The 1,153,433-nt window shown below is 42.3% G+C and overlaps 1 pseudogene; it reads left to right on the top strand.

Moving 5' to 3' along the window:
* The first annotated feature begins 1,067,905 nt into the window (after nucleotides 1–1,067,905).
* On the top strand, nucleotides 1,067,906–1,068,023 carry LOC126287892 (5S ribosomal RNA; annotated as a pseudogene).
* The last annotated feature ends 85,410 nt before the right edge of the window (nucleotides 1,068,024–1,153,433 follow it).

Genomic DNA, 1,153,433 nt, shown 5'->3' with positions numbered 1-1,153,433 from the left:
GCGCCTAGAACCGCACGGCAGAATTAGTGTCTCTTCATTCGTAGTTAAATTAAAATTCGGGGTATGTGGTTGCATTCTTGTAGAATAACATGTTAAAATATTTGCAAATCTTAGTGAATTAACCTGTATTTGCGTGTCATTTTAAGTGCATGTTAGAGATGAAATTAATGCTTATGTGTTATTGAGAAAATTATCTTATTATTCTCTTGGTTACTGAGTACGCCCTGTTCAAGTGGTATGGATCGGGGAGAAGTGGAAGTTGATAGATCAAAATATATTTATTCCAAAGACCAAACTGTTTTATTTTTGAAGCCAGTACTGCACTAAAATAGTTAAGCCTGCAGGCATATACAGTCATCAGGCCTAAACAATAAATGAGAACAATTAATCACGTGGGACACCAGACTTAAAGAATTAATAACAATGCGTTTTAATATAAGCAGTTTACCATAAGGAGCTGGCCTATGTCACCGCGACTGGACGCACACTCTGCTTGCCAATATGATGTAACTTGACAATTTCAGTCAGCAAACTCGCTGCACATAGTAACCGCAACATTCAGAATACCCTCATAAATTATGTAGTGAATAACATATACACAATAAAAAAAATTTTGAAAACATATTTCACATTACACATTGTGCATATAAAACCCCAAAAACTTCAGAGCTTTGAATAAATACTTACGAATATCTGATAATTTTAAGTAATCGATATATCAACTTTAAAAACCATAGGATAGACAGTAGTTAATGCTTATACCGTAACGTTATTAAATTATACACAGTCCAGGGTGGATATACGAGGGTCGTTCAATAAGTAATGTCTCACATATTTTTTAAAGCCATTAGTATAGATAGACAAACGTCCTTGTTGGTGCTTCACATTTCATGTTTTTTCTGTGCCCTGGTGAAATTTCTAACCGTTCTGGTAAATGGAAGATCCATACTACATCGTCAAACTCTGATATTCGTTGTATCTGTTTGTGTTAACAGGGACAGTAAAACATGAAGAACAAAGAGAAGTCCCTCAGCGACCCAGCAGCGCCGTATGCTTGGCGGTAGCAGTCAGCGCACTTAGGGACAGAGCTCTCGCTGCTGGAGTACCCGTTATTCTTCTCGTTATACTGTCCTTAGAAATATATATTGGTAACACGAACATCGGACTAGACTAATATGGGACCACTCTATTGAAAGGCCACTTAAAATTTCACTTTCAAAATCATTTTCTTTGCAACGTGATGCTAACCGATGATTTTACGTCGACGGTAGCTGTAGCTTGAGAACGTGATGAACGCTGTTTGTTTGGGCTGGCTCCAGCTGCACTATGCATAAACTAAACTGCACAAATGTGCTGGAAAACAGAGAAAATGTGCCCGACGACTCTTATGAGTGAAATTCTATACATGAAACACTTCTTAAACAGAGTGTCATTGATTTACAATCATACAAATTATAGTAGACACACGACGGAGGTTAGACACCAATGCCAGGAGACTGAGGAAGCCAGTGAAGCCTAGAAAGCTGAACTGTGACTTATTTTCAAAGAATATTCGTAAGAATTTATTTTATTTACTAGCGATTCATCAAGAACATTAACACATTTAATCTATGTAAGCATGAAAGTAGTTGCCAGGGAGTCCAAATTCATTTTAACAAATGAGAATTTTATTCTCTTAAATAGTGCCTAAAAGCATTTTATTTAAAAGAAACAGATTTAAAATTATAATCAGGAAGCATCCTCTAAATATCAAAGTTACAATTTATTCAGAGGCAGAAAGAAACAAGTTTTGACTGTATGAGCTTTCGGGCAGAGAACCCTGCCGCTCCCTCTTGACACCGCCGTAGTTACGACCGCTCACAACAGCCTCTGAAAGACTACACTCGTGCAAATGTGCAACACACAGGATAACTTTAAACTAAGATTTTAACAATTTACACAAGCATACAAACTTCGCACCCCCGTAGGAGGGATGGAAATGGCACAAAACATTAACAATTAAATATTAACCTTGCCACCGAAGGTGCAACTTGATTTTAACTTCTAAGAAAAGTCTTACGGTGAAAAGGTGGCAAATTTATATACTAAAATGATCATTTAAATAAAAGCCCATGAAATTCAGTCTTATATAAAATTCTACAGTAGGTGAGATGCTCCACAGTACACAGATACCGCCTCTCAAGATCGTAGGTAATAATACCAAAGTTTCCAAAGATAAAAACGTATTTCAGGTATTAGGCAGTTACACTCCAAGCAATAAATTCGTTAACACACCAAATCCGACAATCATGACAGAGGCAGCTACTAACGTACGGTTGATTGATAGGGAGATTACCGAGTAACCCTAACCGCAGGTTGCTCTAACCCGCCCCTACTCCACAAAGGAAAAACGGACCACCCAAGCTATAAACAACCACGTTCCCGCGGGTGGGCAAACGGAGAAGAATGATGGGACGACGCCAAAGTAAAACGGCTTGTGAGCTCACCAAGAAAACAAGTAGAATTTAACAAGAGTAAATCAAACAACATATCACCAATCACTTAAATTCTAATAAACTGCGATTTATCGAGAAAACCTGACGCAGCACCCCCAAATCGCTCTCCCGAACCGTCCGCTGCCAGCCGCTTCAACGGACGCAGGAAGGTGCGTCGATCTCCCGACGTCGCAGGTCGCACCGGCCAAACCGATGTCGTGGGTTGAATACTGTAGCTCTCGTGTCGACCGCGAAGCCACTACCCCTCTCTATAAGGCGCGGCCCACTGGACTCACGTGGCGACCTCACATGCGCCGCCGGTCACGACGGACAAGTCATCTTGTGTCTCACTGCGCGACCGATCAACCGATCGATCCAACCGCCAATGACCGTTGCCTGAGCAAACTCGAGCAGACTGGCGGCCTAACGCACAGGCTCAGATGCAGGAACTAAGCCCCGATCGGGCAACCACTCTCTGAGTTCTCTTACAGGCGGAATGGAAAGACTCTCATTTTGCCAGCTTTAGAGGTTGTGCCGACCGACGGACATATTAGCTCTCCAAACGACAGACAGGCACTAACTGCCTAACAAATGCGGACGAGAAACAGACTAGCAAGCTGGGGATGCTAGACTGACCCAGACTGACCGACTGGTGAGCTCATAGCGCCACTTAAATGCACGTGTACAGGCAACCTTTCCCCTTTCCCACCAGAGGGACACACCAAAGCTGTGATTGCCTCAGCGGCGCCACCGCCAGAAAAAGAGGACGACTGCTTCACACTACGCGCTTCGGCGCGCTCTTCAAAGACAGCAATTTTTTACCACGGCTCACAGGTTAAATAAAGTTAACTAAGATTCGTGATAAGGAAAACCCAAGAGTATCTGCGTGGAACACAAGTGAAAGTGTGTGTTTCAACAGGCTTCTCACAAGAATTGTCTTCAGCGTTCAACGCGCGGGATAGCTGGGCCGTCTCTGGCGTCTTGTCACGGTCGGCGCAGCTCATCCCCTCGTAGGTTCGAGTTCTTGGTCGGGCATGGGTGTGTGTGTTGCCCTTAGCTTAACTTAGTTTAAGTTAAATTAAGTAGTGCGTAAGCTTAAAGACCGATGACCTTAGCAGTTTGGTCCCTTAAGCCCTTACCACAAATTTCTAATTTCTTCGGTGTTCTGCTGGCAATTTAGTGAAGGGAGTCACGAACAGTTATTCCCTTAGGCTCAGATGGCCTCAGTTCTATCCCAGCACTTCAAACTATGGCATACACAGCTAAAGTCTTCTCAGGCGATGTGCAGTGAGTGTATCTCCTTCGGTGGACCAGTGTGAACAGCATGGCGCGCTGCAGCGTCTGGTCCTGCGACCGTATTCTCTGGTCAGCTGCAACACGAAGGTTCCACGCTGCTCAACAGAGAACACACTGAGGACCAGACTGACACTCGGCGTCCCTAAATTTGGCAGGCGGGGAATGGCGCTCCTTCTAGACGGAGACGGAAATGCTTGGTGTGAAGTTACAATGGGAGAGAGACGATGAAGGGAAGACCTCTGTCGGTACGATGGCTCACTTGTGATTTCCCATTAACCAATGCCAGCGACAGGCTGTACGACTAGGTAACCAGTGCTCGCCGCCATCAGGTTCAGCTCCAGTCCAACATTTATTAACATCTCTTCAGCGTTAAAGGGCGGAAGGTTGTCACGTCTAAAAAAACTAGACTAAATGCGCGTTAAACGCACACACACACACACACACACACACACCACACACACACACACACACACACACACAGAAAGCAAAAGCAAAGCTCTACCTTCAGGTCCAGACAGAAAAATGGGGACTGACTGACGGCCGTGTCAGCCTCAGTCTATGACATCATTTGGATGAGGTACTGAGGGACGTGTTGTGTACATAGTTCCGTGTAGTCAGCGCGTAGACAACTCTCCCACTAGAGCGCGCCCCGCTAAGCACAACAGCGCAGGCGCAGCGCTCGTCTGTCTCCACACTACGAGATGGCGCTGCCTTAGAGACGGACCAAATTCTGCTTCCGCCGATCCGCGTATTGATATGTAACGCAGCCAATGAGATTGCTGCTAACCTTGATACATGAATGCGCGAGGTATTATAACGAGTGTACAGACCTCCGATTGGTCAGTCTGAATCAGTCTGCATTAGTCTGTACCAGTTTGCATTTGTCTGTACCAGTCTATAGTCACGTTTCAGTCTGCACCTATTAAGATTACCATATTCCTGTACATAGCCATGAAGAAAAATGAATAGACACTTTGTCAAGTATCAGAGATATGTGAGAATAAGATTAACGTACCAACACCAAAGGAACTTCAGATTGTCAGTTGTAAACAGCATCCAGAATCAAGTTATGTAATGTCTGCGTTTTTTATTATTTTAATAAATGTGTGTGAAAATTAATCAAGTTCTGTTTAAAGTTGGTCACTGTCAATCTGCTACTCTACGCGTACAAGTGGCATTTCTATCGTCTGACCTAACGGCAGAAGATAAACACGCCATGATAAGACCACGAGACTTATTGCTGACATTCGCCTACTTCGTTAGAGCGACAAGTCAAATAATCTGATGGTGTGTGTACTGAAGGTCATACAGTATGCACACCACAGGACGTAATGTCAGTACAATCTAGAGTACATTCAGTAGTTCTAGATCTTGGAACCGCTACTTCTCACTTTGCTAAAAATTAATGCCTTAGAATTTTTTTTATTCAGTTCTCAATATCTGTCAACGTATTACATGTCATGAATATCACTCAGTTGAAATTATCGCTTCGTTGACGCAAGTTGCAACCTTCTGTCCCTAGTGGGCTCCGAATTGTGGAGTGTAGCATGGTGTTGCGTAATGGCTCTATATCGGTGACTGGGTAACGCTCGGAGAACTGAAAGCACAATTTCTGTAGAGTTCGTCTACGAGCGCTAAGAAATCTGCTTTAATCCGACGGAACAATTTAGGATCACTGTCATCGATCATCTTTACTCTGTTTTGCTTTTTCTAGACGTGAATATGGTTACTTAGACATATAACCTACTCTGCACGAAGAAACAAGTCTGCTTGGTATTAGCATCTGCGAACGTAATTTTCGTAATTTCTACAGAAAGTGCCTTTGTAAGAACGGGCCAGAACATCAAATTGTGGTAGAACATGTAAAAACTCTAGGGTGCGGATCTAGTAAAGTTTGAATCAGAAGTGGAGTGGCCCTCTTTAATGTAATCAAGTACCTAAAAACACGTCAGTAAATGTCAAAGAAAGAAAGTGATAGTTACGTTTGTAAACGAAACATTGGGAAGATGAACATATAGATATATGCAGTCACAAGACTGTTTTTGCTGACAATCACACGAGTAAGCCACACTATGTAAAAACGTTACTAGAACGAAATCGAAAAGAAAGGAATGACTGTGCGGTTACAGAGTTGAAGCGCTAGCAAAGCAGGAGGAAGATGGAAAGGGAAAGCTGCCGTGCCTTTGCTGAAGTAACCGCAGTGGAATTCGTAGAGAAAACCTAAGCGACAATTTCCTGATTGTGATTTGAATGATGTTTCCTCGGAATGGGAGTCTATTGCTCTTCCAACTGCAATGCCTCCTTCGGTAAAGCAAATGTTAAATATCAAAGGGTCGTCAGTTTAGCGTCACAAGGGTGTAACTTGTTGAAACAAAGCAGAAAAGAAAAATAGTTGCAACAGGCTGGAGATCCGGGAATGTACGTGTTCAGGTAGCGGTGCGCTGTAGCGTCCTCTGTCCTTTCCTGTTGACCTTTGACTTTCACTATTCTGCAGCAGTCGCTGACTGGTGGAGGGATTTACAGAGCAGGACAAAGAAATTACATGGCTGGGTGAATTTTGCTTCAGTTTCGGTTTGCGTAACCACAACTCGTCACGGAAGGCGGATAGATGCATATGACTGAGGACAGCATTCTAGAGTTGTACAATGGATTGGTCCATCTACGGCATTTCTGAACCGCCGTGTTGTGAAATTATTTCGTGTCCAGAATACGTCAGGTGTGTCGACTGATTTGTAACGTCTTCTACGCTTCCGCGGATAAAATGCCTGTAACATAATAATTGTATCGCCAAATCGTTTATTGAATTAGTAAATGTAAAATTTTTGTCTTACATACGTTCCATAGTAAAAATAAACGAGTCTTATATACTTTACGCCTTTGCGTTTTTTCATCTAGGGAGAAAATCATATGTAGGTATATTGAGAAAGATTGTTATATACTTTGATGTGCGTCAAAGCAGGAAAGGTTGAGAAACACGGATGTGTCACATTGTAGCTAAATCAGAGTTAGACGGAGCCCTATTTATTACCCGACGAAGCGAAAAGTGATCTTCCAAAGTAGTAGCAAAGACGTGTTTACGCTCGAGAAAAAGGTAGTAATGGTGTACACACATGTATCTTTACAAGTGTAGACAAGTGTTTCAAGATGACAATCATTCCAAGGTAGATGAGCATTTTTAGTTGACAGTACTCCTCGAACAATGTCACTTTACCTTCACTTTTTCACAGAGTGTTGTATATTAATCCACGTGTTGTCTAAATAAACCACATGCCACATAATTCTCTTGTCTCATATCTTCGTAAAGATATAATGCAGTCTGCCTTCTTGCCTTTTTTATAAATGTAATACAGTTTCCTATTTCCAAACTATGTCATCTCATTCGTACAGTCGTTTATCAAGGCTCCACTGAAAAACAAATTTCGTAGAGAGGAAAGCTTTTTCTCACAAATGGAGAACATAGGTTGAGATAGGGACTGGAGGAAGGGCTGAATGGTAATGTATTTCATGCAGGCTATTTTTAGGTGTGGCAGCTGATGACACAAAAACATATCTTTCACCTAAAACACGCACGGGTGGATCACCGCTCAGAACGGCACTGATGCTGCTACCAACTCGTACCGATTGATGTGCTTCTAGAAGACGGACACAGTCCTTTTAAGGCCTCGGACCACCCTTCCACAAGGATTCCTGCATCTACACTGACGGACAAAAGTCGCAACACCAATAAGGAGCAGTTCGACCTAAATGAAAGATGGCACACGTGTTTCTACATCTGAAAGGTGATGTCTGTTCAAGTTCCGCGTCAGATGGGTAAGAGTGGCGCTAGTATCGTCACTGCCAGAATAAAAATCAAGTTTACTTTAAACACTCCCTGTAACCCATGACCATTACTTACCTCTGAGATCGGACACGGTGAGTTATGTTTTCCGAGAATGGTTTTAATACGACAAAGACGCCATAATTGGTACCCCACTGAGTTTGAACGAGGTCGTGGAAGCGGCGACGAGAAGCTGGATGTTCCTTCTGCGATGCTGCGGAAAGACTTGACGGGAATGCAGTGGCCGTACATGATTGGTTCCAATGGTGGTCCCGAGAAATGTAGAGTCGCATGAAGACCGGACTCCAGACGGCCCGTGGCACTAACGAAAGGAACGACCCTTGTGCACGGTATATGGTACTGGCGCGTCGTACTGCATCTGCAGCAGCAACTTGAGAAGCTGTTGGCATCACAGTGACACAACGAACTTTTACAAATCGGTTACTTCAAGGATAGCTCAGAACTAGACGGTCTGTGGCGTATATTCCGCTGACCCCAAATCACGGCCATTTGCGAATTCGGTGGTGTCGAGGGAGAGCTTATCGGACGACAGGGTGGAGGTCTTTTGCGTTTGCTAATGAAAGCTGGTTGTGTCTCGGTGCCAGCGACGGCCTTGAATAGTAATAAGAAGGTCAGTTGAGGGCGTTCAGCCAGCCTATTTGGGTGCTAGACACTCTGGAATTACTTTAGTAGTTATGGCCTGGTATGCGATTTCATATGACAGCAAGAGAACTCTCGTAGTCATCCTACACACTATTTGACTGTCAGTTTGTATGTGTGTCTGGTATTCGACCTGTTGTGCTGCCATTCATGAACAGCATTCCACGGGGCGTTTTCCAACTGGATAACGCTACCCTACATACCGCTGTTTTAACCCAACATGCTCTACAGGGTATCGACATGTTGCTTTGGGCTGTTCGATCATCAAATCTGTCTCCAATCGAAAACATATGGGACGTCATCCGACGACAACTATAGCGTCATCCACAACTAGGCTTAACCGTCCCTGTATTAACCGACCAAGTCGCACAGGCATGAAACTCGATCTTGCTAATAGACATCCGGCACCCGTACATCACAATACAAGCACGTTTGCATACTTACAGTCAACATTCTGGCGGCTAAAGCTTTCATAATGTACCAGCATTTCACATCTGCAATGGCTTACCTCGCCCTTGCATTATCCTGAGATCTTGCAATGTTAATCACTTAAATATATCACCTAGACAAATGTATTGAAGAATTTCGATTATTATACGTTTATTATATACTTATGTTTACGTCAGTGTGTGTAACACAGTGGCCTTTTAGTTTAACCAGCTTAATTCACAGCTTTTTATACGTTAATGATAAACGAAATCAGATTGCGCCTTAGCCTGCCATTGTGGCCGCGGGGTTCTAGGCGCTCTAGTACGGAACCGCGCTGCTACTACGGTCGCAGGTTCGAATCCTGCATCGGTCGTGGATGTGTGTGATGTACTTAACGTTAGTTAGGTTTAAGTAGTTTTGAGTCTAGGGGCTGATGACCTTAGACGTTATGTCCCATAGCGCCTAGAGCCATTTGACCCATCTGATTGCTCCTTAAATGTATGCTTATATTCTAATCAAAACAGATGCTTTGTACCAGTTAATTAGCCTATAGTTTAAAGTTAAAGAAGTGCGAAACTTTGTTGCAGTGATAGAAATGTGTTCATACTCTCTATGCCGTCAAATATTACAATAAACATGGATATGACACCATTCTCTTACCGGAGTTTTCCTCCTCTTTGCTTTACACTATTCAGAATCATAACTATAATATTTTTCAAGTTACAGTCGGCATATTTAATTAAAAACATAATAAAATTTACTGAAGAGCCAAAGAAACTGGTACACCTCTGTAATATCGTGTAAGGCCCTGCGAGCATGCAGAAGTGACGCAACAGGATGTGGCATGGACTCGAATAATGTCTGAAGTAGTGCTGGAGGGAATTGACACCACGAATCCTGCAGGGCTGTCCATAAATCGGAAAGAGTACGAGGGGTTGGAGATCTCTTCTGAACAGCACGTTGCAAGGCATCCCAGATATACCCAATAATGTTCATGTCTGGGGAGATTGATGGCCAGAGGAAGTGTTTAAATTCAGAAGATTGTTCCTGGAGCCACTCTGTAGCATTTCTGGACGTGTGAAGCAGGAATTGCACAAGCCCGCCGGAATGCACAATGGTCATAAATGGATGCAGGTGGTCAGAAAGGATGCTTACCTGTCAGAGTCTAATCTAGACGTATCAGGGGTCCCAACTGCTCACGCCCCACATCATTACAGAGCCCTCGCCAACTTGAACAGTCCCCTGCTGACATGCAGCGTCCATGGATTCTTGAGGTTACACATGCATCCGCTCGATACAATTTGAAATGTGACTCGTACGACCATGAATATGTTTCCAGTCATCAACAGTCCAATGTTGGTGTTGCCGAGTCCAGGCAGGGATAAAGCTTTGTGTTGTGCAGTCATCAAGGGTACACAAGTGCGCCTTCGGCTCCGAAAGGCCATATCGATGATGTTCGTTTGAATGGGTCAAATGGTTCAAATGGCTCTGAGTACTATGGGACTTAACTTCTGCGGTCATAAGGCCCCTCGAACTGACAAACTACTTAAAAATAACTAATCTAAGGACATCATATACATCCATGCCCGAGGCAGGATTCGAACCTGCGACGTAGCGGTCGTGCGATTCTAGACTGTAGCGCCTAGAACCGCTCGGCCACCCCGGCCGGCCTAGTGTGAATGGTTTACAGTCTGACACTTGATGGCCCAGCACTGAATTCGGATGCAATTTGCGGAAGGGTTGCACATCTGTGGCGCTCAACGGTTCTTTTCAGCCTTTGTTGGTCCCACTCTAACAGGATCTTTTTCCGACCGCAGCGATGTCGGAGATTTAATGTTTTGCCGGATTCCTGATATTCACGGTATATTATTGAAATAGTCGTACGGGAAAATCTCCACTTCATTGCTGCCTCGGAGATGCTGTGTCCCATCGCTTGTGCGGCGACAACAACACCACGTTCAAACTCAGTTAAATCTTGATAAACAGCCATTGTAGCAGCAGTAACCGAACTAACAATTGCACCAGACACTTGTCTTCTACAGGCGTTGTCGACCGCAGCATAGTTTTCTGCCTGTTTAAATATCTCTGTATTTGAGTACTCATGCCTATACCAGTTTCTGTGGCGCTTCAGTGCACTTCACTAATACTGTTATTTACGTACTACTGGCAACAACATTTTACCCTGAACGTGAGCCTTTAAATGTAATGTGCTTCCTGTAGTTGCCAAGCGTTTAATTCGTTACACACGTGTTGGTAAATAATGTAACGTGCTTACTCCTAATTTTTTTAGTTTTATTTGTCCGTATGCGACATATGTAGATACTACGATATTGTTACCTTTTCTTCGTAAACTATTTTGTAATATACTTTCGTAATATTATTATAAGATTAACATTGTTTACTACTTTTTTCATTTGTGATCATTAAATGTGTGTATAATTTACCTCAGTGTAAAAGTAAAATGTTCCTCAGTTTGTATAGCTTCTCTGAAAGAAAATATATTGAAATATTTCAATGTCCATCCTGTAATAGTTGTAAAATCGTCCCGTGTCCTTCTTCAGTTCTTCATGTAAGCGATGAAGTTCTCCTAGTGTGCTTTGTTTGCTCTATATAAGAGTGATCCAGCGCTCCCTTCGCTTCAGCTTGGTTGCTTGCCTCGCAAAGTATACATTTTCTAGAAATTACAAATCAGTGTCCATTGTCCAATCAAACAGTTCGGCTGCCTCGCTGTAGACTTCATCTGTAGTGGATGAACTACATATGTCGGCCGTAGTCTTACAACCGTAAGGGGAACCTGTTAGGCTGCGTTCACAATAACACCGAAACGGTTGTAAGTAGGCTGTTTAGTTTTTCTTATTGGTAACGCCGCTTAGCGCTCGGTATGAAAAATCACTGGCTGTGCTGTGCGTAGTCTGTGTTTAGTTTGCATTGTTGTCTGCCATTGTAGTGTTGGGCAGCGGCAGCTGGATGCTAACAGCGTGTAGCGTTGCGCAGTTGGAGGTGAGCCGCCAGCAGTGGTGGACGTGTGGAGAGAGATGGCGGAGTTTTGTAATTTGTAAGACTGGATGTCATGAACTACCATATATATTTTGACTATTAAGGTAAATACACTGTTTGTTCTCTATTAAAATCTTTCATTTGCTAACTATACCTATCAGTAGTTAGTGCCTTCCGTAGTTTGAATCTTTTATTTAGCTGGCAGTAGTGGCGCTCGCTGTGTTGCAGTAGTTCGAGTAACGAAGATTTTTGTGAGGTAAGTGATTTGTGAAAGGTATAGGTTAATGTTGGTCAGGGCCATTCTTTTGTAGGGATTTTTGAAAGTCAGATTGCGTTGCGCTAAAAAATATTGTGTGTCAGATTAAGCACAGTCGTGTGTAAATGGTTCTAAGGGGACGTTTCATATGTCGACCCTTAGCCGAGGATACCTCACTGGAATCTTCTGATTTTTTCCTTGTAGTTTGTGTAATTAGTGTAACTTTTGTTTATTGCTAGCGCGTAATCTTAGAGTGAATTTCCTTTGTAGTTGTAGTCTTTCATTGTTGTACAGTACAACAGTTGTGGCATGCATGTAGAGTTGCACCAAGTATTTCGCAGCTGCGCTTGCAATTAACTAGATATTATTTTCAGTGCTATGTTAATGTGTTCTCTTATTTTTGCTCTTCAAATTGTGCTTTTCTGTGTTATCGTGTGAAATATTGTGACAATAATGGCGTGTGAAAAACGTAATACTAGGCTACAAAGTAAACTGAGAAATGACAGTGAAGACGGAAGCAATGTGTTAGCGCCACCATGTAATGAATTCACAAATCTTCAAAGTAGTAATTTGGTAATAGTGCATAGGGAAATGGAGCGGGCTGCAAATAATGGTGTAGGAAGTGAAACAGTTAGTGAACAGGGAAGCATTATCGATCGATTGGTCAGCAACAGCTCGCGTCAGGAATCCGATATGACAGGACACAATCTTGCAAATACTGTACATTCAGGTTTTGCGTCCTCACCGTTTTCTCAAATAAGCCGAGACACATTTTCTGCTTGTCAAACTGTGAATGTTGCCGGTGCAAATGCACTGCCGAAAAGCATAGATGATCAGATTCCAGACACTAATACATTATTATTGCAATTAATGCAACAAATGAAACAAAACCAGAGACAAACACAGCAACAGTTAGACACAATGGAACTAAATCTTCAAAAGTTAGACACAATGGAACAAAATCTTCAAAAGTTAGACACAACGCTTGAACAAAATCAGAAACAAATGGGACAGAATCTTCAAAAGTTAGACACAATGGAACATAATCTTCAAAAGTTAGACGCAATGGAACAAAATCAGAGACAAACACAGCAAAAGCTTCAAAAGTTAGACACCACACTTGAACAAACACGTGAAGATTTAACTAATGAGTTACATAACATCGAATCGAAATGTCAAAAAGTCTGTAATGACGTAAAAACACAAATTTGTGAGCATTTCCAACCTATTTTTTCGCGGCATGAAAATGCATTACAGAATCACGAAGCAGCCATAAAAGAACTGCAAACTATTGTTCATGAAAATCATGAGACCTTGCAAGCTAAAATTGACTCAGTTGCATTTACCGATTCGGTTACACAACTTGCAAAAACTCAAGCGAACTTAAAGGACACAGTAGATACTCTGAAAATTGGTTCAGAAAGACACACAGAGGAAATAATTTCACTGTCGGATAAAGTAGCCGAACTTTCAGATCAGTTCACTAACTTATCTACGAAGGTAGATGATGATCTGAATGACACAAAACCTGTAGCCTTCACTGACACTGAAGAGTATGAACAAATTAGGAAATTCAAACAGAATCAAAATCAAATCAACACACAGTACAAAAGAGAAATGCGGGAAGTACAAGATCAGTTGGCTCAAGTAATACAAGAATTACATATTTCAGAGGACACTCGCGCCCCAGTACAGAAAGAGGGACATAGCAATACAGAACAACCACAAAATAATAACACAGGGCATTTCGGAAATCATGAAAGTAATTGGCAAGGTGCACCGAATTTTGAGATGGAACCGCCGATACGACGTAACAATGACCGATATGCTACCCGCCGACACGATGATTTTAACTATAAGCTGTTCATTACTGCACGTAAATTCAAAACATTTAAGAATTCTGGCAACGACATTCATCCACAAGCGTGGATCCATCAATTCTCTCATTGTTTTCCTCCCAACTGGTCACTAGAGCACAGATTAGAATTTATGTGTGGCTACTTAGAGAATGAACCAGCTGTAAGAATGCGATCGGTCATTCACGATTGCCACAGTGAAGGAGAATTTTACCATGCCTTCCTCTCAGCATATTGGTCCCAAGCCACACAAGAACGAGTAAAACATGGCATCATGATGATGAAACATTTCGAACAATCTGAATTTTCCAGTCTTCTGAAATATTTTGAAGACATGTTGCACAAGAATCAGTACCTGTCAAACCCATACAGCCCGTCAGAACTCATCCGCATTTGCTTAATCAAATTGCCTGAACATTTACGGCATATTATTTTGGCAGGCCGTTGCAAAGACGACATTGAAGCTTTTCAGGGACTCTTACAAGAATTAGAAATTGACACTGACAATCGCGGAACGCGAAAACAGGAACACAACAATTACAGGTCACATCCGTCGCAATTCCGCGATGAAAGAAATAATAACTGGACACGACAAGGCTATTCTTATGACGCAAGTCGTTACCAAAACAGACACCACCCATATGACAACCACTGGCGGAGTAATAACAGTTACAGAGAAAGATGGCATTTCCATAGTAATGACTACCACAGAGACAATCAGAGAAACATACAATATGGAAGCCAAAGCAATTACTATCAAGGGAGACAGAGTAACTTCAGACACAACAGTTCAGCTCGCAGTTACGATTCAGGGAGAAATTCTCCACCACTTAACCGACAAGAAAGAAATTACAGAAACTACCAACAAAACGACAGACCTGAATTTCATCAGAACTGGCGAGCTTCATACAGGGCAGAGCCCTCTCGGCAAGGTTAATATTTGTAGAAGCTAGGTCTCCTAATCCCAATAACGACGCGCGCCAACAAAGAAACAGACAATGACTCGCACCGCAGGCAGCCACCTACGCCGGCTGGGTTTGAGAAAAATAACATAGACGCTAACCTTCAGAAAAATTCCAGTATTCTTTACCGATGTATACTGCATGATAATTGCGTTGAAGTTGAAACTCTGCGTACTAGGAAGAGTAAAGGTTTACACCACATTTCACATGTAAAACCGTTTATTGAAAGATAATCTGCTTTTTAACTTTGTCTTTGCCATAAAACTTTTCACTTCACATTTCTAGTATGCTTCGTCAGATTAAAGAAATTGTTAACATGCAACAATGTTTGAAGTTAAATATCCAGTCTAGAACCTAGGGAACATTTTTAAACAGAAATTACGAATGCATTGTTATAGTGAACAGACGAAACCGTGTTGTATTTGTACATTTTTGCTTGTTAGTTGCATGATTACGTAACGACTATAAGGCTGACATACTTAGAACAGTTACCAGTACTGCTAATGAGATTTTAATGCAACATTTTGGTTTACTTGAAAATAAATTCTGGATTTAAAGTACTTTCTGTGAGATACCAGATGACTCAGTGGTTAATTTATGTGACAGCTACACGATCTTATCACGACGCTACTAATGAGTGACAATTTCCAATGTTGCTTTTGCACTGTATCTGTTTTATATCTGCACAGTTTTTCTGTATTATTCTGGAAAGTAAAACAGGTTTTAGTTGTAACTTTGTGGTATAGCTACAATGAGACAGCCTTTTCTGTAGCACAACAATACGTTACAGTACAGTACTTACTTTATAACTGCAATAAGCGTAGTAACTACGATATCTATACGCAAAGCATTTCACTTTTGTTTATTATGAGGTAAGTACATTGACTTCTGTAGAACTTAGCTTTCGGAGGACGGTAACAACGACACTTCCACAGAGATGATCTTACAACACGACGCACAGTTTATCGCTACAGTACGCGTATTTGAGTGCCTAATTTTGTACTTAAAACATTTATTTTTAAAGATATTTGAAATACGATGATACAAAGGTTTTCCATGATACATTTCATTCCATTCCTGTAATCTGTAACACCTGAGGATATAAGTACATTAATCCTCAGGGGGGTACACGCTTACTTTGTGTACCATGTGTTTGGCAAGCACAAGGAGCCCTAGCTAGTATGGTATTTGTTTATACAACTTTACACGTCGGTACCATATTTCTCTAATACAGAATTACACAGCTATCTGATGATTTAACTGAGAGACAAACATTTTTTTACTACATCAGTGACAGATGTTTACGTAATTATACGGTTGGATTACTTCACACTTATGAAATTGTATTTTGTCTGTACTTTGTGAACAGTTCATATTTTTTCGGAACCATTGTGACACTATGAGAGCTTTGAATGATATATTTGGTATGGGATCATGATTTTTAAAGTACGTTTGAGGTAGATGACACTTTTGACATGAGCAGAGAATTATTTTTAGGTTTGAAGTTATTGCAGAAAGCTACGATGATTTTGAGATTTAGCTGAGTTTTTATGATGTTATTATGACGATGACAATGTGTATTATGCTGTTGCGGTATGTTTATGATCAAAAAGCTGATACTATATGAGGAATTTGATTATGCTACTTATTTGTTCTGATGAAATATTGAAGAAGTGTGGACGAATATGTATATGTGTAATAAGGTAAGGAATAATGAGTAGTGGTTAGGGACTCTGGTTTGTGAAAAAGGTGGTTGGAAACCAAGAATCGTACTTTAAGATATGAAATGTATGTAAATGCGTGAATGTACCACAATGCCGCCGAAAATTTTTTGGACACTGTTATATTTACAGGATTTTGTTTCTACAGATTTGTAACGCAAGTTCTTGACCTGTGAAATTTTTTATATGAGACTGCCACTGTAGCGGAAACTGGTGTCATAATATTTCGGTAAGAAAGTTAAGTGACCACCTGCACGTAATGCGTCGTCGGCGCCCAGCTGGGCGACAGCCACCAGGAAACAAGCCATTATTGTGTGCCTTTCAGAGGCACAGGTAAAAAAAAAAGGGAAGCCATTATCCTCGCTATTGACATTTCTTTGTTGAAAGCGTCGCAAATACGACATGCTCATTACTTGGAAACATTCTTACATCTGCACACCTAATTAACAAATGTCTTTCTACGAGAGTTGAGAGAACTTCTACTGACTTACGAAATGCCACATAGCTATTGAATTATGTTTTTATTCTTTACTTTGCATTATTGCTTATTTCAGTTGATATCTGTTTTCCAGCTGTGTTACAACATTGGTTTTATAAAATAAAAGTAAATGCATTTGCTAATGTGAAAACTTTCTGTCAACAGATCTGTTAAACAATAATTTAATGATCCACATTCTTAAAAAAAAAAAAAAAAAAAAAAAAGGAGCTCTTGGAAAGGAAAGAACAATAAGAAGGGACTAGTAACAGGAACTGCATACATAATTTTCTTTTCAAGTACTTGGTAATTTATTTAATAGAATAAGTTGTGGTGCACCACTTTAATTGCATAGACATTAAGATGTGAATAGACATTGTCCTTATCTGCATTGTTGTCTTTAGTGTAACATTTTTTCTGATTGAGCTTTGTCATGTTTAGGTATAAGTTATAGCATTTGCTGCGGCTGTTTGCCGTTCATAGTGCTACTGAATGTCACTTTGTATTACTAGGTTAAGCCAATTTTATTACTGATTTATTTTTCTTGTTTGCTGCGCATTGCCTTATATTAGTTGTAATATTGCTGCCTTTTTTTGCCAATTTCCATTTTTTAACATTGCTGTTTGTGTAAATTGTTTTGTGCTGCTGCATTGCCTCGTCCCTTAGTTAAGCATCTGTGCTCAGTAGATTTAAGTTAGCTTAAGAGGGGGTAACCTATATAAGAGAATGAGTTGCGATGAATTTGAAAAAAATGCACTGAGAGGTTATATGAGAAAAGTACAGAAAGCAGGAATAGATAGGACTTTTTGGAAATAATGAAGAACGAAGGGAGATCTCCGAGAAGTAAAGAAAGTTTTGTTTGCAAAATACTGCAGTAAAACAAACCCTGTCCTTTCCTTTTGTGTTATCCCACTATGTGTTTGTGTACCCTTGTGTATTTATGTTCTTCCTGTCTTTATATGTTCATCTGATAAGACTTATGTTGTAGAATTTTCTAATATTCAGCTACACTCACTATGATGAGGAATACTGTTATTCTCAAATATAATTTGCATTAATAATATGTCGTTTTCTTTGTAAATATGTTTAGAAATTATTTATTCTGTTCTGTTTTAATGCTCATGTGTGAAGTTGATGTTTCGAAATTTATTCTGATCTTTTATGTATGTACTTAGGTCATACTTTTTGTAACACTGACGTATTTGCTATTTCGATTCTTTTGTAAAGCCTGTACTACTGCAAATGTTATCTGTATTGTTATGTTCTTTAATGATATATTTTGTACCTTTGTTATTGTATTCTTATGTTATAAAACTGTAATTGGCACCAGTTCATCAAATTAAGTAACTTGTAAATTACATTTCACTGCACACATTTCTGTTGGTCATAGTATATGGACAATATGTGAGAAGTAGGGACTGATAGTGTTTGCACGTGTGTTAATAATTCAGTAAGGGACTGGATAACAGCATTGCTGGTTGTAAGGACATTTCAAAAACAATTTTTGTGAGTGCACAAGTGGTGGTTTATGGACTTGCTATATTCTCCGCAAGACTCTTCGATGGTGATTGTGCACCTGCACAGTCGCAACAGATGGCTGCTAGCCATCTCTGCAAGGACTTCAGTGGGTCTGCACCTCTGGTGGCCCACCAATACCATAATCTCTACAAGGACTGAAGTGGGTCTACATCTTTGATGACCCACCAATACCATTATTTCTACCAGGACTACAGTGGGTCTGCTCTGTGATGACCTACCTACCGATAGTCTTCAACGTCGACTGACTCTGCTGTGGCCCATTACCTGTCTGCATGTCAAGAGTCAGCACTGTCTTTCATTGGAAGGACAACACTACTTCTTCAAGACTGCTTAGAAATCCACTACTTCTAAGTGCAATTTCTTTTATTGCTCAGACTTAAAAAAAAAAACACTGCAATTTAACTGTGATGAACAATCAGGACTGTCTTTATGGACTGTGAGAATATTTTAGCTTTTGACCAACATTGTATCAATAAGTGTGTGCATTTGATATCTTTGTTATAGTAATTATGAAAAATTTTATCAAATCATTATTGGCCACTGCCCAAAACAATTTGTAAAAATTTTTTGTAGGGAGCATGGGGGCTATGTAAGTAGGCTGTTTAGTTTTCTTATTGGTAACGCCGCTTAGCGCTCGGTATGAAAAATCACTGGCTGTGCTGTGCGTAGTCTGTGTTTAGTTTGCATTGTTGTCTGCCATTGTAGTGTTGGGCAGCGGCAGCTGGATGCTAACAGCGTGTAGCGTTGCGCAGTTGGAGGTGAGCCGCCAGCAGTGGTGGACGTGTGGAGAGAGATGGCGGAGTTTTGTAATTTGTAAGACTGGATGTCATGAACTACCATATATATTTTGACTATTAAGGTAAATACACTGTTTGTTCTCTATTAAAATCTTTCATTTGCTAACTATACCTATCAGTAGTTAGTGCCTTCCGTAGTTTGAATCTTTTATTTAGCTGGCACTAGTGGCGCTCGCTGTGTTGCAGTAGTTCGAGTAACGAAGATTTTTGTGAGGTAAGTGATTTGTGAAAGGTATAGGTTAATGTTGGTCAGGGCCATTCTTTTGTAGGGATTTTTGAAAGTCAGATTGCGTTGAGCTAAAAAATATTGTGTGTCAGATTAAGCACAGTCGTGTATAAACGGTTCTAAGGGGACGTTTCATACGGTCGCCAGATGCCGTCGCCAGAGGTCACCCATCAACTATATAAGCGTATAGTATCTTTTCTTTCGTTTTCGCGTCGATGAACAATGAATCTGCAATCTCCAGTGCGCGTGGCCCATTACGTTCGACGTCCAACTGGAATCTAAAATTTTCGAGCCTGGAGGACATGGACGGGGAAAGCTGGTAAGCAGAGTTGGATAAGAATGTGAGTCGGCCGAGGAGAACGACTAGTCAGTCCGCGCGTTTGCAAGGAACTTTGTGTCCGGTGGCGCAGTGGTTGACGCAACTGCCTAGTAAACAAGTGATTAGGGTTTCAAGCCCCAGTATGGTACAATTTTTTCATTCGTTACTGATTCCTCATCAACCTCCAGTGCAACTAATATCGTTAGTTCCTTCCATTTCTCTCTCTCTCTCTCTCTCTCTCTCTCTCTCTCTCTCTCTCTCTCTCTCCCCGCCCTCCCCCGTCTATCCTCAAAATTTTGCATAAGAATAATAACAGTTTGTAGACAGCTGATGTCCACCTATACAACCGATAAAAGATCCTGCCCAGTAATTTTAAACGTAAGACATGCCACGCTTCTCACCTGATCAAATTATTTTTTGAGGTCCTAATTTACGATAAACATTATGCCTACTTGTGATTTTCAATAAACCTACGATTTGAATCCCTAGATTCCGAACTATATATCTTGTAAGAGGTCCATAATTAGAGAACTTGTTACTAGCGCACTCGAGCTGATGTAATTTCGATGTATTGCTCACGCGCTGCCTGCAATATGTAAGCTAGAAGAGAATGTGAGACCAAAGAGCAGTATTGACTGCAGTAGGAACTGTGTAGCAGTAGGAGTAAGTTGTTGCTAGCGAGCAGTCTGGTCTGGTGTATCGTGTTGTCTGGGCCGGTCGTGTGCAGCGATGGCAGAGCCTGAGCGTTATAGGATAAGGTAAAAGCAGCCTCGCGCAATTGTAGTATTGTTAATCAGGCCCCATTTAAATGTTTAAAAAAACTGTTAATAATAATCTTTCTCATTAAAAGTAACTTTTGACATTAATCTCAATTTAAAGAATTCAATAATTTCTCCAATTTGGCCATCCCGATTATTGAAAAGAAAAATCAGTTCTTCCCTTTTATATAAGACAAATCTATCGGCCAGCATTGCACTTAGCTGCGCCAGGAAAAATTTCTTATAGGAGCAGATGTATACGCGTTATCCGGCGACCTAAGTAAGGTAAGATTTTTTAGCTTATTCAGAATGATGTATCAGGACCATAACGCAGCATTGATGACTTCCAAAATTTACCAGGTTAACTTGACTGGCAGTTATTGAAAGGTTATAGGTTTGTCACATCGTATTATATTTTCACTGTTGGGTAGTTACGCTAAATGAGAGTATTATTCTTATTATTTTATATTTTGTGGAGAGGTTACACTTGGCGACAATAGGCCAGGATCTTATTTTTATGAATTTCTGAGAAGTGCTCAGCTATATATCTGCTCTTATTTACTTAAAATTAAAAGTAGTTTGCATCTGGCGCAACGTATTTACTAATTTGTCACTTTTTCTTTCACAGATCATAGGCAATTTATTGCTCTTTGTTGTAACTGTATTTATTCCATTTTTGCTTTGTCTTTGTTTGATTTTGTGCTTAACTTCGAGTTGTGAAAATGCCGCGAAAAACTGCTAACAGTGCATCGCAATGTGTAAGGAGTGAAAAAGCTGACTCGAATAATTTGACCGATAATACTAGCGACACTCAGTGTAATAGTGATAATCCTCTAATTACAGATAATCAGTGTGTGCCGATCACTAGTAATGATTTTGATGCTAATTATGAGCAAACAAATTCAATTGTGTCCTCTGTTAATTTAATGACAATTGATGACGCGGCACTTTCCGTTACAATGAACGCTGTCCAGTTTGACACGCCTGATATGCAAAATTTACATAGCAAACAGATAATTGTTTGTAACGAAGGTGAACAACATACACAAAACACGTCAGATGTATTTGATTCCGCTCTAGTGGCCAACAGTGAACATCCGATTAGCGAACCTTTTCGTGAATCAGGCAATGACCAAATGGTTATTCAAAACGTGTCACATGCAGATACACCATCACACAGCACAGAAAATAGAGTCGCTACCTTTGACATGGATCAAGTTATGGCAGTATTGCTACAACTTGATGAAAAACTCAGACAGTCGAATGAAAAACAAGACGACAATTTCAAACGACTTAATGAATCGAACAAACAACTTAATGAAAAACTTGACAACAATTCCAAACAGTCGAATGAACAACAAGATAATAATTACAAACAACTTAATGAAAAACTAGATAACAATTCCAAACAACTTAGTGAACAGATTACAGCCGTTGCCGTGCAATGTCATGATATTAAAGAACAGTTACGTGAGGAAATTAAGGCTTGTGCTAGGAACAGTAGTGAAGAAATTAGATCTGTGACACAAGAATTAAGTAATACACATGCAGCCACAACTAAATTGCTTAGAGATGAAATTAGTGCAGTCGCTAAACAATGTTCTGCAAACGTAACACAGTTACGCGACGAGTTTAAACTAATGTCAGCAGAACTTTCACACACGCTGGACGCGAAAGTAGACAAGAAATTCGAAAAACAGAACAGCCTAATTGACGAACGTTTTAATCGCCACCAACAAAACAGTGAAACGCGTTACCGTAAATTCATACAGGAACAGAACAAAGTAAAGAAACAAGTCATGGAAACAATTACTGCACAGAGACAGGAAGATAAGCGTAAATTATTTACGAAAGCAAAAACATACGTAGACAATAACATTGCTACAGTATCAGACGAAATCAATACTTTTAAACAGTTGAACACCGAATTGCATGATGACATCTCCGATCTTAAAACAAAAACAGACACACACACACAGTAGACTTTCAGACAATGACCAACAGACTTGAACAATTAGAATTAATGCAGGATCACGATGCCATTAAAGCAGACGTTAAGAAATTGAACAAAACTACCCGTAAAATCCAAAAACAAATTAATGCTTGTGACACTAAAAATGATGATCAGATTAAAGCATTGACTGAAAAATTTGATGAATTGGCCAGTCGTATTGACGTTATCGAAAATAACAATGACACCAAATCAGACGATACGTCACCAGTTTCGTTTAATCAAACACCCGAATTCCAAAATTTACAGCAGACGATTAGTGAGATAGGTTCGTCCAATAATACATTGCGTAGAAAATTGTCATCGTTACAGCAAGAAGTGACAGAGATGAATAATGTCTCAACCTGTAACACGACACAGCATACGCCACATTCCGAAGGTTTTCCACATTCCGAACATTTGCCACACTCACACAGCCAGTATAATTTAGGTAATTTACTGAAAGTACGTGACCTTGATTCCGGGCAGACAAAGACAAACGGATTATCATACAATCCTGAACCAGTTCGCACTTTCAGAGACGATAACGTTAATTATAAGCAATTTTTATCCGTAAAAAAAATCTAAGGTATTTAAAAATGACGGAACACAAATACATCCATTGGACTGTATACGACAACCTGCTTTTGTATTTTCATCAGCTTGGCCTGTAATGCAGAAACTAGAATTGGACTGGATACAACAATTTGCTTTTGAATTTTCACCGACACTGCCTGTAATACAGAAACTAAAATTTATTTGCAGTGCGTAAGCGACGTCAGGGGATTCATCACACTTCGATGAATATGTGCCGTAGCGTGCACAGGGCCCCGAGCCGTAGTAGTGCTATTTCACCTTTAGTTTTCTGCACTGCTGCCTTCTCTTTTACTATCCTTTATATCTATCAAAAAAGCTCTTCAACTATCCATCTATCTAGGATTAAGAATAAGTAAAGAAAACCTGACACGACAAGTTTTACCGAAAGTGACAGTTTCCTTTAGACACAAGAACTACCAGCATAATTTTAATAACAGACAAAATTTTAATCATCAGTGTCGTCAAAATTTTCAGAAATCGCTAACACATTTTGGGAACAATAGAGGGTTTTCACCGCAATGGCATCAAAAGCAGCCGGTTATCGTACGAAACCAACAATGTAGTCTGCAAGGTCAACCAAGCTTTTGTGTTTCGCCGCCTACACGTATAGCGTCGGCTCCACCAAATAGTAGCGCACAGCAACAAGGAAGTCAGTACATACAGAAAACACATCATTTCAACTCCTATCGCAACGCGCCGCATAGCAATGATTATCATGACAGACGTAAGAGGAATGAGCACAGTTTTCAGCGTAACAGTCGGTTTTACCAACAGCAGAATCATCGGCAACAACAGATTATCATGAATGAACCAGACAATCGGTGTCATCCCGAACGTAATACGTCAGGGAGAAATAACAGAACAGTACAAATAGTGGAAATGCCACAGCATCCTCCCGCAAATAACAGCACGTCAGATAGAATTTGAATAGATACAGCACAGATTGAACCTTCCAGCGACGTAAGCAATACTTTTGACACACAGAATCTTGTTCACGAAAATGTTATTCCGTTTCACGACATGCCTTGTTGAACGCACCACTTTTATCACACCCAGATCTCACTAGAAATTTTTCCATTGCCACCGACAGTTCTAACACAGCTTTAGGCATACACATTTTTCAGAAAATTGACGAAGACGCTAATACAGTAAATAAAAATATCGCCTTTGCAAGTCGCATTCTGTCATCTGCTGAACGCAATTATTGTGTTACAGAACTTGAAACATTATGTGTTGTATGGGCATTTACCCGATTTAGGCATTTTCTTTATGGAAGACATACTACCATTTACACAGACCACAGAGCTATCCAGTTTTTACTTTCCGCTAAATTTATACATGACAGATGAAGCAGATGGAAACTTTATTTACAGAAATTTGATTTTACAATTGTTCACATTCCCGGTACACAAAATATTGTAGCAGAGGCACACTCCCTTTCTCTCTGCAACAATCAGCAAGACATTGCAACCAACTTCTGCCAAGCAAATTCAACATGTCGCATTTGAAAATTTCATTTCATCGTCATTACGAGATATAGCACAAGAGCAGAGTAAAGACAACGTATGGAAAGAAATTAAACACCTTTGGCAAGATAAGAATAACGCTACTATTAGAAACCATTACACGGTACGCAATAACATTCTGTTCCGCCACTCTCACCCTGACGGCAACAACTGGTTATTATGGATTCCTGACGAACTTGTTAACAAATTAATTTGGTATACTCATTTAAGTTACGCACATTATGGAGCCAGAAAATGTTTTCTTATACTGAGACAGGACTGTTATTTTGCCAACATGGAGAAACGTATTCGACGAGTTTTAGCGTCATGTAAAATCTGCCAGGAAGCTAAATCAGACCTGACTTCACATATTCCTCCGTTACATCCCATTGTACCTGTTAAATTGAGACACATGGCCGCTGTACACATTTTTGGACCAATTCCCAGAACTAATAGAGGTTTTTGCTACATCTTTGTTGCTGTTGAACTCGTTCGAAGTTTGTTATCTTCACTCCGTTGCGCAAAGCTACTGCTGAATCTATTTCGAATGCATTTGTAAAACATTTTTTATTTCATGTAGGGCATTTATTGAAAGTAATTTCCGACAATGGACCACAATTTCGATCTGCGATATGGACACGTATGTTACGAGCTAGAAACATTTCTCCGATCTATATATCCAAGTATCACGCTTCTTCGAACCCTTGTGAACGACTGATGAAAGAAATTGGTAAACTGTGTAGAATGTACTGCCATAAAAGACATATTGATTGGGATAAACACATACACTCATTCCAGGATGTAATTAACTCCATACCAAATGAATCCACTATGCTATCTCCGACTGTTATATTGAAAAATGTTGAACCACCTAACAAAATTAAAGAATTAGTATCTTTTCCTACATCTCGTCGACTACGCCACCATGAAATAATTGACATTGCGCTCAACAACATCAAACGTGCCGTAGAGCGCCGGAGAAGACAGCAAAAACAGGTTTGTACACGCCGTGACTTTCACATAGTACAGAAGATATTAGTACGTACACACTATTTATCAGAGGAAAGAGTAGATACAGTAAATTTGAACTTATATACGCAGGTCCATACAGAATTCGCACCATTCCTCATCCCTATGTGGTACATGTTGAAACTTTGAGAACGAGAAAAAGCAAAGGCAATCACCATGTCTACTTTACGGTTTATTACACTGTAATGTCATTTACTGTTACTTATATGACAACGTATGCAATTATATTCATGTGACTATTTACTGATGATTATCATATTTTTCCTGGCAAGTGCCTGGCACGGTAAGGTTAGCAGGTCGCTTTTCTTGTCGTTATATATCAGACCGTGCAAATTTTCGATTTTTTTGTGTATTTATGATTGTTTTCCTATCGAAAGTAGAATTTTTGTCTGTATGCACTTTGAAATGTTTACGATGTAACAAACACCAGTTGACATTGACATTTTGCATTATGATATCTCAACATCTTGACTATTTTACATTTTTTGTTACTACATTATGATACTGTGTGTACATTTTTTGCACTTGAAAACTGTCTATGTTTTTGACCTAATACGTTTTCTGTCATGCTATGCTGTATGATTAATTATATTACTAGAAACAAGTTTTTATTTAATGGGTACATGAATTAAATGCAAGATATTAATCCTTATTCATCATTTTTCAGAAAGCAATACCGTGTAAAAGAAATGAATTAAACAACCGCAGTGGTCTACTATGAAATAGAATATTTGCCATCAGAATGAAGGAAATAAAATGCAATATATTATCATGAAGAGTAAATGGATCAGAATTAACAAGCATTAACCAGAATATACTATACACATAGTATGATAGCAGTCTTGACTGATTATTGTTCTTTCAGAATACAAGGCGATTGATGCAGACTGTCAGATAGAACTACAGATGTTAATTTTAGTGATGAAATATGCTAGAAGTAAGAAACTCAATACTATATGAAGTAATGAATGATAATGAATAATTGTATGAAGTAAATGGTAATATGAATATGTATAATGAAATGTCTATATTTTGCAGATGATAATAAATGATGATTAATAGTTATATGAAGCATATGCTAATATGAATAATGAAGTTTCTCTTTGCAGATGATGATAATGATGAAGTTTATATATTTACTGTTAGTTAAGAAATGCTATGTAGTTAATTAAGTATTTGTTGCAGTTCCTTTTGACAGTATGTCTTATGTCACATAGTATAATGACTGAATGTTTTGGAAAAGACAGCTAGAGTACATACATATTAAGTACACGTTTCATTACCTGTTAATTCGAAGTTCACTACTTTTCAGCATAACATGCATTTCTTCTTTCACCTCAATAATCCACTTTGTATTTTTTCCAGGAGAAGCTTTTCATGATGCTTACTAAACCTGTTACTTATTAAACCTGTTCTAGTACTTGCATTTTTTTACCCAGTTTTGTCTATCATTTATGAATGTGATCACATATACTGTGCTTGTTTCATAACCTTGCTACAGCTGACTCGTGACGAATGACATTAATAATCCTTATTACCAGCAATAAGTCAAAAGCAAATATTTTCATGCCCCAGCAATTAATTATTGATGCCAGTGCAATACATTGCTAGCAAAAAAAAAAATATTATTAAGGGTCCCAACTATTACCAGTATACAACTAAATAAAGCTACCAGGATAAGATATATTTTTAGTCCTAAAGATAATGCAAATTTTCTGTGTATTGATTGCATTATGTCTATGTGTTATTGGACTACCGACCTTGAGTAATAGTTCCAATGTCTTACATTTTAAATATGTCTCATGTCACTTACATGATATCATATATAAACACCAGTAGCTTGATGCTACACTGAATAGCTCCTGTTTTACATGATGACTTGTTAACAACACTGAATAATGTTTTGTAACACTATATGAATACTTTGTAACTGGCCAATGAATGCCACTGAATGACTTGTGAATAACACTGAACAATGTTTTGTAACTAGCCAATGAATGTGAGTAACTCAATAGCTCCTGTTTTAAATGATGACTTGTTAACAATACTGAATAATGTTTTGTAACACTATATGAATACTTTGTAACTGGCCAATGAATGCCACTGACTGACTTGTGAATAACAGTGAATAACGTTTTGTAACACTATATGAATACTTTGTAACTGGCCAATGAATGCCACTGATTGACTTGTGAATAACACTGAATAATGTTTTGTAACACTGTATGAATACTTTGTAACTGGCCAATGAATGCCACTGAATGACTTATGAATAACACTGAATAATGTTTTGTAACTAGCCAATGAATGTCAGTAACTCAATAGCTCCTGTTTTAAATGATGATTTGTAAATAACACTGAATAATGTTTTGTAACACTATATGAATACTTTGTAACTGGCCAATGAATGCCACTGATTCAGTCAGATGCGTTATGAATAGTGTTTCGTAATACTCAATATTGTTCATATCGGTTGATACACTAGTGTAATTCTATGATGACTAGCATAAGACTTAATGTGTCCTTCACCTTCTGACCTAATTACTGCAATATCCGTTTATCCTGTCCATCCTCATGATCATGGAGCACTATATTGGTTTTTGCACTAATTCTACGTTGCTGTAAGAGTATGGGTTCTACAAGAATATGGTGTTGACATATCAAGCTGTCCACCACCTTGAACGATGGAGATGTTATTATGGTCCTACTGTTTGGTGTACCTAATGTACTACCAAAATGATAACATTGAATATTAATACAACATTTTAGTGTCTTGGCTACACTGATAAATACTTCAGGGAAGAGAACTTCAGATTGTCTCACTTGGTGTTGTGTTTCTGTAGAAAGATATGGACTTTCAGTGCAGCTACGTGCAACCTACTGTGCTACAACCATGATGCAATCCTTCCCATGCTTTTCCTGGTTCCTGTAAAATAGTAAAGGCTTATACAGTGCATTTAAATTCTTGTAAAATGATATGTTTTCTACTCAGTGCGTGTGCACTCTATTTTGTTAATATATTTTGTACTCATTGTGTGTATACTTTGTCATTTCTGAATATGTTTTGTACTCAGTGCGTGTGAACTCTATTTTGTTAATATATTTTGTACGCATTGTGTAAATACTTTGTCATTTCTGAATATGTTTTGGTACTCAGTGCATGTGCACTCTAATTTCTTAATATGTTCTGTACTTATCAATGATGTATATACTCTGTGATTGTAGCCTTAGTAAACTAAATAGATTATAGAAAAATTTGTTGCTCATGGCAAGTCCAGTTGACTCACCATCGCTGCCAAATTCCCCCCCCCCCCCCCCCCAGTGGAGGGTTATGTAAGAGGTCCAGAATTAGAGAACGTGTTACTAGCGCACTCGAGCTGATGTAATTTCGATGTATTGCTCACGCGCTGCCTGCAATATGTAAGCTAGAAGAGAATCTGAGACCAAAGAGCAGTATTGACTGCAGTAGGAACTGTGTAGCAGTAGGAGTAAGTTGTTGCTAGCGAGCAGTCTGGTTTGGTGTATCGTGTTGGCTGGGCCGATCGTGTGGAGCGATGGCAGAGCCTGAGCGTTATAGGATAAGGTAAAAGCAGCCTCGCGCATATGTAGTATTGTTAATCAGGTCCCATGTAAATGTTTAAAAAAACTGTTAATAATAATCTTTCTCATTAAAAGTAACTTTTGACATTAATCTCAATTTAAAGAATTCAATACTTTCTCCAGTCCTTGGCCATCCCGATTATTGAAAAGAAAAATCAGTTCTTCCCTTTTACATAAGACAAATCTATCGGCCAGCATTGCACTTAGCTGCGCCAGGAAAAATTTCTTATAGGAGCAGATGTATACGCGTTATCCGGCGACCTAATTAAGGTAAGATTTTTCAGCTTATTCAGAATGATGTATCAGGGCCATGACGCAGCATTGCTGACGTCCAAAATTTACCAGGTTAACTTGACTGTCAGTTATTGAAAGGTTATAGGTTTGTCACATCGTATTATATTTTCACTGTTAGGTAGTTACGCTAAATGAGAGTATTATTCATATTATTATTTTATATTTTTGTGGGGAGGTTACAATCTATTATAACATACTTCACCCTTAGGAGGCCACAAACTCCTTCTATGAGTTTGACAATCGTGTATAAAAAGAGCTATAATGAGAGAGAGAGCATCAAATGGGCCAGCAGTCGCAGCACGTTGACGGTACCTGAAAAGACGCTTTTAGTCAAGCTGTATTATCAGAATGGAGAATGTGCTAGTTCAGCGTTACGATCCTATCGACATACGAAGGTTCGTTGACAAATGCAGCTGTGGCAAAAATGATTTCAAAGTTCGAAGCCACGTGTTTTTTAGACGATAGACCTCGTAGTGGCCGACCGAGCACAAGGCGTAATGCTGCTTTGACAGTTCAGGAAGAAATGGAGACTGTAGCGGGTTCCTCTATGCCCGAGGAAGTCAGCGCTCGTGCAGTCACACGTCGCACCGGCATTCCATACGCTACTGCTTGGCTGGCACTTAGGCGTACCCTCCGATGCTATCCGTACATAATCCATCGGCATCTTGAACTGTTACCTGGTGATTTACTGTAGCGGAGGGCATTTGCGGTGTGGGCATTTCAAAAGATGGCCGAAGATGACGATTGGTTGAGTAATGTGTTGTGGACCGACGATGCTCATTTCACACTCCGAGGTCCGAGGGTTTGTCAACGCCTGCAACTGCAGAATTTGGGTTACCGAAAATCCTAGAACTGTCGTGGAAACTCCATTGCACGACGAGAAAGTCACGGTATGGCTTGGATTTACCACATCTACCGTTATCAGGCCTTTTTTCTTCGAGGAAATTCGTGATTCTGATTTTGTAACTGCTACCGTGACGGGTGAGAGGTACGCCGATATGTTACAGAATCGCATCATCCCCAGCCTGACTGATAAACACCTGCTGGAACGTACGAAGTTTGTGCAGGATGACGCTCCACCCTATATTGCTAGAGGTGTGAAAGATCTCTTGCGCGCGTCGTTTGGTGATGATCGTGTGCTCAGCCGCCACTTTCGTCATGCTTGGCCTCCCAGGTCCCCAGACCTCAGTCCGTGTGATTATTGGGTTTGGGGTTACCAGAAGTCGCAAGTGTATCGTGATCGACCGACATCTCTAGTGATGCTGAAAGACAACATCCGACGCCAATGCCTCACCATAACTTCGGACATGCTTTACAGTGCTGTTCACAACATTATTCATACAGCTATTGTTGAGGAATGATAGTTGACATTTGAGCATTTCCTGTAAAGAACTTCATTTTTGCTTTGTCTTACTTTGTCATGCTAATTATTGCTATTCTGATCAGATGAAGCGCCATCTGTCGGATATTTTTTGAACTTTTGTATTTTTATTTTTTTGCTCTAATAAAACCCCATGTCATTCTAAGCATGTGGGTCAATTTGTACCTCTCTATCTATATTATACCGTGATTTATTCAGTTTTCAAATTTATACTGGCTTTTTCATCAGCCGGTATATCACAAACATACTATTTCAAAAACATACGCGACGCGAACAACAGCGTAATGTGTGCTGATACGCTAAAATGTGGTCTGCATGCGTGTGACACTGACAAAATGACAAGACAATCTGTTAGTAGTCAGTTCCTAATGAATTTTAAATGGTGTTGTGATAACTCGTAACCAACAGCTACTAACGAAACAACCCACACGATTTATATAAATTAAATGCATTTCCAGAACATCCGAATATACAACACTGTCCGGTGTCGCTTCAGTTTACACGGAATTTCACGCGCCGTGAGAGTGACAGGCCAGTATCGAAAGCGCCGCTGCGCGCTGGTGGACGCTGGCGGGCCGTATGCAGCGGACACGTCACAATATCCGGCCGGCGACCAAGCTAATGATGCCCTGACGTTGCTCGGCGGAGATGCAGCCGCCTGTGCGACAGGTGATAAACCAGAGCCAGCACGTACGTCCCTTCATCGTTCCAGCCGATTGCGGTCGTAACGCGACTCGTGGTGAGGTTCCCGTTCGAATTTATTCGTCTCTACTTGACAGCCTTAGTACTGGTATCCTATGCACACACTCCCCACGTGAACGTAAAATTTATGCATGTTCTGTACTGAAATTTTACCAAGCAATTTAGTTAAACATCTCAGCTGATTTTTAGACATACAGTACAAGTAACTGCGTCTTAATAGAAGACAGCAGTATATGTACGCTAGTACGCGAAACAGGTGTCATAAGTAATCTCGTCACAATGAACTGCCTTTTATAGTTTCGAAAAACTACGAGTGTCGATGAGTTGTTAAGTTGCAGAAAAACATCGGTGCCATCGGCCTTTCTGAAAACCTGATTCAGGCGGAGGTTCGAATCCTCCCTCGGGCATGGGTGTGTGTGTTTGTCCTTAGGATAATTTAGCTTAGGGACGGATGACTTTAGCAGCTAAGTCCCATAAGATTTCACACACATTTGAACATTACTTTTTTTTTTAAACCTGATGCTGAATAGACGCCTTCCCCATTGTAGCAGAATTTTGCTGTTGCAGGTCTGTAGATGACTGGAAACAGACTTACAAGGAGACTGTGCTGTTTTAAGGTTTTGGAGTGGCACGTAGATGATACCACTAGTTACTGATTGCTGTTTGAGACTTATGAGCTGCCACATGATGATCTGCACACAACACTACAGTTCAGTGTGTGCCTGCATTTAACCCAGAGAAGACTGACGTCCAGCGTGTAGGACGCCAGGGTCATTTAGTTTAGAATCGTATTGTGTGATACGATTATGCGACCAGCTGGTGGTACCTAGTGTAAGACATTATTACAAGTTTTAATTGGAGTCAAAAATCAGAATCTTGCAGTTCTGAGTTTTATTTGTGATTGGAAAACTTCGTTAATGTTCTGCGCATTGAAAAATCGGAGAATGTTATCGCATTTTGTGATTAAGGTTTGTGAAATATCCATTACATAACACAATAAGAACACGGTAGTTTATTATATTATGGAGTAAAAGAAGTATAATATCAACAATGAAATTCATTGTTATGTACAGATAGGGGGTTCGTTTACAACCAAATGATAATTTATAGTATTTCTTTTAAAGATGGGTTTCAGACTCAATCGATCTCTGAGGATACTTGAAACCGAGGAATACAATGACGACACCCTGGATGTACCCTGTCAGATTTCACTTACCGTCCTTTCCCACACTACTGAATGTGATGATGAGAATTCAGGCAATGAAAATATTGCAGATTTAGTCATTTTACCTGGAAGTCAATGAAGAACTGAAACAAAAGTATAACTAGTTATTGAAAGTTAATATACTGGAAGGGTGGGAGCAATAGGAGCATGGAAGGGTCCGGGGAAGTCCAACAAGAGGAAAATGGTGATACAAAGAGGAACAATAACTGTTAGAGGGAGAAACGATCTTACACAATGCAATAATGAATGGCCTCAAAAGTCGAAAAAGTTTGGTCATTTTTTGATGTTGGTGTTAGCAACATCATCGTTACATTCACAAACCAATATTCTGCAGACATAATGGACTGAGTGATGTGACTTCCATCGATACTTTTACTTAACGGTGATACTGAAGTACCGAGTCAGAACTTGTACTGAGAAACAAGACGAGAGTCGCATAATAATCATGTTACTGGGGCACTTTTTCACTGTACGTTGAAATTCATTCTGTCCAGCTTACACTTATATGACAATATAAAAATGTGGGACAGGTAAGCTAAGATGTGGCAGTTATTTGACATGCTCAACCATAGCATAGAATAACATAGCATTGATGAAACAACGGTACCTTACTTCGGTAAACGTTGTGTAATAGTTCACCACCTACACATGTCTATATTTAATCTGTGTATGTATGGAGATACCCAATGAAGACTGTAAATTATTAGTTCTTACGCGATGATATTATAATTGACGGTAAATTATGGCCCTAGATTTCAAAAGAGTGGCAGAATAGTGACACTACAATTAAATTTTGTGGCCTGCCAATGAAATTTGCCTATTTTCGTGTCCAGAGGGCTATGTGACTTTAGCTAAGGAACGAAAACTATCTCGCCTCTGTCCTGTCGGTAACTCAATGGAGCCCATCATTCGACGTAACAGTGTGTTTACCCAAACATCGTAAGATCCCTATCTGCATTCTTCACGAAGGCTGCAAGTATTTTGTGACGAGAAAGCTGCGGCGTTACACTTATGCAGTCCTCACTCCCATCCTGTCATGTTCTGTCATGAGCGTAGGATCTTAAATGCCAACCATTCTCTCCCTGTCGTTTTCGCAGAAGACGTGTTGCCCCGTTGTGGATCCCTATCGACAGACTGGCCGTGTGTCTCTTCTGCATTGCTATTCGCTAGCCGAGACACGAAAAAAAAAGGACCTGGGAACGACGGTCACGCCGCGTAGAATATTTGCATCTCCTGCTGGGCAGGACTGAGGGTTACCTCCGCCACACGAAGCAGCGTTACAGCCGACCGCCTATTATCTCGGCTCTCCACACGCGTCCACCTAGCCCCTTCACTGCACACAACAGCCTTAGGCGAATGCTGTGCCACCTGAAATCACGTTTTTTACAACCTGTGTTAACGGTGCGCTTTCATCCGCTTCATTTTGCTGTCTGTTGTGAAATTGTCAGCCCAGCTAAACACAATTGTAAGAAAGTATAACTGCTACTTGATGCACTTTTTGTACTTATTGTCATCAAGACAATTAAAGCGAAGACGTGGGCAGTCTTTAATACAGTAAAGGAATATGTCATCTGAAAATCAAATTAAATGTATTTACTTTCTTCGGTATATAAATTACAAATTATATGTGGATAACATGAAAGTCGATGTAACCGTCAGTTTCGACGTCGTCTACTACCTCCCTCTTCGATATCTAATTTTGTAAATCCCGTGACAGATGTCATTGTGTTATAGACTGAAAGACAATTTGAGTATCCCTGTCCATTGTGTATCTGGAAGGAAAATTACTTAGGAGTATTAGGAAGCGATGCATTGTTGGCGTATAAATGAATGCATAATATTTTGTATCACATTAATACTCATGGGAACTACTCTCATTCAAACTTATTTGCTGGCCAGTCTGCAGAATCGACTTGTGTGTGTGTGTAGCATGGCGTATACAGTGCAGCTTTTGCATGCTTATAACTACAAGAATCTGAATAACCCGAAAAATAAAATCGGTACAACTCTTTCAGTGAAAAACTGTCACACATAATTAGGGACTGAGTATATTCACTAACAACATCAACTGCTCACTCTTCCTCTCAACGTGATGATACCCTTTTGACGTTAGTTTACAAAGCAACCATTATTTGACATAAGATCCACACACACACACACACACACACACACACACACACACACACACACACACACCATTCACATTTGGACATTTTTACTTGAAATTAAATGTGGAGAAATCAGGAATGTAATGAATAATCAAAAAAACACAATGTCACAAAATCAATTTTTTGAAACGTAAAATCAGAACTGATTTACAAAGAGATACAAAACCTAATAGGTTGAGATTCCCACTTCTATAACGATTCAAACATACAAACAACAATTGCAAAATCACATAATGATAAATTTACATGTAAATCATAACACTGAGGAACAATTAAGTTACATAGTGTAAAAACAAATAAATGACACGGACATAAAAGATAAACTTCACAAAATTCAGGAACAGTCTTGCTGAAATAGAAAGCAAAATAAACCATTTAATTTTATATTACCACATACGTCATGAAAATGTAAATTTAATTCACAAAACCACTTTTCACCTATATTGAATTACTGATGGCAACCGTAGCACAGGACTACGCTGTTTTGTCGGGAACTTTGAACAAAAAGGGGTAACACAAATATTATCGGGAGGAATATTCATTACTGCTCGTCTGTTGAGGTCTAAGCTCTGGTTGCTCGGTGGAAAGGCTTGAAATTGTCCTTGCTTGTTGGCCAGGAGACACGCGTGTACATGCTAAAGGGTTACGCATCAAGATATCAAGATCTCAGAACGACAGTGCATTAGCATTTTACGTCTTCTTCTTAGTCGGCTGAGTTACAGGCCTCTACTCTGGGATTCTTGCTTGTACTGGCTGGCGCTACTTTTAATCTATTCATCAAGATCTCCATGGGTTCCTGCATCTCCCATGGACAACCGAAGGACCTAGTTATATGAGGATCTCATCCATAATATCTATACTAATATTACAGATGCGAAAGTAACTATGTCTCTTACGGTTTCGCAAGTAAACAGCTGAGCCGACTTTGATAATACTCTCCTGGAAATGGAAAAAAGAACACATTGACACCGGTGTGTCAGACCCACCATACTTGCTCCGGACACTGCGAGAGGGCTGTACAAGCAATGATCACACGCACGGCACAGCGGACACACCAGGAACCGCGGTGTTGGCCGTCGAATGGCGCTAGCTGCGCAGCATTTGTGCACCGCCGCCGTCAGTGTCAGCCAGTTTGCCGTGGAATACGGAGCTCCATCGCAGTCTTTAACACTGGTAGCATGCCGCGACAGCGTGGACGTGAACCATATGTGTAGTTGACGGACTTTGAGCGAGGGCTTATAGTGGGCATGCGGGAGGCCGGGTGGACGTACCGCCGAATTGCTCAACACGTGGGGCGTGAGGTCTCCACAGTACATCGATGTTGTCGCCAGTGGTCGGCGGAAGGTGCACGTGCCCGTCGACCTGGGACCGGACCGCAGCGACGCACGGATGCACGCCAAGACCGTAGGATCCTACGTAGTGCCGTAGGGGACCGCACCGCCACTTCCCAGCAAATTAGGGACACTGTTGCTCCTGTGGTATCGGCGAGGACCATTCGCAACCGTCTCCATGAAGCTGGGCTACGGCCCCGCACACCGTTAGGCCGTCTTCCGCTCACGCCCCAACATCGTGCAGCCCGCCTCCAGTGGTGTCGCGACAGGCGTGAATGGAGGGACGAATGGAGACGTGTCGTCTTCAGCGATGAGAGTCGCTTCTGCCTTGGTGCCAATGATGGTCGTATGCGTGTTTGGCGCCGTGCAGGTGAGCGCCACAATGAGGACTGCATACGACCGAGGCACACATGGCCAACACCTGGCATCATGGTGTGGGGAGCGATCTCCTACACTGGCCGTACACCTCTGGTGATCGTCGAGGGGACACTGAATAGTGCATGGTACATCGAAACCTTCATCGAACCCATCGTTCTACCATTCCTAGACGGGCAAGGGAACTTGCTGTTCCAACAGGACAATGCACGTCCGCATGTATCCCGTGCCACCCAACGTGCTCTAGAAGGTGTAAGTCAACTAGCCTGGCCAGCAAGATCTCCGGATCTGTCCCTCATTGGGCATGTTTGGGACTGGATGAAGCGTCGTCTCACGCGGTCTGCACGTCCAGCACGAACGCTGGTCCAACTGAGGCGCCAGGTGGAAATGGCATGGAAGCCGTTCCTCAGGACTACATCCAGCATCTCTACCATCGTCTCCATGGGAGAATAGCAGCCTGCATTGCTGCGAAAGGTGGATATACACTGCACTAGTGCCGACATTGTGCATGCTCTGTTGCCTGTGCCTATGTGCCTGTGGTTCTGTCAGTGTGATCATGTGATGTATCTGACCCCAGGAATGTGTCAATAAAGTTTCCCCTTCCTGGGACAATGAATTCACGGTGTTCTTATTTCAATTTCCAGGAGTGTATATAGCTTGGAAATTGCTTGACTCTGAGGAAGAACATGGGGTATTGTAAAATGTTTACTTGACTCTGAGGAAGATCATGGGATAGTGTAGAATGTGTACAGTACAACATATATATTGATTTGAGGAATGTAACACTAAATATATATTACTTTTTGAATTTACACTTCGAAAATATTTGTGAAAATGCTTTATTGTTTTGTATGTTCTAAATAATAAGATTCAACTTAATGGGTACAATGTTTACACGATCCTCCACATGTTTAACCTTTCACTACGCAGCTTTGCAAATTTCCAAAGCGGAATTAAACCAAATTTTCTCACGTCTCTTTCCTAGTTTAACGTTTAAGTCCCCTTTACACAGCTGCAATGCTGCGTATCTAAAACTGTGTGCAAAATTTCCCACTAGTCAGCGCCACTGTCGACTTATACGACGTAGATTCGTTGCGTAAGCGCCATCTTGTAAGTGTCTGTAGACGGGGTGAAAACATTTCCCCACCTCCCCCATGAACCATGGACCTGGCCATTGGTGGGAAGGCTTGCGTGCCTGAGCGATACAGATAACCGTACCGTAGGTGCAACCACAACAGAGGTTGAAGTAGTGAAGGCAGCAGAGGATCAAGTAGGTGAAAAGACGAGGGCTAGTAGAAATCCTTGGGTAACAGAAGAAATGCTGAATTTAATTGATGAAAGGATAAAATATAAAAATGCAGTAAATGAAGCAGGCAAAAAGGAATACAAAGGTCTCAAAAATGAGATCGACAGGAAGTGCAAAATGGCTAAGCAGGCATGCCTAGAGGGCAAATGTAAGGATGTAGAAGCTTACCTCACTAGGCGTAAGACAGATACTGCCAACAAGAAATTTAAAGAGACCTTTGGAGGAAAGAGAACCACTTGAATTAATATCAAGAGCTCAGATGGAAGTCCAGTTCTAACCAAAGTAGGGACAGCAGAAAGGTGGAAGGAGTATATAGAGGGTCCATACAAGAGCGATGTAGTTGAGGACAATATTATGAAAATGGAAGAGGATGTAGATGAAGATATGCTACTGCGTGAACAGTTTGTCAGAGCACTGAAAGACCTGAGTCGAAACAAGGACCCCGGAGCAGACAACATTCCATTAGAACTACTGACCGCCTTGGGAGAGCCAGTCCTGACAAAACTCTACCATCTGGTGAGCAAGATGTATGAGACAGGCGAAATACCCTCAGACTTCAAGAAGAATATAATAATTCCAATCCCAAAGAAAGCAGGTGTTGACAGATGTGAAAATTACCGAACTATCGGTTTAATAAGTCACGGCTGTAAAATACTAACGCGAATTCTTTACACGAATGGAAAAACTAGTAGAAGCCGACCTCGGGGAAGATCAGTTTGGAATCCGTAGACATACTGGAACCCGTGAGACAATACTGACCCTACGACTTATCTTAGAAGCTAGATTAAGGAAAGGCAAACCTACTTTTCTAGCATTTGTAGACTTAGAGAAAGCTTTTGACAATGTTGACTGGAATACCCTCTTTCAAATTCTGAAGGTGGCAGGGGTAAAGTACATGGAGCGAAAAGCTATTTACAATTTGTGCGGAAACCAGATGGCAGTTGTAAGAGGCGAGGGACATCAAAGGAAACAGTGGTTGGAAAGGAAGTGAGACAGGGTTGTAGCCTCTCCCCAATGTTATTCAAACTCTATATTGAGCAAGCAGTGACGGAAACAAAAGAAACATCCGGAGTAGGTATTAAAATCCATGGAGAAGAAATCAAAACTTTGAGGTTCACCGATGACATTGTAATTCTTTCACAGACAGCAAAGGACTTGGAAGAGCAGTTGAGCGGAATGGATAGTGTCTTGAAAGGAACATATAAGATGAACAACAAAATCAAAACAAGGATAATGGATTGTAGTCGAATTAAGTCGGGTGATGCTGAGGGAATTAGACTAGGAAATGAGACACTTAAAGTAGTAAAGAAGTTTTGCTATTTGGGGAGCAAAATAACTGATGATTGTCGAAGTGGAGAGGATATAAAATGTAGACTTGCAATGGCAAGGAAAGCGTTTCTGAAGAAGAGAAATTTGTTAACATCGAGTATAGGTTTAAGTGTCAGGAAGTCGTTTGTGAAAGTGTTTGTATGGAGTGTAGCCATGTATGGAAGTGAAACATGGACGATAAATAATTTTTACAAGAAGAGAATAGAAGCTTTCGAAATGTGGTGCTACAGAAGAATGCTGAAGATTAGTTGGGTAGATCACATAACTAATGAGGAGGTATTGAATAAGATTGGGGAGAAGAGAACTTTGTGGTACAACTTGATTAGAAGAAGCGATCGGTTGGTAGGACATGTTCTGAGGCACCAAGGAATCACCAGTTTAGTATTGGAGGGCAGCGTGGATGGTAAAAATCATAGATGGATACCAAGAGATGAATACACTGAGCAGATTCAGAAGGATGTAGGTTGCAGTAGGCACTGGGAGATGAAGAAGCTTGCACATGGTAGAGTAGTCTCAGGACTGAAGACCACAACAACAACAACAACATGTATTCCTTGTTTCAATAACCGTAATGAATGTATCTTCATGCTCGTGCATATTTCTGCTAATTAAAAGTAAGTAGTAAGTAATATTATTCTGTTTGTACATCTGCAAAAGTGCATGATATGGCTGTAGTGTTCTTTTCAACTCTTGCATTATACGAATTTCATATTTTTTGTTTCAGTGTCATGTACATTTTTTGATAAAACATTACTGTGATGGATTCCATTGTGTACTGGGATAGTGGAAAACGCAAGGTTTTGACCTCAGATGAATTGATGGATGTGGTTTGCCCTTCAGAGACTGAAGATGGGTTGGAATTCGACGATTCTGATGAGGATGCAACAACAAATGACCAACACCTTGAGTCTACAGATGGCGGTAGTGATCCTGGAACTGATATCCAAACAGAACCAATTTCAAATATATCCAATACTGCTAAGGAAAATGTTCAAGGACATTCTCTGTCTCTTCCAGAAATTCGAACTAAAATTCCTGCTGCCTATAGAAGAAATCTAAAGAAAAGAATTCACATATATGGAAAAAGCAAAGTTTTCTTTCCTCTCCTGACAAGTTCAGTTATATCAAAAATTGTGTATGAAACAAATTTATATGCTATTCAACAAAATCCAAACGAACCAACTAACTGTACAAATTATGAGATTTATAATTTTTGGGGCATGTGCAGTATCAGTGCTTTGATTCCACAAGGTAATATCTGTGATCTATGGAATGATGTATTTGGAGCTGAGTTGGTAAAACAGAATGTGTCACAGAGGTACTTAGAAAGATTGCATACCACTTGGCATTTCAATGACAATCTGAAGCAGTCAAGGTCCTGAATGTGACGTACTGTACAAAATAAGGCCAATAATGTATGATATGGCTGTAGTTCTTTTCAACTCTTACATTATATGAATTACCTGAACAAAAGCTGTCTTTGAGTACCCATGGATGAACGTCTTTCAGTTGATGAACAGATGTGTGCGACGAAGGCAAGCATCACACGGAAGTGCATATGAAAGTTAAACCACACAAATGGGGATACAAACTCTTTATGTTTTTTGGTGACTTGGGGTTTGCTCACTAAATCTAAACTTACAGTGGACAGAAAAATGATACTAAATTTCGGGCTGATGAGGAATCCGATATCGGAGTTAGTGGAAATGTTGTTATTCGGCTGTCAAGAGGAGTGCCAAGACACCAGAATTACAAGTTATATTTTGACAGCTATTATACTTATCTGGATTTATCGGTGTATTTGTTCAAGAAAGGAATTCAGTGCGTTGGTACAATTCAACGCAATAGAATTCGTAACTGCAAATTGAGTGACATAAACGGACGCAAAAAGGAATCAAAATTTGAGTCAATTGATATTCCTACGGTTTTGTTGTAGAACCCCCAAAACCAGCAGTGAAAAGATTTAATAGGAAGAAAAAGGAGCAAGTAGTGGTGCCTTGTTCTAGCAGTTGTGTCCGTAACCAGTTATCACATGGGAAATGTTGACTTGCTAGACAGCAATATAGGAAGACATCACATCAAGATAGATTAAAGAGATGGCACTTTCGTCTGTTTTTTCACCTGCTTAATACAATGGTAGTAAATCATGGATACTGTGCAGAAGAACGTTTCTTGGAGCAAGATCAACAGACACATCAATGAACCAAAAGAGGTTTAGGACTGAGTGAGCCCAAAGCAACTTGGACCCAAAACAGGAAAAGATAGTAAAAGTCAAGGGATCATCGCTACCACCAAAAGATGTACTATAGAATCCAGTAAACCTCTGCCCGTTTTAGAATGAGAGAAGAACAACGCGCAGAAATCCAGAGTGCAAAAGCTACACATTTGTTTCATGTGGAAAATGTAAAGTAAATTTGTTTTTGAATAAGATAAATAACTGTTTCACCCCATTTCACAAAAATGAAATGGCTTGCACATATTTTGATACAGTGCATACATATTTTTTCTCTATTGTTGTAATAATGACGGTTTTGTTTCATTATTTTGTTTGATAAGAGAAATATAAAATAAGTATGTATTTGAATAAAGAAAATGTCTGTTTCACTTCATGTCATGGATGTAAAGGCACTTAGTTGCATGCAAATACTCTCTCACTGATGAAGATAACGTATTTTTTTCACTGCTTTTGTTAATTCTATAGTTTTGAAATGTTTCAGCTTTTTGCTGTTTTTATTTTATCATTTAATATTATTATAAATGCGCTGATTTGCTTATGTGCATACTCCCAAAGAAAAAAATTTATCACTTAATTCAACTATATATGCCCGGCTTTGCGTATGTGCGAAGTGTCGGAAGATCAACTTTTCTCAAAAAATTGTAAGCGGAAGATATTTTAAAATATTTCTTTAATGTTCTGTAACCCGTCGTAAATTTGAATCAAATCATAATTACTGAGAAAATGAGAAAAAAAAATCACGTAATGAAGGGTTAATCCATACTTCCACACTAACATGGTTTCTCAGTTTCAGTTCCCACTGACTGACCTTTTTTCTTTGTACTCACGTCTTGACGTGTGTGTTGTCCCCATTATCTTTTTATCACCATTGACGTGCTAGTAACCAAAGTGGCTTCAAATAAAAAGGCTTGTTCCTAGCTCCCGAACATGGCTAATAAAGCCATATGCACATTTCACTTCATTTAACTCATAAGCGAGCGCAGCTTCGGGTGACAGCTAGGATACAATGTTGATACAATTATTCTCAACGTGTTTGATCGATGCCAGTTAATACTTACATTCTAATATTATAAATGCGAAGTAACCCTGTTACTTTTTCGTGACGAAACCTCTGAACCAATATCCATGAAAGCCTTACAAAGTGTGTAGTATGAGATACTTATTGATATGAAGAATTTTGTACAAATTAAGAAAAAAATTTACTCTTGAAAAAGCTACTTGGTCTTTCACTTTTGAACTTTTCGTATCTGTGAAAATGATTTTATTGTTTCATATGTTCCACGTAATACGATTCAATGTAATTAGCACAATGCTCATTCAATTCTCGACATGTTTATTTCATAGATACATACTAATACCATTACTATTAATCGCGAAAGTAATTTACTATGCTATGTTTCCATGACTCCATTGTCGAACGGATTATGATGGTATTTTGTAAGGAAACAGCTTTGAACGCTGAGGGAGACCGTAGGCTACTTCAGAAAATTGTATCTTTTGAGTATTATTAACGCTTTTAAATATGGTACACGTGAGTAGCATGCAGACGACGCTGGAACGACATTCGGCGACTTTTAATTGATAGTGCAAATCCATTGTTACTCTGCGCTTGTTTTACGATACTGAGCTCTTACACCAGATGGCATTGCTAGGAAGTTTTGGCGGAGATACAACAATAAAATGGAGCGGTAAGTCCCAGAACCATATTAAAAATTACTATTGTAAGCCTCGAAAACCTAAGTCTGATTTTTAGCATAGCTCAAGCGCGAAACTTACTCGAATCCATCAAACCTCAGAACAATCTTACGTGCGCCGGAATTTGGATGCAGAACGTCAGGCGGCTAAAATTTACAGACGCGCTAAATTTAGCACGGACTTCAATGCGATATGCCTTTAATAGGTTCCACAACGAAACATTGTCTCGACGTTTGGTAGCAAATCCGAAGAAATTCTGGTCGTATGTAAAATACACAAGCGGCAAGACGCAGCCAATGCCTTCGCTGCGCAGTGCTGATGGTACTGTTACCGACGACTGTGCCGCTAAAGCGGAGTTATTGAACGCAGTTTTTCGAAGTTTCTTCTCCAGGGAAGACGAATGGAATATTCCAGAATTTGAAACACGAACAGCTGCTAGCATGAGTTTCTTAGAAGTAGATACCTTAGGGGTTGCGAAGCAACTCAAATCGCTTGATACGGGCAAGTCTTCAGGTCCAGATTGTATACCGATTAGGTTCCTTTCAGATGACGCAGATACAATAGCTCCCTACTTAGCAATCATATACAAACGCTCGCTCACCGATAGATCTGTACCAACAGATTGGACAATTGCGCAGGTCGCACCAGTGTTTAAGAAGGGCAGTAGGAGTAATCTATCGAACTACAGACCTATATCATTGACGTCGGTTTGCAGTAGGGTTTTGGAGCATATACTGTACTCAAACGTTATGAATCACCTCGAAGGGAACGATCTATTGATACGTAATCAGCATGGTTTCAGAAAACATTGTTCTTGTGCAACGCAGCTAACCCTTTATTCGCACAAAGTAATGGCCGCTATCGACAGGGGATCTCAAGTTGATTCCGTATTTCTAGATTTCCGGAAAGCTTTTGACAACGTTCCTCACAAGCGACACCCAATCAAGCTGCGGGCCTATGGGGTATCGTCTCAGTTGTGCGACTGGATTCGTGATTTCCTATCAGGAAGGTCGCAGTTCGTAGTAATAGACAGCAAATCATCGATTAAAGCTGAAGTGATATCAGGTGTTTCCCAGGGAAGCGTCCTGGGACCTCTGCTGTTCGTGATATATGTAAATGATCTGTGTGACAATCTCAGCAGTTTTCTTAGGTTGGTCGCAAATGATGCTGTAATTTACCGACTAGTAAGGTCATCAGAAGACCAGTATCAGTTGTAAAGCGATTTAGAAAAGATTGCTGTATGGTATGGCAGGTGGCAGTTGACGCTAAATAACGAAAATCGTGATTTGATCCACATGAGTTCAAAAATAAATCCGTTGGAACTCGATTACTGGATAAATAGTACATTTCTCAAGGCTGTCAATTCAACGAAGTACCTGGGTGTTAAAATTACGAACAACTTCAGTTGGAAAGGCCACATAGAAAATATTGTGGGGAAGGCGAGCCAAAGGTTGCGTTTCATTGGCAGGACACAGAAGATGCTACAAGTCCACTAAAGCGACAGCTTGCACTACACTCGTTCGTCCTCTGTTTGAATATTGCTGCGCGGTGTGGGATCCTAACCAGGTGGGATTGACGGAAGACATCGAAAGGGTGCAAAAAAGGGCAGCTCGTTTGATATTATCACGTAATAGGGGAGAGAGTGTGGCAGATATGATTCGCGAGTTGGGATGGAAGTCATTACAGCAAAGACGTTTTTCGTGGCGGCGAGATCTATTTACGAAATTTCAGTCACCAACTTTCTGTTCCGAATGTGAAAATATTTTGTTGAGCCCAACCTACATAGGTAGGAATGATCATCAAAATAAAATAAAAGAAATCAGTGCTCGAACAGAAAGGTTTAGGTGTTCGTTATTCCGGCGTGCTGTTCGTGAGTGGAACGGTAGGGAGATAGTATGATTGTTTTTCGATTAACCCTCTGCCATTAACTTAAATGTGAATTGCAGAGTAATCATGTAGATGTAGACGTAGATAAAGAGCTACAGAGACATCAGAAGAGCCACAAGCCCGACATATTGTAGACACAAAGCGTCACGCGTCTCTTACAGCTTCTTAGATTTCAGGGTACGGAATGTCATCCTTGGCCCACATTTCAGCAAAATAATGCCAGTCCACACCCTTCGAGAGTTTCTGTTGCTTATCGTCGTGCTTCCCAAACCACACCTTTGCTAGTAAGGTTGCCTGGTCTCTCCTCATTTGAAAACGTTTGGAGCATTATGACCAGGCCATTCAATCAGCTTGATATTTTGACAATCTAGCACACAAATTGGTCGGAATCTGGCACGATACCCCTCAGAAGGACATCCAACAATTCTATCAATCAATGTGAAGAGCTTGCACAAGAACGGAGGTGGACCAGCGCCTTATTGACTTGTTCAATTTGTGAAGTTATTTCCCTTGAATAAATCACCCAGTCTTTATGATTTTGTAATCGTTTGTTTCCACATGTACATCAAATCTACCGGTTGCTGTCTCACTCGGATAACCCATTACTGGTACAGCGCTTTCTTTTCTTTTTTTGTTTTCTTTTTGTTTTGTTTTGTTTTAGAGTGTAATTGATGTATTAGCAGTCAGTGTCGGGACGACAATTACATGAAGCGAACATGATGGCAATCTTTAATAAAATACAGAATGACGTTATTTTCAAATAAAATTAATTCGATTTACATACCTCTGCATATAATTTGCATATTAAATGTAGATAACGTGAAAGTCGAGAAAACCGACAGTTCGGGGTCTTTCAGGAAGCGCAAGTAATTCGTTAGAGGAAAACGTTACAACATTTATACTGGATTTGCAAGGGCCGTTAGGGGATTACCCGAGCAGTCTTAGGATCTGCAGTCATGGTCTGTGCGGCTGGTCCCGGCGGAGGTTCGAGTCCTATCTCGGGCAAGGGTGTGTGTGTTTGTCCTTATGATAATTTAGGTTAAGTAGTGTGTAAGCTTAGGGACTGATGACCTTAGCAGCTAAGTCCCATAAGGTTTCACACACATATTTTATTATTATTATTATTATTTTCGAGTTGCAAGGGATGGATACATTGTATGAGTGACTCCTTATCAAGGTCAGGGCACTATTCTACCGGAAAATTACAGGAACTTCGACTTATGAACAAGTGTAGTTCTCCAGTATGCTGATGTGATTTTGAGCTTTGAGAAATACTCTTTTCACTTGTTTTTTGACGATTACTTCTCATCATGTCTCCTCCTCACTGTATTATGTGACAAAGGAATCCGTGGTACAGCAACAGTTCCAGAAAATCGGATCTCAAAGTTCCCTCTGCTGGGAAGGATATCCGTTGGATAGCCATTGATTTCACAAGTGATAAGTCTGGCCATGAAGTAGCAGAAAATGAGTTACTTTCGATAGTTCAGTGATAGGGTTGATCTCATCATATTCGATAATAAACAGATGCCAACAACAATAGTTCAGGTATACACTGATGTCAGAGGAAGGCGATAAAAAGTAGAGAAAGTATATGAGGATATTGGACAGGCAATTCAATATGTAAAGGGGGATGGTTATCTACTAATCATTGGAGATAGAAATGCAATAGTAGGGGTAGGAGTAGAAGAAATAGCTACTAGCGAATATGAACTAAGTAGTGGGAATGAAAGAGGAGGAAGACTAATTGAGTTCTGCAGTAAATTTCACCTGTATACTAGTAAAAGACGTCGAGACACAGGAAGATATCAGGTTAAAGTCAATGTCAGACAGAGACTCCGAAATTAGATACTGGATTGTAAGGTGTTCCCAGGAGCAAATACAGATGCACATCAAAATTCAGTAATGATAAAAGTAGCAGAAACTTAAAAGTATCCTCAGAAAAAAATCTGGGTTTGAGAAGTGGGACTGAGAAATGATGAGGTGTTTTTGAAGTTATTTCATGGTGTTATAAAAAATATCTCAGTAGGCAGTTTGGTTGATACCCGCCGGGGTGGCCACCCGTGTTAACGCGACCGTGTGCGGGATGGGGAGGTATGCGGGTCCCTGATCGAATTGGGCCGGTGGATTAATGGCGAAGGACGGGGTGCCAGTCATCCCGGGTATACCGAACGGTTACCCACATTCCGCTTCAGACACAAACCTTTAGAACACTTTCTTACACTTTCACACAGAAATTACTCTATACAGTCAGGGTACACTGCTTCTGTCCTAGCAGATGAATATGAGATTGAAGATCTTAGCTCTTTGATCTGTTTAAAGATTTACTCAGAACCAGTTGAGTTGAAAAATGGTGAACAAATCTAAAGAGGGCAAACACTGGTAAATACTGGTACAGGCATGGTAACCGCGAAGTAACCTCAGGTAACGAGAAATATTTTAATTAATCTATGAGAGATAGAAATACAAAATCACTCAGGAAACTACAGGGATATAGAAACATAAGCCACTTAAGAATCGAATAAATTGGAAGTGGAGAGAAACAAAGGCGAAATCGCTGCTGGAAAAATATGCATAAACCAAATAAGATGTGGTGTCTTTCAGACAGATTAACATAAAGTAGAAACAAACCTTTCAGAAATTAATAGGAGGTCGAAATACTACACTGAAACCCTCAGCGAGGGGAAGGAACTGTATGACAGAAGAAGAAATTGGAATATACACGAAGGGCATAGGGGATTCAGAGACTGAGCTTAATAAAGATTTGTAAGACGTGCGATTAAATTAGGCAGATTCTATAGGTAACACTCTCCCGGAATTTCTAAAATAGTTGAGAAAAAGGAAACTAAACGACTATTCAATATGAGTTGTAGTATATATGAGACTGAAGACATTCGGAAAAACATCCTCCGAAGACAGCTGGGGCAGACAAGTGTGAGAACTATTTCATAATCAGCTTAACGTCTCAGGTCTCAAAGTCGCTGACAAGAATAATACACACGAGACTGAAACAGAAAAATGAGGCTCTCTGAGGTAATGATCATTTTGGCTGCAGGAAAGGTAAAGACACCAGATAAGCACTTGACAATGCAAGCAAGGCTTCAGATATATTACAACACGTAAGTAGGATCTGTCGCCTCAGAAAAAATGTTAGATAACGGAAAATGGTGCAAGATGATAGAAATTCTGAGAAAATCAGGAGTAAATACAAGGAATGGCGAGGAGTAGAAGAACTAAACGAGAGCAATAAGAAAACAAGACGAAGAACGAAATGTTCCGATAACAAAGGATGTAAGACATGGACGTAGTCTTTCCGTCCTTTCATTCAATCTGTACAACTAAGAACTAGCGACAGTGACGTACCTCCGGTATTAAAATTCACAGCGAAAGGATATCAGTATATGATTAACTGATTACAATGCTGTACTCAGAGAAAGTGAAGAACTGTAAGCCCTGTTGAAGTAATAAAGTGTCTAATGAGCACTGAATACGGATTGAGAGTAAACCAAAGATAAAGTTGCAGAAATAAGAGTAGCGAAAGACCTGACATCAGCACTAGTAAAAATAGAAGTTATAAACTTCTGGTAACGTGGAAGGAAATTAACCAATGATGGAAGGAATAATGAGGTTAAAAAACAAGTTAGTGCTGGCACTGAGGGCATCCCAGGCCAAAGGAAACTTACGAGCAACAAACATTGCACTAAATTTGAGAAAGAAACTTCTGAAAATGTACATTTAAGCAATGTACACAAGAGAATCATAGAAAAGCGAAAGATAAAACAATCGACTCATTTGGGAAATGGTGCTATAGAGCGACGTTGAAAATTCTGAGGATATTAGATAAGAAATGAGGTTGTTCCCCGCAGAATCGGCAAGGGCAGAAGTGTGTCGTAATCATTGAGAAGTAGAAGGGACAGAATAATTGGACGTGTATTAAGAATTCAGCGGGCTATTTCCATTCTACTAGATGGAACTACAACGGGCGAAAACCTTAAGGGAAGACAGAGATTAGAATGGCCCTAACAGATAATTTGTGGTGTAGGTTGTAGAAAACTTGTAACTTCTCGTGAACGTTGACAATAAACTCCTAGGTTTAGCTGATGTGTCAATATACACAGGGACGCTACCTTCAACCAACATTATCGGGCACGCAAACATATTAAACCTAAGCAATCGGATGACTACAAATTCTAGTGACAAACCACTCATTTATTCGATGACACAAATACTCAACTTCAGGATTTAGGTGTACAATAGTGGTAACCTGTGACAGTTCTGCACTCAGTCCAATCGTTAAACACTGCTGTCTTCTTTCCGTCAAAATTCTTGAGATGGTAGTACCGTGTGTTGTCGATGAGCGGCGAATTCTTCTCCGGACAAGTGAGCTGTAACACCGAAAATGCGCATAATATACATTATACACCACCCAAAGTTTTTCGCCGTTTAATATCTGTTGATAACTTGTAATATACTGATATTTCTAAATATATCGGATTACAAAAGCGACAGCTGAAGCTCTTTGCAACCAACTTGAAAACGATTACTTTGTTCATATCAGCAAACCAAAAGGATTTTGTCCGATAATGGGGTACAGTTTACTTCAAAATTATGGAATGAGAGTATGGAAAGGAATGGTTTGAAGTGATGTACGCCTCGACCTTTGCTAGGCCGTAAATCCAGCGGAACGGTACATACATGAGCTGGGGCGTAAACCACGGAGTACGTTGTATTAATGTAGTATGTTATTTAGAGCTACGAACACACCGGGCAGTTAAATGTTTGAGGCTGATACACATCAGAAACTTCAGTCAGAAGGCACTTCAACATGAGGCATGAAGGGCTCGAGACATGTCTCTGAGTATAATGTAATCTTTATAGCCACAGTACTTGTATATTCCAGTACAGTATTCGGATTGTGAAGAGTCATTCAGTCACAATTTTAAAGCATATTATTAAGTTTTACAGCTTTCATGTTTTGACAGTTAATAATCGCACATGGCATCACAAAGGAACGCACTTTCTTTATAGTAGAGTATTCATTTCAGACAGCGCTCCACGCTTCAGTAGCTCTTACTTCGCTGTGCAGTGGGATAACAAGCTATAATGTATGTGTACAGAACATCAGGTTATACAACTTGCATGTACCACTGCATTAACCTGCCGTCAGGGAGCTGCATTGAATGTCGCGGTCTGTAAAATACGAATTACGGCAATCGCTTACATTTAACACATTATTTTTGATCATTAGACCTGCGGCAGGTTTTAATTCAGCCCGCCACGACTTCTTCCACGATGGCAATTTCTTCGCGTCAGAGTAGCAGTTCCACCCAACGTACTCAGTTAGTTACTGGGTATATTCAAATTTCTGTCTTCCACAACAGTTTGTACATTATACAGTTCTCTCTAGCACCACACAAGTCACTCCATGATATCTTAATACATATCCTTCAAATTGTCCCATTTTCTTTCCGCGATGATTCTGTGGAGAATTTGGTTATTTATTTTCTTATCAGCCTACCTATATTTTCAACATCCTACTATACGAGGTGCATTCAAGTTCTAAGGCCTCCGATTTTTTTTTCTAATTAACTACTCACCCAAAATCGATGAAACTGGCGTTACTTCTCGACGTAATCGCTTTCCAGACGTACACATTTTTCACAACGCTGACGCCATGATTCCATGGCCGCGGTGAAGGCTTCTTTAGGAGTCTGTTTTGACCACTGGGAAACTGATGAGGCAATAGCAGCACGGCTGGTGAATGTGCGGCCACGGAGAGTGTCTTTCATTGTTGGGAAAAGCCAAAAGTCACTATGATCCAGGTCAGGTGAGTAGGGAGCATGACGAATCACTTCAAAGTTATCACGAAGAAACTGTTGCGTAACGTTAGCTCGTTGTGCGGGTGCGTTGTCTTGGTGAAAGCACGCGCGCAGCCCTTCCCGGACGTTTTAGTTGCAGTGCAGAAAGGAATTTGTTCTTCAAAACGTTTTCGTAGGATGCACTTGTTACCGTAGTGCCCTTTGGAACGCAATGGGTAAGGATTACGCCCTCGCTGTCCCAGAACATGGGCACCATCACTGGCGGTTACCCGACATTTTTTTGGTGACGGTGAATCTGTGTGCTTCCATTGAGCTGACTGGCGCTTTGTTTCTGGATTGAAAAATGGCATCCACGTCTCATCCATTGTCACAACTGACGAAAAGAAAGTCCCATTCATGCTGTCGTTGCGCGTCAACATTGCTTTGCAACATGCCACACGGGCAGCCATGTGGTCGTCCGTCAGCATTCGTGGCACCCACCTGGATGACGCTTTTCGCATTTGTAGGTCGTCATGCAGGATTGTGTGCACAGAACCCACAGAAATGCCAACTCTGGAGGCGATCTGTTCAACAGTCATTCGGCGATCCCCCAAAACAATTCTATCCACTTTCTCGACCATGTCGTCAGACCGGCTTGTGCGAGCCCGAGGTTGTTTCGGTTTGTTGTCACACGATGATCTGCCTTCATTAAACTGTCGCACCCACGAACGCACTTTCGACACATCCATAACTCCATCACCACATGTCTCCTTCAACTGTCGATGAATTTCAATTGGTTTCACACCACGCAAATTCAGAAAACGAGTGATTGCACGCTGTTCAAGTAAGGAAAACGTCGCCATTTTAAGTATTTAAAACAGTTCTCATTCACGCCGCTGTCGGTAAAATTCCATCTGCCGTACGATGCTGCCATCTCTGGGACGTATTTACAATGAACGAGGCCTCATTTTAAAACAATGCGCATGTTTGTATCTCTTTCCAGTCCGGAGAAAAAAAATCGGAGGCCTTGAATGCACCTCATAACAATACATCTTAAATATTTGATTCTTTACTTTTATGGTTTTATTAAATTTCATTATTCACTTCCGTACAATACTGTCCTCCAGACGGGTATATTCTCAGGAAATTATGTCTCAGGTGAAGGCCAGTGACAGATACTAGCAGACTTATTTTGATCAAAAGTCATTTTTATCGATGCTAGTCCGCTTTTCATATCCATGTTGCATTATCCATTAAGTGTTATTTTCCTACGCAGCTGGAAACATTCCTTCATTTCGTCTACTTTGTCTTCTCACTAACATCACATTTTTATGATAATCACTAGCTTCAGGTCTGCTACTCGCCACTACTTTAATATTTCTTCGGTTTTCTCGCAATTTGTGTTCAGTTGACAGATAATTCCATGCACAATGTCACGTAAATCTTCGTCACGCCAACCGAGGAGAGCAGTGTCATTATGTATCATCATCGATATTGTTTCATCTCGAATTTTCATTCCACTCCTGGTCCTAACTTTTATTTCCGCCATTCCTTCTTAATCGTACAAACTGAATAGCAGTGGCCCCAGAAATTGCTTCCCTTTTTTGTCTGAGCATTTAACTCTTGTTCTTAAACTCTTCTCATTCCTTTTCGTATATATATGTTTTATAATACCCGTCTTTCCCTGTACCTGAGAATTAGGAACACTATGCAACATTTCACGTTGTAGAACGCTTTTTGTGTCTCAAAACTTACAATCTTTTTTTATTGAAGTCTTGATAAAGTCTTTCTGCCATTACCAAGTGCAACGATAGAATTATTTCCCTGGTGCCCTTACCTAATCGAAAGATAAACTGATTGTTACCCACAAGAAGATATTATTTATATGTCCAATTATTATGCATGTCTGTGCGATAATTCTCGTTCTTAGCTGCCCTTCACATTTTCGGGATTTTATGGATGGTACTGTTCCGAAAGTCTGACGGTATGTCTCCAGTCTCAATAATGCAACGCACCAATCTGAGTAGTCATTGGATTGCCAGTTCCTCTATTGATTATAGAAATTCTGAAGGGTATTATCATTACTTTCCAACATACTTAATTCCACATGTTTCATATCTCAGTTAAAGTCTCATTCTAATATTGGATACTTGTCAGCGCTGACTCTCATTTCTTCCTCTGCCTAGGCAGAAACAAAGACAACTTCGATATGCTATTTGTGCCTCTTCGCTCTCTCCTCTGCGTTTAGAAGTGGACATCCTCTTCCACTCTTAATGCTGACACCTTTGTTTTTAATTTCACGAGAAGTGTTTTGACTTTCATACACACTGTTTCCGATCGTATGTGCTGTAGCCGTAGACAGTATATTTTCGACATGTTCACATTTTTTCTAGAACTATTTTGCCTTAGTTTCTCTATACACTCTATTTATTTCATTCTTAAGCGAATTATAGTGCTGTATTCATGTTATTTCCATAGCATTTTTATACTTACTTCTCTCGTCAATCAGCACAGTGTTTTTTTTCTGTTACTCTAGGTACCTTCAGAGTTGGCTTTATTGTGCCTATGTTTGTAGTTGAACTTTCTGTGATTGCCATTCTTTAAGTATTTCCATTATTCTTCAACCGAACAACTTACTGTGCTATTCACTATCGCAGCAACTAAAACCTTAGAGAACTTCAAAAACGCGTCTCATCTTTCTTCGGTACTTCATTACCTCGCTTCTTTCCACATTGTTTATGTTTCTCTTAAACTTCTGTCTGTTCTTTATTATTGCTAAATTATGACCTCAGGTTATACAGTATCTGCTCATGGGTAAGCCTTGTAATGCGGTATTTGATTTGGGTCTGATTGTTATGTGATTTAGTTCCAATATTTCTGCGCCTCTCCGCCTATTCTAAGTATAGCTACTCCTCCTCTCGTAATTTCTGAGCGGTGTTTCCCCTATTACCACTAAGAAGCTCATATTCTTCTATTACTTCCTGTAATTACTTCCAAACCCCCGCACCCATGAGATTATGATCTCTCTTTACAAACTGAGCTGTCGGACCAGTGCCCTCTATTTGCTTTCTTATCTCTTCAGTTTCTGCTTGTGATACCTCCCTATGTAGCTGAACAACTGTTGTTGGCGGTGGTTACTGCGATTCAGATGAGGATTACCCCATCACTCAACTGTTCAGTTTAACTTACTTTCAAGTCTGCCTTCCTATTCACAATGAATCCTGATCAAACATTACCTGTTTTTGTTGATATTAATCTATATCCGTCTGATCAGAAATCCTCCTTGTCTTCCGTTTAATCTCTGTACCGCCTACTATATGTAGATGCGGCCTTTGCGTTCCCTCTTGAGGTATTCTAGCTTCTCTACCACGTTCATATTTCTGACATCAAACACTCGCTCTTACAGAATGTTATCCTATCGGGTTATTCAAGCTTTTTCTCGAGATCATCTCCCCATTGACAGTCCCTTCCCCCACATCGGAATGTGTCAGTAATTTGGAACCTTATGTCAATGTATAGATCATCATGACACTTTCCCATTGTAGGTCAGGTAGCATATGGGAAATCATTATAAATCTTTAATGCAAAGTTTACCATTGCCTTCTGCAGCCTAATGCCGCTGATCATTCCTGATTTTTCCGCCTTTTAGAGGCAAACCTCACCCTAAGAGTAAGAGGTCTCCCTGAACGTTTGCCGACTCCTTCATCCGCTATGAAGAGACAGTTCACAGGAGGAGGTTGACTCCACGTGCCAGAAGTCTTCGGACAATATTATTGTTGATTCTTATTCAGAATTTAAGCAGTGAGTGTATGGCTCCAGGATGATTTTGATTAGGAGACAATGGTGCTGCCCCTGCTACACGATCATTTTACTGCAAATAGGAATTCAAGGAGACGTAATTGTATCCCTCAGTTCCATGCTTTTGACAAAATGTGGCCGATTCTCACTCACGCTGCTACGGTATCCAGTATTTCAGTGGAGCAGGTGATGGATTGTCACCATGCAGCATGCCCGCCCCTGCAGCGGTCGGTGCCTCGGAAGGAAATACTTTGCGCCGATATCTGATGTGCAGCGCGGCACTTGCTGAGCTTCCTTCCCGTCGGACCGTGCCCGACAGGTCTTGCGGCATCGTTAATCTTCCGCAAAGTGACGTCTCGCTCCTCTTCTCAAGTTTTCTGCTGGTTCTTTCCCCCCGACAAACGCGTGCCTCTCGTTCGATTTCGCTAAGAGCCCCCATTATCACCCGCATGTAAGCAGATAATTAGCGGCAGTAATGTGATATCAGGCGCTCGTTGACAAAGCTGCAGCTGCATTATGTGCCGTTACGGGATGCGACAGCCGCCTGCACTCTCAGGAAACCCATCGTGTGAAACTGACACCACTGAATGAAACGACGTTCCTTATAACACATAGAATTGTTTATAGTGTTCTTCGTGGTTTCACTTGTCAGAACTATTTAACATTGCTCCGAAATCGCAGCTACTACCCCCATTCTGGTTTTATAGGCATGAAAATTAGTTTCTAGCGTTATCTCATTGGGAGGAAGCATTCTAGTATTTGCGAAATATTCTTCAGTTATGAGAGAAGACACTTATGACAGCTGACAGCTGAGGTCTTCACGGTCACATTTATAGCATTAACCAGCGCGAAATCGTAAAACAGTGATAACTTAAGGAGACAAACGAATAGGCACGAAATAAAGTATGTTGTCACTAAATTAGTAATGCAGTGAGTTCGCCTGGCGGACTTGTGTCGAGGTCCGGTGAGCTGGCCAGTCTGTGGATGGTTTTTAGGCGGGTTTCCATCTGCCTCGGGGAATGCTGGCTGGTTCCCCTTATTCCGCCTCAGCTACACTATGTCTGCGATTGCTGCGCAAACAAGTTCTCTGGTTCCCCTTATTCAGCCTCAGCTATACTATGTCTGCGATTGCTACGCAAACAAGTTCTCCACGTACACGTACAAGACCATTACTCTACCACGCAAACATAGGGATTATTCTTGTCTGGCGTGAGACTTTCCCTGAGGGGGGGGGGGGGGGGGGGGGGGGGTCCACCGGGGACCGAACCGCACAATAACCCTGAAAGAGTGGTCCGGTGTGGGGCGGCGGAGGGGTGAAGTAGACTGCGGCAGTCGTCGAGGGGTTGTGGACCACTGCGGCTGCGGCGAGGACGGAGCCTCTCCGCGATTCCTAGGCTCCCAGTTAACATACAAATCAGAAGCGCTACGATCTGCTAGGGTCACTGCTTATCATTCTGCTGTTGTGTGAGTGGCAGTAGATGCTGTCATAGATAACTTCCTCGAATAACCTTGAGGAATCATTTGTAGAAGAAACTCACGTGGAGGCTCAATGACAAATTCTAATCATTCCAAATTCGGGCAAAGCTGATCTCGTCGTGAGTATTCCTTCCCGCGTTCTTCATAAGCTACTGAAACAGTTAATAATACTATTTTTGACAGCAGAAGGATGCACCAAAGGTATCGAAGGCCAGTGTTAAGCAGTCGATGCAGCAAGATCACATTCCGTTCCTCCCAAGATAGTATGTAAGGGAAGTGGCCAGACATAAGTGTGCTGCTTACCATTCTTCAAAGGAGGGTGGATTTCTAGTTTTAATTGCAGTGAACACAATAGGATGCGTAGGAGGGACAATTAAATGTGTAGTTCATGTTTAGCATATAAAAAAAAACAGTGGTCAAGCTTCTAACTAGCAAGCTGATCGAATACGTAAACATGTATGAATGTCCGAAAAAGAAGCGCCTGTATCTTCAATTGGTGGGAATTATGAATGAGTAGATACTAGCAGAACAGAATCCCCATTGAAATACACTCCTGGAAATGGAAAAAAGAACACATTGACACTGGTGTGTCTGACCCACCATACTTGCTCCGGACACTGCGAGAGGGCTGTACAAGCAATGATCACACGCACGGCACAGCGGACACACCAGGAACCGCGGTGTTGGCCGTCGAATGGCGCTAGCTGCGCAGCATTTGTGCACCGCCGCCGTCAGTGTCAGCCAGTTTGCCGTGGCATACGGAGCTCCATCGCAGTCTTTAACACTGGTAGCACGTCGCGAGAGCGTGGACGTGAACCGTATGTGCAGTTGACGGACTTTGAGCGAGGGCGTATAGTGAGCATACTGGAGGCCGGGTGGACGTACCGCCGAATTGCTCAACACGCGGGGCGTGAGGTCTCCACAGTACATCGATGTTGTCGCCAGTGGTCGGCGGAAGGTGCACGTGCCCGTCGACCTGGGACCGGACCACAGCGACGCACGGATGCACGCCAAGACCCTAGCAAATTAGGGACACTGTTGCTCCTGGGGAATCGGCGAGGACCATTCGCAACCGTCTCCATGAAGCTGGGCTACGGTCCCGCACACCGTTAGGCCGTCTTCCGCTCACGCCCCAACATCGTGCAGCCCGCCTCCAGTGGTGTCGCGACAGGCGTGAATGGAGGGACGAATGGAGACGTGTCGTCTTCAGCGATGAGAGTCGCTTCTGCCTTGGTGCCAGTGATGGTCGTATGCGTGTTTGGCGCCGTGCAGGGGAGGGCCACAATCAGGACTGCATACGACTGAGGCACACAGGGCCAACACCCGGCATCATGGTGTGGGGAGTGATCTCCTACACTGGCCGTACACCTCTGGTGATCGTCGAGGGGACACTGAATAGTGCACGGTACATGCAAACCGTCATCGAACCCATCGTTCTACCATTCTTAGACCGGCAAGGGAACTTGCTGTTCCAACAGGACAATGCACGTCCGCATGTATCCCGTGCCACCCAACGTGCTCTAGAAGGTGTAAGTCAACTACCCTGGCCAGCAAGATCTCCGGATCTGTCCCCCATTGAGCATGTTTGGGACTGGATGAAGCGTCGTCTCACGCGGTCTGCACGTCCAGCATGAACGCTGGTCCAACTGAGGCGCCAGGTGGAAATGGCATGGCAAGCCGTTCCACAGGACTACATCCAGCATCTCTACGATCGTCTCCATGGGAGAATAGCAGCCTGCATTGCTGCGAAAGGTGGATATACACTGTACTAGTGCCGACATTGTGCATGCTCTGTTGCCTGTGTCTATGTGACTGTGGTTCTGTCAGTGTGATCATGTGATGTATCTGACCCCAGGAATGTGTCAACAAAGTTTCCCCTTTCTGGGACAATGAATTCACGGTGTTCTTATTTCAATTTCGAGGAGTGTATTTCCCCTGGGATAGACATATTCCCATTAAATATGTAAACACACACTCCAAAATAAACTAAAATCAGATTAAATTGTTATAAAGGGGGAATAAATATTACTATACAATTATCTGCAGGTTTCCTTATGAACTATTATGGATTAAGAAAACGGAAATATAAATCTACAAAAACTACAAAAATAGACGTATGTAGGTAGGTGTGTATGTTGCACGTCTCCTCCTAAGCCACTTGACCGATTTTAACCAAACTTGGTACGCAAGTCACCTATCGTCCAGAAAGAATCCCCGTGACGTTAACAGCTAGCCATCTATCAAAGCGATGGGGGTAGAGGTAAAGCAGCAATGTAGCCCATGAAGCGGAAAAATCAATTTTGATTCACCCAGTACTCTAGAATAGGAGCAGTTACTGACTTGCAGCAAACTTTATACGCAATTTCAAACCTTATAGAAACTTTTTTCTATGACGACTGCCACAAGATGATGAAAGGAAAAAAGTTAATCGCTTACTAAATTTTCCTCATTGCTGCAGTAAAAGTACTGCTTGAAGCACGACGCCGTTTTAATTTATTACTTCTTTACTACTAATTGTACAGTGAAACATTTTGCAGACGGTATTTACATATATCACTGAATTTATCTGAAAAATTACGTGACTTTACGACGCTCAGTTCAGGAGATACGAAGCCATAATCACTGAGATGAGTGAAAAACTACCGTATCATGCAAGACGTTTAAATTTGTTAGTTCATTACTACCAACTTTTCCACATCTTCGTTGAATGTACCTAAAAAATATGTTATTATGTGTCACATACTTCACAATCTATGAAGTCAAATACTGAGATGCGTGAAGAACTGTCGAATCATACAATACGTTTTCAATGTTCCTGCAAAAATATATCATTGTACGACAAATAGCTCAGGAGACATAATGTCACATAAAGAACTGCGTGAAAACAGCCGCATCATGCATAATGTTTTAATTTATTACGTCTTTACTTGTTGTTGTTGTGGTCTTGAGTAAGAATAATTGATGCAGCTCTCCGTGCTAATGTTTTCTGTGCAAGCCTCTTAGTTCTCGAATAATTACTGCAAATTACATTCTTATTCAATACAGTAGTCATCTCTTGGTCACTCTCAGCAATATTTACTCGACAACCCCCCCCCCCCCCCTTTCCCAACTTCCTTTGATTTAGTATCTCCTCATTAGATGCGTGATTCACACATATAATCTGCAAGATTCTTCTGCAGCACCACATTTCAAAACCTTCTAGTCTGTTCTTGTCTAAACTGTCAGCTTCCATGTTTCACTTCCATACACGGTTATATTCCATTTAAAATTTTTCTGAAAAAAACTTCCTAACACTGAAATCTGTACTGCATATCAAGAAATTTGTCTTCTTCAGAAACGCTTTTCTTGCTATTGTCAGTCTACATTTTATATCCTGTATATTACGGCCACTGGCAGCTACTTTTCCGCTCAAATAACAAAAAGAAGCAATAAACTAAAATTACCTTAAGTGTCTCACTCCCCAATCTAATTCCGTTAGTATCACCTGATTTAATTCATCTACTTTCCATTATCCGTGTTTTGCTTTTTGTGATATTCGTCTTACATCCTCATTTCAAGAGACTGTCCATTCCACTCAACTGCTATTCCAAGTCGCTTGCTGACTTTGACAGAGCTGTAATGTCATCGGCAAAACTGAAACCTTTCATTTTTTTCTTCCTAAACTTCAATCTCGATTCCAAATCTTTCTTGCTTTCCTTTACCGCTTTGTCAATGTACAGACTGAATAACACGACGAGAGGCTACAATTCGTCTCACTACCTGCTTCCCTTTCATGTTTCTCGACTCTTCTTACTGCCGCCTAGATTCTGTACAAGTTAGCTTGTATCTTCCCTCTGCTGTCTTCAGAATTTTAAAGAGAGTATTCCAATTAACATTGTTAAAAGCTTTCTCCAAGTCTACAAATGCTATAAACCTAGGTTCGCTTTTCCTTAATATAAATATTGCTTCACGTGATCCTGCATTTCCCTGGAATCCAAACTGATCTTCCAAGATCTTCTACTAGCTTTTTTCCATTCTTCCATAAAGAATATCTGTTAGCATGTTGAAACCACGACTTACTAAACTGATAGTTCGGTAATATTCACACCTGTCAGCACCTGCTTACTTTGGAATTCGAATTACTTCATTCTTCTTTGAGTAGAAGGGTATCTCCCCAGTCTCACACATCTTGCACACCAGGTAGCAGAGTTTAGTCGTGGCTAAATCTCCCAAGGCTCTGTGAGTAGTTCTGACGGAATGTCGTTTACCCCTGCGGCTTGTTTCGAGTTAGATCTTCCAGAGCTCTGTCAAATTTTTCTCTCACTATCATATCTTCCGTCTCATCTTCATTTCATCAACTTCCCTTTCTATAATATTGCTCCAGGTTCACTTCACTTGTATAGAGCCGCTTTATAGTCCTCCCACCTTTCAGCGTTCCCTTCTTTGCTTAGAACTAGTTTTTCACCTGAGCTCTTGATATTCAAGTACCTGTTTCTGTTTTCACCAAAGGCTTCTTCAGTTTTCCTATAGACGGTATCTATTTTTCCCCTAGTGAAACGTGCTTCTGTATCCTTACACTTGTCCTCTAGTCATTCCTGCTTAGCCATTTTGCACTTTCTGTCCGTTCAAATTTTTAGATGTTTGTTCCCCTTTCGCCTGCTTCACTTGCAGCAGTTTCATAATTTCACCTTGCACCAATTAAGTTCAATATCTCCTGTGTTATCTGAGGATTCGTGCTAGGCCTTGTCTTTTTACCTAACTCGTCCTCCGCTGCCTTCACTATTTCATATCTCAAAGCTAACCATTCGTCTTCTACAATATTCATTCTCTCTGTTCTATTCAATCGTTGCTTAATAGTCTCTCTGAAACTCTCAACAACCTCTGGTAACTCTATGCACAATATATTTCAGAGCTAGTTTCCACATACGCTGCCGAATCTACCTAGAAAGATACGAGTTTGCACGTTACATAGTTCAGGATATGTAAAGACATATACACATGGATTCGTGAAAAACTGTCGCATCACGCATGGCGTTTTAATTTATTACTTCTTTACTTCTAATTCTATTTACAACACATGCTGGATGTGCGTACAAAATTATCATTTTTCAGGACATATTTCGGGAGATACGACGTCATATACATTGAACTTCCAGAAAATGTAACTTCAGGGCGAAATTCGCTAGACTTAAGGTGAAAACTGTGTACAGATACGTGTGAAATGTATTAAATAATGTGTGAAGAAGAGAACGTAGATGAAGATCACACGAGAGATACTGTACTGCAGAACAGAATTTTCAGAGCATTGAAAGGGCAAAGTGGAAACAAGGCCCCTGGAGTAGGTGATATTCCGTCAGAATTATTGATAATCCTGGGACAGCCAGCCATGGCATATAGGTATGCAGGCGGTGCCACTGGTAAGGAGTTCATCCTGAACCCCTGGACAGATTTCAATCACATATGGTACATATATAAGTTGCAATCAGCAGTAAGAACCACTAGACTCCTATTGGGATGAGCATGATAACGATGAGAGACAAGGGAGAGGAGTAGATGCTCAGACAGCGAGGGGAAGGAGGAAATAGACACAGAGGAGACGGACGGAGACTGGGAAGGAGTAAATTGACGGAGAGAGGGTACAGGATGAGATAGGCAGAGAAAGGAAAGAGCATGAGTTGAACAGAGACGGGGGAAGTAGGGGTAGGCAGAGAGGGCGGCGGAGGAGATGAGCAGGCAGAAGGAGAGGAAGGAATTGGTAGAGAAAGGGAAGAGGAGGAGATGGACAACGAGAGGGGAAAGGAGAATATGGACAGAGAATGGAGGATGGAGGAGATGCACAGAAAGAGTAGGAGGAGGAAGTGGACAGGGAGGAGACGAAGGAGAAGATGGACTAATAAAAGAATGGAATACGTACATATTGAGCCATACAAAACAAATACAAATTCTCCCAAAATTTACGTACATTACACTCACTTGAAATGAAATAAAACCAGTAACAGTTGAAAATCTTCTCGAGAACCAAATAATGACTTGTTTTACAATGTAAAGAAAACATAAGTCATTATCAACTGTAACACAGAAATATTCTGCGCTGCTAAGCGTCTCACAAACGAAAAAGAGCCAACTATGCTCTAACTGGAGCCAGCTGATCCATGGCAGCCAATACAGGATGCGCATATTTCATAGAATTACAGCAAAATGTACCACAAGTCTTAATACTAACCTAGTGAACAACTCATAATCAGCAACCACGCCAGAAATACTACGAAAACACGTAGAGGATGTTAAAAAAGGTATTTCTTATCCTGAGAGATGCTGATATCGACCAAAACAAGAAAAAATGTCTTGTAAATATGGGTTCTAAAATGCATACCTTAAGAGCTAGTAACAGTTGTTCATATTTGCTACAGTAATGACGCGTTCATGTGGTGATTGTACATCACTGCATGAATCATGCTCTCTCCGAAAAGTTCAAAGTTGATCATGGATCCGCTGGCAGGCACTGATGACGCGTTCCTGTGGTGTTTGAGCATCGCTGCATACACGAAAGATTTCAAGTGTCCCCACAACTACAATTCAAAGGCATTAAGATCAGGGGAAAGAGCTGGCCAACGTAATGTACATCCCTGACCAGTTCATTGGCCATTTACCGTCTGTATGAGATGTTCTTAGACATTTCGAAAAAAGGTGCTGGTGATCCATAATGCATGAAGTACATCTCTAGCCGTTGTTTTAACGATACTTCCTCCAGCAAGACAGGCAGATGGTTTGATGGGAACTAGAGGCACGTTGCACCAGTAGATTTGTTTGGTATTGTGTAGGATTATATTAGTCTGTCGCCAATAATTACTGGAGAGATAGTTTTCAAAGCAACGAAGATGTGTAAGTGCTTGAACGTCTTAAGGTATGCACTTTAGAACCAACGTCACTGGACATTTTTGTTTAGATTTGGTCCAAAATACTATCTCACAAAAATGAAACTTTTTTTTCTTTTGACACCCTGAACATTGTCAGTAGAAGACAAGATGAGGTACAAAGATCGTATTACTGCTAGTATTATAAGAAAGTACATCTCGTATAAATTCAGAGAAAGGGCAAAAAATAACCGATGCGAGAAACTACAGTGCTTTACGTGGAAAATAACTCATTTTTAATTGTTCATGAATCTTTTGGGTTGCACGGTCGCGGTCATAAACATTTTTCGTCTCTGCCGTTTCGTCCAGATCTATGTTAGATATTTTCAGAGGTTCCGCTGAGTCTTGGCTACTAACGAGTCGGAAGTCGGGAAGTGGCATAACTACAGTGAAAAGGGACGAGGTGGCACTTTGCACGTGATCGGCAGAGATAACAGTCAACGATAAATCGACACTGTCGAACTATCGTTAGTTAAAGACAAATTTATCTGGTACTTATTAGCCAATTAAGTGAATGTAATTATATGCACTGCCCCATGTTTTTCTGTGAGCCTATGTGTTAGTTACCTTCTCGTATTTGTACTGCCTGTCTTTGGCTTTTAATTCGTATTTTTGGTTCTACGCTACATCTATTTACTGTCTTCTTTTTCCTGCCGGTCCCTCTTCTCTCTTTCAACACCACTCCCCTCCTCCCTCCTCCCTCCTGTTATTTGGAGATGAGTTTTGTAGATCTGGTTGCTCTTAAAATTATCATATACTACGCTGATGCTGTCTGTTAGCCGATTAAGTGAATTTAATTGTTGTGCAGCACTCTGTGCTTCTGCGAGCCATTTCATCGGTTACTTTCGTTATTCACGTAGCTATCAGTACATTATTCTCCGCGTCTCTCCATTCCATCCCCCCCTCCTCCCTCTCCACGCACTTTCCGTGAAACTAGGTCTCGGTTGTATTATGACAGTTCCGATTAATGTTGCAGTTTACAGAACTAATCTTTAGCGGGTTCCTTAAGGTGATGCCTATCCATTCTTTTCTTCCCGTAATTTGTTTTCTTTGACTTGACTCAACTACCTTTTACTAGGCTTCCCTTTGATTTGACAACATCTGACGCCCTTATATTTTTGTACCCATGAAGGTAAGTCTTAAGGGTGAAACACTAGTCTAAGTTCCGTTAAAAGTACGTTGTTACATTAATATTTTAATGTTTTGTAACTGATTTTTGCTCTACACTAATTTTTGAAAGGTGAAAGAGTAGAGCTCGACATTGTGAAAAAAGATTACGTTTACATGCGATGATTTACAGCTTTTATTAATATATGCTTTTTCTTGTGAGTACAGTCCTTTGATACTGTGATTTTAAAAACAGACGTACTTGTGCTTGCTGTACGATTCTATGTAGAAGTTTTATACCAGACCGTGTGGGTTTCTCACTATTTTATCTGATTTTTATGTAATTGTTTTATACTCGACTGTGTGGTGTTATTCGTATTGGATTTCTTGCTATCTTGTCCTGTTATACTAAGTTGTCTTTTATGTCTGGTTTCATGTAATGTTTCATTCTTGACTGTGTGGTTCATCAGTTACTTTCTGTTTGATTTTTATGGAATGGATTTATATCTGAGTGTATGTTTTTTTTTTCGTGTGTGACTTTCCTATTATTTGTGTTGTACTAAATTGTATTTTTAGTCTGTCGATGACTTTAGTTGTTGTTCTGATAATTTATCCTTGTGTTACTAGCTTATTCGAGACGTTAAAAATTTGTTTCATTGATCTGCCGATTGCGCCGATGGCATGATGACGCATAGAAGTCTTTTTGCCTCTGTTACAAACTGTAACTTAAATATCTCTCTGTAAATAATTTTGCGTGTATTTTAAATATGTATTTTGTAATGCGTGTTACCAGTTGCGCTGTCCACCACTATATGAGGAACTGAAAAAAGAGAAAAAAAAAGTAAAACAAGGCTGCTCCAAGACGGCGAATTTCCGATAAGCGCTTTCTATCCCAGTCTTCCTAAAATCTGCCACACTTCAGTATCTCAGTTAGGGGAATGAAGTTGAGGTCCGTATTGCTTTAGCCCAAAAATTTGTTTAACTGTAATGAAAATGCATGTGGATGTCGTTATGCACGTTACCGCACAGCTTATTGATTTGTACCAGTTTTCATCTGTTATCTCTGTATTGTGGCTGGTTTTGTAATGTGCAAAGTCATTAATACGTGGTTGGTTTTTTACTATGATTTGACAACGAGCTTAGGCTCGAAACTAGTTATTAAGTGTTTAAAAAAAAGTTTCAACCTTGGCAACTAGCCACAAATTATTCTTTAATTTGGTTAACCACAATAGTTAAGACGTCATGCTTTCAAAACTCTGAACATCAGTAAAATTTATCTATTGGTTCTGCATAGCTACTCTCGATATACGACTAAATTTCATGACTTAACTTTTCTATTAAAACTGTCGAAATGTTTATCTACACTATTTCGATAGCTTTTCTGTGCAGCTATAGATAATAGACCGTCATTGCATATAAATATTTTGTTTCAGAAAGCTTCACTTCATGGTTTCCGAACTGAAGAGTAAGCTGTGCTACATGTGATTTTTTACCACTGTCCTCAAAAAAGGCTTTTCTGTTCCTTCAGAAGCGTTTTCACTCTTCTCTTTCTAGACCGACATAGACCTTGTCAGTTTCATGTGTTCTGCTTGGTGGCAGAGGAGTGTGTTTATTCGTTACAGATCTGGTTATGTGAAATATTTTAGCTGTTGCTACATTTCTGTAAGAGTACAGTACTTACATGTCATGTATAAAATAAATATCAAGCAATAAAGCTAAAGTCAAATACCTTTTTTTAAAATTTGTGACTAAAGCTTTATTGCTTTATATTTCTTTCATAAGTGACACGTAAGTATTGTTTCTTTTTTACTGTTAATCAGTCACAGCCAAGTTGGCGGAATCCAAGACAATACTGGTGGAAAATTCGAAAGCGCTAGACTGCTTACGTTGCAGTCATACGCAAGAGTGTGTGAACTACCTGATTTTTATGTATTGGCATCATGTTCAAATCCATCTCAACGACCTGTATTGCATAAAGAAAACAACCAATCAAAATGCCCCAGAAGTGCAATTCTGGGCTGTTCAAAAGACCCCAAATGACGTAATGTGTGTTAATTTTCACTTTTTGACAATACTAATGCATTTTACCGTAATTCCACATCACACACGCACACACGCACACACAAACACGCGCACACGCGCACATGCACACACACGCACACGTGCACACGCGCACACACGCGAACGCACGCACACGCGCACGCACGCACACGCACACACACGCACAGGCACATGCACATACACACACACGCACATACATGCACACACACACACGCGCACACGCACGCACACGCACACACGCACACACATGCAAACACACACACACACACACACACACACACACACACACACACACACCCACACACACACACACGCACGCACGCACACTCACGCACACGCACGCACACGCACACACAAATTCGAAAATGTTATTTCCACATATAAAATGGTCGTCAAAAATACCTCAATACATTAACAAAATTTTAAGGTTACAGCCTTTCAACATCTAAAACTACTACATTATTTATCAAAAATACCTAGAATTCGTCATCAACACTTACACACACACACAATGTGTATGACAAATGCCACAATACTATATCCATGCCTAAAATATCTGTCAGAAGTGTTTGGTCAGGTGATGAATGTTCGTTTTTGCATCAGCAATAACATAGTCTCATTTACGCCTAAGACAAACATAGAACTATTACTGCCTTGCCGGCTTAACATGCTATTCAAACCACAAGTTTTTCTTACAGCTATAGACCAAAATTAGCGACAGTTTAAGTGTGGAAATATTAATTGTCCTTGCACCAAGTATGGCACAAAGACCGAAGTTTACTGACTGTCAAGTACAGCTTAACCTGTAAATTAAATAAATAGTGTCACGTGTATTTTGATAAATAATAGACGTTTTAGCTGTGTAAATCTGTAGGTTGCATCATTCTCACCAAATGGTACCGAATTTACGTAATTCAGGTTCTTTGGATACTTTTGAACATGGCAAAGAGAGCGCCTCGGGGTGTACACTCACAGTGATTGTTTTATTTATGCAACAGAGGTAGTTTGGATACTTTTGACGGTGGTGCCCTGGGTGCCAACTTACACAGTTCTGGTCATTTGGACACTTTTGAACATTGCACCATTTCAGCCAATTCAATTCGTTTACACACGTCTGAACATGATGTCAGTTTACAGAATTCAGAACATTTGTATTTTGAATATGGCACCATTTTGTACCGTTCTGGTAGTTCAAATACTTTTGAATGTAGCACCAATTTTCACAATTTAGACAGTTCAGATACTGTTGAAAATGGTTAATTTATGTGTTAAGCTGCACTTGACAGTCAATAAACTTCGGTCTTCGTGCGATTCAGGTTAGTCACATAGTTAGGGACATGACACCAATTTACGTCATCTTAAACTTTTTAAATTCCCGCCATTGGGATCGTGACGTCATTGCCCTGCTTGCTTTCGTGGAGATTTTACTGACCAGCAGTTGTGATCAGGGTTCAGAGTCAGTCAAAGTGCAACTGATAGTATTTTGCAATATTTGTAATATTTGCAGGTGCCAAAGTTGGCCCTTCACGTAGTCAGGGTCCCATGCGTGAATGATCAACTAACTTACCGTTATTTAGTTGCGAATGTATGTCTGTTTGAAAGAAAGTGGGGCGCCATCTGCTCGGTTTGGGACGCTGCTAGTGCAAATCATTATGATTTGGTAAGATGACGCCAATACAGTGTAGCTTGTGTCGTAGTCGGTTTTCATGTTTGGTTTTCTACATTTCTCAGTTAAAGATTTCCTATAATGTGGACTGCTGGTTTTGTCTATCAATAGTAATTGTATGAACCATATACAAAACATGTATGTCCATATGTGCTGTTTGAGACGTTCTCCACGTAATAACTACTTCATTGACTCACAGGTGTCGCACCGGATAATGATGTGGAAGCTGCACAATATTTCAACGAAGCAGCTGCTCGTCATCTTCAGGTGCTTGCTGACGAGCTGCTGCAGTGGCTAGCCAATACACAGAGTGTAAATTTTAAGTCGACAATCCAGAATAACTCGAAAAATAAGCTTCACACGAAAAAATGTGTAGAATCCAAAGTTGATTATTTTCGAGGAGGAATCTCCTGGTGCTAAAATTGACATACCACCCCAGCCCCCTGGACATGAGGCAGGAGGTACCTTTACAATTTGAAATAGGAACCCCTATTTTTTATTGCAGAATCAGATTTTACATAAAAAGCTACGTACATTTTGTCCTAAAGATTTCTTTTGATTCTTGGTAACTGGTGCTGTAATTCAAGAAAATCCATGTTCACATTTTTGGGTGGAAAATGGTTAGGGATAAATAAAAATGCTTGGGTCACCATTTGTAAAACTCTAATACCTCTCTCTCAGAACCTACCCTATGTGGAGAGTTTCAGTCTTAGCGAATCAAAATTTACGAGGTAAATATATTTTTTATTTATCCGTAATCATTTCCATGCAAAAATGAGAACATGGATTTTCTTGAATTACAGCGCCAACTACCAAGAATCAAAACAAATGTTTAAGACAAAATGTACTTAGTTTTTTATGTAGAATCTGATTCTGCATTAAAAAATGGGGGTTCCCATTTGGAATTTTATAGAAGCCTCTCGTCCCATCCCCAAGTGGCTGGGGTGGCGGGACACACCATGAATTACGGAGAGACAAAGATCTTTTCGTCCGCTTTTACGTACTGGGTCTCCATCATTAAAGAAGTAGTCGAAATACATTTAAGTAACGGCCTAATTAATAGAGACATACGATGTCAACTCAGCAAGGCATGGGAACCAGCACTGGCGACTCTAAAGCGTCATCGACAACAGGCGAATAAATCAGAGTCAAGACGGACGGTGAATCCGAGTCCGCACACTTAAATATGGCGCCAATACTCTGCCTACGAACGCGTCGCTCATACATAGCTCGTGGTCGGTTTCTTCGGCAGTGGGCACTGAATGTCGCCGTGCTCTATGATTGGTGTACGATGACATAGCCTCATCCCTCGGCGCCTGCGTTTTTCTAACGAGTCAGTGTGTATATTGGCGAGCCACTGCAGCGGAATCTCAAAATGACGACCAGCTGACTGGTTGAAATATTGTGGAGCTTTCACATCGTTATTCGACGGGACGTCGGTCAACCAATGAAGCATGGCTTTCCATTAGCAAGTGAAGCATCAGAACATCTGTCTGGGTCGTTTATCTATCCTAAAGCATGTTTTATATATTCACAGCAAGCTGCTGATGTGCTGCCAAATTTTAACGATAAGGACATAGTAGAAGCCAGGTAATATTTTCTCGCTTCGCCATGTCTCACACTAATTTTCCTTCTTTATTCACCACAGTTTTGCACAGTATGCGTGTACAAATACCAGGACACCGGTCAGCCTTATGAACCTAGCACAGTGGGCTGGTTGGGTGGGCTTGTACGGGGAAACGCCGACCGCTTCGCCACACTGCCGGCGCGGACTGCTCGCTCAGAGCTGCGGCTAACGCTGATGCAATTGGCCGCTCGCCGGCCACTTGTTATTAGATCAGCCAACGGACCGCCACTTCCGCCGCCCCCCTTCTGCCCCATGGACAGGCCCCAGCACTCTGACTTTACCTCCAACAAGCGAACCGGCTTCGTATCAGCAACTGGTCGTGTGCGATGCTGTCTTCGTACACCATCCTCTAGCCAAATGTAACGTATACATGATGTTCGGAAATTTCCGTTGCATATTTCTAGAACTTGTGGAGCGGAGTGAGTAGATACTATCATACTTTGAATTGGAACCCTTAACCGCATACGTACCGTTTCCGTGCTACAACCATTTGAAGATATTTTGGCAATGCAACCACTTTTACAAGTAATTCTTTAGGTGTTACCCAGTACATCATTTATTTTACAACAGCACTCGTTAGTAGTCAAAGAAATTACTCATGTACGCGTTCACGTGCTCTCTTGAACGCAATGCAATACAGCTTATTGCAATTTGGGCAGCACCAAACCCACGTCTGCTGATGGTGATGGTACCCTTTCTCGAAGACGTTGCGTAAATATGGCGAAAAGGGCATACGATGGTGACGGATGTTTTGGAGAACGATCTCGATGAAGGCGACTAGCAGCACTTCCATTACCATGATCTTCGTCTATAATAAGGATAATGTCGGTGTATTCTGCAAACGTGTACGCAACCATTTTCCTCTTACACTCACAGACACGTGGATAAGGCTGGAAAAAGGTCAGAGAGGTAGCACAGACGTCAAATGACATCAGCTGATCCGACATAACTACCCGCCATTACGACTGTCCCTGTTGCACAACTATCTAGCAAACGTGTTTTCAAACGGCTGTTGCACGGAAACGGTAAGTTTACGGACATAGGTTCCTATTCAAAATGTTATGTACTAATTCCCCTCTACATATCTACAGGAATTTCCAAATATAGTGCCTGATTTATATAGTTTTGGGCTACATAAAATGGAAACAGTAATTTTCTCTCTGAATGAGTTTATACGTTAAAAGGACCCCATAGTTTCTCCAGTAGCTTGACTGAAGTGGAAAACGTGAATAACAGCCAAATCAAAGTTGAATGATAACTCCATAAAAGTACATTACTCTCAGAAGAACTCTGGTAGTATTGTCAGTTATTCATATTCAATTTTTTCAATGTGAAACGTTTTTATTGTTCATTGACGTTTGTTGTTCATATATAGTATAAACACTGTACGTACTTAAGCTGTCTTTATTTTCTTCTTGGAGCAATCGTGTATCTTTAACTCACAGTGAATAACACGGCAGATGTTATGAAATACATTAGTTATTTAATAGCTTGTATCTTAAGGTATCTAGAATGATATAAACGACGGAATGAGCAAGTTGGTATGTTAACAACATAATTCTTTCAACGTGAGGGTCAAGCAGCATAGTTTACCTTATAATAGCTTTCTTACTCTTAACCCATAGATATAAACCAGAGCATTAAATGGGAGGAAATTTATCAACACCAGCACTAAATAGACAGCCTAATATTCCCGTTGGACCTGGTTAATACTAAAACCGCTATCGGACTCTGAAGTCCGTCGTCTATGAGGGCCAATGACGACATTCCTACTTACACGTCATCAAGTTAGCTTTTATCTCTTTTACACCAGTCACAAAGCCTTCTGAAACCAGGAAATACAGAAACAAAAAAATCCAGTCAGAATTATCAGCTGATGATTCCTAGGCTGCTTTCATTTAAATTAACTTCTCATTTCCACCTTCGAGTCTTATCTGCAGCACAGAAAAAATGAAAACTAAGCAGCACCTTATTAAACACAGCAGGCCACAGATGACGGCAACAGCTTTATTTAGAAACATAGCTACCAACCTTGTCGCGGACAGCCTTCAGTATACCCAATGTATTTTCTCAACAACAGGAAGAGGTATCATTCTCCTTCCGCCCTTAGAACCATTTCGATATGTTACCCATTAGAGGTGATAGAAAAGTTTCTGCTGTAGCGTACATACAAAGTAGCATGACTCTGAAGCCGGCATATAAGCACCGACATGTAGACAAAAGATTTGTGTGGCACTCATTTCTTTCCGACGTGTGTGTGTTAAATGCCGAAACGTGAACTAGGCGAAGTTGTTACCAAATGCGCCCAAACAGGACGAACATCCTCTTATTCTTCACTTGGCTATCGAGTGACGAACATCTGTAGAAATCCATCGCAGAATGGCGAGTGTGTAAGGAGCAGCATGTCTGTCGATAACTACCATTGTGAATGATGCCTTAAGTTCCAAACTGGTCCCTCTTCGACGCATGATGCTCGTCGACCTTGGAGGCCAAATGGTTCAAATGGCTCTGAGCACTATGGGACTTAACAGCTGAGGTCATCAGTCCCCTAGAACTTAGAACTACTTAAATCTAACTAAGGACATCACACACATCCTTGCTCTAGGCAGGATTTGAACCTGGGACTGTAACGGTCGCTCGGTTCCAGACTGAAGCGCCTAGAACCACTCGGCCACCACGGCCGGCCCAAATTGTAAATTTGTGGTAAGATTTTATGGGACCAAGCTGCGTAGATCATCGGTCCCTAAGCTTACACACTAATTTGTCTAACTTAAACTAAGTTACGCTATGGAAAACACCCCCCCCCCACCCCATAACCGAGGGAGGACTCGAACCTACCACGGGAGGATCTGCGCGGATAGTGACAAGATGCCCCTGAACGCGCGGCAACCCGGCGCGGTTCATCGGACTCCAGCCTCCTCCATTACTGACAAGCAGGAGACACTCGAACACTTGCCCTAGGGTCCTAATAACTGCTCAAGCAATTATCTTTCCCACTGCTCCTTAAAAAATGTTCTGAACGTTCGGTGATTTCTGTCGGACGTGGATGTGCAGTAGGCAGTTACAGACCTCTTCACGCTGCAGGGCATGGTATTTTATAAAATTGGTGTATTCAATCTGGTTCTTCTGTGAGATGATTGTCTCATGGGTACTTTTCGTCGTTGGTTTAGCAAATCTGGACTGTAGGGCCTTCGAACGGAAACTTTTTGATCGGCCCTTACATATGTTGTATTCAGCAAGCCACCGAACATAAAGTAGCCTGTGACTACATACTTCGCTGCAAACTTTTCAAAGTATGCCTCTTTGTTTATTTATATACGAAGTATTACAATAACTGAAGGCAACAGAGAAAAGAAATCAGATTCTTTATAAATCTGCGACGAGTGGCTGTAAGAAATGAAAAAAAAAATATTTTACTGCTTACGTTCTTTAGATTAAAATGAGAAAGCCTGCTTAGCAGAGAACATGAATGAATATGAAAACTGTGGTTCTCATTTTTTTGCTCCAGAAATAAAATATTTACTGAGAAACTAAGTAGAGAAACTGATGTATCTTAGCTTCATGTACATGAAACAATTTTTTCGAGGCACTTCTGATAATTCGAAATTTGTATCATACTATACAGTTTTACGGAGTAGTTAACATTCGCTGTTGCGACGAGCGGTGTCGCATCGCTTCAACTACTTTTTTTATGTACTTCATCACTGTGGGTTTGCTTCTACGTAGCATCGCGAGTCACATCACATATAGTATTGTGTAAAGTTTCGCCTAAAAAAGAACCGGGTCTTAAACTACGCCACTCGTCTCGTACCTTTGAGAGACGTCACATTTCTTTCCGCCACGCCCACAAAAGACAAGCCATTACTTTTCAACGTACGAGACAGATTACACAATAGTGGAATGATCTAAGCTCAATGTTCCCTTTGCAATGTGGACATTTTTGAGACAAACGCAGGGTCGTCTCAAAACTAGTTCTCACCGTTACTTCACGAAGTTCAGAGCAGAGTTCGCTGACTGTACGCCGTACTGCGCCTGCCAACAACCACAACTAACAATAAGCTTGTCAGATCTCTATTTTCGTGAATCCAGAAACATGTGGCCATTACGCTGCGTTGGTAGAGGCCCTCCAGAAACTGGACGCCTCACAACGGCGACGAGCTGTATTAGTAGCCGCCTGTGACACAGTTTTGATTCTATTAGGCTAGTCGACTGCCTTGTAGCGATAAGTAGATCCAGTGGATCCTCTGTGGGACAGAGTCGCAGTGTGCACTATAACTATCCATCCCCGTACTCATAGAGGAATGAAGCAGATTCCTAAATTAATTGTCGCATCAACGAACAAAATTTACGACTCACTGAAGACCTGTAGTGTCGTGGAATAGTAAAGAGTTGGAAACGTAGAATATTGTCAAAGTTTCGTTGCCAATGCCGAGAGCCAGAGCCAGTAGGTTAGCCAAGAGCTAAGAGAATTGCACATATATCGGAATGTGTAATCACGCCGGGGCAATGGCATGGTTACGCACAACACGCGAGAGAGAATTGCGTAGCACGCGGGTTTGTGTTAGACGGACACTTTCGTAGAGTGCAAGACAGACGTATAGCGTCAGCTGTACTGAATTTCACAACTTCGCGTAAGTCTGCCGCAACAACACATAACTCTGTCGCAAGAACACCTAAGGGGCGGGTACGACAGATGAACCAGCAGTATAAGTGGAACGAATGCGGTCATTACAAACGAGCATGACGTCAGGACTCGTGCTTCCTTTAAATACGCCAACTTTGATAGCAACAAGGCACTCGCACTCGCAGTTAGACTTGCAGTTAGATGTATACTGGGTCGCTGCGTAGCGCTCAGCTCGGTGATCGAGATGTAGTAAGCGCGGTCCATCCAGCAGCAGACGTGAGGGGACAGTACCAGCTCTGGTCCTCTCTGCTGCCGCTGTCAATCATCAACCCAGGATTAGCAGACATCGCGGCAGACTCGCTCGCCGCCAATGCTGACCACATCAGTGGGCCGTCGTCGAGATCGTGCGGGGCCTAGGCCCAGTGCATCCGGCGCCACAATCAGGTGACCCGACGACACTGGGGGACTGCAGCACATTATGCCCGTCCACCGCGGACGAGCCACCAGGAGGAGCAGCGAAGAAGATAGAGTACACTCTGCACTACGACAACGCTTCTCGTGCTGACAGCGCCAGGACTCCTACCCGGAGCCATCCACGCGCAGCTGCTTGCTGCCCGCAGCCGAGTCGCCGCTCAGCCGGGCGCCGCCAGCCACGCGCGGCCGAAATAAGGGCATTCCTCCGCTACGTCACAGCACGCGGCGCTGCGCAAGCAAGACTGCGCGGACCGGATCTTGTGTCATCACTACGAGTCAGTGAGGACTCGGGGAAGGTCGTTGATATCACCAAGCCACATTGTACTCGGCAGGAATAGAGATGTTACGAGTTAAAAATGTTTCTTTGGCGTTTCTGACGCTTCTACAGCCATTTCCTAGCATCCTGACAACTGGAGAGGTCACCACTTGGTGATCTACTGCACTGTAGGCGACCGGGACCACCGGGGCGCCTAGATACCTATTATAAAGCCATTTCCTCCTAATCAATCGGGTACAAAGACCCAAAAAAATTAAGTCTACATCTTCACTGTACTGTTAGACGAAATATGTTATGGGTTACGGTCATAATAATATCCAGTCTGGCAAATACAACATAAAATGCCATTCGAAGGAAAATAACATCAATATCAGACGAATAGAATTGGTTCAATTGGCTCTGAGCATTATGGGACTTAACATATGTGGTCATCAGTCCCCTAGAACTTAGAACCACTTAAACCTAACTAACCTAAGGACATCACACACATCCATGCCCGAGGCAGGATTCGAGCCTGCAACCATAGCAGTCGCGCGGTTCTGGACTGAGCGCCTAGAACCGCAAGACCACCGCTGCCGGCAGACGAATAGAAGAATCCAATTTTAAACCAAATTTTTTCGAGGCTCCTGTTCCCTCACTGAAAGCCTATCTCCTGAATCATAATCCCTTACGTAAATGCACCATGATTCCAACCAACTAAATGAAAAACTGCACTCAAAAGAAACAAATTTCACAATCCAACAAACAAATAAACGTTGAGAACTCATGACTATTACTTAATTTCCCAACTCTGAAATGCAGGGGGAGAATGTTAAGACAGTCCTCCCAAAATGTATCCAGACTTAATAAATACATGGAGGTGCCATTTTCGTCAAGTTATGGCCGAGAATACGGCAAAAATTCTTTTGTTCGCAAGTAATTTTTGGTCGATTATAGTTGTCGACACCGAGTTTATAATTTTTTTGTAATGGAACTCTGTACTTTTGTCTATGCCATTTGAAGAAGTTATGAGAGAATATAAACGACATAAATTGTGCAGGATTTGACCAAATACACTGGTATCCAAAATTAGAGCAACAAACCGCTATTTCCCCGTCCTGTGTCTAATACAAGTTGTCAACCAGATGTCAGTACGATAGTTCTATGCACGGAAGATGGCATTCCAGACAACGGGCAGCCATGTCAATGACCACGTCAAGGTACCTAGCAAACGAGGTGGTGTTTGCCGGGTAGACCCACGTCCACGGTTGCTGTGAACACAGTCACACACGGTCTGGTACGGCACAGAGAAGAGGCCTACCAGATTTTCTGCGGTTGAGGGCCATGGGAAGAAATAAAGCAGGGCAGTTGCAAATTGATGTGGCACTGTGGCTCACAGATAATCGTTCTGTTGTTTCTCGCATGTGGCGCCAATTTATAGAGACCGAAACTGTATTCCGAAGACCAGGTCCGGGCCGACCATGTTGACTTCAGAAGAGAGGACACGACAAAACCATCTTAGTACTTCACGGCAACTGGCATCTGACCTCGCAGCATCCACTGGACATGTTGTATCGAGGCAACGGTGTGTAGAAGGCTTCGGCAGAGTGGCCTTTATTGTCGGAGATCTACTGTATGTCGACCTCTGACGCGTCTTCGCTGACGGGAACGTCTAAAGTGGAGTCATCAACATGCCACCTGGACAGTCAAACTGTGGGCCAATGCTGTTTTCACAGATGAGTCCCGATGTAGTCTTGAGAGCGATTCTGTGTGGATTCGCGTCTGGAGGGAACGTGGAACATGATTTCGGGACCCAAAGGCTGTGGACAGATGTAAACGTAGGCTTTCGCAGCCGTTGTCACAGTTAATAAAATTCTTCTCTGTTTGAGGCCGCATTGTCAACTATAAAATTCCGGTGTTTCGGCGACTATTGCAAGACGTCTCCCTCATGGTATATAGCTAACTGCTGAATGTAAGTGCTCACTCAGCAGTTAGCAATACACTCTGAGGAAGGCGTCTTGCAATAGTCGCCGAAACGTTGGAATTTTGTACTCGAGATTGTGGACTAAAATCCAGAAGCATTTTATTGACTGGGATTGTGCAAAGAGACCGATTTCGAGGAGGATTCCTAGTGGAGTGAGCAGGTATTATGTTTAGCACTCGAACCCCTCTTCACGAAATTGTACGGGCGAATCGGCAAGGTTGCACAGCAGTCAGGAATCGTGAGGAGATCTTATTGCCTCATTTGCGCTTGCTGCGAGGTGTTGTAGGCCCAGATTTTGTAATGATGGAAGGTAATACTCGACGTCATAGAATACGGGTGATTGATGTTTTCTTGGAAACGGAAGCTATTGCACGTATGGAGTGACCTGCTCCCTTTCCCGATTTGAATCCCATAGAGCATGTCTGGAACGCACTAGGGGGACAGCTTGCATCACGTCAGCATCCATCCCACACTACGAGCAGCTCTGCAGAAAGAATGGACGTTGTTGCCTCATCTTGAGACTGGTGACGACATTCACAGCATGCGCCGTAGTTGTCAGGCTTGTGTCGTTGCCAGAGGTGGTCACACCGCCTACTGAGCACCTTAACCGGTTGTCGGAATGTGTGTGCAAATCCATTAATTTGAAAAAAAATTAAGAACATATTTGTCTACCGTTATGCATGTTACGGTTCTTTATGTTCTGTGTGCTTTACATTGTATCTATTTTACTATCAACTGTTTATGCTGTTTTGCGACAATGTAAGCAAACACATGACTGAAGTGTGGTTCTTGTATTTACCTGTGCACTTGAACCCCGTCAGTCTGTGTTCTGCTGTTGTAACAACCAGATAACTTGCTTGTAAAGCTATTGAGACATTCACAGTTTGTACGAGAGTCGAAAAACTGTATATCGTTTATGGCGAACGTCGCCAGACTATTAGAGCAGAGGTGTGGTTATATGCTGAACAGTAGGTTAGAATGTCATCTACGAAAAGTAAAAGTGATGCGGCGCATCTATGCGAAATTTTGTTTAGGGAAGGAACATCGTTTACAAATCATGGCCGAGTCAATTTTTGTAACATGCAGAAACCGTGAGTCGAAAATCCACGCTGGCTCACTGAAGTGGATAAGAATTACGCGCTTTGTCTAACAAAGTTTGATGCGGGTTTCTCAAGACACTCCATAGTTTGTCCAAGTTTTATTGATGAGATTCTAAATACACCCCGAAGTTATGCTGCATCCGCAGGTACTGTAAGCCATTCCACTGGATGTAAGGCATAATCGATGTTTCTTTCCACCCAGGAGTGACCGACCCTCTTCCGAGAACACTTAGAGAGCATTGGAACGGTCGTTCAGAAACGAAGAATGGTCTTCACATTCAGTTCTGTACATTCATTTGCGCCGAAATTTAAACAAGATGTAGATTAAGAAACACCGTCGACTCTCGAACGTATGAAATGTCTTGTAACCCAGGCCTGCGCTGCCGTTAACTAATGGCTCTGAGCACTATGGGACTCAACTGCTGTGGTCATTAGTCCCCTAGAACTTAGAACTAATTAAACCTAACTAACCTAAGGACATCACACACATCCATGCCCGAGGCAGGATTCGAACCTGCGACCGTAGTAGTCGCACGGTTGCGGACTGCGCGCATAGAACCGCGAGACCACCGCGGCTGGCGCCGTTAACTACATATGAAATTAAACACCCAGTATTGTTTCTCAAGGACCACTTTAGAGCGAGCAGCACTGCTCAAGGTCAACATTTTGAGCACTAGCATTCTGGTACGCTAGCTGTGATAATAAACATACAATCCGTAACTCAGTTACGTGTTTACTTACGAGGTGGAATCCAAAATTTTCGGGACTGGTGCTGACATCTGGAAAGTAGCAGTACTAGATCTTTGCACCACTAGGTGACGAGAGCTGCGTATCTCATGAGTCAGTGTACGGAGTGGCATTCAGCTAGGAGGACGTTTTGCGTGTCCACAGTGATTTCCATAATATTGTGTGTTTGGTGCGTGGCTTTTTTACGATGGATCCACCGACAGAACAGCGCGTGTGTATCAAATTCTGTGAGAATCTCGGAAAAAGTGCTACGGAGACCCTTGAAATGCTTGAACAAGTGTTTGGGGGACAGAACATGGGCCGTACGCTGGTGTTTGAGTGGCATGCTCGGTTCCATGGCCGGCCGTACAGGCGTCGGAGGTGATGCTCATGCTGGAAGGCCCATTAGCTGCACAACGCCAGACATTGTTGCCAGACTTCAACAACTGGTTCGTGGGGATCGACGCCGAAGCATTCAAGACCTTTCGGATGAAGTGGGTATTTGTTACGGGACATGTCAATGTCGACGAAAAACATTGGGCGTCCATCGTGTCGCCACAAAATTTGTGCCAAGGATCCTGACTGCTGATGAGAAGGCACAGAGTGCTGAAGTGTGCACGGACCTTTGTCAGACGGCATCTGATGACCAAACCTTCTTGACACGGGTTATCACCGGCAACGAGAGCTGGATTTATGGTTATGACCCAGAGACAAAGCAACAATCGTCCCAGTGGAAGAGCCCGGGCTCTCCAAGATCCAAAAAAGCGAGACAGGCGAAGAGCAAAGTGAAGAGCATTATCATCGTTTCTTGAGATACCAAGGGAATTGTGCACAAAGAATTCGTCCCAACCAACCAAATAGTGAATTGGCCATACTACTGTGACATTTTGCGACTAGTCCGTGAAAACGTGTGGGGAAGACGGCCCGAAATTTGGCGTCAAGGGAACTGGCTGCTGGATCACTACAACGTGCCTTGTCACACGTCCTTGCTCACCAAGACTTTTTTTGTAAAAAACAATATGGTGGTTGTACCTCACCCATCGTAGTTGCCAGATTTGGAACCTTGCAACTTCGTGCTATTCTCAAAACTGAAACGGAAGTTGAAAGGGCGTCGGTTCGACACTCCAGAGAGGATTCAAGAAGCATAGCTGGCCGTGATAAACGCCCTCAAAGAACAGGACTTCCAGAAAACGTTTGACCAGTGGCAGAAGCGTTGGGATTGGTGTACGTGCGGAACTACTTCCACGGTGATGGTGACCATTAGCCAAATGTAAAGTTTTCAACAGATGGCAGCACCAGTCCTGAAAGTTTTGGATAGCACCTCGTACCTTTGGTACGAGTATAAAGAGACGATCTATATGGAACCTCTTCTCCTGGAGGTGGGACGATGAGTTTCAGCGCTCTTATTTTGATACTATTTGAGCAAGCCCCATATGTGGTATGTCGTTGAAATCTCTTAGAAGCTTCTTTCAAATGCCACAGAGGAAAAGTACATATTTATATTAGAAAAATAAATTCGGTGTCGTAATACGGCGATTATAACCGAAAAAGTTACTTGCAGACGGCAGGAAATTCGCCATATTGTCCTCTGTAATTTGGCGAAAACTTTACATCTATTATTTATTCATTAATTCATATATTTGGGGTGGTGCCTCACCCTGTACATAAAGTCAAGTTACTTCTTCAACATTTCTAGCTATAGAAAGTTTCCTGGTGAGCTATGACTAATAAGTTCGAATACTTCATTTGAAGCTGTATGTCCTGGTTGCAGGTCACAGGTGTCGCGATGTTGCAGGCGCGTACCGCTTCGCGGCACGTTCTTGTAACAGACTCTGCAATCCAGGAGATTCTCGTACCGTTCATCTGCGTTACGTTAATGCAACACAATCGTAAAGCAAATTACAGCCTCCGACGCAGTTCCCGCTAACGTGGACGGATTGCGCTTTCCGCATCTCGTCCTCTTCTCATCAACAACGGCAACGCCTGCCCCGTTCTGGTTTCCCTTCGTCTTCGTTACTCCCCCTCTGTGCTGTGTGAGTGCCGTTTTGAGTATTTGTTTGTGTGTGTGTGTGTGTGTGTGAGAGAGAGAGAGAGAGAGAGAGAGTGAGTGAGAGTGAGTTTGTTAGTGTGTGGGTGTTGGTGAGACAGAGAGGCTTTGTGAATTAGGCGCGAAATGGGCCAACGTTCGTGTACGTTGCTACGCCATAGGCAAACTGTGTCACATTTCTGCATTTTGATGAAGTGTGGAATCACAATGGGGAAAACAGAGTACTTGTACTCCTTAGCTGAGATAACACAGTAATATATTTCTAATGGAACTTTAGTCTATGTGATATCAAATGACTGAATTTAGGTATGTGTTCTTAACTAACTATTGGCGTTATTGGACGTCCAAGTGACCGTAAAAAAGGGAAATATAGGCTTCGTTATTTACCGAAAGACAATCACGACGGATCTTGTCATAAACAGACAGTCACGTCACCCCTTGAAACACAAATTCGCAATATTCCGAGCTATCTTAAACCGTATGTATGAAGTTCCCTTATCAGGGAGGTTCCAGTGGCTGAATATGAGGTTATGCTGTATACAGCGTATCAAAACGGCTACGATCCAAAATTTGCTAACGCAATTAATAGAAGTGTAATGAAAAAGGAAACTCCTTCTTCCCAAAGCGGATTAGAGGCAGATTTTGTAACGTTTAGACCAGCCGAGCAGACAGAGGAACGCTCTATTTTCTGTAGAATTCCTTATCTGGGTGCAATACCCGAAAAAACTAGCATGAGTTTGAGATCCAAAAACATTATCCCCGCGTGTTTTACATTTTCAGATCCAGGCGGAAAACTCATTCAGAAGAAAAAAGCTGTAGTTAATAAATATAATGAATTTGGTGTATACGCAATACAAACAAGAAATATATGGGACAAATCGGTAGGTCATTTTCATTAAGAAGTCAGGGACACCTTAACTTAAATAACCTGCAACTGCATTAACAGCCTGATTACGCGATGAGAGGCAAAGCTTCATAAGTTCGTCAGAAAATGTAAAAATACTTCACAAAAAGGAAGAAGGCCATATCTTGAATATATTACAGGTAGTGGAAATTTTTAGACATAAAATAACGCACAATTCACGTTGAATAATCAACTGGAATTAAAGCATCATAGCATTCTGGCTAATTTTGATTGTTTGTATGTTTAGTGTTAGTATGGAAATGTATGATCCAATAAAAGAAACTATTCAGATAGTGAAGGGCGATGAAAATTTAATAGTCATGGGTGACTGGAATTCGGTAGTAGGAAAAGGGACAGAAGGAAACGTTGTAGGTGAATATGGACTGGGGCAAAGAAATGAAAGAGGAAACCGTCTGGTAGAATTTTGCACAGAGCACAACTAAATCATAGGTAACACATGGTTCAAGAATCAAAAAAGAAGGCTGTATCCATGGAAGAAGCCTGGAGATACTGACAGGTTTCAGATAGATTATATAATGGTAAGACAGAGATTTTAAATTGTAGGACATTTCCAGGGGCAGATGTGGACTCTGACCACAATCTATTGGTTATGACCTATAGATTAAAACTGAAGAATCTGCAAAAAGGTGGAAATTTAAAGAGATGGGACCTGGATAAACTGAAAGAACCAGAGGTTGTACAGAGTTTCAGGGAGAGCATAAGGGAGCAATTGACAGGAATAGGGGAAAGAAATACAGTAGAAGAAGAATGAGTAGCTTTGAGGGATGAAGTAGTGAAGGCAGCAGAGGATCAAGTAGGTAAAAAGACGAGGGCTAGTAGAAGTCCTTGAGTAACAGAAGAAATATTGAATTTATTTGATGAAAGGAGAAAATATAAAAATGCAGTAAATGAAGCAGGCAAAAAGGAATACAGGCGTCTCAAAAATTAGATCGACAGGAAGTGCAAAATGGCTAAGCAGGGATGGTTAGAGGACAAATGTAAGAATGTAGAGGCTTATCTCACTAGGGGTAAGATAGATACTGCCTACAGGAAAATTAAAGAGACCTTTGGAGATAAGAGAACCACTTATACGAACATCAAGAGCTCAGATGGAAACACAGTTCTAAGCAAAGAAGGGAAAGCAGAAAAGTGGGAGTATATAGAGGGTCTATACAAGGGCGATGTACTTGAGGACAATATTATGGAAATGGAAGAGGATGTAGATGAAGATGAAATGGGAGATACGATACTGCTTGAAGAGTTTGACACAGCACTGAAAGACCTGAGTCGAAACAAGGCCCCCGGAGTGGACAACATTCCATTGGAACTACTGACGGCCATGGGAGAGCCAGTCCTGACAAAACTCTACCATCTGGTGAGCAGGATCTATGAGACAGGTGAAATACCCTCAGACTTCAGGAAGAATATAATAATTCCAATCCCAAAGAAAGCGTGTGTTTAAAGATGTGAAAATTACCGAACAATCAGTTTAATAAGTCACAGCTGCAAAATACTTACTCGAATTCTTTACAGACGAATGGAAAAACTAGTAGAATCCGACCTCGGGGAAGAACAGTTTGGATTCCGTAGAAATGTTGGAACACGTGAGGCAATACTGACCCTACGACTTATCTTAGAAGCTAGATTAAGGAAAGGCAAACCTAAGTTTCTAGCATTTGTAGACTTAGAGAAAGCTTTTGACAATGTTGACTGGAATACTCTTTCAAATTCTGAAACTGGCAGGGGTAAAATACAGGGAGCGAAATGCTGTTTACAATTTGTACAGAAACCAGATAGCAGTTATAAGAGTCGAGGGAAGCAGTGGTTGGCAAGGGAGTGAGTCAGGGTTGTATCCTCTCCCCAATGTTATTCAATCTGTATATTGAGCAAGCAGTGAAGGAAGCAAAATAAAGGTTCGGAGTAGGTATTAAAATCCATGGAGAAGAAATAAAAACTTTGAGGTTCGCCGATGACATTGTAATTCTTTCACAGACTGCAAAGGACTTGGAAGAGCAGTTGAACGGAATGGATACTGTCTTGAAAGGAGCATGTAAGATGAACATCAACAAAAGCAAAACGAGGATAATGGAAAGTAGTCGATTTAAGTCGGGTGATGCTGAGGGAATTAGATTAGGAAATGAGACACGTAAAGTAGTAAAGGAGTTTTGCTATTTGGGGAGCAAAATAACTGATGAAACTCGAAGTAGAGAAGATATAAAATGTAGACTGGCAATGGCAAGGGAAGCGTTTCTGAAGAAGAGAAATTTGTTAACATCGAATATAGATTTATGTATCAGGAAGTTGTTTCTGAAAGTATTTGTATGGAGTGTAGCTATGTATGCAAGTGAAACATGGACGATAAATAGTTTGGACAAGAAGAGAATAGAAGCTTTCGAAATGTGGTGCTACAGAAGAATGCTTAAGATTAGATGGGTAGATCGCATAACTAATGAGGAAGTACTGAATAGGATTGGGGAGAAGAGAAGTTTGTGGCACAACTTGACGAGCAGAGGGATCGGTCGGTAGGACATGTTCTGAGGCATCAAGGGATCACCAATTTAGTATTGGAGGTCAGCGTGGAGGGTAAAAATCGTAGAGGGAGACCAAGAGATGTCTACACTACGCAGATTCAGAAGGATGTAGGTTGCAGTGGGTACTAGGAGATGAAGAGGCTTGCACAGGATAGAGTAGCATGGATTGCTGCATCAAACTAGTCTCAGGACTGTAGACCACAACAACAATAACATGTAATAAAATTCTGTATTATTCTCGCTTATAGACGTAGCGCCCCAGCGCTCTTAGTCATATGTATATGACGTCACACTGTCCACATAGATAGCTTACGTTCCGCCAGCCAGCTAGCTCTCTGTTGTTCGTGCGGACTCCTTTTGCCTTGCCCTATACCGAGCTGCGCTGCTGTCACACTGGTAAGATATTACCACCTAATTCTTTCCACGTAGTAATTTGAGTGTGCTGTGACTAATCCTATTAGCAGTGACTATCCTTTACCACTAGGCCGGCCTCTTTTTTAAAAAATTTTAGCTTTCGCTCACTGTTAAAGATTTTCTTTTTTTCTTTTTGGATGCAGGCAAATTTTAATGTATGGGGCATGTCTTCTATAGCTTTCGCTCGCCATAGTATTGACGATATTCTCTGAATAAAAATTTTTGACTAGGGTCGATGCGTATGCTTACCACCTTTTAACGTTATGAATATATTTTAGACATTGCTTTATTAATTTCGGTATCCACCACATGTGGAGAAACTGTACTTTACTTTTTACCGTGTAGGTTTACCGGATTATGCCGCTTGAAGTCGTGCTTCAATAAACAGCAATTTTGCAGCTGTTGCGGTGTTCTTCGTAGCATCATGGCTTTCAGCAGCTGCCGTTACTCAGAACACGAAATAGTTTCTGTAAAAAGACGTCATCAGAGAGCTCAGATACTTTGCGTGGGTTATCGGGTGAGTTTTGTTTCCTTTTTGTGTGTCGTCGACTTTATTGTTGCAGTCTGACATTCGGCTGCCTAAGTGTATGTGCCGGAGCCACTCATTATAGTAAAAACTCTTCAAGGCCATATATCCATTCATATATCATGTCACACAAACCTGTCCCTTCTGAAAACGCTCTTCCTCATTCCCTTCTCACCTATTCTCTTTAGGAGTTCTTCATTTCATACTTTAACTTCCCAATTAAATTTTAAGTTCTTCGATTACACCAAATTTCAGATGCTTTCAGTTTGATCTCCCGGTTTCCAGTAGTCCATGTTTCACTTCCATATAAAGATATGTTCCTACATCTACATCAGGGAAGGATAGTGAAAATTAAGGGCACTGCTAACATAAGAAAAGTGGACGTTGGCTGCAAAATCTGTGGAGGAAGGAAAAGATGGAAAACACTAACTAGAAAAAGGCACAGGACGATGGGACGTGACACAATAACGTCCGTGGTATACAAGTGTGCTGTGGAGGGTAAAGATTGCGGGAGATAAAATTGATTATATCGACGAAACAACTGAGACGTCCGAGATTAAGAGATTGTCATAGGACAGAAATTGCGGAAAACTGCATAATGCCAGAAATCTGGTGATTCCACACCACTTCCAAAGAAAAGAAGACAGTAAATTGCTGGTCATTTAATTTTTTACTACAATAAGTGAAAAAATGAATTATGTTTATTATACCTAAACAGTACAATAAGAAGAATATATAATTAAATTTGTAAATGATTTGGGAGTAAACAGGATGAAAAATTAAGTGCACCAAACCGACATTACTGGCAATAAAAGCAGCTGTAACTCACTTGGGCAACGAGTTGAATTGATCTTGGAAGGTAGATACAGGAACATCATTTCATGCTGCTTCAACTACAGGACACTATTCATCAATCATACTAGCGACGCTTTCTCAAAAACCTATAGGGTAGCTATTAGGCGCTTCAGTCCGGATCCGCGCTTCAATCCGGAACCGCGGTGCTGCTATGGTCGCAGGTTCGAATCCTGCCTCGGGCATGGATGTGCTTTAGTTAGGTTTAAGTAGATCTTAGCGTACGGGACTGATGACCTCACTTTTGAAGTCCCATAGTGCGTAGAGCCATTTGAAACATAGCTATTACGAAACCGATCTGCACAGTACCACAATAGAATACTCTCTGTATCGATCTAAGTCAGGAAAGGAGGGGCAAAATGCGGTTTTGGACTGTTTTCATGAACGATAACCTCGAAGATAGGGCACAAATATGACTAGCACAAACACCACAGGAACATGACGCCCACTAACCATATTACGGCTACAGCAAAATGAGGTGATCTCGTTGTATGCCCAGTGGCAGGCCATACATTCACGCCAGTTACTGTGCCTGAAAAACTGTGACGAATGAAATCTGAACAGTTGTTCTCCCTGCGGCCACCACAAACGGATATGCCCACCGTGGTGACTTGTTCGCAGAGCGTTGCTTCCATGTGTCCTATGTTGTCATCCGTAGCATTTGATGCGGCCGTCTATTCTCTCTAGCGCTAGTCGTAGGATCTCAACGGATGTGATCAGTGATGGCGTCAGGGAACAAGAAACCTCAGTTCGATGGACCACTGTCTAGTTCTGACACGCAAAGTAGACGATTCAGCCTGCTAGACGAGACAGAACACTACTAGTTCGCAAGAAAAAAAAAGGGAAACGTAAAGCTCTTTTTTTTTAATTTGCGGAATGTAGATGACTGTATTCCTGTCTAGTTTCTGCGCTTTTCTGAAATACTAATTATTTGCATATCCGAGCTTACAGTAAGGTTCATGTCTTCATGACGTTTTCTGTCTTAAAGGCCTTGCAGTTTCAATAGGCAGGGGCACATCTACGTAACAGAGGTGGGTGGAGATCCGCAATACGCGTCCGCGTGATCAGAGACAGTTATCTGCGGGAGTGGTAGGGGCTGTGCGGGAGCAGAAGACTCGCTGGGGTGTGAAGCGGCGGGCGGCCGCGGCCGGCGCGTACACTCTGGGGGCGGGCAGCGCCCGTGGGGAAATCCATACCGGCCGACACCCCGGCCAGGACGGCGGGGCTCCGCCCGCCTCTGCCGGCCCAAGGGACGGGCGGCCGATGCTGACACCAGCGCCGTCCAACCAGCTCACTTCGAAACTAACGACAGGGCGTCTGAATGATACTTCCGCCTTTTGACTCTAAAAAATTCATCTTTTTGAATTAATACCATGATTTGGGATTTAGAATTTACGATTTGGGATCGATTACCAGGTACAACAATGAAAATAATTTTGACGTAGAAAGAGAGAAGGACCATAATTTAACACTAGTATGCCGTTCTAACGTCAGATTAAAAATTATCGAAATAGCATTGTTTACATATTGGGTACAATTGGACTTCATTAAGTGAAACGATCGTCAAAATCATTGAACATTGTGTCCCAATGTGCTGATAAGTACAAAATCAACCAAATGTATGGCTAAAAGATGACGAACATGTTTTCTAAGCATAGATCAAATGAGTTACAGAATAAACGTCAGTGCATGTAAGTGAAGAGGATCTGAAAATATGATGTGCAAGTTACTGGTTAAGTGGTGGTCAAAGATAAATAGCTTAGGTTCTAAGTCATTGTTGTATAATCCATGAGTGTGGACAGATCATAGTGGTTGTGGTCTTCAGACCAGAGACTGGTTTATGCACCTGTGCATGCTACTCAATCCTGTACGGGCGTCATCATCTTCGAATGTCTACTGCAAAGTACATCCTTCCGAATCTCAAAAATGGTTGAAATGGCTTTGAGCACTATGAGACTTAACATCTAAGGTCATTAGCCTCCTAGACCTTCGAACTACTTACACTAACCTAAGGACATCACACAAATCCATGCCCGAAGCAGGATTTGAACCTGCGAACCTAAATTTGTGTAACAGTTAGATAATTAATCTGAAACCTTCCGGTGTCTCCAGGTCTCTTCCACGTTGTTGTTGTTGTTGTTGTTGCTGGCTTCAGTCCTGAGACTGGTTTGATGCAGCTCTCCATGCTACTCTATCCTGTGCCAGCTGCTTCATCTCCCAGTAACTACTGCAACCAACATCCTTCTGAATCTGCTTAGTGTACTCATCTCTCGGTCTCCCTCTATGATTTTTACCCTCTACGCTGCCCTCCAATGCTAAATTTGTGATCCCTTGATGCCTCAAAACATGTCCTATCAACCGATCCCTTCTTCTAGTCAAGTTGTGCCACAAACTTCTCTTCTCTCCAATCCTATTCAATACCTCCTCATTAGTTATGTGATCTACCCATCTAATCTTCAGCATTCTTCTGTAGCACCACATTTCAAAAGCTTCTATTCTCTTCTTGTCCAAACTAGTTATCGTCCATGTTTCACTTCCATACATGGCTACACTCCAAACAAATACTTTCAGAAACGACTTCCTGATACATAAATCTATATTCGATGTTAACAAATTTCTCTTCTTCAGAAACGCTTTCCTTGCCATTGCCAGTCTACATTTTATATCCTCTCTACTTCGACCATCATCAGTTATTTTACTTCCTAAATAGCAAAACTCCTTCACTACTTTAAGTGTCTCATTTCCTAATCTAATTCCCTCAGCATCACCCGATTTAATTTGACTACATTCCATTATCCTAGTTTTGCTTTTGTTGATGTTCATCTTATATCCTCCTTTCAAGACACTGTCCATTCCGTTCAACTGCTCTTCCAAATCCTTTGCCGTCTCTGACAGAATTACAATGTCATCGGCAAACCTCAAAGTTTTTACTTCTTCTCCATGAATTTTAATACCTACTCCAAATTTTTATTTTGTTTCCTTTACTGCTTGCTCAATATACAGATTGAATAACATCGGCGACAGGCTACAACCCTGTCTCACTCCTTTCCCAACCATTGCTTCCCTTTCATGCCCCTCGACTTTAATAACTGCCATCTGGTTTCTGTACAAATTGTAAATACCCTTTCGCTCCCTGTGTTTTACCCCTGCCACCTTTAGAATTTGAAAAAGAGTATTCCAGTCAACATTGTCAAAAGCTTTCTCTAAGTCTACAAATGCTAGAAACGAAGGTTTGCCTTTTCTTAATCTTTCTTCTAAGATAAGTCGTAAGGTCAGTATTGCCTCACGTGTTCCATCATTTCGACGGAATCCTAACTGATCCTCTCCGAGGTCTGCATCTACTAGTTTTTCCATTCGTCTGTAAAGAATTCGCGTTAGTATTTTGCAGCCGTGGCTTATTAAACTGATAGTTCGGTAATTTTCACATCTGTCAGCACCTGCTTTCTTTGGGATTGGATTTATTGTATTCTTCTTGAAGTCTGAGGGTATTTCGCCTGTCTCATACATCTTGCTCACCACGTATACTTGCTTCCACGTATACAATCTTATTCTATGATTCTTAAACCATGAGTTGGCGATGATTAAATTAAGCTGTGTGCAAACTTCAGCTAGGCGGCATCCCCTTTCATTCCTTTCCCCACATCCATACTCATCTACCATTTTTCCTTGTCTTCCTTTTCGTACTATCGAATTCCAGCCCCCATCGCAATTAAACTTTCGTCTCATTTAACTTTTTGAATAATTTCTTTACTCTCATCAAGTTTCTTTAATCTCTTCGTCATCTACAAAGCTAGTTGTCATATGAAATTGTACTACTGTGGTACGCTTGGGGTTCATGTCTATCTTGGCTACGTTGATGGATTCATTGTGCTGTTCATAATTACGTACCCACATTCCTATTTTCTTACTCGTTATTAAACCTGCTCTTGCATTACTCCTATTTGACTTCGTATTATGACCTTACCAGAAGAGCTATTCTTCCTGCAACCTAACTTCACTAATGCCCACTATATATAACTTCAACCTATCCGTTTTCTTTTTTAAATTTTCTAACCTACCTGCTCGATGAAGGGTTCTAACAGTCCACTCTCCGATACGTAGAATGCCAGTTTTGTTTCGCCTGATGGCAACATCCTCCTGAGTAGCCACCGCCTGGAGATCCGAATGGGGGACTATTTGACTTCGGGAATATTTTACCTAAGAGGGCGGAATCATCACTTAACCATACAGTTAAGCTGCATACCTTCGGGGAAAACTACAGCTGTAGTTCCTCTTGCTTTCACCCGTTCGCAGTACCAGCACAATAAAGCCGTTTTGATGTTACAAGGTCAGATTAGTAATCATCTAGACTATTGTCCCTGAAACTACTGAATAGGCTGTTGCCTCTCTTCAGTAACTACATGTTCGTCTGTCCTCTTAACAGATACCTCTCCATTGTGGTTGCACCACCTACTGCGTAGCTGAGGTAAGCAAGCCACACCACCGATGACCAAGTACATTGTTTGTGAGGGGGGGGGGGGGGGAGAATAGATCATAGTTATATGGAACTGAAACTTATTCGTACATTCTTGGAGGAATTCTGTTGTCTGTGAATTCATCTGTAAATACATCTTCGGAGGAACAGTGTTATCCTTGGACACAAGGTATAAACAATATACCGATGAGCCGCAACATCACGACCACCTGTTCAGTAGCGTGCTGTTCCACTTTCCAAACTCAGTACAACAGAAATTCTGCCTACCATGGATTCCACAAGTCCTTGAGAGGATTCCAGCGGTGTATGGCACCAGATGTTTACGCAAATTATGGGATGGTGGTTCATGGGCACGCAGCTGGCACCTGATATATGTTGCAACGAGTGCAAATCAGGCACATTTGACGGCCAAGACATCAACGTGAGTTCACTATAATGCCCCTTAAATATGCATGAATCTGACCTTGTAACGCGGACAGTTACCATGCTGGAACATGTCATTGCCCCAAGCAATTATGCAGGTGATACGCTATAATGAAACTTCCTGGCAGATTAAAACTGTGTGCCCGACCGTGACTCGAACTCGGGACCTTTGCCTTTCGCGGGCAAGTGCTCTACCATCTGAGCTACCGAAGCACGACTCACGCCCGGTACTCACAGCTTTACTTCTGCCAGTATCCGTCTCCTACCTTCCAAACTTTACAGAAGCTCTCCTGCGAAACATGCAGAACTAGCACTCCTGAAAGAAAGGATATTGCGGAGACATGGCTTAGCCACAGCCTGGGGGATGTTTCCAGAATGAGATTTTCACTCTGCAGCGGAGTGTGCGCTCATATGAAACTTCCTGGCAGATTAAAACAGTTTTAATCCGCCAGGAAGTTTCATATCAGCGCACACTCCGCTGCAGAGTGAAAATCTCATTCTGGATACGCTATAATGTTCACATATTTCACAGCTGTTATGATTCTGTCGGTTACCGCCACAGATACCATGGAAACCCAGCTCATTGTACCCCATAGCATAATTTAGCCCTCACTGGCCATTCGCCTGGATGACGGCGTGTAAGAACTCAACCATCGACCTGGTGTGACAAGGAATCATCCGACAGTTTCTATTGACCTGCGGCGAAAACTCAGTGATGATGCGCCCACTCCTATCACAGCTGATGATGTCGTTGGGTTGACACAGGAGCACGCAGGGGTCGTGTGGAGTGGAATACCGTGTCAAACAATGGCCTTAAAACGGTGTGACCCGAAGCACCTGAGCCTGCGCAAGCACTGTACTCTGTCGTCAGATCTTCCACAGAACGCAGCCTATCCTCGATTACACAGTGGGGGATCGTCTGCCCTCTATGTTTTGTGATGAGGCATGGTCGTCCAATACCATACAACCTACTTGTTATTTCACCATCCTTCAACCACTTTCCGTAGGTGCTCAAGATAGTTGTACGCCAACACAGATTCTCGTTTCCAGCAACAGTGCCACAGTAATGTGCCCTTTGTAAAAATAGCTTATATTAATGGATTTCCGCATTTGTGCCCTTATCTTCGCTGTATTGTCTGCGCATCCCTCTCCCTTCCGCTTACAATCTTTCCTCGCTGCCTCACATGCCCGCGACACCACGAGGAGGCGTGGGTCATCAGTGTTTACACGCATTCACAGAGAACGCTGTTCTTATAAGACATATTTACACCTGTATTCACAGACAAAACAGCTCTTCCAATACGTACGAATACGTTTCAATTTTATGTACCTCTGCTATAGCCGCCGCGTCGAGTGGCCGCGCAGTTTAAGGCGTCATGTCACGCACTGTGCGACCTTTCCCGCCGGAGGTTCGAGTCCTCTCTCGGGCATGGGTGTGTGTTGTCTTTAGTTTAAGTTAGTTTAAGTAGCGTGTAAGTCTAGGGACCGAGGACCTAGCAGTTTGGCCCCTTAGAATTCACACAGATCTGAACATTTGAACGTCTGATCTAACCGAAATCAAGATTTATAAAATATGCTGTTCATTGTTGGACACCATGCAACCAATATCTTATACACTATATTTTCAGACCATGTTTGCCGCACATAAAACTACTGTATAGATGTTCATTCTGGTGCTGCGTTGTTCTATGGCTCGAAAACATGTTTGGTACGTGTTTGTCGTACATTTCGATGAGTTTGTACTTATCTACACGCCGGGATCTTAACGATGGTTTTTCTTAATGAAGTCTAATTATACCCAACATACTCGTATAACTAGTGTTATTTCCATAACTTGTAATCTGGTGTTGAAATGGCATACTGACGTTAAATTTTTGTTTTCTCACTTTCAATGCATTAGTCCAAAAATTTTTATGAGTGTTGTACTTAATAATTGCTTAAGGCCAAAATTATGATATTGATATGAAACAAGGAAGTTTGTGTAGTCAAAACGACGGAAATATTACTCAACATTATTATACTACTGCGGCCAAAAATATGAAAATATTATTAACAATAAGATCTTTTCTGCCTGGGCTCCAAGACAGCTGCAATTGTTAGCTATGGAATGCATTTCTGAGGAAGAACTACGCACTATTAGAATATAGTGGGCATTCCAGACCAAATTTAACCTTTCAAATCGAACCTGAAGCTTCCCTCTTGCTTCCAGCCTCACCTCTTGCTCCTCTCCTGCTTCCACCTTTCAGACTCACAACTCTCTCGATCCCCTCTTCTCCGGCCATCCCTCCATCTTACCACCGATCACTTCTTTCTCGATGATGATCTGCCTTAGCGACGGATCAGTTGAAAGAGGTGTATATCTATGTTCCTTCTCTTCCAACAGCTTTGGGTGAACTGTCACATCTCATACTAACAATAATAAATGAAGTGACAGCTGGGATGCTCGCAAAGATATAAGATAAGTTTAGTCTGTATATCTACAGCATATAGTTAATGGAGTATCTCCACAGTTCTCCCTTTTCTTCCTGTCAGCTACAATTTAGAATTTCTTGTTGTGACGTGTGATGTGCTACTGTAGGTTTGTAGCAAATGAGCAGCGCATTTCAAAGTCTATTGCTTATATCACTCGGAGGAGTGTATCAGTCAAAGTGAATCGAACCTCTTTGTTTTAACAACACTATACTCAGCGTTATACAAATATTATGTTTATAAAAGATTTATCCAGGCATATACACTCCTGGAAATGGAAAAAAAACACATTGACACCGGTGTGTCAGACCCACCATACTTGCTCCGGACACTGCGAGAGGGCTGTACAAGCAATGATCACACGCACGGCACAGCGGACACACCAGGAACCACGGTGTTGGCCGTCGAATGGTACTAGCTGCGCAGCATTTGTGCACCGCCGTCGTCAGTGTCAGCCAGTTTGCCGTGGCATACGAAGCTCCATCGCAGTCTTTAACACTGGTAGCATGCCGCGACAGCGTGGACGTGAACCGTATGTGCAGTTGACGGACTTTGAGCGAGGGCGTATAGTGGGCATGCGGGAGGCCGGGTGGACGTACCGCCGAATTGCTCAACACGTGGGGCGTGAGGTCTCCACAGTACATCGATGTTGTCGCCAGTGGTCGGTGGAAGGTGCACGTGCCCGTCGACCTGGGACCGGACCGCAGCGACGCACGGATGCACGCCAAGACCGTAGGATCCTACGCAGTGCCGTAGGGGACCGCACCGCCACTTCCCAGCAAATTAGTGACACTGTTGCTCCTGGGGTATCGGCGAGGACCATTCGCAACCGTCTCCATGAAGCTGCGCTACGGTCCCACACACCGTTAGGCCGTCTTCCGCTCACGGCCCAATATCGTGCAGCCCGCCTCCAGTGGTGTCGCGACAGGCGTAAATGGAGGGACGAATGGAGACGTGTCGTCTTCAGCGATGAGAGTCGCTTCTGCCTTGGTGCCAATGATGGTCATATGCGTGTTTGGCGCCGTGCAGGTGAGCGCCACAATCAGGACTGCATACGACCGAGGCACACAGGGCCAACACCCGGCATCGTGGTGTGGGGAGCGATCTCCTACACTGGCCGTACACCTCTGGTGATCGTCGTGGGGACACTGAATAGTGCACGGTACATCCAAACCGTCATCGAACACAACGTTCTATCATTCCTTGACCGGCAAGGGAACTTGCTGTTCCAACAGGACAGTGCACGTCCGCATGTATCCCGTGCCACAAAACGTGCTCTAGAAGGTGTAAGTCAACTACCCTGGCCAGCAAGATCTCCGGATCTGTCCCCCATTGAGCATGTTTGGGACGGGATGAAGCGGCGTCTCACGCGGTCTGCACGTCCAGCACGAACGCTGGTCCAACTGAGGCGCCAGGTGGAAATGGCATGGCAAGCCGTTCCACAGGACTACATCCAGCATGTCTACGATCGTCTCCATGGGAGAATAGCAGCCTGCATTGCTGTGAAAGGTGGATATATACTGTACTAGTGCCGACATTGTGCATGCTGTGTTGCCTGTGTCTATGTGCCTGTGGTTCTGTCAGTGTGATCATGTGATGTATCTGACCCCAGGAATGTGGCAATAAAGTTTCCTCTTCCTGGGACAATGAATTCACGGTCTTCTTATTTCAATTGCCAGGAGTGTAATATTCCGCAAGCAGACACACCAAATCATTAAACTGATGATGTGACAAGATGAGTCACGTCGTTTGGCACATCGCTGCCGAACAGAGAAAGGCACTGGCGAAGAACTCACACCCAAGAAACAGTCTTCTCTCCACTTTGTATTAAAAATATTATGCGAAGTTGCCTTTAAAAGAAACTTTCACACTTTTAAATGCATCCTTCCTCCAAAATGTCTACATAATGTATTTGGATGATGAAGAGCGAAAGTACAGGGCAGTTAAATGAAGTGTCACCTCCTCCCCCTTCCTGCTGCGTGCCAAACTCAACAAGGCCCAGCCACACATCGTCTGTGAAAACGAATCGCTCTCCCCACACGGGATGTGACAAAAAGAAAAGAAAAGAAAGAAAGAACACTAAAACCAACACGTTACCATGCCTAACACGGTGTAGGAAACCGTTGGTATTCAAAACAGCTTCCAGTTGTCCCGGAATAGATAAACACAGGTCTTGTGTGGTTTTCAAGTGGTATCGCCATTATTCAAGCAAAATAGTGGCAAGCTCAGGCAACGATGAAATCAGCCTTGGACAATGCGAGCTGTATGAACCGGGGCTCGCTCATCCTGGGACACAGTGTCACCATTGTGCCACAACCACTGTATCGTGAGATGTATCTGATCATCCAAAATGGTCACATAATCTTTGGCAGTAGGGTGACATTGAAGAGCAGCCGTGGGGCACATGGAGTACAACGATATGGCAGCCCATATCCTCACCGTGCCATCATGCTTCATTCAATCTTTGGACATAAATTCGGCAGATGTTGGAAACTGTGCGAACAAGATTCAATGAAACAAGCAACTTTCTTCCATTGCCCTATGGTCGAGGTTTTGTGGATTCGGTTCCACATTCTCCCATTAGGGGCATTTGCATCGCTGATGAGTTGATATGGAATTCCAGCTCGCCCTCCAATTACCAGCTTTTATAGCTATTTTCATGCTATTTTGGTGTCGACAACGTTCGAGAACGTGACATTCAGTTCACGGTCACTCAACATACACTTTCGTCTGCGTTGTGACATAGCGGATGTCGGTATTCCGCTTCCCTGTATGCAGTACACATCTTCGTTATGGTGCCTCCTGAGACATCAAGCACCAGTTCCTTTGGTTACTGAAGCACCCACCATACATATCCCCACGTTCGAATTCACTTACCTACTGCATAATGGATTTACGACTACACAAAACATCGCCCTGACTGCGACTGACACTTGCTAGGTATTAAGGACATTGCTCGAGTGTTGTTTGTGATCGAATGCAACAGCCAACGTGCCCGATTTTCTGTTATCTGCATTTATGTACAAGCATGCATGTCCCGCGATTTTTTCATGTTTTAGTCCAACCCCTGTACATAGGTACCACATGCTCTAGCCGCCCCACTCCCACTTGACTCAAAACGAAAATAAATAAACCTTATTACGCTCGACTATTCGCAGGTAGTTCCCTTAATTATGCGACGATTATCTTGTGCGTGTACTCTTAAAGTAAACAATAAATCATCGTACGATGCAGTTCTCAGCAGTGCACAAATCCCTGTAGCGCCCAATGTCGTACCTTAGTATCAATAGGAGCAGTATGAGAATAACCGACTGGCAAGGAGCATAAGTTCCTCTTTCTCTCCCAACAAAAACTTAAGAAATCTGTGAAATGCAGGAAGAACAAGGAGCAAGCATAGCAGTCAGAAGGCAAGCCATCAACAATTCTGTAATCCATAGCACACAAAACACTGGCATCAAATTGACCACAACTTTCCTCGGACGTACAACATAAAATATTGAAGACATGATTGTGTACTGCATATAGACATCTTCGACACGACAGCGGTAATCTGGGTATTTGATTTTTAAACCGTTTTACAGACTACTTATAATAGCTATGTGCTGCCGTTTACGGTGGAGAAGCCAAACATTTTATGAATATTGTAATTACGGTAAATCTCAATACTATAAATTACACATCGTCCTAAGAAGTTTCTCTGTCAAGCTCACTTTGTGCGTTGGGTTGTATAGATAATTTTCGAAAAATGGAGTCCATTAACAATTCGTCCTGAAACACCTGTTATATATGCACGTATGAGAAGTAACACAACTTTATAAGAATTTCCAAGGTAACTGCTGAGCAAAACTTACTGACGGAAGTAACTTTCGGATGATGTGTCACTGCGAAGCAACATAGCACGATGAAACTTGTACCACATGTAGAAAGAACTGGTATAGTATAGTGCTCCTACAAATGTAACTGCAGAAAATACGGCCACACGAACAGGAATAACAATTTTATGGAAAGACAGTAATTACACTGACGTTCATGAGAACGCCTGGACATACAGAGTTGTTAATAGGCTGTGTGATCGCAAGGACGACAAGGCTTTCTCTGCAACGTGATGCCACACTAAGGAGTTCTCGTGGTAGTGCATGAAATTTCACGACTAGCGCCGCTGACAATTGTTGAACGGTCGTTGGTGCACGTGAATGTGCTTGGAATTGATTCCAAGAGCTCATCCACCTGGGCTGCTCGATGCGATCACGCATTGTCGTCCATAAAAATGAACTCAGCACAAAGCGCACCCCTGAAAATACACGAAGTGGGAAGAAGCGCAGTGTCACAATAACGTTGACCGATGAGAGTACCGTCTTCAGAGGTTTGGAGGTGAGTACGCCCACACAAACTTATGCCTACCCGTACCATAACAACAGGATAAAAATGTAATGTTCCATGATACTGGGTGGGAGCACGTAATGCACACAGGAACATTGTCCAAGTGGATCGTCTTGGTGGTCCATGTATTATGGTGGGGAGAGGCATAATGAACGTGTTGAACTCCAAATCTCTGCACACGGTACAGTCACCTGTCAGCGTCGTTGCGTATTGCACTCCTTCCCTACGTGAGACTTTTCAGGGGCGCATTCCGTCCCGATTTCACTCATGTGAAAGATAATGCGCTAGCTCATCTGTCAGAGCAGTTGGAAGGAACGAGTGAAGAGTCGGCGAATGCACTGGTCTGTCCGTTCCCCTGACATATCCCATAGAGGACGTGTGGGTCGCGTTGGGAGACATACTTCAGTACACGCACATGCCCCAACGACCATCGAGCAGTTTTCAACCGCGCTGGTGGAGAAATGGAACGGCCTTGTGGCCAACATGGCAGCACGTTGCAGAGAAGGCATTACCGTCCGTGGTGATCACGCTCGCTATTAAGTACCTTGCACAGCCTATAGTAACGTATATTATCTTTGAACAAAAGTGTCTTTAAATGCGAACATTTTTAGGTTAGGCTTTACCGTGACTGTTATTGACATTAAATGAAACAATAAGTTTACTGTTACCAGTCACTGTTTATTTGTTTCCACGACGCGTTTCAAAGGTTTAAACCTCCATCATCAGGTGGATATACATCAGTTAATATGGCATTTGTGTATTTTGTGTTGTGTTACGATTTCTTTGGAGGAAGTTGTGACACTGTCTAGTGGAGAAAACAAAACAGTATTTCAGAACTTGGTCTGCATCACACAGGCGTATACAAAATTAAATGTTTAGACTGTGACTGCTTCTACATAGGCCAGACAGGGAGATCATTTGAGATTAGGTTCAAAGAACACATGGCAGCACTAAAAAACAAAAAATACCACACATCAGCTATTGCCACCCACCTGCATGAAACAAAACACCATGTTGACAACACAAGTATCAGCATCCTACACATCCAACCAAAAGGCAGAAAACTAGACATCCTTGAAACACTCCAAATATACAAACATCAAACTAAACAACCTGAATGCATCTTAAATGACAAAAATGACAATATTTACAGTAGTATCATCTCCGTTTTCAAACGTCATTAAAAATTGCTAAGCACACACACACACACACACACACACACACACACACACACAAAGATTTACCACTAATATTTATTTATGTTACCATAACAGCCCTGAGTGTACAGGAGATTGACTTCATTTACAGATATACAATCACACCAACAGTTTGTACCCCTTGTCAGCTTGAAACTATGTATACAACTGCTGATACAAATGCACATCCATGTGCACTTTTTAAGCATTTACCAATGTATTACCACAACCTTTAGACAGTTAATACATGCAACAGATATAATCTTAAGATCCTTTGCCTTGTAAAGTTTGCTGTCATACAATCTCTCTCTCCACCCTCTCCCTCCCTCTCATGTTCTCTTTATATTCCTTCAACTCTGCCTCCAGCCTTTCATATCTACCTATGAACCCCTATAAGAATGGTCAATTGTGTATTATTTTATTTTATTTTATCACTGTAGCCAATATGATTATTGTACTTAAAGTTTCTAACACCTCACCTGATTGTATAAATGAGTATGAACTTTATGCTATTTTAAGCTGTCAAAATCGTATTTACTTACTGCCTGAAGTATTTACTCCAACAAATGTATTCAACACCTCCAAATAATTCAAAAAAGTTTTCTGTAATAATGTTGTTAGGACGTATATTCTCTGGACTTTGTGAGAACGTTTTCTCCTTTGCTGTACGATCCATGCACCTAATAGATTACGACGCCATATTTGTTTATACAATATGATAGTGTTCATGTGATGTGTTACGACTGTGAAAGGATCCTGTGACCACTGGAGGTACTTTATCTTACTTAATTTATGTTTACTGCTAGATACAAGTTCAATTTTTGTCAAAACAGACCAAGTTCTGAAATACTGTTTTGTTTTCTCCACTAGACAGTGTCACAACTTCCTCCAAAGAAATCGTAACACAACACAAACACACAAATACCATATTAACTGATGTATATCCACCTGATGATGGAGGTTTAAACCTTTGAAACGCGTCGTGGAAACAAATAAACAGTGACTGGTAACAGTAAACTTATTGTTTCATTTAATAACAAAAGTGTCATTTCGCTTCGTCTCATTTCTCTTTCAGTTGGCTTCCGTACTATACTGTAGCATTATTTTCTATGCAGTAATCGAGCTATGTCACTTGGCAGTGACACATCATTCCAAAGTTACCGTTGTCCTTAAGTTTTGCACATCAGTATTTCATCCATTGAGCTGTACCATTAGAGTCATAGACATCTTAAGAGGCAAAATGAAGTGCGTGTTCCAGCTGCTGTTGCTGCTAACGAATTATAGCATTTATCGCTTTTCTAACAGTGAAGTTCTTATTCTCAGTCTCCGTAGAATGTGCCCATATTTTGTTCACTTCTCGTCTCACTGGTGCTGAATCGGTCGACATCGCTGCAGTTGGAGTTGCTGATCTTTCTAATTTCTGTCTCTACCTACTTTGGATAACGAACAACGCTGTTCGAAATATGCCTGGCACAAACGTTGAATGTTTCCTTTCGGTGATAAATAGTTTATGCCAGGGGATACCTGTTTCAGGTACTTGCGTCGGCGGTGATTTCACTATACACGACTGATATATCGCTGGTAGCAATGTCGTCTGCAGTTGGTTGGTCTTATCGACCCCACCACAGGCGAATGGCTTACAAAGCAGTTACAGCCAATATTTCCAAACCTACTTCAGATTAATGAGGATGGATTTTTGAGCTACGTTGCCTAGTAGCACAACTTGCTGGACCATCCGGAGCAGTACCCTATCCCCGAGAACAAGAACTCGGGCCCCGAATAGCAAAAAGAAATAGGGAATGAAAAGTGGATAAAATCACAAAATTTATCAGTCAGTTGAAGTACTTTTCTGCATTAAAATAATCAACGATGGCTCTAAAAATCGTTTAGATTTACCTTCTTTACCCAGATAAAACATCTATTTGCGTTAGGACTCGAAAAACAATTAATTGAATTTATCGAACGACAGATGGGACGGAGCATCCATCACTAGTGGTGTATAGGTGCTGCGGTGTCTCAGTACTATTTCGTGCCTGCAATATAACAAGGTTCTTGTCATTACGTAGTATGTTAAAGATGTAGTTGTCTACGATATTTGATTTACTCTCTAGATGTTATTTTTTTTCCTTTTAACAACGAGGAAGACGACACTCAAAAGGAACATTTCACTTCTGTAAAGCCCCTTTCTCGTTATTATATGTCTTTCCTGTTTACTTTTAGATTAATTATCGGACTTCTAGAGTCAAGTATGGGAACTTACACAGATAGTTAGTTTAGTTACGAAATAGCTTTAACCATTTGCCGCACACGAATAAGTGTGTATCCTTTACTTTTCAAATATTACAGATACCCAGCTAATGAAAGATAAATGTCGCTTTCAAACAATAACCTGCAAGTCAGTTTGCTTTCAAAATGGTTTGTTAAATGGCTCTGAGCGATATGGGACTTGACATCTGATGTCATCAGTCGCCTAGAACTTAGAACTACTCAAACATAACTTAGCTAAGGACATCACACATATACACGCCCGAGGCAGGATTCGAACCTGCGTCCCTAGCGGTCGCGCTGTCCCAGACTGAAGCGCCTAGAACCGCTTGACCACAGTGGCCGGCTGAGATTAATTTCTTTTATTGCCTATTTTGCATGTAACACACTTCACCAACAACGCCTACGATCACTCAGTCTCGTTTAACAGTCATGTCTGTTTATGATTCACACTGAAGTAACCATTGCTACATTGTGTTACCACATTAAGTAAACAGATAATCAGTGATCGCGGAAGCCTTTTCATTTACGTTCTACTCTGAAAATGTTTCTCCACAGTTACTGATTCTGAAACGTGACACTATATCAACCGAGAATCCCTTAATTCAATCCCACGCTCCTTTCCGCGAAAAATCTCAGTTACTAAAACACTTTCCTTCTACACACCGACGTAACACTTTAAACTGTCAGTTCAACTTCCTACCAAATTCTTCTCGGCTTACCTTACGCTCGACCGATCGGCGCGGGATCCCTACACCGAATCTTGGGTACACGCCGAGGCGGCGTATTGTCACTACCACTTGGACATTGTTGTTAAAAAATGGCTCTGAGCACTATGGGACTTAAGGACATTGTTGTCCTCATACAGTAAGACAGCGCTCCCTCAGAGAAAAGCCACGCTCGGCTCCGAAAGTTCCAGAAACTGGCCATAAGCAAGAACTGCTATATCGATGCGTTAGAACATCGACGTTAGCACTACTCATTACATGTGCATCAGCTGAAAGTATGTAGCCTTAATAACGGTCTCCTCCATTTACGAATAGCTGCCATTGCGAAAGGCATGAGCAGTTTAATACAATTCGGCGTAAATTGATTAATATGAAGAGCCGTTTTCCTTTCATAACCGAGACTGACAAGTAAACGAATTCGAAGACGATATTGCTTCTAATAAAAGCCTCAAAGTACCCTCTGTTTTATTATTATTATTTTTTTAAACCAACGTCTCACACAACTAGCAAGAATAGTGAGACATCCAACAGTTAGCGCTATGAATGTTGCCTTCAGGTTGAACCCAATTCCTTCTCTTTTATCATTATGAGCATCCATTTCTTTTTTACTAAATCTCATGTTCTTGCTTCCGTCTACAATATATAAATTTATCAGTAATTAGCTCTTTCATTCTTAAACCATTAGTTTTATTGACATACATGTCCTTTTCAGATAACATGCAAACGGCAGTGCGATGCCTACTGATCTCTCGTGTACTCGCATCTGCGATACTGTTATATCTAACGAAATTCGTATAATAAATTTATTGTTCATGGGCAATGCATAGGATTTTCTTCAGGTTAATTATAGGTTTAACACAATCATAGGCAGACATTCGGACTCTGTACCCAAATTATTGCATAACATGTTAACGAAATCTCGCCTTATGTACTGATGAGCCAAAAAATTATGACCATCTGCTTAATAGCTTGTTTGACAGCTTTGGAGCGAACTACGTGACTGATTCTGTGTATCAGGAATCCGACAGTTTGTTGGTAGGGTTATGAAGGTATGTAGCATTGGATGTCTACCCACAGGTCATGTAACACGCGTAAATAACGGGCCGTTAATTTGTATTCGTGGTGTTGATATCCGATAACGAAGCACGTGGGTCCGTAGGATATATAGCAGGGGAAACTGGTTGCCGAGTCATCTGTGTGAGTTCACTATAATGCTCTTCAAAACACCAAAACACGATTCTGGCTGCGAGACAGCGACAATTATACTGCTGAAATATGACATTTTGTCGGGGAAGACATCAGGCATGAAGGGATGTAGGTGGTTCGCAGCAGTCAGTGTTTCTTCGATTACTACCACAGGTCTCATGCAAGCGCAGGAGAATGTGTCCCACCGCGTAAATTGCTCCCACCCCACTGTGTCTGTGGCGAGCTGCACGTTTCGAGCCGCTGTTCACCTGGATGACGGCGTTTGTGAAGACGACCGGCGGCCTAGAGGATCAAAAATGGGATTCACACGAAGATCCGACGTTCGAATCCCGATGGCCCCATGCCCACTTCAAAAGTAATTGACGCTGTCTTTGGGTCAACATGTGGACATGTAAGGGTAGTCTGGTGTGGAGCTCATGTACAACAATGTACTATGAACTGTACGTCCAACCATTTGGCGCCTAGTGATACTTTCACTGCCTATCTACCTCTTGCCATAGATGCTCACGATAGTAGCTCGCGAACATTCGACCAGCTTCGCTGTTTTCGAGATACTCGTTCACAAGCTCTACGCAATAATAATCTGCCCTTTGTTAAAGCTACTTATCTCAATGGATTTCTGCATTTGCAGCCCATACCTTCGCTAGGGTGATCATCCGTCCGTGTCTGCTCTGCTTACACAGTTTTGCTGCCGCATCACGTGCCCACAATGCCACCAGGCAGCACTCAACGTCCCTGGGGGCAGTGGTCACAATGTTTCGGACTATTAGTGTATGATGTAGTGATAAAGCTGCTTGTCAGACTTACAGTTGTTAATGAATCTCCGCAGCTTCCATATGAGCATAGGAAACTAAGACCGTGAACCTTACATTTTCAGGCAGCATTCTTCTGACCGCATGTTTTCAATAGTTATTCTACGAGATATTTAAATGACCATTTACTCTTCTGTGATTTATCAGTAGAGAGGCCCTTGAAAATAACTTTCTGTTTTCTTTCCCTTACAATACAGGTTCATGTCTCTGTGTGGTGGTCTTCAGAATTATATCATTAGCGTTTTTTCTGGCCAGCTGGGTAGATAGTCATTTGAAATGGAGTTTTAATTTTTGAAATGTGTAGTAAGTAATGCACTACGCATTAGTCGGTGTGTAGATCAACCATTTCGAAATGAGTGCATGTAGTTTGCAGTAAACTGTTGCCCGAAGAGCTAGAACACATTTTAATATTTCAGTTGACATTTCTATTGCACTTGCAACTATTTGTGATAGTCTGTCACGACACTTGAGCAAACTCCGTCGCAACCACAGTGGTTCTCGATTGTCCTAGTCAACCATTCAACCAGGCACGCTTAATATGTCTGTATAATGAATAACGACACACAGTATTCCACGACAGTCAGTTACGGCTACGGTGTAAAATTCTCTATCACGACTCGTCTGAATGTCAATGTTTTTAGAAGTGTACGTTTTTATACAAGATCTTCCATAACGTTGACGAACCTTTTTCAGTGTTTTGCTTAACTGCTGCTACCTGTCACTTTTTTATACGTTTCTACAACCGTTGTCACCAGGAATCTTCCTCGTTAGTACCGTCTGAGTTCTAAGAGATCAAGTTATAACGTTCAGTTGAGTCCTTTAATAGTGACACATCTACGCGGGAATATTTTGAGAGTCTTCCCGTGTAGTACTTGAATTATATTATGCTTGCACAGTTCCCAAATGACAACAATAATCTGGTTATAATATACCGTATTGCCTGCTGCCTATAAAGAAACAAATAGTATTACAATTCTTCGAAGTCGTTGGGATTACTATAGCATTTATACTCTGTACGCTTTTAAAATTTCAGGATGTGAAGGAATAAGGAATTCTCTAAGAGAACAGATCCCCAACGATGACTCATACTTTTTAATGGAGGGTTTTCTAGTCCTGGCAGACTATGTCTGACGAACTTTAGTTATTTTCAGTATTTAAAAATACGCCTTTAGGTCTTTGGATTTAAAGTGAAAAGTTTTACAGTGAAGTAATCTCGAGAAAAACTGATATTTTGTACTGTTGTGTGTCACCGATAAGTTTTAAGATCTCGTTAGAGATAAACCTAATGTCAATGGTCTGCTGACGTTTTTGTTCTGAAGTCTTTTGACTTACGTCTCTTTGACTAACACTATGCTATCAGGAAAGCTCGCGAGGGATGCCTATCACTGCTTCTTCTGTTTCTGCCTTAACATATTCTGTGATGAGGCGTACTAGGTTGCTAGTAATGAGACCGAAGATCACTGTAAGAGCTGGTCTGGGCAATTCGCAGCTTTTCAAACTTGTGACAAACAATTTTCTTCGATCTGATGATGGTACGAGTCGCGTCAGCCTTGTTGACAACACAAAATAAGTACACAAAAGATGTACAACTTTTATACCCTGTATCTACGCTTAGTACGTCAATTTATTTATGGTGATGATCAGTGAGAAAGTCGAGTGAACCCTATTGTTTACTCATGTCATATTCGATTGTGTTATTACAGCACTTAGACCCTGGTCACATTTCACCAAGCGTCCAGTCATAAAATCTGTAAGCTGAACAATAGTTTCTATTATTTTACTCATCTCACTTTGAAGTGTCCTGTCCACATAAATAGATGTTGTGGCTAGGCTGATATCAGTGAGCTAGCGATTTTCGAAACTGACTTCTTACATGAGGAAGTCAACTTAAGATGCAAGGGGGCAGTGGTTCAGCAAGTGAAGCACTTACAAAACAGTCGCATAGCACCAGATATATACAGCTCATACAGGGAGTTAATTAATAGATTTCGTGTTTTGTTGATAAGTAATGAATACTTTGGGCCCAGCAGCCAATACAAATGTAGGTGAAATGTTTTGAGAGGCATGTCCATTCTAAAACCTACCTCATATCTGAATTTCGAACGCTTGGCATCCTATTTTAAGGTCAGAATGAGTTCAATATTGTCATGGGCCGGCAGCTGGGAGATCCATGAATATGCTTCATATATGTAGAATACATTAACGTGATTGTGTCTATCAAACCATAAAATGTTTCCTGTTAATTTATGGTTTCACACATGCTTTGTCATCGAAAGTAATGATGGTATTGGTTTTTGTCTTTCCTGAAGATGTGGTTGACACACTAACACAGATTTCATATGTTAAACGAACAATGCATGAACTTTTTTGGTTGCACTTGATACGTGAGTCGAAATTATTTTAGTGAGAATTATCCATTTCCCCATGGCTTTGTCCACTTGTGCGTTTGATACGTATACTGCACACGTCTCCTCCTCCACTTTCTCATTGTCCATGTTCTCCTCCTCCTCCTCCTCCTCCTCCTCCCTCTGGCCATTCTGTTTTCTCCCTCCCTGTATACTCCTCTTGCTCATCCTGTCTCTCTCTCCACGACATTCTCCCTCATCTATCTATCCAGATCCTCCTCTATCCTCCACAGCTTACCCCAGCCATGTATGTACTGTAAGGTAGATCCATAAAGCAGGATGGCGCTACTCCCACAACGCATCTGTTGTGCATGGCAGCCTACACATCAGGGGTTTGCAAACTTTTTATTCCTGGCATGTAGGATGCCCGATAAACTAGGGTGATAAGGCAGGCTCATAGTACTTCATCTCAGAACCCCTGACGTGTCTGACGTGTGGGATTCCTTGCATATCAGGGCTGTAGGGCAAGCTTATACTATTTTCACACAATCCTCCCGCTATGCAAGTTAGCTTATGTGTCTCGTGCTGTAAAAAATACTTTTATGCCTGTATCTCTGCTCATATAGGAGCTATTTCTGCCCCAGATAAGAAAGAAGTCAGTCGGGGATGTGGAGGTATTAACGGTCGTACACACATACACTCTGATTTATCTGTATAAAAGATACATACATTCAAACAACAAATAAAGCAAACTGTATGTGAAATGTCATACTGTAGTCACTTAACCAGAATGTGGAGGTCTTGTTATTCAGATACATTAACGTGTATAAAGCAACAATTAATAAGGCTCTAGGAGCACAGTAAGTAAGAATAAATTACAAATTATAAAAATGAGTGTTGACAATGCCGAAAGTACTAGGTATTCAGAAACAAAAGTATCAATATGAGGTAGGTAACGATGGGAAACGGCATTTTAGTCGAAAAGCAGAGATCGGCTATACCTGTAATCCATCTGATGAGTTAGTGCCTTCTTGAAGACTTCTAAGATATTCCATGAAACAATGCCGTCGCTTTAGTGCCCTATTATGCTAGTTTACTGTTCAAAATTACATGCAACCTGCTCTTTCCTCTTCTATACACGACTCTCATCTTCGCGTTGTGTGATATGTGATGAATTTTACAGAAGATACAATGCTCGAAGAGTGACAAACTTGTTGTTGTGAGAGGTGCGACTCCATGGACTGTTGAATGCAATTGAGATGTAGGTTGACCTTTATTTCGTAAACGCCCGTATTATCGTTATCCTACACTGTAATTCGATTGTTTGTGCCATGGCATCAACACATTTCAGCCTTGTGGAAAGACTTTGTTAGCAGGAAACTACTGCAAATTTAGTGCGACATTAAAGAAGCTTTTTAGTTTTACTCATTAAATCATCAGTATTGTCTCAAATGAGACACTTTATAAGTATTATCGGCAGTTTAAATAAGATAGGAAACAAAGTTACTGTTTGTAAAGCGTATGTGTTATTCGACTTTGTTTTTCTACATGTATTGGCAGAAAATATATTTCTTCCATTGTAACGGAGTAAAGTGATTTCTTAATAGTAAATAAAAACATTTCAAGTTAGTATTTCAAAAAAAGATAGCAAAATATGAGGATAAGAAAATATCTCCTCTCTAAAATCCAGTAAAAGTCGTAGCTTTACTTGTGTTAAAACGGGTAAGAGTGTATTTTACAAGAGACAACGTTGTCTTAGCTAGAGATACATATCAAAATCCGTCTCAGGCAGTATCGCTGAGGATTCGCAAGGAAAACAAGAACGGTTTTTGGAAAATCAAGGTTTGCACACAGTTGTATTGTCACTTCATTAAACAATCAATTTTGGGCAGAAACGGACCATCATCAGGTATAATGCAACTTCATGAATCAAATGCATAACAAATCATGACTATTCGAAGGCATCATGTCATAAATCAACATCTTTAATCCAACTATAATGCTGAATTACAAACAGAACGCAGAAGGTAATGCTTGAATTAATGCGTGACTTTTAATTTCCTTTTATGTAATGTGCCAAAGCAAGCCATGTGCTTTACCGAATCACATACACTGTCCTCCAGTTTTGTTAGTATGTTTTAAAATATCGTAAAGGAAGCGTTATGGCAGTGGTCCAAAAAAACGCTCAGTGGGTGGTATGGTTTTTTCGAATCAAATTACACACACAGGTTCAAACAAGTCGGTAAACAGGTACAGAAAGCAACCACCCTTCATGAAATCGACACTCCAGTATTACAGAATTTTATGCAGACAGGGACCGTTGATGTGAAGCATCATACTGTACGACCTAGAACAAATGAACCTAACATAGAAAGGATATGGTTGGATTTTCAACGTCCACTGCGGAAGTCTGTTCAGAGTGCGTGGCAGCATCTGCAAATCTCCCTAGGGCGACCCTGAAAGAGTGCTTCGAAAATATTACCAGTTGTACCCAAACCAGTTACAACCGCTGCATACACTGAAACCAGGCGACATGCCACAATGTATGCAGTTTCTGTGGACTTTCTCCACCATTTAGAAAAGGAAGAAATTTCTTAAGCAATTTACCTTGGGTGTTTATAAAGGGCATAGTCTAACACACACCTATCAACCACATCAACGATTTAAAGAACAGAATAGATGCAGTCATTTTCATAGTTCATGTGGCTATGTTGCGCCGGCTGTGGATAGAGCTTAAACACAGACTGAAGGTTGCGTGTGTCACGAAAGGTGGATATTTTGGAATTTCTTGAATGACACAAAATCTTTGTGAGATAGTGTGTCACATGTCTTAATTAGTCTGGGTGCCATAACACACTGAACTTACAGCCTACCTTTAGCGATTACCTGTACATCCAGTATTCACTCAATCTAACCTACACTGTCAAATGGATAATTCGTGGAGAAAACGAACCACAAATCTCTAAGTCTGTGAAAAGCACATAATGAACGTAGCTAGTAGTCTCACCTGTGTACCTGTGTATCCGTATCTCATTTGACTCGTCCTAGTGCTACAGATTTTCCATAGTAGCCCTGAAATTAACATATTGCATTGCTTTGAAGGATAAGTCAAAGAACAGCAGATTTCAACAACAAACTCAACGGAATGAAATTTTCAATAAAAGGAGACGTGGTTGTTTAAAGAAGCTATTGACACTATCCGTCAATGAGCATTAAGTTCCAAACGATAACGATTATCCTAGAAAGAACAAATACAATTTTTGTTATAAATTAACAACTCACAATTATATCTCGTCAGTGTTTCCTTACTACGACATTTCTAACAATGAATATAGTCGTATCTAGAGCTTAACTTTGCTGTTATTTGCTCCTTTGCATGACTATAATACACGTGAGCCTTACAGCCCACAAGTAACGAAACACTGCCCCCTCAAGGCTTTGAGTCCCAATAATATAAAGAAAATTTCAAAATTTTTCACGTTGTTGAACATTATCATCGCTGTAAGCAACAAATACAAGAAAAAATTAGCAATAAACACACAATTAATTATTTTAAAGAGATAGTTTCACTTTGAAATATAATTTTAAAGCCCTACACAAAATTAACATGCGTTATCGTAATAAGCAAGGAATACAAAAAGAAACTGGCAAAAAATTTACAGTTATCTTCTTTAATGTCACGATTTCATGTTGGAACCACTGGTCCATACAGTTTTCAATCACACATTCTATCAGAACATATATTTTAGAGCAATTCCATGTTTTTCCTGGACAGAATGCCACATCTTAGAACTTCCCTGAACTCATAACGCCAAATACAAATTATAGTCAAAATCAGAAGAAAAAATCGACCTAAAGTTTAATAAATTTCATTTAAAAGTAAATTCTGCTTAAGAGGTTTCATTTCGAAACTACTCATAAAAGCAATAGTACAAAACCAAATTCTACTATGCGCCGCAGAAGTACCTCACTGTAGAAATAGACGTGTCTGCTTTGCAGAAGCATGGTGGCTTCATACGAAAGGCACTGGTACTTTAAAAATGAAGTAATAAAATGGTTGTTTCAGACCGAATGTAGTTGTACAAAAAGGCTTATAAAGTGAGCCTTGTGAGAGGTGTGTCAGAAGCTTCTCGCTGTACAGAGCAGAAAGACTCGGAGCCTGCTAGGTCTCGCACTGCGGTCGGCCATGACTCTTAGCCCCCTGGGAGGTAGCTAGAGGCCGCCGGCCTGAGGCCGCAGGCTGGCTACCGTTACCTCCTTATCTGTGTCACAAATTCCAGCCGCTATCCTCCTCTCCTCTCCTATCTCACCTACTATACGGCACCGCAGTCTCTCCACAAATCTCCCCACTTCCCCTGGTTCATCGTCAAAGTAAAGTTCAATAGTACTTAGATTTAAGCACATAATTTATTCTTCAAATGCAACAGTATACATAAATATCACTCGGACCAGACATGGTACAATGGCCTGAGTGACAGAAATAACACTTGTTTAAAAATAAAAGCATTGTGTGACCTCTTGAGGACGCATTTTAACGCTCTTGAATTTACTTCGTAATTCAGTACATTATATGAATTTACCTGAACAAAATTACATATACAGTGATTAAATATGACTTAGACGTATGTGGAAACAACATATTGTGTGACACTGCGTATTTTGCATCTGCGGACGGCCTACTTCAATAAAATTGGTGATATTTTAGCACTTTGCTTAAAGACCCCTAATACAAGGTTACGATTTATGCAGGACCAACAATGTAACTCTCTGTGAACTCAGAAGAGTCACAGTGACAGGACAAACACCGAGGAGAGCTGTCAAATTACGTGCCATTCAGCATTTAAACCCAGTCAGTTGCATGTTGTAAACTATTTCACGTTTTATGTATTACATACCAAAGTGTATTAATTATGTTCAGAAATGTCCATACCACCTGTATACCAACTGCCTTTATAACTTCTTTTTAAAAAATAATATGAACGCAGCATGTATAGGTCAGTACTACGCAGAGCAGGCAAAGGATGTTAGCTTCATTATAATACCATTTTTTAAGTTATGGCGTAGATGATAAACTGTGGATACATATTTCAGGCCTGTATTTACCATGTAATTTAATATTTTATTTGGATCCACTTGATCCAATTTAAATAACACAGTTATTAACAATGATTCAAATTAATAGGAAATTGGCTTACTTCGAGACACTGTCTAAATAATGGCACTGTTTTCATATAATAGCGTGAAATACCAATAACATAACATTTCTCGTTTTTTTTAATTACTCTGTTTCTCTCAAAAATATTGTGGCACGGACAAAAAACTTATATCAGTAATATTGATCGTTGCTGATTTACAAATGGAATTAAAGTACAAACATTTGGTGTGATAACTGCCGTTGATGTCAAGTTCCGTGTTGCTGATTTATAGATGGAATTAAACTACAAATATATGGTGTGATAACTGCCGTTGATGTCAAACTCCTTCCTACTCAGTTCAGAGTTTCATAAATGCCAAAATAATGTCCAAACGGAGGGCTGTGGTTTTTAAAATTTTTTCATACTATTAATTTGTCTGACACAATGAGTTAACCACGCCACGGCGCTGGATGATATTACATTATTTATATGTGTGTAAGCCATTTCAGAATGCTTTTTTAATTACTATACTCCGAAAATGACAAAAAAGATTTATCGAAATTAGTAAGAAGTTATGAAACTGCAAAATAACTGTATCAGTCAGATAAACTCTATTAGAAATTTCCTAAAGATACCTCTGGATTTCCGTGTTATGAAGACAGAATCAAACATGCTTAGAAGTACATGTTGATTGTGACAGTCACCTGTGAACACTTTATATAGCCATTCAGATGTTCGATGTAAAGATGAGGCACTTTCAGTGCAGCCTCAGTAGGCCACGCTTGAGTATGAACCAGAGACACCAGATATATGTACTGCAACTGTGACAGATTGTTAATAAATGCTTCATGAAATATTGAAGAGGTTGCTGTTCCTGAGCTAACAAAATGCTGAAATTAATAAAGTGCTGTTATTTAGATACTGCCTCACAGTAAACCATTTCCTTATTAGTTTGAGTGATAGTTAACTCTTGTACTATTAGCTTGTGATCAAGCAGGTGCAAGCAAAATACTAAATTATGTGGTAAATATAGAGCAAAAATTTGTTTTAATGTGTTAAAAGTTCTATATTTTTTTAAATTATTTGTGACAAATAATTTAACGTCCTTTACCTGTTCTGAATAATAATAATGTATATGTCCTACATTTATGTGACATTAAAAAAAAACTTTGTATTGGCGTTTCTGAGAGCTGTTGCAGAAGTGTGTCCCCCATGAGGCTCGCGTACCTTAGCTATACAGACAGCCATATCGTAGGTGCAACAACAGTGGAGGGTATCTGTTGAGAGGCCAGACAGGTGTGTGGTTCCTGAAGAGAGGCAGCAGCCATTTCAGTAGTTACAGGGGAAACTCTTTACGATTGTCTGATCTGGCCTTGTAACATCAACCGAAATGACCCTACTCTGCTGGTACTGTGAACGACTGAAAGCAAGGGGAAACTACAGCCGTAATTTATCCCGAGGGCATACAGCTTTACTGTATGGTTAAATGATGATGGCGTTCTCTTGGGTAAAATATTCCTGAGGTAAGGTCTCCATGCGGAGACTACTAAGGAGGACGTCGCTATCGGAAAAAAACAAAACTTCCGTTCTAAGGATCGGAGTGAGGGATGTCAGATCCCTTAATCAGGCAAGTAGCTTACAAAATTTAAAAAGGGAAACGGATAGGTTAAAGTTAGGCAAAATGGGAATTAGTGAAGTTCGTTGGCAGAAGGAACAGGATCTCTGGTCAGGTGTGATTACATAGATGTAAATACAAAATCAAATAAGGATAATGCAAGAGTCGGTTTAATAATGAATTAAAAAATAGGAACGAGGATTAGCTACTATGAACAGCGTAGTGAACGCATTATTGCAGCCAAGATAGACACGAAGCCCACACCCACCGCAGTAGTAGAAGTTTATATGCAAACTAGCTTTGCAGATGAGGAGGAGATTGAGGAAATGTATGAGGAGGTAAGAGAAATTATTTGGATAGTTAAGGGAGGCGAACATTTATATATAGGTAGGAAAGTCATTTGGGAACCAGATTTTAAATTGTAACACATTTCCAAGTACAGATGTGGACTCCGACCACGATTTATTGGTTATGAACTTCTGATTAAAACTGAAGAAACTGAAAAAAGCAGGAATTTAAGGAGATGGGACCTGGGTAAGCTGGAAGAATCAGAGGCTGTAGAAAGTTTCAGAGGGAACATTAGGGAACGATTGAGAAGTACAGGGGAAATGAATACAGTAGAAGAAGAGCGGGTAGCTTTGAGAGATGAAATAGTGAAGGCAGCAGAGAATCAAGTAGGTAAAAAGACGAGGGCTAACAGAAATTCTTGGAAAACAGAACAGATATTGAATTTAATCGACGTCAGGAGAAAATATAAAATCCGATGAACGAAGCAGGCGAAAAGGAATGCAAAACGAGATCGACAGCGAGTGCAAAATGGCTAAGCATAAATAGCCAGAGAACAAATGTAAGTATGTAGAATCATATTTCACTGGGTATAAGGTAGTTGATGCGTACAGGAAAATTAAACAGACCATTGAAGGAATGAGAACCACCTGTGTGAATATCAAGAGCGTAGACAGAAAACCAATCCTAAGCAAAAAGGGGAAACAAAATGTTGGAAGAAGTATATAGAGGGTCTATACAAGGGATATGCACTTGAGGACAATATTACGGAAATGGAAGAGAATGTAGATGAAGATGACGAGAGAAATATAATACTGCGTGTAGAACTTGACAAAACACTGAAAGACTTAAGTCGGAACAAGGCCCCGGGAGTAGACAACAATCCATAAGAGCCGCTGTGACAAAAATTTCCAATCTTGTGAGAAAGATGTATGTCTCAGGCGAAATGCTCTGAGACTTCAAGAAGAATATAATAATTCAAATTCCAAAGAAGGCAGATGCTGGTAGGTGTGAAAGTTACTGAACTATCAGTTTAATAAGTCATGGCTGTAAAATACTAACGTGAACCATTTACAGAAGAGTGGATAATTGGTAGAAGCCGACCTTGGGGAAGATTAGTTTGCACTCCCGATACATGTAGAAACATGCGAAGCAACACTAACCCTACGATTTATCTTGTAAGATATTCGAGGGGCATGAAAGGGAAGCAGTGGTTGAGAAGGGAGTTACTCAATCTGTATATTGAGAAAGCAGTAAAGGAAACAAAAGATAAATTTAGAGCAGGAATTAAATTACAAGAAGAAGAAATAAAAACTCTGAGGTATGCCGATGACATCAGAAACAGCAAACGACCTGGAAGACCAGTTAAATGGAATGCGAAGTGTCTTGAAAGGAGGATACAGGATGAAAATCAACAAAAGCAAAACGAGAATAATGGAATGTAGTCGAGCTAATGTAGGTAATGCTTAGGGACTAGATTAAGAAACAGGACACCCAAAGTAGTAGATGAGTTTTGTTATTCGGGAAGCTGCCCTGACATTGGTATTCCGTCAACAACCGAATTAAGACATTGGTGAGCGTATGTCGGCCGAGGTTTAGCTCTCTTCGCGTGTCTGTTTTTTCAAACTGCTTTAGTCCTGGGAAGGTACCAGAACAAAGTATGTAAGTCTCAATGCCTGTTGCAAGGTTCGACTTTCTTGATCGTCGGTATTCCATCTCAGGTGAAAGAATGTTGGAAATATTGGAGTGAGGGAATTCAGGCAATGGCTACTTGGAAACCTGCATCATATTCCACGGCGTTAGGCTAACTCCTTAATATCGACAATAAATTGCAGAACTTCAGTATTCGAATATAGGACACTGTAATTGAAAGAAGAGTTAGTAAAGGTCAAATGAGATACTCTTGGGCTGTAAAAAACGCAACGTAAAATCGGCGACCAAACAGAATTAAAGTGAGAACATGTGGTTTATCATAAGCGAACAAAGCAGATACGGATTTCGGCTATACGCTTTGTTGTAAAGAAGAATTATAAAACATACATTTCACATTGAAAAATTTTCGGACAGAATTGCAAGACTCATTCATGGAAATCATAAAAGAAGGACTACTGCATGACTTTCTTAGGAAACAAATTTCAGTCGAAAAAACATCAAGGTTTGGCTCTGACACGCGAAATACTATGTAACTTTTTATTTGATTTTGATATATTCAAACCTTTAGGTTTGTTGCCATACAGCAACAAACCGACAACGTTTACTAATTATTAATCATTCTGCTACAGAGACATGGAACCATAATAAGCTTACATACCAAAAAATCTAACCAGATGTGTCCTAAGTGGCACAACTGATTCACTCTTTCAACTGATTTCTCGTGTATTTACCTACATGCGTCCCTCACCAACGATAATCAATATTCAACTGTTTCTGCCAACATACTAACGCCAAACACGGTCTAGTAAGAAACATCATGTCTGACGGAAACGTCATGCATAATGATACGAGACGTTTCCTTTAACGTTGTTGTTGTTGTCTTCAGCCCTGAGACTGGTTTGATGCAGCTCTCCATGCCACTCTATCCTCTGCAAGCTCCTTCATCTCCCAGTACCTACTGCACGCAACATCCTTCTGAATCTGCTTAGTGTATTCATCTCTTGGTCTCCCTCTACGATTTTTACCCTCCATGCTGCCCTACAATGCTAAATTTGTGATCCCTTGATGCCTCAGAACATGTCCTACCAACCGATCCCTTCTTCTAGTCAAGTTGTGCCACAAACTTCTCTTCTTCCGAATCCTATTCAATACCTCCTCATTAGTTACGTGGTCTACCCACCTAATCTTCAACATTCTTCTGTAGCACCACGTTTCGAAAGCTTCTATTCTCTTCTTGTCCAGACTATTTATTGTCAATGTTTCACTTCCATACATGGCTACACTGCATACAAATACTTTCAGAAACGACCCCCAGACATTTAAATCTATACTCGATGTTAAAAAATTACTCTTCTTCATAAACGCTTTCCTTGCCATTGCCAGTCTACAGTTTATATCCTCTCTGGTTCGAGCATCATCAGTTATTTTGCTCCCCAAATAGGAAAACTCCTTTACTACTTTAATGGTCTCATTTCCTAATCTAATTCCCTCAGCATCACGCGACTTAATTCGACTACATTCCATTATCCTCCTATATCTTTTGTTGATGTTCATCTTATATCCTGCTCTCAAGACACTATCCATTCCGTTCAACTGCTCTTCCAAGTCCTTTGCTGTCTCTGACAAAATTACAATGTCATCGGTGAACCTCAAAGTTTTTATTTCTTCTCCATGGATTTTAAAAGCTACTCCGAACTTCTCTTTTGTTTCCTTCACTGCTTGCTCAATATACAGATTGAATAATATCGGGGAGAGGCTACAACCCTGTCTCCCTCCCTTCCCAACCACTGCTTCCCTTTCATGTCCCTCGACTCTTATAACTGCCATCTGGTTTCTGCACAAATTGTAAATAGCTTTTCGCTCCCTGTATTTTAGCCCTGCCACCTTCAGAATTTGAAAGTGGGTATTCAGTCAACATTGTCAAAAGCTTACTCTAAGTCTACAAATGCTAGAAACGTATGTTTGCCTTTCCTTAATGTTTCTTCTAAGATAAGTCGTAAGGTCAGTATTGCCTCACGTGTTCCAACATTTCTATGGAATCCAAACTGATCTTCCCCGAGATCGGCTTCTACAAGTTTTTTCATTCGTCTGTAAAGAATTCGTGTTAGTATTTTGCACCTGTGACTTATTAAACTGATAGATCGGAAATTTTCACATCTGTTAACACCTGCCTTCTTTGGGATTGGAATTATTATATTCTTCTTGAAGTCTGAGGGTATTTCGCCGGTCTCATGCATCTTGCTCACCAGATTGTAGAATTTTGTCAGGAGTGGCTCTCCCAAGGCCATCAGTACTTCTAATGGAATTTTGTTTACTCCCGGGGCCTTGTTTCGACTCAGGTCTTCCAGTATTCTGTCAAATTCCTCACACAGTATCGTATCTCCCATTTCATCTTCATCTACATTCTCTTCCATTTTGATAATATTGTCCTCAAGAACATCGCCCTTGTATAGACCCTCTATATACTCCTTCCATCTTTCTGCTTTCCCTTCTTTGCTTAGAACTGGGTTTCCATCTGAGCTCTTGATATTCATACAAGTTGCTCTGTTTTCTCCAAAGATCTCTTTAATTTTCCTGTAGGCAGCAACTACCTTACCCCTCGTGAGATAAGCTTCTACATCCTTACATTTGTCCTCTAGCCATCCCTGCTTAACCATTTTGCACTTCCTGTCGATCTCATTTTTGAGATGTTTGTATTCCGTTTTGCCTGCTTCATTAACTTCATTTTTATATCTTCTCCTTTCATCACTTAAATTCAATATTTCTTCTGTTTCTCAAGGATTTCTACTAGCCCTTGTCTTTTTACCTACTTGATCCTGTGCTGCCTTCACTACTTCATCCCTCAGAGCTACTCATTCTTATTCTACTATAATTCTTTCCCCCATTCCGGTCAGTTGTTCCCTTATGCTCTTCCTGAAACTCTGTACAACCTCTGGTTGTTTCAGTTTATCCATGTCCCATCTCCTTAAATTCCCACCTTTTAGCAATTTCTTCAGTTTTAATCTACAGTTCATAACCAATACATAGTGGTCAGAGTCCACATCTGCCCCTGGAAATGTCTTGCAATTTAAAACCTGGCTCCTAAATCTCTGTCTTACCATTATATAATATATTTGATACCTTTTAGTTGCTCCAGGAGTCTTCTATGCACACAACCTTCTTTTATGATTCTTGAACCAAGTGTTGGCTATGATTAAGTTATGCTCTGTGAAAAATTCTACCAGATGGCTTCCTCTTTCATTTCTTACCCCCAATCCATATTCACCTACTACGTTTTGTTCTCTCCCTTTTCCTACTCTCGAATTCCAGACACCCATGACTGTTAAATTTTCGTCGCCCTTCACTACCTGAATAATTTCTTTTATCTCATCATACATTTCTTCCATTTCTTCGTCATCTTCAGAGCTAGTTGGCATATAAACTTGTACCACTGTAGTAGGCGTGGGCTTCGTGTCTATCTTGGCCACAATAATGCGTTCACTACGCTGTTTGTAGTAGCTTACCCGTACTTCCATTTTTATTCATTATTTAACCTACTCCTGCATTACCCCTATTTGATTTTGTATTTATAACCCTGTACTCACCTGACCAAAAGTCTTGTTCCTCCTGCCACCGAACTTCACTAATTCCCACTATATCTAACTTTAACCTATCCATTTCCCTTTTTAAATTTTCTAACCTAACTGCCCGATTAATGGATCTGACTTTCCACGCTCCGATCCGTAAAATGCCAGTTTTCTTTTTCCTGATAACGACGTCCTTTCGAGTAGACCCCGCCCGGAGATCCGAATGGGGGTCTATTTTACCTCCGGTATATTTTACCCAAGAGGACGCCATCATCATTTAAGCATAAAGTATAGCTGCATGCCCTCGGGAAAAATTACGGCTGGAGTTTCCCCTCGCTTTCAGCCGTTCGCAGTACCAGCACAGCAAGGCCGTTTTGGTTTGTGTCACGAGGCCAGATCAGTCAATCATCCAGACTGTTGCCCCTGCAACTACTGAAAAGGCTGCTGCCGCTCTTCAGGAACCACACGTTTCTCTGGCCTCTCAACAGATACCCCTCCTACGGTACGGCTATCTGTATCGCTGAGGCACGCAAGCCTCCCCACCAACGGAAAGGTCCATGGATCATGGGGGGAGGGGTTTCCTTAACGTTATACGTAAATTTACGGTTTGTTGCCAATTGGAAACACCATGCAATAGAGGGTTAAGTATTTGCTGATTAGTCGTCGCTCCTGTCAAACTTATTAATGAGCCGCCTATGTTGGAAAATATTGGTCCCATCGTAACAGACACTTTAAGTTTCACTTATATGAGAAGTGTCTGAATGAGGATTCTGTGAAATTGGGAAGACTGAAAACTTAATTTCGATAAAGTGTTTATCTATTAACAGTCCATCGAAATAGATTCAATTTATTCTCTGAGATTGAATTTGCTTTTTATGATAACGGTAGAGCTAAAATCGGAACATTTCGTTAAGCGAACTTTGTCTCAAGTGACAGAATGTGTGGTGCTATCTCAACAACAGTATCAGATTAGATATGGGTTCGACGTTATAAGTTAGTAAAATAAGTTTAAAGAATAAAAGATCATTAGTTGTGGTTATTGAAATTTTGATAGAACACGGTTTTAAGTGATATACATAAATATTACGTGACAGAGAGCTCACATAGTACATGTGACTGATCAGATTCAGAGACGCGACGTGTCATTGTTTTGTGAAACAGCTAAAGCAATACTCGAATTACGGCGACGATTTAGTCGAAATTTTAAGGTCAGCCCTTCTCTGAGAGGCAGTCTAAGTGATACTGCAGAATATAAGAAGAGATAGGAATCTAGTTTCCATTAATAAGGATATAAAATAAATACGGAGAAACATTCGCAGGAGGTGTGGTAGCGCATATTAATACGGTCATTATTTCAACGAAGAAGAAAGTTAACGAATTTCTAATACATCCGAAGGAATTATGCATTACATTATTACACCCAGAAGAAACTGGCTGAAATTCCATGAGGTAGTAATAATAGGAAAGCATTCAGTTATCCATATAAAGTGAAATGTGAGAGTAGTCAGCCGATGGAGTACATCATCGTGACTTGTATTGAGATGATCACCTCACCTGGAAAATTGCGTCATCAGTACACCCGTAGTACGGATGGCGAGTATAGCATACATACACAAGCTAAAGCGCCAAAGAAACTGGTATAGACATACGTATTCAAATACAGAGATATGTAAACGGGCAGAATACGGCGCTGCGGTCGGGAATGCCTATATAAGACAAACCATGGATATGCGTTTTCAGAGCCGAAGGACAACTCGTGTATACTTGATGACTGCACGATACAAAGTTTTACTCCTCACCTGAGCTCATCGACACTCTTCTGAGTTTCAACACTTCCGCTGGCCACCAAACTCCCCAGATATGAACATTATTGAGTATATCTGGGATGCCCTGCAACGTGCTGTTCAGAAGAGATCTCCACCATCTCGCACTCTTACGGATTTATGGACAGCCCTGCAGGATTCATGGTGTCAGTTGCCTCCTGCACTAATTTAGACATTAGTTGAGTCCACGCAAAGTAGTGTTGCGACACTTGTGCATCCTCGGGGGGTCCTACACCGTATAAGGCAGGTGTACCGGTTTCTTTGGCTCTTTGCTGTACATGTGGCGTCTGTTCCTTCATACATGTACGAAAGAACAAATACCATTTTCATCCTGTTCCTTTGCGCTGCCTGATACGCTCTCTTTGCTTTTATCTGATGACTCTTCCATAGCGGACATTGTTCTGCGTTTTATTCGGGCAGGGGGATTTTATCGCTTAATGTAAGTGTGTGAGTTTTTGTATTGATTCTGGCCTATGGCCTAGAATATGTCTGATTTTTTTTCATGTTTCTCAGTGGTTGGCTTTTCCCCTTTTTGTTTGTATGGTCGGCCAAACACCGTCACACTCTGTGTGATTTTAGTTCGTCTTGTCTGGTCTTTTTCTTCGTTTCTCTTGTTTTGTGTCGTCTGTCTTATCGTCTGTTGATCGTTATTATTCTCTGTGGGTGTTTTTAGTATTTGGAACAAGGGATCGATGACCGTAGCAGTCTGGTTCCTTTAACCCCCACAAACCAACCAACCATCCTGTTCCGTCGTCATGTACGGAAGAACAGACACCATTTTGATCCAGAAACCATTATGAATTAAGTCACAAAAGACTTACAGACATTGGCTGAGAGCCGTCATTAATTGAAATAACTGGAGAAAGTTGAAAATTTGTGCCAGACTGGCATTCGAACCCGACTCTTCTATATACTAGGCAGATAATCTGAGCACTGAGCCGTCCAGACGCAGTGGTCATTGCAACTGCACGGACTACTCTAGCACGCCCTCCGTCAGATGAGAATTCCCAACTTATCCACACACTACGAATGTAGTGTCATTTGCCCATTACCCTAATTATTAGAGTCTTTTGCGTCCTGTTCTAGCATGTTGTGCTGACTGTTCTTTCGGACAAGCAATCGGCGAAATACTGCAAGTAATGAGGATAATGTTTGAAGGACACTACATTCGTAGTGTGTGGATTAATTGGGAACTGTAGTCTGGCGGAATGCGTGCTAGGGTGGTACGTGCAGGTACGATAATCACTGTATCAGGATAGCTGAGTGGAGAGAGCATCTGCCTAGCAAGCTGGAGGACCTGGTCCGAATCCTTGTTTAAAAAATGGCTCTGAGCACTATGGAACTTAACTTCTGAGGTCATCAGTCCCCTAGAAGTACTTAAACCTAACTAATGTAAGGAAATCACACACATCCATGCCCGAGGCAGGATTCGAACCAGCGACCGTAGTGGTAGCGCAGTTCCAGACTGTAGCGCCTAGGACCGCTCGGCCACTCCGGTCGGCAAATCCTGGTCCGGCACAAATTTTCAACTTTCCCATTCATTTCAGTCAAAGATCGCTCGCAGGCAGTGTTTGAAATTCCTTTGTCTCTTAGTACTGCTTCGCCTGTAATACGTTTTATAGCGAAAATATTCTAGGAGAAATGATTGTTCCTATTGACGGAGCCGTATCAAGGAAGCCGAGACAGCAGAGGAAGAACGACAGAGCGTGCTAGCATAGAGTGACTTTTCATCCTCGGATTGAACTCCCAGGCCGAGCAACTAGTAGCGTAAACGGATACTGGGAATGGGAACACAGACGAGACGCGTTCACAAGGGACTGCTCTGAACGACATGAATATTGAATAGCGACGGTGAAGTTGGGCTCCTCTCAAAGTAAGGCCGGTAAGTGGATTAGGGATTCGGCGGCGGCCCGCGGAATGGAACAGAAGTCTGTTTCCTGGCGCGGCCCGCGGCTAGCGGGCAGCGGGCGGCAGGCGGCGCTGCGATCGCAGCAGAGTGCGTGGCGCGGCGTGGCGCGGCGAGGCGGGGCGGGGCGGGGCGGGGCGTGCCTTATCTGGCGCGCGCAGCCGGCGCCGAGCCGCCCACGCCGCCGCGCAGACGGGGGCGCGAGCTGCGGCCGTCTGGCTGACGCTGCTGTGGGGCTAGCACGCCTGCCCCACTGTGAGTGGCACATCGCAGTAAAAAGGGTTTTGTCCAACTATCCGCCCTTTTATAAATCAGCACAGCATTTTCGATAGATGCAACAAACCAAAAATTTAAATATGACTGATCTCTTTTGTATCGTAAAACATGCAAGGTTCTAAAGAAATATAATCATTTGTCGATAGCACTCTCCAGAAAGTTTCATAGGGATTGCATCTCATGGAAATATTGATCGACTTAATTTATTAGTTTCGCAGTTCACATTTGGTATACTTTCTAAAAACAAAAACCAACTGGATATTGCTCTTAAGTGGTAAGTATATTCTTCCTCTTTCGTTTCACCTATAGCGTCCCCAGTGAGGTAATAAGCAAACACTTAAAAAACAGTATATATAAAGAAGAGACTTTTAAAACTTGAATGATACAGATTTTTTATAATGTACCCGTAAAATAATAATTTCTCTGTGTAAGTTTCGAGAGCAAAGAAATATAACAAAATGATCTAAAGAGACGACACGATACGCTCGTTTGTTAATTTTTTAGTCGTCTTCTCTTCTTCTCTTGTCTTGGTTGTGTGTAGACGGACATCTTGCGAGTGATAGCAAATGTAAGCATATTTGTATGAGTTAAGCAGATAATATATTGATTTAATATTATTGTGCACTTTTAATTTGTAAGAGGTGATCCCGATTTCATGTCCGCCTTCCTAGAATTAACCTGCATTCAATTAATTTACACTTCAACAATCGCAGCGGCCGATTCAGCCAACGACGCCATTACGTGGCGATATTAACTTATGAAAAATTTGCGGAAGCGAAATACTCGCCCGCTATTAACATAACATTAATTTTTCTCCACAGCCGCACGAAGTTGCAGAAATACGTAGCTTTAACATTCTTGTTGTCAGTACTATAGCCGACAGCCAGAGCCAGGACTCCGACTACAATGTAATGGTTAACGGAGGTAAGAAAAAATACTCTCGTGCGTGTGTGGGCCGCAATTGTAATTAATAACTAAAGATCTTTTTCTTTTAAGTGAGCTGACTAGCCGAGGAAATTAATATGAAAAGTTTATTACATTGTTCAACTTATATGCTCATGTTTCAAGATTCAGCGACTCTAACATTCATTAACGTATCAAATAATTTAAGATTAATATTGTTAAAAAGGAGAACTTCACAAAAGCATCTAATCGTGATTGAATGAAATATCATTTTTATCAAGGCCCACCACGTAAGTCGGCAACAATTAAAAAATAATAATAATAATATATTAAATTACGACGGCCGACAGACGCGAGACACCCTCCTTTGGGTTACACTGGATCAATCATTTCTTTGTGCGTTGTTCTTTCCTTAGGGAATAGTATTTCTTCAGTCTTTCTGATCTTCTTTTACTCTCTTCTTCCGAGATGAAGGGCCTGGAATTTTGTGTAGATTTGTCTTGGAACCTTATGTTTCCATCTTAAGTAATTAATTTAGGTGTTCCATCAATAAGTGAATTTTCTGGAATCTTTAATTGTGCTAGGTCTTTCTCAGTTTCTTTAAACCTGTTGGGTCTCGTTTTGCGGTTACGGAAAAAGTCAACGATTTGTTTAGTTAATCTGTTGGAATTCGTTCTGAGAAGAGGATCATAAAAATTTATTCTCCTTTTCGCATAGAATCTCAAAGTTTTTCAGTTTTCTTGTAGAGAGTTTCATTTTTGATGTATGTAATCTTATTGTCTAGAAATTTTGGTCTTATGATTTTTCTTAAAATTTTTCTTTCCTTTAGCTCAAGTTTATCCAATTGGCCTTTAAAGTTCATGTTTAGTGTTTCTGTTGCATACAGTGCTTCTGGCTTCTTGCATGTATTTCTTGTTACTTGGAAGGCCAATTCAAGTTTATTTTTTCTGGATTGCTTTGCTTTGCTTTCCCCAGCATTTCAACTAATCCATTCTTCGAGATATTTTAATTCTTTTACTAGTTCAATCTTTTGTTCTTGGCCTTTAAGGTATTTACATGAGTGCTTCATGTTTGTCAATATCTTAGTTTTTCAAAGGAGATGTGAAGACCTATTTTAGCTGCTTGTTTCTTTAGTTCAAGGATTCCATTGTTTCAGCAAACAGGACCATATCATCTCCAAAAGCAATGCAATTTACTTTAAGATTCTCCTTTTCGCAACCTTGTCTTAGGCCACTCTTAATATTTGCTTCCATTCTCGCACTACCTTCTCAAGCGCACGACTAAATAACAACGGTTGGAGCCTATCCCCCTGTCACACTTTCATTTTTATTTCAAAGCGTTCCGATAATTCGCCCATAAATTTAACTTTCTAAAATGTATTTGTAGGGATCGCTTTTATAATTTTAGTTGTTTTCTTATCCAAATCCTTTCTTCCAGGACTGATAATAAAGATTCTGTATCAATCGAATCATATGCTTTTTTAAAATCAATGAAAGAGAGTACGTATGTATTTGCCATTTTTGGTATGCCATGATGTTTTTGAGGTTTAGTATTTGTTCCGAACATCATATACCCTTTCTAAAACCTCCCTGGTATTCCCTGATTTGCACGTCGAATTGTGGCACTGCATTATTGATGACTTATTTATGTAAAATCTGAACTGGATTAGTAGGTTTGAACTTACTGACGTTACAATAAAATCAATAGTTTCAACTCAAGCGGCAGAATTAGAGAGAGCTAATTCGTGGAAAAGAGGAGGACAAGAAGAAGAAACTTCCCGTGATTTAGTCTTATTGTGCGCAGATACTGTATTTACTTACACATTCGAAATCCAGAAGACACGCTGCACTGAAGCGACGGAAGTCGTGGGATGGCAATATGCACATATACAAATGACGGCAGTATGACGTGCGCAAGGTATAAAAGGGCAGTACACTGGCGGGGATGTCTTTTGTACTCAGCTGATTTATGTGAAAAGATTTCCGACATGACTATGGCCACACGTCGGTATCAGCAGAATATGAAAACGGAATGGTAGCTGGTGCTAGACACGTGGGAGATTCCATTTCGAAAATCGTTTAAGAATTCAATATTTCGAGACCCACAGTGTGGAAAGTGTGCCGAGAATACCAAATTTCAGGCATTACCTCTCACCACGCACAAAGCAGTGGCCGACGTCCATCTCTTAACGACCTAGAGCAGCCGTTTGCGTAGAGTTGACAGTGCTAATATACAAGGGACACTGCGTCAAATAACCTCAGAAAACAAAGGGGGATGAACAGCGGAGATGTGCGTTAGGACAGTGCGGTGATATTAGGCGTTAACGGTTCTAAGGCAGCAAACAACTGGTGCGAGAGCATTTGTTATAAACGCTGCATCGCCCGCAGCGTCTCTCCTGAGCTCGTGACTATATCGTTGGACCTAGACGACTGGAAAACCGTAGCTTGGTCAGATGAGTTCCGATACCAGTTGCTAAGAGCTGATGGTACAGTACGAGTGTAACACAGATCCCACGAAGCCATGGACCCAAGTTCTCAACAAGACACTGTGCAAGATGGTGGTGGCTTCGTAACTGTGTGGGTTGCGCTTACATCTAATGGACTGGGTACTCTGATCCAAGTGACTGGAAACTGTTATATAATTTTCAATGTGATAGGGTCCGCAGCTGCGAATAATTTTTTATAAGAATTCTTTATGTCTTCAGCTGCCAATCTGTTTGTGTCATGTGCGCTTGTACAATTTCGGCCTTAGGCTGCACGGAGACCACGTGCAGACATTGATTTTATGGATGACAATACGCCATGTCACCGGGCCACAACTGTTCGCAGTTAATTTGAAGAACATTTTGAGTACTTCGGGTGAACTATTTGGCCACCCAGATCTCCAGGATAAATCCCATCGAACGTTTATGGGACATAATGGAGAGGTCAGTTCGTGAGACAAAATTGTGCACAGGCAACACTTTAGCATTTATGGACGGCTATAGAGGGAGCATGGCTCAATATTTTTGCAGAGGACTTCCAGTGATTTGTTGAGTCCATGCCACGTCGAGTTGCTGCACCGCGCTTGGCAAAAAGGGGTCCGACACGATATTAGGAGGCATCCCAAGACTTGTTACTACAATATCACCTTAACTTTACTACGAATATTGTAATTTCGAGTTCAACACTGCACTATGGTATGACTGAAAGTTACTGATAAATTGTCTATGTCTCGTCAGCTTTCCAGTTACTCTTTCTTTGTCGGATCGTTACGCGCTGGCTTCTAAGCAAATTCATTAACATCTACATGACTAATCTGTAATACACACTCAATTTCTTGATTCAGGACACAACAAAGCAAGTTTACACTGTTTCTCTATCGTTCCACTCACGAACAGCGCACGCGATACACGAAAACTGAAGTCTTCCCGTCTGACCTCTTATATCTCTTATTTTAATACGATTATCATTTCACTCTATGTAATATTGGGCGTCAAGAAAATATTTTCGCTTTCTGAGGGGAACTTGCTGATTGAAGTTTCGTGAAGATATTTCAGTACAATGAGAAACCCTTTTTTTAAATGATTACTCCGGTATCATACGCGTGGCACTCCCTCCCCGATAATACCAAACGAGGTGCCTTTCTTTGTAGATATTCAATGTCCTCTAGAAATTCTATCTCATCCAAATTCCATGCAACGCCGCAATACTCTAGCGGAGAACGGTCAAGGTTTGTGTAGGTACTCACTTTAGTAGATGTGTGGCACCTTCTGAATGTTTTGCCAATAAATCAAAGTCTTTGGTTAGCTTTCCTCACGTTATGTATGTGATCGTTCTATTTTAAATTGTTCAAAATCATAATCCCTAGAACTTTAGGTGAACTTACAGCCTTCACATTTGTTCAGTTTGTTAGGTAACGGAAATTTGACGGATTTCTCTTAGCACTCATATCGATGTCCTCAACTAACACTATACTCCACAGGCACTGTTGGATTAGAAGCTGCATGTGAGGCGCGGTAGCCGGCCGCGGTGGTCGTGCTGTTCTAGGCGCTTGAGTCCGGAACCGTGGGACTGCTACGGTCGCAGGTTCGAATCCTGCCTCGGGCATGGATGTGTGTGATGTCCTTAGGTTAGTTAGGTTTAAGTAGTTCTACGTTCTATGGAACTGATGACCTAAGATGTTAAGTCCCATAGTGCTCAGAGCCATTTGAACCATTTTTGAGGCGCGGTGTCAAAAGCCATCTGGAAATCTAAAGGGAAGGAGTAAATTTGAGAGCCCCGGTCGAAACCATTCATTAATTCATCAAAATAAAGCGATAGTTCTGTTGCACACGAGTGACATTTTCTGAATCCGTGGCGACTATGTGTTAATAATTCACTTTCTTCGAGGTAATTCATAACATTCGAACACAGCAAATGTTCGAAAATCCTACTGCAAATCGACGTCAGTGGTAAGACTATTTAATCCATCGGATTACTCCCTCCTATTTCCTTTCTTTTGTATTCGTGTGAGCTTTACAACTATGATGTGTATTTTGTCGAACGTAAGATTGTGTATCTAAGTACAGACCGGTTATATCAGCATATTTTGAAAGGAACCTAACAGATATACGATCTGCACTGGAAGATTTACCTTTCTTATGTTACTTGAATTGCTTCGCTACAGTGAGGATATCTAATTCCAGGTGTCTAATGTTGGCAACAGTCCTTGACTTGTATTCAGGAATATTTACTTCGTCTTCTTTGGTTGGTGAAGGAATTTCGGAAAATCGTATGTCGTAGCTTGGTTAGTGACACTGTCATCGCTAACGTTGCAATCGCTATCGTGAAGTGAACGTACTAATAGTGTCTTCCTGCTTGTGTACTTAACATACTTTCATATAAGTTTGAACCTTTACTCTGAAATAGACATACTTCATCCCAAATCACAGGTAAAATGTTGCCTTTGATTTTACACCTTTGTTGTCTTTATTCTTACGCTATTGTTCAGAATGGAAATCGGATAGTTCTCAGGAAGTCACTCATCGACCTCAGTGAGAGTTATGACCTCGCTGCTTCCATCAATTCTTTGTTTCAAGATGGTATTCTATATCTTAGAATACCCAGATTCGATCATGTGTATCTCTGTTGACAAAGAAACTCTTGTCGTGCTCTTTGACACCTTGACTTGATGCACTCTTCCAGAAGATGTAGTCTGGAATAGTGGTTTCACAATATTCACGTGTGTGTGTGGTGTGTTGTGATTTCTTCGTAAAAACTGATGTATCTTTAGTAAAGTCGGAGGATATGACTGGGAGAAAACAATAATTCTTTGAATTTTCCTTTACGTTAAAGAGGCATTGGTATGTTGACTACAGATGTATGATTTCCCGTTAACTGACTCAGAGTTCTAATTTCCACCTCTAGTCCGCACTGCAGTGGCCGAAAAGTCCAGTACGGCGGCGGCGGAAAATTTAAAAATCCAAGGTAACAAAAGCAGGAAATCTAAATATTAAAGATGACGATAACGGAAACTGGGAAGAAAATACTTGACGGTGCTGCAGAAAATTTTAAAATACAACATGACCAGGATGGGTAAGTTAAAAGTACTAGATGAGGGTGGTGAAAAATTTAAAAACTTGTAACTGCACTGGAGAGAAACTTTAAAATATTTTTAGTATTCATTAAAAATGAGACAGACAATTACAGCTACTTATTATCTCTAATTACTTAGGCAATTAGTATGCAACCTGCTATATTCAAAAGTATTATGTTCGCTAATAGTGTTTCCAACATAAAAATATATTTAACATCTAAAATTCTAGTTATTTAGTAAACGTCATCTCACTCTCTCCCTACCTCTCTCTCTCTCTCTCTCTCTCTTTGTTTTGTGCGTCACTTCAAAACTTGTACATATGATCTCACATTTCCTCTAGCATATATCTGTGTTATTTACGAAAAATACATCAGCACCTAATATTCTGCCCAGCAGTAAATTTCTCTTTTATGCCCATTAAAAATGTTGATTTCAAATACTTTACAGCTTCATCTCTCATTCATTTCTACACATCGGTCCCTAGGCGTACACACTATTGAAACTAACTTATGCTAAGAACAACACAGACAACCATGCCCGATGGGCCACTCCGTGCGGCCGTTATTTGATATCTTATCCAGTCCCCTAGTTGATACATATCCTTTTCATACACACCCTTATTCATCTTCTAAACAATGGTGAATACTATATACTGCAATCAGTAGATTCTTAAAGGAACACACCTGTTTCTGTTGTTCTCTTACCTACTGCGATGAGCAGCATGTCATATTGCTACCACCTTCAATCCTACTTTGAAATCGAACACAGTCTCTCACCATCCATTCCCAAGGTACAAAGTGTTCTATTTAGTATGCAACAGTCAATGCAATAATTACATGAATTGTTTCCACATGTTTCGAGTTTGTGAAATGCACTCTCAGTAAATGTCTTCCAACTGACAATATTTTCATACATAGCTTCTCATTTGGCAATTGTGTAACTCAGTCTTTCACTTTAAGCAATAATCAGTCCTTTTCAACGTTTCTCTTCAGTAATAATTATTTCATTGCCATGTGAGTTACTGCCTACCACATTAAAAGCTAACAAGAAAGCTAATTGCTCTACCGATTCATGATATTCCAGTCGAAATAATTAATGTGATTTGTTCAACACTGTCTTCCAGTCACTAAAATTAATTTCAGTGTTGTTCCCTCCATACCTGAACACTCTCATATAGCCCCTGTTGGAATTTATTAGTCTGTAGAAGACAATGTTTTGTTCATGGCCACTGGCAGCCTTGAGTATTTTAGCATAATTTTGATGATCTTGTATAATTCTTAATATTGGATTGTTTGATTGTCATTTATCTTACATTGCGATTTACTCAATCACCCCCTTTAATATCTACCAGTCACTCATTAATAATCCACACACTGATACCAGATCAAATATGTTCTGTATACTGTGCCACTCATTTTGTCTATTGGATTACTAAAAATGATGGTGATAATCATCCTCTAATCTTCACAGAAATTAACACTGTCTTATCATCTTCTACATTATTATTTTACCTATCATAATCATTCATGTCTTTGTCTTCTTCTGCCCCAATATCGCCACCTACTGCTTTATAAATACATTGTTTTCTTTGGGTTGAATACCTTTGATTTCTACTGCCTTCTTCTTCTCACTCTTCTTTCATAATCGCTGCTTTTTCTGGAAGCAACCCACTTTAGTGATTCTGAACGTGTGTAATAGGAAGTTTAAGTTCGTGGTATGACAAATCGTTGTTTAATCTATATTGGCGACAAGATTGTATCTCAGAGCATGAACTTTATTTCAATTTATCAATTATTTGTGAAAATTTTGGTGTTCATTTGTTATAAATAAAAGAATTTTTAGACTTCCATCTTCATATTCAAGCCTTGCTACAAAATGGTTGTATCAGTCATTGTATGATGAATCTTATTGTGATATCATTTACGACTTTATTTGAATAGTTGAATGCATAGAACTATCCATGCCATAAGTGTGCTATGATATTCACATTTCAACATTTGCAAGTCGAATCTGCAGTCTATGTTTTCAACGGAGCCTGATTGTAGCTATCACTACTGTGAAAACTATTTCTTTGAATTTAACAATATATAACAGCAATATTGCTTTGTGTAACTAAGTACACTATTTTCCAGCAATACCTCCTGAGCCTGTAGCAAAACTCTTTCGAGTAATAAAAGATTCTCTACAGATTGATTTTATGCTGCAAGAACGATCTAAGGTTCAATACCTTCCTCAAATTTTCACAAAAATGTTTTCTCTTCTTGCTGGTATTGTGATGTAGCCCTCCTTTGACACTATTTTACTTTCTTGTTTAAAATTAAAATGATGAAAATTAACATCCAGGAAGGAGGACAACATTACAGTGTTGACTGTCTCATGGGAATATTTGACAGTTATTCTGTCTATGGAATGTTACTGTTGTTACATTATTATCAATTACGTTTTCTGCTTGATGTACTGAATGAAAATCGCTAATGTACAGAAAAAAACTTAAGCTGCAGAAAAATAAGATGTTTTGAAGGACACAAGTCAAATGAAGGAATTATGAGAAATTTGTGAAGAAATAACTAAGATTATTATTAGAGATTATTTATAATGATCTTCCTTATGACACAATGTTTAGGGAAAGGAGCACATTACTCGTTTTCCTTTACCTCCACATATCATAATTCTCGTTAATCGAATTAACTGTTCATATCCCATCTTATACAAAATCTGGTTAAGTTATTGGTTAGTATCTTTAACAATTATGAAGTGTAGTTGCACAAGATGACTGACTTTGCACCAAGAGTGCAGCATGCTGCAGTGGTGTTACATTGTTTCAACAAATTGGTACCATCCTGGAAAGTTCACATTTAGTAGTATTGTTATTACTTCTGGTTCATAAGCCAAATAAGAAAGTGACAATTTTAATCCTGAACAAGAGTTTTTGACGCACGGAGGGAGAGCTTCTCATAGGATTTTTCAAAGCAGATTTCTCATTAGGGTACCCAGATCAACGAAAAATTATATTCAGGATTACCACTTGTTACACAAGTTCAGTACTGAATTGTTGTCTCAGAGACGTTCTTCAGAAGAATCAGTTAAAACGGAATTAAACGAAAACAAAACTACTTTAAGTAAAGGTTGCCTGAAAGGTGTCATACTGTCACATCTCAGATTATTAATATGCAGCAAGATTTGTCGGCTGACAAGCCAGTAGTACACGACACGTTGCCTTCTGTTACTTAGCGAAGTGCTGCCTATAACAGTCCTGCACCATGTGGCAGAATGTGTAGAGATGAAAGAGATTATGTTGGTCTGCGACTTAACTGAATACTGTATGGAGTGAGGGCAGCTGCTTTTTTTCATCCGTTGTCATAGAAGAAAGTCTATTGTTACACTGACAGTTACATATTGTCCAAATCTGGTAAAAAAATTTCATCTTGTTGAGTTCGTAAAATACTTTATGGCCTGTTACCTAGATTTTGGCCAAACCCACATAATACAAATTTCACTATCGGTTTTATCCAAGGTGAAACTGCTCTTTGGGTAACTGAAATTGCTCAAAACTGTCAAATGTTTGAACAATATGAGAAAGCAATCTTGTTGAAGTGTTGGTCCTGTTGTATACAGTAAAGAAGGCAACCCTCGAAAAATTATCTTAAGGTATTTAGAAAAACTAAATATTGGGATGAATTTGTTTTGCATAAAGATGTGTTATGGATATAAAAATCGAAGTTGCCTCGGGACTTAAGAGAAAAGTTAGTCCATGTTCCGAACTTAAGAGTATTTCATCTCATCTTGGATTGTATGGAGTTAATCCTGAGGTTCCTAAGTGACGTAATAACAATATTAGTGGTGATGTAGGCCAGTCCACTCTGTTGCACACACTGTTTGACGAAGGCAGATCTAAATACAGTTGTGTTCACTTTATGATGTAGATAGCAGCACTTGTTTTGCATAATATTCAGCCTATGGATTGACGTCTGTCAAATTCTAATAAAAGAAGAAAAGCTAATAATTCATACCATCCTAAATTCTATAGCGTCAGAGTAGATCAATGGCAATACAGCAGCAATAACAATGTGTTCGGTTCCAACACAGGAGACAACAGTTAGCGAAATATAAACGGTACTGAAGAGCAAAGTGGTCCAGTGTACAATCATTCTGTGAATGTTATTTAGGTGAAAAAGCAATCCTGTCCAACTATCCTATTCAGGAAAGTAGATACAGCCACATTATGTATTCTAATGACGGTTGGGGGATGGAGTGGAGGCAAAAACATTACTGAATGACTCTATTGAGGTGTAATGATGACACGAAGATTAGAGATGAGTTCCTTAGTTGCGTACTAACCATTATAAATGATGTGATCAGAGTAAAGATATAGTTCAGGCCACTGTTACTGTTATTCTGGGAATAGTTCTGACTACGTCTGTGATAGGTACAGGTGCTACTGTGAATATGATGTCAGCGAGTTTATTTATAAATATTAGTGAGCTTACAGTGGTACCTACGTAACAAGTACAAAACTGCAAGATTGCTGGAGCAGTCTGTGTCAGGTTGCGGCATGTCAAAATGGAGAAGCAGGTTGCCGAGTTATAGGAAATGAAGCCATAGTCTGCCCTTTCATTATTGCAAGTGGATTAATAGTGATATACATTTCTGGCACGGAATTTCTGAGGGAGATGGATGCAAAAATAGACTTCTCCTCAGGCAAGTGCTATCTGAGTATCAATGTTGAAAAATATTTTGAAGATTCGACAAAAACAAAAGCCCATGTAATAAATACTGCCAACGCATAAGGTGTAGGTTTGTTAAGACAAAAGTTGCACATATCAGTGGTCAGTCTCCTCTAGTAGTTCAATGAAGTATCATAAAGGTTACATAAAGAAGGTAGCAGAATCTTCAACTATTAATTTCCAACAGCAGACAGTCTTCAATAAGAAGAAATTTATCACATGCACTTCTCAGTATCACACAGAAGTACTTTTGCACAAAGTTCACTGCCAAAACCCATACTCCATCCAATGGATAAAACGAGAGGCAGTTTTCAAAGAAATATAAGAGATGTCTGAGTGGAAAATTATAGAAACATCACTCTCATCTTACAGCAGCCATTATTAGCAGTAGTTGAACTGAGTGTTAATGTCTGAGGTTTACTATATCCCAGGGCTTTTAGTTAAATCATTGTTCCATTTGGTCCAAGGCTGTAAAATTTTGATGAATAGCTACAATAATTTGATGGAGTTCCTTACAGGCTCTTGTCTGAGAGTTTTGTATTGGGAGGTAACCCTCTCATAACTATCTACAATGTGTGCAGCATTCATATTGGGAGGAAGAAGCTGTCAGTTTCGTGTGGTACCTTGTGGATTGAATGCAGGTTCTTGTGTCTTTTTCTCTGCATTAGACACATTATGAGGGCCCGATCTGTTAGAAAACGTAAGCTTGTATGTAGGAGGCTTATTAACACCTGAACCTACTTGGGAAAAAAGTGCTGATTTGTTAGACAGCATATCGCAGAAGGTTTTAAGGACGGGAATCACTTCAAATCTCTAGAAATCAGGTCTGGGAGAGATAAAGCTAAATTCCTGAAGCATTTGATTTCATCTAAAGATATAACACTGGATCCAGATAAGATTAGTGGAACAAAGAATAGGTGGTAACCTGGTAATTTAAAAAGTGCAATTGCTGGCTTTTTGGGAAAGATATTATAGTTTTCTGTGATCACTCATTACACATAAAGTGCTCCAGTTTTGCCTGGCCTGCTGTTAATTCTTAGAACTTATAGAACAAACATCAGATTACAAAGTGTTATTCAAGAAAGACAGCTATTACAGACGATGTCTTTTGATCATGAGAAAGAATACAGCAGTTTGAAATTAAATGACTTATTTCAAAAAATCCCCTTGGGAAACTAACCGTCAATTATTAAATGGGTACATTGCATATCAAGATGCTTTGATTTGGTATAAACATCAGCCATGGAGGATCATAGTGCAGCAAAGCGTTCAAGGAAGATCAATCTTTAATGTTATTCATCGACATGTAGAGGCTTGTGCAACAGCTAGTAAAACCGGTCTGGCATGACACAAAGCAAAGCCATCAAACAAATGCTATCACGCAGAACAAAAGCCTTTTCTATCAACTAAACCATTACATATCGTATCTGTTGATATCGCTGAACCTCTGTCTTCAGCTAGGGATAGAGTCAAATATTTACTAGTACTTCATGATAATTGTTCAAAATATGTGACATTGTATGCCATAAAATCTATCACAGCAGCTCTGATTACCAAAATAATTAGAAACGACTATGTACCAACGACAATTGACAAGCGTGCTGTATTATTCTCTGACAATGCATCAAATTTCATAAGTAGAAACGATAACATTTATACATGAATACGAAATTAAGCAAATTTTAATATCGGAATTACATAAACAAATAATACTGTTCTGACAAACTTGAGTGGTAAGATACAAAGGGATATCAACATTTAATTTCTCAAACCAGAATCGTAAGAAACGGTGTCACGGTATGGAATCTATTGCTTCTTGTGAATTATGAGTATCCTTTCCACTGAAATATGCGTGTATTTATCGTGTTAATACTTTGCCTGTGTTCTGTTTCACTAAAAAATTGAGACATATGTGGGTGACAGTAATATACATCTGTATGAAGTATGTACTGAAAGGCTATGGTACAGTGAATCAGTTTTAAAAATGTTTCTGCATTTGTGAGTGCGTGGTGAAACTATAAGACACTGGTGAACAAGTATGGTGCTAGTTCGGGTTAAAATGTCATGTTCCGTTTATTAAACTCACTGCCTATATCCTAACTTGGTTGGTTGATTCGGGAGAGGGACCAAACAGAGAGGCCATCGGTCCCTGAATCCTAGCAATCACGATAGGTCGCCTACATTCTGTTTTTGGATCCATCCCACCTCGTCTCTGTCAGGTGAACCATCTGACCACACCATAATCCAATGTCTCCAGTCCTTGATTTCTATTGTCATAAAATAAGAACTAAGATGACTTTCCAGTTGTTCTTATGCCACATGTTATACATCTGAAGACATATATGTGTACCGGTTTGGTAAAATGAAGAATATTTGAAGAAATGTAAACCACTCATGCAAAGACGCTTAAAACGTATGCTAAATGCACTTTCCTGAGCAATATTTTCGGTTAAATTGACGTAATCACAAGAGCAACACGCAAATGAATCAATTCTGGAACTGCATTTCGTACAGAATTTTGAAGCAATATAAATTCATTCGAAATAACGTGCAATATTTTAAATCCTGCAAAGTGTTGAAGTGAGGAAGCCTGGTGACAGTTTCCCCAGGTCCGGGACAAAAATTGGCTTAAATATAGTCTTGAACATAGAAATAAATTTATGTTTTTAACTCTAACTCACGGAACCCAGTATTTTACTGCGTAACTTTAGTAAACCTGTTCTTTTCACATGACTTGCGTGAATGTTGGGACAAAGATGTCATCCTTAGAAGGTTGACTTTCTGAAGTGTTTCAAGGAATCCTTTTTAGTCTGTAACAAGACAATTATTTCAGAAAAAACTAATCAATGTCCGTTTAATAATGAGTACGTGATTACTATTATTGCATGACGACTGTTTCGACCCACTGAGCGAAGTGAGTAATGTGAATTTGAGCGGCGGATCCGTATACTGTGATAGACATTGTCTCCTCCATTGAAGGTGACGGTGTAGCAGATCACTATGTTTCATTGATAACAATGATACGATTAGATCTCTAAGTATTAAGTTTCTTCCGATGTCATAATTACCTGCAAAAATTTTGACGTGCTATTGTTAAAAGTAAGAGAACGATAGTCTTCTTGTTCGAGACTCGCTACTAGAAGGTTGTATCATTCATTGTATGATGACTTTTAATTGTAAAATAATATTTTCTGTGAGTCATGTACAACTTTATATCAGCCGCGAGCTGTAGGTCGCTATTGAGTACGTTGCCTGTATGGCGAAACATCACGTTGGCTGGCTGGGACTTACTGTTTGCATGTAGTATTTGGCTATGGTCGTGTGTCGTTCCATAACAATCGAGTTAATTCCGCAGCTTATTCGGTGTAAAATCTAACTGGAATTCCTTCAGGGTCTCGTCCCTTGTTCCCTTAAAGCATGCAGAGAAGATTGTAGGAAGAACTTTTATCCCTGCTGAGGATTGCACGACAAAAACAAAACTTCACGAAAGATACTTTTATCTGCAGCGACCGTTTGTGATGTGATTGCATGTGAGACTATTTTCACGCAGTAGTTGCATTACATAATAATCCTCGCATTACAGGAGTGACAGCCAGTGACGGCTGTGTCGGTGCTCTCCCAGGTGTATCGAGAAAATAAATCCGCATTTCATTTACGTAGTCGCCGGCGCGTGTGGCGGCTGTGGCCGGACTGCGAGATTTGAGCCGGGCGGCAGTTGTTTCGCGGCGGACAGGTGGCCCCTGCGGGGTAGACAGCCCGCCACCCGCAGTGTCACCGTCACCTAAATGGGAATGCCGTGTCACGCCACGGCGCGCCGCCACAGCACACGATATCTGCGACCCAGGGGAGCGTCCGTCACTTCGCCGACCTGCCAGCTCACCTCTAAATTGTTTCGCAAACGATGCGTGGCACAGCCCCGGCTCATACCAGCTGTAAACGTGGGATAAGATTTCTTTTCATTTCTATCAGTTCTTCGCTACTGCAGTCCATAAAAATTTCAACGCCATTAATACGGCTTACTTCAAATGTCAAATTGGCATGAAGTATAGTACAAACATTGATATACGAGGGCGATCTGGAAAGTAATGCCTCCAGCTTTGTAACATGAAAACTCCTAAAAGTTCTTTGTAAAACAAAACAGAATTTATAAACATTCGTGAACTTTAAACTTCGTATCTAGTTATTTATTTCTCAACATTGCCACCCTGGCGGCGAAAACATTTCTCCAAACGAGAGCAGTTTATCGAAACTGTCACAGCAGAACGTTCGACTTTGTTAATGGACTCACAACATCAACTCTAGAATGAGATTATCACTCTGCAGCGGAGTGTGCGCAGATATGATACTTCCTGGCAGATTAAAACTGTGTGCCGGACCGAGACTCGAACGCGGGACCTTTGCCTTTCGCGGGCAAGTGCTCTACCAACTGAGCTACTGAAGCACGACTCACGGCCGGTACTCACAGCTTTACTTGTGCCAGTATCCGTCTCCTACCTTCCAAACTTTACAGAAGCTCTTCTGCGAACCTTGCAGAACTAGCACTCCTGAAAGAAAGGATACTGTGGAGACATGGCTTAGCCACAGCCTGTGGGTTGTTTCCAAAATGAGATTTCAACTCTGCAGCGGAGTGTGCGCTGATGTGAAACTTCCTGGCAGATTAAAACTGTATGCCCGACCGAGACTCGAACTCGGGACGTTTGCCTTTCGCGGGCAAGTGCTCTACCAACTGAGCTACCGAAGCACGACTCACGTCCGGTACTCACAGCTTTACTTCTGCCAGTATCCGTCTGCTACTTTCCATACTTTACAGAAGCTCTTCTGCGAACCTTGCAGAGAACCTTCAGGAGTGCTAGTTCTGCAAGGTTCGCAGAAGAGCTTCTGTAAAGCTGTGAGTACCGGGCGTGAGTCGTGCTTCGGTAGCTCAGTTGGTAGAGCACTTGCCCGCGAAAGGCAAAGGTCTAGAGTTCGAGTCTCCGTCGGGCACCCAGTTTTAATCTGCCAGGAAGTTTCATATCAGCGCACACTCCGCTGCAGAGTGAAAATCTCATTCTGGAAACATCTCCCAGGCTGTGGCTAAGCCATGTCTCCGCAGTATCCTTTCTTTCAGGAGTGCTAGTTCTGCAAGGTTCGCAGAAGAGCTTCTGTAAAGTTTGGAAGGTAGGAAACGGATACTGGCAGAAGTAAAGCTGTGAGTACCGGACGTGAGTCTTGCTTCGGTGGCTCAGTTGATAGAGCACTTGCCCACGAAAGGCAAAGGTCCCGAGTTCGAGTCTCCGTCGGGCACACAGTTTTAATCTGCCAGGACGTTTCAACATCAACTCTACTTGCATCACTTAATCACTATTAAAGTGAAGTCCTCAAAGGTGTTTAAGTTTTAGAAAGAGATGAAAGTCGGATGGGTCTAAGTAGGGACTTTATAGAGGATTATCGATGACAGTAAATCCACAATGTCAGACTGTTGGAGATGTAGTGTTTGCGTGTGACCTGGCGTTGTCATGTTCAAGGAGCGGATGCTCCATACGTTCAGCTGCCTGAGGTTTGCAGTACCTTGGAGAATATGTTGCGGTGACTTCAGGCGTGAATTTCAAATGTACCACCCCTTGAATATCCCAAAGTACTGAGAGCATGATTTCGCCTGCTGATGGCATAGCCTTGAACTGTATTGGTCTCAATGATCTTTTGTGGTTCAGCTCTACTGATGCTCTCTTGTTTTCGTCCTCAAAAAAGCGAACCTTGATTTCTTCACTTGTCAGAACGATTTGAAGAACTCATCGTTAAAGAACGCATCGCCATCACACTCAAAACGTAAAATGTATTTATGCTACACGAGCTGATGGGCATTGCTGGTGGCCGGTTGATATGGAGAGGTGCGTGGATAGACAGAAAGAGGAGGCAGGAGAGGATGGATAGGGAAAGAGGGCAGGGAGAGGTAGCAGGACAGGACGGACGTAGAGAGGAGTAACAAGAGGAGTGACAGAGACAGGGATAGGAGGAGATGGACAAGAAGAATGGCAAGAGGAGGTGTGTAGGTAGAGGTGGAGATGAGGCTGTGGATACGGAGGAAGATATAGATGGGGAAGGGAGTGAGAATAAATGGACAGAGAGATGGGGGTAGGAGAAAATGTTCAGAGGGAAGTGCAATGAGATGGACAGAGAGATGAGACAGAAGAGGATGGGCAGAAAGTAAGGTGTGAGGAGGTGATGAATTACAGTTGGAGAGGATGAAATAGACAGGGTGAAGAGTGAGGGGAGTTGGCCTATGGAGGGAAGATGAGATAGGTAAGAGTGATAGACAAGAGTGGTAGGGAGGAGGACATAGAGAGTTGTTGAAGGGTGAGGTGGACAGAGAGATGTACAAAGGAAGGGGGAAAGTAGATGGTCAGTGAAAGTAGGAAGATTGTGGTGGACAGATAGTGAACAGAAGAAGAGATGGCGAGAGGGATGGGGAGGTGAAGAGGCTATGGACAGAGAGATGGAGAAGTGGCAATTATACAACAAAGCATACACTACACATACAGTATACATACGAACGAAGAGGGAACAGTAAGAATGGAGAACCGAAATCTAATTTCTCGTATTAAGAAGGATGTAAGACAGGGATGCAGCCTTTCACCCATTCGGTATACACACCCAGAAAGCAAAAATGGCCTTAAAAGGAAGGTTCAAGAAAAGGATTAAATTCCAGGGAGAAAGGTCATCAAAGATCAAATTTACTGATGACAGTGCTATGTTCAGCGAAGTGAAGGAGAGTTATACGATCTGTTGGATGGAATGAACAGTGTAATGAGTACAGAATATCGATTGAGGGAAAATGAAGATAGATAACAGTAATGAGGAGTTGCAAAAATGAGACTATCTGCAACACTTAACATGAAACAAATGACCCCCAATGTGGACGACATTAAGGGCTCCTGCAGTGTTGGAAGAAAAATAACGAATGAACAGAGCTTAATTTGAGGACGAAATTTCTGAGAATGTACGTTTGGCGCACAGCATTAAACGGGAATGAGTTACTGATTGTTTGAACATCGGAAAAGAAGAGCTTCGAAGAGTTTGGTATGTGCTGCTATATCATTCGTCATTGGCAGCCAGGCAGACATTGTACGAGGGTAATCCCAAAAGTAAGGTCTCCTATTTTTTTATAAGTACAGAACTCTGTTTGCGTGGCAGTTGGTCACCCGTGAAGAGTGCTTGCAAGCCGCGCTGAGGAGCTCAGTCTTGGCTTGGCAGTCGTTGAGAATGGAGCTCCCGTTGGATGTTACCGCCAAGTGCGAATTGCGTGCAGTTATTTGATTTTTGAACGCAAAGAGCACTGTGCCCATTGAAATCCCTCGCCAATTGACGGAAGTGTATGGTGAGTCGTGCATGGATTTCAAACATGTTCGTAAGTGGCGTAGAGAGTCTGCAGATGGTCTGACCGAAATTCACGACAAACAGAGGAGCGGGAGACCGTCAATTTATGAGGAAACTGTGTTGAAGGTTGAGCAAAGAATGCGTGAAGATCGGCTGATCACCCTGGATGAGCCCTGCACGTTGGTTCCTGAGGTTTCCCGAAGCACCGCCCACAGAATTTTAACGGAAACATTGAACTACCGGAAGGTGTGCGCTAGATGGGTGCCACGCATGCTGACTGAGGACCATATGCGGCAACGATTTGATGCTTCTCGCGCATTTCTTCACGGCCTTGCAGCCGAACAGGACCACTTTCTGGAATCAATTATCACGGGTGACGAAACATGGGCATACCACTTTACACCTGAGACCAAGCAACAATCACGCCATTGGTGGTCTCATTCTTCGCAGCATGGCGGCGAGCCGGTATGACATTGGCACACAAAAACTGCCACAGCGTCAACAAATATGCTTCGACAGAAATGGTGATTAATTCGAAAAATAGCTAAATGATCAAGCTGTAAACTGGTGTAAACCATTGTATAAATAAACTGATATATGTACTTATACAATCCCAAAGAAAGCAGGTGCTGACAGATGTGAAAATTACCGAACTAACAGTTTAATAAGTCACAGCTGCAAAATACTAACGCGAATTCTTTACAGACGAATGGAAAAACTGGTAGATGCGGACCTCGGGGAGGATCAGTTTGGATTCCGTCGAAATGTTGGAACACGTGAGGCAATACTGACCTTATGACTTATCTTAGAAGAAAGATTAAGAAAAGGCAAACCTACGTTTCTAGCATTTGTAGACTTAGAGAAAGCTTTTGACAATGTTGACTGGAATACTCTTTTTCAAATTCTAAAGGTGGCAGGGGTAAAATACAGGGAGCGAAAGGCTATTTACAATTTGTACAAAAACCAGATGGCAGTCATAAGAGTCGAGGGGCATGAAAGGGAAGCAGTGGTTGGGAAAGGAGTGAGACATGGTTGTAGCCTCTCCCCGATGTTATTCAATCAGTATATTGAGCAAGCAGTAAAGGAAACAAAAGAAAAATTTGGAGTAGGTATTAAAAATCATGGAGAAGAAATAAAAACTTTGAGGTTCGCCGATGACATTGTAATTCTGTCAGAGACGGCAAAGGACTTGGAAGAGCAGTTGAACGGAATGGACAGTGTCTTGAAAGGAGGATATAAGATGAACATCAGCAAAAGCAAAACGAGGATAATGGAATGTAGTCAAATTAAATCGGGTGATGCTGAGGGAATTAGATTAGGAAATGAGACACTTAAAGTAGTAAAGGAGTTTTGCTATTTAGGAAGTAAAATAACTGATGATGGTCGAAGTAGAGAGGATATAAAATGTAGACTGGCAATGGCAAGGAAAGCGTTTCTGAAGAAGAGAAATTTGTTAACATCGAATATAGATTTATGTATCAGGAAGTCGTTTATGAAAGTATTTGTTTGGAGTGTAGCCATGTATGGAAGTGAAACATGGACGATAACTAGTTTGGACAAGAAGAGAATAGAAGCTTTCGAAATGTGGTGCTACAGAAGAATGCTGAAGATTAGATGGGTAGATCACGTAACTAATGAGGAGGTATTGATAGGATTGGGGAGAAGAGAAGTTTGTGGCACAAGTTGACTAGAAGAAAGGATTGGTTGGTAGGACATGTTTTGAGGCATCAAGGGATCACAAATTTAGCATTGGAGGGCAGCGTGGAGGGTAAAAATCGTAGAGGGAGACCAAGAGATGAATACACTAAGCAGATTCAGAAGGATGTAGGTTGCAGTAGGTACTGGGAGATGAAGCAGATTGCACAGGATAGAGTAGCATGGAGAGCTGCATTAAACCAGTCTCAGGACTGAAGACAACAACAACAACAACAACATGTACTTTTAAAAAAATAGGAGACCTTACTTTTGGGATTACCCCCGAATTCAAAATGAAATACTTTCACCAACAAAGTTCGTGTTCAACTACGTTACTCACAAGTAGCGCCTCTCCTCATCGTGAACATGAAACTGGCGACAGTGCTTCTGCACTTTGGGAGGAAGTTAGTCACTTAATTGGTTGAACAGTTACATGTAAAATTATGTAGAATTAGACAGACTACTAAGGCTACTTGTCTACTTGTCTACTTGTTGGCCGTTTACATATTACTGATTAACACAGTGGCTTAACGTTAACACAAATGGTCATGTTATTCATTGTTCGTCTCATGTCACAAGTTAAACACGGACTGCAAATACAATGAATATCGTTGTGTACAGACTGCAAAAGTCTTTAACTCAATATTCGGAAGGTACTTTTGAGACCAAATTGTGTCAGTTTCAATTTAAAAATTTGCTTAGTAGCTTAAAAGACATTGTGATGAAAGTTTTTGTGAGCTAATATTCATTTCGTTTCTATGTCACTGAAGGCTTCAGTAGTTACTGATAATACTTCTACTGCACATAACATTTCCTCTCAAATTATTATAGGTTGTTTGTTATATGTTCCTTAAGTGAACATACATATTCTGAAAGTGCAGTTAGAATTCTTAAATCCTTAAAGAGCCACCTGCAAGATGACTACGGGTGCACGCCACTCACTACCCTGTATGGATGGTTTCATAGATTCAATACTGTCTAGCTATATGACAAATTAACATCTGAAGTTATGCTTACAAACCTTAATGAATGAAAATATGTTATGATGCTGACATAGTTTTTTCTTTGCTTCCAAAATTATAAGTTATCAAACAATTAAAATCGGTTCAACTCAGACGCTTGAAAATTCCAATAACATGTTGCCATCCATTTTTGTCAGTTTATAAACATAAAGATCTGGAGTTTTCTGCCCTATTTGATGATTCCTGTTCATACAATACATTAATTTGAGGTAATATTCGATTCCTTGTGCAAAATTTATAATATTTCACTTTTTACGAGAATAAGGCAGAGACTATTTGTACAACATTTCTTTATTACTTCTTTGAAAATCTCGGCTTAGAAGGTGCCTAATCAAATGGTGATGGTGAAAAGAATTTGCATCGCCAGTATTTTGTTGCAAGGTGTGAAGCAAAGCAAGCGCTGTATCATGTATAAGATACAGAGGCGAGCGAGTGCACGGGACTTACCCTAGTTCACTGCTAGTAGCGTCACGTCATCGTAACGCGCCTGCATATAGTATTGCACCACATTTAACATAAAAGTAAAAATTAAGATTTGTGTGTAAAACTTTGTTAAAGTATAGTTCTATGTAATAATGTTTCAGGTAACAAATCTTAATGTTATAAAATTAGTAGTTTACGTAAAATTCACGTTTTGAAAGAAAAATAGGAGGCGCTAAATAATGACGCTAGGAAGCCAAAATTTGGTGAGAAGGTGCAGTAAGAAGTCATTAATGAGTGGTGCTGGTTTCCAAAACCATAAAACTAAAATTGACTCCAGAATCCGCGTTTTTCGGAAAAATCAGAGGCGCGAAATAATAGAGCTACAATATTGAAAATTGGTAGGATGCTTCAGTTCACCCTAATAATAATAATGGAAATACCACAATCAGTTACCTCTTCTAGTTTTTTAGTAATTTAGTAAAAACTACTTTTGTGAGTAAAATGTACATAAGCATTATAGATTAAGTACTTTAAATTTTAATGATAAAACAAATTCTTTAAGACCAATGATCAGATAGGACAATTAACAAAGCTACACCAAGTTTTAGTCTTGTAGCATAATTAACAGCTGATACAAGTCTTGATAAAGCTATGGTTCAGAGGTAACAATCTACCGTTAGTTCCATTGTAAAAATTCGAGAGAGTAAAGTTTTAATTTTAGCGGGCTGAGATTTTCTACGTGCTTCTGTACTGCTCAGATGTATGTATACAAAAATTGAGAAGTTTGTAAAGCTATTATTAAATGTGATATTTAAGATTATGTGCCTGAGATAGCGGTCATTTGGAGGCCGCAGGCATCTGCATATGAACGGAAAGAACAGATGCTCTCTTGGCGGTACGCGCCGGAGCTATATAAAAAGAGCGGCAGAGGCAGTAGTAAGCTCACTCCGCATTAGACCAACGCCTAGTCCACGCGAGCTTAACATCCGATCGCGCCTCGCCTCGGGTGACGTCATAGCGGGCTGTGACATGCGCGTACTTAGCAATGTAAACGGACATTGAAAATCGCGAGGACTGTACACCGTCCTGGATCGTTTAGACTTCGGTAACAAACTGTTATTGTGCCGTCCGTGTGAAGTATAATTCCGCGTGGCAAGTGGTGACTAACTCCACTTTTAAGGCGAGCATTAATCTTTTTTTTTTTTAACATTATTGCGAACTATTAATAGAGCACCGTTAGTTAGAGTAATGAACTATTCGGGAGGAACTTGCTGTAGAAGTCGCCTCTGAACTATTAAACGATTGGCTGAATTAACAATATTTAATGTCTTTAGCATTTTCAGAAGTTTCGAGTAATTTGTGTGAGCCTTTAAGATAATAAAATCTTGTTTGGAACTTTAAATTTTATTGAAGCAGCCCTAATCCCGTGAAGAACTATGGATATTTTTCGTTTAGCTGGGCTGTACAGGAATGTGGCCGTGCAGACTGGGAACTAAGGTCAGTAAGTTTCCCTTCGCTTTCTGACTGGCCACCAAATTAGTTGCCAGGCTCGCGTGATTTAAGGTGGCAATGTTCAACTTTCATTCAACATTAAACAACGACTTCTTCGCCGTCCCACATATGTTACATCGGCAATAGTCTGTTACGTGAAATGAACATTCAAACAACTCATTCGACGACTTCTTCGCCGCCCCACATATGGTGCTTATCGGCCGGGAAAACTGAATTAAAAGCAAATAAAAGTGCTCGATGTGTGAAAGCGATTGGTATAAATTAACGAACTCGGTAGGCAATAACAGGACACTGAATTGAACTAGTGTGGGAACAGTGTTACCAGTAAAGGCGGGTGTAGTGTATAAACAATAAGTGTCTACCGCTGTACGTTGGTTAGTGACGATGGTGAGGAAGGCGACGATGCTGGATCGCGGCTGCCGACGGCGCTGAGACTAAAGGAAGACGGTGCGTCATCGCGGAGCTGCGCTGATCTGCGAGACAGCTGCCGGCTGCGCCGAGCGGTCAACGGTGCCTTGCTGCCCCCCCCCCCCCCCCCTGGAGCTATTGCAGTAGGCGATTCCTGTGGCGGTACTCGACGCTACAGCTGCTGCTGCTGCCTTCAATACGTCGCGACGCGTCGCATCACGATTGCTGGTACACCGCGACGACATCATTCGTCGAAATCAAGCATTTAAGTTAAGTCAAAGACTTTTAAAATATTTATTAACTGCTGCTAACAAACTAAAAGATATGGAAAGTAGTGTACATTTCAGAAGGGAACCGGTCTCTGACCAAGAATCCTCAGGATCAGGAATTGAGTTTAATGAGGATGGTTCCATTAATCCCTCAAATATTGAACTAGAACGTAATTTGTCACCAGTAAATTATGACTTTAATTTAAATGAGAGTGCAGGGATGCAATCAATAAGTGAAATAGAAGTCAAAAGGGAGCCAGTAGAGTTGCTAACTTTGTCAGGTAGTGAAACTGAGCTCAATATATCTCCAGCTCAGTCAAGTCAAGAGATACAAAGTATCAAGGTAGAAGCTCCGGATTGGATGCAAATACTGTTTGCCAAACTCGAATCAAACCAAAATAAAATTGAGGCTAAAATTGAGGAGAGTAATAAAGAACTAAAAGAAGAACTGCAATCAAAATGGAATAGTTTGAATTATAAGATAGATGCTATTCATCATGACATTCAAGTAAAAGTAGGGCAACAGTTAACTAAAATGCATAGTACTTTCAAATGTGAAATAGATCAAATTCAAAAAAATTATCAAGAGGCAGATGAACTTTGGAAGTGAGGTTGTCCGAAAGATTGAGCAACGAGTCCAAACTTTGCTCTGACAAAGTTAAAGAGGTACAAATTAAAGTAGATACTTGTCAGAAAAACATTGAGAAAGTAAAAGAAACCTGTACCGAAATTCGTGGTGCAGTGGAACAAAGATGTTCTGCCAGGATAGAAGCAGTAGAGTCACAAGTAGAGGAATTAAATACTAACATTGCTAACCTAGAAAATAGAGTAACCTCTGTTAATTCTAGTCATTCTACTGTACAGCATGTGACTTCAGTTGACGCCGCTTTTATAGGGTGTCGACAGTTTTTGCGCTTTGATCCTGATAAGTACATTCACCCTCTTGAATTTTGGAATGACTTTGAGGATGTTCTCCCCAACACTTGGTCAGAAAGAGAAAAAATTTCATTTATAAGAAGTCATTTGTCAGGTGATGCTTTGCGATGGTCAGCGGATGTAATGATCAAATGTAAAACTTTATCTGAATTTAAGTCTGCATTTCTCAACGAATACTGGTCACATAACAAACAAAATGATGTGTTAAGGGAATTCTGGAGTGGTAAGAAGTTTTTCCCAGGGCGTGAATCAGTAAAGGATTTCGCTAGGAAGTGGGTTTCAAGACTGTCACATTTGACAGAAAAGATGAAGCCAGATATGATCATTATGGGTTTAGAAGGTAAGCTGCCGTGGTACTGGCAGAAGAGGATCATTTCCGCCCCTAGAGATAATGTAGACAAATTTATTGAATATCTGGAAAGAGTGGAAAGAGTAGCTGCTGCTGAGGAGCAGGTGCAGCAGAATAACAAATCTTCTAACAATCACGTACAAAATAATGGAAACGTGAACGTTAGAAATATGGAAGTTAGGCACACCAAAACAAACTATCGAAACCAAAGTCGTGGCAGAGGAAGAGGGGGTAGATACTCACCACGCTTTCGTAACAACTACTATGACGAAAGTAGAGAAGTAAATACTATGCCATTAAGACAAGAAGGGAGTCATGATGCTACTATATCTAGTGGTGTCACAGATGAACACAACAGGCCGCGTGTGGGAAACTAAATCCCGTCTATGAGGAAACTGGCGCTCACCAGGCGGTAACAGTAACACAGCCAGTAACGGAAACACAGACAATCAGCCAACATACACAGACAGACAACATGGATGACGAAATAAATACAGATAATACCAGTGATGTGTTAAGCCACTCTCACAAAATAGTGGATAGTATTTTGGATACACTAGAAAAATGGGTCAAGGAAGAACAGGAACTCAAGGTAGATAATGGGGAAGAAATAGATAATGGGTTTGAGTCTGATGGGAATAATGATGAAGTAAAAGCTTACATCTTCGATGAAAATGGCAATCTAAAAGCTGAAGTAGAAGTAGCAGAAGTAGAATCAGTACTGCAAAACTTTAGAGAGGAGGAAATGATGAATGAAGGGGGTAGAAATAGTAACGAGGTGAAAGAATCTAGTAGCTGTGTAAACGTGCCACAAATGGTTGAAGGTGACGACATTCTTATGAACAGCAATATTGCGCAGGGACGCAGTTGCTCAGAGGTAGAGGATAGTTTGGCTGATGTGCAGCAAACAAAAGTAGAAAAAGTCGTCAGATGCTTCGATTTAAAGTTAGTGGACAGATTAGAGAAAGCAGCTAAGATTATAGAGCATGATGAGCCCCAGGATGTAAATGTAAATGTAATTGCAACTGATCAGAATTACTTTAGCTGGAAGAACATAGAACGAGATTTATTAGACGAGGTGTGTGAGCAACCTGTTCAATGTAAAATAACTCACCCTGTTATCAAAGTAAACATATCAGGAGTCACTGTGCCTTGTCTGCTTGACAGTGGCAGTGAAGCAAGTGCTTTATCACAAACATTTTTTGACACCATACCCAATAAAGAGAAGTTAACAGTTATGAAAGTAAGTGGCTTAAAGATTATAGGTGCTACTGGAAAAGTCTCTAGACCAGTTCAACACGAAGCTTTGATACCCATTGGTATAAATGACGTAGTAATAGATCATCCTTGTTTGATTGTGCTAGGCGTAAGTGTTGATATGTTGATTGGTACTGATTTCTTATCAAAGTACCAGGGAAAGATCAATTTTGATCAGAACAACTTAATTTTAACTTTACCTGACTCTAAAGTGATAAGAGAATCTTTTATAGGAAGTCATATAGGCGGTAGTAATGAAACTTGGGAACTGCCTATTAGAGTAATAAAGAATAAAGGATACTTGCAGGAAAATTTGGTTTTCAGTGAGAATGAGGAAAGTGCTAAGGTTGAAGAGATAATTAATAATCTGAAACACGATGCCACAGGTTTTGCTCCATGTGAGCTGATGTTCAATCAGGAACCACATAATATCATTCCGAGTATGATTGACTTTCCAGTTCTAAGTCAGAGTACATTGGATGAGAAGAAAGCACAGGCCAGGGCAAATAAACGCAAAAGAGCTTTAGATAGGAAAAAGAGGCATGATGCAAGGGCTTCCCCCACTAGTTTTAAAATTGGTGAGCTAGTGCTGGTCAAAACAAAAGAAAAATCAAAGAAAATTTCTGCAGAAACTAAAAAGTTTATGCATGTATATCATGGACCATTTAGAATAGTAAGTAAACCTCATGCAAATGCCTATCGTTTGGAATATCCAAAGAGTAAGAGAGAACTAGGTCTAAGAAATATTGTGGATCTAAAGGAATTTAAAATTAACAGTAATTAATTACTGTAGGGAGTCTGCCACTCTTTGGCGGATACACGGTTTGGCGTACCGTGCAGTCCCAGCTGGGTGAAACTTTATTTCCTTTTCAAGTTTCATTCCCTTCTTCTGGTCTATCATAACAGGTAAGAGTCACATATGTCTTCATGTTGTATATATGCTATTAGGTTTTAAGTATTCTTAGTAAGGATCTACCTAGTGAATGGCAAAACAAAAGTCTGAGTACCAATAAGAGGCAAACATGGCTAAAATAAATAAATTAAAATATTTCATGTAATTGTAAAGGGTTAGAAACTACAACTAAGAGAGACACTTTGCAGTATACGAAGTACGGTATGAATATGAATAATCCATGAGATTATGCAGAAGGTAGTATGTTGCTAGAAATAAGGTTGTCTGAAGGAAAACAGCGTAAGAAGGTAATGCTCATAGAGGCAAGCAATGGCGTTTTAGAATTAAATAAATGGAGATGTGTGGAAGTGGTGTGAGGATCGCACCAAATATATAGAAACAGGACGTCAATAGGCTGACAAAAGGAAAAGGGAAAAAGAAGTGGAGAAATGAAGTATTTTGAATCTGGAAGAAAAGGGAGAAAATGAATAAGGTGAAGAAGTGAAGTAAGTAAATTGAAGTAAATGATGTAGGATTAAAGAATAATTCCCTCACGTCTCGTGAAATGGTGAAAAACGCTAAATCTTGCTTGAGGCAAATAAATAGTTAAACAGACAACAGAAACACACAAATATTGGAAAATGCAGAAATTTGGAATCGGTATACTGAAAATAACTAATTTCTTTAGTAATTCACACAATAAAGCAAAGTGCTGGTCAGCAAATGACTTCTTTGATGAACTAATCCATACGATAATTAAGCCAGAGTACATTAAAACAAAAAGGTTACTCAATTTTCTAAGTTGAAGCAAGATCTTAATATATTAATTTGCTAAAAGAATTTTCACTATTTAGGAACCTAAAAGATTATTTATGAAAGAAGAAAGTAGGAGCTATTGTATCAGATACGACTTAGTGCTAAATGTCTTTCTGACAACTACACAATTAGTAAAATAGTGCCAGAATATAAACTATAAAATGTACTTTGTCCTACCTTAGATATAAGTTGAAAACAGAAACTTAGACTGTATTGTCTGTTTCTCAGGGACATGCAGGCTGCATGAATGACTGACAACAAGCGGTAGGGAGATTGGAAGTAGAGACGCAAACCACAGTGAATACAATTTCCTCCCACAATTTTGTCAATCAGTGAAATTAAATGAGTGTTACAATAGGACACCCACCACAGTGCCGAGTATTATAGTAAAAGAAAAATGTGAGTGCGTTGCAGTGATAAAAGTCGTGTGTATTTTCTTTTTCAGGAAGAGACTGATTTTAAAGAAAAAAAATAACTATTTTGTAACCATTGAAAAATTTATATTTCCATGTAAATGTATGTAAATAATTTGTGAATGTCTTCTGTACTAGGTTTTCTATGTGTATATGAGTATGGTTATTTTGTGTATGTAGTAATAAGGAATTTCCTAAGAAGAAGCAACTTAAGTTGAAAGAGGTATACTAAAGTAATCCATCGCTACTTTGTTCTTTTAGAAATTTAATTTTGTTCAAAAATAGATTTTCACGAAAATTAAAAAGGGGGTGATGAAGCAAAGCAAGCGCTGTATCATGTATAAGATACAGAGGCGAGCGAGTGCACGGGACTTACCCTAGTTCACTGCTAGTAGCGTCACGTCATCGTAACGCGCCTGCATATAGTATTGCACCACATTTAACATAAAAGTAAAAATTAAGATTTGTGTGTAAAACTTTGTTAAAGTATAGTTCTATGTAATAATGTTTCAGGTAACAAATCTTAATGTTATAAAATTAGTAGTTTACGTAAAATTCACGTTTTGAAAGAAAAATAGGAGGCGCTAAATAATGACGCTAGGAAGCCAAAATTTGGTGAGAAGGTGCAGTAAGAAGTCATTAATGAGTGGTGCTGGTTTCCAAAACCATAAAACTAAAATTGACTCCAGAATCCGCGTTTTTCGGAAAAATCAGAGGCGCGAAATAATAGAGCTACAATATTGAAAATTGGTAGGATGCTTCAGTTCACCCTAATAATAATAATGGAAATACCACAATCAGTTACCTCTTCTAGTTTTTTAGTAATTTAGTAAAAACTACTTTTGTGAGTAAAATGTACATAAGCATTATAGATTAAGTACTTTAAATTTTAATGATAAAACAAATTCTTTAAGACCAATGATCAGATAGGACAATTAACAAAGCTACACCAAGTTTTAGTCTTGTAGCATAATTAACAGCTGATACAAGTCTTGATAAAGCTATGGTTCAGAGGTAACAATCTACCGTTAGTTCCATTGTAAAAATTCGAGAGAGTAAAGTTTTAATTTTAGCGGGCTGAGATTTTCTACGTGCTTCTGTACTGCTCAGATGTATGTATACAAAAATTGAGAAGTTTGTAAAGCTATTATTAAATGTGATATTTAAGATTATGTGCCTGAGATAGCGGTCATTTGGAGGCCGCAGGCATCTGCATATGAACGGAAAGAACAGATGCTCTCTTGGCGGTACGCGCCGGAGCTATATAAAAAGAGCGGCAGAGGCAGTAGTAAGCTCACTCCGCATTAGACCAACGCCTAGTCCACGCGAGCTTAACATCCGATCGCGCCTCGCCTCGGGTGACGTCATAGCGGGCTGTGACATGCGCGTACTTAGCAATGTAAACGGACATTGAAAATCGCGAGGACTGTACACCGTCCTGGATCGTTTAGACTTCGGTAACAAACTGTTATTGTGCCGTCCGTGTGAAGTATAATTCCGCGTGGCAAGTGGTGACTAACTCCACTTTTAAGGCGAGCATTAATCTTTTTTTTTTTAACATTATTGCGAACTATTAATAGAGCACCGTTAGTTAGAGTAATGAACTATTCGGGAGGAACTTGCTGTAGAAGTCGCCTCTGAACTATTAAACGATTGGCTGAATTAACAATATTTAATGTCTTTAGCATTTTCAGAAGTTTCGAGTAATTTGTGTGAGCCTTTAAGATAATAAAATCTTGTTTGGAACTTTAAATTTTATTGAAGCAGCCCTAATCCCGTGAAGAACTATGGATATTTTTCGTTTAGCTGGGCTGTACAGGAATGTGGCCGTGCAGACTGGGAACTAAGGTCAGTAAGTTTCCCTTCGCTTTCTGACTGGCCACCAAATTAGTTGCCAGGCTCGCGTGATTTAAGGTGGCAATGTTCAACTTTCATTCAACATTAAACAACGACTTCTTCGCCGTCCCACATATGTTACATCGGCAATAGTCTGTTACGTGAAATGAACATTCAAACAACTCATTCGACGACTTCTTCGCCGCCCCACAGGTGGCGGAAAAATCCTACTTACTAAATTTTGCGCCAGAGTCTTGTGGTGTTAGGACATGTGAAATTGTTGATAATGATCAGTCATTTGGAATGCGCCGCTATGCTCGGAGGCCTTATTCGTGCTGTTCCAAAAGGAACAGGCTGTGATCCAGCTCACAATTTAACACTCTACCTCATCCATCTCCATCAACAACGCAGACGCAACACTGTACTCTAGACACACTTACCACAGTCACTTATACTGCGCGTACACCCTTAAGCCACAAAACTTACAATTCCCCAATTTTACTTCCTAATGGTTGTGAGGAGTGAAAGTCTTTTCATTTAGGCGGTTGAAAAATACCTTGAAGTTTACCCAGCTGTCATCTGCATACAACTTCGAATTGCTTGGAATCATCTACAAATAGTACACACACTGCTTTTGTAAGTTAAATGGGTGGTCGTTCTCATAAATAAGGAATGAGAGTGAAGACAAAATTTAATCCCCCCACCCCTGGGATTCCGTTCATGGTTTGGAAATGCCAGAGGTTACGTAGAAGTCTGACATTTTTTAGTACACTGTACGGTGGTTGTTAGCGCAGATGGAGAAATCCAGTAAGCGATGGGAAACGTAGCTCGGTGTGTTACAGTGTTGGCCCAAGATAAAGAACTGACGAACATTGGAAATAGTATAATTAATATAGATGTGCATTGTGACCGTGACAACAGACAGAGTAAACAATGACGACAGTTTTGACTACCATACAAAAGTCATGATCAGGGCGTTGGTAAAAGTGGTTTCTTTGGTTAACGCTGATTCTTTTGTAGGACCTACTGTTAGAAGAGATATGCTTCTCTCGAACTTTGCTTAATTACACTGATCGCTCTTGGAACAAATGAGGATGGTTATTTGCTTTAACTATGTTACCTACTTTACCGACGTTTTTTCATGTATTTTCATTCCGTTGCCGGCCATTTTGGCCGAGCGGTTCTAGGCGCTTCAGTCCGAAACAGCGCGACTGCTACGGTCGCAGGTTCGAATCCTGCCTGGGGCATGGAAATCTGTGATAACCTTAGGTTAGTTAGGTTTACGTAGTTCTAAGTCTAGGGGACTGATGACCTCAGATGTTAAGTATCATAGTGCTTAGAGCCATTTGAGCCTTTTTCATGACATTAGTTGTAATATATACACTCCTGGAAATTGAAATAAGAACACCGTGAATTCACTATCCCAGGAAGGGGAAACTTTATTGACACATTCCTGGGGTCAGATACATCACATGATCCCACTGACAGAACCACAGGCACATAGACACAGGGAACAGAGCATGCACAATATCGGCACTAGTACAGTGTAAATGCACCTTTCGCAGCAATGCAGGCTGCTATTCTCCCATGGAGACGATCGTAGAGATGGTGGATGTAGTCCTGTGGAACGGCTTGCCATGCCATTTCCACCTGGCGCCTCAGTTGGACCAGCGTTCGTGCTGGATGTGTAGACCGCGTGAGACGACGCTACATCCAGTCCCAAACATGCTCAATGGGGGACAGATCCGGAGATCTTGCTGGCCAGGGTAGTTGACTTACACCTTCTAGAGCACGTTGGGTGGCATGGGATACATGCGGACGTGCATTGTCCTGTTGGAACAGCAAGTTCCCTTGCCGGTCTAGGAATGATAGAACGATGGGTTCGACGACGGTTTGGATGTACCGTGCACTATTCAGTGTCCCCTCGACGATCACCAGAGGTGTACGGCCAGTGTAGGAGATCGCTCCACACACCATGATGCCAGGTGTTGGCCCTGTGTGCCTCGGTCGTATGCAGTCCTGATTGTGGCGCTCACCTGCACGGCGCCAAACACGCATACGACCGTAATTGGCACCAATGCAGAAGCGACTCTCATCGCTGAAGACGACACGTCTCCATTCGTCCCTCCATTCACGCCTGTCGCGACACCACTGGAGGCGGGCTGCACGATGTTGGGGCGTGAGCGGAAGACAGCCTAACGGTGTGCGGGACCGTAGCGCAGCTTCATGGAGACGGTTGCGAATGGTCCTCGCCGATACCCCAGGAGCAACAGTGTCCCTAATTTGCTGGGAAGTGGCGGTGCGGTCCCCTACGGCACTGTGTAGGATCCTACGGTCATGGCGTGCATCCGTGCGTCGCTGCGGTCCGGTCCCAGGTCGACGGGCACGTGCACCTTCCGCCGACCACTGGCGACAACATCGATGTACTGTGGAGACCTCACGCCTCACGTGTTGAGCAATTCGGCGGTACGTCCACCCGGCCTCCCGCATGCCCACTATACGCCCTCGCTCAAAGTCCGTCAACTGCACATACGGTTCACGTCCACGCTGTCGCGGCATGCTACCAGTGTTAAAGACTGCGATGGAGCTCCGTATGCCACGGCAAACTGGCTGACACTGACGGCGGCGGTGCACAAATGCTGCGCAGCTAGCGCCATTCGACGGCCAACACCGCGGTTCCTGGCGTGTCCGCTGTGCCGTGTGTGTGATCATTGCTTGTACAGCCCTGTCGCAGTGTCCGGAGCAAGTATGGTGGGTCTGACACACCGGTGTCAGTGTGTCCTTTTTTACATTTCCAGGAGTGTATGTTAAAAATAATCCTACATTTGGAATGGAATTCGACAATTGGATATATGATGGCTATTCGGAAAGTAAGGTCCGATCGGTCACGAAATGTAAACCACTGTGAAAATTAAAAATGTTTTATTTGCAACAGTTTGTTCTACCTTCCAGCTGCATCTCTATGTAGTCACCGCTTCGACTCAGACATTTCTCATAGCGTTGTGCTAATTTTCCAATACCCTCGTCATAGAAGGCAGCCGTCTATGCTTTCCACCAATTCTCTACGCTGGTCTATTGCTCTTTGTCTGTGCCAAAATGTTTTCATCGCCAGCGGTTCATGTGAGCAGAGATGAAAGTCAGAGGGTTCCAGTTACAGACTGTATTGTGAGTATCAGATACTTTAATCGAAAACTCTGCATAGCCGCCTTCATTGCCCCTGCATTGTGTGGAAGAGAAGGAAATGCATGACAGGTACGTTGTGTGGGGTTACATGAAAACATGCAAAACCTCACAGCAGGCACCCATACTTGGCGGGAGACATTATTGTTCAGGGCATCTTTATGCGCTCAGAACTGAGAAGAGCGACGTGACGCTGTTGACAGGCATTCTAGAGACAATGTCCTTACTTTCCAAATAACTCTCATAATAATGAAAGAAGTAATAGTTGAAAAATCAGGTTTCATATTTGTGAAAAGTAACGTAACTGATACAACTGACTGGCAGATAGGTTTAGACAATCACCTGTGGCAGCATTGGGCGCAAGAGAAGGGATAGAAAAGAAACAGACAGTGAAAAGAAAGAGAAGTGGTATAAAAAGTAATTAAATACAACGAGGAAAAAGGATGTAACTAAGAGGCTATAAGTGACTGAAAAGTGAACGGAGGAACAAGCGTAACTCGAAAAAATTAGTTAACTGCTGCACTCCAGTGTGAATCTTTCACTATGCGGCTGACTGCGGTCTGTTATGAAGCTATCAGGCCGTTTAACACTCAGTGGCCTTGCCGACTCAGCTGTCCGATCGCAGCTCGCAGCCCGTCCTCGCAGCTTTAAATCTGCCAGTGTAATTCGAGCTCTCTCGCTGGAGCACACATGTCTTAAAAGAATTAATTGAGTTATCTCGCTGAACTTTTTTGGTATGGTGCTTGACCACCAAAAATTGCTCTGAGCACTATGGGACCGAACTGCTAAGATCATCAGTTTCCTAGAACTTAGAACTACTTAAACTTAACTATCCTAAGGACATCACACACATCCATGCCCAAGACAGGATTCGAACCTACAATCGTAGCGGTCGCGCGGCTCCGGACTGCAGTGCCTAGAACCGCACGGCCATCCCGGCCGGCGCTTGATCACCTGTTGTCACTAAATAAAAGCATTCGATGAAGAGAATCCATTCACAATCCTACCAGTATAGTAGCTTTGTGAAGGGATTCCAACAGAGAAAGTTGTTCTAAAACTCACCACTTATATACAATTTACTTTCAGTATTATGAATGATACGATAGTTTCAGTTATGAGTCATAAACGACGTATTTAGGAAGTTTTCGTATAACCATCGTTTAAATACGGCTATTATATTTGGAAGATATACTTGGATGTTCCTTCAATACTGGTAGAATAATCTGCGAACTGCCTGAAATTGCATCTAATTATGTCGGCTACGCTATTCCTGCATAACATGAACAATTATGGGCTCATTATACTTCCCTGGAGCACATCCGATATTACTTTTGTAACAGTGGAGGATTCTCCATCTATGATTACCCGTTTCATAGGACCTGTCATGAATTTTTTAGTCCTGACACGTCCCTCGTTATATACCCTTATGAACAAATTTTCCTCTGTAGACATTGGTTTGGTACTGACTGAAAAGGCTTTCAGAGTCTAGAAACACGAGCCAATCTATTTGTCCTTGCAAACAGTATGATTTGGGTTCCGCATGATCGTAGTTTCCGTGGTCATTGCTAGTTTCTGTACAGGCAGCTATTTTCTTCCAGTTATGTTACTGTGTTTTTATCATCGAAACTGTTCTAAGTTTCTGCTTCTCACCACACCACAACTCCTGTAGCCTTTTCTCTAGTTACATGTAACCCGTGCTCTGTTCCAGTTGCAGGTAAAATTTTTCTACTAACGACACTGAGGTATGATAATGATTTTTGTCAAGAGTTGAGCTTCTTTATTCACGAACGCTTTTGACGGGCCTTTGATGCTTGTTGGAATTTGTGCTCATCCACTACTTTAATAATTATTAGCCTCTTGGCTGATGGATGCCGTGCTGTTAGACATACCTTCAAGCACTCTTTCTTGCACATCCTGGGTACTGCTGCATGTGTTTCAGCGTCATCCATGTACCTTCCATTACGTCTTCACTTCAGTCCTTACTTACCCCTTGAGCTCAGTAAAGAAATTACTTAGTACGTATGCTTTCCATTCGTCTGACTATACGTTCCGCCTTCCCCTATTTCACTTCTGTTGCCGTCATGTTACGTCTACAGCTCTAGAAAGTTCTTTGATCCATTAATGTTCTTACCTCTGCCCACAATATACATCTCTCCGTTGTTTGTTGCGTAGCCCTTAGTTTAACGGCGGTAGTTTTCTTGAAGATTATTCCCGTGCATCCGAAGATTTGACGTAACGGTTCATGATGCGCATAGAGGGAAACAGGTGAACTTGAAGCGCGTAGAAATATAATATTTTTCTTCCATAAGTTATCTGTTGTGGCGTTACCGTTGAAAACGCTGATTTTCGTAAATTTTGCATTTGCTGCTCTGTTACCTGCTAGCCATAGATGATACAAGCATGCAGTACTTTAGGGTTCCGTGGAGAATTCCTTGAAAGAAAGAAAGAAAGTAAAAGTCTCACCATGAAAGAATGATCCTAATGCGACGGAAATCGGAAGATATGATGTACATGTACAGACGAACAAATCCTGAGAGTATTTTCGTTCCTGGGTTACATCTACAGGGAAATGCGTATTTGTCGCACAATGACATTTCACTTCTTGCCTTTCACCTTCAAATCCAACTCGCTCTCCATCACTCCATCACACTACTATGTACTTACGTCCACTCATCTTTACTTCTCCCTTCCCCCCTTTAAAAAAACTCCATCATTATTCCTTCATTACTCTTATACAGTATGCAAATTAACAATAACATACTTAAATAAAACAACACACATACAATTAACTGAAAAATGTATAGCTCAAAGAGAAACTACTGGAAATGTTATGTTGGCAACACTGAAAAACACAATACACAGCCGGACGTTGTGGCCGAGCGGTTCTCGGCGCTTCAGTCTGGAACCGCGTAACCGCTACGGTCGCAGGTTCGAATCCTGCCTCGGGCATGGATATGTGTGATGTTCTTAGGTTAGTGAGGCTTAAGTAGTTCTAGGTTCTAGGGGACTGATGACCTCAGATGTTACGTCCCATAGTGCTCAGAGCCATTTGAACCATATTTTGAACTACAATACACATTTGCAAATATAAAAACAAATATCAAACAGTGGTGTACGAAATTTTGTGCTTTGTAATAGGTAGGAAATGCCTAGTACTGAAGAGAAACGAAAAAGTATCAGCGTCTAATGAAGAAAGACGGGCTAACAAACGGCATTTCCTGCTGTAGGCGAGAAACCATGCAGAAATGGCCATAAGTAAAAATCAACGAACTGTTAACGAACTGTTTTTCGGTCATAAGGAAAACCAAACTGTAAATGTCTTTTACTACAGAAAACTAATGATACCTTATCTCAATAAAGCGTAACATTTATTGTGAAAAAACACACATTTTCTTGTAGTTGTAGCGGCGGAAATAAAATACCCTCGGGATTTGTAATGCAACTACGTACTATATGGGCACACAAAGAATAATTCAGACAAACAAATAATTTTAACTTCAGAAAAATTAGTTGATATATTCAGGAGAAAGCGCTTCTCAAACTGAGTAAATCAATAACGCGTTGGCCCACCTCTGTCCCTATGCAAGCAGTTATTCGGCATGGCACTGATTGACAGCGTTGTTCGAGTCCTCCAGAGGGATATCCTGCTAAGTTCAGTCCACATGGTGCGTTAATAGTGGAAATTCCGAGATGGTTGGAAGTACTTAATGCTATTTTGACAAAAACTGACATTGGTTGCGTACAAAATATAGGTTGACCCTTACGCAGAAGGTAACAGCAGCCAGCCTCTTTAACAATGTTATTTATTTATGTAAATAGGGCCGTTATCGGTTTCGACCCGACAGGTTCATCATCAGACGGCTAGTTCACATTTTACATGAGCTTTCGCCTCTTATTTTTCGAACTGACGAAGTTTGCTTGGGGTGTTGGTGCCCAGCAACCAAAAACCGAGATGTGAGACAAAGGCCGCGAGGGGTAGTCGCGCGGTCTAATAAGTTGACTTGCACGGTCCGGGCGGCTCCCCCCTCCCCTCCCCCCCCCCCCCCCCCCACCCGTCAGAGGTTCGAAGCTTAGGGTACCGATGACCTTAGTAGGTTGGATCCATAAGACCTTACCACAAATTTCCAAACTTGAGAAATCTCTTCTTAAAATATGCCAACTTTGCTCGTTTGGATGACAAGATGAGATGTTGATAAATATATCAGTCGATTTGGTTTTCTAGAAATCTCAAAATGATGTTTATGGATTTTGTTGGTGATTTTTACATCTAAGAAATTGATGCTGTTCTTGGTCTCATGTTCAATGGTAAATTTAATGTTTTTGTGTGTGTTGCTCAGATTTGTTTGCTAATGTTGGTGGCTTAGAAAAGTATAAATGTATCATCAACATATCTTTAGTAGAAGATAATTTTGCATTTGATGTGAGTGTTAGATACAAAAAATGACTGCTCTTGGTGATTTATATAAATAGTTGCTAACATCACAGCTAGGTTGCTGTCCTTTGCCAACCCATCGTTCTGTTTGTGTACTTTTTTAAGTTAAATCTGCAGTAATTGTATGACAGTACCAATGTGAGTAACTCAATGAAGTTACAGATCTCTGCCATGCTTAACCTATTATGCTCCTATGTTTGAGAAGATTGCCTCTCGTTATGTTTGTGGTGTCCTCTATAGGGATGTTAGTATAAAGCTTTACTATGTCAAGTAACGCCAATCTGTATGTCGGTGGAATGTGAACCCCTGTAATTTTGTGAATGAGTTGATTCGTGTTCTTAATGAAGAATTTGTTTTCAAAGGTATAGTAGGTATTAAGCATAAAAACAGTTTGTTATTAAACCTACATGAAGGACTGTCCTAGAGTTCACAATTGGCCTGATAGAACAGTTTCCCTTATGGGTCTCAGACTGTGGCTGGAGCCAGGGTGCAGTGGTGTACATGGAAATGAAGTCATGCACTTCCCAATTAGTTAGGAAGAAACTGCAGTTCTTAAGTGTTTTCTTAAATGAGGCCTGAATTTAGAAAGTAGAATCAAAATATATTTCAGTTATGTTGTCAGTATTGAAGAATTGCATGGTTTTGTCGACATAGTCATTTTCAAACATTACCATTGTGCATTTAATTGTATCATCTTTGACTATTAGAGATTTATTCTTCGAAAGTTTGGAACTGATTCAATTTAGAATGGTTAGGTCACTGTTTCTTTGTGAACTTTTTTGTTGTATGTCATGTTGTTATTTTATTGGCTTTGATGGTCAAAAAAATTGTTTCTCGGGAAAGCAACTAAAATGCCTGGGCCAGCAGGACAGAACAAATTAGGTTGTGGAAAGGGGCCAAAATACGTTCCTGTCAATTGCACTCAACATTCAAACTTGATATATCAACACACAATATTACAATAAGGATGTAAAACTCTCAAGGCTTTAATCGACCTCCTTTGATAAACTTTAGATCGGCTGAAGGCCACATTCAAAATCCGAGACACAAGGCTTAAGCAAAATTGATAAACGAAGGTCTTCTGGAGGTTTTACCCAAGAATATTTTCTAAATCTTCAATGCAATCAGCTGAGGGCCTTAGCAATTTCATTTTAATGGAGCTAGTCCTGAGGTCGCATATGAAGCAATAAGAGGAGTTTCAATCAAAAGGCCAAAGGCCTTATCTTAAAACATTTCATGCACATTGGGCTGAAGTCCCCATCCAAAAGGATAAAAATTTTATGCCTTAAGGGCAAGAGAAGAGGATTAATTTAAGAGATATTAAAACTCAGGTGAAGGCCTCTCACCAACATATAATTTAACGGCTTAAGCCCTAGAAAAAGAGTTTCAATTTTAAAGGGCAGAAGGCCGTATCTTAAAACATTTCATTTAAAATAAAGAATAATATTCTCATGCCTTAAGGGCAAGACAAGGACATTAATTTAAGAGATATTAATACTCGGCTGATGGCCACATATCAACATCATATGTTTCATCGCTTAAGGCCTGGGAAGAGTTTGAATCTAAAAGGCAGAAGGCCTTATCATAAAACCTCTGCAGTAAAAGTCGGCTGAAGGCCTCATATAAAAATATAACAATCTCATGCCTTAAGGGTAAGACAAGATTATTAATTTAAGAGATATTGATACTCGGCTGAAAGCCACACATCAACTAAATAACTAAACGGGAAAATTACTACATAACACTGAAGGAACGGCGCTCAGAAGTTTCCAACGGTCGGCCTGGGATTGTAACACTAACGCCCGTTTAGGTGAGACAGGCAGCCTGTCTAACGACTTCTTAATCTGGAGGCAACCCAACCAACAGACAGTCGACCTACCAATCAACCAAATCAGTTCCGCTATACGCAACCAGCAAAACGACCACAAGATTTCAATACACGACACACACAATATTGGTGCCCACAACGACCAACAACGTCTCAGCTGTCGAACTACACGCCGCGCTGGACTCAACAACATGATGAGGAAAATGCACTGCCTAAAATTACGTCAACGACCAGGGTAGGTAACCGGAACGTCGACGGCCACAAGGCAGAAGATACCGCTGGTGAACTTCTATAACAGGAAATAAATGAAGTTAAATTTTTCAGAAGACGGCTGGAATATTAGCCTACTTAAATACACAAACGTTGTTGCTTGCGGGAATGTCTCAAAAGCGACAGTCAGGATCAAACGAAGAAATGCAAACAGTTGAGGCTCGATTGTAAGTTAAGTGAGGAATCAACTTTCATGTCCAAGATCGGTGGGCGAGAAACTTTGTAGCACTCTCAAGCAGCGCCTCACACTCCAACAGCGCGTACAGGCGACCAGCCGCTCTAGCCTGAATGAGCGCGACGGGGCTTGCTTCGTGCTTCACAGCAACCGACCGACTGGAATGCTGGTCCGTCCGCGACTGTTGCTCCGTCACGACTGCACTGCTGGTGGGTCTCCCACTCACTGGCTCCCCGACACACGACGACCCCAAAATACTACCGGTCGCTCCAGAGATGGTACGAGAGTGCACTTATCGATACGCGCTGCTGCTGTCATTCATGGGCAAGTGAGGCAGGAAGTTAGTGACGCCAGTAAATGGAATAAGAAAACGAGGCGGCACTACGGTAATTGAAGATGACAAACAATCAATGGGATGAACATGAGCCATGCACGGCTCATCAATATAACAGATTGCATGCACGTTAAATAGAAGCAATAAGTCTCTTCAAGTTATTGGCATCATGTCTGATGCTCTGTGTTACGTTCTAGACACTTGTTTATGATAGCAAGTTTATTATTTGCAAAACTGTTGTTAGTTGAGTTAATAGTTCTTTCACGAAACTGATGTTGGCTATCATGTGAGTTTTTGGGGGAAGTTACCCTTTTTTCATTATCAAAGTATCAAGGTTTTTTCTTATGCCTACACAATATTTTCTCATTTTGTTTTTCAGTGGTGTCTTCAGTGTATAGTAAGATGTAGGAAAATTGAAAACTGGAGAGGCAGTTTGCAATTTGCAAGTGTAGAGTGTACAGTAGTTTGTTGAGAAGTTCTTTCTTTGTGTCCTGCATTCGTATCTCTGTCTCGAGTCGCATGATTTTACATTTTGCTTTAACTATTTTACCGGTTATGGTTTTAGAATTCATTTTCACGTTTATGTAGTTTGATGTTATCTGTCCTGACAGAAATTTCTTGTTATATTTAATACTGAGGATGGTCTTCATGGGGTTTCTTTTTTATCTCTTAAAAGAGTGAACTTTTCTCCGTACCTGTCGAGATAAGTTTAACAATATTTTGTCAGAAACTGACATTTTGACCTCGTAGTTGTGTACATATATAGATTGACTCTTACCTAGAAGAAAACAGCAACCAACCACTTTTTACAATGCTATTTATTTCTTCAAAAAGCGCCGTTATTGGTTTCGAACCGACAGGTTCATCTTGAGACGGTTTCAAACAATGGATACAGCCCTCCCATGATAAATAAACTATAAGAAAAAATTCAAGAACTATCGGCAAACGAGGCTGCACACCAAACAATCATGAAACCTGCACAAGACACAGTATCAAACAGCAGAAAATATATTACATTACCTTTCTCAGTGAGGATACCCTATAAAATAAGTACTCTATTTAAAAACACAAACATTTAAGTAAGCTACCACACAAACAACAAACTCTAGCTGTTAGCAGTTCAGAAGTTAAAGAATAACAAAATCTGGGATAAATTAACTCAGCTGTCAAAGTTGCCCCTCTTACTATGTAGGAGAAACTGGAAGAAGCATTGAGACTCGGTTCAAAGAGCATATAGATGGCATTTATTTCAACAACATTTCAAAATACACATTTTGCACACACACAACTGCTAACAGTCATGGAATAAAGAGCAGTGTGGATCATGTACAAGTATTACACCTTGCTGAGAAAGGTAGCTTTACCAGATTAGTTGAGATTGAAATATATGTACATAGAAGCAAATCACCACAAAATCTCCTCAATGAATAGACTGAGGCAGCCCTACAGCTTTTCCTCAAAATTTAATTCACCCATTCTATAATTTAAAGTAAGAACTAAAACCAACGAAATATCCGCCGTTGTAATATTTACATATGCACATCCATCTCAAACCATTTACTTTGATTTCAGTTTATATCTATAGTTGTAATATTAATTTATGTATATTTGACCCTTGTCGTTTAATTTGGTTCCAATGTATGCCGTGATATTTACGCAATATCAGTGCAGTAATACTTTATAATTTACTGCTTGATTCGTTTATCTTAATTTTAATCAGTTTTCTTTCAATGTAAATAGAAAGTAATGTAACATTAGTAATTTGTAAATTTCTACTGTCACATACATGTATATAACGAAATATCTCTGAGAGTGGAAGTCTTTGGCATTGTTTTGCTTGTATTATCGCCATCTTTGTATACATACCTCCATGTGACGAAACTTCTGAGTGTGTGAGTGATGCTTTACATTATGTGCATACATATACATAAAAAGTGCAGCATACAGTTTTCGCTGCTGCAGGATCATAAGCAGTATGCTCTGGAACAAAATGGCGCGGATTTTTCATGATAAACAACCGAAAAATCTTCCCTTTAAAATTCGTTATCATCAATTAAAATCTTTGTAAGGTACAATTACAGTAAAAAAGACATTCTCTAGAGCATTCTGTAGAGCACCGCCACCGCAAGGAAATTTCGTCTGATTGGGAAAAAAGGCTAAAGCTAATGCTAAACATGAACTTGCCGTCTGAAGATGAACTTGTCAGATCGAAACCGGTAACGGTGCTGTTTAAATGAGTGTAAAAAGTGGAGTGGCTGGTTGTTGTTATCTTCTATGTAAGTGTCGAACTACAATTGGAGGGCCTTGCCCGTAGAAAGTCTCGCTGAGTGCGGGCGGGATTTATCTTGCTGAAATGTAGACATAGGATAATTTTCCATGAAAAACAACTAATGAGAGCTAGAATATCGAATACTGTCGACTTACCGCTGTGATGCCGACGATGACACCAAAGACGCCCTCTTATGAAAAGAGATGGTACCCCTGACCACTGGTTGTTGGGCTGCATGGCGAGTGACCGACAGGTTGGTGCCCCACCTCTGACCGTGGCGTCTCCAGACTTGTCTCTCACCTGGAATGTCATTCATTGGAGTCGAATTATCTTCAGTATTGAGTCTCGCTTCGAACTAATTTCCGATGACCAGCGAAGACGTATCTGTTTCCTTTCTACCTTTACATAAGTACATATTTTCGGTAGTAATGATACGCTTTAATTGAAGAAATGCTGAGAGAGCTTACAAAAGTAACCAATGGTGAGCCTCTCCAGGCTAACAGTAAAGAGTATAGTGATCATGAGGTTATCAGACCGCAGGTGCTCCGTCTCAGTTAGCGGTCTTCAAGCTCTTCCCAAACTTCCCACTTTGAAGACAGGCACAAGATTCTAATATTTCCATCGCGAAGACCAACGTAAAGTGGTAAGCAACTATGGGAAAGGCTTCCACTGTGTTATTTCACTCATTTTCAAGAAAAATTTCATCCACAATTTTTTTATTTTTTAACTGCAAAATATGGTCCTACAACATCTAAATTTACGTGTTGATTTGCCTTCCATTCACATCTCTTGACAGAGATTCTGCTATTGATTTAACGAAACTGGCGTTTCAAGTACAGATGCGAGGCTCAGATACTTTTAGGATACTGTTGCATCGCATCCACCGAAACATTTCTTATAACCCCATACTCTGTTGGGGCGAATGCCGTGAGCTTTTGGTTGCTTACTGATGCCATGATCTAGCGTATATGTAGTGAGAAAAAAATATCATCCATATTTAGTCATCCACATGCGGTTTGGAACTTCACATTAAAAGGTACTTATCCCTATAACGATTAAAGTTTCTCATGTGTTTCAAAGAACTCTGCTGTCTCATATGCAAAGGAACTCGTGTGTGTAGCTCTCTTGCAAAGTTACAAGAATTGTTGGTAGATAGTTCTCTAATCGTAACTTACAATTACATACGCTGACCTTGCTATTGCTGAACTGAAAGACTGTCACTTGGAAAAAATAATATCTGAACGACGTATCAGGATTGATCATTTAATAACATTAAAAATAATTTCCATACTTCTCTTTAACATTTGATTCATGCGCATTATTTCAAAGTATTTCTCAAGGCACTGTCAGTATATTTCTCACATACTTTTGAAACTATTATTAATTGGGTTTCTTTAATCTAACCATGTGTCTGAATAAGCTTCTATTTCTGCATTTTATTTGTAGCCTCTGACCGTGTTACAATTAGAATTGATTATGTTAATTCATTAAAAAATATAATACTACCAGTTTTATTGGTAGGTTCGACGTATTTGTTAGTCTTTTTAACGAGACAAATGCAGATACTGCGAGAGATTGTTGAAACGTGTTCCACACGTTTTATTACTTGTGTGATCCTCTGCGCTACTAAGAAAGCTGCTACTATATTCTCAACAAGCTTATGATTATTACAAGTTTGTACACAAAATCTTAAATAGTGTATCACTTTTCAGTCATCCACTATTATAAGGAGCAAATCTTTATTTTAAATGCACGTTAGATGAAAGTTCATTGACTTACGAAATGCTAACGTCAAGAAAAGAATAGCTGAAAACCATATGAGCGAATGCAAACCGTCTGCCAACAGAGCATGCAAGCAGATGGTGAAGCTGTTCTCACTTGGGAGATGTTTACTACGGGTGAAGGCACAGACGCGCGCGTACACACACACACACACACACACACACACACACACACAAACTGCATATGCTAATTTGCACTTCCCGTCAGCCTTTGGTAATGAGTTAGCAGTACGTGACGTGAGAGAGTAGCATCTGCTTCCTTATCTGCATATGACACCACTGACGCGTGCTCCGTATGACAAGCTCTGTTCACCTCTCTAGTTTCGTTCAGAGGTGTATAGTCAAAAGCTTGTGCTATTGCAGGCATTCCTGATAAAATACAAGTGAAACGGAAAACAGAAAAAAAATGAAATACCTTATTGACAGGAAGTTCAACCAGAAAGGGGAAAAATCACATTAGGCAGAGAGACACAGAAAGAGAGGAAAATTTGAATTTGCCTGATTTTTAGTATACACACAATAAACAGTAGTAGCTGCTCTAACTTACAATGATCAATACTTATTAATATTGTCAGTGATAAGAGTGAAAATAATATATTTTAATTAAGACTACATGTGTCTGAATTCCCTCTGAACACACGAGAGTAACGCATGTTGCAGTGGAGCACTGTTGTAGCATCTGTGGTCACTGTAGGTACGCGCTAACATTACGCAAAACCTTAACTGAAATTTTAGTTCAATGAACATAAGAACATAGTTGAATGAACATGAGGGAGCATATGCTGTAGCAATAGCGATCAGAAAGAACTGTCGGAATTACAAGTGAGTGAAGTTTCAACTGAAGTGGCATAGCTACTTTAATTGTGGAGTGTTGAAAGTTATATAACTCAGAATGAGATTTTCACTCTGCCGCGGAGTGTGCGCTGATATGAAACTTCGTGGCAGATTAAAACTGTGTGCCCGACCGAGACTCGAACTCGGGACCTTTGCCTTTCGCGGGCAAGTGCTCTACCATCTGAGCCACCGAAGCACGACTCACGCCCGGTACTCACAGCTTTACTTCTGCCAGCATCCGTCTCCTCCCTTCCAAACTTTTATATAACATCAGTCGCTCAACACCAATAAACTACTTACACGGGTCTAACCACTTCAATCTAAGTTCTCCAACCAACATCGCCTGTATCTGCATACTCAAATCGATGGCACATAAGGCTCCAACTGAGCTTTTGACATACCCTCTGGATTTCAAAATGATTCGCATCGGCTGGACTGGTCGATAGTCAGTTAGCTCTCTGTGTGATCCTATGCTTCAATAAAAACTGCAACGTAACGAATAAGTAATTAGGAAGGGATACCCCTGTAAATATGAGACATGGGTGTTGTACTTCACAATATATGCAGGCGATTATTCAACTATGATACCGGCCCACGCACGACACTGCACGGTACCGATGTGTTCCAGAAAGCCGCGCACGAAAATGCGGTTTTTCAGAGTCATATCCCGGGTTTTACTATCACAGAGACAAGGGGTCACACGTTTCGGACAGCCCTTGGCCCAGCGATCATTTGTATACGTATCGGACTTCTGTAGCTATCCAACAGAACAGGGCCAAAATTTAAACGTTACAACCTTCTCCAGCCCAGGCAAATTGAGGAAATCTTTTGGTGCTTTGGCATCAGGTGTGGCTTTGGGGGACCGTACGCAACTGATAGAAGCACTATTTTATTATGGGCAGTTCATGAGAAAACAACGAAAAGATGATTCCCGCTACTATAATTTCTGTTCGTGGCAGATCGTCGACATTTGTACCATATGTTCTTAGGATGGGATGTTCTCGGTGAAATTTTCGATTGTCCGTTACCGAGATGTAGAGGTTCAAAGTTGTAGTTGCGCATGTAATATCCATTATGAGGGACAAATGTACTTTCAGCTGAGGCAGTGAATACATGACGAGGGATCTAGCGTCACCACAACGGTTCTGAGTTCACCAAACTATGTTTCGAGTAAAACTTTCTCACCAACAAAACGTAATGGCGCACCGTTTCCGTAAAATGGGCTCTTCATACCTATACAAATACGAACAAAGTGGTATTGCAGTGACAAACGATGGGCTGAAAGGACCTCAAAAAAATGGTTCAAATGGCTCTGAGCACTATGGGACTCAACTGCTGTGGTCATCAGTACCCTAGAACAAAGAACTACTTAAACCTAACTAACCTAAGGACATCACACACATCCATGCCCGAGGCAGGATTCGAACCTGCGACCGGAGCAGTCGCACGGTTCCGGACTGCCCGCCTAGAACCGCGAGACCACCGCGGCCGGCAAAAGGACCTCAACATTCGTGAAAAGAACTTAAAACAACCAATAATTATGTAAAACTTGGAATACTTCCAGTTGAGTAAAATATTCCTAGCAACATTTATACTCTTTTAAAGTACACTTCATATTTTGGGTGAATTACTGTAGATGAGCAAGGTATCCAGCAAAAATATATAGCAAATGATTTTGAGTTAACCTTACATTACACATCCTTACCTGTAACATTTGCTAAAGTATAAAAATTAATCGAAATATAAAAAACTGTCAAAACTTTGCTGACCCATAGAATTCGTTTTATACAAGCAGCCCATCCTGCAGTAACAGAGAAAAGAAGGGAATAAGATGAAACATTGTATCCGAGCACAGAAAAGACGAATATGTTCCTTTTTGGCAGAAAAGGGGAATCAGACGCCTCAGTCATCATTCCACCTACCTCACCAAAAATTATAACATGTGAGCATGTTCGTGCAGTTTTCTACTGAAAGAGAGTAGCACAGAGACTTCCAGGACGGAAGAGAGAGGAGAAAGTGGGAGAGGGGAAGTGGCAATGAAAGAAAAGTGATTCAAAATTGCTCAAATGGCTCTGAGCACTATGGGACTTAACATCTGAGGTCATCAGTCCCCTAGAGCTTAGAACTACTTAAACCTAACTAACCTAAGGACATCACACACTTCCATGCCCGAGGCATGATTTGAACCTGCGACTGTAGTGGTCGCGCTGTTCCAGACTGAAGCGCCTAGAACCGCTCGGCCACACCGGCCGGCAAAAGAAAAGTGAGGTAGATGAAGACAGCAATAGTAGGATGCAAAGAGAGAGGAGATATTGATGGTCAGTAAGGGACAGCAGCAGTAAAACAGAAAGAGAAATGGGTGAGACGGAATCTGTGGGTGTGAAAGAGAGAGGAGACAATGAAAGTGAGAAATATAGATTAGTAGGGACCATAAATTTGGTTAGAGGGTCTGAATACTCCCAGACCGGGCAATTTCAACACATAGGTACTGGACCTTCCTGGAGACTCGAACAGGGGACCTTTGTCTTTCGCGTGCAAGTGCTCTACCGTCTGAGCTACCCAAGCACGACTCAAACAGACAAAGGTCCGGCACACAGTTTAATTTGCCAGGGACTTTCATATCACACAGGTACTTGGCCGACATTTTAAACATGTGGGTACAGGGTAAAAAGTAAGTTGAATCCCCAGAATCTTTGAGCTGCTGAAATATGGTAGAAGACAGTAAGAATGACTAAAGGAGACAGTCTAAGTGAGAAAGAAGATACACTGCAAATCGATTGGAGAAAAACGAGACAGTGGGAAGGAGGTGTAAATAGACAGTGTTATCGAAATGGAGAAGCTGAGTATGAAGCCCTAACTGCAAAGAGAGGCAGAATAAAAGGATTTAAAATGTTTAAGCTCAAAGAGCTCGAATATGTCCACATGCCAAAATTTTTGTTGAGAAAGGCGGAATGATGATTTAGGCAGTAGGGTCTCAAATTTTCTTTTAGGCTTTTTGAAGAGGAACATATAAACCATTTCGCTCTCGGAGAATTTTTTTTCTGGTGGGTAATGTTCCAAATTACATTAATTTATTGTAAATTAATCTGCTGATACATATATAAAGAATAATGAATCTCAGGATCTGTTCGAAATTTAAAAATACAGAAAACACAAAAATTTACCGTTACTAACACGAAATAGTTCTAATCTAATACTGGAACAAGCTGGCAAAGACCAAATGAGTTCAGTGAATGGGAACGAGCGGGATCTTACACATCATTTATGGAAAGATAAACTAACGCTGTACACACTGGGATTGCTGACTGCACCAGAAGAGTGCAAAACTACTACATATAAACATCACTGGTTGAATCACGACCGAGGCTTCAGCTATTCACGAGAAGAATAAAAGACGCGGAACATATTTGTTCTAAGAAACGCTTATTCTCTACCCCGTTGGCCTACCTGCAGTTTCTCACCATACTCCGTGTACTGTAGACTAAAAAACTGCGAGTGCTGTGATCTGCTGCTGCTCTGCAACACATCACCTGCTGATTACGGCAATGTCCATTCCCTACATCTGAGGACGAAATACGATTCTCAATCTCTGAGGAGCAAGACTGTATCTCAAGGTCACCAGACGAAGAATTCTACTCATAATCCTTAGACGAAGTGGTGGACACCGAACCAGTCTTCTCTCTCCTCTCCACAAATCCAGTACAATTCCTGAGCACCAAGGAAAAGGCCCTGAAAATGGTGGTCAGTGATATCGTTGCTAAAATAAGTAGCTTTTGCTCCTGGCAAAAGTTTAACAATGCTAACTCATCATATAACTCCTTTGTGCGCACTTATGTAACCATACTGTGTTACATTCCCAATCTTCAGTCAAGATTTTCATTTCAGTCAATCTGTTTTTATTTACATCCGACAGTCTCGGGAACTGACGTTCATACATCCTCTCCTGTACTATTTTTTAAGATTAACCAATGAGGTGCTTTCTTACAACATTTTACACAAGAGGTTGTTCACCCCTCTAAGTCGAGCGCCAAAATGTCAGCCTTTTACAAAGACAAAAACATTGTATGTCCAACATACGACTACGTCACATAGATATTTTTGTCTGTGACATACTTCCCATTTTACTGCATTCTAGGACAGTGACCTGCAGGAAAAAAAAAACTAAGTTCTTTTTAAATGTGGCTTGACGGAATGGCACAGCTTGTAAAATCCGCGATTCTGTACAAACTCAGAAGTTCGAAACGGCTTGCACGTCACGAGTGGATACTTCTACCGATTCCCTCGTTTTCACCTTTGAAAGGCGAGCCGAATCTGAAAGGGGACTTGACCAGACACTGAGTCACTGCCCTGCGGCCATCTTTGTCCCGAGGCTCCTCAGGGCCACAAATAAATAACAAATGATATCACATGCAACACTGCCGCCGAAGAGAGAAGGAGTTAATATAGAAATGGATGGTTTGATCTTTTCAGTTACTGAGATTACTTATTACTCTCATTAAATACTTTTTAACTGTACATAACTGATTGAACAATTCATATAGTATAAAGGATTTTTACATACACGTGTTAGAACTATTAAAACATAGAAATGATGGAAAAGTCCAACAGTCGGCAATACCTGTATTTCAAAGTCGATTAATACTCTGATAATGGGGAAATGAAGTTATCTGAGATGTGTTAAAGTGTCGAGTGAACAACAGTTTAAAAAAAGGAGAAAAATATATCCATCGAGTTAGGAAACTAGGTGAGGATCACATACGTCCCACAAACAACCGGCCTGTTCCTGTATAATAAATAAGATTTGCAGTTTTATACCCTAGGATGTTTACTTACAATGTTGTGTAAAACGGCTCTCACTATTTGATATATAGTCTATTAATCGATGTAATGCGCTGAGGAATGAGAAATTGATCCTTGGCTATAAAACAGTGAAACGGTAACTATCATGAGAGAGATGGGGACAGTCCACACGTAACATGGAACATATGCCAGGCACGGGGCTGACCTGTGTTAGAATCACGAAGTGTCATCACTTTACCAAATAAATTATTTTCCTATCAGTCTATATCAAGCAACGAACCCGTAAATGATATCCAGGGAGATACTGGATCCTGAAGTGACTGAAGAATATATATAAAAGTTCGTGATAAAAACTAATCAAATTAATGTATAAAAAACGCTGAAGAGATTAGTTTTTAACATGTTTTGGAGCCACTAATGATTGAAAGGGAAAAGATTGTGCTGAAGGTCAGACTTAGCGGAAGCACACACGCTTCTGCGTGTTTGTCACCAGCGCAACAGTAGGCGCAGCTGGCGACGGCACGAGCTCCGAAGGTGTCGCGTGTGCTGCTGGAGAGTGTGCGGTGCCCGCCGTCTGGGTACGGAGGCGTTTAAGTAAATCAGGCAACACGGAAGATAAGAGATTCAAATGGTTCAAATGGCTCTGAGCACTACGGGACGTAACTTCTGAGGTCATCAGTCCCCTAGAACGTAGAACTACTTAGACCTAACTAACCTAAGGACATCACACACACCCATTCCCCAGGCAGGACTGATGGAGCCGCACGGACCGCGAATGGCGCCTGAGACCGTGCGTCTACCCCGCGCGGCGTTCAAGTTATTGTGGAGATCTGAAACAGGATGTTGATTATGACGTAAGTGAGATGTGCGTGACGATTTCAAACTGCTCGCACTGCAGTTTTCGTTGAAGCGAATTTCGAAATCTCTGACCGCGTGAGACGACGCTTCATCCAGTCCCAAACATGCTCAATGGGGGACAGATCCGGAGATCTTGCTGGCCAGGGTAGTTGACTTACACCTTCTAGAGCACGTTGGGTGGCACGGGATACATGCGGACGTGCATTGTCCTGTTGGAACAGCAAGTTCCCTTGCCGGTCTATGATGGTAGAACGACGGGTTCGATGACGGTTTGGATGTACCGTGCACTATTCAGTGTCCCCTCGACGATCACCAGAGGTGTACGGCCAGTGTAGGAGATCGCTCCCCACACCATGATGCCGGGTGTTGGCCCTGTGTGCCTCGGTTGTATGCAGTCCTGATTGTGGCGCTCACCTGCACGGCGCCAAACACGCATACGACCATCATTGGCACCAAGGCAGAAGCGACTCTCATCGCTGAAGACGACACGTCTCCATTCGTCCCTCCATTCACGCCTGTCGTGACACCACTGGAGGCGGGCTGCACGATGTTGGGGCGTGAGCGGAAGACGGCCTAACGGTGTGCGGGACCGTGGCCCAGCTTCATGGAGACGGTTGCGAATGGTCCTCGCCGATACGCCAGGAGCAACAGTGTCCCTAATTTGCTGGGAAGTGGCGGTGCGGTCCCCTACGGCACTGCGTAGGATCCTACGGTCTTGGCGTGCATCCGTGCGTCGCTGCGGTCCGGTCCCAGGTTGACGGGCACGTGCACCTTCCGCCGACCACTGGCGACAACATCGATGTACTGTGGAGACCTCACGCCCCACGTGTTGAGCAATTCGGCGGTACGTCCACCCGGCCTCCCGCATGCCCACTATACGCCCTCGCTCAAAGTCCGTCAACTGCACATACGGTTCACGTCCACGCTGTCGCGGCATGCTACCAGTGTTAAAGACTGCGATGGAGCTCCGTATGCCACGGCAAACTGGCTGACACTGACGGCGGCGGTGCACAAATGCTGCGCAGCTAGCGCCATTCGACGGCCAACACCGCGGTTCCTGGTGTGTCCACTGTGCCGTGCGTGTGATCATTGCTTGTACAGCCCTATCGCAGTGTCCGGAGCAAGTTTGGTGGGTCTGACACACCGGTGTCAATGTGTTCTTTTTTCCATTTTCAGGAGTGTATTTGTACCTCCTAATGTCGATTGAAGCTACTGGTCTAGACGACGGTGAAAAGGATACTTCGCCAGCATAACATTTTCGTTAACCCATCACTCACTCATTCCTAAAGCCATCACATCCATTCATTTCAAGTGCTGATGTATATTTCGATACCTTTATTTCAGAACACAAGCGGTATTAAGGGAAAACCCAGTGTACATATTTCACTCATTCTCTTTATGAAATTACAGTGATTACTCCTTGAACGCATTTGTCATTAATAATCATGTTCTTACAAATTTAGTGTTCCTAACCCGTTCTCAGTCCCCCCCCCCCCTTATATTAATGATTTTAATAATTTTGTAATTATTTTTTTAATAATTTTTAATTTTTACTCTTTAATTTTTAATTATTTCAATAATTTTAATAATTTTAATGATTTTAAATAATTTTTAATGATTTTTAATAATTTTTAATTATTTTAGTAATTTTTATGATCACATTCAGTCTTTACCTGGACGGTTAACAGCAGTTTGCGTTCATTCATCACTTGAACAGTTTACTATTCTTGTCAACAGCTGGCCGGATTGGTCGAGGTGCTACAGTCTGGAACCGCGCGACTGCTTCGGTCGCAGGTTCAAATCCTGCCTTGGGCATGGATGTGTGTGATGTCCTTAAGTTACTTAGGTTTAGGTAGTTCTAAGTTCTAGAGCAGTGATGACCTCGGAAGCTAAGTCCCATAATGCTCAGAGCCATTTGTACCACTTTCTTTATCAACATTCGCACACATTCCTACTGGAATAGAGAATAGATCCCACTCATCGACGGACTGATCAATGTAGTTCCAGTAGTATAAGTCACAAAGATACTGCCCCAAATTCGAAAATGAAAAAAATGAAATGATCATATAGTATCGTTGGCCAGGATATCCCATTCGTTCAAAAATGGCTCTGAGAACTACAAGACTTAACTTCTGAGGTCATCAGTCCCCTAGGACGTAGAACTAGTTAAACCTAACTAACCTAAGGACATCATACGCATCCATGCCCGAGGCAGAATTCGAACCTGCGACACTAGCGCTCGCGCGGTTCCAGACTGACGCGCCTAGAACCGCTCGGCCATCCCGGCATTCTATCCCATTCGGGGTCGGCCACTAAGCGCAGGTCTTATTTCATTCAGCGCCACATTGGGAGACTCGCTGCCGATGATGAGGATAAAATGATAATGAGGAAAACACAGCACCTAGTCCACGAAAAGAGAAAATCTCCAATCCGGCCGGGATTCCGTCCCGGACCCAGTGCATGGGAGCCAAGCACGTTACCACCCAGGTAAGCAGGCGGACAATTCGTAAAATAAATGAGTGAAAAGACAGTGGCGAGGATTCTATTATTGGGCATTTAAGATGATTAACCACCTGCAAAAATTTGAATTACTAGTTCTTAAAATGCACTCACAGAGTTGGATCGAATTTGTGCTCATGACCACTTTAAAAGGAAACTGATATAAGATTCAAATTTATTTCACAAAACCTTACAAATTAAGCAACAGCTGGATACATTCTCTTAAATGAATAGATTTTACTCACAATTATTCCCTAAACAGAGTACATTGCTGGTCACCAACACTCATACTCAAAGTCACGACCTCAACTTACCACTTACTTCACATAATAATTTAACCGTCTTCTCACACTTCCCTGTTGAAACTGGCTCTAAACAACACATTACGAACACTATTCACGATAACTAATTTTTATACCTTTTGTCCACAATATCAGAAGCGCACACACCTAACGCTAGCTCGTGTAACAGTGCTCAAGCATGGCGGATTTCCGGACACAGCGTCTCCTAGTTCATACCGCCCGGAGGGGAACCTCTCCTGTTGGCTGTACTCACCTGACACCCTCTACTCTTGACTCTGTGAATCTTTTCCGAAGTCTCTAGTCTTCCCACAGACAAAGCCCACTACACTAAATTTGGAAGTGCGTTGCATTAAAATAAGACACAGAGCACCCACTCTCACATCCGAAGGCTATATTTCACGACTATAAGAAACATACATTTTTTAAACCACAGAGTACCACGACAATCATACTAGTGAGAATGTAACATAACCGGCACGCAAATGGTTTTAATGGAGCGAACTACAAGTAGCGCTTCAACAGACTGCACCAATGGATTTGAAAATGGATTTCCAGCTGTCTTTCCTTTGGACTGACAATGCTAGACATTTTCTTTCGTCGGTATAACGTGGAAAAGTCCGCTGATTTCCACATCGTCTCATTCCAACCTTTAGTTACATAAGAAAAATAGCAAAAGCAAAACTGAATAAAATATACAGCATAATGAATAACCATAGCATAAGTAACTGACAAGACAGTCACACATACATCAAAATGAACTCATCTTAACTAGTCTGTAAACATATATCAAATTCCAGCAATGTAACGCAACAACTATGTAACAAACTACTGATTTTCTAACTCAAACAAGCATGAAAACCAGTAACTTATATAGTAAAGGTTTAAACTTTCTTAAGTATATTATTTCAGAATTATCTCCAGAAGTGGAAAACTTACTGAAGATCAAATGCGAAATCGTCCATATACATAAGGGAACAATTATAGCACATACGTTTTGAAATATTTAACGTATTATGCAACAGATCTGATTGATTCCAGCAAATGACAAAATTAAAACTCATACTGTAATGAATAATGAAAGAAACTTGTGTACTGGTGGATTAATAATAAAAGAGCACTTAAGTGACTCAAAATTAGATAGTATATTGTGAAATCACTTCAACTACAGTACACAATGCTTACATTTGATAAGGTGAAAGCAGGAAGAACAGGCAGGCGTCTTCTGGCAGCTCTCTAAAAATTTGAAGTCTTCTCCTTCTTTTATTACACAGATAACACAAATATGAACATCGACTCTTTGTTGGCAAATATTTAGACAAATTTTTTCACAAAATGCAGCTTTTTTGAACGGGACATTATAAACACTCTATGTTCACATTCTGCTTGGTGGTATTCATTTCCATCCCCCCTCCCCCTACCCTTTTCCCCATCCCAAGTCTTCCTCTATTTCAAATACAGATAAAAATTTCGAAGTCACGGTATGAATTCTTGTGGTCCTACCAATCTATTTTCTTCTAAAATTCGAAATGACGAGAAACTGGAACAAAACGTACGCCACTCCGATAGAAACTTGCTAATGTGCTCTGTTTCGCGGACGACAGTCCAAGCTATCTCGAAAAAACTCATTTTCGTGTAAGGTTACTTCACGTCCTCCAAAGTACTTCCCGGTGCAACAAGCGAAAGGCATAATTTGCCATCTTCCTGCTGTGTTCAACATAAACAGTGTTCCACATTGGGATCACAAGACTTTTGAGCTATTGCAGAAACCACTGGCATACCGTGAAGTCTTAAGAGTGGGGAGGACCAATGACTGATACTGTAGCTTATACTGCAATATGTGCCGAAATAAACGGTCCAAGTTGTAATGTAAATATACGTATGAGGGAGGTTCAGTTTGAAATACAATACATTCTTTCTTAATTTCGGTTAAAAAAATTCGGAAATTATGGGACGTCGTGGAATGTTCCAGCTTCAGCCTTTATAGTTTCACAAAATTCCCGATAGATGGCAGCGCTACACGTGGCCTTCAAAGAGCGTTCCAAGCAGAGAGTTGTCATTTAGTTTCTTTGGCGGAAAAACAGACTGCCGCAGGCGCTTGCAGAATGTCTAAGGAGACTTGACAGTCGATAAAAGCATTATGAGTCGTTGTTCGAGGCTTTTGTTACATCGCTATAAGGTCTCGCTATAAGGTCTCACGTGTGCCTACCGGCGGCACACCGGTGTGACTACTGCAATGTTAAAACGTGCGGACACTCTCATTCGAGGCGACTGAAGGATCATAATCAAACACCTCGCTGCACAACTGGATGTCTGTGTTGGTAACGCTGAGACAGTCGCCCAGGAGAGTAGGTGCCCGTTGGGGTTCCCTGCTTTTAACAGAAGATAGTAAAGAGTAAGGAAGGACCATCTGCGCAGAATTGCTTGCGCGTTAGGAAACTGATAGTGGAATTGCTTTGCCGAACATAGTCAAAGGCGATGAAACATGTGGTCCTTACCTCGAACCGGAAAGAAAACGGCAAATCATGGAGTTGTGACGCACCAAATCTCCTCCGAAGAAAAAGTTCAAAGCTGCAACCTCTGGGATTATGAAGGGGTTATTCCGTTTCATGTCCTCCTTCATGGTACAACGGTCAACTTGGAAGTGTATTGCCATACCATCAGGAAATTGAAGAAACGACTGCAGCGTGTTCGTTGCTACAAAATACAAACGAATTTCTGCTTCTTCATGACAGCAAGAGACCTCACACAAGTCTGCGCACCCAGGATGAGAAGAGGAGCTCGCAAAACTTCATTGTAACGTTCTTCCGCATCCGCCCTGCAGCCCGGATCTCGCACCCTCCGATTTCTACCTGTCGGACCAATGACAGGTGCACTCCGCAAGAAGCAGTATGAGGATGATGAGGAGGTTATTGTTATAACAACACGTTCGCTCTAACATCGACCAGTACAGTGGTACCATGACAGCATACAGGTCCTCCCAATAAGGTGGCGTAAAGCCATCGCATTGAAAGGGTATTATGTTAAAAACAGTTATTTGTAGCCAAAAGAGTGGGGAATAGTATGGTGTATTGGAATCCTGAATAAAACCAACGTGCTTTCAAAGAAAGATGTGTTGCGTTACTTTTTAACGCCCCTCCTATTATGTCAGTTTGTTTATCCTCAGGTAGAAGATCCGTATTCTTTCGCAATGCCCCCTCCTCCTCCTCCCCCCTCCCTCACCCCTTTCTGCCATTGTTTACGAGTGATATGGCCCATAATGAAGTAATCTGGAAAGTTAAAATTGGTCCAATGTAACGAAAGGGCTAGTAGCTATTGCCCCGGCAGTCTCTCATTGTTTCCGAACCATGTGGCTCATAGTGATGTAATCTGGGAAGTTAAAATAGGTCAGAAGTATTGAAAGGGCTAGTAGATAATATCGAAAACGGTAACGTGTGATTCTGAATGTGCTAACGCTGCGAGGTGAGACTGCTGGTGACAGTCAGCGCAACGGCTGTAGAAGGGACACGACAGCACATTCATTACAGGAGGCAACTAATTAAAGTCGAGCCCCAGGGGACGGGCGTAGGCCTCGTGTCTCGCCGCGGCTATCCGGCCGTCGCCAGTAATGGGACTCCCTCTGTCATACCCGAGTAGCGCGACTCTGCCGGTCATGGCTGCTTTTTTTCTTTTCCTTCTTACTCTTCTCCGTATGTCCACACTGTCAACTATATTTACTTCACGCTCGAATGATCACTTGCTCTGTATCTATCAGAGTTACGCACAACATGTCAGTAAGCCGTAAGCAGCGGCCCCAGGAGTGAAACCAGGGAGTGATCTCCAGCACTCAGTAAAAATATTTGTAGTTTACACAAATAAATGCAAACACATAAAATTTAATTGTAAATTAAAATTAATGTGACAACTGTGATGAACGTACAATAAATATGAAACACGCAACATGATACAAGTAAAACAAGAAACCATACTGGCAGATAAAGAAATTGGTAAACTCTGCCCAAAGGGTTACTGGTCCCGTCGGTAACGACCGATCGCAGTCTCATCCTCTGCCAGTGGCAGCAGTATGGAGGGGCCTACATCTACATCTACATACATACTCCGCAATCCACCATACATTGCGTGGCGGAGGGTACCTCGCACCGCAACTAGCATCTTCTCTCCCGGTTCAACTCCCAAGCAGAACAAGGGGAAAATGACTGCCTATATGCCTCTGTAAGAGCCCTAATATCTCTTTATCTTTGTGGTATTTCAGCGAAATATAAGTTGGGGGCAGTAAACTTGTACTGCAGTCAGCCTGTAATGCTGGTTCTCTAAATTTCCTCAGTAGCGATTCACGAAAAGAACGCCTCGCTTCCTTCAGAGACTTCCACCCGAGCTCCTAAGGCATTTCCGTAACACTCGCGTGATGATCAAACCTACCAGTAACAAATGTAGCAGCCCGCCTCTGAATTACTTCTATGTCCTCCCTCAATCCGACCTGATAGGGATCCCAAACGCTCGAGCAGTACTCAAGAATAGGTCGTATTAGTGTTTTATAAGCAGTCTCCTTTACAGATGAACCACATCTTCCCAAAATTATACCAATGAACCGCAGACGACTATCCGCCTTCCCCACAATTGCCGTTACATGCTTGTCCCACTTCATATCGCTCTGCAATGTTACGCACAAATATTTAATCGACGTGACTGTGTCAAGCGCTACACTACTAATGGAGTATACAAACATTACGGGAATCTTTTTCCTATTCATTTGCATTAATTTAAATTTATCTATATTCGGAGTTAGCTGCCATTCTTTACACCAATCACAAATCCTGTCCAAGTCATCTTGTATCCTCCTACAGTCACTCAACGACGACACCTTCCCGTACACCACAGCACAGGGGACCTACCACACATCCCTGGGGCACTCCAGATGGTACCCTCACCGACGATGAACACTCACCATCGAGGACAACGTACTGGGTTCTATTACTTAGGAAGTCTTCGAGCCACTCACATACACTCCTGGAAATTGAAATAAGAACACCGTGAATTCATTGTCCCAGGAAGGGGAAACTTTATTGACACATTCCTGGGGTCAGATACATCACATGATCACACTGACAGAATCACAGGCACATAGACACAGGCAACAGAGCATGCACAATGTCGGCACTAGTACAGTGTATATCCACCTTTCGCAGCAGTGCAGGCTACTATTCTCCCATGGAGACGATCGTAGAGATGCTGGATGTAGTCCTGTGGAACGGCTTGCCATGCCATTTCCACCTGGCGCCTCAGTTGGACCAGCGTTGGTGCTGGACGTGCAGACCGCGTGAGACGACGCTTCATCCAGTCCCAAACATGCTCAATGGGGGACAGATCCGGAGATCTTGCTGGCCAGGGCAGTTGACGTACACCTTCTAGAGCACGTTGGGTAGCACGGGATATATGCGAACGTGCATTGTCCTGTTGGAACAGCAGATTCCCTTGCCGGTCTAGGAATGGTAGAACGATGGGTTCGATGACGGTTTGGATGTACCGTGCACTACTCAGTGTCCCCTCGACGATCACCAGAGGTGTATGGCCAGTGTAGGAGATCGCTCCCCACACCATGATGCCGGGTGTTGGCTCTGTGTGCCTCAGTCGTATGCAGTCCTGATTGTGGCGCTCACCTGCACGGCCCTAAACATGCATACGACCATCATCGGCACCAAGGCAGAAGCGACTCTCATCGCTGAAGACGACACGTCTCCAATCGTCCCTCCATTCACGCCTGTCGCGACACCACAGGAGGCGGGCTCCACGATGTTGGGGCGTTAGCGGAAGACGGCCTAACGGTGTGCGGGACCGTGGCCCAGCTTCATGGAGACGGTTGCGAATGGTCCTCGCCGATACCCCAGGAGGAACAGTGTCCCTAATTTGCTGGGAAGTGGCGGTGCGGTCCCCTACAGCACTGCGTAGGATCCTCCGGTCTTGGCGTGCATCCTTGCGTCGCTGCGGTCCAGTCCCAGGTCGACAGGGCACTTGCACCTTCCGCCGACCACTGGCGACAACATCGATGTACTGTGGAGACCTCACGCCCCACGTGTTGAGCAATTCGGTGGTACGTCCACCCGGCCTCCCGCATGCCCACTATGCACCCTCGCTCAGAGTCCGTCAACTGCACATACGGTTCACGTCCACGCTGTCGCGGCATGCTACCAGTGTTAAAGACTGCGATGGAGCTCCGTATGCCACGGCAAACTAGCTGACACTGACGGCGGCGGTGCACAAATGCTGCGCAGCTAGCGCCATTCGACGGCCAACACCGCGGTTCCTGGTGTGTCCGCTGTGCCGTGCGTGTGATCATTGCTTGTACAGCCCTCTCGCAGTGTCCGGAGCAAGTATGGTGGGTCTGACACACCGGTGTCAATGTGTTCTTTTTTCCATTTCCAGGATGTACTTGGGAACCAATCCCATGTGCTTGTACCTTAGAAGTCTGCAGTGGGGCACCGAGTCAAACTCTTTTTCGGATGTCAAGGAATCCGTCTGATGCCCTTCATCTACATCTACATCTACATCTACATCCATACTCCACAAGCCACCTGACGGTGTGTGGCGGAGGGTTGGCAAGAAATTATGTGAAGAAGGGCGAGTTGCGTTTCGCAGGAGCGATGCTTTTTAAAGCCGTGCTGACGCATGGACAGCAACTTCTCTGTCTGAAGCAAATTCAATATGTCCGAACTGAAAATATGTTCGAGAATCGTGCTACAATCCGATGTTAAGGATATTGGTCTGTAATTTTGAGGATCCGTCCTACTACACTTCTAATATACAGGCGTCACCTGTGTTTTTTCCAGTCGCTCGGGACTTTACGCTGGACAAGAGATTAGCTATAAATGCAAGTTAAGTAAGGAGCCAAGGAGCCAACGCAGTAGAGTGTTCTCTGTAAAACCAAATTGGAATCCCATAAGAACCAGTCGATTTATTTATTTTCAACCCATTTAGCTGCTTCACAACCGCAGGGATGTGTAGCACTATTTCCTCCATACGGGAATCTGCAAGAGATTGAAACGGCGGTATGTTTGTACGGTCCTCCTGCATGAAAGATATCTCAAATGCTAAATTTAAAATTTCAGCTTTCGTTTTGCTGTTGCCAGGACAAACTGATCCGTGAGTGACTGGATGGAAGCCTTCGACCCGCTTACCGATTTTACGTAAGACCAGAATTTCCTTGGGTTTTCAGCAAGATCTTTTGCTGAGGTATGACGGTGGTAGTAGTTGTATGCTTCGCGCATCGTTCTTTTTACAGCAGCACGAATCTCTGCTAACTTTTCCCTGTTCTCATTCACTCGATATTTCTTGTACCGCGATTGCAACTGTCTTTGCTTCCTAAGCATTCTCCGATTTGCGTTGTTAATCCACGGTGGGTGTTTTCCGTTCGTCACCAACTTTTTCGGCACATTCTTCTCGAATGAGTGATTTACAGTGTGTTTAAAACTTGCCCATAATTCTTCCACGTCCATCGCACTGGAAGTAAATGAAGTCGATTCATTTACTAAATGGAATGCTAACAATTTCTTATCTGCTCTTTCTAGTAAGAATACTATCCTAGCCTTCTTGACCGGCTTTTTAACTTTCGTAACCATAGTCGAAATTACAACATCATGATCACTAATCCCTGTCTCAACACTGACACCGTCGATGAGGTCTGGTCTGTTCGTGGCTACCAGATCTGAAATATTTCCATTACGCGTTGGCTGTCAATTTAGCTGCTCAAGACAGTTTTCGGATAATGTGTTCAAAAGTAATTCACACGATGGCTTGTCTGTACCACCTTTAATGAATCCATAGACATCCCAGTCTATACTAGGTAGGCTGAAGTCGCCTCCGACCAATATAGCATGATCCGGGTACTTCTGCGATACAGAGTGTAAACTCCCTTTGAATGATTCTAGAACTGTCACGGTGGAACCTGGTGGCCGGTAATAACACCCCACAATTAGCTTTATTTCTCCTAGCCCTGTTAATAGTGTCCAGATAACTTCACAATCACACTCTACTTCGATCTCAGTAGACAAAATATTTTTGTCAACTGCAATGAAGACACCACATTCTACGGTGTCTAATCTGTCTTTCCGGTACACGTTCCAACCCTCACTAAATATTTCAGAACTTCCTATCTCAGGGTTCAGCCAGGTCTCAGTCCCTAGAATAATTTGCGGGCCACACACTTCCTGCCACTTGAGACATTTCAAACGATGGCAGAGACATCTACCGAAAACACAGTAACATGGACCACATGCTGTCGAATGTCAATACCAACATCTGACACAAGGGAAATAAGAAACTTATGCTTGCCGCTAAATTTTAAGTTCGTTATTATCGTAACTATTGTAAAGAGTCAAAGCACTGCTCCTTTGTCCGTTTGAGCGAGTGTGTGCGATTATTCATGAGAGTTAATTATGAACCAGCATATGAAGCACGGTGATGGACTACACTCCTGGAAATGGAAAAAAGAACACATCGACACCGGTGTGTCAGACCCACCATACTTGCTCCGGACACTGCGAGAGGGCTGTACAAGCAATGATCACACGCACGGCACAGCGGACACACCAGGAACCGCGGTGTTGGCCGTCGAATGGCGCTAGCTGCGCAGCATTTGTGCACCGCCGCCGTCAGTGTCAGCCAGTTTGCCGTGGCATACGGAGCTCCATCTCAGTCTTTAACACTGGTAGCATGCCGCGACAGCGTAGACGTGAACCGTATATGCAGTTGACGGACATTGAGCGAGGGCGTATAGTGGGCTTCTGGGATGCCGGGTGGACGTACCGCCGAATTGCTCAACACGTGGGGCTTGAGGTCTCCACAGTACATCAATGTTGTCGCCAGTGGTCGGCGGAAGGTGCACGTGCCCGTCGACCTGGGACCGGACCGCAGCGACGCACAGATGCACGCCAAGACCGTAGGATCCTACACAGTGCCGTAGGGGACCGCACCGCCACTTCCCAGCAAATTAGGGACACTGTTGCTCCTGGGGTATCGGCGAGGACCATTCGCAACCGTCTCCATGAAGCTGGGCTATGGTCCCGCACACCGTTAGGCCGTCTTCCGCTCACACCCCAACATCGTGCAGCCCGCCTTCAGTGGTGTCGCGACAGGCGTGAATGGAGGGACGAATGGAGACGTGTCGTCTTCAGCGATGAGAGTCGCTTCTGCCTTGGTGCCAATGATGGTCGTATGCGTGTTTGGCGCCGTGCAGGTGAGCACCACAATCAGGACTGCATACGACCGAGGCACACAGTGCCAACACCCGGCATCATGGTGTGGGGAGCGATCTCCTACACTGGCCGTACACCTCTGGTGATCGTCGAGGGGACGCTGAATAGTGCACGGTACATCCAAACCGTCATCGAACCCATCGTTCTACCATTCCTAGACCGGCAAGGGAACTTGCTGTTCCAACAGGACAATGCACGTCCGCATGTATCCCATGCCACCCAACGTGCTCTAGAAGGTGTAAGTCAACTACCCTGGCCAGCAAGATCTCCGGATCTGTCCCCCATTGAGCATGTTTGGGACTGGATGAAGCATCGTCTCACTCAGTCTGCACGTCCAGCACGAACGCTGGTCCAACTGAGGCGCCAGGTGGAAATGGCATGGCAAGCCGTTCCACAGGACTACATCCAGCATCTCTTCGATCGTCTCCATGGGAGAATAGCAGCCTGCATTGTTGCGAAAGGTGGATATACACTGTACTAGTGCCGACATTGTGCATGGTCTGTTGCCTATGTCTATGTGCCTGTGGTTCTGTCAGTGTGAACATGTGATGTATCTGATCCCAGGAATGTGTCAATAAAGTTTCCCCTTCCTGGGACAATGAATTCATGGTGTTCTTATTTCAATTTCCAGGAGTGTATATCCTGGTATTGAAATGCAGTAAGGTATGCGGAAGAGCGTGCTTCACATTTCAGATTTTGAAATGGGTGTTTAAGTTTAATTTACAATATGTTTTGCAAAGTGATAGAGACAGAGTTAATTACAGGTTATATGGCAACACATGGGAAGGAAAGACTTTTTTTCTGCCGGTCGTGAAAGTAATGGAGGCATGCGATTAGCTCAAACTTTTGTTTCATTCCTTTTGAGCAGAAAGCGTAGGCTGAATGTGCCTACGAAATTAGTGCGATTTTTAGTTTTTTTCTGTGACTCAACACAACTTCAATAAATTCAATAACAGTGGAAAATAAAATGATCAGTATTTCAAAATCTACCTGTGTTAGCTGTGTATGAGAATAAAAAGGAATGAATTAATAAAAATTAAATAAAACCAGTAACAAAAAATATAAATCTGATCAACCTAAGACTGGAATATCTAATTTCATTGCCATATATAGAGAGTCTTATATGAGGAAACCATATATTTTTTATCAACACTACAGTTTTAGTTTGAAGCATTTCTTTCAACTTTAACTTTTCGTGTATTCAAGCGAAATGATCGGCCGCCCAGTGTTGATGAGAGATTGGTTGGTTGATTTGGGGGAAAGGACCAAACAGCGAGTTCACCGAGGCCATCGGATTAGGGAAGGATGGGGAAGGAAGTCAGCCGTGCCCTTTCAGAGGAAACAACCCAGCATTTGCCTGAAGCGGTTTGTGGAAATCACCGAAAACCTAATTCAGCACCACCGGACTGGGTTTGAACCGTCGACCTCCCGAATGCGAATCCATCGTGCTGAGCATTGCGCGACCTCGGTCGGTGGAGAGAGGTGAGTTTGGTTGTGCAGATGAGCGCTGGTGGACGGCCCCTGCACCGTGAAAGCCCCGCAGTCGGTCCAGAGGCAGCGGATACAACGGCTTTTCCAGAAATGAAGAAAGTACCTCTTGGACGACGCATCGATCGCTTAGGAGAGCCAGCTATGCTCTCAACAATTTCTAGCTTTGAGACAGACTGAAAGATGGTTTCTTGCAGCTCCTTGTCAGTCTAAAAAATTTACACTCAAATATTAATACAAATCTGAATGCATCGGTCATTCCAGGAAAACGAGGAGAACCCAATGACACAACAATTATTCATCTCCTTTGAAACAAAAGCAGTAAAATTTCACAGTATATAAACATTTAAACGATGACCTTTTCAATTAAAAACTGTTAATCGCTTCATGCGACTTCAACGTTATCTCAGATGAAGATGATAGGTTCACTAGAGACAAATGTACAAGAAAGTGCAAGAGCTGGGGGGAAGCTAATTAAATTCAGTACAGAAGGGATGACAGATTTAAAATTAGATGCTATAAGGGCACATGTAGGAAAAATTCCGTAGGAAGTTGAACTGGTTAACACCCAAGTCGACACAGTGGAGAAACATTTCGAGGACAAGTTGGAAAAAACATAGGACGAGCTGGGCGGCGAGGTAATGAATTGTTTGCTGAGGCAAAAGGCACTTGAGGAAATGATCAATAATAAGTTTATTAACAATTTGTCTGGTATAGTAGAAGAGTGTGACAAAGAGACTGTGAAAAATAGATAACAGTTGTAAGCAGAGATTGATAACAAAGTTTCGCAGCGAACAGCAGATTAAAAATGTACGGGCAGACTTGAAAGTTTTGGCAGTGAATCAAGCTCTTACTGTGATGGGTGTTGCATGGGCTGATTTACGAACGACAGAATGTTTTGGAGATGGTGGGAAATACCACCCAGTTGATTTTATTGCTGCATGTAAAGTTGGTTCTGAGAGACGAATATCGAAAGAGGAAATGATTAAGTTCGCTAAAAGACATGTTGAAGGCAATGCTCAGTCAGGGACAAATTTAATGAGGGCCTCATTTACCTCCTATAAAATGTCGGAGAACTATTTCCTGAACAAATTCTGGAGTGAAGCGAAACAAACACGACTTCGCAATGAGTTCCTGAACGGAACTAGGTCGTTCGAGGATTTAGTGTGCTCGAGCTCACTAATTTGATGCATATAAATCGTCCGCTAGGAGTGTTGACTGAAATAACGACGCTCAAAAGATACTTAACAGACTATTTACAATGGGATCTTGTCCAGACCCCTACAGATTCCATTGATGAGTTTTTAGATTTTATTGAGAATCTTGGACAGGCGTTGAAATTCAAATAGTAATTCAACAATTATAATGATCATGGCAGAAATAATTATCATCTTAATAATTATTTTCAAAGGAGATTTTGAAAAAACTGGGAATGAAGACTTGAGGGGCAGGATCTTCATGAAATGCGATAAGAGGTCGGGAAACTAGAGATCGCCGCATCTCAGGTTCTGAAGTGACGAAATAAATCGGTACTGAATAGGACACTTTATTTTAAATACTCTTTTGGTGTTGAAAATTCGGCAAAGAAGCCACAAATGCTGGAGACGGAGGTTATAAGGAATAAATATAAAATGGAGAACAATTTTAAGCAGCGCAATCGTGGTTAGAAGAGAGGCTGATGTGAAAATGAGTTTGGTGGACGTGAAATGTATGACGATTTCTAATGAGGCACTAGTCAGTATTAACAATTATAATATTGTAGGTTAAAGTGATGGAGATGATTTTGTAGTGGAGGAAGCTGATGAAGCTGTCTGTGAAGGCGGCAAAGCTGTAGTCTCGTCAGCTGTAGATGAATTGTATGTTGTATCAATGGAAGTACGTGAAGGTATTTGTGAAGGCGGGTTATCAATAGTCTCGTCAGCTGGTGATGAATTTCATTAAGTACCGGCGGATGTGGGTGATTTACTATGGCCGGTACAGGTGATGTTTTAGATGCTGAAGTTCCGAAGGTTGAAGCTACTGATTAAGACGTATCGGAGGAATGAACTTGTGTATTTATTTCTGTTGTTGGAAGTGAACCGACGGCTTTTGATGAAAGCATGAATTATGAGTGGAAGCAGAAAGATGACTGTGAGGGTAATATGTTTTTTAACATTTAAGGAACAATGCGACACATTCTGAATACACACTAAGTCATGTGCTAACGATGCACACATGTAGTAAATGAAATGATTTGAACATAAACATTTTGATCATTGTAATTATGATAATGTTCAAGAAATACAACGGAAGATTGTGTTACTGACTAAATTTTCAGAAAGAATTAATGTGAGCATCAAAAAATGTTTTTTAAATACATTCAGCCTTCATCAAATATGAATAAATAAAAAACTGCACTTTAAATTACATGTTCTCCAGTCCTTACAGAATCATAAATAAAGTTTTACGAAGAATATCAGCAAGTCTTAGGGATAATTTTTAATTTATTATTGTACAAAAGGAATTCGTCTCTCTGAGAGACCAGTTAAGGAAAGAAACTGATTTTAACCTTCTCAGCTCAGTCAGACTAGCTATGAGCATATCACACAGTTGTATGGAAGTCACCAAAACTTTTACAGAATATGGAAGATTTATGCCCATTGTACATGAAAACAATTTAATAATCATATTAGACAATCTCTTAAATACTTGACAATGACGGAAAAGAGATGTTATAAAGCTGACTAGCCTTCCAACTACACGTTCTGAGGGTTGGGTTGATTTGGGGGAAGAAACCAAACAGCTAGGTCATCGTTCTCATCGGATTTATGGAAGCATGGGAAAGGAAGTCGGCCGTGCTCTGTCAAAGGAACCATTCCGGTATTTGCCTGGAGCGATTTAGGGAAATCACAAAAAACCTAAATCAGGACGTCCGGGCGCGGGATTGAACCATCATCCTCCGGAAAGCGACTCCAGTGTGCTAAACACTGCGCCACCTCGCTCGGTACATTCCTGAACATCAATGGAATGTTAATTATCTGAAGTGATCAGACCTACATAGCAGATCTTTCACTGGAAACTGATTTACTCATCACAGTGCAACAATGAACAGGGCAGTTTGTCAGCTTTTGAATATTACATTCTATCAAATACAATCGTATGGGTTTAACCAACCGATAAAGACATCTCCATAAAAAACTATCAATTTTCATATTTATAGTATAAACCAATAATCTAGCATTAATGTTTTGTTTTTTTACACTATTAGACATATAATCTGACTGTCACATAAGTTAAGCTCTTTAGCTTATACACTTCAAAAACGACTTTCTGAAGTAGAAAAAACACACACGAAAATTTTGAGTAAAAATTTCAATAATATTCTTAAGGTAACTACAATACATCACTGTCAACACAGTGCCCCTTCTTTCAAATATTATATTTAACATATTACCAAACTTTTTCTTGTGATTCGAATACCTTCTAATTTTGTGGTATGCACACAGCACGTGTATCTTGAACTCTATGGTGTTGTTTGATCCTAGTTTGTGGATGACGGAATTAACAAAATTTCCCAGCAACCAATACATAGTGTTATTTTTTTCCTCTAGGAAATAGCTTCCTTCAGGTCTGTGTATCATTGACAGCGATAAACTCTCAGCGGATGTCCCTGTAATCAGACCTATTTGCTCTCGGATCCACTTCCAACTATTTATGTGACCGCTGCAAGTATATCTATGAACTATTGTGTCAACTAGGTGGCATTGTTGAAATAAATTTGTTTCACAGCGTCTGATTTCGTACAGTCCTTCATTGGTGCTAACTATGTTGTTAACTGTTTTGTACCATGACGTTTTTATAATAGACGTGAGCACATGAGAACTAATGGTTTCCAAATCTCAGTCCAAGCAATGTTTGGAATGTCGTTCTATTTTGTTCCTTCCTTCGCTTTTCTTTCGCTCCCGCGTTATGGTTCTTGATGTTAAGTGTTGTGACTGTCTGATTTCGGCACTTACATAACTGAACTCAACATAGAAAACGCTTTTATGCTATAAACGACTGTTGATATTCTACACGTCAATCGGGGGAAGCAGACTTCGAAGTTTAATGATTTCGAAAAGTTGGCTGGTTATGATTTCTCGCGAGTTTCTTATTCAGATAACTTCCCTTTTGATAAAAAGTTCAGAGGATTTATCCGTTATATCAGTTAATCCTAGTCCACCATTTTTAGGATATAAAGTGACTACTCTAGCAGGTACTCTGAACACTTCACCTTCCCACTAAAAGTTTGTGATTTTGGACAATATTCTCCTCGCTATCATTCTCGGCATTGAAAACAGCTGGGCTGTGTAATAAGCTTTAGCAAGGGTGCATGAGTTGATATGCCTTGTTCTTTGAAATTGGTTCATATATCGAGTTAGATTCTCTATAATGGGTCCTTACAGTTTATCTGCTGCAAATTTCCAATTTAAAGCCGTCATTTTCATGGGATATGCTGTCAGGGTGATCCCAGTGTTTTATGCTGTCGAACTCATTTTGCCCACTCGAAGTTGATATTATCAAAACCCCTGAGATTCAACATCTTACTTTTTTTTCGTTTGCATTGGCTCCCGGTGCTCTACAGTACGTATCAATCACTGTTGCTAGAGTGGTTACCTCTTCATTATTCCTTATCATAACCCTTATATCTTCAGCATAGGCTCTTATAACTGTTTTATTTCCTCATAATGGTAAGCCTTTTAATCGAGCATCGACATGTCGGAGGAAAGGTCTCAGTGAAATGGTGAAGAGCGGCATGGACAGAGGACTTCCTTGAGGAACACCTCATTTTATTTATATCGGCCTGGATTGGATTTTTGCGTTTATTCCAGTTGCTATGTTCTTTATCAATTGTATGACCCTAACGTGAAAATCTATTTTCTTCCACGTCTGTAGAAGATATACATGATTTATTACACGGAAGGCTTTATAAAAATCTAAAAAATATAAGGCACACTTTATGTTTGTTACAGAGGTTATTGTAATGATATCCCTGAATTTGCTAGATTTTGAAAAATGATTCTTCCTTGCGTGCAGTTCTGATGTTTACTGATAATTTTATCTGTAAGGCATGAAATTCTCTTGTTTATTATTCTAGCTATTAATTAATAATCAGAATTCAGCAGTGAAATTGGACGAAAATTATTTAAATCTTTGTTTCCATTATTTTTTGGCACAAGAACAATTTCACACACCTTAAACTGATCCGAAATCATTTAACCCTGAATAACCTCAATTACAATATCCGTGATTTCGCATCCACTGTTGGCCAGTAACGTACGTAAAACTGCTGGCCGACCATCCGGCCCTGGTGATTTTTTTGGTGGTGAGGCGCACACAGTCAAAATTACCTCCAAGTAATAACTGTCTTGGATTTTTCCTTAACAAGTATATCGACGTCGTCTGCAATGACTACCTCGCGAAAATTTTCGTTGTCATCTTCTGTTAGCTGTAGGGCTAGGATGTCAAAGAATTCCTCCAAGGATGCATCACTACTTTCATTTACAGAATATAGCTCGCAATAATAGCGATAAATCAGGTCCATGATATCCTGCTGGGTTCTGAGAATCGTACCTTGTTCGAATTTCACCAATAAAAGTCCTTCTTCCGTTTTTCGTATGCTTCACTAAATGATACAGGGAAGTAGTTGTGTCTTATGACACCGAATTTGCCTTATATTTTCAATCCTTCCATTTGATTTCTCCTGAAATTAAGTAACTTGGCTTTGACTTTTTTTATGTCTGCTATCGGAAGTGAGGAACCTACTGTGACCTGATCATACCGATCTCTCAAAACGGAATAGTAACATTCTAAAGGGCATTTCATTTCTCTTGCGCTCTGGGCACTGTATTGAATAAGAACATTCCTCAACTTCGGCTGCGCCATTTTAAACCAACAGTCGATAGCAGTGCCCTATCTACTACGAGCACGCAGGCATATTGCCCATGCTTCTTTAATGAGGTCTTCTAAATCATGATTTACTAACAAGGAAATATTCAAATTCCACTGATTCTTGAATTGGCGAACTAGCTGTCTGGTTAGATTTATGCCAGCTAAGACACTTGAATTGTCTGAAAAGAACGCAGGAACGGTTTCTACTTTTCTCACGGAAATTTCAAGTGTTTCAAAAACATATAGTCTATCTACCCTGCTGCGAGATGTTGGCGCGACAAAAGTGAGGTCAATAATAAAGGGGTATTTGATTTCCCGTATATCCTTTAATTCTAAACTAGTAACTAATAGAAATTCTTCAATCCATCTGTGGCATGGATAAGCAAACCACTGTTTCATAGTATTTGTTGAAAACAATCTTGGTTGCAATTTCAGTTCATTTATTTCTCAACTAAGCGTTTCCCCTTATTTAGGCATCTACATGTCGATCTTAATTTCGACAGTGTAGCTAAAGGGCATCGACGAGTACATCAGGCCAACATCGTCTTCGTTAACCTCAGTAAATACTTTTTAGATGGACGTGAGTGACTCCAAGACTTGCATAACGCACCCACGTCCATCTAGAAAGTATTTTTTACAGTTACTACTTCATATATAAGAATTCAACTATTGAGTAGAAGGAGTTGTCATTCAGAAATTCTTTTAATTTGCTTTTAAATGTTGGTTGGCTATCTGTCAGACTTTTAATACTATTTGGCAAATGACCAAAGACTTCTGTGGCAGCATAATTCATCACTTTCGATGCAAAAATGAGATTTAATCCAGAATAATGAATTAGTTACTGTCCCGTTTCTTTGTGCTTCTGAGGTTTTCTCTTGTACCACTAGTAGACTGATTTCCTTGTAACTTTTCTGATTTTTCCTACGGTGATTCGTGTAGGATCGATTCGTACAGGACATTTTTTGGGCTTGGGTCGCCCTTTCCGGATTTTCCCTTCCCTTGGTTAGGAGCTACATTCACATTTGGTAGCGTTTTTATGTTATTTCGCGGCTCATCTGGAGCAGCAGCAGACGATTTCGCCATTTCTGTTGCTGGCGCCTGCCTTGCGGTGTTGACAGTGATTTCATTTTGCCCACCACTTCCATGTTCTTGTTCTTTTATAATATCACTTACTTCCTGATCGAGGAAAGCAAATGGAGACGGCAGTTTTGCAACCTCTACCTCAATTTGTTTACTAACAGGTAACTGCTGATCTTTGCAGCCAGATACTTCACCTGTTGTTTCTTGCAAATTACTCGTAATACTCACTACACCCCATTCATTTTCTGGTACTGCATGTTTGTTATTTTTCTGTTCATCAGTTTCCATTCGCATTCTGCCTTCCGGCTCCTCTGCCTCCTCACCGTACTATTTTTGCTTGCGAACTGAGGGAGTTGTAAAGGACAGTTCGTCCTCTGAACAACTATCAGTTTTCTCCAGAGTTCGTATTTTCGGTTGCATTTAAGTTTCACGAATAGTGGCAACAGGGTTTCCCTTTGTTGTTAACGGGGGAAATTGACTGTTATCATGAAGGGGGACATGAGTTTGGCCCGTTGCGTTAACATCCTCAGCCAGTTCATCCGGACCATTCTTTGGTAACAGATCATTTAATGCGAATTTCTGACGCTGTATCAAATTACTTTTAAGAACGAGAACGCTGACTTCCTGCCATAAGTGGACGGTTTCGTTACATATATGACATGTAGCTTCCTGACCTGTATAAACAATTTGTGCCTTATACACACAAACAATTATGTGAGACGGAATACTTGTTTTAAAGTCCATCTCTATACAGCGGACCCCGTTGAAAAACTGAGTTGAAAGCGAGGCGACCATCTTTCGTTTGCAGTTGATTTAAAGTACCTGTAGTTTGAAAAAGCTTCCTTAATCTTATAATTTCCAGTTTCAATGTTAAGATTGAAGACACGAACGACTTTGTAATCAATGTCAGCTCTATAGATGGAAATCTTACTTTTATATAATTTCTATGCACAAATTATACTTCACAGCCCCACTTTCGTAACACTTTATCAACAGACGCAGCACGGAATAACTTGACAAAAACACAGTATTTTTCCCGAACAAGTTTCCAGGTATGGACGGTTTCAGCATTGAGACTAATTACCTGTGTAATCCAGTCATCTACTTCCAGGGATGTCGGCTGAACAGGACGGGATTTCTCGTCAATAGAAAATACCAGAGTATTCTTCCTGAGGTTTGTAGCCATGGTTAATCCAGCGAAGAAATTTCGATTAAACAACAGTAATTCCAATTAGCAGCAGCACGACCAGAAAGAGCGATCATATCACAAGGAATATGAACGAACATGGAGATTGACGGACGAACAGCTCTCGGCGAAGTACAAGTACAGCGATGTAAACAACGTCCACTCGCTAGCGCGGCTGAAACGGTACGAATTTGTTGAAATTCAAATGTAGTGTGAGTTCTAATGCAGTGCCATCTAATAGCGGCAATTTATATGATGTATCGGCGGAGGTTGACGGAGTTGTAGATGGTGATTTCCATTATGTATCGACGGAAGTAATGAATGTTTTAACTAAAGAAATTTACCGGGTTATCGAATGAAATTAATGGAGGGAATTGATAGGACTTTTGTAATAATTTGGCTGATATAAATGAGGATATGTTTACGGGAGGAGACGTTCTAAGTTGTGTGGTTAGTTGTGATAATGTTGCAACTACTGATATCATTGATTCAGAGGAGGGAACACTATAATTAATGCTTATAAGCACGATACAGGGAAGGATTTGAGTGCGATTGAAAGCCTACAGACAAGTTAGAGGTAGATCAAGGGAATCGAGAAACGGATAATGTCATTTAGGGTTGTTCTGAAATTGTAATGTGTATCATAAATGTGGAAGAAACAGAAAGGAACATTTAAAATGATGTTTTGAGGCAACAGTGCATAGAAAAAGGCGAAATTAAATATGTGCAGCCTCTAAGTGAAATGAACGATGGTTGACGAAGAAAGAAAGTGCGCGCCCCCCAAACTACGAACGTTGTTCCAGCGGTAGCCACAAATTTTTTCTCTAAAAATAACAGTCCGTTGGTGATAGAGGAAAGAGGTCTCGTTTTGAGCCGTTCGAAAAACGCAAAAAGGTGAGATTTGAGAGGTACTCACATTGGCGAGAGAAATGTTATAAGAGGCAGCAGTGGTGGAGTTGCACCTTGTAATATCATGTGTAGTATGTAAAAATTTTGGGGGATTCTTTCTGGTTTGTGGAGGAGATAACTTGTTAAATTTACGATGGAAGCGACAATAAATGGAGGCACAATTTAATGTAAGAGAAGTCTCGATATTGGCTGCATGACTCTTGGTGTGCAGAGGTCTGTAGAACATAATTAATTTCCTTATTTGAGAAAGAGAGGAAAAAAGTGTACTGTACGTAAGACCTGGGGTGAAATTTCAAGACATTATTTAAATTTGTTACTTTTAGTATTTTGGATGGGTTTCTTGTACAATGTGTGTAGTTTAGCTGTAATTATTGTTTGCAAAAGGTCATCAGACACCACTAAAATTTTAATTGTTTGTGGGAGTAAAATATGTCGTTAAGTGAAAAGTATGAGCTGAGTTGTTGAGAGTACATTACGTGGGACAATTCTATGACGTATGTTATTTTGGAAACGTTTTTGAGTAGGTTCATGTACGTTAAATTCTGGGTATAAATGGTGTTTTAATATAAATACACTACTGGCCATTAAATTTGCTACACCAAGAAGAAATGCAGATGATAAACTGGTAATCATTGCACACATATGCTATACTAGAACTAACACGTGAGTACATTTTCACGCTGTCTGGGTGCATAGATTCTGAGAAATCAGTACCCAGAACAACCACCTCTGGCCGTAATAACGGCCCTGATACGCCTGGGCATTGAGTCAAACAGAGCGTGAATGGTGTGTACAAATACAGCAGCCTATGCAGCTTCAAAACGGTACCACAGTTCAGCAATAGTAGTGACTGGAGTATTCTGACGAGCTAGTTGCTCGGCCACCATTGACAAGACGTTTTCAATTGGTGAGAGATCTGGAGAACATGCTGGCCAGGTCAGCAGTTGGACATTTTCTGTATCCAGAAAGGCCCGTACAGGACCTGCAACATGCGGTCGTGAATTACCCTGCTGAAATGTAGGGTTTCGCAGGGATCGAGTGAACGGCAGAGCCACGTGTCGTAACACATCTGAAATGTAACGTCCACTGTTCAAAGTGCCGTCAATGCGAATAATAGGTGACCGAGACGTGTAATTAATGGCACTCCATACTATCACGCTGAGTGATACCCCAGTATGGCGGTGACGAATACACGCTTCCAACGTGTGTTCACCACGATGTGGCAAAAACACGGATGCGACCATCATGATGCTGTAAACAGAACCTGGATTGACCCGAAAAAATGACGTGTTGCCATTCATGCACCCAGGTTCGTCGTTGAGTACACCATCGCAGGCGCTCCTGTCTGTGATGCAGCGTCAAGGGTAACCGAAGCCATGGTTTCCGAAATGATAGCCCATGCTGCTGCTAACGTCGTCGAACTGTTCGTGCTGAAGGTTGTTGTCTTTAAAACGTCCCCATATGTTGACTCAGGGATCGAGACATGGCTGCACGATCAGTTACAGCCTGTCATCTAGAGTGTTAGTGATACGAAGCCGTTGGGATCCAGCACGGCGTTCCGTATTACCCTCCTGAAACCACCGAATCCATATTCTGCTAACAGCCATCGGATCTCGACCAACGCGCGCAGCAGTGTCGCGATACGATAAACCGCAATCGCGATAGGCTACAATCCGACCTTTATCAAAGTCGGAGACGTGATGGTAGGCATTTCTCCTCGTTACACGTGGCATCACAACAGCGTTTCACCAGGCAACGCCGGTCAACTGCTGTTTGTGTATGAGAAATCGGTTGGAAACTTTCCTCATGTCAGCACGTTGTAGGTGTCAGCACTGGCGCCAACCTTGTGTGAACGCTCTGAAAAGCTAATCATTTGTATATCACAGCATCTTCTTCCTGAAGGTTAAATTTCGCGCTCGTAGCACGTCATCTTCATGGTGTAGCAATTCTAATGACCAGTAGTGTATGAGGAAACGTTTACTGGATGTGTGATCCAGCTATCCGCTGAGTGGATAGAAAGTTAAATGGGCGATTTCTGAGCGGAGAAGAATTTGTTAAATGTGCGATTTCTGAGCAGTGAAGTATTAGCTTTTAAAGTTTCTAATTACAGGAAGAAAAATTGTAGAGAAGGGATGAAGTGTTAGTTGATTTATGGTATCGAAAGAATTTCATAACACGAATGACTTTTTTCTAGTGGAAACATAGACAGAGTGTTTGAAATGTACAGCAAAATCAAGTGTTTTTACTGTGCGATAAACCTGGTTTGGTTTCCTATCCTGATTGTGAGCGTATCGTTTTCACTGGAGAGGGCGTTCAGTGTCTGATCTATGGATATTCGGGGATTGGCATTATTGTTGCTAACCACACCACAGTCGCATTTCAACAGCTGTCCTCATTCAGCACACGCGGTCACTCCGGGTTGACGCATGTTTCGGCGCAGTACGTGGCCAATGCCGTGATGAAATTCTCCAGCGGCTGCTAAACTGTGAACGATCTGAACTTCGACGTCAGAAAACCGATCAGGTGCTGTGTTTGTGCTAGTGAAGTTTTACGATGTGGTCATAGCAAGAGGTGCTATCAAATGAGCGCAAATGTGCTAAAAACTTTTCAGATGATAGGGCTGACTTGAAAGTTATTTGAAGATCTAAGTATTCATTTTGGCATTTATTTAATATCCCGTACATTTATAATTAGTCTTACATTTAGAAAATTTAAGCTTATTATATGGCATATCCTAGGAAGCACATGCTGTTTCCTACACCACCACGAATGTAGTCACACTATTGTTGTGACAAGCAAGTGAGTTATTTTATTTATTATATTGTGTATGTATTTATTATGTTTCATAAGTGCGCCAAATTTGATGCAACTTAATGTGTCAAATTATTGAGCTAATGTGCCACATTAAGCGGAGGCGTGTAACATTACGTGTATTTAGGTGAGGTGATCGGCCGTCCAGTGTTGGTAACAGATGAATGTTGTCCCACGGCTGAGCGCTTGCAGACTGCCCCAGCGCCGTTAAACGACTGCAGTTCACGATTGCTGGTGACAGATCAGGGCGGGAACAAAGGCTTCGTTGGAAATTGTGGCCGGCCGTTGTGGTCGAACGGTTCTAGACGCTACAGTCTGGAACCGCGGGACCACCACGGTCGCAGGTTCGAATCCTGCCTCGGGCATGGATGTGTGTGATGTCCTTGGGTTGGTTGTGTTTGGGTAGTTCTGGGTGCTCAGAGCCATTTCAACCATTTTTGGGAAATGGGAAGAAAATCCAGTTTGTACGACGCATCCATCACTGAGCCAACCAAGCTCACATCTACGGGGGGCTGGAAACATTTACATCTACGTAGATATTCCGCAAGCTACCGCAACGTGCGTGGCGAAGTGGTGGCGGAGGGTAGCCTGTACTTGTCATTTCCCCTCCTGTTGCACTTGAAAACTGAACGAGGGCAAGTGACTGTCTGGACGCCTCCTCCTAGTTTCTTGTATCTTATCTTTGTGTCCTTACGAGTAATGTATGTTGGTGGCAGCACAATCTTTCTGCTGTCAGCTTCAAATCTCGGTTCTCTAGATTTTCTTAATAGTGTTTAATTGCTGTTAAACCTTTCTGGATATGAGGTGGTGGTCCAAGGAACTCTTCTGTTTGAGACGTTTCGTCCAGGCGCTCCTCCATTGAGTGTTGCTGACTGACCGGTCATTCGACCGAGGGGTACTGTAGGAAAGGGGCCATGGTCGAAGTAAAACTTGATGAACAGAGATAATGTTTGTCAAAGATAAAACTTAGTTATCGACTGTGGTCTTGTCAAAGATAAAACTGTCTTGCGATTCAGCAGAGCTTACTGCCGGTCAGAGAACCGGTTGGCCGGCCGCGGTGGTCTCGCGGTTCTAGGCGCTCAGTCCGCAACCGCGGGACTGCTACGGTCGCAGGTTCGAATCGTGCCTCGGGCATGGCTGTGTGTGATGTCCTTAGGTTAGTTAGGTGTAAGTAGGTCTAAGTTCTAGGGGACTGATGGCCACAGATGTTAAGTACCATAGTGCTCAGAGCCATTTGAACCATTTTTTTAGAGAACCGGTTGGCCTCTGTAATAAAAAAAAACTGAGTGGAAGGATCAACAAACGAACTTGAACGAAAGTCATGTGACGTCCTAAACGGCCAAACGCATCAAAAAAAAAAAAAAAAAGAAAAAAGAGCCTAATGGTTAGCGTGGCGGACTGCCGTACTAAGGGTCCCGGGTTCGATTCCCGGCAGGGCCGGCGATTGTCTCTGCTCAGGGACTGGGTGTTGTGTTGTCTTCATCATCATTTCATCCCAATCCGGTGAGCAGGTCGCCCAATGTGGTGTCGAATGCAATAAGACCTGCACCAAGGTCACCGGACCTGCCCTGTAAGGGGCCTCCCTGCCAATGATGCCAAACGCTCTTTTTCATTTCCATTGTCTCCTCTTTCCGATTGAAATTCCTATTTAATAGGAAAGAAGTGGCAATGAAACTTAGCGACATATGGACAGTAACTCTGGGAGCCAATTTTGTCTTTGGAAAGACGACAATCGGTAGTTATTTTTATCTTCAACAAGGATTATCTCTGCTCATGACATGTTACTTGATTACGTTCCCTTTCCTACAATATATACAGTTGCTCCCGGACGTCAGACCGGTCATTTGGCAAGACTGAGAGGAGGAGCGCCTCTGAGGATGTGCAGCGCAGTTGTGGACGAAACGTCAGGAACATGAGCCACGATATCACGTTCCGAAACGTTTACCAGCAGTTATTTCATCCGGTCGTGAAAGCCTTCATTCTATGATCAATAGTGTTTCCCTGAAAGTTCCCGAAGCGTCACTTATGTCTTGTTCGAACTTACCGGAAACAAATCTAGCAGCCCTCCTGTGAATTACACCTATGTCTTCTTTCAATCTGACCTGATACGGATACCAAACACTCAAGCAGAACTCAAGAATATGTCACATCAGCGTCCTATATGCGGTATCCTTCACTAAAATTCTCCCAATAATCCGAAGTCGGCCGTATGCCTTCCCCACCACAGTTTTCACATGATTTTTCTAACTCATAACGCCTTTCAGCGTTGCGCCCAGATATTTAAACGACGTGACTATGCCAAACTGGACACTAGCTATACTGTATCTGAACACTACAGGTTTGTTCTTCCTACTCATCCGCATTACATTCATCCACGTTTAGGGCTAGGTGCCATACATCACACCAACTGTCTTCCTAAGGTCACTCACCTTTAAAACATTATCGTGCACCACGGCGTCATCACCAAACAACAGGTTGCTGCCTACACTGTCCGACAAATTATTTTTGGGCAGGTAGAGAATAACGGCGGTCATATCACACTTCACTGCGGCACTCTTGACGATACCATTGTCTCTGATGAACACTCGCCGCCGAGGACAACATACTGAGGTCTATTATTTAAGAAAATGAGTTCTATTATTTAAGAAAATTTCGATTCCCTGACATATCTGTGACCTTATTCCACATGATCATACCTTCGTTAACAGCCTGCAATTGGGCACCATGTCAAATGCTTTCCGGATATCTAGAAACAGGGAATCTACCTGCTGCCCTTCATCCATAGTTCTCAGTATATTATGTAAGACAAGGGCAAGTTGAGTTTCGCACGAGCGATTCTTTCTAAACCCATGCTAATTCGTGGACATAAGCTTCTTAGTCTCAAGAACGTTTATTATATTCGAACTGAGAATGTGTTCAAGGAGTCAGCAGGAAACAGAATTTAGGGATATTACTCTGTTATTTTTCGAGTCTGTTCCTTTACGGTCTGGAACATGGTTTCTTACAGCTCTTTGACAGTCTGTAATAGTTTACAATTAGATATTGATACATATCTGAATGCATCGGCCATCCCAAAAAAATGAGGCTCATTCAGTGATAGAAGAATATTTCCACATCTTTAAACCAACGGAAGTCACTACTGCACAATGAATAAAAGTTTGAACAATGACCCTCTGAATTTATAACTTTTAATCTCTTCATGCGATTCGAACGAACTTAATCTCAGATAATAGCACTACACTACAGTTATCATCTGTGAAATCTACATATCTGTATTTATATTATTTATTGATTTACTACGTCTTTCATACCTCTGTTTATTGAGCAAATGTTTGTCAGGACATCGTATTCTCCCCATTCCCACAGCAAATGAATACCACACCAATATGTCGTATCATCATACTTCTAAAGTTATTTAATGAATATTTACTATGTTGCCAGTGTTAGATGATACCACTGTTGTAAAGAGTGCCAAAAGACTCTTCTGCCCAGCAGGCCAAAGTAATTAATACATATTATAATGTAAAAGGAAGTGTACAATGCGCATGCCGCTGAAACGCAGAAACAAGACCTGGTACCATCAAGGAAGTTATATGGTGTAGTAGCTTCTATCCCCCATTCATAAAGAAGGTTACCGTTTTTACAAGCAGGGCGTGTTTTAGAAGATATAAGTCGTGGGAAGTTTCCACAACATTACAAAATGTTCCTGAATGTTCCAGAATGATCTGAAGTATTCTGGTATGTTCGGGAATAGTCTGTAACATTCGGGAAGATTCCAGAATGCTCGGGAACATCCTGGAACATCCCAGTATATTGTGGAACATTCCAGAGCACTCTCGAATGTTGTGGAAAGTTCTGGAACATTCTGGACCATTCGAAGCCTTTTTGGTATGTTCTGGAATTTGCCACTGGTGGGCTACCCACTGGTAGGGGTATATAAAACAAGATCCATCGGGGTTCGAACGTCAGTTTCTTATCAGTAACAAAGGTAGAAACAGAAAAGATTGTACAGAGAGAATAAAAACAAACATGTGTCCTTTGTAATCGGAAAGACGGACAACATCTTCCAGTATTTAATGCCAAAAAATTCAGCACAGAAGCATCAGGATTGTGTTGCATGAAAAAATTCCATTACCACCAATGAAAGAACTACCGCACGAATTTCTATATTACATGACCGGAGAAACTCCAGAGACTTAAGAAGCAAAACACTTTCTTCAAAATATAAAAGAGTACACTGCCTGCTTCCAAATACCTGTTTTGGGTGTCACTTCGATAAAACTGACAGAGATCAAACCGATTATGTTTCTCCATCCAAGGACAGATCTGTCACAACATAAGATCCTTAGTACCACCATTCAACGAAGACCATAAATTTCTGGAAACATATTTCATCGGAAACGAGGAAACAGAAATTGATCAACTACGCTCAAATAACAGTGGACTGACACGAGAATTTGTCCAAGATGTACAGAGGATCTTACACAACAACAGTTAACTGATTCATATTTTCGAAACAACACTAGATCGAATTATTTGTGATGATTATAAAGTTATGATTCGAGCCGACAGAAGACTACCTGGAAAACACGTACGTCGATTTAATGCTCCTCAGATAGAAGAAGTCGAAATGTTAATTGAGGACAATGAAAACACTAGTCTTGACATAATTTTACAACAAAGACGTGAAGGATTACAACGCACTGCAGACATGTACGGTTCATATGATGCCCTCCAATATCCATTTATATTTCTGCATGGTGATGACGGGTATCACTTAAACAAATACCACCTGAAACAGGTGTAGAAACAAACAAAAAAGTTACTTCCAAGAATTCCTATGCTTACAGCATAGAAACAATAAAACATCCGGTCACATTCTCGACACGAGCAGTTTATTCCAACAATCCCTGTTAGATATATTTGCAAAACCAGAGCAAAACGGAAGCTTTACATAAAACTGAATCAGAAGTATCTAAGCACGGAAGACTTTACATCATTGGTACAGTGTCTTACCCGCATCATACACAGGAAGGCCGATATACATTCATGTATATACTGAAGATGCCATGATCTACATAAGAAAATAATGGACGACCTGACCTCTTCATAACATTCACACGCAACTTGTCGTGACCAGAAATCAAAGCACAACTAAGATACGGATAAGCCCCCTTCCCCGACATGAAACACTAGCATTATACACTCCTGGAAATGGAAAAAAGAACACATTGACACCGGTGTGTCAGACCCACCATACTTGCTCCGGACACTGCGAGAGGGCTGTACAAGCAATGATCACACGCACGGCACAGCGGACACACCAGGAACCGCGGTGTTGGCCGTCGAATGGCGCTAGCTGCGCAGCATTTGTGCACCGCCGCCGTCAGTGTCAGCCAGTTTGCCGTGGCATACTGAGCTCCATCGCAGTCTTTAACACTGGTAGCATGCCGCGACAGCGTGGACGAGAACCGTATGTACAGTTGACGGACTTTGAGCGAGGGCGTATAGTGGGCATGCGGGAGGCCGGGTGGACGTACCGCTGAAATGCTCAACACGTGGGGCGTGAGGTCTCCACAGTACATCGATGTTGTCGCCAGTGGTCGGCGGAAGGTGCACGTGCCCGTCGAGCTGGGACCGGACCGCAGCGACGCGCGGATGCACGCCAAGACCGTAGGATCCTACGCAGTGCCGTAGGGGACCGCACCGCCACTTCCCAGCAAATTAGGGACACTGTTGCTCCTGGGGTATCGGCGAGGACCATTCGCAACCGTCTCCATGAAGCTGGGCTACGGTCCCGCACACCGTTAGGCCGTCTTCCGCTCACCCCCCAACATCGTGCAGCCCGCCTCCAGTGGTGTCGCGACAGGCGTGAATGGAGGGACGAATGGAGACGTGTCGTCTTCAGCGATGAGAGTCGCTTCTGCCTTGGTGCCAATGATGGTCGTATGCGTGTTTGGCGCCGTGCAGGTGAGCGCCACAATCAGGACTGCATACGACCGAGGCACACAGTGCCAACACCCGGCATCATGGTGTGGGGAGCGATCTCCTACACTGGCCGTACACCTCTGGTGATCGTCGAGGGGACACTTAATAGTGCACGGTACATCCAAACCGTCATCGAACCCATCGTTCTACCATTCCTAGACCGGCAAGGGAACTTGCTGTTCCAACAGGACAATGCACGTCCGCATGTATCCCGTGCCACCCAACGTGCTCTAGAAGGTGTAAGTCAACTATCCTGGCCAGCAAGATCTCCGGATCTGTCCCCCATTGAGCATGTTTGGGACTGGATGAAGCGTCGTCTCACGCGGTCTGCACGTCCAGCACGAACGCTGGTCCAACTGAGGCGCCAGGTGGAAATGACATGGCAAGCCGTTCCACAGGACTACATCCAGCATCTCTACGATCGTCTCCATGGGAGAACAGCAGCCTGCATTGCTGCGAAAGGTGGATATACACTGTACTAGTGCCGACATTGTGCATGCTCTGTTGCCTGTGTCTATGTGCCTGTGGTTCTGTCAGTGTGATCATGTGATGTATCTGACCCCAGGAATGTGTCAATAAAGTTTCCCCTTCCTGGGACAATAAATTCACGGTGTTCTTATTTCAATTTCCAGGAGGGTATTTCCGACAGAAACAAATGAGATTTTTTGATGTTGTCACAAAATACCACATCTTTGGAAGCATTAGATGCTGTGTGTACACAATCGAATGGCAAAATCAAGGACTGCCTTACTCACACAATCTCATATGGCTACATGGCAGAATTCTTCCAGTGGATATGGACAAAATCATCCAAACTGAATCTCCAAATCTACAAGAAGATTCGGAGCTGTACGACATAGTAGTGAAAAACGTGATTCACGGACCATGCGGGCCAGTACACTTCAAGTCGCGTAACCCGCCACGTAACGACTGTCGGTTAGACCGTCAGTGACTGAGCACCTCGAGTTCCTCCTGCTAATAAGACGAGTATACCTTTTTTTTGCTACATATATTTCACGATATTCAAATAGCAGAGACTTATTTTCAATTATCTGTGTAGTTACTAGTTTAGTTTTGTAATTTCTTGCGTGTTCGATTGATTACTAGGACAAACTTTTATTTTAATAACAGTGTAGCGTACAGTATCGCCGTTGTTATTGACTTTTGTGTTGTCACTCGCGTCGAACAGGATTTAGTTTGTTTTGGCTAGTGTCGCTCAGTGTCGGTTACATCTTCGAATTTCTGCTGCTAATAACCAGAGTACACCGTTCGTTTATTACTTTTTACGAGATTTTAACAGGAGCTAATTCTGTAATGGATAGGAACGGTGATTGCTGTGTACAGATACGAGCTGAGTTGGTGACCCTTCGCTCCAGGGTGTGTTGGCTTCCGTCACAGAGCTTGAGGCTGCTGTCAAGGGTCATCACCGTGGGGCTTCGGACCCGGGCATGCGAGGGACGTCGAGGACGTCCCACCTTTCCCCCTATCGGTCCACTGCTGTGGCCGCCCCGGATACTGCCTCCACTGAGGTTGACCCCTCACCCGTGGTCGAGTGAGAGATCATTTCAAAGTATGGCAGGCAGCGAAAGACTTTCCGAGGAGACGAAAGTAGGTCCTCCCCGGTTCGTTTGACGAACAGTTTCCGGGTGTTAATTGTGGCGGACGAAGTCGCAGCTGGATGTAGTCATCCATTCTGTTCCAGAGGAAGCTTCTGTGCCCGATAGGTCTTGCCATTCAAAGAGGGCGGGTTTGCTGGTAGTTGGGAGCTCCAACGTTAGGCGTTAATGGGGTCCTTTAGGAACATGGCTCCCAAGGAGGTGAAGGAAGCCAGTGTGAACTCCGCGTACTTACCGGGGGGGGGGGGGGGGGGAGTCGTTACGGATGTGGGAATGGTGCTTCTGGACGCCATGAAGAGTGCAGGGTGCAGCGAACTACAGACGGTGGCTTAGGACGATACTAATTATGTGTGTCACTTTGTATCGGAGGAGATTCTCTCTGGTTTCGGACGGCTAACGGAAATGCTCAAGACTGTCAGTCTTGCTTGCGAGAGTAAGTCTGAGCTCATCATCTGCAGCATCGTTGATAGAACCGACTGTGGTCCTTTGGTGCAGAGCAGAGTGGATGTAAATTCCTTGACTTGAACCATCGGTGTGGGTTTCTGGGTTCCGCTTTAAGGGTTAGGAGTCCACTACTCGCAGGAAGCGGCTACACGAGTGGCGAGGGCTGTGTGGAAGGGAAAGGGCGGTTTTTTTTGGGTTAGAGGGTCTCAGGGAATCACAGAAAGGGCGTCCGCATAAAAGGGAGCAGATACAACACACTAAGGTAGTTCTAGAAACGATCGGTATTGTAGGTGTAAATTGTCGTAGCTGTGTTGGGAATGAACCAGACCTCCAAGCCAATATAGAAAGCACTGAACCTCAAATAGTTACTGATGTGGAAAGCAGGCTAAAGCCGGAAATAAGGTCAGCCGAAATTTTTTCAAACGACCTAACAGTGCTCAGAAAGGATAGATTACATACATCTGTTGGTGGAGTATTTGTTGCTGTCAGAAGTAGTTTACCTTGTAGTGAAATTGAAGTAGAAAGTTCCTTCGGAATAGTACGGTTACAGGTTACAGTTGACAATGGGACTAAACTATTAACTGGATCGTTTGACCAACCCACCACCCCAGGAGATATAGGTGCTGAACAGTTCAAAGTAAACTTGAGTCTTATTACAAATAAGTAGCCCGCTCATACAATTATAGTCGATGCTGACTTCAATCTACCCTCGATATGCTGGAAAAATGATACGTTCAAAGCCCGCGGTGGGCACAAAACCTCATCCGAAATTGTACTGATTGCATTGCCAGAAAATTATTTTGAACAATTAGCTCATGAGTACACTTGAAGCATAAATGGTTGCCAAAACGTACTTGACCTCTTAGCAACAAATAATCCTGGACAAATAGGGAGATCATGAGGAATACAGGGATTAGCGGCCACAAGGCAGTTGCTGCTAGGCTGAATACCGTAACACCCACAAGCCTCAGAAACAAAATAAAGTACACATATCTAAAATAGCTGATAAAAACACACTTAACGTATTTTTAAGAGACAGTCTTCACTCCTTCCTATCTTTTCATGTTGTGTTGTGATCTTCAGTCCTGAGACTGGTTTGATGCAGCTCTCCATGCTACTCTATCCTGTGCAAGCTTTTTCATCTCCCAACACCTACTTAAGCCTACATCCTTCTGAATCTGTTTAGTTTATTCATCTCTTGGTCTCCCTCTACGATTTTTACCCTCCACGCTGACCTCCAATACTAAATTGGAGATCCCTTTATACCTCAGAACATGTCCTATTAACCGATCCCTTCTTCTTGTCAAGTTCTGCCAAAAAACTCCTCTTCTCCCCAATCCTATTCTACATCTACATCTACATCCATACTCCGCAAGCCAACTGACGGTGTGTGGCGGTGGGTACCCTGAGTACCTCTATCGGTTCTCCCTTCTATTCCAGTCTCGTACTGTTCGTGGAAAGAAGGATTGTCGGTATGATTCTGTGTGGGCTCTAATCTCTCTCATTTTATCCTCATGGTTTCTTCGCGATATATACGTAGGAGGGAGCAATATACTGCTTGACTCTTCGGTGAAGGTATGTTCTCGAAACTTTAACAAAAGCCCGTACCGAGCTAATGAGCGTCTCTCCTGCCGAGTCTTCCACTGGAGTTTATCTATCATCTCTGTAGCGCTTTCGCGATTACTAAATGATCCTTCAACGAAGCGCGCTGCTCTCCGTTGGATCTTCTTTATCTCTTCTATCAATCCTATCTGGTACGTATCCCACACTCCTGAGCAGTATTCAAGCAGTGGGCGAACAAGCGTACGGTAACCTACTTGCTTTGTTTCGGGATTGCATATCCTTAGGATTCTTCCAATGAATCTCAGTCTGGCGTCTGCTTTACCGACGATCAACTGTATATGATCATTCCATTTTAAATCACTCCTAATGCCTACTCCCATATAATTTATGGAATTAACTGATTCCAATTGCTGACCTGCTATTTTGTAGCTAAATGATAAGGGATCTATCTTTCTATGTATTAGCAGCACATTACACTTGTCAACATTGAGATTCAATTGCAATTCCCAGAACCATGCGTCAGTTCGCTGCAGATCCTCCTGCATTTCAGTACAATTTTCCTTCGTTACAACCTCTCGATACACCACAGCATCATCTGCAAAAAGCCTCAGTGAACTTCCGATGTCATCGACCAGGTCATTTATGTATATTGGGAATAGCAACGGTCCTATGACACTCCCCTGCGCACACCTGAAATCACTCTTACTTCCAAAGACTTCTCTGCATTGAGAATGACATGCTGCGTTCTGTTATCTAGGAACTCCTCAATAGAATCACACAATTGGTCTGGTAGTCCATATGCTCTTCTTTGTTCATTAAACTACTGTGGGGAACTGTACCGAACGCCTTGCGGAAGTCAAGAAACACGGCATCTACCTGTGAACCCGTGTCTATGGCCCTCTGAGTCTCGTGGACGAATAGCACGAGCTGGGTTTCACACGACGGTCTTTTTCGAAACCCATGCTGATTCCTACAGAGTAGATTTCTAGTCTCCAGAAAAGTCATTATACTCGAACATAATACGTGTTCCAAAATTCTACAACTGTCGACATTAGAGATATAGGTCTATAGTTGTGCACATCTGTTCGACGTCCCTTCTTGAAAAGGGGAATGACCTGTGCCCTTTTCCAATCCTTTGGAATGCTATGCTCTTCTAGAGACCTACGGTACACCGCTGCAAGAAGGGGGGCAAGTTCCTTCGCATTCTCTGTGTAAAATCGAACTGGTATCCCATCAGGTCTAGCGGCCTTTCCTCTTTTAAGCGATTTTAATTGTTTCTCTATCCCTCTGTCGTCTATTTCGATATCTACCATTTTGTCATCTGTGCGACAATCTAGAGAAGGAACTACAGTGCCGTCTTCCTCTGTGAAACAGCTTTGGAAAAAGACGTTTAGTATTTCCGCCTTTAGTCTGTCATCCTCTGTTTCAGTACCATTTTGGTCACAGAGTCTCTGGACATTTTGTTTTGATCCACCTACCGCTTTGACATAAGACCAAAATTTCTTAGGATTTTCTGCCAAGTCAGTACATAAAACTTTACTTTCGAATTCATTGAACGCCTCTCGCATAGCCCTCCTCACACTACATTTCGCTTCGCTTAATTTTTGTTTGTCTGCAAGGCTTTGCCTATGTTTATGTTTGCTGTGAAGTTCCCTTTGCTTCCGCAGCAGTTTTCTAACTCGGTTATTGTACCACGGTGGCTCTTTTCCATCTCTTACGATCTTACTTGGCACATACTCATCTAACGCATATTGTACGATGGTTTTGAACTTTGTCCACTGATCCTCAACACTATCTGTACTTGAGACAAAACTTTTGTGTTGAGCCGTCAGGTACTCTGTAATCTGCTTTTTGTCACTTTTGCTAAACAGAAAAATCTTCCTACCTTTTTTAATATTTCTATTTACGGCTGAAATCATCGATGCAGTAACCGCTTTATGAGCTCTGATTCCCTGTTCTGCATTAACTGTTTCAAATAGTTCGGGTCTGTTTGTCACCAGAAGGTCTAATATGTTATCGCCACGAGTCGGCTCCCTGTTTAACTGCCCAAGGTAGTTTTCAGATAAAGCACTTAAAAAAATTTCACTGGATTCTTTGTCCCTGCCACCCGTTATGAACGTTTGAGTCTCCCAGTCTCTATCCGGCAAATTAAAATCTCCACCCAGAACTATAACATGGTGGGGAAATCTACTCGAAATATTTTCCAAATTATTCTTCAGTTGCTCAGCCACAACAGCTGCTGAGCCCGGAGGCCTATAGAGGCATTCAGGTACCATGTCTGAGCCTGCTTTAACCGTGACCTTCACCCAAATCATTTAACATTTCGGATCTCTGTCAATTTCCTTGGATGCTATTGCACTTCTTATCGCTAAAAACACGCCTCCCCCTTCACTGTCCAGCCTGTGTCTGCGGGTTACATTCCAATCTGAGTTTAGGATTTCATTACTGTTTACGTCTGGTTTCAGCCAACTTGCTGTCCCTAGTACTATATGGGCGTTGTGACCGTTTATTAATGAGAGCAGTTCTGGGACATTTCTATAGACGCTCCTGCAGTTAACTATTAGCACGTTAATATTGTTATTCCCTGTTGCATTTTGCCTTCGCCTGCCTTGCAGCGTCTCAGGAGGCGTCTTGTCGGGCCTGGGGAGGGAATTCTCTAACCTAAAAAAAACCCGTGTGCACTCCACACGTACTCCGCTACCCTTGTGGCCGCTTCCGGCGTGTACTGCACGCCTGACCTATTCAGGGGGACCCTACATTTCTCCACCAGATAGCGGAGGTCGAGAAATTTGCATCCCAGCTCTCCGCAGAATCGTCTGAGCCTCTGGTTTAAGCCTTCCACTCGGCTCCAAATCAGAGGACCGCGATCGGTTCTGGGAACGATACTACAAATAGTTAGCTCTGATTCCAGCCCCCGAGCGAGGCTTTTTGCCTTCACCAATTCCGCCAACCGCCTGTACGAACTGAGGATGACCTCTGAACATAGACGGCAAGAGTCATTGGTGCCGACATGAGCAACAATTAGCAGTCGGGTGCACCCAGTGCTCTCGCGGATGAGACCCCCCGTCAAGCAGACAGATTGAACACTGGCCTTCTTCCCCGACCTTTCCGCTATTTCCCTAAGGGGCTCCATCACCCACCTAAAGTGGAGCTCAGAATAACTAATAAACCCCTCCTCCCGTGCGCCTGCTCGGACCTTGCCGAAGAAGGAGCTACATGTCCACTCACAGGCAGAGCGGGCGATGCCACACGGCCAGCCTTTACATTTACCCTCCGCCTCGTGCGCCGCGAACGCCGCTGAACCCGCCACTCCCCTTGGGGAGAGGGTGGCCCAACCGCGCCCGGTACCCGCGAAGATGTCTCGACAGCAGGGACAGTGGGCGAAGCATGTAACACCTGGGGTGTACCTTGCGACGCACCAGACTCCCCACTGCCGCTACACTCCGAGGCAGCAGCCTGAAGACGGTTGACCGCGGCCATCAACACGCTCAGCTTTTGGCGAAGAGTGGCCAACTCCTCCTGGGTCCGTACACAGCAGTCACACATCCTATCCATCCTAAAGAATCAATTTACTGAAGAGACTTAATCAACTTTTAACTAGACTGCTAATTCACTAAAGGCGGCTGATTATTGACTAAACTGTGATTGCTAGCCACTTCTTGTAGAAAACAATGAAAATAGCACTACCTGTCTCTGGACTGTATTGAAAACAAACACTAGCACTACTGGCACTATGGTTGACTAAAGGGACTCTCTCTGACTGTATTCAAAACAAACACAAAATCTATGGAACACCATTACTAGCACTCGACAATTAAAGCTTCCTAAAAGCAAAAACACACGGAAGAAGAAGTGACAAGTAATACAGTTAATACTTAAATTAAGGTAGCTCGCTGCACAGCAGATGTGAAGCAGACGGCGGTTAGGACGACACTTCCTCATTAGTTACGTGATCTATGCATCTGATCTTCAGCATTCTTCTGTAGCACCAATTTCAAAGGCTTCTATTTTATTTTTGTCCAAACTATTTATCGTTCATGTTTCACTTCCATACATGGCTACACTCCATACAAATATTTTCAGAAACGACTTCCTGACATTTAAATCTATACTCGATGTTAAAAAAGTTCTCTTCTTCAGAAACATTTTATATCCTCTCTACTTCGACCATCATCAAATACTTTGCTCCCAAAATAACAAAATTCATTTACTACTTTAAGTCTCCCATTTCCTAATCTAATTCCCTCAGCATCACCCGATTTAATTGGACTACATTCCATTATCCTCGTTTTGCTTTTGTTGATGTTCATCTTATATCCTCCTTTCAAGACACTGTCATTCCATTCAACTGCTCTTCCAAGTCCTTTGCCGTCTCTGACAGAATTACAATGTCATCGGCGAACCTCAAAGTTTTTACTTCGTCTCCATGAATTTTAATACCTACTCGAAATTTTTCTTTTGTTTCCTTTACTGCTTGCTCAATATACAGATTGAATAACATCGGGGAAAGGCTACAACCCTGTCTCACTCCCTTCCCAACCACTGCTTCCCTTTCATGTCCCTCGACTCTTATAACTGCCATCTGGTTTCTGTACAAATTGTAAATAGCCTTTCGCTCCCTGTATTTTACCCCTGCCACCTTCAGAATTTGAAAGAGAGTATTCCAGTCAACATTGTCAAAAGCTTTCTCCAAGTCTACAAATGCTAGAACCGTAGGTTTGCCTTTTCTTAATCTAGCTTCTAAGATAAGTCGTAGGGTCAGTATTGCCTCACGTGTTCCCATATTTCTACGGAATCCAAACTGATCTTCCCCGAGGCCGGCTTCTACCAGTTTTTCCATTCCATTCCATTCCATTCCATCCGTGCACAGAATTCACGTTAGTATTTTGCAGCTGTGACTTATTAATTATTAATTATAGTTCGGTAATTTTCACATCTATCAACACCTGCTTTCTTTGCGATTGGAATTATTATATTCTTCTTGAAGTCTGAGGGTATTTCTCCTGTCTCATACATTTTGTTCACCAAATGGTAGAGTTTTGTCAGGACTGGCTCTCCCAAGGCTGTCAGTAGTTCTATTGGAATGTTGTCTACTCCCGGATCCTTGTTTCGACTTAGGTCTTTCAGTGTTCTATCAAATTCTTCACGCAGTATCATATCTCCCATTTCATCATCATCTACATCCTCTTCCATTTCTATAATATTGTCCTCAAGAACACCGCCCTTTTATAGTCCCTCTATATACTCCTTCCACCTTTCTGCTTCCCCTTCTTTGCTTAGAACTGGGTTTCCATCTGAGCCCTTGATATTCATACAAGTGGTTCTCTTTTCTCCAAAGGTCTCTTTAATTTTCCTGTAGGCGGTATCTATCTTACCCCTAGTGACGTAAGCCTCTACATCCTTACATTTGTCCTCTAGCCATGCCTGCTTAGCCATTTTGCACTTCCTGTCGATCTCATTTTTGAGACGTTTGTATTCCTTTTTCTTGCTTCATTTACTGCATTTTTATATTTTCTCCTTTCATCAATTAAATTCAGTATTTCTTCTGTCACCCAATGATATCTACTAGCCCTCGTCTTTTTACCTACTTAATCCTATGCTGCTTTCACCCCTTCATCCCTCAAAGCTATCCATTCTTCTTGTACTGTATTTATTTCTCCTATTCTTGTCAATTGTTCCTTTATGCTCTTCCTGAAACTCTGTACAACCTCTGGTTAATTGAGTTTATCCAGGTCCCATCTCCTCAAATTCCCACCTTTTTGCAGTTTCTTCAGTTTGAATCCTCATGACCAATAGATTGTGGTCAGAGTCCACATCTGCCCCTGGAAATGTCTTACAATTTAAAACCTGGTTCCTAAATCTCTGTCTTACCATTATATAATCTATCTGATATCTTCTAGTATCTCCACGGTTCTTCCATGTATACAACCTTCTTTCATGATTCTTGTTAGCGTAGAAAGAAATGTCAAATGATATCAGAGAGATAGGATCGATGGCAGTTGAGAAATACATAGCACATAAATTAATAAGTGAAGGCACTGATCCCCCTTGGTACATAAAACGGTTCATATCACTGTTGCAGAAGCAATGAAAAAGCATGCCAAATTTAAAATAACTCAAACTCCCCAACATTGGCAAAATTTTGCAGAAGTTCGAAATATAGCACGTACTTCAATGCTAGATGCTTTTAATAATTTCCACAACGAAACTCTGTCTATGAATTTGACAGAAAACTTAAAGAGATTCTGTTCATATATAAAGCACAAAAGTGGCAAGTCACAATCAATACCTTCTCTGCGCGATAACAACGGTGAAGTCAATGATGACAGTGCCACTAAAGCAGAGTTATTAAAAACGGTTTTCCGAAATTCCTTCACCAAAATAGACGAAGTAAATATTTCTGAATTCCAATCAAGCACAATTGCCAAGATGAGAAACATAGACGTTAATATTCTCGATGTAGTTAAATAGCTTAAATCACTTAATAAAGGAACGACCTCCGGTCCATATTGTATACCAGTCTGGTTTCTTTCAGACTATGCTGACACAATAGCTCCATATTTAGGAATTATGTATAACCGTTCTCTCAGAGAAAGATCAGCACGTAAAGACTGTAAAATTGCACAAGTCACATCAATATCCAAAAAGGGATATAGGAGTAATCCACTGAATTGCAGGCCCATATCACGAGCGTCGATTTGCAGTAGGGTGTTGGAAAATACACTGTGTTCGAACATTATGAATTACCTCGAAAAAATCCATTTAGTGCCAGCCGCTGTGGTCGAGCTGTTCTAGGCGCTTTAGTCCGCAATTAAACGGCTGCTACCGTCACAGGTTTGAATCCTACCTCTGGCATGGATGCGTGTGATGTTCTTAGATAAAAGTTAGGTTTAAGTAATTCTAAGTCAAGGGGACGGATGTCCTCAGAAGATCAATAGTGCTTAGAGCCATTTTAACCATTTGAACCAAACCCATTTATTTACATATAGCACATATTCAAAAAATATCGTTCTTCTGAAACACAACTAGCGCTTTAGTTGCTTGTGCTCGCTACCATAGCTGTGAATCATCAAATCAGCACACGTCAAATTGAACGTGAAGTTAGTGTGTCGAAATCAAGTGCACAGCGTATTCTTAAACGTCATAAATTTCATCCTTACCATGTTCATTTACACCAGGATCTTCATGGAAATGACTTCCGCAATAGGGTAACATTTTGTCGGTGGGTTTAGCAAAAACTTCTGACTAATCTAAAATTTTTTGCAGATGTCTTTACCGACGAGGCATCATTCTCCAACAAAGGAATTGTCAATATGAGGAATATGCATTCTTGGTCCGCAGACAATCCAAAATGGCTCCGTCAGGTGGAGCTTCAACTTCCGTGCAAAGTTAATGTTTGGTGTGGGATTATTGGAAATACCATTATTGGACCTTTCTTTATAAATGGCATCCAAAATGGCAGACAATACGCCAGATTTATACGACACAATCTTCCTGTTCTCTTGGACACCGTACCTCTGAACCGGAGAATGGTCATGTGGAATCACCTTGACGGATGCCCTGCACATAACGCCTTACGAGCACGACGACTTCTGAACCGTAAGTTCCCTGGTAGGTGGATTGGACGAGGTGGCCCAGTTAGGCGGCCTGCCCGATCTCCTGACCTTACACTGCTGGAATTTTTTCTTTGGGGAGCGGTGAAGGATGCTGTTTACCAACATGAACCAACAACACCAGAGGACATGAAGCAACGCAGTATTGATGATTGTACAGCCATCAAAGAGGAAACAGTAGCACGAAGTAGGGCATCCTTCATCCGCAGAGTGACCCTATGTATGCAAGCCAATGGAAATCACTTTGAACATGGGATGTGAACGCTTTGTTTAGTGTATAGTGCTGGTATCACAGTGGAAGTTTCTACAAAGGGACATCTAATCCAGTGATGATAAGAAACATTTATTTGCAACAATTGGTCATTTAACGCATTAGATAAACATAGCATTGATAATTATGTGATGATAAAACTAATTGGTTAAACATGGTTGCATTCATCTTCTACGTCCTACCTGAACTTCCCAAATCAAAACATTTTTACCTGAACAACGGTAAAACATTTAGGCCACTTGCTAGTTTCACTAAAACCACCAACATGAATTTTACTATTACGAGTGAATGATTAACTGTCACTTGCGCTAGATCTACAGTAAAGTAAAGTTTTAACGTTGAACGGCATTACCTTTTTAGTAGCGGATTAACGATAAGCGAAGTTAACATTGTGACTAACGTTGCGGTACACAGATGTTACAGAACCGCATCACCCCTAGGCTATGGAATAAATACCTGCTGGAATGTCAATCACATCGCGATTACGGGCAGCATGGGGTTCACACCTGAGCCACAGGACGGGCGCTAGCAGCGCATGTTGGGTGTTTCAAGCGTCAACTTCGCGTCTTAATATCTCGGGATGTAATGGGAATATTGCGATGTAATCAATGCCATTGTGTGTCTACATCTACATCTACATTTATGATCCGCAAGCCACCCAACGGTGTGTGGCGGAGGGCACTTTACGTGCCACTGTCATTACCTCTCTTTCCTGTTCCAGTCTCGTATGGTTCGCGGGAAGAACGACTGTCTGAAAGCCTCCGTGAACGCTCTAATCTCTCTAATTTTATATTCGTGATCTCCACGGGAGGTATAAGTAGGGGGAAGCAGTATATTCGATACCTCATCCAGAAACGCACCCTCTCGAAACCTGGCGAGCAAGCTACACCGCGATGCAGAGCGCCTCTCTTGCAGAGTCTGCCACTTGAGTTTGCTAAACATCTCCGTAACGATATCACGGTTACCAAATAACCCTGTGACGAAACGCGCCGCTCTTCTTTGGATCTTCTCTATCTCCTCCGTCAACTCGATCAGGTACGGATCCCACACTGATGAGCAATACTCAAGTATAGGTCGAACGAGTGTTTTGTAAGCCACCTCTTTGTTGATGGACTACATTTTCTAAGGACTCTCCCAATGAATATCAACCTGGTACCCACCTTACCAACAATTAATTTTATATGATCATTCCATTTCAAATCGTTTCGCACGCATACGCCCAGATATTTAACAGAAGTAACTGCTACCAGTGTTTGTTCCGCTATCATATAATCATACAATAAAGGATCCTTCTTTCTATGTATTCGCAATACATTACATTTTTCTATGTTAAGGGTCAGTTGCCACTCCCTACACTAAGTGCCTATCCGCTGCAGATCTTCCTGCATTTCGCTACAAATTTCTAATGCTCCAACTTCTCTGTATACTACAGCATCATCCGCGAAAAGACACATGGAACTTCCGACACTATCTACTAGGTCATTTATGTATATTGTGAAAAGCAATGGTCCCATAACACTCCCCTGTGGCACGCCAGATGTTACTTTAACGTCTGTAGACGTCTCTCCATTGATAACAACATGCTGTGTTCTGTTTGCTAAAAACTCTTCAATCCAGCCACACAGCTGGTCTGATATTCCGTACGCTCTTACTTTGTTTATCAGGCGACAGTGCGGATCTGTATCGAACGCCTTCCGGAAGTCTAGGAAAATAGCATCTACCTGGGAGCCTGTATCTAATAATTTCTGGCTCTCATGAACAAATAAAACGAGTTGGGTCTCACACGATCGCTGTTTCCGGAATCCATGTTGATTCCTACAGAGTAGATTCTGTGTTTCCAAAAACGACATGATGCTCGAGCAAAAACATGTTCTAAAGTTCTACAACTGATCGACGTCAGAGATATAGGTCTATAGTTTTGCGCATCTGCTCGACGACCCTTTTTGAAGACTGGGACTACTTGTGCTCTTTTCCAATCATTTGGAACCTTCCGTTCCTCTAGAGACTTGCTGTACACGGCTGTTAGAAGGGGGGCAAGTTCTATCGCGTACTCTGTGTAGAATCGAACTGGTATTCCGTCAGGTCCAGTGGACTTTCCTCTGTTGAGTTATTTCAGTTGCTGTTCTATTCCTTGGACACTTATTTCGATGTCAGACATTTTTTCATTTGTGCGAGCATTTAGAGAAGGAACTGCAATGCGGTCTTCCTCTGTGAAACAGCTTTGGAAAAAGGTGTTTAGTATTTCAGCTTTAAGCGTGTCATCCTCTGTTTCAAAGCCATGATCATCCTGGAGTGTCTTGATATGCTGTTTTCAGCTACTTACTGATTTAACGTAAGACCAGAACTTCGTAGGATTTTCTGTCAAGTCGGTACATAGAATTTTCCTTTCGAATTCACTGAAAGCTTCACGCATAGCCCTCCTTACGCTAACTTTGACATCGTTTAGGTTCTGTTTGTCTGAGAGGTTTTGGCTGCGTTTAAACTTGGAGTGAAGGTCTCTTTGCTTCCGCAGTTGTTTCCTAACTTTGTTGTTGAATCACGGTGGGTTTTTCCCGTCCCTCACAGTTTTACTCGGCACGTACCATTCTAAAACGCATTTTACAATTGCCTTAAACTTTTTCCATAAACACTTAATATTGTCAGTGTCGGAGCAGAAATTTTCGTTTTGATCTGTTAGGTAGTCTGAAATATGCCTTCTATTACTCTTGCTAAACTGATAAACCGTTCTCCCTTTTTTTATATTCCTATTTACTTCCATATTCAGGGATGCTGCAACGGCCTTATGATCACTGATTCCCTGTTCTGCACTTACAGAGTCGAACCGTTCGGGTCTGTTTGTTATGAGTAGGTCCAAGACGTTATCTCCACGAGTCGGTTCTCTGTTTAGTTGCTCGACGTAATTTTCGGATAGTACACTCAGTATAATGTCACTCGATGCTCTGTCCCTACCACCCGTCCTAAACATCTGAGTATCCCAGTCTATATCTGGTAAATTGAAATCTCCACCTAAGACTATAATATGCTCAGAAAATTTATGCGAAAGGTATTCCAAATTTTCTCGCAGCTGTTCTGCCACTAATGCTGCTGAGTCGGGAGGTCGGTAAAAGGAGCCAATTATTAACCTAGCTCGGTTGTTGAGTGTAACCTCCACCCATAATATTTCTCAGGAACTATCCACTTCTACTTCACTACAGGATAATCTACTACCAACAGCGACAAACACGCCACCACCGGTTGGATGCAATCTATCCTTTCTAAAAACCGTCTGTGCCTTTGTAAAAATTTCGGCTGAATTTATCTCTGGCTTCAGCCAGCTTTCTGTACCTATAACGATTTCAGCTTCGGTGCTTTCTATCAGCGCTTGAAGTTCCGGTACTTTACCAATGCAACTTCGACAGTTTACAATTACAATACCGATTGCTGCTTGGTCCCCGCATGTCCTGACTTTGCTTCGCACCCTTTGAAGCTGTTGCCCTTTCAGCACTTGCTCGAGGCCATCTAACCTAAAAAACCGCCCAGTCCACGCCACACAGCCCCCGCCACACGTGTAGCCGTTTTCTGCTTGTAGTGGACTCCTGACCTATCCAGCGGAACCCGAAACCCTACCACCCTATGGCGCAAGTCGCGGAATCTGCAGCCCACAAGGTCGCAGAACCGTCTCAGCCTCTGATTCAGACCATCCACTCGGCTCTGTACCATAGGTCCGCCGTCAGTCCTGTCCACGATGCTGCAGATGGTGAGCTCTGCTTTCATCCCGCTAGCGAGACTGGCAGTCTTCACCAAATCAGATAGCCGCCGGAAGCCAGAGAGGATTTCCTCCGATCCATAGCGACACACATCATTGGTGCCGACATGAGCGACCACCTGCAGATGGGTGCACCCTGTACCCTTGATGGCAACCGGAAGGACCCTTTCCACATCTGGAATGACTCCCCCCGGTATGCACACGGAGTGCACATTGGTTTTCTTCCCCTGTCTTGCTGCCATATCCCTAAGGGGCCCCATTACGCGCCTGACGTTGGAGCTCCCAACTACCAGTAAGCCCACCCTCTGTGACTGCCCGGATCTTGCAGACTGAGGGGCAACCTCTGGAACACTTGACTTGGAGACCATCGTGACCCCTACATGTGATTTGTTTTTTCCTCAGCAAGATGGCATCCACCACCAGCGCAATGCAACCTGTCATAAGGCTGGCAGACTACATGCGTGCCGGCCGGAGCGATATGGCGGTTCCTTAGGCGCTCCAGTTTGGAACCGCGCGATCACTACGGTCGCAGTTTCGAATCCTGCCTCGGGCATGGATGTGTGTGATGTCCTTAGGTTAGTTAGGTTTCAGTAGTTCTAAGTTCTAGGGCACTGATGACCTCAGAAGTTAAGTCCCATAGTGCTCAGAGCCATTTGAACCATTTGGATGTGGCGCTCAGTCTGGGCGCCAGGTGAGAGAGTCCAGTCAGTCGGCAGATAGCTACAGGACAGTTTGGTCTGGTCAAACTGCCTGAATTTACACGCAGTCTAAAATGTGTGGGATCACTTCGATCACAATGGTCGCGCCATGGATTCTCACCAGAGAGACCTACCGCAGCTGGACTCGGCATGGTTCCACATCCCTCTCAGTACCTTCCTCAAACTCTCTGACCCTTTTGGTGGTCATTCAGGCTTTTGGCAGGCTGTCACAATGTGACTGTACCGTTTGTAGGAGCCACTGTTACACTAACATGGTGTAACTCTGATGGATTTATGTGAGGTCCTTCAGCCAACCTTTGTGTTTTGTTGGGACTGGAAGTTCCCTAGTTACTAGGTGACGATAGTTAATTTTTTCGTTGATTTTTTATGTAATTCTATGTTTACCCTATCTGCTATTGCGATATTTAGCTACCTGCAGCCTACGTCATGAGTGGAGAACCAGTTCTTGCAAAGTTGACTCGTTAGTGGTATAAATCCACCTGTACTGATGCAATCTATTTATTAGTACATATCAAAATTGGGGAGAAGAGGAGTTTGTGGCACAACTTGACTAGAAGAAGGGATCGGTTGGCAGGACATGTTCTGAGGCATCAAGGGATCTCCAATTTAGTACTGGAGGGCAGCGTGGAGGGTAAAAGTCGTAGAGGGAGACCACGAGATGAATACATGAAGCAGATCAGAAGGATGTAGGCTGCAGCAGGTGTTGGGAGATGAATAAGCTTGCACAGAATATAATAGCATGGAGAGCTGCATCAAACCAGTCTCAGGACTGAAGATCACAACAACAACATCAAAGAGTAACGAGGTATTAAATTAAAGATAAAAGATCTCCTTCACAAACTGTCGTAGTATTGTGTGTTAACGAACAAATGTTTACGATATCTCTCTTTTATAGTTTGCATTATAACAGGCTCATGATATTTATATTTGTAACAGGTGAAAGTGATAGTGGATTCGAAGGATTGCGATTTGATGTGTACACTAACATATTGAAAGAAATCTGTACAGAATGAGTGGTTTCGTGGGTAGAATATTGGGAGCTGTGCAGTGGTGCTTCTGGGCGCTGAAGACGAACGATAAAGATTTGGATGAAGGGACTGCGTGAACGACTATGCCTCGCAGTGACAAAGTTATTCCAGCGTAGAGCAAGCACAAGTGCTATGTTGTGGAGGGGTGTGCTACTCGTACATACAGCAGGATGAAAAGGACACAGTTGGAGTTGGTTATATTTTATGGCTTGATGGTGGGAGATGGAAGATGAGATCGTGACTTAGTTGGTATAAGATTGAAAAAATCCCTGCATGATATCACGATTAGAGACGGCACAGGTTTAGGTATGGTGTCTATGGCCAGTATGTGATATTCGAAACTTCACAATGTGACGGACAAGGGTTGGAACTATGATTAAGTAGATGAAGTACGCTAGTTCAGAATGTAGACAGCTGTGCAAAGCTTGAAGTTTAATTTGCAGTAATACTATTCAGTAATCATGTGCCACAAAAGCAGGTGAAAATGAAAAACCTGTGTTATTGTATCCTGGATTGTACTGATGTCGTTGCCTCTTGCCAGTTCTCCATTATCCGCTCAGTAGTTAATATATGGCAAATAAATTCCGGCGGTAATTGGTCCTGTTCGGCCCACCAGTTAACATATTTCGCAACTCAGTGAGGGCACTGTCGACAGTTAGTACGGCGTTAGCTGCAGCGACCAAGTGCCGGCACCAGGCTCCGTCCACGGTCCGCTTTACGATCGCGGGCCGGCGGTGTCAGGCGGCCCGGATTTTCCTGTGTTTACTGCGAGCTCGCTCTGCAGCGGCAGCGGCAATCCCTGCTGATATACTGGAATCACCTGCTGCCCGAATTATCATGCCCCGTGAAGCGGCAGCTCGACCAGAACAGAGGCGACAAAAGCGAATAGTTAATGCCGCGATCGTAAACCATCGAACGCGAAAATGGTGGAAGTCCATGGGTCTGTGAGGCGTTGACGTCCGTTGGGGATCTGTGGAAATGGCTCTTCGTGGCTTTGGCATAATCGAAATAATTTGACAGTCTGGGTGGAACTGGTCTCTCAATTGAATGTGAACTGATCTCTACCTTTTGTCTCTCTTCCTCTCCAGTGGCATACCTAGATTACAAAACTCGCAGCCATGTTGGATGAGTGCAGTGGAGAAATCACTAGCTAATGGTTAACTGTTGTCATACGTTACTCAAGTGACAAGCAATGCAATACAGTTTCCACACTAACGTAGCCAGTTTACTGGTAAATAATCACTACCTGGTATACCACTATCATCACCTACATCCATGTGCAGCAAACAATTTTGGTGTATGAGGTATCATTATTAATTCCCACCTTACCTATTACAACTGCAATACCGGATATGAATCAAAGAGAATTTTAGCATTGCTTCTTAACCTGATTAGGTATGTTTCAATAGTGTTAATTTATTAGTTGCAGACATTATTAACGACTGATTTAGCTCTCATTAAGCATAGGACACGAAACGTTTCTATCTGTTCTTCATTTTCTTCTCTGACACCAAGAACACAATTTGAAGGTTTTATGGATTTTCTGTGGCAGAGGTGATTGAGCCACGTAGGGGTTGGGAAATTTCCTCATCATTTGCTCATAGCTGTTGAGCTACACTTTCTTTAGTGTCTAATCAACCTGTACAGCTGTATTCGTAAGGTTTTCACCGTCTTGAAAAAAATAAGATTTATGTGTTGCCTCTTATCCATTTCCATTTCATTTTTTTATGTACTGCGACTTTTCGCCTGTGTGGCCATTTTCAGGAAAGGTTTTTAATCTGTTAACTACATATGTTTCACGTTGCAGTCATATAATTCCGTGGGCAGTCAGTGGTTGGCCGAATTTAATAGTTGTAGCCTTTATTTTGTTACAGTAGAAAAAGCACCACACAGCCAAGCACTTTACTTGTGTGAAGCAGCACTGAAATGAGTGCCACACCACCTCGTTTGTCATGATATAAAGTTTTCCATCCACAATTATTAGGACCCTTGGGAGAGCTGACCATAACAAAAGTATTCCACGTTGTGTGCAACATGCAGTGTGGTCTAGCTGTCCCTACCGCTTGTTTTTAAGATACTCGGAATGCTTTCGAAATTTCATATATTTTCGCTCCCTGCGCTCAAATTATTAGTCCTACAGAAAAAATGAGCAGGACATTTTTGTTGGAAATGTAATACAGATAAATTTTGCATTGGGATACGTTTTCGCTAGAGACCGTACTTTTCGAATTGTTAAAAAAAACTTACAAAAGTGACCTCGAAACACCTTTTTCTTGAATAACTTGAAAACCATGGCCTCCAGCGGATACGTATCTCGGTACACGATTGAAGTGGATTAAATTTCCTGCAAAAGGACACTGTTAATTTTTTTGTAGGTCTAATAGTTTGTGTGTAGTGGACTAGAGAATATGAAAATCTTTGACATGGTATTTAAAGGTATTGCGTGTTTCATAAAAACCAAAGGTAGTGGCAGGTAATCACTCTGTATATGAGACTTCAAGAAGAATGTAATAATTTCACTTACCAAATAGACAGATGCTGACAGGTGTGAATACTAATGAATCAGCAGTTTAGAAGGTCATTGTTGCAAAATGGTACGAATTATTGACAGAAGCACAGTAAAATAGTCAGAAGTCTACTACAGGGGGGATCAGTTTTGGTTCCAGAGAAAGGCAGAAACGTGCAAAACAAGACAGGGCCTACGACGTCTCTTAGAGAATAGGTTAAAGAATGGTAAACCTACTTTCCCAGCATTTTTAGATTTAGAGGAATCCTTGGCTAATGCTCACTATGATGTTGTCTTCGAAACTGGGAAGTAAAGGTTATTTTCATCTTTCAGAGAACAGGTTGCGGCTACCCAAGGCAAAGGATATGAAAGAGGAGCAGTGACTGAGAAGGGAATGAGACTGGGTGTTAGTCTATCCCCTATTTTATTCAAACATCACATTGTGCAAGCAGTTAAGAAAACCAAAGAGAAACTTAGCATTGGGAGCTAAATTTCAGGGAGAATAAATAAAACTTTGAGGTTTACTAAAGAACTTGTAAATCTGTCAGAGAAGAACAGTATAACGGATTGGATACTGTCTTCAAAAAAGATTGTTGTAGAATATCAACAAAATTAAAACAAGTCTAATAGACTACAGTCGATCTAAATCCAATGACAATGAGGAATTTAGATTCGAAAATGACACACTAAAAGTACTAGACGAGTATTTCTATTCGGGCAGAAAAATGACCGATGATGGCCGTAGCAGAGAGGATAAAAAAATGCAAAACAGCTATGGCAAGGTAGCCATTTCACAAACAAAAATTTCCTTAATTGAATTTTCCATCAGAGCAAGGCAGCAAATGATTATAACATTAAATAGGAAACACTTTCTGAGGTTCTAAATTATACTTATTTCGTCACAGACAATCTTTCGGGTTGTTATGCCATCTTCAAGTGACAACTGGACGTCGAAAACACATATACACTAACGTGCAAGTTTCACACATAATACTTACACTGCATTTACAACAGATATAAAAATAATAATCTGTGGAGTGTTAACTTAGGAAATGACTCCATTTTTGTCATGTAGGCCAGACACAGACTGACTATATTGTGTATTCCGAAACTGGAAAAAAAATTGTTTTACATACATTTTGTAGTAAAAATTCTGTCCTGAGACTCCACAGGATATATTATGGATTTATGCGAAAGATCTGTTAAAAAGTTGATACACATTAGCAAATTAGCTAATGACATCAAATGATGGTAGTTTAGAAATAAGTGGTATTTGCATATCTTTCATTTTGTCAACAAGATCTATAGAATTTTTTATTACAAACGTGTGTTTCGAATTGGTTTCCTTTATAATGATCTAATCTAGCTTTTCGAGAGTAAATTACAAGTTGATTAAGAATCGTAAAAAAAGCTGTATACGTCTAAGACACCTAAAAATACCGGAATGTTTCAAACTGATTCTGAAATGACAAGACTTATGGGATGGTGATACGCACATACACAGAGGTGTATGTGCCTAATACCGCGTCGGCTCTCATTTTATTAGATCTAGTGCGGCAACTCGACGTGGCATGGAGTCAAGTCGTGGTTGGAAGCCCTGCAGAAATACTGAGCCATGCTGCCTCTAGAGACGACCGTAACTGATCAAGTGTTGTCAGTGCAGGAGTTTTTGCACGAGCTCATCTCTTGATTATGTCCCATAAATGTCCCAAGGGATTCATATTGGGCGATATGGCTGGAGAAATCATTCGATGAAAATGTTCAGAATGTTTTTCAAACCAATCGCGAACAATTGTGGCCCGTTGACATGGCTCATTGTCATCCACAAAAATTCCATCGTTCTTTGGGAATGAAGTCCATGAATGACAGCAAAAGGTCTTCAGGTAGCAGAACATAACCGTTCCCAATCAATGATCGGTTCAGGTCGACCAGAGGATCCAGTCCATTCCATATTTGCACAGGCCACACCATTATGGAACCTCCACCAACTTGCACACTACCTTCTTGACAACTCATGTCTCTGGTTTCCTGGGGTTTGCACCACGCTGAAACCCACCGTCGCTCTTACCAACAGAAATCGGGATTCGTCTGACCACGTCACGGTTTTACAGTCATCTAGGGTCCAACCAATACAGTCACCAGCCCAGGAGAGGCGCTGCAGGCGATGTCGTGCTGTTGGAAAAGGCGCTACCTTCGTTCGTATGCTGCATTAACCCATTAACGCCAAATTTCGCAGTGCTGTTCTAAAGGATACGTTTGTCGTACGTCCTAATTTGATTTCTACGGTTATTTGACGCAGTGTTGCTTGTCCATTAGCACTGACTACTCTACACAAACGCCGCTGCTCTCGGTCGTTAAGTGCAGCCACTGCGTTTTCTGTGATGAGAAGTCATGTATGAAATTTGGTATTCTAGGCGTACTCTTGACGTTTTAGATCTCGGAATATTAAATTTCGTAATAATTTCCGAAATGAAATGTCCTATGCCTCCCACTCCAACCACCATTCCGCGTTCATCTATATCCAGATATGCATTAGTCTTAAAATCAGACTTCAGTGTCTTGCAGAGTGCACATCGACCCGCCTTTACACTAATTCCCTAGTATTCGCTACTCGAACCGCGCGCCGAGGAAATCCCATATATTTTTCCGTGCGAGTTCTGATTTCCCTTAATTTATTATGATGATCGGCGTCAACATAATATTATCGCTTTCGGAGGAGAAAGTAGGTGATCGAAATTTCATGACATGATCCCGCCGCAACGAAGAGGTTTTTATTTTAATGATTTCCATCACAAATCCTGCATCATGTCCGTGACTCTCTTTCATTTATTTCTGGAGAACACAAAATGTGCTTCCCTTCTCTGAAATTTCTCTAATTTCTCTGTTAATCCTACCTGTTAAGGGTCCCACACCGAGCAGCAGTACTCCAAAAGAGGACGGGCAAGCGAAGTGTAACCGTTCTCTTAATGCATTGGTCTTTTATTCTTTGTGTACACGATACTACCGCCATTTGCCTATGTGCAGTCCGCCTGCTTAGCTGATGGTAACGTGCTTGCCTTCCATGCAACCGAGCCTGTGGTCAATTCCCTACCGGATTGGAAACTTTTTCCGCTCGTGGATTGGGTGTTGTGTTGTCATCATCATTATATTATCCTTATCACCGTCGAGCAAGTCGCCCTATGTGGCGTCAACTGAAATAAGACTCGCTTTCGGCGGCCGAACGTCCTCGGATGGGGGTCTCCCGGCCAGCAATGCCATATGATCATTTCATTTTTTATCTATGTGCTCATCGATAGCCCATGGCATGGGCCACCTCGGTATATACATATGGAGATAGCGTCGCATAAGCAAGGTGCAAGACCGCAGTGTAGCAGTCATTTGTACCCAGATGATTAATATGAAAAGATTTCCGATGTCAGTGTGGCAGCAAGACGGGAATTAACAGACTATGAACACGGAATGGTAGCTGTAGCTGGGCGTACGGGACATTACATTTCGGTAACAGTTAGGAAATTAAATACACCGAGATCGACAGTGTCAAGAGCGTGCCGAGAATACCAAGTATCAAGCATTATCTATCATCACGGACAATGCAATTACCGGCGGCCTCCACTTACCGACCTAGGGCAGTAGCGTTTGTGTATAGTTTTCAGTACTAACAGACAAGCAACACTACTTCAAATAACTGCATAAATCATTATGGGACGTACCACGAACGTCTCCGATAGGACAGTGTGGCGAAATTCGCCGTTATTTGGCAATGGTAGCAGACGATCGACGCAAGTGCCTTTGCTAACAGCACGACACTCCTTGGATTACTCTCCTGGGCTCGTGACCATGGACCCTAGACGCTGCAAAACCGTGGCCTTGTCAGATGAGCCCTAATTTCAGTTGTAATAGCGAATGATATGGTTTGAGTGTAGCGGGAACCCCCACGAAACCATGGACCCATGTTGTCAACAAGGCACTGCACAAGCTGATGTCGGCTATGCTGTGGACTGTGTTTACACGTAATGAACTGGATCCTCTGGTCCATCTGAACTGCCCATTGACTGGAAATAGTTATATTCTTCTATTCATGGACTTCATGTTCCCAAACAACAATAGAATTTCTATCGACAATAATGCGCCCTGTCATCGGCCACAGTAGCTCGCGATTCGCGTGAAGAACATTCTGAACAGTTCGAGCGAATGATGTGGCCACCCACTGAACATTTATGGGACGTAATCGAGAAATCAGTTCGTAATAAAATCCTATACCGTCAATACTTGCGCAATTACGGAGGCAATAGAACCAGCCTGGTTCAGTATTTCTGCTGGGGCTTTCTACGACTTGCTAAGTTCTTCTCACGTCGAGGTGTTGCTCTATGAAGGGAAAAGTGATGTCCGACACGGTATTAAGAGGTATCCTATGACTTCTGTCACCTCACTATATTATATAATGGTTAGACAGAGGTTTCGGGACAAGATTTTAAACTTTAAGATAATTCCAGGGGCAGACTTTCACTATAACCACAATTTATTCGTTATAAACTGTAGATAGAAACTGAATAAACTACAAATAAGTAGGAAATTAAGGAGGTGGAACCTGAATAAGTTGAATGAGCCGGAGGTCTTAAGAGTTTTACAAGGAGCAGTAAGAAATGGCTGACTACAACTGAGGGAAATAATACAGTAGGAGACGAATGAATAGCTTTCGGAGATGAAATGGTGAAGACAGCAGAGGATAAAATGAGTAAACAGAGGATACATAGTATAAATGATTGGAGGTAACAGGAGATATTGAATTTATCTGATGGAAGGAGAAAATACAAAAATTCGTTAAATGAAGCAGGCGAAAAGGAACAGGAAAATTTGAAGAATGAATTTGACAGGAAGGCAAAATGGGTAAGGAGGAATGGTCAGAGGACAAATGTGAAGATGCAGATGCATATATCACAAGGGGGGCGGGGAAGGGTGAGGGAGGAAAATCCTTTGGAGAAATAAGGAGCTGTATGACAATCACTATCTCAGTAGGAAAACCAGTACAAAGCAAAGAATGGAAAACTGAAAGGTAAAGGGGGTATACAGAGGGTTTATATAAAGGAAATGAAGGCAGTATAATGGATAGGGAAGAGACTGTAGATGAATATGAGGTGAGAGGTATGACACTGAGAGAGACATTTGACAGAGCACTGAAAGCCCCGAGTAGAAATAATGCTCATGGAGTAGACGACATTCCATCAGAACTTTTGATATCCTTGAATGAGTCATGGCAAAACTGCACCAGCCGGTGTGCAAGACATATGAGGGCGAAATATCCTCAGACTTCAAGAAGAATGTAATAATTTCATTTCTAATGAAATCAGGTGCTGAAAGGTGTGAATATGACCTTAGTACCACTTAAATAAGTTACGGCTGCAAAATGTTAGTGCAAAATATTTACAGAAGAACGGAAACAATGTTAAAATCCGACCTCGGTGAGGATCAATTTGGATACCGGCGAATTGTAGGAACACGCAAGGCAATACTGGACCTTCGACTTCTCTTAGAAGATATATTAAGGAAAGAAAAACCTACTTTTATAGCATGGTGTGAAAGGTTGTTTAAAATTTGTACAGAAACCAGACGGCTGTTATAATAGTCGAGGGCCATGAAAGAGAAGAAGTGCTTGAGAAGGTAGTGTGACAGGATTGTAGCTTATCTCTAAAGTTATTCATTTTTTACACTGAGCAAGCAGTGAAGGAAACAAAAGAAATATTTGTATAAGAAATTAAACCGTCACCGTAATTCTGCCGGAGACAGGAAAGGCATGGCAAGAACAGCTGAATGGAGCGGAGAGTTTCTTCAAATAGCGGTATAAGAAAAATAAAAGTATAAAATTAAAGCAAGGGTAATGGAATGTAGTCGAATCAAGTCAGGCGGTGCTTAGAGAACTAGGTTAGGATAGGAGACACTACAAGCAGTTAATGAGTTTTACTATCCGGTAGTAAAATAGACCGTGATGATCGGGAGAGAGGATATGAAATGTAGACTGGCAATGGCAAGGAAAGCGTTTCTGCAGAAGATAAACTGGTTAAAATCGAATATAGTTTTAAGTATTAGGAAGTTTTTAGGATGGTATTATGACTATAGCCTTATAATGAAGTGAAAGGTGGACGATAAGCAGTTGAGAAAAGAAGAGTATAGTGGCTTTTGAAATGTGGTGCTACTAAACAACACTGAAGATTAAAGCAGTAGATCATGTAATTAATGATAAAGTAGTGAATAGATTTATAAAGACAAGAAATTTTGGACAACTTGGCTAACAGAAGGGATCGGGTGACGGGACACATCAAGATGTTACCAGCCTACTATTGGAGGGAAGTCTGGGGAAGATGGGGAGGGCGAAGTGGATGGTGGCGGAAAAAATTGTAGAGTGAGACGAAAAGAAAATGCAGTAAGCCGGTTCAAAAGGTTGTACATCGCAATAGTTATCCAGAGATGAGGAGCTTTCACAGGATATACTAGACTTGCATAAAACCAGTCTTCGGATCGAAGGCCATAGCAAACCCATGGTATCAGGACTCTATGCGTAATTCATTAGCTACAGGATGCGTGTTACTTATGTATGAATAATGTCTATTGTTCTGCGTGTCCAGGCAGAGCGTTTATCCTTATTTTAAAATGTAGCAACGGTTCAGAAGATTGGTGCCGGTCAACCAACAAAATATTTATTTCTCGGCGGTGTCGTAACAGACTTTGCCTTGTGTTTCAGCTGCACCGCACCTCGCTCTGAGCACATGGATAGCGCAATTAGTGTTTTCCGCGACTTCGTGAAAAGAATAAAAGGACGAACATAACAGACTTTCATGGTATTTCGGGCTTATTTAGTGACAATTTTGGAATCTTAATACATTGTTAATACGTATTGATCTCCGAAAGATATTGGCCGGATTTTTTCTATCATAGGAAAATACATTTTATGAGTTGTCTGACACTGTACATTGTATCGTTGTACTACAGCGCTGGAAGCGTACTGCAAAGCGTCTGTAGGGTAAAGACAGGCAGGGGTGTTATCTGCAGTGGCCCAGGGAAGGCAGTTATTGCTTCGTTCAATACCAGTTTTCTTCAGGAACCATCACACCTATGTAGGTGGATAAACTCCCAATCTGGTGATGTTTTGTTGACACTACGGTGGTTGCACAAACTTAAGTAAGAATGGTTTGGCTTGAAAGAGGAGAGGCGCTAGTGTTTAATTTAATCGCCATACTGTACTGGTCAAATATAAAACTTCGTCGCCGTATCTCAAGGCTAAGATACAGTAGTTTGACAGCGTTGAAAATGACCCCTTCGACGTACAGTAACAGTGGATTTGGTGTTCCCCTTGGCGCTATTAGAAAGAATATGTCTACGTGCAGCTACCGGGTTTAACGTTGTTAATTCTATCTTCAATAACAAAGCTTAACACTATAATATATTTCGTACGCTTCGCAGTCGTCTAGACTTAACGGAAATACCCGGTGAAGAAATGACAAAAATGTGCGGTTGTAAAAAAGCCTCTACAGTCAGATGGTGCAAGAACCTGCGATATTCTGCTAGGTAAGACAGCCACACAATTATTTTATGTTCAGATGTCCGATAAATCTCAAAGAAAGTATATCTATCATTTTTCTGCTATATCACCTTACTAAGAGGCTTTCAGAAGTGATGAAATTCTCCTATACTTTGGTAGACTCCGTTGTATACTGCTTTCAATCTCGAAATTGAGTGACTTCACATACCTCAATATACCTGATGCATAGACGTATGAGACAAAATATTTTCAACCGTTTACTGTAAATACTTATTCTCCGTAGTATGTTTGCTGTCTCATCTCTATCATTCAGGCGTTTTCTTTTGTTGTCCCGATGTATCGTAACGTATGTGGGAGAGTTGGAGCTACCAGTAGGCGAATGATGGTTATACCTCTATGTTAGTCTAGTGTCAAGTCGTATCTACGGGCTTCCAACAATGGCAAATCTGCTACATTTGATCATTCGTTTTAACAGCTGCAAATGGTGTCCCATAAAGTAAAAATCATGGGTTCTGCTCTCGCCTCTGCGTTTAAAACGCACCGTAACGAATTGAATCTCCTGTGGTTTTAGTAAGCGTGGGAATCTATTACGGTAAGTAAATACAATGCGTGAAATGCATGTAATCAAACACATCTGTATTGCAAACATTCTGGTGCTGACTATATGCCAGAGTTACAAAACCCAAATTAATAACAGATTACAAGCGTGGTGTAAAGGAGGAATGATTATGCGTTTTAGAAATGCGTGAAATGTCCTATGTAAAGGTTGTATTTGCGAAGGTAACGAAAGTTCATGGACCCCTCCTAATATCGTGTCGGACCTCCTCTTTCCCGGCATGGTGCAACAATTCGACGTTGCATTGACTCAACAAGTCGCTGGAAGTTCCCAGCAGAAATACGGGACCATGCTGCCTCTATAGCCGTTCGTAGCTGCGGAAGCGTTGCCAGTGCAGAATTTTGTGAACGAACTGACATCTCGACAATGTCCCATAAATGTTCGACGGGTGGCAAAATTAGTCTCTCGAATTATCCAGCATGTTCTTCAAACGAATAGCTAATTGTGGCCGGGCGCCATGGCGCATTTACAACCTTAAAAACTCCATAATTTTTTGGGAACATGAAGTTCATGAATGGTTGCGAATAGTATCTGAGTAGTCGTATGTAACTATTTCCAGTGAATGATCGGTTTAGTTGGACCAGAGGATCCAGTCCTTTCCATACAAGCACAGACCACACCATTATGGAGCGACCACCAGTTTGCAAAGTGCCTTGTTGACAACTTGAGGCAAGAGCCAAGAGCCCAGAGAAAAAAAGGCTCTGCGATAGTTGGATCGCGTTGTAGGAAAGGTAGTGGTTTTCTTCCTGTGTGCGACAGGTCATGCAAGGGTAGGCTTTGTTACTAGACGGTATCATGAAGGCGAATATCTTTGACGTTGTGGAGCGGTGTTACTGGGCGGCTGCATCTGGATACCGGTGTTGGCTTCTCAGTATCAGCATGGCTGTAACAGTTGGGTTCAGCATCTTTTAGTGTCCGACAGGTCAATATCGGATTCACAGTATAGGGTAGTGTTGGCGGTTTGTTTGTGCGTTAGTGTGCGAGCTTGTCGGCTTCCCTACTGTAGCCTGTTGGTCGGCTTTAATGGCAACTGGCACATCCAGTCAATTTCGCTGGTTTGCAGGGACTTACCAATGTTATTGCTGACGAGTTTTTTGAATACTTCCTTGAGGGTTTCAAGGCGGTATTCATTGTGAAGGTCCACGGTGCGGGTGTAGCGTGGAGCGTTGCTAGTGATGTGCAGCACTTTGTTCTGTGTGATCAGCGGGTGACGCGGGCGTGTACGAACTGTGTATCCCCAGACGTCATAAGAGGTCTAATCAGTGTCATGTTTATGGACCTCGACACCCTCCTATTCAGTGTACTTTCTAAGTTGAGCATTGGGTAGAGCTGTTTGAGCCTCAAGTGACCTCTGTTGGTCCCTCCATCTAATTTTCCGATCCAGACAGACACCGAGGTATCTGACTTTCTCTTGGAAACGTATTGGGCTTACATTTAGTGTTACTTGTCTACAGTGTTGATGTTTGGGCAGTGACTTCGGTCTGAGTGTGAACAGAACTGCTTCGCACTTGTCGACTTTGACATTAATACGCCATCGTTCCAAACAAGGCGCGGCTTTTCTGAGCCCCTTCTGTATTCCAGAATAAATGTTTGACGATTTCCAGGCTTGCGCAAGGATGGCCGTGTCATCCGCCTAGATGGCTAACGTCGTGTTTTGTGTTGCTGGAAGGTCATTAATGTAGGGAACAAGATGGGCCCCAGAATGCTTTCCCGGCCTACTCCATCTTGGATACCGTGTCGTGTCGATTGTTTGCCCTGCACGTCAGTACTGAAACATCGGTTCGTGTGATATGAATATATGAGACGTACGAATCCAACGGGGAATACAGCATCGCTTAGTTTGTTTGTAAGGCAGTGACGGTCGAAAGCTTTTTGGATGTCCAGGAACTCAACTCCTGTGACTTTGTTCGTCATGTAGCCCTGTGTTACATGTTCGACTACGCGCAGGAGTTGTTGTGTTGTTGAGCAGGGATTCCTAAAGCCGAATGCTCCGGTAGTAGGTGTCATTTGCGATGCATTGCCTAGTGATGCGTTTTAGTATTATCTTGCTGAGCGAGCACGGCAGACTGATGGGTCGGTAATTTTATGCGAGGGAGTGGTCTTTCCCTAGCGTCCTGAACGTCAGGACTTTGGCTGCCTTCAAAAAGTCAGGGAAGTGTTGGTGTTTTAAGATGTCATTCGTTATGAGTGCAAATTGTTCAACGGCCGTATCCGTGATCTCCTGCAAATCCGTAAGTGAAGACGAGAGCCAAGATAAAGTTGCCGCTCTTGAACCATGACAAAAAATCGTCGAAACAATGTTACAGTCGTATTCCAATAGCAGCAACGTAAAGGAGAACGACCTTTTTCACATGACAGTAATTCAGCGTCCGCGGAAGCCTAAACCTCCGCTGGTCGCTCAGTAATATCGAAGAAAAACCACCGATCTATTCAATCACCTGATTGTCATCCTCGGCAAGGAATGGCACGTGGAAGTTGGCCTTGCTGGAAATTGTGCAGTAAAGTCATAGTACCGAGCGAAATAGTGCACTGGATAGCACGCTGGACTCGCAATAGCGAGGACGAAGGTACAAATTCGCGGCCGGTACAAATGCAAACGTGAGATAAGCCATTGCAAATGCGAAATGCTGGTGCATTAATAAGCTGTATAACCGCCACACTGCTGAATGCGAGCATGCAAACATGCATGTATTGTTCTACAGAGCCGGACGTCAGTTTTTGGGATGGAGTTTTATGCCTGTTGCACGTGAACGGTCAATACAGGGACGGTTAACGCGTTTGTGGATGACTCTGGAGTTGTCTGCCGATGTCTCATACACTATGTGATCAAAAGTATCCAGTTCACCTGGCTGAAAATTACTTACAAGTTCGTGGCACCCTCCATCGGTAATGCTGGAATTCAATATGGGTTTTGCTTACCCTTAGTCTTGATAACAGATTCCACTCTCGCTGGCATACGTTCAATCAGGTGCTGCGAGGTTTCTTGGAGAATAGCAGCCCATTCTTCAAAGAGTGTTACACTGAGAAGAGGTAGCGATGTCGGTCGGTGAAGCCTGGCACGAATTCAGCGTTCCAAAACATCTCAAAGGTTCAGGTCAGGACTCTGGTCAGGCCAGTCCATTACAGGGATGTTACTGTCGCGTAACCACTCCGCCACAGGCTGTGCTTTATGAACAGATGCTCAATCGTGTTGAAAGATGCACTCGCCATCCTCGAATTGCTCTTCAACAGTGGAAGCAATCCTAAAGGTTCAGGACTCTGGGCAGGCCAGTCCATTACAGGGATGTTACTGTCGCGTAACCACTCCGCCACAAGCTGTGCTTTATGAACAGATGCTCGATCGTATTGAAAGATGCAATCGCCATCCTCGAATTGCTCTTCAACAGTGGGAAGCAAGAAGATGCTTAAAACATCAATGTAGACCTGTGCTGTGATAGTGCCACGCAAGAGGTGCAAGTCCCCTCTATGAAAAACACGACCACATCATAACACCATCGCCTCCGAATTTTACTGTTGGCACGACACACGCTGGCAAACGATGTTCATCGGGCATGCTCCACACCCACGCCGTGCCATCTGATCACCACATTGTGTACCGTGATTCGTCACTCCACACAACGTTTTCCCACTGTTCAATCGTCCAATGTTTACGCTCCTTACATCAAGCGAGGCGTCGTTTAGCATTTACCGACGTGATGTATGGCTTATGAGCTCCCACTCGACCATGAAATCCATGTTTTCTCACGTCCTGCCGAACTGTCATGGTACTTGCAGTTGATCCTGATGCAGTTTGGAATTCCTGTGTGACGGTTACACATTGCGACTCTCTTCAGGCGGCGGTCTCTATCAGTCAACAGACGAGGTTGGGCGGTACTCTTTTGTGCTGGGCGTTTCCGTTCACGTTTCCACTTCACTATCACATCAGAACAGTGGACACAGGGATGTTTAGGAGTGTGGAAATCTGGCATACAGACGTATGGCGCAAGTGACACCCAATCAAATGGTTCAAATGGCTCTGAGCACTATGGGACTTAACATCTGTGGTCATCAGTCTCCTAGAACTGTAGTAGTTTTACGTCGATGGGACTGATGGTCTCAGATGTTAAGTCCCATAGTACTTGAGCCATTTTTGACCCCGGGAAAGCTGTCCATGAATGGCACCGCGATAGACCGAATCACAAAAATGTACAAATTTACAGTCAGGTTGCTTGGGATACCCACGAAGTGTTCCTGCTGTCACATGAAATCTCACTCTAGACCATAACTTGAGGTGCAGGTTTAGTTTGTCTAGGACGCAGAGAGGTTTGTTGAAGACTCTCAAGCGGCCTCCTCCTAAGCAATGCACGGCCATCACTGACACCAAAACACAGCCAACTTTCATCAGAAAACACAACAGACCTCCACCTTGCCCTCCAATGAGCTCTCGCTTGACACTGCTACTAAGGGGGCGAACTTCTTACGACCCCAGTTTTGATATACAATTGATATAGAATTAATTGACTAATTAATTGAATTAATCAATTAACTATCCCCCTCCGGGAATCACAGCCCTTCTCCCTCACCGATTATCGGACGCTTTCATATCAAATTAATTGCGCAACTAATTAAATTAATCAGTTAATTACCTCATCCGCCACTGGGAAATCACCAGCCCATCAGAAAGTCCATTTCTCCTCCCCCTCTCGAGTAGTGGTAGGAAATTCCAAAATCTGTGGGAAATTAAAATTTTTGAGGTATATTCGAATTTTCACTCTAAGTTCAAATTCTAGTTACATTGCATTGCTGATGACATAATGATGATAACAGTTATATTAGTCAATTATAACATATACTCTATTTATAAAAATTCAATTTACATATGACAGATGGCACGCCACTCACATTAACAACAATGACAGTCAGATTAATGTTCACGTTTTAGATCATGACCTCGGTGTTCTCCAGTATTACATTTGGTATGTGTGACTTATGATTTTTTACATGAGGAAACTGCGGGCAGAATGTCCATATAACTGCGTGTGTAGCCTGTAGAGAACCTGTATCCGAGGAGCCGTAGTGGAGGCGATCGAGAACAAGGACTGCAGACCATAAATGTTGTGCACAGCGACCTGGCTATGCAAGTGATTCTGGAAAGCAGCGTTCTTTGGATTGTACCTGCAGACCAGTGAATGGATGCACCTCACACTGGAATCTGCCGCGAATTCAGGGCTGTGATAGGGAAGTTTACCGTGTTCTAATAGTCCAGTCCATGTAGTTTGCAAACTTTCGAGGACGCGTCAGAACATTACAGCTGCCCCAGCGTGCCGCTCCTCACCCACAGCGTGCCGCTTTCTGTTGCCTCCAGAAAAAAAAAAAAAAAAATGGTTCAATTGGCTCTGAGCACTATGGGACTTAACATCTGAGGTCATCAGTCCCCTAGAACTTAGAACTACTTAAACCTAACTAACCTAAGGACATCACACACGTCCATACCCGAGACAGGATTCGAACCTACGACCGTTGCAGCCCTGCGGTTCCGGACTGCAGCGCCTAGAACCACCGAGGTCGGCCCTCCAGAATCAAGGTAAAAGGGTTGAAGTATTACTGCACCGGCGTAGGGTTCTTAATTGAGAATCACAACTCCCTGTTCTCCTGTAAACGTTATTGAGAACGGACATTTGAAGCTGACTGTAGAAGGATTTATACTACGGCCAACATACATTTCGCTTAAGTACCATGACAGTACCCGAGAAATTAGTGCTCATCTGGAGGCATATAAATACTCGCCAAAACTGAGTTTATCATTCTAGTAAAAAAAAATGTTTCAAATGGCTCTGAGCACTATGGGACTTAACATATATGGTCATCAGTCCCCTAGAACTTAGAACTACTTAAACCTAACTAACCTAAGGACATCACACAACACCCAGTCAACACGAGGCAGAGAAAATCCCAGAACCCCCGGGAATCGAACCCGGGTTCCCGGGCGCGGGAAGCGAGAACGCTACCGCACGACCACGAGACGCGGGCTCATTCTAGTCCTGTGGTGCAGGTAGTAACAGACATTAATCTGATTTGAACACACTTTTTTTACTTCATGAGAGAATACAACCCATTCCTTACAGTTGCGCAAGATTTTCACACTAAGAACGATACTTTAGCGATGTGAAAAAGCGTGAATTCTCCGATTTTTTCTGTCTTGGAAATAACTTATATAAAAGGGAGGAATCTAATACTTCGCGTAGGAAATTCGAGGTGTATGGACAACAGCATCTCCTTTTTGAATTGGGTAAAGCGCATTTTTTAAACTGGTGAGTCTAAGTCGGGCGTAGAATTGCTGTTAGAACTCCATGTCCACGCTACATCTGCTTGTCTCACAGTGTCCCAAGCAGGCTGCAGGTTCCGTTACGAGGAGTCAGCTGACGGGAAGCTGTCGCTCAGCCTCTCACAATCGAAAGATACAAAGAAAGTTTCCAGCTGGTCGGCTCTTCACGTACACAATACACTTGGTAGGTGGCACTGGACTAGACTGGAGGAGACTGGACAAATTTTTCGTCTTGAGATGCCGTTTTCATGCAAGGTAATCAGGACTAGAATAATAAAAAAAATCATAGGATATTGCAGGTGTAGAAGTATGAAACCGGAATATACCTATAGATGGTGTAGGAACCTTGAGACCGAGTCTGCAGCGCCATCTGCTTCCTGTAACGACTGACGACGAATGTCAGCACACAGTAACCCAAGTTCCATACACCGCTATCTGTTTCAAACCCATAAACATGTCGAGTTTTGTGCGTACGAACTACGACTTGCGAACACCATTACACCATTGATTTTCTGTTATCATATGAAGAAAACTGCTGCAAAATCGCATCGAATGTTTGTCGAAGCTTTCGGCGAATATGCTCTTGGGGTAAACACAGTGTCTCGAGTGGTTCAAATAATTGAAAACTGGTGATTTTGACGTGAGAAACGACGAGCACGGGAAACCACCGAAAACGTCTGAGGACAACGAATTGCTGGCCTTGTTGGAGAAGATGAAACTCAAACTAAACAGGAAAGCATTGAACAATTGAATGCGACCCAGAAAACTGTTTCTGTTCGGTTGAAAGCTATGGTATAGGTGCAGAAAGTGGAAAAATGGATTCCGCATGAACTGAACGAAAGACAGCAAGCAAATCGGACGGCCACTTTTTAAATGCTGATCGCCAGATGGAAAAGAAAGGTGGTGAATAATGAATTCTAAGCGTCGTAAATCGTAGGTGAATCCAGGCACACCGTCGACATCCACTGCAAGGCCAAATAGAATTAGAAAGAAGACTATGCTCTGTGTTTGGTGGTATCAGAAGGGTATGAACTGCTAAATCTTGGGGCATTAACACTGATCGCTACCATCAGCAAAATTGATTTAAATCGAGCATTGCGTCCAAAACCACAGGAATATGAAAAAAGGTAACACAAAGTCATATTGCTCCATGAAAATGCCCCATCACACACAGCAAAACGAGTCAGGTAAACGATCGAGGCGTTCGTTTGGAAATATTAGAGCATGCGGCCTATTCCCCAGGCTTGACTTCGCCCGATTATCATCTGTTTGGATCACTGTGACATGCTGTCTCTGAACAACGCTTCAATTCGTATGAAAATGTACGAAAGTGGTTCGCTGACTCGTTAGCTTTAGAAGAAGAACTGTTCTCTTGCGTGGCTTCGATAGCCTGGTGGAAATCTATAAATAGCAAAGGAGATTATTTTGAATAAAATACTGTTTACCAGTTTCGGACAACAGCCGTGTAATTATTGCAATCGAATTCCGGTTTCATAGTTCAACACCTGGTATTTCCCACGTGTCTATCAACTAGATTGTGACTTGCGACTTATAAATAGGTATAAGTGTGTTTCATTCCCCAATACTGTTGCTACAAGACTCATTTATATAGGGGTAAGGATGTGTAGACATATTGTGAATATCCTATGGTACGTCTGAACTCGACGCCACTCAAACCATAGTTGCCCCACTGTTCACTGATACTGGTATTCCACTGCACTTCTACCACCACATAATCTCACACTCAATCCATATACCCTATGCATCCTCTCCATAAACGTTATTCGCCTTCCCTTACACCCTGCCAAATCTAAGAGAGTGCCTACCACCAAACCCTCATCAGTGCTGCCTCCTCCTCCTTCTGTCCTCTCGACTCACTTTCTAAGTCTTAGTTCGTAACTGCATCCTCTCCACGCTTCCCACACCCCTTCTCCAAACATCCACCTACACAAACCCCAGGTACTCATTGCCTTTAGATGCTTCTTTCCCCCGAAATCCTTCTCCCTCGTAGTCTACTTCCACTCGTCTCTTCACTTATCCATATGACTCTTTTTAATAATTCCACATTGGTTCTTCCGTTTTACTTTATGCAGCTGTATATCTTCTTGTATATCTTTTTGAGCGACACTTACTCATCTGTGTCAATATTTAAGTTCCTCAGTTAATCAGTATTATATTTCAACTTATCCAACTGATGGTCTGTCTTTTTATAGTACAAAACAGTTATTTTTGTCAAGCAGTAAGTCCGGTTTTCATATTGTTTCTATTCTTCAATTCCCCTGTCATGCGTCTGAAGAGCGTCAAATTGTTTCTGCTGACGAACTAGCCAGTGTCCTATGTTGCAGGAGGGGGGATGAAGCAGCAATAAAAAATAGTTGCTATGGGACAGTGAGTCGCTGTCCCAATATTATCCATCTTCGTGTCCCTCCCACTTGTAGATCAGCTGGTGGCTACTCCACTGCACTTCACTGATATTCATCCTATTATTATTATCCATCCTTCCCACGTAGTTCTGTTCAGTAGAATAATAGCGAAACTGTGCTCCCTATATCCAGCAGTTATTGACGAGACTGGCTAGAGCTCGGTCAGTGGCAACTACCCCTCCCCACCACCCATGCCTCACAGCCAAAGGAAAAAATTTGAAGTTTCTCGCTGACTTCTCAATTTGGCACCAACAGGAGGACGGGCTTAGATGCACCAGTATTGCAAAGGTGATCAAATAAAGTCACTACCGCACATCCTTCCTCAACACCGATATGCAAATTGAATTTTAATACATAAAGAGCATATTATTATTACCAATCATGGTTACTGTTATTATTATTATTATTGTTATTGTTATTATTATTACTATTATTATTATTATTATGTGTTTTGCGATAATTGCATTTGAATTTACAGTGAAAATTCGAATTTCCCACAGATTTTGGTATTTCCTAGCGTTTTTCCTGAGGCGGAGGGGGGATGGACCCTACGATGGGCTGTGGATTTCCCAGAGAGGGTAGTAATTAATTCACCATCATCATAATCATCATTTAAGACTGATTATGCCTTTCAGCGTTCAGTCTGGAGCATAGCTCCCCTTATAAAATTCCTCCATGATCCCCTATTCAGTGCTAACATTGGTGCCTCTTCTGATGTTAAACCTACTTCAAAATCATTCTTAACCGAATCCAGGTACCTTCTCCTTGGTTTTCCCGACTCCTCCTACCCTCTACTGCTGAACGCATGAGTCTCTTGGGTAACCTTGATTCTCCCATGCGTGTAACATGACCCCACCATCTGATCATTTTAATTAATTAATCAATTTTACATCAAAAGTGTCCTAAAATGGTGAAGGGGGAGGAGGGAGAGCCGGGGATATCTCAGATGAGAAGGGGTGTGAGATCTTCCGGTGGGCTTGAGAATACCCAGAGGTGAGGGGCTAATTAAATGATAATTTAATTAATTAGTCAAGTAATTTGATATCACTTTGATATCAAAAGTGGCATCGAATGTATATTGTCCCACTATTACCACTTAAGTACACAGGGTTTTTGGCTCGAAAGTGTCCTTGAAGTAACCGATTTTTAACAGTTCTTTGTGTCATTGTGTTGCCAACTGAAGCTCAATTCACTGCCACAGATGCGTTACGATATGAGAGAGCCATACGCCGAATACGATGGTTTACACTGTCGATGGTGCCACGTGGCTGTCCTGGGACCGGTCTCTTTGCGGCTTTACGTTCTCGTGATCACTGCCACCAGTGATCATATACAATGACAACATTCCTGCCTAGTCTTCCTGCATTATCGGAGAATCCTCTCGTCTTTCAAATTTAGTGAGGTGTTCGTAACGGAGTCTTTGTTGCCTTAGAGGAATTCTTGGCTAATATCAACTCACCACGTCCAACTCAAAGGTAACTAACGCTCACGACCGTTAGAGCGAGTATTTAAAGCGAAACTGATTTGTATCTTCGTAGTGGCGCTACTCGTGACACTATTACAGGACTGGTGCGGAATTTGAACAGACATCATCTTTCAGGTGTAGAAACACACCTAACAACTTTTGTTTACGTCGCACAACTTCTTGTTAGTGTCGTGACTTTTTCTGTCTGAATATTTTTCAACATCGTGACCAAGTCTCTCTAATCAAAGGTCAGAACGTTCTATCAATCGTTGAGTTCCACGACGATGGAAATACGCTCCCTGCCCTCGGAGAAATTCGACAACCACCGTGTGAACATTCTTAGCGTTGGAAAAGCTCTTTCCCTCATATTTTCTTTCTGCTTACATAAAATACTGGGTGATCAAATAGCCAGTATAAATTTGAAAACTTAACAAACCACGGAATAATGTAGACAGAGAAGTAAAAATTGACACACATGCTTGGAATGACATGGGGTTTTATTGGAACAAAAAAAACTCCATATTGCTAGACGCGTGAAAGATATCTTGAGCTCGTCGTTTGGTGATGATCGTGTGCTCAGCCGCAACTTTCGTCATGCTTGGCCTCCCAGGTCCCCAGAGCTCAGTCCGTGCGAATATTGGCTTTGGGGTTACCTCAAGTCGCAAGTTTCTCGTGGTCGACTGACAACTCTATGGATGCTGAAATCAACATCCGACGCCAATGCCTCACCATAACTCCTGACATGCTGTACACTGCTGTTCACAACATTATACCTCGTCTACAGCTATTGTTGAGGAATTATGGTCGACATATTGAGCATTTCCTGCAAAGAATATCGTCTTTGCTTTGTCTTACTTTGTAATTCTAATTATTGCTATTCTGATCAGATAAAGCGCTATCTGTCGGACATTTTTGAACGTTTGTATTTTTTTGGTTCTAATAAGACCACATGTCATTCCAAGCATGTGTGTCAATTTGTACCTCTCTATCTACATTATTCCGTGATTTATTCAGTTTTCAAATTTATACAGATTTTTTGATAACCCAGTATATAAATCACGTGGCGGACCAGCAAAATCAACGCTTGTGTAGGTTTTTATTTTGGCATCAATTCGCTACACCTACACGTGACGTTGCATTGGTCCACATGCCACCAGAACTGTGTGCTGTCTAAAGGTTTCGTCTATCAGAATCGCACTGTTCTGCGTTCTTCGACTTTGCAGCATATTTTCCACTTTCGACGCAATTTCACTCCCACACACTGATACAGTTGTAATCCGTGCCGAAAACAAGACTGTGTCTGCAGGAAGGCCGGGACACAGTCGCTAGATTACTCTGTTCTGGGAATAGGATGCAATCATAGAAATGAAAGCATCTGTGATGTCGTGTTTCGTCCCTTTCTTTTTTCCATGTCTGCTGCGTTGGGGATGTAGTGTGACACAAAAAAATGGGAGATGAATGACTGCTGAGTTCTCGTTGCGTGCAGAGCATAGCATAGGACGACATGTGTAACTTACTCCCTGAGTAAGTGTCAGAACCACAGCCGTGCCTCAAGACATTGCAACACGCCCAGAAAATGTATGAAATGTGCTGGAAAAACCGAAAGCACTTACAAATTTTTAAAGATAGTACCGAAGTGGTCCAACTGTGGTGTAATAGCTAGATGGAACGGCTGGGAGTCATACGGTTGAACACTCGACAGACAGCGAAATCAGTTCAAGGAATCACAGATGTGAAAACACGAGTCAGATATGCAGTGGCTGTCTCAAATGATACAAAATTGCAACTGACTACCTACTTAAGGACGATAATAAATGGAAACACCGCTACACCCACTGCTGTCACCATGCTTCCGGAGCTCTGGTCGATGAGGGCAGCTGTCCTAAAGGGAACCGATCTTCGACGCCAAACTCCGAACTTTAGCTTTCGTGGAAACAGGCACTCACTCGTAAATGCAAGTTACAGTACTTCACGTATCCATCTCTATATATAAAAGGTAGTGTCCTGGATGATTGACTCATCAACGTCCAGCTCAAACCATTAAGAATAGAAACTTGAAATTTGGAGAGCGTCTTGGTCTTCCACTATAGGCATAGTTTGAGGTGGAATTTTTTGAAATTCATCTCCTAAGGCGGTGGAATAGGATGAAAGTTTTTTAGAATAAAGTTGCCATTAAGGCAGTTTTGAATCTAACCTAAAACTAAACTCCTTCCGAAGAGGTCTTGGAAGGCCTAACGGTACCGATGGACGCCGTGTCATCCTCAGACCACAGGTGTCACTGGATGCGGATACGGAGGGGCACACAGTTTACGAGACCAGTGCCGCTACTTTTCAGTCAAGCAGCTCCTCAGTTTGCCTCACGAGGGATGGGTGCATCCCGCTTGCTAACAGCGCTTGGCAGACCGGATGGTTACCCATCCAAGTGCTAGCCCAACCCGATAGCGCTCAAGTTCGGTGATCTGACGGGAACGATGTTACCACTGCGGCAAGGCCGTTGGCCGATTTTTAAGCTAGAGCTAGAAAATGAGTATTTGATGTCTCGGTTACAAATAAAGAAATATATGTTTCGGTATTTCGGAGATTCAACTATTGAAGCTCTAAGGAGCTGAAATAGTGGATGAAATATTTTTTAAACATTTAAAGTAAATTATTATTAAAGAACTACTAAGGCATTTTAAAGCTACACCTTTGAAAATCGGCGTTTGAGTTCTCCGCTATAAATGAATACGCGTTTCAGTGCCACGAGATTCATTGTTTTTGAAAATTCTTTCCCTAAAGTCTTATGAGGATATTACAAAACGAAAGCATTTTTAAAGCTAAGTCTATGAAAATTTGTATTTTGCTTCTCGGTTAGAAATAAAAACAAATATGATTCACTTTTTTTAAAAAAATTTATGGAAATATTTCATTATGAAAGAATATTTGAAATTAAACCTATGAAAATTTGTATCTCGTTTCTCCGTTAGAAAAAAAAAGTGTCTCGATGTTTTTGGAAATTCAGACCCTGATGAGGTGAAATAGGGATTAAAAATTTTATGAGAGTATTTTCTTAAAACAAAAACAAAACAAAACATGTGTAGGCACCATATTGTCTACGCGAGGGAAGCAGCAGATGGTAAGCTAGTTTTCCAACAAGAGAGTAGCGGCGGGTTTAGCGAGAAATCAATGTTTGAATTTCTTTTGCGGAAAATGAATAGCTTAGTTGTGATACCAATCACATAAAATCGTCTTCTCAAGTCGCACTAACGTATTCTGGGGTTGGTACGCCTATCCTTCGGAGGCCCAAAAGGAAAATGCCGTGACGGAGGTGCACGCTTATCATGGAGCTTAGACGCCATTCACAGAATTTACAATCGCTATCATGATCCGGGAGGAACAGGGTGAAGTTTATTGCGATGAAAGCGTCTTTAATAATATGTTTCTTCCCAGTCTGTTTCCCATGCATTAATGCCCTTGCCTTAGGTTGGGGATGCAGTCACAAAGAAAGGAAAATTAATGAGAGCTAGTGGTAGGTTACGTTCTTTGGAAGGAATTCCAAGTAATCGCCGCACGTGTATCCACGGACGGTTGATCTAATTTCCACAACACAGTAAACCAATCTTGTGTAACATTTTTCGAGGCTGTTAATCATGAGAAAAAATATGATATGTACAGAATAATATACAGAAGAATGGGAAACAAAATTTACGACATGCTAGATGAAATTCAGTTGGAGTTTAGGAATGGTAAAAGCACTGGAAAGGCTGCTAATACATTAATGATTTAAGAAAACACAAGAAACCTTCTTAGGATTTGACGAATTTGATGAACCATTCTAGACGTTATATGGTGCAAAGTGTTCGAAATTAGCAGAAAAAGATAAACGTGCGAAACAGAAAACTCGGTAATTCACAAAAAGTACAAGAACCAACAGGGAACAATGACAACGGAAGACCAGTGGATAAGTATTGGGACTGAATACCGCATAAGGCAGAGATGCAGTCATTTTTCTTACTGTTCAACTTGTATATCGAGGAAACAATGACGGAAATAAAAGAAACGCTCAGGAGTAGGATTGAATTTCATTGTGGAAGCGAGTCATGATAGGATTCGCTGTTACTCTGAATACTCTGTTCAAGAATCGCAAGAGGAGAAGATATACTGGGGAAAGACCACGAGATAGGTGAAGATTTCAGTTAGATTACATCATGGTCACGCAGAGATTCGGAAATCAGATACTGGATTGTAATGCGTACCCAACAGCAGACATAGACTCAGACAACAATTTAGTAGTGATGAAGTCCCCCCTGTGGGTTCGGGGGTAATAATAGGCCCACGGTATTCCTGCCTGTCGTAAGAGGCGACTAAAAGGAGTCTCAAACGTTTTGGCCTTGTGAGATGGTCCCCTAACGGGTTTGACCTCCATCCTTCTAAATTTTCCGAAGAGCGAGCCGATTGGGGAAGGGCGCCTTACAAGGAGCGATGTGTCCATCAAGCATTACCATCTCTAGCCAGGTTTGTCGTCATCGCTTAGCAGTCCCGCTCACCTACCATCTCTTGGGCGTGGATTTGTTCCTGGGTGCGGTTTCTTGCAGTCTGCTATGCTGTGTCGCTTTATGCGCCAATGACGATATTGGACTACATCACCTAAAATCCAGCACGGTAGCCAGTCCGTTGTGGTGGGGCCGCCATGTACCCTGTTGGTTGTAGCCCCCTGACTACACAGGGATCGCTCTGCTGATGCCAGCGCCGTTAACTCCCCACGTATGCCAAGGAGTAGATGCCTATCTCCTTGGGGCATTGGGACTCCCGGCAATGGCCATCCTGCCAGGTGGTCGTTGCTGAGGCTGGATGGCGCCCGTGGGGAGGGCTCTTGGTCGGAGTAGGTGGCATCAGGGCGGATGACCCGCAATGAAGCGTGGTACATCATCTCTTGCTGGTGGCCAGCCGCCAGCAGTCTCTAAGCGTTCCAGGGCTCAATACAACGCAACTACATATGACCCCAAATCGTTCCCCTCCCTGGCTACACCATGGGAGGAACAAAAGACTAAGGATGCCAGCGAACCATACTCGCCCCGCTACCTGGTGTGTACGAGAGCTGATGGTGAATCCTTTACATCCATGAAGCCTCAGTTCTTCGTCGAGCACTTAGAGGACAAGTTCGGGGAGGTGGAGGGCTTGTCCAAAATGCGCTCGGGCTCGGTTTTGATCAAATCGGCGTCCTCCGCCCAGTCCCGCCGGTTACTCGATTGTAACAAGCTGGGGGATGTTCCGGTTACAATCACGCCCCATAAGAGTCTTAATATGGTCCAGGGCATAATATTCCATCGGGACCTTCTCTTGCAGTCCGATGACGAGCTTCGCGCCAATTTAGAGCGGCGAGGTGTTCGCTTCGTCCGGCGCGTACATCGTGGTCCAAGGGATAAGCAGGTTGCCACCGGTGCCTTCATCTTGGCCTTCGAGGGTGATACTTTACCTGAGAAGGTCAAGGTGATGGTCTATCGTTGTGACGTCAAGCCCTATATCCCTCCCCCGATGCGGTGCTTTAAGTGCTGGAAGTTCGGGCATATGTCTTCCCGTTGTACTTCCAGCCTCACATGTCGAGATTGTGGACGCCCATCACATCCCAATACTCCATGTGCTCCGCCTCCCATCTGTGTAAACTGCGGAGAGCACCACTCACCTTGCTCGCCGCACTGCAGGATCTACCAGAAAGAGCGCAAAATCATGGAGTATAAGACCCTGGACCGCCTGACATACACTGAGGCCAGGCAGAAGTTCGAACGCCTCCATCCTGTTCGAATGACTGCCTCTTACGCCGCGGCTACTACTGTTATGGCCCCATTGGCTCTCCCTCAGACTGCCACCTCTCAGAGCCGGAATGCTACACCTGCCCCCTTGATGGTGGGGGGCACTTCACTCCCTGCTGCTCCTGCACTACCTGCCTCAGGAGCAGCAACCCCCCAACCATCGGGGACATCAGTCCCCACTTCTAAGCTGGGGAAGCCTCAAACTTCCCCTGCTCGAATAGCACGGAAAGGGTCCCTTGGGTCCCTTCCTTCCCAGGTTTCCGCCTCTGGGAAGGGTGACGTCAGCCAATGGAAGAAAAGCAGACCAGCGGCTGATCGCAGGGCTTCCCGCTCCTCCTCTGTCCCGGAGACTGACTCGCTGGAGCCCTCCCAGCCAATGAAACCCAAGGACCAGAGAGACAAGACGAAGAAGAACATCTCTAAGGCCAAGGACCACACGGTGGCATCCACCCCACTGCTCCCTACAGGCTCTGCGTCCGGGGATAAGGTGGAGATCCGGGCGTCCGCTGAGGACCTGGATCTCGCTGGACCCTCAGACGCCATGGAAGCAGATTGTACTGGTCCTCCATCGGTGGCAGCAGGTGACCCAGTGGCGTGATCTGCCTCCTCGGCCCCTTCACGCCTTTTTCGGACATGGACAAAGCAATACTCCAGTGGAACTGCAGCGCTTTTTTCCACCACCTTGCTGAGCTTCGCCAACTCATCAGCAGTCACCCTTTCCTCTGCATTGCCCTACAGGAAACTTGGTTTCCAGCAATGCGGACCCCTGCCCTACGTGGGTGTCGGGGTTATTACAAGAACCGGGCAGCTTATGATAGGGTATCTGGTGGAGTCTGCGTCTTCATCCTTAACTCTGTCTACAGCGAATGTGTACCTCTTCACACGCCTTTAGAGGCTGTCGCTGTAAGGATGTGGTCGCCTCAGCCTATTACTGTCTGCAGTTTGTATCTTCCGCCAGATGGTGATGTCTCGCATCATGTGTTGGCTGCATTGATAGCACAACTGCCTCCTCCTTTTGTGTTACTGGGCGACTTTAACGCCCATAACCCCCTGTGGGGTAGCGCCGCGATTACTGGCCGGGGTAGAGATGTCGAGACTCTTCTCTCGCAGCTTGACCTCTGCCTCTTAAACACGGGAGAGCCGACACATTTCAGCGTCGTCCATGGCACATTTTCGGCCATCGACCTTTCTATCTGCAGCCCCGGACTTTCACCATCCATCCACTGGAGTGTCCATGACGACTTATGTGGTAGTGACCATTTCCCCATCTTTCTGTCACTACCACAGCGTCACTCTTCTGAACGCCCCTCCAGATGGGCTCTGAATAAGGCTGATTGGGGCTTGTTCTCCTCTCTCGCCACTATCGCACCTCCTTCCCCTGACACCATTGATGCGGTGGTTCAGTCGGTCACCACCGGCATCGTTTCTGCGGCGGCATCTGCGATTCCCTGTTCATCCGGGTCCCCTCGGAGGAGGACTGTGCCTTGGTGGGCGCCCGAGATCGCAGAGGCGATTAGAGATCGCCGGCGGGCTCTTCAACGCCATAAGCGGCACCCGTCCTCGGAGAACCTCATCGTTTTTAAACAGCTCCGTGCCCGTGCCCGACGCCTTATTCGCCAACGGAAGCAGGAGTGCTGGGAACGGTATGTTTCCACCATTGGCGTCCGTACCTCTGCATCGCAGGTTTGGGCTAAGATTAGGCGACTCCATGGCTATCGGCCGCCTGTCTCTGTCCCTGGGCTTTCGCTGAATGGAGTGGTGTGTACTGACTCCGACGCGATTGCGGACCGGTTAGCAGCGCATTTTGCTCAGTGTTCCGCATCTACGAATTACCCACTGGCCTTCCGCTCCCGGAAAGAGCGGTTGGAAAGTTGGAGGCTTTCCTTTCACACGCGCCACGCGGAGTCGTACAATGCTCCTTTCAGCGACTGGGAATTCCAGAGTGCCCTATCTGCTTGCCCTGATACGGCTCCTGGGCCAGACCGCATCCACAGCCAGATGCTGAAACACCTCTCTGTGAATTGCGAGCGACGCCTCCTAGATGTTTTCAACCGCATCTGGGTTGAGGGTGTGTTCCCGTCTCAATGGCGAGAAAGCATCGTCCTCCCCGTGTTGAAACCTGGCAAGAACCCGCTGGAGGTGGACAGCTACCGCCCCATAAGCCTCACCAACGTTCTTTGCAAGTTGCTAGAACGTATGGTGAGCCGGAGGTTGAGTTGGCTCCTCGAGTCTCGAGGCCTTCTGGCTCCGTCTCAGGGTGGGTTCCGCAAAGGCCGCTCTGCCGTCGATAATCTGGTCTCCCTAGAGTCTGCCGTCCGTACAGCCTTTGCACGCCGCCAACATCTGGTTGCCGTCTTCTTCGACATGCGGAAGGCGTACGATATGACTTGGCGATATCACATCCTGGCCACACTTCATGGGTGGGGTCTTAGGGGCCCGCTCCCGATTTTTATTCAGAATTTTCTGTCGTCTCGTTCCTTCCGCGTGCAAGTTGCTGCGTCCCATAGTTCCTCCCAGGTCCAGGAGAACGGGGTCCCACAGGGGTCTGTCCTCAGTGTCTCCCTGTTTTTAATTGCGATCAATGGGCTCGCTGAGGCGGTGGGATCGTCCGTCGCAGCTTCGTTGTATGCAGACGATTTCTGCCTCTACTAATGCTCCGCTGGCATTGCAGTTGCTGAGCGCCAGCTGCAGGGCGCTATCCGCAAGGCGCAGTCGTGGGCTATAGCGCACGGCTTCCAGTTTTCGGCCGCTAAGACCTGCGTTGTGCATTTCTGCCGGCGTCGCAAGGTTCACCCTGAGCCACGCCTTTACCTTGACGGTGAACCTCTTGCTGTGGTAGAGACGCATCGGTTCTTGGGACTGGTATTTGACGCCCGGTTGACTTGGCTGCCTCATATTAGGCAGCTTAAACAAACATGCTGGCGGCATTTAAACGCTCTCCGTTGCCTTAGCCACACCGGATGGGGTGCCGATCGGTCCACCCTTCTCCGGCTGTATCAAGCGCTGATCCAGTCCCGCCTTGATTATGGGTGTGTGGCTTATGGTTCGGCGTCGCCATCAGCGTTGCAATTGCTGGATCCCATCCATCACTGCGGGATCCGACTCGCCACAGGAGCATTTCGGACAAGCCCTGTTGACAGCTTACTTGTGGAGGCTGGTGTTCCTCCATTGCGGGTCCGGCGCGACCGACTTCTGGCCGCTTATGCTGCCCACGTTTGTAGCTTGCCAGGGCATCCCAACTACCGTCTCCTGTTCCCGCACTCGATCGTCCATCTTCCAGACAGGCGGCCCCGGTCAGGGTGTACGATCGCGGTTCGCATCCGGGCTCTACTGTGTGGGATTGAGTTTTTTCCTCTCCCGCCTGTTTTCCGGGCCAATCTCCGTCTGCCCCCTTGGTGTGTGCGCCGACCATGCATTCGGCTGGATTTGGCACAGGGTCCGAAAGACTCGGTCCCTCCTCCGGCCCTCCGCCGCCGCTTTGTTGCTCTCCTTGCCGAGTTTCCCGGATCTGCCGTGGCCTATACCGACGGTTCGATGGTCTCTGGTCGCACTGGTTACGCTCTTACTCTAGAGGATCATTGTGAGCAACGGTCGCTGGCACCCGGGAACAGTGTATACACTGCCGAGTTGGTTGCCATCTATCGCGCCCTAGAGTATATCCGCTCCCGCTCAGGTGAGCCCTTTGTCATCTGTAGTGACTCCCTGAGTGGTTTACGAGCTCTTGACCAGTGCTTTCTTCGTTCCCGTCTGGTGATGGCCATCCACGAGTCGCTCCATGCTCTTGCCCGTTGCGGCCGCTCCGTGGTCTTTATTTGGACCCCAGGTCATGTCGGCATCCCGGGCAATGAGCGGGTTGACACGCTGGCTAAACAGGCAGTGAGTTCACCGGCTCTGGAACTCGGCCTTATGGAGTGTGATCTCCTGTCGCTTTTGCGCCAGAAAGTGCTTGGTGCCTGGGGTGACGAGTGGCGCACCCTGCCCACGCCCAACAAACTTCGGGCGGTGAAGGAGACGACCCGTGTGTGGCGCTCCTCCATGCGGGCCTCTCGGAAGGACTGTCGTCCTCTGCCGGCTGCGCGTTGGCCACACGTGGCTGACGCACGGCCATTTGTTGCGCCGGGAGGACCCACCGCTATGTCGCTGCGGGGCAGCTCTGACGGTGGTCCACATTTTGATGGACTGCCCGCTTTTAACAGGACTCAGGCAGACGTTTGCGCTGCCTGATACCCTCCCTGCCCTTTTATGTGATGACGATGCTATGGCGGACCTCGTGTTGAGTTTTATTCGGGCAGGGGGTTTTTATCGTATGATTTGAGTGTTTGTCCTTTTATTTCCTGTATTGACTTGGGCCTTTGGCCTGTGGTTTTAAACTGTGGGTTTTAATGTCATTTGGTGGTTGGCTTTTCCTTATTTTCATGGTCGGCCAACCACCTTCACACTCGGTGCGATTTTAGTTCCGTTTGTCTGGTCTTTGTCTGCCTTTCTTGTATTGTGTCGTCCCTTCTCTCAGTTCTCCGTTTTTAACGACTGACAGTTTTTATTTCGTGTGATTTTATCGTGGAACAAGGGACCGATGACCTTAGCAGTCTGGTCCCTTCAATCCCACACCCAACCAACCAGTAGTGATGAAGACTAGGCTAAAATTTGAGTCAACAGTCAGGAAGAAACAGTACTTCAAAATGTGAGAAACGGAAGTACTAGGGAATGAAGATACGTTTAAATTCTCTAAAGCTATAGAAACTGCGATGGAATAAGTCAGTAGGTAGTTAAGTTGAAAAGGAATGGACATATCTGAAAATGGAAATCATACTAGTTGAAAAGAAAACCATTGGTACGTAGAAGGCAACTTGTGAAGAAACCAAGGGTAACAAACGAAACACTCCAGTTAAGCGATGAAAGAAGGAAGTAAAAAAAAATCGGGAGAAGTTCAGGAACAGAGAGATAGAAGTCGCTTAGGAATGAAATAATAGGCGAAATTGATGCATGAAAAATGTGCAGAAATCGGAAAAAAATTATTTTCGGATGCACTGACTCAGCATACAGAAAAGTCAAAACAACCTTCGGTGTAAATAAAAGCTTGCGTGGTAACATAAAGAGTGCAATGGGAATACCACGGTTAAACGCAGAAAAGGGGGCGGATGGGTGGAAAGAGTACATTGGAGGCCTCAATGAGGGGGAACACTTGTGTGAAGTGAATAAAAAAGAAACAGATGTCGGTAGGGAAGATATAAGGGATCCTGTATTAGGATCAGAATAAAGCAGAAGGAATAAATAATACTCCATCAGAATTTCTAAAATCACTGGGTGATGTAGCAACAAAATGTATGAGTCTGGCGATATTTCATCCAAGCTTGGGAAAAATGTCCTCCACACAATTCCGTAAACTGCAACAGGTGACAAATGCGGGAATTAGCGCACATTTAGCTTAACCTCTCTTCCATCCAAGTTGTTGATAAGAAAAACGAAAATGAAAATTGAGTATCTATTAGATGCCAATCAGGTTGGCCTAAGGGAATGGAAAGCCACAGGAGATGCACTTATGACATAGCGGTTATTAATGGACCTTCTATTTGACTTCTTTTTCCACAGTTTAGCACAATTTCTTCCTGTTTTCATGCTTCATTTGTGTTCAGTTTTTGATGGGCAATCCACTGGACCATCTTAGCACTAAATCAGAGGGGGATGTGATGGGCAGTTTCCCTTGTGACTACGGATTATGGATTCAGAGTAAATTGAAGAAAGATGAAAGCAATGAGAAGTAGCAGAAATGAGAATAGCGAAAAACTTAACATTAGGATTCAATGTCAAGAATTACATGAAGGTTCAAAATGGCTGAAAGGGAATGCCCAGCCAAAAGACGTCCACTAGTATCAAACGTAGTCCTTAATTTGAGTGAATATACGTTCGGAGGACAGTATTTTATGTTAGTGAAACAGTGGCTATGGGGAAACCAGAATAGAGGAGTATCGAAGCATTTGATACGTGGCGCTACAGTAGAAAGTTGAAAAATAGGTGAACTGATAAGGTAATTAATGAGGAGGTACTGTGCAAAACTGGAGACGAAAGGGATGCATGGGAAACACTGACAAGAAGAAGGGACAGGATGATAAGGCATCTTCTCATCAGAGAAGAACTTCCATAGTACTGGAGGGAGCTGTAGAGGGTAAAACTGTAGAGGAAGACAAAGATTGGAATAACTGGAATATATCCAGCAAGTAACTGGAGACGTTGGTTGCTACTCTGAGATGAAGAGGTTGGCATAGAAACGTAAAATACTAAGAGCAAGTCAGAGAAAGTCGAAAATATTGAGGCACCACAGAAATCCGACGAGTGACCCATTTAATACCACAATTGAGAACATGCAGTAGAGGAAGCATCTTAATCTGCTACTTTGGAAGTAAAATAACGTATGATGGACGTAGTAAGGAAGATGTAGGAATAGACTAGCACAGACGAGAGGAGCCTCTCTCCCCAAACGGCGTCTGTTAGTATCATAGATTGACCTTAATTTGAGGGAAGAATTTATGACAATGTACACTGTATAGAAGCGAATCATGTTCTGTAAAACAACTAAAAACTGAATCGTTTGATGTGCTGAAAATTAAGTAGACGGATAAGATTAGAAGTGAGGAGACCCTCCGCAAATTCGATCGGGAGACATCAATGTGATTTACACTGATTTCGAGAAGGGACAGGATAACAGGATTTCTTCTTACGACACCAGGAAATAGTTACCGTGGTACTAGAGGGACGAAAAACCGTAGGGGAAGAGGGAAATTAGAATGTATCTGATAAATGATTTAGGGTGTTTGGTCCTAATTTGTACTCTGAGATGAAGAATTTGGCGCAAGAGAAATATCCATGACACTATAACAAGGAAAAGAAAATGTTATTGTGCATTGATTACCAAATTATCAGTGGGTATTTCATTCGCACGAAACCACTCTGTTTGCTCACTTGTCTTCTTAACTGTTAAACATAATGCAAATCTGTAAATATTGATTCCGCGATCACATGATTCCTGTAAATATTAAAGACTAAATTGGAAGGAAACTGAAAATAGTTTAAAAATACAATAATAATACTATGAAACTTTTACGAAATTAACAATTCCATGACGCCTCACAGAGGGAGGTGGCACAGTGGTTAGCGCACTGGACTTGCATTCAGGAGGACGACGTTTCAAACCCGCGTCCGACCATCCTCATTAGAGATCTTCCGTGATTCCCCTAAATCGCTTCAGGCAAATGCCGAGATGGTTTCTTTGAAAGTCCCTTAGTCCGATGGAACTGACGACCTCGCTGTTTGGTATCCTCCCCTAAAGCAAGCAACCAACAAACCATAATGCCTTAGCACATGTTCTATGAATGTATCTGTTCCTTTGGTCAAGTAGTGCCATTAAGCCCTTTCCTCTGCAAATTGATGTAGTATTCGTTATTAGTTATTCTCTCAATCCATATAACCTTCAAAATTCCTCTGTAACATCGCATTTCGAAAGCTTGAATTCTCTTCTGTTTCACGAGAAGATACACCGCAGATAAATACTTTCGCCGTGCGGAGTGGTCGCGCGGTGTCAGGCGCCATGTCACAAAGTGCGCGGCCCCTCCCACCGGAGGTTCGAGTCCTCCCTCGGGCATAGGTGTGTCTGTTGTTCATAGCATGTGTTAGTTAAAGTAGTGTGCTAGTCTAGAGACCGATGACCTGAGCAGTTTGATCCCTTAGGAGTTCACACACATTTCTACATTTCAACATAAATACTTTCACAGAAGACTCACTACGACATAAATTTATATTCATTGTAAACACATTTCTGATTTCCATAAACGCTTTTTTTGCTATATGATATGTCCTCTTTGCTTCTGCCGCTCTGTCGTTTTACTGCCAAAATACCAAAACATACCTACTGCTTCAACTGCCTCAGTTTCTAGTCTAATTCCCTGAGTATCAATCGAGTTAATTCGACTGGGCTCCATTACACAGTCAAAAGCATAATTCGCTAATACTGACAGAAAATACTCTCCGCTGTGAAATGTTCTTCTCATTATGGAGTAAACATACATTTTCTTTTATGGTACAGTGAACAATATTTTACCAGCAATACATTAAAAACAGTTCCAACACTCGCGATTACGACCAACGTTTCTGGGAGGTTTCCTCTAGTTTTAACGCAAACCTGAGGCTCGAAATCTGCTCCCAGTCATTCCCAGTTGAGGCCAGTTCTGCAGCACTAACAGCTTACATGGGTCTTGTCTGCAAAAAACCGACGCTGTATAATGGGAAGAAAGTCAGGTAGCGGGGAAAATGAAAAAAAGTGATCTAACTTCTACACTCCTGGAAATGGAAAAAAGAACACATTGACTCCGGTGTGTCAGACCCACCATACTTGCTCCGGACACTGCGAGAGGGCTGTACAAGCAATGATCACACGCACGGAACACACACACCAGGAACCGCGACGTTGGCCGTCGAATGGAGCTAGCTGCACAGCATTTGTGCACCGCCGCCGTCAGTGTCAGCCAGTTTGCCGTGGCATACGGAGCTCTGTCGCAGTCTTTAACACTGGTAGCATGCCGCGACAGCGTGGACGTGAACCGTATGTGCAGTTGACGGACTTTGAGCGAGGGCGTATAGCGGGCATGAGGGAGGCCGGGTGGACGTACCGCCGAATTGCTCAACCCGTGGGGCGTGAGGTCTCCACAGTACACCGATGTTGTCGCCAGTGGTCGGCGGAAGGTGCACGTGCCCGTCGACTTGGGACCAGACCGCAGCGACGCACGGATGCACGCCAAGACCGTAGGATCCTACGCAGTGCCGTAGGGGACCGCACCGCCACTTCCCAGCAAATTAGGGACACTGTTGCTCCTGGGGTATCGGCGAGGACCATTCGCAACCGTCTCCATGAAGCAGGGCTACGGTCCCGAACACCGTTAGGCTGTCTTCCGCTCACGCCCCAACATCGTGCAGCCCGCCTCCAGTGGTGTCGCGACAGGCGTGAATGGAGGGACGAATGGAGACGTGTCGTCTTCAGCGATGAGAGTCGCTTCTGCCTTGGTGCCAATGATGGTCGTATGCGTGTTTGGCGCCGTGCAGGTGAGCGCCACAATCAGGACTGCATACGACCGAGGCACACAGGGCCAACACCCGGCATCATGGTGTGGGGAGCGATCTCCTACACTAGCCGTACACCTCTGGTGATCGTCGAGGGGACACTGAATAGTGCACAGTACATCCAAACCGTCATCGAACCCATCGTTCTACCATTCCTAGACCGGCAAGGGAACTTGCTGTTCCAACAGGACAATGCACGTCGGCATGTATCCCGTGCCACCCAACGTGCTGTAGAAGGTGTAAGTCAACTACCCTGGCCAGCAAGATTTCCGGATCTGTGCCCCATTGAACATGTTTGGGACTGGATGAAGCGTCGTCTCACGCGGTCTGCACGTCCAGTACGAACGCTGGTCCAACTGAGGCGCCAGGTGGAAATGGCATGGCAAGCCGTTCCACAGGACTACATCCAGCATCTCTACGATCGTCTCCATGGGCGAATAGCAGCCTGCATTGCTGCGAAAGGTGGATGTACACTGTACTAGTGCGACACTGTGCATGCTCTGTTGCCTGTGTCTATGTGCCTGTGGTTCTGTCAATGTGATCATGTGATGTATCTGACCCCAGGAATGTGTCAATAATGTTTCCCCTTCCTGGGACAATGAATTCACAGTGTTCTTATTTCAATTTCCAGGAGTGTATATTTCAATCCTACCTTAGGAAGTAGAGAAGAAAAATACAAACATAGAATCGTCTGTTTTCGGTCGTTCTCAATAAGAGTATTTTGATATTATCCAACTACACTCCTGGAAATTGAAATAAGAACACCGTGAATTCATTGTCCCAGGAAGGGGAAACTTTATTGACACATTCCTGGGGTCAGATACATCACATGATCACACTGACAGAACCACAGGCACATAGGCACAGGTAACAGAGCATGCACAATGTCGGCACTAGTACAGTGTATATCCACCTTTCGCAGCAATGCAGGCTGCTATTCTCCCATGGAGACGATCGTAGAGATGCTGGATGTAGTCCTGTGGAACTGCTTGCCATGCCATTTCCACCTGGCGCCTCAGTTGGACCAGCGTTCGTGCTGGACGTGCAGACCGCGTGACACGACGCTTCATCCAGTCCCAAACATGTTCAATGGGGCACAGATCCGGAAATCTTGCTGGCCAGGGTAGTTGACTTACACCTTCTACAGCACGTTGGGTGGCACGGGATACATGCCGACGTGCATTGTCCTGTTGGAACAGCAAGTTCCCTTGCCGGTCTAGGAATGGTAGAACGATGGGTTCGATGACGGTTTGGATGTACCGTGCACTATTCAGTGTCCCCTCGACGATCACCAGAGGTGTACGGCCAGTGTAGGAGATCGCTCCCCACACCATGATGCCGGGTGTTGGCCCTGTGTGCCTCGGTCGTATGCAGTCCTGATTGTGGCGCTCACCTGCACGGCGCCAAACACGCATACGACCATCATTGGCACCAAGGCAGAAGCCACTCTCATCGCTGAAGACGACACGTCTCCATTCGTCCCTCCATTCACGCCTGTCGCGACACCACTGGAGGCGGGCTGCACGATGTTGGGGCGTGAGCGGAAGACGGCCTAACGGTGTGCGGGACCGTAGCCCAGCTTCATGGAGACGGTTGCGAATGGTCCTCGCCGATACCCCAGGAGCAACAGTGTCCCTAATTTGCTGGGAAGTGGCGGTGCGGTCCCCTACGGAACTGCGTAGGATCCTACGGTCTTGGCGTGCATCCGTGCGTCGTTGCGGTCTGGTCCCAGGTCGACGGGCACGTGCACCTTCCGCCGACCACTGGCGACAACATCGATGTACTGTGGAGACCTCACGCCCCACGTGTTGAGCAATTCGGCGGTACGTCCACCCGGCCTCCCGCATGCCCACTATACGCCCTCGCTCAAAGTCCGTCAACTGCACATACGGTTCACGTCCACGCTGTCGCGGCATGCTACCAGTGTTAAAGACTGCGATGGAGCTCCGTATGCCACGTCAAACTGGCTGACACTGACGACGGTGGTGTACAAATGCTGCGTAGCTAGCGCCATTCGACGGCCAACACCGCGGTTCCTGGTGTGTCCGCTGTGCCGTGCGTGTGATCATTGCTTGTACAGCCCTCTCGCAGTGTCCGGAGCAAGTATGGTGGGTCTGACACACCGGTGTCAATGTGTTCTTTTTTCCATTTCCAGGAGTGTATTATAATGTGAACTGAAACCATTAGTTAATGACTTTTACATTCTCCAGTACCACACAAGAAAGATGAACATTCTCTTTGTGAATAATATACATTCTAAGACAAAATGAAAACAAAAGAAGTAAACAGGAATCACCGTGAAGGAACAGTCCGCAGGGGATAGCAATCGGTAGACATGATGTACAGAGAACCAAATAAATACAGTTTCAGGGAAGAATGGTGATTTATTCACCAGAAAAATCTTCACAAACAGAGGAAGTCAATGACGCTTTGGTCCACATCTGGCTCTAACGCAAGCAGTTATTCGGCTTCCCATTGGCTGATGGTGCTGTTGGATGTCCTCCTGAGGGATAACGTGCCAAATTCAGCGCAACTGGCGCGTTAAATCGTCAAAATTTCGGGCATTTTGGAGGGCACTCCAAGTGTTCTCAATTGGGGCGAGATCCAGCGACCTTACTGACCAAGGCAGGTTTTGAGTCAGCAGGAAGACAAGCAGTAGAAACTCTGGAAGTGTTCGGCCACGCATTGTCTCTCTGAAATGTAAGCCCCGGATGGCTTGCCATGACGGTCAATAAAACGGGGTGTAGAATTTACTCGACCTACCGCTGTGCCTTACACGGGCCGCAGATAACAGCCAAAGAAATGACTCCGCTGACCATCATTCATTGTTGTAAGGTTTGGGACTGTCAGGTTTATGTACCATGGCTGTCGGGGCGTCTCCAGATATGTACTCGGCCTGGAATCTCATTGACTAGAGTATAATTGTCCTCACTGATGAGTCGCCCATCGAACTGAGCCCCGATGACCAGTGAAGAGGTATCTGCAGATGTCCTGGACTGTTGTTGGAACCAACTTGTCTGTCGACCGCAGTAGGGCCTGGCAACAAGGAGTGAGGTTTGGGGTGCGATTTCTTTCCATACGATGACCCCTACGCTTGTCATCCGTTACACCCTTACAGCGTAGCGGTACATCGACGATTTTCAACGCCCTGTTTTGCTGCATTTCATGGCAATCCATCTTGGGCTTACATTTTAGCAAGATAACACCAACTCACAAATGACGAGAGTTCCTACTGCTTATCTTTGTGCTGGCCAAACTCTATCTTGGCCAGTGAGATCAACCCATTTTCCCCAATTGAGAAAATTTCGAGCATTATTGGCGGAATTTTGTCGATTTAAGACGCCAATTAGACAGAGTTGGGCACGATATCCCTGAGGATGACAATCAATAAATTCTGGAAGTATAACAGCTTGCATAAGGGCCAGAAGTGAACTAAATCGTTATTGACTTGCTCCATTTGTGAAGATTTTTCTCTTGAACGAATCATCCAACTTTTCTCAAATTAGAATCACTTGTTTGTCTGTACACATACATAGCATATACAGATTTTCGTCCAGTTCCGGTAATTCCTTTGTGGAGCGCTTTTTTCCATGATGTGTATTACTATCTATACCGAGCAAGATTCGGTCGGCTCTGGATACAAAAGATGACTCACACGGTATTACTTTGATATTCATTTTGTTTTCAGCAACATGTGTTCTATTCTTGATCGCTGTTTTGCAAAGTTCTCTTTCGTTTCCCGGTTCCACCAAGCTATCTTACGTGAAATATCTGAACAACAGGCGACCTAAGATGAAGCTCTTGCCGAGGTATACCAACACTTTCTTCTAGCTCCACTATACAAGAGATTAAAATTTTGTTTCATGTTCTGAAACACCTGAGCCGTGTACGGCTAATGTTCATGCCATTTATTGTTTGTCATATCCTATTGCGGTACCGCCTACTCGTTTTCTTATTACATTCACTGGTGTCACTAACTTCCTGCCTTATTTGCCTGTAAGCAGCAACAGCAGCGCGTATCGATAAATGCACTGTCGTACCATCTCTGGAGCGATCGATATTTCCGGGTCGTCGTGTATCTGGCAGTCAGCTGAAGACGGACCAGCAGTGCATCGGGACGCAGCAGCAGTGAAATCGGGGACGGAGTGCCGGTGAGACGCGGACAGCCAGTGCTCACCGACTGTTGGCGACACACATGAACTGTCCGACGGAGGTAGATTGGAGCCGGACGACTGGTGTTTGGTCGTTCGGTTGATCGTCTCATCGGCCGACGTATATGTAGTGCTTCACAGTTTCCGGCTGTGCTGTGTGTGAACAGTTGGTCGGTTTGCGTGGAGCAGCAAGGAAATCGCCGTGGCGCGTAGTTTGCCCAGGGCCGCTGGTCATGTAGTTCGCCCAAGGCCGCTGGTGGCGTCCGCTCCCGGTCGGAATGAGTGGTGCTGATCCCATTGTTACGAGGTCTGTAGCTCACCGATCCTGGACACGAAAGTTGAGTTTTGACTTAATCTACCAGCAAGTCACGACAGCTCACATTGTGTCGTTTGGATTTCGTTGTCGGTTGTTGGGACATTCTCACGAGCAGCAATGTGTGTTTTCAAGTTGGCACATTTCAGCCGTTCTAGGCGCTACAGTCTGGAACCGCGAGACCGCTACGGTCGCAGGTTCGAATCCTGCCTCGGGCATGGATGTGTGTAATGTCCTTAGGTTAGCTAGGTTTAAGTAGTTCTAAGTTATAGGGAACTGACGATGTCAGATGTTAAGTCCCATGGTGCTCAGAGCCATTTTTTTAACATTTCAGCCACCCTGCGGTGGAGTTTAGCTGTACTTGGCTATTTTGAATTGAAGTACAGCAGCGGCATCTTCTGTCTTGCGGCCGTTAACGTTCCGGTAACCTGCCCCGACCGTTGGTTGTTCCATTGAATTCTCTGCTGTGTGCTGGCTGGGTGGAACGGACGGTCTGTTGACTGCCTGTCGGTTGGGTTGCCGTCGGATCGAGAATGGTTGGGCCCACTGCCTGTCTCACCTAAGCGGGCATTAGTGTTTGAATTCCAGGCGGACCCTGGGAAACTTCTGTGCGCCGTTGGGTGTACTTTTCTTATTTGGTCTGGTTGTTTGTTTTTGCATGGCTTCAGATGATTTTTAAATTAAAGCTGTTTCGCTCTTAAGGTGTCAGATTGTTTGGGTCTTCAGCCTAATTGAAGGAACTGATTTAAGATAAGGTCTTCTGACATCTAAATTTCTGATTTTGATTTGAGTTTTAAGTTATTGGCTCTCACCTGATTTTAAATTAAAATGGTCTTGCCCTTAAAGTATGAGATTGTATGGCGTATTCATCCGGTTATTAAGTTCCAAAAATTAATGCTGTGTTTTTTTTTTAATTTCTTAGCTCATGTAATGTTTGGTCAAATAAATAAAATTATACATTCGAGTGTAACGGTCAGCCGCTTATTTTGACCCCTTTCCACAATTTAAACTACCTGTCTTGTCCTGCGGGTTTATCAGGGCGTCTCAACATCTCAGTGATGAGCGGATTACGGTGGTGAACGTGGTATCCGTTACTTGTTGCGAACTTAAAATCACATCATCGACAGCCGGCAGTAAAATCTTTACGCAACGTTTTTAACTTTTAGACAACGAAACTCTTCTACTCTCTAATCGCTCTCCGTCAGTCTCACGCACGTGTGTATGTGTGTGGGGCGGAGGGGGGGAGGGGTGGGCTGGGAGGGGTGGATTTGGTGTTGTTAAGCTGTTAAGAACAGCGCGAGACATGAGAAAGACTTGCTCCACGAACGAATAGAGGCCTTATGAACAAACTTGGCAGGCAGGGAACCAACTCAACTACTCTAAACTGTTTACGACTTGCCTGTTTGCGGAGGAGCGCGCCCTGCAGCACGGAACCGCCCACGGCTGCGTTACACGAACCGCGCGGCAAACCGCCAGTCCTCCCGCCAAATTGCCGAACTTCGGCAGTTATCACGAAGTTCCGCCACTTCAACCTTATTGAGCACTGCAAGTCGGTGAACGTAATTAGGATAATTTCGAGGAAATGGCGTTGCTTCGATCCCGAAACAACTACGGATCTCGAGACCTTCTTTCCGCTAAAACAGTACCATCTGAAGCCCTTATTGCCGTTGTTACATCACCTCATACGGAAACAGAAGTTAGATGTCCCGTAAAATCCTAAATTAGTGGCCAACACTTTCAAGACATCGAATTCCCTGTTCGATTATTCTAGTTCAACGTGACTATAGTGAAAGTGTTACTGAAATACTGGGTTATGTCAGTGTACGTACTGGTTGCTTGATAGTAAAACTGTACTGTTGCCGACACTACTCACCAGCTTTCCCAGTGGCATAGACTAATAAATGTGTACTTCGTGAGTATGTAATGTAGGCACATAAACATGGATGGTATTGGCTTGTCGTAATTTGATTCCGGTCTTCAAACAGTTCAGGGACCGTGTCGCTGGTAGCAGATTACTGAAACACAGCATGGAGGGAAGTGTTAAACTATTCACTGACCCTTTTTCTTTACCCAGAAATGTAAAGTTTCGGCCCCCTTTTAGTTTCACTTCGAAAACTCCTACCGCTATTAGCTTCAGCGCTTCGAACTCTGTTATTATTCTTAAATTTCCAACAGGAACGTTCCCCATATTTTCTAACGAAACTGTGTATGCCGTTGTTCAAACGGTATTTTTCCACTTTTTCTATATTTTATCTACGTGTATGTGTCTTTCTTATTGTGACTGAACCTAAGAAAATTGTATAAATTAACTGAAAATGCGTAAGCCAGTGGTTCCAACCAAGGGGGAAGTTACCCCCTGAGGGGTAAAATTAAATTTTTCTGAGCTTTGAAAAGTAAACGATTCGATTCTGCCAGTCATGAAACTAAATTATTTTCAAATATCATTACTATTATCATAATTTTGCAAGAATCTAATATTTATTATGTAAGTTATGAATAATTACCTTCTCTCAGTTAGCATTAATGCGGTGGACGTTAAAGATTCCTCTCATAGTTCACTCGCTAAGTTCATACGTTGTGCTTTCTCCAGTACCTCGGTGATGACAAAAGTAAGACATATACGTAACAAATGCTAAATATCTGAAGAACATATCTTCTCCAAATTGTAGATAGTACCTGCATTAGTCTAGAAATTGCTTCATTACTCGCTTCGAAACAGAGGAATGAATTAATTGACAGTAGTACATAGCAGAACTACATAACGAAAACTATATTTCTGTACACAGTACTCTTATTATTATTTTTTTATTGCTATTACTGGTTGTGGTCAGACAAAAAGCATGAACAGCCTGTAGTCTTCCAATTTCTGACAGTACATGAGTAAGGAGTACAGCAATGAAGTGATTCACGAATAGAAAGCGTTCCAAGAAAAGTTTTTTATTCTACAGCTTAGTTAGGTGCTAAAGTTAGTGATAACGTGGGGGAGGAGGGGGGCAGCAACAGACGGCGGATGATGGAGGAACAATGGTGAGGATATTTGCTAACGTCTTATTGCCCTCAGGGGTAACGGGATAAGGAAGGTTGGAAGCCACTATTAGAGGGTCCTTCAATTTTGTAGCTTCTTTTCAGCAATATTATAGTATGATAGCACGTTCTATGAAAGAAAGCATACAATAGACAAGGAAAGTATTGTCCGTTATGCCTGTACCTACTTAAAATTTTTTTGAAATTTTACAGATTTCCAGCTTAACATTTCCCAGTTTATTACCGTTGTTGGCAATTACGGTATCTGTACCGGCACAAATTGCCCCTTTAGTGTGCTCGCATTTAACTTTAATAATAAAACTGAACTCGCCACGTAAAGGTAATTAAGACCCACTGGATGCTAATATGGAGGGCATGTGGTCAGCACACCGCTCTCCCGACCGTATGTCAGTTTACGAGACCGTAACCCTAGTAATGCCGTCGCATTTTCCTACTCCCTGGGACAGGGGGGGGGGGCGTAATTTATGCCCACCACGAAAGATTAAAATGAGCTAATTTCGTTAATTCTTCCTAAATTTTATTAACAACGTTTTTATAAATAGCTACCGATGCATAGGGTCTAAGTAGGGTCGAGAACCTGAAAATATCTTTCAGAACAATCTCAGCAACAGCAAACAATTTTCTGTAACTTGTACACAGAGAAAAGGGGCACTTCATGACCAATACTAAAAAAATTAAAATTAACGCATATCGTTTATTGTCTTTCAGTTTTATCAAAATGTTCAAATGTGTGTGAAATCTTAAGTGACTTAACTGCTAAGGTCATCAGTCCCTACGCTTACACACTACTTAACCTAAATTATCCTAAGGACAAACAAACACACCCATGCCCAATGGAGGACTCGTACCTCCGTCGGGACCAGACGCGCAGTCCATGGCTGCAGCGCCCCAGACCGCTCGGCTAATCCCGCGCGATAAGTTTTATCCATAATATACTTTTTTAAATAAATAGGTGTACAAGACGGGTACTGAACCGGAAAATATGAATATCACATTTGTCCGAAAAGTCACATTCACCATTAGCGCCAAAATTTTTGTATCTTATGTTTACGGAATCTGATATAAGAAATTATTAAAAACAATAAATATTTTTTCGGAATTTTAAAATATGAAGTACGTGGCTTGATTACAGTATTTTCAAAAGGGGAGCATAATGCATCGCCCCCCTCCTCTATTGGTATAGCGTGGATTAATATATATAATTTCTGACTATATCGACAATAATGGTTTTACCTCTCTATCTCTACAAACAATGCGGTATATCAGCTCTGTGAATAGAAGGAACCGAAATCAAAGTATCGAATGCCTCGCTAGCAACTGGCCATTAAAATCGAACAATAACAAAAAGAAAAATGTATCCAGCACCATATACGCGGCCTTTCTACATCATTTCTCCGATCCGATTCTTCCTGTGTAAAATAAACGTGACAAATGAATATACGGCTGTTTGTAGAAATTTTGTCGTCATTACAAGTGCAAACAACCAATAAACGTCCTATCTAGACTCCAGAATTAATTGGTACACAGTTATAGTCAAAGGCCGTAACTTGTGCAAAGATTCATTAGCCTCCCATAGCCATTATCTCGAACACACAGCGAAGTTCCCACTTTTTGTCAATTACTTGTTAATTGCTCTCGTGCGTCGAGAACGTATCAGACAATCGAAGTGAAAAGAGCGCCGATTATGCATGCAGCTTCATTAGCGGGTTGCCACCGCCGGCTCTTCGTCGGAACCACGACCTTTTATGGAAGCTGCTGACGTCATCGTTTAACGAAACGTAGTGTGGTTTCTTTTAGATGGTTTCGGTGGTTTCTTTGAAATGACAACGCATAAAGGAAGATTGAGAGGGAAGTGTGTGTATGTGAAATAGAGTATTTATACTTCTTGCTTATTTTCTGGTATATATTGCGAGAAATAAGAAACGAAATACATCATGCACCCCGCTAACAATTTGGGGAAGTATTTCATTACATATCTTCACACTGAAAATAATTTATATGTTGCACTGGATTTTATAAAGTTATTCGCTGCTTTGCTCATGTCAGACATTTCTACCATCCGACTGCACCTAAAGCGGCAACGAATCATCACGTCGCCAAATGTTATGCATTTTCTACAAGTGATGCTGCACCGAGACTTGGCCGCCCTGTTGCTGCATGGCTTTATTCAACGACTGATTTCGGCGGCGTTATCGTCATCTGGCGAGCATAATTCAGTATTACTAGTTTACTATTGTCTTCATGTACCAGAAATCAATAAATAACTCAGTCAACGGTGCCATGACTGTATCATTCGGATAGTCTACATCTATGCAGTTTGTAAACCTTATAATAAATTTGTTCATTTCAGAAATACATTTTAAACTGCTGTACACATATTTGTTATTTAGTGTCAAACATCAACCTCTGTGTAACATTCCCAAACTAATTCCTGTTATTCACTTTGCACAGTATGCCATGGACACTCCTACCATTTCTCTCTAACCAGCACTCCAGGAGATTCAGCAGTCTTATTATCGTAAGGAATTTGGATACTAATGTAATGCGTGGATTTTCGGTGAACGTCTTCCTAAGCCCAGACAGTAATTATAGCATGAACCATCCACAACTTCCATCATTAAACGAACCTAACCTTTTTATGACTGCCATTTCCAATTAAATAACGATTTAAATTACCTCGTTCTCATATTTGGATGTAAACTAACATTGAGACCCGTCTTACTAACCATCCAACAGAGAGACCACAATAGACTAAAACGGCTATATTTACTAACCAGCTGAATTTGGGACTGTATCTTACCGCAATTTTTTTCATCTACAAGGCCTGACAGGACCCATCCTCCCCTATCCAAATAATGCCTTAGTACTGTCTACCCAGCTACCATCAGTTCCCACAGATTCTCGTTCTTCATAGTCAGTTACCATCATCTACTGCAACCCTTCATCAACTTTTGAAAGTGCCTCTATTCTTATCAATAATGAACCTGGGATATTCTACACATTTCAACAAACCTGTCCTTTTACTCTAGTTACCAATACTGATATGCTGATGAGACGAATCCACAAAGTCATTATTCTCCCTGATATTTACACTTTCCATCACATTTAACACATTACTCCAAATCCATTCACACAGCAAGTTCCCTCCAGCACTCCCATCCTAGTCGCACTAATTGCAAGTGTAGTGTACATTGACATCCACTCTCCGACATAACACGTCCTCTCTTACCATACCAACTCCCCATTCGTTACAGCACAACGTGAGTCCCTACCCTCCATTTCTCCTTTCCAATTGCATGTTTAAAGTTTAGTACTTGTCATACTCGGGTCATATGTTTCTCAATGTCGTGAATTCGTAGCTCGAGTGCTTCCTTCAAAGACTTGACTGCAACTCCAGTCGTCTTCGAAGGAAGCACTTGAGCTAAGAGTTCACGACATCCTGAAACATGTGGCTCCAGTACGCCAATATGGATTATTTTTGAGAGGAACACGTGGGGCCTGAAGATCGCATAGTGAAGTGCCGAAGCTGGTAGCGAAAACAAGATAAAATAGCATCTCAATTGCACTGCTGTTTATTGAATAACATATGTTAAAAATACATTTAAGTTTGTCCTATAGACGGAAAAATTTTGATCGTTACTCGAACAGCTTATAGAAAGGCAAAATCAAATAATGGAAAATCCAGGATGGAATACTGACAATATTATGAGAACGATAGTTACTACCCACCCTGTAGTAGAGATGTTGAGTCCAGATAGGTACAACAAGAAGACTGTCAAAGAAGTAAGCTTGCTGCCGCAAAGGTCTTCATCGCTCTGTGACTCAGCATCTCCGTTAGTGTGCAGCATCTATTTCTTTCATTATATGTAAATTGAAGGTGGAATGGAAAGAAATGAAAGGAAAGCGATCACTGCTGTCGTCTGCATCTGGACGTTGCGCGAAATCAGTGGCGACGAATGAAAGCGTGTATGGGACCGGGATTCGAACCCAAGATCTCTTGCTTAAAAGGCAGCTGCGTTAATCACTGCGCGATCAGGGGCACACCATGATCACACCTGCACCGACTACCTCGGCACGCCTCACAGCCTATACACATTCCCACCGGGCGCCATCGATTCGCAGTCCTTATTCATTTCCACCGTGTTCGCTCTCTGAGATTCCCACAGCAGTCGGACGTATTTCTGCATATGCAGTGAAGAATATGGGTCCATTGCCCAGCTAGGCCAATCAAATTGTATGAATGCGTAGACATGTCCGACGGAACAGACACCATGCATTCATACGATATCCTTTTCATGATATTGTCATTATGGAAGGGCAAGTAATTATTTCATTTACTGTGCATGTGAAGGCTTCAGATCTATTCTTAAGATCATTCAGAAGTTATGATCGATTGAAAGGTCATATAGAAGATTACAATAAATCAAAATAAAACGTTTTGTTCATCTCGAATCAGCTTTCGGTTGGTGCTCTGGAGAAAGTTTTGTCTGTGACTATGCTACGCTGAAAGAAGAATAAAATATTTTTTTCAGATCACTTTCCTTATCACTTCATGATGCCTTACCTACGTTATACTCGTAGGAACTGCATTTATCCACTGTTGCTCGTTACAAAGAGGTGAAGCATGTAAGAGTATTCTGATTTTTTTTACATCAGCAGTCTTTTGATTATTAGATACTTTCCGATTTTTCTCATAGATTGAGCTAATCTTTTATGGCCACTATATTCAACGTTCTCTATAATCTAATATTCACTTTCCCGACAAATTTCTCTTTAGTTACGCTTCCAGCACCAAGTTTCCTTTATGCTGTTGAGCTTACCAGTCCTTTTTTTTTGTAAAGTTTATACGTACAGTTTTTCACTCATCTAATTTCCCAATATCTATTCACTCTGTACAATGTTTGTTGTTCGGTTAATTTGTAACGTATATCCACAGCAGCACCTCTGCAGTGATTTCATTGTCCCGTTTTTTCTGTAGTATGATGAATCAACGTTCACCTTCACGTGATTCAGCTACTGTGACTTCAGCTACTGTGAACATACTCTTCGCCAGGCAATAACCGCCCAAGTTACCTTAGTAGACACATTGTACCTTCTGGTGGAATTGGACAGTATCTTTCTGTATCGGGGAACCAGTGAAATAGAAAATCTAAACCAGAGGCACCAGAAACTCACAGTTCCTACTATATGGACCAGTCGTAACATTTTATGATCCGGTTCTCATACAGATGTGCATCAATCTTGGGGAAATGCAGTTTCATTGTTAGTACACATTTAGTGGTGAAGAGTTTGCAGAGAATGGTGGAAGGAACAGACAGTCGCCTAGTTGTCGGTTTGTTTTCATAAATGGTTTCTCTGGTGTCGCTATTTCCGGAACTAGACCAGTCTAATGGAATATTCGTCTTAGGCGAAGTTTACTGAAAGATCGACAGAAGGCAGAGGGGCAAAGGGCAAAGCTGCTGCAGTAGGCTTGGATTTTACTGTTTCTTAAATTTATCCACGTTATATGGATGGTATTTGAGGGCTGCACGGTAGCACGTACGTGACTGCTTAAGACTTTCACTGTCATTGGTTTACATCAAACTAGATTATAGCGTTCTGCGTGTGGCAGATAACGAAATTACCAACAAAAGTGCGTCTTTTTCGACACAAAGCCTAGCTGACATACATAGCAAAGGAAACTAACCCCGCTTCATATAATTACACCTGTAAAAGTAATTGTAAATGCACCTGATGATGGTAGCATGCTGCCGAAATACGACTTGCTAATAAAATTTTAGTAGCAAACACTGTTGCGAATACATTATTTCACAAAAATGTCACTGTTTCTGCTTTCACACCTACCTGTCTGTTGAGAAAGATATCATAGCCATAACAAAACACATAAGGTTTATCTGTAGCCGACACCAGCCGCGCTCTGATCCACTTTATCTGCAACTCCCAGACATCGCAGATACGTCATTCTCGCCTGGAGGAGCGTGAATATACTGAAGACTCTCGTGTGTGTCTACCTGTCTTGTGTGTGTGTGTGTGTGTGTGTGTGTGTGTGTGTGTGTGTTCGCGAGGGGGTTCAGAGTGTTGTACAGTCATATTTAAAACATTACATACGTAGCTAGGACCAAAGTTTCGTCCTTCTGAATGTCAATCTGACTGAATTGTAGTGATTACTTTGTTATGATTTTGATTTTACTATCGCTATTAGTATTTAATTGCTATCCTGCCTTTTGAACAACGTAAATGCTATAACAATATGTAAAACTAGCCGAAAGCAATGCTTCAACACTTGAATGAGGTAAACAGAGAAATTGTCTTCGCAGAGTTCTTACTACTGTGCTAGATCGGTTTCCAAGATTTTTGACGACGAACTCTGTTACAATTAATATTTCTCCTTAGCTGTTCACTAGTTAAATACACTATCGTTTAGGCAGGATTTGTTTCAGAGAAAGACTTTGTGTACATACTCACTCACGTAATCAGCGAGTCAGAGTATATAGAATGTGTTGCAATCACATTCTCTTATATTGTTACTTGGTTTTGGATTCGGAAGGAAGGCGGTTCAAATTCCAAACCGACCATTCACATTAGGTTTCCCTTGAGCTTCCTAAGTTTCTCAGATCGAATGCCGGAATGGTTCGTTCTGTAGGGCGCTGCTAATTTTCTTTTTTATTCTTTGGTAATCCGAGCTTGTGCTCTGTTTCTAATGACCTCGTTGTCGACGGGACGCTAGATTCTTAATCTGCTTCCCGTTCTCCCATAAAACAGTTGCTCGGAGATAGAGGTTTATAGCTGTTGCTGTTCGAAGGCTGAAGTATGAAAGACAGCACCATACTGATTTCTGATTACTAATGGAGGGACATTTGCTCAGATACATTGTCAACACAGTGAAATCTGGTTTCCGCAGTTTTAGAATGTAGTCCATACCTGTAATGAGAAATTCTGGACAATTACTGCGTAAAAGGGTCAACGTGGACAGTGTAAGTAACATTGTGCGCTGTTCGAAGAGACTGATTGAAAAAAAAAAGGTTCAAATGGCTCTGAGCACTATGGAACTCAACATCTTAGGTCATAAGTCCTCTAGAACTTAGAACTACTTAAACCTAACTAACCTAAGGACATCACACACACACACACCCATGCCCGATGCAGGATTCGAACCTGCGACCGTAGCAGCCCCGCGGATCCGTACTGCAGCGCCAGAACTGCACGGCCACCGCGGCCGGCTAGTGACTGATTGACACAAGGCTGAATAGCAAGTAAAATACTGGGTGTTTCCAGTTCATTCAGATCCTCTACAAAAAATGGTTCAAATGGCTCTGAGCACTACGGGACTCAACCACTGCGGTCATCAGTCCCCTAGAACTTAGAACTAGTTAAACCTAACTAACCTAAGGACATCACACACATCCATGCCCGAGGCAGGATTCGAAATTTTGGGCACGTAAGCGGTTATTGGAGACTCAAGCTTTGTTAGTCATGTTAAAAAGACGCAAATTGTAGTCAGTTTATGAAATGTGAACTTTAACACTGAAGAAGGTATTTTCACGTATGTGTTATTTTGTGAAGTGATGTTTTGGAACGACTTACGTGATATTGCAACAAAAGTAATAAAAAAAGAAGTGTAACTTAAATTCGGAGCACTGATTACTTTTTTTACATCACCATTGTCCTAACTTGCAAAATTTTAATCTTCGAGAATGGTTTATGAAACACATCTATAACACTTTTGAATATTGCTTACGAGCTTGGAATCATCACTACCTAGATTTTCGACGATTGGGCCATGAGTTCACAACGAGACTAGCGTGGGAAACACGAAAAGATGAGAGCCTAGTTTATCCATTCTTTCAAGAAATGACTTTATTATCTGTGCTATAATGACATCTGCCTCATAATATAACTTTGTTGCTGCCCGAAAATGCAATATTTAGCAGCGTGAGCAACACTACAATCATAATTAATTTTTTACCTTTGTTGTGGTAGGGTTGTTAGAACTCGTAGAGTGCTTCTGGATGGAAGTTTCCCAGGTTATTGAGACTATTCGATTACATCTAGATCTGTAATCCGCATCAATCAGCGACCTATAGATACTGTGAACATCAGAGTCGGTGATATAGTATCAGCTGATTTCCTTTTACATAACGAATGAATCAACTTATATGGTTTAACATGTAAATAATTTTGTAATGTTGCAATAACAATACAGTTCACAGTCCTAGAAACAGTTTTATAGTAGTATTTACATCATTCTCATCAGTTCCCCCACTGTAAGTTAAATGTTGCTTATTTTGTTTCATGTATTGTTTTATTTTGTGGACGTCGTGCAGCTTGAGAATTTTTATTTATCGTACTGAAACTGTAAATGTAGAACGACTTGCTAGGACTGTAAGTTATAGTGTATTCGCTGTAGGAAAGAAACACAAATAGAAGAAGAAGATAGAGGTACCGGATTATCAAACTATCGGTAGTTCATCTTTTATGTGGATGACACGAAATGCTCCTTATTAAAACCAAAATTATAAAGCAGTGCAGGAACTGATGTTAACGCTGCACGCAAGACTATACAACCAGAAGTGGTTGTCGTTTTATGGACCAAGGAAAATTGAACGTAAGTGGCCAGTGTTACCTCAGGAAGTTAGTGACGTTTAAAAGTCTACTCTATTTGTCTGCAGTTCTGATAATGTGGACTCAGAATTGTCGAGGGAAAAGCGTAATTACTTTATAAAGGAACTGTGAGCAAGTGGAATTTTTGTTTAAATTTTCTTAAATTTGGTTTTGTGAATTGTAAGGCTAGACCGTTTCATAGGCGTTAAACGTTCAAAAGTCAAGTACATTTTGATTGCTTATTTAAACCTTAATTCCATCCTGTAGCGAATATTATACGCTGCTATAAAATTTTTGAGTTTTTAATGCGTGCAGAACGAGCATTAGAAACACTACGACGTGATGTACTACGTATTCGTTTCCAATTCACGTGGAAATTTATCTGCTGTTGAGAAGTCAAAGTAGAACCAAGTGTGAAAACATAACGACGAATGGATGTACCAGTGATGAGTTAGGAAAATTCTGGTTGTTTCAGTTTCGTAATTAGAATGTTTTCGTCGAACCTGTTGAGCTGAAATTCCATAAATTAACATTAAGGGATATTCCTTATACATTATGGAACATGTTGAAAGAGATCATAGACGTGTAATGGATTCGCTTTTTGCGAATACGTATTGACGTCGCCTGTTGATGACAAATGAAAGATTGTGCCGGAGGAGAACTCGAACCCGGATTAACCACTTTGGTTATCCCCATCTATGAAAATTTCCACTTACGTCACATTGTTCATAACTCTTCCGCTCGCACATTTTGCGATTCCTGCACAGGGAGCGACAAATATTTTATTACCATTATTTTAGATCGTCGACGCATGTTCGAGGGCTGTTAAAAAAATTACGGAGCATTCGTAATTTCGAGTCAGTGGTGTGTTGGAGTGGCATGCGGCTGGCATCCCTGTACAGGTGTGTGTTTAATGTGTGACTTCCGGAAGTTTCATTGTTGTACGTGTGTTAGTTATTATTCATCTCTGTATTGGATAGAACGGTGTATCGCACAATTTGCGAATTTTGAGATAGTTAGAGGACCAACGCGTCTGCATTACATTTTGCGTGAAATTCAAGAAAACCTTTACAAAGACACAGCAGATGATGCAGGAAGCTTACAGTGATGAGTGCTTAAACGGTACCTAGTGTTAAGAATGGTTCAAACGGTTTAAAAATGGCAGGACGGGAGTTAAAGATGACCTCCCTGGTATACAAAACGGCTCAGAATACTGTTGCAGAAACAACAACACAAACATACCACATTTAAACAGACGCAAAATTCGCAAGATTGACGATCATTTACAGAAGCTCGAAATTTAGCGCCGACTTCAATGCGAGATGCTTATAACAGTTTCCACAACGAAACATTGCCTCGAAACCTGGCTGAAAACCCAAAGAGATTCTATTCGTATGTGAAGTATGTTAGTGGCAACAACAAAAATCAATGTCTTCTCTGCACGATAGCAATGGAGATACTATAGAAGACAGTACTGCCAAAGCAGAGTTACTAAATACAGCCTTCCGAAACGCCTTCACAAAAGAAGACGAACTAAATATTGCAGAATTCTAATCAAGAACAGCTGGCAAAGTGAGTAACGTAGAAGTAAATATCCTCTGAGTAGTGAAGCAACTTAACTCACTTAATAAAAAAAAGTCTTCTGGTCCAGACTGCGCGTTCCTTTCAGAGTATGCTGATGCATTAGCTCCATATACAACCGTTCGCTCGATGAAACATCCGCAGCCAAAGACTGGAAAATTGCACAGGTCACACCAATATTCAAGAAAGGTAGTAGGAATAACCCACCTAATTACAGGCCCATATAATTAAGGTCGACATGCAGCAGGATTCTGGAACACATATTGTGATCGAACATTATAAATTACCTCGAAGGAAACGGTCTATTGACACACAGTCTACATGGGTTTAGAAACATCGTTCCTGTGAAACACAACTAGCTCTTTATTCGCACGAGGTGTTGAGTGTTATTGACAAGGGATTTCAGATCGATTCCGTATTTTTGAATTCCCAGAAGGCATTTGGCACTGTACCACACAAGCGGCATGTAGCGAAATTGCGTGCTTATGGAATATCATCTTACTTATGTGACTGGATTTGTGATTTTCTGTCTGAGAGGTCACAGTTCGTATCAAATGACGGGAAGTCATCGAGTAAAACAGAAGTGATTTCTGGCGTTCCCCGTGGTAGTGTTATAGGCCCTTTTGCTGTTCCTTCTCGATATATACGATTTGGGAGACAATCTGAGCAGCTGTCGTCGGTTGTTTGCAGATGATGCTGTTGTTCTTCGACTAATAAAATCTTCAGAAGTTCAAAACAAATTGCAAACAATTTAGAAAATTTCCAGTTGAACCTAAATAACGAAAAGTTAAGTCGCTAAATTTCAGTTGTACGGTAAACTAGTCAAATCTAAAGGCTGTAAATTCAACTAATACCTGGGAATTACAATTATCAACAACTTAAATTGGAAGGAACACATAGAAAATGTTGAGGGGAAGGCTAACCTAAGACTGCGTTTTTTGGCAGGGCACTTAGCAAATGTACCAGATCTCCTAAGAAGACTACCTACACTACACTTGTCCGTCCTCTTTTAGAATACCGACTGCTGTACGGTGTGGGATCCTTAGCAGATGGGACTGACGGAGTACATCGAAAAAGTTCAAAGAAGGTCAGCCCCTTTTTGTGTTATCGTGAAATATGGGAGAGAGTGTCACTGAAATTACACAGGACTTGGGCTGGACATCATGAAAAGAAAGGCGTTTTTCGTTGCGGCGGAATCTTCTTACGAAATTCCAATTACTAAATTTCTCCGCCGAATTGGAAAATATTTTGTTAGCAGCGACCTATATAGGGAGAAATAATCACCACGGTAAAATAAGGGAAATCAAAGCTCGTACAGGAAGATATAGATTTTCGATCTTTCCGCGCGCTATACTAGATTGGAATAATAGAGAATTGTGAAGGTGGGTCGATGAACCCTCTGCCAGGTACTTAAATGTGATTTGCAGAGTATCCGTGTAGATGTAGATGTAGATGTACACCCTCGTTCGGGGCGCCCTATGACGTCTAACGATCCCTCTACACGCCAGGAGCGTCAACGAAATGGTGCTCTCCAATCCAAGACTGACTGTCTGAGAGAGTGTAGTAGAATGTAACACATCAGTTGGATAATGTCATGAAATCGTGACGCAGCATCTTTGAATGCATTGTGTGGCCTTTACGTTCGTCCCACGGTTGATGAGACAAGACCAGATAGACCTTAGCCTCGCAATCTATAAACAGTTTTCGGTTCGCGCAACTGAGAAAAAGAAGTTCTTTAAGAGAATCGTACCTGGTGATGAGACGTTATCTACGGTTTTGATGTTGAGACTAACGTTCAGTCTTGACAACAAGGGGAGAAAGGTTCTCCAAAACTAAAAAGCTCGTCAGATCATGTCTGTGTCCAAGCCGTACTGATACTTTTAAATGACTTTGAAGGATTGGTTCATTAAGAATTTGTGCCACAAGGACAAGCTATTAATCAGTGGTGCCATTGGGACGTGTTGCGATGACTACGAGAACTGTGAGAAAGGAACGGCCTGAAATGTTGCAAGACAATTTATGGCTCTTTCGTCATGATAACACACCCGCACATTGAGCCTTGTTGGTGCGTAACTATTGCACAAAAACCGAAATGACTGTGCTCCCTCATCATCCTGCATACCTGGCTCCTGAGGACTTCTTTTATTTCCAGAGCTGAAAACCTCGATGGAAGGACAAAGAGTTACAAAGAGAGACGAGATAAATGAAAATTAGCAGAAGGTGCTTCGAGCGATCCTGCAAGAGGCGTACCAAGCCAAGAATGCTTCCGGATGTTGAAACGGCATTGGAGCAGTGTATCAACTGTGGAGAAGAGTATTTCGAAGGAGACTATGCACAGTAAGTAAAAGGTAAGCGAAGAAAAATATTGTGGACGAAGTTCCGGAAATTTTTTAACCGACTTCGTATGTCTCATTGATGAATAGAATTCCTGTGTTCATACAGTAACTATATCACCACATTACAATGTCCTCCAGACATTCATGCATGTTTGAAGGTATTTTCATGCAGGCCCTATAGAAACACAAATATTTTAGTATTCAACGATAAACTTAAGTTTTGAAAATGAAATCAATCGCGTTTCAGGACTTTTACCAGCCGCCAAAATACCTTCCCAGATTTAAATGTACGTGTGAGATTCTAAGTATTCAGTGGATTCGCCTAAGAAATAATTCCACAACGTTCACAGTGATAAATAAGAATTCCATGTAACAAATGGTTCGACACGAGAGACTGCATTCAATAATGTTGTTTGACTACAAGTGCTTCCAACTGACACGAAGAGAGAGAAAACTTATACGTAACGTAACATTAATTTTGTCAGTTCTATGCTGGGTTAATTTTCCATTTTTAGTAAATGTGTACTCCACGAACGAAAATGTGTGTGTATGTACTGGTAAAATTGGGAATGTAGTGATTAGATACCCAAGTGAATCTTTTTGCATGTGATTTGACTCGAATTATAGTTGTAGGTATAGAATACGATTCAGTTCCATAACGACAGTTCTACTACGTTAAGAGGAGGTCTACGTGTAAACTTTTCTTACAGGACGCCCAATTCTGCTCACAAAACATTCTTCTCTGGAAAATGGCAGTAGCAGGGCACAGCAATAATTGACATAAAACTTTGTGCTAGAAAAAAAAAAAAAGCCAGATGTTTGGGCTTCTTACTGTGGTAGATCGCATGTTATATTTCGCTGGCAGTAATGAGGCTTGTAATCTGGTCAGTGAATTAATTGAACCCTTTAAGCTTAAACAATATCCCTATGCATACATTATTGCAAAAATTTTACTCTCAATTTTCGTTTAGGTACACCAGAGCTGCAGACATAACAATCTGTCGTCCCAGGTGAGGGGCAATACATTACACATTTTTGAGATTACATTATGTCGACGGAGCCAGGAAGTCGTAATCGAACGGACATTGGATAATGATATCAATAGAAGCTATCTCCACCTCGACCATCTTCAGTTAAGACAGCTGCTGGTGGGCGGGACACAATTCAGGAAATGACAGGGGAATGGTTGCTTTATCCGGCCTGTAAATATGGCGAGCACACAATTAATTATGTCGCTGTGATCAGCGAACTTACATTGTGGGGAAAATTTTCGGCCGGCCGGAGTGGCAGAGCGGTTCTAGGCGCTACAGTCTGGAACCGCGTGACCGTTACGGTCTCAGGTTCTAATCCAACTCGGGCATGGATGTGTGTGACGTCCTTAGGTTAGTTAGGTTTAAGTAGTTCTTAGTTCTAGGGGACTGATCATCTCAGAAGTTAAGTCCCATAGCGCTCAGAGCCATTTTTTTTTAAATTTTCGATAGGAACGCTAAAGTTCGCCACGGCTACAGAAACGAAGACTCGTGGGTAAGTGAAGTAATCGTTGACCATTAGTTGATTTTTTTTATTTATTTATTTTTTTTTTTTTTGGGGGGGGGGGGGGGGGTGTCATCAGTCTACTGACTGGTTTGATGCGGCCCGCCACGAATTCCTCCCCTGTGCTAACCTCTTCATCTCAGAGCAGCACTTGCAACCTACATCCTCAATTATTTGCTTGACGTATTCCAATCTCTGTCTTCCTCTACAGTTTTTGCCCTCTACAGCTCCCTCTAGTACCAACGAAGTCATTCCCTCATGTCTTAGCAGATGTCCTATCATCCTGTCCCTTCTCCTTATCAGTGTTTTCCACATATTCCTTTCCTCTCCGATTCTGCCTAGAACCTCCTCATTCCTTACCTTATCAGTCCACCTAATTTTCAACATTCGTCTATAGCACCACATCCCAAATGCTTCGATTCTCTTCTGTTCCGGTTTTCCCACAGTCCATGTTTCACTACCTTGCAATGCTGTACTCCAGACGTACATCTTCAGAAATTTCTTCCTCAAATTAAGGCCGGTATTTGATATTAGTAGACTTCTCTTCCCCAGAAATGCCTTTTTTGCCATAGTGAGTCTGCTTTTGATGTCATCCTTGCTCCGTCCGTCATTGGTTATTTTACTGCCTAGGTAGCAGAATTCCTGAACGTCATTGACTTCGTGACCATCAATCCTGATGTTAAGTTTCTAGCTGTTCTCATTTCTACTACTTCTCATTACCTTCGTCTTTCTCCGATTTACTCTCAAACCATACTGTGTACTCATTACACTGTTCATTCCGTTCAGAAGATCATTTAATTCTTCTCCACTTTCACTCGAATCGTATCATTGATATCCTTTCACCTTGTATTTTAATTCCACTCCTGAACCTTTCTTTTATTTCCATCATTGCTTCCTCGATGTACAGATTGAAGAGTAGGGGCGAAAGAACTTGTCTTACTCCCTTCTTAATACGAGCACTTCGTTCTTGATCGTCCACTCTTATTATTCCCTCTTGGTTGTTGTATATATTGTATATTACCCGTCTCTCCCTATAGCTTACCCCTACTTTTTTTAGAACCTCGAACAGCTTCCACCATTTTATATTGTCGAACGCTTTTTCCAGATCGACAAATCCTATGAACGTGTCTTGATTTTTCTTCAGCCTTGCTTCAATTATTAGCCGTAACGTCAGAATTGCCTCCCACGTGCCTTTACTTTTCCTAAAGCCAAACTGATCGTCACCTAGCCCATTCTCAATTTTCTTTTCCATTCTTCCGTATATTATCCTTGTAAGCAGCTTCGATGCATGAGCTGTTTAGCTGATTATGCGATAATTCTCGCACTTGTCAGCTCTTGCCGTTTTCGAAATTGTGTGGATGATTCTTTTCCGAAAGTCAGATGGTATGTCGCCAGACTCATATATTCTACACACCAACGTGAATAGTCGTTTTGTTGCCACTTCCCCTAATGATTTTCGAAATTCTGATGGATGTTGTCTATCCCTTCTGCCTAATTTGACCGTAAGTCCTCCAAAGCTTTTTCAAATTCCGATTCTAATACTGGATCCCCTTTCTCTTCTAAATCGACTCCTGTTTCTTCTTCTATCACTTCAGACAAATCTTCACCCTCATAGAGGCTTTCAATGTATTCTTTCCACCTATCTGCTCTCTCCTCTGCATTTAACAGTGGAATTCCCGTTGCACTCTTAATGTCACCACCATTGCTTTTAATGTCACCAAAGGTTGTTCTGACTTTCCTGTATGCTGAGTCTGTCCTTCCGACAATCATATGTTTTTTGATGTCTTCACATTTTTCCTGCAGCCATTTCGTCTTAGCTTCCCTGCACTTCCTATTTATTTCATTCCTCAGCGACTTGTATTTCTGTATTCCTGATTTTCCAGGAACATGTTTGTACTTCCTCCTTTCATCAACCAACTGAAAAATATTTATACTTCGTGTCAACTAAGAGGAAACAGTGACTGAAGGGAAACATCTGGGACTTTCACTGCGGTAATGCACAATTGGAGTTATGTAGCATTACGAAAGGAGACATAGAAAGATTCCACTCAACCAAACTGGTTAATTAGTTAGTTAAATGGTCCATGGATCATTTGAACGCCTTTCTTTATAGAAATGATATGTAACGAGTCAGTCTACATAATTAGTTCCTAAATGACTAAGGGCATAAATTTAACGTCAGTGAACATAATAATATACAGTTCGACTCATGCATCTACACTTTAAACTACCTTTTATACAAGTTACCACTTTTTAAATAGGAATTCGTATATGGAATAGAAGAAACTGTCTACAAGAATTGATTTTGCTACCTGTCAAACATTTTATGTTATTGACCAAATGCTCAAAAATTTTAATTGATCCGTATCGAACCCCTTTCTGAGCTATTGACAGCTTCAATTATGAATAATAAAGGTCATTTTTTCTATTGCTATAGAGTCCTGCCAAATTGTGATATATAACGACTAATTTTAGCAACAAATATATACATTGTGAAGGTACCGTCAAAATGCCTTATTCCTTGAAGTGGTACCTGCAAGATGACTGCGGGAAAGTTAAAAATATTATTCTTACTGCTCGCTTTTGTGAAACCAAGTATAGTTGTCCCAGAAAATGATTCAATAAGACCTAATCGAACGGTGACATGCAAAAAATATTAGGATGACTGGTTTCTTACTAAGACTAGCGACTGTAAAAGGAACGAAAGGGCTGAAATTAATGGTTTGAGCAGCTTAGTAATTTATTTTTTCCGGTTAAAATTTTCATCAGTATTTACACGCAAAATGAGTATCACGCATACTTACCGTTTATGACGTTAGGTGAGTTAGCACTGAGGAAAAATAGAAGATTCAGTTGTGAAACGAGAAGGAAGAAATACCCTGGGACGAAATGCAGAAGATGAAGCAGCTGTTCAGAGGTGATATGGGCGGATGCAAATCTCCGCTTTCCAACAACACTGAACGTGGCGCAGAACACAATGTGTATACTTTCCGTGTGTGTGTTTTGTGTGTGTGTCGCCTAAGGTCAGTCAACGATCGTCAGATGCTGATAGAGCAGTAGTTCCATGAGCTACCAACCTGTTGACATTCTGTGAGACAGACTTCGCAGTCGTCACGAAGGCCGACAGACCTAGTTAAAGCGCAAGCACATTCCAGTTCACCCCCTTAAATTAAATGTAATTCTTTCAGTTTCCAGAAAAAAAATTTCTCTGCAATGGAGTACGTATTTACTTAAAATTTTCGTCACATTAAAACTTTGTGTTGGAGCTGGACTCGATTACAGAATTTTCGACATTCGTGTGCCAACGTGTGATCAACTGAGCTATCCAACGTTATATAGGACTTGCACTCACAACTCTACTTCCCATGAACCCCTGTTCCACATTGAAGGCGTTACTGAAGCTGTTATCCATTACTACATTTCTTTTCTTCCAAGACTACTAGTTCCGCAAGATATGCAGGAATACGTTTGTAATGTTTATGAGGTACGAGGCAAGTACTGGCGGAAGTAGAGCTGCGAAGGCGCCTCGTGAGGCGTTGTTAGACATTTCAGTAGGCCAATTTGACTCGCGTAGCAGTGAGGTACAAAGGTAAACTTGCGTCACGTCTGTTGTTAAGTGTGTTCGCGCGCCGTTTTTTTTTTTTTCTCACCACGGTTTCGTTTACTGCGTCGCTCTTACGAGCGAATGTAGCACATACTTACCGCTGAGCAACAATCGAGATCACACTTCAAGCAGAATATTCACGACCACGATCGCTTGACTTTGAAAACTTTGTACTGCATGATCTTCACCTGGACAAACAGTATGTAACTGGTATTCATTTTCCCATCTCTGGAAACGCTGCATACGTAGAGATGAGCACTGAGGAACTATGTACCGAAATTGTATCCGCTACGTGGGAATCCTCCAGTTTAAGCACCCCGACGGACACTTAGATGCCGTCGTAAGTGACCACGTCGGTCCGCTTATGATCAGGGTCTTCGAGCTCCGGTTTGGGGTCTCACCGGACGTTGTTGTGTCAACTTTCAAACGGTATGGCAATATACACAGTCACAATGCTGAAAAATGGATAACCTTTTGCCACTTACCTTGTTCTCAATGGCTTCTATCAACGGAGAATTGAATTAGTGAAGCATGTGTGCCATCACGCCTGGTTGTAGGAGGATGCAGCGCCATCATCATGAGTGGTGGGCAGCCCTTTACCTGTGCTGACTGCGGCCAGGAAATACCTGTCCACCAAAACGGTCTCCGATACCGACATGTACTGATACTGCTCAACAACGCTGTCCCCACTGCGCTGGCCACATTCCTTCCTGTCACCTACGTGATGGTCACCGTACCAAATGCCGAACTTCCACACGACCCACGTGATCGGTCACAGACGATGGCTACCTTCACAGAGACTGATCATGTAGTCGTCACATGACTGCAACCAGAGGTGTTATCGGGAGGTGACATTCGCCTGCCTCCCACCGATGACTGGGACACAGAAGTGGCATCTGGTGTTGTCCAACTGCTGCGTTCTATTTATCTGGCAAGGAGGCGACGGACGACAGCTACCATTCCTCTGAAAACATCTATGTAAACAAATATCCGCACGGAAGCGCTGGAAGCGGCACCGTGCACCCTCGGATGATTACGTTCTACGAATGGGATCATGTAACGACGACCTAATGTCCGAGGACGCCAAATCCTTGGACCTCCAGATGTAGGACGGCAATGTTCCACCACCTCACCCCATAGTGGCATCAGGTCGTAGTGACACGGTGGCGTCGAACCCTCCCGGGTGCGTACCGTGTGGCATTCCTTCAGTAGTGCCGACCAACGTGCACAGCAAACGACACACCGAAGGACGCAACAACTGTACTGACGAGGTACTCGGCGCACGTTGTAGAGGATGACACCGGGCTGTCGCCTGGTACCGCGGAAGGGAGTCTCCCGATGGAGGTGTCAGGCACAGCAACAACACATGGCTGGCAATCTGATAGATGCTGTAACTGGTCCTCCTGGAATGGCCTCCACCGGAGCGGACGTTACTTTCCTAGCAGGTGTGGAGACGCAGCAACATCGACTAGTCAGTCTCAATGTCAATACGTCTACATCTACATTTATACTCCGCAAGCCACCCAACGGTGTGTGGCGGAGGACGCTTTACCTGCCACTGACATTACCTCCCTTTCCTGTTCCAGTCGCGTATGGTTAGCGGGAAGAACGACTGTCTGAAAGCCTCCGTGCTTTAATTTTACATTCGTGATTCCCTCGGGAGGTATAAGTAGGGGGAAGCAATATATTCGATACCTCATCCAGAAACGCACCCTCTCGAAACCTGACGAGCAAGCTACACCGCGATGCAGAGCGCCTCTTTTGCAGACTCTGCCACTTGAGTTTGTTAAACATCTTCGTAACGCTATCACGGTTACCAAATAACCCTGTGACGAAGCGCGCCGCTCTTCTTTGGATCTTCTCTATCTCCTCCGTCAACCCGATCTGGTACTCAAGTGTAGGTCGAACGAGTGTTTTGTAAGCCACCTCCTTTGTTGATGGACTACATTTTCTAAGGACTCTCCCAATGAATCTCAACCTGGTACCCGCATTACCGATAATTAATTTTATATGATCATTCCATTTCAAATCGTTCCGCACGCATACTCCTAGATATTTTACAGAAGTAACTGCTACCAGTGTTTGTTCCGCTATCATATAATCATACAATAAAGGATCCTTCTTTCTATGTATTCGCAATACATTACATTTGTCTATGTGAAGGGTCAGTTGCCTCTCCCTGCACCAAGTGCCTATCTGCTGCAGATCTTCCTGCATTTCGCTGCAATTTTCTAATGCTGCAACTTCTCTGTATACTACAGCATCATCCGCGAAAAGCCGCATGGAACTTCCGACACTATCTACTAGGTCATTTATATATATTGTGAAAAACAATGGTCCCATAACACTCCCTTGTGGCACGCCAGAGGTTACTTTAACGTCTGTAGACGTCTCTCCATTGATAACAACATGCTGTGTTCTGTTTGCTAAAAACTCTTCAATCTGATATTCCGTAGGCTCTTACTTTGTTTATCAGGCGACCGTGCGGAACTGTATCGAACGCCTTCCGGAAGTCAAGAAAAATAGCATCTCCCTGGGAGCCTGTACGATCTATAAACTGACAGCCTTACAAGATACACTGAATTCGGCAAATGTAGACTCAACCCACCTCCAGTAGGCATATGTCGTGGATTTAGTCGTCTATTTCAGATAACCACTCACGTCTTCCACGCGTCTGCTACTGACAGTGATGCGGCAATCCTTCTGTGTGATTGTTTAGTTGCTGAAGAGGTCACTTTTTTCCCTGACGCGAGTAGCATAGCACTCACACTCTGTATAGCGTTAGAATGGTAAACAATACGCGTAGTCCGGATCGGGCCGCCGCCATGAACGGTCCGATTTCTTCGCGGGTGCGGTCGCACCCCTCTTTGTGGGACCTCAGGACGCCTTCATTTTAACTCCACCCAGGCCCCGAAGGACAAAACCTGCCGCACTGTGGTCCATGTGGGCGCTGTCCACCATTATGACCACCCCTAGGTCTGTGGACACTACGGAGTATGTACATGGCGCTAGGCGGGGCTTCACACACTATATCAGATACTCCTCCAGCTGCACAGACCATGTCTATCTCTCACGATCCATTGTTCAGGGCACACAGGCCGCTTTTCCGACCATGTGGCCTGTTTGTGCACTATCAACTTGGCACTCCAGATGGTACGTCATGGGCGAGGCCTGTGGAAGTTAACATGTTTCTCCAAATTCACCTGAATGCCGACAGCTCGTCGAGGCAACGTGGACATCCAGCACCATTTAGCGTGGGCCATACCCTCTCGCACTCTCTTAGTGGCTATTATGCTCCAAGCTGGATCTTAGGAAGGTGTTGATCGGTTGCGGTAGGGAGGTCGCAGCCTTGAGGCGGCACGTTTCCACATGCTGTGTGATTGTACCGCAATGCCGCACTAACGTGCCCAGCAGCATGCAATGAACCATGCAGAAACATGGATCGGCCTCACGAAGAGATGATTGTTTATACACCCACTATGGATAAAAGGGACCACGAAGGCCCGTCGATGTATCACGTCATTGCTGAACGCCAGGGTTGGCGACTGGCGCTGATCCATGGTGTAACTATGGCCGAGAGCCAATGTGTCACTATGTAACATGAGATCGGACATGCTCTCTCCACTCTCTACAGTCAACTGTTCACAGGACATGTCATCCCGTAGAGGCAGTTCAAGAGATCTCTCTCCTTACATGTGACACGCTACTGCCGCACGTGCAAATGGAACTACTTGAGGACGTGAACGAAGAGTAGGTCACTGCAGCTATACTGGTAGGCGCACCAGACAGTTCGTCAGGACCCAACGGACACCCTTTCAGTTCTACAGGATCTTCCTCTGGTTAGTGACCCTGGCCTGGACGGATATAGCCCGTGATCTGATATCCCTTGTGGTAAAGCTTCCTGATGTCTTCCTTGAAGGGTTGCTTCTTCTTGTCCATAAACCAAATGGTGGAACCAGGGTCATTGACTGTTATACCATGTCGCTCCTGAATTGTGACATGAAGATCTTTAGCTGGCTTTTGGCAGCACGCCTCCGAAGGATCGCCCGCTTCGTGATCTGCAACGTACGTGTGTCATTTGGTGGTAAGTCACAGCATCTCTACAGCCATATGTGATCGCACTTGCGCAGGCACAGCGCATAAGGGGGGCCTTGGCCTCTCTTGATTTCAGTCAGCCCTTCCATAGAGCTGATCTCTGCTATCTGGCAGCAGTGTAGTGGAATACGGGATTCCCAGACATCTTCGTGGAGACAATGATGCATCTGCTCTGGAACGCGATATCTCACATCCTGTAACATGGTCCTCTTACGCTACCTATCCTGGTACAACGTTCGGTGAGGCAATGATGCCCTCTTTCTGGATTCCTGTACGCTCTCGCCATGGCACCGTTACTTTGCGGCCTCCGTCACTGCCTCAACGTGATGACTGTTGCTGTCTACGAGAACGTCCGGGTCCTCTTGTTGCGCAACGGTAATAATGTTCAACCAACATTGGAGTGTCTCTGGTTAAGGCGGGATCATGTCCAGACGTATGCTGGTCGCGTTGGGGATCTATGTGGGTCAAGGCATGTTATTTACAGTCAGCTTTGAGTCCCTCGCCCTCCCGAAGGCAAGGGGTGGACTCAGTCTTTATCATGTCCACGTCGAGCAACAGCGCTCTTCGTAAGCACGCATGTCAAGTTGTGGCGACATATTCCGACTTGCCGCGCTCGTTGCTCCAGTGCCACTGACAGGCCCTTTTTCTATTTGAGCTATTTCTTTCTTGGAGCCGTGCGGGTTAGCCGAGCGCTCTGAGGCGCTGCATCGTGGACTGTGCGGCTGGACCCGGCGGAGGTTCGAGTCCTCCCTCGGGCATGTGTGTGTGTGTGTGTGTGTGTGTGTGTGTGTGTGTGTGTGTGTGTGTGTGTTTATCCTTAAGATAATTTAGGTTAAGTAGTGTGTAAGCTTAGGGACTGATGACCTCAGCAGTTAACTCCCATAAGATCTCACACACATTTGAACACTTTTTCCTTTCTTGGATACAGCTACATTCGGACCGAGCATTCTCCTTCCACTTCTACCTGTGGCCAAAACGGTGTACACCTCGCCGCAATCGCCGATTTCACCGGATATAATTGAAAACCACTCCCTAATCCGGTGGAATGCTGCGGTGAGGGTAGTGCAATCCCCTAATCTTGCGTAAGATGTTCAGTCCACCTGGTACATGATGGTAAATGGGAAACGGGTATGCTGGTCGCGTCTCCACCGGATACATCTGGTGGCATCGCCATCATGTACCGCGAGTGGCGTGCAAGGCTACGATTTCTATCAACTTGTCTCTGGCCAGGCGAGCGATGGTTGTCGTTTGCTTCGGCACATATTGACGATCAACACATGCACGACTCCTGACACAACAACAGCACAGATGCTTGTCTTCCCAGAAAGGAACTATTTCCCGTGGGCTAAGAGCCACTCTGTGACTTGGATTCTCTGGCACGTTGTCCACTATCTCTTTGATGGCGATGATAAATCAGCCGGAACGACTGATATTGTGAAGTTAACAAGAACCCTAATGACCAACAATATTTCCCGAAATTTCGTTGAAGTGATTTCTGTAACTTCCCTCGTAGCTGGATCACCCATGCTCGAAGAAGCTGACATGCGTTCCTTCTCTCCATTTTACACGTTAGATTCCCTCTATCATTATTCATACACACTTGTGAGAAGGCATTCATTTGGGATCTACTGATGCGTCACCACCACGTGGGTTTTCTCCCGCTGATGTCGAAGTCGGTCGCCAGTCTTCGCGAGGACGTTAAGGGTAAGAGTGTCAGTGACAATAGCTTTTACATTATTTGTCGGCGTAGATATATTCAAGAAAGAGAAGAAATTACTAAGGGGATAAAAGTACAGAGAGCGTCTGCCGACGAAATGAAATGTTCAAGGTTCGAGACCCAATCCGGAGCATAATTTTAATTCGTTTCAATTTATAGCCAGATGAAAACAAAGTCCTATAATTTTCGCTGGCGGGCTACGTTAAATCAACGTCCAGTAATTCCGTACATGTATATCTGTATCAGGAGATGCTCCGTTTAGTAATTATACACCACGGCATCTGGCGTGTAGCAAACCACTATTTAATTTCGCAAACGTTGTAACCATAAAATGAATAGGTCAGTCAGTGAAGAGATGAAATTGTTACTGTACAATATTATCAAAGTCATCATCACAATTAATCAACTATCACTTCACTAATCACTACAAAGATCGGTTATAACATACATGACTCAACTGCTGGAAGAGTCCCGTGGCAACAGGGTTCGCGTTTGCTCACTCTCATACTTGGCAATTATAAATTTTGGGGCCAGACACCCTAACTTTTGTCACAGTCCTGAGTTTACCTAACGGGAGGGTATTCTGACGTAGTGCTTTTCAAGGCACTGTGTAATATTTTAGGGTTAATATATCTAGTTTTCTGAGACGAAATTTGGGACCATGATTGCATATTTCTAAAGGAAGTCATCTAAAATCATAGTTTGGCATGCCAGTGTCCCTGGACAAAACTCGTTAATGCGACGTACAGATTAGCGCAACTCGATCCTTCTATGTCTAACAGCTGCGACTCAACTGTAACTGTGTCACTAAAGGACATTCGGTCATGAATGACGCGTAGATTGTAGCATATGTTCGAGTACTGCGTCATTAAATACCATGTAACACAGAGAAATCATTTCCTGTGATTCATTTTGTCACTGCTGTCAGATGGCACAGTCCAGCTTTTGCGTCCGTAGAACAACGTCGGCAAAACATGGGAGCTCAAGTAAATTAACAGTCTCAGTTTTCTGTTTACTGGCTTTATCTATCTCTAACCCGCAAATCATTGTACAGTGGCTGGTGGAGATCACTTAGTTTCACTATCAGCGACTTTATGTCATTTTCCATATGTGTACTAGCTAGGGAACAATGAGTGCTATATGGCTCTGCGCGTACCCTATATCCTTTGACGTATTCATATGATAAACAAGACAAGTACTTAGCATCGACCGAAGAACTGTCACAGCGTTACTGGAAAACAAGAACAACGTCACCTTTCTTGTAAAGTTTTAAGTTTCTCGAGCATCTTTGCGAGGATCAGTGTCTTGTCTCCGATTTCCCTAGCACAGCACCTGCAATTTCCCAGAACGCTTCCCAATGTTAGTTTTCCATTAGCGTTCTCCAATACAGATTTTAGCTACTGGTCTCATTTCACATCCCTTCTTGAATTGTAAAGTTCCAAGAGCCAATATAAACCGAGGAATCCAGGCATATCGTTCTTGATATTACATTCTTAGTATTCCTTCCTGGATCATACACATACATCGTCCGTCAAGAAAGCTCCCAGACTGATTTTATCCTTGACGTATAAGCGACGTCAGCACAATAACTACAATGGCAGTTTCGAGTAGCAACTGTAAACAAGAGAAGCACATTTGTCCATCACTCTCACACTTCGGTCACACGTCTGCTGCTTAACATTGGCTGCTCACAACTGTGCGAGTAGGTGGTGTTCAGTTGAGGACGTGCGACCGCAGATGGTCAGCGTTGTTGTGGCACAAATCACAGTGGAGCAACATCTGTACATCAAGCGTTCAAGCCATTCTCCAAAAGTTTTGAAGAATATAAAAATGCGTCAATATTTTGTGACGCACAGTCGGACTCTGGCGTGACTTGGCTTAAATTTAAGACTCAGACAAATCATCACATGATGTGAATTGGTGTTATAAATACGAACTTACCGCAAAACAACGAAGTACAGAAATTCACAGTATGGGTCAACACTTTTGACTACATAAATGACATTTCACTATTCTTTATTAATCCAGTCACGAACCTTTTTTTGGTTCATTCATTTGTACAGTGTCCTTCCGATCGCTGCCGTAAGGACTACAAAGAATAGCTTACAGTAACTACTTCACACGCGGGGACATTTAAGCAGTCGTTCATCCAGCACTCTATACGCGTCTGGAGGAAAGACCCCTAACACGTGGTTCCAAGAGAAGTACATTCTGCCATGTACTTCGAACTGATTGTAATTACTTTAGCATACAATCGCTGATGTTACGAACATAATCATCAGCAACAAGTTTCGGGAGTTAAGGTCCGTCATCTGGCTGTATCTGTTAGCCCTACAAAAAATGCACATACAAACCTCACAAAGTCAGAACATAAAAATAAAGCTACAGGTCATACGGTCCTCGTGTTACTTCTAAAGAGAACTACTACATCGTATTCTGTGCTCTACTTATCCACCTTACCACCCTTCTAACAATCGTTCATTTCGTACAGCAGTACGCATCAGCCACACCAACTGCAAGTGGTGGTGGTGGTTGTTGGGATGTTTAAGGGGGACTAAACAGCTAAGGTGATCAGTCCCCCAAGTCCTATCCGCTGTCTGTCCGTGCACCGGCCACTTCAGTAAACTGTGTACGGCTTGTAGCGGAAGTTACGCGTGCGCCTATCTCTGTCACGGGTCGGAGAACACAATACTCACATTAAATTAGTGACACTTTCCAACAGAATCAAAATCATAACTTCGTATCTATTGCACTTCTGACAACACAACTTAGTATTGTATTTTACAAGAAGACATACATCAGATTAATTATAAGATTTATTTTTCTGAAAACATAATTATTTTTCGTACTTCCATGGTAGTTTATTATTATCATCATATTTAAAACTATCAATGTCATTCAATAATTAGGCCCGTACAATAACTGTCAATATTTGTTAAAGAGATAATTAATTTTCTATTACAGCCTCTGGATGTAAAATTAATATTGTCTAATATAGCTATTATACGAGATGTTGTATCTTTGTGCTTCTTAGAGTCAGTACTTGTAATTATCATGGAGCTGGAGCGAGATGCAGTTATGAAGAAGGTGGTATGTAATTGTTATGTTCCAATAAATGGATTGTAGCAGAATGAAGACCAATTTGTGAAACTATATTGAAATATGAGATGAAGGAAAGAAAAGTAATGATGATGAACTTTAATCATTCTGTGTTAAAATTATCAAACTCAAAAGAACGTAACCATACCTCGTAGACACTATTTAGTGAGCCACAATCTTCAATGAGCCAGATGAATAATTTATTAATTATTTCGAAGTTCTTTCTGATTAAAAAGGCTGCACTAACTGAGAGTTGTTATACCTAAAAAGGTGTACATGAATAACAATTGTTTTTTTCGTCCTAATAGGGACGGGCTAGTATTAGTCTTCAACAAAGTTAAACTGATTCGTCAACCGTTCCGTTGCATTCCCAAAATGTTACTAGGGACATGAAGAGACAACGTATGAATTGTTATCAGTGTAACCGCTTTCATTTATTGAACAAATGCTAATCTTAAGAAGGTTGCAAACAACTATTGAAGGAATCATTAACACTCTCGTCCGTTTGTACATCAAATACATCATCAAACCTAACTCGTAATTGCCCAGTCTAAGAGTGTCTGTATGCCCGCTACCTCTCGTTGAAAGTATGCTATATATTAAGAATCATATGAAGCACACTGTATTTTTAAGCACCTGCCTGAGCAAGTTTTGTTATCGTGTTCGAGATTTCATGCACCAAACAAAATACGGTTTCTGTGATTGCCAATCCAATATTGTATGATCTAATAGTGCTTCCCAATTTATGTGAAATTTTCCCAACGTACGGTACAGTTACGATAGCTCTTCCGCCTTTCCGTTTCTTGTTGCCCCTATTGATAAAAAGATTCACAATCCATACACTGTACCCGTTATTTACTGTCACCTGTTTAATAAAGTTTAATTCGTTTAACCAACCTCTTGGACTCATCGGTACAGCCGATGAAATTTGTTGCTGATGTAACTGGTATTTACCACTTAGAAAGGGTAGTTTGGTGGATGGGCACGTGGAGCAGAGAGTCTGTTGTGTTTTTCATTTTAACTAAGGCTGGGATTTCATGTCCGAAAGTACTTCTGGATTGTTAGGTGCTTGTTTATGTAGGCTGAAAACAGGCACCCAGATGATGGAAATTCAACTCCCGAAGCGCGTTGCTGAGGATCTGAGGATTATGTTCCTGACATTAGCTGTTACATAAGTAAAGGAATTACAACGATTATTTTTACAACCGGTACCTCCAGTCCTTCAGATGGACAATATTAGAATACGCCAACGTGGTTTGCAGAGTTTCCATGAAGATGTATACTCTAAGACAGAAAAAATGCATGCACGACGAAGGAATTGTGCAAACAGAAAGGGAATCTGTAGATGCGATGTACACGCACAAACAAACAATTCATTACAATTTCAGGAAAACTGGATGATTTATTCACTAGATAGGAATTTACAAATTCAGCAAATCAATAACGCGTTGGTCCAGCTCTGTCCCAAATGCAGGCTGTTATTCGGCTTGGTATTCACTGACAGTTGTTGAATGTCCTTCTGCGGGGCGTTGTGCCAAATTCTGTCCAATTGCCTCGTTAGATCGTCTAAATCCCGAGCTGGTTGGAGGGCCGTGCTCATAATGTTCCGAAAATTCTTGTCTAGGGGCAGATCCGGCGAACTTGCTGGACAAGACGCAGGAAGAAGAGCAATGAAACTCTCATCGTGTGCGGCGGGCATTTTCTTACTGAATTGTAATCCCAGAGTGGCTTGCCACGAAAAACCATAAAACTGGGCGTAGAATGTCGTCGACGGACAGCTGTACTGTAAACGTACCACGAATGACAATAAAACGCGTCCGGCTGTAAAAAGATGTGGCACCCTGACTCCTGTTTATCGGACCATATTCCGGGTGAAAATTAGGTTGGTATCCTACCGCTATCTGGAGTGACTCCGGATACGCCACCGGTCTGGAATATCGTTGACTGGAGTAATTTTCGGTGATAATGCCCGCTTCCAACTGAGCCCTGATGACCAGCGAAGACGTGTCTGGAGCTGTCCTGTAGGATACAAAACTAACTGTCGCCGGCTATATGGCCTGACAGCCAGGAATGATGGTCTAGGGCGCCATTTATTTAGATAGGAGGACCCGTTTTGGTTGTCATCTGGTGCACCCTTACAACACAGCGCCACTGCGGTACGTCGAGAATACCCTTCGTCCAATTTTGTTGCTGAGCCGTGCTGCGGCATGTGTTGACGCTGTTTATAGGTTTCCGCCCTCTGTTGGAGGCCAGACGGTTTCGTTTAGTTGGAATGGTTGCGGTTGTTTGTCTTCTTCTCGTGTTGACTGGCGCCACTCGGTTTCGCAAGCGTTGCCTGTCCGCTAGTGGCGGCAGCGTCGGTTTTCGTTATGTAGTAATTGTTGCCTTATATTTGGGGCGACGCCGTGGTTTTTCCGGGTCGTGTGAGTGGGCCAGTTCGGTTGGGGCTCAGGAGGAGCCAGGTCCGGGCAGTGCCAGAACACTCCGGAATCGCTGGTGGCACGCATGGACTGCCGGATGGAAGGGCTCTGTTCACGAGAGAGCACGACCTCGTCGTAAACCGGATGAAGCAAGTTTTAAGGTGAGTGCATTTCATACCAATTGGCGAAACCTCCACCATTGTGATATCTCGTGATTCTTCAGAGACGTGGGTTCGTGTGCTGCTCATAGTGTCACCGAGGCGAAGAGTACCGAGTGGAGTGCTTGGGGAAGGCGGATTTGACTATCTTTCCTCCAGTTCTTATTACTATTTACTACGTTCAACTTGTCACAATTTGTTAAGTTCAAACAGCCGTAATTTTTCTTCCCTGGTGGCCGCTAACGCCCCAGTTACCTGCCCTGGGGGTTAGTGTATGTAACGGCAGTGTATGTTTTTTCTCCTTGACGCTGCTGTCCGATAAGGCGTGTAGTTTTGACAGCTTTCTTGGTTGTAGGCCTGTTGGTGATTCTTCTACTCTGGGGGTAGTGATTCCTTTATCGTTCTCTGCGCTCTAAACACAGTATTCTGGGGACGTAGTGCACACGGCCGGTTCCGGCTTTGCCGTATTGTTCCGTAGTTACATTTGGTTTATCGGACGTCGGGTAGCCTCAGCAAAATTATCATTAGTCATTCGTTAGACTGCCACTAGTCTGAGTTACCATTTTGTGAAGTGAATTCAATTCTGGGCTGCGTATCTTATCGCTTGCGGAAGTGTTTGTTACCGGACCTTCTCAGAGGTCGATTCCTGGAGCAGCTTCTGTGGCCTCTTGGTTCTTGTAAGACATGTGTGTTCTAAGAGGAGGTCTGGTGGCCAGTAGTTCAATGTAACGCTTCTTCAGTCAACGTCTTCTGCGGATATAATATGCCTTAGTACCCTTTAAGAAACTTATGTATTGGTCGTTGCGTTTTATACTGTATTTTTATTACAATACTTTGTAACGCCTACATTAAAGGTTATAGATGTCTAGTGTCCAGTTCTGGTCGCCTTCTGGAATAAATCTAGCATTGCAGTGTTCAATGGATGCCAAGGACTGCGTTACTAAGTTTACCATCGTCTTATTTCACTCGTTTGGTGATCAGTTGCTTGTTTGTATAATTAACCTCTACTATTGTATTTGCTGTTTTGCTGCAAGTTTCTAATTTTTTATATTATTGCCGTTCCTGGTGTGTAAGGCTTACAGCCATGATTGTGGTCATTTGGCATAAAATTTTAAGTCGGTATTTGTATTTTGGCAGTAAGACTTAAAATCTTATTTACTGCCATCCCTGGCGTCTGATGCCTTCTGCTGTGTTTGTGGCGAATTGCATTTAAAATTTTAATACCTGTATTTTTATGTTGCAGTGAGTTTTAAACAATTCTTAATTTATTGCCGTTCCTGTTATGTAAGGCCTTCTGCCCAGATCACAGTGGCATAAAACATTATCTGCTGTATCTGTAATTAATGGTAATTTGCTGATATTCCTTCATTAATAACGTGTGGTATTTTTTATTTATTGTTGAGTATGGAATTACTGGTTTGAAATAAATTGTGTGTAACTGTAAAAGGCAACCAATAGTAATTGATTACGGCCCCGTCCACAATCGTAAGCGAATCCTCCCTTCCCTTGATTACCAGGTTTCAGCGGCCCTTCATGGTAAAACATCCTGGGTTTACATGTCACCATGATAAACGGCTCTCCAACCCCCTCAGGACTTAGACAAAAAATGGCTGACAAATGGCTCTGAGCACTATGGGACTTAACATCTGAGTCATGAGTCGCTTAGAACTTACAACTACTTAAACCTAACTAACCCAAGGACATCACACACATCCATGCCCGAGGCAGGATTCGAACCTGCGACCGTAGCGCTCCCGCGATTCCAGAGTGTAGCGCCTAGAACCGCTCGGCCACTCTGGGTTGTGTGTGTGTGTGTGTGTGTGTGTGTGTGTGTGTGTGTGTGTATACACTACTTGATAAGAAGGTGAAGCGCACAGGCGACGTGGTCACATGTCAGTGTAACTTCGTTCATTACGCCCTACCGGTAGGTATATAAATGATTATAATTTAAATTCTGCATTACAGGTAGAACGGTCACCAGATTGCATCAGCGACTTTCGTTTTTAGTGTTGCTACTAAGTCTGGAAGGGTGGACGTGAAGAGCGTTAAGTTTCGAGTGTTTGCTATAAAGAACATGGAAATGTCAGACGCTCGTGTGAGACAGAGTTTGAAAAGGTCTTTGTTGTGAGTCTCCATTTGGCCGACTGGTCAAATAGTACAATATCCAGATTTTCCGAGCATTCACAAGTGACAGTGGCCTAATACTGGACTGCTTGCGAACGTTAGGCTGCCATATTCGTCGTCAACGTTCTGGTCAATTACATTTGGCGAGAAGAAACAATCGCCTTATATCACCAACCACCCATTCACATCTGGCCTATCTTTTGAGTGTATGTTAATGTTTGTGTCATCTCACATCATTGGTCGTAGTCCATCAGCAGGTGGAGTAGGAATTTACCGACATATATTTAGGCTGTCGCTGAGACCACAACACAAAAAGCTGCGTCTAAATGGTGTCGTTAAAGCGATACATGGGCTGCTCTTGAATGGCATTTTATTGTGTTCTGCCCTGCCCCAGATACAACTGGTTGGAAGAATGACAGCAACGTGGAAAGGAGTAGTATTCCTACATTGCTTTAGAGATTCACAGCAGTGTACTGTTGATGCAGTGGTGTGATGAGCGTCGTATATGACTTGAAGTCGCGACTGGTAGTGGCTGAGAGAGCTGTCAGGACACAACGGTACGTCACGGACATTCTGGGTCCAGATATGTCGTCTCTCATCCGGCAATATGACACAGGTATCTGTGGACTGTCTGCGTGATGTTGGGGAACCACCTTGCCCAGCAAGATACCCAGGTCTGTATTTGACAGAAGACATATGGAACTAGTTTAGACGTCAAATGTGTCATAGCTCCAGGGTGCAGGATTTCAAGGACCAGTTACAATAGTTGTGAGCCAGCTTGCCTCAGGGAACGATGCATCAGCCTTACGGCAGCACTCCCAACTGAATCAGTGCATATATATCCGGTTAGGTCCGATGCGGTGCAACACTGTCCTCATAAGTGGGCCCATATTGCGATTTTTTATTTTGTTTTATTCATTTTCTTCCAGTTGACTCGATATTATATTCACCGAAATGCTCTGTCAAAACGTGAACTTTCATCTCGTTTCCCCTTCTGGGTGCTTTACTTTCTCTCAAACAACTGATATGTATCAGTCATCTTAGGACCATTGGTAAGGAAAGTCTTCCTCTGGACTGGGTGTTGCACCCGACAGTTGTTGCTTTAGAAAGACCTGAAAATTTAGCGTGATAATAGCGATGCAGCTGGCAAATGTTCTCAGCTTCACGAACCCTTAATTATATTTGTAAGATATTTTGTGGAAATTGATTTTGATTCGAAATGCTTTTAGAGGTACTGGCAGTATGCCCTTCGTTACTGAAAACACAAGCTAGACAGTTGAATACAAGAATTCCCAGTGCGACTTTTATTGCAGGTACGCGAGGGTGGAGATAGAAAATTCTGTATTAGATGTTTTGACTGGTCTGATCTCAAAATGTTGGAAGACTGATGAGATTGTTGTCACAATGTGCCTTTTCTGTCTTAGTGGAGATATTCTAGCTAGGGAGAGTTACGAAACTTGCCACTGAAGAACGATTTATAAGCCTGCTTTCTTTGATGCAGGGTAATGGCCTTGCCGCAGGGGATACACTAGTTCCCGTCAGATCACCGAGGTTCGCTGTCGGGCGTGGCCAGCACTTAGATGAGTGACCATCCGGCCTGTCATACGCTGTTGCCATTTCTCGGTGTGTACTCAGCCTCCTGACGCAAATTGAGGAGCTACTCGACCGAATAGTAGCGGCTCCGTTCAAAGAAAACCATCATAACGATCGGCAGAGCGGTGTGCTGACCACAAGCTCCCCCTAACCGCATTCTCAGCTGAGGATGACACGGCGGTCGGATGGTCTCGATGGGCCACTTGTGGTCTGTAGACGGAGTGCTTTTTCGTTGATACACATACTTTTCTTAGCACACAGAATGTCCACATAAAACATGTTCCTTCAGCTAAACAAAACACCATTATGCGCTGCGCTTGCTATGAGTTTTACTGAGCACATGTTAGACGCCATCGTTTGAGAGGCGTACATCTTCATCACACCGCCGATCACCACGGTACTATTTATGACTTTGTAATTGTTCAAATTTATGTGAATTCCTAAGGAACCGAACCACTTGGGTCATCGGTCCCTAGAATTACACAGTACTTAAATTAACTTATCCTAAGAACAACACAGTCACACCCATGCGCGACGGAGGACTCGAACTTCCGGCTGGAGGGACCGCGCAGTCCGTGACGTGGCGCCTCTAACCAAAATGAGTCAAATGGCGCTGAGCACCATGGGATAACATCATAGGTCCTCAGTCCTCTAGAACAAGAACTACTTAAACCTAATTAAGCTAAGGACATCACACACATCACTGCCTGAGGCAGGATTCGAACCTGCGACCGTAACGGTCTCGCGATTTCACACTGTAGCGCATAGAACCGCTCATCCACAGCAGCAGGCCGTCTCTAACCGCTCGGCCACTCTACGCGGCGACTCTCTAATTCTGCTGCTCGAGAGTGTACAGTGTATTTGTAAAGTGCATGTCACACTCTTTACTGCCGGCCGCAGTGGCCGAGTGGTTCTAGGTGCTTCAGTCTGGAACCGCGTGACCGCTACGGTCGCAGGCTCGAATCATGCCTCGGGCATGGATGTGTGTGATGTCCTTAGTTTAGTTAGGTTTAAGTAGCTCTAAGTTGTAGGGGACTAATGACCTCAGCTGTTAAGTCCCATAGTGCTTAGAACCATTTGAACCATTTTAAACACTCTTTATTACGCATTTACTTGCAACTGCACACTCAGGTGTAGTTATTTAATTAAGCAATTTATTTATCCTTTGTTTACCGAGAAAACCTCAATACCTATGCTCCAACCACCCCCAATCCCCCCACCCACTAAAGTACTTTCTCCAGATGCAGTGCTGAAGCAGGAATTTCGCTTGTCCAAACAAGCACAGCATTGCAGTTTGTACATTGTTGATGTGGCGGTTTGAACTGCCCCACTGCACTTCTGTCTCTGTAGTCCGTATATCTAGGTCCGTGGTGTGATACGATGTGTGGACACATTGAATGTGTTAATGTTTTCGTCGAGAAAGTCTGAGCAGACAAAAACGCGTCGGCAGCGGGCGCGCGGCTTCTGGGTCAGAGAACTGGCGAGGAACTGGAGGCGCGGGGGAAGCCGCGGCGCTGCGGTCGCCCTACCTCCCGGCTGCGCAGAGTATGCGCGGAATTTGCCGGCAGCCGGCAGCACAGAAGCGCTCGCGGAGAGTGTGGGCGGGCCGCATTCCGCGAGTTTGCGCCCGCGCCGTGATGCGACACGGCGTGCTGTCGTCACTGGAGCTCCGTCCTGGCCGTCCGCCTGCTGCCGGCAGCCCGGCGGGGTTCCTCTGCGTACCGTCTCTCTTGCTAGTGCTAAGGTTAGCGTGGCCCCTCCTAAGGCCACTCACGAGTAGGAACAGAAGCAAACAAGAATAACAGGAAATATATACACATAGAAAGGTACCATGAACGGTTTCTTAGAAGTAGATACCATAAGGGGTTGCGAGGCAACTCAAATCGCTTGATACGGGCAACTCTTCAGGTCCAGATTGTATACCGATTAGGCTCCTTTCAGATTACGCTGATACAATAGCTCCCTCCTTAGCACTCATATACAGCCGATCGCTCACCGATAGATCTGTACCTACAGACTGGAGAAATGCGCAGTTCACACGAGTGTTTAAGAAGGGTAGTAGGAGTAATCCAACGAACTACAGACCTATATCATTGACGTCTGTTTGCAGTAGGGTTTTGAAGCATATACTGTACTCCAACGTTATGAATCACCTCGAAGGGAACGATCTATTGGTACGTAATCAGCATGGTTTCAGAAAACATCGTTCTTTATTCGCATGAAGTAATGGCCGCTATCGACAGGGGATCTCAAGTTGATTCCGCATTTCTAGATTTTCGGAAAGCTTTTGACACCGTTCCTCACAAGCGACCTCTAATCAAGCTGCGGGCCTATGGGGTATCCTCTCAGTTGTGCGACTGGATTCTTGATTTCCTGTCAGGAAGGTCGCAGTTCGTAGTAATAGACGGCAAATCATCGAGTAAAACTGAAGTGATATCAGGTGTTCACCAGGGAAGCGTCCAGGGACCTCTACTGTTCCTGATCTATATAAATGTCGTGGGTGACAATCTGAGCAGTTCTCTTAGGTTGTTCGCAGATGATGCTGTACTTTACCGTCTTTTAAGGTCATCCGAAGACCAGTATCAGTTGCAAAGCGATTTAGAAAAGATTGCTGTATGGTGTGGCAGGTGGCAGTTGACGCTAAATAACGAAAAGTGTGAGGTCCAAAAGAAATCCGTTGGAATTCGATTACTCGATACATAGTACAATTATCAAGGCTGTCAATTCAACTAAGTACCTGGGTGTTAAATTACGAACAACTTCAGTTGTAAACACCACATAGATAATATTGTGGGGAAGGCGAGCCAAAGGTTGCGTTTCAATAGCAGGACACTTAGAAGATGCAACAAGTCCACTAAAGAGACAGCTTACACTACATCTGTTCGTCCTCTGTTAGAATATTCCTGCGCGGTGTGGGATCCTTACCAGGTGGGATTGACGGAGGACATCGAAAGGTTGCAAAAAAGGGCAGTTCGTTTTGTATTATCAGGTAATAGGGGAGAGAGTCTGGCAGATAGGATACGCGAGTTGCGATGGAAGTCATTAAAGCAAAGACGTTTTTCGTCGCGGCGAGGACTTTTTACGAAATTTCAGTCACCAACTTTCTCTTCCGAATGCTAAAATATTTTGTTGAGTCCAACCTACATAGGTAGGAATCATCATCAAAATAAAATAAGAGAAATCAGAGCTCGAACAGAAAGATTTAGGTGTACGTTTTTCCGGCGCACTATTCGGGAGTGGAATGGTAGAGAGATAGTATGATTGTGGTTCGATGAACCCTCTGCCAAGCATTTAAATGTGAATTGCAGAGTAATTATGTAGATGTAGACGTTTGATTTGGCCCTTGGGACTACACTGAACAACCCATGAAGACGGGTGCAAAGTGCAACGTCAAAGTCTACTTACTAAGTTTCAGGATCGAGCCTTTGGTGATGAATTTAAGAATATTCAACAATACTGTACCTGTCGCTTCCGTAGGGATCGCAGAGACAAGACTGGAATAATTACATAGCGCTCAGACGTTGTTAACCAATCTTTCTTCCACGAGTTAACAGAATTATGGATGGTACTCTCTATCATGCTTGAAACGAATGGTTAAATTCTCAGGACACTACAGGTAGTTAAAATTGTGGAAAGGGGCCAAATATGAGCGGCTGTCAGTTACGCTCGAACACTTATAACTTTATTCAGCTGCCCAAACATCACAGCGCAAATTTCGGAGCTTAATTAGCGACTGAATATGTCACACAGTCTTATGGCTTAGGGACACAATCTCTTCAATTTTTAAAACGGCTAAAGGCCCATGATTGAGAAACACAACTGCAATAAATTTTCATAAGGCAGAAAGCGCAAGGTTTTATCCTTAAATAATATTTCAAATGAGACTGAAGGCCAAACTTTAATTTTAAAACGGCTGAAGGCCCATTATTTGAAACCCAACTAAAAGCATACAAATTCGAACCATCGTCTATGAGCCATTAAAATACACTATCAAACGCCAATAAGAAAATGCAGTACAGCCGCGGGCGCACAGAAGTTTCCGGGGGTCGGTTTGCACTTAAAACATTAACGTTGCTTAGGGGAGACAGGTAGTCGGCCCAGCTATATCCGATCCGCCGGAAACCCAATCAAGAGACAGACAACGGGCGCACCGACAGGACGACTTGCTTTCCATCCGACCAGTACACAACGATCTCCAAAGCCAAAACGTGTAAGACGTAGCCGCCTACAACTAAGTGTGCATAAGCTGTCAAAACTACACACACGTGTTGGACAGCGACAACACGGTGAGGAAAGGACGATGCCTGAATTTTACCTCAGCGTCCAAGCCATGTAACCAGAACACTAACGCCCACAAGGCAGAAAATTCCGTTGATGCACTAGGACTTCAAATAACCAAATCACAGTTAAACTCCACCGGATGGTGGCCAAACTTTCGTCAAATCGCTGTTGCTCCCGGGAATACACCCAACAGCCAACCATGAAAACCAACGGCACAATGTGAACAGACTGGCTTCGGTAATTAAATCACCACACAACTTTTAATGTCCCGGATCGGTGAATCACGAACCTCGTACCAATCGGAACAGCTCCAACACACTCCGACACTGCGTAGACACCGCCAGCGGGCCCCGCCGACAGGCAGCGAAGAGATTTACTGGCTGATCCACACAAACCGACCGACTGCCGCACACTATAAGCAAATTATAAGCACCATACCAGAGATAGTACAACGTGCGAATATCGATGCACACCGCGGCTGCCACACGTAGAAAGAGGAAGAACCACGGAATAACCGCAGTAACTTCGGGAAACCAAAATCAGAGTAACAGTCAAAATTTAAACCAACGCGTAAGCTGGGACCAGCACGGCTCAACTCTCTTCATAGTGGTTTGCTCAGTATGGATGCAGAAGTATACAGAGGTAGATGTTGATGTAAAAGTATCCAAATGGTGAAAGTGTAAATTAATAGGGAAACAATTATGTAGATGACTTGCATTTACTCCGATATAAACCGCAGTTCTGTGCCCCTTCCGCTTCACATTCTGCCCCTGAAATGAGTCTTAAAATATATTTCTTTATACAGACAGGAGAATAACTACGTTACGTATTTTTTAAGCAGGTGCGTTTCTCCAGGCTTGATACATATTGAAAGCGCCACGCCACTGCATCACAGTGCCCCGCTATAGGAGACAAAATGGAGCAGACCAACCTTCTGATGAAAGTCAGATGGGTATAATTTTAGGGTACCTCTCATATGTAATCGGTGCCTGGAGGAATGGTCAGCATTCAGGCGTATGGCAGGAACGATTATTCGAAACGAAAAATCTATTACTCATGGACTCTAAAATGCATCTCTTAAGAGCTACGAACATTTTTTCGGTAGTAGAGACCTGTTTCACAGCAGCATAGATGGACAAGTGTTTGCATCTCCCAGGTTTCCATCTCAGAGCCCATTTACTGTATTCCTACAAATTTTTCTGTTCTTTCGGTTCGTACTACTACCTCTCAGAAAATGGAAAGCAAAGAGCTTTCTGAAGAGGAGATTTGTTTCACAGCGTCGAAGACGAAAACGTGCTTATAGCTCTTAAGGCATGCGTTTTACGTCCCAGGTTTTCTAGACTTTCCTTCTTCGAATGGTGGTTGTTGTAATATCCACGACTAATGATCATTCCTCCGGGGCACCCTCTATACGCATTGTCATATTCTGTCTCCGAAGACAGGTTTGGTGAAGCTCTCCATGCTAGATTGTCCTGTGCATGTCTCAGTTACGGAAACCAATCTACCTAAATGTATCTGTTTCAACATGCTTACTGTATTCAAGCCTTTGTCCTGCTTTTACCGCCCCCCCCCTTCCTCCCTCCACAAAAAATGGTTCAAATGGCTCTGGGCACTATGGAACCTAACTTCTGAGGTCATTAGTCCCCTAGAACTTATAACTACTTAAACCTAACTAACACAAGGACATCACACACATCCATTCCCGAGGCAGGATTCGAACCGGTCGCGCGGTCCATCCTCCACACTCCGCTCCATTACCAAGTGAACAGTTCTTTATTACCTCAGGATGTTTGTCACTAACTGACCCTTTTTTGTTAGTCAAGTTATGCATTTATATTTTCCCAAATTGCATTCAGTACTTCCTCATTTGCTATGCACTCTGCGCATCTAATACTCATCGTTCCTCTACAGCATCATACTTCGAAAGCTTTTATTCTCCTCGTATCTGAACAGCTTATCCTAAACTTTTCAGTTCCGTTCTAGGATACACTCGACACGAATACATCGAAAATGGCTTCCTACCACTTACATTAGTGTTAGATAGTAACAAATTCCACGTTTTAAGAAATGCTTTTCTTTCTGTTCCCAACCTGTATTTTATATCGCTTCTTCTTTAGTCATCGTCAGTTATTTTGCTCCCCGAAGAGCACAAGAGATATACCACTTTTAATTTCTCATTCTCTCATCGAATTCCTATAGCATCGCCTGATTTAATTCCATTATACTTGTTTTACGATTTTCGGTGTTAAGCTCATAACCTGTTTTCAAGGTACAATTGCCCTCGTAACTGGTTTACCGTCTCTGACGGAATTAAATGTCATCGTATCACACGCTCACACAATTTATGCTGTATAAATATCGTCAATAATTGCGTATGTGTAACAACAATTTTTTGCATAATAAAAAATTAAATTATCATGTGACTGTTATACTCAAAGTGTCTGTACTAATCTTCATAAAGACTGCAGTGGCTAGAGGGATGTCATACTTTCTCCGAGGCATGAAAGTGGTCCGCTCTTCAATGTGTAATAACTCAAACACTAATTAGCTTTTAAAATCGCCGTTGTACTGAGCACTCTCTTCATATGACGCAACTTGCAATAAATAAGTCTTCCAGGAACATTTTTCTTAAGTATTGGTTCTTGATCACATCATTTTATGACAATAAGCTTCTACAAATTTATTCATGTGCGACATTCGTCCTGTTTCAAATGTTCATATGTGTGTGAATTCTGAAGGGACCAAACTGTTGAGGTTATCGGTCCCTAGACTTAACACACTACGTAAACTAACTTACGCTACGAACAACACACACAGACCGATGTCCGAGGGAGGACTCGAACCTTCGGCAGGAGCCCTTTTACTTTCGAAACAAACTTCCAATCAACAACTCGCAGCATCGCAGCAAAGGCACTAATCGTTCCCTACCGCCGTTGGATAAGCAGCTGCCAGCAGCAAGTCGTATACCCCTAGCTTACTTATTTGTTACATAGTTTAATTCTTAATTTCTTTGCGTGTTTTTGGTACTTGCATTGTTTAATTCATAAATTTCGGGCGTATTATAGTATTTGAGAGTTGTAGCATCGCGCTTTAGTGTTTACTTCGTAGATTGTTATTTAAATTGCGTGAGAGTTTCGTATAGGAGGTGCAATTTCGAGTTTTAGTTACTGTAATCGTAAATTCAGGCAGATTGTAGCGCAGTCGTTAGGCATTTGTACAGGTTAGTTAATACATTCTTTGCGTGTTTCGCTTGCGTTATCTAGGCACAGACTCGTGTTTCAGTAACTGTTGTTCAACATCGATTAGAATTGATAGGGACTGCGATTGCTGTGTTCGGATGAGGGCTGAGTTGGCATCCCTTCGCTCAGAGCTGCAAGCGGCGCTGACTAGGGTCGCGCAGCTGGAGGCTGTTGCCAATGGGCACCACAGTGGGGAGCCGGACTTGGGTATCACGGGGATGTCAACCACGTCCCGTCTGTCCCCAGATCGGTCTGCCGCTGGGGTTGCCCCGGTTGCTGAAAGCAGTGGGGCTGAGCCCTCGCCTGTGGTTGATTGGGAGGTCGTTCCAAGGCGTGGCAGGCAACGAAAGACGTCCCCAGAGGCCGATCAAAAAAGCCTCCCCGGTGCGTCTGACAAACCGGTTTCAGGCACTGTCTCTGGCTGAGCCAGATGCAGCTGCCTGCCCTGTTTCAGAGGATGATTCTCAGCCTTCAAGGTCCGGGCAATCGCTGAGGGTGGACTTACTGGTAGTTGGGAGCTCCAATGTTAGGCACGTAATGGGGCCCCTTAGGGATATGACGGCTAAGAAGGGGAAGATATCCAGTGTGCACTCTGTGTGCATTCCTGGTGGAGTCATTCCAGATGTGGAAAGGGTCCTTCCGGATGCCATGAAGAGCACAGGGTGCAGCCAGCTGCAGGTGGTGGCACATGTCGGCACTAATGATGTGTGTCGCTTGCGATCTGAGGAAATTCTCTCTGGATTTCAGCGGCTATCTGATTTGGTGAAGGCTGCCGGTCTTGCTTACGAGATGAAGGCAGAGCTCACCATCTGCAGCATCGTCGACAGAACCGACTGCGGACATTTGGTGCACAGCCGGGTGGAGGGTCTGAATCAGAGGCTCAGATGGTTTTGCGACCGTGTTGGCTGCAGATTCCTTGACTTGCGCCATAGGGTGGTGGGGTTTCGGGTTCCGCTGAATAGATCAGGAGTTCACTACACTCAGCTGGCGGCTATACGGGTAGCGGAGGCTGTGTGGCGTGGACTGGGCGGTTTTTTAGGTTAGAAGGCCTCGGGAAAGTACGGGGTGCGCTCCTATCACAAAGGGTGCGTGGTAAATACAGGATGTGCTTAGATCAAGGAACAGTCGGAATTGTAGTTGTAAATTGTTGTAGTTGTGCTGGGAAAGTCCCTGAGCTTCAACCGCAATAGAAAGCACAGAAGCTGAAATCGTTATAGGTACAGAATGCTGGCTAAAGACTGAAATAAGTTCTGCAGAAATTTTTACGAAGTCTCAGACTGTGTTCAGGAAAGATAGATTAGGCAGAATTGGTGGTGTTGTGTTTGTGTCTGTCAGTAGTGGTTTATCTTGTAGTGAAGTAGAAGTAGATACTCCGTGCGAATTGGTATGGATGGAGGTTATACTTAACAGCCGCACTAAGTTAATAATTGGCTCCTTCTACCGACCCCCATACTCTGATGATATACACTCCTGGAAATGGAAAAAAGAACACATTCACACCGGTGTGTCAGACCCACCATACTTGCTCCGGACACTGCGAGAGGGCTGTACAAGCAATGATCACACGCTCGGCACAGCGGACACACCAGGAACCGCGGTGTTGGCCGTCGAATGGCGCTAGCTGCGCAGCATTTGTGCACCGCCGCCGTCAGTGTCAGCCAGTTTGCCGTGGCATACGGAGCTCCCTCGCAGTCTTTAACACTGGTAGCATGCCGCGACAGCGTGGACGTGAACCGTATGTGCAGTTGACGGACTTTCAGCGAGGGCGTATAGTGGGCATGCGGGAGGCCGGGTGGACGTACCGCCAAATTGGTCAACACGTGGGGCGTGAGGTCTCCACAGTACATCGATGTTGTCGCCAGTGGTCGGCGGAAGGTGCACGTGCCCGTCGACCTGAGACCGGACCGCAGCGACGCACAGATGCACGTCAAGACCGTAGGATCCTACGCAGTGCCGTAGGGGACCGCACCGCCACTTCCCAGCAGATTAGGGACACTGTTGCTCCTGGGGTATCGGCGAGGACCATTCGCAACCGTCTCCATGGGGCTGGGCTACGGTCCTGCACACCGTTAGGCCGTCTTTCGCTCACGCCCCAACATCGTGCAGCCCGCCTCCAGAGGTATCGCGACAGGCGTGAATGGAGGGCGAATGGAGACGTGTCGTCTTCAGCGATGAGAGTCGCTTCTGCCTTGGTGCCAATGATGGTCGTATGCGTGTTTGGCGCCGTGCAGGTGAGCGCCACAATCAGGACTGCATACTACCGAGGCACACAGGGCCAACACCCGGCATCATGGTGTGGGGAGCGATCTCATACACTGGCCGTAAACCTATGGTGATCGTCGAGGGGACACAAAATAGTGGACGGTACATCCAAACCTTCATCTAACCCATCGTTCTACCATTCCTAGACCGGCAAGGGAACTTGCTGTTCCAACAGGACAATGCACGTCTGCATGTATCCCGTGCCACCCAACGTGCTCTAGAAGGTGTAAGTCAACTACCCTGGCCATGAAGATCTCCGGATCTGTCCCCCATTGAGCATGTTTGGGACTGGATGAAGCGTCGTCTCACTCGGTCTGCACGTCCATCACGAACGCTGGTCCAACTGAGGCGCCAGGTGGAAATGGCATGGCAAGCCGTTCCACAGGACTACATCCACCATCTCTACGATCGTCTCCATGGGAGAATAGCAGCCTGCATTGCTCCGAAAGGTGGATATACACTGTACTAGTGCCGACATTGTGCATGATCTGTTGCCTGTGTCTATGTGCCTGTGGTCCTGTCAGTGGGATCATGTGATGTATCTGACCCCAGGAATGTGTCAATAAAATTTCCCATTCCTGGGACAATGAATTCACGGTGTTCTTATTTCAATTTCCAGGAGTGTAGTTGCGGAACAGTTCATAGAAAATTTGAGTCTCGTAACAAATAATTACCCCACTCATACGGTTATTGTTCAACCTTCCCTCGACATGTTGGCAAAAATACTTGTTCATAACCGGTGGTAGGCAGAAAACATCTTCCGAGATAGTCCTAAATGCTTTCTCCGAAAATTATTTCGAGCAGTTATTCCACGAACCCATGGGAATTGTCAATGGTTGCGAAAACATACTTGACCTCTTAGGCACAAACAATCCAGAGCTGATAGAGAGCTTCATGACTGGTACAGGGATTAGTGATCACAAGGTCGTTATAGCTAGGTCAATACCGTTTCTTCCAAATCCACCAGAAACAAACTCAAAATAATTTTATTTAGAAAAGCGGATAAAATGTCACTACAAGCCTTCCTAAGAGACAATCTCCATTCCTTCCGAACTGACTATGCAAATGTAGACGAGACGTGGCTCAAATTCAGAGATATAGTAGCAACCTCAATTGAGAGATTCATACCTCATAAATTGGTAAGAGATGGAACGGATCCCCCGTGGTACACAAAACAGGTCCGAACGCTGTTGCAGAGGCAACGGAAAAAGCATGCGAAGCTCAGAAGAACTCGAAATCCAGAAGATTGGCTAAAATTTACAGACGCGCAAAATTTGGCACGGACTTCAATGCGAGATGCCTTTAATAAGTTCCACAACGAAATATTGTCTCGAAATTTGGTAGAAAATCCGAAGAAATTCTTGTCGTACGTAAAGTACACAGGCGGCAAGACGCAGTCAATATCTTTGCTGTGCAGTGTCGATGGTACTGTTACCGACGACTGTGCCGCTAAAGCGGAGTTATTGAACGCAGTTTTCCGAAATTCCTTCACCAAGGAAGACGAATGGAATATTCCAGAAATTGAATCACGAACAGCTGCTAGCATGAGTTTCTTAGAAGTAGATACCTTAGGGGTTGAGAAGCAACTCAAATCGTTTGATACGGGCAAGTCTTCAGGTCCAGATTGTATACCGATTAGGCTCCTTTCAGATTACGCTGATACAATAGCTCTCTACTTAGCAATCATATACAACCGCTCGCTCACCGATATATCTGTACCTACTGACAGGACAACTGCGCAGGTCGCACCAGTGTTTAAGAAGTGTTGTACGAGTAATCCATCGAACTACAGACCTATATCATTGACGTCGGTTTGCAGTTGGGTTTTGGAGCATATACTGTAATCAAACGATATGATTCACCTCGAAGGGAACGATCTATTGATACGTAATCACCATGGTTTCAGAAAACATCGTTCTTGTGCTACGCAGCTAGCTCTTTATTCGCGTGAAGTAATGGTCGCTATCGACAGGGGATCTCAAGTTGATTCCGTATTTCTAGATTTTCGGAAAGCTTTTGGCACCGTTCCTTACAAGCGACTTCTAATCAAGCTGCGGTCCTATGGGGTGTCGTCTCGGTTATGCGACTGGATTCGTGATTTCCTGTCGGGAAGGTCGCAGTTCGTAGTAATAGACGGCAATTCATCCAGTAAAACTGAAGTGATATCAGGTGTTCCCCAGGGAAGCGTCCTGGGACCTCTGCTGTTCTTGATTTATATAAATGATCTGGGTGACAATCTGAGCAGTTCTCTTAGGTTGTTCGCAGATGATGCTGTACTTTACCGTCTTTTAAGGTTATCCGAAGACCAGTATCAGTTGCAAAGCGATTTAGAATAGATTGCTGTATGATGTGGCAGGTGGCAGTTGACGATAAATAACGAAAAGTGTGAGGTGATTCACATGAGTTCCCAAAGAAATCCGTTGGAATTCGATTACTCGATAAATAGTATAATTCTCAAGGCTGTCAATTCAACTAAGTACCTGGGTGTTAAAATTACGAACAACTTCAGTTGGAAGACCACATAGATAATATTGTGGGGAATGGGAGCCAAAGGTTGCGTTTCATTGGCACGACACTTACAAGATGCAACAAGTCCACTAAAGAGACAGCTTGTACTACACTCGTTCGTCCTCTGTTAGAATATTGCTGCGCGGTGTGGGATCTTTACCAGGTGGGATTGACGGGGGACATCGAAAGGGTGCAAAAAATGGCAGCTCGTTTTGTATTATCACGTAATAGGGGAGAGAGTGTGGCAGATATGATACGCGAATTGGGATGGAAGTCATTACAGCAAAGGCGTTTTTCGTCGCGGCGAGGACTTTTTACGAAATTTCAGTCACCAACTTTCTCTTCCGAATGCGAAAATATTTTGTTGAGACCAACCGACATAGGTAGGAATCATCATCAAAATAAAATACTAGAAATCAGAGCTCGAACAGAAAGGTTGAGGTGTTCGTTTTTCCCGCGCGCTGTTCGGGAGTGGAATGGTAGAGAGATAGTATGATTGTGGTTCGATGAACCCTCTGCCAAGCACTTAAATGTGAATTGCAGAGTAGTCATGTAGATCTAGATGTAGATGTAGAATAGCAACTCCAATGAGTCGGAGATATGTGTTTGAATACTTTCACTAAAATAAAAAGGGTCTGCGTTTTTTGACGTCTGTCAGGCTATGATTTCATGTATTAATTTTTAGTTCATTCTTTATACAACATCATACAGTTTTTTTAACTTATCGTGATAAATACCACGATAATAATCATTTTGAAGTCAAACTACTTTTTATGTCAATCATGCTAAAATAACTTCGTAACTAAGGAAATTGGCACGGAAGTAGCAACCCAAGTTGAAAGTAATGAAAAACTGAATTTCTGAGAAAAAACTGAATATAGCGAAGGTTTGACCAAAGTGGTATCGGATTTACTTCTATTAAGAATCTGGTACCTACTGATTTAATTTGTAGGAATGAGACGACATTCAGTTGTTACAATCGACGAATCTCAAAATTTTTATTTCTCCCCTGAACCTTAGTTTCCTTTCCAAATTACTCCTTGATTTATTTTACTCATAGCTTAATCTACGGATTCAATAACATATAGGACAGGCTACAACCATGTCTCACGTCCTTCTCAATTACGGCTTTCCACTCATATAACAGCAGCCCGGTTTCTATAAGAGTTGTGTACATTTTTTGTTTATAGAGAGGAGAACCTCTATGCCCACACCGGCATTATAGCCAACACAAAACGGCTACTGCCATCTCTGCATATTGGTTAGTTTTCACTAAGTGAGGTCTCTCAGAATGTGGGTACTTCGATGTTATGATTAAGTATTGATGATTAACCATTAATACCCGCCAGCGATAGTTGGGTCGGGTTGTAAGAGCATAGAGGTTTTCATCTGCCTGCGAGAGGTCATGCAAGAGCAGGCTTTCTTAGTAGTGGGTATCATGCAGGTGGATACCTTTGACATTGTGCGGTGGTGTTACTCGGGGGCTGCCGCTGGGTGGCGGTGTTAGCTTTACGGCCAGCGTAAGTATACATTTGACAGGTTCAAAATGGTTCAAATGGCTCTGAGCACGATGGCACTTAACATCTGACGTCACCAGTCCCCTAGAACTAATTCAACCTAACTAACCTAAGGACATCACACACATCCATGTCCCAGGCAGGATTCGAACCTGCGACCGTACGTAACGTTGTTCTTCAAGCATATGAGTTCCCTGTCCAAAGTAGCAGGTAGCTTCGACAAGCTGCTTGCCGTTGAACTCCAGTGAGGGTGTTTCGGATGTTCTTCAGACCCATATTGAAAAGCACAGTTGTTCTAGCTGTAGAAGTGTAGGACGGTAAACTGTTCTCTGAAGAAAATTACGTGATCTTCAGCCTTTCGATGGCGCGTTTTGTAAAGGTCTTTCTCAGTTTCGAAAACGTGGCCATGGTAGACGACGAGGTACTCGCCAGGTTGTTGCGTCACACGTGGCGGGGATTTCGGAGTTCTCAGATCGGCGATGGTGTCCTTTTGACCTGCTGTCGCTGTCAGCGTTGCTGGTTCGTTCTCTTCAGCCACCATTTCGAAAGAGTTCGTATGGAGCGGGTCGACGGCCTGCAGGCGACGGTGCCTTTGGCGCTCTGGAAGCCCTGTGCTTTGGTGGGTGTGTCATTACTGGAGGTAGAGCGTTGCGATAGTGGCGTAACTCGCCTGCGCGAGAATGCATCCACAGGAGTAGCTTTGCTGGCCTGACAGTTGCCGAGTTGATTGATGAGGACCAGCAGAAAAGCAAAACCCTGCCGCGCGAGATCCAAATAATTATCTAGGGCGGCTGCCGATAACTGGAATCATATCCAATATCCATAATCCTCTAATCCTCTGGATATCCTCTTCCATAGTTTGTCTTGTCATAGTGAAGCAGCAAGTGGGGGGTGGGGGGTGGCTGGTTGCAGTCTGCGTTTGCACAACGGGCAAGAGCCCAAAGCCATCGACCGACCGTTTGCCGAGCATCCTCCTCCGGGGCTGCAGGAGAAGCATCCGTCACTTTCGGCTAACGCGCTCAAGTGTAAAATAGCTATCTGCTTGACGCTAGCCGAGATTGTTCTATAAAGGTTGGTCCTGAAGCGGAACGACCTGCCATTAGCAGTGGCATTAGCAGCGTCCAAGAAGTGAGAAGCCACGAGCGTGAAGCTGTACTGCGTCATCACAAGCAAAGCTTTAACACCTAATGAATTTTTTTTTGTGGCAGCTTTACGTGCAGCGTGGCGGATTGCTAAGCAAAGGGGCCCGAGTTCGATTCCCCACAGGCTCGGAAATTTTCTCCACTAGGGAACTTGGTATTTCTTTGCCCTTACGGTCGTGTCATCATGACTGACATTACACTAGTAAGATGGGTAAATGAGCGCTGCCTGAAAGCCAATAAAGTGAAGGAAAATGTCGCCGCATCCTTCCTACGGTTGAGGAGTGCTACCGACGATATTTCCGCTTCCTTGATGCTGCTGGTTTTTCTCTCTTCTGTTTCACATTGAAACATTAAGGTTCGTAAGAATACTTTAATTACGTCTGGCGTCACTTGTGGATATTTCTGAGCAGTCATGTGGGCTAATCTCATAGAAGTAATTTTTTTCTTTTCAATGAGTGTCATTTCCGTTAACCTCGGAACAGGAGCTCATACTCGGAGATCTGTCATATCCACTTGTCTGACGGCACTAATAAACTTCCTCGTGACAGAAATTCTGTCGATATGTATTCATAGAGGAGCATTGCGGGAGGACAAGGCAATTCGTTCGACGTTGCCCCAGCGTATTAGCAACTTTTGCGGCACCATAAGAAATATAACCTGCCAGATACCTGAAACCCTCTGCTGAGGAGTCAACATATCTGACACTAGAGTCTGCAGCAACCTGACAATGTAAATTGTGTTTCTCCTTACCCATCCGTGAAGGCCATTGCTTTATGCGTATCAGGCAAAATTCTACAAAAAGTCTGTGACAGGAACTAGTGTTGGCTGCCTTCCAGAAACGCAGAGGGAGTGTTCGATAGTGGAATGTCACGAGCATTCTGTCCCAGCAGCAACAAACGCAGTCGATCTTTAACTTTTTTCGAAGCAGGATGCTGATAAAAATTACCAACACCTCTAACCTGCGAAAACAAATTTTCTAGCCAATCGTGTTAAAATGTACTTAGTACCGAGTGACAGATGGTCATAATGAAGGCTAAATAAACAGTCAATAGATGTTAACAATTGTTTCTGGACTGCAGTAGTAGCTTTCTGTCGCCAACCTGCATTTACCTCATAAAAACAAAAAAATACATTTTGCCGAGGATCGTTTTCTGTAGCTGCTCGTCAGCTCCGTAAGTAATCGCTGACGTCTTTGTCGACATTCTATGTGGATTCAGAACATCAAATGAGTCGTTCACGACCTGAAACAAGTCAGCCGTTCAGTCTTTCTTTGTCAACAGATAACTAATAGCCTGAGACATTGTGTTCGAAAAGTTTTGTACTGCTACTTAGATGTACTAGCTGAGGCTCTCTACCTTCAACACTAAGACGGAACTATGGCAGTCTGGGGCACATTTTAATTACTCCAAAATCTAATGATAGCATTTTCTCAAATAGCACTTCCGCAGCTACTTTCCGACTGGAAAGAAAGGAGTTGCGAAGTAATTTGTACATGTGAGGGACATTTGGAAACACCCCTAAATTTTTTGCAAGATCCTGTGGATACGGTTTTTTGGCTGAAGATCAGAAATGACTGCATTAGCACTACAATTCACATTAAGAAGCAAGTAAGCCACTTGGTTTATCAACGACGGCGTCATCTGAACATCAAAGATATAGAATATCGGTTGCTTCCCCTACAACTGCATTCCAGTCGCCCATGACTATTACATTTTCGTTCCCCTTTACATACTGCATTACCCTTTCAATATCCTCATACACTTTCTCTATCTGTTCATCTTCAGCTTGCGATGTAGGCATGTATACCTGAACTATCGTTGTCGGTGTTGGTCTGCTGTCGATTCTGATTAGAACAATCCGATCACTGAACTGTTCACAGTAACATACCCTCCGCCCTACCTTCCTATTCATAACGAATCCTACACCTGTTATACCATTTTCTGCTGCTGTTGATATTACCCGATACTCATCTGACCAGAAATCCTTGTCTTCCTTCCACTTCACTTCGCTGACCCGTACTAAATCTAGATTGAGCCTTTGCATTTCCCTTTTCAGACTTTCTAGTTTCCCTACCACGTCCAAGCTTCTGACATTCCACGCCCCGACTCGTAGAACATTATCCTTTCGTTGATTATTCAATCTTTTTCTCGTGGTAACCTCCCCCTTGGCAGTCCCCTCCCTGCGATCCGAATGGGGGACTATTCTGGAATCTTTTGCCAATGGAGAGATCATACATGACACTTCTTCTACTACAGGCCAGATGTCCTGCGGATACACGTTACGTGTCTTTAATGCAGTGGTTTCCATTGCCTTCTGCATCCTCATGTCGTTGATCATTGCTGATTCTTCCACCTTTAGGGGCAATTTCCCACCCCTAGGACAAGAGAGTGCGCTGAACCTCTATCCGCTCCTCCGCCCTCTTTGTCAAGGCCGTTGGCAGAATGAGGCGGACTTCTTATGCCGGAAATCTTCGGCCGCCAATGCTGATTATTTATCAAAATTTAGGCAGTGTTGGGGATCGAACCCGGGATCGAATACGTTTTGGTTATGAATCAAAGACGCTGCCCCTAGACCACGGGTACAAATTGTATACTACATATCATTCTGTTTGTGTCGTACCTCTTCTCCGAGAACTGCGAAAATTTTCTGGCTTGAACGTCTTTTCAAAGTCGAAAAATCCCATGAATATATCTTGATTTTTCCTTAAACTAGATTCCAGTATCATGTACATGGTCATAAATGCCCTTCTGGTGCCCTTACCTTTTGTAAGCCAGAACTGATCTTTGTCTGAGAGATCATCTGCCTGTACATGCACTTACAGATACAACACCCCAGCGCGTCAATATTGCTTCATCCGAAGGCAAGCAGTTCATGGAAGTTCGATGGATGCATCGAGATCCGACTAACGTTGGTTTCGCAACTGCCTGGCCTAAACATCCCTCATTGATCTTGAGCCTAGAATACGAACTATGGCAACTCCGTTCAATTAACTGTTGAACAATGGGCAGTACTCATTCGACGGGTTACCTTGCAAATGTGCGTAACACTAAGCGCTCTGGTAATTAAATCGTACGCAAGAAGTAAATAAGATGCGATAGCGGTAGTATTTTCTCATGGACCAAACAGAAAATTTTGCACTCTGAGGCATGTCGTAGGCCTTGCTCATCATTCCGGTTATAGAGCAGGTATCAGATAAGACATTAGCATTGGGTCTATAATCGTCTGAGGATAAGCTAAGCCTTCACAGAAGAATGAAAGAATAGGATGATAACCACAGTCTAACAACATCACAAAAAGAACACTTCATCCCCTGGACGTCTGAATTATCTCTGGGCCCTTACGTCTGTCTTTTTGGCCGTACTGTCTGTTCCTCACACAGTGAAAAATATCATTCTTTAGTCAAACCTGAATTTGTATGCAACGTACAAATTACGAAAGCAGGTTCTGAACAGTTTTTTCACATGTGGTAGTGCTTTCTAGTATTTGAGTGGCAACAGATCACACATCTTTCATATCCATTTCTTTATTTTGATTAGGTATCTGTAATATTTTACAGAAATCTAAGAATTAACGTCCCTCATCACTGATCTGGCTTCTGGGTGAGACAACACTCTTTACGAAAGTCGTGAGGTATAATGAAGGATTAATGTCACCAATTTACAAAACATAAAAACGACGTATAAGACTTCAGAGGGAATATAAAACTCTTACACAAAATATCACAGGTACATTAATGGGTAAAAATTGCTTACCACAAGAGTTAAGGATTCATTCACTGAAAATATTCAAGCGTATATTCGTTTTTGAAAGTTCGGGCGAGATCCTCACTTTGAGACTTTCACAAACCAAAGATAAAAAAAGACAAAGATAACGTAACTTCTAACGGTACCTGCCCACTGTCCCGTCATCGTCAGGCCATAGGCGTCACTGGTTGCGGATATGAAGGGGTGTGTGACCAGCACACCGCTTTCCGGCCGTTGTCAGTTTGCGAGACCGGAGCAGCTACTGCTCGGTCAAGTAGCTACTCAGTTTTCCCTCTCAAGGGCTGGGTGCATCAAGCTAAACAGCGCTCGGCAGCCCGGACTCTCACCCAACAAAGTGCTAGCCAAGTACCACAGCGCTTAACTTTGGTGATCTGACGGGATCTGGTGTTTCCAGTGTGGCAAGATCATTTGCTCTTATCGGTACCTAGCGTTCATTAATAATTTTAATTGTATTTTAAATTATGTGCTAAGAGATATTCTAAATTAAAATTCTATTGCCGAAGACCGACATGATATATGGATTCTGTGTATCTCACTGTCGAAACATTACATAGACATTACTTGAGTTGTTTAACAATATCTTACTGACAATTCCAATACTTATGAAGTTATATCTCTTTTATTTATTCTACAATTATTTTTATTTTCCTTTAGCATTTTTTATGTTCCTTACACTAGTCCAGCTATATCCTCTTATGAGTTGAGAGGTGTAGCATTGCAGTTTCAGCATAATCGGTTGTGTATATCATTCACCTGATTAAAATCATTTCTTACCCTTATACTGCTGCTGATAAGTCTACTGAGACTATCACAAGGTCTGAAAGAAATTCGTTCTACGAACATTTCGGTGATCCATATAGCATTTATCAAGCACCGAGTATATGAAACCCTTCGCCGATAAAAATATACAAGCCGGGTTTAAATTCTAGGTAAATCTAAGACTCGGAAATTTCTTTCTGTAAACTGTAGGTTTAGCTGACGGTCGGAGCGTTCGCACTATGTGGAAATAACCTAGGAGAAAAGACGTAGCAAGTAGAGAAGAAGTTGGTTGGGGTTGTTGTTGGGGAGGAGACTAGACAGCGAGGTCATCAGTCTCATCGGATTAGGGAAGGACGGGGAAGGAAATTGGCCGTCCTCTTTCAAAGGAACGACCCCGGCATTTGCCTGAAGCGATTGTAGGGAAATTACGGAAAACCTAATTGATGGCCGCACTCGGGATTGAACCGAATGCGAGTCCAGTGTGCTAATCACTGCTGCAACTCTCTCGGTAGAAGGAATGGACTTGTGACTCACGGTGTTCTGAACGAAAAAAGTATTTGAGATACCTCCCATAAGTACTGACGAAAAATGTTCTTCGTCAGCCGCAATAAATTAGAAAAACTAATTATGTTCGATATTTCAGACGTACTGTGATGTTTACCTCTCTCCCTGTCTATCTGTCTATTTATCTATCTATCTGTGTCTCCTTTTTTATCTCTCTCTCTCTCTCTTTTTCTCTCTCTCTCTCTCTCTGTCCCTCAATTTTTTATAGGAGTTACGTGATCTGCAAGAATTGTAAAAGACATGTCAAACTGTAGTTCGAGAAATCTCCTTCCTTCTTGCAAATAGCAATTTATCTTTCGTTTAAGAAGTGATAAAAAAGCAATCCGTTAACCTGCAGACAAGCAAGATTTTTTCTACTGTACTTTTCTCTTTTGCCGGCATACATTATACACAACATTTGTGTAATGGTTTATCGATAGAGCTCCTGAATTTCTGAAACAATTATTTCGGCATCATTCAAATTCCTAGCGAGCGAGCGACGCAACGGCCAACTTGCCGATAAACGCGGATTTGTTAGCACAACGCGATTACTCAAGCGTAAATGCGGTCAATTGGATCTCAGTTTACATTTGCTAAATCGTTCTCTCAGCTGATTCCTCCACTGATTCAGATTCCATTATTCACACCGTGTTTGATAAATCACTTCTTCCCCATCACACCACTTCGCGACGAAGTTACGAAGTTCTCCCACGTGTGAACTGAAACTTCTAGGCGCTCAGTCCGGAACCGCGTGACTGCTATGGTCGCAGGTTCGAATCCTGCCTCCGGCATGGTTGTGTATGATGTCCTTAGGTTAGTTAGGTTTAAGTAGTTCTAAGTTCTAGGGGACTGATGGCCACAGATGTTAAGTCCCATAGTGCTCAGAGCCATTTTTTTTTTGAAACTTCAGTTTTTAACGCGAATAATGTTTTCGCTGTTTACTCATAGGCACTGTTTACTGATGAGCGTAAAGCTTCGTGACTCACCGTGTTTACCTGTGAAATCTTCGACCACCTACCGTTTCAACTCAATTACACACACACTCAAATATATGAGTTTTGTAAGACTGCGTAAAGTGCTTTCCAATGTCGATTGTATCTCTTAGGTATACTGTTACGTTAATGGATATTCCTACATGGTTATCTTAATGCGCTTCACGGCCTCATCTGACATCACTCACGAAATATTTAAGAAAGATTATTGATTTTCATCTCAGGTTTAGCATCAAAATTATGTTTTCTGATTGACATAATGTCTCTCGACCTGTAGTCCTTGAAACGAATTCATGTTATGGCATACATTTTAACAGTAAATTACTGCGATCATTTTTTATTTCAAATGAAAAGCATAAAAATACTGGATATATTGTGGAATCTAAAACGTTCAGTCAGCGATGAGCAACAAATATTATGATATTATAATTAATATATTTCAAATTTTACAAGATGTCGTTTCACAAGAAAATAAATTTGTAGGTTCACAGACACACACACACACGCAGACACACACACAACAGTTCATATGGTGTATGTACTTCTCGATAGCATTTTTCAGATTAAACTCACCTAGTGCTCGAAGGACTCTCGGTTTTCTCTGGCTGAAGACGAAGCTGGTGTATTGTGGGAACTCCGTATGTAATGTTCTGAGGTGTTTCCTGAATTTTTTCCTAGAACTACTGAATTGCTGTATAAGAATAAGAGACGGCACGTCCAACGTTTACGGTATCACTCTCACATAATGACTGATTCCGTTACTTAATTTGCCGAAAATAATTGTGACTTCCATTCTGCAGATCATGATAATAGTTGATCTCTATAAGCTACAAGCTTTAAATCAGGACGCCCCTTTTGATGTTTCCCACTGCTTCTACTAGTCATGCATAATTTTCATTGTCAAGCACCTAGAAAATTCTTTTTAATGGATGTTAAAACTGAGACAAGGCATTTGTAGTGGCTTTTTTGCAAGCCCCTTCTCATAATCACTTATTCCACGATGGCCTTTATTCGAAAAGAGTTTTATTGCTTAATTACCGGTGCTAAACTCTACATACCCCATTACTATTCTTGAAATGAATTAGTTCTGTTTGCTACAGTAGTTGTAGTCTCGCGTCTTTATTCCTCTGTTCCTTGTGTATCTGTAGTTCTCTTTTAAGTTTACCATATGAGCTGGTGCGCTGCCGGCGCGAGTCTCCATCGGTTGTAATCTAGGTCGTTGTGAGTCGATTTTCGATACCTGCTTGTCTTATTCACATCTTTGGCGGATGGCTATTTAACTGCGGTGGGCGCTCCACAGGGTTTTGCTTTCGGGTATCAGCTGTGTGAGCGACAGTGACGTGTGGCGCTGGCGAGTGGACGAGTCGGTACTACGGAGGAGCGCGGCCAGCTGCTGCGGCGGGTTTAGCCGTTTGAATGCAGATCCGCTGCCGACGGTGATTGGGATTTCCTTGAGATTTGAAGAACAGATTTCCTCCACGTCTGTTATTTGTTACTCAAAGTGAATGAAATGGAGTCGTCGAATTGTTCCGTGGTGGGTTCTGTTCATGTTAATTGAATACTCAAGTGCACCGAAAATTCTTGATTGTTCCTACCCCCCCCCCCCCGCCCCCACTTTTATAACGCCCACCAAATCCTCGAACGCCACGTGCCCCGTCTTGCCTTCCACACCCGCATTCCTTGCCTCACAGGTCTCCTGTATGACCTCATCCCCTTTCCCGACCTCCTCCTTTTCCTACAACATATCCACATCCTGTACACTGTCCGCAGGCTTCATCCGCCAAACCCACTGTTGACCTCCTTTCTCTCCACCCCTGCCCATTTCCGCACCCCTATCGCTGTATCTCTCCCTCCCTCCACTCCCACACCCTCCACGAGGGGAATTTCCAGCACCTCCCCCTCCCAGATGTTGAACTCTGCCATGACATCTACCCTTCCTGCCACCTGTAGCCTGGCCTTGTTCCGCCCCCTCCCCAGGGCCCCCCTTTCATCTCTCCTCCTTCTTCCACAGCCCCCCCCTTGAGTCTCGGCACCCTCTCCTAAGCTGTTTCCCTCCAATGTCCTTCCCTCACTGCCCCTCTTTGGCGCACCTCCCTCACATCTCCCCTTCTCCCACCCCCTCTAGCACCACCCCTCCCCCTTTTATCCCCTTCTTCATACCATTGGCAGATCCTCTCAGTTTGTTCATCATCATCAGTGTGCCATGTTAGTGTTGTGTTTGGTGCTGTTCTCCTGTGACTTCAAGACCTGTGATTTTAATTGTGTGAGGGACTTGTACATAGTGTTCCTGTCAGTGATTTTTATGCTCCAGCCATACTTCACCTTGTGTTTCTTTTAATCGTCACAGCGTGTGGTTTCTTGTGTACAGTTTTTAGATTTCTATCACCGTTTTTACAGTTACCCCCTTTTTACGCTATCCTCCATTATGTTTCCAATTTTATACGTCTGTTGTTCCGTATTTCCTCCTTCATATTGTTTGAAATGTCCCCATGTTATGCACTGTCTCTCGGCTGAAGAGCGGCGTCTATGCTGCTGCCAGCCCACCCAATGTGGAGCGTTGTAATACAATTAAAAAGAAAATAAAAGCCTTGGCCGGACAATAGTGGACGGTAATCGCAAAGTATCAGCATGGCCTAGCAGAGAGTGCTATTATAGCAGCTATTAGTGATCCAGAAACTGTGTGTCAAACTTTCATGAACATTATATTTAGAAAAGGACTTGGATTTATGTTGCATGTCGTCCATCGCATGCAGCACCATTGTTATTTCAAATTTAAGTATTGTCAGCCCGCTTTATTGAAATACAATTACTAATGTTATTTGCTTGAATTGTGGTATAGCATTCCCAGAACGCACCATCCCCTAGGCACCCTATACGAGACGAGTGGGTAACACCCCACAAAATAAAATTTAGTTACTGCATCATGATAAGTTTCGAAGTTAAAATATAGAAGATATTTCAAACGTAATGAGAAAAAGAAGACTCATGTTTTTTGGAAATTTATTCCAAATTCAAGATCGTACATTAACTAATAAGATTTTCAAATATTTGTGGTGTAATATGACCATAACAAGCTGAGTCAACGAAGTAAGAAACGATTTACAAAGATACAGTTTAAAAACAGAATATACAAACAACAGAAAAGCATTTTGGGGACAAGGGGTTTCAAGGCAGGGTAGCTAAAGGACTGGTTCAAAAAGGCTGAAGACAAAAAAAGAAAATACATAGTGCACAGATGGAAACATACTGGAAGAAATGAAAAGAACAAAGAATGTATCTTTTGATCAACTGAATGTTTGAATGATGTATAACTACTGCTCCTTTTTCATCTAGTTTTATAGGTATGAATATCAGTATTCTTCTCAAATTGTGATCGATTATTAATGAAAATTTTTATTAGGAAATATATGTACTGATTTTGTGTAGGTCCTTCAATAAGTGGCCACATGAATTACTGCAGATAACCACCATATATATTTTGGCTCAGACTTGAGCAATCTATATTTTCTTTCAGAGTAACGAATTAATTTAGAAAATTATTCCATAAGTCACTATTGAGTGGAAATCCACAGACTGCCAGGTTATTTATTAGTTTGTTTCCAAGACTAACAATTTTACTTCTGAATGACCCTTGGATTATCATCCATGGATAGCGAAATGAGACACAACGATGACAGCAGATTTGTGCAACTAATATCTTTACTCTGGGCCTCAGCAGTAGTACATCAAGAACATCTTTGTTGATGTGTCCAGATGCCTCTCATGCAAAACAATAGCTATTCAGCATTGTTGAGCGTGGTGTCACTCAAATACCGCTGTCAGCAACGTCTCAAGCTCTGTGATGACAGTGCAGTGGTGTAGCTGACGATGGCTGTGAACTTCCTCCAGCGAGCGGATGCTTCCCTTGTGACTCAGGGCAGACTGCGCTTTCTTGTGGTCGAACAGTGGACCCGCACTGCATTCCAGGATGTCACTGCAAGTGTCACAGGCTCATCGTGTAGGCTGTGATGCTGAGATCAGAACGACATAGTACCTCAATGGCTATCTATCTATATGGTCCAGAATTTGTTCGTTTAGGGCTTAATGTACGTATTCTAAACACATCCATGATGGCAGGTGAGGAAAGGCTCCATTCTTCCACTAGCGTACTGCAGCGTTGGCTGTTGCTACACCGAACTCAAGTGGCTCCGCTTCTCAACGTCAATCGGCCTGTTTTGATTTCCAATGCATAACACTCTCACTCGCCTGTGGCTGGCTGTGTTGCTACTCACCTCTGCTCAATGCGGTCGATAAGCATTATTGTCCTCCTTTTTATTAACTAGACTATCCTTTACATTAGAATTCCTGGCGAACGGCCCTATTGACCATATTTCACCTCTTAAGAATTATTCTAATAATTGGTTCTGATAACTCTATCACTTTATCTTACCCGTTTCCATAGTGTCCCTTACCTTACTACTTAACTCATACACCATGGAACTTAATACTACTCTTCTTCCACAATAACTTCTATTTCCCTGTTCCCAACTTACAAGATAAAATGACTCAATTATTCTTACTACAAACCCCTTGTGCGTTTAGATTCCTTGTTTCTTTAGGATATCCTATCCACTGGAATCTGAATGACGGTTGGTTCTAAGTTCAGTCTTGTGCTTCATTTTATACGTACCAAAACACGGACTACGCTCAGCAGATCAAGTGCCTCGGTGTTGTTTGGTATGACAATAGTCAATGTTGTTCTTTTCCGATACTGATTTTCCTAATATGAATTTACATGGTGCAATAAGCTTTTCTGCGAGACTCGTCGCTCCTGCTAGTTGAGAAGCGTATTTATAGACTGCATTAATTCCGACCCTAGGATTTGAATTAAGCTGGTTACATTTGCGGTACGTAGCACTTACATGGGCTTCTCCGGCCAATAAAAATGAGGCAGTGAAAACTTCAGGTGAGTTATCAGTGAAGTGGTGGTGGGCTGACGCACAGTAGACCTCATTATCTAACACACTGTTCCATTTCAAAACAAACCACTCCCCTTTAAATTTAGCTCCTTTGCTGATGTAAGCATCTCGTACTCGAAACAACTAGCCACTACTAGCTGTTTCTTGTCAAAGGTGCTTCGATCTGCTGAAGTTGCAATTCCGGCTGAATCACTTCTCTATTGCAATATCTTTCCTCCTTTTGTCCATTAACATTTCACTGCTCAGGAATGCCTATTATTTTTCTTTTCCTAAAATTCATTGTTGCTCCACTGCTGCTTATACAAATTACACTAAATCTATACTTAAGCTACAGCAATGTATTAAACGACTGTCTCCTAGGCCATATGGTTCCCTAATTACCGTTTCGTTGACAACCTTTTCTTTACTTTCAATCTCTCTTTCTGGTCTGCATTTCCTATCCCTGTAATAACTTCTGAACTCTCTTGAAAAGGTTTCAGCCGCCCTACATGCACAATCATCGCTCTCGTCGGCAGTTCAACCTTGCATTCATTGGCTACATACTCTCCACCAATTCGCCTGGCCCCTGAATGCTTTGCAAAAAACTTCTTTGTCTTTCCCTTTGGTGTATAAAAAGATGATATCATCACCCAGTGACCAACCTTACACAGTGACATTCTTGCTGTATGTCCCACTGTTTCTTCTTGTTTGTCCAGTGCTCGTGTATTTGCCCTCTGTCCTCTATTCCAGGTTTCCCTCCGGCAAACTCCTTAACACATGCTCCAGCCCTCCCTTTCTTCACTTTCAATACGTCCAACAGTGATAGCATATTACGACAATATACTACTTCGCCGGCCGCGGTGGTCTCGCGGTTCTAGGCGCGCAGTCAGGAACCATGCGACTGCTACGGTCGCAGGTTCGAATCCTGCCTCGGGCATGGATATTTGTGATGTCCTTAGGTTAGTTAGGTTTAAGTAGTTCTAAGTTCTAGGGGACTGATGACCACAGCAGTTGGGTCCCATAGTGCTCAGAGCCATTTGAACCATTTTATACTACTTCATATGGCGACTTTTCCGTATTCGTACGCTGTTTTGAGTTGTGGGCAGAGACGACATACTTCAAATAGGCACCTCAGTTGGTGTGATGTAAGTCAATGTAGTATCCAAGCATCATTCTGATTGTCGTATACACTCTTTCAGTTCTTCCATTGACTTGTGGCTGAAAATGACTTGTCCTTAAACTCTTCAGATTCAATAGCTTACACAATTCCTTGAATATATCTGACTGGAAATACTTTCTCTGCTTTGTTATTATTGTTTCAGGCATTTCAAATATCAATTTCCAATCATTCACAAGTGCTTGTGCTATGGTTGCCACCTGGTGGTTTGGCACTGCGGCCGTTTCAACTTATCATGAAAAATGATCAGTGATTGTGAGTACATACGTATTCCCTACAGGTGTTGTTTTGAATCAATCTCAAACATCAGTGTCCAGAATCTCGAATTGTTTTAGGTAACCTCTGCAGTGGTCTCTTGTTCGACACAAATCCGCTCTCTATGGGCACTGTATGCAATTCCGCACGTACTGATCTACGTCGTTCTACCAGTTCCTCCGTAATCTTATTTTGGTAGATCTACAATGTCCATGACTCACTAATATGTGATCATGACGTTCTTACAGCACTATACTCCTTAGCTTCGCCCATACCTCTATCGGCATTGCCAAATTAGATCCTCTTCACAGCAACTCTTTATGCATAAAAAACTGTGCCTCCTTAAAATATTGCTTAAATTTGTCATTCACTCTTTCTGCAGCTTGCCATTTCTTATGCTCATTACCCCCAATATGCACTACTGTTACTTTTCTTCTTAAGTAGTTCACATTACCGCTGTTGCTTCCCAGGTTTATGCGTAACATCGAAATCAAATTCACTTGGTGCTCATCGTGTCACCTGCTAGAAGGATCTTTCAACCTCAACAACCATTTTATTGCTACATGATATGTTATTAATTTAAACTTTTTGGCGGGCATAAACATTTGAAATATGTGATTCCATAAATTGCTCTTAACATAACTGCTACTCCCGTTAAGCCCGCTGGGCAGAACAAGTGATTAGGAGTGTGGAAAGGGTCAAATAAGGAGCCGGTCTGTTTCACCTTAAAATTGTAATTTATTGTCATTTAATAACACCTTTAAGCCAAAACGACACATAGTCGAAACTTTACGAGTTTCAAAATCCAATTCTTTTACAGCTGAAGGCCTCCAAACAAGAAATCTTAAAAGCAACAAGATAAGTTTCAAGTGACTGAAGACACGCAAATAAAATAATTAAAATATATATACATATATATCACAGCTAGGCGGAAAGCCTCAAGGCAAAAGTGGATAGAACAAACATATACAAGGTGCAATACAAATGGTGAAGGCCACAATTAAATTTAAAAATTTTTAAAATATATTACCATAATCTTTTAAGGCAGAAAGCTGTAATGTTTTCGCTTAAGGGAAAATTTTGAGAATAAGGCTTTAAGCGGCTTAAGGTCCACAGTTGATTTTCCAGAAATTGAAAATACCTTAATCTTTAAGATTTCAATGGCCGAACGCACACTAAATGAAAAAGCAACACAACGACAATAACTAAATTCAATAATAAGATTTTAAGTGGCTGAAGGTCCAGAATTGATTTACATGAAACATAATTTTTTTTTCTTTCAAAGCAGTGGCTATGAAGGATTACCAAGAGACCATTAAATACACATGAAAAGAACAGTATAGACAACGGCAATCAGACGCCTCCAAGGTCAGGTGGGGGGTGGGCCTGCTATCGAAACATTGTTGTTGTTGTTGTTGTTGTCTTCAGTCCTGAGACTGGTTTGATGCAGCTCTCCATGCTACTCTATCCTGTGCAAGCGTCTTCATCTCCCAGTACCTACTGCAACCTACATCCTCCTGAATCTGCTTAGTGTATATCGAAACATTAACGTTCATTTAGGTGAGCCAGGTAGTGGGGCCCAACTACACTTGATCCATCGGTAACCCAACCAAGAGAGAGTCATGGACCAACCGACGAAACGAAGGACACAATACGAACGGACGTGGCTTGGGTACTTAACAGACCACTCAACTTTGACGTCAAGGGTCGGTGAGCCACGAAGCTCGTAGCGACCAGAAAGCTCCACACATGCTCCAACACTGCGCAGGGACCGCCAGCAAACCCAACCGACTGCACCGCAAGGAGATATCCTCCCTGGTCCGCACCAGGCGACCGGCTACCCTCAGAATGCCGACAACATCTAAAATAGTCTTAGTGGGAACAACGGCAACGACACACACAACCTGACAAACTCTTGCACGAAGACCTGAAAGATGCCCTGCAGTAACTAAGCACACACTAAGACAAATCGGCAGTCGATGCACACACACTCTCGAACGATCAGCGATCCAATACGCGGCGTCCAACGATCCACCAAGACTGTGGCCCAGCTAAAGTGATGTGCGGCGGCAATGGTCGGGTGAGCCATGTCGTCGCAGACCTCACACCTCCAACCTGACTGCACTAGTGCCACATTGCAACTCCCCAACTGGCAGGTCCAGACTGCGCTCCAGACGCAGTTCCAGTTGACCGGCAGCCCGAACTCGCGACCAGAAGTAGCTTACGACAGACAACGACAAGGAAGTAACAGCAGTCGAGCAAAGTTGCTACTGGAAGGAACATATTGATATGCGATGATAGCGCCACCCACGGTCAGGTAAAGCAGCCACTCAGTGACACCAGTAATTTAAATAAACGTAGTGAGGTGGATGTACCTTAAAAACAGGGTGTAAAATGCATGATGGAGGGAAAATGAGCCACGCACGGTTGAATAACTTTCTCCACTGGAGAATAATTTCTTTCTGCAGAATTTAGTTGCCTTGATGTGTATGATACCGGATGGGCTATGCCTTCTACCTCCAGTGACAACACACAGCCAAGTGCATGGACCGATGCCTCCCATGATAAAATGAATTCTCTATGAAAATCCGGAAATATCATATCAGACTGTATTAAAGCTTTTTTTAACTCCTCAGAAGCACTCTTCCGACCACACAAATTTAGTACCCTTTTCTAACAATGGGTCAACGGTTTGCCAATATTTGAAAATCCTATCACGAACCGACCGTAATAGTTCGCTCATCCCAAGAACGCCTGCTACTTTTTTACAGATTATCGTGCAGGAACTTCATGTACAACTCTAATTAATTTTGAGTCTGTCTTAACTCCATCCTTACTTACGGTATGACCTACGTATGCTATCTCACCCACCACAAAATTCCTGTTTTCTGTACTCTGTGTTAACTTCGTTGCTTTTAACTATAGGAGTACTTTCCTTAACCGCTGCATATGCTCTTTCATATGACTCCCCTAGGCGGTGTTGTCAACAAGATACACTAAGCATTGCCGTGGTTTCAATCCTCTGAGTACAGCATCCAAAAATCTCTGAAATATTGCAGGTGCATTTCTTAATCCGAATGGCATTCTTCTGAATTAGTAGTATCCCAAGGGTGCCGGAAATGCCGTTTTGTGTCGATCCTGCACTACAACCTCTGTCTGGTGATAAGCATACTTCAAATCCATTGTTGAAAAATATTACGTTGCCCTAAATGATCCAAGGTTTCTGTGTTATTAGGGAAAGGGTATGTGTCCATTATTATTTTCGCATTTAAGTGCCTGTGACCACATAAAACATAGATTTTCACATTCCATCTATTGACTTTTACTCAATCAGCTTCCGGCTAACAAAACTTGGCCAAAAGCTAATTGAGTGACAGTCTTCGTGTGGCACCTTTCTGCGAGTTAGCAACTCCACTATACGGTGAGTAGCAACTATCCTTTTCATTATATTTTTACATCCCATCATGGATTCTAAATTGTTCGACCCATTTACTTTTCCTGTCTTCCATGGACTATTAATTTCTTCAAATATAGCATCTCTCAGTTGTTGATCGATAAATTACTGCACCTACTTATCCTGTATGATTTGCAGAACACTGGTGATTCATTTCCCGCAGGTATGCAGTGCTGTGAAACATGCATAGATGGTAATGTCCCTTTAGAAAAAAGAATTCCTAAATTCCACAAGTAATTTTTTCATCCAATCACTACTGCTTCGTTCTAGGTGCTCCACTTTGTCCCTCCCCTCCTCGCACGTTCCATTCTTCTTCCTCTGGGATGTCCATATTAGCGATTAAAATCATCCATAGAAACATGTACACTCTTTTCACCCTTTATTTCTTGTGTGCATACAGTACCTCTTTTAACTAAGTACCTTGCCTGATATAGTACTTCATTCTCTTCCAACGTTTCAACCACACACCAAATTCCTACCGGCAAGCTTGGCTCATCATTGACCCCTAGTAATTTGCCAGTGTCGCTAAGTCACAGTGGTGCGAATCGAGTCTTAATGTGGTCATTCGTGATTTAATTGGTTCGTCTTTAGTGACAGACTCCCCTCACAACATCGCTACACTGGCAATGGCTTCACCTAATTGAAACATTTTCCCATCAAGTTCCACCATGTGTTGCCAAAGATCGATTATAGCCCAACGCTGATATAACAAATCTAATCCCTGAATCTTGTCTTGGCCTCAATCGTGTTTGGTGCAATCTCTATGCGTTGTTTAAATTGAAATGCGTCAGGCAAAAGTCTATGTCTGCCAGTCCTAATGCTGTGACACCTGTATCCCCCACTCCGTGCAGTCTGTACCGTGAGAGGCCCTGTTGCTTACGTTTCACCAGATCACTACTGGCGGTCCTACACGTACGACCCTGTGCCCAATAGAAAGGAACGCTTTTTTTCCTACTATTCCTCCTATCTCACAATCCACCTCTGTATACTATTTCGTAGCATTCAGTCTTACTGGGAAGGACTGTCGGTAGATCTGGGGTACCCATTGGTGTTTAACACCTTTTTCGTTGCTTTATCCACATGACCCTGAGGCTGGCGACGCTGCCTATTTACATGCGGCGTTTGTCCACACCTGAATCATTTTATATTAGCTGCAAATACTGTCCGTCTACTCTGCATTCCAGTCGACAGTTCGATTTCCTAACATTCTACAGCTAACGGCACTGATATGTGCAAATCCGGCGAACCCCCTCTCTGCACACGCCTTGACATTTCCACAGGCAGCCTTCTTAAAAAGCATCGATCTCCCTCTGCTCAGCTTCTTGTGAAATGATATCATTAACTGCAGCATCCTGTCCTAGTTCGTAGGTACATCCATTAATTTTCCTTATCATATCTGAAAACTGTTCCACAGTTTCCGTAATTTTCTTAGTTAGTATTCCTAATTATTCACTGTAGTATCTGGCACTATTTCGTTACCTATATCTCTGAATTAGCCATTCTTTAATTTCTTCTCTTATGAGCTTCTGTATACCCCACAATAGGTTACGCTTATCCTGTTAATCTCAATTTTGCAACACTAAATAACTCCGGATCAGACCAACCTTCCATCTGAGAGAGGTTATTAGTTTCCTTACGCGAAAAAGGAGCAATTAAACTCTACCAACCCACACAGTTCTGTATTATTTCCTGTTAATTGTGCTACTTTTTCTAACAATATGCGTACTGCTTCCAGTTTTGACACACCTCGCGTCTCTGGTTACCGAAACTTTGTCCTTGACAGCACACATTTCAGGTAATATAGTTCACAAGACAAGAATTAACTGAATTCTTACTCCTCGTCATGAGCTATCTCGATTTCTGGCATTGCCTAGCCATATATCCCCAACGATTACATGTATAACACTTTACTGGAACAGGAAATTGGAAATTTGTGGTTAGGTCATATGGGACCAAACTACTGAGGTCATCGGACCCTAAGGTTACGCAGTACATAAACTAACTTACGCTAAGGACAAAACACAGACCCGTGCCCGAGGGAGGACTCGAACCTCCGACGGGCGGAGCAGCGCAGACCTTGACAAGGCGCCTTAGACTGCGCGGCAACTGGAACCGATCACGTACATAGCGTTGAGTGACCCTCAAAGGTTCACTGTGCACGTTTAACAGGTACTAACCAATCGTGACTTCCATTAAACCTGAAACTAGAATAACTCACAGGCTCTCTTCTTGCAATAAAATCTACTTTACGAAATGCGCAACTGCCGAACTTCGCCCTGACTGAAATAGAATTTTTTTAATTCACTGTACCGTAGGCAGTAGGTTCAGATATTGCTCTAAGAAGGTAATGTCAATGTTCTGACACCAGTGATGAATGACCCTTGGGTCGTCACCTGTGGAGAGTGAAATTATTCGTCAATAGATTTGTTCAGTTCATTTATTTATTACGGCACTCGGCCATAGTACACCAGGAACCGCTTGGTGGAGGCATCCAGTTGCCTCTTATGCGAAAAAAGAAGACGTCCGGCATTTCTGACAGCGCAGAGAGCGGGGCGAGGCATGGCGTCACTCGAATGCTGCTGTCAGTGACGCATGTGGCTGCGACCTTGATGCCTGCGAGGTGGTCCAATCGACGGTCGCCTTTAATTTCCCCGCAGCAGGTGGACGGTTCCCCCGTGTCTCAGAGCAAGCTGCCCTGTCTAGTGATTGAAAAGGGGACCTCATACTGCATTCCGGGATGTCGCTCCAGTTGTCATTGGCCCATGCTGTAGGCTGTGATACTGAGGTCAGAATGATTTAGTGCAAGAATGGCTGAGTATTCGTATGCTCAGACTATGTTCGTTTAGGGTTTAAGCACGTACTCCAAACACTTCCGTGGTGGCAGGTGAGGAAACGCTTCCGTCCTTCTGTTAGCATATGGCAGCATTGGCTGTTTGCTATACCGCAACCTGCTGGCTCCCCTTCGCAACGTCAGTCGACCATGTTTTTCTTTCTATCACATGACACTCTCGCCCACTTACGGCTGTCTCTGTTGCAACTCACTCCTGATCTGGCGTATTTTTGATCGAGTACCATCGACATGCTAGACTACAAAGAGAAAGAGTAGCTGAACTTATTATTAGTTGTATAAGACCAAACTGGTTGTATAATTCTTCCTGTTGAAGTTTCCATCAACATGTATATCCAAAAATTTGGAGCTTTCTACCTCGTTCACTGATTCCTTTTCATATGCTACACCTAATGTTGCTGAAGCTATTTCCTGTTCAGAATAATGTGTATTTTCTCAAAATGTAGGTAGAGTCCATTTTATGAGAACCGTTTAATAATTGTGATTTTTCATGCTCTCCCGACGGATCTGTTCCACATATACTTCTAGTGTTTCCCGCATAATCGTATTGTGTGACTCACACAATATTTAATTGATGCAGCTGCTCGTCATCGTCAGGTGATGGTAGCTGCTGCTGTCACTGCTGGAAGGCGGGACTGACGATAATCGCTGTCTGGCTGGCTGACTAACGTGCTGACCTAAGGCACGTGTGGGTGCAGGGTAAGCACTGTCGTGCTGTGCCTGCAGGGCCTAAAAGATGTGAGAGGGGGGAACCTCACGGGTAAGATGGACTGGGCAGACGGAATACGGCTAAGTTGATGTATGGCTGGTTACGGACGAACGATGGTAGTCGCGCGGCGGCGTCGAAATTTATTAATGTAGGGAGCAGGCAATACGCGTGCGCGGTAAGACACCCGGAGGAAAGCGGCGCTCATGGTGCCCCCTGCTGGGAGCCGCGGAAAGGCCTCCCGTGCTTGCACCATGGGCAATGATTGTGCTTCCGGGCGCTACTGTTGTAGCAATAAATAATACATCCGCCACATTTCTCGACAGTAGCGACGGTCGTCCGCAGTGGAAACGTACTGGTTGATTACCCTGGGTCGTCCAAACGTCAGTCTTCCTTGGTGCTGATACAGGTTCCTCATGCGACATTGTATGAACGTAACTCCGACTGGGTCTCGACTTTTTCACCGTTTTAATGGGAGACCTTTAGCCGACAATGCTCGTCCGGGGTACTGCAAAACCGCGATTCCTCGCTGAAAACAGTGCTACGCCATTCATAACCTGTCCATGCTTTCCGGATACGGCACCACTTTAAATGCAACTATTTTTCCTGTGGCGTTAATGGCAGCCTACGTATGGGACGACGGTTCCCTAATCCGGTTGCTTCTAATCTCTGGACAGTGATGCATAATAACTTAGTTGCAGGGAGTCCATTACCTGTTCTCGGATGCCAGCTGTAGAAGGGAAGTGGCGAAGATGTGCTTGGTGCACAATACGGCAGTCCTTTCTTGTGATTACAAGATGTGGTCAACCAGAAGGTTGTCGATGGGTATACCGGCCATCACGTTCCCACACAGTCCAACATCGGACCACTGTGGCATCTGTGACATCTGAGTACCCCACAAATCTGGATATTAGACGATACGGAAAGCCAGCCCAATGGGGAACCCACTATGAGGCACTGCCAAAGATGCTCTGTCAGCTAGTGAATGAAGCGGTGGGTGAAACAAAACAAAGTACTACAAGAAGTATTCAGCGAGGTTGTGAAGATGAGCTGATTACTAGACGTTATATTTTTTCATTATAAGCATGAACAAATATGGTGGCCTTACATAAAATTATTAATTTCGTTTCTGTTTCCATGAATAGGTACGTAATTAAAGTCGTAGCCAAGTGCTGTTAAAATTGCATGAAAGTGTGACGAATAGTACTTGGCCGATACTGCAGTAAAATCAGCCGCTTTTAAAGCAAATAAAAGTTTAAGCGCCAAGTTCATCATCAATGATGCTGTTTCACTGTCCACTAAACTTCTTCATGAAATAAACTAACACTCTCGTTACGTTAAAGTTTTTCAGTCGACAGAGCATACGTCACTGGTAAGCAGCCTGAAATCGTCTCATCCCATAGGTACTGCCCAAATACTATGATTCTCAGTTCTAAATTATTGAAATGGTACAGCTGGTTGCGCCGAGAAGATAATTTCACCTTCTGCCGATAACTAGCCAGACATAGCAACCACTACCAACGTGAACTAGCTCACTACCCACAATAGGCTGAAGACGGAATAGACTGCGAGCGAAAGGAGCACGAGGTGCAGCAGTGGCACCTATTCGACACCGCGGAAACCGGACCACGCTGGTCATGTTCATTACTTGTTACGAAAATATGGTAGAAATTTGTATCATGGGAGTACACCGTTCTTCATAAAATTAAATATTTTTAAACGAGCGACCTCCCAAGATGGTCACTTACCAACGCTAACCCACTCGACATATTAGCGCCAGTGTCAATAAAATACAATACGATGCCATCATGTACAACTTTTACCACAAAGAAATACTTACACATACACTTACACATACACTAGTGTGCCCTATTAAAATAAAGCGCTATTTCCTATTTGTTTAGATCGTGCGCTTCGTTTTTATGTAGTGGACACCAGATTTGAACAACGATCGAGTAAATGGTTGGCCTGTGGCAATCGAGATGCCTACTAGTTAATTTGGCGTAGAAAAATCTTACATATCTAAGTGTCGATAGATTTGGAACAAGGGTTCAAAATGGCTCTGAGCACTATGGGACTTAACTTCTGAGGTCATCAGTCTCCTAGAACTTAGAACTAATGAAACCTAACTAACCTAAGGACATCACACACATCCATGCCCGAGGCAGGATTCGAACCTGCGACCGTAGCAGTCGCGCGGTTCCAGACTGAGCGCCTGAACCGCTAGACTACCGCGGCCGGCCAGGAACAAAGGGAAAGGCATAGGTTCAAACATGTAGGCATCATGGTACGGGTGACTGTGGAGCGCTGTACATCAAGTTCTGGTCAATTTGAATAGTAAGAATCATTGTTAGTATGTGTTCACCCTACGGTTAAGTTCCAGCTTACAAATTGTGTATGAGTATGATAGAATTACTTTAAAAATAGAGCTATTTAAAGTCTTTTGTGAATATTGTTTACAAAAATCTGTGACAAAAACTGCGGGGGGGGGGGGGGGGAGGGGGGGCGGGAGGGGGACAGTTCGCAATGCAGCACACAACTCGTGACAGCTACAAGCTCATTTTAACATACTCATTTATTACGTAGGTTGATTGGTTTCCAATCTTGTACTTTTCTATGTAACGTTTGCGAGTAATGTCCAGCAGCTGCAAAGCGACGCTGCCGACACTTGCCAGGCATTTGGAACAAAGCACAAGCACCAAATCTCATTCGGAAAATCCTACTGTTTAACAGTGGCCACCTGTCATTTTTCTCAGGGCTGTGTTCCCCCTGGTGTCAGGCCAAACCACGAGCCAGCTAGGCATGTACACTCACAGTTTGTAAAACAGGAAACGAAGTTTAAACGCTGTTAACCAATGACATCATACCATGAATTTAATGCCATGATAGATTGCAAAATAACATCAGTAACAGCAACCAAAACGAAATCATAAAAGAATATTCTTAGAAACGATTCCTTAAACTTCATGTCATCAAGTGTTCGAAATGCCTACTGTCGACCGCAATACACGTTTACAGTCGCCGGTGCAAAAACTGCTAGATGCACTTCGTTATTAGTGAATATGTTACAACAATGGTGATGTTTTAAATCGTGATGGGATTTCGGAACGCCGCGCGGAGTGGCCGGACGGTTAGAGGGGTCATGTCACTGATTGCGCGGTCTCTCCCCCCGGAGGTTCGAGTCCTCCCTCGGGCATGGGTGTGTGTGTGTGTGTGTGTGTGTGTGTGTGTGTGTGTGTGTTGTTATTAGCGTAATTTGGTTTAAGTAGTGTAGGTCTAGGGATCGATGACCTAAGCAGTTTGGTCCCATAGGAATTCATACACTTTCTTTTGTTTTCGGAACTTCTGCGTAGACTTCCTATTTGAATTAACGTCTGAGATTAAAGTCATTGGCGTCAAATCAGGCAAACGTGCACGCCAACGCCTTCACGGCGTGTCCTAGCCACTAGTGAGTAGCGAATTGAGGACCCAACGTTTTGGTACCAGATACATACACATATTTCAGGTGGTAGTTCATTCAGGAGAACGGTGGCGCTTGAATAAGAAATGGTGTATATCTCTTGCCCACTAAGGTCTCTCCAAATAGGTAATGATCAGTTATGTAATCACCAAATAATACTGCACCAAACGTTCACACTCTAGTGCCTGTGATGTTCAAACTGCGTAAGCCAGTGCAACTTCTCAAGCGACCCGACATGTGCATTTCTTACATTCAGCTTTCCATTATTTAGGAGGAGCTTAAACTCTAAAGAATATTCTTTGAAGAAAAGCCGTCTGGGCGGATGTCGCACTAGACCCGACTGACCAAATTCCATGGGTCTCCTGCTGATAGCTTATCTCAAGGTGAAGTGACAGATGCTGCAGATTGACGCTTTCTGCACCAACAAGAAATCAACGCTGACTTATTGCAGAGTCACTCGCAGACTCTCTAGAGCTAAAGTGTGAATTATGAGCAACAGCTGCCGCAGCACCTATTTTGATAGCTAGCGCCGCTCTTTAGAGTCTTGCTCCTTACCCACTCCGTAGTATGAACTGCCCTTCCAATGCGAATCTTTTTCACATTCGCTGAACTGTCATATTTGTTGGACAGCTTGTGTGGGATATCTTTCTGCAATACAATTCAACTTATCACTTCGGCGTTCCTTCTGCATTAACCACAAAGGAATACAAGTCTAGTTTCTCTTGGTTTGTGCAAGACACTTATATTTTCAAGTGAAGCTGATAATTACATCTCTGTAACTAATATGGATACGAATAAAGACTATATGTCATTTAGTGAAGACTTGCTACACAACACCGCTTTCGCTATTTGCATGAAAACAGATGATTGCGGATATTTCTACTATGCTGAATTCAGAACTGATTTAAGTATGTCTCCTCACGTATCGTCTCCTGTGGATATCATTTTTTTGTGCGTTACGGAAATGTGGAATAATTCAATTGAAATAAGGTCAGTTCACGTACAACAGGGAAACTTTCTTCTGTATCTGTAAACTGATCTTTATGTTTGTCCATCTGTTCTTGGCTATCATAAACAGAAGTCACAATTCAGTCTTGTGCTTCCAACTGGCGAGTTTTTATGCAGTTTCGAAGAAAGAGTATTTCTGCTGCACTGAAATGCTAGTGATTACTATTTTCTGTGCTGTGTTTATGTGTAGTTTTTGATATACCAGAGTGTTCTGTCAGAAACTTCGGTTCAAAGTGTCTAGAGCACGTGTAAATAACAACGCTATCTTTTGTTACATATGTAGGAAATATACAGTGAAACTCCAGAGGTATTGTTTTACTCCTGTTTTTAAGAAAGAGTATGAGTTGTATTTTGGCTGCAGAGTTGTGGTCCAAAATGAGCCATTTGCTCCTCATCTTTAGTGTGGCACATGCGAAGGTAACTTGCGTAAAGTTCTTGTCGAACATCAGTGCCATTTATGGTACCAATGGTGTGACGCAAACTTTAGGACCGTGTCACTGGTAGTTTAGGTTGCCAACCAAAGTGAGAAGGTATTCCGCAAAGTCTAAACATGCTATTCAATATTCAAATATGCTTTCAGCCACGCGGCAAGTTCCTCATGGCGCTTCTTCACCTGCTAGGCCACCAAGTGACTGAACTATTGATGAACAACCTATAGAGATGTTATCCGACAGCAGTGGGAAGAAACTGCAGCAGCAACCAGCACAGAACGTGTTGGTACATCACCTCATCGCGTTACGCAGGGAAAATTTAACGACCTCTGTCGGAGTTTGAATCTGTCACATGCAAAATCTGAGTTACTGACTTCGAGATCTGAAGGGTGGACATTGCACGCTCAGGGCGTTAAAGTAACTTCATCTAGGAGTCACCATAGTGAGTCTGAAACCATTTTCTTTTTCACCAACACGTGTGTGTGCTGCAGTGACATCAATTATTTGTTTGGTGCACTGCGTAGTGTTCACAAGCCTGAAGAATGGAGACAGTTTACTGATTCCTCTAAATCGAGTTTAATTCCGCCCCGATAGCTTAGTGGTTAGCGCAGCTGTCTGTCACGCCAAGGGACCCGGGTTCCATTCCCCGGTGGGTTGGTTATTTTCTCCGCTCAGGGGCTGGGTGTTGTGTTCTCCTCATAATCATTTCATCATCATTAGTGGAAGGAAACGGGAAAGCACCACTGGAATCGCTTCCCTAGTCGCTCTTGCGGTGGACCTCTGTGAAGAGGCTTCCTCCATGACAAGACTTGACGTAAGGCAGAACACCAAGTTTTTTAAAAGAAAAATCAAGTTTAAGGGCAAACCTCCTTCATAATGGTATCGTATCCCTCAGTTCCAGTAGGATACTAGGTTAACAAGAAAGAGACTAATGAAATTGTATGAGATTTGCTAAATTACTTAGCAATATGTTATGTATAAGCCTAAACAATGTGCGGATGTGAAAGTAATAGGGCTATTAAGTGGTACGCAACCAGGTTACGCGAAGTGCTGATGCTTTCTGTACGAATGGAACAGTCGCAAAATAAAAAATATTACGTACGTAAAGAGTGGTCTAAAAGAAACGCCTACATTGGAGTAAAATGAATACGTGGTGTGAGCCGTCAGTAAACCCTGAAGACGTATACCTCTGTCCTTTAAACTAAAAACCAAACTACGTCTGAACAGTCCTTGGAAGGCTCAACAGTACCGATCGGCCGCCGTGTCGTCCTCTGCTCACAGGCGTCACTGGATGCTGATATGGAGGTGGCATGTGGTCAGCACACCACTCTCCCGGCCGCATGTCAGCTTACGAGACTGGAGCCGATACTTCTCCATGAAGTAGCTCCTCGGCTTGCCTCACAAGAGCTGAGTGTACCATGCTTACCAAACAGCGCTGGACAGACCCGATGGTCACCCATCCAAGTGCTGGCCCAGCCCGACAGCACTTGCATTAAGAGATCTGACGGGAAGCGGTCTTACCACTGCGGCAAGGCCGTTGGCCATACCAATGCCCCTGCGTATCAAAATGGGGTGTGGAGTTAATTTTCCCAGTATCAACGGTGCAAAGATTAAATAGTGAGTATTTATTGGTCCCCTAAAACGAAAGCTTATGCAAGATACAGATTTCACAAACTCATTAAGGAGACTGAAAAAGTTTCATGGAATGCCTTCAAGACAGAATGTGAGCACTTGCACAGTTACAAATGGTTCAAATGGCTCTGAGCACTATGGCACTTAACATCTGTGGTCATCAGTCCCCTAGAACTTAGAACTACTTAAACCTAACTAACCTAAGAACACCACACACATCCATGCCCGAGGCGGTCACGCGGTTCCAGACTGAAGCGCCTAGAACCGCACGGCCACACCGGCCGACCACTGTCACAAATCTGATTACTATGAAGATGTTGTAAATAACGTGATTAGATGATTACGACGTATGAAGTGTCGTGTGTCACCAAAGTTATATTGTTTGACCACCGTCTTGATTTTATCCTTCAGAACATTGGGAGATAAAAGTGATGAACACCAGGATCATTTTCATCAAGGTATTGTACTAACGGAAAAGCGGTGAAACTGTAGCATGTTGACAGAATGTTGTTGGTCCTCAATTACAGACACTACAGAACATAAACCCAAAAGAGAATTACCAAAAATGTCCTCTTAAACTTATCCTTTCCGAGGTTTCAAAGTATTACTTATGTTCATAAATAATCAAACGTCTACTTTTGGACAACGGTATCTGTTATTACATTTTTGTATTCAAATCATTATTCCCCATAACCACGACAACTGAAAAACCTTAATTTCATCCAGAGGGGAGATAAAAAGGTCAAATGAGTTATAAGTGTAATGCATTTGGATGAAAACAGAATTACGACATCTTGTATGGTTCAAAATGGTTTAAATGGCTCTGAACACTATGGGACTTAACAGCTGAGGTCATCAGTCCCCTAGAACTTAGAGCTACTTAAAGCTAACTAACGACGTCACACACATCCATGTCCGAGGCAGGATTGGTCGCACGGTTCCAGACTGACGCGCCTTGAACCACTCGGACACTTCGGCCTGCTCTTATATGGTTCCGGAAATATTTGAGATGAAGAGCTTAGCAGAATAAACTCGTACATTAGGCAAAGCCTTGAAACATAATGTCAAATCTTTAAGTTTCTCTTGGAAATAATTTAGTAAAACCGGATTAAGAGGCATTAGATTTTAATTCTTTATCGTTTCCGTGTCTACTCCAAGACGTACATTGTGCTGTTTGAGATCCGTCCTCTTACAGAATTGAGTTCAGTCATTACCATGCGAGCTATGAGTTGGCTGTAGGCAGGAGAGGTTTCGAGCTGGGAGAGTTTGGGAGAAAATTTACGGTTCTCCTGATAATCAGGGGAAAGCTCCCGAAATCCTTGACCGCAACCTGGGGTTGAGACTATATTACTGGGGAAATGTTGACTACTGTCCTTGGCAAAATTTAAAATTGTGTATGTGTGGGTCTCTGTGCGCAGCTGAGTGGGGGTGGGGGGAGGGCGGGGATGAGATGATTAAAGTGCAGTATTGTATTATAGGGAGGTCCACAATGAGAGTCTTTGCACAGTCGCACAGTCACAGAAAAGACTGTGACGCTTGGCAACAGGTGTAGACAAACTTAGGTTCTCGGGACTCTGTTCTCTGGGACACTTCCTAAGATCAGGCAGCATTACGGCGCAGTTCTTTACCAGTTCCTGGTAAGTCATCCTGTTTATCGCACCGCTTCCTTACTACTCCTCTGCTTCCTTACTTCGCTAAATGGCGCACAACTAATCAGTCATACACTGTAACTATAACCTGCTGTTAAAACAAACGTGACAGCTTCAAGGAAAGCCAATAATAGACAAGTAAGTCAATAAATATCAAATAAATTTTATATTGCTAGTAAATATGTACAAAACAACAAAGGAAATTACATCTCGGCAACTCCTGTTATTTCACGTCTCAAAGGTAGATAGTTTTAACATGTCGGATGTGAAACACAATTAATTAAAAACCACAGTCTCTTACATCACATGTTATTATTTTCAAAGCTGATCAGAACTACGCGTTTCGGTACCACGTTGCCATACACAAATCCGACTATTCCTTAATACATACGCAGTCTAAAAGTGAAGCATCGGTAGAACATTGTCGAATATCGATGAAATTTTGTACATGTGCACATCATTGTCGGGAATGTGATTAGAGCTTCAGTTCTCGGTGACAGAAGAGCTACCACAGTACATCTGCTCTTCGTGATTTGTGTTGTTATCGGGATAGGTATTCTACACAAAAGGCAGAACATAATATTGCACATGGCACCACACTGACATCACAGATAACAATTAAACCTTGGACTGTTATCTGTGGTGTCAGTACGGTACCATGTGCAATTGTGTGTACGATGAGTCACCACGACGTGGATTCTACTGCACTGGAGATAGCTACACAGTAACTGAAATGGATTTGCAATAAACAGATTAAAATTTTACTATCTATGCAGCCCCTTCTCCTGTCTTGAAGTAAAGTTTCATTATCCGTTATTCTTCTTGGTGCTGCAGTATTAATGCTTGCATATTTCTTGGAACCAATTTTGTGGTCGGATCGTGGAATATTCATTTACTTGCGTGTCGTGCCTGTTGGTAGCGTGAGGACAAATTGGGACCAATACATCCCACGCAATGCTACCTAAGCAGTCACTCTTATCACGCTCCATTAGGTGTCTGGCTCGGAAAGGAAGTTAAATTATGTTACTGTTCGTAGTTCCCTATGCTACTTCTTTTAAAGCGTCAAGCAGCCGGTATTCTACATAAAAAATCTGCAGAAGGTATTACATTTGCGGTGCGTCATTGCATATTGATGCCGCAACACTCCCATCGAATATTGCTGTTAACTCTTGCAAAGCTGCTTAAAAATCTCAGTGTAGTTCTGTTCAATAACAATTAAAGAAAGGAGGGGTAAAAATCGAAGGTATTATCTGAAAGGGACGGAAATCAGCAGATATGGTGTACATGTACAGACGACAAACAACTGAGTACAATTTCAGAAAAAATGTATCATTTATTCAAGAGAATGAGCTTCGCAAACTGAGCAAGCTAGTAACGCATTGGTCCACCTCTGGCCCTTATGTAAGCAGTTATGTGCCTAGAATTGACTGACAGATTTGTTGGACGTCCTCCTGAAAGATATTGTGCACCAGTCTGTGCAACTGTCACGTTATAACGTCCAAATCCCGAACCAGTTGGAGGGTCCTGCCCATAACGCTCCGAACGTTCTCAATTGGGAGATATTTGGTGAACTCACTGAGCAAGATAGGTTTGGCAAGAAGGAAGACAAGCTGGAGAAACCCTCGTTGTCTGCGGAGGGGCGGCGATTACCCTGCTGAAATGTAAGCCCAGGATGGGTTACGGTGAAGAGCAATAAAACGGGATTAGATCTCGTTGACGAACCACTGTACTGTAAGAGTACCGTGGATTACAACTACAGGGGTCCTGTTATGAAATGAAATGTCAGCCCACGCCATCACTCCAGGGTGTCGGCCCGTATGGCGGGTGACAGTCAAATTGGCATCCTATCGCTATCCGCGGCATCTCCAGACATGTCCTCGCTGATAATTTTAGCTCAGTTCTACGGGAGACTCTTCACTGAAGACAATTCTACTCCAATCAATGAGATTCTAGGCCGTATGTGCCCGACACCACTGCAAAAAGGCTTCTTAGGTTACAGGGGTCAACGGTAATCGGTGCAATGGGCGCCGTAGCACATCCCCTTTCTGTGAGCCGCAAACTGGTGCCTCTTGTAGTCATTGATGCACCAGTTATACATCGGTTCAGTGGTAAGAATGAATACGTGGCTCTGCGTGTCTCTCTGACGACAACTTGATCCTTACGTTCTTTCGTTTCTCTTGGTCGATAGGTTCCTTTAGACGTTGTGTTCGGCCATTGTTCACCCATTCCTTCCAACATCATCGATTAGTGCATCGGAGCTGTTCACCGATTACTCCAACTAGCTCCTTTCAACCATATTATCTTTCATCTCTCTAATGCTGACATCTGCATGCATTGCTTGCACACCTGTCCGCGAGATACAGTTATTGAGCACACACAATGAAATTCACAGACTTTACGCCCTGCTATCGCAGTGTCACGTGTTTATTGTCCTTGACAGCTGTTTGGTGAAATCGCGCGGCGGCAGCACACATTGATCCATCTCTCACCAAAGTTCACAGTTTCGTATTTTCCGTCTATACCGTGTATACATACTTACTCACATCCTCTGCTAATTTCTCTACCTAAATTTATCGTTTAGACAAATATTAGGAAAATAAGGTACCTTGTAAATTACAATACATTTTCTGCTACATACTTCATGACTCTCAGCGAGTGAAAGATGGAAGCCCTCGGCGTAGCAGTCGAATACCGCGATTCTTGAGTCAAAAATGTATCATTTTCCAACTTAGTCCCCCTTCCCCTTTTCCCCTCTTTTTCTAATGAAGTGAGATTTCAAGGCTTTTGCAACTTATTCGTCTGCAAATTCCGCAGATCGTTGTAGACAGGAAATAAGTCATTATAAAGTGTGCCCCACTAGTAATGGTCAATATTCAGGTATATGACAGGACCGATGGTTCTAAATAAAATATCTAGTAGACATGGGCTCCAAGAAGGACATCTTCGGAGCTATGAGCACTTTTTCATTTTAGATTCTGCGAAACACATCTGCTCTACTGCAAGTTCTCAGATTTCCATATTTCATGAGGAGTGTGGACCAAAACGAGGAAAATAGTCTAGTAAAGATGGCTTCTGCATTCCATTCTTCGTAAGAGCTATGAGTACTTCGTCAGTAGAACAGATGTTTCTCAGAAGCGAAGATGAACTACTGCTTCTCGCACTTCAGACTCCAAGTTTATTAGAAATTTTATTATTGTTTTGGTCAGTATTACTACCTCTCAAAATATGGAAAGCAACGAGGTTGCAGAAGAAGAGATCAGTTCAACATTATCGAACATAAAGAAGTGTTCACAGCTCTTAAGTTATGCACTTTGAAGCCCATGTTTATTAGGCTTTTCTGCTTCTAACGGTTGTTCCTCTCACATCTCTGAATTTGACAATTCTTCAAGGGACACTCTCGATACTTAATCTGGCTTAAGTGCTGTTTTCGCTCTCTCCATACTAACAGGTCTTGGGAGGCCCAGCGGTACCGACTGACCGCCGCGTCTCCGGACGCGGATGTGGAGGGACATGTGGTCAGCACACCGCTATCCCGGCCGTTGTCTGTTTTCGTGACCACAGCCACTACTTCTCCATCAAGTATCTCCTCAATTGGCCTCACAAGAGCTGAGTGCATCCTGCTTGCCAACGGCTCTCTGCAGACTTGAACGGTCACCAATCCAAGTGCCATCAAAGCCCAACAATGTTTAACTTCGATAATTTGGCGGGACCCGGTGTTACCACTGCGACAAGGCAATCCTATTACTAAGTAATTTTTTTCTCATTCCAGTTTTCATCGCCAGCCGATGTGGCCGAGCGGTTATAGGCGCGTCAGTCTGGAACCCCGATACCGCTTCCGTCGCAGGTTCGAATCCTGCCTCGGGCATGAATGTGTGGGATGTCCTCAGGCTAGTTAGGTTTAAGTAGTTCTGTGTTCTAGGGGACTGATGACCTCAGATGCTAAGTCCCATAGTGCTCAGAGCCATTTGAACCATTTGAACCAGTTGTAATCATCATGTTCATATCCTCTCAGTGAGCTATGTAGGGTGTTTACGAACAATTTGGCTCCATTTTTGTTTATCCCGATATCTTCTATTGATATAGTTTCTCCGTCATTTCCTCTAGTCTTCAGATCTTCCTTAATCTGACCCAGCCATCTCTTTCTGGGTTGTACTATTAGTCTTTTCCCCTGCACATTTCCATCTAAGTATTATTTTGTCAGGCAGTTATCCTTCATCCCTCTCACATTTCCAAACCACTTGATCTGTGCAGTATTAAAGTCTCTCTGTCATTGACTGATCCACTTACATTTGTCCTCTGATGTCTTCCTTCCTAATTCTCTCTCTTGTAGTCTTCTGCAAGGCTGATAATACAAACTTCATTTTGCATGCTTGTAACTTGCTGAAATCTACCTTGTTAATTACGCAGCACTCCTAATTGTAAGTCGTTATAGGCAGGAGATAAGTTTTAATCATGATCTGTTTCGTTTTCACAAGAATTCGCTTGCCCCGGACGAGGTTCTGCGCTTAATGAAAAAGTTTATATCCCTTTCTTACACTGCTATGTAATTCTAGGTTGGCATTTCCGAACCTTGGTATTGTAATTCCCATGTAACTGAAAAGTTCCTCACATTCAATATTCTCTTCATCTGACATCACGTTGTCCTGAGGAGATGACCTGCTCCTTGCCATTCAAGTGCCAGCCAAGCCCAACAGTGCTTAACTTCGATGATCTATTCTTCCCTTTACCTCTTGTTCTGCTTCTCCCCAGATAATCACATCATCAGCAAAGACTGAAGCATTGAGATCTCTCTCTCTCTCTCTCTCTCTCTCTCTCTCTCTCTCCCTCTCTCTCTCTCTCTCTCTCTCTCTCTCTGTGTGTGTGTGTGTGTGTGTGTGTGTGTGTGTGTGTGTGTGTGTGTACTGAACTAGTCTGATATGCCATTACAGTTTTGTACACAGCTTTTGAATACTTTTCGATTAACTGCTTAGTGCAAATATGACGTCTGTTGTTCCTCTGATGCTTCTGAATCAATGTTCCTCTTCGGACTGATTTTCTAACAACGATCCTAATATTTTCTCATTCTTTTCCATTATCTTAATACAGTGTGATTATGGGGTGATTCAGTGTTCGATGTAGCCATTGTACTTCTAGGATGCCCACTGCCTCGATCATGACTGCTTTCAGTTCATTTGGCCCGACTGGCTTGCCGCCTTTCATCTGCTTCACGCATTCTCAGTCTCAGACCAGATAATAGGTGGTCGGTCCACTTCAGGGTATGGTAAATTCTTTATTTCCTGTTCCTTCTATATTATTTCCTTGTCACTCAGTAACGTGTTCAAGCAATTTTCTCATTTCTTCTCGCTTCCCGGACTGTAATACCATTTTCTCTTTCTATCGCTTTTATGCTTTCACTTTCTGGTCTTCTCCTTTCAACCAATCTTTACCGCAGTTTCCTGTTTCTACTATCATCCTCTATCCTTTTATTGAATAGTTCCCAACTTCTCTCCTTTTCTTCCTTCATAACCTACTTATCCCTAAGTTTCAAGTTCCTGTAAGCCTTTTCCAGTACTGATAATTTTTGACCCTCTACTGGTTTCATCCTGCAGATTTATTTCTGGTTCTACACATCTTTCCTAGATAGTCACTAGACATAACCCTTTTAAATTACATGCAAATCAGCTCGTAACAGTTCCCACAATCGAAAACAATCTGATTTCAGTCCAAGATTACCGCTGTTTCGCACCTTGCATGAGGTATTGGAGCACACGTCTTATTCATGGTTACAAAACAGCGTATAAAATTACTGGATTCTTTTTGAAATGGTCTCAGTAATATTTAAAAAATTCGTTCCCGCATTTTCTTATGGTCAGTATTCAACAAGTGACGCATTCTTCTTACACAAAGTTGTTTCGAAGTTTCTTCTTCGTGTGAAATGCACCAAGCTCTTTCTTCTGACGTGGCCACTATGTCCGCTTTTTAATATTCTGAGACGGTTGTCCTGTACGATTCTGTGTCCTTTTCATGTGTTTCCATACGTAGTTGAAGCTTCTGGAAGACATCCTGACGGTTTATCTTGAATGCTGCCGTGTGCTGAGGGGATACAGTGCACCGAGGCACCAGTTTATCAGACCAATAAAACAAAAACGCAACTTCCTTCATATCAAACGGTAGTTTCTTTCGTTCTGACATGACTTGCAAGTTCTTGATAATGTCTGAACAGATTTATGGTTTCACTTTCATATATTCACTGCCGCCCATCCTCATACTCAAAGGTCACTAACGTGCCCTTGTTGGGGCGATGGTCGGCACGTATACATCTGGGCCGAGAGACGATGGTAGATGAAATTATCGGCCTACGGGAAGAGAATATTGAGAGTGTCACGAGCACTTTATTTAGCAACGAATGGATAAAGTCTGAAATCTGAAGTGTCTCAGGAAGTAGCTTGGACACTAACTGTCAGTCATCGTCTAAAGACGGCGTAAGAGAACAAAAATTTATTTGCAAATATTTAGAAACCTGTCGGAAAACGCCAAGATAGTCTTTCCAGTTAGATAATTGTTACTAAGTTCAACGACGGAGAATTGAGTTAGCATTTTTATGGATATATTCTTCATTACAACACAGACATCAGCAATTTTTTTGCACATTAAATATTAAGTTTTAGCTGTTGGTTTAAAAGTCGTGCTAAGTATATTTATATTGTAAAAACCTTATTACCTTTCTATTCCATGCACCTCCACATAGTTTAAGTTTATCGTAATTTGCCGGACATAGCATGTCTACTTCAGCCCCCATCTAACAACCTACACTTAGCTATGCTGCTGCCTTGATTGTATTCAACTCAGGTTACCGCTTCACTCAGTGCTGTCATTACAGTGAGAATATCTTCGTCAGAGGCCCTGTGGTCGGAGCCTCAGCACCCACCAAGCCTCCTCTTCCTCCGCGATGAAAGCACGAATGGTTCTTCGAAAACTGTAGGTATTCGTATTTACCAGGTTCGTAATGGTTGTACTGATCGTTCATTGTCCTGTTAAAATTCTACGATAGTTGAAAGCAAATTGATATAGGTAATATTTCCTGGAGATATCATAGACTTCCGAATCTCACCAGATTAGTTGATTTTCGACAAAGTACGCCATTCCATTCATATTCATTTACGAACACTCATCTCTTCTATATCTCAGGACTGCCTGTGTATGGATAGGAAACTCAGTACTGGCGTTCCACGAGAAATTGCCTCAGCCACTTATATGCGCAGTCTGTACTTCTGGCACAGAGAGAGTGGCTAGTAATAATACTTTACTTCGCCGACGATGTATACCTACATGTTGTTGTTGTTGTGGTCTTCAGTCCTGAAACTGGTTTGATGCAGCTCTCCATGCTACTCTATCCTGTGCAAGCTTCTTCATCTCCCAGTACCTACTGCAACCTACGTCCTTCTGAATCTGCTTAGTGTAGTCATCTCTTGGTCTCCCTCTACGATTTTTACCCTCCACGCTGCCCTCCAAGACTAAATTGTTGATCCCTTGATGCCTCAAAACATGTCCTACCATCCGATCCCTTCTCCTGGTCAAGTTGTGACACAAATTTCTCTTCTCCCCAATCCTACTCAATACTTCCTCATTAGTTATGTGATCTACCCATCCAATCTTCAGCATTCTACTGTAGCACCACATTTCGAAACCTTCTATTCTCTTCTTGTCCAAACTATTTATCGTCCATGTTTCACTCCCATACATGGCTACACAACATACAAATACTTTTCGAAAAGACTTCCTGACACTTAAATCTATACTCGATGTTAACAAATTTCTCTTCTTCAGAAACGCTTTCCTTGCCATTGCCGGTCTACATTTTATATCCTCTCTACTTCGACCATCATCAGTTATATTGCTACCCAAATAGCAAAACTCCTTTACTACTTTAAGTGTCTCACTTCCTAATGTAATTCCCTCAGCATCACCCGACTTAATTCGACTACATCCCATTATCCTCGTTTTGCTTTTGTTGATGGTCATCTTATATCCTCCTTTCAAGACACTATCCATTCCGTTCAACTGCTCTTCCAAGTCCTTTGCTGTCTCTGACAGAATTACCATGTCATCGGCGAACCTCAAAGTTTTTATTTCTACTCCATGGATTTTAATACCTACTCCGAATTTTTCTTTTGTTTCCTTTACTGCTTGCTCAATATACAGATTGAATAACATCGGGATAGGCTACAACCCTGTCTTACTCCCTTCCCCACCACTGCTTCCCTTTCATGTCCCTCGACTCTTATAACTGCCATCTGGTTTCTGTACAAATTGTAAATAGCCTTTCGCTCCCTGTATTTTACCCCTGCCACCTTCAGAATTTGAAAGAGAGTATTCCAGTCAACATAGTCAAAAGCTTTCTCTAAGTCTACAAATGCTAGAAACGTAGGTTTGCCTTTTCTTAATCTAGCTTCTAAGATAAGCCGTAGGGTCAGTATTGCCTCACGTGTTCCAACATTTCTACGGAATCCAAACTGATCTTCCCCGAGGTCGGCTTCTACCAGTTTTTCCATTCGTCTGTAAAGAACTCGCGTTAGTATTTTACAGCTGTGACTTATTAAACTGATAGTTCGGTAATTTTCACATCTGTCAACACCTGCTTTCTTTGGGATTGGAATTATTACATTCTTCCTGAAGTCTGAGGGTATTTCGCCTGTCTCATAGATCCTGCTCACCAGATGGTAGAGTTTTGTCAGGACTGGCTCTCCCAAGGCCGTCAGTAGTTCCAATGGAATGTTGTCGACTCCGGGGGCCTTGTTTCGACTCAGGTCTTTCAGTGCTCTGTCAAACTCTTCACGCAGTATCGTATCTCCCATTTCATCTTCATCTACATCCTCTTCCATTTCCATAATATTGTCCTCAAGTACATCGCCCTTGTATAGACCCTCTATATACTCCTTCCACCTTTCTGCTTTCCCTTCTTTGGTTAGAACTGGGTTTCCATCTGAGCTCTTAATATTCATACAAGTGGTCCTCTTTTCTCCAAAGGTCTCTTTAATTTTCCTGTAGGCAGCATCTATCTTACCTCTAGTGAGATAAGCCTCTACATCCTTACATTTGTCCTCTAGCCATCCCTGCTTAGCCATTTTGCACTTCCTGTCGATCTCATTTTTGAGACGTTTGTATTCCTTTTTGCCTGCTTCATTTACTGCATTTTTATATTTTCTCCTTTCATCAATTAAATTCAATATTTCTTCTGTTACCCAAGGATTTCTACTAGCCCTAGTCATTTTACCTACTTGATCCTCTGCTGCCTTCACTACTTCATCCCACAAAGCTACCCATTCTTCTTCTATTGTATTTCTTTCCCCCATTCCTGTCAATTGCTCCCTTATGCTATCCTTGAAACTCCGTACAACCTCTGGTTCTTTTATTTTATCCAGGTCCCATCTCCTTAAATTTCCACCTTTTTGCAGTTTCTTCAGTTTTAATGTACAGGTCATAACCAATAGATTGTGGTCAGAGTCCACATCTGCCCCTGGAAATGTCTTACAATTTAAAACCTGGTTCCTAAATCTCTGTCGTACCATTATATAATCTATCTGAAACCTGTCAGTATCTCCAGGCTTCTTCCATGTATACAGCCATCTTTTATGATTCTTGAACCAAGTGTTACCTATGATTAAGTTGTGCCATATTGACCTACTACGTTTCCTTCTCTCCCTTTTCCTACTACCGAATTCCAGTCACCCATGACTATTAAATTTTCGTCACCCTTCACTATCTGAATAATTTCTTTTATTTGATCATACATTTCTTCAATTTCTTCGTCATCTGCAGAGATAGTTGGCATATAAACTTGTACTACTGTAGTAGGTGTGGGCTTCGTATCTATCTTGGCCACAATAATGCGTTCACTATGCTGTTTGTAGTAGCTTACCCGCGTTCCTATTTTCCTATTCATTATTAAACCTACTCCTGCATTACCCCTATTTGATTTTGTGTTTATAACCCTGTAGTCACCTGACCAGAAGTCTTGTTCCTCTTGCCACCGAACTTCACTAATTCCCACTTTATCTCACTTTAACCTATCCATTTCCCTTTTTAAATTTTCTAACCTACCTGCCCGATTAAGGGATCTGACATTCCACGCTCCGACCCGTAGAACGCCAGTTTTCTTTCTCCTGATAACGACATCCTCTTGAGTAGTCCCCGCCCGGAGATCCGAATGGGGGACTATTTTACCTCCGGAATATTTTACCCAAGAGGATGCCATCATCATTTAATCATACAGTAAAGCTGCATGCTCTCGGGAAAAATTACGGCTGTGGTTTCCCCTTGCTTTCAGCCGTTCGCAGTACCAGCACAGCAAGGCTGTTTGGTTATTGTTACAAGGCCAGATCAGTCAATCATCCAGACTGTTGCCCCTGCAACTACTTAAAAGGCTGCTGCCCCTCTTCAGGAACCACACGTTTGTCTGGCCTCTCAACAGATACCCCTCCGTTGTGGTTGCACCTACGGTACGGCTATCTGTATCGCTGAGGCACGCAAGCCTCCCCACCAGCGGCAAGGTCCATGGTTCATGGCGGTGGGGGGGGGGGGGGGGGTATACCTACATATCACTCACAATTTAGACGCCGACATCGCAGCTAGTAAGAATACAGATATGAGAAGTTTGGAAAAGTGACTACGTTCAAATGAATTAGTGATGACACCAGGACACTCACTATCATTTTTTAAAGTGAATTGTGTATCCTTACACAGTTAAACTGTCTTAATGATGCTTAAAATTACTGTTGAGATCACACGCCTGTTTTTCGGTAGTGATCCACAACAGTAGTTTGAACTGATCGTTCCACACCATCATTTTACCTGCTTCCTATGATCAGCCACCTATCCGTCAATGTCACCAGGCTACTTCTTGATCCGGAACCTGCCCATCCCTCAGCATTGTAGATTCACACAGAATATAACTGGACAAATATGTATTCCCACCTTTTCAATATCCACCCAAAGCACAACAGCAATTTTAGTGGAATTCCTCATTGGCTGTTAGCATCTCATCCCATCTCTTCCCTTACATTCCAGATCGTTGACTCAGTTCCTGGTATCATTCAACAAGTGAGTTGCACACTCAAGAATGCTTCGCTGATCTTGCTGAAAAATCTCGGTCTTAAAATAGCATTAACAGCATTGTTGGGTGCAAATAATGTGCAAATATACAATTGTTACCTTACGGCCAAGCGCACCTCACACAGAATAACGTGGCACTGGCGCAGACATGTATTCCTCTCAACAGGGCTGGGTGAGTTCATCCTGTTGGTCCGAGGGGGAGGCCGTCTCATTTTACCGTCGCTTGAAGGCCTGCAAACTTGAAGCATTCTCGATGCTGTCTATGTACTACTTAGTATGGCACCCCAGTCTCTGTGCACCATATCCAGGGATCATCTTCATAATCAGACATGTGCGAGTATATTCAGTGCATTATATTTTTAAAGGAAAAGGTAAACAATAAAGTAAAAATCTCATCAAGAAATTGTCTGAGAGAGTTACAGGAAGAGCTAGCTCTTCCAGTCAATCAAATGTAGCTCTAAATACCTACCAAGGCTCTACCAATTCAGAAGAAAGTGGAAGAATGAGAATATTTTATTTTTAGTTGACCTAAAGGTTTTCTGAGTATAGTATTGTGTCGTAACGTGAAAAACACTACCGGAGAAACCGACGTTTCGGTCACGGTTACAATGGCCTACTTCTAGGTGTACTTGTGTCCTTTAGCTATGCAGTCCCATGTATTTTGTTATTACTGCTCACTGACCATGACATTATGACACAGTTTTTGAAAAGTTAGTTTTTATAATTGGTAGAAACCTATTACCATATAGTTCACAATCCTGGCCTGAGAGACCAGTCATAACAACTATCTTTTTAAAAATTGTGAAGCAATGTCATGCACAATGTGCAGTAAAGACTAAATATAAGGGACTCAGCAGAGTTAAAAATCCCCAGTCGATCCAAAAGAAATCCACTGTATACTTGGGTGAAACATTGGTGTCTCCAGTGAAGTTGTAGTAGTACCATACTCAGAAAACGTTTGTGTCATCTGACTCTGGCCACGGAGGCCTATAAAACAATATTTTATTTTTAGGTGATACTGTTAAAAAATTTATTAGAGAGTGACAAGTAATTTGCAAGAGACGTGTTGTTTGTTTTAAAATGTCAGTATCGCAATAAGTGATTTTGTTTGGTACACTACATTAGATCACCGATTTTTGTTATATGAGATTCCCTTCTGGCAGTGTATGATAGATCTTGTTTAGCTGTGACTGGTTTTTTGACTTAGTGCCTGTTTCTTGTTCAGTAGTCGAGTGAGGAGCTATTGATTTTGAAAGCCTATATTTGTCAAATTGCTGGTCGTACTTATGCAACCTCTTAAGACGATCATTTGCAGACGTGATAGCTGTAGACTTCATGTTATGTGAACAGGGTGGGGCAAATAAAAGTGGTTTGGAGGATTGGGTACGATTAGACGTAAATTTATATGTATAACCAGGATGAAGCACCTGCCTGTAAAACTGGCCAAACCTTGTAGCACCTTTACACAATCTTCACTCCTGAGAGAGTAGTTAGCAGAGGTCACTCTGGTCGCGGCTCTAGCTGGCTGCCCAGGTCAACAGATATGTCAGAGTGCGATTACTTTGCGGTGGAAGCCCTCAAGTCTAAGATGTATCGCAACAACCCTCGTAGTCTTCAAGAATTGTAGCAGAACCTTTCGGATGAGACTGCAGTTATTCCAGCAGTACAGCATCAGCAACTTGATGACGAGGGCTCAAAAGTGCCAAGAGATGAATGGTAGTCACTTTTCACATCTGGTTCTGTCATGTTAGTATTGTATTCCATTTCCTCTGCTGTTCTTCTATGTACTCTGACCACTTTTATTTTCCCCACCTCGTATGTTTGTGCTTATGCTCCAGCTGTCGAACTGAGTCTCCCCTACCACGCTACGGCGTTTACAGCAGAGCCCCACGATCATCGCTGTCACCTCCGCTACTGAGCCGTCTGCGCAGCTACCGCCCAAAGTTACCTTGTGCGCCCAAATGCAGTCTTGAAACCAGACGTAGCGGTATGGTGTATTTAATGTCAAAGTTGTAAGTATCCAGTCGGTAGTATACTGTTATATTCCACTCATACCAAATGTACGTGCAATTATTGTGTCCTTATTTATCCAAATTGATTATTACATGTGGCAGTTAAATGGAACCAGCTTTAAAGTTGTGGAACACAAGAGCTAAATGCCAATCGTTTAACATGAAAGAGCTAGGGGAGCTATGAAAAATTACAAACTATTCATGCTCAAAATGGTTTCTCCTATTGCGACTGGATTTGGCAAGGGTTGTGTACGAATGGTTTATCTTTTCTTCACGAGGTCTTTAGCAATGGAAAACCTTTATTGTGACAGCATTAGCCATCAGTTTGTTAAAAGGGCATGCTGAAAAGTATTACGCCCGAATCTTTTATGTAAAAGCTCTTCAGGATTTTGAAGTAAAACAAACTTTGTTAACATTCTACATTTTTATTGTTCATGTCTACGTATTTATTTCTCAACATTGTCACCCTGGTGCCGAACACATTTCTGCCATTTAAAGCGCTACTAACAACGTTTCTTCACTATTGGAGTGAGCTACTACAATGTGCTCTTTAAATTTTGCAAATATGAAAATTAAATGGGAAAATCAGGATTGTATTGAGGCTGATCTCTGGCAGTGAATCCAAGGTGTAGGACATTTACAGATGACTCAGCACTCGTATGTGTAATAGCGTTGCCTTGCTGAAGAATAGAGTGCCCCATGTGGGGACGAACTCGTTGAATTCGTACTTTGTTTTCTGATGGTCTCTCACGCAACTACGTAGTTGGTTACAAACCACCAAGTCACACGCTACAATTTGGAGACATCTAGCGGCAAATGGTTGCATCTGGCGTCAGCGGAGCGAGAAAGTCGGCAGAGTAACGTCCATGACATGTACTACTTCATCCGATACTGAGAATAGGATATTACCTTTCAGCACCTCCTCGTCAAACCATTGAACTATGAGTGTGGATGGTAGTGTTTTCCCCTGTATAACCAAAGGCGTGTGAAGTAAAATTTTGATGAAAGCAGACATTTATAAATCAAGCAGCTCGCGTCACTGCGGTTGTCGCCGGTCACACAATGTCGCGACACGACGTCGCAGGCTGAAATTATGTTTACCCATTCGTCACTTGTAGTTAGAGAAGGGTCCTTTGATGGTAATTCAATCGCACCGCGCGGCAGACGCGGAGCAAAGAAGCATGTTAATGAGCTTCCCATCGACCGCCAGACTCAACCTACAACCCCGCCGCCTCCCACACCGCCACCCCTTCCTTCCCCTACTCCCTTCCGCCTATCCTCGCTTCGGAGCAGGCTTCTAGATTCTGTTGCCACGTTATACATCTTCATGGCACTCATGTCCCAAAGGTCTAGATTAGCAAAGGTCTTTCACTCACAGAGCTCTATCTCCATTATTTTTCTTTTTCCTTGGGAAACCTAATTAATGATATTTTTGGCACATATTGTGAGTCAGTATTGAAAAACTACTGCTGCTTGTGTTTTGTACGCATTCACATCGGTTCTGATGTAATACGGGTCATAAGGCTCTCCTGAAGTGATAAGAAAGCTTGTTGTATCTGTGACTGCCTAACTGCAAACAGATCCATATGGAATAATGAAGACACTTGCTTGAATTTTTAACTGACTGCAAATGATATTAAAAAAAACAAAGAAAATAGGTTGTATGAAATAGGAAGCTGTCGTATTTTTGTAGCCTACATTTCGCACATACGCTTAGGTTAGATAATGAAGAGAAAATATGGATTTATTAATTGAAATCCCGACTGATGAAAGTCTGTAGTCTAATGCAGAGGATTTTAATTAAAATGAAACGCTTGTCACCTGGGAAACGTGGAACTCACTTGCCATAAACACGCCGGTATAGAATGGGCAGTTTTTATAGCTGGGTAGCAAGTTAAAAATATTTCTTGAAAAGCGCAAAGAGGATTTAATAACATTCTTTCGCTACCAAATGGAACATAAGTTGTAAATTATTACTCAAATATCAACAACAAGGTGATAAAGATTTGCGGTACACTAACTTTTGTTTCCAAACCCTGCCAACTTCCACTGTTTTCCCAATAGAATACTTTTAATGATACTGAGTCCTTTTAATGTTTCTATAAGGGCAACTAAATGAAAACTAGACAGATGTTTATTATTTAATGTAAGTCTGCAGGCTTTCGTGGCCGTTGTCACTGAAGTTAAAATCTTCCTGGTTATTGGGCAGCGCCATGTTTCTTCTAAAATGTCCGACGTTTCGACCCCTCTGCTGGGATCTTCCTCAGGATCTTTTGGTGTCCACTACTCCTAGAACACTGTCAGAGACGAGTATCGCGTCCACTATAAAAAAGGGGTGACTATGGACCACCAATGGTAGCCATAATAATTTTAACCAATACTATCGCTTGTCCAGCACGAACGCCAGAAAACACCCCCTTTATAAGTGGGTGCGACACTCGTCTCTGACAGTGTTCTAGGAGTAGTGGACACCAAAAGATCCTGAGGAAGATCCCAGCAGAGGGGTCGAAACGTCGGACATTTTAGAAGAAACATGACGCTGCCTAATAACCCAGAAAATTTTAATTTCATGTTTATTATTTCAAGAGTAACCCACTTGAGGCCACACGGTCAGTGCCTTCATGGAAAAATGTTTGCAATTGCCTATGGAACTATGATTCTACCCAGGCATGCACCTCTTCGTAAGAAGCAAATCGACGGTCCCGAATATCTTTCTTCATTGGTCCACACATATGGACTGTATGGGCCCACCTACATGTTGCCAAGGTTGTCTCAATTACTCTCCAGGAGTTTCGCCGGGAAACCCTTACGTGTCCTCCATACTGTATCAATCCCTTTCCGTGCGATTCCTCTATATTTGGAGCCTTGAAGGAATACATTTGCGGCCATCAATTTGCTTCAGATTAAGAGGTGCACATCTGAGTAAAGTCATGGTTCGCTAGGCAATCCCAAACATTTTTTTCGATGAAGGCTTTCACCATTTTCTCTCACAGTGGAATGTATGTATTGAGAGCTGCGGTAATTACTTTTGAAGTAATACACAACTTACTTAGCTTTATTTTCATCTGTAATGTTTCCATTTGATTGCCTCATATATTTGTTAGTGTAATGGTGTAGTAGGTTTGACGTTGCCTCTTAAGAAAAATGTGTGGCTGCCTCCTTAGTGGTGCGGCTTTCATTTGTGAAAACGATATGATTCAATGATCACGTGAGATTTGGTGATTATGTCACACCGTTGTGGGTACACTTACTACCTAAGAAGAACCAGAAGTGAAGTATAAAAAGGGATCTCTTGTTTGTTAATTGCGGAATGCTGCTATTGCTGTCGTATGTGTAACAGCATCCAGATACAAAATAACCTGCACTGCCAGACAATAAAAAATTTTTACCCATAAGGGGCAGAACGAAGCAGACAGAAACTTCACTGTTTGAGAGGCTTCGTGATGTTGCTTCAGTAATTACGAACACGAAAAAAATTCGCTCAGAACTCGGCAGCGATAGTATGGCGTTGCACCTCCTCTCTTCTGAATGCACGCACTGATTGGGTTGGGAAGTGTATGATAAATTAGCTGTATCCACTCATGGGGTAAGCTGACTCACAGCTGTTATAACTGGCCCTAGGTATCCCGTATAGTGGCGTTGGAACGAATTGGACGTCTGAACTGGTAACATGTTCTATCGGTGCCAGATCTGGTGATCTTGCTGGTCTCGGCAGTGCTTGAACACTACACAGCCAGTTCAGAACACTTTGTCATACTGCCGCATGAGAGGTGACATATAAGGACGTAGGGTGTCTGTGACGTACCATTTTGACGTATGAGTTCCCTCAGTCAGTACCAGGTGCAAACTGATATCATACCCGATGTCTCACCACAATATAGCTCCAACGGTACCATCGAGGCATCTCTCCAAAACATTGGAAGAAAGTGACCTCCTCGAGGTCGCCGCAGCACTAGTCGACATTGGTCAACCGTAGTAGTACAGAAGCGCGATTCGCCGCTGAATAGACTGTGAAATCTTTCATCAGCAGTCAAAGCCAGCTCTACGTAGTACCACTTCAAACGCAGCCGTTTTAGTGTGTAAAAGGCCACGTACGCATGGGAGAATTATTGTCGAGCTGTTGCTTGTCTGTGACCAACGGTGCGAGAGGACGCATAATGTTCCAGGCAGCCCATGACATGACAACGGATCGCATGTGCAGATGTGACGGAGTTGCGAGGGGCTTTGTGCAGAGTACTGCGATTCTTCCCATTGGCGGTCATACGTCGTCGATCGGAATCCTGATGACGTGTACGCCTGACCTCAGGTTCCCGTCCAACGCATAAATCCGGATATTGTTTGATTCAACAACCTGGCTGAAACGAGACCCAGAGTGAGATCTCATTGAAATATGTCAAGTGATGGCAATGCTGTGTCACACCAATATGTAGCATCTCCGTGTCCTATCACCTGGCCGCTGTTCATAAACACCCCACCAGGCTTGATGACAGAACAAATCACAAACATCACCAGAGCAATTTGGTGGTCGCTCTTGCTGTAACACGGAATTGCAGCTCTAATTTTTAAATATCCCTTGATGAAGTGTACGAGTATGAAGTTAAGGTGACATCTGAGCACGTCTTCAGGGCGTTTCACTTTGCCAGGTAGTGTATCAGCACTTCTCAGCGGTTCATATTCTTTATGGGCTTAGTTTTCCAGGATTTCCCATAAAATGTGTATTCCTCCGTAAGTTACTTCCTTATTAAGAGCTCAATACTCATTTTCTTGTAATATTATTGACAGATTTGGAAGTTTAGAAAAGTAACTATATCTGTTTTTACCTTATCTTTCCATCATGTAACGGGAAAGTTATCATGAATTCAAATATATAATTTTATTACCGCATTCGCATCCACATATGTAGCTACTCCGCAAGTAACTGCACAGTTCATAGCGGAGAATGCTTTTTACCATTCCTGATTATTCACGTTCTTGTTACACTTGCAAATAGTGCAACAGAAAAATGCTTGCAAAACAAATGTTAGATGTGGTAGAATCGTTCTTTGTTCTGTCGAAAAGTCTAGTTCTCTTAAATTCCTCAGTAGCGTTTTACGAAAATATTGTCTTCCCTCCTCTTACGGTTTCCATAAAAGCCCATGGAGAATTTCTGTAACCTACCCGTACTAACAAATCTAGAAAGGAGCGTCTAAATTTGTTCAGTGTCTTCCTTTAAGCTTACCAAATTCGTATCCAAAACACTCAAGCATTACTTACGAACTGACTGAACAACCTTTCCGTACGTGGCCTCATTTGGAGAGGTATGGGTTGATGTATTTAGCATACCCGTGCGATGTTAGAAGTCCGAACCCAGGGGTCTACAAGGGTAGAAGGTTCCCCATAAGATCATACAAATTTAGGAGAAACAATGCTGTTCAGTGGATTATGCCTTGTTGAAAGAAAATTGCTAGCGTTAGTCCAATTAAGAATGAAACATCGTAATTACGAAATATAGCCTTGGCACAGGAGGATGGGCATACGAAAGCATACCATGAACCTACATCATGGATACGGCCAATGACTGAGAAAATAGCTTGTGACTTAAAGAAATAACCCCAGAAAGGTAAGTACGAACACCAACAGAATCGCCAAAGCGTATGATGAATTTGAATAGCTGGTTGAGAACGTTAAAACTGCATATTTAAATCATAATGTAAATCGTGAACGTCACTAGCGTCTTACCCATTATTTCATGCCTTGTGTTTTTATTTGATTTTTTTAAAGAGTTGATGTTCACTGTTGTGTGTAGAAAATCATATATTTCAGTTAACTATTTCAATTTCAGCCTTTGCTCCATCAATCAAGTGTTAATGAAAACTATTTTTCTCAGCACATGTTAGAGTTTTTATCTCCGACATTAATACATGTATAGCTGCCATAACACGATACATTTAGTGGATCTAAAACAAATGTTGCTTAGCAATATTTGTTGCCATTTTCGTACGTACATCGCTAATTAAACAATGTCAATTGCTATCCTTTCAAAACGGATTACACGGCGCTTTTATAAAAATGAAAGGTATTTCAGCATGTGAATAACGGCGAGGCCACATTATTTTTTCTGTTGTTACAACGAACTGCTTTTCCGAAATTTCTGCTGGAATCACTGTGCTCTCTGCACTACTCCCTCACCAGTAACGAAGTTATGAATTAATACGAGATGGTTAAGACAATTTTGAACGAAAGGTCAACACAACATTAAAACAAAACCTTATAATCCTTCTTGACAGGCACTAATGTTTGGAGGTGGTTCCTCTAGAGAAATTTGTGCTTAGATGTCAGTGGAAAAGATTGGAAGGTCTTCTTCTAATTTCCTTTCATCCTGCAAGAGATAAGTTGGTTTAAGGCTGTCCACTGATACATTTACCTGTTTGCATTTCCTCTCGATGGTGAAATATTTTTCATATCTTGATATGACGAGGAAAGGACCATTATATACAAATTGTAATGGTTCTTTAACACTATAATGCTAGGGAAGACATGGGAAAACGCCTGCAGATCTCTTGGGACACATATTGATCTTGACGTGCTATATATAACTCGACTACATTTCAGACGTAATATTTACTTTTGAAAATATTCACAAGAAAGTCTTCTACTTTTCCCTATACCATTTTTGAAATAGAGTGGTTCAGTATTTCTCGTACTGCAGTGAGCAACCCAAATAGAACAGTAGGTAGGTATTATGTCCAGTTAGAAGTGTGATGAGCTGTGATTGCGCACTTCAAAGTTCTATATAGTCACCCAACATTGCCACTGCATGGAGGATGATGCGTGTTGAATTTTCATCCACGCGCTATACCAAAATTATTAAACAACTGCGATCTGAACTGTGTTCCTTGGCCGATGACTACCTGTGATGGAAAGCAGAATTTTACAAACCAGTGCTGGTACACTCATGTTAAGAAAAGCAGAATATCCTGAACGACTAGAGACAGGACGTTCATATTCACAGCACATGCACATTAGCATGTTCTGCGCAAATCATTAGCATTTCAGTCACCAAGGTTCAGCATGTGTCCTGTTGGCTAGTAGCAACAGGGTCCACTATGGACAGTGATAACTTTTTCCGTTAGTGATGGCATCGACGCGTATATGGTATGAAACATCCCCTTCGAAAAATTAATGAATTACTGTGCTGATAAACCTCTACAATATTTGATTTTCAAACAGCTGAGCAAAACTGAACGTACTCAGACATTACTCTCTTTACTTATTCTGATCAACACTAAACTGACACACAATATTTTTGGTGCAACGCAGTCTGACTTTCAAAACTCCCTACAAAAGAATGGCCCTGACTAACAATAACCTATATCTTTTATGAATCACTTACCTCAGAAAAATCTTCGTTACTCGAACTACTGCAATACAGCGAGCGCCACTAGTGCCAGCTAAATAACAGATTCTAACTACTGAAGGCACTAACTACTGATACGCACAGTAGGCAAATGAAGAGTTTTGATAGAGAACAAACAATGTATTTACCTTACTAATGTTCAAAAGTCAGTTCATGATATCCAGTATTACAAATTTACTCCTTCTGGTGAACACACGTTAAGATCGTCCACTCTTAGAATTCTGCCATCTCTCTCCCCACATCCACCACTGCTGGCGGCTCACCAATTGCACAACACTATGCACTGTTAACATCCAACTGCCCAACACTACAATAGCAAATATTCCAACAATGCAAACAAGCCACATACTGCACACATCACAGTCAGTGATTTTCATACAGAGCGCTACGTAGCGTTACCAACATAAAAACCTAAACAGCCTACTTACATAGCCCCCATGCTCCCCACAAAAAGTCTTACAAACCGTTTTGGGCAGAAGCCAATAATGATTTGATAAAATTTTTAATATTTATGATAACAAAGATATGAAACGCACACACTTATTGATACACTGTTGGTCATAAAGACAATCCTGATCATTCATCACAATAGTCATTGCATTGCACAAAGTCTGATCAGAAAAAGAAAATGCATATGGAAGAAATGGATTTCCATGCAGTATTAAAGAAGTAGTGATCCATCCAACGAAAAGACAGTGCTGACTCTTGACAAGCAGACAGGTAATGGGCCACAACAGAGCAAACCCACGGCAGAATTAGTTGAAGGTTTGAAGAATATTGTTAGGTAGGTCATCACAGAGCAGACCCACTGTAGTCCTGGTAGAGATTATGGTATTGGTGGGCCACGAGAGTTGCAGACCCACTGCAGTCCTTTGAGAAATAATGGTATTCGTGGGCTTTCGCAGGTGCAGACCCACTGTAGTCCTTGTAGAGAGTACGGTACTGGTGGGCCATCAAAGGTGCAGATCCACTGCTGTACTTATAGAGACGGTCAGCAGTCATCTGTTGCGACTGCGTAGGTGCACAATCACTATCGAAGAGTCTTGCGGACAATATAGCAAGTCCATAAACCACCACTTGTGCACTCATAAACTTTTTGGGATTGACCTTAGAACCAGCAATGCTGTTAACCAGTCCCTTGCTGAATTATTAACACATATGCAAACTCTAACAGTCCAACTTCTCACATATTGTGCATATACTGTGTCCAACAGAAATGTATGCACTGAAATGAATGCTTAAACTTACTTAATTTGATGAACTGGTGTCAATTACAATTTTATAACATGGGAATACAATTACAAATATACAGAAAACATAATAAAAAACGTAATAATACACATAACATTTGAAGTAATCCAGGCTTTACAAAAGAGTAGAAATAAATATATACATCAGTGTTACAAGAATTATGACATAAGTAATGAAAAAAATAGTGAGAATAGTTTTTGAAACATTAATTTACACATTAGCATTAAAACAAAACAGAATAAATAATGTCTAAACATCTTTGCAAAGTAAATAATACCTTATTAAAAAAATCCAGAATATAACTCTTATCAGATAAACACACAAAGACAGGAAGAACACAAATACACAAGGGTACACAAACACAAAGAAGGATAACACATAAGGAAAGGACAGGGTTTCTTTTACTGCAGTTTTTTTCCAATGAAAACTTTCTTTTCTTCTTGGAGATCTCCCTACGTTCATCATTATTTCAAAAAGTTCTATCTACATCTTCTTTCTGTATTCTATTCATATCCTCTTTCAAAATAATTATTCTTCATTGTACAGTACTTTTTTTCAAACTTTTTTCGTATAATTTCTCAATGCATTTCTTCCAGTTCATCGCAACTTATTCTCGTGTATAGCCTACCCCCTCCTAAGCTAACTTAAATTTACTGAGCTCAGATACATAAACTAAGGGATGGGGCAATGCAGCAGCACAAAACAATTAACACAAACTGCAATGACAAAAGAAATGCAGATTGGCAAAGCAAGCAGCAGTATATCTAAATTAGCAAAGCAAATGCAATATTACAACTAATATAAGGCAATGTGCAGCAAACGAGAAAAATAAATCAGTAGTAAAACTGGCTTAACAGAGTAATACAAAGTGAAATTCAGTAGCACTATGCCTGGAAAACAACAGAGCTAATGCAATAACTTATACCTAAGCATAACAAATCCACAAGCAGAAAAAATAGTACACTAAAGACAACAATGCAGCTAAGGGAAATGTCTATTCACATCTTAACGTCTATGTCATTAAAGTGGTGCAACACCACAACTTGTTCTACAAAAAAAATTACCAAGTACGTGAAAATAAAAGTATGTAAGCAGTTACTGTTATTAGTCTCATCTTATTGTTCTTTCCTTTCTTTTTTTAAGACTGTGGATCACAAAATTATTATTTAACAGATCTGTTGACAGAAAGTGTTCACATTAGTAAATGCATTTAACTTTATTTCATAAAACCAATGCTGCAACACAACTGGATATCAAATTAAATAAGGAACTATGTACAAAGCAAAGCATAAAAACATCATTCAATAGCCATGTGGCGTTTCATAAGTCGGTAGAAATTCTCTCAACTCTCATAGAAAGACACTTGTCATAATCAAGTGTGCATATGTAAGACTATTTCCCATCAATTCATAAGCATTTCAGTAACTAGCACAAAGTACGAGCTCCAACATGTAATTATATGTTTCCAAGTAATGAGCGGGTCGTATTTGCGATGCTTTCTACAAAGGAATGTCAATAGTGAGGTTAATGGCCTCTTTTTTCTCCACATAATGGCTGTTTCTCCAGGCGACTGGCGCAGCTGGGCACCCACAATGAACTATGTCAAGGTCACTTAGTTTTCTTACCGAAATATTTACGACAGCAATTTGCGCTACAGTGACAGTCTCATATAAAAAAATTTCACATCTCGAAAAATTACAGTAGAAATACATAGAATCAAAATCTCATTAATAGCAGTGTTTTGATGTGTTCACGCATGTATACACGTTTCATAACTCTTAAAGTACGATTCTTGCTTTCCAACATCCTTTTTCACAAACCAGAGTCCCCAACTTCTATTCATTATTCATAAACATATAAACATGTAATCACATTCCTCATATACGGTAGCATCAGCTTATTGATCATAAACATACCCCAACAGCATAATACACATCGTCATCATAATAATAACATCATATAACCTCAGCCAAATCTCAAAAACGTCGTAGTTTCCTGCAATAATTTCAAAACCTAAAACTAATTCTCTGCTCATTTCAATAGTTTCATCTACCTCAAACATACTTTAAATCAGTTAGTAATCAGTGGTAGAATTTCTTCAGGCAATTAACTGTCGTCACTCCCTTCGATGGGTTCACTAATCATTTCAACAGTTGGAAGATCGGTCACTTCAAATTATTCATCACTGTTCATCCATTCTGAAACATCACTCGCATTCGTGTCTTGACATCTAGCAAGCTTTCCCATCGGTTCTTCCATCGGTAGGTCATCTTCCTCTGTACTGTATGTATCCGCTTCATTGGGTAAAATCTGGTTCCAAGACTCCGCCTTTATTTCAGACAATGTATCGGTTATCCAGTAAAATACGTCTTTTTATCATAGTTTTTTCTTCTCTTTTAGAAATTATTTGATGGTTTTTTCACCTTCTACTGTTTGTAGAAGCGTCTAAGCAACTGATGACGATACCTTTTTTCAAGCATTGTAAAACGCCTTGGTCCATAGGCTGTGTTAAACACGTCACTTTAGGCGGTAAGAACAATGTGCGAATACCGTCACACTGTGTGAACCAACTGCTACGGTCGCAGGTTCGAATCCTGCTTCGGGCATGGATGTGTGTGATGTCCTTAGGTTAGTTACGTTTAAGTAGTTCTAAGTTCTAGGGGACTGATGACCACAGATGTTAAGTCCCATAGTGCTCAGAGCCATTTGAACCATTTTTTGTGAACCAACGTTGTCAAGCGTTAAGATTCCTTTAGAAGGCAAGCATTTTTTCTTTAGGTCCTTTTGGTCTCTGGAAGAAAATCTTCAGAAAACCACTTCTTAAAAATGTTTTTGTCCATCCAGGCAGATTTTTGGTGGACATGTGTAACAGGTTGTGTAGAAGCAGTGATATTTGTTAAAGCTCTAGGATTAACTGATTTCCCTATTAGGAGCACTTTCAGTTAATTTAGCCCTGTTCCACCACAGTTATACAGCTGATCAGGAGTAAAGTTTCCCTCTTGTATAATTTTTCTTAATTTATCACAAAATTACGTAACAGTCTGAGAGTTGCAGAAGGTTTTTCACCGAAGATTTCAAGATGCATTACGCCGTATAGCCTCTTCTGCCTATCCAATCATCCTGAACTTGCAGTGAAATCGTCTTCACGTTCCTTTAATTAATCTCTAAGAAATACAGCTTTTCCTTGCAGAATAGGCCTTGAAATTGTATTTCGTTTTTGTCTTTATTGAGGAAACAAAACGGAAAAAACTTTGCTCGTTTTTTCATACTCAGATTTCTTCATTGACTAATGTTAAAATGAGGAAATAGTGCACGTGTTTGATGGAAACTTCTCAGTTTTGTCTCTGTATATACATCAATGTCCAACTGTCATTTCACCGAGTCCATACTCAACAAAAAGTTCTTTTAATGTCTCTCCCTTGTCTAGTCTTTCAAATCCTCCATTTTCACATTCAAGAGCACAAAGTTTCTCTTACTACTACTATCATTGTAATGTTTGAATTAAAACATTAAGAAGCACACAGCTACATATGTACAGTGCACTGTGCATACATGTAACTTTAAAATTAATGTGACACAGGTTGGCTGACTGCAGAACGGATATTACTACAGAACCAACTACAGTACATACAACAGTGGTTGGCCAATGTTGCAAAATGTGTAATGTATCGTTACTTAGGTGCACTTTATTTTAATGACCGCTGTTGCTGAGAAGGCACAACAGTAGGGTTAATAACAAGGATCGTATGCACTGTACAACTGACGGTCAGGCAGTCCGAAATGGTGAAGGGTCGACAAAGAAAGAGCAAGCGCACTCCTTAAAACCTAATGGTACCTGCCAGTCTGTAATAGAGATACATTAGCAGTTTGAGATCAAGGTTATTTCTGTACATTATGAACGAAGTGCTTTTTTTTGTCGGTACTCTTCAAAATGTAGCACATTCGAAAGTGCGTAATACGTACATGCGGACAAGGTATGAAACGGGGTTTTTATTCTAGGTTTAGGTAAAATTTTTATTTATTATCTTATTATCTTATTTTATTTAAGACCAGCACGAATAGCATGGAACCTCGAAATACCGGGGCTCCATTGTTTTCTATTAGCCATTACAGCAACTTTCAAAGAGTCCCTCTTCACTGGGAATTAAAATGTTCTTTGCAGACTCTGAAAGATTTTCAAGCCAGAGTGCCTTCAAGACCTTTTCCGAAAGATCTGCTCCTGCCAAAGCTTGCATCTAGCGTAATAAGTGGCTAGAATTTTGATCTCCCGAGTCAATTCCCGTGACTAATCGAATTCCCTTGTATTCGCTTTCTTCGAATATATTCAATAGACGTTCCTTAGCCAAAGCCTGTTTATTCACTTCTGCACCGCGAATAATGTCCCAAATACTCTCGATGTATTTTGTTCCTAATTAGGACACTAGATGGTTAAATTTAGTCTCTTCTCTAAAAGTTTTGCAATTGCTGAAATATGTCTCTACTTGACAGAACCAGATTTCGGAATTTTCACTCCAACATGGCGAAAATTTTGTGCTAACCTTATTTGCTTCCAGTCAATCCTCAGGCGTACGTACACTTGTTGTCATATCTTCTTATTATCATGTAGGGGTCACAATTATAACTGCCGTAACGTGATATATTTACTGCAACTCAAAAAAAAACGTTGCTTAGCAACATTTATACACAGTTTCCAAAGTAAACCATTCATTACACAGTGTCACTTCCTTTCTTTCCAAAACGAATGACACAGAGATTTTATAAAAATCAATGAAATTTCAAGACATCACGTAACAGCTTGTGAATAACGGTGAACCCGAAGCTACTTCTTGTGTTATTACAGCGATTATCTTTTCCAGAAGCACTGTGTTCTCTACACATGTTATTACTCTTGTACACACTACTGTGTAAACACAAGTCGATGTTTAACACTGTTAGTAAACATCTCGAAAAGTTCCTGATTGATAATCTTCAGGTACTTACACAATCCTCTAATAACCATTCATACGGATTTATGTTATATATTTTTAAAACATGTACTAAAATCAACAGCGAGAAAGAAAATTATGAGTGGTGAAAATGTGTGGTTTTGTCCCTCGCAGTGAGTTTTAACTAGCACATAATGGCATATAACCATTAGACAAACTGTTTGTCCCATGTATATTCCTTCTTCTTGTACGACAATAATGACATGATGGAATAATATAAAATTTTACAGAAATATCGTAAACACGACAATGTGCTGGTCTTTTTTTCCCTCGTCGCAGGCGGTTTTAACGGAATACAGATAAGCTTATGATTATAGTATACTACGGAACCTGAATCTTTCGAAACTTTCGAATCCTACCCTCCACGGATTAAACTATGTAAAATACTGTCATTGAATTGGAGTTCTCACAGGTCCTGGTGCTGGAGACGTCTGTCTTATACCCTGTATACCAATGATCCCATCTGGTTTACCCATTCATTTTAAGCGACTTCAGTTCCAAATAGAAGTCTTGTTTGAATAGCAATAAACAAGGTCAGAGAGAGAGGGAAAAGGATAACGAGGAAGAGGGGGCTAAGGGGAGGTACGTGGACATTGAGAGGGAGAGGGAATAGATGAATAGACAGAGGGGAGAAGGGGATGTGTATCGGATTCCAATACCGTACATATTTAGCAGTTGTGAAGCTTTGCCGGGCTCGTTAGTGTTCTATAGCAACAATTATCTGAGAAATACAGTCGATACAGTTTATAACAACATAGATTTCAACGACATATTGACTACAGCAACAAAATCTAAAAGCCTCGTCTAAATCCTATGTAAACGCTATAGTTAAAAATCACTTAGTACGTTATCGCTTATTATGACTTGCCGTATAAAACCGGCCACAGTGTCCAGTATTCAGTTTAGTTTATTACATAATGTGGATTACTAACAACAATGTAACACTTATTATCAAACTCTAGTTATCTACTTATTGTTAATTTCAAATCAGATGATAAAACGAATGTTTCGTCAAATGCAAAATGCTTTAAAAGCAGAAAGCAAACGAAGATAACTGATTGTGTTAAGTAGGTTAGTACAGTGTAGCATGAGTGCCTACATTACATTGTAAAGTTAAAGTAATTGTTTAAAACACTAAACAACGTTTTCTCCGCTGTGATTTTAGAAAACTAGACGGTAAATGCCAGTATGTGTTATTTTTTCAATGTTCAGAAGAACAATAACTCTGTCTTCGTTCTGATGTTTTGTGATAGTCCGTGTCAGATATTTTCAGTGTGTTAGTACAGTATGTAACATTTGTACAACATTTTAAGGAGAAACATAGAAGGAAGTGTAGGACTTCATGTAATCTATGTATGTATAAAATACTGCCTTTTCATTTTGCTAACATTGATTAATTCTGTAATACAGTAATTGGAATGAAGTTGTGCATTCGTGACTATTATACTATGCAGCATTTAATAACATGTTAACATTTTATTCATTCATTCATTATCCAAGACCGTCTTCGGTATTACTGAACATCCTCTTGAGTAGTCCCCGCCCGGAGATCCGAATGAGGGGACTAACAAATCGTAATTTTAAAATGCAGAAACTAAATTGCTAACGTCATGTTTATCTTGATCTACAATGAGATACATGTCTTCCTCGGAATGTCAGTAGTTGATGTTCTTGGATACGTAAGGATAGCGCATAATATTTTGCTCAAAATGATTGTTGATATGTGCAATAACTAGCCTTAATCCGTTGTAGATGATTATATTACTTAGAGTTGACAAGTAATCCACTGCATTAGTAACTCGACGAGTAAAATATGTAATTAGAATAAGCACCGATTCAAAGAAGCTGTGACTTGGTACATTTTTATTGATGACCAAATAATAAGTTCTTTAAAGCAATCTCACTTCGAAAATAAGGAAATGACTGCGGCAGAACGCACAATAAACCGCGCAACTGGCAATCGCCAGGGACAGCAGATATAGCTGAACTTAAACAGTGCGAAAACTTGTAAAATACTACCAAAAACACAGTGTAGTTGTCATCAATTTATAACGTAACACAGCAATTACTACGCACAGGCCAACGTTAAGTTTCTAACGAATCGTAACATTTATGGATTACTACTCATAACTGAAGTAATGTTCAAAGATGTTCACAAGCCTACTAACAACGGAGGGCTGAGAAGAATATAAAAATTAAATTATACGATGAAACAGTAAAACAGTCTGAAATAACATATGGAAGTACGACGGAGCAGTTCATTTAATCCGTATCTGTGCGTTATCGACTGCACATACGAAACGTCGTTGTTTTCAAGGAAATGCTCACAATCCACGCTGCAACGGAGACTATCATTAACTTTCCGACACAGTCTATTCTCTTTTATGTAGATCAACTGCCTAGCTTGATATCTTAAGAACGAGAATATTTCGCACAACATTATTTATGCAGCAGTCGTCCTTATAAAGAAATAGCAGTGCATATGTATAAACTGGGTTGATAAAGCATCATGGAAGATATAAATGCACGCTTTACAGAAGTTTGTATAGACGAGTATCACATGTGATGTGGTGTGGTGTCTAATATAAAAAGGAAGGCTGCTGTGAACTAAAATCGTGCTGTTTATGTATGTCCATCCTTCTGATTGATGGTCTGAGGGACTTCGGCCGTTCACTTACGTAACCAAATGAAACACTTGCAGCCGTCGTTTTGGATGTTACTTTCTTACGTTACAACCAGTTTCACTGAATCGTCACATCATCTTCAGGCATTAACTGATTCTCGTGAACACTCCCTCAGTCAGTTAAGGCCTGAAGATGCTCTCCTTAGTCACCGAAACTGGTTGCAATATAAGAAAGTAACTTCAAAGCGACGGCTGCGGGTGTTTCATATTATTACTCAAGAGTGCTAAGTCCCTGGAAAAGGGACTGAACACAACAGGTGTAAAAAAGACATCACAAAAAGGAGGCACCACAATGACGTACGTAAAGTTCTATGAATATTTAGAGAAAGGCAGCCAATTTGAATTGATGATCAACATGTCCCATTAACAACCAATGGAAATAACTCGTCCTATATCACCAAATTTCGAATCTGCAACCAGCACCTCGAACTGCTGACATTTTTCGACTCAACAACCCGGAAAAAATACCCACAAGTAACACGAAAACGAGGCCAATATAACTGGTAAACTCTGTCATTGGATTCGTGCATATAGATCTGCCAGACATATCTATGCTACCACAGGAGTATCTCATAGCAACGTAACTCTTAGTGACTGATCACAGAATGACTGATTGCAGAGACTTTTTACTTTTTAAAGAAACAAAACAGTAGCCAAATTAAAAGTGCCGTTTAACATTCAACTTTAATAGCCTCTTCCTCAACTGAAACGGATTCATAATGTGATAGGGCGGGATCCAGCACAGGACATCACAAACTGGTATGACAGCATCGTACCAAATTTAAAATTATATTCAGATTAATGTTAATGCCTATAGGTTTCATATAATATAGAACTAAACTATGGGTAACTAGCTTTGGAATTCAGCAGTAATACAGTGACTTATACAGCATTTAAAAGCCATAAACAATGATTAAAAAATTTAGTTTAGGGACGTACTAACGTTAGTGAACAGGTCCACATTCAGCTGACAAAAACTTGGAAGTTAAATATAAAATCTGATTAATACTCCAACACATAATAATAACGAAATTAAATATTAATAGCCGAAGTTGGGTATTTAAATATACACAGCATCAAAACAGTTTCAGACTAAAATAAAAAAGTCCAGATTGAATTAATGTGACGGTACAGAACACAACTTGAGCTCTGTGCCTTCTGGGTCCTGAGCATTCACCACCACCATACGAAGCCATACCTCTTCAGCAATGTCACTGCTCCACGTGCCAATAACCTTGGTCCCTGACCTGACCAATGTTCAGGGATTTTCTGCAGTTCGTTCCACTAACGTAAGGCTGCCTTAGTCACCAGTATCTGCTCCAGATATTTCTGCTTGACACAGAAGCATTCTCCCTTCTGTACAGCCAGTAGCCAGGCCGCTGCATTTAAACCTTCAAGGGCCGGCAACATCACCATACAGCTTGGTTTTAGTGTAAAGTCCATTCTGTGCTGATCAGCACCATACTGATATCACTGTCATCATTACCGTTGCTGGGCCACGAACCTCTGGCTGCCGCCTCACCATCTGGGTGCTTGTTGGATAAGATTTTAAACCGTCGACATCACGGGTCAAGCCATCCCCACCTGTCCTCGCCAAGGTTCCAGCACGACACTCCTTTATGCTGTGACCCTAGGTGCAAGCCGCAGCCAGCCACACTGACAGTGGCAGCAGCCATGCTGGTCCAACCAGCTACGGACAGGGTAATGTGAGGCTCCATCCCTGCTCATCAGGGTGGTAGTGTACAGCCGGCGCCACAACCAACAAGGCTGGGCCGTAGGTTGATACAGCAAGAGGTATCCTAGCAGCGTATTTGCCATGATCGTCGTCAACACTGTTGTTGTTGTTGTGGTCTTCAGTCCTGAGACTGGTTTGATGCAGCTCTCCATGCTACTCTATCCTATGCAAGCTTCTTCATCTCCCAGTACCTACTGCAACCTACATCCTTCTGAATCTGCTTAGTGTACTCATCTCTCGGTCTCCCTCTACGATTTTTACCCTCCACACTGCCCTCCAATGCTAAATTTGTGATCCCTTGATGCCTCAAAACATGTCCTACCAATCGATCCCTTCTTCCAGTCAAGTTGTGCCACAAACTTCTCTTCTCCCCAATCCTATTCAATACCTCCTCATTAGTTACGTGATCTATCCACCTTATCTTCAGTATTCTTCTGTAGCACCACATTTCGAAAGCTTCTATTCTCTTCTTGTCCAAACTAGTTATCGTCCATGTTTCACTTCCATACATGGCTACACTCCAAACAAATATTTTCAGAAATGACTTCCTGACACTTAAATCTGTATTCGATGTTAACAAATTTCTCTTCTTCAGAAACGCTTTCCTTGCCATTGCCAGTCTACATTTTATATCCTCTCTACTTCGACCATCATCAGTTATTTTACTTCCTAAATAGCAAAACTCCTTTATTTATTTATTTATTTATTTATTTATGCATTTATTTTACCTGGCAAGATTAGGGCCTTCAGGCCCTCTCTTACACCTAACCAGGCATACTCAGGTTGAACGAGTTACAGTTTCTACTTAACATTAAGGACATATAGCCTATTATGCAGTATTGATGTTAAAGAAAAAAATAGATATTATAACAGTAGTATAATGATAATTATAACAATAAAAAATAATTATAACAATCAATAATAATAATAATAATAATAATAGTAATAATAGTAATAATAATAATAATAATAATAATAATAATAGTAATAATAATAATAATAATAATGACTATGTATATGAAAGTAAACATACTTTTCTTTTCTGAATGTCAGTCCCATCGTTAGTTGGGAATTTTCTCGTTATGTTCTTGCAGCTTGTGAGTCATTCTCATCGAGCAGAGACATAAGACGATAGAATGGGGTGAAAGAGATATATAAGAGGTAGATAGGTTAGAGGAAGAGAAATAGAACGGTAAAATTCGAAGCTGTGATGGAGAGGAGAAAGAAAGAGATGGGAGGGGCACAAGAATGGTGGTTATACCGTCCCTAATATGTAAGCTTTGAGTTTCCTCTTGAATGTTGAGTAGTTCTGGATAAGACGCAGATCACAGGGGAGCGCGTTCCATAGTCGTATGGCTGAGATGGAGAATGACACGGAGAAAGATTTTGTGTTATGTAAAGGTACAGCCAAGATGATAGACGTATCCGATCTGGTGTTGCGATTGTGGAATGATGATAGGTGTTTAATGTGAGAAGATAAGTATTGGGGGCACCAGTGGCTAAGAAATCGATGAAGTAAGCACATCGTGTGGAGATCGCGTGCCGTATGTGGGCGTATCCAACCTAGCTGGGAGTATGAAGGACTGATATGATCCTACAACCGAATATTGCACACGTATCTAACGCAAGCATTCATCACTAGCTCGAGGCATCTAGAATTTTCACTATTTTTGCCGTGTTGAACTACATCGCAGTAGTAAAGATTAGGCAAGACTAGTGTTTGGAATAATTTTTGTTTAACATGGGTTGGAAATATTTTTCTAAACTTTTGAATTGCATGTAGGGAGGAGAGCGATTTCCGTCAAGCTGTGACTGTTTGTTCTTCCCAGTTTAGGTGTTCATCCAAGATTATTCCAAGGTCTTTTACTGTTTTTTGGTATGGTAGTTGGGTACCATTGAGGAGTATTTTAGGGACTGTTTCGCGAAAGTACCGGCTGATTAACTTTGGATGAGATATAAGTATGACCTGGGATTTCTTGAGGTTTAGTTTCAGACCTAGGTTCTGTGCCCATCGAGAAACAGAACAAAGATCTGCGTTCATACTCGCTACTGCGCCATCAATGTTTTTGGGGCTTGCACTTATGTACAGTTGGATGTCGTCGGCATAAAGATGGTAGTTGCATGCCTTCACTACTTCATCCCTCAGAGCTACCCATTCTTCTTCTACCGTATTTCTTTCCCCTATTCCTGTCAATTGTTCCCTTATGCTCTCCCTGAAACTCTGTTCAACCTCTGGTTCTTTCAGTTTATCCAGGTCCCATCTCCTTATTTTCCCACATTTTTGCAGTTTCTTCAGTTTTAATCTACAGGTCAAAACCAATAGATTGTGGTCAGAGTCCACATCTGCCCCTGGAAATGTCTTACAACTTAAAACCTGGTTCCTAAATCTCTGTCTTACCATTATATAATCTATCTGATACCTTTTAGTATCTCCAGGGTTCTTCCACGTATACAACCTTCTTTCATGATTCTTAAACCAAGTGTTACCTATGATTAAGTTGTGCTCTGTACAAAATTCTACTAGGCGGCTTCCTCTTTTATTTCTTAGCCCCAATCCATATTCACCTACTATGTTTCCTTCTCTCCCTTTTCCTACACTCGAATTCCAGTCACCCATTACTATTAAATTTTCGTCTCCCTTCACTATCTGAATAATTTCTTTTATTTCATCGTACATTTCTTCAATTTCTTCGTCATCTGCAGAGCTAGTTGGCATATAAACTTGTACTACTGTAGTAGGTGTGGGCTTCGTATCTATCTTGGCCACAATAATGCGTTCACTATGCTGTTTGTAGTAGCTTACCCGCATTCCTATTTTCCTATTCATTATTAAACATACTCCTGCATTACCCCTATTTGATTTTGTGTTTATAACCCTGTAGTCACCTGACCAGGAGTCTTGTTCCTCCTGCCACCGAACTTCACTAATTCCCACTTTATCTAACTTTAACCTATCCATTTCCCTTTTTAAATTTTCTAACCTACCTGCCCGATTAAGGGATCTGACATTCCACGCTCCGATCCGTAGAACGCCAGTTTTCTTTCTCCTGATAACGACATCCTCCTGAGTAGTCCCTGCCCGGAGATCCGAATGGGGGACTATTTTACCTCCGGAATATTTTACCCAAGAGGATGCCATCATCATTTAATCATACAGTAAAGCTGCATGTCCTCGGGAAAAATTACGCCTATAGTTTCCCCTTGCTTTCAGCCGTTCGCAGTACCAGCACAGCAAGGCCGTTTTGGTTAATGTTGCAAGGCCAGATCAGTCAATCATCCAGACTGTTGCCCCTGCAACTACTGAAAAGGCTGCTGCCCCTCTTCAGGAACCACACGTTTGTCTGGCCTCTCAACAGATACCCATCCGTTGTGGTTGCACCTACGGTACGGCCATCTGTAACGCTGAGGCACGCAAACCTCCCCATCAACGGCAAGGTCCATGGTTCATGGGGGCGTCAACACTATCAGTATAAAAGTCTAATGAACGTACGTAAACAGCAGTGAAGGGGTTTCTGTTCCCACCAGCCGCCGCAGTGAAGGGGTTTCTGTTCCCACCAGCTGCCTTCTCTGCCGTACGTGCTCTCAGTGGTCCAATGGAGAGTCACCACACACACCTGGCTGCCCTATATGGTAGTGATTAAATTTCATAAACATCTATATACTAAGCATCAGTAAATCCTACAAAATCGACATAAGGATAAAGAGCAACAGGCTAAGCGTCATAGGACATCCATATGCACTTGGTTCTTTAACTAAACCCGTTGTAAGCAGGCTGTTTAGGTTTTCTTAATGGTAACACCACGTAGCACTCTGTATGAAAATCACTGGCTGTGCTGTGTGCAGTCAGTGGCTGGTTGTCATTGTTGTAATACTCGCCATTGTAGTGATGGGCAGTTGGCTATTAACAGCGCGTAGCGTTGCGCAGTTGGAGGTGAGCAGCCAGCAGTGGTGGACGTGGGAAGAGAGATGGCGGAGTTCTGAAATTTGTAAGAATTGGTGTCATGAACTGATATATATATATATATATATATATATATATATATATATATATATATATATATATAAAATGACTATAAAGGTAAATACATTGTTTGTTCTCTATTAAAATCTTTCATTTGCTAACTGTGCCTATCAGTAGTTAGTGACTTCTGTAGTTTGAATCTTTTAGTTAGCTGGCAGTAGTGGCGCTCGCTGTATTGCAGTAGTTCGAGTAACGAATATTTTTGTGAGGTAAGTGATTTGTGAAACATATAGGTTAATGTTAGTCAGGGCCATTCTCTTGTAGGGATTATTGAAAGTCATATTGCGTTGCGCTAAAAACTATTGTGTGTCAGTTGAAGCACAGTCGTGTATAAATTTTACAAAGGGGACGTTTCACCGTTAATATTAACAAATGGGCTGAATTCGTCATATAGAGAAAAACAAGTAAAATAAACCTTCCATATGTATCTCTGGGCTCGGTTTCCCCGTAATAAAACCAGAATAAGAAACCATACAATCCCAACTGTGCAAAATAAACTGAGATTTATACAAAGAAAAAATAGGAAACGAAAATTGGCATGTTTATTGAAATAGGTATCCTGTTCAAAAGACAATATTCAATGAATACTGTAGTTTGTAAATTGATCATGGATTGTAAGTCTTGATCTAATATATTTTTATAAGATTCCATTTGTGTTTTACTTCGGAGCTTCCTAACGTCACTAATACCGTAAAAAATTCTTTGTTCTCGAAACAGAGGAGCAAAGCTATATTACACTCGCCTGGCATTGTTTCGCACCTTTATAGCCAAAAGCACAGAGAAGCTACCCCAACTTTATATACTTGTTGTACCATGAGACAACTGAGATAGCACTCTTGGAATATCTGTAAGTTTTTAGTGTATCACTATCTTTGTCGATACAATTTTGGTAGCCTGTTACACACCCCAACTGATGCAAATTTGTTGTAGTATGTGTATGGCCAACAGAATATTGTCCTCATTATTTGAGCCATTAGGCAGCTAGCTCGTCACCCAGAGCAGAAAGTGCTTCCAGCACTGGTGATGGATGAGTTCCAGTCTGCTCTGCAGTATCAGTAAGTGTTGTGGACCACATTATGTACTGTCTCCGCAGTTTGGCTGTTGCTCTGATCTGTGAGTTTCTTTATGTATTTCAGTTGACATCTGCGAGCTTTCGTATTCATGTGGGAGAATGTAGCCATTTTATAATCAGTAAGCGAAAACTGTATGTATTTCAAAAGTGAAGGCTATTTCTCCTGATAATAATTGGTAATGTTCTTTAGTCGTTCTGGAGTAATGTTACCTGACAAAACTTAAGGGTTTTACTTGTGTATTTTGATACTTTTGGATTAATAGGTGTATTTTCTTGCCTGTCTTGAGTAGAACGGCTATATTATCTTTGGATTTTCCTGATAATCTGTAACTGGTGGAATCATTATGAGCTGCCCTTGCTTTATTGTGCATAACCTTCATGTAACGTCCTCTTTCTGTGTTAACTGTTTAGAGGGCGTCATCCATTGTAACGTACGTAGACGCATATGTGACTAACAACATTTTTATCTCTGGGGCGGTAATTCTCTCAACTAACCAATTAATTGTTGGCTACAGTATTACTACATGGCACGAGAATAAGAGTGCAGTATTTTTGCCACATATTTACGAGACGAACTGATATATCATGCATTGTTGGTGCTGTCAGTGGAAGTGTCGCGCTTATTTCTACACTACTGGCCATTGCTACACCAAGAAGAGATGCAGATGATAAACGGGTATTCATTGGACAAATATATTACACTATAACTGGCGTGTGATTACATTTTCACGCAATTTGGGTGCACAGATCGTGAGAAATCAGTACCCAGAACAACCACCTCTGGCCGTAATAACGGCCTTGATACGCCTGGGCATTAATTCAAACAGAGCTTGGATGGCGCGTATAGGTACATGCAGCTTCAACACCATACCACAGTTCATCAAGTGTAGTGACTGGTGTTTTGTGACGAGCCAGTTGCTCGGCCACCATTGACCAGACGTTTTCAATTAGTGAGAGATCTGGAGAATGTGTTGGCCAGGGAAGCAGTCGAACATTTTCTGCATCCATAAAGGCCCGTACAGGACGTGCAACATGCGGTCGTGCATTATCCCTCTGAAATGTAGGGTTTCGCAGGGATCGAATGAATGGTACAGCCACGGGTCGTAACACATCCGAAATGTAGCGTCCACTGTTCAAAGTGCCGTCAATGCGATCAAGAGGTGACCGAGACGTGTAACCAATGTCACCCCTTACCATCACTCCGGGTGATACGCCAGTATGGCGATGACGAATACACGCTTCCAATGTGCGTTCACCGCGATGTCGCCAAAAGCGGATACGACCATCATGATGCTGTAGAGAGAACCTGGATTCATCCCAAAAAAACACGTTTTGCCATTCGTGCACCCAGGGTCGTCGCTGAGTACACGATCGCAGGTGCTCCTGTCTGTGCTGCAGAGTCAAGGGTAACCACAGCCGTGGTCTCCGAGCTAATAGTCCATGCTGCTGCAAACGTCAAAAAAAAAAAGGTTCAAATGGCTCTGAGCACTATGTAAATTAACTTCTGAGGTCATCAGTTGCCTAGAACGTAGAACTAGTTAATCCTAACTAACCTAAGGACAACACACACATCCATGCCCGAGGGAAGGATTCGAACCTGTGACCATAGCGGTCACTCGGTTACAGACTGTAGCGCCTAGAACCGCACTGCTACTCCGGCCGGCGCTGCAAACTTCGTCGGACTGTTCGTGCGGTTGGTTGTTGTCTCGCAAAATTCCCCATTTGTTGACTCAGGGATCGAGACGTGGCTGCACGATCCGTTACAGCCATGCGGGTAAGATGCCTGTCATCTCGACTGCTAGTGATACGAGGCCGTTGGGATCCAGCACGGCGTTCCGTAATACCCTCCTGAACTCACAGATTCCAAATTCAGCTAACAGTCATTGAATCTCGACCAACGCGACCAGCAATGTCGCGACGCGATAAACCGCAATCGCGATAGGCTACAATCTAACCTTTATCAAAGTCCGAAACGTGAAGGTCCATATTCCTCCTCTTTACACAAAGCATCACAAGGACGTTTCACCAGGCAACGCCGGTCAACTGTTGTTTGTGTTTGAGAAATCGGTTGGAAATTTTCAGCACGTTGTAGGTGTCGCCACCGGCGCCAACCTTCTGTGAATGCTGTGAAAAGCTAATCATTTGCATATCACAGCATCTTCTTCCTGTCGGTTAAATTTCGCGTCTGTAGCACGTCATCTTCGTGGTGTAGCAATTTTAATGGCCATTAGTGTATGTAGTTCTTCTGTATACGGCTATCTTTGGTAGTAATTGTTTATATTTAATTGTTGAATTTTCGTAAATGACATAATATTACATTGTATTCGAATAGAAATTTGTATACTTCACTGCCGCTAGCCACCACCCTTCTTCTCCATCTCACGAGGGAAGAAAGATGGTCGAGGAAGAATATTACCGAATATTATTTGATGAAATTCTTTCTATTGACAACTGTGTTGGCAGTGATGAAAGTGATGACAGTGACCCTACGTGCACTTTCACCGTGAGGTGCAAAAATGTTCGTTGGCTCGAAAAAATAGTTTGTGGCTGCTGTCGTCTGTACGCAGAGGTCAAGGCACACAAGCCATATGTAGACAAAAATATGCGCCACGAACAAAGTAAACACCAGCCTTTTCACTCATCTTCTACGAGTGAGCTGTTTACAGTTCAAGAAAAATCCTGGTTCTGCCCCAGAGCAGGCAAGAACTGTTTCAAGAGATGTCAAGAAAATTTAAAAAAAATCTATGCCAAAGTTGACACACCAACTATTTTGGTATATGTAAATTACTGTTCATGCCCTGTAGGGCAAATTTTCATGTCGTTTACCTGTCCCATAAAGAGCTAATGCAAGTTCTGCACAGTATTTGCGGTATTAGCTACGAGGCATCAAGAGACAGCACGGGCGAGCTAGAAACGTTTACTTGCAGCTCACACAATAGCTGAAGTGCACATTCTCCATATTGTGTCAGCACGAAAGCTGCAGAGGAGCCGCTTATACACAGATCACAGATAAAAGGCAGACGGCGGTAGGTGGCTCGGCGGAGCGTGTGATCTCGCAGGCGGCCGTGTTCTGCGCTGGAAAACAGCGCCGCTTTGAGAGTGCGACCCGGGCGCGGCCGGGCGGCCCGTCCGCGGCTGATACGTTTTGAGTATTAGCGCGGCTCGCCGATCAAACGGGCGGCCCTCCATCGACTCCGGAGCCGGGCGGCCTCAAAGGCCCGTGCGCCGCCCCGCCACCTGCGCGCCTTTGTGGGCCTGGATAAAGGTCGCTGCGCATATCTCTAGCGGCTTCTCTTCGTCCTCCCATGCCGACAGCTCTATCGAAAAGTTTCCTCAATTTCCCGGTTCATTGCAGCTTGTTACTGAAGTGCACATTAAGTCCTAAATTCCTTGAGATAATCAGCACAAGTATGTCACGCATGGCTTAACTTTTCTGCTAAGGCGGGACATAGTCTTCCTTAACCCTAGAATGTTACAATTTTACCAAACCACCGTTAGGTATTATGCAAACGAAGTCATAATTGTAGGTAGCGCATCAGTTAATTACAATTGTTAGATCTCCAGTGGTGTGTTACATATCAAATTAACTTCCAAATCTCCTGTTTTGTACCCTACTGTAATCGTAAGTTGTAAGATGTGTTTAATTAACGCTGCATATCTTTGGTGAGGGATACCAAGGCGAGTCATTGTCAAATATTCTGTGCAAATAGCGCTGTCAGTTTCGAAAACAGGAAAGCTGGATTCGAGATTATATTTATCCCGACAGTTTGCCCTAAACCTCGGACTGTTAAGAAGACATAGTCAGTTCAGTATGTTGAGTCGTTTATTAACAAAAAACTAAGTCAGCTGTGTTGCGAGATCAACTTCAAGCTTAGACCAGAAAAATAATCAGTAAACGACCTTGTAATTCGGCAGCTACGATAACAACTGAAGATGTCTTCTTACGCGCTCAGTCATCTTCCTTGGGTTATCATATGTGAAAATAAACGGAAGATGGTCACTGAACAAGGTAGACAATGAAGTCTGCCGCTCATTGACAAAATGAACATTGTGACGTGCTTTCCGCACATGTGTCACGCTTTCCTGCCGAAGGAGCAAAGCAGACTATTGTTAACAGTCTCTCGCTCGACCTTTTTTCAAACACGGGTAGAAGGCGGGGTGGGTTTGGCATCGGCTGATGGGCACATTCTGCTTACATCTACACACATACTCCGTAATCCACCATACGGTGCGTGGCGGAGGGTACCTCGTACCACAACTAGCATCTTTTCTCCTTGTTCCACTCCCAAACAGAACGAGGGAAAAATGACTGCCTATATGCCTCTGTACGAGCCCTAATCTCTCTTATCTTTGTGGGCTTTCCGCGAAATGTAAGTTGGCGGCAGCAAAATGGTACTGCAGTCAGCCTGAAATGCTGGTTCTCTAACTTTCCTCAGTAGCGATTCACGAAAAGAACGCCTCCTTTCCTCCAGAGACTCCCACCCGAGTTCCTGAAGCACTTCCGTAACACTCGCGTGATGATCAAACCTACCAGTAACAAATCTAGCAGTCCGCCTCTGAATAACTTCTATGTCCTCCGTCAACCCGACCTGATAGGGATCCCAAACGCTCGACCAGTACTCAAGAATAGATGGCACCAGCGTTCTATAAGCGGTCTCCTTTACAGATGAGCCACATCTTCCCAAAATTCTACCAATGAACCGAAGACGACTATCCGCCTTCCCCACAACTGCCTTTACATGCTTCTGCCACTTCATAATACTCTGCAATGATACTTCCAAATATTTTATCGACGTGATTGTGTCAAGCGATACACTACTAATGCAGTATTCAAACATTACAGGATTCTTTTTCCTATTCATCTGCATTAATTTACATTTATCTATATTTAGAGTTAGCTCCCATTCTTTACACCAATCACAAGTCCTGTCCAAGTCATCTTGTATCCTCCTACAGTCACTCAACGACGACACCTTCCAATACACCACAGCATCATCAGCAAACAGTCGCACATTGCTATCTACCCTATCCAAAATATCATTTATGTAGATAGAAAATAACAGCGAACCTTCCACACTTCCCTGGGGAACTCCAGATGATACCCTCACCTCCGATGAACATTCACCATCGATGGCAACATACTGGGTCCTGTTACCTAAGAAGTCTTCGAACCACTCACATACTTGGGAACCAATCTCATATGCTCGTACCTTAGTTAAGATTCTGCAGTGGGGCACCGAGTCAAACTCTCTGCGCGTAACGTGTGTGAAGCTCGATCGGCTTATTCATTCAATACAGGCATAACAGTACCACTAGTTGGTGTACCTATATATCCTCACGGTGTTCTTACTTATCCCTTCTCATACTCGTTCCTCGTGCTTACTTCACTAGCTTGAAATGGATCTTAGTAATGCGTTCTCTACACCGTCGGTAGAAAGTGTAACATAAAACTGCACCGCCAAGAAATAATTAATGTAGGGTAATGAAATTTCGTAAATAGATTTGTCTAGATGCCACATTTAACGGGCCAACATTGTGAGATTACTGGTTAATGTAAACGAGAGATAAGCCACTCAAATTTTAAATCCGGTACACTGGTGTAGCACCAGAATGTTTAATGCAATCAAGCAAACGAGCATGCATTGTGTTGCACAGGTGCTGGATGGCAATTTGCGAGACAGAGCTCCATGCCGGTGGCACTTGGTGGTTGAATACAGTAATGATTAATGGTGGTTGTGGATGACGCTAGAGTTGTTGTCCGATGGTGTTCCATAAGTGCTCGATTGGAGACAAATCTGGTGATCGAACAGACCAAGGCAGCATGTTGACACACTGTGGAGCGGGTTGGGTTCTAATAGCTGTTTGTGGGCGAGCGTTATCCTGTTGGAAAACCATTCCTCGATGAATGTCAGACCCGGCGGCTGTGGCCGAGAGGTTTTAGACGCTTCGGTCTGGAACCGCGCGATCGCTACGGTAGCGGGTTCGAATCCTGCCTCGGGCATGGATATGTGTGATGTCCTTAGGTCAGTTATGTTTTAGTGGTTCTAAGTTCTAGGGGACTAATGACCTCAGATGTTAAGTCCCATAGTGCTCAGAGCCAATTGAACCATGAATGGCAGCACAACAGGTCGAACCACCAGACTCACGTACATATTTGCAGTCAGCGTGAGTAGGATAACGACGAGAGTGCTCCTGCTGTCATACGAAACTGCACCACAAACCACAAACTCAAGTGTAGGTTCAGTGTGTCTAGCAGGCAGACAGACTCTTTGCAGGCCGTTAACTGGCGTCTTCCTAACCAACACACGGGCATCTTTGGCACCGAGGTAGAACCAGCTTCCACCAGAAAACGCAGAAGACCTCTATACTGCCCTCCAGTGCACTCGCTTGACGCTATTGAAGTCCCAAATGACAGTGTTTCGGGGTCAGTGGAATTCACGCTACAGGTCGTCTGGTTCGCAGCTGTCTTTGAAGTAACAGATTTGTAACAGTCCGTTATGTCACTACGGAGCCAACTGCCGCTCAGATTGCTGCCGTACATGCAGTACGATGCGTCAGAGCCATATGCCACACACTACGGTTTTTCCTCTCGGTAGTACCACGTTCCCTTCCGTCTCCTTTCGACTGTACATTCTCGTAACCACCGTTTCCAGCAAGCATGTAGAGTAGCTACATTCCTGCAAAGTCTTTCTGAGATATCGCGGAAGGAACATCGAGCTTCCCGTAGCTCTATTACACGAATGGTTCAAATGGGCCTGAGCACTATGGAACTTAACATCTGAGGTCATCAGTCCACTAGACTTAGACTTAAACTTAACTACCCTAAGGACATCACACATATCCATGCCCGAGGCAGGATTCGACTGTATCAGCAGCACAGTTCCGGACTGAAGCGCCTAGAACCGCTCGGTCACAACGGCCGGCTTATTACACGATCTCGTTCGAACTGAGTAATGTGTTGATAAAGACCTCTTTGGCACTTTAAAGACATTCTTGACTAACATAAACTCACCTCGTCCAATCTCAAAGGTAACAAAAGCTCACGACCATCACAGCGAATATTTAAAGTAAACCTGATTTACATCCTCATAGTGGCACTGTCACTGCCACTCTTATGCGACTGGCTCCAAATCTGAACAGATATCATCTTTCAGATGCAGGAACACACCTATCAACTTTCGCTTATGTCATAAACTCGTTCTTCGTGTTGCGATTTTCTTTTCTGTCAGTGCTTCTGGCTGTACACGACAATAAAAAGCGTGATATATCGGGGTAAACCTGGCCACCTATCAACCCGATACGGAACAGACGCCGAAATACTGGGGTGCGTTTCACTCAAACCAACGAGACACATGTTATTGGTGGTGTTATCGGCATTCTGGTTGTCACTGCTAAAATGGTGATAACATTAATGTTTCCACAGGTGACCTCATATAACATTTTATAAAACCTCCATCGATCTTTCTGAAATACAGTCAACTATTTATATAAACATATACCGTTGTGGCATGTAGACAATATGTTGTAAAAAAGTATTATTCTCAAAACAACACAACAAGGAAAGGAATGCAGTTTCTGTGGTACATACATCATCCACCAAACGGCACTTTCAGTTACACCCTTTAATGTTTTTTGTCAGTGCCTCATTCAAATTTTCGGAGATATGCATAAGCTCTTAGCGTTTTTCCACAAATTTCATAAACACGAGAGATACGCATAATAGAGACTTTAGTCATCAATAACATATTCTCCTTCATTAAAAAAATCACGTGGTTTTGAGGCACAGAACTCGTACAGCCATATTTGGAGCGCATTTTATACGGAAAGCAAGTTCTTCGAAGATTGTTCGATAGGGACCTAAGATGAAAATCTGAGGCTGCAGGATCAGGTGAGTAAAACTGGGAGCGCAATGATTTCCCAACTCAAATCCACAATGGTGCTTTTTGTTAGTCTTAGAGAATGCGGGTGGGTGTCATCATAGAGTCGCATCACTTCAAGCAGTGTTATTGGTCGCTATTCTTGGATTGCGTCTGCAAAGCGTCTCAGTTTGTTGACAATAAACGTCAGCCGTAACTGGTCCACCTCGAGCAAACAAGTTGCAGTACGCAACACCATCGCTGTTCCAGAAGAAGCTTCTTTTGTGGATGCGCGCAGGTCTTCGTACGGGGATTGTCTGCTTTGTTTCGGCTCAGGCCTTACATTCTTTTCCTTATTTTAGCATAACGACACCATTTCTCGTCACCAGTAAGAATACAGGATAGCAATGGTCCGTATTGCTTACAAGTCAATTAATGACGAGCAAACAGGGATGCACATCTGGCCTCCCACTAATTTTTGTTATTTTTGCTTTGAACATGCGGTACCCATACACACGATGTTTGAACCTTCCCCTGTGCAAATGTCGCACGATTGTGAAAAGGTAACGTTTATCAGATTTGCCAGTTCTCGAGCACAATGACGTGGATAACTGTCGATTAACGCGTTTAAACGATCTTCATCAAACTACTGTCGAAACGATCCTCCTTAAAACGAGAAAGCCATTTCCTTGCCGTGCTCCCTCCAGGGGCTTTATCCCCATAAACGGGGCAAATGTTTCAGGCTACCTCCGTTGGTGCAACCCTTCTATTGAACTCAAGCAAAAGAATGAGCCGAAAATATTCCAATTTCTACACCTGGATTCGATTTTCTAACGTCCTTAGTCCCACACAATATCTACAAATGACAAAGTAACAAAATGTAAACTCAAATAGCATCAATGGACTACAGATAAAAAATGATAATCGATGAATCCCCTTAGCAACCGGAATAGCAACATGCAAAGGAAAGCGCTAAGAACTTATGCACGATCTTAATCTTTATGCAAATGCACACCATCGTGGCATACAGGAAATGTTTTGTAAGGAAGTATTATCCTCGAAACAACACATCTAAGAAACGAAATGCAGTTCCTGTAGTGCGTGCTCCATTGATAAACGCTTTCAGTCTTCTGTAATGCTTTTTTTCACTACATAATTAAAATATTGAGAGATATTTAATTACTTTCACTATTGTATGGGACGTCTCAACAAGAATCATTCGATTTTAGTTTAGTGTATCCTCTACATGAATGACGATAGAAGCTCTGGGTATCGAGACTTAGTCATGAAAACTAAAAGTACCTGTTCGCATCGGTTGGAAGATGCCGGTGTATACCGCTGTTGAGTTTCCTGGTGAAGCTCTCCCACTCGTACCCTTGCACGTTCATTACCCAATGTGTTCCGAATCGAAATGATGATAACCCAGCAGAAAAAAGTATTAGAACAACCTGAAGGCAATAATAACTGGGCGGCACGTTTTCCGTCGAGTTTGCAGCACTGTCCCTTCCAGCGCTGGAAAAATTCGACCGAGCAGTGGTTAGCACGCGGGAGGACGACGGTCCAGATCCGCGCCCGACCATCCAGGCTTAAGCTTTTCGTAATTTCCGTAAATTGCTCCAGCCAAATGCCGGAATGGTTCCCTTGAAAGGGCGCGGCCGATCTCCATCCCCAACCGTGAAATAGTTCGAGTTTATCATCCACCTGTAATGACCTCTATGTCGACGGAACGTTGAACACTAATGTTCCTTCCGTTCCCATTTCTGGCCTCAAAGCATTTAATGATAGTGCCAGCAGGCTGAAGACATTGGTCGTTCATCTCACAGGAAGTACACAGGTCGCCTGGACATGCTCATTCGAGACGTAGAGTGCATTCTGCAGAATTTGCGCTTAGTATTCAAATGTCTACTTGTAGGCACGACTATTAGCCATTGCCCGTGTGTGTATCTGACAGGTCTATCGCTGATATCTCTCTTTGAAAGTATACAGTACTTAGTTTCTACAGGCGCTTCACGATGGTGATACAAAGCATGGTCTAGCATTTTAAGGATTTATTATGGATACAGAGATCGAAAACAAGTTTCCCTTAACGTTCAGTGTTCAGTGATGAAGCTCCGTCAAATGGAAGAGTGAACCGTCACAACATGCTACAAGTGCAAGATACACTCTCCAAGGTATCGTGTGCTTTGTGCCGTATCCAGTGAAAAGAATTATACCTCGTTTTTTTCAGAGAAATGGTTACAAGATTCATGTGTAATGGAAATCAGACTTTATCCACACAGAAATGATAACGAAAATTCCATTCCATAACCGGGAGCGGCTATGCCCAAATGCCACCATGTAATAGCCGTTCTTAACAACGGACTTGCTCCGATCGGCCTTATGGAACGTATAGGTCTCTCAGAGAACGCCTGATCTCACAATATGTTGGCTTTTACCATGGGTTTGTGAACCACTCAGTCTGTGTGTTCCCCATTCCAGGAACTGTGAAAGAACTGCAACGTCTCACAGCAACAGCACTGTATGCAGTAACTTCAGCTGCCCTGGCAAAACTATGTTATGAGTTTGGCTGTCGATTGGATAGCTATCGTGTCAGATGAGGACACATAGAATATCTGTGAAAGGTGACTGAACAAGAAGATTACATATTGGATAACCACAGCGACTGCATAGAAGCGATGAAAAAAAAAAAACAAAAAAATGGTTCAAATTGCTCTGAGCACTATGGGACTCAACTGCTGTGGTCATCAGTCCCCTAGAAGTCAGAACTACTTAAACCTAACTAACCTAAGGACATCACACACATCCATGCCCGAGGCAGGATTCGAACCTGCGACCGTAGCAGTCGCACGGCTCCGAACTGCGCGCCTAGAACAGCGAGACCACCGTGGCCGGCTGAGAAAAACAGATGCCTATAAATATCTACGATACAGGAAAAAAATAGAAATAGATAATACAAATATTAAAGAAGAACTAAAAGAAAAATATAGACAAAGACTAACAAAAATACTGAAAACAGAATTGACAGCAGGAAACCAGACAAAAGCTATAAATACTTATGCAATACCAGTATTGACCTACTGATTTGGAGTAGTGAAATTTAGTAAGACAGACCTAGAAGCAATCAATGCACTTACACGATCACAATGCCACAAATACAGAATACATCACATACATTCAGCAACAGAAAGATTCGCATTAAGCAGAAAGGAAGGAGCAAGGGGATTTATCGACAAAAAAACCTACATTATGGATAGGTAGAAAATTTAAGAAAAATCTTTATAGAACGAGCAGAAACTAGCAAAATACACAAAGCAATCACTCATATAAATACATCGGCTACACCATTGCATTTCATAACCACTTCTACAACCCTTTAGATCACATAACATCATCAGATACGAAGGAAGTAAATTGGAAAAAGAAAACAAGCACCCGTATCATCTAACACAGCCACACATCGATCAAGACGCATCCAACACACGACTAAGAAAAGGCAATATATACAGTGAGATGGAAGGATTCATGATTGCAATACAGGATCAAACAATAAACACCAGATATTACAGCAAGCATATTATTAAAGATCCCAATACCACAACAGATAAATGCAGACTTTGCAAACAACAAATAGAAACAGTAGATCACATCACAAGCGGATGCCGGCCGCGGTGGTCTCGCGGTTCTAGGGGACTAATGACCACAGCAGTTGAGTCCCATAGTGCTCAGAGCCATTTGAACCATTTTGAACAAGCGGATGTACAATACTAGCAAATACAGAATACACCAGAAGACATGACAATGTAACAAAAATAATACATAAACAACTTACCATACAACATAAACTAATAAAACAACACGTTCCCACATACAAGTATTCACCACAAAATATACTGGAGAATGATGAATACAAATTATACTGGAGCAGAACCATTATAACAGATAAAGCAACACCACATAACAAACCTGACATCATACTCACCAATAAAAAGAATAAATTAACACAACTAATCGAAATATCCATACCCAATACAACAAATATACAGAAGAAAACGGGAGGAAAAAAATGAGAAATACATCCAACTGGCTGAGGAAGTCAGACATGTGGCATGAAGATAAAGTTTACATTATACCAATTATACTATCAACTACAGGAGTCATACAACACAATATCCACCAGCACATCAACGCAATACAGCTACATCCAAACGTATATATACAACTACAGAAATCTGTAAATATTGATACATGTTCAATTACCTAAAAGTACCTAAATACAACGTAACATATAAGGTACAGTTAAAAGGAAGTTACGCTTGATCAAGGTCCACGTCACTTTCTATTTTTAACCAGACATAACGTCTGATAAAGGAAAGAAATAATAATAATAAATTTTCTAATTGAACAAACTAAATAAACAATTTGAAAATCGCAAACGGCGATTTTTAAATGAGTTCGATAAAACGGGGTACTACCATGTTTTATCAATCTTCGTGGCACCACGCAGTTTTATCCAACAACGCCATGTTAAGAACAAGTTGAGTTCAAGAGCCCTTGAGCGGGCAAACATTTTGAAACAACAATCTGTAGTGTAGACATCGTTTAACTTATATCATACTTACTTTACACTCTTCAAAATATTGTTTTGCAAATGTAAATGCACAATTTACAGTCGAATATTACAACACAACACTGTAAAACTACATTTTTCCACCGAGAGAACTCACGGTTGCTTTCAATGGACTGCAGCTACTCTAAGAATGAAGGTCATTGAGTGGGAAAGAGGTTACTGTGTTTACCGGGGATGGCAGCACATATCAGAAGAGAAAAGTACGGTACCCTGTTTTATCAGACTACCCTGTTTTATCAGACTCTCTCCTATACGTACTCATGTAAAAAATATACCCACTTAAAACCGGATGGACCTTTTGAAAATTAAAACTTTCTACTCCTAGGCACAATTTAAAATTCACACCATGAAGAAGATATAATCTTACGAAATCAGGCAAATCGTTTTGAAACACTTGTTTCCCCAATTTTATACCAATATACATTGCCTGATGAAAAGTTTCCAGACACCCCATGTGATGCGGAATTGACCACTAGATGTCATGGGAGAGGGATTTTCAAGTGTAAAAAGAAGCAGAGAGGGTTGTATTGTCGGAAAAGAGACAGTGGGATGGAAATTGGTCAGCCAAAAGAGCTCATTGGCTTATAATGTCGATTAGTCAATGGATGCCATGTAACAAATCGATATAAAATGTTTACCTTGTAACTTTCGCGGTGCTTCGATATGAACTGGAAAGTGTCATATAATCACTTTCTTTTTGTAGCTAAGCCACCGCCTCCTGCACATGCTGATGGCATGTATGTACACTCTCCATCACTCCGACTTAAAGGCGTTGCGCATGAGCTGCCTCTCGGTCCTTCGACACCAACAACTGTAGGATGGACATCTAAAGACATTTGTTCTCAGTAGGGCTGTTGATAAAAGACCAATATATCAATGTCTTTTCCAAATAAACTTGCTACTTTTTGAGCTTACACCAATTCCAGTCTCTCTCTTTGGGTGTGTGAAGGAAGTATAGGTGGCAAAGAGAGGAAGTCCGATTGCACTGACTGGCAGGAGGGGATGTGTGAACGGAATAAACTATTTCTGAAGTGAAGAAATTGTACACCAGTTGCGTGAAGAAATAGTTCATCAGTTGCGTTAAAAACAATTTTTAACGCTACTAATGTGCTATTTCTTCACATAGGCATTCTTCAGAAACAGTTGCTGAAAATGATCTAAATTAAAAGATTGGTCTTTGCAGTGGGCGGAGACGTGTAATGGGAAATGCTGACACCATTTATTGTGGCACTTACATGCAGTTACCATTGCCATCAAACTGATTATCGCCAAGCGTAAATACGCATCATTTTCCTTCCACTTCTTACTCTAAGGCAGATAAGCAGGCTGATAGCTTGTTGCTGAACAGAATATCTAATGATAAATCAATATTTAAATATACAGCTCTAAAATCGGCAGTATATTCACAATTTGCAGCCGATATTTTTATAGGCCTGTACGTCGATATTTTTTCTCTTAATATATTGACATATCTAGATTTGTTTCCATACTTCGAGAGCCGATATTGATAACTTTGAAAATATCGATGTATTCCCGAAAATATCTTAAGTCCTAATTTCTCAATCGTGTGCCACATGAATGCTGTGATCGTCTGCTGAAGTGGAAAGTGACACTGAACGGGTGTGTGATTCTCTGTTGTACCAACGTACATTCCCGGAAATCACGTCGCTCGAATTTAGCGGAAGATGGCCTTGGAACTTTGTCTGCTATTTGTGTCTACAGGCAAGGTGTTACTACTGACCGTGGTCATCGGCGTTTGTGGGACGTATTTGGTGAGCGCCTTTATGTGTAGACTGTATGAACAATTATTCAGAGCTATCCGCTGTGCCATAGGGTTCTGTAAATTATGTATTAGATACGTTTAAAGAGTTACCGGCCACACGAGTTACCGGCTACAACTTGACCAACTTACATTGGTAAAATTGTTTAGCCGCTGTTATTCAGGGCAGGTTGTCTAGTTTCTGCTTGTAGAATTTGAGTCCTATTGATAATCATCAGTATTATTTGTGCTGGTCACGTCTAATTTATTTTGTACTCAGGATTTCAAGTTTATCAAATTCTGATTTACTTTAAGCTATGTGCGGATTCTTGTTTAATTTTTATTTACACCTACTTTTATCCAACTAGCCTGAGTTGTCACGTCACGAAACATGCAGCGTACGTTGGAAATTATCTCTTGAGTGAGATGTGCATTGAATCTAATTCAGTGTTTGGCTGTTTGTTTCTAATCTCTAGATCTTTAATAAGTCAACCATTACCTATTGATGAATAGTACAAGCAGTTTTCCTCTCATATGTACATGTAGGTTGTATATTATTTGCATTATTCCCCTTGTGATCTGATGTCATTATAGATGTTAATTGATGTCAAAACGAAATATTCATTCATGTTTGATGTGGTATCCTCGAATATACAACTGGAATACTTTTTGTTTGTTAGAGTAATACCTCAATTCACACTGTGCTTTACTAAATTTGTTTGGAGAAAGAACCACATGAGCAAGGAGGAGCTGTATGCAGAGTCACGATTTCAGGCATAAAATTAATATTCGTTAAATGTTTATTGATTTTTGTTTTGGACTGTTACAAATAATTGCATCGTTTGAGCTTGTCAAGTATCACGTAGCGAACACAGGAAAATATTCGTAACAGTGTGCTCGAATTGTTAAATAAGACATTTTACGGGTGCGGTGTTGTTTTAGGCAGAGCACATATTCTGGCAGACAGGCATGGTAGCTGTAAAAGATCGCAAGAAATCATCGCAAAAATTCACTCATGAGTTAATAAGTGCTACGGCAGTCCAGCTGGCACAACTACTGGGGTTAGTTAAAATAATGGGGTAGAACGGTCGAGCAGTTTCTCGTACGCCACACACCCCTACAGTCACTCCTAAGCGACGCTTAAGGTGGCGTAAAGAGCGACGCCGCCGGGCCGTGGGTGAGTGGAAACGAGTGATTTGGAATGATGATCATGATATGGCCTGTGGTAATCCGATGGTAAGGTCTAAGTTTGTCGAACGCCTGGGGAACATTATCGGCCGTCATATGTGATGCCAACAGGGAACTAAAGAGCAGGGTATATTAGAGTTTGAGACTGTTTATCATGGTTCGGGTGTGTTGCCCTTATAACACATAAGAAGACGCTACATGCGGCTATGAAGACATGTGACTCTTCAACTTCTCCTGACGTAATTAGCGGCGAAATAGTTCACGGCGAGATGTCAGTTTCCAACGGGCATGACTCAGTGGAACATCTTTGTGGTCTGTTACAACATCGATTTCACTCCACAGCCCATCGACCAACATCACTACCATCTCTGGATTCGACTCTTGAGAAACAATGGTCTGCCACTCCTCTACACTCAGAGACGCGCTGGATGTGTCTGCAGTGTCGTTAGAGTCGTCATGAAAGCAAAGGGGTGGTCCATCTCATATTAGTGTCCACTAACAGACGTACAGATTCTTTTGATCGCATAGTGTATAAACCTACATATTATACTACACGTCATGGATCCCCCATTTTGTCCAAGAACATATAATTAATTTCCAACAAATGACTGCATCCGGTGTGAGCAATTTTTAGATCTCAGTCCGGACACTGACATTTTTCACATTTTCAATTATGTCCATAAATCGCTTGAGTTAGATGGGGAGATGATTCTTCAAAAGATATGAGGCCAATTTTTTTCTTGTGCTCGTCGGATCCGACTTTTTTACTCTGTCTCTAATGACATCGTCGTGATGGAGCGTTAAATTTTAACCTACGTTTCATTTTAGACATTAGGCGACCGAAGTGGCCGAGTGGTTCTAGGCGCTACAGTCTGGAACCTCGGGACCGCTACGGTCGGAAGTTCGAATCCTGGCCCGGGCATGGATGTGCGTGACGTCCTTAGGTTAGTTAGAGTTAACTACTTGTAAGTTCTAGGAGACTGATGACCTCAGAAGTTAAGTCCCATTGTGCTCTGAGCCATTTGAACCTTTTTCTTTTTTGGCATTACTTCTTTCACCGATCTTACCCATCAGACATGTAGCATTCGTGGGAGTACTACACGTTTTTAATAGCGTTTGCACGTGAAAGGTTTTGCCTTTTTGGTACAGTTAACTGTCCTGCCATCAGAATGAAAGACAGGAACGATGCATGTAGAGTTCCGCCCTACCATACCTATTGTTTGGTGGTTTTACTACACTACATAAATGACGAAGTACACTGTAGTATTACCTGTGGTATTGGTAGCATTAGTAGCGAAAGAGACATAAATGAATGTGTAAGAGAGGAACTGGTAGCCAACGACTTATTGTTTTTCTTTGTTGTTGTTTGTTTGAATGTTGGTTTTACACACAATAAGAGCTGCACATCATTCATTGATATACCGTTGTGTGTGTTACATCCATACATCATGACTAAAGGCAATAGTTCCCTATTATTATTGATAAATACGAAAGTTGTTTATGAATAACAGAAACTAAATTTGGTTCAAATGGCTCTGAGCACTATGTGACTAAACTTCTCAGGTCATCAGTCGCCTAGAACTTAGAACTAATTAAACCTAACTAACCTAAGGACATCCCACACATCCATGCCCAAGGCAGGATTCGAACCTGCGACAGTAGCAGTCGCGCGGTTCCGGACTGTGCGCCTGGAACAGCTAGACCACCGCGACCGGCAGAAACTAAGTTTGATATAATATTGTTTTTCGCTTTTTTTTGCCTTTTGTTGAGTAAATTGCGTTTCCTGGCCCTATATGCTGAATCAGCATAGTTCTCTTCATTTTACTACCACATTCGCCTGCTTCACCTTACACATCAAGTATTTTAGAGTAACGCCTGAATTAAATATTTAATTCCAGTTTGGAACAAATACTGTTTACTTTTAAGGAACAGACAGCAGGATAGTTACGTAGAACAAAAATGTTCTGTACGTTAACCAGCACTGTATATATCCTCACAGAGTGTCTGGATGCTTGTCGTTTTTAGGGGAATATAGTAACACTGTGACTGCCTATACAGACAAAGCGAAAGTTGTGAGGCCACCCTCAATACTTATGCAGTACATCTAACATATAGGTAACGCGGGTACGACGTTAACTGACCAGAGCTCCTAGGAAGCCTACCGTCGTCTACAGTAGCCTACGGTGGCTTTGCCAATCTAGGAGTCCGACGTCTTTCAACTGTTTGTGACGGAAATGCTGAAGCATTTACTGAGAAAGTTGCTGAAAGACGCACTTGCTTTCGCTCTTTGTTGGCGACCCTATGAGCGGAGAACAGTGGCGGGGGTGTAGCGGCGCTCCGTAAGCGCATTAGCGGAGAGAGATGGATGGGACAGCGCATCGCCGCGTCCTCTGGGGCTGACACTGGCGCTGGCGGTAGCGGCAGCGACAGCGGCGGCGGCAGCAGGCCGGGAATCTCGGAATGCGAGCGGCGGAAGGCAATTTATTCCCGTTACGAGCAGGCGCCGCGCCCCAGAGGCCGTCGGCGTGAGCGACGCCCACTGGGAAGGCGCGAGGAAATGAGGAGCGCCGCTTCCTCCGCATCTGCTGCTGTCTGCGGTGCAAAGCGATTGGTACCCACACGCCGACTGGCCGAGCAAACAGAAGTACTGGCTGGAGCAGGAAACGTCTACAGTGAGGGAGCTTCCGCCACGTCTTCGCCATTACGCAGCGGTACAAAGCTGGACGAACACCACTTGGAAATACGCCGATGACCTATAAAACTGGAACTCAGAGAAGGGTAGTGCATAAAGTAACTATGCATATAATGTTAAAACGGTGTAATAAGAACAATACAATGAGGTAAGAAAAGTAATGGGACAGCTATGTGCACATATACAGATGGCGTTATTATCGCGGAAAATAGCAGTGAATTGGCGGAGTTTTTTCTGGCCTGATTATAATCGCTGGAAGATAATAAAAGTCTTTGAAAGCAGAATGTTAGATGTAGTTGGACACATGGGACCTTTCATTTCGGAAATCGTTATGAAATTCGATATTCCAAGATATAAATTGTCGAAGAGTTTACGATAACATCAAACCTCTGACATTACCTCTCACCACGGAGAAGGCAGTGACCGAAGGCCTTCACTTAACGACCGAGAGCAGCAGCGTTTTTGTAGAGTTGTCAGTGCTAACAGACAAGCAACACTACTTCAAATAATCACAGATATCAATTTGGGACGTACGACGAACGTGTCCATTAGGACAGCAGACGATCGACACGAGTGCCTTTGCTAAAGTACCACATCGTCTGCAGCGCTTCTCCTGGGTTCATGACCGTATCGGTTGAACCCTAGACGACTAGAAAACCGTGATTGGTCAGATGAGCCCCGATTTCGGTTGTTAAGAGCTGACGGAAAGGACTGAATGTGGCGCAGATCCTACGATACCATGGATCTGAGATGTCAACAAGGCACTGTGTAACTTGGTGATGGCTTCGTAATGGCGCGGGCTGTCTTTGCATGGAATGGACTGTGTGACTGTGTTCTCTCTTCCAACTCAACCGATTGTTGATTGGAAATGGTTATGTTCGGCTACTTGGAGATTATTTACAGGCATCCATGGACTTTATTTTATTGAATGATAAAGCATCGTGTCTCCTGGCTGCATCGTGTCTCCTGGCTGCGACTGCTCGTGATTGGTTCGTTGAACACTCTGCACAATTCTAGCGAGTGATTTGACCATCCAGATCGCCCGACATGAATCCCAGCGAACATTTGCGGGACATAATCGAAAATTCAGTTGGTGCACAAAATCCTGTAGAGGCAGCATTGCTCAGTATTTCTGCGAGAGACCTCCAACGACCTGTTGAGTCCCTACTACAAGTTGCTTTACTACCCCGGGAGAAAGAGGTGCGACACCATATTAGTAGCTATTCCATTACTGTCGTCACCTCAGTGTGCATGATTCAGTTTTTAATTGATCTGACGGAAAGTAGAGTACAAGATTTAGTAAACATTTGTAGCACTAACAACGACTATACATCGAATCTACCTGCACTTAAATGACAAATATGGGGATGTCATTGCTTTTGTCTGCAACTATAAGCCAGAGCTGCTTACTCACAGTGGCTGGTAACCGGTGGCGTGCCAGTCTCTTGTCAGTTCACGAGCAAATGTTTTCAATGGTTGAAATATTTGGAGCAGATTCTGGACAGAGCAGCAGTCGAGGGTGGTCAGGGCATCAGGGGAAGCATGCGGTCTAGCATCATCATCCTGAAAGATAACCTCGCGAATACCTGACGGTAATCACGGTCACAGGCCTAAACACCTCGCAGATGCAATGGCTCCCGTCCAAATTACAGGACGGGTGAACGAGATGTGATGATTTTTGGTTTGTGGGGAGCTCAACTGGGCGGTCATCAGCGACCATACAAGGTCCCAGTTTCTTTTCACAGCCCAATTTTTTTACACAGTCCAATCTAGCCATTGTCACGGACAATGATGATGATGATGACGACAACAGAAATACCCAGTCCCCGGGCAGAGAAATTCCCAACCCGTCCGGGAATCGAACCCGGGACCCTGTGATCCATATGCTGCAGCGCTAGCCAGTAAACCACGAGCTGTGGACTAAACCAGATGTGATGGCGCTGTATACGAAATGGTACCCCGAACATTTTGCACTGTATGACCATGATAATGGTCATACTTGAAACCTCGATACGACGATACTCCCATCGCGTTACAGGACGCTGAGTCACCTCTGAAGAGACAGCAGGTGACGCTGCACTATTCGGAGCACCACGGTCAGCGAGCGTCTCTCTGCTGCGGCTTCAAGGGAAGCAGCAACATTGGTCATCGCGCGCTGATACTCCGTAGTCTTCCAGGCGTATTCGCACTGACCTTTTGAACACTTCCAGGAAAATCTATCTCCTGAATCAAGGTATGTGAGATGCCTGTACGACTCTGCACAGCTGAGCTAATAATATACAGGGTGTTAGAAAAAGGTACGGCCAAACGTTCAGGAAACATTCATCACACACAAAGAAAGAAAATATATTATGTGGACATGTGTCCGGAAACGCTTACTTTCCATGTTAGAGCTCATTTTATTACTTCTCTTCAAATCACATTAATCATGGAACGGAAACACACAGCAACAGCACAGCACAGCAACTTCAAACATTTTGTTACAGGAAATGTTCAAAATGTCCTCCGTTAGCGAGGATACATGCATCCACCCTCCGTCGCATGGAATCCTTGATGCGCTGATGCACACCGGGGTTGCGTAGACAAGAGCTTTCAAATGCCCTCGTAAACGAAAGTCAAGAGGGTTGAGGTCAGGAGAGCGTTGAGGCCATGAAATTGGTCCGCCTCTACCAATCCATCGTCACCGAATCTGATGCTGAGAAGCTTACGAACACTTCGAGTGAAATGTGCAGGAGCTCCATCGCGCATGAACCACATGTTGTGTCTTACTTGTAAAGGCACATGTTCTAGCAGCACAGGTAGAGTATCCCGTATGAAATCATGATAACGTGCTCCATTGACCGTACATTCTAACGAAACTAAAATGAGCTCTAACGTGAAAATTAAGCGTTTCCGGACACATGTCCACGTAACATCTTTTCTTTATTTGGGTGTGAGGAATGTTTCCTGAAAGATTGGCCGTACCTTTTTGTAACACCCTGTATATCTCCTTCCGAACAGAAGTAGCCGGGAGCCATTGAGAGCCTCCGTGGCCTTCAGTATGATATGCAGTAGACAGAGGTGTACAAATTATCCTTCCACCCTGTCTGCGCCTATCTCCCCTGTCACCATTAAAGCATTTCAACCTGCCAGAATAAGACACAAGAGATACGTGTACAGAAGAATAATAGTTAAAGCAAGCCATCCTGGGCTTCCAAAAGCCTGGGAAGCCTCACGGGATCCGTTCAGCCTGCTGCACCTGACATCTGGTTTCGCTATCAGTTCAGCGTTACAAGTCAGTTATATGTTCGTGTAAGTAGTTTTACTGCAGCTCAGTTTTCATAATGTCAGGAGCAGCAAAATTTACAATTTCCAGACGCAAAATAAAGAAACCAAACTTAAAAGCGATCTCAGAGAAACTAAGAACTGAGGAAAATGTACTGATCACGAAATAGAGTTCAAGTCTAGCAGTGGAAAAGTTTTTGTATGTTAGTGAGGCAGGTACAAATAAATCAATACGTATCCTTCAAATTCAAATTGTGTAACAAGCTACTAAACACTCATTCGGGAACATGGAGCACGTTACAATATGTTTGTAAATTTGACTAGCAGTTTCCTCACTATATAAATATGTTGCAAGAGGTCGGAGACTTAGTAGCTGAGAAGAGACTGGAAACATATGGTAGGGTCTTCATGCCACCTAGAAAATTAGGGAAAACGTTGATGGAAATAGGAAAAATTTGGCTCGCTGGATATTAATACCCATACTCTCATGGTGTGCAAAATGCTGTGAATAAAACATAGTACGAATGAAAGGTTTTTTAGATTAACGTAATATAAAAATCGAACTCTGCGTTTGCTAAAATGCATTTGGCGAATTCAGAATTATTGTGGCCACTTAGAATGCATTCAGAAAACCTGCACTACACTTCGTGGAAAAATAATTAAAAAAGTAAATAACGCTGGTATAACTGAAGTCATATTTGGTTGAAACACAAAGATTACAGGAACTAGAATTCCAAAACCTTATTTAAGTTGGCCTTGCGTTACAATATCCTTGTTCAGATTTTTAGGATATAGTTTTTCGGAAATGGTTCTGTCTACTACAGAAATATATAAGAGTTGACCTAATGATGTATCGAATTGAAAATAGACAGTAATGGTAGAAAGATGATGAAGTTGCAGAGAAAACACTTCATATCTAAAATAAATAAATATGTCTGCAAAACCACGAAAAAGAAACGAAGGAGAAAATAAATCCACCATTTTCTAGCCTACACTCACTGATCCAAAATCAATATATTATGTCATATTGTCATAGACGATCTACACAAGAGTGGTGTATTTTAGGGCAATACTATGGAAACCGAAGATGAAATTGGAGATGTGATACTGCGTGAAATGTTTGACTGAGCACTGAAAGACCTAAGTCGAAACAAGGCTCCGGGAGTAGACAACATTCCCTTAGAACTACTGATAGCCTTGGGAGAGCCACCCATGACAAAACTCTACCATTTATTTGACTGTGAACTGTATAAACAGAAGAAAAACCTCGAAGTAATAAATACAAGCCAAAATCAAACTTCCAAAACCCTGAAAGAAAAACTGTCTGAATGATTTACTGTACAGGATGGCCACAAAGACTCATTACCCACGATTAATAATTAACATAAGGTCCTAAACTGGAATAAATAACATGAACACCACTTCTTTAGAGGAGTTTTCTCTAGATATGAACTCTGCAGAGCTGTTTGTAAGGGGGAGTGCTCTGTTGCCAATGGAGATATACGAGACTGCGCCCTCCAAATGTCAAGCAGATTCAAGAAATCGAACAGTATAGTATGTCACAAAAAAAGTTTACTATTAGTAACAATGCAGAGGAGATGCCATTAATCGTAGCAGATGTGAAGACAATGCTTGCTGGTATCATCACAGCAACTTTATCATTTCGAGTCAAAAAATACAGAATCTCTTATGTAATAGTTTAATGCTATGACACATTCATACACAAAATGACAGCGACAAGTATGAGTGGATTATTGTTTTGCAGATTTATATCTGTCTTCAGCAACCTCATGGTGTATTAGGGTCAAAAATGAAAAATACAGCTGTTTAGTGACAAAAGTCTTGCAATCGACCTATCAATGTCTGGAAAAAGAGTAAACAATAATTTTTAAGATTTCATTCGAAATGGTTTCTGACCAGTGGCAAAAGTTAATTAATTACTTTTGTTTGGCTCTTGGCCTGGACATAATGGTACCGTTGCCTTTCAGGACGACGACAAAAAGGCGATGTAATTCAGATCCCACCCAGAACCAGTGTGTCTCTTGATAAATAATTTTTTCGACAGTGGAAAGTGTTTTTAAGGAAACGGTCTTACAATATAATTTCCGGTAGCTCTGTGTAATTTGAGGCTTATGAAGAGAGTATTATTCTTAAATGTCAGTCATTTGTGCGTTATCAGTTTTCATTAGCACATTTTAAGCATTGTTGTTAAGTACGTATCGTCCAGTATACGGCACGTAGTCCAATAAGCAAGAGCGATGGAGGGGCCCACTTCGGACTCCACCATAGTTCTATCTAAATATGATTAATAATTTTTATGATCTGAAAGCAGTTTTTTTTAGTCAGTTGTGCCTGGAGTAAGAAAAGCTTTTGTTTTCGTCATACAAATGACATTTCGCTTTACTTTGATAGTATCAGCAGTAATGGGGGATCTGTTTCAATGCTATGCAATGTGCTATAGTACGAGGGCTGTCCAGAAAGTAAGTTCCGATTTATCGCGAAATGGAAACCACAGTGAAAATCAGAAATATTTTATTTGTAACACCTTTCAGCTACTTCTCTATGTACTCGCCGTTCTGACTTAGACATTTGTCGTAGTGTTGTACCAAATTTCCAATACCCTCATCATAGAAGACAGCCGCCAGTGCTATCCGTCAACTCTCTACGCTGACCTACAGCTCGTTGTCTGTGCCAAAACGTTGTCTTCATAGCCAGCGGTTCATGTGTGGGTAATCAAACATTTCCAGTTGAAAACGATACAGGAGCATCTTCATTGCCCCTACTGAATGCGGCTGAGAATTGCCTTGAAGCCGAAACCGCACTATAGTTATGTAATGTTGGCTGCGTAGCTTCAGGCGAAATTTCTCACCAGGCCCCCGTACTTAGAGGGAGACACTATTTTCTAGACATCTTTACGCGCTCACTACGAGGTCAGAAATGAGAAGAGCGACGTGATGCTGTATAGGGTCATACTAGAGACAGTGCCCAACACATCTGTGCAAAGCTTTATCGGATTTTCACAGTCGTTTCCATATCGCGATCGATCGGAGCTTACTTTATGGACACCCCTCGTAATTGTTATAGAATGATGTCTGTGAAACAAATATTTCATTTCAATAAATTAAAGTTATGATTAATGGAAGCCATCCGTAATGTTATCTCAAACACTGCCTTGATTTATCTGTTAGTCATCTTTGTGAGAACTGCATATGGAACAGATTAGCTGTCGATACAAACAGAGTTTTGTTCCAAACATGAATTATTCGTGACATTTTTGTGTGGCTTAGGTGCTTAAAATTCGCTTGTGTCACTCTGGATATTCGCACGACGCAGCGGTGCGTTCTCTTGTCACTGCCGATGGTGCGGTAGGCACGAAGGGATGTACAAACTGTGGTCAGCGAGGTGGCGCAGTGGTTAGCACACTGGACTCGCAGACTCCTGATTTATGTTTCCCGTGATTTCCCAATATCGTTTCAGGAAAATGCCGGGTTGGTTCCTTTGAAAGGGCATGCCCGTTTTCCTTCCCCATCTGTCTCTAATCGGAGTTCGTTATCGACGGGACATTAAACACTAATCTGCTCCTCCTCCTCAAATCGCTGCCATTAGCTGTCCTTCGTGCGACAAAAACGAGTAACACCAATAATGTTTAAAAAATACTTCCAGCGTTTACTGTCAGCTAAAAGTCTGAGAGTGCATGTCTTTCGATGTGTTCTTCCTGCGGAAAACAAATTCACGGTGAGTTTCGACATCTGTCATTGGACCATTCCCCTGTGAGCTTCAGAGACACCGATATGTAATGCAGTAATGTCACAATCGAAAAGGATAGACAGACTGAAATTTGTCTCTGAGCGAAAATCTGAACGACCAGAATTTCATGAGATTGAAACGCGATTCGATTCATCTGTCAGCATAAGTTGCGAAGATATATTTGGAATTCACATCTCGATCGCATCAAGTATTACCTATGTTAAACTAAGAAACACAGAGATTTGTGATAGATTTGGCGAATCGGGAGTTGAGGCAGTAAAATTCAGACACAGTGATGGTACTGTCAATGACGATAAATTTCTATTTTTTTATCTAAACAGTGTTCTTGAACGATCTTGTATGGCAGACCAATAATTAAGGATTATATATTTGCAGAATGAAATTTCCACTCTGCAGAGGAGTGTCCACTGATATGATACTTCCTGGCAGATTCAAACTGCGTGCCATACCGAGACACCAAACAGGGACCTTTGCCTTTCGTGGGCAAGTGCTACACCGTCTGAGCTACCCAACTACGAGTCGGGAGCCGTACTCATAGCTTTGCTGTGGAGTGTGAGCTGATATGAAACATCCTGGCACATTTAAACTGTGCGTCGGACCGAGACTCGAACTCAGGACCTTGGCCATTCGCGGGTAAGTAGAGCACTTGCCCGCGAAAGACAAAGGTTCCGAGTTCGAGTCTCGGTCTAGGACATAGTTTTAATTTGCCAGGAAGATTTATGTTTGCATTGAAAGCTGGATTTCTGTGTGCGACGTGTAAAATTACAAATAAGAAGACATGCCTTTATTTAAGCATTTTAAGTAGATATCGTCGATTACCGTACATTTGATTAATTTCATATTTAAATGACTTAGGTATTTGGAGTGAATGGAAAAAACGACAAAAATAATGACTGTAAAAAGATTCGAACCAGAGACCCGGCGATTAACGGTTTCGAGCGATACTGACTTTTTTTGCATCTTTATGTGGTTTTCGCTCCACAGAAATGCTCGTAGGACTTGCACCTTTAATTAAAAATTGACATCGGCTAGAAGTCGACCCCAGGACCCGTACGTGTTGGGCGGACATATTACTACAAAGTCACGCTGCTTTTCGGCAGATGTACACTATTTTAGCTTATTAAAGATGGTCGGAAAAATTCAAAGCCAACTTTCTCGAGAATTTTTCAGAATCTCATGGAACTGCTTCGAGATAGTGGTATTTGAGTTTTGAACTTCATATACCATAAATATAGAAATTTAGAAAAATACGATTGTTATGTGGTCTCCCTGAGAGCCGTGGTAAAAATTGCTGTTTTGGACAGTGCGCCGCAGCTTGTAGTGTGAAGCAGTCGCCCTCCGTTTCTGGCGGTGGCGCCGCTGTGGTAATCGCAGGTTTGGTGTCTCCCTCTGTTGGGAAAGGGGAAAGGTTGCCTGTTCACGTGCATTTAAGGGGCGCTATGGGCTCGCCAGTCTTCCAGTGAGGGTCAGTCTCTCGTCCCCAGCTTGAAAGTCTCTCTCTCATCCGCATTTGTTAGGCAGTCCGTGTCTGTGTGTCGTTCGGAGTGTAACTATGCCTGTTGTTCGGATCAACCTTTAAATCTGGCAAAATAAGAGTCTTTCCACTCCACCAGTAAGAGAACTCAGTGAGTGATCGCCCGGTCGGGACATAGTTCCTGCACCTGAGTGAGCGTTAGGTCGCCAGTCTGCTCGAGTTTGCTCAGGCAATGGTCATCGACGGTAGGATCGATCGTCTTGAGCGTCGGCGCATATGAGGTCGCCACGTGAGTCCAGTGGGCCGTGACATATAGCGAGGGGTAGTGACTTCGCGGTCGACACGAGAGCAATAGGAGTCAATCCACGACATCAGTCTGGCCGGTGGGAACTGCGATGCTGTGATGTGGGAGATCAGCGCGACATCCTGCGTCCATTGAAGCGGCTGACAGGGGACGGTTCGGGAGAGCGTTTGCGGGATGCTGCGCCAGGTCTTCGCGAGACAGCGCTGTTTATTACAGTTTAAGTGATTCGTGATAAGATGTGTGATTTAGTCTTGTTAAATTATACTTGTTTTCTTGGTCAGTTTCTCGTCCCCAGCTTGCTCGTCTGTCTCTTGTTCGCATTTCTTAGGCAGTTAGTGTCTGTCTGTTCGGAGCTGCCCCTGTCATGTTTGTCGGATTTGATGTGTTAACGAATTTATTGCTTGGAGTGTAACGGCCCGATACCTGAAACATGTTTTCGTCTTTCCAATGACCTTGAGAGGCGGTATCTGTGTACTGTAGAGCATCCTAACTAGTTTGGCAAACCTTGTAGAATTTTATATAAGATTGCATTTCACGTGCTTTTATTTAAATGATCATCTTAGTATATAAAGTTGCCACCCTTTCACCGTAAGGCTTTTAATAGAATTTAAAATTAAGTCGCACCTTCCGTGACAATGTTAATATTTTACTTGTTAGTGTCCTGCACCATTTCTATCCCTCCTACGGGGGTGCTTAGTTTGTGTGCTTCTGTAAATTGTTAAAACTTTTAGTTTAAAGTAGTCTGGTGTGTTGCAGATTTGCACCAGTGTAGTCTTTCAGCGACTGTTGTGAACGGTCGTAACTACGGGCGTGTCAAGAGGGAGCGGCAAGGTTCTCTGCCCGAAAGCTCATACAGTTGCATGGGGGCTTAATTAATTAAAATGCAGAGAATAACAACAAAGAATGAAAGGAAATTTTCGTTAACACAATTAATTAATTAAGTCTCCAGCAACTATAAAAGCTACGAAACAACAAAGCACAAGTGTAACTGTTCTGTGTGTGGAACTGTGATTCAACGTACACATCATCCTCAATACGACAAGATGCTTTAAACGCCATTTACAATGAAATAATTAAAAAATTACTATAATTGCACATAGGAACCATAATTACAGTCTAATAAATGAACACAAGCCAGATGCTTTGTTGACTGACCCTGTGACCAAGAGGCACTGTTATTTAGGGAATTTCAAATAAAAAGAAAAAAGAAAACTTCGTTACCTTCATATATACTGACGAAAAATACACTGTGATCATTACAACATCCCCAATTGAACAGCATCAGCTATCTCGCCAAACAGATCAACTGCACACGACATGCTCACAACTAGTACTCTATTGACATCGTCGCAATAAGCACTGATCACGGCTACCTCACAACTACTACTGCCCACGGCAACTTCTCAGCTGCAACTGGCAGTGGATGAGGCTGAATAATACTCTTTGGCGCAATCTCTCGTGCTGTGACTCAGTGTAGCCACCATTCATATGCCCTCCTCCACGGGCTAGAATTTGATGGTATTTTTGCCAGCATTGGTGGTGAAAATACCACCAAATTCGTCCAAAAAGAATACAGAGTAAAAGATTATATTAAATAAGTAAATACCACATGACTAAATAAATTTTGGCTTTGCACTGAGCCTTCAAGAACCTAACATATAAAATACAGTAAGGAATACAAATGCTTGCATACATGTGATTTTACATAATAGTTTACACAAGTATCATGTGGTTACACAATTCCATCAATAGCGTCAGCAATGACGAATAGGTGCAGGTAAGAGCCTCATAACATTTCATACACAGTAATTACACCAAAAAAAATCTGTTTATAGAAATAAAATCCTTTCAGTAGTTCAATAAACAAGTAGGACTCCTCAGAGTAGTTGACAGTTCCAGCAGTAGCACCCATCAATGGTCAACAGGTGCAAATAGCAGTCTCATAACATTTCATCAGCAGTATTTAAACAGCTCCAACAGTGGCACCCAGAAATGGCGAGCAGGCGCAGGCGCAGACAACATCATGTGACATTATCTCAGTACCAGCAGTTCCATCAGTGGCACCCAGCAATGTTGAACAGGTGCAGACACCAACAAGTGACATTATCTCAGTAGAAGCAGTTCCATCAGTGGCACCCAGCAATGTTGAGCAGGCGCGGACACCAAACAGTGACATTATTTCAGTAGAAGTAGTTCTGTCAGTGGCACCCAGTAATATTGGGCAGATACAGACACCAACAAGTGACATCGTCTCAGTAGAAGCAGTTCCATCAGTGGCACCTAGCAATGTTGAACAGGTGCAAACAGGAACAAGTGACATTATTTCAGTAGAGCAGGTCCAGATAACAGTCCATAATATTCACTATCACTAATCAGACAGTTCATCTGAATTTATCAGCAGAAATTAAACATTTCCAAGTGGCACCCACCAATGTTATTACGTGTAAGCACTAACAACAGTTTGAATGCACACACAATTGCACACGCTTTACCTCCGAGGATGTCTCCCGCAGTCGGAGACGAAACGTCAGGAGAGAGTTTTATACTTCGACCACGGCCTATCAGCCCGGAAGTTTTAAGTGAAGACAATACCGGCCGTGAAAGCTTGCATTGTATGATCAGAGAACAGAATGTTAACAAGTGGATGTAGCACAATCCCTATAACGACGTTCTGCCAAGCGAACAACCTATAATTAATTCCTCGATTCTTTCAAATATTTCTTCATTATCGTGTGCACGTTGTAAATTTAACTCTGAAAATTTTTGTACTATTACGCGATCTCTTTCTTCCTGTTCTCTATCCTGTTCCTTTTGTCTGATTTCTATTGAAATTAATCTATTATTGTGAGCATTCAAAATCGGTTGTACTTCTTCTCTAATTTATTTCTTTGATTCATCTTTCATGTTTTTAAAACGTGAGTCTAACTGTGTTTCCATGTTCGCATATCAGTTTTAATTGTTCCTATATGTGATCCCACTATTTGTAATTCGGATCCTAACTGTGATCCCAGTGAGTCTAACCGTGTTTCCATTGTTCCCATATCAGTTTTTAACCGTGTTGCCAATGTTCCCATATCTGTTTAAATTGTCCCTATTTATGAGTCTAACCGTTATCCCAAATTTAATATTGCACTCATCAACTGCTCCATATTAACTTGTTCGAAATTCTTTTCGCCCCTAAAATTTCCCGTAAAACTATCTTCCTTCGTCATAGCAGTCAAGCAGATTACAGAGTACCTGACGGCTCAAAACAAAAGTTTTGTGTGAGGTACAGATAGTGTTGACGATCAGTGGACAAAGTTCAGAACCATCGTACAATATGCGTTAGATGAGTATGTGCCAAGCAAGATCGTAACAGATGGAAAAGAGCCACCGTGGTACAACAACCGAGTTAGAAAACTGCTGCGGAAGCAAAGGGAACTTCACAGCAAACATAAACATAGCCAAAGCCTAGCAGACAAACAAACATTATGCGAAGCGAAATGTAGTGTGAGGAGGGCTATGCGACAGGCGTTCAATGAATTCGAAAGTAAAGTTCTATGAACTGCCTTGGCAGAAAAACCTAAGAAATTTTGGTCTTATGTCAAAGCGGTAGGTGGATCAAAACAAAATGTCCAGGTACTCTGTTACCAGAATTGTACTGAAACAAAGGATGACAGACTAAAGGCGGAAATAATAAATGTCTTTTTCCAAAGCTGTTTCACAGAGGAAGACTGCACTGTTGTTCCTTCTCTAGATTGTCACACAGATGATAAAATGGTAGATATCGAAATAGAGGACAGAGGGATAGAGAAACAATTAAAATCGCTCAAAAGAGGAAAGGACGCTGGACCTGGTGGGATACCAGTTCGATTTTACACAGAGTACGCGAAGGAACTTGCCCCGCTTCCTGCAGCGGTGTACCGTAGGTCTCTAGAAGAGCGTAGCGTTCCAAAGGATAGGAAAAGGGCAAAGGTCATCCCCGTTTTCAAGAAGAGACGTCGAACAGATGTGCAGAACTATAGACCTATATCTCTAACGTCGATCAGTTGTAGAATTTTGGAACACGTATTATGTTCGAGTATAATGACTTTTCTGGAGACTAGAAATCTACTCTGTAGGAATCAGCATGGGTTTCGCAAAAGACGGTCGTGTGAAAACCAGCTCGCGCTATTCGTCCACGAGACTCAGAGGGCTATAGATACGGATTCACAGGTAGATGCCGTGTTTCTTGACTTCCGCAAGGCGTTCGATATAGTTCCCCACAGTCGTTTAATGAACAAAGTAAGAGCATATGGACTACCAGACCAATTGTGTGATTGGATTGAGGAGTTCGTAGATAACAGAACGCAGCATGTCATTCTCAATGGAGAGAAGTCTTCCAAAGTAAGGGTGATTTCAGGTGTGTCGCAGGGGAGTGTCATAGGACCGTTGCTATTTACAATATACATAAATTGCCTGGTGGATGATATCGGAAGTTCACTGAGGCTTTTTGCAGATGATGCTGTGGTGTATCGAGAGGTTGTAAAATGGAAAACTGTACTGAAATGCAGGAGGATCTGCAGCGAATTGACGCTTGGTGCAGGGAATGGCAATTGAGTCTCAATGTAGGTTAGTGTAATGTGCTGCGAATACATAGAAAGATAGATCCCTTATCATTTAGCTACAAAATAGCAGGTCAGCAACTGGAAGCAGTTCATTCCATAAATTATCTGTTTGTACGCATTAGGAGTGATTTAAAATGGAATGACCATATAAAGTTGATCGTCGGTAAAGCAGATGGCAGACTGAGATTCATTCGAAGAATCCTAAGGAAATGCAATCCGGAAGCAAAGCAAGTAGGTTACAGTACGCTTGTTCGCCCACTGCTTGAATACTGCTCAGCAGTGTGGGATCCGTACCAGATAGGATTGATAGAAGAGATAAAGAAGCTCCAACGGAGAGCAGCGCGCTTCGTTACAGGATCATTTAATAATCGCGAAAGCGCTACGGAAATGCTAGATAAACTCCAGTGGAAGACTTTGCAGGAGAGACGCTCAGTAAGTCGGTACGGAATTTTGTTAAAGTTTCGAGAACATACCTTCACCGAAGAGTCAAGCAGTAGATTGCTCTCTCCTACATATATCTCGCGAAGAGACCATGAGGATAAAGTCAGAGAGATTAGAGCCCACACAGAAGCATACCGACAATCCTTCTTTCCACGAACAATACGAGACTGGAACAGAAGGGAGAACCGATAGAGGTACTCAGGGTACCCTCCGCCAGACACCGTCACGTGGCTTTCGGAGTATGGATGTAGATGTATATGTAGATACCTGTGTTCGATACTATTCCAGAATCTTCTGTCGTTAATCTCGAATTCTGAAAATTTTTTGATTGTGAAAAATTTTGAACTGGTTCCGGACTATTTTCCCGCCTTATTAAATTGTTTGCTACTTCATTATTTATCATACTGTTCTCCTGTGTTGGCGAGTTGGCCATGTTAACAATTTTGTCATTCTCACTATCCATCATTTCTGCCTTTTTCATCTATCGCGTAATCAGTTACAAAACATACAAAACTCGTCACAATACGAAAATTACACAGAATATAACACTTTATCACCAACAATACCATTCAAACGAAATGCTTCCCGACAAACACGCCTAACGAACAATTAAAATGTTCATAATTGCACAAAATTGTCAAACCCATGTACAAGACATCAAGAATTAAATCTGTACAAATACTATTAGAAGAATGACAAGACAACTACAAATGTTCAATTACCAAATCTATATATGCAATATAGACTACGATTACTAAACTACAAATTACTACAACAATACTACTGTCTGCTATTTTTACTATCAAAAGAATTTCAAGGGACGATCTGAAGCAGCGGTCACCACGTGCATGGGGGCTTATTAATTAAAATGCAGATAATTTTAATTTTAGGCGCTGTTTGTCCGGTTACGCTGTCTCGCAACAGGTTTGCCCTGAGTAGTATTAGTACGCAATCTGACTACACAGAATAACAATAAAGAATGAAAGGAAATTTGCATTAACACAATTAATTAATTAAGTCCCCAGCAACTATAACAGCTACGAAACAATAAAGCACAAGTGTAACGGATCTGTGTGGAAGTGTGATTCAACGTACACATCTGGCACGGTTCTTCCTCAATACGACAAGATGCTTTAAACGCCATTTACAATGAAATAATTAAAAAACAGAAATACTATAATTGCACATAGAAACCATAATTACAGTATAATACATGAACACAAGCCAGATGCTTTGTTGACTGAACAAGAGACACTGTTATTTAGGGAATTTGAAATTTAAAAAAAACTTCGTTACCTTCATATATACTGACTAAAAATACACTGTGATCTTTACAACATCCCCAATTAAACAGCATCAGCTTTCTCGCCAAACAGATCAACTGAACACGACATGCTCACAACTAGTACTCTATCGACATCGTCTCTACAAGCACTGATCACAGCTACCTCAGAACTATTACTGCCCACGGCAACTTCTCAGCTGCAACTGCAAGTGGAGGCGGCTGAATAATACACTTTGGCTCAATCTCTGGCGCCTTGACTAAGTGTAGCCACCTTTCACAGTCAAAACTTGTTTCTTTCTGCCTCTGAATAAATTGTAACTTTGATATTTAGAGGGTGCTTTCTGATTACCATTTTAAATCTGTTTCTCTTAGTAAATGCTTTTAGGCACAATTAAAGTGAATAAAATTCCCATTTGTTAAAAGGAGTTTGCAAAAACAGACATCATGTCTTATGGGATAACAGTAATCAGTGATTTTATAATGTTACTTAAAAACTGTCTTGATTGCATTTTTTTTTATTCATATGACCGGTTTCGATTCATTCAGAACCATCTTCAGATCTGATATTTTCACATGCTACGTAGCATGCTACGTAGCACGTGAAAATTGATGGATTTGGACGGGTTACTCCTGTAACTGAAATATCAGACCTGAAGATGGTTCTGAATGAATCGAAACCGGTCATATGAATAAAAAAAATTGCAATCAAGACAGTTTTTAAGTAACATTATAAAAGGAGTTTGCCAGCTACTTCCATGCTCACATAGTGTGATTAAATGTGTTAATGTTCTTGATGAATCGCTAGTAAATAAAATACATTCTTAAGAATTTTCTTTGAAAAGAAGTCACGGTTCACCCTGTTAGTCTTGCCTTGGTGGAATTCCACCTTTAAACACCATCATCGTCGTACAAGTGGTACAAAAGGCTTAGGCCGGGCAGGCGCCCAGCTGGCAGAGCGAGGTGAAGGTTCGTTGCCGTGAGGAGCCTCGACTCGACCCGCCCGCGGCGTTTGAATGCCGGCGAGATTGCCCTCTGGCCAGAGGCGCGTCCCGGTCGGCCTGATAGCCGGCGTTGTCATCGGCTGCCTGCGGCCGCGGCCGCAATTTAATTACAGCCGTCTTTGTGAGCCGGCCGAGGGGTAATTACGCGGACGCGATTCTTGAGCGGCGGCAGCGGTGGGCTCTGGGGTCGGAGGGAGGAGTTTATGGGCGGGCGAGAGCCGAGAGCCTGGGCTTGCCACCTCACAGCCGTGGCACCAGCGGCGCCTACTCTCGTGTACTGCAAAACGTGAACTGCGGCAGCCTCTGAGCAGCCTGAGACGGCAATCGCGTGCTAAAACAGTAAAGGAAATACGTAGAAAATTGTAATGCCCACCTCAATAAAGAAGTTACTTACATATTTATCTATTTACTGGTGAACATGGCTGTGCTTCGGAATTGCAAAATATATATGGGAATTGGATATTTGCACTAACGTGGAACTCCCCCTCCCTCTGTCCATCTTCTCCTCCTCCTCTGTCCATCTGTTCGTTGCTCTCATCTTCTCTCTCTCCCTCATCTCCTCCCACTCTTGCTCGATACCCCAGCATATGTCCAATAGCTCAGCGCCCGCTGCTTCGCTCACGTACTCTTTGTGGCCTGTAGATATTTTGTTTTTATTTAATCGGATTTTTATGTTGATCACAAACTGCAACACCTTCTAAGCTTTCCATGCTAAGCAAGGCCATATGAACAGGCTCGTTTCCGAATGTACTACTGATCGAAAAGAGATTCTGGTAGCTGAAATCCAAAGTTTTTGTTAATCATGCCTTTTGTGCTCCTTTGGACACATTTCCATTGCAACTTTCATCCCCTAACAAATATTTCTTAATGTCTAACCGATAAGTAAAATAACAATTTTTATTAATTTAGCTTATTTCTTTTATTACAACGATAAATTTCCTTGAATTTTCAAAACAGTGAAACACGTATATTTTTATTTCTAGCTGATAAGCCAAATTTAAATTTTCATAGACCTAGTTTTCAAAATACTTTCATAATAAAATCTTTTCCTAAAATATTTCATCATCTATTTCAGCCCATCAAGAGTTCAGTTTCCAAAACTTTTAAACACGTATTTTTTTTTTACTTGTAACCGAGGAGCTAAATACCAATGTTCATAGCTGTAGAATGAGATTTTCACTCTGCAGCGGAGTGTGCGCTGATATAAAGCTTCCTGGCAGATTAAAATTGTGTGCCCGGCCGAGACTCGAACTCGGGACCTTTGCCTTTCGCGGGCACGTGCTCTAGCATCTGAGCTACCGAAGCACGACTCACGGCAGTTACTCACATCTATACTTCTGCAAGTATCTCGTCTCCTACCTTCCAAACTTTACAGAAGTTCTCCTGCGAATTTTTCCCGAGGGCAAGCAGCTTTACTTTATGGTTAAATGATGATGGCGTCATCTTGGGTAAAATATTTCGGAGGTAAAATAGTCCCCCATTCGGATCTCCGGGCGGGGACTACTCAAGAGGACGTTGTTATCAGGAGAAAGAAAACTGGCATTCTACGGGTCGGAGCGTGGAATGTCAGATCCCTTAATCAGGCAGGTTGGTTAGAAATATTAAAAAGGGAAATGGATAGGTTAAAGTTAGATATATTGGGAATTAGTGAAGTTCGGTGTCAGGAGGAACAAGACTTCTTGTCGGGTGAATACAGGGTTATAAATACAAAATCAAATAGGGGTAACGCAGGAGTAGGTTTAATAGTGAATAAAAAAATAGGAGTGCGGGTAAGCTACTACATACAGCATAGTAAACGTATTATAGTGGCCAAGATAGACATGAAGCCCATGCCTATTACAGTAGTACAAGTTTATATGCCAACTAGTTCTGCAGATGACGAGGAAATTGAAGAAATGTATGAGATAAAAGAAATTATTCAGGTAGTGAAGGGAAACGAAAATTTAATAGTCATGGGTGACTGGAATTCGACAGTAGGAAAAGGGAGAGAAGGAAACGTAGTAGGTGAATATGGATTGGGGCTAAGAAATGAAAGAGGAAGCCGTCTGGTAGAATTTTTCACAGAGCATAACTTAATCATAGCTAACACTTGGTTCAAGAATCATAAAAGAAGGTTGTATAAATGGAAGAATCCTGGAGATACTAAAAGGTACCAGATAGATTACACATGGTAAGACCGAGATTTAGGAACCAGGTTTTAAACTGTAGGACATTTCCAGCGGCAGATGTGGACTCTGACCACAATCTATTGGTTATGAACTGTAGGTTAAAACTGAAGAAATTGCAAAAAGGTGGGAATTTAAGGAGATGTGACCTGGATAAACTGACTAAACCAAAGGTTGTACAGAGTTTCAGGGACAGCATAATGGAACAATTGACAGGAATGGGGGAAAGAAATACAGTTGAAGACAAATGGGCAGCTCTGAGGGATGAAGTAGTGACGGCAGCAGAAGTTCAAGTAGGTAAAATGACAAGGGCTAGTAGAAATCCTGGTGTAACAGAGGAAATATTGAATTTAACTGATGAAAGGAGAAAATATAAAAATGCAGTGAATGAAGCAGGCAAAAAGGAATACAAACGTCTCAAAAATGAGATCGACAGGAAGTGCAAAATGGCTAAGCAGGGATGGCTAGAGGACAAATGTAAGGATGTAGAGGCTTATCTCACTAGGGGTAAGGTAGATACAGCCTACAGGAAAATTAAAGAGACCTTTGGAGAAAAGAGAGCCACTTGTATGAATATCAAGAGCACAGATGGAAACCCAGTCCTAAGCAAAGAGGGGAAAGCAGAAAGGAGCTGCATAAAATCAGTCTCAGGACTGAAGACCCCAACAACAACAACAACAACATCTCCTCGGGAGGTATAAGTACGGGGAAGCAATATATTCGATACGTCATCCAGAAACGCACCCTCTCGAAACCTGGACAGTAAGCTACACCGCAATGCAGAGCGCCTCTCTTGCAGAGTCTACCACTTGAGTCTGCTAAACATCTCCGAACGTTATCATGCTTATCAAATAACCCTGTGACGAAATGCGACGCTCTTCTTTGGATCTTCTCTATCTCCTCTGTCAACCCAACCTGGTAAGGATCCCACACTGATGAGCAATACTCAAGTATAGGTCGAACGAGTGTTTTGTAAGCCACCTCCTTTGTTGATGGAATACATTTCCTAAGGACTCTCCCAATGAATCTCAGCCTGTCGCCCGCCTTAGCAACAATTAATTTTATATGATCATTCCACTTCAAATCGGTCCGCACGCATACTCCCAGATATTTTACAGAAGTAACTGCTACTAGTGTTTTTTCCGCTATCGTATAAATATACAATAAAGGATCCTTGTTTCTATGTATTCTTAATACATTACAGTTGTCTATGTTAAGGGTCAGTTGCCACTCCCTGCACCAAGTGCCTATCCGCTGCAGATCTTCCTGCATTTCGCTGCAATTTTCTAACTCTGCAACTTCTCTGTTTACTACAGCGTCATCCGCGAAAAGCCGCATGGCATTTCCGACACTACATACTAGGTCATTTATAAATATTTTGAAAAGCAATCGTCACATAACACTCCCTTTGGTACCTTACACATTACACCAGAAAACTCTGTAATAGCGCCTCATACAAGTGAGAGGATAGTGCAGTACGTAAAGCGGTGAATTTGTAATCTTTTGTTATCAGTTCGAATTCTGTTGCTTCTACAAATGTTAGTTCGTTGTAAACAAAGAACTGTTAATTAAGTACTCGCAGCATTGTAACATTCGTGGAAATACCATCCAACGTTCATTGGAGGAAGGTGGATACAAATTGTCTCCCCTGCTTTCTCTACTATGAACATACCTCAGTTTTACTATGAACTCAGCCTTCGACTGTTAACCATTTTGTATATTTTGCATTGCGATAGCCTTAAATGTTAAACTCGATTTTAAGTAATGACTTCCACATCTACAGGAACATTAAGTTTGATACTTCTTATGCTAACGACACTGAAGCGCCGAAGAAACTGGTATAGGTATGCGAATTCAAGCACTAAGATATGCAAACAGCAAAATAAGACGCTGCGCTCGGTAACGCCTACATAAGCCCAACAAGTGTCTGCCGCACTTATTGGACCGGTCACTGGAGCTAAAGGATAGGTTATTAATATTTAAGTGAGTCTGAAAGTGGTGTTACAGTTGGCGCATGAGCGATGGGACACGGCATCTCAGAGGTAGCGATGAAGTGGGGACTTTCCCGCACGATCATTTCGCGACTGTACCGTGGATATCAGGAATCCAGTAAGACCTCAAGTCTCCGACATCGCTGCGGCCGGAAAAAGATCCTGCAAGAACAGGACCAACGGCAACTAAAGAGGAGCGTTCAACTTAACGGAAGAGCAATCCTTCCTAGAATTGTTGCAGAGTTCAATGCTGGGCTATCTACGAGTGTTATCGTGCGAACCCTTCAACGAAACATCATCAACATGGGCTTTCGCAGGCAAAGTCCAACTCGTGTATACTTGATGACTGCACGACACAAAACTTTACCCCTCGCCTGGGTCCGTCAACACTCACATTGATCTGTTGATGACTGGAAACACGTTGCATGGAGGTGTACGGGTATGGAGGCAACCACATGAATCCATGGAACCTGAATGTCAGCAGGGCACTGTTTCTAGCTGGTGGAGTCTCTGTAATGGTGTTGGGCGTGTACAATTGGAGTAATAAGATACCCCTGATATGTCTAGATACGACTCTGACAGGTGACACGTATGTAAGCATCGTGTCTGGTCACCTGCATCCATTCATGTGAACTGTGCATTCCGACAGACTTGGACAGATCCAGCAGGACGATTCCACACGTCCAGAATTGCTACAGAGTGGATCCAGTAACACTGTTCTGACTTTAAGCACTTCCTCTGGCCACCAAACTCCCCATACATCAACATTATTGAACATATCTCAGATGCTTTGTAACTTGCTGTTCAGAAGAGATCTCCACCTCGTCGTACTGTTACGGATTTGTGGACAGCCCTCCAGAATTCATGGTGTCAGTTCCCTGCCACACTACTACTCTGCGTGCTCGAGGGGGCCCTACACAATAGCAGGTGCACCATTTCTTTGGCTCATCAGTGCCTAATGCAGTGCTATCAAAGGAAGAGATCGACCTAGCTCTGCAGACTTTGTTTTTAAACTTTTTCTACCTGTACAATAACTTTTTCTTATTCGGTGCCGGCCGCTGTGGCTGAGCGGTTCTAGGCGCTTCTATCCGGAACCGCGCTGCTGCTACGATCGCGGGTTCGAATCCTGTCTCGGGCATGGATGTGTGTGCTGTCCTTAGGTTAGTTAGGCTTACGTAGTTATAAGTCTAGGGGACTGATGACCTCAGTTAAGTCCAATAGTGCTTAGAGCCATTTGAACCATTTTTTATTATTCGGTAAAATTGTGAACGCTGCTGCTTAAGATATTTTGAGATTGAACTAAACCCCTTAACCCAAGACTACGTTAAAAGAAATCTTCTAAACAGCACTAAATAGCGGTTTGTGAAGCTATTACTGGCGACAATTTACCGCATTTCGCTTGTTAGCATTGAAGAGCTTGTTGACCGGAAAACTAACCACCCTGATCGAAAGGAGGAACGAAATGGATCTCTCATGTTTAAGGTCATGTGACTTATTTCAGCGAAAAGAGATAAAGTGAAACAAATAATGAAGTTGGCAGTACGAGCACACTGTTGGTGTCGGTGACCTGGGGCCTGAAATGATCAGACCCAGTTTAGATTAGGAATATACAGAACTGGAAGCAATGGCACAGCTAAATTTGGAAATTTGTATGCATTCCTTTAACAACAAATTTTCTGCTGCAATATAATTATTGAGCGCAATAAGGCAACTACGTAATTTCCGTTGAAAAAAAAAATGGCTCTGAGCACTATGGGACTTAACTCCAGTGGTCATCATTCCCCTAGAACTTAGAACTACTTAAACCTACCTAACCTAAGGACATCACACACATCCATGCCCGAGGCAGGATTCGAATCTGCGACCGTAGCAGTCGCGCGGTTCCGGACTGAGCGCCTAGAACCGCCAGACCACCGCAGCCGGCCCGTTGAGAAAGAGCAGTCATAAGCAGTCTTCACTACATCAGTTTATTGAAACTGCCGTCGCGCAGAGTTAAAATTTCTGGTTGACAACTAAGTGTAAGGCCTCTGAGTCGAATGTCAGTTTCGCAACGTTGAAATATTGTTCTACGTTGTTAAAGTAGATATTACAGTTAGAGTGATTGCGCAAAAATGTAACTTAGATCACGTAAAAGGATTTAATTGCAGCGGAAAACAGCAGATCTTCTGCAATATTTACTCCTTGTAGTTCTTGAAATAGTTGACGTCAACCAAGTCATCTTCAGAGAATGATCTTGACATTTAACGGACAACATTAACATACTCTGGCTTTGAAAGTGATATTTACCGCCAGTCTTAGCACTTTAAAAGCCTAGTTGCTCAACGCAAGTACACGAAATAGTGCAACTCACTTTCTATTACGAAATAACATCTTCATTCGTTAATTAAGTTTTAATGTAATCTGCAAATAATTGGTGATGTCCCATGTAACTTGAAAAGTATTCCCTAGACATGGAAAGAATGAAGTAGTACTTGCTACGATCCACTTGCCACACAAGGCAATAAGCGTTTCCTGCAAACTAAATATTTATGTTTTTGGGTAACTGTCTCTAAATATGACCAGGAATATTATATGTTTTTTTTCCAATTACGAGTGTAGCAGCAACAGCAGAATGAAGAAGTTAATAGAAATAATGACAGTAATAATCGATGTATTTGCTAACTTCATACTCTCTAATGGTATCTCTCAGTCTAAGAAATTTCCTGAAATAGTGCAAGTTTCTTAATGGCTTCGAATCGAGGCAATGACGGCTAGAACAGTCTTTACATCTTGTTGACAGGTTACTAGCATAATTTCCCTGTCAGAAATCTACTGATAGTTTCCCAGTTAACAGAGAAATGAATTTTTTTCGCCTTTGTAACGTTATGATTATAGCAAAGTGGGCTTCAGTTTCTTAGTCGCTAGGTAGGAGCTTGATTCCAACTCCCGTCATTTATTTTAAACATACACTAACAGCTCTCCTTCACATCTGGTAATGCCAAGTGAAGAACATCAAATTGCACCGTAGTTCAGAGTCCGCATAATAAACATCACATCTCTTCGCTATAAAATGAGGCAGAGCCGGATTTGGTTGTGCCATAGCAGGAGCAGAAGCTTCGGCAAACAGAAACTCTGACTCCAATGAGCTTCCTTACACAAAAAACTTTATTACTATTACTTTTTTTTAATGAGCCGATGGTCCTTTCAGGTCACAGGGCTCTAACTATATTTGAAATTGAGACGTTGAAAAAATTGGTGCTGGACTACGATTCGAATTCGGATCTCCTCTTTCGTGATATCAGACCCACGGAACGAACGATATAGTTTGAGCATTTCGTTGTTTTCCTCAAAATTAAAACCTCCTCTAGGTCTCCACTAAATGGATATGTGTGGGTTCTGATCTTGGAGCTGCACAAAAATAATGTTTCCATTTCAAGCCCCGTCATATCCATACTGAACTACTAGTGAGAAATAATTTTCATTTTTATTCTTCAAGTGTTGTCAAGAACAACAGTCAAACATGTACACTTCCCACTACTGCTGAGAAAACATTTTTTGGGTAGAAAACAAAGGTGGTAGGTGCCCTGTTCGATTTTCTGTCAGGCAAAAAATTTGTAACTTCATTCACATTCCAATATCTCACTGCTGGCGAAGAAATTCGGTATCTAACATGTCATTATTCTCAGTTAATCATCTGATTATTTGCAAGGTTCGATTCCCCATCACATAACATTACACTATGGCACTTCGTTTTAAACAGATGCAGACCTTGTTACTTGTAACTACATTATACATATTGTATTGTTAGTTAGCATAGATATAACGGTTTTGACAGAATCCCATGCAGAGCACAAAAAGTTTCAAGTTCAGATTTGCTGACTTCGATTACTTCTCGAGCTTTAGGTGTAGTCACCAATGACGAACTTTATACTGATCGTGTCTCGCTCAGACACGAAAGCTTTGCTTAGTTCAAATGGCTCTGAGCACTATGGGACTTAACTTCTAAGGTCATTAGTCCCCTAGAACTTAGAACTACTTAAAACTAACTAACCTAAGGACATCACACGCATCCATGCCCGAGGCAGGATTCGAACCTGCTACCATAGCGGTCGCGCGGTTCAAGACTGTAGCGCCTAGAACCGCTCGGTCACTCCAGCCGGCCTTTGCTTAGTCAGAATGGCTATAGGTACTTGGTTTCATTCCAGATCCAGAAGAAAAAGGTCTTCATGTCGTTTGAAGTTCAGACATGTGGACGAATAATTGTTCACTCATGTGCAGAGAGGAATTAATGGTAGTATGACGTTATTTTTTTGGCTTCCATAGAGGGCTTGCCGCTGTTATTCTCGTTGCTTTTAACTGGCTATTTCAAAATCCAGTTTCTGACGAACCATTCGTACCAGAAATGACGTTTCACAGGTTTGGCAAAACCTTTTAAAGACCGAAAATATTTCGATTTGTTAGAGAAATTAAGGAATCTAGACACTGTCTCAAAATATTTTTTTCACAAATATATTTAATGTTGACTAAAGATTGCTGAAATAACTTGTCTTACAATGTTAGTTAACTCAACTTCCACTGTGTGTGGTAATATCAGTTCTGTAATAAAATTTAGTTTCCAAGCGTTAAAGACTGTCTCACCTCTAATGACGGTTTCCTTAGTATTTGGAACATCGTGGTTTTGATTTACATCAGGACTGATTATATTAAAGACCAGTATTCTTATGTGATTTCTTGTGGTATGCATTTTGTACATTCAAACGACTGTACTGCAAAGAGATTAGAGGACCTGCAAGATAGCTACGTTATGTGAGCTGCATATTTATTAAACGAAACACAATTCAGGCCGTTCCGATACTTTTAAGCATGATAGTATACGTTGGAATCAGTGATCGATATTTTCCTCTTAGGATAGCTACTCATGTATGAGGCAGTATTTTCAGTAGCGATTCGTCTTGATCCGGCGTCTTCTAAAATCGCGTGATGAAAACAGGCACAAGCAGCTGTTTGTCACACAAGCTATTTCGTGAAAGGTATACGAACTTAGTTTCCAAGTCACATTTAATTCATTCTGACATCAGAATAATTGTGTAAATCAAGATACAACTTTTCCATTTGTTTCAACCTAGATTACTAACCCTCGTAAAATTTAAGTCTTTAGGGTATGAAATAGGAAATTTCGTCCTTAATTTGGTATGTAACATACCACTTTAGGTCGAATAATCGTAATTAACTAATGCAAAACGTCTATATTTCACTACCTTTGAATACAATGTGGAGTAGTAAAGGCGGAAATATCAAAAGAAAAAACTAAGACAATGGCCTTTATGGCGAAAGAACCAATCAGAACCAAAATAGTGATAGATCAGAAGATTTTAGAGCCAGTAAACCATTTCACTTACCTCGGATGTGTAATGACATATGGCTACAGCACAGATATTGAAATTAAGCTTAGTAAATTCAGTCTGGTATGTGGAACAATCAACAGGAACCTAAAAAGCAAAAGCAGGATAGACACTCAAATTAAATTTTACAAAACTGTTTCAGTACCCAGACTGCTTTATTGAAGTGAGACATGGGTGATTAACAAGAAGCAAAAAAGCCGGTATCAGGCAGAAGAAATGAAATTCCTTAGAGGTGTTAAAGGTTGCACAATAGAAGATAGGCTAACAAATCAAGATATTGGAGAAGAACTGGAAATCTTTAGCCTCAATGATAAAATTCGAGATTACAGAAGAAAATTGAATGAACATCTACTAAGAATGGAGAGTGAGAGACTTCCCTTAAAGGCAAGAAAATATACGTACCATGGAAAAAGAGACAGTGGGAGACCGCTACAGAGGTGGGTTCCTGCCTAATACCTGAAGAGAAGATGAAGTAGTAAACCCAATGATGGTTTGGTGGCGATGTAACATTTTCCCTCTGTAATGTTACAGGGTTAAGTAGTAATGTGGTAATTATTTATTAATAGTCTGCATCCTATTCGTGAGTTCCGCCTGACGAAGATGACCGAGGTAATCGTCGAAAGTTTAAGGATTTACTCGTATTTGATGCGGCAAAAATATAGAAAATATTTCGTATACAAATGCCGTCGCGTAGAACTTCGCTCGCAAAGGAGCGATCGTCAAACCTAATATTGCTCTCGTGTATGCTGTTTGCATGTAATCCTTGCAGTTACAGACTAGATGTCATGAAATATCCTGCTGAACACTGCCATGAAGCACGAACTTATTTGGTTGTTATTAACATTACCTTTCAGTCTACATTACAAAGCACTCAATAACTCGGCATATCACACGCAGCATTGTTATGTATTACCGGCTTTCCCATTTTTACATTTTTTAAATATTGCTGATATTTGGAATACGTTTAGTCGTTGGGATAAGGCTAGTTAAGGGGATGAATAGAAAACATATTTAGAAATCTACCGAACGACGTGAAATAATAATCATCAGTTTATAACATCTGCTTTCATATAAATTCCAGTGTGTCCGAAAACGTGTTTCGCATTCGGCATGTTTTTCCCGGCTTGTTCGACGCACAGAGATGAGGGACTGTCAACACAACCACATTGCTTCAACTCGGCAAACGTTGTCAGTTACAGTAAACACGTTAGACTGTAGTAACAATAATTAAATCACAATTCCCGGCGACAATTACAAAATAATGCGTTTTCCGTTTCGGAAAACATATTCGTTTACAAAAATCAGCTTGTAAAACAGGCAGAGGTAACGGACTACCGCAGCGGTCACAGTTATTACCTATGACAATGCTGTATACAAATTATCCAATTAATAAGTACTTTAAGAAGGATTTAAAAACAAACAAAATGGTATTTCTAATAAGATAATGTATAATGGGAGTCCCTTATTAGTGATTAATAAGTTAGCTACATAAAATATAGGCACAATGCTGGGAATTGATGATGCCCTATTGCCTATGATATTGTATTCAGCGTCAGAAGCCTGTTAAAAACCTTTCTGCAGTCGCTTCATTCATCCCTGTACAAGTAGTGAGCGTTGAGAAGAACGGGTGTTGACTTGTGAAATAATAGATATGATTAATGTGAAGCGGTTCTTATCTCACCGTATCACGTGAACTGCAGAGCTAGCATGTTGGCAAACAACTTGCCTCTGATTGCATTTCGTGTTCCCAGAAACTACACATAGAAACTGGAAAAGAAAAATAGGTGACGTGTTTGTGGCCGCGACACACGACAGGGCTCGCGTGACCTCCCTCAGTGACGGCTATCAGGGTTGGCGTGCCGCGCTGCGCTGGAGACACGGGGCACCGCCCGGGTTGTTGACCCCTCGTTACTGATATCGCATGTCCAGCAGCGGCGAACGCTAAACGTGCACTTACCGTGACAACGTAATCACGTTCTGAGAGGGGCCCTCAACATTTCATAAACTGGAATTCAGAGAAATATAGGCAGGCCCTGAACCCCAACACAGTACTTCGAAAGCTGTTCAGCGATTCTTCTGAGCATTTTTGTACCAAGGTCCCTTGGTCTCGGGTCGATCGTCGTATGAAAGTGTGTGTAGTTTAATTTCTCAAAACGATTTGTCTTTTAATCTTTATTGGACTAAAAACATCTGCACAACTGTTCAAATTTCGACATTATGCGTTCTGTGTTTTGTTTTGAAACAAATGTATCCCATCCACTCACAGTACTTGCTTTTGGTACCAATGAAGTCCTTTTAATTCTTTGCCCTCGATCTTGCAGTCAGTACAGCTCGATTTTGTCTCGGATTTGTTTTTTTTATTTGTTTTTCGTCAGGATTAGCTTTATGTTAACACAATGGCTCTGAGTACTATAGGACTTTAACATCTGAGGGCATCCGTCCCCTAGAACTGAGAACTACTTAAACCTAACTAACCTAAGGACATCACACACATCCAAGCCCGAGGCGAGATCCGAACCTGCGACCGTAGCAGTCGCGCGCTTCCGGACTGAAGCGCCTAGAACCCCGGCCAGCTTACGTTAACAGCGATAGACAGCATTATCGGTAGAATTACTGCTGAATAGTTGGCCGATATGCACCTCTTGTACAGCGTCACTAAATGCAACTGAAGAACAGCACAACGTCGCTGTGCTGGGCTCCGCGCATATTTTCAACATTTGCACTGTTGTGCAGGTACTTCCACAACAAGACAAAATACAAAAACAATTGAATGCAAGAAATCAAACGAAACCCAAACTCACTAACGAACCAATACAAGCCACAGATTCCTTGCAGCAAAATACACAGAAAGTTTCCCCGCTATCATCTGAAATGTTGCTGTTTGCATAAGAGTTCACCCTGCTGAGGAAGATCTCACTGCAGTTCCTTCTCTAAATCCTCGCACAAACGAAAAAATGACTGACATCGAAATAAGTGTCCAAGGAACAGAAAAGCAACTGGAATCACTCAACAGAGGAAAGTCCACTGGACCTGACGGGATACCAATTCGATTCTACACAGAGTATGCGAAAGAACTTGCCCCCCCTTCTAACAGCCGTGTACCGCAAGTCTCTAGATGAACGGAAGGTTCCAAATGATTGGAAAAGACCACAGGTAGTTCCAGTCTTCAAGAAGGGTCGTCGAGCAGATGCGCAAAACTATAGACCTATATCTCTGACGTGGATGTGTTGTAGAACTTTAGAACATGTTTTTTGCTCGCGTATCATGTCGTTTTTGGAAACCCAGAATCTACTCTGTAGGAATCAACAAGGGTTCCGGAAACAGAGATCGTGTGAGACCCAACTTGCTTTATTTGTTTATGAGACCCAGAAAATATTAGATGCAGGCTCCCAGGTAGATGCTATTTTCCTTGACTTCCGGAAGGCGTTCGATACAATTCCGCACTGTCGCCTGATAAAGTAAGAGCCTACGGAATATTAGACCTGCTGTGTGGCTGGATTGAAGAGTTTTTAGCAAACAGAACACAGCATATTGTTATCAATGGAGAAACGTCTACAGACGTTAAAGTAACCTCTGGCGTGCCACAAGGGAGTGTCATGGGCCCATTGCTTTTCACAATATATATATATATATATATATATATATATATATATATATATATATATATGACTTAGTAGATAGTGTCGGGAGTTCCATGCGTCTTTTCGCGGATGATGCTGTAGTATACAGTGAAGTTGCAGAATTAGAAAATTGCAGCGAAATGCAGGAAGATCTGCAGGGGATAGGCACTTGGTGCAGGGAGTGGCAACTAACCCTTAACATAGACAAATGTAATGTATTGCGAATACATAGAAGGATCCTTTATGTATGATTATATGATAGCGAAACAAACACTGGTAGCAGTTATTTCTGTAAAATATCTAGGAGTATGCGTGCGGAAAGGTTTGAAGTGGAATGATCATATAAAATTAATTGTTGGCTTACAAAACACTCGTCCGACCTATAGTTGAGTATTGCTCATCAGTGTGAAATCCGTACCAGGTTGGTTTGACAGAGGAGATAGAGAAGATCCAAAGAAGAGCGTCGCGTTTCGTCACATGGTTATTTGATAAGTGTGATAGCGTTACGGAGATGTTTAGCAAATTCACGTGGCAGACTCTGCAAGAGGGGCGCTCTGCATCGCGGTGTAGCTTGCTGTCCAGGTTTCGAGAGGGTGCGTTCCTGGATGAGATATCGAATATATTGCTTCCCCCTACTTATACCTCCCGAGGAGATCACGAATGTAAAATTAGAGAGATTCGACCGCGCACGGAGGCTTTCAGACAGTCGTTCTTTCCTCGAACCATACGCGACTGGAACAGAAAAGGGAGGTAATAACAGTGGCACGTAAAGTGCCCTCCGTCACACACCGTTGAGTGGCTTGCGGAGTATGAATGTAGATGTAGACCTGCCGTATTACTACTACGATAATGACGTAAATAATAAACAACATCTGTTATGTCTTATTCATTCTTATAACATAGGTGACGTAAGTTGATAGAGTTTGTTTTTTCAATGTGAGTGTTCCGGTTGGTAAGGGCTTATTTATAGACTGTCAATTTTTTGTTGTAGCTCATTGTCCGTGTTTGAGATTACGTATTGTCACTTTGTCATTTGGAGAGGGTAATTGGAACAGTGAACGTTAGGAAATGAAGTATCAAGTGGATAAATTTGAACATTTCCAAGATATTCATCTGTTTGAATCCAAGAGAAGGGTGGCAGCAGAGGAGACAAAGAGAAACATTTACGCGGTGTATGGAGTTAATGCCACTGGATAGTGCACGGTAAGAAAACGGTCTTATGGTTTTCTCGTTTTCGAGAAGATCGATCTGGCATTAGTATCTCTCCACATTCAGGAAGACCTCCGCGGTTTGATGAAGATCGTTTAAACGCGTTAATCCCGAATGATCCACGTCATTGTACTTGATAACTGGCAAATGTGATAATGGCCGATCATTCCACAATCGTGCGACATTTGTGATGGTGAAGCTTCAAATATCGGGTGAATGGGTACCGTATGCCCTAAGAAAAAAATCACAAAAATCAGCTGGAGGCCACATGTGCAACTCTGCTTGCTCATCAATTGGCTCGTCGTTAGTGGTGATAAGAAATGGTGCCTTTATGCTAAGGAAAAATAAAGGAATGGTTCAGCGGAAGGAAAGCAGCAATTCCAGCACAAAGGTATGCGCGCAACCACAAAAGATGACGTTTTGTATCACGTTAAACAGCGACGGTGGGGAATGCTAAAAATTGCTTCACCGAAGTGTAACCATCGCTGTTAACATTTATTGTCAACAACTGAGACGTCTTGCGGACGCAGTCCAAGAGCAACGACCAGAAGCACTGCGTGAAGTGATGCTACTCCACGATAACATCCCCCTGCATTCCGCTAGACTGACAATAAACACTATACTGGAGTTCGGTTTTAAGTCATTGCACATGCACCTTATTCAACTGATCTAGCGCCTTCAAATTTTCACCTTTTCCGCTCTCTATCGAACAACCGTCAAAAAACTTCCTTTCCGCATTAAAATTCGTTCCGCAAACACGTACATCTTTATCATACTTCTCAAGTCACTTAATGGCGTGTGGCGGAGGGTACTTTTTGTATCACTAACTAAGCCCTTCAATCCCACTCTACTCGCTAACAGCACGTGGGAAGAATGATTGCTGGCAAGTCCCAGTATTGGCTCCAGTTTCTCGAATATTCTCTTTACGGTCATTACGCAAGGCGTATGAGGAAGGACGTAATATGTTGTCCGACTCATCCTGTAAAGTGCTCTCTCGAAATCTTTCCGTGATGCACAACGTCTTTCTTGTAACGTCTGCCAATGGAATTTGTTGAGCATATCCATCCCGACTAAACGATTCCGTTGTTACAACCATGACATAAATTTTAGCTACAGTGCGACGAGAGGAAATTATGCCTCTAACAGTTATAAACAGTATATATCCGACATATAGAGAAACAGTTAAATAAAACAAAACGATGATAAATATTAATTATTTATATAATATTTTATGATGTAATTGGACATATCAATGTGTATCACACAAAGACAATGATAATTGTAAATTCCTTTTATGATCTTCGTTCGTCTTCCTTTGTTTTTACCTTTTGTTGGTTGGCTATTGTAGGTTGCTGACGCAAGACGCATATGCAACTGAGGTCTGTTAAGAAATTGTAATTATTTGTTAACTATTATTTCAGAATAGAATTCTTTATTATTATAAACATGTGTGAGTAACTGTTCGTAATTTTAATTCCTCTCCGAATAAGCATTATCTGCGTTAGTTATTTCTTTCCGCTGCAAGGAGCGCAGCCATTGATGATAGCGATTTGTATCGCATTTTTATCTGCGTTTCTTACGAAATTATCAAAGGTTTTCTTGATTAAAATTAGTCTAAATAGTACACAATATGAAAGTAAAGTTTAATAAGCAGTAACTCAAATACCTACTCTGTTAAAAGGAAATTTGCTGCAAAAATATAAAGTCTCTCTCAATTGTCTCCCGGCATCTTAACAATTATCTCAGCGGCAAATTCAAATTACGCAACTCTGCCGACATTAATGCTGAAGGTAATAAAAATGAGTAAAAATAAATGTGCACCAATGCTCCCAAACTCATTTTAATGAAAATAATTGGAATCAGATTGCTTATTTAAAAACAGTGCTCATACCACGATCCATATAACAAGTTTTGCTTGGTGAGGTATGGAGCCGAAATTAATTACGTCCGAGTTGCGAAGAACATTGTTTCAGGTAACATACGTCAGTGATGTGCGCGACTGATATTCGGTGGTTTTCATGATATTTTGCTGAAGATAACTGTTTCCATCATAATCAATAGTTGTATAGAATCTGTTGTATGAACTGTGATTTTGTGACACGTACACAACTTAAGGCAACACTTTAACACAACGTTAACTTGGATTTCTTTAGCAACTTGACCAAATCTTTAGCCGGGAGAAAAATTTATTTTGTAATTACTCACTGTAATGAAATAACATTTTCATTTTCATTTACGAATTAGTTAAATACCAAACCACTGAATAAATCAGCGAACGCTACACCGTGTCGAGACCGCTCTTTGTTAGGTCATTTCTATCTCTTCTATCAGCCTTATCTTGTACGGAACCTAACAAATATACAATACTGAAGAATCCGTCGAACAAGCATCTTATAAGCCTCTTTCTTCATGGATCAGTTTCATTTCCTTAAGATTCATCCTATGAATCTGAGTCTGGCTTTCGTTTCCCATGTATGCGCAATATATTGCATTTGTTTGAGATCAGTGTCAATTGTGACATGCTGCACTATTTATCAGTTCTCTGGAGGTCATCCTTGGGTTGCTAATTTGTTGTAGATAATAGTATCATCTGCGAGTAGCCTTAGAGAGAATTCGACAAATTCTACTACATCATTTAAATATATAACAGTAACGGTTCTATTGCACTTCCTTTGGCTACTCCGGAAATTACCTTTACATCGTAGATTTTGTTCCGTTAGGAATGTCATGTTGAGTTCTGTCTGCAAGGAAGTCTTGAATCCAGTCGCAAATCTGCTTTGATACTCGATAAGCTCGTACTTTTTTCACTATAAGGCAGTGCGAGACGGTGCCAAATGCCTCCGTGAAGTCAAGGAACACGGCATCAACCTGGGCGCCATTGTCATGGCTCTGTGGATCTAATGGAGGAACAGAGTGAGATTAGTTTTGAAGGATCTCTGTTTGAGGATTCCATGTTGATTTTATAGTGGATATTTTCCGTCTCCAAGAACGTCGTAGTTCTTGAGCATATAACACGTTTCATAATTCTACAACAGATTGGCGTCAACGATATAGGTCTTGTGTACATCTTAAAAATGGGAATGACCTCCGCTTTCTATCCTTTGATACTCAAGTGATCTACAGGTAGAAGGGGAGCAAGTTCTTTTGCGTAATCTTTGTAGAATCTTAAAGGTATCACATCTGGTCCCGACGACTTTCCACAACCAAGGCATTGTAGTTATTTTTCTATTCCGCAATTGGTTATCTCAATATCTGCCACTTCGACCTTCGTTCGACGACTGAATGAGGGTCCGTGGTGCAATCTTCCTCGGTGAAAAAATATCGGAAGACTGAATTTAGTACTTGTGCCTTCTATCGGTTACGTTCTGTCTTAGTGTCAGTCTCTGAATGAATAAACTGATGATTTTGACCCTGTTGCTGACTTTACATACGACCAAACCCTTTTAGCATTTCTACTCTGATCGGTTGACAAAATTTTACTATCAAAGTCATTGAACGCTTCGCTCATTGCTCTCCTTACGCTCATTTTCGCTTCGTTCAGCTTTTGTTTCTGAGCTAGGCTTTTACTTATCTTGAATCTGAGACGAAGTTCTCTTCATTTGCGTAGCAGTTTTATAAAACACGGCTATTAAACCATGGTAGGTCTTTCCCATTCTTTAAGACCGTACTCGGAACGTATTTGTCTAGCTCATATTGCACGATTCGTTTGATATTTTATCATTCGTTTTCCACCTCTTTGTCCTCGTCACGGAGTATTTGATACTGACTGCTTAGGTACTCTGAAATTTGATCATGTCACTCTCACTAAGCAAAAATATCTTCCTATCTTTCTTATCATTCGTTGTTAGGCCCGTTGCCAAAGATGCTGTTACAGCCTTAGGAAATGAGAACGTTAAAGTAATAAATGAGTTTTACTATTTGGGGAGCAAAATAACTGATGATTTTACCTTTTGACCAACATTGTATCAATAAGTGTGTGCATTTGATATCTTTGTTATTGTAATTATGGAAAATTTTATCAAATCGTTATTGGCCAGTGCCCAAAACAATTTGTAAAATTTTTTGTGGGGAGCATGGGGGGTATGTAAGTAGGCTGTTTAGGTTCTTTATTGGTAACGCCGCTGCCACATAGCGCTCTGTATGAAAATCACTGGCTGTGCCGTGTGCAGTCTGTGGCTGGTTTGCATTGTTGTCTGCCATTGTAGTGTTGGGCAGCGGCAGCTGGATGCTAACAGCGCGTAGCGTTGCGCAGTTGGAGGTGAGCCGCCAGCAGTAGTGGACGTGGGGAGAGAGATGGCGGAGTTTTGAAATTTGTAAGACTGGATGCCATGAACTGATATATATATTTTGACTATTAAGGTAAATACATTGTTTTTTCTGTATTAAAATCTTTCATTTGCTAACTATACCTATCAGTAGTTAATGCCTTCAGTAGTTTGAATCTTTTATTTAGCTGGGAGTAGTGGCGCTCGCTGTATTGCAGTAGTTCGAGTAACGAAGAATTTTGTGAGGCAAGTGATTTGTGAAACGTATAGGTTAATGTTAGTCAGGGCCATTCTTTTGTAGGGATTTTTGAAAGTCATATTGCGTTGCGCCTAAAATATTGTGTGTCAGTTTAAGCACAGTCTTGTATAATTTTTCTAAGGGGGCGTTTCATATGTCGACCCTTAGCCGAGGATACCTCACTGGAATCTTCTGATTTTTTCTTGTAGTTTGTGCAATTAGTGTAGATATTGTTTATTGCTGGCGCGTAATTGTAGAGAGAATCTCCTTTGTAGTTGCAGTCTTTCATTGTTGTACAGTAAAACAGTTGTGGCATGCCTGTAGATTTGCACCAAGTATTTCGCAGCTGCGCTTGCAATTAACTAGATATTATTTTCTATGTTAATGTATTCTCTTATTTTTGCTCTTCAAATTGTGTTTTTTTCTGTGTTATCGTGTGAAGTATTGTGACAATAATGGCGTGTGAAAAACGTAACACTAGGCTCCAAAGTAAACTGAGAAATAATAGTGACGACGAGTGTAGCTTACCAGCACCACTGTGTAATGAATTAACAGACATTCAAAGTAGTAATTTGGTAACTATGCATATGGAAATGGAGCGGGCTGCAAATAATGGCGTAGGCAGTGAAACAATTAGTGAACAGGGAAGCATTATCATTCGATCGGTCGGCTACAGCTCGCCTCAGGATTCCGAAATGACAGGACACAATCTTGCAAATACTGTAGATTCAGATTTTGCGTCCTCACCGTTTTCTCAAATAAGTCAAGACACATTTTCTGCTTTTCAAACTGCGAATATTGCCGGTTCAAATGCATTGCCGAATAGCACTGAGGAACATGTTTCAGACACCAGTGCATTGTTATTACAATAAATGCAACAAATGGGACAAAAGCTTCAAAAGTTAGACAGAATGGAACAACACCAGAGACAAACACAGCAACAGTTAGACACAATGGAACAAAATCTTCAAAAGTTAGACACAATGAACTTTCAGATCAGTTCACTAACTTATCTACAAAGGTACATGATGATCTGAATGACACAAAGCCTGTAGCCTTCACTGACACTGAAGAGAATGGACAAATTACAAAATTCAAACAGAATCAAAATCAAATCAACACACGGTACAAAAGAGAAATGCGGGAAGTACAAGATCAGTTGGCTCAAGTAATATAAGAATTACATATTTCAGAGGACACTCGCGCCCTAGTACAGGAAGAGCGACATAGAAATACAGAAGAACCACAAATTAATAACACAAGACATTTCGGAAATCATGAAAGACATTGGCAAGGTACACTGAATTTTGAGATGGAACCGCCGAAACGATGTAACAATGACCGACATGCGACTCGCCTACATGACTATTTTGACTATAAGCTGTTCATTACTACACGTAAATTCAAAACATTTAAGAATTCTGGCAACGACATTCATCCATAAGCGTGGCTTCATCAATTCTCTCATTGTTTTCCTCCCAACTGGTCATTAGAGCACAGATTATAATTTATGTGTGGCTACTTGGAGAGTGAACCAGCTGTAAGAATGCGATAGGTCATTCACGATTGTCACAGTGAAGGAGAATTTTATCATGCCTTCCTCTCAGCATATTGGTCTCAAGCTACACAAGACCGAGTAAAACATAGCATCATCATGATGAAACACTTTGAACAATCAGAATTTTCCAGTCTTGTCAAACATTTTGAAGACATATTGCATAAGAATCAATATCTTTCAAACCCATACAGCCCTTCAGAACTCATCCGCATTTGCTTAATGAAATTGCCAGAACATTTAAGGAATATTATTTTGGCAGGGCGTTGCAAAGACGACATTGAAGCTTTTCAGGGACTGTTACAAGAACTAGAAATTGACATGGACAATCGCGGAACGCGAAAACAGAAACACAACAATTACAGGTCACATCCGTTGCAATTCCATGATGAACGAAATAATAACTGGAGACGACAAGGATATTCTCACAACACAAATCGTGACCAAAACAGACACCACCTGTATGACAACCTTTGGCAGAGTAGTAATAATTACAGGGAAAGGTCGCACCTCCGCGGTAATGACTATCGCAGAGACTCCTATAGAAACAGTACAATATGGGAACCAAAACAGTTATTATCACGGGAGACAGAATAATTTCAGAGGCAATGGTCCACCGCGCAGTGATAATTCAGGGAGAAATTCTCCACCACGTGACCGACAAGAAATTAATTACCGACGTGACGACAGACGATATGATCGTAACGACACGTATACCGCATAATAATTGCGTTCAAGTTAACTCTGAGCACTAGGAAGAGTACAGGATTGTACTACATTTCACATGTAAAACCGTTTATTGAAAGATAATCTGCTTTTTAACTTTGTCTTTGCCATAAGGCTGTTCACTTCACATTACCAGTATGCATTGTCAGACTTATAAACTGTTAATATGCAACAATGTTTGAAGTTTACTATCCAGTCTAGAACCTACGGAACATATTTAGACAGTATTTACGAGTGCATTGTTATAGTGAACAGACGTCACAGTGTTATTGTGTGTGTACATTCTTGCTTGTTAGTTGCACGATTACGTAACGACTATAAGGCTTACATACTTAGAACATTTACCAGTACTGCTAATGAGATTTTAATGCAACATTTTGGTGTACTTGAAAATACATTCCTTATTTGAAGTACATTCGGTGAGATTAAAGATGACTTAGCATTTGGTTTCTCTGATAGCTACACGATTATATCACGGCAGTATTAATATGTGACACGATTTACATTGTTGCTTTTGCGGTGTATCTGTTTTATATCTGCACAGTTTTTCTGAATTCTTCTGGAAAGGAAAACATGTTTCAGTAGAAACTTTGTGGTATAGCTACATTGAGACAGCCTTTTCTGTAGCACAACAATACGTTACAGTACAGTACTTACTTCATCACGGCAATAAGCGTAGTAACTACGATATCTATACGCAAAGCATTTCACTTTTGTTTATCATGAGGTAAGTACATTGACTTCTGCAGAACTTAGCTTTCGGAGTACGATAACTACGACACTTGGATAGAGATTATCTTACAACACGACGCACAGTTTAGCGCTACAGTACACGTAGTTGAGTGATTAATTTTGTACTTAAAACATTTATTTTTAAAGATATTTGAAGTACAATGATACAAAGGTTATCCGTGACACATTTCATTCCATTGCTGTAATCTGTACACCTGAGGATATAATTACATTAATCCTCAGGGGGGTACACGCTTACTTTGTGTACCATGTGTTTGTCAAGCACAAGGAGCCCTAGCTAATATGGTATTTTCTTATACAACTTTACACAACGGTACCATGTTTCTCTAACACATAAATTACACAGTTATCTGATCATTTAACTGAGAGACAAATATTTTTTTATTACGTCAGTGACACATGTTTACGCAATTACACAGTTGGATAATTTCACACTTATGAAATTCTATTTTGTCTGTACTTTGTGAAATGTTCATATTTTTTCGGAACCATTGTGATACTATGAGAGGTTTGAATGATGTATTTGGTATGGGATCATGATTTTTAAAGTACGTTCGAGGCAGATGACACTTTTGACATGAGCAGAGAATTTGTTTTTAGGTTTTGAAATTATTGGAGGAAGCTACGACGATTTTGAGATTTGGCTGAGGTTTTATGATGATATGATGACGATGTGTATTACGCTGTTGCGGTATGTTTATGATCAATAAGCTGATGCTACACGAGGAATTTGATTATGCTACGTATTTATTATGATGAAATATTGAAGAGTGGCTACGAATATGTATATGTGTAATAAATCAAGGAATAATGAGTAGTGGTTAGGGACTCTAGTTTGTGAAAAAGGTTGTTGTAAACCTAGAATCGTACTTTAAGAGTTATGAAATGTATGTAAATGCGTGAATGTATTACAATGCCGACGAAAATTTTTTGGACACTGTTATATCAATAGGATTTTGTTTCTACAGATGACTAACGCAAATTCTTGACCTGTGAAATTTTTATATGAGACTGCCATTGTAGCGGAAACTGGTGTCATAAATATTTCGGTAAGAAAGTTAAGTGACCACCTGCACACAATGCGTCGTGGGCACCCAGCTGGGCAACAGACACCTGTAAACCAGCTATTAGTGTGTGCCTTTCAGAGGCACGGGTGAAAAAAGAGGCCATTATCCTCGGTATTGACATTCCTTTGTAGAAAGCACCGCAAATACGATACGCTCATTTCTTGGAAACATTCTTACATCTGCACACCTGATTATGAAAAGTGTCTTTCTACGAGAGTTGAGAGAACTTCTACTGACTTATGAAATGCCACATAGCTATCGAATTTTTATTCTTTACTTTGCAGAATTGCTTATTTCATTTGATATCTGTTTTCCAGCTGTGTTGCAGCATTGGTTTTATAAAATAAAATTAAATGCATTTGCTAATGTGAACACTTTCTGTCAACAGATCTATTAAATAATCATTTTATGATTCACGTTCTTCGAAAAAGGAGCACTTGGAAAGGAAAGAACAATAAGAAGGGATTAATAACAGTCACTGCATACTTAATTTTCTTTTCAACTACTTGGTAATTTTTTGTAGAATTAGCGTTTGTGGTGCACCACTTTAATGACATAGACATTAAGATGTGAATATACATTTCCCTTATCTGCATTGTTGTCTTTATTGTAATATTTTTTCTGCTTGAGCTTTGTCATGTTTACATATAAGTTATTGCATTTGTTGCTGCAGTTTGCCAGGCATAGTGCTACTAAATTTCACTTTGTATTACTCTGTTAAGCTAGTTTTACGACTGATTTATTTTTCTTGTTTGCTGCTCATTGCCTTATATTAGTTGTAATATTGCTGCTTGCTTTGACAACTTCCATTATTTTGATTGCCTTATATTAGTTCTAATATTGCTGCCTGCTTTGACAACTTCCATTTTTTTCATGGCTGTTTGTATTAATTGTTTTGTGCTACTGCATTGCCTCGTCCCTTAGTTTAGCATCTGAGCTCAGTAGGTTTAAGTTAGCTTAAGAGGGGGTAGACTATATAAGAAACTAACTATGAGGAATTGGAAGAAATGCATTGAGAAGTTATAAGAAAATGATTTGGCCAAAAAAGTAGTGTACAGTGGAGAAAAACTATTTTTGAAAGAGGATGTGAACAAAATACAGAAAGCATGCTTGGATAGGATATTTTTGGTGGAAACAAATGTTGAGATATGACGAAAGATCTACAGAATGAAGTTTTGGGTTGGACTGCAGTACCAAATGTCACACTGAAAACAAACCATGTCCCGTATTTTGTGTTATTACGCTATGTGAATTTGTATTTTTCCTGTCTTTGTGTGTTTAGCTGATACGAGTTACGTTGTAGAATTTTTCTGATTATATGTTATTTACTTTGTAAACATGTTTAGACATTATTTATCTGTTCTGTTTTGTCGCTCATATGTGAAGTTTCAAAAGTTATTCTGATCTTTATCTATATACTTATGTCATAATTTTTGTAACACTGATGTGCATGTTTATTTCTATTCTTTTGTAAAGCCTGTTTTACTACAAATATTATCTCTATCATTATGCTTTTAATGATGTATGTTGTACCTTTGTTATTGTATTCTTATGTTAAAAAAATTGTAATTGACACCAGTTCATCAAATTAAGTAACTTGTAAGTTACATTTCACTGCACACGTGGCAGTTGGCCATAGTATATGGACAATATGTGAGAAGCAGGGACTGATAGTGTTTGCACGTGTGTTAATAATTCATCTAGGGTTGGATAACAGCATTGCTGGTTCTAAGGACATTTCAAACCAATTCTTTGTGAGTGGACAGGTGGTGGTTTATGGACTTGCTGTATTCTCTGCAAGACTCTTCAATGGTGATTGTGCACCTGCACAGTTGCAACAGATGGCTGCTGGCCGTCTCTACAAGGACTGCAGTGGGTCTGCACCTTAGATGATCCACCAGTACCATTATTTCTACAAGGACTGCAGTGGGTCAGCATGACCCACCAATACCATTATTTCTACAAGGACTGCAGCGGGTCTGCACTTCTGGTGGCCCACCAATAGTAATCTCTACCAGGACTACAGTGGGTCTGCTCTGTGATGACCTACCTACCGATAGTCTTCAATGTCGACTGACTCTGCTGCGGCCCATTACCTGTCTGCATGTCAAGAGTCAGCACTGTCTTTCCGTTGGAAGGACAACACTACTTCTTCAAGACTGCTTAGAAATCCACTACTTCCAAGTGCAATTTCTTTTATTGCTTAGACTTTTGAGAAGAACACTGCAATTTTACTGTGATGAACGATCAGGACTGTTTTTGTGGACTGTGAGAAAATTTTAGCTTTTGACCAACATTGTATCAATAAGTGTTATCTTTGTTATTGTAATTATGAAAAATTTTATCAAATCATTATTGGCCAGTGCCCAAAACAATTTGTAAAATTTTTTTGTGGGGAGCATGGGGGCTATGTAAGTAGGCTGTTTAGGTTTTTTTATTGGTAACGCCGCTGCCACATAGCGCTCTGTATGAAAATCAGTGGCTGTGCCGTGTGCAGTCTGTGGCTGGTTTGCATTGTTGTCTACCATTGTAGTGTTGGGCAGCGGCAGCTGGATGCTAACAGCACGTAGCGTTGCGCAGTTGGAGGTGAGCCGCCAGCAGTAGTGGACGTGGGGAGAGAGATGGCGGAGTTTTGAAATTTGTAAGACTGGATGTCATGAACTGCTAAATATATTTTGACTATTAAGATAAATACATTGTTTGTTCTGTACTAAAATCTTTCATTTGCTAACTATGCCTATCAGTAGTTAGTGCCTTCAGTAGTTTTAATCTTTTATTTAGGTGGCAGTAGTGGCGCTCGCTGCATTGGAGTAGCTTGAGTAACGAAGATTTTTGTGAGGCAAGTGATTTGTGAAACGTATAGGTTAATGTTAGTCAGGGCCATTCTTTCGTAGGGATTTTTGGAAGTCATATTGCGTTGCGCTAAAAATATTGTGTGTCAGTTTAAGCACAGTCTTGTATAATTTTTCTAAGGGGACATTTCAGTAGATCATTTTTATAACACAGCACACTGCCTACGATATGAAGACACGTACATGCCCTATAGCTACACAACGACAATCAAAAACAAAAATAAACTGCGTGTGAAAATGCTATCTAGAGGTAACATAACGGTTACGTCGATGTAACTTAGGTACAATACCTGAAACTACAGTTTTCACAATAAATAATATGATATCTCCAAAATCGGACACTTGAGTAAGGGAGAGGTGTTCAGACACATGAAATACAGCACATCAAGTAAACATTTTTTTTCCAAATACGAGGGAGATTACAATTCGATAACGTCATCTCCAGTAGATGCATGGTTCACTTTCTGACGTAATATGGGCGATAGCTCCAGTGTTTTCATAGTGTAGGCCGGAGTCCATCGGCGTTACGTGACTGTAGTGGTTTTGAATCCTCCAGATACGTTGTGTCTACCTCCTCCAAGTGGGAAATAGGTGGCGTGGGCCTGCTCAGAACGAAACGCACCTGCTTATTAGGAATGCGGATATAATTAGTAAACCTGGTAACGAAGGCATATCTAGGAATCAACTGAGTGAATGTAAGGCATACAAATATAGGTCTGAGATCTCTTAACAGAGAAGAGGGATGAGTGGCATGGAAGGTGTTGTTGATGGGGAGTGTAAATAGACGTCAGTAGTCTTGACCTCGAGAGCATGAGGGTAGTGATGTGATTCGTGACAGTGACGACGACGAGCAAGTGCGGGAACATGAGCTTACAAGAAACGCAAAAACATTCTTTGATTTGTGAAATGTCTTGTTGTATTTATAGTTTTGCTCAATATATATACACTACTAGCTAGCAGTAGGATAGTAAGCTCATGTGCCAAGAATTGGTTCAGCCCGTACCTTAATAATTATATAATTATAATTACATCACTAAGTGTTTAATGTTAGGTAGGGAGAACCAAATACATCATGTATGAAACCTGCAGAGAGTTTCACTGTCTCACAAGCCACGCACTAACCTGAGGGCTACTAGAACACAATAGTCTATATGCACGTAAAATTTGCAGAAAACGCAAGGGTGCACTCTAAGCATAAACTGTTTTTCTATTCAGGGCATGAAAACTCGAAGACCCGCCTACGCAGCAGCAGAGCGAAGGGTGGTGAGAGAATTCCATATTAGAATCTACAGTTTTACTACTTGTTTCATTACCCATTTTGCTTTGACGTTTCTTCTAAAGAATTATGATCTTTATACACTGTTCAGTCACATTAATGTGACCACCTGTCAGACTCCTGAGTAACACGTGGAAAGAGAGACACTGATGTTCTACACGGTCTCGACCGATACGGTTGGGGGGTGGGGGGGGGGGGGGGGCGCTTGTCGAGTCCATTGCCGTGTTCACCTGCGCCAGGTTTCTCGGCTGAGGACACGTGGCACGAATATCTAGGTCGAAGAGGCCCCACGGATTTTCCACTAGTTTGAAACGCGGGAGTTTGGTGGCCTTTGCAATGCCTTAAACTTATTCTGGTGCTCTTCGTGCTGTGTCGTCCGAACAAGACACAGCCAGGGCAAAAGCATCACAGGCGCAAAGATGGGGGCTGGTGCCACTTCCATAGAGACTGGACAGTTCCTCGAGTTCCACCAACGTCACGGGCGGTGCTGAGGATGAACATATCGACTTAATCTCGGCCAAATGCCGCCCGAGTACAATCCGCCAACGACCTGACAGCAACGGACGGAAGCCTACTCGGATGATAGGATAGCAGCTCTCGCCAACTTGTTTATAGATCATCGTCCTGGGCTGACATACACAGGGAACGTTGTTTAGTGAACTCTTGGAAGTGAACAGAAAGTTGCAGTAAAATTGCATTTGCTACGTACTGTGAAGTTGATCTACGATTATTGGCACTTAGCCATTGAGGGCATTTCTACTGTCATTTTACAAACAGTGTTGCAGACTGCTTTATTCAGCTAGTCACACAGATAAGACAACCTGTAAACTCATTTGGTTGAATTTCTTACTAAATTGTTGGAGAGTTGTAGAACCTTCGGTTTGCTATGTTGTTACCTGACCCTAGGGCATATCTGTGTAATAGTGGCAGGGAGTAATTATCATATCGGAGTACTGCACAAGAAGCCGTTATACGAACTCACAGACTCGGCCTCCACAGCAGAAGCGAAGGGGCCGTTACAAAACTAGCGACGACGGTATGCAGAACTTCGAACCACACACGTACACTGTGAGCTGTGAAACACGTTGTATAGTTCAGCCACTGAACCGAGAGGAAAGAAACGACATGTAATGGTGGACATGGTCCCTAAAGATGAAGGAATACTTGTGTTGATTCATTGTGTTTCCATGATGACGAGATCAACCTGGGAATGCCACAAAAACAATCGCGTTCACTCCTCCGCCCTGGACAATTCCGACGATTGTCCCAAGTTGTTTGCTTTGAGACGTTTCACACCGTTCACACCGACGGTCATCTGTTCGATCTTGCATGACAGGTGATTTATCTCAAAAGGCCACCTCAAAAGGACTCATTTGAAGCCCAGTTGCGGTAATGTCGTGCAGCCTCCGTCGTCGTCGAACAGCAGTCAGCAGGGGTGCACAAACGACGCATCTGCTGCTGAGTGCAGAGGCCCATATGCAATGACGTTCGCTGAGCGGTAGCTGCGGAGTGACTGCCGATTGCCCCCATGGTACATCAGGGCGGTCAGCTGCATGTCGTTTCATCCGTACACATCTCCGCAGCCGTCGTTCACCCATATCATCTAGGGCCCGTGCTGCACCTCGGTTGCCTCAGCACCGATTTTGGATGGCTCCATTTTGTCGTGCACGGTGTGGTTTAACGACAGCGGCATGCTGACAGCTTACAAACTTAGCTGTTTCGCAATTCCTTGCACTCTTGGACCGAAATGATTGACGTCAGATAAGTCACTCTGTTTCTGCATTACGGTAAAGTGTCCAATGTTTTCGGTGTGATCGTTTATTGCACGTTGACATCGAACATAGACGATCGTCACAATAATGTGATTGGACCCTGCACACTCATACTCATAAATTAAGGATAATGCTGATACAGACGAAACAACGATCTGGTGGCGCGGTTTGCGGGGTTCATTCACCTCGGAGTATGACCTTGCGGTGCATTTGACCTGCGGTCATCGCACGGTGGCGCTGGCAGCAGCACACATACGCAGAGCTGTGTTGGTGCATGTCTGTTTACGGTGCAGCGAGTAAGTGTGCAGACGTTTTCAGACGTGCTAATGGTGATTGTGTGTTGAAAATGGCTAAAAGAACATACACTTCTGAAAATTGAAATAAGAACACCGTGAATTCATTGTCCCATGAAGGGGAAACTTTATTGACACATTCCTGGGGTCAGATACATCACATGATCACACTGACAGAACCACAGGCACATAGACACAGGTAACAGAGCATGCACAATGTCGGCACTAGTACAGTGTATATCCATATTTCGCAGCAATGCAGGCTGCTATTCTCCCATGGAGACGATCGTAGAGTTGCTGGATGTAGTCCTGTGGAACGGCTTGTCATGCCATTTCCACCTGGCGCCTCAGTTGGACCAGCGTTCGTGCTGGACGTGCAGACCGCGTGAGACGACGCTTCATCCAGTCCCAAGCATGCTCAATGGGGGACAGATCCGGAGATCTTGCTGGCCAGGGTAGTTGACTTACACCTTCTAGAGCACGTTGGGTGGCACGGGATACATGCGGGCCTGCATTGTCCTGTTGGAACAGCAAGTTCCCTTGCCGGTCTAGGAATGGTAGAACGATGGGTTCGATGACGGTTTGGATGTACCGTGCACTATTCAGTGTCTCCTCGACGATCACCAGAGGTGTACGGCCAGAGTAGGAGATCGCTCCCCACACCATGATGCCGGGTGTTGGCCCTGTGTGCCTCGGTCGTATGCAGTCCTGATTGTGGCGCTCACCTGCACGGCGCCAAACACGCATACGACCATCATCGGCACCAAGGCAGAAGCGACTCTCATCGCTGAAGACGACACGTCTCCATTCGTCCCTCCATTCACGCCTGTCGCGACACCACTGGAGGCGGGCTGCACGATGTTGGGGCGTGAGCGGAAGACGGCCTAACGGTGTGTGGGACCGTAGCCCAGCTTCATGGAGACGGTTCCGAATGGTCCTCGCCGATACCCCAGGAGCAACAATGTCCCTAATTTGCTGGGAAGTGGCGGTGCGGTCCCCTACGGCACAGCGTAGGATCCTACAGTCTTGGCGTGCATCCGTGCGTCGCTGCGGTCCGGTCCCAGGTCGACGGGCACGTGCACCTTTCGCCGACCACTGGCGACAACATCTATGTACTGTGGAGACCTCACGCCCCACGTGTTGATCAATACGGTGGTACGTCCACCCGGCCTCCCGCTTGCCCACTATACGCCCTCGCTCAAAGTCCGTCAACTGCACATACGGTTCACGTCCACGCTGTCGCGGCATGCTACCAGTGTTAAAGACTGCGATGGAGCTCCGTATTCCACGGCAAACTGGCTGACACTGACGGCGGCGGTGTACAAATGCTGCGCAGCTAGCGCCATTCGACGGCCAACACCGCGGTTCCTGGTGTGTACGCTGTGCCGTGCGTGTGATCATTGCTTGTACAGCCCTCTCCCAGTGTCCGGAGCAAGTATGGTGGGTCTGACACACCGGTGTCAATGTGTTCTTTTTTCCATTTCCAGGAGTGTATTTTGATGACGTTATGGGGGGTAGAAAACTGGGGCGACTGGAGGCTGGCCAAACACAGCAGGTCGTTGCACAGACCCTCCATGTGCCACAAAGTGTGATCTCAAGTTTATGGCAACGATTCCAGCAGACAGGAAACGTGTCGAGGCGCTACAGTACGGGACGTCCACAGTGTACAACACCACAAGAAGACCTATATCTCACCATCAGTGCCCGCAGACTGCCACGGAGTACTGCAGGTAGCCTTGCTCGGGACCTTACCGCAGCCGCTGGAACAGTTGTCTCCAGACACACAGTCTACAGACGACTGAACAGACATGGTTTATTCGCCCAGAGACCTGCAAGGTGCATTCCACTGACACCTGGTAACAGGAGAGCCCGTAAAGCGTGGTGTCAAGAACATAGTACATGTTCATTTTAACAGTGGTCCTAGATTATGTTCACTGACAAGTCCAGGTATAGTCTGGACAGGGATTGTCGCCTGGTTTTCATCTGGCGTGAACCAGGAACCAGCTACCAATGACCTGTATAGAGGTCGTGGTTTGATGGTGTGGGGGTAAGATCATGATTGGTGCACATACACCCATGCAGAGGAACTGTAAGAGGTCAGGTGTATCGGGACGCTATTTTGCACCAGTATGTCCGCCTTTTCAGGGGTGTAGTGGATCCCACCTCCCTCCTGATGAATAATAGCGAACGCCAAACTGAGCTGCCATCATAGAGGAGCAACTTGAAACAGAAGATATCAGGCGAATGGGGTGGCCTGCCTGTTCTCATTAAACTTAAGAATAGAAAAAGTACTATCGTGTTGCGAATTTCCAGTGATACAGTGTATTAAACGAACATCCTTCGACACACACAATTGTAGTTTTTTAGGACGCATTAAATAAGTTAACCAAGAGTCGTATACGCTCCACGAAGGCGATGGAGAAAGTCGAACAAGAGAGAACTACAGAGGCATCCATCCAGTCACTCTTCCAACATGTCATCCGTCAATGAAAGGGAGAGGGTTCACGTAATTATTTTTCCACTTTTTTCCCTCTGTTGCACACCGGGCTGTGGCCTCGGTAGTGCAACGTTGGATGAAGGTAGAGTAAAATTTGCCTTCATTTCAGTTTGCATTAGGTACTGCACTAAACTCAAGTGTCACCTTCGTCAGCACGTGTTGCCGATTGCTCACTATATGTTTGACTGCTGAAAGTGGGTTGCACACAATCGAGATGAAGGGGTGACCCATTCTGGAAGATCACATGATTTGGAGATGTGATAATTTCCATAACGATCCAATTTTATTACTACTGACTGCAAACAAGAGAATGAGACAAATTTGGTTAATTTTAAGTTGTTGAATGGCATCACTGTCTGTCCCCTGTATGTCGCCTTCTCACTCCGACGCCACATAGCGGAAAATTCATTTACTGGGCAAGAGTAGGGTTAAAATCGGTGAATTAAATTTTCCTCGGTTGCCATGAATTATTCTGGGCAAATATTGAGATGGTTCCTTCAATGAGGTCACGACTGATTTCGCTACCCCGTCTTGCGCAAATTTGTTAAACTCCTAGATGGAGCACTGATACGATCATCTCTCGTAGTAACTACAAAAAAGCGAGTGGGGCAGCCGTGGTACTGCTCTGCACCAGAACAGAATCAACAACTCAGATAAAACCTAAAAGCGTGCCATGCATCAACAATCCTGTTGAGATTTGAAAACTAACTAACTCTGATATAAGAAGACCTCCCTGTTTACTGTGAACTTTGATGTTATTGTTTACATGAGAAACATTTTTGCTGTATATAGCCTGTACGTTTAACAGCTGGGGCTCACAGTGAATCTGAAATTGATAAATCGTATTTATTCTATTCTCTCAATGACCTAGCAGTTTCACTCGCTATTTCTGGTTCCTACATAAAATAGACGGATCCAAATTTAATGTATTAGGACACAATTCCATGACTCAGAGTTGTTATACGTTTTACATCTCTAAGTAAAATGTCCTTTTTGCTTCCTGATTCATCTTCCCCGACATATGAGTATGCTAATCGGAGCTATACAGTTAGAAATCATAGACTTTGCAAAGCAAAAAGTTATTACTTAGTTACCACTATTCGAAAACTAAGTTTCGACGAATCTACCGACAAAGGAAGCTAATGAGTATTGCAGTACTCCGTAGTGAAAAGCTGTGTAATACTCAGTGGCGGTTACTTTTTATTCAAATTTTGAGTTTGTAAGTCTTCGGGGTGTTCCCGCAACGCATTCTGTGACTGTAATACATCCTTGTTGTCTGGTTACAACTGTCACCTTCTCCTACATCCCTCGGTTGATTACACTGTGGAACAAATTTTCGTTGAAAGTTCGTAAGCGACTTAAACTTAGATTTCTGTACTCACGTGAGCTTATGTCTGCAATTCTGTGTTATATCTCCATTCATAGAGTGAAAAGGCGCTGTAAAGTATATTTTATGCTCTGCGGAAGACACGCGCGTGCCAGTGTTTTGAGCGCAACAAGAAAAATGCTAACAAAGAATGATGAAAGCCATTCAATGTGTACGACAGCATTAGTGCGACTTACCGTTATGTCGAAAAAATACCCATTTTTCTACCATATAGACAAATCATTTGCTACGTGCCATTCCAAGTGAAAGAAGATCGCTGTGTGTACTTCATAGATTTGTTCCCAATACCACGTTGGAGAGGTAATGAGAGTAAATGTATTTCTGAAGCATACAGTGTCACAGAAATTTGTCTTCGAAGGGAAGAAACGTAATCGCGATACTGAACCTAATTTAGACATACCACAATTTGTCCACACTGGAAGAAGAGAATTAAAAGATACTGATGTTGGGTGGTTAGAACGGTAAAAGACTGTGGACATTCATTCTGCAGCAATGTCACATCACAATTAACCGAAGTGAGGCGATGTGAATGGAAAGAGGCGGAACACACAAATTGCCCCTCGGATTTGATATTATGTTGCACATAGACTTGCTATTGGAATTCCCGAGGCAGCAGCCACATGTATTGCATTACTTGCATTGGCACTTCGGCTGCATACTTACTAGCCATTATTAAGGGCCAAGAATTGTGAAAGTCTACTGGGGCACATTTGTATGTGGCACCCGAATGTGATACTGTAAACGATGTATATCTGTGATACGCTTGATAACGCTGATCGCTGACTGTGCACGACCGCAGAACCAAAGATAATGCTTCCGGCTCAAGATTGTTGTGTAGGAGTAAGAGAGCACTAGGCGTATGGTTGTTGGTAGCTGTTTGCGAGCGAAAGACAATGGTGTAGGCAGTTTTTGTTGTGTGATCTGTGAACTGTAAGACGTGCATCTAATCGAGTGATTGTATTTCATCTGTAATTTTTTTATAGGTTTCATTACATTGACGGCTTAAAGCATTAATGTCATCTATTAAAGGTTTGGTGCTGTCTGCACTTGCCTGGCTATGGCTTCAATTTTATCGCAAAGGCGTTTTTCACTGGCCTTAATATCTGAATCTATCTGTTTGAAATGGTTATCAGACGTTTCTGTGTACGATTTAAGTTCGTCACTTACGGTGGAAAATTGTTCATTGAACTGAGTGATGGTGTCAACCTGTATTTCTCGTGTGATGGAAAACCGTTCATCATTTTTATTAAATCGTTCGTTGAACAAGTGGATGAGATTCTGAAACATCACTTCCATATTACTTTGAATGATGTGACGCGTCTCACCTGTGTTGCACTTTGTGGTGTGGAGACATCGTCTACAACCGTGGACGTCTCGTTTGTTTATCAGCATAATTACCGTTTACGGAATCTGACCTATTTTTGAAAACAGATTGAGTATTTTGCACTACTGTGTCCTCTGACATACTGTTGGCATTCTGATTGACTGTACAAGAATTGGGTAGTTCATTGACCTGATTCGGTGAAGAATCGCGTTCTGACATCTGCGTGTTAGCAATATCTATTACAGTGTCTTCCGCTAGGCCGGAATAGACAGGCTAAGCTGATGGTAAATTAGGTGAAATCATACTGTCAGGAAACTGTACATTGCTCTGGACAATGGAACCACGTTTTCTGTGGTGCTTTGCAGCTGTTGCACCGCAGAGTGGTCATTATCATTCTCAACATTGTTGTCAAATAATAGGAAATCCGTCTATTTCGATATCTCTAATAGTCATTTTACGCGCGGAACCCTGACACTTTTGCTCGGTATCGTATCAAATACAGAGTAAAATCCAAATACAAAAATCAACAGTCAATGAAAAACAAAAAGAAAAAAGTAAAAACAATGCGGAGCATACCAATGCTGATGAACTGTAGAAGGAATTTTGCACAAGTTAGTAAATTGCGTTGCGTCAGAAAATATCTAATTACCATTGTTAGTACAGAGCGGTTGAGAGAACAGAATATATGCAGGGTGGTCCATTGATCGTGACCGCGCCAAATATCTCACGAAATAAGCGTCAAACTACAAAGAACGAAACTTGTCTAGCTTGAAGGGGGAAACCAGAGGGCGCTATGGTTGGCCCGCTAGATGGTGCTGCCATACGTAAAACGGATATCAACTGCGTTTTTTTATTAATACGAATCCTCATTTTTTATTACATACTCGTGTAGTACGTAAAGAAATATGAATGTTTTAGTTCGACCACTTTCTTCGTTCTGTAATAGTCACAAAGCTATGGCTCACAATTTTAGACGATCAGTTGGTAATAGGTAGGTTTAATTTAAAATACAGAACATAGGTACGTTTGAACATTTTATTTCGGTTGTTTCAATGTGACACATGTACATTTCGTACATTTGTGAACTTATCATTTCTGAGAACGCATGCTGTTACTGCGTTATTACCTGTGAATACCACATTAATGCAATAAATGCTCAAAATTATGTCCGTCAACCTCTATGCATTTGGAAATACGTGTAACGACATTCCTCTCATCAGCGAGTAGTTTGCCTTCCGTAATGGTCGCACATGCATTGACAATGCATGTGCGACCATGTTGTCAGTGGATCACAATAGCAAATATCCTTCAACTTGCCCCACAGAAACAAATCCGTGGACATCAGATCCGGTGAACGTGCAGGCCATGGTATGTTGCTTCGACGGCCAATCCACCTGTCATGAAATATGCTATTTAATACCGCCTCAAGCGCACGTGACCTATATGCCGGACATCCATTATGTTGGAAGTACATCGCCATTCTGTCATGCAGTGAAACATCTTGTAGTAACATCGGTAGAACATTACGTAGGAAATCAGCATACATTGCACCATTTAGATTGCCATCGATAAAATAGGTGTATATTATCCTTCCTCCTATAATGCCACACCATACATTAACCAGCCAAGGTCGCTGATGTTCCACTTGTCGCAGGCATCGTGGATTTTTCCGTTGCCCAATAGTGCATATTACGCCGGTTAAGTTACCGCTGTTGGTGAATGACGCTTCGTCGCTAAATACAACGCGTGCAGAAAATCTGTCATCGTCCGTAATTTCTCTTGTGACCAGTGGCAGAACTGCACACGACGTTCAAAGTCGTTGCCTTGCAATTCCTTGTGCATAGAAATATGGTACGGGTGTAATCGATGTTGATGTAGCATTCTCAACACCGACGTTTTTTAGATTCCCGATTCTCGTGCAATTTGTCTGCTACTGACGTGCGAATAAGCCGCGCCAGCAGCTAAAACACCTACTTGGGCATCATCATTTGTTGTAGGTCTTGGTTGACATTTAACATGTGCCTGAACACTTCCTGTTTCCTTAAATAACCTAACTATCCGGCGAACGGTCCGCACAATTGGATGATGTCATCGAGGATACCGAGCAGCATACATAGCACACTCCCGTTGGGCATTTTGATCACAATAGCCATACATCAACACGATATCGACCTTTTCCTCAATTGGTAAACGGTCCATTTTAACACGGGTAATGTATCACGAAGCAAATACCGTCGGCACTGGCGGAATGTTACGTGTTGCCACGTACTTATACGTTTGTGACTTTTACAGCATTATCAGTCACAAAGCGAAAAAAGTCGTCCAACTAAAACATTCACATTTCTTTACGTATTACACGAATATGTAATATAAAATGGGGGTTCCTATGTAAAGAAACGTAGTTGATATCCATTTGACATAGGGGAGCGCCATCTAGCAGGCCAACCGTAGCGCTATCTGGTTTCCCCCTTCATGCTAGACGAGATTCGTTTTTTGTAGTTTTTTCGTTTGATGCTTACTTCGTGAGATATTTGGCCCGGTCACTACCAATGGACCACCCTTTATCTGCCTATTTAAATATCCAAGATTTCACAAAGCGAACTATTGGAAGAGCTGCCGCCAAGTGTAACATTCTTTTATAAAAATGAACTTTTTAAGATTACGTTGATTAAATGTCTGAGCTGTGGAATGTGTACTGAACTCGAATTATGGTGCAGCGTGTTGTAACTGCAAGTGGGGTACCTAAACTGTCAGTGTTAGCAAAACTTAATACGAATCGATTGGGAAATGCAACTCCCAATACCAATAAAGAAATAAAGTCACTGCACAATACATTCAGTACCTTAAACACTAAATCCTATGACTCTGTTCACAACTAATGACTTTGGTCCCTGTGCACATAACAAATAAATTAAATTCTCTTACCTTTAAAGCAACAACAGAGTAAAATGAAGTATTCTGGTCTGTTACAAAAAAACATAAATGTGCTAGCTACAGGAAATGGTGTGCAATTCTGGCTGTAATACTTTGAAATGCACGTGAAATTGTTTTGGCTGGTAAATAAAAACATTTATGAAAATGCAACTGCTTAAAAAAATATGTGATGTGGACAGGGAGGCGGTATTGTTTGTGGTGAATTACTGACACTGATTTTTAGCGAAATTATATTGAAATTTAATTTTGTCTCTTCAGAAACATCTGACAACTGAAGTTAGATTATCACAATGATTAACAAATAATGAGATTTAAACAGCAAGTGTTATCTAACCTCAATAGTCCAACATAAATGCAAATCATCGGTTACATATATCTCTGTTAACAAATCCAGAAGCACTAAAAAAATGAAATATGCAACTAGCCTTTTTATCAAATCAGTTTATGTATATTCTGGGGTTACTCAACAATAATTACAAATTATCAGCAAACTAATCTATACTAACGCGATGGCAAAACAAAAATCTTATTTATTTAACATCTTTACCTTGCTTGTGAGAAGACTTCTGCTTACATGTTCTTGTAATTCCTACACTAATTTAACACTTGGTGGCGTCACAAAGCATATCACAAAAACTGCCTACTCCATCGTCTTTCGCTCACAGACCTAGAACTGTGCGCCCTGTGCTCTCTTACACCAACTCCACAATCTCAAACCAGAAGCGGCATTTTGGCTCTGCGGTCGTGCACTGTCAGCGATCCACGTTGTCAAGCCTATCAGAGATGTACATCGTTTATAGCCTCATATTCGGGTTCCAAGTACAAGTGTGCCCCTGAATACTAATTTCATCTGCCGATTTACTAAAAGAAACGCACGCCAGTCACACACTTTAGAAATTTAGTTACGTTTTAAGTTAAAGATTCATCATTACTGGATTCAGATTTGAAAAGGCCACCTTTAGATTTTTTGGAAATTTGGGATAAAGTACTATGGAACCAAACTGCTGAGGTTATCTGTCCCTAGGCCTACTCATTACTTAACCTAACTTATTCTAAGGTAAACACATAAATCCCTGCCCGAGGAAGGACTCGAACCTCCGACGGGGGCAGCCGCGCGAACCATGATAAGGCGCCCTAGGTCGCACGGCTACCCCAGGCGGCACCTTCACTTCAGATTATTTCAAGGACTTTTGCGTTGCGCATTGAACTGCGATACGTGAGTGTATGATACTTTGGCAGTGCGGTTCTTCCCCCCCCCCCCTTTACGACGGACCTGCACCAACCTGTGAACATTGTCTCAGCAGAACAAGTATCAGTGCCAAGCTCGTGCTTGTCTTAACACAGTCACTCACAATCCCTTCAACTCTTGTTAGCAAGTTTATGGTGTTGCATTTCCCAAAACCCTAATAGCTGCTAAATATTTATTGTTTTTGATTGAGAATGCTCGCCAAATATTAAGTCTGTCGGTACCTAATGCTGTCACAGTTTTTAGCCAACGACCTGCTCAATACGCCACGCGGAGTAAATGTCTTTTCTCGTCACAAAATTCACTTAAAAATTCCGAAATTTCTACACGCCCACCGGAAAAATTATGCCGTCACTTTACCACACTTTTGATGTATGAAACACTGCTAGATCGGACAACTTATCGTTTCCATCGGAACTACTATTACACACGTCCGATCCGTTTCGTGGCTAGGCTTCGACTCCTCCCTAGAATATTCTAAGGCTTCTCTACCAGCAGAGAAAGGCGCGCGAAGAATATTGCTTTACCATTGGTCAATTTACTCAACAACCAATAGCAAAACAAGTTTCCTGCGTCAGTCGGCGCTTTCTATTTATAACCAATCGCAAATTAGTAAACCTAACGCCTGCACTTTTTACCGACGTAATTATCTAATATGCTGAAGTTCTCTTTATGCATAAAGTTATTTACTATTGTTATTTATACATGCATTAACCTTCCCTTTACCATAAACTTATTTTACAAATGTATTCTACAAAAATCCCCTTTGTCCATATCCATACTTCTTCGAAATGTTCCCACACTAAATCCCACTACATAATTCGTTAAAAAATTATCTTCATATTAACCTTAAACCACCCTCACGCATCATTCATACCGCTAAAACACATTTTTAACATTTTACATACACAAAAAAGAAATAGCAACACTTTATGAAAATACTAGAACAGTTTGTGAGAAACATTCTGTTACTTAGTGCACTCTAGTGGGCACAATCGAAAATAAAATCACAGTCCGCCTATCCAATATTGTCCTCTATCGGCTGATACATAAACTACGTTCGCGTCCAGTCTCGCGTCACTATCTATCACTATCCAGCTTTGAGAAACATCTCCCACTTAACCGCCTCCAAGGCAGGATCGTTATACGGCGCTACGCTTCACTCGGAGTTAGTCGATAACTATTGCTGCAAAAATTAGGGATGTTTACATTGAGTGAAAGACACAATCAAAATATACAATAATCAGCATCTGTAACTCAGAAGTAATCAAATTATGCAGACAGAAATATATAGGTAACGACACAGTATTTGGAAAAATTTTAAGGAACATGCCTAAAGGATTGTATATCTTTTCACTGAAAACCTTTGCAGATTTCGTTAGAATCATCCCTTAACGTGTTATTACTGGCTTTTATAACTACAGTTCCAGAAATACGTATCTGTCTTGTCTGAGTTGCGCTACAACGAGGCGAGATGGCGCCAGAATTAAGGTAATGGATTCTCATTCAGAATATCAGGGTTTACTTTCTCTTAGCTGTTAAAAATAATGACAGAATGAGTCTTTGAAGTGGGCACAGCTGTTTTTCTTCTCCTGTCCGAACTTTGATGGAAGACTTGTCATATCCACAAGAATACCGTTTTCATAGAACCTCTCGATGTCGGTCTCTTTCTTATGACATTTCGGTGAAGTGTACATCCCTCCTATGCTATCAACGTTAGCGAAACTGAGTGAAGGCACTATCACAGCCACTGACAGCGTCACACTAGAGCTGCCTGAGACGACTGCCACCTTGACATGGTTTTGGAAGTAGTGTTCACCTTGAGTAGAGGGGAGCACCGGCAGGTATATTGACTGTTTAGATAAGCTGCAATCTATCTTGGAATTCCAAAATCAGTAGACTATCCTCCAACTTTCCTGAACTCTTTCACTCTCGTTGTACAAAACGAAATGACTTAAATAATCAATAGTCTAAAAATACCTGAGTGGCCATTGTGCCTGATGGGTAGAGCATAATAGTCACATAGCTACAAGCCGCAAAATAAAATGAGAAGGGCAGTTTTCACTTTGAAGCAGTGTACTGAGAAAGAAGAAAACAAGATTCGCGACACAAATGACATGTTGAAAGTAAAAAATTAATTACTTAATATAATTCTTATCCGCTTTTCATGAAAAATTCATTATTATTACTAGCAGAAAGTAAGATAAAGCCTGCCCACAATGCATTTTTGGGCACTTGTCCATAACCTCAACGTTGAAAGTTTCTTCCGGAAAACAGTAATGAAAGACGTGCACTTGTTTCGCACTTCTTTCATAATTTATTTCGTTTTTAATACTTCATGACATGATATTATTGCTCTTAATTTGTTACATTAAAATCACATTCATACTTCAGGGAGTCTGTGCGTAAGGTATCTTGTCTTAAATGTAATAGTCTCTCTGAAGTAGTCATAGTGATTTTCTTTACCCGCTTGGCTGTTTAGTGTGAAATGATGAGTGTATGTTTTTGATGATTTGTAAAAAAACCAAAGAAGACCCTTTACTTATTTCCCATCTGGCTGTACAAGCTTTTAGAACTTCGCTTTTATGTATTTTTGGTGTCGCAAGTTAAGTCTCCTTAAAACAACTGTGGCGGGTCACAGGTCTTCCCGTCTCTTTCCTGTCGTCTGCTAAAACAGCAAATAGCTCTAGCGGATTTGCTGCCCATCCACATTGGCTAGTGGAGGGGGCGCCTGCCTTCTCTTCTAAAAAAATTCGGCATCCGCTCTGAACAAGAAACAGAGGCTGATTTGTGACGGGAGGAGTGTCCCAGCCTTTGGCTGGTAAGTGTGTGTGTTCTTATCGGATACGAAATTAAATAAAATCGCGATGTGTTTGAATTAGGAAACCAAAAAACTTGAAAGCGTTAGCACTTTCTTGCTCCGCTGTAAGTTGCTTGCGTATTTTTTCTTCTTCCTTGTGAAATTCGCTTAGCTTTTGACAACTTTAGTTTTTGTGCTCCTGCTTTGTTCGTTATTCAGTTTTTACATACTTGGATTAGTAACTTTCGGGAGACAGAATCTTCTTGATTTGTTCGCGATCGTGAGTCCCTGTCGAATGTTGATATTTCCTCGGTATAACGGAATTAACTGACTAACATTCGTGTTAACGTTAATAACATTAACTTTGATTTCAAATGGCCTGAGAATCACGCCCAGAATTTGGGTTAAAATTGCATAAAGATGGGAAAGAGAGGCCACTTCATTCTCTTAACCATACTGTAGCGAGGTCTCCTTTCGATGTAGTCTACATGCTCATTATTTACAATTCTTTGCGAGCACTGTAGTAATTTTCCTTCTGCAACGGTCAGCACTTTTCAAGAATTTTATAATACTAGTAAAGAAATTAATGAAACAATAATTATTTCGTCTTACAGTAGGCCAGTTTTTGCGTTACCGTTCTGTATTGTCGGATGAAGTAGGTTCATGATAAAGCTTATTTTCTTCTCCAATCTGGAGCGACCATAGTACATGCGACAGACACGTATAGAAATTAATTATTTATCATTTTTTAATTCACGGAAAATGAACGTGTCTCATTAGTTGACACTAAGCCAAAATCCATTTGATGTGGTGAAAGAGAGTGAAACATTAGGGGAGACATAGTGGGAGATATTAAGAGTTATTCTGTCCTTTACGTAAAATTCGATATGCCTTTTCGATTGGGCGACACCACCCAATAAACGTAACCAGTCCTACAAATCCCATGACGCTAATTCTCATTATCAGGCAGCTCCCTCAGAAACCTGCCCCTCTTTAAGCATGCTGGTCGTGTTGTTAAAACCTTGGATGGTTCAGATGTTGCACATCGTAGACTCTTAACCGTACTGCCGAAAAATGTTTCCGAAAACTCTGGTCGGAAATTTACATTGCTTGTTTTGAGATAAAACGGCTGAATCCCAGCAATCACCTTTTTGTTGTCGGTGTTCAACATCGATTAACATAAATAACATTAAGAACTGAAGCAGAATGTTTTAGTTTGTGGGAGGTGGTGGGAGGGGGGGAGGGAGGTATATTTGCCACTTCCTGGTTAACATTAGTGCGGTAAGACGAAATCCAAGTTTTAAACATTTTGTACGTGGCTGGAGAAGGAACTGTAGGATGAAATTTTCTTGTATAAATAATAAATAGCCAATCAGTTGCCAAATGGAAGGAATATTTAGATCCCTTTACCATGGTTTCAACGCTTACAAAAACAGCTTTGCAGAAGGAAATATTGACAACTGGGATATTTGTGAACTATCTGTACTAGGTGTATACTGGTGAGGAAATACCAAATGTCAACAGCCATGTTGTGAATGTTTTAATTATAATGGACGTGAAAATTTTTATGTTTCACTCACGCATTTCGGCTGTATTTACGTAACCCCTTCTGGAGGAAACGAGTTGTAAACTTTGAAATCACGGTAAATGGGTCTAAATCAGCCTTTTATGGCAAACTGATTAGCTGTTTATATCTGCAAAAAGACAATTCAAATAATCATTATCGCTTGTCTCTACGAACAACCCCCAACTAGACTCGCTACGTCAGTATTTCAGTTCACACTTGAGACTGAACTGGAATACCGACATGGGTAGTCTAGTGAGTGCTACCCATATAGACACGCGATAATACCGCACTGCTGACAGTCACTCAATGATTGGAAACTTTCATCTCCAATAAAGAGTCTATAGCGACTGATTGCTGTACATTTTCTCAACTTTAAATAAACATAGTCGCTGAGCACACCAATTCCATATATAATCGAATCTAATACCTTAGATCAGAGGGCCTTAAAACCATACAAATTGTGATTGTGAGACAACGCGATATCCTGGCTCCTTGAAAAGAAAGGTATTGAGTGGCACAGTTTTGCAGCTTCCGTACAATTGTAGCACTGAACGGGCTCAGATATTGAACCGGAAATTATGACGTCAACGTGACTCTCACACATTTTTCGCTCTGAGCTGGTGCCGAGGTCGCGGATGTATTATCAGTTCAAAAAATGGTTCAAATGGCTCTGAGCACTATGTTACTCAACTTCTGAGGTCATTAGTCCCCTAGAACTTAGAACTAGTTAAACCTAACTAACCTAAGGACATCACTCACATCCAAGCCCGAGGCAGGATACGAATCTGCGCCCGTAGCGGTCTCGCAGTTCCAGACTGCAGCGCCTAGAACCGCACAGTCACTTCGGCCGGCGTATTAACAGTGTTGGCCTTAAATATCGCCTTATGAAGTACTTCAATAATATGCAGTCCCTCTGTATATCCTTACGGACAAACTCTTCAAGCAATACAGCAGTAACGGAATCGTTCTAGTTTGGTACTCGCTGCGAGCTATTGATTTGCCTTTGCCAGCTGCTCTTACGTCTCCCTGCGCTAATTACGCCTCGGAGGTGCCTCCCTCGCTTGCTACATTTCTCCTGCGCCACCAGCCACAGTTCTCCGCAGTAGCCATGGCAGATAAGACGCCAGCAGGCTTTGGCGCCATAACGCCCCGAATAATTTAATCTCGCCTTCTTGTCACAGGCTAATGTCTCTCGTCCCAGATGACGCATGCGTCTCTTCGCGGAACTGTGTGCGCCTCGGCGTGTGGAGGGGAAGGGCTTCTACTTTTCCGCCTTAATGATTAATGGCGCTCTAGATGTTAATTGCGTTGCGATGACAGGGGTGCAATTATGGCCGCTCGAAGGAGCTGAATAAGATGAGAAGGGCAATATGAGGGCGGAGTAAATGAATGAGCGGATCCTTAAGGCTTCAGCAAAGAGGCGCTCACCGTGGAACTGCTTTCCCCATTTTTTTCCTTCTCTTCTGTGAAAAACCCAAGAGAGGAACTACAGTGTCCTATCCGAACTGCGCCTACCAAACTAGCTGCCACTAATTACACACTCATCGCCGCACTTTATTTGTTTGCACAGCTTATTGCAACAGCCGCTTCTTAGGAGGAACATACAACCCTTTAAGAGGGAGAACATTATGATTAGAAGTCCTATATCGCTGAAATATTGTCTCATTCAGCTGCGACTCTTAAAAGTAAACGTTAATGACATTTACATATTTGACGCTGTATTGGACTGTAAGTAATATCTCAGTGTCTCATGAAACAGATTCTTCATTTTGTTTAATAACTCAGTGTCTCATGAGACAGATTCTTCATTTTGTTTCGTTTTCTGTCACATTAGTGTTCGCCAAGCCACAAACAACATCTTTACCACGTCTTGGTTATAAATACTGACCGTCTACAATGAACTTTCGTCTTGGACATGATTCACATTTCATATTTTATGAACATATATGATATTTGTAGCATTTTTAATAATGATGATAGACGAGAAGGCTTGTGTTACACTTCGTCAAACACGAGTATGAGCACGGAAGCTACTTACCGATGCCAGCACCACTCTGAATAAAGCTGGCACATCGCTATAGTAGGGACATCAGTAGAGTGCTCGAAAATGAATTTGATCAGAAACATGAAGTATTACTACCGAAGACGGTATACTATTATTGGAATATTCATAACCTAATTAGTATCGTGATTCGAATTGCACCCCTGTAGGGCCCACCAATATCCGCAAGTGATTCGAGTCATATGTCAAAGTGTCATTGTCCAGATCACTTTTGCTAGTCACTACAGTCAATTCGTATTTTTCACACACTGATGCACAGACACACTGCCAGTGTGCAATCGGTATGGGGTGGTGGAAGAGACCTTGCTGGCGGCTATCGCGAGCACTGGGTACAACCAGCTGCATATAGTGGCATACAACGACACGAATGATGCTGCCGCTTGGGTTATCAGGGCATCCTCGGCTCCTGTCGGGCGGACATTTGATTTGGTGAAGGCAATTAGCAACACACTTGGGGTGAAAGTTATTTGTAGCATCGTATCCAGGGTTGATCGCGGTCCTCTGCTTTGGAGCAGAGTGGAAGGTCTAAACCAGAGGATCAGACGATACTGCTACGGTATCGGCTGCGATTTCCCGAACTTCGCAAACGTGTACAGAACTGTAGGGTTCCCCTTAGTAGATCATGGATGGACTACACGCAGGAAGCAGCTCGGTTAGCGGAGTATATATGGCGTGCACACGGTTCTTTTTTTTTGGGGGGGGGGGGGGTTAGAGGAACTCTACCTTGGAATCAGAGACGATTTGCCCGATAAATTAGCCACAATGTCCTCGCAGAACGTTCGTCGTCGCAGATCAGAGACAGAAAAAGTTAATATGATTGTAGAAAGCTGCAGGAGTAAGGAAAGGTCCCAGGATTAGCACTGTCCACTGAAGGTTATAATGCACAGATAGCGTTAGGAATAGAAAGTTGGTTGAAGCTTTACGTTAATGACAACGAAATCCAAGTTAGATTGGAGTAATTAGCATAAGGATAGGTTATTTGCGAATAGTGGCAATGTGTTGATTAAAATACAGAATTCATTAAAATTAAACAAGGTTATCACTGATGCAATTGTGAGTTAATCTGGGTGAAACTGAGTATCAAAGATCGGTCAAAAATCGTAACCGAATGCTTTTATCGATCCCCTAGATCAGGAGCTCTAGCGACAGAGAGCTTCAGGCACAACTCGCAGAATATTGCTGGTAATTTTCCTCATCATGCCGTTGTAATACGGAGTGTCCGGTATAGATCGGGAGTGTCACGCTATCATAACGTGCCAGGGACAGGATTCATCTGACATTGTTCTGGATGTCTTGTCCGAAAATTACGTTGAGGAGATATAGAATCAAGTAGGATAACGTCGTAGGCCTCTTGGCAACAAAAAGACCTGAACGTATAGAATCAGTTAACGTAGAGGGAGTTATAAGTGATCATAAGACTGTGACAGCATATATAACAACGCGTGTGACAAAGAATATAACGAAAGGTAGCAAGATAGTTTTGCTTAGTAGGATGCAAATTTCAGGGTATCTGACCATTCAGCATCAAATATTCGCTGATGAGGGCGAAGACGTGGAAAACGAGGGGAAAAATTCAAAGTAATCGTACTGTGTGCACTAGACAAATACGTTCCGAGTAAGTTCTTAAGGGATGGTGTTAGAAAACTGCTACAGTGACGAAGAGAACTTCACCTCAGACTCAAGAGAATTAAAAACCTAGCTGACAAACAAAAACTCACCGAAGTGAAAATGAACGTAAGAAGAGCAACGAGAAAATCTTTCAGTGATTTTGAAAGTAAACCTTTGTCAAAGGATCAGAGTAAAAAAACCTAAGAGGCTTTGGTCGTATGTAAAACGAGTAATTGGGTCAAAATCATCTATTCATTCACTCAGTTACTATACTGGCACCGAAACGAGAGATAACAGAGAGGAGGCTGAAATACTGAAATCGGTCTTCTGAAATTGTTTCACCGCAGAAGATCGTAACACGGTCCCTCCTTTCAATCATCATACGAAGGTCGAATTGGCTGGTATTGAGATAAGTGATTGCGGAGTAGAAAAAAACTGCAATCGCTTTGTAGTGGAAAGGCATCAGGACTAGATGAGATACATACAAGGTTCTATAAATATTATGTAAAAAAATTTTCCCCCGTTCTAGCAAAAATTTATCGTGGACCGCTTGAGCAACGAATGGTACTTAACGACTGGAAGTAATCGCAGATGATTCCCGTTTGTAAGGACAGCAGTTGGGCAGATGTACACAATCACAGACACCTATCGTTGACGTCAATCGTTTGTAGAATTATGAATCATCTCTTGTCCTCAAGAATTATGATGTTCTTGGAGAAGTAAAAGCTCCTCTATAAAAATCAACATGAATTCGGCAAACAGACATTTTGTGAAAGTATGCTCACTATATTCCTCTGTGAGATTCACAGCGCCGTAGACTACGACGCTGAGGTTGATGCCATGTCCCTTGACTTCAGGAAGCCATTTGACACCGTACCGCACTGCAGTTTAGTGAGAAAAATACGAGGTTTTCTTCCAGACTGAACTCAACACGTCGCTCTTAACCGAACAAAATCGGCACGTGTAATCACAATTTCCGGTGCACACCGAGGAATTGTGATAGAACGCCGGCCGCTGTGGCCGTGCGGTTCTAGGCGCTTCAGTCTGTAACCGCGTGACCGCTACGGTTGCAGATTCGAATCCTGCCTCGACCAAGGGTGTGTGTGATGTCTTAGGTTAGTTAGCTTTAAGTAGTTCTACGTTCCCGGGGACTGGTGACCACGGATGTTAAGTCCCATAGTGCTCAGAGCCATTTGAACCATTTGTGATAGAACAGTTACTGTTTACAAAATATATAAATGATTTAGTAGCCATCTCTCTACGGCTGTTCACAGATGATGTGGCTGTCTATAACAAACTAGCAACGTCAGAAGATTAACATTAACATTAACGATTCGCAGAATGATCTCCAGAGAACGGATGAATGGTGAAGGCTCTGGCAGTTGACTCTGAACGTAAATAAGTGTAATATATTACACATATATAGGAAAAGAAATCCATTACTGTATAGCTACACTCTTAATGACAAACCGCTGAAAACCATGTCTGTCGCAAAATATCTAGGAGCAGCTATCCAGAGTGACCTTAGGGGAATGATCACATAAAGCAAACAGCGAGATAAACAGATGCAAAACTCAGGTTCATAGGAAAAATCATGAGGAAATGTAACTCATCCACGAAGGAAGTACCCTATAAGGCGCTTGTTCGACGATTCTTGAGTATTGATCATTTGTCTGGGATCCCAACCAGATAGGACTAATAGAGAACATCCACAGAAGAGCGGCACGTTTTGTCATGGGATCGTTCAGTCGACAAGAGAGCGTTACGGAGATGATCAACAAACTCCATTGGCACACGTTACAAGACAGGCATCGTACATCACGGAGTGATTCACCATTGAAATTTTCAGAGAGCACTTTCCGGGAAGAGAACATATTACATCCCCCCCCACTTGTAATTATCATGAGAAATATATGCGAGAAATCAGAGCCAGGACACAAGCTTGCCGACAGTCACTCTTCCCAGGCGCTGTTCGTGAGTGGAACAGGTTCGGAGGGCTTCAGTTATTGGTACAAAAAGTATCCTTCGCCACGCACCACTAGGTAGCTTGCGGAGCATGATGTAGATGGGGACATGTGAGACAGACAATGGTGTCGCACAGAAACTCGTGAAGAGGTGACAGAAATCTTCACCAGCGTGGTGTAACAACTGTAATCCGGTCAGCACTGGCAAGATTTGAATTGTATTCGATTCGATATCGATGAAAGACCAGCCACGCTGTTAACATAAATTACAGATTTAAGGTCCATAACACCGTTTAAGTCGATGTCCATCAGCTACAAAAGAGCAGACGAAACATAAAGTTTTCAGAAAAATGTAATTCATTCGCGCTAGAGGCATTGCGATACATTTCAAACTACCATGTGATAAATATTATCATCATGAATGTAAAATGTCTTGCTAGATGAATATCTAAATCAAAAAATAAAAATAAAACTGATTTACGGGATGATCTTGATAACAGATAGAGGCATTAAATAAATTTAGCACTTGAACCATCATATTTGGAGGATGGATCAAGAAATAAACTACGGAACCTTCATGCCATGTATGAACCAACAGGAACCAATCTTAAATATGAGGTCCAATATAACGTGGAAAATCCGGAAGACAATGGCAATGTACTACAGAGACAAGATTACTTTCCAGAATTTGCAAAAATGAAATTGTTAAAGGCAATTGAAGAAAATCGAATGAGTTTGGAAACAAAGGGGATGAAGATGAAAAATAGTGATAAGGAATTGAGGAGAGAGTAACGACCACAACACATCAAACTCGAGACGACCTTACGGCATCACGTAAGATTTTGCTAATTACAGATCACAGGTTTCTGTCATCTCAGAAAGACGAGAGCCTAAAAATCTCTCAACAGCAACAGCTCTAACACAAATTGCAGTGTAGCTGAAGAATTAATCATGTCATTGAAACATTTGGGTGTGATAAGTCCAGAAATATTAAATTGAAATATTAAATACAGTTTTATCAAACCACACGGCGGTCTATTGTTAATTAGTAAGACCAAACGAAAAATGCTCCTTTCTGAGCACGGAATGGTGAATATGTTTCTCTTTAAAAGACTGTGAAAGAAAAGTAGAGTGTCTGCTGCTCTATCCTCCTCCTTCCTCTTCAAACATTCCGGCAAGCGAACATATTCGAGTTCTTTTAACACAGAACACTCTAAATGCTGTTACCTAGTCTCTCTTTGTACTGAAACCTGCATACTGTGTATTTCCCTTATACTACCAGTGTCTACAAATGTCTTTCTCGGACTGTCTCCTTTTCCTCCCATTGATTTACAGTACTCTCAACTGCCACTGTCTCCTCTCCCATTTTCCTTTCTCCCTTTTGTCTTTCTTTCCTACAGTCATTGTCTCCGTCATACCTCAGCAGCTCAAAAATTTTAGGGAGGTCCAAGTTATTTTCCACCTCTACCCACTTGTTTAAAATATAGGTTCAAAAAGTTCCCTCCCCCATACCTACTTCCTGGAGTATGCAGGTATGAATATTTCATTTCCACTGTCTCGTCTCTCTCTTTTGCTTCCACTGCTTCTGCCTCCATCCCTCTTCCTTTCTCTTTTATTGCGGATCTCTCTCAGCGACCATCAGATCTCCTCTGTCTTTGACTTCTACTGCTATTTTCTTCATCTCTCTCTCTCACTGCCACTTTCTCTCTTCTACAATCACTGTCTCCTCTCTTTTTCTCTCTCCCTGGCATTGTTTGCTTGTCCCCTCTCTCTTGTACTCTCATTGTCTCACCGTTTTTTTTCTTTCTTTCTTTTAAGAACAATAAGAAGATGCAATGAGAAATAAGAGAGCAGGATCGTTAATTTTCTGTCAGATTCTTTTAAACAGTAAAATATTCTTATTTTTGTGTTCCAACTGGAGCATTTTTCTCTGGTTCCCTTGTTTTTCCTGCTGGAGAAGGGTGTGCTACTTATATAAAACGAATTCGGTAGGTCAGTAAAGTTTTGACAGTTTATTTACATACCTAGACACATTTATATGCTTTGACACGCCTAAGAAAAATAAGTACGCATAATATAAGATTAACACAAAATCGTTCGATTTACATTTTTGCTGGATACTTTGATCATCAATCACAATTCTTCGAAAAGCCCGGCTAGTGATTTGTTATCTTACAAGAAGAAAAATGTTTTTCGAAATCCTGTCCTGAATATGCAGCCCCTCCAGTTTTACATAATTTTTGGCAGGCGTCGCGGGGTAGCCATGCGGTCTAGAGCCTTGCCACGGTTCGCGCTGCTGTCCCCGTCTGAGGTTCGAGTCTTCCCTTGGGCATGTGTGTGTGTGTGTGTGTGTGTGTGTGTGTGTGTGTGTGTGTGTGTGTGTGTGCGTTGTGTAAGTAAGAACTTATCACCACCAACAAATTTCTGACAGTCACTTTAACCCTTTTTCAACCATGTTATCACTCTATTTAACCAATTTTTCGTCAATGCATATTTGTATATTCGTATGGTCCACATTGTGTAGACAGTGAATCATGAAGTATTATTGTTGGAGATATGCACCCGTGATCTAGGGGTTGCGGCACTCAGCCGTGACGCAAAGCGACGTGGGCGGGGCCTTGAGCGGCGTTTCGCGAGCGGGCCGTTGTTTACTCGCGCGAGTAGTGATATTGTAGTGCAACGGATGACTTAGATCGACAATGGCGCTTTCGTACAGGGGATACCACGATGAAATTAACGAAAAAATGGTTCATATGGCTCTAAGCACGATGGGCCTTAACATCTGAGGTCATCAGTCCCCTCGATGTAGAACTACTTAACCCTAACTAACCTAAAGACATCACACACATTCATGCCCAAGGCAGGATTTGAACCGGGGACCGCAGCAGCAGCGCGGTTCCGGACTGAAGCGCCTGGAACCGCTCGGCCACAGCGGCAGGCTCATGAAACTAACGTTCCACGCCTAGTAATCACTTTCTAAAACCGTCGACATACGTACCGTGCATCCAAATGTTGAGCGTTGAGTTTGCCGAGTTTCTGACGTCATAGCGTGGAATAGCACATTCGGGAGTCTTTCTGAACGTGCAGAGCAATATCTAGCATGTCACATACTCTGAGCGTTGAACAATCAGGTATCACAACGCCACCTACGTCACACGCATGCCATCTCCATTCAGCACGCCTACATTGCAATCGACGACGCTGGCTATTACCTGCGTTGCGGCAGCGAGAAATATGACGAATGCAGATAATGTTCCGATCCCCACCGACCTGGTTTCCGCACTCCCGATGCCACTTGATCGACAGCAATGGCCCCGTCTCCGCTTCATCCGTGTCAAGAAGAAAACCAAGGTTGATTCAAGATCGGACGCAGAGGTGCGGGAGGTACCTACTGCTCGTCGTGATGCAGAGGACGCAGGCACGCATTCCGCAGAATCTCCATCAGAAGAGGAAGCTATCAGCAAGATAAGCTTTGCAAGACGGTGACACGTTGCAGAAACGTACCACCCCCACCTTGATGACTGGAATTCCGATCTAGAGATGGAAATAATTATTCACTCGAGTGACCACCTGATACACATGGCCGGCTGTTCGTTGGACGGACATCTTTACCCGGCCTATCAGTAAGGCATGTTGCAGTAACAGGCAGAGTCAGTCGGGCGATGTGGCGCTTGCTGACCTAAGCCACTGCAGGATACGTCATCGCCGGGCGCGGTGGCCTAGTGGTTTTAGGCGCTACAGTGTGGAACCGCATGACCGCTTCGGTCGCAGGTTCGAATCCTGTCTCGGGCATGGATGTGTGTGATGTCCTTAGGTAAGTTAGGTTTAAGTAGTTCTATGTTATAGAGGACTGATGACCACAGAAGTTAAGTCCAATTGTGCCCGGAGCCATTTGAACCATTTGATACGTCATCGTACCATCCAGTGAACCAGGTGTATAGGACAGTTACAGTCAGTGTCAACAGAATTAGTTCGACGATCAAAACACAACAGTTAAAGGACACCATTCGAGTGGCAGACGTTGATGTTTAGCTTCTTCAAGAGATTTGGCTTGATCAACGCCTGGATGCCTATGGATGCACTTCTTACAGCATCCCAACTACAGGTAGTGGTGGTATGACCACACTATTACGTGATCTTTAATAATGATGTGTTTCACCCACTGTTGTCCGCCCTTCGTGGCTGAATTTCCAAAAATAGTGAAACACGTACTTTTTTTATTTCTTAGAGGTCAAATACCAAATTTCGCAAATTAGTCTTTAAAAATTCCTTCACATTGAAATATTTTCATAAGACTTTTCACAACTATTTCACACGTATTTTTTTTTATTCGTAACGGAGAAGCCAGATACCAGTATTCATAGATACAGTTATGAAAATACCTTAGTATTTCTGTAATTGTGATTTATTTTCAAAACAGCTTTTACTGACTATTTCACCCTCATAAGACATAAATTTCAAAAAATGCCGAAACACAAATTTCTTTAATTTTGACCAAGAAACCAAATTCCAATTATTATAGGTCTAGCTTCAAAATTGTCTTAATAGCGACATTTTTCAAAAGACCTTTTATTTCCTGTTACACGCCCTTAGTAGTGGGGAATAACTCCCTTCTTAAACGACGTTTATAGTATAAGACCAACACTGTTTTCCCAAGGGTATTTTTCAGTATGGGTTGGAATTTCCCATTGTAAATCATTTCACTGTACTTCTCCGATTATTTATTATATTGCTTGCATACGCAAACGTAAAACGTCGTTCTCCTGCGTGGTGAGTCGTGTTGCAATCCTATCCGGTTCCACAAGGAAGAGAATCGACCGAGTCTGGCCTCCGGCGAGGAGCCGCCAGCATCATGCCGAAATAACGGCGTTCATTTTACATTCAAATGCTCCTTAGAAATTCACGTCGCTGATTATGCATTCTGTTCTTTAAGCTGGTGCGCCTTGATTCGGTGGGTCGCTGCGGACCCAGACTCCCTGTAGCCGCTGTCGTTAGGCATGCTAGTCGCTACTCCCCAACTGTTCGCCTCCCACACGTAAAAGGGAAAAAATCACGTCCCCAAAAGCAACAAAGTTTATGCTTATTCTGATTCACATTCTTTGCAGCAAGCATATCTCCTTTCGTGGAACGGTCACGTGAGATCGGGTAGGTATTGAGGAAGTATGTTTCATAGTTTTGCCTACATACGATTGAATGCAAAACTGAAAACGTTTATCACTACACTTCTAAGATTCCTCCACTTAAATTTGTTATTTAAACGTTGATATCCGGTGCACGACTGTAAATATGAAGGCCATGGTTTGCAGAACGAAATTTTCTGCAATATTATTTTTCTTCAACTTTAATAAGCGTCTATATTCACATCTTTATGGCCATTCTTCTAAACAATCACAAAATAACTCTCAGTTGTAGAAACAATTATGCCAACAGAAAAGCGAAAACCTTTTGTCAATCCAAATTTAAATCAATAATTTAATAATAAGTTCGCTGATGATGCTAACGGCACGTCAAAGAAAACGAAACGAACGTGTGAGATATTTAATTGGACCATGACATCACTTGCCAACACCTGCATCCTAATTTGATTTGTCCATATATTTCCAAAATTGTTCTAGGCGAATAATAGCATTGTTCCTGGTAATATTCCATAACCAACACCTTCTGTTTTATTTGTCCATTACAAAAACTTGTAACTTTAAGGAAATTCTTACAGTTTACATTTGTTACTCTTGTTAATGTTATTACTATTATTACACACCGTTAGCGGGCCGCTGAGGAATCTGGCAAGAATAAACATCGGACGACACGTCACTTTTGCCGAAATTAGTATCGACTCACTGCGGTTTCTCGGAAAATGCGCTGACATCGGCTTCACAGCTTTATCATCAGGGTCATGACACCATCACATCAGTCAATGTGCACCATTGGCATTGAGGACATCCTGACATCAAAATCTTCTGTGCTCGCCCACACCACACCCCCATTCTGCATCCACTATCCCCTTCTCGTGTAGCCTGCACTACAGCCTCTGCAAATAGCTGTGTGCACAAAGACGAACTATATTTAAGTTACTGACCCTCAAAAATTCGTTTAACATCTGGCTCATCAGTAACATTCCAGTCACACTGGTAAATATAATTTGAAGCTTCATAACATTCGCCTTGGAATACTGTAATGATGACATCATATGTTTCTCAATACATAATTCCAACCCTACATTTTCTTATAAAGTATGATTTAAAATATGAATAACGAAGTGTGAAGACGTCGTTGAACACGAGTTTTATCTTAAATACTGCAGCAAATACTGAAGAATGAGGAATATGGACGAATTCTGTTCTACATCCCAGTCGCTCCTGCCACCAATGGATGGCTGCACGGTAGAAGAAGAGCCTAGGTCGATCTTTCTATGATCAGTTTGTTACGGTCATCCACAGATTGCTGTACTGTGGAAAACGTGCATTTTTCGTTTGTTGTACCAGATGGTTCCTACTGTTACCAACAGATGGTTATACTGTAGAAAATGATAATTAGAAACGAAAAAACAATAATTGTTTATTATATTAAAAACAATTCGTTTACTGTGCAACGGAGTAGTAAATTCATTATTATCCACATTCATGACGCTTCTCCAACGTCACAATATTCTTTCCAACAATCCTCTACATCAACGACAGCTTCAAGTATCACAATATTCTAAAATGTCAGCGAAAATGAGTCTGAAAAGTAAATAAGTGCTATAATGTTAATTTCCACATACACTCATAGTCATCAAATTAGAACCCAAAATTCTGAAGTATGTACTTCAATGCTAGTTTTCCATTCCGAGTAACAGGTGGCATTTTAAAAGGTAAGCCTACGGAAGCGGCCATAAGACTAACCTGACAGGGCTTATAACTGCAGAAAAAGTGTTAGCTAAAATACAGCACACAGGCAAATTGACTGTATTTATATGACTAATTAGGTGAACTCTTGATCTAACTTGCAATGCACTCTCAAATTAAATATTTCCACATTTAAATTGATTGTTCTCATGCACCATTTCAGAGGAGCAAGACCTAGCTGAGGTTAGGTACAAGAAAAAAAAGGTGTGAGGCTCAAATCTATTTCTTTACCACATTTATGATGTCACAATATTCTAAAATGTGTCATAAAATGTAATGTTTCCATTTCAGCAGTAACCAATTATGTGAAGTATAATTCAATCTGTGCATAAAATTCAACGTTTATGTGTATTATCACATTATGTTTACATCAAAATCATTTTCCATACATATCTCATCATGACTACGAGCGGAAAGGGATGAGAGAAGAAGAGTTATCACTAGGAAAATATAATCGATAACAAAAGCTGAAAAAATGATTGGACATCCAATTGAAGTCAAGTACAACAGTAGCATCATAAGGTTCAAATTAATTACATTAGCAAATTTAAGATGTTACAATACTCTCAAATGCGTCAGAAAATGTAACATATTTGCAACAGCATCTAAATACCTGAATTATATGCAATTTGATAGTTTGTGTACTCTCATCAAACAACCTTTCTTTCGTTCATCACCAGATTTCTTTGTGGGAGAGGGGGGGGGGGGAGGAGGCGGAGTAAGATAATGTGCACAAAATATATAGAGCTGGAGACAAGTATTATCAACAAACTGCTGCAGCAATTCGGGGCACTAGCAATCGTAAAAATTAAGTCTGTAATCAACTCCACCAACATTTATTTAAAGTAACCCCCCCCACACACACACACATACACATACACAAATACACATACACAAAATGGCTCTGAGCACAATGGGACCTAACTTCTGAGGTCATCAGTCCCCTGGAACTTAGAACTACTGAAACCTAACTAACCTAAGGACAGCACACACACCCATGCCCGAGGCAGGATTCGAACCTGCGACCGTAGCGGTCGCGCGGTTCCAGTCTGTAGCGCCTAGAACCTCTATTACGATATACCACTTAAACTGCAGAACTATACGAAATGTTTATAAACAGTGTTTCCCCTCAGACAATTTGAAATTTCGCGCCGTTGCGGTTCTACCACAGTTCCTCTCTATTCCACTGAGTGCCTAGGTGCGGAAGTGATGTTGGTGGCGCTAGCAGCATCAAAGGTGACAACGTGGAGTAGTGGAACGTAGGCCGGGCGCCCAGTTCCTCACTGCCGCTATTTACGGTCACACCGCTATATGGGCACCACAGTAACGGGGCAGAGTTGTGTTGGCCAGCGTCGTGGTTGCCGTTAGCAAGTGTGTGCGTTGGCGTTAAGTTCTCGAAATGCGTCTGTGGTGGTTTAGTTCTGTGTTGCTAGTCTTCGTTTCGGTTATTAGTTGGATTGTCAGGATACTGGAAAGGGTAATTCGTAGCCAAGGTATGTGGTTAGGCTCGGCTAATCGTTCCCAATGTCTTTCTTCAACGGCTAAGTGGTGAATAGTTCGTCGTAACATTTATTTTTATCTTAAGAAGACAACGCAGATAGACAACGGACGATAAGAAGCTGGATGGTGTTGCCACGGTGGTCAACTACGAGAAGTCGCTAAGACAGCTACGTTGCTTCTTTAAACTCTTGGTGGCGTTTTCTATCGTATTAGAGTGCCAGTAACGACTGCGAATTGTTAGTGTTATTCTTCAACTGTGTGTGACCTGTAGATTTGCTTCTCTTGTTTTGTCTTGCTGCTGTCTTGAGTTATTGCAAGGACTGGCTCCAGCAGCAGCTGTGCTTGATAACATTCTTGTTGCTAAGGAGAATTGCAGAAGCATGGCCACCGTGGTAAAGTGATGGAACCGACCGTTATAAAATAGCTGCTACCATTCTAGAGGTGCTACATTTCATTCTCCTTGTCTTGTTGCGGTGTGGTTAGGACATTGTGAAATGTTCTGAGAATTGACTCGGGCGGCAACGTTGGTGGAAAAGTCATGGAAGTCCGCATTCGTAGGAAAGCGGCCCAATTTTCAGCCATTCTGCGCATCCCCCTCCATTAACCGCTGGCAGCCAATAAGATTCGTTCTCTTACCGAGCGGCTTGCCGCGAGTGACAGCTGTAAGGCGTGAATCTCTCTCCTGCATGCTGCACTTTTGCCGTACTGCGCGACAACTAAGTTATTCAACTGTAGCAGTATGGCGATGAATGTGTATCAGTAAATGTTACATTGTGATTAAGAATGTCAGATGACGGCACTAAACGTGAAGTGCTTCACAAGCAGCCGAGGGGGATTACTTGCGACATTTATAACTTTTTCAAAAGTGAATTTTAAAGCGTGACTCCTACTGTTGACATTTGAAGACACAAGAGGAGACTGCAGAACCTTATAATCTCGGCAAGAGAAATGTAAAGAGAACTGTAAACAAAAGTGTCAGAGCTGTATATACCTTAGGAAAAGTTGGTTCTGTGTCGCCTGGAAAGTATCGAAATAGCAATACCTGTAATATAAATGGATACTTTCAACAACGATACTTTAAAGTACTCCTTGCGAATGGGGGATTCCCGAACCCTAAAAACTTGTCACCATTATGTGTGAAAAATTGCCTTCGTCAGTGTAAACACTTTTAAGACTTCGGTTTCAAATATGTTAAGAAAAGAGGCTTCGGTTGAAAGAAATGATTTTGGTACAGCACTATCAACATCCTTTATAAAGAAACCGATCACCTCGCTGTCTGGTCTCCTCCCCCAAACAAAACAACCAGCCTTATAAAGATGCACAATACAAAATGAGGTTGTTCAACAATTACCTTGATGAAACATAGGTAAATCATGCAGACCTGGTGGAAAATTAATGCTGATCCTGACGGTTTTAGTTTCTGTAGGAATAGGTTCTCCGATAGTTATTCTGCATGCTGGCTCTTCAGGTTTTGTTACTGAGAGCTGTAAGAGAAACAGAACCGACTATCATTCGCTGTTAGTTTCGTGAAGTGGTTCACTGAAGAATACTTGCCATACACTCCTTCGAAGATGGTCATTGTAATTACCGCACTAGTTACAGAGAAACCACCTAGTACAAACACCTGGAAAGCTGATATTATATTTTGCCTCTGGCTTAAAATTAAAAATATTCCGCTGAGTATAAACCAGACTTGTGCAGAATTCCTGCAGCTCGTTAATGTGTCACGTGGCAAAACTTACAAACTTGACTTCCTTTCAAGTGAATGTGATCACACAGTTTTGCATTTACTATATATCACTCTCAGTATAATCCCATGGAATTAATGTGGGCAGAGGATAAAGCCTAAGTGGGAGAAATAACTTCTAGAAAAGACACTCAATAGCTTCTTACATGAAGAAGGAAGGTATTCCTTTCAGCGTGAGCACTGCCTGTGCTCTGGGAGAAACTGATAAGGAGATGAGGGTCGAGATAAGCCTTGAACGTATAATCGGAAATTTAGTCACATGGTTAGGACGTAGATTCAGATAGCAGTGAGGATAGTACTATTGTGCTGACTTTGGAACAATGTGAAGTAATTACTTTTCTTACTTGTAATGATCGTGGTTTAAAAAATACGTTTAGCATTTCAGTTGCACACAGATTGTATGAGAACTACTTAGGCTTTATTGATTAGAAATTTGTATCTTCGAAGTATTCAAGCCATAATATTCAATACATAGCCCAAGGAGAAGTTAAGTAAGGTTCCTATCATGACGTGTTTGAAATTAGTTTTAAAATTTGTTACTACCCTCATAAATTTGAACGTGTAATACGATGTATTGTAGACAAAGGAACCTGATTGTTGTTTGCAGCAGCACAATACGACTTTTGTTAGCCCGCTCTCTGCTGTCACACATGCACAGATCTCATCCCGTCCAAGCTTCCATGCCGCTACACCTCTATGCACGGTTATGAAATCCTGCGTGACCTGAGCTATGCTTGCAACGGAGCGTTAGCACATGGATCCGTGGTAGTAGGCTGACTCAAGGCATCGTTATTCAGCACTGTTACTATTCTTGGCTGTGGCGATTCTGGATCGTCCGTATCTGATTGTTGGTATTGACGTTACCCAAAAGAGGTGCTGATGATCCGTCACGTGGGTGCACTGTGTTAAAAAAGCTGAAGCTTAGACTGTGCAAAGTTGAGGCTTCACTGTGCTTTGTGGTCAGTGTCCTGGAAGTTAGGACGTTGTACGTCAGGGCTTCTATTGTATTTTTCCTTTACAATGGCTCTAAGGTTTTCATTAAATAAAGAGTGTATGTAGACCTTTGGGGCGGTTGTATTGCCGAGTGTGTTCTCGAAATAGCGAGCTTCGCTTCTGTAGAACTGCGAAGTGGTGCATCCCCACAGTTAGTAAACTTTGAGTGCATGACAACAACTGATGAGCTGTGTACGATCGCACGGGCTCATTTTAATAGTCTGTAGCACAGTGCCTTGGTATCTGATCGGTCACAGCCTGGATAGTGTTTGCATCGCTTGTGTTGCTGCGCCCCGTTAAGGTTAAGCTATCGCTCTGCGGTTGTGGCCCTGTGAGGGTACTGAGCGTTTGGGTGGCAGTAGGTTAGTTTTTGAGTGTAGCGGTCATTGAGCTTGGCCAGTTAGTTAAGTGCAGTAAGCTTAACGTCTTTTTGCTAAGTCCTGTTAGCCTATGAAGGCAGCAGTCATGGACTCGGCCAGTGTAAAGCTTTATTTTAGATAATAGTATGTTTTAAAAGCCTTGTTGCTAAAGCTGGGAGCTGTTAGCTGAATTTGGTAAATATGCTCTTGAACATTACTAAGTTTAAGTTGACATTGTTGCTAAAGCTTCACTCTGTTTCGTCTGCGATTTGTGTTTGATGGTTGAAAGCGTACCAACTACTCAAAAATGTTCAAATGCGTGTGAAATCTTATGGGACTTGACGGCTAAGGTCATCAGTCCCTAAGCTTACACACTACTTAACCTAAATCATCCTGCCCGAGGGAGGACTCGAACCTCCGCCGGTATCAGCAGCACAGCCCATGACTGCAGCGCCCCAGACCGCTCGGCTAATTCCGCCCGACGTACCTACTACTGATGTGCCTCCTGCACTTTCTAACTCTGTGATATTTATACTTATTGTGGGGTTAAATAGTTGAGCTTTAGGAGTGGGCTACGTCCATTAGAGCTGAAAGGAGTCGGCAAAAAAATTGAACTGTTCATTGGAAGCTTAAGCTATTAAACCCACTGCTAAAATTAAGTTATCTCCGGTGCTAAGAAACTGATTGTGGTCTTAGTTTTATGCATCCTGCCGCAGCGTGTTGCACGTCTGGCCTGAGTTCCTCTCACCACCAGCTCTTGTGGGAGATCTTCCTGGGTGACGGGGTGGGAACGTGTGGAGGCCGAGATCAATAGCTCCACCAGGACCGAGAAGGCGTTCGCTTCCTGTCACCATACAGCGGGCGACGAGTGTTGAACATCCAAGAGAACTTGTTTCTTTTTTTAAATTTTTGAAACCCATTTAAAGAAATTAAAAACGTTGCTTCCATTCCAGCCTCGACACTTAATAATCCAACCCTCCAGTCCTACGAAATTGGGAACAACACATACTCATGAGAGAGACGACAATAGATAGTAACAGAGAGACATGTCACATTTCCAAAGCCAATGTAAGGCCACGTTTCGGAAATAAATAAAATTATTTGATTTTTATTGAGATATGACTCACACTTTGCAAGCACGATGGAGCTCCAAAACTTGAATATTGCTGGATCCATATTCTCTGTATTACTAAACTTCATACTTATAGAAATACATGCAAGATCTCTAAGAAAATTTGAGCAAAAATGTGTGATATGTAAGATGTAGAAGGCTTCAGATACACCTAACGCATAACGAAATACATTCAGTGTAAGCTCGCTATTGTATGACCGCCACCCGTTGCTGTAAATGCTAAACAAATGCCATATCATGTATTAAAGTATTATTATCTATAGCGCACTGGTATGTTGATGTAGATGTGCAAGAAGTTGGATTCTAAAAGTAAATCAGAGATTCTACTCACCCTTGATGCTGCTACAGCTGAAAATACGATTAATATCAAGTCCTCAACCACGAGTTCTCGTTCAGACATCCAATAAGCTTATACAAAATGAATGTAAATTTTACGAGGTGCGGTACTGTGGAAATGAGACAGACTGACATTGCTGGTTTCCAGGGTTGATGATATGACTTCGTAATACACAGAAAACAGGATAAATAATCTTCTTACATCAGCGATAGCGGTTGGGGACTACCATAATTGTTGAAGTAAGATAATTATATTCCATAACAGAGTAGCTGAAAAGAAAGGCAGGTCATCGTGTACGTACCAAAACATTCACATAGTTCAAACTCACGATCCATTCTGCAGCTTTACAGTGCGGTGGTACCACGCTCTTTATCGAAGGAAGGCGTAAGATTTTCCAATAGGCGCATTGTCTGGACATTATTAAATCCATGAGGTGGTTATTAGTAACTTTGGTCACTCCTGGTCCGGGAATTCACATATAAATATAGGTTTGTCTACAACTGGCATTGTATATATATATATATATATATATATATATATATATATATATATATATATATATATATATATATATATATATATTTTATGACTATAAAAGTATATACTATATACTATAGATATAGTATATAGTATATATATAGTATATATAGTATAGTATATAGTATATATATATAGTATATATAGTATAGTATATATATATATATATATAGTATAAGTGTCGTTTTCTTAAGTAGGTCACCTCCACCTAGGAAACTTTGTAGTGCTACTGAAGCAGGCCATTTCCTATGACTGCTGTATAGCGACAGAGAACCACGGTGAGCATCTCAGAACCAATGTTGTAGGTTTATGATGTTGTTTCGTGTGGCAGAGGGGTATATCGATCCCACAGGTACCATATATAAATTAGTGATGTCGTAGCATATTCTGCAGAATGGGGGTGAATGATAACGTAAAGGTTTAATTTAATGGTAAATTCCGCGATTTGTATGTGATGACAATAGTCAAATCGTGACTGTGCCGCTGGTGGTGTTGTGCTGAACAGTGTTTCTCCCTGCTTTAATATAGCATCTCCGTTTCTTATTTGTGTCAGAATAGCTTATTAAAGCCGAATGCAGATAGAATATACTTAACGATTTACCTGTACCCCAGTAGAAAAGAATTAGAAATTGTGTTAAACAGCACTCAGTGTCTGTTCTGCAAGTTATTTAACTGACACTACGTGGAAGAAGTAGAGTGGAGTACACCATAAGTACTATTTGATGTTGTTTGATACAGTCAAGGAATCATGCACAGGGTTAGAACACGCAATCAATTCATGCTCCCAGCTATGAGATTTCATTGTACCCCTAATCTGGATTCCGAATGCTATGGTATTCTGTCCAATACATACAAGTTGTAGGTAAGGTTAATGGTGATAACAACGTATAACCTTCTGCAGATTTTAAAACTGATGGAATAACGGTTGCCTCCATGTGAACCAGATTTCATACTGCGTCGTGGAACCTCTCAGCATACAGAAAAAAGCCGATCTGTGCATTGATTTGCTGTTTGTGTACTTAGTAATACGCCCCTGAGCAAGGTGAACGTGTTATGCATATATATATATATATATATATATATATATATATATATATATATATATATATATATATATATCCTAAATAAAGTTTCCTCAATGTTTACTCGCTTATGAGACAGTTAGGTACCATTTGTTAATCATAAAAGCTATATAATTTTACTATTCTGTAATCAGGTACAAATTACACATTTTATGCTAAAATTTAGGATTTCGTTTGACTGCTGACTCTTTGGGCAAGCGTGCGTATATGCCGTATACTATTCAATAAGCACTGAAACATATGCTACATCGTTCACATTCTTCACAAAGCTGACTTCCATATGACTGCAGTCACAATAGGCGAAATGATTTAGGTGATGCTCCTTTATGCCTCTTTAGGTTTTCGTTTTTTTTTTTTTTTGTATCGAGTGGAGGGTCTAGAAGTTAGATGCAAGGGTAAGTAATACCCGCTATTCTTTTTACAAAATCTACTACTCTTCCATTATGTATAAAACTAAATAAACTAAATGTGTTGGGCCTATATATTTCAAAAACGTATACATTTCTACAGATTTCTACTTCTAGAAAACTCGTTTGTCATAAATAATTAAATGAGAAATATTATTCGACGCATTTTGTTTCCCGATTAAAAACCGAGCGATTTTCTCGCGACCCCAATTCATTTAACTGAAACTGAGGATGTCCCTGCAAAACCCGGAGATCAGCCTAAGCACATGACGTAGACGACAGTCTACTCCACGTATTGTCTGTAAACAGTACAAAAACAGTTCTACCCCCAATCGTCTACATTCTCTCACAGCAAAGCGATAGCTGCAACATAGAAAGGTTAACGTAACTACTAATGTATAGTCTTTTATACATGAGATGTCACTTCCAGGCAAACTGTTTAAACTGTAAGTTACAATAGCACAATCTCACGATAATGCATGCTGCCGCACTTCAATTTTGTTGTAATAAGAGGACGTATGGTGTAATCGATCACAAAGACTCTCACAGCAAGTATTACCGATCTCAAAGTTGTATCATAGCATAAAGAAGCTATTCGACATAACTAGCATCTTCAGACATTTCGATCAAAACATCTTCACATATTGCCACTCTTTTACTTGTTAGTATCAGTACCCATATCATGTAACATAATACATTGCGTCAAATGGAGTAACATGATACATGATATCATGCCTTATAACAGGACACATGCCATCATGTTATCCTACATGGCGTTTGTCATCTCATGCAATATGAGACAACGTTTTATTGAGGTTTAGGATGCATGCATCACCGTTGGAATATTTCCTGTAATAGGTGCGCCCCCACTCTCGGATACTTCCTATTGTAGATGCATCCCACTATGTAGGAGTACATAAAATGGTGTCTATTTGTTCTTACACGCCTCACCTTGCATGTAACAGTGGGTGGGCTTAGGCTAGAAGTGACCCCTTGGGTATAAAGCTCAACCCCCCCCCCCCCCCCGCCCTTACCCTGAAATCAAGGAACTTTTATAGCTTTCCTCCAGGAACAAATCCTCCTCCAGAAATTTTGTCCTCCAGAAATACTTTTTTGTTTTTGGTTTTTACAAGTACGCTCTTCAGCCACTCCTTATTATATTATGTTTACTATAGTCGGCGAATCTTCTGGGTTTTTGGCACAGGGTCAGAGACTTAGGCCAACACATTGCAATATGCAGGTGTTCCAGCACCTTGCAGTGAAGAGAGCTCACTGTGCTCGGGAAGTAGAACTAACTCTTAAGAAACGAACGAATATGTCAAGATGGTTTTATTTAAACTGCCTTTCAACTGCGAGACAAGTCAAAAAGCTAGTTCCCTCCTTCCACATCCTAACTCTGTCCAGGACATATTCGACTCTTTTTGTAATATGACAGGAGAATTTTTCAGTCTAGTTCCCAACTTTTACTGTATCAAAATTTTGACATTAGACCACAACATCTCGGCAACTAATGTAGATTTTCGTTGACTCAGGTGACGACTGATCTGGTATAAGTTATTTTGTCTTTCGAACCATACTACTTGAGTAAGGCATTCATAGTGTAGCTCCTCCTCCATGGTTGCGTGCCAGGCATAGCTGAACCAGGCCAATATAGCCTACTGTTTCCTCAGAACACAAAAACTTGCCCCCCCCCCCTCCCACCCCCACCCCACCCCAAGCCCACATGCCTGAGGGAGGTTTCTTGTTTTATTTTTTCACATTTTTCCTTTTTTTCCTTTATATTATTTGACTTTTTAAAGTATGCTTAAATTTCATATGTTTTCAAATTTGTTTTATATTTGCACACATTTTATTCATGTGCACATGAGACTAGACACGCAAACATATGGAAAACAATCATAAATACTTACTTAATACAGTGTACAAAATAACAGTAAACATAAATACCCTAGCAAACGAAACATTACATACTTTGTGTAGTTTATAACAATAATGCATGTAGCCGGCCGCGGTGGTCTCGCGGTTCTAGGCGCGCAGTACGGAACCGTGCGACTGCTACGGTCGCAGGTTCGAATCCTGCCTCGGGCATGGATGTGTGTGATGTTCTTATGTTAGTTAGGTTTAAGTAGTTCTAAGTTCTAGGGGACTGATGACCACAGCAGTTAAGTCCCATAGTGCTCAGAGCCATTTGAACCATTTTTTTTTTAATAATGCATGTAAATAGTTTATAATACGTGGCTAAACTTACGACATGACCATATTACCCAGATAAATTCACATAAAACGTTACTATGTCGCTAACTGAACGATCTACCCAACAAACAATAAACTACTAAAAAGCATACAGCTCGTTATTATCTCTTATCTTAAAATTCTTGTCATTGTGTATTTGAAGTATGCTACAGCAAAAATTGAAAATTAAAAAAATCCTTGCTAGAAAAACTCATGTAAATAATTTTGGCGTGATGTGTTTGCGAAACAATGAATGGACAACCAAATATTATGAGCTGTTCAACCCTGTAAGAAACCTAAAGAATTTAAAGTTATTTTGCTCGAAAATGTTTCACGACAAGATAGCGTAGTAGTTTTTGAAGAAAAACTATTCTTATAGCAATTTTCAGGTCACTTTAATTTTCTGCGAGGTCATCGATAAAGCCTTAAATGCTCGACCAAATAGTACATAATTTTTAAAAGCCTGGACATAATTATGGTTTCGTACATACATATTTTATTTCATGTCCAAGAATTTTTCGATGATTTTAAGTCACTGGTAAATAAAAACCTTAAAATATAACAAAAAGATGATCAACTGTAATAACCATTTTTTAAAATTATATTCGAAAGCAGTTCTTAAAATACAACACATTTCTAAGGAACACAGTTTCATGTCCAGAAGCTTGATTTTTCGATCTTGAAATCCGAACGATGAAAGATTTTTGCAAACGTTTATTATAATTACCGCAAGAATACATTCTTTTTACTACCATATGTACCACTTTAAACCGTCTCAGCACGTACTATTCGCGCAAAACCAGATTTTACGTGCGTGTTTGTGCAAATTTAGACCGATGTATCGCGGTAACGGACTACTCACATTTTTGTAAGAATGCGTTTTTTACTCATATTATTCGTTTCAAACTGTTTCCGTGCATTCAGTTCACATAAGAACGAATTTTACTTAATAAATTTACCTCGAATTTAAACCATCGTACCTCGACAACGAATAAAGATTATTGGACAAAAAAAAAACACGTTTTGACTTAATTCATTTACCTCCCTTCATCCAAAGTTGTACTGTCATATCAGGCAGGGGCTTTGAGTGTTCTTAGAAGGCTGTTTTCAAGTTGAGGAACTACGTCCCGTCTCTTAAAATCACATGAACAAGAGCAAAATCATTAAGAAAGACATCAAGGTGTTCATGAAAGGAGATACAACGAAAAATCTCAAAGTTATCACGAAACCTACAGGAAAGAGAAAAGATAGGAAATAGTTTACTGATAGTGATCTCGGTAGACTCTGAGGTACATTTCACACAATCGCACCCACACTCTTTGTTGGCGGATTGGGAGCGACACTTGTCTCTGCCGGCGGAGGAAGGCAGGGCAGGCAATCCAATGGAGACAGCGGTCCCCAGAGGGCAATGACCTCCATCTAACTAGGCGAGTTGCCGCCACAGAGCAGGTAGGAGCAATCTCTGGTCGATGATCCGCCTCTCCACCCGCATCAGGTCCCTGGGGAAATACAAAACACTTGGCCACTGAGCAAACAGGGCATTCAGTTATAAGGTGGAGGGTCCGATTTCCACAAACGCATCAGACTGCTTGCAATCTCAGTTCAGCAGGAGGGCGCCACGGAATTGTTTTTGTACCTTCCCTTTCCTATGTAGCCAGCAAACTGGGTCAGCTTGCAAGAGTGAGAAATTGTTTCAGCTGCACCCTTCGCCGTGATTCTGCTTATTACATAAATGCTACTGCCTACGGCAGGTAGAAATAACGTACACTCCTGGAAATTGAAATAAGAACACCGTGAATTCATTGTCCAAGGAAGGGGAAACTTTATTGACACATTCCTGGGGTCAGACACATCACATGATCACACTGACAGAACCACAGGCACATAGACACAAGCAACAGAGCATGTACAATGTCGGCACTAGTACAGTGTATATCCACGTTTCGCAGCAAATGCAGGCTGCTATTCTCCCATTGAGACGATCGTAGAGATGCTGGATGTAGTCCTGTGGAACGGCTTGCAATACCATTTCCACATGGCGCCTCAGTTGGGCCAGCGTTCGTGCTGGACGTGAAGACCGCGTGAGACGACGCTACATCCAGTCCCAAACATGCTCAATGGGGGACAGATCCGGAGATCTTGCTGGCCAGGGTAGTTGACTCACACCTTCTAGAGCACGTTGGGTGGCACGGGATACATGCGGACGTGCATTGTCCTGTTGGAACAGCAAGTTCCCTTGCCGGTCTAGGAATGGTAGAACGATGGGTTCGATGACGGTTTGGATGTACCGTGCACTATTCAGTGTCCCCTCGACGATCACCAGAGGAGTACGGCCAGTGTAGGAGATCGCTCCCCACACCATGATGCCGTGTGTTGGCCCTGTGTGCCTCGGTCGTATGCAGTCCTGATTGTGGCGCTCACCTGCACGGCGCCAAACACGCATACGACCATCATTGGCACCAAGGCAGAAGCGACTCTCATCGCTGAAGACGACACGTCTCCATTCGTCCCTCCATTCACGCCTGTCGCGACACCACTGGAGGCGGGCTGCACGATGTTGGGGCGTGAGCAGAAGACGGCCTAACGGTGTGCGAGACCGTAGCCCAGCTTCATGGAGACGGTTGCGAATGGTCCTCGCCGATACCCCAGGAGCAACAGTGTCTCTAATTTTCTGGGATGTGGCAGTGCGGTCCCCTACGGCACTGCGTAGGATCCTACGGTCTTGGCGTGCATCCGTGCGTCGTTGCGGTTCGGTCGCAGGTCGACGGGCACGTTCACCTTCCGCCGACCACTGGCGACAACACCGGTGTACTGTGGAGACCTCACGCCCCACGTGTTGAGCAATTCGGCGGTACGTCCACCCGGCCTCCCGCATGCCCACTATACGCCCTCGCTCAAAGTCCATCAACTGCACATACGGTTCACGTCCACGCTGTCGCGGCATGCTACCAGTATTAAAGACTGCGATGGAGCTCCGTATGCCACGGCAAACTGGCTGACACTGACCGCGGCAGTGCACAAATGGTGCGCAACTAGCGCCATTCGACGGCCAACACCGCGGTTCCTGGTGTGTCCGCTGTGCCGTGCGTGTGATCATTGCTTGTACAGCCCTCTCGCAGTGTCCGGAGCAAGTATGGTGGGTCTGACACACCGGTGTCAATGTGTTCTTTTTTCCATTTCCAGGAGTGTATATATATACAGCTATGCAAAACCTCAAAAATTTAAATGTTCAGCTTAACTTATAGCAAAGTTCCGCGTTATGGCATAAGACTTGCCAGTATTGCCCGACTGAGCTGCATGTCATCCCTTGCCAATTGCGCCGTTGGATGCTTTCCCGCCCGTTGTCACGTTCCTTAACCTTGTAGCCGCTCTAACCGGTCGAGGGCCTTCTCTGTTGGCATCACGATGGTAAGTGCAGTCCTTATCAGTTCTAAAACTACTCTAAGCACTATGGGACTTAATATCTGAGGCCATCAGTCTCCTAGACTTAGAGCTACTTAAACCTAACTAACCTAAAGACATCACACACATCCATGCCCGAGGCAGGATTCGAACCTAAAACCGCAGCAGCGGCGCGGTTCCGGACTGAAGTACCTAGAACCTGTCGGCCACCGCAGCCGACTGCAAATTCATCTATTATTTTTCGTAAATGGGTCGTGACTGTATCATCACCCTGTATTTGCATTTTCATAAAGGCTCACAATCATAGTAACAATCAAGTCCACACGCTGAGCAGGGTGACGGTGGCAAACCTGCCTGCATTCCAGAAAGTTATTACTGGACCAGTAGTCGACGTTCGGCCACTCAGAAACACAACACATCTCGGACAACACAAGTGAATAAATAAAACTCGAGATTGAAGGCGATCAGAGAGATTACCTCATCTGTGGCATGGAGGCGCAGGTGCTTGGGATGCTATCGTAATTACAAGCTTCCAGCGTGATTCAGGGATACGTAACTGTCATAACAACAGAGAAACCAAACCAGTGACAGTTTCTGCTACTGACTGACAGAGTGAGGCGCTGCAGTGGTCAGCGCACTCGACTCACTTTGCAAAGGACGACGGTTCAAACTACCGTCCGACCATACACACTTACGTTATCTGTGATTTCCCTAAATAGCTTAATGTAAATTCCAGGACGTTTACTTCAGAAGAGTACTGCTGGTTTCCTTTCTCATCCTTCCAGTAACTGAGCTTGTGGTCCGTCTCTAATGACCTTGTTGTTCACCGAACGTTAAACACTAGTTCTCCTTCATTCCGACTTATTACAATCTATTATAGGTCTTTGGTGCTTTTGGCACTCAGTTAAACTGTCTGAGCAAGGCAGCTAAATTGAAAACCATCTAATATAGGACCATGTAATATATTAGCCACGGAACCGGGTTTTGACGACAGAAGAAACCGGATTCCAGTGAGACAGAGCTCTTGCTAAAGGGATCTACTGACATATCGAGCTTCTTGTAAAAGGGGCCAACTGCGCAGTGGGGACCAACGTTTCTTAGCCTAAAGTAACTGTGCTCATTTTCATAGCTTTTGGCAGATTGCATACTTGAGTTAGGTTATCAGACAGTGACTTCTACGAACAATCGGAACCCCTTTTCTCTTTCATATCTCTGATGTATTCAAGAGCCAAAGATCGTGCCAGTTGTCACGAAGAGCCTCCTTGCAGTCGAGAGCTCCGACTCGACTAAAACTACCTACTTCTGAAGTAACTGCCATTATGGCCAGTGGAAGTCTGTATCAGTGCTTCATTACTGCGTATTTGGTGTTTCTCGTTCGCACCATGCAAAAAATCACTAATTCAATTATAATCAAAGTCTGGTCCATATCATGGCTAGCGCCAAAGGCTTGTTAATTTTTAATTAATTATGGTGTGGTACTAATAATTTGCCATCACTGGCGAGTGTGGATTCCTACCGCGTTTACAAATTTCCGTTTGACGCTTCGTCACATTTTTGTAATTGCAATCAGTTAGCACGCTTTAGAAGGAGAAAATAATTGGTACAAGAGAATATTTCGTGTTAATGCAGTTTGGTACCATTCGTATGTCTTGTACAGTTATATTATATAATATTTAATGATGTCACACATAAATAAACAAAAAAAATTATACCTGAATGTCTAGGTCCCTCAACCTGTTCAGGTTCTGGCGTCCACCAGGACGTTGTCATTGTACACATCCTTCGATCAAGTTCTTCGTAATTTTTACAACAATGCTACAGCAGTACACTGGTGTATGTTATAAACACCACTCGTACAAACAGGCACCACACTTTCCATGCCGTGAAGAATATCGATTCAGAGCTGTCTATAGTTTCCTTGGGATACTAAACCCACCCACACGTTTAGCAAGATCAGAGATAAGGGGCGAATAAGCTGCAGAAAACTTGTACCAAAGCTCTTTCAATTCTTGGCACACATCATGTTCAATATGGGCATGTTGCGTTGTCCAGGGTGGACTTCTGTATCTACGTCTGCTGGCAGGTATATTCAGTAGCTGATTACAAGGAATGAGTTCTAATTAGTAGCATTCCTTTGGAGCTCTCTTACAGCTGGAGCTATTCGTGTGACGGATGGTGGTGCAATATTATATAATAAAGCCAGCGATGGACGTGGTGTTCATTTAATGGTGCCACTAATTATTCTTAGTGCTTCACTTAGTTTGTGTATGTGCACGATTTTTCCATAATGGAGGACAGTTGTATGCTATACAGTAAACCAATGCTCGTATTGCAGTGCCTCATCTTATCTTGTCCTATCTAGTTTTCTAATAATATCAGTTCTAGTGTGCAGCTGTTTTGCTGTATTTCCTATGCGATTCTTAAAAGGAAGGGTCCGGTCCAAAATGACCCCAGGTGTTTTCGGTGTGGATCGTGTGCCAGAGAAAGATCTGCGAAGACCATAGTTATTAAATTGATGAAAAAATTAACTCCGGTTTAGATGTATTTTCTTTCAGTCTTCAGTTCTTGAAGTAATCAGCCATTACGTGAAAACCAATGGTGAATACTCCGTCCCTCTCTTCCAAAAGTCCTGTTTAATAAGTTAGTGCTAGATCATCGGAAAATTTGATCATTTTGTGTGGAGATATGGCCGATATAACGAGTGAAAAGCATTGGTGATAGCACAGGGCCTTGGGGTTGTCCATCTTTCAACCCTTGCTATCTACTACCCTTTTCGCAAAGAAGTAATTAGAATGACCTGTCACTGATTATAAAATTATTATAATTAGTATTTCGTATGGTACGATTTTTGCAAGATAGTGTAAATGGGTCAGAGAACGCCACTGCCTGTCACTGGATGATGGGAGGAATGTGTCCGTGAATGACTCCTAATGACAGGATAACAACATTTATTGACCAGTTGCAATACATTAGTTGTGAGCCCTCTGGGTGAGATTCGCTTCCGCTCGTAGTCTTCTCAGCAGCGATGAAGGTGGTCGTCGGTGGCTCATTCGCGCGCCCACCGTGGCGACTGTAGCTGCGCTGGCTTGAACGAAGTTGCTGCTTCAGCGGCTGCGCTACGGTCCTGTTGTGTCGTAATGCGGCTGGAACCACTCGCCACGGGCCTCTGCTGTGGTGGCGGCCGGGGGGGCGTGGTAACGGGACAGGTCAGGATAGGGCTTGCCAGCGTGGTGCCAGTTACTCGGCAGTGTGTTCCAGCTGCATATCCACTAATGGCGTCTGATTAACAGGGGCTCACCGTTGTGTTGCGTGTGCTTGGCCGTAGATGTTAGGTCCTTACAAGTATGTCTTTTCGTCCTTTATGTTTCCATCTATGGTTGTGGTCGTAGTTCCCCAGAATCAGAATAAACGGGTTCTGCGAATGTCTGGAGTTACCGTATAGTCTTGTGGTGAGTTTGTGGACTACCTCCGTCAGAGTCTCAAGTCGGTATTCCCGGTGAAGGTCCGCGATGCGTGTGTGTCGTGCAGCATTGCTTATGGTTTTGACCACTTTTTGAGCTGCAGACGGCGCAGGCGTGTAGGCGCAGCGTATCCCCAGACAGGAGCTGCGTACGTCATCAGGAGTCGAATAAGTGTCATGTACATGGACCTCGACACCCTTCTCTTCTACATCTACATCTACATCTACATCCGTACTCCGCAAGCCACCTGACGGTGTGTGGCGGAGGGTACCCTGAGTACCTCTATCGGTTCTCCCTTCTATTCCAGTCTCGTATTGTACGTGGAAAGAAGGATTGTCGGTATGCTTCTGTGTGGGCTCTAATCTCTCTGATTTTATCCTCATGGTCTCTTCGCGAGATATACGTAGGAGGGAGCAATATACTGCTTGACTCTTCGGTGAAGGTATGTTCTCGAAACTTCAACAAAAGCCCGTACCGAGCTACTGAGCGTCTCTCCTGCAGAGTCTTCCACTGGAGTTTATCTATCATCTCCGTAACGCTTTCGCAATTACTGAATGATCCTGTAACGAAGCGCGCTGCTCTCCGTTGGATCTTCTCTATCTCTTCTATCAACCCTACCTGGTGCGGATCCCACACTGCTGAGCAGTATTCAAGCATTGGGCGAACAAGCGTACTGTAACCTACTTCCTTTGTTGTCGGATTGCATTTCCTTAGGATTCTTCCAATGAATCTCAGTCTGGCATCTGCTTTACCGACGATCAACTTTATATGATCATTCCATTTTAAATCACTCCTAATGCGTACTCCCAGATAATTTATGGAATTAACTGCTTCCAGTTGCTGACCTGCTATTTTGTAGCTAAATGATAAGGGACCTATCTTTCTATGTATTCGCATCACATTACACTTCGCTACATTGAGATTCAATTGCCATTCCGTGCACCATGCGTCAATTCGCTGCAGATCCTCCTGCATTTCAGTACAATTTTCCATTGTTGCAACCTCTCGATACACCACAGCATCATCTGCAAAAAGCCTCAGTGAACTTCCGATGTCATCCACCAGGTCATTTATGTATATTGTGAATAGCAACGGTCCTATGACACTCCCCTGCGGCACACCTGAAATCACTCTTACTTCGGAAGACTTCTCTCCATTGAGAATGACGTGCTGCGTTCTGTTATCTAGGAACTCCTCAATCCAATCACACAATTGATCTGATAGTCCGTATGCTCTTACTTTGTTCATTACACGACTATGGGGAACTGTGTCAAACGCCTTGCGGAAGTCAAGAAACACGGCATCTACCTGTGAACCCGTGTCTAAGGCCCTCTGAGTCTCGTGGACGAATAGCGCGAGCTGGGTTTCACACGATCGTCTTTTTCGAAACCCATGCTGATTCCTACAGAGTAGATTTCTAGTCTCCAGAAAAGACATTATACTCGAACATAATACGTGTTCCAAAATTCTACAACTGATCGACGTTAGAGATATAGGTCTATAGTTCTGCACATCTGTTCGACGTCCCTTCTTGAGAACGGGGATGACCTGTGCCCTTTTCCAATCCTTTGGAACGCTTCGCTCTTCTAGAGACCTACGGTACACCGCTGCAAGAAGGGGGGCAAGTTCCTTCGCGTACTCTGTGTAAAATCGAACTGGTATCCCATCAGGACCAGCGGCCTTTCCTGTTTTGAGCGATTTTAATTGTTTCTCTATCCCTCTGTCGTCTACTTCGATATCTACCATTTTGTCAACTGTGCGACAATCTAGAGAAGGAAGCACAGTGCAGTCTTCCTCTGTGAAACAGCTTTGGAAGAAGACATTTAGTAATTCGGCCTTTAGTCTGTCATCCTCTGTTTCAGTACCATTTTGGTCACAGAGTGTCTGGACATTTTGTTTTGATCCACCTACCGCTTTGACATAGGACCAAAATTTCTTACGATTTTCTGCCAAGTCAGTACATAGAACGTTACTTTCGAATTCATTGAAAGCCTCTCGCATAGCCCTCCTCACACTACATTTCGCTTCGCGTAATTTTTGTTTGTCTGCAAGGCTTTGGCTATGTTTATGTTTGCTGTGAAGTTCCCTTTGCTTCCGCAGCAGTTTTCTAACTCTGTTGTTGTACCACGGTGGCTCTTTTCCATCTCTTACGATCTTGCTTGGCACATACTCATCTAACGCATCTTGTACCATGGTTTTGAACTTTGTCCACTGATCCTCAACACTATCTGCACTTGAGACAAAACTTTTGTGTTGAGCCGTCAGGTACTCTGTAATCTGCTTTTTGTCACTTTTGCTAAACAGAAAAATCTTCCTACCTTTTTTAATATTTCTATTTACGGCTGAAATCATCGACGCAGTAACCGCTTTATGATCGCTGATTCCCTGTTCTGCATTAACTGATTCAAATAGTTCGGGTCTGTTTGTCACCAGAAGGTCTAATATATTATCGCCACGAGCCGTTTTTCTGTTTAACTGCTCAAGGTAGTTTTCAGATAAAGCACTTAAAAATATTTCACTGGATTCTTTGTCAATGCCACCCGTTATGAACGTTTGAGTCTCCCAGTCTATATCCGGCAAATTAAAATCTCCACCCAGAACTATAACATGGTGGGGAAATCTACTCGAAATATTTTCCAAATTATTCTTCAGGTGCTGAGCCACAACAGCTGCTGAGCCCGGGGGCCTATAGAGACATCCAATTACCATGTCTGAGCCTGCTTTAACCGTGACCTTCACGCAAATCATTTCACTTTTCGGATCTCCGTCAATTTCCTTCGATACTATTGCACTTCTTATCGCTATAAACACGCCTCCCCCTTCACTGTCCAGCCTATCTCTGCGGTATACATTCCAATCAGAGTTTAGGATTTCATTACTGTTTACGTCTGGTTTCAGCCAACTTTCTGTTCCTAGTACTATATGGGCGTTGTGACCGTTTATTAATGAGAGCAGTTCTGGGACCTTTCTATAGACGCTTCTGCAGTTTACTATTAGCACATTAATATTGTTATTCCTTGTTGCATTTTGCCTACTCCTGCCTTGCCGCGTCTCAGGGGGCGTCTTGTCGGGCCTAGGGAGGGAATTCTCTAACCTAAAAAAACCCCATGTGCACTCCACACGTACTCCGCTACCCTCGTAGCCGCTTCCGGCGTGTAGTGCACGCCTGACCTATTCAGGGGGACCCTACATTTCTCCACCCGATAGCGGAGGTCGAGAAATTTGCACCCCAGCTCTCCGCAGAATCGTCTGAGCCTCTGGTTTAAGCCTTCCACTCGGCTCCAAACCAGAGGACCGCGATCGGTTCTCGGAACGATACTACAAATAGTTAGCTCTGATTCCACCCCGCGAGCGAGGCTTTCCACCTTCACCAACTCCGCCAACCGCCTGTACGAACTGAGGATGACCTCTGAACCCAGACGGCAAGAGTCATTGGTGCCGACATGAGCAACAATTTGCAGTCGGGTGCACCCAGTGCTCTCTATCGCCGCCGGTAGGGCCTCCTCCACATCTCGGATGAGACCCCCGGCAAGCAGACAGAGTGAACACTGGCCTTCTTCCCCGACCTTTCCGCTATTTCCCTAAGGGGCTCCATCACCCGCCTAACGTTGGAGCTCCCAATAACTAATAAACCCCTCCCCCCGTGTGCCTGCTCGGACCTTGCTGAAGGAGCAGCCACATGTCCACTCACAGGCAGAGCGGGCGATGCCACACGGCCAGCCTCCACATTGACCCTCCGCCTCGTGCGCCGCGAACGCCGCTGAACCCGCCACTCCCCTTGGGGAGAGGGTGGCCCAACCGCGCCCGGTACCCGCGAAGATGTCTCGACAGCAGGGACAGTGGGTGAAGCATCTAACACCTGGGGTGCACCATGCGACGCACCAGACTCCCCACTGCCGCTACACTCCGAGGCAGCAGCCTGAAGACGGCTGACCGCGGCCATCAACACGCTCAGCTGTTCGCGAAGAGTGGCCAGCTCCTCCTGCGTCCGTACACAGCAGCCACACATCCTAGCCATCCTAAGAAATCAATTTACTATAGAGTGTTAATCAGCTTTTAACTAGACTGCTAATTCACTAAAGGCGGTTGATTATTGACTAAACTGTGATTGCTAACCACAACTCTTCAGTGTGCTACGCCTGTTGAGCATAGGGTACAGCTGTTTGAGCCTCGCCCTTCCTATGTTAGTCATGTATTGTATGTGCCCCCCCCCCCCCCCCCGAGTAATTTCCGGTCCAGCCAGACACCGAGGTATTTGACTTTCTCACGGAAACTTACTGGGCGTGCATGTAGAGTTATTGGTCTGCAGTGTCGGTGTTTGCGGAGTTGCTTCGGTCTTCTAGTGAACAGAACGGCTCCGCAGTTGTCGACGTTTACTCTAACACACAATTTCTCCAACCAGGGCTCAGACACTCTGAGTGCAGTCTGTAAGCGTGACGTAATGTTTGATGGTTTCCAATCTTGCGCGAGGATGGCTGTGTCATCCGCGTAGATTGCCATGGTTGTGTTGTGTGTGGTTGGGAGATCGTTTATGTAGAGGTTAAACAGTAGGGGCCCTAGGATGCTTCCCTGGGGTACTCCCGCGTGAATACCGTGTTGATTGTTTTCCCTGCATGTCAGTGTTGAAACCCCTGTCTGTGAGGTATGAGTGTATTAGACGCACCAGCCCGTCGGGGAATCCCGCGCCGCTGAGTTTGCGAATGAGGCCGTAATGCCATAGACGGCCGGAAGCCTTTTCGATGTCTAGGAACACCGCCCCTGTTGCTTTGTTTGTGTTGAAGCCGTGTGTTATATGTTCCATGACCCGTAAGAGTTGTTGTGTTGTGGAGTGGTGATTCCTGAAGCCGAATTGCTCCGGTCTCATGACGAAGTGGCTGCCGGTCCTTAAATACTGCTTTCTGCCACTAGTGTCTGCAGTTCTTCTTCCAAGTAGGTCGTTCGAATATTCTGAAGTTGCTAAGCTGGCGCAACTGACCTGATTACCGCCCTCGATGCTGACGACATGGCATGTGGCGAACTCTTTCTTTTCACTGTAAAACTGATACCCTTAACTAACTTCATCGCTCTAACCATTCGACCCTCTACGGTAGCAAGCAATGACACCATATGGTATCAAACGCTGCCATACGATCAACAGATACTACTGCAGCCTTCAGGTTAAGTTAGTAACGTGCTTTGACAAAAAATGTTAATTTCACTATCTGATCACGGCAACAGCTGCCTTTCCAAAACCTGGCTTTTTGGAGTGGAGTTGCTTTGTTAGTTAATAGTTGGATTCGATTTAGCAATATTCTTCCTAGTGGACTATAAACTACGCTAAGTAGTGATATAGATCTATCCTGCCATCTCTGCCACGTCCTTACGAAGCAGTGTTATGCAAATGTTTCCATCAAACTGGACTCTAAAACACGGTATCAAACACGAAACTATGTATATCAATGTTATTTTCGTGTCTAAAGACCTGCCAAACAGGCAAGTAAACGTGTTACAAAATATGAGAATGATTATAAAATGCAATCTCCATTAGCAGTTAAAAACTAATATTTGCTTATGCATTGCGATTATGTGATTAATGAATTAGTTTTCGAAGATGAGTTTTATTTGAAACACTACCCTGCAAAACTTCAAGAATGCGAACTAACGTCAACTGACAAAAGAGGGTTGCACTTTTATTTGTCCAAATTGCTATTGCTATACCTTAAAGTAAGACACGACAGAGCCTCAAATTACACTCCTGGAAATGGAAAAAAGAACACATTGACACCGGTGTGTCAGACCCACCATACTTGCTCCGGACACTGCGAGACGGCTGTACAAGCAATGTACACGCACGGCACAGCGGACACACCAGGAACCGCGGTGTTGGCCGTCGAATGGCGCTAGCTGCGCAGCATTTGTGCACCGCCGCCGTCAGTGTCAGCCAGTTTGCCGTGGCAAACGGAGCTCCATCGCAATCTTTAACACTGGTAGCAAGCCGCGACAGCGTGGACGTGAACCGTATGTGCAGTTGACGGACTTTGAGCGAGGGTGTATAGTGGGCATGCGGGAGGCCGGGTGGACGTACCGCCGAATTGCTCAACACGTGGGGCGTGAGGTCTCCACAGTACATCGATGTTGTCGCCAGTGGTCGGCGGAAGGTGCACGTGTCCGTCGACCTGGGACCGGACCGCAGCGTCGCACGGATGCACGCCAAGACCGTAGGATCCTACGCAGTGGCGTAGGGGACCGCACCGCCACTTCCCAGCAAATTAGGGACACTGTTGCTCCTGGGGTATCGGCGAGGACCATTCGCAACCGTCTCCATGAAGCTGGGCTACGGTCCCGCATACCGTTAGGCCGTCTTCCGCTCACGCCCCCAACATCATGCAGCCCGCCTCCAGTGGTGTCGCGACAGGCGTGAATGGAGGGACGAATGGAGACGTGTCGTGTTCAGCGATGAGAGTCGCTTCTGCATTGGTGCCAATGATGGTCGTATGCGTGTTTGGTGCCGTGCAGGTGAGCGCCACAATCAGGACTGCATACGACCGAGGCACACAGGGCCAACACCCAGCATCATGGTGTGGGGAGCGATCTCCTACACTGGCCGTACACCACTGGTGATCGTCGAGGAGACACTGAATAGTGCACGGTACATCCAAACCGTCATCGAACCCATCGTTCTACCATTCCTAGACCGGCAAGGGAACTTGCTGTTCCAACAGGACAATGCAGGCCCGCATGTATCCCGTGCCACCCAACGTGCTCTAGAAGGTGTAAGTCAACTACCCTGGCCAGCAAGATCTCCGGATCTGTCCGCCATTGAGCATGTTTGGGACTGGATGAAGCGTCGTCTCACGCGGTCTGCATGTCCAGCACGAACGCTGGTCCAATTGAGGCGCCGGTGGAAATGGCATGGCAAGCCGTTCCACAGGACTACATCCAGCATCTCTACGATCGTCTCCATGGGAGAATAGCAGCCTGCATTGCTGCGAAACGTGGATATACACTGTACTAGTGCCTACATTGTGCATGCTCTGTTGCCTGTGTCTATGTGCCTGTGGTTCTGTCATTGTGATCATGTGATGTATCTGACCCCATTAATGTGTCAATAAAGTTTCCCCTTCCTGGGACAATGAATTCACGGTGTTCTTATTTCACTTTCCAGGAGTGTATATTGTGAACCATGAAGTCTCTAATGCCAACACACATGTGGTTACGGAAAAGTATAGAGAGTACACATTTAACGTTAGGCCCAACAGCTCGAGACTAACATCACCAGGTGGAAATCCTATCATACCAACCCAACTAATAAGCCGGCATTCTGAATGTAATTCTTTACGCGTACTCTTGATACGTCGTCCCAAAAATTAAGTATTTAACTGTTACGACAGTATGCAAACACATTGCAACGTCCCCTTAGAAAAATTTGTTAATTACTGTGCTGGAAAACCTCTACGTTATTTGATTTTCAAACAGCTGAGCGAAACTCAACGTACTCAGACAGTTTTCTCTTTACTTATTCTGATCACCACTAAATAGACACACAATATTTTCAGCGCAACGCAGTCTGACTTTCAATAATCCATACAAAAGAATGGCCCTGACTAACAATAACCTATATCTTTCATGAATCACTTACCTCACAAAAATCTTCGTTACACGACCTACTGCAATACAGTTAGCGCCAATACTACCAGCTAAATAAAAGATTCTAACTACTTAAGGCACTAACTATTGATAGGCATAGTTAGCAAATGAAAGAGTTTGGTGGAGAACAAACAATGTATTTACCTTAATAGTGTTGAAAAGCCATCATATATCTGTTCATGACATCCAGTTTTACAAATTTACTGTCTCTGATGGACACACGTCCAGATCATCCGCTCTCAAAACTCTGCCATATCTCTCCCCACATCCACCATTGCTGGCGGCTCACTTCCAATTGCACAACGCTATGCGCTGTTCGCATCCAACTGCCCAACACTACAATGGAGAATATTGCAACAATGCAAACCAGCCACAGACTGCACACAGCACAGTTAGTAATGTTCATACAGAGCACTACGTGCCATTACCAACATAAAAACCTCAACAGCCTGCTTACAACATAAAGGGTGTTCAATTTGATGCTGTGTACTGTAATAGCCTATCGTTTGTCACCAACAGTTTCATAGATGTAAAGATAATGTACCGCTAGAAAAATGTAATCGATGCTAGTGATTGGCAGGTATTACAAATGAGTGGCCGTAGTTGAGGCTAAGTGACAAAATAGCTGCTGCAATCTGAAATAGGGTGCCAAGGCTCTTAAAACATTTACCAGCCAGAACAAAGTCCCCATAAAACTTTTACAGACTATATTTTCTGGACTCATCTACTAAATAACAGCAATATATAATATAAATATACTTTTTTATACACCGTTGATGGTGACAGTGACGTAAGATTACCAAAGAAGATGACAGAGTCAAGACCTCAAAAGTAAATTTTTTGATAAAGTTATTTTTCATTTATCGTTTTCACAAAATTGCAGGAGTCACACAAACATAGTTACAGATTTAGGATATTGAAATTTTGCATCAAATTGTAAGATTTCGAGCAAACACACATGTTACATGCAGAATGAACGGTGATATTAAATATTTTCGCATTGAATTTGTGTGTATCAATACATGGAACTTCAAAAATTAAATTATTTTCATATCTGATCTGTGTGTAAAATTTATTAAAATACATCAGTTATTCGCTGTACTTAAATATATGATAGGTTAGCTGACGATACTGTATCATTCTTTGTGACACGTTTTAAATTTATCAAAATGCGTAAAAACTGCTTGTAAAGCAAACACGTAGGCATTACTGCGGGTCTACTTTACTATATAAAGTGCACTGAGAGCTAAGTAAACAATGGCAAAATGATAACAAGAAATAATGCATCCTTACCTTTTGGAATGCGTAGCATAATCATCAGAATACTAACGCTTTCTGTTGATACACCAAACGGTGATTGTCCAATGAAACCTCTGGAAAAATGCAGGTTCTGGAGGCGTTTCCCTGATCTTCTTCCCAATTCTTGGTTCTGTCCAGAAGAGTTTTATGTAATGTAGTACGTTCTTCATTATTTGACTGTGTAAGATTTAATGGCCTCATATGTAACAAATTTTTCGCCATCTTTGACACTTAAAAATCACACAATCCACCATCTTGGCTGGGGTTCGTGGTGTCTCAATGATGGCATCATACATAAACAGGCGTGGCCTGTGACCTCAACGTAAATAGAATAAAACTATTTCATTACATGTGCAAGATAGTACATTGACATTGTAGTGGCAGTTCTTACCCTAAATGTTGTTGGCATTTTCCAGCGGACAATATACGTAGTATTACACAGCTACTTAATTCTGGGAACCACGTTTTTGAGGAACTCTGGATGCATTTCAGTGAAAGTAGCTGCTCATCAGTGTTAGCTGGTGTGAGAGCTCTGGATGGGGAAATAACAGAGAGCGTTTGTATCTTAACTGTGACCTCACAAGTCTAGTGTGCTTCTTGTTCATAACTGCTTTAAAGTTCTGCAGTATGTATGTCGCGACTTTGTTAAGAGTGACGCTGCTTTGATATCTCTGAGGCCTAGAATCGCACCATATTTCTTCGTTAGTTGCCTAACTTTGCGACTCCAATGGGTGAAATCCAGATTCACTATAACTTTTTGCCAGATCCTTCTTCAGGGGTCATTTAGTGTTTGAATAATCTCATCTGCTGTTTTATTTGAATTTGTAAGTTGATGTGTCTCGTATATCTCACTGGCTTTTCAGCGTTAGTGAATCTGTCATAGTTATTAACTTGCTCAATAATGAATTCAACAATCTAGTCGAGTTTATGAGTGTATTGTTGCTAGTGTATCTTTGACTAAAAATAGCTGTTATCTACAGCAGATAGCGCCTATGTCACATAAGCGGACAGACAGAGTGTGGGACCTGTACTGATCAGAAAGTCTGCATGTAGAATACAGATATACTCTGTGCAGAGCGTGTCCATCTACACAGTCATGTGGGGACTGGGTTTACAATCGATCACCGAATGAATAGTTGACAATGAGCACTTTGATTCGAGTATTAGCACTTGCTTCAAATTTGTGTCCGCTGTTACAGCAATATGAAGTAAACAGTGCACAGATTGGTGAATCAGTTCTGGAAAACAACAAGGTGCTGGGAAACAAAAAACGCCTATCTAATACCATGAAAACTTTACGGAGAACGAAACGCTTCGTTCCACTAGATTATAACTGCTGACCATATATAATAGAACATCGACGATAACGTTACCAGAAATGTCGCCATTGCATAGTTTTATCACGGAAAAAATCTCTTGCTTGATGAATTGCGAGGTAAACAGATGGATGGATGCGAATGCAATAGTTTTAGGTCGGAGGATCTGTTTCCGTATAGGAATGTAGATTTTAAATACCACCTGCGGTAATTTGCAGTAGTGTTTCGGCGGTCAGCGATAAAATTTATTAGTTCTTTGGTTTCCTTGGCCGGAGAACCGTAAGAAGAGCTAGATCCTGTACCTCCATCATTACATTTGAGTGATTCGGGATGGAGACAGTGTGTTTAATATTTTGTTGATATCAAGAACATTATAGATGTAATACTTTTCCTGCACTTGACGAGCAGCACATATGAAGTTGAAGTAGTTTAGTGAAACAACGGGAGACTTAAATCAGGAGGGACGAATGGGATTTGATTCGTTGTCGTTCCGAATCCGAGTCCAGTGACTTAACCACTGTCGGAGTTGACTTAAGGGACAACATCTGTCCGAAATCTTTTCACCAATTTGGTCCTCACCCTAGTGAGCCCAGGCAGAATAACACCAAGCGGTGTACGTTTTAATCATTCTTCCGATCAAATTCTGTGAGTTGTGGAACGCCGCTGAACAGTCATCCCCATCACACCATACCTGCACCGTGGCCGCTCGGGAAGGCAGAACTACGATTTACTACCGTGGTAACTCTCGCAGTGTTGCCTGTTAGTGCAGCAACGATACTCTGACTGTACACAACCTAGAAACTCCGTAAAAAGAACTTCTGAATTCGACTGCACTTTTTTCTGTCATGTGAATATCTCTGGAATGAGGAAGAATACGCGCCTGTGTTTTTTGAATGTCTTTACCACTACATTTACGACCCTTTGTCTTCAGAACTACCATAAGGCAGTTACGACATAACTTTTAGTTCGCATATAAGAGAAAGTTACAAAACAGACAGACTGTGCACAACGAAAAATACACTGCAGCCGGCTGTGAACAGCTGCAAACGAAATCAGTGTGTACCAGGCATACAGCCAGCAATTCATAAAATAATTCTGACGCAGGTGAAGTTTCAAGCCCTGCGTCTCACCCACCAGAGAAAATTAAATTACTGTTCTCTCTCACGCATTAACCAGTACGAATGGGATGGATATTAAATATAAACACGAATGCAGTTGCAAATTGAGAATTAATTAAATGTCAAGCATACGACGAAATTTGAATGATATCAATTACGAGAAAATAAAATCAAAAAATTTATCAAAGGGTACATAACCTCATTAACGTGAAGATGACACCCTTTTTCATTGGACTCTTTATGAATGAGAGGCTGTGAGCAGCAGGATTTCAGAAAAATTCTAATTTCTTGCCTATTCAAAACTTCTGTTTGCCAGAGAAATTAACGAACCAGTTGAAAATGGAATGGTAGAGCAAGTTGATCATAGCAAGGTGGTGTTTTCGCAATTCAAAGGGAAGTTCCTACCTCTGCATGTGTACAAAAATTATCGCTTTCATAAATGATTAAAAATAAAGCTACAACTGTGTTTCTTCCAATAGCACGCTAAAACAGAAACTTTCATCAAAAACTGGATTAGCCCATTCACCATCAGTAGCTCAGACTCCAGAGCTTTTTATGATTAAGAAACAGGAAATCGTCAGGAAAACAGCTTTATATGACTCCAATAATACACTGCAAATGGAATGTTTTACATAGCAAAAGCTTTACCTCTACGTTATCAGTCTCATACCCAGTGTGCCAAATACCTTATGTGAGCTTTTACTTGGTGTCTTTAAACAGAAGGAAACCTTTTCTACAGATGAATAATAGCGTCATTTCAATATTGTTGCCTTTTGTGTTTGTCTAACGTCGATGGATCTTTTCAGCTGGACACAGTATCACGGTATGTCCAGAAGACGAGTTCGTGGAGGTTACAGTGGTCTTCCGAACTTTCCGCAATATTGTGCAAAACCTCTTTAGTTTTTTCCTTCGATGTGGCTATTAATCAAACCCGTAATTCTGAATAGAGAATAAATACAGTGTACAATAGGTAGGCCGAAATTCATAATAAGAGTAGTTCTTGTTAATTACTTTTTCTCTCCTCCTTCAGAGGACGGAACCAATGAACGAGGACAGTTAATTAAATAACACCATTCAAAGAGATCAGACGCATTCGCCTGTTCGTCTGCCATTAGCACAAATCTGATGTCTGGAACTATAATCCGCCATTATGTGTATCTTTTGGACATAGAAGTATAAATATTGTTCATATTAACATGAAATTATTAACATTAATCCATCCGGGGACACATCAGTGGTATCGTGTGCATAGCATCACTCAGTGGCCGGCGAAATCACAGTGGTGTCGTGAGGATAGCACCGTGCAGTGGTCGGCGACAGAACTTAGTATCTTCTACATTCTGTTGGTGTTTTCTTGAGGTAACAATAAGTTTATAACACTATACTGCATCGAGTATTATATCAACATACAATGTGTATTACCAAATATGATATTACGATGCAGGATTTACGTAAATTTGACGGTGAGTTACCCAATGGGTTTGGCTTATCGAACTTGAATTCAGTAATACAGAAGAAACTAGAAAGCTAGAGAATGAAATTTGGAAAATGTTTTAAATAACAAAGTTTACTTAAACAAAATAGTAAACGATCACCAGCCTATTTAGGCATAGTAATGTGAAACATAACTTTTGTTGTTGTTGTTATTGTTATGGTCGTCAGCCCAGAGACTGGTTTAATGCAACACTCCATGCTACTCTAACTTGTGTAAGATTCCTCATCTCCCAGTACCTACTGCAACCTACATCCTTCTAAATCTGCTTAGTGTTTTCATCTCTTGGTCTCTCTCTACGATTTTTACACTCCACGCTACACTCCAGCACTAAATTGATGATCCCTTGATGCCTAAGAACATGTCTTACCAACCGATCCCTTCTTCTAGTTACGTTGTGCCGAATATTTCTCTTCTCCCCAATTCTGTTCAATAACCTCCTCATTAGTAATGTGACCTACCCATCTAATCTTCAGCATTCTTTCAAAAGTTTCTATTCTCTTCTTGTCCGAACTATTTATCTTCCATGTTTCACTTCCATACATGGCTAAATTCCATACAAATACTTTCAGGAACGATTTCCTGTCCACTTAAATCTATACTCGATGTTAACAAATTTCTCTTCTTCACAAACGCTTTCCTTGCCATTGCCAGTCTACATTTCCTATCCTCTCTACTTCGACCAGCAACAGTTACTTTGCTCCCCAAATAGGAAAACACATCTACTACTTTAAGTGTCTCATTTCTTTACCTAATTCCCTCAGCATCACCCGATTTAATTCGACTACACTCCATTATCCCATTTTGCTTTTGTTGATATTCGTCTTACATCCTCCTTTCAAGACACTGTCCATTCTGTTCAACTGCTCTTCCTCGTCTTTTGTTGTCTCTGACAGAATTACTGTGTCATCGGAGAACCTCAAAGTTTTTATTTCTTCTCCATGGATTTTAATTCTTGCTCCAAATTTCTCTTTTGTTTCCTTTAGTACTTACTCAATATACAGATTGAATAACATCGGGGATAGGCTGCAACACTGTCTCACTCTCTTCCCAACCGCTTCTTCACTTTCATGCCCCTGGATTCTTATAACTGCCATGTGGTTTCTGTAGAAATTGTAAATATCGTTTCGCTCCCTGTATTTGACCCTTGCCACCTTCAGAATTTCAAAGAGAGTATTCTACTCAACATTGTCAGAAGCTTTCTCTAAGTCTACAAATACTAGAAACGTAGGTTTGCCTGTTCTTAATATATCTTCTAAGATAAATCGTAGGGTCAGTGTTGCCTCTACGGAATCCAAACTGATCTTCCCTGAGGTCGGATTGTACCAGTTTTTGCATTCGTCTGTGAAGAATTCGCGCCAGAATTTTGCAGCCGTGGCTTATTAAACTGATAGTTCGGTAATTTTCACATGTCAACACCTGCTTTCTTTGGGATTGGAATTATTATATTCTTCTTGAAGTTTGAGAGGATTTCGCCTGTCTCATACATCTGGCTCACCAGATGGTAGAGTTTTCTCAAGGCTGGTTCTCGCAAGGCTGTCAGTAGTTCTAATGGAATGTTGTCTATTCCCGGGGCCTTGTTTCGAATTAGGTAATCCAGCGTCCTTTCAATCTCTTCACGCAGTATCATATGTCCCTTTTCATCTTAATCTACATCCTCTTCCATTTCCATCATATTGCCGTGAAGTACATCGCCCTTGTATAGACCCTCTACATACTCCTTCCACCTATCTGCTTTCCCTTCTTTGGTTAGAACTGGGTTTCCATCGGAACTCTTGATATTCGTACAAGTGGTTTCTCCAAAAGTCTCTTTAATTTTCCTGTAGGCAGTATCTATCTTACCCCTGATAAGATATGCCTCTCCATCCTTACTTCCTCAGAGATACCCATTTTTCTTCTATCGTATTTCTTTCTCCCATTCCTGTCAGTCGTTCCCTTATGCTCTCCCTGGAACTCTCTACAAACTCTGGTTCTTTAAGGTTATCTGGGTGCCATCTCCTTAAATTCTCAACTTTTTACTGTTTCATCAGTTATAATCTACAGTTCATAACCAATAGGTTGCGGTCAGAGTCCACATTTGCCCTTGGAAATGTCTTACAATTTAAAAGTTGATTCCTGAATCTCTGTCTTGCCATCGTATAATCTACCTGAATCCTTCCAGTATCTCCAGGCTTCTTCCATGTATACAACCTTCTTTCATGATTCTTGAACCAAGTGTTACTTATGATTAAGTTAACTCTGTGCTAAATTCTACCACTTATTTCACCTCTAACCCTTATTCCATATTCACCTACTACGTTTCCTACTGCTATCGACTTCCAGTCACACATGACTATTAAATTTTCGTCTCCCTTGACTATCTGAATAATTTCTTTTACCTCAAAATACATTTCTTCAATCTCTTCGTCATCTGCGTAGCTAGTTGGCATATAAACTTGTACTACTGTAGTAGGCGTAGGCCTCGTGTATATCTTAGACACAATAATGCGTCCACTATGCTGTTTGTAGTAGCTCAAGCGCACTCCTATTTTTTATTCATTATTAAACCTATTCCTGCATTACCCCAATTTGATTTTGTATTTATAACTCTGTATTCACGTGACCAGAAGTCTTGTTCCTCCTGCTACCGAACTTCACTAATTACCGATATTTATAACTTTAACCTATCCGTTTCCCTTTTTAAATTTTCTAACTTACCTGCCCGATTGAGGGATCTGATAGTCCACTCTCCGATCCGTGCAACGCCAGTTTTCTCTCTCCTGATAACGGCGTCCTCTTGAGTAGTCCCCGCCCGAAGATCCGAATAAGGGACTTTACCCAAGAGGACGCCATCATCATTTAACTGTACAGTAAAGCTGAATGCCCTCGGGAAAAATTACTACGGTAGTTTCCCCTTGCTTTCAGCCGTTCGCTGTACTAGCGCTGCAAGACCGTTTTGGTTAGTGTTACAAGGCCAGATCAGTCAATCATCCAGACCGTTTCCTCTGCAGCTACTGAAAAGGCTTCGGCCCCTCTTCAGGAATAACACGTATGTTTGGTCTCTCAACAAATACCCCCCCCCCTCCCCCCCAATGTGGTTGCACCTACGGTACGGCTATCTTTGTCGCTGAGGCACGCAAGCCTCCCCACCAACGGCAAGGTCCATATTTCATTGGGGTTACATAATCTGTATACAGTTATGATAAAGTAAAGTTACTAGTACTTGCAATGAACTCTACTATAATCGGATAAGTGGTACAGTGATGCTAGAAGTTGTAATTAGTATATGCAAGTTCTCACAGAATCAGTTGCCGGCCGCGATGGCCGAGGGTTTCTAGGCGCTTCAGTCTGGAACCGCATGACCGTTACGGTCGCAGGTTCGAATCCTGCTTCGGGCATGGATGTGTGTGATGTGCTTAGGTTTAAGTAGTTCGAAGTTCTAGGGGACTGATGACCTCGGATGTTAAGTCCCATAGTGCTCAGAGCCATCAGAGAACCAGTTAACAGTTTGGTAATTACTTTGTTATATATGAATTACGTGATCACCAAATTGTTATGAAAGTCAATATTAAACCAGAATTGGACATGGACATAGTCCTATTTCAACAGTTACTTTCTAGATAGTGCAAACATAATTAAAAGTCACTTGCAATAGAATTTTTACACTCATTAATAAGTCATATTGCTTCAATTTTTTATGGATAAGGGCAATTACAGTAACTTAATATTCAATAAGCAAAATTATTTTAATTTTCATCGCATAATGGCGGGTGACGAGGACCAGACGGGTAGACCGTTCGCCTGGTGCAAGTCTTTCGATTTGACGCCACTTCGGCGACTTGCGCGTAGATGGGGATGAAATGATGATGATCAGGACAACACAACATATAGTCCCTGAGCGGAAAATATCTCCGACCCAGCCCGGAATAGAACCCGGGCTATTAGGATTGACAGCCTGTCGCGCTGACTACTTCTTTTTTAATTTTTTTCCTTTCTTTTGGTTTATTTCTGTCTGTTTTTTTCTTTCTTTTTATATTTCTTTTTCTTTTTGGGGTAGGGGACCGGACGGGACTCGGTGAGCAAAGGGGTCAGGGGTCGAAATCCGAGGCCTGGCCACGGTGTCCCCCTCACCACCACTGAGCCTGTGGTGCTTAGGGAAGTGGGAAACACAGGAATCAACAGTTGTGGAAGGCGTTGTTATTTATTTATTTGCATTGTGTTTTTGGAATATTCACTATTACAATGAAATTATGGCCTCAGCTACCGGAGGCGGGCATTTCCATCACAGAAAGTACACAAAATTCAAAAGTTACTTCAACTTCAATTGATATATTCGTTATTCAAGCAGATTTATTCATTTTAAGCAACTCAAAATTAGGAACCCTGAAAATGTCCATTGTCATAAAGCAAAACAACACACTTTTCTAAGACAGCTTGTAAGATGCCAATTTTTGTACTACTTTTTCACAAATTTCACTCATCTTGCAGTACTTTCGAAACAGTTAACGCCAGTGATCCTTTATACAGGTTCTTAAGTATGACTTTAAATGCATTTACACTCTAACTAACATCAAGACAACGTGCTGTCTTACTGCCATTAATACAAACAGTAAATTTCATTAACACAATTTAAGGCAGTTCATCATTAACGCACAAACACTATGAAATAAAGTAAATTAATCACTATGGAGGTTTTCATAAATTCAACACTAACTTCCTCCCTTAACTTCAATTGAACCACAATATCTGTAGATACCTTTTTGCATTCAGAATTATGCAAATAAACAAATATTCATTTTCAACAGTTTTTAACACACAGGATACTCGGATGTTAGTATTTATCTTGTGTGGATCCTAAGAGGTAGCTTGAGGGGAACCAAATCAAGGATCGGACATAAGTTTCACATAATTTGCCTGATTAGTGCAAATTAAACAACACTTAAGTGTACTGAAGTGATTGCGCAATATCGGTGGCGAGTACACATCGGTCTATCTTCTGAATGTAATTGGCTGTATTATCTTCTTCTTAGCGACGACATTTCCAACATTAGAGCCTTTTCCCTTAATAGAACATCATTTTATAGCCGTACACACATCTGAGGCCTTTCCATATTACATCCAGGTACTGGAAGCCTCACCCGGCACCTATGCAGTTCACTCTCTGACTGCTCAGACCAAACTGTCCTGTAGCTATCTGCCGACTGACTGGACTCTCTCACTTGGCGCCCAGACTGAGCGCCACATCCAAATGGTTCAAATGGCTCCGAGCACTATGGAACGTAACATCTGAGGTCATCAGTCCCTTAGAACTTAGAACTACTTAAACCTAACTAACATAAGGGCATCACATACATCCATGGCCGAGGCAGGATTCGAACCTGCGACCGTAGCAGTCTCGCGGTTCCGGACTGAGGCGCTTAGAACCGCTCGGTCAACGCGGACGGCAGCACCACATCTACCTTTCACCCCGCGCCAACCACTTTTTGGCGCACGCCAACTCACATCCCTTCCAAATGTGTTGCTTTTCATTTTATACATTGCAAGTCCGTAGGTATGAACCACCTTGTACATAGTTGTAAAGAAGCATCTTTTAAAAAATGTTAATATTTAAGTATATTAACATGTCAACACAAAAGCCACATATTTATATAATATTTTTCTCTGATTAATACCAAGAATTTAAATAGTAAAGAGAAAACATTTTACACAACTTTCCAATTCATTACATTAAGTCAAAGACATTACATAGTGAAAATCACATACTTGACATTGAACAGTATTAATCAGTAAAAAATATTTTCAGTATTGATTATGGTGTTACAATTTACACACGTCAACAAGCTGTTTCTTTTTATAAGTAATTGTGCCCTTTCATCATGGCACACGAAAGAGAAGATAAGATTATTTACATTGAATTTGCGGAGCAAAACTTAGATATTGCCACTACATCGCTTACATCTTATCATGATCCGTTTGACAGACTTTCCGGTCACGTAATGTAACAAGTAGTAGGCCTACATATTTCCGAAAGCAATAAACGAAAACGAAGAAACTGCCATGTGTGTTACAAAAACAAAAAAAAAAAGAATAATAAACTTAGTGTGCAAATCTTGTGGAGTTGTGTTACATCTTGGAGACTGCTTTGCTTTATATCGTATGAAACAGAAATATTAAGTACAAAAGAAAATGCAAATAAACCAACATATGAAACAAAAAAGGTTGTATTTATTTACGTATGTATACCTTCGAAATTTCATGAAAGTAGGGGAACAGGGTTGAGAAATTATGAGAACTAACGATGAGATTAGTAAAACGTAACAATTTATAATCTCCCGATAATGTCAAGAACGGCCGGCGACAAGCCAAGTGATCCGAATTAGCGCTGCCGGCGCCAAGCGAATACATTTGTACGAGACGTGCGAACAGCAAAGTGTTAATATCCTTTCGCATACCTGTGAGGCAATGTGACCTATATACATAAGGGGAAACTACGCAGTTCGAAACAATTATGCATGTGCAAACTGATCACAAAATGATATTCACACAAGTATTGAATGAAAATGCAAAATTGTTATCTTTGGCGGCCCATGGATGAATGTGTGACGCAGTAGCAGAAATTCATCGCGCAGCTGATGGGTAGTAAGCAGGGGACATGTCGATACCAGGGTAAAGTCTTCGTGAATTTCATTCCATGTACTCAGATAGACAGTAACTAAGCCTCACATAAAAGCGCATGAGCAATATACACAGACGTCAGCATCTGAGAGAGGACGTGTACTTGGGCTCAAAGGAGCCGGTTGGAGTAATCGGCGAATCGCTCGATATTTGAATAGGAGTGATGCCGCTACTTGACGTTACTGGCGTGAATGGGTGAACCATGACCGAACAGAGCGACAACAAGGAAGCAGTCGAACTAGAGGGACGACAGACCGTGTGGATCGAGCAATCGTAAGAGAGGCAGAGTTCCGGATTCATCATTACCACCGATCCACCATCCAACTGGTGCTTCAGTGACCACAGGGGCCGTTAATAGACGGCTTAAAGAAGGGGCTACCATTGATCTCGGACACCAACAAGCACGTTTGCATTGGTGTCGGACACATTCCGCGTGAAATATCGTTGACTGCAGGAGGATTGGCTTCGGATTCAGCCCCGATGACCAGAAAAGACGTGTCCCGAGATGCCCTGGACAACTGTGGAATACCAACCTGATTGTCGCCTATCATACGGCCTGACAACTAGGAGTGGTGGATGGTGTGGTGTGCGATTTCATTTTATAGCAGGACCATTTTGGGTTTCATCTCTTGCATCCTTGGACTACAGTGGTTCGTCGTCGATATTCGATATTCTTCTCCCCGTTTTATTGCCCTTCATGGCAACCCATCCTGGGCTTACATTTCAGGTAGATAATACCCGCCCACACTCTTCGAGACTTTCTGTTACTTGTCTTCGAGCTTGCCAAATCCTATCTTGACCAGCAAGTTCGTCGGGTCGCTACCAAACTTAAAAACGTTTGGAGCAGTATGGGCAGGGTCCTCCAACCAGTTCGGTATTTCGACGAACTAACGCACCGATTGGATACAATTTGACACGATATCCTTCAGCTCTTGCAGCATATTTTTCTTACGGCAAGCACTTCGTCCTTCGTACATACAATCGTATTTGGGTAGATGGCACGGTTCTCAGAGGCTGGTGTGAAGTCACTATCATAACCATACCTAAGCCTGGTGAGGACAAACAGCTTCCGTCTAGCTAACGCCTAATTTTTCTCATCGGCTGTGTTTTCAAGATGATGAAACGTATGATGCATGGTCGGTGGTATGGTGGCTCGAGTCTCGTTACCTACTAACCAATGTCGATTGTGTGCGCACCGTCCTGCAGTTAACTGTCTCGTCACGGTTTTCTGCAGAAATATCAGACTGTGCTCATGGTTTTTTATTCGGAGAAAGCCTACGACAAATGCTGGACGACTGCTATCTTCTGTACTCTATACACGTGGGACCTCTGAGGCCACTTGCAGGAATTTGTGAAAGACAGAAATTTCAAGGTATATGTGGCTTCGACCTTGTCGGACAGCTTTATCCAGGAGAACGGGGTGCCTCAAGGCTCCGTCCTGAGAGTCGTCCTCTTTGCTGTAGCCATTGACTCTATTATGGACTGTCTCCCGCCAGGCATTTCCGGCTACATTTTCGTCGACTACTTTGCCATCTGTTGCGGTTCTCGACGGAATTGTCGTCTTTAGTAGCGTCTTCAGCAACGTTTAGATCGTCTTTACTCATGGAGCGTCGACAGAGGCTTCTGTATGAATTTATGGCTGCGCAACAGGTGTGTTCCACCTTTACGCCTTGGGCCTCTTGCTCTTCCTGTTCGTTGAGGCTATTAAGTTCTTCTTGGAGCTCATGCTTGATAGAAAAGTTTCTTCGTCCTCGCACGTGTCTTACTTGGCAACACGCTGTATTCGGTCCCTCAGTGTCATGCGTGTCCTAAGCAGTACTTCCTGGGGAGCAGAATAGACTCCTCTTCTCTGTTTCTATTGATCTCTTTTCCACTCGAAACTAAGCTTTGCGTGTTTCGTTGATTCCTCTTCACGTCCATCCACTGCACGCCGTCGTGAAAATATTTGACCACTGGCGCCTTTTTTGCTAGCCCGATTGAGAGTCTCTATGCAGATGCTGCTGAGCTACCACTGTTATACCCTCGTGATGTCCTCCTCAGTGGATACGCATGCAGTTTGTCTGTGATGCCCAGCCACCCATCCTATGACCTCTTTTTTGATGACACCCTAGATCGCCAGAGTGAGGCACGCTCATCTTTTCTGTTAAGTCCGGGGGTTCGCTTTTGGCTAATGCTCCGGCAGGTTAGCCTCACGATAACCTCCATGTTCCCGATGGATGTGAACCCTTCACCACCTTGGCTTCGTGCGGTTGCCCGTGTTCATCCGACTCCATTCGCAACACTACTCCGGATTCGATCTACCGCTGCAAGTTTCTAGACCTTGGCATGTAACTTAGCGATAGCATCACACTACAACCTCGTTGAACTCAACAGTGATTTCTCCAACAAAGCCACTGCTGAAAATAAACTCATCGATCAGATTTCTCCAAACATTGTTCACAACAATGCCAATATGAACTGCCTATTTGAAAGAGGTATTTTGGCATCTAAAAATACTATTATAGACGATATCAACTTGAATACTCAAAAGAAAATCCCCTGTGAAGAGAGGAATATAAAATCGATCTACAGAACGGTAAACGTTCAAGAAAGTGCGAACTTCCCCACATAATTTCTAGACTCTTTGCAAGTACCGGGAATGCCATTACAACACCTTCGACTTAAATCTTAATCTACGATCATACTCCCTACAAATCTCAGCTGACGAAAACTGTTATGAAACATGGATGATCGTCAAACAGGTATCGAAGAACATTATCGAAGCCGAACTTATGACATGAAAGTAACTATATACTCCGGATAACAAAATGAAAAACGTTTAAAAACCAGTACTGTACATAGTTGGAATATGCTTTCAATAATTTATTTTTAATTTTATACTTTAACAAGTATTGTAAATAGTTCCAAAACATTTTCTTTAGCTCTTATACTTTAAAGTTTAACCTTTTATTCCAACTACCACACTATTTATCCACAGAATACCACTGATCTCTGCTGAACTGCCATTCCAATTTAAAAGACTGCAGTTTCCAATCAGACCAGCCTACAGTTCCATAATTACCAAAGGGCAAGAACAAACTTTAAAATATTGCTGCATCAACCTCAAAGACGCCTGCTTCTCTCACGATCACCTATGCGTAGCTTGCTCCCGAGAAGAAAATTCGAAAAATTTGTAAATATGTACGCATGATAAAAAATAAAGAATGTTTAAAAACCAGTACTTTAAATAGTTGGAACATGTTTTCAGTAATTTCTTTTTACCTCTTATACATTAAAAAGTATTGTAAATAATTCCAATAAATTTTTTTCAGCTCTTATACTTTAACGTTTATCCTTTTATTTCAACTACCACACAACCTCATATCAACTACTTGAGCGAAGCAACGTACCCCAGATAGTTGGTAATAGCGACAAAACACAATAAAACAGTTTGGCAACAGTATGCACAGCAATGGAGCGTGCATGCGAGATATTACGTTGCGTTAAAATCCTAATAATCGCAGTAGCAACAAATAACAAAATTCTTAACCTACTATTTACACTTTTTGCCAGAAAAACTTCTATAGATAAACTTTAGTTCAGACACCATTGTACAGTTTATAACAAAAAGAAACATTTTGCAGAATTAGTGCTGAGTATGTAACAGAGGAGGTAAATTCGTTTCATTGTTATTTTCTTCATTTCTTTCTTGCCTGCGTTTTTTGTTAACGTAGCAAACCCTACAATCATATTTTAATTACTTGAAAAGTGTGTACATTTCAAATAACCAAAAGTTAATTCATACAAACTGATATTGTTACTCAAGCAGTTTCAGGTCCTGAAGCAGTTTCAGGTACTGTCACAGTGGTCATTTTATAATATTCCTTCCTTTTGTGCATTATTACATGGTTCCTCTAATTCTGTCTCTTAAAACGTTTTTATAGTTTATGACCATATAGTCTTTCTCCTGTTTTTGTTGATGAGTAATATGAGACAATTTACATAATTGTGGATGGGAGGTACAGAACAAAAGGCTCAGTATGAAAGACAATGTGCATTAGACAATTAATGATTACTTTTAGTTCATTACACTCTAAAAAAATCGACGAACCACGAAGGAATTATCTTCATAGGGTGAAAATTGGTAGATGTCATGACATGCACCAAAAAGAAGATTATAATTTCAGAAAAATTCGATGATTTATTCAAGAAAAGAACTTCACAAATTGAGGAAGTCAAAACAGAGTTGGTCCATCTCTGGCTTTTACGAAACCAGATATTCAGCTTGACACTGATTGATAGAGTTTTTGGATGTCCTTAGTGTGGGATACTTGTTTTGATTTGTTTTAGGCGCGGAAAGCTGAGGTCATAAGCACAAATATTATAGCCTCAATAAATCAAGAAGTAAAAGAAGGAACGAACGCGGTTAAAAGAAAGGCATTCGATCAGGAAATGGCGGACCGTTAATGACAACGGGCACAAAGTGGTGGGAGATTACCACATAACAAATATTGATGGCTAAGATGACAGTGCCCAATACGCAACCTAGCTAAAATGATCTCCTCGCTACGAGAAGGCCGAAAGGAAGTTGGCCAAGCTACTGCGAGAAGTGTAGTACCACAGAGCTTGTTCCCATGAAGAGAAGACCGCCGGTGTTGCCAAAGTGACACCATCTGCCGACAGACGGCAACACGGAGAGAACACAAAGGAATGGAAGAGCTAGCAGGTCGAGGAAGGAGGACTGTAGCCTTTCCAGCAGCGCCAGCAGCTGCATTGCCCGTCAGACGGACGTGGCCAGGAAACCACGTGAACGTCACGGTGGCTTTCTCAACAGCGAGTAAGTGGAAGTTTTATTGGACCCGTTGCGCTAAGGGATGGACGATGTGCAGTGCACAGCGGCTCTGAAGGGTGCTGAGAGATTCGAAGCTTATGATTTAATCAGAAAGCCTTTGTCGCGGATGTACTGTGTAGCCTGATAGAGGGGAAGAGCTCTGCTGTAACATCGGAGATTGTTCTGGAAGCCGATACCGGAAATGAACGCTGCCAATGACGAAGACACACCGACACCGCGAAAGTACTTGCCCCCCTTCTAACAGCCGTGTATCGCAAGTCTCTAGAGGAACGGAAGGTTCCAAATGATTGGAAAAGAGCACGGGTAGTCCCAGTCTTCAAGAAGGGTCGTCGAGCAGATGCGCAAAACTATAGACCTATATCTCTGACGTCGATCTGTTGTAGAATTTTAGAACATGTTTTTTGCTCGAGTACCATGTCGTTTTTGGAAACCCAGAATCTACTCTGTAGGAATCAACATGGATTCCGGAAACAGCGATCGTGTGAGACCCAACTTGCTTTATTTGTTCATGAAGCCCAGAAAATATTAGATACAGGCTCCCAGGTAGATGCTATTTTTCTTGACTTCCGGAAGGCGTTCGATACAGTTCCGCACTGTCGTCTGATAAACAAAGTAAGAGCCTACGGAATATCAGACCAGCTGTGTGGCTGGATTGAAGAGTTTTTAGCAAACAGAACACAGCATGTTGTTATCAATGGAGAGACGTCTACAGACCTTAAAGTAACCTCTGGTGTGCCACAGGGGAGTGTTATGGGACCATTGCTGTTCACAATATATATAAATGACCTAGTAGATAGTGTCGGAAGTTCCATGCGTCTTTTCGCTGATGATGCTGTAGTATACATAGAAGTTGCAGCATTAGAAAATTGTAGCGAAATGCAGGAAGATCTGCAGCGGATAGGATCTTGTTGCAGGGTGTGGCAACTGACCCTTAAGATAGACAAATGTAATGTATTGCGAATACATAGAAAGAAGGATCCTTTATTGTATGACTATATGATAGCGGAACAAACCCTGGTAGCAGTTACTTCTGTAAAATATCTGGGAGTATGTGTGCGGAACGATTTGAAGTGGAATGATCATATAAAATTAATTGTTGGTGAGGCGGGTACCAGGTTCAGATTCATTTGGAGAGTCCTTAGAAGATGTAGTCCATCAACAAAGGAGGTGGCTTACAAAACACTCGTTCGACCTATACTTGAGTTTTGCTCATCAGTGTGGGATCCGTACCAGATCGGGTTGACGGAGGAGATAGAGAAGATCCAAAGAAGATCGGCGTGTTTCGTCACAGGGTTATTTGGTAACCGTGATAGCGTCACGGGGATGTTTGACAAACTCAAGTGGCAAACTCTGCAAGAGAGGCGCTCTGCATCGCGGTGTAGCTTGCTCGCCAGGTTCCGAGAGGGTGTGTTTCTGGATGAGGTACCGAATATATTGCTTCCCCTTACTTATACCTCTCGAGGAGATCACGAATGTAAAATTAGAGAGATTAGAGCGCGCACGGAGGCTTTCAGACAGTCGTTCTTCGCACGAACCATACGCGACTGGAACAGGAAAGGGAGGTAATGACAGTGGCACGTAAAGTGCCCTCCGCCACACACTGTTGGGTGGCTTGCGGAGTATAAATGTAGATGTAGATGTATGTACCGTAGTCTACTTGTAAAATTTATTGACCAAAATGTGCTGTTATTTCGTTCTTCGATCGTTCAACTCTAATTTTTCTCGTAGTTGCAGTATTTGTATATGTGGTCAAAGATGTGATTTTCTTAAGCAAGCATTGATCTCGTCTGCTGGTGTTTACTTGGGAATAACTGGAAGTGTTTGTCGAAAACCTCCTGAGAGTATGAGTAGAGTTCCTTTTATCACTTTTGAGTTTCCTCGCAAGTGTCGTTATGTTCTGTCCATGGCTTCGAGCGATTCTTTTATGTGCCATTGTGCATTCGCCCCAGTAGATACTTTTAGCTTGATTTAGAAGTTCACCACGTCCAGATGCTATTGAGGTTGTACATACCGGAAATTGTTCTTCGGCTTTATTGAACGGTAGTTGTAGGGCGGTACGGGCAGTTTGTCCCCCTTACACAAGTGTGGCTGCTATGCCGAACAATGCTAGTGCAGGTGTTAGGTGTTGTTTAGAATGTGTTTCCGCCAGCAACAGACTTATTAGACAACTTTCTCAAGGTGCCACCTGGTGCGTCCAAGTAAATAGTTCCGCAAGTGTTGTTGTCGATCCGGTCCATGATAACGTTGCAAATTCACATTTGATTTTCGTAGAGGAGTTTTTTCTTGTGAGCAATTATTGGAGGAGTTCGTTGATGTTGTAGCTTTTTTCATTTGTAATTTCGAAGGTTAGCACACTGATAGCAACTTTTCGTAGTGCTTGCATGCCAACTTGTACAAAGGCCTGGTTGTTTATTGCTAAATATTTATCGTCTGGGCTACTGAATGTTTCACTGAAGATGTCGTAGAACTCGATGAGCTTGTCGTATTTCTTACGGTATGTCATCACTTCAAAAGAGTCCGATAGCTGTTTTGGACCCATGTTGGACACGTGCTGTTAGAATTACGGCTTTCCACTTTTCCTAAGCGTTGGCATGCTTCTTTGTGCGCCTGGAATGGGTAACTTTCACTAGTCTTGAGATTTGTGTAACGTTTTGGTTCCCGTATTGTGTGTGGCAATATCTGGAGATAGAAGCATTAGGCGTTGTTGGAAATACAATGTATACTTGACCTTGTGCACCAGTTTTCATGATTTTTAGATGATCTTCTACTGGAATTCCTTGTTTTCGTCGCAGAAAGATTTTTCTTGTTGTGTTCCACGTATAACAGGTAGGGACGTCGACATATAGTAATATTTTCGCGAATGGATCCGTTGGGCACAGTTGATAAAAAGCTGTTAACGTTGAGTTCTGAGGTAGTTCGCTTGCAGTTTTTCTGGCGATGTCTTTTGTGAAGAAAACTCTGCCCATTCTCCAAATGTACTGCTGGGTGCTTCACAGATGGTTCGCGTTCATGTACAGGAAACCGAAAATCCGCAACGCTGCTTCGTTATTGTTGATGTATCTTCCCACTTGGTACATATGGATCTGATCGTTTATATTTCGTTGTTCGCTGCCTTTGGCTATTTGAAATACTGACTTTTTTCACATACTTATATATTTGAAGGATTTCACTGAATTGCAGTATTATACTTTTATGTGTGCTTGGAACATCTTGGAATGTAGTGCGTCATATGGTATTACCCACTGATTATCTGTTTCCAGTTCGTTGCTGCCTCGTCGTCGTAATTTTGCTGTGAAGCACAGTTTTTGGGTGATCGTCTCCTATATTTGGGCTAGCCATCAGTTCCGTTTGTGTGTCGTGCGAATATAGCTTGGTTATTTTTTTGTACATTTTCCATCACTCACACATGGCGAATTGGAGTTTGATGGCCTGTATGGTCCGTGACTCAAGTTCTTCACTACTATGTCATACAGTTCCTGATCTGCCTATGGATTGGAAAATTCAGCTTGGATGATTGTGAGAGTGAGGCTGTGCTGGTTTCTGTCATTCCATTGTGTAGGTCCAGCACTTAACGGTTCGAAAGATGTCGTATTTTGTGACGACTTCAACAAATCTTATTTGTTTTCATCGGAAAACACGGGCTGTTATGTCGTGTTGATGGATGGAGATGCGGCCGTATCTTAGTTGTGGTTTGATTGGTGGCCACGACGAGTTGCACGTGGATGTTATGAAGAGATCAGGTCGTCCATATTTCCATATTAAGGTCATGGCATCTTGAGTGTATTCGAGCAAGTGTCTCGGACTTACTAAGTGTGGTGAGGGTAACATGACCATTGTTCCAATGTTGTCAGTGTTTCCGCCACGTATGATTGAATCTCGAAGGTGGATGTATTGTACCGTGCATAGTTTCTTCTGACTCAATCTTATGTAAAGCATTCATTCCGCTTCTCTTTTTGCATACATATCTACCAGTAATCGTTGGAATAAACGGCAAGCGTTGAGAACGTGATCGGATGTGATCATTAAACGGTAAGCACAAGACTTCTTGAAAGTGACCTCTTTTTTTAAATGCTTGTCTCAGGTTCGATTTCTTTCACATTAAAATGATGTCCGTCCTCTCCGTGCAGGAATGTTAATAGATATTGAAGGTCATCATGGGAATGCTGTCTTTCTATAGTGCGTTATAGTACATCTCTTCTCCGTGGTATAGTACAGTCATGGCTTGTGTTTTTACTGTCCATAATTACAATGGCAACTTCGTCTATTTGACGTGCGGCAAATCGACGTACGTGTTCTCCGTGTTGTCTTTTGTCGGCTCGAATTATAACTTCACAGTCATCAGGAATCATTAGGTCTAGTGGTTTTGACTAAGTGAATCAGTTGATTGTATTCCTATAAGATCCTCTGCACATCTCGAAATACTTCTCTTCTCAGTCCACTGATATTTGTGCATCGTTGATCGATTTCTATTTCTGATGGAATATACTTGCAGAAATTTATGGTCTTCCTTGGATAGAGGTTGCAATGATAGACAGATTTGTCCTTGGATGGAAAGCATATAATCGTTTTCTGTTAGTTTTGAGCAAAGTGACACCAAAAGAACTCATTTGAAAGCAGACATTATACACTTTTATACCTTGAAGCAAGTGATTTGATTCTGGAGTTTCCTCCGTCATGTACAGTAAAATTTCTTGCGGAGGAGCTTCACATTTGTGGTAATCGAATTTTTCCATTCATGCAAGGGAATCCTTATGTTACTCCACTGAGTTTTTTCGTGTTGAAAAATTTGCAGATGATATTCATTTATTCGACTGCCACATGTTTGTTATATTCTTTCGTGGGGTCGCAGTGGAATGCCCATGCTTCTCGTAGGGTGATATTTTCATGGCTAGCTTGAGTTCGCCGTCTTTCATTATAAGATTGCGTCGCAATTCTTGATTCTTCAGTCCGTTCATTTCTTGTTCTTCGGTTTCTCTGTTTATCACTGTGCTCATTTTATTTCGTTGGGATCTTAAACGTGCTTCGCGCTCTTCGAATGTTTGTTTCTTCCCTGTTATTTTTGTTTTCGCCGTTTTGCTTCAGAACTGCAATGATCTTCTCCTCTTTTACGTTTTGGCATTGTCTAAAATATAAATCAAATCAACCTTTTATTAACAAATACACTATGTACAGTTTACACATATTTCACACTTCATTTTCGATTTATATTCTGTCACTGTATCGCTCTGACTACTCACACTTCGATGTTCGTTTTTGTTCACTCACTGAGCTACTTTTTTCGGTTCTCCCTTCGTCAGTGATAAGAAACTGATGTTTGTACCCACGACGGGTCTTGCTTCATATACCCCTACCAATGGCTAGCCCCACCTGTGGCGAATCCCAGAACATACCAAAGAGGCTTAGAATGGTCCACAATGTTAGAAAACATTATACAACATTCTAGAGTGTTTTAGAATGTTCCACAATGTTCCACAATGGGATGTTCCGGGATGTTCCCAAACATTCTGGAATTTTCCTGAATGTTTCATATTATTCCCCAATTTTCTAGAACTCCCCGATCATTGTGGAGCATTTCTGAACATTTTGGAATTTTTGGAATGCTCCTGAATACTCTCGAATGTTCTGGGATGTTTTAGACGTTTCCACAGGGCGAAATTTCCCAGCCTTATATCTTGAAAAGTACGCACTCATGTAAAAATGGAAATCCTCTTTATAGACGAGGGATAGAGGGCTACCACATCATACAACTACCTTGATCGTACCGGGGCTCGTTCTTAGTTTTAGCGGCAAGGACATTTTACACTTACTTTTATTATATAAATAATAATGTTTTCTTTCTGTCACAGTGGAGTATGTAACATCAATGTTGAATTTTTAGCATAGCACTACGAAATTATTTCGCTGAAACTTGGTCAGAAATCACTGAACGCAGATTTAGTTTAACTAAAACCCAATTGCATTTACTTTGAAACGGGAGTTATACAGATAAGAGGGATTGCGTTGTTTAATACAGTCACTCATTGTGATCCATAAAAATGAAGTTAGCGGCAAATGTATTTCCGAAAATAAGTACATAGGGAAGTAGTACAGTGTCAAAATAAGGTAGACCATTGTGTGCACCGTTTACAAAGTTTTGGTCGTCAGTACACCGATGCAGTACTATGCCACGCCAAACCGTAAATCCTGGACCATCAGAACGACTGTGTTCGACAATTCTACGCGTACCTTCATATGTTGAGAGGTGGGAATGCATGATTCATTCTAGAGCATTGCCAAAAATGATCATAGCACTAATTGAGAGCTCTTGGAATGGACTAGCCTGCCCACTCCCCTGGCTTAAATCCCATTAAGCAAGCCTGGGAGGCATTGGAGAGATATACTGCAATATGTCCGCAGGCTCTAAAGGCAAACCAGCAGCTGTCAGTTGTAGTGGTGGAGGAATAGGACGCCGTTTTTGGAAGAGCTCAACATAGGAACTTGTCGCAAAATATGCATTATCATTTGTGGGGATCATACACCTTATAAAGGTGTAATGTCTTGAGTTGATCACGGATCAAAATGATTGTAGTGTAATTATTTCCTGTGAATAAAATATCATTTTTCAACATCTCATTTCTTTCAATTACCTTATGTTCTATACCATAGTAGTTCTTTATACAGGGTGGCCCATCTATCTTGTCCGCCCAAAATATCTCTGGAACAATAACAGCTATTGGAAAACGACTTTCACCGGTATCAATGTAGGGCTGAGGCCCATGAATGTACACATTTGGAAACTTTCTAAAACGAAAGCATATATGTTTTTTAACACAAACTTATGATTTTTTTAAATGGACCTCCTATTTTTTTTCTTCAGCAGTCCATATCATGACAAAGCAGATACACAATGGCGTTGATTGCATCGCAATATTCCCATTACATCCCGATATATTAAGACGCGAAGTTGACGCTTGAAACACCAGACATGCGTTGCTAGCGCCCGTCCTGTGACTCAGGCGTGAACCCCATGCTGCCCGTAATCGCGATGTGATTGACATTTCAGCAGGTATTTATTCCATAGGCTAGGGGTGATGCGGTTCTGTAACATATCTGTGTACCGCAACCTTAGTCACAAAGTTAACTTCGCTTATCGTTAATCCGTTACTAAAAAGATAATGCCGTTCAAAGTTAAAACTCTACTTTACTGTAGATCTAGCGCAAGTGACAGTTAATCATTCACTCGTAATAGTAAAATTCATGTTGATGGTCTTGGTGAAACGAGCATATGGACTTAAAGTTTTACCGTTGTTTAGGTAAAAATGTTTTGATTTGGGAAGTTCAGGTAGGATATAGAAGATAAATGTAAACATGTTTAAACACTTAGTTTTATTATCACATAATTATCAACGTTACGTTTATCTAATGCATTAAATGACAAATGGTTGCAAACAAATGTTTCTTAACATCACTGGGTAAAATGGCCCTTTGAAGAAACTTCTACTCTGATGCCAGCACTACATACTAAACATAGCGTTCACATCTCATGCTCAAAGTGATGCCAATCGGCTTCCATACATAGGGTCACTCTGCGGATGAAGGATGCCCTACTTCGTGCTACTGTTTCCTCTTTGATGACTGTACAAGCATCAATAATGCGTTGCTTCATGTCCTCTGGTGTTGTTGGTTCATGTTGGTAAACAGCATCCTTCACTGCTTCCCAAAGAAAATAATCCAGCGGTGTAAGGTCCGGAGGTCGGACAGGCCATCTAACTGGGCCACCTCGTCCAATCCACCTACCAGGGAACTTACGGTTCAGACAGAAGTCGTCGTGCTCATAGGGCATTATGTGCAGGGCATCCGTCATGCTGATACCACACCTGAGCCTCAGGACGTGCGCTAGCAGCGCATGTCGGGTGTTTCAAGCGTCAACTTCGCGTCTCAATATCTCTGGATGTAATGGGAATATTGCGATGCAATCAACGCCATTGTGTATGTGCTTTTTCATGCTATTGATTGCTGAAGAAAAAATATAGGAGGTCCACTTAAAAAACCATTAGTTTGTGTTAAAAATCACATATGATTTGGTTTTAGAATGTTTCCAAATATGTACATTCATGGCCCCAGCCCTACATTGATAGTGGTGAAAGTTGTTTTCCAATAGCTGTTATTGTTGCAGAGATATTTTGGGTGGACAGAATAGCTGGGACACCCTGTATATGCAGTCTACCTTTCATTGAGGTTCGTTATTTGGCAGTAATGCATCAAAAGAAAGTTATTTTCATTCTTACCTTCGGCACACCATTGTAATATTAACAAAATAAGAAAGACACTTTCTCAAAAAGGGACCTAAAATCAATACAAACAAAAACACGTCTCACAAATTTATAGAACACCTGATTACAGAATAAAATATATAACAAAGCAACAAGAAAAACGGAAACTCAAATTTTATTGCCACTATAATACGGGACCTGGTAGCAGAAGAGAGAGGTTATCAAAGTAAACTAGCTCTAAAAACAGCTCTAAAATAAAAACAGCATCCCTAGAAGTTTCCCAAAACATGAACAATTAATTACAAGAGCATCAGTAAATCTTCACCAAAGCAGGTAAGAAACACTGTAGCTGATACTTGACACAATGGGAAGGACCAGGCCCCTTTGCTTTTCACTTTTAACACTTGTTTATTACATCAGAGAAATACACATTTTAAGACAAAATGTAACTACATAAAATATTGCTCCCAGTAAAGGTTAACATGTTGTTGTTGTGGTTTTCAGTCCTGAGACTGGTTTGATGCAGCTCTCCATGCTACTCTATCCTGTGCAAGCTTCTTCATCTCCCAGTACCCACTACAACTTACATCCTTCTGAATCTTCTTGGTGTATTAATCTCTTGGTCTCCCTCTACGATTTTTACCCTCCACGATGCCCTCCAATACTAAATTGTTGATCCCTTGATGCCTCAAAACATGTCCTACCATCCGATCCCTTCTTCTGGTCAAGTTGTGACACAAATTTCTCTTCTCTCCAATCCTATTCAATACTTCCTCATTAGTTATGTGATCTACCCATCCAATCTTCAGCATTCTACTGTAGCACCACATTTCGAAACCTTCTATTCTCTTCTTGTCCAAACTATTTATCGTCCATGTTTCACTTCCATAGATGGCTACACTCCATACTAATACTTTCAGAAATGACTTCCTGACACTTAAATCTATACTCGATGTTAACAAATTTCTCTTCTTCAGTAACGCTTTCCTTGCCATTGCCGGTCTACATTTTATATCCTCTCTACTTCGACCATCATCAGTTATTTTGCTCCCCAAATAGCAAAACTCCTTTACAGCTTTAAGTGTCTCATTTCCTAATTTAATTCCCTCAGAATCACCCGATTTAATTTGACTACATTCCATTATCCTCGTTTTGCTTTTGTTGATGTTCATCTTATATACTCCTCTCAAGACACTGTCCATTCCATTCTACTGCTATTCCAGGTACTTTGCTGTCTCTGACAGAATTACAATGTCATCAGTGAACCTCAAAGTTTTTATTTCTTCTCCGTGGATTTTAATACCTACTCCGAATTTTTCTTTTGTTTCCTTTACTGCTTGCTCAACATACAGATTGAATAACATCGGGGAGAGGCTACAACCCTCTTTTACTCCCTTCCCAACCACTGCTTCCCTTTCATGTCCCTCGACTCTTATAACTGCCATCTGGTTTCTGTACAAATTGTAAATAGCCTTTCGCTACCTGTATTTTAACCGTGCCACCTTTAGAATTTGAAGGAGAGTATTCCAGTCAACATTGTCAAAAGCATTCTCTAATTCTACAAATGCTAGAAACGTAGGTTTGCCTTTCCTTAATCTTTCTTCTAAGATAAGTCTTAAGGTCAGTATTGCCTCACGTGTTCCAGTATTTCTATGGAATCCAAACTGATCCTCCCCGAGGTCGGCTTCTACTAGTCTTTCGATTCGTGTGTAAAGCACTCGTGTAAGTATTTTGCAGCTGTGGCTTATTAAACTGATTGTTCGGTAAATTTCACATCTGTAAACACCTGCTTTCTTTGGGATTGGAATTATTATATTCTTCTTGAAGTCTGAAGGTATTTCGCCTGTCTCGTACATCTTGCTCACCAGATGGTAGAGTTTTGTCATGACTGGCTCTCCCAAGGCCGTCAGTAGTTCTAATGGAATGTTGTCTACTCCCGGAGTCTTGTTTCGACTCAGGTCTTTCAGTGCTCTGTCAAACTCTTCACGCAGTATCGTATCTCCCATTTCATCTTCATCTACATCCTCTTCCATTTCCATAATATTGTCCTCAAGTACATTGCCCTTGTATAGACCCTCTATATACTCCTTCCACCTCTCTGCTTCCCCTTCTTTGCTTAGAATTAGGTTTCCATCTGAGCTCTTGATGTTCATACAAGTGGTTCTCTTTTCTCCAAAGGTCTCTTTAATTTTCCTGTAGGCAGTATCTATCTAACCCCTAGTGAGATAAGCCTCTACATCCTTACATTTGACTCTAGCCATCCCTGCTTAGCCATTTTGCACTTCCTGTGGATCTCATTTTTGAGACGTTTGTATTCGTTTTTGCCTGCTTCATTGATTGCATTTTTATATTTTCTCCTTTCATCAATTAAATTCAATAAGGTTAACATAAGCAGTGACAAAACGTAATTGTCTTAAGGGTTTCTGCTGGCAACAAATTTTAAGGAGGCAATGTAAGGTTTATATCAATTTAGCTCAAACAAGTAGCTAGATCTTGAATCACGACACAGACACTTCAAAATTTCGGTAACAAATAAATAGCGTGAATTTGTACTCACAGTAACCAACTAATCAACAGCATTGCCATTGAGTAAGTAAGAGGCCATTTGGATCGAATTAGCAACACCCCGCAAGTAGAGGAGTTAATACCAACAGTCTTTAAATGTCTTGCTCCTCATTAAATAAACAAACTTACAGTAATAACAAATCAAATACACCACGCTCCACTCAAGCTCTTCAGTGGGAGCCAAGCCAAAATGAAGATTCCATTAACTGACTACCACTGAAGTCACACTAAAGGTCATTTCTCTGTTACCAGACACACATGGAGCAAACTTATACAAGACAAGATTTTGAAGGGAGCACATCAGTAAAACCGGTAATGGAGCTAACTCGTGCACTGAAAATTAAGGTACTAGACCGGGGCACGAGGTGGTATACAATAAGGTTGCCTTAGTGCTATACTGCACTCCTAAATATTAATTCAAATGGCCAATTCAAAATTAAGTACACATAAACCAGCATTAATTAACGAGGAGTGACACCAGGTCGCTCGAAGAGATGACAATACTTAATTGAAAAGACAAATGCCGGAAGCGGCAGTAACAGCAAACACATTCACCGAGTTTTAACCAGTTCTCACTTCCCGCTATACAAGTAAACATTTAACCAGGCACAAGGAAGGAACCCCAAAGAGAAAAATCAAATAAAACCCCCAAAAGATTATAAAGGACAGGGAACAACAACTATTTAAATCTAAAAGAATTAGCTCTCCCCAAAGGCAGTGCAAACGCGGAGGCCACACTTAAGAGGACACCAAAATTGATTACAAAAGGTATCATACATTTGCTCATTTTCTTTAAAGAAACACAAGGCTGCTTAACTCCTGCTGGCTTCTGCTGGACGTCCGGTATGGCTCGTGTAGGATACACCAGGCAGCAACCCAAGCTAGGCGGTCGCAAGGCACGGCGAGCAAAATCAGGTGAGCAGACAGGCAGGCAGCTAACTCATATCCTCCATGCTGAACCGGCAGACCGCGTACAACCAACTCCACAGATACGTGCCCCTCGCACCTCGCGGCGTCTCAGCAGGTAGCCCGAGCAAACGTCAAGTGCCACTCGCCTCGCGAATGCCGAAAAAACAAGGCAAGCAAAGATAAGAAACATCGAAGGATCGATAATGGACATCCAAGACACTGGCGCACCAGTAACGAGCGCCACGGCTTACTAGCGTTTATATATGAAACAGAGTTCATAGCAGATTAAAAGAATACCTAGATGAAAACAATATCGGTATACTGGTCAGTGATTCCCTCATCAGGTACCAAAGAAGCATACAGGAACTTATAAAAACACTTGCGGTTACTATCACAGATATTCAAACACAATACATGGCACAAAAGAATTCCAAAGCATTCAGCCTAAATTCTGTAACAAAAATACACAATCCCAACATTCCAATTGTAACAGTAGTCATGATCAAAATGCATTTGGCACCTAGCTAGATACACTCATCCACTACTACATAAACTGACACTTTCAGAAACATTAAGTATCTATGAAGTACCAATTAACTGATAGAAAAGTTAAAAGGTATAAACATACCAGCGGCACTAAACCTTATCTCCCTAACGTCACATGTTGCTATTAGGAGCAACATTCAGTGTTACCAAAGAAGAACTGAAGAAATAAAGGAAACAACGGATGCAATCATGGAAGAAACTATTGCCATTCTAAGGCTTGTAAGAGGAGAGAACTATTTCGCTTTCAGTAAGATGTTCTGTTCACAAAAAGACGGCCTACATTTACATCTACATCTACATTTATACTCCGTAAGCCACCCAACGGTGTGTGGCGGAGGGCACTTTACGTGCCACTGTCATTACCTCCCTTTCCTGTTCCAGTCGCGAATGGTTCACGGAAATAACGACTGCCGGAAAGCCTCCGTGCGCGCCTGAATCTCTCTTATTTTACATTCGCGATCTCCTCGGGAAGTATGAGGAAGCAATATATTCGATACCTCATCCAGAAACGCACCCTCTAGAAACCTGGGCAGCAAGCTACACCGCGATGCAGAGCTCCTCTCTTGCAGAGTCTGCCACTTGAGTTTGCTAAACATCTCCGTAACGCTATCACGCTTTCCAAATAACCCTGTGACGAAACGCGCCGCTCTTCTTTGGATCTTCCCTATCTCCTCTGTCAAACCGACCTGGTACGGATCGCACACTGATGAGCAATACTCAAGCATAGGTCGAACGAGTGTCTTTTAAGCCACCTCCTTTGTTGATGGACTACATTTTCTAAGGACTCTACTCACTGATATAAACAAAGGTCACCATAAAATTAATTCACTGTTAATATAGAATCAGACGTAAAATAGGTTTCGCGGACGTCAAAAGACACAGAACCAACAGCAAAAACTTTGGAAAGTAATACAGCAAACCCAGCTCCACAAGCACTACGAGTCACAAACAGTCTACACACCCGCTAACACACAAACATTCAAGTATTTGATACATGCTATACGGACTTACACAATCCCACTCTTCAATCTTAGTTGTACACAGGACCTAAGCACAGTACACGAGATAGCCAGAGAGACTAGGAAGAATACATGAACAATAAACAAAATAACAAATAAAAAAGCAAATGAAGAAACAACTAACAAAGGTTAACTAAGAGCCATCACAAAGAGCTAAGTATACCAAAATATGACAAACAGAATAGCAAGAGGAACAAAAGCATCATACGAGGATGAGATTTTCACTCTGCAGCGGAGTGTGCGCTGATATGAAACTTCCTGGTAGATTAAAACTGTGTGCCAGACCGAGACTCGAACTCCGGACCTGCGCCTTTCGCAGGCAAGTGCTCTACCAACAGAGCTGCCCAAGCACGACCCACGCCCCGTCCTCATAGCTTTACTTCTGCCAGTATCTCGTCTCCTACCTTCCAAACTTTACAGACGCTCTCCTGCAAACCTTACAGAACTACCACTCCTGAAAGAAAGGTTATTGCGGAGACATGGCTTAGCCACAGCCTTGGGAATGTTTCCAGAATGAGATTTTCTCTCTGGAGCGCCCTCGAATTGCTTTTCAACAGTGGTAAGCAAGAAGATGCCTAAAACGTCAATGTAATGTAGGCCTGTAGTGATAGTGGCACACAAAACACCAAGGGATGCAGCCCCCCCCCCCCCCTCCATGAAAAAGACGACCAAACCAAAACCAGCGCCTCAGAATTTTACTGTTGGCACTACACACGCTGGCAGATGAAGTTCACCGGGCATTCGCCATACCCACACCATGCCATCTGGTCGCCACCTTGTGTACCGTGATTCGTCACTCCACACAACATTTTTCCACTGTTCAGTCGTCCAATGTTTACCCTCCATACACCAAGCGAGGCGTCGTTTGGCATTTACCTACGTGATGTGTAGCTTATGAACACCTGCTCGACCATGAAATCCAAGTTTTCTCGCTTCCCGCCTAACTGGCATTATACTTGTAGTGGATCCTGATGCAGTTTGGAATTCCTGTGTGATGGTCTGGATACAAGCCTGCCTATTACACATTATGACTCTCTTCAACTGTCGGGGTTCTCTGTCAGTCAATATACGAGGTCGGCCTGTACGATTTTGTGCTGTACGTGCCCCTTCACGTCTCCACTTCACTATCACATCGGAAACAGTGGACATTTGGATGTTTGGGAGTGTGGAAATCTCGCGTACAGTCGTATGACACAAGTGACTCTCAATTACCTAACCACATTCGCAGTCCGTGAGTTCCGCGCAGCACCCCATTCTGGTCTCTCACGATGTCTGATGTCTACTGAGGTCTCTGAGTACCTGGCTGTAGGTGGCAACACCATGCACCTAATATGGGAAACGTATATTTTTGGGGGTGTCCGGATACTTTTGATCACATAGTTTACATTTACTATTAAATTCCGCTCTTGCCATGAAAAATGAGATACCACATGATTGAAAATTCTGAAAGTTGTGGAAAACAGTGAATGTAATTACAACTAGAAAAGAAAACACGCCAAAGACACACAACAGGACGAAAAACGGAAGTGCAAAATGTACACTACTACTACTGATGGGAGAATGTATTGGCAAAAATATAAAACTCTTTAACCAAATTCTTACTATTACTTTTTAGATGAAATATTCTCAAACTGTAAAGAAGTACAAATCCAAGCTGACGTGTACAAACCTACTTTTCTTATTGAACTTAATTTCATGTGAACTATCAAAATAAAACAAAAATCGCTTACATTAAAGTCAATAGGCCTAAAATAGAATAAAAACTGTGTAGTTTGCATATTACATTGAATCGAGTCCCGCAGAAGATGTTAGATAAGTGCTGAACCATGTATCGGTAAACAGAAAAAGAAATACACTCCTGGAAATTGAAATAAGAACACCGTGAATTCATTGTCCCAGGAAGGGGAAACTTTATTGACACATTCCTGGGGTCAGATACATCACATGATCACACTGACAGAACCACACGCACATAAACACAGGCAACAGAGCATGCACAATGTCGGCACTAGTACAGTGTATATCCACCTTTCGCAGCAATGCAGGCTGCTATTCTCCCATCGAGACGATCGTAGAGATGCTGGATGTAGTCCTGTGGAACGGCTTGCCATGCCATTTCCACCTGGCTCCTCAGTTGGATCAGCGTTCGTGCTGGACGTGCAGACCGCGTGAGACGACGCTTCATCCAGTCCCAAACATGCTCAATGGGGGACAGATCCGGAGATCTTACTGGCCAGGGTAGTTGACTTACACCTTCTAGAGCACGTTGGGTGGCACGGGATACATGCGGACGTGCATTGTCCTGTTGGAACAGCAAGTTCCCTTTCCGGTCTAGGAATGGTAGAACGATGGGTTCGATGACGGTTTGGATGTACCGTGTACTATTCAGTGTCCCCTCGACGATCACCAGAGGTGTACGGCCAGTGTAGGAGATCGCTCCCCACACCATGATGCCGGGTGTTGGCCCTGTGTGCCTCGGTCGTATGCAGTCCTGATTGTGGCGCTCACCTGCACAGCCCCAAACACGCATAGGATCATCATTGGCACCAAGGCAGAAGCGACTCTCATCGCTGAAGACGACACGTCTCCATTCGTCCCTCCATTTACGCCTGTCGCGACACCACTGGAGGCAGGCTGCACGATGTTGGGGCGTGAGCGGAAGACGGCCTAACGGTGTGCGGGACCGTAGCCCAGCTTCATGGAGACGGTTGCGAATGGCCCTCGCCGATACCCCAGGAGCAACAGTGTCCCTAATTTGCTGGGAAGTGGCGGTGCGGTCCCCTACGGCACTGCGTAGGATCCTACGGTCTTGGCGTGCATCCGTGCGTCGCTGCGGTCCGGTCCCAGGTCGACGGGCACGTGCACCTTCCGCCGACCACTGGCGACAACATCGATGTACTGTGGAGACCTCACGCCCCACGTGTTGAGCAATTCGGCGGTACGTCCATCCGGCCTCCCGCATGCCCACTATACGCCCTCGCTCAAAATCCGTCAGCTGCACATACGGTTCACGTCCACGCTGTCGCGGCATGCTACCAGTGTTAAAGACTGCGATGGAGCTCCGTATGCCACGGCAAACTGGCTGACACTGACGGCGGCGGTGTACAAATGCTGCGCAGCTAGCGCCATTCGACGGCCAACACCGCGGTTCCTGGTGTGTCCGCTGTGCCGTGCATGTGATCATTTCTTGTACAGCCCTGTCGCAGTGTCCGGAGCAAGTATGGTGGGTCTGACACACCGGTGTCAATGTGTTCTTTTTTCCATTTCCAGGAGTGTATATTGTGTTTTACAGAAGACACAGTCTGAAGAACCCAAATTTAATTTTCTCAGGATAAACGACATAAAAATTATCATATTCCTCTCCTTGAAACAGAGAAATAAAACCTATATGATCACGACAAATAAAAATACTGAAGGGGCAAAATTAAAAGATTCGTATGATAATACGTGAAGGAAGAAGGCATGTTATAATTGGTCTGAGGGATACCTCAACAGATTGGACAGACAGTTAGCTGTAATGCAATGACTGTTGAATGCGTAGAGACGAAATATGTAGAGGACAACAATATGGCCAAAAGAGAAGACGCACATCACGTCATAAGCTATGTATCACAAGAAGTAAGTGACATATTCGACTGGCTCTACGTAATGGACAAGGATAACTGCTTACATTCGCAATAGCTACAAGCAGTGTGTCACCATGAACTGTTGAGAACAGAGTACTGGAAGCGGATTTGAGATTTCCATGTGTTGCTTATAGCTGATACTGTACCAGACAGAAAAGACTTCCTTGATGTAGAACGAAAGTCAACTGGGACTCTCAGTGTGTGTAAATACTGCTAATTCTGAGAGATAATTTTTTCTTTCCCTTGCTTCTGTTCTTCCTCTTCATTTACTGTGGTCTTATGTCTGATGGTTTAGAAAATTTATTTTGTTCTACAGCAAGAAATGCATCAGTTTTATTTTTTTGCTTGTTTGATGTTGATACATTAATCTCTTTTAATTACGTATGCAAAAGTGTGAATGCAGGGTTGACCGTCTTCATTATGCTTTCGTAAAATGCGCTGTATGAAACCAGTTGTAATTTGCACTGTAATGTAATATGCCCTGTAATATGAGCTGTGATGCGAAAGCATTGTCGATAGGTGTCAGCTGAATAGTGACACAGAGTGGGTGTGAGCGTTGTGGCGTACGCGCGTGTGTTGTGTAATCACAGAAGTACGCTAAAATTTATGATCGCGTTCGTATTTTTCGGTCACGGTACAGCAAATATTTCAATATGGAAGTTATGAGGCAAAAATTTAGACTGCGAATGTTGTGAGCTTCATTGAGTAGAATTACCAGTAGTGACAATGCTTACACGAATGGATTGTGATTGTCATGGTTAGAACCAAACTGTTTTGTTCATAACTGAATTGCACGAACTAGTGTACTTTGAAATTATTACCCACTGTGTGCGTTAATGAGTTGCCGCACGAGTAAGCCGTACTGAGTTTTAAACTGTTTGTTACGTGTGGTACAACTTTCAACCAGATCGGTGAATTTGCGATCGGGCCACTCATGCAAAAAGTGAACGGACTGTGATTTCGCGACGGGCGACTCAAAGTGAATTTTATACTGTTTTGAAACTGTGTACGGGACAGTGATAAAGAAGCCGTGATTGTAAGAGACGTTATTGATGAGCGCATACGCACTTGGATGTGCACAACATCAACAAAAACTACGTCTGACCGGCCTGTGACCATAGGAACTATACTCAGGACAATGTTACCGCCAGGAGAATCAAGTGCTAGGCAGGAGGACGTTTCCGTGGCATTTTCATAACTGACGAAGCTACATTAATTATGCTGTCAGGACCAACAAGCTGCCGCTGAAGCCACAATGCATCGACTACAAAGATATGCTCCAATGCAAATCTCTCTTCTGCTGTGAAGGTCGAAGTATTTCAGTAATAATTTATTTTTCTTTTGTATCGAACTTTGCTTGCAATTTGATTCCCTTGAAAATGAATGTGATTTCAATGAAGTGTATTTGCAATCTGTGTGGCATAGTTTGATCTATCATTAACAGTTTTAAAATAGTTGGTAGCAAAAGATGAAAGAAAATCCTCTCGGATGCGCAGGCTCTGGAGAGCTTTACCACCAGCCGGCAACAAGCACCATCCCACACATGAATACTCCTACACTGTACTGTACACTGTGCATCGTAAGGATTAATTCAACATACTGTTAATCAAGGAAATAGTTATTTACGTAACTGTAGTCCAACCACAATATTGGTTTTATTCCACACTGCTTCACTGAGTTAGAAGAATTAGTCCATCGAAGTCGTATGGGCAAAACGACGAATTACATGCCTAATCAAGTACTAGTCTATCTCTGACAAACGATGAAGCGAAAGTGCTGCTTTAAAATTTCCTTCTTTTGGTCAAAAAATGCCGAATGTTTAAAGAGTAGCAGCGATAGCGCGAAGAGCTCGATGTTGCCACCTACTCCGTCATACGGAAAATCCCACTATTTTCAAGAGATATTATACATTCTTGTATTAGTTGTGGCACGGAAGCAAACAGCTCCCATATCTCGTCTTGAGGAACATCTTGCTATGTCTGACTCGCACGTTGTGTCGGTTAGGGGAGATGGCTGGTTGAAGGCTCGAATACGTCTTCCTACCGCATCCTAGACAATCTGTATGGGTCACAAATAGGTGGACTGGGATAGCCAGCTAAAGATTCAAGTATCCCCCAAAGCGACTTTTCTGTTAACTGCGTAGTGGGTACACGCATTACCTTCCTGGAATATGCCATTGGTACTTTGGTCGTAATGGGGTCTTACCATCCTAGCCATATACTATACTGGCTAGCATTCAGCATCCCTTCCACAGTTACCAAACGCATCCTGTTGTATCACCAATACTTGAGGAGCCTCGAGAATTGCTTCTTCGTGTTGTCTTTCACCGTATCGTCTACAGATACACTGGCGTCGATCTGACTGACACAAACAGAAGCGAGAGTCATCTCTGAACCACAACATGCCACTTCTGAAGAAAACGATTCGGTAGTGTACCGAAAGTAGGCCATAACATGCTGTTTTATCTAGTCCTGTCACTAACTGAGCCATATGTGAAGAGAACGGTTTTCAGAACTGTATTTTGCGTAGTTTTGATCATGAATTTCGGTTATTGAAACCCAAAGGAACCCATTTAACTTTCTAATTGAACGAAAGTAACCATGTCAGAGTTTGGCTACAAACAACAAAAGAACGCAAAACACCAACTATGCCGTATATAAATTCTTAAATAACTAAAGAAGTGGACATAGTTTTGATCGCTTATAATTCTCAGTGGGTATAGCTTAGCGCGTAACGTCACATACCACAACAAAATACGTAAATGTGCTTGATGCAACATAAAACACACGCAGTAACACCTACAATAAAATAAAGTAGAAAGACACAGGCAGCAAATGGTAATGTCATTTTGGGGAATACAAGAATCCTTAGTTGGCTATCCCATTCCACTTATTTGTGACTCATAGAATTTGTCTGGGATGCGGTGGGAAGACGTATTCGAGCCTGCAACCAGCCATATTCACGAACCGACACAACATGCGAGTCAGACATGGCAAGACGTTCCTCAAGACGAGATATGGGTGCTGTTTGATTCCGTGCCACAATTAATACAAGAATGTATAATATCTCTTGAAAATAGTGATATTTTTCGTATGACAGAGTATCTATTGTATCAGAGGTGGCAACATAGAGTTCTTTTCGCGCTATCGCTGCTACTCTTTAAACGTTCGGCATTTTTTGACCAAAAGAAGGAAATTTTAAAGGAGCACTTTCGCTTCATCGTTTGTCAGAGACAGACTAGTACTTCATTAGGCACGTAATCCCTCGTTTTGCCCATATGCATTCTATGGACTAATTCTTCTAAGTCAGTGCTGGTGGTGGTTATTGTTTAACGTTCCGTCGACAACGAGGTCATTAGAGACGATCTAAGTCAGTGAAGCTGTGTGGAATACAACCAATATTGTGGTGAGACTACAGTTACGTATTTAACTATTTCCTTGATTATCAGTATGTTGAATATTAATCCTTACCATGTACAGTGTACAGTATAGGAGTATTCGTATGTGGGGTAAAGCTCTCTAGAGCCTTCGCATTCGAGAGGATTTTGTTTCATCTGATGCTACCAACTATTTGAAAACACGGCGCCAATCATTAGCTGCGTAACCGAGCTTGGTACTTCGACAGCCACCAATAATAATAATTTCTGTTCTCAAATTTGAAAAGCAAAGATTCATATTTTACGTGAAAGATATTTTTACACAGTGATTTAAAGGTTTCCGTCTAAAAAAAAGAAAAAAAGGTTTACATGTACTCGAGCTCTTGTGGGTCATGACCTCAAAATGACATTGATGATCGATATGAGTTCTGAATGAAGTGGGAACTTACTCTTTCTGTGCTAAAAGTTTGCATAAAGTTTGATAAATATCTACTTGATGGTAAATGGTGCAGCATTTTCCATTTTCGTCAATGTGGGTACACAACAAAAAAGGGACAGCCGAACCAGTCGCTGTTGTTATGTTCCACTTAACACAGTTAAATATTTGCCGTAGGAGGTCTACGGGGTCAGCATCAACGACTGTACGCCACTTAGGGGCTCAGTAGCGAACAAAGTCTCGTTACTTTTATAAAAGTATTGATTCCGTAATCTGACAGAACGATGGTAGTTTGTTATCGATACGCGACAAGTCTAGTTAGGTAGCTCCTAACTTACCAATAAAAATCAAGATGAGGATCATTTCCACTACAACTAGCTGGTTCTGAGCGCTATGGGACTTAACGTCTGAGGTCATCAGTCCCCTAGCACTTAGAACTAATTAAATCTAACTGGCCTAAGGACATCACACACATCCCTGCCCAAGGCAGGATTCGAACCTGCGACCGTAGCATTTATGCGGTTCCGGACTGAAGCGTGTAGAGCCGCTCGGCCACCGCGGCCGTCCCACTACAACTGCATTTACACAAAATAACTAGGGAGAAGAATACATAAAAAAACTACGAATAAGTATAGTAAGGAGTTCTGAATTACGAAAAATTAATCGTGCTAATCAGCTATGTCAACCGCAGAAATCGGCTACTGAGGACATAGCACCATTGTGATTAATGTACAAATAAACATCGAACTGTAGGTTATTATCTAATGTGGTTTGAATGGTTTCGCTCCTCAGCGCGATCTGCTCTCTTGTTCATTCCAATGCTGACAAAACGTTTAGTTAAACATGGTGTTCGCTACTAATGTCAACATGCAGATCGTGGAATCCAATTGACACCTGTCAACAATGGTAACGAGTTTAAATTGGAACCAAACATGTTGTTAGCAGTTGAATGAATATCTGAGGCTAACGGCGTCTTTGGAGAGAAACTAGTCAAAATAAATCAAATAATACGACTTAGGTGTCTCTTTGTATATCACCACCGCTTTTCTACAACGGACGAGATTCACCCGTGGTGTACGGTAGCCTCTTCGAAAAATAATTCAGTGTCGGATCACTTAGTTTATAGAGCAATCACAACAACATTTGGTGGATTTAAGTGGAAGGGCGGAAACAGTAGGAGTGAACTGGGAAGTACACTGTTAGATGCAAAGTAGAGAGTAGGAGGGTGGATAGAGTACACTGGATGCTTCTACGTAGGCGATGACTTGTCTGAAGACATGATAAACAGTAGCCATTATAGAATAGATATGGGATCCAGCAATAGAATCATCATTAGAAAGAGCTTTGAAAAACTTAAGATCGAATACTGAAGATCTAATACGGAAGAAGGGATGGATAATATTCCATCAGAATCTCTAAAACGTCTCGGAGAACTGGCAACAAAGCGTTTATTCACGTTGGTGTATGGAATGTATGAATCTGAGGAGATACCATCTGTCTTTCAGAAAAATTATCCACACGATTCCGAAGGAGGCAAGACCTGACAACTGTGGGAATTGTCGCTCAATCAGCATAACAGCTCATGCACCCAAGTTGATTACTAGAATAACAAACAGAAGAATGAAAAGAAAATTCGAGCTTGTGTTAGTTGGTGGCCAGTTTAGCTTTATGAAAGGGGAAGGCAGCCGGGAGGCATTCCTGATACTGTAAATGATAATGGAATCAAACGTAAAGAAAAATCAAGACACATTCATAGTTGTTGACCTGGACTAAACGTTCGACGGTGCCAAATGGTGTAAGATGTTCGAAATTCTGAGAAAGATAAGGGAAGTCGGGTAATATACCATATGTACAATAACCAAGAGGGAACAATAATATTGGAAAACTAAGAACGATGTACTCGCATTAAAAACAGAATAAAATAGGGATATGGTCTTTCATCCCTACCGTTCAATCTATATATCGAATGAACAATGACGGAAATAAAAGATAATTTGAAAAGTGGAATTAGAATTCAAGATGTTGGGATATAAATGACAGTATTCACTAATGACACTGCTGCCCTCGGTGAAAGTGAAGAAGACTTACATGGTCTGTTAAATGGAATGAATAGCCTGATGAGTACAGATTATAGACTGTCAGTAAATCGAAGAAAGAGGAAATTAATTACAAGGAGCACAAATCAGAATAACGATAAAATTAACATCAGGCTTGGTGGTCACGAAGGAGATGTAATTAAGGAATTCTGCTACCCAGGGAGAAAAATAATCTTAGCGGACGGGACAAGGAGGACATCAAAAGCAGCCTTGCAGTATCAGAAAGGGCATTCCTGCCCAAGAGTAGTCTACTAGTTTCAAACAAGGTGTTAGACTGACGACTTGAAAAAATGAGGATACATTATTTAGGTTTTCTGGTTCTCTGTGACAGAAAGATCTTCGTTCATTGCAGCAGTCACCTGTTCTTCATTTTGGGAAAGCCACGCAATCTTACATAACTTCAGACGAAAGTAAATACAACGCCTCCTTCCTGCTAAGAGATTTCTGTTTTATTTGTGGAGCCATGGTTACCTAAGGAGAAACAGTTTATTGCTATTACTGTTGAAGCAAATTAATGATCGCTTATCACATGCATGATGTTATGGTCTTTTGGTGCAGCCGTCTCATAACGGTTAGTCGAATGACAACTAGACAGATGGAAAACAATTAAGTAATCTGTTTACTATTTTAAAAGTGATCGCCGTATCTATTAGTACATTTATTCATCTGTGCGACAAGAAGGTAAAATCACCATGGAAAAATGTTTGTAGTCGCCTGCGGAAACATGATTGTAGCCAGGCACGCACCTCGTCCTCCGAAGCACATCGAAGACCACGAATGTCTTTCTTCTGGGTCCCAAAAATATGGAAATCGAATGAGCAGAGGTCGAGACTATGCTGAGGATGCGTAATGGCCTCCTAGCGAAACTTCTGCAGCGTACTCAAGACAACCTGCGAATAAAATAGCCGCGCACTTGTTGCCGAGCTTGTTTCGACTATGCTGCAGAAGTTTCACGGGGAATTCCTTACACATCCTGCATGCGCTCCCGAACCCTCCCCTTGCGCTTTCCACATTTTTGGAGCCCTGAAAAAAGACATTCTTGGCCACTGATTTGCTTGGGACAAACACCAGCATGTCTGTGTAAAATCGACGTTTCCTTAAGCAAACACAAACAATTTTCCATGTAGAACTTAACGTCCTGTATCACAAGTGAATAAATGTACTAACAGCTATGACTATTACTTTTGGAATGATAAACAGTTTACTTTTATTTTTCCATATCTCTTGTTCTCATCTGAATGCTCCTTATAGTATACAATTTCATAATACTCTATTGGCCATTAAAATTGCTACACCACGAAGATGACGTGCCAAATACGCGAAATTTATCTGACAGGAAGAAGACGCTGTGCTATGCAAATGATCAGCTTTTCGGAGCATTCAGACAAAGTTGGCGCCGGTGGCGACACCTACAATGTGCTAACATGAGGGAAGTTTCCAACCGATTTCTCACACACTAACAGCAGTTGTCGGGCGTTGCCTGGTGAAACGTTGTTGTGGTACCTCGTGTAAGGAGGAGAAATGCGTACTATCACGTTTCCGACTTCGATAAAGGGCGGATTGTAGCCAATCGCTATTGCGGTTTATCGTATCGCGACATTTCTGCTCGAGTTGGTCGAGATCCAATGACTGTTACCAGAATATGGAATCGGTAGCTTCAGGAGGGTAATACGGAACGCCGTGCTGGATCCCAACGGCCCCGAATCACTAACAGTCAAGATGACTGCCATCCTATCAGCATGTCTGTAACGGATCGTGCAGTCACGTCTCGATCCCTGAGTCAACAGATGGGGACATTTGCGAGACAACAACCATCTGCAAGAACAGTTCGACGACGTTTGTAACAGCATAGACTATCAGCTCGGAGACCATGGCTGCGGTTACCCTTGAAGCTGCATCACAGACAGGAGCGCCAGCGATGGTGTACCTAACGAATAGTAAAACGGCTTTTTTTTCGGATGAATCAAGGTTCTGTTTACAGCATCATGATGGTCGCATCCGCGTTTGGCGACATTGAGGTGAGCGCACATTGGAAGCGTGTATTCGTCATCGCCATAATGGCGTATCATCCGGCGTGATGGTGTGGGATGCCATTGGTTACACATCTCGGTCACCTCTTTCTCGCATTGACAGCACTTTTAACAGTGGACGTTATATTTAATATGTGTTACGACCCGTGGCTCTACCCTTCATTCCATCCCAGTGAAACCCTACATTTCAGCAGGATAATGCACGACCGCATGTTGCAGGTCCTGTATCCTTTCTGGATACAGAAAATGTTCTGCTGCTGCCCTGGCCGGCACATTCTTCAGGTCTCTCACCAATTGAAAACGCTCTTGTCAGTGGTGGCCGAGCAAATGGCTCGTCACAACACGCTAGTCACTACTCTTGATGAACTGTGGTATCGTGTTGAAAGTTCATAGGCAGCTGTACCTGTACACGCCATCCAAGCTCTGTTTGACTCAATGCCCTCGCGTACAACGGCCGTTATTACGGCCACAGGTGGTTGATTTCTCAGGATCTATGCACCCAAATTGTGTGAAAATGTAATCTCATGTCAGTTCTAGTAGAAGATAATAGCGTAACTGATTTGAACTGATAGTGTTCCAGGAGAAAAGAAGATCAGATACTCGCTAAACAATGATGCAGTGTGCGCCGCAATGGACTTACAATCTCTCTATCAAGGAAGCACAGGAAGAGGTGCTTGTCAAGAGTGAGGGTAGAAATCGAATGACTATGTTCCGACAGAAGGCGGACGTATTGTGCAAAGCGGGAGTTGTACGGCATGCCCAGTAAGAAGGAGAGTTTCTTTAGGGGATTATATGGAATATTGCTGAAAGACATAATTATGGGAATAAGTTAAAACAATTTTATTATTTTCCTATTGAGGGACATTGGATTTGGATTGTGTGGAGGAAGAGACCAAATAGCGAGGTCATCGGTCTCATCGGATTAGAGTAGGACAGGGAAGGAAGTCGGCCGTGCCCTTTCAAAGGGACCATCCGGCATTTGCCTGGAGCGATTTAGGGAAATCACGGAAAACCTAAATCAGGATAGCCGGACGCGGGATTGAACCGTTGTCCTCCAGAATGCGATATTGAGGGACACCCGATGTAGTGACGTTATAGATCTTCCCTGTCACTTCAAGAAGTTTCGAGGTTGCATGAATAAAAATACGATGATATCAATGTGACGGTTTCATTGCTTCAGGTGCGCTACATAGTCTCTCCACAATTTAGGTAGTTGTATGTTTCATTTTCCTAACTTAGTTCACTTGATGCTCTGCTAGTCTAATCGAAACCACTCATCATGGCAAAAGAAATAGTTATCACGATTGAGTTGTTAATTCATTACCCGAATAGGGATCACAGTTTCCTGAGACAAGTCATTAGTTATTATGCCCTACAGCCTCTTTGTTGTCCGCGAGGAAGTGGCAATACTTCTACGGCAGTACTGCACAGAGTCAGCAGAAGCCGATAATAACATTTAGCGGGCTCACCGTGGGCTAATCCAAACCACTTGTCTCTCCCGAAGACAATTTGGGGAGAGTTCCGTGTCTGCGTGGCAGAGACAAATCGGGCTTGGTAACTGTGGGCGGAACTAATGGGTCCTGAGCCGACGCTTGCTCGGCCTGATGGGGGCCGCGGTAAGACCTCGGTAAGGCGTGCCCCACCCCGCCCCGCCCCAGCAGCGCACGCAATCACAGTGTCGGCCCACGCAGCGGCACCCACACCGCACCCTGGCGTAGCTGCGAGCGGCTCGTCCCAAATTGGATCCGCAGCTGCGCGCCTGCAGGGCTGGAATTAGGCCGCCCGCGCGCCACACCTGTGGCGGCCGCGCCGGCTACGGCAGGCGAAGCGCAGTGAAGCGAGGGGCGCGCATCGATTCGCAGCCTCCATAGTGCGGACTGCATCCTCAGACGCTGCACTTATAATGTCTCTATACGACACCATCTGCCGGCAGAAGGCAACCTATTTTCGGAAAACGATTTTCACTATTGTATTTACAATCTACGCCTGAATCTACTTCGCTAGCCCAGTCAAATACAGATTTTTCTGCATCGAATGGTTACGTGCATTAGTTCTTAGCGTTTTGACGTAAGTGTAATAACTTTAACAGAGTCTTTAGTCATCAATTATATATTCCCCTTATAATGGCTTTTCTTCTTGATGATTTGGTTTGATTTGTACTTGGCCTCGGCTAAAACTCGGCGACAGTCGGTAGAGTGTTGAGATCGTTATCAAGTTACGAAGACGACGTTACACTAAATAACAGTGCTGAACCAAAATGTCGACGTGCGTGAGATATTTGCTTCACCAAGAATCGTAATTAATCGTTCATAATCGATGTTTAACTGATTAATGATGAAATATTAATGATAAAACCAATACAGTCACATCCACAACAAATTCCTTACAAGGTGGTCGTAATTTCAAATATCTAAGGAATTGTAACAGTGTACTTGTTATTTGAGTCAAAGATTCTACACAACCGCCGTACGCTATAGTCAAATATTATCGCTACGCGTAATTATTACTCGGGAATTTCATGTCAATAATTTAATAGAATTTTAAATCACAAATGCACGACTTGGCACGAGAGGCTGTTTCATTGCACAATATCAGTCACTTCCTAACCGAGCCTTGAGAAGAAAACTTTCCCAGGTGTTGGGGGGGATTTAAAATATATAGTTCGGACCTATCACTGAAGTTCCATAAACCATTGGCTACTACGAACGAAAATTGTCTTTCAGAGTTCGTTGCCTAAATCACTGTCTAAGTAATGTTTGGTTCAACTATCTAGTTAAAAGTTCACTTTATTCTAGTAGGTAAAAGTCCTCCGTTCGAATTCTAATGCCGTGATATTTGAAGTCACAAGATCGTATTACTGCGTCATAATAGATCGCCATTATTCAATCTCAAAAACAATCTAAGAGCGCCTACATCTACGAGCATTCAAATATATGACCTACTTCGGCTAACTCTCGCAACGAAGTGACAATGCATTGAATTATACTTAGTCATTACTCACACGGAGTATTCTTTGGGATCGTTGTTTCTACTTTATGAATGTTAAATTATGCTAATTTTGCGATTTATTATGATTTTGATTTTACTGAAATCTTTCTTTCGTAGATTGATAAATTGTCAAGTCATAGATTCCTGATTTAATTACTTTTTATAGTCCTAATAATAGTGATAAATGGAACTTCGTTCGCTTATTCACTTTTCTGGGAATTTGGGAAACCTTTGGGGTATTGGGAGCTAATTTTTGATTTTTATTTCTCGTCCGAGGAAGTGGCATTACACCCTTCACTATTTACAACAGTCTGCTAACGTTAGGGTAACATTTCGATTCCGCGGCTATAGATACCATGTCGTTTTGAGGCGAAGAACGTGTCGAGGTAAATTCCGAGCCCATTTTCATTCAGAATGGAAAATCCATGAAGGGTGCTCGACAAAGAGCGGAAAAGGTGAAAATCTGAGGGAGCAAGAACAGGTCGATAAAGTGAGTGCCCCACTCCTATACAGTGGTTTTTGTCAATGTAGTGGAGAGTAGGCTGGCGCTATCGTGGAGTAGCATCACTTCACACAGTTTTCCTTCTCTTTGTCCTTGGCTTCCGTCTCAGACAGGAAATACGGTTACACCTCAAGGAAGCAATTCTTAGTACACCATGCAGCTGCTGTTCCATCAGATGTGTAACATTATCTTTTGAACAGGCTCAGGTCTTTTTATGGCGGGTTGCTGCTTTAGTTGAGTTCAGTCATTCCCTCCTTTCCTTATATTAGGATAAAGACATAATTCAACATCACTAACGATACAGGAATGGTCGATGTTACCCAAGAGCCAATTGATGATATGGAAGCAGAGATGCACATTCGGTCACACGGTGATTTTTGTGATTTTGGCTTAAAGCATGTGGCACTCTTACACCCAATTTTTGAACCCTCCCCACTGCATGCATATGTCGCATGATGGGTGATTGATTACAGTTCATCACATTTGCCAGTTTTCCAGGACTATGAAGTGGTTTAATGCGTGTGAAAGATCTTAATCAAACACCGAAGGCCTATCTGAATATTGAGAGTCACTAATGTCAAAACGATCCTCCTTAAAACGATAATACAATTTTCTTTCCGTGCTCTGTCGAATGGCATTGTTCCCATACACGGCAGAAATGTTTCTGGCTTTCTACGCTGCTGCCATCCCTCTACTGAACCCAAACAGAAAAACATGTCAGACATGTTCCGATTTCTCCACTTGAAGCTCCATTTTCTGACCTCCACACCTCCATACAGTGTCTTTAAGCGGCAACATGACAATATGCGAAATCAGATAGTAACAGAGACCTACAATTAAAAAGTGACAATCGATAAATAACCTCATAGTAACAGGAATACCAACACACAAAACAAAAACACTACGAACTCATACAACAACTGCATAAATCTACATCTATACCACTCATGTCACCTTGTGTGGAGAAGGGTACTTTGTATACAATTATCATTTAGTACCCTTCCAGGTACCAGTCACGAAAGGTCGACTGGAATAACAATTTTTGGTACGCCTCAAAGTGAGTTCGTATCTCTCTAATTTTATGTCCATGATGTTTTCGCAAGTATACGTACAAGGAAGAAGTATACTGGTTGACTATTCTAGAAACGCACGCTCTCGGAGTTTTAACAGTAATTCACACCTTGATTCAGAACGTCTCTCTTGTAGCGTCTGGATAAGGCTGTACAAGGAAGAAGTGTGCTGGTTGACTCTTCTAGAAACGTACGCTCTCGGAGTTTTAACAGTAATCCACACCTTGATTCAGAACGTCTCTCTTCTAGCGTCTGGATAAGGCTGGGAATTTCCATGATGTTTCGCGTGAAGTATATGAACTTATTTTCATCTGCTTCCTTGTCTATAGGGAAGCCTTTGACAGTGTTGTCTGGGAAACGTTGAGACCAGAACTTGCAGAGGTCGATGTACCACCACACTTGACAGCACAGATCAGAAGTATATACACTAATCAACTCGCATCTGCGAAGGCAAATGCTGTTATGTCTGATTTCTCCAGTGTATCAGAACGTTTCTAACAGGGTTGGCCCTTTTCCCCAAAATATACAACTTCCATGCAGAACAAGTCATTAGGAATGCTTTTAATGGTTGGGGTAAAGGCATCGTTATTGGTGGTAGAAGCATTAACAATCTCCGATTTACTAATGACACCGTAATTTTAGCCAGCACTGCAGATGAACTCGCTGAGCTATTAACAAAAGAAAAGCACTTTCGTCAATCTTATGAATTAGACATTAGTATCATCCACTCCGAACTGGTGATACGTAATCGTGGAGTGCAACTTACAGGTGGTGTATTCTTGGCTCTACCTTGCCTCAACCATGTGCGACACGGGAAGCTGTCAGATGAGATAAGCAAAGATGAGATAAGCAGATAGCTCACGATATGGCGAAGGCCTATAAAGAAACTCATCAAGATCTGGCTAAACGGAATGATAACGAACACCTCAAAGTTCCGGCTAGTTGAAACCCTAATGTTTTCCATCTTCTTGTATATTTGCGTTACACGGTCCCTTAAGTACACAGACAAGCAGCGCATTCATGCATTTGAGCTCTTGAGCTGGTGTAAGATGTTCAGCAAAAAATGGACAGACAGAAGAACAAATTTTTCCATTATTGAGCAAATCAGTATCTGCAGGGGCATTTCTTCTAGTTGGCAATAGAGTGACGCGAAGAACAGCGAGCCGGTAAACGTACCTGTATCAAATCAACAAGATTTCCGGCCGGCATCTTCAGCAGGCTGTAATAGAAACTCGTAACTCTCTCGGATGGAAACACTTGGTTCGTGGGCTAATGACACCCAGCAGTGAGCACAACGAGTTGTGATAATGAAATGAACCATTCACAAAAAGCGCTTCTTTGAATATTCTGCATTTCCTCTATCAATCCGATTTGGTACAGAGCCTAGTAGCAATGTTCAATTATTGGGCGAAGGAAGTTTTCGTAGCTACCTTTGTGAGTGGTGCCTCTGTCCTCAGGATCCTCCCAATAAATCGTGTATGGCATCTACCTTCTCCATCTACATCTATATCTACATGGATACTTTGTAAATCACAATTAAATGTCTGGCAGAGGGTTCTTCGAACCACCTCACATTTCTCTATTATTCCAATCTCGTATAGCGAGCGGTAAAAACGAACTCCTACATTTTTCCGTGCGAGCTCTGATTTCCCTTATTTTACTGTGGTGATCGTTCTCTCCATGTAGGACGGCATCAGCAAAATATTTTCGCATTCGGAGGAGGAAGGTGATGATTGAAATTTCCTAAGAAGACTCCGCTGCAACGAAAAACGACTTTGTTTTAATGATGTCCACCTCAAACCCTCTATCATTTCAGTGACACTCTTTCCCCTATTTCACGATAATACAAAAGCTGCTGCCTTTCTTTGAGCTTTTTCGATACTCTCCGTCGGTCCTATGTAGCAAGTATTCTGATTATTTTTATATTGTCAATCCATTTTAAATCGCTCTTTATGAACACTTCTTGATATTTAATGAATGTGACTGCTTCCAATAATTTATCTTCGTTCGTGTAAAATACGGTAACTTTTTGTTCATTTATGTGCAATACGTGGCAGTTCCTTACATCGCGGAACAGCTGCCAATCTTTGTAACAAGCGTTCGTCCTCTACAAGTATTCCCGGATTTCGCTAGTACTTCCTAGAGTTGCAAGTTCTGTGCATGCAACAATATCTTCCGCAATAATCCCCCTGGGACATCTGACATTATCCCCTCGGCCATACATGTATGGTTAAGTTACACACCCTTAGCCTATACCCGAGTTTAAGTTTACTTCTCAAAATTTCTCTCCGTGAAAAATTGATATTATGTGTTCTGTTTATTAGGAACTATTCAATCCATATCCGCAGGTTGGACTTACACTTCATACGATAATACTGTATTTTTACCTTGACATTACGGATTTACCAACGTTAGTACATTTATGCAAAAGGTGTCCATGAATAAGCTGTGCTGATTTCTTCATTTCAATGCAGTGATATTATCAGCACCTTCGTAATATTTTTAGTAAAGATAAGAGTACGATTTCTGCATTAGAGTGAGTGCATCACGATAATATGAGAAAAATCAGGGCTCGCACAGAAAAATTTAAGTGCTCGTTTTCCCAGCGCGCCGTTCGATAGTGGAACGGTAGCCAGCTTGAAGGTGGTTCATTGAACCCTCTGCTAGGCACTTTATTGTGAATAGCAGAGTAATCACGTAGATGTAGTAGATGAACTCTTAAGCTGCATAATCACTAGGACCTGACCGCGGTACGAGCCACCTGTTGTCGGCTTTTCCGCCGGCTACAAAGAGGAGCTCACGATCAGCTTTCATTATTAAATTATATCGTGCATTAGTTAACGCAGTTCTTATGCAGAAACGCATTTCTGTAACTAATTATCGATCGAGAACTAAGTAGTTCATAGGTGTCCCTGTTTTTGAGATGTCCAGGAAATACTTGCTCATACTTGCTTGGAAATACTAGCTCATCTGACCAATCAAGTCAAAACACACCCCCACTGCGAATTGACTCTCACATGTTTTAATTACAGGCCAGTATCACGAACGTCGATTTGCAGTAGGGTTTTGGACCATATACTGTATTCGAACTTCATGAAGTACCTCAGAGAAAACAATTTATCGACAGACAGTCAGCACGGTTTTAGAATATACCGTTGTTGTGAAACACAACAAGCTCTTTATACTCTTGAAGTAATGAGTGCTATCGATGGAAGGTGTCAAATTGATTTCCTATTTTTAGATTTCCAGAAGTCTTTCGACACCGTTCCTGACAAGCGTCTTCTAACCAAACTGCGTGCCTACGGAGTATCGCCTCAGTTGTGTGACGTCACAGTTCCTAGTAATAGACGGGAATTCATCGAGTAAAACAGAAGTAATATCCGGCGTTCCCCAAGGAAGTATTATAGGCCCTCTATTGTTCCTGATCTATATTAACAACATAGGAGACAACTTGAGTAGAGTGTTTGCAGATGATACTGTCATTTACCGTCTTGTAAAGTCATCAGATGATCAAAACGACTTGCAAAATGATTTAGATAAGATATCTGTATTGTGTGAAAAGTGTCAAGTGACCCTTAATAGCCGGCTGAAGTGGCCGAGCAGTTCTAGGCGCTTCAGTCTGGAACCACGCGACCGCTACGGTCGCAGGTTCGAATCCTGCCTCCGGCATGGATGTGTGTGATATCCTTAGTTTAGTTAGGTTTAAGTAGTTCTAAGTTCTAGGGGACTGATGACCTCAGATATTATGTCCTATAGTGCTCAGAGCCATTTGAACCATTTTTTCGACCCTTAATAAGGAAAAGTGTGAAGTTACTCACATGAGTACTAGAAGAAATCAGCTAAATTTCGATTACGCGATATGTCACACAAATCTGAAGGCTGTAAATTCAACTAAATTCTTAGGGATTACAATTACAAATAACCTAATTGGAACGATCACATAGATAATATTGTGGGTAGAGCAAACCAAAGACTGCGAATCATTGGCAGAACGCTTAGAAGATGCAACAGGTCCACTAAATAGACTGCTTACACCACGCTTGTACGCACTATTCTGGAGTATTCCCGTGCGGTGTGTGATCTACATCAGGTGGAACTGACGGAAGACATCGAAAAAGTATAAAGAAGGGCAGTTCGTTTTGTATTATTGCGAAATAGGGCAGAAGGTGTCACAGACATGATACGTGTATTGGAGTGACAATGATTAAAAACAAAGTGGTTTTTCGTTGCGACGGGATCTCCTCATGAACTTTCAAGCACCAGTTATCTCTTCTGATTGCGAAAGCATTCTGTTGGCACCAACGTACATAGGGAGAAATGATCATCATGATAAAATAAGAGAAATCAGGGCTCACACGGAAAAATTGAAGTGCTCGTTTTTCCCGCGTGCCGTTCGAGAGTGGAACGGTAGAGAGACAACTTGAACCCTCTGCCAGGCACTTTGTTGTGAATAGAAGAGTAATCACGTAGATGTAAATGTTGATGTAGAAGTGACACTTTTCGTGTAGCTAGCTTATTCGGTGTTGATGGCGTTGCTAGTTGTTTGTGGTACAACGTCTTGGTAAGATGTAGTTGATTGTGGGCACAAAGAGCACACTTCTAATAAGATTAGGCCGAGCTGCAGTCATGGACTTACCGGCTGGTCTCGGCGGAGGTTCGAGTCCTCCCGCGGGCGTGGGTGTGTATTTGTCCTTAGGATAATTTAGGTTCAGTAGTGTGTAAGCTTAGGGACTAATGACCTTAGCAGTTAATTCACATAAGGTTTCACACACATCTGAACATCATCTCAATAAGATTTTGTTTATCACTCACAGGGATAGTTCGGTCTGTGAGTGACTATGCCCTTGACTAGCATCACAACGTTTAAGGTGGCGGATTTGACTGGAACTTTGATGACTCTGGTGCGGTGAAACAGCGAAACGGAATAGTGGTAACAGAGTTGCGCTTTACCAAAGCTAAGGATCAAATGGCTTAACATCTGAAGTCATCTAAAAGCACTCCTAGATTAGAACACCGACCAGGAAACATTACACTGTACTCCCCTTCTGTTTATATTAATGAAGATTGTTTCATACAAACGTTTATCTTTTATGCGAATAATGCATCACTTATAATTCTTATGAACCTACTGGTTAGCACTGTCTGTTGTTAAGTATTGCTTCTGTAGTCATTAGATTCCCCTTAAGCTTCCAATATAGAGTGTACGTAAGTGCAGTGTTTTACACATAATTGACTTTGATGGCTGGTAGGACAGACACATCTTTTTAAAGCCGTTTTTATTCTGTTTTAATCGTTCGATCTGGAATATTTCCCACTTTAGGTTTTCTACGTGGTGGATCTTAAAAGTATCGGCGAATATTATTATAAAAAAGGTGAACGGGAAAAAGAAATTGTTTTAGTTGTTCATTAAAATGTGAAACAGCTCGCTGCATATGGCATTGGTGACGGCTGCTTGTGTTACTTTGTTCAGAATTGGTATCACAATGTCTCATTTATTATTACCATGGTCAGCAGAAGAAATGTGTCTTTATCACATGTGTCAACAAAATTCTCCACCAGGTTTTATCCCTCTTGTGCTCTGTTTGTCAGTCAGTTTTTGCTGCAGACAATAGTAACATGTATACTAATTACTCATATTTTAGTACATAATCGTTTCTAATTTTCCTTGTTATCCTAAATGTCTTACAGCATACAGAAAGTACCGCTATTAGTACTACAGTTTACTGTGGACTGTGAGAGGGACTTAATAGACAATGTAGGATTTGGATACAAATTAAGTTTGGTTATCGGATCCCCTTCAAATCTCCTGCTTCATGGTATGCATACAGCGGTACAATGACCTCTGACTTGAGTGGTTTACAAGAGACCATGACATGGAAAAAATTTCCAGTACGCGTTGTAGGGCTCTCCTCTGTGCGATGAAAGAGGAGCCGTTCAAATTCGATATTGTGGACCTTTACTGGGGCACCAAACTCAACTCTACAGGTTGCGAACTTACCAGCTTCTCGCAGCGTCTGTAGAAGGATGAAAATGGTGTGTCAAGTCATGATTACAACAGAGTATGACGACGGCGCCCGCATCTTAGTTTATGTACGTCCTTCATCAAAAGGAGAGAAAACGAAACGAGTAGTCGAAATATTGTCCACGCAGTGAGCTCTTACACAGCACACTGATCAGGGCCTCGCTGTCCCCGTTGCGTGCGTACCGTGCAGTGAGAGATTTCAAAGTGATCCGATCTTCACACCTTCCGGACATAGGTTCCTTAACAAAATTTTATCTATCTACAGCCCCTAGAAACCTTTAACAGGAATTGTGAAACAGTCTGCGTGTGTATCTCGATACCAGTCCCTGGCGTTCAACCAGGGTTCCCTCTTAGCATATTGTGTCACGGCCGATTCGAACATTGCGCACCATCAACAGGTCCCTTTTCAGCGCGAAAGCATTTTAACGGACCTTGGACGTATTTCCCCCTCCGTATACTTGTACGTGCCGTTTCTCATAATTTGTAACAAATCTCGATGCCTATGTGGTGCTCCATTGCACAATCACACGAATCTTCACACTGGTTACATTCCACTGAGGACACTACATGAGACTGTTTCAGCTTGTTGGTTCAGTGCTATGTGACATTTCGGCATGTCATCCTTGGAAAGTGCATAAACTCTTTTTTGACAAGCAGTGCTGTTTATATATCGATTGATTCAGCTACCTGTTTAGAAGCATCCTGAAAGACATCGTGGATTACGAAACTTCCTGACAGATTAAAACTGTGTGCTGGACCGAGACTCGGACTCGGGACATTTGCCTTTCTTGGGCAAGTGCTCTACAAAATGAGCTACCCAAGCACGACTCACGCTCCGTCCTCACAGCTTTACTTCCGCCAGTACCTCGCCTTCTACCTTCCAAACTTTACAGAAGCTCTCCTGCGAACCCTGCAGAACTCTTCCTGGAAACACCCCCACCGCTGTGGCAAAGCCATGTCTCCGCAATATCCTTTCTTTCAGGAGTGCTAGTTCTGTAAGGTTTGCAGGAGAGCTTCTGTAAAGTTTGGAAGGTGATGCCGGCACGGTAGCTCAGCGTGTTCGGTCAGAGGGCTACGTGCCCTCTGTAATAAAATAAACTGAGTTAAACGATCATCAACGAACTTAAAAGGATGTCTTACGACATCCGCCCCGAGAAGATGCAACGAACTAAAGCGAACAAAATGAGATTAAAAAAAAAATTGTTAGAGCACTTGCCCGCGAAAGGCAAAGGTCACAAGTTCGAGTCTCGGTACGGCACACAGTTTTAATCTGCCAGGAAGTTTCATATCAGTGCACACTCCGCTGCAGAGTGAATATCTCATTATCGTGGATTACGTTTTATAGTACTTCCCTTTGTCACATTCCCTCTCTGCGTGAATGTTCGCTATGAATATATTCAGATTTCTTTGGTTTTCTCTTCTTATTATGATCTCCAAACATAAGATTGGGGTTGCTTTCCTATTGGAATTACCTAAAACAAATCCGATCCTTGTTTATTATCTGTTTGGTTTTTGTATCTAAACTTATGCAAAGTAAAATCTTAAAATTTTTTAAAACACCACTAATCGAATAAACAGGACTAAGCGAACGGTTTCACATTTACATTCAGCCCTTCTCCAGTAACGTATGACATCATTCTCTGTGAATGGTATAGAAAGCACGCCGTCCGGTGTGGCCGAGCGGTTCTAGGCGCTACAGTCTTGAACAGCGCGACCGCTACGGTCGTAGGTTCGAATCCTGCTTCGGGCATGGATGTATGTGATGTCCTTAGGTTAGTTAGGTTTAAGTAGTTCTAAGTTCTAGGGGACTGATGACCTCAGAAGTTAAGTCCCATAGTGCTTAGAGCCATTATAGAAAACACCTTAATTTGAAAACCGACTTGATGACCGAGCTTAGGAAACCTTATTTGTTCTGCATTAACTGGAGTTCCATAATACAATTTTGTTGATTTGTTTGACCTTAGGTAATTCAGTGTGTGTGAAACATGAACAGCATTGCATCGTGGATTTCCCTCTTTCCTCTTCCTCCACTCCTCCTACAACGCTTGAGAAGAACTCTCCTCCATCATACAAATAATCCAGACACCCAAACCATACATCTACTGTTTGTCAGCATCATTTTGTAGGTTCGACACTCTATTCTACACGTCATCAATTTTTTCACTCTTTTCGTACCCTTAATCTATTTTCTCATCAGCCATACAAAACGCCCTGCCCTTCTCTGGATTTCTCGATGTTCTTCTTATAGTATCCCACACTGCGCTCCAGTACTCTAAAAGAAGACGGAAAAGCAGAGTGTAGGCAGTCTCTTTATTAGCTCTGTTGTATCTTCTACGTGTTGTTGTTGTTGTGGTCTTCAGTCCTGAGACTGGTTTGATGCATCCCTCCATGCTCCTCTACCCTGTGCACGCCTCTTCATCTCCCAGTACTTACTGCAACCCATATTCTTCTGAATCTGCTTAGTGTATTCATCTCACTCATCACTGTATTCCTCTATTCATCTCTTGGTCTCCCTCTACGATTTTTACCCTCCATGCTGCCCTCCAGTTCTAAATTGGTGATCCCTTGATGCCTCAGAAAATGTCCTACCAACCGATCCCTTCTTCAAGTCAAGTTGTGCGACAAACTCCTCTTCTCCCCAATTCTATTCAATACCTCTTCATTAATTATGTGATCAACCCATCGTTTCTACGTGTTCTGCGAATAAAAGGTAGTCTTCGATCGCCATCCCCACAATATTTTTAAGTGTTCTTTCTGATTTAAGTCTTTCGTAATTTAGATATACACTGGTGTCCAAAATTTCCCCGACCTGTGTCTAATTCACGATGTAATCATACAAACTATCAACAAATGTCCGTAAATTGTGTTCTGCGCGGAAGATAGCTTTCCAGTCAATGCACAATCAAGCCAACCATGACGACAGGGCACCTTTTAAACTGATTAGTGTTTGTCAGGTAGTCCCACAATCACAGCCGTCGTGTGAACAGTTACAGACGGTCCAGTATGACACAGAGAAGACGCCTACCAGACACTCTGCAGTGCAGGGCTGTAGGAAGTATGGAAGCCAGACAGTCGCAAACTGATGTGGTCAGATGGGTTCATGTGGATCATTCTTTTGTTTCTCGGACGTTTTTATGGTTTATAGAGACCCAAACTGCATCTAGAAGGCCAGGGCATGGTGGACCACGTGTGACACCAGCAAGAGAGGAGCGTTATTTGGCTGTAAGGGAACGACGATACCGCCATAGTACTGAACGGCAACTGGCATCTGAACTCGCAGCACCCATTGGACCTGTCGTATCGAGGTAAACGGTGTACAGAGTGTCCTTTATTGTAGCAGATCTGCTGTACGTGTAACGCTGACGCTTCTTCACAGAAAGGAACGTCTAGAGTGGAGTCATCAATATGCCATCTGGACGGTCGAACAGAGGGTCAATGTTCTTTTGAGAGATGAGTCCCAACTTGGTCTGGAGAGTGATTCTCGACGGATGCGCATCTGGAGGGAACGAGGAACACGATATCTGGATCCGAATATTGTGCAAAGATACCGATATCGAGGAGGATCCTTAATGGTGTGGGCATAGATTATGCTAATCACTCTTAACACGTCTTCATGAAAGTGTGCGGATCAATTGGCAATATTTAACTGGTGCCAGGTATCGCGACGAGATCTTGTGATCTCACGGACGGTTGTTGTGAGATGCTGTGAGCTCAGACTTAATTCTGAATGACGGTAACACTCGACCTCATCACGGGTGGCTGATGTTTTCTCGTAAACTGAAGATAATGCACTGCTGGCATGGCCTGCCAGCTCTCCCTATTCAAGTCCCATCGAGCATGTTTTGGATGTGCTAGGGAGTCAGGTTGTATCACGTCAGCATTCACCAAACACTGTCCAAGACTTTCGAGCATCTCTGCAGGATGAATTGGCGTTACTGCCTCAACATGGGATTGATATCATCATTCACTGCATGCTCCGTCGTTGTCAGGCCTGTACTGCTGCCAGAGATGGTCACACATCAAATTGAGCACATTAACCATTTGTGGGAATGTGCGTGCACACCGTTAACTTGGAAAAAGGAGAACATTTTTGTCTACATTGTGCATGTTAGAGTGGTTTGCTTTCTATATAGTTTACATTGTCTCTACTTTACTTATCACCCGTTTATAATGTTTTGTGGCAAAATAAAAGCAATCTTGCAAAATTTCCGTTTGTTGTTTTAAATTTGGACGCCAGTGTAAATTGAAGGAGAAGAAGGAGAGGGGGGGGAGGAAGGAGAGGTGAGGAAAGGGATTAGTGATATCAGTTGCATCGGGATATTACACGGAATAAGCGGTGAGGAGTCAAAATATGTTACGGACGGGGATTCGAACCTGGATGTCCTGCTTAGAAAGCAATGGCGTCAACCACACTTTTTTTGTTGTTGCTCGTTGTGGTTGGTCGTAGCGGACGTCACATGACATCCGTTCAAGTTCGTTGTTGATTCTTCCAATCAGTTTTTTTTTTATTATTATTACAGAGGCCAACCAGCTCCCTGACCAAACACGCTGAGCTACGGTGCCGGCAACCCCTGCGCCATCCAGAACACAGCATTACTGCTACTGCACAGACTATGATGGCACGCCTCACGGCAGACCCACATGCCACCGAGCGCCACCTATCCGCGATCCCTGTCCATTACCTCCATGCTCGCTACTCTACGATTCCCGCAGGAAGTCGTAGGTACTTGTGCATCCGCACTGAAGAAGGTGAATCCAGTGCCCATCTAGGCGAATCAATTATATGAATGCGTGGTGGTTCTTTCGCACCACGCATTCATGTAATTGTTCGTGAGTGTAATTCCTAGGTATTTAGTTCAATTTATGGCCTTTGGATTTGATTGATTTCTCGTGTAACCGAAGTTTAATAGATTTCTTTTGGCACTCATGTGAATGACCTAACGCTTTTCATTTTTAATGTAGATTGCCAATTTTCGCACCATACAGATATCTCTTCTAAATAGTTTTGCAGTTTCTTTTGATTTTCTGATGATTTTAATAGACGACAAATGATAGCATCATCTGCAAACAACCTAAGAAAGCTGCTCATATGGCCCCCTAAATCGTTTGTATAGATAAGGAGCAGCGGAACTCCTATAACACTGTCTTGGGGAACGCCTGAAGTCACTTCTGCTTTACTCGATGACTTTTCGTCAATTACTACGAACTGTGGCCTCTTTGACAGGAAATCACGAATCCATTATTGCGACGGTACTCCATAAGGACATAGTTTGATTACGAGCCGTTTGTGAGATACTGTGTCAAAAGCCTTTTTGAAATCTAGAAATACGGAATCGATTTGAAATCATTCGTCGGTAGCAGTCAGCACTTCCTGCGAGTAAAGAGATAGTTGTGTTTCACAAGAACGGCGTTTTGTTAATCTTTATGAATTACCCCTTTTCAAATATTGGTGTGATCTGTGCGTATTTCCAGTATTTTGGGTACGAATCCTTCGTCGAGCGAGCGATTGTATATTATTGTCAAGTATGTAGGTATTGCATCAGCATATTCTGAAAGGAGCCTAATTGTTATACGGTCTGGATAGGAAGACTTTCTGTTAAGTCATTTAATTTACTTCACCACTCCTATGATATCTACTTGTAAGTTACTCATGTTGTCACCTGTTCTTGATTACAATTTTGGAACATTTACTTCGTCTTCTTTGGTGAAGGAACTTCGGAGCGTTGTGTATAGTAAATCTGCCTTAGCAGCACCGTCATCGACAGTATTTTCTTTGCTTTTGCATTGCTACGATCAGAATCTCTTAGGATTCTGTGCGAGGATTCGAGACAAAGTTTCGTGGAAGAAACTACTGCTAACATCTGGCGTTCAAGTCCGTGCTAAATTTCGAGCTTCTATAAGAGATACCCAATATTGGGCCTTCTCCGATCGATTAAATATGGCATGCCTTTATCGTTATTTCTGCAACAGTGTTCTGACTTGTTTTGAGTACCATGGGAAATCAGCTCCGTCTTTTGTTAACTTACTTGGTATAAATCTCGCAATTGCAGTCGATACAACGTATTTATTCGATTTCAAGCCACGTCTGGTCTACTCTTACACTGTTAATTTGGAAAAAGTGAAGATAGTCTCTCACAAGGCGTCAAGTAACTGTTTAGCTGCTTTTTCAAATACAGATATACTTTCATTTAGTTTTGATGGATTTGGAACTTACGGTATCCAGTATCAGTACAACAGTCCTGTGCTCACTAATTCTTGTATCTGTTCCGATGATTGTTATTAGCCCAGGATTATTTCCTGTTAAAGGCTCAAGTGTATTTTCACAGCCATTTCCTATTTGAGTGTGCCCATGAATTAATTGCTGGAAATAATTTTCAGAGAATGCTTTTAGCACAATTTCGGATTATATTTTATGCATACCTCCTGATTTAAGCACAAATTTTCACCAACATGGCGAGAGTAAATTAAAGTCATCTTCGACTATAATTTATTGTTTGGGTTTGAAATTACATTCATGTTTTTTTTGAACCCCTCAGCAACTGTAGCATCTTAGATGGGAGATCGGTAAGGATCCAATTATTATTTCAGTACGGTTGCGGAGAATGGCCTCTATACATACTAATTCACAGCAGTAGCGTAGCATGGTTGTGAAGGTTGGGGAGACTCTATAGTTATTATAGGGAGACAAAATAGTACAATAAACAATAATTTAAACAAATGAAACAAAATGCATCAAATAAAACTACTACTACTACTACGACCACTACCACCGCCAATAATAATAATAATAATAATAATAACTAACTTGTTCAAGAAAAGATGACAAATTTGTAGAAATCCAGCAGCAAGAGAAGAAGCACTTATATTTTATTGTACACAAGTGCAAAGCGCCTGTCTTTTCTTTCAACGAATAAGTCTATAACTCGGTCTACAAAGATCTGATCACTGGATAGATCTCCAAGTAGTGTCTTTCCTATTGCTAACGTGCTCATACACGACAGCCGGGTGTTGGACATTGAATTCCTTAAATAATTCTTCACTCGTTTAAGAATATTCATGCTTTGTTCACTGCATGCTGTAGTTGCGGGCACGGTCAAAACCAAACGCAGGAATTTCGTTGCTTCTTCACAATCAGAGTCTAAATCATTGTTGACAACGTACTTTAAGAGGATTCTTGGAGATAAGTGTTCTTTTTCATGAGCATATATGTTACACAGTTCATTTTCAAGTTCTTCTTGTTTGAAAAAGGGTTCTGTTCTAATAACTGAAGCAGTGTCAACTTTGGGAATTCTTTTTGACAGTTTGGGAAACACTTTTCGTTCAAAAGTTCAACAAACTGAATTTGGGAAAAGTCTTGAAATCTTTTTTCCATCTGAACAATTTGCAAATCCAGTATCTCGTACGTTAGTGCCCTGAGAGATGTCTTTTGACTGTCACAGAACGATAAGTTGCCATTCAAACACAAGCTGCATTTAATGCATTCATCAACGAATGTTTCCGTTTTTAACTGTCTTAAGTTTCTCCAAACAGTTCTTATTTCGTTGTGGCAAGCAGTTATACTGACAGATTTTGACTGAAGAACATTAAAGAGATGATCAACATAAACAAAGCACCCTCGGTAGAAGCAAAGCATGTAGACAAACTTAGGATCGTCCATCTGTCGTTTCATTTCCACAGTACAGCTCAAAGATTCTGTATCATCAATTATATAATTAAATACACGATATAGCTCTGAGAAATGACTAGGTATTGTTGAAACTGCTGTGGAACGGAAGTTCCAGCAAGTGTTACTTCCATGTGGGGGTTGAAACCTTTCTCACATAGTAATAAAGTTCGTTTTGATGATTTGCTGAAAAACGAATGGAATGCAGTAAGATCACTTACAAACATGAGTTCTTGTCATATGATTTTGGAGGCATGTAACAGTACCAAATTCAGTTGGTGTGTGTAACAATAAATAAACAGCGCATAGGGACAGAAAAATACTGAAAGGCTAATAAAAATATTCTATTCTATTCTATTCGAACTACTTCACCAATTTTTGTAGTCCTCTTTCTCTGCTCGCCATTACTGAAGCGCCACCATATGTGTGACTAACCACTTTTCCCTCCACATTCCATTCTTTCAATACTGCATGAATAATGTTGGACAAATCTTCAGCAGTTTTATCTTCAGAAACATCGTAAAATCCAACGAATCTTTCCTCAATTTTGTCTGCAATACAGTAGCTGAATGTTATACTCATTTGAGTCTTGCTTGACACATCTAATGTTTCATCAGCTTGAATCGAAATTAAATTACAGTTTTGAATTTCTGATTTTGTTTTCTCATTAACTTCCAGAGTTATCATTTCTGTTACATCATTCTGTTTTTCTGGAGAAGTTCCTTTAATGGTTGAAGAGCATGACAGATGGTCTCGGATTAACTGCTCTCCTTGAGGTAGTAAATCGAACAAGTCCAGATAGTTACCTTTGTTGCTGTAGGATTCGACTTCTCGATGGCCACGAAAGGCTGGTTTTTGTTTCCAAAGAAATACAATTGCCTGAATAAGACGAGCCAATACTCTCCTGTTGGATGCAACTTGTTCGTTGTATTTTATTGCTGTCAGACGAGCGGCTTCAGAAAGGGCGTGCTCAATTCCACTTTTGACCAATAACTGAAAGGAATCTTTGTTCTGCAGGTGACGTTCTGATATCTGATGCTTTTGTACTTTCCTGTCAAAGTGCTCTATTGTGCAAATGCCCCCATTGCACCATTCATTTTCACCACCAAACAGAAGACATATATAACAATAAAATCTGTTATTAACTGCATTCGCAGTCAGCCAAGTACACTTTTCACACCAGGCAGTCTGAAACGTTTGTCCTTCAATTCGCACTTTTTTTCGTACGTTAATGTAGAAAAAGGCGCAGGTGTTCAATTGCTGGCTCACTCATGTTGGCGAAAATATGCACTAAAATCACACAAAAAGTACTATGAACACAAACCGCGCGACTGTTCACACCCTTGTTAAAAGCCAGCATAGAAGCGGCAGAGACTAGTCTCGATACCTGCTAGCAAGTGCAGCGCACCGGCCTTCGTGGCAGAGGGACAGTGGAGGGGAGCCGAGAAAGCCACTAAAGCGCGCACGCGCACAGAGCCAGGCAAGGGAAGGGAGGCAGATACTTGGAGCAGTCGAGTCTCAAGCAGGCAAATACACAAACATTCAGGGAGCGGCGCGGGCTACAAAACTGATGTCTTTCACACATTTGGTGCCCTTAGTATAAAGTTGTTTACGTTTTTGTTATGAATTACTATTACATCTTTTTTTTTAAATTCGAATACAGGGTAGACTGTCTCAAAGTCTCCCCTCACGCTACAACACTGATTCACAGGACGTATCTACTTCAATTTTGCTTGAATATAAACTACTTCTAACAGCAACAAACGAGCGACTTCAATTGTATTTAGCCCATCCTTTCTGAACCCCGCTGGCTATTTTGCTAAAATTTCTCCTGTATTTATCTCCAGATTTAGCTAGCTTTCAGTGCCCATAACTGTTTGAGCATCAGTGCTTTCTATTGGCATTTGAAGCTCTGGTAATTCGCAGCTTAGTTACGACAGTTTACAGCTGTTATATCGATGGTTGCTAGGCCGACGTTCTTCCTGTGACGTTTGAGATTGGCCCCTTTTTGTGTTTCCACGAGACCCTATAACCTAAAAAACCGCCCAGTCTACGCAATACGTCCACCGCTACCCGTGTAGCCGCCGCCTGTGGGTAATGTATTTCTGCCCCACTTAACGGGACCCGAAACCACACCACCCCGTGGCGAAAGTCGAGGAATCTGCAGCCTACACGGTCTCAGAACCGTCTAAGCCTCTAATTTAGATCCTCCACTCTGTTCTGTACACAATCGGCCTGAAACAAAATCAAAATTTTAACTTATTCCATAGATCTTTTACTGACCAGATCGAGACGGACACGCAGCCCATTTCAGGTATGTTATTGTCCATAAACGATTTCCTCACAGAAACTGACTAATAAGAGGGTACATAGTCATACCGATAAAAATCATCGTTTATTAACGAATTCTCTGCTATACAGAGTACGCAATGCTGTCCAATACGCCCATATCCTTCCAGATTCACCGTTTTATTAAGTGCAGTAAGGGGATGACAACGTAACCCTGAAGAAGGTACCAGTACTGTAGCACACATACTTCAGTGTAGGCACTCCGCATGACGGCAGGTTCTTCAAGTATTCATGACACCTAAATTCTTCAATCAAATTGTCACAATGTATAGCGAGATCGATCGCTCCAAATCACTCGTTTCCAGTCATCCACTGTTCATTGGTATCGTTCATTGCACTATCTCATGTGTCGCTTAGCTCTGGCTACAGAAATGTGTATCCTATGAGGGGCTGCTCCACCACTGTTCCTCATTCCTTAGAACGCCTCATGCAAAGTTACTGTTATAGCTACACTGCTGGTGGCATTTTGTAACTCACAAGCGATTCTTAAAGCTGATTTCACGCAGTTTTTTATAGCCATCCTTTCGAATTCTCGACAGTCGCTTTCCATCTGTACACGAGGTCTGGCTCGTCCCAGTTTACCTGCTGCTGTTCCTTTGCGGTTTCACTTCAGAGACAGACCACCAACAGTCGACTTGGGTAGTTAGTCACATAACATCCAGTCACTAGTCCATGTTTGAAGTCACCGAGCTCTCCTAGCCAACTCATTCAGCTGTTACTGTTTGTCTGCTGACAGCATACGCACACACACACACACACACACACACACACACACACACACACACACACACACACACACATCGCCCTTAAACACAGAGCTACCCCCTTGTTAGACCATGTTTGAAGTCACTGAGCTCTCCTAGCCCTCATTCAGCTGTTACTGTTTGTCTGTTGACAGCATACGCACACACACACACACACACACACACACACACACACACACACACACACACATCGCCCTTGAACACAGAGCTACCCCCTAGTTAGACCATGTTTGAAGTCACTGAGCTCTCCTAGCAAACTCATTCAGCTGTTACTGTTTGTCTGCTGACAGCATACGCACACACACACACACACACACACACACACACACACACACACACACACACATCGCCCTTAAACACAGAGCTACCCCCTTGTTAGACCATGTTTGAAGTCACTGAGCTCTCCTAGCAAACTCATTCAGCTGTTACTGTTTGTCTGCTGACAGCATACGCTCACACACACACACACACACACACACACACACACACACACACACACACACACATCGCCCTTAAACACAGAGCTACCCCCTTGTTAGTTTCATACTGTTGAGTCTAGTTAAAGCAACTGTCTCGACCCCCCCGCGAGAAAGATGGGCCACAGCATGTGACACGGGAGATCTCACGAACGCTAGCAGCCATCTCTGACAGGAAGTGAATAACTGTTTCAGATGGGTTTAACAATTCCTAACTGCATGTTTAAGTGGATGGAACTCTGGGTAGCATGCCACGAAGTGAAGACTTTTAGTGGGTCCTTTACAATATATCGATTTCCTGTATGCCCTGGACGAGCCGAGCGTTCGAGAACTATGGCGGACAAGGAGACTAGTGTGACGTCACAAGTCCGTTGCGGGGCCCGTATTCCTCGCGGGCCGCGAGCTGTCTCCCACCGGCTGAGCAGACTGCAGCCGCAGCTCCGGAAGCTCGCGTGCGCCGCGCGGCAGGCAGTCAGGCAGGAGACACGCATCGGCGCGGCGCCGTGCGCTGCTCCGCGCTGCATTATTGAGCAAGTGGGTCGGGTCACAGCCGCCAGGGCGGCCGCGCCGCGGCAGCCGCGCGCTCTTAGCGCCCTTAAAAATTCATCGCCGCTTTCGACAGGCGGGCAGCAGGAGCGGACCCACACACGGCCGGTGCCTGAGCCGATTGCCTCTCTGTCAATAGGAACCCGTAACTCGTCATCTGGCGAGAACTACTTGATGAAAAGCTGGCCAAACATTATTGAAACATTAGGCGTGCTTACCGAGCTTCTTACTCTTCCTACACACTCTGATTAGTGTGAGTTAGGAATAAAAATCGATATTGGGCTATGTAAGGCTCGCTGATGTTGTAAGGTCGAGCCGTACACGTGTGCTTTACGCGCAATAGCTAATAATTTGTAGTAAAACGTGTTCTTACAATCTAATAAAGTAAACAAAGCAAAGTTCAGGAAATTAATTAATAATAGCAAACTACACTTACGAAGAATGGTAAGAAATGATGAAATTTAGAAATATTTGCGAATTACTGTACACGGTACCAGAGAAACCATGTTTTACAGTCCAGATAATTTATTCGGAAATAAAGCACTGTTATTCAGAAATGGTGGCCCTACAAAACATACTATAATAACAATAATGGCGTGTGACGAGGGCCTCGCGTCGCGTAGACTGCTCACCTGGTGCAAGTCTTTTGATTTCACGCCCTAACGACGACTTGCGCGTCGATGGGGATGAAATGATTATGATTAGGACAACACAACACCCAGTCACTGAGCGGAGAAAATCTCCTTCCCATCTACATCTACATCTACATCTACATTTATTCTCCGCAAGCCACCCAACGGTGTGTGACGGAGGGCACATTACGTGCCACTGTCATTACCTCCCTTTCTTGTTCCAGTCGCGTACGGTTCGCGGGATGAACGACTGTCTGAAAGCCTCCGTGCGCGCTCTAATCTCTCTAATTTTACATTCGTGATCTCCACGGGAGGTATAAGTAGGGGGAAGCAATATATTCGATACCGCACCCTCGCGAAACCTAGCGAGCAAGCTACACCGCGATGCAGAGCGCCTCTCTTGCGGAGTCTGCCACTTGAGTTTGTTAAACATCTCCGTAACGCTATCACGGTTACCAAATAACCTTGTGACGAAACGCGCCGCTCTTCTTTGGATATTCTCTATCTCCTCCGTCAACCCGATCTGGTACGGATCCCACACTGATGAGCAATAGTCAAGTATAGGTCGAACGAATCTTTTGTAAGCCACCTCCTTTGTTAATGGACTACATTTTCTAAGGACTCTCCCAATGAATCTCAACCTGGTACCCGCCTTACCAACAATTAATTTTATATGATCATTCCAACTAAAATCGTTCCGCACGCATACTCCCAGATATTTTACAGAAGTAACTGCTACCAGTGTTTGTTCCGCTATCATATAATCATACAATGAAGGATCCTTCTTTCTATGTATTCGCAATACATTACATTTGTCTATGTTAAGGGACAGTTGCCACTCCCTGCACCAACTGCCTATCCGCTGCAGATCTTCCTGCACTTCGCTACAATTTTCTAATGCTGCAACTTCTCTGTATACTACAGCATCATCCGCGAAAAGCTGCATGGAACTTCCGACACTATCTAGTAGGTCATTTATATATATTGTGAAAAGCAATGGTCCCATAACACTCCCCTGTGGCACGCCAGAGGTTACTTTAACGTCTGTAGACGTCTCTCCGTTGATAGCAACATGCTGTGTTCTGTTTGCTAAAAGCTCTTCAATCCAGCCATACAGCTGGTCTGATATTCCGTAGGCTCTTACTTTGTTTATCAGGCGATAGTACGGAACTGTATCGAACGCCTTCCGAAAGTCAAGGAAAATATCATCTACCTGGGAGCCTGCATCTAATATTTTATGGGTCTCATGAACAAATAAAGCGAGTTGGGTTTCACACGATCGCTGTTTCCGGAATCCATGTTGATTCCTACAGAGTAGATTCTGGGTTTCGAAAAACGACATGATACTCGAGCAAAAAACATGTTCTAAAATGCTACAACAGATCGACGTCAGAGATACAGGTCTATAGTTTTGCGCATCTGCTCGACGACACTTCTTGAAGACTGGGACTACCTGTGCTCTTTTCCAATCATTTGAAACCTTCCGCACCTCCAGAGACTTGCGGTACACGGCTGTTAGAAGGGGGGCAAGTTCTATCGCGTACTCTGTGTAGAATCGAATTGGTATCCCGTCAGGTCCAGTGGACTTTCCTCTGTTGAGTGATTTCAGTTGCTTTTCTATTCCTTGGACACTTATTTCGATGTCAGCCATTTTTTCGTTTGTGAGAGGATTTAGAGTAGGAACGGCAGTTTCAATGCCATCATCATCCCGGAGTGTCTGGATATGCTGTTTCGAGCCACTTACTGATTTAACGTAAGACCAGAACTTCCTAGGATTTTCTGTCAAGTCGGTACATAGAATTTTACTTTCGAATTCACTGAACGCTTCACGCATAGCCCTCCTTACGCTAACTTTGACATCTTTTAGCATCTGTTTGTCTGAGAAGTTTTGGCTGCGTTTAAACTTGGAGTGAAGCTGTCTTTGCTTTCGCAGTAGTTTCTTAAATTTGTTGTTGTACCACGGTGGGTTTTTCCAGTCCCTCACAGTTTTACTCGGCACGTACCTGTCTAAAACGCATTTTACGATTGCCTTGAACTTTTTCCATAAACACTCAACATTGTCAGTGTCGGAGCAGAAATTTTCGTTTTGATCTGTTAGGTAGTCTGAAATCTTCTATTACTCTTGCTAAACAGATAAACCTTCCTCCCTTTTTTTATATTCCTATTAACTTCCATATTCAATTGTGCTGCAACGGCCTTATGATCACTGATTCCCTGTTCTGCACATACAGATTCGAAAAGTTCGGGTCTGTTTTGTTATCAGTAGGTCCCAGCCGGGAATCGAACCCGGGCCCTCAGGATTGACACTCTGTCGCGCTGACAACTGTTTTTCCCGCTTTGTTCGTTGCATCTGCTCGGGTCGAAAGTGGTAAGACAACCGTTTAAGTTCGTTGTTGATCGATTAAGTCATTTTTTTTTTTATTTTTTTTTTTTTACAGAGTGTACGTAACCCTCTGACCGAAGACGCTGAGCTACCGTTCTGTCACCACTCAGCTACCAGGGGCGAACACAAAACATACTTAAAACGGTAATAGAATAATCAACATTAAATAGCAGTTAATGTTGCATAAAAATGGCATTAATGGTAGTAAAGTCCCCAATAATTCAACATTTCATTGTTAGTTCAAAATTTACAAGTCCCACCTGTAACTGAAGTTTACTAAGTATAAGACTCGATCTCCGATGCCTCAGAACAGAAGCCTTACAAAACCTCCCCATCGCATTAGTAATTACTATGTCCTATGTGCACCTATACCACAATTGCTTTTGTTTCGTCCGATGGCATTTACGGAAGTGTCTTCCTCATTTCTTCTTTGCGTGCAAGAGCTGTTCCCCTTCTAGCATTCTCCAGCAGCTGTTCGCTCCTGCCAACGAGAACTTGACATACCCCCCAACAATTTCACGACTTTCTTACAGTGTCATAAAATGCATACAATGGACCATATTTTTAATACTAAAAATCCTAAGAATTAGACATATATTTTAATAAAAGGTTACTTGCTAATGTTTCCAATGATATAAAATTCAATATTCTTGAAATCAACGCTTTGACTGAAATAAATACATATGAACCTAGCTCACACGTGATTATAATCAAACAACAAAGTTTTCGTAAAACTAAATGAGGCAGTCAACTAAAAATTGACACCATGTTACATTTTTTTGTGTGAATGTGTGGGACTTTTCTCAGTCGACACATGCACTACATAGTGCTCCGTGAGCTGAGCTTCAGGGCTCCAACACCAGATCAGTGTTAGGTGCGCGGACAACGTCGATGGAGAACGTATTTCCAGAATCGTGTGTGCAGGGGACATGCACTTAATCGTCAATCATTGATCACAGTGCTTCATGAGGCGGATGGTCAGACATTGGCTCCACAACAGAACATTGCTGCTGGGTTTCTGAAACATGAACGCCTCGTTTTCGTCGGAAGGCCGTCGGACGATCGGATGTGAGTAAACGCATTGCGGCAGATGCACATGCGGTGGACTGTTGCAATGCAGCGGCGTTACTGGAAAACCTAACGGAAGATGACAGAAGGACAGCACTCAAGAAGTGAAAGATGCGTAAATTCCCTGGGCCATATGGACTGACACTCGAATTTTATCCCATATCTTCGAATCTAATGACGCCTGAGCCTTGCGAAATCGCATGAGTTGTTGGCCGGGCCGCAACGCAGCGATATGACCAGACGCTATCGACTATCGCGGAAGAGAAAGCTCCGTTTCCTGTTGGACAGTAAGACAGTTCTGATGCAGTGTTTCCGGAGAGTGGAACAGCGTGACGTTTGCGAGAGGACGGAAATGGGCAGTCGATATATCTTGGATGAGAGCGGATGCTGATGGTGAAATTACTACTGCTGGTGGACGGAACGGTTTCAGGAATTAAGTGCACCTTGGCTCGTCTAAATTGCTGGTTAGTGAGAAAGGGACCTTTGACCAAAACTGAAAGTGCAGATCTTGGTGCTGCGTACTACTCTACTAACCATGTCTTGTTCCATCAGTATTAGTTACATGTACCGCGCATTATTGTTGCACGGTAGATCTAATTATGTGGAACGAGTCATTTTACGTTCATATCGCAATTTAATTTGTACAAACGGTGTAACTTCGCTTGCGTCATGGTCACTATGTGTAAGTTGTGTGATTACTAGATTGCTCCAGGCATTGTTCACGTGAACCAAATATTATAATAAAGTAAATAATGGATGAACACTGCGCAGCAGCACTCGTGAAAACAAGATCTATTCAAAAGAAATTGTTTTAAATAAAAAGAGAACAGTAATTATTGGACCTGTGCGTATGTAAACGCTATGGATGGGCTAACAAGGGAATTAAAAGGTAAATGGCGTAAGTAATAGAGACGTAACATCGATGCACAGGATAAGATTTGCGGCAAAATTATTTATTACTTAGAACATTGATGTAATGCATCTACACAACTGTTGTTGCCTGGTAACTAAGTACAATTTCTTGTGCAACGGTACGCGATTCACGACACACCCGTATGCTCACGTGGTTTGCGGAGACACAACTTCTACATACCGTGGCCAAATTTTAACCACATTAAACCACGCAGCCGCGAACATTTTTCTGAAGGCACATTTGAATAGACAAAGGTTGTTGGCAGTGGGGCAACAAGCTCTAATATTAAACCTCGTGGTTGGCTTCCACCGGACATAAATGAGACAAAGAAAATTCACGAGGAGGCAAAATTATTAAGGTTCAGGAAAGATTAGGTAAACAGTCGCAGTTGCAGGCAGGCAAACATTCACACTGAACTGAAGGCGTACTTCTTACATATGCAACACCTGTAAGTTACGTTCTTCTTATGAATCAAATTGTACATTATGAATCAAACTGAAAGTCTGCAAAATCCTTGCATTCCTTGCTGAGAAAGGTTAACAATCTGCATAAGACGAGACTCGAGATTAAAAGCTGAAAGCTCCCTCTCGCTACGAGACAACGCGCCACTCGGTTAAAACAACTCACCGTCCTTCGAAGAGAGCTCGGCTGCGGACTCTCGGCGCGCTGGAAGCATACTGACCGTTTCACACGCTCCAACGTCTCCCACGAGATTCATGGCCAGGAAAACCCAGAGATGAGGCTTCCGCCACCAACCTAACACCGGTAACTTTCACGCAAGGACAGCAAACCTCATTGCCTACATGAAAACTACAGGGGTTGGCCATTCTGTACAACTACCGCTGATTCTCTGCAGCAGACTAAACCACCGTATAGCAACATGAAACACACCACATTCATTCACTCACGCCTGCTAGAGAGTTCTGTATCACTGGAAAGTAAATAAAATGATAATGAAAGGGGACTAAAGGAACCTTTCAACTGTTACATTCTGAATATTTAAAGATGCTTATTATTATTATTATTATTATTGCAGTTACACTCCAACTGTATTGGAATAGCACCTTAGCACTGAGCGAAACTTGAAACGGTGGATAGAGTGATCCAGCTTGAAACCGAGGTATAGGTACTTGTAATCAAATGAAACTATGCGTTTCCAAATACCTGTTCAAGTCTCAGTCACCTCGTTCGATGCCGAGGTGCTGTTCCAGTACAGTTATACGATTGGAGAGACTCTGCAATGCTGTTCGAATGTAGGGGGAATACCATGTTGACTGAGGCGTGAGTGCCAATTTGGATTGAGGAGGGCGGCAATTACGCTGAGCCGCTGCGCAAGGCTGGAGTAGTGGTTAGCGCATATGCTTCGTAAACAGAGGACTTGGGTTAGAGTCCTGGTCTTGGTACAAGTTATCATTGCTTCAGTTTGCATGTATACATCCTTTATTTTCTGTCTCAGCGGTTGGTTCTTCCACTTTTCACGATAGAATATTGTGTAGAAAGGTCACCTTTGTCAGAAAGGTTCGCATTAAAATTCCCTGAACGTAGTTGTATTACCATCGCAATGACTGAAGTGGTTTTTATCCAATCTTTACGCAGAAATATGATTTTCTTTTGTTTTCTTATTAGATCGCATCTATGGTGCTTAATAGTTAAGATATATTGAAGACTGGCAGCAGAAAAGCCGTTAACATGTTCTACTCGTCAGATGTTCTGCAGATGTTCTGATTTTCCCAGTAAGTCCATTTCGGTCTTTTGGCTTACGTGTTCTCCTCATTTCACATCATGTCGTTAATCCTACGCATTTCATAGATGTGTTTGTATCAAGGGCCATCACAACAATTGTGTTGTGGAAGTAACGACGATTTTAACGGAATGAGTCACACTTTAAATGACGGCAAGCATTCATCACTCCAAATGCAGATTTTATCTGCAAAAGTAATCTCGAGTTGCAGTTATTCAAGGATGACACACAGCAGCACAAAAACGCCCGTCGAATGATTCGCTAACCATTCGGCCATGATGTGGGGGCTGTAGGGTGCTATATGTGGAGATAAAAAATTTTCCGTTTGAAGGCAGTACAGTCCAGAATCAGCATGCCAATCCCGCAAAATCAACGTGAGCACTGAGGCAATCATCCCAGTACGCGACCAGGTTGAAAAATCCGTTCGGTATAACACCGTGTCCTGTTGAATGTATAAGTCCCTAACTGACCGCTGCACGTCCTTGGCCGACATCATAGTCGACCAATGGAGGCCATTTTTCAGGGACCCAAATCGTGATAGTTGCTTGGGAGAAATCAGGGCTCTAGGGCGTTCGGTCGAATGTCGCTCATTTGAGTTACCTTAACATCTGCGTTACGGCACTTGCGATACAGTGCCCTATGTTATCATGAGGCAACGACAGTTCTTTACGGCACACAAGTCGGAAAGACACGAATGCCACACTAACCCCTAACCTACACGTCGGTGCTTATGTATCCGCATACGATTCGCACTACGTTGCATATACACTGCACGAATGGAAACTTTTTGAGTGCCTTTGATACATTGCCTTTCCAGAAGTTCAGGCGACATGCAAGAAAGTGAGTACCACTGATCTAGCAGTAGTTTCAAATACAATATGACTCAACGGGGTGAGATTATCGCAGAGATGTCAGGAGCAGCATGTAATACTCTGTAAACCTTAACTATACGACAGTATGGAGGAATGTGCAGAACGTTGGAAACAGGATTGTGAAAATACAGTTTTCAGGATGTATAGAGCATGTGCACACAATCGACATGGACAAGAAATGGTGGAAGTGGAAATTTGATGAGAAGTAAGACGATTTGTATGGGGAAACTATAGTAAGAAATGTATCCTGAATGAGATTTACACTCTGCATCGAAGTGTGCGCTGATATGAAAATTCCTGGAAGATTAAAACTGGGTGCCGGACAGAATCTCGAACTCGGGACTTTTGACTGTCGTGGGCAACTGCTCTACCAACTGAGCTACCCACGCACGACTGACTCTGCGTCCTCACAGCTTCACTTCTACCAGTACTTCGTCTCCTACCTTCCAAACTTTACAGAAACTCTCCTGCGAACCTTGCACAAATAGCACTCCAGAAAGAAAGGATATTGCGGAGACATGGCTTATTACTGAATATTTGAATAGCGCCTCAGCATTGATCGAAACGTGAAACGGTGGATCGAGTGATCCTGCTTGAAACCGAGGTACAGGTACTTTTAATCAAAAGAAACTATACTTTTCCAGAGACCTGTTGAAGTCTCAGTCGCCTTGTTCGATAATGAGGTACTGTTCCAGTACTGTTATACGATTGGAGAGCCTCTGCAATGCCGTTCAAATATAGGGGAACACCATGTTTACTGAGACGTGAGTGAGAATTTGGATTGAGGAGGGTGCAATTACGCTGAGCCTCTGCGCAAGTGTGGTCGACAGTTATCTCGGTCAAAGACGTTCAGTTGGCAGTTAGGGACTTATACATTCAACAGGGCACGGTGTTAAACCGAACGGTTTTCTCAACCTGCTCGCGTCCTTGGATGATTGCCTCAGTGCTCACAGCGATGTGGGATGTTTCCAGAATCAGAGTTCCATCTGCAGCGGAGTGTGCGCTGATACAAAACTTCCTGGCAGATTAAAACTGTGTGCCGGACCGAGACTCGAACTCGGGACCTTTGCCTTTCACGGTCAAGTGGTAGAGCACTTGCCCGCGAAAGGCAAAGGTCCTGAGTTTGAGTCTCGGTCCGGCACACAGTTTTAATCTGCCAGGAAGTTTTATAGCAAGACATTTGATGGAGAACGCATGGTTCTCGATGACATACGGAGAGTGACAGAAAGTGGGTGAACAGGAAATGCGACTGAAATTGGTGTACGAGATGGTGTGTCTGGCGAAAGTACTGTTGGTTTTCATTTCTACCAAGGAGAGACCAGGTTGTTGATACCATCACAATAGAATGTCTGATTTGTTGGTGGAGCCACCTCACCTCTGCTTCATCACTATTAAAGAGAAGGTGTTCTTTAAATGTTGGAAATAGATGAAGATCAGGTGGAATCAAGTCGGGACTGTCCGGATGACTGATGACAGTGCACTCAAAGCGTCGGATTGTTGCATATGTCGCAGCGCTCGTCTGTTGTGTGGCATTGTCATAACGAAGGAGAGAGTGATCCATGTGTGGACGAACTATTTTAGCTCGCAATTCTATTACAGCACACTGCTTCCCACGCACTGACACGCTAGCGCTACACACCGCCACTTTATACGCTGCAATTTGCAGTCCTCTAGCATGGGGCTACAAATAGAAATGAAGATAAAAATGTAGAGTTTTAATGACGTCGGTTTTATTTAAGAAGCTTTAATAAGGTCCATAAAAAATTCGGAGGTTTTAGTTTTCAAAAAATTACAACTGTGTGTGAAATCTTATGGAACTTAACTGCTAAGGTCGTTAGTACCAAAGCTTACACGCTACTTAACCTAAATTATCCTAAGGACAAGCACACACCCCCATGCCCGAGGGAGGACTCGAACCTCCGCTGGTACTAGCCGCACAGTCCATGAGTGCAGCGCGTCAGACCGCTCGGCTAATCCCGCGCGGCATTTGGTTTTCAGTGCACACTTGTACATAGATAAAAAGCTGTGAAAGTAAATGCTAGAATCAAATGACACCATTTGGTTCCAGCTATCTTTTCAAGTCTCACTCATCTTTCATGTATATGCACGCAGAAGGGATGAAAGAAAATTGTAGCAAAACTGGGATTCGAATCACGGTCTTCTGATCACTGGGAACATGTGCTAACCATTACGGCTCCCTGTCACCGTGCTGGGGTTACATAGTGGTTTGCACATCTGCTTTTCTAATCCCGGCGATGGTACAAATTTTCATTCATCGCTTCAGTATGCATACATACATCATGAATACGAGAAGAAATTTATGAAATTTCCCAGCACGCCATCCGAAGATTATTTGGCATTAGCATCGGCTCATGTTACAAGTTTTGCAGAATCCGTCAACAAACATTACTGCCAGTTAATAAACTGACTCTTTCATACTGCCATAAAGGTACTTATACGTGTTTAAACCTATACACAACACACCAGTTTGGCTGGCGTTCAAATGTGCACACCGTTGAACACTTGGAGCTGCCGTTTACTTTTACGGGCGTCGTAACGGCACTCTAAATTTTTAGACTTAATCGAACGCGCACGCCACAGCTGACGCTAGCGTGGCGGCGAGATGTGCGTGGAGAGGTTACGGCAGGAGCCCCAGAGTCACAGGCGCGCGGGAGAAGGCGCGCAGGGGGCGGAGTGCTGCTGCGCCTCTGTTATTTATGGAGATAGCAGCCGCCATCAGCGACAAGGAGGCGCCGGCTGCGGCTGCGGCTGCAGCCGTGGACGCGGCTGCCGAGCAGCGCGCGTAAATTTCCCGCCGGCTTTGGAAAGCTCCCGCAGGCCTCCCTGCCACCCGTTCTCCACCGCTCTCCCCTTCCACCATAAGCGCTCTCCGGTGAGGCGTCGCAAATACGTACGGCGGCGATGAGCGCAGCTAGTACAGCGATAACGCACACGTGACAGATGACGAGACGTCGCTACTGAACGCAATCCGGGAGGCTACAGATAAACAAACATTATTGACTCTTCGCGGCCTTTGTAAATTCTGTTCTACATTCGACACTATTTACCATGCCCTGTGGTCAGTTAGCTCGGACAACCATCTGATACCACTCGCTATTACCAAACACTTCCAAAAAAGACTTCTTGGAACAGTTTATTTTCCTCTCCAATAAGAGACAAATAAGGATTTCATGCTGTTACTATCAGTTTATTTTTTCATGTTAGACACTTAAGACGTAACGCCGTTTCTTTTCGTAAATGTGTCAACGATTTTGGAACATAAAATATGCTCGAAAAAAAAAAAAAAACGATTTGCTGACAAATGGTCGGCACGGATACAGAAAATATAGCTTTTGTGAAACACAACTAGCTACTTATTTCTACGAAGTAATGAGTGCATTCGACAGGGGATGTAAAATTGAGTCCATATATCCAGAAGGCTTTTGACATACTTCCCCACAAGCATTTTCTAGCCAGATGGCGTGCAGGAGCATCTCCTCATTGTGGGACTGGATTACTGAGTTCCTAATAGAAAGTTCACAGTTCGTATTAATCCACGGAAAGTAATCGAATGAAACAAAAGTAATAACCGGCCCAAGGAAGTTTTATAGGCCGTCTGCTACTCCTGATCTACATAAACGCCGCAAGAGACAATCTGAGCAGTCTTAGATAGTATGTAAATGTTGCCGTCACTTACCGTCTTTGAAGGTCATCAGATGATCAAAGCGCACTGCAAAACGGGTTAGAGGAAATATCTGTGTGGTTCGAAGAGTTGCAGTCGACACTAAACAATGAAACGTCATCCACCTGAGTACTAAAAGAAATCCGCTAAATATCGGTTGCACGAGAAATCACACATACGTAGGCGGTGAATTTGACTAATTACTTAGGGGCTGCCGGCCGGAGTGGCCGAGCGGTTCTAGGCGCTGCAGTCTGGAACCGCGCGACCACTACAGTCGCGGGCTCGAATCCTGCCTTGGGCATGGATGTGTGTGATGTCCTTAGGTTAGTTAGGTTTAAGTAGTTCTAAGTTCTAGGGGACTGATGACCTCAGTAGTTAAATCCCATAGTGTTAAGAGCCATTTTTTGAACTTAGGAACTAAAATTAAAAGAATTAAATGGGAACGATTTCATAGATAATATTGTGGGAAAGCAAACCAAAGACTGCGATTTATTGCAGAACAACTAGAAAGTGCAACAGGTCTGCTAAAGAGTGCTTACATCACGCTTTTCCGCCCTCTTGTGCAGTGTTGCTTTGCTGTGTGTAGTGCACATCAGATAGGATTGACGGAGGACATCGAAAAAGCTCAAAGAAGGGCAGCTCGTTTTGTACTATCGAAATAGAGAACAGAGCGCCACGGATATGATACACGAATTGAGTTGACAGTCGTAAAACAATGGAGTTTTTCTCTGCGGCAGGACTTCCTCATGAAATTTCAGTCACCAGTTTTCTCTTCACAATTTTTTTGGAGCCCATCCACATAGGGAGAAATGGCCGTCATAATACAATAAGAGAAAGCAGAGCTCGCGCTGAAAGATTGAAGCGCTCGTTTCTCCAGCGCGCCGTTCGAGAGTGGAACGGTAGACAATTAGTTTGGAGATGGTTCGATGAACACTCGTCAGGCACGTAATTGTGAATTACACAGCAACTATGTAGATGTACATGACCTGTTGATGGAGATACGGAAAACAGGTTTTCAACAAATGATAGTACGTAGAGGAGGACGTGTCGTAGCTACCGTATCGATCAAGATATTGTAGGGAGTATGCTTTTTAAATAGAACGATATACTTTTTCTAAGCTCATTATAAAGCTCTTGAGAAGATTTGTGAACTGATAATAGCCGCTAGACATGGCGTTGATATTTTTCGCAAAAATATCCGAGAGATGCGTTAAAATCTCAAGGCGGCCGAAATTAACTAATTACGGGTAAATACAACCAAGCGTGGCTGTCATGCCAGGCTACGGCAATATATCAAGGCTGTTTCCTTGTTTCCACCGAAGCTGTTCACTCAAACGTGAAGGAGCAGAGGAAGTTCATTGTCTAACTTTACGTGGTCAACGAGATTACTACACACAGAGCACAAGCTGGGACAAGCGATGTATGGGTAAGGCCGTGCCCTTTTAAAGAAGCCATCCTGGCGTCAGATAAAATCAGGAAGAATCCTAATAACAGAGGCCAAGCTTTTTACTGCACAGTAATACTGACACAGGCATCAGAGCCCCACTTGGTCATGTTTACACCACAACGGTCGATTCTATCCGCCTTGCCTTCCATGAGTGCCTCGGGAAATAGTTTTGCAAAAATTTTCCACACTGACATTCATTACCGTTACATCTCTACATTCATTTATCCAAATTCCATTATGAAACATATCCTTACATTTTAAAGAATAAAACAAATGCGCAACTTCAAGCACAACTTGATACAAGACTGAAGAGGAGTAGCATGCAACAACATTATTTGCCCTCTTGCGTGCTGTCATTTGTCGAACAACTCATTTCGATATCTTTAACCATTCACTAAATGTATACACATACAAAGATGTGTCGTACTTAAGGATTTTATATACAACAAGCACTCAAGAAGTTGAAGGAAGTAACTTGAAATATCGACGACATACCGTCGTATGTATTTCATGAAGACTTAAAAGTTGACATGTTTACTGCCGCACTACGATTTTGAGCTTAAGAAAAACCATACATAAAGAGTACCGTTTTTCGAACACTTTTTAAGTCCAGGTTATTTTACGTGACTGGCTGTTTCATCTCAAACTTGCGTAACTGGAATAAACGTCTGGAATCAGTATGATTTGATTTACGATTTACTTCGTAAAATTTGTCTACTAGGCGAATATTTATGCCTAACTGTTTTCTTGCATCTCATGTACGTGACTTGGATTTGAAGCAAGAGCAGCACCGACTTGTGGCTTCTAAAAACAATAGCAACATTGGAAATAATGTGACCGCAGAAAACAACTTTTGAGTAGTGCAGATGTGCTCCCTCCTTATACGTAATAAAATGTTTATCACTGTAATTAAACTATTTGTAGAAAAATGATTTGGTCATAGGTAATAAGCCATTAGCGGAACATGTATTTTTTTCTGTGAAAAAGCGGCTTCCGAACTGAGTATCTTTGTTAATTACACAGCATCATTTCGGGACGTAATGTTTTTCATTCTGTTTGTTGTTAAGTTTTATTTTATAAATACGGATAACATGAACATTGTTTATTAGCATTGTGCTTAATTACTCTCGTTTTTAGCCTCATATGGCTGAGTAGCTGACTGAGTCAGCATTTGGTTGACCTTAAGCGTTGAAGTTACTGAAAATAATTACGAAAAATGTGTGTGTTGTCAGACTGTTGCATACTGCAATGCCTCAAAGGAGAATTTCTGCTATCATTTCGTGCTGTTTTAACGTGGTTGCTTGGTAACTAAGTTGCCACGTTTTTGAAGACAACACTGCACTTAATTCAAGTATCAGATACGCAAATTGTGTTACTGTATCCGTATTCCATATTTATAACTATACTAAATTGTTCTTGCGACACTGCAGATTTACATTATGGTAGTTAAAGCAAAAGATGTGTTTATTGTGGTTCGCTTACTAAACGGTTATCTGCGACTTTGTGAAACCTGTTCTGGGGTATAGTGCAAAGGGTTTACGCTGCCAGTCAATACGATACATCGCACTTGTTCATCTACTTTATTATAAAGAAGCACTCTAGGGGGAGTGATAGTTCGGAAAATACACAACTATCAGTTATATGACGCAAAGCGTTGATGGCGAAGTAGTGATGTGAAGAACGCTTTAAGGTTATGTAATATAGCATGGAGAACACAGCTAACCGATTTTGTTACGAATACGTTCATCTGTACATGATCTGATATGTTTAAAATGGAAGATCCCACAGGGCTAGAAGTGTACGTTTGTGGCAGCTTGAGCAGTATCAATAATAATTCAAACAGCCTCCACAATCCCCAGTGTCTCACCCATCTAGCAGTAGGTGCTTTCAGTACGTAAATTATTTCCGATATACCGTTCAGCGTCAGTAACAATTACTACAGGCTGCATAGTTCAAAATATGCGCGTAAATGTGCCGGGATACGACTACGTAACTTCTAACTTGTCTCGCCTAGCGGTTGCGGGTGGTGCAAAAATACAAGTATTAGATTTGTACATAAATTCATAGTGTTCTTGTTTCGCACGTACATTGTCAGGAGTGTCAGTTTGCCATTTAGAGGTGGTGAATGGAGCTGTGGACTCTAGAAAATAGAGTGACAAGTGGAGAAATCGGAAAATGTCTGACGTACTCTTTGGAAATTTTTTGGTAAGGTATTATGGGACGAAACTGCTAAGGTCATCGGTCCCTAAGCTTACACACTACTTAATCTAGCATTAACTAACTTACGCTAAGAACAACACACACACACCCATCCCCGATGGAGGACTCGAACCTCCGACGGGGGGAGCCGCACGGACCGTGACAAGGCGCCTTAGACCGAACGGCTACCCGGTGCGGCGATGTATTCTTCTGTTTGAGTTTAACGGCTAGCAAAGTCTTGAGACGATAAAAACAAATTGCAAAGTGATTTATATAACATATCTGTATGGAAAAAAAACTGGAAACAGACACTAAATAATGAAAAGTATGAGGTCATCCACATGAGTGCTAAAATAAAACCGTTACACTTATAAAGGCCGTAATTTCAGCTCAATATTTATCAATTACAACTACGAACACCTTAAATTGCTAAGAAAGAGTAGAAAATGTTGTGGTGAAGGCGAACCAAACATTGCGTTTTATTGGCAGAACACTTAGAATATGCAACAAACCTACAAAGGGAATCCCTAATCTATGCTTGTTCGTTTCCTTTTAGAGTGCTGCTGTGCGGTGTGGGATCCCTATCAGATAGAGTTAAAGAAGCACATCGAGAAAGTTCCAAGAAGGGATAAACGATCACCATAATAAAATGAGGGAAATCAGAGGTGTTCGCTTTTTCATCGCGCTGTTCGAGAGTGAAATAACAGAGAATTACTGTGAAGGTTGTTCGAAGAACTCCCTGACAGGCTCTTAAGTGTTTCGAGAATAAAATTTACACTCTGCAGTGCAGTGATCTCTGATATGAAACGTCCTGTCAGATTAAAACTGTGTGCAGGGCCGAGGCTCGAACTCGGGACCTCTGCCTTAGATGGGAAAGTGCTATAATATCGCGGCTACCCAAGCACGACTCACGACTTGTCCCGAGTTCGACTCTTGGTCCTGCACACAGTTTTAATCTGACAGAAAGTTTCACTCTTGTGTCATTTGCAAATGGTTCAAATGGCTCCGAGCACTATGGGACTTCTGAGGTCATCAGCCCCCGAGAACTTAGAACTACTGAAACCTTACTAACCTAAGGATATCACACACATCCATGTCCGAGGCAGGAATCGAACCTGCGACCGTAGTGGTTGCGCGGTTCCAGACTGTAGCTCCTAGAATCACTTGGCCACCTCGGCCGGCTGCATAGTATCCACTTAGCTTTAGAATAGACGGTGACTGCAGTAGACGCAGCCAGAAACATTGGCGCTGTATATGGGAATAATATCATTGGACAGAGCACGGTGAGAAAATGGTTTCCTTGCCTTAAGGAGGATCCGTTTGAGTTTAGTGACTCTTCACGTTCAGGAAGACCTTCGGAGATTCTTGCAGATCATTTAAACGCATCAGTCCACAATGACCCATGTTAGTGTACTCCAGAACTGTGTTCATTCCACTATCGTGCGATAGTCACAAGAAATGCAAAAGGTCCAAAAGTCGGGTGCGAGGGTATCACAATCTCTAAGCCAAAATCACGTCAGAATGTGGCCGTATGTGCATTTGTGGTTGCTCGTCATCAATTGGCTCGTGAGCAACACCGAGCATTCCTATCCTTGATCGTTAAATTGCGTCTTTTGCCACCATGAGGAAATAAAGAGAATAGCTGAGCCCAGATAAAGCAGCTTCTACCCCTAAAAAGATCTGCGCTCTTGCACAAAAGATAATGTTACACATCTGGCGGAACAGTATCAGTGTGGTGTGTACTGTGTGTTGCTTCCCCGACGTGTAACCATCTTTGATTATTATCAAGAGCTGACACGTCCTGCAGACGCAGGCCAAGAACAACGATCAGGAAGACTGCCTGAAGTGACGCTACTCCACGATAACGCCCGCCCGGATTCTACTAAATTGACAAAAATGCTGCACGGAAGTTGGGTTTGGGAGTCATTGCGCACAAGCCATTTTCACCTTATCTTGTGCCCTCAGATTTTCACTTTTTCTCCTCTTTATCGAACAACGTTCAAGGAACTTCCTCTCCTCGTGAAAATATGCTCCGAACATAGCTTTACGAATCGTTCGCCCCTAAGCCCCGTGGTTTTTACAGTCGCGGAATCGAATAGTACCCCAGCGTTGCAGACTGTTGTAAATTAGTAGGCTGTTATTGATGACTAAAGTCTCTGTTATATGATTCCGTTGTGCTTATGATACTTATGAAAAAACGCTACGAAATTGTGCACCACCCCACAATAATTATAGAGTAGATTAATCAATGACACTTAAATGGCTCTGTCGGAACCATATATCAGCACTCTTGCGTCGCAGCGGTGGTTCACCTCGCTGTGAGGGTGACTGCTGCAGTGCGTGGAATTGTAATGGATGAGCTTCAATTGGAAACCAAATGAGAGCGGCCGAACGGATTATGCTCTGAACTACCAGATAATCACGTTATTGGACTCTAGAATTAAGCTCTCTGCTGTTCGATGAGCTGCAAGCCACTTCTACAAAAGCTCTACGTCATACTCCACCACTGTGCTTCAATGTCGTCATCACATCGACCTCGATTCGTAGCGATTTTGACGCTCAACATACCCATCCTGAGATCTGGCAAACCGTGAAAGAAATATTCTCGTCGCGAAACTTCAACGGAATCGATCACAGCCTACTCATCTTATTAGTCACTTTATGGATGATGCACAGCATGTGCCAATGAAATTACTGAGTGTTTCGTGTTTTGTTAGCAGCTTTCTTATTGATGTTTACCTTCTTGTTATACTTCTTAGTCATTTCACTAAGTATACATGAAGACGTACACAGCGATTTTAACACCAGACTAGCACTGACAGTATACCAATTAGTTGTTTCAGGCGACGTTTGCCTTTCTCCGGCGTGCTACAGTTAGTTACACAATTTACATATTTAAGGATTTAAAATCCTGAACAGCTACTGATCACATACACACAGGCACCTGTAGATCTGTGGGGCAAATGTAGATGTTTTTGTATACTTTTCCTTTTATTATTCCAAATGGATATTCAACTGCATTAACGACGCGGCAAAATAATAAACAACATTTCATGAGAGACATACTACCAGTGCGTAAACATAAAAATTGAAAGCAAACAATCCTGTTGGCACAACATCCGCAACTGAGCATTATAGCACAGAATGAAAATACCGCTTTAGTTGTAAATTACTTTATTTCCACTCGACCGGTTTCGGACCGTCATAAGCCCATCCTCAGGTGTCGTAGCTATGCTGTGGTCCCCAAGCGCCGCGTGTACCAGGCGCGGTGTGTTGCCTATCTGCAAAAATTGAAAGGTCAGAAATGGACTATACACCACAAAAGCGCAATTTCATTAGAGTTTTCTGTCTTTCTTCACCTGGGAACGATAATAGTTGGTTGGTTGGTGTTGTTTGGGGAAGGAGCTTGGACAGCGAGGTCATCGGCCTCATCGGATTAGGTAAGGACGGGGAAGGAAGTCGGCGGTGCTCTTTGAAAGGAACCATCCCGGAATTTGCCTGAAGCGATTTAGGGAAATCACGGAAAACCTAAATCAGGATGCCAAACGCGGGATTGAACCGTCGTCCTCCCGAATGCGAGTCCAGTGTCTAACCACTGCGCCACCTCGCTCGGTAGGAACGATAATAATGCTGTACTGGGCCACACAATGAAGTACATGGGGAGGCAGGGAAAAAATTAGGATATTTCTCTTGGCTAACGCAACGGGCAAAATAAAGTGGGCTACTTGCTGATACAAGGACAGTGCTGTAACACCAAGATGGTTAGCCCATGCTTTTGCCAAGCGCGGAAACGAGAGGTATGAAAGCATCGACACAGAAGAAAGACAAGCCATGGCAGCTCCGTTGGCCTGGTTGCTTTATAGTATAGCCGTGTGATTTACAAGACCATGAATACCTTACTGGAATCTGTAGTGGTTAACTTTGCAGGCCCAATGTAGGGCCGAACTTTTGTAGTAAACTTCATATCGAACTTATTAAACTTTCCTGAAAGCAAATTAACAATCACAAAATTTAAATGGATGAAAACGGATAACGTGAAAGGAAAGTTGATATTACGGTAGCACAAACATTAAGACAAACAAACGTATTATCACTTTGGTCTGGTTTCGTTTCGTCTGCCAAGTACAGCTCAGAGATCTCAGTTTCTAAGCTGCGTGGAAGATAAATTGCTGTTTTATTAGTCCTTTGGGCTCCTCAATACAGAAGCGTGACACATTACAAATGATTGTTGTGTAGGTGAGTGCTGTTGTGAAGAGCTAGAGTTCGTCATTGCCTGCTTCTAGCGGACTGACTGCTACAAAGTTATTAGGCTGGTTATCACTGTTAGCATTCAACCGCGATTCTTGTACATATATTTTAACAACGCGTTTCAAGAGACAACGCTCTCATCATCAGGTCGTAAAGTCTATGTAATGAAATTAAACGGACTAAAAAGACAAAATACCATCACAAATAGTTGGGAAGTCCATAGAGTAAAGCAGAATTAAAAGTATATTGGACTGTGGGTCCTCGTCCTACATTGAAGTTGTTGACACAAGTCGATGGCCGTCCCATAGCTACCAAATATGCTGTCGCACTGCGCCGGCTCGGGAGCTGTTGTGGACTGACGTGCCTAGGTGTTGTGGCGCGGTTACAGCCGTGTGCTTGACGGTAACGCTATGCTATTGGGCGCCTGATTTCCTTATTGCATTGGTCTGCCATCATCAGCCTCTCGCAACTCGGTCAGTGACATGCTACAAGTTTAAAGTCGCATACCTACCCTAAAATAATTCTAAAAACCCGCTAAAAAATCTCATTTCTATAAAATTATCTCGTGCATTTAGAATATTGCTTTGTTTCTTTTCATGCATAGCTATCTCTAATTCCTCTAGTAAACCAAGTTTCCTCCCTTTCCTTTCTACATGCAATATTTCTACGTTGTGTTCTATGCTATTAAGGGGATGGCCTTTCTCATATATATTGTTCGCAACAGCTGATTTATCATAATTTCCTAACCTGAATGCATCTTTATGTTCTTTATAGCGGATCGCGAATGATCTTCCTGTGTGCCCTATATATTTTGCATCACAAGTTCTGCACTGAATCTTATAAACTCCCGATCTTTCAAACTTATTTCTCTTCTCGCCAATATCGTGCTTAAGGCTATACCTCACTAGGTTATTAGTCTGTTTAATTTCATGACATAGACTTTACAACCTGATGATGAGAGCATTGTCTCTTGAAACGCGTAGTTAAATTTTATGTGTAAGAATCGCGGCTGAATGCTAACAGTGATAACCAGTATAACGACAACTGCTACCTCGACTCCATAATGGATTATATTAAAGCTATTAGGCAGTGGATCGAGTGGATCGCTGGCCACCTTGTATACTGGGTGGGGCTGTGTCTACTGAGCATGCCAACAGGTGAATTGGTGAATAATTAACAGCGGACGATAATGCACACACTACATCAGATGACTGTGTACATCGGCGATGATTAGCACCAAATGAACAATATCTGTGGAAGATCTCGCTGATGTGGCTTTTTTTAACTGTTCCATTTCGACTCTTCTGTGCTTTCTGCGACAACTGTACCGTCCATTTTGATACTATTGGTCACAAGTAACATCTCATTCAGCCATTTGTGGAACTGCTCGAACAAACTACTCACTTTCTCCCATTTTCTTAGCGGTTCCCTTCCACCGCAGCATTCCGTTGTATTTTCGCTGAGAATCTAAAAGATTCGGAGGTGAGGGTATCATCTGGAGTGCCCCAGTGAAGTGTGGTAGGTCCGGTGTTGTTTTCTATCTACATAAATGATCTTTTGGATGGGGTGGATAACAATGTGCGGCTGTTTTCTGATGATGCTGTGGTGTGAAGGTGTTGTCGTTGAGTGACTGTAGGAGGATACAAGATGACTTGGACAGGATTTTTCACTGGTGTAAACAATGGCAGCTAACTTTAAATATAGGTAAATGTAAATTAATGCAGATGAATAGGAAAAAGAATCCTGTAACGTTTGAATACTGCATTAGTACTGTAGCACTTGACACAGTCATGCCGATTAAATATTTGGGAGTAACATTGCAGAGGGATATGAAATGGGATAAGCATGTAATGGCAGTTGTGGGGAAGGCGGATAGTCGTCTTCGGTTCATTGGTAGAATTTTGGGAAGATGTGGTTCATCTGCAAAGGAGACCGCTTATAAAACACTAATACGACCTATTCTTGAGTACTGCTCGAGCGTTTGGGATCCCTATCAGGTCGGATTGAGGGAGGACATAGAATCAATTCAGAGGCGGGCTGTTAGATTTGTTACTGGTAGGTTTGATCATCACGCGAATGTTACGGAAATGCTTCAGGAACTCGGGTGGGAGTCTCTGGAGGAAGCGAGGCGTTCTTTTCGTGAATCGCTACTGAGGAAATTTAGAGAACCAGAATTTGAGGCTGACTGCAGTACAATTTTACTGCCACCAATCTATATTTCGCGGAAAGACCACAAAGATAAGAGAGATTAGGGCTCGTACAGAGGCATATAGGCAATAATTTTTCCTTCGTTCTATTTGGGAGTGGGACAGGGAGAGAAGATGCTAGTTGTGTTACGAGGTACCCTCCGCCACGCACCGTATGGTGGATTGCGGAGTATATATGTATATGTAGATGTAGATTCTGTAGGCTGTTTCCATTGCTTTTCAAGTGTCGCGTGTCTTCTGGTACAGTGAGCTAGGGCTACTTCCAGTGTCCTTCTACGCAATGCAATGGTGCAATGAGTGTAATACAGAAGAGACACCGATAGCGCCTTTAATTTTCTCGGGAGTGTCTGGAGTCCTTGTATCTGGTCATCCTAAAATCAGTTGTAAGAGGACCAGGAATGCAGACGATGTTTGCTACTGTCTTTAGCTGAAGCTGCTTTTAAGATTGACTTTTTGGAGAACTGGGGACAGACGTTCGGCTGCCTTGCTGCTAACAGCAAGCTGCACACAACGCAGGCATGACAAAGTAAACAACACTAGACAAGAGATCTGACAGTGACATGAAACAGTTGCTTATTAAATCTGTATTCTCACCACGTGTTTCAGTGTTACTGGAAACCTAAGCTCCAAAATCCTTTCTCCACAGGGGTATATGATAATCGTGTTTCTGTATAGTGTACATCGAGGGAATCTAGCAGTTCCTTTGGAATTAGTGTATGTTATTGAACACCACTTTTGTGAGACGTACATTTTCACGGTGGTAGAGTGGTGTACAATGAAACATAAATCATTTTTTTATCACATTCATTCTCATATATAGGTATCAACGTGCATGATTATTACAGCAAAATTCATATAGCATCGACATTTATTTGTAGCTTTTAGTAGTTACGACGGAAGATAACCATATACATAGGATTTAATTAATATTATTCATGGATCATCGAGACCTAAAAAGGGCTTCCAAGATAGAAGTTTTATTACGTAGATCGCAGTCGATACATATTATGATTACTAGCCGGCCGAAGTGGCCGTGCGGTTCTAGGCACTACAGTCTGGAGCCGAGTGACCGCTACGATCGCAGGTTCGAATCCTCCCTCGGGTATGGATGTATGTGATGTCCTTAGGTTAGTTAGCTTTAATTAGTTCTAAGTTCTAGGCGACTGATGACCTCAGAAGTTACGTCGCATAGTGCTCAGAGCCATTTGAACCATTTACGATTATTAATTTCATCAAAGTTGTATTTAAGATGGCAATAGAACTTTGCTGACACTAATAGTCATGATGTAGAACATTCGCGATCTGGGCAATAAAATTCATTTCTTGGAAGCCTTTTTACAATAATATAGAGATCGCTCTCCTTCTGACAATGTCAGGTAATTTGATTTCATCACAGTTTATTTACAGAAAAAGATGATGCCTTTCCTGAATAGGTCCGTGTACGTTTGGACATCATTAATGACTTGTACGAAAAAAAAAAATACATTCAGCGGAGGTGTACATCTTGAAGCAGAAATGGCGTTAATGTTAGCTTTACGAATTACCGCCAGGTGTTTCGACGTAATAACATCAATGTTGTCAGAAGCTAAATACACCTATTCATGAAAGACGGTGTCAGCATCTCTTCCTGTGGATAAATCTCTTACGTATTCTTTCTAATTATGTGTTTACTTTAAATCCTGATGATATTCCATTCTGGATATTGCGAATAAACTTAAGTTAAATGACAAAACTTGGATGAGAATCCTTGTCGTAAAGCAGAACTGTGAGCTCTTGCATAACGTACAATCAAGCTGAAAGGACACACTTTATATGTTCAGCTGTCATACCACATTTACCTTGGCAATGAAATCGTAATCTCATGGTAACACCATAGTTTGGAAGGCAATAAAGTTCGGCCTTCGCAATGTTCCAAGATCTTCTTTTTACGCCTTACAATTTGTGAGGATCGGACTCTCTTCATGTGGACACTCGGCGTTCGGCCATTTCAGGAAAACTCCTTCCGCGTTTACAACCGGCATCAGACGTGGCCGCAACGACGGGATGCGGTCCTGTGTAGAAGCAGGATAGTTGCAGAGCGGCGAAACCAGTGCTGTCTCGCTTGTCTGTCGACGGCTATCCATCTACACGAATCACTGCAATAAGAAAAGTATGGTGGTAGTTTTTCTGCTGCTATATGTTACATGTAACACGTAACAGTACACAATATCAGATTCAACAGCATTGTCATCAGACATAAACTCTGACTTATGAGTTCAAGGAGAAAAGATCACAGCGCCTCGGGATACTCTGATCAAATGTATTCGGAAAGCTGTTAGTGAACGTTAATACAGGGTTTGTCACTCCTTCACCATTATCACGTAGTGAACTCTGCTGAGGATACGCTCAATGACCTGCCGGAATGTCTGTGGAACAGTGGCATACGGAACCAGAGAAGGTAGCGTTGTTGCACGCTAGGGTCTAGACCGAAGTCGACGTTCTAACTCATCGCAAAGATGTTCCGATGACTTTAGGCCGGTCCATTGTACACCTATCTCTGACTCAAAGACAGGGGGCATGACATGCTGATGCATACAATCATCTCCGAACTGTTCCTCTATCACACACAGCACGCAATGTTGTAAAATGTGTTCACATCCTTCCGTATGTAGAGTTTTGTTAAGAAAACTAATGGGACCACATCCTAACAACTAAAACACCGCCATACACTAGCACCACCTCCTTCGTACATAATTTTTGCCACTATACACGATGGCAGATAACGTTCTTCAAGCATTCGTCAAACGCAAACTCTTCCATCGGATTGTCACAGGATAAAGCGTGAACCATGACTCGGTTCCAGTCATCCACTGTCCAGCTGCATCGTGTTTTTTCCCTACATCAAGCGCCGCTGAGCACCGAGCACCTGGATCTGACTAGTGATTCCTTGCGCTGATTTCACGCGATTTTTTAAAGCATACTCCGAAATGCTCGACGGTCTCAATCCGTCCCGCCTGCCGCTGTGGGCGAGCGGTTCTAGGCGCTTCAGTCCGGAACCGCGCTGCTGCTACGGTCACAGGTTCGAATTCTACCTCGGCATTGATGTGTGTGAAGTCTTTATATTAGTTAGGTTTAAGTAGCTCTAAGTTCTAGGGAACTGATGACCTCAGATGTTGTCCCACAGTGCTCAGCGCCATTTTTTTCTCAGTGTCACCAACAGTCGACTTGTGGAGCTTCATAAATGTTGAAATATCCGTGATGGATTTCTTACCCAAGTGGTAATCAATGACTAGTCCACGTTGAAAATTGCTGACCTCTTCTGCCGTTTCTGTTTTTCTGTTGGCAACACAGTACTCCCTGTCTTCCTGTATACTCGCTGACCTGCCCCTCGTGACAATTAGTAGTGAATTACACATTACATAGGGGTGTCCGGATATTTCTAATCAGAAAATGTGTGACTTTAAAATTGATTTCTTTTAGGTTTTGCATATTTCGCATTATCATAAATCATTACTCAGTTTGGTCTACGGAAAATTCTTTTTTCATTAGGCTATTAAGGTTGACTTATTGTGAATGGTTCGTTAAAATGGAACGGAAATGTTCAGTAATATGGAGAATTTTCAAAGGGCTACTGATTTAGTGATTTGGGGCATAGACGAACTTCTCTTGAATATGATCTACGTAAAGGACGTCCTAAGACTACACCCGCAGTAGGAAAATCTAGAAAGTGCACAATATGGTAGCATTGGACGACTGGTAATCAGTGCATTTTTCAAAAAACGATGAGCCAGTGCCCTAAAGAGCTGTGAATATTGGTGTGCAGCTGTTTACAGTTCCCCTCACTAGGACAGTCCTAATGTCAGCATGTTCCACCGCTGAAAATGAAGGTGACACGGGAGACAATGCATCGGTTAACTGGGGTGCACTTTCGATCGCGATGTCTAAATAGTAATTAAGCTAAGCTCAGTATCTGTTGCCTTACAGCCTATAGTTAGAATTCAGATATGCATAGGGCAGAAGTGTTTGCGAAACTAAATTTTGAGGAAAACATATGAAAGAAGAAAACGGATTAATGAAGATATATGTGTAATTTTTACTATTAAAGCTGTACACTTCAAGTGTCGTCAAGTAAGTTACCGGTGGAAACACACTTCGAGCATTGTAACAACATTTTTCTCATAGTTTTTGACTGAAATTGACTGGTAAAAGTCTTGTAAAAGCTGTTGAAGCAAAGGACTGCAAGGAAATGTTTATGATGATTATACAATATACAGACAAAAGACAAAATTTTATGCTATGAATGATGCAAGAACACGACCTAATGACGAATACGGCCCTGACAGGCTGTGATTATTCGTGCTAGCAACGTAGGTCATCAGTTCATTCTCTAAGTTAACATTCCTTCAAAGCGTAGACTGTGAGATAATCCTGGATACATGGCGATTCAATAGAGTTATTGCTGAACGCTGTACCCGACTGTCACTTTGGATTTCAACGATCAAGTAAGAAAAAAGTCAACTGAGCCTCCATGTATATGGAATTGAACGCTGTTGACCTCAATATCTTAGATTGTTGAAACCATAACTACAGTCTTCGGATCTTTATATTGTAGTGTCTTATTAACAGTATCTTTCTTAATGAAGCCGTCTGCGGGTATATTGCTGCCATGGGTACATTATCCTCACATGGAAATACACTCCTGGAAATTGAAATAAGAACACCGTGAATTCATTGTCCCAGGAAGGGGAAACTTTATTGACACATTCCTGGGGTCAGATACATCACATGATCACACTGACAGAACCACAGGCACATAGACACAGGCAACAGAGCATGCACAATGTCGGCACTAGTACAGTGTATATCCACCTTTCGCAGCAATGCAGGCTGCTATTCTTCCATGGAGACGATCGTAGAGATGCTGGATGTAGTCCTGTGGAACGGCTTGCCATGCCATTTCCACCTGGCGCCTCAGTTGGACCAGCGTTCGTGCTGGACGTGCAGACCGCGTGAGACGACGCTTCATCCAGTCCCAAACATGCTCAATGGGTGACAGATCCGGAGATCTTACTGGCCAGGGTAGTTGACTTACACCTTCTAGAGCACGTTGGGTGGCACGGGATACATGCGGACGTACATTGTCCTGTTGGAACAGCAAGTTCCTTTGCCAGTCTAGGAATGGAAGAACGATGGGGTCGATGACGGTTTGGATGTACCGTGCACTATTCAGTGTCACCTCGACGATCACCAGAGGTGTACTGCCAGTGTAGGAGATCGCTGCCCACACCATGATGCCAGGTGTTGGCCCTGTGTGCCTGGGTCGTATGCAGTCTTGATTGTGGCGCTCACCTGCACGGCGCCAAACACGCATACGACCATCATTGGCACCAAGGCAGAAGCGACTCTCATCGCTGAAGACGACACGTCTCCATTCGTCCCTCCATTCACGCCTGTCGCGACACCACTGGAGGCGGGCTGCACGATGTTGGGGCGTGAGCGGAAGACGGCCTAACGGTGTGCGGGACCGTAGCCCAGCTTCATGGAGACGGTTGCGAATGGTCCTCGCCGATACCCCAGGAGCAACAGTGTCCCTAATTTGCTGGGAAGTGGCGGTGCGGTCCCCTACGGCACTGCGTAGGATCCTACGGTCTTGGCGTGAATCCGTGCGTCGCTGCGGTCCGGTCCCAGGTCGACGGGCACGTGCACCTTCTGCCGACCACTGGCGATAACATCGATGTACTGTGGAGACCTCACGCCCCACGTGTTGAGCAATTCGGTGGTACGTGAACCCGGCCTCCCGCATGCCCACTATACGCCCTCGCTCAAAGTCCGTCAACTGCACATACGGTTCACGTCCACGCTGTTGCGGCATGCTACCAGTGTTAAAGACTGCGATGGAGCTCCGTATGCCACGGAAAACTGGCTGACACTGACGGCGGCGGTGCACAAATGCTGCGCAGCTAGCGCCATTCGACGGCCAACACCGTGGTTCCTGGTGTGTCCGCTGTGCCGTGCGTGTGATCATTGCTTGTACAGCCCTCTCGCAGTGTCCGGAGCAAGTATGGTGGGTCTGACACACCGGTGTCAATGTGTTCTTTTTTCCATTTCCAGGAGTGTATATTTATTGCTGCTTGCTTTGCCAATTTGCATTTTTTGTCATTGATGTTTGTGTTACTTGTTTTCTGATGCTGCATTGCCTCATCTCTTAGTTTAGCATCTGAGCTCGGTGTTATAAGTTAGCTTGAGAGAATGAGTTGTGATGAATTGGAAGTAATGCATTGACAAGGTATAAAAAAAAAGTGAAATAAGAGAAAATATCTATGAAATTAAGTTTTGGGTTGGACTACAGTACCAAATGTTACACTGAAAACAAACCCTGTCCTTTCCTTTTATGTTATTCCGCTATGTGTTTGTGTATTCTTGTGTATTTGTGTTTTTCCTATCTTTATGTGTTTAGCTGATACGACTTATGATGTAGAATTTTTCTAATAATATGTTATTTTCTTTCTAAAGATGTTTAGACATTTATTCTGTTCTGTTTTAATGCTCATGTGTGAAATTAATGTTACGAAAACTATTCTCATTATTTTATATATTTACTTGTCATAATTCATGTAACACTGACGTATATGTCTATTTCTATTCTTTTGTAAAGCCTGTATTGCTACAAATATTATCTGTATTATTATGTTTTAATGTTGTTTCTGTATCTTTGCCATTGTATCCTCATGTTATAAAATTGTGATGGACACCAGTTCATCAAATTAAGTAACTTGTAAGCACACATTTCACTGCACACGTTTCTGTTGGTCATAGTATATGCACAATATGTGAGAAGTTGAGACTGTTTGTGTTTGCACATGTGTTAATAATTCAGCAAGGTACTCGTTAATGGCATTGCTGGTTCTAAGGACATTTCAAAAAATTTTGTGAGTGCACAAGTGGCTGCTGGCCATCTCTACAAGGACTGCAATGGGTCTGCACCTCTGGTGGCCCACCAATACCATAATCTCTACCAGGACTACAGTGGGACTGCTCTGTGATGACCTACCTACCAATATTCTTCAACTACGACTGACTCTGTTGTGGGTTTGCTCTGTTGTGGCCCATTACCTGTCTGCATGTCAAGAGTCAGCACTGTCTTTCCATTGGAAGGACAACACTACTTTTTCAAGACAGCATGGAAATCCACTACTTCTGTGTGCATTTTTGTGATGAATGATCAGGACTGTCTTCATGACAACAATTTTTGCTTTTGACCAACAGTGCATCAATAAGTGTGTGCATTTGATATCATTGTTATTGTAATTATGAAAAATTTTATCAAATCATTATTGGCCACTGACCAAAACAATTTGTAAATTTTTTTGTGGGGAGCGTGGGGGCTATGTAAGTAGGCTGTTTAGGTTTTTGTGTTGGTAACGCCACGTATAGCTATATGAAAATCACTGACTGTGCTGTGTGAAGTCTGTGGTTGGTTTTCATTGTTGGAGTATATGCTATTGTAGGTTTAGGCTGTTGGCTGTTAACAGCGGGTAGCGTTGCGCAGTTGGAGGTGAGCCGCCAGCAGTGGTGGATGTGGGGAGAGAAATGGCTGATTTTGAGAGAAGATGATCTGGACGTGTGTCCATCCGAGACAGTAAAGCTGTGAGACTGGATGCCATGAACTGATATATATATATATATGATGGCTTTTGAACACTATTAAGGTAAATATATTGTTTGTTCTCCATCAAACTCTTTCATTTGCTAACTTTGCCTATCAGTAGTTAGTGCCTTCAATAGTTAGAATCTTCCATTTAGTATTGGCGCTCGCTGTATTGCAGTATTTCTAGTAATGAAGATTTTTGTAAGGTAAGTGATTCATGAAAGGTATAGGTTATTGTTTGTCAGGACCATTCTATTGTAGGGATTTTTGGAAGTCAGATTGCTTTGCCTAAAAATATTGTGTGTCAGTTTAGTGATGATCAGAATAAGTAAAGAGAGAAATGTCTGAGTACGTTCAGTTTTGCTCAGCTGTTTGAAAATCGAATAACGTAAGGGGTTTACCAGCACAGTAATTCACAAAATTTTCTAAGGAGACGTTTCAACATCTGATGGAATAGTTTTGCTTTCCAAGGGAATGTCGCCTACACCGGGATCCTTTTTTCTAGTTATATCTTTCTTTACTCTGTTAAATTCTTATCACAATGTCATATGTCACCTTCATTAATTCCTCTTCGCTTTCTATAATATTGCCTTCGACTACATTTCCTTTCTATACCCTTTCTGTGTACTCCTACCACCTCTCAGCTTTCCCTTCTTTGTTCACTATCGGTTTTATGTTTGAGCTCTTGATATCCATAAGCTCGTTGGACATTGTGAAAACTGTATCACTATTTTGAAAATTGGCAGGATTTGTAAAGTTTTCGACGAATTAAAACACTCCATCTTGTGGATTCACAGTTCCATAGGCTGATCATTTACTATTCGCAGAGGAATTTCCATTAGCAGCAAAATATGCTGTGGAATGGAAGCCGCTGGGATTTGTAAAGGCATGATATTAAATTAGCATTAACAGTGTTAACTGACAACACTTTCATTGAACGCAGTCACTAAATTGGTAAGTAAAATTATCCTCGTGCAATTATTTTAAAAGAGTGCAATAATGTCAACAAAATCTTACTTGTTTTAAATCAGTAATAATAATACTGGAAGCAATAATACAAAAAAGTTCAATGATGGAAATAACATTACTAGTAATTCACGAACACTGGAACAAAATCAATCAGCAAGTATGTTACAAGTCTCACAATTATTAACGAGTTGCAATTCAGTAATCCTTGAAGCAATCAGAGATTTGTTAAAAGTCTCACGATTCATAAGGAGATGTAATTCATTAATTCTCACAGCACTCATAGTCAAAGAAAATGTCGACACTAAAACCACAAGCCGAGAGACAATGCTACACACTCTCACAAGACAAGAGGTAGCAACACGCAATCCATGGACATACTTTGTCAAATGGATTCAATGGCTCTGAGCACTATGCGACTTAACTTCTGAGGTCATCAGTCACCTAGAACGTAGAACTAATTAAACCTAACTAACCTAAGGACATCACACACATCCATGTCCGAGGCTGGATTCGAACCGCGACCAAAGCGGTCGCTCGGCTCCAGACTGTAGCGCCTAGAACAACACGGCCACTCTGGCCGGCCGTACTTTGTCAAACATGATCGTTTCAGAGGTCCATGCCTTATGGTGTGGTGAAATATAGAGCTGCATGGACATAATAAATAGTAGGGTAACCTGCATTCTGGTACATTTTGTTAGTGCAGGTTCAGAGAAAAGCTTGACTGATTTATGACTGCCTCCACCTCACCTTGACCCATTGTTCTGTTACTTGCTTTATGACCACTGGATATAATCTGTCCTTCAGAGAATCCCCACACCCCTCAATCTCCTCCTCCATCCACCCTACCCGTCTCGGAAATCCCCTCGCTGATACAAGAATACCTATGATATCAAATTAATTGATAATTAGTTAAATCGATAAATTAATGAACCCCTCCCCTCCTGGGAAATTCCTCAGCCATCACATCCCACCTCCAGCCAAAAAATTGATGGGAGAAGGACTCAGTTTGTGCTGGACAGGAAAGATTTCATACAACGTCAATGTCAATTACTTAGCAAAAGATTACTTTTTATTCAAAAAATTCAATTTTTCGGGGGCTTTACTCAGCAGGAGAAGCCCACATTCAGGATCTACATGTCCTAATTACATAATTACACTGTTTTTTATTTGAGGTGTTGTCTTGTTGGAAAATTTTTGCATCTGAGCTCACAATGATATGTAGACACCGACTGATCTAGTGCTAAATGCCACCAGCAGAGAACATCCCACTAATCACCCCCTCCCTCCCATAAAATATTAGCGGGAAAAATCGCTCAGATGCTGGACAAGAAAGACTCCACAACATTAAATTCAATTACATGAGAAAGAATATACGATTTCTTTATAAAATTCAGTTCACAGGGGATGGATTTCTATTTCATTTGGCTGGAAAATCTCATCCTCTCTTCTGTGTCAGAAGATGCAGGTCCTACAAAATACACTCCTGGAAATTGAAATAAGAACACCGTGAATTCATTGTCCCAGGAAGCGGAAACTTTATTGACACATTTCTGGGGTCAGATACATCACATGATCACACTGACAGACCACAGGTACATAGACACAGGCAACAGAGCATGCACAATGTCGGCACTAGTACAGTGTATATCCACCTTTCGCAGCAATGCAGGCTGCTATTCTCCCATGGAGACGATCGTAGAGATGCTGGATGTAGTCCTGTGGAACGTCTTGCCATGCCATTTCCACCTGGCGCCTCAGTTGGACCAGCGTTCGTGCTGGACGTGCAGACCGCGTGAGACGACGCTTCAACCAGTCCCAAACATGCTCAATAGGGGACAGATCCGGAGATCTTGCTGGCCAGGGTAGTTGACTTACACCTTCTAGAGCACGTTGTGTGGCACGGGATACATGCGGATGTGCATTGTCCTGTTGGAACAGCAAGTTCCCTTGCCGGTCTAGGAATGGTAGAACGATGGGTTCGATGACGGTTTGGATGTACCGTGCACTATTCAGTGTCCCCTCGACGATCACCAGAGGTGTACGGCCATTGTAGGAGATGGCTCCCCACACCATGATGCCGGGTGTTGGCCCTGTGTGCCTCGGTCGTATGTAGTCCTGATTGTGGCGCTCACCTGCACGGCGCCAAACACGCATACGACCATCATTGGCACCAAGGCAGAAGCGACTCTCATCGCTGAAGACGAAACGTCTCCATTCGTCCCTCCATTCACGCCTGTCGCGACACCACTGGAGGTGGGCTGCACGATGTTGGGGCGTGAGCGGAAGACGGCCTAACGGTGTGCGGGACCGTAGCCCAGCTTCATGGAGACGGTTGCGAATGGTCCTCGCCGATACCCCAGGAGCAACAGTGTCCCTAATTTGCTTGGAAGTGGCGGTGCGTAGTATCCTACGGTCTTGGCGTGCATCCGTGCGTTGCTGCGGTCCGGTCCCAGGTCGACGGGCACGTGCACCTTCTGCCGACCACTGGCGACAACATCGATGTACTGTGGAGACCTCACGCCCCACGTGTTGAGCAATTCGGCGGTACGTCCACCCGGCCTCCAGCATGCCCACTATACGCCTTCGCTCAAAGTCCGTCAACTGCACATACGGTTCATGTCCACGCTGTCGCGGCATGCTACCAGTGTTAAAGACTGCGATGGAGCTCCGTATGCCACGGAAAACTGGCTGACACTGACGGCGGCGGTGCACAAATGCTGCGCAACTAGCGCCATTCGACGACCAACACCGCGGTTCCTGGTGTGTCCGCTGTGCCGTGCGTGTGATCATTGCTTGTACAGCCCTCTCGCAGTGTCCGGAGCAAGTATGGTGGGCCTGACACACCGGTGTCAATGTGTTCTTTTTTCCATTTCCAGGAGTGTACATCAGAAAGAATAAATTAAATACCTGGCTTTCTTTCTGATCGCGCAAGGAATATTGTTGTGAAACACTCATCACGCGTAATTGTATAACTACACTGTCACAGATCATTCTAAATGTCTGTGGCAAAAAATTCCCAATCACATCACCGACTGTCACGTCAATCGCTCAAAATGGCTATAAGCATTATGGGACTTAACATCTGAGGTCATCAGTCCCCTAGACCTGGAACTACTTAAACCTAACTAACCTAAGAACATCACACATACCCATGCTCGAGGCAGGATTCGATCCTGCGACCGTAAAAACAACACAGTTCTGAAGTGAAGTGGCTAGATCTGTTTGGCCACAGCAGATGGCTACGTCAGTCACACCACACCATGCACGCCACAGGGTGAGGGAGTGCTACAGCTGTGGGACCATGCTAATCCTCCACAAACAAAGTATCAGGCGGCAGCATTTCTTTAAAATTTGATACCAGACTCACTTCCTGCACCACTCTCTCTCACTTGTCTTCCCTTCCACCCTCCTCACCTGACCCCTTACTACTTTTGCACACCTGCTGTTGGTAGTTGGTACATACCTGTGTTCTCACACTTCCTCTGCAATAGAAACCTGTAACGGATGGAACAAAGACAGTCGAGAAGATGTAGGTAGCATCTGTCGTGTGCCACACTAACCCCACCTTTGTCCGAAATAAAGTAGTGGATACCTGGTAAACCCCCAGCTGTGAATGTCTCAGAAATGTTCCCTCACTCTACCATATTGATTGACTAATTAAATAAACTGGCACACTTCCTGTTGGCTAGTTTTGCCTTCCATCAATTGGTGGATAAGAAGACTTGTATTTTTGGTGGGATTCAACTGCACAACTGCTGCGTTTCCAAAACTTACTCTTTCCCCTTCCGGATTTTTCCCTTGCATCCTGTTGGTGGATACTGGCACTGTTACGTCATTTAGCAGGAATTCCATTACGTCGGAAGCAGTTGAAAACTTCCAATTTCAGCTCAGTTGCTTACTATTTCATCAAACCATTTGTCGGAGAGGCTGGACAGATGCATGCTCGCAGTACCACCATCAGAAAAAATAAATTGTTCAATCAGGTATTTGACATTTCGATAGGGTTTTTAAAATGCTATAGAATTCCTAAATTGATTTTCTCCGATACATTGAGAAGGAGAAGGAAGGGCCTACTGCTTGATAGGGTAGTGACAACAACAAATACCACTGCAAGACAGAATCCATTGAGATGTATTGACAAACATTATGCATGACACTCATAAATGACAATCCAATCAATCGCATTAGTTCTAATCGTTAGATTTCAGAGATCGCTGACACACTCATACATTCCACTCACTGATGATCTAATCTCCACATACAGTGGACCCATCCCATCACACACTACCAGCACCAATGCTCAGTGGTTGGAGAAAACTGCCGCTGTGGCCACAGCCATAGTGGTGGACGTGCATGTCAGGCAGAGTGCACCACCCTGGCCGTGGAGGGCACTTGGAGATTATTGAAATGGCAGGAATTTGAATGTTATCAATACGTTGAGCAACAACATTTGGCAGAGTTCGATATGGAATAGCTGAAGTTTCCACAGAGAATACAAGCAACATAGGTTGCCACCAGGACTTGTCCCCGATGCTGTGGGCAAGAACCGAATAGGTGACTGGCTGGAACTTTCTTTCCCACCCGTGACTCGCCACAGCCCTAAGCCAGAAATGTCAGTTCGTTCAGGTCACTGGCTTCCTCTGCTGGTGTACGGCGTGCCAAGCCGTCTAGGAGACAAACCATATATTAATCACTGTAATTACAATCAAATATTATTGTTGCAGCCCCGATCTGATGATATTCAACAATGTGCAAAGTATCGGAAATACCTCATCCTGATTGCTGTGGCTCTGGAAATATCAGCATCTAAATTCTTCTTTTGACTGGACATAACATTCCATGTAAAACCTTTCATCCCCCTAACGCATATAGGTGCGTTAAAATCACAATGTCACATGTCAAATCCATATGCCCCTTACGATCTTACCTAGTAATGTTCTTTGCAAATATTGGAAAACTCACCAGAGACACTTTACGTAGCAAGATACGCTCTACAAGCATGACAGTCGCAGTGACTCTATCGCACATCCACTACTAAGTGAACCAAACTATACTGAGAGAAAATCGGGGATGGATAAATATACATCATTCGAAACTTCCTGGCAGATTAAAACTGTGTGCCCGACCGAGACTCGAACTCGGGACCTTTGCCTTTCGCGGGCAAGTGCTCTACCAACTGAGCTACCGAAGCACGACTCACGTCCGGTACTCACAGCTTTACTTCTGCCAGTATCCGTCTCCTACCTTCCAAACTTAACAGAAGCTCTTCTGAGAAACTTGCAGAACTAGCACTCCTGAAAGAAAGGATATTGCAGAGACATGGCTTAGCCACAGCCTGGGGAATGTTTCCAGAATGAGATTTTCACTCTGCAGCGGAGTGTGCGCTGATATGAAACTTCCTGGCAGATTAAAACTGTGTGCCCGACCGAGACTCGAACTCGGGACCTTTGCCTTTCGCGGGCAAGTGCTCTACCATCTGAGCTACCGAAGCACGACTCACGCCCGGTACTCACAGCTTTACTTCTGCCAGTATCCGTCTCCTACCTTCCAAACTTTACAGAAGCTCTCCTGCGTACCTCATTCTGTATACATCATTTGTTTTTCGTTCGTCTGGTACCAGTGTGTGTTAGGAAGAGGTGCCTAATCACCTTATAAGCGCTCAGCTGTTAAAAACACGATCACAACGACTGTTTTACTATCAAACGTGATATTGTTTCTACAGATACATAGAAGTATTGCTAACGATATCCTTGTTGAAAACTATATGTGCTTTATAAATCGAGGTATGGAATTGCTTCCGAATGAATTAGTCTTCCACACAAACACTGTGTGTTAAGAGACTGAAAGTGTGGGTGCACTGCGCCAGCAGTATAAGCTCGTAATAAAATCACCCTTCTGAAAGAATTTAGAAAGTGATTCGGTTAAGGAACATGGTATTAAGCAGATACTTGCACCTGCCTATGCCGCTGATAGATATTTCCAAATCTAACAAACATTATTTGTAATGCATTTTATATCGATAGCATGTAGGCAGTGTAACAGAGTTTCTGCGATATCTCTATGGGGTTGTAGGCGAGGGAGGATGATGGATCATTGAGAATGATCACATACAGTGGATGGCGTGCTATGTGAGGAATCACGTTAAAACACAACACTAGACAGAATTCATGAGAAATGTACAAAATACCTTGACTTTCCAGACCTATAGTGTTACTCTTTCTGCAGAAATTCTGTCTGCGATTCAGAATGAAGTTTCTCCACTCAGCAACATACTTGAGTTGGTTCCTATGGAGATGCCCTTTTATGATTACAGCCACAAGTGAATCGTATTAGTGGCACTCTCATATCTCGAAACGAGAGATCTTATTCGAATCCCTCTGCTATTGATCGTATACCGTAAAACTGCCGGTTGGATTTAGACTGTGTCTATCTAGCTTGTAACTATTCTTCAATCTCTGCTCCACCCCCCAGCTTTGTCCACATGGTCATTTCAAAAGTCGTAACAGAGCATAGGTCACAGAGCGCTACATCTGCCATCTTCTGCATCCCATGGAGAAAACAGGATGAGCTCAGTTAATACGACATCGCGACTTATGGAAACAGGAAGAGCTTGCGGCATTGCAGAGAGTTTCCAAACAGCTGTCTGAAGGTGATGATCGCTTCTTGTAATATCTTCTTCCACACTGATGGGGTAGCAGATGTCTTAGTGTTCAATTTTCGAATGCGTCCTGAGAATTGTCTCCTCATATTGGCGCGGAATGTTGCAGCCAAGTTTATGTTCGATGTTTCGATGTCCTAGGTGATAGTCATCCTGACCTCTAAATCTTGTACACTGGGTCTTTCATTTTTATGAACAGTGCATAAGTTCATGTGGAACAACGAGGTATTTTGCAGGACTTAAACTCATGGGGCACGGATAGTATGCATGATCAGCTGTCAGTCCCACCGGTTGAGGAATGGAATGATTTTCACACACCATGGTGAGCATGTAAATAAACTCATCCTTCCATATTTTCTCATATTTTCATCATTTTTTGAAAAGCTGAGGTCTGCCATACAGTCCTAAAACTTTACGTGCTACCAGTCTTCCTTGTTGGTTGATTGAAGGTTTGAAGTCGTCGATCGAGGTGGTGGTGACAGTCACTCAATGTCAGCCGTCGCTGTTGCAGAAGCTAGATGTTGGCGCGCCTTCTTCTCGACACGGTCTCCAGCCGAAACGGGCTCTTGATGTGTGCCAGCTAACGCTTCCCGCCCGCGACACCGTGTCAGAAACTATTATAGCAAGTCGAGCGCAATTACATGCTGCCAAACCCCGAAAAGGGCGCCAACTCACGGGAGCGTCACACAACACACCTGCTCAACCGCACTACTCCAGCCAGACCCCGCTCTGCCCGCGCTCCACGCGGCCGAGTTCACACTACCAAAGATCGTAAACACTTTGGTTCTCCACACGACCTATCGATGTAATGCTTCGATACCATGGTTTTCCCTAGGCACGACCCAGCGTAAAAATACAAATAGTATTTCCAAAACAAACCAATATATATATATATGTTGAGGCACAAAGTTACTGCGGTCCATATTCCAAAATGGGTGAAGAAAATGGCTATATCTTATCCTAAGGGAGGTATGGATCTAACATGGGAAATTACGATTTTAACGTATCTATAGCCGTAAGGGCGATGAAAGATTTTGCATCCAAAAATATGTAAGACCATAAGAAGAATATAGATATTGATATTTCCAGAGCCACAGCAATCACGAGAGGTAATTCAGATACTTTGCTCACTGTCGAATGTCACCAGACTGGGGCTGCAATCCTTATATTCAATTGTAATTACAGTGATAAATATGTGGCTGGTTTTCTAGGCGCTTCAGTCTGGAACCGCGCGACCGCTACGGGCGCAGATTCGTATCCTGCCTCGGGCTTGGATGTGAGTGATGTCCTTAGGTTAGTTAGGTTTAAGTAGTTCTAAGTTCTACGCGACTGATGACCTCAGATGTTAAGTCCCATAGTGCACAGAGCTATTTGAACCATTTTTGTGAAGTATCGAGAAGCCCTAAATATGACACACTTAAAATGTGATCCAATGTTCATTAGTTGTTGTCATGGCAAGACCTAAGGAAATCACGCACATCCATGCCCAAGGCAGGATTCGAGCCTACGGCAGAAGTGGTCGCGAGGTTCAACACTGAAGCACCTAGAACCGCTCGGCCACATTGGCCGGCCTCTGTCTTGCAGAGGTGTTTGTTGTTGTACCTATACAATCATGCCATAGGCCTATCCTTCTCCCTCCCTCGCCGAGCGGCGATGGGGATGAGATTTTGATCATTCGGACAACACAACACCCAGTCCCTAAGCGGAAAAATCTCAGATCCAGCTGGGAATCTATCGTCGGGCTTCAGGATTGATATTCTGTCGCGCTGACCACTCAGTTACAGGGGCCTGACGTAATGCGTAATAGTTAAACATTTATCCAGACCATAACGCAGGAATTACAAAGTGCAACAAGATTCACTACAAGTACTATGACAGGTAGGAGGGAGGTGAGAAAACTTGTATTTAATGGTCGAGCGGCTGCCCATAAGCCACACATCACGCCGGTAAATGTCTAACGACACCTCGCTTGGTGTAAGGAGGGTAAACATTGGATGACTAAACAGTGGAAAAACGTTGTATGGAGTGACAAATCACGGTACATAATGTGGCTAACCGATGGCAGGGCGTGGCTAAGGCGAATGCGCGGTGAACGTTATCTCCCAGTGTGTATAGTACCAGCAATAAAATTTGGGGGCGGTGCTGTTATGGTGTGATCGTGTTCTTGATGGAGGGTGCTAGCACCTCTTGTTGTTTTGCGTGGTGCTGTCACAGCACAAGCCTACGTCGATATTTTAAGCACTTTCTTGCTTCCCATTGTTGAAGAGCAATTTGGGGATGGCGGTTGCATCTTTCAACACGATCGAGCACCTTTTCGTAATGCACGACTTGTGGCGGAGTGGTTACACTACAATAACATCCCTGTAATGGACTGGCTTGTGCAGAGTCCTAACCTGAAACCTGTAGAACTCCTTTGCGATGTTTGGAACGCCAGGCCTCAGCGACCGACATCGAACCTCTCCTCAGTGCAAAACTCCGTGAAGAATGGGCTGCCATGCCCCAAGAAACCTTCCAGCCCCTGATTGAACGTATGCCTGTGAGAGTGGAAGCTGTCATCAAGGCTAAGGGTGGGCCAATACCATATAGAATTCCAGCATTACCGATGGAGGGCGCCACGAACTTGTAAGTAATTGTCAGTCCCGCCTGTCATAGTACTTGCATTGGAACCTGATTCCTGTGTAATGGTCTGGATAGATGTCTGCCTGTTACACATTACGACCCTCTTCAACCGTCAGCCGTCTCTGTCAGTCAACAGATGAGGTCAGCCTGTACGCTTTTGATCTATACGTGCCCCTTCACGTTTTCACTTCACTATCACGTCTGAAGCAGTGGACCTAGGAATGTTTAGAAGTGTGGAAATATCGCGTGCAGGCGTATGACACAAGTGACACACAACAAATGACCTGACGACGTTCGAAGTCCGTGAGTTCCACGGAGTGCCCCATTCTGCTCTCACGAAGTCTCATGAGTACGGGGTCACTGATATGAAGTACATGGCAGTAGGTGGCAGGACAATGAACCTAATATGAAAGACGTAATTTTTTATCTGTGTCTGGCTACTTTTGATCACATAGTGTATTTAATCACCTATCTCTTACACTATTACTCTACTAAGTAAGTGAAATAAAATACAGCAATAGTATTATTAAAACTCCAGTTAGAAGTAAAATAGAGTTTGAAATTGAAATTTCCATTTTCAAGTGAGGTAAAATTGTTTCGACATTAACGAAATTCAGTTGATTTGCGAATATCTCATGTATCAGGATAAGAAAACTCCCTTCACTTTCAAGGTATAAGATGATACACGACCTGTGAAGTAAATCTTTAATGTCCAAGCGTTATATAACTAATTTGAAAGATATATAGAATTTCACTTGCCATACAATTCTGTAACTTAAGAATTAACAATATATTCTAGTAGCTTTCATATATTATACGGGACCTAAATGCGTAGAACTCGAGATATTTAAAATTCTGCGCAAAAACAGTATCTCAAGTCTGTCAACAAGAAAAAGTGTAGAAAATTGCGGAAACTGCTTGTGTGATTTTAAAATCACTAGACTGAAGTAACCATCGAAAACCATTGCGTGTTCCTAAGTACATTATTCTCTAGGTATAACAGTCTCCCCTGCCAGTCTTTTCAAGAACTTTCAAATGTTCAGAATAAAGTATATGCTTTACATTTTAAAAAAGATGCTTCAGAAACTCATTTCGAACAAAAGTATGTAGTATTAATCACATAAGAAAATTAAGTGACTCCTTAGCTATTATCATTTACCGAAAACCTAGTATTGATCACTTAAACCCTTCACGAAATGAAAGATGTTTTACGTCTTACGCGACACACACTTTATGTCAGTAGCAGACTATAGTACTAGTGTGAGTTTTAGAGTACTGTCAGTATATTATTTCACTCTCCCAATACTCCTGGCTATGTCTGCAGGTGCTGGCCATGTGGAGCACGTTCTAGAGGTATCGCCCCCGGAATTCCTCTTGCCCCAACTTTGGATCGAAGTATTCCTCGCGCTCCGGCTAATTACGATCCTATACTGCAATAGTTCGCGGAATTCCAGCCCTCTATACTTATTACGATGAAACATTAGTATCGAATAGTTGACTGCCACTTAAATAGTGAGCTATAGGCCACTGAACATTCTGTCATTTGATAAAACACCTCACAAAAATTTATTATACACGGTTTCAGAATACCTAAAGGTCCAATTTCAAGACGCTGTAGAAAGAAAATAACTGCTCAGAATGGTGCGAAATTTGAAAAGCGTGCTATTGGCGTAGAGGGAAACGTCATGGAACAAACAAAGCAAGATCGTGTCACGTCGGACGGGAAAAATCGATTTTTAATCCTCCTGAGGCCGAAAACTCTATAAAAAGCAAAACGGCCTCGGCTTTTAACTGTCGTGACCCTAGTGCACTCATGTCCAGAATACGCTGTCCACTGTTTTCTGCCACAAGTTAGAAACGAGAAACAGGGGGTTGCAGAACAGTTCGGAGTGTCTCGAGGGTGACGTTCAGAATGCGTTGCACAATGCTGCTTTCAGTTCACCGATTTTCGTAACTGGAGCACTGTTGTTGTTGTTGTGGTCTTCAGTCCTGAGACTGGTTTGATGCAGCTCTCCATGCCACTCTATCCTGTGCAAGCTATGCAGAGTAAGATCGGGAGACACGAACAGCCAGGCTATAGGTATATGACGGCTGATAATTCGAGCATTTCTGAAATGCCTCTGCACCAGTCGCTTCATTGGGTGTGCAAAGAGTGGAGGAGCGCCACCTTGCATTAAAATGATCCTACACACACATCCACGGTGTTGAAGTATTGGAATGACGTCATCCCGCACCATACAGTCTCCTTCGGAGATTAAAGTGGTAGAGGCTGATGTGCGTGCGGATTTTCCGTTGCTCATGTTTTGAAATTGTGTGTATTGACGTGTCCTTGGAGATGCAAACGGAATATGTCTGTCTACACAGTGCTCTGTGGATGATTTTTGCTCTCTTTTATGAGAGCAGAAAATTCAGGGCAGGTCAACAGGAAGCAACTCCTGGACATGGCTATTTTGTATGGATAGCAATGCAGGACGTTTTGTAGGATTTTATGCATCGTGCTCGCAGGCATGTCCAACATTTGAGGAATACCGCGTGTACTACACGTTCACTCACCATCCCTCGCACCATCGTACAATGCTGTGGTCACATCTTCGACAGACATCAGATCAACTGCCTTCCTCTCTCTACCGCATTGCTCTTCAAGCAAATCAGTCTTTTCGAATTTTGTTGTCACTTTTTCAGACCCTTAACGGACAGCGGACCAATCCCTTTTTTCATTCCCTTGAATGTGAGGAACTTCTGCAGAATTATTGCCACATAGTTATCGGTCCTGTAAGAGACCTTTACCAGCAACACACTATCGCTGATGGAGACAATAGTGTTGGGCAAACTGAGGATCAGACGTTCCCCGCGCGTCTGCTGGTGTGCGTTTTCTGACTTTTAGAGCGCCATCTACTGATCAAAGCTTCGTTTTTCTTTTTTTTTCAAATATATGACGTGTCTCCCTGCGTCAATAATACGCTATTCAAATTGATGTCTTCCTGAACAGTGGCTCTCTTTCTACAGCGTTTTGAAATTGGAACTTTAGTTATGGACACCCGTATAAATCATTCTTTTATTGGAGCATAGCGAGAATTATTCATAATAAAGCGTCGTTCCTGGTGATCATATTGAATATCAGTTTTCCAGATGGAATATGTTTCCATATGCGGAGGTTTTGCTCTGTCCGAGGTAGTTCCTCAACGTGACGCCTTATCACGAGGTGCCGTGTTCTATTCCCGGTTAGGGTTTGGGATCTTCTCTGCCCGAGGAGTGGGTGTTTGTGTTGTTCTCATCATTTCATCATCATCATCATCATCATCATCATTGGTGACAGTGTCTACATTACACTATGTAGAAAAATGGAGTGTTAAAAAAATTGGGACTTCGTACGGACGCAGATGACCGGGCAGTTGAGCGCCCCACAAACCTAACATTATCAACAACAATGTGACGCCTTGCTGAACGTCTTCATCTGCATCTACATGCACGTGTACAACTACATGAATACTCTGCAAATCACACTTAAATGACTGGCAGAGGGCTCGTCGAACCCCCTCCACAATAATTCTCTAATATTCCAGTCTAGAACAGTGCGCGAGATAAACGAACAACCTATATCTTGTACGCGAGCTCTGATTTACCTTATTTTATTAGGATGATCATTTATCCCGTCAAAAAATTATTCTCGCATTCGGGGGGAGGAAACTGGTGATTGAAATTTCGTGAGAAGTTTCCGCCGCAACGAAGAACGTCTTTGTTTTAATGATGTCCACGCCAAATCCTGTGTCACGTTCATGACAGTCTATTTAGGGGTAGTACGGAAAGAACTTCTCTTGTTTGAACTTTCTCGATGCACTCCGTTAATCCTATCTGGTAACGATACCAGACTGCACATCATTACTCCAAAACAGGACGGACAAGCGCAATGTAGGTAGTCTCTTCAGTAGATCTGTTAGATTTTCTAAGCTTCCTGCCAATAAAATGTAGCCTTTGGTTTACCTTCCCCACAATATTTTCTCTGACTTCTTTCCCATTTAAGTCGTTCGTAATGGTAATTCGTAGATATTTAGCTGAATTTACGCCCTGTACATTTGATTGATTTATATTGTAACGGATTCCTTTTGCACTCATGTGGAAAATCTCACACTTTTCATTATTTAATATCAACTGCCAATTATCGCACCATACAAATATCATTTCTAAATCGTTTTGCAATTTTTTTTACCTTCTGATGACTTTACTATACGATAAACGACAGCGTCCTCTGCGAACGACTTAAGACGACTGCTCAAACCGTGTGCAGTGGGCCTACAACAATAACTTGGGGAACGCCAGATATAACTTCTGTTTTACTCCATGAATTTCCACCGTTTACAACCAACTGTGAACTCTCTGACAGGAAATAGCAAATCAAATCACATAACTGAGACGATATTACATAAGCACGCTGTTTCACTACAAGCCGCTTATGTAGTACAGTCTCAAAAGCCGTCTGTAAGTCTAGAAATACGGAATTAATTGGGGGTCCTTTGTCAAGGCACTCAACACTTCGTGTATGTAAAGAGATAGTTGGGTTTTATAAGAACGATGTTTTCTAAATCCGTGTTGACTGTGTGTCAATAGATCGTTCTCTTTGAAGTAGTTCATAATGTTCAAACACAATATATGTTCCAAAATCCTGCTGCGTGTCGATGTTAATTATATGAGACTCTAATTTAGTTGATTATCCCTACTACCGTTGTTGAATATTGGTGTGAGCTGTGCAACTTTCCAGTTCTGGGTACAGCTCTTTTGTCTAGCGAGAGGTTGTATATGATTGTAGAGTACGAAGCTGTTGCATTAGCATACTCTGAAAGGAACCTAATTGGTATACACTCTGGGCCGGAAGACTTGCTTTTATTAAGTGATTTGAGTTGCTTCACTACTCCGAAGATCACAAAATGTGTGCTTCTAAGTTACTCATGATAGTAGCAGTTCTTGACTCGAATTCTGGGATATTTAGTTCATCTTCTTTGGCAAAGGATTTTCGGAAGACTATGTTTAGTAACTGTTTAGCAGCGCTGTCGTCGATAGTATTCCATTGCTATCGCGCAGAGAAGGCATTGATTGTGTCTTTCCGCTAGTATACTTTATAGACGAATATCTTTGAATTTTATGCCATGTTTGGAGACGAAGTTTCGTTGTAGACACTGTTACAATCATCTTGCATTGAAGTCCATGCTAAATTTCGAGCTTGTGTCAAACATCGCCAGTCTTGGGTGTTTCGCTTTCGTTTAAATTTGGTATGCATTTTTCCTCGTTTCTGTATCAGTGCTCTAACTCGTTTTGTGTACCAAAGGAGATCAACTCCGTCGTTTGTTAATTTATTTGGTATATAACTTTGAGATGCTGTAACAGGCCCAGCGGGACCGACTGGCCGCTGCGTCATGCTCAGCCACAGGCGTCACGGGATGCGGATGTGGATGGGCATGTCGTCCGCACACCGCTCTCGGAGACCGGAGCCGCTACTTCCCAGTCAAGTAGCTCCTCAGTTTGCCTCACAAGGGCTGAGTGCATCCCGCTTGCCAACAGCGCTCGGCAGGCCGGATAGTCATCGATCCAGGTTCACTAATCCCTGTATCCGTTTTGATACTCGATATAAGCTCAGGATTATTTGTTGCTAAGAGGTCAAGTGTGTTTTCACGATCGTTTACTATTCGTATTGGTTCATGAACTAACTGCTCTAAATAATTTTCAGAGAATGCTTTTAACACAATTTCGGATGATGGTTTATGGGTACCTCCTGATTTAAGCATCTATTTTCGCCAACATATCGAGGGTGAATTAGTCACGTCAAACTGTAATAGTATGAGTCGAGTAGTGTTTGTAATTAGAATCAAGTTTTCTTTGAACCTTTCAGCAGTTGTACCACTGAGTTGGGAGGTCGATAAAAGGATCGAATTACTATTTTATTCCGGTTATCAAGAATTATCTCTGCCCATACTAGTTCAAAGGAACTACTTCAATGCGGCTACGAGATAGATTACTTCTAACAGCAACGTACACGTCACCGTCAACTGTTTTTGGGCTTTCCTTTCTGAACACAGGTACTTCGCAAAAATTTCAGCTGAACTTACCTCCAGCCTTAGCCAGCTTCCAGATCCAATAAATATTTGAGAATCAGTGCTTCCTATTAGCGCTTGGAGCTCTGGTACTTCTCCATCACAGTTACAACAATTTCCAATGCTATACAGACGGTTCCTGGACCTATGTCCTTCCTGGACCTACGAAACCCCACTACACTTGTAAGTAGGCTGTTTAGGTTTTTATGTTGGTAACGTCATGTAGCGCTCTATATTAAAATCACTGACTGTGCTGTGTGCACCCTGTGGCTGGTTTGCATTGTTGGAATTTTCTATTGTAGTGTTGGGCTGTTCGTAGCGTTCCGCAGTTGGAGGTGAGCCGCCAGCAGTGATGGATGTGGGCAGAGAGATGGCGGAGTTTTGAGAGGGGATTATCTGGACGTGTGTCCATCAGAGAGTAAATTTGTAAGACTGGATGTCATGTGACTTTTGAGCACTATTAAGGTAAATACATTGTTTGTTCTCTATCAATATCTTTCATTTGCTAACTATCCTATCAGTAGTTAGTCCCTTCAGTAGTCAGAATCTTTTATTTAGCTGGCAGTAGTGGCGCTCGCTGTATTGCAGTAGTTCGAGTAACGAAGATTTTTGTGAGGTAAGTGATTCATGAAAGGTATAGGTTATTGTTAGTCAGGGCCAGTCTTTTGTAGGGATTTTTGAAAGCCAGATTGCGTTACGCTAAAAATATTGTGTGTCAGTTTAGCGTTGGGCAGAACAAGTAAAGAGCGAAATGTCTGAGTACGTTCAGTTCAGCTCAGCTGTTTGAAAATCAAACACCGTAAGGGGTTTACCAGCACAGTAATTCAATAATTTTTCTAAGGGGACGTTTCACACTAATGCGCACGTCGAGGAATCTGCAGCCTATACGCTCGCAGAACCGTCTGGGCCTCTGATTCAGACCTCCCACCAGAGGTCCGCAATCTGTCCTGTCAACTACGCCGCAAATGGTGAACTCTGCTTTCATTTCGCAAACGAGATTGGCAGCCCTTACCACTTCTGTAGAAATAATTCAAAAACCAATATCGCTTAAATACTGTTTACCGGATAACCGGTTTCAACACGCTAAAGGCGCCATCACGCCATAATCGGATCTGAATGTAGATTGCACCTTTCGTGTGCTGAAAACAGTTATCCCGAAAACAGTATTTGAGCGATCTTGGCTTTTGAATTATTTCTACAACAGAGTGATCGCCCCACTACCCACTCTGTGTTCACGGCAAACTTTACCACTTCTGTTAGCCGATCTAAAGCAGAGAGAATCTCTTCGAAACCAAAGTGGCACACATCATTGGTACCGACGTTAGTCACCACCTGCAGTTGGCTGCACCCTTTGCTCTTCGTCGCATCTGGAAGGCCCCGTTCCACTCCTGGAATTGCTACATCCGGTATGCACTCAAGAGTCCGATTCCATTCCCTCCTTCGCACCTTTGTCCCTGAGGGGCTCCATAATCCGCTTAATACTCGAGCTCCCAACCATCAATAATCCAAACCACTCTGATTGTTGGGATCTAGTACGCTGCGGGATCTCCTCTAAAACAGGACAGGTGACTGCATCTAGTTGAGCGACAGTGTCAGCACCTGGAACCTGTTTGTCAGACTAATAGGGGAGGTATTTCGTGCAGCCTTCACAAAAGACGGCTTTGTGGCCGAGATTGCCTAACGTGAAAAACCCATGCTGCTCGTAGTCTATTATTCGCCTTCTCTATTTGCGAAATAATGTGTTATGTTTAATGAGGCTTGAAAAATAAGTTTTAATTTCCAAATTATAAACCTCCTGTTCCTAAATGCTTCAGAGGTAATATTGTTCTTGCCCTCGTAAGACACTTCATCAAGTGGCGGGAGGGGCGGGGGGGGGGGGGGGGAGGGAGGGAAGAGGTAACACTCAAAATCCCCGATAATGAACAGAGGACAATTGCTAAAAAGTGAAGTGATAATTGAGACACCAGCAGCTTTTTACTTTTGCATTTAATTTATTTATGGAAAGCGACGGTTGCAGATGTTCATTTCGTATTGAAGAACCGATGTTCTGCTAACCATCCATTATAGTGACGGGGGAAAGCGGTTTATCGCAGTGATTAGTACACTGGACTCGCCTTCAGAAGGGTGACGGTTCAAACCCGCGTCCGAACATTCTGATTTCGGTTTTCCGTGAGTTCCCTAAATCTCTCAAGGAAAAGGTTGGTATGGTTCCTTCGAAAGGGTACGGCTGTTTTCCTTCTCCAGCCTTCCTGAATCCGAGCTTGTGATCCGTCTCTAATGACCTCGTTGTCGACGGGACGTTAAACACTACTCTCCTCCTCCTACAACTATGGAAATACAAAATATTGTTTAAAATTCTGCTTCTGGACGTACAACATGCAATGTTTTGTAAATGTTCAAAAGTCAAAGCTGAATATCTCAGCCTCAGAATATTTTAAACACTCACTATAAGACATCCCTTACTTTGACTGAGAAATTAATTTGTAATAAATTCAGACAGAGTTCAGCTACTTGTCATGCCCAAGCGCTAAACTTACAAAATTAAAAACAAACAATCAGGAATATACTCTGAAAAGCAACTCTACAAGCAATGCGTCTCGTAATCTCTGGTATCTTTTCTTTAACGCAGTATAAATAAACAACTGTTTCAATCAGATAATCTCTCCTGGGGCAGCCAGTATCATTACAACAGCCAGACATGGATGTTAAGCCTGCGGTAATTGAGCTATGTAATGTTTACAGCGACCGCCGGTATTTCGGCAGGAGTACACCCTGCCATTTACAAGGCACAAACAGTCTTTAAAAAGGAGGGAAGGGTGGTGGGGGTGTACTCCCGCCAAAATATCGCCGTTCGCTGTGAACATTACCTGGCTGAATTCCCGTAAGGAGAAACTCAGGTCCCAATGGTATGGATGTAATGCGAAGACAAGTGTGTTACAGTGTATTTCAAATCTGCATTAAGCTGCAATGGTCACCAGACGGTCTTTGCGTGCCGGGACATTGTCAGGGTGCTGTCAGCGTTCACGTTGCTTGTGGCCAGGAACTGTTTCTCGGCGACTTCATTCTCTGTGAAACGGTGCGTAACTTACTAGAGATATTTTTGAAATAAATTAATGTACGGACAGTTCCCACTTCAAGCTTTAATTCCATCACTCAGAAATTTTTTTTCCGACATCTCCCGAACCTTATTACTTTGTAGTAAGAAATCATTAGGAATAGTAACAGTTCATAAAGGGGGAGAGTCACAAGCGAAATCCATCACCAAGTCGTAGTGCATGTATGTGTACAGAAGTCTTCCTCACGGCTCCTTTAAGAAATATCACTAAATTTTTTTTTCCTATACAGATTTACAGAAAGCGTCCTTAGAGTAGTATTGACAACAGTAACTGGAAGAATGCTATATCCACAGAAAAAGAGAAATCATGGAAGTAATGGTTTTCCATGACCTGCCCGAATAGCTGTGCGCGTTGAAGCCCCGCTTCCGGAGCAGGAAAGTGCAGCGGCCACAGACCTAAACTGCCAAGCGGATTAACGAGTAGCGTAGTTATGTCGATCAAAATAGATGTGGTCTGTAGGTTGTTTCCTACGTCACACTAGGTGAATACCGAGTTGGAACGAAAGTTTCACCAGAGTTACATCATTCACAAACATTTGAAAAAATTTCGCTTACTTGCACACGAATGAGACTGCACGCAGACAGTGGGTGCACGTATTCCGTGCCGGATGTAAAGTGGTCGCGAGAAGAAGGGCACCCTGTCACTCTACAGCTGACCATACGAAATCAGTTAATAACCTCGGCAACCTTGCGACTATGCGAGAAGACTGCGTAAGCAGAAAAAGAACAATCCACAGATTTTTCATCTCACTCAGCTCTCTCTTTACATTGCTAATGGATGTTAGTCATACTGGCAGAAACGAAGAGTTCGTATTACAACATAATGCTCTCGCATATTCGTGAAATTGTTTATTAAAATTGATAACTTTTACCAAAGGCTATTTTGAATGAAACAAATCAACGACTTCCATTTATTCCTAAATATTTGTAAACTCTGAATTATCACACATGAAATACTGAGTGGTTATAATTAAAGCGTAGCTACTCACGGAGACCCAGTGTAGGCTGTAATTATTGTATGGCTGCGAAACTTGGTAGGTATGATATTGTGTTAAGGCGAAAACGATTAACACTGAAAAAACGTAGTTCCAATTTCGGTCGCCAGGTGCAAATCCGGCGCTGTACAACATATCGTCGAAGTTCCGGTGCTCATATTGAAAAAACTGTGTGAGTGGCAGTTAATAATGAAATTAACATTATGCCTCTCTCTCTCTCTTGTTTGACCTTTTCTGTCATCGTCTCGTTCCTTATTTAGAATGGAAACATTTATTTACCTGTTTCTTGCATTCACAGTGCCAGTTTTGCAACTGGGGCAATACCAGAAGCAATTTTTATCCATCGTAAATCGGTTCTTCACTTAGAATATCTGTCAGTTTTCGCTGCCATACGATAATCTGTGACCACCTGCACTTTAATTGTAACCACCATATAATAAGAGCCATGGATGTAGATTCACTGTCTGTTGATTTCAGTACGCCTCTTAATTCAATGTCGCGCTCTACGTAGTATTGTGTCTAGCAGGATTTTTTCACTGGTTGGAGAGTATTTTGCTTTGCTGGAAGCAGCGTATTATGATACTAATCCTCGGAATGTGCCGTTATCCGCAATGCTGGTTAGCATATCACCGCTGATGCCGCAACGTCTCGACAAGACGTGTGTCTGTGGAGCGTGGCTGTAGCTCGGCAGGCAAATGGCGATCAGTGAATGTTGCTGCCCGTAGCCACTTTAGGTGCTTGACGTCGTTCACGGCTCATGTGCACAGACAACTACTACAGCCACTTCCTGTCCACATATGATACCTCAAGGCTGTACTGCTTTTCTCTGTCACGTACGCAGCCGAACTTTTTCTAGCCTATGGTATCATGTACGACTTGGCGCAGCTGACTTGTTTGTTTTTCTGCCGAACGCCATGTAGTGGTAGCACTAATTGAAGACTTCGCATCCTGCAACTACAGAGTGTGTCGGTGAAATAAAGGAATAGACATAGCTTTTTCTAATTACATGTAATTTTACTTTCTTTAACATTCTATTAAACTTGTGCAAATATCTCTCAATCGATATCTAACCATAAATTAGCCTTAAAGCTGATTTATTTGCTTTATGATTTTGGTGGTTCATTGCAGACTTTGTTTACATCTGTGAAAGTGTGGTTACATTTTTTTTCCATTTGATACCCCGACGTGATGGAAGAAGATATTATTGAGGTGGTCAGCAGGTCCAGACTAGTCTTACATTGAGTTTACTGAATCTGATGATGAAGGTGATGAACCGATGCAAACAGATGAAAGTTAAGAAAGCGCTTTATAAGAATAAACAGTCCCCTTACCTAAAATTGAGAAAGAAACGAGTTCTAGAGGCGAACAAATAAGTAACTATAAGTTTGTTTTAAAAATAATTACGGTTTTCCACTGGATATGTTACTTAGAAAAGTTATTTGCCTTTTTTAATTTTCAGATGGATGGTATTGTGTTGTATTTTATGTTAACCGGGGACCTAGAAACGACGGAGAGGCTCCGTCCCCGCCGCAGCCGCAGTGGTCTACAACCCCACGAAGACTACCGCAGTCCACTTCACCCCTCCGCCGGCCCACACCGAAGTAAGGGTTGTTGTACAGTTCGGCTCCCGGTGGACCCCCCCCCCCCCCCCCCAGGGAACTCTCACAACAGACGAGTGTCATCCCTATGGTTGTGTGGTAGAGTAATGGTGGTGTATGCGTACGAAGAGAACTTGTTTGCGCAGCAATCGCCGTCACAGTGTAACTGAGGCGGAATAGTGAGAACCAGCCCACATTCGCCGAGGCGGATGGAAAACCGCCTAAAAACCATCCACAGACTGGCCGGTTCAACGAATCTCGGCACAAATCCGCCCGGAAAGCCGTGAGTCAGACAGTACGGCCAACCGGGCGGTCCAGATGCCTGGTACTTCCAGTAAACTCCAATCTAACATTGCTCGCAGCAACTCAGAAACCACAGATGAACTCAGTAAGCCATTTTAATATTTTTCGAAATATTTTCATAGTTCACAAATATTAGGCGTTGAGTAAAATAGGAAAATCACTAAATCTATCGTAGAAGAAATGCACAAGGAAGAGAGTATCGTTGCAGTACCTTCAGGTGCACCACAATTAAGAACGTACTGAGAGAGGAAAACTAGGTACACACTAACTGCAGGCAATGTTTCAAGGGACAAAGACAAAAATATCCAGTTCCACTACCACCAATTGAAATAAGGGGAACATTTCAGTCGCCTGAACTGATGAACCGTATAGAGAAGAACAGTTCAAGATGTGGGGCAAAAGGCTTCAGAGGCCTACCCTTTGTACGAAGTGATTAGTGAAAAGTGTTTCTTAGCTTCACTACCGATAAGAATTCCTTTAACACATTCCACAATAAATTAAATAAAATTAATGCAAGTAATGTTAACATAATTGTGATAAATGTGGTAATAGCAAGAAAAGGCTCATTAGTTTAAAAAGAAATATTCTGTAGTAATTTTTTTCAAATACTTTGAATTATCAACTTAACAATCGCTTAAAGATTTGGTCCAAGTTCGTAATTTTATCTATCTTGAAATCTATGAAAAGTATGAACTTTATGCGTAACGTTTTGACTACTTATTTCTTGTAATAAAGCAACATGAAACTACATAGTCGTGTGTATAATTGTCCTGCTTAAATCCTGGGGTATCATATATGTTACCATGTATAAAAAATTTACCATGGTTTAAAAAATTCTTTGAGGGGTATTCATTGTCAGCTAGCATTAACACAATGCACTTGACACAAATGACACTCATTTGCACTTTTAGTATGTGCTCGGGAGTGAACAGGTTGTATGTGCTGCCGTCTTCTATACCCGTGAGTTTAGTGTCTCCATGAATGAAAACCAACACTTGTGTAATATTCTATTCGCCTGTTAGGCCTTCATCTATTACGGAGATGAATATGTGTCATTGGACTAAAGTTTCTTACTTTTTCTCAGTTTATCGCCAATTATCCGACAATGGCGTCTACAAAACACCTTGTCAGTTTCTATTAGCTCTCAGGTGCCGTGTATCTTCTCACACTGCAACATGGTCTACGATGGTTTAAATCAGACTGAGCTTTAGTTAAACCCTGCATACATACGTATAATGAGGTGACAAGTCATGTGATAGCGATATGCTCAGATACAGATAGCGGTAGTGTCGAGTACACAAGGTAAAAAAAAAAGGGCAGTGCATTGGCGGAGCTGACATTTAAACTCAAGTGTTCCATATCAAAAGGCTTCCGAAGTTATTATAGCCACACTAGAATTAACAGATTTTAATCGCGTAATGGTAGTTGGAGCTAGATGCATGGGACATTCCATTACGGAAATCGTTTGTGAATTCTGTATTCTGTGATCCACAGTGTCAAGAGTCTGCCGAGACTACCAAATTTTAGGCATTAATTCTCATCACGGACAACGCATTGGCCGACAGCCTTCACCTAACGATCGAAAGTAGCGGCGTTGGCGCAGAATTTTCAGTGCTAACAGACAAGCAATATCGCATGCAGTAACTGCCGAAATCTTTGTGGGACGTACGACGAACGTAGGCGTTAGGACATCGCGGCGAAATTTGGCGTTAATGAGCAGACGACTGATGCGAATGACTTTGTTAACAGCACAAGATGACCCAGAATGCCTCTCCTGGGCACGTAGCCATATCAGTTGGACGACTGGAAAACTGTGGCCTGATCAGATGAGTCCCGATTTCAGTTGGTAAAAGCCGATGGTAGGATTCGCGTGCGGCGCATACCCGACGAAGTCCTGGAATCAAGTCGTCAACAACGCACTGTCCAAGCTGGTGGTGGCTCCATAATGGTGTGGGTAATGTTTAAGTGGCACGGACTGGATCCTCTGGTTAAACTGAACCGATCGTTGACTGGAAATGTTTACGTTCAGCTATTTGAAATTATTTTCAGCCATTCATGGACCTGATGTCCCCAAACAACTATGCATTTTTATGGGTGACTATACTCTACGTCGAAGAGCCACAGTTGTTCGCAATTGAAGTAGATTGCAGACAATTCGAAGGAAATTATTTGGCCACCCAGATTGTCCAACACGAATCCCATCGAACATTTATGGGACGTAATCGAGAGGTCAGTTCACACAAGAAAGCCTTGCACCGGCAACTCTTGCGTTATTACGGACGGCTGTAGAGATAGTATGGGTCAATACTTCTGCTGAAGACTTTCAATGACTTTCCATGACACGCCGAGTTGCTGCACTATGCCAGGCAAAAAGAAGTCTGACACGAAATTAGAAGGTATCCATAACTTTTGCCTCCTCAGTGTCCATACCAAAAATTTTAGTATTTCTTATCTTCAAATATCCAGTGAGACCAAGGTTTTTTGAATGTTTCCTATAATCACCAAGTAAGTGCCGGAACTGGAACACCGCCCCTGCCCCCCCCCCCCCCAAATTTGGGATAACTCTGGCCACTCGTAGCCTTTTGGGACATTTGGAAAAAATGGACGCCGTCCAACAGCACGCCCTCCTCTTCTAAGCGTGAAAGGTAAGAACAAAAAATGTGCTGACGTGATAGCTGCTGACACTGAAAGCAGTACATGAAATGTAGAAGGTAGTCCTCGGCCCAGTATGCCATGTTGTTGATAAAATACGAAGGCAGATGTCTTGCTATATGCCGGCACCGAAAGCATTATTGACAGGAACTGAAGTGTTGCAAATGTCTAAGACTGTCCTTGGGTCCTGAAAGTCGTGCAATGCGATAGGGGTCGCAGGATGAACGTCGGAGGATCATGGTCTTAGGGCTGCTTTGCCGAAAGATTTATGGGAAGGAATTTGTGCTCATGGTACTACCAGCAGCTATAAGACGGGCAACAAATTTTAAGAGTAAAGGATACAATCAGTAGTAGGTTGTGATTCGTGTTTTTACAACACCCTCTCTTTCCGACAGATCTAGTCGAACCATTCTCTCACAGTTTAACTCTTGATTTCTCGAGAGTGTGGAGAGAACCATAGGGATGAAAGTTAAAACTGTGACTTCACTGGAGTTATAAATGCAAATTACAAAGACAAAAAAATATCCACTCACAAGTAGTACAAGTACAGTCCACCATCACTAAGTGCTACATCAAGGAAAGTTATAAATACCCTGGAGAGAGGACTGCGAAGTCAGCCGCTAAGTCTGCCTCTCTAGTGAAGAAGGAAACGTCTGGGGCACTTGCTATTACTTTTACTATTTTGTTATTATTATTTAGAAAAAACTGGTTTCAGTTGGATACGCAGGGCGCATTCTGCCCAAATAATATAGAAAAAAAGAACAAAACCGAGGGAGGGAGGGGACGTTTTTACGAAACTGATGGTAATGTAACATTGAAAGAGACGCAGATAACGATATCAAGAAAATTAAATTTGATAAACCCATTAAGTAAGGCACACATACGGTCACGAAGTGTAAATTATCTACAAGGACGAGCAATATGAGGAAGCAACGGTAAACTAAGGAAACTGAATAAATGGTGTTATGTGATTAGCCACGTGACAATTCGTGGCACATAACAAATCCACTCGGAATGTGAGTAAAACCCGGAACGAAGTGTGCCGCACTGAGACAGCTGCTCTCTTGGCTCTTTATACAATTGGACGTGTGCCTTTCATTTCATTCGCAGAACGTCACAAATCGGCCCAATAATATCTCCAGCTGTGTACAAAAGGCGAGGCAGGTTGTATCCAGTTACAGAGACAAGGCTGAAAAAATGTAAGAGAAACTTTCCGTGGGGTGTTAAAATATTTGGAAGTGAGTTTGAGGAAAACAGCCCGTTACAGTGCAAAATTAGCGCCTTACTACGTGACACAATTCCATCCAGTTAAAATATTCATTCAGTTGTTGATCCTGTAGTCCCGCTTTAAGAAGTGTCTGTAGGGAAGCCGGTAACTACACGTAGCCCAAGAACAAACTGAAAGAGGCGTGTAGCTAATTCCGTTTTTTGCGAGCTACATTAAACAACACTTGTTTCATTGAAGCGCAAGCACACTTGGAACTTAATTATGAGGAATGCGAGTAAGTTTGAATATTCGACTCCATTTCTGTCACAGAGTGATTTCGACAGTCATAATTAAATTTTAACTGTGCTCACTGCAATTAACTGTGAACGCGACGACATCGATGCTCATTTCTCAAGCTACCACATTACTCCTGCATTGTCATGACTAATAACAATAAGAAGCGGTTTACATTGTCTGGCGGCAGTAACGTTATTCACATCAATCTCTGGACTACCTACGAAAACGTAAGTTTACCGGACAAAAACATAATCTTCTCCGGTAGACGTCAGACACCTACCGTGTAACACCGCCCCTAGTCTTGGTAATGGCCTCAGTTAGAGATGAATAGAGTACACAAGACTCTTCAAGTATTCTACATCCATATGAAGCCACTCACGCACTAATGATCAGATCCTGTAGACTTAACAGGTTGACGGAATGTTGATCACTACGTGTTCTCCGCTGTTCCAAATAGAACCAGTACTTCCTTTGCGATTAAAATCGGGTGATGCAGCGGACCAGCGGAGATGAGACATCGAGCCTCATAGAATGTCAAACCAGGAACGTATGTGTACTGCCCTTATATTGTTAGTTTGATCGTTTTTTATGGTTTTATAGACTAGATTAGCATGTATCCCTGGTTTTCTAGTGGTGAACTGAAATCCATCGAAACTAAACTCGTCTTGTGTGTGTGTTTTGTCGTGTGGTAATTTGTTGGCAAATAAATGTGGTAGATTCCTCGTTAAGTGCTCTTGAGTGCTTCAAAAGTCGCCGTGATTATTTGCAGGTTCGTTCGCCAATCTCTCCAACATCTCTCCAGCTCCATATCGATATAATGCAGCGGAAGATTTCTATAGTAATTTGAAATAGTAAAATGGGTAATATTTACGTTCGATTCTCACTTAATTATTCATCAGATATGAGCACTCGTTTATTTCTTTCTTGAATACAACTTTTATCATCATGTTTCAATATTCCCAATTATAAGTCCCCTTCGTTTTTATCCGAGCGAGAACAAAATCAGTCATTAGCTTTGCATTTAACAACGGAGATAATAAAAATCGGAGGTAACGCAATGATAATATTCGCTTTTCTTATGCAAACAGTAACGTCTTCAATTCCTATACACAGCACAGTATCTGACAGTTATTTACTTAATAAAATGTGATATCACACCTTGTGAACATGTCTGCTGCCTTCTTGGACTGTGGGAGAGTCCACAGAATAGCCATTTGAGGGCAACACTTTGTCACCGAGACCACTGAAACATAAGTGCTGCCTTAAATTCACACCGACCTAGATGAGTGGTGGCAAGGCATGGTATGAAAATCGTTTCCAGAACATCACAGTACCAACTCCTGCCCAAACTACACTCCCTACACTCTGCTGGTCAAATGCCTCATTGGGCCGGTGGTGCAGTTGACGTTTTCCATCATTTGGAAAGAGACATCTCACCTCGTCGGATCACACTCCAAGACACTATCAATAAAAAGATTCTTGTGTTCAAGATACATTTCGTAATCCTGATATTGTGATGTAATTTGCTTATCGTCACCAGCACTTCTATTCATCTAATTGCTACCTCACCGTTTGTCTGTCGCCATGCAATGTATCCAAACTGCTGGGTGTACTTAACAGCCCTGGCCCACTGTAGATGTGCAGCTTCATTTGCAGCTGTGAACAATGGCCGTTTGTTAGGTAGTGGACTACAAATGTCCTTTGCAAGCAATTGTCGTCACATCTTTCGATCCGAAACTGATTTAGTTGAGCCTGCATTCCGTGATACCACAAATTTTGGCTTGAAACAGACTGTCATCGAAAAGTGTGATACTCGCCAATCATCCTTACAATTTACACTGTTACCTGGCTGCCACAGGTAGAATGTTTCTTGTAGACACCTGGACAGTCCACAGTGGCACACCAGCAAATTGGACAATTTCATTTATGATGCGTCGCAGGCAGATGCGACAGCTTCTTTCTGTCATATCTTCACGTCGACCCGACTCACTTCGTTGATTCCGTACAACTGACTGGCACGTACACACTACTCCACTTTGAGCTGACATTTATCAAGACAACAGCACATCCTGCCTCTTAAGCGCGGCAACAGCACATCCTGCCTAAAAAGAGTCTTATGCCAAATGGGAAGACATTTTCCTGACAGTAAACTAGGTGTATTGCGTTAAATAATACTACATGGCGTGTTAGTTGCATTAACGGTCAGAAGCAAACACAACGATGACCAACTTCCGACGCTGGTGCTTCGTGCCGAAAGCTGGAACTTCTTGACGCATAACCGACAGTCATGCTCCAGTGGAAGATACCGCCGTCATTGTGCTTGTTTCCTTAGTTAATTATCTGTTTAAAAATTGGATCAGTTACTGTCCCTTACCTCTAAAGCTTTGCGCAACGTATCTTTAATATGAATGCGTAGTGTCTGTACTTTCGGACATTGATTCGCCTATAATTGATCCGATGAGCAATGAATCCACTACCTTCAGCGCGGACGCACGTTCGACCTCCTGAAAGAATCTCAAAGTAGCAAGCATGGAATACCTAGATTGGGAATGGTGGCGCTAGTGGGAAAGTAGGTCGGCCGGGACACGTGCCGAGATAGTCCGCGAAATAGCGATAAACGCTGTGTCTGGATGGCACAATGGTTAACTGTCTATTACGCAAGAGGTCCCGGGTTAGTTTGGTTGGTTGATTTCGGGGAGGGGATCAAACAGCGAAGTCTCCGATCCCATCGTGTCCCATCGGGTTAGGGAAGGATGGGGAAAGAAGTCGGCTGTGCCCTTCCAAAGGAACCATCCCTGCATTTGTCTGAAGCGCTTTAAGGAAATCGTGGAAAACATAAATCAGGATGGTCGGACGCGGGATTGAACCTTCGTCCTCCGGAATGCGAGTCCAGTGTGCTGACCACTGCGCCACCTCGCTCGGTACAACCTGGATTAGAATCCCAGTCAGTCACACATTTTCACTCGTCACCGCTGATTCTGTATAAAGTCGCAACGCAGCTCCCATACTTAGTTTCTTCCATTTCCTTTTCTGTCTCCCTCCTCCACGTTCACTTTTCATATGTATCTAACTTTTCTTGTTCGAAATACGTGGCATAGTGTAACATGATATTACTGAAGAAAAAATGAACCAGTGTGAAAATATTGTGGTGTAAAAACTATATACTAGTGATGTGTCAATTTCTTTCAAAAAGTGAGCTTACTGAATGGAAGGTTTGAGTACGACACATTATGAAGATCATATCTTTGACATTTACAAATTATGGTAACCGGATTTTATTGCAGGAGAAAACTGTATTCTGAAGTGAAAATCATTTTAAGTGAAGTAATAGTTAAAGGTCAGGAATTTTAGTGTGATTCGTTATGGATTAAAAAAAAGTAACGTTACTAAAATCGCCTATTTTTGAGCGGCATCGGGGACATTGCTACGACAGTTTCGCAGTTTAACAAGCTTATGTTGATTGGAGATAGCTAAAAAGTTTTTTTTATTACCAACGTTAAGTAGTATCTGCACTGAACAAGTAACACCAGTAAAAGATGTAATTAAGTTTGGAAATGAAAAAGAGATCAAAAAACAAAGTACTAATTTTGTCTGACTCTAAAACTGGTTTGGAAGAATTATAATATTAAAAGTGGAAAGCTGATAATAGCTTTATTTATGATGTGGTACAACTAATAATGAGAGCCAGCAAAGAAAATAAATCTGTTCATCTAATGTGAGCAAACGGATATTCAGGTATTCGGCGTAATTATGTAGTAGATGGCCTTTCTATATAAAGTATTAAAGAAGGGACCCGTTATTTACACTGTGTCTATATTTCGACTTTCTACACATATCAAGAAAATAGGCTTACGGTCAATAGGTAGCTCAGTGACAAACATCGCAGTAGAGAAAGAGCTTTTCGGTTGTTTCTGTTGATCGTACTATACCAACAACACTGTTTTACAGCAGAAAGAACCGCCCATAAAAATATTTTTAATGTCTAATATTAAAATAAGGTTGGGAGACGCATGTTTCCCTATACATCTCTACAGAATTGGAGAGACAGACTTCCAAATGCAGCGAAAATCCAGACGAGATCTTGATCATATCGTATTGGGGTGTTACAAATATATGCTACTTCAAAATAGACTGTCGAAAAATCGCATAAAAATGAATATTTCCTTGTCAGCAAATATTAAAACATTAATGAGTGAGGAAAACCTCAAATTAACAGCTTAACAGTTTGTTACCTACAAGTAGTGGATATAATGCTCTGACATATCAAAGACTAAATCTGTAATTTTATATATGTTCAAAATAGCAGTATCTTTAAAATTTAATTGTAGTCACTAAAGTAAGCAACTGTAATTGCTACATTGTTTTCTTTAAAAACCATAATATTAATTGAAAGACACTAATGTATTCATTTTAATCTGTGGAAACTGTATCAACGGATCCACAAATAGAAAAACTCTTTTTTTGCAAGTGTTTTCTCAAGAACGAGCGTTTCGAGCGGTAACACATCTTCAGATTATCTGTAATTAGTTACAACATTCTTGTAGCATAATTGTATTTTTTAAGAACCAATCCACCACCAACCAGTGGAATAGCGAAGTTAAAGGTGAAAAGTAAAGTGATTCACTTGACTTGAACACAGGAAACCGCATTGGTAGTGTTTAAAAGCCACTGATGTGATGGTATCAAAGCGAAAGCCGCCAGCGTCAAATACAGACCTATGAAAGCGTGAAATGGCCAGTGAAAACTGATAAATTTGTAAATTTACAACATTAATAATAAATTGCATCCGCGTAAGGGGAAGATCAGGAGCCAAGAAATAAACTCAACAAGCCATGGAAATACGCGGTGCAGAGATAGGTTGGCAACCACAGCCATGTATCACAGTGGTAAACAAATAATGTTCTAGAGTTTAGGCAAGTTATAAGTGGGCACCCAGTAGATCGACTAGAGAATGAAGTTTATTGAAAGCGTTGTGTGGCGGCACTGATTGTAAAAAGGGATTGGAATAAAGTAAATGCTATACAGCACCAATTAAAGATCACGGGATAGAATAAAATAGTCATAAAAATTGAAAAAAAGGAGAATTAGTGGTGGAGGAGGAGATTAATGTTTAACGTCTCGTCGACAACGAGGTCATTAGCAATGGAGCACAAGCTCGGATTGGGGAAGGATGGGATTGAAATCGGCCGTGCCCTTTCAAAGGAATCATCCAGGTATTCGCCTGAAACGATTTAGGTAAATCATGGAAAACCTAAATCAGAATGGCCGGAGACAGGTTTGAACCTTCGTCCTCCCGAATGTGAGTCCAATGAGCTAACCACTGCGCCACCTCGCTCGGTGAATTTGTGGTAACATAGAAAATAATTATTTCGGTCAACTGCCGACTATTAAGATGGACCGAAATGACTGAGTGAACAGGAACAAGGAGGAGGAGAGCAGGCAGCTGATGAGCGAGGGATGGATAGGAGATGGTAAATATATAGGTGAAGGCGGGGGGAGTAAATGATTGAAATACATTGGGGTGGTGGGAAAAGCGAATAGGAAGCCATGGTGATAGGAGACAGGAGGCCGCAAAAGTGAGGAGCAGACAAAAAATCACAAAAAAGGGCGAAAATTTTCACGTCATGTGATCAGTAAAAATTGATCAGTTGATCGTAGAGGCTTAAGTTTTCCTGCCGATTGAGAAATTAGTCTGCCTCGAACTCTGCATAAAGTCTTAATTTTTCCCTTTAGGTACTCCATTGTAGGATCTGAAGAGATTGGATCGTCGGTTCACAGTGACCGCTAGCCCTAAGGTGTTCAGCGAAATAACCTTATTTTAACCTAGTTACCTGTTTGTTTTATATAGACACAAGCAAAACGGTATCGTTCACAGCAGAGTTTATAGACCCATGAGTTGGGAAAGAGATCTTTGACTGAAAGTTCATTGTGAATGAATTGATACTGGATTCAGTGACCGGTAGAAAAGGATATTTTAAAACCATGGCCTTTGATGAGGTTGGCGGGCCTGTAACATACGTCACCGACAAAAAGTCAGGTGATATAGATGCACTCAGAAGGAGTACTCTGAGAACCACCTGTGTTACTCGTATTGGTTGACTTCAGATTGAGTATATTATCTACAAAATTTTGACTTGGATTGGATGGTGTACTTCAAATTAACTAATTCGTACGCTAAAGATTTTGGGCTTAAAGAGACACTGAGTGGCCAGTCAATGGTACATTTTAATAGATGGCGTTTCAGTGCGACATTCATTTTCGATGTTACTAGTTAGTCTTCTTTTAAATTTTTTAAAAGTATTTTATGGTGTTTACTTTATTCCAGTCCTTTTTCACTATCAGTGCCACCACTCGGCGCTTTTATTAAGTTTCGTTTTCACGTCGATCTACTGGGCGTCCACTTCTCACTTCATGTGCGTTGTCTAGACTCAATAACAGTATTTCTTTACCACTGTGTTATTTTATTTCTAGGCTTCCAATTCTGGACTTACGCCTATTCAGGGGTATAGTATCCTCTTAGACTCATGTCATGCAGGACAGCTTGTATTTCTTATGCTTGTTACGTAAGAAAGTGTAGGATCAGCACACACTTGAGATACCGCACCATGCTTTTTTTTCTGTACCCTACGTGCGAGCGCTCAGGACTCTATACATTGTCTAGCATGTTGCAATTTCTTGATTGTTGGTCTAAAGATGGCCATTGAACTGGCTGAAACTCGTTATATATGTAAAAAGCTTACGGTTTTGGCGATAGAGTGTTCTAAAAGGGTACTAGTCTCTTATACATAAAAGATTGCCTCCTGCTTCTGTGGCGACGTGAGGCAGTCCTACGCGGACTTAATTTGTTATTAATCTTGTAATTTTGCGCTTTGCTATGTCCATATTTACGATCGTGCTGTTCACTTTAACACCATCATATAAATATGGTCTCTGCTGTTCAAGGCAAGTGAATCACTTTACCTATTAACCTTTAGCTTAGCTACCTATTGATTGGTGCTAGAAAGGTCAGCGAGTGAAACTGTTATGTAGCAAGAATTTTATTACTAATTACAGATAATCATAAGTTGCCCTAACTATGCGAAACAGGTCGTTATTAATAGAAACACGTACAATATAGACTGTTCTCTGTTTTGGAAAATTGAACAACTGTTGCCGCGTCAGGCCAAAATGGAGTGGAGTAATTTATATAGCACTGGAGATAAGTTAAGTTCCGATTACGTCGAATTGGTGAGACTTCACTTAAAATTTTGTTAGTCAGTATTAGTTGAAGAGTTTGTATCCCTCACCCGAAAAAGAGAGAAGCAGAATCAGTGGAAATTATTTCGGTTAATAGACCGGTACTGCATCCCTTAGTATATACTTAACGGATAGTATACCAAGAGTCAGCGTGCTCAGTGCGGAAAGATGGAGAAGAAGTACTTACGCTAGCCTCACACAGTTACGGCTGAATACATCCGTCAGCGTAGCTGCCCATTGTTATGAAGGGGCGTTGACAAACTATAACTCTAGGTGGTTTAATTACGTGACCAAGTTAGAGGTGTGACGCATTTCGCACAGAGTCTGAATGAGAATTGTAACGTTGCAGCTTCCATGACTTACGTTAGCAGTGCAGCGCCACGCAGTTACCATGATGGTACTATTCTAAACCGTCTAAAGCGCTCCAAATGGGCCAGTGCTTTCTTATAAGTAGGTGAGTAATGCGTCCCGTAACCTGTTTTTCCCTGGACCTGAGCCATTAAATCTAAAGTATGAAAGGAAGCAAAGAAATGACCAAGAAACGTGCTACTGATGAAGGACATCATCTTTACGCCAGTGACTGTTACAAGTTTTTATTACACACTATCGCAATATCCGCCTTAGGCCATTATCAAGTGCTGATATTACGGCTTTAAGTTATGTCAACGTGAAGCCGTAATATCAGCACTTGATAATGGCCTAAGGACGAAATTGAAGTAGTGTGTGATAAAAACTTATGTTACTGGCGTAAAGATGATGTCCTTCAAAAAGTTTCATATGACTGTGAATCCTAGCTACAACAAGTGAGCCACTGATGGTTTTATAGTCAATATGTTGCCAAGCAAAAAAAACAACTGGTAAGGAATATGGAATAGACATAAAATATGGCCTTGGCTTTCTTAACGAGCTGTCTCGATATACATCTGTAGTGGCGCAGTGGAACAACGAAAGGTCAAATGGAAATTTGGGAATTTATGCCCCGTTCCTAAAGATTATGTGTTTCTAATACCTTGATCAGTATGCTTTAAAGAGCAAACTTCGAGATGTAACGCGCAGAAAATACCTATAGGCCTCACCGCTGATAATATATTATTCAGGTGACTATGATACCGCTTTTCGATGGCAAGCAGGAAGGTGTGTGTGGTGAAGTTGCGAGATGCTTCTAGCTAAGCCAGCCACGACGCCGAGAGGATCGCTAACGTCTCTTAAGCAGCTTTGCGAACTCCCGGTGTAATTCAGCAGTCTGCGTAATCCTCAGGATACGTAGCGGTTCGACCTGCGGCAGCGCACGGCAAGGCTTAAAAGCGCGTTAATAGCCTAACAGCAGAGCCTTTATGCATACCAAGCAGGGTCGTATACCAGCTATATCCGGGGTATAAATATCTGAATTCAATCTCTATTCGTCAGTAACACATTTTTCTGTTTCCATGATGCGCAAAAGTGCTGTTTACAAATCGTCTTCACTAGAAACGTCGCATTGATCAATCACAATTGAGCAGAAATCGACTTTTCTCCCTACACTACACATAAAATTCTTCCTGTTTTGATTTAAATAATGAAGAACTGTATTAATTGCCAGCAATAACTGGTGTCAACATGTTAATATTTATTCCGATTAGCATGTTGTAGTAGTTTCGTAGAAATATGATACAGGACACACTACGAATTTCAATGAAATAGTAACTAAATACTGTTTTTGACAAAGAAGTAAAGCTCACGATCAATTTCCAAAAGTTATTCTTTCCCCAAGCGCCAACCCAGTTGCTCGCTGTGTTAATTTCAAGCCACATGAGAATGAATGGAATGGAGAATGTGTGGAATGATAAATGTCTCTGGTCATTTGCAATTGCTTAGGTAGACAGAAACGTAGCGTCTTTCGCAGTGGAAGTAGGTTTTTTACTCCTATGTTCTGATTTCTGGTCACAATGCCGAAGGATTTGTGGCGAGGAAACAGAGAAGTTCCTCGTTTGTGAGATATTAGTGTCACTGAATAAGCAATCTAGTGTTATTGCAGTTACATTTGGTAGCCAAGGATGGGCAATTGTGTTTGCTGCGTTCGGTAGGTAAGGTGTACCGGCAGGTAAAGTGCATCAGCACGAGGAATTATTTTGAACGTGAATGTCTATGCTGACGAGAACCGCTATCTGGAAAGCAAATACTTTCCAAAACAATGATGCGTCAAACATTAAAGAATGGAAAATCAGTAAAGTATATCAAGAATATGTTCTCTGATTTCAGATCTGGCAATGTAAAGCGGTAATGTCCTCGTTCCTAATCGGTCAGTCGGGTTCCGATATAAATAACCGTGGTCCTTCATGCCTAATGACATTTTACAGTGAGTAAGGCTATCGTTACCAAAGGAAAATAATCCCGGTTATTAAGAGGAAAGTGAGTAACATACGCTCCTGAAGGAAGAGTCTATTCTAAATGTAATCTAAATACTGATAATTTTGGAATGGTGGAACATAGCGCAATCGCCCACGCACGAATTACGCATGGGGAAAAGGATACCAATTAATAAGTAATACAAAAAAATACTGATTATAAAAAAAAACATTAAACAGTCGCCAGATCACTAGGGCAATGAATATCCAAAATACCAATGAAGGTATTACCAAAGAAAATTAAGGAAATAATAACTGGCATGGCAACAGAAGGTTGTCACGCTTTTCCACAGCACAACAGTTCACGAGAAAATAAAAGAATCATAAAGCAGTGTGTTTGCATTTACTTAATCTGAAGAACTGCATTTAGAAAGCAAAGCTAAATGAAGATGCTGATTAAATATATGGCTAACTGTAACTAAAATTATATTACGTAAAGAAAACGATTCTTAGTAGCCTTAGCGAAACTTAATGCAAAATTTGGAAAAAGGCAAATAACTTGCTTTTAATTATCGGAAGACCGAATTGAATTTACTTTAAGCAAATGAGTAACAGATTTTCCTTTTAACATAACAGTAAGGTACGCACCAAGCCTGAAGAAGTCACTCACTAAGCTAAATACAGAGCAAATGAAACTGCGCAATCTTAATTTGTGCTGTATCTTAATTTTTTAGTTTTGCCAGTGAAATTTTACGTTTACTTATATGAGTGAAGTTCATAGTCAAGATGGCAAATCCTTTAAGCGTCTGTTGTGCAATACAAGGATGAACAGCTACCGAGACAGATGGTCATTAACAAATAAACAAAACTGGCAGTGAATAATTAATCAATCTTCATATTTTTATGACGCTCAGTGATAGTATGGGAAGTAAACGGACTCTGCTTGGTAATAACGGATGAGGACAGCGACAACACAGGTGCCCTGCAATTTTTAACTATTGCATTCAGAAAGTTAGTCAGAGTTTGTGAAAGAAATGCCATTGGGTAATGCCTCTACAATATTATTTATACTCTGTCAGTTAACAGTCTTACCACATTGTAGCTTTGGGTATGATGAAGAATGCTGAGCTGCTGCTGCTGCTGGCTGACTACCACGCATCGTCGTCAGAGCCACGGATAATTATGGAACGGGCGATAGTTAGAGTTGCATCTTCCTCCGCCTCTCCACTCCGACCGTGCTCTCAATACTCGCTGATTAATAAAGTAAGTGTGCTTACACTGGCGCGATCATAACTGCACACCGCGTCTGAGGGAGCGCCCAACAAACACTTCCGCACTGTTTGAAGACTCGAGCTGCTGTGTCTCCTCTGTGCTCGCAGCGCGACAGAGACTCTCCATACGCAAAGATAAACAATGGTACAGCTACTGCCTCCTAGTCGTTGCTTTCAGTACTGTTAGTTCCCTTGGCGATTTACAATATTTACATTACAATTACAATCAGTGATATACATTCACAAATAATATATTACTACAGCCATTATATATTAAATATAATTTCTGTAATGAGGCTTACAGATTCAGAATTATAAGTACAGTACAAGTTATCAACATATATTAAACGCCGAAAAGCTTTGGATGGTGCACAAGGTATTTTATCTGCATTTTTGGCGAAACAAAGTGATTACCTGAAAAGTGATTTAATTAGTTTTTGCAACCTAAATGGCCATTAATTTGTTAATGAAACAACTCCGAGAAAAGTCGTAATTTATATAGGTGACTCCTGTTAATAGTCTAGAATCATAAATGACCGTACAGTTGTCAAAAGCACCTAGCGAGATGGAATGAAGGGTAAGACGTGGCGTTCAGATTCCCGTTCAAGTCCTATTGCGTAATGTTTCCTTGTTGTTTTCCTGATACATTTCAAGCAAATTCTTTGATAGTTCCTTCAGCAGAACCAAAGCCAGTATTTTACTTACAGTTATCCGTCTACAGCTACAGCTATGTCTTCGTCTACATAGATGCTCCGCAGGACACCTTACGGTTTGTGACGAAAGGTTCGTGTACAACTACTAATCATTTCCTTTCCTGTTCCACTCACAAACGATCCTATAACCACCATGCGTCAAGTGATTAAGACACAGCGATGTAGTACTAGGGACAACTCTCTTCGGATACCATCCCCACCGAGGTATTTAACGTATTCGGTACTGTAAACCGGGTGTACTTAGATCGCCGTAGTTATTTTCACCACTCATACACCAAAAGCCTTACAGCTCTCTGCTGAGTCTTAGTTGGGTGTTTAGCACACAGCCTGTGGTGGTAAAATGGCGCCATGTAGCGCCGATCTTCTTGCACGAGAATTGGCGAACATGTTGCGAATGTAATTGTAATAGGAAAGAGTTCGTTAACATCATGTTGTGCAAAATACACCGATAACATTTAACGGCAAAGCGATAGTGGTTTTCAACTATATAATGAAAGATACTCGGTTAATTCTCAAAACAGAGCACTGATGGTTTTTTGTCCACACGTATATACACTACTGGCCATTAAATTGCTACGCCACGAAGATGACGTTCTACAGACGCGAAATTTAACCGACAGGAAGAACATGCTGTGATATACAAATGATTAGCTTTTCAGAGCAGTCACACAAGGTTGGAGCCAGTGGCGACACATACAACGTGTTGACATGAGGGAAGTTTCCAACCGATTTCTCATACACAAACAGCAGTTGACCGGCGTTGCCTGGTGAAACGTTGTTTTGACGCCTCGTGTAAGTCGGATTGTAGCCTATCGCGATTGCGGTTTATGGTATCGCGACATTGCTGCTCGCATTGGTCGAGATCCAATGACTGTTAGCAGAATATGGAATCCGTGAGTTCAGGAGGGTAATGCGGAACGCCGTGCTGGATCCCAACGGCCTCGCATCACTAGCAGTCGAGATGACAGGCATCTTATCGGCATGGCTGTAATGGATCGTGTAGCCACGTCTCTATCCCTTTGACCACAGGTGGGACGTTTGCAAGACAACAACCATCTGCACGAACAGTTCGGCGACGTTTGCAGCAGCATGGACTATCAGCTCGGATACCATGGCTGCTGTTACCTTTGACGCTGGATCACAGACAGGAGCGCCTGCGATGGTGTACTCAACGACGAACCTGGGTGCACGAATGGCAAAACGTCTTTTTTTTCGGATGAATCCAGGTTCTGTTTACAGCATCATGATGATCGCATCCGTGTTTGGCGTCATGGTGGTGAACGCACATTGGAAGCGTGTATTCGTCTTCGCCATACTGGTGTATCACCCGGTGTGATGGTATGTGCCATTGGTTCCACATCTCGGTCACCTCTTGTTCGAGTTGACAGCACTTTGAACAGTGGACGTTACATTTCAGATGTGTTACGGCCCATGGCTGTAACCTTAATTCGATCCTTTGCGAAACCCTACATTTGAGCAGGATCATGCACGACCGCATGTTGCATGTCCTGTACGGGCCTTTCTGGATAGAGAAAATGTTCGACTGCTGCCCTGGCCAGCACATTTTCCAGATCTCTCACCAACTGAAAACGTCTGGTCAATGGCGGCCGACCAACTGGCTCGTCACAATATGGCAGTCAGTAATCGTGATGAACTTTGGTATCGTGTTGAAGCTGCAAGGGCAGCTGTACCTGTACACGCCATCCACGCTCAATGACTCAATGCCCAGGCGTATCAAGACCGTTATTACGGCAAGAGGTGGTTGTTCTGGGTACTGATTTCTCAGGATCTATGCACCCAAATTGCGTGAAAATGGAATGACATGTCAGTTCTAGTATAATATATTTGTCCAATGAATACCCGTTTAACATATGCATTTCTTCTTGGTGTAGCAATTTTAATGTCCAGCAGTGTTTAATAAAGCACTTAAGAAAACTTTAGATCAATATATTTATTAATGGGTTCTCAGAGTTTTTGAAATATTGACTACAGATGGAATAGTAGCTGACAGCCGTAGTGGAATTACAGGCTACTCAATGCATCTCGAAATCCAAGTGAGCCGTGTGTGGCTCTCGTTGATGCCGTTCATAGCTTGGCATCTGGTAACAGCGATAGTGGCGTCTCGTTTACTTAGTGTGTTCACCGGCGTCAGTACGTTTGCTCGCCTTGTCTGTCCGCGAGTGGCAGCAGCAGCGCTTATCGATAGCACGTACTGTGGTACTATCTCTGGAGCGGCTTCTAGTATTTCCGGGTCGTCGTGTATCGAGTACAGTCCAGTTGGGACGGAGCAGCAGTGAGGGCCGGACAGTCAGTACTCGCCCGACCGTTGTGCGACACACGTGCACTGTCCGACGGAAGGATGGGGCCGCGAGAGTGCACGACCACGTCAAGGACCGCATTCAGCGAGTTTTAGTTGAATGTGTGTGTTTCTGAAATCGTGCTGCGGTCCGTCTCTTCGTCGTCGCCTAAAAATACAGTATATTTGAGCAGTGCAACTTTCAACCAGTGTGTGTGTGTGTGTGTGTGTGTGTGTGTGTGTGTGTGTGTGTGTGTGTGTGTATGAATCCGTCCGTCGAAATACCCTCATGGCAATATGCTGTCAGTCAGCGATTTACACTGGGATCGTTTCCATGTCTGACTTGAGTGGGGACGACCATTGGTTGGTCGTTCAGTCGGTCTTCGCAGTGGACGACGTGTATTTGGTTTTCCGACAGCTTCTGGCTTCTCTGTGTTTGTTCCAACTTATAATTTTTCCGTGTTGTTTCTTAGTGACTAGTTTTAGTAGTGTATGGAATTGACTTCGCGGATCCCTGTGTATCTTGTGTGGTTTTTAATGTCCACTTGTTTAAATGCTGCCTGCGTTCTGGTGTCTACAGTTTCGGACAGCGAGGAGTTCCGCAGCACCAGGGGAGGCTGTGACCGCTGGCGGCGTGCAGACACTGTCGGATCGAGGGGCTGTAGCCGACAACCGAACCCTGGACGTTTGAAGGTGAGTGACCCATATCCAGTACTGAAACCTCCACTGTTTTCTATCTCGCTGTTGTTTGCACGTTGTTGCTCCCAGGGTCGGTGAGACCAGCCGCAACAGGTGGCTTATGTCAGGTTGGTGGAAGCCATTAGCCGCCTTCTACTCTTTGGTGTTAGTTTGGATTTAGTATTATTCTTATTAGTGAAGTGCAACCAGCGGTATTTTCTGCCTTGTGGCCACTGACGCCCCAGTTACCTGCCCTGGAGGTTAGCATACTTTTCAGGCAGTGTACCTTTGCTCGTCGAGTCAATGCTGTCCGACACGGCGTGTGGTTCGACAGCCCCTTGAGCTGTACTGTGCATATGGGAGGTCTACCTTGGATCTCGTGTTTCCTTCGGCGTTGTGTGTGTTTCTGAAGCCGTAGTGCGGTCCGTCTCTTCGTCCTCGACTAAAAATACAGTATTCCATCGTTGTGGCGGTGATCGGCCGTTAGGCGGATTGCTACCTCTAGCATCAGTTGCAATCCTGTTATGTGAGTACCTGTCTCATCGCTTACATAGCTGTAGTCTCCTTCCTCTGGGCGATCCAGGCAGCACTCTCTGTGGATCACTCCATCTTATTTGGAGAAGTTGTCATAATTGTTTAAAATCTACCCTATCGTCTAGACATGTTTTTGCCTTTCCCACTTGTAATTGCGGTCTTCAGCCGTTAATTGTTTGTAACACTGCTTGTGGCCGCCATCTGACAAATTCTTTTCAATTCTGGTTTAGTGAGGCCTTCAGTCATCACTATAGCTTGTTACAAGTTTTTAAGATTATTAGAAAAGCTTTTAGTAATTTTAAAATGTAATTGTCCACTTTATTTGTAATTCAGCCCTTCAGCCTTTGTGTATTCTGAAATTGCTTATGACCGTCAGCGCACGAATAATTTTCAGCCGTATTAATCAGGCCTTCAGCCGCAGATTGTGTGTAACATTGTTTGTAGCCTTCAGCCGACCAATAATTTGCAATATTTTCAGTTCTGTCTTTATAAGTCCTTCAGCCATCACTATAACTTGTTACAGCTATTAAGATAGTTATAACGGTATTTGGTATTTTTAACGTGTAAATGTCCGCCTTATTGGTAATTCAGGCCTTCAACCTTTGTGTATTTTTGAAATTGCTTCTGGTCTTTAGGCGACGAATAATTTTGAACCTTCTTAATCAGGCCTTCAGCCGTTGATTATGTGTAACATTGCTTGTGGCCTTCAGCCGACAATAACTTGCAGTTCTTCTAATAAGGCTCTCAGCTGCCAGTATAGTAAAACCTTTTAAAAATGGTTGTTGAGAGTTTTGGTTTCCTAAAAATAAAGCATCCAACCGTAACTGAATAGACCCCGTCCACAACTTCCCTGCTTTCCCAAAGTTCCACGTTTCACCATGGCGACTTAGAGCAGCTACACTTTTTTGTTTCATTAATTCCTCTCACTTTTAGAGAAAATATTGTACTAACTAGACCATAATCATTTCATACAAGCACTTAGTTGACTCACATCAATACAACAGAAGTTACTAAACAGTCATGATAGTCACATTTGAGTGTGAATATCTGTCGAAGTATACCCGGTGTGCGGTATGTGAAAATATTCGCAGAGGAAGTAACTCAAATAAAAGATTTCAGTGCGTCCGATCACATCCATGAAGTTACAGACACTGTTATATGCAGTACTTCTTAACTTCCGGAACGTATTGGACTCGGTACTACACCAAATTTGGTGTTCACCAACAGCCATCTTGTATTTGTGACTTAAATGTGTTAGACATTTTAACTGCACCTTTACAATCTTCGTATTCGGTAATGAAATTCTTCATAAATCATCCATCACAATTTGAGAAAAGATTAGCGTTGTCAACAACTACTAGAAAAAATGACCTTCAGAGTCTTTATAAAAGATGTCAGTGGCTCAAAACAAGTAAGCTTTAAGGAAAGAGTTTTTTTTACAATTCCCCCGATACTGTAAAAGTTTGACAGGTGATGGTACAAACATTAAATATGACGTAGAATCATTTCTTTTGAGCAGCTCGTAATGTATAAGGGAATTTTATTTAAAAATCGCTGAACTGAATACAACAACCAATTTTAACTATAGTTGAACGAGTAAGATTGAAAAATATGTTAATTTATGTCAAATGTAAGCCAATATACGATTTAGGAATTTGTAAACGGCCAACATGAAGCAGTCTACTGAAACTAATCAGGCATACATATCCTGCACTCGGAATCGTTACACAGTATTTCAATGAAAAAACCATTCATATAATCTAAGGAATATATAAATAGCAGCGTGTGACTGGTATTAACGTAATCGGGACGGAAATAGGTAGATGTGATGTACATGAACGAACAAATGATTGCCCGGCCGGTGTGGCGGAGTGGTTCTAGGCGCTACAGTCTGGAATCGTCCGACCGCTACGGTCACAGGTTCGAATCCTGCCTCGGGCATTGATGTGTGTGATGTCCTTAGGTTAGTTAGGTTTAAATAGTTCTAAGTTCTTGGGGACTGATGACCTCAGCAGTTAAGTCCCATGGTGATCAGAATCATTTTTTTTAACAAATGATTAAAATTTCCGATAAATTGGACGATTTATTCAAAACAAATAGGTTCATAAATCGAGTAACTCAATAACGCGTTGGTTCGCCTCTCGCCCATATGCAAGCGGTTATTCAGCTTAGCACTGATTGATATGGTTGCCCGTATGTTCACCTGAGGGATATCGTGCCAAATTCAATCCAGTTTGTTATAATGTTCCAGATGTTCTCCTTTCAGGCCAAAGAAGTGTTTGGCAAGTACGAACACAAGCAGTAGACACTCTCGCTGTGTTTGGGCGGGTATTACCTTGCTGAAATGTCCGCAGTTCGTGGTCGTGCGGTAGCGTTCTCGCTTCCCACGCCCGGGTTCCCGGGTTCGATTCCCGGCGGGGTCAGGGATTTTCTCTGCCTCGTGATGGCTGGGTGTTGTGTGGTGTCCTTAGGTTAGTTAGGTTTAAGTAGTTCTAAGTTCTAGGGGACTGATGACCATAGATGTTAAGTCCCATGGTGCTCAGTGCCATTTTTTGCTGAAATGTAAGCCTATGACAGCTTGTCACGAAGGGCAGCAAAACGAGACGTAGAATATCGTCGACGTACTGCTGTGCTATAAAGATACGCAGGGTCAAAATCAAAAACGCCCTGCGATGAAAACAAATGACACCCCAGAACATCAATTCTGGTTGTCGGGCCGTATGGATGGCCAGGTTGGTGCAGCATCGCTGTCCGGGGCGTCTGCAGATACGTCATAACTGGCCATCTGGACTCAGTTCGAAGCGAGGCTCTTCACAGAAGACAGTTCTACTGCTGTCAATGCGATTCCAGGCCGAAGACGAGCCTGGAGACGCCCCAGCCGACTGTCACCCACCATACGGTCCGACAACCGCGAGTGATGGTCTACAGTGACTTTTCATTTCATAGCAGCACCTCTTTGGTTGTCATCCGGGTCACCCTTGCATCACAGCTATACGTCGACGATACTTATACCCCATTTTGTTGCTGTTTTACGACAAGCCATCCAGGGCTTACATTTCAGCAAGTTTGAACTGTAAATTTACTTTCAAAATCTTTTCTTAAGGAATTTACTTTATTTACTAGCGATTCATCAGGAACATTAACAGATTTAATCACACTAGGTGAGCGTGGACGTAGCTGCCAGGAAGTAACTGATGGAAAACGAAATAACTTTTAACAAATGGGAATTTTATTCCTGAAAGCCTTTTTAAAAACAGATTTAAGAATTATAAGCAGAAAAGCATCCTCGAAATATGAAGTTACAGTTTTATTTAGAGGCAGAAAGAACAATATTAACAGTATGAGCCTTCGGGCTGAGAATCTTGCCTGTTCCCTTTCAACACGGCCGTAGTATTGTCCGCTCACAACAACCTCTGAAAGGGAACACTGTTGCAAATATGCAACACTCCAGATTACTTTAAACTAAATAAAATTAACAATTCACACAAACACGTAAACTATGCACCCCTTAAGAGTGATGGAAATGGTACAACACTCAAATTATTTGCCACCGAAAGTGCAATTTTTAAAGGACTCATACGGTGTTAGGGTGGCAACCTTATAACCTAAAATGACTATTTAAATAAAACCCATAAAATGCAGACTTACATAAAATGTACAACATGCTCTACATAACACATATACCACCTCACAAGATGATAGGCAAGATAAAATCATATTTCAAGAATTCGGCCTTTTAGCAATAAATTCGTTAAGACCGAATCCGACAAACATGACAGAGGCAGCTATTAACGTACGGCAGAACGACAGACAGACAGACACTAACTGCCTAACAAATGCGGACGAGAGACAGACGAGCAGGCTGGGGACGAGAGACCGACTAATAACACTAGTAGAATTTAACAGGTAATTGAAACAAAATATCACTAATCACTTAACTTCTATAAAACTGCGATTTCTGGCAAAGACCTGGCGAAGCGCCCCCAAAACGCTCTCCCGAACCGTCCGTTGCCAGACGCTTTAACGGATGCAGGAAGCCGCGCCGCTCTCCCGTCTCACGGCGTCGCAGCTCGCCCCGGCCAGACCGATGTCGTGGGTTGACTCCTGTTGCTCTCGTGCTGGCCGCGAAGCCACTACACCTCGCTATACGGCGCGGCCACTGAACTCACGTGGCAACCTCACATGCGCCGACGCTCCAGGCGGACAAGTCATCTTGTGTCCCAGTGCACGACCGACCAACCGATCGATCCAATCGCCAATGCCCATTGCCTGATCAAACTCGAGCAGACTGGCGGCCTAACACATACTAGCACTCCGGACAACCGACAGACACTAACTGCCTCACCAATGCGGACTAGTGTCAGACCCAGACTAACTTGGCTGACCAACTGACCGGACTCCTCCAAACTGACAGACTGCCGTGACTGACCAACTGCCTCCGACTGACTGACCGACTGCCGAGCTCATAGCGCCCCTTAAATGCACGTGAACAGGCAATGTTTCCCATTTCCCACCAGAGGGAGACACTAAAGCTGCGATTGCCACAGCGGTGCCACCGCCAGAAACGGAAGGCGATTGCTTTACACTACGGCCTGCGGCGCGCTCTTCAAAACAGCAAATTTTACCACGGCTTAAACTTAATGCCCCCACATGCGGCGAGATTTCCTACTGCTTGTCTTAGTGCCTGGCAAATCCTGTCTTGGTCAGTAAGTTCATTGGGTCTGTCTCCAGTCGAAAACGTTTGGAAAATTATGGGGTGGGCCCTACAACCAGCTCGAAATTTTTGACGGTATAACGTGCCAATTGGACAGAATTTGGCAGGGTATTTCTGAGGAGGACATCCAGCAACTGTAACAATCAATGCCAAGCGGAAACACTGTTTGCATAGGGCACCAGAAGACCATCAACGCATTATTGGCTTGTTCAATTTGTGGAACTCTTTCTTTTGAATAAATCATCCATTTTTTCTGAAATTGTTTGTCTGTACATGGTCATCAAATTCATCTATTTCCGTCCCATTCGGATAATTCCTTCGTGGTGCGACTTTTCTTTAAATGTACTTTCATGTCTATGCCCAGCGTGCACACGAAATTTCTCGTTTTCGAAGCGGAGTCAACGTATTGATAAACTGCACGCAAAACTATCAACTGAATAAAAAGTGAAATTGTTCCAAAATGGCTGTGGGCACTATAGGACTTAACATCTGAGGTCATCAGTCCCCTAGATCTTAGAACTACTTAAACCTAACTAACCTAAGGACATCACACACATCCATGCCCGCGGCAGGATTCGAACCTGCGACCGTAGCGGTCACGCGGTTCCAGACTGAAGCACCTAGAACCGTACGGCCATACTGGCCGGCTAGTGAAATTGTAATTTGTTGTTATTGCGGTATGCGATACTCTCAGATTCGATAAGCCATTACGTTCTAGTTTGTGCAACTTTGAAGCACTATCACTATACGCATACATTCTCTTTGAAAGTTTCCGTTTTGACGATTCACTGTACTAAATAATTATGCTTCTTTTGGCCTGGATTAGAGGTAAGCTACTTAGGCTGATTTAGGGATGTCACTGTCACCTGAAATCTGAATCACACGTCGAAGACGAGTCCAACGTTCTGACGATTGTGCCATCTCGCTTGGTATATTTAGTAATAATGTAAAATTCCTTCTTTTGAACATCTCGTGTCTGTAAGGGAATTTTCCCAGGATGTCCGTATCAGGGTGCCATATGTCATTCTGACATAAAGTTTCATCCTTTAATGAATGTAGACCATTGCGAATACTTTGCAACAACTGTAAGACTTGAATCCAATGAAAAGTGTTCTTTACACTTATCTCCACTTATTTTTCTATTTCGTGAGTCCCTTATATGTCAAACTCTAGAATTTGTACGAGTGAAACCACGGTTTTATTTTAATTTACATTATGTGTATTTTCATAAGACGATGAATCTGACTTACTTCTCTCCTTTCTTTACTACCTGATACCACTTGTAGCAGTCTACACACTTGGAAACTGATGTCATTCCTTGTTTTATTTATTCGTTCTTATTTGGAAACGAATCAGCATTAAGACACAAAGGAGTTGAAGTAGGCATGATTTATATATCATTGGAAATCAGTAGGCATGATTTATATATCATTGGAGAAATTTGAAAATTTGTTCCAGTTAGGGATTCAAACCCGGGTATCCTGCTGATGCGCTGATCACTACACCATCCAGACCTAGTGGTCACTACCCCAGCAGCCCTCCTGTCAGACCCAAATTCTCAACTTGTACCACACAGTAGTTATGCAGTGCCCCTGCTTATTAGCCGCGGCGTCTCATCGATTTCCATATGATTTCAAGCATATGCGTCGGTTGTCATCGCCTTATTTTTTTGTTATTTATTTTATTGCCTTCATTGGACCACTCTAGTCTAAAATACAAAGTTGTAAACAAATTGTTACACAGGGATACAATTTGGCTCAACAATAGCTTAATATATTGAGGTAATATAATTATTAGAGAATATTCTTATATGAAAGGTGTTTTGCCCTTCTCTCTGCCCAATATTTCTTCATTCTTTCAGATACTTTCTTTCTTTCTTCATCTGAGACCACTCTTCCTGTACTTCTCTTATTGATTTTCATTTGTAGTCTGGTTTGCAGGTCTTGCAGTATTCTGGTTTTCTCTGTCTTGTTTTTTAGGTCATCTACTGTAATTTGGAGTTCTTTTATATCTTCCTTAATTTCTGTCATCCATTTAATGTCGCTGTTGCTATTCCACAATTTTTGTATTATTTTATTACTAACTCTGTTTTCTGGAGTTCTCATCAGATGTCCAAAGAATGATATGCGTTTCTTCCGAATCGTGCTCATGACTGGTTCTATTTTCTTACATACTGTTTCATTTGATATTACTCTCCAATGTCCATTTATTTTATACTGTTTATTTATATATGTCCTAATTATTCTTCTTTCTATTTTTAGTATTCCTTCAGTTTCTGCTGTATTAGTTGTTTTGAAGATAGTTTCAGCTGCATACGTTATTTCTGGTTTTATAGTGTTTTAATTTTGCCTTTATAGATAGGCTTTTTTTGTTGTATGTAGATTTGGTAATGTAATTTGCGTAGTTCAGTTTTTTTTATTCTGTTCTGCCACGATGGCTTCTCATTTAAATTGTGTGTTATTATTTCGCCTAAATATTTAAATTTATCAACAATTTTGATTTCCTGTTCTCCTGTTGTAATTTTGTTTGCAAGTGGTGGATCAGTTGGCATAAACTCCGTTTTTTCAAACGATATTCTAAGGCCTACGTTCTCTGATATATCTTGTAGTGATTTCACTTGTTGCCTGGCTTCTTGAACGGTGTTGGCTAGGAGAGCAAGATCATCAGCGAATCCCAAGCAGTTTAAGTCAATATCATCTTTATCACTTCCAATTCTTGTCATCTTTGGATTGTCCTTGTACCATTCTCTCATTATGTATTCCAGTGCACAGTTGAACAGTAATGGTGATAGGCAGTCACCTTGCCGTAAGCCTGTTTTTATGACTTCACTTCGGATTTGGTGTTGGTTAGAGTGAGTTGTATTATTTTAATTAGTTTTGGATGGTGTCCTAGATTTCTTAAAATTTTTAATACTGAAGGTCTGTCGAGACAGTCATATGCCTTCTTAAAATCTACAAATGTTATTGCCAGAGGTTTGTCCCGTTTCTTCTGGTCTGCCATAATCAATTTTAAACTAGTTATCTGCTCTGCATAGCTTCTCCATGGTTGAAAACTCCCTGATATTCCCCTAACTCCTAATTGCTCCTTGATTCTTTCATATAGGATCTTGGATAGAATTCTGTATGTGCTGTCAAGCAGACAGATTCCTCTATTGTTGTCTGGGTTGCTCTTATCTCCCTTTTTGTGTACTGAGTGGATGATAGCTGTGGTCCAATGTTCGGGGAATCGTTCTGTTATCCAAATTTCTGTTAGAGCCACGTGTAATGAGGTCATGACTGTGTCACTTGCATATTTCCAAATTTCAACAAAAACCCGATCTTCTCCACATGCCTTATAATTTTTTTGTTCTTTAAGAAATTTTTCTAGTTCTTGGAAATTTGGAGGGTCTAGTTTGTTAGGTTTGATTTTTATTGGGGTTATTTATGTTGATTTGTAAGGGTTCTTTGGGTTCCTCGCAAATCAGAAATTTGTTAAATGCTTTTGCCCAGTTTCCTGCATTTTCCATGTTATTGTGTGTCGTTCTTCCATCTTCATCTTTCAGTATAAGTGTAGGGGCCTCATATTGATGTAGTTGTTTGGTTCAAAAATGGTTCAAATGGCTCTGAGCGCTATGGGACTTAACATCTGTGGGCATCAGTCCCCTAGAACTTAGAACCACTTAAAACTAACTAACCTAAGGACAACACACACATCCATGCCCGAGGCAAGATTCGAACCTGCGACTGTAGCAGTCACACGGTTCCGGACTGAGCGCCTAGAACCGCTAGACCACCGCGGCCGGCGTTGTAGTTGTTTCCCAAAGATTTTATAGTAGTTCCTGGATTTGGTTTTATGATAATTACCTTCTATAGAGTTTATAATGTCTTCATAGAATGCTCTCTTGATTTTTCTAATACTTTGTGTGAATTTCTTTCTTTAATTTTTTAGGTTGATGGCATTATCTTCAGTTTTATGTGTTGGTCACATTAACCATGCTTGGAGTCTATCTTCATGGAATTTGTCACAATCTGATGTCCACTATGCATGTTTCCTTTGTGGGTTCAGGGACTCTAGATTCTCTGCTTCTTTTTTAAGATTAGGCACTAGTTGTTCAAGACCATGTGTTAATTTGATCTTTGTGTTATTTGTTGTATTTATTATTTTTAATTAGCTGCTGTGGGTCAAACCTTTTTATTTTATTAGTTTTTCCGGTCCCCTTCTTTAACGGAGTGAATTTGATTTTAATTTTAACCATATAATGGTCTGAGCCTGTGCCTATTCCTCTCACTACTTTAACATTGTGGATCTCGTTATGAATATTTTTGTCCATACAGACATGGTCTAGCTGCCACTCCCCTTTGCTCCAGTCTGGATGTTTCCATGTTTTAAGTTTACTTGGCTTCCATCCTAAAGTATGTTGATTTAGATATAAGGTTGTGTTCTCTGCAGAGTTTTACAAGTCTTTGACTGGTTTTGTTTGTAAATTTATGTGGACTCCATTTTCCAATTATATCTTTATGTTTCCTTTCTTTTCCCAACTGAGCATTGAAATCTCCGAAGAATATGTTTACTTTCTTTTTATTTACTGTGTTCACAGTTTGTTCTACAAGGTCCCAAAATGTATCTACCTCTTACTTTGTTTTTGTTAGACATTTTTTTTTCATTTGTTGGGGCATGAGCATTTATTACTGTATAGGTTTTATTCATTGTGTTAAAGCTTAGAGTAACAATTCTTTGTGCTACTGCTTGGAAATCCGTTACTGAATCTATTATTTTTATGTTTACTAAAAACCCTGTTCCAAACTAGGGACATTGTTTCATTGCCCTCGGTCATGGTTTCCCATTATAAACTCTGTATCCTTGTGATTCGAATGGGTCCTCTGTGGTGTTTCTCATTTCTTGAATCCCTGTTATTAAAAATTTTTGCTTATTTAGTTCATGTGTGAACTCCTTGAGTTTTCCGGTCTGAAGTAGTGAGTTTATGTTGAGTGTTGCTATATAATTTATTTGCTCATGCTTAATCTTCTTTCTGTGTTTTAGTGTGCATTTTGACGGATGCAAACGCTCCGATTCGTTGCTGTCTTCTAGTTGAGTACCCACCGAGTCGGATGTAGCCTTTTCGTGCCTTTTTGAGCAGAACGGTGGAATTTTTTTCCTAAAAGACCTTTCTATTTTTGACTTTCGAAGGTTGTCAATCTTAGCTGGAGCAAGCCCCGATTTACAAGTACGGTTGTTAACCGCAGGGGGTGTGTTTGGTCCGCGAGAGAAATTTTATTTCACTGAAGCCCGCCGGTAAATCGGTGAGGACTTGCCTCTCCGCCACCTGGGACGCACCACGTAGGAGTACCACCTCTCCTCCTACTATCACAGCATAGTAGGTTCGTGGGCATCGCCTTAATTATATTTGTGGTGTTCGTTCCGAAAGAACAGACACCATATTGATCCTGCAGCTACTATGAATCAAGACCCAAAGGAAATAGACATTAGCTTCCAGTTGACACTGATTTATATTAATAGGGCAGTGTGAAAATTTGTGCGTGGCCGGGATTCGAATCTAGGCCTCCTGCTTAGTAGGCTGATGCGCTGACCACCACGCCATGAGACCACATAGGTCACAACCACACAGACTCCCTAGCACACCTATCGTCAGACTCAAATTCACTGCTGACGTGACGCACACCGATCGCGATCTGTTACAGGAATTGTCTACATGCCACGAGTAATAAGGTTAATGAAAATTGACACTACATCAATTGTGTGTGGAATAAATGAGAATTTGGATCTGACAGGAGGCATGGCAGTGCAGTCCATGCGGTGGTGCTGACCAGTGTGTCCGGATGGCATAGTGGTCAGTGCATTTGCCTAGTAATCATAAGGCCCAAGACCGATTCTCACTCTGGCACAAATTTTCAGCTTGCGCTATTGATAAAAACCAATTTCCACTGGCAGCTAATGCTTTTAATTCCTTTCCATCTTGATTTATAGTGGCTGCATGATCAAAAGTGTGTCAGCATTAACTGTCGGACTAGAAACGGAACAAACCACTAGAAACTGAGAGCAAAACGTCGCCCCGTTGGCCGCATCGATTTCGAGCAGCCCTACCAGAGCAGCGCATTAAATGAGAGAGATTTATGCACGTCTCGGCGACAGAGAGCTTTACGGCTGGAAGTTGATGCCGGGCGCGCGGCCGGAGATTTATTGCGGAGTGCGGAGGAGCAGTGGCGCTCAGCCAGCCAGCCAGCCCGCCCCAGCCGCAGCCCGCGGGCTTTACGACAGTCCCGGGGACAGACCGCGGCCGGCGGACCACCTGACGTCAGCTCGCAGAGTGCGGACCGCGCCACAGGGCTGCCACTGCTCCAGCCACGCTTCCACCACAGTCACCAGAGTGACTTGTAGGGTGGGTTCCACGTCGCCTGCTGTGGGTATGCGATGTAGTGAAACAGTTGGCCTACTGCATCATCATGCATGACAAAACATCACCACCTCCCTGTTTAATCTGTGCTCTGTTGTGACACACCAGCTAGTGTCAATAGGACGATACACTGATCACCACGGTTGTGCCACGTAGAATAATGTTCACAGTGAATCTAGAAAAAGTATTTAACAGTTTTGACAAGTTCTAATTCCTTTTATTACAGTACCATGACATCTCACTTTGCGATAACAGAAAAAATTGGCGACTTAATATTCGTAACTATGCTGGAGGGAAATGGATTGTTAATGGCTTATCAGAAACACCGAAGATCTGCTGAATAATTCTGGCATGACGAATCCGCATTTCCTGTCGGTGGTTGCAAATACATGACACCGACATTTTGTCGTGTTCCCTGTGAAAAGTTCCAGAATCTAACCATCCAGACTACGTCAGTAAATCAGAACATCAGTATGGGTACTGTAGCGTGAATTTCTGAAGCAGTGTGAAGTGACGCAGCGTGTACAGTGTACCAACCTCTGGCCTGACTGTAAGTGAAACTGAAGATATTTTGGAAGGCTTCTCTTGCGTTTCTGTGTGTTTTGAGTAATTTTTGGTCACCGCTGTGTCGAAATTTGTGAATCCTCCCCTCCAAACCCTGGTTTTCTGGGAACGGAGAGCAACTTGAGTTCGAGGAGAGATGGTACGGTGACCCATGGCCGTGAGGTCACATCAAGAGAGAAAAAGGTGCCTTGTCACGGTCTGGAGCCGTTTTCGCTCAATCGACGGAGTAAGTATCGCTTTTTATCGCTAATTATGCCTTTTTACTGGGCGGCTCACAATTTGTTAAGGCAGTCACGCACCATGTGTCTTTACTTATTTGGATTTTGAATCCAGTTCTTCCTTTGTTTATGAGCTGCTCAGATTTCGGAAAGCCAGTTCCGGTTCCATAGCAAGCCTCTGTTCAATTAAAAGTATCTACCAGGTGTTAGCAGTCTGTTATTTGTATTGCGTGTTTTAATTTGTGAATTATCTTGTCGAACTTCGAACTGTTTTGAGCTGGTGAATATTTCGTGTATGCTGATTAAAAAATGGACAGAGTTCTCTTGTATCTTCGATGGCTGTTTAGTTTGGGGCTATTGCTGCCATTATTGTACCGCTCTCAGCGTAACCCTGCTGTATTTGATAAGGGTACTTTCGGTCTGTACTTGAGCTGAATATCGTAGGACTACTTACCATTTCTTTGAAATGTTATTTCTTGAGTAAACATTATTCAACACAATTCTTTGACGTTTACATCAATTACAGACGTTAGAACGCAGCCATTGTTATTAAATTCATCACATAACTTTTATTTCGTATTTTTGTGTATTTTTATTAATTCGCAATTCTAGGCAATGCATAGACTATTTGACTATAGGACTATATTTGCAGAGCATTAGCTGTGTCACATCAAAGCAGAGATGCACAGTTCGACCCTGTGACTACATCGAGCTATTCTTTTTAAACAGAACCACGCAAAGCCCAAGGACGTAAGCTACGAGCAATATCAGGCAAAGTCGTGACTGATTTGCACGTAAGGGATGCTGTTAGGCAGAGTAACTACACAGCAGTAACAGTTAGGCACTGACGCAGTTAGGAGCTCGTCCAGGATATGAGTCTGATCCCTTTAGAATAACAACTGTAATTTAACACTACAGTCTTCTGCGATCAAGGTCCCAAATCTATTGCATGACAGGTAGTTTGCGTGCAGGCTCCAATCTACGATTTTGCAGCAGTTGTGTGCGTGAGAATCGCTAGCATTTCAAAAAAGAAGAAGAAGGCTACGTAGAAGCGTGCTGTGCTCGAGTTTGCAGCGGCGAGCAGCAGCGGAGGCCTCGACAGAGGCGCAGCGGCATTGGCGGCCAAACACGGATTATCGGAGGCAAATTCATTTATCAGCGTCGGAAATGGCAATCACCCAGTGTGTGTGATTCAGATAATGTTAATGGGTCAGTTCGCCCAAAATCTGAAAGTGGTGATACTGACAGGGCCGATGTTAGTGGGGCGGATTTCCTGCAGTCAGAGGAAAATGATGTAATTGCAGGTGATTCAGTGACATGGCTGTGGGAAAATTCTGATTAATATGAACCCTAAAATTGGGTGCTGAGTGCAGAAATAAGTTCAATAAAAACAGAGATATAATGTTACTTAAAAACTGTCTTGACTGCAAATTTTTTATTCATATGACCGGTTTCGGTTCATTCAGAACCATCTTCAGATCTGTAAAAATAATTATACTAATTTACTATTTCACGGAAGCAAATCTTTTTCATCCTATCTAATCAACATCAAATGTACCAGAGCGTACCTAATATTTCACTTACAAGAGTAACCCGTCCAAATCCAGCAATTTTCACATGCTACGTCACATAAAATTGGTTGGCAGAGTGCACGTCATTTATATTAATTATAACACTATTACCGACAGGTGCCGTCTGGTACATTTGTTACATTCAGTTTGCATACACTATATTCAGTAGCTCTTTTTTTTATTAATTAAAAATACTTAGTTAAAATATGTAGATGTCAAGGTTAAAATCTGTACTTGTCAGCATTAATAAAAAAACAGTGCAGTGCGTGGCGTCGTTGACGGGGCCCTCCTGTGCGGCCCTCTTGTCCGCGGCGATGGACATCAGACGACTGAGCGGACCGCGGCACAACACCGAAATGGCGGGAAATACGGAAGCACACCGTAGAGGAAAACAAGTTCACACCATCACCATAGATATATAAATCGACCTATGTTTTTTAGATCGTATAAAAATGATAATTTTACTGTTTTTTTTATTAATGCTGACAAGTACAGATTTTAACCTTGACATCTACATATTTTAATTAAGTATTTTTAATTAATAAAAAAGAGCTACTGAATATAGTATGTGCAAATTGAATGTAACAAATGTACCAGACGCCACCTGTCGGTAATAGTGTTATAATTAACATAAATGACGTGCATTCTGCCAACCAGAGTGTGACGTAGCATGTGAAAATCGCTGGATTTGGACGGGTTACTCCTGTAACTGAAATATCAGGTACGCTCTGGTACATTTGATGTGGATTATATAGGATGAAAAAGATTTGCTTCCGTGAAATAGTAAATTAGTATCATTATTTTTACAGATCTGAAGATGGTTCTGAATGAACCGAAACCGGTCATATGAATAAAAAATTTGCAATCACGACGGTTTTTAAGTAACATTATAAACTCACTGATTGCTGATATCCCATAAGACATTATGTCTGTTTTTGCAAAACAGAGATAGGTTCAGAAGAGACCAGTGTAGCAGAAAGTGTAAAAGTTTAGGTAGAGAATCAAATTTGGACGCTGTTAGGGCATACGTAAGCAAAATTTCTGAAGAGGCTGACCTCGTTAATACCAAAGAGGGCACAATGCATAAAGATTTCAGGACCAAGTTGCAAAATGTACATTACAGGCTGGGTAGTGATGTTACGAAATGGGTGCTGAGGAAGTGATCACTAATTTTAATAACAATTTGCCTGGTAGAGTGGTAGAGAGTGAAAAAGAGGTGGTGAGAAACAGACAACAGTTGGAAGCCGAGATTAATAACGAAATTTTGCAGAGGTAACTGCGGATTAAAGATATACGTGCAGAGTTAAATGCTTTAGCAGCCAATCTACTACTACTGTGGGTACTTGATGAGATAATTCAGGAACGACAAAGTTCTAAAGACATTCCGAGGACAATGCAAAATCTTGAGCAGATTTATTGAGTGTTTCATTCACACCTGTGACGTGTTTGAGAATTGTTTCTTGAACAGATTCTGGGGCGATCAAAACACGCCTTCATATGAGTTCTTAAATAGATAAAGTTTAGAACATGAAAGTAGTTCGATGCGCGATTTTTGTGTGCGGGAGCTAACTGGGAGTGTTGACTGAAAAGACGCTTACCGAAATATTTGCAATGAGACCTCGCCCATAGTCTGACAAATTCTACTATCGAGTTTCATGCCTAAGTCACATAATGGGAACAGCAGACAGGGGAATGGTTTCCAGAAAGGGAATTACAGCTGCTACCAAATAGTTATCACCATAATAATCGTTTTCAAGGGGGAAATGGAAACGGGAACTCTCATAACGAAAATCAAAATCGGGAACGAAGATTTGGGTCCCACGAGCCTCACGAAATGATACGCCAGAATATAAGGTTGAGAAATTAGAGAGCGTCACATCTCAGTTCTGGAGATGGCGAAATAAATGAGGGTTGAAAATGAAACGTTACTTAAAAATTCTGTGGGTGTCGACAATTCCGAAATGAAGCCACAAATGTTGACGGTTGTGACAAGTAAGTTAAAAATGTGAAATAACTTTAGACAGAGCAACCGTAAAGAAGTCGCAAGAAAGGTTCTAAAATGAGTAGACAAACTTGATAATGAGGACATGTGACTCAAAAATTTATTTTGTGAAAGGGAAGTGAATAATGGATGAATGTATGCTTGTCGAAAATTTCTGTGATCAGAGGAGAGGCTGAGGTGGATCTTAATTTGGTGGAGATAGAATGTATGACGAATTCTAATGAAGCACTAGTCAGTAGCAATTATTACAGTAATGTATGTGAAAGTAAAGTGGATGATTTTGACTTGGAGGAAGAAAGTGAAGCCATTTGTAAAGGCACTGATGCAACAGCCTCGTCACATGGTGATTAATTTTATTATGTATCGGCATTTATGTGTGATTTATTGTTAAGGGAGGAAGAGGTGATGTTTAAGGTGCTGAACGTTGAAGCTACTCTTTTAGATGTCTCTGAGGAAGGAATTTGTGCATTTATTTCTATTGATGAAAGAGAGTCGATAGCTCTTGACGAATGCTTGAATTATGAGTAGCTGTAGAAGAACAACGAGAAAGTAATGTGTTAGTTAGGTTATCCGAGAACAGAATATCTTAAATATCTGAGAGTAGATACAATGTATCGGAGAGAGAGAAAGAAATAGCGTGCACCACGAATTCTGAAAAGGAGCGATAATGTAGCGGCCGTTTGTTTGTTTTAGCAGCGGAGTTTGACGAAGTTATTGATGATGATTTCTATAATGTGTCGACGGATTTTGATGTTTTAACTAATGAATGAGCTGTCGGTGAATGTCAGTTGCAATTAACTGTGATAAATATTGCAGTGATTCGGCGGAAGCAATTCCTGATTTGTGTACGGGAGACGAAGTTTTAAGTTGTGTGGCTCATTGTGAGAATGTTGCAGCTGCTGATATCGTTAATTCGGAGGAAGGAGCAAGTAATTTTGATGGTTACGAGGACCATGAAACGAGAGGTTTCCATAACGATTGAAATCCTTCAAATGAATTGAAGATAAGTCAGGAGAGTCTAGGAATTCGTAATGAAATTGAGGGTTGCTCTGAAATTGTAATGTGTTCTATAAGCATGGAAAAAAGGGACGTAGAAAATTATCTTTTGAGGGAACAGTGTTCAGAGAGGGTTGAACTGATCGATGTTAATGATTCAGAATTGTCCAAATGGTTCTGAGCACTATGGGACTTAACATCTGAGGTCATTAGTCCCTGGAACTTAGAACTACTTAAACCTAACCAACCCAAGGACATCACGCACATCCATGCCCGAGGCAGGATTCGAACCTGCGACGGTAGCGGTCGCGCGGGTCCAGACTGTAGCACCTAGAACCGTTCGGTCACCCCGGCCGGCTGATCGATGTTAATGATTGAAGAAAGTGTGGACATCTCAAAACAAAAAATGGTGTTCCAACGGTAGTCACAAGTTTTTTTCGTAAACGGAAGAGCCCGTTGGTGAACTATGAAAGACGGCTCGAATTTGAGCACGTGAAAAATGAGATTCGGAACATACACTGACGAGAAAAATGTAAGTGGCAACGATGGCAGACTTGCACCCTGTGAATGGAGAAATTGGTGTGAAAAAAATTGTGTGTAAATAAAGGTATTTTCATGTGTAGTTATAAAAATTTGGGGGGCTATTTATTTTTGGTGTAAGGAGTAATTTGTTAAATTTGAGATATAAATGGATAAGTATGGAAGCACAATTGAATGCTAGGAGGGCATATAAAGGGTGCTTCAGAAGTCTAAATATTCAGGGATTTGACAGGAATGATCACTTGAAACAAAAGTCAAATAAACATGGGTTCTAAAACGCATGCCTTAAGAGCTATGAGCAATTCTTGATCTTTGATATCGTGAAACAAATGTGTTCTATTGCAACATCTTTGCTTTTCCACATTTTGGGAAGTGGTAGTATTGACCAAACCTATAAAATAGCTCCAATTAAAAATGTTCTCTAAACTGCGCACCTTAAAAGTTATGAGCGCTTGCTCATTAGAAGAGCGAAGATGAACAAGTGCTCACAGCTCTCAAGGTATACATTTTAGAGAACATGTTTGCTGGACATGTTTTTCTTGCTTTGGTCCCTACTACCACTTCTCAAAATATGGTAAACAAAGTTCTTACAGTAGAAGAGATTTGTTTCACAATGTCGAAGATCAAGAATTGCTCGTAGCTCTTAAGGTATGCGTTTTAGAACCCACGTTTATTTGCCATTTTTGTTTGGAATGATCGTTCCTGTCACATTCCTGAGTACTGACCATCACCTCTGAAACACCCTGTGTATTGATCGCACAAGTCTTGGTGCGCGGAGGTAAGAAAATCTCGTTCTTTGCGAAAAGAGGAATAAATCTTACTGTATTTAAATGTTGATTGCAAGTGCCACCAGAAAACTGTGCTAATGTAAAAGTGGTCAATTGCCCATGTTAGCAGAGACCACAACTGAAAGGAGTGCCAGAAGACGTCTCTGTCAAGCAGACGTAAATAATATGGTTTAAGCAATTTTTAGCGACAGTCTATTGTCATTTAACATAAGTGCAAAAATACTGCTTTATTTATTAATGAACAAACCTTTTTTTCTGGGTGCTGTGAACACTCTGAGTAACTGATGTTTAGTATATTTCTGTATTTAACTATTGTTGTAATATATTACTTTAATGTGATGAGTGGTCGTGTTGAATCAAATCATGTCTTTAAACCTTAAAAATGATGTATTTTTGGTGGGGACGGCATTCAACCAATTGAGAAACCGACAATAGCTGAACACTACAAGAGTCAAGTGGTGAGTGGGATTTTTCGAGTGAAGAGCTTGAAGGAGTGACTAAGGACACATTCATACGAGTTCTGGAAAGAGGCAGACTTGCCTATGATGACCAGTGGTATTTTATTGTGGAGATAACTGGTCTGGGCAGAATGGACATATTTTGAGACGATTGAATGTGCTCCAGAGTAGGACTCTAATGATTTACTTTGTATTAAGGAACTGAGAATCGACAGAGTATGAGTTACTATTATTTCAGTGTTAATATGTGATTCATCAAGTTGAGCTCTGAACGATTTCTAGCAGTTGAATTTTTCATTTACTCTGACCACGAAATAGACTTAGTTTTCACGAGTCTTTGATGACTATGTAGTTTGGAGATTTCGCTTCAATTCTTGTATCGTTTCAAGGTAACTTTACCGCATATGATAAGCGTATTTTTCGTCTGAATTCGAAATGAATATCGTAGGACCACTACCAATTTATTTGAGATTATTCAGTAACATTTTGTATTTCTGTGTATTTTTATTAATTTGCCGTTCTAGTCAAATAATAGACTGTTTCACTGTAGGATCGTAGCTATACCTTATCATTTGTAGCGAATTCGAGCAGACTAACTGCTGCCATGTTGTAATTGTGTGTTTCCTAACATCCTATGAAGCGTCGTTGCATTATACCGTAAGCACATGTGTTACGAACTATGACACTGAAAGCAAACCACCTGTCTCTCAGCTCACTCAAAAGCAGTCATTTCAATAATGAATTATGAAAATGTTTCGTTTAATTAGATAAAAAGCCTCAGGTAACATTGATCGATAGGTTAGAAACGTCATGTCTGAGAGACAACGTGTGTACTGTCTTACACATTTGGGTCAGCCCCAGAGCATCGCAATTTCAGGGTTCTGCTACAGCTACTTGTGCAGCGAAGCGGTTAGAGGAAGCGCCGGCTCAAGTTAAAATGATGGTCAGAGATTGTTCAGCGGCGCGGGCCCCTTAGCGCCGCGCAGTCGAGCAAACTAGGTGCTCTGCTGCGGCAGCGGCTTCGGCCACTCTGGGACAACAGGCAACAATAAACAAAGATTAGGGCTCCGGCTGGCAGCGTAATTATGGCAGTTAGTGAGGTGGCCCCCGCCACAGCTCTGAGATTACAAGCGCGTTACTCGCGCATGCGCACAGCGCTACGGTGGCCCCGCTTTTCTTCTTTAACAGCATTCCCACATCCAGGTCATCGCAATGGTTTGCACTTGTGGTGGAGGACATTGGCTGAGTTCGGCTACGAAGAATTATTCAAGACTTTACGTCTGCGTATGCGAGTAAAGATATGTTCAACATTTGTCTGTATTACAAAACCAAAGACTTGTGTGGATAATGTATAATAAATTAGCTCTCTCCTTGCTGCAGTAGCAAATTTAACGAGAGCGTTATTTTAGACTAGCCTCAAAAAGTCTACTATGATCAACAAATGACTGAAGGTTTTGTGACCAGGACGCCTCAATGTTCAGCACTATGATAAATTTTAATTATATAATGTTCGGCGTACAACAGCGTCTACCACGTTTAATTAGAGAATTTATAAAATTGAAGCTACACAAGGATACAAAAGTAACGGAAGATGAATTCTATTCGACTATAAAAATAGGTTGACATGGAACTGGGGCATCCGTATCTCGCACATATAGTTGATGGGACACGGTATGGTTTACGTCAGCTCTTTCAAGAGTTCTTAATCCATCGAAGCTTGGAAACGTTCTCTTCAGTGGCTGACAGTCTACCTTCCATATCGATCGAAAATACTCTCTGTTTGTTTTAAGTCTGTAGACTCCTATATGCTACGGATCTCTTTACATATATAAATGTCTCCTTTAGAAACTTCAACGCAAACGACCATTACCGTCGCTGTAAAGAAATTGTGCACCGACTTAACGTCGTATGTACCAGAAACCTCTCCAAAAAGTCGTAAGCCGCTTTTTCTCTGGTGTTTCGAGGCACATCTGCAGTTTCGCATTTTCAGTGTGAAGCTGGAGTTGGATAATAACAATTTGTATCATCACGTGTTTCATGCGGCGTCCATTGTCGAGGGAAAGAGACGGTTTGTTTCCGTTACACACTTTATTATTTTTAAAGAGGTATTCTACGTTCCTTTCGATGGAGCGATCCCAAATTAGCATAGTGTGATATTTGTTTTATCGACGTGTATTAACAGAGACAGTAAAACAACAAGAATAACCAATACTCCATCAACCACGCTGCCTGCTACCGCCATGCCGTAGCGCTACTCAGTTGCTGTTGGAACACTGGTTATTCATCGTGTTGAAACGTCCCTATTAACATATATCGATAAGATAAATACAACAGTAGACATATTTTGAGACGCTCTGTCGAGGGGACTCCTGAAATTCCCCTTTAAAAATCTTTTTGTTTGGGACTTGAAATAAGCCGTCGCTTTTCGTCGACACAGGGCGTAGCATGAAAGACATAACAGGTGATGATCGTTTGGGCTGACTCCAGTTACACACTGCAAACAGGAAATGGCAAGGTCTGACAAAACACAACAGAATATGTGCCTGACGACTCTTAGGAGAGACATCTTGTACAGTTGCAGTATGCTATATCTATAGCTTATAGTGTTCAGAGTACTACTCTGACAGTTAAATAAGAAGTAAAGTTCCATGCATCCATCTAACAAGCCGTACTTTACCACCGTCAGACTGGTCTCTTCCCATAGAATTTTATGGTTAAGTTTGCCTCCCACGCATCCATCAGTAGGTGAAACAGTGTGTAATCTATAGCAGCCGGCCGCGGTTGCCGTGCGGTTCTGGCGCTGCAATCCGGAATCGCTGGGCTGCTACGGTCGCAGGTTCGAATCCTGCCTCGGGCATGAGTGTGTGTGATGTTCTTAGATTAATTAGGTTTAAGTAGTTCTAAGTTCTAGGGGACTTATGACCTAAGATGTTGAGTCCCATAGTGCTCAGAGCCATTTGAACCAAACTATAGCAGTTTTCTTCTGTGAATGGCATGTCACCGTTCAAGGAGCAATCTCTATTTCTCTGTAAACAAGCCCGTCACTCCACAATAATGAACGGGAAAGCCGTACTGAACCTCCAAGACACAGCAGGAGTTCTGGGTGGCCCGATATAATGTTCGTCGAGAGACTACATACCGTGACACAAACGGTGCCCGTACAAGTATCTTGCGAATTCGTCGTGCAGCTAAGGCCAGATTTGTAAACTGTATGGAGGAATTACTTATGGTCTACGTTGTGTTAAAAGAGACAGTTGTTTTGTACCGAACCCCAGAATTCATTTTTGGAACGATACTTTCGGGAAAGCACAACGAACGGAGACTGTCTCTTTTAAGGGGACAGAGTACGCTGCCCTGCAACACAAACTTCAGATGAGGTCACTACGGCTGGAAACTGTAAGCTTCGCCACATGACAACCAGCAGCATACGATTATTGTGCAACGACAACTGAGGTATCTGAGTACACCTTTGAAAATTTGATCAGGTAATGCTAGAGATGTAAAAATACCGTATTAAACAGCTTAACTGTAATGTGCCTGTTTTTAAACGGTTTTATTACAGGTTTATTTGGTTGTTTAATTTGCTGTAGTTCGCAAGACCAATTTTTGTTAAGGTTAGGAAATATCTATTGACGGGAAAACAGGGTAGGAACTTGTTCGAGGCAGAAAATTCAGTCACACAGCAAAAAAAAAAAAAAAAAGAAAAAAAAAAAAAAAAAGAAAGGGTGTGTGAATTCCTAAGGGAACTGTTTAGGTCATCGGTCCCCAGACTTACACACTACGTAAACTACATTATGCTAAGAACAACACACACATCCATGAACGAGAGAGGGCTCGAAACTCTGGCGGGAGGGACCACGCAATCCGTGACATAACGACTCAAACCACACCGCTACTCGGCGCGCCAGTCCAGTAGCATGTTAGTTTACCCGTGATGCAAGCATATAAATCGGCGGAAATATTTGTGACCGTCATGGCTATCATGCCTTCTACAGCGATGCGACATCGAACCGTGTACGGAAAAAGTATGAAACACGAACGGTGAATGGAATAACAGAAGGCTAGTGTATATACAGAGACCACCTGTATTATTATGCACTGGGATCGCGACTGCTGCAGCGTCTCAATGAACATCAGGTATGTCGACAATCCGTTAAACACACGAGTCGTCACGGCCCACGTCAAGAAAGAGGCAGTCGCAATAAAAGTTGAAAAGGACAGTGTTCAGTGTATTGGGGAAAAAATGGAAATTTGTGGTAAGGACTATGGAACCAAACTGCTGAGATCACCGGTCCCTAGGCTTACACACTAATGAAACTAAGTTATTCTAAGAACAACAAACACACCCATGCTCGAGGGAGGACTCGAACCTCCGATGGGAGAGCCGAAAAAGTATCCACATGCCGTACTTCATGTAGAGTAACTGTATATATTAGAACTAAGGATCACAAACTAAAATATTGTTTGGTAACCTAGCAGCCATTTGTTGTTTGGTAATCCACATGCTGACGTCTCAAGCTGAAGACGAAGAGATAGACAAGGTATAGGGGAATACTGAAACGGTAATACAGTACGTAAAAGGAGATAAAAATCTGCTGGTCATGGGGGGCTAAAATGCAGTTGTAGGGCAAGCAGTAGAAGAAAAGGTTACAAGACAATATGGGCTTGCGACAAGGAACAAATTAGGAGAAATATTAATAGCGTTCTGTAATAAATTTGTTAGAAACAGCGATTTCACGCGTGGTCTGGGGGTAGCGTTTTTTATTCTTAATCAAACCGCCTTGTTCCCCGTTTCGAATCCCGCTGCTGCTTAAATTTTGATTAATAATCAGAATTGGCTACCGAGGACTTCCCGCATAAGAAGTCACCCTCATTCTGCCAACGGCCTTGTCAAATAGGGCGGAGGAGACGACAGAGGCTCAGGTCACTCTAGTGTTCTAGGGGTGGGAAACTGCCCATGAGCCGGCCTGGGTGGCCGAGCGGTTCTAGGCGCTACATTTAGGAACCGCGCGACCGCTACGGTCGCAGGTTCGAATCCTGCCTCGGGCATGGATGTGTGTGATGTCCTTAGGTTAGTTAGCTTTAAGTAGTTCTACGTTCTAGGAGACTGATGACCTCAGAAGTTAAGTCCCATAGTGCTCAGAGCCATTTGAACCATTTTAACTGCCCCTGAAGGCATGAGGGTGCAGAAGGCATTGGAAACCACTGCATTAAAGGCACGTAAGGCGTATCCTCAAGACATGTGGCCTGTAATTGAAAGAAGTGACATGATGATCTCTCCTTTACCAAAAGATTCCGGAATAGTCGCTAATTCTGAACTCCGGGAAGGGACTACCATGAGAAAAATATTGAATAACCAACGAAAAAGTTACATTCTACGAGTCAGAGTGTGGAATTTCAGATGCTTGATCATGGAAGGGAGGCTAGAAAATCTGAAAAGGGAAATTCAAAGGCTCCATCCAGATAAAGTAGGGGTCAGTGAAGTGAAGTTTGTTATGGTTTTAGGGCGCAAAACTGCTACGGTCATTAGCTGTCAAGTGAATTTGGAAGAAGACAAAGATTTCTGGTCAGATTAGTATATAGTAATACCAACAGCAGCAGAAAATGGTATAACGGGAGTAGGACTCACAATGGATGGGAAGGTAGGTCACATAGTGTGTTACTGTGAACAGTTCAGTGATAGGATTACTCTTATCAGAATCGACAGCAAACCAACTCCAACAGCGATAGTTCAGGTATACATTACGACGTCGCAAACTGAATATTCAAGAGATAGAGAAAGTGTATGAGGATATTTAAAGAGTAATACAATATGTAAAGGGAGATGAAAATCTAATAGTCGTGGGAGACTGGAATGCAGTTGTACGGGAAGGAGTAGAAGAAAACGTTAGAGGTGAATATGGGCGTGGGACAAGGAATGAGAGAGGAGAAAGATTAATTGAGTTCTGTAATAAACTACAGCAAGTAATAGCGAATACTTTGTTCAGGAATCACAAGAGGAGGAAATATACTTCGAAAAAACCGGGTGATACGGGAAGGTTGCTGTTAGATTACACCATGGTCAGACAGAGGTTCCGAAATCAGATAGTGGATTGTAAAGTGTATCCAGGAGCAGATATAGACTCAGGTTACATCATAATAGTGATGAAGAGTAGGATGAAATATAAGACATTAGTCAGGAAGAATTAATACTCAAAGAAGTGGGATATGGAAGTACTGAGGAATGATGAGATACGCTTGAAGTTCTCTAAAGCTGTAGATACAGGAATAAGGAATAGCTCAGTAGGCAGTACAGTTGAAGAGGAATGGACATCCCTAAAATGAGCGATAACAGAAGTTGGGAAGGAAAACATAGGTACAAAGAAGGCAACTTCGAAGAAACCACGGGTAACAGAAGAAATACTTCAATTGATCAATGAAAGTAGAAAGTACAAAAATGTTCGAGGAGACTCAGGAATATGGAAGTAAACACCGCTGAGGAATGAAATAAATGGGAAGTGCAGGGAAGCGAAGACGCAATTGCTGCATGAAAAATGTGAAGGAATCGAAAAAGAAATGATTGTCGGTATGACTGACTCAGCATAGAAGAAAGTCAAAACAAACTTCGGTGCCATTATAAGCAAGGATGATAAGATTAAGACTGCAACGAGAATTCCACAGTTAAATTCGGGCGAGAGAGCGGAAAAGTGGAACAAATACAATTAAAGCCTCTAGTGAATCTGAAATTCAAAGAGCTTTGGAGGACTTAAGATCAAATAAGGCAGAAGGAACAGATAACATTCGATAAGAATTTATAAAATCGTTGGGGAAAGTGGCAACAAAACGACTATTAAGGTTGGTGTGTAGAATATGTGAGTCTGGCGACATACCATCTGACTTTCGGGAACATCATCCACGAAATTCCGAAGACGGCAAGAATTGAAAGTGCGAGAATTATCGCACAATCAGCTTAACAGCTCATGGATTCAAGTTGGCCAACAACAATATACAGAAGAATGGAAAAGAAAATTGCATTGTGCTCGATGACGATCAGTTTGGCTTTAGGAAAAAAAAGGCATAACAGAGGCAATTGTGACATTGCCGTTAATTATGGAAACAAGACTAAAGAAAACCAAGAAACGTTCATAGAATTTGTCGACCTGCAAAAAGCGTGTGACAGTGTAAGATGGTGGAAGATTGTCGAAACTCTGAAAAACGTTGGGGTAAGCTATAGGGAAAGACGGGTCATATACAATATGTACAACAGCCAAGAGGGAATAATAAGAGTGGACGACAAAGAAGAAAGTTCTCGTATTAAAAAGAGTGTAAGACAAGGATGTAGCCTTTCGCCCCTACTGCTCAATCTGTATATCGAGGAAGCAATGATGGAAATAAAAGAAAGGTTCAGGCGTGGAATTAAAATTCAAGGTGAAAGGATATCATTGATACGATTTGCTGATGACATTGCTATCCTGAGTGAAAGTGGAGAATAATTCCATGATCTGCTGAATGGAATGAACAGTCTAATGAGTACATAGTATGGATTGGGAGTAAATCGCAGAGAGCCGAAGGTAACGAGAAGTAGTAGAAATGAGATCAGCGAGAAACTTAATATCAGGATAGATGGTCACGAAGTAGATGAAGTTAAGGAATTCTGCTGCGTAGGCAGTAAAATAACAAGTGACGGACGGAGCAAGGAGGACATCAAAAGGAGACTAGAAATGGCAAAAAGGGAATCCATGGCCAAGAGAAGTCCACTAATATCAAATATCGACCTTAATCTGAGGAAGCACTTTCTGAGGATGTAGGTCTGGAGAACAGCATTATGTTGTTGCTGCTCTCCATGCCACTCAATTCTGTGCCAGCTGCTTCATCTCCCAGTACCTACTGCAACCTACATCCTTTTGAATCTGCTTAGTATATTCGACTCTTGGTCTCCCTGTATGATTTTTACCCTCCACGCTGCCCTCCAATACTAAATTGGTGATCCCTTGATGCCTCATAACATTTCCTACCAACAGATCCCTTCTTCTTGTCACGTTGTGCCACAAACTTCTCTTCTCCCCAATCCTATTCCTCATTAGTGATGTGATCTACCCATCTAATCTTCAGCATTCTTCGGTAGCAACACATTTCGAAAGCTTCTATTCTCTTCTTTTCCAAACTCCACTCCTGGAAATGTAAAAAAGAACACATTGATACCGGTGTGTCAGACCCACCATACTTGCTCCGGACACTGCGAGAGGGCTGTACAAGCAATGATCACACGCACGGCACATCGGACACACCAGGGACCGCGGTGTTGGCCGTCGAATGGCGCTAGCTGCGCAGCATTTGTGCACCGCCGCCGTCAGTGTCAGCCAGTTTGCCATGGCATACGGAGCTCCATCGCAGTCTTTAACACTGGTAGCATGCCGCGACACCGTGGACGTGAACCGTATGTGCAGTTGACGGACCGTAGGATCCTACGCAGTGCCGTAGGGGACCGCACCGCCACTTCCCAGCAAATTAGGGACACTGTTGCTCCTGGGGTATCGGCGAGGACCATTCGCAACCGTCTCCATGAAGCTGGGCTACGGTCCCGCACACCGTTAGGCCGTCTTCCGCTCACGCCCCAACCTCGTGCAGCCCGCCTCGAGTCCAACAGGACAATGCACGTCCGCATGTATCCCGTGCCACCCAACGTGCTCTAGAAGGTGTAAGTCAACTACCCTGGCCAGCAAGATCTCCGGATCTGTCCCCCATTGAGCATGTTTGGGACTGGATGAAGCGTCGTCTCACGCGGTCTGCACGTCCAGCACGAACACAGGTCCAACTGAGGCGCCAGGTGGAAATGGCATGGCAAGCCGTTCCACAGGACTATATCCAGCATCTCTACGATCGTCTCCATGGGAGAAAGCAGCCTGCATTGCTGCGAAAGGTGGATATACAATGTACTAGTGCCGACATTGTGCATGCTCTGTTGCCTGTGTCTATGTGCCTGTGGTTCTGTCAGTGTGATCATGTGATGTATCTGACCCCAGGAATGTGTCAATAAAGTTTCCCCATCCTGGGACAATGAATTCACGGTGTTCGTATTTCAATTTCCAGGAGTGTATTTATGGTCCATGTTTCACTTCCATACATGGCTACACTCCATACAAATACTTTCAGAAAAGACTTCCTGACACTTAAATGTATACTCGATGTTAACAAATTTCTCTTCTTCAGAAACGCTAAACCTTGCCATTGCCAGTCTACATTTTATATCCTCTCTACTTCGATCATCATCAGTTATTTTGGTCACCAAATACAAAACTACTTTACTACTTTAAGTGTCTCATTTCCTAATCTAATTCCCTCAGCATCACCCGACTTAATTCGACTACATTCAATTATCCTCGTTTTGCTTTTGCTTTTGTTGATGTTCATCTTATAACCTCCTCTCAAGACACTATCCATTCCATTCAACTGCTCTTCCACGTCCCTTGCTGTCTCTGACAGTATGACAATGTCATCGGCGAACCTCAAAGTTTTTATTTTTTCTCCATGGATTTTAATACCTACTCCGAATTTTTCTTTTGTTTCATTCACTGCTTGCTCAATATACAGATTGAATAACATCGGGGAGAGGCTACAACGCTCTCTTACTCCCTTCCCAACCACTGCTTCCCTTTCACGTCCATCGACTCTTATAACTGCCAACTGCTTTCTGTTCAAATTGTAAATGGCATTTCGCTCCCTGTATTTTACCCGTGCCACCTTTAGAATTTGAAAGAGAGTATTCCAGTCAACATTGTCAAAAGCTTTCTCTAAGTCTACAAATGCTAGAAACGTAGGTTTGCCTTTCCTTAATCTTTCTTCTAAGATAAGTCTTAAGGTCAGTACTGCCTCACGTGTTCCAGTATTTCTACGGAATCCAAACTGATCTTCCCCGAGGTCGGCTTCTACTAGTTTTTCCATTCGTCTGTAAAGAATTCGTGTTAGTATTTTGGAGCTATGGCTTATTAAACTGATTGTTCGGCAATTTTCAAATGTGTCAACACCTGCTTTCTTTGGTATTGGAATTATTATATTCTTCTTGAAGTCTGAGGGTATTTCGCCTGCTTCATACATCTTGCTCACCAGATGGTAGAGTTTTGTCAGGACTGGCTCTCCCAAGGCCGTCAGTAGTTCCATTGGAATTACAATTTAAATCTGGTTCCTAAATCTCTGTCTTACCATTATATAATCTATCTGATACCTTTTAGTATCTCCAGGGTTCTTCCATGTATACAACCATCTTTCATGATTCTTAAACCAAGTGTTAGCTATGACTAAGTTGTGCTCTGTGCAAAATTCTACCAGGTGGCTTCCTCTTTCATTTCTTAGCCCCAATCCATATCCACCTACTACGTTTCCTTCTCTCCCTTTTCCTACACTCGAATTCCAGTCACCCACGACTATTAAATTTTCATCTCCCTTCACTATCTGAATAATTTCTTTTATTTCATCATACATTTCTTCAATTTCTTCGTCATCTGCAGAGCTAGTTGGCATATAAACTTGTACTACTGTAGTAGGTGTGGACGTCGTATCTATCTTGGCCACAATAATGAGTTCGCTATGGTGTTTGTAGTAGCTTACCCGAGTTCCTATTTTCCTATTCATTACTAAACCTACTCCTGCATTACCCCTATTTGATTTTTTGTTTATAACCCTGTAGTCACCTGACCAGAGGTCTTCTTCCTCCTGCCACCGGACTTCACTAATTCTAACTATATCTAACTTTAACCTGCCCATTTTCCTTTTTAAATTTTCTAACCTACCTGCCCGATTAAGGGATCTGACATTCCACGCTCCGATCTGTAGAATGCCAGTTTTCTTTCTCCTGATAACGACATCATCTTGAGTAGTCCCCGCCCGGAGATCCGAATGGGGGACTATTTTACCTCCGGAATATTTTACCCAAGAGGACGCCATCATCATTTAATCATACAGTAAAGCTGCATGCACTCGGGAAAAATTACGGCCGTAGTTTCCCCATGCTTTCAGCCGTTCGCAGTACGAGCACAGCAAGGCCGTTTTGGTTATTGTTACAAGGCCAGATCAGTCAATCATCCAGATTGTTGCCCTTGCAACTACGGAAAAGGCTGCTGCCCCTCTTCAGGAACCACACGTTTGTCTGGACTCTCAACAGATACCCCTCCGTTTTAGTTGTACCTACGGTACGGCTATTTGTATCGCTGAGGCACGCAAGCCTCCCCACCAACGGCAAAGTGGGGAACAGCATTATATGGTAGTGAAACCGGAAGAGCAGAGAATCGAAGCATTTGAGGTGTAGAGCCTAGACGAATTTTGAAAATGAGATGGACTGATAACGTAAGGAATGAGGATGTTCTGTGCAGAATGGGAGAGGAAAGGAATAAGTCGAATACACTGACGGAAAGGCACAGCATTACAGGACATCTGTTAAGACGTCAGGAAATGACTTTCATGGTAACAGCGGGAGCTGTAGAGGGCGAAAACTGCAGAAGAAGGCAAAGATTGGAATACATCCAGCATATAACTGACGACGTAGGTTGCAAGTGCTACTCTCGGAGGTGAGGAGGTTGGCACAGGAGAGGAAATGATGGCGGTACGCATCAAACCAGTGTGAAGACTGATGGATGAAAATAAACAAAAAAATAAAAGTACCATATGTATAGTATTTTCTTCCTAATCTGTACATATAAAAGCATTAACTAAATTATCCTCCTGGAAAAAGTAATTAAATACTCTGTACCGACTGATGTCATACTGTTGGGCAAAGGTTTTCATACACACAAATGAAATTTCAATGTACATAAATATAATGACAGTGCAAGTATTTTATAGGCATCCGCTTCTACGTATCTCCTGAAACCTTTTTGGCATGGTCTGAACTTGTTTTGGAAGTATCTGACATATTTTACCGTTCGTGGCGCAGACATTGTTTATGAGTCGTCTTACTTCATATTTCATGTTTTCTGCCCATTCCTTCAAGCGCACTCCAAAGATATTCAACTGGATTAAGGTCTGCGCTTTGTGCTGGAAGCTTGACAACGAGGGCAGTTCGGTACAGTACAAATAGACAATTAATTTCCTCTGTATGCTTAGGGTCCATATCTTGTTTAAAGTAGAAAGCTGTGCCTAAATGGAAGGTAGCAACGGTTCTTACAGATTTGCCTTGAGGGTATTTAAATACCGACATCTGTCCATGTTACCTTCAACAAAAATAAGTTGCCCAGCTCCATATGTGACCATGCATCCTCAAGCCATAGCTCCTCCCCTACCGTCCTTCATTGTGAGTTGAAAGCGTATGGGATCCAGGTCAGTATTTGGTTGTCATCACGTGACGTGTATGATATCACTTAGTAGCAAAGGATGGCAGACTTTTCGTATGAAGACAACCAGGGTCCAGAAGTCACATTCGCTGGCATTAATTGTGGATGACTGCGTGGATGTTGTTCGCCACATTGTGGCTACCTTCATTATAACTATTCATGATTCAGTACTCTACAACAACATTCTCCCTGGAGAGCAAAGACAAAATGTCCAATACTGTGTTAATAGTGTCACTGACGTTATCGATAAGGCAGGTAATGAACATTTAGTTACTGTTATTGCAGACATTTCTCGAAATATAATGACTGCAGGTAACATTTTACATAAATGATAACCGCATATCGTCAGTATAGGCTGCGCAGTGCGCGCCTTCAACCTACTCATACCAGACGTTAGAGTTCTAGAAGTACTCCAAGAAGTTAATCGTGTAGCCAAAAGCAGAATTACATCTTTGAAGTACAGTCATGTTCCTAATGCCATAAAGGAGGCTAAAAGGAAAGGAAAATCTCGTACATCAAGTGTCACAGTCAAACTTCCCTTTCGGACGCGATCGACTGCAGTAGTAATATATTTTGATAGCTCTTTAAAGAACAGGGAAGCCATACTGGATACAGTTGTTTGTCCTACTGTGATACTCGACATGGCCGTGAAGTCCGCTTTGCTAGAGGATTAGGCATCCCAGGAACTCTAAGCAGCTTACCGGCTACTGAAAACTATACGTGACGCAATAAAGCCAGAAGAGACAGGCAATACAGTTTTGTGTGTGTTTATGAACTTTGTAGTGTTATTTCAGCTACTGTAGACGTAGCGTTGTAGGAAAAACAATATTTTCTGTAGAATACAAACATAATTTAAAAATTGGCGAGAAACCTAGGAAAAGCGTTAATATGCAAACGATCCTCTCAGCAGCAAACCTCCGGGATCCATGGTATACAGAAGGAACTCTTACTGCAAATGATAACTTTGTCATCCACAATTTTATATGTAACTTCCAAAATCAGCTGGGCACAGCACAACTAGATCGCTCATGGTCGGGTTCACACAAATGTCGGAAACCGAGTTAACTGACTCAATAACTGTGTGAATTTATGACACATATCAAGTGATTTCCCTTTTAAAACTGCGAGGAAATGCAATTGTTCTTTATTTGCTGTAGTTATATTTTCGAGTGCAAGTGTAAGACTGTTGTCTGGATAAAGATAGTGGGTTGTCACGATAATTTTAAGTCTGAATTATTGATCTTTTTTTTTTAAAATGGTGTTATACGTCCCCAGACCATTCTACCTTAGGCTTAAACTCGTTATCAAACTATTTAAAACCAACTTTTTATTTAAACCAATCTCACAGAACCGTTTTCAGCCGGTGGCACATCTCTAGGGAGGGTGTCATTCCGATCTGCTCTGACATCTTGACATTGTATCCTTTAATTTATTTTCTTCCTTCCTCCTCCTCCTTCCTTTACTATATTAATCTAAAACAGGGTGATGAAAATATTACAAAAAGCCTCGCAGAAGGAAAGCCAGTGCTTATGTTCTAACGAAATGTAAGTCAGAATACACGACATCCAATTAATGCTGAGCTTTCAAGTATTCAGCGAAGTTGCTGATTCAGTTCTAATGTAGACCTGCGTTTTGATGTGTTGTCGCTTCCTGGGGCCAGGTTGGAGGCCACGCAGCGAGTGCGCACATCGTATATCAAAGCACAGAAGACGACGGCGGGGACAGTCTGCATAAAAATGAATCTAGAATTCGAATGAGCACCCTCAAGCTACACCATATATCAATCACGCAGAAAAAAGTAGAGAAACCACATACACGACATACAGGCTGGATTTGGAAGAGTTGCAGGAGTCGATCATATATGTACTGAATAAACCGTTCTAGCAAGCAGCTGAACTGAATTATAGAAATGGTGGTTCAGCATCAGCGAGGGTGGCTGTAGGCTTTCCCGGCGTAAGCTATTGATGGAGATTTCTCTGGTCTCCAGCCGGGTGGTAGCATTGATATCTCGCAACGTTTCGGGAAGCGTCGTACTAGGCATCTTCTGGCGAAGTGTCGAGATTCGCTGACGCTGAAAAGACGAGCCTATCCTTGGCTCGAAGTGGTGCGGTTTAGACAGAATTTGTCAATCCTGTGGTTCCTGTAAAAGAGAGAAATATATATTACCACTCTTGTTGATTGGTCCTAGCTGGCGTAACCTGAAAAAGATGAAGACACACTCTGTTGAAGGATTAGTAAAACGTAATCACTCAGCGGGTGAGCAAATCGCGTGGTTGTCCCGTGATGAGGTTGTTGGTCCAGTCCACGGATCAGCCGGCTGCGGGAACGTCCCGTCTTCTCGTAGAATTTCCTGGCGATGGCGCGAAACCTGTCTCGGAGAGGCAGGATCACGGTGTCCTCGGGGAGTCGGCGCGTCGAGAAGCGCCTCGGAAGATGCACAGCAGTCTTCAGGGCGCGGTTCTGTAACCGCTGCAGAGTCACAATGTGAGCATCTGCGGCTTTCCTCCAGACCACGGCCGCATACTCTAACAGTGGGCGAATCAATGTTAGGTAAAGCGTGATGCCGTTTTGCGGTGGCAATGACGACTGCGGGTTTAGCAGGGGATACAGGGCGCGAAGGCGTCCTATGGCTCTCCCTTTCACATCACGGATGTGATGCTTCCAGGTCAGCCTGCGGTGTCGAGATTCGCTGAGAGCGGGCTATTTAATTGCGCGGTCAACCCCCTCCACTAGACCTCGGGTGGCTACGGTAGACCAGCGGCGGTCTCGTAGTGGTGGGGCGGCGGTCGCCCCCGGCGGCCGGGTTCAGTTCTCGGTGTAAACACTGTGTCTGTCTGCGTCCACAGCGGAGAACGTTGACGGGCGCGCTCCCGACGGATTTTCGCTATCGCAGGGTTCCATGCGGCATTGAGTTGGTATCCCTCATCTCTGTTGTCCCATAAAACCGTCGCCATGACTACCTATTGAGGGTGCGACTTTGCTTCTTTTTCGGAGGAAAGGATTGCCGTTTTGTATCCGGTTCGAGATGATGAAACCACGTTTCAGCGCCTGTCTTGATGTTCAGAAAATTGTCATGACCAGCCTCGTCACGCGCAAACAATTCCACATAGATGGTCCTTTGTTTCTTTTTGTAGTCTTCTGATAGGCAGCGAGACGCCCATCAGGCACACACCTTGGAGTACCGCAACTGGTGGACGAGCACTACCAACAGAGATATCCTGCTGAGCAACGAGATGTTGTATTCTTATTCGTCGATCACCCAGAATGAGAGTGTCTGCACGTTCCAAAATTGCAGGAATCACAGCTGTGTAGACGGTTGGCACGCGGTAATCGGACATGTTTGCGCGACCTTGTTGCGAAACTACAGGGGATTCAGCGGAATATTCCACGATTTCCTACGACAAAATCCAAATTTCTTCAGTTGAAATTGGACGAGAAAAATGTATAACATTACTTATTGAATTCCCCTCGTATAAATGGTAATCCTCATTTAGAAGGGCACGTGCATTAGCCTCGGAAATAGCGGAGACAGTACTTTTGTCAGTAACGAGGAATGACTATATTGTCTGGTATGATCTTCTTTCTTAACCATAGCAAAAAAAGCAAGTTTCTACACAACGCAAACAGCAGTTCTGTAAACTAAAAAAACACAAATGTAACATGCAAGACTCCGTAATATGAAGCAATTAGACAACATATACCAGGAAAACATGTTGGTGTCTGCGGACTTTTCATTCTCTTGGTGTGGCAGCCTATAAAAAAAGCATTACAAACAAATTCTCAAATGATGACTCAGTGTCGGTTAGACCTTCAGTGAGAGAGCACTGCGTGTTCCTGCTGCTAATAAGGCGAGTACACCATTTCTTTACTGCATATTTTTCCAAGCTTCAAACTGGAGCGACTTCTTTTCAGTTACCTTTGTAGTTACTGGTATATTTTTGTAATTTCCTGCGTGTTTGAGTGCTTACTAGGAGCAGCCTTTCATTTCATTTTAAAAACAGTGTAGCGTACAGTACTGCCGTTGCTTTCGACCATTTGTATCGACCCTCGTATCCTACAGGCTTTCGTCTGTTTTGCTTACAACAGCTTAGTGTCCGTTAGGCCGGCAGTGAGAAATCACCACGAGGTCCTGCTTCCAATAACACGAGTACACCGTTTGTGTATTACATATCTTTACGAGTTTCAAACAGGAACGAGGAGTTCAGAAATGGAACGGCACTGTCTGATGACCCTTCGCTCACAGCTCAAGGCAGTGTTGGCTTTTGTCACACAGCCTGAGGCTGCTGCCAAGGAGCATCACTGTGGGGGGGGGGGGGGTTTCCGACGGGGGATGCGAGGGACTTCGAGCACAACCCACATGTCCTCCAATCGATCAACTGCTGTGGCCACCCCAGGTACTGCCTGCACTGAGGTTTACCCCCCACCAGTGATCAAGTGGGAGATCGTCCCAAAAATCTGGCAGGCAGCAAAAGACTTTCTGCGGGGCCCGTCGTAGGACCTCCCCGATTCGTTTGACAGTTTCGGGCGTTATCTGTGGCTCACGAAGTCTCTGAGCTGGATGCAGTCGTCCTCCCCGTTCCAGAGGAAGCTTCTCAGCCCACAAGGTCTGGGCGTTCAGAGAGTGTGGGTTTGCTGGTAGTTGCGAGCTCCTGTGTCAGGCGCATAATGGGGTGCCTTAGGAACATCGCTGCCAAGGAGGGAAGGAAGCCAGAGTGCACTGCTTGTGCATACCGGCGAGAGTCATTGCGGATGTGGGAATGGTGCTTCGAGAGGCCATGAAGAGTACAGTGTGTAGCCAACTGCAGGGGGTGGCTCATGTCGGTACCAATGACGTGTGTTACTTTGGATCGGAGGTGATTCTCTCTGGTTTCGGGCGGCTAGCGGAAATGGTAAAGACTGCCAGTCCTGCTTCCGAGATTAAGGAGGAGCTCACCAACTACAGCATCGTCGTCAGAACCGACTTTGGTCCTTTGTCGCAGAGCCGAGTGGAGGGTCTGAATCAGAATCTCAGGCGGTTCTGTGACCGTGTAGACTTGCGCCATCCGGTAGTGGGTTTCCAGTTTCCGCTTAAAACGTCAGGATTCCACTACACACAGCAAGCGGCTACAGGGGTAGCGGGGGCTGTGTGGAAGGGACTGGGTGGTTTTTTAGGTTGGAGGGTCTGAAGAATCCACAGAAAGGGCGTCCTTCTATAAGGGGGCAGTTAAAACTCAGTAAGGTAGAAACGATCGGTATTGTAGCTGTAAATTTTTGTAGCTGTGTTGGGAAAGAACCAGAGCTCCAAGCCCCAACAAAAATCACAGAAGCACAAATAGTTTAGGTACAGAAAGCTGGCTAAAGTCAGAAATAGGTTCACCTGAAATTTTTTCAAACGCTCTAACAGTTTTCATAAAGGATAGATTAACTCGGACAGTTGGTAGTCGAGTATTTATTGCTGTCAGAAGTAGTTTGTCTTGTAGTGAAATTGAAGTAGATAGTTCCTGCAAAACAGTATGGGTAGAGGTTATATTTGACAATCGGACTAAACTTGTAATTGGATCGTTTTACCGACCCCCCCCCCCCCCCCCCCCAACTCAGAAGATATAGTTGCTGCACAGTTCAAAGTCTCCTTTCAAATAGGTACCCCACTCATACAATTATAGTCGGTGGCAACTTCAATTTACCCTCGATATACTGAAAAAATTATACGTTTAAAGCCGACGGCAGGCATAAAACGTCATCCGAAATTGTACTGAATGTTTTCTCAGAAAATTATTTTGAACAATTAGTTCATGAGCACACTTGAAGCGTAAATGGTTACCAAAACGTACTTGACCTCTTGGCAACAAATAATCCTGGACAAATAGGGAGTATCAGGACGAATACAGGAATTAGCGACCACAAGGCAGCTGCTTCTTGACTGAATATCGTTACACCCACAACCATCAAAAAGAAAGTCAAAGTACATCTGTTTAAAAAAGCTGATAAAGAGACAGTCTCCACTCCTTCTGATCTGACCACGTACGATTAGAAAAGATGTGGAATGATTTCAAAAAGATAGTATCGACGGCAAATGAAAGCTATATACCACTTAAATTAATAAGTGATGCTACTGATCCCCCATGGTGCACAATACGGGGCAGATCGCTGTTACAGAAGCAAAGGAAAAAGCATGACAAATTTAAAAGAACGCAAAATCCCGAAGACTGGTAAAGGTTTGCAGAAGTTTCAAATATAGCGCGTACTTCAATGCGAGCTGCTTGTAATAATTTCTACAACGAAATTCTCTCTCGAAACCTGGAATGAAACCCAAAGAGATACTGGTCATCCACAAAGCACACCAGCGGCAAGACGCAAGCACTACCTTCACTGCACGATAACAACGCTGAAGTCACTAATGACAGTGCCACTAAAGCAGAGTTATTAAACACGCTTTTCCGAAACTCCTTCACCAAAGAAGACGAAGTAAATATTCCTGAATTACAATCAAGAACAACTACGAAGATGAGAACCATAGAAGTAGATATCCTCGGTGTAGCAAAGCAGCTTAAATCGCTTAAGAAAGGCAAGGCTTCCAGTCAAGTTGCTTTCAGAGTATGTATATGCAATAGCTCAATATTTAGCAATTATATGCAACCGTTCGCTTACAGAAATTTCTGTACCTAAAGACTGGAAAGTTGCTCAAGTCACACCAATACCCAAAAAGGGAAATAGGAGTAATACTCTGAATTTCAGGTCCATATCACTAACGCCGATTTGCAGTAGGATTTTGAAACATATACTGTATTCCAACTTTATGAAGTACCTCGATGAAAACTATTTACTGACACATAGTCGACAGGGGATGTCAAATTGACTCCATATTTTTAGATTTTCAGAAGGCTTTCGAGACCGTTCCTTACAAGCGTCCTCTAACCAAACTGTGTGCCTATGGAATATCGCCTCAGTAGTGCGTCTGGATTAGTGATTTCCTGTCACAAAGGTCACAATTCATAGTAATAGACGGAAATTCATCGACTAAAACAGAAGTAATATCCAGGGTTCTCCAAGGAAGTGTTATAGGCCCTCTATTGTTCCTCACCAGAATTAACGACATAGGAGACAATCTAAGTAGCCGTCTTAGATTATTTGTAGATGATGCTGTCATTTACGGTCTTGTAAAGTTATCAGATGACCAAAATTATTCAGATATCTGTGTGGTGCCAAAAGTGGAAATTCACCCTGAATAAAGAAAAGTATGAAGTTATTCACATGAGTACTAAAAGAAATCCGCTAAATCTCGGTGACGCGATAAGTGACACAAATCTGAAAGATGTAAATTCAACTAAATACTTAGGGATTACAATTACAAATAACCTAAATTTGAACGGTCACATAGATAATGTTGTGATTTGAGCAAAGCGAAAACTGCGATTCATTGGCAGAACACTTAGAAGGTGCAACAGATCTACTAAAGAGACTGCTTACAATACACTTGTCTGCCCCATTCTGGAGTATTGCTGTGCGGTGTGGAATCTGTAACAGGTGGGACTGACGGATGATATTGAGAAAGTTCAAAGAAGAGCAGCTTGTTTCGTATTGGAGTGAAATAGGGGAGATAGTGCCACAGACATGATACGTGAATTGGAGTGGCAGTCATTAAAACAAAGGCGTCTTTCGTTGCGACGGGATCTTCTCATGAAATTTCAATCATCAGTTTTCTCCTGGGATTGCGAAAACATTCTGTTAGCACCCACCTACATAGGGAGAAATGATCATCACGATGAAATAAGATAAATCAGGGCTCGTACAGAAAAAATTTAAGTGTTCGTTTTTCCCGCGCGCCGTTCGAGAGTGGAATAGTAGAGCCACAGGTTGAAGGTGGTTCATTGAACCCTCTGCCAGGCACTTAATTGTGAATAGCAGAGTAATTACATAGAGGTAGATGAAGTAAGGCTGCTACAGAAAGAACTTTTACCATCAATTTATTTAATTAATAATTTCTCTGCATTTTTCCTCAATTTCATCTCTTTACTAAAACCTACTTTAAATTAGTCTCACATTGATGTATCTTGTTAAATTTTAATTAACACTTTCTTTCAACAAATAAATTTATGATGCTCAGGTCCTACCTTATTTACATTCTTGAAATGGGTAGTGAAGATGGTGCTTAGGGAATTATATGGTAACCCCCCCAAATAAGCACCATTCACACGTGATTTTCTTGCGCAAAGAGAACTGTCATTTCTTTTAATTCATAGACGGAGTATTTGAGCTCGCCTAGAGACAAAACTCGGGAGTCGTATACCACAGGGTATTTGTCATAGCGTTTGTCGTGCATCAGAGCTGGCATGCGCCTAAATTAGAGAATTCAGTTTGAACTATGAATGCTCCATCAAAATCCATGACAGCCTGAGCACGTGCGTTCCTGAGTTCGGATTTTAATATGTCAGAAGCTGATTGTTGACTTTCAGTCCAATGAACGCCTCTCATTTCTTACGTAGCTGATTCATGGAGGAAAATTTAGGTAAGAATTTCCTAAGTAAATTTACCATCGCTTCTTATCTTTAGCTAGTCGAAAGTTCTGGCTCGCCTTAGTTCACTCCTGGTCGATTTTAATCCTACTGACCAACATTAAATGCCTATAAAATAGATTTACTCACGGGCCAGAATAACCTCAGAGGACCTTACTGTGAGACCAGACAGAGCCCCACGAGCAGTTCCACACTTGGAGGATGTTCTCAACATGTTCAATAAATGTGCGACTATACATGACAATATCCTGGAGATAATTATACACAGATTTAAACTTCAAACCGATTCAAAGAGCCCTCAAAGTATAGCCAGTCCAATAGACAAACAAAAGGAAATTTAATAATCAAAATATCCACGGGTGTACTGCCGGTCTATAGTGTCCAACGGGCACTATAGATCGGCAGTACACCGGTGGATATTTTGATTATCAAATACGCCGGGAGAAACTCAAGAATCACATCATACACCTTTACCGGGAGGAGATGTATCACAGCATGAAGAAATTTGAAAAGTTGCGCCACCGTAGATGTCGTTTGCTAAGTACTCTTGCCTTTCTAAAGAGATGTCGTTCCGAGAATGTTGTTCCAAATTTTGCTAAGGTTATGCATCACATCGATTCTGCAGCAGCTAAGAGAATCAAGAAACGAGCCAACCTCGAATTGGTACGTGAGAGAGTGCAATTCACCCACCGGAGCCTTGAGTTTATCTCACAGGAATTACTCAAATTACATTTGCAACTGGCTACTAAGTTCACTTCTTTTTCCTGGGATTGGATTGATGGTGTCACCTGGGTGTCAGCTGATTCCGCCCATAAGAAGGCTACGGGACGTCAAACAGCTAAGTTCTCACGTCTCCTTGACAAACCATCTCGGCAGGTTCCGTACAAGACTGTCATCAATTTGAGTGGCATGGTGTTGAGTGATGATGCGGTCTCGGTTTTGCAGAAAGGTCTCAACTTCGCTCCCACCCCCAAGTTCACTCCGGTCGCAGAAATTGTTAGTGCTGTTGAACAGGTTGCAGCTCGACTTCCGCCAGAATCAGCCGAGGAAATACGTCGTGAAACTTATCGTGCGTTGACGAAATCCAAGCCGATGAAGTCAAATATAAGCAGTTAAGAGAGGGCGGCCATTCGTGATCTGAGGTAACGCTCTGAAATTGTTGTCTTACCGTCTGACAAAGGCAATGCTACAGTTGTTGTCTCCCATAAGGACTACACTGATAAGATGCAGAGCCTGCTAAATGACGATTCCTACCGGAAGATCAGCGTTGACCCTACAAAGAAGGTGGAGAACAAGACGAGGGTTCTTCTCAAGGACGCAGATTTACCGGAGGGTGACACTAAGAAATTGTTACCCCAAGGTCCGGTATCGCCTAGACTATATGGACTCCCGAAGGTTCACAAAGAGGGGGTACCATTACGCCCCATTGTCAGCAACATCAGGGCACCTACATATTTGTTGGCCAAATACCTGACGGGAATATTAAGTCCTTATTTGGGTAAATGCCCTCATCACATCCGTAATTCCGTGGATTTTGTTAAACGCCTTGATAGCTTCAGGTTGGATGAGTCAGATATCATGGTGAGTTTTGACGTCGTTTCCTTGTTTACGAGGGTACCCCTGCGAGAGTCGCTAGAGTTGATTGGTCAGAGGTTTGACGAGAATACCACTGAACTTTTTAGGCATGTCTTGACTTCCACGTATTTTCTTTTTAATGGAGAATACTACGAACAAACGGAAGGAGTCGCCATGGGTAGCCCACTCTCACCGGTGGTATCGAATTTGTACATGGAGAACTTCAATGGAGGAAGCCCAGTCGTCATCCGAATGGAAGCCTACTTGCTTTTTCCGTTACGTGGACGACACGTTCGTCATCTGGCTACGTGATATGGATAAACTCCTTGACTTCCTTACACATCTAAACTCCATACACCCCAACATCAAATTCACTATGGAGACTGGAACGGAGGGTAAATTACCTTTCCTTGACGTCTTGGTCAGGAGAAGGGCTGACGGCACCCTAGGTCATGGGGTGTATCGAAAGACAACACACACTGATCTGTATTTGCACGCAGACAGCTGCCACCACCCTTCACAGAGGAATGGGGTACTTAAAACTCTAGTACATAGGGCGCACACTATCTCTGACACAGAGAGTCTACCCCAGGAATTGGAACATCTGAGAACTGTATTTCCCAAAAATGGGTACTCAGAGTGGCAGATCCAACGTGCCCTCCGCCCAACCACTGCAGCACAACCTGTTGAGATGGATGAAGTCACGAGGGAGGAGGTAGGCACTGCATTTATTCCATACACAGGCGCACTCTCGGGGAAAATCGCCCGCATTATGAAGAAACACCGGGTCGGAACTGTGTTTTGTCCTCCGAATAAAACTCGTGCACTGGTGGGGAGCGCCAAAGATGACCTCGGTTTGAGGAAGGCCGGCGTGTACCAGATTCCGTGCCAATGTGGCAAGTCGTATATTGGTCAGACGATGCGTACCGTCGAGGATCGATGACGTGAACACCAGAGGCACACTCGACTGATGTATCCGAGCAAGTCGGCGGTCGCTGAACATTGTTTGTCCGAAAATCACGCTATGGAGTATGACCGCACGAGGATTCTGGTACAGACGTCGAGATACTGGGACAGCGATGTTAGAGAGGCCATCGAAATTCGCACCAATGACGACCTCATAAACCGTGACTGTGGCTATAATCATAGCAAGGCTTGGGAACCAGCGATTGGGTTAATCAAGAGTAAATCGAGCAAACGCATAGTTGTGACGACCACGGCGGACAGAGCCATCACACCGACGTCATCTCAGACGCCGTCGCAATCTGTTCCACCGCGCTACCGTGGCGCGGGGCGCGGACGGCGGACGTAGCGCGCCGCGGGCGGAGGGTATTTAAATCGACCGAACCCAGTTCCCCCTGAGCAGCCATAGCGTACGGATCTCCGTGCCGGCGCGTTCACAGGAGCTCAGTCCGTCAGTTCACCTGATGCTGGCGACATGTTTGATCGCCGAAATATTGTGCCTGTTGGACACTATAGACCGGCAGTACACCCGTGGATATTTTGATTATCAAATACGCCGGGAGAAACTCAAGACTCACAAAAGGAAATTTGATTAAAGTCATACATATTAAAATAAGTACAAAAGGCGGTAACATGCAGAGAATCCTCCCTTACCCAAGGAAATTTTGTGGTGAGCTTGGTTTTGATCTAGAACGGAAAAGTACCGCATGCCAGTGAACCAAGTAAAGCAGTTGGGGAGGTTGAGCAAGGGAACTAATTCCAAAATGATCTTTGATTTAGGAACCTATATTTCACATCTGGCCTAGGACCAGGAACAGTGGAGACGCATAAGGTGAGGACGATGGCTTCCGAATCACACCGCCAAGTGACATCTGGTCACCCAATTGGCTCGGGATCTTCGTATTTGGCGGCGACTGTCGATAAGGGGTTGGCACACCGGCACCGGATGTGACATATGTGTACTAGACTCCTGGAAATTGAAATAAGAACACCGTGAATTCATTGTCCCAGGAAGGGGAAACTTTATTGACACATTCCTGGAGTCAGATACATCACATGATCACACTGACAGAACCACAGGCACATAGACACAGGCAACAGAGCATGCACAATGTCGGCACTGGTACAGTGTATATCCACCTTTCACAGCAATGCAGGCTGCTATTCTCCCATGGAGACGATCGTAGAGATGCTGGATGTAGTCCTGTGGAACGGCGTGCCTTGCCATTTCCACCTGGCGCCTCAGTTGGACCAGCGTTCGTGCTGGACGTGCAGACCGCGTGAGACGACGCTTCATCCAGTCCCAAACATGCTCAATGGGGGACAGATCCGGAGATCTTGCTGGCCATGGTAGTTGACTTACACCTTCTAGAGCACGTTGGGTGGCACGAGATACATGCGGACGCGCATTGTCCTGTTGGAACAGCAAGTTCCCTTGCCGGTATAGGAATGGTAGAACGATAGGTTCGATGACGGTTTGGATGTACCGTGCACTATTCAGTGTCCCCTCGACGATCACCAGAGGTGTACGGCCAGTGTAGGAGATCGCACCCCACACCATGATGCCGGGTGTTGGCCCTGTGTGCCTCGGTCGTATGCAGTCCTGATTGTGGCGCTCACCTGCACGGCGCCAAACACGCATACGACCATCATTGGCACCAAGGCAGAAGCGACTCTCATCGCTGAAGACGACACGTCTCCATTAGTCCCTCCATTCACGCCTGTCGCGACACCACTGGAGGCGGGCTGCACGATGTTGGGGCGTGAGCGGAAGACGGCCTAACGGTGTGCGGGACCGTAGCCCAGCTTCATGGAGACGGTTGCGAATGGTCCTCGCCGATACCCCAGGAGCAACAGTGTCCCTAATTTGCTGGGAAGTGGCGGTGCGGTCCCCTACGGCACTGCGTAGGATCCTACGGTCTTGGCGTGCATCCGTGCGTCGCTGCGGTCCGGTACCAGGTCGACGGGCACGTGCACCTTCCGCCGACCACTGGCGACAACATCGATGTACTGTGGAGACCTCACGCCCCACGTGCTGAGCAATTCGGCGGTACGTCCACCCGGCCTCCCGCATGCCCACTATACGCCCTCGCTCAAAGTCCGTCAACTGCACATACGGTTCACGTCCACGCTGTCGCGGCATGCTACCAGTGTTACAGACTGCGATGGAGCTCCGTTTGCCACGGCAAACTGGCTGACACTGACGGCGGCGGTGCACAAATGCTGCGCAGCTAGCGCCATTCTACGGCCAACACCGCGGTTCCTGGTGTGTCCGCTGTGCCGTCATTGCTTGTACAGCCCTCTCGCAGTGTCCGGAGCAAGTATGGTGGGTCTGACACACCGGTGTCAATGTGTTCTTTTTTCCATTTCCAGTAGTGTACATATTTTTTAATGTCTCGCATGGTGCTTTATTGGGATTATTAATTCACTCTGAAAGAACCATGTTCTGCTACCACTGAAATGGCTAATGAGCAAGGTGTTTGGGGAGTGGTATGGTAAGGTCGTCAAATAAGCGTCATACGCAGAAGATAAACCATCGCTGAATTCATGAATAACAACATACAAAAGAGGCCAAAGGATTACAATACAACTAAGTGCCAGCAGATACCTAGTTAGCTTCCTTTTACGGTCATATAAAAGTGGGAAAGACTCAAACCCGGCACCGTTTCACATTACGGGATGCGCCATTGTACAGCGCCCAGCCAAAAAGTACCGTCACTGGTACTTCTAAAACATATAAATAAATTACATTTAACAAACATACCATAACCAATTCACAAGGTGGGCAGCTCTTGCAAAATCTCAAAATCACACATTTCATGGTCTGTCGTCAGAAATACAGGGTGTTACGAAATGGTACGGCCAAACTTTCAGGAAACATTCCTCACACACAAAGAAAGAAAATATGTTATGTGGACATGTGTCCGGAAACGCTTCCTTTCCATGTTAGAACTCATCTTATTACTTCACTTCAATTCACATTAATCATGGAATGGAAGCACACAGCAACAGAACGTACCAGCGTGACTTCAAACACTTTGTTACAAGAAATGTTCAAAATGTCCTCCGAGGATACATTCATCCACCCTCCGTCGCATGGAATCCCTAATTCGCTGATGCAGCCCTGGAGAATGGCGTATTGTCTCACAGCCGTCCACTATACGAGCACGAAGAGTCTCTACATTTGGTACCGGGGTTGCGTAGACAAGAGCTTTCAAATGCCCTCATAAATGAAATTCAAGAGGGTGGAGGTCAGGAGAGCGTGGAGGCCATGGAATTGGTCCGCCTCTACCAATTCGTCGGTCACCGTATCTGTTGTTGAGAAGCGTACGAACACTTCGACTGAAATGTGCAGGAGCTCCATCGTGTATGAACCACATGTTGTGTCGTACTTGTAAAGGCACATTTTCTAGCAGCACAGGTAGAGTATCCCGTATGAAATAATGATAACGTGCTCTATTGAGCGTAGGTGGAAGAACTAAAATGAGCTGTAACATGGAAATTAAGCGTTTCCGGACACACGTGCACACAACACCTTTTCTTTATTTGTGTGTGAGGAATGTTTGCTGAAAGTTTGGCCGTACCTTTTTGTAACACTCTGTATATTTAAACTTAGCTATTTTGACACTGTAGCAGCCGCGTGTTTCCAGGTTGGAAACCCATATTCTTTAGACAGGATGCAGACCGAGGACCTGTCTGGTGCCGTCAGACGCAATAAAACAGTATTCAAGATTACTCCATTTATTACTCAGAATGCAAATCATTGCCAAGTCTTCTGCGACACCTTTCGTCTGAGTAAACTGGAGAAAAATCCACTGAATCCAACAGCAGACATCATGGCTGTCGTGGACGGTGCATCAACTCGGAGTGGAAGATACCCCGGCGTTGCGGCTGGCCGTCCGTTAGCGTGGTAGGCACGCGCTGTCGGTAGCCCTGTTTTTTATTCAGTATGAGACTTAACTTCTAAGGTCATCAGTCCCCTAGAACTTAAAACTACTTAAGCCTAACCAACCTAAGGACATCACACACATCCATGCCCGAGGCAGGATTCGAACCTGCGACCCTAGCGGTCACGCGGCTTCAGACTGTAGCGCCTAGAACCGCACGGCCACCCCGGCCGGCGGTAGCCCTGTTTGGAGATGGCAATGGCCGCGATGTGATTGTTGGCTTCACATTACGATTCGGGGAGTACTCAGTCCCTAACCGATCACTACCCGTATTGTCCTCTCAGGAGGACTCCGATATCAGACGCGTAGATGTTGTGCTGAATGGTGAAATTGATCCGCCGCTCCAGTACGACGTCATACCCGTACGATGCAGAAGGTTTAGCGCAGCTTCTGACGTACGAAGGCAGTTCAGTCTGTGCTGTTCTACTCATTTTCTGCTGATCTCGCTCTCCGTCCCAATCAAGAGTGTCAAGGTTGCTGTCTTCCTGACCGAGTACCGGTGTTGAAATGTTTAAGCTTCCTGGCTGGCGGCTGTTGATACTTCCATGCGATTGAGTATCGCCAGCTGTTCGAACTTAAAACATTTTACTGTTTCGTTTCCTTAATAATTTTTCGTGTAATATTGCCTTCCACTTTAATAAAATTCTTATTGAATTTTACCCTTTTCTATACGTTTGGTTAACTACTTTACATATTTATATCTATTTTGAAACTTTTGCTCTTTTAAGCAAAAAGAAAACCTTATCCTAGCTCAACACTATTTTTTATTAGCTTGCTTATCAAAATTTAGCCTGAATCTCTTACTCACTAGTAAGAATCCATTACAAAGGATTTTCATGGACGGTTGTCCCTTTTGCTCGATTTACGCTATTTGTGAGCCAAAAATAGACTGCACAAATAAAAGCAAGTATCGCCGTGTTATAATATATATATATATATATATATATATATATATATATATATATATATATATATATATATATATATATATATGTACTCCTGGAAATTGAAATAAGAACACCGTGAATTCATTGTCCCAGGAAGGGGAAACTTTATTGACACATTCCTGGGGTCAGATACATCACATGATCACACTGACAGAACCACAGGCACATAGACACAGGCAACAGAGCATGCACAATGTCGGCACTAGTACAGTGTATATCCACCTTTCACAGCAATGCAGGCTGCTATTCTCCCATGGAGACGATCGTAGAGATGCTGGATGTAGTCCTGTGGAACAGCTTGCCATGCCATTTCCACCTGGCGCCTCAGTTGGACCAGCTTTCGTGCTGGACGTGCAGACCACGTGAGACGACGCTTCATCCAGTCCCAAACATGCTCAATGGGGGACAGATCCGGCGATCTTGCTGGCCAGGGTAGTTGACTTACACCTTCTAGAGCACGTTGGGTAGCACGGGATACATGCGGACGTGCATTGTCCTGTTGGAACAGCAAGTTCCCTTGCCGGTCTAGGAATGGTAGAACGATGGGTTCGATGACGGTTTGGATGTACCGTGCACTATTCAGTGTCCCCTCGACGATCACCAGAGGTTTACGGCCAGTGTAGGAGATCGCTCCCCACACCATGATGCCGGGTGTTGGCCCTGTGTGCCTCGGTCGTATGCAGTCCTGATTGTGGCGCTTACCTGCACGCCCCCAAACACTCATACGACCATCATTGGCACCAAGGCAGAAGCGACTCTCATCGCTGAAGACGACACGTCTCCATTCGTCCCTCCATTCACGCCTGTCGCGACACCACTGGAGGTGGGCTGCACGATGTTGGGGCGTGAGCGGAAGACGGCCTAACGGTGTGCGGGACCGTAGCCCAGCTTCATGGAGACGGTTGCGAATGGTCCTCGCCGATACCCCAGGAGCAACAGTGTCCCTAATTTGCTGGGAAGTGGCGGTGCGGTCCCCTACGGCACTGCGTAGGATCCTACGGTCTTGGCGTGCATCCGTGCGTCGCTGCGGTCCGGTCCCAGGTCGACGGGCACATGCACCTTCCGCCGACCACTGGCGACAACATCGATGTACTGTGGAGACCTCACACCCCACATGTTGAGCAATTCGGCGGTACGTCCAGCCGGCCTCCCGCATGCCCACTATACGCCCTCGCTCAAAGTCCGTCAACTGCACTTACGGTTCACGTCCACGCTGTCGCGGCATGCTACCAGTGTTAAAGACTGCGATGGAGCTCCGTATGCCACGGCAAACTGGCTGACACTGACGGCGGCGGTGCACAAATGCTGCGCAGCTAGCGCCTTCGACGGCCAACACCGCGGTTCTTGGTGTGTCCGCTGTGCCGTGCGTGTGATCATTGCTTGTACAGCCCTCTCGCAGTGTCCGGAGCAAGTATGGTGGGTCTGACACACCGACGTCAATGTGTTCTTTTTTCCATTTCCAGGAGTGTATATATAATATTACATTACGTAATTATAATATTTTATATCGCTATATATATAAAATGATTTTTTTTCTTTGCTCTTATCTTGACATTTGCGTACATTCTGCAATATCCGATATTCGTCCTTTTTTGTGCGTTGACCAACTGAAACTCTTTACAACAAAATGATTTTTTGCGATAGGTCAGTTTAAATGCTTACTTTTGATACTCGTATATTTGATTAACAAGCTAATTGTAACAGACAATCATATATAGGATGTGTACTGCTATTAATTACATATTTCTACAAAATTAAATATTTAACCTCTGTTTCCACTGTGAAAAAATAATATTTCTGATAAACATGTATAGGCCATTTTACAATAAATCAGTGCCAGTAGATTACAATGAGCAATCGCTTCTTTCATCAGATGTTATTTTAATCCTCATGACACATTAATACATAACAGTTATATTATTCTTAATAACATCCACGATCAGATAAACTTCAGAAAGGTACTGGAATTAAATAACAGAAAATGAACTGATAATAAAGTACAGCTATACAAAGGGAATACCACTGCTTTGTCCTGAGGTCCATCTACTATGGTGGACAGTTTCTCTGGTATACTTTCTAGTTACTGAAAGACCTTTAGTGTACCTTCGTTTTCTTAACCTTCTTCTTCTTCTTCTTCCAGTCCTGCATGGATGTCTATTTTCTAAATAACATATGGTTACATTAATGAACGGTATTTGTTAGTTTTCTGTCTTTCCTTTAACACCAGTGCCACTAATGGAAATGTAGCTGTCACCTTTTTGTCGCTTTAGTTTCCTATCGTCTTTCTTCCTATTGGAATTGTCATAAAACTGTCATCGCTTCCTACACATTACTATTACTCGCTATTGCAAAACTTCGAAACAGGTTTCTTTGTAATGTAAACATAACACTGACTGCCATTGCTCCAAGTAATCTGACTTACACATAAGCACTCGCTACATTAAACTGAAAGAGAAGTGCTGCTCGCACACGCATTCAGACAATGAATTCGCTGATTAATTTAATCAGTCTCCCGAAAAAAGGCACTTAGACCTATGGACCCTTCTTCCGGAAAATATCTCACTTTATATATTGTCCGTAGTAAAGTGGGATCTATAGTTTTATTCAGGAAGGTAAGCTTTTGAATGTGTACATGCTAAAGGCTTTCTGTGCCGTAAGCAACACTGGTTGAGTTACCGCATTTACGTTGGTAAATGTAATGGTAACAGAAAAGTGAAACTTTGTTTCTGCTCTATCACACTTGGTTCCAAGTACTAATAATCCACTTCGTTTTAAACTCTAATTTTGTCATTCCTATAAATATCTTGTTATTGCATCAATTTACTACGTCTGTCTCTGGTGAAAATATACAATTAAACCAGTGACTGCTCCGCTGAAAATGTGGCTGCAACATTAACAATTGACTAACATGTATAACCGATGTTTGTGACGGTAATTTCAATTTGACACTGAACGGTGAAGTCATCTCCATTACCTCGTACTATCCTTGAAACTTGGTCGAGAATTTCTTAGTTTTCAGAATAGGTCTCACTACGTAATGAATGATCCATAAAGAAACCGAAGCAAGTAATACGATCCGTCAACAATCGTACTGATGTCGAAATTCAGTTCTAAGTATCATTATTAGGAGTGTCTGCGTTTGGTTCCACTAGAACCTCTGTTAGCAAGCAATCGCAAAATACTAAATACTAATATGGCTACGGATGTGATCCATATCGCTGTATTTGTGTCATTCAATGAAGAAGTGATTCTTTCTCGTCTTTCTACAATATTATATTTGACTTCTCAACAAAAGTGAGAGAACGTTTAATATTGAATGTTTAAAAAAAACATATCTTAATGTCAGAAACATCCATATTATTGTGCTGGAACTGACTGGGGATGTGCTACTATCTACCTGAAAAAAATATTTGCTACAGAGGCTGCATCAGCTCACACATCCTTTTTCTGACACTCAGCTAAATTTAGATACAATTTTTCCCTATTGTAAAAGAAAGGCATACATCATCCATTTGATATAAATCACCCCGGTACTGAAGAAATATATGTGATTGACATGCTACGAAACACACAATACTGGCGAAAAGATTTCTCAACAAATGTCTTTGCATAAATGGATGGGCAGCCTGAAAGCCTGTCAGGTTTCTCCTGTGCTGCCGCCGCCAGGACATGACAGGCAGAAACAAGGGGCGGTAATCCCGTATGCAGACATGCAGAGCAACGTCGTTCAAGTCGGGAAAGCACCCGGATCTCGTAGAAAATACCAGCAGCGTCAGAAAACCGTGTTCCGCCACTTTGTGATGGATGAACCACAGGATCTCTGCCTTGTGATGAAGCTCCAAACTATTCCCCATTAAATTCAGTAATACTAAAATTTTAACAACGGATTATTAATAAACATTAATAAATATTAAAATGCTAGAGAAACTCTCCCTTGGAATCAAACACGATTTCCTAAGAAATTAGCCACAAAGTCCTCAAAGAACTTTTGCCGTCGCAGATCAGAGACAAAAAAAGTTAATATGGTTTTAGTTAAGTGTAGGAGCATCTAATGGAAGGCCCCAGAATTAGTATCGCTTACTCCAGGTAAGCAACATTAATGACAACTAAATCCTAAGTCGAGATGGGAATATTTATCATAAGGATAAGTTAGTCGCCAATGGTGCCGGCGTGTTTATTGCAGTAAGCAATTTGATAAAATCTGTCGAGGTTATCACGTATTCCGATTGTGAATTACTCTGGGTGAAGTTAAGTATCAAACAACGGTACAAATTGTAATGGATGCTTTTATACACTGCTTGGGTCAGGAGCACCAGCCGAAGAGTGCTTCGACAGAACTTACAGAACATCGTTAGTAATTTTCCTGACCATACAATAGGGGCTGACCTCAACTTGCTAAGTATAGATTTGGAGTGTCATGCTTTCAAAACTGGTACCACAGACATAGATTAATGTGACTTTTTTCTGGATATCTTATCTGAAAATTACTTTGATCAGATAGAGTACCAACTAGTGAGAGTAACACCTTAGACCACCTGGCAACAAGCAGACCTGAACGTATCGAATCAGTTAACGTAGAGGAAGGTATCAGTGATCAGAAGGCTGTGATAGCGTCTATGACAACGGGACTGACAAAGAATGTTCAGAAATGCAGAAAGATATTTTTGTTTAGCAAGAGTGACAGGATACAAACTTCAGAGTACCTGAGGAGTCGGCATCAAATATTCGATGATGAGGTCGAAGATGAGGAAAATAAATGGAAAAAATTCAAGGAATCGTGCAATATGTCCTAGATGAGTACGTTCCGAATAAGGTCTTAAGGGACGGGAAGGATCCACCATGGTATAATAGCCGTGTTAGAAAACTAGTACGTAAAAAAAAGAACTTCACTTCAAACTCAAGACAAGTAAAACTCAGAAGACAAACAAAACCTGAATTAAAGGAAAATGAGCGTAAGGACAGCAACGAGACAAGCGTTCAATGAGTTTGAAAATAAAACCTTATCCATGGATCTGAGTAAAACCCAAAGAGGCTTTGGTCGTATTTAAAATCAGTAAGTGAATGAAAATCATCTATTCATTCACTTAGTGACCACTCTGACACCGAAACGGAAGATGACAGAGAGAAATACGGAAATCGGTCTTCCAAAATTGTTTCAGCGTGGAATATCGAAACACGGTCTCTCCTTTCAATCGTCGTACGAACGTCGAAATGGCAGATATTGAGATAATCGATCTCGGAATAGGAAAACAGCTACAATCGGTTAGTAGTGGAAAGGCGTCAGGAGCTGACGAGATACCTATAAGATTCTGCAATGATTATGCGAAAGAAATTGCTCTCCTTCTAGCACTAATTTATTGTAGACTGTTTTAGCAACGAAGGATCCATAGCGACTGGAAGAAAACGGAGGGGCCATAGGAAGGGCACGCAGTTATAGACGTATATCGTTGACGTCAGTATGCTGTGCAACTATGGAACATGTTTCATACTCAAGACTTATGACGTTCCTGAAGAAGGAAAAGCTCGTCTATATAAATCAACATGGATTCCGCATACAGAGATGCTGCGAAACTCAGCTCGCTCTGTTCCTCCATGAGATCCACAGCGCCATAGATAACGGCGCTCAGTTTGATGCAGGTTCCCTGACTTCAAGAAGGCATTTGACACCGCACCGCACTGCAGTTTAGTGAAAAAATACAAGCTTATTGAGTATCGGAGACAACTTTTGACTGGGTTCAAGACTTCTTTGCAAACAGAACTCAGCAAGTCGCTCTTAACGCAACAAAATCGACAGATGTAAAGGTAATTTCAGGTGTTCCCAGGGAAGTGTGATAGGACCGTTACCGTTTACAATATATATAAATTATCTAGTAGAAAGCGTTGTATGCTCTCTAAGGCTGTTCGTAGTTGATGCTGTTGTCTTTAAGAAAGCAGCAAAGCCAGAATATAGTAACGATTTGCAAAACGAACTCCAGAGAATTGATTAATGGTGCAGGCTCTGGCAGTTGACCCTAACCCAAAATAAATAAAGTATATTGCGCATACATAGCAAAAACATCCACCACTTTACTTCTAGACTATTGATGACAAACCGCTAGAAAATATGCTGCCGTAATATACACTCCTGGAAATTGAAATAAGAACACCGTGAATTCATTGTCCCAGGAAGGGAAAACTTTATTGACACATTCCTGGGGTCAGATACATCACATGATCACACTGACAGAACCACAGGCACATAGACACAGGCAACAGAGCATGCACAATGTCGGCACTAGTACAGTGTATATCCACCTTTCACAGCAATGCAGGCTGCTATTCTCCCATGGAGACGATCGTAGAGATGCTGGATGCAGTCCTGTGGAACGGCTTGCCATGCCATTTCCACCTGGCGCCTCAGTTGGGCCAGCGTTCGTGCTGGACGTGCAGACCGCGTGAGACGACGCTTCATCCAGTCGCAAACATGCTCAATGGGGGACAGATCCGGAGATCTCGCTGGCCAGGGTAGTTGACTTACACCTTCTAGAGCACGTTGGGTGGCACGGGATACATGCGGACGTGCATTGTCCTGTTGGAACAGCAAGCTCCCTTGCCGGTCTAGGAATGGTAGAACGATGGGTTCGATGACGGTTTGGATGTACCGTGCACTATTCAGTGTCCCCTCGACGATCACCAGAGGTGTACGGCCAGTGTAGGAGATCGCTCCCCACACCATGATGCCGGGTGTTGGCCCTGTGTGCCTCGGTCGTATGCAGTCCTGATTGTGGCGCTCACCTGCACGGCGCCAAACACGCATACGACCATCATTGGCACCAAGGCAGAAGCGACTCTCATCGCTGAAGACGACACGTCTCCATTCGTCCCTCCATTCACGCCTGTCGCGACACCACTGGAGACGGGCTGCACGATGTTGGGGCGTGAGCAGAAGACGGCCTAACGGTGTGCGGGACCGTAGCCTAGCTTCATGGAGACGGTTGCGAATGGTCCTCGCCGATACCCCAGGAGCAACAGTGTCCCTAATTTGCTGGGAAGTGGCGGTGCAGTCCCCTACGGCACTGCGTAAGATCCTACGGTCTTGGCGTGCATCCGTGCGTCGCTGCGGTCCGATCCCAGGTCGACGGGCACGTGCACCTTCCGCCGACCACTGGCGACAACATCGATGTACTGTGGAGACCTCACGCCCCACGTGTTGAACAATTCGGCGGTACGTCCACCCGGCCTCCCGCATGCCCACTATACGCCCTCGCTCAAAGTCCGTCAACTGCACATACGGTTCACGTCCACGCTGTCGCGGCATGCTACCAGTGTTAAAGACTGCGATGGAGCTCCGTATGCCACGGCAAACTGGCTGACACTGACGGCGGCGGTGCACAAATGCTGCGCAGCTAGCGCCATTCGACGGCCAACACCGTGGTTCCTGGTGTGTCCGCTGTGCCGTGCGTGTGATCATTGCTTGTACAGCCCTCTCGCAGTGTCCGGAGCAAGTATGGTGGGTCTGACACACCGGTGTCAATGTGTTCTTTTTTCCATTTCCAGGAGTGTGGCTACGAGTAACTATCAGGAGTGATGGTTCAAATGGCTTTGAGCACTATGGGACTTAACATCTGAGGTCATCAGTCCCCTAGAACTTAGAACTACTTAAACCTAACTAACCTAAGGACATCACACACATCCATGCCCGAGGCAGGATTCGAACCTGCGACCGTATCAGTCGCGCGGTTCCGGACTGAAGCGCCTAGAACCGCTAGTATCAGGAGTGACATTTAGTGGAATGACCAAATGAAACAAATAGTGGGAAAAGCGAATGCCAGACTCACAGTCACAGGAAGAAAAGGAAATGTAACTCATCCACGAAGGATATGGCTTATAAGTCGCTAGTTCGACGCCTTCTTTAGCATCGTTTATCTTGCTGGGATTCCTACTAGATAGGACTGATAAAAGAGAAGTTCCAGCGAGGAGCGGCATGTTTCGTCACTAGATGGTTTAGTCGGAGCGAGAGCGTTAGGGAGATGCTCAACAAACTCCGTTGGCAGACATTGCAAGAGAGGCGTTAAGCACCACGGATCGATTTACTATTGAAATTTTGAGACAGCACTGTCCGGGAATAGTCGGACAATATATTACTTCAACCAACATACGTCTCGCTTAATGACCATGAGGAGAAAATTCGAGAAGTTAGTGTCAATGCAGAGGGTTACCGACAATCATTCTTTCTACGCGCTTTGCGCATTAGGTGGCTTTCCGAGTATGATGTAGATGTAGATGAAATTCTGAGCGTCTCGCAGCTTGAACCGTGCAGGTCATTGTGAGACCTCTGTTCCTAATGCTATATTTTCGCTGTACAACAAGGTACTGAATCGCTTCAACTTATCAAATACTTTTGTAACTACTTTTATAATTTTTTTATATTTAGATTCTAAGTCAGTTTAAGGAACAAGCTTTGTTTTGAAATGTTAGTTTCGCAAGATAAAGCCTATAAAGAAGAACTGAAGGAAATGTTAGTGGCGAAGGCAATCAGCAATTGTGGAGAACACAAAACTGCAGTGAAAGCACTAATATGCATGAAATTGCTGAAGTAGTGTATTTACTTAAGTAAAATGCGTACGCAGAAGAAGAACACTGCATATGCAAGATAATGATTCCAATACTAAATACAGTTGTTGCTACAATGCGATATGGTTGTGGAAGATATTGTGTATGGTGAATCACGGTGCAGAAGTTAATAACAAGAAACGTTGGTTATACGAGGTAGTTAAGAAACGGATACTGAAAGTTTCTTCAAGTTTCTTTGAGGTGTGATGGATTTCCGCAATTTTACAATGATGAAAATAAGTGAGCTAGCAGAGAGAGTGACTAAATGTAGGGGCTAGCCATACCGTCCGCTATTACCGAATGCATGAGGCACTGCGCCACGTAAAAGATACGACACACACCATTCGTTGTTCGTAACTCTGCCAAATCAATCCAAAAGTAGGAGTATAACGTACAGTTTACAAGTTACAATAGCACCATGAGGGAGAATTAACAGCCATTAATTGATGTAGGTAATTGACGCAAACACAGACTATATTGTCTAAATTATTCGCCGTACGCATATCTGTGGTACCGTATGCCATTAGGCACACACTGAATAAATTGAAAAAAATCAAGAAACAAGACAGAGGGCGGAGAAAAGAAACTTTGTGAGTTAGTTAATGAACATGTGAACCATCGGTTGAATGGTGCTAAATTATACTGCTGCTATTAAAATTAGAACACCATGAAGGAGGCCTGCAACAGACGTCAAACTGGCTCGGTACATGAACGATTATCATTTCAGGGCAACGGTACGAAGTAATACGAGTAATGCCATCTATAATTTTTGTATATGGAAACATTACGCAGTGAGTTTCTCATTCGGAAATCGTACTTTAATGTTGGTGAGAAAATCGTGTTATGGCCCGTATAAGATCTAGAAATTTCACCATCACGTGTATGAATACGGCGTCAACAGCACTGAGGCCTGTCGATACTGTTGTTAACAGTGCCTTGATATTGTTGCTCCTGTTTTTTTTTGTCAGAGTCTGGTGATCACGTCTTTTTTCTAGCCTGGCGGAGTACCATAACAGAACAGGGCGGCATATTAATATGGACCATCCCAGTATTCCAGTATTCATATTTTCGTATGTGGGGGAACCGTCTAAAAACCACATCCACGCTGGCCGGCACACTGACTCTAAACCTTCCCGCTGATGAATTTGATCTGGGTCTGAAGTGCCTCACCGAACCCTGGTTGCAGAGTGATAACGATATTGGTTATCTGGGTGGGTTTCAGGAGTCTACAATTGTCTCGAGCATATTGAATTGACGGGCCAAAGTGAGGCATACTCACGGCCAGGCAGGGTTTAACGCCTCCACGTAACTAGCGGCGGGAAAGACATGCAAATTGTTCATTCGACCATGCAGGATCGTACAGCCAACTCACATACCAGAAGTAAGGAAATGGGCGGACAGTGTGACGGCATTTGGAGCAGCATGGACTGTAAGAACAGCGAACATTCTTGCAACTTCTGTTGAGGTAGCCGCATACAGAGTCATGCCGAGAATGTGACGACCAAAGACAAGACATAGGAGTATCACCACGTCGTTGTGTCAACTTGGTTCCAATTTAGCGTACGACCTCACAATGGACGTAACTGGGTGCGGAGGAAACGAGGTGGGCAAAAGATAAAAAACTGCATGCGTCGTCTTCATACTGGTTCAGTCATGGCAGGCAATGTCATTGGATACACAACACGATCATCTCTGGTTCACATAGTTGGCAATCTAGGTAACAACAGTTACGATTCAGATGTGTTTAGGTCAAAGGTTGTAACCTATTTTTGAGACTATTGTGACATAATCAACAAGAGAATGAAAGGTTGCATATTCTTGGCACTATTCTGCATTATCTCAACACAGGAAGTATTCCATTTTTACTCTGACCTGCCAACTCTCTACTGCTCTCACCCACTGAAAACATTGATTCTGAGTTACCGAGAGCCTGGCACACATCGAGCAACTAAAAATTTATGAATTATGGCACAGAGCTGAAGCATTATGAAAAGACAAACTAGTATCTGTCATTCAAGTTCATTTTGACTCGATATCCAAACTGTTGTAGAAAGATGACACACCAATTTGAGATTCTTGTAAATTTGTCATCAACCCAAAGAAAACGTTCTGAGTCAATAGACAAGTCACAATTGTCCCTTTTTTAAATCAGCCTCATTTCATTAGAATATTGCAATTGTTTTAAAAATGTGATGTCACCGCCAGACACCACACTTGCTAGGTGGTAGCCTTTAAATCGGCCGCGGTCCGGTAGTATACGTCGGACCCGCGTGTCGCCACTATCAATGATAGCAGACCGAGCGCCGTCACACGGCAGGTCTAGAGAGACTTCCTAGCACTCGCCTCAGTTATACAGCCGACTTTGCTAGCGATGGTTTACTCACTTCTACGCTGTCATTTGCCGAGACGATAGTTAGCATAACCTTCAGCTACGTTATTTCCTACAACCTAGCAAGGCGCCATTATCTGTTACTATTGATACTGTGAGTCATGTAATGTCAAGAGCGACGTTCATCATTAATGGATTAAAGTTAAGTATTCCACCAGCTACGTCCGTTTTTCTCAATTCTAATTCTCTTGTCATGTTCCAGACCCCACGCCAGCGTGCGTGAGCTGAGACGCGTGCATTTCGGCCTCCTTTAGCAATATGGTTGGCTCTCCAGCCAACCACAACATTGGCGACGAGGGTAAAAGTGTTCTTATCTAAATTGCCTTGATTTACTTGTGTAATGGCTTCGCCACAACCTCCAGATGTACTGTCCGAATTTTATCGCTTACTGAATCAGCAGACGCAGGCCTTACTGGATGCCCTTGAACAGCTCGTCCAGGGTCAACGTGCGATTCAGAACGATGCGGCAGCAGCCGCTTCACCGCTAACGCAGCCACAACACGCTGTCGCACCAACTTTTCGACCTTTTGATGCTGCACTGGAAAGCTGAACGGAGTGGTCACGCCAATTTGGATTCCATCTCGCCGCCTACAGAATTCAAGGTAACGAGCGGCAGCCTTTTTTGTTATCATCGGTCGGCGTGACTACGTACCATGTGATAGTCAAATTATTTCCCCGACGCGACGCCGCAACTCTGTCCTACGAAGAAATTTTGTCTATAATAGATGCATATTTCAAAGAATCAGTCAATGTAGTTGCAAAAAGGTATACCTTCTTTCGTACAAAACGTACGGCAGGTCAGACTAATCGGGAGAGGGTTGCAACTCTCCAAGGCCTTACTAGGGATTGTGCTTTTGAGTGTCAATGTGGACTCCCTTATTCAGATACTATGGTACGTGATGCCATTGTACAGAACGTTTCTGATATTCGTATAAGGGAACAGATTTTGAAACTAGTAAATCCCTCCCTTCAACAAGTGATGGACATATTGGATCGACAGGACACACTTGACTTTGCTCAGGAATTATTAGAAACACCGCCAGCAGTGTGTCAGGTTAACCGGCTCGCCGGGCGAGCTGCGCGGAGCAGTAAACAGCCCTCGCGCCCGGCCGCGCCACTGCCGCCAGGCTCTCAGCCACGTGTGTCGCGCCGTCAAGCAAATGCAGTGATAAAATCATGCCCGCGGTGTGCTACTAAACATTCGCTTGAGAATTGCCCGTCACGCCAAGCTATTTGCTGTTATTGTAATAAGAAAGGACATGTTCAGAGTGTTTGCCAGAAAAAGCTCAGATCTGAAGCTCAAAACCGTTCCAGGCCCTTTGCTTCGCACCGGAATCTGAATCGAACCAAGGATACTCAGGCTCGCGAAACTTCGCCCATGGAAATTCATGTAGTTCATTCCACTCCGCCGAGTGCCACTCTCTCTAACAGTGACGGTGTTCGTCCCAAAAATAGTGTGCGTCGACATCACCGGAATTCCCGTTAAGTCGCAAGTGATTATGTACCAGTGTCAGTTCACGTTGCACGAGACAGTCGCTCTTTTCGTCAGCAGGACAATAAACTTTTTGTAGATTTGGACAGTAACGGCAAAGTGGTACCATTCCAGCTCGATACCGGAGCTTCAGTTTCACTGATCAATCGAGACACTTACAAACTGCTAGGCACACCTCCGTTGCGTGCTGCAAATGTTAAGTAGTTATTCAGGTCAAGGTATCCCTGTGTTAGGACAGTGCAGCCTTCTTGCAACATACAAAGGACAAACAAAACTTGTGTCATTTTACGTCCTTCGTTATTCTTCTGCAGTGAACTTGTTTGGTTTCGATTTATTTCAGTTGTTTAACTTGTCTATAGTAAATAAGGTCCTATCAGTGAACCAGACTGTGCCTTCAGACAGTGTTTCTCGTCTATGTGAAGAATTTGCAGACATTTTTGCACCGGGCCTCGGTTGCGCTAAGAACTATATAGCACATTTGGAACTGAAAGTAAACGCGCAACCGAAATTTGTCAGAGCGCGCAATGATCCCCACGTATTGCGTGATGAGGTCAAAAAAACATTACACGATTTGGAATCACAAGGTGTAATTGAACGTGTGCAGGCTTCTCTCTGGGCATCACCCTTAGTAATTTTGCCAAAACCTTCCTGAAAGTTGAGACTTTGTGTGGACTTCAAGGCAACAGTGAATCCACAACTAGTGATTGCCACTTTTCCTTTACCCCATCCGGAAGATCTTTTTGACAAACTGTGCCCGGGTAAATATTTTTCGAAGTAGGACCTAGCAGACGCGTACTTGCAAATACCGGTGGACGAAGAATCCCAGCGCGTTTTGATGGTTAACACGTATCTTGGTTTGTATTGATTCAAACGACTGCCATTCGTTTGTGCATCCGCCCCTGCATTGTTTCAGCAATATCTAAAAATTGTCTGTGCGTCGGTCCCTACAGCAGCAAATTATCTGGACGATATTGTGATCTCTGGAAAGACGGAAGAACATTTGGCCAATCTCAGAACATTATTTCAGGTCTTGCGACCAAATGGTCTTCGCTTGTGGAAGGACAAATGTGTGTTTTTTGTTCGGGACTTGCCATACTCGGGACATGTAATCAATGCCCAAGGCATACATCCCAGTCCCACGCACCTGCGTGCCATACAAGACGCCTTCGCCGCAGAATTTGAAGCAGCTACAGTGTGTGCTGGGAAAAATAAATTATTACCATCGCTATGTGCCGCATGCCTCTTGCATTTCAGCTCCGCTTCATCGCTTACGCCGTAAGGGTGTTCCGTTCGTCTGGACGACGGAATGCGAACGCGCCTTTCGCCAGTTGAAATCGGCGTAGCTTTCCAATACTTGCCTTACGCCATTCGATCCCCAGAAGCCACTATTGTTGATGGTGGATGCATCGGATTTCGGGATCGGTGCAGCGCTTGAGCACAAAGATGGATCGCACGATCACCCTGTTGCCTTTGCGTCCAAATTGCTCTCGTCTGCTCAAAGAAACTATTCAAAGATCGAGAAAGAAGCATTGGCTCTCGTATTTGGTGTTACAAAGTTTCATGATTTCTTGTATGATCGTCACTTTTTTTTTAAAAAAAAATTCTTTATTTCAAACCAATATTATGATACAGAATAACCCACCACCTGAAGCATTAGTGGGTCTTTGCTTACATACAATAATACAGTTACTACAGCAGTCATTACGTAATATTATTACCTACTTTTTAGTGTTAGTTTTTATTTTCGCTATAGGCATTTCTACTTCTAATATTAACCTACTTAACCTAACTGCAACGTTACACACGTGCCAGCGTGAGTATAAACCTACTGTTTGTGGCCGGGCCCACTGAGCTGATCCCAGTGGGCATGCCCCTGGCACCGGGCTGGCCCAAGACGTTTGAACCGCTGCAGTTTATACTAAGGTATTATCCTAACTTATCCTACTTCTTAACCTATTCCTATGCTACTGTCAATTTCAGTGTGTTTGTCAAATCCGGTAGAAATGTGCACCCTCCTCCTGGTCCAGGAGCGTGGCGGATCCCAGCCGTGAAACGGCTGGCCAATTCCACGTCCGGCGGAAAGGGACGGGTGCACTTAGGTCTGGTCAGGTGTTTGTCAATTTCGGGTTAATTTTGGTTGTTCCTGAGAAAGTCCTTTAATATTTTGCCCGAGATCTCATTCGCAAGATTATTTAGAATTTGAAAGTGATCCTCGCGCCTGAGTAAGTGGTACGTGTCTTGATTTGGTAGTTGGAGTCTGAGTTGTGATGCTACTTCGTCGAAGAGATGGCACTCATACACCACATGGTCTGGGGTGCCCTGTGGGGCCCCACAGTCGCACGCTGGTGTAGCCCGTTTCCCGAATCTGCATAAGTATGCTGGATAGGGTCCATGTCCAGTGAGGAAGTGCAGAAGTCCTCTAGATGGCTTGAAGTATCTGAGCTGTAAGCGCTCCTTGATATTTGGCAGCAGCTCATGCGTTCTCCGACCTGTGTCGTCCGCATCCCATTGCTCTTGCCAAAGTTCTTCCCCCCTATTTCTAATTTCCGATTTAGAGCCCGTGTAGATCCCCATTATTTCTATCATTTTATCCCTGTTGCCTTTCTTGGCCCAGTACCATGCCGCCTGTTCTCTTATTTTAATGTCCAGAGGACACAGCCCCATGAGTACTAATAGCGCCCCCCCTGGTGTTGTTCTATATGCTCCTACAGAGCGCAGGAGCATATTCCGCTGCACTCTCCTCACGGCCATGGCAGGCATGACCCTCGTGAGCCTGTGAGCCCAGACTCCTGACGCGTATCCCACAATGGAGGTCAGTATGCTGTTATGATATAGTTTGATTAGGTCTGGTGGTAAGTGAAACCGCTTGTGTCCTATGCCAATGAGTTTATTCAGTGTTTCTAGGGATCTCTGTGTTATTGTGTCAACATGCGATGTATAGTTCCATCTCTCATCGACGATTACGCCCAAGTACCGGGCCTCACGTCGCCGAAGCACTGGCGAGCCGTCTATTCTCACCGTCGGGTTCCTAACTAGTTGTCCCTTGAGCAACAGATATGTAGACTTACTGGGTGATATAGTCATTTTTGTTCTGTGACACCATGTGGTCAAGATAGAAATTGCTCTCTCAATTTTCGGTTCCAGTTCTTCGCGGCTACGGCCGCCAACCAACAGAAGGAGGTCGTCTGCGTAGGATGATCGTCACTTTACCATAATTACAGACCACAAACCTTTGACATCGTTTTTTCATCCGACCAAGCCTGTACCTCCGCGTACAGGGCAAAAATTCATTCGCTGGTCTATTTTCCTCTCGCAGTACAGCTACGATATCTTGTATCGGTCCATCGCTAAGCACTGAAACGCCGATGCGTTGTCCCGCTTGCCTGTTGCTAAGGATAGGGCATTCGATTCCTCCGAACTTGCTTGCATGTTCATTCATTCGGAAACCGATGACGTGGTCGAATCGTTCCCGATTGATTTTCGTCGTGTAGCTACAGCCACAGCTGCCGACCCTGTCCTTGCTCTCGTTCTGCGTTTTGTTGCTACGCAATGGCCCTTGTCAAAGTCACGGATCGGGGACCCGTTGGTTCGCCGATTTTTTGCTTTCAAGGAGAGACTTTTTGTACGACGTGGTGTTTTGCTGTTGCGTTCTGATAATCAGTCCAGGGACGTGATACCACGTTCGTTACAGTCCTCTGTCTTACAGCCTCTCCACCAAGGACATTGGGGTGTAGTGGGAACGAAACAACTTGCTCGTCAGCACTGTACCTGGTTCGGAATCGATGCCGCGATTACGAATATGTGCTCTTCTTGCATAGTGTGTGCCGAACATGAATCAGCACCACCGCGGAAATTCTTTGCATGGCCAAAAGCCACTTCCCCTTGGCAACGCTTACACATCGATTTTGCTGGTCCATTCTGGAATGCTCGGTGGTTGGTTGTGGTAGATTCATTCAGTAATTTTCCTTTTGTTGTCCGGATGTCTTCCACGACGTCATCTGCCACCATCCAAACGTTATCCGCTATCTTTTGCATTGAAGGTCTTCCACAGACTATTGTTTCCGACAATGGCCCACAATTCATGTCCGCAGAATTTCAGTCGTTCTGCAAGGCCAATTGTATTCAACATCTGACGTCCGCGCCGTTTTCGCCACAGTCAAACGGTGCCGCTGAACGATTGGTCAGAACTTTCAAGTCACAGATGTTGCAGTTGAAAGAGTCGCATTCTCGGGAGGACGCGTTATTGCTCTTTTTGTCCTCGTATCGCTCTCAGCCCCAACATGGTCGCTCGCCGGCTGAGTTGCTCCATGGTCGCCCTCATCGAACCTTGATGTCTTTGCTGCATCCGCCGCATCAGGTTCCTGTGCATCGGCAGACACCTTCTTTTGCTCCAGGCGACGTTTTCTACTATCGCTACGATCGAGGTTCACGGCGTTGGCTCGAAGGGCGCATACTTCGCTGCCTCGGACGCGCTATGTATCTGGTTTTGGGGGCCTCTGGTGAGGTGCGCCGGCATCTCAACCAGCTGCGCCTCTGTCGTCGAACGGGATCTGCCGCTCGCCGTCTGCTTTCAGCGACGGTGCAGTCCGTTCAGCGGCCCGGGGACCCATCTACTGGCTCGCCTCAGCTCCAGGTGTTACCGACGCTGCCTTCCATTTTGCCCCATGGCAACACACCGACGCCACCGCCGCAGCCGCCACCGCCTGTTCTCCCGCCGGCGACACCCGCAGTGGACGCGTCGCTGCAACTGCCGGGCGCATCCCTGGGTCACGCGCCGCCGATCGCTTCCCGTGACCAGGTGTAGTCCGCCATGGAACTCTTGCCGGCTCCGGACCATTTGTCGTCTTCGCCCGTCGGGTGCCCCGGCCCCTCCTGTCTCTCTACGGGCGCATACACCGCATGTTGGTGTGCACCCTGGAGCAGATTTTCTGGCGTTTCCTAGCTCCCGGCGGTCCGAATGGCAGGGTGCGGATGGCACAGCCTCGCCTGTTGTTAGGCTCCCCACCTCGTCGCATACGTCAACATGGGGTCCTCCCCACGGCGGGCGGAAGCCTTATGCCACAACCGTACGCCGATTTGCGGGGGAGGAATGTGGTGTTACCGCCAGACACCACACTTGCTAGGTGGTAGCCTTTAAATCGGCCGCGGTCCGGTAGTATAGGTCGGACCCGCGTGTCGCCACTATCAATGATTGCCGACCGAGCGCCGCCACACGGCAGGTCTAGAGAGACTTCCTAGCACTCGCCCCAGTTGTAGAATCGACTTTGCTAGCGATGGTTCACTGACTTCTACGTTCTCATTTGCCGAGACGATAGTTAGCATAGGCTTCAGCTACGTTAATTCCTACGACCTAGCAAGGCGCCATTATCTGTTACTACTGATACTGTGAGTCATGTAATGTCAAGAGCGACGTTCATCATTAATGGATTAAAGTTAAGTATTCCACCAGCTACGTCGGTTTTTCTCAATTCTAATCCCCTTGTCATGTTCCAGACCTCACGCCAGCCTGCGTGAGCTGAGACGCGTGCATTTCGGCTTCCTTTAGCAATATGATTGGCTCTCCTGCCAACCACAACAAAAAATAAGCCTGGAGTAATAGTAATCTCCATCGTTAAAGTTCAGGTTACGAATGCTATTACCTAGAGTATCAATGCAACAGGTAACCAAACATTTCATTCTTTGGTGATAAATTAGATGGACTTTCAATAAGAGTATTTTACTATATAAGTTTTGAGGACACATTCGGCATTATGGACAGAGCTACTGTTAAATCAAAAGTTCATTGTCAATTTTAAAACTGAATGCTAAGCTGCAACTCAGACAAAAACTGAGGTGAATTTCAATTAAATGGATGTGACGAGATGTTAGCCCATCCAGGTTATCATAAAACCACGAAAAATGTTGTTGGTAATGCAGAGGAGTATTATTATGTTAAAAATCAGAATTATAACAATCAATCTAATATTGAATTCCATCAAATTTTGAGTAATTTTCATAATATTGCAATGTAACAATGAAAGAAATTGTACAGATATTTGTGCAAACCGGGTTTAGTGCAAAATTGTGAGTGGTCTATAGATATAGTAGAACATGAACTGCTTCATGCGCGGTACATCCTGTACCTTTAAACATTAACAGACTATATAAAAGGAGATGCCATGTAAAACATCAGTAACCTGTGCAATATCCATACTGATCGTAGTAGCAAAGAAGGTTGAGTAGTCGTTTAGGCTCACAGCTTCAATAAAACTGTTAGAAGAGATACAGACCTACGAGACTGCGAGATGAAGTACTGTAAAAGTTCCAGAAGATGTGATATACTAGTAGCTTAACACTTACACTTGATGCTCTAAATCCAGAAAATATACTACGTGCTTTTTCGTTGAAAAATGTTACCACTAGAAGGTTGTACACTTTAGATCATACACATCCATGTCATAAGGACATCTGATAGTGTGTTAGGAAAGTTCAAATATTACGATGGAAATCTACGATTTCCTAGAAGCAACAATGTCCTCAAAAGAATGAAGGAATTACCCAAAAGTTTAAAACTTTCCAATTTGTATGGAAAAGTCTTTAATTACTGAATAGTGTTGTTAGTAGTGACAGTATTGTAAAAGACAGTCAGAAAGAAGAAGCGACAAGGAATTGATTACCACTGCAAATGAAAGCATACACGGACCTACGCAGTTCTTGACAAAAGTTTGTACACTGATAGTTATTTAATAGTCGTGGTTTGAATGACCTTTCGAAATGGCATAGTGTATTCATAAGGAGTGACATTCCAGAGGGCTTTGGATCACTGAAACAGATAGTTGATATATCATGATCATGAACCAAGCACTTCCATCAGAGCCGATTACGAATGTCTCTAGAGCCCACTAAAGAGTAGGCCAGAGATCTTCTTGATCTGATACACCTGTTCGCTGCTCTTCCCCTCCATCTCTTGCACCCAATCTTCCCTTCTACGATTATGTTTTCTTGATTTTCTGTCTTTTCTCTCAGTACGGCCAAAGAACTGTAAAATTGTTTCGTTGGCCCAAGAAGAAAGGCGTTTGGAGGTACTGAGTTGCCCAATACTTGATACATTTGTTCTTCTTTCGGTCCATTTTATGCTCAGCGTCCTGCGCCAGCACCAAAGGTCAAATACATCAATATGCTGGTTGTCTCTGGCCTTATGGATCCATGTTTCGCAACAGTAAAAGAGGGCGAAAACGAGAGTGTTACAACAAACCGAACTTTAATGGTGTTTATTATCGCTCTGTTCTGCCAGATCTTAGTGAGTTTCTTCATAGCCACTCGCCCTAGCATGATCCATCTACTTATCTCATCTTCAGAGTTTCTCTTGTCGCAGATGGTTGACCAAAGATAGATGAATGAGTGCGCGACTCCCAGTTGCTTAAATCGAGATGTTAGCTGAACCTGTGCTCCTCAATCAATTATGGTGAGTTTGGACTTGCTCAGGTTGATGTCTAATCCAAATGCTAAATTAACACTCTATATTACTGTTAGAAGTAGGTTTTTCCTGTTGTCTGAAAGCATGGTGTCATCAGTAAATCGTAGGTTGTTAACAGTTCTACCACCAACTGAGATGCTCTTAGCTCAACCGTCAAGAGCACTCTTAACGAGATGTTCTGCTTGGATGTTGTACGGTTAGGGGGTGTGAAGAAAACTATTCCTGGAGATTTACTATGGCCATGAATTTGCAATCAGAAAATGTTTAATTTACTTCAAGCAGTTTTTCTTTAAAGTTGCATAAACCCCAAGAACTCATTTTACTTCCGGAAATTTCAAAAGCAAACCTCTGTATGAGAAGTTTCCCTATCCTGTTAAAATTCTGATAGTAAAATCCGTTGATAGTGAAAACAATAAAACACTCTGAAACTTGAACTAGAAAGAAAATCAGCTTTGGCAGCACTTTTTTTGTTCTGTTTTATTATCCGCAAAATCTATTTTCGGTCATTTATTGACCATCCTCAGTGCTAGAAGTTAAAAATTTCCCATAACGATCAGAGAGTATAAAACAGAAAATCACAACTACACCTGCGTATGAACATAACAGTTGGTAGGAACATACCTGTAATACACAATTAAAATTGGTAGGCACTGGTATCAACAAGCTTAGAGCGATCACATAAACTGAGGCCGCTGTTTAAGTACACGTGTTAAGCAGACCTCGGTGTGACAAGGCTTGGAACGCCCTCTATGTGACATGTGTCACGTGAAGACTTAATATTACTGGTTTTGCAAGATATTAACACTAAATAACTCTTGTGCATTTGTGAATCATGATGTAATTCAAATTTAAAATGTACGTAAAAACGTAGCACACGAAGGAGGAAGGAAACATCTAAAACACACTGGCGTATTGGCTTTTTAAAAAACCAACTTACAAAACATAAAACAGATGGATAATAAGTTGTCAGAGTGCAGGACAAGTAAAAGAGAAAAAGAATAATATATGAATAACATGAAATGAGATATAACACAGTTTTCTAAAAAAACATAGTACCCACCATCTGGCGTGGGAAGTTAGAAGTACAACGTTCGTGATTTACGTATAATGTTACGTAAATGTTACGTAAATCTTTGACAGCTGTTAGATTCTAAGTTCTCTCTAATACGCTAACTTGAACCAATGGCGAATAAGCTACTGCTTTGTAAAAGGTCGCTGTAAATAATTTCAAAGGTGGATTCCTAAACTTACACGTCTGGCCATATTTCACAGTACAATACATAAATTCTCCTGTATGAAGTACTGCATATACACATCGAAGCACACCCTTCCAAAAGACACATAAAACGCATGCAACGACTAGTACAAATACAGTGAAAAGCAAACACAAATAAATGGTGGCAATAACTACTGTTAGTGGTGGGCTCAACAATCACTGAAGGTGAACAGTCTTTACAATACACCACTTTTAATTATAGAAAGAGACAATAAGAGATAGTCTATTCCAAATGAGAAAGAAATCAAATTGGTTACAGTTGTGTTTCTCGAAGACGGGAATTGTTTTGAGTCTTTTCTGGGTCAGCGTGATGTGATAAAGGCGGTAGAAGCAGTTTGAAGTTGCTGAAGTTCATCCAGCCGTGTCCTTGGCATTAATCTATCCTGTTTCCTTACAACTGTTTCAGCTAGCGGTGGTAATAAATTGCGTAGCATCCATTTGTCGTAGGCCAGAAGAAAACAACTGTTCATGCAGCATTTAAAGGTCGTATTAGTTCAACTGCATCTTCCACGCACATTAGTTTGGCACAGTCCATACGTCATGTATAAATTAACATAACATTTGCTAAATTTGCTAATTGAGAAGTTAGACAGTCCATCTGCCGTTAACATTCATGCTTCATGATAACACTGTTCCCGTGAAACAGTTCTTACGTAGCAACACAATTCACAGTTTCCACATTAGGGGTTAGTGTTTTAGCATACATCATATTTGAATGTCAAAAAAAGAGCAATATTAAATTCACACTGCCGGCCGGAGTGGCCGTGCGGTTCTAGTCGCTACAGTCTGGAGCCGAGCGACCGCTACGGTCGCAGGTCACATCTACATCTACATGACTACTCTGCAAGTCACATTTAAGTGCTTGGCAGATGGTTCATCGAACCACAATCATACTATCTCTCTACCATTCCACTCCCTAACAGCGCGTGGGAAAAACGAACACTGAAACCTTTCTGTTCGAGCTCTAATTTCTCGTATTTTATTTTGATGATCGTTCCTCCCTATGTAGGTTGGGCTCAACAAAATATTTTCGCATCCGGAAGAGAAAGTTGGCGACTGAATTTTCGTAAAAAGATCTCGCCGCGACGAAAAACTTCTTTGCTGTAATGACTTCCATCCCAATTCGCGTATCATATCTGCCACACTCTCTCATCTATTAGGTGATAATACAAAACGAGCTGCCATTTTTTGCACCCTTTCGATGTCTTCCCTCAATCCCACTTGGTAAGGATCCCACACCGCACAGCAATATTCTAACAGAGGACGAACGAGTGTAGTGTAAGCTGTCTCTTTAGTGGACTTGTTGCATCTTCTAAGTGTCCTGCCAATGAAACGCAACCTTTGGCTCGCCTTCCCCACAATATTATCTATGTGGTCTTTCCAACTGAAGTTGTTCGTAATTTTAACACCCAGGTACTTAGTTGAATTGACAGCCTTGAGAATTGTTCTATTGATCAAGTAATCGAATTTCAACGGATTTCTTTTGGAACTCATGTGGATCACCTCACACTTTTCGTTATTTAGCGTCAACTGCCATCTGCCACACCATGCAGCAATCTTTCCTAAATCGCTTTGCAACTGATACTGTTCTTCGGATGACCTTACTAGACGGTAAATTACACCATCTGCGAACAACCTAAGAGAACTGCTCAGATTGTCACCCAGGTCATTTATATATATCAGGAACAGCAGAGGTCCTAGGACGCTTCCCTGGGGAATACCTGACATCACTTCAGTTTTACTCGATGATTTGCCGTCTATTACTACGAATCCTGCCTCGGGCATGGATGTGTGTGATGTCCAAGGTTAGTTAGGTTTAATTAGTTCTAAGTTCTAGGCGACTGATGACCTCAGCAGTTAAGTCGCATCGTTCTCAGAGCCATTTGGACCAATTTTAAAATTCACACTTTATGTAATGCAGTTCAATTCTAAACCGACGACAATACTGTCTGTTCACGAGCGCATTGTCACTGACACAAGTATCATTCAGCAAAAACCTACAGTGTTTGCGTAATGCAACGTCCGTTTAGAATATCCATCATGAAGTCAAATTTCAAACCGATGTAACACACGAAATTCCGGTATTAATATCACGTTAAGCACACACCATTACTACACATAGTACTTTCTTCCGTACCCCCACGCTCACGCGCTATCTGTAACTGTCTGCCACACACCGTTCGACCCGACAATTATCGACACCTCTCTCGCTCAACAGTTCTTACAAAACTTCTGCCTACTGCATTCCGTTTCACACAGTACATTAAATAAAACAATTTCAAAGATCACCAGAAAAAATACAAGTATTTACATAAGGATATCGTATAGAAAATAGCACTGTAAGCGGTAAATAGCATCATACACACTTCATGTTCTACACTACATAACCAAATGAAAAATATTCTATGTCACCAGAAATGTATCTATGGAGTACAAGGTCGTAAAAGAAAGGAAAAAATATATATCTCGTTATTAGCCATGGCATCACAGGGGGACCGAACGTAGCCTTCTGATACACTGAAGGAATCAGACATGCCAGTACTTCGAAGCTGCATGGTGGTTATTCTGTAATCTGCTGGTCAGTACTGTCAAGGGTGGGGGGACACTAGACTTTGCAAGCAACTGGTACAACTTTACCCAGATAACACAGTCAAAAGGTTTTCTATTGTCAAGGAAGAGGATGAAAACAGGAATGCAGCAATCTCCTGATATCTTAGTTATTTGTCGTATGTTGAGAATCTGTTCAAGATTTCCGTTTTCTTTCTTCTGTGGATATGTGAGGCTGATTATAGGGCTTCAAGCGATCAAGACTGATTTTGTGGAGTTTCCATCTTAAAACCTCACCGAATATTAGATGTCTTGTTGTGGGTCATGGCTGTCTTTTTCGGCTCTTCTTGGTAGATTGGAGCTTAATCCGCGTTTTCATCGGCAGCAGACTGTGATCACTTTCACAGACAGTTCCAGGAAACGTCTCACTATCCAAGACGAAAGTTCCCCATCGTCTTCGCATCAGGATGAACTCAATCTGGTTTCTCAGTGTATCACCAAGTGATATTCATTTGTATAGTCGTCATGGGGTGATATTGGAATATAGTGTTACAGAAAGTCATGGCATTACACAGGAATCCAGCAAGTACCTGCCTCGTTCATTTATCTCACCCAGACCGTAAGGTACAACAACATTTCTTAAATGTGTATCTTTGCTAGTATCTCCAAATTTATCATTGAAGGCTTCTTAAATTATTGCCTGTTCTTTGTTAGATATGTTACTAAGGATTTCTTCCCATTGTTCTTAGAACTGTATCTCCTCATCCGACTCTGCAGCAGTAGGGGCATAAATCGGAATGATATCAGGTTTGCACAGAGAAGCATTCAATTTGATGGAGATAGTCCTCTCATTAAAGGGTTCGTAACCCATAACAAACTTGCTGAGATTGCTAGGAATAACTATTGCAACACCATCTCTGTTTTGGTCACTACTCCCTGAAAGATAAACAGTTTTCCTCTTTTGGATCATGAAATAGCCACATCCTCTCCAGTGAACCTCACTAAGCTCAAAAATATCTAGTTCAAACGCTCTCATTTCTCTTTCCATTATGACAAGTTTTAGGTTTTGTGTTGCAATTTTTCTTACAGTGGGTAGGGACACTTTGCACTGTGTTGGTTTAATGACGTCTTCCAATCCTGACCCATTCCTCATCGGAGGGCTAACTGGAGGACCTGAAGCTACGGATAATTTATAACTGAGCAAATTCATGAGGTTCTCATGAGAAAAGTTTTAGTGACCTCCAAATCCCACCTGCTCACCATATCAGCTTCTCGCTGGAATTGGTTATCCAATATTCCGCTGAGTTGCTTGGCTTAACAGGGACACCATGCATAGGTAGGAAGTTGGACATATGAGGTGACAGAGATTAAGAGAACTCTCTTCCTCAGTTCTTGTAATCGCGTCTCAAGGTGTTAGAAATTCATTTCCTAGGCCTGGATACATAACTACAACTTTTTACCACCCAGACCTGACACAACCATTTCATGTGAAGGACAAACAGCTATTATTATAAATTAATTATTGAAGTTTTGCCATAATCTGGAACATATAGAGGTAAAACGTGAAAAAGCATTGCAGTCGTGAGTAAAAATCATTCAAAGTGCGAATGGAAAATATGTATCGAGAAGGACGCGTTCGGAGAAATTAAGGTTTTATTTGTGAGGTCATAGTATGGTAATGCGTTTGGAGTTCGAAGAGTTAAGATTTCTTACGTTGCAATGTCTTCGTACCACATGATAGTGCTGATGGTATTTTTAGTTTGCAGCAGACATCAGACTGGAAGCTAGTTTGTTAAAAGATAGGTGTGCATCTTAACGGTACAACGAGGCTAATATCTTTAAGATTTAAATCCATGCCTTTTCCATGACTATCTGTTCTCCCGAATATTCCTCCGCTCCACAACAGGCGACAAATACAGATGACTCAAGAGTGAAAAGATGTCAACCATATCTCGGTCTCCAAAGATCTGCGAAAAGAAATGAACTGCACTTACTCCATAATAGACTTAAATCTAGAAAGCCTATCTGTAACCACAGTCCACCCTTCTATGACTTACAAGGCACCCTTTCGGAACTACAATTACAATGTCTACACAGATACACTTAGGGACATGCATTTGCCTCGGAAAACATGAAGCTAACTGAACAGAATTAGAACGAGGCACGCCGGAACGAAAATTGTCAGTGCCACAGAACAAACGTTGCACCCCATACAGACAGAGCGCCCACACAGGAAATTCCAAGGGACGTAGGACAATCTGCTACCAGCAACAGCTGAAGCATTTGAATGACTGAACTCACTGAACATTGTATTATAGCAGAAACACAAAGTAAAATGAATTGTTGTAGGAAAACTAAATTTTAATTTATGTTTAATTCTTATAATGACCATTACACATTAGAATCTTTTATACTTAATTAGAAGTATGTCTTTTTTGCTGTTGCTGAGTACTTCCTAATACATAAATGTTTTATATTCGAATATATTAATTACCGCTGTAGACGCAATACGATGAATAAACGTAAGAAGGCTGCAACAGTGCTTCTACGCAAGGTATTTGAAGTTGCCCTTGCTGTATTAAACCGGTGGCATACGCATCATTACCCGTTTCTGTCCATAGTAATGAACAGGTAACGTGAAGTGCCAGAAGCTGAATGAAATATTTGTTGCCATCATTCGAGCACAACATCTAATTGCGATCGCTGATGTCCGAAGAGATAGTGGGTTGAGGTGGCCTTGTTATGGGGCCTTAGGATTTGAGGATGATCATCGCTCAGCATTTTTCCGGCCCCAAAAACTACTTCCTCTACGGACTGCTGCTAAGAGTAGGAAAAAGAAATCAGGTAAAGCCTTCGTCCTTCAGAGACTTCTCGTGACGTAAGTGTGGACGTTTTTCGTATCAAGGTAGTTCTTTGAAGGAGCCGTTGAGATTTTAGCTGATTCTAATAGATGTCATCATTTGATCAAAACAGTACCTTCTCTCAAAATGAATCAAGTTCAGGTACATTGCTCTTCAATACATAAGGAATCTGGCTATCATGGTGTCCTTTCAATACGATTTTTTCTTAGTACGGAGGAATGGTGGTGACGTGAAGTTCGTAATCACCAGACTCTGCGACAATGTCCTGGATTAAATTCGAAACCGCTCCGCAGGGTTTGATTGAGTGAGCGTGTGTGTCACTGTTGATGGTGATCCGTCCGTTGGATGGGGAGTCAAGCTCGGCGGCCCTCTTGGTGCTCTTCGAGAGGAGTGGGCTGTGTGCCAGCACCAGGGTTCACTCTTTCTCGTCTGTCATCATGATAAAAAACGAACGTGACACTACAGTACACAGCGAGACATTACAGCCACCCACACTTAATATGTACACTTCCCACACGGTTCTCATACATCACGAAAGAAAGATGCCTGTGGGTGTGAAGATTAGGGAAAACCTTTCCAGTTAGGCGGCTGAACCTGTCCTTTGGGGACTCAGCCGTTCATGCAATACAACTTTACCTCTAGTCGGGTTAACCTGCTTACAAAATGGCGACATCGTAATAAAATTAATAGCGAAATGTGAAGTAAGCCATCTTGTTAGTTGCAAAGAATGGTTCCATATGTGTTGTAGTAAAACTGAACTACTCCCATGAGCAGTGGAAAGAAAACTCCTGAATTTTTAAATATGAACCTTTAAGCACGAGAACGAAACTGGAAATGCGATGTGACCCGTAATGTTTAGTAGAATAATCACATACAAAGACACTTACATAATCTGACGACAAGAGTGACGGAGCGGTTCTAGGCGCTACAGTCTGGAATCGCGCGAGCGCTAAGGTCGCAGGTTCCAATCCTGCCTCGGGCATGGATTTGTTTGATGTCCTTAGGTAAGTTAGGTTTAAGTACTAAGTTCTAGGGGACTGATGACCTCAGACGTTAGGTCCCATAGTGCTCAGAGCCATTTGAATTTACATAGGTTAAGCAAAACTGGAAGTCGATTTTGCGTAGCTGCAATTCGAAACTTGGGCAGTACGTAGCGATTCATCAGGAAACTGGCCACGAATTGAATAAGGGCTCATTTCTGCTTATAGCGTCCAAACGTTTACATGCCAAACATCCAGATGTATTATTTCCATGATTTCCTTAAATCGCTTCAGCCGATTGCTGGATGATTCCTTTGAAAAGTTAACGGCGGTTTGCTTCCCCACCCTTGTAAAAATCAGAGCTTGGGCTCCGTCTCTAAAGACCTCGATGTCGATGGAACGTTAAATCCTAATCTTCCTTCCTTCCACTCGCTGATGTGTATATCAACCATATCTTATTCATGTGTGCTACCACACTACGATAGAATGTTTTCACATCTTCGGCTGTACTTTAGCCAATCTTGCACAGCGCCTACGGGCACGTCCTACCTCGTTCAGCCCGCAGCCGAAAGGGAGGTCCTGCCCAGCTGCTTTAGCACGCTTGTGCCAACATAGCACGGTGCTACGCGGGTTTGCCACATCACAAGTCACATCGTCTGCGTTTGTTACCAAATAACTTCTTTATTATATAATATTCGCACAATATACATCTCCTCTTAATGGGGTCTGTTTTTCCTTGTTTTTGTTGTTTTTAATTTCCTACTACTTTAAATTTCGCACTTCACTAATAATTCGTAAACCTTGGTTCGTCTGGCGCTGGCGACAGTATCTAGTGAGGACTCCAACAAGGGCTGCTGAGAATACTTTAATTGCAGTCATGGAATAGGTGGAGTCTAGCAAAGTGGCTGAGCTAACAGAAGAAGCAACACACATTCAGGAGTGGCATGAAGACTCAGTAGTCTTCTGACGTAAATACCGTCGAATATCTACTCTCCTGGTTAGGAGTGGCTAAAAAGGTTTTCACTGTGTCAGAGAAGTCCAAAATTAAAAGGCTTACAACGTCAGTTTTAAATATGAGGAATAGGCTATAATCAACTTAAGACAATATCTTTCGGTAAAAATTATTCCAGAAGGTATCCGGAAGGTGAAATCCTCCACCACCATGAGCGGTGCAACCATGTCTTATTCTGAAGAGCCTGGTACATCATATAGGAAAGAATTACTCAACTCCAAAATAGAAGATACGACAAAAAGAAATACCTGTGCTTGGAATCCAGAATATCATCATGCTCTTGAAAAGAGAAAATCAAAAATTCAAGGAACTGATTAATGGTTTGTAAGGCAGGACTTCCTACAGATTACCTTCGGAAGGCTGAAAACTAGATTCAGAAATATGCTGGATCTATGAGGGGAAAACACGCGGTAAGAAAAAATAAATTAAACATTGATTATAGGATAAGCATTCGTAGTAAAGAAGAATGTAGCTGATTACATCAGTTTTACGTCAAAAGCAGGGACGATTTCTCTTCTCTCATTTTGATCTCGAAATAAAACGTAATCAGTTATCGATGGTCAGGTTGAATAAGATCAGGTTAAATGATTAAATAAATAAATAAAATGCGCATACTCCTGAAAATTACATTGTATACGACCTTCACGCGCTACAATATCTCATTTCTACGATTTATCAGTGCTGTGGAACACAATAAACAAAAACACAGATAAGAACCTCAAAAACCTGTCCAATATCGAGATCAACAGTTGTAAGAAATCAAAGAAACCTTAATCAAAGAATTGGTATGCTTTGTAGGTCCTCCGAAAAACAGAAGCGTAAATGGTGGAATGAAAATCACATTCCTATCGAGGAAAGAAAAAAAAACTCTCATCGTAGCTGAAATGTCCTGGTGGAAGGTGCAGCTAAGCACCCCGCTCCTGGCGCCATGACTGGCTCTGTACGTTGAACAAACGTTCCGAGATCGCAGTTTCGTGACAAACTGTTCGTATCTCGTTACTTTAGAAAGTAGTCAGGACCATTACGTTTAGAGGCAGTGTACAGTATTCAGAACCCGTTGAGTCAGCGTAGCTGCAAGAGACACCGCGCTAGAATACACGCGGCGGATGTCCGGCAGCGCACGCAGGCATTCCTCGCGCTGTCGCGTAATTACTACACTGAGGCCAGGCCGAGGACGCCGCACACTGCTGGGCTGCTGGGGTAGCGGCAATCTGCGCTGCGGGTGGCGGCACTGCAGGGGACGGCGCTAAAGTAATTACGTACGGGCAGTGTTCCTGCTCGTGTAATAACCCGCGCCCACGGTGACGGCCGGCCGAGGGCGATAACGCGGCTTCGTGACAAAAGTTAATCTCGCCGGCGGCGCACAATCTCCCACGACTTGTTGCGCCGCTCACTTGTCGCGGCGCCATCGTCCGCCTTCTGAAACGGTGCGCGTTGGTGAATGTCGCCTCAAGCGTCTTCGCCTTCAAATACAGCAGAGACCGAGGAGCTATTAAGTAACGTGGAATGCATGCGTCTGAGCCTAGTAACGAAGCGGTGCGGTTTACGATGTTGAATTTGTAACACTGTGCGGTAATTTGTTATGACACTCTCAAAAAATACGGATTTGTGTACGTAATATTTCGTTGTTGTGGTTTTCATCCCAAAATCTTTTGATGCAACCATCTGTTAGTCTACTTTTTCTTGCTATTGTCAGTCTGTATTTTATATTCGTCGTACTTCAGTCATGGACTCCTTTGCTGCCCAGATAGCAACACTCATCTACTACAAACATTTCGTGTCTCGTTGCCCAATCTTATTACCACGCCCTTGCCTCATTTGTTTCAGTTCATTATCGTATTATCCTCGATATTCATCTTATTGCCTCTTTCCAAGAAAGTTTCCATTCCGTTCCAAGAACCTTTTAACGTCTCTGGTACAATAATATGTCAATGGCAAAACTCAGAGATTTTATTCGTTCTCCAAGAACTTTCATTTTAGTTTTCTTTACTGACTATGTAATTTACAGGTAGAATGTAGTCGTGGAGAGACTATGACGCTCTCTCTCCTTTCCCATTTCCGCTTACCTTTTGTGTCCTACTTTTACAGAGGTCGTCTGGTTTCTGTACAAGCTGTAGACAGCCTTCCGCTTCCTGAATTTTATGCCTCCACCGTTCAGGATATCAAAAATCACATTCCTGTGTATATCTTAAAAAGCTTTCTCCGGAGCTACTGATGCTATAAATATACATTTTCTTTTCAGTCCACCTTCTAAAGTAATCACAGAAATCAGTTTCGCCTCATGTATTCCTACATTTCTCCGAAAACGAAACTATAATTCATACAACAGAAGAAGTAAAAATTGAGCTTACGGGCGTTAACACTATATGCAAAAGAGACAACATAAATATGCACATATATCTCCATACTTCTCAGAATGCAGTTCATAAAGCGTAGTCGTGAGAGTTATGTACGATAATTGCTGCGTTTTGTGTTCCAGTGTGAACTTTTAATTGTGGTCAGATGTTTCTGATACATAACAACGACAAGAAGCACTTATGGCAGCATTACTGAAATATATGCTTAAGGAGTTAAAACTATTTACCTTCGACTTAGGTTCTGATTACTCCCAGTATATGGAAAGACAACAATTTGTCATCTCTCACTTAGGATACTATGGATGGAGTTCAGTTTCAGTGGGAAACGACGGCGATTGTAGAGGATTAACTGATACCTTATGGAAGTTGAAAAGCGTTATGAATTATTGTCTAAAATTTGCAAGTGCACTCCTACTTCGTGAATTTAGCACAAAAAACTCCGTAACAGCAAGGAAGACTCAAGAAAATCCTTTACTTGTGTCAGGCGCCGATCTTCTTAATGTTGAAATTATGTCGATGTGTCCCAGGCTCATCTTGTTCTCTGTGTAGATATATTTTAATACGATTGTTGTATCCACATAAATTATAAAAATTTATGCATATGTGTATGTTCCACATTTACCCTTAAACTACCTGACAGATTTCAACTATACACTTTGTGATAAAAAGTATCCGGTTACCTGGCTGACAATGACTTATATTTGTGTGGCGCCCTTCATCGGTAATTCAATATGGTGTTGGCCCACCCTTAGCCTTGATGGCAGCTTCCGCTCTCGCAGACATACATTCAACCAGATCCTGGAAGATTTCTTGGGGAATGGCAACTCTTTCTTCACGGAGTGCTGCACAGAGGAGAGGTATCGACGTCGGTCGGTGAGGCCTGGCACGAAGTCAACGTTCCAAAACATCCCAAAGTTCTTCTATAGAACTCAGGACTCTGTGCAGACCAGTCCATTACAGGGATGTTATTTTCGTCCAACCACTCTCCCACAGGCCGCGCTCTGTGAACAGGTGCTCGATCGTGTTGCAATTGCCATTCCCGAATTGCTCTTCAACAGTGGGAAGCAAGAAGGTGCTTAAAACATCAATATAGTCCTGTACTGTGTTACTGCCACGCAAAACAACAAGTGGTGCAGCTCCCCTGCATGAAAAACACTACCACACCATAACACCGCCACCTCAGAATAATACTGTTGGCACTACACACGCTGGCAGATGAGATTCGCCGGGCTTTCGCCATACCTACAACCTGCCATCGGGTCGCCACATTGTGTACCGTGATTCGTCACACCAGACAACGTTGTTACACTGTTCAATCGTCCAATGTTTACGTTCCTTTCAGCAAGCGAGGGGTCGTGGCCTATAAGGAGCCGCTCGACCACGAAATCCAAGTTTTTTCTTCTCTCTCACGATGTCTAATGACTACTGAGGCCGTTGATATGGAGCACTTGGCAGTAGGTGGAAGCACAATGCACCTAATATGTAAAACGTATGTTTTTGGGGGTGTGCGGATACTTTTGATCACAGAGTGTACTTGGTACACGTATCCCTTACTGTACCGCAATAAGCGCTGTAGGAGTAAGAAGCACCTACCTGCTATAGTTCAGGATAAAAGATGTCACAAAGAACGAAATGCGTGAAAAACTGCCACAATGATGCATCGCGGTTAAAAATATTACTTTTTTGCTACTAACCCTATTCGCAAGATATTTTGTAGACAGTATTCAAATATACCACTGAACGTATCTACAAAATTTCGTTGTTGTATTACGCATAGATCAAGAGATATGACGTCATAAACATTGAGATGAGTGAAAAATGCCTCATCATGTATGAAGTTTCAATACTTTTATTTGTTACTCTCAGGTACTCGTAGAATCGCGTCAAGGAAATCGCTTATATCTGGAAACGCTTTTGACAGCTGTCAAATGCCATGTTCAAACACCTATTGCCCAAAGAAATAAACAATTACAGTGTTGCGAAAAGGCCTTACCACTGACAGGTTTATAAAATCGCGTTGTAGACAAGCGAAGCAGCTGCGCCCACCGTAGAGAAAATGTTCCATAATTTACAAAATGTTTTCACGAATACATGGAAATGAATTATTTTTCCAGTATAACACCACAAACGCAGTTCATTTTTTGTTTTCGTTTCTAACGGAAAACGCAAAGTGAATATCCGGGCAATGCCAGGTTCGTTTGCTGGTTTGAATTAGAAACGCTGGACATAAAATTATGTTGTATTAATCCATTTATTCACTACTAGACTAGCTTAAGCACAGTGTAACCCCACATTTCGCAGTCACTGTTAGTATTGTGCAATTCCGTAGTACAGAGTGTTTCACATACACGCATAGCCATCAGTCCATCACAACAGAGAGTGACTTTGTGTCAAAGCGTCTAAAATCGCATAATTACTGCTAGTATTAACTTATGGGTTACAAAATGAACATCAGATGTTGGCGCTTTTCTTAGAAAAATGATATATTGCTGTAATGACCATTAATTACGAAAGCACAATTCTCTGTTTCAGTTTTTAATAGTGCAGGTTATTTGACCACCGTCTTTTCTGAAAACTCGTTCCTGTAATAAATAATTGAAAGTTAATTTTCTACAAAATGTGAATTTTTAAGCTTTGTTTTTCATTAAGTTAATGGAGTAAAACTCCAACCAATACACTGGTGTTAAAAAAAGTACAAATCAATTGCTTTACGAAGTTTTCAATTATAACACAATTTACATGTTACATATTACAATAAAAATAGAATCTTTTAAGGTTGAGGAAACATGAAATGTATTCCAGATAATTTTTCGCCTAAGCATTCTGATGAGATACGATTTCTTATAAAGGTAATTTCTATTTCTAACAATTAAGTTTGCGAATTTTGTATTTCATCTATTTAAGGTCATCTTCAAATCGTTCAAATGGCTCTGAGCACTATGGGACCTAACATCTGAGTTCATCAGTCCCCTATAACTTAGAACTACTTAAACCTAAGTAACCTACGGACATCACACACATTCATGCCCGAGGCAGGACTCGAACCTGCGACCGTAGCGGTCACGCGGTACCAGACTGTAGCGCCTAGAACCGCGTGGTGACACCTGTCGCCTAAATTCTTCTTCAATTACGTTGTAATTAGATGGTCATTTGCGAGTTGTGGTCTGTATAAGGCTAGACTGAGTATTCTTGCAATTTAAATTGCTTCGCAACCTATCAATTTAGGATGACTGAGTATTTTCAAACATGATAGTAATTGTGATGTGTCAGCAAACATTGCTAACCAGAAGAATGTAAATCGACTTTTATGATATTAAGTAAAGATGGATACCACACATAATATACAGCAGACTGGCATTTCAGTTTTGTCACTCGCAATACTACAGCGTAAAAGCGTCAACTGAAGAGACTAATATCCAGCAATCCGTGACTCTTTGTGCTCGAAAACAGACCAGAACATTTAGTGAACCGCCCAACTACAGCTTGTGATTTCAAGGTAAATTTCTTTCATTCGCTTCCTTCCCTCGTTATCTATTGGAGAGTTTGTTTACAGGACTCTGGTAAACCCAAACTTTCGGTACTGGCTGCAAAAATAGAATTATTAACGTAACCCTTCCCCGGATTTCCAGCATAACATAATCCTTCTTCGAAGTAAATTGTAATGGATACTATTGTAAAGGATTATCTGAGTCGCATACAAAAAGACTTAAATCAGTCCGAAATAATAAAAGAATAAAATGGCTTCGGCGTGTCATCATCGACGATTGCATGATTTGGCTGACGCCTGACTATCATCATAGAACATCGTGAAGGTAGTCACTAATGCACGTCTTAGGCAAGCTGTCCCACGGGTTCAGTGGGGAAGTGGGTCAGCCACCAGTACGGATATCACACGTCACTCATCGTTGTCGGCGATAATAATCTGAAGAGTGTACGCGATCGGGACATTGTCCTCCAACCTACTGTGCATCCATACAGTCATCATTTATTATATACAGTCAATATTTCTGCTTCTATACATACACCTTACTTATAGTTTGTGGCAGAGAGTACTTTGTACACTACCGCATCTTCTCATCTTTACTCTCCCAGTAGTGAACGGTCTAATAACCTACATCGTATACACACAGATTGGACAAAAATATGGAAACGCCGCAAGAAATGCATATTTTAACACAAATGCAGACGCTACCCATTACCCAAGCCTGTACTGTTGACTGGTACCCGTGCAATGTCCTCAGTGCGTCCTAAGTGTCAGTCATTGTCAGAACAGTGGTAGTTCTGAAAGCATTATTCCGGAGCTAAGTGCATTTATGCGCAAATTGTTCGTGATCATATGGTGCTGCTTCCGTGGCCAAGGTAGCTAAAATGTTTGCTGTTTCCAGGGTTAAGTATCGATCATTTATAGCGTATACAGGGAAAGGGAAAGAACGTCACCCGCTGAGCCACAACGCGGTCGGGGAACATGACGGGCAGTTGTTGAAGAGGGTCATGACGAAAACCTAGAAGATGATAACTGCAAAGCTCACTGCAGAAATGAATGTTCTACTCTCGAACCCTGTCAACATCAAAACAGCACGGAGGGAGCTCCATAAGCTAGTTTTTAAAAATCACTCATCAGTGATGCAAATGATAGTAACAGGAAAACGGGTTTCCAAAGCTACAAAACCAGTATTTTGGAGCAGTGGAAGAAAGGTATTGGATCAGATGAGTTTTGTTTCACACTGTTTCCAACTTCTCGTCGAGTTCACATCCCAAGAGTGGAACATGATACGAGTTTTGTGATAATTTGAACAGCTGTGTTGTGGTATTCCACGCGCCCCATGCTTGTTCCTCTCAAGGTAGCATTGCTGCCAAGAACTGTGTGACAATTTTTCTCATCAGGTTCTCCCCACGGTACAATGTTTTTATCCCAGTGGTGACGATGTGTGTCAAGTCGAAAGCGCCGCTGTTCACACAGCTCGCGTCGTCCGGGACTGGTTTGCCAGCATGAGGGTGAATAGTTGCATTTCCCTTGCTGACCGAACTCACCAGATGGCAATGCAGTTTAGTCTTTTTGGTGTACTTTGGAGAGAAGGCTGTGTAATCACCATCCACCTCCTTCATCGTTATCTGTACTTACCTCTGTTATACAAGAAGAATGGAGTAATATTCTCTTATACGGGAGGTGTATTTATCCATGAGGCGTCTGGAAGCTATTCTGCCAGCCGGGGTGGCCGAGCGGTTCTAGGAGCTACACTCTGGACCGCATGACCGCTACGGTCGCAGGTTGGAATCCTGCCTTGGGCATGGATGTGTAGGTTTAAGTAGTTCTAAGTTCTAGGGGACTGATGACCTCAGTAGTTAAGTCCCATAGTTCTCATAGTCATTTGAAGCTGTTTTGAATGTCAACGAATTTTCTGCACCATGCTAGGCATGTTTACTTGTTTTTAAGTGTTTCCATGTATTTGTCCACCCTTTTACGTTAGGATACATGTAAAGAATTGGCAGTAAACGTAAAATGGCTTGTCGTCTACGGAACTGAAACACTGGTCAATTGTACCTTATACAGTCTATCATCTCAGCCGTTAATCTAGAAGTGTAGTAAAACCCGCCTGTAAATATTGTAGTGACACATCCCATTTCTAGAATGAGGGGTATCATGTCTTTAACTATGCGAGAGAAGACATTTTCGCGACTGAGGGTAGTCGATAAGTGGTGAGCACCCCACTGTTGGGAGGTATTTTAAATAGTAGGTGCTTATACTAGAGCTAACGATCGACTGACTGGCCGGAAGTGAGTAAGAGTCACATGACCCTACCTACTGAGGTGGAGACAGGAGTTCCATGAAATCTAAGAACTCAAAGTGTGAACGATAATAAATGTACTGCAATTATTAGTTATCAAGTTGATTACTAGATCTTATACATAGGTAGTACAGAGAGGCAATATACTATGTGGTAGCTGTCCCCATTTATCATGTACTGAGTTATAATTTTGAAGATAATATAAGGTGAATTAAATGTCACTTCTTATTTATGTAGTGCAGTGAATGAGAACGACAAACTAACTTTCTGCAGCTTTATCTGCAGCCTGTGAGCAGGCGTAGTTTGAGAAAAGTTGGAGGAAGAAGGCACAACGTTTCAGGGCAAAGACTACCTGGACCCTGATTAATATCGGCGACAGAATATTCAACAAGCAGCATTCATTGTATATAAAATGAGTGTTCAGGTGGCAACTTATTGAAGCGTCTGCTTCATGAGATGAAATATAACAAACCACCACGCTGTACAAGCCAACCTGAAACACTTCAATATGCAACACAGAAGCCTATTGTTTCCCAACCAAACACTCCATTGTCGCATGTAAACTGCATTTCCCTGTCATTATTTAGAGCAGCTAAATCTCGAAGAACAAATGGCTTGAAAATTGTTACTACTAAAGCTAGATTCCTCCTTGATCACAATTATTTGGTTTTCGTGTGATATACGTCCGACGCCATTTTTTATCTACATAACCGATATGTGAGCGACCATAAATCGTGACAGAGAATGCGAATATCCTATTGACAATAAAAAGAAGGTAAGATGTAGGCCGAAATAACTAGTGGTAACAACACACAAGGCAAGACTGGAAATTTTTTACCGCTACCAAGTGCAGGGCCGGACGGCGATCCCTCACAACTGTATTCCATTGTGCAGTTCTTCTGCCGCTGCCTTATTGATATTCTGGACGACTGCCCAAGACGCGGAATAAGCCGGTCGGCAGTGAGGGAAATGAGTCCGTTCCAGAGTAGAGGAGACACAAATCCCTCCACACTGCGCACGTTTTACTACCCGAGGTCACGGACAAAGCGCTTCCATTAGCACTGATCCGCCGACACACGCAATCCAGAACGGAGAGCCGCCTTCAGAATGGGAAGTGCTCCGATCTTTTCCTGAGTTACAAAGAAGAGACAAAGAGAGAGAGAAAGAGAGAGAGAGAGAGAGAGAGAGAGAGAGAGAGAGAGAGAGAGAGAGAGAGCGTCTATTGAAGTAGCAAACACAGTTCCTAGAACTAACTTTTACTCTAATCCTACACATGACTACTGCCCAAAAAGTTGTACTGGATGTATTAAATTTCATCAGATTTCGAATGACCGTTTTTACAGCGACAAAAACTGTCATGATTCAGAAAATTGAGACTCTTCGATTGTTGTAATGTTTTATCTGTTATATTCAAGTTATTTCACTTCCGAGCCTGTATGATACTTTAAGCAAATACGATATTTTCTCTGTTCTAGATGCTGGCTCAATCTGGCAGGAATTTCCACAACGCTGCTCTTACTTAAATCTAGAGCGTCCGTTGACGGCTTAGCAGTGCTATAATCGCGAAACAGTTTGTTCACCTTTCGCTCCGCACACGGCAGTAAGCGGCTGACTACTCTCGTAGCAAGTAACGTGACTGCTGCTCTCCGTGCATTAACATTCAGTCAAGTCGTCGCTATAGCTGGTGACCTACCAGTTAAGGTGTGTCTAACAACCATAAATTCTAAAAACAGAATACAGTGTTTAATAAAGTATGGGAAGAATAATAATTCTCATAGAGAGAGACAGTAAGCGAAAGTGTCTTTAGCGTCACTTTACACTGCCACACAGTCGTTTTAACAGTATGAATAATTTGAAACGCTGTCATGACGCTAAACACAGCTGTTTCAGGAGAGACTTTCCGGTTTCTTCTCGGTTAAGGACAGCTAAATTATCAAAATGGAAGGAAAGGTCCCACATTAGATTTAAAAACTTAGTCCCACTTTTTATAACATTGAAAAAGCAGAAGAATCTTACACAGAGAAAAAGTTTATAAAATATTGTCCGAGTTGCTTGAATTTTACATGAAAAAGTAAGAAAATGCAAAAAATGCTTGAGTAAATTCCCCTGATAAACTTAGAGTAGCCATACAGAGGCGAGTTTCACTTGTCAGTGGTGATATTGTAAGTAATTTTGAAAACTGTCGGTTGTTCACGCATGAGTCTGGCTTTGGACGAGTCTACAGATTTAACAGATAAATCATAACTTTGAAATTGTAAAATACATACGAAATAACTTGGAAGTGGCGGAAGAGCTCTTACATCTTGTTACATTGAAGGATTCTACAAGAAATTGTGACATCAAAAAGGCATTGGATGACTTATTTATTTAAAAAAATGCAGTACCTGTCGAGAACATTGTCAGTATTACAACCGAAGGCACCACATTGTATGACGAGTAAGAAGCTAGGGCTTGTGTGCCTTTCAAGAGCTAACAGATCTTATCTCAGTTTCATAGCTGTTCGTTGTGTTACTCACAGAGAACACTTGGCATCAAAGTATTTCGAATATTCAGATGTTACTCAGGAACTTCTACATCTTTTCGACTACAGACACCCAGTTGCTAAAACACAGATCGGAACACTTCCTACTGTGAAGGCAACCCACCGCTTTGGATTACCAGCCAGCAGGGGCGAAGGCACCATATAACATTGCCTCGGTCAATAGCAGCAATGTTCAAGGCGAGTGGCCGCCGCCTCAGTTGGTATAGTACTACGCATGATCACAGTTAACTGCACCTAGCTACCGTTCGGATTTTGACCATGATTTGACCCTTGACTTTGTGGTTTACATTCTGTTAGTGCCAAAAGTACGGCAACAGTTTAAAGTTCTCATTAACGATAGACAGAGACATGATAAATTGCAAACACTGCTTGCATAATTATTAGATAAGAGTCTGAAAACAATATATTCATGTCTCTAAAGAGAAGAAGGATTCAGGCCAAAGACAAAAGGAACTGTAGCTGACGGAATGATTGTCTTTAAACATTTAAGTCAGAATTGAAGAAAAATTAACAGCGTAACCAACTTAGCTTTCATTTATTTTACAACAGCAAATGGTAAAGCATATTTAAAATATCTTTAAAGTGAAGGCAAAAAAACAAGTTATCCATTACATCAGATAGTCGCATTAAATGGCCTGCACATATCTAAATACGTTGGCCAGACAAATGTTTCAGAGGAGAATGTGATGTACTAACAAGGTTTGCAAAAACAGACATAATGTCTTATGGAACAACAGCAATCAGTGAAATTATAATGTTACTTAAAAACCGTCTTGATTGCAAATATTTTTATTCATATGACCGGTTTCGGTTCATTCAGACCCATCTTCAGATCTGATATTTCAGTTACAGGAGTAACCCGTCCAAATCCAGCCGTTTTCACATGCTACGTCACATGGTTCTGAATGAACCGAAACCGGTCATATGAATAAAAATATTTGCAATCAAGACGGTTTTTAAGTAACATTATAGTACTAACAAGGCTTTTAAATTATAATTTATACAATGCCGGAAAAAAGTGAAGTATGCTGGAAACATTGTCGGAATGGAAATATAATTTCGTACGCGTAAACACCAGGATTAGAGATGGCCGGCCGCGGTGGTCTCGCGGTTCTAGGCGCTCAGTCCGGAACCGCGCGACTGCTACGGTCGCAGGTTCGAATCCTGCCCTGGGCATCGATGTGTTTGATGTCCTTAGGTTGGTTAGGTTTAAGTAGTTCTAAGTTCTAGGGGACTGATGACCACAGATGTTAAGTCCCATAGTGGTCAGAGCCATTTGAACCATTTTTGATTAGAGATCCAATCTCCGCGACAGACGAAACGGCCACAAGAGATTATTGGTGTTGTTTTCATTTAAGGTCGTCACCATTCTTTTTAGGATAGATAAGGGGCATGAGGAGTGTCAGATGTAGAGTGATCTCTGTGAAAGGCGCAGAGATATCGCTTGTTGGTCTGAGGCAATGTTATCATCTATGTGAAGTATGTTAGCGGCAAGAAACAATCAATGCCTTCTCTGCGCGTTAGCAATGGAGATACTATCGAAGACGGTCCTGCCAAAGCAGAGTTACTAAACACAGCCTTCCGAAATGCCTTCACAAAAGAAGACGAAGTCAATATTCCAGAATTCCAATCGAGAACAGCTGCCAACATGAGTAACGTAGAAGTAAATATCCTCGGAGTAGTGAAGCAACTTAAATCACTTAATAAAAGCAAGTCTTCTGGTCCAGACTGTATTCCAGTTAAGTTCCTTTCGGAGTATGCTGATGCATTAGCCCCATACTTATTAATCATATACAACCGTTCACTCGACGAAAGATCCGTACCCAAAGACTGGAAAGTTGCACAACAGGTCACACCAGTATTCAAGAAAGGTAGTAGGAGTAATCTCCTAAATTACAGGCCCATATCGTTAATGTCAATATACAGGAGGGTTTTAGAACATATATTGTGTTCGAACGTAATGAATTACCTCGAAGAAAACGGTCTATTGACACACAGGCAACATGGTTTTAGAAAACATCGTTCTTGTGAAACACAACTAGCTCTTTATTCACATGAAGTCCTGAGTGTTATTGACAAGGGATTTCAGATCGATTCCGTATTTCTGAATTTCCGGATGGTTTTTGACACTGTACCACACAAGCGGCTCGTAGTGAAATTGCGTGCTTATGGAATATCGTCTCAGTTATGTGACTGGATCTGTGATTTCCTGTCAGCGAGGTCACAGTTCGTTGTAATTGACGGAAAGTCATCGGGTAAAACAGAAGTGATTTCTGGCGTTCCCCAGGGTAGTGTTACAGGCCCTTTGCTGCTCGTTATCTATATAAACGATTTGGGAGACAATCTGAGCAGCCGTCTTCGGTTGTTTGCAGATGATGCTGTCATTTATAGACTAATAAAGTCATCATAAGATCAAAACAAACTGCAAAACGATTTAGAAGAAATATCTGAATGGTGCGAAAAGTGGCAGTTGAACCTGAATAACGAAAAGTGTGAGGCCATCCACATGAGTGCTAAAAGGAACTCGTTGCTCTTCGGTTACACGATAAATCAATCGAATCTAAAAGTCGTAAATTCAACTAAATACCTAGGTATTACAATCACGAACAAATTAAACTGGAAGGAACACATAGAAAATGTTGCGGGGAAGGCTAACCAAATACTGCGTTTTATTGGCAGGACACTTAGAAAATGTAACAGATCTAAGGAGATTGCCTACACTACGCTTGTCCGTCCCCTTTTAGAATATTGCTGCGCGGTGTGGTGTCCTTACCAGATAGGACTGATGAAGTACATCGAAAAAGTTCAAAGAAAGGCAGCACGTTTTGTATTATCGCGAAGTATGGGAGATAGCGTCACAGAAATTATACGGAATTTGGGCTGGATATCGTTAAAAAAATGGCGTTTTTCTTTGCGACGGATTCTCACGAAATTGCAATCGCCAACTTTCTCCTCCGAATGCGAAAATATTTTGTTGACACCGACCTACGTAGGGAGGGACGATTGCCACGATAAAATAAGGAAAAGTCAGAGCTCGTACGGAAAGATATAGGTGTTCATTCTTCCCGCGCGCTATACGAGATTTGAATAACAGAGTATTGTGAATGTGGTTCGATGAACCCTCTGCCAGGTACTTAAATGTGATTTGCAGAGTATCCTTGTAGATGTAGAGGTAGATCAGCACTGGGCATCAAGGGGCATCATTGTACGTCTCCATTTGGCCTGTCCACCTGCTTAGCTGAGTGGTAATATGCTTGTTTCTCATGCAGCGGGCCTAGGTTCGATTCCTGGAGGGGATGGAGATTTTCTCCCCCCGTGGACTGGGCGTTGTTTTGTCCTCATCATCATCGACGAGCAAGTCGTCCAATGTGGCGTCACATAAAGTAAGACTTGCAACAAGGCGGCCGAAATTGAACGAGACCTCGCGTCTGACGGCGGTGGGATGTTTGAGCCGTGCGCGGCTCCTGTTTTCGTGCCGTTTATTGCTTGACATCTTGTCTTTGTGGTACTGCCGTCCCGTTTCTTATGTTAATGCATTAGTTCCAAGATATCATCTTATTGCCTCAATTTCTAACAGCTCGTGTCGTTGTTAACTTCGAATAGTTCTTGAAGTTGCTCATCTTGTGAGACTTAGCGCGGTACCTTGTTCAGTGCAGTGATGTCGGGTTGACTATCGGCATGTGTCCCTTGTGCCTGGCTGGCTTTGAGCGGGTATCTCGCTTTTTTTTCGTTATTGAGCTAGCAATGGTACATGAATTGGTCATCTTGCGGAACTTAGGTCGGTCCCTTCATGGTGCAGGGATGTCAGCTGCCCAGTTTGCAGGTGTTCCCTCTTCATGGATGGGTTCGAGTGAGGTCTCGCTTGCAGCTTTTTCATGGCTATTGTCCTTTGCTTTCGTTAAGGAGCGGCCACTCAATTTCAGTTTTGCATGTGTCCCCGGGTTGATATTTGAAGGGGTGGGGGGGGGGGGGGGGGGGGAGAGGAGGGGAGGTTGAGCCGTGCGTGGCTCGTGTTCGTGCCGTTTATTGCTTGACATCTTGTCGTTGCGGTACTGCTGCACCGTTTCTTATTCGATTTACTCGCTTGCCTGCCAGTGAGTGGCAGCAGCAGCAGCGCTTACCGATAACAGCACTGTCGTACTATCTTCAGAGAGACAGCTAGTATTTCCGGACCGTAGTGTGTCGGGAGTTCAGTCGGGACGGAGCAGCAGTGGGGTCGGAACAGCTATGACTCGCCCGACTGTTGCCAACACACATAACTTGAGTAGGGACGACCTTGGTTGGTCGTTCAGTCGGTCGTCTCATCGGACGACGTGTATTTGGTAGCCGACCGCTTCTGGGTTCCCCGTGTGTGTCTACGTGTAATTGTCCTTGTTGCTCCACAGTCGCTGGTTTTAGTATTGTTCGAGTTGTTTGTGGAAGTGTTTTTGTGGAACCATCTGAAGCTTGTGTGGTTTTGACTGAGCACTTATTTTAATGCTGTGTGCGTGCTGCATGTAGTAAGTCGGTTAGAACGGAGCACCGAGGAACTCTGCACAGCACGAGGCCAGGCCAGGACCACCGGCGGCATGCAAGCACTGTCGGATCGTGAGGCGCTAGCTGCGAGAGCGACACAGTTCGTTGCCCACCGGACCTGGACGCTGAAGTTGAGTGATCAGTTAACCTGTTATGTGACATCTCTTCGTTCATTAGCGGGTTGTTTCTCCCTGGACTGTTTGAGCTAGAAGCAATGTATGATGTGTTGGGGTCGCCAAAATCTTGCAGCCATCTTCCTATATTGTGATTCATTATTAAATTGACTGTTACTTACCAGTGAAGTGCACCAGCGGTATTTTATGTCCTGTAGCTGTTAACGCCCCACTTACCTGCCCTGGTCGTTAGCGTACTTTGCCGGTCGGAGTGGCCGAGCGGTTCTGGTCGCTGCAATCTGGAAGCGCGCGACCACTACGGTCGCAGGTTCGAATCCTGTCTCGGGCATGGATGTGTGTGATGTCCTTCGGTTTGTTAGGTTTAAGTAGTTCTAAGTTCTAGGGGACTGATGACATCAGAAGTTAAGTCCTATAGTGCTCAGAGACATTTGAACCATTTTGTTAGCGCACTTTGGCGTCAGTGTGCCTTTTCTCGTCGTGTTGATGCTATCCGGCTCAGCCTGTAGTTCTTCAGCCTTTTAGTTGTTGGGTTCATATTTGCTTGGAGTGGTTATTGTTCCCTTGGCTGTTTTTAAACGCCAATTTCTGAAGACGTACTATTGTTCATATCCTCGTCCTCGGCCGATATTTTCCATCGTTGTTCCATTGGTGAAATGCAACGCAATTGATCAAATTGTTGGTCGGTTCTTGGGCCGTCCCTAGTTTGGGTTGCCATCCCATTACTTAACTTCAACTCTTGGCTGCCTGTCTCACCTCACCTTACGTTTGAACTACCCTCTCAGGCCGACCCTTGGAATATTTCTGAGTACCAATTGTTCTGTTTGTTTTAGATTGTGATTTTCATTTTAGTTTGAAGTATTGTGCGAGGCCTTCAGCCGTGCATTAATGCAGTTCTTCTTTTAAAATTTCACATAAAGGCCTTCAGTCATGTTAAATTAAAACTCTGAAGATTGACTTTATTTTAAAAAAGAAAAACAAATTCCTTAAAATTGGTTCTATCTTAAATTGTTTGTAATCCGAGCCCTAAGCCGTTAGTTGTTCGATGTGTTATGTTTGGCATTCAGCCAAGGATTTACGTGAACCCCTTTCAATACGGCCTTCAGCCATGTGTATTACTTAAAGGAAAATATTTTTAATACGAAGGAAGGGGTTTATTTTAAATTGTTTGTCTGACTCGTTCTTCAGGCCTTCAGACATTGTTTCAAATTTGTTTGTGGCCTTCAGCCGTGTAAGAAGTTAATATTTCTTTAATTAGGCTTTCAGCCGTTCTGTTGTAAGCTTAAAATTAAACTTTTTGGTTGGAAAAATTGTATATTAATTTGCTTTAATTATATTTGTCTTTCCGACGTGCAGTGAAGGCCTTCAGCCGCCAATTGTTTTCAACTGCATGTTTTTTTAAAGAAAAAATTACCATCTATTTTTAATTGCTTTTTTTTTATAAACCAGGCCCTCAGCCGTTCCTGTTTTGGTGTGGTATTGGGCGTTCAGCCCAGAAAGCATCTCAAGTTCTTTAACTAGGCCTTCAGCTGTATTGTTTAATTGTGATCTTTAAAGCAATGTGTAGATGACTGGTTCATAGATAAATAAAGTTGTGTGTTTGATTGTGCAACTCACGGTAACTGCTTACGGCCCCATCCACGATCATAGCCCTATCCTGTCAGCTCTCTGAGTACCTACCAATCAGGTTTCAATGCTATACTGCACGGGAGCGTGAGTGCAATCACACTTGCCGTCAGGGTACCAGACGACGACGTCTGACCCCCATAACTGAGAGGCTCTTCCATATTGTGCACCTCACACTCTGTAACCCCTTCACATCTGCGCCTGCCGTCCGAGAACAATTTATGGACTCCCAGCAACATCCGTGCCACCCCGCACCATTCGTCGAGGATTGCCTTTTCGCCGTCTTTTTATTTTGATGACCTAAAATCTGATTTCTTATGGTGAGACATGAAGCAGATTCTTAGCCCCTATGTCCGGATAAGAAATGAGAGAGAAATGGACGAGACACTGCCAAACCAGCATCCTTACATACCACTACCCGTGTCCCACTTCGTGGAGAGGGCTTTTTATTTTTTCTATTTGTTATTGTTTTTTATTGTTTGGGTATTGACAAGAAAAGGTTGAAGGTCAATGATAGATAAGTATGCCGTCACCGCCGTGAGTGGGGGTGAATACCTTAGAATTCGAGTCCTCGACTGCCAGTCACGATTCTTGAAATTGTGGTAGTTAGAAAAGAAAGACTGTGTAATGATAATGTGATTAACACTGCTACAATGTGTTACCTTATGTTAGTGGCTTATCTATGATATTTTAGGTGTGTATGTACACGTTTAGAGTGCTGTTTATGACAATACGCTTGCACTAATTTATGCTACGTCATGTGCACTTTTAAAGTGCATTATTGCGACTAATCACTTTTGCTGTCTTAAATTTAGGGTGGGAGAGGAGATGTCTGTTATTCATTGTTGCGTTTTCCTATTTCTCAACTTCCGCATGGATCTGTCGCTGGGATGCATATATGTTTGCCCACTGCGTGCTAGCATCCGTAGGTATTGATTGTATTTTTCTTCGAAGCTGTCGACAGTGCGTTCAGTTGGTTCTATTGCACTCTGCTTCTAATTATTGTATACATTTAAGGCTCTCTCTTTATGAAGTCTAGAGACAGCTTGTCTCTGATGTTGCAGTATAATCTATAGAAGAAAACTGTGCTTTCTGGGCAACATTCTTCCCCACGTGTGCAGGTTATGGTCTATCTCAAACTTTTCACTGATTGCCCATTCTTCTTGCCTTGCACCCACCCGCCTGAGTTAATGGCGGCAATTGTTTGTATAGGTACACCGGTAATTGTGTTTAGCTATTCGCAACCAACACTTTGCAGCCCGATATCTGATGATAAAAGAGATATCAGGTATATTCCATATACCACACCCAGCACTTTGACTGAGGCGGCACCGAACGATCTTAATGTTCTAAGCAAGACAGTCCTCTGCTCCTATACTGAGTTGACTCGAAGGCAGCACAGTGGTAAGTTCGTGTAGCCAGTACAGTTACTTTGTGTTCACTTGAATTTAGCCTCTACAGTTTGTATAATATTTGATCAGCTACGCTCATCTATATGTACTCCCAGATAGTGTGTTACCAGCTACAGTTTGCATGAAAAGTGTTGCGAGAGGACGCGGTCATTTGTAGGCAATTTCGATAACTTTTCTTATGTCTTGACCACACTTTTATTTTTCCAACGACCTTACGCGTTTCGACTTTACGTTATTTTCAAAGGCTAAAAAATACAACATAAAACTTGAATAAGAAAATATGAAAATGATACATTTCCCCGCTAATGAGAGACATATTATAACGAATAACACATGGATTTCTACATTACCAGTGTTATGTCAGTTATATAAAATTGTTCGTAGTTACATTGTATCACGTCATCATTCTCGATCACGAGACAAGTACACATTGCTACGAAGCGAAAATTTTGGAAGCCAAGTGATCTCAACCGCTAGGTACGTGGTAAACGTTGCAATTTGTTTCTGTTTACAACCACAATTTTCATTGTTACATCTATAAAACAGTTTCATCAGTAAAAATGGAAACCTTTTTACAATGTCTTACGAAAGGATATTACTTTACAAAACATTGCGTAACATTTTTTTAAATTAATATATGGGAAGAACGCGCTGTGTTAAGATTGTTTGTAGACTAGCAGCAGCCCAGCTAGAGGCTTACCGTACCACGCGTAGGCTGCAGTTAACACAACATAACGGTCTGTGTGACCGGATGGTAAGGCCTGCTGATGAAAGGCGTCGCACTGCGTTCAGCGACATAACTAGTATCTGCACTATCCCAGATGACAAGGGTCAGCGAACATGGCAGCGACCTGGGATAGGTTTCATGCTTCCGATGTTTTCGAGGCACACTGCGGTATTGATCCTGGCCTCATGGTGTGGAGAGTCATCAGGTATGACTTCAAGTTACGGCTGGTAGGGATTGAGGGAGCTCTGAGGTCACGCCGATATGTCGCGGACATTATGCATCCTTATGTGCTTCTTATCTTGAGACAATATTGTCGTGGTATTTTTCAACAGGACAATGCTCAAACACATGTAGCACATGTTACTATGAATTGTCTGCGTGGTGCTGAAGTACTCCAGTGGCCATCAAAATCTAAATATCTGTCACCAAGAGAACAGGTATGGGACCAGCACGGACGACACTCCATCGCAGAGCCAGTATACAGGAGATCAAAGTCCATTTAGAACCGTTCTAGGCAACTTTGCTTCGGGAAAGCTTACAGAGGCTTTATGTCACCCATCCCAACGGAGTTTTGTCAGGCAATATATCGGTGCCAATAAAAAGGACATTTGAATAGCTAGTTTTACACAGGTATTCACAAAAGTAGGCACACTATTTGAACATGTTTTTCATATGCATTTGATGCTACTCTTGAAGAAAAGAGGATAATCGACGGAGAAGGGCGTACTTCTGGACTTGGCAGAATATAACCGAAAGCTATCAACACGAAAAAGTAAAAACCTATATTTTTAAGAAAATCTGAACAACATAAATTTATTAATAATCACATCCTTATACCAAGTTAAACACTTTAATATCTAGAATGAAATTGTGTATATGAACATGATATAGAAATGGAGAAGTAGACATATGAGCAAACAAGTAGATGCCTGTAAAAAAATACTCTGGTAAGTGCTAGATAATTGTAAGAAAGAGAGTCACAAATCCAAACAAAACAACAAATTTGACGGAACAACATTCGGATCGTTCAAAGAATGTCGTAGATTAGACTGATTTACGAGTGATAATATTGGTAATTATGTAGATTTCAGTAGAGTACCATGTAAAATCTAGAATGAATGTGCAGAAGTAGCCTTTACATGTAAGCCTGAAAGCAGAAGCCAGATGCCAAGAAAGAGAGACTTAAGGATGCCGGAGATAAGTAACGTAATTGAGGAATAATATTATATATTTTTTCAGTTCTGTGTCTGAAGCTTCCGATATCTTTCCTCGGTCAGTGCCGTATGTCTCGATTCCGTCATGTAGTACACTGCAGATAATCGCAGTGCGTCCTTCACAGTTACTTGTTCACTAATTTTAAACTGTTCACATTGGACTCAAGTTTATCTCGAACCTTTGTATCTTGTACATATCCTAATCAGTGATAATAATTTAGAGCTTGGCTAATATAATGTATTTTATGCCATAAATGGCGTAGTCTCATTGCTAATAGAGGAGTAGAAGAATTGAACACACCATTTCCAATGTATTGCCTGAATAGTTTTCGAAAGTCATAAACTAAGGACAGTGAAATTCCGCGGTAACATTCATGCCTTACACTTATTTCAAATCTCTTGTCTTGCTCAGAACATGAATCATAAAATATTAATAATTTCTCTCCATGTTCATAGCGATATTGGACTGTATGACTGATTCGTCCTACGAAGAAAAAAAATGAAGAATTTAGAATTTATCGACAAGCGCCCGGCATAGATTCTCAACACTTATTTCTTGAATGCATTCTATAAAGGACGATAAAAAAGTTTCCATTCGAAGGCCATACAGTCCAGAATCGGTATTCCAATAAGGCAAAATAGCCAAGAGCATTAAGGCAGGTTGAAGGTACCCGAATGGTAAAACACCATGTCCTGCTGCGTGAGAAGTCTGCAACTGCCTGCTGCACGTCCTCGTCCGACACTGTCGACCCTTCAAGGCTTTCTTTAAGGGACCGAAGGAGTGATAATCGCATGGGGAGAGATCAGAACTATAAGGCGGGTGCTCAAGTGTCGCCCATTATGGTTGGTGTGATTTCCGCATTACAACAGTTGCAGTATGGGCGACGTGCGTTATCAAAAAGCAAATACACCACTTGGCACACCATTCCACAGCTGTGAATTTTGGCAGAGTTGCAGTTCCATACACATTCTTCATTCTCCGATGGATGTTTGCAGGTGTTGGGCGGCCGGGATGGCCGAGCGGTTCTAGGCGCTACAGTCTGGAACCGCGCGTCCGCTACAGTCGCAGGTTCGAATCCTGCCTCGGGCATGGATGTGTGATGTCCTTAGGTTAGTTAGGTTTAAGTAGTTCTAAGTTCTAGGGGACTGATGACCACAGCAGTTGAGTCCTATAGTGCTCAGAGCCATTTGAACCATTTTTGAACAGGTGTTTGTTCTCAGCAGCCAAGAAAAGAATAACAATATGTTGGTCTAGTTCGGACGCATTAGATAATAACTTCGTCAATAGTTTGCGTTTCTGCATTTAACGCACGCATGTCGTGAAGACACGAAAGTCACACTAGTACCTCGCCTACAAGCCTGTTTTTATAGACCCGCATCGAAGTCGCGCTTCTCTGCATATACGCTGCAGCAACACCCTCAGATGGAAAATGTTTGATAGGCATTCAGTATATTTGAGCGAAATATTGATCATAGCAACGTATTCTAAGCATCGCCTAATGTTTCGTCTATAATCCTCTGCTCCCTTTCACAGATTTGCCTTCTCAAGCTCCAAAATTTCCTCAGAAATGCTGGAAGGTGGAAGTTCGGTGCGTTCTAATGAGAAAAGTGCATCAAAACTGCCTGCGTAGACTTTCCTCATCATGTCTGAGCAAGTATTCGGAAACATAGCAGAACTTGGGTCATATGGCGGACGCTCGCTTGTCTTAGTTACCGAGCCTGGAAGCCACACACAAGCAGCTTCATATAATTATACATGAAAGCACTGTTCCGATAATCCAAGGAGATGTAATTTATCTGATAGTGGTTGCGTTTTAACTAAAAGTAGTTACATACTGCTATGTTTACCCTATCATATCATTTCCTTGAAACGTTCTCACAGTACAGAAATCTCTACTGGTAATACTTACTCTCGTTTAATTACGAAGAAACTCAAGAAATACAATATCTCATTTTGCTGTTCTGTTTTTCAGACATAAAAATGGCACGAACGTCATTACACACTTATCTTTACCATTGTTACTGTCCTAGACTAAAGTATAGGATATGTAGACAAGTCTGAAAGTTTCACCAGCTTATAAGAAGTAATTTTACTCCGTACACCTCCTCCTCTCAGACAGATCTGCTTCATGTTCTACATTAATTCCACCCACACTTGTATCAACAAGTTCGTAAGAATGATCACCGCAGCACATCGAGTGTAATGTGAAAAATTCGAACAGCGAGTGAGGTGGACGTTCGTGCAGCCATTGTTGGTGATGTCTTGGTTGGGCCCCATTTCCTTCCACCTACGCTCAATGGAGCACGTTATCATTATTTCATACGCGATACTCTACCTGTGCTGCTAGAACATGTGCCTTTACAAGTACGACACAACATGTGGTTCATGCACGATGTAGCTCCTGCACATTTCAGTCGAAATGTTCGTACGTTTCTCAACAACAGATTCGGTGACCGATGGAATGGTAGAGGCGGACCAATTCCATGGCCTCCACGCTCACCTGACCTCAACTCTCTTGACTTTCATTTATGGGGGCATTTGAAAGCTCTTGTCTACGCAACCCCGGTATCATATGCAGAGACTCTTCGTGCTCGTATTGTGCACGGTTGTGATACAATACGCCATTCTCCAGGGCTGCATCAGTGCATCAGGGATTCCATGTGACGTATGGTGGATGCATGTATCCTCGCTAACGGAGAATATTTTCAACATTTCCTGTAACAAAGTGTTTGAAGTCACGCTAGTACGTTCTGTTGCTGTGTGTTTCCATTTCATGATTAATGTGATTTGAAGAGGAGTAATAAAATGAGCTCTAACGTGTAAAGTAAGCGTTTCCGGACACATGTCCACATAACATATTTTCTTTCTTTGTATGTGAAGAATGTTTCCTGAAAGTTTGGCCGTACCTTTTTGTAACACCCTGTATAGCTAAATTTTTACAGTTTACAGAAGTTTAATTTTGTTTGTAAATCTGCTGATAGTATAGAGTAATATGTGAATGCTTTTGATATATTAATACCTGGTGTGACCTTAATTGTAACCTACATGAGTACCTTGAGTAATGGGTTCATCTGTTCCTAACTGGAGAACTGTATCCTAGATCCTTACCTGACCTGGAAGTAAAAATTAAAAACACTCTGAAACTAATAGTGGACTGTGCTGTTGCAGCGTAGAGACTGCCAGAAAAAGAGGGATTGCAGACAAAAGGTGGACAGCGCAAAAGGACTGATGATTGTGAGCTGTCAATTTCTTAAGATGTGCAGTGTGAACTAGTGACTGGGGTGGCAGCTAAGAAAAGAAAACTGTTTTAATTTTTTTGATTGTGTATGTGTATTCAGCAGCCATTCATAAAAGTAGTACTTGTAAGAGTAAGAGTGGCTGAGGGTGTGAGGGGGGGGGGGGGGGTTGTATAACGATGCAGCCTCCCAAAATTCATATGAAATATCTGAATGTCTGATACCACCATTTACATGCACCCGGATAGTTATCGGACAATTCAGTGCTTCCTAAGGCCTTGTATGCGTGTTTTATACAGAGCATTCTGTCCTATTTGATAAAAAACCTTCATATTCATTGTGAAGGCGTGTGGAATGTTCCGGAAGGACGTGCGTTGTTTTACTTATCGGTAGATTGCTGTTATTGATAAAATTATGTACATATACTAAATTAAGTAGCTAATCAAGAAAGTGAAGTAATAAGTCCTTATCAATAAATAACTAGAGACTGCAAAGATGTTATCATGAAAAATCAATACTTGTAATTAACAAAATGGTAATCTAAAATTCCAGTAACAGAAGACATCACTATCTTGAGAAACAATTCAAGAGTTCTTACCACTCAATGCATTTCCATTTGTTAGTTATTTTTATGCCTTCTGCTGCATTTAATATTCTTTGTAATTACATTTCTAAGTAACTTTCAAATTGTTTACATCTCACAGTTTTCCAATTTCCATAATTTGAGGCCTTATTTGTGCATTTTATGTATGTAATCGGATAACGCAGGAGCTCTGTACTATCATCGAATGTTAGTATCCAAATCCAAATTGTAATTTATTACGTAACTAAAATAATATAAGATAAATTATTGTAATGAAAGTTCAGAATGATTTTCTTATGGAAAACTAAAGATATTACTATAAAAGATTGTCATTCAGTTTTGTATTTTATACCTTATTCGGCTGTAACATCAGTTTCTTTACCTTTTTGTAAATTTTAATTAAAACATCAAAATTGTACAAAATTAATAATACTTTATTCTGGAATCTGTTGTTAAAATCCTATATGAAGCGATGCAGCAATGCTGAGGCAAGTCAGTTGCGAAATTACTTTTGGAAGTCAAAGAGATCAGTGAAGTCTGTCCGTGTTTTGTTTACATAACCATTGTGTAGTTAGGATGTCAATTAATGTGAATAAATTTTGTGAAGCATGAAAATTTCGCATTCATCCATCAATGGACTAGTTAAGTAACATACAGCATGAATCGTTACAAGGTCCAGTATGTCTAACAAGCAGCCAGGTTGGTTACAGGCCCCAAACCCATCACTGGCATCGAGACAGAACCAGCTTTCATCAGAAAACACAACGGACCTCTACCCGGCCAATGAGCTCTCCCGTCATACCACTGAAGTCGGAAATGGCGGTGTCTTGTGGTCAGTGGAATGGATGTCTGGTTCGGACCTGTTGTTGAAGTAACAGTTCGTTGTGAAACAGTGGTGCCAACTGCTGCTCAGATTGCTGCTGCAGATGCAGTACGATGTGCCAGAACTATAGGCCGAACACGACGTTTCCCCTCTTGGTAATGCCACCTGGCCGTCCTGAACCCGGTCATCTTGCGACCGTACGGCCTCGTGACCACTGCTGCCAGCAATCGTGTATATTAGCTAGACTCTTAGCAAGTTTTCTGCAGTATTGCGAAAGGAACATTCAGCTTTTCGTAACCCTATTACACAACCTCATTCAATCTGAGTGAGGTGCTCATAATGGCATCTTTGTCGCATTAAAGGCATTCTCAAGTAACATCAACTCACTACGCTAAATCGCAGAGAGAACTAAATCTCACGACTGTTACAGAATGTATTTGAAGCAATCCTGGTCTACATCCTCAAAGCTGCCTTACTAGCGTCATTCTTAAGCGACTGGTGCGAAATTTGAATAGACATTATCTTTCAGATATAGAAGCACGTCTACCAACTTTCGTTTATGTCGCACAACTCCTTGGTGTCGCGATTTTTTTTACTTTAGTGTATATTTCGTGCAAAAATCATCTGACTAATGGAAATGAGAGAACTTACAATGGTATACAGTCAATTTTCTTTCAACCAATACTCGAATACAACAGAAAAGAAAATCGATTACATTGGTACGATTTACCTGTCGACATGCACTGTAAAGTGGCCTGCAGGTCGTTGGTGTAAGTATAATTACTCTTAGTTTTTGTAGCTGCAAATAGAAAGTTTCAGGACGAAAGAGGGAAATAAAAGTGTGAATCATTGAACAGGCTGAGGCGGAAAATATAATGTCGACACCAATAAAAATTAAGTGCGAAGTGGCTGGGACTTGTAAATTGAACGAGAACGTTCTTTTATGGAGCCAAAACGTAAGAGGTGATGGATACGAAGACTTGTCGAAAGGTGGACTGATGTCACTAGGAAATGTACACAGTCAGCATGGATTAGGACAACTGACGAGCATAAAGCATCGAACACTTCTGTAGGTATATAAGGGAAAGCCCCAACAAGCTCGGCAAAAATTTAAAACCAATGATAATAATCACTAGCACGACCTCTTTAAGCATCGGAGAATATGTGTTCTGCTACGCCGGAAGGCGAATGACAGATGATGGAAACTCCATTCAGTTTTTTTGTCAATTATTTAGAGGACTCTGTCTTTAGTTCTCGTGGGGAGAAGACGTGTTCTTGTGAGAAGTATGTAGTAGACATTTTGTTACCTGAATAATAATTTTTATGAAAGTATGAAGTGTGAGAATTCTTTTTAGTGCAAAACCACGAAAGTTTTCTTTCCTTCCGCGCACTATGGTAATGTCATGTCACTGTAGCTGCCTGCATCTGAAGAGGAAGTCCGATAAAAATCAGTATTGTATTCACGGTCAAAAATGAGAAGTAGTCATGGCGGAAAAAGAAGCATATCACCAAATTATGTAAATCTCAACGGCGTAAAGCAAGCAGAATCGACGTAAGTTCATGTCTCCACTGACATACAATTTACAAGATCGGTAAGTTAAAAGTGAAAGACAATTCATTCGGTGCAAAGTTCGTAATTCGATTAATGATTTATATGTATATTTACACACAATCTGGAAGTGACGTTTAGCTGGCGATGCAAATCATGTATATGGGTATCATGATGATGATTATGATGATGACGAACACTGATCTAAATAAAATAATATTATTTCACGTTCCGTTCACGATTGGGATGAACTTCATCACAGAATTTTGGTGGCTTCAGTACGGACAAAAGTAACGGATTCTCGAGAGACGACGCGCAGCTGATAGGTTAGCACAGAGGCTGTCAGACGGCTTTGGAGAACCTCAACACAATTCGAGATCGGAGAACGTCACTGAGATCATTGAGATTCTTCTTCGGTCATAGAACACGAGGTGCATGAAGTGACATTGACGAAAGCTGGTGTCACTGAAAGAATTAAAAGAGAAACAATGAAATTGAAAAAATTTGGTATTCCAGACAGGGAATTTTAGTTTCATCTGACAGTTAAAAAATCTCTCAAAATAACCGGTTTTTCGAATAACTAGACTTAGAACAAAGACTTACAACTTCTAATGAAAGTGACGAAGCAGGGGAGGTCGATCGATATGAGGTTTAGTTTGTGGCAGAAATCAGTTTCATTGTCTCCAGTAAAGACGGTGAAGGCGATGGAGATGGGTGTAGCGATAGAGACAGCGAAAAGTTACAAGTTAATGACGTTCATACATCGTCACTTTCGGATGCTTTCAATTTTTCACTCTGAATCAAACTCTAAATTAAGGGTTCAGTTATCATCCCGAGTTTATTGCATATTAATATAATTGTAGGTACATCAATCAAATTTACCTTCTTTTCCGACGTATATTGTGGCTGTTGTCTCGTTTTATGACACATGGCACACAGTGAGCAACTGACAGCTGTTGACAGCTTGTTAAGCAGAGTAAGGACACACGTGGTGATTACAAACTGAGCCTAGCATCACAACCTCATCCCATCTCCCTTTAAATACCCCAGCTGCCCAGCTCTTTTCACGGGATGACCATTGGGATCGAAGGCATTCACAGCAGCAGCACTCGAATCCATGGTTACGATACTGTAGTGAAACTGTGCTCTACATGCTCCAGCACAGTCTATGAAGTGGCCGAAGACGGACTCGAAATGAGGGTCTTCACGTGGTGAACTTCAAGGTGCTCGCCGCCAATCATCTACTGATGGAAGAACTAAATGTCTTTGGACAATACCACATCGCATGGTGCTGCCGGCACAGAACTGCAACACAGACGCCAGTAGCAGGGTGTCACTGGAACCCAGTCCCTGTTCAACACACAGTTGCCTCAAGGTTCTGAAACCGGCCAGAGGTAGAGAGGAGCTCGTCCGAGCACACAACACGAGGTACATCGCAAATGGTTAATCAAGGTTCATCGTAGAATTCGGAGTTGGGCCAAGGACACTCCAGTAACCAACCCGCGAACAGTTCGCACTGGGCGAAGGCCCCGCCTGCTAGCCGACAAACCGCCGTGGCCCAGCCGTCGCTAAACCGCGCCTGGGCGTGCACGGTGGAGCTGACTGGACAGACATCAGCTAGAATCCAACACGCCGCTGAATGAGCAACTGCCAAGACTGATGGGGAAGAACGACGACTTGTAAACATTGAGAATAAAGGAGTGAATTCTAATAATGTTTTACTAGCGTCGTTGAAGCTTCACAGGTTCCCAACAGTTATACTGACTCCACACGCTTGGCCCTCTGTAGCATTATTAAAACAGCATTGAACACGTTTGCCATTTTCTGTACTAACCCAATATTTCAAAGTTTTGGAAATCTTATGAATAAACATTACTCGTGTGCATGAAGTTTTAATTAAAAACGAAAAATTTTCACACTTCTGCTACAGCAAGTGAATAGGTCGCTTTTTAGCCTTGGTAATTAGTAAAATATGAAAAGATACCTGTGTTACTGAGACTAAAGAAACACCGAGAAATAACAATTATTCAGAACTAAGATACCAGAATCGGCTTTAACCAACTGATTCTTCACAACCCTTGAGTCCATTAGACGCATTAGTTTACTCTTACGGAAGAAGACTTTTAGAAATAAACAACAGAAACTGTGTGTTACTATTCACCGCCCTGATGCGACGTGAAACAAGATATTCACTAATGGATATATATAACCCCAGTGCTTCACTTCGAAATGACTGCATAACTTACTTATACAGGGTGGTCCATTGATAGTGACCGGACTGGCCGCTGGGTGGCCGAGCGATTCTAGGCGCTTCAGTCTGGAACCGCGCGACCGATACGGTTGTAGGTTGGAATCCTGCCTTGGGCATGGATGTGTGTGTGATGTCCTTAGGTTAGTTAGGTTTAAGTAGTTCTAAGTTCTAGGGGAGTGATGACCTCAGATGTTAAGTCCCATAGTTCTCAGAGCCGTTTGAACCATTTTTTGATAGTGACCGGGACAAATATCTCACGAAATAAGCATAAAACGAAAAAACTACAAAGAACGAAACTCGTCTAGCGTGAAGAGGGAAACCAGACGGTGCTATGGTTGGACCGCTAGACAGCGCTGCCATAGGTCAAACGGATAACAAGTGCGTTTCTTTAAATAGGAACCCCCATTTTTAATTACATATTCGTGAAATATGAATGTTTTAGTTGGACCACTTTTTTCGCTTTTTTTTAAAAAACTCAGTTGTTATCCGTTCGACCTATGGCAGCGCTATTTAGCGGACCAACCATAGCGCCATCTGGTTTCCCCCTTCAAGCTAGACAAGTTTCGTTCTTTGTAGTTTTTTTCTTTTCACGCTTATTTCGTGAGGTATATGGCCCGGTCACGATCAATGGACCACCCTGTATACTGATGATTACCACCGGACATAGTGACCGAGTGGTTCTAGGTGCCTGAGTCTGGAACCGCTAACCGCTACGGTACTGGTTAGAATCCTGCCTCGGGCATGGATGTGTGTGATGTCCTTAGGTTAGTTAGGTATAAGTAGTTCTAAGTTCTATTGGACTGATGATCTCATGTGTTATGTCCCATAGTGCTGAGAGCCATTTGAACCATTTGATGATTACCGACGAAACATGGTAAATAATAAAACTGATAATTACCTTTGTGAGGAAAATCCCTAGGTACCTTCGACACTGGAAACATGTCGCTCTGCTGTAACATTTCGCCCCTATGTCAATATCGAGAGATGGAGAGTCTGAGAGAGTGGAACACGCGCTGGGCAGCCAGCCAAGTCACGTCACGCGGGCCCTCGGCGAGTAGCTTAGCGCCAGGGGAATCCCCACGTCTCGAGACAGCCGGCCGATACGAGGCGCGGCAGCTGTCAGCAGCTCGGCCAACTGCTCAGCTGTCGGCTTGACTCTGGCTGGACTTCTGGAACTCCTGTCGCCTGAGCGCTTCCTCTACGCAGAACGTGGAGCCCTTGCAGCCATCAGGATAACGAATCTTGCCCGCTTAACATTAGCTTCCCAGGTCATGCTTTCGTCGTACACTTGTCTCAAGCGCGGTCTGACACGTTATATTTATATTGCCATACTAACTGCTTTCAGCAACGGCAGTGAGATACTTCAGCTTTTTCTGTAAAATATTACATTAATATTACGCAAAGAATTAACTCAAATAAATTTTAAAGTTTATTTTTACTCAAAAGCACATTTAAGTACAAAACTACACGAAATGAACGTAACATTACATGATCTACATCTACATCTACATCCACATACTCCTCAACGCACCTGACGGTGTGTGGAGGAGGGGACTTTGAGTACCTCTATGGATTCTCCCTTCTATTCCATTCTCGTATTGTTCGTGGAAAGAAAGATTGTCGGTATGCTTTTGTGGGGGCTATAATCTCTCTGATTTTATCCTCATGGTTCTTTCGCGAGATATACGTAGGATGGAGCACTACACTGCTTGACCCCTCGGTGAAGGTATGTTCTCGAAACTTCAACCAAAGCCCGAATAGAGCTAATGAGCGTCTCTCTTGCAGATTCTTCCACTGGAGTTATCTATCGTCTCCGAAACGCTTTCGTGGTTACTGTATGATCCCGTAACGAAGCCCGTCGCTAGCCGTTGGATCTGACATAATAAGGTTAAAGCTATAAAAACTCAAATACCACTTTTACTTTTACTTTTTGCTATACTCTTATTGTGTATTATATATGCAATAAGAACAACTTAAAAAACTGCCATACAACTATAGAAATTAAAATTCCACTACTACATTTTTTGGTTTTTACTTTCCTCTTCTAACAAGGCGAATGGACGCGCGAAGTACACGAAGTATGTGAGAGTTCCTGACTCACTTTATCCATTTGTGGTGCCACCAACGTGTATGCAAGCTTCTTCAAAAAAGAAAAGAAAAGAAACTGAAGCGGCTGATTTGAGTTGTCTTTGTAGGAACTGTGAAGGACAATGGCTCTACACTTCTGCCCAACATGCGGAAGGCCATCGCTCGGTACGTCGTGCAGTTGCATACTTGGCACACTTTTCATCCAGGGCATCAACACCACCTTTAGTGTGATTATAGTATGAAATTATTCCTGTTTTACCTGTATCACCATCTTTACATTTATCGTGGTGCAAAGACGATATTAGAATCGCTACCCTACCGTTTTTCGGCAAAAATGAAACTAGGGTTGGACCAAGCGTAAAGCATATTTTGCAGAACCGTCTTACTTGCTTCAGAGCGAACCTCAGTAAGGCACATGACTGTCAAGCCACACTTGCATGGTATGTTTGGGATGTATATACTGAATCTAGATTTTCCATGAAATAATACTAGTATTTTGTCGATACATGTGCATTCTCCAGTATTTCACAAGACATGACAGTTGTCAATATATATTTTTAATGTTCTGACATGGAGTTAAAGGATCGCTTTTGCTTGCGTTGAAAACGGGTTGCAGGATCATCGGATCTCAAGCATGTTAGGTGTAACCAAACCACTTTTTGGATATAACGTGTCTAATTATATCTCGTCCAGTACCATCTGTGCCATAAAACGATTTGTAATCTTCTGTGCTCGATTTCAAAAGGGTGAAACGTCCCCTTAGAACAATTATACAAGACTGGTCTATATGAAACGTCCCCTTAGAACAATTGTACACGACTGTGCTTAAACTGACTCACAATTTTTTTTTTTTTTTTTTTTTTTTTTTTTTTTGCGCAACGCAATCTGACTTTCAGTAATCCCTACAAGATAATGGCCTGACTAACATTATGTTTCACAAATCACTTACCTCACAAAAATCTTCGTTACTCGAACTACTGCAATGCAGCGAGCGCCACTACTGCCAGCTAACTAAAAGATTCAAATCACGGAAGTCACTAACTACTGATAGGCACAGTTAGCAAATGAAAGATTTTAATAGAGAACAAACAATGTATTTACCTTCATAGTCATAATATGTATAGCAGTTCATGACACCAATTCTTACAAATTTCAAAACTCCGCCATCTCTCTCCCCACGTCCACCACTGGTGGCGGCTCACCTCCAACTGCGCAACGCTACGCGCTGTTAGCATCCAGCTGCCGCTGCTCAACACTACAATGGCAGACAACAATGCAAACCGGCCACAGATTACACACGGCACAGCCAGTGATTTTCAGAGCGCTACGTGGCGTTACCAATAAAAAAAACCTAAACAGCCTACTTACAAGGGCTGAAAACAATAGTAACCGAAAAATGCTTTTAATGACGAGCAGTGATACTTTTTTAGACCAAATAAATTTCTAGCAGAATGTTTCTCTAAAATTCAGTCCCTACAGTTTTGTCCTTATCACTCTGATCAATTGTTTCATCAAGCAATTCCCAGGTGCTAAAAGAAATTCGTCTTCGCTTTCACACTGTTCCGATTCTGAATTATGTTCACTTCCAATTTCGTTCTCAATATCTCATCCAACGTCACTTCATAAACCCTCCTCAAACCATTTTAAGACTGCACCTTCGAAGCCAGGGTCTGTATCACGAACAGTAGACAAAGACCTGGCTACTGAATCCATAACGCAAAGTCCCAGGTGCGCCATCAGCGACCGCTAGCACGAAAGAAGCAGTGGTAGTATCGATCCACGTCACGTTCAAATGGCTGACAAAGGAAACCACGGCAGCTCCGGGAAAGAACAACTAGACGACGCTGTAATCACCAACATCCATTAGCGGCAGTGTCTCGATTAACGCTAACGGTCTGTGAGACCATACCTAGGAAGTTAAGATCTTCACAGAGTTCACATTCATAAGCTAATATTGCAGCTCTTTCCTCACAGTTTCTCGTAATGCAACTCTGTGTAGTGTACAACTGGTGACAGAATTACAAGGAAACAATTTTAGAGCCTCGTGAAGCAAGTTGTCTTCCTGTTCTGGTTCTTGCTGACGCTCAAATTCGTAACTCAAAATCCCCGTTGACATAAATTAAACGTTTTCACGGCGTTTGTTCAAAGCCACAATTTCAGAAGAAACGCTGTTACTATTTTGAAACTTAACAGTATTGTGCGAAAGTTAAGCTTACATGGGAAGAGAAGCAAACTGAGAGAGAGATATGTGGGCATTCGTTATCAATGACGGTCAAGATTTGTTCACGAAATGGTATTGCGCTGTCTGCCTCGGTCAACAGTACCACACTGCAGCATAAAAAAAATGGAATGAAAATATTTTTTATTGTCCTTGTAAGGTGTCAGGCAAATCCTACACCTTCCATGAAAACCCTGACATAATAAGCAAATCTAGTAGTATGTCACATAGCTCCGAATAAATCGTGACATTAAGTTAACCAAAGTAATACGAGTAACGAGTGAGCAAATGGAATACCACAGACTAACACAAGAATGCCTAAATGCATGTCGTACCTTCCCACCGTGAGACCGACGCAGTTTCGAGGGGGAGAAACGAGAACAGAAGCCGAGAGCAGAACCGTTTTAAGCTAGAAGGCCCTACGATAAGGGACGGACTGGACACCCACATCACCAGCTAACCACTAGGGCTCACCACCTGCAGGTTTTAGCGTGAGACTTTTTTGCGTCTCTGTTACGTCAAGGACCACCCCCCAGCCCATATTAAAAGCTATAGCCCTCCAGCAAAACAGTATAGATCTTACGATAACACAAAAAGGGCCACTACCACCCGTAAGTTTTAGCGTGAGCCTTTTCGCGTGTCTGTTACATTAGGATCACTCCCAGACCATGTTAAAAGATAGAGCCCTCCAGAAGAACAGTATAGATATTACGATAACGCTAAAAGGACCACACCAACTGCAGGTTTTAGTGTGACACTTTTCCGCGTCTCTGCTACGTTGCAAACTTTAAAAACATTGCCCCACTACGAAAAGTATAACGTTTCTCATTGGATAGACAGAATTTTTGTAGGCGGAGCTTAAGGTTAACATTGAGACCCTGATTGGTCAGATGAAAACACAGCCAGATAGTTTTTTTTAAACCAACTTGGGTAAATTGTGGTAAGGAGAAGTTAGGGGAGAGTTGCTTCCGCGATGGCGAGGTGAGCGGAGTTGTGCTGCCCGCCGCTGCCCTGACGCTGCCTAAACACCGACAAGGTAATGAACGCACGCTATGCCGCACTTTTGAGCGCATAAGGCTTCACTCAGAACTGCAGAAGTCTCATCTGTTACACCCCCCTTTTGCGTAATACTAGTGTCGATCGTTAGTTAAAACTCATGGTGTTCACATTTGCCACTTGAAGAACAGATCTGAAATGCGATGATTTTTCTTTTATATAGTTATTGAGAAGCCACATCAGCCACTGTAATTTACAAGTTACATAAGTAATTAAAGATAATTGAGGGTCACTGTAGACCATTTTGATAGTTTTCTTATTTGTGAAACTTAAATTAAACCTAGATTATAGATGTGATATGGCATAGGTCATCCTTCGATCGATTGTAGAACTTGGAAACCCATTCAGGGAATATTAGTTCACATTTTTGTTGAGCGAAGTTGGTTTTTACCATCCTGTATTTAAACATTTCCTTTTATCAATAGTGCAATTTATAAACAATGTTTTGTGAGTAGAATAAAATTTCCAATGGTAAACTTAACTTCTTTTTCGACGTTATTTTACCAGCTATCTAAAAATAGGAAAGCCTTGAACCCCTTCCACTAAATTTAGTTAGTATTCAGATTCTTTTACAGGGAGTGCAGTGGAGCTGACGCTGAGATCATTAAGTATTTGGTTATATCATCGCTAGTGTCACTGAACTCTTCTGAATTCTACATGTCATGTGTGGTCTGGCGTCTCCTTACCAGCAACAGGTCCCAGGTTCACACTAGTTAATTCCCTGAAAAACACACTCAGAGCGTCGTTGCGCGAAAGTGGTAGGGAGACACGATATAAGACAAACAGACACCACCATGAATGTTTAGATCCTGTCGCCAACATCATTAGAGGTGAAGATCATATGGCAAAAGAAAATGAGATGCCTTTATTTAAACGAACCAGTCCTGTAGCAACCTCATGCAAATTTATTTTATACATGGAAAGCTTGATTCTAGATTCCCAAGCAGATTTTTGAAACGCCTCTTTCCCGAATAGCACACCTGGCTCGAATAGGTAAGTGATCCAAAGACAAAGAAAAGTAGGGCATCTACACCGTTACAAGTTATTCGTCCTATCATTATGAATGGAGTTAGCAAAGTAATATCACAAATACGCAACGTAGACCCTCTTGAGGAGGAGAGCAAGCTAAGACTCGATCACATTCTTGGCAAGCAGTATGGGGGTTCTAGAACAGTGCTTAGCGGCAGCTGACAGGCTACATTACGTATGTTCATACTGCAAGGAATTCAACTTCTGAAAGTCACACATCACACGAGAAGCAGATGTGACTGCAGTAGCTCACGGCAGTGCCTCAGGGCGGTATCACTTAATCTACCAATGAAGACGTGAAGCTCAGACAACATAAGGAAACCTACAGGGTGACAATTATTGAACTGTATGAAATAAATTCGTCATAACTTCTGAACAGATTGCGTTAGGACATTCAAACTGCGCTGTTGGTAGCGGGGTATGATGGGGAATTAGTATACTCATTCCCGTTTGATTTAGCGACGAAGACCATTTTCATTTGGAAGGATTCGTCAGTAAGCAAATTTGGGCATTTGGAGGACTCAAAATCCGCATTTAGTGATAGAGAAGTCTCTTCACCCTCAACAGGTGACTGTTTTGTGTGCAATGTCAAGTCATGGAATAATCAATGCGATATTCCTTGAGGGCATGGAACAATAGAAATATAATTAGCCACATTAATCAGCATCGGACCCGACCCAGACAGTCAAATATATAACGATCTTTCCTTCATCGGGGACAACAGATACGTAGAATTCTCAGAAAGAAATTTCTGACATTTTATTGTTAATAGTATATTTATTTTACACAATCATGATATTGGCTTTACAGCTATTGTCAATTGCATGTTAAGCTGAAAATAATGTACATGTCATACGTTGTAGGGCATAGAAACAAGACGTTATTACGTATCTAAAAACATTACTTACACGTTAAAATATGTCTGACCTGTTTGTGCCATGTCATCTTCGAGATCCCATATTTCTGGTTTTATAGACCATTATTCGTATTACAGCATAAGACTACGTATCAAAGATGCATTTTATGGCAGACATTGTACACAGTGAAAACCCATTAACACGCAGTATGGCATAATTAACAGCCAAAGTATTTCTGTGACCTTACCACGATTCGCCACTTCAGTTCATAAAGTAACGTTAACATACACCGAGGTGACAGAAGTCACATATACAGAAGGAGGTGGTATCGTGTACACTAGGTATGAAAAGGCAGTGCATCAGTGGAGTTGACATTTGTACTCACGTACCCACGCAGTGTGGCCGTGCGGTTTGAGGCACAATCCCGCAGACTCCGCGCCCTCTCCCACCGGAGGTTCGAGTCCTCCCTTTGATGTGTGTGTGTGTGTGTGTGTGTGTGTGTGTGTGTGTTTTGTTCTTAGTGTAAGTTAGTTTAAGTGGTCTGTAAGTCTAGGGACCGATGACCTCAGCACTTTGGTCTCTTAGGAATTCACACACATTTGAACATTTTTGTACTCATGTAATTCATATGAAAATGTTTCCGAAGTAATTATGACCGGACGACGGGAATTAAAGGAATCTAAACGCAGAATCGTAGGATGTATGGAACATTTTATTTCAGAAATAGAGAATTCAATATTTCGCGATCCACAGCTTCAGCAGTGTGTCGAGAGCCGACGTCCTTCACTTAACAACGGAGAGCAGCGGCGTTTGCGTGAAGTTGTCAGGCAAGCAGCGCTCTTGAACTAACAGCAGAAATGAAAGTCGGAGGTACGACGAACGTATTCGTTACGACAGTAAGGCGAAATTTGGCGTTAATGGGCTATGGAAGCAAAGTAGCTGCGCGATTTCCTTTGCTAACAGCGCGACATCGCCTCCAGTTCCTCTCCTGGGCTCGTGACCATAATGGTTGGATCTCAGGCGAGTGGAAAACTGTGATCTGGTCAGATGAATCCCGATTTCAGTTGGTAAGAGCTGATGGTAGGGTTCGAGTGTGGCACACACTCTACGAAGCTATGGACCCATGTTGTCAACAAAGTTCTGTGCAAGCTGGTGAAGGCTCCATAATGGCTTGTGCTTTGTTTACGTTGAATGGACTGGGACCTCTGGTACAATTGAAACGATCTTTAACTGGAAATGGTTATGTTCAGATATCTGGAGACCATTTGCAGCCATTCATGGCGTTAATGTTCCCAAGTAATGATCGAATTTTGATGGATGACAATTTACCATGTCACCAGCCCACAATTTTTCTCATTTGAATAGGAGAACATTCTGGACAATTGGAGCGAATGACATGGTCACCTTGATCGCCCGACATAAATACCAACGAATCTTTTTTGTGACTAATCGAAAGGTTCACAAGACTTTGCAACGGCAACACTTAAGCAATTATGGAGACTGTAGAGGCAGCAAAGCTCAATATCTCTGCAGTGGACTTACCGACTTGTTTAGTCCTCTTCACGCCGACTTGCTGCACTACGTCATGCGAAACGAAGCACAACTCGATGTTAGGAGGTATCCCATGACTTTTGTCACCTCAGTATACGTCAAAGCACTTGCAGGGATCGTAAAAGAAGGATACCACGGTGTGAGACACGTGATTTTTGCATTACCAGAGGTATTACTTCGAAAGGGAAGGTGGAAATGTATTTATCTAAATGCTCAACAAGTCCTTGTAATACAAGATCACAACAGGAAAATACTGTAATACTTCATACTTCACAATAACCACATTACGAGTACATGCACAACGAAATTATCTGGTCTCAAAACGATCGCATGGCTGGAGTATTATAAAATCACAACTGAGTGATTCATGGCAACCTACATAAAAGATGTCACACCTGTGCGGCGACTTGCAAGACCCACCTGAAAAGGCGGGACGCCACAAAACTCTCAAATATCCTGAACCAGAACTGCTCGATGACGTTTCTACACCTACTAAAATGCTACAGTCCCCATAATAGAACAGGAGTTTTAAGTGGAGGGAGACTGAAAGGGAGGGAGGGGAGGTTGACTGGGGGGCAAAGGGAGTGTCAGGTGACGAAATTTGAGGGTTTTGGGGAGGAGGGGAGGTGAAGAGGACAGTTGAAGGCGAGTGAGAGGTGTTGCAGTAGTTGAGATATGGGACGGATTTGGAGGTGGTCATGGAGAGAGGTGGATGGGGTAGGCAGAGCAAGATGTATCAGTGAACTGTATTATATTTCTGCTCATATACCAACTTTAATATTGCATGAATGTCCATTAAATTCATAAGTATCCCCAGCACTTATACCATGTGAAGGCCTGCTCCAAACTTAGAAAGTTCTATATACATTTCCAAGATGGCACATCCATATCTATACTATGTACCTAAACCATACACTGCTGTATTACATAAATATTATTAATTACATATTGATGTAATTTTACTACATATAGCATCTGGATATCTGAACCAAACATACACATTTTAAAGGTAACTTACCCATACATCCTTTTATGAGGTGCAACAAAGATTATTAGCAGTTATTACAATTTCAAGATTTCTATCTCTTGTTTAAAGGTCATATAAGATGTATGTGGTGGAAGCAGAACCGACATGAAGTATTTAGCTAAATAAATGCCCACCTCTCTGGTAACACCTTTCGTGGTAACACCTATGGCCATGCAAAGATGAGGCTCACAAAGTGGTACCACACTTTTACGATCACTGCCACTATTATCACAAATGTTTACATCAGTTGATAAACAGAAGTGACGAATGCACGTCACAGGAGTAGATTGATTGTTATATACGTGTTATTGGGTGTTAATGGTTTTTCACTGTGCATAATGCCAGCCATATTATGTATTATTGATATGTATTCATATCCTGCAATACAGCTTGTCTGTAAGATCAGAAATATGTTTTTTCGACGATGACGTATCACAGACAGATCAGACGTATTTTAATGTTTTCAGATACATAATAACTTCCTGTTCCTATGCCCTGTACTGTATGATATGTTGTTGTTGTTGTCTTCAGTCCTGAGACTGGTTTGATGCATCTCTCTGTGCTACTCTATCCTGTGCAGGCTTCTTCATCTCCCAGTACCTACTGCAACCTACATCCTTCTGAATCTGCTTAGTGTATTCATCTCTTGGTCTCCCTCTACGATTTTTACCCTCCACGCTGCCCTCCAATACTAAATTGGTGATCCCTCGATGTCTCAGAACATGTCCTACCAACTGATCCCTTCTTCTAGTCAAGTTGTGCCACAAACTTCTCTTCTCCCCAACCCTATTCAATACTTCCTCATTAGTTATGTGATCTACCCATCTAATCTTCAGCATTCTTTTGTAGCACCACATTTCGAAAGCTTCTATTCTCTTCCTGTCCAAACTACTTATCGTCCATGTTTCACTTCCATACATGGCTACACTCCATACAAATACTTTCAGTTGTGCTCTGTACAAAATTCTACCAGGCGGTTTCCTCTTTCATTTCTTAGCCCCAATCCAGATTCACCTACTACGTTTCCTTCTCTTCCGTTTCCTACACTTGAATACATTTCTTCAATTTCTTCGTAATCTGGAGAACTAGTTGGCATATAAACTTGTACTACTGTAGTAGGTATGGGCTTCGTATCTATCTTGGCCACAATAATGCGTTCACTATGCTGTTTGTAGTAGCTTACCCGCATTCCTATTTTCCTATTCATTATTAAACCTACTCCTGCATTCCTCCTATTTGATTTTGTGTTTATAACCCTGTAGTCACCTGACCAGAAGTCTTGTTCCTCCTGCCACCGAACTTCACTAATTCCGATGTGATACCTGAGCTTCTCCTGGCATAAACTATGTTCAAAGTACTTACGGGAATTCAGCCATGTTGAATTTTCGACAACTGCCGATATTTCGGCGGATGCACACTCTGCCATTTTCAAGGCTTAACTGCAACGACCAGACGAAGTGCGGAAAACACGAGAGCTCGGTTCTGCGAGTCTAACAGAAAAGATAACACACACCTAAACAAAAGCCACCAAAGATGAACGAAGTCAGAGCTATCGATAGTAAGAAATTATGGACTGGTAGTTGAGGAAACGTTAACTCTGTCTCTATGTTTTTTAACAAGTGAAAGAGCAGGATTCCAGGCCGAGTTTAAACAAAAGCCTCCATCCCTATTCACAAGGTTGCTAGCCAATTTAATTTCAACAGACTCCTTAATCACACTATCACTAATTCCCACTATATCTAACTTTAACCTGTCCATTTCCCTTTTTAAATTTTCTAACCTATCTGCCCGATTAAGGGATCTGACATTTCACGCTCCGATCCGTAGAACGCCAGTTTTCTTTCTCCTGATAACGGCATCCTCTTGAGTAGTCCCCGCCCGGAGATCCGAATGAGGGACTATTTTACCTCCGGAATATTTTACCCAAGAGGACGCCATCATCATTTAATCATACAGTAAAGCTGCATGCCCTCGGGAAAAATTACGGCCTTAGTTTCCCGTTGCTTTCAGCCGTTCGCAGTACCAGCGCAGCAAGGCCGTTTTGGTTATGGTTACAAGGCCAGATCAGTAATCATCCAGACTGCTGCCCTTGCAACTACTGAAAAGGCTGCTGCCCCTCTTCAGGAACCACACATTTGTCTGGCCTCTCAACAGAGACCCCTCCGTGGTGGTTGCACCTACGGTACGGCTATCTGTATCGCTGAGGCACGCAAGCCCCACACCAACGACAAGGTCCATGGTTCATGGGGGACGACTAATTTATTTTCAGTTCAACATGTACCCGAGTATTGCTACAAAGCCGAAATCATGACTGCGGAAAGTAAATGAACAATTAACAGCCAAATGTCCGGCATTCGCTTAAACATACATGCATAATTCAATACATAATGAAACTAGACGATTTCCTTTAAAACTGACAAATCTGTGTAGATAATATTAATTTAATGACTACAAAACAACGTGGTTGAGTAGTGCGCGCCTCGCGTTCATGCCGTTTCTTGCTTGACATCGGACGACGTATATTTGGGCGTCGACCACACCGGGTACTTTGTGTGTGTCGACTTGTCATCCGTCCTGGTTGTTCCACAGTGACTGTTTTTACGATTATTCGAGTTCTTGAGGACGTTTTTTCATGGAACTGTGTCTAGCTTGTGTAATTTCGACTGAGAAGTTACGTTAATGCTATCTGCGTACTGGAGTATGCAGTCGGTCGGTTGGGACAGTGCAGCGGTGAAGTCTCCGCGGCGAGGGCTGTAGCGAAGTGTTCCGCAGTGTGTTTCTCCTCGCCGTGTTGATGCTATGCTGCCCGTACCACGTGTAGTTTGACTGCCTTTGGTGTTGTTCATATTTTTGAGTGGTTATTGGGCCTTGGCTGTTTTTAGACGCCAATTTTGAAGACGTAGTGCTGCTGGTATCTCCGTCCTTGGCTGTTTTTAGACGCCAATTTTGAAGACGTAGTGCTGCTGGTATCTCCGTCCTCGGCTGATATTTTAAGTTGTCGTGCACAGAGAAATTAATTAGGTTGTTGATCGGTCCTTCAGCTGTCAATGAGTCAGGTTGCCATCTGATTACTTAATCTTATTCTTGGCTGCCTATCTCAACCTTACGTTAGAGTTACCTCCTCAGGTTGACCCTTGAAACACTTCTGAGCACCATTGTTCTGTTGTTTTTAGATTGTGATTTATGTCTCAAGTACGGTGCGAGGTCTTCAGCCGCCTATTAATTTAGTTTTCTTTTATTTTAAAATAAGGCGTTCGGCCGTCTTAAAATTTGAAAATTCACTTATTTAAGAACTTTTTAAAATTTTCTTCTCTATAGGAAATTGTTGTTATCCAGGCCTAAGCCACAGTTCTTGTGTGTCCAGTGTGTGGCCTTCAGCCGAGTATTTACGTAAGATTTTCTTTTGTAAGTAAGGCCTTCAGCCGCCTGTATTCCTTAAAGCAACGGGCTTCCAGCCGTATTGTTTTTAATCCTTTTAAAGGCCTGTGTGATTAAGTGTTTTTAGGAAAATAAAGTTTGTGTCTTTTGTGCAATTGACAGTAACTGATTTTGGCCCCTTCTCACAACCATAACCTGATCCGCCATGTCCTGCGAAACCAGATTTGGTTCAAATGGTTCAAATGGCTCTGAGCATTATGGGACTTAACTGCTGAGGTCATCAGTCCCCTAGAACTGCTTAAACCTAACTAATCTAAGGACATCACACACATCCATGCCCGGAGCAGGATTCGAACCTGCGATCGTAGCGGTTGCGCGGCTCCAGACTGTAGTGCCTAGAACCCCTCGGCCACTCCGGCCGGCGAAACCAAATTTCTGTGGTTTAGGTTTTATACTGCACTGTACGTACAACATCTTTCAGTTCTTTACTATAACAATCAGAATCAGTTGTTTTCAGGCATCCAAGTCTCGCATCCGCTTGACGGTCAGCAGCTGTACATGATCGAACTCTGGCTGCCGTTCTAGCCATGTTAGAGCAGTGTTAAACACGTGAACGCCTCACCAGCTGATGGTCCTGCATCTGATTCAATGACGGTGTTATCTACTTCTGTCACGCTTTGAATGTTTCCATCTGAATACAGGGTCCCAAGAATTACAAGCAAGCCACTCGTTTGTATCCTCTGCATAGCGATGGAAACGTCCAGGAATTTTTGAGGATCTATCTTATGTCCTCAAGTGCCATTTCGTCCTGTACATGTTCTCTTGTGCCTTTTCACGCTTCTTCTTTTCATCTCCATCTTTATGTACCTCATGTTTGGTTGAAATGTCTTTCGGTTTGTACCGAGCTTGTTTAAATGTGGTTGTCTTCAACAAATTTCGTGCTTCCGCCATCATGTAAGAGCAGTCTTTAAAATTCATATTCTGGTGATCTGCCACAATGCTTTCCTCTTCTCAAAAGCTCCCTCGACAGTTTTCTTCTGTTACGTCGCTTCATAGTTTTGATAACCGACTGGTCCATTGGCTGCAGCAACTCGTTACATTTGGCGGCAGGAAGACTGTTTTGAAACGTCTTTATTCTCCATCAAGAAAACTTTCTGTGCAATTGGTGCACTGGCCGGAACTACCATCACTCTACTGCCTTCTTTTCCTTTAGCTTTTTGTTACATCAGGCATCAAAAGTGAATCGTACCATTCTCAGAACAAATTTAACTGTCATCCAGACTTTTGGCTGATTCTTGTGAAAGGTGGGAAGCTTTTTAACGTTTCTGAAAGGCCTGGCTTTTTTCGAATTTTCTATCAACAGGAGGGGTATTTTGTGGTTTCCCGGACACTTTGCACAGTTCTGGCGGTAACACGGCCTTTACTAACCTTATCGCCAATGGCACTAGTTTCCCTTTCAGAAGATGAAGCTGTTTCAGGCAAAGCCTTCCAAGCACGCCTTGTTGTATAAACGTTCAGTGTCGTTAGATCCTGCTTCAATTTTGAATTTTACAATAAAATTTTTCTACTGCTTTTGGACACAACACGGTTCCTCTTAGAAAACATAAACCGCACAATAAATAAAATCACGCCCACAAAACAAAACAAAAAAACACGGATGGCGAGGCGTATAGCGACAAACCAGGCCATATGTTAACGCCAGACACAACAAGTGGCGGGCTTCACGAACACAACTATGCTCGTTTTGTACTTAGGATACTGCATATACTGTATTCATTGTTCACTAGGAGATTTCGTCTTTTAATACATTGGCTGTCGATTTATTTTACAACGATAAAGAAAAATACAGAGTAATAACTATCGAGCAAAACCAACAGTTATAGTCATATAGCGCAAATTTCTTTTTCCTCAAAGAGATCCGGGTCATTGGTGATCCTGATAGTTGAAGTTCGGACAGTTGGAGTTCTGCTGTATTTCTATGTGAGAGCAGCAGGTGTTTGTACACTGATCAGCCAGAACATTATGGCCACCAACGTTCTGTCGATCCAAACCAGCCCAGACAATAGCAGCGACACCTGGCGAGGAATGACTTCTAGTCAAACACATGCACGCTGCATGTAGTATGTGAGCGAGCTGTCCGAGTGTAGGATGAAGAAACTGCACAATCGATCGAGAGCAGATTGTGATGGCCTGGAGGCTCGACACGAGCAATTCGGAAACTGCACGAGTTCTTGGATGTTCGAGGAGTGATATGGTGGGTGTCTTCAAAACGTGGCGAAACCAAGTCGAGACGTCGTAGTGTTGGACTACCACCCCTCATTACGGATGTCGGACGTCGTAGGCTAGGCAGGCAGATAAAATAGGATAGACGGCAACCTGTGGACAGTTCACCGAACACTCCAAACGATGGGCTACCGCAGATGCCAACTTTAACTAGTCATCGGCAACTAAGATTGAAATGGGCACGTGACCATCAGCACTGCATGTTAGGGCTGTGGCAGAGCGTTGCATAGTCTGATGACTCCCGTACCTTCTTCGCCATGCCGATGGGAGGTCGCGAATCCGTGTCTTCAGGGGAACAGATCCTCGACACAGATTAATTGCAATAAACCTTCGTAAAAGTGTAGAGGCAAATACAAAATGAACTTAAGGATGATAGAACACAACTTGAAACGTTGAAGACAAGCCACAGGAGGCAACTGAAAATGATAGATGCTGGAAGAGATGAAGGTGTGGCACGAAGAACTGAATTCTACGTCGAACAATAAGGGAGAACTGTAGAGCCATCAGAGCATGTGAAAGAAGAAAAAGTAATTTAATCTAAGTGCTGCACAATGTTTTATCGGTCTCCCAAAACTTTTGGCTTAAGACATGGTTTATCGTAGTAGTTACCAGTGCCGATTTGGTGAATGCTGTGAAATTCAAACAGCGGAAGTTGCACACGGGTCTTATCTCAAAGACTCTTAGCTATGATCGCCCGGGCAAGAATATCGCTATCCCACGACTTCTGTGTTCTCTGTTTATAGTATAATTTTAGGAGTCATGGCAAGAAGTGGCGTGATGTTCACATGAGCAACTACTAATCTCCTATTTCTTCCTATTAAACAAATTACATATGTATGATTTAACAGAAAGTGGCTTAAGGTTGTTCGACAAATTGGTTTCTTTAGATAACAGGAAGACGAACATTGTTTTGTTCCTTGCCAGGCAGACCATCAGGAATCTTATTTATTAGACATAGCTGTTCTTTGCATTCACAGATTGCTATCGTGGAGACAATGACTATCACTGGATTTGTCAATATTCTCAAAACTAACAACAACCTCTGAGAACGTGGACCTTCTGCCATCCTCTTTCCCTAATGATCTCGATGTTAATGGAATGTTAAACCCAATTTTCATTTATTTCCTCCTTTGTGCAACCCATAGTTGCGACGCATAATAAACGTATTTCCCACATCTTATCTAATCTTAGTTCTATATCAAGTATCTGGCACCAGTAACTTGTCTAAAGAATCGGTTTCCATGTAGATGAATCGTCAGTGATCCACAACCTCCTGCCATTAACAAATTTTCTGTCAAAATTACATTATTTTAATTTATGGGCATTCCTTACTGATTCTGAAATGTACTTTGCTTATGATGAGTAGACACTCATCAAGATGCGCAACAATTAATTTTATCAAGATATAACCTAAAATATTCCAAGAAAGCTGTTTAATTTCTTGTGTAGTCGATTTCTACGTTAAATAATCAATCCTATAGGCATATAGGGAATAGCTTAATAACCAATTATCGATCTTGATGGGTGAAATGTGTATTTTTCTTGCACAAGTCCACCGTCGACCCTTATGTATTTACTGTAATTCTCGAGAATATGTCATAGTATTTGTACACTGTCTCTCACTGGAATGAGTTTTAGCATTGCAGTATGATTAGAATGTCTACCAACAAAATAAGCTTTTTGTTATTCAGGATTATTCGTACGATTTGGAAAAACCTCTTCGTTTTATGCGATTGTAGTCTTTCTCGGCGTATTCCATTGATGAATTCTTCTAGGGTTATCAACCGAGTGGTGGCGTCGTCTTGTCGCAACGTTTCGATGAGTTTCGCACCCATAATCTTCTGGCGAAGTCACCTCTTAGATGTTTCCAAGACTGCATCACTTCTGGTCGTACCTGCTAGACTTGGTTGTACTTGCTGTTCTTTTCTGGTCTTCAATCTAAAAACTAGTTGTTTGAAGGGCTTTCCACGCTACTCTGTCCTCGGTCAGCCTCTTCATCTCTGAGTAGCTACTGCAACCTACATCCTCCTTAATCTACTTAGTGTATTCACCTCTTACTCTCCCTCTACGAAATTTATCCTCCATGCTTCCCTCCAATGCTAAATTGGTGGTCCCTTCATGTATCATAACGGGTCCTACCAACCGATTTGTTCTTCTAGTAGAGTTGTGCCACAAATTCCTCTTCTCCCCAATTCTGTTCCGTACCTCCTCATTATTTACTTTATCTACCCATCTAATCTTCAGCACTCTTCTGTAACACCACATTTCAAAAGTTTCTATTCTCTTCTTGTCTAAACTGTGTACAGTCCATGTTTCACTTTCGTACATGGCTACACTCCATACGAATACTTTCAGAAAGACCACCTGACCCTGAAATCTATACTCGATGTTAACAAATTTATCTTCTTCAGAAACGCTTTCCTTGCACTCGCCAGTCTACATTTTATGTCGTCTCTACTTCGACCTGAACAGTTATTTTTCTCCCCAAAGAACAAAACTTATTTCTACTTTAAGTGTCTCGTTTAGTCTAATTACCTCAGCGCCACCTCCTTTAATTCGACTACATTCTATTATCCTCATTTTGCTGTTGTTGATGCTCATCTTATATCCTCCGCTCAACGCACTGTCCATTCCTTTCAACTGTTCTCCCAAGTCCTTAGCTGTCTCTGACAGAATTACAGTGTCATCAGCACGGTTTTCATTTTCTCTCCCTTGATTTTAATTGATGCTCCAAATTTTTCTTTGGTTTCCTTTACTGCTTCCTCGACATACAGATAGTATAACATCGTGGATAGGCTACAACGCTGTCTCAGTCGCTTCTCAACAACTGCTTCCCTTTTGTGCCCTCTACTCTTACAACCGTCATCTGGTTTCTGTAGAAATTGTAAATAGCCTTTCGCTCCATGTATATTGCCCGTGCCACATTAAGAATTTGAAAGAGAATATTCCAGTCAACTTTGTCAAAAGCTTTCTCTGAGTCTAAAAATGCTATTAACGTAGGTTTGTCTTTCCTGAACCTACTTTCTAAAGTGAGTCGTTGGGAAGTATTGCGTCACGTGTTCCTACATTTCTACGGAATCCAAACTGATCTTCCACGAAGTCGGCTTCTGTCACTTTTTCCATTCGTCTGTAAGGAATGCCTGTTTGCATTTTGCAATCGTGATTTACTAAATAGACAGTTCGGAAGTTTTCGCACCTGCCATCACCTGCTGTCTTTGGAATTGCAACTATTATATTCCCGTTGAGGTCTGAGGGCATTTCGCCTGTGTCATACATCTTGCTCGCCAGATGGTAGAGTTTTGTCATGGCTGGCTCTTAAGTCTGTCAGTAGTTCTAGTTGAAATGTTGTTTCGACTAAAGGCTTTCGGTGCTCTGTCAAATTCTTCACGTAGTATCATATCTCCCATCTCATCTTCATATATGTCCTCATCCATTTCGATTATATTGGCCTCAAGTACATTGCCCTTGTATAGACACTCTATACAGTCCTTCCATCATTCTGCTTTCCCTTCTTCCCTTAGGACTGGTTTCCAATATGAGCTCTTGATATTCGTAAGGTTGTTCTCTTTTCTCTAAAACACTCTTTAATATTCCTGCAGGCGGCATCTATGTTACCCCTAGTGATATGCACTTCTACGTCACTAAATTTCTCCTCTAGCCATTCCTACTTAGCCATTTTGCACTTCTTGTCGATTTCAGTTTCCTTTTCAGCTGCTTCATTCACTGCATTTTTATATTTTCTCCTTTCATCAATTAAATTTAATATTTCTTGTGTTACGCAAGGACTTCAAACTAGCCGTCGTCTTCTTACCTACTTGATCCCCTGCTGCCTTCACTATCTCTCACGGCTATCCATTCTTCTTGTACTGTATTCCTTTCCCCTGTTCTTGTCGGTACACACACACACACACACACACACACACACACACACACACACACAAGCCGCATGTCTGAAGGGGCAGACACTGCTGACGATTTATAGCTGTATTAAATCATTAAATCTATTCGCAAATTGCGAATATGATACCACCAAAACCAAAGGTTTATTCAGAAAAAAATGAAAATTAGTACTGAACTGTGACTCGAACGCGGATTTCCCGCTTTCCGCTTTATGTAAGCGGTCGCCTTAACCGCCTGTTTGTGTTTTTCTTCGAATATTACCGAACATACTTCTGTTAACTTCATAAGGTACTCTCAAGACCTTTTAGAAAAATGAAGCGGTAGAAAAGGATGTAGGTATCCATTGAACTGAATGAAAGAAAATGTAAGGGCCAAAGCTAGATCTGAACCCTCATTCCATTGATTCAACTGCTTTACCATTTTTTTAAACCTATCGAATCTTTTAAGGAAGTAGAGAGCAGAACAGCCAGCCTCAGCACTGTGGAGACATGGCAGGCAGGAGTCGAAATCCGAAGCCACAATGTCTTCCCCTTCCTGTCCCTGAACCACTCCTCACCCTCCCCAGCCAAGTTTATTCTTGGGTGTGTGGAGCAGGAAGGCAGGCTAAGCAAGACCTCTTTATTGACAGAAAGGTGCCCTTGTAGGGGTAAGGAAAGTAACTAAACAACAAAAACAAAATTGGATCATAAATAGAACATTAAGTCCGCTCTTTAGGCAGAAGCAACATTAGACACTACACCCGCTGCTACCATCGATCAACATGTCCATGGATTCTTCCAGCCCGCCATTGGGGCCACACACTTGTTCACAAAGAAAGTTTCTATATGGTTTTATCACTTGCTTCTAGCCATTTCGTAAAACTGACCTGCACATAAGGTTAACTTCTCATTTCTAGCAGTCAATGAAGACACTACTTACATAACAAGCAAATCTTCGGCGGTAGCGCGGGTGGTCTCTGAGACAAGTGAACCATTCGAGTAGGAATGTCTAAAGTTCGAAAGGTGTATGTCAACACTCCGGTTAAGACACAATATGGTCAAGCCCTCGATCCATTTGCCTGCATCCATCTTGGTGCGTGGATAAAGCGCAATATCAGATATAAGAGGGGATGTCAGAGTCACTGCCTGTTGGGACTGTTCAGACCAACATCAGTCCTATCAACCTCAACACATCAACAGCAGACCCATATCACGGACAGTGTCCATCTGTATCAGGTAGATGGCACTCGAGCATAACGAAGAATCTGCCATTAAGTATAGAATGGAGTCTATGTCGATTCATATATTTGCGGTTGACCATCAAATACCCGGCCGCTCTGGCGACTGAATCCAGAAGAGCACCTTGCGTGAACGTCAGACCCCTGGCAAAGTAACTGGGGGTAGGCAGCTTTCAGTGGGAGTCTAGGGACGGCCTTGCATCATCTGTCAAAACAAACCACAAGCCCTCTCAACTGCTTACTGGTCAGGTGCGCTGACGTAGCTGAAGTCCACAAAAAATGCTTAGGGTGAGAGTGGCAGGCAAATTTGCACTACTACAATTGGAGGTTCGTGAAAGTTGGGGGCCAGTTCTTCAATCAGAGTTCCCGTGAAGCTGCGCTGGTGGTGAATCCACATCTCCATCATAGTAAAAAGCTGCTGCTCGTACCATATCGTATTTTTACTATCGTTCCCGCACTGATAAAGTAACCAAAGACTGCCTGTAAACTGCTTGCTATCGTCTTCGGAATTGGGAGGACCGTTGACAGATGTATCCTTGACGCCAGACAGATGTTGACATAAGCACCCACTGGAGCAAGTTCAATGATCGCAGCAAGTGCAACAGACATCTGTACAAATACCTTGTAAGAGGCGAGGATGGCTGCGGTGCGCCGTCCGTAGACTGTCGCGCATTGAGATGACACCCAACTATGTGGGCGTGTCACAGAGTGGGTAAGGGCCAAACCCCCATCTGGGAGGCCGCTGCCGATGACCATCGCCCCAGGCTTGTGCAGGTTCGAGCGGCTTCGATCTGCGGTAACGTATTGGCCAGTCCAGTCCACTGATCCTTTGACTTCGTGTGGCGTACGCACTTAAAACACCAGATAGTCCGCGGTACACGCTTCGAGGAGTATGAGAAGGAGATTAGTGTTTAACGTCCCGTCGACAACGAGGTCATTAGAGACGGAGCACAAGCTCGGGTGAGGGAAGGATGGGGAAGGAAATCGGCCGTGCCCTTTCAAAGGAAACATCCCGGCACTTGCCTACTAAAAAAAAAAAAAAAAAAAAAAAAAAAAAAAAAAAAAAAAAAAAAAAAAAAAAAAAAAAAAAAAAAAAAAAAAAAGACAACTTACTTCAAATAATTAATTCAAAAGAATGGCTCTGACTGAAAAGAAATCATAACAATAACCTGTACGTTTCATTAATTACTTACCTCACAAAGATCTTCATTACGCGAACTACTTCAATACAGGGAGCGTCAATACTGCCAGCTAAATCAAAGGTTCTACCTGCTAACCTGCTAAAGCCACTAACTACTGATAGGCATGTGGTTAGCAAATGCAAGATTTTGTTGCAAATTTAAATAATGTATTTTTTTACCTTAATAATGTGACATCCAGTTCAGACACGAATATAAATCGTCATTGACCTCTAGTACAAAGGTATATAATCATGAATAACATTCGATCTCCAAGTCGAACATGTACAGATAGTTAGCCTAAGCTAACGCTTCAGACCTCTACACTTCATCAATGCTTACTTCTCACATCTACCATCCATCACTGCTGGCTGTTCATCTCCAACTGCCCATCACTACTTTCGTCACTGTTGTCGACTAACTTACTACTGCCCAACACTACTGGCGATCAACTTCCAACAACGAGTCCGACCAGCCACAGAGTCTCTTACAAAGAAAGCGCAGTGAGAGATCCAATTCAAAGATCTAAACAGCGCTGCCAACACAGAAGCAACCCGCTTAGATACACTCCTGGAAATTGAAATAAGAACACCGTGAATTCATTGTCCCAGGAAGGGGAAACTTTATTCACACATTCCTGGGGTCAGATACATCACATGATCACACTGACAGAACCACAGGCACATAGACACAGGCAACAGAGCATGCACAATGTCGGCACTAGCACAGTGTATATCCACCTTTCGCAGCAATGCAGGCTGCTATTCTCCCATGGAGACGGTCGTAGAGATGCTGGATGCAGTCCTGTGGAACGGCTTGCCATGCCATTTCCACCTGGCGCCTCAGTTGGACCAGCGTTCGTGCTGGACGTGTAGACCGCGTGAGACGACGCTTCATCCAGTCCCAAACATGCTCAATGGGGGACAGATCCGGAGATCTTGCTGGCCAGGGTAGTTGACTTACACCTTCTAGAGCACGTTGGGTGGCACGGGATACATGCGGACGTGCATTGTCCTGTTGGAACAGCAAGTTCCCTTGCCGGTCTAGGAATGGTAGAAAGATGGGTTCGATGAGGGTTTGGATGTACCGTGCACTATTCAGTGTCCCCTCGACGATCACCAGAGGTGTACGGCCAGTGTAGGAGATCGCTCCCCACACCATGATGCCGGGTGTTGGCCCTGTGTGCCTCGGTCGTATGCAGTCCTGACTGTGGCGCTCACCTGCATGGCGTCAAACACGCATACGACCATCATCGGCACCAAGGCAGAAGCGACTCTCATCGCTGAAGACGACACGTCTCCATTCGTCCTTCCATTCACGCCTGTCGCGACACCACTGGAGGCGCGCTGCACGATGTTGGGGCGTGAGCGGAAGACGGCCTAACGGTGTGCGGGACCGTAGCCCAGCTTCATGGAGACGATTGCGAATGGTCCTCGCCGATACCCCAGGAGCAACAGTGTCTCTAATTTGCTGGGAAGTGGCGGTGCGGTCCACTACGGCACTGCGTAGGATCCAACGGTCTTGGCGTGCATCCGTGCGTCGCTGCGGTCCGGTCCCAGGTCGACGGGCACGTGCACCTTCCACCGACCACTGGCGACAACATCGATGTACTGTGGAGACCTCACGCCCCACGTGTTGAGCAATTCGGCGGTACGTCCACCCGGCCTCCCGCATGCCCACAATACACCCTCGCTCAAAGTCCGTCAACTGCACATACGGTTCACGTCCACGCTGTCGCGGCATGCTACCAGTGTTAAAGACTGCGATGGAGCTCCGTATGCCACGGCAAACTGGCTGACACTGACGGCGGCGGTACACGAATGCTGCGCAGCTAGCGCCATTCGACGGCCAACACCGCGGTTCCTGGTGTGTCCGCTGTGCCGTGCGTGTGATCATTGCTTGTACAGCCCTCTCGCAGTGTCCGGAGCAAGTATGGTGGGTCTGACACACCGGTGTCAATGTGTTTTTTTTTTCCATTTCCAGTAGTGTATATCAGTGCAGTATCTGTACTTGACAGGGTCTGTAAAGTTTGTTGTAATGTTCCTTCAGACATGAAACATGTAATAAGACAGCTTTTGTGCCACAATTACGTAAAATAGATAGCTAAATGTCCATTGATACGGATGTGAACAATCGTAATAGCAGTAGGTGCCTAGTTAGTAGTATGACATCACATACATTAACCTATTTGCTGGTTCCCGTCGCTACATGGTGATATGAGTCAAAAAATAGCTGAGGCACATTAATGATTTCTCTTCCCAACACGCACAATTCGTAAATCAGATACCAGCAGCGACATTCGGCGTTCACTAAGGTGTACACTTGCAACACCAAGCATACGCAGAATGACGTCATACCACTATAATCCTACAAAATAGCAGCAGTCACACATCTGTCACTTGATTATGACAGTGAGATGTGTTGAACTCGTCGGTTTGTGCTGTCTTTATCAACTTACCACTGTTTATTTCCACCAAAGCTAAGTATTTCGCCACACAACATAGTCAAATGCAAGGATTACATTCTGTCCACCTTCATGTCAGAGACTACATCAGAGATGATTCGAAGTACCACAAAATTATTTACACATTATAAAATGTTTCACTTACAAAAGAAACATAATTAAATTATATAAAAAGTTCCAGACTATTATTTTTACGTCTAGTACTAGTGTATAAACCTAGAGATGAAATATCAGGGCAGTAATAGTAATCTGTCTTTAGGTTTGAATGAATATGGAGTCTCTATGTTAAATTAATATGAAGTAAGTCGGTTTGCAAAAAAATGGAGTATCATAACTGAAGACTTGACGTTTGAGGAAACAGTGATCGCTTTTATTGTAACGAAAGAAGACAGACATGTCTCCTTCACTTTTTGTTTTTGTTCAGGCTACCAGATTCAGCCTTTGTTATAGATAGTCTTCAAAACCATATCTAATTATTACAAATCACAATCTGTGAGCAATTCAGTTAACTCTGAATATTCAGCTGAAGCTGAGTGATCCATTCTGCAATTCGCAGTAATTTGTTATGGATCCGCAGATGCCTCTATGAGAGGTGATCTGAATAAACATAAAAGAGACCATTTCAGTGCCTGTCTCCCTTGATTAAAATTATGACATACACAGATTACAGAAGGGTATATTACAGAGAAATGCAGTGCACAGTAAACTGTACTAGATCACAGCACTAGATTACTAATCATTCTGATATTCCTCACCTTTACAGAAGTCACTCTAACGTGGATTAAACACAATATCTTTTCCACTGCAAATTACAAAGTGACACAAAGAATCGCTACCTGCTTCACGAAAGCGAAACTATTTGATATCAAAGTGAGGTCGATAGAGGTCCCGGCAGCTGTTTTATTATGTCACGATAATCATAAGGTCGGGGGAGAATTACCAAAAATGTAATATACTACTGTTTCAGCCCTAACTAAAGTGTTAAAATTTTAGAGTATTGCGTATGTAGAAAATGACACCCAAACAGATATATGGCTCATCCGACTTGAAAAAACGTACAAAAAACAGCAAAACGATAACATTTTTGGAGAAGCAAGCGCTTTTGCTGCCTGGTAACAGTGTCAAGTGACCAGGAGAGAGGGACTCTTTCTCTCCAGCCCCAAGTTCAAACTGAGCATGCCTCTGCGTGTACTTGAGGCAAAGATTGCAAACCTCTGTAATAACAAGACTGAAGGTTATAATTTTGTAATTTTGTCGTATAGTAGTAGATAGCTGTGTGGGTGTAAAAAGTATGAGCAAAATCTGATTACTAGTTTTCACAAAAAGGACTCTACAGGGTGTAAGAAGCAGGTATAAGTGCAGGTGTACTATTGGAAGTTGTTGACGTTTTACTGAACAACGTTACCTCTGTATTTACGTTATTTTACGACTATCATTTATAGGTATTGCAAGGCATGTGTTTTTAGATTTGATAGTACCTCCAAGTACAAGAGGCAAGAGCTTTCCATTAATTCTTATTTTCCCTTGGGCAGAAGTCAGGTGTTAATATCTGATGCGTGGGCGCAAAATGGTAACTCTATATCTACATCTACATCTACATGTATACACTGCAAATCACATTCAAGTGCTTGGCAGAGGGTTCATTGAACCACCTTTACAATTCTCTATTATTCCAATCTCGTATGGCGCGCGGAAAGTATGAACATCTATATCTTTGCGTACGAGCTCTGATTTCCCTTATTTTATCGTGGTGATCTTCCTCCCTATGAAGGTCGGTGCCAACAAAATATTTTCGCATTCGGAGGAGAAAGTTTGTCATTGGAATTTCGTGAGAAGATTCCGTCGCAACGTAAAACGCCTTTCCTTTAATGATTTCCATCCCAAATCCTATATCATTTCTATAACACTCTCTCCCATATTTCGCGATAATACAAAACGTGCTGCCTTTCTTTGAACTTTTCCGACGTACTACGTCAGTCCTATCTGGTAAGGATCCTACACCGGGCAGCAGTATTCTAAAAGTGGACGGACAAACGTAGTGTAGGCGGTCTCTTTAGTAGGTCTGTTACATTTTCTAAGTGTCCTGTCAATGAAACGCAGTATTTGGTTAGCCTTTCTCACAACATTTTCTATGTGTTGCTCGTAACGTTCTGTAGTACATAAGTATATAGGTGAATTTACGGCTTTTAGATCAGAGTGATTTACCGTGTAACCGAAGTTTAACGAGTTCCGTTTATCACTCATGTGGATCCTCACACTTTTCGTTGTATAGCGTCAACTACCACTTTTCGCACCTTTCATATATCTTTTCTAAATCGTTTTGCAGCTTCTTTTGATATTCTGATGACTTTATTTGTCGATAAACGACAGCGTCATCTGCAAACAACTGAAGACGGCTGCTCACATTGTCTCCAAAATCTTTTATATAGATAAGGAACAGAAAAGGGCCTCTAACACTACCTTTGGGAACGGCAGAAATCACTTATGTTTTAGCCGATGACTTTCCGTCAAATACTACTAGCTGTGACCTCTCTGACGGGAAATCACAAGTCACACAACTGAGACGATACTCTGAGGGGCATAGTCCATATAGTGATTCAGTTGTGAACGGGCACAAAACACTGTTTGACGCAACGAAAAAGCAATCAACATACCGATGTTTGCACATTTTAAAGTACCATTTATAAAAATATCTCCACATACCCGTTCCACCCTGTATTTTGTAATTTTATGCCCACCGGGGAAAAGAGGTAGAAAGCTGAAATTTCGAGAACATATGTTTTTTGATGTAAAAATAGAATTTAGATGTTTTGTAAAGTTATCTTCAACACCTTCTCTAGATTTTATGTAAATGTGAATTTTGAACGAAAAGACAGAACAACATGGTAAATTATCCTATAGTTGAATAAAATCCGAAGTATATATAAGTACAGCACTATATTCTATACAAGAAGTAAAGACGATGTATCAAATTACATCATCTATTTATCGTATGGCATATATCGCTATTCTTGCACAACTTACATACAATTCAATTACAAGTTGACATCCAGACACTGAATACAATAGATATCCTTCTCAGTTGTAGCTAGCAAGTCGATGAAGGCTCCTTTGTAAGCTCTAATTGGGGATTCTTCCACTATGTCCTGTACGGTTTGTTTTTCAGCACCGCAGTCGCAATAAGGAGTGGGTATCTTTCCCCATTTGCAGCAGGCGTCAGCACTTCTTCCAGGGCCAGTGTGTATGTGGTTTAAAGTTGTCCACACTTTGCGTGACTAATTGGAGCCAGGCAGTTTCTCATTTATCATGAAGCTTTGGTATTCTGGTGAACAGTGCTCTCCCAGTGGTGTTTCCAGAGACTGTGGATGTCAAAGATTGAAGTCGTCATCTCTTTAGCAGTGAGTAGTGGTGTTCTTCTCGATTTACGACTTTTGTGCTCCAGGTCAGCTGTAACATTGCGTATGAGCAGCTGAGGGTTTTTAATTACGTTGTTGTATTCTCTGAGAGACGTATTTATTCGCCGTATCACTAGTGTTGGGTGTGGCTCGGGTCTGGCAGCGATACGGTAGCGGTAAATTTTATTTTGCCGCTGATGATGCGCGTTGTGTCGTTTAATACCACGTCAGTCCCGTTTTTATATGGACTACTGGAGCGCAGTATTCTGCCAGTGAGTATACATGCTCAACTGCAGATGTGCAGAGTATGTTGGCTGTGTGCCGCACAATTTATGGATGATATTGTTCCTTGTCCTCGTTTTTCCTAGAGCTTTTATCAGATGCTCCTTGTAATAGATTATCTTGTCCAATGTAACTCCTAGATATTTAGGGTACTCGTTATGGTCGAGGTGTTTCCCTTCAAAGGTAACATTAGGCTCTCTTCTTACTGAGTGGTTGCAAAGGTAGAAGCATGATACGTGGGTCTTGTTTGGGTTTGGCTGCAGTCTCCATTTGCGAAAGTAGGCACTCAGTGACTTCAGACTGGAGCACAGCATGTCTTCAGTGGCCTGAAATGATCTCTGCTGCGCAGCTAGGGCTCAGTCGTCCACGTAGCCAAGCTTCCTAGATTGTGTGTTTGGAACGTCAGAAATGTAAAGATTGAAGATCAGTGCGGCAATGGCTGAGGCCTGTGGTAGCTCGTTGGTAGCTCATTGATAGAGCTCATTCTTTCTCCAGTAAACACGTTAGAAGCTCTATCAGCAAGCATGTTATCAGCCTCATAGTATTGCCGCATGGAATTATTTGAATTCATTTTTACATCAACCCTTGTCTCCAAACAGTGTCATAGGCAGCACTCAGATCTATGAATGCAGTTGATCTTTTTTGCTTTTCCTCTTAGCCTGCCTCTAAATAGGATGTCAGGGAATGCGCTTGGTCAGTGCAGCTTCTATTAGGTCAGAATCCTGTTCGTTCATCTTGGATTGATTACAGTCTTTTTGAGGTGAGTCTGTTATAAAGGAGTCTCTTCCGCAGCTTAGTATGACACTGGGAAATGCGAAAAGTCTATAGCTCTTTGGCCGGAAGCTTAGTTTTTCCTGCTTAAGCGATGCGATGATCTTTGAGTTTTCCATTTTCTGTGGTATGTTCCCTGTTGTCGTTACATTTGTATTTTTGCCATACTTTCCACAGTGTAGAAGGGATTCTGGGTGTATTCCATCTGATCCAGGCACCTTTCCTGTCTTGGCATCGTTAAGGGCGTCTCTGATTTCTGTAGTGATAAATTTGGAAAAATATTGATCCACAGATGTGCTGTTTCTCCTAACGACATTCTTAAAGGCACAATGTTCATAGTGTATTGTTTTTGTGTGGTTTTTGTCCCTTGACGCTCTGGTCATAGCGTCTGTATGTGAGCTACAATCCTTTTTGGAGAAATATCTGTAGAGTTATGACGTATTTTATTAGCTCAACTTAGCTTTCAGAGGAAAAAGTGATTTAAAATGGAATGATCATATAAAGTTGATCGTCGGTAAAGCAGATGCCAGACAGATTCATTGGAAGAATCCTAAGGAAATGCAATCCGACAACAAAGGAAGTAGGTTACAGTACGCTTGTTAGCCCAATGCTTGAATACTGCTCAGCAGTGTGGGATCCACACCAGGTAGGGTTGATAGAAGAGATAGAGAAGATCCAACGGAGAGCAGCGCGCTTCGTTACAGGATCATTTAGTAATTGCGAAAGCGTTACAGAGGTGATAGATAAACTCCAGTGGAAGACTCTGCAGGAGAGACGCTCAGTAGCTCGGTACGGGCTTTTGTTAAAGTTTCGAGAACATACCTTCACCGAAGAGTCAAGCAGTATATTTCTCCCTCCTACGTATATCTCGCGAAGAGACCATGAGGATAAAATCAGAGAGATTAGAGCCCACGCAGAAGCATACCGACAATCCTTCTTTCCACGTACAATACGAGACTGGAATAGAAGGGAGAACCGATAGAGGTACTCAGGGTACCCTCCGCCACACACCGTCAGGTGGCTTGCGGAGTATGAATGTAGATGTAGATGTAGAAGACCAAACCTTTCTACTAGATGTTTTGAAATCAAGCGACTCTGTGGTTTCGACCCATTTTTCTCGCGTAGCATCATGTAGGTTGCGCAGCAGGTCGTCTGTAGCCTCAGGGTCGCAAGAAACCTTTGATACCTGCTTTCAAAGTTTTGTCCCAGCCTGGTACATTTTGCTTGCGGAACCCCCTTGGGGCAGAGGCTTTTGCTGCACTTTTTAATGGAACCTATGAATCTGTCAGTGTTACTGATTGTTGGGTGGATCCATTTTAAGCATTTGTCTAGTTTCTCTGCCTAAATATTCTTTTCTGAAATTCTACTTTGGTCATTAACTGTATGCTATTAGTGGTGTGTTAGTTCCAACTTCGATCAGGACTGGGCGTGTTGGCTGTGCGGGAGGTCTGTTAACACACTTCTTGTGGAACTCAGTGGTGTCTGGCTTTCGCCACTCACAGTCGTCAAAAAGCAGAGATCTCAATTGCATTTCTTTCTCCAAGGTGCTGACCTGTAGGTTGATAGGTCCTTTGGGTCGAAAACTATAAATAAATAGTTACTGTCTGCCCATTTAATAAGAGCCTGGCCATTCCCATCAGCTTTTCTGTATTTCTAGAGGGGCTGGTGGCTATTAAAATCCCCCACATATAAGGCTGGGTGTGGTCGGTGGGGCAGTGCTTGGTTGCTTGTACACATTACTCACACTTTTTTGTTATCCTATCTTGACAACAACTCCATGTATGTCGTCGTGCACTGTTTCTGAGCACGGGAGGGCATCTCCTGTCGCAGGTCGACCATGCGTGGCCTGCCATGGGCACGACGGTACATTGCACCAACTAGATTGTAACCTGGGGTCTTGCCTCTCTGTTTAAGTTGACCGTCTTCAGCCTGAGTTTCCTGAACTGCAAATAGATCGATGTTGTCGTCACATACAATCTTACTTAATACTTGGAATTTAGCCTAACTTATTTCTTCTATCTTGGTGATAGGTCGCAGGTCCCAGGTCCTTGCCTGTGGGCTCTGAGAACAGTCTTTCCTACAGTCATGGATGTTGATGTGACTCATATCAGTGATAGGCGATGTACATTTAGCCAGGAGACCAACGATCACGATCTAGGATTATTTGGCTGCCTAAAAGTTACTGTTCGTTAACACCACCCAGGGGACACATTTAAAATAGGTATGCTATGGACACAAGCAGTCATTTTTGCTCCCCCCCCCCCTCACCCCCCGGAAACTACACTCCATTTAATCGATTTTACGAAAGTAGAGCAATAACTAAAGAGACAGTTAAGAGGTGGAGTCTACCCAAGGTTCCACTGAAACAATCGTAACAGTTAAAACTAATAAGACATAACTGTAAAATTAAAGTGAAATGTTCTTTAAGTATAGATTTACACTAGGAGAAGTTGCAGAGGTGACACGATCTCATTTGGAGAAGTCGATAATTACACTCCTGGAAATGGAAAAAAGAACACATTGACACCGGTGTGTCAGACCCACCATACTTGCTCCGGACACTGCGAGAGGGCTCTACAAGCAATGATCATACGCACGGCACAGCGGACACACCAGGAACCGCGGTGTTGGCCGTCGTATGGCGCTAGCTGCGCAGCATTTGTGCACCGCCGCCGTCAGTGTCAGCCAGTTTGCCGTGGCATACGGAGCTCCATCGCAGTCTTTAACACTGGTAGCATGCCGCGACAGCGTGGATGTGAACCGTATGTGCAGTTGACGGACTTTGAGCGAGGCCGTATAGTGGGCATGCGGGACGCCAGGTGGACGTACCGCCGAATTGCTCAACACGTGGGACGTGAGGTCACCACAGTACATCGATGTTGTCGCCAGTGGTCGGCGGAAGGTGCACGTGCCCGTCGACCTGGGACCGGACCGCAGCGACGCACGGATGCACGCCAAGACCGTAGGATCCTACGCAGTGCCGTAGGGGACCGCACCGCCACTTCCCAGCAAATTAGGGACACTGTTGCTCCTGGGGTATCGGCGACGACCATTCGCAACCGTCTCCATGAAGCTGGGCTACGGTCCCGCACACCGTTAGGCCGTCTTCCTCTCACGCCCCAACATCGTGCAGCCCGCCTCCAGTGGTGTCGCGACAGGCGTGAATGGAGGGACGAATGGAGACGTGTCGTCTTCAGCGATGAGAGTCGCTTCTGCCTTGGTGCCAATGATGGTCGTATGCGTGTTTGGCGCCGTGCAGGTGAGCGCCACAATCAGGACTGCATACGACCGAGGCACACAGGGCCAACACCCGGCTTCATGGTGTGGGGAGCGATCTCCTACACTGGCCGTACACCTCAGGTGATCGTCGAGGGGACACTGAATAGTGCACGGTACATCCAAACCGTCATCGAACCCATCGTTCTACCATTCCTAGACCGGCAAGGGAACTTGCTGTTCCAACAGGACAATGCACGTCCGCACGTATCCCGTGCCACCCAACGTGCTCTAGAAGGTGTAAGTCAACTACCCTGGCCAGCAAGATCTCCGGATCTGTCCCCCATTGAGCATGTTTGGGACTGGATGAAGCGTCGTCTCACGCGGTCTGCACGTCCAGCACGAACGCTGGTCCAACTGAGGCGCCAGGTGGAAATGACATGGCAAGCCGTTCCACAGGACTACATCCAGCATCTCTACGATCGTCTCCATGGGAGAATAGCAGCCTGCATTGCTGCGAAAGCTGGATATACACTGTACTAGTGCCGACATTGTGCATGCTCTGTTGCCTGTGCCTATGTGCCTGTGGTTCTGTCAGTGTGATCATGTGATGTATCTGACCCCAGGAATGTGTGAATAAAGTTTCCCCATCCTGGGACAATGAATTCACGATGTTCTTATTTCAATTTCCAGGAGTGTATTTAGTATATAGAGAGGGAGCTGCCGCTTAAGTAGAGTGTTATAGAAATGATATAGGATTTGGGCTGGAAATCATTAAAGGAAAGGCGTTTTTCGTTGCGACGGAATCTTCTCACGAAATTCCAATGACATTATACTGTGCAATTCGGACGGAATCGAGGCTGTACAAGCTACACTACACCTCCCTCGCAATCAAGCAGGTCAGCGCCGAGCTCTGCGATGAAGTATCTTCAGATATTGTCTGGAACGGGAAATGCGAGCCGTCGGAAAACTATGTTTCTCACAGTGACATCGAGATATTTAAGATCGTGAAATAAGAGGAATGTTACGCATGAAAATTTGCTTGAACAGTTATAACTGAAATGTCTCTTCTTTTTTTGGTCTAACGTGATTTGTGAGCTGTCCGTCACATTGTAAATCTTCAGTCCAAATGGAATATTAAAAATTTACCTCATTTAAGCGCGAAACAAACAGTTCTTTGAAGTATTAGAACAATTAATTTGAGAATAGCAATTAGCATTAAACAAAATTTTGAGGAGATTTCGACTGTGACATTTTCCAAGTGCTGATTAAAACAGTAACAACTGATGTAATTTATAAAAGATTTTGTGACTGCGAGCCAATAGATTTTTGAATACATGTTATTATTGAAGACAGTGAAGTTTTAATTTTTCGCCATTATTTCCTTAATTGTATTCAGTGTAGAGAATATGACTATGTTTCAGTCTAGGCAGCTGAAATGTGGACAAGTGGAATGTACGTTGCGAGTATCACGTTTCAGGCTATTTTCTGGATACTCATCAAAGCAATTTACAAGTCCTTGTGGCAAAGGGAAAGCGATATGACAAACCCGCCGCTCTACACATGCTTCTACATAGGAAAAGCTTTGTTTATGCATAAATTTAGTCCTTGAGGTGATTTGTAATATATGCTCTATGTAAGGGACCTAAAGATTTTTGCATGATATAAGCAAAATATTCTGGAGAGTTGGTCTAATATTCCACTAGTAACATCAAAGTCTTGATTGGAGGATGACATAATTTAGTCACTTAATATTCACATCTGGGTAAGACGAATTTTATTATGACCAGACCTAGATGACCTCTACAACCGCTATAGAATCATACTGCATTCATGGTGTTGTGGTCTTCATTCTAAAGATTGCTATGATGCAGCTGGCTATGTTAGTGTCTTGTTCGTGTCTCCCAACCTCTTCAAAGATATCGTAGTTCACATCTATTTGATCTACCCAATGTACATACCATTCATTCTCTGTGGTGTCGTCCGAAGTACGAGGTCCCGTGTCAATGCTGGTACCTCACGACTGAACAAGTAAAGACAGTCGTTGCCAGACATAGCGAGGAATGAGACACGCCATCAAGAAGTTCCCAGCGCAGCGTCGCTCTGCCTCATTCTGCAATCGTCTCTTACAACGACAGCATCGCCTTAGTCATATCCAGCAGCACAAGTTGTATTACAAGTCATAATTGTATCGAAATTTGTAGTCAGATGTACATTGCTATATGACTGTCATTTTGTAATTTACTAAGGGATAAGTAATAGTTTTTAGCGACAGTAACAAATACATAGACATTTATGCATGTCAGATTGTTCACGGATTAATAAAATGGTCTAATATTGTGTGTGAGTTGATCGATCTCCTCCTTGCTGCAACCCACTACAGTGCCCATGCGAATGTCTCAAGTGTACTTTCGTCCACCAATATAATGCCGACAATGATGGCTGCTGGCGTGGTCTGCCTTGTAGTCATGTTTAGCCTTCCGAGTAATGCCTCCAAACGAAGTTGTTCCGTTTCAGGCACAGCAGAGGAAGGGCTGCTGCTCAGTGTAGAACAGATGCAGCCTTATCGCAGCAACAAGCAGCTCCGCAACCGGCTGCTGCTACCAAGTGTCCTCAGTTCAACAGGAAAGAAGAGGACTGATCCGAATACTGCACACAACTGAAAGCACGTTTCACAGCATACTGCATTATAGGTGTGACGCGCATTGCTATATTTTTATAGACTGTCGGCGCCGATGTGTACAGATAGTGTACTAAATTGTGACCCGACCCTTGTAGGAAAGATATCACTTCTGAGCAACTCATTCACAAACTCGACGAACATTATGAATTACAGATTCAGGTACTTGATGCTGCGAGATTTATGTTTTTTCATCTAAAGAAGCATCCTGAACAGTCATTAACAGTGGACTGCTAAACTTAAAGGGCTGACAAGACGTTTTACATACCTGTGTTCTCATGGACTCAGTTGTAATGATGTTACTTTACGTGATATAACAACGCAAAATGTGTCAGATGCATGCATTCACGCTGTGATCCAAATATTACTAGATCCAGATCTGAAAACAGTTTAGTCAACTGTAGAGGATCAAAGTATTGTTGACACAACTGAAGTTTATTTTGAGGCTCCGTCTTTGCCAGTGTTAAAGTAAATAAAAACAGGGTTCAGATTCACAATAAACGCAAAGCTTTTCAGTTTACAATTTTCACGGTACAACAGAATAAGGTGAGGATGTTTAACAAGTAATGAGAAAAGCTTCTTCTTGTCGTGATGCACAGTGTTTCAAGTGTGGTCAACGAGGTAATATCCAGGCAGTTTGTTTACGTGGGAGCTAAGCGAGACGAGGATCTAGCGTTTGGCTACAACGTAGCCATCAGCTAGTGAATGTCATGTCTGCACAAACATTACAACCGACACCAACGAAGCCTCGTTTTCCCGCGATGCAATCCACAGACAGAAGAACAAACTTTTTGTCCAATGAAGAGGATCGAGAGACAATTAAAATTCAGTTAGACACAGGTGCAGCTGTTTCCCTTATCAGTAAAGACACCTGTGAAGTTATCGGTAACGCAGAGCTGCGAAAGCCTACTCCTTCTTTGTCTGCATATAACGGTCCCTAAATACCAGTTCTTGGCGTGTGTGGTTTTGCAGAGACTTTTCGTGACGTTATGAAGAGTTCCATTTCATTCTATGGGCTAGAAGTGGTGCAGATAGTTTTGCTTTAGATTTGTTCGAGTTGTTCAATCAAAGCATACAAGACAATGTGTCACAAATCAAGTCTCTGTCCATCATACCCAGGTAGGGCTAAAGATTTTGAAGCTCAAATTACTGTTAAATAAAATCCGTAACCACACTTTCGTAGAGCCACAAATCAAGTTTCTGTCCATCATACCGAGGTAGGGCTAAAGATTTTGAAGCTCATATTACTGTTAAATAAAATCCGTAACCACACTTTCGTAGTGCTCAGCCTTTCCCACATGCAATACTTGAGCTGATTTCTCTTGAACGGCAAACAATGGAAACACAATATCATGATGCAACCCGTTTCTCAAGGTCTGTGAGAATTCCCCTTGGTCACTCTCAAATATCCATCAGGACGTTTACATCTGTGTGCTTATTTCAAAGCCACAATGAACTCCCGAACTATTACGCTTTCATTTCTTTCTCACGATTGGAGGAACTGATAGATTAGGGCAGGGCAAAGCCTCTTCGAAGATCGATTTACATGAGTCATACAATTATCGCTGGACGATAAGTCCAGGAAATATATGGTGATCAACACTGAATTGGTTCAATCCAGTTTCAAAGACTACCATTTGGAAGTGTTTTAGGTCCTGCTGTTTTTCAATGCTTCCTTGAACAATTAACAGCCAAATTCGCTTATATCTCAACTACATTACAGTCATAGATCATGTCATAGGCCTGCTCAACTTTTGACAAGTTTTTAATGTTTGTTTAAAGTTCATGCTGCAGCTAGTTTAAAGAGTAACAAGAAAAACGTGAAATTTAGAACACTTCATAAATGCACAGAGTATTTGTCCTTGTTACTCGCAATTGTCTCCAATTAAAGATCTGCTGGGCGCATAACATCAAGGAGCTACAGGTCGTTATTGACAAGCTCACATATTACATTACGTTTATTGCAAACGCTGCACGTACTGCTGCTATGCCGAACCAGTTTGTGTGGTCCCAAGGACGACAAAATTTATTCCAGCATTAAAGGGTGCACTACTAAGTACTTGTTATCCAATTAATTTTGATCCTACTACATCTATTGTCTTAGCTGTGGATGCATCTTCTTAATGTGTTGGAGCTGTCGTCTCCCACTGATTTCGTTCACCTGCTGGATCTATAGGAATATCATCAATTCATGACCCTTTGTAGAGTCAGCCACTTAGGCCTACCAGGCAAGCTAGCAGTGTAATACAGTGCACCACAATTGGGAATACTTCTAGGGGATTCCTAGCTCCAGCACTTGCTTTTCAACCAATGAAAATCTGTCAAAAAGCTTGGTCACAACTAAAGAGCGGCAACTACGAGGGCGCGGGAAAAGTAATGCGCCCAATTTCTTATAACTCTTAAAGTTTTTTTAAATAAGCAAACTGTATTAATATTCTACATCCTTATGCTTTATGTCGACATGTTAATTTCTCAACACAGTCGCTCGAGTGACGAACATATTTGTTCCAACGAAGGATCAGTTTGTTGATATTGTCACCGTACAATGTTTCAATTTTTTGATGCACACGTATCTCTACTTTCACCCCTTCAACAACACCAAAGCAAAGTCCTCAAACGTTTTCTCTAACTTTTGAGATCAGATGAAAATTGGACCGGGCCAAGACGGGGCTTGGAGGGTGATCGATGACAGCGACCCCAAGGTATAGGATTTTTTGAAGATTTTGCAGCCCCCGTCTTCGAATTCGCGTTTTCAGTTTCCTGATGGTTTCTCACGCACCGACATAGTTACACTGCACACAGCCACGTTAAGTGCTACAATTCGGAGACTTCTAGCGGAAGAGGGTTGCAACATGCGTCATCGAAGCGACTAAGTCGACCGATTACTTTGCATGGCGTGTAACACTTCAACAAAAATAGAAAACTGAATAAAAACATTCGGAAGCATTACTTTTCAACCCACCCCCGTAAATTTTACTTGGCGCTTGGACAATAATCATAGGCAAAAATTTATTGAAGCATGGTTTGTGCGCAACTACATTTTCTTCCTTTCCAGCGCAGGTCACCTTACGGTATGTGGCGGAGGGTACGTCTGGTCTCACTGACAATTCCCCCTTCCCTTTTCGGGTTACGAATGTTGTGCCAGAAGAGCAGCAGTTGGTAAACTTGCGATTGGGCTCTGATTTCTCGGATTTTGTCGTCGTTCTTATTTAGCGAGACGTTCGTGGGAGCAAGTAATATTTTGCTTGACTTCTTCAAACACAAGCTCTCAGAATTTCAGCAGTAAAGTCTATCTGACTGCTTCTGTCACTGGATTTTCTTGATCACTTCCACAATGCTCTAGCCCTTACTAAACGATTCCTTGACGAAACGTGTCACTCTTCATTGGATTCTCGCTACCTCGTCCTTTAACCCTACCTTGTAATTGTTCCATACTAATGAGCAGTCCGCAAGGACCGGTCTTAAATTCTTCAGTTAATCACTTCTTTCGTGGATAAATTACGTATCAATATTCTTCCAAATTATTTCGGCATGACATAGGCTTTTCCTACAATTATTCTTATAGTCACTGGACTTTAGGGTGACCCGGCAACTTATTGCTAGTTATGTTGTGGTTGTCGCTGTTTTCAGTGCTATTTCATTAATAGTGCAAATCAACAGTAATGGATCCATTTCTCTTTTCTTTGCACGAAATATATTACATTGATTTGTATTTATTGTCAACTGCCAGTCCCTGCACCAACCATCGAAAATCCGCGGGTGCTCCTGCATTTCACTACAGCCTCCTGGCGTTCCAGCCTTTCTATAGAAAACAACATCGTCTGGAAAAAGCATCATGGAGCAAACACGTCATCCATTGTCGTTTATGTACGGGGTGTAACGGGTATACGTGCATATGTTTTAATATGAGATAAATTAATAGACTTATGTTCAGAAAAAAACAGAACATCTTGTACGACTAGAGATAAGATGTTCATATTCGCAGTACATTGGTATATTCTGCAGAAGTGATTAGTATTTGAACCACGTCAGCCCGCGGTTTCAAAGTCAACATCGATGTCACTGTGCAAAACTACCTACCGGTAAAATGCGCCTGCCACTGCCGTTGTTACTATAACCCGAAGGTAATTGTTCAAAAGGCTCTGAGCACTGTGGGACCTAACATCTGAGGTCATCAGCCCCTAGAACGTAGAACTAATTAAACCTAACTAACCTAAGGACATCACACACATCCATGCCCGAGGCAGAATTCGAACATGCGACCGTAGCGGTCGCTCGCTTCCAGACTGAAGCGCCTAGAACCGCTCGGCCACAACGGCCAGGCAGAAGGTAATGGATCACTGTGACTTGAACAGACGTGCAGGATACCTCGCAGTCGTCAAATCAGTGAGTTTGAAAGAGGGCACTTAATTGGCATGGGAGAATGTGCTGTACCCATCCAGGAAATTTGTGTGGGAGGAATTGTTTCGGCAGGACAACTAATATATGTAAAATGGTTCAAGGAAGTCCGTAGAACATGGTGAGATGGCTCAGGTCCCACCACACAGACAACCCCCTGAGAGGATTGACACCTCATCCGAATGGCACTGCAGGACAGAACTGCGTTCTCTTCGGCTGTGTCTTAGTCGAACAGTGTAGCACATCGTACAGTATCAAGGCTCTGTCGGCGTTTATTACGGCATGGGATACGTACGCGTCGTCCAATTCTCCGCCCACGTTTGGCGAGTGTACAGAAACTTGCTTGTCGGCTATAGTGTATGGAACGACGGCAGTGGGGACAGGGATGGTATCTGGCAGTTTTTTTGGATGAATCTAGGTTCTGTTACTTTGAAAATGATGGCCGCAATTTGGTTCACCACACACAGGAGAGCGGCATCACGGAGTCTGCATTCGCACAAGACGTATGTAGCGTCAGCTCAAGGTCTTAAGGCGTGGGGTACTATTGAGTACAACCACAAATCACAGTTGGTACGTGTCTAGGGAACTGTACCCGGTGTGACCTACGTGAATACCACCCACAGTCGTACCCTCTCTGCGCAACACACTGGACGCCACTTTTCAGCAAGACAATGCACGACCACATGTTGCTGCTCAAACACGTGCCTTCTTGGTGTCATAGGGTGTCAGTCATTTGGGCTCGACCCTCAGATCACCTGACTTATAGCCAGTTGAAAATGTGTGGGATTTGGCGAAACGAGAGGTACAGTGCTGTGACCCAATGCCAACGACCACAGATGAACTTTGGAACCAGGTGAATGCAGTATGGATGGTTGTACCACAGGGCTTATAAGTACGTAACCGCGCGACTGCCACGGTCGCAGGTTTGAATCCTACCTCGGGCATGGATGTGTGAGATGTCCTTAGGTTAGTTAGGTTAGTCAGGTTTAGCAGTTCTAAGTTCTAGGAGACTGACCACTTCAGATGTTAGAGCCCATAGTGCTCACAGCCACTTGAACCATTATGGCTTATAGGCATCGATGCCATCAGGCATGAGTCCATGGCGGAGCGTTGCCTACTAGGCAACAGGACTCATGTTGAACCAAGATGGGTGAAATGCTAATCATTCCTGCAGAACATACTAATGCATATGTGCTGTGAATATGAACGTCCTGTCTCCAGTGGTTCATGGTGTTCTGTTTTTTTCTGAACATGCGTGTATCTACACAAATCAATGTGTTGGTTATCTTTTATCTTCCCACCAGTCTTCCCATTAATACGTCACAAAATCTTTGAGCTAATGTTTTCTGCACAGCCGTGACTCCACTAGTGATAATCGTTTTGCGTCCACGTGTCCTCCCTCTGCTCTGCAGTACGAGTGAAAATAAACATTAATGGCTTGCTCTTTGCACGTGTATTTGAAGATACCAGCCAAGCTAACAACATAGGGCTTGTAAGGATATAATTATTAATCTGAAAATAACTTAAATATTCATGCAATCTTGTTCAGTACACTGCCCTCTGTCATTAATGTAAATATTTGCACTTACACCCGTCACATCCTGTGTAGTGTAAGTGCCGTAAAGCACTCACTTGGTGTAATCGAGAAATTAATATATAAGAAACTATCAGCCTCGATTGCTGAGGCTGATAGCTTCTTATATTTTAGATTTTCACGATTGCTGACTGGGCTGCAATGTTGGAAGTACAATAATCGAGAAATTACTTTTCATCTGTGGATTCCGTCGCATTAAGAACAATGTATTAAGTTCCAACTCCTTGAATGTCGTCACGAATCTGGTCCTACGGCTGGTAAGTGCATATTTTGTTCACTAAACGACAGAATGGAACATGAATTCCTATTTTGCTAGTCGCACAACAGTTAAATTTCATTGCATCTACAGGTAATACTGCGAGAACCATTATACAACACAAGCGTGAGATGAAGCCACACAGAACATAATGAAGCAGCAAATATTGGATCAAGTTCTGGGACACTACGCGTACTCCTAGTGTTTACATACTGTGCGTCATACTGTATGCATACTTGGCAGTATGAATGGCTGCTGTAGCAGGCACAGAGAGCTGTTGGCCATGCGACCACAACTGGATTTATATCTAATAATTTGCAGCCGATAGCTTCACGCGGAACTGTGTCGATAATTGCTCACTGTACGTTTCATTGCGTTCGATCTTAATTAGGATGATTAATCACAGCACATAATTCTTTTTGCGTCACACATTAAACGACCGAAAGCAGTCTGTGGTCAAACAGTACTAATTTTCTGGCGCTTTATCTCGTACAGAGCTGCTAGGGGATGGCAATACGAGGGCCTGGCAACTCAAAATATCTGAATTTTGCAGACACAGATTTAGTTTGGTATTTAAAAGAATGCTATAACCTAAGGATTGGTACTTGGAGACTCTCATCTTTGAAATTGCTTTTACACTATCTGAGAAGCCAAGCGTTGCCCAGGTATTTATTTACTCCAATCTTGTATTAGCCCATCCACTCCCTACTTTCTCTGTCCATCTTCTTCTTCCGCCTCTTTGCATCCAATTCGTCCTTCCCTCTCTCTATACTCATCTCTCTTTACCTACCTTCTCCCACTCCTCTCTCTCTCTCTTTCAGTCACCCCTGATCCTGTCAAGTGTATCCACACCTACCGAGTCTATACATCTGCTGTTTCCCCCTCGAACCATATCCTCCTCCTCTTCTAATTCAATACCCTCCTGCCTCCTCTTTGTCAATCTCCTGCTTCCCCTCTCCCTGTCCATCCCCTCCTTCCACCTCTAACTTTCCATATCCTTCCCCTCTCCCTGTTCATATCCTCCCCTTTCCTTTCTGTGTGCATCTCCTCCTCTCCCCTCGCTCTGTACATCTCCATCTCTTATTTTCCTTTGTCCATTCCCTTTCCCCACCTCTGTCTGTTTATCTCGTCCTCCCCCTTCCTGTCTTTCCTTCCTCCTTTCTTTGTCTATCTTCTCCTCTTTCCTTCCTCTGTCCGTCTCCTCCTCTCCCCTCTGTCCATTCCCCCCTCCACAATCTCTGTCCATCTCCTTCTCCTCCTCCGATTGTCTGTGTCCACCTTCTCCTTCCCCCTGGCTGTCTGTTCATCTTCTCATCCCACCTCCTCTCTAGACGTCATCACAGTCGTCTCAATAGGAAGCTGGTGGTTCTTACCCCTAAGGTGTCTTTTTCCACATTGTGGGTCAAATACTTTTAACACATATTTAAAACGTTTCACGCCTAGTTGTACACATATTTCACCAGTGTTTCTAGCGAATTTCGCCTTGCAGCTTAATGTTTATAACCTCGTATCTCATGAACTATTTGCCGTACAATGATACAATTCTACAGGCACATCCATTGGTATATATGCCTAACGTCTGCGAAATATATTGTGAATAGAGCTGATGGCAAAGAAGGAATAAATGAAAACGTCTTGAATGATGCGGCAGTTTCTCACTCATCTCTGTTTACGACGTCATGTCTCGTGAACTATGTGTCTTAAAATGATATACTTTCATAGGCACATTTAACTTCATATGTCGTTACTGTCTGCTAACATTGTTGCGAATAAAGGTAGTGGCTACGAAGTAATAAATTAAAGGATCACACTATAAGCAGTCAGTCGCAAATGAGCGCCACCACGACCTCTGAAATCAGTCGTGGTGTCACAGGCCCAAATATACCCAACCACTAGACCTGTCGATTGTATTTTCTCTAAGGTCTTCGCAAAGACAACATCACTAAGGAAGTACGTTTTACTGGGAGGGTTACATTTGAGAGAGTATATCTAAATGTCTGAATCATTTTTTATAGTCGCTTCTCGAAATAAAACTTCGTAACACTTACCAAACCATCACCACAAGTGCCACCTAGGCCCCATAGTTTCTGCACATTACATACTGTTATTACCACAGACGCATGGCATGACAGCTATTGATATATTAATATTTAATAACATTAGTCATTTTCTCTTTACCAACACCCAAAACAGTATTTGTCACACAACTATTTTAAAAAGCTACCCCCTACCTCACTTTCAGCGAATGTTGACAATCCATTCTATTCCTTCTACCATTACTCCATCTATGATGATACATACGTTGATAATGTGTAAACTGTAACTTACCTTTTATTTCGCCACTTCTGTTTTTCACATAGATTTCCATATCCCCATTGCACTGAGCAATCATACTCGCTTAACGATTTTAGCGTAGTTTGTTTACCACGGTTGTTGGGAAATCAGCTGATTTTATCAGTCGAATTAACTGTTATTCATAGTACCCTCAGCGTGGCACCCCGAATCATACAACTGTGTATCCTCTTGCGTTCCACGTCGCACTTTCACTTGCGTTCAAGTCGTCCTTGCTATTGTAGCAAATATTCAGTCACGGCCCAGACTGAGAACCAGAGTACTCTCCACATTTTTGCTACTAATGTCTCCGGTTTCAGCTTCAGGAAGAAAGAATCAAAAATGGTTCAAATGGCTCTGAGAACTATGGGACTTACCATCTGAGGTCATCAGTCACCTAGAACGTAGAACTACTTAAACCTAACTAACCTAAGGACATCGCACACATCTATGCCCGAGGCCGGATTCGTACCTGCGACCGTAGCAGTCGCGCAGTTGCGGACTGAAGCGCCTAGAACCGCTCGGCCACCACGGCCGGCAAGAAAGACTCCTCTGCCTTACCTTGCCTGGAGACTGTCATCTTTGTCCGCCGTGGAAGTCACTGACATTTTAAGAGGGTTATTCAGTGAGTAATGCAACACACTTTTTTTATTCAAGATTCCAACACATCATATTACTCTCCACTCTCTTGGCTACAAAATCCTGTTTTAACCATTTTTAAATTAATTTCTGTTCAGTGCGACGGCCTTGCCCTACCTTACTGGGAAGGTGCATTTGCCCGCATGGTACCAAGCTAGTGATTGCTGTAAGAGCCAATGTCGTGCAGCATCAATAACCTTCCCATCAGCCGCATAATGCACCCCCATGGAGTGCATCATTCAGTGGGTCGAACGTATGGAAGTCAGAGGGTGCGAGATTAGGGCTGTAAGGTGAATGAGGGAAAAGTTTGTTAGCTCCTGCAGGCTGCACACACTTGTGAGACGATGTTTGACAAAAAATTATCATGATTAGCCTCGTAACTCACAAGCAATTCGTTGCTACTTATGGTCTTACGTTAGGCGACGAGGAACCCAGCGGGCACACGTCTTTGAGTGCCAACACTGCCAACGGAGATGTCCAGTTCTGCAATGAAGTGTTCGCTTGTGAGTCGTCAGACACCTCTAATGAGACTGTCCGCACGTTCCAACCCTGCAGGACTCACGACTGCTCGCCGCCTGCCGGCACGCGGTATGTCGACAGTTTTGCGCAACCTTGCTGCTTTGATGACAGGCGCCTCCCCCAACGACTCGTCCTGCTTTTGTTCACTGCCAGGTCTCCGTAGACACTCTGCAGTCGCCTATGAATATCCTCCATTCCACGGTTTTCCGCCAAAAGGAACTCAATGGCGCCTCACAGCTTGGATGGCACCTCTGTTACAGACGCCACTTTGAATGCTACGTATAGCACTGCACCTACCGGAACCTCATGAAAGTATGGGGGCTGAACTGGGAACAATCCACGATGTGACACAATCGACCGTGAAAAGAAGTATTGCGTTACTTACTGAGGGTCCCTAGTACATTTGTCATGCAGCCAGAGGTCGTTGTGACGGGGCACTGTCATCAGGAGCTAGGCGGCGACTGAGTTTGTGGCGAGATGTTGTCCTTTCCTCTCCTTTTGAAACTCAAGCTGGGATCGATTACGGTGACAATGATAATGAAAAACATACGCAGACTGTACATTCTATGTTTGCAACAATCCTGAAAAATATGTTCTTGGCTTTCCCGCCGTGTCATGTGGTTAAAATACCACGAGCCTTCGACCAAGCACTACTTGTCCAGTGACAAGTCGAAAGACTACTGACGTCTTGTTGGTGTGTATTTATATACTCTGTTTGCCAGCTGCGGCGTCATTGGTGCTCACTGCATCACCATACGTGGGCATACCTTGACTCTGCCTTCGATCTGCATCAATCTAGCGGTTTCGGGATCCCACGTTGTGTTGAGGGAGCTATGAATTATTGTTTATTCAATTGATAAAATTAGCTGGTTTTAACATTTTTATTCAAAATACTTACATAATATTGGCTAAGGTCTTAATATTTTATCAGTGACTGTACCATCTTCCACATAGCGAGGGTGACATTATGGTTAGTTTCGATGTGGTGCCACTGTTTGCGAATGTGGCTATCAAAGACCTTTGGACTCATTAAAAGTAACATTCATTTCACTATGGACGTAGAAAAAGATTATGCGTTGCTCTTCCTAGATATCCTCGTCCGCCACAAAGAAAAAGGATATCTGGGCTACAGGGTCTACAGAAAATCCGTACACACATGAGTCGCCAGTACCTTACACAGAAGAGCACTGTGTTACAAACTTTGGTATATCTTGCTACAACTACAGGATGCGTCACCTAACGTTTCCACAGGAAACACCTCCTAACCCACAACAAAAACTGAATAACCAATCGCACAGACCGAAAGTGAGGAGAGGAGCTAGTGTAATCTGTTACTACAAACCATTGTGAAATTCACAGAATTATGATTTTCAACACAAACCTTTTTTTAAAATCGGAACCTGTCATTATTTTTAGCCCAACTGATAATATAAAAAAATACTTCATCAATGTCGTTTGTTACAATGTAAAATATTAATTACATCCAGAGTAATATGTAACGTAAAGTTGAGGCTTGAGTGACTCCTCAGCAGTTCAAACGTGTGTATAAGAGAGAACCGACTTAATTAGGGATACAAAAAGAACAGTGATGTAACGTACGTACAAAATAGACATGAACAGCACCTTACGTTCACTTGCCAACATTTTTAGTAGTCTTTTTCTCTGAAGAATACTGTACGGCACTGATTTGTTAGAAGAAAATGTACATTAACATGAGAAAGTAGTTAAACTTACAAATTTGTTTTATTTTGAACTGCAGAATGTAAAACAGTGTGTCCTGACACTTCAGACCAACTAATGTTCAAAGTGGTGCCCATCTTTTGCTGCACATATTTGCAATATGCCCCGTAAATAAAGTCTTACACGACTCAGTGCATCTGGTGTAATGTTGCCACAGGCTACTTCAATACGATGTTTCATATGCTCTAGGGCTGTAGGCACATGGTACACGTCCTCCTTTAACGTACCCACAGAAAGAAGTGTAAAGGTGTACGATCAGGAGAACGGGCTGGATATTTTATGCGTCCGCCACGTCCCCTCGAACATTCTACCAAGTGGCAGCTTAGTGTTCATTGCAGAATGTGCGGGATCATCATGATTTTGATACCACGTACGCCTACGCATTTCCAGTGGGACATTTTCTAGCAATGTTGGCATATCATTGTTTAGAAACTCGATTTATTTTCCAGCTGTTTGGCTGCCTTCAATGAAGTGAGGACCAATGAGATGGCCGCTAATTACTCCGCACCATGCATTTACATTCCAGGTCGCTGTCGCTCTACCTGTCCAAGCCTGCGACGATTGTCCATGGAACAGTAATGACTGTTTCGCAAATTCACAGCACCGTGGTTTGTGAAACCTGTTTCATCGGTAAACAGGTAGAACTGCAACACATTCTCTGTTAATGCCGATTGACAGAAATTCACTGGATTATTAAAATCATCTCCTGTAATTGCTGATGCAGTGACACATGATACAGACGAAATTTGTGACGATGAAGTATGTGCGTTACACTACTTTAACCCATTGAACTGCCTCTAGCGATGTCACGAGCGGGTTCATGGCAACAGCAGCTAACACACCAACTACACCTGCTTCGCCTCTGATGGGTTTTTTACGGACACGTTTGCGTGTCACGACCATACCTGCTGCATACAGTTGTTTGTAGATGTTTTCAAATGTGCGGCGCGTTGGGTGGTCTCTGTCCAGGTACCTTTCTGCATACAATCTACAGGCTGTGGCTGCAGTTTGTGTACACTCGCCATAGATGAGTATCATTTCTGCCTTTTCAGAGTTAGAATAAACCATTTTCACAGTACTGTACACACCGTTGTTCTTGCGACCTTCTCATATTCCTAATGAGCGTACTTCTGTTCTTACTTGAGTACACTACACTATTACAAACGTCCGGCAACACAGTGGTATTTTGAGTACAAGGATTATTTCAGCGCCGGCCGAGGTGGCCGAGCGGTTCTAGGCGCTGCAGTCTGGAACCGCGCAACCGCTACGGTCGCAGGTTCGAGTCCTGCCTCGGGCATGGATGTGTGTGATGTCCTTAGGTTAGTTAGGTTTAAGTAGTTCTGAGTTCTAGGAGACTGACGACCTGAGAAGTTAAGTCCCACAGTGCTCAGAGCCATTTGAACTATTTCAGCAAGCGCTACATGCAAACACTTAGACAGAGAAACTCGTAAACATACCCCTACAGAGCTACTAAAAATGTTAGCATGTGGAGGTAACATGCTGTTCATGTCTCTTCTGTATCTGCGTTACATCACTGTTCTTTTTGTATCCCTAATTATTTCGGTTCTCCCCTACACACACGACTTGACTGCTGAGGAGTTACTGAAGCGTTTACTTCATGTTACAAATTACTCCGGATGCACTTAACATTTTACAATGTAACAAACAGCAATGACTAATTATTTGTTTCTGTTTTCAGTTGTACTAAAAATAATAACAGGTTTCCATTTTAAAAAAGCAAGTATGTGCTGAAAATCATGCTCATGTGCATTTCTCAGTGGTTTGTATTTCACCAGCCCCTCTCCTCACTTTTTTCTGTGTAATTGGTTTGGGAGGTATTTTCTGTGGTAATGTTAGGTGACTCGCCCTATACATCAGTCTCTTAGCTACCTATGCAAGGTCTTCAGGAGCAACGGCTATAGTGTTCACCTAATGAATGAAGTGATCTCGATTAAGAATCACAGTAAGACCACCGACGGGGAGCAGGAAAATAAACTTGTTTTCTTGCCATCCTACAGCTACATGTCGGGCAAAGTAAGCCGCCTGTTGGAAAGAAACAAGATCAAAACGATTCTTAGTTCTCTCAAAAAAGTTTGCAACATCCTAGACCAATTAAAGATGTGGCAGGTCTTAGAAGACCTGGAATCTACAAGATATCTTGCGAGTGTGACCATATATATATTATTCATCTATGCTACACCTCCCCTAGAAAAATACTAAACCTTCAGTCTATATGTTAAAAAAGACATATGTATCATGTAACACAGTTAAAACATGTTAAAAATGTATTTTCAATATTTAAACTAATTGTAAATCTTGAATTCATTAATTCATTCCCGTCTCAAAAGTTATAATAATATACGACATAAAAAATCATGAGAATATATATACGACATAAAAAATCATGAGAATATATATTTGAGACGGGAATGAATTAATGAATTCACGATTTACAATTAGTTTAAATATTGAAAATACATTTTTAACATGTTTTAACTATATTACATGGTACATATGTCTTTTTTTAACATATAGACTGAAGGTTTAGTATTTTTCTAGGGGAGGTGTAGCATAGATGAATAATATGTATGAAGAATGACTGACAGTCTTACTATGATAAAACGAATTACGGTTAAATATTTTTTCTTCATGTGTTGAACTTCTCTTTCTTCATGCTTTTCAATAGGGATTTGTTGAGATTACGTTTCCGGTGCTCTGAATGTGAAACTGTAACACAACTTGTTAAACCTGTACTCACAGGAGTCCCAGAAAATGAAGACTTCATGATAAGGCATCAAAAATTTGGCAAATATTTGGTTGACACAATTGATACGAGCCACTGTTTCATAGGAAGAGGACGAGGGACAAAATGCGACAACATCAAGAAAATTACCTGCTTACTTGGACCGGAGTAATAACAAGTATTACTCTATTAGACAAAGCGAGATCCTAGGTAGACATTAATCGTTTGGATGTCGAGAGTGGTCAAAATACCATTGTGAGCAAATATGAGAGTTTAATTGTTGCAGAAAGAACGTAAAATGAATTGCAGTATTTTCGGGAAATATATTTCTATACAGCTGTGATAAGAAAACCTCTAGACTGTAGAATTAAGTTACTGATTAATTTAGAGGAAGTTAACTTTGGTATACATAATAAGGTATAAGCCAACAAAACCAATTAAGCTGGATGGCAAAGGGTTTAGGTTGGCATCAAGTACAGTAACGAAGCTTCTTCACATAATGTTTTAAAGTAACACATAACAGAATTAGATACTACGCAGACGATATGGAATACACGGTGAAGTGAACTCGCATTAGGAGTAAAGTAAGTTAAAATTGGTAGGCAAACCCACGGGAAGGTGGACTAACAGTGGGTCTGGTATATTAAAATGAAATGGGCGTGACCTTTATATTGCATTTTACGGAATGTATTTGGGACATTAACACCGATGAATAAAGACTGCTCAGTATCAACCTACACAACCTACAGAAAGGTATTAATATTTTATTGGTCAAGCTAATGAAAGGTATTCGAGTGACAGTTTTTCACATGAATGAAAAGGTTTATGACGTCATTAAGTTTTAGAAACGTACGTGGATCATGATGTACAGGGATGATGTATTAGTATTAGGTGTCTGTATCATGAAAATTTAGATATTTGAGCGTATACATTTGCAAGTGAATTTAAAGTGAACCGACAAATTCTTTAACTGGCTAATAATTAGATGAATATAATAAATCATGTGAAAAGTGTCGTGATGAGTGTAAAGCATCAAAAAAAGGGATGTATCCAAGAGATTTATACCAAGTGTAAATCGACTACTAGCCTACATGAGTAGCCTACAAAAAATATTCTGTATGATGCAACACAAAATGGTATATGTATTTATTAAGGAATAATATTATTATCTAATGTATGTAAGTAATTCTCGGGAAAGGAACTCTATAAGCCCTTTCCACAACTGCAGGAAACACGTACTACTAGTATTACAACACAACGAGAATTAGATGTGCGATATAAACGAAATGACATACTGTAAATATTTCAAATATAGAAACACTCGCATAATAGACGCGCTACTAGCTCCAGTATGAGGATGCAAATGAGGTTTGCTTGAAATACACGCTGTAACAGTCTTGAGCGTTAGTTACCTTCTGGACTGGACGTGGTGAGTTGAAGTTAGTCAAGAATGCCCTCAACGTGACAAAGACGCAATTATCCACACCTTACTGACTTCAACGAGGTCGTGTAATAGAGCTGCGAGAAGCTAGATGTTCCTTCTACAATACTGCACACGGACTTGGCAGGAACATATATTGCCACTGTACACGCTGGTCACGCGAATCTACTGGTGCAAGAAGACCGGGCTCCAGACAGCCACGTGGCACTACCGAGAATATCTTGTTCGATGTATGGTTCTGGAGCATCGTATTGTATCTGCAGCAGCAATTTAAGCTGCTGTTGGCACCACGGTGACACAACGAAATGTTACAAATCGGTTACTTCATGGAGAGCAGCGAGCCACAAGCCCTGTAGCGTCATTGCTATAGCGCTATGCCACTCATCCCAAACCGCAACCATTTGCAACTCGAATAGTGTCAAGTGAGAGCCAATTAACCAGCAGCGTGGAGACCTGACGTGTTTTCTGGTGAAAGTTGGTTTTACCTCGGCGCCAGAGGTGCCCATGAGTTGGTTTGAAGTTGGCCAGTTGAAGGCCGGCAACGAAATCGTCTTTGTGCTCCACACACTGGCCTACACCTAGAGTTCTGATCTGGAAAGAGATTTCGTATTACAGCGGCAGCACAATCTTGGTTATCGCACCCTGGTTTCAAATTTGTACGTCAGTGTGGCGATACCACCTGTTGTGGTGCCATTCATGTGCGTATCCAACATAATCCAACATAATAACGCTCATCCGCATACCGCTGTTGTAACCTTGACACGCTCTGCGGAGTGTTGATATGTTGCCTTGGGCTGCTCGGTCACCAGATCTCTCGCCAGTCGAGCACATATGGAACATCATCGGACGACAACTCCAGTGTCATCCACAAACATTATTATTGGTCCATGCATTGACTGACCAAGTGATACAGCCATAGAACTCAGTCGCAGAAACCTACATACGTCACATGTACATCAATGCATACTTGTCTTTAACATTGTGAAGGTTACACCGGTTTCTAATGTACTAACATTTCACATTTTCAATGGCTTATCTCGCGCTTACATAAACCTGCTCGTCCCCTGCAGTCAACTGCATCACTACGAAATAGATCGTCAACAGGCAGATCAGATGGTATTTAAAAACTGTTATTTAATAACCTGTGCCGACAGTGGTGACGATTCACAATATGTAATGTCATAAATGCAGCATCAAAGAGTCTCCCTTTGGCAGCCATGGACCAAAAGAGGAAACTGAACATCCATTGACAGCAGCATCTCTCTACACGCACAGATTCTGTGTGTGTGTGTGTGTGTGTGTGTGTGTGTGTTGTACTCAGTGTAAGTTTAAGTTAACTTAAGTAGTGTTTAAGCTTAGGGACCGATGACCTCAGCAGTTTGGTCCCATAAGACCTTACCACAAATTTCCAAAATTTAACCTCTGATCTTGCAGTGTTAATCATGAAATATGTTACCTGAACAACTGTATTCTTAAACTTTTGTTAGGTGTTGCGACTTCTTTCCGTCAGTATGTAATATCTGTGCGTGTAGAGAGATGCTGCTGCTAATGGATGTCCAGTTTTTTCCATGGCTGCAAAAGGGAGACTCTTTGATGCTGCATTTGTGACATTACATATTGTGAATCGTCACCACTGTCGACACAGGTTATTAAATAACAGTTTTTAAATACCATCTGATCTGACTGTTGACGATCTATTTCGTAGTGATGCAGTTGACTGCAGGGGACGAGCAGTGAGAGTGAAGAGGCAACATAGCTGGAGCAGGCTGCTTGCCGACTGGCCTGAGTGGCTAGTGTGTCTGGTACAGCAGAGTGTACACACTGAGACAATGACCCCAGCACCAACAACAGAGCTATGCCTAGCTGAGTCAACACGAGGTTTAGTGGGTGTGACGCCAAGCTACGACGTTGCGACCACCTTGTAATGCCAGCAGTCTGTTGGTAGAAAAATAATTATAAGCAGTTACTGCAGATCCCTCGCTCAAACAGTGGAAGTCTTTATAGAAGGTAAGAGGGTGTAATAGTTGACACTGCTGCAGCAATGAAAAAATTCAAGTGAGAAAGGCCAGTACCTGCCTAAGAGATAGTGGTATCATTGATACATGTCATACCTTACACAGTATTGAGATTTACACTCCTGGAAATGGAAAAAAGAACACATTGACACCGGTGCGTCAGACCCACCATACTTGCTCCGGACACTGCGAGAGGGCTGTACAAGCAATGATCACACGCACGGCACAGCGGACACACCAGGAACCGCGGTGTTGGCCGTCGAATGGCGCTAGCTGTGCAGCATTTGTGCACCGCCGCCGTAAGTGTCAGCCAGTTTGCCGTGGCATACGGAGATCCATCGCAGTCTTTAACACTGGTAGCATGCCGCGACAGCGTGGACGTGAACCGTATGTGCAGCTGACGGACTTTTAGCGAGGGCGTATAGTGGGCATGCGGGAGGCCGGGTGGACGTACCGCCGAATTGCTCAACACGTGGGGCGTGAGGTCTCCACATCGATGTTGTCGCCAGTGGTCGGCGGAAGGTGCACGTGCCCGTCGACCTGGGACCGGACCGCAGCGACCCACGGATGCACGCCAAGACCGTAGGATCCTACGCAGTGCCGTAGGGGACCGCACCGCCACTTCCCAGCAAATTAGGGACACTGTTGCTCCTGGGGTATCGGCGACGACCATTCGCAACCGTCTCCATGAAGCTGGGCTACGGTCCCGCACACCGTTAGGCCGTCATCCGCTCACGCCCCAACATCGTGCAGCCCGCCTCCAGTGGTGTCGCGGCAGGCGTGAATGGAGGGACGAATGGAGACGTGTCGTCTTCAGCGATGAGAGTCGCTTCTGCCTTGGTGCCAATGATGGTCGTATGCGTGTTTGGCGCCGTGCAGGTGAGCGCCACAATCAGGACTGCATACGACCGAGGCACACAGGGCCAACAGCCGGCATCATGGCGTGGGGAGCGATCTCCTACACTGGCCGTACACCTCTGGTGATCGTCGAGGGGACACTGAATAGTGCACGGTACATCCAAACCGTCATCGAACCCATCTTTCTACCATTCCTAGACCGGCAAGGGAACTTGCTGTTCCAACAGGACAATGCACGTCCGCATGTATCCCGTGCCACCCAACGTGCTTTAGAAGGTGTAAGTCAACTACCCTGTCCCCCATTGAGCATGTTTGGGACTGGATGAAGCGTCGTCTCACGCGGTCTGCACGTCCAGCACGAACGCTGGTCCAACTGAGGCGCCAGGTGGAAATGGCATGGCAAGCCGTTCCACAGGACTACATCCAGCATCTCTACGATCGTCTCCATGGGAGAATAGCATCCTGCATTGCTGCGAAAGGTGGATATACACTGTACTAGTGCCGACATTGTGCATGCTCTGTTGCCTGTGTCTATGTGCCTGTGGTTCTGTCAGTGTGATCATGTGATGTATCTGACCCCAGGAATGTGTCAATGAAGTTTCCCCTTCCTGGGACAATGAATTCACGGTGTTCTTATTTCAATTTCCAGGAGTGTATATCATTACTCCCCGACGTGGTTATTTCGTAGTCATATCTTGGACGGAAGATACTGATTACACCCAGAATGAATTTTGACTCTGTTGCGGAGTTGGTTTGAACATCCTGGCGGACTAAAACTGTCTACCAGACCGGGAGTCGAACCAGGGACCTTCGCCTTCCGTGGGAATGCGATCGAAGACTGAGAATCCAAGTGTAACACACCACCCCTTCTTCCAGAATTGCTACTCTCACAAGGTATGCAGAAAAACTGTGAGGTTTGGAAGGCAGGAGAGAGATACTGTAAAGTTGAAGGGGGGGCCGTAAGCTGTGCTTCGACAGTTCATCTGGCACTGTAGCTAGGTGTATTTAGTTAGAGGAATGGTACCGCCTCTAAAAAAAATTAAAAACAGACATTCCCAACAGTTAAATTTTGAGAGATGTGTGACATCCGTGCAGAACTGCTGAAGAAGAACGACGAAAAAATCGGCAGAATACTTGCCCGTGAAAGGCAAAGCCCATGTTTCGAGTCCCGAAACGGAACACAAACATAGTCTCCCGGTAAATTTCAAAGACTAATTACTTCTTCTGTTTTGCGGAGTATGCGATCGTCGCTGGGGAAACAAAAGAGTAATTGTTTTTGCACCTACATAAATCGTAATCAGATACACGATCCGTGCCGTTACTCTGCTTAAGGATATTTTTTTTTTAATTTATACCGAACTGGACTATTCAGCTCGAAGCATCGGTAACATACTCCATGCCACCCGTCTCAAACCTCAGTCCTACCACTTCGATGGAATTTTAATTATTACATTAAACCAATGCACATAAACATAACGTTTCCCCAGTTTTTGCAACACCGAAAAAAGTAACGGCGAGAGTTCAGAATCAAGCATCATGGACGACTTCAGAAACGAGTGTACGGAAGATTCAGCCTTGGCTCTGATAATGGAATCACTGCAGCACAAATGAAAAATTGATTAGGTAAACCAGGGAAGATTCAAATCAGAATCTTCATTTTGGCGTCGGACTTCAAGCTCTTTCAAATGTTAATACATTTGGTTAACCACTGCGCAACCTCACTTTGAACAACACTGAATTAGCGGTTGCTTTCTGATAACCGTTCTATCAAGGAAAGAAAAACAAAAATGTCTTTCTACTGTAATTTAATCATACGGTCACAATTCATTTACAACAGCTGTCACTGTGCATGAATAAATCGAATGCAACCAAAGTTCATTCTTCACACACTGTCCTTAAAAACACCTTCTGCAGCTCAAACCAGGTGTTGCCCACAATAAAAAATTGCAACTAAAAAGTTACATTTTTCATTTGTCTCGGCATGTTTAATACCTATGCAGCTCGTGATGGTCATAGAGAGAAACCCATGAGACTGGCTGACGTTATTAATTAATTACTTGATATATACAGCTGTATGGAATGCCAAAGGTATTTAGGCAATATTTTCTACAAGTGCTGGAATAAGAACGTAAATTAAATTTTCTACCAATATGGCCTAAGATAATCCCGAATCCTCTACGATCTTTGATACAGTATTGAAATTCGACTGAACTTCATACTTGACCAGCTCTTATTTATGAATAGCTTAAGCTTTTTTAGAGTCAGAGAACAAACACTCCTGTCGCAGTACAAAGAAGGCGAATATGCTCCTCTTTACTTAAAGACTCCAATTGGAATTTGGGATACCAGCTGCCTCATTTCACCTTCCCCCCCCCCCCCCCCCCCCTTGAACAATGGACCTTACCGTTGGTGGGGAGGCTTGCGTGCCTCAACGATACAGATAGCCGTACCGTAGGTGCAACCACAACGGAGGGGTATCTTTGCAAAAACAGACATAATGTCTTATGGGGCAACAGCAATCAGTGAATTTTATAATGTTACTTAAAAACCGTCTTGATTGCAAATATTTTCGTAATGTATCCCGAAGCCTGACGTGGCACAAACTTTGCAAAAACAGACATAATGTCTTACGGGGCAACAGCAGTCAGTGAATTTTATAATGTTACTTAAAAACCGTCTTGATTGCAATCAAGGAGGGGTATCTGTTGAGAGGGCAGACAAACGTGTGGTTCCTGAAGACGGGCAGCAGCCTTTTTAGTAGTTGCACAGGCAACAGTCTGGATGATTGACTGATCTGGCCCTGCAACACTAACCAAAACGGCCTTGCTGTTTTGGTACTACGAACGGCTGAAAGCAAGGGGAAACTACAGCCGTAATTTTTCCCGAGGGCATGCACCTTTACTGTATGATTAAATGATGATGGTATACTCTTGGGTAAAATATTCCGGAAGTAAAATAGTCCCCCATTCGGAACTCCGGGGACGGGGCGGGGGGGGGGGGGGGGGGGACTACCCAAGAGGACGTCGTTATCAGGAGAAAGAAAACTGGCGTTCTACGGATCGGAGCGTGGAATGTCAGATCCCTTAATCGGGTAGGTAGGTTAGAAAATTTAAAAAGGGAAATGGATAGGTTAAAGTTAGATATAGTGGGAATTAGTGACGTTCGGTGGCAGGAGGAACAAGACTTCTGGTCAGGTGACTACAGGGTTATAAACACAAAATCAAATAGGGGTAATGCAGGAGTAGGTTTAATAATGAATAGGAAAATAGGAATGCGGGTAAGCTACTACAAACAGCATAGTGAACGCATTATTGTGGCCAAGATAGATACAAAGCCCACACCTACTACAGTAGTACAAGTTTATATGCCAACTAGCTCTGCAGATGATGAAGAAATTGAAGAAATGTACGATGAAATAAAAGGAATTATTCAGATAGTGAAGGGAGACGAAAATTTAACAGTCCTGGTTGACTGGAATTCGATAGTAGAAAAAGGAAGAGAAGGAAACATAGCAGGTGAATATGGATTGGGGCTAAGAAATGAAAGAGGAAGCCGCTTGGTAGAATTTTGCACAGAGCATAACTTAATCATAGCTAACACTTGGTTCAAGAATCATGAAAGAAGGTTGTATACATGGAAGAACCCTGGAGATACTAAAAGGTTTCAGATAGATTGTATAATGGTAAGACAGAGATTTAGCAACCAGATTTTAAAATGTAATACATTTCCAGGGGCAGATGTGGACTCTGACCACAATCTGTTGGTTATGAACTGTAGATTGAAACTGAAGAAACTGCAAAAAGATGGGAATTTAAGGAGATGGGACCTGGATAAAGTGAAAGAACCAGAGGTTGTAGGGAGTTTCAGGGGCAGCAAAAGGGAACAATAAACAGGAATTGGGGAAAGAAATACAGTAGAAGAAGAATGGATAGCTTTGAGGAATGAAATAGTGAAGGCACCAGAGAATCAAGTAGGTAAAAAGACGAGAGCTAGTAGAAATCGTTGGGTGACAGAAGAGATACTGAATTTGATTGAAGAAAGGAGAAAATATAAAAAAGCAGCAAGTGAAGCAGGCAAAAAGGAATACAAACGTCTCAAAATGAGATCGACAGGAAGTACAAAATCGCTAAGCAGGGATGGCTAGAGGACAAATGTAAGGATGTAGAGGCTTATCTCATGAAGGGTAAGATAGATACTCCCTACAGGAAACTAAAGAGACCTTTGGAGAAAAGAGAACCACCTGCATGAATATCAAGAGCTCAGATGGAAACACAGTTCTAAGCAAAGAAGGGAAAGCGGAAAGGTGTAAAGCGTATGTTCTTGAGGACAATATTATGAAAATGGAAGAGAAGGTAGATAAAGATGACATGGGAGATATGATACTGCGTGAAGATTTTGACAGAACACTGAAAGACATAAGTCGAAACAAGGCCCCGGGAGTAGTCAACATTCCATTAGAACTACTGACAGCCTTGGGAGAGCAAGTCCTGACAAAACTCTACCATCTGGTGAGCAAGATGTATGAGACAGGCGAAATACCCTCAGACTTCAAGAAGAATATAATAATTCCAATCCCAAAGAAAGCAGGTGTTGACAGATGTGACAATTACCGAACTATCATTTTAAGAAGTCACAGCTGCAAATTACTAACGCGAATTCTTTACAGACGAATGGAAAAACTGCTAGAAGGCGACCTCGGGGAAGATCAGTTTGGATTCCGTAGAAATGTTGGGACACATGAGGCAATACTGACCCTACGACTTATCTTAGAAGAAATATTAAGGAGAGGCAAACCTAAGTTTCTAGCATTTGTTCACTTAGAGAAAGCTTTTGACAATATTGACTGGAATACTCTCTTTCAAATTCTGAAGGTTACAGGGTAAAATACAGGGAGCGAAAGGATATTTACAATTTGTACAGAAACCACATGGCAGTTATAAGCGTCGAGGGACATGAAAGGGAAGCAGTCATTGGGAAGGGAGTGAGACAGGGTTGTAGCATATCCCAGATGCTATTCAATCTGTATATTGAGCAAGGAGTAAAGGAAACCAAAGAAAAGAAGCCAAAGAGAAGAAATAAAAACGTTGAGGTTCGCCGATGACATCGTAATTCTATCAGAGACAGCAAAGGACTTGGGAGAGCAGTTGAATGGAATGGACAGTGTCTTGAAAGGAGGGTATAAGATGAACAGCAACAAAAGCAAAACGAGAGTAATGGAATGTAGTCGAATTAAGTCGGGTGATGCTGTGGGAATCAGATTAGGAAATGAGACACTTAAGGCAGTGAAGGAGTTTTGCTATTTGAGAAGCAAAATAACTGATGATTGTCGAAGTAGAGAGGATATAAAATGTAGACTGACAATGGCAAGGAAAGCGTTTCTGAAGAAGATAAATTTGTTAACATGGAGTATAGATTTAAGTGTCAGGAAGTCGTTTCTGGAAGTATTTGTATGGAGTGTAGCCATGTATGGAAGTGAAACATGGACAATAAACAGTTTAGACAAGTAGAGAATAGAAACTTTCGAAGTGTGGAGCTACAGAAGAATGCTGAAGATTAGATTGGTAGATCAGATAACTAATGAGGAGGTATTGAATAGAATTGGGAAGAAAAGGAGTTTGTGGAACAACTTGACTAGAAGAAGGGATCGGTTGGTAGGACATGTTCTGAGGCATCAAGTGAACACCAATTTAGCACTGGAGGGCAGGATGGAGGGTAAAAATCGTAGAGGGAGACCAAGAGATGACTACACCAAGCAGATTCAGAAGGATGTAGGCTGCAGCTGGTACGGGGAGATGAAGAGGCTTGCACAGGATAGAGTAGCATGGAGAGCTGCATCAAACCAGTCTCAGGACTGAAGACTACTACAACAACAACAAGGTCCTTTAACTATTTTCGCAAAAACATTATCATTTTAACATATTGGTGCTTTTCTTAACGTGCAACTCATCTCTCACACCCACATGCTGGCCTAACTGTAGCTCGCTCATACCCAACAGTCTGCAGCTGTAAGTGTCTCACGCTCAGCCACTCTTCACCATCCATTCTCACACACTAATTTGACCCATTTCATTGTCATTATCTCTTCGTGCCTCTTCAATGGTCACTGTCTTCTGCCTCACAGTCAGAGTCACCTTCGTCCTGTCCTACCACTGCTGTCTCTCGTCACTGTCACTGTCTCACTGTTGTTCCCTGTTACTGCTACTATCTCATTCATTCCTTCCCACTGTTACTATACATTCCCACTGTCACTGTCTTTCTTCCTTGCTGTCACTGTCATATACTCTTTCTCTCACTATCACTGGTTCTCACCCACTTTCACTTTCTCCTTCATTTTATTCTCCTCTCAATGGCACTGTCTCCATCACTCCTTTCCAAACACTGTTCTCTTTCTGTCTAACTACATTTCACTGCCATCGTGTCCCTCTCTTTCTCTCACACTGCCATTGTCTCCTCCATTCTTTCTGTATAACAACCACCGTCTACTATATTTTAGCAGTTAATACTCTCCCATCTGTTTCCCGCTGCCACCCTCTCCTTCTCTCTCAGAACAGAAAATAAGGATTATGTTCGCATGCTTATATTTTTGTGGAAATTTTTAAAGGTGCTGAGAAAGATAGGAGGAGACAGCTGGTATCCGACTTTTCACTTAATCTTTTAAACAGGGCAATATTCGCCCTATTGTACTTCTTTAGAGTCAGTAAATTTTTCTTAGTTTATTTATTTGAAGCTGAAATAACACGAAACTAATTTTACACATCTGACCGTATTTTAAGTGTACAAATTTACTCATGTGCTTCGGTACTATAACGTGGAGTTTGCGAAACTCTTCTGGTGATAAGAGAGACACTTCACATCATATTCCTCCGTGCTATGTCACTTTATAATTTACGTCTTCGCCTTAACACGTTTTACATGCACAAATACAGTTACTTAAAACCTCTGAATCTCGGAAATGGATGAGGATATATAGAAAATGTTCGATGTTATTCGAGACGGGAACTTTTCGAATGTATGGTAAAAGATACAGTCATTTGCTGTGGATATGCGTCTTGGAATATGTGACTGGTGTTTGGGCCGCTGCTGACGGCGAAAAAATGGTGAAAAACTCTTATTTGTGATTTCTTCGAAAGCTCGTGATTTTAAGCAAATACCGCATTCATCCATTCATTCACGAGGTACAACTCAATTTAATTAAATCGCTGCTACATCGCGTATATACTCGTCACCAATCAATTTATTTAATTTTTATGAGCATATTTTACGAGTGCGAGTAGAGTAACTTTGAAACTCTTCATCTGGGAAGACATTATAAAAATTTCAGCCATTTTCTGGACATAGCCATCTTGAAATCCTCGGCTGGGTTTTGTTCCTCTATAAAGACAAAAATATATTAAAATATTTTTTGCGGTTTTCCGAGGAACAATCCATGAACTAATGGTTCCTCCACAAGTGCCATCAAGCGCACAGTAGACCACATCAAATGTACAAAAAAATCAACCTATTTTTCCCCATTTGTCTATGCAGAAGGAAGTTTGTAATCCTCATACTTTTATACTGTATTGTAGGATGATGATACTAAGACCATCCTTCTGTCTAGTTCCTATCTCAGGGGCTATCAAAGAAATTTGACCGTACTTTTATCACCAATGGAACCAGAGGTATGAACACCGGAATATCCTATTTTATGAGCAGCGTTTTGGAACATATTGGTAAACATCCTGTCGCATGCATAACGGTAATAACTGCAACTAAAAATGTAGCAAACTGTCTTCCTACACAAATCCACATTAGCACAACGAAAACATAGCTGCGAAGAGATTATGTAAATTAACGCTCACGTTTGACATAAGAAAAAATTTTCATATATTTATCCGTATGTGCTTCTGCTAAATTTTAGAGCCCTACGAAGACGTCTCTCCAAATACGTATTCAGCTTTGTGTGTGATCAAAACCTTTGGATAATCTAGAAGTCTGTTAAATTTAAAATGAGGTGAACGCTCTTTGTAACATCGAAGTTGCATTTACATGTTGATATTTTGTTTACTTTCCATCGGGAAAAAGAAACGGACAGTTATTCGTCATATCGCAAAGGGAAACATCAGTGAGAGTTATCTGTTCATCAAAAAATTCAATTAACGGAGCAGATTTTATGTTAAAGTAATTTTTGATTACAGATCACACTTATATTGTTTCCAACGAAGATAAATAGTTAGCGTAATATAGCATGCAAACAACATCTTAACCTGATAACGTTCTCACGAAAAATGAAATTAAATTACTGCCGCTGGTCTAGAGACAACATTCAGCACAAATAACGAAATCTGATCAGAAAAAGTATCATTCTTCCTGGAGAGCTTTCATATTCACTCTCACAATAATCATTCACACGAAGATATCGAGTTTTAAACAAATGTAATTTTTGACATAAAACTGCTGTAGGTGGTGTCTAATATGCCTCTCAACACCATTAATAGGATATATGGACACACATGGTTACCATACAGATCTCACGGTGGATGAATTTCGGCCCCAAAGCCGTAGACTGCTCTACTCTGCTATTCCCACAACACTGAGATGGGCTATTATAGTCTCGATATCGATAAAATTCGAGTGCGCAGTTTTACATCTTGAGCGCTAGTAAGTCAGGCACTCGAACTGTTCAGTTACAGAGGCGACTTCATTCCTTTGGTTGAAAGCTGTTAAATTAGGCTTTCGGAGCTTCGAATGTCATTTTATGCATGAGCACGCTCAGACTAGCTATTTCTAAGGCAGAAGTATTGTACCTGTACAGATCATGGACTCCACGGGAAATTGTGTTGGCTTTGTTGAAATAGAAGTAGGCTGTAACTATTACTGGAGCTATGGGGCCGATGAATGTTCCCACTTACGGTATGCCAAGAGAATTTTTTTCCATCCCTATAAGGAAAAAGCAATTTGAGTGAAAATTTCCACAGATTCTATGAGGATATCTTGGATATCCTGGAATGGTTTCTGTCGATATTTGTCTAAATCTAGACATAGCCTGCATTGGATTTAGACTTCTGTGCTGCCAGATTTCAATAACAGAGACCATCGAGACCAACTTGCACTGCACTGAAAGTCCTGAGCTCATTCTGTCACCTTCATAAATGTTAACTATTCACGAGTTTTATTGTTTATTTTTCTTAACGTTATTCCAATTTTTACATTCTGGTGACTATCACAATATTCCACATATATCCTCTGTTACAGTACAAGTTGGACGGAGAAGTTTGCTACATTGGTATGAAACAATTAAGAAAAACTACGGAATGCAGAAAAGAATACTTGGACAGGAATTTGAGTGCAAATACTACAGCAAACGACATTCTTCTTTGTTTTTAAAAGGCTGATTTTTACATTCCATACTAAAAAATGGTTCAAATAGCTCTGAGTACTATGAGGCTTAACTTCTGAGGTCATCAGTCCCCTTGAACTTACGACTACTTAAACCTAACTAACCTAAGGACATCACACACATCCATGCACGAGGCAGGATTCGAACCTGCGACCGTAGTGGTTGCGCAGTTCCAGACTGTAGCGCCTAGAACCGCTCGGCCACTTAGCCGGGATTCCATACTAAACTACAATCTAGACCCACACACGTTCGTAGATTTGGTAATAAGGCCAAAGGTCTTTTGAGTAGTTCTTAAATTCTAGTTGAGCGAAAAATGATCACAGGAAAATAATTTTAACCGGAAGACTAACAGAAACACGACGTCTTTAAATTTCTTGCAAGACATGTACGAGTAAAAGTCGCGACTGAAATTTCTTGATGTGTGTTAGAGTACGTGCAAAGCGAAGGGAAAACGTTGGAGATCGTTGTTTTACAGCCACCAACTCAAACTGCGCTAGAGAACGGACAGTAAGACTCATAAGACCCAAAGCCTAACCAGTTGCCCAAGTCGCGACAGATTTGCAAACACTCAGAAATGCAAACAGTTTACTTGAATTTGTAATGCCTATAATCCTGGCAGTTAAGCTGTATTAAGTATTCCATGAATAAATTTGCTTGCTTCCAAGGAAGGGGCTGCGACTTATTTTCACAATACATAATCTGTTGTGGAGAGCAAAAACTGTGACAAACCAGTTACGAGGGGGCCAAAGTAGCAGAATCATCTTACCTTTTTAAGAGCTCACAGGCTTTCGTTGCGCGGTGCGTTCAAAAGTTAGTTGCCGTCATTTCAAAACGATCTCAGCAGCTTTCTTAGAAAGCCCAATGTAAGTGTACGACACCGTATTAGATTCCAACGCTACTTGGGGTTTCTTGTGTAGATGCAGACTATGACGTTAATGAAATAGTCACTTGCACCTTCCTTTATTCATCGGAATTCATTGTTTACGACCATAGTAAAGCAACAGATCTTGATATTTCTTAATACGGATTCTGAATCCTGATTGATGTGCACATTTGAAAGCCGCCATCCCATTCCCTAGTAAGCTTACATAAACCTGCACACCACGTTCGTAACGTTACCGCACACCGCAAAGCGCCGTCGCATGGGCTGCAGTTAATTTGGTGTGGCGTACCGGTTTCACTTCCAGGAGTTGTTGCGCCACCGATGTTACGCAACTCCCTCCTACCGTCACCTCAATGCTGGTGTAGTTTCGTTATTCAGATACCACTCCCACTTTGTTAAAAACTTGCACTCTGTGGGAAGATCGCATTTTAGGCTGCAACTCTGTGTACAGCCATGTAGATACTTGGCTCCTTTGTGACATTCTAATCGGTAAATAAAGTAAAAATGCAATACCCAAACACTGCGATTAAGCTAACCGTATCATATTACAAGACATTCACAGTCTTAAGCAATAATTTCCTCTGACAAATGCTAATAGGCAATAACAATAGCAGAAGTTGAAACTGCATTTGTAACGACCATGAGACACCAGTACGTGAAGTTTTTTGAGTATAATAAAAAATTGGAAAATAGAACAAGCCTTCCTTAATAGCTGACAAACTACAAAACGTGTCTTGCTGTTTTATATCTGTTAATCACCTCCTCAACTGAATAATGAAGGGATATTGACTTACTAGATATATCTGTCTCACGGTTTGCAAGGTTATTGTGGCAGTGTTCTATGAAACACATGAAACTCAAGGAATGTTCGTAGTATGACAAACTTTTACTGTTGCGCTCTGCATTGATTCGCACTTTGAATCGAAGTTGATCACTCTGTGTGTAACCAAATGTGACTCAGAAGACTTATTTAGAGACACTACCCCTTCTGTACAACTGCTCTTTCAAATCCTCTGCCATCTCCCTGGATTGCAGTGCCATCAGCACATCTCAAAGAGTTATTTCTTCTCCATGAACTTTATTTCTTTTTCCAAATTTGTGTTAGGTTTCCATCAAAGCTTAGTGTACAGACTGAATAACGTCAGCGATAGGCTATCGTCCTGTCTCAATTCCTTCGCAGTTAAGGTTTCCTTTCCTTGTTCTGTGATTCTTATAATTGCAGTCGGATTTCTGTACATTTTCTATCAGCCTTTCGCTTTCAGTATTTTATCCCTGATACCTTTATAATTTTAAACACTGTACAACAGTCAACTTAGACAAAATCTTTCTTCAAATTTCTTCTACGCTAAGTAGTAGTGTCAGTAACGCCTCGCGTGTTCTTACATTTCCCGGAACCCAAACTCATCTTCCTCGACGTCGGCTTCTACCAATTTTCTTTGATTTCTTCTGCAAACAATTTGAGACAGCCAGACTTTTTTAGCTGATGGTTCAGTAGGATTGGCACTGTCCACACATTCCTTCTTTGGGACTGGAATTATTAGATTCTTCCTGATCTCTGACGGTATTACGCTTGTGTCGTATATGTTGTAAACCAAGCAGAATCATTTTCACATAATTAACTCTCGTAAGGACGTCCGTACTGAAGTTATGAAGGAGTGTCTTCTACACAGAGGCCTTGGTTCCACTTAGATCTTTCAATGTTCTGTTAAATTCCTGTCTTGCTGTCATATCTACCATCTCATATTGTCTACTTCTCTTTCTATATTATTGTCCTCAAGCTTGTTTCCCTTATATATATCTCTTACATATTCCTTCCACCTTTCATCATTCCCTTCTTTTCTTACTATTGGCTTGCCATGAGAGCTCTTGATATTCATACAGCTGCGTGTATATTCTCCAAAAATCTCTTTAACTTTTCTGTAGGCTCAGCGACTCATGCTTGGTCTATAGCCTTGCATTTGTGTTCTAGCCATTAGAGCTTAGCCACTTTGCAGTTACTGTCAGTTTAATTTATAGGGTGTCTGTATTCAATTTCCCCTGACTCATTTGTTAAGTTCTTATGCCTTGTTCTTTCATCACAATCAATATAGCCTCTACTGTCTTGTGATGTCTACGACGCATTTTCGTTTTCTTATGTGATCCTCTGCTGCCTTATCTATTTCACATTTTCAATCCAACGTTAACTAATGCTTCCTCTGAACTTGTCAACAGTTTCTGCTTTATTCAGTTTATACCAATCCCATTTGCTTGATTTCTTACGTTTTGGTAATTTCTTCAGTTTTAATCTGGAGTTCATAACGAGTAAATTGTGTTCAGAGTCCACATCTTCCCCTGGAAATGCTGTCCATTGTAAACTCTGGTTTCAAAATCTCTGGCTTACCATTACATAAGCAATCTGAAGCCTTCCAGTTTCCCCAAGGGTCTTCTACATATACAACGTTCTTTCATTATTGTTAAACAAACTGTTAGTGGCGATTAAATTACGTTCTGTGCAAAATTCTACAAGGTAGGTTTCTCTTTCGATCCTTATTCGCCTTCTGCTGTTCTTTCTCCTCCTTTTCCTACTAGTGAATTCTAGTCACCAGTTACAATTAAATTTTCGAATCCCTCAACTATCTGAAAAACTTCCTTTACCTCATCGTATATTCTTACAGTTTCCTGATCATCACGGAGTAGTTTGACATATAAAATTTTACTGCTTTTTTCGATGTTGGCTTCATGTCTTTCGGCTACGAAAATGCGTTCACTGTGCAGTTGATAGTGTCTTATCCTTTGTGGATAGCTAACAGCGGACCGACCATAAAACTCCACAATGATATAGCTAATATACATGCTTTTTGTGTTCCATTCATGACAAAATTTTCTTCATCTTGGGGTGGAGCAATTTGCCATATTTCATCATAATTTTCAGTTGATCCAAAGCTTTAATTTATGAGGTTTTCAATGTAATTGCTACCGACTAATGATACGTATATTACATGACTTATAGATAGATTATAAATTTTAATAATACAGGTTGTAGTATGTAAATTGTGTGAAGTTTGATACCTTTTTTACTGGTAGTTTTTGATTTATTAAGGCAAAAACCACAAATTTCATCCGTGATCTCAAAACAACCTAAGACCCTATAGTACATTGTAGATTAAGTATTAGAAATTACTGACGTTTGTATGTGATACTACAGTATAATATTCGTACTAATAGCCCCTGAAACTTAACCATTGAACGGTATTCTGATCCAAATTTCTTATTTATTCAAGCACATTCAACTCATCCCTAAGATGGTATAGGCGCCGCTACCATCACAGTCACTATTTTAGTACTACTACAAAAACGGGTAATGCTGTAAAAGTATATCAAAGAGTTATAATTAAAATTGATTAGATCTACAAAGTCCTTAATTAATGTAAAATCTGACATTGCATATTCACTGCAAGCTAAGAAAAATCTGGTATATAGCTGGAACAAGCTATTCTTAATGGGTCATGTAGGTGTGAGTATGTCAGGCTGGGTCGGTATTTATTCTTGATTATTCTCATAGATAAAAATTTAAATCACGATGTGGAGCCAAAACAAGAATAAGCTCTCGAAGCAACACTAATGAGCATGGAATATTTATTCCTGTTCACCAGAGTCCATAAACTGCTTGAAGATGCAAAACGTGATTTAAAAGACATATCTTTTTGAAGAATTTAATCTTCTATTTCTCATTCTTCAGGAGTAGAATTTATGAACATCTCACATATCGTACCTCCAACTTTAGTATCATAAGCTGAAACAAATCGACTGTTGATGAACAAAATCACTGCTTCAAATGATGAAAACTGGCTAAACATATTACTAAATTCTGTGACCGATATCAAAATGCCTGGCAACAAGATAATTACATTCGCCAACATTTACGTCTTCCGTAGTTGGATTAAAACCTGGAAATCGTGAGAACTTTGGAATTACCACATATTTACCATTTACACTCGCTTTAGCGATTTTTTTCCAGGCAGTTGCGACATAGTATCAAATATCTCTTTCATGTGGGTAGAATGTCCAATCAGTATTGATGCATATTTATTTCCATTATGTAACGATGGTGCTTTCAAACGTTTATTAGATGACTCGATGAACAGTCACCCTGCTTCAGTGTTGTATTCCAACCCGAGGCATCACAAGAAACATTGAACCTCTGTACTGTAGCAAATAGCGTCGCCCATTGTAAACAACTACACATATGAAGTTGGTGTATCCGGTCATGTAAGTTAAATTGTTTAGTTTCCTTTAATTTACGTCTATGGTCACAAAAATTTTGGTAACAGATTAGCGGTTTCGGTCTTTAATGACCATCATCAGATCTGTAATTGTTTAGGGCACACAATGAATATTTCAGCTTAACTTTTGCTAGGACTAGGTCCCGTATGTGGTCACAAAGAGTGGAAAATGAAAGAACATTCTTCTTGCATTTCTTCAACAACTGCATTGGTGTTTCTGGTATTGGACAAGCGACGGGATCATGTGGAATTTATTGAGAAACTGGAAGAATGTTTGTATACCTTGAAGATATAAGAGTTTTGCAGGAAAATCCGTTGACATTTGCTAGAAACCAGTACATTTTGACGTGACTGCTTGACTCACCCCATACCCTACGAACTCCGAATGCCTTATGTAACAGCGCAAGTTTCATGCACATGTAATATAGATGAACCTGGCCCCAACAATTTGTACTTTGCACCACTACTAACGATTTCTTTTCGCTAGCAGATGGAGCGATGGAAAACGACCGTCTATGTGCCTCTATATGAGCTCTAATTGCTTTTATCTTGTTTTCGTGGTCCTTGTGGGAAATATACGTTGGTGAAAGCAGAAACATTGTGTAGTCAATCTAAAATGCTGGTTTTCTGTATAGTGCCTCGTCAAAAGGATGTCATCCTTCGTCGACGGATTTCTATTTCAGTTCAATAAGTATCTCCCGTGGTCTAGGGGTGCCGGCACGGTAGCTCAGCGTGTTCGGTCAGAGAGTTAGCTGCCCTCTGTAACAAAAAAACTGAGTTAATCGATCAACAAAGAACATAAACGGATGTATTACGACGTCCGCCCCGAGCAGATTTAACGAACAAAAGCGAACAAAATGAGATTAGAAAAATAAAAAAAAGGGTAGCGTCTTTCATTCATAATCAAAACGTCTTCGGTCTCGGGTTCGATCCCCGCCACTGCCTAAATTTTGATAAATAATCAGCATTGGCGGCCGAAGACTTCCGGCGTAAGAAGTCAGCCTCATTCTGCCAACGGCCTTGTCAAAGAGGGCGGAGGAGCGGATAGAGGTTCAGGGCACTCTCTTGTCCTAGGGGTGGGAAATTGCCCCTAAAGGCGGAAGAATCAGCAATGATCAACATGAGGATGCAGAAGGCAATGGAAACCACTGCATTAAAGACACGTAACGTGTATCCACAGGACATGTGGCCTGTAATTGAAGAAGTGTTATGATGATCTCTCCATTGGCAAAAGATTCCGGAATAGTCCCCCATTCGGATCTCTGAGAGGGGACTGCAAAGGGGGAGGTTACCATGAGAAAAAGATTGAATAATCAACGAAAGGGTAACGTTCTACGAGTCGGAGCGTGGAGTGTCAGAAGCTTGAACGTGGTAGGGAAAATAGAAAATCTGAAAAGGGAAATGCAAAGGCTCAATCTATATGTAGTAGGGGTCAGTGAATGAAGTGGAAGGAATATAAGGATTTCTGGTCAGATGAGTATCGGATAATATCAACAGCAGCAGAAAATGGTATAACAGGTGTAGGATTCGTTATGAATAGGAAAGTAGGGCAGAGGGTCTGTTACTGTGAACAGTTCAGTGACCGGGTTGTTCTAATCAGAATCGACAGCAGACCAACACCGACAACGATAGTTCAGGTAGACAAGCCGACGTCGCAAGCTGAAGATGAACAGATAGAGAAAGTGTATGAAGATACTGAAAGGGTAATGCAGTATGTAAAGGGGGACGAAAATCTAATAGTCATGGGCGAATGGAATGCAGTTGTAGGGGAAGCAGTAGAAGAAAAGGTTACAGGAGAATATGGGCTTGGGACAAGGAATGAAAGAGGAGAAAGACTAATTGAGTTCTGTAACAAGTTTCAGCTAGTAATACCGAATACCCTGTTCAAGAATCACAAGAGGAGGAGGTATACTTGGAAAAGGCCGGGAGATACGGGAAGATTTCAATTAGATTACATCATGGTCAGACAGAGATTACGAAATCAGATACTGGATTGTAAGGCGTACCCAGGAGCAGATATAGACTCAGATCACAATATAGTAGTGATGAAGAGTATGCTGTAGTTCAAGACATTAGTCAGGAAGAATCAATACGCAAAGAAGTGGGATACGGAAGTTCTAAGGAATGACGCGATACGTTTGAAGTTCTCTAACGCTCTAGATACAGCAATAATGAACAGCGCAGTATGCATTACAGTTGAAGAGGAATGGACATCTCTAAAACGGATCATCACAGAAGTTGGGAAAGAAAACATAGGTACAAAGAAGGTAGCTGCGAAGAAACCATGGGTTACAGAAGAAATACTTCAGTTGACTGATGAAAGGAGGAAGTACAAACATGTTCCGGGAAAATCAGGAATACAGAAATACAAGTCGCTGAGGAAGGAAATAAATAGGAAGTGCAGGGAAGCTAAGACGAAATGGCTGCAGGAAAAATGTGAAGACATCGAAAAAGATATGATTGTCGGAAGGACAGACTCAGCATACAGGAAAGTCAAAACAACCTTTGGTGACATTAAAAGCAACGGTGGTAACATTAAGAGTGCAACGAGGATTCCACTGTTAAATGCAGAGGAGAGAGCAAAATGGTGGAAAGAATACATTGAAAGCCTCTATGAGGGTGAAGATTTGTCTGATGTGATAGAAGAAGAAACAGGAGTCGATTTAGAAGAGATAGGGGATCCAGTATTAGAATCTGAATTTAAAAGAGCTTAGGAGGACTTAGGTTCCAATAAGGCAGAAGGTGTAGATAACATTCCATCAGAATTTCTAAAATCATTGGGGGAAGTGGCAACAAAACGACTATTCACGTTGGTGTGTAGAATGTATGAGTCTGGCGACATACCATCTGACTTTCCGAAAAGCGTCATCCACACAATTCCGAAGACGGCAAGAGCTGACAAGTGCGAAAATTATCGCACAATCAGCTTAACAGCTCATGCATCGTAGCTGCTTACAAGAATAATATACAGAAGAATGGAAAAGAAAATTGACAATGCGCTAGGTGACGATCAGTTTGGCTTTAGGAAAAGTAAGAGAGGCAATTCTGACGTTACGGCTAATAATGGAAGCAAGACTCAAGATAAATGAAGACACGTTCATAGGGTTTGTCTACCTGGAAAAAGCGTTCGACAAGAACGAAGCGCACGTATTAAGAAGGGTGTAAGACAAGGCTGTACCCTTTCGCCCCTACTCTTCAATCTACACATCGAGGAAGCAATGATGGAAATAAAAGAAAGGTTCAGGAGTGGAATTAAAATACAAGGTGAAAGGATGTCAATGATACGATTCGCTGATGACATTGCTACCCTGAGTGAAAGTGAAGAAGAATTAAATGATCTGCTGAACGAAATGAACTGTCTAATGAGTTCACAATATGGCTTGAGAGTAAATCGGAGAAAGACTAAGGTAATGAGAAGAAGTAGAAATGAGAACAGCGAGAAACTTAACATTAGGATTGATGGTCACGAAGTCAATGAAGTTAATGAATTCTGCTACCTAGTCAGTAAAATAACCAATGACGGACGGAGCAAGGAGGACATCAAAAGCAGACAGGCTATGGCAAAAAAGGCATTTCTGGCCAAGAGAAGTCTACTGATATCAAATACGCGCCTTAATTTGAGGAAGAAATTTCTGAGAATGTATGTTTGGAGTACAGCATTGTATGGTAGTGAAACATGGACTGTGGGAAAAACGGAACAGAAGAGAATGTGGTGCTATAGACGAATGTTGAAAATTAGGTGGACTGATAAGATAAGGAATGAGGAGGTTCTACGCAGAATCGGAGAAGAAAGGAATATGTGGAAAACACTGATAAGGAGAAGGGACAGGATGATAGGACATCTGCTAAGACATGAGTGAATGACTTCCATGGAACTAGAGGGAGCTGTAGAGGGCAAAAACTGTAGAGGAAGAGAGAGATTGGAATACGTCAAGCAAATAATTGAGGACGTAGGTTGCAAGTGCTACTCTGAGATGAAGAGGTTAGCACAGGAAAGGAATTCGTGGCGGGCCGCATCAAACCATTCAGTAGACTGATAACCAAAAAAAAGTATCTCTGTAATGATCGTGTGTTGATTGAAGCTGCCGATAGCAAATCCAGCGACACGCGCTTGAACTGCTTCGATGTCTTCCTTAAATCCTACTTGCAGGCGATATCACACACACGAGCAGTACTCAAGAAAGGATCGCACTAGCGTTCACTACGGTGTCTCCTCTACAGAGAATCACACTTTCTCCCAATAAAGAAATTGACCATTCACCTTCCCTATTACCATCATTTCGTGCTCGTTCCACTTCACATCGATCTGAAACCTTACGCCCGGTTATTTAATGCTACATTCGAATATCAGAATATTGTTTGTTCTGTTCAGTTGGTTTGACCTGCATCTTTCTACATTTACAGATGCTACCACTCATCCCACCAACAAGAAATTTTGTGTAAGTCATCATGTACCTTCCCAATTGTCACTCATCGATGATACCTTCCCTTACACCAAAGCATCATCAGCAAACAGAACCAAATCGCAATGACGTTTTTACTACCTAGGGACCATAGACCTCAGCACGTGACGTAAATTTTAACTTGATACGTATACCCGATTCTGATAAAAAAGATTCTTAACAGTCGGTCTGACAGACAGACAGACGGATAAAAAGCGATTCTGTAAGGATTCCGTTTCTACAAATAGAGGCATGGAACCCTAAAAACTACCTCTATGAGCTCACAAGTGACGAGCGCCTACCATAGGATTGCGATATACTGGTGTCAGATAATGTCCTACGTCTTCGAAATTTGGCTTCTGGTCGTAATGCAATAACATAAGTGATCTGGAAGGACAAATTATCCAGATAATGGTTCGTCACAGAAAGTGCATACTTAAAAATTACGAGTTGACCAGCTCTTTCGTACTGGCGTTATAACTAGCTGCAGACACCGAGGACAACGAAATACTGAACACTATAAGGTTCAGGGAAAGCTATTCATACAAGCAGAGGCGTTTAGTGTACTGATAATCAAGCTGTACGTATCTGGCGTGGTGTCTGCTTTTCCTAATGTAGTTCTTAGGATCACACAGATCAGTCGGTAACAACGGAACCCTTAGTCCACCACTTTGTTGTCCATCTGTCTGGCAGTCCGACTGTTAAAAATCCCTTTCTTCAAGAACGAGTAGACTATCACGTTGAAATTTTTGCCAGTACTAAGAAGTATGCTCCTTAGGTAGGGTAAAAAGTTTAGCTTCTAAGTCAGTTCAATCAAGGTCACGGTCATTTATGTCACATACACTCCTGGAAATTGAAATAAGAACACCGTCAATTCATTGTCCAAGGAAGGGGAAACTTTATTGACACATTCCTGGGGTCAGATACATCACATGATCACACTGACAGAACCACAGGCACATAGACACAGGCAACAGAGCATGCACAATGTCGGCACTAGTACAGTGTATATCCATTTTTCGCAGCAATGCAAGCTGCTATTCTCCCATGGAGACGATCGTAGAAATGCTGGATGTAGTCCTGTTGAACGGCTTGCCACGCCATTTCCACCTGGCGCCTCAGTTGGACCAGCGTTCGAGCTGGACGTGCAGACCGCGTGAGACGACGCTTCATCCAGTCCCAAACATGCTCAATGCGGGCAGATCCGGAGATCTTGCTGGCCAGGGTAGTTGACTTACACCTTCTAGAGCACGTTGGGTGGCACGGGATACATGCGGACGTGCATTGTCCTGTTGGAACAGCAAGTTCCCTTGCCGGTCTAGGAATGGTAGAACGATGGGTTCGATGACGGTTTGGATGTACCGTGCACTATTCAGTGTCCCCTCGACGATCACCAAAGGTGTACGGCCAGTGTAGGAGATCGCTCCCCACACCATGATGCCGGGTGTTGGCCCTGTGTGCCTCGGTCGTATGCAGTCCTGACTGTGGCGCTCAGCTGCATGGCGCCAAACACGCATACGACCATCATTGGCACCAAGGCAGAAGCGACTCTCATCGCTGAAGACGACACGTCTCCATTCGTCCCTCCATTCACGCCTGTCGCGACACCACTGGAGGCGGGCTGCACGATGTTGGGGCGGGACCGTAATCCAGCTTCATGGAGACGGTTGCGAATGGTCCTCGCCTCGATCCCTAATTTGCTGGGAAGTGGCGGTGCGGTCCCCTACGGCACTGCGTAGGATCCTACGGTCTTGGCGTGCATCCGTGCGTCGCTGCGGTCCGGTCCCAGGTCGACGGGCACGTGCACCTTCCGCCGACCACTGGCGACAACATCGATGTACTGTGGAGACCTCACGCCCCACGTGTTGAGCAATTCGGCGGTACGTCCACCCGGCCTCCCGCATGCCCACTATACGCCCTCGCTCAAAGTCCGTCAGCTGCACATACGGTTCACGTCCACGCTGTCGCGGCATGCTACCAGTGTTAAAGACTGCGATGGAGCTCCGTATGCCACGGCAAACTGGCTGACACTGACGGCGGCGGTGCACAAATGCTGCGCAGCTAGCGCCATTCGACGGCCAACACCGCGATTCCTGGTGTGTCCGCTGTGCCGTGCGTGTGATCATTGCTTGTACAGCCCTCTCGCAGTGTCTGGAGCAAGTATGGTGGGTCTGACACACCGGTGTCAATGTGTTCTTTTTTTCCATTTCCAGGAGTGTATTTTGATACTCGAGAATTCACACATCAAAATTTACAGATTGCTTCCCGTTACCTCAGAATCATGAAATTTGTCAAGAAGCAAGCTTTCACAGTATAATTGATTACACAGCTCTAAAAAATATATTTTTGTCAGTTTTTATCCGTTTGCCTACGTTTCTTGTGCATGTGTTAACACCATTTTTCTTCTTGAACAGTTTGGTGTGTCAAGTTCAAATTTTTGTCCCATACGAAGGTCTATGGTCCGTTGGCGGTGGAAAAATTTCAAACGTCTAAGTCAGTGCAATCAAAAGATACGGTCATTTATGTTACATATTTTGATACTTGACAACTCACTCATGAAAACGTACAGGGTACTTCCCGTGAACGTAGAATCATGAAATTAGAAAAGACGCACAGGTTCACACTACATGTCCAAGAAAAATCCGAAAATTGTTACTTTGTAATAATATCACACTGAAAAATTTTTTTTATGATTTCTATCCATCCCTTTGCCTGTCCGTCTGTTAAGACCCCTTTTTCTCTTGAACAGGTTGGTATGTCAGATTCAAATTTACGTGACTAAGGTCACGATTTCGTAGAGATGTATAAACATTTGAGCTTCTAAGTCAATACAGTTAAAAGATTCGGCCGTTTGTGTCGCGTACTTTGATAATCGCATATAAGCTACTTCCCGTTCACCTAGAGTCATGAAATTTGACGAGAAGCAGGGTTTCACAGTACAACTATAGAAAAAAATCTGAAAACTGTTAAACTGTAAACATACTGCATAAAAAATATCGTTTTGCCATTAGAACATATATTGTATTCATCATCACAACACACATTCACTTGTCGAATTAATACGCTTCTTTATTTACATGAACATTTACTTAACTTCAATATAGTTCATGTGTCGTGGCGCAAGCTCTTCGGTAACAGTCCTCTTGCAGACAACACCGGTAATCTTGCCATTACAAACTTTAGTCTCACTACAGTCATTAACCTAGACGCTATGTACTGCCATAGCCTGTGATCCGCTCAACAAATGAACTGACAGATGGCAACTGGAAGACTGAAGTCAGCGGGCCCTCTGGTCAAAAATAATGTTCAGATGTGTGTGAAATATTATGGGACTCAACTGCTAAGGTCATCAGTCCCAAAGCTTCCACACTACTTAACTTAAATTATCCTAAGGACAAATACACACACCCATGCCCGAGGAAGGGCTCGAACCTCCGCCGGGACCAGTTGCACATCCTATCCTCCGGTCAGTTTCGCCGGTCTAAATACATGCTGTCGAGAGGGCGTTGGCAGCGTGTTTCTTGTCAATGTGTCTCTCGCCTCTCTCATGATAGGCACGCTTGATCCAGCGCTTACTATCGACCTTCGTGCTACATCTTTGCCGACCGGTGTGCTTGCGACAGCTTACACCAGCACAGCCCAGATCGGGAGTATTTCTCATTTCAGAAAGTGTAGCAATTCTTTTCATTACAATTATTTGTTTCGACAGATCCACACTGTCATCATCGGAACCTATGACTTTCACTGTTGTAACAAGCATGTACATCTAATAATGCTACAAGTATCGGAAAACTTGAGTCTTCAAGAATAATATAACTTGCAGATCGCCCCCAGCGACTGATGTGATGTCAAACATAAGTTTGTAGGAAACCAACAAAGTACGAGTCCTACTCTTTCTTTGCATTTCTTTATTTTATTTTATTTTTGATTTAAGCAAATATATGTGGGTAATAGGTGCACTACTGAGTTTATTACTGGCAGGTGAATGAAAGTGAATTGCTAGGTACTGTATTATCGCTACTGAGGTAATTCAAAAGGCTAAAATGTCAAAGCATTGCTCCAGTACAGGCGTTCAAAAGGCTTTCATTTCATTCGCCATGCAGGTAGTACTGTTCCAGTGAGAACAGCTGGACGTTGCGACACTGCTTCAACAAGGTGCTCAAAAGGGTTTCATTTTATTCGTTACGCAAGTACTGTTCCAATGGGAGCAGTTTGGATGTTGCTACCCGACAGCAGCCCCCTGTGCCGGTATATCGGATTACGCAGGCCGCTCGCCTGATGACGTTACGCGGGCCGCGCTGTGACGGACTGTCAGCGGCGCCGCCGCGTTTTGACGTTTGTCGCCGCCAATACACGCCGCCATTCGTTACGCGGCTCTGCAATTAGCTTTCAGGGCAGGGCAGAGCCGAGCCGTCCCTCAATTACGGACCCGCCCACCCGTCCACAGGGCGCCGCGCGCCAATTTATTTACAACCCTCCCTCTGCCACCCCTCCCTGTCCGTTAGAATTCTCATTTGCTGCCACAATGGGGTCTGAAGCTTTCTGCGACTCTGCCCTTGTTTCTTCACCTTCTGTAGCTCATCCACTTGCGACCGGAACGTCTCTGAGGACGGGCCCGTTCAGGTCAATAAATAAACCGCTGTCTCTATCTGTATCTGTGTCAACGGACCGAGTAAGCTAATAACTTACAACTCACACGAGTAACATTCAGTACTTCAAATGCCGCAGTACAGGCTCAGACACAGGCAGGCTATACATATGGCATCACAGTACATCAATGCAAGACAATCTTGTCACGTGTTCCCGAGGACTTTCGTTGCAGAGGCAGTGGTCAGTGAAAGAACCGTCTGTCAAGTGGCGATACAGTATGGCTATCACCGTTGCGTTTCATCCCAGAAGCCACTAATCACAGAAATGACAGCTTGACGGCCATTAGAGTGATTCTGACAACGTTTTAGTTCATCTGCGGAGCAGTGGAAGAAGGTATCAAGATATGAAGCGACACAGCATATCATATGGAACGCAAATGGGTGTCTGTGCGCCTGTAAGATGGCTGCTCAATCCCTGTAACTTGCTCAGTAATCGCTTTCCTTTTTTTTAGGTCGCACTATTTGTTGTTTTTTACGAAGATAAAATGGACGCTTCCCCCATGAAACAGGGACCTTGCCCAGTTAGGGTAGCTTGCGTACCTACGCGGCGTCATAGCTGTATCCGTGGAGAGACAAGACTAACCCAAGTTTCATAAAGAGGGGCACCAAGGGGTTGGTTCGGGGAAGAGACCAAACAGCGAGGTCATCAGATTAGGGAAGGATGAGGAAGGAAGTCGGCCTTGCCCGGCATTTGCGTGGAGCAATTTAGGCAAATCACTGAAAACCTAAATCAAGATGGCCGGACCCGGGGTTGAACCGTCGTCCTCCCGAATGCTAGTCCAGTGTGCTAGTCACTGCGCCACCTCGCTCGGTGGGCAGCAAGGTTTTAGTGGTTGCATGAACAATAGCCTGGATGATTGACTGATCTGACTTCGTCGTACTCGCCAAGATGATCTTGCCACTTTGTCAATTCGAATAGCTGAAAGCAAGGGGAAAGTACAGCCTTTAAAGCTCCCATGGGAATGCAGGTCCACTTTATGGATTACTGAGGACAGATACTCCGGAGATAAAAATAGTCCCACATTCAGATTTCCAGGCCTCGATTGCGTAGGTGGTTGGTGTTGTCAGGCAAAACAAAAATGGCAATTTACTGATTGCAGTGTTGAGTGGCAGATCCCTTAATCGGATGGACAGGTTAGTGAATTTAAAAACGGTATCGATAGAGTGCGAATTAGTGTAGTGCGATGGCAGAAAAACACGAATTCTCGTCAGGTAAGTACAGGGCTATAAATATAAAATGCCAAGGGTTTAACACATGGTGTACGTCTAATAATCAAAATGAAAATAGGCATTTCAGTTATTGTATTTTAACTTGTAAACACCTAATCGCGCAAGTCTACATGATTGTCCTCTGTTCGGACAAATTTGTGATCACAGTGTGTTGTGCGTTCTGAAGCCTGTTTTCAGGTTGATTTTCTAAAATACAAGTCTCATTTCTCAGAGATTTTTCCCAAATGTTGTATGCCAGTGAATTGTGTATCTTTGCTACGATTTTTCCCAGTTAAGAGTGTGTTGTGATTTATTTTCTTATGATTTGTCTGTAGTTGCATGGTATAAATTTTGTTGAACATGGTGTGATTGTGACCATTATTTTTTCCTACTGTTCTTATTGTCTTTGAATCAGGTGCTATGTTTTCTTTAGTCAACGAATATTTTATTAGTCTCTATAAACTAATTTGAAAATATGTTTCTATGTATGCTTCCAGATGACAAGAGCTATTGTATATTACGCAGTCTTTCATTGTCTGTTTTAGATAGATATTGAATTCGTGCAGTGGTCCATTTCTTGTGATTTCGAGATCTAGTAAATTCACTGTGTTATCTTTTGCGTTTTCTATTGTAAACAAGATATTTTATGAAGGCTATTCCATTCTGAGTGAAACAGATCTGTATTTAGTTTTCTGTGTATTCAAATATAATTAATGTCAGACTTACGTATCTGCCATAGTGCTGCATATCATTAGTCGATTTAGAAATGGTTTTAAGAATGAATTCTCGATACAGTAAAGACAAGTATTAGATAGTGTACCATACCATGAACAAAATTTTTAAAACCAAACAAAATGAAATAATAAAATTCTGCACTATCGCAATACTAACATGATACAATGACTTTATTTGAAGGAACAAAATAGAAATCTTAGAGTCACTGTGGAGCAGCCTGCATCAGAGGAAGCATTAGACAACGACTAACTAAAACGGGGGAGAGCAATAAAGCTGAAGACGAATGGAGATGATGTAGTGAGTGCAGTAGAGGAAAATATAGCTAAAAAAGATAAGGACTAGTAGAAGTCCTGGGATACGAAAGATAAGTAGAAGTCTTAGGGTAACACAGGAGATACTGAACTTAATTGACGAAAGGAGAAAATCTAAAAATGCAGTAAATTTGGCGCGTGAAATGGTCTATGGACGTCTAAAATACAATACTAACAAAAGTACAAAGTATCTTAGCAGGAGTAGATAGATAACATATGCAAGGCCCTAGAAGCTCGCATAAGTAGGGTGACAACGGATGCTACCAACAGGAAAATTAAAGAGATCTTTGGAGAAAAGTGTGTGTGTGAATACCAGTATCTCAGATGACAAGCTAGTACTATGCAAAGAAGTGAAGAATGACAAGAATATGCAGAAGGGCTACACAAGGGACATGGAACAATATTATAGAAATGAAGGGGAGTAGTACATGAAGGTGAGGTGGAGAGTTGATACTCCGAGAAGAATTTCACAGAGCATTGAATGACCTAAATCGAAACAGATCCCTTGGAGTTGATTTCATTTCACAAAAGTTCTTGCGATCCCTGAGAAAGCCGGCCTTGGCAGTTTTACTCAAGCCAGTGTGCATGATACTCTAGAAGGGGGAAGTAATCTCAGCCTTCTGAAGAATGTAATACATACAGTTCCAAAGAAGGCAGGTGCTCACAGGTGTGAAAATTACCGAATCTTCAAGTTCATAAGTAATGATTTCGAAATACTGACATGAATCATTTACAGAAAAACTGAAAAAGTGATAGAAGCCACCCACGGGGAATATCAGTTTAGTTTTCGAGGAAATGTAGGAACACACGGGACAATACTTACTCTGCGACATATCTTCAAAGATATATTAAAGGAAGGCAATTAACGTATTAAAGCATTTGCAGTTTTGGAGAAATATTTTGACATTGTTTACTTGAATACAAACTCTGAAATTTCCCCGGAGGTAGCAGGGATAGAATGTAGACAGTGATGTATGTTCACTACGTGTGCAGAAACGAGACTGCAGCTATATAAGTCGAAGGACTTGAAAAGGAAGTAGTAATGAGAAAAATTTTGGAATTTTTCAATAACATTGTAATTCTGTAAGAGACGGCAAAGGACTAGGAGCAGCAGTTGAACAGAATAAACAGTGTCTTGAAAAGAGAGTATAAGGTGAACAAAAAAAGCAAAACAAAGATAACGAATCGTAGCTGAATTAAATCAGGTGATGCTGAGGGAATTCGACTAGGAAATGAGACACAAAAAGGAACAGATTAGTTTTGCTAGTTGGGTAGTAAACAAATTGTGACTGCCGACGTAGGGAGGATGTAAAATGCAGACTGGCAATAGCAAGAAAAGAATTTCCGACAAATAGAAATTTGAGGACGACTAATATAAACTATGTAGGACATGTTTTGAGGCATCAAGGGATCTCCAATTCAGTATTGGAGGGCAGCGTAGAGGGTAAAAATCGTAGAGGGAGACCAAAAGATTCATCTAAGCAGATTCAGAAGGATGTAGGTTGCAGTAGGTACTGTGAGATGAAGAAGCTTGCACAGGATAGAGCAGCATGGAGAGCTGCATCAAACCGGTCTCCGGACTGAAGACCACAAAAACAACAAATATAAATTTAAGTCTTACGAAGTGTTTTCTGAAAGTAAAGTGTAGTCATAATGAAATTTTTGTTATCTGAGAGGGCTCCCTATGAAAAACGAGTGGCGATAGAACAATAAAAACTTCATGGAAACATTTGTAATGACATGTGGAAGGCAAATAACGAATAAATCAGTGAAATAAAGAGTGAGAAGTTAACATTCGTTAACTACGTACTATGTTTACGTACCCGCTTACAAACGTTGCTCAGTGTGACAACTATCAGATCCGCATCCACGACAGCCTGGAACTGCTCTGTAGATACCATTTCACAATTATTCTTCGCAGCCATTTTGGAATGGTGGACCATGAAATGTTCATCTGTCGCCACATGGCTCGTTTACTACTTTAAGATAGCACATTGCATCCAGCACTTCAGTATACACAGCATTCCCAATGAACCATCAGAGAGATCTGACCTCATATTGTTCCTCCAACTACTATCTTAACAATTTTATATATGGATACTTATTATAGGCGGTCTGGAAACAAGTACCCTGACACCGAGGGCAGTGGTCGAAAGCGTGGCCTCGTATTCGGAGAAATTGTAGTCCAGGTCTCCATTCAGGCATGACGAATCAGGTTGCCCAAAGTTTCCTCAGATCCAAATCCATAGAAATTTCTCCAATAGCTCAGCGATCGAAGCAGCCTTCTGTAGTCGGCTGGGAATGCTGGTTCTAACAACTTCACTATTGATGAGACTTGAAATTCTATATCGTCTCTCCCTTCCTTCCTGTCCTCGTCTCGAACTTTAATTGCAGAACATTATCACTTTTCTAATCCAAATTCACAAAAAAATATTACTGATCTGTTACAGGTACCACATCTGTTGGAAAAATTGATTTGAGGTTCCCAAAGAAACAACGCAAAATAGTATTTATTTGATCTGTAACTTCGTTTTATAAAATATAACGCCTTTTAATTGCTGCAGTCTATATTTAGTAATATTTTAGATATTTTTCGCCTTTTACATTAAGGAATCTTCAGTGGATTCAATCTGGAGTGACACGTTTTGTTTTTATACGTGATACTTACAGATCAGAAAACCGTTCACGTCATAATTTTTAAATTAATAAATTACAAGCAATCAAAATCTGCGTTTGCTCTCATCCGGCCATAGGTTGCAGATCGCATTGTCACTTTTCTTACAAAATCCCGACACATTTTCAGGTCATGATCTTTTTTCTTTTAACTTTTCATATTCTTAAGCTAGATGCTATGGAATATTACTACTTATCTCGCATTAACTGCACATTCTTCTTTCAGTAAATGTGAGTTATTTGTGCCGTAATCGCGTGCTCACGTGGTTTCTCTATTCTTATTCGTTCACGTAACTGTTGGAAACTTAACGTCGTAAATAACGCAAACCTAAATACTTCCTGTTCCCTTTCATCTCTCTTCACTCTCTCTCTCTATCTGTCTCTGTCTCTCTCTCTCTCTCTCTCTCTCTCTCTCTCTCTCTCTCTCTCTCTTTTCCTATCTCTGTCTTGAAGTTAGTGGAAAACGGCTGTGCGGCATTGTTATGATTATTTCTTGGTTGTTACTCTTCTATTAAATATTGTCAATAGTAATTTTTTTACGTACACTTTTTCATTCAGTATGATTTTCTTTACGTTTCGATGTTTTGATGTTTTACACATGCTAATTTTCTTGCAATGTTAGATTTTATAGATTATTATCATTATTTCATATCTTCTTCTCTACAAGTTATCTTGTAAGTATGTTCTCAGAGAAGCTCTGCAGATTGGAGTGATTTGTTCCATACTTCCAGGCTCTCTTACGTTACAGAATGCAGCTAGAAAAAGACGTTGCAGTTTATAAAACGAATATTTATATGTATTGGCTGACTGTCCCGTCAGGTCTTCGTAGAATATTTTGTACATTGTACATAAGGAAAGATGAAGAAAGATAAACTACCTTCAGATAATTGAACTTAATACAAATATGTCTGTTTCGCCAAGCTTAGTACTGAATGATCAGAGACTTTTTTCTTACTAGTCACTTCTACCTGCAGATACTACTCACAATCCCATCCAGATCATGCTGTAAATTATCCCTTCTACTTACATGTCTCATTTTTTCCTTCACCACACCAACAACTACTGTTTTACTTAGACTGTTAAAAACTTTCAATTTGTATAATCACAGCTGTTTTAGTTACCTACATAACGTCACTTGTATATCTTATCTGTTTGTAATATTGGACCTGTTAAAGATAAGATTATTTTGTTCATCCACTACCTGCAGCCACTCCCTTGGAACATGCCACCAAAGTATAGCGTTCTGTTTATTTTCGTCACAGAACAGTTGCAGTCTTGTACACAGTTCGTTATTTAATGTGTGACATATTTTATGTGAGTTCAATAATTTTACGTAACATTTTCACTACAATTTGTTTTAGTACTACACCAAACATTATGAACTGTCATCTTTGGAAACCAACTGCAACACTCTACACTGAACTTGTTTGAATCTTTGATCGCACAAAATCTCATAGTGACAGATACTTACCTTTGCACCTGATGATGATGTAACAGCCGAAAACTGGTTTCTAACATAATAAAATTGCATAATACTACACCAGTGTCGTGCGTAATTTATTTATTTATTTTCATAATGGATATATATTTCCTTGCTGCAGATAATAGGCACACCACGAAACTTTTGTGATGGATTATTATTGTTTCATTGTCCGTCAGAATTAGATTTTTCTGTTTCCTTTTGTCATTTCTTCCGTTTTTTCCAGGAGTCGAGAACCAGCAAAACAGAAACGAAGGAAGTTCACTTATGCGGCGGTTATCGTCCGTGATGTGTCCACGTTTTCTGCTGAACAAGAGGCATTGTACGTTTTCAAATAGTACTAGTCTCAATGAGTGCCGCAAATGTACTTCTTGCACAACTTGTTTTAAAGCTGTACTTCGGCATCCTGCGGGTCCACAACTGTACGGGGAACAGGAAACGACCGCACGACTGCGTCTCCGCGGAATCTGAATAGTGCGAACGGGTGTGCGCTCACCGGCACAGGGCCATTCCGCCAAGTGGCAGATTTCAATTTCAGATAAGGATATGAAATATCGGAGCGACCGAGCGCCGCACCCTGCTACCGATAGGCGACCGCTGCCTCGCGAGATCCCGCCTAATTCCGCAGTTGCGCTCCGGCGACGCCTCCAATTGTCCGCACAATGGCCCGGCTGGAGGCTCGGTCAGGTTCGCTCGAAGCGTCGACCGCTCACCGACTGCAAACGGACTTCCAGCCGCCAGATCTGCCGACCCATACCGTCGCTGGCGTCAGTAGTCGTACATTTCTCACACGATATCCCACTGATTGAGAACATAGATAAGTTCGGCTGCTTTCCCTCAACCACAAAAATTTCACTAATACGAAGAGATATGGCGGCTACCTGCAGTTCTAGATCGTAAGAGAACATCAGTGTCCTAAGTAATTGAAGAAATTGGGATGTCAACCAGCGCCTCGTGATGGGTTAGTCGTTTAAATGATTTTTATTTTTCTTTCTCAGTGATCGGTTCGTACCTATCATGTTCATTTTACGGCGACTTCAGGACACAGAGAAACAAAAATGTTGAGATGTGTGTAAATTTCTAAGGGACCAAACTCCTTAGGTGATCGTTCCATAGACTTACACACTACTTAAACTAACTTATGCTAAGAACAACACACACATCCATGCCCGAGGGAGGACTCCAACCTCTGGCGGGAGGGGCCGCGCAGGCCGTGACATGACGCCTCAAACCGCGCGGCCACCCAGCGCGGCTGCACAAACAAACCCTGACAAGCAAATTTTGTAGTCTCCGTGCAGGAAACTGAGAAAGAGCTAGTGAAATAAGATCACCGTAAGCCACGGTTGTAAATTCGACAGTTTGTAGAAGTTTCTTCTTCAGGCCTAAATGAAATGTAGTTCCGCAAAAGGTTCACTCATTCCCACGCAAAAGTGCCGAACACGCCGTGGTAGACACATTAAAGTGAACACACAAAATCAATTTAGCGAAAATGAAGTACTTAATGGATCGAGAAATGTAGCGAATTAAATACACTGGAGGTGTCTAGGATTCACTACAGGTTAAAGTCAGTCTGAAAGAAGAGGTTGAACGAATTCGGCGACGGAATGTTATGGTTCTGGCCATTTAGAACATCCATGAACTACAAAAACATAAAAAGAAGAAGTATATTCTACAAACGCTTCGAACTGCTGATCACTGTGAAGTTATCCTATAAGATTTTTCTCTGTTTCCCGAAGGTATTTCTCAGTTTTCTGGGAAACACCTCGCAGTGTAAGTACGCTTTAATCAACAGAAGTACAAGCGACTTCCCAGGTCAACAAAGGAACGACTAACAGTTTCTGCTCAGCGACCTTTCAGAGGATCTTGCTGCTTATGGGCCCCCAAAGAAGGTGCCTGGTTCATGCACCCATGTTGACTGCTGTTCTTCTTCAATAAAGGGCTGAAATTAGCACACCAAACCACAACCGGACGTCCACTGTGTGGCGCCGGCCGAAGTGGCCGAGCGGTTCTAGGCCCTTCAGTATGGAACCGCGCGACCGCTACGGTCGCAGGTTCGAATCCTGCCTCAGGCATGGATGTGTGTGATGTCCTTAGGTTAGTTTTGCTTCACAAGAACGATGTTCTCTAAATCCGCGTTGACCATGTGTCAATAATGTCTTCTCTTCGAGGTAATTTATAATGCTCGAACACAATGTATGCTCCAAAATCCTGCTACATATCGACGTTAATGATTTGGGCCTGCGGATTACTCGTATTGCCTTTTTGAATATTTTTATGACCTACGCAACTTTCCACTCTGTCGGTACGGGTCTCTTGTCGAGTGAGTGGTTGTATATAATGGAGCTATTGCATCAGCATGCTCTGAAAGGAACCTATCTGGTTTACAATCTAGACCTGAAGAGTTGCTTTCGTTAAATATTTTAAGTGACTTCACTACTCCCGAAGATATCTGATTCTGAGTTACTCATGTTGGCAGCTATTCCTGATTCGGATTCTGGAATATTTATTTTGTCTTGTTTGGTGAAGGAATTTCGGAATGCAGTGTTTAGTAACTATGATTTAGCAGCACTGTCATCAATAGTATTTCCATTTCTATCGTGCAGAAAAGGCACTGTTTGTGTCTTCACATACGACCAGAATCTCTTTGGATTTTCTGCCAGATTTCGAGACAAAGTTTTTTGTAGAAACTTTATCTCGCATTGAAATAAGCGTTACATCCCGAGCTTCCGTGAAAGATCACCAATCTTGGGAGTTTTGCGTTCGTTTGAATTTGGCATGCTTTTTCGTCGTTTCCGCAACAGTGCTCTGATCTGTTTCGTGTGCCATGGGGATCAGATCCGACGTATTTTAATTTATTTCGTATAAATCTCTCAATTTCTACTGATACTATTTCTTTTAATTCAAGCCACATCTGGTCTTCACTTAGATTGTTGATATGGGAGGAGTGGCCGGCTGTTGTGGCCGAGCTGTTCTAGTCGCTTCAGTCAGGAACCACGCTGCTGCTACGGTGGCAGGTTCAAATCCTGCCTCGGGCGTGGATGTGTGTGATGTCCTTAGGTTAGTTAGGGTTACGAATTTCCAAGTCTAGAGGTCTGATGTTAAGTGAAATAGTTTAGCACAATTCCGAATGATGTTTAATGCGTATCTCTGGTTTTAAATATGTATTTAATCATACATTTTCACCAGCACATTGAGGTTAAATTCAAGTTACCACCAATTAAACTGCCATGTTGCGATTCCATGTAAAGATCTTGATCGCTCAAGAAGTTTCCATGTAATTACTACATGCATGTTTGGATGGTCACATACCTTACAAATGGAAGACTTCATCAGACAAATGGAATTATTATTGTATGAGTTAGGTACGTGTTAGGAATTAGACTCAAGTTTTCTTTGAACCTTCCAGCAAGCTTTCAGCAGCATGATCTTGAAGGTCGGTAACCGTAACAAATTAATAAATATAAATTGGTTATGAACTCGTAAAATATCACAAAATCCGCTACTTCTCTGTTGCTGCACTGTCTAGGGCGACAGCTGCTAATGACTCATGCACGATGTCCACCCCAACATGCAGTTTGTTTTTCCTGCACACAATGGCATCTATCAGCAGGACAGTGCAACGTGTCATACAGCTACAGTGGTTCAAAGGGCACCGAGATGAATTTGCCGTTCTCCCCTGGCCACCAAACTCCACGGATTTAAACCCAATCAAGAATGTGTCTGAACAGCTCGATCGGGCTGTTCGTGCCACGGGTCCTCGTCCGAGAAATCTAGCGCAGCTGGCCTCGGCACTTTAGACGGCATAGCTCCCCTTATCCCTGTCGGTACCTTCTGTCCGTCAGTGACCCTCTTCCTGCACATCTCGCAGCGGTCCAAACTTCAAAAGTTCTTTTTTCAGGCTTCGGCACTTCATCAATTAATGTGAACGGACAGCGTATTTCTGTAGGGCATGACTGCCCTATAGGATCACGTACAAAGCAGAGTGTAACTTTCTGTCACGTTGTTTGGAACAGATGAAGAACGTCTGCGTACGATATGTCATTCTACTTTTCCATAACATTTTATCATTTGCAGAATGAGATTTTCACTCTGCAGCGGAGTGTGCGCTGATATGAAACTTCCTGGCAGACCGAGACTCGAACTCGGGACCTTTGCCTTTCGCGGGTAAGGGCTCTACCAACGGAGCTACCCAAGCACGACTCACGCCCCCTCCTCACAGCTTACTTCTGCCAGTACCTCGTCTCCTACCTTTCAAACTTTACGGAAGCAGAGCACTTGCCCGCAAAAGGCAAAGGCTCCGAGTTCGAGTCTCGGCCCGGCACACAGTTTTAGTCTGCAAGGAAGTTTCATTTAATCATTTCATGCACAGCGATCCTGGCGACGTTTAGAAAAGTGATGTGACTTACTACATAACGTCTCCTTCAACCTCATGTCAACGTATACAGCCCCTGATATACCTCCTCGACCTACACGCTATTGTATGAACAACACTGTGGAAACACATTCCCATCAGACCAAAATTCCTTCTCGCCCACTCCATCTCATAACTGCCTTTTCTAATTATTTTCCAGTAGCAGGAACTCGACTCTGCAGTGATCTCCCTATCTATATCACAGAACTGAATAACATCTCTAGCTTCAAAAGACACGTAATCATTTATGTACTAAAACAACAATAGCGAGTGCCTTCGTTCTATACACTCACGTTACCCCATTGTAAGTAAGTACCCTTCTTTCGCCCGGAGGCTTTGTGTTTTCCTCATTATTTCATCACCGTCATCATCATTCGTGACAGTGGCTAGACTGGACTCTCTAAAAACTGGAACTTCGTACGGTTTCGCATGACCAAGCAGTTGAGCGACCCACAAACCAAACATCATCATCACTATTACTATCGTTATTAGCAGTACGGCTAGTCAACGCTGTTATTTCAGGTAGCGTTAAATACATTCAAATCCTATTTAAAATAATTTTTAGTTCTATTACTATCATTTATGATTATTATAATATGAAAATAAAATATTTATCCTCAATTAATTGTGGTGTTACTTAGACAATCGATAAATACATAAACCACAGATACTAGTGAACACGAGGCCACGCGAAAACACAGCACAAGTAAATGGTACATACAGTATAAATTATCACATTTGATGACATAGAGCCACGCGGGATTAGCCGAGCGGTCTACGGCGCTGCAGTCATGGACTGTGCGGCTGGTCCCGGCAGAGGTTCAAATCCTCCCTCGGGCAAGGGTGTACGTGTTTGTCCTTAGGATAATTTAGGTTAAGTAGTATGTAAGCTTAGGGACTGATGACCTTAGCGGTTAAGTCCCATAAGATTTCACACACATTTGAACATTTTTTGATGACATAAAAGTGGAAACCATTTGACAAAAAATTACCGATAATAAATGTCATTCCACAGTTAGTGACACATTCTACAAGAATGGAAAAAATGAGAGACGAAAAAATCTAGTAATAAGCAGATTGCTAAGAACACCATTCGTACCCCACATTTCGGTAACATTTCCCACATAATTTAGAACACATTTTAAGACATCATTTCCCACGAACAATTAATGCCATTTCACTGACTAATAATTGTCCAAGAAATATTTAACGTATGGCTTTTTTAGAACTCCCTGAAGTGACTCTCCTGTTCTGTGAAATTACGTTATAAGTTTACTGCTGGTACATTTGTGATTTACGGAGGACTGACAGTGGTTACAGACAGGCGATTCAGTAATTCAAAATGATGGTTTACGGGTTTTGCGAAATGATTCTCTGAATTGTCTCGTTTACTGATAATATAATAGTGGTGATGCTGATGGAAAAAATGCTGATTCAGCTTGGTTAACCTTTTGCACAAACAACAGGCCCGTCGCGAAAATCGTGAAATCGAAAATAATGGGTAATTCGAATCACCTCTTGATGTTTACTCGTTCCAATAATTCATGGAATTTCTGGCACTAATCTTGTGGACGTGCCTGTGCAAATTGTCGTAAACGAAGCTCATCTTTATTATGGGCATTAAGAGACATTCACCGCACGTTAACCGCAAGCCACGAGCTTCTGGAAGCCTTTGTGCTATACTGCTTCTCCCCATTCTACTTTCCTCGAGTCATATGCTTTCCCTTTACGTTTAGGAATGTGGTGGGATGCATTGCCAAATGTGCATTGCGTTCTTTGCGAATAGGTTCATGTAATTTAATCCCTTCGTGCGGTCCTATTAAGAAAAAGTTCATTCAAATCACATACAACTATGGCTCAATCGCGCACTGAAATATTATCGTAGGAGAGTAAGAGCCAAAGTATACTTAACTGCTTTCGGCCTGTCGACCTGAAGAGTTTGAATGGTGACCGCTCCATATGCTGTAAACAGAGATGTTTTCTCATGGGTGAAAGTATGAAGTATGGGGCTCATTGAATATCCTTTTCCCGATAGTGAATATTTTAATCGCATGTGCTTACTGACATATCTGCATTGTTGTTGTAAATATATTGTCAACGTTATAGATTATCTTATTCTGCTAGTAAACTTATGTCGCCGGGCCGCGCGGTTCTAGGCGCTTCAGTCCGGAACCGCGCGACTGCGATGGTCGCAGGTTCGAATCTAGCCTCGGGCATGGATGTGTGTGATGACCTTGGTTAGTTAGGTTTAAGTAGTTCTAAGTGTAGGGGACTGATGACCTCAGATGTTAAGTCCCACAGTGCTCAGAGCCATTTGAACCATTTTGCATATTTCACATCAGAGCTGTGGCATGAACTACTACGCACTCCTTGACGTTGGTACTTGCTCCCTTTCTTCGGCAGTTTCTGTCATATTTATGGTTTAACGTTATTTCTCGTTCTAAAGTCAATTTTTATGTTATTCTTTCGGAACATGTGCTCGATTCTATCAGACACCTATTTCTGGTCAATCATTCTTGAGTTCGCGTCATCACGTCATTGCCGAACCCGGCACTGCAACCATCTGCCAGCGAACAGCAAACCGTAGAATGCGATCGCGTGCTGCACTGCTACAAAAGTTGGACAAAAATACGCAAACACCGCTAGAAATTCATGTCTGAACATAAATTAAGATGGTACCCAAGCCTACAAGCTGCGTTACCACAAACGTCACCTGCGCAACCCTCTCTTACGTCGCAAATGTCGCTAGTGGTCAGGATGTTTTTCTGTGTAGTTGTGAATGTCTTATGTCGGAGCTAAGTGAATTCGAACGTCGGAGAATTATTGGTGCTCGTATGCCGGGTGCTTTCGTAAACTTGGTAGCCGATGTGTTTGATGTTTCAAGAGTCACCCTATCGAAGACTTACACAGCACAGAGGGAAAGCGGAAGAATATCATCTGATACGTTACAGTCCAGACGAAAGCGTGCGTTAAGTGAACGTGACAGTCGGTCATTGAGGTGGGAGGACGACAGCTGCAAAAGTCAGTGCAGCGCTTAGTATCGAACTCGCAAAACTTGCCAGCATTAGAAGAACAAGAACTGAGGTCCATAAGCAGGGAATCCACAAGCAGGGAATTGCAGGGCGAGCTGGACTTCCAAAAACCACTCATCACTAATTCAAACACCCAAAGGGGGAAACGTGGTGCGAAGCCATGAAGTCTGGATTATGAGGCAATGGGAGAATGTCGTTTGGTATGACTATTTTTGTTTCACATTATTTCCGACTTCTGACCGAGTTTACGCCATTAAGGTGAAACATGAATGGAACGGCTCTGAGCACTATAGGACTCAATATCTGAGGTCATCAGTCGCCTAGAACTTAGAACTACTTAACTAACCTAAGGGCATCACACACATCCATGCCCGGGGCAAGATTCGAACCTGAGACCGTAACGGTCGCGCGGTTCCAGACTGAAGCGCCTAGAACCGCTAGGCCGCACCGGCCGGCAGTGAAACATGGGAAATGTTACGTGATGTTATGGGTAGACATATCGTGGTATTGGTGTCTTATATACCCTGCAAGAACGCACTGTGGCTAAGAAGTATATGACCATTTTGGATCATCAGATGCATGTCGCGGTACAGTATTTGTTCCCCAATGGTGTTGCTGTGTTCCAAGACGACCCGGCGCCCGTTCACACAGCTCGCCTCGTCCAGGCCTAGGTTTGTGAACGCGAGAATGAACTGTAGCATTTCTCCTGAGCGCTACAGTCACCAGATGACAATATTACTGAGCATTTGTGGTTTAAGAGTGCGTGATCATTATCCACCTTATAGCGTGACATACGTTAGCCGTGAAATATATTGATGCATCACGCAAGAGATTATGAGAACATATAAAAAATAAACTAAATATACGCTAACGAAACTTTGTAACTAGTGTAATGCAATGTGAATTTCTATTCTGTTTTATTTGTGAAACACTTTATAGTATCAAAATCATAGTTAAGTTTTAATACCAAAGACCCTTGCTCCCAGGCCAAGCTTCTAGAAGTGGATAGACTCGGCGCAGCTTCCTGTTAAAAACATGTGAGATTTTGTACTTTACTCTTCCTTGCCATATTCAGATGCCTTTTCTCGTCTTGCTCTAATAACGTTAGCATCTATGTTTCAGTATATTCTTTTTCTGGCTTAAGTAGAGCATTTTCTAGTAACTATGTGTATGGAATTCATTTCGTAATACTTGACCTGTCTGATGGCCATGTTAATCTTCCCAGGGTAGCTTTGCTTATAATTCTGTATTTTTTCAGAGGCCATAAAGAAACTGTTGGCGACGAATTGTTCTACAGTGTAATGATCGAACACGTTACGTATTCGTACGTTATTTGTGCATTATCGCTAAGCAGAACCTCCTTGAGATCTACCTTTCGATTATTTCAGTCAGTTCCTTGCGTATATAATACATGTATATACACGTAAGAATTTTCTTCGGTTGATGGTTTAGTTGACATTGAAGAATGATGTTGGCAATCGATAGACTTGTTTCATGTCTCCGGCCTCACAAAGAGGAACAGTGTGTATATTGATAAATTTCGCTAATGCATAAATATCTGATTTTTATGGGCAGTTATTACTTTCTTTTATCTTAAATTCTGGATCAGGTACACCGTCATTGGGCGTTTCTCTCTCTCCTCGCTGTATTATGTTGTAAGAAGTGCTTTGTTAATCATATCTGTTATTGCTGTGACTTACTGACAAAACTTCCATTTAAAATATAAATAGAGAGACAGAAAGACACTTTAACCCCCATCGTTGTTAATTGAACTTGAAATTGTTTTCCAGGAATGATGGTACAAGACTCCCTTCAAAATCATACAGGACCGGTTTTTATCCATTCCGGGTGAGAGCTGTTTTAAATGCCAATGGTTCTCCTTCACAGTATTAGGTATGACATTATATTGTATTTTTAGTGTTTCCATATTTTTCCCACCTTCTGTATTTCAAACTGACGCTGGTTCGCCCGGATAGTAGTTTCTCGGAACTGCTGCAGAAACAGCAGAAATAAGTAAGCGAAATAAGAAATAAGTAGCAATTCCACCAGAATGCTATACTCGCAATATGCCTGTGTAATAATAACTGAGTGAGAAATTTAGGAAATGGTTAAACTTCATCCATCTCTAATTTTTCTGTGTGGCTGTTGGCGGATATGCTGTTGTACTCAATCAATACGAACAGAGCTTAAGCTTCGTCTTGTAACGCTCTTGGTCCCCTGGGTGGACGCCTATTCCGACACTCGCTGTCATAGGAACAGTTCTAATCGGGAGCTGCCGCGTAGCCGAAATGCGTATAAGCCGTCAAGGAGGCGTCGGCGCAGCTGGGGACGGCGTCTCCGGAGTAATTAGCCCAGAACGTGGCGGCTGTCGGAGGCACATTCCTCGCTCCGTGGCGTTTATTAGCCGCGTCACTCAGCGGCTCGACACGGCAGCAGGGCTGTCGGCGCAGGGGATTTCGCTTCACAAACGTCCCTGCTTCGTGACCGGCGTGAGCGCAGGGGCCCGCCTCCGCCGCGTGTCACTGGCACACCGTCATACTGACCGAGTACTGCCCACATTCTGGAGCGAGTATTGTTGCCTCGGGGACTTGCATGTCAGCATCTAGCTACTAACTGATGTCTTAGAACGAGAGTCCAGATATACATCACTATAGCCCAAAAATGAGTGCTCCAGATAGCGGGAACAGCAACTGAAAGAGTTGAAAACAAGTAAGTCGACAGATCCGGATGAAATCCCATTTCGGTTTTACAGAGATTTCTCGACAGCCTTGGCCCCTCTTCCATTTATCGCAAAACTCTCGCCCAGTGCAAGATATTTAATTTGATATTTAATTCAGGAGAAAGAGATTCAGAAATTTAGCAAGTCAATAACGCGTTCGTCCACCTGTGGCCTTATGCAAACAGTTATTCGACTTGGTATTGATCGATAAATTTGTAAGATATCCCCCTAAAGGATATCGTGCCAAATACAATCCAACTGGCGCATTACATCGTCAAAATCATCCCGAGCTCGTTGGAAGGCCCTGTCCACAATGCTCCCAACGTTCCCAAGGGGAGTATTTTCTGGTGTGTGTGTGTGTGTGTGTGTGTGTGTGTGTGTGTGTGTGTGTCTGCGTGCGTGCGAGCGCGCGTGCGCGAGTGTATGGGTGAATGTGTACTATTTCTCTATTAATTACCTTTGATCTAAAGACTGCGGCGGAACATAGTCCTGTATTGACATCTTATCGACTTAAAACTTGAGGCTGTTGAAAGACAAGGACGCCATATATGGCATCGTTTTTGTTACAAGAGATAAACAATAACTGTAAAACCCTGCAAAATTCAAACGCCCCTGGTAACTTTCCCGAGGTAGAAGTTTCAGTTCAGAGAATTATTGGTAACTCCATGCACTGCCTAGACGTTGTTGTAAGGTATCATTGTAGATTATGGTTGGAAACAGGCACGTCTTAGCTTTGGTGCAAACTTGAAAGTTGCTCCTGAGAACAGCAACTTTAGTACATTCACACAGGTTAGAGTGAGATGGGAAATGAACAAAGCAGTTGGAACAGCAGCCCTCACTCCAGAGGAAGGATTTCATCCATAGGAGGTGGCAAAGCGACGTAAAAGACTGTCATTACTAGTCAAATTAGGATGGGTATAACATATACGTTCAGGGAGTGCCTTCTAGTGGTTACAATGATTACAGATTATTTACCTTAATGTTCTTCTGACTATCCTCTGTTTTGACTTGTCTATTGACGTGTAACCTTAATAGGATATATGCTGATTTTATAGTATATTAGTATCTGTTTACCTGGTGACACGGATCGTTCTGAGTTTCATATAAGTGGTTGCCTTACACCATTACACCATTTTGGACATTGCTCAATCGTTTATGTGGGTTCCATGCATATATTCAATGTTTTTGTTTTTGTTTTACGACTTAAATTTTTTCTTCACATGTCCGGAACATATCTGACCTTACTCGGTACAGGATGTATAGATAGGTCATAATTATTTTGTTTCTGTTGTCCGATTTGTCTAGTAGAACCCGTTAGTTCCTTACATATGGGGAGAATGCGGTATTTTACTCGTATACAATACATACGATTAACTTTTCACTTGGTTTACTGTTCAAATATTTTTCTGTTACTTCATGGATCGATATTGTTGACGTATCCTTTATGTTGGACTGTGTTCTCGCAGGCTAGTACCATTCTGTTTGGAGTCGTAGATTATCTGAGTGTGAATTCAGTGGTTATATTTAGTGCAAGGCAGTTTTAACATTCATTTGTCTGTCTGCAGTCAGCGTTGCAACCTTAATGCCTGTGACGTTTGTTGACAGTGTATTACCGATTGCCTTTTTATGCGGTTACGCAAGTTGCCCAGCGATTTATGTAAGTGGTTGTCTTACACCTTTTTGCCACATTAGCCAGTAGTGTATGTTTGTACCATACAGGTAATCCACGTTTTGTTTTACGACGTAAGTATTAGCATAATGTTCCTTCCCTGCAGGTTTATGTTTTGTTTTACTACATAAGCTCTATCCTCGCATCTCCAGACCATATTTTTCGGTATTCGACGCAAGATATATGGTTAAGTCACATATATCTTTTATGTTTTGTGATTGTGGACCGATTTGGCTGGATGGGATTAGTGGATTACATACGCATTATTACGTACAATACGATTTTTCATCATTGCCTAATTCTTCGGTACAACATTGGGTATATATGAAGTTTTTTTTCCACCTTTGGTGTTACTGATTGATACCTTATCATCACGAATACTATATGTTATGTGGATGTATATCATTAGTTTCTGGCACTGACTAGAGTTAAATAGCAGTTGTCATTTGATATTCGATTTTCTGCGGTATGTGATATATGAATGTATTCACACATGAATGTTGTTGACCCTGAACAGTATTTTACGGTTTCTTCCACATGTTCTGTATATGCTTTGACATGGGTAGTTTTTGAAATATTTTCGACGCTCAGTTAACGCATCTTACATAAGTATGCACCTTTACGATCCGCGTCTGAACATTCTATAACTTTGACATGACATATAGATTCATTTATACTGTCATTTTCATAGCTCTACCTATACTGGCACTTAAATTGTTCTGATGCTGTCCTTTATCAAGACCTAACCAGAACAATATCTCGGGTTTTGTATATTCTGTGTATGGTATGACGCAGATGGTTTGCGGTCTTTTGATACGTTCTAGGACATTAATTTTACGCATATGACATAAATATGCCCATATACGTTTTTCACCTCAGTATTTTATAACACCAACATCAATATATTTTTACTGTCATTTTGATAGCCTTATGTGTACTGACACAGATATTGTAGATTCTGTCCTTTTTCGTGGACTACTTGCACATCGATTAATATTTTTTTGGTTTACTTATTTCTGATGTGGTTTCTTTCATACATGTACCATTTTCTACAGTTATTTTTGTAGACTTGTAGTTCTTCAAGCTTTTGTAGTTTAATGTATCATCTAACTGGCCAATTTTTATTAATAAATTTAATTTATTAATATTTTAATAATTAATATTAATGTTAATACTAATGTTAATGTTGTTTTATAAATAACATTTCTATTAGTAAATAGAACAAATTTTACAACGTATAGAGTAGAAACTCGTTATGGTATACAATATGCAATTCTGTGTTAGGTACTGATAATGGATGCATCTTTGGGTTTTTACGAGTGTCAAATAAGTATTGTAAATTCACTTATACAGTACTGTCTTTCATTCATATTCTGTTTTTAATATGTCTTTGTATTTGCATGACTGGTCAGTTGATGATGTTAACTTTATTTTTTATACTCATTAGCCTGAAAATTGTGCAATAAGTCAACGAAACTGGTTGCAGTATTATAAAATAAAATTAGAATAACGGTTGCAGGTGCTTGGTTTAGTTATGTATATTGCGAAAGGTAGTGACGTTTAGCTTTCAGCTAACACAATTGGGATTTGTTATAGTGTAAAAGTAAGGAGCATTACTGCCTACAGAGAAGGAGAAGAGGCAGGAGCTGTACGTGATTGGATAGAGGCATCAGGTAGATTCTGAGCCTCACGGCAGATTTCCCCATGCCTGTAAAGTGCCTGTGGATAGGTGGGCCGACTACACACATGGAGAAGGGAGAACCAATCCCCCGCCACAGTACTTCAAAAATTCTGGTTTTCGTGTTGGAATGAGTTTTCAGTCAGATCGCTGGAACGCTCGACACCAGCCTCGGGTATGTTTCAATGTATGTCTGTTGTCTCACCTCGAGTGCTACTCAAATGTTTACACTTAGAGATCCTGCTACTGATTAGTACTATTGTTAGCGCTTACCTCAAGGTCTCGGAAACACTTTTGTTGTGCCAGAATTCTTTTATCTTTCTAATGCTCAGAAATAGATTTCAGTCTAGTAGTTGGTGTAAACGTGTAAGATGTCAGCAAATCCAACACCTTCCATGAAAACCCTGACATGATAAGCAAATCCAGTAGTATGTCACATAGCTCCGAATAAATCGTGACATAAAATTAACCAAAGTAATACGAGTAACGAGTGAGCAAATGGAATACCACAGACTAACACAAGAATGCCTAAATGCACGTCGTACTTTCCCACCGTGCGACAGACGCGGTTCCGAGGGGAGAAACATGAAGCCGAGAGCAGAACCGTGTTAAGCTAGAAGGCCCTGCGATAAGGGGCGGATTGGACACCCACGTCGCCAGCTAACCACTAGAGCCACACCACCCGCAAGTTTTAGCATGAAACTTTTTCTCGTCTCTGTTACGTCAAGGACCACCCGCCAGCCCATGTTAAAAGCTAGAGCCCTCCAGAAAAACAGTATAGATGTTACGATAACACAAAAAGGGCCACACCACGTTCAAGTTTTAGCGTGAGACTTTTTTGCATCTCTGTTACGTTGCAAACTTTAATAACATTGTCCCACCACGAAAAGTATAACGTTTCTTATTGGATAGACAGAATTTTTGTAGGCGGAGCTTAAGGTTAACATTGAGACCCTGATTGGTCAGATGAAAACGCAGTCAGATAGTTTTTTTTAACCAACTTCGGTAAATTGTAGTAAGGATAAGTTAGGAGTTAGTTGTTTCCGAGAGGGCGAGCTGGTCGGAGCTGCGCCAGCCGCCGCCCCCCTGACGCACGCGATGCCGCATAACAGCGCATAAAGCTTCACTCAGAACTGCAGAATTCTCATCTGTTACACCTTTTTGCGTAATACTAGTGTCGATCGTAAATTAAAGCTCATGGTGTTCACATTTGCCACTTGAAGTAAAAATCTGAAACACGATTATTTCTCTGTTATATAGTTATTGAGAAGCCACATCAGCCACTGTAATTTACGACAAGTTAGATAAGTAATTAAAGATAATTGAGGGTCACTGTAGACCATTTTGATAGTTTTCTCTTTTGTGAGACTTAATTTAAACCTAGATTATAGATGTGATATGGCATAGGTCATCCTTTGATCCATTGTAGAACTTGGAAATACATTCAGGGAATATTCGTTCACATTTTTGTTGAACACAGTTGGTTTTTACCATCCTGTATTAAAACATTTCCTTTTATCAATAGTGCAATTCATAAACGATGTTTTCTGAGTAGAATAAAATTTCCAATGGTAAACTTAACTGCTTTTTCGACGTTATTTTACCAGCTAACTAAAACTAGGAAATCCTTGAACCCCTTCCACTACATTTAGTTGGTATTAAGATTCTTTTACAGAGAGTGCAGTGGAGCTGACGCAGAAATCATTAAGTATTTGGTTATATCATCGCCAGTCTCACTGAACTCTTCTGAATTTTACATGTCATGTGTGGTCTGGCGTCGCCATAGCAGCAACAGGTCCCAGGTTCAAACTAGTCAATTCTCTAAAAAACATGCTCAGAGCGTCTTTGTGCGAAAGTGGTAGGGAGACACGATATAGAACAAACAGACGCCACCATGAATGTTTAGAAAATGGCGACCCCGCCAGGATGGTAAAATACTATGATTGAAGGTCGACCACATGCCTAACTAGGTCAGAAAAATATCCTGCTGAAAAATTTTCGTAGTAAAATTTTTTTTCTTAAAGTTATACATAGTCGAAAACAGTAGCTGCAACGACAGATAGTAAGAAAGTATTCAATAAATAGAGAGACATTGTAGCAGAGGCAATAGCATAATTAAGTTATGAATTTTGAAAATTGTTAGAATTAAATTTTCTCTCCAATGCAAGCGCACAGGTGGCGGATACATCGTTGACGAGTTGACCCAACAAATAACTGAATGGTTTGTCAAGTCGTGTGAACAAAAAGTTTATGACACGCATGAGATCGTATGAGCGCATGTTGACGCGAAGTAAGGCGCTTGAATTGCTTTTAAAACAGAAAATAAGGGATTCGGAAAGGTTAGCAATGGCAGATCGAGACCTTCACCGAATTGAGGTAGAGACCCAGCATGAAAATAGACAGAGAACAGAGGACAATACAACAGATGATGCAGTATCGCGAGACATAGGACAGATAACGCACCATAACGAGGATAATGTACGCCAAGGCACAGAGAACCTAGATCAGCATACGACAGAGGAGCAGGAAAGTAGACAGTCGATGAGGATTCTAACTTACGTCTTGAATACGTAGAACCCATAGTACAAGTAATCAGAGCTCCCTCACCACAGAGTACAAGGAATGCGAGCAGAAACGTGTCACAGCACAGTTCAATGCAATCGGTTGCGAACCAACACTTGGGCGAAAACACAGAGCGTAGGACGTCGAAACAAAACGCAATAGGACCCACTAATCTGGCAGAATTATTACAACAAATTACGGAAACCATGACAAGGCAAAATAAAGACATAGCGAACCAAATTCAAATTCAGAATGCAGAATCCACTAGACAAATGCGTGAGATTAAAGAACAAAACAAAAAAATTCAGTTACACCGAAGTCATATTGAAGACGATGAAAAAGAATCTCGAGAAGTGATAGGAAACTTAATAACAGGTCACAATCAATTGAGAACAGACATTGACAAGGTACACGCGGACGTACAAACAATGCGTAATGACATTCAGGACGAGATCAAAACATTACGTAACTACACCCAGGGAGAAGTCAAGAAATTAGAGAAACAGATAAACGAAAATACTAGACAAGCAGCAGGTACAGCACGTGAAATTGTTGAAAACAGTGTGTTACACAAACGTATCACAAAAGCAGCGCTGAAAAGATGTGATAACCGCATAGTCAAAATAGAAGCGCAAACGAAGCGACAATTTCAGAAATTGCGAACAGAGTTGTTGCTAACCATTGAACAGGATTGAACAAACACACAGTCTGCAACCACATCCCTATCTGTAACAGCACCGGAAAAACAAGCAATTAAAGAAGATATTACGCATTTGCGATTCCAATTACAGGCGGAAAGTGACATACGTGAAACCAGACAGCCTGCACAGCAACAAACACGTTTCGAAATTCTTGATGAACAAACGTCATCACAAACACATGCAAAACCACAAATGTATGTTTCAAGGCAGTTTGGATCGTGCAATGAAGCAGCAAGGTTAGCCAGACAAGACACCCAACCAATACGTGACAATGGAAAGCTAGGTCGCGAAAAGTACAGTGAAATGCATTCAGCTACACGTTCACAATCGATGGAAGAAAATTATTGCGTACCACTCCAACGATACTACGCAAGGGAAGGCTAAAGTTACAGTGCACAATATCCAATGCATCTACCACAACCGGAAAGAAAGACGGGAGAAATGATCAGAAACAAAAATTGCGAAGAATCGCGAATTTCGATTGGAACTATGACGAAGTACGGCAACGATCATTTCCTCACAGTCAGAGAATTTCAACACTTTCGAAAAGGAAACTCATTACGTCCACGAACTTTTATTGATCAATTCCGAGTAGAATTACCAGAACACTGGACGCTAGCACACAAATTAGACTTCATATGTGCACACATGTCAGGAACAGTCGCAGAAACCATGCAGAATGTTGCAGCGACATGCCGATCGTACGAAGATTTCACAGAGAGAAGTTTCTCTCACGATATTGGTCCAGCGAAGCATAGAACAGAATGAAGTACGAATTATTACAGAACCCATATTTTGAAAATTCAGGAGAGAAGAGTCCCGTGAAATCTTTCGAATTAATGGCAAAGGAAAATCAATGCTTAGATGTACCATACAGTGACGGAGAGTTGATTAAATTATTCGCGATGAAGCTACCATTGAAATACCAGCAATCATTAGTAGGTCGCGGAGGCAATGACGTCGAAGCATTTAAAGGTATTCTAAGGAACTAGAGTTCATATTTTCGGAAGATGACGCTAGAAAAAGACGAAGCGCACGTGAAAACAAAAGCAAAAAGCAGTGGAATCCACAAGACACAGTACGAAGAAACAATAATTACGAACCACGTGATAACTTCGCACCAAGAAGCGACAATAGATTTCAACAAAGAGGCGGTTATGGATTTAGAATAGAATATGGCAATAAATATAATTCACCCAGGAACGGCAACAACTATTACAGAGGGAATAGCGACAACCAGAACGGGTACTGGAGAACCAATAGACCGAGAAAATTATCAACAAAGAAACCACTATCAACAAGCTGAACAAGAAAAGCGAATACAGATAGAAGAGATGGAGGTAAAACCACCAAACCCCGAGAAAGGTTCGAATTGACAGCTAAGCGCCAATGCCAAAGAGAATGACGCACCGACCCAGGACAATTGCAGCACCTTGAACAGAGAAGTAAAAATCTTATCACGAGAAGAGAAGCAGGAAGAAACAAATCAGCAGGGACCAGATGAAAACGAAGACAAGAAAATAATAATATCGTGTTGGGACGAAATTAAATGGGAGAATACTGACGAGGAAGATGAATTACCAGAGGCATGCACAACGAAAGTAGGAGGAAAGGACGAAGTAGTGAATATTCCAGAGCTATTTGAGATGGAAACCAGGGAAAGCGCATTCAGTGAGGATAATGCGCAGTCAACAGAAGTTGAAAATAAGTTATGAGTGGGCACACAACCCAACGTAAGTAATGAAGGAAGTTATGAAGCGATAATTAGAGCATTTAGATGCGATTATGTGGAAGTAGCGAAGAAGGAGAAGATACACGAGGATGACGAAAAAGTAGAAGATGTTGAAGAAAGCGTAAATGAAGGAAGAAATAGAGAAGAGGAAATAAAAGAGAGAGAAGTAGCAGTCGAAGCTTATCCTACAGAAAGTTCGAATTCACAAGGGAAATTCCTGAAAAGACTCATGTATGATTCAGTGGAGGATTCGTTGATGCAAGAAGAAGAAGAACAGAACCAACCCTTTCAAATGCAACCAATTGTGAGGGCCATGGTAAAGCATATCCCAATCAATATTGTAATTGATAGCGGAAGTGAACTGACTGTGATCTCAGAAAATTTATTCATGCAGTGTGATGTCAATGAGGAATTGCCAGTTCTGAAAACACGTAAGATTAAAGTAAGAGGTCCTATTAGAAACAATGCTGTGAAAGTTACGAGACCAACAAGGTTAACTCTTTCGTGCCAAGGTCAAAAGATCGAAGCCAATTTCGTGATTATACCTAAGCTAACTGTAGATTTGATTATAGGTGCAGATTTTTTAAATGAGAGACGAGCAATAATAGATATGGGGAGAGGTAGTGTAACATTCGAGAATGTCACACTTCTCTTTGAGCAAAAGCTAAAGTTAGAAGAAATACCAGTTATAAACAAAGAATCAAGAATGACACAAGATAAAGAGGATGAAAAATTAGAATGGTATGCACAAAAGGGGGAACTCATGTTAGAAGTCCATAAAGAAATCGACGAAAAATTGCAAGAAGTTCATGGTATTTCGGAACACAGTAAAAGATAATTAGAGGGTATTTTACGAGATAAAGCAGAGGTATTTTATACCTAAGACTGGTAGTGTTAAACACTCTCAGTACAAGTTTGAAGATTAATTTTATTACTAGTAAATAATGAGCACAATAATTCAAGATTATGTTCCAGTAAGATCGTCAGGAGAAAGAAGAATGAAGAGAGAGGAAGGTGGGAAAAAGAAAGTAGTTTCAATAATAACACCAATAGTACTATAGATTAAGGTGAAGGGATAAAGCGTAGATAGTCGAACAGCATGAAATACTAAAATGCTATACACCACGACACTACACAAAAATAAAAAATGAATTTGAGGATTCTTGAGTAGACGTTAAGACTCCAAATATCGTAGAATTGTAACATGGAAAGGACGCCGAAATTTGTAAAGCTTTTTAAGAAGGCGTAAAACAAGTAGGTACCAGTCATATGTTAGATGATTATAAGTAAATCTTTTTGTAAGTACCATTGTAAGAACTCCAGCGAGGAAGAGATGCAACGACCCACAAGTTGTAATGCGAGAAGTATCAAGAAAGAAAATTATGTAATTAGCAAGACACAAGGACAGTGAGACCAACAGAGTGACCTTCTTGTAGCGAAAGTGGTCAATAAATTTGCCCACTAGGGGGAACTCTGCTGAGACGCGACGGGACGCCGAACGTCAGTAGGGACTGGTGCACAGACAGACAAACAGACACCCGACTTTCGCCGCTCGTACACCCTGGGGCGCCCCCGACTCAGCGGAGCGAGCAAAAAACGGCCCGACGAGAAGACCGCTTGGGCAAGCCACCACTGGCAAAAAATATGCGTAAAAGTCACACTACTGCTATTAAACAACACGCTGATATACGAAACAGAAGAAGAACTTCCACAAAATAAAAATGACACGCCCAAACAATTTATCAAACTGTTACTAGGAGGAGATCTTCAAAGCGACTAGTTATCAATAAATGTTCCTATATCCTGCCCAGAGAAGAACCAAGAAGCAAGTAAGAAGCAGAGAAAAAGGAGGAAGAACGGAAGATGAAGATTCGCAAGATTGAGACCAAGAAAGAAGATGTGTGAAGAATAGACAACATAACTTCCCAAATCCCTATCCTATTGTAAACTAGTCGTCTGCGAAGTATTACAACGAAAAACGATCTCTTTCAGCTACACATCCCAATGACATTCACGCATATAAAGCCAGTAATCCACGAGATTCTGCACTCACAACTCCATTCCATTATGGGACCTCCACAACAGCAACACACACTTGCGAAGCCAAGAAGGAACGACGAACGAAGCTGTACATCAAATACTTGCCCACATCCATCTCGCTCAAGTCCCATCACCTTCATGCAAAAACATTCACGAACCTCATGCTTAAACATTCATAGGATTGTGTGAATGTGTGAAATCAAATTTTGTGATGTACGAATTGTGCAAAAGAAATGTGTAAAAAAACTAAACAAGTTAAGCACACCAGACAGCTAATAAACTACAAAATAAGTCATTGACTATGGACTTAAGTAAAAAATAGACTATCGATAAAAATATAAAGAAACAATATGCCACTTACTTTCGCCTCATAAAAATAATTGAATAACTATATTTTACTTGTTTTCTCGTTATAAAAACAAAGAATAAAAAAATTATCTTGTTGGATGTTTTCCATTTTTTTTTAACATTTGTACCATTTGTTAGGATAATATCTCAATACTTGTGTATGTATATTTCTTTGTCATAGCAATTCTTGGAAATAATTCTTATTTGTTAGTGTAACAATGTTGAAATGAGTGTCTAGAAACAAAAATATTTTACTTGTACATGATATTTAGAAAATGTGTTAGGAATAGATACTTAATTGCTAGATTTATAAAAACAATATTTCTAAGAAAATCGATGTGAAAGACTCCTCACTTTCGATAACAAACTTCTTAAAAAACAAACTTCACACTTAAATAAAGAAAGAAAAATAATTAAAAAATTAATAATAGCATAAAATATTCTTCTCTGGTCATTTTTAACTATAATGTGGAAGAATATAAAAATATAAATTAGCAATACAAACTAGCATAGAACAGAATAATGTGGCTGAACAGTATGCAACAAAATTTAGATAAATTAGAAAATTTTTGACTGACTTAGACAACGATTCAATCATTGCTTAAATTCAGTGCAAAAATTAAGTTCGAAGGGTGGTGATATGTAAGGTGTCAGGCAAATCCAACACCTTCCATGAAAGCCCTGACATGATAAGCAAATCCAGTAGTATGTCACATAGCTCTGAATAAATTGTGACATAAAATTAACCAAAGTAATACGAGTAACGAGTGAGCAAATGTAATACCACAGACTAACACAAGAATGCCTAAATGCATGTCGTAGCTTCCCACCATGAGACCGACGCAGTTCCGAGGGGAGAAACGAGAACAGAAGCCGAGAGCAGAACCGTTTTAAGCTAGAAGGCCCTACGATAAGGGACGGACTGCACACCCACATCGCCAGCTAACCACTAGGGCTCACCACCTGCAGGTTTTAGCGTGAGACTTTTTTGCGTCTCTGTTACGTCAAGGACCACCCCCCAGCCCATATTAAAAGCTATAGCCCTCCAGAAAAACAGTATAGATCTTACGATAACACAAAAAAGGCCACTATCACCCGCAAGTTTTAGCGTGAGCCTTTTCGCGTGTCTGTTACATTAGGATCACTCCCCAGCCCATGTTAAAAGATAGAGCCCTCCAGAAGAACAGTATGCCTAAATGCATGTTGTACATTCCCACCGTGATACAGATGCGGTTCCGAGGGGAGACACGAGAACAGAAGACGAGAGCAGAACCGTGTTAAGTTAGAAGGCCCTGCGATAAGGGACGGATTGGACACCCACGTCGCCAGCTAACCACTAGCGCCACACCACCTGCAAGTTCTAGCTTGAAACTTTTTCGCGTCTGTGTTACATTGGGACCACCCCCCAGCGCATGTTAAAAGATAGAGCCCTCCAGAAGAACAGTATAGATGTTACGATAACACAAAAAGGGCCACACCACCTGCAAGTTTTAGTGTGAGACTTTTTCGCATCTCTGTTACGTTGAAAACTTTAAAAACATTGCCCCACCACGAAAAGTATAACGTTTCTCAATGGATAGACTGAATTTTTGTAGGCGGAGCTTAAGGTTAACATTGAGACTCTGACTTTTCAGATGAAAACACAGCCAGATAGTTTTTTTTTAACCAACTTCGGTAAATTGTAGTAAGGATGAGTTAGGAGTTAGTTGTTTCCGAGAGGGCGAGCTGGACGGAGCTGCGCCAGCCGCCGCCCCCCTGACGAACACCGACAAGGTAATGAACGCACGCGATGCCTCATAACAGCGCATAAAGCTTCACTCAGAACTGCAGAATTCTCATCTGTTACACAGCCTTTTTGCGTAATACTAGTGTCGATCGTAAATTAAAGCTCATGGTGTTGACATTTGCCACTTGAAGTAAAAATCTAAAACACGATTATTTCTCTGTTATATACACTCCTGGAAATTGAAATAAGAACACCATGAATTCATTGTCCCAGGAAGGGGAAACTTTATTGACACATTCCTGGGGTCAGATACATCACATGATCACACTGACAGAACCACAGGCACATAGACACAGGCAACAGAGCATGCACAATGTCGGCACTAGTACAGTGTATATCCACCTTTCGCAGCAATGCAGGCTGCTATTCTCCCATGGAGACGATCGTAGAGATGCCAGATGTAGTCCTGTGGAACGGCTTGCCATGCCATTTCCACCTGGCGCCTCAGTTGGACCAGCGTTCGTGCTGGACGTGCAGACCGCGTGAGACGACGCTTCATCCAGTCCCAAACATGCTCAATGGGGGACAGGGTAGTTGACTTACACCTTCTAAAGCACGTTTGGTGGCACGGGATACATGCGGACGTGTATTGTCCTGTTGGAACAGCAAGTTCCCTTGCCGGTCTAGGAATGGTAAAACGATGGGTTCGGTGACGGTTTGGATGTACCGTGCACTATTCAGTGTCCCCTCGACGATCATCAGAGGTGTACGGCCAGTGTAGGAGATCGCTCCCCACACCATGATGCCGGGTGTTGGCCCTGTGTGCCTCGGTCGTATGCAGTCCTGATTGTGGCGCTCACCTGCACGGCGCCAAACACGCATACGAGCATCAATGGCACCAAGGCAGAAGCGACCCTCATCGCTGAAGACGACACGTCTCCATTCGTCCCTCCATTCACGCCTGTTGCGACACCACTGGAGGCGGGCTGCACGATGTTGGGGCGTGAGTGGAAGACGACCTAACGGTGTGCGGGACCGTAGCCCAGCTTCATGGAGAAGGTTGCGAATGGTCCTCGCCGATACCCCAGGAGCAACAGTGTCCCTAATTTGCTGCGAAGTGGCGGTGCGGTCCCCTACGGCACTGCATAGGATCCTACGGTCTTGGCGTGCATCCGTGCGTCGCTGCGGTCCGGTCACAGGTCGACGGGCACGTGCACCTTCCACCGACCACTGGCGACAACATCGATGTACTGTGGAGACCTCACGCCCCACGTGTTGAGCAATTCGGCGGTACGTCCACCCGGCCTCCCGCATGCCCACTATACGCCCTCGCTCAAAGTCCGTCTACTGCACATACGGTTCACGTCCACGCGTTCACGGCATGCTACCAGTGTTAAAGACTGCGATAGAACTCCGTATGCCACGGCAAACTAGCTGACACTGACGGCGGCGGTGCACAAATGCTGGGCAGCTAGCGCCATTCGACGGCCAACACCGCGGTTCCTGGTGTGTCCGCTGTGCCGTGCGTGTTATCATTGCTTGTACAGCCCTCTCGCAGTGTCCGGAGCAAGTATGGTGGGTCTGACACACCAGTGTCAATGTGTTCTTTTTTCCATTTCCAGGAGTGTTGTTACTGAGAAGCCACATCAGCCACTGTAATTTACGACAAGTTAGATAAGTAATTAAAGATAGTTGAGGGTCACTGTAGACCATTTTGATAGTTTTCTCTTTTGTGAAACTTAATTTAAACCTAGATTTTAGATGTGATATGGCGTAGGTCATACTTTGATCCATTGTAGAACTTGGAAACCCATTCAGGGAATATTCGTTCACATTTTTGTTGGCGGTGATCGAAGCAACTTCCTGCCATCGCAGAGTTTTTATTTGTGAATTTGGCTGAAACCGATCAGAAATTCCAGACTGGCCGAACACCGACCCCCTCCCCTATGCCTTATAATCAAATACGCTCTCTTTATTCTCTGCCAGGACACGACAGTACCACATGCATGAAGTCTTCCACACGACCTTACTGCACAACAGCGTATTAGCTTCTTTGCCTAAATCTTGTACACGAGAAAACCACAGTCAGATCTCAGAAACGTCCACGTAATTTTACTTACAGAGAGCACTGTTCAAGTACCCCATTGGCTACTATCATACTGAATTCGATTTTAGCCCTGATTCAATCTAAATTTACCGGAAACCTTAGCTCGACTTGAGGCATAGTTTCTATGCTCGAGTATTTTCCATGACTACTGCGGCTTTCAACAGAAACTGATATGGGTTTCGTCGTCCTGTCAGCTACATACAACACCGTGTTGTATGAAAGACTACTCCATTTAAAACAGACCATTACAAGAAACTAGACACTCTTTCCAAAACATTCTACCAAGCTTAAAACATCGCACGAAAGAAAAGCATATGGACGTTCCCGACAATGATTTGCTAAAAAATGTGTCGACGCAATTTTTTTTTCGGTCGGCAGGCACCACATATTCTTGTACTTTCAACTTGCAAGTCGCAGCGCACAGGCGATCTTGCAATTCCACAACACAGTAGAAACTTCAAGGAGTCAATGAGGGAACTGCAAAGACACAAAACAAATCGCATAAACAGTTCAACAAATGAATAAACTTGTTGGAGCTGGTATTCACAGTCATAAAGTTTGTTTTTGAGGAACACCATCTTCACGCAAGAGGCTGTTATAAGTTTTTATTTCACTATTGCAATTTCGGCCTAATATCTTGTATAATCGGCACAACGTCGAGATACATAATGAATCTGTAAAATAATTTTTTAAACATTCTGTATTTTTCAGCAGCACTTAATAAGGGCCTAAGTCAGAAACTGCAATAGTGTAATAAAAACTTATAAAAGTCACTGACGTGAAGATGGTGTCCTTCAAAAAAGTTCAACAAATGGTAGCTAAACGTACATATCACTAAAATGGAAATGTGCTGTTTCCATCCAGAACACTGATCAGCGTTTCATCGGATAAAAATTTCTACAAATGAGGTCACAAATTACTTGGAAGACAGTTTGAATAACACTGTGAAGAACATGCAGCTGGTGGTTAACCCTGACAAGAAGGTATCATAGAAGCTCATCCGAAGTAGCGTCTTTGTTTCACTTTCTCGTTCTTTTTCTCTTTTTTTTTTCGTTCTGTCAGCGCTCGAAGGATTCGTTTTCCAGAGAATAACTTAGCGTTATGAGTCTATCAGGTTTAATGACTACGGCCAGGAATAGCTGCAGCCATGTTTAACGATCCTGTCAGAGAGAAAGTTTGTTTGTAAACTCTTCCGCCGCCGGCAGCGCCGCGCTTCAGGCTGCCAGCCGCAGGCCGCGTATCGCGTGGCCTGTGTGGAGGCGTCGTCTCCTGTTGCAAGGCAAAGGCGAACAAGCGCCTAAGCGACTCCTCAAGACCGAAGGTTGCGCGCCGCGGGAGCTCTGTACCCTCTTCACGATGCAGCAAATATGGTTTTGTGTGACACCTTTGGGCGCCTACGCTTACTGGTAGACTGACAGCAATGACCAAGTGTTGCGGGTATTTTGAAACAAAGTTGTAATCCATTTTCTAAATATTTTCGTTAACACGTCATTCGCGTAAAGCATAATGTAGGATAAGACAAAGATAAAACGAAACTCATCTTGAGATCTTCTCAGTGAGAGCTAAGAGCGGTCGGCTTCTAAGATCAGTACTGCAAAGAGCAGTGATAGGTAACCGGCTCACACGAGAGTGGTTGTGTAAAGTTTTCACTGACGAAATTTTTTTACTGAGAAATAGAAGGTTAACACAATATAGATCCACAATTGATACAAAATTGCAGTTAACTGAGTGAAAGATGGTATGTAGGGTCGCCGTGCCAATGCATAAAATCCACATCTACAGTCACACTTCACAAGACATCTTATGATGCATGGCAGACGGGACCTAGTACAACTTCTACTCATTTCCTTTCTTGTTCCTCTCGAAAACGGAGCCAGGGAAAAACGATAGTCTGTATGCCTTCGAACCAGCCGTAATTTCTGTTCTGTCGTCTTCGTGGTCCTTAAAGGAAATGTATCTTGGCGCCATGCAAGAATGACACTAAACTAAATTGTGTATACAATCAGCGAACGAACTATGAGCTGCTGCTGTTACTCATCTCGGCTTTGTTCTAGGCCTCCAGTTCTAATGAGTAATTGTTGTTTGCAGACATCGTGGAAGCAATTATAGAGAGCAACTAATGCACTGTAAACTGCAAGGTTAATTTGTAACATTTTATTGTGACACTTGTGTCTAATGGTAACAAGGCATCGTATCCGAAGATAACTGCCTACCTACAAATACACTATTTACAGCCTGATCGCCATCACACGAATATTTGTTACACAATGATGACTGAAATGTAAAAAAGATGGTAATAAATTAAAATGTAATTATAGTTGTCTGTAATGTTGAATTCCAGATGTTAGTTTAAATGAGTTACTAAACAAGACGGTCTCCGGCTCCAAAATGAGAAAACATTAATTTTGGTAAATGATTGTAATGACTTTGAAATCACGTATCTTGTGAGAAAGACTCAGCAGAAACTTGAACAATTGGACAAGCGCCAGCTTACGTGTAAACGATATGTATACTATGAACACAAAAGACATTAATTTGGAATGTAATAACGTTAGTTACCATAATGATTACCAATAATGATCAATCACTATCAGTACTGTATAGAAACTGTACTCTGTTACGTAACTCTGATTATTCCGTAAAACTGATTATTATTCCTTACTTATTACTGTATAAATTATTGCTTCTCAAATAGTTGCATTAAAGGCTTTCATTAATCTCAATAACTATTTTTCATTACTAATTTTACGTAGATGGATGCACATAATATTCTTTACAAAATAACCCATAAAATTCTAAAAGTGAATTGACTACGTAAAAACCGCCATATTTTTGACATAGAAAATGAATTTCAGTTAAATCACTTTTAATTTAAGCTGATTTTCTGCAGTGATAGTGCGATACTATCTCAACCATTGTAGGTACTACTGATTTTGAACACAATAAGAACTTGATTAAAAATCAACAGTAAATTGAACTAGCTTTGGTTTCTTTTGACTGTTTATTTCACTTTTGACTTCTCGGAATTTATGGTGAAAGAACAGGAGCCTGCTGATGGTCAGGTAACGAGGTTTCTCTCGACTAGTTTGTTCTTTGACTAAACGCGCTATAATGTCCCAAAAAGGTTACTAAGACCCTGGCAAACCTATTACACAGCTGCAAAATACCGGCTGGATCTTATTTAGAGATAAGTTGCTAATGGAGCGAAGTAGTATCCAAAAAGGTTACTAAGACCCTGGCACACCTATTACACAGCTGCAAAATACCGGCTGGATCTTATTTAGAGATAAGTTGCTAATGGTGCGAAGTAGTATCCATGTCCTATTTGAGAAAGAAAGCACTTTGTAACTTACAAAAACTTTTCACATAATTTCAAACCTTTACGAAACCTATCGTCGCTTACAACTCTCATAAAATGATGAAAGGAGAAAAGTTTGTCGCTTACTACATTTTTGCTGTTTATAAAGTGGAATTGTCGCATCAGGCATTACGTGATCACGTTTAAACTTGCTACTTCTTTGCTACTAATTCTATCCGCAACACATTTAGCAGACAGAATTCACATACGCCGCTGAAGGTGCCTAAAAATTATATCACTGTACGACACAGGGAGAGGGGGGTGGGAAGAGATAGAAAGAGAAGAAAATGCATAGGGGAAGGAGGGAGAGGAGATGGCCATAGGAAATGGACAGAGAGGGAGGAGGAGGAGATGGACAAAGAGAGGAAGGAGTAAAAGATGGAGAGAGGGGCGGGAGAAAATGGACAGAAACTGGGGGTAGAGTAGGCGAACAGAGAGAGGGGGTAGAATGTGACAAAAATGGTGTTGGCAGAGGAGATGGATAGAAGAGAAGAAAAGTGTAAATGAAGTACTAGAATTTGAGTAAATATGTACCCGTGCAACTCCGGATACTCAGCTAGTACATAAATATGGTCACTATCATCTTTGCAAGTTACAGATCGTTATACCGTTTCTACATCCTTATTGATGAACAAGTTCTTCTAATCTACATTATCGTTGCATAAGGCCTGTAGTTTTCTCTGTGTGACACAAAAATGACTCAGTGAGCATCAGTAAACTGAACTGTATCTCCAGCTGGTCATCGCGACGCCGACTGTCTGGAGTGATTAGTTGCTTTCTTTGCGATGGCGCCTCGATTCGTCACACTGACACCAACCTCTAGTGCTATTGCAGATCTCGAGCTCTGCGCAACAATATCTTGTAATGCCTACCCCACACAGCAAGTGGTAGTAGTTATCATAAATTTAAAATACATAACACATAACAATAAACATATTCATAACATATTTTATACTTAAAGCTTCATGTTACTCCAAACATATTGTTGATATTACCTGTAAATTAAATTATTCAGCTGACAGTGAGAAGTAACATCACTCTTGATTTGAGGAATTTCCGATGTAAGTTTCACAGTACGGTTATATCAGTAAATCCCAAACGCAATGATTGTTACTTAAGTCTGAAATACCGTAGGACGCTTCTCGACTACTCTTTACTTTCGTAACTGAACTACCAGAGAAAAAAGAATCGTAACTACAACTATACGTATTTTTGTCAGTTTCTAGAACAATACAGATGTGTTGTAAAGTATCACTATGTACCAAGTCGAGTATTCGTCGATGGTAGATTCGACTTGTCTATGAAAGCCCGTGGAGCTGGTAAAGTCAAAGCAGTGTCGGATACCAAGCTATAGCCCCTGCAGAGCTTGTACTTTTCTTTTTTTTCGTTTATTCAAAATGTATGACTAATTCTTTTCGTATATCACAGTGCCCACTAGCTACTCTCTAGCGGAATCTGTCGACCAGCACTACAGAAATACGCAGTGATACATCACACTGTCAACTGAGATGACATAATGTAGCAACCACCCTGAGTAAGTGAGATATGAGTTTCTTTTCTTCTTTTTTTTTTTTTTTTATAAGTAAACTCTCACCACTGAATGGAAAGAAAAGAATGTATACAGAGAGTAAGTTACGATCATCATGGTGCTGGTGATTAAAACTTTGTGTTGGATGGCACTCGAACCTGGGGCCTTTGCCTTATAATCCGCTTACAATGCCACAGGGCATGCGTGGGAACTTCTGTGATGTTTGTAAGGTAGGAGATGAGCTACTGGCGGAAGTAAGGCTGTGAGGGTGGGTCGTAAGTGGCGCTTGGATGACAGTCTGCACTTGCCCACAGAAGGCAAAGACCCTAGTATCGAGTTCTAGTCCGTCCGAAAGTATCGATAGTAATACTATTTGTGAGACCTAAACAATTAATGATACTTGATGGAGTAAATTCCTGCTCCTGTACTTCATACGACAATAGAACATTGCTGACATCTTGCTGTTGTCAGCTTTCAGCCTCGAAGTGCGAAAAGCTTGTGCCACTACAAGTTGGCTCACGGGGCGAAAGGCTGAGGGGCGAGTGTGTTGACGGCTTCCGGTGGTCTGTGTTCCGTGAGACAGGTCAGGTATGAAAGGCAAAACTGATGGCTGCGAGACCAGATCCGGATTTTATGTCTGCAGAGGGCGTGACATCGCCGCGAAACCATCATTATCGTCACATATGTAACTATACTCGATAACAAAGCAAGGGAGCTGAGCCCCGAAAAGGGGTCGAAACTCATGTAAGAGTCAATCTGCACGAGAGCAGGTAGTCTGCACACCGCATAGAGCCGAGCTCGGAGATAAAACGCAAATTGCGAACAGCGCGAACGACTGAACACCAGCACATGGGAACACAACAAGGCACGAGGTTAAGGCCAGGCCCGAGGCACTGAATTTAGCGTAAAACCTAACAGACCTGGCTCATCTTCTTCCATATCTGTGTCCGCTGGTGGGGATACTAAATCCCTAAGCCCTGAAAACGCTACACAGGGTCGAAAAAGGCCCGTTTTGTGCCGTAATCTCTGTCGGAAGCCGAAGAGGTTGAGAGATTCCGTGGCCTCTGGAGTGGTGGATGACTGTAGAGGTTGGAGGAATGGCTGGACACCTGCAGCGGTGGGCATGAGGACTCACTAACGGCTGAGGGGGCCGCCGGTTCCAAACCGTGGATTCACAGGAACGATTGCTGCCCGTGTCCTATTGCAAGGGGGAAAGTACGACGATGAAGATCCTAATGGCAGTGACCACGGATGTGCACGCAATTAGGAGCCTCTTACCAGGAGAACTAGGACGGGGTCGTGTAGCGGTTTCAACAGATCGCGGACGCAACTGGTAGTAACAACATCCACCACAAAGAAATGCCGACCTTTGTGGCCCACCACTACAACCAGCAGTCTCCCTTCTGCCAGGCGATAAACAGAGCCAAAACGGCAGCCCCATGTGGAAACTAAGGCGGGCCATTACATTCCGTGGCATTAGGATGCAAGCAATCCAAAACATCTTGCAGCTGGTGTCCATGCAAAAGATCTGCCGTACTGTACCCATTAACAACTGTTGCCTGTTGCGTGGAGAGACAGCTAGACAGTGTATCGTTGCAGAACGAGGCAGATATTGACTCCTACATCTGCTTCCTGGACGTTAGCATCAAGCACTCCATTTTGTATATAGAGGCCAGATGAAATGGGTCAGTTGTAAGATGCTGACTTTTCTGCTCCTCATAATATTCAGCAAACAGCTTTAGCATTTGGGCGGAGGGGGGGGGGGGGTGGGGAGGAGGGGCACTGGGGGTGGTTCAGCATCCTGTTTGAGCAGTTCCTAAATCTGCTGTTGGTGTCGCTTTTGTTGCTGCTTTTTCAGGCACCGCTGTCACTGCCAGCACACCAACACTTTGGTGCCACTTACGTATTTGCACCTGGCGTGACAAATGCAAATGTAACTACACTAGCCGATGGTGGCTCGACAACAAAGCTTGGGAGGTGAACCCCTGAACAGGGAACAAAGTGGGATGTCCAAGTTAATCTACAGGGGAGTTAAAAGTCATAGAGATGAGCACGGAGATAACCTGACTACCAGCGCGAATGATTAAACACTAGTACGCAGAAACAGAGTATGGCACAAGCCAAGTGCTAGGACCAAGGTAGTTGGAAACATCAGAAGAAATAATGGGCCTGATCTACTACCACCAACAGGTAAAAACATGGGTCAATGGTTCTGACCATTCAGTACTTCGATAGTGCCAAAGAACACAATGAGGGTTACTATTCCCCCTAAACATATGTTAAAGCATATTGCAGTACAGATGCATATATGGTGAACATTGTGTGTGTTGTAAACAGTTTTTTCTCTTCCCTACCCCCTTTTTTTAATCTTCGCCTAGTTATTCAGACTACCTGTCGAAGTTTCTATTGGACGTTATGCCCTTCCATATTCTTTTAATAACAGAACATTACTTGTCCATGAAATTTTACCTAAAAAGTGATGTTAGTTCTTTAATCTAATTTAAAACAAGTGTTGTGTACGACATTTTTATATTCATAATTAAGAACTTGTCTATATATTTTAACTTTTTAATATTTAGTACACTTACTACAGCTATTAACCTCCATACAGCAAGAGGCTTACCGTTCCTTTAAAACACCTGTGTATAAACAAATTTTGCAGTGTAGTTTTATATATCAGTAACACTGTAATAGAGTGTGCACATTGGCTGTTTCCTCTTCTGTCACCTCCCCCTCCACCCCCCCCCCCCACCTTTCACTTCATCCACTTAACCTGACTACCCTATCTATCTTCCCCTCACACTCCTTATCTACTTAATACCCATTCCTGTCATGGTAATACGCACCATTCCCTCCTTCTGTATGCACCCTTCCCCTCCCCACACTTTCTGCCCCATTTTTGTATCATTCTACGCTTGGTCTTTTCTAACAATCATTGATGCTTTTATGTAAAGGGTTTGAAATTCCAATGATGGCTGTGACCATTTATTTTGTGTAGCTGGCCAATTTTTAATTGTAATTTATAACAATGTATAACTGTTTATTTTATAATTGACCATGTATCAAATATTTCACTCTTGGAAGTTTGCACTTCTACGTATCTTTAATTATGATAATGTAAGTTGCATTTTGACACACATATTGTGAAACTGGCTCATTGCCGACCGGGGTGGCCATGCGGTTCTAGGCGCTACAGTCTGGAACCGCGCGACCGCTACGGTCGCAGGTTCGAATTGTGCCTCGGGCATGCATGTGTGTGATGTCCTTAGGTTAGTTAGGTTTAAGTAGGGGACTGAGGACCTCAGAAGTTAAGTCTCATAGTGCTCAGAGCCGTTTGAACCAAATTGGCTCTTCATGTCATATAATGTAAACACTGGCGTCTTCTGCCCATTTCAGAGATAATGTAACCAGCGCCCCACTACTTGTTCCCATGACACACCACAGATCACATCGTGCAAACTGGGATGTCTTCTTGATGGTCTTTGACTATCGTTTCGCTTATACTTATGTCAGTTGCTGCTTGGACACAGTGGAGCGAACTTCAAAACATGGAATTTGTTCATCAATTTTATTCTGCAAACATATCAAGTAAGTCATGCTAATAGACAGAAAATTAGTCTATTGCACTAATATTCTAGCATTTATTTTTGATAAAATTTATTTATATTGCCGAAGATACATATTTCAACGATCGCCTGGATCTCCACCCCTCCTACTACCTTCTACAAGTCCCTTCAAATCCTGGAACGCCATGTGCTCACCTATCGCAACCGCCTCCCTTCCCCGACGCGGATCCTCAACGACTTAATTCCTTTCCTATACCTCCTCCTCTTCCTTGAATGGAGACAGATCCTTTACACCTCCTGTAAACTTGATCATGCTCACCCATAAACTTGATCCTGCTCACCTCCTTGTCTCTCCCATCCTTTCCCACGCCCGTCCGCTGCTGCACCTGTACACCTGCATCCCACCTGCTCTCCATCTTACCACACTCCATACTGTTGCCCCTCTCTGATGAAGCCCTCGTCCCACATCTAGCCTTACTGCCAGGTTTGATCCTCCCCTTCCTCCTCCTGTGTTTTTCTTCCAGGGCAATCTCTTTCCCTCCTCTCCCTCCTCTCCCTCCTCACTTCCTCCTCCCTCCTCTCTCCCCTCCCCTCCATGGGTTTCCACACAACCCTCCCCCTCCCTTCTTCTGCCCCAGTGGCCTCCCTCCTTCCTACCTTACCTCTTCCCTCTGGCAAGCCCCTAGCTTTTTCGTGTTCACAATATGTTTTTCGTGCGCCGGAGATCGTAGCCACTGTGCTAGTGTTGGTCTTTCCGTCAGTTACTCAGTGTCTGTCTTCCGTTCACGTGTGAAAATCTGTGTCCCCGTTGTGTACAGTAGTGAACATTTTTATACAAACAGTGTGTCTGCCAATGCCTTCATTTATTTTAATATGTGTTTCTCCTGTTTTTCTCTTCCATGTATGTATGTTTTTTTCTGTGGCCAAAGAACGGCATAGATAGGCCGCTACCGGCCCACCTTTGTGTAAAAGTTTTAAAATTACAATAAAGAAAAAAAAGTTTTGACAGTCGCACTGGTACCTCTGTACCACTAGTTTCCGTTACTTACATAAGTTACCCCCCTCAGAAATAAACACTACCATCACCGCACAGGACATCACACTCCTCCCCTGCTCCAAACGGAACACCACCCCTGGTCATGATAGTGTCACCTACCGCCACATCAAGGAATCCCCCCCCCCTTCCCTTCCTGGCTGCCCTTGCTAACCTGTACAAAGTTCTCCTCTCCACTGGCCTTTACCCTGACATATGAAAGATTCCCCTTGTCTTGCTGCTCCCTAAACCCAACAGACCCCCCCTCTGACACCTCTACCTATCGTCCCATCTGCCTCACCTCAATGTTCAGAACTCCATACTCAGAAATCCTATGAAAGTGTCTGGCATCCTGATGTCCTCTTCGAAATCCAGACCTATGCTTTCCCAATCAATTTCGTCCATCTCGTTGCTTGCTTCCTCTTCATCGTCCCTCCTGTCTCACTGTCCATAATTACAACTCCTGTACTTTCTATCCTAATGCTGGCATGCCCCAGGGTTCCATCCTTTCTCCTCTCCTCTCCTCTATCTCCTGTATATTGCCGATATGCCCAAACTCCCGCACCTGTTCACCTCCACCAATTTGCTGATGACACAGCCTTCCTGGCATACTTTTCAATGGTCCCAACGTATCCCTGAACCCTCCTCAACCACTTCACTGTCATGTGCAACCAGTGGCTCCTTCGCATCAATTCTTCCAAGACGTGGGCAATCATCATAGGTAGTACCACTTGCTCCTTCTGGCTCAACGATTTTTACCTCACCATTTTGGTCGTCCTGTCCACCTCACTCCTAATCTGAAATAACTTGGTCTCACCCTCGACCATCTCCTCTCATGGACTCCCTGTCTCCTAATGATCCAAGCAAAGCATACAACAGACTCCACCTCCTGAAACTCCTGTCTGGCTGGACATGGGGACTGCATTCTTCCAGCAGCCTTCGCACCTACTAATCCTTGATTCACCATATCCATTGTTATGCAAGTGTTACTTGGATGTCCACCCATCCCAGATTCTATAAAGCCCTCCAAATCCTAAAACTCCATGCACTCCACTTTGCCTACCATATCCACCTTCCGTCACCCTCGTGAATCCTCTACAAACTCATCCCCTTCCCCCATCTTCTTCTTTTCCTCAAACACATCTGCACCCTGTACATCGTCTGCAGATTTGATCCCCTACACCCCCTGGAGTCTTCCCTCCTCTCCACCCCACCTTTACCTTTACAGTTGTGTCCTGCCCTCTCTACATCTCTACACCCTCCATCTCCTTCCCCAATGGAATTTCCAGCACCTACCCAGATGATGAGCTTCGCTCAGATCTCTTCCCCTCCTACCAACTCTAACCCCACCTTCCCCCATACGCCTCAGGGCTCCCTCTCCCCTCTCCTTCCATTCCCCTGGACGGTTTTCCTCCCTCCTACACACCCTCCATATCCTGTGCCCCTCTTCTGAATCTCTGCGCTCCCTCCTGCCCTGTCTTCCCTTTTCATCTCCTGCCCTGCCCTTCTCCTACCTCTTTGTGTGCTCCCTGCCCCACTTTTCCCCATTCCTCCCCACGCCCTCCAGTTCACCGCTCTGCACCTTCCTTCCCTCCTCTCAGGCCTCCCATCCTTCAGGAGGTCTGTACCAGAGGTTTTTAGTCTTCATGAAAGCTCCATCATTTACTATGTTTTTTAGTGTCTCTCGCTCTGTGTGTTTTTATACTGTGGCTGTCTTTTAATTTGTGGGTGACTACAGGGTATCTTAAGTGCCCCACAAACCGGCAGGTGTATTCTTTTAACTTTATGTAAACTTTTAAACTGTCCCCAAGTGAATGTCCCCATGTTATATTTTAACTTCCCTTATCTCCATTTACTGGGTTTTTATATCCCATTTTTTCGCCCATTTTTATGTATCAGTTCGCCCTTTCACTTATTTGTAAGGCCCCTGGGCTGCAGAGTGGCAGACTGCGCCTGTGCCAGCCCTCCCCTACCCCTATGGGGCAGGGGCATGATATATCAATAAAGGAAAAAAAATGTTTTGGCAACGACTTGTATTCTACTAAAGTTCAATGATCTCTGATACGTAAGTAGAAGAGCTAATCATGCAGCCCATGCTTTAATATAAGTATTTGTCTTGCCATCTTCTGATAATTATATTTTTATTGTGCTTTGATCTGTTGCAGTTGTAACACTTGATAATGAATTGGGGAACAAAACCTGTTGTTCAGTCAAATGTTGGCTATAACTTAGAAATATAACGAATTTTCTCAAAGAGGACAGTTTATTGACACATGGGCAGCACAGGCTTAGAAAATATCGTTCTTGTGAAAGAAAACGTTCTCTTTACTCATGTGAAGTGTTGGGTGCTATCGACAAGAGATATCAAATTGATTCAGTATTTATTTATTTCCAGGAGGCTTTTGACATTGTACCTCACAAGTGGCTTCTATTCAAATTGTATGCTTATGGAATATCGTCTCAGTTATGCGACTAGATTCATTATTTGCTCTCAGAGAGGTCACAGTCCATAATAATCGACAGAGAGTCATCGAGTAAAACAGAAGTGATTTCTGGCGTTCCCTAAATGGTCCTCTGTTGTTCCTAATCTGTTTTGTGGAAACTGGGAACTGACCCTAAATAATGAAAAGTATGACGTCATTCAGATGAGTGCTAAAAGAAGCATGTTAAACTTCCGTTACTTGATAAATTAATCAAATCTAAAGGCCATTATGTCATCTAAATACCTAGAACTTACGATTACGAACAACTTAACTTGGAAGGAATACATAGAAAATGTTGTAGGGAAGGCGAACCAAAGACGTAGTTTTATTGGCAGAACACATAGGCAGATCTACTAAAGAGACTGCCTATACTACGCTTGTCCGTCCTCTTTTGGGCTACTGCTATGTGGTGTGGGACTCTTACCAGGTAGGATTAACGGACTGCATCCAGGAAGTTCAAAGAAAAGCAGCACATTCTCTATTATCGAGAAATAGGGGTGACAGTGTCACAGACATGATACAGGACTTGGATAGACAACATTAAAACAAAGAGATCTCTCGTTGTGGCGGGTTCCTCTCACGACGTTTCTATCACCAAATTTTTCCCCTGAATGCAAATTTGTCTTGTTGAAGCACCGGCCCACAAAAGGAGAAACAATCATCGTAATAAAGTAAGGGAAATCAGAGCTTGGACCCAAAGATATAGGTGTTCTGCAGTAATATGCTGAAACCATAGAATGGCAATAGGCTGTCAGATAAGATTAGGGGGCGAGACTGTCGATGCACTGGTGGCCAGAAACCTTCCGCACTGCAATGATGCGGTATGAGTGTTATTCATGCTGATGATATTTTCGACCCTCTCCAACAAGCAATCACTCTCCGTCAAAATTCGTTAATTTGTGTGGAATGTAAATCAGTTTTATATGTGTCGTAAGCAATAAATTTTATTTCACATACAGTGCCAGAATAAATGGTTAAATGATAAAGGACTTAAAGTTTGGCAAAGAGTAAGCAGTAATATTACCTTGTAATCTAAGTCAAGCAGACGAAATGTGTGCTACCCCTGCTGCCCAGAAAGCACTTTCATCATTTATCAGCAGAGGTGTCAATATGAGATCCAAGTTTATTGCTTCTCGATTTATAGAATCATTCCATTTGAGATTGCATCACAATTTTCTGCGGTTCTGGATACACATGGATCCAGGCCTGTATGTATTGAGAGACAATACCATAGCATCAGAATCCAAATAAAGGGTATCTTACAGGACTTAGTGCATATCAGCAACTTTTTTCTTCTTACAGCCTTACGTGTAGAACTAGCAGCTTAAAAAATACTGAAAGCCTACTCGCTTACGTCAGAATTGAGTCTTATAACTGGGGATGAACTATAAATACAGCTAGGTAATTTTTAAAACATTGCAAAGAACAGCTAATGTTTAGTACTTACATTACCCTTGTTAACAACGTCTTCATGTTTTACACATACAATGTGGAATTTGTGTAGCATTAACACTTTCCTGGTAGTCTTCCTCCCACACAGAGAATTTTTGAGTGGATGTTAAGTAGTCACACAGCTCCATTTTGTTTTAAAAAATCCCAACAGAGTCTTTCATTACTTCCACAAAGATGATATAATAGAGAACGCACTTGATGCATTAGAACATGAATCAAGGATTGCAGTGTTATGATGGTGAGCCCACCTTGCACAATATCCCAGGTATATTGCAGGTAGATGCATTCCCAAATCCTATCCTGAACTTTCCCTGGACTATAGGTGGGTCCCCTAAGGCACTGATACACTAGATAGTGTGACTGAGCTATGTTTGCTTACAAGAGGATGAAGTCAGTTCTTCAAAATCATTGTTATTCTTATCATTATTATTATTTCCATTTGTTTCATTTATTTTGTAGCAATGGACTATATATATACTGTTGATGCCGTAATCTAGAAAGTTCTGTGTCGATGATAGTCTGTACCCGCTCCACAATTTAAAATATAAACTCTGTTCCACATCAATGATATTGATGGCTTTTAACCACCAACAGGAAATTATTGTTAATTGAGATTAGTATAGGTGGAAGCATTTTGAAAATATAATGGAATAATAGTTGTGCATTGATAACTATCTACATTACTATACATACTTTTAGTTACTTCTCATTACAAAATTATCATCTCAGCAAGGCAGCGCCAATGAGTCCCTTGCATCTCTCCATACATTCTAATTACCTTATTCGGTCAAAAATTTTATGCCATTCTTTATCTGATGGAACAAGTTCTGAACTACATCACAGATCAGATACAATAGGACAATAGGAGGCATAACTGATGAGTCACTGCTGTTGTGAATCTGTCTGTGCAGTGTGTGTGTGTGTGTGTGTGTGTGTGTGTGTGTGTGTGTGTGTGGTCGCACTGCTTGTTATTTGAAATGAAGGTAGCTGTCCTTATACAAGCTGTAGTGATTCAGCTACACATGGCTAACAAAATTAAGACCTAACTTGCTATGGTATCTAGATCAGTTATGAATCAAGTCATACGTAGTGAACATCACTCAGCACTGCCACTAAATTTTCGCAAAACTGCCTTAAAACACCGAGTCTATCCTGCTTGTTGCACACTTTATGTGGTGTGGAAAAAAACGCTGTCTGATATCTACTAACAAAAGCTCGACCGTTTTGCCTAACATTTATCTCTGCATACACAGTTAAGTACGGTACAACTGCATGCATATATGGTTATGATGATGTGGCAGTAGGACATTTACTTCAAATTCAACACACAGTGCTCAGTCTGACACTTATTATTATGTTTACTCGCATCTGCATATATAGCACCAACCGCGTGTAAGCAGCGCTGATGTCACTGGCTGTTGCATTCAGCTTAATGGCGGAAATCACAATCGGAACAAATACAGTGCCTAAATAATTACGTATTAAATTCACTGACAGAAATTACAGTGCACACATGCTTCACACTCACAAAAAGATATTTAAAATAGCATGCAGTGGTAGCAACGCTAAAATTATGAATGCAACAAACAGATATAGGATTGGAAACAACTACAGTAATGGAGGTCAACAATGTCTGCATTAATAACAAAATTTCGCTAACATGACATTTATTTTAAAGAAGAAGACAATAAAAGATAAGTTTCTTTGAGCAATCAATTATTCAAAATGACAGTCACAATCGCATTATTTATTTTGCCGCCAACCGGTTTCAACCCGCGATGGGGTCATCTTCATGGCAATTTAGGCTGTAAAGTTATAATATTAGTAAGTAATCATGTACATAATCTGCAAGCAATTAGTAAAAGTAACATAAATAAACATAATTGTATATCCATTTGGTCACTCGCTGGAGTCGTCACCCTGCCTGTGCACGTGTGGTAGCTATGCATGGTTGGTTCTATACATGAGCTAAAATAACGGCCAACACGTGGGCAGACGGTAACGCCCTCGACGGTGACAGGCGCTAGGTACATGCTTAAGTAAGAAATCGTACATTTTAAAGTTCGTACCAGTTGTAATATAAAAAATAATAAATAATAATTATAAGTAATTAAGGTGGATTAGTATGAGTAACTGTTGTTCCATTCATTTTTCACATCATTTGTGGATAGAATAGAGCTCTCTATCTTTTGTGGTAGGGACGCCGTTGCCATGGGCAATAGTACATATGAGGCGCCCCTTAGCCTGCGTCGTTGGGACGCAACCATCATGGTAGCAGCTTCGTATATGTCGTCTGCTGTAATATCATCTTTGCATGGTGTTTTTTGTTATGGTAACGGCGTACCATAATGATTCTTCCGCCATTTTGTTGGAAGTCCATATGGTCTTCTGCTGCGGCGTTATCTTCGCACAGTATGCGTTGTCGTGGTGTGTTCTGGCCGCTATCCATAAATATTGTTCGTAGTAATTAGTAAAAAGTTTTAAAATCTGTGTATTATCCGTTATAAAATTAACGTATTAAAAAAGAAGTATATTAGTGCCCCTTAGCTTACTTGGCTAGCATTCCGTCGTGATAGTAGCCTTCTCGTCCGTGTCGTCAGCTGTAGCTCGTCATTCGATATCTTAGCATCGGTGTACCACAATTCTCCCTTCTTCATGTTGGCGTCGATCCACATAAGTCGTTATATTATGGATACTCATCCACAAAGTTGTTTCTGAATTATATCTTAATTTTAGGACTTATATAAGGTAATCTTTAAACTTTGTCGGTCTTCATTATAAAATTATAATACTATAATCAAATTACTATAAATATAGATAGTCATACAATATTAATGTAGCTGAGAAGGAGAAGCAGTATCGTCAAGAACTAATAATATGTGCGAAGATTTCAAAATAATTATTATCAGAGTTTACTATTTGCTCATTAAGAATTGCCGTTGGATCCTGTTTATTGTGTAGAAGATCTCAAAATTTTCCAAGATGTCCATCATGGGTCCCTTCTGGGCTACATGCAGTACCCTTAGATTTTCTTCTGTATTAATTTCTGTATGTTTCTCGGCATCTAGGTGTTGTCCAAATAGCGATTTATTGCGTGCTATTCCAGTGGTGTGTTCTTTGAACCTAGTTTTAAAATTTCTTCCACTCTGTTCAATGTAGATTTTTTTACAATCTTTACAAGTAGCCGCCCGATGTAGAGAAGATTTCATTTTCAAATCTTCTATGCTATGTTGAAGGTTATTTGCTAGGGTGTTCGAGTAAAAGGCTATCATAACGTCTGATTCCTTAAATAGTCTATTTACTTTATCCGATATCATTCCCATATATTGTATTTTCGAGAAAATTCTTTTTTGGGGTATTTTGGGCCATAGTGTCTGCATTTTCTTTTGTATTGTCTCTGCGATATTGGCATCGTATTCATTAGATATTGCTCTGCTCTGGCATTAATGGTATCTTATTCAACCGATTTATCATCATAACGAGAAAAGCTTTTTTATATCTCATTGGGTGGCATGATTTGGCATGGATTATTGTATCAGTAGTGGTCGGTTTACGATGTATGTTAAATGTATGCTGTCCATTATCGTTATAAATTGTTAGGTGCAGATAATTAATACTTTTATGTTGTTTGTGTTCCAATGTAAATGTAAGTTTTGGATGTATACTATTCATTATTTCTGTCAAATTATTTATTCCTTCTGTTGTGCGATCAAATAATACTAAAATATCGTCGACATATTGTTTGTAATATATTATTTTTTGACCTATATGAGGATAATGTTTTAAAAAAGCTGTTTATTTTTTGTTAACAAAGATGTCTGCTATAGTTCCCACTAGTGAATTCCCCATAGCTAGACCCTCTTTCTGTAGATAAATTTCATCATTACAGGTAAGAGTTGAAACTTATCGTTACCTCAGGTAAATTAATTAACTCAGTTATCTCTTCTTGGTTAAGAGTTTTATGACCTATAAAATTCTCTCTAATCATTGTCATAGTTTCTATTACTGGTGTATTAGTATACAAACTTTTTATACCTAATGTGGAGAATTTAGCAGTCACCGGTGTACAAATATTATGTATTTCTGCCACTAGTTCATAGGAATTTTTCACTGTATATTTCTCATTGAGGTTATATCAGGGACACCGTATGTTATTAACAATTGGTCGTATAAGCCAGATTGTTTGTGCAGTTTTATTTGGGCCCTAAGACTTGGTATTTTCGGGTTCATAATTTTGAGAAGGAATTTTTCTGTCAGAGGAAATAGATTTTCATTTCCGTCTATCATTCTCCGAATTTTTGCTTGAAAATTGGGTAGTGGTTCCTTTGTAATTACCTTAATGCCTTTCTCTTGGCAAAATTCTTTAGCTTTGGAAATGTAGTCACTGTCAGTTATGACTACAAGGGTGTTGCCCTTATCTTCTTTCATAATGGTTGATTTAGTAGTAGTTAGTTTCTTGTTAATGGTCTTAAGGATTCTAATTTCCTGTTCATTACCCCTAAAACTTTTATCTTTCTCTTTTTGAAGTATTCATTCAGTTTCAAATGCTATCCTGTAAGTATCGCGTTTGTCTAATTTGGCTTTTTTACTTGCCATTTTCACTTCGGCGATAATTCGTTTCCTATAATTATTACTTATAGAGGGATGTTGTATTTTAGTACATTATTAAGTAAATTAAATTCAACTTGTGAAAAAACGATTTTGATTAGATTTGCAAACCTTGGGCAAAATTTATCGTGGTATTCAGAAAATTCTAATTTAGGAGCGACTTGTTCACTTATTAGTTTCTGTATTTTTTCCTGTTTTAATTCTATACTGTTTTTCCTATACTGATCTATCTTTTGATCAAATGCATTGAGAATAAGTGAAAATGTTAATTCATACATTTCATACATTCTAATATTCAAACAATCTTTCTGTTTGTACGCCATCCTAACCTCATTTTTCATGAAAAGAATGTTAATTCCCCTTTGTACATCGTATGTTACATGACTTATTAATAATAGTCTTAGCATACTTCGGAATAATCTTCTGTTGTAAATACTTTCTATTAAACGATATTTTAATATTTAATTTCGTAATATTAGTTCTCCTACTACCTGACTTGCTAGAATGCATAAATTTTTAGAGAACATAGCTGTGTGGAGGTAACAGCGATTAATTTGCTTGTAATCAGTTATTTAAAATGACAGTCGCAGTTGCATAATTTATTTTGCCGCCAACCGCTTTCAACCTGCGATGGGGTCATTTTCAAGGCACTTTACACTGTAAAGTTATAATATTAGTAAATAATCATGTACGTAATCTACAACAAATTAGTCAAAGTCACATAAATAAACAGATTTTTATACCCAGTTGGTCACTTTCTGGAGTCGTCACCTTGCCTGTGCTTGGATGGTAACTATTCATGGTTGGTTCTCTGCATGAGCTTAAGGAACGGCCAATAACACGTGGGCAGATGGTAACGACCTCCACAGTGACAGGCAGTAGATACATTCTTAAGCAAGAAATCGTAAATTTTATACTTTGTTCCAGGTGTAATATAAAACATAATAAATATTAATTACAAGTAATTAAACCTCAAGAAACTTACCGTTATTTAAAATTCAAGTAACTTTTGTGCCCATGGCAACGGCAATTCCTAATGAGCAAACAGTAAACAGTGAAAATAATTATTTTGAAATCTTCGCAAATATTATTAGTTCTTGACGATACTGGTTCTCCTTCTCAGCTATATTAATATTGTATGACTATGTATATTTATAGACGTTTGATTATAGTATTTTAATCATATTATGAAGACTGGCAAAGTTTAAAGATTACCTTATGTGGTACACCGATGCTAAGATATCGAATGACGAGCTAGATGTTAAGTCCCATACTGCTCAGAGCCATTTGAACCATTTTGTAGACGACTTGTTGAAATCAGCTCCGTCATGTGTAGAAGCTGCAGATGGATTATCTCATGTCCAATTTTACTTCCCACTTGGCAACGATTTGACCAGTGGCATCTTATATAGGCCACTGGATAGTTGGACATCGTTACTGTTGCCAGCACTCAGCTTTGCACGAACCATTTATTTTGTTTCTCATGCAAAACGCTGAAGTAACACAGTTCAGTATATGGTTTTAACGTTATATCGATCGCGGAATTAGAATCTGTTCATTCACCATGCGAATAACGTGACCGCAAACTTGCCACTGCTGGTGGTGACATGCACACTCATAATAAACATTTTTATACGCATGTGGCACTATCAACGTTGCACGCACACGGTAGTTAGCGTCGGCGCGAATATGCATTGAAATTATAAAGTATTTAAAATTCACACGGCACTGTCCCTGCGAACACACCGTAACTACAATGTCTTCTGTCCATAGTTATATTGTCATAGATATGTGACACTGTTTGACGATTTTAAACAGTCCAGCTTCTTTGCCTACTTTAAATGTTTTTACTGTCGGTTACAGGAAGGAGAAAAAATGTATTTCGTGACTGTCGTTCGCACACACGATCTACTCACACTATTCGATCCTCACTATTGATATTATGATCGCTCTCGTTCTGCTTGTACAATACCTCAGTGTACATTTTCCAATGAATGTTAATCCAATAAGTGATAAACAAAGAATCAAAATATTTTACATCTTCAGTAAAGAAGAAAACCTAATTACTAATGTCCAAGCGGGAAAAATATCAGTTGCATGTTATTATTTTCATTAAACAGTTACGCGTTACATTATAGAAGAAAATAGACACTTACTGTATCACCAGATATTCCTCTGCAACTGTGGAAAATACAACGAACAGAATAGGAAAAAGTCTTACATAGGTCACAACTAGGGACGTCTTCACAACGCATAGCGCCAGCTTGTGGTGAGGCATGACAATTTCAAAAAACAGCTGCCTTGAGAGTGCTTTTCCTAAATTTCATTCAAACTCATACAAACAACATTAAGCAAGTGAGCACTAATTTTGCTCACATCTTTAATCGACAAGATGTCACAAGGAACATACATGCTGCTAAATTTCATCGCTGAAATAAAATTCATTGCTTTAATTGTCACATACTACAGAAAGATTCTTCAAAGTTGCTGCTACAGAGTCTGCTGATATGAAGAGTTGTGAATACAACAAGGTTTAGTACAACATCCGAGAACTCTCTTTACCTATAATATAAGATAAAAACATCGAAATATCTTAGCGTTTAATGCAGCTAATGATATTGATAGCACTCATTACTTTGTGTGCATGAAAGGTTTATATCAATTTAGCTCAAACACGTAGCTAGTGATTGAATCACGACACAGACACTTTAACAATTTCGGCAACAAATAAATAGCTTGAATTTGTACTCACAGTAACCAACTAATCAACAGCCTTGCCATTGAATAAGTAGTAGGCCATTTGGAACGAATTAGCAACACCCAGCAACTAGGGGAGTTAATACCAACAGTCTTTAAAAATCTTGCTCCCCATCAAATAAACAAACTTTCAGTATTTAAATGAATAACAAATAAAACACACTACGCCCCACTCAAACTCTTCAGTGGAAGCCAAGCCAAAAAGAAGATTCCATTAACTGACTAGCACTGAAGTCACACTAAACCTCATCTCTGTCTTCCCAGACACACATGGAGCAAACTTATACAAGATAAGACTTTGAAGGGAGCTCATCAGTAAAACCGGTAGTGGTCCTAACTTGTGCCACTGACAGTTAAGGTACTAGACTGGGGCACAAGGTGGTATATAATGTGGTTGCCTTAGTGATACACTGTGCACCAAAATATTAATTCAAATGGCCAATTGAAAATTAAGTACGTATAAACCAGCATTAATTAACGAGGAGTGACACCAGGTCGCTCGAAGGGATAACAACACTTAATTGAAAAGACGAATGCCGGAGGCGGCAGCAACATCAAACGCATTCTCCGAGTTTTAACCAGGAGTCACTTCCCGCTATACAAGTAAACATTTAACCAAGCACAATGAAGTAACGCCAAAGATAAAATTCAAATAAAACCTCCAGAAGATTATAAAGGACAGGGAACCCCAACTATTTTATTGTAAAAGAATTAGCTCTCCCCAAAGGCAGTGTAAACGCTAAGGACACACTTAAGAAGCCACCAAAATTTGTTACAAGAGGTCTTATACATTTGCTCCTTCTCTTTAATAGAAACCCAAGGCTCCTTACCTTCTGTTGGACGTCCGGTATGGCTCGTGTAGGATACATCAGGCAGTAACCCAAGCTAGGCGGTCGCAAGGCACTGCGAGCAAAATCAGGAGAGCAGACATGCAGGCAGTCAACACATATCGTCCGTCCTGAACCGGCAGACCGCGTACAACCAACTCCACATTTACGTGGTTGCTTCCCACTGTGTACCTCGCGGCGTCTCAGCAAGTAGCCGGAGCAAACGTCAACTGCCACTCGCCCTGCAAATGCGGAAAACAACAAGGCAAGCAGAGATAAGAAACATCAAAGGATCGATAGTGCACATCCCAGAGACTGGCGCGCCAGTAAGGAGCGCCAGGGCTCAACCTCCCCCGCTCAAGGATGACCTGCTGGCGCCCGGTAGAAAAGAGGAAGCACTACTTCGCGGGCTTCACGTGACTCAAGTTTACCCTAGACAACTTCCCGGTATCCACTTGCTATACTGACAGATTGACCGGCTCTAAAACCTTAATGACAACATACGGTCCCAGGTAACGGTATACCAATTTTCCAGACCCAATCCCCCTGGGGTTTCACCCTGTCAAATTCCTCACAAGTAACTTAACGCCTATCTTAACCTCAAAGGGACGTCTACCCCGATTATAGCGTTGTGCTTGTCGCTGATGGGCCAATTGTATGTTGTTGCGAGCCCGCCGCCAGATCTCTCTGAGTGTATCCAGCGTAATAGAGACTGGTAATAGGTCACTGATTTGCCAAAGGTTGGAGAGGGGCGAATTGAACGGATAAGCGAACGTTAACTCCGAGGGAACTGCCTGTGAAGCTTCGTGCTGGACCATATTAAATGCGGAATTTAACCAAGGGATAGTGGTATCCCAACGACGAGATGAATTATCATGGTAGATAATTAATACTGCCTTCAGGTTGCAATTAACTCTTTCCTTAAGGGAAGCTTCAGGATAATAAGGTGTAGTTGTGAAATGGTGGATACCGTTACGAAAGCAATAATGTCTAAATTTCCGGGATGCAAAGGCCGGTGCATTATCACCGAGCAATTGTTTGGGCGTCCCGATTGATGAAAATATGCTAGTCAGGTGGGGGATGGTTATACTAGCAGTAACCCCACTGCTGGTAAGTAACCAAACGAAACGTGAGAAGTCGTCTACCGCCACGAACACATAACGGTAACCAGCCCTTGTCCTAGGCAAGGGACCCACAAAATCAATAAACATCTTGTCCATAGGTCGCTGCTTCCGGTGAGCCTGCAGCAGCCCTAAGGGCGCGTTCGAACTCCCCTTTCCCCTTTCGCACTCGTGACATTCTCTGACCAAACGACGCACATCCCGGTATAGCGATGGCCAAACCACGTGAGACCGCACCTTGCCCAAGGTCTTATAAAGACCAAGGTGCCCTCCTAACACCGAATGGTGGAGATATCGAAAAACCGGAGAAACCAAATCTAGAGGCAAGCAAATCCTCAGCTCGACCGGCTTCCTAACCTCCTTACACAAGACACTGTTCCTTAAAGAATAACCCGGCAAAACTTCTCCAGCCGCAAGCTTTTCCTTAAGAGGGTCCCAAAATGGATCTTCATTTTGCTTGGTCGGAGGTTGACAAACAGCTCGGGAATATCAGTGAGAATACTATTAACAAGAGGAATAATCGACTCGTACTGCTCGCTTGACTAAGACTCTTCGTCTTCAAAAAAATGGTTCAAATGGCTCTGAGCACTATGGGACTCAACTGCTGTGGTCATTAGTCCCCTAGAACTTAGAACTACTTAAACCTAACTAACCTAAGGACATCACACACATCCATGCCCGAGGCAGGATTCGAACCTGCGACCGTAGCAGTCGCACGGTTCCGGACTGCGCGCCTAGAACCGCGAGACCACCGCGGCCGGCTTCTTCGTCTTCATTAAACATTCGACAAAGTGCGTCCGCCACCTGATTATCAGTTCCCTTGATGTGGCGCACCCTTAATGGGAAGGCGGAAATGCTGACTGGCGATCCTTCCGGTTTTACAACCGGAACACATCTTAAAGCCTGGTTATCAGTCTCTAAATCGAACTCTCTATGTTCTACACTCCTGGAAATGGAAAAAAGATCACATTGACACCGGTGTCTCAGACCCACCTAAACCTTTCTGTTCGAGCTCTGATTTCTCTTATTTTATTTTGATGATCATTCCTACCTATGTAGGTTGGGCTCAACAAGATATTTTCGCATTCGGAAGAGAAAGTTGGTGACTGAAAAAGGTCTCGCCGCGACGAAAAACGTCTATGCTGTAATGACTTCCATCCCAACTCGTGTATCATATCTGCCACACTCTCTCCACTATAACGCGATAATACAAAACGAGCTGCCCTTTTTTGCACCCTTTCGATGTCCTCCGTCAATCCCACCTGGTAAGGATCCCACACCGCGCAGCAATATTCTAACAGAGGACGAACGAGTGTAGTGTAAGCTGTCTCTTTAGTGGACTTGTTGCATCTTCTAAGTGTCCTGCCAATGAAACGCAACCTTTGGCTCGCCTTCCCGACAATATTATCTATGTGGTCCTTCTAACTGAAGTTGTTCGTAATTTTAACACCCAGGTACTTAGTTGAATTGACAGCCTTGAGAATTGTACTATTTATCGAGTAATTGAATTCCAACGGATTTCTTTTGGAACTCATGTGGATCATCTCACACTTCTCGATATTTAGCGTCAACTGCCACCTGACACACCATACAGCAATCTTTTCTAAATCGCTTTGCAGCTGATACTGATCTTCGGATGACCTTACTAGACGGTAAATTACAGCATCATCTGCGAACAGTCTAAGAGAACTGCTCAGATTGTCACCCAGCTCATTTATATAGATCAGGAACAGTAGAGGTCCCAGGACGCTTCCCTGGGGAACACCTCATATCACTTCAGTTTTACTCGATGATTTGCCGTCTATTACTACTAACTGCGACCTTCCTGACAGGAAATCACGAATCCAGTCGCACAACTGAGACGATACCCCATAGCCGCAGCTTGATTAGAAGTCGCTTGTGAGAAACGGTGTCAAAAGCTTTCCGGAAATCTAGAAATACGGAATCAAGTTGAGATCCCCTGTCGATAGCGGCCATTACTTCGTGCGAATAAAGAGCTAGCTGCGTTTCACAAGAGCGATGCTGATTACGTGTCAATAGATCGTTCCCTTCGAGGTGATTCATAATGTTTGAATACAGTATATGCTCCAAAACCCTACTGCAAACCGACGTCAATGATATAGGTCTGTAGTTAAATGGATTACTCCTACTACCCTTCTTGAACACTGGTGCGACCTGCGCAATTTTCCAATCTGTAGGTACAGATCTATCGGTGAGCGAGCGGTTGTATATGAGTGCTAAGTAGGGAGCTATAGTATCAGCGTAATCTGAAAGGAACCTAATCGGTATACAATCTGGACCTGAAGACTTGCCCGTATCAAGCGATTTGAGTTGCTTCGCAACCCCTAAGGTATCTACTTCTAAGAAACTCATGCTAGCAGATGTTCGTGTTTCAAATTCTGGAATATTCCATTCGTCTTCCCTGGTGAAGGAATTTCGGAAAACTGCGTTCAATAACTCCGCTTTAGCGGCACAGTCGTCGGTAACACTACCATCGGCACTGCGCAGCGAAGGTATTGACTGCGTCTTGCCGCTTGTGTACTTTACATACGACCAGAATTTCTTCGGATTTTCTACCAAATTTCGAGACAAAATTTTTCGTTGTGGAACCTATTAAAGGCATCTCGCATCGAAGTACGTGCCAAATTTCGCGCGTCTGTAAATTTTAGCCCATCTTCGGGATTTCGCGTTCTTCTGAACTTCGCATGCTCTGCAACAGCGTTCGGACCTTTTTTGTGTTCCACGGGGGATCCGTTCCATCTCTTACCAATTTATGAGGTATGAATCTCTCAATTGCTGTTGCTACTATATCTTTGAATTGGAGCCACATCTCGTCTACATTCGCATAGTCAGTTCGGAAGGACTGTAAATTGTCTTTTAGGAAGGCTTCTAGTGGCACTTTATCCGCTTTTTTAAATAAAATTATTTTGCGTTTGTTTCTGATGGATTTGGAATAAATGGTATTGAGCCTAGCTACAATGACCTTGTGATCACTAATCCCTGTATCAGTCATGATGCTCTCTATCAGCTCTGGATTGTTTGTGGCCAAGAGGTCAAGTGTGTTTTCGCAACCATTTACAATTCGCGTGGGTTCGTGGACTAACTCCTCGAAATAATTTTCGGAGAATGCATTTAGGACAATCTCGGAAGACGTTTTCTGCCTACCACCGGTTTTGAACAAGTATTTTTTGCCAACATACCGAGGGTAGGTTGAAGTCCCCACCAACTATAACCGTATGAGTGGGGTATTTATTTGTTACGAGACTCAAACTTTCTCTGAACTGTTCCGCAACTGTATCATCGGAGTCTGGGGGTCGGTAGAAGGAGCCAATTATTAACTTAATTCGGCTGTTAAGTATAACCTCCACCCACACCAATTCGCACAGAGTATCTACTTCGACTTCACTACAAGATAAACCACTACTTACAGACACAAACACTCCACCACCAGTTCTGCCTAATCTATCTTTCCTGAACACCGTCTGAGACTTCGTAAAAATTTCTGCAGAACTTATTTCAGGCTTTAGCCAGCTTTCTGTACCTATAACGATATCAGCTTCTGTGCTTTCTATTAGCGCTTGAAGCTCAGGGACTTTTCCAGCGCAACTACAACAATTTACAACTATCCTTACAAGTTAGGAAACAAATAACTTACTTTTTTCAGAATAGCGGAACGCCTATTACAGCACTAATCCGTGAATGATTGTTGTTGGCTATTTGCTTTGCCGCAACAACTTATTTGAATATTTCCAATATTAAAAGCCACAGAGCCGCAGCAATAACTCACAAAGTTTTAATTTTAATTATATTATTTATCTTCAGTGTCATTTTAATTTATCTGCAGACATTAATAACAGTTTTAATTAAAGTCTTGTGGTTACCGCTTAACGGGTATCTTTTATGTCAGCTACGTAAATTCACAGAAATAAATTTACTCCAAAATGATCACTGATAAATATGCCACAATAATATTTCTCAATGCGAATTCAAGACATTAAAGCGGTATTAATTTCAATGAAATTGCTATGCAAAAAGAACCTGAGATGTTTTGTTAACATACGAGCTAGTACGGTGCCTCACACGGCTATTTAAGTGTTTCATATTGCTCGAATTAAGCTTTCAAATAATATTTCCACAAAAATGGTTGTGTAATTTGCCCGTGATAAGTTCTGTTGTCACTTTAGTATGTGTTGCGTTATCTGATGTGTATCTATCCTTGCAGATCATACAGCTTAATGAACTGCACACGTACACATAAATAAAGCACACCACTTAACGTAGAGAACGGAACACAACATACAGATTTAAAAAAAACATAAGTCTTACTCTCGTTGTGCCTGGCTCTCATTTACATCCATTTTCTCCATCTCTCTATTCCTTTCCCACTGCCTTTGTATCCTTTAGTCATTACCTAACACTGTTCTGCCACCGTCAACTATGTTCCAACGTCAATGTGTCTCTCTCTTCCTCTCACACTGCCATTGACTCCTACATTCTTTCTATACCATAGCCACTATATACCATGTCCCAGTATTTATTGCTTTTCCACTTCCTCCCCACTGCCACTGTCTCCTTCTCTCCCTCTTGCCAAACTTTATTTTAAAATTTTTTAAAGGTCGTGTGGAACATAGAAAGAGGCAGCTGGTACCCCGTTTTTTAGTCATAGTCTTTCGAACAGAAGTATATTCGTCTGTTTTATGCTCTGATAGGAGCATTTTTTCCGCTGGTTCCCGTCTTCTCACTGCAACAGCACAGCATGTCATTCATATGATCAGAACTTTATTGGGCAGTAAAATTTTGATTGTTTACTTATGTGAAACTGAAATAACTCAATACTAATTTTGTACCTCAGGCAACGGCCTTACAGTGGGGAATACAGCGGTTCCCTTCAGCCGGCCGGAGTGCCTGAGCTTTTTGTAGGCGCTACAGTCTGGAACCGCGCGACCGCTACGGTCGCAGGCTCGAGTCCTGCCTCTGGCATGGATGTGTGTGATGTTCTTAGGTTAGTTAGGTTTAAATAGTTCTACGTTCTAGGGGACTGATGAGGTCAGAAGTCAAGTCCCATAGTTCTCAGAGCCATTTCAACAATTTTTTTTTTTTTTGTTCCCGTCAGATCACAGAATTTAAGCGCTGTCGGTCCTGGCCGGCACTTGGATGGGTGACCATCCGGGCCGTCATGCACCGTTGCCATTTTTCGGGGTGCACTCAGCCTCGTGATGCCAATTGAGGATCTACTCGACCGAACGGTAGCGGCTCCGGTCAAAGAAAACCATCATAACGACCCAGAGAGAGGTGTGCTGACCACTCGCCCCTCCTATCCGCATCCTCAGCTGATGATGACACGGCGGTCGGATGGGCCACTTGTGGCCTGAAGACGGAGTGAGTGAATTTTATACCTCACATCGGACTCCACAAGCACAAACATTTCCCAGGATCCTTGAGATGATATCGGAGATACTTACCAGCTTTATTTCTCTGTGCTATATCAATATATAAACTAAGTTTTCGCCTTACACCGGATTTCACGCTCGTCTTTTATGCACAAAAGTTGGTTAAATTTGGACCTCTGTATCTCGGATATGGATAAAGATATCAATAAAATATCCAGGTTTTTAGAGATTGGGATCTTAAAAATACGCTCTAAAAATTTCAGGCATTTGCTGTTAAGAGCCATCTTAGAATCAGCGCCTCGATGTTGGTACGAAAAATTGCTACAGAAACGGTTTTTAGGGTTCTAAGGAACCTCCCATAAGGTAATAAAGAGTTTCGAAAACGCGAATGTGGTACATCCAGATAAAGATCTAGAGATTATACTGTCGAAATCAAAGCAATTTGCTGCGATTATTTATTTTTTAGATTTCGCCTCATAAGTGATTTTACATCTAGAAGTAGAGTAATTTTGAAACTCTATGTCTCGGAAATAGATAAAGATAACAAGCAAATTTTTAAAGTTGTTCGACAACTGGGTCTAAGAAATACATCACACAAATTTCAGCCATTTGCTACTTACAGTCCTCCTGTAATCCACAGCTCGGGTTTGATACGAAAACATTGGCAAAAAATACATTTTTTTGTTATTTGCTTAGGAACCACGCAGGAACCGTTAGTACCTGCATGCGCCCCTTAAAGCCCACCGTAGACCGCATCGAAACAAAAAAGAACTTCCCATTCGATCGATTTGCTAAACAGTAGGAAGCGCATAATATTTATGCTTCACCCCAGTAGTGTAGGATAGTAGAGCTAACAAAGAGAACTGTCCAATCCGACAGTCGAAACCCACCCTAAAATTTTTTACACAGGCATAATACACCGAAAGAAACCCAATGTCAAAATTTTTGCTGATAAGACACACTCCAAGTATTTTTTAAGGAAATTTGCGAAACTCGTAGCTCGCCAGGCGGCAGGAGAAATGTGTAGCCCTCCGTCGTTGTTGCAGACAGCGCGTGTGCAATACAGCGGGCACATATTCTTGACTGACGGCACGTCGGTAAATAGATAACACTCACAACTCAATCCTCATTTATAAGTGAATTTCAGTTTTCATTGATAGTATGTCTGCCACAATTATTCACAGCTATTATTCACTCGAATTTGTAAATCTTTAACGCAGACTTAAGAACAAGCAGCGGCCATTCCAATATTACTAGGTGTTAACAACTAAATTACTTTGTTTCTGATTTCTTCGTGTATACTTGTTACTAGCAGTTGTCTCTGTGCAGGTTCCAGTGCTTCACAGTAATGTGGAAGCTAATTAATGTTTTCATCGTTACAAAGATGAAACTTCTCCTAAAGACATAAATTTATTTATTTATTTCTAGGAAATTCTATCGAATAATGTCGACATTTCGATAGGAATTGTGGAAACATGAGAGGTGCAGGAAAGAACCCAGACTATTCTGTTGAGTGTTGTTCAATGATTTTGTGCTAAGTGACGTCCAGAACAAAAGTACAGTACCTTGCAAGAAAGCCTGTACAGTAATAGCTTTCAGCGAGAAGGAAATGCCTACGCATTTTTTTAGTTAAATATGGAGGAAGGAAACGCTTATACATAATCGCTATGCAAAGCTGGTGTCATTTAGTAAAATTTGAACACGAATTGTAGAAATGGAAGAAATTTTTACATGAAGTATAAAATATACGTCAAAATGAAACTCGCAAAAGTGTGGAAGAAAAATTATTCGGAACATTTAGAACTGCACGTGAAAATCTATGCACCGTTACTGAAGGAAATGTACGGAGTTGGGTGCTCCGAATTGCAAGTGAGATGAACAATACTCTTATCGAGACTTCTTCGAGGTGATTATACAGATTCAGAAAATTATACAGGAAAATCTGTAGAGGAGGCGTCTTTAATAGATAATATTATAGAGAAATTCGTAGCTGATGTGAAGATGAAGCTTCTCGTTACGACCTGAAACGCTGCATCTAAAGCCAATCAAATTTCGTGTAAACCACATTTTATCGTTTCGGGCGAAAAAAAAAAACCTCGCACCCTTTCTCCAACAGCCTTCTACCCACTGGATCTCCTGCTCGCGGAATGTCTGACAGCTGAGTCAGTTCACATTACTAACTGATAGAATCAGTGACGTTTTTATTTGATTTTGTCAAATCTGGAGACAGGCCATCTGTTGTGTTAAAATGTGTGCTTAAAACTGGTAGATTAAGACAGCTAAAATTCCCTTAGCGATTACTAGTTTCGAATATTTGATGAAACATCTGAAGATTAATAAAAATTATTATTTAATTTAGTGTGTATCAGACACCAGGCGTTACAAATGGACATAATCTGTTGAGCTGAATTACTCTTCTTGTTATGTTCACACCAAAGTAGGTCGTTAGGGTTACGTAATTTATGAAGTTTGCCATATATATCTGTAGTGCTCATATTGCGATACTTGTGTTCAAACTCAAGGTACATGACTGATACACACTGATTTAAGTAATTTTTGTTATTGATCTGAAGAAGCTGGTAATCAATGAAGGAATTTCAGCGAACTTGATCTAGGATTTTTATCCACACATTTGAAACAATAACTTGAAAGAAATTCATTAAAAATGTAACTGGTGCGACTACCTATGTAACAGAATTACAATGATTTACGTTCCTTCTTTATTTTATTTTCTAAATTAGTATTCAGCAACTACACGCTAATGATAGGTTGACAGCACTTACATATTCAGTAGAAGACTGTACTATTGGTTTGCTGTTGTTTCCACTGAATGTAATTGCAAATAGTATAGTATTTCTCTTCATTACTTCTCTATATTTTCTGATAACTTAACAGGAATATGATTATTTCACTGTGGTGCTTATAACCGAATGTCAACAAGTTTGATACAATTTTATAGGTGCCTGGCTTAAAGAATGAGAGTTGTCCTGCTCATTTGACTCAGTCGTTCGTTTTCTCTGCTGAACTCCTAAAAACTCTTTCTTTGATATAATTTTTGAGAAAGAAATGATGTCAGAGCGATGACGATGGCAGTATGCATGCTTCGTGAAAATATTAAATCTCTTCCGTAACTGGATATTCACACTAGTAGTGTACACAGGAAAATGAAGTGCAAGCAGTGTTATTAATTCGTTGTTTTAAATATGGTAGGCATACAACGCAAAAACGAGAGAAACATTAAACAACAGCTGTTTACTTTCAAAGGATGCATCTTGCTGGAACGCGCGTAACACAACAGTTCCGCCAAACCTTCGCCCATCAGGCTTCTTTTTTTCTTCAGAGAGTTAATTTCCTTGCGCATTTAACAGAGCGGACGCATTCAGCTATCAGCTCAGCTACAAAACATGCTCACGCAACAGCGGCCTGCCCATCTGCGTGGCCCACTTTTAATTAAAAATTGAGCAAACAAGGTAGTGCGCCCGCGGACAGCGCGAGCTCTCCAGGGCGAGCCGTCACACAACAGCCAGCTCAAAGCACACTCACGGAATTTCATTCCCGCCCCTCGTCTACATCTGCATTAAACATCTACAAGAGAAAGGCACAGCGAAGTGCGCTGCGGGGAATACTTTGCATGTCTTAACGACATGTCAGCGTTTGGAGCGTAGCAAGAATGAAACTCCAGCGTGCCTATAAATTGAACGTTATCTTCACCATGACCTGAGGCGCATTATGCTTGTAGTTGCACGACACCCTCTTAACTCCCACCGGCAGGTTCCTCTTGGCTGTCTGGAAGTAGATACATGCGATATATTCGCCATCTTCCTAACATTATCACTGATGCAATTCGTTATTTTTGTTACCGTTATCAATGAGTTCAACATATCTACGCTGCTCGTCCCTGTAGTGCTTTCAATCCACCATGAAACTGATCCAATCATTAGAGCAATGTTCTGTAGCACGATGTACAAAAGCTTTCTAGGGAGAGTGTTTGAAGGCCAACTTCAGTTTCTGCTAGTCAATAACAAAACATTGTTTTCTCTCGCTGTACACTAAGGGACATCATTCTAATACCTTCAGAATGAAGCATCATGATTATAAACTTCCTGGGATTTCACGAAAGATAGGAACAGAACGTGTAGTGGACGTAGAGGTCATTTGAGGAGGAATATCAGCTGCTATCGCAGTAAGATGAGGCAGGAAATCTGTCATAGTCTTTTCAAAGGAACCATCTCAGCACTCCAGCAACTTTAATCATTATCACTTTTTCCAAATGCGAATCCAGATTGCTGTCCACAGTGCTATGTCACCTGGTACAATTTATTGCATTTTTTTCTGGCGACGTGCGCTGTTAATGATCTACTCGTAGCAATGAAAAAACAGATTTGATGTTGCTTACAACTGGTGCCTGTATTGTATGAAAAGGTAATTTCATTTTCCCTCTTTAACTCCAATTGATTTTGTCAGCTATTTACATGTGCTGCGTAAATCAGTTCCCTGAACGGTAGGACACGGGCGATTTGCTACCCTGTCTAGTACTGTTCGATCTCGGGCTCCGTCTCCAATCACTTACACGTCGACAGGACGATAAATTCCTTCTTCCTCTGTCGATTATTTTCTCCCGTGTTCCCGACACGGTGACTATGCGTTTACTCCCAAGTACTTGCAATCATTACGGAAGCTAATGTGTAACTTCAGTTAAGTACTGTAGTGTTAAAACACGAGACTGCTATTCTGGACGAAAACGGCAATCCTAATTATCAATTTCACTTCACGTGTCTATGAAAATGATTACTTTAATACTCCACAGTCGATTCATTTGCCATTTCTATCGAACTGAGGTTGTGCTACGCCTGTCGTATCTTAGAAAACTCCACTGAACATTAGCGTCACTCGCGTCTACAATGCCAAAGTAAATCTGGAATTACGGAAAACTACCTTGACACTGGCCATCATATGAAGAAAGCCAGTATGAATATTTTGATAGCTACTTGGATTTAGATTGTAAGAGAATCCATTAAGATCAAATTTGCTTGTGGACAAATAAAGGCGGGCGAAACTCTGTTAGGGAACCCACTCTCTCCTTCGCGAAACAACAAAAATCGTGTAATTCTTTCCACAGTGAATTAGTGTTTACGAGGTAGTCATCTCTGGGGCTAGGATCCATGCTGTGCTTCACTGGCTTCCTGTACGCTTTCTTGAGCGGGCTACGTGACGTTTCCGACTTTTTGTAGCTGTCGCAGATGCAGTGGGACTTCCAAGCAACCAGTTCTGTGCTGTGGTATTTCCGACCGGGGCCTCCCCAACGTTGTGGATTTCTTTTAGGGACGGAAAAGCCGCGGATAAAACATTTGTCGTCTGAAAACACCACGTTTATGTCATGGGTCGTGGAGTCCACGACACCCTTGGATTCAGGACACGTGTCTCCCGCGGTTAAAGAATCTGACACATGCCTCCAGGATCGTATAGAAAATGGCCGCCCATGCGACACGCGTGTCCCACTCCTCCCGCAGTCAGGGTGGGACGCAGTACTTCCGTTCAAAGCAAAGCTTCTAGTCGAAGCAGTAAAACAAATTCTGCGTTTGTCGCATTTAACCAGAGAAATGCATGCCGAGATCCAACACAATGTGCCTCTAATGTTTAAATGAGAATTTGTGGTTTTTGTAAGATTTACTTTAGCCTTAGTTAGGATATACCACGAGTAAGTGATCCATCTCTCTCCCCAAAAGTATTTATAAATTTAATTAGATGAAATTATATGGTTCCATAGACCTTTTCAACTCTAAGACGTTATGACGTAGGTGTACGTATGCAAACTGAAATGACAAATGGAAATTTCTTTGAAGGCCATGATTCGAACCTTGGTTCTTTGCTCACTAGGAAGATGCGCTAGCCGCTGCACCATTCTCTCACAGTGGCTTTGCACAACTGCCCAGACTACCCTAGCATACCTCCCTCCTCAGTCCTAGTTGTCGCTCACGCCTCATTCCCTTTAGTATTCCTCCTAAACTCCAACAATATTTCAGAGAATCTCCAACTGCACTGGAATAGCACCTCAGCATGGAACGAAACGGGGAATCCTGCCCTGAAACACAGGCATAGGTGCTTTAATCAAATCAAACTATGTGGCTCCAGAGATCTGGATGTACGTACGCAGAGTGAAGCGACAAATAAAAATTTGTACGAAGGTGGGGATTAGAACCTCAGGTCTTTTGCTCACTAGGGAGAAGCACTTACCACTCTGCCACCCTTACGCAGTGGCTTTGCACAACTGCACGGTCTACTTTAGCACACCCCTGACCTCAATCCTAATTCCCATTCACGCCTCAGCCCACTTGGTATGCTGTTCGAGTATAAGGGGAATACCAAGTGAATTGAGATGTGAATGGGAATTTGTATTGAGGAGGGAGGCGTGTTACTGTAGTCTGTGCACAGTTGTGAAGCCATTGTGCCCGCAGTGGTTAGCGCATATGCTTAGCGAGTGGGAGATCTGGGTTCGAATTCCAGTGTTGCTAGAAATTTCCATTCGTCGCCTCAATCTGCATGTATATATCATAGCCGTCTGAGACCTGAAAAGGTTTCTGGAACCATAAAGCTTCATTTCATTGAAGCACCTATGCCTGTGTTTAAGGCAGGATCCTCTGTTTTGATTGATGCTGAGATGCTATTCCAAAACGGCTGGGCAGCCTTTGCAATGAGTTTAGGGAGAATACCAAGTGGCTTTAGTCGTGAACTGGAATTTGGATTGATAATTCGCGTGCCTCAGGTTAGTCAGTGCAGATGTGCAAAGCCACTGTGCCACGGTGGCGCAAGTTCAGCACACCTGCTTACTTTGAATTCCCGCTTTAGTACAAATTTTTATTAGTCACTTCAGGCTGCTTAAATGCCTTTACAAACTTATTTTTATAAATACATTATTTGTATTTTAGCCCGCCCGGTTGGCCGTGCGGTCTAACGTACGGCTTTCCGGGTGGGAAGGAGAGCCTGGTCCCCGGCACGAATCCGCTCGGCGGATTTCAGTCGAGGTCCGGTGAGCCGGCAAGTCTGTGAATGGTTTTTAGGCGGTTTTCCATCTGCCTCGGCGAATGCGGGCTGGTTCCCCTTATTCTGCCTCAGCTACACTATGTCGGCGATTGCTGCGCCAACAAGTTCTCCATGTACGTGTACACCACCATTACACTACCACGCAAACACAGAAGCTACACTCGTCTAGTGTGAGACGTTCCCTGGGGGTTCCACCGCGGGCCGAACAGCACAATAACCCTGGGTTCGGTGTGGGGCGGAGGAAGGGTTAAGTGGACTGCGGTAGACGTCGTGATGTTGCAGACCACTGCGGCTGCGGCGGGCTCTCCGTCGTCTGTAGGTCCCCGGTTAACATAGCTTAACATAACATAACATTTGTCTTTTTAATATATTCAGAAATTTAATACGTGTGCCAGGGCCAGTGACGGCGTGCCAAACTGCATGCGTGGCGGGTGTTCGGACGACGTGTGGGACGAGGCTCAGTCTGTCTCGGCTTTACTCGCCACTTCTCAGAAGTACCCACTGCAGCGCGACATTTTATTTGCTATTCCAGTGTCTCTACAGCTCTGTCCGGCCGAATAGTGGAGTCAGCGCCTTTTACCGACCGCAATTTGTTTTTGGTTTGAAGGAAATTCACATGTCCAGCGGCTGTTTGCACAAAAAGAGGCACGCTAGAAATCTATCGTCCCAAGCTTTTACAACTGAATGGGAATGAGACAAGGGACGGATGAAATTTCTTAATAAATAGTATGCTGTCGCATAATCGACAGGGACTGCCAATTTGCTATGAAACGACATTACAATATCATGTAGAAACAACCAAAAGTTTATTTGATAAGGAAAGAGCAAAAAATTACAATGATCGACAGATGAGCACTTCGTGCTAAATTTGTAGGCATGGAGCACGTGAAGAAATTAGCGGTATGGACAGTAAAATTTCTGAAGACGCACACATTATTCCACTGTTGTTGCAGCTGCTTTCGATGGAACTGAACGAAGAATGTGGAGACTTTGTACAGCGTGGTCCATTGATAGTGACCGGGACAAATAATTCACGAAATAAGCGTCAAACGACAAAATGCAAAGAACGAAACTTGTCTAGCTAGAAGGCGGATACCAAATGGCGCTATGGTTGGCCCGATAGATGGCGCTGCCATAGGTCAAACGGATATCAACTGCGCTTTTTTTTTTAATATGAACCCCCATTTTTTATTACTTATTCGTGTAGTACGTAAAGAAATATGAATATTTTAGTTGGACCACATTTTTCGCTTTGTGATAGATACAGCGGGAAGCCGGTCCGGCGTCCTCGCCTTGCTCAAGAAGGGACACGATGCGAAGGGCCTGTCTGACAACCGGAAGCGTGCCGAGAGCTGGTGGACACCTGCAGCCATTAGGACGGAACGCCAAGAATGTACGCGCGAAAGCAATTGAATTCTTTTGGCCTTGCGGCAGCCATTTTACCTGCCTTAGGAAACTGGGATATGCCGACAATTCCAGCACCCCACGGGCACAGCGAGGAGAGTGCAAAAAGCGAGTGGAATCGGCGCAGGAAGGCGTGTGAAAGGAGCTAGCATTCTTCGACAATGAGAACATTCCTTGCGGCAGATTTTGAGACGGAGCCCAAACATGAGTCTGACAAGGGCTCACGCAGAGAGAGCGGTTATAAAGATGTGTTGTGTAGCTGCTCTCCCAACAGCCTCGGAATACAGGAAAACATCTTAAGAATGTGACATTGTGAGAAAGATGCCAATTCACGAGGCACACGCCAGCCCAAGCCAGACAGAAAATTTCTAACGGAGAAGAATGCCTATGATCTGTCATTGGGTTGCATTGAAAATTTCGCCCGCCAATGACAACGCCGAAAGGAAGAATATTACTAAGTGGAGTTGAGCTGAGAGAGGGGAGGAGAAGACAGAAGTGAGGGGGAGTCGTGGAGACACAGCGGAAGCGAGAGGACGTGGGTGCTCTTCCACCGATCGCCAACATCAGCCTTCCGATGCAGTGATAGCACAGCTTCGACCACGGAACCGACGACGGGCAGAAAACGCGGAGATCGTAACTGGGACCCACTGCAAAGCCGCGATTGCTAATGAGGACAGCCAATCCGTGCAGCGCAGCTCCGACGCGACGCGACTCGCCGCGCCGACGCAGCGCCTGCCGCCGACAGCAATATACGACGAACGATAACAAGGATGGTGAGACGATTCGTTCCCTCCTCCTTCCCCTTAATAAGTGAATCGTGTTCACGCCCAGTCAAATCGGCCCTGAAATTTATAATTTAATTTTTGTTTGCATACACAGCACAGAAACATTAATACATTTCTTTCATGTTTTGATCGTATATGCAATCTTTTACATTCATACAAGAACCCTTTCACAACAAAACATTTGTGATTTATTTCATTTAATTTCTCGCGTTCACTAAAAATTTTGACGCACTATATGGGGCCACCTGATTGGTAATTTTCATTGTATGTGATGTCACAAAATCATTTCTCGAGTTCACTACAGTTTTGGCACTCAACGTGGAGCCACCTGATTGGTAATTTCCATAGTAGGTTATGTCACAAAAATAATTTCCCGAGTTCATCACTTCAGTACCTTCACACATTATATAATCAAAACAATCCGGACACCCTCAAAACATACACTTTTATTATTAGATGCTTTATGCTGCCACGTACTGCCAGGTAGGTGTTACAAAACATCGGCGTTACAAAACATCCCAAAGGTTTTATAGGATTCAGATCAGCACTCTGTGCAGGCCAGTCTATTACAGCGATGTTATTTTCGTGTAACCACTCCGCTGCAGCCCGTGCATTTTGAACATGTGCTCGAGACATTAGACTTCGTGACAGAGCAGTATGGGGAACACACGGATGTCGAACGTGGTCAGCTGATTGTGTGTCATTTGGGTCATACGTCCTTACGCGAGATTTCCCCACCCCTTGGTCCACTATTTGCGGTATAAAGTGAAGCGTACATGCCGACCTCGTCTGTTGACTGGAAGAGACCGCCGACAGTTGAAAGGGTCGGAATGTGTAATCGGCAGACATCTATCCAGGCCATCACACAGGAATTACAAACTTCATCAGGATCCACTGCATGTACTATGACAGCTAGTCAGGAGGCGAGAAAACTCGGATTTCATGGTTGAGTGGCTGCTTATAAGCCACACATCACGCCGGTAAATGCCAAACGACGCCTCGCTTTGTGTAAGGAGCGTGAACATTGGACGATTGAACAGTGGAAAAACGTTGTGTGGAGTGACGAATCACGTTACACGATGTAGCGATCCGATGGCAGGGTCTGGGTGTGGCAAATGCCCGGTGATCGTCTTCTGCCAAAGTGTGAAGTGCCAACGGTAAAAGTCGGAGACTGTGGTGTTGTGGTGTGGTCTCGTTTTTCATGGAGGGGGCTTGCAACCCTTGTTGTTTTGCGTGGCACTGTCGCAGTACAGGATTACATTGATGTTTTAAGCATCTTCTTGCTTTCCAGTGTTGAAGAGCAATTCGGGGATGGCTGTTGCATCTTTCAACACGATCGAGCACATGTTCATAATGCACGGCCTGTAGCGGAGTGGTTGCACGACAATAACATCCCTGTAATGGACTGGCCTGCACAGAGTCCTGACCTGAATCCTACAGAACACCTTTGCGATGTTTTGGAACGCCAATTTCGTGCCAGGCCTCACCGACCGACATCGATACCTCTCCTCAAGGAGCATTCCGTGAAGAATGGGCTGCCGTTCCCCAAGAAGCCTTCCAGCACTTCACTGAACGTGTGAGTGCGACAGTGGAAGCTACCATCAAGGCTAAGGGTGGGTCAACAACACATTGAATATCAGGTTACCGATGGAGGGCGCCACGAACTTGTAAGTCATTATCTGCCAGGTGTCCGGATTCCTTTGTTCACACAGTGTACATCAGTTGACCAATTTGATTAGTGATTAACAACATGAACTAGAGAAGTTCTCGTATATGAATCTCCAACGGTTCTGATAAGGTGACTCACAGATGACCAGTCGAAAAATTGTACTCTTGAGTAACCCACAGTGGCTGTAGTCTCGAAACAACGTGAACATGTTCGAAGAAAATTCTACCATCCGTCTAGTGCACTTATCAATGGAGCGAACGTATTATGGTAGTTCGTGGACTCATACTTAAGTCTAGGTCAGATTTCAAAATGAACATGTCTTCAAATTAGATTGTGATTAAAGTGAGTAGAAGGGGAAAGAAACTGCTTCTACAGAAATATTACACTTTTTTATTCCAAAACTTGTTAAAGGCTGGCATAGCGCGATGGAAGTACAACATTAATGATGGGAAATGTTTCACCACAACTGCCTCCTTTGAAGACACATCATGAAGAAACAGCTGGTGCCAAAATTCAGATGCAGAAAATAATTTGTGATCTGAAGAGGAAAGCTACAGAAGATGTATTTGAAAGACAATTAAAACTAACGTCTGATCAAAGGAAATGAGAACACACTTAATAATTAACCATTAGAGATCACTACAGCTTACGTACATCCATTTTCAAAGCTAGGTAGAAAGTTCTATCGACACTATCTTCTATCATTCACGAGGTTCATGTTTCTCTGAACACATTAAGTTTGAAAACTACAGGTGGGGCGAATTTTTTGTTACGTAATGATGCTGACAAAAATATTGTAATACACTGTGAAAGTGAAACCTGAAACTACTTATCGCCGCAAATAAATGTTGATGGAACATTCAACTATTGTACAAAGTATATTTGTCAGCTATATACGATTCATGATCTTGTTAATGGACATAAACCCATCTTCTCAGTATGTCTTCCTAACAGTTGCTGATGAATTTGGTAATCTAGGTATGGAGTTATATTCATAAGACTGATTTCGGGCTTTGAAAAAGCGTTGTGAAAGCTGGAAGTGAAGTTTGGATTGATGTAAGAAACCAAAGATGTAGATTTTCTCTACCATAGAGCACATGACTACTTTCCAACAAATGAAATTAGTAAGTTTTTGTCGCATATGTGATTTTTTGACCCTTAATCCTGAAATGGCACGTCTTATGCAGCGAACTTCAAAACTAAACAAAAATATATAGGAATGCAACGTGTGAAATTAGTTCCCCACCAAATAAAACTTGAAAGTACATAACTAAAATGAAACAAAGACTTTAGTCACACGTCAGGGGCTGCCAAGATCTCGCCTCACGCGCCGTTCCCAGGCACAAGTGCCATAGCGCTGAGTCTGCCTACGTATTTGCACCACCGCCACGTCGCGCTGTCTGTGTGTGTCGATGACGAAAGGGAGGAAACTGCGAACGCGCTGCATTTAAATGGCAATGCAGTGGCACTACATATATTTCACATTTCTCAATGACATAGATCAGAAACAAGACGTCAGTATTATTTAAAATATTTTGGCGATCTGAAAACATAATGTATTTTTTATCTGGTACAGACTGGCGGCATACGTACAAACAAAGACAGTTTCACAAATTTTCCCACTCAGGCTACGATGCAATCTTGGTTTGTTTACTTTCATAATCGTAAATAGGTCTTTCACACACTTATGTTGGTGGAAATATTGTAACACTTTTGCAACCTCATTACTTGGACGTGAAAACTGTACACGAGGGAAAAATGTAGACGTCCTGGACATAAAAGGACTTGTCGTTGAAACGGGAATTACCCTGCTGGCCAAACAATCACATCTGGAGACACGCACAGGCGAGCTTACAGGCGTAACGGTAAACGGTTCCAAAAACAGCTCGAAAACAGATATGAAAATGGCAATGCTGCCAAAACGTTCATAAAACTATTCTTATAATTCCTTCAATGAATTCTTCAAACCTCGTGTTTTATTTAATGCCAGTGAGCTTAGGGAAGTTGACTGAGTTTGTCATAACTTGTCCCTCCTACAATGCGAGTTTTTAAAAAATATGTCACCACCAAATCAGAATTAAATTGTTTGTTACCTTACGATGTCTTACTTTTGCGAAGTATGCAGTCAAGTTCACTTAAAATGTGTGGTTTGCAATCCATTCCGGATGTTCCACTTTCCGTTCAGTCTTGCTCCATAAATTCAACAATAGTGGATTTTAAATTGAAAAATCGTTCCAGGAAAGCCCCTTGATTAAATTAACTTACTTTTCGGTAATATACAGGGTTGTCCATTGACAGTGACCGGGCCAAATATCTCACGAAATAAGCATAAAACGAAAAAACTGCAAAGAACAAAACTCGTCTAGTTTGAAGGGGGAAACCAGATGGCGCTATGGTTGGCCACGCACGCGGGGACTCGCCCCAGGGAGTCCGGACCCTCCCTCCTCCACGGCCGCTCGCGGCGACTGGGCGAAAGTGTCTGTGGTACAACAACACCATTACAATAACTTTGGTTGACATAGGCCGATTGACACAGCGTATAGCCTAAATATTCCCTTTCCAGCCAAAAATATTTCTTTTTTTTCCGTATTGAGTTGCCCAAATTATTGTTACGTTATTCATTTTGACTTAATTTTCTTATATCAAATAATATTCGAAATTCGTTTTAGAGAAATTTGAGTTGGCTTATTAGATTAAAAAACCGTTCTTCGTTACGTTTTAATTACTGAAAGGAATTGGTATTTCGAAATTTATTTTATTGTTTCATTTATCCCAATGTGAAATTTCAATGACAACATACTTTATACCAGTGGGGAAAATGCTCCTCTCTGAGCGCAAAAAAGGCGTATATGCTTCTGTTTAAAAGACTCTGGCTTAAAAGTGAGGTTTGTTTTCTTTCGTAAAATACATAAAGGAAAGCGCATTAGCGGACAAAGTACGAAGATTTCCAAATCATTTTCAATTACGAGCTAGTTTGTTGGTTTGCGTTGGCTGTGCTTTCTGCGGATTCTGTTTTTAGACATAATATTGAAATAATACCTTTGCGGAATTCTACACTTCGTAGGCGTTAGTGCCGATATGTCATATTTACGTGTGGGAAGTAGTATTCTCTCTTAAAAATTAATCGTTGAATAACAGAAACATCATACGCCTCAATTGCAGTGTAACTTGGAAGGGTACAGGAATGAATAGCAGTTCAAAAAATGGTTCAAATGGCTCTGAGCACTATGGGACTCAACTGCTGTGGTCATCAGTCCCCTAGAACTTAGAACTACTTAAACATAACTAACCTAAGGACATCACACACATCCATGCCCGAGGCAGAATTCGAACCTGCGACCGTAGCAGTCGCACGGTTTCGGACTGCGCGCCTACAACCGCGAGACCACCGCGGCCGGCTGAATAGCAGTTGATTTTTAAAAAAGCTATTTTATTGACAATATACGAAGTACTACAAGTATTAGCGATCAGCATAACGACAGATTTCGCTTTTGAAAATCCGTATATTACGGTTCGAGTACGTTCCACAGTCATTGACAACATAACTGCCGGCCGGGATGGCCGAGCGGTTCTAGGCGCTACAGTCTGGATGTGTGTGATGTCCTTAGGTTAGTTAGGTTGGTTGGTTGCTTGGGGAAGGAGACCAGACAGCGTGGTCATCGGTCTCATCGGACTAGGGAAGGATGGGGAAGGAAGTCGGCCGTGCCCTTTCAGAGGAACCATCCCGGCATTTGCCTGGAGTGATTTAGGTAAATCACGGAAAACCTAAATCAGCATGGCCGGACGCGGGATTGAACCGTCGTCCTCCCGAATGCGAGTCCAGTGTCTAACCTCTGCGCCACCTCGCTCGGTAGGTTAGTTAGGTTAAAGTAGTTTTAAGTTCTATGGGACTGATAAACTCAGAAGTTAAGTGCCATAGTGCTCAGAGCCATTTGAACCATTTGACAACATAACTCTGAATTTATTTAGTACCTACTGTCAACTGCACCGGCTAAATAGGCATTGCTGCTTGTATACGCGCATTCGCTTATCGTCCCTCTTCTGCGGTGACACAAACAAACTCTCATCACATACACGTTAATAGATCATGCCTAAACAAAAACCAGCAGACACTTGAGGACAGAAGCCAAGTATCTACATCGACTAACATAGTTCGAAAGTCAACGTGTGGTGCCTAGCGGAGGGTACCTTTTACCACTACTAGTCATTTCCTCTTCTGTTCCACTTGGAATTATAGCAAGGGGAAACGAATGTCCATATGCCTTCGTACGAGCTCTAGGTTCTCTTATCTTTGAGGTCTTTACGATAAATGTACGTTCGTGCCAGTACAATCATCCTGCACGTTACTGCTCATCATGTCAACCGGATCATTTATATATTAGCGGAAAAATGCTACTATCGGGTCACAAAAAATGCGAATATATTTTGTAATGTTTAAAAGAATCTGCCTCATTCTATCTTCCCCGCACTTTTAAAAATTATCCCAAAACTTTTGGCAAGGAGTATATTCTGAGGTGACAAAAGACATGGGATAGCGATATGCACATATAAAGATGGCTGTACTATCGCGGACACAAGGTATAAAAGGGCAGTGGATCGGCAGAGCTGTGATTTTTACTCAGCTGGTTCATGGGAAAAGATTTCCGACAAGATTATGGATGCACGACGGGAATTAACCTACTTTGAAGGCGGTGTGGTGGTTAGAGGTGGTCCCATAAGACATTCTATTCTGAAAATCGTTAGAGAATTCAATATTCCGAGATCAACAGTGCCAATAGTGAACCGAGAATACCAAATTTCAGGCGTTACGTCTCACCATTGACAACGCAGTGGCCGACGGCCTTCACATGACGACAGAAAGCAGCGGCTTTTGCGTAGAGTTGTTTATGGTAAGAGACGAGTAACTCTGCGTAAACAACCGCAGTAAGCGGTACCCGTGCCCGTTAGGAGGTTGGGCTCTAGCCGACTGGAACACCGTAGTCCCTCCGGATGAGTATTCAACGACTTACTGATTCCATGCCATGTCGGTTTGCTGCACTATGCCGTGCAAAAGGAAGTCAAACACGATATTTGGAGGAATCAAATGGTTTTTGTCACCTCAGTGTATTCACGTTTTTTTAACAAATAATAATAATAATAATAATAATAATAATGTCGTGTGACGAGGGCCTCCCGCCGTCGGGTAGACCGATGATGATTAGGACAATACAACACCCAGTCCCTGAGCGGAGAAAATATTCGACCCAGCCAGGAATCCTTAGGATTGACATTCTGTCGCGCTGACCACTCAGCTACCGGTGCGGATCTTTAATAAATAACTCACCTCAAAGTCGCACAAACTCCCATAACTACAGCTCACTCATACCCACTAGTCCATTGCTGTAAGTCGCTCATACCCATCCACAGCTAGTTTTCCTTTCTCGCTCATTCATTCAGACCCACTTACTGGCATTATCTCTTTGTACCCCTCTGTCATTGTCTCCTGCATCCCAGTCACAGTCTCCTTCTTTCTGTCCTACTACGTACTACTCTCCCCTGTCATTGTCGCTGTCACCCTCTTGCTCCCTCTCACCTCTAATTACTATTTGTTCCTCCGTCTTACTCCAATGAGTGTAAGACGGTTGAACCAATATTAATTATTAACGTATGCATGAAACGACGTGGGTAAATGACGGAAGATATAAGTTAGAATTCCTGGAAGGAAACTAGAACTTCATGTCTCAAATGTCTCAACGCCTTACCAAGTGATCAACAAACTGTTATTGGGCCCACAGGAATAGCCTCCTTCCCCGAAAAGTGTCACTGAAACTCTGAGAGGCTGATGTTTTACAGCCTTGCTGAAAAGAAATGTGTACGTTTTTGATGGTAGGTTCTTCCGCTTCTTTTCTGTGATGGACGCCTTAACGCCTCCTTGTCATTTCCGAAGAGGATATCACCACTACCCTGCTCATTGACGTGGTGCGCAAGTCGCAAAATGAAGGAATAACGAACCGTCGACGACGAAGTCATTATAGACGAACTACCAGATCGGATCGGTGAAGGATGGGGAAGGAATTCAGCTGTGTCGTTTCTAAGGAACAATCCCGGCGTTTATAATGGCTCTGAGCACTATGGAACTTAACTTCTGAGATCATCAGTCCCCTAGAACGTAGAACTACTTAAACCTAACTAACCTAAGGACATCACATAAACCCATGCTCGTGGTAGGATTCGAAGCTGCTACCATAGCGGCCGCGCGGCTCCAGACAGTAGCGCCAAGAACCGCTCGGCCACTCCGGCCGGCCCGGCGTTTATATTAAACATAATTGATGCCTTCGTTTTCTTCAAAGAAATCCCATCTGTCTACAATGTCCACAATTTGATTGCTTTTCTGGCGCAGACAGTGATGGAAATCGTCGGAATCTCGAATATTTTATAAATTAATGCGATAATTGCACGACGTACATGTAATGTAAGAAATCCTCCCGAATGACTTCGTGATTTTCCCAGGATTTGCCCTAAGCGCTTTAGGTAAATCATGGAAAGCCTAAATCTCGATCGCCGAATAGGTCATGCTACGATACTCCAGCGTCGTTATTACTATGCTTACGACAATTTCTGCGCCCAATGATGAGCTGCTTCCAAACTGGATGCAATCGATGGGTACGCGGCATCCAGCTCTGACATGGGCGACATGCTGCGGTGCGCTGTTTGCACGAGACTCCGGCCCGCTGTCGCATTGCTGACTGCGACTGCTCATCTTGGTGGCAGCGGTTTCACCCGAACCGGAGTTCACATCGTGGAAGAAGGGCTTGGTTGTTGTTCAAATTCCAGTTTTTCGACGATTTTAACGACGGAATACGGAATGTCCTTGTTCTTGATACTCTGTCAAAATTCAAAACGGAATCCTGAAGAAGCTCTACGCAAGATCAGAATTAACTGAATGTGTAATAAACTTAATGAGAATTCAGACGTTCCTGACTACGAAATACGTCTCCCATCCGCAGCTTCTTCTCAATTAACAGGAAGCGGCCAAGGATTCGTCAGTTGTACGTGCAACACGAGATGCCAAAATATGAGGTGCCTTTGTGTGAAAAAGAGAATTTAATGCATTTCAAAATATCACTCTAGTCTTCAGTGCTGCAACAAGTAGGCCATGCCAGTTCTTCTTTGTGTTTCATCGGTAACAGTATTCTGTTCGCATTCTCCTGTAAATCGTGAAATGTATGTACCAGATCAAGTTGCCAAAATGTAAAGCTTTTTTCTGTGAAGAAGAAAAGTGATTACGTACCGTACAAAGTTCTTCAGTCTTAGTTCTGCTTTCATTGTTTTCCGGTAAGAATATCCTGCGCTTTATTTCCTAGTTTTGTTATTTCAGTTTCAAATGCGTATTAATTAATAAAGACTTCTCGTCTTGCATTCTTTTAACACTCTGCTTAAATAGGACTGTTCCTTCTGTATAATGCTTTTCTAAAGGATGTCTAGGAAAAGCGCGTATTTAATAGTTTTCTAAAACCATCAGGTATTCAATAACTTAACTAGGCATTCCAATGAATGCCGGGATTTCACACATTGCCAGTTCATAGAAAGCGACAAATTTATTGATCCTTGATGTATTCACTAAGCTAGGCTTCATAATTCAGGAACGGCTGAATCAGATTCATATTGAAAATAAGATGCATTTTTTATGCAGGAAGTAGCATTAAAAACTATAAGGCATACATTGCGTTGAAGCCAAACGCCATGCTTAAATACTATACATTACACAGTACTCCATTTTCCTTCAATGACAAAGTGGAACATGAACTTGACCGACTAGAGCAGACTGGCAATACCGAATTCATTCGCAGTAGTCAATTGGAAACGTCAGTTGTTGTAATGCCAAAATTAAATAGTACATCGCGCACCAGCGGTGATTTCAAAGTGACAGACGGTGTGCTATCTGCCATAGATTCCTATCCAATTCCGATTCTGGAGGAACTAATTCCTAAATCAGCTGTCGGTTTACGTTTTACAAAACCAGATCTGAAAGAGGCCTACTTACAGCTACATATGCCTGAAGAAACACTATTTGGACTTTCCATTTGCGATTTTCACTCCATGGAGTTTGTTCCAAAGTTATTTAGAACAATTAATTAGGATGGCTCATAACGCTGTGAACTACCTAGATGATGTCATAGCCGCTGTTACATATTAATTATAAATAGAATAACCTTTGGGTGCAGGATAGCTTTATAACTTTTTTATTATTAGATCGATATTGGGAATTACATTCTCATCTTCAGATACATCTACGGACACCCATTTTCTGGTATGGAATATATATAACTTTACTACCCATAACAGTGGATCGTGGCAAAAGAGCCGCATTTGTTTATTAACCATAAATAAAACAATCTCTGGCTGCAGGATGATTTTATATCTTTTTTATTGCATGATCGATTTCGGGAATTTCGGTTCCATCTTTAGATGCCCTTATGTACGGATCCTGGCCTGAATATACATATTTACTGTCCATCATAGTGGATCCTGGGAAAACAGCCGTGTACATTTACTAATTATAAGTAAAATTGCCTCTGACTGTAGGTTAACTTTTTTATTGCATGATCAGTTTAACCTGCGTTGCCACTATCCACGATCACGGATAGTCAAAATACACACACTGCACACAAAGAAATGGGAACTGTACAGAGATACGCCTGAAGATTGCAATGCACTCCCCATAATGGTGCACGTAATTAAAAAAGTTGTAAATTCATTCTGTACCCAAAGGTTATTTTATTTATAATTTTTAAACATCTACAGGTGTGTTCCCACCATGCACTATGATCAATAGTCACTACGTGTATGTGCCCAGCAGGAAACGGAAAAAGTTAACACATGCATCTGAAGATGGGAATCGAATTTCCGAAATAGATCATGTAATAAAAATAGTTTTAAGACAACCCCGAAGCCAGAGACTGTTTTATTTACAATTACTAAGTATATTCAGCTCTGTTTTCACCATCCACTATGACAGATAGTGAAGAGCTGTTAAACAATTTCGAATTTGTGTTTAGGATTTTAGCAGAAGCCAATTTAAAATGTAATAGCGGGAAGTATATATTCATCCACCGAGAATTTCAATGCTTAGCACACTTTCTGTCTCAGAGAAGTATGAGGGAGACTCCACAACACACAGAAGCCATAAAAAAAAACAAGCAATAATGTGCTGTAGTCGGCCAAATTAGGTACTAGAGGAAATTCATTCCATATGCTGAATACAGAAGCGAACTGTTTTACAAAAGTTTATGGAAATGCACGAAATGGACTTGAAAGAATCAATGCCAACCTGTGTTTGATAAAGTAAGACGTAGATTTGACAAACTAAGACAAAGTTTACTAAGAGTTAAATACGATCCAAATAAAATGTTAAAAACGGCATCAGATGCTTCTGAATACACAAATGGTTCAGTTGTGTCACATAGACGGCCGATCATGTTTTGTATCCAAAGCATTGAGAGTTGCTCAGAGAAAGCACAGCTAATTTGAAAAGGAAAGATCTCTGCTGTTAAAAAGTTTCGTGAATATCTTTTCCGCCTCAGATTCATTTTACTTACAGATGTCAACCACTGGCGGCTGTAATTCGACCAAATAATACTGTTCCTTCCGGAATACCTCAACTTTTGCCCATTTGTACACTGTTTTTATCAAACTGTGACTTCTAAATAGTTTTCAGGTCCAGAGCACAACTCGCAGATCAAAGCTACTATCAAAACTGCCTATGGGGCTGGGTTCAAATGTTGATTCTTCTGCTGATGTATGTATTGCTTTAGATTCAATTAGTCAAGACACTGTGGAAAATTTGTCTCGGAATTTCAGTTTTATTGCGAAGCTTGTGCCAAAAGATCAGTGTTTTCTGAAATCAAACAATACTTTCAATTGAAGTGGCCTTTAGGTAACACGTTAATCACTCACCCAGAAATGGAATCATAAGCACATATGATAGTCTCACATGGTGTCTGTGTACAAATGTATCATTCTGGTACATTCAGAATCAAGAAAGACATGTGCGGTGATCCCTGAATTTATGCCAAAAACACCAGTCAGGTTTTCTTCGACAATATTTTCCGTGACTATCGGCATCAGAACCCTGTCACATTTACATGTCAATCATTCTCGACCATATTTTGAAAGCTACTGGATGACTGTTGTAGATAATTTTTCAAAATTTCAGTATGTGATGGAAATGTCATCTATAATTTTTATGAAAACTATTCAGTCTTTGTCGAAGATTTTCTGTATTGAAGGATTACGAAAATCAATAACCATTCACAATGACATTCAGTTTTCGTCACAGGGGCTCAAATTTAAAATGAAAGAAAGGGCATTCCACAATTCAGAATCGCATCATTGCATCCTGAAGGAAACGAATTGGCTGAAAGTTTTGTACAGACATTCAGATCACATTTGAGAAAGTTCACTCAGCAGTAGAAAAATCGTTAATTTTTCTTACGTAATGCAGAGCCACTCCACGAAATACAAAATATATAGCTGAAAAATTTAATGGAACACCACATCATACTCTAATATCTATCCTAAGTCCACTTACTCATCCACAGACCACGCATCGACAATAGTTGAGACAAAATATATAGACATGCACAAACCAAAGTCATACATATTTCAGGAATTCAATGTATGGAGTATGGCAGTGCCAGTCTCCAGGGTGGCGCCACATAGGTGTCTTTAGTCGCCACAGAAGGTCCACGTCACAGGCAGTAAATCGGGTTGCCACCTGACGTCAAACAACCAGTTAACAAACGAACGTTCTTCCAGATAGTGGATAAGCGAGCACACAACTCCACCCGATTTGTTGCTGCAGTTGTCATTAGTTTCCTATCAACCATTGGACAGCTAACACGTTGGCACTGTCATAACAGAATGTCGAAGTAACTGCCGAGTTTTGCAGTGCGTCTCTATTCATAAAGCAGGGCGTAAGATACGATCAGCGACACCACATCCAGACTGGAACTACTGTTAGATTAGTTGCTCAGCGTCCAATGATGACTGAGTTTGGTTTTTACCAGTGTTGAAAATTTTTATTTCACTGCAACACCTCATCATCATCACACTAAATCCGACCGGAGTGGTCGAGCGGTTCTAGGCGCTACAGTCTGGAACCTCGCGACCGCTTCGGTCGCAGGTTCGAATACTGCCTCGGGCATGGATGTGTGTGATGTCCTTACGTTAGTTAGGTTTAAGTAGTTCTAAGTTCTAGGGAACTGATGACCACAGAGGTTAAGTCCCATACTGCTCAGAGCCATTTGAACCCAGCCCATCACACTAAAACTTAGTATGTGTACACACCAAGACAAGAAAAACGACGAAAAAAGAAGGAATTAATCTGAATGGGACGGGAATCGGTAGATGTGATGTACACAAGAACAAATTATTACAACTTCAAAAAAACTGGATGGTTTATTCAGAAGAAAGAGCATCACAATTTGAGCAAGTCAGTAACGAGTTGATGCACCTCTTGCCTTTATGCAAGCAGTTACTTGGTTTGCCATTAATTGATAGACTTCTTGGAAAGCCTTCTGAGGGATATCGTGCCAAATTCTGATCAAATAACGAGTTAAATCCTCAAAATCGCGAACTCGTAGGAGGCATGGCCTATAATGCTCTAAACGTTCCCAAATGAGGAGAGATCTGATGATCTTGCTGGGCAAGGTACAGTTTGGAAGACATGAATACGCAATAAATAGATAGGTAGACAGTAAACCCTCTCGCCGTGTATAGGTGGGCATTAATCTCGCTGAAATGTAAATACAGAATGGCATGCCATCAAAGGCAACAATGGTGTATGGGGGCCGCGAATGCCAGCCAAAAGGGTGTTACTATGAAATGAAATGACACCCCTGACCATCACTCATGGTTGCTGCACTGCATGGCATGTGACTGTCAGACTGGTATCCTATCGCTCTCCGGGACATCTAAAGGTACGTCTTCGTGTCTAACTTACTGGATGACAATTATTGAATTACATAAAGTAAAATAGTCATAACTTCTGAACAGTTAGCGTTAGGACGTTAAAACTGCATGGTTGGCCGCGGGTCATGATGGGAATTAGTATGCGACGAATCCCAATTTCGTTTGGATGGGTTCGTCAGTAAGTAAAATTGGCGCATTTGGGGGACTGAGGATCCGCATTTCGAAAAGTCTCTTCACCCTCAATGGGTCACTGTGTGGTGTGCAATGTGCAGTCACTGAATAATCGGTGCGATATTCCTTGTTGGCATGATGACTACAGAGCGGTAAGTGAAGGTTTTGGAACATGATTTCATCCCCAGGAACCGAAGTGACCTTGATTTCTACAAGATGCGGTTAACGCAAGACTGAATTCCACCCCGTCGAAGCAGGAGAATGTTTGATGTCCTAGAGGAGCACTCTGGGGACCGCATTCTAGTTCTGGGATTCCCAGAGGCCACTGGCACGGGCTTAGATTGGTCACCATATTTTGCGGATCTGAACACATGCGACTCCATTTTGTGGGGCTATATTAAAGACAAGACTTACACCAGTAACCCCAAAACCATTTCTGAGCTGAAAACAGCCATTCAGGAGGTCATAGACAGTATCAGTGTTCCGACACTTCAGCAGTTCACGCAGAATTTCGCCAATGATGGTAGGCATATCGAACATGTCATAACCTAAATCCGAGTATCTGTAGGGACGTTTACATGTTGAATAAAGTGTGTGCACGCTGTAGTTTGCAACTAATTTATCTTTTTTTCATATAGTTCAATAATTGTCACTCTGTAGTTAGTGAATACAACACGTAACATATTTAATCGTTTATGGTGACGTTTTCTACATGATTAAGTGTGCAGCAATTTACCCATCTCGGTAGTAGTAAGGTTTCTCCAGCTCTATGCTTTGTAAAATACTTGTAACAGACACTTTCAGTTGAAGCCTGAAATATGTTTTCCACAGCACTTTGCCTATGTAGAAACTGATAGTATGTTGCGCAGTCCCAATTCGTGTGTGCGAGTTGCGTTTGCATGAGTGTGTGTGTGCGTCTGTAAATGTGTGTCTATTGTTGACAAAAGCCTTAATGGCCGAAAGCTATAATTGTGTGAATCTTTTTGTTGTGCCTATCGCGACTCAGGATCTCCGCTCTATGGTGTGTAGCAACTTCCTACTCTAATGTTGTTACATTCCATCCTAGATTTACCATTGTTTGATTGAGGCAGTGTAACTATCGAGAAGGTGGGGTCGATAAGGTGCTGTGTAATAAAATGTAACATATTTACCAGGGAAGATATTTACTCATAGAAATAAGTCATGGCCTTTTATTTATACAAACATACAATTTATTATTCGGTACACAGGAGCTTCTATCCAGAAAATCAATGGGGTGGGAGACTTTCACAATTTGAATATGTACAATACAAAGTTGATTAACTCTAATTATTCCTTTTCCTCGGCTTCCGCATGTGTTATACAAACATATATGCCCTAAAACAGAAGAAAAGAGTCTTAATTAACCAAATTACATACTAATAAAACTAATAGAAAACTCCCAGCTGACGTCTGCTTGCGGAATATTTATACCCAAGCTTGCACCAGCAATACTCCACTTATTAGGCTCAAGCACCAATCAACAAAAAATTTGTAACATCACAGGGTAAAGCTCTAAATAAGGTATATCTTGCACTCTTGACAATTTGATAAAAGGTTTCACAAAAATAATTAGAAACAGAACACTTCAGCGCACTTAGTTGAGATAAGAAAATTCAGTTTGTCTCTGTTACGCTACCATTTTTTGGCAAAACTTTCACTGACAATTTAATTCCAATAAATTAGCAAGTCCAGTCAATTCAAATCAACCCCAAATTAGAAACAAGAGAAAAAGTATGGTTAAAGGCAGAATAGCCACATCCAATTTCTATGTTTCCACGTTAAATTCTTCTTCTGGAGGTCTGTTTAAATGTAGCTGAGAGTCTTATTGAACACAGACTGAGCAGAGTCAACCTGAGCGGGAAGGGGTAGGCGGAGTCTGGCCATTAGGAGAGAAGCCGGTCGTCTCAAACGTCGACAAGGAGGTGAGATGCGCAAGTTGAAAGTCGGAACAATATATTACAGTAGGTCTAAACTCCGTCAAAGAGGCACCATCTATGTTGTAGTCTAAACAACGGCAATTCATTGTTTTGTTTTTTTAATGTGAGTACTTCATTGGCACTGGAAAGACACACTCTGAGCAGACAATGAGAGATCACATGTTGTGGTGCCCTGCAAACAGCATAAGGTCAGCACTCTGGGAGACGCTAGGCAAGAAGCAGTACAAAGACAGAAACTTCTGAAGTGGAATGAGACAGGAGGCCATTACTCCTTTCGTGCTTAAGAATACAGGACCCGCAGCTATCACGCTTTGTTGTTAACTCCGTTAATAAATAGTAAGGGTTGCTACCACTGGATAATATGGATAAATTCTAGATTGGGAGAAAGAAATCAGCGCACGCATGTGCAGGAGACCCGGTTGGCTAGAAGCTCGAGACAGGATGCACCCGAATGTTTGAACGAAGCTATTCGTGACATCCGCGAAGCGTTACAACATGAAACAGGAACTGTGAGATAATTTCTGGAAGTTGACCGTCTTATTTCTAATTCAAGAAAATTTTCACTAAAGCGCCTGCTAGAATTTTTGTTTTCAGAGAACTGACTCCAAAGTTATCTCCGCCTACTTTAACACGTTGGGGGCTGTGGTTGGAGGCCGTATTTTACTATGCTTAAGATTTTAATGAATTGAAATAAGTAGTAGAGAGTTGAGATTCCGAAGACACAGCTTCTACACAGATCGCTCAAGAGTGTTTCAACTCAAGAGATGTAGAAAATATAAACTGGGTTTACACCAATCTTTAGTTTTTCTGCAGACCTAATGGTTCAGGAAAGTGCTCTAATTGTTATCTGTACCACAATCGATGGTATCTGTCATTTTTTAAAAATTGCGACATTCTTTCTGTTTCGATAACATCACTTGTGGGGAGTTGTTATTCGAATGTTTTAACAGGAAGCAAAGAGAGACTGATGTGTCCTGTGACTCGGAATATATCTCCAGTTTCATTTTTATCTCGGGTACAGCAATTTCGACGAAACTGTTTCTGTTCAACTGTGGCATACAAAGTTCTGCCTAGAAGTTGTGAAAGTCCAAGAAAGACACTTTTAGAAAATGGTAGCAAATAAGAAAACCAATTTGCAACATGTCAAGTATGTTTTAACATCGATGTTCAAAATATTTTGTATCTCTCCCAATCTTGCTGAATGTTTGCGTTAACAAATGTGAAGAAAGTTATAAACTGGTGAGCATTGATGATATTTTTTAGCATTGAACATTATATGGAACAGTACTGAACAAATTAACAAATCTTCGAATCACCCATTTATTAATGCTTGTTTTCACATATTATTCCTAGATACTGTATGTTTGAAGATATATTTTCAGTCTCTGAGAGACTGACATGCACTTGCCGAACATACGTCGGATATGATGAGCCATGTTAACATCAAGCCTTCTTTTACATTATCATTCCAATGTTGATTGTGAGGTATTATTCATTTAAGAGTGAAACTGTTAACGGTCTGTTTAGTAGCAAGTAATGGTGGTGAGATTTCTGATATGATTACTGTTTTTAGTCCAGAGTTACAAATTCCCAATGAGACACAAAGATAAGACACTCTCTTGAGTCACAGTAAATATTTCTTTCGCTTCAGTTAAAGATTCGCCATCATATATAACGAATTATATTCTATTAACCAAAAGTTATTGAAATTGCTGACTATGTTTAAAAGGAACGCACTACTTCATTACTGCAAAATATTGTGGCTGCATATCATTTCTACAGCTGTATATACATTCAAACAACCTGTTTTCTGACCAAAGTTTTGTAATGAGATCTTTCCAAAAATCCACAGATTTCCCAGGCCGAAAGAACGACTTGACTGTGAAGGACTAGATATTGGTGGAATGTCTAAACTTTCTCAAAATTTAAACAGCATTTGGGAATGAAAGAAGAATGATTGAAGAATCACCCCACTCCCGACAAATCTACATGTTCCGCTCAATATCTTAAAATATAAATTCTGTAAATCAGTGTCTGGGATTATGATGACACGTTTTGGAAGATACAGATTTTATCGTTCCAATGGATAGATTTTATAGTTCCAATGGATCAGCAAACATTGCTTCTATTGCGATACAATAACAAGTCCTGTGTTGAAAGAATGCGAGTCATTATAACTTGGTAAACGAGAGCGAATGGTCGAGTAATATGTTTTGATGTATGCCCACGGGGAATCATCATTAATCTAGCGGAGAAACGGCAGAAGTGTGGGAAAAAGAGAGAAGAGGAATATCATGTGGACCAGTTTGCACAAGTCAAATGCTTGTGAAATTACACATCCCATAGGCCACATTGAAACAGAAATCCACTTTCAGGGATGGTAGAATGGACCAAAACAAGAAAAAAAATGCCTAGTTGACATAGGCACCAAAATCTTTAACTTAAGAATCATGAACATTTCTTCATCATAGTTACTGTAAAACACATCTCATCAACTGAACAAGTACTCATACCTCTTCAGGTATCGAATTTAAAGCCCTAGTTTACCAGACACCTTTTCTTGTTCTGGTCCGCCCTAGCACCTCTCTAAATGTGGTAAGCAAAGAGCATCCAGTAGAAGAGCCTTTCTTTTTTACAGTATCGAAGATGAAGAATTGCTCATAGTTAATAAGATATTCATTTTGGAGCCAAGTTTACTAGACTTTTTTTATTGTTTTGGCCCATACTACCACCTCTGAAAGAGTCGGTTCAATTCTGGTTGATCCAATTTGTACTATGGGATTGATCCTATTTGTACTATGGGACACGAGTTTTGAAACACCCTAGATATCGGATGACCTAAAAAGCTACATAGAAACACGATTGAGAATAGCGATAAAGAAGGAAGCGTTCAACATAACAGGAAATTGCTAGTCGGATCACTAAAAAAACCCTGTTCAACAAATTTGTCAATACGTTTCAGGGACCTGGAAAGCGAGAAAACATGAGGAAAGAAAGCTCACGTTTCTGGAAATGTGTTTGTGGGTGTGTGTTGAAAGGTAGGATGAGGAACGAAGTGGATTTGAGAAAAGTTGGGGAGAACAGAAACCTCCTAACCATCGTAAGGAAAACAAGACACGGAGATGTGGCAAAGTACCACGCTTAGATCTGTCGCAATGCAGAAGACCTACTAATGATGATAGTGAAAAGAAGTATACGGACAGAAATTGTGTCTAAATTGGGCACTCCATAAAAAAATGCAAGTATTATTAACTGACGCATACGCACCGTAAGTAACAACCGAAATCGTGTGGCTAAAGGTATAAGTAGACCACGATGGAAATAGTTCTGCAGAAATATCCAAATGCGTCACTTTGCCTCAGAGGCGCCACTTAAGTGATTGTTGCGTGGCAACCGGGGAGTATGCATAGAGCTGCTATATTTGGTTCTGGGTCGAAGGGCGGACACCTGACGTTCACGCATGCAAGACGCGATCGAATAGCCGACGTAAGGTCTATCCAAGCAGTCTGCCTCGAGAGCGCGGAAGGCCTGTATTACGGCTCACAGATAACGAACACCAAGCTCCGTACCAGCGTAAGCACTGACCTTACAGTAAATCACTCAAATTGGCTCCCTTGTGCTCAGCTTGTAAACTGTATGTGAAGTGTTCTTCACTCTGCAGCACAGCGTTTACTGATCTGAAACTCCCTGACACCTGTGTGCCGAACCAGTGGCTTATCAATCCAGGCAACATCCGCAGTCCGCCCCTACGGCTTCGATTCAGCCAGTACGTTTTTCCTACTTTCCAAGATTCGCAGAAGCTCTTCACTGCACTCTGTTGCTAACATAGAAAATGCAGTCCTTAAAGATTAAGCGCTAATCAGGTTCCACATCTCAGTAAGCATTACCATTACATAATTTAAGGAACGATTTAGAGTTCAGATAGGTTACATGTAGACTGCAACTAAGCAACCACCTTTCGTAACAACGTTTGCCATCACTTTAACATTGCACCAACTCTAAGTTGTCTCCTCGTGATAGTTGAGAATCCATGAATGTGCTGGTACGATGTTTCCAGAAACTTTAAACTACGTCCTACAGCAAAGAGAGAAGTGATCGTGTAAAATAGTTTTATCGATGAATCAGAATCGATTAACCAGTTGATGAGGCACTAGAATCGTATTTGCAGCTAGAGGGGTCCAAATCTCCGTCCGGTTATTCAGATTTTTCCCAAAATAATTCTGACAAATGTAGATACAGTTCGCTCAAGAGTGCGACTAATAGTTAGCGTTCTCCAACTTATGCAGTATTTCAACTCTAATGTCCTTGACGTGGATGGTACAGACATTCAACTTTAACTTGCCTTCCTCATTTTAGGTTTCAAAAATGACTTGTTTAATTTCTTTCCAGTAGTGGAAGCTCTGATCTTCAAGTCAACAATGTTTAGAAGCAAAATCAATTGTCATAGTTTAAAATCCCAGTGACTATTAACAGCCTGCGACTGTTTCAGAAATATGAAATGGTTTTCGAGAGACCGTTACCGGATTCAAAACGTCAATATGAGTAGTTTTTGTGTCAACAAGCAAAGCTCAAGTACCTCAGGCGTACAAAAACATAAAGTCAACTGTTATATATTTTGATAAGAGGACTTCGTGACTTATTGATATGGTACTAAAATTTTTAAGGCCATTACCACATCGCCATATAACGTTCAGACTATTATTAATAGTTGGTGAGGTACACTGAAATACATGTCAAGCAACTCGTAGACTGTTTTCTGTTCCACACCTTACAGATACACATAAACTAGGCTATTATATTTTTGGCTGGAATGTACGAACAAAGGCTAAAAATATAAATATTTTCATTACCCCTGTTCGACCGCTGTTGTTGCGTGGTTTCCTATGTTTTTAAGGAAAATGCCCATTTCTCCAGGCCTTTTCAAGCAATTTTTTTCAGGGCTCAAGAAATCTTTCTTCTCCCTGATTCCTCATACGGACACTGCAGTCTCTCATAACTCTACCCTACATTCATTCTACATTATAGCCTTCTAGTTTCACACGTTAATTAAATTTTCGCCTTCTTTTTCGTACTGAATATCAGCTAACTTCTATCAACAACTATATCTCGTCCTGCTCTGTTTGTGAAGTCGTCACTTATATCTAATCTGTAGTTTTTGACATTGATTTGGTTTCGATTCTGATGAGAATAATCTTGTTGCGGAATGGTTTACAGTAGCCCAACTCGCTGTCTGCCCTACCTCATTGCTCATAACGAATCCTACTTCCACTATACTATTTTCTTATGCTATTCGTATTACCTCGCTTGGCAAATCCCTCTTGGACATATGGCTGAGAAATTAATCTAAAACCTTTTGCCAATGGGTAGGTCATCACAGCACATTTTGTTAAAATCCACTTTCCTATGGATACAGATTGTATGTTCCCAATTTAGGGGTCCCTTCTGCCTTATGCATCCCCACGCCCCTCTCCACATACATGGGCATTACCGCAGTCGAAGGGCACTTCATCACTAATCTCAATCAGCTCTTCCGTTCTCTTACGGCAAGGCCACTGGCAAAATGAAGGGACTCTTTATATCGGAAATCTTCGCTTTACAAGGCTAGCAAAGTTTTTATCATTTAAGCAAAATTCTCTTAATTTGTTTACTTGGAAGCTACACTACACTACTACGTATGTATTCCAAATCCAAAGGATGTCTATAACAACTGTCTTGAATGTGCACAGTGGTTAGTTCGTATTTATTCTACTGGGATTATTCACCTGTTAAATGAAATACATTATGATGTAATGAAATGCACGTGGAGGCTTGAATTTATAATTAGTTCATAAGGTTACTTCAAGCTAAGGCGGTTCAATTAATTTTGGCGCCAGTACACGGCATAGTGTGCACAAAATCCTGAAATGTAAGATATTAGGAAAATAATAAGGAATTTTATGTTCCAGACAGACCCAGGAAGGCGCTGGAAACTGTTGAAGATTACGATCAAGATGATATGGATATATGAGACATCAGGCAAATGAACAGTATCTTTAAGACCGACCAGAGAAGCCTACATAGTCATGTCAAACATTAATGCTAGGAACTAGATGTATTTCATCATTGGAAATAACTATAAATAGCAAGAAAAACTCTAAAGTGTGTGAGTGACTGAGAGCAAAAAGACCATCATGGCTAAAGACCTCTGATACCGTCACCAGCAGAGCGTGAAGAGGATGGCAATGGTGTACATGGAAGAAATGCTTTCTTTGTGCCATTTTTAAATGGCAGCTTATGCCCAAACTGTAATGCAACCTAATTTATATCCTACAATGCTCGTCCTTATGACTGGCATGAATACTGCCGGCAGCATCACAACATCCAGTGAATGCACTGCTGCTTACTTCTTATCATTTTCTTTTACTATGGTGATGGAGAACTTCTATTTTCTGCAGCCTTGGGCACTTTCTTTTGATGACCCGCGACAGGGAAGTTAACTCGGTAGGACCAGATTGTCTTAAACTTGTTGTTGAAAGCCGCGCCAAGCAGATTTAGAACAGGAAAGTTACAGTGTCCCACGTCCACACACCAGGCGCACCGGAGGGCAGTCCACGTTCCAAAATAAATGCAATGTGTGAGACGGTAGGAATCTGAAATCCAGGTGAAAAACTCAGAGCTTAAGACCATGAGACTGGCCATTTGCCACAACTGTTTGTTTAAATCCGAGTAAGAGGGTCTGTGATTGGCTTGCTTTAATTATTTTGAAAGATGCGCGTTTTTCTGTGCATGTCTACGTGCAAGGTCCCATGGTTGGCCGGAGCTAGAAATCTGTCATGTAGTGGGAGAGCTTTCCTGCGGGAGAGCTTATCTGCCTTCCTTGCCGCACCGTACCATTATTAGTTAACCATAACAAAATCAGCGAGAGTAGGAATTTCTTGAAATTGTTTACAGAATTATTGTTGGTCGTAACTTGTAAAGTGTGATGCAAGCGGTCGGCGAGATTCCTGTGCTGCCTGAGCCAGCTAAGCTTCGTAATGTCGGAACACACTAGCCGGAGAGAAGTCGAAGAGAACGCTGGGTAGGAGGGACGTGGAAGAACACACTTGCTTCAGGGACGCCCTCAAGACGCACTTCACTTTAGACAGCAGCAGAGAGCGATTTCTCTGACTTAAGAGTACAGCACAGATCCTGAACAGGACTCAGAATTACCAGCTGCTACTGGAGCCGTCTTTCACACTCGCAATCGCCGAGGAGAGGGGGGCATGAAACTATTTAAATTTCACCAAGATATAATTCAGCAGTTTTCAGATTTCCGCCACTTAGTTGCACCCATCATGCGCTTTAGAAAATGCATTGGTGTTCGTTCATACTTTTCTTCAAATCATTAACGATTCTCGCAGCCACTGGCTGTATCCCCGATATAGTTGCATGTAATGCCTTTATGTGTCCAACTATATGTGCCAAACGTTTAGTTCATAACTTAATTATCTTCTTCATTTATTAAATTTTTATATACTTAGTTCAGTTTGTAAATCATTTATTTGACGTATTATGGAAATAAACCAAACTGTTGTAGTTATCGCTCGTTTCCTTTGGAGTTAGACGAGTCCCTTCATTAATATATCTGCGTGGGGTTTGGTAACCCTACTTTCATGTTTAATGAGGTCATCCATAGCAATTTTCATTTTATAAGACGTTATCCATTGTGTGACATTGATTGTCCTAAATTTGCTCGATCTTCCTTTTCCTGTAAGCACAAGAGATCAGACTTGGCGTATCTTACGGAAGCTAAACAGCTAAACCAACACTTCATACTATGTGTTCTTTTCCAGCACTCCAGTTCAAAGAATTCAAATATTCTCCCCGCCTTTTTTGACCCATAGTTTACTTTCACTGATTACCTGTTGCACGTTCTCTAGCCACTGGGGTTTGGGATTACAAACTACTGACTTGCATTAAGTCGTTTTGGTGCCAGGTTAGCTCACTTGCTAATAGATTGCGCCTTAATGTCAATGCGATCGTAATTTTTAGGTCTGCCTGTCTGATCAAGGGACAGAGCCTTGTAGAACTTGTTGCTTTGCAGTGCTGAAACTGGAACATTCGCACGCAGTCTCCTGGAACCGATCTTTCCAATGCCCAAGTGTGTGCAATATGTTTCAGAGAGGTATGCAAGACATCTTAACCAGGAGGACTTCTTCCTGTTGTAGCAGTATGCTTTCCTTTCCCACGAACTTCCGTTGTGGACTGAGTCGAGCACAATGCCTACACCAGTGCGTGAAATCATAGACCATAACAGACTCACCTGCATATTGAATCATTTCACTACTATGATCTTCACTACGTACACATATTTATATCGTTGGAATACAGAACAGCAACAATCTCCAACTAGAGACTCGTTTTCCAGAGTAGTTTGATTCACATTTCAGTACGAGATTTTTCTAATCTCATGTTAGCTAACAGTTTGTTCATGAATAATACAATTTACTTATTTCTTTAATCTCTACTAAGAAGCTCTGTATTTGTGAGATTTCAGTCTTCGTAGAATAATTACATAATTACACAGATACTGTAGGTTTCCATCCCTGTTCCATATTTTGATGTATCTTATCGGATGCAAATTTAGTTAAAGACAATCGGACACTGTTTGGGAGCGGAGGGGATAGGGGAGGGAGGGGGGGGTGGGCGGGGGAAGAGCGAGGAGGATAAGCAGGTAAATACGAGAAGGTTAATAACTGTGACCATGTCCCTAGTACCCATCCAACAGGCCTGTTTGATTAAATTAGTGTGATTGTTACTTATATCAGTTCAGTAAATAGATACACATGGCTAATAAAGGGACCAAAACCCTTGCGTTCCCATCAGACCCATCATCACCTTAATAATTGGTGCTTTGTCCTTATTGACTCCCAAGTTTTACTGCTCCCTAAAACGACATGCACCTTTCCTATCTGATTACCCATCTAACACCAAATCATGTACTAATCACACCCCCTAAAACACATAGATCATCTTCGCCTGTTCTACATTTTCTGCACACCGGACTGCCAAAACACTTTCGTATGTCATGTTTTCGAGTAACCTAATCTGCTGTCGCGCTTCTGTCATAATGTCCTATAATTCCCTCCATATCCGAATACTACGTATCTCTTTCCTAGGTAATTTCAACCTTTCCCACTCGCAGATCACGAAATCATTCTCGAAATCTATCCTTCCTATTAGACATAGCACACTCTACACTTTCAACCCCAAATGAAGGGCAGCTTTCCCTGCCTAGCAGCAGTCTAGTCCACTTCCCAATACCGACATCCCAGCCGTTAGCTTTTTCCCGTAAACACACCCATCACGTATCCTGTATCATCGTCTCCAATCCCACATCCTTGCGTAATACTACCGTCTAGTATTATGGTGAAACCATAGTCGTTTCCATAGATATAGAATGAATTTGTAGCATCCAAATCACATCACGCATAGTTATCTGATGTTGTTGTTGTGGTCTTTAGTCTTAAGACTGGTTTGATACAGTTCACCATGCTATTTTTTCCTGTACAAGCCTCTTCATCTCCGAGTAACTACTGCAACCTATATCCTTCTGAATCTGTTTAGTATATTCATCTCTTGGTCTCCCTCTATGATTTTTACACTTCACGCTTCCCTCCAGTACTAATAAAGGGACCACAACCCTTGCATTCCCATCAGACCCATCCTCACCTTAATAATTGGTGCTTTGTCCTTATTGATCCCTTTATGCCTCAAAACGCGCCCTTTTACTCAACATGTGCCAAAAATTCCTCTTCTCCCCAATTCTGTTCAGTATCACCTCATTAGTTAGTTGATCTACCCAACTAATCATCAGCATTCTTCTGTAGCGACACATTTCAAAAGCTTGTATTCTTTTCTCGTCTAAACTGTGTATCGTCCATGTTTCACGTCCTCGCATCGCTACCCTCCTCCATACAAATACTTTCAGAAAAGACTTCCTGACACTTAAATCTACACTCGATGACAACAAATGTGTCTACTTCACAACGCTTTCCTTGCACTCGCCAGATTACATTTTGTATCCTCTCTCCTTCGACCATCCTTAGTTATTTTGCTGCCCAAGTAGCAAAACTCATCTACTACTTTAAGTGTCTCATTTCCTAATCTAATTACCTCAGCATGCCCTGATTTAATTTAACTACATTCCATTATCCTCGTCTTCGTTTTGCCGATGTTCATCTTATAGCCTCCTTTCAAGACACTGTCCATTCCGTTCAACTGTTCCTTCAAGTCCTTTGCTGTCTCTGACAGAATTACAATGTTATCGGCAAACCCAAAGGTTTTTATTTCCTCCCCCTGGATTTTAATTCCTACTCCATATTATTCTTTGATTTCCTTTACTACTTGTTCAATACACAGACTGAATAACATCGGGGATAGGCTACAACCATCACTCCCTTCTCAACCACTGCTTCCCTTTTGTGGCCCTTGACTCTAATAATTTCCTTCTGATTTCTGTACAAATTATAAATGGCCTTTCGTTTCCTGTATTATGCCCCTGCCTCCTTCAGAATTTGGAAGAGAGTATACCAGTCAACATTGTCAAAATCTTTCTCTAAGTCTACAAATTCTATAAACGTAGATTTCCCTTTCCTTAACGTAGCTGCTAAGATAGGCCGTAGCCTCAGTATTCCCTTGCATGTTCCTACATTTCTACGGAATCCAAACTGTTCGTCCCCGAGGTTGGCCTCTACCAGTTTTTCCATTCGTCTGTAAGGAATTCGTGTCAGTATTTTGTAACAGTGATTTATTATACTAGTAGTTCAGTAATTTTAACACCTGTCAGCACTTACTTTCTTTGGAATTGGAATTATTATATTCTTCTTGAAGTCTGAAGTATTTCGTCTCACTCATAAATCTAGCCCACCAGAAGGAAGAGTTTGATCATGGCTGGCTCTCCCAAGGGCATCTGTAGTTGTAACGGAATGTCGTCTACTCCTGGGGCCCTGTTTCTATTTACGTCTTTCAGTGTTCTGTCGAATTCCTCATGCAGTATCATATCTCCCATCTCATATTCATCTACGTGCTCTTCCAATTCCATAATATTGCCCACAGATACATCGCCCTTGTATACGCCCCCTATATACCCCTTCCACCATTCGGACTTCCCTTCTTTGCTTAGGACTGGTTGACCATCTGAGCTCTTGATATTCATATAGGTGGTTCACTTTTTTCTAAAGTTTTCTTAAATGCATCCGTAGGCGGCATCTACACTCCTGGAAATGGAAAAAAGAACACATTGACACCGGTGTGTCAGACCCACCATACTTGCTCCGGACACTGCGAGAGGGCTGTACAAGCAATGATCACACGCACGGCACAGCGGACACACCAGGAACCGCGGTGTTGGCGGTCGAACGGCGCTAGCTGCGCAACATTTGTGCACCGCCGCCGTCAGTGTCAGCCAGTTTGCCGTGGCATACGGAGCTCCATCGCAGTCTTTAACACTGGTAGCATGCCGCGACAGCGTGGACGTGAACCGTATGTGCAGTTGACGGACTTTGAACGAAGGCGTATAGTGGGCATGCGGGAGGCCGGGTGGACGTACCGCCGAATTGCTCGACACGTGGGGCGTGACGTCTCCACAGTACATCGATGTTGTCGCCAGTGATCGGCGGAAGGTACACGTGCCCGTCGACCAGGGACCGGACCGCAGCGACGCACGGATGCACGCCAAGACCGTAGGATCCTACGCAGTGCCGTAGGGGACCGCTCCGCCACTTCCCAGCAAATTAGGGACACTGTTGCTCCTGGGGTATCGGCGAGGACCATTCACAACCGTCTCCATGAAGCTGGGCTACGGTCCCGCACACCGTTAGGCCGTCTTCCGCTCACGCCCCAAAATCGTGCAGCCCGCCTCAGGTGGTATCGCGACAGGCGTGAATGGAGGTACGAATGGAGACGTGTCGTCTTCAGTGATGAGAGTCGCTTCTGCCTTGGTGCCAATGATGGTCGTATGTGTGTTTGGCGCAGTGCAGGTCAGTGCCACAATCAGGACTGCATACGACCGAGGCACACAGGGCCAACACCCGGCATCATGGTGTGGGGAGCGATCTCCTTCAGTGGCCGTACACCTCTGGTGATCGTCGAGGGGACACTGAATAGTGCACGGTACATCCAAACCGTCATCGAACCCATCGTTCTACCATTCCTAGACCGGCAAGGGCACTTGCTGTTCCAACAGGACAATGCACGTCCGCATGTATCCCGTGCCACCCAACGTGCTCTAGAAGGTGTAAGTCAACTACCCTGACCAGCAAGATCTCCGGATCTGTCCCCCATTGAGCATGTTTGGGACTGGATGAAGCGTCGTCTCACGCGGTCTGCACGTCCAGCACGAACGCTGGTCCAACTGAGGCGCCAGGTGGAAAAGGCATGGGAAGCCGTTCCACAGGACTACATCCAGCATCTCTACGATCGTCTCCATGGGAGAATAGCAGCCTGCATTGCTGCGAAAGGTGGATATACACTGTACTAGTGCCGACATTGTGCATGCTCTGTTGCCTGTGTCTATGTGCCTGTGGTTCTGTCAGTGTGATCATGTGATGTATCTGACCAGAGCAATGTGTCAATAAAGTTTCCCCTTCCTGGGACAATGAATTCACGGTGTTCTTATTTCAATTTCCAGGAGTGTACCTTACCCGTAGAGATATATGCTTCCACGTCCTTCATTTGTCCTCTAGTCACACCCGCTTAGCCATTTTGCACTTCCTGTCGATATCATTTTTGAGATTCCTTTTCGTCTGCTTCACGTACTGCATTTTTATATTTTCTCCTTTCATCAGTTAAATTCAATATTTCTTATGTTACCATGGGATTTCTACTATCCCTCGTCATTTTACTTACTTGATCCTTTGCTGCCTTCGCTATTTCATCTCTCAAAGCTACCCATTCTCCTTATACTGTTTTCCTTTTCCCTGTTCTTGTCAGTCGTTCCCTAATGCTCCAGCTGAAACTCTCTACATCTTGTAGTTCTTTCAGTTTACCCAGGTCCCATCTCCTTAAATTTCTACCGGTTTGCAGTTTCTTCAGTTTTAATCTACAGTTCATAACCAATAAATTGCGGTCAGACTTCACATCTGCCCCTGGAAATGTCTTACAATTTAAAACCTAGTTCCTAAATTTCTGTCTTGCCATTATATAGTCAAGCTGAAACCTTCCGGTGTCTCCAGGTCTCTTCCACTTATAAAATCTTTTTTCACGTTTCTCAAACCCAGTGTTAGCTAAGTTATGCTCTGTGTAAAATTCTACCAGGCGGCTTCCTTTTTCATTCCTTACCCCCCGTCCATATCCACCTACTACTTTTCCTTCTCTTCCTTTTCCTATTATCGAATTCCAGTCCCCCGTGACTATTAAATTTTCGTCTCCTGTTTGAATAATTCCCTTTATCTCATCATCCATTTCTTCAATCTCTTCATCGTTTGCAGAGCTAGTTAGCACACAAACTTGTACTACTGTGACAGGCGTCGTCTTCGTTTCTATCTTGGCTACAATAACGCGTTCACTACGCTGTTCATAGTGGCTTATCCGCGTTCCTATTTTGATATTCGCTACTAAGCCTCGTCCTGCATTACCCCTATTTGATTTTGTATTTATAATCCTGTATTGAAATCAGGAGTCCTGTTCCTCCTGCCACCGAACTTCACTAATTCCCACTATATCTAACTTTAACCTATCAATTTCCCTTTTTGAATTTGCTAACGTACCTGCCCGATTGAGGGATATGGCATTCCACGCTACGATACGTAGAACGCCAGTTTTATTCCTGTTGATAACGACGTCCTCCTGAGTAGTCATCGTCCGGAGATCAGAATGGGGGACCCTTTTTACCTGCAGAATATTTTGTCCAAGAGGACGTAATCATCATTTAACCATACAGTTATTTGACAGAGGCGGCTTTTTTCTCATTCTATCCTTTTCCACGAAAGTTTGAATGACGGATGCATGTTCGCTGCCAGTTCTCTCCACCTGAGAGACGTAACTAAATAATAAATAAAATAAAAATATGAGGCAGGTTTTGTTGCGTCAGACTGATCTGACTGAAAACTACTGCAATAAACGCAACGTTCACTTCAGCAGGCGTATTTTTTAACTCATACGATTTTGAAAACTGTTATAATATAAATACCTCTGATACCTTTCTGTGAGAAAAAAAGCGGTTGTGACTGTGGAGCAGACCGTGGGGGAATGGCGATTTAAGATTAACGTTCGGTCTGGTTAGTTGTTGGCGAAGAAACAGCACATAAAATGATTCGCGGGATTCGTAAGAGATAGTAGGTAGTGCTTGCAGACACTAAGAAACAACAGAAAAAATGTAAGATATAAATGCAGATCATCATTCATGTAGCCCTCGTATGGTCAGTAATGGATGGTAGATGATTCACCATTACCAGTCCTTCCCCACGCTCATCCCCTCCTGATCCACTTCCAAATGATACGTACAAAGGTTGGTTTCCATATGCTCTGATCTAAGGTATCTGACTATGCTCTCATACTGGCTTGGGAGATATTGGTCAGATAAAGTAAACCCATACGACAAAATATTAGTCATCTGCTTAAAAGAGGAAGCTACTCACTTTGGACTGCTGTAGCCGGTTATTTATTTATTCGTGCTAAAAGCATTGCATATATATAGACAAAAAGAGAAAAGCAGACAATATATAAAGTCAATACATACAAAGGAAGTATAGACAATGTGAAGCAAATACAGCCAAATAATAAAAGTTATACACAAACATTTACTATAATCAGGCCAAAATTTAAAGACCTCGACGGAATTGTCCCTGGCCCACCACAGATCCTCCAGCGTGCAGGAAACTGGTCACTGAGGACAGGTGTAGAGCTATTTGGTGGTTTGTTAGGCTCTACATTCGCATACCGTTGATGGGTGCCCCCAAGTTAGTTCCATTTCGCCATATTATCACTTATTCTACCCACACCACTTCATACTCTGCTGAGGGACTTCCACGTCTTCCAGTGAAGGTTTTCGCCTGGGGGAGAACCTCTGAAGGTAGGATCCCTAATGCTATATCTGCGTTTCCAATTGGCCAAAGATTTTGTCGTGCCATTGACGGTGATGTACTGCCTTTGACGGAAATTTTTAGAAAGCTCCTCCTGGATTTCAGCCTGCTTGGGGAAGTTTGGTGTCCATGCAACGGGTCAGCGGCGTTTAACTCCACTTTGGTTCTTTCTGTGTTCGCGGCAATCTTGCGCCTTTATCTGGTGGGTTATCCCCGTCAGGCTATAGAGCTTGTAGGTAGGCGTTGCTCTCAGGCATCCTGATGTTATTCTATACGTCTCGTTGAGGGCAACGTCCACATAATTGACATGACAGAACTGTACCAAATAGGGCAGGCGTATTCGGTGGCAGAGTAACATAGTGCAAGTGCCGATGTTCTGAGTACTGTCGAATGGGCACCCCATCCGCTAGTTGTGAGTTTTCTGATGATGTTATTGCGAACGGATACTTTTTGTTTAGTGTTTAGACAGTGCTTCCTAAATATAAGCGCACGGTCCAGCGTGACCCCCAGATGTATTGGATTATGAACGTGCTCCAGCTCCAAGTCATTTCCTTTTAATTTTCTGTTGGCGTCTTTGTTCCGTAGATCAAAATCGCATACTTGAGATTTAGCCGGATTCGGTTTCAGCTAGTTATTTTCCGCAAGAATGTGAAGTCCATTAGTGTCTCTCTACTGTTTCGAAGTCTCTGGCTTCAGATATTAGCTATAGGTCGCCAGAATAGATGCAGCTTTTTGTATTAAAAGGTGTGGCTGATCGTTACGATGGATGTTGAAAAAGGTTGGTACTAGGAAGCTACCTTGAGGCAGATCGTCTTTTTGTATTCTCCATCTACTTTTCTTGCCTTCTTGTTTGAAATAGAATCTACGGTTCTGAAGGACAGCTGGAAAATCCATAATTCCTCTTTAGTTGATATAGTTTGTGCAAAATGATATTGTACTGCACAGTAACATAAACTGCGGAGATATCCACGAATACTATTCCTGTGACCAACCACCACACAAAACCATCCTCGATAATCTGTGTCAGATTTAGTATTTGTGCTGTGCAATTTTTGGTTGGTCCAAACCCAGCTTGTTGTGGAATCAGGTGTGGCTCGGTGACAAGGCCGCTATCTTTTATAAAGACGGCACAAAAGAGATACAAGGCGGAAGTTCTTGGCATCGAAAGCTGGATTCCAGGATTTCAGTTTGGCGATGATCCTTGTTCTTCTTAAGATTTTCGGAAACTGCTGTCGTGTTAGGCAGTTATTATAGAATTTCCGTAGCCATCCCATAGCCGTAACCCAAAGCGCTTTATCTGCTCCACTAATAAACTTTTTAATAGCAGCTTTCAGTTCTTCCAAAGTAAACTTAGTGGACAGCAATTTTGTTTCTAGATTTTGTCGGATTATCCTTGTTCTTTTTGTTTTTTTGTTCTTTTTTTTTCTTTCCTCCTTCAGTTTTTCCATTCAGCAGCACCTGGTGGGCGGCTTCAATTGCGGTAACGTTGGATCTTACTTTGGAGACAGTACGGTCATTACTGAGTCGTTTGAGCAGTATCCGAGCTTTTCTGCTGCTCTTAGACATGTCAATACTCTCTACCGTTTCAGGTGTGTAACACTGTTACCAGCCGGTTGCGTGATCCTCCGACGCTGACGTAAAGCAGACTTCACACTGGACGTGTTTCCCATCGTGAAACACGCCAGACGTGATTTCGATTCTGGTTGGTGCACACTTAGAAACGAGCTGGTGCAGAACATGGAACCTGATCCTCATCGTGATTTGCGAACACAGCGCTCCTCAGGGGAAGTTTTTGGCTACATCTAGCTTGCAAATGGCTGTACGTTGCCTGTTTTAAAACGCACATTTCCTGTCTTTTTCATACATTAATCATATTTTTTCTGTCTGTAGTAGATATAAGTGAAAATCTCGGTGTCTAGGAACCCGGCGGAAGGTAGAAATGATAGGTCCGTGCCCAGTCATTAACATTACTTTCTAAAACTTCCATTACAAAAAGCGCGATAGAAACCAACAGCAGCCTTACACATAAAATATAATTTATTTCGTCATTTTCACTTTTTAGTCAAACTCTAACGTCATTCATATACGTCACCATTTCGATTCTACGAATTCTTGAAAGAAGAAAGGGTAAACACTCCTTGAGCCATAACTCCCACCGATATCCTTGGTTCACGCTGGTTTATCTATGTGACAGGGTGCGGCGGTGCGTGAGAGAGGCAGTCGGTAACGAGCATTGGGCAGCGAGTGACACGGCATTTACTGTGGCAGCACGGCTGCGTGGGACAGCGTGGGTGGCGTATTTTCGACAGCGGAAGTGCTGTTTGGCTGGGGGCAGGAAGCAAACGTGGTTGCTGCCAATGGCTGCTGATGTTCCTATGATCCCGCCGTAGTCGGTCCAGGGAACAGACGGAATTATTGCCTTGCTGCGCTGTTCGAGTTGATATTAAATGGTGAGCCACTTTCTCTGTTCTATGTCTGCCTAGCGAGCTCATGCTCTACGCTGTTAAGGCGTTAACGCCCTTGTGTCCAGCATTAATACAACTTGTGACGATAAAGTTCGGTGAATGGAGGCAGAACGGTCGATCGGGCAACACTGGCGACTCACAACGCTGGACCTGCGTAGCGGCAGGTGTTGACAAACTGCCCCCATCGTAGTTCAGTTGAGCATCGTGTGTGTTCGATGTTAGACCCGTTGGACGAAGTGCTTGTTTAGTGAGTTGGATCTCAACTGAGAACAGGACAATGAAGAGCAAAGGATCAATTTAAAGTTTTGCTGTAAGCTGGGAAGACACCAAAAAAAGTGCTTAAAATGCTGGTACTTGTTTATGAGGATCAAGCACTGTCCATGAAGTGTGTGTACGAGTGGTTCGCCCGTTTTCGAGGAGGCCAGGAAGTGTTTTTGAAAATCCCTGTAGCGGACGACCGGCGACCGTCTTCAGTGATGAAAACATTGAGAAAGTGAAGACATTAATCACGAACGACAGTCGATTAACTGTGATGACGATACCGGATGAGTTGCAAATGGCTCTGAGCACTATGGGACTCAACTGCTGTGGTCATCAGTCCCCTAGAACTTAGAACTAATTAAACCTAACTAACCTAAGGACATCACACACATCCACGCCCGAGGCAGGATTCGAACCTGCGACCGCAGCAGTCGCACGGTTCCTGACTGCGCGCCTAGAACCGCGAGACCACCGCGGCCGGCGGATGAGTTGCAGATGAATCGTAAATCCTTGTGACAAATCCTTACCCAGGGGTAAGGGAAGAGCAGTATCCAAGCTTTTCTGCTGCTCTTAGACATGTCAATACTCTCTACCGTATCAGCTGTGTAACACTGTTACCACTTGTGCCACATCACTTGACTGACAATCAGAAGCAGCCACATTCACAGGATTCACAGGATTTTGTCGAAACTGTGGGTGCGACAGCCAATTTCTTGAATCGTATTGTAACTGAGGATGAAACCTGGTGTTTCCGGTACGACCCTGAAACGAAACAGAAAATCACGGAATGGCGATCTCCGACATCACCTCGTCCGAAAAAGGTCAGAGCCGAAAAATCACACACCAAAACGATGCTCCTCACCTTTTTCTGTAGTCATTATCCACAAGGAATTTCTCCCTGAGCGAATAACGTTGAACGCTGCACGGTACGCTAAAATGTTGACCCGTTTCATGCAACGTCTATGGTGAGTACGACCCCAGTAGACACAACAAGGTTCCTGGTTTTCGGTTTCCGACAACGCTCGCCCGCAGACAGCCAATATCGTCGAAGAGTTCCTGGCCAAAAAGGGGGTGGTGCAGCTTGAACATCCACCATACTCGCCACGTCTCAATCCTCCAGACTTTTGCCTATCCCCTCGACTCAAACTCCTTTCGAAAGGAAAGAGATTTGACTATATTCCTGACATTGAACGAAACATGACGCGGCTTTTGAACAGCATCCCAAAGGAAGTAATTTTACAAAGCTTCCAGTACATGTATCGCAGCGCTCTGTTGTGCATGGCTATTTCGCAGGACAGTAAGGTAACTGTAGTTCATAGTTCATCTGCGTTTGTGTTACAGAACTATTCACCGAACTTTATTGGCAGAGGTTGTAGTTGCACCGACTTGGTGCCTCGTCCGAGCTCGTTGTTTGGTCCTGACTGTACCCTGGCTGTTCGGAACGTAGCGTTAAAAAGGTAGTCGTCGGGCATGCAAAAAAAAAGCCTGTGAGCTCTTGATTTTTTTCCTAAGGCAAGATTTTTGCTGTTGCTTATAATATTAGTTATTTTATTTTGTCCATAAGATTAAAATTTGTAAAATGGGAATTGGCTGATCAGCTGTAACTTGGTTTATGCCAGGTAGCAAGAGTCGATAGTCGTTTGTTTGTTTTCAAAGCTAGTGGCCGCTTGTTGGCGTTAGCCAGTCAGTCAGGCAGCAGTAGCCGGCCGAGACACAAGCAGCAACAGGCAAGTAACCAGTACTGTGCCTTTTACGAGTTCCTAACCAGAAGCGAATTTTATAATATCATGTGTGCCTTAATAGTTTAGTTTCGGTGGCGTCGGAAAGTAAACCGATTTTGTGACATATTACAAATTCCTAATCAGGGATGAATTATTTAGTTTCACCTGAGTACTTCGGTAGATAGACTTTTGAATCTCTACGTATTAATCTAATTTATTAGACACAATTCCTGAATATTGGTCAGGGTCTACAGTAGAGTTGCGCAGCACGTACCGATAGCCCGTTTATCTGCATAGTTTAGTTTTCCACTGTCTTTAGTCGGCTGGCTTAAGCGAGGGGGAGTCTTGACCAGAATATGTTGTTAAAATTCCCACATTACAGCAGCTGAGGATTGGAATTAATACTTAATGACAAACTGTGAGCGTTATCCAACTTCTGACTTCATTCGGACAACAGCCTCAGCCTAGTATACGTGATGTGATAAAAAAGTAACGGGATTTTTATTTTTCTAGAAGATTACTTATTTATTCATCAGCGTTATAATACACGTTTGCCATAGCTTTTTCCAATCTTGGAGGCACTTCTGGAATTCACTTTTACTTATGGTGTTCAGCTCCTTCAGCGATTAGGTTTTTATCTGTATGATGGTAAAACTACGTCCATTCATGCTTCTCTTCAGCCTCGGGAGTAGAAAGAAGTCGCAAGGTGCCATATCCGGTCAATACGGAAGGACTGCGATTGTTGTGTGCGGATGCGAGCCGAGTTGGTGACACTTCGCTCTAAGCTTCAGGCTGCGGTGGCTTCGGTTACAGCTTGAGGCTGCAGTAGATGGGCACCACTATCGTGGGCCGGTCGTGGGGATCCAACGTATGTCCAGCACGTCCGAGTCCCTCGATCGGTCCTCACCGGTGGCCAACCCACTGCTCACACTGAGGTTTCTCACTCACCTGTGGTCGAGTGGGAGGACGCACCGGGACGTAGCAGGCGGCGAAAGATTTCCCAGGTGGCCGCACGTAAGTCCTCCCCGGTTTGTCTGACAAACAGGTGCCAGGTGCTGTCTGTGGCTGATTCTGTTGCTGAGCCAAACGCTGTCGCCTGTTCTGTTTCAGAGGAAACCTCTCAGCCTCAAAGATCCGGACAATCACAGAGGGTAGGTTTATTGATGGTTGGGAGCTCCAACGTTAGGCACGTTATGGAGCCCCTTAGGGACATGGCTGACCAGAAGGTAAAGAAAACCCATGTGTACTCTTTGTGCATACCGGGTGGAAATGGCTCAAATGGCTCTGAGCACTATGGGATTTAACATCTGAGGTCATCAGTCCCCTAAAACGTAGAACTACTTAAACCTAACTAACCTAAGGACATCACACACATCCATGCCCAAGGCAGGATTTTAACCTGCGACTGCAGCGGTGGTGCGGTTCCAGACTGAAGCGCCTAGAACCGCTTGGCCGCATCGGCCGTCCATACCGGGTGGAGTCATTCCATATGTCGAACGGGTCCTCCTGGATACCATGAAGAGCACAGAGTGCAGCCAACTGCAGGTCATTGCTCACATCGGTACCAATGATGTGTGTCTCTTTGGATCAGAAGAGATTCTCTCTGGTTTCGAGCGGCTGACAAAAGCGGTAAAGGCTGCCATTCTTGCTTGCAAGATGAAAGCAGATCTGACCATTTGCACCAAACTCGACAGCACCGATTGCGGACCGCTGGTGCAGAGCCGAGTGAAGGGTCTGAATCAGAGGCTCAGACGGTTCTGCGACCATGGTAGCTGCAGATTCCTCGACTTGGTTGGGTATCAGGTTCCGCTGAATAAGTCAGGTGTCCACTACATGCAGGAGGCGGCTGCACGGGTAGCAGAGGCTGTGTGGCGTGGACTGGGAGAGTTTTTAGGTTAGAGGGTCTCGTGAAAACACAAGAAAGGCTTCAGTCACAAAGGGTGCAGGCCGAACACAGGAATAACGTAGATGCAGGAAACATAGGTATAACTGTTGTAAAGTGTCGTAGCTCTGTTGAGAAGGTAGGTGCCAGTGCTCCAAGCGCTGATAGAAAGCATTGATGCTCCAATCGTTATAGACAGTGAAAGCTGGCTAAAGCCGAATACAAACTCAGTCGGAATTTTTACGAAGAACCTAACGGGCTTCCGAAAAGATAGGCTAAACACGGTTGGCGGTGAAGTGTCTGTTGCTGTTAGATGTAGTTTATCGTGTCGCGAAGATGAAGTAGATAGTTTCTGTGAGTTAGTATGGACAGAGGTCATTGTTGGCAACCGGAATAAAATAATAATTGGATCTTTTACCGACCTCCCAATACAGATGATACAGTTGCTGAAAGTTTCAAGGAAAACTTCAGTTTGATTTTAAACACGTAGCCGACTCATACGATTTTGGTCGTTGGTGAATTTATTTTACCATCGATATGATGGAGAAAATACATAATTAATTCCGGAGGTACGCATAAAACATCACCCGAAATGGTGCTAAACGCGTTCTCTGAAAATTATTTCGAGCAGTTAGTTCTCGAGCCCACGCGAACAGTAAACGGTTGTGAAAACACACTTCACCTCTTAGCAACAAATAATCCTGAGTTAATAACGAGCATCAAAACGGATACAGGGATTACTGAACACTGGGTTGTCGTAGCGATATTGAACATTGTAACCATAAATCCTCCAAAAGTAAACGAAAAATATACCTATTCAAGAAAGCAAATAATAATTCCCTTGACGCCTGTCTGAGAGACAATCTCCATTAATAATATAAGTGTAGACCAGAGGTACCTTGAATACAAAGAAATAGTATCGGCAGCAATTGAGGGATTTATGCCAAATAAATTAACAAACGACGGAGCTGATCCTCTTTGGTACACAAAACGGGTCAGAACACTGTTGCGGAAACAACAAAAGAAAAAAGACAAAACAGACGAAAATCCCCGATTGGCGATCTTTTACACAAGCTCGAAATTTTGCGCGGACTTCAATGCGAGATGCTATAATAGTTTCCACAACGAATCTTTGTCTCGAAACCTGGCATAAAACCCAAAGAGATTCTGGTCTTATGTGAAGTATGTTAGCGGTAAGAAACAATGAATGCCTTCCCTGCGCGATAGAAATCTAAGACAAAGCAGAGTTACTAAATACTTCCTTCATAAATGTCTTTACAATAGAAGACGAACTAAATATTCCAGAATTCTAATCAAGAATACCTGCCAACATGATTAACGTAGAAGTAGATATTCTCGGAGTAAAGCAACTTAAACTACTTAATGAAAGCAAATATACTGGTGCAGACTGTATACCAATTAGCTTCCTGTCAGAGTATGGTGATGCAATAGCTTCATACTTAACAATCATACACAAGCATTCGCTCGACGAAAGATCCTTACCCAAAGACTGGAAAGTAACACAGGTCACACCAATAATCAAGAAAGGTAGTAGGGCTAATCCACTTAATTACAGGCCCATATCATTAACGTCGATATGCAGCAAGATTTTGGAACATATAGTGTGTTCGAATATTATGAATTACCTCGAGGAAAACGGTCTATTGACACACAGTCAGCATTGGTTTAGAAAACATCGTTCAAAATGTTGTGGGGAAGGCCAACCAAAGACTGCGTTTTATTGGCAGGACACTTAGAAAATGCAACAGATCTACTAAGGAGACTGCCTAAACCACGCTTGTCCGTCCTGTTTTAGAATATTGCTGCACGGTGTGGTATCCTTACCAGATAAGGCTGACGGAGTAATCAAAAAAGTTCAAAGAAGAGCAGCACGTTTTGTATTATCGCGAAAAATGGGAGAGAGTGTCACTGAAACTATACAGGTTTTAGGCTGGATATCATTTTAAAAAAGATGTTTTTCGTTGTGACGGAGTCATCTCAGGAAATTCCAATCACCAACGTTTGCCTCCGAATGCTAAAATATTTTGTTGACACCGACCTACATAGGAAGAAACGATCGCCACGATAAAATAAGGGAAATCAGAGCTCGTACGGAAAGATATAGGTGATTGGAATACTACAGAATTGTAAAGGTGGTTCGATGAATCTTCTGCCATTCATTTAAATGTGATCTGCAGAGTATCTATGTAGATGTAAATGTAGATGTAGATGAATTTGTGTAATGTGCGGTAACCAGAAAGGTTTTTAGAAGATAATTTGTGTCTAATTCTAAAATGATTTGACTTTACTGAGATTGACATCACAACAAGGCAATGTTGTGTGAGAATTTTCCTTTAATATTAGTGGTCATGCACAAATTTTCCACAACGTATGAGTCGTTAAACTGAGTGGTCAATAGTAATCTTAGTTGCTGTTACCTGTTAATCTGGTGCTAATAATTGTCAGTGATAATTTTTATGCAATTGAACAACAATCGTCTCTAGCTAAAGAGTAGTGGACCAAATAAAAGGGAGAAATGATAATTTTTTCGTTTAACTGCCGTTAGCTTTTTTAAGAAGAATAAGAGGGGAAGAATTTTTTAGGAGTGCGCCCTCTCGTGAGATTGTTGCCTTGCCGCTTTATTAAATGCTGATTTAATCATGTTCGATTCTAGTTAGTCAGTGATTATGATAATAACCGGCGAAGCTTGTTTTATGTGTTTTGGAATAAATTAAAAATTAAAACGTTTATCCTCTGTTGAACTCGGTTTTCTACTCCCTAAGTCCCTTGGCCCTGCTTTCTTACCTACCACTCCTACGGTAAGCAGCGCAAGTTCGCCTATAGATAAATCAAATAAGTCGGTGAACAATACGAATTAATAAAATTACAGAACCACCATCGAATGAAGGAATGACTTCCAAAGTAGTATTGAAATTTTAAACGGCCAACCGATTCATGGTACAAGAATTCAGTTGCAGGTTGTGTTGTCTAACGGCTTCTCGGGACAACAAAAATTGTATTTTCAGTGCTTCATATAATAGAAGATCAGATTTAAAAATCTTAAATACTATCATAATCTACTCTAATGAGGTACAATGTTAAATTAAAGTTTTAATGCAGTAAGACAGTTATTACATAAATCTTGAGGAAGCGTAACTCAGTGCGTGAGAATTACTCAGACTATATTCATCCACAACTTGAGGAAGAAAGCACTTATCGACTTTCAGGGAAGTTTGTACACAATGAAAAATCTTAACGAAACTTTTTCTGACTGAAATCCCCCACAAAGAAATAAAAGGAAAAAGTTTGTCCCTTAGCACGTTTTCGTTTGTCATGTAGTAAAACCTCAGCATCTGGCAAGACGTTTTAATTTATTACTTCTTCACTACGAAATTTATTGGCATTATATCGTTGTACGAAGACTTGATAAACATTGAGATTCATAAAAAAACTAGTTTTTGCTTAAAACGGAACACAACGTACCCACACTATACTCAGAGTTATTGATAAAGAGCATTTTGCGACTTCCAAAAAGCTTTCAACGTAATTTCAAATGTTTTAGAAACCTATTTCTCGCTTCCATGCTTAACGACAAATTTTTAACACTAACTCATTTGTAAAGTTGAAAAAGAGTTTCTATCACGAGAAATATTGGTTTGTTGGGTACGTTTGCCACTATAAACATCTTTGCATGCCTGGACATTTCAGTGAGTCGTACGTATTCGACTTCCAGAGGTTATACTATTGAGTAGAGCTCGGGCTGGTGAGTCACACAGATGAGAGAGAGAGAGAGAGAGAGAGAGAGAGAGAGAGAGAGAGAGAGAGAGAGAGAGCTGAGTCGTCCCAGACTGAGGAGCATGGATAGCGGATGTGCTACACAGGAAATGAATTTTATTTGGTATGTCAATAGGTATCTCTCATAGTTAGCACAATAAAACCAGAAGGGAAGATCAGTCTTTGTGTCGACTTTAAAGCTGCAGTTAACGCTCAAACAATATTTCTTCCTTCCGGCTGGCACATGCTAATGAGCTTATGGATCATCTGGCAGGTGGAGGATTCTTTTCAAAAACTGATTTAGCTGGTGCTTACACCCAACTTTTCCTGCATGAGGAAACAGAGCAAATGATGTCTAAAGTCTCCTCCTGTTCATATTACTTACATAACTTCATTGTATCCAGACATACATCGGAACAGCGTCTCAAAAATTTGGAATCTCGTTTTCAGTTTTTAATTGACGCAGCACTCAAGTGTAATTTGCAGAACTGTTGATTTCTCACTATCTCACTACTGAAATCGAATATTTGCAATATGTCATTGACGCCCACGCCATTTGTCCGTCGACTAAGCGTTTAGCGGCCATACGGAGATTACCTTCTCCTACGAAAACCCCAAGCTGATCTTGCAAACTGAAATACTAGTTCAGACTGATTCCATTTGCAGTGCAAATTGTCTGTTTTATATCACCTTCGGAGTAAAACTGTTCGATTTAAATGGACTAGAAATACGAAAAATCTTTTCGGAAACTGAAAGACGTTGGATAGTCGCCCATGTCTTACGGATTCCGATCCGCAAAAACCAGTTGTGCACTTGATGCATCATCACATGGAAAGGGTTAGTTTCATCTCACAAGACTCACAACAGGGAAGTCGTTGAACAAGCATCAAGTCAGCTACAGTCAGCTAGAAAAGGTAGCTTTGGCTGTAATTTACTGTGTTACAAAATTTCTTCAGTATGTGCATGGTAACACTTTTTCTTGTGATTTATCATAGCCCGCTGAGTGCTGTTTTCCATCTGGCGAAAGATGCACCTGATCGTACAGAACAAAAGTTGCATGGTAGTCACTTCTTTTTTTCAATTATCAGTACGAAATTCGTTATCACCCTGCGAAACAGCATGCAAACGCAGACGCTCTGTCTCGCTTACCTGCGGGAAATGACTCGGATTTCGACAAAACAAAATTGATCATTCTGATTCGCAAGTACTGTAAGCTTTTTCCCATGGATTCACAGGAAATCGCACAGGCTACTTAGCAATGACTATTACTGCTTAAGTATTACACTCTGATTACCTCATAACTCAAAATCTGTCTCAAATACCATGCACAGTCAACTGCCTTTCTGTTCAAAATGATGTGATTTTATTGCATCCTACCAATAAACAAACCCGAGTCCTGATTCCCTCATCTTTGTAACAAGATTTGTTGAAACTAGTAGACAGAGGACAAGGGGAATCGTGAGAACTAAGAAGCTTGCACGGCAGGATTGGCTGTGGCTCGGGCAATAACTAGGCATAACCGCGCCAGGAATTTCTCAATTAATGTTAAAAGCTTTTTTCATTTCTTGGTAGAACAACATTAGAATAAATAAAAAGTGCTAGTTTTCATTTGTTCCAATCTATTAATTTATTGTGTCAACCGGTTTTCGGCTTACAAGGCCATCTTCAGACATTTTTAAATTGACCTCGACCTGACATTCAATGGCATCGTATTCATATTGGTATGGCTAGCACTTTCTGAAACATATGATGGCTCATTATCGTTGATGCACACTGCAAATTTCCTTTGATTGCTCCAGTGAATGTGACTGCTAGTTCTAGCATTATCAAAGCTGTTGTTCCTGTCCTGTGCTTACAAGGTTTGAAAGCAAAAATTGTTTTGGACTATGCTCCGCAAGTTTCTTCAATGGAATTTTAACAATTTTTCCAACAAAATGGAATTCAACACATATCTGAAAGGCACCACTCGCTTCTCAATCTAACGGTGAAGCTAAACCTTTTCCCCACACTTTCAAGACGCAAATGGCCAAACTTCATGCTCCACACGCAAGGCAGAAGGATCTCTGTTGTTTCTGAGCACATATAGCACTATGCCTACTGACGATGCAAACTTTCCAAAAAAGAAATCCCCATGAAGCACAACGTTTTATATACTGTATGTAACATCCTAACAAGTGTGAATCTGGCGTCGTCGCTCAGACGTCTGGCTGTGCTCATTATACCATTTTCAGTGCATTGGCCATCTATCGATGGCACCAAAGGAACTAAGTTTTCGATATTATAGTGATCCTGCCATATATTTTCATTTCAGAGATACATATACTGCATCCCAGTCTGAAGCGACGTTATCATCCCGTCACAAGTACCAGTCGTACCTCACACTGTACCACGAACTGTAGGCCCTCCACGCCTCCAGAATTCATCCTCCCCCTTCCATTGCTCCCAAAGTACGTACTTAGTGAGCAAGGCCCACCCCACACCCCAAATGCAGTGGACACTGGTCCCCTCCCCCCAGCCAGAGAAACAATAGCCTCCTCCAGCTCCTCTCATGCAGAAGGGGTCCCTTGGGACCCTCTCTCCCAAGGTTTCCACTAATGCCACAGCAGACACTCTCCAGTGGTTATAGGAGCCAAAACTGCTGGACAAAGGGCTTCGTAGTCTTCCTCCATGCCTGAAGCTACTTCAGAGAAGTTCTCTCAGAAAGACCCTAAAGATGGCAAGCAAACAAAGAAATCAGCTACGGAAAAGTACCCTCTGGTGGCCCCCACACCACCACTCCCTACCATTCTGCCCCTGTGGATGGGGTGGAGATCTCAGCATCCCCAGAGGACCTGGATCACGCTGATTCCCCATCCTCAATAGGAATCGATACAAATAATCGGTGGCAGCAGTTGACCCTGAGGAATAACCTGCCTCCTTGCATGCTTTATGCTTTCCGAATCTCACAATAACGCCATCTTTCAGTGGAATTGCTGGGGTTGTTCCTCCGGCTCGCTGAGCTATGGCGTTGAGCCTTACACCTGTTTTCTACATTGTCCTCCAAGAAACCTGGTTCCTGGCAAAGTTAACCCCTGCCATCCATTTCTATAAGGGATTGAACAGTGAATTTATTTTCAAAACCTTTTCTTAAGAAATTACTTTATTTACTAGCGATTCATCATGAACATTAACACGTTTAATCACACTATGTGAGCGTGGAAGTAGTTCCCAAAGTGTAACGCTGAGAACCTTACCACTCCCTGTTAACACGGCCGTAGTCACGACTGCTCACAACCTCTGAAAGACTATACTGGTGCAAATCTGCAACACACCAGATTACGTTAAACAAAAAATTTTAACAACTCACACAAACACATTAACTATGCATCCCGTAAGAGGGATCGAAATGGTACAAAACACTCACATTAAAAATTATTTGCCACCAAAAGTGCAACTTGTTTTTGAAAGAACTCTTACGGTGGAAGGGAAGCAACTTTATATACTAAAATGACCATTTAAATAAAATCCATGACATGCAGTTTTACATAAAATTTACCAAAATGCTCTACATTACACATATACCACCTCGCAATATGATAGGTAAGATAAAAACATATTTCAGGAATTTGGCCTTAACACCTTGATTCTATAAATTCGTTAATACTGAATCCGACAAACATGACAGAGGCAGCTATTAACGTATGGCACCTTGACAGGGGGATTACTGAACAAGCCGAACCGCAGATGGCTCTAACCTGCCCCAACTCCACAAGGGATACGAACCACCCAGTTCATAAATAACCACCTTCCCGCGGGTGGGAAACGGAGAAGAATGGTGGGACGACCCCAAAACAAAGCGGCTGGTGGCCTCACCAAGAAAACAAGTAGAATTTAACAAGTAAATGAAACAACATATCTCCATTCACTTAACTTCTAATAAACTTTGATTTCTGGCGAAGACCTGGCGCAGCACCCCCAACGCTCTCCCGAACCGTCCGTTGCCAGCCGCTTCAACGGACGCAGAAAGGCGCGCCGATCTCCCATCTCACGGCGTCGCAGCTCGCCCCGGCCAGCCTGATGTGGTTTGACTCCTGTTGCTCTTATGTCGACGGTGAAGCCACTACCCCTTTCTATACGGCGCGGCCCAATGGACCTCACATGCGCCGACGCTCAAGGCGGACCAGTCATCTTGTGTCCAAGTGCGCGACCGACCAACCGATCGATCCACCCGCCAAGCAACTCGAGCAGACAGGCGGCCTAACGGGTACTAGCACGCCGGACGACAGACAGACGCTGACTGCCCCACACTGACACGGCTTACCCACTGACCAGACTCCCCTCTTGCCGAGCTCATAGCGCCCCTTAAATGCACGTGAACTGGCAACTTTTCTCCTTTCCCACCAGAGGGAGACAAACTGCTATTGCCACAGCGGCGCCACCGCCAGGAACAGAAGGCGACGGGCTGTACACTAAGCGCTGCGGCGCGCTCTTCAAAACAGCAAATTTTACAAGAACAGTAGCGACTTTAATAGAGAGTCAGGTGGAGGCTGTGTCTATGTCCTGAACTCAGTATGCAGTGAACCTGCAACCCCTCAAACCACTCTTGAAGCTGTGACTGTCAGGATAAGGACGATCCAGGAAATAACTGTCTGCAACATATATCTTCCTCGAGAAGGTGCAGTACCCCTGAACTCCTTGGCTGCACTGGTTCGTCAACTCCCTAAACCTATCCAACTTTTGGGAGATTTTAACACCCATGATTCCTTGTGGAGTGGCACCGTGCTTCCTGGCTGAGGTAGAGATGCTAAAACTTTCCTGTATCATCTCGACCTCTGCCTCTTAAATACTGAGGCCCACACACATTTCAGTGTGGCTCTTGGCACTTATTTAGCAATTGATTTATGCAGCCCAGGACTTCTCCCATCTGTCCACTGGAGCACCCATGATGACTTGTGTGTTAGTGACCATTTTCCCATATACCTGTCACTCCCCCAACGCCATTCCCCTGGTCGTCTAACAAGATGGGCTTTAAACAAGGCAGACTGGGAAGTTTTCACCTCTGTTGTCACCATTGAATCTCCTCCACATGGTACCATCAATGTGGTAGTTGAATGGGCCACTATAATTACCCTTTCTATGGTAGAAAACAAGATACCTTGTTCTTTAGGGTGCCCCCCAGCGAAAGTCAGTACCTTGTTGGTCGCCAGAAATCGCTGAGGCCATTAAAGAGCGTCGGCGAGCTCTACAGCGACATAAGCGGCACCCTTCCTTAGAGCACCTAATGGCTTTTAAAGGACTCCGTACTCACGTTTGCCAGCTTATAAAAAGATGGAAACTGGACTGTTGGGAGAGGTACTTCTCGACCATTGGGTGCCATATATCACCTTTCCAGCCCACGACAGGTGTCACTGGCATTAACATTAATGGCGTGCTATCGACACACGCAAATGAAATTGCTGAGCACTTTGCTAAGCACCGTGCTCGAGCCTCCGCTTCATTGAACTATCCCCCAGCGTTTCGCCATTAAAGAGCGTCGGCGAGCTCTACAGCGACATAAGCGGCACCCTTCCTTAGAGCACCTAATGGCTTTTAAAGGACTCCGTACTCACGTTTGCCAGCTTATAAAAAGATGGAAACTGGACTGTTGGGAGAGGTACTTCTCGACCATTGGGTGCCATATATCACCTTTCCAGCCCACGACAGGTGTCACTGGCATTAACATTAATGGCGTGCTATCGACACACGCAAATGAAATTGCTGAGCACTTTGCTAAGCACCGTGCTCGAGCCTCCGCTTCATTGAACTATCCCCCAGCGTTTCGCCATTAAAGAGCGTCGGCGAGCTCTACAGCGACATAAGCGGCACCCTTCCCTAGAGCACCTAATGGCTTTTAAAGGACTCCGTACTCACGTTTGCCAGCTTATAAAAAGATAGAAACTGGACTGTTGCGAGAGGTACTTCTCGACCATTGGGTGCCATACATCACCTTCCCAGCCCACGACAGGTGTCACTGGCATTAACATTAATTGCGTGTTATCTACACACGCAAATGCAATTGCTGAGCACTTTGCTGAGCACTGTGCTCGAGCCTCCGCTTCATTGAACTATCTCCCAGCATTTCGCACCCTCAAACTGGAGATGGAACGCAAAGCACGCTTGGTAACTGAACGTCACAGTGAACTCTGTAATGCTCCATTGACAGAGTGGAAGCTCCTCAGCGTCCTTACACATTGCCCCTAGACTGATCGGATCCACAGTCAGATGACCAATCTTGTCATCTTTAACCAGATCTGGTGCGATGGCATCTTTCCATCGCAAAGGCGAGAGAGACCATCATTCCAGTGCTGAAACCCGGCAAACCCGGCAAATACCCGACTGATGTGGATAGCTATCGGCGTATCAGCCTCACCAATGTTCTTTCTAAGCTGTTAGAATGTATGATAAGTCGGCGATTGTGTTGGGTCCTGGAGTCACGTGGCCTACTGGCTCCACGCCAGGGCGGTTTTCGCCAGGGTCGTTCTACCACTGATGATCTAGTTTCTCTCTACCATCCGAACAGCCTTTTCCAGACGCCAACACCTGGTTGCCATCTTTTTTTGGTTTACGAAAAGCCTGCGACATGACCTGAAGACATCATGTCCTTGCCACTTTATATGAGTTGGGTCTCCAGGGCCCGCTCCCGATTTATTTCCAAAATTTCCTATTGCTCCGTACTTTCCGATTCCCAGTTGGTGCCTCCCAAAGCTCCCCCCCCCCCCCCCCCCCCCCCGCCATATCCAGCAGAATGAGGTCCCGCAGGGCTTTGTATTGAGCGTATATTTTTAGTGGCCATTAAGGGTCTAGCAGCAGCTGTCGGACCTACCGTCTCACCTTCTCTGTATGCTGACGACTTGTGCATTTCGTACTGCTGCTCCAGTACTGGTGTCACTGAGCGGCGCCTACAGGAAGCCACCCACAAGGCATAGTCATGGGCTCTAGCGACTTTTCAGCTGTGAAGTCATGTGTCATGCGTTTCTGTCGGCGTCGTACATTCCATCTGGAACCAGAACTTTACCTTAACGGCGATCCACTCACTGTAGTGGAGACATACCGATTCTTAGGACTGGTGTTCACCTCAATGCCCTCTGCTGCCAGAGCAACATCAATTGGGGTGTAGATCGCTCTACATTGCTGCAGCTCTACAGGACCCTTGTTCAATGCCTCGTTGACTATGGGAGTCTCGTTTACGGTTCTGCGTAGCCATCACCGTTGCGTTTACTCGACCCAGTGCGCCACTGTGGCATTCGACTGGCAACAGGAACTTTTAGGACGAGGCCAGTGACCAGCATCCTGGTGGAGGCCGAGCCCCTCCTTTGAAGATTAGGCGTTCACAACTGCTCGCCAGTTACACTCATTCGTAATTCTCCTGAGCATCCGAATTACCCTCTCCTTTTCCCACACACGGCGGTTCATCTCCAGCCCAGGTCAGGGCTTACAATTGCGGTTCGTGTCCGATCTCTTCTGTCTGTAATGGTGTCCTTGCCATTACCACCTGTACTTGAGGTCCATTTACGTACACCTCCATTGTATACACCTACGCCCAAGCTTCGCCTGGAGATTTCACAAGGTCCTAAAGACTCGGTTAACCCTCATGCTCTCTGCTGTCACTTCCTCTGGGTTCTTGACATGTACTGGGACCATGAAGTGGTTTACACCGACGGCTCGATTCTTGACATGTACTGGGACCATGAAGTGGTTTACACCGACGGCTCGATGGCTGATGGTCACATTGGCTTCGCGTATGTTCATAGAGGACATATTGAACAGCACTCCATGCGAGATGGGTGCAGTGTTTTCACTGCAGAACTGGCGGCCATTTCTCGTGCTCTTGATCACATCCGCTCATGCCCTGGTAAGTCGTTTCTTCTCTGTACTGACTTCTTGAGCAGCCTACAAGCTATCAACCAGTGCTCCCACTGCCATACTTTGGTAGCGACCATCCAGATGTCCATCTATGTCCTGGAACGGTCCAGTCGTTCCGTGGTGTATGATTTCTGTGGACTCCAGGCCACGTCGGAATCCCAGGAAATGAACTTGCCGACAAGATGACCAAACAGCCTACACGGAAACCGCTTCTGGAGATCGGCATCTCCGTAACTGACCTGCGATCATTATTATACCGCAAGGTTTTTCAGTTTTGGGAGACGGAATGGCATAATCTCAGTACGTAAAACAAATTGCATGCTCTTAAGGAGACTACGAATGTGTGGAAGTCCTCCATTCGGGCCTCTTGCAGGGACTCTGTGGTTCTCTGCCGGCTCCGCATTGGCCGTACGCGGCTGCCATATAGCTATCTCTTCAGTCGCAAGGACCCACCTCACATAGGACTGTAGTCCACATCTTGCTAGACTGTCCAATTTTAGCCCTTCAGCGGCGGAATTTTTACTTTCCCAGCACCCTACCTTGGGTGTACATTTTAATGTGTTACAGAGTGGCTGGCTCATCCTCTTTTACTGTTGTGATCAGCCAACCCAGTCCATTTGCCCCATGGTTTCAATACCTTCTTCTACTCTTCATTGTGGTTTACTTTTCTCCGTTTTTTGTTCGTTCCATCCGTTTTTTTATAGTCGTAGATCCCCATTCCTTTTCCCCCTTTTACTTTCGCAAACGTATTCTGGGTGTTTTTGTACTTTGATCCCTGCTTGCGTCGGATAAAAGGGACTGATGACACTGTAGTTTGGTTCCTTTATACCCCAAACCAACCAACCAACCAACCGTCCTGGCGAGCTTGCTCTTCCACCACTCACTGTCTCTGGCGGTCTGGCGGGAGTGCGCTACGCATACACTCCACCAGAGCTCGTCAAATTCACATGATCTCACTGCCTGCGACTCTGACTGGTGGTATGTCTTTTTAAGCAGCCACACTGCCACACTGAGAGCTTCCCCCCCCCCCCCCCGCCCCACCCCACCCCACCCACGCCCCCCTTCCCCATATTCAGTGAAACTACAGTCTTGCTCCGGAAGACTAATGTGAGGAAACTACATCGAAATAGCGCAACGCTGCGAAGTATTAGTACGTAGTTACCAGTGATTTATCGGATTTTATCAGCGTTCAAGATAAGTTCTTTCTATCAATAACAATACTCGCACTGCATGAAGGTTGTTCATTTTAACTGAAGACATTGAAATATCTCGAAAACTACTCATCGGATCAAAAAAGTAATAATTCCAAGCTGTTTGTCTCGGAGGGTGATATCCAGCGATATCATAATCGATCCACCCTCCCAACTCCAGTCCGTTCGTGGGTGGCGGGGCAACTTCGACATCTTCAGTGGGAAGCTCCGTTTATTATTGCAGATTACGATTCTACGGTAAAATCTAACCGGCTACTCGACGCGCCACTGTGACCGTGGCTCCAGGCCAACGCTACTCTCCTTTACCAGTTATAGTATGTGTTAAAAAAGTATTACCGCCAACTTCAAAAGTGATCTGCTTTTCAAATGACCGTACGCAGGACAGAAGTATATCTGGAAGGGAATGTCAGCACAGGCGTTTCTGATGGGGTCGACTATGTCTTCACTGCCTGTTGGCACTTGCTGGTACAACTTATCTTTTAAATATCCCCACAGAAAAACATTCGGCGACGTCTGAGACGGGTGTTACGATTAATCAAGGAAAACCCCCAGTTGGGAAAGAGCCAAAATTAGTTGGTTACTGTCGAGTTGCAGTTTACAGTTTCTTTATTTATTACTTCAACCATTAAAAGTCATGTCTTTATCACTTGACCAGGAACAGATCCAAAAAAGCTACTAGGCCGTTTCAAAACAATTTACTTTACATAAACTTCTCATGGTTGGGATTCACAGTCATATAATATTTCTTAAAAGACATCATAGTCGCCGTTGACTGTATACAACGGCAACTATTACTTTACAGTTAACGGCCAAGCCGTTTTACTTAAAACCGACTTTGGTAAAACATTTAATAACAAAATTTGATAACAAAATTTTCCAAGTAATGAAATTAAAAACTTTACTTTACTGTTAATAGCCAAGCCTTTTTACTTAAAACAGACTTTGATAAAGCATTTAATAACAAAATTAAAACTTTCAAGTAATGAAACAAACAAAAACACCAATTTGCATACAATTTCGCTGCCGAACATGTAGGGAACGAACTTCTTTTAAACTTTGGCACAACCAGATATTAAATTACAAGAGCCCGCTAACAGGGAGGCAGAACTAGCATTTTCAAAGGATGCCAAGTAGATTAAAACAATCAAAGTAAAGATACAGTCATTCACCTTTTACAATAACTAACAATTTTAAAGCCACGTAATTTTAAAAACCCACCAATGAAAGGCAAACTTAACCTTTTTAAACAGTGGCCAAAAAAATCTGAGTAAAATACAGATATTTAATATTTTACAATAACTAATAAGTTTAATACCATATCCTGCCACCAAATTGTCCTGGGATAGAAATAATTAACCGACCGGGTATGTGTGCGGCCACAATTGTCTCCCGAAGGATGCTCAGGCTAGAAGCGGACTAACAGACTCACAACGCCTCACATTCAGCAATCACATCGATCTCATGCGAGGCCAGGGGAGGAGGAGGAGGAATCAAATCAGGAACCATAATTCCTGCCCAAAAATACACTTCCTCCCAGCCAGTACTAATAAGAAGTCAAAAGATAACTGTCTATAATTATACCGGCGACAGGAACAGGAAATCCGAACGCAGGAGGCCACAAGGCAGAAAAGACGCTGGTTTCACATACCAAAATTGTTCAATTAACATCTAAACCTTTAACCAACTTAGCTTGCAGTTTATCAGAGAAACAGCAAGTGAACTGCGATGCAAAGGTTCCTCACACCCGACCGTGTACACGTCGCCAGCGTACCCAACTGGGCACAGTCACGCAGCCACGCGCTCTGTCAGCGGGGCCCTCGTCTTCTCTGCACCCACGGCGGCGAAATATCACTCCTCAGCTTAGGCGAGTTACTAGTCCATAATTCCTCCGTCCAGACGGAAAATTTAAAGACAGCCGTTGCCGCTCCCACCTATTAGTGACTCGGAACCACAGCCGTGGACCCCGGGTGGGTCACAGCAAAAGCTTACAGCCTTGTCCCGTCAACTCGTCCCACTCCTCTCGCACCGCCATGATGGACCACGCGGCTTCTCGGAACAACAGCCAACTCTCCACCGCCACGCCACGCCGCTGTCACATCGTACGACATTGTCTCATTCCCGATTTTAAAAACCGACCGACCGACTCGTCACCACTAGGAAACTAACCGGCCATCCCCCCCCCCCCCCCCCCAAAGATCTTATTCCCTTACATAAGGCTAACAGGAAGCAACGACTCGAAGTTCGATGAGACCAGACACGCCGCCAGAGGGGAATCTCGACAGAATCGTACGCAGCATAACGATAAATATGAAAGTAACCAGCGGGAATTTTGTACACTCCATTAATGCATTTTATGCTGGTTAACGCTATATTCATCGGAAAACAGTACATCGGCAGAGAACGTTTGGGTCGTTTACTTTTGCTGACATGCCCATTCACAAATCACTATACGGTTATGGAAATCGGCCCCACGAAGTTCTTGATGCAGTGACAAGTGGTTCAGATGATAGTTGAGACGATACAGTATTGTGACAATACCAGCTTCGTACATATCGGAATCGCGGTGGATTGTGGATTATCGGTGGATTGTGGTGAACGACCGCTAGTAAAATTAATTCACTATCTTCTCCTGGAACACGTTGGCTTAGTTTTTTTTTCCGGTCTGTGCGCTGACATCAGACGTAAAGGCTTTCACAACCTTGTAAAAAGCGAACGATAGCTTCCTCTCGCTAACGCTATGCATAGAAGGCAACAGCAGCTTCAACATTTTTCCTACATTCAACCTAAACCAAGATCCTTTAAATTTTTTCTTCTGTGGTCGCAACATTCATCGTCCACGTGCACGTCTATTCTTCAAACGGTAGGTAGGCGTGCAGGCAATAAACACTGCGCAAGTATTGTAATGACCAGAGCCGCTACCTGTTCTACGTCTGCTCGGTATGTGAGATCCGGTCACAGTGTACTGCCAGTTATGATGCGTCGTAGTTCGCTACGCAGCCAAGGTGGCGCGCCGAGTGGTCCCCCCGGGCGGTATGTCGGAGGAGTACAACGTTGCGAATGAGGTTTCCAAAGGTGGGGTCTCAGACGGCACTGGATATTCGAGGATCATTTAGTAGCGTCTCGTAAATTACTATTGCGTTCCCATTTCTATACCTCCTACTACAGCCCAATTGTGGCGAAATAAATAAAATTCTTCAGACAAAACGTATGTAGATTTTGTCGTACAATCGTAATCTGCAATAAAAAAACGATGGTTTCTACTGAAGATTTCGAAGTTTCCCACTATCACGCACGCACGTGGTGGGGTGGCGGGTCGAGTGTAGCATCGTTGGATACCCCCTCCGAGACAGACAACTTGGAATTGTAACTTCTTTTGATCCGATGTGTGGTTTTAGAGATATTTCAGTGTCTTCCGTTAAAATGAACAACCTGTATAACTCAGCACGACAGAAGAACCTGCAGCTCTTCAAAGATACGTTGACATCAGTTATTAAGCGCACATGTGGTAAATAAACTTGTTAATGTGTTACCTAGTAGTAGACGTCTGATTGTCTTCGTTGACTACTTCATTACCCATACATAGCAGCCTTGCTAGGGAGGGTGTTATTCCTTGGTACACTCATCAGACTTTCTCTTCTAGCCAGTCTTGCAATAGAAGTTTAAGCTATTTTCTTATAAAGTTTTTCATTGATGGTATATACCTTTTATGCGCTACAGTCTTTTTCTCAAATTATAAAAATTACTTGCGGAAGTTAATGTTTCCGAAATGTGAAAACGTGTTCCAAAGCACAACATAGTCTTGTGCCTAGGAACAAACATTGTATTGAAATTTAAAAGGTTTGCTTAAGACAAAATCTAATCCATACTGTATTTAGTCATGTGTCTGTTACTTGAGGAGGGTTTTATTCCTTAGTACACTCATCAGACTTTCTCTTCTAGCCAGTTCTGCAATAGAAATTTAATGTATTTTCTTATACAGTTTTTGAATGACGGCATGTACCTTTTATGTGCTACAGTCTTTTTCTCAAATTATAAAAATTACTTTCGGAAGTTAATGTTTTTCAAATTTGAAAACCTGTTCCAGAGCACAACATAGTCATGTTCCTAGGAAAAAAACGTTGTATTGAAATTTAAAAGGTTTGCTTAAGACAAAATCTTATCCGTACTGTATTTAGTCTTCTGTCTGTTACATTATTACTCTGCTACACACAAATTATTAATCAGCAAGTGAAATCATGTTAAGTAGAAGTGTTATCAGAAGCCTGTCACAGGTTCAAGATGTTTCAGAAATACAAGCTAAGAAAACCAATTGAAATTTCTCTTTTCAGCACTGATTAACTTGTTAAGATATTAAAAAAAACTCTTCGTTTTCAAATATCACATGTTCATTGGCAAAAGACCTTCTGTTTCAAGATACAAGATGGTGCACGACAGACAAAGAATGGCTTAACTTTCCACATTCCATAAAAGTAGTTCTAAAAATATATAGCATTTTATTCTCCATCAAATTCTGTGACTGACTAATTAACAATATACTCCGAATAGACGTAATAAATCGTACAGTATTTATATTAATAGAACGCGATAGATTTAAAAATGATACACAAAACACAACTCATGTCCAACAACAAAACCTGTAGAAAATGGCGGAGGTTGCTTATGGCGGCCTCTAGTGCTCATCCCTTCATGCGATTCTGAAATCAGTCACTAGACCAAGCACCGAACATAAAACATCAAGTATATTTTAGTACTCTTTTACCTACGACATTGTCATCAACGTACATCTTCATCGAAATTGTGGTCAACCACACAAACTCGGGGGAGGGGGGAGAGGGGGGAGGGTTACGGCCACTGAGTGAATATATAAAGGGTTGGGGTAATAGATGCAGGAATCCTGCACCACCATTCATAGCAAGGTCCGAGTGGAGGTGGTTTGCAGTTGCCTTCCTTCGACTTCTTATGGCGTGTTGTTTATCTGTGCCAATCAAATGATTGCGATGAGTGTTTGTACAGTGTACTGTAATGCTGTGGTTGTGTTATTATGTAAGAAAAGCAGGGAGTGGGTGAACCCCGGCACATAGCCTACTCTGGGCGATCACCATCAAGGGATCCCCCGAACCTTATGACACAATCGGGCTGAGTGCTCATCAAGTGTAGCATACCCTCTCTTCGTGACACTGTGAAGAAATTTAGAATTTAATCTAAGTCACTGGCACAAAAACTTGTGATCAAGAACTTTAAGCCGCCACCTCTCCTCCCCTAGCTGGGCAAACACTGGCAGCGCAAATTTTTTCTATCATCAACATTCGAACGGCGTACCTCAGGGTCAAACACCACCGCACAAGCATACGTTAGCGACGTCGGCTGCGGAGGTAAGCCACTAGTGAGCGAACACTCAGCAAAAAAATTAAAAAGCTAGATTTCCATTTTGATAACACTTCCTCCGCCATCGTACACAAAGGTGTGCACTATTATGTTGGTTCGATCTTCAAAAGGCTTCCTGCAGAACTGAAACTTTTGAAAAATAAGCTACAATATGCAGTCTGTGTTGAAAGCCTTCCATCTGAAACACTCGTTTTAATCTCAATCGATATATGAAATAATGAATTCGCCAGAGATGATAGGTGTATGTTAGCCTTACGGGTGGCAACAACTCTGCGATCCCGGCGAGCCGCATCATGGCCACTGCAGAGCCTAGGCGGGGAGGCAACCCACGACCAGTGCTGCCACATGAAAACGGACGCCTGGATCAGTAGCCTCCCCTGTGTGTTCGCCTATCTCTTTACGATTTTTTCGCGTCTGTACAGTATTGGAGTTCAGGTTGTGTTTTCTGGTATCGACTTCTGTACGCTCTTAGGACAACCATTGCTGTGGAAAATTGTACACTTAACAATTTCTTTGAGACTATAGCAGAAATGTTTCATCTCGCCAGTCAGTATCGGTTACCGTAGGTCATAATTAAACTTTAATAGAAAAAGATAAGAATTTACTTTGTCAATTCTATGAATAGCGAACAACATAAAGAGGTAAAAAGGAAATTACTTTCGACAACAATTGAAAGCAGCACTGAGTAATGCTTTGTCGGACTGCTTAAAAGTGCAGGGTTCAAGTGTTACATTATGACCATTACCTTACTGCTTTCGTGCATATGCTACAGTAACATCTTGCTTAAAAATTATTTTTAAATTAAAAGATTTTTAAAAATTATGAAACTGTTGTCATAATACGAAACTTCACCAGAAGCGTAAAGACAATTGATGTATTAAAATAAATTGATGTATCAAAAGTTGTGGTCAAACCTCAAAGTAAAACTTTTGTTTTATGTGAGTTTTACAAAACCTTAAATGGCTTTGAAACCAGGAAATTCATGCGGAAACATTGAGCGCAAATTTTCAGCAGATTATTATATATATTATAATAACAGAAACGAAAATAACCTGAAGTCCACAATCGAAAGAGAGCAGGAAGCTGTGACATTTGAACTCGCGTACTGTCCATGGCTTGCTAAGTACAGGGGCGCGTCGCCGGATGTACTACTACAGCGATCAGCAGGACGACATGGCAGACGCAACAAACACCTCAACTCAGCAGATCTCCATTACACTGAAGTAAGCGAAAGTGGAGAACCCATCGTGACTGTTCAGTAGCTTATCACTTCCCTTTACTTCCAACATATAAATTTCTAGCTCTTCCAGGACGTCAAGATGGGTATTGTTGGTGACTGCAAGTAGAGCCTGAAGATATTCTTTAATAGTGCCGACGGTTTGTCGCTCCTTTCCGTGTATAGAGCCAGTGCCACTTTATTACAGACGTGAGAGTACTCTTTGCGATTCATGTTGTGTGATCTTCGGTCCAGGTTAATGTAACTTTTGTCACTGTACTGAAACGATATGTTATATGCCTTTTTTTGCATATGTATTTATTTTAACTACAAGTCTGTGGCGAATCTTAGTCCTCACGTTAGTTAGTTGGTTTCATGTTCTAAGGATCATTTGTACGATAAATCGTAATAATGTGGAACGAGTCATTTTACATTCCCATTGCTAAGTTGCAAATGTGGCTACATGCTGAATACATAAGTATCTTCTTTTTTTGTTTCTTAATTATTATTAAACACACAGATGTGAGTTAGTAGTTCCTACCAAGCATCTTTACAACAATAGTAACATAAATTTCTCCACAGTGTAGAAGGACAAACGGTTTCGGTGTGTTTCATTGGTTGTTCTGAAAGCGAAATTAGTTCCTTTCCTGCAGAAGACATACTCTACCTCGTCCAATGTGCTGCCTGCGTATATTATGCCAAATATTTTCCTTTAAGTTTTTGCTTGACCATGTGTATTCTTCTGTTGTTTGACTTTGCATTTGAATTGCATACCTCATTCTGCATTTTCTGTGCGTCGTTGTCATTTCTTTGCCTAAAAAAATCACTTCTATCTCTGTTTCTGGTTGGAATGGGTTAATTTCAAACGGTACGGAAAGTAATTTTTTTAGGGTGTCCTTCTGAACAAGTAAAACAGATGTTATATTCTTGTGCTTGTTTCGATAACGATTAACAGTGACAGGTATGGTTTAACGATATTGTCACATCGTAACGACAATCAAGTCCAAACCTGAAAGTTGGATCGTCAATAAAGTAAAGCACTTAGAACAGAAAGCACACTTATTACAAACACCAAAGTACGGTTAGAACAAATATGAACTCCTGGACGGAGAGTGCTGCTTTTTATACGAACAGTGAACATTCCAGAATGAACAAACATAACCAACATAAGAAATGCTGACAAGTTTCAAAGAATGACAAAAATTAAATAACAAATTGGTGTTGATAGCTATGTTTGAACTGACGATACGCAACACGTCAGACAGCGACACTAACCTCTACTCCCAACTTCATGCAGTCTAAAGGACGGCAATATGAAACATTGCTTGTGACTGAATAAAAAAAAAATATTTAGTGTATAGTCACTACATTCACGACAGAACGCCATTTTCTTCCAAAAGCTGACGTCACGATGTTTCGGAGAGGGAAGCTGGCCGGCCAGGGTGGTCGAGCGGTTCTAGACGCTACAGTCTGGAACCGCGCGACCGCTACGGTCGCAGGTTCGAATCCTGCCTAGGGCATGGATGTGTGTGATGTCCTTAGTTTAGTAAGGTTTAAGTAGCTCTAAGTTCTAGGGGACTGATGACCTTAGAAATTAAGTCTCATAGTGCTCAGAGCCATTTGAACCATTAGAGAGAAGCTTAAGGCAACCCTGTGCAACTACACTACGGCCATTAAAATTTCTACACCAAGAATAAGTGCAGATGATGAACGGATATTCATTTGACAAATATATTATACTAGAACTGACATGTGATTACATTTTCACGTAACTTGAGTGCATAGATCCTGAGAAATCAGTACCCAGAACAACCACCTTTGGCCGTAATAACGGCCTTGATATACCTGGGCATTGAGTCAAACAGAACTTGGATGGCGCGTACAGGTACAGCTGCCCATGCAGCTTCAACACGATACCACAGTTCATAAAGAGTAGTGACTGGCGTATTGTGACGAGACAGTTGCTCGGCCACCATTGACCAGACGTTTTCAATTGGTGAGAGATCTGGAGAGTGTGCTGGGCAGGGCAGCAGTCGAACATTTTCTGTGTCCAGAAAGGCCCGTACGCAACCTGCAACATGCGGTCGTACATTATCCTTCTGAAATGTAGGGTTTCGCAGGGATCGAATGAGGGGTAGAGCCACGGATCGTAACACATCTGAAATGAACCGTCCACTGTTCAAAGTGACGTCAATGCGAACAAGAGCTCACCGAGACGTGTAACGAATGGCACCCCGTACCATCCCACCGGGTGATACGCCACTATGGCGATGACGAATACACGCTTCCAATGTGCGTTCACCGCGATGTTGCCAAACACGGATGAGACCATCATGATGCTGTAAACACAATCTGGATTCATCCGAAAAAATGACGTTTGCCATTCGTGCACCCAAGTTCGTCTTTGAGTATACCATCGCAGGCGCTCCTGTCCGTGATGCAACGCCAAGGGTAACCGCAGCCATTGTCCCCGAGCTGATAGTCCATGCTGTAGCAAACGTCGTCGAACTGTTCGTGCAGATGGTTGTTGTCTTGAAAACGTCCCCATCTGTTGACTCAGGGATTGAAACGTGGCTGAAAGATCCTTTACAGCCATGCGGATAAGATGCCTGTCATCTCGACTGTTAGTGATATGAGGCCGTTGGGAACCCACCGATTCCATATTCCGCCAACAGTCATTGGATCTCGACCAACGCGAGGAGAAATATCGCGATACGATAAACCGCAATCGCTATTGTCTACAATCCGACCTTTATCAAAGTCGGAAACGTGATGGTATGCATTTCTCCTCCTTACACGATGCATCACATCAAAGTTTCACCAGGTAACGGCGGTCAATTGCTGTTTGTGTATGAGAATTCGATTGGAAACTTTCCGCATGTCAGCACGTTACAGGTGTTTCCACCGGTTCCAAATTTGTGTGAATGCTCTGAAAGGCTAAACATTTGCATATCGCAGAATCTTCTTCCTGTCGGTTAAATTTCGCGTCTGTAGCACGTCATCTTCATGGTGTAGCTATTTTAATGGCCAGTAGTGTATGTGTGTGTTCTGTCATTTTGCATAATATTAATTTTGTGTTTGGATTGTGTGCAATAAGGGGCGCTGAGTCCACACTCCACATTCCACGACAATTCTAATCTGTATTACTGAAAGACATCCTGTACCAGGCACTCACTTCTAAAGGTAACAGATATCAAGCGACTAATTATAAGAGACAAATATATGAAATAAGTCTGATAAAATGAGAAGAGGGAGTATGCGATAAACAATAATCAATGTTGCTGTCGTTGTTGTAGTTATGGTGGTGGTGATATTCGACTGATTTGATGCAGAAATCCTTGCTACTTCTTCCTGTGCTAGTCTCTTCATCTCTGGATAACTACCACAACCTATGTCTGTACCAACTTACCTTATTCAAGTCTGCATTTTCCTTTACATTTTTACCCCAAACTTCCATCCATCACCAAAACGACAATTCCTTGACGCATCAGGATGTTCCCCTATCGGCCTATGGCTTCTTTTAGTCAATCTGAGCCATAAAGTCATTTTCTCTCCTCACGCTGTATTCAACCTACTCATCAAATCTACAGCATTTTGTAGCACAACATTTCAAAGTTTTCTGTTGTCTTCTCGTATGAACTACTTGTGTTATTTCACTGAAAAAATACGGCAACCAGCCACTTTTTAATGCGTTTTTTTTATTTACGCCAATATGCATTTCGGGTTTGCACCCATCTTCAGCTGGCAAATTACATGGATCTTTAGTTACTACAGTAGTACAATCTCGACAGCAGTTTGGATGCTGCAGCAGGCCTGTGCAAAAGCAACGACTCCAATCATTTACTTCAATTTCGCGAGTTTAAAGTCACACACTACCAGTTGTTCATTTTACTTACATTCTCCTCTCCTTGTTTTTTCCTGGCTTTTCTTCTTTTTTGCAACAACACAAACACTTTTTATCACGTATTTTGCTGCAGCATCCAAACTGCTGTCGAGATTGTACTACTGTAGTAACTGAAGATCCATGTAATTTGCCAGATGAAGATGGGTGCAAACCCGAAATGCATATTGGCGTAAATAAAAAAAAAACGCATTAAAAAGTGGCTGGTTGCCGTATTTTTTCAGTAAAATATCATTATCCACGGCCACGGAGCTCAACAGTCCAAATAAAATGGACAAATTGTTATTGGTACTTGTCGTGTACTTTTCAATTTCAAACAAGGCTACACTACAGATAAATATCTTTACAAAAGAAGTCGTAAAATTTAAATCTACTTCATATGTTTACATATTTCTCTTTTTCATAAGCTTTGTTCTTGCTGTTGCCAGTCGGCATTTTGTATCCCCCTACTTCAGACGTCATCAGTTATTTTTCTCACCAAATAGAAAAACTCATTTACTACTTTCGGTGTATTGTTTCCTAATGTAACTCCCTCACAGTATCACTTCAATTAATTTGACACTATCCCATCACCTTTGCTTTACTTGTACTGAAAGTTATTTTATAAGCTCTTTCCGAGAATCTTTCTGAGAACTGGATGGCGAGCACAATCGTTATCAAAAATATTGTTGAAAAATAAATTGAAACAACATGTGTATGTGTTTTAGTAATTAATTGTCACCATCTGCCTTCCACCGTGTAACACCAACAGCAAATTAATCACATTTACTAGAAAAAAGTAAGAAACGTCACCTACTGAGAGCTATCACACGTATTAAGTGAATTTAAGTGCTACAACTTCCGAAAACACTCCATTCTGTTCTCCGCGACTACATAATAAACGAGCACGTCGCTATTGGCTGTTATTAAATTACTTTTCATGCAAACATCCTGCAGCAACAAATTTTAAAAAGGGACATCTTGTACACAGTTTTCCATTGAGACGGGACCGGCAGACTTGATCCAGCAGTGAGCTTAGACGGAACTGCTCAGGACTTGATGAACGCACTGTGGAGGGACGTCAGATTTTAATATCACGACGACAGCGAAACGCGGCCCTCCGTAAATAGGGCCTAGATATTGGAGATTCGATGGGACGGAATAAGGCCCCAGATTTAAATTCAACGCGGAAATAACATTTGAGTACGAAAAGGGAAAAAAGAATTAGAAAGAGAAAACTTTGCTTAGCTCTGTCTCCCTGGGACTGCAGACCAGCATAAAACGGTTATACCAGTTCAGAATTACGTATGTAAGTTGTTCCGGGAAATGCAATTGTAGCGTGGAATAAGAAACACTGACATGAATGCAAATAGTCTCATAACAGGCTATTGCAATATTCATAACCACACGAAAGCCATGTATCGGGTACGTTGATTGCTTAGCAGACTATCTGATGAGGGACTAAAAAATGGAGAAGACTAAACAAGCGGCGTGCACGTGCAAAGATCTTTACTGTTGTGCTATGAATCTAAACGTGGTGTCCACCATGTGGTTCTGTTGTGGTGTTTTAGTGTGATTGCAACTATCCATAACAAGAAAATGAATTGCCAGCTTACAAACAGTGTGAAATCAAGCAGCATAACACAAAATGAAATAAGGATTCACAATCACGGCACCCAAGAATACACACACTGGAAGCAGACGACCCGAAGCTTCAACGAAGCCCTACGCAACCAAGAAATAGCCTAGAGATCACTTAAGTTAGCATTTTGTTTACGTCTCTGGTATTTCAGTGTTTTGTATACTTTCGAAGCCAGATGATAAGCAGAAAATGCGTCTCAAACAAATGTAAGTAGCCCGTAAACATTATGTCTGGTTGCAGTTAACCAACATAGTTTTGATTATAAGATAACAAAGAAAACCTAATACCGCTAACATACCAAATGATAATTATAGCACATTATTTAATTAGAACTTCTTTACAAATTCTTAGAATGCTTATGACTGCAGTAAATATACAGAATTTCAACTGTAACATCGCCACGGAAATCTAATATTCCCAGTAATGCAACTAATAATTCTGAAATATTATTTAAATTTTGTTACGTTATAAATTCTTAGAAAGCTTTCAGTGTAACTACCTCTTATCTATGACTTGCGACACAGTAGTAATGAAGTGAAGTGTGAGAAAGAAAATGTTGCATTTCGTTCGTTTTTTTTTTTTTTTAAATCCCCGATCTTGATCGGAAACGTACTTCAGTTTACTATAGAATTAGGTTTGTGATGATGATCTTCAGATCTGTTTCATGATGTAAAATATTAATTCAGATAAATTTGCAATGTAAACTACACACGGTCACATACTAGACAGTGCTGCCTTATGTGCTTAGGTATTAAACACAGACTAAATAAACGTATCTGAAAGTAAGCAGTTAAAGAAGTCCATGAAATTAAAACAACAACGCCATGACTGTGACAGCAATCAAAATCAAATGCAGAATTCTTCCAGTATGTCAAGAAATAAGAACTGTAATGTGTAGTCCAGCATTTAGAGACTTCATACACGAACAATACACTAATGGGAATGTTTATTCTATTTTGTACCATTTACTTATTTTATACGTCCAGTTCTGTAGGACCAAATTGAGGAGCAAATCTCCACGGTCATGCAACGTGTCAGTACATGAAATTACAACAGAAAAGTAATAATAGATTAGATAAAATGTTTACTAATCCTAAAAAGACGACATGCTGTACGTTTATATCAATGCAGTCAACAATTTAACACAGGAATCAGTACAATGTTTCAAGGAACTCCTAGACAGGAAAGGGGTAACCCGTGAGGAAATACTTCAGTTTATATTTGGAAGCGCGTGGATTACTACTAAGATATTTTAATTCTTGTGGTACCTTACTGAAAATGGGCACGAGAGTCAACGAGGTGCCATCCAAATGCAGATTGGATTTCTGCCCAGTATAAACTGAGTGAAAGCTTCAGTTCTTGGTAATAAGCAGATATTTAAACAATATATATAAACTTAGAATCCAACGTCAGTATACCCAAACTAATGAACAAGAGTCGACAAGACGATCGCGAACTTCACCACTTCTTGCCCAAACCGCACGTTTCTGAGCCAAATATACCCTTTGAGGGTGGGAAGAGGCAACCCAAAATATAATACCTTACGTCATAAGTGAATGAAAATACGCAAAGTAGACTACTTTTTGTGTCGAACTATCACTTACTTCAGATACTGCTCTAATAGTGCAAATGGAAGCGTTAAGTCTTCCAACAAGATCCTGGCCATAGGCTTTCCACAAGAGTTTACTGTCTATCTGAACTATTAGAAATTTTAACTGTTCGGTCTCACTAACCATATGTGTAATTAAAACATCAGGTTATGTTTAATTGTGTGTTAGAAACTGTAAAAACTGAGTGTTATTGTGATTTAGAGTTGTTTATTTTCAGAAAGCCATAAAGTTATGTCTTAAACAGCACTGTTTGAAAGAGTGCCAATATTTGCGCTCAACAAACTTTATTATCAAGATAGTGTTATCAGCAAACATAATTTTTCTTAGAATCACCTTTAATACTAGAAGATATATCATTTGTATAAACAAGGAACATGAGTGGCCCCAGTACTGATACCTGGGGCTTCCCCCATTTAACTGTGCCCCACTCGGACACCACCTCGTATTAGTTCTCAATGTTGTGAAGAATGCCGTTTAGCTGTCTGTTCTAAAAGTAAGACGTGAAAAAATTATGATCTGATTCCCATATTCTATAATGATGCAACTTCTGGAGTAATATTTTGTGATCTACACAATCAAACTCCTTACTTAAATTTTAAAAAAAGATGCCTAGCGGTCGAATCCTTTTGTTTAATCCACCAAGTACCTCGTATAGAAAACATAATATAGTATTTTCATCTGTTAAACCACTTCTAAAACCAAACTGTATGCACATATTACAGCAAATGATGTGAAATGATCGGTTAGCGTTACACACACACCCTTTTCAATAACCTTAGCAAGCACTGATGGCATAGAAATAGGTCGAAAATTATCTACATTATCCCTTTCCGCCTTTTTCCTGAGCGCTTCACTACTGACTATTTTAATTCTTCAGGATACTGACCATTCCTAAAGGCAACATTTCCTATAAGGCTAAGTACAGGGCTAATGTGTGCTCATTATTCTGCTAGATGCTCCAACATATCCATGAGAGTCTTTAGTCTTCAGTGGTTTAATTATTGACTTAATTCACCCTTCTCAGTATCAAGGAGGAATATTTCAGATACCAGTCTCACAAAAATATTTTCCAACACAGTTATATCGTTCTCTTTAGAGAACTCAAAAGCTATGTTCAGAAAGTTATTGTTAAATACTGTGCATATAAATGACTTATCAGTAATAGAAATCATTTTACCACGTACTGACTTCAAATCGTCGACCTTGTGCTTTTTACCAGACACTTCCTTCACGGCTGATCAGTTGGTTTTAATTCTGTCCTGGGAATCGGCTGTTCTGTTTACATACCACATACTCGTTGCCTTCCTAATAACATTTTAAGCACCTTACAGTAGTGTTTCTAGTGGGTTACTGTAGCTAGATTGCGACTACCTCTAACACTCTGATATAACTTCTATTTCGTTCTACATGATATCGTTATCCAACCACGCTGCCTTTTAATGCTTGCATCCTGCCTTGAACTTTCTAATAGAAATCACCTTTCAAAGAGCTTGAGAAATGTGCTAAGGAAAGCATTATATTTGTCATGTATGTCATCGGCACTACGAACATCCTTCCACTCTCATTTCTTAACAAGGTTTAAAAAACTCTCTACTGCGGCTGGATTAGTTGTTTTTACATAGTTTGTAATTATATATAACATTTTTTTATTTAAAAAACCTTTCAGTGCTAAAACTTGTGCAACATCGTTTGAAACGCCAGTCACCCTTTTACTAGTAGTATGCCCATCTAGTAACGAACATGAATAAATATATTGTCTACAGTTGTGCTACTGTTTCCCTGAATTCTGGTTGGAAGAGACACAATCTGTATTAGATCATATGAATTTAGGAGACCTTCTAACATTCTTTTTTCTTAGACAATCACAAACAAAATTGATATCGAAGTCACCACATACAACTAACTTCTGGTATTCCATATAAAGTGAATAAAGAATTTACAAATCTTTAACATAATGCAGCGCGTCAGCAACCGTGAAATGTACAGAAAATAAACAATTTTTTCAGCCTTCAGTTGGCATTTAATTTTTACTCGTTTACCTAGGTTTCGATTCCAGTAATGGAATCTTCTTCAGAACCTATAAATTAAACCACATACGGACATGTATTACTCACTGAAATGCATTATGAGTCTAATGATTGAATAACAAAGAAATCGTGATACTTACAAAAATTAAATTATTTTTAATCTGTGACATGGCCAATGTTTGGCTCTGGAGGCTGAAAAAATTGTTTATTTTCTGATAAAGACTCCTCTCTATCTTGAGCAGAAATCTTCTAAACTCAGAGTTTAAGGATCAATACATAATAACAATTACAAGTTTAAATGCGAACTTTTTTAGGTTAGGCTTTACCGTGACTGTTACTGACATTAAATGCCCCTTCAATCCCCCACCATTAACTGAAATTTTTACTATGCACTTGATGGTTCAAATGGCTCTGAGCACTATGGGACTCAACTGCTGTGGTCGTTAGTCCCCTAGAACTTAGAACTACTTCAACCTAACTAACCTAAGGACATCACACACATCCATGCCCGAGGCAGGATTCGAACCTGCGACCGTAGCAGTCGCACGGTTCCGGACTGCGCGCCTAGAACCGCGAGACCACCGCGGCCGGCATATTATGCACTTGATACAGACGTTGTAGTCAAGGTCAACGTATATAGGACAGAGTTAGGGTAGGGAGGCGGAACAAGCGCTACGTGATACTGTGTGCTTTTTAGGAATTCTTTTCACTGGTTGAGATTCTCATGACTTTTCAAGTATATTTCACAGACATATCTCCTTAATATATTGTAACAAGTTGAGTGTTAAATGTCTATTACAAACTTATTACATCCTTCTAAGAAAATGTACTCTGGTTAAGAAACGAGACGGCAATTCTTGGAATAAGACAGCAATACAGTGTTTTATTAGCATTTTGTAACACCACAACAGGTGTTGTTATATGACTAAATGAGTGCCAAAACAAATCTCCATACTACCTGACATACAAAATTGTAAAATTAAATCAATCTTCATGCAACTAATTAATATCTGCTCCAACAACTGCATTCCTGTAAAAACAATATGGGTCGATACATTTCTTTTTAGTCTTATGTGCACGTCCTGTGTCCTGATTTCCATTTCTCACCCTTCCTGAAAGTGTGTAATCAAGTGTGAATGAATTGAATGAAGTAGCAGACGAACCAGAGAAATGGTGGATTTCTTAATCTTCTACCAACCTAAACGGTGTCAGTGGAAAGAAGAGAGCAGGAACAGGAGGGCTTGGCCAAAGATGAGCAAAGCTAAAACGTTTACGTAGCAGAGGTTGGTCATGGGCCTCTCCCACCACCTCGGATGGTTCGGACAAAGCTCCGTACGACGGTTAAAGAGAGTTGTTCGGAAGACAGATAAGCGACCAGACGTTGCTTCAGAACGTCTGTGTCGAACGAAGGACAAAGAGGTATTTGAATGTGTTAATAGTTTCTAATCTCATCAATTTCTTTTCCTAGTTGTTTTTGTGTTATCATTTACGTTCTGGTTACAATTGTTGGTTCAGTTAATCAGTGGACTTATAAGATGATTTTCGTTAGGCGCGACCACATGGTCTATAGAATCAAATCGTAGCACAAGCCTTAACAATTTCAGCTTGCGGTGTTATTTTATTTGTGGTGGACTTTCAAATTATCAGTAAAATCGTATCGAGCGTACATTTGGCAAAGAATGAGACGATTTAATTCGAAGCGCTTCACGCAATGCTATGCAGCCACCCAAAATCCTGCTCGATGTCAACCACAAGGTACATACAATACTTCTCACAAAAATGCTATCAACATTTCGTTTGGCATGTGTATTTAGTGCACGTGAGTGTGTGTGTGTGTTTAGAAACTGAGCAGTGACCACGTGCTCCCCAGATATCCCCACCCCACAGGATTCGCCAGCCTAAGGTGAACGTGAGGCTATAGGCTCGTTTATGAAAATGTATCAACAATGTTTTGTCTGTCTATTAAATACAAAAGACTACTGTTAACATGCGAAAACTTAGCCAAAATAAACATTTCATCATTTGAAGATATTTCCGTGTTAGTTTAATTTATTGTTTCCAATATGGCAAAAAATAGTGTCACTTTTGTTTCATTGATAATCATGCTACCAAAATACGTAGTTCTTGAGACAAGAGTAGCTAACGGGACGTAGTGTTCCCTGACTGCCCCATAGTAAATCATTGCGTTATTTGTTGCGACATTTTCAAACTCAACCTGTTAAGGGATTGTTTCCTAAATTTTAGATGGGCGTAAACCTATATTCAAACAACGGTCAAAGTCAATAAGAGTGTAAGTAGGCTGTTTAGGTTTTTTTTATTGGTAACGCCGCCGCCACGTAGCGCTCTGTATGAAAATCACTGGCTGTGCCGTGTGCAGTCTGTGGCTGGTTGGCATTGTTGTTATACTCGCCATTGTAGTGTTGGGCAGCGGCAGCTGGATGCTAACAGCGCGTAGCGTTGCGCAGTTGGAGGTGAGCCGCCAGCAGTGGTGGACGTGGGTAGAGAGATGGCGGAGTTTTGAAATTTGTAAGAATTGGTGTCATGAAGTGATATATATATTATGACTACTAAGGTAAATACATTGTTTGTTCTCTATTAAAATCTTTCATTTGCTAACTATACCTATCAGTAGTTAGTGCCTTCCATAGTTTGAATCTTTTATTTAGCTGGCAGTAGTGGCGCTCGCTGTATTGCAGTAGCTTGAGTAACGAAGATTTTTGTGAGGTAAGTGATTTGTGAAACGTATAGGTTAATGTTAGTCAGGGCCTTTCTTTCGTAGGGATTTTTGGAAGTCAGATTGCGTTGCGCTAAAAATATTGTGAGTCAGTTTAAGCACAGTCTTGTATAAATTTTTCCAAGGGGATGTTTCATACTGTTTTGTTGCTCATGTGTGAAGTTGATGTTTCAATAGTTATTCTGATCTTTTATGTATGTACTTATGTCATTATTCATGTAACACTGATGTATATGTTATTTCTATTCTTTTGTAAAGCCTGTATTACTGCAAATGTTATCTGTACTATTATGTTCTTTAATGATATTTTTTTGTACCTTTGTTACTGTATTCTCATGTTATAAAATTGTAATTGACACCAGTTCATCAAATTAAGTAACTTGTAAATTACATTTCACTGCACACGTTTCTGTTGGTCATAGTATATGGACAATATGTGAGAAGTAGGGACTGATAGTGTTTGCACGTGTGTTAATAATTCAGTAAGGGACTGGATAATAGCATTGCTGGTTGTAAGAACATTTCAAAAACAATTTTTGTGAGTGCACAAGTGGTGGTTATGGACTTGCTATATTATCCGCAAGACTCTTCAGTGGTGATTGTGCACCTGCACAGTCAAACAGACGGCTGCTGGCCATCTCTACAAGGACTACAGTGGGTCTACACCTTTGACGACCCAAGTCATATTGCGTTTCGCTAAAAATATTGTGAGTCAGTTTAAGCACAGTCTTGTATAAATTTTTCTAAGGGGATGTTTCAAGAGAACCTACCGTCAAGTTACAATTTAAAATAAAACGAATTGGTTATAATTTTCGATCACGTTATTTACTACAAAATTATGATCCCATTATTAATCTCTTATGCTGTAATCATAAGTGTAATCTTAAGAAAATCCTATAAAAATACGTTAATTGTAAGCTAAACCTAGTCACCACTTAATACAGTAACCCTATACGAGGCTTCTCAACGCTTAATTTCCCTTCATCATAAAAGTAAGTAGAACGATTCGGATGCCAATTTTATATGCTGTAGCACTTCCCTAATCAGTGAAGTCCTCATCTGATGGTTCAGCAAAATTTTAAGTTTCCTTTGCCTTTGCTCTTTGTCTCATCTGGTGCACATAATCTTCAGCAACGAATGTGGGAACTTGATAGAGAATGTCTGGAAGCAATTCTCCAAATAAATTTTAATACGACAAAAATAAGAAACATACGGAAAAAGTAGGATAAAATAACATTTGTAACAGAGAAACAAGTGAGGTTTTTATTTGTACCAGTTCAGGCTTGTGACTGGATGGAGAGAAGAGTGAAAATTGCACTTAGTTCCTTGATAAATAGTTTTTCTTAAACTAAGCGTCCGATGTGTCTGAGGAGTAAAGTGTACAGTCAGTGCGCATTAACAATTTTTACTTATGGTACTGAACCATGAAATTCAGCGTTTAAACCATTCAAAAACTGACGGTTACTCAGCGATCAATGGAGAGATGCGTGTTGGACAGACAGCGAAACACGCTAGATGGTGAGATGTAATTATTACTGCAATGAAAATGAAATTAACGTGTACGGAACATGATAGGTGACCCATCAAGTTCTCTGCAGGATTACAAGAGGCGGCGAACTACTGGAAGATAGATACATGGCACTCGCGAATGAGTAGAACCAGTACGAATGTGCGTAGGTGTAGACTGCAGAAGCTAGAGAACGTCTCATCCAGAGGTGGAGCTTAAATGGCTGCCAATAATTACAACGATATTAATGCTGATTATGATGACGTCTCTACCTGAAATAACAGGCACCGAGCGATATGGCATTCTAGCCTCGTATTCGGTAGGACGACGGTTCAAACCATTGTCCGGTCATCTACATTTAGGTTTTCCGTGATTTCTCTAAATCACTTAGGAGAAAATGTCAGGATGATTTCTTTAAAAGGGCACCTTCACCATCCTTTCACAATCCGAACTTGTTGTTCCGTCTCCAGTGACCTCAATGCCGGCAAGAAGTTAAAATTTAATCATTCTTCGTTCCTTCCTTCCTTCCTTCCTCCTTCCTTCCTTCACATAATAGGCGGCTAAGTCACTCGATCAGGTTCAGAAAAGAGCCGAATGCGTCATACTAGTGGAGCACTATTCTGGCCCCATCAGTTGACAATTTCCTACGGTCCACACTTACGACAAGGCCTCGGGACACTGAACTTAGGAATAAGGTCATTTGGATATCCACACGACAAAAAAGAATAAGGCGCACCACGAAAGAATTGTCCGAGTGGGACGAATATCGATAGATGGGATGTACATATACAGACAAACTACATTACAGTTTTAGAAAAATTGGATAATTTATTGAAGAGAACGAGCTTCACAAATTGAGGAAATAATAACGCGTTAGTCCACCTATGGCCCTCATGCAAACAGTTGTTCAGGTTGGCATCCCACTGCCGTCCGTGGGGTCTCCAGACACGTGTTCGCTGGTCATCGATGCTCAGTTCGAAACGGGACTCATCACTGAAGACAATTCTGTTCTAGTCAATGAGATAAGAGGCATAGCTACAAAAATCCGTCTTGTGTACAGAGGTCAGTGGTAGTCGATCCAAGTAGCGTTTTGAGCTCAGCCCCCTTTCTGTGAGCCGTCAATTAATGGGATTGAAGTCACTGAAACATCAGTGGCATGTCGGATAATGATCAATTCGTGGCCTTGTGTGCCTCTCTGACGATTGCTCGATCCTCTCGTTCGTTTGTCTCCCTAGGTTGGCCGCTGCCTTCTTGATGCTGTGTTTGGCCATGGTTCACCCATTCCTGCCAACATTGGCAGATAGTGGCTTCGTTACTATTCAAATGCCGAGCGTTTCGCCGATTGCTCCAATCGGAGTCCAACTACTCGCCCTCTCTTAAACGCTGACATATATGTATATTGTTCCCTCGCCTGCCTCCAACGCATATGTACTGCCCAACTGAGTACACGGAATAAAATTCTCAAAGACGTTATGCTCTGGTAGCGACATGTCCACAGTTCTCTATCCCTCCCAGTTGTGTGGTGAAATCGCGCTGCAGCATCACACTTACATCTGTCAGCCGTCAAAGTTTAAATCTGACATTTTCCGTCAATACCTACAGAAAAATTAATTTGTGACCGACTTCCTCTGTGGTGCGTAGTTTCTTTTCTTTTTTTTCTTCTCTTTTCTTTTCTTGTAGAGAGCGGTTCAAAGGAACACTCATTACAATCTTATGATGACATCCAAGTCTTTCTAATAACTCATTATGTTATGCAGTCCCTGTTGCTACCGAGTTATAGTAGCTGAAAATGCTCTGACGAACATTAGCACAATGTATTAAGAAATATACGAGTACGTCCTTAGCAACAAACAAGAATGAAGCTCGTAGCCACGAGCCATGGGCTGTACTTGTTTTAAAGATATTGTTATCCACAGCAATGACGATCCCTTAAGTATCACCTTTAGGTAATCAGTAAATGTAGTTTTTCAGACTTGCAGTATGCTATGCTGAAAACCTAAGGGCGGATTCAGAAACTCTCCAAAACATTAAAACCTGAAGAGTAACTATAAAGAAATTAAAGTTTGTTTAAATTAGAAGAACTACATAATGATAAAATTTTATACGAATATTACACCTTAAGCACAATTATGTAATTCAGTAACACAGTGAGTGAGGTAGGGAATGGTTCAGCTGACTTACATTTAGGGGTATAGCATTTTACAGTAATTTTTTACGCGTCACCATCCCATATTTCTAGTGTTTATTTCCATGAATCAAAGTATTAAGTATTTTTAAAATTATTTAGGATAACATCCTGGTGTGAAATCTATATGTCATGCTTCACATTAATTTACAGAGATATTCGTGAGTTATCTTCACAGAGACTGTCACATTTTCAACCACTCGTCTAAGGGAATGGCTAAGAAAAATGGACACAGCTACAGAAAAACATTTCACTGTATGAACTCATCTACAACACACAGTATGACACAAGAAATGAAAGTCAGCAAATGACTGTCGACCTTCAGCTTTGGCGAACATATGGAGCATAGGTTGTTTATCTGACTAAAGAAGTTGATAAAATAATATTTCGTTTTATAACCGACAAGTAACTGAGTCGAACGTCAAACACTTATTGGTTGGTTGGTTGGTTGGTTGTTTGGGGAAGGAGACCAGACAGAGAGGTCATCGGTCTCATCGGATTAGGGAAGGATGGGGAAGGAAGTCGGCCGTGCCCGTTCAGAGGAACCATTTGCCTGGAATGATTTGGGTAAATCACAGAAAACCTAAATCAGGATGTCCGGATGCGGGATTGAACTGTCGTCCTTCCAAATGCGAGTCCAGGGTCTAACCACTGCACCACCTCGCCTGGTCCAAACACTAATCTCATCCAATACGTCCAATACAGGGACCGACTCAGGATATGAGAGATTTAATTTAATTACTCCTTCTTAACGAGCAAAAAATAGGCTCTCAGCACTATGGGATTTAACATCTGTGGTCATCAGTCCCCTAGAACTTGGAACTACTTAAACCTAACTATCCTAAGGACATCACACACATCCATGCCCGAGGCAGGATTAGAACCTGCGACCGTAGCAGTCACGCGTTTCCGGACTGAGCGCCTTAACCGCGAGACCACCGCGGTCGGCCTTAACGAGCAACCTGTTTTGTAGTGAGAAGGGAATCTTGGTTTCCCGCCATGTGTCAGAAAACCATAGAGAGCCTAAAACAAATTGAACGCATGTTCTCGGTAGCTTGTTCTATACCACTTTACCCTGATGACAGTGAGAACTCACACCGGATGTAGTTCCCGAGACAGAAGAAGCACTGGTTTTTGTTTCTGGTTCATTACCTCTCAACATACACTTAAAAGTCGCGAACAGTAAGAACAACATACAAGGTCTTAAAATCCATGCCGAACAGTCTCTGAGTCGTACCCAACAGGATTGAAGTCTGATGAGCTCACAGACCAGTCCACCAGACTCATGGAATCCCTACCTTTCATTTATGTTGGACTTTCATTCGAATCCTACGCGTTAAGTTAAAAGAGAATTTTTAATCTACGGAATCTTTAGCGTAAGATGTAGTCTTTTAGTCTTACTTTCCTCTTACAGTTCAGGAGTTACAGGATGGTACGTCGTTTTGCTAAACGTACATTGCTCTCTTTAAACTCTTGGCCGACAAATGGGAATATATGATCTTTCTGCGGGTTTCTGTATAGTTTGCCTGTACTGGAGAATAGGTGACTTTGTATCTTAAATCTCCAGCACTCGCTAGTGTGGTGGTGCATGATCTGTAGTTCTGCGGTTCTGACCCATTCAGTGCCAGAAACGTTCTCCACTGTATTTCATTAGGAATGCAAGAGGAAAAGGTTCATCACTAACAGTTTATGATCACAAGATTATGTGGCAGAGCTTGGGATGAACTCCAAGCCTCCACAAGTTGTCTTATGGAGTAAGAACGTGCCATACAACTGATCGTTACGGCAGTAGTGGGCCGCAAATGTAGTGATTGTTTCATCTACCAGTAGGAAACACAGATCTACGTGACAATACCCGTAGGGTGAAAAGGGTATGCCTTCAGGACCGACCTTTTATTCCAGCCACTATCTTCCCAGCGCATTATACGCCGCCTTATAGTTTGTAACGAAACTTAAGCAACACTCTGCATTCGATTTCCTCAGTCTTATTATTATCACGAATAGCATGGACTTTCACATGGTTTGTACATCAAACTGTTACCAGATAACTGCACTGATTATTCTTATTAGAAAGGCGGGAAGCTTAAATTTTAGGACCCTTCGCTGTTAGAACCAGGTGATGCAGACAAATCACGGAAACCTAATTCAAGAGGGCTGGACGAGAATTTGAACCCCGTCCTTCCAAACTGGAGACCAGTGGTTTAGAAAATGCGACACGTCGCTCGATCAGTTTAATTTTAATCATAATTCCGTGTACTTAGAGACTTGCATTAAAATTGTTTCTATATGGAAACTGTTTAATTTAAGAGCAGCTAAAGAATTTAAACACAGAAATACCGTGTACCTAACGAAAAACCAATCCGTAAATAAAATTCGTTTTAAAACTAAAAAGATGCCGTAACCAGTTTTAACTGGAAGCCGGAACATTCACAGAAAGTTTTGTATACAGAGCTTCATTCTCTTGCGATAAAATGCTATAGCCTTTCAAAAAACAAGAAGTTTTGTATTCATTACTTCATTCGCTGGTGTTAGCATTCTTAACACCGTAATTCAAACATTTAACGCTTGGGAAAGAATTCGTCAGTACTACAGCCGATGGAAATACGCAGGCCTGTGACCAACAGTATTTCGATTAAAATATGCCTGGGGCCCTTTAGACTTAAAGTTCAGTTCGCATGCAGATATAATCACATCAGCATCTTTTCATGGTAAGTATAATTTCGAAGCATAAGGTATAATTTGTTTTCTACAGTGACGACATACGTAAAATTCGCATCACACTTGCATCTGTGTAACTGAAGTTCATCAGTGCGAGTCAACAACTTTAATTTCCAACGAGGGACCCAATGTCTGCACACGTATATAAGAAGAATGAGATTTGAAAACCGACACGATCAAAATGATTTTGTTTTTCTGCCGTTTCTTTCTTTTACACAGATTACGTTGCAATTACACCACAAAAACAATGCAGAGAGTGGAAAGCTGATAGGTAGGTTTCCTACACCCCTTAGAAAATGATTTTATGTAATCTATAGATGGCAATAATATGTTTCTTTCTTATTAATGTACTGTATACAGTACATGACGACGAAATCCATCTACCTGTTCCAAACAGTGACCCCAAATTATAGGGCGCCCAAGGAACGAGGACATACAAGGATATCACCAAGAAAAGAACACCTACGCAGCGGAACAAACAAAAACAATAAGCAACCAGTATAAACTATCAATGTAATGTCACTCCTACACCGTTTATGAACGCGTATTTCGCAGCAGGTACACCGGTAATACATGTCACGTAATATTCATTTGTGAATCAAGACATAAATAAGAAAATTAATACTTGTCAAAATATGTTTAGTACGATAAGAAGAACATTGAAGAGTAACATGAAAAACAAGTGTAAATAATAGCCGGCCGGGATGGCCGTGCGGTTCTAGGCGCTATAGTCTAGAACCGCGCGACAGCTACGGTCGCAGGTTCGAATCCTGCCTCGGGCATAGATGTGTGTGATGTCCTTAGGTTAGTTAGGTTTAAGTAGTTCTAAGTTCTAGGGGACTGATGACCTCAGCAGTTAAGTCTCATAGCACTCAGAGCCGTTTGAACCTTTTTTTTAAAAAATAATATTTCGTATAGTCATGTCACTACCCACAGTACCAGCTAGAGCAAAAAAAAATCGACATTAAGATCAAAAGACATCTTGAAAGATCAAAAGACATATTGAAACATCCGAAATGAAGTTTCTTAGATCAGTGAAAGGCTGCACAAGAGAAAGAAATGGAGAAATAAAGAGAGAGGTAGTGAGAGGTAGAGCCAATAACTGAAAACGTAATACAACGAAAGCAGAATGTGAAAGAGCATTTATTGCATATGCAACCTCAGAGAGTCTCTCGACAAGTGATAGAATACAATCCAATTGGAAGGGAGAATGTGGGAAGGACGATGGAGAGGCCGGAAAAGGTAGTAAGGCCTAAACCTGAATTCACAGAAGAGAAAGGAGAAGAAAGAGAAGAAGTAAGTGTTTAATGCAGGGCAAAGACTTCCACAGACTTAAACGTACCAGCTTATAAAATTCCCTCCTCTTTTCAGTTTCGAACGACATAGCCATAAGTCCCAAACCTTTCGTAAACTCTCCAACGAAAACCACATTTTCTTCTCAATTCTCCCCAAACCTTTGCCGCAACCGCACCTGCATCAATATATTCCTAACTCACTGTACTTCCACACATCCCATATGCTACCCCAATAAGACGTTAACCAGCTCCTCCTCCCGGCTCCATGCCGACATCAACCAGTGGCACCATTTCAGCCCTAGGTCTAACCACATCTATACTGATGATTCGCGACCTTATGTTCATTGCAAACAGCAACATTGTTTACTGTCTGCTGGCATTGGGGGTACGTGACGCACTAGTAAAAGTGCAGAGACGAATGGTTAATCTTCACAGCGACAGGACAGGCCAAAAATTGTGTATTCCACTGACATTAGCGACTTTGAAAAGACCAGACTGTTATGACCCATCACATCGCACCAGCATCTAGGAACCAGCAAAGTTGGTCCACTGTCCACGTGCTACTGACGTCAGCATTTCTGGAAAGCGGCTGATGGACGGTGAGTCCACGAATAGCCGCTCTATAAAGCAAGATAGGCGGCGTTCTGCAGTATACTTGAACAGTGCTTGCGCGGGTATTTTGGAGAACATTTTTCAGCGTACGTTATTGAACAAAGGGTTTTGCTGCACAGGACTCCTCCGTGTTTTCATGCTGACCCAACGACATCGGCACTTACGATTGCAGTTGGCACGGGTTCATCGAGACTGGACCGTAGGTCAGTAGAAACGTGCCGCCTGGCTGGATGAATTAGGTTTCTTGTTACAGCAGGTCGAGGGTCATGTCCGGACTCACCAGGAGAATGGCTGGCTGACACAGGCACCATGCCACGGACGCAGGGTGGTGGGACAGTATTACTCTATCAAGGACATTCACTTGAGCTTCAGTACAGCCTTTGGTACTAATCAAACGCACTACGTGAGCGTTATTACGAACCACCTGCATCCCTTCACGTTCCCCCGACAGCGATAGCATGTTCCAGCGGGATAATTGTCCACGTCACAAGGCGTGAATCGTGCTACAGTGCTTTGCTGCTCATGATGCTGAACTAATGTTGATGTCTTGCTCATCTAATTTTGTTGATCTGAACCCGATGGAAGACGTCTATTAAGCTACTGGGTGTCAGACCACAAACCACTGACCCGTAGCTTATAGGAATTGTGTGAATTCTATGTACAAATCTGGCGCCACATTCTCTTGTGTTACAATTATCATCCACCCCCACCCAGTCCGAATGGTGACTCATGTGAGAGAAAAATGATTGTTAGTAAACCTCCGGATGAGATGTAGTTGTAAGGTACCAGGACATGGGCACTTAAACGTTAGCTTAACAACATTAGTATTAATAATAAAGGGACTGGCAAGGGCACCAGATCATGACTCTATTGAATTATGATAAATATGAGGCACTCTCGAGCAGTACTCCCTGCATGTCTGCATGATTGAGCCACTAACTTAAAGCGTTGGTGAAAAGCGTCGGAAGTTGAGAATTGTGCAATGGAAAGTTGCAGATGGCCGTAGCTCGCCAGGCCGCCGTAGGCGGCAGGTAGGGCTCGCCCGGAAACGAGGGATAATACGGAGCTTTTGGGGATAGCCCGCTATCCGGAGCCACCTGTGCTGGGCAACATGTGGCGAAAACGGGAATTTCGTTTGCCTAGGGGCGTTATGGCCTACTCGATCATTGGGTAGATCTCAATGGAGGGATTTCGGCGATGATAGAGCGTTCGACATTGGCCGAAGCTGAGTATTCTCCTCGCCGCGATTTCGTACGCGTGGGAGATGGGAGAATTGTGGAGTGGACTTCACCTTCAGCTATCGAACGGTACGGACTTTTAGACGGCGTCTTGGCCATTATATCTGCGGTTAGAGCTCTTTGTGGGCTCAGGCTTCTAACAAAGTACCTAATATTCTCGATCTATAAGTTATCCTTGCGAGGTGCCGAGTATTTATCAACGCAGCTGCCGGTAATAGGGGCGCGTAACTGCAAATTGTTAATGTGCCATTCTCAAGAGTGTGTGGGTGGACAAAGAGACTCACATATATTTTTTTTGGTAAATTTTGTCAGTTATGGGGAATATCAAATTAAAATGCCAGTATTACGATCGAATTATCGACTTCATTGTAGCTAGCATTTACATGTCCCAGTAAGCTTTACATGTTCTCTAGTCACTGCACAGCTTGCCCAGACGGGAAGGAAAGAAGGTTTGCAGTCTCCTATGTCAGCGACGGACAAATAAGCTTACATAGTATCTCTGCTATTCTCGTCGTGGCCATTCCGTGAGACACATGTGACACGAACTAATACGTTGCCCAGTTCTACTTGGAACGAGTATCTGGAAATTTTAACGGCAACTCTATGTGTGATGCACAACGCCTCCCTTTTAGAGTCTGTCACTATAGTTTGTTGATCACCTCCATAACGCTCTCGCACTTACTGAACGATTCCGTTACGAAACGCATCTCCCTTTTTGGTTATATCTTTTGTGCCTTCTATTAACTACGGAATGACGAGAAATCTGTTACTAAGTCCCGCTGAAAAGCTCCAAACACACGCTTTCCCTCTGTCTCTCACAGTCTCTCTCTCTCTCTCTCTCTCTCTCTCTCTCCATTACATGACCGCTGTACCGGAATCCAATATCAATATTAGGTTGCCTATTGTAAGTAGGCTGTTTAGGTTCTTTTATTGGTAACGCCACGTAGCGCTCTGTATGAAAATCACTGGCTGTGATGTGTGCACTCTGTGGCTGGTTTGCATTGTTATTGGCTGTTGTAGTGTTGGGCAGCTGGTTGTTAACAGCGCGTAGCGTTGCACAGTTGGAGGTGAGCCGCCAGCACTGGTGGATGTGGGGAAGTGAGATGGCGGATTTTTGAGAGCAGGTGATCTGGACGTGTGTCCATCAGAAACAGTACATTTGTAAGAAGGGTTGTCATGAACTGCTATATATATTATGACTTTTGAACACTATTAAGGTAAATACATTGTTTGTTCTCTATCAAAATCGTTCATTTGCTAACTATACCCATCAGTAGTTAGTGCCTTCAGTAGTTCGAATCTTTTATTTAGTTGGCAGTAGTGGCGCTCGCTGTATTGCAGTAGTTCGAGTAACGAAGATTTTTGTGAGGTAAGTGATTTGTGAAACGTATACGTTAATGTTAGTCAGGGCCATTCTTTTGTAGGGATTTTTGAAAGTCATATTGCGTTGCGCTAAAAATATTGTGTGTCAGTTTAGTGTTGATCAGAACAGGTAAAGAGCGAAATGTCTGAGTGAGTTCAGTTCTGCTCAGCTGTTTGAAAATCAAATAATGTAAGAGGTTTATCAGCACAGTAATTCAATAATTTTTCTAAGGGGGCGTTTCATATGTCGACCTTTAGCCGAGGATACCTCACTGGAATCTTCTCATTTTTTCCTTGTATTTTCTGTAATTAATGTAGCTTTTGTTTATTGCTAGAGCGAAATTATAGTGAGAATATCCTTTGTAGTTGTAGTTTTTCATTGTTGTACAGTAAAACCGTTGTGGCATGCATGTAGATTTGCACCAAGTATTTCGCAGCTGCGCTTGCAATTAACTAGATATTATTTGCTATGTTAATGTGTTCTCTTATTTTTGCTCTTCAAATTGTGTTTTTCTGTGTTGTGTGAAATATTGTGACAATAATGGCGTGCGAAAAACGTAATACTAGGCTTCAAAGTGAACTGAGAAATGACAGTGAAGACTAAAGCAGTGTGTCAGCGCCACCATGTAATGAACTAACTAATGTTCAAACTAGTAATTTGGTAATTGTGCATAAGGAAATGGATCGGGCGGTGTAGACAGTGAAACAATTAGTGAACAGTGAAGCATTATCGATCAATCGGTCGGCAACAGTTCGCCTCAGGAATCCGAAATGACAGGACACAATGTTGCAAATACTGTAGATTTAGGTTTTGCGTCCTCACCGCTTTCTCAAATACGTCAAGACACATTTTCTGCTCGTCAAAATTTGAATGTTGCCGGTGCAAATGCACTGCCGAAAAGCATAGAGGAACAAATTCGTGACACTAATACATTATTATTTCAATTAATGCAACAAATGAAACAAAATCAGAGACAAACACGGTAACAAATGGAACAAATTCAGAAACAAATTATAGAAACACTTCAACAAACACGTGGAGATTTCACTACTGAGTTACATGAAATCGAATCGAAATGTCAAAAAGTCTGTAATGACGTAAAAACACAAATTTGTGAGCATTTCCAACCTATTTTTTCGCATCATGAAAATGCATTACAAAATCACGAAGCAGCTATAAAGGAACTGCAAACTATTGTTCATGAAAATCACGACACCTTACAAGCTAAAATTGACTCAGTTGCATCTACCGATTCAGTTACGCAACTTGCAAAAACTCAGGTAAACTTAAAGGACACATTAGATACGATTTCAACACAAATGGACACTCTGAAACTTGGTTCAGAAAAACACACTGAGGAAATAAGTACACTATCGGATCAATTCACTAACTTATCTGGAAAGGTAGATGATGATCTGAATTACACAAGACCTGTAGCCATCACTGTCACAGAAGAGTATGAACAAATTAAGAAATTCAAACAAAATCCGAATCAAATTAATACCCAACACAAAAGAGAAATCCGGGAAGTACAAGATCAGTTGGCACAAGTAATACAAAAATTATATATTTCAGAGGACATTCGCGCTCCAACACGGGAAGAGGAACTTAGAAATACGTAAAAGCCACAAAATAATAACACAGGGCATTTCGGAAATTATGAAAGAAATTGGCAAGGTGCACCGAATTTTGAGAAGGAACCGCCGACACGACGTAACAATGACCGATATTCTACTCGCCGACACGATGATTTTGACTATAAGCTGTTCATTGATACACGTAAATTCAAAACATTTAAGAATTCTGGCAACGACATTCATCCACAACGTGGCTACAATTCCCTCATTGTTTCCCTCCCAACTGGTCATTAGAGCATAAATTAGAATTTATGTGTGGATAATTAGAGAATGAACCAGCTTAAAGAATGCGATCGGTCATTCACGATTGTCACAGTGAAGGAGAATTTTATTATGCCTTCCTCTCAGCATATTGGTCTCAAGCTACACAAGACCGAGTAAAACATCATAATGATGAAACATTTCGAACAATCTGAATTTTCCAGTCTTGTGAAATATTTTGAAGACATGTTGCACAAGAATCAGTACCTGTCAAACCCATACAGCCCCTCAGAACTCATCCGCATTTGCTTAATCAATTACCGGAACATTTACGGCATATTATTTTGGCAGGACGTTGCAAAGACGACATTGAAGCTTTTCAGGGACTCTTACAAGAATTAGAAATTGACACTGACAATCACGGAACGCGAAAAAAGGAACACAACAATTACAGGTCACACCCGTCACAATTCTGCGATGAAAGAAATAATAACTGGACACTACAAGGCTATTCTCACAACACAAATCGTGACCAAAACAGACACCACCCGTGTGACAACCGTTTGCAGAGTAGTAATAATTACAGGAAAGATCGCACTTCCGTAGTAATGAATATCACAGAGACAATAAGAGAAACAGACAATATGTGAACCAAAATAATTATTATCAAGGGAGACAGAAAAGCTTCAGATACAACGGTCCTCCGCGTAGCTACCACTCGGGGAGTTCTCCACCACGTGACCGACAAGAAATTAATTACAGAAATTACCGACATGACGGCAGACGATATAATCATAACGACAGACCTGAATTGCATCAGAACTGGCGAGATTCAAACAGGGCTGGGCCCTCTCGACAAGGTGAATTTGTAGAAGTTAGGTCTCCTAATCCCAATAACGACGCACGCCAACAAAGAGACAGACAATAACTCGCACCGCAAGCAGCCACGCGCACCGGCTGGGCTTGAGAAAAGTAACACAGAAGGCAACCTCCAGAAAAATTTCAGTATTGTGTACATTCAGAAAGCCGCCTTTGAAAACTTCATCTCCACATCTTTAAAGGATATTGCTCATGAACAAGATAAAGATCCGATCTGGAAAGACATCAAAAGTAAATGGCATGAAAAGACACACATTCAGATTCGGCATTATTATCTGGTTAGAAACAACGTACTCTTCAAATGCTGCACTGTTGATAACAAGCTAAGAGTACTTTGCATTCCAGACGATTTAGTTAATAAGCTCATTTGGTACATTCATTTGAGCTATGCACATTTTGGTCCACGAAAATGTTATCATATTCTTCGGTCGACTTGTTATTTTAACAACATGGAAAAGAGAATTCGAAAAGTCTTGTCTATTTGTAAACTTTGTTAAAAGGCTAAACCATCTACTGTCTCACATCGTGCTCCGTTGTTTCCTATCATTCATTCTAAATTAAAAGAATTTGCTGCTGTTTATCTCTTGGGACCCCTTGTCAGAACATCGAATGGATTTTCGTACGTTCTAGTCGCTGTTGAACTTACTTCAAAATTTGTTTCTTTCACTCTCTTAGGTAAAGCCACTGGACAGTCTGTATCCAACGCCTTTGTTAAAAATTTCTTACGTGAAGTTGGATACGTTAGTGAAGTCATTTCAGATAACGGATCACAATTCAGGTCTGCTGTTTGGTCACGCATGCTTCGGAACCATAAAATCAGACCTGTTGTTATTTAATTGTACTCACCACATTGTAACCCGTCTGAACGGATTATGGAAGAAATCAATAAGCTTTGCAGACTTTATTTTCACAGAAAGCATCAGCATTGGGACAGATATTTACACTTATTTCAAAACGTGCTGAATGAAACGCCTCATGACTCCACTGCTTTACCAAATACTCTTGTACTGAAGAATAAAGAACTACCGAACAGAATCAGAGAGCTTGTACCTTTCCCGAATACACGTAAACTTCGACACAAAGACATAATTGATTTGGCTATTAAAAACATAAAATCTGCAGCAGACAAAAGCAGAAAACTACACGGTAAAGCAAATGCAAAGAAATTATATATTGGTCAGAAAGTTCTCATTAAAGCTCATTCACTGTCACATAAGAAGAAACATTTGAGTCACAAATTCTTTCTAGTTTACAATGGACCTTACAGAATCCGACGTATACCACATGATAATTGCGTTGAAGTTGAAATTCTGCGTACCAGGAAGAGTAAAGGCTTACACCACATTTCACATGTAAATCTGTTTATTGAAAGATAATCTGTTTTTTAACTTAGTCTCTGCCGTAAGACTTTTCACTTTACGCTACTAGTACAATTTGTCACACTGGAAAACTGTAACAATGTTTTGAAGTTAACTATCCAGTCTAGAACCTAGGGAACATATTTAGACAGTATTTACGAGTGCATTTTTATAGTGAACAGACGACACAGTGTTATTGTGTGTGTACATTCTTACTTGTTAGTTGCACGATTACGTAACGACTATAAGGCTCACATACTTACAACGTATACTGGTACTGCTAATGAGATTTTAATGTAACATTTTGGTTTACTTGAAAATACATTCTGGATTTAAAGTACTTTCTTTGAGATACCAGATGTCACAGTGGTTAGTTTATGTGACAGCTACACGATTTTATCACGACGCTACTAATGAGTGACAATTTACAATGTCAATAAAATTCTTCTGGGTTAGAGACCGCATTGTCATTTATAAAATTCCAACGTTTCGGCGTCTGTTGCAAGACGCCTTCCTCAGGGATTGTTGCTAACTGCTGAATGTGCGCAAGTGTGGGTACATATATACTATGGAAGAGTGTTGTGATTGGATGTGAGGATAAGGAGGAAGGGTACTGGGAGTTCATTTTATTAGCGTTTGCATTGCGTCTTGTTGCTTTTGCGGTGTTTCTGTTTTATATCTGCACAATTTTTCTGAATTCTTCTGGAAAGGAAAACATGTTTTAGTAGTAACTATTGTGGTATAGCTACAATGAGACAGCCTTTTCCGTAGCACAACAATACCTTACAGTACAGTACTTTCTTCATCACGGCAATAAGCGTAATAAGTAAGATATCTATACGCAAAGCATTTCACTTTTGTTTATCATGAGGTAAGTACATTGACTTCTGCAGAACTTAGCTTTCGGAGGACGATAACTACGACACTTCCACAGAGATTATCTTACAACAAGACGCACAGTTTAGCGCTACAGTACACGTATTTGAGTGATTAACTTTGTACTTAAAACATTCATTTTTAAAGATTTTTGAATTACAATGATACAAAGGTTTTCCGTGATACATTTCATTCCATTGATGTAATCTGTAACATTAGAGGGTGTAATTACATTAATCCTCAGGGAGGTACACTCTTACTTTGTGTACCATGTGTGTGGCAAGCACAAGGAGCCCTAGCTAATATGGTATTTGCTTATACAACTTTACACATCGGTACCATATTTCTCTAACACAGAATTACACAGCTATGTGATCATTTAACTGAGAGAGACAAACATTTATTTTACTACATCTGTGACAGATGTTTACATAATTACACAGTTGGATAACTTCACACTTATGAAATTGCATTTTGTCTGTACTTTGTGAACTATTCATATTTTTTCGGAACCATTGTGATACTATAAGAGCTTTGAATGTTGTATTTGGTATGGGATCATGATTTTTCAAGTACGTTTGAGGTAGATGACACTATTGAAATGAGCAGGGAATCTTTTTAGGTTTTGAAATTATTGCAGAAAGCTACGATGTTTTTGAGATTTGACTGAGGTGTTATTATGTTATTATTACGATGACGGTGTGTATTATGTTGTTGAGGAATGTTTATTATGATACGTATTTATTATGATGAAATGTTGAAGTGTCGACGCAAGATTGAAGTGTCGTAGAATATGTATATGTGTAATAAAGTATGGAATAATTAGTAGTGGTTATGGTCTCTGGTTTGTGAAAAAGAATGATGGAAACCAAGAATCGTACTTTAAGAGTTATGAAATGTGTGTAAATGCGTGAATGTAACACAATGCCTGCGAAAATTTTTTGGACACTGTTATATTCATAGGATTTTGTTTCTACAGATTTGCAATGCAAATTCTCGACCTGTGAAATTTTTATATGAGGCTGTCACTGTAGTGCAAACTGGTGTCGTAAATATTTCGGTAAGAAAGTTAAGTGACCACCTTCACCTAATGCGTCGTGGGCACCCAGCTGCGCGACAGTCGCCTGGAAAAAAGCCATTAGTGTGTGCCTTTCAGACGTACAAGTGGAGAAAAAAAGAGGGCCATTATCCTCGCTATTGACATATCTTTGTAGAAAGCATCGCAAATACGACACGCTCAAACTTGAAAACATATGATTACATGGTGGAGCTCTTAATTTATGATATTTGCTAAATTGCCTAATGAAATGATGAGAAACATTTTTACTTCTATGGTCTTTCTAGTTGAGAGTTTTTACTGCCTTTGGAGACGCCATTTGCCTAGTGAATGACGTTTCACAGATTGCTTTGTATATATTTGCTCATTTCGTTTAATATCTAGTTTCTAGGTTTCTAGCTGCACTGCAGCAATGGTTAAAATAAAATTTAATAGATGTACTAATATACATAATTTATGCCTAAGGTCTAGTAAATAACAATTTTATGACCTAATTCCAAAAGAACGATGGAGCACAAAAAAGACATTTCCACTTCACAGGAATTGCATACATAATTTTTGTCAGTGACTTGGTAACTTGTCTGCTAGAGTAAGTTACAGTGATGCATCACTCTAGTGTTAAGATGTGACATAGGTATTAGACATGGCCTTCGTTACTGTAATATTACTTCTGCTTGAACTTTGTCATGTTTAGGTATAAGTTATTGCATTTCCTGCTGCTGTTTGCCAGGCATAGTGTTACTGAATTTGTCTTTGTATTACTCTGTTAAGCTAGTTTTACAACTGATTTTATTGTTTGCTGCACATTGCCTTATATTAGTTGTAATATTGCAATTACTCTGCTAATTTAGATTTACTGCTGCTTGCTTTGCCACTTTGCATTTTCTGTCATTGCTATTTGTGTTAATTTGTTATGTGCTGCTGCATTGCCTCGTCCCTTAGTAGATTTAAGTTAGCTTAAGATGAGGTAGGCTATATAATAGAACGAGTTGTGATAAATTGGAAGAAATGCATTGAGAAGCTATAAGAAAATGGTTTGGCCAGAAAAGTATTTTGAAAGAGGATATGAACAAAAAAGTAGGGTTTAGGGACAACAGGTTTAGGTAGGATTTTCTTGGAAATAAATGATGAGGTAAGATAATGCAAAATAAATATTGAGGTAAGAAATACGTGAACATATAAATACAGAAAGCATGCTTGGATCGGATTTTTTTGGTGGAAAAAAATGTTGAAATAAGAGGAAAAATCTATGGAATGAAGTTTTGGGTTGGACTGCAATACCAAGTGTCACACTGAAAAAAAAAAACCTGTCCTGTACTTCTGTGTTATTATGCTATGTGAATTTGTGTTTTTCCTGTCTTTATGTGTTTAGCTAATAAGAGCTACGTTGTAGAAATTTTCTCATAATATGTTATTTACTTTGTAGATATGTTTAGACATTATTAATTCTGTTCTGTTTCAATGCTCATGTGTGAAATTAATGTTTCGGAAACTATTCTCATTATTTTATATATTTACTTATGTCATAATTCCTGTAACACTGATGAATATGTTTATTTCTATTCTTTTGTAAAGCCTGTGTTACTACATATGTCATCTGTACTGTTATGATCTTTAATGATGTATTTTGTACCTTTGTAATTGTATTTTTATGTTGTCAATTTATAATCGTGTAGACACCAGTTCTTCAAATTAAGTATCATTTCATTGTACACATTTCTGTTAGTAATAGTATATGCACAGTATGTGAGAAGTTGGGACTGTTAGTGCTTGCATGTGTGTTGATAATTCAGCAAGGGACTGGTTAACAGCATTGCTGGTTCTAAGGACAATTAAAAAGAAAACTTTGTGAGTGCACAAGTGGTGGTTTATGGACTTGCTATATTATCTGCAAGACTCTTTCATGGTGATTGTGCACCCGCACAGTCACAACAGTTGGCTGCTGACCATCTCTACAAGGACTACGGTGGGTCTACACCTTTGATGACCCACCAATACTATTATTTCTACAAGGACTACAGTGGGTCTACACCTTCGATGGCCCACCAATACCATTATTTCTACAAGGACTGCACTGGGTCTGCAGCTCTGGTGGCCCACCAATACCATAATATCTACCAGGACTACAATGGGTCTGCTCTGTGATGACCTACCTACCAATATTCTTCAAAACTTCGACTGACTGCTGTGGGTTTGCTCTGTTGTGGCCCATTACCTGTCTGCATGTCAAGAGTCAGCACTGTCTTTCATTGGAAGGACAACACTACTTCTTCAAGACTGCATGAAAATCCACTACTTCCGTGTGCATATTCTTTTACTGCTCAGACTTTGAGGAAAAAAAAACACTCCAATTTTACTGTGATGAATGATCAGGACTGTCTTTATGGACTGTGAGAAAATTTTAGCATTTGACAAACATTGTATCAATAAGTGTGTGCATTTGATATCTCTGTTATTGTAATTACGAAAAATTTTATCAAATCATTATTGACCACTGCCCAAAACAATTTGTAAAATTTTTTTGGGGAGCATGGGGGCTATGTAAGTAGGCTGTTTAGGTTTTTTTATTGGTAACGCCACGTAGCGCTCTGTATGAAAATCACTGGCTGTGATGTGTGCACTCTGTGGCTGGTTTGCATTGTTATTGGCTGTTGTAGTGTTGGGCACCTGGATGTTAACAGCGCGTAGCGTTGCGCAGTTGGAGGTGAGCCGCCAGCACTGGTGGATGTGGGGAAGTGAGATGGCGGATTTTTGAGAGCAGGTGATCTGGACGTGTGTCCATCAGAAACGGCTGTCATGAACTGCTATATATATTATGACTATTGAACACTATTAAGGTAAATACATTGTTGTAATTTCTTAGACTTTCCCGGAGATTTGCTGACATCTCGTGGAAATCGGGTTTTCTGCCGGATATCAGCGTCTTCCAAACACGATATTTCGACGTCATTACTTGACGTCTTCATCAGGTGTTCCCTGAGACTGGCTGCTTGCTGATTTTCTGAATCCGTGCTAACTATGTGTCAATAAATCATTTTCTTCGAGGTACTTGATAAGTAGGTCGGCATGTCTGGTCACCGAAATATTGTGCTCGTTGGACGCTGTGAACCGGCAGCGAACAGTAGACTGTTCTTTCAACGAATACGCCGGGAGAAAATGAAGACTCACAGCAGCATGTTTTATTGCTTTTATAGTTTTCAGTACTCAGTTTATATTTATCTGAACTGCAGAATTGTACTTGTGTTTTAAATTATATTAAACTTGAGAGCAACTGTTTGGGTGCTGCCTGTCCGTCAGGCGTGTGACGGAATGGGCATGTAGGACACTGGCGAGCCGGCGGGTTTGAATGAGGGCTAAACGGGGGAGACAGACGTGAAATAAATGACAAAAAGTGTCTTTAAGCACACCGCCCACTGGTCTAATGAGTTTCCTGTGCAGAAACAGATTATTATCCGATCTCAAGAGAGAGAACTATATTTCTGAAACGACGATGTTCCTGAACCCATGGCAGTTAAGTGAAAGTTTATCACGAGTCCACAAAAGCTATATTTTAAAAATCTGCCGCTTAAAGTGCAGACAATTTGCTCCATTTATGTACGATGTGAATGTCAAATACGAGAGAAAAGAAGTCTAGCTGATCAGCAAGCAAATAGAGAAGATTACAATGAGACTTTCCTGTTGAAAAATTTCCGCGAAAGCTACTGTGTCTGTGCTTCCTAAGCACACAGGGAGTGTCTGCACTGTACACACACCAACGTCATACAAGCCCTGGTCCGTGCTTTTTCAAATCCGACTATTTATCTCTTGTCCAGGAAGTTACATATCTAGTAATTTATTTACGGGAATATACGATGCAGAGATGAAGATACTGGATACGTGGTCAAGGTTCGAATCTCCGTTTGGCTATATAGCTTTAGATTAGTTTTGGTATCCTTAAAACATTATAAGCGAATGCCGGAATGATTTTTTGGCTGAAGGCGGCAGCTGATTCAGTACTCTATCCTTCTCGATAGCTAGTCTCCATTATCGACGACTTATTCAACTTTCTTCGTCCCCCCGGAATTTAGGAAATCTAAACACACAAGCAAAAGTACAAATGTAGCCTGGAACAAAATATTGCGCGTAAAGAGCGTGCATGAAAAATCTACGCAGCGTTGGTGTAATCCCAAGAGTTTCTGTGAATATATGGCTGCTTTAGTCGAGCCCATTCAATTCGACAAACAGATCGTTACGCGGTGGAGTAAGACCACCTCATCTAAATCACCGTAATGGAGTGCTATAATTCGTGAACTGCTGATAGCAAAAGAGATCCTGCTGACGATAAACACGGCTTTACTGCTGCAGCAGCGAGCGTTCGCTGTCTTTTTACTCCTGTCGTCACCGATCTTTGGCACAGCCGATGCACAGGCGCTGTCACCTCTCACTACTGTTAGTAAAATCCATTTGCCTAACATTTTCGTTGATAATGTTTGCCGTTACTATAAATCAGGTAGATACAGCTTCTACTTTCTTCTTCTTGTATTGTGCGACTGGAAAAAGGGTTTCAGCGTATAAATTCAGGCTTTTCGTGGTTTTTTTTAAATTGCATAGTAGTTAAAATGAAACGTCCGCTATTTGAGGGAGTGTAGACGGAAAACTATTTGCCATATGAGTACCCAACTTTACAGAAAGCATATTCAGCCTGCGCGCTGCAGGATTTACGTTGTTAGTACTGTTATTGTGATCACCTGCACCGGTACTAGTACGGTAAAGTAGAGTTGAAATAGAAGCATCAGTGTGTATTACGGTTATAGAAAGTCGACATGGATCTGGACAAGGTGAGCTGCTGCTCTTCACGATTATTGACTCATTAAAATATTACGGAGAGGTCCTATTTCCACAGCAGAGTTAAGGAATATGTTAAAGGATTGTAAATAATATTACAAGTTCATATTTGTTTCTGTTATATGTGTTCGAGTATCTTTTATGCAATATATATATATATATATATATATATATATATATATATATATATATATATATATATGTGTGTGTGTGTGTGTGTGTGTGTGTGTGTGTGTGTGTGTGTGTGTGTGTGTCTGTGTGGTTATCCATTGATCGTGACCGGGCAAAATATCTCACGAAATGAGTCAAAAAGAAAAAAAAACCGCAAAGAACGAAACTTGTCTAGCTTGAACGGGGAAACCAGATAGATGGCGCTATGGTGGTTGGCCCGCTAGATGATGCTGCCATAGGTCAAACGGATATCAACTGCGTTTTCTTAAATAGGAACCCCCATTTTTATTACATATTCGTGTAGTACGTAAAGAAATATGAATATTTCAGTTGGACCACTTTTTTCGCTTTGTTACAGCGTGGTTACCTGTAAATAACACATTACTGCAATAAATTCTCCAAATGATGTCCGTCAACCTCAATGCATTTGGCAATACGTGTAATGACATTCCTCTCAACAGCGAGTAGTTCGTCTTCCGTAATGTTCGCACATGCATTGACAATGCGCTGACGCATGTTTTCAGGCGTTGTCGGCGGATCGCGATAGCAAATATCGTTCAACTTTCTCCTCAGACAGAAATTCGGGGACGTCAGATACGGTGAACGTGCGGACCATGGTATGGTGCTTCGACGACGAATCCCCCCTGTCATGAAATATGCTATTCAATACCGCTTCAACCGCACGCGCGGTATGTGCCGGACGTCCATCATGTTGGAAGTACATCGCCATTCTGTCATGCAATGAAACATCTTGTAGCAACATCGGTAGAACATTACGTAGGAAATTAGCATACATTGCACCATTTAGATTGCCATCGATAAAATGGGGGCTAATTATCCATCCTCCGATTATGCCGCACCATACATTAACCTGTCAAGGTCGCTGATGTTCCACTTGTCGCAGCCATCGTGGATTTTCCGTTTCTCTATACTGCGTATTATGCCGGTTTACGTTACCGCTGTTGGTGAATGACGCTTCGTCGCTAAATAGAACGAGTCCAAAAAGTCTGATCGAGCCGTAATTTCTCTTGTGCCCAGTGGCAGACCTGTAAACGACGTTCAAAGTCGACCCCATGCAATTCGTGGTGCATTGAAACATGGTACTGGTACAATCCATGTTGATGTAGCATTCTCAACACCGACGTTTTTGAGATTCCCGATTCTCGCGCAATTTGTCTGCTACTGATGTGCGGATTAGCCGCGACAGCAGCTAAAACACCTACTTGGGCATCATCATTTGTTGCAGGTCGTGGTTGGCGTTTCACATGTGGCTCAATATTTCCTTAAATAACGTAACTATCCGGCGAACGGTCCGTACATTTGGATGATGTCCAGGATACCGAGCAGCATCCAATGCACACACCCGTTCGGCATTTTGAACACAATGGCCATACATCACCACGACATCGACCTTTTTCGGAACAGTCTATTTTAACACTGGTAATGTATGACGAAGCAAATACCATCCGCACTGGCGGAATTTTACGTGATACCACGTACTTACACGTTTGTTGTTATTACAGCGCCGTCTACCATAAAGCGAAGAAAGTGGTCCAACTAAAACATTCATATTTCTTTACGTACTACACGAATATGAAATAAAAATGGGGGTACGTATTTAAAAAAAAACGCAGTTGATAACCGTTTGACCTATGGCAGTGGCATCTAGCGGGGCAACCATAGCGCTATCTGGCTTCCCCCTTCAAGCTAGACGAGTTTCGTTCTTTGTAGTTTTTTCGTTTGATGCTTATTTCGTGAGATATTTGGCCCGGTCACTATCAATGGACCACGTTGTTCTGTTGATCTTACGTTAAGTTGTGGCACTTTAATAAATCTTTGCGCAATCATTTAGAGGTTGGCTGTACATATTTTTATCCAAACAGAATATAATTAGGAGAATAGCTCCTGGTAGAGGATGATGGGCAATCGCGCCACAAATTGCTGAAGAAGGTGTTGTTGCCACGGCTAAGAATGCTGGTTGCTGTGTGAGATCACCAATCAGTGCAGAGCTGTGTCAGGAAAGCTGAACATTCCATGGTCCACCAGCTTACGCCGGCTCCTCTAGCAACCAACAATACATCCGAGGGAAATGACCACGTAGCACATAGGTATCAGTCTTCTTGCAGGTAGAGCAATTCGGCCATGGCATGTCCGGCCATCAGATGGTATCTCAGGCGGCGATAAAAGTCGCTGGTCCCTCGGACCCACTCTCCTCCGCAGGCCGTGTGTCGACATAGTGCCTTCGGTATTCTGGCGCTTGCGCTGCTTTTGGCAGCCGCTCTATCCATCACGTGCAGTTCAGTGTCGTCTGTCCACATTTCTGACAATGTTCTTTAAACGATCGATGAATACAGCATTTTATTATTTACATTTCTCCCATTCATGTTACCTCTTTAATTATTTTTAAATTCACGTTACATGTGCCTCATTGCTCTCGTTTCTGTATCATCTACACTGGGAGTCCAAAAGTAGAGCAGAAATCCGAAATTTTCCAAGGTCGCGTCTATTTTGCCACAGAACAATATAATCAGGAGGTGGTAAAGTAGAAACAATACAAAGAATATAGAACGTAAACAACTGCGTCAGGCATAACGGCGGCTACATATGTTCTTCGTTTTTTTTTCCAACACACCGTATTTACACACATTACGACAACTGATTAACGCGCTCAGTATGGGGTGCAACCACCTCTGGCAGCGATACAGGCCTGACAAACGACGGTGTATGCTGTGAATGATGTCATCAATCTCATGTTGAGGCAATAACCGTCATTCTTAATGCAGCGCTACTCGCAAGCCTTGAAGAGTGGTTGGCGGATGCTGAGGTGATGAAAGCGGTCTCCCTAGTACATCCCAGACGTACTCTATGGGATTTAAATCGGGAGAGCGAGCAGGCCGGGCCATACATGCAATATCTTCCGTTTCCAAGAATACATTAAACACGTGTGATACTTGAGGCTTAGCATTATCGTCCAGCAATACGAAGTCTGGGCCCACAGCATCTCGCAACAACCGCACACGAGGTTCTGCCACGATACCTGACAGCAGTTACTCGTAAACCAAGGATATTCAAGCGAACAATTTCACGAAAAGGTGTTCGAGTGGTTAACATTATTCCTGTCCACACTAATAATGAATCATCATCGATATCACTTTTCAGAATGGTTTGTTCCCGAAACAGTGTTCCACGTTTCATCCAAATGCGTATCCCTACATCTACATTTACATCCATACTCCGCAAGCCACCTGACGGTTTGTGGCGGAGGGTACCCTGAGTACCTCTATCGGTTCTCTCTTCTATTCCAGTCTCGTATTGTACGTGGAAAGAAGGATTGTCGGTATGCTTCTGTGTGCGCTCTAATCTCTCTGATTTTATCCTCATGGTCTCTTCGCGAGATATACGTAGGAGGGAGCAATATACTGCTTGACTCTTCGGTGAAGGTATGTTCTCGAAACTTTAACAAAAGCCCGTACCGAGCTACTGAGCGTCTCTCCTGCAGAGTCTTCCACTGGCGTTTATCTATCATCTCCGTAACGCTTTCGCGATTACTAAATGATCCTGTAATGAAGCGCGCTGCTCTCCGTTGGATCTTTTCTATCTCTTCTATCAACCCTATCTGGTGCGGATCCCACACTGCAGAGCAGTATTCAAACAGGGGGCGAACAAGTGTACTGTAACCTACTTCCTTTGTTGTCGGATTGCATTTCCTTAGGATTCTTCCAATGAATCTCAGTCTGGCATCTGCTTTACCGACGATCAACTTTATATGATCATTCCATTCTAAATCACTCCTAATGCGTACTCCCAGATAATTTATGGAATTAACTGCTTCCAGTTGCTGACCTGCTATTTTGTAGCCAAATGATAAGGGACCTATCTTTCTATGTATTCACATCACATTACACTTGTCTACATTGAGATTCAATTGTCATTCCGTGCACCATGCGTCAATTCGCTGCAGTTCCTCCTGCATTTCAATACAATTTTCCATTGTTGCAACCTCTCGATACACAACAGCATCATCTGCAAAAAGCCTCAGTGAACTTCCGATGTCATCCACCAGGTCATTTATGTATATTGTGAATAGCAACGGTCCTATGACACTCCCCTGCGGCACACCTGAAATCACTCTTACTTCGGAAGACTTCTCTCCATTGAAAATGACATGCTGCGTTCTGTTATCTAGGAACTCCTCAATCCAATCACACAATTGGTCTGATAGTCCGTATGCTCTTACTTCGTTCATTAAACGACTGTGGGGAACTACGTCAAACGCCTTGCGGAAGTCAAGAAACACGGCATCTACCTGTGAACCCGTGTCTATGGGCCTCTGAGTCTCGTGGACGAATAGCGCGAGCTGGGTTTCACACGACCGTCTCTTTCGAAACCCATGCTGATTCCTACAGAGTAGATTTCTAGTCTCCAGAAAAGTCATTATACTCGAACATAATAAGTGTTCCAAAATTCTACAACTGATCGACGTTAGAGATATAGGTCTATAGTTCTGCACATCTGTTCGATGTCCCTTCTTGAAAACGGGGATGACCTGTGCCCTTTTCCAATCCTTTGGAACGCTTCGCGCTTCTAGAGACCTACGGTACACCGCTGCAAGAAGGGGGGCAAGTTCCTTCGCGTAGTCTGTGTAAAATCGAACTGGTATCCCATCAGGACCAGCGGCCTTTCCTCTTTTGAGCGATTTTAATTGTTTCTCTATCCCTCTGTCGTCTATTTCGATATCTACCATTTTGTCAACTGTGCGACAATCTAGAGAAGGAAGCACAGTGCAGTCTTCCTCTGTGAAACAGCTTTGGAAGAAGACATTTAGTATTTCGGCCTTTAGTCTGTCATCCTGTGTTTCAGTACCATTTTGGCCACACAGTGTCTGGACATTTTGTTTTGATCCACCTACCGCTTTGACATAGGACCAAAATTTCTTAGGATTTTCTGCCAAGTAAGTACATAGAACTTTACTTTCGAATTCATTGAAAGCCTCTCGCATAGCCCTCCTCACACTACATTTCGCTTCGCGTAATTTTTGTTTGTCTGCAAGGCTTTGGCTATGTTTATGTTTGCTGTGAAGTTCCCTTTGCTTCCGCAGCAGTTTTCTAACTCGGTTGTTGTACCACGGTGGCTCTTTCCCATCTCTTACGATCTTGCTTGGCACATACTCATCTAACACATATTGTATGATGGTTTTGAACTTTGTTCACTGATCCTCAACACTATCTGTACTTGAGACAAAACTTTTGTGTTGAGCCGTCAGGTACTCTGTAATCTGTTTTTTGTCACTTTTGCTAAACAGAAAAATCTTCCTACCTTTTTTAATATTTCTATTTACTGCTGAAATCATCAATGCAGTAACCGCTTTATGATCGCTGATTCCCTGTTCTGCATTAACTGATTCAAATAGTTCGGGTCTGTTTGTCACCAGAAGGTCTCATACGTTATCGCCACGAGTCGGTTCTCTGTTTAACTGCTCAATGTAGTTTTCAGATAAAGCACTTAAAAAAATTTCACTGGATTCTTTTTCCCTGCCGCCCGTTATGAACGTTTGTGTCTCCCAGTCTATATCCGGAAAATTAAAATCTCCACCCAGAACTATAACATGGTGGGGGAATCTACTCGAAATATTTTCCAAATAATTCTTCAGGTGCTCAGCCACAACAGCTGCTGAGCCCGGGGGCCTATAGAGACATCAAATTACCATGTCTGAGCCTGCTTTAACCGTGACCTTCACCCAAATCATTTCACAATTCGGATCTCCATGAATTTCCTTCGATAGTATTGCACTTCTTATCGCTATAAACACGCCTCCCCCTTCACTGTCCAGCCTATCTCTGCGGTATACATTCCAATCTGAGTTTAGGATTTCATTCCTGTTTACATGTGGTTGCAGCCAACTTTCTGTCCCTAGTACTATATGGGCGTTGTGACCGTTTATTAATGAGAGCAGTTCTGGGACCTTTCTATAGACGCTCCTGCAGTTTACTATTAGCACATTAATATTGTTATTCCCTGTTGCATTTTGCCTACTCCTGCCTTGCCGCGTCTCAGGAGGCGTCTTGTCGGGCCTAGGGAGGGTATTCTCTAACATAAAAAAACCCATATGCACTCCACACGTACTCCGCTACCCTCGTAGCCGCTTCCGGCGTGTAGTGTACGCCTGACCTATTCAGGGGGACCCTACATTTCTCCACCTCGAAAATCACTGTCCATAGCAAATTGGGACTCATCTGCGGACAGGACATTGGCCCAACATTCGATGGTCCATGTGGAGGTACACGCCAAGCAGGCCTCCGTCAATAAAGGCCACTCTGCCGAAGCCTTCTGTACAGCATTTACCTCGCTATAACATGTATAGGGGAAGGTGCGGAGGCAGATGCCAGTTGCTGTGTAGTACCAAGGAGGTACCGTAGTGCCTTTCTGATCTTACACGTGGTCGGCCTCGCCCTGATCTTCTGGTCTTCGGGATACAGTTTCCATCTCTATAAACTGTCGCCACATTCGAAAAACAACAAAAAGCTATCGGGCCACGTCAGATTGCGACTGTCCTGTTCCCACTCTTCCTATTGTCCTCCACCGCAGTAAGCCTGGCAGGCGTCTTCTCTGTGCCATACCACACTGTCTGTGGCTGTGAACACAGCGACTGCGGACGTGGGACTACCCGGCAAACACTGTCGTTTGATACGTGCCCCGACGCCATTGTTGGTATGGTTGTTCGTTGACCAAAATGCCTTCTCCCGTGTAGGACACGATCGTACTGACATATGTTAACAGTCTGCATGATTATATCGTGAATTAGATACAGAACGGGGAAATAGTGGTTTGTTGCTTTAATTTGGGACACCAGTGTATGTTAATATTACGTTTTACTGGCTGAAGAGTAGGTTATTTGTAGCACTGCCGCCCCCTCCCCCCCCCCCCCACCCTCTCACGCCTAAGTGGGATTGGGGGGGGGGGGAGTAAGAATAAAGGAAAAATAAATTTTCTTCACTCCGAGTGGGTTTCCTGGGCCGAGCGCCGAATTCTGAGTAGCGTTCCATCAATCGGAAACTCACTTTGGAGTCGCCCCAACGACAACGCCGATTTCAGAGTCGGTAATCGGCTAGTGGCCCAGCAAGAATTCGGGTCTTTGTTTAATTAGCGCTACTCCGGACTTGACGGTGTTCCGTCATACTGGAACTTTGATAATGGATTGTCGTTCCGGAGGTTTAATTTGTACTGATTTCAAGTCAACAGTAGTGACTACAATCTTTAAACTGTCCCGTCAGAATCTGAACTTTAGCTTGCGTAGTGCGTTATGTGTTTACTAATTAGTGACATTATCCAATAGTAGTTACTTTCCTAACGGTCAGCTTTCAGACATTATTGATGTACACTCATATTCGGGAAAAGCAGAACACCATGAAAGAATAGAGGAAGGACGCTCATAATCACAGGACATATACATTAATATTTTCTGCATAAATGATTACCATTTCAGTCACCTGGGTCCAGCATGTGTCCTGTTGCCTATTAGGCACAGGGTTCGCCATGGGTCCTGATAAATTTTTCCACGTGTGATGGCATCGTCGCGTTTAACGCGCGAACAGTCTAGCCAGCCACGCTGCATTCATCTGGTTCCAAAGTTCATCTGTCGTACTCGGCATTGAGTCACAGCACTGCACGTGTTGTTTCACGACCCCACACATTTAGAATTGGCGATAAGTGTGGTGATCTGGCGGGTTAGGGCAAAAGGCTGAGAACCTGTGACACCAACAAGGCACTTGTTCGTCCAGTAACATCTGTACTGTTTATTCTTATGTAAGATGAAACAGTCTTTCTGAAGTAATCAATTCTTACATTGTAGTTAACACACGTCGGAGAAGATATTTTCTTTCTTGTTACCGAAGCTCGTTCTACCAGATCTATGTGAACATTTCCTGTCCACAAAACCAGGCAGATACAACACCGAAAAGTGCTGTGAACAAGTGCAGTTGCAGGTAGCTGTGGATCTAGAGCGTTGTTTGTAGCCTGTGGTGTAACAAATATTACCCTCTCGGGTGGAAATTAAAATATTCTTTTCCAATGGTTTATTAGTTACTTCTCTTTCATACGTCCTTAAAAATATTCCCACAAAGTTTCATTGTCCTATGATAACTGGTTTCTCATGGGCCCTCTCCAGAAGGGAAACTTTAATTATTAGGACCCTGCCCTTCAAGAACATGCCGCCATGTTTCCTATTATAGGTCCATCGCCAATTACGTGTTGTCAAACTAGACTTGGAAGTATTGTAAATGCCTGCATCTGTGAATGTTTGTTGTTCTTGAATTCTAAAATAATAATGGTGACGATGCCGTAGGACACATGAGCCTGATGCTGGACGCCATTTAGGCGACTTACGTATGCTTGAACCAACAGCACGCGTCGTAACCGGACTGTGGCATATTCCAGTACTAACCAGGCCCGCGATGTTCAGCTTAGGTTATCGGGATTTCCTGTGTGGAAAGGGTGTTAGCTTCTCAAACAGATTGTAATACAATTACACATCTAATATCTTTGTAAAATAATCCACTTTGGTCACCATCGTTGCGTATTCCATATATGTTTTGACGCAACTCCTCAGAAAAAACTCAAGTTTTACTAGCGCAAATTAAAACCCAAGGGTCTATTTTCCTTTGTCCTTGTGTATATTACCTGTTGTCGCTACATAAATAATGGTCAAATATGTGTGTATAAGAGCTTCCGGGAAACTGGCTGTAAATAACTTGCAAATAGTACTAACGTAGATTAAATCATAAGAAAGACAACAGTTGGCTTTTAGTTAGCCAATTAAACATGAGAAATGGCTCTCATCGAAGCAAATATAGTGCTGCAGGTACCAGGTTATGATTGCTTATCATTGCTATGCGAGACATCACTGCATACAAAATTTCATTGGGGACGAAAGAACACAAGCAACTAGCACAGCACGTGTTGGTCCGTACATCCGGAGTATTTGGCACCACAGTCAACTTCACCTCATCGCATTGCGCAGGGAAAACTTAACGACCTCTGAAGGGACTTGAATGAGTCACAGGCGCAGTTTGATTTACTGTCTTCACGATCGCAAGTATGGAATTTTCTAGCTCAGAGTGTGAAAGTGACTTCATGGAGGAGGTGCCAGGGTTAGTTTGAAAACATTTACTCTTCCTCCAAGGAGATTGTGTACTGTTATAATATCAATGTTTTGTTTGGACCGCTTTGTCATGTTCACAACTCTGATGAGTGGAGAGTCTTAACTGACTCCTGGAAATCATGGTTAAAGTCAATCGCCTTTCATAATGATAATAAATATCCCTCAGTTCCAGTTGGATATTCGGTTAACAAGAAACAGACTTACGAAATTATGAGAGAGTTACTCATTTACTTACACTATGATATGTATAACGGAAAACTGCGTGCAAATTTGAAAGTACGAGAAATATGGCTATTGACTGGCACGTGACAAGATTACACGAAGTACTGCTGCTTTCTTTGCTGGTGGGACAGACGTATGTAACGCCTACACTCCAGGTAGAATGAGTCCTCAGCTGAATTTTAGTATGGGGTTAATTAAGATATTTGTAAAAGTGCTGGATAGAGAAGAGAAAGCTTTTGCACACCTGAAGACAAAGTTTCCCCTATATCAGTGGCGCAGAGATTAAGGAGGGTGTATGTATTGGCACCCAGATATGACAGCTTAGGTAACTTGCTAAGCGAGACTAAAAAGGATGCAGGGAATGCATTCAAATCAGTGGTTATGCCCTTTATTGAAAATCACAAATCTGATGACTATAAAGAGATTGTGAATAACATGATAAAATATTTCCAAAGTCACATTTCCATGATTCCAGTCTGACTTCTACACCAGAAGTAGGGGGAATACAAGTGATGAACAAGGGGATATTTTATTTTTGCGACAACATGATTAGAACAGTCTCAAAAAAATGGTTCAAATGGCTCTGAGCACTATGGGACTTAACATCTGTGGTCGTCAGTCCCCTAGAACTTAGAACTACTTAAACCTAACTAACCTAAGGACATCACACACATCCATGCCCGAGGCAGGATTCGAACCTGCGACCGTAGCAGTCACGCGGTTCCGGACTGAGCGCCTTAACCGCGAGACCACTGCGGCCGGCAGAACAGTCCCGATTTTTCGGTTCTGACGAAGGTATTCTGGATGTTACCCTTGGTTATCAAGCGAGTACTAAGCTGAAAGCAGCCTCCCAAACGTTCTCAACTGGGATCCCCTCTTCCCTGCTCGCTGCCTGCTGGGAAATGTGACAGTAAATCAGGCAAGCCTCTCTCCGCTCCCTAGAGGAGAAATCAAAAGTGCATCGCCATAATGAAATATAGGAGTATTAGTGACCCTAGAAGCTCTTTTTTAAGCACGAAAGGAAATACTTTTTTATATTTTTGCAGTGACACCTTCTAAGACACTGCAGTTCTTTGTGGGCTCCAGTATAAGCGATGGTCCAGAATTATCCCCAAGTTTTTGCAGAAGTAGAAAAGGTTATTTCCGTGTCTTTTAGGACTAAGTGTGGAAGAGATTCTCTGAACTGAGTGATAATGTCTTTTGTGAGCATCGAACAAGGAACCACTTGATTGCGAGGTCGCAAAAGGCCAATGATGTTTACGGCATTCGGCGCCCCACTTATCTACCACGCAACCACAATATTGTTTGGTAGTGGCAGCATGGGACTGAGATGGAGGTGTCCCATTGTGGAAATAGCTTGAGGCTACGGAGCGTAGTTGAACTGCTCAGTCGACGAGTAACTGATAACAAAGCTACAGTGCTAATGGTGTTGATAAAGAGCACACGAATGGCAACGATAAAACAAACCTTGCATTATATCTACAACAACAGTTTCGACGAAGCTGAAATTTCGTCAGAGAGGAACCCAAGGAATTTTGCAGAGTGACAAAGAAGTGGCAGATGAAACATTAGCGTTTCTGCAAGGTGATTCATTGGAATGAGCAGTATCGTATACGTTCCACGGCGGGAACAATAGAGATGAGGAGTACCGTGATGATGATACGTGCTTAACAAGTGAAAGTGATATTGAAATAAGTGTGGCCCAAAGTAGTTCATCATCGTTATCGGATAGAGAGCCAAAGCTCCCGTCTCCTAAGAAACGTAGCAATAGGCAATCGTTGTGCAGGGAGCGGGTACTAAAAATAATTACGTACATGGACGAATATCCGCAGCACAGTAAAACAACAGTTACGAACATATTTCGAATACGTTCCCAGCAATATGACAATGTAGTGCATAAGAAAAAAACTACGGATATTCAACGGAGCTCAAGGCACACTTGTTACGAAAACTTTTTTTGCACGTTTTAAGAATGCTCGATACAATTTACCGAATGTGCTTTATAGTGACATACTACGTAATGAGCATCAAACAGCACTTGATATAGATTACCGTGATTTCAAGGGAAGCAGTGGATGGTTGCATAGTTACAAACAGTGCCATAGAATTTGAAGACGTAAGGGAACGAAATTTCACACTTGACGATGCATAGCAAATTGCGGAATCGGCCCGAAAATTTGTAGATGAGATAAATAATTTTCTCCCGTCGTTCAATAAGGACTTTGTTTTCACCTCCGACGAATTGGGACTTAAAGAGGAAATATATATGAAAGGAAAACTGGAAATTAGAGGTTCCAAGAGTGTTCTGTCAAGATCAACCAACATTAATGCCTTAACGCATTCGTATACAATTATGCCGACTGTTATGGGATGGTGAATTATGGCTCGTAAGTTATTTATTGCGTTGTGCGAAGTTGGAGATGCTATGCCCCTCCGTATCTTTCTTGGGCGCGTGATCTTCCAAGGGCAGTAGGAAATAATTACCGCTAGGCACAGCAAACAAGAGTAGTAAAATGGGCATAAGAGAATTACATATATGTGGTATGAGCACTGTTTTTGATCTATAGCTGGTCAAAATAGCTTGCTTTTGTTTGATTGCTGGTCTGCATATAAAAATCATTCGTCGTTAGAGCAAACTATTCCTTCTAAAAAGTATGTGACATTGCAATTCATTCCACTCGAACCACTTTACAAATTGAGCCTCTGAATATTTGATTTTTCGGTGTCTGTAAAACATGTTATCTACAGATACGCCTTGAAGGATAGTGAGTATTATGATAAGCTCAACGACAGACTGTTTTGCATTCGGTTGCATGCGATCACATTCCATCAGTTCTCGTCGCCCCTTTACACCAATATGATTCTATACGCATTCTATAAGAGTGAATTCCTAGCTGAATGTCCTGCACGGCTTACAACGCCCAAGGAGTTCGTCTTCAACCTTGATGGGGCGAACCTGTATGATCAGTGTGGTGCGCCATTTTTCATTCGGTGTTCATGGTTCGCTGTGAACATTTCTTGAATGTCGATGCTGTCCATTTTGCGAAGTGTAAAACATACATCCCACAGAACGTAGCTCTCTACAGCTCACAGACACACACTCTCTGTCGTCCTTCTGATGCATATTGTGATTCATTAGCAGCTAATTTTTTTCCTGTCATAATTGTTAACATAGTACTTTCAAATAAGCCCTGCCAAAGACTGAGAGCATAGTTTGTATATCATTAACAAATAATGAGAAAATTAATGGGACCCACACTGACCCTTGCGAAGCCCCTGATACTACATCCCTCCGTTGTGAGCTTTTCTTTCCAGTCATTACACTCTTAGTGGAATGCAAGGTATGAGTGGAACCATTTTATAACACTTAAAGGAGTTGAAAGCTTTGTCGAAATCCTAAAAAGGCGAAATTCTCGCCTGTTATTTGTCTATACCTTGTTTCGATGCATCAGTCACTTTTATATGAGCCGTCCTCGTGCTGTGATTTTGCCGGAAATCAGACTGGAATACTTTTAGAAGGACACTTGATGTTAAATAATTAGTAAGTTGTTCGTGGACTAGATATTCTAAAGCCTTGAATTTTTCTGTTAGAATGCAAATGGGACTACAGTCGGAAGCCTGTTTGACAAATTTCTTCTTGGATTATGGATTTATGAATCCTTGCTTCCATGTTTTTGGGAGGGCTCTAGTGGGTCGAAGAGGCACCTGATCATTTGCACTGTTATTTTATCATGTTCTGCAGATTACGAACGGATTTGTGCATTGGACTCACTGACCGTATCAAAAAAAAGAAACACTGATACTTCAAATGAGTCAATAGTTGGCGGACTTAGGCATTGGTCACGTAAAGACTTCGAAGTTGTCAAGTAGTCATTTAGCTCCTCAGCAGGAACTAGAGGTATCGATACAGAGTTATGTTTGCTTATTGCTAGATCTGGCAGAAGTTTGAACAGAACGATGGATATGTGAGAGTCCTGAGTTGGGGAGTGGGCATACCTGAGTTTTTTACTTGCCACAGATTGGCTAACTCGATTGTGTAGACGCCTGTAGGCGAGATGTTATCGGAGATCCCTTTGTGTGCTACTTCTCTGACCATAAAGTGTTTGAGGTAGTCTGTTAGCCAAGGTGCAGGTCTTCTTCTTACTCCTACTGTTCTTAGAGGAGCCTGTCTATCACACAAATTATTGGTTTTTCAGTGAAAGTAGAAACTTCATTATTTATGTTGAAGCCACTTCCTACCCTTCTCTGGAAAGAACTAGCATAGGTGTCAGCAGAAAGCTCAGGCATATTCATGAGTTTAATGTCTCTAAAAGTGGCCACTTGAGGTTTGTTCTTTGGGCGTGGGAAAGGGTGGGTCGTTAATACTACATCACGAGCAGACAAGCCAGGTGCAGAGATTTGATTCATGCGAATTGCTCTGTTTAGAGATTTGGTTGCGAAAATGTCGATAAACGTGAGAGTGTCTGCTCTATGACGAGTAGGAATTAGTGCAGTGAGTAGATACAGTGTGAGGTTCGAGCAGGAGTCCTCAGTTCGGCAAAACTCTCTAACCCATTCACCTTTATTGAGAACTACCTGGGGTACCCGACTTCGCTCAGGGAGTTGATATGAGACTGTGTTGTAGTTGGCACAAAAGAATAAACTTTAAAGCGTAAGATGTAAAAAAAGTTTATTGGAAACAAATTCTAACTATTTACAATACATGTTAAGGTACAAGAATTAGAATTTTTTTATTAAAAACGTATTCTAAGTATTTAAAATACCAGTTTATAAACATCATTTTTCATTTTGTAATCCGGGATATATTTGTAGAATTTTTTTCAATTTCTCACTTGAGAGCTAGGTACTCGTATAGCTAACCCACGATGGGTCTTGCTTTATATACCTTTACCAATGGATGGTAGACCCACCAGTGACGAATGGTTCACGATTTTCCAGAACATCCCACAACAATATATAAGTAAATATACTAATTTCATCATTATTAAAAGATTATTAAATTAAATTTATAATTTTAATAAAATACCTAAAGTAATTTTAAAATCAAATTCTAGAATAGAGTGTGACACTGAAGATGTTAAGGAAATATTTTTTTTATTTTTGGGTATTTATAAACATAAGTATATTATTTTTTCAGTGTAAATGTAAACTTTTATTTAGACTATATAAATATTAGAAATGTTAAAGAACTTTAAACGATAACAGAAAAAGTTATCAGCATTGATGTTGGCTTTAAATTTCCTTAATTGGAACTTTATAGTTCAGTTATATTAATAACATTGTTCCACAAGGACCTGGCATGTTCCTGAACATTCTGGAGTCCTCCCTAATGTTTGACACTATTGACAAACATTCCAGAACATCCTAGATCAATGTGAAACATTCTGGAATATTGTGGAATGCTCTCGAATATTCACGAATGTTTGGGAATCTTCTAGAATATTTTCAAATGTTCGGGAGTGAAATTTCTAGAGGGTGAAACTTCCCAGCCCTTAGATCTTCAAAGGCGTGATCTTCAAGTGAAAAAGGTAGCCTACTTCATGGATGGGAGACACAAAGCTACCACATCATATAGCTGCGTTGTTCGTACCGAGACTCTTTTCTGAGTTTTAGCGGCACGCATATTGTACACTTACTTCTACAATATAAATATACTGATTTTAACAATGTACCGGTACACACAGGAGACGTGATGAGAAAACCAGGCGCCTGCAGGTTTCCCCGCTACAAGTTGTTCTTGCGTCTGATAGATCATCCGGATTCGGAGAGTGTCAAAAGGGGTTGCCGGTCTGCTGGCACCTAGCTAGTCGTCACGGGTGTTGTCTGCACTGGTACATTTTTAAAATTCTCAATTGATTCTCATTTGCCGAAATGAGAGACTCTTTGGTGTCTCATTCACCCAAGTGTCAGTTTCGCATCGTCACGATCACGCCACAGGACACAAAACAGGACCGCTGAAAAAGCATAAGCACCTTTAGCTACTTCGGATCATGTTCAGGTTTCGTCAAATGGTTTTGATTGGTCCCTAGAGGTTCCAGCCTGTATAGGACAGCAAAAATTGCGATCGCATGTGCCCCACACTGGTGCGATCACGTTAGACGGGGATGTTCTTAGAGAATGGTCAGAATGGCCGTGAGTGTCGGCAATTTCATGGGTTGTGAAGAACTTCTACCAGATGGTCATCGCATGCCAAATGTCCTTTCTCACTACGAAAGTAGTGGCTTCATTGACGCACTTTATGGCACTCCCCGCGGCTATTTCGCGCCGATTCTGAGCGGTGGTGATCTGGAATGTTTTTTCTAGCCCACTCGTAAGAAAAGCACGTGGTTCCAACGCTTAGTGTCTTGGTTGTGATCTTCACCACAAACGCGTCAAAAGAAGGGGTGGAATATGGGTAAGAGGAGGTGCGATGACCTTCCAATTATGTGAAAGGTCCACAGTAGGACTGAATAGAATGCTGGTGAAGTTTGGTGCATATGTGACGTTTTTAACCCATCTAAAACTGCGTCGTCAAGCCCGAGGGGGACGCCACAGGGCGCCACGCTTTTGCACCATTCCAGAGAAATGTTCTTGCACGTTTGTGCCAAATTTCATATTTCAGCGTCGCACTGTGTGGCAATTACAGGGTTTCGAAAAAGTGATTATTAATTTCTGTTGTGCTGTGTAACTAGTTTAAAAATTGCAGAATTTTGCTCACCTTTAACTCTGTAACTGAAGGATTAAAACTATTCTCAAAATGGTTTTAATACACTGAAGCGCCAAAGAAACGGATGTTGGCATGCGTATTCAAATACAGAGATATGTAAACAGGCAGAACACGGCACTGCGGTCGGCAACGCCTATTTAAGATCAGAAGTGTCTGGGGCAGTTGTCAGATTGGTTGCTGCTGCTACAGTGGCAGGATATCAAGATTTAAGTGAGTTTAAACGTGGTGCTATAGTTGGCGCACGAGCGATGAGGCACACCATCTTCGAGGTAGCGATGAAGTGGGGCTTTTCCAGTACGACCATTTTGAGAGTGTGCCGTGAATGTCAGGAATCCGGTATAACATCAGATCTCCTACATCGCTAAGGCCGGATGAAGATCCTGCAAGAACGGGATGAGCGAGGAGTGAAGAAAAGCGTGACAGAAGTGCAATCCTTCCGTGAATTGCTGCAGATTTCAGTGCTAGGTCACCAACAAGTCTCATCGTGCGAACCATCCAGCAAAACATCATCAATATAGGCTTTCGGAGCCGAAGGCCCACCCGTGTACCCTTTATGACTGCGCGACACAAAGCTTTACGCCTCGCCTGGACCCGTCAACATCGAGGTTACACTGTTGAAAACTGGAAACATGTTGCCTGGTTGGACGAGTCTCGTTTAAGATTGTATCGAACGGATGGACATCTATTGGTACTGAGACAACCTCATGAATCCATGGGCCCTGCATGTCAGCAGGGGACTGTTCATGCCGGTGGAGGCTCTGGAAAGGCGTGCGGCATGTGCTGTTGGAGTGTTATGGGACCCCTGATACGTCCAGATACGGCTTTGACAGGTGACGCGTACGTAACAATCGTGTCTGATCACCAGTATCCTTTCATGTCCATTGTGCCTGTACTGACGGACATGGGCAATTCAAGCAGGACAATGCGACGCCACACACGTCCAGAATTTCTATAGAGTGGCTCCAGAATCACTCTTCTGAGTATAAGTATTTCCGGTGACCACCAAACATCCCGGACATGAACATTATTGAGCATATCTGGGATGCCTTGCAAAGTGCTGTTCAGGACAGGTCTCCACCCCCTTGTATTCTTAGGATTTATGAACAGCCCTGCAATATTTATGGTGTCAGTTCCCTTCAGCACTACTTCAGGCATTATTGGGATCCATGCCACATTGTATTGCGGCACTTCTGCTTGCTCGCGGAGGTGCTACACGATATTAGAGAGATTCTTTCGCTCTTCAGTGTATATTATACAGCACTTACTTGTGTAGAATTCGTAAAATTTGCAAACTGTGCACAAAGAACATCTCCGTTTCTCACAACAATAAACTCCGTAGAAAATGCCAGAAATTGCTTACGGCGGTTTCAAGTGCGCATTGCTTCATCTGATTCTAAAATCAGTCATTAGATTGAAACGCCGATCAGCTAACGTGATGTGTTCCTAGATACAAGATATTCCAGGTACAATATCATCCAGTTCTTCAGTAAGGATTACTGTATCATCGGCCAAAATCTGAAGTTGCTTTTAATATCGTCTGTCAGGCCATTAATATACAGCACGAACGGCAACAGTGACAACACACTTCCGAGAGAAACGCTTAAAGCTGCGTCTGAATCTCGACTCACGGTGACTTGCTGCGTCATCGCTACAAAGAAGTTCACAATGCACTCACAGAATTTCTTTTCATATCCCATATGTTGGCACTTTCTCTCCTCATAAACGCTGGTGTAGTGCTGAGTCAGATCCTTTTTGTAAGAGAAGGTGTAACACCCCACCCGTTGCTTGTCCGATTTTTGGGTGTATTCGCCCCTGACAAACATCTTACAGAGAAATTGGGAGTGGAATTGTACGCAAAAATGGATAACGCTAGATTTAAATGTAGCCCTGTCACCCCTAATTAATCTGCGGTTGTAGTGTTGACGATAAATGTCACCTATTTTTGCCGCGCGGGATTAGCCGAGCGGTCTTCGGCGCTGCAGTCATGGACTGTGCGACTGGTTCCGGCGGAGGTTCGAGTCTTCCCTCGGGCATGGGTGCGTGTGTTTGTCCTTAGGATAATTTAGGTTAGGTAGTGTGTAAGCTTAGGGACTGATGACCTTAGCAGTTAAGATTTCACACACATCATCTGACACCTATTTTTACTTCCAAACATGAACGATCACTAACACTTAGGGTGTTCAATGACATCAAACACATACACAAAGCCGGCCGGGGTGGCCAAGCGGTTAAAGGCGCTACAGTCTGGAACCGCGCGACCGCTACGGTCGCAGGTTCGAATCCTGCCTCGGGCATGGATGTGTGTGATGTCCTTAGGTTAGTTAGGTTTAAGTAGTTCTAAGTTCTAGGGAACTGATGGTCGTAGAAGTTAAGTTCCATAGTGCTCAGAGCCATTTTTTGAACATACACAAAAATAAAATAAAGCAAAAGCGCGAATTCAGGATCAACTACTGAAAGTAAAGGCTCTACTGAATCACAATATTTTTATTATTACCTTCAGATCAATGCTGAATAAAACACAATGAACAATTTACGAATCATCCCGCTAACTGGCTTTGGCAGTAACTGTGTTAAAATCGGTCCAAAACGCGATCTCTTATAACATATATACGAAGAACCACTACACTCCAAAGCACCGTGAAACCTCTGTGGAAACAGAAATTGTAGTTGATTCAAATATTTAACGTTACTCCTAACACAGGCCGAAGCGGGGGGCGATCTCACCATAATATTCCTGATGTAGCGGCGATCTCCGACGGCGACAGCGTGGCCGTGCGGTCGGCGTGTGGCGTCTCGGAACGTACAATCCTACAGTATTCGAACACCAGACTGTTGTCCGTAAACTTCTCTAATTGCGACAATGTTTCCGTCAGCAATCAGCTGGCGCGGCTAACGTCCTCTGAGAACGAAAGACCAAGAACGGAAGACCTCTACCGAGAGTCCAGCTAGATCGCTCTTCACTGTTGATTTCTCACCTCAACTTTTACCGAGCGAATCACATCGCTAGAAGCTCTCAAAGTACCCAGTTTTCCAGTGCCGACCAATGTACGGCCTGGGAATAGAACTCTTTTCCATAATTCTTTTATTTCTACAAAATTTCGGAGGTAAACTCCGCCCTCGCCGGCTGGGAAGAACCACAGCTGTGGGCAATAACAGATTTACTGGAAGTATTCTCCCAAGAGACCACTCGAGATTTTGCCGGCAAGATTCCCCATCCTAGCGAACACAGATTCTTGCATTGAAAGTTTGTTATTCGGAACTCCTGGCCTGCCCCACTTGAGTTACTCGAAGGCGTAAAATTAGTGGGACATAGGCGAGAGCACGCACAGGAAAGCCTGTCCAGCTATCCACTGCTCTGTATTGGTAAACACTTGAACACCTGCAGCGGCGTGTCCCTCAGAAGTTGGCGACCACTGTGGCCTCTCTAACGGATTATAGAAATCCCCCAGTTCACCATTCATACCGTCAGGCTGTGGCCTTTGGCAGTTAGTCGCGGACGTAGCCGAGCTCTGTCTCGCGTACTGCCTTTCCGCAAAATCTTACAATCACAAAATCGTGGAATTCTCAAGTGCCGATCCGTTTCCACATAGATTTCCTACACCGTAATTTAGAGTATTACTCCAACAAAACCTAAAGTGGTACGTTAATTGGACTCATGTAAGGTGCAAGGCCGTTGCCACCTTACAAAGACTCTCAAGCTGCCATATAAGTTTCACACTGACGGGGGTAATAATTGTTCATTTAGAGCGTACCAAGTGCGTTGTCAGAAAGCAGTGACAGAAAGCACAGCACAGCTCCGTACTGCAGTGGGAGAGCGTAAGCGGGGCGGCGAGATGCGCTTTTGTCGGCAGAGCCGCAGGTGGCAGCGGGCTGCGCGCCGCGGCGCCTGCTGAATTATTCTGCCGGGCGGCGGCAGCGGCTGCGGCGCCACGTCGTGAAACACGGACTCACTCCCCAGCCCTGAGTTGCGCGCAGCGCCCGACAGCTACAAACGGCCCGCGGCGCCAGATTATTCCGCGCCGGCTGGCGTTTTATTCCCGCCATCCTTTACTTCAAAGAACATCGCCAGTAATTTAGGCTGATTTATCGCCGAATTATTAAGCTTCACCCTCATTTCTCGCTTTCCCGCGCGCGAACATGAAGTAGCAAAGTGTTTTCAGACCTGCGGCGCAGAAGGGTGCTCAGAATCGCTCTTCAAGTGGCTGCACTCCATTTCACTTACCGTACCACACCAGCCGTGGAGTGATCATCGAAATTCTTCACGCCGTCTCGAAAAGAATATTTTCTCCGCCTTCCTAACAACAATGGAGTGAATTACTTTTGCATCTATAACTTTTTGCCACTAGTTATACAACCCGTATCACTGTAAAGTGTATGGAAGAGAATTCTATTCATTGTATCGTGAAATATCAGTTTAGGTATTGCACGACTTTCCTGCTTCACTAACGTCTAACGCTAGTTGCAACCCTCTGCCGCTAGAGGACTTCAAACTGTAGCGTGTAACATGCTAGTGTGTAACGTAACTACGCCCGTGCGTAAAAGACTCTCTCAAAACCCTAAACGATTTCGAAGATGTCGTTAAAATATGGAACACCTTCTCCTTCAGCATGACAATGCCCGGCCACACACGAGCGCTGCGACATCTGCAACAAAATGACTTGCGTACGCTGCCATTGAGCGTCCTATACAGGGTGCTCCACTGATGGTGACCAGGCCAAATATCTTACGAAAGAAGCGTCAAACGAAAAAACTACAAAGAACGTAATTCGTCTAGCTTTAAGGGGGAAACCAGATGGCGCTATGGTTGGTCCACTAGATGGTGCTGCCATAAGTCAAACGGGTATCAACTGCGTTTGTTTCAAATGGGAACCCCCATTTTTATTACATATTCGTGTAGTACGTAAAGAAATATGAATTTTTATTTGGACCCCTTTTTTCGCTTTGTGATAGATGGCGTTGTAATAGTCACAAATGTATAAGTATGTGCTATCACGTAACATTCGGCCTGTGTGGACGTTATTTGCGTCCTAATACATTACTCGTGTTAAAATGGACCGTTTACCAATTTCGGGAAAGGTCGATATCGTGTTTCTGTATGGCTTTTGTAATCAAAATCCCCAACGCACGTGTGTTATGTATGTTGCTCGGTATCCTGGACTACATCATCCAAGTGCCCGAAACTTTCGCCGGGTAGTTACGTTAATTAAGGAAACAGGAAGTGTTCAACCACATGTGAAACATCAATCACGACCTGCAACAAATGATGGTGTCCAAGTAGGTGTTTTAGCTGCTGTCGTGGCTAATCCGCACATCAGTAGCAGACAAATTGGGCGAGAATCGGGAATCTCAAAAGCATCGGTGTTGAGAATGCTACATCAACATCGATTGCACCCTTACCATATTTCTATGCACCAGGAATTGCATGGCGACGACTTTGAACGTCGTGTACAGTTCTGCCACTGGGCACAAGAGAAATTACGGAACGATGAAAGATTTTTTGCACGCGTTATATTTACCGACGAAGCGTCATTCATCAACAGCGGATGGCAATCTAAACGATGCAATGTATGCTGATTTCCTACGTAATGTTCTACCGATGTTACTACAAGATGTTACACTGCATGACAGAATGGCGATGTACTTCCAACGTGATGGATCTCCGGCACATACCTCGCGTGCGGTTGAAGCGGTTTTGAATGGCATATTTCATGACAGGTGGATTGGTCGTCGAAGCACCATACCATGGTCCGCACTTTCATCGTTTCTGACGTCCCCAGATTTCTTTCTGTGAGGTAAGTTAAGGGATATTTGCTATTGTGATCCACAGACAGCGCCTGACAACATGCGTCAGCGCATTGTCAATGCATGAGTGAACATTACGGAAGGCGAACTACTCGCTGTTGAGAAGAATGTCATTACACGTATTTCCAAATGCATTCAGGTTGACGAACATCATTTTGAGCATTTATTGCACTAATGTGGTATTTACAGGTAATCGCGCTGTAACAGTATGTGTTCTCAGAAATGATATGTTCACAAAGCTACATGTATCACATTGGAACAACCTAAATAAAATGTTCAAATCTACCTACGTTCTGTATTTTAATTAAAAAAACCTACATGTTACCAACTGTTCGTCTAAAATTGTGAGCCATATGTTTGTGACTATGACAGCGCCATATATAAAATAGTGAAAAAAGTAGTACAACTTAAACATTCGTATTTCTTTACGTACTACACGAATATGTAATAAAAAATGGGGGTTCCTATTTAAAAAAAAAAACGCAGTTGATATCCATTTGACCTACGGCAGCGCCATCTAGCGGGCCAACCATAGCGCCATCTGGTTTCCCTCTTCAAGCTAGACAAGTTTCGTTCTGTGTATTTTTTTTTCGTTTGACGCTTATTTCGTAAGATATTTGGCCCGTTCATGATCAATGGACCACAATTATACAGCCCAGACTTGGTCCCATACAATTTTTATCTGTTTCCAAAACTTAAAGAACATTTTAGAGAACTTCACTTTTCTTGTGAAGAAGCGGTGCAAGCAGAGATGAAGTTTTAGCTCATAAAACAATATCAAGCATTCCACAGTGACGGTATCAACAACCTGGTCTCTCTTTGGAAAAAATGTGCTCGTCGCCAGATGACTATCTTCAGAAATAATTATGTAGACAAGAAGAATAAAAATGTAGAATGTAAATAAAGTTTGTTTTATTTAACCGTCCATTGTTCGTGTGAATGGCACTCGTCATTTAAATGATTTTTTCGCTCTGTCTGACTGGGCTCGATTGAGTTCGTGGCATTTTCATTATGTTTCTCGTTAACTCTCCGTCTGTTAACTTCAGCCATCATTGGCTTTCAGTTAAGCAGGCTTGCATTGTTTATGAAACATTATCATAGCTTGGAGGACACTGGTCAACCGCGCGACCTCTTCTGCTACAGTCTGCAACAAACTAAGTGTGTTACTATACTGGCTTTCTAGATTCGATCCAACTTCCATATGCGTGATATTAGGCATATCTAAACTAATTACTGTTAATTTACTTTTTACGTAGAATACTTACGTACAAAAAGTAAATATTCTCTATTCTTTTAGTTTGTGGAATAAATGTCAAAGGTTGTAAAAATACCTACGACAGAGTTTAGCAGAGATGCTTATGTATGGCTGGAATGCTTCCATTAGCTGTGTGATGAAGATGGTGACAGTGATAATGCTGTCTTAGAGAAAGCGAAATGTGTACAAGAAAATTGTCATGATTGAGGACCAGAACAAGAAGTGTTAGAAAATGCTGAATGTAAATCATAGGAAGAAGTAATTCAAGAATACGTATTTCATTTGGAAATAGATGCAATAGCTATGTGGAGAAAAAGTAAATATCCTAATAGGTACTATAAGACCTTGTAAAATTATTTCGTATTTCTCCGTACCAGAAAATTAAGCTCGTATAACAAAGATAGAAGTAGAAACCACAATCATATGTTTGGGTGAAAATATAACGCATGTTACTGCACCATGTATCAATGAAGTTCATGGTAAATTTTCTAGGGTAAGGTATGTTAAAAAACAGAAGTTAGAGAAATCAGAGCTTTCTGTGGCTTTTAATATGTGAGCGGATCTCTGAGACGTTCTGGAAAGGGTTTATCAAATTTGTGGCATAAGTAAAAGGACAACGGACTTGAAACAAGCTACTTACGCATGAGTGAAAACCGATTCAGGTTGCAGTTAATATGTCTGAGGTTTGATAGTATACCTGATAGAGGGGTTCGCAGAAAGTATTACAAGTTGGTTGCTGTCACAGAGGTACATGAGCTATTTACGAACAATTTCAAATGGCTCAAATGGCTCTGAGCACTATGGGACTTCACTGCTAAGGTCATCAGTCCCCTATAACTTAGAACTACTTAAACCTAACTAACCAAAGGACATCACACACATCCATGCCCGAGGCAGGATTCGAACCTGCGACCGTAGCGGTCGCGCGATTCCAGACTGTAGCGCCTAGAACCGATCGGCTACCCCGGCCGTCAAACAATTTCCAAAAATATTTATTCTCTAATGTATACCTGACTGTATTTGTGTGTTAATAGTATTACATTTAGGTTTAAATAAAACACTCCTAAAATAATTCATGTACACCTCTCAGAGTGTCCAAATACAACGTTTATGTTGTGGATGATACGTGGCATCCGCGCGAGTGACTGTGTCAAGAATTATCGCGCGACTAATACAGGGTTAAAAAGCTATGAGAGTTTTCAATAAAAAATTCGGAGGCATAACTTTTCAGCACGCCGTAGTAATTAATGTCATCTTCTAAATATTCAAGTAATACGTTTCTCTATAGGGAGAGCCTGTAACGCTGTTACATCCACAGATAGGATTCACTTTTTTTCCTCCACGTGTTATTACACCTCGGAAAAGCGTTTTCTAATTTTTTCTGTGCCGTATGGTTAAAATACACAGACTGGAATGTAAGAGTAACTACTATTTTTCCAGATATTTAGCAACTGTATGTAAATGAAGTGTGTTAGTTAATTAGCTAAGACAGACGAAATTCATGATATGGTTACGAATGGAAACAAACACGACACTAGCGATAATATCCTACAATATTATACCAGTGCTTTTGCCACTATGTATAACGGACGGAAGAGTCAGTCAAGGAATATGTGTTTGAGAGAATAGTCTAACTTCAACATATATTCCATATGATATATCTACGATGATTTCATATCCAAAGTGCCAAGAGAGTGGTTTTGTAATTAATATAATCACATTTACGTTATTCATCCATTACTAGAAGTCAATTAACTAATTACTCCTAGCAAACCCCGCCAACGGCCTGTGTCTAGCTATGCCAACCACACTACCTGTTCGCCATATTCCTCGATGGGAATTCTGATTAATTTAGATTATCATTATGAACACCATGTGATAAACTCAATAAACTTAGTACTAACGCAAATTTGTCCTATCGATTATTGCCTGACAAGTTACGTTTCAGCGTGTTAAATGACACAAAGAGTGGCACAATTTCTGCAACTAGCAAGAAACTAAGTTACAGACAAGCGATGTACATGTACATTCCCAAGAGTTTTCAGTTATTTACAACAAGTGATAAATAGCCTTATGCTAATAACGGATGGTGATATGAAAATTTAATTTAAAAGTAAGAAAAATTATTTAATGATAATTCGATTAGAAAATTTAGTTGTGATACTGTAATTGGACATAATTTAATGAGCTTGCCAAGAGGATAAACAGAATTTTCAAAAACGATTTTTTTAGAATGAAGCAAATAGAAAATTGACTTGCAAAGAGCCCAGAATTACTACAATTTAAATTAACTACATCATATACCTGTAATATTTTCAAACCACACATACCTTAGTCTCTTTCACTTCACATCAGACGCTGTACAAGCCTTCTGTCAGAGAGCTGGGTGACATTTTCTGTAGCCTGTTCAGGGGACGACGGTTCAAATCCCCATACGGCCATTCAGATTTAAATCTTCCGAGAGTTCACTAAATCATTCAGGGGTTACTGAGAGAGCACGTATTCTCCCCACATGTGTTTCCTGACCGAGTACGAGCTTTACATCTGTAATGACCTTGTCGTCGACGGGACGATAAACCGCAATTGTCCTTCGTTTCATTCGTTCACTTCTAATATATTGCAGCTTAAGTAGGTACAAAAAGCGTAACGCACAAATGCACTACGCTAAACACGTCTCTGTTTATTGTTGTTGTGGCCTTCAGTCCAGAGACTGGTTTGATGAAGCTCTCCATGCTACTCTATCCTACGCAAACATCTTCATCTCCTAGTATCTACTGAAACCTACATCCTTCTAGATCTGCTAAGTGTATTGATCTCTTAGTCTCCCTCTCCCTCTACGATTTTTATCCTCCACGCTGACCTCCAATACTAAATTGGTGATCCCTTGATGCGTCAAAACATGTCCTACCAACTGATCCCTTCTTCTAGTCAAGTTGTTCCCCAATTCTATTCAACACCTCATTAGTTATGTGATCTACCCATCTAATCTTCAGCATTCTTTTGTAGCACCTCATTTGTAAAGTTTCTATTCCCCAGACTATTTATCGTCCATGTTTCACTTCCATACATGGCTACAATCCATACAAATACTTTCAGAAAAGACTTTATGACACTTAAGTCTGTACTCAATGTTAATAAATTTCTCTTCTTCAGAAACACTTTCCTTGCCATTGCCAGTCTACATTTCATATCCTCTTTACTTCGACCATCATTAGTTATTTTGCTACCCAAACAGCAAAACACCTTTACTACTTTAAGTGTCTCATTTCCTAATTTAATTCCCTCAGCATCACCCGACTAAATTCGACTACATTCCATTATCCTCGTTTTGCTTTTGATGATGTTCATCCTGCATCCTCCTTTAAAGACACTGTCCATTCCGTTTAACTGCTTTTCCAAGTACTTTGCTGTTTCTGACAGAATTACAATGTCATCGGCGAACCTCAAAGTTTTTATTTTTTCTCCATGGATATTAATACCTACTCCGAAATCTCTTTTGTTTCCTTCACTACTTGCTGAATATACAGATTGAGTAACATCGGGGATAGGCTACAACCCTGTCTCATTCCCTTCCCAACCACTACTTCCCTTTCATGGCCCTCGATTCTTTATAACTGCCATCCAGTTTCTGCACAAATTGTAAATATACTTTCGCTCTGTGTATTTTACCCCTGCCACCTTCAGAATTTGAAAGAGGGTATTACAATCAACATTATCAAAAGCCTTATCTAAGTCTACGAATGCTAGGAATGTAGGCTTGCCTTTCCTTAATCTGTCTTCTAAGATATGTCGTCGTGTCAGTATTGCCTCACGTGTTCCAATATTTCTACGGAATCCGATCTGATGTTCCCCGAGGTTTCCTTCTACCAGTTTTTCTATTCGTCTCTAAAGAATTCGCGTTAGTATTTTGCAACCGTGATTTATTAAACTGATAATTCGGTAATTTTCACAGCTGTCAACACCTGATTTTTTTGGGATTGGAATTATTATATTCTTCTTTAAGTCTGAGTGTATTTAGCCTGTCTCATACATCTCGCTTACCGGTTGGTAGAGTTTTGTCAGGACTGGCTCTACCAAGGCTGTCAGTAGTTCTAACGGAATGTTGTCTACCCCCGGGGCCTTGTTTCGACTTACGTCTTTCAGTGCTCAGTCAAACTCTTCACGCAGTATCATATCTCCCATTTCATCTTCATCTACATCTTCTTCCATTTCCATAATATTGTCCTCAAGTACATCGCCCTTGTATAGCCCCTCTATATACTCCACCCATCTTTCTTCTTTCCCTTCCCTAATAATTCGAAACACCACGTTTCTTTCCTGTGAGCCAATACATCCTTCATTCTCTCATGCCTCGCTCTCACAGAGACTGTTGAGATAAAATCAGACTGAAATGATCCTGAACACGTGCAAAGAAGTTGTAATTTTTTCCAAGAATCCATCGGAGAAAGGAAGGGGAAGACGTTTTGCAACCAGAGTGTCCTGTAACATATGTAGAGCCCCTAAGAAAGATTCCAGCCAATTCAAATCACATTAATCCTCACTGGGTAATGAAATGTGAATCAGTATCAGTGACTGCCATTTCTTCACAGCTTAGATTACTGTTCCCTATGTTAAATTGCATGAATAGCTAAATGACAAGCCAAAGCATGCTGGAATCCGCTGTGAACGTGCGGGTGCGCTGTCAAAGCCATCAAACGTTTCCGCAGAATCGTCTTTCACGCTCAGGGCGAAGGGAAACGCCAAGCAGTTACAGCGTGTGGCGAGACTGCTTCTTGTGTAATGGGAGATGAATTAAAGCAGTCTTGGCGCCGAGCGTCTGAAGCCATAAAATGCCCATTACATCTCCAGGATATGCAGGACTAAAGAATCTTAAAACTTTGATCACAGCTGCTAAGGTTCAGTGACCGTGTCAGAATTATATTCTAACAAATAAGCCCTCGGTCACAAATATTAAGTCAAAATTGACCTGGTTTCGACGCTACTATGAGCGTCGTCTTCAGAATTAGACTAACTGTACTAAAACATTAGGTATACAGTACATTAATAAAATTAAAGTTTGTACTGACACGAAATAATGCAGTACTTACAAGTCATATATTAAAAAAGATCTGGGCCGGTAAGGCGACGTCATGAACACTTAGAAGATGGCGAGCCGCTAAGGGCTGCTCGTACTGTGGACAAGGGTTGCAACAAGACTGAGGTGCCCACTTTAGAAAGTGTGGGCAAGTAAACATGGTGTTACTACGAGCGCCATCTAGTAGCCGCAGAAACAACTAGGCTACTGTAATTCAAAATTAGACATATGAAATTGTGATGCCGCTGATTCAGGCATAACGTAAGCATTAATAAGGATGAAACTGCATATTTATCTGCTTCAAATAGAGATACATTTTGTAACGTAAAAACGTTAATTGTGACATACAAGAAAACAGCAAAGTTGTGACAGGAAAACAACATTTCGGTAAACTGCATGAGGAAATCTGAATCAAAGATAAAGCAATGGCTTTATAGAGTCAAAAATGTTTTTATTGCGCAGCTGCAGCTGTTCGTTGTGAATGAGGCCATCATGACGAGATAGATGTTCGAAAATCTCCAATTCCACTAAGACATCTAACCTACGCCTCTTCTTTTACCTACGCAGAAAATTGTTATCGCCTATGGCATTAGGCACGTGTCCAGTAATTAAGAGATGATCGGCAAAGGATGAATTTAGGGGACTCGTGCCGTTCTTTCTCAAAAGATGTTCTTTATATCTGACGGTGAAAGCACGTCCGGTTTGCCCTATATAATAGGAGGAGCAGGTATCGCAAATGATCTTATAAACGCCAGAACTTTCTGTAGGGGAGTGAATGAATTTCAAATTATGAATGAAATTTCTCTTTAGATTATTATCAGTAGAGAAGGCAAAAGAAACTACTCATCAATATGAACCTACAGAAAGTTCTGGCGTTTATAAGATCATTTGCAATACCTGCTCCTCCTATTATATAGGGCAAACCGGACGTGCTTTCACCGTCAGATATAAAGAACATTTTTTGAGAAAGAACGGCACCAGTCCCCTAAATTCATCCTTTGCCGATCATCTCTTAATTACTGGACACGTGCCTAAAGCCATAGGCGATAACAATATTCTGCATACCGAAAAAGAAGGGGCGTAGGTTAGATGTCTTAGAGGAATTGGAGATTTTCAAACATCTCACTCGTCATGATGGCCTCATTCTCAACGAACAGCTGCAGCTGCGAAATAAAAACTTTTTTGATTGTATAAAGCCATTGCTTGATCTTTGATTCAGATTTCCTCATTCAGTTTACCGAAATGTTATTTTCCTGCTACGTCGTTGCTGTTTTCTTGTATGTTATAATTAACGTTTTTTCGTTACAAAATGTATCTCTATTTAAAGCAGATAAATATGTAACTTCATCCTGTCATTACTAATGCTTTCGTTACGCCTGAATCAGCTGCATCACAATTTCATGGGTCTAATTTTGAATGTACAGTAGCCTAGTTGTTTCTGCGGCTACTAGATGGCGCTCGTAGCAACACCATGTTTACTTGCCCACACTTTTTAAAGTGGGCACCTCAGTTTTTTGCATCCCCTGTCCACAGTACGAGCAGCCCTTAGCGGCTCGCCATCTGACAAGTGTTCATGACGTCGCCTTTCCGGCCGAGATCTTTTTAATATGTGACTTGTAGGTACTGCATCTTTTAGAGCCAGTACAAACTTTAATTTTATTAATGTACAATACACCTGATGTTTTAGTACAGTTAGCCTAATTCTGAAGACGACGCTCATAGTAGTGTCCAAACCAGGTCAATTTTGACTTAATATTTGTGACCGAGGGCTTATTTCTTACAATATACTAAAGAATCTGTTTTTTTTATTCATTTACGTATAAAAACTGAGTTGTTTTCGAAATCAGGGAAATAAAAAAAATTGACCCATAGAAGATGACACATTGGTGTCGAAACATGTCTGGGTAAATATAAAAATAAACCAATTGTGGTTGCATAAGGCTGATTGCAAAACAACCCAGTTTTTTAAATCGCAAACACGGAAAAACGAAAGAAGTGCATCGAACCTAACTAAAATGAGTATAATTGATTTTTTTTAATCTGTGTGGTCACAGGAGGCAGAGTTCCGGAATAATGTCTTAGGAAGTGAACTGGGAAATGTGTAAGGTGTCAGGCAAATCCAACAACTTCCATGAAAACCCTGACATAATAAGCAAATCTAGTAGTATGTCACATAGCTCCGAATAAATCGTGACATTAAATTAACCAAAGTAATACGAGTAACGAGTGAGCAAATGGAATACCGCAGACTAACACAAGAATGCCTAAATGCATGTCGTACCTTCCCACCGTGGGACTGGCGCAGTTCCGAGGGGAGAAACGAGAACTGAAGCCGAGAGCAGAACCGTGTTAAGCTAGAAGGCCCTACGATAAGGGACGGACTGGACACCCACGTTGCCAGCCTCCCTCTAAGACTACCACCCGCACGTTTTAGCGTGAGACTTTTTCGCGACTCTGTTACGTCAAGGACCACTCCCCAGCCCATGTTAAAAGGTAGAGACCTCCAGAAAAACAGTATAGATCCTACGATAACACAAAAAGGGCCACTACCACCGGCTAGCATGAGACTTTTTCGCGTCTCTGTTACATTAGGACCACCCCTCAGCCCATGTTAAAAGATAGAGCCCTCCAGAAGAACAGTATAGATCTTACGATAACGCTAAAAGGACCACACCAGCTGCAGGTTTTAGCATCAGACATTTTCGCGTCTCCGTTACGTTGCAAACTATAAAAACATTGCCCCACCATGAAAAGTATAACGTTTCTCATTGGATAGACAGAATTTTTGTAGGCAGAGCTTAAAGTTAACATTGAGACCCTGATTGGTCAGATTAAAACACAGCCAGATAGTTTTTTTAAACCAACTTCGGTAAATTGTAGTAAGGAGGAGGGAGTTGCTTCCGAGATGGCGAGGTGAGCGGAGCTGTGCTGCCCGCCGCTGCCCTGACGCTGCCTAAACACTGACAAGGTAATGAACGCACGCGATGCCGCATTTTTGAGCGCATAAGGCTTCACTCAGAACTGCAGAAGTCTCATCTGTTACACCCCCTTTTTTGCGTAATACTAGTGTCGACCGTAAATTAAAGATCATGGTGTTCACATTTGCCACTTGAAGTAAAAATCTGAAACGCGATGATGTTTCTGTTATATAGTTATTGAGAAGCCACATCAGCCACTGTAATTTAAGACAAGTTAGATAAGTTATTAAAGATAACTGAGGGTCACTGTAGACCATTTTGATAGGTTTTCTCTTTTGTGAAACTTAATTTAAACCTAGATTATAGATGTAATATGGCATAGGTCATCCTTCGATAGATTGTAGAACTTGGAAACCCATTCAAGGAATATTCGTTCACATTTTTGTTGAACGCAGTTGGTTTTTTCCATCCTGTATTAAAACATCTCCTTTTATCAATAGTTCAATTTATAAATAATGTTTTGTGAGTAGAATAAAATTTCCAATGCTAAATTTAACTGCTTTTTCGACGTTATTTTACCAGCTAACTAACCCCTTCCACTAAATTTAGTTAGTATAAAGATTCTTTTACAGAGAGTGCAGTGGAGTTGACGCTGAGATCATTAAGTATTTGGTTATATCATCGCTAGTCTCTTCTGAATTCTACATGTCATGGGTGGTCTGGCGTCTCCTTACCAGCAACAGGTCCCAGGTTCAATCTAGTTAATTCCCTAAAAAACACGCTCAGAGGGTCGTTGCGCGAAAGTGGTAGGGAGACACGATATACACTCCTGGAAATGGAAAAAAGAACACATTGACACCGGTGTGTCAGACCCACCATACTTGCTCCGGACACTGCGAGAGGGCTGTGCAAGCAATGATCACACGCACGGCACAGCGGACACACCAGGAACCGCGGTGTTGGCCGTCGAAGGGCGCTAGCTGCGCAGCATTTGTGCACCGCCGCCGTCAGTGTCAGCCAGTTTGCCGTGGCATACGGAGCTCATTCGCAGTCTTTAACACTGGTAGCATGCCGCGACAGCGTGGAAGTGAACTATATGTGCAGTTGACGGACTTTGAGCTAGGGCGTATAGTGGGCATGCGGGAGGTCGGGTGGACGTACCACCGAATTGCTCAACACGTGGGGCGTGAGGTCTCCACAGTACATCGATGTTGTCGCCAGTGGTCGGCGGAAGGTGCACGTGCCCGTCGACCTGGGACCGGACCGCAGCGACGCACGGATGCAGTGCCGTAGGGGACCGCACCGCCACTTCCCAGCAAATTAGGGACACTGTTGCTCCTGGGGTATCGGCGAGGACCATTCGCAACCGTCTCCATGAAGCTGGGCTACGGTCCCGCACACCGTTAGGCCGTCTTCCGCTCACGCCCCAACACCGTGCAGCCCGCCTCCAGTGGTGTCGCGACAGGCGTGAATGGAGGGACGAATGGAGACGTGTCGTCTTCAGCGATGAGAGTCGCTGCTGCCTTGGTGCCAATGATGGTCGTATGCGTGTTTGGCACCGTGCAGGTGAGCGCCACAATCAGGACTGCATACGACCGAGGCACACAGGGCCAACACCCGGCATCATGGTGTGCGGAGCGATCTCCTACACTGGCCGTACACCTCTGGTGATCGTCGAGGGGACACTGAATAGTGCACGGTACATCCAAACCGTCATCGAACCCATCGTTCTACCATTCCTAGCCCGGCAAGGGAACTTGCTGTTCCAACAGGACAATGCACGTCCGCATGTATCCCGTGCCACCCAACGTGCTCTAGATGGTGTAAGTCAACTACCCTGGCCAGCAAGATCTCCGGATCTGTCCCCCATTGAGCATGTTTGGGACTGGATGAAGCGTCGTCTCACGCGGTCTGCACGTCCAGCACGAACGCTGGTCCAACTGAGGCGCCAGGTGGAAATGGGATGGCAAGCCGTTCCACAGGACTACATCCAACATCTCTACGATCGTCTCCATGGGAGAATAGCAGCCTGCATTGCTGCGAAAGGTGGATATACACTGTACTAGTGCCGACATTGTGCATGCTCTGTTGCCTGTGTGTATGTGCCTGTGGTTCTGTCAGTGTGATCATGTGATGTATCTGACCCCAGGAATGTGTCAATAAAGTTTCCCCTTCCTGGGATAATGAATTCACGGTGTTCTTATTTCAATTTCCAGGAGTGTAGAACAAACAGACACCACCAGGAATGTTTAAAAATGGAAGATCGCGAGATGCCGAAACCTCGCCAGGATTCCGCCAAAACCGAATAGTTAAGGAAACGTAATATGGGCTACCATTGCCTCATGTAAGTAATTTACAAGTTAATCTCAAAAACGACTAAGAGAGGGATACCAATATTTGGTAAGGCAACTTTCTACTGGTTGGCACTCACAAGAATTAGTAATCAGCTTATCACAAATTAAGCGACGCTGATAAACGCAGAACGGAGAGATTTCCCTTTCAGAAGCGCTCTGCAGAGAGTTACTTCTTAAGCTGGAGTCTTCTTTAGTAGACGTTTTCTCGTGCAGGTTTTCCAGACTGGTTTGTTCACAGGCAGACCGGGAGGGCAGTCTTCTTTGCAGGATGGCTTCACTTTTAGACGACTTCTCAGAAGTCATCTGGGACAGAAGGCTTTCATCAGGCTAAGGTGAACTTAGACCCAGACTGTGACGAGTTGTTCGTTCAGAGCCAAAGAGTGATTTTGCACGCACTTTGGCCACTACTTGCACATTATGAGTTTGGTAAGATCCGGTGGCAACCGTGAAGCGACCCGTACAGAAAGACGAATCGCTTGTAACGACATTCAGTAATTTCAGTCTTCATTATGAATACATGTTTCCATTTAGATGTTCAACATACTTTCAGCTCTGGCAATAGAAGCACACGTACAGCCTTCTTTAGTGTTTTCTATCTCTATGCACTAACCTGCAGCAATAACGATGGGACTTTCGGGACCGTAAATGTTCTATCCAAATACGCATCCGCTTGAATCATTCCAGATCCCTTACCGAAGATTGCCAACACAATTCTTTCAGTGAGTCTTAAACCATTTCTTATGAATTAAATTACGTACGTGTATTAAACCGAGTTTATTGAGTTCTTTGTCTAATTTCATAATTACATGAATTCGTTTACCATTGTTTTTAAATTAGTTGTAAAACTATCGACTACTGTGGAGTATCATAAGTAAGCGTAGACTACATTAATTTTCCTAGTATCCTTGGTCAGTTAAGATCATAACCACATCGCCTGTAAATTAGGTGTGTTGTATATCTATTGGGCGTTACCTCATTTCGATCGCTTTGTTTGCGTAATTGATCAGTGTCTTACTACATTCCTCTAGAAACAGAAGGCCGTGGACACTCTATAAACTGAATGAGAATACGTAAAGGGCTGCACAACTTACGGAAGATTTTTGTTCTACATAGTTATCCTGCTGTCACTTATTTAAAAAATAAACAATATTTATAAAAATCGTAATTTCTAATGTTTAATTCAGGATTTTTTAGAAAATTGTTGATTTGTAGCGTTGTTGTAAACATGAAAAAGCTACACATTTGTCATACTGCACTAGAAAACACAATTTATTAAAAAAAAAGGTAAAACAGAAAAAATAACGCAAAGAAAAAGCATGTCATACAGTACTACAGTACTTCGTTGAGAATACATAAAACATGTTTTTGTTATTAGTAAACAGTAAACAACTTTCCTACTAATCAGTAATAACAGAAAACTCTTGTTTTTGATCAAGATGAAAAACGTTCTGTTGAGTACAAAAAACAACAATAACTATATAGAATACTTATATATGTGTATGTAAACAGGACTTGCATCAAAAGTAATTACTTTGGTTATATAAAACAGCAGAAATTACGCGATCGACTATTTTTATTATTTATGAAATGCAATTTGTTTTGCATGGATATAAAATACACAGTGGACTGACACTGAACGAGGTGTTCTAATTACGTGCAAAACAAACAAAGAGAAGTCGTCAGCTCCCTGTTTCCCACGCACTGATGTATGCTTCTTTCCCTACCAATGCTACAAGTGTTACCGCTAATGCTACCATTTACTACGTCATTTGTTTACTAGACCAAAACTGTTTGTTGATGAGGCTATTGTGTATAAGAAAGTGTTGTTTTGGGTTGGGTAACTCTACGAGGACGAAGGATAATTTGGATAAAATTTCTGTTTAACATGATGAATGGTACCTTGCTGTAAATGTGTAAAAACGTAAGTTAATGCAGATGGCAAGGAAAAATAATCAAAGGTTTAATACAGTAGTACTGATGTGCTTATTGACAAAGCCACGTCTATTAAATATGTAGGTGCGGCGCTGCAAAGCGATATGAAAAGGAGAGAGCACACAAGGTCGGTTGTAGGAAAGGCGAATAGTCGATTGCGGTTTAAAGCGAGAATTTTAAGAAAGCGTAGCTCAGCTATGGTGCAGACCGCGTACAGAACATTTGTGCAACCATTCTTGAATACTGCTCGGTTGTTTAGGATCCCCACCAAGTCATATTAAAGGAGGAATGCTCCGTGAACTCAAATGGGAATCCCTGATGCGTAGACGACGATGTTTTCACGAAACGCTGTTTTGAAAGTATACAGAACCGGGAATTTGCAATTCGTTGTATAACTGCTCTGTTGCTGCTAACATAAATTTTGCCTAAGGAATAGGAAGACAAGGTAAGACAAACTAGAGCTCGTACAGAAGCGTATCTATTTGCACGCGTAACAGAAAAGGCAATGACCAGTAGTTGAACAAAGTTCCCTCTGCCATGTACGGTAAGGTACCATGCGGAGTGTGTATACAGGGGGCGTTGGCAGCCCGTACCGATGTCGTTCCATGCAACTCTCCATATCTTAGCTGGCCCTCAAAAAACACGTGTGAGATTTTCATATTCTCTCAGTCGCTAAGCGCAAACTATTAGTCCTACAGAAAAAATTAACAGGCTTTTTTGTAGTAAATTAGCCATCGGGCTTGGGGCAATCGTAACACCAGTTCCGTCAGATCACGGAAGTTAAGCGCTGTCGGGCTTGGCTAGCACTTGGATGGGTCACCGTCAAGTCCTTCAAGCGCTGTTGGCAAGCGTCGTGCACTCAGCCCTTGTGAGGCCAATTGAGAAGTGGCGACTTCAGTCGCGAAAACTGACAACGGCCGCGAGAGCAGTGTGCTGACCACATGCCCATCCACATCCGCATCCAGCGACGCCTATAGGCTGAGGATGACACGGCGGTCTGTCAGTACCGTTAGGATCTTCCGAGACCTGTTCAGACGGAGTTTAATTTAGTTTTATTGTAAAATTTAGTTCAACTTTTCACTGGGATATATTTTCGCTAGAAGCCTTTGTTTTCTAGTTATTCAAAAAAACATGCTTAAGTTATCTGCAGACACAACCCCACTCCACACTGAATCCCCACAGGCCAGTATGTTGTTTACGGCATTCCTTCCTGCCACTGTACAAAAATTTGCGACTGCACGAACTATTTCCCAATTTCGACTCGTTTAAGTCTTCATTGACTAGCCATACTAGGCCACCAGCTTAGTCGAGTACTTAAAAAATGTTAAACTGACGTTTTTTTCTAAATTTTACGTAACAACTCTGTGAATTTTAAAGGCATAAAATGAACAATAACATCGTTGTATTTTTGAGGGCTGTTGATAACAAAACCACTATGGTTTTGGCGTGATAGCCGAATCAATACTGTCCAAAAAATATCGAATATCTGGAATAATTCGTGTAGATGGAAATTTTTGTACGGTGGTGGGAGAGACTACCATGAACAACTTAATGTAAATGCAGCCTGTTGGATTAGAGTCGTGGTAGATGTGCGTTTGAGAGTACGGTGTAGGTGAATCTGAAGGTCACCTTTGTACAATTTTCTTGAACATCTCGAAAAAAGTGGCCTGCAGCCAAAACGTATCCCAGTACAGAATTTAACTACATCAAATTTCCTACAAACATGTTCTGTTCATTTTTTCGTTTTTTTTTTTTTTTTTTTTTTTTTTTCGTAGGACTAATAGTTTGCACGTGGCGAGCGAGAGAATGACAAAGTCTCGCGCGCGGTTTCTGAAGCCTAGCTATAACATTGCGGGTTGTATGAAACGACATTGGTAGGGGCAGCTGCATGACCACCTATAGATGTAAATGTGTGTGCAAAATAAAGCAGCATACGTCAGTTACTGGCAACTGCAATGCCAAAGTCTCCGTCTCAGCGCGCCCCCGAGGAACACAAAAACCTGTATTTAAGATTAATGCTCTTTGGGTAATTCGATAAATTCGGCTGCTTATTTACTAGCAATGCAACCACGCGGTTTTTCTGTCCCTACAGCCAGCTCCTCTCTCATGCATACTGTGTGTGTGTGAGAGAGAGAGAGAGAGAGAGAAAGAGAAAGAAAGAGCTGAGCTGCCCGGGCCCCCGTGTGGCACATGCCGCTCTCTGGGAATGCAGCGCCAGCAATTTAGCCTGCGCCATTGTTGCGGTGCGGCCGAGGGCCGATTGATTCGCAAACGCCGGTGGCTGCATAGCCAATCAATAGCAAATATCTGCGCCAATTGTCTGGCATCAATACGGGCGGCGGATGATTGGACAGCGCCGCTGGACGCCTCGCCGGCCACCGGTGCTGGGGGCCCCGTATAATGCCGGGGGCGGAGATACGCACACAAAGCGCCGCCCGTGATCCCTCGCTGACCTGTGGCCAGCTGCACCTGCCACCACACAGCTTACAACCCGGCGGTGTTCACACCACAGCCACCAAGTCAGCTCCTCACGATGCAGCCAGAGTAATTAAGCACTTGCTGAATGTCACTATTTGACGCAAAGCTTCCGTAATGTTCGACTACGTCTCTCTTTCCTAGATGTCATGACAGATGTTCCTAAGCAATATTCATCCAAAATCTCAAAGCTCTACAAATTGCTTCCTAAAGCGATTTTCTTTTCTAATCTGCAATATGTAAGGGCCTCTTGGTTGGTAACGCTACGTGGCCTTCCGTTATGTGCAAGTGGAGTACCTTATTTGGAATCTTTAATTTTCTTAATTAGGACTTGCATATCTGGCGAAAACAGAGTTCCGCTACACGCTCCATACATGCATTTCCGAAGTAACGTTGTATCCTTGTTTTAACAGTGCAGTATCGTGTTTATCCTCCGACACCAGACAGCGGCTTCCGATTAAAATGTCCTTCGCTATACGACAACCACATAATGTGTGCACGAGTACAGATTGTGGGGCAGACACGATGACATGAAGTTTGGGTCTGGCCGTGAATCGTGCAAGTACAGCCGAAGCAGTTACAGCTTCAACTCACGCAAAGCGAGCAATCTAGTTTCGAGTTGTAGTCCACGATAAATTTTCACTGCTGTCATTCACTTACATATCCGACGATTGTTCGTAATCGCAACTGCGAGAAAATTACATGTGCGGATACCTTTGTCTCTAGTGAACAGGGCAACAAAGTTTGGTCTATTACTTAAAAAGTTCTTGGAGCCTTTTGCATATCTGAGAACCTATTCCGAGTGTTCAGATCTTAGAAACTTCGGAACAATTTTCCAGTTCATATGAGAAGTAAGAGAGTGCAGTCACTCCTTCAACCGATCTCCGACCATTACAATGCAATACAGCAAAGCATTAGTAGTCAAAATTCTAGACTGTTAGAGCCAACCATGAATGCTTGTGTGCGTTACATCTGCACATCAGCCTATCTATGTCAGTGCTTCATACGTCAACTTAAGGTGGTTGCGGCCATACAAGTCACTTGACTTTCAAAAGCTATGTTCTACTTGGCTGAAATGGTTCAAATGGCTCTGAGCACTATGCGACTTAACTTCTGAGGTCATCAGTCGCCTAGAACTTAGAACTAATTGAACCTAACTAACCTAAGGCCATCACACACATCCATGCCCGAGGCAGGATTCGAACATGCGACCATACCGGTCTCTCGGTTCCAGCACGTAGAACCGCACGGCCACTCCGGTCGGCAATGTTCTACTTCCTCGGTTCCTCAATGCTGATGTACCCCAGTACTTCTAATCACAGATTAAGCACCTGTCATCTGATTGTAGATCCTATACATCTAATGTCCTACCTGTGCCCATCCACAAAACAAAAACGTTCGCAAGCTCCTTTTTGTTGCCACAGTCCGCCTTTCGAACAAGTTACTCTGCACTCTGCGCACAACTCAGTGCCTTGTTACACTTAAGAAAAAGCTTAAGCACTTTCTTCCACCAGCCTCATAGTCTTTCCCCAAAATTGACGAGTATCGCCAGTTTTCCTCTGTCAGACACTTTAGTAAATCCTCCTGTCTTCTCCCAGTTATACTTCCTTACCATTTCATTTCATTGTCAGTTACACTACTTACTTTCCCATTTTTCTCGTGTTTTATCACGTTCGTCTTTGTCCCCGTCTTTGGCCTTTCTCTAATGTCTGTTACTGACAGAGCTCATCTACATCTCTGCAATTTCTCTTTCTTTTTGTACTTGTCAAGAAAGAATATAAACTGCTTTTTGAAATAAGACGGTTTGTGTTGCAAAGTGTTTTTATCTATTTATTGGAAATGACGCGTTTCGCATCATCAGACTAACCTAGAGGTGTAAAATAATATTGTTAGGCATAGATACATTAAAAATGAGAATTGGAACAGTATGAGGCAAAGTTCCAGGCTGTGTAGCTAACAACAACTGTGAACTTATGTAAGCAGTAATGTGGTGAGCCAGTAGCTGCCCTTTTGAAACCAGCATATGGCATTAAGATAAAAATTATAGTTAAACGTCGTCCTATCGTCATAAAGCAAATAAAATCATTAAGAGACCTGAAACCGGAAATAAAATGCCAAGTATAAATACAATATCTACTAGAAAGAAAAACAGTGACAAACCAAGAATATTTAAAAGCGCTTACATAATACGGAGACAACCGCATTCCGAATTACACAGCATGGTGCGTCACTTACAGCCCACGGAATATAAATACAATGCGGTCGAGAACACAAGGTATGTCAGACATCGCAGCTGGCCGTACACACATAGAGCCGTAAAGACAGGATTGTGCAACCGTAGATGGCGTTGGTTAACCAACGTACCTAAGAAAAGTAGTTCCACAGCTAAATCACATATTCGGAAAACAATAAATAGGGTGAACACTAAAATTATTAAATATTATTGTAGGTGTAGTGATTAAACAAGTGCAAAGACACAAGCTGTGGCCTATGTCATAATAATTCCTAAAAGTGACTCCTATATAACAGGTACCTTGTAGCATGCTTATCGTAATAAATGTAGGGGAACTCGGGGCTGAACGGGATAATTGTTGTTGTGGTGGTCTTCAGTCCTGAGACTGGTTTGATGCAGCTCTCCTTGCTACTCTAGCCTGTGCAAGCTTCTTCATCTCCCAGTACTTACTGCAACCTAAATCCTTCTGAATCTGCTTAGTGTATTCATCTCTTGGTCTCCCTCTACGATTTTTACCCTCCACGCTGTCCTCCAATGCTAAATTTGTGATCCCTTAATGCCTCAGAACATGTCCTACCAACCGGTCCCTTCATCTTGTCAAGTTGTGCCGCAAACTCCTCTTCTCCCCAGTTCTATTCAATACTTCCTCATTAGTTATGTGATCTACTCATCTAATCTTCAGCATTCTTCTGTAGCACCACATTTCGAAAGTTTCTATTCTCTTCCCGTCCAAGCTATTTATCGTCCATGTTTCACTTCCATACATGGCTACACTCCATACAAATACTTTCAGAAACGACTTGCTGACACTTAAATCTATACCCGATGTTAACAATTTTTTCTTCTTCAGAAACGCTTTCCTTGCCATTGTCAGTCTACATTTTATATCCCCTCTACTTCGACCATCATCAGTTATTTTTCTCCCCTCCTTTACTACTTTAAGTGTCTCATTTCCTAATCTAATTCCCTCAGCATCACCCGACTTAATTCGACTACATTCCATTATCCTCGTTTTGCTTTTATTGATGTTCAGGGATTTTCTCTGCCTCGTGATGACTGGGTGTTGTGTGATGTCCTTAGGTAACTTAGGTTTAAGTAGTTCTAAGTTCTAGGGGACTGATCACCATAGATGTTAAGTCCCATAGTGTGCAGAGCCATTTGGAACATTGATGTTCACCTTATATCATCCTTTCAAGACACTGTCCATTCCGTTCAACTGCTCACGGGATAATTAATGTTTAACAATTTGTATAAAATTAGGGAACACAAGCAAACACTTCTTAAAGTTAAAAAAAGTAGTGTAACCTAATATACCATATTTTAAAATCACTTGAAACAATACTTTTTTACAATTTTTCAAGGAAAGTGTTGCATATTTCCCATTCCGCCCCACCCATGGGGCAGGACGAGATAAGGTTACTTTTTTGTTAAATTATTACATAAACGTTGAATTTAAATTACGAATATTGTATTAAACTACGACAAAATGTTGTATAAAAGGCAATTCAGACTAAGGAATGTGTAAATTAAACTATTAAAAACTCATTCTTCAAAATAAGAAAATATTTTAATGTCATTCTGAAAAATGTACAATGCTCAATAACCACCAAACCACTAACTACTAGTCCTGTCGATAATAGCCACCGATTTATCTGCTCTTCATCTTCACTGACTATGCCAGCACATGAATTGTGTGCCCACTTGAAACACCTCTGGCATGCGACACAGCCCTCATTAGAAACGAAGTCCGCACAGTAGAGACACTCAGCATCGTCTCTCTATCTCTGATTCTCTCTTCTCCATCATCTTCTTCCTTTTATTTTTCCTAAAGTCTTTGATGTCCTCTGTTTTGCTTTTGTTGGGTGTACCGTTTGATATTTTTGCCTTACGTTGCATTGCACCTGACGTCTCTGTCCTGACATTGTTCGTACTTGTGCACCCTCCTCCTTTCTGTAGGCCTACTTTACGAGCGACAGCATTCTGCAGTTCCTTCTTATAGGGAGAATCTGTTAATACGACGGTTTTTTCCTTTTCGTCTTGTTGTCCGCCGAGTATTTTGACAGATTAGTGGGATTGGAATGACAGCCTCGGGCGATATCTGGAAAGTTGAGTTGTTCGGCGAACATAGCTGGTTGGAAGAGTCCGGCATCCATCAACATCCAGGTTGGGGGTCAATGATTGAGCCTTGGTCAGTCTTAGTCGTAGGCCTATTAGTGGCAGGTTCAGTAGACACTGGAGAGCCTGTTATCAATGCGTTAGATTGTCCATCTGTAGTGTTTGTATTCGGACTTTCGCAGTTTTAGAACTGCATATCTGTTGGCGCTGAATATCTGACACATTCAGGTCAGACGGCCATATTCCAGTTCTCTTAAAGCCATTTATAGCCGTCGGCATCGTTGCAGCACGTAAAAACGCTGCCCGAAATAGCGATGATATTTGGAAAAGAGTGACAACTTTTCCTGGATGGCTCCGTAACCATGTTTTTAATCTCTTCGCTGTAATAACAACTCAGAGGCTTGAAAAACGTTACGTCCAGTGGTTGTAATTTATTTGAAGCGTGTGGCGATAAACAAAGGAGAACCCATTGTCTCTAGCCATAACAAACAGCTCCAGGTTTTTAGTGTGAGTTGAATGTCCATCAACAGTTAGAAGCACAGGTGATTCTTTCGTGGCCTTAGAAAATCCCACAAAGTTTCTAAACCATACTAGAAATAATTCGCTAATGATCCAATGATTTCAGACCAGCCTCCTGGAGGCAATCCAAGCTCAAAATTTTGTTTCTTTTTCTTCCTTGGAAAGATAAGCATGGGCGGCATGTATAGCCCCCTTGCAGACATGCAGATGACTGCTGCAACGGTTTCTCTACGTTCTGAAGATGTTAGGCTCCTACTTGCCTTTTTCCCTTAAGTATTATTATTTTAGACTGACTTTTAGGATTAACTGTCAAGCCACTCTCCACAGTTGAATATTTTGTCAGCAGTCAGCTTGTACTTACCAATAAGATTATTGAGAAGAGAGTTAAATTGTGAAACTGCTACTTTGTTGAATCCCTTTGCTCGAGCACCAGAAGTATTTTCTGGCTTGCGAATAGACAGTGTAGGATACCTCGTAATAAATCCTTTAACCCCATCTTGCCAGCTAGACAAGTTTGGTTGTAAAATCTGTGTGGTAAGCCATTTCCTTGGGCTAGTTGATAGGCTAGTGATCTGAGATCTTTCATTATTAGACCCAAAAGTCTGCTTTCCATTGACATGAGGTATGTTACCAGCTCATGTTCTTGTTCTGTTCCACCTAATTTGTCAATTATGTAGTCAGGATTATTCGTAGCTTTACGCACATATTTTTGCAATGTTTATTTCGGTACGCTGAACTGCTTAGATGCTTTGAAAATCCCATTTGGAAATATGAAACGGCTGAAACTGCCATTTCAATCGCTTTTACGCCCCATTGCTCTCTATCAGTCTTCTTCATGTACGTTCACACCATCTGGAACAGCAAGGTGGAAAGAAAAAAGAATATAGTTTGCTTTCTACTTGCATCAAAATATGGCAGGGCAGAACGGGACACTAACCCATTCTGCCCCGTCCCGTTCCGCCCCAAGAGCACTTTTGAGGTTAACAATTTTTATGGAGTGTAATAACTGACTATTTAAACGCATTAAATAACTAAAGCATAACAAATGCCATGCACTTTAAGGGAATGTGTCAGTTTAGGGTACACAATTAACAATTAACAGCTTACCTGGTGTTGAAATTCATCAAACGTTGGAGCAACGCAAGCGGTAACTTGACGGTCGACAATTCACTTAGATCTCTCACTTCAAACTAAATCAAAATGGCTGCCCTGACTTCCGTTCCATTCGTAGAAATAGTTACATGCGCATACAACAGGTTGCAGCACAATCCAGTCTAGAAAAGAGCAACTTCCCAGCGTGCCCCGCTATCCCGTTCTGCCCCGAGTTACCCTAGTTAATACATGTATAATGTATGGCAAGATGTGAGACAGAGCATCATGGCCCAAACTTGCCACTATAAATAAATCAATAAATAAAACAAAAGTAAATGAAACACAGAACATAGCTCTGATTAATTCAGAGTCGGCCATTGACTCGAATAAAGATAAGCATCAAGATTCTCTTTTTGTTAAATTATTGTTTTGAAATGAGTAACGACATTGTGTTTCAGGAACTTTTCGAAAGTGACATCAGGTAAGACATTACCTCGGCTGTAGTCGGTAAACAATTTCCTACCACTACAGTAGAGCTTTCGTATATGTAAAGAAACCCAGGCTCTCTCAAACATGCAGAATGTATAAACATTGAGGAAGAGACGCATCCTCATTATGAATAGCCATCAATAGTACAGGAATATTTAGCAGGTTACAAACATTTCTAGAAAGATCTAAGGAGAACCTACAGAAGTGGGCCATCCTGAAAAAGGGAGAGACCTATTGTAGACATACTGAACTTTGGACGACCGGGTACGTGTAGAATTGTCTACGTTGTCCACATAGTTGTAACCTACTCTGCTCTGCTTGGTACCACTGATACTACTGTTACCAGTTCATAAGCCACCAAATTAAATACGCCAAAAGAATAAAAAAAATTACAATCAACGTAATTTCAATACAAGTCTTTACTTTTACACCATGTGCGTTTTTTTATTTATTCTCATGTTATGATAAAAGGTATCCTTAATTACGTGCTTCATATATCGTTTTTTAAATGTTAATATGATTCGCCATTTCGAAGAAACATACAGTTTAATAAATTTCTTCTGCTGTGCGGTACAAAACGTAATCCCTGTTAAAGAAATATGTTGCAAAGAAAAATCTATTTTTAGTTTCTTATTGTGAAATGAGGGGGGACACTGTGTTACTTGAAACTCACCGTTAGCATAACGGCAAGAACGCACTTGATCTGTTCCAAACTACAAGCAGAATGGTATAAGGGTATAACTACACTACGTGATCAAAAGTATCCGGACACCCCCAAAAGCGTACGTTTGTCACATTATGTGCATTGTGCTGCTACCTACTGCCAGGAACTCCATAACTTCGACCTCGGTAGTCATTAGACATCGTGAGAGAGCAGAATGAGGAGCTTAGCGGAACACACGGACTTCTAACGTGGTAAGGTGATTGGGTGTCACTTGTGTCATACGTCTGTATGCGAGATTTTCGCACTCCTAAACATACCTAGGTCCACTGTTTCTTATGTGATAGCGAAGTGGAAACGTGAAGGGACACGTACAGCACAAAAGCTTACTGGTTGACAAAAGTGTACCGGTCGACCTCGTCTGTAGACTGACAGACACCGCTGACAGTTGAAGAGGGTCGGAATTTGTAATAGGCAGACATCTATCCAAACTGCCTCAGAATCCACTGCAAGTACTATGACAGTGAGGCGGGAGGTGAGAAAACTTGGATTTCTTGGCCGAGCGGCTGCTCATTAGCCACACATCACGCCGGTAAATGCCAAACGATGCCTCACTTTCTGTAAGGAGCATAAACATTGGACGATTGAAAGGTGGGAAAACGTACACAACGTGGCGATCCGATGGCAGGGTGAGGGTATGCGAATGCCCGGTGAACGTCATCTGCCACCGTGTGTAGTGCCAACAGTAAAAATCGGAGGCGGTGGTGTAATGGTGTGGTCGTGTTTCTCACGGAGGGGGCTTGTACCCCTTGTCGTTTTGCGATGCAATATCACAGTACAGACCTACACAGATGTTTTAAGCACCTTCCTGCTTGCCACTGTTGAAGAGCAATTCGGGGATGGTGATTGCACCTTTCAACACGATCGAGCATCTGTTCATAATGCACGGCCTGTAGCGGAGTGGTTGCATGACAACATCCTTGTAATGAACTGGCCTGCACTGAGTCCTGACCTGAATCCTATAGAACGCCTTTGGGATGTTTTGAAAGCCAACTTCGTACCCGGAGGGGCTCACCGACTGACATCGATACCTCTCCTCAGTGCAGCACTACGTGAAGAAAGGGCTGCTATTTCCCGAGAAACCTTCGAGCACCTGATTGAACGTATGCCTGCGAGAGCGGAAGCTGTCATCAAGGCTAAGGGTGGTCCAACACCATACTGAATTCCAGCATTACCGATGGAGGGCGCCACGAACGTGTAAGTCATTTTCAGGCATGTGTCCGAATACTTTTGATCACATAGTGTGCCTTTTATAGCTATACTAAGTCATCTTTGCACGCCTTTACACATTAAAGCTCGTTTTCAGAGTGTGACTGTTGTTTACTTTTCACTGTCAACATTTCATGCTTCGTAATTTCGAAAAGGTGGTTGTAGGAAAAATTTTCAGTTGTGAAGGTTTGTTGCGAAACGTAAACTGGGAGCTAGTTGTTATCAACCATATATTTCATGCTTCCATGTGATACACACATGTAAACTTCTCACTCAAATAGCACACAAAGAGAATCTGAAGAGGTTTTGGCTCGATAAATTTCATTCTCCAAAATATAAGTACAAGGGACTAGGGAACTATCATTGTAGATAGGAAAAAGAGAAAGAATGAAAACGAATTTTGACATCTCCAAACCGTTTGCGGGCATGGAGAAAGCCTTAAGGAGTGTAAGATAGAACAGTATGTTCCAAACCTTGGAAACAGTGATTAAGTATAGACGATTAATTTACAATATCTTTAAAAATCAACTGGAAATAACAAAAAATTGCAGAACAAGAAAAGTAAGTTTGTGCTGAGAATGGTTTGAACAAGATTTCCACGTAAGATCACTATTACTTCATTTTTGAAAGGAAAATCGAAGAAAGTGGAAGAAAATTACAAAAAAATCAATAAAAATACTAGGGTTCAGACAACATAACTCATTTTCACTACTGAAGACACACTTAATAGCTTAGATGAATTAGACAGACTGCAATTTTAAGGCAGAACATGGGATAAGGATTTAAAATAAGTTCAGACGAAAGTTCCAGAAGTATGGTAGCTACTTGCTATTAAACCTGAAGGAGACTCAGTATGAGAAATAGTGGAATAATACTCACGGCTAGTAACAATGTAGTTTGGAATATATGAAATAATAAAATGTTGGCAATAAATAAACGCAAACAAAAGTTTCGTTTCCAGGTAAAGCAAACCTGCTAATTTAAAAAATTGGTATTGAATTGAGAAAGTTTCTGAAACCATACATCTGCGTCCATTATAAAATGAAAATGACACGTAGAGTACACACGAATGAACTAAAAGCATTTGAAATGTTTAGTACACAAAAGTTTTAAATATTAAGTGGACAAATGAAGTATTAGAAGAAATATCCAACGAAAGATGTTTTATTAGAAGGGTCATCAGTGAAGCGTCTGGAGCGATATTCATTAGTATCTAACTTGGAAGTGAAAGGAACAGCAGAAGCAGAAAGTGTACTGAGTTGCAAACACTAGTGTACACAAATGAGATTATGGAAGGTGTTTTTAGTAGGTATGTAAAACTGGAAAGATTAGCACACGGCAAGAAGAGATAGAAAACAACATTAATTCAGTTTTATGCAATTTAGAAAGAGGATGCATAACGTACAACATTATACACAGTACTGTAGTGGTTAATAAAAAAAGAAACAGAGAAAAGAAAAGAAATGATTCAAAAATGAGGGAAGAAATGGTGAATAAAAAGGGGGTTTTAAAATCGTAAATGACCGTGAAAAAGGGAAAGAATGAAAAGCAAATCGGACTTCGTGTTACAGCAAAGCTATTGTTAGGGTGGTCCTTGAGGCGTTTTTGAGCAAAAGTTAAACCAATTTCCACTACAGAAATTATTGAAAAGAAACAGAGAATAACGAAATTTAATTGACAGGGGAAATGGCATAGCTTAGAGTTAATTCTTTACCATGTTAACATGTCTTCTTGTTTCGTGCGGCGTCCAGGTCTTCAAAAATCTCCTACTTCATTTCTGCGAGAAAAGTCTGCTCCGAAATCTTGCTATAGGTTTCATTGTCCAGGAATTTTTAATGTACACAAAACCGTCTGGATATTAAATGTAATTTATTTTACGTTGCTTCCCTCCTCCAAATTTCATAACAACTTCCTCAATATGTCTACACATTAAAATCAGATCAAGACTAACTATTACGTTTTTTACGTCAGCATCAGATCACAACTGCCTTAAGCTTCGGCTATCAAGAGACAATAAAGAAGCGGATAGAAAACAAAAAGAAGTTACTATCTGCCGTCGAGCGCTCATACCGCTGCGACGGTATAATTTTTATTTGAGGGAACGAGTGTAGCGCGGCGAAATTCCAAGTCCCGCTACATCGCCCCCTCGACTGTCACGCTAAAGCATTTAGCGTGGCAGGCTAGCAAACAATATAATAGATATACGTAAAAGTCAATATATGCATATACACTCCTGGAAATTGAAATAAGAACACCGTGAATTCATTGTCCCAGGAAGGGGAAACTTTATTGACACATTCCTGGGGTCACATACATCACATGATCACACTGACAGAACCACAGGCACATAGACACAGGCAACAGAGCATGCACAATGTCGCCACTAGTACAGTGTATATCCACCTTTCGCAGCAATGCAGGCTGCTATTCTCCCATGGAGACGATCGTAGAGATGCTGGATGTAGTCCTGTGGAACGGCTTGCCATGCCATTTCCACCTGGCGCCTCAGTTGGACCAGCGTTCGTGCTGGACGTGCAGACCGCGTGAGACGACGATTCATCCAGTCCCAAACATGCTCAATGGGGGACAGATCCGGAGAGCTTGCTGGCCAGGCTAGTTGACTTACACCTTCTAGAGCAAGTTGGGTGGCACGGGATACATGCGGACGTGCATTGTCCTGTTGGAACAGCAAGTTCCCTTGCCGGTCTAGGAATGGTACAACGATGGGTTCGATGACGGTTTGGATGTACCGTGCACTATTCAGTGTCCCCTCGACGATCACCAGAGGTGTACGGCCAGTGTTGGAGATCGCTCCCCACATCATGATGCCGGGTGTTGGCCCTGTGTGCCTCGGTAGTATGCAGTCCTGATTGTGGAGCTCACCTGCACGGCGCCAAACACGCATACGATCATCATTGGCACCAAGGCAGAAGCGACTCTCATCGCTGAAGACGACACGTCTCCATTCGTCCCTCCATTCACGCCTGTCGCGACACCACTGGAGGCGGGCTGCACGATGTCGGGGCCTGAGCGGAAGACAGCCTAACGGTGTGCGGGACCGTAGCCCAGCTTCATGGAGACGGTTGCGAATGGTCCTCGCCGATACCCCAGGAGCAACAGTGTCCCTAGTTTTCTGGGAAGTGGCGGTGCGGTCCCCTACGGCACTGCGTAGGATCCTACGGTCTTGGCGTGCATCCGTGCGTCGCTGCGGTCCGGTCCCAGGTCGACGGGCACGTGCTCCTTCCGCCGACCACTGGCGACAACATCGATGTACTGTGGAGACCTCACGCCCCACGTGTTGTGCAATTCGGCGGTACGTCGACCCGGCCTCCCGCATGCCCACTATACGCCCTCGCTCAAAGTCCGTCAACTGCACATACGGTTCACGTCCACGCTGTCGCGGCATGATACCAGTGTTAAAGACTGCGATGGAGCTCCGTATGCCACGGCAAACTGGCTGACACTGACGGCGGCGGTGCACAAATGCTGCGCAGCTAGCGCCATTCGACGGCCAACACCGCGGTTCCTGGTGTGTCCGCTGTGCCGTGTGTGTGATCATTGCTTGTACAGCCCTCTCGCAGTGTCCGGAGCAAGTATGGTGGGTCTGACACACCGGTGTCAATGTGTTCTTTTTTCCATTTCCAGGAGTGTATTTATAGGAAAGGCCACGTGCATCCATAAGGGATAATCTTTGTCAACACTTACTTTCTAAACCTATATACTACATACAATTATTACAGTTTGGATCCCTTTTACAAAATTAATATACATATATTTGAATAGTGTGTGTTTGAGCGAGCTGCTCGCCAGCGCAGTTAATGTTGTGCGCTTCCAGCGTTGGTTTCCCAATGCATCTCTGGCAGCATATAGTCTTTGCGCATGCGCGATAGCATCACTGAATGTCGCGTGCCGCAGTTTCAAAATCGCTGTGTTATGGAGTCTTGCACAGTATTCCCTATCACATAGTGTTCATTACAAGTTGTCCGGAGACACCATAAGATTGAGCGTGTGCGTGATCTGAAGCAATGTCCATGTCTTCTGTTACGATACAACACCCCATGTCCTTGTGCGTTTTCATGACTATTGTTCCCGGGGCATATATGGTCGATGTAGTTTTTAGCCTCCACATCGCCTACGACAGGTTCTGAATTTTTTAGTCGCCAAAGCATCTGAAGGCCGGCCAGGAACAACGGCGTCGATGTTCGCAAAGGTAGGTGTTTCATCACGTTGTTTACACTTGCCAACAAACGTTCATCAGCAGTGTGAAAATCCTCATTATTGTCGAAGTAAATTGCAGTTTATATCAGTTTACAAACAGTTATTTGGTTTATGCACCATAAGTTTCACAATTAACACAAAATTCGTCGTTTGTAACGTTCACAGTTTAACAGAGTTTGCAACACTTTTTTGCCATATTTACATTTTAATAAAGTTCACTGTGTCCCAGCATGTTTACATAGTTAATTGTGAAAGCTTGACAATATGCAAAGTTTTAACACATATACAAATACATATAAATTTACAAGAATATGCATGTGAAATATTTACACTAAAATTATGCTAAGTCCCATTGGCTTTCTTTTATTGGGGTGCTAAGTTTCTTTATTCAGGTTTGGGAGTGCCAAGGGATATCAGACTTAATATTTAAAGCATGGGCTTTCCTTCATTTATTATTTCTTTATTTCCTTTGATTCCATATATAGCTAGTGGTTGACCAGGCTTGCAGTGCCATCAATATTCATGTATTTTTATTCATACCTGAAAGTTTACTGTGTCACAATATATTCTTACATTCAATAAATAAACAATACCCAGCTGCAGGAGGTGGTAGGATAGTGGAGAAAGAAAGAAAGATAGACTGAAGAAACTATTCACTACCTATAATCTACCAAATCCTACAGCTAATACATAAAAAGAGAACATAATACATTATAACGTTTTCATCACCTTCAAGGGGTATGTGAAAGGAGGTGCTTACAATTTACCAAATCATGGGTAAATGTAAGTGTCCTTACGTTAAGTCTGTGTAGTGTAACATGATGACAGATTCTCTGTTTGTGTTGTGATTGTTCATATGACGTAGTGTATTGTGCCTTAACAAATCTTTGCATGAGTAAATCGCATATCTGCTCAATACTTCCTCAGTATCTCCTCTTCTTATGGATACCGTCTATACAAATGGAAAATACATCTCACACAGATTCTCTCTCTCCTAATGTGTATTATACAATAACATATCAAATTTCCTCTCAAGAGTTCAACCATGAACTTTAGTGAAGGTGAAACATCATGTATGTTGTGTGTATATATATCATTTCTTTCTATAAAACATAAATAAAGAACATAGTATCATAATTGACATTAAAATGTCTCTTTCTCAGTGTCCGTTGCTCGACGTTGGTTGCACAAGTGGTCACTGCTCCTTTGCACTTACCTTGCATTACCTGAAAAGTCAAATGTTGCTTTCAAAGTAGATGTAATTTTGTCATCTGTTCGCTTAAGTGGAGGTGTTGTACGAGTCGCAAAAACGGCCTTAATAACTCTCCTATCTTCTGCTTCCTCAGGGTTATACAAATGTATTCACATGAGGGCTGTGTAAAAACTATATTTCTTTCAACTTAAGTTGAAAGGTTTTCTTCCGCACAATGGCTTACCAAAACTTAACGAAAGGTTACTAAGTTACACTTCGGAAATAAATTAAAGTTAATGTGTTGTCAAGTTACAGTCTTTTTACACTTCTTTCCACAGCTGTAATCATCATTACATTCACTCTGCTTTTCTTGCATTCGTTCATTTTCAAGGGCACTGTAAATAGATTCACATTTAACGTATTGTACTCACGTGTTCTAATTCATCACAAATGTTTTCTTTCAAACTGAAATTCTTATGTAATCTTAAAGATGTAGACTGTTTACTCACTTCTCTAAGTAGTACGATATTACCAAAACATTCTCACTCATTCCTTACTCACATATTCATCATTATACATTAAACTTATTCCTCATCATAAGACATTAATATATCACATATGTGGGGCCATCTGGCACTTCCATTCTCATAAAACTCCAATACCATCTTCCTCAAATAATCTCTTGTCCCCATCAACTACTTCACAGTAACTTACCTTCTTATACACTCCTGGAAATTGAAATAAGAACACCGTGAATTCATTGTCCCAGGAAGGGGAAACTTTATTGACACATTCCTGGGGTCACATACATCACATGATCACACTGACAGAACCACAGGCACATAGACACAGGCAACAGAGCATGCACAATGTCGGCACTAGTACAGTGTATATCCACCTTTCGCAGCAATGCAGGCTGCTATTCTCCCATGGAGACGATCGTAGAGATGCTGGATGTAGTCCTGTGGAACGGCTTGCCATGCCATTTCCACCTGGCGCCTCAGTTGGACCAGCGTTCGTGCTGGACGTGCAGACCGCGTGAGACGACGCTTCATCCAGTCCCAAACATGCTCAATGGGGGACAGATCCGGAGATCTTGCTGGCCAGGGTAGTTGACTCACACCTTCTGGAGCACGTTGGGTGGCACGGGATACATGCGGACATGCATTGTCCTGTTGGAACAGCAAGTTCCCTTGCCGGTCTAGGAATGGTAGAACGATGGGTTCGATGACGGTTTGGATGTACCGTGCACTATTCAGTGTCCCCTCGACGATCACTAGAGGTGTACGGCCAGTGTAGGAGATGGCTCCCCACACCATGATGCCGGGTGTTGGCCCTGTGTGCCTCGGTCGTATGCAGTCCTGATTGTGGCGCTCACCTGCACGCCGCCAAACACGCATACGACCATCATTGGCACCAAGGCAGAAGCGACTCTCATCGCTGAAGACGACACGTCTCCATTTGTCCCTCCATTCACGCCTGTCGAGACACCACTGGAGGCGGGCTGCACGATGCTGGGGCGTGAGCGGAATACGGCCTAACGGTGTGCGGGACCGTAGCCCAGCTTCATGGAGACGGTTGCGAATGGTCCTCGCCGATACCCCAGGAGCAACAGTGTCCCTAATTTGCTGGGAAGTGGCGGTGCGGTCCCCTACGGCACTGCGTAGGATCCTACGGTCCTGGCGTGCATCCGTGCGTCGCTGCGGTCCGGTCCCAGGTTGATGGGCACGTGCACCTTCCGCCGACCACTGGCGACAACATCGATGTACTGTGGAAACCTCACGCCCCACGTGTTGAGCAATTCGGCGGTACGTCCACCCGGCCTCCCGCATGCCCACTATACGACCTCGCTCAAAGTCCGTCAACTGCACATACGGTTCACGTCCACGCTGTCGCGGCATGCTACCAGTGTTAAAGACTGCGATGGAACTCCGTATGCCACGGCAAACTGGCTGACACTGACGGCGGCGGTGCACAAATGCTGCGCAGCTAGCGCCATTCGACGGCCAACACCGCGGTTCCTGGTGTGTCCGCTGTGCCGTGCGTGTGATCATTGCTTGTACAGCCCTCTCGCAGTGTCCGGAGCAAGTATGGTGGGTCTGACACACCGGTGTCAATGTGTTCTTTTTTCCATTTCCAGGAGTGTATTAACCTAAATATTAACTCATTCATACTGATCATTCATTCTTACGTCCTCATTCATTCTGCTACATACCTATGTCATTACTGATCTCAATAGCTATTATCTCCTGTCATTAGAGTGCCTTGAAATAATTAACTAGTTGTTGATTCACCTTATAATTTAAATTAACAACCAATGTGACCTGTGTAGATCTCATTCCTATATCAATATATCTTCTGATTCAGTAAGTGTACTCACCTGGGTTTACATTCTCTTCATAATTATTTGTACAAGTGTAACTGCAGTATGTAATTTCCATAAATTAACGTTTGTGTTCTTATGCTGTATAACTTAATGTTCGTGTTTTCAATACAAATATTTACGATCTCGTTCTTACAGAAACTTACTCATGTTCAACTTAGTTATCATTAAATTATGTTGCTTTAGTGCACAAAGGGTTTCAAATGTCTGTGGGGATGCAGCCCCTCGGCTTGTGAGATAATGGGTAATCTAGGGAGTAACAACCTGAGTGAGGTATGCGTGCTATTCTGAAAGGACCTGAATATAATAGCTGTTATTTTCTGTTCAGTTGTTTTAATTTTGTAGACTTGGGATGTGACCGCAAAAGAACAAGGTCATCAACCTGATAGGTTTGTGTTTTTGTGTTCTGCTGTCATTTTGTCAGCGTACCTGAGGAAACAAACCGTCTCAGCCGTTGCGCTCTTACAACACCTCACGACCGAAGCACTAGCGCTTAGCCCGGTCGTCGACTGTTTTCGTCGTCCACTGTGTTTGGCCAGGTTCATTGACCAGCTCCACTATGTTTACATTCCGGTCGGTTGGCGCCCACGCGTCAGCTTATGGCGCGCCGCAATTGTTATTGCTACTTCGTGGCGGGGAGTGCATCACTGTACTGGGAAACGGCGGCGGATTCCGTGGAGGGTTATGATTTGTCATGCGTGAATTTTGTGTGTGTGTGTGGGGGGGGGGGGGGGGGTGAGGAGATTAGTGTTTAACGTCCCGTCGACAACTAGGTCATTAGAGACGAAGCGCAAGCTCGGGTGAGGGAAGGATGGAAAAGGAATTCGGCCGTGCCCTTTCAAAGGAACCATCCCGGCATTTGCCTGAAGCGATTTAGGGAAATCACGGAAAACCTAAATCAGGATGGCCGGAGACGGGATTGAACCGTCGTCCTCCCGAATGTGAGTCCAGTGTGCTAACCACTGCGCCACCTCGCTCGGTTGACGTGAATTTTGTGTGTTCCACATATTCTGTCGGTGATTGTTGGGATTGTTATTGTTTTGATGGTAATTATGTCTGTTATATGGCACGTTCCTGTCAAAGTAGCCCGGGTTGTACCGGTTATTCTCATGTCTCCCATTGCGGGTGTTGTTGTACTGTCAGTGATTTTCATTTTGCATGTAGTTACCATTTTGATATGGGTGATAATTATTGCTCTTATTATTATTCCACGAATTTCTGTGGTTGTTCCTACCGTCATACACGTTTCTATTTGAATATGTTTCGCGCGCAGTACTGTGTCGCGGTGCGGAGGGATGGTTCCACCAACCACCGTCACTACGGTTCCTTTGGGGTGGGTGCTGATTTTGGTTACAATTATGAGTAAAATTTGAATGGCGTGAATCGCCTCTGTAAACTTCGTCCATTTGATCTAAGAAGTTTAAGAAAGTCTTAACGTCATTCTCCGGTACTCCTATTGATCTGTCTCGGTATGGAAAGGGTAAGTGACTCTATAAAGTGTCAACTATCGCTGGCAAGTCGGCTGGTTTGGACCAGCACAGTGTCTTGTCTAGCTACCTCTCAAAGAATTGTCTTAATGTCTCTTTTTTTAGGGTCATAGGTCTCGGGGTTGCACACTTCTCTCCTTAGACTCTGTTGCTCATTCTCGGACCAGAATTCGTCCAAGAAGGCTTGTTCTAACTGTTCAAACGTAAGGCACCGCCGCTTCATAGCGGCGCCCCACTTAGCTGCTCGTCCTCTCATGAGATTGTTGACGTATCCGATTTTATCGATTTCTGACCAACTACGTGTAAAAACACCGTCAAATGATCTAATAAACACAATAGGGTGGACTTTGTGCTTGTTCTCACTGGAAAATGTCTGGAAATACCCATGCCTTACAAACGTGTCCTCGGCCATGCCGGTTGTCATAACTGTATTGACGTGGTTTGTGTAACTTGCTACTCTATGTGTCGTACCGTAATATTGCTCGTTTGGTGGAAAAGAAAGCGGCACATTGTAATTCTGATTGGAAATAGGTGATTCCGCAAAAGGTGTTCTGTCTGTGTCACTATCCATGGTTTCAGCTGTTTTGTCGTTCCCTGACGATGCGTTTGCACCAATCACCAAACACGGCACAACATTGTCTCGTAATTTTGTCACTTCGTCTTCTATGTGTTTTGCCTCGTCTTTAACATGTGTCTTCGTTTTTGAAAGTATGTCCTGTGTAATTGTTTCAAGTTTCAAGTTTGTCCAGATAATCGTCACACAATTTACATTCATGTACAATTCTTTCGGCCATGTTGGTGTCGTTGTTTAGTGACGCGAGGTCCGCTCGGTCTTCTAATTTTTCTATCTTTTCTTTGTGGTGGGTTTGTTCAAGAACTACCATTGTCAGTTGTTGGGTAATATTTCCCACTTCTTCAGTCAGCATTTCTTGGGTGGTGCTAGCTGAAGTGTGGGCCTGAGCTAACTCTTCCACACGGGTGTTCACTTCCTGCTGCACATTAACTATTTGAGTTAACTGATTCTCACATCGGGTGATATTGTTTTTTGTTTCATGTGTGCATGTAACCAAAGTTTCTTCCTGTTTAGTGACTTGGTCGGACAATGTCTCAAATCGCTGGCTGAGCTGTTGAGTGGTATTATTTAATTCCGTCATCTGTTTTGTCGTTCGTTCAAAATTTGCGGTCACAGTATGGTTTAATATGTCAATTTTCTGACTAACGTCTCGTTTCATGTCTGCAAATAACTCTAATAGTCGGTCCAGTTTGTCAGTTTCCTGTGTCCGATTTGTGTCACATCGCTGAATTTGTCTCATACTCGGTTGCGACATTGATGTTAACAATGGCGCTGACGGTCTAGCCTCGCGTCCATTCCACATTTCGCCATTTAAAGTCGCCATCTGTGTATTATCACAAATGTTGCGAGTTTGAGGCAAAATCATTGCATTGATCTGTGAACTTGTCCATGGAGGGAAACGCGGACTTTCTTGTTGGTTGAAAGATGAATCTACTTCACTTAACTCATTTGCTGAAACTACCGCTACCTTACCACGTTCCATTGTAATAGGATGTATAATCATAAATCAAAAAGGGAATAATATAAGTGTGATTAATAAAGATTTGACTCAAATTTAAGATGAAATATTTTCTCGTCAATGTAAATGATTGCTCTATTGCAAAACAGTGGTTGAGAAAAATGCAGCAGGGCGGACAAAATTTTTCGTAACAAATGACTGTTTGGCGGTCAAATTCACGATCTTCATATGCTACAACAATACTATAATTACCACAAACTACGATAGAGATAGATAATTTTGGAAAAATCTAGAAGAAAACTACATGATGCGTGGAAAGGAAAAAATGGATTCCGCAGTTGGCTATTGAATGTTCGAATGAAACATAATTGTGTGACTCACCATTAAATTTGCTGTCCTGCAGCGGGTGGTCAAACACTTCTGCGTAAATCGTATTCGTCAAAATATGGATTTTCTTAATACATCTCCATTGGATAGTCACCAAAAGGTCTCAAAATAACAGTGATGCACCAAAATATGCCATGAAAAGAAAAACAGATTGAATTAGTTACAAAAATTATTTACAATATTGTTGTATAATCATTTGCTTAGGCACAATAAAGTTGGTGTTTTAGTTACCCTTTAAACTTCAGGATTTTTGGTTATTCTCTGTTGGGAAAAAATACAAATTAAAGTTTCAAATTTGCTCAAAAACGACACATCGGAAAATTGCGTCCTGTCGCGGGAGCCAGTTGCAGTGGTTATTAAAAAAAGAAAAAGAAGAGAAGAGAAATGAAATGATTCAAAAATGAGGGAAGAAATGGTGAATAAAAAGGGAGTTTTAAAATCGTAAATGACCGTGAAAAAGAGAAAGAATGAAAAGCAAATCGGACTTCGTGTTACACCAAAGCTATTGTTAGGGTGGTCCTTGTGGCGTTTTTGAGCAAAAGTTAAACCAATTTCCACTACAAAAATTATTGAAAAGAAACAGAGAATAACGAAATTTAACTGACGGCGAAAATGGCGTAGCTTAGAGTTAATTCTTTACCATGTTAACATGTCTTCTTGTTTCGTGCGGCGTCCAGGTCTTCAGAAATCTCCTACTTCATTTCTGCGTGAAAAGTCTGCTCCGAAATCTTGCAATAAGTTTCATTGTCCAGGAATTTCTTATGTACACAAAACCGTCTGGATATTAAATGTAATTTATTTTACGTTGCTTCCCTCCTCCAAATTTCATAACAACTTCCTCAATATGTCTACACATTAAAATCAGATCAAGACTAGCTTTTAAGTTTTTTACGTCACCAACAGATCACATCTGCCTTAAGATTCGGCTACCAAGAGACAATAAAGTGACGGATAGAAAACAAAACCAAGTTACTCTCTGCCGTCGAGCGCTCATACCTCTGCGACGGTATAATTTTTATTTGAGGGAACGAGTGCAGCGCGGCGAAATTCAAAGTCCCGCTACAGTACCTAACGAAACTGAAGTTAAAGTCCACAAAATTCTTACATCATCTTAAACAAAAGTTATAAAAATACATGTTTATAACCATTTTTTTATTTTCATAAAATGATTGAGGGATTGGCGATGTGACTGAGACACTGAACTCACATGCATAATGACCAGATTCAAATTCCCGTACGATCACCCAGATTCAGGTTTCGTAAATCTTGTGAGACAAATCACAGGACGGTTCTCTTAAGCCAAGCTTGTGCCAAATTCTTACAGATATTGTTGTCGAAGGGACTTTAGATCATAATCTTCCAACATTTTGTAATAATGACGATCAACACAGCACAATCACATAAACATATTGTAAGAGTCTTCACATCTTCACAGAAGTACCGCTGGATGAAGTTGTGCAAATTCCACAAAATTTCCTCAGAGCAACTGTCCGACATCTTCAGGTGGTTGAACCTTCCTGGTGACTACGTATGACTGACAGTATCCGCATTTTTTTTTCTTTATTGGATTTCAATCCCCCCAGAGAGGTGGGCGGGCTGGCAGCAGCGTAATATGGTGTTCCACAGCCTACAGAAAAGTTAAAAAACCTAATGAGAACAGAAACAAACAAGAGAAACAGGCGATAAAACGGTGATATTGTTAAAAAACTGGAAAATGGCGGGAAATTGTGGAATTTAAAGTATAAGAACACTGTGGTGACGATGCACATAAAGACACACAAAAAGTAGAGGCACAATTAAAAAAAAGCGACAATCTGGTTACTGTTCGTACAAGATAAAAAATACAACTAGCGAAAGTATGGTGTCTGTTCGCAACACTGACAGGGGACTCACAACACTGAACACCCACTTAAAACAGCACTACACAGGTGACACGGTGGCAGAGGGGGGGGGGGGGGAAGGGGAGAACCCGGACCTATGAGGGGGAAAAGGGAGGAGGAGAGGAAAAAAAAGGGGAAGCCAATGGAGGGAGGGGACATAGAAAAGGGGGGCTGAGTGGGCGCGAGGAGAAGGGGGAAAGGCAGTGGAAGGAAGAGCAGAAAGGACTCAGGGGAGAGAAAAGGGGCAGAGAGAGGGTAGGTGGGGAAAAATGGGATGGAAGGGGAGGAAGAGCGAGCCTGGGGATAGGACAGAGGAAAGGAGGGGCAGGTGAGGACCAGAGTTGATAAGAGGGATAAATGGAGGGAGTAAGTGTATTATTTGGAAGGGGGAGTTGACAGAACATTCCTTGGGAAAGGAAACGAAGGGTGTAGAGATGGAGGATAGGGAGGACACAACAGTGAAGGTGCGGCAGAGGGTGGGGGTTGGAGAAGAGAATCCAGGGGATGAGGGGGACCAAGGCGGGGGAAGGTGTAGTGTATGTGGATATTTTAGAGGAATAGGAGCAGATGGAGGAAAGGAATCACGTCGTAGAGGATCCGCATGGGGAACAGGAGGCGTATACTGCGGGCGAGGCAGAGTGCATGACGCTCGAGGATCTGGAGGGACTTAAAGAATTTGGGGGGGGGGGGGGGGGGGAGAACACCGTCGCGAAGAATGCACAGGCGCGGCAATCACGCATGCGAAATGATATGCAGATAGATGGCGCCATACTCAAATTCCTTCTGACGAAAATCGCAGAGCAACACCCCTGCGCGTGCACTGTACTAACAGTGCAGCCAGACGTTACTCATTGAAAATCCATACTAGACCAGCTTTATGACGGTTCTGTTATCGAAAAATCTTGATTTTCTCATCTTTATTTAATAGCGGCCAATAATGGATTCCAGGCTGTGCGCAGTTGACATCTCGCATCCCTGTTCATGAGGTTATCAGCCATAAAGAAAGGTATTGCTCCCTTAATCACTCAATCCTAGAAAGATAATACTGGGATAAAGCTTCCATCTTTTCATAAACTATGTCCTGTATTCAGTGTTCTGTTATTGCCGATTTCTCCGGTTGGCGTAGACGTGTATGACGACGGTGTTCATCGCAGCGTTCTTGTACTGTGCGACATGTCTGGCCTGCATTGGCCGCCTCACATTAACAATGAATCTTGTACACACCACGTCTTCTCAGGCCAAGATCATCCTTAACCGAACCCAACACGTTCTTCATTTTTGCAAATGGTCGAGAAACACACCGAATGTCGTATCTTCTTAGGACTCTTCCGATTCCTGACGACATGGCACCAGAATACGGCAAGAAGGCCAAAGTGGTATCTTCATTATACTCCATGGATTGAACTCGCTTGGGCCTGGATGCGTTACGTATCTGTCTCTCAGAATAACCGTTTTGTCGGTATACTGTCTTCCAATAATGTATCTAAGTCGACAGGTTTTCGGGATCAGATACCACATGTCCTCTATGAACTAACATACATAATGCACTGCCGCATTGTGCAGGGCGATGGCAGGCTGTGGCCTGGAAATATAGATCTGTATGAGTTGGCTCCCGGTAGACACTGTGTCTCAAGGTTCCATCTGCTTTCCTTCGTACCAGAACGTCAACAAAGGGTAAACCACCATCTTTTTCCACTTCCATTGTAAAGTTTATATTCGGATGGAGCGAATTTAAATGCTGAATAAACGTAGGTAGAGTATCAAGTCTACGTGGGCAGACCACAAATGTATTATCCACATACCGCAGAAAGCAAGAGACTTAGAGAGTGGCTGACGGTAGTGGTTTTTCTTCAAAATCCTCTATAAAGTAATTGGCCACTACAGGAAACAGAGGGCTTCCCATGGCGACACCGTCCATTTGTTCAAAATATTGGTCATGAAATAAGAAGGATGTTGAAATAAGCATGTGTTTACGTAACGCCACTATGTCCTCCTCAAAGTTGTTTCTAATGAGATGCGTTGACCTGCATATGGTGCCTCACATTGACAAGGAATCTTGAACACAGCATGTTCCCTCAGGCCAAGGTCATCCTTAACCAAACCCAACAGGTTCCTCATTTTCGCAAATGGTGTCCCGCAAGGACATCTTTGTAAATGTACAACATCAAAACTTGCTAAGAGACTCGAAGATTGCAGTAAGAGTTTTCAGGCGTCCTATAGAATATCCAGAGTTTCGAATATGATGGTCGCACTTGCTTACAAGAGCTCAGAGTAGAGATGTTAGATATTTAGCAACAAAATAAGTAGGTGCTCCAGTGTTACTTACAGTGGGACGGAGAAGCACCTCATTCTTATGGATCTTTGGTAGGCCATCGAGTCTAAGAAGATCTGCTGCCTGTTGCAGCAAACCATTGAGGACTTCCTCTGGAATCGAGATCTACATGATGGATTCCAAAGTCTTTCTCTGAACTCTACCAGTCGCATAGCTTTTTAATTTACTGAATGCAGGATCGTCGAGCAGTTCGTATATCTTGTTATTATATTCTGTGCGTTAGAAAAGTACAGTAGCATTTCCTTTGTCTACAGATAAGATGGCTATGTGTTGTCCTCCTCTAAATTCTCGTAGAGCATTTCTTTCATCTGAGGAGATGTTTAAGTTGAACTTCTTAGATGGAGCTGCAATGAATATCAGCGTCATACACGCCTACGCCAAACGCAGAAGTCGGTAACTGCAGAACACTGTCTGCATACGGATTATGGCATGATTTACGAAAAGACAGAATTTTTATCCCCGGCATAGTCTTTCTGGGATTACGTCATTAAGGAAGCAATACATATCCGTACAGCTGAAAATATGATCAACAGGGATGATGCTTTGGTTTGTGGAGTGCTCAACTGCTCGGTTATCAGCGCCTGTACCAATTCCTAATGTTTACTAAGTCCAATCTCGTCACTTGCACGAATGATGATGAAATGATGAGGACAACACAACCCGGCCGGGAATAGAAACTGGGATCCAGTGATCCAGAGACAGCAACGTTAACCACTAGACCACGAGCTGCGGACTGATCTACAGCGATGCGAGATCGCAACTGAGCTCAGCCTGGAACCCTGCATTGGCCGCTATTAATTCACGACGAGAAAATCAAGATTTTTTGTAAAAGACCCGTCATAACATTGGTCTGCCGCTTTGTTAGTACGGTGCACGCGCAAGATGGTCGCTCTGCAATTTTAGACAGAGAGCTTTTGAGAATGGAAAATCATTTCGCATGTGTGATTTACGCGGAGGATGTTCCGTATACAGCGGCGTCGGCATGTGGATACCGTCACTCATACTTAGCCACCAGCATGTCGGACAGTTGCTCCGAGGAAATATCGTGGAATTTGCACAAAGTCATCCGGCGGCAAACCCGTGAATGTTATCTAAAAACATCAGCCGGGAAAGGTCTAAGAGCCATATATAAACACATTGATCTGATTGACTTTTTAGCATCTTACTGGTTTAACTTACGGCTGATTATGAGCATAAATTTTATCTCAGACCCACAACACGTTACACACAACAGTATACTCATTCCAGTTGGTATTAGGAACTGGGAGTAACACTCCTGAACAGGGAGTGCGCTGTTTTAAAATTTACTAAGAAATTAAAACTAAATTTCGTACAGGTAATCGATAGCACACTGGACTCGCATTCGGGAGGACGACGGTTCAATCCCGCGTCCGGCCCTCCTGATTTAGGTTTTCCGTGATTTCCCTAAATCGCTCCAGGCAAATGCCGTGATGGTTCCTCTGGAAGAGCACGGCCAACTTCCTTCCCCGTCCTTGCCTGATCCGACGAGACCGATGACCTCGCTGTTTGGTCTCTTCCCACAAACAACCCCAATCCCCCCCCCCAACCAATCAACAGGTAATCGAACGCAGGATCTTGCCCTGCGTTGCGTTATTCTCACCAGTTGAACTTTCTAGGAAAGCTTCATAGCCCGAATCACCAATTATAGCAGTGCCTGCAGTGCACAAGAGTCCTAGTTCAGTTGTCTGACGTATAGTTTTAATTTGTAAGTAATGTTCAAACATCTTAATGTTATTCGGAAGTACCAATCAAGAATGTCAGATATAGCTATTTCAAAGTGAGAAATTAGACTAAATAACAACGATAGTCATCGTTGATATGTTACCATTACCACGTCCACGGGTGTGTCTAGATCGCCGAAGACAGGACGACACTGAAGAAGTGGAGGGGTTAAATGGAAGGGGGAGGAGATATACGGCAGTGACGCGACTGGTGTCGTTTTGTCGAAAAGAGATGTCGCATCGAGACACTCAAGATTGTTGTATTTACAAATAGCGGTATCGCGAGGGTAAGATCCATTGAAACGTTATGAGTAGCATATGAGACATGCTGCAATAGGCGCCGGCCCCGGTGGTCGAGCGGTTCTTGGTGCTTCAGTCCGGAACCGCGCGACTGCTACGGTCGCTGGTTCGAATCCTGCCTCGGGCATGGATGTGTGTGATGTCCTTAGGTTAGTTAGGTTTAACTGGTTCTAACTAACGTAAGGACAGCACACACATCCATGCCCGAGGCAGGATTCGAACCTGCGACCTTAGCGGTCGCGCGGTTCCAGACTGTAGCGCCTAGAACCGCTCGGCTACCCCGTCCGGTAGTTAAGTAAGGTCTTTTATCATTTTTATATGCCATCTCTATTATATTCTACTCGGACCTACGCTTAACGAAGTTATGTGTGGACTATGCGTTTCATTTAATCATAATTTTTCCCTTTGTGATCGGCACCCTCTATTTCATGTACAAACACTACTTGTCTTGCATGAAATCCATTCTGTTAGTTTGGCTGTGGCTAAGGTGAACTTTCTGCTCTCTCTGAACTTATAAATGGAGGGCTGAATCGTTGGAATGCACAGGACATTATCGGAGGGGAAAAGGCGGGGGGGGGGGGGGGGGAGAAGCGAAGAACGAGGAGAGGATTCCAGTTGTTTCTGTTTTGGCGTACGTGACCCCGAGCAGGCTAGTGTTTCTATTGGTTGATGAAAGTTCACGGTAAGAGCTTTGACTTCATTCTGAAAAATTTGTCTGTTAAAATGGACACACAAGGGATCGTTGGGCGTGCTTTTGACGTGAGCCGATTGGGCTACTGCTTTGCGCCCTGAAGCTAGACCCGTGATTTCCAGAAAGTGCGTCCTTTTGGGGGTGCTAATAAGAGAACGGGAGGCGGTTGATGTCGGGGCGAGCTACATTGTGAACGTGTTGGAGGTGCTGATGGTCGGTGGAACACGGTGTACAGACGTACCACGAGGCAATTACCGTAAGACGCAATGCAATTGCTTGATGGCGTACTGCAAGTCTGGTCGCAATCACTAACTGATATTCATTGTTCTCTCGCCCTGCTCTTGCCCGGTCGGAATCGGTTAACGGAATTATAAATTTAACAGCCTTGCGAATGTCTGTGAATGAGCAATAGCAACTTTCAGTTTTGTTCTTTGCCTCAGCAACGCTTATCTCTGTTGCAGCATGTCGGATCACGCACACGCTCATAGAATCCTTTCTATTATTCACATAGAGGTAACGCCCATGCCGATAATTTTCTGTTATTTGTAAAGGACAGTAACATTAAAGAACATTGCTTGTTACGCAGTTCCATTTTCCTTCATGTAAAAGTAACCGTTAGTAAAGCCAACGATTTGAATAGAATTAGAAATATGAGGTATAGCCTAACATTATCTTTGTCTCCATAAGGCCGTATTGTGCTGCTTGTTTCCGTGGCGCTTGGTTAAAGAAATAACTTAACGTGTTTTTAGGGCAGAAATTTCACCTACTTTAAGTAACCACAAAGTGGCCATTGCAGAACTTCATTAGTGGATAACTTAAAAGAACAATAATAATTACAGTACCTTTTATGCCAATTTTTAGGCAGAAATAGAGATTTAGATCACTAGTTTACCATCAGATCTCTCCATGAAATCAAACACTAAACACTGAACTCACAGCCGGCACCTTATAAGGTTACAGGTTATTTTTTGCACTAGGTACCTGAATTAATCAACATTTTCATCACAAATTTTCACTTATCTTTTCACTTATCTTTCTCACAGCAGGTGTCCAGTTCTTTGAACAGATTCTTACATTCTTAATTGCTTTCATAATGCAGGGCCACAGTCATAATATATTTAATGTGTGTAATGGTGTATTTTAATACGACAGTATGCCATCATTTGCAATGTATAACACTTAAAACACTTGAGAATGGCACTTTGAAGCCGAAGTCATGGTTATGTAAGTGTAAATGTAACAATGTAAATAAACAACAGTCTAATGGCGGTACTGACTTTAAAGCAAAAAAATTCTTAATTGCGTCTTCATCAGCAAAATGTATACTGTACATTTGATTGTCATACCTGCTATTGTCAGCACCACACTGCTACTGGAAGCAATTTCGAATTAAATCGTCCAACAGACAGCATTGTTGTCTAATCACTCTCCCAGTTTTAGTGCCTTCTGTCATCTGATCGCTTCTCCTAGCTTTTAAGGATTAGAAAAACGATGACGCTACTGCGACGGCAGCACGCTTCTTATATATCAGTCAGCGGTTTTCTGGAGATAAACAGAGCATAAGAAGCACCCGAGGAGCGCCAGAGCGAGTATCAGGCCGATAAGGCGGACGGCGGAGCCAGTGGTGGGGAACAGCAGCTGTGCGGGCCGTCCATCCAACCGTAGTCTGTGTGGCTGCGCCTGGGAGGCGGCGGGCGGCTGCCCTGCACGGCGCGCCCGCCTCATTTGGCGGGCTCCCAAGTCCGCCGACTCTCGCCGGGTCACCAACCGCGCCTCCCCGAAGGACAACGTTGCGGGTCGAAACTTGGTACATGCCCCAACCCTTTCTACCTCCACCCTGTTCGTGACTACAACGCTTGGGGAACAGCACCAGCACCCATCCGGCGCTACGCTGGTAATCCACACGGCTGAGATGACATCGGGGCAAGGCTCTGCACTGAGACCCAACGGACACCTTTAGCAGAAGGCGAAGTGCCACGGTGATGTTAACGTGAAGTCTGGGTTGCAAGAGACATAGTATATGAACTCTACAAACACACTGTAATCTTACCCTCCCACATATCACCATTAAAATTCTCATCCTTTGCACAAACATATACGAAAGAATAACTTTTTTCTTATCTTCATTATCTCGTTGTTGTGGATGACTCAAAGTCTTGTCTAGGGGTACATTCTTGCAGCTGAAATTTCGATTTTGTAGCTTCTTCATGACTACATAAATGATGAAGATTTGGCTGTATTATTCATGAATTTTATTCTTTGTCACATCTTCCAACATTACACCTTCTTTATCTTTTCCACATTCAAAAAAACCAATAATTGCACTGTTCATGAAAAACTTACAAAACGTCTATTCCCATCAGAGGCATGCTCACCATATTCTGCGGTACTCATATTATTCCAAAGAGTTTACAAATAAAATCAGTTTACAGATTTTCTCTACCAAAGAAGAATCTTCGCTAAAATATGTCATTATTTTGTAGATAAATCCAGAAATAAATTTAATGATTAGCGTTAGATTCTGCAATTAATAATATGAATTTTAAGTAGGCCACAAATTTTGTAATTTCAATTGTTTTTAAAAGAAGAGTAATTTTAACTGTTGGTACATATCGATTTAAACACATTTATTTCTTTTCTATACATTTTAACCATGAATATAATACATCGTATACAAAATCATATGAATTCTTTTGAATGTCGGGCTCCATAAGGTTCCCTTTCTGTGCAGCGACCGTGGAATATAAAATTATAAAGAATGTAGCAACCAGTCGCAGACACATAATTTATTTATCTTGTAGCAAATCAATTTTCGACTGATATCAGTCATCATCGGTGCATTTTTCTAACCGATGCATCCCATAAGTAGAAGTACTGTCCTTGGCAGATTTCTATCATGAATTCCTTTAGTGAAACTGCTGAGATAATTTTAACCTATGCAAGAATCGATAATATCCCTCGTATCAGTTATCTCTATTAAAAAAAAAGGTGGCAGATTTCTATCATGAAATTCTTTAGTGAAACTGCTCAGATAATTTTAACCTATCCAAGAATCGATAATATCCCTCGTATCGCTTATCTCTACTAAAAAAGGTGATGTTAGAGGAGGGTGGCTCATATAACATCATTTTTTCGGCATAATTTCCCTTGAGTTTACACAAGTAACGAGTGTCGTTTGACCATTAAAGGAAAAAAGGGCTTTTCTTTTTACTACAAACAAATATGTGGCTTTTGAAAATGGGCTAAGTCCGAAACCTGTCAGCCGGTGAATAAATATCAGTTCTGGTGTTAAACAATTAAAAACGTTTTGCTACAACTTCATGATTTGTTATCACAAAGTTTTCATAACGTGATGTATACGAATGATATTCGTGGTAAATAAATCCGTCACAGTTGTAAGTCTTACACAACAGAAACAGCTATACACTACCACTGTTTCGTGGTGTTAGCCTCTGAAATATAACAGTCGTAGGACGTCATGCCCGTTCCCAGACAATTAGTACGCATCTCTAGGAATGAGACTGGAACAGATGACGAGTTGCCACGTTATACGGGTCTTAAGTTAGTGTTCATAAGATACGATCGTTGACGTGACCCTGCTGGAAATGGCTATTCAACATGCTCTGCTATGCCAGCAACACTTCCTTGTCTTATTTCATGCTGACAAGTCCTAGTACAACTCTTCGTGGCATAATGTCCTTTCACACCTCCTTCAATGCGGCTTGTAGTGGCACATTATCCTATTAATATAGTAGTATAGGCATTTCTTTGCACCGTTGTGGCGTGAGTCAGTCGGCGGCTAGCGGGCAACGTGTTCGTATCGTTTGAACTGAACGAAGAAAGGAGAACAGCAAATTGTATAACATAGCTTCGGTTGTGGATGTGGATACCTTTGCCGCCTTTTTCAAATAGCACAGGACACCGACACTGCCGCCACCTTCATCTCAAATTACCATTTGAAAACTATATAATTGCATGGGCCAGTTATGCCATTTCTTTTTCAGTACTAAGTTTGCGGTTTGTAAACTTTGTGTTGAGCGACCGTATTCTGTCTTTAGTCCTAGACAGGGTCCTATTCCAAGTGCTACGGTATATCCGAGTATCCTATTTTATTGTGCTGAAAAGTCATTTCAGTAAACTTTCGCTACAGTTAAAAAACTTTGTGGATTAGTAAATTTCATAATTATTCAGTGAGCATAAGTTCTAAAGTACTCCATGTATTTTTCATAAAAGAATAGTTAAATGTCACCAAAGTTCAGTTGCCATGAAAACATTTATAATATTCGGCTTAAAAATCTCTTTTATTGAAATTTCTTTGCAGTGTTGCACGTACAATCGGTGACGACCCTCAACAGTTCTGGCTGGTAGACTTTGGAGGCCCAGCCTAAGAATTAATAATTGTGCAGGTTTAAAAGTAACAGTGTTTATAATTTCATGTGTATATTTAATTATTCTGGCATTGTATTGTGACTAAAATATTCAGCCTTGATCTAAGTCTACTGATAGTTGTTTCTGGGTACCGTAACGGGATATCCTCTTTTAGCATTACTTTCCCTGAACAGTAGTTGTCGAAACCAGTATTATTTTTCTAATTTTGGAAAGGTCAATGTTATCTCAGTCCTTTTCTGAAAAGTTTCATATAATTTTATACACAGTATATTACATTTCAATCTGAAATTTATGAAAATAAATTACTTTATAAAATGTTTTAGTCTCGATGCTATAATCGGTAAGTACTAGTTTTGAACGTACAGTTAAAATTATTTATTTAGAAACATTTGAAATTACGAATTATTGGCATACTTAAAATTTCCATTATTAACTATGCAATACTGTATTGGTTACCATGTTTATTTCTAGGTTCATTTATGAAATAGTAATCTAAAGTAATAATGCAACAGAAACTGACAAAAATTCTTTTGGCAAGGAAACTTGTAAACCCTTTGGAACATGGTTATTTCACCAGACTGTGAGAATGGTAAGCATGCGTCTGATGTGATCGGACGTATTTTTGTGTTTTCTGCGAGAACTGTAATTTCGGTTTGGTTAATGAGAAAAAGCAAAGGATTGTATGATATAGTAAAATGTGAGAAAATATATTAAAGTAAAAACAAAAATTCAGCAACAACAATCTTCAAATTAATTTAGATCAGTCCAACCATGAGGACCTACAATGTGACATCTTTAGATTCAAGAATCAGACCCCTAAGTAAGAAGAACTGGAGACAACTCTACATGAAAAGCTAAGTAAACTACAAAGTATATTGTAATCTTCGCTCCTCTATGTGGACACTAGATGGAATTACGAAGGCGGAGGGAGATTACAGTACCCATTTTAATTGTTGAGAAAGTTTTAAGTTTCATATTACAGCATTAATGAGGTGCACTTGCTAGCTACCTAACATTTGTGTACTATAATAAGCAACTAGCTGTAATTATTCGAACTATACTAGGAGTCACATGTCCCAGTTGAGCTAAATAGTATAAGGTTGTGAATGCTCCTTGAAGAAAACAAATAACAATAAGAATTTAAAATGTAATTACCTGACAGGCAGTTCAAAGACAGTACTTTCCAACAATTAAGCTGAGATAAGGACCTCTTGTCCAAGTTAATATTGCTCTACATAAGCAGTTATTTAACTATGGCAATCAGTAGCTCTCTGTTTGAATATATAGATAGTAAGTATTATTCAGAGTCAGTTGTTGCAAAAATGGTTAATATTAGTTCTCTGTTGTTCATGCCAAACTACTGTTATCTTGCTTGAGAAATTACGCCAGTACTTGGTATCTTATTTGCAAAATACGATTTCTGCATCAAGTTAACTCAATACCAATAGTTAACCGTGCTAGTATGTGGGGCAACTTTGTGTAATTAGGCCGGCGACCGTTTCCTTTTACGTATTTGCAGTTTACATGACAACTAAAGAACATTGGGCCCATTCCCGTTTCTTTCTGTTTTCGTTTCCTTTCAATAGAAATGTTTTGAGAAACGAAAATAGTCCGACACTTTAATCACTACGTGCACTATACCTGAAACGTCGGTATTGCTAATTTAGCAGTAGCCAGCAGCCTTATACAACCTTGGGTGGCTGGCTTCATGGTCGAACACAGATAGGATCTCCTGTGGAGCAAGCCACTGGTGAAAGCATTTTACAACTTGATAGTGAAGTGAGAAGAAACGCTTTTCAGCAGAAGACTCTATGTTGCTCAATTGTAGAAAGCTGATTTTTCTCCGGAAAGCACTGGGCATCATAAATAAACATCTCAAAAATGGAATGGGGACCGACAGTTTTGGACCTCTGAAAGCATAAGAAGCCACTGGGCATTGACTTTAAAAAGACAAATGTTTACACGATATAACAGTATCAAGGATTAGCTCACTTAAATAAACTACAAGTTAGACAGAGAAGTTCAGCTGTGCCAACAAAGACCATCTCATTGGCCAAAGAAAAAGTTACTGGGGGAGAGAGAGACAGAGAGAGGGAGACTGTGAAGCGACTTTTCTCTGTGTAAGATGGTAGGACGAACGATTTTGGTTAACCAAACAGGGCAAAGTGCAGGGAAGGGGAATAGCATATTCTAAGGAGCATTTTTATCAGTCACCACTTGGAAGGGCTGGAGCCCAACCAATCTGAATTCAGTAAGAGACTCAAAATGTGCCATTGCACGGTTTCCTTCTTGTTAGCATTCGAGGTGAAATCACTTCATCTTGGGTTTCACCTTGAACTTCGTCGTCTTCAGCTCCATCGCAGGGCCGCTGAGAGCCGCAGGCCTTCCGCCGTCAGAGCTGATGTGTCGAGAGACTTAGACAAATTTTGTACTGACTTGCACCTTGCCGCTGGCGAGGTCATGGGTGCCGCTAATGTCTGATTTTGCAGCCACTGCAGCCTCCGTGTACAATCCTATGGCGAGATCGAGTCGAACTGCAAGACAAGTTACAGGAAAACGAAAGTCATTTTATAACTTTTCGATAACTTCAAGCTTCACTTTGAAGACTTGTATTTCAAATGAACGAACATCTGCTTTCAAGTCCAGCCACATGTGTGGTCTATTCCCTTCTAGTAGTATCTGTTTTCAGTTAACATAACGACAGGCAGTGGGCCACTTCACAATTATTATTAATCCACTAGTGTAATTAGTAGCTTCTTCCCACCAATCCCTATGTCAGATATGCCAAGGTCTTATTACATTAATGTTGCCACTGCTTATCAACTATTATGTGAAAAAGTTTCTCACAATAAATAAAAGTAATTGTGATTTGTGTCTCATTTAGTAGTTGCAAGTTGGTTCATCCATTGTTTTGAAAAACACTAATATTTTTGCAACCACTGTCATGCTTATAGATCATGAAATCTAGGGGCACCTTGAATTTTTGGTGACTCTGTCTAAGATTACAACTTATTTAAGCAAGCGTCACCTTGCACTTTACTTTATTGGTCATTAACGCCATTCCTCACGAGGGGTTGCATTTGGTTTAGTGTACGGTAGCTTCCTGTCTGGTCTGTGGGCATCTTTGCACCATGATGTTGAACAAAGTTGCACTTGCTAATTGTTCGTTATATGTGAAACCATGAGAACTGGTACGGATCAAGTACCAGGCGTAATGCAATAGACACTCTAATTCGGGTTATATTTATCAAATACTGTTTTATAATGTTTAAAATGATCACTGCATTTATAAGTTAGTCTACAGTTATGGATGTAACATCTGTGGCTTTTCCTTATTATGCCCTCAAACGAATTTGTTATATATGATGTAGAAGCGCCTGGTGTCTGTTTCCATATCTGCTCGATCAGGATTCAAAATTCTTGACCAGTACTCCATAATTGGTCACACTAGTATCTTGTATGTGCTTTCCTCTACAGATGCACTCCAGTTTCCTAGAGATCTCAACACAAGTGTAAGTCTTACATACCTATTTTCTTCTACTGATTTTAAATATTTGTCCCATTTCGTATCACTTCTTATTATGGCTCCTAACTATTTAATCCTCTCTTTACCAGGTATTCGGGTTTTTTAGAATTATATTTTGTTATGTAGGTCAATACATCAAATATAAAATTTAGGTAAGTACAAGTACTTTCAATAAACAAATGTTTTACACTATTTTCACTGTAAGTGATTGCTCAGTGAAACCACTGGTAAACATGAGATGGCTCACATTTTGTTATACACTGAAAAAGAGCACATCATATGTCTGAAACGTCCTTCTGGTGTTATGTGTCTCACGGTTCCACAGAATGCACGCCATCTCGATGTTTTCTATGTAGGTATACGTGCAGCGTGTATTTCATTTACCCATTTAGCCTGAGGAATGCGTCGTTTGTAACGGCTGATGGTGTTGTTGTTGGCACAAGAAATTCCATGGAGCCAATTCCATGCTACAGCATGTTGTGCCGCTATTCAGTTTTCATAACCATCTGCAGTAGGCGGTGCCGCCATGTCACTTTTCATAAAAAATGTTGCCGTTTACTCATTTTGATGAGTTGATACTTCTTCCGGTACCTGGTATAACAAATCACTCGCCACATCAACAACACGTAGATTCCATGACACTGTTGCTAACTTAGCATGGCAGCGCTTACAGGCTGAAACCACAAATTAGCACCTTGTATAGTACAAGAGCTGACTTCTGAAACTGGTACACTCCTGTAACCTACTCGTACTTTCTGTAAGCTTGTACGTTTTAAGCTTTTTAAGCTTTCTCTACAGTAATTAACGTTCAAAGTAGCTAATCTTTGAGTATATACAGTTATGTCCAGATAAATCAGAGCACTTGGAACGACTAGACGCAGGCCATTCAAATTCACACGACATGTACATTAGTATGTTCTGCAGAAATGATTAGCATTTGAACCATGTCGGCCGGCGGGAACAAGGTCAGCATCGATATCACGGCGCATCAACACCTGCCGGTAAAACGTGGCTGAAGCTCTCGTTGTCAATATAAACCGAAAGTAATGGATCAGTGTGACTTCAGCAGACGTGCAGGATGCCTCGCAGACATATTCACGAATAGTATCGCCAAATTAGTGAGTTTGAAAGATGGCGGATTATTGGCAAGAGCTAATGTGATGCATCCATCTGAGAAATTGCTGCTCTTGTGGGACGAAGCGTATCGGTAACGCATCAGGTGCGTGCAGAATGGTTCACGGAAGGCCGTAGAACACGACGAGATGGGTCAAATGGTTCAAATGGCTCTGAGCACTATGGGACTTAACTTCTGAGGGCATCAGTCCCCTAGAACTTAAAACTACTTAAACCTAACTAACCTAAGGACGTCACACGCATCCATGCCGGAGGCAGGATTTAAACCTGCGACGAGATGGGTCAGGTTACACCATCCACATCACCCCTTCAAGAAAATCAACACATCATTCGAATGGCACTGTAGGACAGATCTGCGTCCCCTCCGCCACTGTCACAACGCTAGAACAGTGTAGCACATCGTTCGCTCTCACGGGTGACTGTCCGTCCCCATTTATTATGGCATGGGTTATGTGCGCGTTGTCCACTTCTCCGCCAAACTTTGACGAAAGTGCAGAAACATACTAGACGGCAATGACGTATGAAACGACGTCACTGGTGATGGGAATATCATCAGATAGTGTTTTCGGACGAATCCAGATTCTGTTTATTTGAAAATCATGGCCGCATATTGGTTCGCCGCTGACAGGGGGCCGGTATTACAGTGACTGCATTCTTGGCACAATACTTACAGCGCTATATCAAGACTTTATTGTGTGGGATGCTATTGCGTACAACCGCAATGTTGGTGTGTATCCGTGAATGACAGCCTGTGACACGTAGCCATAACTTCTTGCACGGCACCCCAGACGCCATTTTTCAGCAAGATAATGCACGACCACATGTTGCTGCATGAACACGTGCTTTTTCGTTGTCACGGGATGACAGCCTTTTGCCCTGGCTCACTAGATCACCACACCTGTCGTCAGTCGAAAATGTGTGGGATATGGTAAAACGACGGGTGTAGTTCTGCGACCCAATGCCAACCACCATAAATGAGCTTTAGAGCCAGGTGAATGCGGCATGTATGGCTATACCAAAGGGCGCTACTCGCGTCTTATGCGCGTCGGTGCCATCGTGCATGGCCCAAGTTATCAGGGGCCATGGCGGACCCTGTACTTACTAGGCAACAAGACACACGTTGAACTTGGATAACTGAAATGCTAATCATTTTTGCATAACATAATAATGTATGTGTCCTGTGAACATGAACATCCTATCCATAGTTGTTCAAGGTGTTCATGAGTGAATAATTTTAAATTTTATTTTGCTTAACCTGTGACTTTACAGTCTAACTTACTATGAATGTGGATTTACTTAAGAGTACACATCAGCCACATAAAAATGTTCTCAACTTTACTTATAGTTGGCAATTTCCATAATTTCAGTATTGTTAATTGAGTCTTTGCTAACTCGTGGCCTGCACTACGCGGCAGTTTCATAGAATCTACTTCATGGTGTTTTATATTTTTATTCTTTAGATATTTTTTGTCTTTACATATTTTTAACACTGTGACTCTTTTTTATGAAGAAAAACACTCTTATTCAAAGATCAGCATTGACTCTTAGTTTTTGACACAGCTACCTGAGAAGCAAGCGTGGCGACTGCTTGGCAGGAATAAGAGGGTGATTTTTTTCCCACCGTGCACAAACTCTTTGTATTGTTCGATGAGAGGATACGGAGCAAAAAATGTGTGATGAACTTATGTCCGGAAATGTATGAGTTAGATGCTAGAGACCATTTATTCAGTCATACATTGTTACAGAGACTGCTGTTAAATATGCGCTGTAACAAGCTGCCACAGTTATAGGATGCGTTGAAAACGATTTCCATGTGCTTCAACGCATGCAAGTACGCGCGTAGCATATCCTGTCCGTCCCACACGTTTACATCAGCAAGGCTGCATTCGAACAGTGTCAAAGGCAGCATGAATACCCTTCTCCAGGGTCTCCACATCTGCAATGGGCTCTGCATACATGATGAAATGGCCTCATAACCAGAAAACGCACGGCTTGAGATCCAGTGAAAGAGCAGGCCATGCAACTGGACGCCCTCGCCCGTTCCATAGACTAGAGAAGACACGATTTAGAAGCTTTCGGACGTCAACAGCGAAGTGGGCTGGAGCATCATCATGTAGAACCCATATGACCCTTCGAATCATCAGTGGCACTTCTTGCAGCAGGGGAGGCAAAGTCAACCGCAAGAAACGCCGATAGTTCCAGCTGTAAGGCGACGTGACAGGAACACTGGTCCCAAAATAGGTCGCCTACTATCTCAGCCCACAACTTCCGCCTGCAGTGACGCTGGTGATTCGCTGTCACCATACCATGGGGGTTCTGCATACTATCCCACAGATGACTGTTACGAAAGTTGAAGATGCCACACCGCGTAAAGGTGGCCTCATCTGTGAATAGGGTGGATGACACATATCCCGGAATTGTGGTTTCCTGGTGAAGAAATCAGCGACAAAACTGAGGAAAAATATCGCTAGTAAGTGGAAAGGGTAGTAACAATTGTCATGGAGAACGTTCCACACGCTCGTCTGGTATACCCTGTTCTGGCGGGCCAACTGCCTGGTGCTGACACGATGGTAGCCTTCAACTGTGTTAATCATATTGTCTTTCAAGTCTGGTGTCCGAACATTTCGGGTACGTCCTTGATGATTTCCTGCTTCCTGGAACGACCCTGTCTCAGACGAACGACGAAACACTGTTGCAAACATCGAATGCCGTGTTTGTTGTCTGCGGGGATAGGTCTCCTGATACAACCTTGCCGCTCGCCGCCCGTTGCCATTTGCCTTTCCGTAAGTAAACACCATATCGGTAGGCTCTCCATTCGAATACGGTACCATCGTGTACAACGCTGTATCACATCCACTACAAGTGAGTCAGCAAGAGAAGTGAATTGGACGCAACATTACCAACTACCATGGCAGGAAAGGGCGCTAGGGCATGACGTATGAGGAACAGTACCACCTTCTAGGAGGCAACCAACCATAATGTAGCTGTGGCTACAGTCCGTATTGTACAGCAGTCACTGTAACAATGTATGATTGAATAAACGGTCTCTAGCATGGAAAGCATGCATTTCCGGCCATAAGTTCAATTAGATCTTTTTTGTTCCGTACCCTCTCATCGATAACTCCCTAGACTTTGTACACGGTGGAAAAAAATCACCCTGTATACACTCTAAGAAAAAATAAAAGTAAAAGAAATAGGAGAAAGGAAAGCCGGCCATGGTGGCCGAGCGGTTCTAGGCGCTACAGTCTGGAACCGCGCGACCGCTACGGCCGCAGGTTAGAATCCTGCCTCGGGCATGGATGTGTGTGATGTCCTTGGGTTAGCTAGGTTTACGTAGTTCTGAGTTCTAGGGGACTGATGACCACAGCAGTTGAGTCCCATAGTGCTCAGAGCCATTTTGAGGCAAAAAAGGAAAGGAAAGGGACGCATCACCGAAGGAATTATCCGAATGAGACGAAAATCGACAGATGTGGTGAACATGTACAGACAAACGAATTATCACAAATTCCGAATACTTGGATTATTTATTAAAGAGGAAGAACTACACAAACTGAGGAAGTCAATAAGAAAGAAAAAGAACGCATCACCGAAGGAATTATCCGAATGAGATGAAAATCGACAGATATGGTGAACATGTACAGACAAACAAAGTATCACAAGTTCCGAAAAGTTGGATTACTTATTAAAGAGGAAGAACTACACAGACTGAGGAAGCCAATAACGCGTTGGTCCACCTCTGACCCTTGTGCGTGTTATTGATTGATAAAATTGTTGGATGTTCTCCTAAGAGATATAGTGAGAAATTGTCCAATTGGCGAGACAGACCGTGAAAAACCCGACCTGGTTGGAGGACACTGCCCACAACGCTGCAAATGTCCACTGTTGTGGGGAGATCCGGCGATCTTTCTCTCCATGTCAGGGAATGTAAAGCATAAAGACTATCAGTAGAAACTCTCACCGTCTATGTGTGGACATTACGTTGCTGAAATGTATGCCCAGGATGGCTTTCCATGAACGGATCGTATGGTACTGTCGACGTACCACCATAGTGCAAGGGTGCTTCGGATAACAACGAAAGGTGTCTTGCTATGAAATGAAATAGTCCCCAGACGATCACTACTGGATGTCGGGCAGAATCGAGAGTGACAGTCGGGTTGGGTTAGTATCCCACCGCTGTCCAAGGTGTCTCAAACACAGCCTCGGCCTGGTATCTCACTGACTGAATTTTGTTCTTCGGTGATGAGTCCAGTTTCGAATTGAGCCCCGATGACGAACGAAGACAGGACTTTTTTATTTTTATTTTTTATTTATTTTCTTTTTCTCTTGGAGTGTATTTTAAGGTTACATTTAACACCATATGTTCCGCATTATAGAAAGGAAATATTATGTAAACGTTTCTGACATTATTGTTTTGACTCTGTACGGTGATAGAAATGGAAGAGGATGTAGATGAAGATGAAATGCGAGATACGATATTGCGTGAAGAGTTTGACAAAGCACTGAAAGACATGAATCGAAACAAGTCCCTGGGAGTAGACAACATGCCATTAGAACTGCTGACGGCCTTGGGATAACCAGTCCTGACAAAACTCTACCAACTGGTGAGTAATATGTATGAGACAGGCGAAATACCCTCAGACTTCAAGAAGAATATAATAATTCCAATCCTAAAGAAAGCAGGTGTTTACAGTGTGAAAATTACCGAAATACCAGTTTAATAAGTCACAGCTGCAAAATGCTAACGCGAATTCTGTACAGACGAATGGAAAAACTTGTAGAAGGCGACCTCGGGGAAGATCGGATTGGATTCCGTAGAAATGTTGGAACATGGGAGGCAATACTGACCTTACGACTTATCTTAGAAGAAAGGTTAAGGAAAGGCAAACCTACGTTTCTAGCATTTGTAGAATTAGAGGAAGCTTTTGACAGTGTTGACTGGAATACTCTCCTTCAAATTCTACAGGAAGGGTAAAATACAGGAAGCGAAAGGCTATTTAAATTTTGTACAGAAACCAGAAGGCAGTTATAAGAGTCGAGGGGCACCAAAGTGAAGCAGTGGTTATAAAGGGAGTGAGACAGGGCTGTAGCCTATCCCCAATGTTATTCAATCTGTATATCGAGCAAGCAGTGAAGAAAACAAAAGAAAAATTCGGAGTAGGTACTAAAGTCCATGGAGCAGAAATAAAAACTTTGAGGTTCGCCGATGACATCGTAATTCTGTCAGAGACAACAAAGGCTTTGGAAGAGCAGTTGAACGGAATGGATAGTGTCTTGAAAGGAGGATATAAGATGAACATCAACAAAAGCAAAACGAGGATAATGGAATGTAATCGAGTTAAGTCGGGTTATGCTCAGGGAATTAGATTAAGAAATGAGACACTTAAAGTAGTAAAGGAGTTTTGCTATTTGGGGAGCAAAATAACTGATGATGGTCGAAGTAGAGAGAATATAAAATGTAGACTGGGAATGGCAAGGAAAGCGTTTCTGAAGAAGAGAAATTTGTTAACATCGAGTATTGATTTAAGTGCCAGGAAGTCGTTTCTGAAAGTATTTGTATGAAGTGTAGCCATGTATGGAAGTGAAACATGGACGATAAATATCTTAGACAAGAAGAGAATAGAAGCTTTCGAAATGTGGTGCTACAGAAGAATGCTGAAGATAAGATGGGTAGATCACATAACTAATGAGGAGGTACTGAATAGAATTGGGGAGAAGAGGAGCTTGTGGTACAACTTGACTAGAAGAAGGGATCGGTTCGTAGGGCATATTCTGAGGCATCAAGGGATCACGAATTTAGCATTGGAGAGCAGTGTGGAGGGTAAAAATCGTAGAAGGAGACAAAAAGATAAATACACTAAACAGATTCAGAAGGATGTAGGTTGCAGTAGGTACTGGGAGATGAAGAAGCTTGCACAGGATAGAGTAGCGTGGAGAGCTGCATCAAAGCAGTCTCAGGACTGAAGACCACCACAACAACAACGGTGATAACTTAACACGGTACTGGTAAGATGGATGGTTTCAAGTACAAACCACTGCTAAACAAGAGGATAGAGCTATGTACTGAAAACGATAATCACTAGGCAAAAGAAAGAGAAAGTGAGACTGGAGACTAAAGCGAATGTGCTTGTCGCTGTTCCAGTTGGCAGTATTCGGGAACATGTATTAAAATGTGACCTACACGTAAATTAGAAGAGGCATCAATCCTTACAACAATAAAGTAATTGAAGTTTTTTGTAATGTATAGATCCAACGAAGAAAAAACTTACTGATAGTGGAGTCCCGAAGAACTGCAATCTGCATTGGTGATGTCAAAACGAGGAAAGACGGAAAATTTGTGCTTTTAGACACAGAGTATTGGAAGTTGTCAGGAGCTTCCAGTTAACGTTGAGGTTCTTCTGCCACGGTACTGGTAAAGTGGTTGTCGGCCAAAAGTTATGCTTTCAGGTACAAACCACTCGTAAACAAGAAGCGAAATGTTTTCCACAAGCTCATCTGCAGCGACATATCCCATTAGAGTAGGACGTGTTCTTGCCTAAATATTGTTGTGAAAGAACGAGGACGCAGTTTAGCTGCTGTGCAGCGCAAATACAAATAAAGCGAATTTATGGCTTCGTTTCAGAAACGAGGGGACAGCAACGCGACCATAACTCGCCACGTGACCGGGCGCCGGCTGGAAACACCGCAACCGCAGTGCGCGTGGGGCGGCCGGGCCCGGCTGGCCAGCGGCCGTATTTATGGCGGGCCGAGTTCTTTGTAGCGTGGGGGCGGCGCGGCGCTGCGCTGCGCGCTGCCACACTGCATAGCGGGCGCGCTTCCGCCGCTGCCGCCGCGCCGGCTCACACTGCTGCGGCGTTTTGTGTTCAGTCTGGCAGTAAATACGGCCAGCCCCGGTAACGGCGGATTACAGCTACACCCCCTACCGGCGCAGACACCACGCATTTTTAATTCATTTTTTTCATAATCCCCTTATTGTCACCAGAAGTGCCGCAGCTTTTCTGATTAACTACAATAATCATCATAATAATAACTCGCTTTATTCATATAATGTAAAATTGTCCGGCAAGTCGGAAAAAAGAGAGGTATAACAGCACCTAAGGGATTTGGAAACGGAGCTAAATAAATCAGTATGTTTACTCGTAACCTAATTTGAGAAGGCTTTTTCCGTGGATACATATAGGTTAAAAAATAAAAGTATTCATTTGTTTGGTAACAAAGCGTTTAGAAGGCAATGTCATTTATTACGTACTGTTACGTAATAAACGTCACCAATCAATTTCGAAATACTAGTAATTCGTTTTGAGGTGAATTTCGTAAACACCGCGAAAAATGCATACTTGAACATAAATGCAGATGCTAGGCAACCATTCGGGTTGCGCTGTTGTATTTGACCAGGAACAGCATCTCTACAGTGTCCTCATACACGGTGTTACAAAAAAAGTACGGCCAAACTTTCAGGAAACATTCCTCACACACAAATAAAGAGAAGATGTTATGTGGACATGTGTCCGGAAACGCTTAATTTCCATGTTAGAGCTCATTTTAGTTTCGTCGGTATGTACTGTACTTCCTCGATTCACTGCCAGTTGCCCCAAATGAAGGAAGGTAGTGCATCAACAGATTAGTGTTCATCATGAACGTAGTTCAAATGGCTCTGAGCACTATGGGATTTAACATCTATGGTCATCAGTTCCCTAGAACTTAGAACTACGTAAACCTAACTAACCTAAGGACAGCACACAACACTCAGTCATCACGAGGCAGAGAAAATCCCTGACCCCGCCGGGAATCTAACCCGGGAACCCGGGCGTGGGAAGCGAGAACGCTACCGCACGACCACGAGATGCGGGCACGAACGTAGTTTTGCGCTCAGTGCAATGTATACAAATGCGGAGTTGGCAGATGCCCATTTGATGTATGGATTAGCACGGGGCAATAGCCGTGGCGTGGTACGTTTGAATCGAGACAGATTTCCAGAACAAAGGTGTCCCCACAGGAAGACGTTCGTAGCAATTGACCAGCGTCTTAGAGAGCATGGAACATTCCAGCCTATGACTCGCGACTGGGGAAGACCTAGAACGACGAGGACCCCTGCAATGGACGAGGCAATTCTTCGTGCAGTTGACGATAACCTCAATGTCAGCGTCAGAGAAGTTGCTGCTGTACAAGGTAACGTTGACCACGTCACTGTATGGAGAGTGCTACGGGAGAACCAGTTGTTTCCGTACCATGTACAGCGTATGGAGGCACTATCAGCACCTGATTGGCCTCCACGGGTACACTTCTGCGAATGTTTCATCCAAGAATGTGCCAATCCTCATTGCAGTGCAAATGTTCTCTTTACGGATGAGGCTTCATTCCAACGTGATCAAATTGTAAATTTTCCCAATCAACATGTGTGTGCTGACGATAATCCGCACGCAATTGTGCAATCACGTCATCATTACAGACCAGAAGATCAGGGCGAGGCCGACCACGTGTAAGATCAGAAAGGCACTACGGTACCTCCTTGGTACTACACAGCAACTGGCATCTGCCTCTGCACCTTCCCCTATACATGTTATAGCGAGGTAAATGCTGTACAGAAGGCTTCGGCAGAGTGGCCTTTATTGACGGAGGCCTGCTTGGCGTGTACCTCCACATGGACCATCGAATGTTGGGCCAATGTCCTGTCCGCAGATGTAGGGTCCCCCTGAATAGGTCAGGCGTGCACTACACGCCGGAAGCGGCTACGAGGGTAGCGGAGTACGAGTGGAGTGCGTATGGGGTTTTTTTATGTTAGAGAATACCCTCCCTAGGCCCGACAAGACGCCTCCTGAGACGCGGCAAGGCAGGAGTAGGCAAAATGCAACAGGGAATAACAATATTAATGTGCTAATAGTAAACTGCAGGAGCGTCTATAGAAAGGTCCCAGAACTGCTCTCATTAATAAACGGTCACAACGCCCATATAGTACTAGGGACAGAAAGTTGGCTGCAACCACATGTAAACAGGAATGAAATCCTAAACTCAGATTGGAATGTATACCGCAGAGATAGGCTGGACAGTGAAGGGGGAGGCGTGTTTATAGCGATAAGAAGTGCAATACTATCGAAGGAAATTCACGGAGATCCGGATTGTGAAATGATTTGGGTGAAGGTCACGGTTAAAGCAGGCTCAGACATGGTAATTGGATGTCTCTATAGGCCCCCGGGCTCAGCAGCTGTTGTGGCTGAGCACCTGAAGAATTATTTGGAAAATATTTCGAGTAGATTTCCCCACCATGTTATAGTTCTGGGTGAAGATTTTAATTTGCCTGATATAGACTGGGAGACTCAAACGTTCATAACGGGTGGCAGGGAAAAAGAATCCAGTAAAATTGTTTTAAGGGCTTTATCTGAAAACTACCTTGAGCAGTTAAACAGAGAACCGACTCGTGGCAATAACATATTAGACCTTCTGGTGACAAACAGACCCGAAATATTTGAATCAGTTAATGCACAACAGGGAATCAGCGACCATAAAGCGGTTACTGCATCGATGATTTCAGCCTTAAATAGAAATATTAAAAAAGGTAGGAAGATTTTTCTGTTTAGCAAAAGTGACAAAAAGCAGATTGCAGAGTACCTGACGGCTCAACACAAAAGTTTTGTCTCAAGTAGAGATAGTGTTGAGGATCAGTGGACAAAGTTCCAAACCATCGCACAATCTGCGTTAGATGAGTATGTGCCAAGCAAGATCGAAAGAGATCGAAAAGAGCCACCGTGGTACAATAACCGAGTTAGAAAACTGCTGCGGAAGCAAAGGGAACTTCACAGCAAACATAAACATAGCCAAAGTCTTGCAGACAAACAAAAATTACGCGAAGCGAAATGTAGTGTGAGGAGGGCTGTGAGAGAGGCGTTCAATGAATTCGAAAGTAAAGTTCTATGTACTGACTTGGCATAAAATCTTAAGAAATTTTGCTCCTATGTCAAAGCGGTAGGTGGATCAAAACAAAATGTCCAGACACTCTGTGACCAAAATGGTACTGAAACACAGGATGACAGACTAAAGGCCGAAATACTAAATGTCTTCTTCCAAAGCTGTTTCACAGAGGAAGACTGCACTGTAAATCCTTCTCTAGATTGTCGCACAGATGACAAAATGGTAGATATGGAAATAGACGACAGAGAGATAGAGAAACAATTAAAATCGCTCAAAAGAGGAAAGGCCGCTGGACCTGATGGGATACCAGTTCGATTTTACACAGACTACGCGAAGGAACTTGCCCCCCTTCTTGCAACGGTGTACCGTAGGTCTCTAAAAGAGCTAAGCGTTCCAAAGGATTGGAAAAGGACACAGGGCATCCCCGTTTTCAAGAAGGGACGTCGAACAGATGTGCAGAACTATAGACCTATATCTCTAACGTCAATCAGTTGTAGAATTTTGGAACACTTGTTATGTTCGAGTATAATGACTTTTCTGGAGACTAGAAATCTACTCTGTAGGAATCAGCATGGCTTTCCAAAAAGACGGTCGTTTGAAACCTAGTTCGCGATATTCGTCCACGAGACTCAGAGGGCCATAGACACGGGTTCACAGGTAGATGCCTTGTTTCTTGACTTCCGCAAGGCGTTTGACACAGTTCCCCACAGTCGTTTAATGAACAAAGTAAGAGCATAAGGACTATCAGACCAATTGCGTGATTGGATTGAGGAGTTCCTAGATAACAGAACGCAGCATATCATTCTCAATGGAGAGAAGTCTTCCGAAGTAAGAGTGATTTCAGGTGTGCCGCAGGGGAGTGTCATAGAACCGTTGGTATTCACAATATACATAAATGACCTGGTGGATGACATCGGAAGTTCACTGAGGCTTTTTGCAGATGATGCTGTGGTGTATCGAGAGGTAGCAACAATTAAAAATTGTACTGAAATGCAGGAGGATCTGCAGCGAATTGACGCATGGTGCAGGGAATGGCAATTGAATCTCATTGTAGACAAGTGTAATGTGCTGCGAATACATAGAAAGATAGATCCCTTATCATTTAGCTACGAAATAGCAGGTCAGCAACTGGAAGCAGTTAATTCCATAAATTATCTGGGAGTACGCACTAGGAGTGATTTAAAATTGGAATGATCATATAAAGTTGATCGTCGGTAAAGCAGATGCCAGACTGAGATTCATTGGAAGAATCCTAAGGAAATGCAATCCGAAAACAAAGGAAGTAGGTTACAGTACGCTTGTTCGCCTACTGCTTGAATACTGCTCAACAGTGTGGGATCCGTACCAGATAGCGTTGATAGAAGAGATAGAGAAGATCCAACGGAGAGCAGCGCGCTTCGTTACAGGATCGTTTAGTAATCGCGAAAGCGTTACGGAGATGACAGATAAACTCCAGTGGAAGACTCTGCAGGAGAGACGCTCGGTAGCTCGGTACGGGCTTTTGTTGAAGTTTCGAGAACATACCTTCACCGAAGAGTCAAGCAGTATATTGCTCCCTCCTACGTATATCTCGCGAAGAGACCATGAGGATAAAATCAGAGAGATTAGAGCCCACACAGAAGCATACCGACAATCCTTCTTTCCACGAACAATACGAGACTGGAATAGAAGGGAGAACCGATAGAGGTACTCAGGGTACCCTCCGCGTAACGGCGTCTGGCCACCCACTCCACTAACATTCTTCACTCCTTATAGCAATGCTGACCCTGGAGCAGATTAGGACAATGCAGTGATGAAGAAGCGAGGAAGTGGAAAAGTACACCAATCGAAGTCCATGCAATATTCTTAAAATCAAAACATTCTAGTGGTTATGATAAAATATAGACAAAGAAATTGCGTCAAATTTGCGCCCAAATTCATTTCTTTCAGCATTCTCGAAAAATTTAAACAAGGTAATACTACTAATCTGACAAGAAATAATACGTTGTCTGAGTCACAGTTCGGATTTCTAAATGGTTCTGATACTGAGATGGCTATCTACACATACACCGAGAATGTGCTTAACTCATTAGACAATAAGTTACAGGCTCTTGGTATAATTTGTGATTTGTCAAATGCATTCGATTGTAAATCACGGTGTACTTTTAGGTAAATTATAATATTAAGACGTAACAGGAAACGCATCAAGATAGTTCAAATCGTATATCTCTGACGGAAAACAGGGTGGCAGCAGGAAGGAGACATGAATACAGATATCACGTCTCATCCAAATCGAGACTAGTCACCTGTGATGTCCCACAAGGTTTCGTCTTACAGCCTTCACTTTTGCTTGTGCCTATCAATGAACTGTTGCGAACCAGCCACTACTTGGCACCAATGTTGTGACGTTAGAGCGATGGGGTCGCGTTATGATAAGAAAGTCGGGGGTAGGTAGTTAGAGAGTGACTGGTTCAGTGCATGCCTGGAGCTATCAACGATACAGTGATATGTGCAAAAACATTTATTGGTCGAGCAGAGTTTGCCAAGGTATAACTGTCTTCAGAGCTGCAGTAATTGGCCTGACACGTGTGCACGTGCAGCAAATGAGTGCTGACGCCTCTTCACAGATCAGTACCACAATAGCATGCAGTGCTGGCATTGATGGTGGGGTGAGGAAGGCAGCATCAGCTCAAACGTTTTACAGTGATCCAGTACGCCTACCACCTAAGCGCTGTTGAAGACAGCGTGACGTGTGCTCAGGTGAAGACTGCTGACAAGGGTCCAGGATGTCTACTCTCGTGAAGGCTAGCCTTGGTCACTCACGGTTTATCGACCAAGACTGCAGCAGGCGCTCACGAATCTGTCAGGAAGCTGCGCAGAAGCTCCCCGCCTGGTCGGTGTGAAGATGGCAGATTGAAGATCATTCTAATGGCCCACTGGTGGAGAAAGGCTGTCAGCTCTCCACTCTTATCATCCACGATGAACCAGTTGGCAGTAGTGACAGACCACGACTCTGGCACGCATCAGGCTGGCTGCGTCCTGGTGTTGGAGTTGGCAAGCAAGTAGCACGCAAGACATCATCGTTCAGCATTTCGTGGTTACACTGACACAGTAGACTTTTCACGCTATCAGGTTTTACCGACACAGACAGAATGGCAGCACGACAGAATATGTTCCGAATCTACAATTGCCGTAATGCCTGCAACCAGTGATTGTCGATGTCTAAGCATGTTTGTTGTCTTTTATCGGCCCTGTTTGTGCTCCTTGCCTCAATGTGGCAATTTCAGTAATGATTCTATGATGATTTCAATAACGATTCTGGATCGCTGAGTTCGATCCTTCCTGTCTGTGTTTGATTTCCTGCCGGCCGGTGTGGCCCAGCGGTTCTAGGCGCTTCAGTCTGGAACCGCGTGACCTCTACTGTCGCTCGAATCCTGCCTCGGGCATGGATGTGTGTGATGTCCTTAGGTTAGTTAGGTTATAGTAGTTCTAAGTTCTCGGGGACTGGTTACCTCAGGTGTTAATTCCCATAGTGCTCAGAGCCATTTAAACCATTTTGATTTCGTATCAGCGCTCTGTCAGTGTAGTCACATCATATTACTTCACAGAACCTTGTTAGGTAGCACAGTAGTGCTTGCGTTTCTATCTCTCCAATTCTAAGATCTGTTGCATCGGTAGTATGCCTTGTTGACATATCGACTCGCAAACTAGGCCACTGCTAACGTACTCTGCTCCGAGCTCGCTTGGTAGTATTTTAACAAACTTATAAGCCTGCACAATGATATTTCTCCCATGCGCAACAGATCTTTTCTCAGCAACATTACCAAATACTAATTTTGCTCGTTTTCAAATGATACAAACGCTGCAATATATAGCAAATAAAGTTCAGTCATAGGAAGAGCAGTTAATGAAATTGCCATCGACATTAATAATTGGGTCCCAATTAATTCTTTGTCATCAAGCTTTGAAAATCTCAGTGTATGCAGTTTAGAAATTGTAAGAGGCTATCCTCACTACATGTCTAAAATATGACGACAAGTAGATGGAAGAAGAAATTTTACAAATTTTATGTGTACACCTATTTCTGCAGCTTTCTTCTTTCTTTTTGCTTTCTCTCCATCACCTTTGCGTTTCTTCTTTCGGCTCCATGGCTATACGGGTAGAATCAACGGTAGTGAAGGAGTGGCCGGATGCCCTTCTGACATCATCCCTCTCGAGTGCAGAATTCGTGCAGACCATCTGTTTGCATCTAGATTATCCCACAGAACTGATGAAGCACCTAAACGAACCTCTGTTTGAGATGCTAACGTTGTCAGACTGCGGTGGTACAAAAATAAAAAAGCTAGCATGCTTTTAGTCCACAATGTCATGCGGGATAACTTTTGGATTAACTCATAAAGCCGATACAAAGTTTTCTGAATTCAAAAATCTATAATACGAATTATTTTTGGCGTGAACCCCAGAGCGTTCTGCAGAGACCCATTGGAGCAATTGGATATACTTACTGCTGTATATGTATTTATTTATCAAATTTCTCTTTAAAAATATATTTCTTTTCCAACCCAGGAGTTCATTTCAAGGGATTGACACTAGGAATAACCCGCTTCTACAAGCGAGGTCACTAGCGCTTGCCTGTACGGTGACGCTCGACTAGGAGGTAAGCCGGTTAGAATTCTGGAGTGTGATGAAAGAAATTTGCACTTCAATTATTGGAAATTGGAAATTTGTGGTAATGACCTTGTGACCAAACTGCTGAGTTCATCGGTCCCTATGTTTACTCACTACATAATCTAACTTAAACTAACTTACGCTAGCGACAACCCACACACCCATGCCTCGAACCTCCGTCGGAGGCAACCAAGCGGCCCGTTACACGGCGCCCCAGACCGCACGGCTACTCCGCTCGGCTTTCAAGTATTCATCGGGGGTACGTGGCGGAGAAAGCCACTGTCCTGGGTTAATTTCCCAACTTCTCCGTAGTGTTTCATGTGGCATGTGCTCACGGCAACACGGTTCAATGTAAGGTGTTCATCGGATGGAGACGTTAACATAGACGGCCTCGTTGGTGGTTAATTGAGCAACAGCCAAGGTGGAACTGTGACCTTGTCATTTAAGAAGTTCACAGCTCACGTGAAGAGACAACGAAATTCGAGAAACGTGGCTGTGTACCGGCACCGGGTTCTACCATCTGCTTGTCATCGTTATCACCCTCACCATCATTATCATCAGCAGCAGGAGCAGCAGCAAAAACACATCATTATCATCATACTCACGTACACTTCATAAACATACGTCCGACACTACACTTCATTCCTCCCGCGGTCAGAAGAAAGGGGCCAGTTCCTCCCGAGCCGGCTAAGGTCCGGAAAAAGATCTTTCGTAGCGCGTCGGTTGATTTGGCTGGAGTTTGTGGTCAGCCTGAAGGGCCGTTGGCATCCTCGTACTTGATATTTATGCCCAGAAAACCGCGGTAATCCCGGCCCATTCTACAGTACATGCTTCATAAAGAGGCAAACAAAGCTTTTTAGCATATGTACTTATAGCAGAAGCTATAAAATTTTGCGTTTGTCGTGAATATCGTTAAACGTGACATTGGGATCTCGTTTATTACTCGTCAAGTTGTACCAGACCGCAAAAAGTCCGCAAAATGATCGATATGAACTAGCACAGCGTCAATGAAGCACTGAAATTGGCTGCAAGGTCTCCTATGAACGACAACACATAATAAAAGGTGCGTGACAGCTTACTGAAAATGGATACGGAGAATACTATACACAAGAGAGAGGAAAGTGTGATCAAAATGCAGATTGAATTTCGTCTAGTATTCATCAAATGAAAGTTGCTTTTACTTCGAATTAAGCTCATGTTGTTAAAAACAAACATCATTAAGGAAAACGACTGTCGGGCAACCAGTACTTCCAGCATTACCCAGGGTGCACCACGAGGAAGCAAGCTGTTTTACAGTCCATAAATATTTACATATTTTTTCTATTATTAAATATATTTATAAATTTCTTCATTTATATCCTAATTATATGTGTATAAACATTTTTTTTAACTGTGTAATTCCTGGCTTGGTTGTGAGGAAAACCAATTTCATGCACTGAAATCTGGAAACGTTTGTAGCTTTGAAATTTTGACACTTCCTGTACCATGAATTTCCAGTCTGGACAGTTCCTTTCCTTTGTATTGGTTTTTGACGAATTTATTGCGATTTTAGAGTCGAGATGAATTTGCTTCCTCATTTTAAGAAGTCTGTAAATACCTACCCTGCTGTAGTAGAACTGATTATCTTATTTGCTGTGGAAACTTTCACAAGCGTTGGTGGTTCGCTTCTAATACAGCTTAGTTTTGCCCACATGAATGGAGGAAAGAGTACATTTTTTCTACCTAAGTTACCACTAAGTAAGCTTATGCCTGACGACATACATCGGTATGCTCCTACCAACTGAATTCATTATCAAGCTGTAATCCCAAGCATTTAACACTGTCAACTTCTATTATCTGTTTATGTACTGGAGTTAGGCTTTTACAATTTCTGAAATGCACACTCTGAGATTTTCAAAGCTTGACGACAGCGAATTGACTAGGATACGACTATTAATGTCGATGACAGTTTCATTAACTGCTCTTCGTATAACTCTACTTGAGTTGCTATTTATTGCAAAGTTTGTATCATTTGCAAAAAAGCAAAATTAGTATTTGGTAATGTTAATGAGGTAAGATTTGTTGAGCAAAAGAGTAAATTTATTGTGTAGACTTTAGCGCTGCGCTGGTGTGCCTATCATTATGAAAACAAGACACACTACCAGTGTAACAGACCTCTGCCAATCATTATGTCGACAAGATATACTACCAATGCAACAGACCTTAGACCGGAGGAGACAGAAACGCAAGCACTGCTATGCTCCTTAACAAGGTTCTGTGAGGTAATACCATGTAACTTCACTGCCATGGTGTTTCTAGGAAATCAAACATAGACGGGAAAGATGGAGCTCAGCGAGCCAGAATCATTATTGAAATCGTCACAGAATCATTATTGAAATTACCACAGTGAGTCAAGGAGCAGAAACAGGGCCGATAAATGAGGACAAACGTGCTCATATATCCAGAGATACGACATCGTAGGCCATGGCTGCAGCCATTAAACATAGATGCAATTGGAGGTCGAAAACATATTCTGTCTTGCTGCCATTCTGACCGTGTCGAGAAAACCAACTAGCATGACAGTCCACTGTGTAAATGTAACCACGAAATGCTGATGATTGATGTTTAGCATGCTACTTGCTAACGAACACCAAGAGGCAGCCAGCCTGATGGGTACCAGGGCTGTGGCCATTCGCAGCTGCTAACTGGTTCATCGTGGATGCCATCTTCCCAACGACCAGGCGGAGCGCTTCTGTGCAGCATCCTGGCAGACTCGTGAGCGCCTGCTGCAGTCTTGGTCGATAAACCGTGAGTGACCAAGGCTAGCCTTCACGACACTAGACGTCCTGGACGCTAGTCAGCAGTCTCCACCTGAGCATGTCACGCTGTCCTCAAGAGCGCTTAAGTGGTACACGTACTGGGTCACTGTAAAACGTTTGAGTTGATACTGCCTTCCTCACCCCACCATCAATGCCAGCACTGCATGCTGCTGTGGTACTGATCTGTGACGAGGCGTCAGCACTCATTTGCTGCACATGCACACGTGGCAGGCCAATTACTGCAGCTCTGAAGACAGTTATACCTTCGCAAACTCTGCTCTACCAATAAATGTTTTTGCACATATCGCTGTATCGTTGATAGCAACAGGCATGCACTGAACCAGTCACTAACCACCTACCCTCGTCGTTCTCATCATAACGCGACCCCACCGATCTGACATCACAACATTGGTGCCAAGTAATGCCTGGCTCTCAACAGTTCATTCATAGGCACAAGGAGGTTTGACGGCTCTAAGATAGCACCTTGTGGTACCTCACAGGTAACTAGTCTCCAACTGGATGATGCCTGACATAAATTTTCACGTCCCCTTCCTACTGCCACCCTGTGTTTTATGTCAGGGACATACGATGTGAACTATCTTGAAACAATTCCTGTTACACCTTAATATTATAATATACTTAAGAGTACACGGTAATTTATAGTCGAATGCTTTTGACAGATCACAAAACACACCAATAGCCTGTAATTTATTGTCTAATGAGTTAAGTACATTCTCGGTGTATGTGTAGATAAATTTCTCAGCATTAGAGCCCTTTACAATTCCGATTTGTGACTCCGGCAACATATCATTTGTTGTCAGATTATTAGTATTAGCTACTCTAAAATTTGCGAGAACGCTAGTAGAAGTGAAACTGGGTGGAAATTTGACGCCATTTCTTTGTCCATATTTTATTATAACCACTAAGATTTTTTGATTTTAAGAACTTTGCATGGACATAGATTGGTGTAGTTTTCCTTTTCCTCGCTTCTTCATCATTGGTTTGTCCTAGTCGGCTCCAGGGTAAGCATTGTTATAGGGACTGAAGAATGTCATTGAAGTGGGTGGCCAGACGACATGTCGCTTAGGTGCACCCCACCTGTATGCGTCTGGAGTACAGTACATATTCAAGTGTGAGATTGTTTGCTAAATGTTTATGCACATGTATTTGAGACGAGATGCTACAACGAGCCCAGTATATACATTGTATAGGCTGTCCGGCGCACCGATCCTCATCGTTAACACACTGGGAGGATTCTATTTGGTTCCGGCCCGCCTCCCCAGACCCTGGAAGCAGCGCGTTTAGGCCCTCGGCTATCTGGGCAGATTTCTATTGTTGTGTAAAGCACACAACGCACATTTATTACAGCAATGGCAAACTGATCTCGAACATTCTTCGAGCGATAAGAAATTCTCCGTTCTCCATTTCCTATAAAGCGTATCCTATAAGCCACCTAGTTCGAGACAGCCGGTTTTTAAATGTTCTTTTGTTGTTTGTTAAAATCTTTCCTTCATAAGGACACATTAAATTTTCAGATATACCAGTTGCCTCGTCTCCGACAATGAGACACATCATCGGTACTCCCTTGAGCTACATGAGGCTTTTCCCTAATATTTGTAAATTTTTACTAACGATATTTCCATGCCAGATTGATCGCATAAAATAAATGAGTCAGTGTCTTTTCGTATGCTACAGCATCCATTTAGGTGAACTTATAATCCGCAGCGCACAAAACAATTATAACGACAGAGAAATAATTTTTATAGTTATAATAAAGCACATTTTTATGAGAAAAAAGGCATAACGTATTCTGCGTCTATCTCACAAGACTGATCGGTCACGACTGACAGTCAGCTGGCTGACGTAGTTGGCTGCTTAAAATGGCGACTGCCTAGTGCATTGTAGCCCACACTGCTGCGGCTGCCCGCCTATAAGCACCTTTACGTTTGTTTCATTTGTTACGCTGTAAATGAATTTAAGCTGTGCTCAGCTTCAATAATGGTTTCAGCACTGCAGTGCTTTACTAGGAGTGGTGGTGTGCCCTTAATTTCGTCACAACTCTGAACAGATACAACAAGCTGGAGGGGGATCGACATCAAAATATTCATAAATGTCAGTGCCATTTTAGCAGCTGACTGAAAGCGAACATTAATCCACCAGCAGTTACTTCATGGAAATGTACAGTTCCACAGCTGAAACAATGATCTTCAATAACTTTCAATATTCGGTTTCTTTATACTGTGGTAACACTTGGTGAATATTAGGTATACAGCACGCACCTAATCAATAGAAACATGGAAAATCAACAGCTAAAAAGAAATTCTAATTCTCAATTCATTTGAATACTTGTAGAGGCAGCTAGTGCCAGTAAGTTGCGTCTAAGCTGTTTCCTTACCCGCATGGTAAGGCCACTCATTGAGTGAGTACCGCGTGATAGTAGCGAGTCAGTGAACTGTCAGCCGCTTGTTTCCGCGTGTGCGCGCGAAGTGAGTGATATAGATGAGCGCTCCCACGCGCATTTTCAATCGAATTTGCCACGCGACTGCAGTGCTCTACAAAACACCAGGCAGGTACCATGGACCACTTTCCTACGCCATCAACGTGACAGCAATCGAGACCGATTGTCATCCTGGCGCCGAGGGCTGTACTTAGGGAGGGGCATGGGACCTGAGCAGATGGTTCACTCTGAGTGGGCTTCCTGGTCCAGACACCAAATGCTTATGTACTACGGTCACTACGAGGTCACTGCCGTCTGAGGCAACCTTCTCATCCTAGACCCTACAACATGGTCACCCTGAAGAGGGAGTGGCCCCAGTATAGTGACCGACCAGCAGACTTGTAATATTTAAGTGTTTGACTTTACTTCCGCTTCGCCGGACTTAGAAGTTCAGAAATTTTTCTCACTGTTGACTTTAACTCTTACTGGTACCTTCCAGACTTCGTTTAAGCACTAAGTGTGCTGAGAAATTTTCATCGGATTTTGTTTCTACACTAAGTGTGCCAAGAATTTATAATTGAGAATATTTTCCTTCATCACCAGACCTCTGCCTGAAGTACTGTTGTATGTTCGAACCAGAAGAGTTTATTTTGTTACTGATTGTTTCGAGATTAGTTTCAAAGAAGGAAATTTGTGCTTCCTTAATTTAAATAGACTAAGTGTGATTTTATACCTGGACGTTCACTTTTTCAGATGTTCAAATGTGTGTGAATCCCTAAGGGATCAAACTGCTGAGGTCATCGGTTCCTAGACTTACACACTACTTAAACCAACTTACTTTAATAACAACACACACACACATACACCCATGCTCTGGGGAGGAGTCGAACCTCCGGCGGGAGGGACCGCGCAATCCGATACATGCACCTCAAACTACGCGGCCACTCTGCGCGACCCTTTGTTTCTTGATTGCCTGTGGAAGATATGACAGCACACATCTGTTACCAATGTATTATTTACTCTTACTTCATCTGATATTCTTCATCTCTCATTCATTCAGTCTCCTCCTTTTCTATATGCCATATTGTCTTTATTTTGTTATCTGACGTGACTATCTTTTTCTCGTAATGCATTTCCTTTGATTTCCTTTTCAGTATCTAAAATATTTTCAGTATTTATTGTAATGAGCTGTAGTATCAAAATCAGAGCTGTATTGACTGGGAGATACTGTTCCTTTTTGTGTTGTACGATACATTTATTCCTTGAGTAATCCATAGCTTCTTTTCAGACATTTGTCCAATCGAGCTAATTTTTTGAGATAAAAGCATTCAGGTACGGCAAAGACTTTTATTAATAAGGTGTTTTGTTAATAAAGTGTGTTTTTTTCATTCATGACATGGGTACTATATGCATCACTCCAGTCCGTGTATTTCAGAAGTTTCAAAAAATAATATACCGGTTTACCGACTACATTCTTGAACTCAAATATACTACAATTCATATCATGATAACACTGGGCAAATAAAACTGCTTTTCATGGTATATTATCTGTGACTGGTTTTGAGCAGTTACCATAGCTACATGAATGGGAAAAGTTACAGTAGGAATTAAGTTAAAGTATGATGTTTATGACCGCAATAAATTCCTAGTGGAGTGCTTTTTAAGAAAATGTACATTAAAATCACCACAGTACACTATTTCTCTGTTGTTGTTTTTTTTTGTGCTGTTGAACAGGCGAGTAGCACTGCAGGGTGTCTTACCAACAGATTAAAATAACCTGCAGGTGTACTGTATCCACTTACTGTTATGAAGGGTCGTCATCACCATCATCATCATCTACGTTCTTCATTTAGGATCGATCATCTGTTCTGGCGTCAGTTTCTTACAAGCTCCTTCGTATACTGGGCGAACATACGTGCCTAAACCCGTTGGGTATGTACTGCAAAGCGTTTTTAGAATATCTGCCTTGTTGCATTCTGTTTACGTGATCCTTCCATTTCTGCTTACACGTGTCGATTTGAGACATTGTGAAAGACTTATTAAGAAAATATACTTTCACCGCGCGTGCCTCCATATGTTGCTGTAGGCAAAATTTATTAGTGTTGCGACGATACGTAACTGTTACTGCTAGTGTAGTTGCTCTTCTAAACAGCATCCAATACGAGCAAACCAGTTGCGTCTTTACCTATGGTTACTCGTACTTTAGGTATTTGGGTTATGCATGGCTAGCACGGCTATGTTGTCACGCTGTTTAGCTGCGCACGTCTGCTTTCATGCGTTGCAGCTGATTCGCTGCAAATAATAACCTGTAGCTGTAATCCAGCAGTTCAATAGCCCCTGCATTGGCTGGAAACGCTAATTCGTAAAATACACAAAAATACAAAATAAAACCTAAATGAACAATTTAATAACAAGGGTTTTATTATAGCCTCTGTATTTGACGTATATGGCTGACAGTTATCTTGAATAATGTTTATCCAAGAGAGGACATCTCAAATAAACGGGAAGTGGCCCCACGGTATTTAATTAAAAGACAGACTGATACCCTTGTCAAATGCAGGAAAGTTAACGTTGAGATTGCTAATAGAATGGTAGTAAAATCCCTTACTGAATTTTAATCAAAGATGTGCGAAAACTAAGTCCATTTCGTAATCACAATACACGAAATACTCACCAGCTGAAAATAGTTCAGAGTTCAACATGATGATTTACAAATTATCACATGCGATACAAAGAATAGTAGCTCTTACGCTGTCCATCCTCGGCTTCACAATACAAACGGAAAAAGCTAATCCTAAGCTGGTGCACATTCAGACCTCTCGAAATATAAAGTCCCTTCAGAAGTTAAAGTATGGTAGCGGCCATTGATCACGCAGAACCAAACACCTCCACGACCGAATAACAGCCATTACCACAGGCAGGTCTGCTTCCTTCCAGAACTCGCGTTAAAGCGCCGAATCACTCCCTTGAGTTCTCCACTCTGAAAGACCCACTCTCCAATTGACTCCCGTAGTGTTCCGCTACTCTCTGCTTTCCCGTTAGCTGAATGACGTACCCGCCAAAAATACACCGTTCTTAAATTCTACAGACATAATTTCACACAACTTCCCGGACTAAATAAATATATTACAGCAATATTTAAATAAATAAATACTATATACGTTCGGTCACACTCAGATCATTCGCAATAAATATAAATAAATGTTTGTCCATAAATAAATATGCCTATATTCTTGTGCAAGTGCGCTCGCAATAAATGACAACAGATTGTCGTTAAATACTGAGTAAACAACTATTTATACCAGCTTGTCATAAATGTCCTTTGGCTCTCTTTTCAACAATGGTGTCAGCTAAAAAATGCAACTGACCACTTCTTAAATTATCACGATTTTTTAATCGAACTTACAATCATCATTTAAATGAAGTTATTGGCAACATACTAAGTTGTTCACTAAATGGATACATAAATCAATATGGAAGATAATCATGCAGTATTCATTCGCTGTATTATTGTGGAGAACATGATGTTCTGACAAACATTATAACAATTAAAAGATGTATAAAACGTAATAAGAAATAAAATAGTTGCAGAAATGTAGCTTCCAGAGATGACAGTTACAGTGTAATGTTCTCGTCTGAGAAGTCTGATGCTGTAATCACATAAATCGTTCGAAAAGTTGATAGTTCAGAGGTTCCTTGTGAAAATATTTATTGGCTGTGAATTGAAAATATTGTTGTTTCACTGTATGTGCCTCATTTGTGTTCAGAATTACTTTAATACTCGACTGTAAATTATTAGACTTTGATAGAGCTGTAAGAATCCATCTTTCAACTTCTATGACAACCCGCCGTGTTTTATGCATCTCCTGCAGAGCGACCAAGCGAGCTACAGCCATCCAAATTCGCAGCTTAGGGATTTACCCATCTCCGGCGCCGCTGCTCGTTTTTGTACCTGGACTCTCCTATGCCGATCAGCTAGCGCGACTTGCTGCAATGCACCTGACTCCTTGGCGCGTCGGTGTCCAGCCATACAATTTCATCTTATTTCATAGCAATACTAGGGCGGCCAATTAGATTGCTTGCATACAATATGTGCGTTCCTAAATTTATGACAGTTCCTGCTGAATGTGGTAACTTGTGCTTTCTCCATTTTTGTTTTACAAAAGTGAGATTTTGACCTTACTCTTGTAACACTTAACACATCTGTACTACCGGTTACATGATTTTCGGAGTGTCAGATTATGTCGAAAGAATCGGATGTATCGAATTCGTCGGTGCATCAATGGCTTCATGAATGTTAAGCTTCGCCCCTGAAGATTTTGAAGCAATTAGGACAGCCGGAATTTCATATTAACTACGATATTATTGGATTGAATTAAAATCTTTGTTGATTGCTGAAAATTTTTAACCAACCGCTGTTTGTACTGATGCAGTATGTCAGAATTATGCTGTTTAGTTTCGTTCCCAAACTGAAGGTTTATTTCAGTCTTAATCCCTCTGCAATTTTTATTTCTCTGTGTCCTCTCTCTCCTAAATAAAAGGTGACTCCCTGAGACACGTAACGAGTGGAATCTTGCGACTCATGACAGTACCTTCACACATCCCTAAGTTTTCTGTTATCAGCCTAGCCAACGTACTCTTTCCTTTCCAGTTCAGATGAAAGCCATGCTTAGAATAATTCCATCTACTGACAGAAACAATAGGAATAACTCCAAATTAACGCTCCTGACAGAAGGGTACAATGATATCAGTGATAGTATCTCAGAGCAGCTACCGACCCAACACTGAACACTAGTGAGTACCGATGCTGTTCCAATCTTTATCATGTCACTTTCTGTGTTGTACCAACGATATGTCAATACTATTGTCCATTCCACCCAATGAAACAACCGTCTTTTCTCTGGTTAAATCTTTATGAAGTGAAACATGAGGCATGGATGGCTTCCAAACCATACCTGTAGGATTTCCAAGATTGATGGTCAAGACATATTAAAATAACACTGACTATAGTTATGAGACTTTTGAATGTTACTAATCTGAGTTCGGCTGAAAACCCCTCACAACAATTACACTGAAACTTCTGCCCAGAACCTCCAGATAGCACAAGTATTGGAGGTATATTTCGCAGGGCAAGTTGACTGACAATAACAAAGATTATCGTAATACCCTAGCCGAATATTTGAAACTCTACTAAATTTTGACACACCAGATTAATTTTAGACTACCAAAAGACCTTACAATACTCTGACCGTCTACTGCTTTCAATGGAAGAAGTTCATTAAATCGTCGAACTATAATGAGTGGTCAAATGAAAAGGTACAAAACACCGTAACAAGCAAAACGGTTCAAACCTGCATATGCTGCTTTGCGATAACGTAGTGAGACATCTAGGGAAGCGAGTATGCTGTAGTCACCTTCCTCTAAAAAATTAAAAGCTGTGCCCTCAGCAGGCAACGTGATTTTCGCCGTCTCTTTCGACGCACGAGGTCCTATACTCATCGAATTCCTCGAGCACGCAAAAACCATTAACAGTGACGTGTATTATGAGACGATCGGTAGCCTATGCAAGCCCTTCGGGTACGTACGGCCTGAGCTCGCGGATGGAGTGTTTCTGCTTCACGATAACGTGCGTCCACATGTTTCCAAAGCCACAGAAAGTACGACTGCCAAGTTGAAGTCTCAACAGCTTGACCCTAGACGTCTCGTCCTGCGACTTTCACGTGTTTGGTTCACTAAAAAACATCTCAAAGGGAAGTGCTTCAACTCGGACAACGAACTGAAGGAAGTACTGGAGGACTGCTCCTGTGAAAGCCACAGGAGTTCCGGGAACGGAATCCTTCGGCTCATGGAAACGTGGGATAATTGTGCTCGAGTCTCTGATGATTACTTTTGAATGAAGATTTCAATTATACCCACTTTTTCTTCTGAACACTCCTCATATTTAAACACAACAAAGCAGTTGGAAAGGACGTTATTGTATCTGAACTGTGGTAGTATTCTAGTAATAATGCAACGAAATAATAATGTAACGAAAATGATTAAAATCAGCAAAACGAATATTTACCGCCTGACTGGACGACGATCTAAAACTACTCCCACCTTAGGAAAAAGAGTCGTTATAGCTTGAACAACCAATAGAAAATCACTCTTATCCTAGTAACGGATGAAATTGTATGTAAGGTGTTGCTGGCTATGGCAGAAAAACATCTGGACGGTCAAACTTAGAACTCCTGGAAAGTTGCCGGAAGACTTTTTGCTGTCTTGACAAATCATGCAAAATCTTACTCCGAAACAAGCTACATTTGATGACTGAGTCGTGGTAAAAAAAATTGCTGTTTTGAAGAGAGCGCCGCAGCGCGTTGTGTGGAGCAGTCTCCCTCTGGTGGGAAAGCGGAAAAGTTGCCTGTTCAAAGTGCATTTAAGGGTCGCTATGAGCTCCGCAGGGGAGCAGTCAGTCAGTCTGAGTCAGTCTGAGAAGGGCAGTCTATCAGTCTCAGCGAGTCTGGTCAGTTGGTCAGCCGGGTCAGTGTGCGGCAGTTAGTGTCAGTCAGCCGTTCTGAGTTCTAGTATGTCTGTCGTGTGGATCAAACCTTAAAGCCGGCACGATGGGGCGAGTCTGGTCAGTTGGTCAGCCGGGTCAGTGTGGGCCAGTCGGTGTCTGTCTGTCGTCCGGAGTGCTAGTATGCGTTAGGGCGCCAGTCTGCTCGAGTTTGCGCAGGCAACGGGGATTGGCGGTTGGATCGATCGCTTGGTCGGTCGCGCACTGACACACCAGATTACTTGTGCGCCTGGAGCGTCGGCGCATGTGAGGTGACCACGTGAGTCCAGTGGCCTTGCCGTATAGCGAGGCGTAGTGGCTTCGCGGCCAGCACGAGAGCGACAGGGACCAACCTACGACATCGGTCTGGCCGGGACGAGCTGCGACGCCGTGAGACGGGAGGTCGGCGCGCCTTCCAGCGTCCGTTGAAGCGGCTGACAGCGGACGGTTCGGGGGAGCGTTGGGGGTGCTGCGCCAGGTCTTCGCCAGACATCAGAGTTATTAGAAGTTAAGTGATTAGTGATATGTTGTTTCAGTTACTTGTTGAACTCTACTTTTTTTCTTGGTCAGTCTCTCGTCCCCAGCTTGCTCGTTTGTCTCTCGCTCGCATTTGTTAGGCAGTTAGTGTCTGTCTGTCTGTCTGTCTGCCGTATGTTAATAGCTGCCTCTGTCATGTTTGTATGATTCGGTGTTAACGAATTTATTGCTTAAAGGTCGAACTCTTGTTTATTATCTTGCGAGGTGGTATATGTGAACTGTAGAGCTTGTTGTACATTTTATGTAAGTCTGCATTTTATGGATTTTATTTAAATAGTCATTTTAGGTTATAAGCTTGGCACCCTATCACTGTAAGATCCCCTAAAAATAAAAATAAATAAAAAATTGCCCTTTCGGGGGCTAATAATTTGAAGGTTGTACCATTTCCATTCCCGTTGCAGGGTGCATACTTTACATGTTTGTGTGAGTTGTAAAAAAATTTTTGTTTAAAGTAATCTGGTGTGTTGCAGATTTGCTCCAGTGTAGTCTTTCAGAGGTTGTTGTGAGCGGTCATGACTACGGCCGTGTTGAAAGGGAGCAGGCAAGCTTCTCAGCCCGAAGGCTCCTACTGTTCAATTGTTCTATGCCTCTAAATAAAACTGTAACTTGATCTTTCGATGGTGCTTTTCTGCTTATAATTGTTAATCTGTTATGAAAAGGATTTTATGAATAAAACTTACATTTGTTAAAAGTAATTTTCCATCAGTTACTTCCTGGCACCTATATCCACGTTCACCTAGTGTGATTAAATGTGTCAATGTTCGTAATGAATCGCCAATAAATAAATTCTTTAAGAAAAAAAATTTTGAAAGTAAATTCACGGTTCAATGACTTTAAGACATTTTACGACTGTTGACCGGAAAACTCTTGGCAAATACTTTAGTGAATGCAACTAGACATCAAAACTCTCAAAACTTATTTTAAGATCCCGAGTAAGATACAGTGCTGAGCAGTATTTGATGAGGAAGTGCCCGATAGTTTTAACATTAAGACGCAGGAAATGCCTGCTGGCTTTTACATTTTAAATAAGGCACAGATGAGGGGGCGTGCTTTTCCCCCTTCTCTTCCATTATGTTCCTGAAAAAGTAGTGAGAGGATTGTGCAAAGCACAGTGAGATAGAATCAGAAGAAAGAAGGGCTGATGGACTGTTTAGCTTCTTTACATGATAAAGTGTTAATTGCCGACTCTCTAGAAGTGGACGCTTTCCATGTCAGTGTCCTGCCATGGGCCCAAACCAGGAATTCGCATTTTGTCACGATGCTACTCCTTCGTTTCCTCTGACTAACGGGTACATTTTTCTTTATTGGAGTCTCTTGAAAACTGTAGATGTTATTCAGGGTCTGCCTTACAGTCCTTGTGTTACTGAAATCCATCAGCTCCGCCACTTTTATATACGATTCTGCCTACATCAGGCAAATGGTATAGAGCTTCCTGTTTTACCAGTAGGTAAACATACTATTACTGATCATCTTTACACATGGGCCTAAAAATTAGGGAGATTCATCTCTCTGCGAGTAGAGTTCGGAATTATGTCTCCGATATTCCCCATGTGACAACACTAATATCTTTCTAAGAAGAAAACCGTTTATCGAACCAGTATTAAACAAGCTGATTGAGAAATATCACTGGAATAGGCCACAGTCCAGGAGATGGATATACTGAAATGCCTTAGCGAATAGTTTCAATTCAACTTGTCAAAGAGAGTGACCTTCTCTGCGAGACCTAATGCGATGCAAGCAGCCTAACGTTTGCCAGTAAAACACCTAGAAGAAGACAAGCTAATTGCGCCATATTTATGAGGAACAGCAAGCAACATTCTCAGCCGTGAAACCTTGTCTGCCTTATAGAGTCCGTTGCTAAATAAATGGGGACTGAAAATTTTGGAAGTTAGAGGAAATAGAATTCTTAGAAACTTCTTGGACTCAGTATTGTCACATGGAGAATATCCGAAGTCTCGTCTCAGAGAGATGCGTTGTTTGATTTGTTATGGTCATACGAAAACACAGCCAACTGCCTTGCCGCAGTGGTAACACCGGTTCCCGTCAGATCACCAAAGTTAAGCGCTGTTGGGCTGGGCTAGCATTTGGATGGGTGACCATCCGGTCTGCCGAGCGCTGTTGGCAAGCGGGGTGCACTCAGCCCTTGTGAGGTAAATTGAGGAGCTACTTGATTGAGAAGTAGCTGCTCTGGCCTCGGAAATGACATACGGTCGGGAGAGCGGTGTGCTTGAAACGTCCCCTTAGAAAAATTATACACGACTGTGTTTAAAATTATACACGACTGTGCTTAAACTGACACACAATATTTTTAGCGCAACGCAATCTGACTTTCAATAATCCCTACAAAAGAATGGCCCTGACTAACATTAACCTATACCTTTCACAAATCACTTACCTCACAAAAAATCTTCGTTACTCGAACTACTGCAATACAGCGAGCACCACTACTCCCAGCTAAATAAAAGATTCAAACTACGGAAGGCACTAACTACTGATAGGCATAGTTAGCGAATGAAAGATTTTAATAGAGAACAAACAATGTATTTACCTCACTAGTCATAATATATGTAGCAGTTCATGACACCAATTCTTACAAATTTCAAAACTCCGCCATCTCTCTCCCCACGTCCACCACTGCTGGCGGCTCACCTCGAACTGCGCAACGCTATGCGCTTTTAACATCCAGCTGCCGCTGCCCGACACTACAATGGCAGACAACAATGCAAACTAAGCACAGACTGCGCACAGCACATCCAGTGATTTTCATACAGAGCACTATGTGGCGTTACCAATAAGAAAACCTAAACAGCCTACTTACATGCTGACCACATGCCCCTCCGTATCCGCATCCAGTGACGCCTCTGGTCTGAGGATGACACGGCGGCCGGTCGGTACCGTTGGGCCTTCATGGCCTGTTCGGAAGGAGTTTAGTTTTAATTTATGAAAATACCACCTATCGATCAATAACCCACTAATTAATCAGAAAACGCTATACCACTTGGTTCATGGAAACAGAAAAGAGAACAAGGGAAGTGGAGCTGACAGATTTAGTCCTTTCAGACCTGAATTTTTTCTGGAGAAAGGTTAATTTTCCTTTGTGTGGTAATACGCCTAGGTGATTTTTAATGATCTTAAATGCAATATGTCTACAAAAGTAACTACCTGTTTCCAGAACATACTTTTTACACTTGGCTTTACTTTATGGACTAAAATAACTAATTATAAATTATTCTCTTTTGTAATAAACAGTAACATGATGATTCAATAATCACCATCCAAAATAACAACATTCAGTTACACAGTGGAGTGCAGCGAACCAACCACATCCCTGTATTCTGGTGGTCACGAGATGCTGTGGACTGATACATTGACTGTCTGTCATTGTCATAGTGATGCTCAACAGTTGGTAGCACTTGCCCATAATGAAAAGGTTAAACATTCACAAATATGTACTTCAGATTTCCATTTGGAAAAAAATACTTCCGTTGGTGCTGAGTTATACTAAAATTTAATGTACACAGCTGTAGCCAGACGGCCTGAAATGGGTTAAGTAACAGTGAGACTCTAAAGTGACGGAAAATAATATCCATAGTTTTCGAGAACCACGAATATAAAAAAGTACTCTTTGATCACAAGAAAGAGAAGAGGGTCGTCCATAAGAAAGGAAGGAGCAGCGTCATGAGAATATTTGACAATAAGGAGATGAACGTAATATATAATGTAGTTAATTAAAAGACAAGTCACATTCATTAAGAAAAATACTCGGCGACAACGTATTAGATGATACGTGAACTGAAAAAAAAAATATCGTGGAAGAGCTTAATTCATTGGACTTTGTAAAGCTCGGTAATTGCTTGTGGGAACATCTGTTATTATTAAGTCGACAAACTCTGGGAGGTTGTAGGGGACATCAAAACAAATATTTTCCCCTAATGTCATTTTTTTTCCTGTGAGGAGTATTTAAATCGGTAGAGGAAGATGTCTCTGGCGGAAAATTAATTAAACCAACAAACACTTTTCCATTTTTTATGACCAAGAGACAACAACTAGGTAGCAATACGCACCAATTAAACAGTCTCCAACAACACCGACAGACACATTAACGAAGAACCGCACTTCATGAGTGCTAGTAACTGTGGCATGTGGGGTATCCTCACTCCAAACACGCGAATTGTGCATGTTGAAGACTCCATCACGCCCGAACGTTGCTTCATCGGGAAACAACACAGAGGATGGAAATGACGGATGCATTTCACACTGTTCCAGGTACCACTGCGAAAACTGTGCTCTGGGTGGATAATCAACTGGTTCCAGGTTGTGGACACGCTGTAAGTGAAATAGACGTAACAACTGCTCTCGAAGGACTGTTCTTACATTCGTCTGATTCGTCCCCATGTGACGTGCAATTGCACGAGTGCTGATTGAAGGATCCCGCTCAACATGCTGCAAGACAGCTTCCTCAAATCACAGCGTTCTTACCGTGCAACGGCATCCCTGTCAAGGTAATCTGCTAAATGACCTGGTCTCACGCAGACGTTGGTACGCAGCATCGAAGGTCGTATGATGCGGGATACGGCGATTAGATATCGTTGTTGATGAACCCGCTGTGAAGCTCGTCCGTTGTGGTGCGCTATGTAGTACGCACCAACCATATCAGTGTACTCACTCCAGGTGTATCGCTCCATTAGTAAACAGAGACAGTGCACTAGTACACTGGTGGACAGCAGTTGCCTTCAACTGAAGATCGTAATGCGGCCTCTAACAACTGAAGAACGTAATACGGCCTCCAACGGTTCAAATAATCCTCGTAGGAAAAAATTACATTAGGGAAAAATATTTGTTTTGATGTCCCTTACAACCTTCCAGAGTTTGTTGGTTTAAATACTTTTGACCCTGTATGCTTCCTCGGCTTAATACCAATAACTTGCAAGTTACTCAATCGTAGCGGGAAAAGGCCAAATTTTCTATTTACAAAGAAAACCACTTCTCGAAGCAGTATACCGAGAGTCTCTCCTAAGAGTATTCAGGCTCATTTTCTCTGGCGTTCAGGAAGATATCTGAGATTTCGTTTTTACTTTGATTAGTTGGAGTCAGCCCAATTCATGCTCCTCGTGTCTTCCTTAAAACACCCATTATCAACAGAAAGTGCCGATTTGTCTCCCATTTCAAACAAAATGAAAATTAGTTTATTCCGGCGTTCGTTTTTCGGTATATATTACAAGGGACAGAAAACACGAAGACTGGACAGCAAGCGGTAGCAGTGAGCGTGGGCCAGTGCGGTGCTGTCGCTGCTCGTGAGCTGGTTGTTCACCGTGTTTTGCTGTCCCTGCCAGTACACATCGTTAAAACGAATATCGCACTACATTAATCTTGCACCGCGCTATCGAGTGGACACGTAAAATTTCGCTTGAAAAGCTTTTTGTTTGCAACGAGAAGCAAACCGGCGCTTTCCGTCGACACTGGGCGCCACGTGAAAGACTCGACGACCACGACTTGTATGGCCTGACTCCAGCTGGAGGATGCGGAAAAGAAGTGGCAGACATCTGCCGAAACACCAGAGAAAATGCCCCTGAGGACTGTTAGGGTTAGGTGCCCTGTTACATCGACACTTGCAGGGCCCTTGCCTAGACTTTTAACTTTCGTTCATTACATAAAGCGGTTAACTTCTGGGCTGTCGCTACGTAGTAACAAAAATGCAATGTCTCAGCTATAACAAAGAAAATTAGACCTAAAATTTTAAATTCAAGGATGGCTTCATTTGCTGAAAACATTTGCTCCGCGATCGTGGAAGAGTAGCGCAGTGCAGGCTTTCTGATGAGAAAATGTACCACACAACAACTGTTCGGCATTAAGCTCGAAAATTAGCATTGGCTCATCTTGAGAAGTTTGGAGCCTCACTGCGAAGAGAATCCGGTTCATTTCGAAAGGAACAAGTAAGTCTTGGCGAAAGTTCTGCTTTGTTGCTGGCAGGTCTTATCGATCGTAATTTGAAACAGGACGTGAGATAAATTTTTGTCACGAAGTACTAATTTACATTGAAATGAGGCTGCATGCTAAAAGATTATTTTCAATTTTGCACGCTAAGCGTAGAAGGCATTTTGTTATCTGATTACATTACGTGGTACGAAGTAGTTTAGCTGGACTAGGAAGCAAGTACTAAACTGAGAAGCCGCATCATGTAGAGGAATAGAAGTGTTCTCACCTGTAATGAACGTACACAAACCAGTGCATACTCATACTGTGATTACTTTTTAGACCAGTTTTATTTGTTCTCTACTCTGAATATAGAAGTACATTCAGTCCTAACTATGCATCAGATAACAGTGCTAATTTAAATATCAATCATTTTAAGATTTTTCTGGAAATGAATTGCAACAGTTGTTCAACATTTTCATAGTTGGTAGCATTCTACTTGTTGTAATTAAAAAACACACGTAACTGTATTACTAGACATTATTCCTCATAAAATAACTTTTATCCACGTCATCTTATCTCGTTTATATAGGAATGTGTAAAGCGAAGAGAAGATGTGCCCAACAAATACGACATTCGTAATTTTGCCTTAATCTTGTGGGCAAAGTTCCCTGTTACGTTGTTTGTCAACCAACACTAGACAATAAAAGCTATGTAATAGCAGTTTCACTTCCTGTAGACGTACCAGTAAGAGTTCGTTTTGCAATTACATGACGATAGTATCTGTTCCCGAAAGAACAGTTACCGTAGATGACCATGCAGCTTTGCTAGAAATGAAATGATAATTAAATGGACACCCTAGCTGCAAACAGGCGTTGATGTACTTCATTAGGGACATGTTGAAAATGTGTGCCGGGATCTGTTGCTTACATGGCAGACGCTCTATCCATCTGAGCCACCGAGGGCACAGAGAATAGCGCGACTGCAGGGACTTATCCCTGGCAAACTCCTCTGTGCCCTCGGTGGCTCAGATGGATAGAGCGTCTGCCATGTAAGCAGGAGATCCCAGCTTCGAGTCCCGGTCGGGGCACACATTTTCAACATGTCCCTAATGAAGTACATCAACGCCTGTCTGCAGCTACGGTGTCCATTTAATTATCATTTCATTTCTAGCAAAGCTGCATGGTCATCTATGGTAACTGTTCTTTCGGGAACAGATACTACCGTCATATATAGTTAAAATATGGCTTCCCGGCCATTGACTTCTTGTGCGAACGCACACACTATGCCCGAACTCGTACGGGACTTGGTAGATTAATCTGCCACGAGTAATGAGTATGATCGGCAAACATCTCTTAGGCGCACTCGAATGTAGTGGTATGGACATGTTGGGAATGTGGGTCTCACGGGGAGCGTGCAAGGGATAAGTCCCTGCAGTCCCGCTATCGTCTTTGCCCTCGGTGGCTCAGATGGGTGGAGCATCTTCCATGTAAGCAGGAGATCGAGTGCGGGTCGAGGCACACATTTTCATGTCCCTAATCAAGTACATCAACGCCTGTTTGCAGCTAGGGTGTCCATTTAATTATCATTGCACTTTTGCAATTACCTGTAGTGAGGCAATGATGACATCTCTCTACATTATGTTTGCGGATAGTCTGTGAAGACCTAACCCGCCAGAGTAGCCGAGAGCGCAAGCAGTCGGGTCTCAGCCGTGTTAGTGAACGAACGTGCGCGAGACTCTGTGCGGCGCTCCGCCAGCGGGCCGTTGTTTACTCTCGCGGGTAGTGGTATTGCAGTGTAAACAGATCACCTCGAACGACGATGGCCACAATTAAAGTAACTTTCGATGCCCAGTACACACGACGAAGGCATACGAAGTAGAGCGTTTCCTGCGTGAAGTAATGCACGTCGATCCAGAGGAACTTATCGGTATACATCTTTCGATCGTTCAAATGGTTCAAATGGCTCTGAGCACTATGGGACTTAACATCTATGGTCATCAGTCCCCTAGAACTTAGAACTATTTAAACCTAATTAACCTAAGGACATCACACAACACCCAGCCATCACGAGGCAGAGAAAATCACTCACCCCGCCAGGAATCGAACCCGAGAACCCGGGCGTGGGAAGCGAGAACGCTACCGCACGACCACGAGATGCGGGTTCTTTCGATCGTCTCCAGCACAGTTTACCTGAAACTTGGCGATGAAGCAGAGTGCGAACGACTTCTTCGCCGTTCCATCGATAGATATCGTTTTCACCACTCGGACGGCAACGTGGGTGTAGTGACTGTCGGCCACGCACGGCTCGGCGTTCGGATCATTATAACACCTCGGTTCAGTTTACAGTGATAAAAGCTATAGATAGAATAATTTAAAATTAAGAATAGAATTTTTAGAGGGGAAAATAGTGTAGAATCAGATTTTGGTAATTGCACACCAAAATTATAGTATATCAGCGAGTAGTTTAGCGTCTAAGTACAGGAAAGCAACGGGAGCTCCGTCGTGGAGAAGGCAGTGACGTTAAACTCTTGTGACGAAAACCCTATAAAATGGCCTGATCGTCATTATTGCGGCCTTTTTTCCTTGATTGTTTCGTTAAAGGGTGGGGAACCCGTGTCAGTTAGCGATACAATAATTAGATTGGACTTTATCGTGTTAAGATTCACGATAAACTGTTAGAATATTACGGAGATTAAAAGTGATGTAATGTACGATCTCTGACTGTTGGTAGCAACGGAATATTAAGGGGATTTTAGGACTTTAGTGCTAGACTGGAACTTTACGAACATATAGACGACAGAAACTCAAATTATCTGCTGATACGAGTGAATTCAGAGGTACCGGTATTCAGATATTAACGTGTGAAAAGTGTCGTGTTCTGTTAGTTGCGAATCTGGACGTAAAGCTCGTGCATATCGGAATTTGCGGACTATTTAGATTCCTCCATGCTAGGAACCTTTTAAACAGACCATCATCCATCTTGATCCTTGAATATAGAGTGAAAGTGAAATACATGCGTGTTGTACTTATTTCATTTACCTACTACTAATCAGTGAAGGTTTTACGGAACCAAAGCTATTAAGCAGTATGTCAGCATCATCTAGCGGAAAGCGTAGGCATTAACTAACTGAAGTGAACGTTTACGTGTTTTACGGACTGCTTAATATGAACTTTTGTGACTCTTTGACGTCCCCACTCCCTCCGAAAGGTGGCTCAAGAGGTCTTAATCATAAACGGGGAGAGTTTTAGCCGGGCAAATTACTAAATAAAAGCTATATTTACAAGAATCGCAGTAATAGCAAAACACAAGGCCCGCATCTCACTGGAGAGTCGTCGCTCTCACGTCGGGAAGTAAATCCGGAAAACCTACCGACGATACGTATCTACGAGCAGACGTCGACTTGGAGTACCTAAAACGGGAACCACAAGAGAGTTGGGGACGCTTCAACACACGAATCTTCGAGGTGCCGTTTGAAGTTCCGGCCACGCATGTCGTGAACGCGCTGCGGCCTTACGGGGAAGTACTAAGTGGCATACGTTCGAGACATGTCCTGTACTGAATGGAGTGCGTCAGGTGCGAATCTAACTGCGTAAATGCATCCCATCTTACGTGACTGTAGAGTGATCGTCATTTATGACGGTCAGCCGCGGTCTTGTTCAGGGTGCGGGCAGGAAGGGCATGTACGCTCTGAATGCCAGCAGCGGAGCCTCGTCCAGATACCACGTGCAGGCACGACGCCTAAATCGCAACCAACAACGCTGCCTATTACATGCGTTGAGGCAGCGAGGAACATGTCGCGCGCGGACGTTGTTCCGTTCCAGTTACAGACCCGCGGGCCCGGTTTCCGCTCCCACACCGACGCAGCCTCCATCGGAACCGTCGCCGTGCTCGACAGCAGTGACCACGTCTGCACACTAACCGTGTGAGGAAGAAGGTGAGCATCAGCAAATCGATTCGAGCTCTGACACGGTGATGTGAGGGGGGTGGGGGGTGGGGGTGGGGGGGGGGGGGGTTTCTACTGTTTGTCGTGATCCATAGGCCGCGGATACTCTTTCCCGCAAGCAGAAGTCGCCCAAGGGACGAAAGAAGAAGAGGCTGTTTGCAGAAAAGATGGTGACACGTTTCAGGAGGATGAGGGTAATCCATCTGCGGCCAGGGCTGGGGACCTCACACCAACGGTTCCTGGTTCGCTGCTGGCAAAGTCCGCCCAAGTACGATGCTCAGCTCACAGATGAGCCCCCTGGCGATTTTGCGACAGCAACATCGGATGAACGCCATTCGTCGCCTAACGTACCACACCTCCAGCCTGGTGATTGGGCGTCCGAGATGGAGATTGAAAGAATGATATCAGACTCGAGCGACAACCAGGTGCCTGCGGCCGGCGGATCGTCGGAGGGACATTTTGTCTCAGCTCATCAATAATATATACAGTGCGGGTGACAGGGACGGTCGGATGGACGCCGTTGCGCACACTGGCTTAAACTACTGCAAGATGCGTCATCGTACTATCAAATGACACGGGTGTATAGGACAGGCACAGTCAATGTCAACGGCGTTAGCCCCACGATCAAAACTCAGTTGTTAATGGACATGATTCGGGCGGCGACGTTATCGTGTTTCTTCATCTGCGCCTGGATGTTTGTGGATATGCGTCTTACGTCAACCCAATTTACTTTGTGGTGGTACGGCTATATTACTACGCGATGGCGTTGAGCCAACGGATATTCAGTTTTTGCCGTCAGTAAGAGGCATCGGCGCAGTCCGTCTTGTGAATCTGTATGCCCCGTCAGATACTGGGAAGCGCCGAGAGCGAACACTCTATTACACCGCTGCGGTAGCTCCATTGTTTCAAGGCGCTACAGAGCACCTGGTGGTGGACGGCGACTTTAGCAGCGTCTTACGCCCTGAGGATCAGGCCCCTCACTATGTCCCATGTCCAGCCCTTCATGTTATGGTCAGAGATCTCGCTTTGAATGATACATGGAAGCTAATCCACGGTGACCGACGCGGTTATACACACTTCACCAGCCACTCGGTCATCAGGTTGGACAGGATTTATGTCCCCCGAGGTCTTCGGGCAGCAACTGTCGATGCTGAGCTGTGGCCCACTGCATTCACCGACTATCAGGCCTTCATCTGCGCCATGATTCTGCCACGACAACAGACGAGCCGTAGTAGAGGACCTTGGACGTTCGCATTCTGCGGGAAGAGGCTTGCCGTGTAGCCGTCACTGATACATAGCACAAATGTGAGCGGCGGTGGCGTTCCTACGATTCCACGACACGATGGTGGACATACTATGCCAAACCAGCTCTTAGCCGCATGCTCATGGCGAATGGACGAGACAGGGCGCTTCGGCTCCGATCCACCTCTGAGTTTTACTAGACGGTCTTGCGAGAACTAGCGTCACAACAACCTTCGCTAGAGCGCCAACTGGCCGTCGGTAGGAGGGTTCGATCGAGATTGCAACATTCCATCCCAGAGGAGCGTGCCTCTCTTTATCGCATCGTCAAAGAACGGATACACCATAAGAGACGCCTCATGACGGCAGTTATTTCTGCGGACGTGCATCGGGCAGAGACAACACAACACCACATGCCGTGCCATCACAAATTATTACCGCTCTCCCTATCCAACAGATGACATTGAGGACGTGCTGCACGAACTGCCACCTTCGGGTAGGGCGCAAAGCGGCGCCACATTCTTGGAGGCCGTCACGTGGGAAGAAATGCGCAGAGCCCTCTCGCGGGGAGCGAGAAACAAATCACCGGGGCCTGATGGTCTTCCACTTGAATTTTGTAGCACCTTTCCTGACCAGATGGGGGACGTTTGACGGCAGATGTGCTGCGAACTCCTGGATCCCGACTTCCGCGTTCCCCCCCCCCCCCCCCCCCCCGGAAGTTTTTGAGGGCCTGATCACCCCTGTGTCAAAACCAAACGGGGGGGGGGGGGGAGGGGGGGTGCAGACCGTAAGACTTCCGGCCGTTGACGTTATTGAATTCGAATTACAAGCCGTTCGCCCGCATTCTTCGTTCCCGCCTATTCGCTGTTGTCAAAGATGCAATTCATGTCGACGAAACATGTCTTGGAAGTGGCGTTAAGCTCTTATAGAGATGTGGTGGCGCTGGCATGCTGCTTAGAAGACGCCCTCGTGGCAGTTGACCTAGACCACGCATTTGACCGAGTTGAGCACCATTTCTTGCAGGCTGTCTTAGAGAAGATGAAACTATCCCCAATACTGACAGGTGTGGTTCTCCATCCAATCCACGGAGCCCCTTTCACAGTTCTGGTTCTAGCGTGCACCTCGTGGCTTACGACAGCGTTTGGTGGACATTCGCCTCCGCGAATGTTGTGCCTATGCGGACGATGTACTATTCTTGGCGAGGTCAGCAGAAGACATATGTACGGCGATCGCGTTGCTTCAGCAATACGGAGAGGTGGCCGGGAGCCGTATCAATCTGCAGAAGTCGCACTACATGGATGTGAACAGAGGATTGCGTATGAGTACGCTAGTGCACATTAGCAAAGTCCCGGCGATGAAGTGTTTGGGAATGACCTTCCACGGGAACGTGTAGCGTACAACAGCAGATACGTATTGCAGAATAATGTGATCCGCATGCAAATTCGTCTCCATAACTTTCGAACACTTGACTTGATCGTGCGGGTACATTTTGTCAACGTCTACCTCGCTTCGAAACTTAATCATTATACACACATTCTCCCAATGGCCGCTACGGTAGCTGCCAAGTTCCAGGCGGCCTTCGGTCATTTCGTCAGCGAGGGTGGGGTGTTCAAGAACCGTTGCGATTCGCTAACGTTGCCCATACATGCAGGTGGCATTGAAATGATAAACGTGCACAACAGGGCGTGCGTTCTCTTCCTGCGAACGATGCATCTCCTACGTACTTCGGACAAGTACACCCTCCCTTGTACACTGATTCAGGAGGTAATGCCTCAGTCCCTCCGTCCGTCGATTCCTGTTGGACATATCGCACCAGCACTGTCACATTCGCACCTATCTGGTCGACATGAGTTACCTGTGGTATGTCTAACCGACCAACCTAGAAAATGGCTCTGAGCATTATGCGACTTAATTTCTGAGGTCATCAGTCGACGAACCTATAACCAAGGTCTTCTACTGCTAGTTTCAACGGACGCTGCCTGCTAAAGTCGTTGAACGTTGACATCCGGCTCTTCTTTCCCACCACGGTCAGGGCGCTGTGGTATGTGGTAACGACTGAAAAATTCCCCACCCGACAACGTTTACACACGATACATGTTGCCGAGGAACCTCTCTTCCCTAGATGCGCCGCTGTCGACCCGACATGGACCGTTTCTTTTGCGGTACGGCTACCGACTGCTTGCTCCTCACACGACGCATGTTGGCATTGTTGTTGCGACGGACGCCTCAGTCCGTAGAGCCCACCGAACTGATCCATCCCGACGTCACTTCCTTCACTGCTACTCGTCATTACGTCACGGTGCGGGTTAAGGGTACGGCATTGTCATAGTATTTTAATGAGAGCGTTGCAGGGTTGTTAGATTTCTGGCATTATTTAAAGAGTAACTACATGATTTTACCGCGCAAAACGTCGTATGGTACGGACTTTGCGAGTTCCCTGATGTCGTTGTTTACGCGCTGTCCAGACCATTGGGGTGTACCAGGTGTGAGAAGACACTGAGATATTGCTCATGATGGACTGATGAAAGACATCAGCCGTAAATATATGGTGTTACACCCTCGCTAAACGAGAAGACGACCACGACATCCCGCCATCGGGCTGCTGTGGTCACTCTCGAAAAAAAAGATAGAACAAAAAGAATTACAAATAAAAACATAAGAACAAGATATAATAAAGTATTGTACGCCTTCCTTTATCCTTTTCCTTTTTTTAATAAAATGTTCAGAGGCATATTTAATTTTTGTTCGCGGGCGGAGCCTGAAATGGTGGCACACGACCGTCCTAGTTAGCTTCAGGGTGAAGGTTTTTGTTTTTAGGTTGGATAGGTTTTTGGGGGTAGTATATGTGATAGAGGCCAATGCGTGAAGTGGAAGAGGTATTTATGTACGTATAAAAATAGAGCGTAAAAAAAGATGGTAGAGCGCTAAAAAAAAGAGCGCTAATGCGCTGCTTCCTGGACTCGGGTAGGCGCGTCGGCCCCGGATCGAATCCGCCCGGCGGATTAACAACGAGGGCCAGTATGCCGGCCTGCCTGGATGTGGCTTTTAGCGGTTTTCCTCATCCTGCTAGGTGACTGCAGGGCTAATCACCACCTTACGCCTCAGTTACACGACTCGCAGACATTTGAAAACGTTCGCATTGTTCCATGGCTTACACTAGACGCAGACAGCTGCCGTAGACTAATTCCGTCCCGGGAGGTATGGGGTGGTGGCACGAAGCACAACCAAGCACCCTCTGCAACTAACACTGCCAAATCAATAGCAACAGGTTAGGTTAGTGCTGTTTAACGTCCCGTCGACAACGAGGTCATTAGAGACGGAGCACAAGCTCGGGTTAGGGAAGGATGGGGAAGGAAATCGGCAGTGCCCTTTCAAAGGAACCATCCCGCCATTTGCCTGAAACGATTTAGGGAAATCACGGAAAACCTAAATCAGAATGGCTGGAGACGGGATTGAACCGTCGTCCTCCCGAATGCGAGTCCAGTGTCAATAGCAACAGGGCCGACACCGCGTGACGCGGGACAAAGGCCCCAAGAAAGAAAGAAAGAAAATCTGGGGAGACCTATTGCAAATGATTCATTACTTTCGGAGATCTACATTTCCCAAATTATTACATGAAAAAATATACTTGTTACATGATTAGAACCGCAAACTCGGCAAATTTGAATTTTCCTCTCTACAAATGTTCGTCGAGTGCCCCTCAGGTCACTTGACACTCGTCAAAGCTGTAATCGAGTTCATTCCATACGTTACGCATCAACATCCTTTCAGTGGTTATCGCATCAGCATTGGCACGTTCTTTAAGATGTTCCAGTGTTCTTGGCAGTGGAGGTACGTAAACACGGTCGATAATGTACCTCCAGCGGAAAAACTCACGGGGCATTAAGTCAGGCGATCTAGGGGGCCAAGGGAACAGAGCCACATCGTACTCATCACTGCGCGAAAGCCAGGGATTTGGGAGTTCGCCTTTTAGGTAGCGATGAACACTAAGGGTCCAATGAGGGGGCGCTCCATCTTGTTGGGATATGAAGCTAAAACATATCAAGGTAAGAAGTACCCGTCATAGTCCTCTTACAGAAGAAAAACGGTCCACAGAGATTCGTCTGTGACACTGCAAAGACAACGTTAACATTCGGCTAATCTGGTTGATCCGCCAGTTTCATGAGGATGTATAATGCTCTATGTCCTCACATTGTGGCGATTAAACGTTCCAGATAAATGGAATATCAGTTTGGAAGCACTGGAATGCAAAAGTGAAGGCACCCTCCGTTATCTTCCGGTTTGATTGTAGCAAGAAGTGTAGTCTATATGGCCGGCCGGAGTGACCGAGCGGTTCTAGGCGCTTCAGTCTGGAATCGCTCTACCGTTATGGTCGCAGGCTCGAATCCTGCCTTGGGCATGAATGTGTGTGATGTTCTTAGGTTAGTTAGGTTTAAGTAGGTTTAAGTTCTAGAGGACTGATGACCTCATAAATTAAGTCCCATAGTGCTCAGAGCCATTTGAACCATTTTGATTTGTAGTCGATATGTTACGAAACGTAACAGCCATCGAAAAATCTTCTACACAATTTTCTGAGGTATTCGTGGCTTTCGTGGACTATTGACGATTTTGGACTGCGAAAGAAGCTTTTCCTCACCCTTTCCACGGTTGCATTTGGGGCACTCGGTCGACCTGTATGTTTCTGTTTACAAACACAACTAGCGTCCCCGAAACGTCAATTCCAGTGCCCAGTGCTCTCTTCACATGACGGTTCTTTTCCATACTTTCTTCTGAACGCACGCTACACTACTGTAACAGATAAACATCTCGCACAACACATATCGCCGTTTTATGAAGGTACTGCATACGTATTGCAAATTGGGTTTAAAATAACAGGCGGCAGGTCGTGTAGTAAGAAAATTTTGACAGCGACGGCGCCGTGTCGTTTCCAGTTGAGCAGTAAATATAGATGACAAGTGTGGACCGAGCGAATTTTGTCAGGAATTTCCGACGAGGAGGGGGAGAGAGAGAGAGAGAGAGAGAGAGAGAGAGAGAGAGAGAGAGAGAGAGAGAGGACTCACAGCTCCTGCTTTTATATAATCCAAAAACAAATTACGGCAACTGCCTTCAATTTGCTTTACAGTTGCGATACATAAACATTTCCCTGAACATTCTTTATCGGAACAGCAAAAAGTACGTTCCTTACATTAAATCCTGATCTTTTCTCCTTACTTTACAAATTTATTTACAAAGAGTAAATGTATTCTTAATGTATTTTAGCCTTAATTAAACGATTGCGACATATTCTACACCACTGGCCATTAAAATTGCTACACAAAGAAGAAATGCAGATGATAAACGGGTATTCATTGGACAAATATATTAACTAGAACTGACATGTGATTACATTTTCACGCAATGAGGGTGCATTCATCCTTAGTAATCAGAACCCAGAACAACCACCTCTGGCCGTAATAAAGGCCTTTATACGCTTGGGCATTGAGTCGAACAGAGCTTGGTTGGCGTGTAAACGTACAGCTGCCCATACACGATACCACAGTTCACAAGAGTAGTGACTGGAGTATTGTGACGAGCCAGTTGCTCGGCCACCATTGGCCAGATTTTTTCAATTGGTGAGAGATCTAGAGAATATGCTGCCCAGGGCAGCAGTCGAACATTTTCTGTATCCAGGATAGCCCGTACAGCGCCAGCAATATGCGGTCGTTCATTATCCTGCTGAAATGTAGGGTTTCGCAGGGATCGAATGAAGGGTAGAGCCACGGGTCGTAACACATCTGAAATTTAACTTCCACTGTTCAAAGTGCCGTCAATGCGAACAAGAGGTAACGGAGACGTGTAACCAATGGCACCCCATACCATCACGCCAGATGATACGCCAGTATGGCGATGACGAACACACGCTTCCAATGTGCGTTCACCGCGATGTCGCCAAACACGGATGCGACCATCGTGATGCTGTAAACAGAACCTGGATTCATCCGAAAAAATTGCGTTTTGCCATTTGTACAATCAGGTTCGTGGTTGAGTGCACATCGCAGGCGCTCCTGTCTGTGAAGCAGCGCCAAGGGTAACCGCAGCCATGGTCTCCGAGCTGATAGTCCATGCTGCTGCAAATGTCGTCGAACTGTTTGTGCAGATCGTTGTTGTCTTGCAAACGTCCCCATCTGTTGACTCAGAGATGGAGACGTGGCTGCACGATCCGTTACAGCCATGCGGATAAGATGCCTGCCATCTCGACTGCTAGTGATACGAGACCGTTGGAATCCAGCACGGCGTTCCGTATTATCCTCCTGAACCCACCGATTCCACATTCTGCTAAAAGTCATTGGATCTCGACCAACACAAGCAGCAATGTCGCGATACGATAAACCGCAATCCCGATAGGCTACAATCCGACCTTTATCAAAGTCTGAAAGGTGATGGTACGCATTACTCCACCTTACACGAGGCATCACAACAACGTTTCACCAGGCAACGCCGGTCAACTGCTGTTTGTGTATGAGAAATCGGTTGGAAACTTTCCTCTTGTCAGCACGTTGTAGGTGTCGCCACCGGTGTCAACCTTGTGTGAATGCTCTGAAAACCTAATCATTTGCATATCACAGCGTCTTCTTCCTGTTGGTTAAATTTCGCGTCTGTAGCACGCCATCTTCGTGGTATAGCAATTTTAATGGCCAGTAGTGTACATTTTTTTTATTATGTCATTTTGTTGATTTCTTTTCTCGTTTTGTTATTTTCTTATGTCCTTTTCTTAATTTCTTCTCTCGTTTTCTTAATTTCTTCTTTTCTTTATTTCTTTGTATTTCTTTGTATTCTCTTATCTCTATTCTTTAATTCCTTGTCTCTTTATATTATGTATTAATTCATTTTTACTTTTACTGTATTTAGTTTTCTTGGTGTTTCAGCTCTCTGGGTCACTCTGGGTTGCTCTCTGGAGCACTATGGCATTTTCTATCTCACACAGACAGCAAAAAAATACCTATTGTTTTATAGTAAATGCCCCATCCCAGGTCATCCAGATACTGATGCACGTTTAACGTCGCTAGCTTAGCATTGGCGTTTCGCTGTGCATTGGCTTTGCAACGTTCTTTTGTGTTAACGTATCACTGCAATGCCTCTTCGACGTTATCATCGTCACCGTTGGCTTCGCAGTGTTCCTGTGTATAAATAATTGAAAGCAGTAAATATTGACCATACTGGGCTGTTTAATAAGCTGCATTTTCTTGGAGGTCCATGTGTGTTTCGTGGATTGCGAATGCAGTTCACGTGTGATGTGTCAGCTGTGTTTGGAGACAGTACATGGTTGACCTTGTCTGTTGTATGGGGCAGTCATGCAGATTACGGTGGCCTTGAAGCTTCCCCCCCCCCCCCCCCCCTTTAGGGGGTATTGCTAGCCATACACTCTGAGGATAGCGTCTTGCAATAGTCGCCGAAACGTCGGAATTTTATACTTTGCAATGCGGTCCCAAACCCAGAAGAATTTTGTTGACTAAATAGTAGATCCACAAAAGAAAGAAAAATAGAAATGTTAAAAATTGCCAAATAAAAACAACCCCTAGAAAAAGTAACGGCGTTTACACCGTTTTATCGAATAAGTTATTAACAATTGTTTATTAAAAATCATATAAACTCTACCGATAAATAGGATACAGCAGCTGTTTGTGTATGAAATCCTCTAACAAATGAATAATTGGCCTAAGGATAATTGAAACTGTCGATTGATTATAAACAAAATTGTTCGATTACGACTGGTATGTGCCCAAAACAAAATTCTCCACGAACACACGACGCAGTTTGCCTCTGCATGGATAACTGATACTAATATTTAATTGTCCGTATTCATTTAATGATAAATTAATAAATTAATATTTACAAGAAATCATTTGATTAACGTAATGGGCAACTGGCGAGGCTGAATCAAGGAGCGTATTTGACTAGAAACGATTGTTTCGATGTGTACAACGTTGAAAATGAAATAAGAAAATGAATTATAAGACACTGTGTAAATGAAATGAAACCACCTTTAAATGTGTTTTCTCAATATTATTTAATCCATTCACTTCAAATGTTTAAATCTTGTGAAATGACTGTGTATAGAAATGATGGTTAGGCATGCAGATATTAATCTGAGCAAAGTGTTTTCAAGTAATATAACTGAGAACATAGTATGCTAGAGGGAAATTAATGGGATAAGGTCGATCGTGTGAGTAAAATGCCTCACATGTGTTTCTGGGTTAGGCACATTTCTGTATTGTTTGTTCAGAAATTGCTTATTTTCCGTATAACGTTTGGTGATTTTGAGACTTGTAAGATGAGAACGCTAGACAAGTTAAGTGCCTAAACTTTCTTCGTGAGCTTTTTATTGCATGGGGCTTTGTTTCAATCTGAGTGCACTGTACAACGCTTTTGGTTTTATGTTAGTGATTGCCTGCAACTAATCTGCTCACTCTGTTAGAAGCGTATCTTCTGTGAATAAAACATCGACAAAAAATTAAAAAGTGTGGTAGGCCTACATTACCATCATAAATAAGTTATTTAACTCATTATACTTACTCATATTTTATGCATGTATCATTCACCTTGCTGACTGCGTAGCAAACAAAGTAGATAAGAGCTAGTTACTTAGTCACGGCTGGCGGCGGTTTGTTACCAGCCCGACCCTTGAGACTAAAACAAGGTACAGGAGAAGGTGTCGTCAGATGCGGTTCACCGAGCGCCTCTTCTCCGGTGCTCGTCTGAACAGCGCACGGCACCATAGCGAAACAGCGTGTGGCTGTGCCCACCGGTCAGTGGCAGCACGAAGCCTCGAAGCTACTGAACGAGGAACACACACTGACAGCACGTCTGCGGAGTAGGCAGCCGCTCTCGAATGCGACCACACGATACCCGTTGCTAAGTTGCAACGTCAGATACATAACACAGAGATGACTGCAATCGATAATGAGCCGATACATTTCAACATACTGTCATATGGTTGGAGCATGGGTTTCTCAAGAGCAACTGATGTGCCCATAGAGCGTAATGAAATTTAACAGAAACATAAATATCACTAAGTTTTCTTTTAAATCTTCATTCTTTTCCCGAGTTGGTGGCAAGAGGATGACTATAAGTTTTCCTACTTTCTTACAACATTGATGCTCATATTTCATCTCTTGTGTTGAGGCCACCCGTTGTCTAATGGGTTGTAGAGGTCAGGTCGGTGGTGGACATTGCTTGTTGCCGTCCAGTGCAGTGTAAAGAAGGTCTCATCCACCTGCTGGTTCAACAGATCACGGAATGTAACCAAACGTAACGCAGTAGCATTTACCAGATCAGTCAGGAACCTCAGTTTGTTACCAAGCCAAAGTGTTAACGCAATTTACTGATTTACCAACCCTGGCCCTTAAGTAAAATCAGGAGAACGGGAGAGGGGTTAGAGAAAGGCGTACTAAAGCTGGATCAGAACAATGACAAATATAGGAATCCTGTTAAATCATTTGTAACTATTAACGTGTAAATTTGGTTCACCATTAAGGATCTTACATTTTTTCTTATATATAATAACTACAGTGAATCAACAAATTTTGTGAATTTTAGCAATGATTTCTCGTGTACAAGAAATTTAATGACAGAATAAGAGTCGTCTTCATTGGAATAGTTAAAGATTGAATATAATGTGAAATTATAATTTAAAAATAGTTACTACTGCTAGCTGCTGGCGAAAACTGAAGGTTATATAAAAAATACCCATTAAAACACTGGTCTTTGACTGCATCTTTACTCTTTCGCGGCATTCCTTACTCAGTATATCTGTACCATATTATTAAAAACTAAGTAAAGAAAAACTGTGCCTGATGATTTGCGCTGGGCGAATATCTGAGCAATGAAAGAGGAAAAATAATCAAGTTGATCTACAAAAATATTATCTTACAACGACATCATTAAAACTGCAATAAATTAAGTTTTCCGATTCCTGATGCAGTCATCACGTAAAAAGTCGACTGCTGGGCAAAGGAGACAGGACGAAAAACACACAGAGACACCACACTCAAAATTTATTTAAACTCTCGTAGCTTCCAAAAATGAGAATAAATTTTCAGAATCCGCTGTGGTACGAAGAGAAAAACTTAATTTTGCAGTAACTTTATTTTGGATTCACTATTAACATTTGATGCGATATGCATGCTTTAAAATCTTCTAAGAACAGAAGACTTTGCACTGTATCTGTATGGTTTGGTTGTTCTCCTCCAGTACTTGACAGACACGTCCCGAAAATACTCCTATATTACTCCGTACTGTCTTCTGTTAGGAAGGTTCTCCATGTATTTATAAGAAACAGTCAAATGAAAACGAGATAGATTGAAAAAAGTATGCCTTCCTTCAGGGCACCAAAAATAAGTAAATTGCTTGGAGGAGAGGTCGTGACTTTATGGAGAATATGTAATGGGTTCCCAGCGAAACTTCTGCAGTTGAAATAAACTTGTCATCATGTGAGCGCGCCCACATTCGTGGCCGTCGGTTTGCTTCGGATGAGTATGTGCACGCCTGGGTGCAATCATGGTTCCGTAGCCAACCGCACACATTATTCCATCAAAGCATTGTCTCACAGTGGAATAAATATAATAACTTTTGAAACAATAAACAGTTTACTTACTTTTATTATATCTGTCTCGTTTTCATATTATTGTCTCTTATACAACTTATCTTCTGATTTTCTTCTTTGGCTTTCTTTACAGTTTTCTCCCAGGGGCATTGATTTGATATAAATTTCCTCCAAATGGCGTCTACTCTTCTCATAAGGTTTCTCAATCAACTTCTCACGCTACAATCACTTCAGAAAAAATACACTGACGGAAAAAGAATTACAACACCAAGGAGTTGTGCGACATAAACGAAAATTGGTATGCGTTTTTTTTCTTTTTTTACGTCTGTGAGATGGCATCTGTTCAAATTCAGAGGCAACCGCATAAGAGCGGCGCTATTAGCGCAACTATGAGGATGCAAACCGAGTTTGCTTCAAACAAGCGCTGCAACGGTCCTGAGCGTTAGTTGCCACTGACGTTGCATGTGATGAGTTGATGATCGTCAAGAATGCCTTCAAGGCTAAAAAGACACCATTATCAACGCTTCACTGACTTAGAATGATGTCATGTAACAAAGCCGCGAGAAGATGGATGTTCCTTCTGCGATACTGCAGAAAGACTTGTCAAGAATGTAGCCATTGTACATGACTGTTTGCAGCTGTTGTCACGAGAAGCCCGAGCTCTAGATGGCCAAGTGGCAGTACCGAAAGCGAAGACCATAGTGTTAGGCGTAGTGTCCTGGCGAGTTGGAATGCATCTGCAGCAGCAAATTGAGCGTTAGTTTGCTCCACGGTGACACAACTCACTGTTAAAAACCTGTTACTTCAAGGGCTGCTCCGAACCAGACGCCCTGTAGCGTGCATTCCACTTACCCCAAACCAAGCGCCATTTGAGACTTCAGGGGGTGTCAAGCGAGAGCTAATTGGAGGGCAGGGTGGAAATCTGTTTTCTGACGGAAGCTGGTTCTGCCTCGGTGCCAGTGATGGCCTTATGGTCGTTAGACCAGTTGAGAACCTGCAATCAACCTGTGTCGATCACCAGGTCTATCTCCAATCGAGCGCATATGGGTCATCATCGGACGACAACTCTATCGTCATCCACAACCAGCATTAATCGTCCTTGTATTGACGGACCAAGTGCAGCAGGCATGGAACTCCATCCCACAAACTGGCACCCACCACCTGTACAGCACAATGCATACACTTTTACATGCTTGTATTCAGATTTCTGGCGGTTACACTTGTTATTAATGAACCAGAATTTCTCATTTTCAGTGGCTCACGTCGCGCTTGCATGAAACTTTGATCCTGCAGTGTTAATCACTTAAATATATTACCTAGACAGATGTATTACCTAACAGAAACAGTGCGAAAACTTGTAATGGCCTTTCGGGGCAGTATGTGCTGTAAAAAATTGTAAACAAAAAAATCGACTTAATTTACACTGAACATAGCCAATGAGACAGTTGCGCAATCAGATTCAAGCGCCCCGCCAGATGTAATCAGTACATGAAATGTATTCGCAATTGCGAATGTGGACTACAATCAGCTGCATAATGAAATGACAACAATGAAAATTTATGCCAGACCAGAACTCTAACGCGTATTTTACACTTATCGCCAGCGGTTGCATTACCATTTGGCTACCCAAGCACGCCTTTCAGCCAGACAAAAACTTCCACATGTCGTCAATGATGTGTCTAAAATTGTACTCATACATCCATTATGATATTCGGGAACAGGGGAGATGACATCTTGGGTTGTCGGGTGTTCTGTCGGATATCATCGTCGTACTTGCACGATATTTCGGTCATGTAGCTCGTAACCTTCATCAGATGCGACCTGAGACTGCTCCTCGAGTGGACCTGGTCCAGTATTTATGCCTGTGGCCTTCCCCCTCCACCAACGGCTGCAGGCGCTTCCTCTGTGGTCCGCGCCCATTCCCTGCGACCTGCTGGAGCGTTGCTGCTCCGTTTTCCGTCTGCTGCGGTTCTAGGTGTTCCCTCTGCGGTCCGCGTCCACCAGACCCGCTCCTGGGGGTTTCATCTACGGTCTGGGGTACCAAGCGTTCCGCCTGCGGTCCGCGCCCGCTCACCATGACCGGTTGGAGCGTTGCCGCTCCGTTTTTTGTCCGCTGCGGCTCTGGATGTTCCCTGTGCAGTCCGCGCCCACCAGTCCCACTTCTGGGTGTTCCATCTTTGGTCTGGTGCGCCTGGCAGTCCGATAGGGGCTCGTTTCCTATGTCTCTAGTTCTTCTGTTTGTGTGGTGTTGCACCTGGCCCCATTGCTCCTTTAACAATTCCAGAGCCGGATCCCAAGCTCTGCTTCGCTGGTACCTTGTGTCAAGGTTCAGCCATTTTGATTTCTATCGATTCTCTTATAACACTGTCCCAAAATCTCGGTGTTTTTGCTAGAATCTTGGTATCCTCATACTTCATGGCCTGATCTAGTTCAAGACAGTGTTCAGCTATGGCTGACTTAGTCATCTGTCTTAATCTAGTGTGCCTCTGATGTTCTTTGCACGTGATCTTCACAGTTCTTGTCCTCTGCCCAATGTAGGACATGCCACATTGACAAGGTATATTGTAAATCCCTGATCTTCGTAACCCCAGGTCGTCTTTGACACTCCCCAGCAGTCCCCCGATCTTGTTGTATGGACAGAAAACACACTTGATATTGTGTTTACGGAGGAGCCTACTGATTCTGGCAGAAATAGAGCCAGCATAGGGTAGATATGCCACCTTCTTTGCTTCATCTTGTTCTTGTTCAGGAACCTTTGGTATAGTGGTTGGTTGCAGTGCCGTCTCAATTTGTCTGTCCATGTATCCATTCTTGGAGAAAACTGTTTTGAGACGTTCTATCTCTGTAGGTAGATTCTCTTGGTCTGACAGGGCATGTGCTCTGTGGACCAAAGTCTTCAGAACCCCAGTCTTCTGTGCAGGGTGGTGACAGCTGCTGGCCTGCAGATATAAGTCAGTGTGTGTTGGTTTTCGGTACAAACTGTGGCCAATTGATTCATCTGCCTTCCTCTGGACTAGTACATCCAGAAATGGCAGCTGGCCATTCTTCTCCAGTTCCATGGTGAACTTGATATTAGGGTGTCATGAGTTAAGATGTTCAAAAAACTCATTGAGCCTGTCCATCCAATGTGGCCAGATCACGAAGGTGTCATACACATACCTAAAGAAGCATGTGGGTTGAAATGTGACCTTCTCCAATGCCCTCTCCTCAAAACTCTCGATAAACATGTTGGCAACCACAGGGGACAGTGGAGTGCCCATAGCTACACCTTCAGTTTGCTCGTAATATTGGTTTCTGTACAGGAAATACGTGGATGTCATTGTATGACAGAACAGGTCCAACTGAGCACCGTCAAATTTCTCTGCAATCAGTTCTAGTGAGTCCTTCAGTGGGTCCCTGGTGAACAGCGATACCTCATCAAAACTAACCATGATGTCCGAATCTGTGATATGCAGTTGCTTGAGGCGTTGCAGGAAATCTTCTGAGTTGCGGATGTGGTGAATACATTTCCCCACATACGGAGACAGGAGACCTTTCAAGTACTTGGCTGTTGTGTACGTAGGTGCCCCAATATTACTGACAATGGACGTAGGAGCACGCCCTCCTTGTGTATGTTATGCAGACCATACAGTCTAGGTGGCACTGGCGCTTTTTCCCGTAGTTGTCTGACGATCATATCGGGCATCCCTGATTCCTTCAAGAGAGCACTAGTCTTCTTGGCTACCTTGTCCGTGGGGTCACATATCAGAATTCTGTATGTAGGGTCCTCCAGAAGTTGGCGTACTTTCTCATCATAATCCACCTGCTGCCAGATGACAGTGGAGTTTGTCTGCTGGCAGTACCACCGTATGCCCTATGCTCGCTCTATTTCTGCCAGAATCAGTAGGATCCTCCGTAAACACAATATCAAGTGTGTTTTCTGTCCATACAACAAGATTGGGGGACTGCTGGGGAGTGTCAAAGACGACCTGGGGTTACGAAAATCAGGGATTTACAATATACCTTGTCAATGTGGCATGTCCTACATTGGGCAGACGACACGAACTGTGGAGATCAGGTGCAAAGAACATCAGAGGCACACTAGATTAAGACAGGTGACTAAGTCAGCCATAGCTGAACACAGTCTAGAACTAGATCATGCCATGAAGTATGAGGATACCAAGACTCTAGCAAAAACACCCAGATTTTGGGACGGTGTTATAAGAGAATCGATAGAAGTAAAAATGACTGACGATCTTATGAACCTTGACACAGAGTACCAGCTAAGCAGAGCCTGGGATCCGGATCTGGAATTGTTAAAGGAGCAATGGGGCCAGGTGCAACACTACACAAACAGAAGAACCAGAGACATGGAGATGGAAAACGAGCCCCTATCGGACTGCCAGGGGCACCAGACCGAAGATGGAACACCCAGAAGTGGGACTGGTGGGAGCGGACCGCAGAGGGAACAGCTGCAGCCGTTGGTGGAGGGGGAAGGCCATAGTCATAAATACTCTAGGAGCCTGATGAAGGTTACCAGCTACGTGACCGAAATATCGTGCAAGTACGTCGCTGATATCGGGCAAAACACCCGACAACCCAAGATGTCATTAGATCGCCGGGAAAGCCTGAAGAGTTACAACAGAGGAGATATTTTATTTAAAAGTCGCTTACCCTGTGTCGGCGGATAAATGTGATATTGTAGAGCGTGCGCGTTACCTGAACGAGGACGCAAAGTTTTTTTATATATATGCATCCATTCCCGAAGGAATTGGATCGTAATTCCGAATAACTCAGGCACTGCAAGTCGTAGATACAATCAGTATCAGCTCTTGTCGTATCGTAGAATGCATACTGCTCAGCCATTGGCTCGGATACGATCCTTACTGAAGTCCCACGTCCGTTTTTGGTTCGCTGTCTTGTTCAGTTTTAGGAAACCAAGCGGAGAACACGTCAGTGGTGGGCCGCTTGAATTAGCGCACAAAACAGCCTGATTGGCTAATTTTGATGACGAAATGAAATGTCGTGTGGCTAGGGCCTGCCGTCAGGTAGCCCTCTCGCCTGGTGCAGGTCTTTCGAGTTGACGCCACTTCGGCGGCTTGCGTGTCGATGGGGATGAAATGATGATGATTAGGACAACACAACACCCAGTCCCTGAGCAGAGAAAAATCTCCGACCCAGCCGGGAATCGAACCCGGGCCCTTAGGATTGACAGTCTATCACGCTGGCCACCCAGTTACTGTGGCGGACACTGATGATAATTAACTCAGAGAACTGTGCAACATATCTATTATTATCTTAACAATTATTTCTCAGGAGAGTCTGCCATGCTATACCCTTACAAGTTTTTCAGACTGTTTCTGACTGCGCTATGTTGTTTCTGAAGTGTAATGGTCGCTGTTTCAACCGATAATATGTCCAAGCAGTCCGTTCTCTCTCTCTCTCCCTCACTCACTCAATCACTCACTCACTCAGTCTATCTGCCCTAGCGTTTACGCACTTGTACCGCCTCCGTTTGCTTTTGGTCATTTAGCAAATTTGTGTTATTTTGACTTAATGGGCGAGTGACGTTTTAGTCGCCACAGACGTCAGTTAACCTAAGGGAGGGAATTCGTTCGCGCCAGCTGCGTGAGAATCGTGTGTTCTCGTGTTAACTGTTTGTGTGTCGTATTTTCTTAGGCGGGGATTCGGTATCAAGCCAGAATTCGCCTAAACGAGCGTGGAAAAGCGACTGAAGACCATGCGCTGGCTGGCCGGTGTATCAGGCCAACGGTCGCTTATTGGCTGCACGGACTCTGTTCGGATTCTGCTCACCTCTTTGTCGAGCAAACTATCAAGCTTCGCATTAAACTATGCGAACATTAAATCCTCCCTCTTTTAATTACTTACTATGTCATTGCTTCTAATTCTGTGCGATTTACATTTAGCATTTCAAACAGCCGAAATTATTAAGTACATCAATATAGATAACGGCTAAATCATTTAGAACCCAATACGATATAAATTTTAGTTTATTAAATCTGAGGAACATGCTAATAGTGACGAAATAAAAGCCCAAGTATGGATATGCATGCAAGATGTATAATTTGTTATTCTAAAGAAGGGAAACAACTCGTTAATATATGTGCGATATTTTAAGAAGAACTATGTAAAAGCAGATTCACACAAGCCATGAAGAATCTGAGTGCCGCTATCCCACTTACAAGAAAATTAGAATTTTATTTACTACATATAGTCATAACGACGTCATCTGTAACCTATTTTGCATGGTAGGAATTCCACTGGATATTAGTTAGGTGAGCAATTCTGCGGCTTCAGCAGCGTTGACTGTGCGTCTGGTTATGGCCTGCGTGTTAAACAGCTGGTAGAGCGCGTCCCGCTCTCAGTAGGGTATAAACGGGGACCTTTTACTGTGGAGTCGACAACATGTTGGTTGGACCATAAACCGAGAGAGAAATTTACCTTTCAGAGATGCACTTCGCCTCAGGTTGCCGGATAGTACAAGTTGCACATTGACCGAAAATCAGAGACGCCAAGCTCTGCGGATTCAATCCTCTCATCAAAATATCCTACAATTGCCTTCACTACCGTTAGGATTATCGCCATCGATATATCTAATCCCGCCACCGTCATCGACTGCCGACGCTCTTAAGATGTTCGCCCTCATACAGTCATCGGATTTCACCACTTTCGCAGGTCATTTCCTTCACCAGTCATCACATGCGCCAGTCACCGCACTACCTGTCATCGCAATCGCCAGCGACAGTACCAGTGCAGGCACTATTCCAGTCATCAACATCATCAAGAGCCGTGGCCGGAGAAAGCACTAACTCTACGCTGCAGACACCAGGACGTACCCGCAAATATCTCTTCCAGACCCCATAAAATAATTCCCTTCGGGCTCCAATCAGATCCGCAAAGAAAACGCAAACTCAGTAGCATATCTACCAGTGCACGTACGCAACACGCAACCTACTCTATTCCTCCAAACCTATGTCATCCTACGTACCCATCCATTGTCCTCTTCCACCACAAACCTACTCCCTAGACTTGACCGAAACGTTCTCTATCTCAAAACTTTTATTCATGATTGCAGAAAAATGTACATCGAACACCAAATCTTTAAAACCATCCCACGAAATTATTTTTTCCATATATAACCCTTAGATCCGAATGTTCACAATCGACTGCCCTTTCCCCTGCCATCCTTCGCACTTTCTAACCCCACTGCAAACTCATGCAGCGGAACTGAACGCAGAGGCCTTAAGAAAACTTCTTCAGTGGTAAAAAAAAGTGAATAATGGTGATTATGTACGAGTGGCGTTCAATAAACAAGGCAATACATATTCCCCTGCTAATTCGGTTCAACCCCTATACTTTCATGAAGTTCCAACCGGCGCGGCGCTATACGCAACCTTCAAAATGGCGCCTGTGACGGAGGTGCGTTCAAAACAAAGATCTGTCATTGAGTTTCTTTTGGCGGAAAACCAGAGCATCGCATATATTCATAGGCGTTTGCAAAATGTCAACAGAGACCTCGTAGTGAATAAAAGCATGGTGATTCGTAGGGCGAGGTGTCTGTCAGCACAAGGAGGTCGCGTAAACCTGTCAGATTGCCCGCGTGCCTGCCGGCTGCACACAACTGTGATTCCTGCGATGTTGGTGGGAAGCTGAACTTGGATTTTGAGGAGGTTACTGATGCAAAAGACATTGGCACCGACGTCGACGAGTAGAGTGGTGCCAGGCGGGCATGCAGGCCATCCGAGTAAGGTTGCTTAAATTTGTCGTATTGAGAGGAGATTATGTTGGAAAATAGAATTTTCTAGCCAAAACAATGGAGAATAGAATGGTGTATTGGCATCCTGAATAAAACCAACATGACTTCAGAAAAAAAGTGTTACTGAACTGTGATTTATCTTCAAGGAATATGCTTAAAAATTTATTTTATTTGGTAGCGATGTATCAAGAACTTTAACACATTTAATCACACTATGTGAGCGTAGAAGTAGTTGCCAGGGAGTAACTGATGAAATCATAAGCAAATTCCTTTTTAAAAACCGAGTGAGGTGGCGCAGCGGTTTGGCACACTGACCTCGCTTTCGGGAGGAAGACGGTTCAATCCCGCGTCCGGCCATCCTGATTTAGGTTTTCCGAGATTTCCCTAAATCGCTCCAGGCAAATGCCGGGATGGTTCTTTCGAAAGGGCACGGCCGACTTACTTCACCATCCTTCCCTAATCCTATGAGATCGATGACATCGCTGTTTGGTCTCTTCCCCCCAAAACAACCCAACCCAACGCTTTTTAACAAATGGTAATTTATTCACTTTAATGGTGCCTAAAGCACCTTTTAAAAGAAACAGATTTAAAATTATAATCATAAATCACCTTCTAAATATCAAGTTACTATTTATTAAGAGGCAGAAAGAAACAAATCTTTGACTGTGTGAGCTTTCGGGCTGAGAACCTCGCCGCTCCCTTTTGACACGGCCGTAGATATGGCCGCTCACAACAACCTCTGAAATACTACACTAGTGCAAATCTGCAACAGACCACTAAAAGTGTTAACAATTCACAGAAGCACACAAACTATGCACCTCGTAGGAGGGATGGAAATGGTACAAAACACTAAAATTAAAAATATTAACTTTGCCACCGAAGGTGCAACTTGATTTTAACTTTTAAGAAAAGTCTTACGGTGCAAGGGTGGCAACTTCATATATTAAAATGACGATTTAAATAAAAGCCCATGAAATGCAATCTTATATAAAATTATACAAGGTTGGTCACACAAGTCAACATGCTCTACAGTACACAGATACCGCCTCTCAAGATGTTAGGTAAGATCAAAATATATTTCAGGATTTAGGCCATTGCACTCCAAGCAATAAATTCGTTAACACACCGAATTCGAAAAACATGACAAGGCAGCTATTAACGTGCGGCAAATTGATAGGGAGATTGCCAAACAACCCGAACAGCAGGTTGCTCTAACCTGCCCCTACTCCACAAGGGAAAATCGGACCCCTCAATTCATAAATAACCACCTTCCCGCAGGTGGGCAAACGGAGAAGAATGGTGGGGCAACCCCAAATCAAAGCGGCTAGTGACCTCACCAAGAAAACAAGTAGAATATAACAAGAGTAAATCACACAACATATCACCCATCACTTAACTTATAATACACTGTGATTTCTCGAGAAGACCTGGCGCAGCGCGCCGATCTCCCGTCTCACGGCGTCGCAGCTCGCACCGGCCAGACTGATGTCGTGGGTTGACTCCTGTTGCTCTCGTGTCGTCCGCGAAGTCACTACTCCTCGCTTATGTCCGCGGCCCACTGGACTCACGTGGCGGCCTCAAATGCGACCACGCTCAAGACGGACAAGTCATCTTGTGTCTCAGTGCGCGACCGACCAACCGATCGATCCAACCGCCAATGACCGTTGCCGGAGCAAACTCGAGCAGACTGGCGGCCTAACGCGCAGACTCAGATGCAGGAACTAAGGCCCGACCGGGCGACGGCTCGCTGAGTTCTCTTATTGGCGGAGTGGAAAGACTCTCATTCTGCCGGCTTTAAAGGTTGATCCGAACGACAGACAGACACTAACTGCCTAACAAATGCGGAAGAGAGACAGACCCAGACTCACCGACTGGCGAGCTCATAGCACCCCTTAAATGCACGTGAACAGGCAACCTTTCCCCTTTCCCACCAGAGGGAGACAACAAAGCTGCAATTGCCACAGCGGCGCCACCGCCAGAAACGGGAGGGCGACTGCTTCACTCTAAGCGCTGCGGCGCGCTCTTCAAAACGGCAATTTTTACCACGGCTCAGTTACTTTACTTCTTGAACGCACCTTTCACTTTATTGGAAATAACTGTGTGCGTGTGCGTGTGTGTGTGTGTATATGCGATGATAAATTATTGATCTGCTTCTTTTATTATCCTAACGTCTGTTATTTATGAGACGCGACTCACCATTTGGTGCAAGACTTACGAAGCGAAATGGTGAAACAGAAAAACTATCGCTGTTGCAAAAGATATTAAATCCCCAAATGGTGCAACAGTTCGAGTTCTCGAGCAAGAAATCAGGGACGTCAGTGCGCATCGACTGAGCGACCCACACCAGTCTTTTTAGCTGAACGCACGGCTGCGGCTGGAGCTGCCTCTGGCTGGGACCGGACGGGCCGCGCCGGGGCGGCAGCTCTTTATCAGTGCCAGGCAGCGCTTAACCTGGCCGCCCGCGCTGACGGATTGGCCGCCACCTCGGCTTTGCGCGGATCGATCGCTGTCCAGATCGCGTCGGGCGCTCCATCTCTGACGGGATCCCCTGCCCAAATCCGCCCGTTAAGGAAAAGCCGAAATCCCGTCTGAAACGTCGAGTCTTTCCACAGCCCACACTAACTATGGGTACCTTATGAAACTGCGCCATAACTACACAGTGGCATACGGTTTTTCAATTACCTGAAATTGCCAGTGTTGCCACTGTTGCAGAATTCATTCGGAAGGGTTTTTATGAAAATTCGCATGGAAAGATACTATGATTACTAGATTCGTCCATTAAATGGCCATATTGATATCACATAATACAGAGCAGTGTCTACATTAGTCATTAAACGAGACTCTTTGTCAAAATGCAATGATGCACAGCGCATTTATATTATAAGAACTGTTTTTGAGTTTGGGATCGCAAGCAGAATCGTGACAAAGATTATCACTTCAATCACCGCTTCAGACGCAGCTTACAATTGTATGGTTTGAGGATGGACATTTGATTGGTCGAAACAAGTAATCGTCCAAGAATGAGATTTTCACTCTGCAGCGGAGTGTGCGCTGATATGAAACTTCCTGGCAGATTAAAACTGTGTGCCCGACCGAGACTCGAACACGGGACCTTTGCCTTTCGCAGGCAAGTGCTCTACCATCTGAGCTACCGAAGCATGACTCACGCCCGGTACTCACAGCTTTACTTCTGCCAGTATCCTCCGTCTCCTACCTTCCAAACTTTACAGAAGCTCTCCTGCAAACCTTGCAGAACTAGCACTCCTGAAAGAAAGGATATTGCGGAGACATGACTTAGCCACAGCCTGCAGAGTGAAAATCTCATTCTGGAAACATCCCCCAAGCTGTGGCTAAGCCATGTCTCCACAGTATCCTTTCTTTCAGAAGTGCTAGTTCTGCAAGGGTCGCAGGAGAGCTTCTGTAAAGTTTGGAAGGTAGGAGACAGATACTGGCAGAAGTGAAGCTGTGAGTACCGCTCGTGAGTCGTGCTTCGGTAGCTCAGATGGTAGAGCACTTGCCCGCGAAAGGCAAAGGTCCCGAGTTCGAGTCTCGGTCGGGCACACATTTTTAATCTGCCAGGAAGTTTCAAGTAATCGTTGTTTGCATCATTGTGACCCAGGCAAATAAAAAGTTTTGCTAAAGAAGAATGAAATACTACATTCTGAATTAGAAAATGTTTATTTCCGTACTATTTAAGGTTAGAACGACGCCTATAACCAAATAAGTTAATAAATAACATTTTGGTGTGAGTGAAGATCATTGTCTTGTACTTGTTCGAAATTTATTAGTCGAATTTTTGTAAGAACAAGTTTCTTTTTTCTTCCACGTTGAAGTTAAATAAAATGTTGTGATAATGAAAGGAAATCAGCTCAAGTAAAACTTAGGTCCATTCATGTTGACTGTTAGGTACATTGATATTCACTGTTTTACTTCTGATACAACATGTTTGCAAAAATCATAGCTTACACTTGCTTTAACGCTAAATATATAAATTTCCATAACTGAATTTATAGAAAATGGACAAACCTAACGTACACTACAGGCCATTAAAATTGCTACACCAAGAAAAATGCAGATGATAAACGGGTATTCATTGGACAAATATATTATACTAGAACTGACATGTGATTACATTTTCACGCAGTTTGAGTGCATAGATCCTGAGAAATCAGTACCCAGAACAACCATCTCTGGCTGTAATAACGGCCTTGATACGCCTGGGTATTGAGTCGAACAGAGATGGATGGCGTGTACAGGTACAGCTGCCCTTGCAGCTTCAACACGATTCCACAGTTCATCAAGAGTAGTGACTGGCGTATTGTGACGAGCCAGTTGCTCGGCCACCAGTCACCAGACGTTTTCAATTGGTGAGAGATCTGGAGAATGTGGTGGCCAGGGCAGCAGTCGAACATTTTCTGTATCCAGAAAGGCCCGTACAGAACCTGCAACATGCTGCCGTGCATTATCCTGCTGAAATGTAGGGTTTCGCAGGGATCCAATGAAGGGTAGAACCAAGAGTCGCAACACATCTGAAATGTAACGTCCACTGTTCAAAGTGCCGTCACTGCGAACAAGAGGTGACCGAGACGTGTAACCGATGGCACCCCATACCATCACGCCGGGTGATACGCCCGTATGGCGATGACGAATACACGCTTCCAATGTGCGATCACCGCGATGTCGCTAAACACGGATGCGACCATCATGATGTTGTAAACAGAACCTGGATTCATCCGCAAAAAAGACGTTCTGCCATTCGTGCACCCAGGTTCGTCTTTGAGTATACCATCGCAGGAGCTCCTGTCTGTGATGCAGCGTCAAGGGTAACCGCAGCCATGGTCTCTGACCTGATAGTCCATGCTGCTGAAAAAGTCGTCGAACTGTTCGTGCAGATGGTTGTTGCCTTGCAAACGTCCCCATCTGTTGACTCAGGGATCGAGACGTGGCTGCACGATCCATTACAGGGATGCGGATAAGATTCCTGTCATCTCGACTGCTAGTGATACGAGACCGTTGGGATCCAGCTAGGCGTTCCGTAATACCCTCCTGAACCCACCGATTCCATATTCTGCTAATAGTCATTGGATCTCGACCAACGCGAGCAGCAATGTCGCGATACGATAAACCGCAATCGCGATAGGCTTCAATCCGACCTTTATCAAAGTCGGAAACGTGATGGTACACATTTCTCCTCCTTACACGAGGCATCACAACAATGTTTCACCAGGCAACGCTGGTCAACTGGTTTGTGTATGAGAAATCGGTTGGAAACTTTGCTCATGTCAGCACGTTGTAGGTGTTGCCACCGGCGCCAACCTTGTGTGAATGCTATGAAAAGCTAATCATTTGCATATCACAACATCTTCTTCCTGTCGGTTAAATTTCACGTCTGTAGCACGTCATCTTCGTGGTGTAGCAATTTTAATGGCCAGTAGTGCAATTTATCACAAAGTATGATTTGTAGGCAATGTTGGCGCAATGGCTAAATTGGAGGTTCAGCTGCTGTTAACGTTGTAGCGTGCAGTGCTTGGCATCAGACCTGAGCTGTAATGTACTGGTCTAGAGGTGGCGCTCGTCAATCCCAGTACGACGATCGTCTGTGCTTTATCAGTCGGGGCACCGCGCGGGATTATCCGAGCGGTTTAAGGAACTGCAGTCATGGACTGTGCTGCTTGTCGCTGTGGAGGTTCGAGTCCTCCCTCGGGCATGGGTGCATGTGTTTGTCCTTAGGATAATTTAGATTAAGTAGTGTGTAAGCTTAGGGACTGATGACCTTAGCAGTTAAGTCCCATAAGATTTCCCACACACACACACACGCACACATCAGTCGGGGCCATAAAATTGTATCTGCGTTGTTATATCGCCCACCAGACTTACACTCGACTCCTGATGCAGCTGAAAAATTCGGAACCAACACCAGTTCTCCAGTACGTAAGTTCCCCAATCACATTATAATCGTCAGACAAGACGGCAACCATCCATGACCGTTGGTGTGGCAACGATCCTATGGAACGTTACAAACGCCTTCACTGGAAACGGTCTAGAATAGACAGTTCAGAATCCTATTCATGTCGGAAATATATTAGGTGTAATGGAAACAAATACACTCCTGGAAATTGAAATAAGAACACCGTGAATTCATTGTCCCAGGAAGGGGAAACTTTGACACATTCTTGGGATCAGATACATCACATGATCACACTGACAGAACCACAGGCACATAGACACAGGCAACAGAGCATGCACAATGTCGGCACTAGTACAGTGTATATCCACCTTTCGCAGCAATGCAGGCTGCTATTCTCCCATGGAGACGATCATAGAGATGCTGGATGTAGTCCTGTGGAACGGCTTGCCATGCCATTTCCACCTGGCGCCTCAGTTGGACCAGCGTTCGTGCTGGATGTGCAGACCGCGTGAGACGACGCTTCATCCAGTCCCAAACATGCTCAATGGGGGACAGATCCGGAGATCTTGCTGGCCAGGGTAGTTGACTTACACCTTCTAGAGCACGTTGGGTGGCACGGGATACATGCGGACGTGCATTGTCCTGTTGGAACAGCAAGTTCCCTTGCCGGTCTAGGAATGGTAGAACGATGGGTTCGATGACGGTTTGGATGTACCGTGCACTATTCAGTGTCCCCTCGACGATCACCAGAGGTGTACGGCCAGTGTAGGAGATCGCTCCCCGGGTGTTGGCCCTGTGTGCCTCGGTCGTATGCAGTCCTGATTGTGGCGCTCACCTGCATGGCGCCAAACACGCATACGACCATCATTGGCACCAAGGCAGAAGCGACTCTCATCGCTGAAGACGACACGTCTCCATTCGTCCCTCCATTCACGCCTGTCGCGACACCACTGGAGGCGGGCTGCACGATGTTGGGGCGTGAGCGGAAGACGGCCTAACGGTGTGCGGGACCGTAGCCCAGCTTCATGGAGACGGTTGCGAATGGTCCTCGCCGATACCCCAGGAGCAACAGTGTCCCTAATTTGCTGGGAAGTGGCGGTGCGGACCCCTACGGCACTGCGTAGGATCCTATGGTCTTGGCGTGCATCCGTGCGTCGCTGCGGTCCGGTCCCAGGTCGACAGGCACGTGCACCTTCCGCCGACCACTGGCGACAACATCGATGTACTGTGGAGACCTCACCCTCAACGTGTTGAGCAATTCGGCGGTACGTCCATCCGGCCTCCCGCATGCCCACTATACGCCCTCGCTCAAAGTCCGTCAGCTGCACATACGGTTCACGTCCACGCTGTCGCGGCATGCTACCAGTGTTAAAGACTGCGATGGAGCTCCGTATGCCACGGCAAACTGGCTGACACTGACGGCGGCGGTGCACAAATGCTGCGCAGCTAGCGCCATTCGACGGCCAACACCGCGGTTCCTGGTGTGTCCGCTGTGCCGTGCGTGTGATCATTGCTTGTACAGCCCTCTCGCAGTGTCCGGAGCAAGTATGGTGGGTCTGACACACTGGTGTCAATGTGTTCTCTTTCCATTTCCAGGAGTGTAGATACGACCTCTCAGGCTATCCATATCGAATGGGGCAGTTGTAGGAACGATGAGTGTCAAAGTACAAAGGGCAATTAAAACAAACAGAAATATTTATATTTTGCGTAGACTAAGTGAAGTAGCAGTAGTGTCATATCTCAATAACGAACTTGAAATGTTAGCTGAGGACAGGAGCATGTAGAGCAACTACGACTCAAATTTAAATGATTAGTTGGCCATTAACTGTGTAGATACGTACCAAGCAGAACAGTTCATGATGGGAGCGACCGCCCCTAGTGCGCAGTCACCGTAAAAAAGATTTATAAAGAAGCGGTGATACTGCTAACAGGTGTAAAACAAACTATGCAGTAGTGTAAATCAGTATAAAGGGAGGATTCCACGAAAGTAATAGTACATTGTCTGAAGCATATAAGTATCGAATTTACTAAAAATTTGTACATACTTTAAGACATAAACAATGATGACGATAACATATTTCCTCTCATAAAATGAGTAATAATATAAGGCATTGGCATTTCCTGGATGCAAATTGGTATAAAGGCATTCATTGTCCTGCTGTGTTATTGTATTGTCAGTTCTTTGCCCATCCACCGTTCTTCCTAATTACCTTAAAAATTCTCTTCGGCATTGATTTTGTTAGGGCTTGTAGTTCTTGCAGTGAAATTGTCGCTCATTCTTCTCGTATCGCTCTTTTCAGCGCACATGCGGCATCAAATTGTCTTCTATCGCGATCGACACGCCTTGCAAGTAAACCCCAAAGGTTTTCCACGGAGTTCATGTCTAGGCTGCGAGCAGGCCAGAGCAAGACATCGATATCTTTGTCTTCAAACCATTTTTTGGTTGCAGCAGTAACATACACAGCTGCGCTATTTTGTTGAAACATTAGATTTTCGCCCCCTAGGCCCTTATGCATTCTAACCGGTTCTGTCTCTATCATCTCAGCGTACGTGTTACTGTTCACTCAAGTGTTCACCCAAGCAATGCGTGACTTACCTTTAGCGCCAAAGGTTACCCAAATCATAACACTTACACCATTAAAATTTCTGCTCGTTCTTACCCGCTGCTCTGCTCTGAGATCACACTAATAATACTGAAATTCATCCTACCCATCTAAACTAAAATTCTTCTCATCACTGAAGATCACTGTAAGTGATTTTGAAGTCTAAACTCCAATGTAGCCTGTTTATGATTGGTGTTAGTGCCAGTGTCAGCAGTGTTTTCTGAAAGGAAGTTCTTTGTCACGTGACAATTTGTGGCACACGTCTGGCAGTTACTGGCAACTGTAAATAAGCAACAAGGTGAGAAGAATAACGTCTTGTGACCCTTGCTTTGCGCAAAAGTAACCTTTGCCATGTCTCAGACAATTTTCTACTTTGCTCATATTTTCGTTTGGTCCATATCATGGATCCAGTCTAAAGAAATTATAAATTACAGTACCTCAACAGTTCAGCTTTTTGGTAATTTGACGATTCGAGAGTCCCGTTTCCTTGTAAGTTCGATTTTTGCTCTTTCATCACATGATCACTGTTTTCGAGCGGGACATTGTCACAATCGTAGTTATGTATGCAACACGCAGTGTCACTAATGGTGTTTCCTTCCTATCTGCCGTAAAGGTACGTACCCACTATAACCGCTCTTTTACCTGAGAATTATTTTATTAGGCTTATTCTCATATACGGGATAGGTGATCGATAGTATCTGTATAGCATTGAAAAAGTTTTAATTAAAATTATTGATATCTAATCTCTCGTCAGAATAGCGCCTCAGGGAAGTCAAAGACAGATAAACGCGGCTATTTTTGTTTCCAAATTCTACTATATAAACCACGCGCGCGTACTATTAGCTCTCTTGTCTCGTTTCTTTCCTCTGAATGAGTCGACGCAGCTGCGGTGTGCAATGTAACTGGCATTTCCGGGTGATATGCTAGGGAATCGATGAGAGCGCTTCTGTTAAACTGCAAGAAAATTGACTATAGTTAATTTATACGGAACAGACTTTCACCGTAAGGTCACGGACTAAGAATATATGAGGAATTTTGTACGCAATGAAACGTAGCGCTCAGAATTAAATTCTATTATATGCCGAATAACCGATAATAGGATCTGTGGACTATACGAATGGACGTTAAACTGAATATATGAACGAAATTGGACACTAACCTTTGTGAAAGTAAAAGCGCCGAAGCTTGAATGACTGTATCTGAGTATAGTAATGGACCATAAAGTCTTTGAGTGACGAACTTTAAAAATCATGGACATTTTAGTCGCCGTAAGTGCTGATACTAAGTGTAGTATCAACCCTCCTTTCTCGATATACAAAACTCAGCCATTCATGATCATTTAATTATTATTAAATATTGTTAGTAAAAAAACTAAAGCGATTTCCATAATAGTGTGTGTACCACTCAAAGATAATCATAGACAAGCTGCAAACTGTACCTTTGGATGACGGAAGGTTTCATTATGAAATATTAAGAAGTATAAATTGTGACTTAAAAACTATTTAACATTTCATTTCGAATCGGACAGAAATAACACAGAATCAGAAACAGTGTGGATACGTAGTAACGTCAGAAATAGGAAATTGAAATAATAACTAACATCCAAAGACGTTATTAACCATCTTGTCTTCGGTAACACAGCAAAAAATGAAGGGTGGTCGACTGTCCAAAAAGTCAACATTAATTATTATGAAAACCCGAAGTTTAGTCGCCGTTACAGTGAAACCGTTTATGGCTGATCCATCTGACGTCTAGATATAACGAGATGTCGGGCATATACAGTAGATAACAACATTGATACCTTACGTCAGAGAATTCGACGACAGCAGATCGACGGAGGGCGGCTACGCCGGACGCTAGCACCGCACACAGCCGACTACCTTTACACCGAGTTCCACCCTATAGTGCCTGAATCGTTGATATCTTGTTATATACTGTACTACTGACAACAAATTCGATACCATTTGACTGTATTTGTCGCTGTAGTGGATTATACACTTAGCTTTACACTGATTTACACTACTGTAGGGCCATCTGCTTTAACCTTGTCTGGCCTCTAGTTTAGGCCAGCGCCCAGACAGCAGTGTGCTGCGGGCTGCCGGACTTCCAAGGCGCCAGCGACCCAACTACAGCATTTATACTTTACGCTGCTGTCGTTGGTATTAGCTCGCCTCTGTGAATAACGTGTCTCTATAACGATTCACTGGTTCTCCTGCACCAGACAGCTTTATAGGGCGCCCCCTAACCGCTCAGCTGACCCCCAACATCTGGAGTTCACAGTTACAGCCTGTGCTTAGCGCCGGCGCCGTGGACGGTACCACTATGTACAGGGCTCCATTCACCGAACGCACACTACCTACCTGTCACAGCCCACAGCCGCGCATTCCGCTTCCAAACAGCCGAGAGTGATCACGGGTGAGTCAACCACGGACTACGTTCAAGTAGGAATGTTTCCTCGCTACGTCAGTGTTACCTTAACCTGTACAGACAGTGTACTATGAGATAAGGAGCTAGCCGGCGTGTAGGCTGTTAAGTTTTTATGTCCATGGTGTCAAATCCTTATCATATTAGAACTATCTTTTAGTTGTATTAATCTGGCAGCAGCTTGCTGTTGAACTTGCTGCAGTACCGTGTTAATAAAGTCCCACTGTTTTTTGGCTTCTTGGGCACGTCTACTCTTTATCATCCTACCTCAACCATAACGAGTTAACTAACACTGTTATAGGAAGTGAGTGAATGAAATGCGTTTAGCAGTCAAGCGAGCATTATGTGAACCATTCAATGACTACCGTAGCAGAGTACTGACGAATGATCTATCACAAACTCAAGGAAATTCGGGTCATATGTAAAAGCTGTTAGTGGTACCAAAATTAGTGTGCAGACACTCACGAAAGAGACAACTGAAATTATGGGTATTAAAGTAGAAACTATGATGTTTAACTCGATTTTCAAATATTTCTTTACAAAGGAAATCCTAGGTGTATTGCCCCAATTAATGATATACGTTTCACAACAATCTGGCTCTTGTCAGTGAGAACTTTCAACAACTATAAATGAAACTTGTTCCCGACACCTTGGAATAAAATGTGCGGACCGCTGCATCTTTTGTAGCAACAATTTCACAATAAATTTCACTTACGTAAGACATAGAGCAACTATACAATAAAGGAAATTAATGTTCTGAGTTACTAAACAACATGTTTTAGAACTGAGCTTCGCAGTGTATTTTGCTTATTCTTAATTGAAATAGTTTTCTTAGCGGCAATCGAGATGGTTAACAGAGAAAACACGCTTCGCAAGAAACCTGACCACACTGCCTGAAACGAAATATGTCACTTTTCCTTGCGAATATTAATGGCTGCTTTTAAAGGATAGCAATTCCTACCATTTACTTTGGTTATTGAGTTTTTAAGAATGCTTAGCCTCAATCAAGCTCATGTAACAGTCACACTTAGTTGCACTTTCACGCAGAAATATTTCATTGCTGCAACGCTTTCCAAATTAAACTATGATGCTTTGAAAGTTCTGTATAACCTTAGTAATCGTCAATAATAACTTAGCTCGCCAACTGATGCCACTGCCTAAAAATAAAGACAGTTATTTGTCCACTGTTTTCGTGTACAATTGTCTGCAGCTAGCTTGAATAAATCGATTAATCACTCACTGTTGCCATTCCATTCGAGGGAAATTTTCCAAGCTCACATTTTATCAGCATCTTGAAACTTCTTGTTTTGTATCGGGATTCGACTGCATATGACAGTAGGCGTCGGCAAGAGGGGAGGGAGGACGATGCGGCAACTGCCCTTCCCCATCTCAACCCCCTGGAATATACATTACAGAGTTATAAATCATTACAGAATTTTCATACTCTTCTACAATTGATTTCACGTTATTCAGTGAAATCTCACCTGTAAAATTTAGTTTCTTGTTACATGATAGTGCCGAAACTGACCAGTTCTTCCATATTAAGAAAGGCATATTAAGAGTCTTGCCTCCATCCATTTTCCCTGTCCAAGCTCGCATAAAGGCACCTGAACGATAGCGCTTACGTGCTGTGCAACGAAACAGCAAGACACTTCTTATCGAAAATGGCGCTCTCAGCAGCATATGTTCCAGAGAACCAGCGATGCATAACGGGCACCACCAACAACGTCCTACCACTATCTATGGTAGCACTCCATACAAGGCATCATACAAAATGCTTTATCAAAATAATAATAATAATAATAATAATAATAATAATAATAATAATAAGAGTAATAATAATTACTGGTCTCCAACGTGCCAGAGGCGAAGTAGGACCATAACATTATTTTTAGTGAAATACTTGGTTGGTGTAACGTCGTTAAGTTGCATTGTAAAGTCTGCTTTATTTATTGATGGTGACTAGTTCCGAACTTGAGTCCATTCTCAACCGAGCCCTCGTCGAAAGTGATTGAATGCAGTTATTTCCCATACGTTGAACAACCACAGCAAATAATCCAAATGGTAATTAAGATACTTAAGTATACAGTAGACAAGTTACAGTGAACAGTACAAAGAGGATTCTTGTCTGCTATATACTTACGTATCTCCAGTACCATTTGGATTATTTACTACGATTGTTCCAGGCGTGTGTACATAATTGTACTCAATCACTTACGAAGACGGGTGGTTTGAGAATGGACGCAGGTCTGAAACTAGTCATCATCTATAAATAAAGGAGACTTCCTAACGCAACTTACGACGATATTCGAACAGGTTATTTCACAAAAGAATATTATTAATAAGCTTTAGGACACGCAGCATGTATGTACGTGTTCTTCAGCGGTTAACGTTTACCGTGTCGCAGCGGTGCAGCATACTGTTGTTACACAGCACATATCGTACTGAAAGTTCTGGTCGCTGATTAATGAAACCACCCTGTAGTAATACAAGGCGAACAGGCACAATACTCGTAGAAGTCACAAGATAACAAGTAAAACGAAATTGTACTGAGGCAAGACTAGTGAGAGCAATGCTCATTGATTTCAAAAAATAATAAGTAAATTAACCTTGTAGCTGGCAACAGTGCACATGGACAACGGCGACACAGTGAAGTGCACTATTAGAGTCTTCTTCATTCCTTTCACCCTCTTTGGGGTAAGCTGGATCCATCATTTCTTGGCAGGTTGCTCTTTACTTAGTGCCCAGTATTTCTTCATTTTTTCTGATCTTGTTTTCCTCTCTTCTTCCGAGATGAAGGGTTTGAACTTTTGTATATATTTGTCTTGGAAACTTATGTCTTCATCTTTAGTAATTAATTTAGCTGTTCGATCGATAAGTGAATTACCTGAAATATTTAATTCTACTAGGTCTTTCTCAGTTTCTTTAAAACAGTTGGGTTTCGTTTTGCAGTTACGGAAAAAGGCAAAGCTTTGTTTGGTTAATATGTTGGAATTAATTCTGAGAAGATGACCATAAAAATTTATCCAGCTTGTTCGCATATCTGAAAGTTTTCAAGTTTCCTTGCAGAGAGTTTCATTCTTGCTGTATATAATCTTATTGCCTTGTAATTTTAGCTCCATGATTTTTTTTTTAAATTTTGCTTTCCTTAAGCTCAAGTTTCTCTATTTGGGCTTTGAAATTCATGTTTAGTGTTTCTGCTACATGCAGTGCTTCTGGATTAATCACTGTCTCGTAATGTGTAATTCTGGACCCCCATGAAAGGGATTTTTTGTTGTATGTATTTTTTGTTTGTTGAAAGGCCAATTCAAGTTTATTTTTTCTGGATTCCATTTCTTTGCTTTCGCCAGCGTTACAACTAATCCATTGTCCGAGATATTTGAATTCTTTTAGTATTACAATCTTTTGTTCGAACTTTGAGGTATTTACGTGAGTGCTTGATGTTTGTCAATATCGTAGTCTTTTCAAAGGAGATGTGAAGACCTATTACATTGTACAACAGGTGATATTTATTTTTAATGGTTCTCCTACACAGGACAAGTTGTAGGACAAGTTAAAGGATCTTGAAACCTAAGTAGAGACTGAGGTTAGCGTTTATTCATTTACACTAGTGATTGGCATAATTAGAACGAAATTAACAAAGAACAAAATTCTATATAACTGAAACAAAATTACAAAATGACCCCAACACAGTATGGAGGTGTGAAGAAGTTTACAAGCAAGTAATTAGGTGCACAATATATGGATCGTGCTGTCGAAATTGTGACACCATTTTCTTTCACTAATGTTCTGACTGGTTTGATGCGGCCCTCAACGAATTCTCCTGCGCCAACCTCTTCTTCTCAGGATAGCGCTTGTACACTTGCACTCTACCGTTCTAAACTATTTGCTGCATACATTCCACATTTTGTCGTCACTTGCGGCTTTTATCTTTCCACAGTTCCTTCTGGTACCTTGGAGGTCACTCCGTGTTGTGTTAAAGGGTGTATCATCCTGTCCTTACTTGATCTTTTCTTTGCATATTCTTCGGGGAATCTCTCATTCCTTATCTTACTTACCAATCCATCTAATTTTCAACATTCTTCTGTACCCGCCCTTGTTGCACTCGGAATTGTGTGGAGAACATTTTTAAACCTAATGATAGGTCGCCCTTGTCATAGATTCTACACACAAGTTTCAATGATCACTTGATTGCCACTTCCCCTACAGAGATTCTGAAGAAATATTTTCTGCGCCAGCCGCGGTGGTCTCGCAGTTCTAGGCGCGCAGTCCGGAACCGTGGGACTGCTACGGTCGCAGGTTCGAATCCTGCCTCGGGCATGGATGTGTGTGATGTCCTTAGGTTAGTTAGGTTTAAGTAGTTCTAAGTTCTAGGGGACTAATGACCACAGCAGTTGAGTCCCATACTGTTCAGAGCCATTTGAACCATTTTATTTTTTGCTTCCTTCGCCTTATTTGGTCTGAAATCTTCCAGGGCTCTTCCAAATGGAAGGGAGTTGGCTGTGTTAGCACAAAACAGATGTGGCGTTCGCCTTAAGCGCTTTATCTGAATTGTCGGACGGTGATTATGAACCGACGTCGTCTCGAGTCCAAGTCAAGAGCCCTCACCACGGCACTACCTCACACAGCCTTTCTGTCTGCATATTCTGCAGTTGGTACAACTGCCCCGCGCCCTTCCGCGCTCTGTGTGAGGTGCAGTACCGCCTCTGGAGACAAGAGAACGGCTCCTGCAGAATTCCTTGTCTGCTGGCCCGCAGCACGTGCCGTGCATTCCTCGTGAGTCGCGCCACCCCACACCAGCCACGTATCTCGCCGCACGGGGAGCGCTCTCCATCATGCCCCGCGCAACCACCCGTGCGGCTGGTCCCTACCGTCTGCTGGCATGTAACGCCTCCACCAGCTCGCTACCTTCACGGTCTGAACCTGCTGGCGTGTTGGGTGTTCATAATTTAACCTCCGCTACTTGGGCCAGCGTAGATGGACAACTATTTACAGGAGTTATGTTCGACTGTGCACTGCAGTATTTGTGTTACTCGTATTGTTAACGTCATGACATGCCGTTGGACCTCTGTATTGGTCCAGCGAAGTAGGGTTGAAAGTTAGGTATCAGTGTCTATTACAGTTGCAGAAAGTCAACATTGGTCTGGACAAGACGAGTCGTGCTTTAGTCGCAAAGCGTTTAGTCAAAACGGCAACAAACAGCGGTGCTGCTCTACGCAAGTATCGGCGCATTAAAGGAATGCGGAGAGGTCCTATTTTCCAAGGGAGTTGAAGAACATAATTTAGAACTTTGAATTAAATTGCGGTTTGAGAACTAATCCTGGAAAAGACAGACTGCCGCTTCCGCCACAAACTGTTGAAAAAGTTACTGTTGCCATGGCTGCCACTGGTGGACGCAGTGTGTGATCTTCAAGCAGGTGTGTCCCGACAGATGAACATTCCGTGGTCCACCTTCGGAAAAAAGATGCGAACAGTTGTGGAATGTCATCTCCATTTCGGTTCGAGAATGCAGATGGTCGCCACATTGAATAAAGTTTGCAAGCTTGAATGTAAACATGTTATGCAATTAACAAATCTTACCCTCTCATGTAGAAGTTAAAATGTGCTTTTTAATGGTTCATTTGTTATTTCTTTTCTGCGTGTCCTTACAAATGTTTCCACCTAGTTTCATTGATCTACAGCCACTCGTTTTTTCATGGGAATTCCTCAAAAAAGTGACAGTTTTACTATAACCATTCTGCAGTGGAATGTACGCTCATATGAAACTTCCTGGCAAATTAAAACTGTGTGCCCGCCCGAGACTCGAAGTCGGGACCTTTGCCCTTCACGGTCAAGTGCTCTACCAACTAAGCTACCCAAGCACGACTTACAACCCATCTTCACAGCTTTAATTGCGCCAATTGGTAGAGCACTTGCCCGCGAAAAGGAAAGGTCCCGAGTTCGAGACTCGTGCCAGCACACAGTTTCAACCTACCACGAAATTTCATATCAGCCCACACTCCGCTGCAGAGCGAAAATCTCATTCCGGAAACATCCACAAGCTGTGGCTAAGCCATGTCTCCGCAATATCCTTTCTTCCAGGAGTGCTACTTCCTCAATGTTAGCAGAAGTGCTTCTATGAAGTTTGGAAGGAAGGTAGGTACAGGCAGAACTGAAGCTGTGAGGATGGGTTCTGAGTCGTAGTTGGGTATCTCAGATGGTAGAGCACTTCCCGCGAAAGGCAAAGTTCACTAGTTCGAGTCTCGGTCCGGCAAACAGTTTTAATCTGCCTGCAAGTTTCATATCAACGCACACTCTGCTCCAGGGTGAAAAGTTCGTTCTGGAACCTTCCATTTATTAGGGAATAAAAGAGGGCAACCAACGAACGATTTGGAAAAAGAGTAGGTACGTATTGAAAGTGGAAAAAAATACATGTTCCTTGTACTTGCCAGATTACTGGCTGGAGAAAGAGGTACATGGTTCAAATGGCTCTGAGCACTATAGGACTTAACTTCTGATGTCATCAGTCCCCTAGAACTTAGAACTACTTAAATGTAACTAACCTAAGGACAACACAAACATCCATGCCCGAGGCAGGATTCGAACCTGCGACCGTAGCGGTCGCGTGGTTCCAGACTGTAGCGCATAGAACCGTTCGGCCACCCCGGCCGGCAAGAGGTACATGATTCAGATGTAGACTTAAATTGTAAGCTACAAATTAAAACTACACCGAACAAACGTAAATAGAGTCGTTTTCTCTGTGTAAACGTATATGTAGAAATTACTAAAGATCTTGTTTTTATATTCTCTATTCTGCCAAAAATCGTGAAGGACTTCTATTTACTGCAAGAAATGGTTCAAATGGCTCTGAGCACTGTGGGACTTAACACAGAGGTCAGCAATCCCCTAGACTTAGAACTACTTAAACCTAAATAACCTAAGGACATCACACACACCCATGCCCGAGGCAGGATACGAACCTGCGACCGTAGCAGCAGCGCGGTTCTGCACTGAAGCGCCTAGAACCGCTCGGCCACAACGACCGGCCTTACGGCAAGGTATTTTGCATAATACACTTGGCACAGTTAACTTATAATTCCTCATTTTAGTAGCAAGATCATATGAAGGTATGATTCCATAATGGATATAAGCACATTTCAAGTCTCATAGCTAAGAAGTGTCCTCCGCTGCATTTGATAATCCAGTAGGGTCTGTTTATGCTCTAATCCAGCAGGTTCTACGTCGCTAATAACCTAATGATCTGTATCTAAACTTGCTTAAACATCGACGACATCGACAGCTTTCCATCTTCAACATGCAACTTTTGTTAACTGAAATTAGTACAGACACAAATATCTTTTTAAAAAACTCTGATAAGACACTAGTTACACACTGATATGTATCTACATATGACACAAATGATATCACATATGGTTAGTAAATTCTCTCGTCAAACTCAGTAAGCTGCTGCCATCGATTCTCTCATCCCCATAGATTCGTATATGCTTACTCGCTGCTGTGAGTGTTTTGTGCGTGCGGCGCCACCTCTGGTAATACCCGACCTTTTGAAAGTGTACTGCTGCCACGGCGCGTGACAACTTAAAAAACATAGCTGCCTTCATACTGCGCGAACATTAACACAGTTTTATATTGCTGTAAAAAGACAGAAAAAACGAACACAAATGTGTTATTCTGTGGTATGAAATGTGGGAAAAATTCTGCTAATCAAAAACGCTACAAATTCTAAAGGTGGCAGGGGTAAAATACAGGGAGCGAAAGGCTATTTACAATTTGTACAGAAACCAGATGGCAGTTATTAGAGCCGAGGGACATGAAAGGGAAGCAGTGGTTGGGAAGGGAGTAAGACAGGGTTGTAGCCTCTCCCCGATGTTATTCAATCTGTATATTGAGCAAGCAGTAAAGGAAACAAAAGAAAAATTCGGAGTAGGTATTAAAATCCATGAAGAAGAAATAAAAACTTTGAGGTTCGCCGATGATATTGTCATGCTGTCAGAGAAAGCAAGGGACTTGGAAGAGCAGTTGAATGGAATGGACAGTGTCTTGAAAGGAGGATATAAGATGAACATCAACAAAAGCAAAACGAGGATAATGGAATGTAGTCGAATTAAGTCGGGTGATGCTGAGGGAATTAGATTACGAAATAAGACACTTAAAGTAGTAAGGGAGTTTTGCTATTTGGGGAGCAAAACAACTGATGATGGTCGAAGTAGAGAGGATATAAAATGCAGACTGGCAATGGTAAGGAAAGCGTTTCTGAAGAAGAGAAATTTGTTAACATCGAGTATTGATTTAAGCGTCAGGAAGTCATTTCTGGAAGTATTTGTATGGAGTGTAGCCATGTATGGAAGTGAAACATGGACGATAAATAGTTTGGACAAGAAGAGACTAGAAGCTTTCGAAATGTGGTGCTACAGAATAATGCTGAAGATTAGATGGGTAGATCACATAACTAATGAGGAAGTACTGAATAGGTTGGGGAGAAGAGAAGTTTGTGGCACAACTTGACAAGAAGAAGGGATCGGTTGGTAGGACATGTTCTGAGGAATCAAGGGATCACCAATTTAGTATTGGAGGGCAGCGTGGAGGGTGAAAATCGTAGAGGGAGACCAAGAGATGAATACACCAAGCAGATTCAGAAGGATGTTGGTTGCGGTAGGTACTGGGAGATGAAGAAGCTTGCACTGGATAGAGTAGCATGGAGAGCTGCATCAAAGCAGTTTCAGGACTGAAGACCACAACAACAACACAAACAAAAACAATATGTATATGCCTGCGGATAGGTGTCTGTATCTCAAAGATTAGCTGGAATCACAAACAACAATGTGATGCCATCTTTTAGAATTAATTGAAAGGAAAATGTGTGTGGACTACAGTAGCTCACATTGTATTCCAGGGTCAACATGAATCCCTGTGACAGGAATTTCTTTCCCCGACTTTTGTACCGGTTTGCTGCATGTTACTGAGTTTGGTTTTTGGCTTCCGCCAATAAACTCAATCAGAAGGGTACCCTTCCTCTCTTCCAACACATAGTGTGCGGAAGTTCCTTTGAGATAAATGCCTAGCAAAGTTTCATTCCATAGACTGCTGATCTTTTCTCAATGTTCTCCCGCGGAATTCACGTCTGTGGCAGTGGAAGTGGTGCAATGGGTAGCATACTGGATTCACATTCGGCTGGATGATGCGTCAAATCCGTGTCCAACAGTCCCAAACCTTCTTCCTTATTGTAACAAAGTTCTTTGGTGGACAATCGCCTTTCCCCGCATATCGTAGTAAAACGTGAGTGAAGGAATGAAAGACTACAGGCTACATGCAAACTGGTGAATAGACATGCGAAGCTTTCAATCGGTGAGCACGCTTACTATGCAATATGCGCATCAGAAAAATAACTTAGTGCAATCTATTCTACCATCTTCTCCTTCATCCGACGTGTAATGTGCGCTATTATGTCGTCAGATAAGGTAATATAGTCCTGGCGGCTGCAACCACCCAGAGCCCCGAAGAAAGAAAAAGGAATGTTTCTTTGTTTATTTCTCCATACACAACCCTCTTAATTCCCTTTTTTTCCCTTGTGTATGTCTGTTAGTTAATGAATGCATGCATGGGACTGCTTTGAAGCTGTATTCACATGGTCAGAGTTCGTAAATACGGTTTGCATTACCAAACTAGCGTGATAGTAGGAAGTCATAAAAGTTTTGAGTTGTCAAGTGTTGATGGGGCGAAGACTACGTCGGTGATCTCCAGGAAAGAGGTAGTACTCTGCCCCTAGTCTGATTCAAAGTTCCCCCTGTCTATTCACGTGGTGAATGGTCTTCGTTTGCCAGCCATCCAGCACCCTTTCTCTAGCGTACGGATTGATGGTATGAGTGGATACTTTTAGCAATCCACTAACAGTGAGAGATATTAGTGTTACTTAACTTTTTTTTGTCGTCAGTCTTCTGACAGGTTTGATGTGGCCCGCCACAAACTCCTCTCCGGTGTCAGCCTCTATATCTCAGAGTAGCATTTTCAACCTACGTCCTCAATTATTTGATGTATATATTCTAATCTCTATCGGTCGAAAGGGGAAAACTATCAAAAATAAAATTTCTTCCACTGACGAACATAGGAAAACAACGTGACTGTTTTACAGCATAACTGACATGCGAAGCCTAAGTAAATAGATGAAACATACAAGCATCCACGCTAACGTCAATTCATTTCATTTTCTTCACGAGAGAACTGTTACAGCCTAACTAATTATTTTTTCATTCGATGTCACTTTCCTACAACCCAAGATTGGTCTTCCTCAGACACTATGCACAGGTTTTACTGCGCCGTATGTCTTCATTGCATTGTCGTACTGCGATAACTGCGACAGTGCAAAGAATACTTCTAACGTGGCTACAAACGCTGGCGCCAGCTGTCGATAGTAAGTTATTGGAGTCTTCAGTCTTGTTCGCGATTAAGAGAAAGCTAACTTCGCTCAAGTGGTCCTCGCAGAACACAAATGCCCACAGTGCTCGCGGGCAAACTCGCGGGCAGCTCACGTACCCGACCATGATATATGGTATATCAGTTGATCATGCATTCACCCTCCCCTAAAGTCTGCTTATTAACTTGAGATTCGTAATTTTCAGATTTTTTTTGATCATAAGTGTTCATTATGGTGTCACTTGAGCACTAACTTCACCACTTTTCAGAATTTGCTTGCTGTACTAGAGCTGCGTTATTAAAAAGAAAGATCACATTCGTAGTCTCAGATGAATACTTACACGAGGCAGAAAGTATGATAAATTTCTCAGTTTTTGAACTTTCTGGAGGTGAAATACATTGACCCTAGCCCAGTATGTGCCAACCGCCCCCCCCCCCCTCCAACCCCCACACCACACCACCACCAACCTAGCCCCTGTCCCAATATGCTGCTACAGCAAGGTTAAGCTGAGCTCTTCGTAAGCAAGGTTACAGCATGTATAGTCAGACGAATGTCTATACAAAGCAGAAATTCCTATTAGTTCCCTATTTCTGGATGTCTCCAAAGTTAGAATAATTTTTCCGTCAGATTATCACACGTCCCCCGCCGTCTTATTAGGGCAAAACTGTGTTGTTCAAAAGCTCACGAGTACTTTCACGAAAGATAAATTTCTTTTACTTTCCCATTCTTCAGATTTTCTCAGAGCTAGAGTTAAGTTGGCCATCAGCTCGCCTCGTGCCCCTTGGTACAGTGCTAGATAAGGCGTAGCGCCGTATACCGATCCTGCCTTGGAGGCGATTAAGTGGGAGATGTGTCTCAGAGCTGGAGAGTGACAGATGGTGACGCGAGACCGGACGCGCACGTAGTTTATGTATCAGCCGATAGAGGACAGTATTGGATAGGGGACTGTGATTCAGTTTCGATTGTGCCCACTAGAGTGCACTAAAGTAATAGAATGTTTTTATAAACTGTTCTAGTATTTTCATAAAGTGTTATTATGTCTTTTGTGTATGTAAAATGTTATAAATGTGTTTTAGCAGTATGAATGATGCGTGAGTGTGGTTTAAGGTTAATATGAAGATAATTGTTTAACGAGTTATGTAGTAGGATTTAGTGTGGGAACATTTCGAAGAAGTATGGATATGGACAAAGGGGACTTTTGTAGAATATTTTTGTAAAGTAAGTTTATGGTAAAGAGAAAGTTAATTCAGGTATAAATAACAATAGTAAATAACTTTATGCATAAACAAAACTTCAGCATATTAGTAATTACGTTGGTAAAAAGTGCAGCCGTTAGGTTTACTATTTTGCGATTGGTTATTGATGAAAAGCGCGGACTGACGCGGGAGAATGTTGTTTTGCTATTGGCTGTTGAGTTGACTGACCAATGGTAAAGCAGTATTCTTCGCGCGCCTTTCCCTGCTGGTAGAGAAGACTTAGAGTATTCTAGAGAAGACTTGGAGCCTAGCCATGAAATACTTCGGACGTGTGTAGTAGCAGTTCCGATGGAAATGATAAGTTGCTGGATCTAGCAGTGTTTCATACATCAAAAGTGTTGCAAAGTGACGGCAGAATTATTCCGATGGGTGTGTAGAAATATCGGAAATTTTAAGTGAATTTTGAGACGAGAAAAGACATATATTCTGGCGTATTGAGCAGGTCGGTGGCTAAAAACTGTGACTGCATTAGGTGCCGACAGACTTAATATTTGGCGATCATTCTCAATCAAAAACAATCAGTATTTTTGTAGCTATTATGTTTTCGGAAAATGCAACACCATAAACTTGCTAACGTGGGTGAAAGGCATTATGAGTGACTGTGTTAAGACTAGCACGGGCTTGGCAGTGAACCTTGTTCACCTAAGTTTCAGAATATATTAATTGAGGACAACATTTCCAACCTTTCATTTGTGCGAAAACTTTCTCCCTAGACGTAAATTAGTGACTTCAATTGCAGCCTGGTTTACGTCGAAGTACAGTAGGTTTCACTCAGCTTTCCTACTGATGATCTGCTGAGACAATGTTCACAGGTAGGTGCAGGTTCGTCGTAAAGGGACGGAAACAACCGCGTCGCCGCATAGAGACAAACCATATTGTTCATCAAAGTGTAGATCAGAAAGTATTGAATGTAATGTGTACCTACATGTGTGTTGATTCTCATGTAATTTTCATATTTTTGAATATCGGAAAACAAACCTCCAACTTTTCACTGTTGCCACATTGTGGTACATATTAGATCACCAATAAGCATACTGTGCACTGCATAGCATAGTTTATATATTGCCGATATAAATGATGTTACAATCTAAGAACAGTGACAAATTCATGGCTTTATTATCTGATGTCAACGATTTTACATGCACTTAATATGATGCTGTAAAGGTCTTTAAGAGCCTGTAATGGTCCATCGACCGAAACTGGTTGCTTAATAACGATTTTAACAGGAGTCTAAGTCAGTGACCACGACATTTTTCAGATATTTACGAGCTGTGAGGCACGGCCTGAATATATTAACATGAGCGTTCACGATTCGAACTGTTCATGAGAAGTTTGATTATAAAGCACTGATGTTTACAAAATTCATGAATGCCATGAATGTGGCGTTATTTATAATAGTGAATCATATGAATAATGTCCAGTAATGAATCAGTGTTGAGTGAAATAACAAGTTTACTGTTACAAGTCTCAGTTTATTTATTTCCACACTGTGTTTTTAGGATCTGCATCTTCATCATGAGGTGTATTTATAGGAGTAAATATGACATGTGTGTGTGTGTGTGTGTGTGTGTGTGTGTGTGTGTGTGTGTTGTGTTAGAACTTTTGTGTAACCTATGACACTGTCTCCAGTGTTCACAGGTTCATTTCCTTGTTGTGATACATTACATATAAACCACTACACTTCGTTAACACTGTTTATCTGGTCTGCCTTATCAGCAGATCACAGTTGCGTCAGGGGCCCCATCTGTCTAAAACCTCACTGACATCGCTGAAGCCTTAGACAGGTTTGTTAACAGAGCACACACACACACACACACACACACACACACACACACACACACCTACACACCTTCACACACACAAATCATTGTCAAATCTCGTTTGCTGACTTAACAGAAACCTCCCTCTCTTTCACACATACACACACTTATAAATCTTCCAATATCAGCCTAGTATTTTACCAGACATTAAAATGGAACCAGTATCGTACGTGCCGTTAAAACGTAACAGTTAATCAATACTATCTGCCTACACTAAGGTGACACTCGCCGCGGTGACTGATAGGAACGGGTGTAAACGGGAAAGGCCATTACGGTCGCTCTCAATAATCACGGCTTCGAATGCAACTTAGTTTGCGCGTATGTTATATACCGCATCTTGTTCTCTGTACCACCCACTTGACAACTAGCAAAGTTCGATATTTGGTCAGCACTTGGCACAAGGCACGATGCCACCCCCAAATTAGATATTTCCACGTCTAAGCTGTCTCTGTTGTTTATAAAAACAGTTATAGATTTGTTCTATAACAATACAGAACAGAAATTGCTCTCATATTGGCACTAATGATCTAACTTGCAGCTTAAGCTACCATTTGCAACACAGACCATAAATAACGAAGACCACGCACGCCCCTGTCTCTGCTATGTTGAGGTTTGAAACCAACACTTGATTCGACTAGAACGCTGAATTTCCATAACTACGACCTATGTGAAGTAGAGTTGACACATTTTCTCACATATAGCTGATATTAAACACTAACTTTGACTATAAAACAACTTGTCGTGTTGCTGTTACACATGTAGTAGCATAATTATCCTAAATTCTCCGAAAGTCCTAATATTAATGTGATAGTCATCGTTTTAACATATGCCCAGCTGAAACGTACTGAAAGTTCTTTTCACAAGCGATGGATTTCATTTCTTCAGTGAATCCCTATTTTAGTTGCACTGTGATTCTGTTATTTTACCGCAGATACGGTAGTAGAAAACTGCACTTTCATAACTGAGATTTTCATCAGCTGTGGTGGCTGTACGATATGGCGCTGTTGCCGATACAATACAACTATCCTAGCGGGTATCTGTGCTGTGTAGATATCCAGAACCTCATCTATGGGTGTGAGAAAGTTCGTGTAACCACTGACACCTGCCTCTTCATCAACTGTAGGGAGCAAAATATACTTTCCTGAGCAGATATAAAGGTCATTACCTTTTTCTCTAGTCAAAGCACAAAACCTCATCAAAAAGGAGAACCTTCAAGGAAGTAGAACTACTGAAGGTTTACATAAACCAAAGACAAGCAAGTTGTAGACCTTAACCTGTACTAACATTAATATACTTTCCACTGTACTGCTCAGCATTATTGATGCCTACATCACCTAAATTTAATCAAGGAAACTAAAAATAAAGTTGCTACGGTATTTTGAAAAAAGATGCTGCTTCCATAGTTACACTAAATATCTCATGTTTATCTCCTACTGGTAGCTCAATATGTACTTGATTTCACCTTTTTTATGAAGGAAAATATTGGCTTCCATTTGTAAATCATAAGTGTTAACAGTGCGTTATTGCTTGACATGATGCTTTACAATGAACACACTCACAGGGCATGTACATCTTTAATTCTTGAATGTAGATCGTCGGAAAATGTTTAGGAAGAGTAGCTATTGAGTGAATTTTTTGTTTGAATTGGTAGGAATTCCCATTTTCTTCCTTCATATTGAGTTGGTGCTTAAGTTCACGGCATTGTTCAGTAAGCACAACAGATACACATAACAGAGATTTTAGTCATCAATAATATATTCTCCTTCACTATTTACAACAATCTGTCAACGCTGAGGTAACTCTGTGATTCCACCACTGTAGAAATCATGTGATTTTGAGGCGAAGAATTCGTTGAGCCATGTTCGGAGCGCATTTTCATCCGTAAAGGTAGTTAGTTGGGGGTTGTCCGACAAAGAGCGGGAAATGTGAAAATCTGAGTGTGCAAGTACAGGTGAATAAGGTTTGTGTGGGAAGACTTCCTAGCTCAACTCCTGTATTGTGTCTTTTGTCAGTCTAGCAGATTGCGCATTGGCGCTATCGTGGAGTAGCATCACTTCACACAGTCTTCCTGCTCGTTGTTCTAGCATTGCGTCTGTCTCAGTTGATGACAGTAAATGTCATCAATGATGGTTATACCTCGGGGAAGCTATTGGTAGTGCACCACACCGTCGCTGTTCCACCAGATATGCATAACATTATCTTTCGTGGATGCGCGCAGGTCTATGTACACGAAGTTAATGCGTTGTTTGGGCTCAGCTGTTCCTTTCTTTTCCTCTTCTTAGCGTAAAGATACAATTTTTCGTCACCATTGACGATGCAGGACAGGAATGGTCGGTGTTTTTTACTGGAAAATTGATGGAGAGCAAGCAGAAATGCACTTAAGGTCCTCACTGATTTTTGTGGTTTTCCGCTTGCAGGATGCGGTACCCATAACCCTATTTTTGTACCTTTTCCATTGTGCGAAAATGTCGCACGGTGGTGAAATGATCACAGTCTATCACAGCTGCCACTTCTCTAATGCACTGACGGGGATCATTGTGGATTAATGCGTTTAAACGATCTTCACCAAACCCCCAAGATCCTCCAGAACGTGGAGAATCACTAATGTCAAAATGATCCTCCTCAAAAGGAAGAAACCATTTTCTTCCCGCACCCTGTCGAAAGGCATTATCCCAATACACGACACAAATGTTTCTGGCTATTGAACTCAAACAGAAGAACATATCGGACGTGCTCCGATTTCTCCAATTCGCACTCCATTTCCTAACGACCACAGCTCCAGTTACTATCTCACTTCTCCAAATAACAAACCGAAAATATCTAAACTCGAATAACTCCAGTAAACTACATAAGAAAAATGACAATCGATAATTAAACCAATAGCAACCAGAATGACAATATGCAAAACAAAAGCGTTACGAACTTCCGCTTCAACTTTACATTACATGGAAACATGCTGACTGCAATGTCTTTGTAACAGAACCCATAACTCCACTCTGAACGCTGGGCAAAATGACAAAGTGTACATGAAGAATATTATGAATGTGATTGTGTACATCACATCTTTTTGTGTGCAAATTCCTAACCACAGCATGGTGTAGGTTCTTACTGTGGAGTCTCACTCATAGTGAGTAAAACATTTTTCAACGGACGAATGTAACTATCAAGCAGAGGACTGTTTGACACACATTCATACAGCTGAAGGAAAATATCATTCCTTACGTCCTGCAAAGGTTAGATAACTAATTTTCTAACAGTTTTTTTACGTTAATAATGAACATTTGTCTAACGCTTTCTGGTCCATTTTGCACAGATAATATTATCTTTGGATATTTAGACATATCTACTTTTTACTATTCAAGGTATTCCACCCCTCCTTCAGCGGGTCTTGACTGACGTACCAAAGTCATTTCTGGTGCAGATCTGCTTGTGATAGCATCACACACTGCTAAAGATGAATGTATACTATTATACCTATAACAGTAGTTCTTGTCGAGTGAATCTGTAACGTCCCCCGCAGCAGATTATTTTAATATAAATAAGCGATTTTTAACTTTGTTTTATCCTTGTTATGTCTTCTGAAGTTCGCGGCCGTTAATTATAGTGGATGAATGTCGCAACCAGCTGGTTGGATCATTCACAGAGTAAGCGATCTTTTGTTTGCTATATACAACAACATCACTATATGTGGCAAAGTTCACAAAATATAAACTCTTATTTGTCGTAAAAGCCAGATATTATGGATGTAAACGAATTTGATTTCTTACGAAAGCATAAAAAATCATTTCACACATATTGTTGAAGAATCGTCGGAAACTAATGCTTGCTGCCTGTCAAACCTTTACTTTTTCTTTTATTCCTGTGGAAGCTATGAACTGAATGACTAACAGAGCAACAAAACAGGTATTCTCTGAACTGTAATTCTGTTGATTGTAAACAAATCTCTCAGTACTCTTCAGTCGGCCACATGTAAGAATGATAACCATCGCTTTAGTATGAAGAATTTTGGAGAAATTAGGTTAAGTACACTACTACATATGTAATAACAATAACATGTTGTTTTATTGTTAGAATCAATGTTTGATTTTAGCTAAAAATGAGAAAAGCTGCAACTGTTAGATTCACTTCTCATAGCACATAAAACTGTTACAGAAACTTGGACTCGCACCCCGAATAGCGTGACTGAGATGGTGGGCTTCGTTTTTATGATGTCGTGAACAGTCTACGTTGTCTATGGTCTAGCGCTGACAACGAGCATATTTCACTCTCTGCTCCACATGTGCTGCAAGGTGCTATGAATCACACAAATTAAATATTTCCAAGTCTAAATAGTTCTGTAACAGTAAAAAATACACTTTACACAACTGATGTAACTTACAGGTTAAGCTGCACTTGGCTACGATCAAATTTTTATATTTGTATCACTCATGGTGCAAGGCTCGAATTATACATTAAGATGCACACATGACTGTGTACTCTTAAAATAGTCACAGCACTGTATCTATGTCTCCAAATCGCCTGCTCTGTGTATCAAAAAACCTAAAGAATTTGTAAACACTGGGTTTGCAAGTGTGATTTTTTATATGTTTATTTATGTCATTTTAATTTATTTATTGCGATTTCCGTTGAGCCCAATAGCAAAGACTTAAGATATGGAACAAGTCAGTGTTATACAATATTTACAATACAGTAGAGCACAATATTGTTCCTTTAATATAGAAATCATAGCAGCTAATGTTACATCATAATACATGAACAGAAATAATAATTTGTATACACAAATTTGTGAGTCTATTGCTTGTATTAAATGGCTCACTCGTCTATACAATAAAAACTTATAAAAGTACTAGCCCATCTGCGCTAAAAAAAAGACAGTAATTGAATAGAATGTGTTTTGTATCAAGTACTCCAATTTGCTCTTGAATTCTGGTGTTTCAAGAGCAATCCTTTTGAGTTTCTAGCTTCTTTGGTGCCCAAATAGTTTACTCCTTTCTGTACAACGATAAAGTTTGACTGGTTGCTATGTAAGTCCTCTTTTGACCTTATACTATAAACATGGTATTAACTATTACTTTCGAAGAGAGGGTGACTTCTGTTGATTAAACAGGGAAGAGAGAAGATACTCTGAGATGTGGCTGTAAAAATCTGGTGTCTCCAGAACAGATTCCTGCATAAGTGTCTTAGATGCACTCCACTTATGATCTGTACTGCTTTCGTCTGAGTGATGATTTTTTTTTCTTTTTTGCCAGGGCTTATTATCCCAGAAGATGATGTCGTAAGACAATGGTAAATGAAAATGTCCGAAGTAAGCAGCTCTGATGGCGTCCTTATGTGTAGCTGACGCAATTATGCATAAAGCAAAAGCTGAAAAATGAAGTTCTTCTTCCAGATCTAGAATGAGATTGGACCAGTTTAGTCTGCTATCAAGATACGCATTCAAGAACTTAACAAAGTCCACTTGCCGTATACTTTGTCCATTACATTTTATACCTACATACTTTTGTTCTTTCTGTGTTGCATGAAATTGTACATAATGAGTTTTATTGACAGTTAAAGAGAGTCCATCACAGTTAAAAAATTTAAGAATCATTAAAAGCACATTTAGCAGATGTTTCAAGGTGTTTCCCTGCATTATTATCTAATACGACAGAAATATCATTAACAAAGAGGGTGAACTTGCTACTGAAGTGGTACAGTGTGGAAATTCGTTTATAAACATAATGGTTAGCAAGGCCCCCAGCACCAAACTTTTTGGAAATCCACTGCTGATCGTGTCCCATTTGAATGACGCTTGAATTCCAATATTGTCAGTAATTGTTACCCTCTGCTTCCTATCTGGAAGATAAGATTTATTCCATATCCCCATTATTCCACTTAACCAATAAAGTCCGTTTCATTCAAAAGTATTTTGTCGTAGACACAGTCGAAATCCTGAGATAGGGCTCTTAGGATTCTGACTACGGCCAATTTGCTTTTAGGAGTTTGCAGAATCTGTTCTGTGAAGGATATCATCAATTGATGGGTCTTACGGAAACCAAACTGACGCTGAGAGGGAATGTTATGGCTGTTCTGGTGAACAACAGTTCTTTTGAAAATTGGTTTCTCTAGTACCTTGCGGAAACTTATTAGCAGGGCTATTGGGTGGTAAATTGATACATAAGTTTTTCACATTTCTCGAAAAGTGGTTTCACACCGGTATATTTTAATCTAACTGGAACAGCACATTCAATTAGGAATTCATTAAATGTGTGGCAGGGGACTGCACTTGTAGATCCATGACGGTGCCTAAGGATTCATACTGAAATATTATTGATCTAAGAAGAGTTTTTCGCTTTCATCTCTTTGACTGACTTTAATTCCAAACAGCCTTATCAGGTTTTTATAGACATTCTTCGATTCTCCAGTTAGCACAAGGTAATCATCTGAAGACAACTTAGCGACTTCTCCCGAGTTTGCATGTTTCCGAAGTTCTGATAGACATGCATCTGGTTCGATGAACTGCATAGCAGCAATCGTTGTAGCGGCTTCGTTTATATGAGAAGCGATACCACGCCCTTGGCTGTCTGTCACAAGAATTAGTTTTTTCTTTGATTATCCTTTCTGCGGGCTTTAAAATTGTAGATGAGAGTTTGGGGAGCAGCTTCTTGTTCCTGCTTATCTTCTGAACTATAAATCACCTCGGCACTGCTTATTCGAGCATCTGTCGTGTGCTGTTTTTGTGTGCTCGCGATGTTTATCTCGGAAATCTTACAGAGCTCGGGGACTGTGTTTTGTTTCAGCCTGGATGACCCACACTTTAACACTTGTATGTAATCTAGATTATTGTTCACCGAGGGGTCCACTTTTCCACATCGATAATGAAACATGCTTTTACAGCAAACAGACACGACACCAGTCTTCGTTTGTTTTCGGGCATTTTTTTACGAAGTTTAGAACAAACACTTCCATTTTCCTTCGATTTTCTTAAACTATCAGCGATATTGTGTTCTGCCGATTCACTGTATGATTCATGCTGTATTAGTTTTTGTTTGTGTGATATTTCTGCTACAATAATGAAATAATTTCGGCAGTGGATTTATTGTCCTTTAGATTTTGATGATATTCTTTGCACTCACATTTCAAACAGAACAAGATTTTCTGTTTTGTATCAACATTTACACAGCTGAGAAGACGTACAGTCCTACATTTAAAGCATAATATACCTTTATTTACTCCCTTTTTGCAGGAGCTTATATTTTCAAGCACTAAGAGAGTGTACTGCTCTGTGACGTGTGCTTGCAGCGCATACCACGTCATTCACTTCTGTTTGCTTCTGCCACAAGATTTCCAGTAACTTTTGATATAATGAAGAATGAAATACACTTATCATCACGATAAGTATTAAATTTTACATGTTTTGAACACTTTTCCGCTCTATTTTTTATTTTTCGAATTGTTTACGGAGCTAAATAGTTCGTTATCTGTACGCGGCGCTATCTTCGAATCGGTGAGGTATCACGACAGAGAAAAGAACTTGTGGCCACTGGAGACAGTGCCACAGATTACGCCAGAGTCGTAACCCAACATGTGCATACCATATAAGCCCACATAAATCCACCTCATGGCGGTTAAACCTTCGAAACTCTTTGAGAAAATAATTATTTACTGGTAATAGTAAGATTTTGTTTCATTCAATGTGAATAACACTCACTGTAAAGCCTAGATTAAAATATTTTATTTAAAGCAAATAAATCAACAGTTGATTTCTGATCAAGTTGGTGTTCGATAGCGCCACAAAGCTTCACCTTCTTCATTCCCATCTCCCTCATTTAGCGTTCAGATGCCTAGTATACATGCAACGCCAAGTAAATTGCCAGTATTAATAAAGCAAAAGACACAAAATAAGTTAGCATATTCCCCAGTAACCTGTTGTTTATACATCAAGCCTTCATCTCCTCACTTACTTATTGACAAGTTAACCTTTATCTTCGGTGTTACCCGTTATGTGTGATAGGTACTGAAGTTTATAAATGGATTGGTTCTTGTATATGAAGCCTTGTTAATGACTGTTAGGCATCCTGGGGTGCGAAGTATTTTATCCTAGACGACTATCATCCCCCAATAGCAACGACCCCACCCTCTTATGACGTTGTGTGAATAGAATAAGCAACCAAAACTTGCAAAACATTCCCAACTCCTTTCAGCACAGTGAAGAGCGGCATACACATTGGATTTAATACATTTCACATCAGAAAGAGATACAGCACAATCATATTAGAAGTTGATCTGCTCTTACAACAAAAATGGATATATAAAGCAATGTATGCTCATATATTTCACGCAGGACAGTACGTGATTCATCACGGCAAACAGCAAACGACATTGACCAGACGTTGTAGGATGCGGCCTGTAGTGTTGTATATGTTCGAGCAGACAAAAAAATGTGACTGACACCTTGTTATTCGCCATTGTCGCACAGCGAGTATGCGGCCGGACCAATACGATATTGATGCTTCCTACAACAGCCGTGGCTGAATGTGATGCCTCTTATAGTTGTCGTGGGCCTTCTGCAACATCGAATTTTCTAGTTAAGAAATTGGGAATGGATGTAAGCATCGCTGTGATTGCTGCTTGCTGTGCAGCTACCTCAACATCATCTTTCAAACGTGGAAGTTGAGCAGCTGTGAATTTTCCTCATGTTGCCGTTTTATAGGTGGATTGGTGAAAGGGTCTCTTGACCGTCGGCTAAGTTGACTTTACTGGTGGATTCATCCACTTGGTCTCCGTCAGTGTTCAGGTGCTGAAGAGTACCGTAAATGGCGTTGGAATCACCGTGTAGTAGTGCAGAGTGTTAGGCTGATCCTCCCCTTCAATGTACAGGCAGCCGTCCACCCGCACCCATGACAAGATGCATAGTTTTAAAAACGACTAACACACCGTTAAATTTGTCACAAGGAAAACGAAACTACATCCAAAAATAAGTTAAATTCTAAAAAACTAATTTCACTAGCGAGCTCTGCGGAACCGTCGTTGCTAGGCAACTTAACGTGCAGGTTAAGACGCACACAACACCGTTTGCTCTCAGAGTGCCTCAATGTTATAACCACATCTATAAATACCGCTATAACTTACAGGTTAAAATGTGCTTGACAATTCGACTGGCAGTACAAAACGAACTTCCGAGTAGGTTTTCGACAGTTACCGATCGAACTATGGTATTAAGGCTCTCTAAAATGTTTGTAGACTGTGTCTCCATAATCAGCTACTAAATAGCATCAGTATGTATAGGATGTTTACCAGCCTACCAATAACTTTTTGCCACTTCATCGCAATAAATAATACTAGAAAAGGCGAATTTTGGCAATATCTTTAGCATGATGTAACATTTAAACTGCATATTTTCTTAATACGCAAATATAATTTTCAAATGCACCAAAGGGATGTTAGTTTGGTAAAAACTGTTTGACTTCCTCGTATCAAAGACAGTAATGCACATAGAGGAAAGTTCGATATCTTACCACGAACGAAAACTTAATCTTTGCACGAAAATTAAATAGCACTTAAAATTGCTATATTACTTATCAAAATAAGTAAAGATCTCTTCTATAAAAGCAAAAACACCCTCAAGTCGCTTATTGGTACTACCGATCTAACTTTCATGTTAAAATGCATTTGTTGACGATAAGACTTCAATCTTTGTATTAAATTTGAAGAAACCAAAAACTGGCTGTATTATCTTTTTTATAGCAAGACAAATCTTTTTGGTACCACTGATCAAGCTAACGGGTCAAGGCGCACTTGCCTATGACAATACATCAGTGTTTGTACCACACCTTAAAGTAACCAAAACTGGGCTATATTATTTGTCAAAAAACTTAAAGATCGCTTTTACAACAGTGCTCTTTCTACCAAAGTAATCAATGTTATCCCCATTTCTGAACTGTCTGTATTATTTGTCAAAAATTCGCTTTAGTTGGCTAAAACTGGGACAAAACCTGCCTGAGTCCAAGGATTTGTGCACAGCATATGTGGTAATCGGGATCTCGCTCCCTGGTGCTGGGCTCTGTACAACGCTAGGCACAGTGCTTGTATGCACACTGTACAACCCTCGCACCAAGAGTCTTCTGATCAGAGCACTTCAAATGCATTCACTGCAGTCACTCGCCCTGCTACTGGAACCTGAACAATACTGGAAAATCCGTTTGCATATACCATGTATCACACTTCTTCTAGCTGAGGGCATTCGAGAATTTTAATTTTGCTTTTTATTTGCTGCATAGTAATATTGTTAAGACATTCCACATCCTCTTGCATGTAAGATGAAAACTCTTCCCCAGATATTATACCAGAATTTGCTCACAGAACTTAAAGCTTACTGCTGTAACAAACGAGTAATCGTTATATGTAGTTATTAGATTAGCTTTAAACTCAAAAAATACCTTTTCTGTTGCTAGATGCAGAATCTCGAAGCCACCACATTTATGTGCAATGTAACCGTACTTTAAAGCACAAGCAACAGAGGTAGAGTTTTACAAACAGATTTTCCATGTACCCACGAATAGAGTCATCTTTTTGGATCCACAATTATCTGTAAATCCTCCAACATAGGGCCATTTTCCATTGGCTTCTGATATCTCGTATCGTTTCCAGTCACATCCTAATTTTTCGCTATATTGTGTTTAAAGTAATCTGCAAGCCTTCCTTGAATATCTGCACTGAATTGCTTTCTTCCGGGAACAAATTTTGTTCCTCTTTCATGGCAATTTTTTGGTCAAATACACCAGTTTTCATTAATTTTAATTATATATTTATTTCTTTATATTCACTTCAGACTCTTTCATTTAAAGTTTTCTTTTGTGTACACATGATACGTTAATTGCGCTTACGGCAGACATTTCAGTCGTAGGGAATGGTTTAAGCCTGTTTAACAAATTGTTTCTTTTACTTGAGACATGCAGAATTACCTTATTTGTGGGAATCAAACCTAATTTGACAATATCTATGTTTGACGGTATTGTGGACAACAGCCTATAATTTAACACTTGCATTGTCCTTGTTGGACTCTGAGTTAACAATTTCCACATAGTTTACTGGTAATATCATGTTCTTTAGCAAAGGAATATGTAAAAGTCTCTCATAGACGTATATCATGGACACTTTATAAAATCAATAGAATGTCAATGTACAGTGCAATTTGTTATAATTTTGATAGATTCTTACCTGTAACCGAATATAAAATGGCTATGTATGGGCAATTTTTTACATTTTGTTTGCTGCTTGTCTATAACTGAACAAAAAATTATGATATACGGGGTAGTTTGTTATAATTTTGTTCCGTTCTCATCTTAAGCAAATATAAAATGGTGACATACGGTGCAGTTTGTAACAGTTTCATTTAATGCTTACCTGCAACTGAATATAAAATTGTGACGTATGGGGCAGTTTGATGCAATTTTGTTTCATGGATACATATACTAACAAGTGTAAATGGCGAAGTACAGAGCAATTAGATACAGTATTGTGGGTGACTGGATCATGATAAATAATACAGACTGTTTCTGATTTGTTTAAACTGTGGTATTTAAAGTGTGGTACAAAGAACAAAGTGATGTGATCAACAAGTGTTCTTAATATATATGTGCGATCAGTAGTATCAGTAAGCAACTCAAACGTATTTTGATAAGTAATGCAGGCAACTTCTGGTTCATCAAAGTGTAGTCCCAAGGACAAAGTATTGTTGACGTTTTGTACCGCTACAAAAGAATGAACTAGCAAATTGTGATTATGGTCCCACATCAGCTGTAGAATATTTCAGAAAAAAATGAAAATTTGTGCTGGAGCTGGACACAAATGCAGAGTTCCTGCTTATCACAACCGGTTGCCTTAACAACTTCGGGTATCTGAGCACGATACCAGATGTGTACCAAATCTCCATTTGTCCAGATGTCTACTCTCCATTTCGCTTACACACTATTACCTTTATTCCCATACAGAGTGAAATACTGTTTTTTCACGTTATTTTCTTGCTATGGAATGAAATACTGCAGTGCAGTGACTACTACACTCTGTTCACGATCAACATCTGCATTCAATTTAGAATGGACTTACAAACACTCCAATCAGTGGAAAATCGTGGTTCGAGTCCTGTTCTGGCACCGATTTTCATTTGTTCTGGAATATTCAACAGCCTTGCACTCAGTGTGGCACAGATGTCGAACTTGTCACATTTCCAAATGCAACTGAACCTGTTAGTTAGAGCAGCAGATCAGGCAATTTAGATGTGGAAATTTCGGGGCATCCGTTGTGTCTTGCACCAAACGGATTATAAAGATAGATTTTTAGCATACGATTTTGTGTTGCATCCGTTGGAGTAGCGAGGTGAAGGAACACTAGAATATATCAGACACTATAGAATGATTAAAAGGTAAATGTACTTATTTACAATATATTCAGTATAAAGCATACATCACTTCGTAACCTGTAGTCCCTCTGCAGTCTCTCTCTCCCTCTCTCTCTCTCTTCCACTAGTTCTGGTTTAGAATAATCTCTAGGAGCCAGAGTAGCAACAGCATTGTGATAGGTTCATTAACTCTCACTTGTGTCATGCTAAGTTCGTAAAATATCACTGACATTGAGCCATGTTCGTAAGAGCTCACTGCTGTCTCGCTGCAATGTCGTCCTTATGCTCGGCTTTATCTGAGAGTGGTCTGATAATAATCTGAAGGAAATCTGAGGTATAGCTCTGAGTGTGATGCCTTAGAAAGATGCATGGAGGAATCGCAGTTGCAAGCAGTGACATGGTGCAAATTCGGCATCCTCTGGTGACGTTTGTAGCGTGGAATGTGGCAAGCTGGTTCCAATATTTTTCTGTAGAGATATGAGCAGCGGCTGTTTCACGTGTGGTCGACGAAGACACCCTCAATACTTCATTTTAGCTATCACGTGTTTCGTACTATTATATACCGATTATAATTACGGCCTGTTTTGGAAATGTCCGCAATTACTGCCTGCCTTGCCTGACAGCATATTACTTTAGCCATACGTGTTTTGATAACTAAGAAAAACAATTTATACAATTTTATAGGCTATTTCGTTTTAATGGCATGTAAAATCTTAGGCTGCGCTTGGTTGTTTCATGTTTGTTAAAAGTCCTCCCTGTGATTAGGATGTGTGTATGTGTGTGTGTGTGTGTGTGTGTGTGTGTGTGTTCTCTCGATCAAGCTGTGCCAGGTTTCAGCAAGGTCTCGTACAGGTTGGAACTTGATAAAGCTGTGGTTCTGCTGACAAAGCTTTCCATTCCACCACTCTCCTGGCCTCCACGCCCATAGTTCGCTTTAAACAATCATCTACTGACTTTACTGGCTTACATACTGGTTGACTGTTCCGTTTACGCAAGTCAAGTCATTTCCATACGTTTGAAGACAGTGAAGATGGGGGCTCTGGTGACTGTATCAGTCACGCAATTAAGGCCATTCAGATGCTTTTGAGAATGATAAAATGGTGGCTCTGATTGGCAGTTTCGTTTTTGCAATTCAGGTCATTTGGATACTTGGGAGCCTCTGTGGCTGCATACTGACTGGCTGTTTCGTTTTAATGGCACATGCTTGGTGGCTGTTTTCGTTTCAGTGACTGGTAAAATACTGCAATGCAACTAGCTGTTACTTTTCAATCTTGCTAAATGTCATTTTAAAATTAGGACAACTCAGCTAACCACCTTGGATTTTGATGTCGAAGCACAAATGTGCTAGTTCTGTCATTCTTGATTTTTGAATATCCTGCTTTAACTATTAGGCCACTTCTGCTCATTTTGATTTTTGAATTTCCCACCGGATCGCCCTTACATTCTGCCATTTTGGGTTGTGGTTTCATCCTCTCGTGTGCTGGTCATGCAGATTTGCCCTAGAAGGTACATTGGTCTTCTACTCACATGAAATACGAATTGAAATTCACGCCTCTAGACTTACCCATGTTATCCTAGTCAGAAGCTCCTGTCTAACAGACACACTGGATGACGGTTCTGCCTTTTAGTGGAAATGTCTGATCTGCAGGTTATGCTTTCACTGGGAAAAACTTCCTACTCAGAAAAACTACGGTACATCATAAATATCCTGGGAGATCATTTAAATGCAGATACAGGATCTATGCCGAAATCTGTAGGACTCCCTTTCCCCCGATTTCAGCAGACGTACAGCAGTAGCGCTTGCTGTGACGTGCCAATTAAGCAAGACAGTCCTACTAAATATTCAGTGTTTAAAGAATAGTTTGAAAACAGACATTGCATTTCGTCTTTCAGTTCACTGCCAGTAGTTTGTCTTTTCTTATCAATAACCATATACTTCATACACATGTGCAACAGCTATCTGATATTTCTTGTTGTTTCATCGTTTCGTGGCATAATGTTTTAAGGTGAGGCGACTTCAGAAACTAAGTTACACATACCGTCTCACGCTAACACAATTACCCAACAAGGGTGGCGCATGGTCAGAATAGAGTACGTCTTCCGGGTATCCTACAGAAACAGTTCTGCTGCGGCACAGATAACAGGTGCATCAGAATTGCGAGTGAAATGGCGCGGCACCTGTAAGCTTTCTCCGTAGGGAAAGTACGCCAGACAGTACAATTTTTGTAAGCAAAACTTCTAAATTGCGCATAGATTCATCGTGCCAACCTGGCGCTTTATGGACCAAGTCTAATCTCGCTTCTAGCCGTAGTGAAGTGATGTCACCAATGTGACAAAGTCCACGCAGGCGTGGATATCGTTGATCACGAAGGAAAGAATATATTGCAACACGCTGTTTCTGCCTTTTCGGCAAGCCGAAACAACGGCTGGAGAGAAAGAGATTTTCCAGCCATGAGGACGTATATAGAGAGGTTCTCTAATGGTTCCTACGGTCGCAGATTGAATCCTGCCTCGGGCGTGGATGTGTGTGATGTCCTTAGGTTAGTTAGGTTTAAGTAGTTCTATGGTCTAGGGGACTTATGACCTCAGATGTGAAGTCCCATAGTGCTCAGAGCCATTTGAACCATTTCTTCTAATGGTTCTGAGGCGCCGAGCGGTCTTAGGCGCTGCAGTCATGGAATATGCGGCTGGTCCGACGGAGGTTCGAGTCCTCCCTCGAGCATGGGTAGAGCAGTAGACCTTTCTAAGTACTTAGGTATTGTTCTGTATGAGAGATATTTGCTTTGCATGTAATTTTAAAACTAATAGACGTCCAACCAAGGTAACATCATGTAATAACTGTGTTTGTCTTTAGGATCAGTTAGGTTAAGTAGTGCGTACGCTTAGGGACTGGTGACCTTTGCAGGTAAGTCCGATAAGATTTCACACACATTTGAACATTTTTTTCGAGGCGTAGGAGCGGATTTCTATCACTGTTTACAAAGACGTGGTGACTATATTGGAAAATAATGTCATGCTTTTGTTTTACTTTCAAGTATAGTGCAGCATTCAATAACATTTACTTGGCGTATCGTAAAAATGAGTTACTTACTCCATGAAGCCCCTCGTATTGTCTACGAGGCAGTATTTCGAAAGCACTTTTCGGAGTACACAAAACCAACATCGTATAAATGCAGTCAGAGTTTTGTTTTATCAGTCAATGAACAAAACAGTTTTGACCACGTTTTAATAGCTGTTACGATCGATAACGCTGCCGAAAATGTTGTAACGTCGTACTTCAGCTGACGCCGATGGTAGTAAAAATCCTGCACTTTTGTGTTAGATACAAGCACCCTAAATAAAAACTTTGAGGATCGCCGATGACATTTAAATTCTGTCAGAGACAGCAAAGGACTTGGAAAAACAATTGAATGGAATGTACAGTGTGTTGAATGGAGGATATAAGATGAACATCAACAAAAGCAAAACGAGGATAATGGAATGTAGCCGAATTAAGTCGGGTGATGCTGAGGCAATTAGATTAGGAAATGAGACACTTAACGTAGTAAAGGAATTATGCTATTTGGGGAGCAAAATAACTGATGATGGTCGAAGTAGAGAGGATATAAAATGTAGACTGGCTATGGCAAGGAAAGCGTTTCTGAAGAAGAGAAATTTGTTAACATCGAGTATAGCTTTAAGTCGTTTCTGAAAGTATTTGTATGGAGTGTAGCCATGTATGGAAGTGAAACATGGACAATAAATAGTTTGGACAAAGAGAATAGAAGCTTTCGAAATGTGGTGCTACAGAAGAACGTTGAAGATTAGGTGGGTAGATCACGTAACTAATGAGGAGGTATTGGATAGGATTGGGGAGAAGAGAAGTTTGTGGCACAACTTGACTAGAAAAAGGGATCGGTTGGTTTGGACATGTCCTGAGGCACCAAGGGATCACAAATTTAGTACCGGAGGGCAGTGTGGAGGGTAGAAATCGTAGAGGGAGACCAAGAGATGAATGCACTAAGGAGATTCAGAAGGATGTAGGTTGCAGTAGGCGCTGGGAGATGAAGAAGCTTGCACAGGATAGAGTAGCATGGAGAGCTGCATAAAAGCAGTCTCAAGACTGAAGACCACAACAACAACGACATCATTAAGCACCCTAAACCTGCGGAAAGCAGCCAGACCAGATAGTAAAACATGATCTAGACTATTTTCTTCGTAAAAATGTAACTACTCTTTTGAAATTTTTGACATAATGAAGCAACCCAGAGATCGCACTGTATACAGAAATAATACGTAGCAGTCCAAATCACAGATTTATTACAAATTAGCAATCCCGTCTGCTACTTCATATTTCTATTACTTTAGAGTCTAAAATTTATTCCAGATTTGTCACCGGACAGTAGACTTTTCTAAGTACTTAGGTGTTGTTCTGTATGACAGATATTTGCTTTGCATGTAATTTTAAAACTAATGTACATCCAACAAAGGTAACATCATCTAATAAATCGGATTAATTACTGTTCAATCCAGTCACAAATCAAAGTAACGGTAATAAGCTCTTGAGCTGCCACTGAATGTGTGCAATACAAAATCCTGATGTACAAGGTTATAAACACTTGAAATAGCACGAATTTTTACAAGATTTGGTTTTCAACTAAAATAACGTAAATAACAAAGTATCTAAGCTGCAGTTAATTATTTCTTATTTCAACATAATAAAAAGTCTTGCCATAAACGTTTCGTACGTCGTACATGGTATCGACTATACATCGCTGGTTCTCTGAAACTTAAGCGGCTGAGCGCTCCTTGCTCTGGCAGGGACATTGTCTTACTGTTACGTTCCACAATGCCCAATCTCAACCCGTCACCCGCCATAATGTGAGGAGGTAGACGTTTTTTTAAAATTTATTTGGGTTTTTTAATGGCTTATTCAGCCTACCCAGATCAGGGCATTGAGGCTCTCCCTTTCATCTGACCAGGAACAACAAAAACAAAAAAATATTACGTAACAGCTACAATAATAAGGAAGTAGGATACATTGTAGTGGATACATTCCACTATTAATATGAGTGTGGTTGGGTCTCAGCATTTTTAGGTCGTGTGCTAATTGCAAAAAGTCAATCAACGAAGTGAAATGATCTTTGTTTTTACCCTTACAGGCTACAGAGGAGACTGAAGAATGTCTATTATTTTTAAATTAGGAGATGCCTATACAACTATTCAAAAAAGAAATTTAAAAAACTGGGGAACCTAAATTCATTATACCGTTTGTGGGGATCTAGTCTCAAAAATATTTCATTACAATGTTATGATAGTAGTACTTCATAAAACACAGTAATATAATAACGTAGTAGTTGGACTACAAGTTTTTTCGCATTCATTCATTCTTTCCTTTCGTTAACAGATAAATGGGAAATGTCATATTTTAGCACCGCAACAACTTTTCTCGGTATCTGGGAATTTTTTTTATAGATGACTATAATGAAAGAATCCTATCACTGCAGTTTTCACTACAGCTAAAATCTTAAGTACATTTGTCAGTCAGAAAACGTAACTAAAAATTCGTTGCAACATCTTGAAATAAAATATAGATGACCATAATGAAAGAATCCTATCACTGCAGTTTTCACTACAGCTAAAATCTTAAGTAGATTTGTCAGTCAGAAAACGTAACTAAAAATTCGTTGCAACGTCTTGAAATAAAATATAGTTTTGTTCTAATTTGATGCACATCTCTTCTTCATAGGGCTTGAATTTTTAAAAGAAGCAAGTAAAAAAATAACAGAGAGAACAGCTTCTAAGAGGGGCAGGAAGCAAAACTGAGGTATAGATATAGTAAATTTTTGCTCTCCAAACTTTAAATGGTATTCGGGAGTCGTCCCCATTGCATTTTCGATACAGTAGGACGAGCGGGCGCATACACAGTTAAATACTAAATGGTAATAACGCAACGCAGCATACATCTCGCAGGAAATGGAACGATGTGAATTCATACGTGAGCTCGCCAGTTCGGAATGCACTGCTACTCGGAGGGATTAAATTGGAACTCGTCCCAGTTTCCATTATAGCCTGTTTCCCGAACAATCGCCGTATTCTGGCGCACTTCCGGAATGCACGCTGTTGTCGCATTGTATAGTTCTCTACATACCTTTATAACGTAAAAGGCTTAGATTCAAAAACTGCGTCACCGATGCTATTAAAAGAACTTACACTAAGAAACACACAATAAATTTTATATGTCGAGTAAGACTTAACGATATTCTTCTTACATTTAATGAAGTAAATGACAGCATCGGGCTACCGAATATCGCCTGTTGTAAACGCGCGTTCATTCCAAAAGATGGAGTAAACAAATTAACAGCAAACAGCTACTCTCATGAGCGATTTTGGAGTATACATCTGTCTACACACGTTAACAGTACTGCACCTGTTTCTCAACAATGTTAGTAAAAAGGACGTGCACTAACGAACATTATATCGCTGCACTTAAGACGGCTCTTTTACATAGAGACTATTAACAGTCCTGCTAAATTAGTTTCTATGTTATACAGGACTCATAGGAACGTCTCCTATTGGAGACATTAAATTGGAACATTTAGCTTCAACTCGATACACAGAAAGAAACTGTGTAAAAAGAGTACCCTTTTATTCATTGCAGCTTGGATGAATGTATAAGGAGTAAGGTTATAAACAATAGCTAAAGATCATTTTGCTTAAACATTGTACACTGAATTGTTGTTTCTGTCTTCGGTTCTAAGTGATACCTTGATGTCTCAGTATGTGTCCTATCAACCGCTCTCGTATTTGTGTCAAGTTGCGCCACAAATTTTCTGTCTTCCCATTTCTAGGCCGGCCGCGGTGGCCGAGCGGTTCTAGGCGCTACAGTCTGGAACCGCGCTGCTGCTACGGTCGCAGTTTCGAATCCTGCCTCGGGCGTGGGTGTGTGTGATGTCCTTAGGTTATTTAGGTTTAAGTAGTTCTAAGTCTAGGGGACTTATGACCTCAGATGTTAAGTCCCATAGTGCTTAGAGCCATTTGAACCATTTGAACCCATTTCTAGTCAATATGTCCTCATTCGTTGTGTGACCTACCGATCTAAACTTCAGCATTCTTCTATAGCACCACTTTTGAAAAGCTTCTGTTCTCTTCTTGTTTAAACTATCTATCGTCCATGTTTGACTTCCATACATGACTACATTCGAGACAAATACCTTCAGGACTTCTTAAGTCTATATTTCATGTTAACAAATTTCTCTTCTTGCTTTTCTTGCCATTGATCGGCAGTCATCAGTTATTATGCTGCCTAAATATGAGGCGGGTTTTTTAAGTAAGTACCGTTTTAAAATTTAAAAAAAGACTTAGTAAGATATCTCAATAACTGTATTTCTACATGAAAGCCTGTACCTTAATTTATTTTTCTACATAATTTCCGTCAATATTGAGGCACTTGTCATAACGTTGTACCAGTTTTTGAATGCCCTCCTCATAGAAGCCTGTCGCCTGACTTGTTAACCACTGCATCACCACTGTTTTGACTTCGTCATCGTCTTGAAGACGCTGACCGACCAGGTATTTCTTCAAGTGCAGGAACAGATGGTAGTCACTGAGCGCAAGATCGGGGCTATACGGAGGATGATCTAGAGTTTCCCATCGAAAAGATGTGATGAGATCTTTGGTCTGATTCGCCACATGCGGACGGGCATTGTCTTGCAGCAAAACGATGCCCTTGAGCAACTTCCATGGACTGTTGCTTTGATTCTGGTGTGACGTAGGCCACCCATGTTTGGCTGGTTCAAATGGATCTGAGCACTATGAGACTTAACTGCTGAGGTCATCAGTCCCCTAGAACTTAGAACTACTTAAACCTAACTAACCTAAGAACATCACACACATTGATTCCCGAGGCAGGATTCGAACCTGCGACCGTAGCTGTCGCTCGGTTCCAGACTGTACACCCATGTTTCATCGCACGTAACAATTTGGCTTAAGAAATCATCACCGATGTTGTGGTACCGCTCAAGGAAAGTCAATGCTCTGTCTAAACGTTTCGTTTTGTGCACAACCATCAACATTTTCGGTACTCAACATGCGCACAATTTTCGGTAATTAAAGTACTCGGTCACAAAGCTTTACAAAACACTACGAGAAACATTAGGGAAGTCATCCCGCAAGGAGGAAATCGTAAAGCGTCTGTTTTCACTCACCTTCCTGTCCACTTCCTGCCCCAAACATTCATTAACGACCGAAGGACGCCCATTCCGTTGTTCATCATGCAGATATGTGCGGCCAACTTTAAATGCTCTCACCCACTTTCTTACCATTCCATCACTCTTAATGTTTTCACCGTAAACTGCACAGATCTCAAGACGAATATCGATCGCTTTTAGGCCTTTATCACTAAGAAATCTTCTAACAGCCTGTACTTCACAGTCGGCGGGAGTCACGATTATCGGAGGCAACTTAAACACTCAGTACACAACGTAAACAAGGAAGAATCGCACTTTAATTGCATCAGTGCGTACATTAAGGTACAGGCATTCATGTAAAAATAAAATTACTGAGATATCTTAGCACGTCTTTTTTTAATTTCAAAACGGTACTTACTTAAAAAAACACGCCTCGTAGTAAAACTCTTCTACTAAGGTGTGTCTAGCTTTCTAATCCGATTCCCTCAGCATCACCTCATTTAATGCGACTCCATTCCATTAGTCTTGTTTTGCTTTGGTTGATGTTCATCTTACACGATCCTTTCAGACACTGTCCATTCCGTTAAACTACTCTTCCAAGTCCTTTGCTGTCTCTGACAGAATTATAATATTGGCAGACCTCAAAGTTTTTATTTCTTCTCCCTGAACTTGAATTCCTATTCCAAATTTTTCTTTGGTTTTCTTTACAGCTTGCTCAATGTACAGACTGAATAACACCCGGAATAGGCTGCAACCGTGTCTTACTCCCTTCTCAACCTCTGCTTCCCTTTCTTGCTCGTCGATTCTTCAAACTGCCGTCTGGTTACTATACCAGTTGTAGATAGCCTTTCGCCCCATGTATTTTACCCCTGGTACCTTCAGAGTTTCAAAGAGAGTGTTCCAGTCAACAATGTCAAAAGTTTGCTCTGAGTCTACAAATTTCATAAACGTAGGTTAGCAATTCCTTAACCTATTTTATAAGATAAGATAAATTGTAGGATAAGTATTTCCTTGCGTATTCCCACATTTCTTCGAAATCCAAACTGACCTTCCCCGAGGTTGGCTTCTACCAGTTTTTCCATGCTTTAGAAGTTTGCAACCATGACCTATTAACATGATACATCGGTAATTTTCACACCTGTCAGCTACTGCTTTCTTTGGTATTGGAATTATTACATTCTTCTAGAAGTCTGAGTGTATAGGGCCAGACTCATAAACCTTGCACACCAAAAAGAAGAGTTATTTCATGGCTGGTTCTCCCAAGGCTTTCAGTAGTCTTGACGGAATGTCGTCTACTCATGTGGTGTTGCTTCGGCTTAGGTCTTTCGGTGGTCCGTCAAATTCTTCTCACAGTATAATATCAGTCGTCTCATCTCCATTTCTATAATACTGTCTGCAAATTCATCTCCCTTGTATAAACCCTCTGTACCAGGTGTCCCACGCAATCCTTTCCCTGTAGTTTTACGTTTCCCGCAAACGTTAATGCAAGAAGGGTTTCCTCGCCACTGCTGTCCAAAGGAGAAGTGCAAGTGCGTTTTCCTTCTGGTTCCGCTCTGATAAGATTGCGTGGTTGTCTGTAGTTAGAGTCAGCTCTTACAATGAAACTGGTAGCTACTGCAGCGAAGACTACACCGACATGATACTGATCAACCGAGAGGCGCACTTCAGTGTAGCTGAGGCCCGAAGTTTGTAATCACAGTGTTTTCCAATGCGACGTATACCTTCTGCACATGTTTTTATACATACTGAGATGCGTTACGAACCAAGAGCGCTTTCCAGGTACAACTTGTCATGGAAAGATAAATCCGCGAAACGCCGGATGTTTCCCGGAACGTTATTGACTATTTCTAAGCACATCCCACGCACAGTAAATACAACTGAAATGAAAAAACGCGTACGTAAACACAGTATAAACGAAAGTGTTATCGTGCTGTTGCATTTAGGTTGCAGAATTATTTGTATCTATAATAATAATACTATTATTGTCACTGTTATTAATATTATGAAAGACATTAGATGTCGCCCAGTGGTATCTACTTCTCATCGTAATTAGGACAAAGATGAGCAGCAGCGAACCTGAGGATATCGAGATTTTCCGTACAAAGGATACTGGAAGAAAGAAAATTGCATCCCCTTAGGCTGCACCCCGCCAAGAGCTATATCGAAACAATTTCCAAAATTGGGTATCGTTCAGCAGACGTCTCGTAAATAAAGTAGCCGTAAATCTGGATTTCATCAGGTGGATTGCATGGGGAGATAAATGCTATTTCGCCAATGACGCCACTGTCAATAGACAGTCAATATTACTGAGCCCCTGCAAATCCTCACAGGTTACGACCACATCACATGCAAGTGCATTGCTGTGTTAAGGTATGGTGCGGTATTCCAGAAGACCACATCACTGGAGCAGTTTATTTGGCTCCAAAACTAACTGGTCGGTTGCATTTGCAATTCATACAAAACGAGCTGAATCTTGGGCATCTGATGGAAGACATTCTACCTCTGTTAGCTGTGAGACACTGGTTTCAGTACGTTTGTGGACCACGCCAATGTTGTAGAGAGTTAGCGAATATCTGAAGAACGCAATTATAAAGCCCTGTCATTCTATAATATGGGTTTAAAGATACATCATTTATGATATTCGTTGCATTCATTGTTCTTTATTGGAGTCAGAAAAGTGATAGCATTTATGTAATACTGCCATTAGTGAAGCATGGATTGGTGTATTATGTGTAGTTAATGAATTAGCTGTCATATATTGATATGCCTTGAAACAGATAATTTATATGCTTTGACCCTTATACGTGTCGTTTTTGTTATGGGTAATCATTCTTCTACACAGACGTTTTTCTCGAGCCCAGAAATCGAATACGGCACCATTCTCAAGGAAACCAAGTTTTCTAACGACGGGCTGCATGACTAGTTCTAGAAGTCATAGAAGGAAAATGTATGCGGAGGTCGTATATCAATAAATCACATAAACTGTGCGCTCACAGTAAGGCAAGTCATTTAGTATATAAATCCGTGCGTTAGAATACAGGTATAGATAAATTAGCTACTAAAGACACAAGCTGTTTTTCGTATCAAGAGAACCCTAGCAGTGGATTTGTTCAAAAAATGACTCTAAGCACTATGGGACTTAACACACTTAGAACACACTTAGAACTACAAAGATAATACACACATCCATGCCCGAGGCAGGATTCGAACCTGCGACAGTAGCAACAGCGCAGTTCCAGACTGAAGCGCCTAGAACCGCTTGGGCGCAACGTCCGGCAGTGCATTTGTAACTGACTCTCTAGTAAATTGCAGACTAAGTGGATAGGGAGCCAGCAGGAAGTTACATCCTGCTGTAGCCTTTGTTGCTGCTGCCGGCCGGAGTGGCCGTGCGGTTCTAGGCGCTACAGTCTGGAGCCGAGCAACCGCTACGGTCGCAGGTTCGAATCCTGCCTCGGGCATGGATGCATGTGATGTCCTTAGGTTAGTTAGGTTTAATTAGTTCTAAGTTCCTGGCGACTGATGACCTCAGAAGTTGCATAGTGCTCAGAGCCATTTGAACCATTTGAACTAGGCTCCAAGTGGTCGATATCAGAGAAAGGGGTAACGGTCCAAAGCTACCGCCGCTCGCAAGTAAACCCAACACTTGGGTCAGCGGTTCTGCCCAAACAGCAGTCCGTGGCGACTTGTCCCATTAGTCTGCCTCGATTCCCAAGCCAGCTAGTCTGCGCCCATATCGATACCCACTGGTGGAGATCCTAAATGACCAAACGTACTTCCCTTTTTTTTATAGCATCATCAGTCATCACTGTTGCAATTATGGTTCTGTTTATGTGTCAGCTTAACGATGTCACAAGCAATTCTCATGGTGAAAATGTCTTTTAATTACCCACGTTTTTGTCTCCTTACTTTATTCCTTTGTGTTACCCTATAAATCTCCCCCCCATGAACCATGGACCTTGCCGTTGGTGGGGAGGTTTGCGTGCCTCAACGATACAGATAGCCGTACCGTAGGTGCAACCACAACGGAGGGGTATCTGTTGAGAGGCCAGACAAACGTGTGGTTCCTGAAGAGGGGCAGCAGCCTTTTCAGTACTTGCAGGGGCAACAACCTGGATGATTGACTGATCTGGCCTTGTAACATTAACCAAAACGGCCTTGCTGTTGTGGTACTGCGAACGGCTGAAAGAAAGGGGAAACTACAGTAGTAATTTCTCCCGAGGGCATACAGCTTTACTGTATGGTTAAATGATGATGGTGTCCTCTTGGGTAAAATATTCCGGAGGTAAAATAGTCCCCCATTCGGATCTCCGGTCGGGGACTACTCAAGAGGACGTCGTTATCAGGAGAATGAAAGCTGGCATTCTACGGATCAGAGCGTGGAATGTCAGATCCCTTAATCGGGCAGGTAGGTTAGAAAATTTAAAAAGGGAAATGGAAAGGTTTCAGTTAGATATAGTGGGAATTAGTGAAGTTCGGTGGCAGGAGTAACAAGAGTTCTGATCAGGTGAATACAGGGTTATAAATACAAAATCAAATAGGGGTAAATCAGGAGAAGGTTTAATAATGAATAAAAAATAGGAGTGCGGGTAAGCTAGTACAAACAGCATAGTGAACGTATTATAGTGGCCAAGATAGACACAAAGCCCATGCCTACCACAGTAGTACAAGTTTATATGCCAACTAGCTCTGCAGATGACGAAGAAATTGAAGAAATGTATGATGAGAAAAAAGAAATTATTCAGGTAGTGAAGGGAGACGAAAATTTAATAGTCAAGGGCGACTGGAATTCGACTGTAGGAAAAGGGAGAATCCTGGAGATACTAAAAGGTATCAGATAGATTATATAATGGTAAGACAGAGATTTAGGAACCAGGTTTTAAATTGTAGGACATTTCCAGGGGCAGATGTGGACTCTGACCACAATCTAATGGTTATGAACTGCAGATTAAAACAGAAGAAAAAGGTGGGAATTTAAGAAGATGGGACCTGGATAAACTGACTAAACCAGAGGTTGTACAGAGTTTCATGGAGAGCATAAGGGAACAATTGACAGGAATGGGAGAAGAAATACAGTAGAAGACGAATGGGTAGCTCTGAGGGATCAAGTAGTGAAGGCAGCAGAGGTTCAAGTAGGTAAAAAGACGAGGGGTAATAGAAATCCTTGGGTAACAGAAGAAACATTGAATTTAATTGATGAAAGGAGGAAATATAAAAATGCATTAAATGAAGCAGGCAAAAAGGAATAAAAACGTCTCAAAAATGAGATCGACAGGAAGTGCAACATGGCTAAGCAGGGATGGCTAGAGGACAAATGTAAGGATGTGGAGGCTTGTCTAACTAGGGTTAAGATAGATACAGCCTACAGGAAAATTAAAGCGACCTTTGGAGAAAAGAGAGCCACCTGTATGAATATCAAAAGCTCAGATGGAAACCCAGTTCTAAGCAAAGAGGGCGATCTACTTGAGGACGTAGATGAAGATGAAATGGGAGATACGATACTATGTGATGAGTTTGACAGAGCACCGAAAGACCTGAGTCGAAATAAGGCCCCGGGAGTAGACAACATTCCATTAGAACTACTGACGGCCTTGGGAGAGCCAGTCCTGACAAAACTCTACCATCTGGTGACCAAGATGTACGAGACAGGCGAAATACCCTCAGACTTCAAGAAGAATATAATAATTCCTATCCCAAAGAAAGCAGGTGTTGACAGATGTGAAAATTACCTAACTATCAGTTTAATAAGTCACAGCTGCAAAATACTAACATGAATTATCTACAGACGAATGGAAAAACTAGTAGAAGCCGACCTCCGGAAAGATCAGTTCGGATTCCGTAGAAATGTTGAAACACGTGAGGCAATGCCGACCTTACGACTTATCTTAGAAGAAAGATTAAGGAAAGGCAAACCTACGTTTCTAGCATTTGTAGACTTGGAGAAAGCTTTTGACAATGTTGACTGGAATACTCTCTTTCAAATTCTAAAAGTGACTCGGGAAAAATACAGGGAGCGAAAGGCTATTTACAATTTGTACAGAAACCAGATGGTAGTTATAAGAGTCGAGGGACATGAAAGAGAAGCAGTGGTTGGGAAGGGAATGAGATAGGGTTGTAGCCCCTCCCCAATGTTATTCAATCTGCATATTGAGCAAGCAGTAAATGAAACAAAAGAAAAATTCGGAGTAGGTATTAAAACCCAGGGAGAACAAATAAAAAATTTGAGATTCGCCGATGACATTGTAATTCTTTCAGAGACAGCAAAGGACTTGGACGATCAGTTGAATGGAATGGACACTGTCTTGAAAGGAGGATATAAGATAAACATCAACAAAAGCAAAACAAGGGTAATGGAACGTAGTCGAATTAAGTCGGGTGATGCTGAGGGAATTAGATTAGGAAATGAGACACTTAAAGTAGTAAAGAGGTTTTGCTATTTGGGCAGCAAAATAACTGATGATGGTCGAAATAGGGAGGATATAAAATGTAGACTGGCAATGGCAAGGAAAGCGTTTCTGAAGAAGAGAAATTTGTTAACATCGAGTATAGATTTAAGTCGTTTCTGAAAGTATTTGTATGGAGTGTAGCCATGTATGGAAGTGAAACATAAACAATAAATAGTTTGGACAAGAAGAGAATAGAAGCTTTCGAAATGTGGTGCTACAGAAGAATGTTGAAGATTAGGTGGGTAGATCAAGTAACTAATGAGGAGGTATTGTATAGAATTGGGGAGAAGAGGAGTTTGTGGCACAACTTGACTGGAAAAAGGGCTCGGTTGTTAGGACATGTTCTGAAGCATCAAGGGATCACCAATTTAGTACCGGAGGGCAGTGTGGAGGGTAGAAGTCGTAGAGGGAGACCAAGAGATGAATGCACTAAGCAGATTCAGAGGCATGTAGGTTGCAGTTGGTACTGGGAGATGAAGGAGCTTGCACAGGATAGATTAGCATGGAGAACTGCATCAAACCAGACTCAGGACTGAAGACCACAACTACAACAACCCTATAAATAGGCGTCTGTTTTCAAACACACGGGGTACTCCACGAACCCCAATATTTTCTCATCTGCATTTTTTCACTTATTTATGGTACAGTGTACTTCCTTCGCTGAGACCCTTACTCGGAAAATAGTTAGAGATGCGCATAACATGTTACTTTACCCAGCATACATGTCGCGTTACGACAATGCCAACAAAATTAAAGAAATTTGAAGGCATAGAGACAGTGGCGTAACTAGAATAACATGGGCCCAGGGCGAACTTCCACTTATCGCCCTTGCCATTCAGCCTCTTCCCTCTCTTCCTAACAACGCAGACATCTTACCATTTTTCTTTAATCCTCATCACTTCTTATTTGTTTATCGAGAGCAACATCACGTGGAATAACGAGAGTGGTTTCATCTAGAAGTCGGAAACAAAGCACAAGGTCCATGCACCGCCGGCCACTGTAGCGAAGCGATTCTAGGCGCATCAGTCCAGAACCGCGCTGCTGCTACGGTCGCAGGTTCAAATTCTGCCTCGGGCATGGATGTGTGTGATGTCCTTAGGTTAGTTAGGTTTAAGTAGTTCTTAGTCTAGATGACAGATGACCTCAGATGTTAAGTCCCGTAGTGCTTAGAGCCGTTTGAACCATTTTGGTCCATGTACCAGGGAAATTTTGGTATTAAGGAAGTAATGCCCTGCACAGTTCGATCCGAATGTCCTTATCGATTAATTTCGTACATTTCCGCCCCCTTCCCATTTTAGTACCCTCCTTTACCACTCCTTCCTTTTCCCCTTCTACTTGCCCCATGGCCCCATTTCCTCTTTTCCTTTGTACTAACTTTTACGCCTGTCACAAACTGGGCCCCCATAGAAACGGTGCCTAGGGCTCACGCCCCAACTGAGTACAGTGATGTATTTGTACCCAGGTGAGGAACACTGAATCGACGCTGGAACGTGAACCTGCTGGCGGTGGGGCGGGAGGGCCATGGATGCTGCTGAGAGGGCGGTGCTGATTGCCCGCAATTAGCGGGTGTTGCGGGAGGGAGAGGGCGGGGAAGGGGGTGGGGGGAACAGCTGATGCGGCCAACAGGCAGCCACGTCAGCAGCGTCCGGAGCTCTTCTCACGCGATTCTTGGGCCTTCTCAGCGGAGGCCCTTTGCAGACAGTGGCTCTGTAGACATTTTCACAAAGACGCGATCTTCCAGGTAGTCTGCGAACCCTCATCTTTATGTAGTGTCCGTGAAACAAAACTAACATTTGGGACACTAATGTATACAGTCATCCAGTGTCTGCAGCATGCCTTTGAATTACATTCTGCGACGTGGCGATAAAATAGATAAAGTGAGGTTGCAGAGTTCTCACACGAAATGTGCATATACAAATGTTAGTTAAAAATGTTATTGCAAATTTTCGCTCTCACGCAAGTCTCAGGGAATGATTTCCACACTTGGTGCATTAGTACACTTCTATACCCGCGCATTTGTTATAGTTTTTGAGTTAATTATTCACTCAGACGTAAGTACAGTTTATGCTAGGGAACAAGAATTAGGCGATTATTAAACTAAAATCAGTTTTTCACGGGACAGTTCAATCACAATTTATTGGCGTTGTTCTTTCCTTTCACACAATGAAATTAGCACTAATGAACCGGTTTACAGTTTTACTTTAATACTGATTTGACTCCGTGCGCCCAATAGCAGTAATGTAAGTTGCTATAAACTAAAATTACTCAATCAATTCGAACAGAACCAAAAGTCCCACTGGTTTTTAGTTCTAACAGTTTTGGCGCGAAATCACAGATCGCCACATGTTCACTTACGACGATGTATACCTCGTAAATCGTAGTCACACAAATGATCGTAGCACCTCCAGTTCACCAAATATATGTTTGCCACTTGCACTCTTAAACAATACGCTTTGTCGAAATAAAGAGGAGCCAAAAAGTATTCTCAAGCGACCACATGGGTCACCCTCAAGTGGGGACTGCTCGCCACCCACCCTCCAAAACGACTGACCAACGACTGACCCTTGGCCAAGATGGCCGCTCGCTTATATAGGCTCGGATGTCCACTCCCTGGTTATAAAATCTTGATACATACATCCCTCGACAGAAATAAGTACACCGTCGGAACCGCGCTAAAAAGTACATCTTATTTACTATTTTACATTAATTTCTAGGATTATTCTATCGCCCGTAAATCAAGTTTTAGTTTTTGCAAAATGTCGCCACTTAACGCAAAGTTGTTTGTTTACATCTCTGCTGCAAAGTTTTAACATAGAACTGCATATAGCACCGTTTTCAGGGGTAATCTAGAGCAATCTATACATTACGCTGCTGAAAATATTCATATCTATAATAATTAATTAATTATGGGTGATAATGTTAATAATAATTTGCAAACAATGAAAACTATTGCAAGTTAAAGTTTATAGTATAACTTAACTAGTTTAAAATCCGTGTGATGCCACCCAAACTATTATATAGTGCGGTTTTTTACTTCATGAATTTTCTATTGAATTTTATAAACAATTTTCCCTCAAACTTTGTTTATTGCTCTTTACGGGCTTAATTATTTATGAATCTTAACATATGACTACGGCACTCGATCCGCTATGACGAAACGTTTTCAATGAGTGCTCGCTCATCCCTGTAAGTTGTTATTTACTATTTTTATTAATCTTTCAGTATTCGTGATATTAACCGATTTTGAGGTTACTATAACTTTTGCGTCTAGTGACTTGAAATAAAGATCGATCTTTCAGAAGGTGCATATTGCTCACCACTATCCACTGCCGCATCGCTCTTCGCCGTAAGTCACATAGTTTTCACGTAATGCGCGCGAAAGCAAACAATGGCCCAAGCTGCGGGCCACGTGGCAAATCTAGCGCGGAAGTGCCACGCGCTTCCGCAAATCGCGCACCATGTCACGCGCTCACTCTCCGCAAAGCAATCCTTACATCCTAAACCTATTCATCTAGTAACGGGAGTTTGTACCGTCACAATCCGAAACTAGTCCTTTACCTACAGGTTAAGGTCACTAGTTGTGAACGGAATCGACACCTCATGTAGAAAGCTCCTTCAGTAAAAAGTAAACCTTAGCAATCAGGATATTCGGAAAAAGAGTAGCGGAAGTGGGACAATGACCACGAAACCTTAATTTGATGTCGTCCGAACAGTGTGGTCCCGGGTTACAGCTGGTACCTCACAACTGCACCACAAGCTAAAGACAGTCACCACCAGAGGCACCAACGAGTGAGAGACCTCAGCTTAGACACGCCCTAAGGAATTCCCGAACTCCGTCGCTGCCGGAAGCTTGCTTGCGTCACTGCGCAGCGCCGCTCACCCCACACTGCAAGCATCGCCCGAGGCGACAGCACCGTCTTATCTCAATTCCGCCTGAGATCTAACAGAGCTATTAGTCAGAACTGGATATCAATGATTGTAGTCAATTGTGCACTGATGTTTGATTACCATTTTATATTGTATCAAGTGATAACAGTTGTAGTGTTAATCGATGGTGACAAATACATAATGGCGTTGCTGATGGACATGGATTATTTCCATGTTAAGTATTTTTGATTGTACAGATTTTAAAAACGTGAACTAATATTTTGTGTGTATTGTAGTATCCGCTCGACCTCTTCCAGAAGTAAATCTAGATGTGCTACGACATACTACAGTGGCTACAATAATTGTTGCTTTTGTACTCCAGTGTGTTGATCCATCGCCATATGCCTCACATGACGACTAAAAGGGTCTCACACTTGACATGAGTACCCAGCGTACCTCTAAAACGGGGGCAATAATATTTCTATAGTTCTGTGTTTCTTATGGAGTGTTTAACAATCGCTAGTCGAAGCCTATAAGAGAAATGTCACTTTCAGGCACTGCGTGTTCAGCAATTGCTGCTCAGTGTACAACACTTGCTATCGCAACGAGCAGTACCACAGCCGGTTGCTGCACCCAAGTTTTGCCAGTTTAACAGTAAAGAAGGGGCCCGGTCTGAAGATCGAGCGCAAATGGAAGCTCACTTCAGAGCATACAGCTTTGGAGTTATGACGTGTTCCGCATTTCTTCTATCAATGGTTGAAGTCTACAGACTGTATAAAACGTTTCCCCAACTCACATATGGAAGATGTTGATTATGAAGAACTTGTTTGCTAACTCAACGAGCATTACGAAGCACAGTTTCACGTCGCTGCAGCGAGACTTAGTTTTTCGTCTGAACAGTCATTAAGACAAAGGATTACTGAACTTAAGGCGCTAAAAAAATATTGTAGGACCAAGTGTTCTTGTGGAATAAGTTGGTATAAGTATTGTGGACACAGCTGACGCTGCTTTTGAGGTTCTCTCCGTTTCTCTTCTTCACAGCGCACAGGGCACTCATTCTCAGACTAAGGTTAACTTTAAAGTGGATAGAGGTGCGGTTCAAATTAACTGTAAATGTAAGGAAAAACCTCCCAGACACGTGTAACAAGAGGTGAGTAATGTGAGGAAGTCTTTTCCTCAGCGTTTCTCAAACCGTAATAGAAAAGCTTTTCCTTGTCATGATACAAAATGTTTCAGGTGTGCTAAACAAGGACACACCCAAACCATTTGTTTACAAAACAACTAGGGCAGACACAGGGGTACCGTACGACTGTGGCTTTCAGCAAGTGAATGTTGTGTCAGCAAAGCCATTACAGCCAGCGGAACGAAGGATCAGTTTTCCCCTTCAAGGAAACCTTCTATAGGCCACAGATAGAGGAACAAACTTTTTATCAGATTAAGAGTGTCTGAAAAGACAATTACATTTCATTTAGACGTATGTACGTCGGTTTCCGTAATCAGTATATTCACCTTTGAAGTGATTAGGAGCCTACACCTACAGAGGCTGCGAATGAGGGGCACAAAATTCCAGTGCTCGTGTTTGCAGCTTGCCAGCAGCTTTTTATGACGTTAAATGGGTTTAGTTTCACATGCGACGTTCTAGAAACAGTGCAGGCAGTTCTGCTTTAGACTTGCTTGTTTTGTCCAACCTGTGCAAACAGGCCAATGTGTTACACGTCAGTGCCTCATACTAACGTTTCGCACTGGTGAAATAAGCACAGTGAATTTTTTGACTCCGGATAAGGAAGGGCTCAGGACTTTTGGGGGACACGTTACTGTTGAAGACAATGTGCAACAATGTGTAACCAATGTTGTATGTGGGCAGGCTGCTCAGGAACTACAACGATAGAAACACAATGCGGTTTTTATTTATTTATTAATTTATTTACACCTAAAGTTCCGTAGGACCAAATAAGGGAGCAAATCTCCAAGGTCATGGAACATGTCAGTACACGAAATTACAACATAAAAGTAATAACAGACAAAAATTAAATGTTTATGAACCCGAAAAAAGTCAATCCAAAATTTAAGTAACCACAATCAACAACATAACAAGAATCGGCTTAATTTTTCAAGGAACTCCTCGGCAGAATAGTAGTGACCCACGAGGAAACTCTTCAGTTTCGACATGAAAGCGTGCGGATCACTGCTAAGATTCTTCAACGCGAGTGGTAGCTTATTGAAAATGGATGCAAAGGTATGCTACATACCTTTCTGCACAAGACTTAAGTAAGTCCGAGCCAAATGCAGGTTTGAGTTCTGCCGAGTATTAACTGAGTGAAAGCTGCTTATTCTTGGGAATAAGGTAATACTGTTAACAAGAAATGACAGTAAGGAATATATATAGGGTGGTCGGAAAATGTGTGAAATGCTTCAAGGGATGTTACAGGGCAAGTTGTACTGAGACATAAAAGTTAAAAAAGAAATTCGATACGTTGCTCCGTTTCCGAGTTATTTAGCATAGAATTTCGCCAATCGGGGCGTCGCGCGCTCACATTCAAGCGGCCTGCCAGGGGCGGTGTTGCCCAACGAGTGCTTTGTCTCGTTAACTGAAACTTGAATTTACGCGGGTGACGATCTGATTGGCTAACTTCAATGCTAAATAACTCTGAAATGGCGCAACGTATCGATTTTTTTTCATTCATATCTCAGTACAGCCTGCCCTTCAACATCCCTACAAGAGTTTCAGACATTTTCTGACCACACTGTATGTTGAGAGGTCAATGTCAAAATACCCACGCTCGTGAAAAGGGCTTGACAAGAGGTTCGTGAACTTGCAC

Source organism: Schistocerca gregaria, chromosome 1 (genome assembly GCF_023897955.1).
Source record: "Schistocerca gregaria isolate iqSchGreg1 chromosome 1, iqSchGreg1.2, whole genome shotgun sequence".
Classification (NCBI taxonomy): domain Eukaryota; kingdom Metazoa; phylum Arthropoda; class Insecta; order Orthoptera; family Acrididae; genus Schistocerca; species Schistocerca gregaria.
The sequence above is the reverse complement of the archived record's forward strand: the minus strand, read 5'-3'. Positions and strand labels throughout refer to the sequence as shown.